Here is a 1,149,794-nt window from a genome sequence, read left to right as displayed (position 1 = left end):
TCATCTCAAGTAACAGAATACTTAACTAATTGGGGCTTAAATAATAAAGATATTTAGTTATTTCACATTAAAATTTCAGAGAAGAGTGGTATGAGAGTTGATTTAGCAGCTCAACTATGTTATTAAGGACCCAAATTTCTTCCACCTTTTGCTCTGTCTTCTACAATATATTCTATCCCCGGCTCATTGTCTCAGTCACAACATGGCTGCCACCACTCCTTGCATCAATCTCTGTAAAATTGTATTCAAAGGCAAAAAGAACAAGATGGCCAAGGTGGCCAAAACTAATTCTCCTGTCATGCTTCTCTTTTTTTCATAATCTCTCCACCCACTGCCAAATTTCCTACCATGGGTCACATGGCCACTCCTAGACCAATCACTGACAAAAGGAACAGGATTCACCCTGCTACATTCATTACTGCCCTTACAAAACTGAAGTTTGTTTAACCAGGAAGAAGTGAAGATTGAAGTTGAGTAGGCAACCAACAGTGTCTGCCACACTGTTCTTATAGAGCCCGACATAATGCCCGGTATGGAGTAACTGCTCAATAAATATTTGTTGAATGAATAAGTAAGTCCTCTTACATGAGGGCATATAAGAAACTAATGAATAAGACATACCTCTGACCCCAGGAATATCTGATCCTATTGGTGGGGTGGTGACAAGTTATATAGAAATAAAATTGGCAAAAAGCTCTCTTATTTCCCTCACCCTGTCTCCAAGTCCTTAATGAGGAGACCCCTGAGATGTTTCACAGCCTCAAGTCAGCTAAATAATATTTGCGCATATCTTTAAAAGAAAAAGAAAGAGAGAAAGAAAGAAAAGAAGGAAGAAAAGAAAGAAAGAAGGGAGGGAGGGAGGGAGGGAGGGAGGGAGGGAGGGAGGAAGGGAGGGAGGGAGGGAGGAAGGAAGGAAGGAAGGAAGGAAGGAAGGAAGGAAGGAAGGAAGGAAGGAAGGGAGGGAAGGGAGGGAGGAAGGGAGGGAATGGCTAGTGTGTAAGCAGTGTTCCAGTCCTCTGGACAATCCTGTATGCCAGATAGCAGGGGTCATGAGCTGATTATTTGTGGACTTCTGTTGTTTGGCCATTATGATATATTTTTTAAAAAATTGAGCCAAGATTTAACTATCAGAGGAGTTTACATAAAAATCTGGATTTCTGGCTTCTCTTAAAAAATTGGAAGAACTAATTAACACTGGGACCGCATTCCTGTGTAACATGGAAAGTATGACTGCTACAGAGTGGTGACTGCCCTTGAGCCATAGCTGCCCCCTATAGGCAGGATGTGAGCTCCAGTTCCCTGCAGTATCTACCTCTTCCTTATGTTTCTCATTCAGGGCATTTTCTCATTTATGTTACTTGCTGTCTTGGTATACATTTAAGTCTGTGCTCCTTGCGTACAAAAACCAAAGAAGTCCAGAGATTGTCTTGCCTCTCTCTGGTTCCTCAAACTCTGCACAGTGTCTAATTTAGAGTTTTTATTTTCTAAATGAAGACTATAAATTAGCCCTAGCCAGTTTGGCTCAGTGGATAGAGTGTTGGCCTGCGGACTGAAGGGTCCTGGATTTGATTCCAGTCAAGGGCATGTACCTCAGTTGCAGGCTCGATCCCGGCCCCGATGGGGTGTGTGTGAGAGGCAACCAATCCATGTGTCTCTCTCACATCAATGTTTATGTCTCTCCCCCTGCCTTCCATTCTCTCTAAAAGTCATTGGAAAAATATCCTTGGGTTGGATTAACAACAAGATTATAAGTTATTTATTAGCAACCAGCATTCATTTTTTAGAATTTTCTGTCATCATAATCGGAGAGACTACCTAGAAATACAGCCAATAGGGGGAAAGTGAAGCCCAGAGATTGAGACAATGTCACTAGAGCTTTTGGACTTACTTGAAGGCAATCCCCTCTGGATTTTCCAGGCATGTGAGCTAGTAAAAACCCCTTTTACCTAAGCCATATTGGGCTACGATTTTGTCTTTTATGTCCCAAAGAGCACAACTAATACAATTTTCTCTCTACTAACCAGAAGTATACCATCTCCTTGTAATGTACTTATAAGAAATAAGGCAAACACACACACACACACACACACACACACACACACACACACACACACACCCCAACTTACAGGAAACAGGGAAAAGAAAGTAATAAAGTAACTCAGAAGGTTCTATAGAGAAGGGGTCCTGCAATAAGAGTTCAAGTACAACCATTTCATTTTACAGATGAGAAAACTAAAAAGCTCACCAAGGGGAACAGCATCCCAGTGGTCTACCAGGGAGTGAGCAGCCAACTACCAGCACCAGGTCACAAGCCATCTTCTGCTCAGGCCCCTCGGACTTCCCGCTGAGAAGTGTTGAGACTTTTCTCTGAGGCTGAGAGAGGTCAACTTGGCACCATTCATCCATGTAAATACAAGTGAATCCCCCTCTAATTTGTGCTGGCAAGGGATGTGTCCATTTGAAATCAGTATTTTTCTTGGACTCCATAACTCCAGCCATCACTTATTTATAATCCCACTGAGTGTCCTACTCAGGTTTCTTGGCACTGAGCAACACTAATTAATCCCCACTTCCTTCTCCTCCATGGACCCCTGGGGGGAAATAATTGCTTTATGGGGGTGGTTATGGGGGTACCCAAAGGCTCAAGGGAAATCACTGACATCTCTGAGTGAGGTCATTCAGGACAACTGCTCTTTGCTGTGGCCTTGCCCAAAGTCCCAGCAGCCCCAGGGATTTTTCCATCGGTTTGGACTCCAGTCTTTTTGCCCATCTCTCTTTTGTCACACCCAACAACAACAATAATAATAATAATAATAATAATAATAATTGTGGGGGAAATGGTGTTAATGATTGAATCTACCTCCTGGGTTGCAGGAGGGATGAATGAGATAATGCATATGAAGTGCTTAGCACCATGCCTAACATCAGTAAGTACACATTAATACAACAGTAGTAGCAATATTAACAAACAGTAATTGCAGCTCACATTGATTGAGCAGTAAGTATATATCAGGCACTGTACTAAATGCTTTGCATGTTTCTGATGTCACTTAAAATTCTTACTAGTGTTCTTATCCTTGGGCTGAATATTTTAATATAAGGAAGACCTATTAGCTGTTGGATGATACTTGAGTGGTCAGATGTCTGATTCTAATGCCTGTCCTATGCTAGCCTGATTGTCTTTATCAAATGCTGGGTTTCCTGGCCCAAGTTTCTGGTAAATAGGTGAGCCTGGTTTTCTGGCCAACCTGAATATTTATCCATTCTTTTCATCTTTTGCTCATCACCTACCTTTAAACCCAATCATCCATTCATCCATCCATATACTCAAGCCACCAAACTACCCAACTACACACCCACCCATTTATTTACCTACTCACCCATTGATCCATGTACTCACCCACTCACTTCTCTTTCTTTATTAACATATTCTAACCACTATCCATTTTTCTACCCATTCATTCACCCACCTACTATTTCTCCATCAATCTATCCATCCACACATCATTTGTCTTTCCACCCATCCATCTACCCACCCATTTAGCCCCCACCCACCCACCCACCCATCCCTCCATATACCCAATCACCTACCCACTTACAGACTCATCCATCCACCCACACAAATGCATCTGTCTACCTACTCATTCATCCCTCTACCCATCATTCATTCATCCCAAATATTCGTGCATATATCCACCACTCACTCACCTACTCACCTATCTATCCACCCATCTACCTACCCTTCCACCCACCCTTGTATCTATCCACTTACTTGACCATCTCCACCCATCGATCACCTAACATTTTACAATTTTTACTACAGGTAATATTCTGTGCTAAGCCCAGAAATGGTCTCTTAGGCTCTCGTCCTGGGAGGAAATGGGGTGCCAACAGAGGGTCCCCACAGAGGGAAATAGATAAACCTGCATGTAGTTTGTTGAGCCCTTTTGTGGCCTGGACTTTGCTAAATCTATTAACTTCCAGGGTTAGTGGCCAAACAATGATGAAATGCAGGTGAGCATGGAATGAGGCACAGGCTTCCAGCAGAACAATTAGAGATAAACTAATATGTCTTCCTCACAGAGGAGCCTGGGAACTCCAAGATGCGATGGAAAATGAGTGAGTCAGCAAAAGAAAGAAATCAAAGCCACAGAGATCAAGAGCTAATTAACTGATTCTCCTAGGATGATATTTCATTAAAATCCAGCTCTTCAGTCTTTGGGGACCAATGTCTCTCCTTCCTCCTCTCTATCGCCCTTGTCCATCTCTTCCTGATATCATCTGTTTCCTCTCTGACCTCCCTCCCCCAGATTCTTCTAATCCAACCTCACCCAGGCTACCAGGATGAACCTTTAAAGGTACAAGTCTAATGGGTGCCCGGCTAGCTCAGTCGGTAGAGCATGAGACTCTTAAAGGTACAAGTCTGACTCCTGCTACACTGCAAGAGAGAACATGTGGGGCGGCCACATGGAGAGTGAGAGGCCCTGAAATGACACAGAAAGAGAGAGCGACTCAGCCATCTCAATGTCCCAGCTGAGCACAGCCTGTTAGTCACCCCTGCCAAGACGCCATCTTTGAGGTCAGCCTCCCTGACATCTGACTGCAGCTACCTGAGCGCTAACCCAAGTGAGACCAGAAGAACCATCCAGCTAAGTCTGTGCCAACCCACAAAACCATGAGAAATTATAAAATGATTTCATTTTAAGCCCCTACATTTTGGGGTTGTTTGTTACACAGCTACAGATAACTGATACAGCTTCTTTGCTCATGCTGTTTCCACTGCTTAGAATCCTTCCCTGACCCAACCATAATTTTTCCCACACAGGAAATTTCTATTCACCTTTTAAAACCCAGATCTAGTGTCACTTTTTCTGCCTCTCCATGGTCTGGGTCAGATTCTCTTTCCTCTGGGAAACTCTATTATGAGGCTAACTTAGGATATTCATTTTCCATCTCATCCATTAGTTGTGAATGGCAGTTTTAATCACTTAAAGCTCACAAAATCTTATGAGGGAGATGTTATTATTATCCATTATCCCTATCTTACAGGTGGAAAGGCTGGGGCACAAAGAGATGCTCCAAATCACCTTGGTATTAAGTGACTCAGCAATGATTCAAAACCAGGCAGAGCCCAGGCAAACCACCATGGTATATGGCCTCTAATTAGAGTCTAAACAGTAATGGCACTTATTATCCCATTTAACACAGAATCCAGATACAAGTGATTCCAGATCTATCACAGGAGCAGCTCAGAGATCTCGGGATTCTTGGTTATTTCTCTGAGATTTTCTTATCCTCAACGATCACAAGATAGCTGCCATGGCCTCCCTCTTACATGATAACTCCAACATAGGGAGGAAGGATGAGCTTCTCCCACATTTCTGAAGCTCCCCACAGTCTTCCTGGGCCATCTCATTGGTACTGAGTTACATGACCACCATTAGCCCAATCACTGGCAAAAGGTGCCTGGTACCTATAATTGGATTGGCCTCAGGTTTTGATTTGGAGGTTGGCCCTATTTTCGCTGAGCTCATGGCTGCCTCTATCTGAAGAGTTATTTTAGCAAGGAGATTGAGAGTTTGGCTCTTGGCCAGGAAATCAGCATTTTCCCCACAGTGGTCAGCATTAAGAACACCTGAAATAAAAGCACACAGAGACCCTGTTTATTGCAAGAATCCACTTTCCCAGGTTTGCAACATGGGTACATCAGCCTTGTCTCTCCCAGGCTACACTGAAGTCCTAGGGGAGGTTCCCAGGGTGACAGGATTGCACACTGTCAGCTCTCCCCATTCATCACCCTCCTTCCCCGCAGACACACCCCTCAGGATCATGTATCAGGTGGCCATGATTCCCAAACACCAGTGCATTAAAGGTGTTTGTTCACTGGTCCACCATGGAATGAGAAAAATAAGGACGATGGAACAAGATTCTTATAAAGCTAAATTGATTCCATATAAAGGAAAGCTGTTGTTGACTTTCCTACTTAAACTCTCTGATGGCTTCCAGAGGCACTTAGAGTAAAGACCAGGCTGCCGCCATGGCTGCGGAGCGTGCTCCAGGCACCGCTCTTGTCATATCTCACTCGGCCCGGCCTCCCTGGCAGCCTCACTGTTTCTCAAATACACCAAGCCCTTTGCCTCTTCAGGGCCTCTGCATTTGCCATTTGTTTTCCCTGGAAAGTTCTTGTCCTGTTTCTTTACAAGGTTGGCTACTTTTCATTCAAACCTCAGCTCATCTGCCACCTCCTTGGAGAGAGATCTGCCCTGACCATCTCCAAAGCCATGGCCATCTCCATCGCCGTGTCACCACCACATTCCACTGTGCTGTTTGCTTGTCTTCAGAGCCCTCTCAGTGCCTGACATTGTGTTTTTGTTGACTTGCTTCTCAGATAAGTTGTCTCTTCTGCCTGAAAGTAAAATCTACGAGGGCAGAGACCTTCCTGGACTGTCGCAGTCTCCTTTTGGCCTGTCTCCCTACCTCCTGCCTGTCCCCCTACAGCCTATTATTCTCACATACACAGTGAGAGGGATCCTGCTGGATTCAAGTCAGATCATGTCTCTCCTCTACCCAGAACCCTCCACGGCTCCTAGCCACACTGGCCTCTTTCCAACTGCCTGAGATCTTCCTAGCTCAGGGCCTTTGCATTTGTTGTTCCATCTTTCTGGAACATTCTTCCCTCACATACCCCTGTGGTTTGCTCCTCTCACTTCCTTCTAGTCTCTGTTCAAAGATCACCTTAGAGAGGCCTTCCCTGCTCACCCTGCTTAGAGTTGCAATTTCCCACCTCATTTCCCTCTTTATTCTTCTCTATGGTACTTATCATCACGACATACTTATACTTATTACCTAGACCCGTGGTCAGCAAACTGCGGCTCGCGAGCCACATGCGGCTCTTTGGCCCCTTGAGTGTGGCTCTTCCACAAAATACCACGGCCTGGACGAGTTTATTTTGAAGAAGTGGCTTTAGAAGAAGTTTAAGTTTAAAAAATTTGGCTCTCAAAAGAAATTTCAATCGTTGTACTGTTGATATTTGGCTCTGTTGACTAATGAGTTTGCCGACCACTGACCTAGACTATTGTTGTCTCCCCCAGGAGAATATCACTCCATGAGGATGAATTTTGGGGGGCTGTTTTAGTCACTGCTGGGTCCCCATTGCCTAGAACAGTTCCTAGCACACGTGAGGTGCTTAAATATTTACTTTAAATATACACATAACAATTTTATAAAATTCACCCATTCAAAATGTACAAGTTAATGGTTTTTAATAAATTCACAGAATTCTAGAACCCTCACCACAGTCTTAGAACACTTCATCACCCCCAAAAGAAATCCCATACCCATTAGTAGTCTCCTCATCTCCCCTTGCCTGGTACAATGCCCCTCTGGAAAGACTACATTTCCCAGTCTCCTGTGTAGCAAGAAGTGTCATGTGACTAAGTTCTGACCAATGGGATGCAAGCAGATTTTCTCTTCTTTGTTCCTTGCTCATTCTTGCCGTCTGGAATGTAAATAGAAGGGCTGGAGCTCAAGCAGCAATACTGGACCCTAAGGTGGAAACCACTGGTTAACCGGTACTGGGGGGACCAGAAGGAAGGGGTCTGGTGAGTGTGGAGGTGCCACACCACCTCTGGTCTCCTGTATCTGCACGACAGAGAAAGAAATGTCTGCTGTATTGACGGTAATGTTTTAATGTGGAAATGTTGCTGTTAGTTGACAAGCCTGTCACTCACAGCCAAATCCACTCTCAATAAATGTGTCTCCATGGCCCCCCTCACGATGAGGAAACTGATGTGAGGGACATTAACCTCGGGACATTATTTTTTACTCAAATATTTGGAAGAAAAACAATGTTCTCTTTTTTTTTCTCAAATCTAATTCATTTCACCTTTTTTTAAATGCTAGGATTTTTTTAAAAATATATTTTATTGATTTTTTACAGAGAGGAAGGGAGAGGGTAGAGTTAGAAACATCAATGAGAGAAACATCAATTCAGCTGCCTCCTGCACACTCCCCACTGTGGATGTGCCCGCAACCAAGGTACATGCCCTTGACTGGAATTGAACCTGGGACCCTTCAGTCCTCAGGCTGATGCTCTATCCACTGAGCCAAACCGGTTAGGGCTGCTAGGATTTTAAAAAAATATGTATTTTTATTGATTTCAGAGAGAAAGGGAGAGGGAGAGAGAGATAGAAACATCAATGATGAGAGAGCCATTGATCGGCTGCTTCTTGCACGCCCCCTGCTTGGGATTGAGCCCACAGTCCAGGCATGTGCCCTTGACCGGAATCGAACCCAGGACCCTTCAGTCGGCAGGCCGACGCTCTGTCCATTGAGCCAAAACAGCTATGCGTCGCCCCCCCGCCCCCGACCTTTTTTAAATTTAAATAAATGCCTACATACACTGACGGGTAAAGAACATCCCGTGAATTTTTGAGAGCTTTGGGGTTGTGAGCCTCCACCCCAAAGTCCTCTGCGGCTACTCTGTCCTTCTGTGCCACCATGAGGATCAGTGATGGAAAGATCCTGAGCTGGGTCTCAGGAGGCAGAGCGGCCTGCACGTGAATCCCACATCTACTATTCATTAGCCACGTGATCTTGGGCAAGCCACTTCATCTCTCTGACCTTCGACGTCTTCCCCTGTACAAATGGAGATAATAATACACACCTGGGAGGGTAGCTGGAGGTATGACTTGATTCTAAGGTGCTCTGTGCTCCCTTCCTAGAAGCTAACTCTGCCATTCTGGACACAGCCGCCCCTCAATCTGAATGACACTCAGAGGCAGTTTCACAAACAAGGATGGTTTAATATATTTCAGCATGTTTCCACTCAACCGTATTATATGAAAATAGAACTCTTTATTTAAACAGCAAGGCTACTCACGAAACACTGTTTATTTAAAAATACACATCAACATCAATGGGTCTGGCAAGACACTTCAGCTCTCATCTGAAGAATGGGCAGGTGGGTGTCACCAGCTCGGTGTGCTTGGCCACTGATGGCAGAAGACCCTGGGAGGCACTCAGGCCAGGTGCAATGCACAGGTGACCCTCGTGGCGAGCCGCTTACGCCTTTCTCTGTCCTTTCTCCCAGTGATTGTCAGGGAGAAAGTCTCGGGGAGGCACTGGCCTGACTTTAATGCGACTCGAATACTTGCTTGTCTCACTTTGTAACAGAGAAGTGACAGATCTCAGGCCCTGAGCCTCAGCGACACCAGCATGGAGACCCCCTTCCGTCGAATTTATTTTTCACAGTCACTTTCTATTTTTGACAACGAGTGATATATGTTGTCCATTACTGGTAGCAATAATAAAAAAAAAAAGCTACCTTTTCAAACAACTATAAGGTTTTAAAAAATGAGTTTGTTTCAAGGAAAATATCTGGTAAACAACGATACAAAATATAGCAAAAAAAAAAAAATGATGATGTTAAGAAACACTTCATTAGGTCAACCTAAGACTGTTTCTAACATATGTCCTGCAATTTTGTGATTCTAAAGCAAGGTATGAAGAAATACTATGACAACTGAGTACCTTCCTAGATAATCTGTAGCAAGGGGTTAACCCACTCATCTCTCGCTCTTCTTTATATTTTTTAAAAGAAAAAGAAAAAGAAAGATTAAAACAAGGGAAGGCTTAAATCATTGTCTCCTAAGCTGTACTTCAGTATCTCTGGTACCAGCTGGAGCTGCCTGGTGGGAGATTTGCCTCTTCCTAATGATTGTGGCTTCAAGGAGGTGCACCACCTTTAAAGGAAATCGGCCTTTTTTTTAAAACAGAGGTGAGAATCTATCTCAGTGACAAAGCGTCCCTGATTTGGAAGAGGGGAGTCATAAGGGCTTTCCCCCACCAGGGTAGCAGCCTCACAGAGAGATCTTCCTGCTGCTATTTCTGCTGGCCTTCTTCCTTCCCTTCCAAGCTAGGATGAGGCAGCTGAGGGTTGCCGTGGAAACCGGCTCCATCCTCCCACTGGAGGCTGCCAGGCCTGATTTCCTGCCGAGTTAAGAAGCAGGCGGCAGCAGGGGTCACCCAGGCATGAAGATGGGTTTCCCTGGGGATATCCTGCCTCCTGCCAATCACAGTATCTGTCTGGGAATCCTGGGGGCGCCTGGAGGCTGAGGGCCAGGGAAGCCCCCAAGCCCCAGTGCTGCTCCAACAGACTAGCTCCCGACACATCCGGAGATCTCAGGTCCTCTCTTCTCCTTCAGCTAAAGCCAAAGTCACTTAGCTCTGTGTGTGTGTATGTGTGTCTGCATCTCAGGAGATGCATCCAGCCATGCATGCCGCTGGCTCTGATGCCAAACAGAACTGTCCCTCCATCATCCCCTTGAGCCCAAGGAATGCGTTTGCTATTGGGACAATAAGGCTGTTTGCTGAATTCTACTAGCTTAGGAGCTGTGTGACCCTGGCAGTCACCTCACCTCTCTGAACCTGTTTCCTCACCTATAAAAAGGTGTAACCATCCCCTCTTTGCAGGGATGATGTGAAAAATAGAAATACTATGTCCATATTGCCTGTCACAGACATTTAGAGAGTCCTCAATAAACAGAATCTAATATTAACAATGCTTACCATCATAATAAAGGTTTCTAGGCAATTTTTTCTCTTTGAGCTCCTCTTCCCCCCCCCCACCCCCAAACTGATGCAAAGGCAAGTTTTCATCATTGGTCTGTTTGTTCGAAGGGTGGTGAACACAGGAAGATGGACCATTGGCCTAAGAACCAGTTACAGGTTCCTACCACCTCCTAAAAGATCACCTCTAAGAGTTAGAACAGGGTTCTCAAGCTCGAATGCCTTCATGGGCCAGGAGGTACTAGGAATGGAGAAGCAGAGAGAAAAAATTCCACCAAGTAGAAACCCTGGTGAGCCAGAGCACACGTCCTAGGAAAGGGAGGTGGCTGCTTCTCAACCCTGGCCAGTGCCTGCCCTTGGGAATAATGGCCCGGTGTGCCCGGTTTTTTCAAGAGAAGCTGGGCATTTTGAATCAACTCTCCCAAAGATGATATGGAAACAATTTATATATACTGTATAGAAAACAGGTCTGCAGACTGCATCATGCCCACAGCTGGAGCTTCTGAGCTAGACTGAAGGAAACTAAAGCCTCCTGTTTTTGCCTTGCTTGGTCCAAGGAGCCTGGCTGCTTCCTTCCATCAGGACCGTCCTGTGGGGCCTGTGTCTCTCTTATTCCCGACTCGAGTCTCAGCATTTACAAGGCTTGTCCCATCTGGAGCCCATAACTCTAGAACAGCGAGCTCCACTGCTCCAACTCCAGCGTCTAGAGGGTGCTCACGATCTGAATCGTGGATGCATCAGCTTCGGAAACCCTCCTGCGCTTTCTCAAGAATCGGTGTGAATGGAGAGATGAGGGGACCAGAAACAGGTCTAAGGACTCCTTTGGCTTCAGCTAGTTTAAAACAATTTGGGGACCAGCTTATTTCAAGGGACACACTGCTAGATCCCAAATGGCATTTTTAAGGCCAGCATCTGCTTTGAGTGGTTAAGACCTCAACCACACCATTGTCAAGGGCTTGGACAGTGGCCCCTCTGGGAGTTGGGGCACAGCAGTCATGACTCCTATTCTGCCCTGTTTGCCCTAACTTTGTGGGTGTCATAAGATGAGAGGAGCAAGGTGAACCGGGCACATGCAGAAAGAGTCTCATTTTGGACTAAACCTTCCTCTCTCAGCTTCCTTTCTTCCCCCTTCCCCCAACCAGCCTTCCAGGAAAAAAGCAGTAAAGTGCTAAAGCTGATACTGTTGGGTGTTCGAAGCTGTGCACCCAGGCCAGATGTGGACATAGAAAGTTGGGCGATCCGGGTGCGGGCTGGGTGGGGGCAAGCGTGTGGAGCCCGGTCTGTTCACGGCTGGATGCGGTAACGGATGGGCACGTCGTGTTCTGGCTGCATCAGCCCGAAGCCGTACCTGCTGAGGTCAAACTCAGGGATCTCCACGTTGGGGTTGACCAGCTCCAGGTCAAAGTGCGCCAGCACAAGGAACACGAATCTGCAGAGAGATGGCGTGGAAGGTGTGAAGAAGAGGGAGCATGGGGGGGCTTGTTCAAAATATGGCAGGAGAGATTCATAAAGATATATGGATGGCGTAGGTAAACACCTGTACTTGCCACCTCCCACAACCACATCAAAACCACAACTAAAATACAGAACAACCATCATTCAGAACCACCTGAAATCCGGCTGAATGGAAGTCCTACAACTAGAGAAGTAAAGAAGAAAGCACATTGAAACTGGTAGGAGGGATGGAGGCTCGGAACAGGCTGGTCTGACACCCATGTGTGGTGATTTTTTTTTTTTTTGTGGTGATTTTTTTAATCAGGAGGGATATCTCTAAGGCCTCCCGTAAGAAGCAAGGGGTCCCAGCCCCACATCAGACTCTCAGCCCAGGGTTCCAGAGCTGGGAAGAGAAGTCCCCATAACTTCAGGCTATAAAACCAGCAGGGATTGTGGCTGAGTGACACAGAGGCTGTTGGAGTCCCAGGTGTTCCCCTTAAACTTACGAGGATTTCGCTTCCTCTGAGCTCCAGTTTCAGACAGCGGCTTTGTGGGAATCCAGAGACATACAGGTGAGGGTTGGAGGGGGCACTGGACTGTGGCATTGGGGTAGAAACTCAGGGGCAGCTTTCTCCCAGACAGGGGTGCTCACAAGGGTCATTGTTCCTGTGCTGGGACCTCCCCCAACGCAGAGCTGACTAGCAGCCATATTTGAGTTTCCATCAGCATGGCCCACACTGTTTGCTCTGCCTGGTGATTCTCTGAGACCCCATCCAATTTTCACCCCCACCAAGCTGTTTGTAGCAGCTTTTCCATATGAATGGCCTGTCCTGGTTCAGGCTTCAGACTTTGCTAAAATCTCTCAAAAAACTAGCATCTGGCATCAGTGTGCCCCAAACCTACCAATTAAAGGCCCAAGACCTGGCACTAGCACCAGCCTGCCTTCCTTCACAGCTGGGCCTCATCTGGGCACTTCCTAGCCCAATACAAGTAGCAGCCATCTGCAGATCTCTCTATAGCTCCTGCCAGATGGCCGCAAACAGTGGCTGACTTTGCTCCTCCTGGAAGGCCCCAGAGCCAGTGCACCTGGTGATAGCTTCAGAGCATACCAGATTACAACTCTACCAATTCACAAGTGACACACTCATGGGGAAGACTCAGTGAGCACCAAAGCCACACTGAAGCAAGTCCTGCTCCATAGGGATGTCTCCTGCATAGCAGCTCTTCCATTGTAGACACAGCTGGTCCTCAGAGCCAACTGGCCTAGAGGTCAATTCTTCCCAGTGACGCCAACAGCAACCAAGGCTCAACTACAAGACTGTGCATACAGCCCACACCGAGGCAAACCTAGAGTGCCCAGCTCAGGTGACTGAACCATTGGGCCTTTAGGACACCCTGCCAATTCCAGGAGACATAACAGCTCTACCTAATACACAGAAACAAACACAGAGAAGCAGCCAAAATGCAGAGACAAAGAAACATGTTACAAATGGGGAAAAAATGATGGAAGCAAGCAAACTACTAGATACAGAGTTCAAAACAATGGTTATAAGGTTACGTAAGGGTCTAAATGAGAACTTCAAGGGACTTAATGAGAGTTTCAAGAAAATTAATGAGAGTGCAAAGGGACTTAGTGAGACTTTCAAGGATCTTAGTGAGAATGTCAAAGACATGAAAAAGGACCAGTCAGAAATTAAGCATACACTAACTGAAGTAAAGAATAATTTATAGGGATCCAGCAGTAGAACAGAGGATTCCAAGAATCAAATCAACGATTTGGAATATGAGGAAGCAAAAAACACCCAATTAGGAGAGAGAGAGAGAGAGAGAGAGAGAGAGAGAGAGAGAGAGAGAGAGAGAGAAGAATAAAAAATATGAATATAGTGTAAGGAGCCTCTGGGGCAACTTCAAATGTACCAACATTTGCATTATGGGGGTATCAGAAGGAAATGAGAGAGAGCAAAATATTGAAAACCTATTTGAAGAAATAATGACAGACAACTTCCCCTACCTGGTAAAAGAAATAGACTACAAGTCCAGGAAGTGCAGAGAATCACAAAAAAGAGGAACCCAAAGAGGCCCACACCAAGACACATCAATAATTAAAATGCTAAGGGTTAAAGATAAGAGAAAATCTTAAAAGCAGCAGGAGAAAAAAGCAGTTAGTTACCTACAAGAGAGCACCCACATGACTGTCAGCTGATTTCTCAACAGAAACTTCGCAGGCCAGAAGGGAGTGGCAAGAAATACTCAAAGTGATGAATAGCAAGGACATACAACCAAGATTTCTCTACCCAGCAAAGCTATCATTTAGAATTGAAGGTCAGATAAAGAGCTTCACTGACAAGAAAAAGCTAAAGGAGTCCATCACCACCAAACCAGTATTACATGAAATGTTGAAGGGTATTCTTTAAGTAGAGGAAGAAGAAGAAAAAAGAAAGATAAAAAATATGATAAATAAAATGGCAATAAATACATATCTATCAACAATTGAATCTAAAAATCAAAATAAGCGAACAAGAAATATAATGAACAAAATAAACTAATGAATAAAACATAGAGTTAGAGGCAGGGAAACATGGAACAGACTGATGAATCTCAGAGGGAAGGGGGGGATAAAGGGGTGGGAAGAGATTAACCAAAGATCTTATATGCATATATGCATTACCTATGGACACAGACAATAGGGTGGTGAAGGTCTGGGGGAGGGTGGGAACCAGGTGGAGGAGGGCAATGGGGGGCAGGGGCAGGAGACATTTGTAATACTCTCAACAATAAAGATTAAAAAAAAAAAAGATATATCTACCCCTATGTTCATTGTTCACGGTGACCAAGACGTGGAAACAACCAACAACGGAAGTGTCTCTCAATAGATAATTGGATAAAGAAGATATGGTACATACGTATGTGCAATGGAATACTACTCAGCCATCAGAAAAGATAAAATACTGCTATTTGCAACAACACGGATGGATCTTGCAAATATTATGTTAAGTGAAATAAGTCCTATAGAAAGTCAAGAACCATATGATTTCACCCCTATGTGAGATATAAAACTGAAAGCAACGAATGAAGAAACATGACAAACAAAAACTCACAGACACAGACAACAGTAGGGCGGTTGCCAGAGGGAAGGAGTTTGGGGGAGGTAGGAAAGGGTAAAGGGGGCCAAATACATGGTGACAGAAGAAGACTGGACTTTGAGTGAACACACAATGCCATATACAGGTGATGTATTATAGAACTGTACACCTGAAACCTGTATCATTCTATTAACCAATGTCACCCCAATACATTTTAATGAAATTAAAAATAACAAACAAACAAAAAAGGAATGAGGGAGGAGAGCAACGGCCTCCTCCGGAGTCTGCCCCCAACTCTGACTTTGGGAAAAGTGAGGGAAGGAGAGCGAGAGAGCAGGAGCTCCTATGTGTGCCGCCCTGTGGGTAGGCGGGCCCGTGCACTAGCATGGCTGACAGGTGTGAGCAGAAGTGACCTGTGTGTCAACTTCACGCCAAAGCACTTCAGAGCAGGTGCTGCACTCCAGCTTCCCCTGGGCCTGGAGGTGTGTGGGCCTCGCATTGAGATGGAAGGAGCCTGAGTCTCTGCATGGAAGGGAGGAGACCCACAAACCCACGGCTGACTTTGTGTGAGTGGGGACTAAGCTTTGTTGTCACAGCCGCTGACACTGGTCGGGTGCGGGGGGGGGGGGGGGGGGTCGTTTGGTTCAGCAGCATAGACCAGCTTCCCCTGATCAGTATGAACAGCGACTCCTCTGACTCCCCCCCAGCCACACTCACCCTCCCTCCCAAACACCTGGAAGTCCTCACCTTCTGCTCTGGTCAAGGCTGCTGCTAAACCACAGGCTGCCTTGGTGAGATCGGACACAGGCACCCCTCCCTTGAGACGCTTTACTGTGTCTGTGGGAAAACTGTCAAAAGGAACCAACTTTGCAAGAACAAGTACTCTTTACTGCCATCTTCTGGAAAACTGTCCTGGTAAGCATACAAACCACATTTATGATGTAATCAGTGTGCCCATAAATGTGGTGGCAGCCCTGCCTTATGTCAACTGCTTCCTGCCCTCCTGCCTTATCTTACTCAGCACCACCCGTGTCAGTAAGGGTCAGCACTGGGTCTTCAGCTCCTCCTTCTCCCCACCGTCCCCCACTGAGACCCAGGTGCCCAATGTGGACTGAGCACACGGCAAGGATTCTCTAATCTACCAAATGAACGGTAAGAGGGAAGACAAGGATAGAGCGAAGTCAATGCTCTGGATGAAAGAGCTGGATACAGAACTTGTCTCTCCTCTTAAGGGTGTGGGACCCTTGTCAAGTTTCTCGGTTTCCCCATCTGGTCCAAGAAGGTCAAAAAAGTGGGATGTCCGGTCGGTATGGCTCAGTGGTTGAGCGTCAACCTATGAACCAGGAAGTCACAGTTTGATTCCCAACCAGGACACATGCCCCGGTTGCGGGCTCAATCCCTCTGTGCAGGAGGCAGCTGATCAATGATCCTCTCTCATCATTGATGTTTTTCTCTCTCTCTCTCTCCCTTTCTCTTCCTCTCTGAAATAATAAAAAGATATATATTTTTAAAGTGGGATGTATCCCTTCCAGCTCTGAAGCTGTAGGATGCTGGAGGGTGAGTTTATATCAGGTGGGGGTTCTGTATCCACACCTGGACTTGGATCCTGGTACCTCTACTCACCAGGTGTCTGACCTGGCAAATGATTTGACCTCAGTGTTAGACTGACACCTACCTAGCAGGGTTGTCATAACGATTAAGTGAGATAAAAATAACAACAACTTAGCTAATTTATTGAAGCACTACGTGCCAGACACTGTGCTAAACATGTAGTGTCCTAATATGATCTCTATCTGTCCAGAAGCTTTAGGAGATAGGAGCTACAGCAGGTCTTGCTATAACACTTGTTTTGAACACCTGACTTTGTTCCAATGTGATTGATATATTAGGGCACGAGTGAAGCTTAATGCAAATTTCACATTAGCTTATGTGCAATTTTATCTGTGAGAAACACAAGGAGAATGCAAAAACCTGCACCCAGCTGAGCTGAGCTGAGCAGGAATTCACAAAACGCACACACATACCTAAACTCTATCCTCCCTTGACCCAGCTCACGGTGCGTGCATGTGCGTATGTGCATGTGTGTGTGTGTTATGTGCTCCACCATCCATATCAAATGTCCAATTTCAGATACCCCTCCTTCTGCGCTTCACAGTAGCTCACAGCTGCCATCCCACCCATAGTCCACTTCCACAGTGAACTTCAGGTCGTTTTAAGAGTAAAGTGCGGTATTTTCTGTAGCACTTGGGTATTTGTTAGCCATTTAACATGTGTAAACCTGTACTACCATTTTCCCCTAGGTTCTTATCTTTTCTCATTGTGTCATGGGTGAGGTTTTTCGCCCCACTGTTCCCACAATCCCCGTGGTTTTTAATGCGTGATTTCTCACGGCGCAGTGACTTTTGGGAACACTCATGAAACGTTAAGAGTAGAACCTAAGAGTAGAACCGGCTGTTTTATGATCTCCATTTTACTGCTGGATAAAACTGAGGCCGAGAGGTTAATGTTAAGGGCCCATTCACTTAGCATAATACCTGCCCGGTAATAGTAGTGCGACTAGTAATTACAATAGTAACTAACATTTATTAGGTGCTCACAATGAGCCAGGCAGTGGGTTAAGTGTTTAGAAAGATCTCATTCCTTTGTCCTGACACCTCTGGGATGTAGTATGACCAGTGTAGGAAATATGCCTCTGATTTATCTTCATAGAAAAGAAACAGCATGGGGCCAGGCAGCTGCTGAATTTCCCCAGAGCAAACAGGATGTGGGGGTGGGGAAAGAGGGTGAAAGCTGTACACGTGGCTGATAGCACAGGTCCTAGGAATACTCCCCTAGACAAATGCAGGTGGAGGCAACTAGAGAAGGCCCCAGCCCATTTTTTTAAATAACCCAATGGGAGACAGCAAGACCTAGGTGACCTATTAGGAAATAGGTGATGAAATAATCCTCAGCCAATGAGGAACCGGAGGAGGGTCTAAATAAATAGGCTGTGTTCCCTGCCCCACGTGTGATCCTGTAAAATGGACGCCCAATCTGGAGAGTGTTATTAAAAGTCTCACTTTCGCCATGCTTCTGTTTCCCAGTCCGTCATTTGAAATTTGGACAGGTGAGCCATTCCTCACACCAGTACCCCAATTTTATAGTTGAGAAAAATAGGAGCACAGAAGGTCACCTAGCTTACACCGACACAGGGGCTGGACAGAAGGACTGGGTGGATATCCTAACCCCTGGTCCAATCTGTTTGTGATCTGGGGGCCAAGGCTTTGGGGTCAAGGGAAGAGAATGAAGAGGCATTAAAATAACCAAAGGGCCCGATGACCCTTGGCCAGTTCCGCCGAGGGGTTCTGAGCAGCACAGCAGCTGCAGACAGACAGCCAGGTCAGCTGCACAGGATGTCCAGTGTTTGGTCTTCTGGGTGTTTGGTATCTGGGCACTAGGCTCAGAGGGAAGAACCTGTTGGCAGATCTGATTATTTCAAAAGAAATTAGAAAGCTGGCTTTTTACGTGCGCTCTTCTGATTCTTAAAAGTTAGCACATATTCTAAAAACACAAATAAATAAGATTTGTGGGCCAGACATGGCTCATGGATATCCGTTTGAAGCCTCTTCCTTAAACTCTTCTCCTGGCTTAGCTTCTCGGTCTGGTGAGAGGAGGGTGTGTGCCAACCAGATAGAGCAGGAGCTTCCCCTCCCCCAGCCCCCTGTCCCCAAACTCACTGTTTGATGCTGCTGATGGCGTAGCCCCTCCCCAGGCACTGATTGTGCCCAGCACCCCAGGGCATGCTGTAATTCTTCAGTCGCTTCCCATCCTTGTAAAAGTCTTTCTTCTCTGATCCATCAGCGTTCAGGAATCGGTTATACTTAAATACCTGAGATAGGAAGAAGGTCCATTTCTGATCCTACCCCCATACATGCATGCATGAAAAAAAGCTATGAGGATGTTCATCGCGGGCTTGTTTATAAGAGGAAATAACTGGAAACAACATAATGGGCAATTAATAGAGGACTGGTTAAAAAATATGCCAGTTGTTTATTTATTTATTTATTTTTATTGATTTCAGAGAGAAAGAGAGAGGGAGAGAGAGATAGAAACATCAATGATGAGAGAGAATCATTGATTGGCTACCTCCTGCACGCCCCACACTGGGGATCTAACCCGCAACCCAGGCATGTGCCTTGACCAGGAATCTAACGGTGACAAGGTCACACAGCAAAAGGCAGAGCTAGGATGCCGCTCAGATTTGGCTGGTCCCGAAGCCACTTTCTCCCCACGGTCTCTGGTATGGCATTTACCTCTGGGTCTGTGTAGATCTCTGGATCCTTCTGGGGACTCAGGAATGGAAAGAGGAGGAGGCGGTCACCACGTCGCAGGGAGAATTCCCGCCCATCTGCCATGGGTATGGCCATGTCCACCACGACCTCTCGGGTGATGAAGGGCGCGGCCGTGAGCCTGAGGCTCTCACTCAGCACACTGTCTGCACAGGGCAGGTCCAAGGAAGGGTCAGCAGCTGTCCTCTTACCCACTCAAATGCCGCCCCAACCCTCGTTTTATGGAGGAAGGTGAGGAGGTTCAGAAAGGGAGCATGACTTGCCCACAGTGAGGCCGAAAGGCAAGTTCATGAGGTGTTACTGCTATGGTCCCTCAGAGATCTTAGACTTGAGGATTTTGATCTAATCTCAAGAGAGGCAATGAGGGAAGGTGGGAGCCAGAGAGATATCAGAGAAGGCTAGGGAGAGAGCAGGACCATCAATATTGGTTGTTTTTGCCTGCCCAGCATATAGTCAGTCCCTTTCTGGAAACAGTACCCTGGTTTTCCTCTGGGGACCATCCATCTCCCACTCTCAGGGGTTGGACTGTTGATTCCACTCCCAACTCCTGGGATTGGGCTGTGTTTGGCCAATCAGAGCATTCCAACCCTATGAACCCTATGATTGGTTCAAGATGGGCATATGACCCAAAGAGAGCCAATGAGACACATCCCTGGGACTTTGGGTAGAAATGCTGCAGAGAGGCACATGCTCATGGGGCGAGAACACGTCAGCCTGGAGCTTCTGGTGGCCCTCTTGCCAGCCTGAGACTGGAGCCAACCCAGCAGAAAACAAGGCTGAGAGATGGAGAAAGACTGAATCCTGATGGCATTGTTAGAGCACCTGGATCCACCTGTACCTGAAGCTAATACTTCTGGACGTTTTAGTTTCTTGCCCCAAATAAAGTCCTTTGTGTGCTTCAGCCAGTTTATGTTAGGTTTTCTGCCATTTGCAACCTAAAACCTCCTACTGAGCCTATGAGAAGCTGAGAATGAGGCATGGAGATGCCACGTCTGAGAAGACAGGAGGCTCAGGGGGACCTTAGGTCAGAGGACACTGATGGACCCTGGAGGATGGGAGCTCATGTGGGGGAGGGCCTAAGGGGCCATGATGACCCAGCCTGGGGCTGTCTGAAGGGTCTGGCCATCTCACCGAGCACAGGCATGTTGTCTAAAACCTTCTGTGGGAGGGTGGTCATCTGTGAGACAGGCTGCTCTGCTCGAGAGAGGACATGCTCGAGTTCTCCACGGACGGCAGCCAGGGCCTCGGGATTCTTGAGGAGGAAGAGCAGAAGCCAGAAGGCAGCTGGACCCATGTTCCCCTGCAATGAGAAGAGCCCCTGTTGTACCATCGAGACAGCAAACCCGGGTGTAAGCTGACTGGTCTATGCCATGGACACAGCCCTGGTCCAGGGGCAGGGGGCAGGAGGCCTGAGTTCCCACCCCGGCCAAACATCTAGGCATGACCTATGTCTATCTTCAGCCTCAGGACATGGCCAAGAACTGGACTGTGGTTTGGCATAGCCAATGGCTACTTCAAGGCTATTTCTGGCATCCCTGACCTTGAGCAAAATCATTGATATGAGGTCACATAGGTAATTTTCATAGCTAATTAGCAAAAAAAAAAGCATCAATAATAGTAACAAAATGTGTCAATTAAGATTACTGTTAACATCTGAGGCTGGCTGCATCCTTGGCCCCGATTCTTATTCCTCCCCACATCCATGCTCCTTACCATGTGACTGTTCACTTCCTCCCATTAAAGAGGCAGAGTGTATTTCCCCACTCCTTGAATTTGGGCTCAGTCATGTGACTTGCCCTGGCCAATAGAATGAGGCCGAATCAACAGAACAGCAGTTATAAGTCTAGGCTTAAGAGACCTTTTGTGTTTCTTTGCCTGCCTAGCCCACTGGTCCCAAGAGGAGGATGGGAGACACACGGAATAGAGCTGAGCCCAGTCAAGACCAGCTGATGCCCAGCAGGTCCACAGACATGGGAGTTAAGTAAGGGTGCAGCGAACTGATACAATATCTGAATATTTGCTTTCAAATATGTGAGTATTGTGTACATATAAAGCAAAGTAGCAATGATCAATGATGATTATGAAAGCTATTAATGGATTGAAAAAATATTTAAAACGTCTCAATAGCTAAATAATTAGGAAAATGGATGGAATTTCTTGCTCTAAGACTTTAACTTTGGCTGAACATTTTAATACTCAGGTGTGCAGCATGTGGCTACAATGTGCATGGGGTACCCTTAAATGAAGCATGGGTGAATACCAACTAACCTCAACTGGGGGGAAGATTTTTGTGTACCATCCTATCCAATCGTCAGTAACAATGGAATATTAAACAGTCACTAAATGTCATGTTTGCCCAGTAATTCTATTACAGACACAGTTGCACATGAACAAAAAGCTATTTGCACAGGGATATTTACCACGGTGCTAATGTAACAGCAAGATTGGAAGCAACCTCAATGTCTATCAATAGGAGATCAATGAGATCAATGGTGATCATCCCAACAGGAAGTTGTTGCAAAGAAGCTGGCTCTGTGGGTACCGATAGGACTATAGCCAAGGCACACAGAAGCAAGCAAACAGAGAGCCACCACGGGTGTGTGTGTTTAAAGGGGACATAGGTGAAGAAGCACAGACCAGCTCGGGAAGGAGACTCAGATAACTGGCAACCAAGGTTGCTTCTGGGACAGCAGCTGGGAGGAGGGGAGAGGAAGGAGGGAGGAAACTGGCTTTTCACTGTGTATGTCTTTTTCAGCTCCTTGGATCTTAAAAATAATGTACTAGTGAATGATTTTTACAGGGATCTGCAAGGATGCGGAGAAATGTTCACGATACAATGTTAGGTCAAATTAAAAGTGGGACTAAAAAACTACATGATCTTAACCACAGAAAAAAGACACAAAGAAAAGGCAGTAAACAAAGGCACCAAAGCATCAATGACGGTGAAACGGATTTTCTGTCTTTTTCTTTAGCTACCGTGATGACTTCAGTGCCAAGGAGGTACCATGTTCCCTTATTCAATTCCCCCATTAAGTACACACCATCATCACACCTTTTACTGAACAGGAAAACGAAGCACTCCCTAGTCCCTGCCCACTGCCCAGCACGTAGTAGAGGCTCCGTGGTATTTGTCGACTGAACATCTGTGTCCCTTTGGGCTGGGGCCTGCAAGTCAGCTTGGAAGGAAGGTGGGCTGGCAGAGCCCTGAAGTGGGACCAGGCAGAGTTTGGTTCAAATCCCAGCTCCCCTGCTCCCTGTCACTCCAGACAAGTCACTCTCTCCTCTGGGCCTCAGAACTTCCCTTCTGCTCAAAGAACAGCATGCCCACTCCTGCGGCAGCCACAAGGGCCCACTGAGACTGGATGCCAGCGGCCACAGAACAGGTGCTCAGAGAGGTTTCTCCCTCCCGCGGGCCCCTCCTCCAGGACCTGGGACTCTCTCTGAGGTTCCCCAGCCCCTCAGGTCCAGTGGAGACGAGCAAGGTCAGGTGCTGTTCATCACTTAAATAGCTAGGGGAAAGCAGGCAATAAATAATTCAGCTTCGGGTTAACTCAGTGCCAAGGCCACTTCCGTTTGCCAGGATGGTCAGATGGGGGCCACGGCTCATTAATTACAAAGCAGGAGTGGAACACCAGGCTGCTCAGTTACCTCTGCGTTCAGGAAAAAGCTGTGGCAAGACCACCCTCCACTCACCTGCACAGATGTGTGTGAGTGCGCGAGAGTGTGTGCGCACACGTCTGTGAGATCGCACAACCAAAGAGATTCTGAATTCGCTGCCCTTTCTCTGGTGAGGACTTGCCCCATTTACCCAGAGGACACTTGTAGCCAAGCATCATTCCCTCCCCCTGAAGCCAACGTCCAAGGCCCAGAGCTGAGGGGAGCCTGGGCCCTGCTGGGCCTGCTGGGATTCTCCTCCTCTGCCCACCCCAACTCACACCCACTTAGAGCTGGCCTCTTCCCCTGCCGGGACTTGGATCTCAGGCCACCGGCTTCTCCTATAGGTCCCTGAGTGCGGGCATTTCCCATTGACCCCTCCATTAGCCTGATTCCAGGCTTTGGGGTTCTGGATTCATGGAGCTTTTGCGAGATGATGTCTGTACAGTTCTCAACAGGCTGGCTGGCACATGGCATGTGGTAAAGTGTTTGATAGCTTCTGAAATGATCACTCGTGCCTCCATTCTGACCTGACAATAGCAATAGCAGCTACCATTTCTCAACCGCTCGGAATACTTTCCAACCTGGCCTCTGGGTGGCGCTCCCTCCTGGTCCCGTCCCCCTGGCCACTCCTCCTCTGTCCCCTTTGCTGGCTCCCCCTCATCTTGTCCACCCCAAACTGGAGAGGCCCAGAGCTTGGTCCCCCTCCCCATCCAACGACACCCTCAGTGATCCCCAGGCCAGTGGTTTCAACACCATGTCTACGCTGACAACTCCCAAATGAATGTCTCCAGCCCAGACCGTAACCCTGAACTCCAGACTCTTTAATTTAGGTACCACCCCTCCGCCCCCGCAACAATTCTCCATTTCAAACTCTGCACACTCAAAGCCAAACCCCTGATTTTCTCCCCCTAAACTTGTTCCTTCTACCACCTACCTCACCTGTTAATGGCAACTTCATTCTTCCCACCACTCAGGCCCAAACCTGGAGCCATCCTTGATTATACCCACTCCCAGTATCCCAGCCAACAGCACATCACTCTCCCCCTGCACTCTGGTCTAACATCATCCTCTCCTGCCTGGATATTGCAGTGTGGCCTCCTCTATGGTCTCCCTCTGCCTCTACTTCCTCCCACTACAGTTTTCTCAGCAATGCAACCAGAATGACCCCTTGAAAGCAGAAGACAGGCCATGTTGCTCCTCAACTCAGAGCCTGCAAGGTGTTCCCAGCTCAGAGTAAAAGCCAAAGTCCTCCCCATGGCCTCCAGGGCACTGAGTCATCTGGCACATCACCTTCATCCCCACCTCAGGGCCTTTGCACGTGCTGTCCCCATTCTATATATCTACATGACTCGCTTCCTCACTTCCTTCGAGTTTCCGCTCAGGTGTTACCTTCTTGGTGAGGTCTTTCTTGACCATCCTATGCAGAGTAGGCCCTCCTCACGCCCCTCTGCTAATCCCTTCCCCAGTTTTATTGGTTCTCCACAGAACTCATTCCCTCTAGTACATTTTATATACTTGTTTATTAACAGTCTGTCTTCTCCCACCAGAATGTCAGCTCTGTAAGGCAGGGATCTTGGTTCTGCTCACTGCTCTACCCCCAGCTTCTATAAGGGTGCCTGGCACACAGTGGGCCCTCACTGAATATTTGTGGAATACGTTTATTGAGTTCTAGTTACCGGCCAAGCACAGTTACAGGTCTCACATGTATCACTCCCTCATCTCCATCTTAAGGATGAGTAAACTCAGGCACCAAGGGTTAAGCAGCTCACCTGCCAGGAAGTGGCAGGTTAGTCACAGAGCCTGTGCCTGAAACCACTGGGCTACACAGTGCCTTGTCCCTGCTCTCCAGACGTGTGTTCTCGAAGGGTCTTCCCACCTGCCTGAATTTTGGATGCTGCAATAACTCAACCTCAGAGGATATCCTGTCCCCAACTCCTGCCCAGTTTTCTCGGCCCTGACGAAAGCTGTTCCCCCAACTGCCTGTCACTCAAGGCCAGCGTCCAGTTCTGCTGACAGAGGTCATTTCCACAAGGGATTCTGGGAATAGTTTGTAGCTCCAATCTCTGCCCATAAATATGTTATTAGGCACTAATGGGGCCCCCACCTCTTGCCAGCCTCTGCCTCCAAGGACGGTTAATGGCTCTGAGACAAAACTAAAAATAAGTTGAGAGTCGATGGGATAGGAATTACCCAGAAATGTCAGCCTGTGCAACTGTCATCGCTGAGGTGGGGCCAAGGAAAGGAGGGGGGCTCTGGGGTTGGGGGAGGGCGGGAGCCAGGCTTTCTCTCACCCCAATACCTGTTCCATCGCTAAATGCATTGGTGCTGTGTTCCTTTGGTTTCCAGAATCTTTCCACAGCCTCATCACTTCCACGGCCCGCACCGGGTCCTGCCACCAGGGTCTCCTCATTGTGTCCCTGCTGCTGCCCCTGCTCCTCAGGTCCTGTCCTCCTTCTCTCAGAACCTCCCAGGGCTCCTAACTCACCCAGAGAAAAACCCAGTTCTTTACTTACCAGGTTCCACAGGACCTTTGTGATCTTGTCCCCCAGTCCACTCCCCCTCCTCACTCTGCTTCATGAATGATCATGTTCATGATACTGTTTCACAGTTAAGAGCGTCAGGGAGCTGGGCGTGTGTGCACAAGCCCCCACTCATATTGGTGCGCACTCACAAAGGCATACCTATAAGCCTGCACAAACTCATACACACACAGCCACACACGCACACCTGCGTGCTCCCACTCGCACGCCATGCCCACCTGTGTGGCCCAGAGCTGCAGCACCAGAGCCCGCGCCTGCATCTCCTCTGACACACCCGTCTCCTGCAGGTGCAGCAGGTAACTCTCCAGCCAGGTGCTCCGGTGGGCCCGGGTGGCCAGCCTGGCTGGGGACAACAGCCTCCACAGGCGACCTTTGACTTTGCTCACGTGGTCCTTGTCCCCTGCAGGGATAGAGCACAGGGGGTGGGCGTTACAGATCCACCCCCAGCCCGGGGCCACCCAGCCCTGACCTCCCAGGAGGCCAAGGGTCTTCTGGGTGGCACTCCATGGGGGTGGGGAGTTCCTGTAGGAAAGTGGCTACAGGGAAGCCCTTTAAATGTTGACGTACTGTTTATCTCACCCGCAGCGAACAGGAGCAAGGGGCCTTGTCTGTTTGATTCACCTCTGTGTCCCCAGCACCTGGCCCACGGTGACTCAATAAATATGTGTTAAGTGAACGGCGGTTCTTGACACAGCAGGGGAACGGACACGAAACACCAAGCAGCACTCCCCAGACTCAGCACCGCTTCATTCGGAGACATGGGAAACAAGCTAACTGCCACCAAGAGGGGACAGATTGGTCTGAGGTCCCAAATTCAACTACCTCCAGGGAAGGCAGGTGGAGTAAAGGAGGGAGGAGGGCCAGGAAGGCGCTGCGGGGAACAGGGGATCAGGGGCAGCTTCTGTTCAGCTCCACCACCGGAGCGCGTCCCTCCCACCCCCATCCCCCACCCCCAAACCCGGCCAATCTGTCCCTAGCAGGGAGCCTAGATTTCAGAAGAAGCTGAAAATCCAGGTGTTCATGTGCAATCTTCTCATGTTTTTTACGGTCAGCATATAAGCAAGAAGTTTTTAATCACTGTGCCGGTCACACAAGCATGTCGAAAAGTCAGCTTTGGCCCACAAATCACTCGTTTGCAATTACTATCAAATAAACAATGGTGTGTTATGCTCTGGTAAAGCAAGGCGATGGGCCCACAAGGGCAGACTGTTGAGGGAACAAAGCCAGGTGCTTATTATTTAAATATTCTGTTAATGCTACAAGATGCTATATTTACACAAGTATAAGATTCTGTTTTTCCAAAATCACCCCTTGGAAGAGTAGAAGTTGCTTTGGATTGCTCCGAAATTCCAAACTTCTAGGAACTCTCTCATTGATTTTTCTGAACCACAAAGCAGTGTTAGAAGACCCATCCAGTGAGTGGCTCTGAGCAGGCTGCCTACACAGGTGTTTAGAAGAGTGTTCAGCCCTAACCGGTTTGGCTCAGTGGATGGAGTGTCGGTCTGTGGACTCAAGGGTCCCAGGTTCGATTCCGGTCAAGGGCATGTACCTTGGTTGTGGGCACATACCCAGCAGGGAGTGTGCAGGAGGCAGCTGGTCGATTTCTCTCTCATTGATATTTCTAACTCTCTATCCCTCTTCCTTCCTCTCTGTAAAAAATCAATAATATATATATATATTTTTAAAAGGGTGTTCAATGCAGGCTAACTTTATTTTTTAAAGTATATTATTTACATTTTCAAATAACATGCAGTGAGCCCAGTTGTTCATCTGGAATACAATATTTTCCTGTGTTTCCCAACTGTTTGGGCACTGGAGAATCACTTGGGAGCTTTTAAATCTCATGCCCAGGTCCCAACCATAGACCAGTCTTGTCAGACTCGCTGGGGGTGGGCCCGGGCCTGCGGAGATTTGAAATAGGTGAGTGCAGGGGGCAGGAAGCTTGCAGCCACCTCAATGGATGCTGGTTCTGGATGCCTGTAGGAGTCATCTGAGAAAATAGTTCCAAACAGCAGGCAGAGATTTAGCACAGATTTAGAAATGGGTGGCATCCTTTGAGGTTGGACAGCACAATTGCAGACCTTGAATATCACCGTAAACACTGCTTTTAAGGATGATTTACAAAGCCACACAGTGTGAAAATACAACAGAATAGGAGAAAATATTTGCAAATCATCTATCTGATAGAGGTCTAGTACCCAGAATATATAAAATAAACTCCTACAAACTCAACAACAACAAAAAACCAAACAATACCAATTCCAAAAATGGACCAAGAACTTGAATAGACATTTCTCCAAGGAGAAGCAGGTTCAAATCCCAGACCTCCCACGCTGTGTGGAATTGGTTGAGGCCCTGTCTACCTCTGGACCTCGATCTTTCCATCTGTAAAAAGAGGGTCCTAGGCTTGAGTGCCTCTCAAGTTTTCCCTCAGAAGTGCCTCTGCCCCCTAGAGACTTGGGGGGCACAGAGGGGGCCTCCCTTAGGGAGACAGGCCTTTAAAGTCTGCATTTTACCTTTAACATGAATTAGGTTTTTGTATTAGATTCTCTGATTCTTTAATATAAAAATGCCTCACCCCCAAAAAAAATTTCGAATCAAATAGCAACCCCCCCCCAATAATCCAGTAAAATGAATGTTCTAGAAAGGAACATTTTGCTTAGCTTAGGGCTCTGTTTAACTGCCCCCTGCCCCCACTGCCCTACTGTAAGAGAAATACCAGACTCAATGGAGTAAAGTCCCCAAGAGGGTCAATTTTATTTTAAAATATGTGTATATTTTTTAAAGCAGAGGAGTAATGCATGCATGTGGTAAAAAATAATAATAATAATAAGAAGAAAAAACAGAAATTCTAAAAGTTCAAATGTGTATCTATAAAAGTAAGTTTATCTCCATCCCATCTCAGCCTGCCCAGAAACAAAAATCTATACATGGCCTCACATTTTTAGAAAACATGAATGTCAACTAAACTTATTGTGGTAATCGTTTCACAAAACATGTAGGTCAAGTCATGCAATACACCCTAAACTCACACAGTACTGTATGTCAATTGTATCTCCATAAAGCCGAAGAAAGGTAAAAAGCACAATATACCCACTGTCCTGCTCTTTGTCATAATAGTGGATTTAATCCTCTAGCAGTACATGCAGTACATCCCTTTCTGTTCTATGGTCCCATGGTTTTCCTTTATGTGAATGAATAATTTATTTCATCAGCCCCTACTGGTGGACATTTAGGACATTTAGGTTGTTTCTAGCATTTGCCATTACAAGCAACATGGCAATGAATATCTTGGTGTGTCTGTGGGATAATTCCTAGCAGTGGAAGTTCAGGATTAAAAGAATGTGCATTTTATATTTTGATAGGGACAGGTTTGCCCCCCCCCCCCCCGCCCCTCCCTCCCAGCCTCCAGCCTGGAGCTGAGAAACCTTTCCCAATGTTGCCACCTGCTGCCTATACTGGAAAATGCAGCCTTCCTATAACCAGTCCCCCCACCCACCTCCCCAACCCTCGGCTGTTCCCAGAATGACGGAGGGGTCCCCCTCTACATCTACCCAGACTCCATGGAGCGTCAGCATGGCGGAAAGGGCAGTGGAGAAACCACTCTTCCCTGGAGAAGCAATGGGCACTGGGATGTGTCAGATACTTGATGCACAGCATTCTGCAGACTGACGAAGTTTCCATTTTGCTGGCTCTGCCACCTATCAGCTGTGTGGGGACCTCTCTGAGCCTCAATTTCCTTACCTGCAAATGGGTATAATGGTACCAAACTTCCAACATTGATGGCAGGAGTCAATAAGATAAGGATTTGCCTCTAAAGAGACGTTTAGAGACATGAACAGGCAACTCAGAGAGGAAAAGCAATTGGCTGGTGAAACACAAAAACATGTTTCATCTCAGTCAACAGGAAAATGCCTAGAAAGCCAGACGCCCTTTCTTACCCATCAGATTGGCAAGGGTTTAAAGGATGACAGTGCATGCTGAGAAAGTTGTGGGAAAATCTAAATTAAAACAAACTGCCCATCAGATTGGCAAACAAGTGGAAAGACGGATAACATCTGGTGGGCTCCTTCCCTTTGGGTAAGCGTAGAAATTGCTCCATCTTTTGGAAATGATGTGATATTCACTAATAAACATTTTAATGGATATGCCCTTTGACCTGGCAATCCCACTTCCAGGAAACTATCATCGAGAAATAAAATCACCAGATGGCAGAAGAGATACCAGTTACAATGAAATACTATAACACACACACACACACACACACACACACACACACACACACACACACAAACACACACACGGAAACAATTATAACAACCCGTTGGGGGCATGGCTGTCTAAATAGTGATATGTAAGGGCTGGAAATGTGTCTGTATTTTTTAATGTTAATTTTCTATCTTTATACTTTGCTGGATTCTTCTTCTTCTTTTTTTTTTTCTTTCTTTTTTAAAAAAATATATTTTATTAACTTTTTACAGAGAGGAAGAGAGAGGGATAGAGAGTTAGAAACATCGATCAGCTGCCTCTTGCACACCCCCCACTGGGGATGTGCCCGCAACCAAGGTACATGCCCTTGACCAGAATCGAACCTGGGACCTTTCAGTCCGCAGGCCGACGCTCTATCCACTGAGCCAAACCGATTTTGGCTCTTCTTCTTCTTTTGTTGTTGTTTTTGCTTGTTGGTTGGTTTGTTTTGCTTCAGTTAGTTTTACCATGGATTTCCTGAGGTTTTCCAGATATAGTGTCTGCTCATTTGCAAATAGGGATAGTTTTAATTCTTATATTGGTAACTGACTTCTCTTATCTAATTTCATTGGCTAAAACCTAGAAGATGCTTGTATTAACAAGGGAAATGTATCTGTATTGTTAGGTTAAAAAGACGAGTTGCAAATAATGGGCATAAGCTCTTTTTGTAAATACACACACACACACACACACAAACACTCTAGATATGAATATCTGTCTCTATTTGCAAAACAGAACATTCCTACACAATACTGTGAAGGGATATAAATCATCATGTTAAAATTGATTCCCAGGAAGTTGGGCTTGGAAGAGTGAATATTACTACTTACTGTCTATATCTATGCATTGTTAACCAGAGAATGTTTCTTAATTTAAACAATCTAATGTGTTAAAGTTTGGTTTCTAACAATATATAAATAAAGGAAATGAAGTGATGCGCTGTTCTGAGCGCTGAATGAGACATGCTTGTTTTACCTGGTACCTAGTATACAGAGCTAAAAAATAAGTGTGTTTTTTTTTCTGATTACCTCAGCCAGTCCTGATAGCCACCTTCTGGGAAGGTCTTACTCTTCTCCCCACCTTACAAGTGAGATCCTCCACCTCGAGCTTGGATGCCCCCTCTGGGTCCCTCAGTCTGCCCCACCGCCCACCAGGGTCCCCACGGTGCTTACCCACTGACAGGGAGCCGCGCGCCAGTTTGGGGAGCAGCAGGTCGAGCTGGCGGAAGGTGTGGAAGACGTCGGCTGAGTGGGCACGGTCCTGGGCCTGGCTCTGCTGGGTACGTGGCAGGGCCTCGACTCCGTACAGAGTCAGGTAGCCGGCTCTGGGGGCAGCAAACAGCAGATCAGGGGTCCTCCTTGGTCACTCCCGGCCAAACCCTCCCACAGCAGCCTCCAAGCTTTTCTTCATTCATACACCCAATGAGCACCTACTTTTCCTACTATATACCCGACTGTGCTAGGCCAGGGAGTCACTGTGAACAGACAAAACCCTCAAGTCCTCATAGAGCGGACACTCTAGTACAGGGGACAGACAATGGGCAAGAGAAATGAGTGAACAAGTAATATGTCAGCTGGCACTCAGAGGTGTATGGGGCTCACCATTAAGCTGAAACCTGAAGGTTGGGGATCAGCCAGCCAGGAAAGTGCAGAGGGAGGGGGTCCGAGGCAGAGGGAACAGTGGGTGCCAACGACCCGAGGCAGGAAGGAGATGGGAGTGTTGAGGAGCAGCAAGGAGGCTGGTGATGCCACAGCAGAGTGAGTGAGGGGGGCCGTGAGGCACGATGGAGCCACAGACCAGGAGAGGGAGGCAGGGCAGGCTCCCTGGGGAGGCAGGGTCTGAGCTGAGATCTGCAGGATGGGCAGGGGGAAGAAGAGGGGTAAGGGGTTCAGGCAGAGCACACAGCCTGGGCACAGGCCTGGAGCTGAGGGAGCAACTCCGCCTGGTCAGAGCCGCCAGGTGTCATGGTCCCGGCGCTAGAGCTGGAGTGTGAGGGGTCAGGGGTGGGAGCTGACTGGTCACCCAGGGCGGGGGTGGGGGCTGCAACCAGGAGAAGGAGGCTGGGCTTGACCTGAGGAGTCCGACAGGAGAAGGACAGGGATGTAGGTGTGGAGAAAGGATGAGCCACGGGAGCACGTGTGCACCCTCGTACATGTATACATGTACACACACACATACACACATACACCACACATATACCTCACACAAACACACACACCTATACCACAGACATACATACAAATACACACACACACACACACACACACACACACACACACACACACACACGGGAATGGAATGCTCAGAGGAAACATTTTCACCACCAGCCACTCTGAATGCTCCAGGAGCCCAGCTCCAGCCCCAGGCCACCGGCCTCAGTCCTGGGAGGAAAGCCACAGGTTTTCACTTTTTCCTCGTGGTGGGAGGGGCAGGCCGCGGCCTCTGCAGAGAGACACCACTGAAGCCCCAGTGCTCCCCCTTGAGCTCCTCCTAGTCCCTGGGTCTCCCAGGAGAGCGATTTTCCTGAGAAGGAGAGGGTGGATGCTTTTCTTCATTCATACATGAATGAGGGAGGCTGGGGGCTGAGAGAGAGGCCTGTCTAGCCCAGACTCTGTCCCTTATCTGCACAGTGCAGGCACATAGTAGGCCCCCAATAAATGTTCACTGGATGGACGAATGGATGGATGGTTGGATGGGAGGAAGGGTGGGTGATGGATAGATGAACAGACAGGAGGGTGGGTGGGTGAATGGATGGATAGTTAGAATTTAATGCTGACAACCCTGATCTTGGGAGACTATTACAGGGTCATCGGCTACTGTCCCCCTTTGCCCTGCATCCCTCCACCTCCCCTCATCCGGGCTCGGCCTCCATGTGGCAGAGATGGAGGGCTCACGGCCTGCCCACCCCACTGACTAAGAGAAGACAAACCTTCCTCAGAACGAGCTCCTCCCAGAGTCCAACCCGCTGGCCTGCTCGTGCCTCCGCATCAGCACAGAAGGAATTCTCTCCCTTCTCCCCCAAACCAGTGAGGGCCCAGACCCGTGCCCTGTTTCCTAGGGCAGGAGCTGTAAAGGGCAGCTTGCACACTGGATTCAGTCCCAAACAGGTCTTGTTTGGTCAACAGAGTTCTTCTAAAAACAAACTGAATGTATATTTAAACATTTGGGGAAATTCACACAAAATCTGGATTTCCCCCTCATCTCCATTTGAAAAAGGGCAGAATCTGCCCCCCGAGCCCCAGTCCGGCCTGGCAGCCTCAGGAAGGAGTTGAGTCATGGCCTCCCCTTTTAGACAGCAATGAGCTGGCAGGGTCAGGCGGTTCTCACCAGGCCTGTGGTCCCCGTGACACTGCAGTTAAACACCTGTCGCCATTTGTCATCCCACGTGCACGGGGGTTTTTCTTAAAGCAGAGAGCCTTTTCCCTGTACATATATTCAGACCAAAATAGGCAATAAAAAAACAGACACACCAAGAAGGCCAAAAGGTTTCACACTGTGGAAGTGAGGGCCCTTCCTAAGGTACCTCCACATCAAAATAACACATTACCTGGCTGAAGACAGGTAATAATTAAATGTGTGAAAATATACATAACCTATAGGTGGCGCTAGGAGCTATAGAGAAAAAGCTGGAATGGGGCTAGGTAACAACAGAGGGTCATAGTAAATGGGATGTCAGACACAGCTTCTCTGAAGGAGGTGACACTTAAGATGAGACTTGAATGAGGTGAGGTGGGAGCCATGCAGATACGTAGGGAACAACATCATCGGGCAAGGGAACAGAAACTTCAAAGGCCTCGAGGTTACGGTTCGCCTGGCCTGTTCAAGGGGCAGCAAAGAGGCCGGTGAGATGACAGGGAAGAGAGCGATGGGGACACCAGTAGGGGATGAGAGCAGAAGGGTTGGGGGATGCTCATGCAGGATCCTATAGGCAGGGTAAGAGCTTAGCTGTGACTCTGAGTGAGGCAGGGCCCTGCAGAGGAAGATGTTAGGGGTGGCATCTCATGGTTTGGGGCCATGTGAACCTCCATATCAGTGTCCGTCATCCAACTCATCCATCCCTTTCTATTTCAGGGGCTCCAGGTGGCGATGAAAAGGCCCTAGGCTGCCAGGCAAGGAGGTAGGCGCTCCAGCCCAGGCCTTGGGTCCTACAGATAAAGGGGTCCACTTACATCTGTGCCTGCTGTTACCATGGGCCTACACAGAACCAGCTGCCATCATCCCCCCGCCCCCCCCCCCTTCAAGGCCACTGCTTCCTCTCTGATTTCTTTGCCCACACAAGGACACAGGGGGCAGAAGCCAGGAGACCTGGGCATTGCCTTGCTGTGAACTTGCTGGGTGGTTTTAGCTGCTCTTTTCTGGACCTGTTTGCTCCAGAATGACAGGGCGGACCAAGCCAGCATCACACAGACCAATCACAGCCTGGATGGTGTCTGCACCGCTCCAGGGAAAATGTGGATCCCTTACACACCAAAGGTCACACTTGAGAGTGTAGGAGAGGGGGGCTGCCTGGGCTCACCTGAGCAGGAAGCTGTAGGATAAATCGAGGAGACCCATCTCATGCCAGCCACTGCCCGCTTCTGTGGTGTCGCCCAGCAGGACAGTGCGCAGGTTGGTATACATGGCATCCGTGAGCGCCTGCAGGTCTCTGTGGAGGAGAGTCCTGAGGCAGAGAACAAAGAAATGAGAGCGCAGCTTCCTAAAGGGAATATCCACACAGGGGTACCTCCTCCCCCAACCTCAGGGTCCCAGGGCTCCAGGTCCTTGTAGGCAATGGGGGCTTTTGAAGATTGGCTTAAACAAGATGATATTATTACCATCGTCATTAACAATGCCGAACAATACTATGTGTTGTGCTAAGCAATGATCTCATTTCTTTTTTTGATAACTCTAGGGATAATAGTTACTATTATGACACCCATTTTACAGGCAGAGAAACTCAGGGACATAGAGGGAAGTGACTTGCCCAAGGTCACCTGACCAGCAAGTGATACAGCTGGGATTGAAACCTTGACGTGCCCAACTCCAGAATCTGAACTCCTAACCACGACAGTCCCTCTTCGGGGCACACAAACTTGGATAAGGACCTCTTTAGACTGAGTAAACCCCTAGGCTCTTGGATATCTCAAGAGTGGAAAATTCCAGAGGGGTTCCAGGAACTTTCAGGTAATAAAAGCTTTTGAATGTTCAAGTTGGAACATTGTTGGAATAACAGTAGCCATGACCCATGTGAGATAATGTGTGTAAAGGGATTAAGAGGGAACACCTGGCACATTTCACGTGCTAATAAATGGGGGCCTGTGATTGAACTTGACCTTGTTTCCCCAACCCCATTCCAGGCCCTAGCCCTCGACAGAGAAAGTAGCCTTCAACAGATGTGGCAGCCACACCCAGAAGACATCATGCCAACTTGTGAGAAATTCCCAGAAACACTTGGGGGCAGACACTGGAGGAAACGGGGGTCCTTCCTGGGTAGAAGGGCAGGATGCAGTGAACTGTGGACTCTTGCGGCTAATGAACTCTCATGGTCCCCCTGGAATGGTGGGACCTGGGACTCGCAGGCTCAGAAACACTCCTAGCAGCTGTCACACAAAGCCAAGGTCAGACAGGGCCTGGCTTCTCATCAGTGTTCACTTGTACTGCTGGCCTCTCCTCAGCTTTAGCAGTCTTGCAAAACCCAGCCTTCTAGACACTTTACCAGGGAGTTACTTTTCCTGGAGACACATCACTAAAGACTGCCATCAGACTGCGTGACTCTTTAGGGACGGAGGCAGAGTTTAGTTTCCTCAATATGTTGGGTGGAGGAGAATGGGCTATGGAACCTGGAGGCTGGGGTTCAAATCTCAGCTCTGCCACTTACTAGCAGTAGACTTTGGGCAAGTCACTTCACTTCTCTGAGCCTCAGATTCCTTACCTGTAAAATGAGAATCAAAGTACCTACCTCTTGAGGCTATTGCACACATATGGAAGTGTGCCTACCAAACACCTGGCATGTGGTAGGTGTCCTCAGATGGTGGTTAACATCATTCTGCACCCTCTGCATCTAGGATGGTGAGCAGTGCTTAGCTGGTCCTCATATGTTTGCAGAATGAATACTGAGTAAACGTGCTCACATGTCCCCTCATTGATGTAAGAGTTCCTGATGTTTCAGAACCTGCCCCATGTCCTAGCTGTGTGACCTAGGGCAAGTCACTTCTCTGAGCCCCAGTGTCCTCATCTGTAAAATGGGGCTGTAAGTTGCTCACCCTCTAGCATGGTTGTGAAGACTAATGAGATCATGCATGATGCCTGGCACAGAATGCGGACTCAGAAATATTAGCCACCCCACCCATCTCTCTCCATTTTACAGATGTAAAAACAGAGGCTCAGAGTGGGGGAGTGACTTGTCCAAAGTCACAAGGCTAGGAAAGGGTAGAGCTGGGATTTGAATCTAGATCTGACTGACCCAAACCCTGGTCTCCTTCTACTCAAATCAGAGCTGAATCCTAAGAAGTAGGAGTTGTTTTTTTCCTTTTGTTTCTGTTTATTTTCTCAAAACAAAATGTCTTTACTGGACACCTGTTGTGGAGACAAGAAGGTAGAAACAGATCACCCACCCCGGCCCACCCGCAGGTACTGTCTCTGACCACTCACGGCTTCATCTTGGCCTTTTCATCACTGGGGTTGTAGTGCGGAAGCTGCACATCAAAAATCCTCTCCATGAGGAAGACGGCGTAGGCGTGGAAATCCAGCCTGGTGCGAGGTTCCCACACCACCGCATCGTAGGAGTGTGGGTCCAGGAGGACAGTGACGTACCTGCCCCCCACCAGCACCTGGGAAGTTGGCAGGTTACAGTGAGTACCTCTACGAACAACAGCAGAGCTCAGTGATGAAGGGCCTACCCTGTGCCGAGCACTGGCCCCATCAGGTACTTATCGGACAATGGTCTTTCATCTACACTCACGACCACCCTGTGAGGTAGAGACCATCATTCACCAATTTATAGCTGAAAGTGAGGCTTAGGGAAGGCACGTTCTGTGCCCAAGATCACACAGCTGAGAAGTGGCAGAGCTATAATTGGAATTATGTATTTTTTTGAACCAAAGGTTATTCTCTTAACCACCTCACTCTTAAGAATGTGCTATGGTTATCTTGGTTACTGTCCTGTTTCCAGCAGACAGGAGGGAGTCTGCCCACAGAAGACAGCAGATGGGTGTGTGTGCATCATAGACAGATGGATGGATAAATGGATGGATGGATGGATGGATGGATGGATGGATGGATGGATGGATGGATGAATAGACAGAAGGATATGGATGGGTAAATGCTAGTGGATAGATTATAAATGGGTGGATGGATAGATAGATGGACAAATGAATGATGGAAGGAAATAAGGAAGGGAGGGAGGGAAAAGAGGAGTGAGGGAGAGGGAGAGGAAGGAAGGGCATTTGGATGCTGTTGGGTAGATGCTAGCGGATGTGCAAGCAAGACCCACTTCTTTGGGAGGCTGAGCTCTGTATGTGACACGCTGCCCCAGAAAGAAAGGCAACAGCACTGGAGAGCTCTAATTCTGCAGAAACAAAGGTGAGGGCGTTTCCCCTCAAATGTCTATGCAGAAGTCACACAATTCTAACTGCCTTGGCCCTATTTTCAAAATATGGTCTGTGAGTCACATTAATCAAACTCCCTTATAAGATACAGGCCAGTATCTAAGAAAATAATGCTATTGGATGGATTGTTAGATGGAGGAATAAATGGTAAGACAGATCACTGAATGTTGGGTGGAAAGATGGAGAGGTGGCTAGAAGTTGGTTGGAAACTAAATGTATGGATGAATGTTGGGTACATGTGTGGCAGGATGCTAAGTGGCTATTGGGTAAACGGAATGAAGGATGAATGTTGGATGAATAGAAGAAGTTGGAAGGACACATGGAAGGTGGATGGATGGGTGATGGTTGTTTGGAGGTTGAATGGATGAATAGATGGAGATATAAATCGATGTATATGGAATGGATAAATAACAGAATGTTGGGTGAATAGTGGTAGATAGATGGAAACACAGGTAGATAAGTGGAAGAATGGAAGTTAGTGGAAATTGAATGTACAAATGAAAGTTGGATGGATGTTAGAGAGGTATGCTAGTATAGAAAAATGGATGGATGGGTGGATAGATGGAGGTTTAATGGAAATGGAATATATGAATGAGGGTTGGGTGGCTACTAGTATGGAGGGTGCTACTTAGGTATTGGGTAGATAAGCAGAAGGAGAGATGTCATATGGATGGGTGGATGCTGGAGAGATGAAGTTGAATGAATGGGTAGAAGTCGGTTAGATGGATGTACAAGCATGGCTAGACATTGAATGACTGCATAGCTCAATGTTGGGAAGATACTAGAGGGATAACGAAGGGAAGGATGTTAGATAACCATTGGGTGTACAGTTGGAGAGACATATGGATAGGAAGTTGGTGGGACCACTGGATGGATGCTGAATGAGTGAGTTAGGATATGGAGGGGTGTTGGAGGAATCAGTAAACATCAGGCATGACAGGACCAGCTGCTCATCCCCTTCCCTCCCAAGAGATACTTACAGTAAAGATATCCCCATGCTTCTCCTTCATCCTGGTGAGGAAGCTGGCAGCATCTTTTCCAAACTCCAAGGCGTAGCCCAACCAGGGGATACTGCCCAGGTCCAGGGGAGGTTCGCCAGGTCGCCTGCAGAAACCATAGTGCTTATCGCCATTTGATGAAGCAGGGAAGAGGGCAACGTGTGTAGGGCATGGGGTTTGATGTTAAATGGAGAGGGTAAGGCAGGCTTCCCTGAGGAGACATTTGACCAAAGACCGGAAGGTGGTGAGAGAAGGAGCCACATGCATATCTGGAAGAGAAGCCTCCAGCTAGAAAGAACAAGTACAGAGGCCCTGAAGTTAACTCACGCCTGGGGGGTTCAAATAACAGTACACAGGCCAGTGTGGCTGGATTGGAGGGAGCAAGGAAAAGCCGCAGAGGTTGAGGCCAGACCGTGCAGGGCCTTGAAGGCAGCTGTGAGGACGTTAGCTTTGTCTCAGTAAGGTGGGCGCCATGGGGGTTTGAAGAAGAGTAGGGACATGATTTGGTTTATGGACCGTTTGGTTGCTGAGTAGAGAATGGACTGAAGGGGGATGAGAGCAGAAGCTGGGGGACCAGGTGATGGAGGCGGTCATCTCTCTAAGAGTGGGAGAGCTTTCCAGAACCCAGTACTATAAGGATACAGAAGTCTCTGTTTGAGCCAGCATGGACCAGGGTTTTGGTTATCGCACACTCCCTGTCATGTCCACAGAGAAAGGATGAGACTGGAGAGCACAGCTGGGTGGGAGAAGCCAGTAGAAGGAAGGGTCTCATCGCTGACCCCTGACTGCCTCTTGCCAGCTCAGAATGAGTTACCTCATGTGGCCAGAGGCCAGGCCCATGGCCTGTGGGGATGTCCCAGGGGTACATGCTAGCTCAGCCTGGGGGAGGGAAGTTGGGTTTGTGATAGTCAGATCAGAATCATCTCTCAGAGCAGAGCAACCCCTCTGAGAATTTAATAACAGTTTTAGCTTACTGTGATAGACAGAATTCTAAGATGACCAATCCCTTGTATAAACTCCTCCCATTGAGTGGGGGATAGACGGTACAGTTGACTTTAAGGAAGAACAGTTCTCCTTAGTGGCCTGGCCAATTCTGGCGGACACGGGGCTTCTAAGACACAGGGATCTTCCTGACAAAAGAGACTCGAAGCATGGGAGACTGTTGCTGGCTTTGAAGATGGGAGGGGCCACCTGGCAAGGAATGAAGGTGGCCTCTAGGAGCTATGAGTGGACCTTGTCTGACAGCAAACAAGGAAATGGGGGCTTCAGTCCCACAACCACAAGGACCTGAATTCAGCCAGATTCTTCCCTGGACACTCCCGACAGGAAGGCAGCCTCACCTGTACCTTGATTTCAGCCTTGTGACTGAGCAGAGAACCCAGCTACACCATGCTTGACTTCTGACCTGCCAGACCGGGAGCTGATAACTGGTGCTGCTTTAATAATTTGTAACGCAGTAAAAGATAAAAACGAATCCTTTCAAACTTACATTGTACTCGTACTGGGCACTACCCTTGGCTAAGCACTTAGTGGGTATTAAGTGGTATGTGATCACTCCTCCTGTCCTCCCCCACCACCCTCTGAGAGAGGGACTGTTAGTTAAGGAGAGGTATGTCATGATCACAAAATGAGCCTCACAATATTGTAGAGCCCGTGCTCAGAGTGGACCTCTTGGAGGTCTCTAAATCCAGGCTAGGAGCCATGGTGTCGTCTTTGAATGATCAGAACCACAGGGCTGAAGACTTACTGTCTGCTGAATGAGTAAGTGAATCACCCCAACTCTTCTTTTCACTGTGGATTCATTCCTTCCTTCACCAAATATTAACTATGAAGCAGGCACCATGTGGGGTGCCGGAGACACAGCAGTGAACAGGGCAGACAAGGTCCCTGACCTCATTGGGCGTACATACTAATAAGGAGAGATAGAAAAGAAAAGAAAAGAAAAGAAAAGAAAAGAAAAGAAAAGAAAAGAAAAGAAAAGAAAAGAACACACCCACAAACGTTTCAGAGAGTGAGGAGTGTGGTAAGAAAATAAAGAAGATACCACTCAACAATGAAAAAAAAAAAATAACCCAATTTAAAAATGCACAAGGGATTTGAACAGACTGTTTGCCAAAGAAGAGACACAGATGGCCAGTGAATGCATGAGAAGAAGCTCAGTATCATTAGTCACTGGGGAAACGTAAATCAAAACCACAATGCGGTACTTCACACCCACTGATAAGCCTCATTAAAAAAAAAAAAAGGAGGGGGGACCGTGCTGGAGAAACTGAGGTGTGCATATGTTTCTGGTGGGAATGTAAAATGGTGCAGCTGCTTTGGAAACTAGACTGGCAGTTCCTTGAAAGGTTAAACAGAGTTACTATGTGACCCCGCAATATACCCCCAAAGAATGTAAAACATATGTTCACACACAAACTTACACACTATTGTTCATAGTAGCATTATTCAGAACAGCCAAAAAGTGGAGCCAACCCAAATGTCCATTGACTGATGAATGGATAAACAAAATGTGGTGTATTCGTGCCTGGGAACATATTCGGCCATAAAAAGGAATGAAGCACTAAATCATGCTATAATGTGGCAGAACCTCCAGACTGCTGTGCTAAGTGAAAGAAGCCAGACACGAAAGGCCACATATGGTATGACTCTATTTCTATGGGATGTCCAGAAAAGGTAAATCAATAGAAATAGAGAGTGGCTGCCAGGGGCTGAGGGGAGGGGAGAACGAGGAGTGACTTCTAATGGGTGCAGTGTTTCTTTTTGGAGAGATGAAAATACTCGGGAATTAGGTCGTGGTGATAGTTGCACAACCCTGTGAATATCCTAAAAACCACTGAATTGTATATCTTAAAAGGGTGAATTTTATAGTATGTGTACTATATCTCATTAAAGAAAAAAAGAAGGGTGATCTGAGTGAGGGGGCTAGTTTAGAGAAGGTGGTCAGGGAGGGCCTCTCCAAGGAGGTACCATGTGAGCCAAGACCCAAGGATGAGAAGAAAGTACAATGGAAGAGAGGAGACAAAAGCAGAGGAAACAGCAAGTGCAAAGGCCCTGGGGTAGGAACATACTTGGTGAGGTTGTCATGACAGCAGGAGTAGAGAATGTAGGGGTGAGAGGTAGGAGATGATGTTGGCGATGACCTGCGGACCATGAGGCCCCGAAAGCCCAGGAGAGAGAAGAACTAGTACGCCAAATGAGATGGGGATCCTCTGGAGGGTTTGAAGTGGGAGCTGAGAAGTGATGTGATTATGCTTTTAAAAGGTTGCAACAGAGAGGCAGCAGGGAGATGTGTTAGGAGACTACTGTGATCATCCTGGAGAGCAATGGTGGTGGGAGCGTAGGCCACGGTCCCCAGTGAGCCAGCCCCAGCATCCGACTCCCCCACTTCCCGAAGTCCAGGGGAGCACCAACTTCTCTGCATCCCCCTTCCCCTCCCTCTCCACCTTCCTCCACCATGGCCTCCTGCCCCCTCGGTCTGGCCGTCCTCCAATGTAACCCAAAGTATGGGGCAGGTGGTGAAGGGAGAGAATGGTCAGATTTGAGAGCTGGAGTTGGGAAATATGGGAGCAGATCGGAGATGAGGTTTGAGGGCCCTGGGAGGTGCCTCCCCCAGTCACCTCCTCCTCTCTCCCTGGCCCCGCTCTGCCTCTGAGCCCATCACTGAGGAGGCTTACAAAGTCGCAGGTTCGAATTTCTAAGGGGGCACCAGGGAGACACCAGGACCTTCCCTTCCCCCTAGTCATTTTGTGAGCCGCTGGGTCAAGGCCACTTCCCCAAAAGGCTCCATTTAAAGGTAAGAGTCACACTGGCAGAGCCCAGGGTTGGAGTGGCTTGTTAGTTCAGTGCACACCAGCCCAGAGAGATAGGCATGGGAATAGCAGGGGTTTTTTTTGCAGAAAAAGCAGGAGAGCATGGTGGTTATGAGCCCAACTTTAGCACCACACTTTCTGGCTTCAAGTCGCAGCCACACACTTGCTGGCTGTGTGACTTTGCTTCTCCATGCCTGTTTCCTCATCTGAAAAATGGAGTGACAACACTACTCACCACATCAGGCTGTGATGCAGATGAAGGGAGTTATAGGAAGAACAGTGAGTGCCTGGTACCTCGTGACCTGGGAGCAGGTGGGTGGGTCTGAGAAGCAGGACCAATTAGACTCCCAGGTGCCATTTATTGAGTAACAACAATATGTCAGGTGCTATGCATTTTCCAAAGGTTTCCTTGCTTGGCAATAATGGCTATTACTTACTGAGCCCTGGCTGTGTCACCCTCTGAGGAAGGAATTATTACTATCAAGCCCATTTCACAGCAAGTGAAACTGAGGCAGAGGGGCTGAGTCACTGGAGGATCTGAGTTTCTAATCCAGGCAGGTCTGGCTGTCGAGATGCTACCCTGGCCTCAAGTCACCCCAAGTGGGCATTTGCAACCCCACTTTGCAGATGAGGAAACTGAGTCACAGAGAGGTTTCAGAAACCTGCCCAAATGCAGGGCCTGAGATTTTCTCTCTAAGACCTCTTTGGGGATGCGGGTGGGGCTGGGGCTTCCTTTATCAACCTTTATCCCCTTTATCTGGACAGCAGCTCCCCAGCAAGCCAGGTGTTATTTCTGGCAGCTTTCATCTTTCCCCAGAAAAGCCCCAAGGAGGTGCAGACAAAGGCAGGAAGCTGGGAGCCCAGGCATCTGACCCCTGTGGCCAAGGACTCGTCCAGCCCACAGCCCTCAATCTAACTCACATTCCAGCGTGACTCAGCCTGGCCAGCAGGGGTGAAGGAAGCTCTATTTTGGGTCTGCAGTCTCTAGCCTCTCAGACACTCTCACTTTTTTTCAGGCACTGCCAGCCAGGCCCGGGAGGGGGTGGGGGAGCGGGGAGCAGGCAGGATGCAGGGCTTGACCCTGTCACCCCAGCTCCTGCCCACATAGCTGATTGTGGCCCACTGCAGACACCAAGCCACCTTTTCTGATTCTCCCCTGTAGTTGTAATTCCCACCGTGTGGGGTCCTCCAAAAACTGCCCATTCCTCACTTACAGACCCGACTGCCAACCCCGTCAATCCCGCCATCTGCCCTTTCTCTCTCCTTCGCCTCTTTGCAAATCAGGGGAGAGTGTCAAGGATGCATCTCATCCAACTTTGTGTCTCTTAAGGTGGCACTAGTTGTTGACAACAGTGCCTGGCCCTGAGTAGGTGCTTAATAAATGTGTCAGATGAATGAATCGTGCACAATTGGTGCTCAATGAGCAGTTGCTAAGAGGGTTAAGGGAGCTAGCGAAGGTTAAGCACCTTACAGATAATCTATGCTCTCACTTGCCCAGAGCAGAGGCTGTGCCATTTTGCTCTGCAATGTTGGTGGATTGCCTGACCTCTCTGTCCAGTAGTTTCAACTCAGTTCAGGGCCTCAGGCTCTGGGAGGATTTGATGGAAGAACAGAAGGGGGCTGGTTGCTGCCCAGCTGGGTTGAAACAACCTGAGCTACTGTTTAAACTGCTTCACCCATTCTTTCTCCAAGGCTCACATGTAGGCATTCTACCACTAACCAAGGGCCTCCCTAACGTTGTTTCACTCCACCCTCTCATTGCCTCCCACTGTATAGAAAAAGCATGTGGCCATCTTGCTCTAGTTTTGTTTTCCTGTCTTGTAATAGACACAGATTCAGAGAATTGTTTCTCAACATAAGAAAAAACAGGAGAGCAAGTATAGTGACAAATAAAACAGCTACATGCTGGAGAGGCAATAGGGAGTGGTGGGGACTGTGGCCACCGGTAATAGAGAGGCCTCTACTACTAGTCCCAGGCAAGTGTTGTTAGATCTTCCAATCCTATCTAATAAAAGAGTAATATGCAAATTGACCATCACTCCAACACACAAGATGGCTGCCCCCATGTGGTCAAAGATGGCTGCCACAAGATGGCCGGCAGGGGAGGGCAGTTGTGGGCGATCAGGTCAGCAGGGAAGGGCAGTTGGGGGCGAACAGGCCTGCAGGGGAGGACAGTTGGGAGGGACCAGGCCTGCAGGGGAGGGCAGTTGGGGTCGATCAGGCTGGCAGGGGAGGGAAGTTAGGGGTGACCTGGCTGGCAGGGAGGGCAGTTGGGGGTGACCAGGCCTGCAGGGGAGGGCAGCTGGGGGCGACCAGGCCTGCAGGGGAGAGCAGTTGGGAGGAACCAGGCCTGCAGGGGAGGGCAGTTGGGGGCAACCAGGCTGGCAGGGGAGGGCAGTTAGGGGTGACCAGGCTGGCAGGGGAGGGCAGTTAGGGGCAATCGGGATGGCAGGGGAGCAGTTAGGCATCGATCAGGCTGGCAGGGGAGTGGTTAGGGGATGATCAGGCTGGCAGGAAGAAGCAGTTAGAGGCAATCAGGCAGGCAGGCAAGCGAGCAGTTGGGAGCCAGCAGTCTTGGATTGTGAGAGGTATCCCAGATTGGAGAGGGTGCAGGCTGGGCTGAGGGACACCACCCCCTCTCCACGAATTTTGTGCACCGGGCCTCTAGTATTTAATAAGCTGGAAATCTGGCGTTTTTTGTGTGGAATCCCCCAATTCTCTCCCCTTGTGCTATGGTGCACACCAGACCTACCTGGCACTGAATCCAGCCATGGACCACCATTTGGTGACCTCTGGTTAGTACATATTGGAAGGAGACAGATTTATTTGTTCCTAGAAACTCCATATTCTGCAAGGGCCCAGATCAGCCCTTGAACCACCAGGAACCCTCACCTGATGCCATTTGTGGCCTCTGGCCCCCCCAGAAAAGGGGCTTCCCACCCAGGAGACCTCTCCCAAGGCTTCTGGTGACAGTCACACAAGCCCAAAGAGGAAGAGATGCACTCAGCCTGGGGAAGTGGCTCGGGCATGAGCGACCAGCTATATGAGCCGGCTCAGAACACAGATGGAAAAACGAGGGCCGGGAAAGCAAGGATTCTGATACTCACATGGCAGGACATAGCCTCAATGGGCACAACAATCAGATTCCTGACGCCCAGCTCACCACCTCTCCCAGGAGAAAGCACTCACGGTTATCAAGCTGGGCTTACAGATTCTTGCCATAATGGCAGAAATTTGAATTTGGACTTGGAACTAGATGACAGTAAGAATTATTTTTTAGCCCAGCCGGCATGGCTCAGTGGTTGTATCAACCTATGAACCAGCAGGTCATGGTTTGATTCCTGGTCAGGGCACATACCCGGGTTGTGGGCTTGATCCCCAGTGTGGGATGTGCAGGAGGCAGCTGATCAATGATTCTCGCATCATTGATATTTTTATCTCTCCCTCTCCCTTCCTCTCTGAAATCAATTTAAAAAATTATATTTAAAAAAAAATATTTTTTAGCCCAGGCCAGTATGGCTCAGTTGTTTGGGCATCATCTTGTGAATGGAAAGGTTGCTGGTTTAATTCCTGGATAAGGCATATGCCTGGATTTTGGGCTTGATCCTTGGTAGGGGGCATGCAGGAGGCAGCCAATCGATGTTTTGCTCTCACATCCATGTTTCTCTCTCTTCCTCTCTCTCTAAAAATCAATAAAAAAACATATTTTTAAAAATAATTATTTTTTTATATACTCAAGATAACAGACTTGTGATTGTCACTTTTTTTGACATGCATACCATTTAGTGGTAAGATATTATGACATCTATAATTTTTTAAAAATCTTGACAACTGTCAGATCAAGGTGGTGACTGCACAAGACTGGGAGCCTAAGATCTTCCAATTAAGAGTGAGGGACAGATCACAGGCATCAGGAATAAAAGCCCGAGCAGACCGCCGCTCAGTGTGCGTGCGCTCCCTGGCCATGTGCGTGCGCTCCCTCCTGCAGGAGGAAAGGTATGTGCCTTGCTGTTGGTTCCTGAGTGTGCTTTGTATTCTCCCAGGACCCCTGATTTTGGGGACTCGCCTTATTTCTAACGATTTCATGTAACCCCGTATCTTTCCCTTTGATTCTGATGTATAAAATAAGGTACAAAACTGCCATTTTCCGGAGCATTTTCTCAATCCGTTGAGATTTTGCTTCCCGGCAATTGTTGTTAGTTTGGCTTGAATAAACTCATAAAATTCTTACCGGTTTGAACGTTTGATTAAGTCAACAGATGTTAGCATGGTCCTTGTGATGACAAACTCTGTCTTTTGAATACACTGAATTTTCCTCCCATCAAAAAATATACATATACACTGAGTGGCCAGATTATTATGATCTCTGAATGCATAATAATCTGGCCACTCAGTGTACTTCTCTTGAGTACCTCATTTATTTGATATCAAAGATACTATAAATCGTGCACCTGACCAGTTTCCCCCTTTGCACTGGCTGATAGAAAGCTCAGGGCAAATAGGTGGTTGATCTCCAGCAAAAGTCTAGAATACTTTTGGTACCCATTTGAGATACAAATACACTGAGTGGCCAGATTATTATGCGTTCAGAGATCATCATAATCTGGCCACTCGGTGTATATCAAGGTGATGGGTACCGGGGGGTTCTTATACTATGCTTTCTATTTTTCTGTATAGTTGAAATTTTTCATAAGTAATTTTTTAAAACTTTATAAAGAAAAAAACCGCAGGTAAAGACAGTTGCTGACTGACTGAAGTAGTGCTTTTTTTCTCTTCTTTTACTGGGAAAAGCATACACGTTGGAACCGGCTAAATGCGGAATACAATTTCTGTATGACCTTACACAGGTCGCTTGCCCTTTCTAAGCCTGGGCTGTGAGATGGGGTTATGGCATTACTGAGAGGGTTAGCTCGGAGGAGGAACGAGCCCAGGGAACGGCAGGGCCTTGCCTGTTTTGACCCAAGTGTTAGGTCACCATCTACCAGCACCAGCGTATCTGCCTCTTTTCCCAGCACTTGGTTACTTGTGCTTTCTTCAGCATCTTCTGGTCGCAGCTGCGTCTCTCACTATCGTAACAGCGTGTGGTTCTAAGACTTTGGAGCATTCAGATCACAAATATAATGTATCCAAAGAGTGAGCATTCATTTTTCCTGGGAATTAAACTTTGATGCAGTCCAGGCAGACCTTGGGCAAGTTGCTTGGCCTCTCTGAGCCCCAGTTTCCTCCTCTGTAAAATGGGGATCACAAGAGTGTCCCTCACCAATTCGGGAGGAGGAAGTGAGTTTGGAGGCTTAAATTGGGGTCCCCATGGGTCCATGCAACTGTCTTCCAGCTGTCAGTAACCCCGATACCCATACTTTCCCCCAATACCCACTATTGAACCTCCTAAGCCACCCATAGCTATAAAAGTGAACAACTTACCTGCAAAGATAAATTAGCTCTCTGGATTTAGCAAGAATCAACTAAAATAATGTTTAACTGGCATTCCCGCTAACCCACAATTGCACTCTCAGCAACTATTATCATCATCATTTCTACTTTAAAGATTGGGAAACTGAGGCAGAGTGGTTATTCAACATGTTCTTATTCCTAGAAGCTGGAAATGTCCATATGCTGAGCACCCAGGGCACTGAGCACCCTGCCTCCCAGACTCCATGTATTTAAATATATTTTTATTGATTTCAGAGAGGAAAGAAGAGGGAGAGAGAGAAACATCAATGATGAGAGAGAATCATTGATCGGCTGCCTCCTGCACAGCCCCCACCGGGGATAGAACCCACAACCTGGGCATGTGCCCTGACCGGGAATCGAACCCGTGACCTCCTGTTTCCTAAGTCAATGCTCAACCACTGAGCCATGCCGGCCAGGCAACTCCATGTATTTATATGGCTGCCCCCATCGCCCTAGAGAAAAGAACAGACCAGGAGGCTCCACAGGAAAACCACAGCACATTGTCTGAAATAGCAAAAGCACTGGAAACAACCTAAAACTCCATCAATAGGGACAGGAATAAAAAGGCAAAAAGAAGCCTGCCACTATTCCTACTCTGGAAGGCCGATACAGAAAACCAAGAGAACGCATTAGATCTCCACGTAGCAGCAGGGAGGGGTGTCACAGCTAAAATCTGGAGCGGGAAAAGCCAACATCAAGTCTGAAAACACCTCTACGTGGAGTCTCTGAAAAGCCTGACAACTCGGGGAAAATAATTCATTTCATCACAGGGAAATTTATTTGTTGTCTTTTTCTTTCCAGGCAAATGACTGAAAACACGGTTTTCAATTTCACCTGAAAAGGTGGCTGGTTGTTGAAGAAAAATATTGTGAACTTATTGTTTGGAAATTCAACTAACATACTGTTTAAAAATAAAAAGTTTCCGGAAAAATTTCTGAAACTTTCAGACACTTTGGTTTAAACACACACACACACACACACACACACACACACACGCACTTACACTGCCTGTATTGTTCCCAGGTTCACGTCTATGTGTGTGAGAGTAATTGTAAAAACAGTGGAGGAAGGAGACTGAAGAGATATGACACCCTGGATTAGCTCTTGGAATAGAAAGAAGACATTCATGGAAAAACTGATGAAATTCAAATAAAGCCTGCAGTTCCGTTAGTCCTAACAGACCAGGGTTGGTTTTTAGTTTTGACAAATATACATTATAATGAAAACTCTTTAGCCGGAGTGGAAACTGGGTGAGGGGCATTTTGAGAACACTTCGCGCTCCCTTTGCAACTTTTCTGTAACACTAGTCTAACATGAAAAGTGTACTCTAAAAAAATCTGGAAGGTTGCCCCAATCGGATCCGCAGGAGAGGTCCAGAATTGTCGGAAGGGTGGTGAGAAGGGCTTATCCCTAGCGGAATATTTGTTTTAAGGCAAAGGCATTCCGCTAGTCCTTGTGTAATTCAAATTAACCTTGAAAATGTTTTAGAGAAAGAAAGAGACCTACTGCCATCTCCCTGATCTGAAGTGTAACTGTCTGAGTTTTACTTTTTCTCTTATTAAACTGCAGATTCTCCATGCGACGGGACAGCCTCTCGGGCTAGGAAGCTGAGACATTGCTCCTTGGTTCTACCTGCCCAGGCCATGGGACCTCAGGGGCGGGGAGACCTGTTTCTCCGGGGCAGAGGGAAGTACGGAGCCTAAGAGCCCCTCCTGCGAATCCAGTGGAAGGTGGTTTCGGGGCTGGTCAGAGGGCATTCCCCAGGGCCGCTGCCTCCCGCAGCCCCAGTTCTCCCATCTGTGACGGAGATGGGAAGGCTGGCCCACAGGGCTGCAGAGAGCAGGGCTGGGGTGGACCCCTAGTAGGTGCTGGACCCAGGCGGCAGCTGAAGAGCAGGATAGGGCTTCTTGCAGAGGGGGCACGCCAGCCCGTCTGCGCACCCTCCCTCACCCGGAGACCTCGGTCCCCATCTGGAACCCCCCCCCCCCCCCCCGCGGGTCCCGGCCGGGTCCCCGCACCTTCCCGCGCCGCCCTCCCCGCTTCTTGGCAGGGGCGGATAGGCCCGGCCCCTCCCGGGATAAGCGCGGGAGCCCGTGTGCGGGGCGCCCGGACTCCCACCTCCGGGAGGCTCGCCCGGGGGGTGTGGGTGGCAGTGGGCACTGAAGCGGGGGCTCCGCGACCCCCAGCTGCAGCCAGGCCGGAGCGGGGACGCCCCTTTGTCTGGCCGGGGGGCCGGGCGGGCCGGCGAGGGGTACTCACCGCGTGCGCCGGCGGGTGAGCAGCAGCAGCAGCAGCAGCGCGGCCAGGAGGCCGAGCAGGACGGCCCAGGACATGGCGCGGCCGGCCACCCAGCCTGCGGAGCCGCGCGCGGGAGACTGCGGGCCGCTCGGGGCGCCGGCCCCCCCAGGTGCCTCTCTCCGGCCCGCGCCCTCCGACCAGCTGCGGGCCCGGCCTCTAGGCGTCGCGGGGGGAGCTCCTGGAGACCCCTCCCGTCAGCTCGGGCCGAGACGGGGCCCACCCTGGGCCGGAGAGTGGGGGCAGTGGGAATGTGGGATGGAGGGAAGGGGAGCTGCGGGCTGGAGAGGAAGGAGGGGGCGTGGTGGGGCGGGAGGGGTGATGGAAAAGAGAGGCTGTGCAGGGAGGGAGAAACTCTGTGAGGGAGGAAGGGGGAGGACGTGCGGAGATGGGGGAGTGGATGGGCGGGGGGCTGGGGGCGGGGAAGGAGGGGCCTTCCATCACATTCCACCCCAACCGCCCCGCCCCGCCCCCTCCCACCCAGGGGCAGTCGGAGACCTTGATTTCTGCGTGTGGGCGGGGCTGGCTGGATTCTACCCGCCGGGTGTTACCTGCAGAACTCCAGGGGGTGGGGGTGGGGGTGGGGGTGGGGGTGGGGGTCTCAGAGTTCCTGGAAGCCTCCCCTGCTGTCAGGGACAGACCCGCGAGGGGAAAGCACCCAGACTGGACGGGGGCAGCGCAGGGGCTCAGGGTGTGGTGGTCCTTGTCAGGGTTACCTGGTGGTTAAGGGGCCAGCCTCCAGGTGCAGGCGGCTCAGCAGGAGCCCACCCCTGGGTGCTGGTAAAAAACTGGGTTCCCGGGGGGAGGGAGGGGGAAGGGAGGCCTGGCTCCACTCCAGGCTTGCTGCAGGCCCACCACTCCCTCCACCCGCAGCCCCCGTTTCCACCCTCAATCCTTGCCCAGGTAACTACCCTCTGAGGCCAGTTACTTATCTGGGGCCAGACAGGTCCGAGTTGGACTTACCTCAGAGGCTGTGTGAGGAAGGGAGAACTGGTCAGTAGCAGGGAGTTGCAAACACGGAATGCTTGGCACAAGTTCCATGCGACTGGGTGGAGTGTGGAGTAGGACCAGAGGCCTGAGTTACCGCTCACGGGCCGGATGAATTTAGGCAGGTTGCATTTCTTCTTCCCAGCAGCCCTCTGAGGAGCTGCTCATCCTCCCCAGCCTTCTGGCTTCAGCGCCCATCTCTCCACATTCCATTCGCCCCTCGGTGGTCAGACGGACCCTGCTAGAGCCTAAGACAGATCCTGTCGCTGAATCCCACTCAGAACCCTCCCTGGCTCCACCTCTCCGAGTGAAGTATGGTAGCAATCATCTCAGATAGAAACTGCTGTTTGGGTTCTGTACTTCTTTGCTTGCTAAAACAATAGAAAGTTATTTTGATTTTCTGAACTTATGTATGCTATCCCAATACGCCATTGATGATGGTTTGAATACCCCATTGATTGTGATCTCACTGGTCATGGGTTCTTCTGGGAACCAGGACAGCTCAATTAACCTAAATTGTCTCAGTAGCTACAGATAACTGAGTTTCCGTTGACTCAGTGGTCCCGGAATCTGGACAGCACAATTATTCTAAATTGCCCCGGTGGTCCCAGATCATGTGTTTCTGTTGATTCAGCGATTCGTAGATACTTTAGATAACTAACTTGCTCAATCTCGCCTCTGTAAAAATGCTTTTCGCGAAACAGGTTCCTCATTCCAGACCCAAAGATGTAATCGATACTTTTGGGATATTCAGATGTGGCAAGCTGTTGGGGGCTGTGAGGTCTGGAGCGCTTTTGCTCTCTCGTATGCTGCCGGCTTTTAATAAATGACTCCATAACTCGACTTCTTGAGGCGTCCTTTGTAAAATGGGGGTACACTACAACAAGAGCACAGCCTTACAAGGCCCCACAAGGACCAGTATGATCTGCATCCTCCCACCTTTACCTCCCTGACATCATGCGTCCCCCCTCACCCCGCTCTCACCCTCACCCACTCTGCTCCAGCCACACTCATCTCTCATCCTTCCCCAAGCCGAACTCATGCCCACCACAGGGCCTTTGCACTTGCTCTTCTTGCTGCCTGAATGCTCTTCTGTTGGAGACTTGCACAGCTGGCTCTTTCCATTACATCCCTCATTCCTCTGCCTCTGCTGGACTGTCACCTCCTCAGAGAAGCCCTCCATGACCATCTGCTCCAAAGAAGTCCCACCATCACTCTCTATTGCCTTAACCTGTGTGGGTTTTTTTCTTTCCCAGTGCTTAACATTTCCTGCTATCACAATAAGGATTCATTTATTTGCCTGTTTAATGTTGGCTGTCAAGGCCGCTGGATGACTCTCATGTGGCCTCAGTGGATTCAGGACATCAAAAGGGAAAAGGAGTTTCCGGAGCCTCTTGTTTATTTATCTAGCTTGTCTGCTGGTGAAGCCAGCAATCCTAAAAAGGCCACAGAACAGGCCTGGAGGTTTTCTTCAAATTTGGGCCCCAGGGGCGACCTTCTGGCAGTGGGGTTCACAGCCCAGCTCAGCAGTCTGCTCTCCCTCCCTGGGCCTCAGTGCCTCAGCGGTGGAATGGAGTTGGGATGAAGAGTAAATGACCTAATTCAGGAGGAACAGTTAGCTGTCAGAGTGCCTGGCACACGGTGAGCATTAGTGACAGGTAACTACTGTCAGTGCTTATGCCAGTTCAGACTCTCACTTTAGGTGTGAACCAGGTCTGGTCTCAGCTTTCTCACCTGAAAAAAATGGGATGTTTCAGGACTGTGGTGAGGACTGAATTGAATGGTGAGAGAATGAAGTCACCCAGTCTGGGACCTGGCACACTGTAGGTGCTCAATAAATGTTGGCTCTTCTATCCCACACCCCTGGCTTATGTGTAGACCAGGGTCCCAAATAGCAAGCCCTTCCCCCCCTCCCCTTAACCCAGAGGCAAAACTCCCCCAGGGAAGGAGACCAGCTGCTCAAACACCAATGAGAGAACATTTCGGGAGCCCCTGGCTTGTCCTTGCTAACAGAACCGGATTTTGCTCAGGAATCAGGCAGGTGTTTAGAAAAGTGGTCCCATCCCCCTCCCAGGAAATGAACCACCATTGGTCTGAGCGAGCCAGGGAAATCCCTCTTTGTTAGGGATTGATCCAGGGGTGGCCACGAGGGTGGCGGCGGTGGTGGTGGTGGGGGGGCGCCTTTTCCTTCCTTATTTGCCTCCTTTTTTTTTTTTTGGGTGCTGTTGTGTGAAGATGTGATGGTGGGGGGATTAGGAGGGAAAGCAAGGAGAATTTCCAACTAGAGCTGTAGAATAACCCTCCCTGGAACCACCTACCTCTAGACTTGTTTAATGAGATAACCAAGTAAAGACACCATGAGTCAGATTTTCTCTTACTAGTACATGCAGCCAAAAGCATTCTTAACTAAGATGACCTTCCAGTTGTGGCTGTGGCTGTGACTACGTGAGGTAATAAATAATGCATCTGAAATACCTCTCACAGTACCAGTCCGTGGTGATCATTCAAAATGTTGCTTCATTTTATTATTTTTGATTTTTTTTAATAGCTCAGGCTTTCTACATTGATCAGGCTAATGGGGCACCCAGCTCTCTTGGCTCCGGCATCTTGCAGGAACAGGCAGGCTCTGGAAAGTAGCAGAGACTCCAATCTGCCCTGACCCATGACTGGCCCATGAGGATTGACAGGGCCCTGCCTGGGGCAGGACTGGTACATCCTCAGGAATGAAGACGAGCGACAACAACGATCCCAAGCCCGTGGTGAAAAGGCTGGAACACCCAAGGCCGGAGAGCTAAATTCAAACCCCAGCATCGCCACTCGTTTGCCACATGACCCTAAGCAAGTTGCTTTACCTTATCTGTGCAATGGGCACACCGTAGCCTTCCTCAGGGAAGTGAGGGAAGTGAAGCCCACAGGTCAGGAAAGTCCCTCTTCTGTCCAGCTGTGCGAGGGGCTGCCCCCTGAGGATGGTTATCCGGACCTTCCCCTGTGGGAGTCTCGGTGTGTCCAGATGTTCACTGTCCAGGAGAGACAAGACATCTGGCCAACTCGCCGATCCTGCTGAACCTCCACTTCCTTATCTGGCTGGGTCAGGAGGGTGATGCCAAGACCCAACTCCTTCAGAACATGGGGGGCTTTGGCGGGGAAAGGGCAGTCCTTCCCACCACCCGCGCTCCTCTCTTCCAAGAACCAGGCCTGGTTCGTATCTGCATCCGAAAGGCCACAAACAAATGATGTCAGGAATGGAAAATATTATGTGTGCTGCCTCCTTCAAAGCTTAAAACTAGCTCAGGGAGGGGCAGTTTCAATATTTATTTTTTTTAATTGCAGCTCTAACTTAGTTGGTAACTTAGGCCATTTGAAACCCTTTTGCAGATTAACCCATCCAATCTGCACAAGACCCCATAAAATGAGTATGATTATTATTCCCAATTTTCAGATGGTAAAACCAAGGCCCAGAGAGGCTCAGTAACTTTGCCAAAGTGACAGAGTACTTCTTCCGATGGGCTAGAGCATGGACATTCAGTGCCCACTCAGGACAGGCCAATTCCCCCCGCGCCCCCCCCCACCCTGAGGTGTGAACACACCTGGGCTTTCCCACTCCACACCTTACTCACGCTGTTTACCTGCCTGGAAGCCACACACTCCTTCTTCCTTCTGGTTTATCCAAATCTGTGATGGAAAAGCATGTTAGCCCAGGTCCTCAGCCACGATGAGATGAAATATCTGAGAAGTTCATTGGGGGACATGCCAGGGAGGGAAATGAGGAGGGAGCCAGGGAGGCTGGGAGGAAGAAGGGTCTTAGACTTCAGTGCAGTTCTGAGAAAGTCCAGCAAGGCCCACGGCAGTCCTGGAGGCTCCAGAGGAGCCCTGTCTCCCGGGGATGGACCTGCTCCCTCTGTGGTTAACTGGGAAGTTCTCCATTCTGAGGACTACATAAAATAGCCAACCAAAGTATCTGTTCCATTTTTGGTGCTTGATGGGTAAAATCTATTGTTATATTCTACTTCTGTGACCCTTCTCCAGTACTTCCTGGGTGGGGGCAATGGGATACAGACCAGAGTGATACAGCTTCCCCTTCCCAATCCCCCTGCCCAGCCTGGCTGAGCTGCGATCTACAGACCAGTCAGAGCCAGCTCCCTGGACATGCAGCCTGGGCACCAGCCCGGGGCCCCATGCTCACAAGGGCCCCACACTTGGTGTAACGCTCTGCTCTCGTCGTCTTGAACTTCTTAATGATTTTTGAACAAGGGGCTTCACGTTTTCATTTTGCATTGAGCCCCACAAATCATAGAACTGACCCTCGCCCGTGTTACCTTCACTTTCTCCGTGAGGAAGAGCGAGTAGCCCAAGGGCACAGGGCAAGGAAGGGGTGGAGCCAGGACCCAAATTCTGATTCCAAGGCTCAAGTTCATGAGATCGACATGCCCGTGCCAGGACAGTTCCTCTACGTGGGTAGCACGTTACAGTTTTCCAAGTCCTGCCTTACACTCTAGTGCCTATCATGTGGCTCTCACGCCTACTCTAGAAGGGGTAGTTGTGACCCTGGCATCAAGCAGAGTTCTCAGATGCCAAGCAGCAGAAACCAACCCTGGCTAATTTAAGCAAAAAAGGCAAGTAAGGGGGTGTTGGCAGGAGAAGTTGACCAGCTGGGACTTGGAAAGGACAATAAATAGCAGGTCACCTCCGGGGAATGAGAAGTCAGAACCGAGGGTAGGGGGGGGCAAGAACCAAAGGGCAGGGTCTTCATGGCACAAACTGCTCCCCAGCTTAGCCCTAGTCCCCTAAGTTTCTTGTTCTCCCAGCAGAGAATCTGGTTGGCTGAGTTTAGATCATGTGTCCACCCACTGACCTTCATGGACAGCCAAACAAGCTGAGAAAGCAGATCCCCGAAAGAGGACCAGAAAGTGGGGTGGGGAGGTAGGAAGTTGGGCAGGGATGGCGGCAAGCCCACTTTACAGATGAGAAAAGGAAAGCCCAGAGAAGGACAGGGGTCGGCAAGGACACAGAGCCCAGGGATGGTGGAGTCTGGGCTTCAACCAGAGGCCCCAGCCGCCTTTCCCCTCTGGGGCTCCGGGCTGGTGGGGGAACAAGAGGGCACTGTGCTCCCAGCAGGAATGAATGGCTGGCTCCTGGGGATGTGCTGGGACCCAGAAGAGGCCTCCCCAGAGCCCAGAAAGGGCCTCAGACTGAGTCTTATTTAGGGGTGAGGCCTTCTCCTCTCCCTCCCCCTGCAGTGAACAGGCCCCCCTTCAAATCCAGCCCGCCCCTGAGCTCCAGCCCTACGCTTTTTAAGTGTGTGTGTGCCGGGGGTGGGGGAAGATTTTTCCAATATGTCAAACACTTGCATGGACCAAAGAAAACATGTCCTGGTGGGAGGCAGCCTGAGGATGGCTAGTTCCTTCATACACACCAAAAATCAAGGCCCTATTTACATAGATACCAGTAGGGTTGCTAATGCCCTCACTTGGACTGTGGCTATGCAACGAAAAATAAGCCTTTTATCTTTTACCTTCTCCAGAGAGGTCATCTAGTACAATGATTAGGAGTGAGGATTTTCGGGAGCCAGAATGCCTGGGTTCAAATCCCGGCTCTGTCACTTACTCACAGTGTGACCTCAGGCAAGTCACTTAACCTCTCTGGGCCCCTTGTGGGGGAGGGGACACATGTAACCAGTGTCTGGCAAATAATAAATATCATCAAAGGCTCAACTCCTGTCCTCTGCGCCTGGTCTGATCTTTTCATGGGCTTCATGTAGCAAGAAATACAAAATCGTAAGCCAGGCTAGTCATTTAAGCCGTTTGTTCAGGGAAGAGCAGCTTCACCCAGGTCTGGCAGGGACAAGCGTTTCCCTCCCTCCCCTGCTTCTCTCCTAGACCGCATTTGCCGGCACCCCATCTTGGTCGCAGGGAAACTGAGCTCCAAGGAGAAAGACTGAGGTTCCAAATGCCATGTGAGCGCTCCCTCTGCATTAAGCACGTGCAGGCGCATGAGCTCCTGGAAACCTTACAACCACGGGGCAGGGGGAGGCGTGACTCCCCTAACCAGTGACAGGGAGCTCGCAAGCAATGCCGGTGGCATGAGACTCCAGGACGTCCCGCCCTGAAGCCTGCCATTTCTCTGTTCCTGTCAACCGTGTGTTCCCATTCCCAGTAATGGGACAAGATTCAGAACCTCCTCCGCTCCAGGTGACCCTTGTCACTGGATCCTGAAAGGAAAGACTCTCTTTCTCTATCTCTATCTCTTTCTCTATCTCTATCTCTATCTCTATCTCTATCTCTATCTCTATCTCTATCTCTATCTCTATCTCTATCTCTATCTCTATCTCTATCTCTATCTCTCTATCTCTCCCCTTAGGGACAAAGTGTTCAGTATGAGAGCCATTCAACTACAAGTAATAGTTAAGATGTTTATTGTTGCTGGTGGTAGGAACTCAACTAAAATTGGCTCTTAAAAAAAAAAAAGTTATTGGCTCTAGCAGGGCAAGTCCAGGGGTAGAATCCTGGCTTCAAGGAACTGGGAGAAATGCAGCTTCGGGTACAGCAGGACCCAGGAACTCCAAGGATGTTGTCGGGATTCGTTCCACTCCACCTCTCACCTCTGCTTTCCTCTGTGCTGGCGTCCTCCTCAGGCAGCCTCTCCCTGTGCGGTGTAAGATGGCTCTCAGCCGCCCTGACATCCTGCCAGCTTGGCAGCCCCAGGAAACGGAGAGTCTCTTTGTCAGTCGTCTTAGTGAAAGTCTGAGGTTGACTCAGGCTGGCCTTAGTCAAGTCAGATGCAATTCCCTTTACTCATCCTGGAGCCACATGGGATGCTCACTGGGTTAGACCTGGGTCTCCTGTCCACTGACAGAGGTGGAGGTGGGGGTGGAGATAGTTTCACTGCCTCGATCCTCTAATTAATGAACTCCCCGGACCCAAGCCCTTTGCAGTGAGTTTATTTCGCAGGCTCTGAATCTGGACTGGCCTTGAGACTCCCTCCTGCCGATGGAATGCAGTTGGACCCTGCAGATCCATCAGCAGAACAAGCCAGGGCTGGTCTGCCAGGGGATGAGTAGCCACATGAAAGACAGGTGCTTCCTGAAACAAGAGGTGGGGTTCCATTACCAGACGGGCAGGATGAATCTTGGGGCTCCATTGCTCTGTGATGAGCATCCCCATGTTACAGCAGGGAAACTGGTAAGTGAGAGAGAGAGATGAATCTGGACCTTGGTCTCTTCGATCAAGTCTCCCAGAACAACTAACAGTGTTAAGTGGTAAACCCTGACTCAGTGGAGCATGGACACAGATGTTAGCATGCGCCCGAGATGAGACAATCATCACAGCTGAATGATTTTAATTGAGTTTCCTGGCAGCTAAGATAAGAAGGGAAATGCACTGAGTTGCATTAGCCTGTTCACCTGAAATTTAAAGAAAAAGAGAAGGCGGAGGGGAGAAAGAAAAAGAGGCTATATATCAGCTTGTATAGAGACGAATGTTTTTCCTGGCAGATGGAAGTGAGGGCTCCCTCCACAAGGAAGCGAACAAAAAAGTGGCGCCGCGCATTTCACCCTCCATGAAACCTGAAGGCAGCCTGTGAACGCAAGCGTTTCTGGGAGGAACTCAGATAATGAGGTTCCTTTCCCTTTGCCTTACCCTCACTCTTTCCCTCCCTTCCTTCCATTCTTGTGAACAACATTGAAGTTTATTTCTGTCTCTCCTGTAACGATTTAAAGGTCACCGATCCAGGGCTGTGGGATGCCTCAGCCATTCCCAATTTGCAACTTCAGTTTCTGGGTACAAAGCAGCCACTCTAGCCCCTGCCTTCACACCTGCCTCCCAGCCAACAGAAAAATGGGGAAAAGCAAGGGTTTGCTTTTGAGTAATCACACTGACCATCTTGTGGGACTAGGACTGACACAAGCCAAAGGAACGGAAGTAAGGCACACCTGTAAAGCTGGAAATCAATGGCTGCCCAGGTCCAAATCCTGTCTTGACCATTTATTTACCTGTGTTAGTTTCCTGTGGCTGCCACAAATTACCACAAACGTGGTGGCTTACAGCAACACACACCTAGTCTCACAAGCTCTGGAGGCCAGAAGGTCAGCATCAGTTTCGCTGGACCAAAAGCGAGATGTTGCGGGGGGGGGGGGGGGGGGGGGCCACGCTCCCTCTGGGAGCTCTAAGGGAGCATCGTCCCTCGCCTCTGCCCCCTCCTGGAGGCTGCCAGCATTCCTTTGTTTGTTGCCACATCACTGCAATCCCTGGCTCTGTCTTCACATCACTTCCTCCTCTTCTGTGTGTGTCTGTCTTCCTCTTGGAAGAATAAATATTTTTGAAAGGAACGGTGGGCTGCAAGGCTGCAGTAGGCACAGGGACAGGTCTTGGCCCGTCCTCCGCACCCCCGCCCGGCCCCTCCCACCACAGTGCCCCACCTTGGTCTGGCGCCCCTGCTCACCTGCTCCACCACCCGCCTGCGGCCAATGCCTGACATGTTCCACACACGCCCCTGGTGGTCAGTGCACGTCATAGTGATCAGTTGTTCTGCCATTCCGTCTATTTGCATATTAGCCTTTTATTATATAGAATTATTTTTTTCATCTTTATTTAAAGTTGAAAGTATTACACACGTCCTCTTTGTTTCCCCACTCACCCCTTCTAGCGCCCTCTCCTCCCGCTCCCCCCCCCATACTATTGTCTGTGTCCATGTGTTATGCATATGTGCATACAAGTTCTTTGGTTAATCTCTTCCCACCCACCCACCCTCACCTCCATGTGGTGGCGTTAGGCCCCACGGGATAACTTCCTCATCTCAAAATCCTTGATGTGATCACATCTGCAAAGACTTTGCCACATACGGTGGCATTTGCTGGTTCCAGGGACCAGGACGTGATGTCTCAGAGGCCCACCATCTAGCCCACTGCGCCAGCTGTGCCACCTTGGGCAAGTGTCCCAGCCTTCCTGTGCCTCGGTCTCCTCACTGTGAAACGACAGCAGCCATCTTATCGGGCTCCTAGGAGGAGTAAATCAATCAAGCACTTAAAATGGTGACAAGCACATGAAAAGAGCCCCGTGTTAGCTTTTAATCTGATCGAGACTCTCCGGCCGTGACAACATCCCCACCAGGACAGCTCCCTGCTCTGTCCTGCTCAGCACTGTCTCCGGCCCCTGCCACGGGGACCACACAGAGTGGGTGTCCGGCCCCTGCCACGGGGACCACACAAAGTGGGTGTCCGGCCCCTGCCACGGGGACCACACAAAGTGGGTGTCCAGGACACAGTTAATGTCGCCGGCCACTCCCTGGCTGGGTGGCTTTAGGGACGCTGTCTCTCCTCTCTGGGCCCGGTCCCTCCTGCCCCATGAAAAGCTTCCAGCCGGGAAAGTACATTTCTCCGTCTGGGAGGGCGTGTCCCCGCCGGGTAGAGGGTTCAGGGATCAGGGGCCGGCCGCAGCTGCTTTCTCTCTGAGTCACTAGATTCCTCCATTTAAGGCCAAGTGTCTAAATATTATGCGCAGCTGGCTGGAGATAAGGTGGGGAAACACTGATTTGGCCAAAGCAAGTGCAGCCAAGGCACTGGGCCGGACCTCCCTGGAACTTTTCAGCAGCATGACTTAGCGCCTAGCACCTGCCAGGAGGCGGGGGGCGGGGTGGGGTGGGGGGCTGAGGCCTGGCTGCGGGGGTGAGAGCCTGCTCCAGGCATCTCTGGTCCCAGAGCCAGCATCGAGTCAAATCCTCCAGTGGAGAAACTGAGGCCCCCAAAGAGCGAGACCTTCAGGCTAAATACAAGCTATCCTCCCCCAAAATGTATACACACGATGTCTGTAGATTCTATTACATTTTGAAAATGAAACATATTTTAGTAAACACTGCCTTTATAATTACTCAGCGTGTGCATATATTTTTTGGGACACCCTATATTTATGCTGTGAACTCGCTTTTTCTTCTCGTGTGGGCAAATGGAAGCGTAGAGATGGGTTAATGAGATTTGGAGAGAGAGAACCCAGGGACCAGAGGTCAGAGGTCAGGAGAAAGTAGTTAGAGCCTGGGAGGTCTGTCACCACAGCCTGGCATCCGAAGCCGTCCCATCGGGACCCAGTGGCAGCACAGTCATCTCCCTCGGGGAGGCATGGAATTCAGCAGCGGTTTTGCTTTCTCAAGAGAGGTGGAATCAAACGCCACGTTTCTTTTGCCCTTTGAAGCATGGGAGTTGGAGGTAAGAGGACAATCAAGTAAAAAAAATCTTGCCCAGAGAAGAAACCACTTTTCTAGACTCAAAAATACTTTGTTTACACAGATGGTTGCTGTCAGAGGCCGGACTCGGAGCTGCTAAGGACGGCGGCGTGAGGATGGAGGGGCCTCTGGGTGAGCTGAGCAAAGTCAAGGTCCTGACGGTGTAAGCCACAGTGACCTCGGCTCTCCATCAAAAGTGACAGGCCCCACGGAGCGGTTCTTCTCCCGGGCAACGGAGAGGGTGAGGGCCCTCGTCCTGTCCAACAGCGTTACTGCTGACTGTCCTTTAAGTGTCTGAAGCATCACCTCTGACCTCTGACCTCTGGGCTTGGATGACGCCTCGAGCTTGCACATCTTGGTGGGAGAATTAATTGCCTAGCGCCTTACACATGTTTGGGGAGGAAATAGCGCTCATTAAAGAACGACGTGCCTGTCAGGCATCCCTGGCTGGCAGATGACATCACCAGGCTGTGTGTGCTCAGGCGCACGCGTGCGCTTGCATTTTCTCTTCCTTCTTTGTTCTTCCACAACGTGCGGAGTGTTGGCCGGTATTTGAGAGGTATGAAAACGGAGAGAAGCAGCAGTTCAGTCCACTCTTCTCTCTTGTAGGATAAAAACGTGTTTCTGGGTGTTTCCAAACCAAGACTGGTTCTTCTCCATCTATTCTGTGCGCCGGAAACACCTGGGGGTCTTGTTCACTCAGTGGGCCTGGGGTGGGGCTGAGCTCCTGCTTTCCCAGCATGCCTCTAGGCAACGCTGAGCTGCTGGTCTGGGACCACATTCGGAGTGACCAGGCCTTAGCGCATGGCTTGGTGCTTGAGGTCCCTGCCATTGGCGAGGCTTATCAGGGTTGGCCAAGCCTGCCCCGCACGCCCCTGCCTTTAGACCTTTGCTCCTGCTGTCCCTGCCACCACACACACACACACACACACACACACACACACACACACACACACACCGTCTCTGCTAAGCCTCTCCCTGAGCTCCGTGCCTCCTCAGAGAGAGGGCACCTCCTCCAGCGGGGTTTTGTCCACTTACAGATTCAGGGACTGTCGGAGCTAAAAGGATCTTTGAGAGAATCTTATTCGACTCTCTTTCTGAAGAGCTAAAATCCTAGCTCAACCTGGCTGAAGCAAAAAAAAATAAATAAAAACAAAAAATAGCCTTAGCCAGTTTGGCTCAGGGGATAGAGCGTCAGACCAAAGGGTCCCGGGTTCGATTCCGGTCAAGGGCATGTACCTTGATTGCAGGCTCCTCCCAGGCCCGGGCCTTGGTCGGGGATCATGCAGGAGGCAACCAATCGATGTGTTTCTCTCACATCGATGTTTCTCTCTGTCTTTCCCTCTCTCTCCCACTCTCTCTAAAAATCAATGGGAAAATACCCTCGAGTGAGGATTAACAAAAAACAAAACCCACAAAAAATAAATGATTGGCTCATGTAAATGAACATCCAAACGTATTTATTGAAGCAATGTTTGCAATAATAAAAATCCAGAGACAATCTACATGTCAACCAGGAGGGACTGGCTGGGCAAACTGTGGTTGGTTCATGTTCTGGAATGTACTCTGCTGATAAAAAAGGATGGGAGGACTGCTATGCTGACGTGAGGAAGCTCCGGGATGTATTACTAAGAGAGAAAAGCAAGCACAGAATGATATATACAACACGATACCATTTGTTTCCAAACGCGCCACAAGAATCTTTGCATTTGCTACAAGTCTGTCTAGATGCGTGTGGCCGCATAGCCTGAGGCAGGCTTTCTCACCCCGGGCACGGAGAATGTGGAGCAGGAGAGTCTGTCGTGGGGCCGCTGTGTGCTTCGCAGAATGTTTCTCAGCGTCCCTGCCTTCCACCTATTAGATGCCAACAGCACCAATTCCTCAGGGGTGGCAACCAAAATGCCACCAAACATCGCCAAATGTGGCCAGGGAGCAAAATCACCCCCGTTCTAGAGCCACTGGAATAAGATCTGGAAGCGCCCATTTCACAGACAAGATCAGTTACCTCCGGGAGGATGAGAAGGCCTGAGGTAGAGATGGAGGTTTGTCATTCATTACTAACTCATTCATTCACCTGTTTCATACATATTTATTAAGCTCCTACTATGTGCCAGGCACTGTGCTAGACACTAGGGATGCATGGGGGCGGGGGGGGGGGGGGGTTGGCGATAAAAATCTCTGCCCATGTGGATCTGACATTCTCGTGGGGGCAAAAGACAAGAAACAAGGCATGCATCAGTACACCAGACGGTGCTGAGTGCTAAGGACAAAAGCAAGGCAGGGAAGGGCCCGGGAGGCTGGGGCCGAAGCAGTGTTGGAATTTCTTAGAAGGAGAGTCTATCCATGTGCTATTTTGAAATACTTCAGGGGCTGGGTGGGCTGAGCTGCCCCAGCCTGGCTCCCTGTAGTTGGGACAACCCTCACGAGGCTGCACGCTGGGGCCCGGGCAGCAGCTGGCCCTGGGCCTCCCTGCTTTTCCTAAATCCCCGCCGTTTCCAACAATAAACTCCTTGTCAGACACCCTCAGCCACACATCCGACAGCTGGCCGGCCGGCCGGCCACGGGCACAGTGCTCAGTGCTCATGCGCTCTCCTCTGCCTTTATGGACCTCTCTAGTTCGCTGTCAAAGGATACTCATAACTTCCAACACATCACTGTAACAATAATAATAACGGCGGCCGAGGCCCTGGATGTCTGGCCCCTGCCACCCCTCTGGCTTCATCTATTCCCAAGGTCCCCTCACTTACCAGCCCCCGCACTAACTTCTGTCTGCTCCGTGAACATTCGATCTTGGCCCTGCCTTAGCCACTCAATCCACATCCCAAGTTCTTTCTCTGTTCTATAGAAAAAAGTGTCATCGGATCTAAAATGGACTCTTTCATTTCTGACCTCTGACTTGGGTTATTCCTGCCTCTGCTCCCCCTGCCCTTGGGTATGGGACTGAGAAGAGTGCCAAGACCAACTGTGAGGTGGCAAGGACTTGGGTCTGGAGGTGCCCGGCCCTGTTTGAACCTGGTTCTTTCCCTACCAGCTGTTCAATGAGCCTCAGCCTTCCCACCCTAAACGAAGCGACATCGTACCTGCCTTCGAGGCTTCCGGGCAGCGTGGGGTCACAATGTGCCAACGTGCCCAGTCATTCAACCAAACAGCACAGGTGGGGTTGCCGTGAAGGTGTGATTAACACCTACGGTCTTGACGATGCGCAGGAGATGGTCCTGGGTCACCTCGGTGGGCCTGATCCCATCAGTTGAAAGGCTGTCAGAGCAGAACTGAGGTTTCCCTATGGAAGGAGACATTTGAGTGTCCAACCTTTTCTCTCTCTCTCTCTCTCTCTCTCTCTCTCTCTCTCTCTCTCTCTCTCTCCTGGTTCTATTTCTCTGGTGGCACCTTGATGGTTCAGGAAGGATAAATAAGATAATACTTAGAAACTCTGGCATTATTATTCTTTCCTCACCTAAAAGCGCAGCTCTCGTCCTGAGGCCGCTGAGGGCAGCAGACATGGCTGAGCAGGCACCGACCTGGGAACCAGAGGACCTGGCTCAGGCTCAGGCCTCCCCATCCCTTCCTAGCGGTGGTCTCCCCGGGGCCTCAGCGTCCTCCATCTGTAGGATGACAATAGTCTACTGGTTCCCTGTGATTTGATGGCATCCTGACCATATAACACCGGGGACACCGGGGATTTTGATAAAGCCTCGCGGGCTTCCTTCTGCCTGTCTGTCTGCTCACGTGTCATAGGCACAACTGCCTTGTGCTAGGCATTGTGGGAGGTCATAAGCCACAGAGGAGCCAGGGCAGCATGTGGCTTGTCTTGGAACACAGACACATCAAATGTCTCTGAACTAAGACACTCCCTCTCCCTGGAGAGCCTTGGACTTGGGGGAGCCAGGAGGGAGTGGAGGTAGAGTTGGCCTGGATGACTCTGAGCTCAGAACCATGATGAGCCAGTAATTTTCCTCCAAGATTAGTGTTCTCGGGATTAAGTCCTATTCATCCATTCATCCATCCATCCACACACCCATCCATCCATCCATCCATTCATCTGTCCATCCATCCATCCATCCGTCCGTCCGTCCGTCCGTCCGTCCATCCATCCATCCATCCGTCCGTCCGTCCGTCCGTCTGTCCGTCCGTCCGTTCATCCATCCATCCATCCATCCATCCATCCATCCATCCATCCATCCATCCATCTATCCATCCATCCATCCCATCCATCCATCCATCCATCCATCCATCCATCCATCCATCCATCTATCCATCCATCCATCCCATCCATCTATCCATCCATCCATCTGTCCATCCATCCGTCAAACATTTATTGAGGACCTAGTACGTGCCTGCACTGTGTGAATAAGGGACAGAGTCGGGACTAGCCCCCAGCCTCCCTCATTCCTGCATCCACCCTCTCCTTCTCAGGAAAATCGCTCTCCTGGGAGACCCAGGGACGAGGAGGAGCTCAAGGGGGAGCACTGGGGCTTCAGTCGTGTCTCTCTGCAGAGGCCGCGGCCTGCCCCTCCCACCAACGAGGAAAAAGTGAAAACCTGTGGCTTTCCTCCCAGGACTGAGGCCGGTGGCCTGGGGCTGGGGCTGGGCTCCTGGAGCATTCAGAGTGGCTGGTGGTGAAAACGTTTCCTCTGAGCATTCCATTCCCGTGTGTGTGTGTGTGTGTGTGTGTGTGTGTGTGTGTGTGTGTGTGTTGGGGGGGGAATGAGGTGGGGATCAGAAAGTATGTGTGTCATGAGGTAGGGAAGGGGGCTAGTCCTGACTCTGGATGGAGACTGACAGAGACACACAGAGAAAGAGAGACAGAGACAGAGAGACAAAGAAAGACAAAAGACAGAAATAGAAATAGAGATGGAGAAAGTAGGGACAGAGAAAGGGAGAGACTGAGAGATAGAGACATGAGCACCCATGGGTTGTGAGGCCATGCACTGGGCCGTGTCCCTCCTGGTCTCAGACCTCCCAGGACCTCCACTGCCCTCAAGACAAGCCCAGCCACCCCTCACCCCCGACCTGTGACCCGGCCCTGCTACCCTCTCTGATCCCTCCCGCGCCCCTCTCCCTCACAGCTCCACCAGCATTCTGACCAGGCTGCAGTCTCTCCCTGGCCTCCAGGTCTGTGTCCAGGCTGTGCCCTCTGCCTGGAACCCCTTCCCCCTCCTCTTTCCCCTGCTCACCCTGCAGGTCTCAGCTCAGACCCTGCCTCCCCCAGGAAGCCCACCCTGAATCCCTCTCCAGGGGCAGGTTGAACGAAGGTAAGCAATCAGAGCTGGAAGGGCCATTAGAGTCCAGGGTTGTCAACTCAAATACCCCTACGTCCCAAGACAAGAGTCAGAAATGACCGAGTGGGCTGGGTGGGGACTGTGGTCGTCACTACTCAGCCCTAGTCACCAGCGGCCCGACCTTTTGATTTCTTAAGAGAAGCCGGCAATCTAGGGTTTTACGAGAAGTTTCCCAACTTTTAAGTGTTGGCAACTAATTTCAAACATATAAGCACGCCTGTGGGCAGGATGTGGCTGCAAGGCTATCGGTTTGAGACCCATGACTAATCCAACCTCTTGTGCCACAGATGTGGACACTGAGGCCCAGAAAGGGTGAGCCACCGGCCCCAGGTCCGAGCGCATAGAAAGTGGCGGGGAAAGGGCGGCCTTTGTCCCAGCCGAAGCCCGGCTGCCCACCATCAGGGCACAGGCTGGCCTGCTCGGCCCCCATCCCAAGGGAGGCCATGCCTGAGAGTTCTGGGGTGAGAGACAGGTCACGGTACCACTGTCCCCCCTCCCCCCGGCCTGGACCAGGCCGCATCAAGCACTGACCAAGAGAATGATTCCCAACAACGGGCTGGCCTGGGGAGCAGGAGCTGGGAGGCTGGAGGCGAGGGGTGCACTCCCCTTTCACTTCGGTGACCTGGACGCGGCTTCCGCAGGACTTGGCAGAGCCGGGGAAGGGATGGATCTTGGTTCAGTTCCCATCTGGAGAGGCATGCTCTTCCTCTGAGGCTGGGCCTCTGGCCCAGAGCCCCCCTCAAAGATCTTGTTAGGTGGCTCCTACGAGCCAGGCCCATCTCAGCGGAGCTCATTCGACTCCCCACAACCTCCCTGACCTCCCCCCTCTCCATCCCCCCAGCGCACTCTGCCCCAGTCACCGTGGCTGCCCTGCTGTGCCTTGAACATACAGGCACCCTCCACCTCAGGGCCTTTGCACTTGCTGCTCCCTCTCCCTGTACACTTTCCCATTATCTAGAAGGCTCCTGTGCTCGCCTCCTTCCGGCCTCTGTTAAATGGGGCCTCCCAGGGAGGCCCTCCCTGACTGTTCACCCTGCTTAAAATTGCAAAGCATCCCCATGTCCCCTATACTCCATCGGGCTTTATTTCCCCCGCCACACTTACCACCATCTAACATACGTTACACTTGTTTATCTGTGTATTAGTTTCCTGTTGCCAGCTTTGAACAACACAAATATATTACCTTATAGTTCAAGCTGGGTCTCATTAGGCTAAAATCAAGAGGCAGGACTGAGTTCCTTCTGAAGATTCAAAGAGAGAATCTGTTTTCTTGCCTTTCCCAGCTTCTACAAGCTGCCTGCATCCCTTGGCTTGCGGCTCCCTCCTCCATCATCAAAGCCAGCAGCGCTGGTCAGTCTCTCTTGTGCTGCATCCCTGGCTCTGACTCTCTTACCTCCCTCCTGTACTTTGTGATTACATTGGTCTACCTCACAATCCAAGTTCATCTCCCAGCTCAAGGTCAGCTGCTTCGCATCCTTAATTCCTCCATGCCATGGAACCAATCACAGGTTCCAGGAATTAGGACATGGACGTGGGGACAGACACACAGACACACACACACACACACACACACACACACACACACACAAACAGTTTCAGGAGGGCACTGTCCATCTGGTTTACCACTTTAGATCCAATGCCTGGTGCTTAGCGGGTGCTCAATTAATATTGGTGACTAGATGGGTGGATGGAGTAGAACGTGGCAGCTGAAGGGAAGGGATGGGTGGATGGAGTAGAATGAGGCATGAGAAGTGACCCAGACACCCTAGGGCTCCTCCCTATCTCCCTGATGAGGAGACCTTGGCTCGGAGGGACCCACCATGCCTGGGACTGGGGAGCGATGACTTAGGCCCTGGCCTCCCGATGTGGGCCAGAGCGCTTCCCGCACCGGCATCCTACGCCCGAAGATCAGAGAGAGGGTGGACATGGGTGTTTCCACTCCCTCATCACTTAGCTCAGCGCATTCCTGGAAGGAACCAAGATTCTTATTTTTCTAACAGACCCTGCCTCTGTGTGGGAGGAGTAGAAAGAAGGCCCGAGGTCTGGGCGCCTCAAACAGGGGCTAGTCCCCGCCCTGACCCCTCCTGGTACACCTGCCACAAATCTTAAGAAATCCCCTCCTCTCGCCCTGCCAGGCCACACGCACACACGGCTGCCCAGCCCCGCCTCCCATCTGGGGGCTGCAGTGGGAGGGGGCGTGCAGCAGTCACCAACATCAGTCACATAGCAGCTGCTCACCCCCTTCCTGCCCCGCCTGTCTTCCCATCTTCAAAGGAGGCAGGCTCAGGCCCAGGTTTCCTCACGACTGAAAAACATTCCGCCCCAAAGGATATGAGCGAGTGGTGTGCTGGACAGGAAGCAGGAATAATGTCTTTTCAGCCTGGCAAGCGATGCTCGGCCACGTAGCGCAGCCTGCAGAGACCTTGGGAACGGATTGCTGAGTGAAAGAAGCAGAAACAGAGGGAGAACTTACCTGTAAGTTAAAAACACTCACACATAAAGTAACACTGCTAGTCTTACAAAGACACATATACACCCCGGGACACGAGTCATGGGCCTGGGCATCAAGGATGAAGGAAAATATAAAATAAAATAAAATAAAATAAAATAAAATAAAATAAAATAAAATAAAATAAAATAAAATAAAATAAAAATAAAATAAAATAAAATATTAAAATAATATAATAAAACAAAACAATGGAGGTCCTTGACATAAGCCAATGAGAGCGTGTTTAGCTCAACAAACAAAAGGTGTCTTTTTTACCCTCCAATTTAAAAGAGAAGTTTAAACTATATCAAGATACCTGCTTTAATTTATTAAAGTGACCAAAAAAACCAAAACAAAACCCAAAGTTCGTAACACAAGCCGTTAGCCAAGTTGTGGGGATACAGGCACTCTCACACATTGTTGGTGGGAGAATAACTTGGTACAACTTCATAGTGCAATTTGATCATACAATTGAAAAGCAACATGCACAAATCTCCAAAAAATCTGATTCCCACAGATACACACACACACACAGATATTAAAGTGAAAGACAACTACTCCAGTACTGTTTGCTAATAGCAAAAGTTGTAAATAACCTGAAGATCCAACAAAAAAGAATGACTAAGTAAAATATGATCAAACTACGTGAGTGGAATACTATGCAGCTGTGAAAAAGGACGATGCAGCCATGTACGTGATGGGTTAAGATCAACAAGGTATGGCAAGTGCAAAAAGGCAAGATGCAGGGCATGGGTGTATTTTGCTTCTGTTTGTGTAAGTCAAGAGTGTCTGTGGCTTTTTCTTTTTTCCGCCCGCTCCCCCCCCCCCCCCAGCACCGCTCCGGCTGCACCACGCTCACACCGAGCTCCGTGCACCTGCTAAGGCAGCACCGCTGTCTTCTTCCAGCCGCCATCATGATCATCTACCGGGACCTCATCAGCCATGATGAGATGCTCTCTGACATCTACAGGGTCGGGGAGATCGCAGATGGGCTGTGCCTGGAGGTAGAGGGGAAGATGCTCAGTAGGACAGAGGGTCACATTGATGACTCGCTTATTGGTGGAAATGCCTCCGCTGAAGGCCCTGAGGGCGAAGTTACCGAAAGCACAGTCATCACTGGTGGTGACATTGTCATGAACCATCACTTGCAGGAAACCAGCTTCACAAAAGAAGCCTACAAGAACTACATCAGAGATTACATGAAATCAATCCAAGGGAAGCTTGAAGAACAGAGACCAGAAAGAGTAGAGCCTTTTATGACTGGGGCTGCAGAACAAATCAAGCACATCCTTGCCAGTTTCAAAAACTACCAGTTCTTTATTGGTGAGAACATGAATCCAGATGGCATGGTGGCTCCGCTGGACTGCCGTGAGGATGGGGTGACCCCATATATGATTTTCTTTAAGGATAGTTTAGAAATGGAACAATGTTAACAAATTGGGCATTTTGGCTCTATCACCTGTCATCGTACTGGCTGCTGCTTTTCATCCAATACCAGGACCAGGACAAATGGGGCTGATGGTATCTTGAGCTCTTCGTTTATTTTGACCCTGATTCATTGGGAGCGGAAGCATTGTTTTTAAGAAAAAAACATGTCATGTAGGTTGTCTAAAAATAAAATGCACTTAAACCAAAAAACAAAAAAGAGTGTCTGTGGTCATGTGTATTTGCAGATGTACAGTTTTTTTTCTGGAAGAGCTCACGGGAAATGGAGATCAGGCTGTCTTGGGAGCATGAATGTGGAAGTGTGGGGGTCAAGGGTGGGGAAAAGACTTCATTTTCACTGCACACCTTTTTGTGCCATTTGAATTTTTTTTTATCATTTACCTGTCTTACCCATGTGTTTACAAATATATAATTTTTAATGTAATTTTAAAAAATAGAAAAGCGCCCAGCTGGTGTGGCTTAGTGGTTGAGTGTTGATCTAAGAACCAGGAGGTCATGGTTAGATTCCCGGTCAGTGGACATGCCCAGGTTTCAGGCTTGATCCCCGGTAGGGGGTGTGCAGGAGCAGCTGATCAATGATTCGCATCATTAATGTCTCTATCTCTCTCCCTTTCCCTTCCTGTCTGAAATCAATAAAAATATTTAAAAAATAGAAAAGCAATGTTCATTAATCACAACATTTAAACAATAAAATGGAACTACTACTATTAACAGCTTCATAAATGATTGTGTAAATAATCTTACCTTTTGACATGTGTTTGTATTGTTTGAACTTGTATGATGGGCTGCATGACTTGAAATTAACAAAAAACCTCTTTGTTTTTAAGTCAGAGACGAGCAAAGAGGCCGGTGTAATTATAAAGGTGAGCGAAGACAGTGACCTGGGCCGGCCGAGGAGACAGGGAAGTGGCCAGTTTCAGGAGACGAGGATCGGAGACAGGTGCTCGGACAGGAGGGAGGAGGTGGCACAAGCGTCCATCGCCAAGTCCACACTGGGCCCAGGTGTCTGTCCTGGCCAGGCCCAGGCTAGTGCGGGGGCCTGGACAGGGGAGACTGGGGTCAGGGTGAGAAACTCAGTGATAGGGGCACCAGGAGTGGGTACCAGGGTCCTGGATATTAGGGGTTGGGACTCGAGGTCAGAGCAAGATTAACCGATAATGGACTCCGTTTCAAGAGTTGAACTCCAGATATACATGGAGGTCTGGAGTCTGGATTCAGTGCTGATAAAGAGGATGATGTAATGATGATGATGATGATGATGATGATGATGATGATGATGATACCAACAATAAAAATAGCAGTAACAGTGGCCAGCACTTTGTAGCACTTGCAAAAAGCCAAGTGCTTTACACAAGTTAACTCATTCAATCCCCTAGATCCGTGGTCGGCAAACTGCAGCTCTCGAGCCACATGCGGCTCTTTGGCCCCTTGAGTGTGGCTCTTCCACAAAATACCACGGCCTGGGCGAGTCTATTTTGAAGAAGTGGTGTTAGAAGAAGTTTAAGTTTAAAAATTCGGTTCTCAAAAGAAATTTCAATCGTTGTACTGTTGATATTTGGCTCTGTTGACTAATGAGTTTGCCGACCACTGCCCTAGATTAGTGTTCTCATCCCCACTTCACAGATAAGAAAACTAAGGCACAGAGAGGTGAAGTCACTTGCCCAAGATCACACAGCTTATGTGAGATGGAGAAAGGCAGGATTCACCACTGAGCAAAAAGGAGGTCCCTTCACCCCCAAATCCCAAATCCAGCCTTCCTCAGTCCCTCTACCTCTCCTGCCACCACCGCACGGACAACTGCAGCACCAGGGAGAGAGCCTCTCACCTCCCGCATCTACGCCCGCGGTAGAAGGTGGCGATTTGCCAACCTGGTGAGTGAGAGGAGCCCTTCCTCCCAGGCCTGGGAGGTCGTGAACGCTGGGGAGGCAGTAATGGTTGGATAAGAGAATGCCGTTCTGGGGAACCACTGAGATATTTAGGGGTCAAGGAGCATCGCGTCTGCCAGATATTCTCAAATGGCTCAGGGGCGAGGGAGGATTTCTCCAGAAGAGAGAGAGAAAGGACGAATGGTGACACAATCCTAGCAAATGGCAACAATTGGCAAACCCGGGTAATGGCTTCTTTAGAGTTCATGATACTATTCGAACCCACAACCTAAGCATGTGCCCCGACCGGGAATCGAACCCTCAACCTTTTGGTGCACGGGGCAATGCTCCAACCAGCTAAGCCACCCAGCCAGGGCCAAGAGAAATGCATTTAAAGAACACACAGCCGGAAACCGCCCTGCATAAACACATTCCTTAAGGGTTTGTGACGAGGCAACTGACTGTCCTCGTGGCCACCACCAGGTGAAGAAGTGGAGCTCGGCCGCCTCCCCCACCCAAGATCACACAGCGTATGTGAGAGGGAGAAAGGCAGGACACACCAGGCAGGAGCCCGCCCCCCTCACAGCCCCCCTCCTCCAGACACCCCCCCCCCGCCCCATTCCCCGATGGTCGCATCTTCGCTCATGTGTCTTCATAGTTCTATCACCTCTGTGTGTGTCCCCAGACACTGTACTTTGTCTTGCCCATTAAAAAAACAACACAAGCCCTAACCGGTTTAGCTCGGTGGATAGAGCGTTGGCCTGCGGACTGAAGGGTCCCAGGTTCGATTCTGGTCAAGGGCATGTACCTTGGTTGCGGGCACATCCCCAGTAGGAGGTGTGCAGGAGGCAGGTGATCGATGTTTCTCTCTCATCGATGTTTCTAGCTCTCTGTCCCTCTCCCTTCCTCTCTGTAAAAAAAATCAATAAAATATATTAAAAACAAACAAACAAACAAACAAAAAACAACACAAAAACCTCGATGTTTATTAAGTCCTGTATTTTGGTTTTCCCTCCCACCCCTCCCTTTTCCTTGGAGCTTATCTGTTGCACAAGCTGGGCCGCCTGACCGGACAATGGGCACCCTGGGGCTGGCTCTGCGGTGAGACCTGGGCATTTCCTGCAAAATGGCAGCTGGATGCAAAGCCTCGATCAGGGATAGTGACGAGGAATGGGGACGTGAGAGGAGTGCCTGGCACGGGAGGGCAGCCCCCAAGAGTAGCCCACACCGCTGGCAGGTGCCCACGTGGCCTGACCACGGCTCAGCCGGGCGCGACATCCAGTCTCAACAGCCCGTCCTGGCCTCTCTCCCGGACGCAGGCCGGCCCGCCCCACCTCGGGGCAGTTCCAGGGCCACGGCCTGGGAGCTGGCGGCAGGATGGCCCATAATTTGAGCTGTTCCTCGCCCCTAAAATTATTTCCCATCTGGAAATGGTTTCCAAACCCTGCCCAGGAAAGAGTTGGCGGTGCAGGGAACATTTTTCTATTAAAAACAAACGAAAAAAAAATAAAATAAAAAGTAAGACCAACCACTGAACACTGAGTCTCTGCAGCCCAGGCTCCGGAGGCCAGGCTGAGCGCCAGCTGTATACCCTGCCCTGAGGGCCCTGCCAGGGAGGAGCAGAGGGCGGGAAGTGAGTCAGGCTCTGCTCCTGGCACCACCTGTCCCACCTGGGCACGGATGGGGCTGGACGCAGGGCCTGGGTGGGGCTGGATGAGCCAGGGAGGATTTGGCCTGGGGTCGAGGGGCTTGCCCAGCCACAGAGGGCTGTTCTAAGTCACAGGACATCGGATCACAGAGGCATTTTCCCTACAGGGATTTCTTGCAGGGGCTCTGAGCACCCCTGCTGCTAGCATCCCCTCCTCACCGGGCTAACTCTCTCTCACGTTCCTTGGACAAAGTTCCAGCAGCCTCCGTTTCCACACGGGGCGAGCAACCGCATCCGGCAAAAATGCAGTGGTGTTGTTCAGCTCTCACTGTATTTATTTTCATCCTGATCTTCTATTCACGATAAATGGTACAGGTCTTCCATTCCTGCTAATGTGCAGTAGCGTTGCCTTTGTGCAGAACAGGTTTAGTTCAAATAAGAAGGAGGGTGGGAAGTCCATTTAAAATCTGGACCAAGGAAGGCAGAACACGGGTACCACGGAACAGAGCCGACTGCAGCTGGGAGACTCGGGTGCTACAGCTCCCAGGGCAGACTCCAGGGCCTGAGGGCCTGGGCTGGGATCCTGGTTTTGATCTTCGGCTCTCTGAGTGTTGGTTCTTTATCTGTAAAAGAAGGCAAATGATAGCACTTCCCTCATCATGTAGTTACTTCTGAGGCTTTGATAAGACACACAGTGCCCAGCTCATGAAGACTCAGGAAATGCATTCATTCAGCCAGAACTCACGGAACGCATCTCCTCAGTTCATGGCATTTCCTCAAAAAGCAGCAAAGCATGGAGGTTCCAGGTTCAAATCCCAGCCTGCCACTTACTGGCTGTCTGGGCAAGTTGTCCCACCTCCAAGGAGGACACTGATCGCTGTGAGCTTCCCCTGGAAGGTGGAAGGCCATCTCCGGGGACCCCGTGGCACCCTGTGTCCTGTTGTCTGACCCCAGTAGTCAGCCCCTGCCTCTAAGTCTCAAACTGAGCCCACATCTCTCTGCTTCTCCTCTTTCCCCGCTCTTATTGACACCATTTTAGCCAGACTCAGCCTTGGGCCACCCCAGGGCCTTTGCACACACTGTCCCTTCAGTCCGAAATGCCTCCCTGCTTCCACCAGGGCAGCTGCTGTTCCTCCCTGGGAAAGCAGGTGGGCCTCCTCACATCCCCCTGAGGCTCGGGCAAGCGTCCCCTCTTTGGGCTCCCCCAGCCTCCCAGTTCTCGGCTGTTGTCCGACACTCTGATATGAAACACCCATGAATATTTTAAACAGACCTTTATGCTCTACTGCACTCCACCCTCTTGGGCACAAATGTCTGCCTCCCTTTCTTTGGCACCCCGCCCCCCGCCCCCGCCCCAAAGGAAACCATGCAAATGTGTAATACATTCACGGCAGAGAATCCAAAGGCATGAGGTCTGCCTCCACACACCCGACATGCAATGTACCCTCAGTTACCGTCTCTGAATAATGAGGCAATAACAGTACCTGCCTTATTCTGGTTGTTGTGAAGGTTAAATGAGCTAACATGTGGGCAGTCCTTAGCACAGAGCCCAGGACAGCATGGTGTTTGAGGCGGGGCAGGAGAAAGGCATCTCCTGGTAAGATGGGACCTCTCAGACCAGGGTCTGGGCTAGGGTGAAGGATGTGGGGTGCCCAGGCTGCAAAATTTAAGGTGGTGTTCACCCTCAGGACGGTGCAGAGCCAGGTTTCCTGAGAGAGTCGTCCTAAGTCTCTGCTGCCGCCTGCTGGTCATTCTATAGAATGACAGCCCATCCTCTGCTCTCACCTGCTCCTGACCCTCTTGCCCCCAGAGCTGGCTGGAAGGAAGTCACCTGACTAGCTTGGAGGGGCAGGTCCTGCCTCTACCAGTGGAAACCTGGGTTTCATCACCAGTAAACTGGGATAGGAGAACCTGATTCAGCGCGCAAAGAACAGGAAGCACTCCGCAACCATCAATGTCCTTCCTGCAATGCCAGCATTTAATAAGCACCTACTAAGTGCAAAAGACTAAAGATGACTGAGACACGAGCCCTCCCCTCCAGGGGCTTAAGAAGTGGAGTGGGGTGGGCAGGAGGAAGAAGGAGGAAGTAAGGCACTGACCCTATTGAGCACCTGTTGTGCATCACATACTATTCTAAACACGTGTATTAACACATTTAATACTCTCAGAACCCAAGGAGGTGGTACTATTTTTAATTCCTGTTAGGAAGCTGAGGCCAAGAGAGGTTAACTAACCTGTCCCAATGTGGAGCAGCCTTGGTGGTGGAGGTGAGACTAGAATCCACAAAATTCTAGTGCGAGGCCGGGGTGTTGTATGGATCATCCATCCATTTGTTCAACAAATTGAACACCTACTGTGTGCTAGGCACAGTGTTGGATGCTGGGAAGAGAGCAGTGACCAAACAGACACAGCCCCTGCCCGCAGGGAGCTGTTACATGGAGGAGATGGATAATAAGCTAGATAAATGAGTAAAATACGTCATGTGGTGTCTTGCTGTATATAAAAAATAGAGTGCAGAAAGAGGAGAAGGAGGGCTAGAGTGTGTTTCAGTCCTTGTGGGCCATTTAAGTACTTTTGCTTTCACTGAGCCATGGGGTGGGGTGGGGTTCTGAGCAGCGGGTGAACATAGGGCATCTGGGAGGGGTGGAACCGGCTGAGAGTTGCGGGGTGCGAGGTATCAGTTCAGTTTCAGGTGCGTCTTGGCGCCTTTGAGGGCTGCTGAAGTGTCTCATGCAGCCACCAGGTGGCGCCAGCGCACAGCAGGATGACCCGAGGCGATTCGCAGAGAACTGGGCCTCCAGGCCAGGATCTCAACTAGCAGCGTTGGGCAGGATCCTTCTCTGGGGTCGGGGCTGTCCTGGGCATTGCAGGTCGTTTGGCAGCATCTCTGGCCTCCCTTCACTCTGAGTCAGCATCACAGCCCATCCCTGCATGACAACCAAAACTGTCTTCAGACATTGCCAAGTAACCCACTGGAGAGAAAAATCGCCCAGGAGCAGTCACAGCCCTGCCCTGGTGCCTGCTTAACCGCGTTCATTTACTGAGCACCCACTGTGTGCCCGTTTGCTCCCCTCCAGGCTCACAGCCCAGAGGACCGAGGACCAGCAGGGATCACACCCCGACAGAGCAGGCCCCCAGAGAGCCCTTCCAGACAGTTGAATGGCATAAGTCAGGTTCATGCACTACACGGGAGTTCTAGGTGCAATCCAGGTTTCCCCACGTATTAGCTGTGTGACCTTGGGCAAGTCTCCATGGCTCTCCTGAGCCTCCATTTCCCCACATGCAGAATGAGAGAGGAGTCTGTTTTGGTGGCAAACCCCAGTGGGGTCTGGGATCCAGCTATCCTTCAGGAGCTCCCAGGCCCGGACAAAGGACATCCACAATGTGAATAATGCACACGCTGGTGCATACGCAAACCCTGACACCTGACCCAAGCTAGAAAGCAGGAGGTCTGAGTCAAACACAGGCTGTCTGAACCAGCTTCCCTGCCTATAGTGTCTCCATACTGTCACCTGACATACTAACATTGTGTTCATGCCTCTGGTTCATCTTCAGGCTCCCCACTCAAGCTCCCTGTGAGCAGAGATCCTTGTCGAAGTTGCTCACTGCTCTATTTCTAGCACCAGGATCGTGCCTGGGACTCAGGAGGGACTCCATTTGGTTGGGTGAATAAATTCCCTTCTTCCATTTTTGCCCCCGTATAGACTATAGTCCGTTCTCCACAAAGGCAGTCTGAAGGATCCCGTGGAACTCGCGTCATTCGGAGGAAAAGCCAAAGGTGTCCCCATGACCTATAGAAAGCTCTACCCGATCTACCCCTCCACTGCACCCCACCCTCCGCCCCTGCCAATCTCACCTCCTTGACCTCATCGGCCCCAATCTTCACTCAATTACTCTGTGCCGGACACACGGGTCTCCTTGCATATTCCTGCCTCAGGACCTTTGCACTCGCTGTTCCCTCTGCCGAGAACTCTCTTCCCCATAGATAATGGCATCGCTCCTCCTTTCATCCAAGTCTCTGCTCAATACCACAGCCTCACAGAGGCCTCCCTTCACTCCAATTACATTTACAGCGCACGCCACTAGCAGAAAGGATCTTGTTGAGATGTTAACCTCTTTATTGTTGGTCTCCCACACACAACAGGAGAGCTCTGCCCTCTGGGAGCTCAGATTATTGTGAGCCAGACCAGGAAGGGCCTCTCTGAAGGGGGGACATTGAGTTGTGACTGGAAGGATGAGAAGGGACTGGTTGTGGGGGAAACTGAGGAAAGGCCTTCCTGGCAGAGGGAGTAGCACGTGCAAAGGCCCGGGGGCTGCTCCCCTCCAGGGCCTGCCTTAGAGCAGACCTGTTCACTGGGGTGGTGGGTCCCCAGGCCACGCACAGCTGCTGGCTGAGAGCCCAGGAGCCACCAGGAGCCCACCTAGGGTGGACAGGGGCTGGGCTAGACCCGGCCACAGGAAGGCCCCTGGACAGCCGGGTGGGAAGGGCCCGGAGCACCCCGAGCGGGCGGCTCCCTCTTGTCAGCCCCCAGGAAGCTCTGGCTGGGAATGACTGGCCACCGGGAGCTTCCGGGAGCGGCGAGTTTCCCGGGGTGAGGGAGAGGAGCGCAGGCAGCCTGGTCGCTTGGATGCGCGGGGCAGCTGTGCAGGGGCTTTGAGGTCCCACGGCCCCGTTTTCAATCCCCCCCACTCCTCCACAGCTGAGTGACCTTGGCCACGTCACCCCACTCTTCGCGCTTCAGTTCTCTCATCTCTAAAGGGCAGTGGGAAACAGGACTGAGCTTACAGGCTAGTGTGAGGCCACGTGGGAGAGCAGTGGGGACCCGGTGTCATCCAGCAGGTGCTCGACAACCGGCAGTCAGCAGTGGTGTGGGCCATGGCCCAGCTGTGGTGGCCCCCTATGGGGCGGGGGACTGTGGTCGGCTGCGGTGGCCCCCTATGGGGCGGGGGACCGTGGTCAGCTGTGGTGGCCCCCTATGGGGAAGGGGACTGTGGTCGGCTGCGGTGGCCCCCTATGGGGAAGGGGACTGTGGTCGGCTGCGGTGGCCCCCTATGGGGAAGGGGACTGTGGTCGGCTGCGGTGGCCCCCTATGGGGAAGGGGACTGTGGTCGGCTACGGTGGCCCCCTATGGGGAAGGGGACTGTGGTCGGCTGTGGTGGCCCCCTATGGGGAAGGGGACTGTGGTTGGCTGTGGTGGCCCCCTATGGGGCGGGGACTGTGGTCGGCTGCGGTGGCCCCCTATGGGGCGGGGGACTGTGGTCGGCTGTGGTGGCCCCCTATGGGGCGGGGACTGTGGTCGGCTGCGGTGGCCCCCTATGGGGCGGGGGACTGTGGTCGGCTGCGGTGGTCCCCCTATGGGGCGGGGGACTGTGGTCGGCTGCGGGGGGGCCCCTATGGGGCGGGGGACTGTGGTCGGCTGCGGGGGGGCCCCCCTATGGGGAAGGGGACTGTGGTCGGCTGCGGTGGCCCCCTATGGGGCGGGGAACTGTGGTCGGCTGCGGAGGCACCCAGCATGAAGGCCAGCAGAGGAGCGTGGCGTGGGTTTCTGGTTCAGACAGCCTGTGTTTGACTCAGACCCCCTGCTTTCCAGCTTGGGGCAGGTCTGATCTCCTTGCGGCATGCCTCAGTGTCCCCATCAGGGATAACGAGAAGCCTCACTCAGGGAGGAGAGGAGAGCACCCAGCACGGGGCTCGGGCCCCGTGGTTATAGAACGGGCAGGCTTTGGGGGGCAGCCGCAGGGGGGCAGGCAGGAAGTGTGAGGGCATGCTCCCCATAGGCTGATAGCACGAGGGCTTGTGGGAAGGCCCAGCTAATAGCTAAGACCAGTTCAGGGACATGAAGCATGCATCGGGCTCAGTCTGCTGGGTTTGAGTCCCCTGTGCTAGCTGTGTATCCTTGGGCAAGTTACTACACCTCTCTGTGCCTTGGTGCCTTTGGGTGAAGCAGGGATAAGAGCATCCCCACTAGCCATGGGGTAGGTGTAGGGTCCTGACAGAGGAAATTCACACGAAGATTGATTGACAGGCGTAGGGCCCATCTGATGACAGAACTGAGAAAGCCCGCGGGAGCTGGGAGGACCACTGGAATATGACAGGGCCTGGAAGGGCCAGGGGGCAGATGGGCGACCTTGTGTGTTCATGCAAACACATGTACATGCTCGGCCATGGGTCAGGGTGGGAGAGAGCAGGGCCCCGGAGTGGAAAACAGTGCAGCGGTGGCAGCAGGGCCATTGGTGCCCTGAGAGCTCCTGCTAGGAAGGCCGGCTGCACCCAGATAAGGGCGGGCGGACAGGCTTAGATAAGGAGTGTGGACTTCGGCTGGGGCGGGAGGGAGCCACGGGAGGTTTAGGAGTGAGGGCCAAGTCGTCCTTTCCATGAGAGCAGGCAGAGCTCCAATATTCCACCTCACAGCTTCATCCCCAGCGCCCAGCCCAGCGCCGGCCACCTCGGAGGGGCTCAGGGAAATGGCTCTGGATGAATACACGAAATAATGGAGGAGTGAGAAACCAGCCACTAAGAGGTGGCCCTCCTCTCACCATTCACCCACGGAGCCCTAAGTACGTTGAGTGTCTTAGAAACCATTGCAGAAAAACTTGTAGTCGCTACTATTTGTAGTGCACCTACTATGTGCTAGGTATTGGGAAGAGCCAAGCACGAAACAGATGTAGCCCGTGTTTGTGGACCTCGCATTTCAGCGGTAGATGAGGGACAGGTAAACGATAGTATGATTCTTTCAGAGAGTGTGCAGTGCTAGGGGTGAGAGGAGGGGAGCTGAAGGAACGGCGGGAATGCCAGGCAGGGGCCCAGCACGGGCACATGCCCTGAGGTGGGAATGAGCTCAGTGAGACGGAGGAGCACGAGGACCCCCGAGTGGCCGGAGAAGAGGAAATCAGAGAGAGCCCTGCGGGCTTGGTGGGTGCGAAGGGAGGACTTGCTTACAAGTGCAGGAGGCACCGCTGCAGGGCTCTGAGCAGGGGAGTGACTTGATGTTGTTTGCATTTTAAATCCTCCTAATCGAAGGGCTTAACCATTACTATCGTCCCCATTTTACAGCTGGGGAAACTGAGGCTCCAGAGGGCTACAGACTTACCTTAGTTCACACAGCCACTAAGAAGCAGAGCCAGGATTCAACCCCAGTCTGCGTGTCTCTGGGACCCGCAAGGCTGGAATCGAATTGGAAGATGCCTGCTGGGCCCAGCGCAGGTCCCCTGAGTCACAAGATTGGGCCCAGAGCTAACCTCGGCATCCTGGAGCTGCCCTGGGAAGTGTTCCTGGCATCCTCGCCCTTCCTACTCCCCAGGCAGTTCTGGCCACTGCCCGGTGGGCTGATGCCCCACAGGGGACTCATGACAAGCTGTCTCCAATCTGCCTTCCTGCTGCTGTGCAGCCTCGGGCCAGCCCCCGCCATCTCTGGACCCACAATGCACCTGTTATCTGGCCCAGCCCCCCAGGTCTTCAGTGCCCCCCCCCCCCCCTCCTTTGTACTGTGTGGACTCCCGGGCAAATGCTGATACTGGGCCCAGGCGGGAAGGCAGAAGGCGAGATAGATAAACAGGCGGTGGGAGATCCTGTGGGCCCACAAGCCCAGCCTCCGGTGGGTGGGGCGGAGGCTGTGGCTGCCTCATCAGAACCCGGGGGCCCAGGTCCCACCCAGATAATGTGACCCACGAAGAGGGAAACTCCAGCAGCAGAACTTGGCTTCTGTAAGAGGAAGAAAGCAAAGGGGGAGGAAGGACGGGGTGGAAGGAGGGAGGGAGGGAGGATTCCACAGCTGGCATCTCATTTAACCCTCATAGCAGCCAATGGTGATGATTTTGCCGATGAGAAAACGAAGGCCTAGAAAGGAAAAGTGCTTGCTAAGTCCCCACGCATGGACGCGGCAGAGCCAGGAGCAAATCCAGGCCCATCTCATTCCAAGAGCCCCTTTGACCCCGCCTGGCAGCCCCTCAGATCCTAAACTTTTGTTTTCCCCTCAAAATAGTCCAGCAATCTGGACTGAGCCTCCAGGGGCCAGCCTGGAGTGAACCCTGGAGCAAGGTGGGCAGGGGAGCCTGGGGACAGCCCAGAGCCATCACAAGCAGGTGTCGGACATCAAAACTGCCTCCCCGGGGGAGCCTGCTCTGCCCAGGGACCTACCAACCCGGGAGGAACCCGCTGCAACACGCGTCACCGGGGGCCTGGGGACCCGTCTGGGGATGTAAAGCGGAGGCCCAGAGCATCCCTGTGACGTGCCCAGCATCCGGGGAGAGAGCAGACACGGTGATATCCAGGGACGGGGGCCCGGCTCATTTCCTCCTTCCCGCCTACTCGGATATTTTTCCAGCCATCGCCTCTTTGTACATCCTCATTTCTCCTCTCAGGACCTCCGGTGTTAAAAAACATAAAATGTCCTCCCTTGACCCCATCACCGGCCCACAGGCGCCCCATCCCTGCATTCTGTCTGACATCAAGCTTCTGATGGGCACGTCCACCCTCCCTGACTCACTCCCTTCTCGCCCCACCCCCTCTGCAGTGTCCTCCGACCAGGTGTCCACCCTGTGTGCTGCCTCGTGGCTCTGATGTCACCATCCTTGCTGCCAAGTCCAGTCACGTGGCATCCCGTGCTCGGGGTCACCCCTTAGCAACGTTCCCGCTGAGCTGGTCTTTGGACCCTCCCAGCCACGCCCTTGGCAACCACTCCTGAGGCTGTAAATAAATGTGTGCGATGAACCTCACATTCCCATCAGCATCCCCACCTCTCTCCCGGGCTCTGGACCTGAGAATCTAATTGCCTACTTGAAACATCCTAAAGAGACATCTCGATTTCCCCAAATATTTATTCCTCCCCCCATCCCACCCCAACCTCCAGTCTTTGCTCTTCCTAACACCACCCAGTAGCTCAAGCTCTAAAATTAGGCGTTACTCTCGAAGCATCTGGTTACATATGCATCCACATAGGCGTGCATTCATCCACCAACAAATACTTACTGAGCCACCTACTATGTGCCAGGCGCTGTTCTGCACACCTGGCTTCCGTCTACAGCCGTGAACAGGCAGCCATAGGTCTCTACCTTCAGAAGATAAACAAACCATTCATACTGGAACATGGGGAAGCGGGTCAGTTAGCGGTCTGCCTCCCCCGGGAGCCATCTGAGAGCAGGGTCTTGGTCCTCTTCATCTCAGTATCTTGGCATTCAGCTCCTGGTCCACAATATCAGAGAGCTTTGAGGAGCATGAGCGAGTGGGTGAGTGAAAGTGGCCAGCAAGTGAGAAGACTCAGGCAGGAAGCTCCTGAGACCTAGAGAGCTGCACTTCCACATTTAGCGCTCGCTCGCTGAGTAGTGGTTTCACTGTCTCAGGTTGCTCCTGGTTTCAAAAGGGTGTGAAGGCGGGACTCCACGAGCCTGGAAACTGAAACCTGCCAGGAGCCTGCGGGCAGTGTCTCTCTCCAGGGGGGTTTGACTAACGACCTGAATCTCCAGTTGGAAGGGCTGTGGGAGTCACATTAGTAAAAAGACACCCTGACTCCCTTTCGACCAAAGCCACAAGGCCCCACGGCGCGGCAAGTGGAGGTTCTGGGGACTTTCGGTCTCCCCGATGTGCTTCCGGCCTGTGCACACGCCTCTCAGGCCCTTCCAGACGCCGGGCTCTGGGTTTGCCCGCGGGATGTAAACAGAGCTGTCCTGCAGCAGGGGCTGCGTGACCTGGGCGGGGCCCCCTGAGTCATCACCGCTCAAGAATGGACTTGTCACCACCGAGTGGCGGATGCTATTTGGTCAACATCTTTGCGGGGTTCACTGGGGAACAGACTCAGAGACAGAGCCCCGCCCGCAGGTGGCTCCCGGGAGTCCCGCGAGGGGCACGGGGAGCTATTTTTGAATGGATCCATAAACATTTCCTAATTCTGTGGTTGTGTCTCCTCACTTATTCCCAATTGTGCTCTTTTCACTCTTTTCCTGAGTGAGACTTGCCAGGATTTATCTACTTTACATTGCTTCCCTCCGAAAGAATCCTTTAAAATTTTTATCACTTTTACTAAGTTGTTTTTTACTTCATTAGTTGCAGAATTAACCTTTAATTTCTTACTCTTATTTAAAATATATATATATATATTCTATTTTTTAAATTAAATACTTAATTCATTTGTTTTTCTTTTTTTTTTAATATTAGAAGTTTGTAGGCGCTGGAGTTCCTCTGTGGGCGTTTGCTGCATCTGCTTTGGATGAACAGTGTTTACTTTTTAGTCCAGGTAGTTTGCCGTTTCAGTGTTGACTTTTCTCTGATGCAAGGGTTATTTAGAAGAGTGGCTCTGATTTTTTAAGAAGTTAAGAATTTGCCTGGCTGGTGTGGCTCAGTGGTTGGGCATCGACCTATAAACCAAGAGGTCACAGTTCGATTCCTGGTCAGGGCACATGACCAGGTTGTAGGCTCGATCTCCAACGTGGGATGTGCAGGAGCCAGTTAATCAATGATTTTCTCTCATTATTGATATTTCTCTCTCTCTCTCTCTCTCTCTCTCTCTCTCTCTCTCTCTCTCCTCTTTCTCTCTTCCTCTCTGAAATCAATAAAAATATTTTTTAAAACTTAACAATTTGAGGCTCTTCTGAGAATTTGTTCTTAACTAATTGGATTATGAAATGAGAGTGGGGCTTGGAAAAATCTCCACTGTGAATTTTGACCTTGCCACTTAGCAGCTCTGACTAGACTGGGTGACTTTGCCTCTCTGAGCCTGTTCCCTCATCTGGAAAGTGGGCACCACAACCAGTTTCCATGTAAGAGGGACCGGTGGCCATTGGGTCAAAAGCGAGGCCAGGCCCTTGTCCTGAAGCCACCATTGCTTAGCACCTCGCCGTCTTTACTTCTGCTGTATGTTTACCAGGGTGACGTCGGGGGCATTGGAACTAGGGGGCAGGGATCCAAGGCTCCTTCCACAGCCCCTGAGCCACCCTGGAAGCTGCCACTGCCCATCGTGGTAACACCCAGGCCTGACACGAAATCCCTGGTGTGTGACAGACACAGGTGCTCCACAGCGGATGTGGGCTGAGTAATGTTCACATTTATCATCACATGGGAATTAGCAGCGAGGACAAACTGTTAAGAGTAACTCATGCCACTTGTGAAATGAATTCTGCTTGTGGCTGGCAGACAGCTTCCCTGGGAGGCTGTGAGCCTCTCAGCTCCGGGAGGCAGCACAGCCCTGCCTCCACTCACCACCTGCAGACCTCGCCTCACTGCCCCCCCCTCCCCCGCCTGCGCCCCTCAGCTCCATTCATGCCCAGGACAGCGGTGGGCAGCTTGGTGAAGCAGCCCAACGGGAACGAGGTCCCCGCGGTGTGGTGTGGGGAGGCTGGGGTGAGGAATAGGGGAAGTGGGAATAAGTCTGCTCTTAGTTCTAGAAAGAAGAGCTCTACCACCAGGACTCGGCAGCCTGGGGAGCCGTCAGAGGGAATGAGAATAAACCAGGTGGTCATGTTCCCGTAAGGACAGACGGAGAAGCAAAGAAGCCTGAGAAAGCTTCTCTCCCTCCCTCCCTTCCTTGTCTTCCCTCCTTCCTTCAGCTAATATTTTAACCCCGCCTGTTGCCGGCCACTGCTCCGGGTGGTGAGGCGAGCGGAGCTTCTTGCCCTCCAAGTTCACAATGCAGAGGGGGAAATGCAGATCCTAAACCAGCGCACAAATAAATTCCCACGTGGATGGACCTAATGATGTGATGTGAAGAAGAATTACACCGGGCTGGGTGCTGAGGGCTCCCAGCAGAGGGAGGAGCCAGGGAAAGTCCCCCAGAGTTCGTGTGCCCAGGTCAGCTTTAACTGCACTCGAATTATTTACTAGTACTGACAGCCTTACCTGAAACACAAAATTTCACCTTTTGTACTTTAGCCTGAATTAGTTAGGCAACAAGGCTGGAAACTTTTTTTTCTGTAAAGGTAGTAAATATTTTAGAGTTTGGGGGTCACAGCTACTCCATTCGGCCACTGTAACTTGAAGCAGCCGTCGACCCTATGTAAGCAGAAGGGCGTGGCCGTGTTCCAGTAAAGTTTTATTGACAAATCCAGGCAGCTGACTGGCCAGAGTTTGCCAACCCCCATACTCCTCCCGAGTTAGGCTAAAAATTAATAGAAATATGAATGGGGAAGGAGGGTCACAGAACAAGGAAGGAGTCCAGGAAACACAAAACCAACAATATGTACCGGCCAGGTGAGCACCAGGCAGCGATAGCAATAGCCTGGGAGGAAGCAAACCGCCCAACAGGAATGGACGAACAAGCCGGGCTCTGTCAACACAAAGGAAAAGGAAGTGGCAGTGAGAGCGACAGATTATATAGAAACATGGAAAAGCCAGTCTGTTGAGCGGAGAGAGGACACGCCACAGGAAGGACGTGCTGGTGACAATATTACACTGACATTCTCTGATCCTGGGACACAGCGGGAGAGAGAGCGCGCTGGAGATTTAGGGTGATGGGGCGGGGACACAGCATTTCTGTGTTTGTCATTCTGCCTGAACAGATGACCAAAAACACAATAGAGGTAACAGGTTTTGGTTATTTATTTATTTATTTATTTATTTACTTATTTTTAAAGACTTTTTATCAATTTTTAGAGAGAGAGGGAGGGAGAGAAATATCAATGTGAAAGCAAAACATTGTTGACTGGCTGCCTCCTGCACACCTCCCACCAGGAATCAAGCTCGAAACCCAGGTATATTTCCTGACTCGGAATCAAACTGGCAATCTTTTGGTGCACTGGACGATGCCCAACCAACTAAGCCACACTGGCCAGGGCTGTTTTTTTTATAATTTACAAATTAAGTCAACAAATCCTATATAATAAAGTGGTAATATGCAAATTAACCCTCACACCCTCAAAGGTGGCTGCCTACAACCAGGCTGGCAGGGGGGTTAGTGAGGGATGACCAAATGACTGAACAGCAGGCTGCGTGGGGCAACCAGGCTGGTGGGGGGGGTAGTTGGGGGCAACCATGCTAGCAGGGGGGACAGTTGGGGGGGGGGACCAGGCCAGCAGGGAGGGGCAGTTAGGGGCAAACAGGCTGGCAGGGGGGGCTGTGAGGGGGCGATTAGGCCAGCGGGGGGGGGGGGAGTTGGGGGCGACCAGGCCGGCGCGGGGGGGGGGGCAGTTAGGGGTGATCAGGCAGGCAGGCAGGTGAGCAATTAGGAGCCAGCGGTCCAGGATTGTGAGAGGGATGTCCAACTGCCAGTTTAGAACATCCCCCGAGGGGTCTCGGATTGGAGAGGGTGCATGTTGGGCTGAGGGGACCTCCCCACCCCACCCCCCCCGCCATGCATGAATTTCATGCACCGGGCCTCTAGTATTTAATAAGGGCCCATTACATTAGGGACTACCAAGATTAAAAGTGGTAACAATGGCAGTTCCTATTAGTTGTTGAGAAATAGCATTTCATTATATTACTTTAAAAATTTTTAATAATGGTAAAATACGCATAACATAAAATTTACCATCTTAACCATTTTTATGTGTACAGTTCAGTATTAAGGATATTCATATTATTATGCAACCAATCTCCAGAACTTTTTCACCTTGCAAAAATGAAACTGTATATGCATTAATCAACTCCCACTTCCCCCTCCTTAGCCTCTGGCAGCCGTCATTCTACTTTAGGTTTCTATGTTTGACTTCTCTAAAAACCTCATATAAATAAAATCATATGGTATTGGTCTTTTTGTGACTGGCTTATTTCATTTAGCATAATATCTTTACGGTTCATCTGTATGTCAGAATGGCCTTCCTTTTTAAAGCTAAATCATGTTCCACTTTTTTTTGTCCATTAATCCATCAGTGGAGACTGGGATTGCTTCCACTTTTTGGCTGTTGTGAATAATGCAGGTGTACAAATACCTTTTTGAGACTCGGCCTCCAATTCTTTTGGATATATATCCAGAAGTGAATTGATGGATCACGTGGTATTTCTATTTTTAGCTTTTTAAAGATGTACTGTTCTCCATAGCATTTGCACCATTGGACATTCCCCCCAACAGCACACAAGGGTCCCATTTTCTCCACATCCTCATCAACACTTCTGGAGGCAGAACTGTTTAGAACGGAAATCTTGACTGTACCGTGTCACTCCCCAACATCGTCAGGACCATGAAGTGGGTTTGGGTTGGTTGGTTGTCTTTCTTCCCCACTCGAATGGAGCACACAGGCCCTGTTTTGCTCACTGTTCAATCCCCAGCACCTAGTCCAGGACGAGTGTTCGGAATGACCTGAAGTACAGTGGAGGTGGTCAAATATTTGCTGAATGAATGAAAGAATAAACCCCTCTGTTTGGCAGATAAAGAACCAAATGAGATAAGGTAATGTTTATAGAAACAGCCAAACACACCCAACCCTGAATTCTGACTCAGGTGCCGTGGTGAAGTCACCGCTCTCAGATCCTGTATTCTCCTTTGGAAAAGGGAGGTGACAATACTTGCCACACGGTAAGAAAGCGATGTCTCGACATGCAGGAGTTCCCTAGCACCATGCTGGACATACTATAGGCGGTCAGTCCATGCAGGCTTCCCTATAAAGCACCATATACACTGAGTGGCCAGATTATGATGATCTCTGAACGTATAATAATCTGGCCACTCAGTGTATATCCTATATAATAAAAGGCTAATATACAAATTGTCCCCTTGACCAGGAGTTCGACCAGCAGGCAGGCCGGCCAACTGCCCATGTCCCCTCCCCCTGGCCAGGCTGGCTGGACCCCCACCCATGCATGAATTCATGCACCGGGCCTCTAATATATATATATATATACCATATTTTCCAGCGTATAGACGACTTTTTAACCCAGGAAAATCTTCTCAAAAGTCGGGGAGTCGTCTTATACGCCGGGTGTCATCTTATAGGGCGGGTATATCCCAAACTCTATATTTTAACTGGAAAAGTTGGGGGTCGTCTTATATGCCCAATCGTCTTATACGCCAGAAAATATGGTATACACACACACACACACACACACACACACACACACTGAGTGGCCAGATTATTATGCGTTCAGAGATCATAATAATCTGGCCACTCAGTGTATAAATACAAAGTATTCTTACTATTAAAGTCTAATGCTTCAGACCAACCCACCCACTGGAGAAGTAAATTGAGCCAAGATTTGTAGTCGGTGCAAGATCACTGACATTTCTGTTAAAAGAACTATCTTAATGGAACTAAATACAAAATAAGATCACAATACAGAAAGAAGCCATAAGATTTTGGCTGCCTATTATTATAGGGATTTTTATTTTTCACACCATTTTTTAAATTGGAAATCCATTGAATAATAAAAATGTAGTTGTGGGGATATGAATTAGTCCTGGTTGGAGTAGATGGTCCAAGGTTTCTCTCAGAAAAAAAAAAAAAATTCTAGAGATAAGACTTAATATTGTAATGATACTGAGCGTTCCCAAGTTAACAATTCAATGTCATGCCAATCTTGACCCTACATAGATTTTTTTACTAGAAATCGACAAAATAAATCTAAATTTCATTGGATTAATACATAAAAATAGCCAAGAAAATTTTGATAATAAACAATGATGAGGTTAGATGGGTATGTTCAATCTGACAATTCAAAAAGCTGGCTATTCATATATGATGTATGGACTCTTCTGTATGCACACTCCACTTCTAGAAAAACTTGTTTAAACATTGGAGGAGGAGGTGGAGGAGGAGAGACACTTGTCTTATAAAAACATACTATGGAAATATAGTAGTGTAAATATAAACCATATAAGGCAGAAGGAGACAAAGAGCTCAGCAGAATGGAAGAATCTTGCTACAGAATTTAACCCTTTGCACTCGCTTGCTTTTTTCTCTATTCCTTTATTCTACTGGGGATTTAATTTTTTAAATACCCCAGATTTTACAAAGTGTGGCAGTAGAATAAAAAAACTGGAGTTTCTTTTCATACAAACTTATTTATTTGGATTTTTTTATATTTCAAATTATTGATACATTCTAAGAGTAATTTTAATCTCTATAATTTTTCATGGTGTGATATTTTTTGAAACATTCACCCACATGAAGACCTGGTTTACATTCACATGTTTCGCAAATATAAATCGTCTCTCTTCTTCCTCCTTTGATTTTTCTGTTAGAACAAACAACACAATCTTTATGTTTTTTGTTAGGGTGAGATTATATGGAGCTTTCCATCTAAACGTTGCTCTAAGTTAGTGGATAATAATCTACCCCTGGAAGTTAGTGTACCATCTCTGAATTCTCCAACAAGATCATGTACTAGTTTCCTAATAAATTTCACATGCGTTATCGGTTTTTCATTTTTTCTTTTTTGGCATCAGTTGAGACGGCATTTACATTTTACTTGTCCTTTCATGCTAATGAAAACAAGAAAAGATACTGGAAAAATAGACAAAAATCCCCCTTACCCCACGGTGAAACTACGTGTCGAGTGTGGCTCGACATACGAGCTGCTACCGATGCTAACCGTGTCGAGTCACACTCGACATCCGAGTGCAAAAGGTTAATGTATGAGACACAGTGTTTCATATAAGTGAGGCAATTATAATAATAAAAACTGTTGGGACAATTAACAGTTCATTCAATAAAAAACACATTTGGACCCTCGCCTACCTCACATAAATCAATTCCAGGGGATTAATGATATAAAGAGCACGGTCAATCATAGATGGGACAAGGATTGTTAATTCATACTGCCTGTCTATAAAATTTCCCAGGACTGAAAGACCAAAGAGGCTGACAATCCCATCACTATGTCAAGAGCTTATTAAGGGAACTTATGTTTGTTTTTTAAAAAGCATATTACCTGTCTTTGTTTTCCTATCCATACATGGGTATAGGTGCAGACACAGCCAGACTGCTGGCATTAAAGGGAATGAGATTTAGAACTTTTCCCTGTAAACAGGTACTCATGTATCACTACTGTATATATAAAAGCCTAAGTGACCGGTCGCTATGACATGCACTGACCAACAGGGGGCAGATGCTCAACACTGGAGCTGCCCCTGGTGGTCAGTGTGCTCCCACAGCCAACCTCCTGCAGTGGGCCAACCTCCCACGGTCCTTCCCCCCTTCCCACCCTTCACCGGCCAGCCCCAATCGGCCCCAATTGGGACTGGGTGAGAGGGCCCCAATCGGCCCCCATCGCCAGCCAGGCCGAGGGACTCCACCAGTGCATGAATTCGTGCACTGGGACTCTAGTTTATAATAAAAGTACTTGTGAACTGTGTCTGAACAAAAGCTCTTAAGAGCACATATGCAAAAATGAAGTTGGGTCAGAGGCAGCTTGGGGGTTCAGAGCATTAACCTTGGGGTAAAAAGACTTGGTGTCCACATGCCAGGTGGCTCCATGGGTGTTTTGTGACCTCAGGTAAGCAGTGGCTTTGGTGGCTTCTGTGCCTCAGCCCTAGAGCAGCGGGACCAGGGCATTTTGCTCTCCCGGGGTCATTTGGCCATCTCTGGTGGCACTATTGGTTGTCACAACTGGGGAGGCAGGGGTGCTGCGAAACATGCTCCAGTGCACAGGACAGCAGCCTTCCCCTCCGGAAAGAGAATCATCTGCCTCAGGTATCCAGAGTTGAGGTTGAGAAACGGGGTTCTAGAAAAAGGGGCAATGTCTACCTTGCAGGGAGAGGACTAATTGTGTACAAGGTGCTTAATTAGCACAGAACAAGCCCTCAATAAATGGGAACGACTATTTTTATGACTGGACTCCCACAAAATTAAGAAAAAAAAAATACAGCGGGAGGAATTGGTAGTGCCTGGAGCCCACTCAGCCGCACTCTGCCTTGGGAGATGAGAGGTCCGTGCCCTTTCTAACAGCAACCCTGGTCTCTGGCGCGTCTGTGCCGCCAACTACAAGTGGCGTGCGAAGGGCTCCTCACTCCTCCGGGATTTCCGTTTTCCAGTCTCCTGCCCTGTCCTGGCTCAGGAGCACCCTCTGGATGGTGCCTGGGCTCCTGTATAGTCACCATCTTTCTCTGGTGGGCATATCCCTCTGCTTCAAGAACACACTCAGTTCCTCTTGTTGGAAAATCAAAACCACTCGACTTCTCTTTTTCTCTCTTCTCGTGAAATTCAGGAGGTGCCTACACGGAGGACTGCTGCTTCCTTTCCTGCCATCTCCGCCCAACTCCAGCGTGCCCCTCCTGCGTCCCCAAGTTCAGCCAAACCACTCTTGCCACGTGACCAACCATTAGCTTTCACTCAACTTACTCCACTGCTTTGCTGCATCCTCGCTGTGGGCCGCTCCTCTGAGCATCTCTTCCCGTGACTCTCCTGTCCCAGCCGCTCCTTTTCCTCCTGCCTCTCGTGCTGTCTGCTCCGTTCACTCGCCCTCTTCTCAAATGTTACGAAACGGAGATGTCAGAGATTGGGCCACGGCCATCTTCTCTTCGCTCTCCAATGCTTCCAGCTCTACTCAGTTGCTGAGCAACCTCCTCTCCTCCTAGATCACAAGTCCATCCCTGGTCCCGACCACTCCTTTGAGTCCCCAAACCAGAACATGTATGACTGCCTATGCGTCATCTCTGTTTGGATGTCTCAAACCCCCTGAACTCAATACACTCTCAATGGATCGAAGGACCCTCCCTGGGAACCTGGTCCAATTCCAGTGCCCCCGTCTCAGGGAATGGCCTTGTCATCCACCAAGTGGGGAAGCCAGCAGCTCGATGAAATCCTCCATCCCAACAGCAATCCATGCCCAGTTGTCTTACCCCAGCATCCCTCCTCTCCACGGCTGTCTTACCCCAGCTCCCTCCTCTCCACGGCTGTCTTACCCCAGCTCCCTCCTCTCCACGGCTGTCTTACCCCAGCATCCCTCCTCTCCACGGCTGTCTTACCCCAGCATCCCCCCTCTCCACGGCTGTCTTACCCCAGCATCCCTCCTCTCCACGGCTGTCTTACCCCAGCTCCCTCCTCTCCACGGCTGTCTTACCCCAGCTCCCTCCTCTCCACGGCTGTCTTACCCCAGCATCCCTCCTCTCCACGGCTGCCTTACCCCAGCATCCCCCCTCTCCACGGCTGTCTTACCCCAGCATCCCTCCTCTCCAGGGCTGTCTTACCCCAGCATCCCTCCTCTCCACGGCTGCCTTACCCCAGCATCCCTCCTCTCCAGGGCTGTCTTACCCCAGCATCCCTCCTCTCCACGGCTGCCTTACCCCAGCATCCCCCCTCTCCACGGCTGTCTTACCCCAGCATCCCTCCTCTCCACGGCTGTCTTACCCCAGCATCCCTCCTCTCCACGGCTGTCTTACCCCAGCATCCGTCCTCTCCATGGTTGTCTTACCCCAGCATCTGTCCTCTCCACGGCTGCCTTACCCCAGCATCCCCCTCTCCACGGCTGTCTTACCCCAGCATCCCTCCTCTCCACGGCTGTCTTACCCCAGCATCCGTCCTCTCCATGGTTGTCTTACCCCAGCATCTGTCCTCTCCACGGCTGCCTTACCCCAGCATCCCCCTCTCCACGGCTGTCTTACCCCAGCATCCCTCCTCTCCACGGCTGCCTTACCCCAGCATCCCCCCTCTCCACGGCTGTCTTACCCCAGCATCCCTCCTCTCCACGGCTGTCTTACCCCAGCATCCGTCCTCTCCATGGTTGTCTTACCCCAGCATCTGTCCTCTCCACGGCTGCCTTACCCCAGCATCCCCCCTCTCCACGGCTGTCTTACCCCAGCATCCCTCCTCTCCACGGCTGTCTTACCCCAGCATCCGTCCTCTCCACGGCTGCCTTACCCCAGCATCCCCCCTCTCCACGGCTGTCTTACCCCAGCATCCCTCCTCTCCAGGGCTGTCTTACCACAGCATCCCTCTTCTCCACGGCTGCCTTACCCCAGCATCCCCCCCTCTCCACGGCTGTCTTACCCCAGCATCCCTCCTCTCCAGGGCTGTCTTACCCCAGCATCCCTCCTCTCCACGGCTGCCTTACCCCAGCATCCCCCCTCTCCACGGCTGTCTTACCCCAGCATCCCTCCTCTCCACGGCTGTCTTACCCCAGCATCCGTCCTCTCCATGGTTGTCTTACCCCAGCATCCCTCCTCTCCACGGCTGCCTTACCCCAGCATCCCCCCTCTCCACGGCTGCCTTACCCCAGCATCCCCCCTCTCCACGGCTGTCTTACCCCAGCATCCCCCCTCTCCACGGCTGTCTTACCCCAGCATCCGTCCTCTCCACGGCTGCCTTACCCCAGCATCCCCCCTCTCCACGGCTGTCTTACCCCAGCATCCCTCCTCTCCACGGCTGCCTTACCCCAGCATCCCCCCTCTCCACGGCTGTCTTACCCCATCATCCCCCCTCTCCACGGCTGTCTTACCCCAGCATCCCTCCTCTCCACGGCTGTCTTACCCCAGCATCCCTCCTCTCCACGGCTGTCTACCCCAGCATCCCTCCTCTCCATGGCTGCCTTACCCCAGCATCCCTCCTCTCCACGGCTGTCTACCCCAGCATCCGTCCTCTCCACGGCTGCCTTACCCCAGCATCCCCCCTCTCCACGGCTGTCTTACCCCAGCATCCCTCCTCTCCACGGCTGTCTTACCCCAGCATCCGTCCTCTCCACGGCTGCCTGACCCCAGCATCCCCCCTCTCCACGGCTGTCTTACCCCAGCATCCCTCCTCTCCAGGGCTGTCTTACCCCAGCATCCCTCTTCTCCACGGCTGCCTTACCCCAGCATCCCCCCCTCTCCACGGCTGTCTTACCCCAGCATCCCTCCTCTCCACGGCTGCCTTACCCCAGCATCCCCCCTCTCCACGGCTGTCTTACCCCAGCATCCCTCCTCTCCACGGCTGTCTTACCCCAGCATCCGTCCTCTCCATGGTTGTCTTACCCCAGCATCCCTCCTCTCCACGGCTGCCTTACCCCAGCATCCCCCCTCTCCACGGCTGCCTTACCCCAGCATCCCCCCTCTCCACGGCTGTCTTACCCCATCATCCCCCCTCTCCACGGCTGCCTTACCCCAGCATCCCCCCTCTCCACGGCTGCCTTACCCCAGCATCCCCCCTCTCCACGGCTGTCTTACCCCAGCATCCCTCCTCTCCACGGCTGTCTTACCCCAGCATCCCTCTTCTCCACGGCTGCCTTACCCCAGCATCCCCCCTCTCCACGGCTGTCTTACCCCAGCATCCCCCCTCTCCACGGCTGTCTTACCCCAGCATCCCTCCTCTCCACGGCTGCCTTACCCCAGCATCCCTCCTCTCCAGGGCTGTCTTACCCCAGCATCCCTCCTCTCCACGGCTGTCTTACCCCAGCATCCGTCCTCTCCATGGTTGTCTTACTCCAGCATCCCTCCTCTCCATGGTTGTCTTACCCCAGCATCCCTCCTCTCCACGGCTGCCTTACCCCAGCATCCCCCCTCTCCACGGCTGCCTTACCCCAGCATCCCTCCTCTCCACGGCTGTCTTACCCCATCATCCCCCCTCTCCACGGCTGTCTTACCCCAGCATCCCTCCTCTCCACGGCTGTCTTACCCCAGCATCCCTCCTCTCCACGGCTGTCTACCCCAGCATCCCTCCTCTCCACGGCTGCCTTACCCCAGCATCCCCCCTCTCCACGGCTGTCTTACTCCAGCATCCCTCCTCTCCAGGGCTGTCTTACCCCAGCATCCGTCCTCTCCACGGCTGCCTTACCCCAGCATCCCCCCTCTCCACGGCTGTCTTACCCCATCATCCCCCCTCTCCACGGCTGTCTTACCCCAGCATCCCTCCTCTCCACGGCTGTCTTACCCCAGCATCCCTCCTCTCCACGGCTGTCTTACCCCAGCATCCGTCCTCTCCACGGCTGTCTTACCCCAGCATCCCTCCTCTTCACGGCTGTCTTACCCCAGCATCCGTCCTCTCCACGGCTGCCTTACCCCAGCATCCCCCCTCTCCACGGCTGTCTTACTCCAGCATCCCTCCTCTCCAGGGCTGTCTTACCCCAGCATCCGTCCTCTCCACGGCTGCCTTACCCCAGCATCCCCCCTCTCCACGGCTGTCTTACCCCAGCATCCCTCCTCTCCATGGTTGTTTTACCCCAGCATCCCTCCTCTCCTTCATATGGGCCCATGGACTGGACTCACCTGATTGGCCCCCTGCTTCCCCTTTGCTTCTCTACAATTCCCCACTCCCCCTGCAGCCGGTGATCTATTAAAAATTACTGTCTATTCACATGACACTGAGCCCTACCTGCTGGAAACTCCTGCACCCACTGCTCTAAGGGTAAAATCTAAACTCCTGACCTTGGCCCACAAGGCCCTGCAGTAGTCTGGCCCAACCCAACCCCTCAGCCTAACAGTGCCCAGTGTGGTCCTCTGATCTCTCTATCCTTCCTGGCTTCCTGTTCCTGCGGATGCCTTGCTCGCCTCTCCTGAGCTCACCCACCGTACCGCAGGGACACCTGCCCCACCATGCACCCGTGGCCCACAGTATCTCCTTCACAGCACTCATCAAGGTTGGAACTTTAACCTCGGTGGGCGGGCGGGGGAACAGTAAGCAATGACACTGACCCTGTCTTATTGCTCGTCATTGTGTCCCCAGCTCCTGGCACAGAACGTTACACTCACTAAACATTAGCGAGTGGTCAACATTCATATTAGAATCTGAGCAGAATCAGACAGACGGCAAACTCTGGAGTGATCCAGTGGACCTTCTGGATCTAAACTGCCGACCCTCCCCCTCCCCTTGCTCAGGGGTCTTATTCGACCTGGGCATCACCTGGGCCAATTCTTACAGAAAACCCAGGTATGGCAGGAGGTCTGGATAGTACATGGGGTTCGGTGCTTTTGCTACACTGGCTGAGTGTTTCACTCAACTCGTCTGGTTGGGAGGGTCAGGTGGGCAGTGCTTCCCTGAGGAACCCCCAGTGGTGAGCGGAGCAAAGGAGACCCCAGGGCTTGAAGGAGCACATGGAGGAGCTGAACTCGCATAAGAAAGGAAAGGCCCGAGAAGCCACGGGGTCCTAGGCAGAGAGAGACGACCACCAAGGTTTGGTTCTTGGATATGTATTTTTTACTGAAAAAATCATTCATAAATTAACATACAAAAATGTACAAACACATGAGTAAATAATGTAATGACAAAGGACTATCTTTGTGAAAAGTGTTTTTTAAAACATCTTTAGATTTCAGTGCAAAAATGTACCCCTGGCACCTCTTAAAACATAAGAGCAAGCTCAAAAAAAACGTAGTGATGGAAATAAGCTAGCTACGTTCCATGTCATCGTCAATGGTGAGTGGATACAATCAATACATGTGGCTGTTGTTCAGCTATTAATGTCTGCGATAGAGGAGCTCTAACTAGAGTCCCTGTAATGTCAAAATGAATATTTTTGCAAATAACCCCTCTCCCCTCCTCCACCCCCCACCCCCCAAAAAAAAACCAAGAGTGTGAAAGGAAAACCTTTCCCTGTACTCAATAATCAAAGACAAGAATGATTGTAAGGGGTCACCCATCAGTAGCCTTAAACAATTTCAGCTGCCAAAATATGCACAAGGTCACATTTGGTTCTTATTGTTCCTTTTCTTTTTTGACATGAGAATTTCACACCATTAACAGCACTCAGGCCTGGCTGTATGTTTTTAACATTTGAGTTTCCCACACAACACTCAACGTGGTGGATAAATGACTAACAGCACACAATAAGAGTTCACACTAATAATACAAACTTACACATGATTGCAAGGTAATTTAAGTGACCCCACTTCATGAGACCTTTCCTTTTTGTCCTCAATCCAGCATTTTCTTTTTTAAGTCAGGTGTCAGCCTTTTGCCAACATTTGGTTCCTGGCTGTACCTACATTAATGAAAAAAGCTTCAAAGAAGACCACTTTAGAACACTGCCAACTACCAAGCAGTCTGTCCTGGCCAATTCTGCCGAATGGCATCCTAGTTTTGTCACACCGAAAGCAGCGTGGCCTTCAGCGACGGAGGAGGGAAGGGGGATGAGAAGGGTGAGGAGCCACGGCCAGCACAGAGGTCTCAGGTGGGGGGTGGGGGGTGTGAGAGGGGAAAGTAGTCTTTATTGCTATATGCACCATACATCAAAGGAAAACCAAATGAACTTCTGTGTGTAATGTTCCCTCGTGAAGGTCTTTTAAAGCATGAAATTCTCAAATTCTTTTAAAACATATGATACAACTTACCAGCATTTTCAAGGGCAGCAGCCTGCACTCTCATACGAGCCGATAAGAACAACTGATTTTCTAAATACCACTCTATTCTTCAAAAGAACAAAAACATGAACAAAAGCAAGGCCTGGCCAATCACTCCCACAGCTTGTGGGGATCATACGTCCATGGAACCAACACATGCAATGGAGAAAACCCCAACCCACACGTGTATACAAATATACCCCTACACACACATCCATGTAAACCATGAAATTAAGGAAGTTGAAGGCAAACAAGGCAATTAAAAAAAATATGAAGTACTCTTCAGAAAGTACTCCCAATCACGATATATAAATATGTTTTATGGAAAGGGAGGGGGGAAACTGGCATTTTTTCAAAATTCTGCAGAACTCAACGGGGACTAAGAATTGAGGGATTTGGCTCAGGGCAAAAACAGGGAGGCACAAATTCAAATGCAATTTAGAATGTGACTTCCAAAAGCACACGGGGTGTGAAGAGACCACGTGGCTCCTGCACCCTAGCTTTGCTAGTCTAATTTAAAGCTCTGATTTGGTCTAACCTGGATCCCAGCTGACTCACGACACACAAGAGCCACTTGCTCCTGGCTGAGTGCTTCATCATCCAACTGCTTGTTAGTTCTATGTACCCGTTAATAATGTTGACAAGGAATCTTTCCAGAAATCAGAAAAGGAAATATTCAGAGGGATCACTAGTTGGTCACTAGTAGGTAATTTAGGCACAGATTTCAGAATTTGTGGCTGTGTTCCACAAGAGGGAAAAAAAAATTTAAGAGAGAGCCGGGGGGGCGGGGGAGAGACACCACTCCTCCTCTCTCTTGATGATGGTGAGTGGACAAAACAAAGTGCAGGGACCCATGGGTGGGCGTGTGCCCCGTGAGCGCCCCCCCCCCCCCCAAGGGCTTGCTTTGAGCAGAGGGAGTGCCTGCAGTAAAACAGGAACCTCCTGTTTAGCAAAAGATTGGGAAGAGCATGTCCGTGCCCAACAGGGGAGGGAATCCAGAGCAAAAGTCAAGAGCAAGACCTTGGGAGAAGGGGCTGGGCGGGGGCAGCAGTAGGTGCCAGTGACAAAGACTGGACTGTTTTGTTCTTTTGTGACGTGCCCTAAATCCACTCCCTGCCAAGGTGACAGCAATTTGGGAAATATATTCTTCCACAGCATTTTAACTGAGTTCCTGCATTTGCCAACCAAATAAGTGATCTTATAAGATAAATCCTCAGTTTGAATCAAAGCCAGCTATAAAATTAAATTTAAAAAAGGCATTTTACATGGCTTATTTACAATTATACTTCTTCAAGAAGTGATTGTTACATGTCTATTTATCTTCCCCAATCCCTCCCCTCTACCCTCAATCCCCACCCAAAGCAGGTAATTTAAAAAAAATGAAACGAAGAGAACACCAGAGACGATGGTGTGCGGAGTTTCATTTGCTCTTCCTAAAACACAGCTGCCCTGTGGTGCGTTTGTTTGCCTCTTTGCTCTGAAGGCCAAGAAGCTCCAAAGGCCATTCGTAGGGCAGGCTCTGGGGCAGGTCCACGGCGGATCACAGTTCCGGTTCTGGAGATTGTGGCTAAGATGGGACGCCGGGGAGGAGACGGGGAGAAGAGCAGCAGGACAGACGTCTGTCTTGTGGAAATAGAAAGCAGTCCTGATGAAAGGAGTTCCCGAGCGGACGCCCTCGATCCCAGCGGGTCCAAACAGCAAAGGCGTTTTGTGCGTGTACTCTGTTCACAGTTTCCCTTGAACCCTGTGATCCTTCATTAGACACCGTTTTTCTAATTCCCATCCCGTGTGGAGCCCCAAGACATCTCCACACATCAGGCTGCTTTCTTGGTGGTGGTGGGTAAAGCAACACACATTCCCTCCTCATTCAGTACTCGGTCACCTGAGCCAGCTCAGGTGTCAAGTTGACGGTAATGTTTTTATACAAGGCGTCATATGTGATGTTTGCAAAGTAGTTCAAGTTGTTGAGGCCGTCCAGCCCTTGCCGCTCTTTGGACCTCCTCAGCAGAGCATACCTGTTGATGCAGAGAACAGAGGTGGCTCTGAGAGGCGTCCGACCCCCTCAGGACAGACGATGGAGCAGGGCAGCCCACAGGGGAGGACACATGGCGGGACCGGCCATTCAGCTACTCCATGCCAGATGCTGTTATTATTAGAAACACCTCCTGTTTCATGCCAGGTGCTTTATTACAGATTTCATTTAAGGCACCCACCCCTTAAACAAAGGAGGAGACCAAGGCTCCTGATGTTAAATGACGTGCCCAAGGTCACAGAATGGGGAAGCGGGGGGTGAGATACTAATATATCAGATGGGCAAGTTCAGAGTCTGTATTCAGGGACCTGTAATTCCCATGAAGACAGAGTTCATGCAATCAGAATTGGCTCTCCAGAGCCCATCCTCCCCCATGAACAAAGACAGAGAGCTGCCCTTGAAAATGCAGAGATGTCACTCCGTCCACACGCCCCACGAGTCCAACCTAGGATTTACGTGTTGAAAGCAGAGAGGTGTTCAAGCGACTGCAACCACACACAGAAGCTCAGGGCCACCCCTCCAGACCGGAGTTTGCAGGGAGGTGCCAACTCTGCTCGGTCGCGTCAGTGCACGTCCAAGACCTTTACCCGAGTGACTTTGCCCCAACTCTCTGCAGCTACAGAGGAGACTGTAAAGCTTACGATGTAGGAGTGACTCCCTTAAAGGATCTTACAATCAATAGCCTGACTTCACCCTCAAACCTGGCCTCACAGTTAAAGTATATTTGGGGCCTATAAACAGCTGTCAGCACAGGACCTGGGAGAGAGGCTGGGGAGTCGGATGAGGGGCTGCTGTGTGCCCTGGGACACCTGGAAATGCAAAGCCGAGGAGAGTCATAGGAGGAATGAGTAAAAGGCACCAACCTTCCAAGAAATTGGACTTCTCCTCGATGGTGATGAGGAATGGACTTGTACTTCCCTGTGTCACCTTCCGGCCGGCTCACAGAATAGCCTGCATTCTGTACTCTGCCCAAGACAAAGAGAATGGGCATGTAGATAAGTGATCAAGTCCTAGAGGTGACCTAGGCCGAGGCTGAGAAACCCAAGTTGAACAACAGAACTTTCTTTGCATCTAAATATTCAAATTACCTATACTCTCTGGATAAGTTCATGGTTTTATAAAAGAAATCTACAAAAAAGTTCTGAAAAAATAAAATAAATTCAAAATGAAGTTCAAAATTCTTGAGGGTAAGGTTGACACGGGTCCTGGGTGGTAGGAACAGTGATGCCCCTGGCAGACGGGTGCACACCCACTCCCTCTTGCCAGCTCGCTGGGGTCCTATCAGACACCCCTTTCTCACGGGTGGAAAGAACCTTTCCCTTCCACAAGCTCCCACAAAGCAGAGTCAGAGCTGCCACGGGTTTTCTCTGCTTAGGTCTAAATTACGTCTCCGCTCACCTCCCCCATCGCTACGGAGATGAACACATTTACATGACAAACTCTCGATGTAAAACTTCACAGTTTATGGAAAGTCACTACGAGGGAGGCAGAATTTAGAGAAAGTGTTCAGGATATTATCCTGACATGATAAAGATAAGATTTCCCAAGCTGGGTTTACTGGAAACTTAATAGGGCTCTAAGAAATCATTAATAGACTTTGTCTTGTATGGAAAGTTTACGGTCATTTTCATATTATTTCAATATCCTCCTTACTCCAAATGATACTCTCATTTGATAAGTATACATGGAATGCCTACTGTGTGCCTGGAATTGTGCAGGGTGCTGGGGAACGAACCAACCACAGTTCCTGCACAGAAACTGCCCCCCTCCCCTGAGCTGGGGGTGGGGGGAGAGAAAGAAAAAAAGAGAGGAGAATTGTGACAGATGTTCTGGGAGAGGTCAACTGGATTCAAGGACCAGCCAAACCAGTTAATGTATGGAAAAGCTCTTCATCCTCCCTAGGTTCCTAAGAAACTCAAATGAAAAGGATGAGATGCCATTTTTACCGTAGATTGAGCAAGAATTGTCTGGAGCTGCTTTGTCCAGTGTAGCAGCCATGAGCCACTTGTGGCTACTTAAAGGCTAAAATGTGGCCAAAATGTAAAAGGTCGTTTATCTCCACTGTTGGCAGTGGTGTAAGAAAATGGGCACCACCGACTAGAATCTTTTTCAAAGAAAACTTGGCAATAATTATCAAAATTTAAAGTGCATTTACTTCTTAACTCTGTAATTCCACAACTAGGGATTTAATGAAAAGAAATAGTTGCACAAAGGATGTTCAAAATCGTAAACAACAGGAGAGCATTAAAATAAATTACTGTGGCCTGGCCAGTGTGGCTCAGTGATTAAGCATCGACCTATGAACCAGGAGGTCCTGGACGGTTCGATTCCGTGTCAGGTCACATGTCTAGGTTGCAGGTTCGATCCCGTGCGGGGTGTGCAGGAGGCAGCGGATCAATGATTTTCTCTCATCAGTGATGTTTCTATCTCTCTCCCCCTTTCTTCCTCTCTGAAATCAATAAAAACATATTTAAAAAATAAAATAAATTACTGTGTACTGGTACTGCATAAAGGAATACTATGCAATTATTAAAATAATGAAGTGGTACTCACTATATGAACGTGGTGGGAGGGGAGAAGGAATGTGTCAGAGTTGCTTATATATGAATAGGAAGAAGCAGAAAGAAACTGTGTTAAAATGGCTACTTCCTGGGAATGAAATAGGATGGCAAAGGGAAGTAAGACTTATATGCTTTGGTTTATGTGCTTTTGTATCACATGAATTCTTACCAACAGATATTACATTGTAATTAACAGCCAACACATACTTTCTTTTTTAAAGCCAACCTAAAAGTAAACAGAGGTGGCAATTCTTATGCTTATTCATGCCTTATTAAATTTCTACACCAGTCACAGAACTGTTCACACAAACTTGTATAACACAAGCCTTGACTGACAGCACAGATAAATCTGAGCACATCACTAACATTCAGCCTCTGGCTTGGGGAGGTTTCAGTGAAATGTGCTGTGAGTGGAAAACGCACACCAGATTTTGAAGATTTAGTAAGAAACAAGGAATGTAAAGTATTTCATTAACATTTTATATTGATTACATGTTGAAATATTATTATTTGGAGACACTGTGATAAATAAATTGCTAGCATATTTTATTACCATACTAAAATGAATCTGACCTCCTTTTCTTTCTTCACCATTGGAAATGTGGCTGCTGGAACATTTTTAAATTACATACATGGCTCGCACTCTATTCGTACGGACAGCACTGGCCTGGGGAGTCTAAGGGAGCGTTGCTGGAAGACACGGGAAGAAAGGCCGTACCTGTTCCACAGGTCGTCGTCTTCTCCACCCCAACCCCAGAAAGCATTAGGGAAGCCATTGATTTTCCGAAATTGTTCCACTGTTAAGCCACTCACTCCGCCGAAGAACTCAGTATAAGGAAGCCTAAAAGGAGATGCAGAGCATCATCAATCATCTGTGCACGAAAGGCGATTTCTTCCCCCTAGAACAGGCCATCTCGCTGGAAAACTGTCTACAGTAAAACAAGGCACTCTGTGCTGCTGCCCTGAACCACCCGAAATTGTTTCCTCTCGCTGAGATGCATCAACCTGAGTAGCTCATTGAACATTTTTTATACCAGCTTTTCTGAGACATAACTTCCAAGCCATATAACTCACCCATTTCAAGAGCATAATTCAAAGATGTTTAGTATATTCACAGAGTTGTGCAACCATGCCCACAGTCAATTTTAATACATTTCATTACCCCCAACAGAAGCCTTGTATCCATTAGCAGGTACTCTTCATTTCCCCCCATTCCCTCATGCAACCACTATTCTCCTTTCTGTTTCTATAGATTTGCCCGTTCTGGACATTTCATATAAGTGAAATCATGTAATATGTTGTCTTCTGTAACTAGTTTCTTTCACTTAGCATGTTTTCATCCATGTTGTTGCATCTAGCAGTACTTTATTCCTTTATACTGACAAACGGTATTCCACTGTGTGGATCTACTACGTTTCATTTATCCATTCATCAGTTGATGGGCATTTGGGTTGAAGCTAATTGGATTTGCCATCTTTGCATCTCTCATCATCCTTTCAGATTTAACTTCTTTTTGTTTTTTCCATTAATTTTTTTATTTTATTGTTTAAGGTATTACAAATAGTAGTACATATGTCTCCTTTTTTTCCCCCCATTGACCTCCCCTTGGCCTCCCCTACCCCCTGGCACTTGCCCTCACCTCCCCCCCACAGTGTCCTGTGTCCATTGGTTATGCTTATATGCATGCATACAAGTCCTTCGGTTGATCTCTTAGCCCCCCAACCCTCCTCTGCATTCCCGCCGTAGTTTGACAGTCTGTTCGATGCTTCTTTGCCTCTGTATCTATTTTTGTTCAACAGTTTATAATGTTCTTTATAGTCCACAAATGAGTGAGATCATGTGGTACAGATTTAACTTCTTTAATTAAGAGGAAATGATACTCACAGATACATATACTTATCCAATTTAGTTGCAAAATGCCTTGGCATCTGTCCACATCCATAGTAGTTACGATCACTTTCAGGTATGTGATCCACATCATGAAAAATAAGACAGTCCCAGTCCAGGTCCTTCATTGCTTCTTGAAAGCCGACATTGAAAAGCATGGCTCGATTGAAGGGCTGGGTGCCAACCTAACAGGAGCAGAGCTTTATTAGTAAAAGGACTCTTGAAGCAAAGTCGCTGCTGCCTCCACCCTGCCTAAAGGAGAGCTTACTGAAACCCACTGGGAAAGGTCGCTGGGCCGGAAGTGAGACAGGCCCAGCACCCGCACCACTGACTCACGAGCCACCTGACCGCCAGCCTCCGTTTCCTCAGAAATAAAAGGGGTGGGAATGATAAACCCGAGCTGCTCTCTGCAAGGCTGTGGTGGACAGCGCTTCCCCGGCCCATACAGGAAGGAAGAACACTCTGCCCTTTTACTTACAGCTCCTTATCATAAGGGGAATTTCCTGGAGCCTGAAGACACCACCCAAAGCAACTCTAGCAAAACCGCCATACAAGGGGCCTTTGTTCAAGGGTAAACAAAGCTCCACCCTGGACGCAAATCTGTGGTCCTGACTGAGCAACGTTTCACAGAGGAGCAAAGAATTGCTCTCTGTTCCCCTTCCCAGCTCAGGGTGACTCAGTCACAAGATTTCCGTTTTACCAGCTCTTCACACCGAAGATGGATTGATTAGCTTGAAGCACTCTAACTGCTGCCTCAGAAGAGAAAGGAGAGGAGAGAGAGGACCGACCACTCACTTGCTCAATGACATAAAATGCAAACCGCAGGCGCTGGCGCTGAAGCATGGGAATCAGGTGTCTGAGCAGGACTGGGAGGTGCTCGTGGCGGTTCCGGAAGGGGATAAGGATTGCCACCTAGAGTGGGTCACAAGGAAAGAAAGAGGCCGCCCTGTTAGTCCCCTCAACTTCAGCAGAATCAGTGACCAGCTCTTGGGGAGTCAGGCTGGAGGCTGCCTTGTCCTCAACTTCCTTTAAAGGAAGAACTACTTTGGCAAGTCAAACCTTTGAAGTGGACCTTGTTCTTACATGTGCCATACTGTACACGTGGTGGGCCTGCTGAATGGAGTCATTCTAGACCACAGCCCAGAGGAAGACACACATCCTACATGGTGACCCAGTATGCGGATATAGCCATAGATATATAAACATTACAACTAAAGTACGCGTCACAAAAGAATACTTCCCCTTACAGCGTGCAAGGCACTTTAACATAGATAATTTATTTAATGATAGTCATTGCACTGACTTTACATTCTAGCAACAGGCTGGAAACACGGATCTGTTCCAGACCCTCCTGGGTCACTGCTGCTCCCAGCCGTCTCCCAGGGCTGGCACAGAACAAGTCCTTCAAAATTCTCCGGGTCCGGTGAGCGACCTCCAGTTTTTACTCTTATAGTAACAATGGCGAACGGGGCAGGAAGCACTGAATTTGTGAAGATGGCCTCTCTAAATGTGTCCTAAGAGACCTACCAACCCTCCCCGCTGCTTAGCCAATAGTCCTTTAAGGAGACAAAAGAGTCCTGCTCAGTCACCAGAACAATGTAAATTTCTGGCTATACAAGAGTCTTTGGGGAAACCCATCCCTCCAGAGCATTTCCATCACATGCAAATACTTCTCACTGGGCAGCAGGAAGCAAATTACAAAATGCCTGGTGGGTGAACCACATGGTGATGGGAAACAATGGCAGGTCTGAGCACTTCAGGTCTGACTCCACACCCTACCTTCCATCGGGGCACGCAATCGGAAGGTGCCCAGTGACCTCCGAGCTTGATGGCAGGGTCTTTGGAGAAGAGTTCATGAATGGTATCCATTCCAATTTCACTCATGTTTATGTCTATTGGGCCCTCTGAACAGAGAGAGAGAGAAAAAACATTAAGGCCAGAAAACGGTAGATTCTTTCCCCTATGTCCAGGGTTTTACTCTGGGGAGAAGGTCAATGCTTTTTCAGCTTATTGTGTTTATAATAGGAGTGGGAGTCCCTTCCTTCGCTTTCCAACTTATTGCATTTCAGGTCGTCGCCATTACTGCAGCCAAACCAGGACCTAGAGTTCTGCTTCGGCCCAGGGTGTGGCGAGAAGTTAAACCCAAGTAAGACAGCAACTGAACTTCTCAAAGTGGAAGGAGAAAAGCAGCTGAGTTTGGAGCCATCTCTGCGTGCTCCCGAGGCAAGTGCAGACGCACTGTCCAAATTCATTTCCCTGGTCATGCTCAAACTCAGAACACCCATCTCTAACGTAAGTAAGAAGCGGAATTGTCTAAGATACAGAAAACGTGTAATGCTTTGTTGTCATTGCTTTAGAGTAAGCCTGGGATTTCAAGAAAAAAGGAAAGAAAAAAAGAGCCAATAATTTTTTAAACGAGCACTTTGTTAAGAAAATAACTTCTCTCATATCAAACAAGCTATAATCAGTGTAAGATTCATAATAAAAGACGTCCTAACAGGCCCCAAGTTACAACGAGGGTGCGTGTGCAAAGGGCAGAGGGAACAATGTAGAAATGGCACTCAGAACACGGGCACCCTTGCAGGGGGTTGAGGAAGAGTCGGGTTCACAGTCCCCGTTTCCACTGCCAGGGGGATGTTTATGTTTTCTACGCAGGGAGACGCATACAGAGAACAGGAGCAGCCTCCCTCTTATTTTAATCAAATAAAAAGACGGCAGTTTCAAAAGTGGAGGAAGATAAGCGAGAGCTCTACTCACTCATGGAAGGGAGCCTTTCGGGACAGGTATGGTTTGCAAAGTAGGTGAAGTCTTCAGGAAGAAAAGTTGTGGTTTGTAGGAAGGTCTCACTGTGGTTCAAGTCAAGAGGATAATCTAGAAAGGTAAGAAAAAAAAAAAAAGGCAACTCAGACTGGTACGTACATGTGATCAATTCTGCAATTCTCAGATGTCTACCAAAGAATTTCTTCTTCTTAGACATCATTTTTTGTGAAGCAGGATTCTGGACTAGCTCTTCACTGTAGCTATAAATTTGAACCCATCAATAAAAATGTTAACCAGATGACACCATTTTAACCACTGTTTCTATTCTGATTGATATTACAGCTTTATATGCACTCAGGTTACTGTCAAATTACTCCACAACGTAATTATAAAAACAGCACACACACCCTGTACCTTATTCTCTAAAGCAGGAGTGAGGAACCTTTTTTTCTGCCAAGGGCCATTTGGGTATTTATAACATCATCCACAGGCCAGACAAAATTATCAACTTAAAAGTTAGCCTGCTATATTTGGTTAAACATTTAATAAACTCACCCCTCATGCCTTGGCAGGGCCAGATCAAATGATTTCGGGCCAGACGTTCCCCACCCCTGCTCTAAAGGAACTACTCTCACTTCTGTTAGCCAACCACTTTACTAGTTACCTCCTTTCGCTTACACAGTTCATTGTGATGCTTCCGTTTTAGGTCTGACCTGCTGACTTCCCACTGTGGGGGACAGGATTTCCCTCCCTTTCTTCCCCTGCCCCACCACACACATGCCCTTTCCATCCTCCAGTCTCCTAACTATCATGTATGATAACTGTGGTTATGGATACTATTCATAGCTGAGAAATGCGGAGAGTTATGATTACTTTTCCTTCCTTTCCTGAATATTTTTTTCCCCCGAGTGACTATCTTGTTTTTATGCTTGCCAAGATTTTTTGTTTGTTTGTTTTTGTGAGGGTTTTTTTGTTAAGGATATTTTTTCCATCGATTTTTAGACAGAGTAAAAGGGAGGGGGAGAGAGAGAGAAACATTGATGTGAGAGAGACACATCGACTGGTTGCTGCCTGCACGGCCGGACCAGGACCAGGGATAGAGCCTGCAACCATGTATGTGACCTTGATTGGAATCAAACCCAGGACCCTTCAGTCTGAGGGGCAACGTTCTAACCACTGAGCCAAATCAGCTAGGGCTGTTTGCCAAGTTTTATCATAGACTAATGACTGGCTCAACACCATGCCCTAGTGCCTTTATCACTGCATTCACAGGCATCATGTATTCTGTCCATTTCATGGCCCAAAGAAGGTCCAGTGCCTCTGACCCACTCCAATTTGGACTGCCTTTCCTCTGTGCCTCACGTGCAGATGCTATCCTGGGATCTCCCTCCCTCAGTGTCCTGGAGAGTCCTTTCATAGCTTTACAGAATTGCTCCTCATTTTCTCCAAGTTCAATTTCTCCCTTTTTCTCGCTTAATGGAGCACATCCTCAAAGCAGCTCTTACGAAGGGAAAATGGGAAGTGATTTTGAAACCTGTACATCTGATTGTTTTTATTCTTCCTCCCTTGACTCATCGGTTGGTTGAGCTTATAGAATTCTGGGCTGGAAATAATTTTCCTTTAGAATTGTGAAGGTGCTGTCCCATTGCTTTCTAGATTCCACTGTGTCTGCTAAGTCCAAAGCCATTCCAAACCCGGATCTTTGTCAAGGTGACCAGTAATGTCTTTCTGGAAGTGTAAAGAACTTTCTCTTTGTTCAGAAAATGTCATAGTGGTGTGCCTTGCTAGGGGGTCTATTCTTAGCCATTGTGTTGACCATACCTAGCCATTTTGCTACTCTACCAATTTTCTCAATTTTACCCAGCCATACTTTTAATGATCATTTCTGCTATTATACTTTTTTATTTCAAAGAGTCCTTTTTATTTTCTGAATGTTCATTTCATATAATATATTCTTGTTTCAAGTTTGGTATCCTTTTTTCTCTTACCCTTGAGAATATACATTATTGTTGTTTTAATATTCTTCTCCCAGAATAGTCTGTTTCTTCTAATTTTCTGTTTCTTGTCTGTTTTGATCCCTAGCACAACAATCCTTGGTCATCTGCTGATATTTGAGTGGGGCACTAATCAGCTAACTGAAAGGGTGTGAACCAAGGTTCTTCACGATAAGGTATTCTAGCCAGAAGTTTGGTTTAGAAACTTCCAGCATCAATATCGTTCCTCTTGGTCCCGTCACATTCCCCATAGAAGTCTATTCTAATCTCCTGCCAGAATTGCAGTCTTGGCTATAAGCATCCTGGAACTGAGGAAACCAAGTCTCCAATTCTTTGCCAAGATGGGGAAAGAGATCTGGGCATCTGATTGCTTTTCAAACAGATTTCAACCAACCTTTATCTAAATTGCCACCTTTATTTCTTTCAAATATATTTTTGTTGATTTCATAGAGGAAGGGAGAGGGAGAGATAGAAACATCAATGATAAGAATCACTGATTAGCTGCTTCCTGCACACCCCCACTGGGGCTTGAGCCCACAACCTGGGCAGGTCCCCTGACCGGGAATCAAACCATGACCTTCTGGTTCACAGGTCAACACTCAACCACTGAGCCACACTGGCCAGGTGCCACCTTTATTTTTATCTCCAAAAGTACTTGATATTGCTCATTCCTGAGCTTCTAGAAGATTTTGGGGTATAAACTGGGGTGGTTGATGACTTTCCTTGCTGCCACATTAGCAGTCAGTATTTTTTTTTTTGGGGGGGGGGTCTATTAAATCCTTTTATCTGTTTTCCAACTTCCAAAAATTTTTGTTGTGGTCTGCTTTCTTGTTCTCTTCATTCTTAAGGGTTTATAACATTATGTATGCATACACACATGCAGCACACACACACACACACACTTTTTTACTGTCATTTAGTGGGGTTTTAAGTGTGTGAAGCAGACGCCTTTTTCCTAGGGGATTCTAAGAAGGAAGCCACTCCAACCTCTTACTTTTTTACAGATAAGGAAACTGAGGCACCACATAGACAACTCGTACAAGGAGACTTGGCTATTACATGACAAAAATCTGACTCAACTCTGGATCAGAGATCTTTCCATTAGACTGTACTATTTTTTCAGAGTATTAAAATCACTCTCACCAATCTTTTTGGACTCATATGATTCTATGAACATTAAAACTTCCTATTCAAATTCACTTTGCAACCTGAAATTCCAGAATCTTCAATTCAAATATTTTTTATTTTATTACTTTTAAAATATATTTTTACTGATTTCAGAGAGGAAGGGAGAGGGAGAGAGAGAGAGAAAAATACCAGTGATGAGAGAGAACTGCACAACCCAGGCATATGCCCTGACAGGGAATCAAACTGTGACCTCCTTCCTGGTTCATAGGTTGATGTTCAACCACTGAGCCACACCAGCTGGGCTCAGATATTTTTTAAAAAGCACTATGAGATCGTTTCCAAGAATTAAACTTCTAATATAGTGAATCCTTTAATATAGGCACATGACTGCCTACTCTACAAGTACTCAGAGGACAAAACTCAATGAGAGGCAACTGGGAGAGAATTTTAACAGTCACTTAACAGGGGAAGAAAGAAACAGACACTTTCTGTCCTTTCAAGTTGTAGCTTCCCTGAAAAACACTAAGCCTGGCCCTAACCGGTTTGGCTCAGTGGATAGTACATCGGCCCTCGGACTGAAGGGTCCCGGGTTCGATTCCAGTCAAGGGCATGTACCTTGTTTGCAGGCTCGATCCCCAGTGGGGGTTGTGCAGGAGGCAGCTGATCAATGTTTCTCTCTCATCGATGTTTCTAACTCTCTATCCCTCTCCCTTCCCCTCTGTAAAAATAAATAAAATATATTTAAACAAAACAAAACAAAACAAAACACTAAGCCTGCATATATATAAAGACATAAACCAAGTCAGCATTAACCCCAAAGGTAAAATTACATTTACACAGAAATTAGCCCAAAGTCCTTAGTTTACACATGCAAACCTGTCCTAAATTGTTGAGCCTTTTCTGAAAGTATTAACATTTCAAAAGCTTTGTCAAGAACCTCCTATACCAGTGGTCAGCAAACTCATTAGTCAACAGAGCCAAATATCAACAGTACAACGATTGAAATTTCTTTTGAGAGCCAAATTTTTTAAACTTAAACTTCTTCTAACGCCACTTCTTCAAAATAGACTCACCCAGGCCGTGTGGAAGAGCCACACTCAAGGGGCCAAAGAGCCGCATGTGGCTCGCGAGCCGCAGTTTGCCGACCACGGTCCTATACTAATAGATGGTTCTGATTTTGCTTAATTATACACATACTTCTCTTTAAAACAGCATCACAGTAATTATACTGTATTTTCCTAGAAGGCAAAGAAATTCTCAGAGGTATTATAATAAGCATTTTCATAAGCAAATCAACAAAAAACAGAAGTGAATAATAATTCTGGGCAATGATAGAACTACACCTTGGAGCTACAACCTAAACAGGAATTAAGTAAAAACAATAACAACAATAAACATGTAGGAGAGGAGACAAGACACTTTCTAACCTTGATCCTACTTTTGGGGGTTTAAAGACACAGATCAGTTCCTTTCTACTTCATTCAAACACTGATATAATAAGCCTGCTAGCAATTAGCATGGAACAAAACCCCACATATTTTTTCTTCTGGTTACTAAATTAATAGTGTCATTAAAAAAAAACAAACCCTCAAATACACAACTCCTACATGGAAGTCCTCCATAACTTGGCCCTACATCTTGGGGGAACCCCCCCCGCAAACCCCTAATTTCCTCTTTTCTAATTTTAAGTTCTATAGATAAACATCTTATAGAAGTGGAAGAGGCAGAGGACATGAACTGCTCATGGCCTGGTGAAACTGCATGGTTACTGTGGGGCCCTGGCTCTCCTGTCCGGCCTGGAAATGGGTGGGTTATGCTGCAGGTGCTTCTCAGGGGAACCAACCAGCAACGGCTCTTCTAACGCAGGTTTTTACTGAGTGAGGGAACTACTGAAAGAACAAGAACAAGCTTGCTGAATGTCCATGGCCACGGTTTTACCTTTTCATTTAAATCTATTTCATTTCATTCTTCCACCAAGGGAGTGGAAGGGCAAAGAAGGCAGCTGTTTTTACATTTATAAAATGGGAAAACAACACACATCCTTCCTACCTACAGATCCAAATGGCCTGTTTATTCAATTTTATTCTATACCAGTGGTCCGGCAGCTTTGTTTGCACGTTAGAATCATCTAGAAGCGTTAAACCCCCTAATGCCCAGGCTATGCCCAGGCTAATTAAATAAGAACCTCTGGGGGCATGGTGCAGGCATCAGGATTTTTCCAAGCCCCCACCCCACCCCGGGGGATTCCAAAGTACAGTCATGACTGACATGGTTACCCCAATATGAGGTGTGGCAAAATGTGCTTTCTGCCTTATATTACCAAATTTAGTTGAGCAGGGTCTGGAAAGTGCTCACCAAAAGATTCCAGAAAGAACCACCACTTTCCCCTCCCTTTGAGAAAAAAGCAAACACTTGCCTCTCTGCTTAAAAATATGGACATGTATATATATGCTAGAAAGATGTCATGGGGACAATATCTGTGGGACATAAAGAATTAGCATTCTTCAAGAGTTAGCAGGCTTAAGGCTGACTACCTGCAGAGAGCAGACATACAGAAGACTATGGACTGAGCATCTAAAAACCAGAGAGAAAGAGGTATGAATATCTACCTCACTGAATATATCACAGAGTACACTGGCGATGACTTCACTCATTTTATTTGCCTATGGTGACAGATCTGGGTTTTTTTGTTTGTGTGTGTGTGTTTTTAAATATATTTTTTATTGATTTCAGAGAAGAAGGGAGAGGGAGAAAAACATCAATGATGAGAGAGAATCATTGATCGGCTGCCTCCTGTACGCCCCCTACTGGGGATCGACCACACAACCTGGGCATATGCCTTGACTGGTTATCGAACCCAGAACCCTTCAGTCCACAGGCTGATGCTCTATCCACTGAGCCAAACAAGCCAGGGCAACAGACCGGTTTTGAGTGATGTGATTAATAGAACATTTTTCTGAGTGTGTGACTAGGAGGGGATTAGGGCCATAAGTGTTTGTGAGAGGTTTGTGTGCATGTGTGTGCACAGAAGTAAGAAATCTCCCTCTGGTTAAAAGTTTCTAGATAGGCCCGGCTGGCATGGCTCAGTGGTTGAGCATCGATCTATGAACCAGAAGGTCACAGTTCAATTCCTGTCAGGGCACATGCCCAGATTGCGGGCTTGATCCCCAGTGTGGGACTTGCAGGAGGCAGCCGATCAATGATTCTCTCTCATCATTGATGTTTCTACCTCCCTCTCCCTTTCCCTTCCTCTCTGAAATAAATATATATACGTGTGTGTGTGTGTGTATTTTAAATGTTACTAGGTAGGATAGCACCTGGAAATTCATATTTAAGTATGAGAAATGCTAGGCCATCCAACTCCTCACCTCATCTATAAAACTAAATAGCTAGACTGGATGAACCCAGAGAATTCTCTTCTGATGTCAATATTATCTTACTTGTCTCTCCTACTACGCCTAGTCTCCCCTTCCTATGGCTTTCAGTGATAACAAGAAGCTTCTCCAGGTCATTAATTCAGGCTCATTCCAGGCTCATAGTCCTACCCCCAAAAGAACATTCTTATTAGACAATCACTTTAGCTTTTAAGGATAAAGAAAGCTAGCACTACTTAAATGTCACACGATGCTTTTTAGCTACACTTGGCTAATGAAGGCCTTTTAATGTTTGTGTGTGTGGCATGGCACTACTTACAGGGTAGGGCAGGAGCTGGCAGACAATCATAGTCCAGGCTACTGTCCGCAAGCCCATAGCACTCCTAGTGGGAGTGTCTGGGTCAGAGGTGACAGTCATCTGGCTATCTCAGCAGCTTTAGATCCAGAATGCCCTCTGACTGTGCTAGGCAGAGAACTGCTTTGAAATGAATAAAATTGATAGCTTTTCACTGGATACACATTAAATGAAATTATATTTTTTCTTTAATACTAACTCACTAAGGATGTGCCAATAACATAGAAGCCAATCAAGATGGTAATCTCAAAATTAGGCGACAACACTTACCTCTGTTTTCTTATTAAATCTATTCCCTTGCACATTCAAAAAAATCATTTACTGAGAGTCTCCTATGGTCTAGGCCAGTGGTCAGCAAACTGCGGCTCACGAGCCACATGCGGCTCGTGAGCCGCGGTTTGCTGCTCTGTTGACTAATGAGTTTGCCGACCACTGGGATAGGGGCTTAATCACAAGGAACAACAACAGCCTGTAATTATTGGAATCGAGAGTCTAGGTCAGTGGTCGGCAAACTCATTAGTCAACAGAGCGGCAAACCGTGGCTCGCGAGCTGCAGTTTGCCGACCACTGGTCTAGGCAGTGTACAAGGAACTGGGATACAAAGATGACAGAGGCTGTGAGGGCACAGCTGGGACTCAGAGACCAGCCAATCCCAACTCCACTGCTGCCTCGAGTCTTCTCACTCCTATATGCTTTGACCCCTTCACCCCTAAATGGGGACAGGCAGTTACCTTACTGAGTCCTTGTGAGGATTCCATGGGGGTAATGCAAGTAAAGTGCATAGCATAATAACATAGCCCCCAACAGCAAAGACTTCCAATTTATAAGGGAAATAGCACAAATTAAACACAAAATGGATGATGAACCATTTCAACCACAAGGATGATGAAAATAATTATTTTGGTGTATGATAATTTGAGAAATACATGCAAAACCAAATGAGTTCCTGGATATGCCTTCCAAGAGTGCAAGTCACTTCTGCACTCAGTTTTCAAGGACAATAACGCTCAGGGAATGTGTGAGAACCTGTGTTCAAGACCAGCAGCGGTGTAGGGAGAGTCCTGCTATGCGCCCCTCTACCTTCTCAAAGAGAACAGACCACCTCACTAAATGCCCAGAAAGAAGTCCTAGCATCACCTAACTGTGGAGTGGCAGGATCACTTTGACTGGATAAATGTCACAACGGCACAAATGTTCCTTTATCCAGAGTGAAACAGGGCAAAGAACTCTGGAAGGACCGTCAAAGAACTCCCTAATTTTACCACACAACCTAAAGCAAGTTTGGGGCGGGGTTCAGGGAATGTCACATGACCAAGGCACTTCAACACCCCCAAGACGATTTGTACTACCTGTGAAAAGTGGCAATAACATAAAATCCTGTCCATCGGACTGAGCCATGTTCTAATCAAATCACACAAAGTGTGTGGCATCATTAGCAAAACCTAATGCCACACAGGATGAATTAGGGCTGTGGTCGGCAAATTGTGGCTCGCGAGCCACATGCGGCTCTTTGGCCCCTTGAATGTGGCTCTCCCACAAAATACCACGGCCTGGGCAAGTCTATTTTGAAGAAGTGGCGTTAGAAGAAGTTTAAGTTTTAAAAATTTGGCTCTCAAAAGAAATTTCAATCGTTGTACTGTTGATATTTGGCTCTGTTGACTAATGAGTTTGCCGACCACTGAATTAGGGCACAAAAACGTGCTCAGCCTTCTTCCGTGACTTTGGGAACTGCAGGGATTCCTCTCCCAGGTATGGTTCAGAACTCAGGCAATTTGTCCTGAGACCACAGTTGGGCTAAAAACTCTGAAAAGTCATCACTTGCTCTCTACAAACAAAAAGGAATTACCAACGCTTATCTGGTTTGCAAACTATAGTCCTTTGTTGCTGCCAAGTTGGCCAGCAGGACAGACTGATAAATTAGAATGTGGTCAATTTTAAAGATTTAACTTCCCTTCGAGAGGCTACGCTTTCTCTTGAGATCCCAAGCACACAGGGTAATTCTCATTAGCAATGTCTGCAAAGACAATCTCATTTCTGCATTGAGCTGCAGAAGAAGGGAGGACTGATTTGAAGGAAAGAAAAAAAAAAACTTAAATATACATATTTTATAATACTAGGCTTGAGTGAAATCAGTAAGAAGCCATAGGAAAGCACATTAGTCCTTAGAGAAGTAAGGCAAATCATGAGTGCTTAGCAGAATAAAATCTCAGAATCTATTTTTAAAATGAAAATCATTCCTGGCTCAACTGGACAAGCCTCACGGCAGTCCCATTTAACCATCTGGAAATACTTCTTTGTTCAATTTTTGAAAGCGTTAAAAAAGAGACATAAAAAAGAGCTTTCTCTCAAAGGTAAAGAACTGCCTATGTATATTATCTTTTACAAAAATAGTCAGGAACAGGTTCTTACAATATTATTTTAGGCAAGCTATCTAACCTGTGTTCTTTTCTCCTCTTTATATAATCAGTGCTTATCTATATACTAGTCTATACTAATAAAAGAGTAATATGCTAATTAGACCAGGAGACCTTACGGACGTCCTTCAGGACAAAGCTGGGAGCTTGGCCGTCCTGCAAACCACCCCCAAATGGCCCTCAGCCCCTTGCCCAGGCTGGCCACGCCCCCCACAGGGACCCTCGCCCCGATGGGGGCATGGCCAGCCTGCAAATGGCCCTCAACCCCTCGGCCAGGATGGCCATGCCCCCCAGCGGGGACCCCCACCCTGAAGGGGGTGTGGCCAGCCTGAAAATGGCCCTCAGCCCCTCACCCAGGCTGGCCATGCCCCCCCAGCGAAGACCCCCACCCTGAAGGGGGTGTGGCCAGCCTGAAAACAGCCCTCAGCCCCTCACCCAGGCTGACCATGCCCCCTAGCAGGGACCCCCACCCCCATGGGGGTGTGGCTGGCCTGCAAATCACTGCAGGCCCCTCACCCAGGCCAGCCCTGCTCCCCAAGGAACCCCCCCCCCCCCCCCGATCCAGGACCCCCTTCAGGGCAGACCAGCCGGCCCCCACCCGTGCACCAGGCCTCTATCTATACTAATAAAAGGGAAATATGCTAATTAGATTGGGAGACCTTCCTGGACATCCTTCTGGACAAAGCCATGGTGTCTGGGCTGAGACAGAGGCAGTTAGGGGCAATCAGGCCAGGAGGGGAGGGCAGTTGGGGGTGATCAGGCTGGCGGGGGGGGGGGGGGGGGAGCGTGGGCAGTTGGGGGCGAGCAGGCTGGCAGGAGGGCAGTTGTGGGTGAGCAGGCCAGCAGACAGAGTGGTTAGGGGCAATCAGGCAGGCAGGCAGGCGAGCAGTTAGGAGTCAGCGGTCCCGGATTGCGAGAGGGATGTCCTGTCCTGACTGCCGGTTTAGGCCCGATAAACCGGCAGTCAGACATCTCCTGAGGGGTCCCAGATTGGAGATGGTGCAGGCAGGGCTGAGGGACCGCGCCCCCCCCCCCCCCCCCCCCGCACGAATGTCGCGCATTAGGCCATAGATATAGATATAGATATAGATATAGATATAGATATAGATATAGATATAGATCTATCTATCTATCTATCTATCTATCTATCTATCTATCTATCTATCTATCTAAAAGCCCAGCGACCGAATGGTGGAACGACCAGAACAGCTGGTCAAACAGTCGCTATGACGTACACTGACCACCAGGGGGCAGACGCTCAACGCAGGAACTGTCCCCTGGTGGTCAGTGCGCTCCCACAGTGGGAACACCGCTTGGCTGACCAGGATGAGTGGCTGCTCCCACAGTGGGAGCAACCACTAGCAGGCCCAGGATGAAGCCAAGTCTCTGCACCTATCAAATACCCCAGACAATCCAGACTCTGGTCTGACCCCACCAGCTGATGCAGGCCCTCTAAGGTGTGTTCTAGGAAGAGTGCGGGGAGCTGGCATAGGCAGATGGTAAGAGGGGACGTGACTCTGGACCCTCCTGGGGAGGCTGTCCTGATGGCTGAGGATCCTGGAGCACGGCTGCCCTGAACATCCACAATGGTGTCACCAACCTGGCATCACACATCAAGACATTCACCAAGTGACTTTGGGGTGCAAAGCTCTCCGCCAGGTTCCTCCAGGACACAGAACACGCTTTTACCCAAGACATTACCCCAAAATATCAAATCAGATATTTCCTCATTCAGCAGCCACTCAGAGGGCAGGTCCACAGCTGCTCGGCTGACCGGGATGAGCAGAGCTCCCACAGTGGGCCGATACCCGCAGGCCACGCCCCCCACCAGTGCATGAATTCATGCACCGGGCCTCTAATAAGGTAATAAGAGCCACAGGTATAAGTTTCAAAGATTGGAGCAGAAATGTTCACTCTTGTGTCGACTACAGCAATGTTTAAGTGAATAGTATGAAAAGCTTTCTTTAAGGCTGAATGAATCTGACCATCAGGCGAGGCCACGGAGTTAGAATTAAACCACAGGATGAAAACCACACCTGACTGGGAAAGGTAAACCAGGTGACCTAGTAAACCTCTTTCAGAAGCTGCTTTTTTAATTTGTGGAAACTGTCCCGGATGACAAGATTATTATGAAATCAAGTTATTAATAAGCATTCATGGACAATGTGTTCTACTGGGTAGAACAAATTCGAGTAGAGTCCAATAGGAAGAACAGAGTTGGAGTGACTTTTCCTGTGTGGGAACCAGGCTAGATTAGCTTTGAAAATAATATGGAACATTGTCATCACCCTGTGTGACTCAAAAAACAAAACTAACAAATCCCACATGTGAAACCATAAAATAAGTATCAGGAAGTCCAACCCATTTCTGTTTTTACTCATTGCCAGTACAGATACATTTTTTGAAATTACTTCCAGAAACAGCTTTTGGTGCTCCTGTTTTGCTGGTGTCCTAATCTGTGCTTAATCTGCCTACTTGGGGCAACTACACTGAAAAAAAAGGTGTCTTGAAAGATACTCTTTACCTCCCTGTCCCTGGTAAGTTATTAGGAACAGAAAATGGAGTCATTTAGTTGAGCTTAACATACTATTAGCAAAACAAACAAGGATTCATTTTGCAAGAGCTCTTTTTAGTAATAAGGTAAGACTCGGCCAAACCTTCCCTCTTTTACAATGCACTTTGTCTCATCAAAGACAATTATTCTCACCAATTTTCCCTCTCCTAGGAGGAGACATTCTAAGCAGACCACGTCTTTACTAAAAATATACCTGAGTCATTTACGCTGCTGTTCCTCTTGGCATAAGCGCTCCGAACCACCTGCTCATAAACCTGAGCACCTATTGTCCTCATGTTGTCCCGGATCAGAATGCCTTGAGCTTGCATCATGAAGAGGTAGGTGTTCACTGCAGAAAAGAGAAGGGAGAGGAAAAAGGGGGTGAATTCGAAAGCAACCATTAAAACAAAACAAAACAAAAAAACATATATAACATTGGTTTCTTTACTTTTTAAAAAACTCTTTCAACTCTAAAACCCTACAAATGCCATAACTCTGTTTTCCACACTGGGTTCAATGTTTTCAGGACACTAACATTCCTTGGGTAGCTAGTAGGACTTAGGGGGAATTTCTGTCAATATTCAGCAGTTGCAGAAAAACCATACATTTACAAAATTATACTCCACCAGGTCTTCAAATATTCAATCTGTATTCTAGCAAGGGGACGATCAGAAAGACCTTTATGAATCAATTAAAACCTTTTAAAAAAGATCTCTGATCTCACATGTATGCATAACCACAGAAACAGACAATAGTGTGGTGATGGCCAGAGGGACAGTATAATGTTTCTCAACCTTGTGTAAAGTGTAAATAAAAGCATCTTTAAAAAGTAAGTTCTCTGATCTCTTTAATTCACTTTCTCAACACTTGACGGCTATACGAAGAGAATGGAAACCACTGACTGCTGTGCTTAACGAAACACTCAGATCTAGGTCTGGTCTTGGCAACCTTATGAAAATGGTGGACTAAGACTCCAGCTACTTTTCTTTGGGGTATTTGGAGAGAAAAAGAAAATAATGGAAGAATGTAATCAGTATTCACTACCCACCCACCTCAGCCCTGAAGTCCTAAGTAAAGGGAAAAAAGAAGGGGCTAAGTTCAAGTGTCAGTTGAAACATATTTGCTTTGCAATATGTATAAATATAAAATCATGATACTGTACAACCAATGCTAATATAATGTTATATATCAATTATATATTAACTAGAGGCCCGGTGCACGAAATTCGTGCATGGGGTGGGGAGGGGTTCCCCTCAGCCCGGCCTGCACCCTCTCCAATCTGGGACATCCCTCTCGCAATCCGGGACCACTGGCTCCGAACCGCTGGCCTGCCTGCCTGCCTGCCTGATCACTCCTAACCCCTCTGCCTGCTTGCCTGATTGCCCCTAATTGCCTCTGCCTGCCGGCCTGATCACCCCTACCTTGCCCCCCTACCAGCCTGATTGCCCCTACCTTGCCCCCCTGCCAGCCTGATCAGACCCTAACTTGCTCCCCTGCCGGCCTGATCACCCCTAACTGCCTCTGCCTCTCTGCCTCGGCCCCCGGCCTAAGCCGCAGTCTGGCCTCCCTCTGCAGGAGGTGACCTGGTGGATCAGGGGAAGGCGCTGCCCCCATTACCCCGCTGCTCCTGCTGCCGCTGACAGCCTGAGCCTGGGCGCTTTGCAGCCACGCCTTGGCCCTTCGCAGCCACCCACAGCTGCCTGAGCCTGGGATCTTCACAGCCAAGCCTCAGCCCTTCACAGCCACCCGCGGCTGCCTGAGCCTGGGATCTTCACAGCTGCCCACGGCTGCCTGCACCTCGGCCCTTTGCAGCCTCATGCCCCCCACCGCCCACCCTCCGGCTGCCAGCCTTGCTGCGATCGGAGCCTTTGGGCCGTTGGGGAGGGCCCACAAGGTTCTCCATGCATCTCATGGTGACTGGTTGTTTGGTTGTTTTGGTCGTCGCCTTTAGTCGTCTCCCACTGTCCCCCGCCCCCCCACGCCAGCCTGGTCACCCCACGCAGCCTGCCTGTTCAGTTGTCCGTCCGGTCGTGATGACCCCTGGTTCTTTATATATATGGATAAAAATCAGAACAGAACAAAAATATAACAAATGATTATTCTGATTAACTTCCCAATCGCTGTCATTTTGGAAAAGTGAATTCCACTGGGTTTTCTTTATGTCTCTCTATGATATGAAACTCAGACATCACAAATACGAGTGAATATAATTCTGGTATTCCACTTGCCATCTCAAATACCATGCCATCTGTTTTCAAGAAATCAAGAGGTCTAAAAACATACTTCTTAACTAGTCAATCTAGTTTACTCGCTTTCCCCACACCACTGTGAAAGGGGGATGTCTCACAGGGTAGCACATTTATAAACCTAAACTCTGGTGTATTAGGATCCTCTGAACACTTGGTTGAACTCCAACCAAGCCCCAGGCAGGTACTCAATGGAGAGCTAGAGCCACTCCTCCAGATTCAATATACATGGCCTGCAGCTGCCCTGGCTCTTCAACTAGACATCATTATCATCACAGTGTCCTGTACCTAATGGCAGTAAATAACGAAATGGGTGAAGTGTAGAGGTCAATTTACTTTATTCCAAGCTATTGTGTTTGGTGCTTATGCTGGCGATGGGGGTGGACATGGGGACCCACCAACTGCATAACTCTCAATATTGAAAACCTCAGGTGGCCCACATTAAACAGGAGCATAAAATATTTCAAAAGATTTCAAATCATCTCTAAGGTATATGCTGAGCCATAAAATAATAAAGAAAATAAGTCAATGTTCAGAATGCTTTCAGAAATGAAGTAGCACTTTCAAAATAGGTCTTGTGTTGACTGCAAGGCAAGCACCTGCTTAATTTCTGGCTTTGTCTGAGACTAGATCAGATAGTGTTTATTCTCTGTAGCTAGAAAATGTTACAAAAAAAGATAGCTTCAAATCCTTTGAAAAAATGTAATTCTGTGAAGCCTCTGAAAACAAAGAGTTATATTTCATTTCCTATTTACAGCAGATAGCACAGTGCCTGGTCACAGTGGTAGGCAGTCCATAAATATATGTTAAACATAAGACTTAAACTTCAATATCAAATTTCTAAAGTGGTTCTGTGGTATTTTTTATCCTTTGGGCTACAGAATATGAACATCGCATACAGTATATTATATATAACTGCCCTGAAATCCTCCTTCCATTCCCAACCTACTATGAAACCAGTTTTCTTCAATAGCATAAAAACATGTATTCATTGAACATTATGTGTAAAACTGTTAGGCACTGCCAAAAATACACTACCTCCTTCCCCACAAATTTCACTCTCTTCTCTGCAAAGGACACTTAGTTAAGCCCCTCTTAAATTCTCTCCCTTTCTTAGTTCTAGTGCCCCAAAAGCTAAGGCAGTTCTCAAACTTGGCCCTGCCTCCCTCCTGAGCAGCTTTTAAAAGCCTGCTCCCTAGGCCCCACCCCAGAGACTCTGATGCAGTGTGTCAGAGAGGGGTGGCGAAGACTTGCACTCATAACAAGTTCACAAGTGATAGATGTGGTTGATCAGAGAACCACATTTCTGGAACCACAGTTCTAGGGAACTTCAGCTACTTAATAAATAATAGCAAGTAACATTTACTGAGCAATTAGTTACATAATGCTTTATCTCATTTAATCCTCATAATTATCTTAATAGGAAAGTAAACAATCCAATTTACAGTCAACTTCTAGGCTTCAGTTTCTCCACGTAGGTCAACAGCGAAATGGACTTGAACCAGGACTAGAACTTATGCTCTAACCACTAAGCTTAAGACCTTGCTCATCCATGTTCTAGCCACAATCTCCTCAAAGATTTCAAATACCCTGATGCTTTAAATAATTACTCTTAAGGAGATAGCTCTCAAATCTTTATCTCTTACACAAAGCTGCCAGATGGATCTTTCTTAATTACAGATTTATCCACACTGCTACAGCTCAAAGAATTCTGTCTCTTGCCTTCATCCCTGGGCTTCTGCTGACCTGCAGTGCTTCCTTTCTTTCTGCCAGGCAAACCTTATTAATCCTTCAAACCCGTTCACATACTTCTGTCTCCTCCTTCTCAAATCTCTATGGTTCTGTTACAGATTAGCAAAATGAGCCTTTGTTTTGTTTTCTTAGTTTGCAAACAACTGTCTCATGTGTCAGTATTGTCATCCAACCAATAAACTTAAACCACATCTTATTAATGCTTTTCCTAATTATCCACAGGAATGAGCACAATGCTGAAAAAATAAAACGCTGAGGGAATAAATTTTGCAAAACAAAAGAAAAAAATCACAAATTTATAGATTTGGGACTGGATGGGATTTTAAAGAGCACTTTTCAAAAACACCTAATGCTTTCACACCACCCCAAAACCATGCCTTCCAAGAACAGAGTCAGCGTGTAAAATACAGCCATCTTCAAGGAAAATTTTACTTTGGGTTGGGTCCAAAATATCTCCCAGTCCCTTTTACCTACTGGTTCTCATTCTGCCCCTTGACAAAACAGTCAAATCCCTTTCCTGCATTTCAGATATTTTCAGTCTCCCTCACACCCAACCAATCACCCTCACCTCTACCCTAACTGTCCTGTCCCCTCTCCCCGCCCCTGCCATGTGCCCCTCCCATGGTATCATCACACTTCCCTCCCCATCCTGGCTGCTCTCCTATGGATACTGGCCCTATAGTCTACTCTTGACAAAGGGCAGTGCCCATGCTGGCAGAGTGGTCCAGGTGCAGTCTGATGGGTCCAGAAACAAGCAAAATTACCAGCACCCCTGTTCCATCTGTTACCAAAGCTCTGTCAACTCGAGCTCCCTCATGGAGACCCACAATTCACAATAGCTCAAGACCAAAGAAATTCTCCAACATAGATGTTCAATGATCTAACTAACCCACCATTTCCCAAACCAGCGTCACCCTCCACCCCCATGGAATAATTAGTAACACCAAGTGATTCTCTACAGAACTCACAATGGGAAATTCTGTTTTGGATATTTCTGTTCATAGCATTTAAAACTTCCATTACATGGTAGTTAATCAGTAGATAATTAATACTGTTGTTGGAAAATAGTCACACCATATTATTGATTCATATTAAGCTTGCTGGAAGCAAATCCTCAATCTTTTTAGATATGCTGCTGCTAAGTTACCTTCTCCTGTTCTGTGCCCATGCAGTTGGTTATATAGACCCAACTGTAAGAGCTTACAAGTGTCCCTATTAAAAGTCTTATTGCTAAATTTAGCCCATGGCTCTGGCCTAAACTAGGAAATGTATATGTACACACACTACATTCAATCTAAATTATCTCATTTAAAATTCACATATTTGTGAAGCAGATAACATCTTGATTTTTTATTTAGGTAAGAAAGTCAAGTCCTCCAGAAGTCATTTACCCAAGGTCACAAGGTTAGTGAAGTCAAAAACAGAGAGAAGTGAGGTTCCGCAACATTTCGATGAGCTTTACTCTGAAAAAAAAACAGTACTTTCCAATAACATGGTTCTGATCAACAGTGGCTGAATCACAGCTTAAAAAACATTTTTCTGAGCTGACACACAGCGGTTAAATCCTCCATTTTTTCAGTATCTACTTGACTGAGTGCTTTCCACACACAGTCCTAGGCCACTGGGGGACAAGGATGAGTAAGACAACACAGGATGAGGTAGACACAATTAAGTAATTATAATACAGTATGACATGTGCTAAAATAACATTTACTACAAATTCAGGCATACTAATAACTTTTTTACACTTTCATGAGAAATTGTAATAGTTATCCAGCCCCATTTGGAGGGATCTCTGATGACCACAATTTGGTTGAGAAAAATAAGCCCCATTCAGGTTTACCTAATCGGAAATGCCAGCCAGATGCCAATGTAAGAGCCGTGGGCCATGGCTTTAACTGAAGTTTCCGGGAGCAAAGCACTGGTCTCCTAACAGGAAGACATACTCTGCCCCTCTCCATTGGAATTCCAGTCAACTTCCATAGCCTATGAATCAGGTAACACGACTGTCACTTGAACACACACATTAATAAACCACTGACTCATAAAAATTCCTCACAAGATAATGAAATCTGTCGTTTCAGATTAGGAGCAAAATGAACCCAAGAGGGAAAGACAGAATTACAAGACTCTATATACTTAAGAGTCTATAATTTTTTATCCTAAACGTGTGTATCCTTAATGTTTGTTACATCTGGCTTGGTAAGCTGAAAGAGAAGTAGAAAAAGAAGGCCATTTCTTTCCTGATCACTCTTTAAAATCTGTGTCTTACTCTCAGTGCCTAAACACCCCAACACACACACACACACACACACACACACACACACACATACACACACACACACACACACACACTCTACTTTCTCTGCTCTATGTTTCTATTTAACATACTACATATTTTTTTTATTTGTGTTGTCTACTGTTATCTCCTTCAATAGACTGTGAGCTCCATGAGGGCAAGATGCTATGCCCTCCCTGGGCTAGAACAGTGTGTCTGGGTCACAGAAGATGCATAATAAACATTTAAATAAATTAGGACCTAGGTTGGGACAATAAACAAATGAATCTTCTGAACTCAGCTGTGCCTAAGGAGGCCTGGATAATGGCATTTAAGCCTTTCTATTATATTACCTCCCTACTCCTTTATGAGAAGAACCCAAAATGTTGTGAGTTAACCAGCTTCCCTGCACTAACCTGTTCCTAAGAAAAGTTCAGCAATTCCTTTTTACCAATTGAGCAGAGCTCACCACCACCCCCCGGCCCTCCCCGCAAAAAGTTCTCTGGTACTCTCACTCCTTATGAAATTGTTTGGTTTTGCAATGTTCCTTAATATAAGGCACAAATTTATTCAAAACCTTGTGCAACATTATTTGTAATACTAGAGGCCCGGTGCACGAAATTCGTGCACGGAGGGGGGGGTTTCCCTCAGCCCAGCCTGTACCCTCGCCAATATGGGACCCCTAGAGGGATGTCCGACTGCCCGTTTAGGCCCGATCCCGGTGGAATCGGGCCTAAACGGGCAGTCGGACATCTCTCTCACAATCCAGGACTGCTGGCTCCCAACTGCTTGCCTGCCTGCCTTCCTGATTGCCCCTAACCGCTTCTGCCTGCCAGCCTGATCATCCCCTAACCACTCTGCTGCCAGCCTGTTTGCCCCCAACTTCCCTCCTCTGCCGGCCTGGTCACCCCTAACTGCCCTCTCCTGCAGGGTTGATCACCTCCAACTTCCCTCCCTTGCAGGCCTGGTCCTTCTCAACTGCCCTGCCTTGCAGGCCAGGTGCCTCCCAACTGCCCTCTCCTGCTGGCCATCTTGTGGTGGCCATCTTGTGTCCACATGGGGGCAGGATCTTTGACCACATGGGGGCAGTTATATTGTGTGTTGGAGGGATGGTCAATCTGCATATTACTCTTTTATTAGATAGGATAGAGGCCTGGTACAGGGGTGGGGGCCAGCTGGTTTGCCCTGAAGGGTGTCCCGGATCAGGTGGGGGTTCCCTTGGGGCGTGGGGCGGCCTGAGCGAGGGGCCTGTGGTGGTTTGCAGGCCGGCCATGCCCCCTGGCAACCCAAGCGGAGGCCCTGGTATCTGGAATTTATTTTCCTTCTACAACTGAAACTTTGTAGCCTGGAGCGGAGCCAAGCCTGGGGCTCCCTCCGCAGCGGCATCCGCAGCGGCAGCCATTTCTGTTGGGGTCATAATTGAAACTTTGTTGCCTTAAGCGGGTGGGCCCGGCCAGGGTGTGCGGAAAGCTTTGCTTCCCCTGTTGCCGGCGGCAACCCTGGCCTGCTCTCTCAAGCTCCATTCTGCCCCATTTGTTTGAATTTGTTTACCTTCTATAATTGAAACTTTGTAGCTTGAGTGGAGGCTTAGGCCTGGCAAGGGCAGGCGGAAAGCTTGGCTTCCTCTGTTACCTAGGAAACCTTGCTCTCTGTGGCTGTAGCCATCTTGGTTTGGGTTAATTTGCATGCTCGCTCTGATTGGATGGTGGGTGTGTCGGATGTATGGTCAATTTGCATATTTGTCTATTATTAGGTAGGATGAGGAACCATTCAAAATAGCCCAATCTGAAAAGAGCTCAGAAGTCCATCAATAGAACAGATTAAAAATTTGTAGCCTATTTAATTTCAGCAGGATTAGAATAAGCAAACTATGACTATATGCAACCTCACAGATGAATCCCTCATATATTATGTAAAATGACACCAAAGAGCACATATGGTATAATTCCATGTACAGAAAGCCCAAACACAAGCACAACAAAACTATAGTGTTAAACGTCAGGAGTATAGGTATGGGGGTAGGGGGACTGAAGGGGGTTTCTGGTTATCTTTTATTTCTTGACTTGGGTACTGGTTACATAGGTATAGCTCATTCTGTAAAAATTCATCAAGGTATTCACTTATTTGAGCACATCTTTATATATGTTATAGGTTAATAAGGGAGCACAGGAGAACAGCTACAAAATCATGCTGTGAGGCAGGGTCAGGAAAATATTCAAGAGGTGACTCTAGGATAAGGCCTTGAAAGAACAGCTCTGAAATAGGAAAGTGAGAGACACAAATGAAGACAAAGGGGCATAGAGGGAGAACATACATTTGAGGAACTAAAAGCAGTTCGGTATAGCTGGAATGAAGGGTATGTACGGCAAAAACTTGAGAGGAGGCTAGAAAAACAGAGGGGAGCAAGATCACAAAGGGCTTTATGTGCTATGCTTAGGGGCTTGACATTAAAGAAATGGTCCCGGATCAGATTTCAGGTGTGCCAACAAGGCGGTATCAATCAAAACGAGTAAATTCACCCCAACTCAAACTTATGGCTCCAGATAAAAGACTGAGTTTTTTAGTATCCATACAAATTGCTTAAAGGGAGGAGGAAATCTTTGGATGAATTGAATAGGTTCTGTATGTAGAATCCCATTTGGTTACTGATGGGTGTCCAAATCTTATCAAAGGTTGTATTTTGTAGAGGGCCCCCTGGGAAGGCACATGGGCATTTCTTTAATTATTGTCAGCTGAACTCGGGGCAACAGGCAGAGCCGCGCCCTGGGAACATGCTTCCCCAAAAAGGCTGGACGTGTTATCAGTACTGACTTTTTACCTTTGCCCAGGTGTCGGGAGCGGGAGTGGGCTTAGATATGTAAATCCAGTCAAAGCACCAGGAATGCTTGGGCCTACTCAAGAATGCAAATAAGCTCCTTTGATCCTAAGTTTTGGTGATACTTCCTGGTATTTGGGGATATATAAATAAATGCGCTGCGTGGGCTCAGGGTCCCTGCCTCTCCATCAGAAGAAGGCAGCGTCCCACCCAGCTCCCAGCTTTATAAATCTATCTCTGCGTCTTCTTCCTTCCTTCCTTCCTTCCTTCCTTCCTTCCTTCCTTCCTTCCTTCCTTCCTTCCTTCCTTCTCTCTCTCTCTCTCTCTCTCTCTCTCTCTCTCTCTCTCTCTCTCTCTCTCTCTTTCATTTCTCAATCCCTGGCTGCCTCTACTTAGAACCTCCAGAACCGGTTCGTTCATCTCTCTTTCCGTGCTGGACACGGAAAAGGGAGATCCCCGCCATATCTGGCCCCCGCCGTATCTGGCCCCCGCAGTATTTTTATTTTCTACATGAATCAGCAGGAGGAATACACTATTTGCCAAATCTTGGAGCAAGAAGAGGAGTGATGATGTCAAGATATAAAGCCGGGTACCACTAATAGTAGCCAAGGCCAGGGACAGCTGGCGCAGGAAGAAGGCATTTGGCAGTCAGAAAGGTGCTGCTTAGTGTTAGGGTGGGCCTGTCAGACTAGGTATTCTTTCCCTGGATTTACTAACATCATGCATCTTTGTTCTGAAAACCCCTTACAGACCACCCGATGGTCTGTAACAGAGTCAAGTACAGTCCATGAAAACACTAGAACAAATCTATGGACCAGGGGTTATACCCCAATTCATAGGTCCCTGCTTTCAAAATAAAGGACAGGGGAAAGAGAGAAAAGGGAACAGAAGCAGAAAAAATATATATATAGAAGAAGAAAAAAAGGAAGTTTCTCACTGTTTCCCTCCTCCCACATATGATATACATTAAAGATACAATAAAAATTAAGACAAAACAACAGAAACGTGTCCGGGAACTGTTGAAGCTTGATTTTGCCACGCTAGAAAATCTGCAAAACCTGCACTACCTTTTCTGACCAATATTTTCTGAGAAAAACCAGAACCTGAAAAATAATTGATCTCTCGCCCCAACATCAGAGATGATCAGTGTTCACTGCTCTGCACAACAGATGTTGTGTGAAGAATAAATCCACTTGTTCTACTTACAGAGACGGATTCCTGTACAAAGTATACACTCACTGAGTCCCTATGAACCAGTGCTGCTCTAAATACCTGTATGCATTATCTCATTTCATCCTCAAAGAAACTGAGAGGTAGGTTATTGCCCTCATTTTGTAAACAAGGGGACTGAGGTTTAAATAAGTAAGGACTGTGTGGAGCCAAGATTTCACAAGAAGCCTTTGTCTCCAGAGTCATCACTCCCACACTTTGCTTACTGGTCCCTTTTACCTGCCTCTTTACTGTTGATATTTTATATATGATTGTCCCAATATTTCACATCAGTAGTGGGTTCCAATGCTCACAATAAAATAGGTTGCCCAAAAGTTTCAATAAGTTCTCTAAGAATTTTTTGTAAGTTTGAAGCTCTAATGTGAACCCTAGAATTTTTACATTTGAGATTTACTTAAAATAATACCCAACGATACTCATACTCTACACTGAGAGATAGGTCTAAGTTTGTGGGTGATACATCTGAGAAAGAAAAAAAAAACCCTTTTTTTTTTTTAAGATGCAAGGCAATTTTTTACAATAAAATTTCACCCTTTGACACATCTATTTTAATGTTCTGGAGCAATTGTGTGACAATTTTCACACAAAAATTATTTAAAGAAAACTGTGTGTTGGGATGAGAGGAGGAATTAAGAGTAAGAAATCCCAACAATTACTTTTTGGGGAACATTTCATTTGATGAATCACTTGCTTTCCTCCTCCTTCCCATTTGAGGCAGAAAAACCACCAAGTTGATCACAGGTTATGTTTTCCACCCTCTCTCTAGATTTTATCCCCAGCTATTAAAACAAAACAAAACCCCAAGTGGTAAAAATTAACAGCTATGAAATACCCTGTAAACATTTCCGCTGACCTATGAGCCTATGTTCTGTTAAATTATTAAACTGTACATGAGATTAGAAATGAAAATGCTGCCTAAACAGATACTAACTAGCTGTGTAGTCCATAGCAGTGATTTTCAGCAGGTGTGCCACAGAATTTTTAAAGCATGCATACCTGGCTATTTAGTCAGGAGCACTGACCTCTTTCCCCTTAGATTGTCAAACAAAAAAATAACAAGAACCAACACAATAGCCGTCCGGTGTGAACGAATAAAAATTATACCTATCTTTTAGGTCAGATCAGCAAAATATATAACATATTTTCTGGTGTGCTGCAGAATTTTAGTAATTACTCTATGTGTGCCATAAGATAAAAAAAGTTGAAAATCGCTGGTCTATGGTAATCACTTAACTGATTCAGCTTTGTTTCTCCCCCAATTCTTAACAGCATGATCAATTACCAACATCCAGAAGTAGAGAGGGGCTCAGCAAATAAGGATGCCCAAATCTTGCACTGTATAACCTAAACGTAACCCTGGGTCAGAGGAAACTATAAATTACCTTTGTGGGCCTGTATCTACTTTGGCCTGCCCGGGGGAAAAGTTTCAGACTGAGTACAGATGTCCCCGATGGGAATGTGCTAGAAGAGACACAGACCAGCAGAGCAACACTGCTCTCTGGAGCTGCCTCTAAACAAAGGCTCTGCCCACCTCCTGGGCCTAACCTCTCCCCCTTTCCATCCCACTGCCAGGCAGAACCGTGCCTGCTGCCCCTGCTGACACCTCTCCTCTGCATGACTGTGCTCTGGTGACAACTGCTCATACCGAGCTTTAATGGCTCTTTTCATAGCTTTTCCTGACAGCATCCCACCGCCACGACTAGAAGGGTCTTGGCTCCTTCCCAACTGATACGCAAACTTCTATCCATAACTCCTAGAAATCGGAGCATGTCTCTTCCAGCAGGCTGTAACTCCTTAAGAGTACAGACGGTCTTCTCCTTTTCTTCATCTATAATGTCTGATAAATAGTAGACACTCAGCTAATTGATTAAATTAACAGATTACAGCTTAGTGCGCAGTATGCTGTGGCCACTCGGTGAAGGTACCGTGTTTTCTCGAGTTAGAAGTACAATGATTTTTCTGCAACCACAGAATAAAGATTCTATAAGCCAGAAAAGGGCAGAGTGAAACTGATGCTCGACCAGCTCTGCTGGTGTAAGTGTAAATCGGTATGACCCTCTGGGAAAACTATTTGCACATTCGACAAAGAGACATACCCTCTAATCTAGCAATTTCACATAAATTATCCCAAATATGAGGACATTCTGTGCACAGCTTATTATTAAATTATTTCTAAAAGAACTTGGAAAACAACTCAAAAGCAACAATAAAATAACAGGTAAGTTAACTGATATATACACTTGATAGAATCTTATATAGCTTTATTTTTATTTTTTAAAATATATTTTTATTGATTTCAGAGAGGGAGAGAGATATAGAAACATCAATGATGAGAGAGAATCATTGATTGGCTGCCTCCTGCACGCCCCCTACTGGGGATTGAGCCTGCAAGCCAGGCAAGTGCCCTTGGCCAGAATCGAACCCGGGACTCTTCAGTCTGCCAGCCAACACTCTATCCACTGAGCCAAACCAGCTAGGGAAGAATCTTATATAGCTTTAAAAGGAACAGCTATGAAACCTTATAAATAGAACAAATGTAGAACACCTAGCATAGACTATCATATTCTTACTCTCTTATAAAAATCTTCCTTCTAAGGAAGAAAGGTGGAGGGGAAACTCCTGGACTAAGGAGGCCAATAACATTGGTGTGAGTTCTGTCCCTGGCTGGCTTTATGGTTCTCTCTGGACCTCGGCCACCACATCTAGAAGATGGTTTTGTTGAACTGGATAAGGCTTTCTCAGTCTTTTTTCAACTAAGCCCCGACCCCCATCACTGATACACTGAAAAGCTATGAAAAGAGCCATGAAAGGTTAGTTAGAGCTTTAATGTCACCAGAGCACATCCATACAGAGGTGTTTTGCAAATAAAAACCTTAGTTTGTATTTACACTGAATGTTTTCAAAATATAAATTATATAATATTGACTATGCTTTTACAAATTACACAAACCCCTGTAAATTCTGATTCTTCTCCCTTCCCTTTGGACCTTGAGACTCACTAGACTGCAAAGTCTCTCTCAACTTAAAATCCCACAATTCGAAAGTACAGCATAAGGGAACAGAGTCAATAATATAGTGTAATTATGTACAGTGCCTGATGTTACTAGACTTATGTGGTCAACCATTTTGTAAGTTTTATAAGTGTGGAATCACTATGTTGTACATCTGAAACTAATATAATAATAGTGTATGTCAACTATAATTAAAAAATAAATTAAAATACTAAAATAAAATCCCACAATTATAATTTCATTTTTTCCTCCTCCCTTCATTTTGGAAAATCTGGTTTACATACACCTCAGATTTACATCCGTCTATCTTCCCTCTTCTCCCTTTCCATAGGGCAGTGGTCGGCAAACTCATTAGTCAACAGAGCCAAATATCAACAGTACGATTGAAATTTCTTTTGAGAGCCAAATTTTTTAAACTTAAACTATATAGGTAGGTACATTGTCATTAACTTAATTAGGGTACTCCTAAGCTGGCCTTTGCTAAAAACGTCCTCAATCTGATTGAGGTACACTCAAGGGGCCAAAGAGCTGCATGTGGCTCTCGAGCCGCGGTTTGCCGACCACTGCCATAGGGGATTAGAGTGTGACTGTCCTACACGGTTGGCTTTCCTTTCCAGAACAATGATGCTCTAGCTCTCGTTGTGATAAAGCTGAGGAGTAGTGCCTGAATTAGATGGAAAAGCACATTTCCGTAGCCACCTCCTCCTTCATACATACTGGTCAGGAGATTGTACTGGAGTTACCTAGAGTGGACATGGGTCTAACTCTTCATATTTCCTTTCTTCATTTCTTAACATGCTGAAAAATTTGCATTTTAGAGATGATTTAAAAGAATACAATTCTATAGCAAAGAACTGAATTCTGAAATGCTCTCCACCTGTAACTAAGTTTCTTCTATCCCTTTGCAAATATGTAACGCAAGATTTTAAAATGAAGCTAGAAATTACTTATCTAAATTGATTCAAAAGAGTGGTCATAATGAATGTTTGTAAGAATTGGGAAAATAGGTACCTCATACCTTGTAGGAAGGAACATAAATTGGCATATCACATAGAGAGCAACCTGGCAACAGATATCGAGGTGAAATGCTCATACTAACCCAACAGTTCCCACTTTCAGGTATTCACTCTAAAGAAGCAACTGGACAAACAAGATGTTCAGGATGTCTATCTCAGCATTAATAAAAAGTTGTGGGGGTTCAGAATGACGCACCTGCAGATGTGCCTCAGTGTTGTGCAGATTACTTTGAGCAAAAGGCAATTTTAGCTTCAGGCCCAAGAGAAACTTCTGCCCCTCCCTTTAATTACCTAGAAAAACTTGAATTAGGGGTCTTGCCCATAAGAAGAGACTATCAGAGATAACTTCTTTTGACCTATCTATAGGGCAGGACGAGCTTCGATTTACTAAATGTCTGTTCTTTTTGCAAAGACCCTCTGAAGCCCCCAATTACCACATCCCTACCTCAGGATGTCAAATACCTCAATCTCCCTTCCTATCGCTGAACCTCTCCGGCTGTGGGGTCTCTGACTCAGGGATGCAGGGCTCCCTTACATATGTATATAGTGAATTTGGTTATTTTCTATTGCTAATCTGCCTCATGTCTATTTGATCATTAGATCAGCTTGAAGGTAGAGGAAAGTTTGGTTCCTTCCCCAACAAAGCAAAACCCCAAACCTACCTAAATGTGCAACAAAAGGGACTCGGGGGGAAAATTATGTCAAAGTCATCCCATGGAAAACTAAGCAATCATTATTTCATTTAAAAAAAAATTATATTGCATGCCCTGGCCAGTGTGGCTCACTGGTGAAGAAGTCAGCCAGCACACTGAGGGGTCTCGGGTTCGGTTCCCAGTCAAGGGAACGTACCTGGGTTGCAGGTTCAATCCCCAGCCTGGTTGGAGCAAGTGTAGGAGGCTACCAATCAATGTCTCTCTCAGAGATCTCTCTCTCTCTCCCCCCCTCACCCCCGCTCCCTCTCTTTCACTCTTTGAAAATCAATGGAATCAATGGAGAAAATCACCTCAGTGAGGTTTAGCAACAACAAAATCATATATATGTACCAGGTAACCCTGGCTGGTGTTGGCTCAGTTGGTTGGTCATCGTCCTGGGCACCAAAGGGTTGACAGTTTAATTCCAGGTCAGGGCACCTGCCCAGGTGTCGGCCTTAATCCCCAGTAGGGGGCGTTCCAAAGGCAGCCAATCAATGTTTCTCTCAGGTGTTTCTCTTTCTCCCTTCTACTCTCTCTAAAAATCAATTAAAATATTTTTAAATCATATTGCATAACAATGTATATAGCATATCATATTTGTGTTAAAGAAAAAGGCACAAGAAAACATATGCACGAAACAATTTTAGAAATTGTACATTTAAAATGTTCAGTGTCGTTTCTGCTTAGAATTATGGGTTATCTGCACTTTCTTTTCTTTGTTACTATGTAGCATTTCCATGACTGTCAGAAAAACTTGTATGATAAAGAGATTCTCTGTTCCAACAGTGAAAATTCTTGCAGTAACCAAATCTGTTTGAATTGACCTCAAATTGCAAGTTTCCAGAGTTACTGAGAATGGCTTTTTTTACACAGCGCATGAACATTTTAATGAATGCTGCCTTAGGACATCCTCTTCTTCTTTCTTTTCATTTTTTAAAACAATAATCACACATTTTTTAATTGGAGGGTACAAAAACAAACACACACACAACCAAACTTTTGTCTTATGAGAGTTCCCCTTTTTACTGCTCCAGACTGTTAAAGAGAAAACCACAGGTGGCACCAGTGCTAAAAGCCCGTGATACAAAACCTAGATTTAATGGCTGATCTAACTGCAGTTTAAACCTCTCCCAGAAATATCATCTTAATCAAACAGTCTGAATTTTCTGATCAACACCAATGAGGAACCTGTCCACCCCCATAGAAAGAGGCAATCTGCCTGATAAAAACCTTTCCGGTTCTCAACCACCCCCGCAAGATGTCTTTTATTTTCTTCTGTTTATAGCTCCCTTGCCCCACCCTTCTTCCCATAGAAACCTTCCATTTTGTACAGCCCCTCAGAGCAGCCTTTTAGTTGCTGGATGAAATGCTGCCTGATTCATGAATTGCTTAATAAAGTCAAATAGATCAAATTTACTCCACTGAGTTTTGCTTTTTTAACAACAAACAAATGATTTCCCCAATCCCAAACTATTATTCCACCTTCACCTATCCCAATGATTTATAATTATCCTAAAACCTCTGGTGCTTCTCGTTACAACTTCACAAGCTGACAATCCTAAAGTGTTCTACTGGCAGTTCTTTGGTCTCCTCCTGATCCTCTTTTGGAAAGGAGATTATTCTCTGTGTCATGGGGATAATATATTATAATCATATTACTGTTAGCCTGCACGATCGTAACAGACTAAAAGGGTTATCTACTCTTTGGGAATTTAAGTGTTTCCAGAAGGCATCATTCTAGCCAATATTAACACCCAAATTGTCAGACACATGAAATCAGAGCCATGATTTCCATAGAAAGGGAAAAATTATCAGAGAAAGCACGAGAAAATGTCTTGACTATAAGGCAAAAACACGTAGGAAAACATACCCTGGAGGTATGAAATCTTTCCTCCAGACCAGAGGGCTTGACTTTTTCAAACATCAAATGATAGTCCTAGAAAGGAGTCCTCTGAGCCAAGCAGAACGCTGTCATCTATCATATCTATTATATTGTCTCTCACTGGATCCAGAATGATCAGACATTAACTTTTTTTCTTTAGCTCACCTGATAAAGCAATGCAAGACCCACCAAGTCCACAGAAACAAAAGGCCCAACCTACTCTACAAGGGAATGTTGAAAAGCACAATGCATGGTCAAAACTTGTAAGATGACTCTAGAACATTAAAAACGAATTCTTTCCAGAGATGACTTGATTGCAAAGGGGAAAATGCACATTTACAATGGAGAGATCAGACAAGCACCATTTGCCCAAGGGATCAAACTGGGCCTCACTAACATTGGAACAAGCCAACATGACCTTCAAAGTATTCTCGCCAAAAACTTTTAACCTAAATCTAACCAAGATTTTAAGCTATCATCCTGTTTACAAAAATACAGGGGATTAAGGAACACATCAGAGTGATACCTGGTAATTACAGAATGTAAACAGTCTATAAAACACTGGCATGGACTCAAAAAAGTTACTATAATAGGGGGATGGGGTTGAGAAGGTGGCTAAGACTGAGACCAAAGAGATATAATCAAATATGTGATTTGGGGGGAGGGCAACTATAAATAACATTTTGAACACCACTGGGGAAATTTGACTATGGACTGGATATTAGAAGATATTGGAAAAGTACTCTTAATTTTCTTAGTGGTTATTTCTAATAATATTGTGATTATATAAGAGAATACTAGCCTCGTTTTAAAAAAAAAGATGCATGCTGATGTATTTAGAGGTTAAGTATATTGATATCACTTTACAACTTAATTTCACATGGCTTAGGGGGGTAAAAAGAAAGCCAGAGTTAAAATAAGTAAAGCAAAATGGAAATAATTGTTGACTCTAGGTGAATGATTATGTATTCATTGTGTTCTTTTTTTAAAAAAATATATTTTATTGATTTTTTACAGAGAGGAAGAGAGAGGGATAGAGAGTTAGAAACATCGATCAGCTGCCTCTTGCACACCCCCTACTGGGGATGTGCCCGCAACCAAGGTACATGCCCTTGACCGGAATCGAACCTGGGACCCTTGAGTCCGCAGGCCGACGCTCTATCCACTGAGCCAAACCGGTTTCGGCCATTGTGTTCTTTTAACTGCTCTGTATGTTTAACTTTTTTTTTTCAAAATAAAAGGTTGGAGAAGTTTTATTTTGGATGTATGTAAATTGCCAACTAAAATAAAGTACACTAATATCATAATCATACTAAGAATCCTGTAAATGTGTCCAAAATTATAATACAGGGATTGAAATTTCTTTTGAGAGCCGAAAACCGACTTCTGCACATGGGCCACGAAGTTTCAATCGCACTGTACGTGCGCGCCTGCACGTGGTATTTTGTGGAAGAGCCACACTCAAGGGGCCAAAGAGCCACAGTTTGCCGACCACTACCTTAGAAGAATCCATAAAACCTTGGCCCCTCTCTCAAATCTTGCCACTCCCCAATCCCAACCACAACAGGCATCAGCAATTCTCTGAAACCAGCCAAGATATCAGACAATGTGCTCATATTGTCCAACAATTAAAGACACAAAACTCAAGATGAAGATAAGAAAAAAATCCCAGGAAAAATCAACTATCATAACAAAAGCACGAGCTCAGGATGAAAAGGTGGAGAAGGGGAAAAATTCTAGTGAAGTCCAAACCCATCTTTACATCCCTTGCCTTTACCATGTAGAATTCCTAAAGTTGGCTTGTTTGTGGACCTGTTCAATTACATTCAGAGTGTGGATAAAGAAGGGACCACACGCTCAGGGGAGGGCAAGCTCAGGGCAGGCCTGCACGGCAGACCTTACCAACTCAGAGACCTAACGTAACCACACAGGATGGTCTGAACTTAACACCTTACCTAAAAGTGAGTCACTACCGGTAGTCATATCCTAGGCCTGTAGCTTCCTTGACAAAGGTCAGTCTTTACCTTAACTGAGCCTGTCTACTGCATCTATGATAACATACCTTTGGAATGTTATCAGGGCACAATCTCCCACCAGGAGACCACAGAACCACTCATTGTTATCCATTCTCCCACTTACAGCTCTATGTGCTGTAAATATTGTTAACTAACCTATACCTCTACCGATATAAAAGTAGGCGTCTGTTTTACTTTTTATACAGTCTCAGATTTCCCCACTTTGCTTTCTCCCATTTCCCTACTCTATCACCAATGGATTTCATGTAACCCCCTTACGTCTCCTCCTTTAATTCTGATGTGTAAAATAAGTGGTAAAACCACCATTTTCTGGGGCATTTTCTCAATCCATTGAGATTTTGCTTCCAGGAATTGTCATCAGTTTGATTGAAATAAACTCATAAAAATTCTCTACAGGTTTGGGCATCTCATGTTGACAGATTTACCAAAAGAAAAATCACTAATTCCTGAGATTGGCCTTACTCTCAGACTAAAATCAATTCCTAGGCTTGTACACCCCACAATAAAAAAACCAAAAACAAAAAAAAAAAACCCAAAAACTGCAAAGGTTAAGTGCTGAATACAACTCAGTGTGCCCAATGACCTTAAGATACTGACCCTCTGCAGGCAACCATGTAGCACTGAAATGCTGCAAAAATTAAATTATGTTGCTTTGTAATAGATTTAGCACTTTGTTTTTAAATATTAACAAGACTGCCAGAGGGAGTAAGTTTATCAAGGGATAAGAATCCTAGCAGTACTCACTCAGAGGCCAATTAACATTTCCCACCACACCTAACAACTAGAGTCTCTAGGGTTCAAGGTTAAGACCCTGTGGGTTTGTCAGCAGAGGCCTCAGCCCAATAACCTATTACAATCAATGCATTAGGGGTTCAGTGTATAACCACCTGAGCAAATTTAGTATGCCTGTATTTTGTTTTGCTTCTTCTGCAGTCTGAATCCCAAACCTAATGTGGCTATTTGATTTTTCGTCTGTCTTCTCACCTTGGTTTTCCCTTCTCACAGTTATTTTTAAAATCAGCAAATGCCCACCATTCGTAAACTGTCAGTGGCCATCTGTGCTTTTCACAATTAGAACACTGTTAAAAAGGAGCAAAATTTTCAGCTCTAGACTTTACTTCAACAATCGTGCAAATCTTTAAAGAGGTGAGAGTATGACTTCATCTATCAAGCAGGATCACTGTACTATGAGACCACCCTAAACCAAACCTAATTCTTAAACTCACACAACTATACGCCCTGAGTCTTCAGGTTAGAGTTTTATTACTGCCTCTTCCCTAACTCCCCCAACATAGCTTGGCAGTTTCTGAGTCTTTGCTCACAAAATGACTCAGCCCACTGATAAGGTAACTGACAAATTTTTAAGGGATTAAAATATCATCAGGTAAAAAGTGAATTAAAAAATATATTGTTCTAGCTCTGGCCGGTGTGGTTTAGTTGGTTGAGCATCGTCCTGTGTACCAAAAGGTTGCCAGTTTGATTCCCAGTCAGGGTACAAGCCCAAGTTGCCAGTTTGGTCCCAGGGGCGGGGGTTGGGTGCATTTGGGAGGCAACCTATCAATGTTTCTCTCTCACATTGATGTTTCTCGCTCTCTCCCTCTCCCTTCCTCTCTCTCTAAAATCAATAAAAACATTTTAAAAAAATATTGTTCTAAAAAAGCTGTGAACTATATAAGAATAAAAGAAAAATTCACCTAAAGAAAAATAAAGATCAGGTAGCAACAATTATAACTTTCCACCTAAACAACTCCTCTAAATGAAGCTACAGAAAGATTTTTCTTAAAGTGTCTTTGCTAACTTGTGGTTAGAGCACAACACACTCAAGAAAATGATGCTTGCAGCAGAACAATAATATTGAGTAATTTTATGAGATTATGCCCGCATTTGTGCTAAGTAATTTATGCTGGGAATATTAATAAAAGCCAAAATGAAACTAAGCTATTGACTGAAGATTGTACTAACTTTGTCCCCAAAAAAGTAAAGATGAGCCCTGGCTGGTTTGGCCCAGTGGAGAGAGTGTCAGCCTGTGGACTGAGAGGTCCCGGGTTCATTTCCGGTCAAGGGCAGGTACCTTGGTTGTGGGCACATCCCAGTAGGAGGTGTGCCGGAGGTAGCAGATCGATGTTTCTCCCTTTCTATCCCTCTCCCTTCCTCTCTGTAAAAAAATCAATAAAATAAATATTTTTTTAAAAAGTGAGGATGAATGAGTAAAGACCTTCTAGACCCAGCACAAAAGTTGCCCTCTTCCTTCTAAAAAGTTCATTGCTACTATGGGCAACACTTTCTGCACTTGGCAGTTGTGTGGTGTCTGTGAAATCAATGAAGGCTTCATGGTCGCAGGGCTAGTTGCAAGCACACACAAAACTGAATGGAGGAGAGGCACAACCAGATAGAAAACGGTGAAATGGCCTGTCCTGGCCCATGATGGTGAAAGGAGAGGGGAAAACTACACAGTGACAGTTTTCACTCTTGAAAAGAACAGGTGAAACAGCATTCATACACTATGTTCGACTAGTACCTGCTGCTTTCTCCTGAGTAATGAATGAAGAGGAGTCATCCTGAGAAGCAGAGAATTACTTCTACCTACTTGGCATAATCTTTCAAAAATTATGGGTTTGGGGCATTCCAATACCACCCTATGAGGTATGCATGCCTATCTTTTAAAAGGTATTATAGCTTTGCTGACTTCTTTGTTCCCTGAAGTATTTTTACAGCCTTTTCAGAAAAAAACTTCGAGAAATAGTCAGAGAGCACTGCAACTTTCTGATGTCATCTGGAGAGCCTGGACTAGAAAGAGAACCACAAGACTTCAAAAATAGGATAACCACAACTATACTACTTATTGAGTAAAAATGAGCCACATGCAACTATATTACAACCTCATCCTGAGTATGCGATATCTTCAAGTAATCTCCCTCCCAAAAGTCTGGCCCTAAGAAAACACTCCAGATATTAAGTCTGGTAAAATGTTCCTAAATTCACCCCTTGATTTTAATTTTCCACCCCTTGATCCCTCTCAGCACCATACCCTTACTACAGTTTCTCCAAAACAATATCTCCAGAACAGCACTATCTTGAATCTACTGACAACTTCAACATTGGCTAAAGTATACTATTATTTCCATTTTTTAATCTCCTTTCACACCATTTAGGCTAAACACAATGATCTCTGATCCCAAATACTGAGTGCAAATACTGATGGTGATCTTGTTAAAGTAAGGAAGGCTTGATTCTATAGAATCTATTTCTGATTTCTGAAGTGGAACTGTCTACATGGAGAAAGAGTAGAAATTGCTTTTTATTATGCATCTGAATGGATGAAACAAAAATTAAATATAACCAGAATGTAATACAAAATAAGTCACACCCTCCAAAATTACATACGAATTTATCTAATGTGGTAGGTAAAATATCTTTTAAGTTGTATGTCGGCATGTGATCTCAAAGACATTTTCTACCTTAGGACACAGAGTAAACAAATTTTATTTCTTCAGAGCACAAGAGAATGGCAAGGTAGAGAATAAGATGACATTGGAAGTGAGTCTATATCTCACCCCTCCTGATATGCCAATCCGACACAGCCTAGGGCTCCTGGGCTAAATTAAAAGTTGAAGGTCAGCTTTATTAATTTCCCAGAGACAGCACAAGGGAATCAAGATAGAAAAGCAGAACCAATCCTGAAAATCAAACAGGACTGAATGCCTGTCATAGCATTGTTTATAGTCCAGGACAGGTGGATAATAATTTGGCTAGATAAGAGTTTAGGCCCTTTCCCGTTTATTCACCGGCTGTTCAAAGAATGCAGATGCCTTCTTATTGCAGCCACAAGCTAAGCACCAGCCTTGAGTCCTTAGGTGGATACACCACTGGTGTGGGCACTGCCTCAGAAGGGCAAGACTTATAATCAGCTGGTCATGAGGTCTTGAAAAGAAGCCTACCAAGGCATGCTTGATAAGATACACTATCACTGAGCCCTGGAAGCCGTCCAGTAACTCAGTCTTTGTGAGAACGAAGTGAGATAGGATATGTAACAAGAACATACTGTTCTCAAACTTCCTCCTTGCTCAAGCCTTTTTCAAAAAATAAATAAATAAATAAGAGTGAAGGGTTTCATTTAATTTAGATGAAATAAGTATTATTTCAATTATATAGCAAACAAGCATAGAGTCAATCAATGCCTTGATCTGGCTTAAAACTTCCCACTAAGTTTGCTCCCAAGACCTTGGAGATCCTTGGCCTCCATATGTATTTCAGTACAAACATTGTTGTTGCTGTTACTGCTGACGAGCAAAGTGAAAAGTTCTCAGGGTTCCTAGAGCCCAAAGCAAAGTCCACTCCAACTTCTCTGATATGTTAATTTAATTCTTTGCCTACTAGATAATTACATAAAAAAAGAAAATCTAGGGCCAAGACCCAAAGCTAACCACAATTCAAAAGGAGAGAACAATGGATACTTTGATCTTCCTTTTCAACTTTCATTACAGCTGATGGTTTCTGCACTGGTTGGATGACTCAATGAATTATGGGAAATGACCTGAAAGGTCTACTGGTAAGGCCTAAACTGGGGCTGTCTTAAGAAATAACCTCTTGCCTCTAATTTTCTTCTCAAAATTGTTTTAACTAACAATTTTTTTTTTTTTTGCAATTGCCAGTCCTGAAGTTAAGCTAAAATTTTTCATTCTAGCCTTCATCTTCTCTGCCACCACTGTCAAGAGCATTACTGAGACTTGACTATGAGACCAAATGTTGGTTAAACAAACAAAGCCTTGTTCACATGTCAACGGAGCTTTCAGTGGCCTTAATTTCTGAACTCCACAGAAGAGCCAGGTTTTCCCTCAATGCATTTACTGCCATAAATACTGCTGTTATCAAGCAAAGAGTGAAGAGATTATTTAGGAGATGTTGCAAATAACTCTACAACTGCCTAAAGCAAGAGGCAAACATTATAGGATTTAACCCCAAGCTCAGCAGTTTGTCAAATGAGCAAGCTGAAAATTATGCCTCCAAAATACCTCTCAGCCCATTTCCAGAAGGAATCTATTCTGATCTGATTGCTACTTTTAAGCTGTCACTTTTTCAGTTTTTCTATTTCAAATGAGACAAGCTTATCTTTGATTAAAAATGCCACATAATATCAGAAAATCCATCATATCACATTAGCCAGAGAGTAAATCATCCAGTTACATATTATCATTGTCATTATTTTACCAGAGCACTTCATAGGTTAAAGAGACACTTCTTTAGAACACAAGGCTAAAGTTATTGAGACCTCTCTGTAGCAAAGAATTCCTCTTACAAGTAAGACTCAATACAAGAGTTTATATTAACCATTCAAATAAGTTTTAAAAGACAATAAAAGCACTGACACATGCTACAACATGAACACTGAAAACATTGTACTAAGTGAAATAAGCCAAACCCAAAAGCCACAAATATTGAACAATTCCACTTACATGAGGTACCTAGAAGAATCAAATTTATAGAGACAGAAAGTAGAAATGTGATTACCCAGAGCCAGGGGAAGGGGAACTGAGAAATTGTTTAATGGGTGTGAAGTTTCCACCTGGGATGATAAGTTAGGGAAATGGACAGTGGTAATGGTTGCACAATATTGTGAATGTACTTAATGCCAATAGATTGTACACTTAAAATGGTTACAATGATAAATTTTATATGCATTTTACACAATAAAAAAGCTGTATATAAAAACCAGAGTTGTAACTTAATAAGATTAAAGGTGGTAAATAATAAACCTAACCCAAGGGACATGAAGGTTCTGAACTTAAAATATATTTAAGAGTTAAAAGAATCAACACTCACAAAGTATCAAAACAGTCCAGACAAAGCTAGTCAGTCTCATTCTTCTCTTATCCAGTCTTGTGACTTTAAATGCCATGTGTATGCTGAAGACTCCCAGATTTATAAGTCCAGCATTAATGTCTACCCTGAACACCTGGTCTGTATACCAACTGCATCCTCAACATCCAATAGACCTCCCTCACTTAACTTTCCAAACACTGTCCTTCTAGCCCACAAACTTGCTCCACCTGTTGTCTTTCTGTCCTGGTTAATGGTAACTCTACCCTTTCACCTTCAGCCCTTGACAGTCTTCTCAACCAGGCAGCCAGCGGCATCTTTTTAAAATAGAAATCAAAAGATCTCACTCCTCTCTATTCAAAAACCTCATCTCACTCAGCGTAAAAGTCAAACTCTGGAAAATGGCCTACAAGTTTCCGAATCAGGAGTCAGCAAACTTTAGAGGCCAAATCCTACCTACTGCCTATTTTTATAAACAAAGTATTGGAACACTGCCACACCTATTCGTTTATGTACAGTATTGTCTATGACTGCTTCAGTGCTACAAGCTAAAAGGCGGAGTTGAGTACTGCAAAGCCAAAAACATTTACTCCTGCCATTTAAGCCTACCCACCTCTGTTCTAAATGACTTGTACCTCATCCTCACCTCTCTGTTTACTCTGCCTCACTGGCTCTGCTCCAGCCACAAGAGCCTCCTGGCAGTTCCAAGATACCCCAGGCAAGCTCCTACTCAAGGTCACTTCTCATGCTCAGGCAAGCTCCCACCTCAAGGTCACTGCCCATGCTGCTTTCTCTGCTAGGCTGCAACCCCCACCCCCACCACCAACTGCAAGGCTTGCTTGTGCAACTACTGGAAGTCTTTATTTAGTTGTCACTTCAGGGAGACCTTCCCCAACCACACTCTAGTTAAAACTGCAACCCCTGCACACCAAAAATCCGCTTATCCATACTTTCCCCTTCTCTGCTTATCTTTCTCCATAGCACTGTCAAATATGATAAATAATTTTCTTGTCTGACTTGACCTCTTCACACTAGAATAATTATTATTTCCATGAGGGCAGATCTTTGTGCATTTTAGTTGTGTATCCAGAGCCTAGAACAGTGCCTAGAATATAGTAACAACCCAATAAATATTTGTTAAATATAGCTCAAAGAGTATGCATGGCATAGTTAGTGAGCCTAGGCAAAATGTCAAGATTTCTATTCTAATTGTAGAAGGTTAAAAAAAAAAAAAGTTAAATGATTAACAAAAAAGGTTGGGGAAATTAGGATCTGTACCTTAAAAGAATCTGAAAACACAATCTTGGCTTACAACACATTCCAGATACAAAGTTAAAGATAAGTTTCTCGATTTAAAAACACCAGCCTAGAATTTCAATTAAGTAATAAATGCCACATGTGTTCACAATGTGAAACCTATTTCAAGCTATAGCTCTCCAATTTATATCCTACTTAACTTTATTTTTAATCTTCAGAAGTCTATATCTTAATTTATACATATTCTATTATTCTATTCCAATATCTACCTTCTTAGCTGAAATGACCAACACTAGAAAAATCTCCTGTTTAATAAAGTAGGTTAAATAAAAGGTATGGCCCTGGCCAGTGTTTCTCAGTAGTTAGAGCACCACCCTGCACACTGAAGGGTCGCGGGTTCGATTCCGAGTCAAGGGCACGTACCTGGGTTGCAGGTTCAATCCCCGGGTCAGGACTGTGCGGGAGGCAACCAATCTCTCTCTCTCTCTCTTTCTCCTCTTCCCCACCCCACCCATCTCCCCTCTCTCCCTCCCTTCCACCTTCTACTTTCTCTAAAAACCAAAACAAAACAAAAAAAGCAATGGAAAAAATCCTCAGATAAGGATTAACAACAAATAACATAAGAAAAGAAAAGAAAAGAAAAGAAAAGAAAAGAAAAGAAAAGAAAAGAAAAAAAAGAAAAGAAAAGAAAAGAAAAGAAAGCCCCCCCCCCAAGAAAGAAAGAAAGAAAGAAAGAAAGAAAGAAAGAAAGAAAGAAAGAAAGAAAGAAAGAAAGAAAGAAAGAAAGAAAGAAAGCCAAGCCAAGCCAGTTTGGCTCAGTGGATAGTCAGTCCAAGGACTGAAGGGTCTTGGGTTTGATTCCTGTCAAGGGCACATACCTTGGTTGCAGGCTCAATCCCCGGCCCTGGTCGGAGCATGTGTGGGAGGCAACCAATCGATGTGTCTCTCTCACATCAATGTTTCTCTCTCTGTCTCTCCCTTTCCCTTCCACTCTCCAAAAATCAATGGAAAAGTATCCTTGGGTGAAGATTAACAAAAAAAAAATTTTTAAAGAATAAAAATAAAAGAATACGCAAAAACTAAACCAACCCTGTGCTAACAAAACTGGCAACTCTAATTTTTATAAAAAATATTTAAAAGAAAAAAATAATGTATCATGCAAACAAAGTCAAAGATGGAAGGATAGTAACTTCTTTGCCCCACAATCAAGAACATTAAGGAAATTTGAAAAGCCAATGTGTAAGAACACCAGGTTTTGAATTTATCAAATAAAGTAATAAGCCAGCCTTCTGATATTGAACACTAATATACCTGAAATGAACTCAGAAACTAAAAACACAGTTTATGTTTAGAAAAAAGCCTAGGCTATTTCACAGTGGTTATTTGGAGGAACAGGTAAGATTATGCAGGACCTTTGACTTTTTAAGATTACATCTATAATAATAAAAGCACAATATGCTAATTAGACCAGACAGCCGAACAACCTTCCGGACATCCTTCCGGATGAAGCCGGGGCTGCAAGAGCCAAGACAAGCCGCTGCGGCTCGGGGGGGGGGGGGGGGGGGGGGGGGGGGGGGGGGGGGGCAAGGCAAGCCATCGCGGCTGCGAGGGCCGAGCCCCTTGCATGAATTTCATGCTTCGAGCCTCTAGTATTACTATAATGTTTGAATTTCATAACTATATTCCTTTGTAAGAGAAAAATAAAGATCGAGAAATTATATACTAGAGTGAAATAAGCTGTATACCACAAATAAAAGTTCTCAACTGAAAATCATTAATGAAGCACTTAGGTTAGAAATAAATTGTTTCAACCTCACAGTTACTGATCAGATGAGAAGTTAACAAACTATCTGCACACAAATGTGTTTTATTTGGCCCATCAGGTGTCTTCTAGTTTTCCTTTCATCTTTAAACTGTGAATTGCCAGATAAATAGCTTGGTAATTATAAGTATCAACTTTGGAGAATCACCTAGTGATAAATCCTAGAGGCCGAATGACCTTGGGCAAATTACCTAACTAGTCTGTGCCTCAGTTTCTTCATCCATAAAATGGGGATAACAATATCCCTACCTCATTTAGAAATAAGTGAGTTAATATTTGTAAACACTAAGAAGAAAGCCTGGAAAATAATAAGCACTACATTTACTTAAATGTTTGCTATTATTATTCACACAAAAATCCAAATTTCTAGATTCTCTTGAAATATTGAAAGATCTGGTAAAAATGGACATACAAGTCCCACCTTGATGCAATGATGAGGTGCTGAGTAGCCTGGTGGTTGTCTCCTTTTAACAGAATACCATTTTTTTGTAATATATTTTTATTGATTTCAGAGAGGAAGGGAGAGGAAGAGAGTGATAGAAACATCAATGATGAGAGAGAATCACTGATTGGCTGCCTCCTGCACGCCCCGCACTGGGGATTGAGCCCGAAACCTGGGCATGTGCCCTTGACCAGAATCGAACCTGGGACCCTTCAGTCTGCAGGCTGATGCTCTATCCACTGAGCCAAACCAGCAACACCTTCTCCATGTTACCATCTCCAACAGAAGCTTCAGCAGGTGCAGTGGGTATCCACCCAACTCATACCCAATAGCTTCAAATTTTTCTTTTCTGCCCCAGGACCCATCACAACACAACATGCCCTAACCAACCAGGAAATGAAAAACTGTGGCCCAGACAGACCTGCATTTGAAAGCAGCATGGACAGCAGCTGCTGCGCTCTCAAAGGTCAGACTCTGAGCGGCCATCCAGAATGCTGTGGGCTGGCAAAGGAAGGAAGGAAAATGCTGGCTCCAAGCCTGGATCCCAGTGCTCACCCAACAATCAATCAATCTCTTGTCCCACTCCTTCATATCTGTCTGACTCCTAGCAGCTGCCTATAGTAAAGGTAATGTGAAAATTCAGTTTAAATTTTACAAAATAGAAAAGCAGAGACTCACAATAGACAACAGCTAGAATTGGGGGGGGGGGGGGGGGGAGAACAGGGGAACAGCTACTGTCCCAGAGATGCAATGCAATTCACACTAACGTTCACTAACATTCAGAACTTTTTTTCTTTTTTTCAGACCCCACCTTTAAGAGCTCTCAAACACCTCATGTCACAGACATTTCTGGATAGTTTTAAAAGCTTTATTCCTTACAAGTAAGAAAAAAGCATCCTCTGAATTGGAGTTTTACAGTAATCAAGGTGAAATGTTTGCTACGAGATAGAAGTGCAAGAAAAATGGCAGCATGAGCATTGCAGAGGGATCTCTCCTCTTTGCTTGTGCTGAGCTGCTGCTATAACAATCTTCTCTGACTCAGCACCTAAAAGGCATGATGGGAAGCGAGCACCAAAAAAAGGCCGTGCATTATTAATAAAAGACTTGGCATCAAAGCAGAATGATTTGGAAAACAGGAAAATATCCACAGAATAAAAGAAAGAGTAGCAAACAGCTTAAATGATTTTTGACAGTGTCAATACCATTCAGAAATGTCCCTTCTGAGTCATTGTTATTCTAAGTGGTATTTTTCTCTTTTAGCCTTTAGTTTTAGGCTTAATTCTGATCTCTTTATGTCCTTTCTACCTTAAATTTCAAATGGTTATTTACATTCTGAGTATACTTCTCTTGTGTTAATTTGCTCCTGTCAGCTTAAAGACTGTACAACAATACTGTTCCACAGAAGCCCAAGGAGATACCGCACATGATCTGGAACAGTTCATATCACCTAGAATTAAGAGTCCGTCTTCTCAATCCTAGAACATGTGAACATGTGGCCTAAGTTCCCAAATCACTGCAGGCAAGCTAATGGTGCAAAACTCCATTTACTCTTATAACCATTTTAGGACCCCCAAATCTGCCATCAAGTGATCAGGAAAGAAAGACGATGACTTCAGTAACTCAGAACTCAATCCTATAACTCCGGTCAGATATATCAAATGAGACCAGCAGTTCTCAACCAGGGGTCATTTTGCTCCCTAGCAGACTATCTGGAGACATTTTTGGTTATCACAAGCTGGGGGAGAGGGAGCCACTGGATCTAGTAGGTAAAAGGCTAGAGATGCTACCAAACACTACAATGTACAGGACAGCCCTCAACAACAAAGAATGATCCAGCCCAAAATGTCATTAGTGCTGGGACTGAGAAACTCGTGTTTAAACCATTTAACTTCTTTATGCTAATACCACTGATATTGTTAGACAAAAAACATAGTTGTATTAATAAAGCTTGTACTGGCTGGTTCTTTTTTTATATTTTTTTAAATTTATTTCAGAGAGGAAGGGAGAGGGAGAGAGAGATAGAAACATCAATGATGAGAGAGAATCATTGATCGGCTGCCTCCTGCATGCCCTCCACTGGGGATTGAGCCAGCAACCCAGGCATGTGCCTTGACGGGGAATCGGACCATGACCTCCTGGTTCATAGGTCGACGCTCAACCACTGAGCCACACTGATCAGGCCTGGTTGGTTCACTTTTAGATTATTAAACAGATATTTCTTCTTAATTCCCTTTAAATTGGACATGTCTTCCTTAATATATGGAGCACAGATTAACATCTTTTCTATGACATAAGGAATAAAACACATGAGCAAGATTTATGTAAAGCAGCTTCTGCTTCTGACTATGACTAAATACCTTGCTGTAGACATGGGATCTCTTACAGAATAACCAGAAAAGCCAGGTAAAATGTAAGAGAGGGAGAGAGGGGGAAAGAGAGGGAAAGAGAAGGAGAGAGAGGGAGAGAGAAAGAGAGAGAGGAAGAGAGAGGGAGGGAGAGGAAGGGAGAGGGAGGGAAAGGGAGGGAGAGAGACTGAAGATTTTGGAGAGTTTTTGAGCATACAAGGAGTTAAGGGAACAAAATCCTGGAGAAGGATGAACCCCCTTAGGAGTGTGCCAACATACTGCATTTGGTTTGTCCCTCAAAACATTTGCCAATTCTGGGTACCAAGAACAAGTCTGAGGAAGCAGCCAAACACTTTGGGCACAGGACTGGAACCACTACTAAGAGGCAGAGAAACCAACAGAACTTTTGTCAGTATCTCCGGTCTGAAGAAACAAAAATAGAGACTTAAGGGACCAGGATCCCTATGAAAAGATTTGAGGGAGTTTCCCCCTTTAGAGATTTGTAAATCCTAAAGCTGCACAGGTAATGAGGCTAAGGACCAGACAGAAAGCCTCTGAAGAATGCAGCAGAGTTTCATCCATCCCAAGTGCTGAGGAGACAGACAATGATTAAAGTTCAAGACACACCATGGGAGAAGGGTCTCGATGAACAACTAAGGTTCTCAGCTGGAACTCCTGGAGGGCTACTTCCTAAGACTACAGGGAAACCAGAAGTAATGGGTCCTCACCAAAACCACACACTAGCTTTGGTCAACTCAATCCCTGATAGGATAAATGAAACCAGTTCTCATTCTATTTGCCTAGTAAATGGAGTGAGCCTTCTTTAGAGGAGGCTAAAATAATCTACGGCTGCTACAATTTTTTGTACACAACTTCCAGTTTTCAATCAATACCAGGTATACTGGTTAATAATGAGGATTTTTTTCAATAGATGGAGTTACACATATGTTGATATATATGCGATTTGATATGTATGTTATTTTGTTGTATTGACAGCAAGCTTCAAAACTTCATGTCAAATTTTCTGAAGGTGTTAATATCATAGATATTTTTACGCTTAAAAATGTCGAATTTCGTGCCAAAAAAAGAGCATTTGTGGGAAGTTTTAATTCATTACTTTATTTTGAAGAAAAGTGCTGCTGAAAGTTATCATATACTTCGGGAAGCTTATGGTGAACATGCTCCATCTCAAGATACTTGTGAACGCTGGTTTAAACACTTTAAAAGTGATGATTTCGATGTGAAAGAATAAGAACGTCCAGATCAACCGAAAAAGTTTGAAGACCAACAATTACAAGAATTATTGGATGAAGATGTGTGTCAAACTCAAAAACAACTGGCAGAAAGATTAAACGTTGCTCAGCAAACAATTTCCGATCATTTACAAGCAATGGGAAGATTTTTAAAGGAAGGATAATGGGTGCCACATCAACTGAACGAAAGACAAATGGAAAACCGAAAAGTCATCAGTAAAATGTTGCTTCAACGGCACGAAAGAAAGTCTTTTTTGCATGAATTGTAACTGGCGATGAAAAATGGATTTATTTTGAGAATCCCAAATGCACAAAATCATGGGTTGATCCAGGTCAACTATCAACATCGACTGCAAGGCCAAATCGCTTCGGAAAGAAGACAATGCTCTGCGTTTGGTGGGATCAGGAAGGTGTGGTGTATTATGAGCTTCTAAAACCAGGTGAAACTGTTAATACTGATCGCTACCAACAACAAATAATCAATTTGAATCACACTTTGATCGTAAAACAACCAGAATGGGCCAGAAGACACGGCAAAGTAATTTTGCCATGATGACACACCATCACACACTTCAAAACCAGCTAAAGACACGTTTAAAGATCTTGCCTGGGAAGTATTAACCCACCCGCCGTATTCACCAGACCTTGCTCCTTCACATCACCACTTGTTCCTATCGATGGCACACGCAGTTTCTGAGCAGCACTTGAAAACGTATGAAGAAGTGGAAAATTGGGTCTCTGAATGGTTTGCCTCAAAACAAGAAAGGTTCTATTGGGACGGTACCCACAAATTACCTGAAAGATGGGGGAAATGTGTAGCTAGCGATGGACATTACTTTGAATAAAGCACCTTTGATGATTCTCTTGAAATTATCGTGTTTTCTTTTATTATAAAATCCGCATTATTAACCGGTACACCTGGTATTATCAGGCATGCCAAGAAATGGGACCAAATGACTGAATATCAAAAGAACCAGACAACAGAAAAAGATCCACAGGTGATATAGATATTGGAGCCATTACTCATGAGCTTTAAAAATAACTACATTCAGGAAAAAAATAAAGAAAAAGATGGGGGCGGGGATATGGAGAACTTCACTATAAAACTGGAATCTAGAAAAAGTATCAAATAAAAATTCTAGAACTGAGAAATACAATAATTGCAATTAATTTAATAGATGAATTTAATACTGGATTAGACACAGCAAAAAAGGAGAATTGGTGAACTAGAAGACAGGACAATAGAAAATATCTAGACTAAAATATGGAGAGTAAGGGAGATGAACAGAAAAGTATAGATTTGTACTGAGTGCCAGCCTTAGAAAGTGTCGTGGCAAAATAGTGTTTATGTATCCATAGATCTTCTATGTAGAAATGAACACAGGTGCTACCGATTTGACAATAATATAAGGTTTATGCCACTTGGTCATTTCCAGGACAGTACAATAATCACAAAAATAATCTTTAGACTCAATGAGAAAGAAACGGAGAGATCCTTAACATAGTAAAGATGAAGAATCCAACAATTCTTAGCTCTTTCTCGAGCAATCTCAAGGTTAAAATGATCAAGGCGGTGTCAGATTCAAATGGCTCCATTTCTGCCCAATAATTGTAACTAGAACCTTAAAGGTACTAATGTATAACATCCTTTTAACTAACATTTTATTCTAAAAATTTTCAAATGTACAGCAAAGTTGAAAGGATTTTAGTGAACACCCATATGCTCTTAATTTTCTTATCACATTCATCAATTCATCTTATTTTTTCATGCATTTCCAAGTAAATTGCAAAGATCTAAGTACACATCCTACCTAATAAAATAGTAATATGCAAATTGACCGCACCTTTGCTACGCCCAAGCCACGCCCACCATCCAAAGCCACGCCCACCAGCCAATCGGGGCGAGTATGCAAAATACCCAACAAAGATGGCGGTTAATTTGCATACGCTGAGGGAGGGAGGAGTGAAGACTGAAGACAACTTAGAAGGAAGAGGGAGGAAAAGCGGAAAGCAAGGTGGCTACCAGAGGGAAAGCCCGGGCAGGGCGGGGCAGGTGGCAGTGGCGCGGGTGCAGGCGCGGCGGCCGCAATAGCGGCGGCAGCGGCAGCTTGCAGGATTTTTCCTGCAAATGGGCTACTAGTCATTAATAAAAGACCAATATTTGGATACATTTTTAACTTTTTGGTGTAAAATTTCCTAAAATGAGTAAGTATACTAGTACATTTGCTGAGTTTTAAAGAATGCACACATGTGTGTAGCCCAAATCCCTATCAAGATGGGAAACACTCCCATCACCCCTGAAAGTTTCCTCAAGCCCCTTCCCAGTCAACTCCCATGCTCATTTCCCCCTCCAAAAACAAGTGCTATTTTTAACCCACTATTTTTCAAAGCTGTATTTTGAACAATCTTTAAGTCTCTGGTGTGAAGGAGTCAATCTTAGAAAAATAATGAAGAATCCTCATGGTTGGAGTTCAATTTTATCTATACTATATATTCCTTGAATATTTGGCTTTCCTTTCTGCATATGACCAAACTGAATCTTTCTTGGCAAAAATGGATTGCTCTCTCAGCTGTGAACTGTAGTTACCTGTCTTTATCTGGCAACCAGTTAATTTAACATAAATTACCAGATTGTGCCTGTACACTGGTCCTAGAGTATTACTCAGCAGAAAATAGTTTTATGTGATCAAAACGGTGCTTGTTGAACCAGGCAAAACATCCTTAAGGATCAAGTAATTTATTATTTTCATTTCTGAGAGTACCTATTGATGGGAAAATGAGCCATTCTGATAAAAACTAAGGTGTAGCACAATCAGACTGCTTTAGACGTTACTACTACATAAAATACACACAAAAGGATGTTCTTCTATGGCATATGGTCAAGTCCACATTCTCTTATAGGACTGAAAACCTGATAGTCATTCTGCCTCTAGAACACCGGTCGCCAACTTTTTGGACCTCACGGACCACCAGTGGTCCGTGGACCACTGGTTGGTGACGGCTGCTCTAGAATACACTTTTAACATGTTAAGTTGGCATATAATTTGAGCTCAATTATGTTTCTGAGAAATTTCATATACCGAGAAAGAAATAGCACCCAAATGTTAATAGTGAATTAATTGTTTTGGGGTTATGAGATTTTAAGCTGTCTTTGTTTTCTTTATGCTTTGCTGTATTTTCCAAACTTCATACATTGAATATATTTACAATCCAAAATAAATAAAAACTACCATGGGAAAAAACAAAAACAAAACACTAGCCATACCATCCTGCAATGATCCCCATCATACTCTGATTAAGGAGCTACAAAGCCCTTTGTACCTATTTTAATCTTGCTGCTCACCCCAAAGATACATATAACCTGGTTTTTCCAGCAACAAAACACCTTGACATTCCACTTACAACACGTTTGTAAGGATAACAGACAATAAGTAATTCAACTGTTTTAACCCAAGCCCCCTATAATCATGCTTTCTTATTATCTTCAGTGTATTCCTATCTGCCAAGTTTTTTTTAACTTAATCACTGTAATCTGCATTACAAAACCAAGTATGTTGAGTGTGCTTTTTCTATTTACACACAAACCTCTCTCTGCCTCACCCCCAATCAAAAAAGAATCCTGATGTCATCGTCGTTGTTGTGATCATCATCATCACTATCATTACCCAATGTCATCATCATTACCCAATGCCAACTTTATGAAAATCCTTGGTTTAATAACTCACTGGGAATCATTTCTAGTCTTGATATTGCTTGGAAGACTGAGTAAATCCTTTACCACCTCTAAGTTTCCATTTCCTCATCTGTAAAACACAGAAGTTGTTCCAATAATCTTGATTATCCTCTCCCACTCTTTTATGTTGTAATTCTTCAGATCCTGTTATATTCTATATATGGATTTAGTCCCGAAAACACACCTATGATTACAGTCTCCCAACAGGCAGAATATCAATCACAGGTGCAACTATCACTTATTTGATATGCTCACCATTGCCAGGGACCTTGCTAAACACTTCACTATGAAGTAGGAATCATTACCATCCAATGAAAAACCTGATACAGGAACAGAATGGCTCAGAAACTTGCCCAAAGTCACAAATTAGAGAGCTGGGACATAAGCTCAGAAGATGTAGCTCCAGAGCTCATTGAGGTTTATTTCTTTTTTCTTTTCTTTTTTTGTTTTGTTTTTCCATTGATTTTTAGAGAGAGTGGAAGGAAGGGAGCGAGGAAGGAAGAGAAACATCGAAGTGAGGGACACATCAATTGGTTGCCTCCTCTGCATGCACCCTGACCACAGCCAGAATCAACTTGCAACCTAGATATGTGCCCTTGACCGGGAATTGCACCTGAGACCCTTTGGTGCACAGGCTGACACTCTAACCACTGAGCTACTTCATCCAGGGCCAGAGATCATTGAGGTTTAAATCTCCCAGGTACAGGCAAATTCCCTTTGTCCTAAACAGAACACAACACAGATGATTGATAGATATAAAAGGCTAAGTGACCGACTGTACATCCGTCCAACCGTCCGACCAACCGACTGGTACATATGACACCCACTGGCAATTTAAAAATAAACATTGACTCGTGCATGCACGATAAATGTAATTCTCTCGCTGATGCCAATCACATGTGTTTTAATTTTATAATACTATATTATATATACTATTTTGACATGTAATTTTTTGCAGTAACGTAATTACCACACGAATCTTTTTTCTAATTAATTTCCTTTCAATGTGCACGAATCCATGCACTGGGCCACTAGTTGATAGATAGAAAGTCTATACCTCTTATATCTAGGAGACTGAGAACTGAATATAGATATACGTACTATCTCACAGTTATACATCATTAAGAAACAAGCTTACTTTCAAAAGCCTGGCTGACAGTGTGTTTATGCTCAGATATGACTAGCTCAGCTCCATGGTTAGAGCAGTGACTCCAGGACAGGCCTGCAGCTTTGCCTAGAGAACAACTCTGTGCATAAGGAGTAGCCTGGGGGAAGTTCCCCAGTTCCATACAGCTCCCTCCCAAATGGCTAACACCAGACACAAGGGAGAGCTGATGTGAAGGGGGACAAAATCTTTGCACCTAGAAAATATGTCAAAACCACATGATGGACACCTGCTTTCAACCTAACAAGGAGCCACATCACTCCATTCACACACAAAAATAACAGACCTGAGGTAGGCTGATAAAGTAAGCTCAGCAGAAGTCTAAGCTGCTCTTTCTTAAAAAGCATCAAAGAGCTTAAGTATACTTTAAGACCTTAATTTTCACATTTCCAAAGAGAAGTTTTGATCTTCATAATTCAAAGTGCCCTTTCTGTATAAAGGCAGAAATTGTCCCCAAATCAGAAAAAAAAAAAAAGACTTATCTAGGCTTCACACCTACTACCACTCCTTACAGCCTAGTCCAGTAATATAGTCATTTAAAGGTCATTGTTTCTAGGCAGCTAATAGCATCTATTTTTCTTCCTCTAACTATAACTTTCAAGAGTTTCCATTTTTTCTTCTTAAATGAAAAGGATAAAAAACAGTGAGTGAAAAACTCTATCTAATCAAATGTATCCTGATCCTATAGAGGCAGCATAGACTTATTCAAGAGTTTAGATTCTAGGGGAGGATGGGAGTAGGCTGGAAGAGGTTAATGGGGAAAAAGAAGGACCTATGTAATACTTTCAACAATAAAGATTAAAAGAAAAAAAAAGTTTAGGCTCTAGAAAAAAAGAACAAAAAAGCAAGCGCTTGTATTCAAATTACACCCCTCACAAGTTGTGTGACCTTGAATAAATTATTTAGCTCTACAAGCCTGGTCTCCTCATCTGTAAACACTACATTTTAGGGCTAGGGGTTAATGAATAATAGGATGATAGATGCAAAACACCTATAGAACGGGCTCAACACATGGAAGCAGCACCTGCTGCCACTGCCATGTTGGGAGACAGGAAGATGGACTGAGGATGTGGAAAAGGGAGAAACAGAAATGGAAACTATTGACCAGTATTAGTCACTTCTGGGAAATAGGCTTTCTCACACACCACAGTCCCTAATAGGAAAGACTGAAGAGGAGGAAAAAGACTCACCGTAACGATGTGAGCTAAATGTTTCACTTTGTCACCCTCTGGTTAGCTAAAAATGTGCAGTTTATAGGAAGAAATGAAGATTATCCTATGCATCGAGAGACAGAGAAGCAGTCTAAAAGAAATTTCAGAAAGTTATGGTGACTGTATTTTCAGAATGCAAAACTAGGTGACATGGTTAGGAAAAATAATCCCCCCCTAAAAAAAGGGAATTTACTAATCAAAAAGATTTCTAAAACCCCTTCACCTTCACCTTTTCTTCCCAAAACAATGTGTCTGTGCCAGGGACAGCCAGGGAAGACCCAATGGGCCACAGTGGGATGTCTACGCACAGCAGGATGAGGAAGGCTGCAATGCATGACATGTCACAGCCAAGAAGAGTGAGGAGAGCATCCAGCAGGGAAGAGGAGGGTGTCAGGGTGGGGTACCAGAGTACAAGCCGGGCTCAGAGGAGTGTCCCACAGGGAAGGAGGAGCAGCCTTGTACAGGGTGTCAGAGCCCATGTGGAGTAAGGAGGCACCCATGCTGGTAGATGGCCTGGTGCAGAGTGTGGGAGCTCAAGAGGGGTGAGGAGAAAGGATAGCCCAGCAAAGAGAACTGAAATATGTTTGGGGTGAGAAGAATGTCCAAAAAGGGACTGGGAATAGAGTAGCATGGTTACATACAAGGGATTGATCAAATATATTAAGGAAAATGGGAGTTAGGATTCTCACTGTCAAAGAGAGGAGTTACAAATATGGAAAGGAAGAAAGCTAGAATGAACCCCGAGGTGTAGGATTTAAATAGTAGGTATTGGTGTGAACTCACAATTTCCATATATATGTGTGTAGAACTAAATAAAGATGCCAATATGTGCATGTGTATGCATACATATATTCCATAGCTCTATACCCTGAGATAGCATAGAAGCCACAACACTCCAATAGCAATGAGTGCACCTGGCACCCGGATCTTGACTTCTAAATACCCATTCTCCACTACAAAGAATCAGTTCTGTGGAGAAATAGGTGATTCTAGGTCTGGGATAAGGAAAGCACAAAATGTGCCTAGAACATCTTGTTATGTCATGAAGTAAGGAAATGTTAAAAAGAATGATGGATATGTGTAAAAAGGACAGATGTCAGGGCAAAGGGGTTCCTATTGGCCTAATCAGGTCAACTGAGCATGAACATAAATAATGATAACAACATTAAAGTCACAAGCCCATGGTGATAAAAATAAGTAAACTTTAAAAATTAAAAAGCATGGGTACATACTGATAGATATACTTTACAGTGGGAAAACCGGGCAAAAAAATACCAGACTGGGGAAAAATAAGCACTAAGTACAAATAGGTTTCTGAAAAAGCCTTTATTTCTACTTTGTAGAATTCAATCAAAAGAGGAGATAGAGCAAATATTATATTCATATTAAAGTAGCCACATTGTTAGACCATTTAAAGAAATTTGGAAATTCTATTTAATTTTATTAATAATATTTAGGGATGAGATTTAATCAACTTGTCACCAAAGGGGCTAGAATTTCCCACCAAGTTTTCCATTATGTTGGTAAAAACAACAAGTACATTTTCTTTATAGCTTTCCTTTCAAGAATTTCTTGCCAAAAATAACCTTATATCAAGGCACTATGTGGAGTTCTAGTGGGCAAGCAGAATTAACCAGGAAAAGATGTAATACCAAAGAAACTGTAAAAGGTTATACTAGCACAAACACTAGATTACTACTATCCTTCTAAAATCAGTTCTCTCAGCTTAGCAATTCCTAGGGTGCAAATTTTTCAAATATCTGTATGTATAAAGATGAGACAGAAAACACTTGTGATTAAAAGATTATGAATAAATTATTTAATTTCCTTTTCTATTCTTAAAGTTGATTTATAGTTTTAAAATATTGTTCAACAGAACAGGGTGGCAACATTTGTTAGATCCCAATTAAACATGATTCTGAGATATTTCTGATGACACAAGCTTACATAAATAATCTGTGTTTGTTCAAGTATCACAATGAGCTGGTTTGGCTCAGTGGATAGAGCGTCCGCCTGCGGATGGACTGAAGGGTCTGGGGTTTGATTCCAGTGTAGGGCACGTACCTCGGTTGAAGGCTCCTGGCCCAGACCCTGGTCGGGGCACATGCAGGAGGCAACCAATTGATATGTCTCTCTCACATCGATGTTTCTCTCTCTCTGTCTCTCCCCCTTCCACTCTCCCTAAAAATCAATGGAAAAATATCCTTGGGTGAGGATTAAAAAAAAATAGTATCACAATGACAAGAGTCAGTTTTTCACACATACAATATACAACCTAAAACAATAATTTCAATCCATGCAGACTGTTTTGCTATTTTAATAACAGAACTATTAAATTAATAGGACTAACAATACTCAAACTGGTAGTAGTGTTTAATATGTGGCTACTGGGGAATGTTACTAAACATACACCACAAAAGCTATGCCAAAACAAGTCCTAAAAGAGGTATTTTTGCCATTCTTTCTGTTGCAAGCTTTGCACTTGGCTTTGGTCAAAGCTGGCGTAAATAGCTACAGAAATTAGCAATATATTATCAGGAAAATAAGCCCAAGGGAACCAGAAGAACACAGGTGGTACACACGCCAGCAGTAATCCTCTGCTCCCAGGACACCTGAGAGCCTTCAGCATCCTCAGCTATAGCACCTGCTCCTCCAGCTCAGCACAGGTACCACCACAGCATGGGAGGGCTTATCCTTTGCAAACATGCTGACCCTTGCTTGTTCTTCCAGATCTACATTTCCAGGGTTCACACGAAGGACAGAGTAATGGAAAAAATATGTTGTAATTAACTGTTTCAACCCTGCTCTACCATGTACCAATTCATCAGAATTGCTAACACTAGCAGGAAGTATCTTTCCTTCCCCTTTTCTCTCTGTTCCAACTAAGCACTGTGATAAGGAAATGTAAAGGGGAAGGAGGCATTTATCTGTTGAATTACGTATCTAGTACAAAGACGTGCAAATATCTGACAAATATCCTCTTCTTTAAACCTCACAGTAGCCCTGGCCAAGTAACTCAGTTGGTTAGAGCATCATCCAGATATGCCAAGGTTGTGGGTACAATCCCTAGTCAGAGCACATACAAGAATCAACCAATGAGTGTGGGTAAGGGTGGAACAGGCCAGTCTCTCTCTCTCTCTCTCTCTCTCTCTCTCTCTCTCTCTCTCTCTCTCTCTCCCTCTCTCAAATCAATAAATAAAAATTTTAAAAAATAAAATAAACACCACAGTAATCATGTGTTCATAGACTGTCTTCCCTTTTTACATATTAAGAAATACTCATTCCAGTAACTGGATCAATAAGACATCTGAACAAAAATGAATTCCAATCATCCAAAAGCTTTAAAACCCAGATAAATCTGCCAAAGCTTGTACTTTTGTTTTGCTTTGTTGTTGTTTTGGAGGGGATCCTTTGGGCCCTATCACCTTTATATTTTTCATAAATATAAAGGTCCCATCAAAAAGTTACCTCTGGCCCTAACTGGTTTGGCTCTGTGGATAGAGCATCGGCATGTAGACTGAAGGGTCCCAGGTTCGATTCCTGTCAAGGGAATGTACAGTGGGGGGTGTGCAGGAGGCAGCTGATCGATGTTTCTCTCTTATCAATGTTTCTAACTCTCTATCCCTCTCCCTTCCTCTCTGTGAAAAATCAATAAAATATGTTTTAAAAAAAAGTTACCTCTGTTCATGGAGGTCCATTACACTATTCACTCTACTTTTGTAAGTTTAAATTTTCTATAACAAAAAAATAATAATTAAGGAAAAACATTATCTTAAACATAAAGCCAACCAAAAAAATACCTCTTATCCCTAGTGACAAATGAAATTCAAATCTTTTAATTCACACAAATCTTAAGATTTCTGGATATTTAAAGCCAGAATGAAAAAGCCAGGCATGCCAAGCCAACAATGAAACAGAAAATCAAACCAACACCAAAGTCAAAACATTTCACATTCCTCCCACTCTCACATTCAGACACATTCAGACTCTAGACACAGACACACAACACACACACAACACACACACACACACACACACACACGCGTGCACATACACACACACACACTGCACACTTCACAATGAAAGATTCCACCTGTCCCTTTCAGATAAAGCCACATATGGGTGCCGGCCTGACACTAGCCAAGCTCAAGCTTTTATTGAAAAACTAGAGGCCCCATGCATGAATTCGGGATGGGGCTGGGCCTGTTGGGAGGAGGTTGGCCAGATGACCCGCCTGGATCAGGGCCCAATCAGGGCCCCTGATCAGGGCCAGGACGGCTGGGGAAGGGGCCACAGGCAATTGGCCAGTGGGCCCTGCCCCCGATTGGTGTTGGGGGCCGAATGGGGGCGGGGCCAGCCATGAGGAGGGGCTGTGGGCGGTCTGCCAATCGGGGCCAGCCATCTGGGGGCGGGGCCATGGGTCGTTGGATGGCCAGCCTGGCCCGATTGGGGTGGGGGGCGCCAATCTAGGGTGAGGCCAGCCAGGGGAAGGGGCTGTGGGCTGATCAGGATGGTGGGAGCCCATCAGGGGCGTGGCCAGCCAGGGGCGAGGGGCTGCAGGAGGTTGGCTGGGCAGCCCTGCCCCCTATTGGGGTAGGGGGATAATCAGGGGGGAGGGGCTGAGGGCCTATCGTGGTGGGGTGGGCTGATGGGGGCGTGGCTGGCAGGGCAGGAGGGGTGGGGGAGGAGGGGAGGGGGCGTTTGGTCGACAGGCCCGGCTCTTGATCCGGGTGGGAGAGTCCGATCAGGGGCAGGCCGGCAGGGGGGAAGGGCCTTGAGGTTGGCCGCGGGCCCCACCCCCTTTCCAGCGGGTCTGGTGGGCGTCATAGCAACTGGTTGTTAGATCATTATGGCCATTACCGTAGCTGCCTTTTTATATATATAGATAATCTTAGCAATAGAGGCAAGGTTATTTCCACCTTCCATCCTATAATATGGAGCACTAAATATAGCTATTTATGAATAACAGACTTACTTTCTATACTATCCATATGTACTTCCAATTTCAGAAAGTGTTTCTTCCTCATCTATCCTTGAAAGAAGTATACTATAAAACAATTTCTCATTTCCTAGTCAAAAACTACCACTCAAATTAAAGATAAGACAAGCATATTCAAGACATAAAGGTATAGCTATTATCATAAATTTAAAAATATCAAAGCCATTAAGCTAAACACTTTTGTAATTAAAAATCAGAAACCAGATTCCTAGCAATGTATAAGATTTCTTATATCTGCCCCTTCCCAAATGAGGACTGATTGTTTTCCTACATTTACCCATTTATTTAACCTAAATTTCAAGCTTAGATACAAGACAAATCATTAATACATTTATTTGTGATTTTTCAATTTAAAGGATTATCATACCCATCCTACCTAATAAGACAAATATGCAAATTGACCATACCTCCGACACACCCACAAGCCACACCCACCATCCAATCAGAGCGAGTATGCAAAATAACCCAAACCAAGATGGCTACAGCCACAGAGAGCAAAGTTTCCTAGGTAACAGAGGAAGCCAAGCTTTCCGCCTGCCCTTGCCAGGCCTAAGCCTCCACTCAAGCTACAAAATTTCAATTATAGAAGGTAAACAAATTCAAACAGAAATGGCGGCAGAATGGAGCTTGAGAGAGCAGGCCAGGGTTGCTCCCGGTAACAGGGGAAGCAAAGCTTTCCGAACACCCTCGCCGGGCCCACCTGCTTAAGGCTACAAAGTTTCAATTATAACCCCAACAGAAATGGCTGCCGGCCGCGAAGGGAGCCCCAAGCTTGACTCCGCTCCAGGCTACAAAGTTTCAATTGTAGAAGATAAATAAACCCCAGATACCAGGGCCTCCGCTTGGGTTGCCAGGGGGCATGGCTGGCCTGCAAACCACCACAGGCCCCTCGCTCAGGCCGCCCCATGCCCCAAGGGAACCCCACCCTGATCAGGGACACCCTTCAGGGCAAACCATCTGGCCCCCACCCCTGTACCAGGCCTCTATCCTATCTAATAAAAGAGTAATATGCAGATTGATCATCACTGCAACACACAATATAGCTGCCCCCATGTGGTCAAAGATCCTGCCCCCATGTGGACACAAGATGGCCACCACAAGATGGCCAGCAGGAGAGGGCAGTTGGGAGGCACCTGGCCTGCAAGGCAGGGCAGTTGAGAAGGACCAGGCCTGCAAGGGAGGGCAGTTGAGAGGGATCAGGCCTGCAAGGGAGGGCAGTTGGAGGTGGTCAACCCTGCAGGAGAGGGCAGTTAGGAGTGACCAGGCCGGCAGAGGAGGGAAGTTGGGGGCAAACAGGCTGGCAGCAGAGTGGTTAGGGGGTGATCAGGCTGGCAGGCAGAAGCGGTTAGGGGCAATCAGGAAGGCAGGCAGGCAAGCAGTTGGGAGCCAGCAGTCCTGGATTGTGAGAGGGATGTCCGACTGCCCGTTTATCGGGCCTAAACGGGCAGTCGGACATCCCTCGAGGGGTCCCAGATTGGAGAGGGTACAGGCTGGGCTGAGGGACAACCCCCCTCTGTGCACGAATTTCGTGCACCGGGCCTCTAGTACTATATAAGATATAAAGCGCTTAAAAGCCTTAAAGTCCATGTTGAATCCTAAATGGATAAAACTTAAAACTCCTTCTTGTCATCTGCCCACAAACCAGGCCCCCCCTATAACCAAACATCTGATTGCATTGGGATTAATTGATCTGAAACTATTCTATGCATCATACTTTCAATTATAATTAACATTTTTACAAATCCATCAGGTTTTTATTTAATCCTTTTCGTTTCTCATCTAGAAGTCTTAATAGTACATCAACCTTTAACTTAGTCAAATGAGCAGGGGACTGGCTAGTTGTACCTTTTAGGACCTCAGATTTCCTGCCTCAACTTTACTTCACTGACTTAACAAAATATTTATTGAGCATCTACTGTGTGCCAAAACAGTGTTCTAGGCCCTAGAGCTACAACAATGAACAAGAGACAAGACATGGCATGCCCTAACCGGTTTGGCTCAGTGGTTAGAGGGATCTCAGGTTCAATTCCTGGTGTACCTCAGTTACAGGTTCGATCACCATTCCCTCCCTCCTCCCTCCTCCCACCCCCATCCGACCCCCCATTGGGGTGCATGTGAATGCAACCAATCAATGTGTCTCTCTCATATCTCTCTCTCTCTCTCTCTCTCTCTCTCTCTCTCTCTCTCTCTCTCTCTCTCCTTTCCCACACTTCCCTCCCTTCCACTCTCTCTAAAAATCAATGGGAAAAAATATCCTTGGATAAGGATTAAAAGAAGAGAGAGAGACATGGCCCACGGATTTTACAATGAATTAGAGGTCTGAGGATGGGCAGCAGTTAGGAGTCAGCCAGTGAAAAAGAAAAGGACAGAGGCTAGTCTGTGCTGGAAACCAGGTGAAGGCCCACAAGGCTGGAGGGAAGGGAGAGGAATAGCACAATGAAGCTGGAGAGGGAGGCAGAGACCAGATCACTCAAGAAAGGCCTTATAAGGTAAAATAAAGAGTTTGAATTTTATCTTTTTTTAAAATATATTTTTATTGATTTCAGAGAGGAAGGGAGAGGGAGAAAGAGATAGATCAATGATGAGAAAGGATCATTGATCAGTTGCCTCCTGCACATCCCCACTGGGGATCGAGCTGGCAACCTGGGCATGTGCCCTTGATGGGAATCAAAGCCGGGACCCTTCAGTTTGCAGGCCAACACTCTATCCAATGAGCCAACCCAGCCAGGGCTGAATTTTATCTTAAGAGCAATGAGAGCCACTGAAGAGTAGGAGACAAAACTCATCAAGACAGACAAATACTGTACTTTCTGGCGTATAAGACAACTGGGCGTATAAGATTTTCCTGGGTTAAAAAGTCGTTTTATACGCCAGAAAATACGGTATATTGGACTATATTGATGGGATTAGATATAATGGATTAGATATATTGGACTACCGTATTTTCCGGCGTATAAGACGACTTTTTAACCAAGGAAAATCTTATACGCCCAGTCGTCTTATACGCCGGAAAATACGGTACTTCCTGAGTACCTACTAAGTACCAGTCTTCTAAGTCTGACACTCTTCAAGATGTAAGGGAAGAGACCTCAGCATGTAAATAAATACATCCCTCCTCCATTGGTCCCAAGACCATCTGTTATTAAGAAACTCAGGTCATTGTTCATCACCATCATTATGACTCTGTTCAGGAGATAAACAGCAGAAACATTCCCTATAAACATGAACACCACCACTACCACTAATCCCTGCCAAGAACAGGCACAACCAATGGGCCCAATGGGGTAAGACATTAAACTAAATGTCCTTTCAAAAATTTAAAATTTTTTTGCTGTCTTAAATGTCTACAATTAAAATATATTTGCTATTATTCCTGGCAATTAAGGGATGTTAACACCAACTGAACACCAGCTGAACTGACCCCCAATTGAACATATCCATCCAGGAGCATAAAATCAGTCAAAACTCTAAGAAAATAGCCAAATCAGGCAAATGCAAAGCCAAGTTGTAATTGTTTTTCTTTTATCACAGGCCCCCAAATATAAAAATTTTCTAAGTACCTACCTGTCTTTAATCACTACCATTATCACTCAACATTTAGATAAATACTTTTGAAGTTCCACTGATACCAGGAAAAAAAAGTCAAATTGTCAAATTTTATCACTCGAGTTGCAGGAGTCCAGCAGGTTTTACATGTTATATTTTTCTATTTCCTCATTCTTTAGCATTCTCTTCATTTTCTGATAATGTTTTGAAGGAAACAGGGCGGGGAGGGGGCGGAATCCTGTGCTGACATCACACACCTCCTAGTCATCCAGGGACCATCCTGGCAGCCCATTTCTCATCACTACCTATCATCTTGTGCCTGTGCTATGGACTAAGGAGGCGTGGGGAAACAGGAGGCTCTGGTGAATAAAGAATTATCAGCTGGTGTTCAAAGAACCAGAAAGAAAAATATACTTAATACCAAAGGACCAGAATAGACATTTCTCCAAACAAGACATACAAATGGCCAATAAACACATGGAAAGATGCTCAAGAGTATTGGTCATTAAGGAAATGCAAAGCAAAATCACAATGAGCTATCACTTTACACCTACTAGGATGCCTATACCTCTACTCAAAAAAAGAAAATAACAGTGTCAGCCAGAATGTAGACAAACTGGAACTCTCATACATTGCTGTTGGGAATGTAAATTGGTGCCACCACTGTGGAGAAGCCTAGCAGGTCTGAAAAAAATTAAATAGAATTACTGAATTACTATGTGACCCAGCAATTCCACTCCAAGGTATATACCCAAAAGAAGTGAAAACAGGGACTCAAACACATACTTGTACACCAAAATTCATAGCAGCATTATTCACACTAGACAAAAAGTAAAAACAATTCAAGTCTTCATCAACAGATGAGTACATACAATGGAATATTATTCAGCCGTAAAGAATGCAGTTCTGATATATGCTAATGCTACCACATAAATGAACCTTTAAATCATCATGCTAAGTGGAATAAGCCAGACACAAAAGGACAAATAGTATACGATTCACTTATATGAAGTATCCAGAAAAGGCAAATTCATAGAGACAGAAACTAGATTGGTGGTGGTTGGGGGGGGGGGGGGGGGTGTTATTGCTTAATGGTACCAGAGTTTCTGTTTAGGGTGATGAGAATAGTGGTGATGGTTGTATTACATTGTGAATGTAATTAGTGCCACTGAATTGCACACTTAAATTATCAAAATACATGGCAAACTTTATGTTATATAGATTTTGTCACACGTACACACACACAAAAAACAGCAAGGAAAATAAAAGTGCAAAGTAGTTTGGGGCAAAATGAATACCAAGTCACTTCAAAATCAGAATTAATACAGGAAGCATTCCTTCCCCCATTGTAAATGCAATCTAACAATGAAGAGGCTAACTTGCCCAGGCAAACAGTCTATTCACTCATATCACTGAATAATTTAAGTGCATATAATATAGTAGGCACTATCCTAGGCACAAAGAAATTACAATCCAGAAAACTTCCCTATCATTACTCTATAAATTATGAGGATATGGATAAAATAAGCTTTTATTAAATAATTAAAAGAGTAAAAAAAATTTAAAGAGTAAATGCTTTTATTTAAAATACACAGATTCAAAATAAGTACATCAAGAATCCTAAAGCCAGTCTACTATCATCTTTGCTCCATCTGGTTTAACTTCCTTAAATTGGCAATTTTGTCATTTTTCTGTACTGGAACAAAAGATTTTTTTAAACTACACAAACATGACCACAACACATTTAGAAAAACACTATTTTCTGACCTTCATCAGCCAACAGTCTACTGATCAGAAAATATAAACATCACAATCATGAATACAATTTAGTCTTGGCACCTAAAAGCAGAACTTCTCAAAATGGGTCAATTTGCAGTTCTATGAGGAAAAAAAAGTCCCGTTTTTCCAGCTTTCCAAGTTTAGGGGTGTTCAACATGAGAATTAAGCAAAAGATTACATGTCTATTAATCATACTTTGAGGACCACCTGGAGGGTGAAGAAACGTTCCCTTTTTGCTGGCATTTAAATGTTTTACAGCTCTTTAATAATAATAAACAGTTGTGCTCACTAGTATACCCTAGATTAAGTTTTGAAACACAACACTGAGCTTTCCGACAATGTACACTTTCCTGTACCTGATGCTACACATTTTTCATCTTCGTAATTAGGCCACTAATTGCCTCAAGAGCACTGTTTATAATTGATGACAGTAACTAAGGTACCTTAGAAACAATGACCAGGTTTCCTTCTGATTGCTGCAAAGTACCTGCATATTTCTGTAACCTGGGAAGGAGGAGGAACAATACCTAGAGTCTAATAATTGCTTACTCAAACTAACAAAAGAAGGGAGGCAAAGGGGGAATTCGAGAAGAGATAGCACTTTAAATTATTCAGTGTGATTCCCATGCTTGGGAAAACACTGAATTCATGGGATCAGCAGGAGGTATGAATGTTCTCCAGTATAAAGCCACAATATAAAAAGAATTACTGGGTCAAAATGTAAAATTCATTTTCATGTAACATCCGGTTACCTACTAGTAGAGGACTGAGGATGGGGCAGGAGCTGAGTCCAGGGCTCTATTTCATTCTTAAAAGAAAAAGAGTGATGCTAGAAAAAAGGACTGATTTAGCAGATTGAAACTTAAAAGGACTACCCAGAAGATAAAAGGGGAGGGGGGGAATCTTAACATCCAAAACAAATTTCCATAAAATTCTTTTAATTTTTTCCTTTGACCAAGAAAACACAATTTTCTTTTCCCCTGCCTTTCTTTGTCACAACAATTTCAAAGATAGACTTCAGTACAGAAATTCATATGTCCTAAAACAAAAGCATTGCAGTATGAACTTTGCCATTCACCCCAAAAAGTGAAACTGTGAAGTCTGATGATTACAAGCACTGCACCATTCCATCAGTACCACAGAATCTACAGCTCAGTATTTCATTAGAGGTGGGAGACTAAGTGAATGAGAAATCTGAATTTATTTTTTAATGGGGTGTCTTTTAATAGTGACAGAAGTCACTATTCCTTTTTATACTTCAAGGTTCAACTCACACTTGCTCAGAATAATGTTAATATCAGATCTAGAAGGGGCCCTAGAATCTGTCCAATTACCTAAGTTCAGAGATGAGAAAATAAGTAAAAGTTTATATCTAGTTACTGGTAAAGTCAGACTGGAGCCCAATCCTCCTAACTCTCGGTGTAATACTAGTATTACATCTAGTAGGACATCTCCTATGGTTATAAATAATAATTAAAAATATGGAGCTTTGTGTCAAGTTCTATGTTAAGCCATTTTACATGCGTATTACATTTAATTCTTACAACACTCAGAAAAAGAGTAATACTCTATTTGGAAGATAAAATTGAAAATGATTTGCCCACTCAGGGCTGATTCAAACCCAGGTCTGGCTGATTTCTAAATTAAAGTTCAGTCTTATTCTACCATGGCCTACAGGGTCCTGACCCCTCCTACCATTCTAACCTCATATCCTACTACTCACAAAATCCAGTCACCATCACTCAAGCCTTTACATGTGCTGAGTGCCCCCCAAACCCACCCCAACCACCACCCCCAGACCTGTGAGTGACTGGTTCTACCCTTTCAAGTCAAATATCACCTCTTCAACCAGTTTTTCCCTAACCACTCAATCTGAAACAGTCCCTCAGTCACTCCCACCACTATCTGAAATTATCTTGTATACTGGCTGTCTCCCATTAGAATAAAAGTATCACAAGGACAAGAATTTCCAGAAATGTTCCACCATATTCATTTCTAGACTGCCCAATACACAAAAGAGTACCTGATAAAAGGAGACACTCAAAAAATTGTTGAATAAAGGAATGAATACCTGTGCCATTAGGGTATCATACAATAAGTAGTTCATTACATACTATCTTCTATTTTTTTGCAGTTGTTTCTTGTGAGTAATCTTGTCTAGTAATCTTATAATTTTCTGCTTTTGGCAAGTCAATGACTCGACATGGGTTTATATGATCATCTATTTTTAAAAAGCAGTCAAAAGTCTAGAATTCAAATAACTCCCATAGTTGGCAATGTGATAGGTAGATACTCAAATACTGTATTAAATACTGCATTATTGACCCACAGATCTTCAATTCCTTTAATATTCTCACAACCTTCTACAAAAATAAAAAACCCTACCAGTGTGTAAAGAAACACATTCTTTTCTTTGGCTAGTAATAGAAACTAAAGAGTAACTCCCTTTCACTAACAGCACACACAAGCCTCCCTCTTCTCGTGATAGCGCCAATAATTTCTTTTAAGCCAACACCCCATCTGTTTGCTTCAGATTATCTTTTATCATGACCAACGTTAACCTCCAGTTTTCTGTTTCTTTGACAGGCCTCAGCAGCATCACATTCCTCACTTACTGCTTGCTAAAGTTTTGCTTGCTTTTTATGGTTCCATGTGCTCAACACACCTTCCATGATCTAAAAAACTGTAAAATTGGGGCAAGTAGGTCAGTAGCGTTTTGGCTTCTATGGCTTTGGAATTCCTACTCCCTTGAGAGCTCTAAAGAGTCATGGCAACACAAAGAGACCTTCCTTCCTGGTGATTTATTTTACGCTGCTCCCTCTGGCCTGTCAAGCACAGGGTAGGAAACTGGATTGGAGCAGAATTGTCTACTGGCTTGAATAATGATGGCCTGGAAAAGTAACTGATACTGTCTGAACGGCTGCCTCCAAAGATTGTCCAAGTCTAGCAGATTTTCACTGTTACAGACATTTCAACTCCAAATCCATGACCTTGTTTCCAACATAGCAAAAGAGAACATAAAACATGACCAAAGTCCTGGTCAAAAGGGTACTGTTCAGATTTATAACTTCGGCCTTCTAAGAAGAATGACATGACGCAATACTCAAAGAAAATATGTGAGTGTGCATATGCAGGCACATATGGAAGGAGGGGGTGTCTTTAACAGGGTGAGGCTTCTTAATTTTCTAAAATAAAATAACCCACATTTCACCACATTTATTTCATTCCAGAAAAGCTCAGGAACTAAGTGCATTGAGGCATTTAGAGCGCATTTTCATGTGAGAAGCAATGACAAAAGGCTATTTTCATACAATAGTAAACTGAGGGGAATCTGAAATTTCCTGTGGTTATTAGAAAAAGTTACATTTGATTATATAAAACATGTATCTTATCTAAAATCTTAGGTCAAATATTTGTACAGAGTGTGAATGAATTCTCAACTTTCTATATGTAAACAACTTTCTATACAATTTCTTCACACTGGACAAACATAAAAACAACTCATTAAAACTTTGACTAAGATGTAGTTCTAGTTTTTCAAGCAGCTTTGTTTTTTGTGCCAAGTATAAGATCAGAGAACCAAGCGACTTGCTCAAGGTCATCTGGTCAAGTCAGGTGGGATCAGAATTACTGGTTCCTGCTTTCCAAAAGCCAGCCATAAATCAAACTTTTCTTGGAACTAAGCAGGCCAAAAGGGAAAAACTATTCTCCATTTCCTTTCTTCAATAATCAAAGGACAAAAGAAAAATTAGTTTAAATGATAGAGCTGCAATTAATAAAATTTCATCAATGCATAAAGGCAACTCTCTCAAAATTGGCAACATTTAACAATTTGCAAAGGTCAGTTAACTTCTATATAACCTTCCCATATGATGGCATCATAGACTTATTAAAGTTTTTTTAAATCAGCACTTCATATATGCATCTATAAATAGTTCACGTATCTTTTTTTTTTAAATATATTTTATTGATATTTTACAGAGAGGAAGGGAGAGGGATAGAGAGCTAGAAACGTCGATAAGAGAGAAACATCGACCAGCCGCCTCCTACACATCCCCCACCGGGGACGTGCCCGCAACCAATGCACATGCCCTTGACCGGAACCGAACCCGGGACCCCTCAGTCCGCAGACCGACGCTCTATCCACTGAGCCAAACCGGTTTCGGCTCACGTATCTTCTAAAAGACCTGGTCAGACTGGAATATGGAAGTACTCTGAGCTCTTAGGTCTTTTCGAAGGTAAAGGATCATAAATAAGTTCAAAGTTTTCTTCAGAACCCTGAAAGGAACAGGGAGATTTCAACAGTGCAGGTAAAATTAGTGATTAAATAAACAAGAATCACTCAGGCTATGGGGCTGAGAGGACTAGAAAAAAAGGAGGCATTTTTATCACCCTATCACCTTCCTCTTCCTTTTTCAAATCCACCATTTCCATCACACTTTCTGCCCCATCCTTTTCATTGCTACTTTTAAACTGCTGATAAAAAAAAAAAGAACATTACTTTTGAATTAACAACAAAAACATAATGTCCAATGAAGCCATGTTTTAAAAAATACTATTTGGATTGGGATGGGGATATTAAAGTAGCTAAGAGTACTTTGTATTTGTTACAAATACACTATCGTAATATTTAGTAATTTTCCTCACGTCCAATCTCCTCAGTCAAATAGTACCATCACCCCATTTCAGATGACCTCAGGTCCAGGAAAATTTCCCTTTGCTCTGAAACTATGAGTCACTGATATTAAAAGCTGACATTATATCTCAAAAGTACTAAGTTAATGGCTAGGGTGAAATCGTGGCTGGGTCATATGATAGGAACAACTTTAAAACTTTTATAACCAACAATGATTTTTCTCATCTCAAATTCAAGTCTACCTATTTCTGAATACAGTTATAAAACACACTTGGAGTGATGGTTTCTCTTTAGCCCTTGAGCAAAATGTGGCCACAGGGTATATAAAGCAAATCAAAAGCGAGGACTGGAAAAAAATTAAACCTGGAAGGAAATACAAGTCTGACACTTTCCATTCTGCCAGAAAACAATTGTCATTACTTGGAAGTATATTAGGTTGAGCCATACCAAACTGCCATTATATACAACTGTATTTTCCCTGCAAAAACAGAAATTTCATATGGTTTGACCTAATGTTATTTTCTAAGCTCATTTTAATAATTATCTCAGATAAGGTCTTCATATCCCAAAGCACATAAAACCTTCTAGTTTTCTAGACTGCCTGAACCTTTGGAAAAGTTTTGCCACGCCACTGTCCAAACCTGGTCATTTGAAAAATTAAGCTCATTAACAAGAAAGCCAAGTAAAAACCACCAAACTGGCTGAATGTAACCATGCTTTCATGAAACCTAAAACCACGCCACATCCTCTTCCACTAACAGAATTTAAATCCTAAGCAGATCTGCCTTTTAGAAGACTTACATTTAAGGAGATACACTGAAAAATTTAAGTGCTTGACAGCCTTTTCCGTTATTAGTAATAAAGGAATCTAAGCATGGTAAAAGCCCATCACTTTTCACTGGGGTTCCACTGACCCAAAAATCTACCACTAAGGAATTTTAATTAAGTTTATAAGTTCCATTTCTGTTGGAGAATTTGGCCTCTAACTCTTCTAATCAAAAGGGGGACTGCTATCCCAGTGGGATACATTTTTCCATTTAGATATGGCTGATTTATGCACCCACCGCAGAAATAACCTGTCACTTTCACAAAAGGGGTTATGGCTCCAAGACTGCCTCTAGGTCCAAATCCATCATTTCACACCCATTTTTATCAGAGTCTAATATCCAATATGCTAATGAGCTATTCTCAATTAATTCTATTAATTACTCAACCTGTTCCTGTTCTGCCAAAACTCCTATCTACTGGATGCTTTTCCTAAGACACCTCATAAACTGCTAGGGCAATCTGATGTTGCCTTTTCTATCTTCCTAGACCTAGTTATAGTACAAACTATCAAGTGAAATATGCTTTTAAAAAAATCAGGAGAATCTCCTGCTCCATCTAGAAACTTCTCTATTTAGCTAGTTCAGTGTTGATAAGTCAACAGGCACTAGTCACTACTACAATCTTACAGGGCATTTCTCTATAATTAATTAAACCATCAACCTTTTCCTAACATCCAAATAATCCACTTTGTCTACCAGAATTTACTCTCCTTGCCCCACCCTCAACATCTCCTGATCATTTTTCACCCTAAACTGAAGTTTTTCTCTAGCGCCCCAAGGTGATGCCAAGCCAGGCAAACACATTCCTGAAACCTTCCATTTACTCCCTTCTTTCTAAAGTGTTTGTGGTTTTTTTTTAAGGAAAACTATGCATCAGGTACAGTGATAAATGTTTTAAAAGGAAATTTATCTACTTCCATCCTTAAAACCCTATGCGTTTAGGATCAGTATCCCATTTTACAGAGGAGAAAAACTGAGGTTTAATAACTAACCCAAGGTCATACAGGCCAGGGACTCAAATCCAAGTCTGACCTCAATGTCCTCTGACCTTGACCCTCTTGCTATAGTTCTTTCTAATCTCTGGTCACGTCCTGGATGTCTGCTCTGTGGTCTTATAAAGTCTTGGGCAGGGTTCAGCTTCTTCAGTGGCTTATCTTTCCTTTAAAGGACATGCCTTTGAGAAGAATGAGTAACCATCCCATCTATTCTCCATTCTCCTCCGTCCCACCTGACACCACTTCCCCAAGGCCCTTATCATATCTCATTCTCTAGGGCCAATTTAAATGTCCCCTCTGACCCCAGAGCAGGCACCAGAGAATCCTTCTACCATCAAGGCTCGGAGTGGGCAGAAGTGAAAGAAAAAGGAAAAGCGCCCACAGCATCTGAAGTCTTCACTCAGGAGGAAACGGTGGCAGAGGACCAAGAAGGGTGTGAGGTTTTGAGACGTGGTGGTGGGTAGTGAGGGGTGTTAAGGCGGAAGGCTGGGGGGCGGGGGGGGGGTAGGTAGTGACAAGTGTGCCCTTGGGGGTGGACGGGGCGGGGCGGGGCGGGGTGGGGCAAAGATAGGGAGCCGGCCAGGACGCTCACGCGGTTCGTGGATTGAATGGGGAGTGGACGTCCATACGGGAAGGGGGGTGCCACCGGGCGAGAAAAGCGATCCGGTCACTTAGAAGAGAATGTGTGTGTTGGGAGGAGGGCTGGGGGTGGGTGTACGGGGGAAAGTGGAGGGAAGGAAGGGTAGGGTGATGAGCAGGAAACGGTTTAGTCACGGGGAGGCAGGAGGGGGAGGATGGACTTGCTACCAGGAAGGTGGGGCGCCTCCAGACCCGGGCACGGGGTCTCGCGGCTCGGCGCACGGAATGCCAGGAACGGGGGCTGGAGGGGACCCCGGGGCAGGGGGCGCGGGAGTTCCCGAGCCGAGAAGCGGGAAGTGAGGGTTCTAGGGAGGGGAGGGCGGGAACGGGGGCGTCCCGGCACGAAGGAGGGCTGCGTGAAAGCGCGTCGCGCTCGCGCGGGGATGGGGTTAGGAGGGCAGCAGGCGGCGGGGGTGGGGAGGGAGTTTCGGGGCGCAGAGGGCGGGAACGTCCAGGAGTCTCCCGAGGGCCAGGCCGGGGTCCCCGTAAGCTTTCTGTTTCCCAGGCTCGGGGTCGCCTCCGGGCCGGGGATCCAGCGCGGACCGGGGTCCTCTCAGGACGAGGCGGGGGTTCCCGGGGTCCCCTCGAGGCCACAGCGGCGCCCCCCGACCCCCGTCTTACCTATGCCCGGCGCCACATAGACGAAGTAGAGCAGCGAGGACGAGAGCGAGAAGAAGAAGAGCGCGGCGAGCAGCGAGCGGCGCGGCAGCCGCAGCAGCCCCCGGCGGACGCGCATGCTGCAGCCGGCGGCCGCCTGAGGGCCGGGCCGGGCCTGCTCCCGCCGCTTCCCGTCCGCCGCCGCCTCGGCCTCCGCCGCCGCCGCCTGGGCCTCGGCCACCACCTCCCGGGTCTCGCCGGCCGCCGCTCGCCGCCGCCTCGCCGCTCCCAGCCGCCGGCCGCCGCGGGCCGGGACACATGAAGCGAGCAGGGGCCGGAGCGGCCCGGAGGGAGCGCAGCGGCGGGGGCGGAGCGGGCGGCGGGGGCGGGGCGGGGCGGGCGGCGCGGACGGGAGGGGCGGGGCCAGCGCCGCCGGGCCCCGGAGCCAGAGACCCGCGCGCGCGCTCACGCCCGGCCGGTCCGCTGCCCGGCGGCACGCGGGGGAACGTCGCCAAATGGCGACAGCCCCTCTCCGGGCGCGGCCACCGCCCAGGCTTTCGGGGAGCGTCGCTCAAGTGCGCGTTGGCTCCGCGCTTGGGCGCCCCCAACTCGGGAGCCCGAGGGGCCATCTGCAATGCCTGAAGCGGCTGGTCGCCAAGCGCCGCGCAAGATCTGGGATTGTAGATGGGGAGCTCGCTAGACACGTTCATTCATTCACCCATTCACTCATTCATTCAATTCTCCATTTATGGAATGCCAGACACCGTTCTTGATGCTGGGGAGGCTACAAAGAACAAAACAGACAAAATCTGTGTCTTCTTGGAACTTACATTCAAATGGCAGGAGAAAAAGAAACAGATCAATTCATAATATCTGGTACTGGTAAGTGATAGGAACACAAGAAAACAGGAGACAGGCCCGTGGGGTCAAGGACGGCCAAACTGAGCAGGTGATATGAACTGAGACATAAAAGAGTGAATAGCAGGTGCAAAGGCCTGAGCTTAAAAAGCCTGATCTGTCCCCAGGTTGACTCTAGTAAGATAGGGAGCGCGCAGGGATGAAGCTGGAATTCTAAGCAGGGTCCACATCCCACAAAATCATAAGGAGTGTGATGATAACAGTGATCAATGTGAAGACATGCTGAGAGATATTTGGTTTTACTTATCTCATTACATCCCCCCAACATCCCTAAGGTATGTACTCTTATTATTCCTACTAGAGGCCTGTTGCATGAATTCATGCACTGGTGGGGTCCCTCAGCCTGGCCTGCGGGGATCAGGCCAAAACCGGCTCTCCGACATCCCCTGAGGGGTCCCAGATTGCAAGAGGGCAGTTCTTGGGTGACGCACCCTGGAATCAGACTCCCTCCTCTCTGGTTCCTGGTGCTTCACCCAAAACCGCAGCTGCCAAGTCACCGCAGCTCAGCAGCTCCTGCGTTCAGCGTCTGCCCCCTGGTGGTCAGTGCGCGTCATAGCTACCGATCAGAGTGTCTGCCCCCTGGCGGTCATTGCGTGTTATAACTACCGGTCGGATGATAGAATGGTCGGATGGTCGCTTAGGCTTTTATATATATATATGGTTAAAGAAGAAGAAGGAGAAAGAGGAGATGAAGAAGAAGGGGGGGAAGGGGACTCCTAGAGGGAGGAGCAATTCACCTAACCCAGTGGTTCTCAACCTTTCTAATGCCGCAACCCTTTAATACAGTTCCTCATGTTGTGGTGACCACAACCATAAAATTATTCTCGTTGCTACTTCATAACTGTAATTTTGCTACTGTTAATGAATCGTAATGTAAATATCTGTGTTTTCCGATGGTCTTAGTCTCTACAGCAGCGGTTCTCAACCTGTGGGTCGTGACCCACAGGTTGAGAACCACTAGCAGGGTCACCTAAGACCATCGGAAAACACAGATATTTACATTACGATTCATAACAGTAGCAAAATTACAGTTATGAAGTAGCAACGAAAATAATTTTATGGTTATTAACCTTAAGGGCTCAAATCAAAATTGATCTGTCTCCCAAGGCAGATCCTTGATCACTAGGTTGTAACTGCCTCAGCATTCCATCTGGCCCCTAATTCTCATTCTGCAGGCAAATTGGCATCCTACTCGATAGGATAGTGTGAGACCATATTCAAAACATCACTTTTCAATCAGCCCAGGCCAGAAGATCTCAAAGGTAGAGAAACTCATGGCCAGGGCCAGTAGAACCAGCCCCAGCTTCAAGAAACTGACAGCTGAATTGAGGAGGCAAGTGTTCCCTGTGTAGACACATCTGAACCTGGGGGACTGTCTTGGAATGCCAGAAGCAGTCAGGAGTAGAGAGGATTTTGCAGGTATTCTGTGAGAACCAACGATAGCCTGCATTCTATTCCTGAAGTTGATTTATACTTTTCACAGTGTTTGATCCTTTAAGTGAGGGCTGTAGAACCAGACTACCCAGGTTCTCTGACTCCCAGCTCTTCCATTCTTACCTGAATGACCTTAGGCAGGTAACTTAACCTCTCTGTGCCTCTCAGTAAAATGGGGGATGTTATTAGTAACATCTACATCAGGTTGTTGTGAGGATTTGAGTAATATATGCAAAGCCTGGCACATGTAGTAAATGCACATAGCTCTCGCCAGCTCCAACAACCCTGGGGAATGAGATGGGAGAGAAGAGACTTAAACAACGAAACAATGAAAAAGAAAAGCAGATGTGGGTTGACTCAGACAGATGTGGGTTCAAATGTGGGTTCAAATCTTGGCGTGATCTCAAATGGCTGTATGACCTTGAGTAAATCACTAACCCCTCTGAGCTTCTATTTGTTATCTGTGAAATGGTGTGGAATAAGCGAGAGAGCAGAGACAAGGCCCTAGACCCGAAATAAGCTGACCTGAACCACTTTTTGTTTGGCCCACACATCGGCCTCTCCCCTACCATCTCTTCAATAAACATTTTCAAACATACAGAAAACTTTAAATAATAGTACAAGGAACACTCTCCATCTGGATTCAACAATCGTTAACATTTTCCTAGTTTTATCTATCTATATGTACAATTTTTTAATGAGTTATTTAAAAGTAAGTTGCTGCCTTACTGTTTATATGTACAATTTTTTTTTCTGAGTTATTTAAAAGTAAGTTGCTGCCTTACTGGTATTTCATGTCTCAATACTTCAAAAACCCTAAGAAAAATTGCATTCTCCTAAATAAACATAATAATATCATCACACCTAAGAAAATGAACAATCATGTCATAATATCCTATAAAATATGGTTCATCCCAAATTTCCCCATTTTTAAAAAGAATGTTTTTTATGGCTGTTTATTTTTCAACAGTATCAAATCAAAGTTTACACATTGCATTTGGAATTATTTCTACTATTTGTTTATCTACAACAGTCCCTCTGTCTTTATTTTCATAATTTTCCCCCAACACTTTATTTAAAACATTTTAAACCTATAGGGAAGTTGCAAGTATGGTACAATGAACACCCATCTAACCACCATGCAATGTTGCTTTGTTTAATTGAGCTAGTAATAGGTCAATTGGACTTCCATGTGGGGGAAAAAAAAGACTCTTCACTGCTACCTCCCACAAAAGCAATTCAAGGTGCATTGTAACTCTAAATATGAACTATCAAATCCAAAAGCTCTTAGACAAAAACATAGAATATCTTCATGCCCTGGGAGTAGGCAAAGACTTGTCAGAGGACACAAACACAAACCAAACGGGAAAGATTTGATAGCTTGGGCTATATTCAAATTAAGAATTTCTCTTCATCAAAAGACACCATTAAGGGGGGGAAATGGGCGGCAAAGTAGGAGAAGAAATAGAAATATAGAGAGAGGTGAAAAAGAACTCATAGCCAAAATATTATAAAGAGCAACAATCCAATAAGGAAAAAGAGGGGGAAAAGCAAGCAAGAGACAAATACACATCTCATCCAAGAGGCTATCCAAGTGGCCAATAGCATATGAAAATATGCTTACATCTTTTGAAAAATGCAAATAAAAACCACACCTCAATACCATCCATTGTCAGCTGGTTTTGAGAAAAAGGTGGGGCACTTGGGACTGAGCCTTGAGGAAGTCCAACTTTGAATGGCAGGGTAGAGAGTGTGACTCTGCCAGGAAGACACAGGGGAAGGGGGCAAAGCCAGGAAGCTGTTGCTCTGGGAGCGGAGGGAAGAGATGCTTCTGGTAAATAAGCCAAAGGTGGCTTGCCACGGGCCTTGGATGCATGTCCTGGAAGCCCTCACTCCATCACTTGCACATCTGTGAAGTGATACTCACTGGGCTGACTTCTACAACATGCTGGGAGGTGGAAAGCTCTCAGGGACTCGTGTACCTCTGCCCATGCTGGGACAGGGAAAAAGATCTGGTCCCTTTGGTTGATATAAAATGGGCTCCAATTAGGAAGGAATCCTCCAATGAGGATCTAGCCAACTCAAAACAACCAATGTCCTCTGCAGTTGGATTCCCTCACCATCGACCTCTACCTTAGCCTAGGTGGGCAAGGAATTCATCTGTTCCTCTAAGGAAAGAGATGGGCAGGCCTTCCCACGTCTGGACTATATACTGCTGACCAATCTCTACTCATGTCCCATCTGAAATAACAAGGCATTGAAAAAGGTAGTTGTTATTTTCTTAATGGAAGAAGGGCAAAAAGATGTTGGAGGTGAGTGTCTTCCTTCCACATTCCATTTCCAACTCACTCAAGCCTGCATTTATGCGTTTGTCCATTTATTCATTTACTATTCAGTTCATTAGTCAAACAAGCTCACTGCACTTTTATCTCTGCCCAAACGTTATTTCTTCTAAGAGACCTTTCCTCTAAAATATCTTCCTTCTTCCCATCCAAGAACACTCTATTTCCTTACCCAGGTTTGTTTGTTTTTTTCAGAGCATTTTTCATCCTGACATTTATATTACATATGTATGTTTCTTTGTTCGTTTTCTGTCTCCCGTATCAGAACATAAGTTCATGAGGTCAGGGATTTTGTTTCCCTCTCTGCTGCATCTTTGCATCTAGCGCTGTGCCTGGCACCCAACGGGTGCTCAATAATTGTTGAAGGAATGCCAAAACAATATTAGGTGTGCACCGAGCATAGGCAGGGCATAGCGAATGCAGGGGTGGTTCTCGCAGCCAGTGACAGGACGAACAGGAAAGTGAGTAACTGGTACAGTGCCATGAGGGCAGGACTCATGTGGCAGGCAGTCAGGGAAGGTGTCCAGTGAGATTCTAGATGGTCTTTGAAACAGGCTTGCTCAAGAGCACTGAGAGGAGGCCGGCCTGGCTGGAGCAGCAGGTCCCTCCAAGGAAAAGGAAAAGGGGAGGGGTGAGGCAGGGGTGGGAGGGCCTGACCCTGTGGGTCAGCCAAGGCCCCAAAGTCAGAAAGATCTGGTGACTAACCAGGCCTGCCTCTGTGATCTTGGCTGGTTATTTCACCCCTTTGAGCCTCCATTTCTACATCTATAAAATAGGGATCACACAGTTCCTTTCTCCCGGGATTGCTGTGAGGATTTGAGATAGTATCTATAAAGTGTCCGCCATGTAACAGGTGCTCAATCAATGGGAGCTTTCGCTATTCTTACCCGTGTTCCTGTGGACCACAGGGAGCACGTGAAGGTTTTAGAGGAGGGGAGTAGTCTAAAGCAAGTGAGGTCCCTTGGAGAAATGCCAGGAGAGCACATGTTGGGCCTTGTGTGTCCTGCCCACCCTTTCAAACTCTACTGGAGACGTTTCCAGGCACCGGTCTTGAGGAAGCCATTGCACAATGCATAAATACTAATCACCAGTAGTGTGATAACATCACCGAGCAATGACTACCTCAGTTCAAACTCCCAGAGGCAGTCAGCAGATAAAGATCATTGACATGAGCATAACTGCTCTCCAGGTCCCAGGAGCCTTACTTAGCATTGAGTGCTTCCATGCCAGAAATGCCAATTGACTGTGCATTGACTATGAGGTTCATCCTTCTAACCTCCAGGCAGGCAGTGGTTAAGCACCGCCTTTTCGAGGAAACTGATGCTCAGAGCGGAAGTGACAGGCATCACTATCTGCCAGCAGCTTTAAGAACCAATGTGTCAAAAAAAAAAACCACACACACACACAAAACAGTGTGTCCTTTGCCACTCTTTTCTCTTGACCATGATAATCATCAATTTCCTGAAGAGCAGCTGCCTCAACTGCTGGGTTCCAGAGTGAGAGGAAACTCGCCCAACTCCATCTGGCCAGTGATGAACATGTACTATGTTCTGTTTTAAGCCTCTAAGATATAGGGGCTGTTTGTCAATACTGAATAACCTGGCTTATCCTGACTGATTACAAATATACTCTTCTGCAACTTGCTTTCTCTTGACATTATTTTTATAACATTTATCTACAATAAAACATGTACCTTAAGTTTATTCATTTTCCTTCCTGGATAGTATTTCAGCATATAATTAGGCCACACTTTTTAAATTCCTTTTCTCCTGATGATGTCTAATTAGGTTATATCAAATATTTCACTATTACTGATACATAGATCCTTAGCCACAATTCAAAATCTAAAAAATCTGAAACCTAAAAGTTTTTTCACAATTTATTTGGCACTAAGGCCTGACCTGACCTGAACTTTTTGTTGTTGTTAATCCTCACATGAGGATATTTTTTCTAGGGCTTTTCAGAGAGAGTAGAAGGTAGGCGGGGGGGGGGGGGGGGGGGGGAGAGAAAGAGAGAGAGAAAAAAAACACCCATGTGTCTCTCTCACATCAATTGGTTGCCTCCTGCACACACCCTGACCAGGGGCAGGGATCAAACCCAAAACCCAGAAACGTGCTCTTGACCAGGAAACAAACGTAAGACCCTTCTGTGCTCAGGCTGACACTCTGACCATTGAGCAACACCGGCCAGGGCCTGATCTGAACTCTTTAGTGTCAAACCTAACGGGTTTGGATACAGGGATGGTGGCCCAGTACAAACTATCTGCAGTAGTTCACTGCAATGAACACCTGTGGCAGAATCTTTTCCTAAGTTGGCCTCAACAATATTTCCCAACTCCATGCTCTTCTAGAACTTTCTTTAATGCCCCTACCTTTCAATCTGGGTGGGATTGCGAATCACTCATAGTCAATAAAAAGAAGTGGAAATGGCACTACACACGTTCTGAAGTAATGCGGCTTCTGACTTGTTGATTGGCCTTTGGCCGCCATGCTGTGAGGAAGCCCAGGTGCTCTGGTCAGTGGCCCCAGCAGAGATCCCAACTGCCAAGTCATCCTCAACCTTCAAGTCTCCACAGCAAAAGGTCCAGAGCAGCTGTCTCCACTGCGCCCTCTCCAAATCCATGAGCATAACAAAATGGTTATGGTTTATACCACTTAGTTCGGAGCGAATGTTACACAGCCATAATAACTGGAACAGCGCCCTTCTGTGTGCATCCTTGGCATCGGGGCAAGAGTTTCTCCAGAGCATGTGATTCTCTCACATCAACTGGTTGCCTCCTGCACACACCATGACCGGGGGCAGGGATCAAACCTGAAACCCAGATATGTGCTCTTGACCAGGAGCCAACTTGGGAAAAGATTCTGCCACAGGTGTTCACTGCAGTGAACTATTGCAGATAGTTTGTACTGGGCCACCATCCCTTATCCAAACCCCTTAGGGCCAGATGTGTTTTGAAATTTAGAAAATCTCAGAATTTTGAAGGTAATATGGTACACACATTGAATATTTACAAAACACTCCTTGAGAAGGATGGAACACTCTGAAAGCAAAAAAATCTGAATATTTCCTCCAGCTTATGTATATTCACAATAAGTGCGGCAAAGACTACAGATAGCTTTCTGTCTACCAAGGTCCAGTTTTGACATTAAAGAGGTTCAGGTCAGGCCCTGGCCAGTGTTGCTCAATGGTCAGAGTGTCAGCCCAAGCACAGAAGGGTCTTGGGTTGGATTCCTGGTCCATACTGCCAACATTCCATGATTCTATTCCAGAGGGGGCTCAGTCAGCATTCCATGAGTCTATACAGCCAACATTCCATGATTCTATACCACAGGAGGCTAAGTTAACATTTCATGAATCCATACAGCCAATATCCCATTATTCTATACACTAGAGGCCCAGTGCACAAAATTCGTGCATGGGGCGGAGGGTCCCCTCAGCCCAACCCGCACCTTCTCCAATCCAGGACCCCTCAGGGGATGTCCAACAGCCGGTTTAGGCCCTATCCTGGGGATTGGGCCTAAACCGGCAGTCGGACATCCCTCTCACAATCCTGGACCACTAGCTCCTAATCGCTCACCTGCCTGCCTGCCTGGTCACCCCTAACTGCCCCCCCTTTGCCGGCCTGATAGCTCCTCACTGCCTCTGCATGCTGGCCTGATCGCCCCTAACTGCCCCCCGCTGCCAGCCAGGTCACCCCCAACTGCCCCCTCCCTGCCGACCTGGTCACTCCTAACTGCTCCCCTCTGCCGGCCTGGTTACCCCTAACTGACCCCCACCCGCCAGCCTGATCACCCCCAACAGCCCCCCTGCACCGGCCTAGTCACCCCTCACTGCCCCCCCTGCCGGCCTAATCACCCCCAACTACCCCTTCTGCCGGCCTGGTTGCTCCCAATTGCAACCCCCCACCGGCATGGTCATCCCTAACTGCCCCCCTGCCGGCCTGGTCACCCCCAACTGGCCCCCCGCTGGCCTGGTTGCCCCTCACAGCACCCCTGCCGGCCTGGTCGCCCCATGCAACCTGCTTGTTCAGTTGTTTGGTCGTCCCTCACTAACCCCCCTGTCGGCCTGGTCGTAGGCAGCCATCTTGTGAGGGTCAATTTGCATATTACCTCTTTATTATATAGGATAGGGGACTCAGTCAATTACACAGAAGAAGGGGGTTCAGCTAACATTCCTTGAATCTAAAATTCTTCCAGATGAGGAAGCTTTGTAGATATTCCATATTGATAAGCAAAGAGGCTCTGCAAACATTTAATTGTTTTATATACAGGCATTCTGCAAATGGTGCAAGATTCTGGCCACAAGAAGGGACTCTGGCCCTGGCCGGCTTGGCTCAGTGGATAGAGTGTCGGCCGCGGACTGGGGGGTCCCGGGTTCGATTCCGGCCAAGGGCACGTGCCTTGGTTGTGGGCTCAGTCCCCGGTGGGGGGGGGGGGGGTGCAGGAGGCAGCCGATCGATGATTCTCTCTCATCATTGGTGTTTCTATCTCTCTCTCCTTCTCCCTTCCTCTCTGAAATCAATAAAGAAATATATTTAAAAAAAAAAAAAGAAGGGACTCTGAAAACACTCCATGATTCTGTATACATGATAGTGTTCCTCACAAACAGTTCATAATTCTTTATACAGAAAAGTTGTTCATACACCCTAAAATTCCATACACAGGGAATATCCTGTAGACATTTTATTGTTTTACACCTAGAAGACTTGACAAATACTATATAATTCTATAGATAGAAAAGGGCTGTGTAGATCTTCCTTGGTTTTCCAATGTGCTGTGCAAACAGTTGGTGATCCCAGGGAGGGCTCTGCAAACAATTAATGGTCCTCCTCAGAGGAAGGTGTTCATTACCTTGATTCTACCTAGAACAGGGGTGCTTTGTAAATATTCCATGGTACTAAACATGGGAAACTGTCAGTTTATGAGTCTACAGTTAGAAAGGTGTTCTATAAATATTCCTTGATTTTACACAGAGGAGGGGACAGTACAAACAGGCCGTGACTATACACACAATATGGTATTCTGCAAATATCTTGTGATTTTATATGTAGAGGATTCAGAATATACTCCAGATTTCACACAGATGAAGGGGTCCAGCAAATACTCCTTGATTCTGCTGAGAGAACAAAAATTCTCTGTAAATATCTCTCGATGTCACATATTAGATGAAGATTTTAAAGCAGGTCTTGATTTATTGCACAGGAAGGTGCTTGGCAAGTGCGTGAAGAGTCTATGAGTTGTAGGGGGCTTGGCAAATCCGGTCTTATGAAGGAAAGCTGGGGACTGGGCGACAGTTTTAGCAATGGACACCATAGACCAGAACCCAGAGTCTCCAAATATTTCAAATGCACATAAAGATAGTTGACACCTTAAAAAAATTACTCCGAAATATAAAATGGAAGCTGCAAAAATTGAAATTAATTAATGTTTAATAAAAATCTCTACAAATATATGCCCAGCTAGCTCTGTGGTTGAGCGTTGACCTATGAACCAGAAGGTCACGTTTCGATTCCTGGTCAGGGCACATGCCTGGGTTGTGGGCTCAATGCCCCGTAGGGGGCATGCAGGAGATGGCCTATCAATGATTCTCTCTCATCATTGATGTTTCTATCCCTCTCCCTTCCTCTCTGAAATCAATAAAAATACATGTATTTTAAAAGTTACAATGCTAGAGGCCCAGGAAGATTTTTTAAATGGCCCTGGAAACTGGAAAGTTCCCATGGGTAGGTCAGAGAACTCTCATATCCAAGCCCATGTTGCTCCCATCCAGTCCAGCTCCTGAACAGAAAGCTGACGTTCCAAAGCTGGGCTCAGTTCATTCACCGTTGGGGTGAGAAAATATTCCAACTCCCAAGAGACGGACAGGGCTCCAAATATCACCCACTGATTGGAAGGAAGGCTGCCCATGTCGGCAACTGGGAAAGCCAATTAGCCAAGGACATTATGTTGTGGCAGGTGTCTGGAGGAATCAGATATTATCATGATCTCAAAAAAGAAAAACAGCTGTTTCTGCTTCTCCCTCCTCTCACCCTGTATGCATCCCCTGAGTCCCAGGGGAGGGCTTTGAGCCAGCAGCATTACTTTAAGCAGAGTAATGGGGGCCAGAGAGGAGCTGTAGCCACAGCTAAGCCCCAGGGCCACAGGCAGGAACGAGGAGTGTTGATCAAAGGAGGTGGGAGAAAATCTGAGTCTAGGGTCTTAACATCCCCAAACCCAGACATAATGAATCAACCCACGTGACAGCAAATGTAATATTGCCTTGAGCTACAGGGCACAGAATGGCAGAGGTTATAGCTATGTTTCTCAATTTTCTTAACCCATACCCCATTTCAATGAACATAAAAGCATTTCTGTCTACTTTGGCACTACTTTAGATTTCAAAAAATTTTTCTTCAAAAACTCTTAAATGATTAAAGGAACATATAAAAGAATATCTTTATGACCTTGGAGAGAAAAGGGTTTCCTAAACCAGGCACAAAAAGCATAAACTATAAAGGCAGTTATTAATATATTGAACTATATCAAAATTGAGTATTCCTATATGACAAAAGACCCCACAAAATGAAAAGACAAGTGACAAGCCGAGAATATATTCACAACCAATATACAAGGAATTAAACCCAGGATTTATAAAGAACTCTCACAGACCAATAAGGAAAAAAAATGACAATCACCCCAATGAAAAGGGACTAAAGGGTTTAAAAGAGCATTTCTGTGAGAAGAGAAAACCCAGAGGGTCCATAAACACGTGGAAAAAAGCCCAGTCTCCTGATTAATCAGAAAAATGCAAATTAAGACCAGAATCAGATGCTGTTTTACGTTCAGAGATGGTCAGAAATCCTACTTCTGAATGTGTGCTCCACAGAAATTCTGGCAAGTGAGCAGAAGGAGATATTCATTAGGGTGATCATTGCAGCACTGCGTGTAACAGGGAAAAGTTACAAGCATCCTCAATTCCATTGTGAGAGAAACAGGCTAATAAAATGGGGTTTTATCAGTCACATGATGTCATAGGATGCAGTAGTTAACAGCAAGCAACAGAATGAGACACAACGTAGGCTAACACTTGGCTGTATTGTGAAACATACAAACAATGAAATTATAAGAAAATATGAAAGAAGACTTTTTATGATTCAAAGTCCAGAAACCATAAAAGATTGATATATTTGACTACCTTAACAAAAAATGATGGCAAAAAGAGAGTGTGTGAGAGGAGATGGGGAGAAAAACTACCATGTGCAAAGTCAAAACACAAAATGACAAACCAGGAAAAAATTCTTGTAATTCATGCCACAAAGAGCTAGCTACTCTTCCTCATGCAAGAAGAGCTCTTAGAGACAGATGAGAAAAATGGACAGCAACCCAATAGAAAAATGAACAAAGGATGCAAACAAACAGTTCATAGAAAAGGGAAATCAACTGCTAAGCATATGTAAAGTTGAGTTGTGCAGCCTCTCTAATTCTAAGAAATGAAAATTACAGGAACCAACATGTTCCGTCTATCCATCACATTGGCAAAGTCCTAGAAGCTTGATAACATGCTGGGTGATAAGAGTTTGAGGCAAATTCCTGGAGGGGTATAAATTGCCCCAACCTTTCTAGTGGCAGTTTGGCAAAATCTATCAAAATGATAAATACATATACCTTTTCTGAAAATTTGTCCTCAGAATAACCCTGTATATGTGTGAGATGACATTTGTATGCAATTATTTTTTGCATGGGACATAATAGCAAAAAAACAAACAAAAGAAAAAAAAAACCTATAGAATGTACAACCAAGAATGAATGTACAACCCTAAGGCAAACTATAGACTTTGGGTGATAATGATGTGTCAACATAGGTTCATCCTCGGTAAAAAATGTACCATGAGGAATGGTACATGTTGATAATGAGGGAGACTGTGGATGTGTAGGGCAAGGAATATGGGGGAAATCTCTGTACCTCCCTCTGAATTTTGTTGTAAACCTAAAATTGCTCTAAACACACACACACCTCAAGAGGGACAACTAAGTAATTTTTTAAAAAATTATTGAGTCTGGCCGGTGTGGCTCAGTGATTGAGTGCCGACCCATGCACCAGGAGGTCGCCAGTTTGATTTCTGGTCAGAGCACAAACCTGGGTTGCTGACTTGATCCCTGGTGGGGGGCGTGTCATGGCAGCCTATCGATGTTGATGTTTCTCTCTCATCGATGTCTCTCTCTCTCTCTCCTGCTCACTTCCTCTCTCTCTAAAAGAAATAAAAACATCTTTTTAAATTATTGGATGAATTAGTGATGGAGTTGAGACTGAGGGTCACCTATAACTAAAACAAATCGCAATTCATGACCAGCAAAGTGCACCCAGGAAAGACAGAGTGGGCTGGGAAAAAGCATATCCAAACGTGTCCTTCCTTTGCTCAACACTCTTCCATGGATCCCTATTGCCCTCAAGAAAAAATCCCAATATCCTTACATGTGTGCCAGGCCCTGCATGAAGTGGTCTCTGCCCACCTCTCTCACGCCTCCTCACCATTTTCCACTCAGTTCCTTTTCTCAGGAGTATGCACCTCACTGCGATCCTTTATGCCCCTTGAATGAGACATTTCCCACTCACTCAGACCTCACCTCCACCAGGAAGCTCCAGCTGTCCGGGTTACAGCTCACATAAGCACCCCGGGGAGGTGCTGAGCTGTCAAGGTGGAGCAGCTGGGTGAACAACGGGCTGTAGGGAAGTGAGAGGGAGTAGGAGGAAGGAGAGCAGAGGTAAGTGGGTGGTGGCCATCACAGAAGGCTTTGTTGATTCTAGTGAGGCTATTACAAAGAATGAGCTTGGAGCCAGGAGCAGGTTTTTGGTCTGACTGAGGATTCTTTTCGTTTCTGGGGAGTAGCTGATTAGGGCAGAAGCAAGAAGACCCAACATCCTCAATCACAATTAATCCTCACTTGGCCTGTGCACCCCGAACTCATGCATGGACTGCTTTAAACAAGCACGAGCCTTTATGTCATCTGTTTATATTCTAATTGACTGTAAACAGCAGGCACTGAAGCATGGTGGAAAGACCGGGGACTCTGGAGGCTGGCTTCTGGGTTGGAGCCCAGCCTCTTTACCTAGTAATCTGGTTATTTACTTTTGTTGGAATCTCGGGGGTTTATTCATCTGTAAAATGGACTTGGTAAATTGTACCCACCTCCATAGAGTTGTCATGAGCATTAAATGAATTATTCCACAGAAAGAATGCCCACTCAATACTAGCTATTATTACAAAGTGTCCATCTGCACTACTGTTAACAGGAATTTCTCAGGAATTCTGTGTTGGTTTCGCCTGGGTGCACAGAGAGCCCTCAGGCAAAGTTTGCTGGAAATTCCAGTCTTTGCTGACTAGGGGAGAGGGGTTCTCCCCACCACCTCTCCTCCCCCCATGCCCTTCTGCAGAACCTTTACCTGTTAACACCCCCAAAGGCCTCCAATGATCCCTGGGCTTCCTGGACAGGTGTAGAGACTTGTGGAAGCATCCAACCACAGGACAGAGGGGCCTCAGAGCCCACGTCTAATGCACGTTGGGATAAATAAATGGGGGACCAGAAAGGTTAAGGCACAGGGCACACGAGTTAGGGACAGAGCGGGGGCAAGAATCCAGGTTTTCTCTCTCCAGGGTTGAAGTACTTCTATTTCCTTCTATAAATGTTTAATTACACAAGAAAGGCAGGCTCCTCATTAAAAACAAAACAAAATGCAGGTAGGTGAAAAAAATGTCTTTAATGATCACCCTTGTGCCATCTGCCAACATTCTTTACCCATATCCCCGGCTCTATTTTTCACCAAAACACTTGTTTCCACTTGACACACCACCCACGGGACGCAGAACGCTAACAGGGCAGGGATTTGTGCCATTTTTTATTCATAATTGTGGTCCCAGTGTGAAGATAGTGCCTGAAACAGAATAAGTGCTTTTTACCATTTGGCATTTTTATCCATTTGTACCAGCACCACCCAGTAAAAAGTTCCACAGTGATGAAGAGACTCTATATCTGCACTGTCCAACACACTAGCCACTAGCCATGCGTGGCAATAGGACACGTGAAGTATGGCTGATGCCACCAAGGAGCTGGATTTCAAATTTTATTTCATTTTAATTAATTTACATTTAAATGTGACAGCTGAATCCGACGGTGCTGTATACATTACTCAGAGACTGTTTTGCATTTTTACGTTTTACATAAATTTTCATGCTTTGGGTATGCTTCTGCTTCTTGCTTATTTTTCACGGAACACTGTATTTTGGAAGTCTTTTTATATCAGGCCAGATAGACCTGCTTCATCCTTTATAACTGCTGCCTGGAATTCCATGATGTAGATCTGCCATAATTTGCTTAGCTATTCTCTATTGAGAGACATTTAGGTGGTTTTCAACCTGTCACTATTGAAAATAGTGCTATAATGAATATTACTATTCACATCTTCTTGGACACATAATATGACCTTTTCTCTCTGGTGACTATCAATAATAAAGTTATTATTAGAATCATAATCACTTATATTTATTGAGCCTTTATTATGTGCCAGACATTGTACTATGCCATTTACAATGATTCCATTCTTATTACAGTCTAATAAGGGAAGTTTTATTATTATCTCCATAGTACGAATGCAGAAACTGAGGCACACAGAGACTCAGTAATTTGCCCCAAATCACACAGCTAGTAAGGGGCAGAGTCAGGATTTGAACTCAGGCAGTTGCCTCCAGAGTTGCTTGTTTAACTTCAGTTTTCCTAGCTCCTGCCGAACTACGCTGCAGAGGGTCAGGAGGTTGTGCCCGTGTATATACACAGACATGGGTCTTTCATCCACAGGGCTGACACCCTGGGAGCCTAAGTCTAGTGTAAGACACCCATCCCTGGGAACTTTGGAACTGGGCCAAGCTGCCATTTGGGTCTATGCGGGCAGCAATAAACGCCTGCTGACATGCCCTCTATCTTGCCCCTTTCCTTTGTAGGTCACATGTCTTCCTCCCTGGCCGGTGATGAGTTCAGAGTGGTATAGAGATGACAGCAAGATAGATAGTGAGAGAGAGCAGCAGGCGGACTTATGCAACCCGGTGGAAAGTGATACAGAGGGACCGGCTGATTGGAAACAAACAGAAAAGGAGTCAGGCAGAGCTTCCTGGAATCCAGGTCTACGAGCTGCCAAAAATGGGCCTCCTCTCTTAGGAACAATTGAATGTCACTGGGGTAACTGAACACTGCTGGCGAGAGAGGCCTCCTGCCCACAGCCTCACAGAGTGGCCTGTGTGAGCTAGGCTGGGCTCCAGAGGAAAGAACGGGCCTGGCAAGGTGCCCTGCGAGGCCATCTGAGGAGACATTAGCGCTCTCACGCTGGACCGGCCTCTGCTGTAACAGGGCTGATGGGCCATAAGCTAGGGGATTCCCAGGAACAGAGATAGGGTCATGCCTCGAACTCAGAAGCCAGGATACATGGATTCCAAGACAAGCTTTTCGTGCTGTGTGACCCTGGGTGTGGCATAACCTCCCAGTCTTCTCATTAGTACAAAGGGATAAAAATGTTATAAAAATTAAATAAGACAGGGGTCCACAAACCTTGCTAATATCCTAGCCTTTGTGGGCCATAGGGTCTCTGTCACAATTCAACTCTGCTGTTATAGGCCAAAGCAACCAGATTCAGTAAGAAAACAAGTTGAACCCTGGTTGGTTTCGCTCAGTAGTAGAGCACTGAAGGGTTGCAGGTTCGATCCCTGGCCCCAGTCGGGCGCCTGTAGGAGGCAACCAATCGATGTGTCTCTTTCACATTGATGTTTCTCTCTCTCTCTCTCTCTCTCTCTCTCTCTCTCTCTCTCTCTCCTCTCCCTCCCTCCCTTCCACTCTCTCTAAAAATCAATGGAAAAAATATCCTCAGGTGAGGATTAACAAAAAATAAATAAATAAATAAATAAATAATCGATGTGGCCATGTGCCAATACAACTATTTTTTGTACACCGAAATCTGAATTTCATATAATTTTTGCGTGTCACAAAGTATCATTCTTCGATTTTAAAAAAACCATTTATTTACAAATGTAAAAAACAGTCTTAGGCTGAGAGCCATCCAAATAAGGTGGTGTTCACCCAAGGGACCTGGCTTTGGTATGCAAACAAGCCTTTAATTTATATTCAACTGTAGAAATGTCACTGGAAAAATAAAATATGAATCTCCCAAGGTAAAAACAAAAACAAAATAGAAACAGTGGGCTTAGCACAATACCTTGCTCATATATGAGCTCTAAACCATTAGCAATTATCATATTAAAGAAAACTCACAGAATTTGGAAAAAGGTTAGGATAATTGAGTGACCCCGTAAGATTTCAGCAGCTAAAATAATAAAAACTAACATTTATTAAGTCCTTGCTATGTGCCAGACCCTGTCCTAAGCACTTTATTTGTATGTGTGTGTTAACTGGTCACAATAACCCTATTCTTAAGCGCATTTTACAGATGAGGAAAGAAAAGGCAGAGAGAGGTTAAGTAAACAGCAGGAAGAGGGCCCTCACTCAGAGAATCTAATTCCAGGGCCCACATTTACTACCACTCATGTGATTTTTAAAAAATATATTTTTATTGCCCTAGCCAGTTTGGCTCAGTGGATAGAGCTTCGGCCTACGGACTGAAGGGTCCCTGGCTCCATTCCATTCAAGGGCACCTGCCGGGGGTTCGGGCTCGATCCCAGTAGGGGGCATGCAGGAGGCAGCCGATAATGATGCTCTCTCATCATTGATGTTTCTATCTCTCTCCCTACCTCTCTATATGTTGGGTTTTTTTAAAGCCACTTTTAAGGGACTCTGAGTCTTTTTTAAAAAAATATTTTTATTTTATTTTTTTTACAGAGAGAGGAAGGGAGAAGGGTAGAGAGTTAGAAACATCGATGAGAAACATCAATCAGCTGCCTCCCGCACACCCCCTACAGGGGATGTGCCCGCAACCAAGGTACATGCCCTTGACCGGAATCGAACCTGGGACCTTTCAGTCCGCAGGCCGACGCTCTATGCACTGAGCCAAACCAGTCAGGGCTCTACCTGTTATTTAATATATTTTTTAAATTAATTTCAGAGAGGAAGGGAGAGGGAGAGAGCGATAGAAACATCAATGATGAGACAGCATCATTGATCGGCTGCCTCCTGCACGCCCCCTACTAGGGATGGAGCCTGAAACTCGGGCATGTGCCCTTGACAGGAATTGAACTGGGACCCTTCAGTCCGTAGGCCGATGCTCTATCCACTGACCCGAACCGGGTAGGGCTCATGTGATATTTTTAAGCACTTTATGTTTTAACTCATTTAATATTCCTAAGTATGTTTTGTGGTGGGGACTAATATTAAGCCCATTTTACAGAAGAAGAAAGTAGAGTTCATAGTGGTCAAGTAAATTAACTAAGAGCATACAGCTAGTAAACAGCAGAGTCAGAATTTGAACTCAAGACAGTCTGGTTTTAGAACCTATGACTTTTGCCATTAACCTGTAACATATATAACTTTTCCTAGCACAATTTATCATATCATACTTTATCTAATCCCCATTCAAAGACATTTAGGTTGTCTCCAGTTTTTCACTTGCCATGTTGTGAAGCACAACTTCAGCTTCTTAAGATAAACACCTAGAGCTAGAATTTGCAGGTCGAAGAACGTAAACTTGGGGACGTTAGATGCATATCATTTAGACAGGTGGTTGTGCCTGGGCACGCTCTAGTTGCTGAGCAGTCGAGGTGGTGGTTAAAGGCCAGTTTGAAGTCATACAGATCAGCGTGCAAATCCCAGCTCACTGATTTACTAGGTGGATAATATTGGGCAAGTCACTTTACCAGTGACTTGGGCCTCAGTTTCCTCATCTGTACAGCCTTACCTTCATTGATCCTCTTTTCACTTCTTGCTGATTATATTAACTTCCTCACAGGACAGCTGTGATTATTCGTATTGTAATCACTTGATGAATGGGAGGTCCCACTTCTCTTTTTCTCAGGCAAGTTCTCAAAAGAGCAAGTCAGGAAAAGGAAGTAAGGCCAAAAACTTGGAACCTACAGAGTCATTGGAAATTGAGCGGAAGTGTGGTCATCAGAACAGAGGCTCAATCCTTAATTCTAGTCCAAGATCTTTAGATCATAAGTGACAGAACCCATTCAAACTTGCTCAAGTGAAAAGGAGGCTCTCACTGTGAGGAGTATTAATAAGAGCGTAAGTGACAGAAACCCAACTAAAATGGGTTTAAGCAAAAAAAGTTGATAGGCTAATTTAATTGAAAAGACTAGCTTCAAGTCTCAGCTTCAAGCATAGCTGGACCCACGGGCTAAAATACTGCCCCAGATACATTCTCTCTCTCTCAGCAGTGAGCCTCTCCTCCTGGGGACAAGATGGCACCAGTGGCTCCGGCCCTCTCGGCAACTACAGGGCAAAGAGAATCTCTTCTCACTGCTGTCAACAAAACATCGCAGAATGAAGTCCCATTGGTTCTAACAGGGTCATGTGTCCATTTCTGAGCCAATGACTTATCACGCTCAGAAGATACCGTACAATGCTGAGGTTGGGCTGGCAGAGAGCCAGGTGGAGATGGAATCAGCTTTGCTGAGCACCATGGACAGAAGGTAGGAGAGAGGGAAAATCAAGGTGCTGTTTCTGGAAGACCTGAAAAACATTCCAGGTAGAGGGACCAGCATGCGTTAAGACCTTCTAGAGGGAGGGAATGTGTAAATAGGAGCGATGCAGGTAGACTAATGATGAGCCAGGTAGATAGAGAACCCCATGCTTTCCATCTGCTGACTCACTGAACCTTCATGACAATCCTGTGAGATAGCTACTGCTTTTAATATTGCTTTGCAGATGAGGAAACTGAGGCACAGAGAAGGTAAGTAACTCGTCCAAGAGCACATAGCTCCATCAGTGGTGATAGAACTGGGCTTCTCCAACAGGAATCCCAAGCAGCTCTAATCCTTAAGTAAAGGAAGGCAGGAGAAATCCATCCATTTGGGGACAGGTGGATAGTCTGGGGACCTTCCGGGACCAATTTCACTGCAGCTGTAGCCTAGTCTTTGCGGGTTTTATATTAGAGGGAAGGAGAGTGCACACAGCCCTTTCTAGCCACAGACAGGAATCCCTTCAGGCAGATATTGATGTTCAACCACAGAAGAGGCCACAGTGAGGCACTCCGAGGAGCCAGCCCAGCCCAGGGAGAGGCCGGCGAGAAGACCAGCGCTTTTCCTGGAAGAACTAATTTCCCTTTCTAGCTCCATTAGGAGAGAGTCTGTTAGAATAGGAGTTGGACTCTGAGGCCAGGCCAACCTCCTTTCAAATGGCAGCTCTGTCACCCGCTCTCTGTATGATCTCAGGCAACTTACATCTGAGTCTCCATTTCCTTGTTTAAGTAAAATAAAATTATCCAGAAAAAGTAAGTCTTTCCGTTTCCCCCTACCCCCATCCCACAGCTGCTAGTCTCCCCATCCCCTGAATGCATGCATCACAAATAGATAAATAGGTATGTAGATAGATAGATACCTATATATAAATATACATACATCTATATATAAATATACATACCTATATATAAATATACATACATCTATCTATAGGTAGATAGATAGATACCTATATATAAATATACATACAAATAGATAAATAGGTAGGTAGATAGATAGATACCTATATATAAATATACATATATACACATATCTATCTATCTATATCTATATCTATATCTATATCTATATCTATATCTATATCTATATATGCCTATATTGTATCTGTTGAGGTACTTTTGGCTATAGGTACAACAACTTACAAATGTATGAATTACTCATCAAGAAGTCTGGAGGTAATAAATGCCTGTTACTTATTGATGTCTAATAGAAATCTCAATTTTAACATGGTTAGAATTGAACTTGGGATTCCTGCCCCCAGAAACTTTTCTTCCTTACTGAACTCTTGGTTGCTCAAGCCTAAAAGCTCATTAGAATCACTCTCGATTTCTCTCTTAAACTCATGTTTCACATCCATTCCATGGCCCAGTCTGGTCCTGCTTTCCTTAAATCTGGAGGTAGCTCTATGTGACAAGAATGAAACAAGAGTTCAGGACTCCTCAATTGTCCTGACTTTTGAATATGCCCACAGAGAAACATGATTACTTGACTAGAACAGCAATATTAAGGTATTTTAATTGCAACCACCAAAAACATCAACTCCCCACATTCCCTGCCCTGGCAGCAGGTGGCATTGGGAAGCCAGGGCAAAAGCTAAAGAGAAGCTAAATTGGGGGGTCCATTCATTTTGGGCTTAGTGTCTGTCACCATGGCACTCACAATCTCTTCTCTGCCCAGTGAAGGTGCTGCCTGCTGTCTTGGCATGGGAGTGGCTTCCTGGATATTTCTCCTTGCCTACACTACTGACTGACCCAATATTGAGACACAAAGGTGAAGGCTCAGAGGTCATGGAGACCAGAATAGAGAGAGGGGAAGAATCTGGACCCTTGATGATACTGCTCCCTTAAATGAACAAATGTTGAAACACTACATGCAAATATCTTCTATGTAAGTCATATATGTGTAGATTGGATATTGTTTACTTGCCGCCAAAAGCATCGCAACAGATACAACAGTATATGCTGATGTATGTCTAAAGTTCACCTGGAAGGAGAGATGCAAAACTAGCAGCAATGAGAGGAAGACTTACATTTTCTGGATATTTCTATTTTGTCTGAATTCTGCTTATCTTGGATCAGCTTTCACCATTTCAAAAATTAGAAGGCAAAATTTCCAAAGTTAGCAGAACAATTGAGTTTTACATTTCTTTTAAGTGCATGAAATAAATTGAATCTGGCAAGCCTGGCCCTTGCTGAAAGTCTCAGAGAGGCTGTTGGGACAGAGAAAAAAGAAAGGTTGTTGATACGTTTGGTTACTAAAGAGTTGGAAGGTGATCTGGGACAGCATTGTAGAGCTCGAGGGACAGTCGGGATTTTTCCAACCTGTTTTCCCGCCACTGAACAGCCCCGCCTGACGTTTCCCATCAGCCAGCCCCGCCTGACGTTTCAAAGGACTTCCAGGAACCTGGCAGCAGCTGCACCCTCTCGAAGTTTCTCTGAATGTCGACTTCAGATGTGTCAGCCTGCCTGCTTTTCTTCAGAATGCTGTTGGCGAGCTAAGGGACCTCAAAGATGGTTTTGCCATTTGTTTTACAAGTCTGGAGGTAGGATTTTTTTCAAAGTCACATGAAGTCAATTGGTGACAGGGTGGGAGTCGCCAGGGGTTTCCCTGTCTGCCAGTGTGTGCTTAGTTTGGCCCCGTTATGCTCCTGGTCTGCCCAGGGGTCCTTATCTCCTCCAAGGGGCCTCCCTGGTCCTCGGTGTTAGCACAGGAAGATCCCCTCTGGAAAACGACCTTGACATCCACAGTCTGTAAGTCTGGAGAGTGCTGCATTTTCTAACCCCCTCCCGGAGATTTACAGAGCATGTTAGCAGGTTAGAGGCTCTGGAAAGTCTTGCAATAAAGGAAACTATTTTAAGAACAAATTTCCCCCACAACAGCAGCTCTGGAATCTGTCTGCCTTGGGCTCACAACCTCTCTCTCCCACCCCTTAGCTAGGTGGCCCTGCACTAAGAGTAAAATGACTCTGAGCTTCAGTTTCCTCTTCAATAAAATAAGGATTTTAATAGCACCCACCTGAGAGTTGCCACGAGTCCACAGTCTCTTATCAGGAATCAGTGTTTCCAAATTTAGAAATGTTTAGATTTTAGAAAAGTAATGTGGGATATATGCCATATATGTTATAGCACCTCATAATCAAACACATTGGTATGAAACAGGAATATTCACACTAAGTGGGTTCAACAAGACAATGAAGAGCCTCCGAAAAGGTGAAGGTTTGCTCCCAAATAAGATTTGGTGCCAGACTTTGGGGAAATTGTTGGTTTTCATAGCTTTTACAAATAAATTTCAGAATTGCAGATAAAGAAATGGAAACATGTAATGAAAATAACAGTTACTCTTGCCCTAGCAGGTGTTGCTCAGTGGTTAGAGCATCAGTCCGCACGGAAGGATTACTGGTTCGATTCCTCGTCAAGGGCAACATACCTGGGTTGCAGGTTTGATCCCTGGTCCCGTCAGGTGGCTTCAGGAGGCAACCAATCAATGTGTTTTTCACATCAATGTTTTTTTCTTTCTTTCTCTGTCTCTCCCTCCCTCCCCTCTCCCTTCTTCCATTCTCTAAAAAGCAATGAAAAAAATATCCTCTGGTGAGGATTAACAACAACAACAAAAGTTACTCTCTATTAAGCATTTATTTGAACCAGGCAATGTTCCAAGTACCTCACATGGATTAACTCTTTGAATCCACAGAACAACCCCATGTGGTTCATTTATTGTGTCTCCCCATTAGGCATATGAGCAAACCGGGACATAGAGGAACTAAGTAACTTCCTCAAGCAGTAGTGTTGGGATTAAATGAGGTAATGAATATGAGCTGTCTATAACAGTGCCTGGCATGCAATCACCATTCCATAAACGTTAGCTATCATGATCTTATTAATATCATCTTTTGTTTCTTTCTTTTTTTTATCCTCATTCAAAGATAATTTTCCATTGATTTTTAGAGAGAGTGGAAGAGAGAGGGAAAGACAGAGAGGAATATCGATGCAAGAGAAACACATCGATTGATTGCCTCCTGCATGAGCCCCAACCAGGGCTCGGGCTGGGGAGGAGCCTGCAGCTGAGACACGTGCCCTTGACCGGAATCAAACCTGGGACCTTTTGGTCCACAGGCTGACGCTCTATCTGCTGAGCCAAACCAGCTGGAGCTAATATTATCTTTTCAATGGTGGAAAATTATTCTAATTTTACTATAATGAAAATATTCTGTGTGTGTGTGTGTGTGTGTGTGTGTGTGTGTGTGTGTGTGTGTCGGGGGGTGTTTTTTTTAAAAATGAAACTGAAATTCTGAATTGAGCCTTGTCTCTCAATTGGTTTTCTGACTCCTTCTGTGAAACCCGATGCTGGTCAGGGCAAAAATGGATATGTCACCTCAAGGTTGACCCCCTTGGGCACGGATGGCCAGTTACTGGGCAGCCCTGGAGGGGCACAGCTTCCAGGAAGAACTTGCTATTCTCCTGTGCAGAGTGCTGTTAGCTGATAGCCTCCAGCTACAGCATCTTTGAGATCTATCTCAACTTTCAAGCCAAGACCAAGGTCTTCCTGAGTAGCCTCCAGCCAATGACTGAGTACAGTGGGGGTTAGGGGCAGTCCATGTTGTGGTAGCTCCGCATTGACTTGATCAAGACTTTGTCAGAGCTGCACTCCCGCCCGAGGCTTCCTTGAGCAATTTGGCTTCCTCCCATATTTTTCACAAAACATAACACTCCAAAGAGCCTTGATTTAGGGCTCAGCTTAAGGGGTAGAAACCCCTTGACCTTTGAGGGTGGGTTTTTCTCCAGTCCCAGCAGATAAATAATGATCTCTCTTACATAAGAGCAGTAATCCATTCCCCTTCAGCAATGATTGGTCCAGAATGGGCACATGATCCAATGAAAGGTCAAGAGAAGTCAGGGGTTTCACTTTATTTTTTTTAATAAATCTTTGTTTTTCAGATTATTACAATTGTTCCTCTTTTTTCCCCCCAAAGCTCCCCTCCACCCGGTTCCCACCCCACCCTCTGCCCTTACCACTCCCCCGCCACTGTCCTCATCCATAGGTTGAGGGGGTGCAGGAAGGGACTTTTGTCCAATCTCTTCCCGCACCCCCACACCCCTTTCCCCCTGAGAATTATCAGTCCACTCCCTTTCTATGCCCCTGGTTCTATTATATTCACCAGTTTATTCTGTTCATCAGATTTTTTATTCACTTGATTTTTAGATTCACTTGTTGATAGATATGTATTTGTTGTTCATAATTTTTATCTTTACCTTTTTCTTCTTCTTCCTCTTCTTAAAGAATACCTTTCAGCATTTCATATAATACTGGTTTGGTGGTGATGAACTCCTTTAGCTTTTTCTTATCTGTGAAGCTCTTTATCTGACCTTCAATTCTGAATGATAGCCTTGCTGGGTAGAGTAATCTTGGTTGTAGGTTCTTGCTATTCATCACTTTGAATATTTCTTGCCACTCCCTTCTGGCCTGCATAGTTTCTATTGAGAAATCAGCTGACAATCGTATGGGTACTCCCTTGTAGGTAACTAACTATTTTTCTCTTGCTGCTTTTAATATTCTCTCTTTGTCTTTTGCTCTTGGCATTTTAATTATGATGTATCTTGGTGTGGTCCTCTTTGGATTCCTTTTGTTTGGGGTTCTGTGCACTTCCTGGACTTGTAAGTCTATTTCTTTCACCAGGTGGGGGAAGTTTTCTGTCATTATTTCTTCAAATAGGTTTTCAGTATCTTGCTCTCTCTCTTCTTCTGGCACCCCCATAATTCGGATGTTGGTACGCTTAAAGTTGTCCCAGAGGCTCCTTACACTATCTTCATATTTTTGGATTCTTTTTTCTTTTCCAGTTGGGTTTTTTTGCTTCTTTGTATTTCAAATCTTTGACTTGATTCTTGCATTCCTCTAGTCTTCTGTTGGATCTCTGTATAATATTTTTTATTTCAGTCAGTGTATGCTTAATTTCTAGTTGGTCCTTTTTCATATCCTCGAGGGTCTCACTAAATCTATCGGCCTTTTCTAGGAAATTCTTGAAAAACTTTATAACGTGGTTTTGAACTCTATATCCATTCATTTGCTTTCCTTCATTTCTTTCGTTTGTGACCTGTTTCTTTGTTTCTGCATTTTGGCTGCTTCCCTGAGTTGAAAGAGTGGCTTTGTGTGCTAGGTGTCCTATAGGGCCCAGTGGCTCAGCCTCCCCAGTTACCTGAGGTGGACACTCTTGGTGCACCCCTTTGTGGGCTGTGTGCACAGTCTTGTTGTAGTTAAGCCTTGATTGTTGTTGGTATCACTGGGAGGAATTGGCCTCCAGGTCAATTGGCTGTGAGGATCAGCTGTGTCTACACTGGGAGAACTTCTGTGCTGGAGACACCCTTATGAGACCAGACTTGCTTCAGTGGGGCTTTGGTTCTCACTGCGTCTGCCCCCTGAGTGTGTCCCTTATGGATCTGAGGAGTTGTAATCTGGATGGTCCCACTCTGACCCCTGGGTACACTGGCTCTTGGATCTCCAAGGAGGTGCTAATTTAGCCTCTGCTTGAGGCCACCCAGCAGGGGGTATGGAGAGATCTTCAGATTCCTCTTCTTTGTTTGGGTTTGGAGGTGCCCAGATGAGGCCCAGCTGTGAAGCAATGCAAGCTGCTGTGGGGCCTTGGGCCTTCTTTTGGATGTTCTGGGTATCACTGACTCAGCGGCAGTTTGTTAGGTAAGTTTAGAATTCAAAGGACCCATCCAGTCATATGCAAAAGCCTCTGCACTCAGCTTGGATGGGGCGGAGTCTCAGGGTGGAACAAACCGCAATGGCTTCCCATCAGCCCTGCCCTAAGCGGCCCCTGGGTCTCAGTGTCCCATGGTAATCTCTGCAAGCACCTCTGAGAGAAAGCCACCCTCAAGCTTCGCCAGCTGCCAGACAGTCCAGTTTCTCCCCGAATGAGTCTGAGTCCCTAGAGTCTGAGTCCCTAGAGTCTCGCCCGGAACTGGAGTTCAGAGCAGTCGGGAGCTTTTTTCTCCCTCCCGATTGAGAAAACCAGCCGTGTACTCAGTTGCCAGCCTCTCCTCACGCGCCTCTGTACCTCTGCCTTCCGCAGCTCCTGTGAGTCTCAGTGTGCTTTTCTCTTTCCTTCTAGTTGTAGAATTTCCACTCAGCCAGCCTTCCTGTGGTTCTGGATGATGTCCATTTTGTCTTTTAGTTGTAGTTTTGAAATTGTTGTGCAAGGCAGCAGTTCAGGTGTTTACCTATGCCGTCATCTTGGTTTCTCCTCCCACAGGTTCACTTTATTAATAAGATACATAGAGCTTCATGTGATGAAAGCCCTTTGCTCTTGCCCCTTCCTTCTTTCTTTGATCAATACCCCGTGATCATATGATATGTGGCACTGCAGCAGCTGTCACAAGTGTTGAGTCTGAGGCCAAAAGCTGACTGCTGGAAATGACAGAGCAGAAAGATGAGAAGAGCCCGGGTCCTTGAGAACTATGAACCACTGCAACAACTTTGAAGCTGCCAACCTCCAGTCTTTTTGTTGTTCCAGTGGAAGTATTTGAACTCTTCCTAGAAGGGAGACATTTAGAAAATCCACCCACCTCCAAATTGTCAACACTTAAATATGACACTTACCTCTCCTTTGCTTCACATCCTTCTAAGATTCCCCATTGCCCTTAGGGCAGGGTCCAAACTCCTTGTTATAAAGTCCTGCAATCTGGCCCTTGCTGGCCTCTTGCATCAACCCTGGCCATCCTTACTTAGACCCCAACCAGACTGAACTTCTAGTTCTCACATATCTTATCTCACCTCTAGATTTTTACAGTGCTGTTTCCTCTCCTCTCTTCTTCCCTCATTTCATCTGGCTCTCTCTTCATTTTTCAGATCTCAGTTCAAATGTCTCCTCCAGGAAGCCTTCCTTGATTTCTAGACATTGTACCTTTTGCTTGTTTCTATTAAAACACTTGTCAAACTAGATTGTAATTGTCTGTTTTTTCATGACTTGTGAATTTGTCTTTGCTCTCAACTATTCCACTTCCAGCTCTTTTTTTTTAACCAGTGGCCCTGCTGACCAAAAGCTGCTTTGGGCTCCTGACCAGATGCTTGTCTGTACACTTACAGAAGCAATTGCTCCTATAGAACTCTCCATGAACCAACTCCCCTTTGTAGTTTAATTTCTGTAGCTGGGCACCGTTTGTTTCTCAGTTTGACTGCTGATTCTTCTCTGATCTTCCCAGTTCTCTTATGAGACTTCACTTCTCCCCTCCTCCCATAATTGTGGGAAGTCCACTTCCTATAATAAAATCCCGTACCCTGTGGGATAGTCATTCACAGTGACACTGCTGCCCTAACCAGTACACAGTCCAGGAGCAGACACCATCTCCTGGCTTTGGGGGTGGAGACTGAGCCAGGATTTTTGCTGGAACAAAGGAAAACAGAAGCAATCTTTCTACTGGTATTGCTGATACTGCTGAAGATTATCTTGCCACAATATATAACGGGCCTGCCTGAGAAGAAAGCCAACAGGGAGGAAAGCAGAAGAAAGGGAGAGGCACAGAGTCCATGTAACATCACTTGAGCATCTGCATCCAGCTTGTCCTGAAGCTAAACCTATTTCTGGGCTTTTCTTTGTTGTAGCTCAAGTGAGTATGAGTTGGATTTTTGGATCTTCCTATTGAAAGTGTCCTGGTTGCTATGGGTGAACAGTAAATACCTGTTGAATGAATGGATCCCAAATTGGCAGTGGTACTTTACTTCTGTTATTACTTTCTTTTATTCATTTTTTCCTTTTAGAAAAAAAAAGAAAAGAATTTAGAGGGTTACTGTCATATGAAAAGTTTAATCATTTAATCCAACCTTTTTTGTTACAGATAGGGAAACTGAGGCTCAAAGAGGAGGTATAATTTACTCAGGGTTGTATGGCTAGGTTCTACTAGAATCAAAATCAGTGGCCAGGTTGAGAATGCCTACACTGAACCTGCTCGTGAGAAAATAGCAGACAAATCCAAACTGAGAAACAGTGGTTTTAAAAAAAAAAAAAAGACAAGAGGTGGTGGGGGAGGAGGGAGTACTATTCAAACATGTCACTGTCATAAAAGACAAAGAAAGGCTGTAAAATATTACAGATTATAGGAGACTAAAGAGACATGACAACTAAATGCAGTGTCTGACCCTAAACTGGATCCTGTACCTGAGGGGGGAAAAAAAACAAAAAACTTTAGGACATTATTGGGTCATTTTAAAAAATTGGAATATTGTGGTAGAAATGGTAGATTAAATAATTTTATCAGTGTTAAAGGTACTGAGGTTGGCAACTCTACTGGGGGCATGTAAGGTAATATTCCTATTCTTAGCAAATACATACTGAACTATTTAATAGTAAGGAGACATGATATATGTAACTTATGCACAAGCGGTTCAGAATTAAACACATACAGAATGATAACATCAAATAAAATATTAACTATAGATACATCTGGTGAAGGGTATATAGGTGTGATTTTTGTCCTCGTTTTATTTGTCCAACTTTTCTGTAAGTTTGATATCAACAAATAAAACATTTAAAAAACAAAGGTAAAGATGTTTGAGACCAGACTCCTAGGCCAGCCCCCCTTACCCTGTGGGTTGTAAGTGATTGCACAGGGCTTCAGGCAACTTTCTGACTTACAAGGGAGTTTACAAAACTCAATCCATGGTCGTAAGGTCCTGATGAATTATTAATGTTTATCATGTGCAAGGGCTTCATAATAGAACAGTCAGAGAGCAAAGTAGGAGAGGTCTGACAAGCTTCAGAGTCAGAATAATTTCTGAGAAGCGGCGGCCTTTTTTGTTCTGCCCTCTCTGCCTTCAACTTTTACAGTCTGGAGTGGATCCATTAGGGTGCTTTGGGCTGCAGGTAACTGGGTACTCATTTAAGAGGGCCTGAAGTGACTAGGACACTTCTTATCTCAGGTAACAAAAAAAATCAATAGGTAGGCTTTTTCAGATATTTTACCATCTTAATATTAGTTTCTCAAGGATTCCTTGGTCTTTCCCTCATGGTCTCAAAATGACTGCTGTAGCTCCAAATGTCACATCCTAAAACAACAGAAGCAATCTTTCCAAAGGGTGGAAGAATGTGTGTGCAACAGAAAAGGGCTTGGCAGAGAAACCTTCTCTTTCTTTGAGCAGGGAGAAGAATGCTTCCCAGAAGCCCTCAGCAGACTACCCCAGCTACCTAATGGGCCAGGACTGGGTCCCATGTTACCTCAACAAGAAGACAAAGGGAGACAAGCTCGCCATCGCTGACTGATACCAATCAGAATTCATTCCTTGGGCCTGGCATATTGTTCCTTACCACCCAAAATTAGGTTCCATTGGCAAGGAAAAGGGGAATTAAGCAAACAACAGAGTCTGCTTTATGGCTCTGGTGGTCTCTTGAGTGAGGACCTTGGTTCTCCTTTTGTGATCTGGACCAAAGACCCAAAAAAGGGTGCCAAGAAGCCCAGAGCCCCTGAGGTTTGTGGCCTAGACCAGGTACTCTACACTGGACATCAGTCGTCCTTGCCTGTCCAGCATTCCTTCCCCATGTTTACTCACAGCACCCAGTATGTACTAGGGGAACTTCACCTCACTGACTTTCAGTCCCTGAAGTTCAGGTGAGGCTGTTCCTGCTCCAACAGGTATGTGACCAGGCCTGGATCATCAGAGCATTGCCTTCCTTGAGTGACAGTTGATTGATTCAGAGATGGACAATGATTTAAGTCAGTTCAATCAGAGTAAATGCTAGAACTTCAGCAGAGTTTCCAGGAAATGACTCTCTCTTTCCCCACAGACTTGTACAGTAGCACCCTCTTATCTGCGGTTTGCTTTCCACAGTTTTAGTTACCTGCGGTCAACTCTGGCTCAAAAATATTAAATGGAAATTTCCAGAAAGAAACACTTTCTAAGTGTTAAATTGTGTACCATTCTGAGAGTCAGATAAAATATTGTGCCATCCATAAACTGCTTCCTTTAAGTGAAAAGGTATGCATGTAGAGGGGGGGAAAAACATAGTGTATATAGGGTTCGGTATAATCCACGGTTTCAGGCATCCACTGAGAGTCTTGGGACATATTCCCCGTGGATAAGAGAGAACTACTGTATCTGGTCGGATGCAGGTATGGAGCTACTCGTTGCCATCTTGTCAAGTGGAGACTGAAAATGGAGCCGACTCACTAAAGAGCAAAGCCAGGAGATGGCAAGACAGTGTCTGGCAACCTCATTTGGGTTCATGGATCCAGCCAGGCCTAAAGCCAGTCAGAACTCTTCAGTTATTTAAGTTACGGCCGGGGTGTTCAGTTACTAGAGCCAATAAATTACCCTTTTTGCGTAAACCAGTTTCAAATGAGTTTTCTGTCATTTACAAATAAAAGAATCCCAAGTTTCTCAACTTTTGGAGAAGCGTGTTTGAAAGGCAAATTCCCGGGTCTGGTCCCCAAAGATTGTGATTGAGTCACCTGGGCTCCTCCAGGAACGTGTCCCTCCAGGTTCCCCAGTACAATGTCTTGCTTACCCCAACAAGACCCTGCGATCTTGGGGGGGGAAAAATGCCAGTTAATTGCGCCTGGAGGTAAAAGAAACTCAGACCTTTCCATCACCAAGTTTCAGCTAGCTGCTTGGCAAGGACCCAGCGAAATACCTTTCATTCTTTCTTAATGACTGAATTGAGGAAATGAAAGCAGTTCATTTCTCAATCGAGTACCGGCAAGGTAACGTTAAACTTTGCTAACTCTCCTTGCTCCACAAGGTTTCTAAAGCAACTTGTGATACTCACGCAAGAACTCTTTTCTAGCCAAACCCAGAGACTGTAAATCCTGTGGCTTTGAAGGGTCAGGTAGGGAGGCAATCAATAGGAAGTAGTCCTGCCTGTGGGGAACAGGAGAGCTCAGGACGTCTCAGCCTAAAAAAGGACATTTAAAATTATGTATATACTGCCTGGAACCAGGGATGCACTTAAAGCCATCAGGATCTGATTACTCTTTTTCATCTCCACACTGCTATCCTCTGAGGTGGCTTCACTCTCAGAGAATGTGGACCCCCAAGCCAACATCCTAAAGTTTAGGGACCATAGCAGAAAAATGTTCTCTTTCTCAATTGTTCCAACAGAAATCCAAGAAGAAGTTGTCATTGGCCTGCTTGGAGTCACTTGGCAATCTCTGAACCAATCACAGTGGTTAAAGAGTTATGGTGGTGTGGTTGGTCAGATCTGAGTCACATGCCCATCCCTGGAGTTGGGGGTGGGGTCAGTACCACTTTTAACTACATAGAAAGAGACCAGAGAGTGGGAAGGATAGTTTCCTCTCTTAGCTTGGGCTGGCCCAGAAGAAGACCCCAAAACAAGGACTTGAGATACAAGTAGATTATTTGGGTGATGATCCCAGGCAGCACCATTAGGGACTTGAGGGAATGAGACCGGAAAGGGAAGGTAGTGAACAGAGGGTGTGTAATTGAGTAAGTGACCACTGCAGGCTATTGGAGCTAACTCCCATCAGGGAACTCTGGGAGCCAGGGTAGAACAGGCACCTCAGAGTTATCCCAGCTTAGGATTGGGGTACTGAGGTTTTTATCTACCAATTCCTGTCAGTTGTCTTGCTCTCAGAAGTGTTAATTGCCCATAACTTCCAGCATGCAAGAACAAATGCACTCTGGTGACCTAAGAAAGTCCTCGAAGAGATAAAAATTGGGCCAGTGTGCATCGAAGAAGATTATGACAATGGCCAGGACACTGCTAGCATCTTCTATATTCTCCGAAAGAAAACTGGGGTCCTGCAATAAGAAGAAGGCACTGGTGTTAGGCAGACCAAACAAAGAGTTGTTCATCTAGGGAGCCAACTGGGTGGCCAACTCAATCTGAGCCCATCGACCAAGCGTTGGCAGAGTAACATACAGAAACTTGAGTTGCAATCTTGTGTGGGCATATCTAGCTTTGTAACTTTGGGGTAGTCCTTTGTCCTCTTCAAACTTTGGCTTCCTCATCTATAAGATGGGGGTCATAACTCTTATCTGTCATAAGTGTTGTGAGGATTAAATGAACAAAGGATGTTAAGCATCTGGTACACAGCAGTGGCTCAATAAATGGTAGCTGATTGTGGCAGACACTGCCAGTTACCCATCCCTCTAATCCATTTTCTTCTTCATGAGTAATAGAAACCCCAAGTTTACCTGGGCACATGGGCACCCAGAATAAAGACTACATTTCCCAGCCTCCCTTGATACTACGTGTGACCATGTGACTATCGTCTGACCAATGGGGTTGTCAGGGTTAGCCAGTTGGCTTCTCCCAGTGGGTCACACACAGAGATTCTGGCCACTCTCCCTACACCCTTACACAGAACAGTATACCTCTCTCTGACTCTCCAACCTTCTCCACACCACCTCACTTAACTCTTTTATGTCTTGGGCAACTTTGTAGAAAAGTATCCTTGCCTTCCACCTTCCTTAGAACACATAACACATTAATACCTTTAACCTGAGTTTTTCAATCTTGCCACTAGTGACTTTTGGGGCCAGATAAATTCTCTACAGTGGGGTCCATCCGGTGCACTGTAGGATATTTAGCAGCAACTCTGGCCTCTACTCACTAAAGGACAGTAGCACCCTCCTTTCACTCCCAGCCCCCAGTTATAACAGCCAAAAATGTCTAGACCAGTGGTTCCCAACCTTTTTTGTGCCATGCCTCACCTAAGCATCTCTAAAATCCTGATGGCCTCCGTGACATATAATTCTTATTATTCAAAAAGTGAACTCCTATTCATGTGGAGGAAGCCTAAAAGGCCATTAACTTGATCGAAACAAGCTTCCAAAGAACATGGCATCCATGAAAGAGAAAAATAAAAGAACGAAAGGACAGCTGAAGTACCGAGGAAGAAATCACTAAGAAAATTGTTTTAAAAATAATAATAATATGAAGTGATATAAAAAGTAGCAAATAAAGTTTCAAAACATATAATAGAGAACTGAAATGCATTAATATGTCACAATTTATATTTATATACTGTATATGAGGCTCCTAGAACCATAAGAAATGCAAAAAATTCACTGTTAATAACTCATTCTCTAATTGCCTCCCTTAAAAGTCAAATTGCCCCCCTGTGGGGGAGGGCATGCCCGATGCTGGGAACACTGGTCCAGACATTGCCATATGTCCTCTGAGGGACAAAATCACCCACAGTTGGGAACCATTATTAATTCATGCTACAATCTACTGAGGTTGGTAATATCATCATTCATAGATGAGGAAATCAGAGCTGTGGAGGTAAAATAACTTGCCCGGATGGTAAAGGGCAAAATCAGGGATTAGAATTAATCTCCCAAACTGGTCATTCCCAATTTGTTTAGCTGAGAAAATCCACTGGGGCCCTTGTGAACAGAGGCCCCAGCCTCACTCCTGACCCAAACATTGGGATGTAAGAATCATTCCCATTTTAAAGAATAAACTGAGGCACAAAGAGATTAAATGACTTGCCCAACCTACATAGGAGGGGAGAAGAGTGTTATCACATGCCTAAACCCATTACTGGCAGGTGAGTGTTTTGGAGTTATCTCGAGTGTGTGTGTGTGTGTGTGTGTGTGTGTGTGTGTGTGTGTACTTGTGTGAGTGTGTGTGTATGTGTATACTCACTTTGACACAGAAACATTGGGGTTTGGGAGAGGCCCACCTTTCCCTTAAACATATGGCCTTCCAATGCACCCCTTCCCCACAACTAAGGTTCTGTAAATAAGAAAAAAGGGGCAGAACAGTTAGTAGGTAAGCAAACACCAGGGTCTGCTTCAGACTTCTTTCATTTTATAGGTGAGAGAGGTCCCACAGCAAGTTAATTGGCAGGATCGGACCTTAAGCCCACTGTCTGAGCCAACAGACTCTCCACACTGTTACAACTGGGTACTGCGTGTCTGCTGAAGGCTGTGTCCTGGGAATCAGCTATCAGCCACTGGCCACACAGCCACACAGGAGCCCCCCATTCCCCACCTGTTTGGGGAATCTACATGGAACCCACCTGTTTGAGGAACAGGAGGTGACACTCTGGTCACTAGGGGACTCGTTGTCAAAGCAAAACCCTGTGAGTCATTCTCTGTGGTTCCAGGGAAAAAGGATTCCCAGAGAGGGGCCGATCCCAGAAAGAATAAAACCTTGGCCCAAGACCTAGGCTTTCTGGGAAACCAGCTGGCCCCTGGGGAGGGATGGGGGGAAGAGGATTACCTTAAATTGAGATCTCTTTGGATAAAACTGTTTTCTTATCCAATCATTCATCAACTATACTTAAGATTTTTATTTCTTCAATCAACAAATCTTTATTGGAAGGGGCAAGTTAGCTCACGTCTGACTATACTTTTTTAACTGTATGCATTCACTATTACAAAGCACATCTGCTGCTTTTGTTAAGCTTCATTTTAAACTAATTTTTAATAATGACTGATACATAGGCACATTCTTCTTGTAACCACCATGATGCAAGGTGACTTACACCGTGATGCATAGGTGCTATCTTTCCAGACTGTATTTGCGTGTTTCCATATGGACGTATTGAAAAGCTATACAATTGTTTTGTGTGTATTTGTATATATGCTTTCATGAATCAGTTTGTAATTTTTTAAAATATATTTTTATTTATCTCAGAGTGGAAGGGAGAGGGAGAGATAGAAACATCAATGACAAGAGAGAACCACTGATCAGCCACCTCCTGCAAGCCCCCCACCAAGGACTGAGCCTGCAACCCAGGCACACCCCCCCAACCAGAATGGGACCCGGGACCCCTCAGTCCACAGGCTGAAGCTTCATCCACTGAGCCAGATCAGCTAGGGCTCGTTCGTAATTTTTTAAAAAGCAATTAAAATTGAATTTATTGAGGTGCTATTATGTGCCAAGCATGTCTAGGTGCTAGAGATACAGCAGTAAACAAGGTACAACTACTCCTTGACTTTAATGGGATATATGACCAAACAAAAGATCATTATGATACAATCCAATAAGTGTAAAAAAAATAGAGGAAAAGGGGCTGTGTGAGATTCCAAGAAAGGATACCCACCCCAGCCCATGGTCAAGGAGTATTAGTTAGGTTTATTTAGGTTGTAAGTGATAGAATGCCCACCAAATAAATAAAGAGGGGTAGGGGGATTAATGGTTTATGAGAAATCATGTAAAACTGCCTTCGGGCATGACTGAATCCAGAGGCTCAAATGATGTCAAGAAATACTTGTCTCTTCTCTTCTCTTCTCTTCTCTTCTCTTCTCTTCTCTTCTCTTCTCTTCTCTTCTCTTCTCTTCTCTTCTCATCTACCTATCGATCTATCTTTCAGCTCTGCTCTCCTCTGTTTTGGATCTCCTTTCAGACAGGCTTTTTGCACATAGTGGCAAAGATGGCCAGCAGCCACTCGAGGTTTGCTTTGTTTTTGTAACTGGCAACCCCAGTGGTAAGGGAGATCCTCTTTCCCAACAATTCCAACCAAAGTCCCGGGAATGAGTCTCATTGGCCCCTCTGGAATAACACGCCCATCAAAAAACAATCACTGCGGCCAGGAGAATGGAATATGCTGATTGGCCAAGCTCACCTATGAAGCCAGGAGCCCATCCCTGAACCCCATGGATAAGAATGGGGGTGGGAGTGGTTCCCCAAAGGAAAACTGAGACGCTGTTTTCTGATCCAGAGGAAATAAGAGTTGCACACGCCAGGTAAAAGATCCCCACTGGAGAAAGCTCCCTGGAGAAGCTGACCTCTAAATGGAAATCTCAAGGATGAACTGGACTATGCCAGGTGACAGGGAGAGCGTGAGTAAAAGGGTGCTCCCAGCAGAGAGAACAGCATGTACAAAGGTCTGGAGAGCATTGCTTGTTCCAGAAAATGCAAGTGATTTACTCTGACTAACGAATGGGTCCTGTAGAAGGAGGGAGAGGAAGTATTGAGGTCAGAGAGCAAGTCAGGATGCCTTTAGGGAATTGTGATTTTATCCAACTCCTCTCCCTACCTCCCCACCCCCATCCACTCCCTTGGGATCATGACTCAGTCATGGGGTTTTCACACCCTCATGCTTAAAGCTTGGCACAGTTTCCCCATTTCAGCGAATGTGTCATTCATCAGCAGATTAGGTCACACCACTGATCCACACTGTGGGTCAGCTGATCATCATAAAATTTGACCACTATTCTCCCTTAATTTCACAAGGCAAAGGAATTCCAACTTGAAAACCAAGGAAGCATTAATACATGTGACACAGTCGGTGCATAGCACACAAATGTTCACGCAAGTTTTGTTCATTTGAAAAGAGGAGAATTACATTATAACTAGGTCTACAGCCATCTTTGATTGAGTTTGTCCTCTCTCCGGGGGGGCGAGGGGGAGGGCGCGGGAGGAGTTCCCTTTCACCCTCAGAACTCTGTGAGGGAAATGCTTTTGCTATCCCCATTTCACAGATGAGAACTGAGGCCAAGACCTCAGCTATGGCCCACATCTCACATGCATGATTTCTTTTAAATCCTCACAACAGTGCATCCCCATTTCAGATATGGGAAACTAAGGCCCAGAGAGTTGAAACAACTTGCCAGAGTCACACAGCAAAAGTAAGGCTTGGGAGAGGCTCAGACATGGCTGGTGGGATTGGAAAAAAAAAAGGTACAGCCACTTTGGAATACAGTCTGGCAGTTCCTACAAAGGTTAAACAGCATTACCATATGATCCAGCAATTCCACTCCCAGGCATATAGAAAACGTATATCCACACAAAAACATGTACACTAGGTTTATAGCAACATTATCAATTATAGCCAAACATAGAAACAACCCAAATGTTCAACAAGTGATGGATGGATAAATAAAATGTGGTCTATCCATACATTGGAATATTATTCAGCAATAAAAAAGAATGAAGTAGTGATACATGCTACAACATGGATGAACCCTGAAAGCATACTAAGTGAAAGAAAGACCCAAAGAAGCACATATGATATAAACATACTAGAGGCCCGGTGCATGAAATTCATGCACTTGGGGGTGGTGTCCCTCAGCCCAGCCTGCACCCTCTCCAATCTGGGACCCCTCCGGGGATATCCGACTGCCCAGGGATCAGGCCTAAACTGGCAGTCAGACATCCCTCTCACAATCTGGGACTGCTGGCTCCCAACCGCTCACCTGCCTGCCAGCCTGATCACCCCTAACCACTCCCCTGCCAGCCTGATCGACACCTAACTGCTCCCCTACCAGCCTGATTGCCCCCAACTGCTCTCCCCTGCTGGCCTGGTCGCCCCCAACTGCCCTCCACTGCCGGCCTGGTCACCCCTAACTGCCCTTCCCTGCAGGCCTGGTCACCCCTAATTGCCTTCCCCTGCAGGCCTGGTCCCCCCCAACTGCCCTTCCCTGCCCACCTGGTCGCCCCCAACTGCCCTCCCCTGCCGGCCATCTGTGGTGGCCATCTTAGACCACATAGGGACAGCCATCTTGTGCGAGGGCGTGAGGGTCAACTTGCATATTACCTCTTTATTATATAGGATTTATAGGAAATGTCCAGACTAGGGTCCAAACTAGACAAATCTATAGAGACAGACAGCAGATTAGTGATTGGCAAGGGCTGCAAGGAAAGAGATCGGGGGGGGGGGGGGTTAAGTGGCTAATAATGGGTACAAGGCTTCTTTTTTAAAAAAATATATATATTTTATTGATTTTTTACAGAGAGGAAGGGAGAGGGATAGAGAGTTAGAAACATCGATGAGAGAGAAACATCGATCAGCTGCCTCCTGCACACCCCCTACTGGGGATGTGCCCGCAACCAAGGTACATGCCCTTGACCGGAATCGAACCTGGGACCCTTCAGTCCACAGGCCGACGCTCTATCCACTGAGCCAAACCTGTTAGGGCAGTACAAGGCTTCTTTTAAGGGTGATAAAAATGTTCTACAATTGATGGTGGAGATGGTTGCACGACTGTGAACATATATGAAAAGCCACTGAACTGAATATTTTAAATGGGTGAATTATATGGTATATGAATTTTATGTCTCAATAAAGCTGCTAAAGAAAGTAAAAAGAAAAGAAAGAGAAAAACAAAGGGGGAAAAAAGAAAAGTAAGGAGATGGGCTATGACCGTGACCTAAACTATAACCAATGTTTGAACATCTATTGCTAGTATGTGCCTAACTAGTCTGAGCCAAAAAAGGGCAGGTGGTTGCGGGGAGAGAGAGAATATATTAGTTCATGTAGTGGAAAAGTCTATGGGTGTTTCAGGAATGGCTGGATCCAGGAGCTCGGTCGTGCTCGGTCTCTTAGCTCAAATTTACCTCTATTGCCTTCCTTCTCAAGTAAATGACAAAGAGGGACTTGGCAGTTCTTACCATCCCAGTCATGCTAAGGAGTACTTTCTTCTGCATGATTTTTTAAAAATATATTTTTTTATTGATTTCAGAGAGGAAGGGAGAGGGAGAGAGAGAGAGAGAAGCATCAATGATGAAAGAGAATCATTGATTGGCTGTCTCCTGCGTGCCCCCTACTGGGGATCGAGCCCACCACCTGGGCATGTGCCCTTGAACGGAATCGAACCCGGGACCCTTTAGTCTGCACGCCGACGCTCTATCCACTGAGCCAAACTGGCTAGAGCGCTTCTGCATGATTTAAGTAAAGGATTGAGGGAGGTTTCTCACTCATCTGGCCGAGGTCACTATTGAATTAATCACTATGGCCAGCACAATTTGTGGCTCTGGTGGGCCAAGACTGGGTAACATGATTCACCTGGGAGTGTGGTCAGCTCTACCCAAATCATATGATCTGTTGGGGGGCAAATGCATCCCCAAAGGAAAACTGGATTCTGGGTAGATGTGAGCCACAGAGGCCCATAGTATTGGGGGATCGTGGACCCACTGCCCAGGTTTGACTCCTGCTTCCTCCACTGCCAGTTCTGTGACCTTGGCAAAGTACTGAATCTTTCCATGCCTCAGTGCCTTCATCTGTAAAATGGAGAGAGTGATAGTATGTCCCTTACAGGGTTGCTCTGTCTAGGACTTAAATGAGATGCCTTCAGTAAAGGACTTAGGAGGGTGTCCAGCACATATTTATTACCTAGTATTACCACACACGTGCTATAGCGCCATTGGCAGTTACCCAGGCCACTTTTAGGACAGCAGGAAAGCAGGCAATGAAAATATCAATGGTAGGTCAAAAAGGAGTTTTGGGGGCAACTGTTAGGAAAGGGGAAGAGAAGCCCTGGGACTTCTTGAGTGACTGGATTCAGGCTGTCCACAGTGCCTCTACTTCCCCAGCACAGCATCCGCACTGTGTTGTGACTGCTCAGCCCCATCAGACTTGGAGCTCCCTCTTGACTCTTAGTGGTTATGGACTCCGAAGTTCATGCAATTTTAGAAGAAGAATACATAACTCCAAATATGAAATAGGGAGAAAGTGGGTATTCACTGACAATGCAAATAGTAACTCATCTCAAATTTTTGGACACTTGGAGCATCGGGACCATTTCTTTTGAGATTTCTTTGGGCAATTTACGCAGTGATGCTTCCTGTTTGTATCTTGGCTGCCCCTCAGTCACCCCGGAACACTCTAGAACTCCTAACACCTCCCAGTACTGGTAAATCTGCCTTTGGGTCCAATAAAGATTTTCAATAAATGTCTGTTGGATGACTAATTGGTCAAATAGCTACACCCCAGATTAATGTTCACAATGGACAACCCACACCTACATAGTTAAGAGCATACTGCTTTTTTCTCCTTTAAATAATGAAGACGGTTTTGAGAAATCTCCTCTACTTAAAGGCAAAGATCCTGCCCAACTGATTCTGGGGCCTCTGAAATGAGACTGACCTGGGTTAGTTTTTGGTTCTGGGCTCTGCCCTTCTCTGAGCCTCGGTTTCCTCCTCCATGCAATGGGAATACTTGAGCGAAATAAATGAGAATCATTTCAAACACGTAAGTGGGTTCACACAATGCCTAGAATGTGTGTCTAAAACACGAAATTCTGTTATTTTTCACTTTTACTTACCCCAGAAGCAGCCACAATTAAAGGTTGTGAAATAGTTTAAAATTTATAGAAATGTTGCAAGAATAATTCAGAGAATTCCAGTATGCCCTTTACCCAGACACACCAATTTTTAATATTTTACCATGTATTATCATCCTCTCTTTATGTGAATATATATTCATTATTATTATTATTTATTTTTCTGAACAGCAGAATTAGGGAATTGTGATTGCACACACCATGCCCCATTTGTTCCTTAATATTTCAGCATATATTTCCTAAGAACAGAATATTATTTTATGTAACTACACCACAGTTGCCAAATACAGGAAATTTGCCTTGATACAACGCTTTAATCTACCATCCACATTCTAATTTTGTCAATTGCTGCAACAATATCCTTTAGAGCACTTTTCCCTTCTAGTACAGGATCCAGTTCAAGGTCATGTTTTGCATCTAGTTACTATGTCTCTTTAGTTTTCTTTCATCTGGAATGGTTCCTCACTTTTCTTTGTTTTTATGACATTAACATTGCAGGGATCTATTCCCTGCAACTTCTCCAACAACTCAATTCCCTACCCTCCTCTGGCTGGAATGTTCTTTCCTCACATCCTCACGTGGCCCACTCCCTCTTCTTCTTCAAGTCTTTACTTAAAAGTCACCTTCTCAGGGAGGCGTTCCCTGAACACGCTGCTAAAATGTGCAAACTCCTAACATGTCTTACACTCCATATCCCCATCTCTGCTTAATTTTTTTCCATGGCATTCATCACCATCTAATACTAGTATGCTGTATATTTACTTGTGTATTTATTGTCCATCTCTCTTCACTAAGAAGTCAGCTCTAGGAGACCTGCCTGTTTTCTGCACAGAGGCATCTCCAGTACCATGCCTGGTAGGTGCTCAATTATTGAATGAATGAATGAATGAATGAAGTATCTTTGAACCAACCATGACTCTCACCTAGAGCTACATACATAGTGAGTGTCCAAGAGTGTTTGACTTAATGAAATAAAGATGAACAACACCACCCCCACTTGTGTTGATCAAGAATATGAGTCTACTGTTCACGGTGAGTTATTGGCATTTCCTGTCCAGGAACTGGTTACGTGGTCAGTCAGGCTGATTGCGCCAGACTGGGCCCAGATGTGGTCATCAGGCCATATCACAGGGGGCAGGGAGCTCTGTGGACACAAGACTGAAACCGGATGTGGTGATCAGGCTGCATCACAGGGGAAAGGGGAGGGGAATTTTGTGGGTGCCAATTGGAGCATTTGGAGCGGAAGCTGATGCCTGTACCTTGAGAGGAAACAGAAACTGTGGTGGCTGGCAAGGGAAGAGGCCCATTTGTACCCCTCAGCCCTTCAGCCACTGCTGGCTGCCAATAGACCACAGATACTTTTTGGAGGAAACTTTCTATTGAAGTGTAACATACATACAGAGAAGTACACCGCTCAGTAAGTGACAGCTCAATAAATTTTCACAAAGGCTGCACACCAGGGTAACCAGCCCCCAGACCAAAGAACAGAATGATACCAGTCACCTAGCAGCCCCCTTCCAGTCTCTACCACCACCCTCCATGGTCACCGTTACCCTGACTCCCAGCACCAAAGGTTATTTTCCTGTTTGTGAACTTCGTGTACTCACACGGCACTAATTCTTTCATGTATGACTTCTCTGCACAACATTGTTTGCGGCAACAGCCTTTTGACCCTGCCTCTTCCTCCACAAGCTCAAAGTGGGAACAGGAACCTAACAATAACTCACTTTGCTTGGCTGGTTTCCATGTGCCAGCCATTCCTTAGAGCCTCAAAACCACCTTGTGGGCTGGGCCTGTTATTGCTCCCATTTCACAGATGCGGGGACTGAGGTGCAGAGAGGTTAAACAATTTGCCCCACTAGGAAGCAGAAGATTGTATATTTGACCCCAAATCTGTCTGATCTCTGAGCTCATTTTCTTATCCACCATACACATTTCTTAATAATACAATAACCATTTATTGGTTATCCATTTGGGCTGGACATTACGCTTGAGCTTTATGTTCATTGTCTTATTTGATTTTCCCAGTCCTTGTATGAGCAATATACCTTTATCCATGCTTGACAGATGACTCAGAGAGGTTAAGTAATTTATCCAAGGTCATACAACCTAGGAGGCATGAAAATAAAGATTTAAACTGTACTACATTGACTCCAAAGTCCAATGTAGGGTGGAATCAGCATTTAAGTGCATCTTTCAAATATACCTACAGGGCTTTTCAAAAGAAGAGGTGACAACAATAGCAGGTATCTTTTGTAGAGCTACTTTGAGTCAAAAGCTTTGGCCAAAGATTACAAATGATTCCCCCCAATATCTGTTCCTGCCTCCTCTCTCCTAGTAAGAGAACACCTGAGTTTTATTTTATTTTTTAAATATATTTTATTAATTTTTACAGAGAAGAAGGGAGAGGGATAGAGTTAGTAACATCGATGAGAGAGAAACATCAATCAGCTGCCTCCTGTACACCCCCTACTGGGGATGTGCCCGCAACCAAGGTACATGCCCTTGACCGGAATCGAACCTGGGACCCTTGAGTCCGCAGGCCGACGCTCTATCCACTGAGCCAAACCGGGCGAGAACACCTGAGCTTTAGCTGGACAGACGGCTTCCCACAGCTTTACCACATTTCCCAGTCTTCTTTGCAACCAGCTGGAGTCACGTGACCATTATAGCTCTTCCCCCACATATCCATAGGCCTGCCCTTCACAAGGAATGAGCTCTGCTCTTCCTTTCACTGTTCCCTTCCTGTTGGCTGAAATAACAGACATGGAATTGGGGAGCCATCCTGGACCATGTGGACAGGGATGTCTCTGTAGCGATGGAGAAGCCAGGATGGCATGGCTCCACAGGGTGGGGTCCCGGGCTCCTTCCATATAATTACTCCTCCTACTCTAGAGAATGCTGAGGAAGGAGGGTTCACCTTCCCCTGTGAAGAGTCCTTAACCAATGACTGACAGGAGTTGGTAGATAAATACCCCTACTCCTTTGCTTCGGGTGGACAATTCTGAGGTATGTTTTACTTTGTGTCCTGGAGCTCCAGGGTGGGGTTGAGCTTCAGTTGCCCAGAGTGATAACCTACTCAGTAACTCACCTTATATCGGCTTCTTTCCCTTCCCTGTCTCACTTCCAGATCCTCCCACCAGTACTTCCCGGCAAGCATTCTTTGAAAATATTTGCTTCATAATTATATTTTCCTTAACCTACTTTCAGCTGGTAAACAGGGCAAGTGGTGACCTACTGGTATGCACAACAAAAAGGGTCCCAATGAGAGAAACCCCGTTGGCTGGCCCTGGAACAGCTCAGGGATCCACCCGGCCTGCCCAATTTTCATCAATTTTCCCCTGAACCCATTCATTCCAAGGCTCCAGCCAGCTCCCCTGCCCACGGCAGGAGTTAGTCCTGTTCCTTCCTCGGGGTGTGTTTCATCTGTAAGGCCTCCAATTCTGTCCTGCCAGTGATAAGATATTCCACGTCATCTTTCTGTCCCTGACCTTTATAAGAACAGTACTTATCCAGGGCCTCTGACGTTACTCCTTGGGGATAAAAGCAGTGGGAACAGGAAGATAGAGAAATGAAAGGGAAAAAAAAGAGAGAGAGAGAGAGAGATGGAGGCACAGAGAGGTGAAGTAACTAGCCTCTTGTCACTCGGGAGTGGCAGAGCGCAGTAGGAACTCAGAAAGCCTGCTTCCAGAGCCTGAGCTATGAACCACTCCTCCACGCTTTAATATTTTCTGATTTTCAAACTGTTGTCAGTCCATGGTTGTGAAACACCTCTAAGTGTTCAAACTTGAATTGCCTGCTTTGGAGGGGCCTTGAGGATGTTTGCGTCCATTTGTTGGCCAGTCATGTGTCCTCTTTGGAAAAATGCCTCTTTACAGCCTTGGCTACCCCTGAGTTTCTGATCTTCAAAGCAAACAATCTGGAGGCCAGAACTCGGGTCAGCGCCTGGCACGGAGTGAGTGCTTGGTGAAAATATACCAGACTAAACGGGCAGTGTCTCTCACCTTGTCTTCCTTCCAGAAGCCTGATGCTGATTAATAAACCTGCTTGTATTACTGGCCCATCACCTGTGGGCCGGGCACATGAGTAGCTCCCTGGCTTTGATCCCATTTCCCCCTCTGTGATTGGACTCAAGTCCGTCTCCCGGACCTCATCTCCTTCAACTCCCCACTCTCTTGTTTCTCATGAACCCCACTGGCCATTCTCCTGTCCCTTTACTCTGCCAACTTCACTTCCACCTCAGGGTCTTTGCATGTGCTGTTCCCTCTGCCTGGAACTCTCTTCCCACGACAGCTCCATCTCAGCTCAAACGCCGCTTCCTCAGAGAGGCTTCCCTGACTACCTTATTTAGAGGAAACGGCAGCACAAAAACATTGAGCATAATTGCTAACAATTACACAGCTGTAGTACTGGTGAGATTGCTGAATTATGTTACCTTATTACATGCCTATATTTCCAACCTTTTTCTACAATGGTGATGAATTCCCTCCATGAATTTTTTTCCTTACTCGAATTTAAAATTAATTAAGAGTAAATCCTTAGAGAGGACAAATCAGTGTCTGGGGCTCTATTTGCCAATCTTCCTGGCTCAACACTTCAGCAGGATTGAAACAGGATCCTGGCCTTTTGTAACCTCCAGGAATTCCTTTCTCCCCACCCCCTTGTCTGCCCTTGGCAATGTTTGAATCATAAATCTGTAAGCAATCCTCAGATCCCAAAGCCTCTCTGCTAAATAGCTTCCCCTCCCCTATGGATGTCTGTGGTCTACAAACCGGGGATAGGAAAAGCACTTGCTTCGCAGGGTAGTTATAAGGATCTAACTTCATGGTGCTTAAAAAGCATCTAGCAGAAGGAAGGTTACTACTGTGTGGGAACTGTACTGCGTGATGAGTTTGGAATCAGACAAACCCTGGATCAAAGCTTTGCTCACTATGTGACCTTAGGCAACTCGCTTGATCTCTCTGAGCCTCAGTTTCCCCACCTGTGCATGAAGATTTTAAAAAATCCATACCGAGTTCATCAAATGCCTTTCGCTAGAAAGAAGAAGCTAATAAAACCCAAACTGGCTTAACTGGACTAGGCAATCCTGCCTCCCCTCTGGACAGTGGTAGATCTACCAGCCTTACGACATCAAGGCCCCAGGTTCTTTCCATCTCTGTTCTGCTGTCCACAGTGTTGGTTTCATCCTGAGGCTGGTTCTCCTCGTGATCATAGGATGACTGCCAAGAGCTATCAGGGCTACAGGCATCCTCTTTCATGTCCAGTAGGCAAATAAAATCACTTCCAGACTCCCTCCTGGAAGAATGAGGAAGAACTTTCCTGGCAACTATTTATGGTACTCACTTCTCATTGGCTAGATTTGGGTCACCTGCCCATTCCTGAACCAATCTCTGGCAAGAGGATACAATTCCTATGATTGGTTTAGACCAGTGGTCGGCAAACTGTAGCTCGCGAGTCACAAGCGGCTTGCGAGCCGTGGTTTGCCCCTCTGTTGACTAATGAGTTTGCCAACCACTGGCTTGGGTCCCAGGCCTGTGGCTGGGCTGGAATGGATATCAAGGAGTCAACTACACTGTCCACTGCACCTGCCTCAAGGGTTGCAGGGGGAATGAAATGAGATCATGCTTACAAAGCTTAGCACACAGTAAGTGCTCAACAAATAGTAGTTCTTATTATAATTTTCAACATTATCATCATCATCATCATCATTTGGGAGTTTTGGCATCAGACAGACTTCCATTAACAGTTTTTCCACTTAGCTGTCTGGCCTTACAAAAGCTGCTGACCTTCACTTCTACTCTGTAAAATGGAAATAAGTGTTCCTATCCCGTGTCATTATTGTGTGACAAATCATTAATGTTAAATCTGTGCTGATCATGCTCTTTTCTTTAGCCTTCCTGTAGGATTGATGGCCTCTCCCCCTCCTCAGTAGATGTGGTTCAAGTGAGGGAGGCTCCCTTCTGGCACCAGGAGCAGGTGCCTTATCTTCACCTGAAGTTCCCCATCCCTCAGGCCAATGTGATTGGTTCAGGGAAAGCATGTGATCCAAACTGGCCCAAGGACTGGCAGCTCTAGCACTGTGCTGGTCTTCCCAGGGAAAGGGGTGCTCTCTTCTCTCTCGGATTGCTGAGCTGGAAGGTCAGAAGCTGGGAGCTGCTAGAGACCATCTTGGTGACCACATGGAAAGAGCCTGCCTGAGAGTGAAGCCAACAGAAGGGAGAAGTGGGAGATGAAGAGGGGCAGAGGCCTGTTGACACTGTTGAGCTCCTGGATCCAGCCATACCTGAATGAGTTGTACCACTGCACTTTTCCTCACGTGACCCAATTTTCCTTTAGACTACTTTGAGTTTCTGTTACTTGCAACGAGGAGTCCAGAGTCCCACCTAGTCTGACAGAGAAGGAGGTAGTCCTCTGAGGGTAGGACCATGCCTACCCAAATCTGCTTGGTATCCTAAAATTTTGCCCAGGCCAATGCATGAACTAGAACTCCAGAAGTATTGAGTTAAAAGCGAAGTCTGGTGAGGATACCTTTTCTCTAGTTTATAATAAACAGACATACACACACAGAGAAAACTGGAATCACACTCTACACCTTCCAACGCCACCTCCTCGAGAGGCCTTCTATAACCACCCAACTACGTAGCTCTGCCTCCATCCCATCTCTTGCACCATAGCATTTTTCATTATCTAAATTAACTCATTTTGTTTTCTTGTGCACTGTCTCTATGTAAGCTCTACGAGGGCAGGAGTTTTTCTCTGCTTATCATTGCCGTGTCCCCAAGGCCTTGAACAGAATGGTTAAAGTACTCAATACCTATTTTTTTTAAATAAATATTGTTATGTATGTAGTTTGTTTTAACTGAGTGTTGTGATCAAAAACATCTTTCCAGGGTGATAGATATGAATCTGCCTCTACCTTTGAGATGAATGCATGGATTTCTACTGGCTGGATGGGTTGTTTGTTTCCCAAACCTTGCTGAATGACTGTGTGTGAAATAAACAGCCAGATGAACCAGGGTATGGGTGGGTCAGTACCTCCTTTCAGGCAACAGAGTAGAGCAGGGGGAAGGAGAACCCACCCGGCCTTTGACAGGCTCGCCCTGATTCACAGGGAGAGGACTTGAGCAAACACAGATGACTTCATGCTCTAGCAAGAATTTCCCAGGCAAAAACAGTCCTCACACAACAAAGGTGAGGACAGGAAACAATTCATTGAGGATGGAGTTGCTTATTAAGCTCCTACCCACAAATGGAATTAACTTAATTTTTCTTTCTAATTACAAAAGCAGTATCAGCTTACTATTATAAAAAAAATTTCAGACGATACAGAAAATCATGAAGAGCGAAAAGTAGTCATAGTTTTAGAGCATTTTATAAACTATCTCATAGCTTTTTTTCATTGCATAGACATATATTTAAACCCTCAAGCATATTTGTGCTATTTTTTAATTAAACAGTAATAGCTAAGGTTTATTAAGTACTTGGTGCTCTCCAGTTATTAATTTTGTCCTAACAATAGTTCTATGTGATAAGTTATATTATTAACCCCATTTTACAGATGGGGAAACTGAGACACAGAGAGGTTAAGTGATTTAGCCCAGGTCACACCACTATAGGTAGCTAAGCTGGGATTCAGACACAGGTAGTCTGGCTTCAAAGCCCATGACCTTAACCACATCCCATTGCCAAGGCAGAGCATAGGCCCTTTCCTAAGACCATATCCAGAGATAAGCTATCATTTGTAGGGCCTGTGTTTATTCTACTACTAATGAATAATTGGGAATGTTGTAATTTTCCCCTATTTGGAAACAGAAGTGAATTTCCCTTTTGGTCTTTAAATGAGGTTTTCTTACCAAGAAAACTGGTTAGAGGCCACCCCAGCCAGTATTTCTAACCCAGGAGAATCATTAAAGGGGCTCAGCACCACTTGGAACCAGTCAATCCATTATGCACACATACATTGTCTGGGGGAGTTACTTTTAATTTGAGAAACATCCATAAAGTATTTATGTGCCTGTCATGCTTCTAAGACTTCGTGAATATTAGTTCACTCAATACAAAAATAATATTCTGAAATACTTACTGGGGAATGAGGCACGGGGAGGATAACTTGCTCAAGGTGACAGAGGTAGTAAGTGGCAGTGCTGGCATTCAAACCCTGGCTAATTTGGCTGCAGTGCCTGATTTCTTAACTCTTATTCCATCTGCCCCTTGGCCCAATTAAGCCAGACAGCGCTCCAGACCTCAAAGCAAGCCTGCTTTCAGCTGAGAACTGAAAGCAGCAAACTGAATATATTCTCCTTCTTCTCCTTCTCCTTCCTCTTCTTCTTCCCTTCTTCTTCTTCTTCTTCTCCTTCTTCTTCTTCTTCTTCTTCTTCTTCTTCTTCTTCTTCTTCTTCTTCTTCTTCTTCTTCTTCTTCTTCTTCTTCTCCTTCTCCTTCTCCTTCCTCCTCCTCCTCCTCTTCCTCCTCCTTCTCTTCTAAACTACTTCCAGCTCAGAGTTCGTAGGTCCTAAGTCCATGCAGGCTCTGCTGTGGTCTATGCTCAGGGTCTCCCAGGCTGAAGATGCAGCCTGTCTGCGTCCTCCTCTGGAGGCAGAGGGAAGAGTCCACTTCCAGGCTCATTCAGGCTGTTGGCAAAATTCAGTTGCTTACAGTTGTAGAACTGAGACCCCAATCTCCTTGCTTGGTGGTGGTAGAGGCTATTCTCTCTGTCACTAGAGGCCTCCCGTATTCCTTGACCCGTGGCCCCTTCCACTTTTTATTTAAGGCAATTATTTGAATTGTCCCACAAATTTGTCTCGAATAAGAACCAAAGGAACTGGGAAGCCCCTTAGAAACAGGTGCTCATCAGGACTTTTCTCTTGTTTCTGTTTGTTTGGGGGCCCTGTGCTGGTGTGAGGTGTCCCTTTGTAGAAAGAGCTGGATCATGTCTTCTGGGCCAGGAAAGGGGAGACTCCCCCAACCAGACCACTAACCCTTAGCCCATCACCACCTTAGGGGTGTACAGGGGAGCCTTGGAGATCACTAAGGAGAAAATGGAGGTTAGAGTTTCTTTGGAGGGGAGGGTTTTTGTGTTACTGCGTACATAGTACATAATAAGTGCTTAATCCATATTTCATGACTTATGGTGGATACTATTATAGGTATTTAGAGCCCCTGAGAGTATAAAAGGGATGACAGATAATAAGGAGGTAAATTTTAAAAAGAAACAGAATATTCTGCTACGTAAAAGAAGCCAGACACAAAATGCCACGTATATGATTCCATTTATATGAAATGTTCAGAATAGGCAAATCCATTGAGACAGAAAGTAGATTAGTGATTGACAGGAGATGGGTGAGGAGAAATTGACTGACTGCTAACAGGAACAGAGTCTTGTTGGGGTGGTGGAAATGTTTGGAACTCAGATATTGGTGATGGTTAGACAACATAATAAAAGCCATTGAATTGGACACTTTTAAATGGTAAAGTTTGTGTTACATGAATTACTTCTCCATAATAATTTATTTTATTTTATTTTATTTTTGTTAGAACAACTCAGCAAAATGAAATTCCCATTTATTGTGGACAACATTGTTTCACATACATCAAACAGGCCAAAAAAATAAATAAATAAATAAACAGCAATTTCATAGACAAAAAAAGGGGAAAAAGAAACCTTTTTATCTTTGGCCTTTTTAACCATCTCATACAAACCAACTACTTCTAGTACAGCTAAGTACACACACAAAAAGTTACTGGAATGCTCGGAATAAGATTGGTTTTTTTGTTGTTGTTTTTGCTTTTTTTTTTTTTAATATATATCTTTATTGATTTCAGAGAGGAAGGGAGATGGATAGAGAGATAGAAACATCAATGATGAGAGAGGATCATTGATCGGCTGCCTCCTGCACGTCCCCTATTGGGGATTGAGCCCACAACCCAGGCACATGCCCTTGGCCGGAATCGAACCTGTGACCCTTCAGTCCGCAGGCTGACGCTCTATCCGCTGAGCCAAACCGGCTTGGGGTGTTTTTGCTTTTTTTTTCTCCTTTGAGATTATAATGAACATGGTCACACCATAAGTAAAGTCAGAAGTAGGACAGAGAATGCTCCAAAGCCTGGTTTGGTCATCCCAAGATCTTGAAAAATGGCTGACCCCTAACAATATGTACAAAAACATAAAATGTAAATAAAAAATACAAACAAATTTTCCTTTCTAAAGTACTTTTAAGGAAAAAAAGCAGCTGAACCGGTTTGGCTCAGTGGATAGAGCGTCGGTCTGCGGACTGGAAGGTCCCAGGTTTGATTCCGGTCAGGGGCATGTACATTGGTTGCGGGCACATCTCCTGGTGGGGGATGTGCAGGAGGCAGCTGGTCGATGTCTCTCTCTCACCGATGGTTCTGGCTCTCTATCCCTCTCCCTTCCTCTCTGTGAAAAATCAATAAAATATATTTTAAAAAAAAAAGAAAAAAGAAAAGAAAAGAAAGCAGGGCCTTGGAAGTTTTGGTTCTTTCTTTTCTCCCCTGTGGCAAATTCAGGTTGTGGTTTTGGTTGGGTGGTGAAGAGCGCGTGTCATCTGCAGGTGGCGCTGCCCGGGGTGGGGGCGGGGGTGGGCAGGCGGGCGGAGTCTCTGCTCGAAGGTGACCACGTTTAGATTCTGAGACGGAAGTGGAGGGTGAATAGGCCACGGAGGCCTTTAACTTTTCCTTTTTTTGCTGTCTAGTCATCCTCATCCTCATCAGTCTTCTGCTTCTTGGTGTCAACATTGTCATCCTTGGTGGTGATCTCGGAGCTGGTGTCCACGGCCCTGTCTGACATGGTGGGGCACGCCGGTGATCCTATGCAGTGGGGTTTTTTTTTTAATATATTTTATTGATTTTAGAGAGGAAAGTAGAGGGAGAGAGAGAGATAGAAACATCAATGATGAGAGAGAATCATTGATTGGCTGCCTCCTGCACACCCCCTACTGAGGATCAAGCCCACAACCCGGGCATGTGCCCTTGGCCGGAATCGAACCTGGGACCCCTCAGACCGCAGGCTGACGCTCTATCCATTGAGCTAGAGCGCAGTGGATTTTTTTTAAAAAAGCGAGAGTTGGAGAACTCTGGGGAAGAAGCTGCCGGAGTCCATGGCGGCGGAGGTGGTTGCAGCGAGCGGAGAGGGAGCCACAGGAACAATGTAAAGATGGCTTTTCAGAGCAGCCAGTCCCCATAATAATTTTTAAAACATTTTAAAAAAGAGAAAGAAATGGGATAATTTCACTTGATGGTATGTGTAGCAAGGACAAGAAATGAAAGTGTTGGAAGATCAGGCCCCACTGAGGAAGTGACTTTTGTAATGAGGCAGCTATGTAAATATCTAGAAGGCAGATAAAAGATCAGTACGTGCAAAGGTCCTGAGGTGAGGCCTTTTTTGGAGAGCTTCCACATTGGGGAACCAGAATGCTTCTATGTGTCCACCATGCTGCACCCCAAGCTCCATGAGGACAGAGCTCCTTTGTTTGGGACTTCGCCCTTAGGTATCTCTTCATTGGGCTGTTGATTCGAAAGAGTGATAATGCTAGTAATTCAGATATACCAGAGAGAAGCCATAAAGTACTTCCTTTAAATGAAAAGAGACTTTGAAATTACAGCTGTGGCTTACTTTGTATTTTTTCCCAAAAAACATTACCACTTTATTCCCCATTTTACTGTTTCCAGAGCAGACGCACTTATTCTTGGATGCAAATACATCACCTTCAGCACATGCAATAGTTACGCTTCCTGACGACGAGCTGCCACACTCCTCGCCCTCAGTGCTCACTTTGTATTTTTATAGGACAGCCCTGCTAGGGCCTCTGAAGGCTTGTGTCCAGGAAGAACTTATTTGTGAAAAACTAAAGACATGCCCAAATACCGATGTCAGTGTGCTTTAGCCGGTTCCTCGTGCAGCCTGGTGCATGGTGCTTCCCTGGACACCTGACATGCGATGTGATGTCTATTTACTGTCCAAGGGACAGTGCTGGGAGGTCAAGGGCGCAATGCACATACATGCCTATGACTTTTAAGCACCCACAGATCCAGGTAAGGATCTGTTCAGTGAAATCATTGACTAAAATGTGAAAACAACAACAACAAAAGCACAAAGGTCCTGAGGTAAAGACAAGCTTGGCATGTTCAAGGAGCAGATAAGGGAGCAGAGCCTGGAGTCCAGTGAGTTGGGGTGCAGTGAAAAAGGTGCATGAGAAGGTCAGAGACCTGCAGGGCAGAAAGCAGACCAAAGAGGGCCTTCAGGGTACTCAGAGAAGTTTGGTTTTTGTTCCCAATAAGATGAGGGTGTCCTAGCCGGCTTGGCTCAGTGGATAGAGCGTCAACCTGCGGACTGAAGGGTAGCAGGTTCGATTCCAGTCAAGGGCATACGCCTGGATTGCAGGTTCAATCCCCAGAAGGGGGCATGCAGGAGGCAGCCGATCAATGATTCTCTGTCATCATTGATGTTTCTATCTCTCTCTCCCTCTCCCTTCCTCTCTGAAATCAATAAAAATATAAATAAATAAAAAGATGGGGAGCCATGGGATGCTTCTGAGCAAGAGAATAACATGATGAATGCTTAAAAACAAGGAAGGATAGAAGAAGCAGACAATGTAAATAAAGCCCTTTGATACTCTGCCTGCCATGAGGAACAGTCCTAACTGCCAGTCATCTGTCATAAACTAGAAATATGCCAGCTTATCATACAGGGCGTCAAGGCCATGGCTATTTGTTACTTTCATCTTTGACACGGCCTCACCTTCCTATTCCATGAGTCACCAAGCTCTGTCAGTTCTTCCGCCCCGACCCACACCCCTTCACCTTTGTATCGTTCCCACTGTCCCATCTTGAGGCCTGGTGACAGACGGAAGCACTAGCTTCCAGGCTGCCCCTAGGCTTATCTTTTTCCTTTCTCCCCTTAAAAATACCGTATTTTTTCTCATTTCTTGCTGCATATCACTTACAGGGAAAAATTTAAATAACACTAAAAAGAAAAAGAATACCCATGACCCACAATTCAGAGACAACCATTATCAAAACAACATTTTCACATCTGTTATTCATGTCCTTTTTTATTTTCTTTAGGTTGTATTTGTTATGCATACACAGAAATTGAAGAGTCCAATTTCCTAAAACCAGAAATCTCTACTTCATTCCTTCCTCCCATTCCCCCTTCCCAAAGAAAACCACCTTTGCCTTCTTTTAACGGATTTTTGTCATTTAATTCCATGTCTCTAAATAACATGCTTCTTTTTTTTTTTTTTTTTTTTTTTTAATCCTCACCTGAGGATATTTTTCCATTGATTTTTATTTTTATTTTTTTTTTCAATTTTTTTATTAAGGTATTATATGTGTACATATCTTACCATTGCCCTCCCCACACCCCACTCCCATATATGCCCCCACCCCCCAGAGTTTTGCATCCATTGGTTATGCTTATATGCATGCATACAAGTCCTTTGATTGATCTCTTATCTCCCCCACCTCTCCCTAACCTTCCCCTTGTAATTTGACAGTCTGTTTGATGCTTTACTGTCTCTGTATCTATCTTTTTGTTCAAGTTTATAATGTTCTTTATTATCCATAAATGAGTGAGATCATGTGGTATTTTTCTTTCATTGACTGACTTATTTCACTTAACATAATGTTCTCCAATTCCTCCCAGGTTGCTGCAAATGATGTAAATAACATGCTTCTATTTCTGTCTCTAAATTTTTCAGTTTTCAGTATAATCTTCTTTCCAGCTATAGGATATGAGGGTTCTGCTCTCTTTCCTTCCCTATATTTGACCCCAGCACATATACACACCCTCCCCCATTCCTCTCAAGATAGTTATATTTTAGTGAATCAATATTTAATATTTACATAATTGTGACTATGTAAATGCCATTCTCCATGGTAAACTATGGTGTCCTTTGCTTTCCTGCACAGCTTTATAGTTTTCCTTAAGTTAATAATTGTCTTGCTCCCTCCCCCCACCCCAAGGAGACCTAATTTTCTCAGTACATGTTTTCAGTTCCACTTCAAACTTTTGCCAGTGGTCCAAGTAACCTCTCAGCACCTTCCAATGCATCAGAAATGGTATTCATTCACCTTTTTTAAGGGATCTCCCTGGAGCCTTCAGACCCGCTAGAATCTTGACTGGTTACCTCCTCTGGTCCACAGCTGTCAAAGATCCCCCTGGGATCTTCCTTCACCATCATCTGGGATTTCCATTTGCTTCCATCTTGTGTTGGGTTTCTGTTTCCTATATGTGCTGTCAAGTGGGTCACCACTGGAACTCTGGGAAACTGTTTGGAACATGCACCTCAGAGTTGTCCCACCCAAGTGGAGGTACTTATCCTTCAACTCCTGTCCGTCGTTGGTTGAGGGCTGTTCTGGGAGCATCAACTCCCTAGCACAGCTGGCTTGTCCTGTGCTGAGAGGAAGCACTTAGGCAGCAGTAGGACCCTCCAAGGGGTTATGAGCAGTCACCAGCAGAGTTTGCCATGGGAGTGGAGAGCCCAAAAGAAATTCAGATTCCCAGGTCCCGTGCTGGAGATGCAGTAGATCTGTGATAGTGTGGTAGGCAGTTAGACAGACTGGAGCAGAGCACGGAGGATGGGCCAGGTACCAGGTCACCAGGGCCGAAAACCCCAGGTGTCTAATAATGAACAATCAAATGTAGGGTGGGACCTCGCCCCCAAGGTGACCTTTCCTCCCCTAGCATATTGGCTGGTCATGCAGTTTGGACCCCCAGACCTTTCCTCCCTAGAGATAACATCTAGGCCTGTTGTGTTTCAGCTCCAGGTCTAGGAAAACAGCAAAACCAGAGGAGCGACCCCACGGCTGCATTGAATAATGACCCCTGTCCTCGTGCAGGCCAATCCATCAGTGGAGATCACAATCCTGAAAGGACACTCCTGGAAAACTGCTGAATAGTCTATTGAGATTTTCCCCTGGGACCTCCCCTAAAATCTCCACCCTTAAAACCCTTAGGATGGAAGACCCAGTGGTTCTCCGTTCCTGGAGTCCCCGCTGGCCTTCCCCTTTTCCCTCCCCCTCCTCTTCCCCCTTCCTGCCCCAGGCACTTGACCATTAGCTTCCTCCTCCCAAGCTCCAAGGGCCCTTACTTTACCACTATAACTTGTTTCCTAAGCCCATTTCTTCTAGGAATTACTTCTTCTACCTCTGTGATTTACCCAATAAATGTTCTCCTTCAGTTTGGGTCTTGGCTCTGAATTCTTTCCTAGCCAGAACCCAAGTACCGAGGTTGCTGAACCAGGTTTGGAATGACCCCACCGGTCAGACACCTGGTACCATTCCAGCCGCCTACAACAATAGGATTGGAGTCTGTATTTTTTCACAAACTCTCTCAGGTGTATCTTTGCACCTGACTCCACTGAATTTTACAAGTCCAGATTTTTCATTTCTGCCCAGTAATTTGAGTGCCTGTTACCTGCCAAATGGCCAGTACCATATTAAAACATTAAAGTCCACAGGCATTTAAAAAATTATGCCAAACTCTCCCCAATATGTAAATCCATGTGAAACAGTACTAAATGGTAAAAATAAATGAAGGGAAGGCCAACACAGAACTTATTTTTCCCATGGTATGGTAGGCAGAGAAATGGCCCCTCAAAGATGTCCACGTGGCCCTGGCCAGTGTTGCTAAACAGAGCACCAGCCCATGCACCAAAGGGTCTTGGGTTCAATTCCTAATTCCCAGTCAAGGGCATGTACCTAGGTTGTAGGTTCACTTCTCATCCCTGGTCAGGGCTCATACTGGAGGCAACTAGTTGATGCGTCTCACATCAATGTTTCTCTCTTTTTCTCCCCTTTCCTTCCCCCCTCACTCCCTCCATCCACTCTCTCTGAATAGAAATAGAGAAAATATACTCTGGTGAGGATTTTTAAAAATAAAGTGATCACATGCTAATCCCTAAACCCTGGTACATGACAAGGGGAAATTAAGGTTGCTAATCAGTTGACCTTGAGATGGGGAGATCCTTCAAAAACACGAGATGGGCTCAATGTAATCACAAGGCTCCTTATAAAGGAAAAAGAAGGCAGGAAAGTCAGAGTCAGAGAAGATGTGATGACCAAAGCAGAGGTTGCAGTAATGCCATTGCTGGCTTTGAAGAGAGGAGATAGGGCCAACGAGCCATGAAATGTGGGCGCCTCTAGAAGTTGGAAAAGGCAAGAAAACAGATTCTTCCCTAGAGCTTCCAGGATAAACACGTGCAGCCCTACTGACACGTTGATTTTAACTCCATGACTCTTCTAACCTCTAAAACTGGAAGGTAATGATTTGCATTGTTTTAGGCCAGTTCCTTGCAATAAATCTCTTAATATATTTCTCCTACTGGCTCTGCTTCTCTGATTGAACCCTGACCAGTACACATGATAACTACTTTGATTCCCTTTCAAAACATATTTGAAATATCAAATTTATTTTGTTGGTGCCCCTGTTTTGCTGACAGCTTCAGCATTTTCTTTTATAAAAATTAAATAAATTACTGAGCATCATGTGCTTGGAGTAATGTCTGGTACAGAGTAAGTGTTCAAGAAATGTTCAAAGAAAGTAAAGAACAGAATAAAGACAGGAGTATGATAAGCCCTCTGCTTTCAGGGACTTATATCCTAGCGGGGAAAATGGATGATAAACTTAGGGAATAAGGAAAGGCGAGAACAAGAGGGATGGGGGCGTCTGATAATGATAAGTACATCAGAAACACCTATTTTAATATGTTTTTACTGATTTTTAGAGAGAGGGGAAGGGAGAGGGATAGAGAGATAGAAACATCAATGAGAAACAGCATTATTGATCAGCTGCCTCTGCACGCCCCCTCCTGGGGATCAGGTCTGCAACCTGGCCATGGGCCCTGAACAGGAATCGCACCAGCGAGCTCTTGGTTCAGTGCTCAACCACTGAACCACACTGACCAGGCAGAAACACTTCTTTTAAGACTAGACTAAGGGTCAGCTGCCCAAGGTGGGCCAATCCAGCCGGCCATCTGCTTCCATATGGACCCTAGCTAAGAATGGTTTCCATATTTTTAAATAGTTGGGAAAAAAATCAAAAGAGTATTTCATGCTTGGCTGGTGTGGCTTTGTGGTTGAGTGTCAACCTATGAACCAGGAAGTCATGGTTGATTCCCGGTCTGGGCACATGCCCGAGTTACCAGCTTGATCCTCAGTGGGCGGCATGCAGGAGGCAGCTGTTCAATGATTCTCTATCATCATTGATGTTTCTATCTCTCTCCCTCTCCCTTCCTCTCTGAAATAAGTAAAAATATATTTTTTAAAAAGAATATTTCATAACATGTCAAAATGATAAATTCAAATTTTAATACCCATAAAGTTTTATTGGAACACAGTCATGCCTATTTAAATCATCTATGATGTCATTCCCACTGTAACAGCAGAGTGGATTTGTTGTAATGGAGATCACACTAAAATACTTCCTGTCTGGCTTTTTATAGAAAAATTCTGCCAATCCCTGCTTTAGACTGAATGGTCAGGGAGGGTCTCCTGAGGAGGTGACATTTAAGCTGAGATCTGAATGACAAGATTGGAGGTGGAGGGCAGAGAGAACAGAGAACAAAGGTAGAGCTTTCTCTCTAACCCTGTAACAGCCTTCTAAAGGCTTCTGGCACAGTAATGGGGCCTTGAGGTTCTGCAGGTGCTGAGGGGGTCCCAGGGTCACAGAGCCCACAGGTACCGAGTTGGGGTAGAGAGGCAGAACTGCCTGGCACCAAAGCCTGCCATGTCCTCTGCCACCCCCTTTTTAGCCTGACAGGGCACAGGAGCCCAGGAACTGCATGTCAAATGGCTTTATTTGCCTTCCTGGGGACTTTAGATTCCTTCTCAGGAATAGGTGACAAGAGTCTGGGATTTGCCCATAGGCCTGAGAGCAGGTGTTCTTCCGCCTCCTGGTTGGCAGCAGGTACATGATTGCCACAAAGCCCGGAACTAGACCTGATAGCAGGATCTGTGGCAAGGGCAGTGGGTAGCATAGCAGATAAAAAGGGGCATCCATCAATGAATTCAGGGCCCTGCTTTCATCCTGACTGACCCACAGCCTTCAGTCTGATGCAAGGGGCCTACCCCCGCCCATGGGGGCGGGTGGCTCAACTTCAGCTGGGTTTTTCTGGGGCTGGAAGGAAAGTGACAACCTCAAGCTCTCAGTCAGTAAGTGTGGCTCAGAGAGAACCTGGCTCTCAATCCCTAAGGGCCAGTTCATTTTCTCCAGCTCTGTCTGTGATAAGGGAGGAGAAGAGCCCCATGTTAGAACCAGAGAAATTAAGGTAGTGGAGAGCAACAAGGAGTACCAGTTATAAGCACAGACTCTGCCAGAATCACAGCCTCAGCATTTGCCAGCTCGCTGTGTGACTTCGGGCAAATGGTTGACTTCTTTAGTTTGTGGATTATGATAGTATCTGCCTCAAAGAAGTATAAGGAATTAAGGAAACAATAGCTCAGCACCACACCCACAGGAAGGACTCAATAAACTTTGGCTGATCCTAAGCACATTCTCTGTTAGCTTTAATAACAGTCCTAAAAGGTCTTAGAGAGGCAGCAGGCTCTGGGTTTGGCCCCCTGCCCAGGGCCAAAAGTTTTGTCATCCTTGACTTCTTTCTTTTACATGCCACAGTTCATCAGCAAATCTTGCCTTCAGTATGCACCCGGAGTCCAATCATTCCTACTCTCTCCATGGTATCACCTCAATCCAAACTACGACCAGCTCTTGCCCAGATTATTGCAAAGGCCTCCCAGCAGATCTGAGGGCTTTCATCCTTACCCCCCATACACTCCCCACCCTACCCAACTCTCTATAGTCAAAGGGGTCCTAATAAAAGTCAAATTGTAGCACTCCTCTTTTTAAACCCTTCTGTTTCCTAACACATGTAGAGTTAACTAATGTCTATATTTATTCAGTGATCATTTATTATTGAGTACCTACTATGTGCCAGGTACTGTTCTAGGCACTGGAGATAAAGCAGAGAACAAAACAGATAAAAACCTGAATTCTGGAAGTTTACATGCTCATAGAGGAAGGACAATCCTATATAATAAAGATGTAATATACAAATTGACCCTCATGCCCTCGCATAAGATGGCCACCCCATGTAGTCAAAGATGGCTGCCACAAGATGGCCAGCAGGGGAGGGCAGTTAGGGGTGAGCAGGCCTGCAGGGGAGGGCAGTTAGGGGCGACCAGGCCAGCAGGGGAGGGCAGTTGGGGGGGGGGGGGGAACCAGGCCTGTAGGGGAGGGCAGTTGGGGGCAATCGGGCTGGCAGGGGAGCAGTTAAGTGTCAATCAGTCTGGCAGGGGAGTGGTTAGGGGGTGATCAGGCTGGCAGGCAGAAGCGGTTAGGGGCAATCAGGCAGGCAGACAGGCGAGTGGTTGGGAGTCAGCAGTCCCAGATAGTGAGAGGGATGTCCAACTGCCAGTTTAGGCCCGATCCCACAGGGTCATCCCTCGAGGGTCCCAGATTGGAGAGGGTGCAGGCTGGGCTCAGGGACACCCCCCGCCCCCCCCCCCCCCAGTGCACGAATTTCATGCACCGGGCCTCTAGTAAACAAATAAAACAATATGTTTGGTGTTCTGGAGAAAAATAACTCAGGGAAGGGGCGGGGCCTTGGATTTTAAACAGGATGGTCAGGAAAGAGAGAATGGACAAAGTACAGATTAAACAAAAAGCCCAAAATTGGAAAAGGTGGGAACCAAGGGGCAAAGGAGTACAGCCATGCGCCCCTTAACGACAGCGATGCGTTCTAAGAAATGCATCTTTAGGCAATTTCATCATTGTACACACATCACAGAGTACACTTACACAAACCTAGATGCTATAGCCTACTGCACACCTAGCCGACCACCCTCACATGTGCGGTCTGTTGTTGGCCAAAATGTCATTATGCAGCCCATGACTGCATTCTAGACAAAAAGATCAGCCAGTGCAGAGGTGGCGGTGTTCCCTGTATATTTCAGGCACACTGGGAAAGCCACTGTGACCATAGTGGAAAGTGTGCCTAAGGGGGAGAGGGGATCCACCTCAGGGGGGGGAAAGGGGCAAGGCTGAGTGAGTCCTGTAAGTATGCCAAGTTTTTTTTTCTCTGATCAAAATTGGAAGCCAGCGGAGGTTTTGAGCAGAGGAGTGACCAGAGTTTTAAAAGGTCACTGGGACCACTGTGTGGAAGACCCTGGGAACAAAGGCAGGGTCAGGGAGAAGGTTTAGGCAGCTTTGCAGATGCTGTGATAAGATGGCTTGGACCAGGAAGGAGGTAGCAGCAGAGGTGGTGTCAAATCCAAAAGCCTTACAAGCCCTAGCTGGTTTGTCTCCGTGGAAAGAGCATCAGTCTGTGGACTGGGGGGTCTGGGTTTGATTCCAATCAAGGGCACATGCCTGGGTTGCAAGCTCGATCCCCTGGGGCGTGTAGGAGGAAGCCAATCAATGATTCTCTCTCATCATTGTTTTTCTCTCTCCCTTCCTCTCTGAAATCAATAAAAATATACTTTAAAAAAAAAAAAAAAGCCTTACAATATAGTGTAGCCCTCCTGATAGGGTCCCTCTTATTCCTCCAAGCTCACCTTGTTCCTTCCTGTATCCCCAACCTCACAGACCACTGCTAGGCACATATAGGCGTCAATGATCAAATTAACCAATGATTCATCCTTAGATCATCATCACCTATTTTAATGATAGGCATATAGTCAGAACTCAAATGTTTACAGATAGAATGCTGCACAGTTCTGCAAAGCCAGGTGGCTAGTCCTCTTTGCAGCGGAGTTAAACTGAGGCTCAGACTGGGGAAGTGTGCCCCTGGGGTCCCTCCGCCCAGCCGAGGCTAGAAGCTTCCTTCCCAACACTCAGCTAGGGTAACTGACAGTGACCTCACAGGAGCTTCCCTCAAAACGTCCCCGCCCAGTGGTGGGGAAAAGCCAAAACCACGCCGGGCCAGAAGGTCACGAAGTCCTGGAAGCCCCGGGGACTGTCCTCTCATAGGCCACCTCCCACCCCCGGGCTATAGAGACAGAGGGACAGAGGGGCCGCCCTGGCGCTGCCGAGGCCCCGCCCCCGGCTCTTCGCCGGCCCGCGCCTTCAGCGGAAGCCGGAAGCAAGGGCGGGCCCTGCTAGCCCCGCGGCTCCGAACTCGGTGGTCTTGGAGGCTCCGCAGGATGGGGCAGAAGATGGCGGAAGAGGAGTGAGTGGGCTTTTCCGGGGCGGCGGAGGCGACGGGGCTGGGCCCCAGCGGGTGACAGCTAGCGCCTCAGGCCGCCCCCCGTCCCCAGAAGGAGGAGCTCCTTGTGCTGGTTGGCCAGGACTGATCTTGCCGGCCCCTGCGAGGAGGGCGGGAGGGACGGGCCTGGGCCCAACGCGGCCTCCTGGAGGTCGGAACCTCAGGCTGGGGATCGGCCGCCCAGTGCAGGCCTCGAAAGCCGTCTAGCGGCACCCGCAACCCAAACTTCCCTTTCCCAGTTTTCCGGTCTTCTGATGATTACGGAGCGCTCCGCCTGCTCCAGGAAGTCCCCCTTTCACCCCCTAGTTAGCCAGTCGCCTCCTCCACCGTAGAGATCATTTTCTGCATCTGTCTCCATTGAGTTTCATTCATTCATTCATTAACTGTCGGCCATCAGGCCCTGGGCACATAGTAGTGAAGGAGGCAAACCAGGAGCCTCCCTCTGGGAACTTCCTTTCTTGTAGCGAAAGACCGTAAATAGACAAGACGATTTCAGTGTTCTGAAGGAAGTGGAATAGTGTTAGGGTGGGGGAGTCTACTCAGGAAGGAGTGCCAGTGCCAGGAGGAGGGATAGGAGAGGGTACAGCGAGTGCAAGAGACCAGAGGCGAGACAGGCTTTAGAGCCTTTGAGGGACAGAAAGGCAGGCTGGGTGCCTGGAGAGTAGAGAGCAGGGGGGCTGGCCATACAAGATGAAATGGGGACGGCCGGGGTTCCTGTCCTCCAGGTATTTCTGGGGAGGGACCACTCTTAGTCCATCTCCATGCCTGCTGGGCACAGTGTATTGCATGTTATAGATGCCTTATCTATGTGTGTGGAATGAGTATGTAAAAATTCACAGGGAACCCCGTGAATTTGAAATTTGGCTCCCTCACCTGTCAACTTTTCCCATATGTCTCGTGGCTGATGGTCATTTCATTTAGTCACCTTATTTGTTAAGCATCCGCTCTGTCCCAGACACTAAACTGTGCCTCAGCAGCACAAAGCAAAAGAGGTGGCGTGAACCAGTGATTTCATGTTTGTCTCAAAGCTTAGTTCTGCCACTGACCAGCTGAGGCATTGTCCAAATTATGCAGCCTCTCTGAGTCTCTGTTGTTCATGGGTATAAAAGGGAAAGTAAGAGTATCCACCTCCGACATGCTATGCCTATTAAACGAGAGTTTGTATGTTACCTAGCCCCTGGAATGAAGCAAGCCTCAATACACATTAGCTGTTATAATCACAATTGCAATGACTATAGTATCAATAGTGCGCTAGTGGACAATCCCCACACGTGAGGAGAGAGCTGTGGGGGACATAAGCGGTGGCGTGGAGCGGGGTATTACAGAGGGGGTTACACTGAGCCTTTTGAAATCTGAGAAGGATCTTATAAAGTAGGGTAGGGCATTCCAACCAGATCACCAATTGCGCAAATTCAGGTGGCTTCTTCAACTTGTGGATATAATCCAAGGAAAAGAATGTAACGAGAAATAAAGGCACCAAGTAAATAATGTGGGACCTTGGAAGTGATGAGATTCCAGTTTGCCTCTGATTAAATCCCCCCTTATGGCCAAAGAGCAGGTGGCATGTGGTGTCTACGCAGGCCCCGAACGCCCCTTGTTCCTGTCCTCTAAATGGCTGCGTTCAGAAGCACCTGAGGGCACTGGTACCATCCTGTGGCAGCAGGCAGGACATTTTGTAATCAGTTTCTCTCTTAAGGCCTGCCTGTTGGTTGCAAGACTTATGACTCCTATAAAGCTCTGTGCCAAGTTTTCTCTGGCTTTGTGTGTGGATACTTTGGAGCCCTTTTTCCTTGATCTAATTCTGCTTTTTGTGTCCTCCAACAGGTTCCCCAACACAACTCATGAAGCTTTCAATGTCACCCTTCACACTAGCCTGGTTGTCACTACAAAACTGGTGCTCCCGACCCCTGCCAAGCCCATCCTCCCTGTGCAGACAGGGGAGCAGGCTCAGCAGGAGGAACAGTCAAGTGGCATGACTATTTTCTTCAGCCTCCTTGTCCTAGGTGAATGCAGTCGCCATCATCTACCATCTTGCGTGTCTGTGTGTGTTGTGTGGTTAACCCCCTTTAAACCACTGCTTACTTTGGCAAATCCTCCATTTGGTTTTCACTTCAGACTGAGGGACTATGATAGTGCATAACATTATAGCAGAGTACTTCTTTTTCTTTATAAAAACATAGAGCTTAACAATTCGGAAGAGCCCTTTTTGAAATATCTGAGATGTCCTTTGGAAGAGGGAATTAAAGATTTTTGACCTAGAAAGAACCTTGAACATCTAGTTTAGTGGATTTCAAACTCTGCTCATGGAAGTCTGTGTGTGTATGGTAGCAGGAAGTAGAGGCAGTCAAATGGGAGGGCGTCTGACTTTGACCAGAGCAGCATTTTGTCTCACCTCTATTAAGCTTCTGTGTAAAATTTTATGTAAAGGTTTTGCTGCTGAGGAAAAGATCAGGTGCCCTTGCCCTCGCACACTGCTATCCTTAACCTCTGTCATTTCGTTAACCATAGTCATGGTTTTCACCGTATCTGTATAGCACTTATGCTGTTATTTACTTATGTAATATTTTTCTTTCAACTTTTTCACTGTGTCAAACTTAAAATCTCATTTTGTTCAACCTCCTCCTCTAACGGGTGAGGAAATTTAGGCCCAGAGAGGTTAAGCAGTCGACATACCTAAGATCTGGGAACTAGAAGCTAGTAGCCAGATTACCAAACATCAGTCAAGAAGTTTAGATAAAAGGCATTAACTTCAGTGCCTTCCAGACACTATAGAGAGTAGACAACTGTGTTAAACAAACCTAAAAATATCCAATTGAAACTGCACAACCACTTTGGATTAGCTGACTACAGAAGAAATAGCTTAGAACTTGACCCAAGTCCAAACTCTCATTTGAAAAGTGAAGCTGGCATGTTTACATTTTCCACTCTTCTTTAATGATAGTTAGTCATATTTCCAATTAGATCTTTTTAGAAAAGTGAAAGGCGCGACGGGATTTAAAGGTGCAGAGTATTTCTCTGATGTCCATTAGTGTTTTTCGAGGGAAAGTGTCACTTCTTTCACACTTTAGTCAGATTCTTTTAAAGTCAATTTTAATAATACAGTAATTTTTTCTTGTTGTTAGTCCTCACCCGAGGATATTTTTTCCATTGATTTTTTTTTTTTTTTTTTTTTAGAGAGAATGGAAGGAAGGGGGAGAGATCGAGAGAAACATCGATGTGAGAGAGACATCAATTGGCTGCCTCCGTGGGGCCGGGGATCGAGCCTACAACCAAGGTATGTCCTCTTGACTGGAATTGAACCTGAGACCCTTCAGTCCGTTTTTTAAAAAAAAATATGTTTTTGTTGCCTGGCTGATGTTCTCAGTGGTTAGAGCATCAGCTGCCCATGGGGGGGGTGTCTTGGGTTTGATTCCCGGTCAAGGGCGTGTACCTCAGTTGCAGGTTCGCCCCTCTCCCCAGTCAAGGCGCATGTGGAAGGCAACCAGTCAATGTGTCTCTCTCACATCGGTTTCTCTCTCTCTCTCTCTCTCTCTCTCTCTTTCTCTCTCTCTCTCTCCCCCCCCCCCTTCTCCTCCCTCCCTCCATCCCTCCCTGCTACTCACTCTGAAAAGCAATGGAAAAAACATCCTCAAGTGAGGATTTAAACTTATATATATATACTAGAGGCCTGGTGCGTGAAATTTGTGCATGGGTAGGGTCCCTAGGCCTGGCCAGTGATCAGGGCTGATCTGTGGGGAGATGGGGCGGGGAGCGCTGGCGCCCACCTTGGCTGGCCTGGGGCCTGTGGGCTGGGGGCAACTCCTGCATTGAGTATCTGCCCCCTGGTGGTCAGTGAGCATCATAGCGACTGGTCGTTCCACTGTTCAGTCGATTTGCATATTAGGTTTTTATTATATAGGAGATATATATGTGTATATATATGTTTTATTGATTTTAAAGAGAGAGAAGCATTGATGATAGAGAAACATCAAGAATTGAACCAGCAACCTTTTGGTGCAATAATACAGTAATTTTATTTAAAGTCCTAGGGTTCATCCTTGTCTCTCATCAATTAAAAACAAAACAAAACACAGAAAGAACTATTATATCTGGCTTCTTTCACTTAGCGTCATGTCTTCAAGGTTCACCCAAGTTGTAGCTTGTGTTAGAATTGTATTCCTTTGTATGGCTGAATAATATTTCATTGTAAGGGCATCACATTATGTTTACCCATTCATCAATTGATGGGCATTTGTGTTGTTTCCACCTGTCGATTATTGTAAATAGTTCTGCATTGAACATTTGTGTACACATTTTGTTTTGTTTTGTTTTGTTAAATATATTTTTATTGACTTCAGAGAAGAAGGGAGGGGGAAAGAGAGAGAGAAACATCAATGATGAGAGAGACTCATTGATTGGCTGCCTCCTGAACACTGGGGATTGAGCTCGCAACCCCAGGCATGTGCCCTTGACCGAAATCAAACCCAGGACCCTTCAGTCTATAGGCCAATGCTCTATCCACTGAGCCAAACCAGCTAGGGCTGTGTACACATTTTTGTGTGTGCATATATTTTTCTTTCTCTTGGATAAACAGTATAAACCTAGGAGTGGAATTGCTGGGTGAATGGTTACTCTGTGTAACTTTCTCAGGAACTGCCAAACTTTTCCACAGAGGCTGCACCATTTTACATTCCCACCAACAATGCTCAAGTGTACAATGTCTCATATAGATTTACTATCCTAGGTAATCTTTTATCCTGTAAATGTAATTAAGTTCTGTTTCTAGGGGATTACTTCAACAATCAAGGATTCTTGTTTTGTTTTCTTTTTCTTTTAATATAGTAGCTGAATACAAAGAAGAAAAGCAGTTCTTTTCTTGATCAAGAAATCTTTAGTTCTTTAAATACTGAAGTATTATTAATCTACTTACATTGTTGTCAGCTTGATATATTAGAGAATATAAAAGGATTGCCTGGAAAAAAAAAAAAGCTTTTGTTTTGTAATCACTTTTTTTCACAGGAGGGTGAAAAGCATAAGTAAGATTTTCAAAGTAATTTTCAGGATGTGTAGCATTTAAGATTATTTTGTGCCAAAGACCACAAAACAGGTTTTTTAATGTGCTTTTTCATCCAGGCAAAATTCTGCCCAGTGTTAATGCATGTTTGGGGCCAGAAAGGACTGAACTATATTTAAAGTGCTGTATATTTATCTTGGATTATCTTCTCTTCAAACAGTTCATAAACCTAGACTCTAGAGTCCCACTAATGTCACGCAGGTTCCATTTTCACCTAATCAGATTCTTGGCAGTTTATGAGTTGGAATCTCTACTTTTTATGTGCAGGTCAACATTTCTTTAGCAGAAAGGAATGCTTTTTAAGTAATTTTGAAGACATTTTTCCTCTGCTTTTGTATATTATCAAGATAACACAATTATTGTATATTCCTGATTAAATATGTCTGATAAAGTACAAAAAAAAATACTGTTAATAGATAACTTGCTAACTCACTACATGAACTCTGGTGAGTTGAGGGAAATCATCAGTCCATAGTTCATTCTTCAGGAACTACTAACCTGGAACACATTTGCCACTTTGTTTACTATGTTAGTCATTCAAATGAATTTGTAACATTTGTGTCCCAAAAGGGTGGGAAAGGATTATTACATTGTTTTCCTCTTTGTTGAGAAGGGATGCCAAAACTCTTGACTTTTAGAAGCTTGGAATCTGTTGACTTATATATACTTAACCCTTGCTGAACTTTGACTCTGCAGAAACAATGGTGAGTCACTGTTCTTAACTTGCACTAGAGTTAGCAATTAGCATCATTTGACACATCCATTTTATGAGCCATTAAATTTATTAGCGTTATTAAAATTGGCACGTCTGTGTTTTAATATAGCTTACATAATTATTGCTTCAAGCATGAAAAGTTGGAAGCACTTTAACTTGTGGTATGCATACTCTTCATGCCACATAGAAGTTTTTGTTCCTATTGCTCTTTTAGCCCCCCAAGCGAACTTGGAAACATGTATTGTGTATATACTTTTGTGTATTCAGAAGCACATATACACATACAGGCATATATAGTTTGGAGTTTGTTTATTTTAATATAAATGGGGTCCTATAGCTTGCTTTTTCATCTCACAGGATGTCTTGGAGATCTTTCCAAGTTAGTGTTTTTTTATATACCTCATCCTCTTTTTTCTTTTTAAAGAATATATATGTGCTAAAAATAAACATAACATAAAATTTACCACTTTAAAGTGTACAATTCAGTGGCATTTACTACATCACCACCATTTAGTTCATTTTTATCACCCCAAAAGGAAACCCGATACCCATTAAAAGCATTCACTCCCCATTTACCCTTCCCCCCAGTCTCTGGTAAACATAAAATTCTGCTTTCAGTCTCTAAGAATTTACATACTCAAAATATTTTATACAAATAGAATCATATAATATATGATCTTTTATGTTTGTCTTCTTTCACTTAGCGTCATGTCTTCAAGGTCCACCCATGTTATAGCAAGTGTTAGACTTGTATTCCTTTGTATGGCTGAATAGTAGTCCATTGTAAGGATACATTATGTTTATCCATTCCTCAGTTGATGGGCATTTGTGTTGTTTCCTCCTGTTGACTATTGTAAATAGTTCTGCTATGAACATTTGTGTACATGTTTTTGTATGGACATAAGTTTTTGTTTCTCTTGGATATATACAGTACTTAGGAGTGGAATCACTAGGTTAAATGGTTATTCTCTATGTAACTTTCTCAGGAATTGCCAGACTTTTCCACAGAGGCTAGCTGGCTGCACCGTTTTACATTCCTACTAGCAAGACCCAAGGGTTCCAATTTCCTTACATCCTAACACTTATTTTCCAGTTTGTTTTGTTTTTTTAATTATAGCCATCCGAGTGGGTATGAAGTTGTATCTCACTGTGGCTTTGATTCGCATTTTGCTGATGACTAATGATGTTAAGCATCTTTTCATGTGTTTATTGGTCATTTATATATCTTTGGAGAAATGTCTATTCGGGTCCTTTGTTCATTTTTAAATAGTGTTGTTTTCATTTTGTTGTAAGAGCTCTTTATATATTATGGATACTAGACCCTTATCAGATATCTGATTTATAAATATTTTCTCCCATCCTGTGGGTTGTTTTTTCAGACCTCATTCTCTTTAATGGCTGATGACCTTCCTTGAGCCCTATATTTAGCTCTTTCTGTTAATAGTTTCCCCCTTTGCTCTGAAAGATGCAGATGATTTGATTTATGGGAATACATGTTTTAAATTATTTTTTTCATCCAGCTTGGTGCAAAAAAGGATCATAAACTGATTCAGCTCCCTAATTTATTATCTATCTACTTATGTGCTCACATGCCTGTCTTTTTAGACAACAGGCATGCTTTGGTCACATGTTATGATTATGCACTGGAACTTTTTTCTTGCTCTTAGTATTTAATGTAGGATTTTTCTAAATAGGTTAAATATTTATAATAACACCACAGATTGATAGTGTAGAGTATCGGTTGCCAACCTTTCGGACCTCATGGACCACCAGTGGTCCGCGGACCACCAGTTGGCTACTGCTGGTTTAGAGCACAGAATGAAAAGAGGACAAAATTTCTATATTTACAACTATTTCCTTTCTCTGGCCACCTGGTGCTTTTTGGTGGAACTAAAGATATCTAATTTGTCAATGTGGCTCTGAGGGTGGCCATGCAGATTGTTTAAAGACTTCTTTTTACAAAAAAAAAAAAAATTAGTATTACTAAGATGATACTTTGATTGAGGAGGTAGTATACCATCTAGATGCCTAACAAAAAGAGACATGCACATTAACACTTGGACCATGAAATTACATTTAGGAATTATTTATGTAAAGGTATACTTTGGGGGGGGGGCGGAATCCAGAAATACTTATTCCTTTTAAATAGTTTTATATTCTTTTCTTCCATGACAACACCTCCGTGAGGAAAGTCAGACATTATTTTTATTTTGGTAACTGAGGCATGAAGGCAGCCAGGAGGAAGGTGGGGGTGCCCAAAGTTAAGGGCATAAGTTTGGAATCTGGCTCCACCCTGCAGCACCTCCCAGTGAAGTGACCTCTGAGCCCCAGTTTTCTCATCTAGAGTCAAAGGAGAGAATGGTAATAATAGTTAAGAGGGGTGTTGGGGGTAAATGAGACAGCGTTTGGAAGTGCTCAGAACAGTGCCTGGCAAATGGGAAGCCCTCAACCAGTGGGAGCCCCAGTACCCAGCTGGAGAGCAAGTACCCCATCTTTAGGTTTCTGGCATTCTTATCACCAAACCAAAGCATTTACTTCATTCTGTTTATAAAACACCCTCACTTTCCTCTGTGTTAGCGAACCAATCACCAGGTGGTAAAATACTTCATGTCAGCATATTATAGTCACATAAAAGTGATTGATCTCATTGACTTGGTCTTCACTATTTGGAGTTTCCAATTGATGACTACTTCAATAAAGTCGAGGACCATTTCTTAGAATCTGGGAAGTTTGAATAATTTTAATTGCTTAGAAAAATATTAGAGGTCGGATGCTCTTAGATGTAAGGAAGTATAGAGAAAATGTTACAAACACTGAATTTCCAGTTAAAGAAATAAGAGGTTGCAAATGCCACTGAGGTTTCCAGTCTCACTGACAGTTGTCCATTTCCCTGGCAGTCCTCCAGAAGTAATTATTGCCTTGAACTTGGTATTCATCATTTCAAAATGTGCTGTTTTAACAATGTTTTATTTTTCCTACAGCTATCTGCATCATATTGGTGCATTTACTGATTCGATACAGATTACATTTCTTGCCAGAGAGTGTTGCTGTTGTTTCTTTAGGTAAGTGCTTATTGGTGAGTCTAATAAAAACAGTAGCAATAACTATGATTTTTTTAGTGCCTCCTACTGCCAGGAACCACAAAAGATGTGGTACATTCCTGATCTCATTTAATCCTCACTGCAACCTGCCATGAGGGTGTTATGATCCCGTTTTACAGGTGAAGACATTGTGGCTCAGAGAGGGGTGATGACCTCATGAAGGTCACATAGTACAGCTCGAAGGCCTTTTCTACTTCTGGACACATTGGGGCACATTGACCTCTGCTACTAGGCTATACTGACATTCTACTGAACTAAGACAAGTAATTGGCACTTTAATTCATAGTGGCACTGAATTTTACAGCCAATGGGGGCTCTCACTTTACAGTTTAGGAAAGAGAAATGGCTCACTTTAATGTCAGAGTCAGATCTAAAGTCTTCAGAGAGCATTCCATTCTACTTCGAATTTCTCTCTTTTGTTTCCTGTGGCATTTAACTCTTAAGATAATTAGCCTCTATTGAAAGGGAATAACAGGTGTGAGCTCACATGCACGTTCATCGAAGTGGTTAGTGGAGGAGGAAGCAGAGACCTTATTTTCAGTGAGTATTAAGATCAAGAGGAAAATGTTGGAATCTGGCTCCACCCTGCAGCACCTCCCAGTGAAGTGACCTCTGAGCCCCAGTTTTCTCATCTAGAGTCAAAGGAGAGATGCTTAAGACATAGTAAATAAGGTTTTACTAAGTTCAGCTAAAACACTTACCAGATTATAATAATGTAGTGACTTACAGGCCTACTGGTGACATTTAGTTTTTTTTGTATCACTGCTGATGCTTTAAGTTAATTTTCTTTGCCTTGTACATTTTGTTTAGTATATTTAGTAATTCTTTCATAATCTAGTTGTGGTTTAGGTTAACTTTGGAAATGAACTCTCAAACTCTGTTCATTCTCCTTCCCCCTGTCACCACCTGTGCTCCTACAACTCTGGTTCAGCCCCCTATATTTCCCCTGGACTTCACAGTACTACTATGTGCCAGGTTCTGGCCTAGGAGTGTTCACATTGCCATCTCGTCTAAGCCTCATGACCCCCAGGAGTGCCATATTTTAAGGAAGAGGCACCACTGTATAGCATTGACCTGAAGTAGAGTTGAAAACCAGTTTTGCTCAAAAGAGTTCCTGTTCTCTATTTATCGGGCTCTTCAGCTGTACCCCATGGCAAATTTTCACAGCCTTAGCTAACAAGATAGCCCTAGAGCTCTAAGAATGGGAGGATCATTCATTAACATTCCTTTTCCTATGGTAGGCATGTTGAAAATAACCTACATAGCTAATACCTATTATTCTGGGGCATTTCAGTAAAGACTTTAAAAAGCCATTCCAAGGAATTTAGAGTTTTGCTGTCAGTTTTCATAGTTTTTTAAAAATAATAAATATAGTTGGTGCATATTTAGGTGTGTGCACATGAAAATTAAAATGATGGCATTATCATTTGGTTTGGAATGTCAAATTTTTCACTATCTCTTGCATGTGCTTGTATTAGGACTTACAGCATACATTATTGGTTGCCTACCCAAGAGCCATTTTTTCCCTTCTTCCTTGAAAAGAGAACCCTTATTTTGATTAAGTGTCTTGCCACAATGTACTTACAGAAGATGGGCCCCTCCAAGTCAAGATTGGTCTTTGCCGTCATAATAATTTTACTCTCCTTTGCCAAAGAGGGATAGAGGTAGCAAGGCAGTGTAAAATCCAGTTCTGGCCAGTGAGACCAAGGGAATGGGTGCTCAGTGGTGGCTCTAGGAAAAATCTTTTCCTCTCTGATAAAAAGAAGAATTTTCTCTTTCTTTGATGCTATTGTATGAGGATGTGATGCTCGGAGCACTGGCAGCCATCTTGCTGCCACTGACAAAAGACAAAAGTCAGAATGCTAAGGATTGCCTGAGGGACAGATGAGAAGCCTAGATTCTTTTTATTTTTTAATATATTTTTATTGCCGAAACCGGTTTGGCTCAGTGGATGGAGCGTCAGCCTGCGGACTCAAGGGTCCCAGGTTCGATTCTGGTCAAGGGCATGTACCTTGGTTGCGGGCACATCCCCAGTGGGGGGTGTGCAGGAGGCAGCTGAGTGATGTTTCTCTCTCATCAATGTTTCTAGCTCTCTATCCCTCTACCTTCATCTCTGTAAAAAAATAGGGCATTGACTGCATTTTTGTTTGTTGAATTGATAGCTACCTATCTCAGAGCTGCCTTTTATATGAGACTAGAGGCCCAGTGAACGAAATTTGTGCTCTGGGGACTGGGGGTTCCTCAGTCTGACCTACGCCCTCTCGCAGTCTGGAACTGCTCGAGGGATGTATACCTGGGATCAGGCCTAAGCCGGCAGTCAGACATCCCTCTCGCAGTCCCGGACCCCTCACTCCTTACTGCCTGCCTGCAGCGGAGGCAGGAGAGCCTCCTGCCACCACCGCTGCGCTTGCCAGCTGTGAGCCCAGCTTCTGGCTGAGCAGCACTCCCCCTGTGGGAGCACACTGACCACCAGGGGGTAGATGCTTAATGTAGGAGCTGCCCCCTAGTGGTCAGTGCACAACGTAGTGACCAGTAGTTCCTCCGGTCGGTTCGCTGTTCAGTTAATTTGCATATTAGGGTTTTATTATATAGTATGATAAACATCTATTGTTTAAATCACTTTTACTTGCAGCTAAAAACATCTTAATTAGTATGAGATAGGACTCTTTCCATTCAAAGGACAAAATCAATTCAGACAGACTCAAAGGAAATAAATTGGTGGGGGTTGAGTTACACACCCATTGGTTCATAGAACAACAACAACAAAAACACACACACGTGGTGCTAGCTTCATATTTAGCTGGGTCAAGTTTCCTGGACTCAGTTTTTCTCCATTTTTCAACAGTGCTTCCCTTTGTTTTGGCTTCCCTCTTGGGCAGGTCCTTCCATGTGGTAAGTCTTCATAGCTTCAGGCTTACTGTCTTTACAGTAGCAAACAGAGCCTGTCCAGTGTGGCTCAATGGTTGAGCGTTGACCCATGAACTAGGAGGTCATGGTTCGATTCCCCATCAGGGCACATGCCTGGGTTATGGACTCAATATTTAGTGTGGGGCGTGCAGGAGGCAGCCAATCAGTGATTCTCTGTCATCATTGATGTTTCTCTCCCTCTCCCTTCTTCTCTCTAAAATCAATTAAACAAACAAATAAACAATCAGATTTCTAGTAGCAAGCAGAGTGGGCAAGGTGACCTCCTCTTCTCCCTGGTTCCACCAGAAGTTGTAGATGACTTCTGACCACATGGCCACCCCAGAACTGGGATGGGGGGCAGGCAGGGGAGGAATGGTGTTGGGGGTCAGCCAATGCTCTCCATCCACAAGATTCATATGTTTACTGATATTGCAGAAATAACTGTAGACTGTACAGGCAGGTCTTGGGAGGGATAATGGAAAATAATTAATTAATTTAAATAATTATTTGCTAACTCAGGTGATTGGAACACTAAGAGAACTACCAGGGAGAGTGCTGGGGTCAGAAAGTAGTTTTTATTCTATTAAGGGACATTTGGTTTGAATTTAGAAAAGCTGACAAAACTATCAAAATAGTTCTGCATTTCATAAAGATGTGTAAATTGAAGGAGAACTTTTGTAGTACTGGAGCAAAATGTAACAAAATATTGAGATTTTCACCATGTCAAGAATTTCCAACTTTTGTGCCAAAAAAACCCAAGATGAAGCTGCCAGAGAAAATGGGGTCTTCATTCTTTCAGGATAAACTTCACAGCCTTCCTCTTCTAGCCAGAAGTACAGAAGACCAAGTCACTTAGAGACATTATTGGCCTTTTGTGTGATGACTAAGCCTTCAAAGTTCCTAAGAAAGTGTTGTTATAGAAAAGGACCTAACTATACTGTAAAGACACATTTCTCCCTTATATTTTATTGTATTTTTAAATGAATCTTGAGACTTTTTTTATTTTTTATAAAAAATATCAACATGATATTCTAAAGATACTTCCTTGGCCCTTGTTCAAAGCTTTCAGATACTTTATATACTTCATGAAATTCTGTAATTTGGGCCTCTTTTTAAAAAATAAATTTTTGGCACGGTTAAACAGTTATACAAAAATCCTTTTCATTGACAATTTCACCTGTTTTTATCACGCTTCCAAACCATTTATAGACATATATATCAATTATATTACTTTATTTGGTTTAAGTTTATATCATTTTTGCGTGTTCTTTCCTTTTTACTATTCTTTCCATATATTACTTAAGCTCATATATTTATTTTCCTTGGCCATATAGGGCTGATTCACTGTTTACAGATTTAGGGATGAAATTTCTAAGGAAAGAAAAAGAATAATTGTATTGTCCAATGTCCTCTGTCATATGTAGCAAAAACAGGTGTAGACTTTTTTCACAATCATACTTTATTTTAGAGCATGGAAAGGCCAGAATGGGTTTAAATAAGGCCTGGAAATTTGACTTTCCAATGCCAAGGTTTAGCCTGAATACCGCTGATAGGTAGAAAACCTGGTTTTAACTTATAACTGGATTTGATTGGATCATTGAGTGAACAGAATACACAAAAGTGCTCCCTGTCATAACCTTCCTAAATATATTTGTGTTTTTAATTATAGTAATTCCTTCTTATTTTTTAAAAATATATTCTTATTGATTTTAGAGAGAGAATGGGAGGGAAAGATAGAAACATCAATGGGAGCATCATTGATTGGCTGCCTCCTGCACGCCCCACAATGGGGATCAACCCAGGCATGTGCTCCGACTGGGAATCGAACCCTTATCTCCTGGTTCATAGGTTGATACTCAACCACTGAGCCACACCGACTGGACAATTCCTTCTTGTTTTGACTAAAGGATTTTTTTTTTTTTAAAGAGTAGTGCTCTTTTTGCCGATGAGGGTTTTGAGTGGAAGATGAGGAAAAATCATTCAGTTCCTGAATTATTGACTAAGAGTAATTCTGGAAAAAAAGCAAATACAGTAATTATATTCCAATTGTACTTAGGTTATTAAAAATGTTTTTAAAGGAAACTTAAAGGGAGGCTCCTAACTGTAATAGCTTTCATTACTTTTTAGACTCATAGTCTAATGTTGATGCAACTTAAGATGTTCCACAGTTAACTCTCCCTGAGTCTTAGGTGTTTGATTTATTAGAGAAGAAACAGATATTCATGTGTTGGTATTAGAGTAGCTATCTTAAAGGCCAAAACTGGTTGTCAGATTGACGAAATGATTGCATTAGACAGAGGATTCTCCAGGCTGTCACATTCTAAGGAAGAGTGCTAACACAGACTTTTCGCCTCCATGTTTCTGGAAACACAGATCGGAGGTGATAATTTATTCTTGGAAGTTCGTGTTGCTGTTTTGCTGCCATTAGCTAAATGTGTGCTCGTGTGTAATAGCTTCCTGCTTTGGCCTGGAGCCTTGCTTTGACTTCCTTACTTTTATGGTCATCTTCTCTTGTCTCAGCATTTTATCATCTTTAAGCTGTATTTTATATTTAAATCTTCCAGATATGCCAGAATAGTGAGGTAGTCTAAATTTTTTTTATTATTTCCAAGAGGATAGGAGAGGGGGAGATAGAAACATCAATGATAAGAGAGAATCATTGATTGACTACCTCCTGCACACCCCACACAGGGGATCGACCCCGCAACCTGGGCATGTGCCCTGACCAGGAGTCAAACCATGACCTCCTGGTTCATAGGTCGACGCGCAACTACTGAGCCATGCCAGCCAGGTGAGGTAGTATAAATTTTAAAAGTAAAAAGTTGTTAAAGAATTGCATTCTGAAACTGGCTATATTGGTGCTGATTTCTATAAATTTCCTCTTTCACCATATCAATGTTCTTTTCATATTAGTAAGCAATACCATTCCTTTGAAGAAGTAAGCTACTTTAAAAACAAAACGTTTAAACAGCCTTTCCCCCAGAAGATAGATAGACAGACAACCCTGAGGTACTGATTCCCATCCTACTGGCAGGTCTTCTGTCTTTTAGAGTATCTTTGGAGTAGTATCTACTTTAGTATAAGTAGTAGAATCAAGGACTGGATTTTCAAAATTATCTGCACTGTGTGTCTGGGTGTTTATTTTTAACACAGTGCAAATAAATATGTGTGTGCATATACTAGTATATTCTTTAAGGGAACTAGGATCATGTTCAACGTACTGCTTTATAACCTGTTATTACAATTAATGCATTTTAAGCATTTTTCCTGTAATGTTAATTATCAAGAACACTGGTATTTTACTGTGGTCATGGTAGACCAGTATCATGAGGTGGTAGAATGTACCCAGGAGCCAGTAGTGAGTCCAGTGTCACTTGCTGGCCCTGAACTGTCAGACAAACTTCTTAAACTCTTTGAGCCTTCCTACCTGCAACATTCTCTTGAGGATTAGAAATAAGTTGAAATGACAAACCCTGGGAGAAGAGTGTCAACAAATCATTATTAATTGTTTTCGATGTTTTGATTTAATTCAGTAGTGTCCATAATGAAGTGTGTGCATGAAGATCCATTAGGGGAAAAAGAAAATAGTAGGATTTATGTTTCTATTTTATTTTAATATCACTTTTTTACAATTTCTATTTTTTTGTGTATATTTTAAAATATAGTAATATAGTAGCGATGTTTTATAATAATACACATTTGTAACTTGAAAGTGCATGCTCAAATTCCTTTTACTGATAGGAATATACAAAATTATGTCTAGGGTATTATTTCTACCTGGTGGCCAGTTGTGTGGTAAAAATTAATTTCTCCTAACATTGGACCTGAATTTCAAAAGGTAAAGGAATAGTTTTCCAGTTTAATGCTGTGCCATAGTTTAGTCCTAGGACTTCTCAAAAGGATTACTCAATCAATCTACCTAATAAAAGAGTAACTTGCTAATTGACCGTACCTTCGTGATGCCCACCAGCCAATCAGGAGTGAGTATGCAAATTAACCCAACAAAGATGGTGGGTTAATTTGCATACACAGGCGCCAGGGGCGGGGCAGGATGCAGGCGTTCCGCACCACCCCAGCTGCTCTGGGCCTCTGGGCAGCATGGGAAGGTGGAAAGGCGGCTCTGCGCCAGAGCAAAGGCAGTGCCGGCAGCCAGGGGAAGGAAGGCCCATTCTGCACGAACCTTTGTGCATCAGGTTTCTAGTAATAATAATAGTACTAGTAGTAATAATAATATCATATTTTACAAAGATTTCCAGTGCCTGATAAATCCTATATAATAAAAGCCTAGCGACCAAAACAGTGAAACAACCAGAACGACCAGAGACCAGAACAACTGCCACCCCTCGCTTGGTCCGGCCTCGCCCCCCCAGTGGGGACCCCAACCCTGATTGGAGGTGTGGCCAGCCTGCAAACCCCCGCAGCCCCTCGCCCCAGCTGGTCCCGCCCCCCAGCAATGACCCCCCACCCCAATCAGGGGCCCCCATCAGGGCAGGCAGGCCAGCCCCCACCCATGCACCAGGCCTCTATCCTATATAATAAAAGCCTATGTGGTCATGACACCCTCAGGCCGTGATGCCCTCACGCTGTAAACCCATCACCAGGAGGCTGCGTGTGTAGCAGGCGTGCACAGGTGGGTGGGGCTGTGTGAGCAGCTCCGCACAGCGTGGAGGCGTGTCCCGAGGCTCCGTGCATCGAGGCCTGGGGTCCCACGGACGCTGGCAGGGGATTGACATTGCGAGACCCCCCCCACCCCGAGTGCACAAATTTTGTGCACCGGGCCTCTAGTCTATTATAATAAAAGGGTAATATGCAAATTGACCCTAATGACAGAACAACCAGAACAACCGCTCGACCAGTCATTATGAGGTGCACTGACCACCTCTAGGTCCCTTTCCCTGGCCGGCAGGCTCCGATCGCCCAGTGGCGAATGGGGAACCGGTGGTGGATGGTGGGGGACACGAATGGCACCAGGCCAAGGCCCCCACCCCACCAGTCGCCCCACACACACAGGCAACCCGTGGCAGGGGTGGGGATGGGGCCGGTGAGCGGGTGGAACAGCTGACCTCTCGGTTCCTCCCCCTGGCCAGCAGGCTCCGATCACCCAATGGCGAACAGGGAACTGAGGGTGGGTAGTGGTGAGGGCAGAGCTGGTGGGCAGCTGGAGAAGATGGCCCTAATCGCAGGCCAGGCCTAGGGACTGTACCCATGCACGAATTTCGTGCGCAGGGCCTCTAGTAAGAATATAAAAACAAGCTTAGGCAATAGAATAATTTTTGATTTTTAAATGTTACTGTTTCATATGTAATTACAAGTGTTCGTCATGGTATTAAAGTTTGGTGTACATTTACAAAGGAAAACGAAAGTTGAGGTTTTAGTAGAGCAGAAAAACACTAGCTTTAAAAGTGAAATCTGAAACCATGAAAAGAGGTTCAGCTTTCCTGGTATTCAGGAATGATTACTAAAGGCAGGTTGACTGCAAATGCAAACTGAAACCTTAAAGTACAGTGTCTTGCCTCCATATTGGCAGAAATGTTTAAAGTCTGATGATTTTCCAGGGTTGGTGAGGATGTGGGGATTTCTCTGGTGAAAAGCCGTACTGCCACTTTGGAGGACAATTTGGCAACATTTTCAGATATAAAAAAGCTCATGCCATTCATTGTCTCTGGATCCGCCTTAGGGCAACACTGTTACACAAGAGGCATGCACAAGTATGTTCATTGCAGCACCACTGTTAATAGCAAACAGTTGGAGACAGTCATCATTGGGGGACTAGTTTTTAAAATGTGACTTTAAAAAAATTAAAATATAATTCACATACCATAAACTTCACAGTTTCCAAGTGTACAATTCACAGGGTTGTTGCAACCACCACCACCACAAAGTCCAGAACAGTTTTGTCATTTCAAAAAGAAACCCTTTATCCATTTGCAGTCACTCCCCATTTCCCTCTTTCCCCTATAACAATTTTATTGAGATATAATTCATATACCATACAAGTTACCCATTTTAACTGTACAATTCAGTGTTTTTTAGTATAGGCACAGGATTGTGCAACCATTCTAAAAATTGACTTTAGAACATTTTCATCATCCCAAAAAGAAACCTCATGCCCTTTAGCTATTGTCCCCAAAGCCCTACTCCTCAATCCTAGGCAATCATTTCTGACTCTAGATTTTCCTATTCTGGATATTTCATTTAAATGCATCATAAAATACACCTTTTATGTCTGGCTTCTTGCACTTAGCATGTTTTCAAGATTCATCTACATTGCACCATGAATTACTGCTTCATTCCTTTTTATTGCCAGATATTACATTGTGTGGATATACCACATTTTTTTTAGCCATTAATCACTTGATAGACACTTGGGTTGTATCCACCTTTGGGCTATTTTGAATAATGCTGTCAATGAACATCCATATACAAGTTTCTGTAGGAAAGTATGCTTTCAGTTGTCTTGGTGGAATTCCTGAATCCTGTGGTAACTCAGTTTAACTTTTCGAGGAACTGCCAAACTGGTTTCCCACAGCAATTGCACCATTTTACATTCCCACCATCAATGTATGAGGGTTCTGGTTTCTCTGTGTTTCTGAAAATTATAACCATCCTAGTGGGTATGAAGAGGTATCTCATTGTGGTTTTGATTTGCATCTCCCTGATGACTAATGTTGTTAAGCATCTTTTCATGTACTTGTTGGCCATTTGTAAATCTCCTTTGCAGAAATATCTATTCAACCTGTGGCATTTTTATGCTAAGCTGTAGAACTGTTAAAAGGAATGAGGCAGATTTGCATGTAATAATCCCTGATCTATTTTTACATATAGATTAAGACTTAACACTGAGCAAAATAGCAAATAGTAGAAAGATACATTACAGCACCATAAATTTTATATAAATACAAATAGGTGTGCCTTGTGTATACACACACACACTCACACACACACACTCACACACACACACTCACACACACACACACCAGGACTATATGTTTAAATATAAATATGTAAGGGGATAGAGAAGGGTCTGATAGAATATTCATCAAACCTGTCAAGATGGTTGGTTACCTTGGGGCATGAAGAGAGAGAGTTAAGATGAGAGTGGGAGTGGGATTTCATCAAAAGGGACTTTTGGTTTTTTTTATAACATTTTAAGAGTATTAATGAACTAGTTACTTGATAAAAATTTGTATAAAACTCCTTAAAATGTATACACAATTTGAAGAGATAAGGAAAAAGAAGCAACTGGGGAACTCTAGCTGGAGAGGGCTCCTGTTCTGCAAATATGGTCATCGATGCCCTTTATTGCTCAGATTTCTTTTGTCTTGGTCTCTCTTTGAAAGTAACTTTATTACTCTTTTAATAATATATAACAATTCAAATAGTATAGAGGTTTATAAAGTTAAGATTGCTCATCTCTCTTCACCTCAAGTCCCTCCTTCTCCATGACATTTTGTGTTAGTACAGCTTCTTTTCTCAATAAACTTCTATGTCCTCGTATTGTCTCCTCACCCCTCCCAGGAAGGTCTGTTTCTTCAGTTTTCTGTATTTGATGGGGAAGCTCCTTCCTCTGTACGGGAAAGGGGAGTCTGTCAGTAAGTGTCTGTGACCGTGGTCTCCAGACTTGCTTTGTGTCACCCCTACCAGAGATTGTGATTCAGTGGGTCTGGAGTTCTGCTCTGGTGTCTCCATTTTATAAAAAGCTCCCATGGTGATTCTGATGAGCCAACAGGGTTGAGAATCATTTACCTCGTGAATAACACAGCAGTCATAAATTGTACCCGTGATGTTTGTTTGAGAATTATTTTATGAGAGAGTAATGAAACTGTCAGCTTTATGGAAACATGTCTGAACTTAAATGGTCTGTTTTGTTCCAGGAATTTCAGATAATTTTTACTTATTTCAGCATTTGGTTTTATCTCTGACTAAATACTCTACATTGGGCTGCCATCTGAGTCTGAGAAAGTGATCTTGGGTTCAGTTTTGAAATTGTAGGACTAAGGGGCAAACTTAGCTTGTAAGATTTCTCCCATTTCACATTGAAAATGGGTGGACGTAGAAAAATGAAAGGTGTTAAATCTTCTGTGTCAGGCAGACTGTTCTTGGGTCCTATTTTGTAAAGCTGTTTCTCCCCCGAGATTTCTGTAGACTTCATGATAGTATGTTTGCCTGAGATGCAAGTGAGAAACTCATGTAACTCATAAAACTTCACACTAATTTCCATTCTTGTGTTTTCAGACATGGAACTTGCAGAAATTCGTAAAAGCCATTTAGAGACATAATAATACTCACTTTCTCTAGAATAATAAACCTGACTAATCTTTCTCATACCTTAAATTTATATTAAACTTACATTTTCTCTTCTAGGTATTCTCATGGGAGCAGTTATAAAAATTATAGAGTTTAAAAAACTGGCAAATTGGAAGGTAGGTTCATTTTTAACATAATTATGTTTTTTTTGGTTGTTCTTAATTTTAGCAACACTGATAGTTATGGTGGCTTTCTTATCAATGGAGTTTATATTACCACATTAATTTATTTAACATTCTATTAGATTAGGGTTGATACCTTTGCAACTTAGCTTTTTTAAAGCATGTATCTGTTTCAAGTTAACATGAAGCACTCAATGTTATGTTATTTATGCACATTTTTATAATCTTAAGGGAAGGCTCTAATTAGCATTATTTTATTTATTTATTTAACCTTAGAGAGAGAAACACCGATCAGTTGCCTCCCTCACATGCCCCAACCAGGGATCGAACTCAAAACCTGAGTATGTGCTCTGACTGGGAATCGAACCTGCCACCTTTTGGTGTACACTCCAACCAACTGAACCACACTAGACAGGGCTCTAACTAGTGGTAATATTAAACAATGTTGATAGCTCCCAATTTATTCTATTCTCACAGCTGAGAATAATAAAACATATTTGTCCAGCACTTAGAGCTTACAGAATGCTTTACAAACTATAGTTCATGCTGTCCCCATGATATCCATGGGAGGTAGATTGAGTATTATCATCACCCCATTTTTACAGTTGAGGAAAGTAATGCCCAGAGAAGTCGGGATATGTCCAGTGTCACAGAACTAGGAAGTGGCTGAGTTGAGTCATGTGTCCACACCCTCTGGCCCTGTATATTCTATATTTTCTCCATGGCACCATGCTGGCCTCAGTTTGTGGATGTCCATGCCTTTGTGTTTGCACAGTGGTCATTAGAGAGTGAGCATCATCTTGTGGCATAAGGACTAATTGAAACTTGAATTTAAACTTAAACTTGAGCATTCATATTGAGTAGAGAAATTAACAAGTGTGTTACAACATTGAATTTGTGAATGGAAATAAGGTCCATTTCAAAATATTAAAGAATTGGATGGTTAAAATTTATCACATTTGAGCTTCCTCTTGGGTTAATCTACCTGCTAAGCAATAGAGCAGTGGTCGCCAACCTTTCGGACCTCACGGACCACCAGTAGACCACTGGTTGGAGACCGCTGCTGTAGTGTATAAACTTTCTAAAACAAGCCATGTGACCATTGTGTGAAGCACAATTTGAAATTGTTATACATAATATTCAGGAAATATTATATGTTTAAATGAATTCTCAAGTGTATATTCAGCTTCTAATAGTATAGAACCCTCCTCAGCTGAGCTGAGGCTGGGCAGGCCCCACTGGAGCACATTGTGAATAGTAACTCTGCCTCCTGCAACTTGTTAAATTTAACCATCCTTGCTGGGGCTCGTCCTAGGCCGTGGGGTACAGACTGGAACCCTTTCTCTTCTCCTAGGCTTGTCAGAGCCTGAACTGTACCTAACACATTTTGTTTCATTTGATTTAAAAGCAGTTGATCAAAATTTAAATTGATTTAAAAACAATTTAAAGTTGTTCTATATTTAAATATTATTAATTCATATAAAATTCTGGAATTTTCACATAAAAATCTGAACTCCTAGCTTCTCTCGAAAAAGCAGTTCTCTTAACAGCAGCCTGCATTCTGCTCAGCAGAGATACAAGGCACTGAGGGGCAGCTGCTCCCCTGGTAACACCATGTGGCCCCTGGAAACCTTTGAGTTGTGACCCCTGCTCTGAGTAGTGAGAGGAGAGGAGGTCAGGTTCTCTCGCACTTTTAGTTTTATATGCTTCAGTGTTAGTGAATTTATTTTTACAGATGTGTCAAGTTAAAATAATAGTAATACCCTTTATAGTACAGACAAGTGAGCCCAAGTTGGGTGATGAATTAAGTGCCTGCAGAGCCATCCAGGCAACCAATGCTTGACCTCAGAAAAAGGCAAGTTTTCTAGCGGGGGTGCTAGAGGCAGGCTTCCTGGAAGACCAGTGTTTGTGTAACGCCGAAGCAGGAAGTAGGACCCCTGTTTGGAACCTGGGTGCTGCAGGGAGCAATCGGAGATAAGAAAAGCAAGGAGCTTGGTGTTTTTTTCTCCAAGAAGTTCTATTTTCAGGCTGACTCCCTGGGCCTGCATTCTACCTGTATTGTCGTATGTTCAATATATTTCTCTAAATCAATTGCTTTTTTATTTATATACATTTTTGTAGCAGTTTTTTTAAAGGCTTTATTGTGGTAAAATATACAGAACATAAAATTTACCATTTTAGCAATTTTTAATTGTACAATTCAGTAGCATTAAATACAGCCACAATGTTGTATAATCATCACCACTATTTTCAGAACTTTTTCATCATTCTAGTGAAAACTCAATCCATTAAACAATTCCCCATTCCCTCCTCCCTATTTTTTTATATCAATATATATATGTGTGTGTGTATATATATAATTTTTTAAAATTGATTTCACAGGGGAAGGGAGGGAGAGAGAGATAGAAATATCAATGATGAGAAAGAATCATTGCCTCCTGCATGCCCCCTACTGGGGATTGAGCCCACAACCTGGCATGTGCCCTGACCCGAAATTGAATTGTGACCTCCTGGTTCATAGATTGATGCTCAACCACTAAACCACACCGGCTGGGCCCTCCCTACTTTCTATTCTTTTTTTTTTTTTTTTTTTTTTTTAGTAGCCCTATTCTACTTTCTGTCCTTATGAACTTACTTATTCTAGTTGCCAAACGTAAGTGAAATCATACAATATTTAGCCCTTTGTATCTGACTAATTTTACTTAGCATGTTGTTTTTAAGGTTCATCCATGTTGTAGCATATATCAGAATTGCCTTTCTTTTTATGGCTGAATGATGTTTCATGTAGGTTTATACCATAGTTTATCTATTCATCCGTTGATGGACCCTTGGTTTGTTTCCACCTTTTGGCTGTTGTACATAATGCTGCAATGAACTTTATTTTAAACGAAACATCATAGTACTGTTTTAAGTGGAAAACCAATATCATTTTTATAAATAAACATGATTTTTTTTTAAAAAAAGGAATACTGAAGTCTCTAAGGTCAAGCCTGTCAAAGAGAGAGGTCAGCACTCTGGAGAGAGGCTGTACTCACTGTTGCACCAGACTGAGGTGGCTTTGACATAACTGGGATTGAAAAAGAATCCAAAAGGACTGACTTTCTCAGTCTGCAGGGTCAGCGGTATTTGACACACACTTCTCAAGTGCCACCCAAAATCATCTCAGACTATTTTGGAGGAGATGTTGCCAAAAGGAACCAGGGACCTTTCTGAAACACTATTCACCGTAAAGTGGTGGATGCATTTCCTGTGGCTGCTGTAACAAATTGCCACAAACTGGATGACTTAAAACAACTGAGATTATTCTCTTGTCGTTCTGGAGGCTAGAAATCTGAAATGAAGGTGTTGGCAGAGGCTTTAGGGAGCAAATCCAGGCTCCCAGGGAGAATCCTTCATTGTCTCTTCCAGCTTCTGGTGGCCCAGGCATTCCTTGGCTGTGTCTCTGCCTTAGTCGATCTTAACACGGCCTTCTCTGTGTCTGAGTGTCCTTTTCTATCCCTAATGAGAACACTGTCATTGCGTTTGGAACTCATCCTAATCCAGGATGACCTCATTAGGATCCTTCCCTTAATTCCATCTGCAAAGACCTGATTTCCAAATGAAGTCAGATTCTGAGGTTCCAGGTGAACATGAATTGGGGCTGGAGGACACTCCGAAATCCATTGTAGGTGGGTTCTCCTTTTCCCCAGGGAAGGTTTCGTTTCTGAAATCCAAAAGAATCTGTACGGTGGCTCCACTGCACAGATCCCGAGAATCGGTTGCCCCACAAACCCAGAGATCAGCCCGTTTCTTTCCACGTCGTCCCAGCCTGAGTCATGAGCTGCTTGTACAGGGAGTTATTTTAGACTTAATCAGAAGTCATCATTTGCTTCTATTTTGAGCCTTTCTTAAATGCTATTTTAGTCTTTATGGTAACAGCTGTACATTTGTAAGAATACATTTAATTATTCTTTTGAATAGAGAATTTTGACAAGAAACCAGACTGTCAAGATTGTAGCATAGAAATTTTCATATGCAAAATGGCCTAATTTTGCAGTATTTTATGACTGTGTAGTCATTTTGGGCTTGAAGACCAATATGTGTTTTCCCCCAATCCACCAACAATTAGAGAAATACGTTAATATAGAAAATCCAACTATTATTTCATTCCACCAAAGATGGCAATATCTAGAAATACCTTTCGTAATTGCACTTAATATTTGAATCTGGAAGCATGGTGAGGGAGGGACTGGCTTGATAGCCGTGTCCCAAGTTGTGAGGGCATCAGGAGGGGACTCTTATCTCAGTCAGATTTAGGAAAATGGCAGAGTTGTCTGTGACAGACCGAAAAGGCGGAGCTGTCATAGACACGTGGAGGGTTTCTCTTCCTCTCAGTGGATTGTTTTAGGGCTTACCATTGCCTTTTTCTGGAGGGTTCCAGTTTGTGGACTTGTTTTTGAAAGTGTTCTGCTTGAATTGAAACGTTTTCTACATTAAAATTAATTTTCTTTCCTTAGTAAAGGATAAAAAGCATATGACGGTGTGTTTGGAAGAGATTCATTCTGCTTTTTCTTTTGCTGGTCACCTTTTAAACTCACTTATCCTACTTTTTAAAAATATATTTTTTGTATTGATTTCAGAGAGAAAGGGGGAGTGAGAGAGAGATAGAAACATCAACGATGAGAGGGAATCGTTGATCAGCTGCTTCCTGCACAACCCCTACTGGGGATCGAGCCCACACCTCAGGCATGTGCCTTGACTGGAATCGAACCCTGGACCCTTCAGTCCGCAGGCTAACGCTCTATCCACTGAGCCGAACAGGCTAGGGCTGTCCTACATTATTAAATACACTTTTTTTTTTGTGGTGAGGGTGTTATTTTTTGTTTTCTTGTCTGTCCTCCTGCTTGGTTGTTTTTATCAGGTAGTTATTTAAGCATGGTATGTTTTCACTGGGCCAGGCCTGAGAGAAGAATTACTTTGGCTCTTCATTGATGGATTTAGTTCTTAATTACACAAAGTCCATGCCTCTAAAAATACCCATTTTATGTTTACAGGAAGAAGAAATGTTTCGTCCAAATATGTTTTTCCTTCTATTGCTTCCACCTATTATATTTGAGTCAGGATATTCACTACACAAGGTAAGACTCAGGCACATATTAGTGTTTTTGGTCTGGATGGCTTCCTGTGTTGGTAAGGCAAGTTCCTTAGAAGCTTGGGTGTTGATTTAGCAGTGGTATCTCCATTACACATCCTGGGTATGCAGGGTAGAAGCTGGACTGGACTGCCTGACTTGTGGACAGGAGCAGACATGGTCAATGGGCTGCTTTCATGGTTTCAGGCAGTGTGGCTTATTAAACTAGTGTATTCCATAGAAGGGAGATTTGCCTAGGAAGATGGCCAAAGTGATATTAAGTGGTACACGGATGACACAATGACTCTTCTTGTTGGACACAGGCTAGTACATGTTAAAAGGATGGAGTGTGTCCTGGGTGAACAGGGACATGTACCCTGGGCCTTTTGATTCTCTTAGCTCATCATGTGAGGCCTTTCACCCTCCTTAGGCCCCTTCATCCTTCAGTATCTCCCCTCTCAGTACCCTACCCTGGGCCTCAACTCCCAGCTCGTATTCCCCATCTCCCCCTGCTCCCCAGTCCAGCTACTCTTCACAGGCTGGAGCCCCATCATTCTGCCTCATCTTACTCCTTCAGGCACATTCCCCACTCCCACAGTTGTTCTGCTCGTCCTTGGCTTCTGGGCTCCACCCTTAAGAGTGGCCTCGCTGGCCACAGTTCCCTGCTTTGCCTTGTAATTTCTGGTCTGTCCTCCAACTTCCAGTGGGACTCTTTCTGCCTGGGCGGGAGTTTCTCACTTTTAAGCTAGTTTTGTGTGTGTGCATGTTTCTTTTTTCTTTGCCTATAAGTTTTCTTTAAATGTAAACATATTTAAGTTTTAAAATACATGGTTCAACTTAAAATGTTAGTAATAAAAAGGTTATTTTGTGAGTATGGTAAAAAATTATGAAGGTTGAAAGGACTAAGATTTGGCTAACCATTGGAAAGAGAAAAGAGCCTGCGCTTTGGAGCCAGAGACCTAGATCTAGATCTAATCATGTGCTGCCCCCTATGGATGGCTTTTGGGTACAGCAGAAATTCAAAACAAAAAACAAAACCAAAACCCTACCTCTCAGGTTGCTTTGAAATTTACACTAGCCCTAGCTGGTTTGGCTCAGTGGATAGAGCATCAGTCTGAAGGGTCCCGGGTTTGATTTTAGTCAAGGGCACATACCCAGGTTGCAGTCTCAATCCCCAGTAGGGGGTGTACAGGAGGCAGCCGGTTAATGATGCTCTCTCATCATTGATGTTTCTATCTCTCTCTCCCTCTCCTGTCCTCTCTGAAATCAGTAAAAATATTTTTTTAAAAAAAGAAATTTACACTAGATGAAAGAATATGTGCAAAGCACCACCCATTACATTAAATAAATGGTAGTGCTTCTTATTATTAATAAAACTTATTATTACTAAATTAATATTACTAGTAGTAGTATAAACAATAACATAATAAAGAGTTAAATTTGTCAAGAAACTTTTGGTTAAAACATACAAATTAATCTCTAATTTTTCACCTGAGTACCAAAGCAAAAATATTCTAAGATGTTCAGTTCAGAATTTTTTAATTGTTATTTTATTATTATTATTTAATCCTTACCAGAGGATTTTTTTTATATTAATTTTCAGAGCGAGTGGAAGGGAGGGAGGTGGGGAGGAGAGAGAGAGAGAAACATCAATGTCAGAGACCCATTGATTGGTTACCTCCTGCACGCACCCCAACCAGAATTGGAGATCTAACTGCAACTGAGATATGGGTCCTTGATCAGGAATCGAACCCAAGACCCTTTGATTGATGGGCTGATGCTCTAACCACCGGGAAAAACCAGCCAGGACTATTTTATTGTACATCTATCCACCTAAAATGTGAAAAGGAAGTTTAATGTAAAAAAAAAAATTCCCAAGTCTTATAAACTATTACTGACATCAGGTAATTGTTAAAAAGAAAATAAGCAAAGAGAAATTGAAGGTCAATATTTTTATTCTTAATTTCTTTCATTTCATAAATCTTAAAAGAACTATCAGCAGATTATGAAAATGTTTCAAAACAAATTTGAGGGAATAGATTTGATTTTTGACTTAAAAACATAACACTGATTACTATGTTAGAGCTTGAAAAGTTTTATTTTCTAATTTTTTGAGGGAAGGAAAATAAACTTGTTAAAAATTTGAGGAAAATAATAGTTATTTAAAAAATCATTTCTTGACTTGGGATAGTGAACACATAATACAGTATACAGATGATGTATTAGAGAATTGTATACCTGAAACCTATATAATTTTATTAACCAATGTCACCACCCCCCCCAATAAATTCAATTGAGAAAAAAATAACAATTTCTTTAAAGATGGCTTTCCAGCAGAGAATGTGATAATTTATGTGAAAGGGACTAATGTGATTTGGAAATGTGAATTCAGAAACTGTCTACTTCTGACCTTCCACCAAAGAAGATAGGAAGTTAACTCTGAATGTTTTAATTTAATATTGCTATATTTGCTAATGTAAATTTGGACTTGGAATTAAAAATTCAGTAAGACTATTCTAAGTTGATATGCATTATGTAGGCAGGTATTAGCTCTTTAAATTATTAATATCATACAAAGGATAGAACAATAAGTATGTCAGAAACAGATAAATTCACTTTGTATAACAAAGGGAAGTTCTTCTAGTGTGGTAACTTGTATTTGGGCAAATTTTCAATATCCAGATTAATATTAACCAACTACATATATTTATCAGAATTAGCTCGCTATTAACAGACCAAGATTTAATTTAATCTATCCTATATAATAAAAGCCTAATATGCAAATCAACCGAACAGTGGAACGACCGGTCGCTATGACAAGCACTGACCACCAGGGGGCAGGCGCTCAATGCAGGAGCTGCCCCCAGCCCACAGGCTCCAGGCCAGCCAAGGCAGGTGCCAGTGGGCCCCCTCCCCCCATTGCCCTGCTGGTCACCCCACAGATCAGCCCTGATCGCCAGCCAGGCCTAGGGACCCTACCCGTGCACGAATTTCATGCACTGGGCCTCTAGTTTTAAAATAAGGTAAAGCAGCTTTTTGCAAAGAAAAACTCATAGATGAAAGCCTTTTGTTTAGAAAAAAACAAATCATTGTGTTTGACTTGAGTTATTTGAAAGTTCCTGTGTGCTAAGGATTGATATGCCAAGCAAAGTAATTGAATGCCAGATTATGGGCAGCTGAATCAAAATTGCAATGAATAAAGCAAAGAAACTTCCTGAAGGAGACAGGATTAGTGAGTTGTCAGGGTTAAGCTGAGCACACCCTTTTGAAGTGAGCTTTAAAATGTCAGTCCCTGTTGTCTATGGCTTGACAGCTCCTGAGCGAAAAGATGGGATCCCTTGTCCACGCTCACAGTCAAGGGGTCATCAGTGTTCCCTGGTGTTGCTCCTGAGTGGGTCCACAGGATTCTAATAAACAGCTAATTTTCTTAATTTTATGGAAATGTAAAAGATGCTACTATGCTCTTGGACTCAAATATTTTCTCTTAAATGCCATAGAGTATAGATGGGAATATATTTTATTTGTCATATTTACATTTGATGTTGATAGAGTGAAATAGAATTGTTTAAAAGACCTAGAAAGCAAAAAGGAGTTTCTGATAGTATAATCTACTGTCTTAACATTCTTTATAGTAATGCACCTTTTCTTAATTAAACAAAAAATTATTAAACAAAAGCAGATGTGGTCATTGCCCCTATTGAGTCTGCAGCCTAGTGGGAAAGACAGACATCTGAGAAGGCTTCCCTCAGGAAGAGAGGCCTGAGAACTTAGGGTGATTAGAGTTCACCAAGCAAAGAGGAAGGAAGAGTGGTTCAAACCCAGGAAGCACAGTACGTTTGAAGAACAAAAAACCACTAGTGTGACTGGCATCCAGAAAATAAAGGGGAGAGAGTTAGAGGCCTTCACAGGGGGTCAAACCATCTAGGCTTGGGTTGGGTTTTAGCTGCGATTCGAGTAGAAGTGAGGGTCAGAGTGAAGGTAGCACAATCAGATTGGTCTTTTGCAACAATCATTCTGGAAGTCCTTGGAAGGCAAGGAGCCAGGAATGATTGAGAGTTGCTAGAAGCTATTACAGTGGTCCTGGGGAGAGATGATGGCGGCTTGGGCAAGGGCGCTGGAGATGACGATGGAGAGAAGCAGGGAGATGGGATGTCATGGGGAAGATAAAAGCCACAGGCTCTGTATTAGATGTAGGCATGAGAGAAGACTCCCAGGTTCCCAGCTTGCCAAATAGGGTGGGCGATGGTGCCCTTCACAGAGAATCAAGCATGTCAGGAGGGCCAGGTGTGGGGGCCATGCCTTCATTGACTGGACCAGTTTTTCTAACCATTTCTCTCATTTCTGCTCTTTCAAACAGGGTAACTTCTTTCAAAATATTGGTTCCATCACCTTGTTTTCTGTTTTTGGTACAGCAATTTCTGCTTTTGTAGTAGGTGGAGGAATTTATTTTCTGGGTCAGGTAAGAAAAACATCTGAAAAAATTTTTAAATCTTACATTCTTAGAGCTAGTGCAGGGAGGTGGGGTAGAGACACCTCATGGGGCCTGGGGTTCACATTCAAGATAAATGCTCCACTGGAGGGAAATCCAGACTTATATGAGGCACAGTAAAGTCATGCTAAACTTGTGTTTCAACTCAGTGTCCTCGAAGAGCTTTGATGTTTGAAGTTGAGTGAATTTTTCCCATAATCCTCAAAAGTATTTGTTCTTACTAGCAAACCAATATTGTCTTACGTTGGAATGCCTAAAAATAAAGCAGACTAGATACCACCAAGATCTTCAGATTATAACAATATCATTGTGTTGTTAGGTATATTTGTGTTTCAAAAATTACAGATGATTCTGAATATGTTCACTCAATTCTAACTCATCCATCTGTAGAGTTATACACTCTGGATTTTCCACTATTGCTAAACCAGTTCCCAGTATCATCAATTGGGTGTTTGGGGTTCAAATTATTTTAATTCATTCAAATCAGACCCACCTAGAAAGGTAGTATCTGTGGTTTTGCATTATGCACATTTGTGCAGGTCAGTTCTTTTCCTTTATGGTCAGTAGCAGGAAGTTTACCTGCCCCGGTTCTGTAAAGTTTGAGGTTCAGACAGCTGGGCGACAGGCAGATTTCTCCTATTTGTATCAGATGTCCTTGCTTCCTTTGATGGCTGTAGGCTAAAGCCCATTCCATCTGATTTCACCTTCACTGCTACCTCAGTGGCACCAGAATAAATGTCTGTCCTGCAACCTTCTTCATTGCCCAGCTTCTAGTATCAAATGGTAATAAACTTCAGAGAAGAAAACTGTACTGAATTTGGCTTGAAAAATGTAGCATTCTTTGCCATACTTCTGTTGTATGATAATCGGATGCATGTCTAAACTAAAAAAAACTTGGGACTTTTTAAAAATGTTCAAGTGGTTTGAGGACTGAAGATGAATGTCCTTATCCATTTGTGATAAAGCACTAATGGACATTTTAATCTTCTTGGCTGTTCTCCAGGGGATTTTTTGTGTCTGTGTGTTTGTGTGTTTTATTTTACAGGCTGATGTAATCTCTAAACTCAACATGACAGACAGGTAAATCTTTCATACTCTAACACTATGTGACTACTTTTGAAAAGTGTTCTCCACATTACTTCCTGGGTGTGGTACCTCTCTGTTCTTTTTCTCTCTTTGTTTTGCTGATGATTTCTCTGTAGAATCTATTCTGAATTAATTCAGGTCCCTGGAATTAATCAAAATGAATCGAGGAAATTTTGAAGATCCCTAGTCAGAACATTGCTGATTGAAACGATTAATTTAGTTTGAGCTCTGGAAGGAATAACTCGTGAATTAACTGCCCCCCAAACACACACACACCACATGCTGCACCATTGTTTTATTGTTAAGAATGCTCTTCAACTGGGTTTATATCTTTTCAATGGCCACAATGGAAGTTGTCTTTTCTTTGATTTATTAGGGATGAAGTTGGGAGTGAGGTGTGAATCTTTTTGCTCTGAATTTTCATTAAATTGGGTGGGGGTCCATTGGGGGAGCAGACGGGGCCAAGGGCTCTATTGCGCATGTCCTCCTCATTCTGAAATTACTCCAGTGAGCTCTCAGAGCTGCTGCCTCGGAGCCCAGTCCAAGAACTTCCATTATTAGCTTAGCAAAAGGCCACCTAGGCAGCTGTCTCTCAGATGGTGCCAGATCTAGTGCTGAAAAAGTGCATAAACAGAGTTCAGCTTGGTTTCCCCACTCTGAAAGTCCAGTGAGGATGCAGCCCTGCTCTGTGTTTCTGCATCCACAGCACTTGGTCTGTCCTGTGGCACAGATGGGGAGCTAGGACGCGGGAGCACTCAGCCCGAGTCCCTCCCATCCGGTCAGCCAGAGCTTTCAGCCTTTAGCAGCACCTTGGGGACTAGAATCTTGGAGCCCTTTTCATGGGCAATGTGCCTCTGATAACATTAAGTCCAATCTCTTTTCTCCCAGGGACATAAATTTCAGAGCTTTGGTTGTAGGATAGTTTTGATATATAAACAAGTAGCAAAAGTCACATTCCTATTCCATAAAGAACTGGAAATAAAACAGAACTGGTGCCCTGCATTTTGTAGATATGTTGCCAGTGAAAAGAAATGCCCCAAGCCCAGTCCAAGTAAAGGAAGAGGTCCCAGTGTTCAGTCCTTCAACCTGTTTGGGGGCAACTGGTTAGAGACAGAAAATTATTGATAAATTCTTATAAAATTGAATTGGGCGGATGATTGGGATATTCAGGGGAGAGGAGTAAGAGAATTGTTCCTTAGACAAGCAGAGTAACAGCCAGGTAGAGTTTCTTCCTCTGGGTGCAGATACTTCGTTTCCTGTGGAAAGTGACTGTCTCACAGCTGGGGAGTGTTCTGGAAAAGTTAGCCGCAGTCGCAGACCCACATGGCTGCAGGGCCTGGCAGAGCATGCCACAGGGGAAGCTGACCAGGTGGCGACAGGGAACCAGAGAGCACGCCCTGTCTGAAAGGAACGGCCACTTCTCGGCTCCACCTAGTAATCACCATTATGGGCCCAGAATTATTAGATATTAAAAAATTGTTTTCGCCGCACTGGCGTGGCTCTCGTTGGGCGTCAACCTATGAACCAGGAGGGCACGGTTCAATTCCCAGTTAGGGCATATGCCGGGGTTGCAGGTTCAATCCCCAGTGTTGGGCATGCAGGAGGCAGCCAATCAATGATTCTCTCTCATCATTGATCTTTCTACTTCTCTCTCCCTCTCCCTTCCTCTCTGAAATCAATAAAAATATATTTTTAATGTGTTTTTTTTCCAAAAGAGGCCAGGTTTTTAGATATTAATAGGGAATTTTCTGCTTTTCAAAGGTTGACAATTTATTCATTTCTTTAAAACACCATGCAAGTCAAACATAGGATCCACAGACCTCTGCACTAGAGAAAACATTAAACCTAAAACTTTGTTACACTCTATTTTAGTGCTATTTCTGCTGGAGAGATATTTCACTCTTCAATGCACCCTGAATTATTTCACCATCCTAGACTATTTCCTTTTTGGTTTTTTGATGTTGCTATCCTTTGAGATGATGGAATCAAGAAAACACACTTTTAAGTTGAACTTCTAGCTTCTGATCTTTTTAAAAAACTGGGTCATGAAGGTGTGAAATGGAGCAACTGATGGCAAGGTCACATGACCCCTTAGATTCAGGCCTCTTGATGACTCAGGCAGTTCATAGTTCAGACTTTTCATAGTCACTGTCGGAAATGCCCTGCCCCAATTTAGATTCCCAACCAAAGCTAAATGTGTTATATAATTTATTCAAAGCATTTCCCCCAACCCTTTATTATGAACATACAGCAAAGGTGGACATTGTACAGTGGACACCCACATGACCATCACAATGTCAGGAATCTCTTCTCTGCTGTCTCAGCTCAGCTAGTCCCTGATTGACTTTATCCTTGGGCACATTCACTCCATGTGGCCATACTGATGGCTCTGGACTCACGTCACCCTTCAACCATCCCTGCCAAAGGGCCAACCTAATTCCCCATGACATGGTAAAATGCCTGGTGATGGCCCTTGTTCACCAAGCCTGGGTCCCCTACCCACTCCTAGATGCCCAACGCAACTATATGAAGGGAGAGTAGGGGAGTTGGCTTCCCAAAGGAAAATTGGGCTGCTGTTACCAAAACCAGGGTGCATGGGTGTTCAGAAGGGAGAACCATGCCTGTCTGCTCTGCTGTACGACACTAAAGAGTGGAGGCAGGGGCCAGCTGAGCCGAGCAAAGTCAGCACACAGCACACAACCCACCTGAGGCTCCCAAAACTCTCCCCACCTCCACACTCTCCCCCCCCCCCCCCCGCCACTTCAGAATACACTTTTTAGACATTCTTCTTCCTTCAAGGCCCCTGCGGTGTCAGCATGGGTGGTGAGAGTGGGGATAAAAGAAGAGAGATGAGAAGGTCTGAGCCTGGGTTGCAGCACAAGGGCTTCAAGGCCAGCTGCCAACCAGACAGGGCAGTTGTTTGGTGGCACTACCTGTCCTTCCCTCCCATCCACTCTCCACAAACCTCTCTGGGCCGTGCTCAGTCCCACTCCTGGGAATATGCCCATGACTAAACACAGTACCCTCACCCTGGCACTCACTGAAGGCGAGAGGCAGGTAAGGTCACAGCTCTAAGACATGTGGCAGCTTCTGTGAGGACAGAAAGTCTGGGAACTGGCTCTGAGCTGAACCCATCTTTTGGGTCTGGCCCTCAGCTTGGGATCCAGAGGCTCTCCTTGAGATGAGCAGGCTCTCCTGATAGAATTCACCTGAGTCAAACTCACAGGGAGCACCCAGGAAATCAGAACTGTAACTGGGAAGGCAGCTGAGCATCTCCCCCCGCCAGCACCCCTCTCCCTGAGCCCGAGTCCAGTGACCAGTCAGGGTTGCTGCTGATGGTGGAGTGGACAGAGCTGTGTGGCTACCTCTTCCCTCACAAACTGCAGGCTGGTGAGCGGGGGGAAGGAGAGGTGGGCAGTCTCTGGCTTACATCCCCCATGCAGGGCTGTCACGTTGGGGCTGCGTGTTTTGCCTGTGTTATAGAAGGAGCAGGCTGACCATTCTGCTGGAGTAGAAAGAAGGCAGTGCCGGGCAGAGCAGTGTGAGGGAATAGGAGGCTTCAGGAACACTGAGGTAGAAAACAGACAAACTGCTGAGAGAACGAATCATCCAGACTCCTCAGGTGGCCCACAAGGCCCCATGGGGTGATCTCCCTGGCCACCCTCTACCATCTCCTGCCACTCACCCTCACCCTCACCCTCACTGTACAGCTGCCACACTTGCCTTTTTGTTTCTCAGGCAACCAAGCTGAGTCCCACTTCAGAGGTAGCTTGCTGTTGCCACTGCCCCCAGATCTTGGCCTGGCCATCTACTTCTTGGTCAGGTCCTTGTTCAGATAAGTCATTTCTTCCAGAGGCCTTTCCTGACCACCCAGTCTTACTGTCCCCCCACCCCTGGCCCCTGCCAGGGTACTCTTCTCTCATTACCCCGATTTCCTGTGTAAAGCATGCCATTTCTGAATTGGTCTGTCTCTAGATATTGCTATATCTAGTGGTGTGGTTAGGGGCAGCGACTCTGAGCCAGATGCCCTGTGTTTGAATCCTTGTTCGCTGTCCCACCTTGGACAGGTTCCTTAACATCATTGTCCCTCAGTTTTCTCCTATGTAATTGGGGCAGTAATAGAGCCATCTCATATGGTGAATTACTGAGTTACTATATGTAAAGTGCTTAAGTGCCTGGGACATGGTAAGTGCCACAGAAAGGTTTGCTGCTATTATTACCTTCAGTGCCTGAAACACATTTGGCCATTCATACATATTTGTTGGAGGAAATGAGACCTTCATTGGTACTGTCGACGAGAGCCGCTGGCCTGGTGGGAGGCAGCACTGGGGCTGGTGCCTGCCAGCCAAGCCGCCCATCCTCTGGAGCACCTAGAGTTGCTGCTGGCTCTTGGCATTTTTTTAGATGTTACAAATATGAGTGGAGGCTGGGGTCGGTCACAGATGGTGGCAAGGGGCAAGCAGAGGTCAGATCCAGGAGCCCATGAGTCATTTGGGGGAGGCCCCTGAGCTATCATGGTTCCAACTGCTCGGACCAAAAAGTCTTGGAATTTCAATGCATTTAAGCAAAAGTCTTCCATCCATCACTGGTCAAAGTGTTAATACTTATAGTGGGAAACCAGGCCATTCCTAACAACTCTTAGAGTGGGCACTTCACTGCTCCACCCACAATGTCAGTTCACAGATAGCACAGGGAAAAATAGTGCATCTTCTGTCATTACTTCAGCTATAAGGTGTGTATTTGTTATATCAAATATACTCCCCGGCTTTAATGCTTTAACATGTGGACCAAGTGATGAGTGTTTCAGAGTTTGCCCTTTCTGTTCCCTTCTTTACAGTTTTGCATTTGGCTCCCTAATTTCTGCTGTCGATCCAGTGGCTACTATTGCCATTTTCAATGCACTCCACATAGACCCAGTGCTCAACATGCTGGTTTTTGGAGAGAGTATTCTCAACGATGCAGTCTCCATCGTCTTGACCAAGTAAGTGTGCTCTCTTCAAGGGACAGAACTAAAGGTCCCAGTAACAAAGGGACAGATATTTCCATGCAGCTGTGTGTGCAGTTGCTTGTCCTCTGGGTGATCAGTTCACCTGCTTCTCCTCTTTCTGTCCTGACAAGCCCTGATGTGCCCCAGGGATGCTGTCAAGGTTTAGAGTGATCCCCCTTTTATGACCTACCTCTTAGCAGTAGTTTTGAGTGCAGCTTCTTATCTGCACCACTGGGGATGCTTATTAAATGTAGCATTCCCAGGCCCCACCCTCAGAGCTTCTAAGTTGGTGACTGGTCTGGGGTGAGTCCTAAGAACTTAGGTTTAACGATGATGGAGCAGCCGGTTGAGGGATGAGAGTTGGGACTGCATTGTTGCAGACAACATAGACAGACCTTACTCTTCCGCTTCGGAGTTGTTGCAGGTCACCTTCCTTTTCACAGACATCACAGAAGGTAGTGATACTAATAGGCCCTTCGGAAGATGCTGTTGAGTGAAAGCCACTTTGGAAACTGCAGATCTTTTTCAAATGTTCATTGGTATTATTGCCCTTGTATCTGAGACATTAAAGGGGAGTCATCAAATGTCATTGGGGAAAGGAAATGAATTCAAGATCATTTCAAATGTGTTTCTTTGATGTAGGGCTATTTCCTTGACCTCTGCATTTTGTGGCATTCATTAGCATGCGTGAGCTAGAGACCCAAACAATTTTGCCAAAAAACAGAAAAGGCACCAACTGTCAAAGCAGCTGAAGAAAAGAGCCCTGTGCAGTGTGTCAGAGACGAGCCATGAGAATTTTAGGAGCCAGCCAGTGTTCTGTTAGAGAATAGAATTTCCACGACCTGAATTCTGTCTTATTTCCTTTGTCACAAGGTTCCTTACTAAGCCTAACACTCTGTGGTAGTTAGCATTTTCTTAAAAGCTTTATTATAGACTACATTAGAAATTCTGACGTTGGACTAAAGGATGTTTTATAATGGAAAGAGTCCCAATTTTGGAGTCAGGCTGACCTGGGCTCAAGTCCTAGAGGTGCCACTGATAGCTGTGTGGTCCTGGGTGGGCTCTTTCACCTCTCTGAGCCACAGGCTTCTCCGTACTCAAATGAGAGTGATAAAGCCTCCACCTAGGATTGGATTTGAGGATTGAATAGTTAAGTATGGTGCTATGAGAAAAGCATTTGACGTCAATTAATGTGAGACCCTTTCCTCTTCTACTCCTACCCCTATTATTGTTTCATTGTTTGCCCTGTTTTTAGCCTACTTTGTAGGAAGAACTTACCAAAGGTTGCCTATATTTTATTTTTTTAATATATTTTTATTTACTTCAGAGAGGAAGGGAGAGGGAGAGAGAGAGAGTTAGAAATACCAATGATGAGAGAGAGTCACTGATCGATTGCCTCCTGCACACCCCACACTGGGGATCGAGCCCACAACCTGGGCATGTGCCCTGACCAGGAATCAAATGTGACCTCCTGGTTTGTAGGTCGACACTTAATCACTGAGCCACGCCGGCCAGGCTACATGTATTTTATTTTGATGAACTTATATCTTATATACTGTACTGCAGCTTTTCCATTGAACAGAGTTGATAAAATAATCTTCTACAACATCATTTTACTGGTCACAGAATATTCCTTTCTATGGATTTACTATGACCTATTTGACCAATTCCCTGTTATTGCCTTTTTTACATTTCTCTTGGTAAAAATTTCTATAGCTTCATTAGGAAATTCTCATACATCATGCTATAAGACCTTTAAGAAATCTGATGGTAATATATTTTTCTTATTTAAGATCTACCCTGAAAGCTTCTTAGCTTTGGGTTTTCACTTTTATCTCATACTAGTAACCCAGTGCGCAAAATCGAGTGGCCCTGCCCACCTGCATGTGCCCAGCCCACCCGCCCACCACCCCGCCTTGACACTCTAACCCAGTCATGGGCAATCTTTTGAGCTTGGTGTGTCAAACTTCGCCAAAAAACTGAGCATAACTCGGGTAGTGTGTCACTTTGAGGAAAAAACATTATTTCGCAAATGTTTCATCCTCAGGAGCAGCAAATGTTTCATCCTCAGCATGCGGCCGCCTCAGCGGCCGCGTGTCATCAGAAATGACTACGCGTGTCAGTGCTGACAAGCGTGTCATAGGTTTGCCATCACTGCTCTAACCTCTCCACCCAGAGCTCAAGTGTGCCTGGCCCTGCCCCCAACCCCTCCAGCCTTCTCCGGCAGCTTCAAGCCCCGCCCTTGGTCCCAAGAGTCATCTCTGGCTGGTCCCGCCTCCTCCAGGCGCCTCCCCACTTCCACCCCGTCTCCAGAGCAACACGGTGGCTCCGCCCCATCATGGCGCCAGAGGAGAGCGTGGAAGCCTCCTGCCTGCTGCGGAGTTTTGAGCGCCGCTCTCCTTTCCCTGGCAGGTGGGCAGCAGGCGAGCTGAGTGCGAGCGGTGGGTGGCGAAGGACTGGAGAGGAGGGCGCTAGGGGCTCTCACCCCCGCCCTCCCCACCAAGGGATGGTCCTGTCTCCTCCAGGTACCTCCTCGCTTCCACCCCATCTCCGGAGCAACACGGCAGCTCCGCCCCACCGCGCACACAGCCTCTTGCTGAGTGGTTGTTACGGCATGAGGGCGTCACAACCATTAGCATATTAGCTCTTTATTATATAGGATTCTGGCTGCACATATTGAATATTTGTGATAAAGAATTTTTCCCAAATTGGAAATGACATCATGAGTTATTTTTATACGTTAGGAGCTAAACTCAATGGCTTTGTTTCTATTTTTTTTTAAAGAATCTGTCAAAAGTAGGACCTTTTCTGAGCTTTTCCATGTTTCTTTGCCACAAAAAGGCCAAAGAATAGGAGATAACTTTCTTTTTAAAATGAGAAATGCTGGAGTCATTCATTATAAGTAGCCAAAGGTTCTTCCTGGAAAAAGTGCTTTTGAAGGTCAAGATCACCTATGATGACAGTTCCCCAAACTGCATCTGTGGAACACATGCATATATAGTTTCCAGCCTCCACCTCCACCACTACTGGGACACAGGCTCGGATAGGAGTCACTGACTAAGCCATGTCCAGCCTCGCTGATTCTCCACACATGCTACAGGCTGGTCATCCACCCTCAGCATTTGGTGATGGTCCTCTGTGTTCCAAACACTGTCCAGAGACCAGTGGGACTTGACAAATTCAACCCAAGGTGAGAGAAAGATGCTCACAAGGAAGTGAACACAATGGTGCAAGGGGGAAATAGTCACTCTGAAGGATTTGAGTGAGGTTTCTCAGGTGAGCTGTCTTGTGAGCCATTTTCAATTAGAAGAGGGAGATTGGGGAGAAAGGAGCATGGTGGGTGTGCCCTTTTTTGCATTACAGGAGGGAGCTATTGTCAGCATTCCTTGGTTTATAAGGTAGAATCGGGTCTTGTTTTTAAGGGTATATTTAATAAATGATCATTTTCAAAGTGATCTGGCACGTTTATCTTTGCAACTGAATATAGGAATGAATTACCCCTTTTTTTAAATATATTTTCATTGATTTCAGAGAGAGGAAGAAAGAGGGAGAGAGACAGAAACATCAATGATGAGAGAGAATCATCGATAGGCTGCCTCCTGCATGCCCCCTACTGGGGATCGAACCAGGAATCAAACCAGGACCTCCTGGTTCATGGGTGGACGCTCAACCACTGAGCACACTGGCCCAGCATACCCCCTTCTTTAATGTTTTCACTTTCATAAGTGCCAGAAAGTTAAGAAGTATCTTCTGTTTCTTCATTAACTTTAATTAAATTAGTTTTAGCTTTGATTTGTTACTATGACAATTTATTCTTAAAATAATTGCTGTAGAGGAAACCTTTTGTTCTCTCCAGCTACAGCTTAAGCTCATGAAATGGAACCCGAAGCAGCATTGTCTTATATTCTTAAGGTGAGAGAAACATGACCTGAAAAAATAAAATGTAGACAATTACCAGGCCAGAAAGAGTCCAATGCTACTTTCATTTATCTTGAGTTCAGGAACCATTGGCCTAAGCCTTCTCTCCATAAAAAGAAAGCAGTGACACTAGCTGGTATACCATCTGAGGGAGTCATCTGGGGTGGGGCTAGATACTTACTGTATGCATGTGGCCCACAGATCATTTGGGAACTGGGTGATCTTACCCTTCAAGAGCACTTTCCCAGTAAGAACCCTTGTTGGATCCCAGCATTCCCCAAGGTGGGATGTTAACCTGCAATCTACTACTAGGAAAGAAAGGGAATTGGCGGCAGCGGGGGAGGGGGGGTGTAATTGTACATTTAGTGAGTTTGGAAAACATTTGTGTGAAAAAAAGTTAGATTAAAAAAAATATTTTTTGCAGGACTTCTCAGAACCTTTATTATGTTACATTGTACAGTGAATTGCCATGAAAGGCTTCCTGAGGTTATTTGATCAAGCTATCAGATTATCAGAGATTATCTTGCTTTAAAATTATACCAATTCATGAAATGTTGAATAATGAAACTGAATATTACTATTGACAATTCTTCGCTTTGAGTACTGATTCAGCAAAAATTTATTGAGTGTCTTTTGTGTGCCAGGCTCTGCCTTAGGCCCTGGACATATGACAGTTAAACAGGATTGGTCCTCATGGAACAATTAGTTTTCACATGCTGTGGAGAAGGCAAGCCACAGGAGAGCCTGTAAATGGCTGGCCTGTGCGAAGGGTCCCTGAGAAAGTAACACTGACCCTGGGTTCTGAGAAACAAACCGGGAAGTTAGGGAGGCCAAGGAGATGAAAGGTGACTATAAGGAAGTGCCAGTCACAGTGGGGCCTACCCTGAAGGAGGAGAAAATGGGATCAAGAGGTATGGCAGGGAGAGGAATCAGGTGGAAACAACATAGGGATTGGGCCAGCGAATAGAAAATAATGGTGGCCAGGAAACCAAGTTAAGGAATGCAAAAATGTCACCACCCCTCCACTCTCTACTCTAAAACACAGAGGTAGCTGATTGTATCTCCCTTCTAACTGCCTGCTTAAACTACTGACCCCCATGCACAGTTGATCAAGGTTTGACTGCTATATGACCTTCCCAGGGTGGTGGTAACAGGCAGTCCACCATCTTGCCCCAATAGCGCAGGTGTGGATGTAGTTACCAAGCAACACAGCAGGAAAAGGAAGTCACCCACCCCACCCTGAAATGGAAAATTCTGCAAGCCTGACTTTTTAAAAAAGCCTGCCTTAGGGCGCAAGCCTGCTTTGTCCCCAGCTTATAAAAGCAGCCAAGCAGAGCCAGCCCCAGAGCCAGTTTAGAGGACCATCCTTTCCTCTGTGCTGCCTCCCTTGTGCTCGAGCATAAGCTTAATAAAATCTGTCTGGAAATTTCTCCGGGGGGCAGGGGGCGGCGGGCGGGGGGTTCTTGTTGATTTCTATCCTGGGTAACTCAAGAACCCCAACTCTGTTAACAAGGTTATGCTAAGAAGACTAGGCTTCCTCCTACAAAGCAGCAGGGAACTGTTGATGGGTTGTGAATGACCAATAACCTGATCAGATGTGAATTTTATGGGGATCATTCAGGCCATTGAATGGAGAATGGGTTGGTCCAGGGGTCCTCAAACTTTTTAAACAGGGGGCCAGTTCACTGTCCCTCAGACTGTTGGAGGGCCGGACTATAGTTTTAAAAAAACTATGAACAAATTCCTATGCACACTGCACATATCTTATTTTGAAGTAAAAAAACAAAATGGCAAAAACACCCACATGTGGCCCGCGGGCCGTAGTTTGAGGACGCCTGGGTTGGTCCCTAGGGAGACGAGGTATAGAGAGAGCAATGGGACAGCAGATAGGGCAGAAAGGGAGAGAAGTGGATGGATTTAAGAGACAATCTGAAGGTAGGACCAGACGGCAAGCGTAGGATATTTAATGAGAATAACTCAATTTTAGTGGCATAACCGTTTTCCCTTTGAGGGTAAAACCAACAATTGAATTTAATGGCTTCTGACAGTTTTAATTTGTTCTTTTACAATGAAAGAAAAGTTCTTTCAATTCTTCCTCCTAAATCCATCCTCTCTGTACCCAACACTTGCACTCAATGATGGTTCTTCTTTAGGTGGCTCCATTCTAATCTGACTTCATGCCACAGCCTTAATTTCCAGTTTTACCACAGGATCCCCCCATAATAGAAATACTCCCCAGCGCCTTCAGGATGAAATACCAAATCCTTCGCCTGGTTCATCAAAAGCCTTTCACAGGTCCTGTGCTGCCTGCTGCTCTGGCCTTACCTCTTGCCACTGTCCGCCCCACCGCACAAACACCCCCATTCTTTTTCTGTATTTTATCCATACTAACCTCTGTCATTGAATGCTCCCAGAATGGGCTTGTATTCTCAGGCTCTCTGCCTCTGCACATGTTGTTCCCTCAGCCTGGGGTGCTTTCCCTCATTGTTCTGCATCCCAAATCTAAACCCAGCCCATATGTTATGCAGCACCTCCTTGAGGTTAGATGCCCACTTTGTGTTTCTACAGCCCTTTGCCCTTACCCCAGATTGTCATTAGTTCCCATCTCATTAAACTGGGGGCACTCCTTAAGGGCAGTCATCTCTGAACCCCCAGAAATTGGCCTAGTACCTGGAACAAAGCAGGTAAACAAATAAATGTGTGACTCACTAAATGATGGACCGAATGAATGACAGAATAATCAAGGAATAAATTTTGAGTTCTAAGTTAATTTCTAATAACTTTGTCTATAACATTTTAACTTCTTTCTGTTTTTCTTCTATTTCCTAGCACAGCTGAAGGTTTAACAAGAAAAAATATGTCAGATGTCAGTGGGTGGCAAACATTTTTACAAGCCCTTGGCTACTTCCTCAAAATGTTCTTTGGCTCAGCAGCGCTCGGCACTCTCACTGGCTTAATCTCTGCATTAATATCCTTTTACTATGATGAACATGTGTGGCTGAGAAGATTATTCCTAATTATATCCATGGTTAGCCATTTTCTCCTATTCCTTAAGGGAACCAATTTTAGTCTAAGGTTGTGTTTGATGGAGGATTTTTATGCTTAGTTGTGGTTTGAGGAGCACTTTCATTTAAACTCAAGGACTTTTAAATTTAATATGTGAAATTTAGGGTGTCACTTTTTAAAGCTTAAAAAACATGTACACTGTTGGATATCGGATCTGATTTGGGAGACTTCTTAGTTCCTAGAGAATGATAACCACATTCATATAATTTTCATTTTCTGCTGTCTCTCTTTTCACATTCCAAAAATTGGAAATTAATTTCCTTTGAAAATGTCAAATTGAGAAAATCTGGAAGTGTTTTCTGAAAGGACCAGAAAAGAGACTTTCAAAGTGAGCTCATCTAAGTTATTTGCACTGATTTTCTTGCTTAACTACCCATAAGCTTTTCCAGCCAGAGAAGAGGCTTGTGAAGCCCAGTGACACCTTTATTGCTGTAGAAAATTTGTCATGTTCTAACAGGAATAGGCTCCAGACCACTTCTGTGCTAGCCTAAGCCTGCGTCTCAGGGAGGTGCCACCTGGCCCTCCTCCACGAGCAGTGTGTCTCACAGATGGCCGGAAAAGCCTTCTTTGCCTGTGACAGGCATGTTTGTTTGCCATCCTGTTGAATTTTCCCTTCGACTCCTGTGTCCAGAAGTCTAAAGGCTCTAGTGAGTTGGTTGACAGCTTCTCATATTGTACCAACAAACAGAATAGGAAATAAACTTTATCCAGCTCAGTACTTTCCTCCATATTTATCTTTTTCTTAAAAAGAGTCGGGGGAGCATCTACTGTAATGAAGCCAGGTGAATGGTGCTGTGAGTTCCAGCAAGGGCATATGAACAATATTTGGAATATGTAAAAGGCTCTCCTTTGACAGATGAGTTTGAAAATCTCCAGGAATAGGAAAAAGGGCCCTTTGATGGGGTATTGAACCCCAAAGTTCTGGAAAACCCTATTAGTTCATCTCATCTGATGCAGGAAGAGGAGGTGAAAGAATAACAAGGCCCAGAAGGGACCTGGCAGTGTGGGCTATCCTCAGTCCGTCTGCAGCCCCAGCTTTGCCCCCCACAGGCCTGGCACATTCCCAGTCTTCCAGGTCAGCATTTTTTAAAAGATATTTTAAATTGGTTTTTAGAAAGAGAGGAAAGGAGAGGGAGATAGAAACATCAATGTGAGAGTGAGACATTGATCAGCTGCTTCCTATACACCTCCTACTGGGATCAAGCCCGCAACCCAGGTTTGTGCTCTGACTGAGAATCAAACTGGTGACCTTTCAGTGCATAGGATGATGCCCAACCAACAGAGCCACACTGGCCAGGGCCCAAGTCAGTATTTTTAACTGAGTTAACTTAGGTTGGTTTTAATCCCACCCCCTCTTACCATTTGTCTCAGGAATTTACATTTCTTACTTTATCAGATTCCCTTTCTTAAAACAACTGTCTCCCTGCAAAGAAAAAAAATCCATGATGACAGGTTTTCAATTGTTGCCTTAGAATGTTGCAAAATCTTGTATCTATTGTTCAATTTATATTTGGAAGGCAGCAGTTTTGTGACTTCACTAGATCTCCCACCAACTGTCCCTCAATTCTCTTTCCTTGACAACTCATTTACGTGCTAAAGCATATTGACTTGAGGAAAACGCCTTCCTTGGAGTTCGGCATGATGATCATTTTTGCGTATCTTCCTTATGGGCTTGCGGAAGGAATCTCACTCTCGGGTAAGTGAACGAGAGCATTGAAATGCTAGGTGATGGCGTGTTGTCCTGCCTGGTGAGAGAGGTTATGTCAGTTGGGTCACTTTCAATCACAAGAGACAGTCACAACTCAGAAGAACTTGCAACAAAGGGAATCTACTGGTCCCGTAGGGACACATCTGGATTTAGACCTGGCTGGATCCAGGGCCTCAGTGTTGTCACAGTCACATTTCTCTTTACCGACCATCCCGTAGCAAAGATCAAAATATCACCTCCAATTCTGCCTCTTTCCCAGAGCAAGGGCTCTGAAGGGCTTCCCTCCAAGGATGGGGTCCGACTGCCAAGAACAGTCATTCCCCAGCCCATCCCTAGGTCCTGGCACCCATTGAACTGCGTTCTGTCACTATAGTTTTCTTTTTCCAGAATGTCGTAAAAGTGAAGTCATATAGTATGCAGGCTTTTGTGTCTTATTTTTTCAGTTATTATAACGTTCTTAAGCAACATGTTTTTGCACGTATGCCATTCATTATTTCTCTACATTCTTGAACTCATGGAACTTATTTATTTATTTATTTATTTAAACCTAAAAATTTTTTTTAATTTAATAAATCTTTATTGTTCAGATTATTACAATTGTTCCTCTTTTTTCCCCCCGTAGCTCCCCTCTACCCGGTTCCCACCCCACCCTCTGCCCTTAGCCCCCCGCACTGTCCTCATCCATAGGTGTACGATTTTTGTCCAGTCTCTTCCCACACCCCCTACACCCCTTTCCCCCCAAGAATTGTCAGTCCACTCCCTTTCTATGCCCCTGATTTTATTATATTCACCAGTTTATTCTGTTCATCAGATTTTTTATTCGCTTGATTTTTAGATTCACTTGTTGATAGATATGTATTTGTTGTTCATAATTTTTATCTTTACCGTTTTCTTCTTCTTCCTCTTCTTACAGAATACCTTTCAGCATTTCATATAATACTGGTTTGGTGGTGATGAACTCCTTTAGCTTTTTCTTATCTGTGAAGCTCTTTGTCTGACCTTCAATTTGAATGATAGCTTTGCTGGGTAGAGTAATCTTGGTTGTAGGTTCTTGCTATTCATCACTTTGAATATTTCTTGCCACTCCCGTCTGGCTTGCATAGTTTCTGTTGAGAAATCAGCTGACAGTTGTATGGGTGCTCCCTTGTAGGTAACTAACTGTTTTTCTCTTGCTGCTTTTAATATTCTCTCTTTGTCTTTTGCTCTTGGCATTTTAATTATGATGTGTCTTGGTGTGGTCCTCTTTGGATTCCTTTTGTTTGGGGTTCTGTGCGCTTCCTGCACTTGTAAGTCTATTTCTTTCACCAGATGGGGCAAGTTTTCTGTCATTATTTCTTCAAATAGGTTTTCAGTATCTTGCTCTCTCTTTTCTTCTGGCACCCCATAATTCGGATGTTGGTACGCTTGAAGTTGTCCCAGAGGCTCCTTACACTATCTTCATATTTTTGGATTCTTTTTTCTTTTTGCTTTTCCGGTTGGGTGTTTTTTGCTTCTTTGTATTTCAAATCTTTTACTTGATTCTTGCAATCCTCTCGTCTGCTGTTAGATCTCTATATAATATTTTTTATTTCATTCAGTGCATGCATAATTTCTAGTTGGTCCTTTTCATATCCTTGAGGGTCTCGCTAAATTTATCGGCCTTTTCTAGAAAATTCTTGAAAAACCTTATAACCGTGATTTTGAACTCTATATCCAGTTGTTTGTTTTCCTCCATTTCTTTCATTTGTGACCTGTTTCTTTGTCTCCGCATTTTGGCTGCTTCCCTGAGTTGATAGAGTGGCTTTGTGTGCTAGGTGTCCTATAGGGCCCAGTGGCTCAGCCTCCCCAGTTGCCTGTGGTGGACACTCTTGGTGCATCCCTTTGTGGGCTGTGTGCACAGTCTTGTTGTAGTTAAGCCTTGATTGTTGTTGGTATCACTGGGAGGAATTGACCTCCAGGCCAATTGGCTATGAGGATCAGCTGTGTCTACACTGGGAGAACTTCTGTGCTGGAGACACCCTTATGAGACCAGACTTGCACAAGCCTCTGTGCTCAGCTTGGATGGGGTGGAGTCTCAGGGCGGAGCAGACAGCATTGGTTTCCCTGTCAGCCCTGCCCTAAGAGGCTCCTGGGTCTTAGTGTCCTGTGGTAATCGCTGCAAGCACCTCTGAGAGAAAGCCGCCCTCAAGTTTCGCCTGCTGCCAGACAGTCCAGTTTCTCCCCAAATGAGTCTAGGTCCCCAGAGTCTCGCCTGGAACTGGAGTTCAGCGCAGTCGGGAGCTTTTGTCTCCCTCCCTAGTGAGAAAGCCAGCCACGCACTCAGTTGCCCGCCATCTCCGCGCGTGTGCGTCTCAGTACCTCTGCCTTCTGCAGCTCCTGTGAGTCTCTGTGTGCTTTTCTTTTTCCTTCTAGTTGTAGAATTTCCATTCAGCCAGCTTTCCTGTGGTTCTGGATGTCCGTTTTGTCTTTTAGTTGTAGTTTTGAAATTGTTGTGCGAGGCAGCAGTTTAGATGTTTATCTATGCCGCCATCTTGGTTTCTCCTCATGGAACATATTTATAACAGCTATTTTAATGTGCTTGTTTGTTAATTCTATCATTTCTGTTAATTCTAGGTTGATTTCTGTTGACAAATTTTCCTCTGTTTATAAGTTATATATTGCTGCTCTTTGCTTTCCTATTAATTTTTTATTGGACACCAGTCATTGTAAAGTTGATTATGTTGTTAATTATAAGATTTTCATGTAGTCTTCATAGAGTTTTGGATTTTCATCTGCCATATATCTAAGTTTCCTGCAATCAGCAGAATCCTTTTGAGGTTTACTTTTAAATTGTCAGGGCAGGTCCAGAGTAGTTTACTTTTAAATTGTCAGGGCAGGTCCAGATTAGTTCCAGTGCACTAGGAACTAATGCACTTCTGAGGACTCTAGATCATTTCCCATGTGTTATGAGGTCACTCCACTCCGGCCTGTGGGAACACACACTATTCCCAGCCTTGTGTGTGCTTGGGGAACTGCTCAACCTATTCCTTTTTAGTGATTCTCTCCCAGCCTCTTGGAATCTCACCGCTTGTATGTACAGATCAGTTCAGTCCAAGATTCAAGGGGACTCCAATATAGCTCTCAGGAGCTCTCTCCTACTGTGTGGCTTCTCCTCTCTGGTATTCTAGCTGCTTTGGCCTCCCCCAATTCTCCTCTGTCTTCTCTTCTCAGCAAGACTGAGACTGCTGAGCTCAGTTTGGGGTTCCCCTTCCTGAGCCTCAGCCTGGAAACTAATGCCGGCAGTAGGCTGGGCCGGGCCTGGAGTAGGAAGGGCCACCGTGTTGGTTTCCCTTCTATCAGGAATCACAGTCCTACCCTGCCCTGTATTCAATGTCAGAAGACCGTTTTATTTCATATCTTTCATCAAGTTTTCTAGTTGTTTATGGCAGGACAGCAATTTGCGTAGCAATTATTTCTTCCTGGGCAATGTGGAAGTCCCCGGTGGTTTTTAATGACTCCGTTGAACAGAATTCTTCCCACAATCACTTTCTGGAATCACAGTGGGTACTCTGTGAGCAGATCTTGCCAAGGAGGAAGCAAGAAGGACTCTGTTAATTTTTTCTGGAGAACTTGTAAACATCAGGGGTTTGGTGTTTTTTTGTGTGTTTTTTTTTTTATCCCAAGCCAGTTCTCCTGGATAATTTCATCCTGGCATCTGCCATCAAGTGTTCTCTCTTACCTTTCCTGAATTTGGCACTTAATAAACATTACCAATGAAACATTTGGCTCTAGCCTAGCTATTTAACCTCTGTTTTTCTAAATGTTTCCCACCCATTGAGATGAACACTGAGTACCTGATGGCAGATATATTTCATACATCCATTTGGAATTTGTGATTAAAACAAGGGAGTATTTTTCTTTTCTTCAGAGAGGCAGTGTTTTCTGTTTGTAGGCTCTCGTTTCCTTAGGGATTTTTGTTGTTCACACGAGTGGGGCCAAAGACAGCACATGCCAGCCAAGAACACATGGTCTGCCTCTGGGCCTTTGGGATCTCCATCCCACAGGGTTTCAGAGAAAGGGAGGACGGCCTGGTGTGTTGTGAGGACCCTCCACGTCCCACTGTAAGAGCATAAATGGGAAAGGTGATATTTTTGCTCTCTCCTCCGTCCCTTTTGTACTCTGCTTTCCCTGACCATCATAAAGGACTGATAGTGAGTGGTTCCCATGACCACCAAGCAGGACATTCTCTTCCTACAAATCATTTACTCAAATCATGTGTTTAGAACACACTGGTTAAGGATACCGGACTAACCTGGGTTTGAATCCAAGCTCTACCTCTCATCATTAGCTATGTAACCTCAGTCAGCAGACTTAACTTCTCTGAGCATTCACTTCCTCATGTAATAAAAGTGCCACCCTCAAGCTTGAGGTGAGAATTAAAGGGAACGATGCAAGTGAGAGTCCTGACAGAGGCATCAGTGTGTGTTATTACTAGGAAGTATCCTGGTTTCAACAGTAAATTAAATAGTCTCCCTAATTATTACTCGGAAGCATTAGCTATTCTCAGAGTCTTTGTTCTAATTCTATCTATACCTAACTATTTCTATTTTTCACTCAAGCCAGTTTTGAGGGCTGCTTTGCCCTCTGGCTCTAAAAAGCCAAAGATGAATAGCCCCCATCCCTGGCCCTGAGCCAACTCTGGGCTTGGGGAGGGGGATTGGGGCAGAGCCACATTTTGTTGAGGTGAGTCACGAGGATGGAACTTTCAGGGTTGAAGGGTGAGTTTGCAAAATTGATAAGGACTTAACACTTCCTGTTAATTGCTGGGAACATGTTGGCCAAAGATGGAATGTACTGTACAGCACTCACGTGCACAGGCGTATATCCAAGGAATTCCTTTGCAGCACTGCCTGTGAGAGGAAAACTGGAAGTAGCTAAATGTTAATCAGTAATGGGAACAATTAAGTGAGTCTGGGTCCGCTGTCACTACGGCATACTATGCAGACACTTAAAAAATGAATTTGATCTATTTGTACTGCCACTCCAAGATATATTGTTTAATTTTAAGAAAGTTAAAAACTACTCATTCATCCATTCAGTGAATATTAAATACGCACCCTGTGCTGAGAACTGCCCTTGTATCGGGGCTATAGCAGTAAACAAGACAAGATTAAAGTCCTACCTGCAAAAGAAAGACAATAGTCAAATGAGCAAACACATAGCATAATCTCAGGCAGTGAGAAATGATATGAAGAAATCAGAATAATGTGATAGACAGTGGCGGGGGGCAGGGGGAGGGCAGAAGCATCATGGCATAGGGTCAGAAGGTCGCAAAGGGGGGACCCTAGGGCTAAGACCTGTGTGTAAGAGGGAGCCAGCCCTGGGAGGGTCTGGGGAAGGGTGTTCGGCACTGGGAACAGTAGGTGCTAAGGGTCCCAGGTAGGTGTGAAGGAGCGAGGCATGCTCCAGAAGAGCAGGAAGACTACGCAGCTGGGATGGAGAGGCCAGGAGCCCATCCCGCAGGTTCTATAGGCCTGGGACTCTGCTAATCATGCAAAGGCAAATGTTGGAGGCTTTTGAAGAAAATCCACTGTGCTAGCAATACATGACATATATCTAACAGGATCCTGTTTATTACTTTTTAAAGATAAATTTCCTAATGGCTTAGTGAGAGAACTGGCAATCTGCATATCAAACGGTTAATAGTAGTTAACCTCTGGAAAGGCGCTATGAGTGGAGACTCTTGTTTTACTCTATACCTCTGAGTCTGGATGTCTTATAGTGAAATATGTTTATTATTGGGTAATTAACAAAGAAAACTGATTATGGTTTGATTCAGCCTTCAAGAAGTACGTTGTAGCCCGGCCTGCGTGGCTCAGTTGTTGAGCCTCGACCTATGAACCAAGAGGTCATGGTTCAATTTCTTGTCAGAGCACATGCCAGGTTGGTGGGCTTGATCCCTAGTGTGGGGCCTACAGGAGGCAGCCAATCAATGATTCTCTCTCATCATTGATGTTTCTATCTCTCTCTCCCTCTCCCTTCCTCTCTGAAATCAATAAAAATATATTTAAATGAGCTGGTGAAACAAGGTCCTTTGAAAGCCCAGAAGCCAGCAACTTTCTGCGTTGGCCTGCAGTGCTAAAGCCCGTTTCATAAAAACAGAACTGTGTCATACCCTGTTCTCCTTTGATCTCCAGAGTTCCAAACCCAGGTTCTGGGCTCTCTTCTGCCATCTCCCTTTGCTTTGCCTTCTGATAGCTCTATTGCAAGGTCAGGCAGGGTCAGCTCTCCAGGTGATCATCGGCAGGCACATACTGAGAGAACCACCAGGTTTGCTGTCTTCTGCTTGTTTTGTTTTAAATATTTTTATTGATTTCAGAGAGGAAGGGAGAAGGGGAGAGAGGGAGAAATATCAATGATGAGAGAGAATCATTGATCGGCTGCCTCCTGCACACCCCACACTGGGGATCAAGCCCACAACCCGGGCATGTGCCCTGTCCGAGAATCAAACCATGACCTCCTGGTTCATAGGTCGATGCTCAACCACTGAGCCACTCCAACGAGGCTGTTGTCCTCTGTGTGTGTTTTTTTATCTCCGCATCAATCATTCAGAATGACTCTTGAGCTGCAGTCTTCACAGTGGTCTGCAGTAACAAGTACAGAAGTCTCTGGTCCACTCCTTCCCTTCTCCCAAATCTTGTCCGGTGCAGCTTGTAGTCAGCATTGCTGGAAAGTCCCCATCTAGCCTTGTTTGTACAGGAAGATGAAAGAGCAAAGAATTTGCTATTTGCTAAGAGGAAAGGAGCAGGCCAGGTCGAGGGACCCCACCGGTGCACAATCCAGGCTGGGGAGGGACAGGGCTGGGGAGGGACTGGCCCATCTCACTCAGTCCCGATGGGCCAGACCCCAGCAGCAAGCTAACCTACTGGTTGGAGCTTTTGCCCCCTGGTGGTCAGTGCACGTCATAGCGACTGGTCAACTGTTCAACCATCTGCCCCCTGGTGGTCAGTGCATGTCATAGCGAGCAGTTGAGAGGCCTTAACATATCATTAGCATATTACGCCTTGATTGGTTGAACGGACAACTGAACACTTAGCATATTAGGCTTTTATTATATAGGATGTTCACCAGTAATCCCTGTTTCTACAAAGTGGCAGAAGGAGTTAATATTTTGCTTATAAAGTCTGACTTGCAGTTCATATATTTTGGCTTATTTAATGACTGTATTTACATGAACTAGAGACCCTAGACCTGGACACTCTGAGAGGAAACCCTCGTAAAGTGCTGCAGGAGTGATTACGGGCAGTGGCCAAATGGTGAGACTCAAACCCTTAGTCAACAACAAAAGTTGTAGACTCTCATGGAGTGTCGTAAAGAAAAGACATTATGTGTTATATCTCTCTTTCTATATAAGAAGAGTATTTCATGGTGATTACAGGGAAAGTATAAAAAAGTAAATCAAAATCTACCCCGATTCTTTTTTGTTGTTGTTTGTTAATCCTCCTCCAAGGATATTTTTCCATTGATTTTTAGAGAGAGTAGAAGCGAGGGAGAGAGACAGCGAGAGAGAAACAGCAGTGTGAGAGAGACACATCGATTGGTTGCCTTCCACACATGCCCCGACCAGGGCCAGGATTGAGCCTGCAACCAAGGTACATGCCCTTGACCAGAATGGAACCCAAGACCCTTTAGTCCTCAGGCTGATGCTCTGTCCACTGAGCCAAACCGACTAGGGCTACCCAGATTCTTATGCTCTCTAAGTGACTCATCTGTCCTCCTTCTATCTGTGGATGACAGTGACAGCACACACCTGTCCTGTGATGGGCACTTTGCATGGCTATTCTTCATTACCCTCCTAATAGGGTAATGAAGATTAGAAACAGAAACAGTTAATAAGCATCGACAAAGGATTCATTAAATTAGCCATGACATATCAATACAGGGTTGGGCAAAGTAGATTTACAGTTGTTCATATGGAAAATAACACAATTCATGAGCGGGTACTCTGAGTTCCACTATACAGATGAGAAAAATGAGGCTTGGATGGGGGTGTGGGAATTTGGCCCAAGCTATCAGAGAGAAGGGCCCCTTAGCATTTCTCTGCAGTCTCTGGTAGGCCTCAGGTATTATTTCCTTATCCTTTTTTTTTTTTTTATATGTTTTTATTGGTTTTAGAGAGGAAGGGAAAGGGAGAGAGAAAAAGAAACATCAATGATGAGAGAGAATCACCGATCAGCTGCCTCCTGCATGCCCCACACTGGGGATCAAGCCCACAACCTGGGCATGTGCCCTGACCAGGAATTGAACCGTGACTTCCTGGTTCATAGGTCGATGCTCAACCACTGAGCCTCACTGGCCAGGCTCCTTTTTCTTAAAACAACTAACATGATAGGCTCCAGGGACTTGTGGGAAGTGTGACATATTTGTGGATCACATGGTAGGTGCTTTTCTGCTCTGCTCATGTCTGGGCACTGTGCCCCATTGTCCCTCTCCAGGCATCATGGCCATCCTGTTCTCAGGCATCGTGATGTCCCACTATACGCACCATAACCTGTCCCCGGTCACCCAGATCCTCATGCAGCAGACCCTCCGGACCGTGGCCTTCTTGTGCGGTGAGTTCTTCTCGGTGGTCTGGCGTGGGCCTTCCCTGAGCTGATGGTTCTTCTTACCCTGTTTGAGGAGTCCAGTTGTTCCCTGGCAGAAGAGGCAGCAGGATCCTCAGAGCCAGACTTGAACTCCCTTATCTTTTGTTACTCTGGCTTTCAAATTCCATAAAGTAAACCTAATACTTAATAAATGGAATATTTGCTGCCTACAATTTTAAAACCAAAAATAATGAAAGCTACTAATTATGAACATTTGAGCCTCATGCATATTAATGTATTAAAGTCACATTTCCAAAAATGTTTTCCTCGGAACAGATATTGATGAGGGTTAAGTGAATAAAGAGTGGGAAATCCTGAGATAAAGTTTAACAAGTTTCTGAACTGCAGGACTTTTTAGCAGTGTGCATTGTGAACTTCTGCGAGAGGAATGTAGTAACAGCATTTCCCAAACTTGTCCATAGGAGCATCTTGAAAGACCTAACTCGGGGAGGTATCATTGTTGGGCTGGGGTACACCAGGATGACTGGTTCCCCCATGCACCCCCTCCCTAGTTTATGCCTGGCCATGAAGGAACCACTCTCACACTGTCCCTTTGCCCTGGTGCCCAAGTGGCTGTGCCCTAACTGTCACCATCAGCATCTCCCCTGACATTTCAGTGGGGCTTGTCTTATTTGAAGTGTGAGTTCCACACTGTCACATGCTAGATAGGAGTCAGGGACAGGCTGTGCAGATTTCAGTCCATGGATAAGGAGGCTCAGGTGTCAAATGACTTGTCCACAGTCGCATGGTTCAGAAGTGACTCTGAAGCCAGGTTTGTCTCTTCTGGCCCAGCAGGTATTTTTTCCATAGCACCCCTCTCAGAAAGTCATGGCTAAAGACTTTGACCCTGACTCACCATTAGAGGAGTGTAAAGCAAAACATCCATCAAATTCTGTTTTGTACCCATCAGATTAGTAAATGTTAAATTTGATAATACCCACTTCTGGCACAGGTGTATGTAGGACAGGCCATTGATGTGCATGTATATTGATGCCATTTCTTTGGAGAGTCATTTGCAGCATGTCTGAATTTAAAAGGCATGAGCTCTTGGACCCACAATTCTACCAGGGATTTTGCCTGTGCACAGGGATGCTTGTTGTAGTTTGTAATATAAGAAATATAAACAGTCAATAAGCATTGACAATGGATTCATTAACCCTTTGCACTCGCTTGCTTTTTTCTCGATTCCTTTATTCTACTCGGGATTTAATTTTTTAAATACTCCAGATTTTACAAAGCGCGGCAGTAGAATAAAAAACTGGAGTTTCTTTTCATACAAACTTATTTATTTGGATTTTTTTATATTTCAAATTATTGATACATTCAAAGAGGATAAAAAGAGCATAAAAAGAGCTGCTACCGATACTAACCGTGTCGAGTCACACTCGACATCCGAGTGCAAAAGGTTAAATTAGCCTCCTGACATACCGATACAGGATTGGACAAAAGTAGGTTTACAGTTGTTCATATGGAAAATAATACAATCCTATATAATAAAAGCCTAATATGCAAATCGACTGAATGGCGGAATGACCAGTGGAACGACTGGTTGCTATGATGTGCACTGACCACAAGAGGGCAGACGCTCAACGCAGGAGCTGTCCCAGCCCGCAAGGCCCCAGGCCAGCCAAGGTGGGTGCCAGTAGGGTTCCCCTGATCGCCCCACTGGTCACCCCACAGATCGGCCCTGATTACTGGCCAGGCCTAGGGACCCTAACCATGCACAAATTTCGTGCACTGGGCCTCTACTAATTCTATCTAATAAAAGAGTAATATGCAAATTGACCGTCATTCCAAGACACAGATGGTCGACCCCATGTGGTCAAAGATGGTTACCCCCATGTGGACACAAGATGGCCGCCACAAGATGGCTGGCAGGGGAGGGCAGTTGGGGGGACCAGGCCTGCAGGGGAGGGCAGTTGTGGGGGGACCAGGCCTGCAGGGGAGGGCAGTTAGAGGCAATCGGGCTGGCCGGGGAGCAGTTAGGCGTCGATCAGGCTGGCAGTGGAGTGGTTAGGGGGTGATCAGGCTGGCAGGCAGAAGCAGTTAGGGGCAAAAAGGCAGAGGCAGGCGAGCAGTTGGGAGCCAGCCCTCCTGGATTGTGAGAGGGATGTCCAACTGCCCATTTAGGCCCGATCCCACCAGGCGGTCGGACATCCCTCAAGGGGTCCCAGATTGGAGAGGGTGCAGGCTGGGCTGAGGGACACTCCCTGCCCCCTCCCCCATGCACGAATTTCATGCACCAGGCCTCTAGTTAATAAATATAATACAAGAATAAATTCTGTGTTTCATGTTACTCACAACTGTAAATGTACTTTTGCCCAATCCTGTACAGTAGAATTTATGCTGCCAGAGAAAAGCATAATGTAGACATCAAAGCGACCTAAATGAGCATTTGGAAAGATCACAAAAAATATTAATGGCTCAAGAAAAATTCAAGGAGGAGAGGGGTGAATCTACTGTCCAGCTTGTGACTTATTTTAAAAGGATACACATTTGAAGGAAAAAAATGTGGGCAAAGTGTTTTAAAACAGCCTTGCTATAATATAATACTCAACTATTTTACAATACAGTCTTTTCTCCCTGGTTATGAGGCTTTTCTGGGCCATCACAATAAAAGCAGGGAGCCTAGCCCTAGCTGGTTTGGCTCAGTGGATAGAGCATTGGCCTGTGGACTGAAGGGTTCCGGGTTTGATTCCAGTCAAGGGCACATGCCCGGGTTGCAGGCTCTATCCCCAGTGGGGGGCATGCAGGAGGCAGCCAATCAATGATTCTATCTCATCATTGATGTTTCTCTCTCTCCCTTCCTCTCTGAAATCAATAAATATATATATATTAAAAAAAATAAAGCAGGGAGCCTAGTGGTGGAAATGTACAAGGTCCTTTTCTTTGGGACACATAGCAACGGCTTGTTCAATGAGCACAAATGTCCGACTCTTGTGGGGTGGATCCCAGCGCTGGAAATGTACTTCTCCCTGCAAACGCTGCAGGGTGTGAGCTGTCTTCTAAACCTGGGCTGGCATTAATGTGTGAGGTCAGTCGTTTGGCTTTGTCCGCTCTGGCAAGGAAGATAACAAAGGGCCCTTTCACACTAGTCAGGTGGTGTCTGCAGCCGCTGGCTCTGAATTGTGTCACTTCACCGGCTAATCACAGTGTTCAGCAAATGGACTGAGTACTTATTTACACGAGTATTTGACAGTTGCCTCATTAAATTAGGAGATTCAGAATAGCAAGCACATGTTGCTTGTGTGATAGAGAAAAATGAGATAATCACAGTACTAGTTTCACCAGATATTGGTTGCAGATGTTTCAGAAAATATGCAAAGTGTTTCTGACTTACTTGTGAATGTTTGCTTGCTTAACAATTTAGTACTGTATTGGAAAAAATAGCCTGGGCTAAATAATCCATTCTTTGGTTTGTTTCAGAAACATGTGTGTTTGCATTTCTTGGCCTGTCCATTTTTAGTTTCCCTCACAAGTTTGAAATTTCCTTTGTCGTCTGGTGCATAGTAAGTATTTTCCTTGTTTTTTATTTAATTACTTATTCATAGCTCAATGACCACATGTTCTGGATTCATTTATGTAACTGTTAACTGTTCAAAGTCAACAGCTACATAGACCCTCTTATGTTTAAGTTTTTTTGTTGTTGTTACAAAATCACAAACATACAATAAAGGGGTGGAATTAAGTGAATGCATATCCCCGGAAAAGGATTTTTGCTTCTTTTTAAATTTTAAATGGCCTTAAATGATATAGTCTTCTTTTAAAAGCACATTGTATGTGTTTTTATGTTCGGTGGTAAAAGCAGATTTCAAAATTGAATATGTAATTGAGCATAACCATGTAAAAACATTATGCATAGAAAAAGAAAATTTCACCAAATGTTCCCAGTGCTTGTAGATCTGAGGATGATTTTTTTTCTTTTCTATGCTTTCTGGATAATTTATAATGTGTATATTTCTTACTGTAGTTCTCTTCAGATGTCCATTCATAAGCTTGACCTTTTGCATTGTGTAAAGATTACTAGGCCCTTAGTTCCCCTGAAGATTCATCCAGGGTACTCATCCCAGGTGATTCTTACTATCAAGAAGGTTTGGGAAATTGTTATAGTTGGACTGGGGGGTGGCAGTAGGAGACACATTAAAATACATCTCTAAAAAAGGAAAGTAGAAGATTAATCATTTGTAGAAGAATCAAGTCCTTGTGGGAAAAATAAAAGTTTAGCATTTAAAAGAACGGTCCAGCTCTGGCCAGTATCATCCCATACACCAAGAAGTCATTGGTTTGATTCCTGGTCAGGGCACATGCCCCTATTGGAGGCTCGATCCCCAGTAGGGAAAATGCAGGAAGCAGCCGATTGATGTTTCTCTCTCATCTCCCTCTCCCTTTCTTTCTCTTTCTAAAATCAGTAAAAACATTTAGAAAATAAAAGAAAGGTCCAACTCTCTCAGGCATCTGATCAAAGTGACATGAGTGGCTTCTAACAGTCTGGGCATTTAGCCTGGTGTCCCCAGGTTGCTTGTCTGTGTTCCTCTTTGTGTCTCTTCCCTCAGAGTGAGCTCATCTCCCAGAGGCCCTCCAGCTGATTCAGACTCCAATCCCTAATTTGATCTTTGTGTCCCTTTAGATCCTATGTTATTTTAAGGCACTTAAGAAGTATACGTTATTATTGTTGAATTATTATAATTCATCTTCAGTTAACTATTATTACCAGCTCCACTTAATAAAGCATAGCTATTGAGAGTCAAAGTTTTTATTTTGCACAGTCATCTACCATGTGCAAACCAGGGAGGTCTACCTGTTTGGCCTGTGGGGACACTGAGACACAGAGAAGATAAGGAGCCCTCAGAAAAGAGATGTTTCTCCTTGAGACCTGGGTGCTTTCACCTCCGTCGGCAAGAGCGTGTGGCTTTTGTCACTGTTATCTGTTCTCCAAACTCCAGTTTCAGGACAAGAGGACAGAAGCAAGTCTTTTCAGAAAGTATAATAGTCTTTAGTGTGGTCTCTGGGTAAACGGGGCCACCTTTGGTGAAACCTGAAATGCAAGTGTCAGATTGGGAGGTTGGATTCCAGTGGGTGACACAGGGAGGTGACTGTGTCAGCCATGGGTTGGGAGGAAAAGGAGAATGAGAAGATGCCTGGGGTGGTGACTTGGTTTTCTCTGAGCACATAGGCTGGCCCTGCCCCTCCTGGGGGCAGCCTGTGCTTTTCGAATGGATTACTTTACACTGGCTCAGTGGTCAAGGGCATGGGTTTTGGGGACAGAACCAGATTTGAGACTTGGCTCCACCACTTCCTGCCGGGGTCAGCTTGGGCCAGTTACTTAACCTCTCTTTGTCTCTGTTCCCTTGTCTCCAAAATGGAGACAGAAATACCTACTTTATAAGACCATTGCAGGGATCTAAATTTAACAAGATAATGCATATAAAATGCTTAGCACATTGTCTGACATATAAATGTTAGATGATTGGGAGCCATTATTAACTTGACCATCCAAGGCATGCACACTCCAAAGCACACTCAATCCGTGCTGGTTAAAAGGATAAACTTAGAGCCTACAGAATGTGCGTGTGTACATTATCCTTTTCAAGATTAAAAAATGGAGGTAAGTTAATAAGTAGCTCTAAGTATCCACTTAGATAAGATTTAAACTTTACATAAAGCTGTATTTTGTTAAGACCAACATGCCTTTGGAAATGGTTAGGAACCCAAAGCCATGGCAAGTAGCTGGGTTGTGTGATCTTTTACACAGTGAATCGACCTGTGTGTTCCTTTTGCTCAGGGAATAACGTTTATGTGTATAGGTTGGCCCTTCTCAGTCTTTCCTCCCTTCTCTGAGGAGTAGGGCCCCCATGGGAGAGGCAGGAACACCTGTTCGTGCCTCCAGAGCTAGCCCACTGGGAGTGATTAGCACAGCCCTGTCCCATGGTGGAGCACCTTTGGAGGAGTTAGATTGCCCTTAAATTAAATAATTTCTGGGTACTTCTGCATGGCCTCTTGGTATTCGGTCCTGTTCTGCTGTCATTACTAAAGCCATCGCTGATGTCCTCTCTTTCTGACTACTGAGATGTGACGTAAAAAGCATTTCCCAGACACAGAAACCAGGCAACCCCAGCCGGGTTTCTGACTAGCACTGTGTTATTCACGCCTTTTATAACTGAGGGGAATGCCCTATTTATAGTGGGTGTGCTACAAGGCCTGTGTCAGCCTCAACAAGCTTCAGCTTAAAGAACCAGAGGTTTCCATCTAAGACTTGGTTTGTTGCTATTAACAGGTGCTTGTACTGTTTGGCAGAGCAGTGAATATTTTCCCTCTTTCCTACCTTCTGAATTTCTTCCGTGATCATAAAATCACACCGAAGATGATGTTCATCATGTGGTTTAGTGGTAAGTCTAATCTTGAATGAACAGTGGAGGGAAGATACCTCTTACAAAGGCACACACCATGCAGAGGGTACATGGGCTAGAGCCCTTTGAAAACAAATGTGTTTCACAAGCCAAAAATAATATAGGTTCCCAGGCTATCAGTGCTGCCAGGAGCTACTTGGGAGGCACCGGACAAATTGCATGTGCTGTTGCCTGTCAAGCTGTGTGGCCCTGGGAGGACACTGTTCTCTCAGTCTCGGTTCCTCATCTGTAGAATAATAGGACCTGCTTTACAGGGTTTCCTGGGAACAGCAAATGAGATCATGCAGGCAGAGCACTTAGCACAGGCCTGGCTCACACACAGGGAGGGTTTGGTCTACACGACCTGGTGTATTTATAAAATGTGAGTGTTGGGCTTGATACACACACACACACACACACACACACACACACACACACACACACACACGGTGCTTCATAGCCTGGACAGGACACCTCATTTGATCTGCTCAAGCCCCCTGTGAAGTGGGCCCCCTTCTCTGTGGCCTGCTTTCTCACACCCCAGAGCCTCACAGGATGAGTTGTTGCTCTCCAGGGCAGCTGTTAGGATGTGTGACTGCCCATGACCCTGGGCTGTCCCAGGTCCTCTGAGAACGGGGTCAGGATGCCGCTGCCTCTCCTCCTCCTTCCATCTGTCCTCTTACTCCCTTCACTGTCCCCCTAGGCTTGCGGGGTGCCATCCCCTATGCCCTGAGCCTGCACCTGGACCTGGAGCCCATGGAGAAGCGGCAGCTCATTGGCACCACCACCATCATCATCGTGCTCTTCACCATCCTGTTGCTGGGCGGCAGCACCATGCCCCTCATCCGCCTCATGGACATCGAGGACGCCAAGGCGCGTCGCCGGAGCAAGAAGGATGTCAACCTCAGCAAGACAGAGAAGATGGTTAGTGCTTGGTGGGCCCAGAGCAGGGCAGAGGGTTGGTCCCCACTGACTGCCAGGAAATGGGAAAATGAGAACAATTTGAGAATGCTCAGCACCTACACACACACACCCCATGTACATGCAGTTGCCCAACCTGACAAGGGGGTGAACTAAAGTTCTGAAGTGTGGCTCTTGGTGGTAGTTTATCTGCCAGCCTCGTGGCCTGGTACAGCCATGGAGGTCAGGGGGGTGGACCTGTATCAGACTCTCCCAGCAACACTCCTCCCCTGCCAGCAACCACCCACCCCATCAGGGCCCAGGACTGGAAGGTTTCAAAATCCTATCATTCCCCAATGTCTACTGAATGCCTCCTGTTGGGGCCTGAGTGGAGGAAGGTGCTTACAGTGGCTTTGAGGGTATGAGAGAGGTGTCTTCCACTGAGGCCAGACAAGGGCCTGATTGGGGCCGAGGTGCCCAGGGCCCAGCTGCAGTGAACCTGAGGCCCCCATACCACTGCCCACCTCTGTTCCTCCAAGCCACCCTCCTGCCTGGCAGCTGCTCCTGCCTGTGGGCCGCCCCTCCCAAGTCAGCTGTGGTCATGCCTTCCCTGCCCTGTGTCCTGCTCAGGCCCCATGTGCTGAGCCAGACTCTGACAGGAGCAAAGGCCGCCCTAGTCTCTCCTCCCACCTCTGTGCACCCACCATTCCCCCAAACGAATTTCCAGAAATGCATCTTTTTCTAGTTGCCTTATTCGAGGCCATCAGTCACTTGAATTAGTCTTGGATGGCACAGCAATCCTCAACCAGGAGACAGGGAAAGGGGATGTGCCCACTTCTCCCTCTGAAAGTCCAGGTCTGGGCAGATCTTGGCCTCTAGTCTCTGTGCTGCAGGAAAGGAACTTTCAGATGACCTCACACTGGGCTGCTCAACCTTCCTCCTCTCAGTGGTCTTTCTCCCCCACCCCGACTCACCAACTTTGTTGTTGTTTTTTAATCCTCACCCGAGGATATGTTTATTGATTTTAGGGAGGAAGGAAGAGAGGGGGGTGGGAGGGAGAGAGGGAGAGAGGGAGAGAGGGAAAGGGAGAGAGAGAGAGAGAGAGAGAGAGAGAGAGAGAGAGAGAGAGAGAGAGAGAGAGAGAGAGAGAGAGAGAGTCATCAATGTGAGAGAAACATCAATCGGTTGCCTCCCATACTTAACCTAACCTGGGATCAAACCCGCAACCTTTTTTGGTATATGGGACGATGCTCCAACCAACTGAGCCATCCAGCCAGGGCCAAACTTTGCTTTTAATAAAAGTTTTAGTGTAGGTTCTGAGACCTTTCAGTGGGGTCAGAATTGGTGAAGGGCTCCAGGGTCCAACAGGTCTGGGTGGGGCTAGAAAGAATTTGCATTTCTAACAGGTTGCCAGGTGCTGATCCTACAGCCACACTTGGTGAATCTACCACCCTGGGCTCTAGTAGAAGCAGGATGTTTGCTCAGAGGAAGCACATGCTGTTCAAGGAATGTCCTGTGGCACTGGCACTGTGCATGAGGCTCCTTAACTGTCTCAGGTCACCCAGACCAGCAGGAAGCAGAGGCTCTCATTATGCCCATGTTGCAGATGAGAGCACTGAGGCACACAGAGGCCAAATCACACAGCCAAGGTCACACAGACTCCAGAGTCTGCACTCTTCACTGCCAGTCTCCACCAATGGTCCCCAAGGTGGGGCTCCTGGACCAGCAGCAGCACTGGGGACTTGTTAGGAATACAGATTCTTGGGCCCCATCCCAGACTTCCTAAATCAGCTCTGCAAGTGGGCCCAGCATTTTGTGGATTCTCAAGCCCTTCAAACCTGCACCAGATGCCAGGGCTCCCCAGTGGAGGCCCAGTTAGCTGACTGTGGCTGGAAAGTAGCTCCTCTAGCAAAGTAGCAAACACTGTTCACAACCCGTGTGGTCGGCTCTGCAGAGGCCTGGAGCAGGGCTGAGTAGATCAGTGAACCTGAGACCTACTTGCCTTCCAGACCTGCTCTGTGCCATGTGTAGTCATTCTCTTCATTCCTCTCTGGTTCCCTCTGGGATTGTGTCTGTATGTCTCCTGTCTTCCCACTACCCTCCCCTACCCTCCCTGGCATTGATCTGCACATTAAAATCCAGAAGCTCACAAACCAAGCCCAGCCCCAGCCCAGAACTTCGGATGTATTCACAATTCTGATTTATTCCTGGGTATCCATCATGTTTTTACAAACCTCCCTACCTCCCTACAGGCTCCCAGGAAGCCCTTTGCTACCCACAGACACACTGCATTGATTAGAAAGTGCAGTTAGGGTTGGGGACACTGGTGGACAGGGGTGAAGGGGTGCTAGGCAGGCTGGGTGGTGTGGGGCTTCCAGGAAGATGTCAGCCCATCCACCGACCCTCAGCTGCCTTCCTTCCCCCTCAGGGCAACACAGTGGAGTCGGAGCACTTGTCGGAGCTCACCGAGGAGGAGTACGAAGCCCACTACATCCGGCGGCAGGACCTCAAAGGCTTCCTGTGGTTGGATGTCAAGTACCTGAACCCCTTCTTCACACGGCGGCTGACCCAGGAGGTGGGACACAGGCCAGGGCCACATGGCCAGGGGTCCCTTGCCTTCCTCCCTCAGAGGCCAAGAGTGGGGGACAGGGCAGGCCCACATGCTGTGTTGGGGAGAGGCAGCCAGGCTGCCTCCTCCCACTTGGCTCTCCTTCCCAGGATCCCATCTGCTGTTTTTCCTTTGCTACCGGATTTAGTGCTCGTTTAATAATAGACTTGCTAACACAGTTTGCTTTTCCTGGATGATAAGACTCGGGACTTTGATCAGCTACTGAATCTGAGCTGAGGAATTTCAGATGTGCCAGGGCCGCAGGCAATGTCCCAAGGCTCAAGCTCTTGTTCCATCCTTTCAGCACTGCCAGTCTCTGGGTGACAGGCAGTCTAATGGGGACCAGCTTGAACCTACTTTGCTGAACCAGTCATCCAGCCCCATGCAGGCCTTTGGGGTGTGGTTCTCCTGGCTGTAGCCCCCCTTTGTCTCTGAGCCCCATTTCCCTCCTCTGACAGTCACGATGCTATACGTAAGCTCTTAATACCAGCCAGGTGCCACACCAAATGGTGTTCACGATTGCTTCGGTTCATTCTCCCAACAACCCATGCAGCAGATGCAGCTGTTATCTCACTTGACAGCTGGGGAAGCTGAGGCCCAGAGAGGTAAGGTAGCCCCCTGAGGTCATGCAACCAGTGCAAGGCAAAGCTGGGAGTAGAGCCCGAGTGTGTCTGATTCCAGAGCCACTGTTCTTTAACATCATGCCATCCTGCCTCCTGCTCCTCCTGTTTCTGAGTGACACCTCCTGTTACCTCCACCCCCACAAAGAAGAACCCCAGCTCAGTTACTTAACACTTTGAAATTGCTTATGGCTCTGTACCCTGCCTCCTATCCCCTCCTCCCTTACACACACACACACACACACACACACACACACACACACACACACGAGGTACAAAGCAGCTCCTCTCCTTTCCTTGACCCTGACCCACTGGGTTGCTTGTATTCTGCCTCAGGACCTCCACCACGGGCGCATCCAGATGAAAACCCTCACCAACAAGTGGTACGAGGAGGTGCGCCAGGGCCCCTCTGGCTCTGAGGACGAGGAGCAGGAGCTGCTGTGACCGAGCAGGGCCTCCCCACGTCTCCGGGATGGACACCCAGCAAGGGCCCCTGAGGTGCGTGCATTTGGCAGCCTCTTCAGGAAGATGAAAGCAGGGTGAAGCCAAGGTGCTGCCTTCTTTACCCGGACCATCCAGGCCAGCTGGCTTCTGAAACATGTCATCTCCCACTCCTCACCCAGCCAGACCTCTGCTCACAGCGTCACTCCCAGCCTGCAGATTAGATGGAAACCTGTGCAGGTAAATGTTTCCTTTTGCTTCTGCAGCCAAGGCAAACAGTCATCTGTCCAGCCCAGGTGCCTGGGAGGAGAAATCCTGTTGTGGAAGCTGCTGTGACTGGGTGTCCTCGGGGGAACGCTGGTTAGCCATTCCCAGCTAACGCCATCATCATGACCCTAGGGACGGGCAGGGTGAGGAGCCAGCTGCCAGTTTCCTTATCATCATCAAGGTGCCTTGGGCCTCAGCATCAGCAGTTCTGACCTACGTGGCAGGCCCAGAAACCTTGAAAACCTCACACTCCCCTTTGTGATGTTGCTTGCACACCCTGAGAAAGAAAAACTGACCTTTTTCTTCTTTACCTCTGACTGGCACCTCGAAGGCTGTCTCCCTGGGTGACAGGCAGCCACTGCCTTCTCTGGAAATACTGTGAATGTTTACACTGGTAACCAGCACGTAGGCCCAGGCCTTTCTTTGGAGCCCCTTTGGAAGCCGCATCCCTGGTTTTGGGGTGAGTGAGCCTATTTTCTGGTGTCAGAGCGCCCTCTATAGGACAAATCTAGCGGTACAGTGCTTAATCAGGCCAGCAACTTCTGAATTTAAATTCATGCACTTGAACAAAGTGGTGAGAGCCTAGCAGTCACCTCCCTCACCTTGATTCCCTACTCAGTGTCCTTGTGTGTCCAGAGGCCCCTTTTCTTGGGCTCCATGGGGTCTGCCCACCGTTTACTTGCTGCCACCTTCACAGCTAATCAGCATTTCCTCTTCCCAAGTCTCTACTGTTTGGGGTCCCACTTGTCCTCCATGCCAGGGTCCCAGTTCGCCCAAGCATGGAGACGGGCCAGCGCCTGCCACCCCCTCCCCAGTGGCCTGCATTCACATGCATCCGATCCCCACCTAAAATCCCTAGCAGCCACTGGGACCCCAGGACCTGTTCCTCCCATTCTGTCACAGAGTGCTTATACTCTCTCTCATACACACCCACCCTGACTTCATGGGCCTGGCCCCGGGCCTCTGAGGGCAAGGAGCTGCCAATCATGTCCAGATGATGTGGAGTTAGTGACTCTCACATCCTCGCCTCACCTGCCCTAATTTAACAAGCCTCGTACCTGCTTGCCATTGCCCATCTATGGGCTGTTTTGGCATTCCCACGTGTGGCTCAGGGTCCCAGCTGGAGCTAGGACTTAGCACCCTCTGGTTGATTTAATGCATCATGTGCATGTGCTTGGTTCTCTGTGGGGACCCAGTGGGCCAGCATGGGCCCTGGCTGGCAGCAAATATGTGTCCATCTCTTCTGCCTCAGGCAGCATGACTCTGGATGTCAGGAAGGACTGACCTTGGGACCCTTCAGGACTCATGTCCAGCCCACAAGGCCAGGCCCCTTGCCTAATGCCTTCCCTTTCCCCAGAAGTGTAAGTTGTAAGGCCAGTCAGGCAGGAAGCACGCGGTGTCTTTTTATGCATGAAAAGTAAATTTGTACTTTATAGAGCTAAAATACGATCATCTTTGTTTTTGTAATTTCCCCCTTTAACCCAATAATTTGAGCCAAACAGGATTCTTTTACTCCACCTGATACTCCCACTGGAAGAGTAATATGTGCATAATTTTCTTATTTCCTTTTAGTGGAAAAGAAAGAGAAGAGGTCAAAGAGGGAGAGACCTTAGTCCACATGAGGTGGGGGGATAGGCAGGGATCATACTGTTCTCTCATTTCCCAACTCACAAGTAATTTACTTCCTGCCCTAAAACTCAGGGTCTGATCTCAGAGGTGGAAGTTGCATTGCAAACTCAATATCTTGCCAGGAACATAACATTTTTTTATAGAGTAAGCAATGAAAACAGGTTCTTTTCGATTCAGACTGCTTCTTGCCACCGGGTCCTGCCTGGCTCCCACTTTTAGCTGAGACCTGAAAATGACACTGTGGTAGAGAAGTATGTGGGGGACTTGGTGGAAGGTCCCCAAGGCTGGGCTATGGGGTATAGGGCACCTTTCCTGGCAGGTCCAGCGCTGGTCTGGATCTCCTGTGGGCCTCCTCTGTTCCTCAGCAGTCTGGCTGGCTGGCTGGTCATCTTTGGAACAGGCAGACGCCCATAGAGAGGCATTTTCTGGTGGGTTTTTCTAATGTATTTGCCTGAGAATAAAAAATTGCTTTTGTCTACTACCTTTAGCGTATCTAATAATTATATTATTTGGTGTAATAAATGCCTAGATTTTAAAAATCCAGCATAACATTGACTTCTTGCATATTTATTTTCTTTTAGGTCTAGGCCATGGACAGGAGAGCTATATATAGCATGTAGAGAAGGTAAACTTTAGAGTGAGGTAAAGGCTGTGAAGTCAGTGAGTGCCTTTGGGAAAGCTGGCCGTTTAGCCAGAAAATTCAGAAGACATGCCTGCCCTGTGGAGCTGGGGAAAGGAACTGGCTTTTCCTAGGTCTCCAGAGATCAAGCTTGGGCTGGCAGAAGGTGGCTCAGTTCCATAGTCTGATGCTCAGACACTCGGCATAGAGGCAAAACTGAGACCTCCCACCCCCAAGCCAGCCACCTCTTTTCACAGTGGGAATGTTGACCAAGCCCTGGTTGTTGTGAGGCCAAGGGGCAAGGCCTGACCCAGAATGTTGGCAGCCCCACTCCCCCAAGTCAGCCCAGACAGGCCGTGATTTGCCTGCAGATTCCTTTGTGTGAGTGGAATGCAGAAAGATTGGTGAGTGGGAATCCTTCTCTCCTTAAAACCCACATCAGATATGCCCATCAGCAAGACTTGGCCTATAAGGTCTCAGTTCCACATTCCCACAAGTTCCCACACATTTGGCAAAGTCCTCAGTGGGATAGCCACGGACAGGATCCCACTTCTGCTTTGGTGGGAGAGTCAGGGTGGGCAGGGTGGTGGCCAGCTTCTCAGCCAAGTCATGGCCATCAAGTTGCAGGCCTGGCTTGGGGTGGATCTGTTCTTAGAACTGATCCCTGATTCAAGTGTGAGAAGGAATCTCTCAGCAGCAATGCTCTGCCATTGACTAGAACTTTAAATGAAAAAAATAAAAAAAGAGATCCTTCCCCCATTCCCTTTAGAATGCAGGCACCTGTTTCTCCTGCTGGTTGTTAAGTGGAAAATCAAATCTGAAATGTTCCTGATATAGCAGCCAGAATCATTAAGAAGTTGTTCAACCAGGAGCCCAGTTCCCGAGGCCCCAGGCCATATGTTTTCAATGAAAACACCACCGTCAGAGTAAAGGCCTAAAGGGGAAAAGTAGCCACTCCCCCTTCCATTTAGGCTCCTGCCATTTCTCACACAAATGGAGTTAAGATTTTTTTAAAAAAATATATTTTATTGATTTTTTACAGAGAGGAAGAGAGAGGGATAGAGAGTTAGAAACATCGATCAGCTGCCTCCTGCACACCCCCTACTGGGGATGTGCCCGCAACCAAGGTACATGCCCTTGACCAGAATCGAACCCGGGACCCTTGAGTCCGCAGGCTGACGCTCTATCCACTGAGCCAAACCGGTTTCGGCTAAGATTTTTTTTTTAATCCTCACCCAAATATATGTTTTTCTTTAATCCTAGAGAAAGTGGAAGCGAGAGGGAGAGGGAGAGAATTAAACCTGAGACCTTTGGTGCACGGGACAACATTCCAACCAATGGAGCCGCACTGGCTAGGGCTGGAGTTGGATATTCAGGGACTTCACTGGCCATGTGTCAAAAGAAGAAAGACTTTCTAATTTCCTCTGATCCAGTTATCTCACTGGCCCATCCTGTTTTTCATCCTTTCCCACCCCAGCCAGCATTATCCCAGACGGAAAAAAACAACTTAGCCTTTCTTAACGGGAGTTGGTGTTCTCCCAGGTCACTCTGCAGGACCTGCCTGAAGTCAGGGTGAGAGCGAGCTGAGTGCTTGAGGGCGGTTGTGGGGATGATGGGGATATGCAGGTCACCTGTGGGCCTTCAGCCACATGGAAGAGCCTGTTAGCATATTCCTGGTGCTCACTTCCCACAGTCCCAGCCCTGCTCTAAGGAACGGGGCACAGCCAGGGAAGTCTCCTTACTTGCTGGACAGCTGTGAGGTTTCTGGTTTATCAAAGGCTTTAACGTTTTCTCCAAATACAGCTCCTGCAAAGCTTGATTTGTCCTCAAGGTGAATCAGAAGCATGTGGGGTTTTTGTTTTTATTTTGAAAGAAAGACTGATCTGTTGTTCCACCCATTCATGTATTCATTTGTTGACTCCTGTACGTGCCCTGACTAGGGATCAAATCCACAACCTGGGACGATGCTCCAACCAACTGAGCCACCCAGCCAGGGCAGAATCTTGTAATTTTTTTAAAGCAATTTTCTTTGTCAAAATGAAGGATTTATTTATTTTAAGGACAACTTGGAAGGTCAGGCTTATTCTTTTGCCGTCCCCCATGTAAGCTGTGAGGGGCATTTGTTAGGTCCTGGTTCCTGAGAAATGATTTGCTGCTCTTCTTAATGGGCTTCAGATTGTGGAGAGGAAGATGGGTCAGTGATGGGGGACCTGGGGACTTTAGCATCAGCCTGGTCCTGGGGACAGAAGGGACCAGCAGCCCTCTGCACACAGGCAGTTTTCAGATGATGCCCTGATGCAAATGGGGAAGAAAATAGGGCTTTGCTTACCAAAAAAAAAAAAAAAAAAGAGGGCCACAAAAATGTGGTTGGTTTACATTGTGGCAAAGTGAACTCTTACTTGCTGGTGGGAGGGCCAGCTGGTTCAATCTTTTTGGAGGACGATGTGGGGACACCTATCAAAAGCCTGGAAGTATCCCATGCTTTGACGCAGCAGTTTCAAATGGTTTGAAAAATTTTTTCAAAAAAAGGATAATATTTCATGACATGAAATTTATATGAAATTCAAATTTCAATGTCCATAAATAAAGTTTTGAATTTTTTAAAACTTGTTTTCTCTAATTATTTAAGTACCTACTTTTTTTTCCCTCTTAGTTCACAAAGCTGAAAATATTCACTATCTGGTCATTTACAAAAGTTTACCTACCCCTGGCCTACCCTAGAGAAATTCTTTTTCTCTTTATTTTTTGTTGTTGCTAATTCTCACCCTAGGATATTTTTCCTTTGATTCTTAGAGAGAGTGGAAGGGAGGGGGAGACAAAGCGACAGAAGCATAGATGTGAGAGAGACACATTGATTGGTTGCCTCCAATATGCGCCCTGACCGGGGCAGAGATCAAGCCTGCAACCAAGGTACATGCCCTTGACTGGAATCGAACCCAGGACACTTAAGTCTGTAGGACAACACTCTATCCACTGAGCCAAACCAGCCAGCACTTTTTTTTTCATTATTGACTACAGGCCTGGTGCATGGATTCGTGCACCGGTGGGGTCCCTCGGCCTGGTCTGCACCCTCTCGCAATCTGGGACCCCTCGGGGAATGTCAGATAGCCAGTTTTGGCCCCATCCCCGCAGGCCCGATCCAGACAGGAGGGAGCCCAATCCTGTGTGTTGAGCGTCTGTCCCTGGTGGTCAGTGCACGTCATAGCAACTGGTTGACCGGTCGTTCAGTCACCAAGGCTTTTATATATAGAGATTTTAGAGAAAGAGGAAGGGAGAGGGAGACAGAGGAAGGGAGATGTGAGAGAGAAGCATCGATTGGTTGACTCCCATATGCAACCCGATCAGGGAATGAACCCACAACCTGGGTATGTGCCCTGACTGGAGATTGAACCTGCAGCCTTTTCATGTACAGGATGATGCTCCAATCAGCTGAGCCACACTGGCCAGGCCTCTTACCTATTCATGCATTAGGAGACACCTACAAGAATATCTGTAATAGCAAGATGTTGTACACAAGCTAAATGATTGTCACTAGGAGAATGGATAAACTGTGACACAGTAATGTAGTGGGATACTATACAGCAGTTAAGAATGGATGGACAAATGTACAAAACCAGAATGAATATATTAACAGATAAATCTCAGACTCAATCTGCAGCTCAAAGCAAGCTGCGGAAGAATGCAGGATAGGAAGTACATACAAAACCATGCAGAACAACACTGTGGAACAGTGGTGCTCAGGGATGCGGACAACTTAGCAGAAGTGTGAAGAAAGGCTGGAAAGGTCAACATCAGGACCCTGGGCCCTCTAGGGTGCAGGGGGGGAGGGGCAGGCGGGGAGTGAGGAACTGCATTTAAAACACATTTCACCCACCCTGGCTTCACCTGTGTCCCTGATTTTTCATTTCCTAATAGAGCAGTGAGCAACCAATTCAGCATATGTGCAAACTTGCAAATGCTCCTCATGCTGTCTGACTTCAGTACTTTGCCCCAGCTCTGGGAATAACAGACACTCCAAGGGCCATCCCAGGCCCATGATGCCCTCACATCAATCAGGATTAGCTTTAATCCTTGGTGACAAAATCAAAATTAGTAGTGGCTTCCCTGGAGTCTTTGAGAACCAGGATTCTTAGCGTGGGGAGAAAAAGACATATGAGGTTAAGTGAAAACTCTGTGGTCCTGAATTCTAATTTAAAGTATAAATATGGTCTTGTATGTTGTTGTTTTTAAATTGTCAACCTATTCCTACCTCTGCCCATTGAAACCACCTAGAAACAGTGACCAACCCAGTGGCATTCAGCCCCCTGAGTGCTCAGAATATGGTCTCCAAATGTCATTGCACAGTGAAAGGACTCGGGGCTCTTTGGAGAAACATCTGATTCCAGGACTTGGGCAGGACATGTACAAGATGAACCTGAAGCACCCTCTCATACCAGATAGGAAGCAATCAGAGATTTCAGGGTCATCTCAGGATGCCGGAGCCAGCTTGAGGAGGTTCCTACTGGCTAAAGATGGGAATTTGAGCCCTAGCCAGTTTGGCTCAGTGGACTAAAGAGTCACGCGTTTGTTTCCATTCAAGGGCACATACCAATCAATGTGTCTCACATTGAAGTTCCTCTCTGTCTCTCCCCCTCCCTTCCATTCTTTCTAAAAATTAATGGAAAAATATCCCCAGGTAAGAATTAACAAAAAAAAGGGGGGGGGGGATGGAAATTTGAGTATCAATAACAATAATAATGTACTGAAACACAAAATATCCTGAAATCAATGAGTTCATAATAATTAAAAATTAGTCACTCCTGGTGGATTCAAAGGCATCAACTCATTATTCTAAGTAGAACTAAAAAGAAAGAATTAAGCATTTGTCCTGCCTTTTCTATACCACTGGTAGTCAAACAGTAAATGAGGGAAGATTCCTTAACTTAAAAAATAAATTTTAAAAAATAGTACAGAAAGGTCCCATGACCCCTGCACTCAGTTTCCCCCAGTACAATATCACAATCAGGAACTTGCCATTGGTACAATCCATAGACCTTGTTCAAACTACACCAGTTTTACATGTACTCCTGTGTGTATATGTGTTTAGTTCTATGCAATTTTATCACATGTGTAGATTCACATCAACACAGGGAAGTTTCTTTTTATAGTATTCTAGTTGCCAAAGAAGGAACACCAGAAATGGAATATCCCCATTTTGCAACGTCCAATAAAATCATGGGTCTAAGCTGTTAATATCCCAAAGGGAGAGAATAGGGCAACATGTGCCTCCTGATGAAATAAACAGCATCTATGAAGTATTCTTACCAAACGGTTCAAACCCAAATCTGAGCATGCTCAAAGTCAACTACCATGTGATATACCACATTAACAGAATAAAGAACAAAGTGATACAGAAAAACATCTGACAAAATTTAATACACTTTCATGATAAAAATACTCAACAAACTAGAAATAGAAATTACCTCAACATAATAAAGGCTATATGTGAAAATGTATGTGCCACAGCTAACATCATACTCAATGATGAAAGACTGAAAGCTTTTTTTAAAAAAATATATTTTATTGATTTTTTACAGAGAGGAAGGGAGAGGGATAGAGAGTTAGAAACATCGATGAGAGAGAAACATCGATCAGCTGCCTCCTGCACACCCCCTACTGGGGTTGTGCCCGCAACCAAGGTACATGCCCTTGACCGGAATCGAACCTGGGACCTTCCAGTCCGCAGGCCGACGCTCTATCTACTGAGCCAAACCGGTTTCAGCAAAGACTGAAAGCATTTAAGATCAGGAACAAGGTGAGATGCCACAGAGCAATTAGGCAAGAAAGAGAAATAAAAGTCATCCAAATTGGAAAGTAAAATTATATCTATTCTCAAATGACATTATTTTATATGTAAAAAATCCTAAAGATTCTAAAAAAAAATTAATTAATTCAGCCAAGTTGCAGGATTAAAAATCAACACACAAATATCAGTTGCTTTCTACACATGAACAATTGGGTAATCTGAAAAAAAATTACAAAAACAATTCTCTGCTGCGCAGGCAGCCTCACCCAGATATCCCAGTTCCTGCCCCACTATGAGAGTCCTCCAGTTTCCTATCCCTCCACCTGCCTCAGCCTCAATTAGGGGCTTTCTAAAGTCAGCTAGCTGAAGGCCACAGAGAGTCCTAAACTGGAGATTCTCCAGAAACGGGGGCTTCTCAGAAACCAGGCTAGCCCCTGTGATTAAATTTTCGTTTCTCTTCCATTCTTGGCACAGGTCCAGGCTCACCTGGCCCCACCCATTCATGACTTCTCAGTTAAACTAGAGATGCCAATTTCCACTTGCTTTTTCTTAATAAAAAAAAGGGGGGGGGTTATTTCTTTTAGAGAGAGAGGGAGGGGGAAATATAGAAACACTGATGAGAATCATGGATTGGGTGCCTTCTACACGCCCCCTACTGGGGATCAAGCCCACAACCCAGGCATGTGCCCTGACAGGGATCAAACCAGCAACCTCTTAGTTTATGGGTTGATGCTCAACCATTGACCCACACTGGCCGGGCCATTTACTTTTTTACTTACATCAGTTGGGACTGCCCAATGAGCCTGGCTAAAAGCAGAGCCATGTGGCTGGGGAAGCACTTGAGATTTAGCTATGGCTACCAGTTTGGGTCCTGGTGCTGGGCTTGGCCAGAGCAGGCCCTGTCCCTACTTCCTAGCTCACCATAACCAGGAGGGGTTCCAATCTGTGTTACCGTGGGAACTGGAAGCCTTCAAGAAAGCCAATGAAAGCTTGGAAGATTTGCTCTTACTGAATGACTGGAGCTGCATCTCTCGTCTCTTCCCCAGAACCAAAGTCCTGAGGGCAGCTGCAGATGTGGGAGCACCCTCTGGCCCTGGGAGCTAAACTTACTGTGGAAGGTCCTTGGGCTGACTTGTCCCTGGGGGGTGTCCTGGATCAACCTCTTCACAGGTTATGCCACAGCCACTCTTGAGCTCCAGGTTTGTTTCTCGGCTCAGCCTACAGCAGGACCCAACCCCTGGGACGACCTCTGCTACTGACTTTGTCGCCAGAAGGTCCCGAAGAAGGAGTCCCAAGACTGCCTTGAGGCCTCTGTCACCTTCAACCTCTTCTGCCTCCTCACATGGCACCTGAAATGTGTTGCCAGTGAAGACCTTCCCACCTGACTCTGGGGGGTGAGGGCATATATGGGAGTGGGGTGGGGGGGGCAATGGCAAGATATGTACACATATAATACCTTAATAAAAAATTGGAAAGAAAAAAAAAAAGACCTTCCCACCTGAGAACCTGGACCCACCCCCAGCCCGTCCAGGGCCCAGACCTTATTTATGCAGTAAGTCCCACCCAGGCCTTAAGTTGTTTCCTCTCACCCCTTATTTATGAAGCATCAGCCCTGACTCATAAGAAATGTTTATTTTTCTACTGTTGTAATCAGTAAGGGATTGGAAAGAAAGAAGAGCCAACTACCAATTTTCAGGAAATTGAGAGAACATAGGAACAGCAGGGGCTACAATAAGCAAAATGTAGACTCTGGCAAACTCTAAAGGACATTCTGGTTTCTTCAACAAATACATTTCAAGGCAAAGAGAAAGACGGGGCCCCTATACACTATAGGGACATTTTATAGAATAAATGTGATTTAAAGAGCGATCCACCAGTCCTAGCTGGTTTGGCTCAGTGGATAGAGCTGCAGACTGAAGGGTCCCGGGTTTGGTTCTGGTCAAGGGCACATGCCCGGCTTGTGGGCTCAATCCCCAGTGGGGGGCATGCAGGAGGCAGCCAATCAATGATTCTCATCATTGATGTTTCTACCTCTCTCCCTCTCCCTTCCAATCTGAAATCAACAACAAAAAAATTTAAATAAAAAGCTATCCACCAATTGCAATGTAGAGACCTTATTTGGACCTGATACAAACTTTTTTTTTTTTAACTAGAGGCCCGGTGCACAAAATTCGTGCCCTCGGAGGAGGGTCCCTCAGCTTGGCCTGTGCCCTCTTGCAGTCTGGGAGCCCTTGGGGATATCCGCCTGCCGGCTTAGGCCCGATCCCCACAGGGAGCGGGCCTAAGCCAGCAGGCGGACATCCTCTCGCAGTCCGGGATCCCTCGCTCCTTACCACCCACCTGCTTGTTGCTCACCACTCAGCTCACTGCTCCTTAGCACTGCCTTGGAGGCGGGAGAGGCTCCCTCCACTGCCACTGCGCTCGCCAGCCGTGAGCCTGGCTTCTAGCTGAGCAGCGCTCCCGCTGTGGGAGCACACTGACCACCAGGGGCAGCTCCTGCATTGAGCGTCTGCCCTCTGGTGGTCAATGTGCATCATAGTGACTGGTCGTTCTTGTCATTCCGCCGTAATGGTCGCTTAGGTTTTTATTATATAGATATATTTTTATTAATTTTAGAGAGGAAGGGAGAGGGAGAGACAGATAGGAAACATCAGTGAAGAGAATCATTGATGAGCTGCCTCCTGGATGTCCCATACTGGGGACCAAGCCCGCAACCTGGTCAAATGCCCTGACAACTAGGAATCGAATGGTAACCTCCTGGTTCATAGTGGATGCTCAACCACTAAGCCATGCCGGCCAAGCCAAACTGTTTTTAAAGTATCTATACTAATAAAAGGGTAATATGCAAATTGGTCAGGATGCCCTCACAGTAATGACTGAAAAGCAAGCTGCATGGGGCAACCAGGCCAGCAGGGGGGTTAGTGAGGGATGACCAAATGACTGAACAGCAGGCTGCGTGGGGCAACCAGGCCAGCAGGGGGAGCAGTGAGGGGCAACCAGGCTGGCGGGGGGGGGGGGGGGCAGTGAGGGGCGACCAGGCCGGCGGGGGGGGGGGGGGGGGTGGAGAGGTAAGGGGTGACCAGGCCAGCAGGGGATGACCAGGCCGGCAGGGGGGGGCAACCAGGCTGGCAGGGGGGGGCAGTTAGGGGCGACCAGGCTGACGGGGGGGGGGGGGGCAGTGAGGGGCAACCAGACTGGCGGGAAGGCAGGGCGATCAGGCCGGCAGGCAGAGGCAGTTGGGGTGATCAGACTGGCAGGGGGGGCAATTAGGGGCGATCAGGCGGGCAGGCAGGTGAGCAGTTAGGAGCCAGCAGTCCTGGATTGTGAGAGGGATCCCAGATTGGAAAGAGTGCAGGCTGGGCTGAGGGGACCCCCTGCCCCATGCACGAATTTCATGCACCAGGCCTCTAGTGGATTTATAAGACAACTAGACATGGACTGGATATTCATCACTATAAAGGAATTGCTATAAAATTTTAGATATAATGGTACTGCATTTTAAAAGTCCTTATCTTTTAGATACACATACTGGAATAGTCACAAGTGAAATAGATGTCTGGAATTTGCTTCAAAGGAATTCAGGGGTGGGGATGTGGATGGACAGGTAGAGAGGAAACCAGGTTGGCCACAACTTGGAAACTGTTGAACCGCTAAAGCTGAGTTCAATGCACATGGAGGTTCATTATACTTCTTTGGTAAATTAAAAGGTTTTTTAAAAGAGCAAGTGTAAAAATTTGGTTTAAGAAAGATAATAGCATCCGGGACCCAACCCTTCCAGCTACTGTCCCACCCTCTTCTTCATTTGGCTTCCACCTGAGTTTCATGTGGCTAATCCATTCCAGCCAGCATGGCCTCTCCAGCCAGGGAGGAGGAGCAGGGTAGGAAGGACATCTTAGAAGCCACACAAAGCACTTTTGTATCCCAGGGACCAGACAGTTATATGGCCATGCCTGGCTGCAGGGGAGCCTGGAAAAGGCCGTTTTTATTCTGGATGGCCATTTCTGAAAATCAGGGCTTCCATTATCAAGGGAGAAGGGGTGAATGGAGATCAGGGTTCAATTTGTTGCAGATCTCATCCCTCTGACACTGGTACAGGCATGTGGGTGCCACAGATGGGTGCTCGGAGCTGGCAGCAGAGCTAATGTACATCTGGTGGGCCTGATGATGTTTAAATATGCTTGTCATTTACATATACAAATTAAGCAATCTGCTGGAAGCCTCTACTCCACTTTGGATGCAGAAGCAAGTGTCTGGCTTCCTTTGCTCTCCCAGGCTGGGTGTTCACCTCTAGGAAGCTGCTGCTCCTGGCAGCCAGGATGGTGGACGCCAGTTCCTATGCTATAGCTAAAACCACACCCAGCACCTGGGCCTTGATATGGCCCAAGGCCTGGATATTGGTTCAGCCGGTGCCTGAAATGGAGAAACCCGTTCAGTCTCTTCCCCTGCAACTGAGCCACCGTGTGGGGCCAACCCAGCAGTGGATTCAGCATCGTGGGCACAGGTCACCCCAAATAGCCGCTGCTCATATACCATCCTTAAGATTTTTGCCATATATTTTGCTTTTGAGTCAACCGTCATTTTTTTAAAAAACACAAATTTATTTTTAAAGGAATCTCCTATCATTGCTGTAGATGGAAAACCAGTACGCCTATACTAAAAAGGTAACTGAAAACCTAGCTACGATTCTGCCAAAGGCTATGAGCCTGATGCCTGTTTTCTCTTTGTTAAAGACAAGCTAGCATTAAACTGACTTCCTCCTTGAGGCATTTAAATGGATCGAAAGGATTAAAAATTGAATTAATTTTTTTCATTAAAAAAATTAATGAAAGTATTAATTCAAGTATTATTTAATGCCTGTCAGTCACCAACAGTAATTGCTCCTGGGCAACATGGCTGAACTCTGTACACCTGTTTCCCCATCTGTAATCTTATAGGAGTGTTGAGACTATTATATACGATCTAGCATGTAAAGTCTCAGCATATAGAGTGCCTAGCTCACAGTATAAGCACTCAAATGCTGGCTCTTATTATTTGTCAGTTTCATGGAGAAGAAAATGTTATTAAAGAACTAAATATAGCTTGAGGGGGGGAAATGGAGCACTCAAACTTCAAAGCAGCAGGGAAGGGCAACATAAAACCACAAAGACTTTATTTAATAATGGAAGACACTTTATTTTTTTTTAAATCATCTCTCAACATTTCAACTCTTGGTAGAAATCAAATGCAAAACATCTGCATTTTTAAATTAGCATATAATTAACTTTCTCACTCACAGCAACTTCATACAGTAAGACACACACCAAGGAGGAGCATGGTCAGAGCAGTTCCTGTTCCAGTCCACGAACACGGTATTTCCGTGATGATACAAATACTGGACTTTCTCTCTGAGAACAAGTTAGCCATTCCTGCTTTTGTCCACTGCATAAGTTACGTGGCATCATGGCTGGTTAAGAGTTACTGTAGTGCTGGAGTGATCTGGAAATGGAAAACTAGAAAACTAGAGCTCTCAGGAGTGGGACAGGCATTAACACTTCTGAAATGTGGAAAGGAAGAACATCAAAGATGAATGCTCCAGAAAGGGGCGGTCTTAGTAATAAAGTTAGTTGAAATTCAGCTTTACATACACATTGAATATCTACATCTGATCTACTAGATATATAAAAAAGCCATAGAAGATTTGAAAAACCTTAAAATCACTCAACTGAGTTGGAAGAACACCAGCAAATTCACAGTGGCCTCAGGATTCAGCCAGATTTAAATTTGTTCAAGAGCTGAATACCTCCTTCCACCAGAAAACCCACTGAATGTAAATTCCTATAACATTCTGTACATCACAAACATTTATGGCTAGAATATATTATTATTTCACAAGGAACCAGTTTTATTTTCAAACTCTTGCCCCACTCCTGCTCTGCACCCCAAAAGGAAAATCCAGGGGTGAGTCATTCACATGAGGAGTTTAAAGGGCCTTCGGGTTTGGAAGTGCTTAGGCTCAGCTGAGAATCTCCAGACACACCTATTGATGGGTGCACGCCAACTCCTGCCCACTTTTAGTGCAAAAAGATCGCAAATGTTGCAGAGTCCTGGAAACAGGTGAAGAGAAGAGGACTGAGATGGAGGGGTGATGGAAATCCCAAATGAGTTTCCTTCTGAAGCAAGACTGAAGTTTGGAGTGCAAGGTTCACACTCGGCAAGTGGCAAAGACCAGGCTGTAGATCCGCAGGTGAGGTTCCTGACTCGTCACTAGGTTATCACAGTCTGCAGGTGCACCGACCTCCTGGCCCGCACTAACCCCCGAAGTGCACACTGGAGGTAGGTGTATAGAGATTTATTGTAGGGAAGACAGTGGTTCTCCACCGACTCAGGGATACTGTCTCTGTGCCTCCTCTGCCCCCACACTCTCTGCTCTACCTTCACTGCAGTGAGTGGAGGACACATCACAGAAGGGCATGAGATACTCCCTTGGAAGACTAAAGAACCCGGGCATTTTTATAAATAGCTACATAATGTTTTAACCACTTTGAAACGCACAGCAAGTTGAATATTTATTTAAAAATAAACTTCAAAAATTACCTATTTACAGTACAGTAAGAGGGGCATGTGCAAACAACAGAAAGGGGGAGTCCTGCTGTTGAAGGTCCACACTTCAATGTGTTGGAGCAAAGTTCACAAACGCCATGGGCTGAACTGAGCTGTGGTGGCCACAGGATGACATTCAGCTAATACTGTATTTGGGGAGGGGGTGGCAAAGGGGATGAGCCATTGGAAGAGGCCCAGTGTGGCAGGAGGGCTCATTTCACAAGCCAACAGGCCTCTAGCTCACCAATCCAGGAAGTGACCTGGAGGACCCTTCCCAGTCCAAGTTGGCTTTGTGGTGGGAACGGTAGATGTGGCAAGAATCCCAGAGATAGAAATCCTCTTTTTTTTTAAAAAAAAAAAAAGGGTGGGGGGAGGAATGGAGAGATTAGCAAAAATGAATCTGAATGGAAGTGCCACCCTCTCCCTTGTCAGGCGACAAAGCAGCCATCAGCTGAAATATGTTAGTTACTAAGTGAACTCCCACATGGTGCAGCTGACCCAGATCCCCGGCACCTACATGGTCAAGTGCAGTTCTCTGCTTCCCAGATCAATGCATTAACACTTCTTCCCCATGAAACCAGAAAGATCAGTGATGTAGCCCTTGTAGCAGGGAGGTGCAAGGCCCAGTTTATCTATACACGAGATGGGAGAACTGGGTGGACTTGTAGTTCAGCTGGTTGTTGGGCATGAACTTGTGCAGCTCACTCTTTTTGCAGCAGGGGTCATAATGGTAGGCGTTGAGGCAGGCATCACAGGAAACTTTCGAACATTGGGTGCAGGTGTTGGTGGCACCTGGCCGATTACAGAAGCCACAGCGGGAGGTGGCTGTGGTGGAGGACTTGGATTTTGAGTGGAGGTGCACCAGCTGATTCTGGCCCGCATACTTCTCCCTCAGAGATGACCCATGGGCCAGGCTGTCATGGGTGGAGGACTTGCTGGGGAAGGTGCTGGGCTTGGAGGCTGGGGGACAGGGGAGCAGGCTGCCACAGCGCTGGCAGAGGGAGGAGCTACAGGACAGGCCGCAGTTTTGGCACTTGGATAGGGTGGACTCTTTGGTGGGGGGGGAGTGCTTGTGGTAGAGAGGGTGGGCATCGTTTCTGACCAGCCACACATCTGGTCGCAGGGCATCCTGCCTCCGGTATGCAGCCCTAGGTTCTGAGTCGGTGTAGAGATCCACGTCATCCTGAGCAGAGAAGTACGTGCCACGCAGCAGGCCAAGGCCATTGCTGGGGGAGGAGGATGGAAGGTCATCAGGGCTGCCATGGGGGGAGCTGGACATGGTCAGGAGCGAGGGGGACGGGCGGATGATCTCATCCTTGAGGTCATCCCCTACCTCTGCCGCCACAGGCTCCTTCCGCAGGCTCAGTGAGGTCTTCAGGGGTGGCTTCCGGCTCTGACTCTCCCAGTAGCTGTCGTAGGCATCCACTGACCTCGAGAGTTTGGTCACGCGCGGCTTGTAGTAGTCCTTGGCCCCCCGCTCGCTGGCCGACTTCTGGAGTGCCACTCGAGCCATTGAAGCAGGTAGGTGCTCCCGGGCCTCAGCCCGCCGCCGCAGAGCGTTGGAGCAGCCCCGCACATCCTCTGCACTGCTCTTGCGCTCGTTTACCACGTCCAGCTCGGAGTAGCCTTTGTCCTTGACTTGGGAGTGGATTTCCAGCATCTGCTCACACTCCACCTTGGCCAGAAAGAGTTCAAAGGAGACCATCTTCACCTGCAGGGTCTCCACCAATTCTGTGAGCTTGTACACAGTCCCCAACTCAGGCACGTAGCCCATGTAATTCAGGATGGTTCGGATGTCATCTTCCAGTAACGTGGACTTGACATAATAAACGAAGGGGCCCGTGTAGGTCTAGAAGGAAGGGGGACAAAGAGGCAGGACTTTCTCTCTGACACACAAGGGAGACTGCCTCAAAGCGCAGCACATCCAAGTCTGAACGGGAAGCAGGAAACCACAGGAAGGGAAGGGAGTGATCCCAATAGCTTCTCACTACAGGAGGCAGAGGCTAATGCTTACCAACAACTCAGCGCCCTGGTGTGAGGGAAATGGCGCACCACTCCTATGTTAAGCATAGGGGGCAAAGCCTTCAATTAGCTTTCTACTCAGGGCACCACAGCACTACTCCCTGAGAGGAGCAGGGCAAACTCAGTGAGGAACGAGGATCAGAAGCAGGGCCAGATGAGCAATGAGAATAGTCCTTGCTGGCATTTATAAAAGGTCTGAAGAATATAGGTGGGGCAAAAGTAGGTTTTAAATTGTTCATGTGGAAAATAATAATAAATAATAATACCAGAATAAACTCTTGTGTTTCACATCCTCACAAACCTACTCTTGCCCTACCCTCTATGTCAGACTTAAGACCCTGACTTAGTGAAACCCTTCTGAGCCATCACACCTTCAGAATGATTCAGAATTCTCTCCCAGATTCATCCTCCTCACTCCTCTGTTACTACTGGACCTCTACAGCAGCCTCCTAAATGGTCTCCCTGCCCCACTCTTGCCCATACAGTCTACTGCCCATACACCAGCCAGAGGATTCTCTTCAAATGTAAACTGATCCTGGCACCGCCTTGCTTTTCAATCCACTTAGGATAAATCCAGGCCCTCTGCCCTGGGCCTCAAGGTTCCACACAACCTGGGTGCTGCCTGCCTTTCTAACCTCCCAGCAGCAGATGTGAGCTGCCAGGGGTGGGGACCCAGTTAAGAGATGACGTTAAACAGACAGGCAAGGTGAGAAGTCATGGGGGTAATTCTGGTTGTTATCTCAAAGGCGGTGGGAAACAGGGGAGTCTGCAAGCAGAGGAGGGATGTGATCAAACTGGCACAAGCCCTCGCAAGACGGACTGGAAGGGACAAGAAAGCAGAAGGGAGACCAGTGTGGAGGGCCCTACCTTAGACCTTACCTTAATGCTTCTGAATTCCTTCTTCCATGGGTAGAGAAAGAGGTTGACACCCACTGTTTCCAGCACACTGAAGGCGCAGTGCAAAGCCCGCAGGCTGGAGGAGCTCAGCGCGCGCAAGGAGCTCTCCACCACCTCATAGAATTGGATCAGCCGGAACCGATAAAAGGGATCCACCTTGTGCAGGCTGAGCAAGGTCGAGGCTGCCACCCGCAGGTACTCATCATTGCCAGGCCGCTGCTTGCTGGGGGTGGCGTCCACTTTGCCCTCATGGAACTGCACATACTTCCGAAATAAGTCATCCTTATATTTTGTATCCATTGAACTGGGCTTCCCCATCAGATCCAGGGATGAGGAGCTACCTTATCTCCTCCATGGCCTCTGGGTTAGAGGCAGGGACATGGCTAGAAGCACTAACATGTTGCCCACCTGGACCAGCGGAGTGTTCTGGAAGGGGAAGAACGAGAAGCAGGTCATCCCTTGCAATGGTCCACATATCAGCTGTGGCTGCTGTGGCAAAACAAAACATAGAACTGGCCCAAGGTACAGTGGGCACCACCAGCCCTGGGCCCCATTTTGCTCCTTCGTTCAGCACATTTACTGAACATGCACTACATGCTCACAGGTGAGCTCACAAATGAAAAATATTAGGGGCACATAACCTGGTTGTGTGGGGAGGAGTCGTGTTAAAAAATCCTCCTGAGGCAGTGACAGACCCAACAGATGAGGAGTGTGCCAGGCAAAGAGGTGGACGAAGGGTGTCACAGCAGAGGTGTCGGAAGGGAGAAAGGCCCTGAGCTAACACTATCAGTGCTTACTGCGTGCCAGGTACCTACCCGTACTAACACATTCTGTCTTCTCAAACAACCCTCGGAGAGAGATACTACTGTTATCCCCATCTTAAGATGTAAAAACCGAGACTTAGAGACACTAAGAAACTTGTTGAAAGTTACAAAACTATTCAGAAACAGATCTGAGATGAGAGACCTGGCAATCTGGTTCCAAAGTCCATGCCTGTAACCACCACACCCTGCTTTCCTGAGGCAGGAAGGAAAGAGCTTGGCTATGAACAGAAGGACGCCTACAGTGCGGCTGCAGCAGTAGCAGTGAGAGGAGGGGAGATGAAGCTGCAGGCAAATGCAGCATCCCATTCCCCAAGGCCTCAAAAAGCACGTTAAGAATTTTGTATTTATTCCAAGAGCCCTCTGAAGCACCTGCCTGAAGAGTTCAAAGCAAGGGGAAGTAGGACATGATCCTGTTTGCAATTTTAAAAAGAGACCACACTGGCTGCTGGCTGCTGGCCGCTTAGAGTGCTTCTATCTGCCTGTGATGGCCTGCATTCCCCTTTACCTTACGAGCAGTTACAGTTCCGATGGGAGAGGAGAGAATGTTCTGAGCTGGGACACACACAATTTATACGCTCTTGCTGTCTGGTTGGCCACCCGTTAGTAGCACATTTACAGATCCAGCAATATTCTTGATGCCACAATGCTGGGAGCAAATTGGATTTATTGAGAAATATTGCCAAGGCCAGGGGTGGGCAATATGGCACGGGGAGACAAACAGATTCCAAAGCAAGGCTTCCTGGGAGTGAATCCTGGGTCTGCTTTTCTAGGTTACTTTGGCAAATTACTCAACCTCTCTGGGCTTCAGTTTTCTCATCTGAAAAAAATAGTATCCAGAGTCCAGAGTTGGTGGGAGGATTGTATGCAATCAGTATGCTGGCTAAAAAGAAGACCTTGATAGACAAGCAGCCATTCCTGTGTCTGAAGGTGCTATACCCCCCAAGATGCCAAGCTTTCTCAGGAAGTTAAGATCAGAGTGGGACAAATCTGACAGGGTAGATGTGTATTTTCACACTCACCTGCCCTGCCTGTCCTGACCACAGCTCCATGGGTGCAGGGAGCAGGGCATGTGCTTTAGAAATACCTGCTATCTGAGTGAAGGAGGCTCCTAGCAGTGGAAATGGCATTCGACCCCGACCAAGGTCAAAAGCTCTACATGGTCAGACCCCTGCTCACCTCTCATAGCAGTCTCTCCCTTCCCTCAAGTTCCACCCACATGACCTGTCTGCTCCTCAAATACAGCAAGCTCCTTTCTACCTCAGGACCTTGGCACATGTTCCTTTTGCATCTTCTTCCTCTGACTCTTCCCATAGCCGGCTCTCTCATTCAGGCTTCAGCTCAAATAGCAGCCGTCCCTGACAACCCCAGCTCAGTAACTCCCACCTTCCTAGTCCTTCTTTACCCACTCATCCTGGGATAATCACCATCTGAAATTATCAACCTTATTTATTCATTTACTAACTTCCTCTCTTTGTCTCCCCCCATTACCCAGTAAACTCCACAAAGGCAATACATCTGTTTTGTTCACCATGTTGCCTAACACAGAGCCTGGCACTTAGTAAATGTTTGATAAAACAGGTTAAATGAACAATGCAAAGGATGTAAGCAATCATGATGCCTTCAGTTTCTTTAGCTCTCCCAAGAATCCTGGCGATCAACTGGAGAGAGAAGGAGCAGAGCTCCGTGACAGGATGTGCTCTAAGTAGCTCAGGGTTAGAAAAAGGTGGACCCAAGAATCCAAGCCTGACCTTCTGACTTGGAGCCTGTGGTGCTCCCACCACCCCATGATTCCTGAGTTCATCAAGAATTTACAAAGCACCTACCTCGTGCCAGGCCCTGGGCTGGAGGCAGTGTGGGCGGATACCAGGTGGTAGGAACAGCAGTTGAGAAGACATAGTCCTGCCCTCAATTCTAGTTGAAAGACTTTACTGTCTAGTATCAAACTATGTATGTTCTCTTGGAAAACAAAATTGTATTGCAACCTGAGAGAAGACATCACTGTCCTTGCTAACAGAAACCCACATGCATTTGTCACTTTTTATTTATCTAAGGAAAGCTTCCATCCTGCCTCTGGTCCCAAGGACTGCTTGTTGGTACCTGAGAACAATTTAAACAGAGGGACATCTAGCCTCCTAAACACTGCTGTGAGTTTTCATCCAAGAAAGTCAGCCTTGAGCCCTTAGAAGATGATTTCTTATTTTTATTTATTTTTTAAAATATTTTGATTGATTTCAGAGAGGAAGGGAGAGGGGAGAGAGATAGAAACATCAATGATGAGAGAGAATCATTGATCAGCTGCCTCCTGCACGCCCCCCACTGGGGATCTAGCCCGCAACCCAGGCATATGCCCTTGACCAGAATTGAACCCGGGACCCTTCAGTCCGCAGGCCGACGCTCTATCCACTGAGCCAAACCAGCTAGGGCTCTTATTTTTATTTTTTTTACAAAGTCAGCCACCCTCAAGCTCTGCATCTGCTGCTCTGTAATCACACCACATCCACACCCTTGTTTGTTGCTAGCAAACAATAAACAAGGGGAAGGGATCCAAATAGCCTAGTTGGTGTTCAAAATCCTAAAGTCAAGGATGAAAACCCATCTAAGAAGAATCTTGAACCAACCTAGGTAGTGAGAAAAAAGGTGAAAGACAATGACTGCTAAATGATAATTAAGGAAAGGAGAGAAGAAAACAAACAATTTTTGAGGTCCTATGTGCTAAGCATTGGGCTTTCTGCTTCAACTGCATCATCACGTCTAAACCAAGTAATAATGCTATGAGGAAACCAAGTCATTAAACAATCTGCCCAACAGAGCTTCAAATCAAAGCTGCATTTTATTTGAATTTGAGTTGGCCAATCCTGACGCCTGTGCTTTTTCCCATTTATCTCATTTATTGTTAAAATTAATACCATTCACCAAGCGATTAGTATATAAGGGCCCTGAAGCTCAATGTAATTCAATGAAATCCACAGGACAGCCCCAAGGTTAAAGAGGAAACTGAGGCTCAGAGAAGCCAAGTCACTTGTCCTAAGTCACAAGGCTAGCTAAGAAGTGGATCTGAGATCTGAACCTTCGTCTGATGCCAAAATCCTGGCTCAAGCTCTCAGCTGCACTGCTTTTAAGCAAAGCTGTCAGCTGGGTCTGCTGGACAGCTCTACTTGAAAGGGCTCAGCTAAGCTAGAAGGCCCTATGGCAGGGAGAGCAGAGTTGAGTTCCAAAATTCCTGTAGTAGCAAAATTCACATCTTCCCACACAGAATGGGGCTGGAAGCTCTATGATGTAAGCTCAAGGGCCAAGGGAAGAGGCTGGCCAGAGACTGGCCAGTGATGAAGCAGCTGACATCATCCGTCCTGATTACATTTTCTGAGAATACAGGCTGCATTATAGCTGGTCATGGCAGGTGTCTTTTCCGAGCATAGAACCAGCAATTTATTTCCAACACTCTGCAAGAACCGAAAACACGCTCACTGCAAAAACAGTGTGGTTACAGACCAGACAGCACAGTGACAGAAGCTGTTAATTTCTCCAGGCAACCCAAGGACTGGAAAGCCAAGACGTGCCAGTCTGGCGGAAAAAAAAAAAAAAAATAGGCAATGAACATCCCTAACAAAGTCAGGCAGGTGCTCAGAGCCAAAAGGCTTGGTCAGCACTCCACTGATTTGCTTTTCAAAAGGGGCACAACCTGGGCCTCTTGTGAAAAGCAAATCAGTGAAGAGATAGATATTGCAGTCAGGGAGGCGGCGGCTTTTTAATTATTATTTTTTAAACATCACAAAGGAAAAGTTAAGCTGTTTAAAGCCCCACTGAAAGGAACCGAAGTGATTCTGGGAAGCAAAGCAATAGCTTGGCTTTACCTCAGCTGGCCCATTCAAGCAGAAACATTCCCCAAGCTGCATAGGAAGGCGCCCCCTCCCTGCACAGCAGGAGCTATTTTGGTCCCAGCACTGCCCCAGTCCACAGGTTTACAGGTCTCTGGTCTAGCTTCCGCGGGCTCAGACTTCCCTCAGCCTCCGAGCAGCAGCGAGGCCAAGAGCAGTTCGACCCTTTCACCTCCTCACCCCACTCCTTTGCACTCAGTTTCCAAGCCCGAGGCTCTGGGGACATATCCTACACAGCTTCCACTGGCTGTTAAAGACCAGAGGGTCCCCACACCCCAACCAGATTCCAGGGAAAATCAGAGACAGGGGCCTTCCCAACCTCTGAAAATAACCCCGGCGGTGCTGAAATCGGACTTCGCTGGCGGCAGCTGCCTCTCCGAGGGGCTCTGGAGGAAGCAGTGTCCCCTCCCTGCAGGGGACAGAAGCTGGCGGCGGCTATTCCCAGCCTGGTAACCTTGGAAGGCCACACCAGTGGTATATTAAAAAAAAAAAAAATCCTAGACCCAAACTCGGGGCCTCCCCACGGGCCTGTGAATGAATTGACAGCAGCTATCATTTATGCGACGCCTGCTGTATGCCCGAGAAGGTGCTTCACAAGCATTAGCTCATTTCATCCCTAGTACAGTCCTAACAGGCAAGCTCACTCCCAGTTAACTAATTAATTGGGCAACTGGGGCTCAGAAGATTCAGTGACTTGTCCAAGGTCACACAGTTTGTACAAACCCAAGTCAGCCGCCAAAAACGGGGCTGAGGACCACTGCGCCGTCACTGCCTCGCGGTGGAACTGGGATGTCCTCCTCCTTGGTTAGATGCCAACGAGGGGGTGTTCCTCCTGACTGCCCTGAGCCACCCATGTCTGGTCCTAGGTGTCTGCCGAGCAGTCCTTGGGGGAGCCGGGATCCTGAAGACAAGCTGGGCCCCGGGGTGCCGAAAAGGCGGGCCCGCCCGGCATTCCCGCCGTGCGTGAGGGGACCCCGCTCCCTGGACGCCGAGACGAACGCTCCCTCCGCCTGGGAAAACCCCAGAGGCTGTTTCCGTCGCGGTCCCCGCACTTACCCCGCCACTGCCCCGAAGACGCCCGGCCGAGGGAAGCGAGAAAGAGCCACGGGCGCCGCCGGACCGGGCCGGGTGGGCTCTAGCCGCTCCAGGCGGCTGCAGGGGCTCGAGACCAGTACCCGGGGCAAGCGGCGACCCGGAAACAATCGGCCAGGAAATGACGTTCCTCGGAGGCGGGTCCGAAGGGAGAGGCCGGGCCGCGGCTGCGCGCTGGGCCGGGAAAGGCCGATGCCCACGGGCAACGGAGGAAGGAGCGGAAGCCTGAAGAGCGAGCACAGAAACGGCGGAATTTCACTTGAGCGACTGAAAGGCACTACCCCGGCTGGGGCCAGGACCCGGAAATAAACGGATCGGGAAGTGACGCGCGCCGTCCGCCCCTGGATGGCAGCTAGCCGAGTTGTCATGGGAACCGGTGCGGAGCGGGGCGGTGGAGTCCGAGCTGCTAGCGCGGACTGAGCGACCCTCGGCCTCCGCCTCCCGGACTTGCCCACCTTGGAGATGACCCCGGCGCTGTGCTCTCGCCCTCGCCTCCCTCTTACAGGCGGAGATGCCCAGGCTTAAAGAAGCAAGAGAAGCCGGGATCGCGCGAGACTGAATCCAGCTTACAAAGGACTGTTGATGTTACAGGCTGCTGCCCTTGAGAGTGGGGTCCCAGCTTTGCCTTTGCCACTTACTAGCTGCCTGACCTTGGGACAGTTACTTAACCTCCCCGCGCCTCAGTTTTTTCACCTGTAAAATGGAATTGTAATAGTAGCGTCTCCTGGAATTCATGTGAGAATTGAGTTCATATATGGAAACCGCTTATTACAATAGTTGGCATAAAGATCTAAATATATTTTATTTTTAAACCTGGTTAAGTTAAAAGAAATTACCTCTCTCTGCCCTCAGTTTCCTTAAATGGAAGTCAGCAATTGGGGAAAACCAAGATATTGCTTCATTGCTTTTTGACTTTTCACCAGGCACCTGTGGTAGCGGCTTGGCCTACCTTGGCATCGATATTGGTGGCTTGTTACTTCATGGGTTTGTCTTTGCTCCCACCCACCACCTTGCGCATAAGCTCCCCGAGGACTCGGTTTTTGTGGCTCACCACTCACTGAATCTCTAGTGCTTGCAAAGTGCCTAGTACATACTCAAGACTGTTGAACATATTTGCAACTGAACCATTCATTCTATCTAACTTATCCCAGACATTTATTGAAGACTGGAGCCCACTCCATGCCAAGTTCTCTTCCTCCAACATGCTCTTGGCTCCCGCACTTCTCATGCTCTTCTACTCTCCTGACCTCTGTGCCTCTATATGCTGTTCCCACCGTGTAAATGTCCTTCCCCTCCCCTCATCCCTTCCTAGTTTTTCTGGCTTCCAGCCCCAGCTCAGTCCTCACAGCCTTTTGGAAGCTTTCCATGATTTTTCCAGGCAAAGACCAGCCTTCCTCTGGTTCCCCACAACACTGTCATCATTTTTTAAAAATATTTTTTATTGATATCAGAGAGGAAGGAGAGGGAGTGAGAGATAGAAACATCAATGATGAGAGAGAATCATTGATCAGCTGCCTCCCGCATACCCCCAACTGGGAATGGAGCCTAAAATGCTGGCATGTGACCTTACTGGGAATCAAACTGTGACTTCCTGGTTCATAGGTCCACTCTCATAGGGTGTGGTGTTTTTTAATCACTCGGGCTGGGAGGTCTTGCATCATTTTATCTCAGCTCTTAACCACAGTGGATTACATTTTTAAACCTGACTCCCCCACAAGATCTGTTTTCCCTGAGCTCTGAACAAGCCTGATCATGAGGTACCCAATAGTTATTCCTTAATTGTAGGATTCGGATTCTCTCTCTCTCTCAGCCTTGGTGTCCCCAGCTAAAGCCAGTGGGCTTGTCTCAGGAGTCAATGAAATAATACATGGGGAAGCATTTGGAGAACCAACAACCTGCTTGCTTTTCAAACAACAGGGATTACTATATCTGTTGCTGTCTGAGCATCACTCAAGGACTTTATGTACAGTACTTCAGCCTTTATCAGCTAATGTTTAAGCTCCTCTCTTAATCACCTGCAAGGTGATAGTGTTTGCAGGAATTCCAGCCTCATCCAAATTCTCTGACTTTGCAACAACTCTAAACTGTCCTTTGGAAGCTGTTGCAAGACTGCATGAGCCTGCTAATAAGTCCCTTCCAGCTCTGTGGTTCTGTGACAGTCAAAAGGGGAACAGATTTTTAAGAAGGTTTTACCAGTAGGAAACCTTGGTCATTGAGACTTGGTGACATTTCACATCAGAAAAGACCCAAAGTCACTGAAGAGAGCCATGTTTCTCATATTTTAGATGGGGTTGAAGACCCGACATTTCTTCGCTTGGTGATGTGGAATCACAGAAGTATCTTTTACAGATTTTATTACATAATGATTAGCAGATTATATAACAGTCATATGACAATGATTAAGCACCTCTGCTTCATAAGAGCCAAAAACAGGAATAATCTACCTACTTCTATTTTATAGGGGTGTAGTGTTTTTTAATCACAAAAGTAACACATGAATTCCAGTAATACAGGCATGTATAGGACAAAAAAGGAAAGCAATCCAATAACCAAGCAATTGGTTTCCTGGAACCTACCAGAAAAACAAGTGTAAATACACAAGAGACCTGTCACTTCATTGTCTGTAATGCAAAAACATTCTAGCCCGACCAGTGTGGCTCAGTGGTAGAGTATCGACCTATGAACCAGGAGGTCAGAGTTCGATTCCCTATCAGAGCATGTGCCCAGGTTGGGAGCTCAATCCCCAGTAGGGGGTGTGCAGGAGGCAGCCGATCAATGATTCTCTGTCATCATTGATGTTTCTCTCTCTCCCCCCACCCCCTTCCTCTCTGAAATCAATAAAAATATATTTTTAAACATTCCAAAAATAAAAATAAGAAAACATTCTAAATGTCCATCAGTAGGGGAATGGTGTATCCGTACTAATGATTACTATGGATCACTTTTAAAGGATTACATAACTCTGCAAGACATGCAATGGAATGAAAAAGACATACCCTGGAATGGAAAACAAAACATCAACCAATACTAGGTATTTTTTAAGAATGCGTACATATTGGGACAATAATACAAATGTAGATCATTTGTTTTTTAAGTCATTCCACAAATTCATATTAAGTGATTTTAATTTCTTTCTCCCGCAGTAGTCAGTTATCTCCATGAGGACATAGCTACACCTGTTTTGCTCACAATTTTATTATTACTATCTGCCCCATATGCAATAAGAGGTTCAACAGTATTTATTTCTGATGGAATTTTTCATTGATGTTAGATTTAAAGAGCATATAACTGAGCAAAACAGACACAGCCCTTGCCCTCAAGGGGAGCCAAGAATAGGAACAGTCTTCTTATCAGAAAGACAATATTAATAAACTAGGAGTAGGATGAACTAAAAACCTATAATTCAAAATCAAAGGTGGTAAATGTTATGAGAGGGGTATAGAGCTTATAGAATGGAGAGGGGACACTGGACAGGGCAAACTGGGGACAGCCACAAGGAGGAGGTAGCATTTGAGCTGGGCTTTGAGTGAGTTGGACTTGTGAAGCTCTCCAGCCTTCCTCCCAGCTGGAGGGAAGAAAGCAATCGAAACAAAGTACTGGAAATTGAAACTCAACTGTCTCCAAGCATATAAGGTGGGCATTACTAGATACTAGAGAAGGATAATCTGATACTATATATAGAGTATCAGACATTACTATTAACATAGTCTAACATAATATCTGGCTTACAGGGAGTCTCCAATAAATATTTTAGTGAAAAAATATGTATTACTGAACCCCTACCGTGCTCCAGCTGATTGTTGCCAGTTTCCCTACTAATTGTGATCAGATATTTAGGTTTCTGAAGAGGAGCAGTACAGATTTTTAAGTGAAACTTCTCGATTACAAACCCCCTGTGTAAATACACTTCCTAGTTCTACCTGCTGAGAGAGCCCACAAGAAACAACACCCCTATAGCAACAATCACCCAGATCTTGCTTTCTAAATACTATTCTCCACTAAAAGGAACGAAGGCTCCTTGGAGAAATGACATTCTCAGGGCTCAGGCAGGAAATTGCAATGTGTACCTGGAACATCTTATTGACACAGAAAGTAAGGATATGCTAAAAGAGTAATGGGACATGTTAAAAGGACACAAAAGCCAGGTTGGAGGAGTTCCTTTTGGTCAAATCTGGGACAATTGGAGCATCAAAATAAATAATGACAGTAACAGACTGTAAGGCTTTAGTGGGAGGGGAAAAGAAACCATGATCCCATACTGATACCAAACATAAAATACTGTGTTTGCCCCAGGGCTATGTGGCCCTGGGTGCCAGGTCTGACCCCTGCACTCTAGTAAGGATGGATAAGGAACAAGTCGTTCATCTGGTTAGAAAAAATGAGTGCACAGGGCGAACTGGGAAATTGGAGTGATGGGATATCAGCCTAGTCTCTGAGGATCTCAAATGTCAGGTAGAGTTGCTTTGTCTCTGTGGGCACCTGGGAGCCACTGAAGGTCTATGAGCAAGAAAGATGGTGATCACAGCCCTTGCTCTCTAGACCAGGTGTTTGGTGCTGGGAGGCAACAGAGTATGGTGAATAAGAAATCAGCACTTAAGGTCCCCAGCAACATGGCACAGAAATGACCCTACAACCAGTAGACCTGGGTTCAAGTATAGCATTTAGTAGCCCTATTGAGATAGGCTCGTAAGCCAGGACAAGTGGAATAGGGAAATGGAGACAGATAGTTAAACAAGCAGTTTGCAGCCATCTAGTAAATGCTATCTTCCCTAAACCAAGGACACTGGTTTAGTCCAGCCAGTGTAGTTCAGTGGTTGAGCATCGACCTATGAACCAGGAGGTCATGGTTCGTTTCCCGGTCAGGGCACATGCCCAGGGTGTAGGCTCAATCCCCAGTAGAAGGCATGCAGGAGGCAGCCAATCAATGATTCTCTTTAATCACTGATGTTTCTATCTTTCTCTTCCTTCCCCTTCCTCTCTCTGAAATCAATTTTTAAAAATATATTTAAAAATTACCATATGACCTAGCAATTCTACTCCTAGGTATCTACCCAAAATAATTAAAATTGGGGGCTTTGAACAGAACATTGTGCACCAACATTCATAGCAGCATTATTCACAATAGCCAAAAGGTGGAAACAATGTAAGTATCCATAAACAGATGAATGGATACACAAAATGTGGTATACCCATACACTGGAAGACTATTCATCCATTAAAAGTAATGAAGTTCTGATATATGTTACCACATGGATGAACATTGAAAAACATTATGCTATGTGAAAGAAGACAGTCATGAAAGTACAAATATTGTATCATTCTACTTACATGAAATGTCTATAATTGGAAAATTTAAAGAGACACAAAGTAAATTGAAAGTTACCAGGGACTAGGGAGAGGGGAGAATAAAGAAATTACTTAATGGGTATAGAGTTTCTGTTTGAGGTGATGAAAAAATTTTGGAAACAGATAGTGATGATGATTGCCTGATATTGTCAATGTAATCAACACTACTGACTTATACACTTTTAAATGGTCAAAATGGCAAATCATATATATCCATATACATATATCTATATGAATATGTATATATACACAATAAAAAACTTTTTGATCTTTGTACTATAGTTTTGTATGAGAATGTCTCTCCTTTTAGGAAATACACACTGAAATATTTATAAGTAAAGGTGCATCATGTCTACAAATGTTTTATGAAAAAGAGCATATCTATATATATAAAAGGCTAAGTGACCATCCAACTGGGAGCCATGACATGCAATGGCCACCAGGGGGAAGATGCTCAACACTGGAGCTGCTTATCTGCGGTGACTTGGCAGCAGCAGTTCTCGGGTGACGCACCCCAGAACCAAAGAGGAGGGAGCCCGATTCCTGTGTGTGTCACCTGAGAACCACCCTCTCGCAATCTGGGACCCCTCAGGGCATGTTGGAGAGCTGGTTTCAGCCCAATCCCCGCAGGCCAGGCCGAGGGACCCCACCTGCTAGAGGGACCCCGCTCACTCTGCAGATGCCCTTGGAGTCACGGCACTGGCCTGTCTCGCCCAATCCTGCCCTGCAGGCCACCTTCTAATTAATTTCCTTTCAATGTGCATAAATCCGTACACACATACATACCAGAGGCCCGGTGCATGAAATTTCTGCACTCGGGGTGGTCCTTCAGCCTGGCCTGTGCCCTCTTGCAATCTGGGAGCCCTTGGGGGATGTCTGACTGACGGCTTAGGCCCACTCCTGTGGGGAGCGGGCCTAAGCCGTACGTCGGACATCCTTAGCACTGCCGCGGAGGCGGGAGAGGCTCCCGCCACCACCATTGCGCTTGCCAGCCTGAGCCCGGCTCAGGGCTTCTGGCTGAGCAGGGCTTCCCCTGTGAGAGTGCACTGACCACCAGGGGGTAGCTCCTGCATTGAGCGTCTGCCCCCCAGTGGTCAGTGCATGTCATAGCGAGTGGTTAAGCGGCCTTAGCATATCATTATCATATTACACTTTGATTGGTTGAACGGCCAACTGGACAACCAGACACTTAGTATACTAGGCTTTTCTTATATAGGAGAGAGAGAGAGAGAGAGAGAGAGAGAGAGAGAGAGAGAGAGAGAAAATTGGGGAATCTGGTTGAAGGGGTTTCTGGGAGTTCTTTAAAACATTTTTTCAACTTTTCTGTAAGTCTAAAATTATTTCAAAATAAAAACTTACAAAAATAATGGCCTGGGGAGAAACCAAGATGGCGGCATAAGGTAAACACCTAACTGTTGCCTATCACAACAATTTTGAAACTACAACTGGAAAACAGAGCACACACCGTCCAGAACCACTGGAAAGCTGGCAGAGTGGAAAACCTACAACTAGATAAAAAAAGAGAGGGGGACGCTGAGCCTCAGGAGCTGTGGAGGTGCGGAGATCCGTGAGCGCGGAAAGGGCGGGCAGCTGAATACACGGCAGGCTTGCTCGCAGCATGCGGAGAGGGAGGGCAGCAGACGCTGCGTGACTAGCTTTCTCGTTTGGGAGAAAAACAAAACCTCCCGACTGCACTGAAATCCAGCTGCGGTCGGGGAGAAACTGGTCTGTTTGGCAGCGGGCGAGGCTCGAAAGCTGCCTTCTCTCAGAGGCGCGCAGCCATTGATTAGGGCACAGAGAAACTGGCCCTCTTAGGGTGGAGCAGATGGGAAACCAAAGCTTGTCTGCGCCACCCTGAGACTCCGCCCCATCCAAGCTGAGCACAGAAGCTCTCCCAGCGGAGACACTGCTGATCCTCACAGTCAACTGGCTTGGAGATCAATTCCCGCCAGTGATACCAACAATCCCAACCACTCTGAACTCCAGTTTCTGGGGACACGCGGGGACCCAGATGCCTACGGGACTCTCGGCCATCGGTCGGAGAGTGAGAGTGACTTTTCTGTTGGTGTGGATGACACCAGATTTCAACCACTCTCATAAGGGACACATTCAAGAGGCAGAGTCAGTGAGCACCAAAGCCCTACTGTGTCTCCAGCACAGCAATTCTTCCATTATAGACACAGCAGATCCTCACAACCAATTGGACCGGAGGTCAATTCCTCCCAGTGTACCAACAGCAATCAGGGCTTTTAACTACACTAAGACTTTCCACTCAGCCCACAAAGGGGAGTACCAAGAGTGACCACCTAGGGTGATTGGGGAAGCCCCTATAGGTCACCGACCACACAAAGCCACTCCATCAATACACGGAGGCAGCCAAAATGTGGAGACATCGAAGTATGTCACAAGTAGGAGAGATAGATGAAAGCAAACTAATGGACGACACAGTGTTCAGAACCATATTTATAAGGTTACTCAAGAATCTTCTAAAAACCGCTAAGAAACTTGAAGAGACCTTCAAGGACCTAAATGAGAATACCAAAAAAATGGAAAAGGACCAGTCAGAAATTAAGTATACACTGTCTGAAATAAAGAATATACAGAATAGACCACCGCACCCGAAGAGTAAAACCAAAGATCTGGAATATGAGGAAGAAAAAAACACCCAACCAGAGAGGCTGAAAGAAAGAAGAATCCAAAAGTGTGAGGATAGCATAAGGAGCCTCCGGGATGGCTTTAAGTGTACCAATATCCGAATTTTTGGGGTGCCAGAAGAGAGAGAGCAAGATACTGAAAACCTATTTGAAGAAATAATGACAGAAAACTTCCCCCACCTGGTGAAAGAAATAGACTTACAAGTTCAGGAAGAGCACAGAACCCCAAACAAGAGGAATCCAAAGAGGACCACACCAAGACACATCATAATTAAAATGCCAAGAGCAAAAGACAAAAAGAGAATCTTAAAAGCAGCAAGAGAAAAACAGTTAGTTACCTACAAGGGAGCACCCATACGACTGTCAGCTGATTTCTCAACAGAAACTATGCTGGCCAGATGGGAATGGCAAGAAATATTCAAAGTGATGAATAGCAAGAACCTACAACCAAGACTACTCTACCCAGCAAAGTTATCATTCAGAATTGAAGGGGAGATAAAGAGCTTCACAGAGCCGAAACCGGTTTGGCTCAGTGGATAGAGCGTCGGTCTGCGGACTGAAGGGTCCCAGGTTCGATTCCGGTCAAAGGCATGTACATTGGTTGCGAGCACATCCCCAGTAGGGGGTGTGCAGGAGGCAGCTGGTCGATGTTTCTCTCTCATCGATGTTTCTAGCTCTCTATCCTTCTCCCTTCCTCTCTGTAAAAAATCAATAAAATATATATAAAAAAAATAAAATAAATAAAAAAAAAGAGCTTCACAGATAAGAAAAAGCTAAAGGAGTTCATCACCACCAAACCAGTATTATATGAAATGCTGAAAGGTATTCTTTAAAAAGAGAAAAAAAAGAAAAAAGTAAAGATAAAAATTATGAACAACAAATACATATCTATCAATAAGTGATTCTAAAAATCAAGTGAATAAAAAATCTGAGGAACAGAATAAGCTGGTGAACATAATAGAATCAGAGGCATAGAATGGGAGTGAATTGATAATTCTCAGGGGGAAAGGGGTGTCTGTGTGGGGGGTATGGGAAGAGACTGGACAAAAATCATACACCTATGGATAAGGACAATGGGGGGGAGGGAACCGGGTGATGGGGAGATATGGGGGGGGGGGGGGAAAGGAGAAACAATTGTAATAATCTGAACAATAAAGATTTATTTTAAAAAATTTAAAAAAAATAAAAGAGTACCATTCCTAAAAATAAATAAATAAATAAATAATGGCCTAAATACAAAATAATATTTTATCTCCTACAACTAAAGAATAAAAAAGACAATCCAATAAAAAATTAGCATAAGACTTGAACAGACATTTTCCAAACGAAGACACACAAATGGCCAGTAAGCAAACAAACAAGTGCTCAATATCATCCATCATTATAAAAATTAAAACCATGTGGGGTGTGCAGGAGGCAGCTGATCAATTATTCTCCCTCATCATTGATGTTTCTATCTCTCTCTCCCTCTCCCTTCCTCTCTGAAATCAATAAAAATATATTTTTAAAAAATTAAAACTGCAAGATTCTACTAGAATGGCTAAAAGCAAAATGTAGACAACCAAATGTTGGTGAGGATGTGGAGCAATTCATACATCATTAGAGGTTTGGGGAAATGGTTTGGTTTGGCAGTTTCTAATAAATTTAAATGACCCAGCAATTCCACTTATATATGAATACTTCATTTTTCAATGTCTTACTAATTGTGATGTCTTCATTCTATCGTTAGCCAATGTCTCAAGTCACAATATATGCAGTTGCTGCTGATGGTGGTGGATTTAAATCTCTATTTCAATCAGTCTTGATAATATTCATTGTTCAGTTCTAGTTCTTATCACATCTTACTGGATCATAATTTTTGCATATATTATTGATATAATATAAACCGAAAATGCTGTGTGACCTGCTGGAGTAATTGATAAACTGCTATTTTTATGTGGTCATCCCCTACATCTTTCCCGTTTGTCCAAATCATTCACAGCCATATCCCAAACATCCATTAGGATGCCTGGCACATAGAAGGTCTTGGTTGAATGAAAATTTGCATGAGTGTTACTCATGTTAAAACTCTTTGCAATCCAAGACTATGTCCCCCTTTTTAAAAAAATATTTTTTTAAAGATTTCAGAGAGAGGAAGGGAGAGGGAGAGAGAAATAGAAACAGCAATGATAAGAGAGAATCATCAATCTGCTGCCTCCTGCAGGACCCCTACTGGGGATCAAGCTGAAAACCACGCATGTTCCTCCCTGGAATGGAACCATGACCTTCTGGTTCATGGGTTACGCTCAACCACTGAGCCACACTGGTGGGCCCCTTATTGATTTTTACTTTCAGGCTAAGTACAGTAAGCATAATGGGCAGGGACAGTAAACCCTTAAGGAACTGGAGAGAAAAAGGAGGCGGTGTTCACCTAGTTCAGTGGTCGGCAAACTCATTAGTCAACAGAGCCAAATATCAACAGTACAACGATTGAAATTTCTTTTGAGAGCCGAAAACACTTTTGCGCATGGGCCACGAAGTTTCAATCACACTGTACGTGCAAGCCCGCACGTGGTATTTTGTGGAAGAGCCACACTCAAGGGACCAAAGAGCCGCATGTGGCTCGCGAGCCGCCGTTTGCCGACCACTGACCTAGTTGGGCCAGGTGAGTCCGTGAAATACTTGTTTGCCTCCTAGTGGTGTAGGTGGAAAGTCCTCTGGGCTCATACCAGTTTGGCAATCTTGAATCTCTTACTAGTTTGAAATTAATGATGAAATTATCTGCCCATAGATTAATAAATGTAATAATACATAATGGTGTGAATTCTGCCTACTTTAGATAAGTATAACAATAAGTTTTACATGTGACTTGAGGCTAAGAGGTAGGGATTGCGGGCTGGGTCATGTCTAATCATCTATTCTTCCACAGGGCCTAATGCAATATTCTTTAATTTTTACTTAAAAAGTAACGCAGAAATACAAGAGGGGAAAGTTTAGACAATACAAGGGGGAAGAGAATGACAAGTAAGTCTTCCTCCAGGTTCAGAACCTAGACCCCAGGGCCCTAGTTTTCCTTTCTGATGATAGACACCGGTACCAGATTCTCAGAACTCTGTTCAGTAGGGTGATCAACTTATGTGCCCAGGACTTCCAAGCTTTAGCACTGGGAAAGCCCTCAACCCTAGGCAAACCAGGAGGATTGGTCACCTTACCTTTCAGAGACATCTATTCACCATACACAAATATATACTTGTTACATTACTCAGCACCTTGGTGTTATTTTAATTAAATATATATTTTGAAGATCATTTCATATCAGCTGTATATTCATTTAACACATATATATGGAGTTACTTACCATGCCCTAGGCACTGTTTTTAAAAGCTAAAGATACAGCTGGGCCTGTGTGCTTAGTGGTTAAGCGTAGACCCATGAACCAGGTGATCACAGTTTGATTCCTCGTCAGGGCACATGCCCGGGTTTCGAGCTCAACCCCCAGTAGGGAGGTGACCGCTGATCAATGAGTCTCTCTCATCATTGGTGTTTCTCTCTCCTTCTCCCTTCCTCTCTGAAATCAATAAAAATAAATATATATATATTTTAAAGCTAAAGGTACAGTAAACAAATGGACAAAAATTCCTGTCCTCATGGAGTTGACATACCAGAACCGTAATTATATCTATATCTATATCTATATCTATATCTATATCTATATCTATATCTATATCTATATCTATATCTATATCTATATCTATATCTATTGTATTTATTTAATAATTTTCTACCATGACCAGTGCTGTCCTGGACATCTGTGTGTCTGTATCCTTCCCACGTGTGTGAGTAGCTCTACAGCAGCACTGTCCACAGAACTTCCTGTGATAATGGAAATGGTCTGTGTCTGCTGTGTCCTGATACACAGCCTCTATGGGGTTATTGAGCACTAGAAATATGGCTAGTGAGACAGAGGAATTGAAAATTTTTTAATTTATTGATTTATTTTTAGAGAGAGAAAGAGGTTTGTTGCTCCACTTATGCATTCATTGGTTGCTTCTTGTATGTGCCCTGACTGGGGATCAAGTCAGAAATTTTGGCATATTGGGAATGGCACAAATTTGCATTCAATTAACCTGGTTTAACTAACATGATTTATTGATCCCATGTAGACTCCTTCCTGTGAGGCCTTTGTTTCCTTTCAGGTAGAGGCTTAATTGATCATTAACTTTCCAGGTTAAGAAAACCACGTAGGCCGAAACCGGTTTGGCTCAGTGGCTAGAGCGTCAGCCTGCGGACTGGAGGGTCCCGGGTTCGGTTCCGGGAAGGGGCATGTACCTTGGTTGCGGGCACATCCCCAGTGGGAGGTGTGCAGGAGGTGGCTGATCGATGTTTCTCTCTCATCGATGTTTCTAGTTCCCTCTCCCATCCTCTCTGTAAAAAAATCAATAAAATATATTTTTTTTTTAAAAGAGAAGAAAAGAAAACCATGTAGAATTGTTAGCACAGCCTTCCTTTTAAAAAAGCTGTCTCTTGTTAAATAGATACATGCAAGAGTCAATTGGGTGCAGTAGAAAGTGAAGAAAGTTGGGATTCAAAACATCTGGGATGGAGGTCTGCTCCTTTCTTGTGCGGGTAAGGTTTAGTCTATCCAAGCTTCAGCTTCCCCACCTGTACAGATCAGAAGCTGAACCTTATCACCAGGAGGCAGGTGAACATAATATTAAATAATGTTGACTTAGGGAGGGAGACATGCTTCACATTATTTCTGCTTTCACTAGCAAGTCTCAGTGTGGTGATATCCTGTCTTCAACACCTACTTAGTAATGGCTAATCTCTCTTTTCAGCATCAACAGTATTCAGCATGAACGAATGATCTAGTTTTGGGGTGCTCTCCCTCACCAGAGCATGTCCGAGTCTTTCTTCCCTCTCAGGTATGCATCTCCTGACCTCTAAGAGTCCCCAGGAGACTTGCAACCAAGGAAGCAATTGGCCATGGCAGCTCCACCGGGCTAATTCCCTGAACCTGTCTCCAAGACCCCCTGTTCTCTGACTTTTCGATGAGTCAATAGCAGCCCCACCTAGGCTCTCTCCTGTTGCTTCTTCTATCCTAAGCCCTTGCGTGTTTCACTGTCCCCAATACATACATATATATATATATATATATATATATATATATATATATATATATATATATATATATATATATATATAACTTGTTTTATTTTATTGATTTCGAAGAGGAAGGGAGAGGGAGAGATAGAAACATCAATGATGACAGAGAATCATTGATTGGCTGCCTCCTGCACATCCCTACTGGAGATTGAACCCGAAACCCAGGCATGTGCCCTGACCAGGAATGGAACCGTGATGTGGTTCATAGGTTGACACAACCACTGAGCCACCTGGGCTGTCCCTAATTTTAATAAACATACTCTCAAAATCACCTAGGGGGAAATGATATTTTTTAAATTTCCATTGTAGTTTTACCGTTCCCTTGTAGAAATAAGTGATACTTGTTTTTTTTATTTGTAGCTCAGGAGTGATATCAGATCTCCCTTTAAATTTCGTTTGCTTAAATTTATATATTCTTTTTGTTCTAATTTTTTCTTTTTTTTGTTTCCTTAAGTTTAAAGAAATCAACTCGGCTTGAGGAGAAATATCAAGTAATAGTGCATAAGGAAATACGAAGTAACAGTAATGATTTCTATTTAGGAAACAGGTGGAAGCCCAAAACCGGTTCGAATTTTGCCAATCTCAAAAATCCGTTTTCCAGATCTCCCTTAACTTTGCCTTTCTCTCTCCCTCCAATCAGAGGGGCCAGGAGGCGTGGCGCACCCCTAGCCCCGCCCTCAGGCAGGGGCTTATCCCAGAAGCCGCGCACCCAGAGCCCCGCGCGTACACCAGCCCCGCCCTCGCCCCGCCCCTCGCGCGCAGGCGGGCCGCCTCGGCCCCGCCCCGTCGGGCTCCTCCTTCTCGGCCACCGTTAGGCTGCGCTTGGCGGCAGCAAGATGGCGGCGCAGCAGCAGGGCGGTGAGGCTGGTGCGCAGCTGGCGGGGCCCGCGGCGGAGGCCGACCCGCTGGCCCGCTTTACGTGTCCCGTGTGCTTAGAGGTGTACGAGAAGCCGGTGCGGGTGCTCTGCGGACACGTGTAAGCGGCGAGCCCGGGCCTGGTCGGGGGGCGCCTGACTGGGCGGAGGGGAATGGAGCCGAGGGGCGAGGCCTCCGCAGGGAGGGTCTCGGGCTGAGGGGGCGGGGGGGGGGGGTGTCTCGGCCCAAAGTGGTCTCTCCGCGGGGCCTTCCGAAGACCCGTGGAAGTTGTCTGCTTCCTTCCAAGAATCCCGCTCTCCTGAGGAGCTCCCGCTGTGTTCCAAGCGGCCTGTCGGCTCCTCCCGCGCGGGCTAGTGTAGCTAAACCCCGCTGGGGGTCTGCCCTCGAGAGCCGCCGTTTCCCCGGAGGAGTGCGTACGTCGCCCCTCGAGTGTAGCACACCTGGCGCCCTCGTCCAGCTCTCCCGGTAATTCTGATGTGCACGGAAGTTGGAGGAACCCTGAGCTAGGCTGCAGGGACCAAAGGGAAGTCGTGCTGTAAATCTGACCGGTCTGCCCCCGCTGGGAAAGGGGTTGAGAGTCGGCAGGTCGGGACCGTTAGCATTCCTGTTTACTTGGGCTCAGGTGTGTTTCGCGTTGTTGGGCATTAAGCCTCCGTGGCCTGCATTTTGCTCGGAGGCGTTGGGACGACTTAAAGGAGGTGTGTGTGATTAGTCAGGACCGGTCCGGCACTGCGGTAGGTGTTTTGAGTTTGGCCGGATTTGAATCTCAGCCTTGCTGCATCCAACACACAAACACCTAAACGGAAAGAATTGGCCGTCTACTTCTTGCCTCTGAGGGATGGCGTTTTCTCCGTGGCCTCCCTCCGTGTGTATCATGGCCGTCACCTTGGCATTGGTCTTAGGGCCCCTTTCCTGGTCAGTGGGCACTTGCTGGGCATCACGGGCATTATTTCTGCAGCAGTCCTGAGAGCTCCCCAGTCACACTGCCTGCTTTTTGCTTCTTCAGGTACACAAAGCTCTTTCTAGCTTTGGGCTGTTCTGTTTGCAGTTCATTTTGCCTGTAACTCTTCCTGTCCCATCTGCACCTCCCTCACCACTACCCCAAATCCTTTTCATACTTCAAGTCCCAATTTGTCACCTCCCTTGTCACCATCCCCGTTTAAATTACTCCCAGTTTCTTGCACGGAGCAAAATTTAGGGGCATGAGGGCAATGACCATTTTTATTTTGCTCTGTTTATATCCCCAGTGCCCAGCACAGTGAGCATCCCTCTTCCAGTCTTATGTTCAACTTGGGGCATAGTAAGAAATAAGGTGATTCTGCCCTCAGAGTTCACAATCAGGCGAATAAATAAGTACCAGCAAATGTTCAGACTATTGTGAAAATTCGTTGCGCAATGGAAGGGTATTATAGGAATCAAACTGAGGGGGAGTGGGGGTGTGGGTGGGGGTAATGGATGAATAAAGAAGCTTGACTTAGCAGAATTTACCAACTGAAGAGCAACAAACCTTGAGGTTTCCTTGAGCCAGATTAACCTTTCCTGGGTCAGAGGTCAGGGGACAGTACTGGGATTCAAACCTTGACTCTTTGCTATACTCACCATACTACGTCTACATGTTCATCAGTTCAAAGTTGATTGAAAATGGATGCACCTCTCTGAGTCTCTCTTAGGGCCAGCCAAGTGCTTTTTTGCTCTGCCTAATTGTTTTTTGATAGCTTTTGTGCTTGGAAACCAGCATCACTGTAGCTCTGGCTGGGCTTAGCATTAGATTTTTATAAAACTTTTATTTCAACCTCTAAATGATTATCCTGCTCCAGTCTAGTACCATACAGGTGGCTGGGTGCCCAGGAGAAAGGACTTTGTACATGGCACTGTAACAGAAAGGGTGGAGCATCTAAAAGGCTGAACTAGAAGAAGGCCATATGTAGGAAGTGGAAACTGAAAGCAGCCTATTTTCTTAGCAGGCATTTATCATGGCCCCAAAGGTCGTCCTTTCTGCTTTTCGGACACCCCTCTGCATTTGGTGTCATCTTTGTATGGAACTCTGCATCCAGGTCTGTGTGCCTCCTTATAAATTTAGGCCTCAGTTCAAATGTTACCTTCTTAATGAAGCTTTCTGTAATCCACCCCAGCTGATCTCATTGCTTTGTTTTATTTCCTTCATGTATTTAATCAGTATCTAATATTTGTGTTTTTCTCCACTCTGGAACACAATTATGAGGATCAGGACTTAGTTTCGTTCAACATTGTACCTTCAGTGGTGAATCACTAGAACCCCTCACCTTCTCCCAGCCTGGTCTAGAATTTTGCCTAGCAGAATAACATCTAGCTTAGTGACAAAGAGGAAGAAAATTCTTAGAAACAGTAAAAAATTGTCAGATATGCAGATTACCTTCGATTGTACATTCTGCCTTAAACCTATCAGGTTGGGTATGTAGCTGGGGTGTTTTCATGCCTTATTACCCATTCTTTCTGTGTACTTGATCTCAGCATCGCCACCTGTCTAGGTTTCAAGATAGAAACTTGGGCTCAGTGGTTGAGTGTCAGTCTCTGACCAGGAGGTTACTGTTTGATTCCTGGTGGGGGCACTTGCCCGGGTTGTGGGCTCGATCTCCAGTAGGGGGCGTGCAGGAGGCAGCTGATCTATGATTCTCTTTCATCATTGATGTTTCTATCTCTCTTTCCCTCTCCCCGAAATCAATAAAAACATATATTTTTTTAAAAGATAGAAACTTGGCCTTTTTTCTCCTCCAAATTCAGTAAGTTACCAGTCCTACTGATTACACCTCTGAATCATTTCCTGAATTCATTCTCTGTTGCCTCAGTCAGGCCCTCACATTAGCCATCTTTTTGGTTTCTACTTCAAGTCTTCTCTCGTCTTTCCTCACCATAAAAAATAAAATTTAAGCCTGGCCGACGTGGCTCAGTGGTTGAGTGTCGACTTATGAATCAGGAGGTCACAGTTTGATTCCCGGTTAGGGCACATGCCTTGGTTGCAGGCTGGATCCCCAGTGTGGGATGTGCAGGAGGCAGCTGATCAATGATTCTCTCTCATCATTGACGTTTCTATCTCTTAAAAAGAAAATGTTTAAAAGAAAAAAATTTTAAACGAACAATTCTATTTTCTGTGGTAGTCCCAGAGTTATTTTTCTAAAATGTGAATTTATCTTGTTGATACTTTGCTTTAGACATCTGCTTACGAGGCAAAGTGTTAGGCTTTTATTTCCTTAGATGCATCATGAGTTTTTAAGTCTAAGAATCTGGGATATCCTCGTGCTCTGCCAGCTAAACTTTTTCTTTTAAGGCTCTTTTTGTAGATGCTGCCTCTGAAGTCTTCCCAGCCCTGTCCTTAGGTCACAACTAGTTGCTCTTATATTTGTGTTCCCATAGTACTTTGCATTCACCTCTAATGATAGCAGCTCCTGTTTGTGGTGCATTTCAAATGTGCTAGATACTGTACTAAGGTCTCCCGACATTCCTAGAGGTGGTACTACTATCTCCATTTCACAGAGGAAAAACGGAGATTCAGGAAACCCCTCAGTGTACTGTGACACCTTTTGCCCTGTGTCACAGTAGTTTGCATTTGTTTCTGTTGCTTGACCTGTGTGTTCTTTGCAGGACCCATCCCCCACCCTCATTTTTCTGGCATAGGGAGACACAGGTTTTCTTGTTTGGTTTTTGTTACTCCTCACCTAAGGGTATTTTTTTCCATTGCTTTTCAGAAAGAGTGAAGCGGGGGAGACAGAGAGAAACATCGATGTGAGAGAAACACATCAACTGGTTGCCTCCTGCACAAGCCCCAGACCGGGCAGGGGCGAACCTGCAACACAGGTACATGCCCTTGATCAGGAATCGAACCTAAGACCCCTTGGTGTGCAGGCCGACGCTCTAACCACGGAGCACACTGGCCATGGCAGGGAGACTTGGTATTTGAATCAGGAGTAGGGAGCAAGTTGTCTTTAACCCATTATTCATTGATGTCTTTTAAAAGTTTATCCATTTTGTTGTCTTGTCTTCACAATGCATGACTCAGGTTCTCTGTATGTCTTGTTCTAGCTTTTGCTCTGCATGCCTGCAGGAATGTCTGAAGCCGAAGAAGCCTGTCTGTGGGGTATGTCGCAGCCCTCTGGCACCTGGCGAACGAGCCGTGGAGCTTGAGCGGCAGATTGAGAGCACAGAGACTTCTTGCCATGGCTGCCGTAAAAATGTATGTGGAAGGAAAACGGAAGAGTTGGTCTTTCTGTGATGAGATGGGGTAAAACGTAGAGCTGTTGCCATGTAGTTTCTAAAGGTAGAGCATGATGGATAACTAATAGCACGTGTGCATGCTGGTTATCTGTGGCAATGGCTGTGCTGTTTCATTTCAGTAACCTTATTGGGTTTTTTTGTTTGTTTTTTTTAGAATGGGCTTAGTATATTACATATTTTAGCTTTGAAAATCATAGAAATCAGTTATCCCAGTTTTCCCCTATGACTCATTTTTCCAAAGCATTATGCACAATATTAATTAAAATATAATGACAGAAGGATATTTCTTAATATCTTTTAATATAAAATAAAGTCAGTGACTCAAAAATGTTATCTGCTTTAGTTTGAGAGGAAATTTAAAAATCTATATCAGCCCTGGTCAGTGTGGCTCGGTTGGAGAGTCGTCCCCTTCTCACATCGATGTTTCACTCGCTCTCTGTCCCTCCCTCTCTCTAAAAATTAAAAATGTATATAATTACAGATATAAAATTTAATCAACTTTTAGCACCTGACAGGGAAAAATCATGATACAAAAGTCAGTATGAAATGTTTGATTATAATAGCAAGATCTAACATCTAAATACACCCATGCTCTTTTGTATAACCACATTAGAGTCAAATATATTTATTTTAATATCTGTTGTAATAAGACAGTAGTCTTATTTTCTTGTTTTCCAAGAGATATACACAGGCTTATTGGTTTTTAAATCATTATGATTTTGTTAATTCTAGACAGTACAACAATCTATATAAAAGGCTAATATGCTAAGTGTCCAACTGTCTGACCGGTTGCTATGACATGCACTGATCACCAGGGGGCAGACGCTCAATGCAGGAGCTGCCATGATGCTCACTGGCCATTTACAGAGAAGCGGCACCACGGACCTGGCACCCACAAAGCAACACTCGGCTTCCCCCAAGTGGGACACAGGCCCCGCCACCACCCCAGAGCTACTGCCCACCAAATTGCATCGCTGCCGAGACCCCATGGTGCAAAATGCGGCCCACAGCCCAGCCCAGCCCTGAAAGGGTCGCTGTGGGGGCGCTGGATAATGACGTCACTTAGCAACAACTGGCTTCCTCTGCCTAGCAACAACTAGCCTCCTTACAGTTTCTTTAGTCTAGGAACACAACTTGCTTTATAGCCAGGTGCAAACATTTCACACTTTAACCAAATGTCTGTGAAGCGTTTTACCATGCCTCATCTCATTTGATCCTCATAGAAGTCCTTGAGTAGGTAGATAGGACACTCGGTAGAATCCTATTTTCTTTCCATTAGCTGGAAAACGGAGATTTAGAAAGCTTAGAAACTTGACCCGACTGAAAAGAAGTAGGAAATGGTGGACCTTTAAAATGACTTCAGGTTTTCTCACTGCACAGAATATAGTCAAACACTGCTGCAGTTAAATATTTTACCCTTTGTTCTCCCTTTGTGATCTACAATAATAATCTGCTTCGTGTTGATATTTACTGCTGTGTTGCTGAAAGAAAAGTTGGGGTGCTTTACTGGGCTGGAAATAGTTTAGCTAAATCAGAAAGCAGGTCTAATTAAGCAAGTTTATTCTATATAAAAGGCTAAGTTGACTCGCACGTGCGTGATATTTATAAAACTCTCACTAGTGCCAATCGCATGCGTGTATTTTGATCTGTCATTGTTGAATCGGAATTTGGTTGACACTTTTATAGAGAAAGGGTGAATAGTGATATTAAAATATTCTAGTTAATTTAATTTCCTTTCAATGTGCACGAATCTGTGCACTGGGCCACTAGTACAAAATAATGTAGGCTTGTTCCCACTCCAGAGCTTACCTCTTTAAAGTGGTTCAGTTTAGAAGACTGAAAAATATTTTCTACCCTTTGAAAAACACAGGTGTAGGATTTTTACAAAATAGGATCATACTATAATATATTTCGACAACTTTTTTCACATTTGAAACAATTTTTTCACCAAAGGACTGTTGGACATTCTTGCACGCTAATGTCATTACTCTAACACCTTAGTTAAATAGCCTTGGAATGCATATGCCTTACAATTGTCCTTTCAGAGTGACTTAGCATGAGGGGTACACAGTGGGTACAGTTCTGAATGAGGCTATTTCCCATTTCTTTCAATTGGGAGCTCTGGTTGCTAGCTTGAAGTCAAGTACTTTAGTGGGAGATAAGACAGAAGCATCATGGTAAACCAGAGCTCAAATATTGAAGCTGTTTTTTTCTTGTAGTTTCCTTTAATTTAAAAAATCAAGAAATGGAAATCATGCAAGCATAATGGGATTTGGGGGGATTTTTCTGTATGCTTTTTATTTTCCCCATTTTAAAGATTAGTGATAGCATTGTGGTATACATCTAAAAATGTTTTTCCCCCCGTGTCTCCCCTCTTTCTTCATTCCTTACACATTTTCTTTCTTTTTAGAACACCTGTCATGAAGCACTCTTTAGGTTTTCTTTTCTTTTCTATAAAACCACTAGGTTTTATAGAAGAAATAGATTCAGATTTAGGGTTTTTTGTAAAGATCACTTACCATAATCTGTCGATTTGTACTTTAACTAGGATTACTAGCCTTTATCCCTTTTACTTACATGGTCAGGTGTTGTTGTGTTTTTTTTTGCTGCACAAAATGGAATGTAGTTCTTGGCTTGCTGAAGGAGATGAATTTAAATATTAGTATAGAAAACTTTAAAAACTTCACTTGGTTTGGAGTGTGTCTGTAAGCAGAGAGCGTATGGTGAATAAAGCAGACTTCTAGGAGAGTTAGTGTATAGTGGCAGCAAATGTCCTGATTTGGTCAAGTAAAACACCAATCTTGGTCTTAACAGAAACCCTGCAACAAACAGTCAGGGGTTCAGCCCCATCAGCACAGCCAGGAGACTGGTGAGATGTTTGCCAGGGTGGAATAGGTTATAGTTTTCATCTTGCCCTTGCTTTGGGATAATGTTGGGCCTGGTACAAGGTTCTGACTAACTTGTGGCAACTCTGATTCTTCCTGTCCCAGTTCTTCCTATCTAAGATCCGGGCCCACGTGGCTACCTGTTCCAAATACCAGAATTACATCATGGAAGGTGTGAAAGCCACCACCAAGGATGTGTCCCTTCAGCCAAGGTAAATGACTCAAATCACTCCCTTAGGTTGAGGTCATCTTTTTTGTGTGTTTAATTGTCACACTGGACACTTTGCATGTTTGGGACTGAGTTGTATGAATTATAGAAAGTGAAAGTATAATAGTTATGCTGGCTAAAGCTGATGCAAGTTTTTGTATGGGGGGTGGTGTGGAGAAGCACTCTCAAATATTAGCTGTGCTGATGTTACTTTCAGAACATTTGACCTGACTCTGAAGTAATTATCACAATCCCTGTCATAAAACGTTCAGTGAACTTTGCTCCTTTTTGCAAGGTAAAGTGGCTGAAGTTGCATGGAAATGTACTCACAGAAGTGTTTTTCTTTTTCCCTGCCTTTCATCTTCCAGGAATGTCCCAAACCGTTATACCTTTCCTTGCCCTTACTGTCCCGAAAAGAACTTTGATCAAGAAGGACTTGTGGAACACTGCAAGTTATTCCATAGCACGGACACCAAATCTGTGGTAAGAGTAACTTTTTTTTTTTAATACTTTTTATGGAAAAAAGTCAGACTTAACAGAAAAAATTACAGGAATAGTATGGTAAACTCTTATGTGTCCTTTACCTAGAATCTTGGATTAATAACATTTTACCATATTTGCTTAACCATGCTTTCTATATACAAATTTTTTGCTTACTATTTGAGAATAAGTTATAGATATCATGTCCCTAAATACTTCAGCATATATCTCCTAAGAACATTTGCTTTTAAAAAAATCACTCTTTTGTGTGTTTAATTGTCACACTCAGGAAATGTAGCATTGAGACAATCTAATATCTATTGAGGGATTCATGTTTACATTTTAGCAATTGTAATGTTCTTCATATCAGTCTTCCATGTCCCCAAATCCCAGATCAGTGTGTTAGGTTTAGTTGTCATGTCTCTTTATTCCTCAGCCATTCTTTGTCTTTCATGACCTTGACATTTTTAAAGAGGACAGGCAAGTTTTGTAGAATGACTTTCAGTTTGAGCTTGTCTGCTTCTTCATGATTAGATGCAGGGATGCTCCATAAGTGATGTGTCCTCCAGATTCCACATCAGGGAGCAAGTGATGTCTCTTGGTCCATTGTTGGTATCTTTAACTTGGATCCCTTGGTATCCACCACGTTTCTCCTCTGTCAAGCTGCCATTTTCCTTTTGAGAGTAGCTTTTTCATAGTTGTGGAGAAAAAGAATTTAAGCTAAAATTATTAGAAAAATGCTTATTAGTCCTTTGACATTTAATTTAAATAACACAGATTGACGTTTCTTGTTTTGAAAAAAATGTTTGAATTTTGTCCATCTTCAGCAGTGCTGCCCTTCCCTCTTTTTTTTTTAAATTACTTTATTGATTAAGGTATCACATATTTGTCATCAACCCCCCCTCCCATTCCCATCCCAAACCCCCACACACGCATGCCCCCATCCCCCTGTTGTCCGTGATCACTGGTTAGGCTCATATGCAAGCACACAAGCCCTTTGGTTGATCTATCTCCCTTGTCCCCACCCTCCCCTACCTTCCCTCTGAGGTCTGACAGTCTGATCAATGCTGTTCTTGTTCTTCATTCTATGTTGTTCATCTTTTCCCCTAGATGAGTGAGCTCATGTGATACTAGGAATACACTTATAGGAACCGAAAATGAGACAAGCAATAATGGTTATGCTGAGAGGCAAATGAATCAGTCTATAGTGAGTTTCTTTCTGGGCCAACAGTTCTTTTGAGTCCCGATTTCTATGTCCAACAGTTGTTTATGTGTACATAACAGCAATGATATTTCAGTTCTGGATGGTGGACAAATGGTGGTAATGCAGGTCCGACCCTCTCTGGTTTGGTCCTGGGCAATCTGCAGTGACGCACATCTGCTGACTGCTAGTATTGCCCTTCCCTCTTATTGTGGTTGACAGACTAGTTCGTTCTTTCTACAGACTAGGTCTTTTTTTTTTCTTTTTAAAAAAATATATTTTATTGATTTTTTACAGAGAGGAAGGGAGAGGGATAGAGAGTTAGAAACATCGATGAGAGAGAAACATCAATTAGCTGCCTCCTGCACACTCCCTACTGGAGATGTGCCCGAAACCAAAGTACATGCCCTTGACTGGAATCGAACCCGGGACCCTTCACTCTGCAGGCTGACGCTCTATCCACTGAGCCAAACCGGTCAGGGCCTGACTAGGTCTTAATACAACTTCCTCTATAGTTTGTTTTAGTTTTCCCATTTATCTCAGACTGCTTCTGCTGAAATATATACCTAGTTTTATGGGCAGTCTTCAGCTCCATTGCTGTAAAAAGTGAGGCACGAATTACAATTTTGCTAATAAGATTAGGCCTTGAGGCATTCTTTATTTCTCTGTTGGAAATCTTAAGATCCAGTTTGCCTTTTCAGGAATATCTTAAATCTTCTCTTGACTTTATTGAACTCCTTGTCAAGTACAAATTCTGGTCAGTGCAGCCACTTTTTTACACTAGACTCCCTGGGTTCTTAACGTTGTGCTGCAACAGATTCTACCAGTGAACCCCCTCTCCATCTGCTTATCCCAGCTCCCCAAACTAGGGGACTGAGCTGGCTTGGCCCATCATGCACCCCATTTTCAGGACACTGTTACTGCTAGGCAGGCACAGTCTCTAGTGGCTATTCTCTGCATTAAGTTCCTGTCATGAGCTGCCCTGGTCTTAACTAAGTTCAGAGTATCAGGTGTGCATTCTTTCTTCTATCTCAGGAGGTCTGTGATCTACCTCTGAAGTCACAGACTGGCAGCCTGTGGGTTACAACTGGCCCATACACATTTTAATTCCCAAAAATGCTTCCTGTCCTCACCTATTTGGCTCAGTGGACAGAGCATCAGCCCTTGGATTGAAGGGTCCCAGGTTCGATTCCAGTCAAGGGCATGTGCTTTGGTTGCAGGCTTGATCCCTGGCCCTGTGGGGGAGGCAGCCAATCGATGTGTCTCTCTCACATCGCTGTTTCTCTCTATATCTCCCTCTTCCTTCCACTTCCTAAAAATCAGTGGAACAATATCCTTGGATGAGGATTAATAAAATAATAAAAATAAAAATGCTGCCCTAGCTGGTTTGGCTCAGTGGATAGAGTGTTGGCCTATGGACTGAAGGGTCCCAGGTTCGATTCCGGTCAAGGCACATGCCCAGGTTGCAGGCTATCCCCAGTAGGGGGGGTGCAGGCGGCAGCCAAAGAATGAGTCTTATCATTGATTTTTCTATCTATCCCTCTCCCTTCCTCTATGAAATAAATAAAATTACATTTAAAAAGAATAAATTGATTCTTTAAAGAAAAAAACACAAAAAAGCCTCTTATTTTAAAAAAATGAAAAGAAATAATAAAAATAAAAATGCTTCCTTTTTTGTCTGGCTGGTGTAGCTCAGTGGTTAAGCACCGACCTAGGAACCAAGAGGTCACGATTTGATTCCCAGTCAGGGCACATGCCTGGGTTGCTGGCTCGATCCCCAGTAAGGGGTGTCCAGGAGGCAGCCAATCAATTATTCTCTCTCATTATTGATGTTTCTGTTCCTCTCTTCCTCTCCCTTCTTCTCTGAAATCAATAAAAACATATTTTTTTGAAAATGCTTCCTTTTTGCTGAAATAAGTATGCCAAACTTAAATATAGGTGTTGGGGTAAGTGCTGGTTCATCAAACTATCATCCTCTTTTCTGTAGGTGTGAAGTTTTTCATAGTAAATTTTAAAAGGCTGACATAAAATTTTAACATATCTTTGCCTATGTTTATGTCCGTCTGTAAAATAAAATCTTAGCTGTGGATTGATTTGGTTGGAGGTTAAGTGTATTCATAATTTTGATCAGTATTGCTGAACTACTCTGGTTTCTGGTACTACAACCTAATTTCTCTCTTTTCTCCCCTCCTTTGGCTTCCTGAAATTCATGTGATCATTTTGTCTCTGTTGAAGCCTCTTTCTTCAGCCCTTGGCCCCCTGTCCCATCTCTCTCCCTCTACAGAACTCCTAACTGTCAGTATTCCAGCACTTTCCTTTGGGAACTCCTCCTCTTCTGGCCCTCGTCCCGACTCATGCCCCAGCTCCAGCCGCCTGCCTCGCTCTGCCACTCAAGGAGTCTTCCTCCATTTCAGATTCATCTCTTGCCTACCCCCTTTGTCGCCATATCTTCCTGGTAAATGATGGGATTCCATCCCTAAGCCGGATGCGTATGCCTGCTTCTGCCCCTCCCCAGCTTCCCTCTGCCCATCTCCATGAATTTTTCATTCTAGCCGCACTGATTGTCTGGCTGTTTGCCTGTAATGCTGCCTCTTGGCCTTTTCTCCTTGCTACCACTGCCCCTCTTCCGGAACACACTTTCATGTGTTCTTTGGCTTTCCCCATGCCTCCCAGTCTTCAAACCCAAATCAACTGCTTGTATGAGGGCTTTTCAGCCTGAGCCCCCTCATCTGACCATTTACTCTGAAAAACAGAACCTAAGGCTGTGTTTTAACTTCCTTGGGACATTGCTCATCTGTCATTTCTTTGGTTTTCTTTGTGTCTTGAATCATGTTGTGTGTGGGATGGAAGGTCATAGTCTAGACCCCCACTGGGCTGATGCATTGTTCTAACCACAGTAGGGGATAAGAAAAGGGTAGTACGTGGCTTAAGCCTTTACCCACCCCCGAGTGTTACTTGACTTGATGTCAGTGTGCACACAAGGGAGTGACCTGGCCCGGGACTGGTGTGTCAGGAAAGCTGTCCTGGGAGAGCGGGGTTCAGACACGAGCCACAGAGAGTGGACATCAGCTGAGACATCAGGTGCCTAAGACCATGCTTCTTTGTTGAAAGGTTTGTCCAATATGTGCTTCAATGCCCTGGGGAGACCCCAACTACCGCAGCACCAACTTCATTGAGCACATCCAGCGGCGGCACCAGTTTTCTTACGACACCTTTGTGGTAAGTGGAGCCCGGTTCTGATCCCTTCCTCTCTCTTTTTACCTGGAGAACCTTGGACCCTACTGTTGAGCTGTGTCACTGATGCTGCAAGTACAGGTTCCCTGGAATGTAGCTGTGCAGTCTGTGAGCCAGATGAGTGGCCACAGCCTTTCTTGAGTGTCCAGCTCAGCCGGTGTGGCTGGTGGTTGAGCGTCAGTCTATGAACCAGAAAGTCATGGTTCGATTCCCAGTCAGGGCACATGCCCAGGTTGCAGGCTCGATCCCTCATGGGGCACGTGCAGGAGGCAGCCGATCGGTGATTCTCATCATTGATGTTTCTATCTCCTTCTCCCTTCCTCTCTTAAATCAATAGAAATAAAACTATGAACTGGCCAGCTATCTTAGACTGAGACATGGTGACAAATTGTTCCTATCGTTGTTGTTTTTTTGCCACCATCCTCCCCATCCCTTTGGTGTGTGTAGTTTCTACCTGTTATAGAACCTGGTTTGAGATTTTTTGGGGGGTTTATTTTTGTTCTTTGTTGTTTTTTTTATTTCAGACGGGGAGAGAGAGAAAGAACATCAGTGATGAAAGAGAATCATTGATTAGCTGCCTCCTGCATGCCCCACACTGGGGATTGAGCCCACAACCTGGGCATGTGCTCCCAACCAGAATCGAACCCAGGACTCTTCAATCCACAGGCTGATACTCGATCCACTGAGCCAAACCAGCTAGGGATTTTTTTGTTTGTTTGTTTGTTTGTTAAATATATATATTTTTTATTGAGAGGAATGGAGAGGAAGAAAGAGATAGAACATCAATGATGAGAGGGAATCATTGATTGGCTGCCTCTTGCACTGCTCACACTGGGGATCGAACCCGAAACCTGGGCATGTGCCCTGACTGAGAATCGAACTGTGACCTCCTTGTTCATAGCTCGACACTCAGCCTCAGCGACCCCATTTCCACTCAGCAGCATGACTGAGGCACCGGAGGCTGCTGTAGAAAGCAGGCAGACCGCCCACCTTTCTCTGAATGCAGAGCAGGACACTTCCTGAGCAGAAGCCACCAGCTCCGGGCAGAGTTTAAACAGTGCAGCGGAGGGCAAATGGCTGGGCAGCTACTGGCCCTGGAGCGACCCCAGGCTCTGCTAAAGCTCTGTCAGACCCACGCTGGACACCGGATTACGCTTCCTGGTCAGAGGAGGATAGTCTCCACAGCGGAGGCCAAGTTCCCGTAAAGAGCCTTAACAAGCAATCAGCAGGGACCTGAGGCTGAACAACCCCCCCCCCCATGGGGCTTGACAGGGGACCTCAGGCCACACACCCCCACCCAGCTGGCTGGGCTGGTTTGGGATTCTTAGCTTAGATGCCCATGGGTCCAGGCAAGTAGTGGAAATGGTCCCTGTCGGATTTTCAGGCTAGACTGCGTGTGGCTTGTTATGCTGCAGTCAGCTCCAGCTGATCCTTGTCATGTGTAAGTACAGGCACAGTATTGCCCATTTCCTTCGCCCGTACCAACTCTAGGAAACTGGAAATGCAGAATTTCATATATCGTCTTACATATTTATTTTTAACGTTCTTCAGGTCAAACAAAGCATATCCACTGGCCAGATGTGGTCATTAGATTTGTGTCCTTTTCCTAGAGCTGATTGATTTTGAAGGCACACTGTTGTCTTGGCAGTATTGTGATAGATAAATTTGGCCAACTGCTTGAAATAAACCTTTTATTTATACGTGTAAGTGTCAAGTCAGAATTTTGTAGTAGTCAGTCTTTTTTTAAAAAAATATATTTTTATTGATTTCAGAGAGGAAGGGAGAGATAGAACATCCTATATAATAAAGAGGGAATATGCAAATTGACCATCACTCCACCACAAAGATGGCAGTGCCCACAGTGGAGGCGGGGGTTGGGGGGTTTCTGTAACACAAGATGGCTATGCCCAAAGCGGAGGCCAAGTTCCCGTAAAGAGACTTAACAAGCAATCAGCAGGGACCTGAGGCTGAAACCCCCCACCCCCATGGGGCTTGACAGGGGACCTCAGGCCACACCCCCCACCCAGCAGGGCTTGACGGAGGACCTCAGGCCATGCCCCCTTCCCAGCAGGGCTTGATGGGATCTCAAGGTGCGCCCCGCGCCCCGGTGCCGGACCAGGGGACCTCAGGCCGTGTCCCTCACCCTGGCGCCAGGCCGGGGGACCTCAGGCCATGCCCCCCATCCGGCTGGCTTGATGGGGGACCTCAAGGTGCGCCCCCTGCCCCAGCCCAGACTGGGGAACCTCAGGCTGTGCCCCCCGCCCCGGCGCCAGGCCAGTGGACCTGAGGCTGCGCCCTCTACCCGGCGGGGCTTCACAAGGGTGGGACCGGCCGGGTCTGGATCTAGCCCAATGGGGCGCGGCCGGCCAGGTCTGGGTCTCGTGCGATTTTGAGGTGCACGTGGGTGGGCAGGGACTTGACTCTGGGTCCTGTGGTGCGCCCTAGATTCTGACAGGAGGAAGATTTTCATATACATTTTACTAATTTTCTTTTCATCTCTGACACTTCTATTATACAGAAAGGGCAGATAGCAATATTAAAATATTTCCTCTAATTAATCCCCTTTTAATGTGCACGAGTTTCGTGCACCAGGCCACTAGTCAATGATAAGAGAGAATCATTGATCGGCTGCCTCCTGCATGCCCCCTACTGGGGTTTGAGCCTGCAACCCAGGCATGTGCCTTGATCAGGAATTGAACTGACCTCCGGGTTCATAGGTCAGTGCTCAACCACTGAACCGCACCAACCAGGCTGTAATTTCAAGACCTGAGAAGGAAAGCATGACTCTTGACTGAGTTGTTGTAAAGAGTATTCATTGTCTGATACATATCTGAAACTCAGACTTGAAAATAACTGTCCTTTTTGTTAATGCCATAAAGATGAATATAATGCCCAAGTAGAAAACTTTGCCTCATTGAGTTAGAAAGGCTAGTTTTACCCTGGCCAGTTCAGTGGTTAGAGCATCGGTCTGTGCACCCAAGGATCACAGGTTTGATTCCAGGTCAAGGGCATGTACCTGGGATGCAAGTTTGATCCCTGGTCCCGATCTGGGCATGTGCAGGAGGCGACCAATTAAAGTGAAGTGTCTCTCTCACATGAAGTTTCTCTCTCTCCCTCCCTCCCTGCCTTCTACTCTCTCTCAAAAAATCAATGGGAAAAAATATCGTCAGATGAGCATTAACAAAAAATGAAAGAAAGGCTAGTTTTACTACAGTACACTCCACATTAGAGTACTTGGTCTGTGTTAGGTCATCTGGGTGCTCTCTGGTCCTCGGTCTCCCCATTTGAGGGAGCCATCATTGTTTTCATCATCAGGATGAAGCAGCAGAGCCACAGAGATCAAGCAATCTGTCTAGACTTCCATGGCTAGCATTGCCAACCAGGAGCTGGGATCCGGTCCCTGCAGCCTTCTCCAGGGCCCTGTGCTCAGCTCTCCTGCTTCTCCTACTGCAAGTGAGTCCTTGCAGCTGCAAACAAGTGCTGAGGTTGTGTCTGTGTTTTGCCCCTAGGATTACGATGTTGATGAAGAGGACATGATGAATCAGGTGTTGCAACGCTCCATCATCGATCAGTGAGCAAGGCTTCTACTGTCCGTCTTGAGTTCCAGAGCTTCCATTACATGTTATGTGTGAAATCTTAAACATACAACAGACCTGGCAGTGGTGTTAGGACAGGGTCACTTCTAACAGGGAAGCAGGTTCCCAGGTCAGAGCCCTCCTTTCCTTTGGGCTCTTCCCCTACAGTTAACCCGGTTTGTCACATCTTGTCCTTGATTGCTCCTCGGCTACTTCCTGGGGTTTCTGCTGCTTCTTTCCGAAGAAAACCCAGCCTCTCCACCTGTCCTTGTTTCACTCTTGTTCCTCTCACCCCGCATTCCTCTCTCAGGTCCTCCAAGCCAGCCAGGACCTTTTGTGGGTCATGAATAGCACAAATGAGATAAGTGTCTCCTCGTCCTGAGGTGTGTGAGCTCTGGCAGTAGTGCATCTGATCACTGGTGGGACTCCTGTGCTGAGCAAGTTCCTGTTCGTTGGTCCTTGCAACAGCTGCCAGAGCTGGAGTTACCTCCCAGGAAACCTTTCAAAAGTCCTGCTGGGGTGAATGTTCTGGGTTTAGCATGGTCTGATGCTGGAAGTTTTGATTAGTGATATTTTGCTGCCACTCCTGCACACCCTTAGAATGTACTGGTTCAGTCTTAAATGCCTGCATGGTGCCTTTTTAGGATAAGGTGGAACCACATGTCTTTAGTGGAAATAAGTGTTTATAGGTTAGAAACAGGTTAAACTCCATTTCTCCATAAGTAGGGAGGAGGGTCGGCTGAGAGAGACAGGAGGACCATAGCTCTTGGCTTATGATTTTCAAACTAATAAGGTATTTTCAAATGACTGGTCATGTTTACTTTTCTATTTGGGACCCTGCTTACATTCTTGTCCTTGAGGTACAAGAAGGAGTCCTCAAGTGAATAAGGAAGAAGAGGTTTGGAGCCTGAGTGGATACTAGTTCCTTTATCTTTGGTTAAAACTTAGATTAACCTGAGCATTGCTTTCCTATCAGCGGGAGGTGATAGGAAATCTAATACCACAGCCTACCGTCCCTTCTGACAAGACACTGTTCAAAGGCACAACATCTCCTGTGAGACAGTTCATGGAAACTGTCTCCGGGAAACTTGCTTTGGTAGCAGCTCAAGAAGCTTGAAGTTCAGCATGTTTCAGGACATTAATAAACACAAGGCTAAGAGCTGGCAGTCAAATCCACGGGGCAGAACCTCTGATCGACCAAAGGGCATCATGATCTAGGTTTGCATTTTCATGTCAGACCTCTCTAGTCTGATACGAAAGTTTCTTCTGGTCAGTGACTGAGGTTGCAAGTCACAGGGCTTTGGGCCTGTGCCCTGCTGCTAGGGGCCTCTCCTTACCTGCCAGTAAGAACTTCGGATGCCTAGTAACCAGCAAAGACGGCCCTTTGGGGCAAAGTAGTCTTTTCTATTGTGCTGTTGCTTGGGAGGCCCATATGTTAAGCTCAGCTTCTTCACTGTAGTTTTTGGAAAGAGATCACTCAGACCTCCCTCAGTTGAGATCATCTCGGTCTAAGTTTGAAGGGAAATTTGAGTAAAACCTTCATTTGAGGGAACTGAAGAGAATGTGTCCATCTCACTGGTGGTATTAAGAAACTGCTTTCCTTGTATTAAGTGCACTTCATGTATTTCTAATAAGATGATTTTCCAGAAAGTGAAATTTGTTACGTTCTGGCTTTTAAAGGCAAAATATAAATAAATTTCATAATTTATCCAACCGGTCAGCTGCAGTGCCTGTTTTCATTGCTTCCACCTGCTGAAGTCTGGGCCTGGGAGTCTCTAGAAGGTTGTTGCTGTTCCTAAGAGGAAGTTCCTGTCTGTCACAAGGGAGTCCCCTGGCTCTGATCTCAGCTCTGACACTTCACCAGCTGAGCCTCGCTGAGCCGGTCCTCACAGTTGGGAGGTCCGGTGAGGTGAGGAGTGAATGCTCCATGAACCAAGGCTTTACACACGTGCTTCAGCTCCGTTCAGGTGACTGAGCAGCAGCCCCAAGACATGGTAGTAAAGGTTTCACAAGTTAGGGTCTGAGGTCCTGAGTGTTTTAAGTTCTGCACTCTTCTACTGGCTGTGGGACATCTGGCAAATACTTTCCCTTTCTGAATGTCTGAATGTTTCCCTACGATAAAAAATTTTTTGGACAAGTTTGAGCTTTTACTATTGCAGATGAAATACTCAAATTTTACATTATTACATATATATTTAAAACACATAAAAATGGCTGGGTTAGCTATCACTAAACCCAGCAGAACTTTAGTCCTCTAGTTCCATCTACTACATATTCAGTGCTCCTGACCTCTCCCTCTTTTTTTTTTTTTTAATATACTTTTATTGATAGGAAAGGAGATGGGGAGAAAGAGAGAGAGACATCAGTGATGAGCGAGAACCATTGATGGGCTGCCCCCTGCATGTCCCACACTGGAGATCAAACCTGCAACATGGACATGTGCCCTGACGGGGAATCAAACCTTGAGCTCCTGGCTCATAGGTTGATGCTCAACCATTGAGCCACACTACTGGGTTCTCCCTCCTTTTAAAAGCAGTTTCTTCTGCAACACCATCCTGGTCTCTTTCTATGTCTCTACCATATTCATTTTCATGTCATGACAGCTGCCTCCTAGTTCCCTCCCTTAGCTGTTGGAATTTTCCAAGACTCTGCCCTGGACCCCTACTTACCCTACACCCTCTCCCTGGGCGGGCAGACTTACCCACTCACCACTTGGCTTTCATTACCATCTGAGTGCCCATTGGCTGAGAGCCACAGTTCTAGACCAGACACCTCTCTGGAGCTCCAGACCCATAGAGCCTGCTTCCTCATAGACTTGTTCACCCGTATGACTTAAAGGCATCAGTCAAGTACTGCCTGACTCTTCCTGAACTCATCATCTGCCCTCTTACTGTTCACACCTCCTGCTAGGTGCTACCACCATTCCTCCAGTTGCCCAAGAATTAACCTGAACATCATCTTAAACTCCTTTGTCCACCTCAACACCCCATGTCAACAAATTGTATTGATTTTAGCTCCCATATAACACATTTGTGTGTGAGGTTTTTTTGTTGATCCTCATCCAAGGATATTTTTCTATTTTTAGAGGGAGTGGAAGGGAAAGGGAGAGAGAGAGAGAAACATTGCTATGAGAGAGACACTTTGGTTGTCTACTGCACGTGCCCTGACCAGGGCCAGGGATCAAGCCTGCACCCGAGGTACATACGCTTGATGGAAATCGAACCCAGGACCCTTCAGTCAGCAAGCTGACACTCCATCCACTGATCCAAACCAGCTAGGGCCATTTTTTTCACCATCTCACTAGCACCAGCATCTCAAAATCCATCATCTGAATAATTCAGATCTCATATGAATTATTGCCACAACTCTCCTTTGGTTTCTCTCCAGTGCTGTCTAGCTGACATCTAACCCATTCTCCACCAAGCAGCCAGAGGGTCATATCCTTTAAAACCCTTCAGAGGCTCCAGTTGTCCTTGGGTAAAGTCCCAGCACCTCACCATGGCCCTCCAGGCCTCTTGTCCTCTGTCCCCTGTCTCCCTGTCCAACCTCAACTCCTGACACTTGCTTCCACACTCAACCATCCAGACCTTTCTGTGCCTCAAGTGGGTCATGTCCCCCTCCTTCCCTCTGGAATATTTGGTGTTTCCCCAACCCACATCTTCGCCTCCCAAATGCAGTTTGAATGTCTAGGTCAGAATTTCATGTATGATGGTCCTGTACAAGATTCTACTTCTAGTTCTAATTAGGGCATTTATCAAACTCATGTATAAATACTCCTGCTTGACTATAAGCTCTCTGAGGATAGGATTCCTGTTTACCTCTATAACCTCATCGCTCAATATTCTGGTTGCCAGAAATACGGGACTCCCAGTTGCATGTAAATTTCAAACAAATAACTTTTAGTATGAATATGTACCAAATATTGCACGAGAGTATAATTTGCCCAAGTCATAAAGTGAATGCCAGGAATATGCATGCTAAATTGTTTGAAATTCACATTTAACTGGGCATGCTGTGTTTTTATTGGTTAAGTCTGGAAACCCTACTCAGTGTACATTAGCAGAACGAATGTTCTGAACATCTGTAAGTGTCAAGCAACTCACACCTGATACAATGCTTGTGCAGCCCAGCCTGCGTGGCTCAGTGTTTGAACGTCGACCTATAAACCAGGAGGTCCCGGTTCAATTCCCAGTCAGGGCACATGCCTGGGTTGTGGGCTTGACTTGGGGTGTGCAGGAGGCAGCCAATCAATGATTCTCACCATTGATGTTTCTATCTCTCTCTCCCTCTACCTTCCTTTCTGAAGTCAATAAAAAATATTTAAAAAAAATACTTGTGCAATTGGTTTTTTAAAGTATTTTAATGGTTTTTTGTTGTTGTTTTTTAGAGGGAGGAAGGAAGGAAGAGAGAGAGAGAGAGAGAGAGAGAGAGAGAGAGAGAAATTGGTTGCTTCTTGCACACATCCCAATGGGGGAATGAACCCGAAACCTGGGCATGTCTCTTGACCAGGAACTGAATCTGCCACCTTTTGGTGTATGGGACGACCCTCCAACCAACCAATCCACACCAAAAAGGGCTGCAATTGCTTGTTTTGATGGCTGCCTCCCACACTAAGTTAACCTTGAGGGCAAGGACTATGTCTGTTTGTGCACCACTGTCCTCCATACTTGGCCCCAAATAGACTCAATAAATGTTCCTACAATTGAAATGGATCTAAAACTGGACCTTTTTACAGTGGTACTTCTTCCCATGGCCACTCTTCCAGCCCACAATTAGGGGCCAGTGCAGTGGTAAAGAGAGCCTGAAGGAGGCAGTGTCTCCCAAGGATGGGCAGGCCCCAGTGCCCATCCCTGCAGGGAGGCGTGTCAAACCTGAAGCCCAGGAGTCTGGACTTGCTCACAGAGGAGGCAAGACTCAGGTGGGCCAACAAGGTGGCCGCCACTAGGTGGAGACTTTACCTGCCCAGGCCCTCCACATGATCCCTGGATGCTCTCTTGCCTTTGTTCCTCTCATTATGCCCTGGCCTTCCTGTGTCTGCTGAATGTCCTTTATGGGGGCCAGTTGTGCATTATGAGTACAGGGTTAAGGACAGTGATGCTAATCTCTCTCATCCCTAGTTCCTCAGGGGTGTCATTAGACTGATGTTCTCGGGCACACAGCACAGTCCCCTGTTCCCAGCATCCACACTGCTAGCTAGCTGTGTGACCTTGGACAAGTTATTCGAATCTCTTTGTGCCTCCGTTTCCTCATCCATAAAATGGGATTCATAAACGTTTGTCTTCCTCATAGAGTTGTGGGAATCTAGTGAAATAATCCATGTAAACATCAGAACAGGGCCCAGCACAAAGTAAGCGCTTAAAAAAAAGTGAGCTACGGACAGCAGTACTGTTTTCTCACCGGTTTCTGAGACAACCTAGTGACCTCTTCACCCAAGCAGCTAGCAGCTAGCTGTTTGGTGACTAAACACCGCTATTAGATGAAATGTTCCCCAAACTCAGCCTGAAGACATGAGTTACCCGGGAGGCACTTGTTACAAAATACATTCTCAAACCCTCCCTCGGAGAGTCTGGTTAGTAGGTGTGGGTGGGGTCTGGGAATCCGTATCTTTTAAAAGAGCCTCAGGTGAAATGCATCCTTAGGCTAGTTCAGGAAATAATGTAAGGTGTGTTGCAACCAAGGTATTGTAGCTGGGGTGGGGCAGCAACTTGGCTGATGTTTAGAATCCGGTGGACAAGCTCAGCCTTACAGGTTACAAGACTTTAGTGATGCCTTTTCTGATTATAAAAACCACCTAGAACATTTACTTGATCTCCCACAAATTATTTACAAAGGGAAAATTAGTAACCTTGTAGTGGGGAAACCTCGCGGGCATCTTCTTCACCAAGTGGCCAGGCGGTATCATTGATGATGGGGTGCACTGAGGCTGCAGCACCACGTCTGAGGTTCCAACAGAAAAACGTCTAACGCGAGTCCAATTGTAAGGAAACATCAGGCCAGTCGGCCAGACCAAGGGGCATTCCACACAACAGCTGGAGTCTTGAAAAAACGTCAAGGTCAGATTAAAGGAGACTAGAGAGGTATGAGAACTCACTGCAATTCTGCAGGGTCCCCAGATTGAATCCTTGATGGGTAGGGTTGTCGTAAAGGAAGTTATTGCACCAATTGCTGACATTTTAATGTGGATTGTGGAATAAGCAGTATTTCACCAATGTTAGATATCCTGATTTTGACAACTATACCACAGTTACATAAGAGAATGTCCTTGCTCTTAAGAGAGAAAGATGCATGGCCGTGGCCAGTGTTCCTCAGTGATCAGAGCATTGGCCACAGCACCGAAGGGTTGTAGGTTCAATTCCTGGTCAAGGGCACATACCTGGGTTGCAGGTTCAATCTCCCGCCCTAGTCGGGGCAGGTTCAGAAGGCAGCCAAATGATGTGTGTCTCTCTCTCCCTCTCTCCCTATCCCACCCTCCCTTCCACTCTCTCAAAATCAATGGGAAAAATATCCTCAGGTGAGGATTAACAAAAAAATTTAAAGACAGTTCTGTTAAAAAGAGGGAGAGAGGGAGAGGAATATGCATGGAAGAGTTTAAAAGGAAAGGACATGATGTCTCCAATTTACTCTCAAATGATTCAGAAAAAAATAGTGTATGTCTGTGTATAAATATAAAGATATAGATAGGGATATGATAAAGCAGATGTGCACAAAGTTAAACATAATGCGCTTTTGGGAGGTAAAGAATTATGGATTTATTAGGTCATCTGGAAAACCAGATGGGCTGAGCCCCCAATGGCGCCAGCCTAGAACGCTCCCCCACCCCACAGACAGCCATTTCCATCAATAGTGGAATACTCACATGTCCTGGGTCACCATGTTTTTGGTTGAAACTTAAAACGGGCGATTGCTTTACTTCCTGCCTATAACCACATGTCAGTGTGGTGTTATTTTTAATGGCTGCCTGATGCTTCGGGGGAGGATGGACCATGCTTTATTTATTAACGGGTATTTGGTGTGTTTCCAGTTTGACTGTTATAGACAGTGCTAGGGTGAGCATCCTTACACATACATCTTTGCCCACTTACCTGAGTATTTGATATGCAGAGCTGATGGGTCAAATGGAGCGGTTGAGAGAGACAAATACGGAGAAAGACAGAGAGACACAGGCAGAGTCAGGAGCGACAGAGAGACACACCCCAGGAGAGACAGTGAGAGAGAGAAAGACAGAGATGGCGAAAGACCAGCAGAAAGAGAGCAAGGTAAAGGGAGACACTGGGAGAGGCAAGGGTTCTGCTCTCAGGAGTGTCTGAGGCAATTTGTCTGAGCCTTGACCACAAAAATCCAGGCAAAGAAGTGACTAAGTGACTCTTCGGCACACACCCTACAGATACAATTGTAGATGAGGTCAGAGTCCTTTGTGCAAGGATTTTCATGGAACAATCGTTCCTGAAAAGCAAAAGATGAGAAGCAAGCTAATTACCTGCTGGTTAAGATTGTGCTAGAGTGCTGATAGGAGCAGTCTCCAAGTTGGACTGCCAGATTTAGCAAATTAAAACATTAAAACATAGGATATATATATATATATATATATATATATATATATATATATGTGTGTGTGTGTGTGTGTGTGTGTGTGTGGTGTGTGTGTGTATGTGTGTATATATGTATATATGTATATATGTATATATGTATATATGTATATATGTATATATATAGGCCCAGTTTAACTTGAATTTCAGAGAAAGAATCAGTTGGTCCCATGCAGTTTTATTATAAAAAGCTTATCATTGTTTATCTGGAATTCTAACTTAATTGGGCATCTGTATTTTATCTGGCAACCCTATGTCTAAGATCAGTGAGAGCAGCAAGGTAAAGTCAGAATAGAGGGTGTGTGTGGAGGTTCTAGCTCCTGACCTGGGTGGGGGCTGTAGTTGAAGGGAAGGGACTTATCCAGGGTCACATAACCACGGGTGGTCGGGCGAGGCTGGACCCCAGCTTTGTGCTCTGTGATCATTTGTGTATATGTCTTCAAAGTGCTCATGTATTAAATAAAAATATTAAAAAGACCACAAATTTTGACACTCATTTGAGCATTTCTTTCTTTCTTTCTTTTAAAAAAATATATTTTATTGATTTTTTTACAGAGAGGAAGGGAGAGGTATAGAGAGTTAGAAACATCGATCAGCTGCCTCCTGCACACTTCCTACTGGGTATGTGCCCACAACCAAGGTACATGCCCTTGACCAGAATCGAACCTGGGACCCTTGAGTCTGCAGGCTGATGCTCTGTCCACTGAGCCAAACTGGTTAGGGCCATTTGAGCATTTCTGATTTTAAAACATACTGGCAGTCTCAGTCTCAGAAACTCCAAAGGGCTTGGGGCTCTCAGTGCTGTCGCCCCTGCCTTGCCGAAGGACTTCACATCCGGGAGCACTCATCTACCCCTGGGCTTCTTAATCATGGAGGTTACTGGTCACCGCTGCCCGGAATGTCCTCCCACTCTCCCCTCCTCTCACCTGTCCATCCTGTGACCTCAGCCTGGGGTCAATCTGGAAGTCACTCCTCTGACTCACCTTGGGCCCCTCACCTGTGAGCTCCACGGGAGTGGGGACCTGTCTGGTGTAGCACAATGGCCCTGTCCACTAGGCCAGGTACACTCCACCACTTGCTCACTGTGATGAGTATGTTGGTACCTCACCTCTCTGGGCCTTGCTTTCCTCACCTGTGCAATGGGCTAATAATCTTGCCTGCTGGGCAGGGCTGGCTGTGGGGATCAAAGGGGCCAATGTGACCTAGAGGGGAAGGGGAGACTTGGACATTAGCATCATGAGGTGCTGAAGTTGGAACTGGGATAAGCTCTAGGAAACTGGGGAAGGGCGTGTGGGGCAGAGGGAACAGCAAGGACAAAGGCAGAGCTGTGGGAAAGAAGCTTTGGGAACAGGGAGCAGAAAGAAGCCCTCGAGGCTGGAGCCGACGAGCAAGGGTGGGAGTGGGGGAGATGAGCCCCAGTTATGTGGCGTCTTGAGTTGGGTTGGGGTTTTATTCTGTGTCCAAAACTGAGGGCTAACTTTGACCTGAGAAAATGGTTTGCTGACACTTTCCCCTCCTTGCCTTTGTCTCCCACACAGAAGTCTAGAGGTGTGACTGGTGGGTGCAGGGAGCAGAGGCCCGGGGCTTTTCCTGGAGACGGCTTCAGACTTCTGCCAGGAAGATGGAGATAACAGGGTGCTATCAGCCTAGGCCTCGGGCGAGGCAGCCCCGGCCCAATTAGTTTGCAACACAGTCTGAAGATACTGTGCTGTGAGCTCCTGGTGGCAGATGCTCGGAGATTAGCTGGGGAAGATGCTCTCTGCACCTCAGGGAGATCCCAACACCCTGTCTCAGCCCTGGGGTGCCAGGGTGGGCCTCCTGGGGTGATGCCAAGCTAGCAGGTGGGGAGAGACTGGTTTCAGACCCCCCTCGGCCCTCACACATCCACCTGCCACCCTCTAGGCGAGGACAATTTCCTTCTAACCCGGTGCCCACCTTGTTCTGGTTGCGGGGCGGTCTCAGAACTCCTTCAGGTCTGGGCGAACCAGGACGGTCGGTCATCCTACTTACTACCCCATTGGCCGGATGAGGAAACCGAGTCTCAGAGGCAGTCAATACCTGTGTGGGTTTTGTGGTTGGGCTTTTTATTAAAAATGGCGATACTTGTATCTGAAGGAAAACATTCCCACCCTTCCAAAAAGGTTTGGAGAAAAAGAAAGTTCCTTCCATCCCCTGCCTCCTCCCTTCCTCGGAAGGACCAGATTCTTCTGTTTTCACAGCCAGTCTGGGCTTCTACGGTGGGTATTAACTTATTTATTCGATTCTGCACAAAGGGCAGCCTATTAGATATTCTGCTCACTTGACTTTTTTTTTCACTTAAAAGTCCATTCATTCATTCATTCAGCTAATATTTATTGAGACCCTACTATAAACCAGGCCCTGCGTTGGGTGCTCAAGTCACAGCAGTAAGCAAGAGGGACAGTCTCTCCCCAGGTGGGGCTCTCTAGAGCAAAGAGTGGATATTTAGGTTTTTGGGGGGCCTCAACAGTGAGGATGGTATGTAGGTACTTAGATAACAAGAGAAAACAAATGTCCACAACTTTTTGACTGGCAAAATTGAAAATACAATAGTATTTAAATATAATTTTTCTTTTTTTGTAATACAGATCTTTGAATGAGTATGGAATTCTCTTTTGAAGAGTAATAGCTCCCTGTCATTGGGTCTCCAAGTTCATGTCCTAATCTCAAATCAATTGCAAATGTTCATCTGTAAAAGCCACTCTTGGCTCAAGAGCCATACAAAACCCTCAGGTAGTTTGCTAAACTCTGGTCTAAAGGGCAATCAGCAACATAAGGAAAGCATACACTGTCCAATGGTGGCGCTGCTGGGCAGAAAGATTAAAGGAGGAAGAGGGATAGGGGTGAGCTATGGGACATCCGGGACAAGAACACTCGGGAAAGGAAACACCCCCTGCAAAGCCGCTGGGGCTGGAGCGTTGGGTGGGGTCCACCGTGGCTGGAGCCTCCAGCTGGGTGAGCTCAGAGAGGCCACAGGGGCCAGGCCCTGCAGGCATCCTGTGGCCACAGTGAGGCTGGCTTTTCCAATGAGAGATGGTAACCATGGAGGGTTGATGTGGACATAGACAGGCTTCGACATTTTTTTTTGGTTGTTAATCCTCACCTGAGGACCACTGATTTTTAGAGAGTGTGGAAGCGGGGCGGGGAGAGGGGGAGAGAAATATTGATGTGAGAGAGACCCGTACACGCCCCGACTGGGGCCGGGGATGGAACCTGCAACCCAGATGCAGGCCCTGGACCAGGAATTGAACTCGAGACCCTTTGGTGCAGGGCTAGTGCTCTAACCATTGAGCCACCAGCCAGGACTGAGTTTTGACATTTTAACAGCTGCAAAACATTCCCCTGATTGGACTGTTTCGTATTTAACAAGTTCTCTATGATGGACAACTTTGCTACACTATTAAAGTTAATGAGGCGAATACTTGCACATTTTTAAAAATGCAGGACACAGGAAAAGGCCTGTAGTAAATCTCCCTCCCACTCCTGCCCTGTGGCCACCGATCCCCTCCTCAGAGACAACCAGTTTGGTTTCTGTCTCTAAGAAATACCTACATACTTCGCTCTCTTTCAATGCAAACGGTATTACATGGTACATGCTGTTCTGCACTTTGCTCTTTACCACTTAATGCCTTTTTAAAAAATACATTTTTATTGATTTCAGAGAGGAAGGGAGAGGGAGAGAGATAGAAACATCAGTGATGAGAGAGAATCATTGATTGGCCTGCACACATTGATGTGCCCTTGTCTGGAATGGAACCCGGGACCCGTCAGCCCGCAGGCCGATGCTCTACCCACTGAGCCAAACCCGCTAGGGCACCACTTAATGTCTTGACATGATTCCACACCTATTCCATATAGAGCGTTCTCCTTTGTGACAGTGGGTAATATGACTGACTGCATGGTCACTTATTAACTGGTCCCCATGTGGGCTCGAGGGCAAGAACCTGGCACAGAGCAGGTGCTCAGCAAACGGGAGTGAAAGGGCTTCTACATCTTTCCTTGGAGCCCCCAACTCTGGACCACACCCAACAGACTTGGCCCCGGAAACGTCCCCTGAAAGCCACTGGGAGCCTGGGATGGTGACTTGGATTGCTTCCCAGGGGCCTGTTGGGTCAGGCCCAAGGCTGAATCACTGTTTGTTTTCAGGCAAGTGCGAGACACTCAAAAGGTTTTTGTTTTTTAAATCAAGGATAAAGGTGGAGGTTGACTCATTCATTGAACTCTCCTTAGACAATGTATTCTTCCTAGTGAAGATTAACACTGACGCTGATTGATTGGCTCACTGATTAATGATCTAATCTAATCAGCAGGGCCAGTTAGCCTAAGAGCTCTTAATTCATCAACTCGGTAACCAAAGGACACAAAGGGGTGGTTCGGAAGGCAGAGAAACAGAAAAGGCTTTGGATATGTAAAAAAACCAAAAAACCGCTCCACCCCACTCATGTGAAATGCAAATTGTAACCATGAGATCTCACTTTCCCTCATCAGATAAGCAGAGAGAAAACAGATAATACTGCCCCTGCCCGGCTTCTGGTAGGGGCCCTCACCTCCCTGCTGGTGAAAGTGTAATTTGGTTTAAACTTTCGGGGAAGACATTTGGACAAATCTATCAACGTTTTATGTAACATACCTTTGATCAGGAGTAAAAGATGTGTGTATAAGATATTTCGCTGAAACGGCCACCTTGTTTGTAGTGGCAAACAATTTTAATCTAATCTAAGTGCCCACCACCAGTCCCCTTGTTAGATAAATTGTGTGATTATGGTATAACCCATACAATGCAAGTCTGCAGTCCTGCAGGAGATAGCTGTATGTAATGATATGGAACAATCTTCAAGACCTTGGATCCTGGTACTTGGGAGGAAAAAGCAAGGTGTAGGTTAGTGTGTGGGGTCCCACTTGTGTTACATAAAGAAGGGATGGATGTGCATCCTAAAATACATATACTATCTATCTCCCTGTCTCCATAAAGACCATCTCTGAAAGGCCATACAAGACACTGGTAAATATAGTTGCCTTTGGGGAGGAACATGGAGATCTGGGGATGGAGGGAGACTTTCTTTTCTGGTTGGTTGGTAGTAAATCACATTTTTCAGTTATTTTTACTTTTTAAAAAAATCCTCACCTGATGACATGTTTTGATGAGAGAGAGAGAGAGAGAGAGAGAGAGAGAGAGAGAGAGAGAGAGATCGATGGGTTGCTGTAAGCACCCTGACCGGATGGAGCCAGCAGCATTTGGTGTACTAGCCCATGTTCCAACTGAGCCTCCCAGTTACTGTTTGTACTTTTGGGGGATGGACACCTGCGGAAGATGCAGGGCTGTAGTCAAATATATCTTCCTCTCAGAGGCCTTTCCTGGTCACATTAGGTATTCGCAAACTGTGCTCGGCCCCGCGCGACAGCCCAGAGACGGTCGCAGGGAGGGCCTCGGCCAGCAGAGGGCGCCGGAGGACAGCGCCCGGGGCCAGGGGCGGGGAGGGAGATGGGGGCTGGCGGGTCCCCCGCAGCCCCGGGGCAGAGGCCGCCCATTTCCGGGAGGATCTGACACCACGGCGTGGTCTCTCCTTTCCCTGAGGTCCCGGGGCCTCGCCCACAGCCCCCTTCCACCTGGTACCTCTACGGGCCCACCCGAGGGAGGGAGGAGGCGAAGACTGGCCCGGAGGAGGGACGGCGGCGGGGCAATTGAATCCGAAGGGAGGGGACAGCCCAGATCCGAGAAGACACCTCCCCCAGGCGCAGGTGCCCGAGGGAACTGGAGAGGCGGAGGCCCGGGAGCTGCCTTCACCCATCCCGGCAACTCCAGGAGATACCAGCCCCCCACCCTTTACCGCTGAGGACACTGAGGCTCCGGGGGGCTAGGTACCTCGCCGAGGGTGACCCAGGAAGAGGTAGAGCCGGTACTCAGCCATCCATCAAGGACCAGACTGAGCCCCTACTAAGTGCTTTGGAGAACACTGAAGAGGGCAATGGGATAAAAAAGCGGTGTTGGGGGCGGGGGGTGGGGGGGTCCTACTCTGGCTAGGATTGGTGATCAAGGCAGGCTCCCTTAAGGAGGTGACTTAAATAGTTTTTTGTTAAATATATCTTGTATACCAAGTGTTTACATTGCCTATGTTCGGTTTAAAGACTAATAATGATCTTTCTGCACTTAAACAGAACATAGCGGGGCCAGGTGGCTCAGTGGTTGAGCCTTGACCTATGAGCCAGAAGGTCACGGTTGGATTCCCGGTGGGGGCATAGGATCCCCTGTGTGGGGGCATGCAGGAGGCAGCCGATCAATGATTCTCTCTCATCATTGATGTTCCTATCTCTCCCTGTTCCTTCCTCTCTGAAATCAATAAAAATATATTTTTATAAAAGAAACAGAACATGACCAAAAACTCCGGAAGCCTCCTCCCCAGCTGTCCACTCTCCTCACTTTTCTTTATAGTTTTACCACCGCCATACACATCCCTATACACTATAGGGTTTTGTTTGCCTGCTTTTGTGTGTTTGCTTTTCGTTAGTCCTCACCAGAGGATATTTTTTCCACTGATTTTTTAGCAAGATTGGAAGGGAGAGAGGTAGGGAGGGAGAGAAACCTCGATGTGAGAGAGACACATCAATTGATTGCCTCCCACACCAGACCAGGGTTAGGGATTGAACCTGCAACCCAGGTACCTGCCGTTGACTAAGAATCCAACCGACAACCTCTCAGAGAGTGGGGCAAAGCTCTAACCATTAAGTTATACTGGCCAGGGCTAGTTTGCCTGCTTTTGAACCTTATGTAAATCCAACTAACTGTATGTATTTGTCTATGACTTGATTTTTTCTTTTAGCTTTATTGAGGTATAGCTGACAAATAAAATTGTAATATTTAAAGTGTTCAATGTGATGGGTTTTTCCTTCCATTCCTCCATTGTGTTTCTTCGTTTATCCTTGCCCGAGGATATTTTTTCCATTGATTTTTTTAGAGAGAGGGAAAGGGAGAGGGAAGAGACAAAAAGAGAGAAACATCAATGTGAAAGAAACACATCCATCCATCGTTTGCTTCCTACACGAGTTCCTACCGGGATTAAGCCTGCAACTGAGGTATGTGCCCTTGACTGGAATCCAACCAGAGACCCTTCAGTCTGTGGGCCGACGCTCTAACCACTTAGCAAAACAGGCTGGGGCCATTCGTGCTTTTTTTTTTTTTAACTTATTTTTCAATTATAGTTGACATATAATATTATTTTAGTTTCAGGTCTAAAACATAGTGATTAGACATCTATATGCCTTGCAAAGTTATCACCTCAATAACTCTAGTACCCACCTGTTATTGTACATAGCTATTACAATATTATTGACTATATTCCCTATGATGTAAATCCCCATGACTTTTTATAACTGGCAATTTATACTTCTTAATTCCTTTCACTGTTTTTGCCCATCCCTTCTTCCCCCTCCATCTGCAACCATCAGTTTGTTCTTCCAATATACTAGTATGAGTTTCTGTTTTGTTCTTTTATTTTGCTTTTTAGATTCCACATATAAGTGAAATCATATGGTACTTGTCTTTCTTTGTCTGGTTTACTTCACTTAGCATAGTACCCTCTAGGTCCATCCATGTTGTCACAAATAGCAAGATTTCATTTTTTTAAAGGCCAAGTACATATTTTAAAGGCCATTGTACATATGCACCCATCTTTATCCATTTATCTACCAATGGACACCTATCCATATGTTGGCTCTTGTAAGTAATGCTTTGATGAACAGAGAGAGGTGCATATATCTTTTCAAATTAGTGTTTTCGATTTTTTCAGGTAAATACCTAGAAGTGGAATTGCTGAGTCACATGATAGCTTTTTAAAAATATTTTGAGGAACCTCCCTACTGTTTTCTATAGTGGCTGTACCAATTTACAACTCCACCACTGAGCCACCCTGGCCAGGGCCCCTGGGGAGTTCTTTAAAATGCTAATACTGCCCCCAGCCAGTTTTTCTCAGTGGTTAGAGCATTGGCCCTCAGACGAAATGGTCTCTGGTTGGATTCCTCTAGGGCACATACCTCAGTTGCAGGCTGGATCCTCGGCCCAGGTCAGGGATCTAAAAATCAATGGAAAAATATCCTCGAGTAAGGATTTTAAAATAAATAAATAAATATTCGAATACCAGAAGCCCCCTCCCTATCATACTGATTAAATAATATGACTGTGGGGGTGGGGTGCAGGCCTGGGCAGTCTGGGCTTAGAACCCTGGGATGTAGTTGACTTGGGAGAATTGCTGGGAGGAATAAAGTCACCTGTCACTAGCTAATGCCGAAGTTTTCCAAAGTGGCTGCACCCAGATTCTCCCCCAGCATGGGACAAGGTCCTACTGTCCTCACATCCTCATCAGCACTTGATATGGACCAAATTTTAACTTTTTGTCCTGCTGATGGGTGTGAAATCGCATCTCAGTGTGGTTTTAATTTGCATTCCTTTCATTACTAATGAGGCTGAGCAGTTGGTGAAATTAATGCTGAAACAGAGACTGCAAAGGAGCCAGCCAGGTGAGGATCTGGGGGAAGAGAGACTTAGGGGGCAGGGAGGATGACGAGCAGGTGCCAAGGCCCTGTGCTGGGCTAGGGCTGAGATGTGAGGAACAGAAAGGAAGTGGGCGGGGGATCACTGTGCATGGGGAGGGCGAGAGTGGCTCCAGACAAGGTCAGCAGAGGTGAGATCAGGGCGGAGGGCTGTGGTGAGGACTTTGGCTTTTACTCTGGGTGAGCCAGGAACATGGGAGGGGGAGCAGAGGGCAGACATGGCCTTACTCCCTCTGGCTGCATGTGGAGGAAGAATCATGACTGAAACTGTGCATAGGCATAGGAGAGAGTGTGTTCTTCATAATGACTATGGCCTACCCTAGCCTGGACTCACCCACTAGAACAGGGTAAGAATGACTGTTTTGCTCACAGGTGTTATCCCTAGTACCTATGGCCCTGCCTTCATTCTAGGTGGTGAGTGGAGGGACTTACGGTCCTTGATTCACAGGTGGAACCAAGTTAGGCCCCAACCCCTACCCCAGGCCTGGCATAGCCTCTTCTGGAGTCAGTGGGCTCACAGAAGAGCTGTGGGTGGGGGTACTGCTGCCCCGCCCCTGGGCCCACCCCACATCGGATCAGTCCGTTCCTCCTGTGGAGCCCAGGGTTAGGTCCTTCAGACACACAGGACTGATGACCTCCAGACAGATGAGGAGACCTGCCCGGGCACCACATTTCCCTGCTACTTTCTCCCACCTGCCCAGAGTGATCTTGCTCAATGAAACCTAAACAGGACCTTCCGCAGCTGAAAATCCTCCCTTGGCTCCCCAGTGGCCTTGGGGCAAAGTTCAAACTCCTCTAGACCCTGGAGGCCCAGCAGATCTGACCCCTCCGGCCTACCCACCCCACCCCCACCCCCGGAGCTGCTCTCAATGGCTCTGTGGTAGTTACTGATTCTTACCTCGGGCCTTTACCCTCAGTATTTCTGCATTTCTTCTGGGAAACTGCCCTGGATCCCCTATCAGGTAACCTGCCCCTTCTTGACTGTCACAGCGCCCTGTGGTCAACCCCCCACCCCCATCAAAGCACACTTTCCTTTGCATTGTAAGAGTCTGTTTACTCCGTCTGTCTCCCCCACGGGACGGTGAGCCAGCTAGTCTTCGTTAGAGAGCGCGAGTGTTTTGTTCAGGGCTGAATCCCCAGCTCCTGGACCAGTGCGGGGCCCATAGTGGGCGCTCAGTAAACACTTACTAAGCGAAGGAACGAATGCATTTTGCTAAATGATGCCAGGTAGCTTTGCAAAAAAAGCTCCGTGAGGATGTCCGTTTCCTCGCCTCCTCCCCTGAAATGTGTATTGTTCCTCGTCTATCCCATGCTCTTAGCCAAGTGCCAGCCGGCCGAGGAAATTTCCGCCCTCTCCCAAAGCTGCAGGCCGAGGCGGTTACGGAACATCAGGTGCCCAGGTCCTCCGTGCCGGACGCCAGGGGGCGCCAGAGGCGGTCGACCGTGTAGCGCTGAGCTGGCCAGTGCGCGGGGTCCGGAAAGGGGTCCCGCCACGCCTGGGGGAATCCCTGCGCCCTGCGCCCCGCCCCCCAGCAGCTCGCCGACGAGCGGTCAGTGCCGCTCCGACCGCACGACGTTGGAACAGCCCCCGCCCGGCTTCTAGCGCCACGCGGCGCGAGCCCCACCAGCCCCTCGCGCACCTGCTTGGGGCGTGGCCACCGGCAAAGGCGCTCCTCGATTGGCGCAGAGGTGACAAAGGGGGCAGGGACTATTTTGGCCCCGCCCCGTCGGTTGGAGTACTTAAAGGAGTTGGTGGTTCAGCTCCGCTCACAGCGCAGCGGCTCGGCCTCGCGGGAGAGGGTCCGTACGACGCCAGCACAGCTCGGCCACCCCGGCTAGCTTCGGCCACCATGCCGCGCTCTTTCCTCGTCAGGAAGTCTGCCTGCCCCCGCCGGAGGCCCAACTACAGCGAGCTGCACGACTCTTCTCCAGGTGAGTGAACGGAGACCCCGTTGGGGCGGGCTTGGGGGGTGTTTTAGGGGAGCGGACGTGGGGGAAAGGACGAGGAGCCGTATGCGAGTCAAAGGAGTCAGCGCGAGGAAATGCGGAGAGGGGTGAGGAGCCCGCGGCAGGTGGATCCGGGCGGTTGGGGGAGGGCCTTCAGAGGGCGACGGTCTTGGTTTGAGGGCAGGTCTCAGCTGCCGAGAAGCAGAGGAAGCCCGCGAGTGAAAAACGAGAGCGGGGGTCCTTCTTAGGGAGAGACCCTGGCCAGGGGCTGGGAAGAGTCCGGAATCCAGAGGATTGGGGGATAAAGGAGGTGGGGGTGGGGGGGAGAAAAGATGGGTATGAGGAGAGGGAGTGGGACATGGGTGGTGCCTCAGCTGGGGTGCTGGGGGTGCTGGGGGTGCTGGGGTCTTGCCTTAGGCTGGGGACTTGGGGAATTCCAGAGGGAATTACCGCCATGAGTTGGGGTTGGGAAAGGGGGGGGTCCTTTTAGGTTGTGGAGGCTGAGGTGGGAGAACCAGGACTTGGGTGAGGGGTGGCCTTTTTGAGGCAGGAACCTAAAGTATTAAGTGTCAGCCCCATTCTACCCCTGGCCCCTATCCGGCTAATGTTTGTTGACTGACTGACTGATCTAATGCCCGACCCTGCCTTTTTCTCCGTCTCTTCTCAGAGTTCACCTTCCAGCAGCCCTACGACCAGGCCCACCTGCTGGCGGCCATCCCACCCCCTGAGGTCCTCAACCCCACGGCCTCACTGCCCACGCTCATCTGGGACTCCCTCCTGGCACCACAAGCCCAGCCTATGGGCTGGCCCTCCCTTCTACCCCGGGAGATGCCCAAGGTTGTGGAGCTGACCTCCCTGTCAGACGAGGACAGTGGGAAAGGCTCCCAGCCTCCCAGCCCACCCTCGCCAGCTCCTTCCTCCTTCTCTTCCACCTCAGCCTCTTCCCTGGAGGCCGAAGGTTATGCTGCCTTCCCAGGCCTGGGCCCATTGCCCAAGCAGCTGTCTGGGCTCTCAGGGGCCAAGGACCCCCAGTCTCGCAAGGCCTTCAACTGCAAATACTGCAACAAGGAATATGTCAGCCTGGGTGCCCTCAAGATGCACATCCGAAGCCACACGCTGCCCTGCGTCTGTGGCACCTGCGGGAAGGCCTTCTCCAGGCCCTGGCTGCTGCAGGGCCATGTCCGGACCCACACCGGTGAGTGCCCCTGCGGGCTGGCTGCCCTCCTCACTGACCCCTCAGCCTTCTTTACCTGCTCCGGTGAGGCTGGGCTTACTGTCCATTTCAGATGGTAGACACGGCGTCCTGTGACTTCTGGCTCAAGACTTCAGGGGCCTGGCTCTCTGAAATGGTTGGCAGAGCGCTAAGTTTCAGAGAGCTAAGCAGATGGGTTAAGGGGCTAACTTGACAAGTGCCTCCGCAATCTCAGTTTCTCCGCCAAATGGGTTAGAGCTGGATGTGGGGAAGGTGCAACCAACACCTTGCTGTGGGAACCAGGTGTGAAGGGGCCCTCTCCGCGCCACCCTCTCCCAGCCCACCCCCACCTCAGCCAGACAGGATGTTGTTAGAGGCCCCCCACCTGGCTCTGAATGCCACTTGGAGAACTTGCTCAAACCTTGGGCTGCTGATGTTTCACTCGGAGCCTCAGTTTTCTCATCTGTTAATTGAGCATAAGATACCTGGGATGGGGGAAGGGGGGCAGGTTTCTGTGTGGGTTAAATGAAAGAATACAGAAAGCACCTGAAATGTGTTTGGTACATGATCAACATGCACAAAAATGGGTAGTTGGTATCTGTTCTGCTTCCATGCTGTATGGCCTTAAGCAGGTGATTTAACCTCTCTGAACCTCAAGAGTATGATTGAATAATCATATAGGGTGGGTTACGAGGGTGTTTTATAAGGTGGCTATCAAGATTCAGTGTCTCTTGAATCACTTTATAATAAGTTATCAGGGTGGCTCTCCCCACCCACACCTTGGAGTAGATAAACTCAATCCTATTATGCAGACCCCAGAATACCTTTGCTGGCAGAAAACACGATTATGTCTTGGTATTTAAAAAACATAATACTTAATGTGTAGAAAATGGTGAAATGGAGCCTTTTCTGTCCTTTAACTTTCTAGAAATGGGCAAAAAGTAGCCACTTTTCAGAACTTGAATGATGGTGGCTACCAAGTTTGGGGCTGCTCTTTGGGGAGTGACTGTTGAGGGAGAAGGTTCAAGGGTCATAGTATCAGCTTTGGGGTCAAACTGTCTGGTTGGAGACTCAGTTCTGGCATTTCCTGGCCCAGGCAGGGGCTGACCTCTGAGCCATGAGGGTCAGTGGGGTAGCTTGTGAGGAATACATTTTGCAGGCATTATTGGTGTCATTAGCACTCCCAGAAAGTGACCCTGGCATTCTCCCAGCTTGCAGACTATGGCTACCCATTTCTCTTACTCTGTGCACAAATGGTCCTGATTTTAACATGTCCAAGTCCAACTCCCTGGCCTCTGCCCTGGGTGCCTGCCAGCTGATGGGGCTCTATTTGAGGTGAGTTGGAGCCACCGTGGCCCTCCTCTCCTCTCATGAGACATTATTTAGTGTAAAGGCATGGCTCAGACACAGAAAGCTTGTTGAAATTCACCATGGCCATTCTCATTGACACCCATTGTGTGCCTTAATGGTGGCTCTGGTGGGTGGGGCTGGCGGGGTAGAGCAGGTGCACAGGGCATCGGTGCCCAGCACCTGTTCTGGGCCGCAGCTGCTGGCCCACAGCGTGTCAGGCCCCTTTAATCCGGGGAGTATCGCATGTACAGTGTCCCCCTTGGCGGCCTTTGTCCCTGCCGGCCTGGTGCTGATTTCACACTCGCCAGGAGCACCATAAAGGCGTCTGGGGGTGGGGGATCAGTGAGGGGTGGAGGTCTGTGCCTCCTGCTTGCACACAAACCTCCACCACATCATATCCTCCAAGGCCTCCTTCCCCTTTGTTCAGGCTTATGGCTAGTCTACTTAGCGTTAAAGTGGTGTTCATTGAGCACTTGCTGTGTGGAAGTCAGTGCTCAGGGCTTCCTTCACTGGTGTTAACACATAATTCCATCAATAACCTTAGGAGGGAGAGGCCATAATCCCCACCTTACAGATGAGGAAACTGAGGCACAGAGAAGGAAGTTACTTTCTCAAGACACAGCTTATAAGACTGGAGACGGCTCCTTCACCTCCCCCAGGTGGTTAGAGGGAAGTGGCTTTCTGTGCCCTGGGGAGTGCAGAACTCCATCTCATTTGCCAGATTTGCTTAACCTTTGTTCACAAACGAGTGTGTGAATGAGGAGGAACTTCACTGAGACCTTGTAGAATGCAATCATCAAACTCTTCAGGCCTGGTATACAGAGGGTGCTCAATAATGGCAGAGCAGATTACATCCCTTTCCCAATTCTCTGGCTAGTTAGCCCCCTTTCTGCTTCAGGAGACAGCCTTTGAATGGATAGGTTCCACAGCCAGCCTCAGGCATCTGACTTCTGGACCCCTTCTTCCCAGTGCCCAGTGCACTGCCCCAGCACACAGTAGGCTGATGTAATTCATTCATTCCCTGCTGTTCTTGAATTCCAGCACTGCGATTTAACTAGCGGGCCATGGCCTAGGGGCTTATCAGTGGGAGGGAGGAGAATGGCATTTTATTTATTTTTGTTTCTTTTTTTTTCTTGAGAATTGAATTTTTTTGGAAAAGAATATTCAGTGTTATAAAATAGTGCCCAGCACATAGTGGGAGCTTCATAAGTATTTGTTTAATGAGTTACTATTCTGGCTTTTTATTTGGGAAATGCTGTACCCCTAAGGAAAAAAACAAAACATAACACTGTCGTAACATCCTCTTGGTTTCGGCAGGAATTATGACAAAGGTGATCTGATGGTGATTGATAAGTCAGGGTCTTCTGAGGTCTTCACAAAATTTATTCATTGTACAGGTGCTTACTGAACACTTACTGTGTACCTAGAGTACAAGACTTCCAAAAACAAGCTCATCCAGGCGGGTGGCTTGAGGCTTACAGGTGGGGAGGGGTTTTAAACAAATCCTAAGGTAAAGGGTTCTGTAGCCTCTTGGGCGGGGCAGACAAGGAGACTTGAAATTACTCTGAGTGATGAGCTTCAGTTTGGCCCGAGCAGTGGCCACATCTGCTGGGGTGGGCTGGGGGCTAAGGGAGCCTTTAAGGCTGACTCTGCTTGCTCTATCCTCAGATGAAGCAAATTCAGGAGACAACAAGGAACACCCACCACAGCCTCCTTAACGGAGAGGCAGTCTGTGGAGTGGTCAAAATCAAGGACTCGGTCCTCGGCCTGGTTCCTGCTGGCTGACCCTGCCTATGCTGCTTAGCTTCTCTGTGCCTCAGTTTCACCCCCTCTAAACGGAGGCAAGGACGGATGAAGTGAGAAGTGTTTTCACACTGTCCCTGGCACAGTCAGTGTCCAGTGAACGCAGTTGCCGTCATTGTCCGTTGAGCGCTCCTGCCAGCACTGTGTGGATGACCACATTATTCTACATTCGCTGGCACCAGCCAACCCCCTGTGAGTGGGGGGTGAACGGCACATTTCACATGTGAGCCAACGGAGGCCCAGAGGAGCCAGAGGACTCGCTTCAGGTCACAGGGTGGGAAGCGGCAGAGCTCCCAATCAAAACCAGGCCTTTGGACACGGGACGGCCTGGTTTTTCTGGGTCATGGGACTCCTTCAGTGTAGGGGTGAGCAGGGCTCTAAAGGCTGGGGTGGGTGGGTAGGGATTTTGATAAATGTCAGCTGTTGTCCAAGAGACCGAGCAGTCCCCCTGACTGCCTCCTGCTTTCTCTCCCCAGGGGAGAAGCCCTTCTCCTGCTCCCACTGCAGCCGTGCTTTTGCCGACCGCTCCAACCTGCGGGCCCACCTGCAGACCCACTCAGACGTCAAGAAGTACCAGTGCAAGACGTGCTCCCGCACCTTCTCCCGCATGTCCCTGCTCCACAAACACCAGGAGTCAGGCTGCTCAGGGGGCCCCCGCTGACCCCCACGGCTTCTGCCTCTCCAGACCCTCCCCCTGCAGCGGGCCTCCCCCAACTCTGGAAGGAAGGATCCCTGCATCCTTCTCACCACCGTGGAATTCCCTTCTGAGCTCCCCTTCCGGCTGCTTTAGCTTCAGGGGGCGCCGAGGACCATCTTCCAGTGTGTCTGCTCGGGGCCTCGGTTGGCTCTGTGGACGGCTGATGGGAGGGTGGCCCCTTCTGGCAGCCACTGCTCCCCAGCGAGCGTTCTGGAGTTGGCCTTGATGTGTGGGCTTGTGTATCCAAAACTGTTTGGATACAGCTGCTTTGAGCTACAGGACAAAAGCCAGCAGACTGATAGAGGCTCCCACCCCACTCAGGGGACCCCACTCCTCCCCACCCCAGAAACCCTCAGGCCACCTCTCCAGGAGGTGTGAGCAACCGCAGTGATCCACCCCCGGGGCGGTCTCTGACACAAGGACATGTCTAGACCCCAGGATGCCCCAGGCCCGGGCAGCTATTTCAGCCTCCTGTTTGTCATGGTGGCACCTGTTTCACGGGCAATTTAACAGCGTCTCAAAAGGGAATGTGAGTAATTGCCTTCACTTGTCGGGGGCCCAAATAGGGTGCTTCGGCCCAACCAATGTGTCTCCCAGAACTATTTTCAGGGACCCAACAGGTGGGCCCAGGGGGAAGATGTTTACATTTTTTTAAAGGTACACTGGTATTTATATTGCAAGCAACATTTTGTACTAAGGAAACATTTTGTATAGTTATATGTACAGTTTATTGATATTCAATAAAGCGGTTAATTTATATGTAAGAAAATCTTGGTTTTTCTAGAGGAGTGGGTATTTCAAAGGGCCTTTAGGAAGGCGGTGAGGGGAGGGATTGGTGGAGCTCAGATAGTACCGACACAGCCTTAAATCTTGTCCTCTTAAACATCATGTGACTGGACTGCTGGGTTTGACAGGGACCTTGTTTGTGCAAATGGGCTTTCCTGTGAGCCTGTGTCCTGTGTGATGTGGAGGTGGGGAAGCACCTGTGGCTGGGCGGGGGGTGGGGGGTGGTTGGGGGGGAGGGGGTTTGTCACAATGCGGGGCGGGTAGGCTCCTGCACTCTACATGTGGCGCTTACTCTCTGTTGACCATTTTGAAGCTGACCAGGCCCACAGGCTGCGAAGCTGGCTCCCTGGGTCTTATCAACTCGACAGGCTGGGGGCTGTGCCCGGCGCTGCAGGGCTTCGGGAGAGGGCTGGGCTGCTGCTCCCGGCTGACGAGTGGAATGCCACGAGCAAGAAGGGGACAGAGGATGTCCTTCCTGTTTCCAAGGGCTCTGGGCCCCGCTGGCCTCCCTGTTGGACCCACACCTCTGTCTGGCCGCTGGGTACCAAATGGCCTTTGATGCAAGGAAATTGTCTGGCTGGAGCCAGGAGGGTGAGAAGCCAGGCCAAAGGGTAGGGGTCATTCAGCTTCCTGCTCCAGGACAGGACGGGAAGACAGTCAGCTTGCCTCCTGGGCTGGGATAATTCACTCCTGGCTGGCAGGCTGTGGTGGTGACCTCACCTCGGGGCCCTCCTGGGGCCAGGAGAAAATGAGTGTCCTTTCTGAGCACAAAAGGTGCTGAAGGTGCCAGTTTCCTGCGGGGAGCTGAGCAGGCGTGCAGGCGGCCCAGAGCTCGGAGCCCCGGAGTCAGGCTGGGGGTGGGGGGAGCTTCATGTTCCAAAGGAGAGATGATTCTTTCTTCTAAACAGGAAATGGTGACCCGCAGGCCGGGAGCAGCCCTTAATGACTTGCAGCTTTCCTCCCAAAAGAAAAAAAAAAAAGTTCTCTAACAATCGCCAAATTGTAGCCGGCCTCCCTGAAGGGAAGTTAGAGAGTTGGGGGGGCGGGGAGTTAGAGTTGGGGGCCCTGCAGGGCTGGGCATCAATTTGCTGAAGGCCTACTGTGTCCCAGGTCCCCAGGCTGCCACTTACATCCACCCCACAGTAGGTGCTGACATTGAAGGAGAATGAATAAATGACTTCACTCCAAGGGGTGGGCCTGGTGGAAACCCCCGGCTGGCATTTAAGGTTGGGTCTGTCCTGGGGGCCAGGTATGCCTGGCTCATGCCCCTGACTCTCAGGGTGCCTGGAGCAAGGTTCTCCTGGACCCTCAGTTTCTGCTTCTATAACATGAGGTGATGATGGTGCCTCCCTCTGGTTTAATGAGCTGTGTGTGCGCCAGGTCCTGTCCTGGGCCCTGGGGGTACAGCCGTGGACAGATGGACAGTCCCTGCACTCACGGAACTTACATTCTAGCTGGGAGACAGAAAACAAACAAGTGATGAAATAAACAAGCCGCTTTCCTACAGTGACGGTGCCAAGATGGAATTGCAGTGAGCACGTGCTGGAGAGCCATGGGTGGGGCTCCCTCAGATAAGGCAGGCCCAGAGCTGGAGAGGGAGCTGGAGCAGGGCTGACATTCCAGTGGAAACCTGAAGGAGGAGAAAGTTCCAGTTAGGGGAGGGTGCAGCAAGGGCAAAGGCTGAGGCTGGGAAGAGCCCCCCCCTCCCCCAGAAGAAAGACCAGGGGCCTAGGGGCTGGGGAGGCAGGTGGGACTGGTGGGCCTGCCAGATCCTGCAGAGCCTGTGGGGTTGGGGTCACAGTGCAGCCCAGAGGGCAGCCACTGGGGCTTTTAAAAAATATATATATTTTTTATTGATTTCAGAGAGGAAGGGAGAGGGAGAGAGAGAGATAGAAACATCAATGAGAGAGAATCACTGATCGGCTGCTTCCTGCATGCCCCACACTGGTGATTGAGCCTGCAACCCAGACAGGTGCCCTGACCGGTAATCGAACCGTGACCTCCTGGTTTATAAGTCGATGCTCAATCACTGAGCCACGCTGGGCAGGCAGCATGTATTCCTTAAGGACAAGGACATTCATATAACCATAGTTCAATAATCAAAATCAGAAAATTTAGCATTGGTGCGATGCTATGTCTAATCCGTAATCATGGATTGTGGTGATTAAGTTTTTCCAACTGCCCCAGTGATGCCTCCGTAGTCCTTTGGAGGGTGGTGTGGGGAGAGACTCAGCATTACAGGTTGCATTTACTTGTCCTGTCTCTTTACTCTTTTATTCGGAGACAACGCTTTTCTTGGTCTTTCTTTTTTTTTAAAAAATATATTTTTATTGATTTCAGAGAGGAAAGGAGAGGGAGGGAGAGATAGAAACATCAATGATGAGAAAGAATCATGGATCAGCTGCCTCCTGCACACCTCCTGCTGGGGATCTAGCCTGCAACTGGGCATGTGCCCTTGACCGGAATCGAACCCAGGACTCCTCAGTCTGCAGGCCGACGCTCTATCCACTGAGCCAAACCAGCCAGGGCTTTTCTCGGTCTTTTGTGACTTGGACATTTTTGGAGATTTCAGGCCAGCTGTTTGTAGGATGTCCCCCAAATTGGACTTTCCCAGCGCTTCCTCGAGATTACTGTAAATTTGGGTTGTGCCCCTGGGGCAGGATCCCAGAGGTGGTGTGTCTTAGTGCAAGGTGTCAGGAGGCACAGGAGGTCAGGTTGAACATTACTGCTGATGTCAACGTGGACCACTTGGTTAAGGTGGTGAATGCCAGGTTTCGCCTGGGTAAAGTTCCTCTTTTCCCCCTTTTGTGCTTAATCCGTATCTTGTGGGGAGACATTCCGAGACCATGTGAATATCCCCATTATTCCTCAAACCTCCACCCACGAGTTTTAGCCCTCACTGGTGATTTTCGCCTAAGTCAATTATTACTATGGTGGCTGCCAAATGGTGATTTTCTGTTTGTACTGGTTGGCTTTCTACTCCTCTGAGCTTCCCCTCTGTCCTAGCAGCACCTCAGAGCTGTGGGGGTGGGAGAAGTGGGACGGGGAGCAGCAGGGTCGGGATGGGGGGGTGGGGCGGGCATGAGATCCTCCCCTGGGCTTTTCTTTAAAGTGAGTCCAGAAAATAAATTGGCTGTAAAGCTGCTCGCCATGCAAGTGTCCAGGCAGGCAGGTCTGGGGCCAGGGCCACCTCTGGGCACATCTGGGCCCCATTAGTGACTGGGCAGCTACTCATGGATGTCTCTTGAGCTGGGATGGGTGGAACCCTGGTGGGCAGGGACTGATCCTCCTTGCTCCTTTTTGCTTTCAAAACGTCAATTTCACACACGTTATGCGAATTAATGTTTTCATTTAAAAACATGAAAAGATTAGATGTGAGGCACAAGTGCCCTGTGATCAACACACCCACCTCGGTGCCTTTACTGCCCCCAGCGTGATGCTGTGATTATCTTTTTGGATTAGAGAAAATAAACATATATATGTAGATGCTCACGTGGCTCTAATCTCACTCCTAGGAAGAGCCAAAGCCCTCACCTTGGCCCGTGGGAGCCTCACCTCTACCTCTTCCCCTCTCCCACCCCCTCACTCCCTCCAGCCCGGGGCCTTCTGTCACCTCAGGGCCTTTGCACTTACAGTTCTTCTGCGGGAAGGCTGGGCCCCCAGAGCCGTTTGGCTGGCTCCCCTCCCGTGCATTCCAGTGCCCGCCCTGTTTTTCTCCACAGCACTTGTCACCGCCAACAAACCATCTATTTCGCCGTTCACAGTTTCTCTGCTGACTGGCTCTCCCACCAGCATGTCAGCTTCATGCGGGTGGAATTTTGTCTGCGTTACTCACTGCCGGGTCCCTGGTGCCTCATGTCCTGAACACAGGAGGCGTGCACTCAGTAAAACTTTGCCGAATGGATGACGAACGCATGTGTGAACCCAGGAAATACAGCGTGATCACCACTCTTAGGGAGCGCCTTCTCTGTGTCAGACGCAGTACTGAGCGCCACACAGAGATGAACTCATTACACCTTCACAACTGACTCCAGAAAGAGGAAACCGAGACACAGAGATGTTAAGTAACTTGCCCAGGGTCACACAGCAAGTAAGTGGCAGCACTGGGATTTGAATCCTGAGTTCTTTTATGACTGTTGTCATTTTGTTTTTTGTGGTGTTTTTTTTTCCTACCTTTGCAACGGGTGTAATTAAAACTTTTAAAATTGAAGTCCACAAAGTCTGTGTCTTTAACTACTACGCTTGCTTGCCTATAACCTCTCCCCAAGAGGGGCCTGTGTTGTCCTTTAACCAGTCTTCTGGAAACCCCACACATCCTTCCCCAGCCAGGTAGGCAGCCAAAGGTGTGTGTGGACATGGGGTGGGGGTGGACCCAGGAGGAACTGGGTGGGGTGGGGATATCCTGTGTGGTCCCTGCAGCCCAGGAGAGGTTCCAGACCAGGAGCTCCATGAGGGCAGGACCACCCACCTGGCAAGACTGCCCTCCCACCCGGGCCTGGACCCGCTCTGGGTGACCACAGTGGGGTCATGTATTAGTTTCCTAGGGTTGCCATAAAAATTTCCCACAAATTGGGTGGCTTAACACAACAGGAGCTAATTCACAGTTCTGGAGACTGGGCGTCTGGAATAAAGTGTTAGCGGGCTGTGCTCCCTCCAGAGCCGCTCGGGCAGCATCCCGGTGTGCCCCTGCCAGCTGCTTCCGGCGGCTCCTGGCAACCCGGCGTTCCTTGGTGCACAGCGGCAGCGTTTTGCTGTCCGCCTCCATCTTCACGGGGCCTTCTGCGTCCGATTCCTCCCTGTTCTTTCTTCTTCTTATAAGGACACCAGTGACTGGATCTGGGCCCACCCTAACCCAGTCTGACCTCATCTTCACTCGATTACATCTACAGAGACCCTATTTCCAAATAAGGTCACAGTCACATGTTTTGGAAGTCGGGACTTAAACATATCTTTTTGGGGGACAAATTCAACCCACCACAGGTGGCTACCGCCAAGGGCGCCCCAGGTCTTCCTCAGAGCCCCTGAATGCATCCTGGAGCTTTTTATCATTCACCTGCCGAACCCTGAGGAGAGGGGGGAAGCCAGTCTAGAGGGTGGCCGGAGGAGGAGGAGGAGGAGGAGTTGAATTTTGCCCCTGTGATTCCTGGAAGAAAGAGGGCCAAAGGCAAAAGCTCCTCTGACCCCTGACCTCAGAAGGCACTGTGTGAACCGGCCTGGAGTTGGAGGAGAGCCAGCCAAGTGGGAGAGGTCAGCTGGACTTAGGGTCAGGGCCATGCAGCCCTGAGGGGAAGTTCTGGATTCATCCTGAGCGCATGGGGAACCACGGGAGGGTTTGAGCGGGGGTGAGGGAGGGGGACATGAGTGGATGAGTTCTTGGGGAAGATCCTTGGGGTGGCTGTGTGGGGGCCAGGCCAGCAGCAGGCAGGTCCCAGTCCTCCCGGTGGCTCGCCCATTGGAAGAGTGAGGGAGGGGATCAGGGCAATGTCTTGTCTGGATTTTCCAGCAACTGAAGGAAATAAAGACCAGTGAGGCAAAGAGCCACCAATCGGTCAAATAATAATAATAATAATAATAACAATAACAACAACAACAACGACGACGACAGCAAACATTTCGTGAGAGTTCGCTTCCTGGTTTGCACAGATTTAATCTTCGCAACAACCCTGGGCGATGTGAGTGTAAGAGCCGGGTTCTGGAACCAGACTGCGCGGGCTTCAGTCTCCTCCACTGCCTACCTGTGGGTGACCCACAGCCAGCTGGCTCAGCCTCCCTGCGTCCACTGCCTCCTCTGAAGGGTCTCCTCCGGCCCAGGGCTGTTGTGCAGATTAAATGAGTGAATCCTTACGAAGTGCTTGGCCTCGGGCCTGGCAGAGTAGATCCTCAGTAAACACTGGCCATGATTATGCCCATTTTACAAACAGGGGACTCCAGGCTCCAGAGGGTAGAGAACTTGGCCAGAATCACACCGAGAATAATCCTGATGTTTCTGGTTCTTTGTGTCTGCTCACCCTCACGCCCTCATGAAAGTCTGGGGCCTGAGCTGGCCTGCTGACCCCCAGGGTCTGGGATCCTGTGTCCCCTGGAGCCTGGAGTGGTGCCGGGTGACAGGGGAGCTGGAAGCTCTCCATGAAGTCCTGGGTCCACCTCCCCCGCCCCCCCCCCCCCCCCCCCCGCCCCGGGTATGAGCTGGAAGGGCCTCAGGTGAGGGCAGCCGGTGCTCCAAACCCATTCTGTTTAGCTGGCGCGATGGCCTGAAGTAAACACTTTTATGGGGGCTGAAAAGGCAGAAACAAGGAGAAGTGAACCCCATGTGTTACTCTGCGGGGTGCACAAAGAAACCTAGTTTTACCCCCAGGAAAATGCCCGAGCCTGGCCAGGGGCGTTCCTGAGGAACGTGACCCTTTCTCTGTGGATCTCAGTGCCACCCACACCTCACTCCGTGACCCTGGACGAGTCCCTGCCTTCTCCGGGCCTCACTTTACACGTCAGTAAACCTTGTTCAACCTTTGATCCAATAATAAAATAAAAAGCACATAAACACATCCCCCCAGCCCTTCTCAGAGAGCAGAATGCTATAAACAACCTACATGCCCAGCACGAGGGGACTGGATGTGTTCGCTGGGGTCCTTGCCTGTTCTGAGAACTCTGTGGCTGTTATAAAGGGCAGCACGGCCCTCAAAATATGTATGGTGTGTGCACACGGACGGAGGAAGAAAGGTGCCTGGCGTATGACAAGCACTCCAAATATTTCTTGAATGATCAAATGAAAGAACAAACGAGTGGTGGGTACTCAATGCATATCTGTTGACAGGAAGAAATTAAAAAAGAAGGCCTTTCGGACTGAATCATCCCAGGTTTGATTCCAATCAAGGGCGCATGCCCAGGTTGTGGGCTCGATCCCCAGTAGGGGGTGTGCAGGAGACAGCCAATCAGAGATTCCCTCTCATCATTGATGTTTCTCTCTCTCTCTTTCCCTTTCCCTTCCTCTCTGAAATCAATAAAAATATATTTTTTAAAAAAGGAAGGACCTGTAACACATGTACCCTGATCACTCGAGGATGTTTTTCCATTGATTTTTAGAGTAGAGCGGGGTGGCGGAGGGTGGGGGGGGCGGGGGGGGGAGAGAGAGAGAGAGAGAGAGAGAGAGAGAGAGAGAGAGAAACATTGATGTGTCTCTGGTTGCCTCCTGCATGCACCCTGACCAGGGCCAGGGATCAAGCCTGCAACCGAGGTACGTGCCCTTGACCAGAATGGAACCTGGGACCGTTCAGTCTGAAGGCCGACGCTCTAACCACTGCACAACCGGCTAGGGTGAGGGCATTGCCTTCTTATAGCATTTTTATCTTTTCTGCTTCCGTTGCTCCCCGACAGTGAGCATGTTTCGGTTTGCAATCAATCAGACGACATTTTCGTGGATAAACTGGATGTTCACGTGTTTACTTCAAAAGGTGCCGACACCTGCTGACAGGTGAAGGGAGCAGCGAGCAGAGCAGCCTGAAAAAATGTATGGTCTCATTTGCTTAAAATGTTCCTTCATTGGTATCCATCTTTGCCCTCACAGAGAGGCGAACGTGTGCCCCGGGGTCAACGGTGGTTCTGGGTGAATGGCGGGGTGGCTGGGGTTCGAATTCTCTTCTTCGTATATCTCTGAATTTTCTACGATGGGCATGTGGGGTTTTTGTTGTTATTTTTCTAAACAGAAACACACATGCTGAAGAACCATGTTCAAGACCTGGCGATGTCACAGGCTGAAGGGGGTCCCACGTGGTGATGATCACGGCCGCCTGTCGCTTTCTTGCGGGCCGCGGGATGATGTCTGGATGTCATTCGGTGTCCACCCTGGGCACTGCCCGTGGGTTAGCTTCGTTCTCAGCCTCTGTGCCTGCGGGTGGCCCGTTCTCCAGCCCCAGCGGGGCCATTATTCACCGAGAGTGTAAATATTTACCACGCAGGCTGTTTACTGGCCGTGAGAAGGCCGCTCTGATGAGTGAGTGAGGCAGAGACTAAACTCAGAAAGCACGGGGGACTTTCCTGAGGACACACAGCTGTGAGGTCATTGGCTCCTCCAGGTGTTTTTTGGCGGCTTCATTGAGACCGAATTCACATACTGGACAATTCATCCACGTACAGCGTACAGTTCAGCAGTTTTTCGGATGTGCCCAAGGTTGTGTAACCATCCCCACACTCTAATTCCAGAGCATTTCATCACCGGAAACAGAAACCCGTATCCCTCAGCAGCCAGCCACGCCCCGTTTCCTCTTCCCCTCACCCCCGCGGAGCCCGTCATCTGCTTTCTGTCTCTGCGGACCTTTCATACAAATATGGAATCACAGAAGTGGGTCGTACAAATCACCATGTGTCCTTTCGTGCCTGGCTTCTTTCACTCAGCATGGTTTTGAGGTTTATCTATGTTGTAGCATGTGTCAGAACTTGCTTCTTCCATTCCACGAATGCTCCACTGGTACTGTACCACGTTCTGTTTATCCATCCATCAGTTGATGGACATTTGTTTCTACGTTGGGGTTCTTAGGAAGATGCTGTGGTGGACATTCCTGTACAGGCTTTGTGGGGACCACAGCAATGAATGAAAGAATTCAAGTTGCACTACATCCTTGCCAGAACTTTGTTATTTTTGGGTTTTATTTTGTATTTCAGCCAGTTTAGTAGGTAAGTGTGTGAGTATGTAACAGTTTTCTCAAGATGTAACCAGCATACGATAAACTGCCGTATATAAAGTATAATTTAGATGAGTTTTCCTCTTGGGAAATAAGAGAGTGGATTTTTGGGATCTTTGCTTAGGCACCAGGATTTGAACCAGGGTCTGCCTTGTCCCAGGCCAGGTTGATTTCTGCTGGTGGGACCCACTGTCTTGGGAAGGAGAGGCTGGGGTGCCCCTGATGGGCCTCAGTTGTGACCCTCCCATCTGGGTCTCTCTGGGCAAAGGGCAGGTCTGTGGCTACAGCTGTGCGCCCCGGTGACGACAGCTCAGTCCTGTCTGCATCTAGCACATGTGCACCGACCCCCAACTGCATGTGGGGCCGTGTTCCAGGCACCAGTGATGCAACAGCAAACAGGCAGGCCAGTCCCTGTTCTCGAGAGCTGACAGTCCAGTGAGGGGGACATTCGAGGAACCCCTCCCAGAGATGCGGAAGGAGAGGAGTTCGCCAGACAAAGAGAAAGTCAGTGGGAGGAGGAAGTTGAAGGCAGAGGGAGGAGTAAGTGCAAAGGCCCTTTGGTGGGACTGCGCTTGGTGTATTCAAGAAGAGACAAGGAAGTCAGTGTGGCTGGAGGGGAGCAAGGTGGGCCAGAGGTGGGAGAGGGGGTGGGAGAGGTGGGCAGGGGCCCACCAGTCAGGTGTTTGCATTTTATTCTAAGTCAGTGGTCGGCAAACTCATTAGTCAACAGAGCCAAATATCAACAGTACAACGATTGAAATTTCTTTTGAGAGCCAAATTTTTTAAACTTAAACTTCTTCTAATGCCACTTCTTCAAAATAGACTCGCCCAGGCCGTGGTATTTTGTGGAAGAGCCACACTCAAGGGGCCAAAGAGCCGCATGTGGCTTGCGAGCCGCAGTTTGCCGACCACGGTTCTAAGCTATAGGGAGCCACCAGGGGATTTTAGGCGGAGAAGTGACTTCCCTCTGGCTGCATGTGGGAAACAGACCAAGGGAACTGAAAGGAAGTGGGAGACAAGAGAGGAGCCACCTGCAGGCCTGGCTTCCGCTGGAGAGCGGGGAGGAAGGTGGGTGGGAGTGTCTGTGCACGGGCTGGAGGTGGAGGAGAGTGACTGAATGGGAGGAAGGCTCCCAGCGCTCCTGGATGTGGGCTTGAGCCATGGAAAGGGGCCTGAGGGTGGTGGTGCCAATTGACAAAACCGAGTCTCGGGAGAAAAGACAGTGAGGGAAATGAAACATATCTATACTAATAAAAGGGTAATATGCTAATTAGACTGGGAGACCTTCAGGACGTTCTTTTGGACAAAGCCATGGTGGCGGGGCGAGGTAGAGGCAATTAGAGGCCAAGAGGGGAGGGCAGTTGTGGGTGATCAGGCCATGATGGGACGGCAGTTGTGGGTGATCAGGCTGGTGGGGGGTGGGGCTGTTGGGGGTAAGCAGACGAGCAGGGGGGCCAGTTGGGGGCTAGCAGGCTGTCAGTGGGGGTCAGTTGGAGGTGATCAGGACAGTGGGGGGGGCAGTTTGGAGTGAGCAGGCCAGTGGGGAGGGAAGGTGGGGACAAGCAGGCCAGCAGAGGGGGGCAGTTAGGGGTGATCTGGCTGGTGGGGGGGCATTTGGGGGTAAGCAGGCCAGCAGCGGGGGGCAGTTGGGGGCGAGCAGAGTGGTTAGGGGCAATCAGGCAGGCAGGCAGGCAGGTGAGTGGCTGGAGCCAGCAGTCCCGGATTGTGAGAGGGATGTCTGACTGCCAGTTTAGGCCTGATCCCTGTAAACCGGCAGTAGGACATCCTTCGAGGGGTTCCAGACTGGAGAGGGTGCAGGCCGGGCTGAGGAACACACACACACACACACACCCTCCCCCGTGCATGAATTTCGTGCACCGGGCCACTAGTATCTTTATAATTCTCCTCTCTCTGGATCCTCCCCGGCCATCTCTACCAGCACCCTAAGCCACCCCCACCTCTGTGTTCGGCCGGGCCTGGGGCCTGAGTCCTGAAGCCTCACGCCAGCGAGCAATGGGCAGACTCAGGACTCTGTCTCCCCCACTCCTCCACTCCTCCCTGGCCCCACACCTTCCCCGACCAGAGCCTCCTCCACCAGACTATGGTGAGCACCAGGCAGACACCTGGCACATAATAGGCACTCAGTAAATACTTGCTGAATGAAAGGGAGTGGTAGATGCCCCTTGTTCAGGGGTGGAGGCGATGGTACTAGAGAGCCCGGGAGGAGCGTGGAGAAAGCGAAGCTGCGTTCTCTCACTCACCGCTCCCGCTCCACCTTGGCCTGTGGACGCAGAGGCTTCCCAGGATCTTGGCTGAGGTGGAGCAACCAGTTCTGGAGCCAGGAATGAAGGTTATCACAACAGCCCTCGGGAGGTGCGTACGCTCTTACTATCACATGCCCATTGTACAGAGGAGGAGGCCAGAGTCACATAAGGAAGAGGCATTTGCCCAAGGTCCCCCGGGTGATAATGGCCTAGCAGGATTTGAACCTAGACCTGTCTGACTGCATTGTCCTTATCTAATCTTTTGTCCTCAAAGGGCTTTTTATTTTTTAAGAAATCTTTATTGTTGAAAATATTACACATGTCCCCTTTCTCCCCACTCCCCACTTTGACTTCTTCTAGCCCAACCCCCTCAAAGGGCTTTTTAGAAAAATAAAAATGTAGGGACTCAAGGAGCAGGGAAGGATTTCTGTAGGTGGAGGCCCTTCCAGAATACTTCAAGAGCAAATACAGCCCTAGCTCAGTTGGTTCGAGCAGCACCCCGATACCCCAAAGTTGTGGGTTTGATCCCTGGTCAGGGCACATACAAGAAGCAACCAATAAATGCATAAATAAGTGAAACAACAAATCAATTTCTTTCTCTCTCTCTATCAAAAAACAAAGAGTAAATGCAGATGTTAGCATCTGTGTCTCGTGGCCTCTGTGGAGGAGACCTGCAGGTTAGGCTCAGGGCGGGAGGAAGACTGACGTCACATTTTTCTTTCTGAACTCTGTTTTGTTTTTTTCTAGCTTTTAACAAAGGTCTGACAATTGTACAGAGATGAGCGCATCAGAAGTGTCCAGGTCCAGGCCTTTTTCCAAAGTGAACCTACCTGTGGAACCGGCAGGCAGATCAAGAAACAAGAAACAACATTCCAGTCCGCAGAAGCCAGCTTCTTTTGCTCAGCACGATAATCTGTGGGATGCATCCACATTGCTGAATGTGTCAATACTGTGTTCATGTTTATTTATCTTTTAAATATATTTTTATTGATTTCAGAGAGGAAGGGAGAGGGGCAGAGAGAGGGAAACATCAATGATGGGAGAGAATCATTGATCGGCTGCCTCCTGCACGCCCCACACAGGGAATCAAGCCTGCAACTGGGCATGTGCCCTGACCGGGAATCCAACTGTGACCTGGTTCATAGGTTGGTGCTCAACCACTGAGCCACGCCGGCCGGGGTATCCTGTGTTCATTTTTAGTGCTGATCTCTATTCTACCATGTGCATGGCTATTCCACAGTTGCTATTCACTCAGCAGCTGATGGACACTTGAGCTGTTTCTAGTTTTTTTGCGACTATGAATAAAGCCACCAGAAGCATTCACATGGAGATTTTTGTGTGAACATATGTTTGATTTCTTTTTTTAAAAAAAATGCTTTTATTGATTTCAGAGAGAGAGGAAGGGAGAAGGAGAGAAACATCAATCGGCTGCCTCCTGGGGAAGATGCCTCCTGCACACCCCCTACCGGGGATTGAGCTGAAACCCGGGCACGTGCCTGACTTGGAATTGAGCTAGTGACCTCCTGATGCATGGGATGATGCTCAACCATTTCTTTTGGTAAATACCTAAGATGGGATTGTTGGGTTGGATAGGAAGTACGTGTTTCATTTGATAACAAACTGCCCAGTTGTTTTCCAGAGCTCTGTGCCAGTTTGCATTCCCTCCAGAAATGTCTGAGAGTGTTCTAGTTGCTCCACAGCTTGGTCAGCACCTGGTATCTTCAGTTTTTAGTTTTTATTTTAGCCATCCTAAGAGGTGAGTAGTGTGTATACACGCATGCACACACATGTGTGTTTAACAGCTTTCTCAAAGATGAAATTGACATACAATAAACTACCATATATACATATCAACATTTGATGAGTTTTGACACATGAACACACCTGTGAAACTAGCACAATTATGACAGTGAAAATATCCATCTTCCCCCAAAGTTTCTTATGTCTTTTCTTGTAATTCCCTCTCCCTCCTCACGCCCCCCTACCCCCTGAATACTGATGATCTGCTTTCTGTCACTATTGACCAATTTGCATTTTCTAGAAATCATATCAATGGAATCATATGGTCTGTTCTCTTTTTTGGCCTGACTTCTTTCCCTCAGCGTAATTATTTTGGGATTCTCCGGTGTTGCAGTGTGTATCAACAGTTTGTGCCTTTTTAATGCTGAGTGGTATTCCTTTGTGTGGATGAACCGCCATGTGGATATTCCATTCACCTTTGATGGACATTTAGATTGTTTCCAGTTTGGGCAATTACGAATAAAACTGCTATAAACACTCATGGACATATGAATTTGTTTGTGCGTGGGCATATGTTTACATTTCTCTTGGAGTGCAGTTGCTGGATTGTTTAATAAGAAACTGTCAAACTGTTTTCCAGAGTGGCTACAACGTTTTGCCTTCTGACCAGCAGTGCGCAAGAGTTCCAGGTCCCCCACATTTTCGCCGACACTTGGTATGGCCAGTCTGTTAGATTTTAGACTTTCTATCAGGCATCTAGTGGTATCTCATTGCAATTTTCATTTCATTTCCCTAACAATTAGTGATGTTGAACATCCTTCCATGCACTTAGTCACAGTCAATATATTTTAACTAGTAAAGATATACAATATAAAAATATTTTCTCCATTTCTTTTTTAAAAATTTTTTTGTTAATACTCTCCCGAGGATATTTTTCCATTGCCTTTTTAGAGAGAGTGGGAGAGAGAGGGAAAGACAGAGAGAAACATCAATGTGAGAGAAATACATCAATGGGTTGCCTCCTGCACACGCCTCGGCCAGGGCCTGGGCCGGGGAGGAGCCTGCAACCAAGGTATGTGCCCTTGACAGGAATCAAATCCGGGACCCTTTGGTCCTCAGACCGACGTTCTATCCACTGAGTCAAATCGGCTAGGGCTCCATTTCTTAATGGACTTATTGAATTTGAGAGTTCTTTATATATTATGGATACAAGTTCTTGACCAGCTGTCTTTCGCAGGTAGTATCTCCTAATCTGTGGGGATTTCTTTTCTGATCATTTCCTTTACCCATTTTTCCGCTGGGCTAATCAATGCTCTTATCGATGTTTAAGGGGGCTTTGTGTTTCTCCCCATCTTCAGTTTCTGGTTACAGACCCTGCCTGTTCCAGCTCAGGAGGTTGCAGCGGGGGTTGGGGGGGTGGGGGGGGGGGCGGGGGGAGAGAGGGGCACTGTCTAATCAAGGAGAATTCTACTTTTGCCTTCTGCTGGCCCTCCTGCAGCTTCAGTTTCCTCATTCATCTAATGGGGATAACCAAGTAGCTCCTCCTAGGCCGAAAGGAGTTTTAACAAGTAATATGCTGGAAACACTGGCTGGCAGCTTTATCACTATCATTTTCATCACTATACTTGCCTAGGTGTGTTTAGAGGGCAAGTGCTAGGGTTCAAATCTCAGGTCTGCACTTGGGTAAGGGTTCTTCCGTCTGTGTCTCAATCTCTCCATCCGTAAAATGGTTAATATGAGGGTTGAATACACGAATGCATGTAAAGTGCTCACTCAACACAGCAAGGCTGAAAAAAAGTTAGATGTTATTTTTATTGCGTGCATCTTCACATAGAGGTGAGCCAGCAGGAGGAATCCCATCACTCCTGGGTGCAGGCTGGGCATTGATCTGACCTTCTCCCTCCATTCTGTTCCTCCCCTGCTGCTCTGGCCAGTCCTGGGCTAAAAGATGGGGAATTAGACCTGGCCTTGCCTGTGCCACATCAATGTATCATGTTATGAGTACAAGAGACCCTGGTTCAAATCCCAGCTTGGCTATAGACCTGCTGAAGGACCTTGGACAGGCTTCTTAACCTCTCTGAGCCTCAATTCCCGCAATTGGAAAGGGGAATTATACAGACTCCAGGACTGGCAGAGCGATTAAAAGGAACGGAAAAAGTAACGCATGAGAGCCACCTATAGTAAATGATTAAGAAAGGCTAGCTAAGCCCAGCCAGTGCCCACCTATGAACCAGGAGGTCGAGGTTTGATTCCCAGTCAGGGCCCATGCGGGCGGGGTCCCCAGTGGGGGATGTGCAGGAGGCAGTCAATCAAAGATTCTCTCTCATCTTTGGTGTTTCTAACTGTCTCTCACCTCTTCCTTCCTCTCTGGAATCAATAAAAATCTATTTTAAAGAAAGAAAAAAAAGAAATGCCAGCCAAGAATGCTCCTGCCTCAGGGCCTTTGCACATGCTGTTTCTTCTGCCCGGAACAGTCTTCCTTTGGAGGCCCAGGGCTCCGACCATCAGAGAGACCTTTCCTCACCATCCTATGGACTATTTCTTGCCCTCCCACCCCTATCACAGAGCTCTCCCCCACCACTGTCACTCCCCAAACCTCCTGCTTTATTTCCCCCCACACTTTATTCTGTGTTTCTGACACTTCATTTTAGGTGTTTATTTGCCCACGTCTGGCTCCCCCACTGCACTGGCAGCCACGGGAGGGTAGCGAGTGCTGTGCTTTGTTCACTGCCCTGTCCCACTCTCTAGGACAGCACCTGGCACATAGTAGGTACTCCATAGAGAAGCCTGAGCTGTGCTCAGTCTCATTACTAATGACCCCCACCCCTCCTGGGCGACCTGGACAATTTCCTTCAACTTCCTGAGCTTGGTTTTCCCTCCTGCAACACGGGGCTCGGAGAAGCCGTTCCCACACTGGGCTGGCCGGGGAGTCTCAGGGGACCGCGTTCTGAAGCTCTCGGCACTTTTAGAAAGGCTCAATAAATGCCGGCTGGTGTTTTTGTTTTGTTTTGTTTTGTTTAAATGTATGTTTATGAATGTGGAATTCTCTAGGCTGCGTCCTGGGAAGAGGGGGCCCCGTCTGCAAGGAGCAGGCCAGGCCTCGGCGGGTGCAGCCCCCCCCCCCGCCCCCCTCGCAGGCCGGGCGCCCCTCCAGGCCGCCGGCCCCTCCCCCGCAGGCCCCCAGCGAGACGAATGCAGCACACGGCGGCCTTTATGGGGCCCGCAGACAGCGCGTCGCCAGGCTAACCCTGCGTGGAAAATTCGGAGGTGGAAGGCAAGGCGCCTTAATGAGGGGGCCGCCAGCGGCGGCGGCGGCCAGAGGCGGAGGGGGCTGCGCGCCGGGCGGAAACGTGAGCCGGGCTCTGGGCCGCCGCCCCCGCGCATTCCCCCTCCGCTCCCTTCCCCTCCCCCCTCCGACCGCCGGCAGGTGGAGGGAGCGGGAGGCACCGTGCAGCCCGGCCCTGCTCCTCACGGCCCGGGTGGTTACTCCCGTCCCAGCAGCCTCGCTTCTCGGTGCGCGCCTCGACGGTTCCCTCCGTAAAATGGGCTCAACCTTCCTCCGGTGGGCGGGAGGGCTAAATGAGTTGACAGGCGCCCTGGAGCTCTGGACGAAGCCAGGCATTGATGGATTTCATCAGCCACAAGTGGAGGCTGAGATACACAGGAGAGGCGGCACATTCGGGTTTGCGGGCTGTTCCCACCATCTGTGGTGAGACCTGAACCAGGCTTGAAATCAGGGGGTCCTGGAAGTGGAGGCCATCAGGTCAAGGTGATGGGCCCAGGACCTGGAGTGGGACAGAGCTGAGAGCCCAGCCCCAGGATGGCCACGTGGGCCTGGAGTCAGCCTAGGTGTCTCTCCGAACCTCAGTTTTTCTCATCTGTCAAGTGGGCATGGGCCAGGCACTGTGGCACAGCTGGGGGAAGAGCAGAGAGCCGGACTCCAGCCGGTAGGCTCTGAGGCTTCCATTCCCGTGGGGCCGACAGAGGGATTCCCTTGAAAAAGGGAAACAAATAGACTCACAGATATTTATGTAATGAGCACCCTGGGCCCTTGGGCTGGGAAGAGCAGAGGGAGGAGGAAATGGGAGGATGGATGGAAGAAGGGAGGGCAGGTGACCCCGCATGAGGGAGTTCGCTTTTAGAGTCAGACTCTAGGGAGACAGAAAGCAAAGCTCAAGGCAGTCAGACCTCGGACTTGCTTTTCCTTCCACGTGTAACACTGTTCCTCACCCATGTCCCCCAGCACTTCCCCTCACTTCCTCCTGCCTCTCTTCAGACCACGTCTAAACACCCCCACTGCTGGCCGCTCTCTTTGTATCCGCGGCCCTGATTCATTTCTTTCTCTTTCTTTAAAGTATGTTTAGTTGTTTTTTTGTTTATTTGTTTGTTTGTTTTTTAAATATATATTTTTATTGATTTCAGAGAGGAAGGGAGAGGGAGAGAGAGAGAAACATCAATGATGAGAGAGGATCATTGATTGGCTGCCCCCTGTACGCCCCCTACTGGGGATCCAGTCCGAAACCTGGGCATGTGCCCTTGACCAGAATCAAACTCAGGACCTTTCAGGCCGCAGGCAGGTGCTCTATCCAGAGTCAAACCAGTTAGGGCAGATTTATTTCTCTTTATTATACCTTTTTGTTCACTTGTTTCTCTCCTCTGTCTTCCACCTGTCTGTGAGCTCAGTGGGGATGGGGACTATGTTCACAGCTGTAGCCTTTGCTCCCTGCCTGGCACACAGTAGGTACTCAATAAATGACTAAGGAATGAATGAATGAACGAATGAACGAATGAACGAACGAACGAACAGAGCTAGCCAGGCAGTAAAGGACAAAGAAAACGTCCCCCTATTTTTTCCTGGTGATTCCATTTCTGGCTTGTAGGGAGAGGTTTCTTACGCTAAAGACGGGCAGACACGTGTCAGGTGACTAGAGGGACAGGGACAGAGAGAAGCTCATTGTTATCTGGCTGCAGCAGCCCCAGCAGGGCAGGCCGGCCTGGGAGCTGGGAGCCTGCCCTGCGTGTCACCGGCACATGTGAGAAAACTCTCACGTTGTAATCACAGCCCGGCTCCCTCCTGGCTGGGGCTGCAGGCTGGATCCTCCCTGGGCTGGCCCGGAGGTTCCCAGGGTCCCCAGCCTGGGTGGTGCATATGGCGGGGCCTCCTAGACCCTGGGATCCTCTCCCTGGGGGTGGGACATGAGTCCTGGGTTTTCACAGACAGGAAAGTATAAAGCTCAAAGGTGAGCCAGACTGCCTGGGTTCCATTCCCAACAGCCACTTAGGGCTGTGTGATCCCTGGTCAAGCTACTCAACCTCACTGTGGTCCTCACCATAGAAAGGCACAAAAATGGTAAAAGTGTGAAATGATGTAGTACCTCTAGGTAGTTCAGGGGCTCATCTGCTTTTGTGCCATAGGCCCCTTTTATGTTCATAAATTATTATTATTTTTTTAATTTTAGAGAAAGAGAAGGAGGTAGAGAGAGAGAAAGGGAGAGATGGACTTGTTGTTCCACTTAGGCATTCATTGATTGATTCTTGTACGTGCCCTGACCGGGGATCGAACCTGCAACCTTGGCGTATCGGGACTACATTCTAACCAACTGAGCTACCTGGCCAGGGCCTTAGGTCTATGCATTTAGTTTTAAATTTATAAATGAAAGGGTATAAGGTAAAAAGAAAACCAATTGTATTGAACTACATTTATTAACATTCAATAGTCAGATGTGTGATATGGTGACAGCTGTACCTCTCTGTTAATGCATTTACTGGTAATGACAAGATCTGCCCGTGGGCCTAACCACCAGGGTCACTGTGAAGTCCAGAAGAGGATGAACACGTCTGTGGACACTGCAGAGGGACAAGGAAATGCCTGTGATTTCTGAGTGACAAAGCCGCAGCCCAGCTCCTCCGCTGTGGTTTGCTTCCCACATCTGCCTGTAAGGGAAGGAAATGCCAAATTTCAGTTGGGGGTTAGTGAAATCAAGATGTACCTTTCTTTCCCAGTCCAAGTTCATGGGTCCGTGAATTCGGGTGGGGGGAGGAAGGAAGGAGGGGGGCGGTGAGTGACAAGGTCTCTCTAGGGATGGTCCAGGCACAGAGGAGCCCAGGTGAGTCAGGTGTTCTAGAGAGAGCTCTGGATGCAGAGTTCCCTGGCTCTGGGTTCGAATGTGACGGGCTCTGGATGACCTCCGTCAGGGGCTGCCTGTCTCCAGGCTTTCTGGGCCTCCAGCTCTCGGCCACTGGGAGGGAATGAGGATGGGGCAGGACAGCAGTTGTCAGATGATGGTCACAGGGTCAGGGCCCTGGAGAGCAGCTCAGGTTTAGGGGAAGCAGGAAATGCAGGGGTGGGAACAGGGCTCTGTGCTGGCGGCCTCTCCGGGGCCTGGGCCGGGGTGTCCGTCACTGCTCTGTGTTTGTCATCTGGATAAGCATGTGTGTATCTGGGTGTCTGGGCAGGGTGTGTGTGTGTATTTGTGGAGGCACATGTTGTTGGGTGGGTATGGGGATGTGTGTCAGTGGGTGGGCCAGTCCAGTGTTACTGTGTGTGTCCGTATTTGTGAGTGGGTATATTGGGAGGGTCCATTCTGGGAGTGGATTGGCGTGTGTATGTGTGAGTCTGTGTGTGTGTCAGTGTTTGGTTGGGGGGCTCTGATGTATGTTTGTGTGGGAGCTGGAGATCTCTGGGGTGTGTCTGTGTTCGTTCGAGTGGGGGGGTCTCTGGTGTGAGAATGTGGGTGCTTTTGGGGGCGGATGGGAGGGTGGATATTGTGTGTGCGTGAATGGGTATGCACACACATCAGGGTTGGTGGGGGTGTCCAGTGTGTGTCTGTGTGAGCGTGTGTGGCCCTGTCACCGCGAGCTCCAGGCCCAGCCACATAAACTTCACACCCCTGCGGGCGGGCTCAGGCAGCCCCGCGTCAGGCAATGGGAAGCAGATGGGGCCGGGATGGAGGCCATATGGGGCTGGGGGCGGGGGCGCATTCCTCCCTCAGAGCCGCCAGGAAGCCCCCTGCCTGCTGGCCTCCCATCAGGGTGGGAGCTGAAACTGACACAGTAACAAATGTCCCTCAGCCAGCATGGAGCCAGGAGAGGCGGCAGGCAGCCCCTGCCCCACGGGGGAGTGTGTGTGTGTGTGTGTGTGTGTGTGTGTGTGTGTGTGTGTGTGCGTGCTGGGGGAGCGGTCCAGGAAATACTGGCTGGGCTGAGAAGCCATAGCTGACCCCAGGTCTATGCATCCTTGGGTACCACACCCCCCATTTCATGCCTCAGTTTCCCCAGCAGGGTCACAACGAGGTGGCCATTTGGGGTGGGATAGTGAGAAGTTTGGGCCTACCCTATTTCTCAACTTAGGGTAGGACCCCAACTCCACAAAGCGGGGCGGATACCAACAGCAGCAGTGACAGAGACAGCAATGGCAGCTAGGCTCGGTGTGTGCAGGCACTGAGAGTGCTTACGAAGTGGTCTCTGGAGTCAGGCTGGCCTGGAGTCTACTCTCCTGCTCTGCCCCCTCCTGGCTGTGCGACGCTGGGGAAGTCCTTCTCTCTGTGCCTCAGTTTCTCCTCTGTAAAATGGAGGTAATGATAACAGCACCTCTGCCCTGCAGGTGGTCACGAAGGCTGAGGTAACCTGGGTTAAGTGCTCACCACACAGCCAGTCCCAGACTGCAGGCCGGCCTAGGCCCCCGGGCTGTGCAGCTCAGATGTTTAGTGAGCCTTAGTTGCCCACATTAGCTCATGGGAACTTCTCGACAACCCCAGGAGGCAGCTCCTGGGCTTAGAGCCATTCTGCAAGTGAGACCCAGAGAACCGAGGCACTCAGCCCACCGGGAGCCAACAGGATGTCAGGGGCAGAGCTGGAGTTCAAACCCAGGCCTCCTGTCCCTAGAGCCCACTCTCCTGACCACCTTTCAGGGGGCCAGCTTGCCCTGGCCCCATTGGTGAGAGCCAGCTCTTCCTCCGGGACCCAAGTGGACTCAGGAGGGTCAGGTTCCCATCTCTCTGCTGTGTGACCCTGGGAAGTGCCTGCCCGGACCTCTGGGAGCCTCAGGAGGTGTGGGGAGGGGTAGTGGAGACAGGGTTTGAAAGGAGGAAATGGAGCAACTATTATTCTCAAGGCAAGTATCCTATAAATTGCCCCTATTACTTTTCTTCTGCGGGAAGTTAACATCAGAGAAGGGCAGGGGTGGAGCACAGGGCTCAGGCGCTGAGGCCGGCTCTGGGTGGCCTTGGCAGGGTTGTTGGTTCACCCCTCCAAACTTCCCAAAGGGATATTTTCCAAAGGGGACTGTCAGGAACTTTAATCAAATCATGTAAGTAAAACAGCACATGCTAGGTGCCCAACATGTGTTAAGTCCACCTTCTCCCAAAATGTTGTCCCTTGTGGGCCCCTATAGGAGATACTAGGTTGGTTCCTACTCAGCACCCACTCCCCTCCTCTGATCCTCAATCCTGGGAGCTGGGGGTGGAGGCCAATTTCACCCCTAGGGGTGGAACATGTGACCCAGGACTGACCAATCAGAGCACTGCATTCTCTCAGCCAATCAGAGGCAGGCCTGGGACTTTTAGCTGGACCTGGGAGGAATGAGGCACTTTCTATTGAGGCTGCTGGTTGGGTGGAAGCCCAGAGTGTGGGGTTCATCTTACCTTAATGGGAATGGGGAGCTTGAATGAGAGTGGAGCCAGCAAAAATAGAGGGAAAGCCAGTCATGTTGATAAAATTTACCTACATGCAGTCAGGCTTGGTACCATTATGGTTCCCTACTTTGTGGGTGAGAAACTGAGGTCAAATCCATAGTCACACAGCTCAGAAGGGGCAGAGTAGGGATTTGAACCCAGGCCGACTGGCGCCAGTGGCTGGGCCCTGAACCTCTGGACTCCACAGAGCCCTTTGGTGTAAATCCCTCCCCCTAGCCTGGAATCCTCTCACCCAGCCTGGTTTTTGAACTCAGCTATTTCTGAGCCTCCCGAGGGAGAATGTTTCCTGCCTCTGGCAGAAAAATCAGGGGAAAAATGAGAGCCCTGTGGTTTGGCCCCAAACTCAGTTTGGGCAAGCTTGAGACAGATGAGACCTTTCTTTCTTTCTTTCTTTCTTTCTTTCTTTCTTTCTTTCTTTCTTTCTTTCTTTCTTTCTTTCTTTCTTTCTTTCTTTCTTTCTTTCTTTCGTTCTCTCTCTCTCTCTCTCTCTCTCTCTCTCTCTCTCTCTCTCTCTCTCCTTCTCCTCTCCCTCCCTCTTCTCTCCCTTACTTGTTTCCTTCCTTCCTTCTTTCCTCCTTCCCACCCCGTTCCTCTTGTCTGAAATAAAACAACACCTCACACGTGGCTTGTGCTGTCGCCTCTGCCTGGATAATCTCCACCTCAGCCCTGCTCCAGGCCTAGCTGGCTGCATCATGTCCCAGTGCAGCCACCACCAGGGACACATTAGATGCCGGCCCCAGGCCCTGCATGGACAGAGGCGTGCTTGCACATCTGGGGCGGGGCTGGTGGAGAGGAGCACCCAGCAGAGATCTGCGAGCAGGTGGTCCGTGGGACAATGCATGAAGGTGTCTTTGTAGGGCCTTGAAGACCAAGGATAAAAGTTGTGCCTGGGAGGGAGGAGGGGGCTGGGAGCTGGACCCAGCGTGGGGCCCTGAAGGAGGGCCCTCTCAGTCCTTTGAACATTTAGATTTAAGTTCCAACTCAGCTAGCTTTCCATGGTGGACAGGTGCCATAACGTTCCTGAGACTCAGTTTACTCCTTGAGAAATGGAGATTATAAAACACACACACAGCTCAATATGTGCTGAGCTGGTAGAACATACCAGGCTCTGGGGCTTAGCACTTGACATGGAGAAATGTACTGAGTCCTCACAACCCCACGAAGTGGGTACTGTTATTATTACTTTTTCAGAAGATAAAACCAAGACTCAGAGAGGTCAAGTTACTTGCCCAAGGTCACACAGCCGGTGGGTGGCAGAGCTGGGACTTGAACCAGGCATCTGGCTCCAGACTCTCTGCTCTGACCAGAATAGAGTTTTGGCTTTCTTTCTTTTACTCACTGCTGTGTCCCCAGTGCCTGCCCATGGTAGGTCTCAATAAATATTTGTTGAATGAATAAATGGATTGATCGCCCGCCCGCTGAAGGTGCTCTGTAATTGCTCATTCTCCCTAAACGTGGGAGACATTAAAGCAAGTGCTAGTCCCATGGCAGACAGTCTTGGTCTTCTCTCCCCGCTCTGTCTCGCAGGAATAGTAACAGTCCTACTGAGATAACACAGGACAGCACCTAGCACCACATGGGCATCCGCTGGTTTGGTCAACTTCCTAGTCTCTTCTTCACTCTGGTTTCCTGGTGTGATCGTGTCTCCCTGTCAGGCTAGACGGGGGTAAGCCTGGTGCCAAGCACACAGTAGGTGCTCAGAGGAGCAGGCTAGCCACATGAATGCTTGCTTTGTGTTAGGCTTTTTAAACACGCCTCATTTGATCCACTTTTCCTTGCAGCCAGCACAAAGGAGGGGCCCGGGCACTAGCCCTGAACAGACACTCCATAGATGTTTGCTGAACGACTGAATGAAATGCAGAGCTGGCTGCATTGGTGGGGTGTGTCCGGCGCAAGCCCCACCCACCACCCACTGTCTGCCAGCCCCGAGCCAAGCCTGGCTTTCCACATCTGCTGGCACTGCCAGGAGGTGAATGGGCCTGGGGGAGGCAGTTCCCGGCCGCGGAGCTGGGGACTGTGGGAAGGCGGCCAGGGGGAGGAATTTCCTTCATGAAGTTAAACCCGGGCTGAGTAATTCCTCGTCGGGTCCTCGTCCAGCAGCGGCTGGGAGAGCAAGCGTGGGGCCGTGGGACTCACCAGTTATAGCTGAGCCTGGAGCTTTGCCAGCTGCAGTTCTTGGGCCCCACGCTCGGTCCCAGGAGGAGGAGCTGCGTCCGGGAGGTGCCACTATGAGCTTGGCAGAGCCACATCACCTCGCTGCGTCTCAGTTCCCTTTTTGGCACCATGGGAGGGCAGCTGTCCCAGCCTGGAGGGGCCGTTCTGAGACGCGGAGGGGTCATGCGTGCCAAGCCGGGGCAGGTTTTATTATCGCGTGGAGGACAGAAGCCGCCTGGGGGTGCGGTTGACCGGGCTCCTCCGATGCAACGGGCCCAGAGGGCCTTGGGTGAGTCACTTCCTTCTGCAAGCCCTGGCTTTCCCCAATGGCCTGCGCCTGAGACCCGAGCAAGAATGTTCTTAGAGGCAAGAACTTTTGAACCATAACTGAGAAAACAATGACAACCACAATAACACCTTTACAAAGTATTTATAAATAATACCTTTACAAACCACTCATTCATTTGTTCCTTCAGCTAATAGATTTTAGCTCCGTGCATTTATTCAGCAAACATCAATGGACACATTTCATGCCAGGATAAGGTTGCCAGATTTAGCAAGAACAAAAACAAGGTCAGCAACAACAAAACCTCAGGACACCCAGCTATATTGATCTTCAGAAAAACAACACATAATTGTTAGTGTGATGATGTCCTGTGTAACATCCGTTAGTGTAAGCATGTCTCGTGCAACCCCACGGAGGCCTCTCTGGTCACACAGCCCGTGAGGTGAGAATTATCACCCGTGTTTGCCCGGGGGGAATCGGGGGCTCAGAGAAGTGGGCCCACCTGCCCGGGCCTCGAGTGCCAGGCGGGGACAGTGACACGGGCACTCTCACGCCCTGCTCACTTCCTGGATGGCGATTTCAGGAGCACAGGGCTAACTTGGCAGCTGTCTAGCACTTTCCTCCCAACCCCAGCTCTCACCTGTGGGGGAGTCCGTCTGGGTCACCCAGGGCTGAGGCTGGCACAACCAGGACATTGGCTGGGGAGGTGGGTGGGCAGAGGGGGCATCAAGAGAGAGGGAGACAGATGGGGCTGTGGGCACCAGAGTCCCTTGGCCACGTGGCTTCCCACCTGCCCCACAGCCCTCACCAACAAGCAGGGACTCCCTGACACCCCGAGGCCTGGGCTCAGAAGGGCTCCCGGAGTCACCCGTTTCCCACCTGCATGGCCTTGGGGGAGTCTTAGCCCTTCTCTGGGCTGGGATCCCTCCTCTCTACAAAGAGACACTCATTCACTTATTTCTGCTTCACTTCCAGAGAGATTTCTTGAGCACCTCCTATGTGCTCGGCACCGTTTGCGGCATGGAGCACAGCGGGGTACACCAGGAAACAAGTCAGACAAAAGATCTTGGAACTGATGGTCTAACAGGGGAGACAGGTAATAGACACACATAAAGGAGATCATTTCAAGTAGAAAAAGTACTAGGATGGAAATAAAGCAGGGGGAGGTGGTGGAGAGTGACTGTGAGAGCCCCTCCAGACGGGGCAGTCCAGGAGGGCCTCCTTGAGGAGGCGACATTTGAGAAGAGACCCAAATGGTGATAAGTAGCTCATCTGGGGCAGATATGAGGAAAGTGTTCCTGGCAAAGTGAACAGCAAGTGCAAAGGCCTGGGGACAGAGCAGCCGGTGACTCTGAGCGAAGGTGTTGCTGGAACGCAGTGAGGGGGGGAGAGGCTGTGGGGAGGGTGGATTATGCAAGGTTGTGCCGATCGCAGTTCGAGATCTCTTGGCTCCTCTCTCCGTTTATTCGGATTCTGCTCTCTGACTCACCTCCGCTGAGAAGCCTTCCCTGATGACCCGGGTACATGAGCCGGTTTTACTTTTCCTCATAGCACTCATCCTTCCATGGCATTATAATCCGTCTTGTTGGGTTATGGGATGTATTATGTTTCTTTCCCTAGCCAGGCAGGGTTACCCAAAGTTACCCAGTGACTGCCTTGTGGCATGGAAAATGGGGTCACAAGGACCCACGCCTGGGTGCCATTGATGGATGGCAGGGGAAAAGAGGTCCTGCGTTTTGTGGATTGCCGTTTTGACTCCACTCAAGCCTCCCAAGCTAACTCTGGAATCCAAGCCCCGAGTACAATGAAATGCTCCGGAAATAATGATAATAATTACATGGCTAACTGTTGCTGGACCCTCGCTGTACACCAGACACTGTGCTAAGCACTTTTTCTTATTGTGGTAAATTACACATAGAATTAACCATTTTAAACCATTTTCAAGTGTGCAATTCAGTGGCATTTAGTACATTCAGTTATTGTGCAATCATCACCACTATCTAGTTCCAGAACATTCCATCACTCCAAAAGGAAACTCTGTACTCATTAAACAGTCCCTCCCCATCCCCCCTTCCCTCCAGCCTCTGGAAACCACTAACCTACTTTGTGTGTGTATGAATCTGCCTTCTCTGGGTATTTCATATTCATGGAATCACACACTCTGTGGCCTTTTGTGTCTGGCTTCTTTCACATGTTGCTCCGTGGCTTAGCATGTGTCAGGGCTTCATTGCTTTTTATTGCAGAATAATAGTCTATTGTGTGGATGTATCACATTTTGCTCGTTCATTCATCAGCTGATGGACATTTGTTTCCACATTTTGTCTATTATGAATAGTGCTACTATGAACATTTGTGTACTAGTTTTTGTTCGAACATCTGTTTTCAATTCTTTTGAGTGTATACCTCAGAGTGGAATTGCCGGGTCATATGGTAACTCTATGTTTAATTTCTTGAAGAACTGCCAGCTAAGCACTTTTAAAGTGTGCGTGATCTTGGGGAACTCTCACAGCAAGCTAATGAGGGAGGCTCTGCATTGCCCCCATTCTGCAGATGAGGAAACTGAGGCTCAGAAAGTAGAATTCACCAGTCAAGGTCACACTGGTAAGAAGTGGGTCCGTTGGATTCCACACCACCTTGGACCCCAGCTGGGACAGGAGAGAGGGGAGAGCGAGGCCTCGCTGTCTTCAGTCCATCCTTAGCCTCTCGAGTTTCCATCTACAGAGGAAGCGGAGGAAAGAGGTAAAAGCCAGTGTCTCTCCATTAGGCCTGGTGGATTCTAATCTCCCCTGCTCCTTCCTGGCTGTGTGCCTTCGGGCAAGCTCGTTCCCCTCTCTGGGCCTCACCACATGGCGCTAAAGAATCCCATGCTCTGAGTTGGGGTGACGCTGGGGCAGAAGGGAGTGAAGGACTCCCAGAATCCCCTCTACAGAGGGGCTTGGGGGGCACCAGGGCCCAGGGCCGGAAGGAATGAGCAGACCAGGGGTGGAGGTGACGTCCCATGTCCATACTGACCTGAATGTCCCGGAATTCCAGAAATGCTTGGGTGCCACCTCATCAAAGGAGAAAGGAGCCTGTGCTCATCGGTTCCCCAGAACCGCACTGCACTTTTAGCCAGAAATAACAATAACGGTGGCTTGTTAAGTGGGTTCCAGAGAATGAAATCTAACCTGGCCACGCAACTCTAACGGTGGGGGGGGCGGGGGGGGCGGACAGGGCGGCTGGGGAGTTTCACAGACGCGCTTGCAGCACAGAGAACCACAGGAAGACTTACCTGCTGTGCGCACCGACTCATTCAACAGGAAAAGCAACCCTGGACGGCGGTACGGACGGGCAACGGAGACCCACGATGACACTTGTCCAGGGTTGACCAGCTAAGAAGTGGCCGAGCTGGGGTTTGAACCCAGGCAGTCGGCATCTGGACGGAGCCCACACTCTGAACCCCCACGAGTCTTCCTCAGGGAAGGGCAGGAAAAATGTCCTTTTGTGTCCTGCAAAATGAAGTGACTGTGTCCGGCTGGTGGGCGGAAAGTTGCTGATGGAGGAAATGGGGGGGAGGGAGGATAAAGGCACCCCAGGAAGCACCCTGTGTCCCGTTTGCTGGGTATTTCCCTTCCTGGACTCTTGGCCAGTTGTTTCTGTGTGTGTGTGTGGCTTAGAGAGAGAAGAGAATCCCCAGCTCCGGAGCTGGGGGAGTTGGGCTCCCAGGCCGGGGCAGCAGCCCAGGGGCCCTCCTACCAGGGGGTGCCTGGGGAAGCATGTGCTCTGTCCACGCTGGCGGAGGCTCGGCTCCACCACGCCTGCTGCCGGGACTTGCCACCGAGCACCACCACTGTGTCCCCAGGGGCCCAGTCCTGCTGTGTGACCTGGGCAAGTGCAGCAGACTCTCCGAACCTCAGTTTCCTCCCCTGGAAAGTGGGAATACCCATCGCACACAGTTGGGAAGTTCGTGTAGTTGGTGCTGCTGCCCTGAGTCCTCCTGCTGCTGCCGCCAATAAGAACCCACGTGGAGTGTCGGCCCTGCTGAGGGGAGGACACCCCTGGCCCGAGCCCCTTGGACATCAGGTGGGAGGGCCCTTGGCGTCCGCCAAGACTGGCTCCTGCCTGGCCGCCCGGACGTGGGGGAGGGAGGCCCCTAGCCAGCCAGACTCCTGAGTCACAGTTTCCCGTCGCTGCCAGCACCAGGCGGGAAAGGGGGATGTGGGTGGCGGTGGGGTAGGGAGGGGAGTCTGAGGGGGCGTGGGCGGAGAGCTGAGATTCCAGCTGTGGCTGCTGTTGGGCAAGACAGACAGAAAACCATCTGTCAGACAGATGGGGGTCCAGGGGTATCAGAGTAGGATCTTTGTACCTCTGGGTTGCAGGCAGCAGACTCAATCCCCAAATTTCCTAACCCCGTGCTTCCTGCTTCCACATCCACATGGACGACACTCAGCGTCATGACCTTCTTTCTGTTTCCTGAGTCTGTGGATCAGGTTCCAGCCTCAGGGCCTTTGCACTTACTATTTCTTCTGCCTCAAACATTTCAAGGGACTGGCTCTTTCCAACCTCAGGCTTCAGCTTAAATGTCACCTGGTCAGAGAGGCTCCCCCTGACCACCTGAGTTTTAAAGTGTGCTCTTCCCATCCCTGCCAGTGCCTCTAGCTCATCCATTCTTCCCTTTATCTGCCAGAAATATACTGAGCACCTGCTATGGGCCAGGTCTTGCTCTGGGCATGTGGGACAAAACAGTGACCAGAGCAGACAATCTCCCTGCCCCCATAGAACTGTCATTCTTTCTAGCAAGGGAGATAGACAAGCACCACTGAGTATGCGGTACAGTGTGCGGTAAGAAGGGTCCAGAGGGAAGAATCAAGCACAGCTGGGAGAGTCGGAATGTCAGAGGGAGTGGCCTCCGTGTTGGGTGGGGCTGAAGGAGGGTGTCTCTCAGGAAGTAATGCCAGGCAGAGTTGAAGGAATCAAGGGAGGGAGCCATGTGAGTTATCTGGGAAGAGTTTCAGGCAGAAGGAACAGCAAATGCAAAGGTCCTGAGGCAGGAATACGGCTGTCCTAATCAAGGAGCAGCAAGGAGGCCAGTGTGGCTGGAACAGAGTAGGTGAGGTGGGATGAGCTCAGCGAGGGAATGGGGTGCCACGGGGAGGAGTTAGCTTTTGCCCTGAGTGGGGTGGGAGCCCCTGTGGAATCCTGAGCAGAGGGGTGAGACGTGGTCCGATTCCAAGGAGGTGAATTGACCTGTCTCAGCGATGGAGGGGGGTGAGGGCTGAGGAGAAGGAGGCACAGAATAATGATTAGATTGGAATCAGGACCTCCCACACCTCCAGGCAGATAGGCAGGAGGGTCCCTCCTACCTCACCACGGCCTGGACATGAGGCCTGAACCTCAGATCAGGATCCCACCCCACAAATACATTAAGGCTTCCAAGGTCAGGCCTGAATCTGTGCTGGGCAGGGATGGCTTCTCACTGGTCAGCCATCCCCCAGGGAGGGTACCCTGAGTCTTTTCTCCTTCTCCTTCATAACCAGCAGGCTAGCTAGGGCCTGGGTCAGTCTGGGAGGTGGCTGGTGGGAGGGGCTGGGGCCTTTTAGAGCCATGCTGGGGGCTGAGAGGAGTGAAGCGGAAACCACTATGAGGCGGGGAAGCAGCCTGTGGCCAGCCCAACACACCGCCTCCCCCCATGTAGACTTACTTACTGTCTCATCTCTTTGGCCAAGGTCTCATCCCTCCCCCACCCCCAAATATGATCAAACTCATGGGATTCTGTCCAGAGCCATGGCCAGTGAGTCAGCAGGAATCACCACAGACTGGAGCCAGTACCCCGGTGCCCAGACCAGAAACCACCCCTGACCTGTCCGGCTGGACAGGAACAGGGACTGAGTGGGTGGAAAAGCCCTCAGACCAGGAGAGCTGGGTGGAGGCGGCGTGGGAAGACCCCAGTCCAAACACAGCTCTGGGCCCCCAGTGGTGCCTGCTGGGTTCTTGGTCATACTTTTAGGAGGGGTTCTTGCTGTCCTGTCAGTTCTGTTGAGGCCTTGAGGGTCGGTCTGGCTTTGCTGGGTTGTGCTGGTTGTCATGGGGTATCATGTCCATTCCAGTGCATTGTTTCTGCTCTGTTGTACGTTCTGGCCTGTTCTAGGGCCTTCCATTCCTTTCTTTCCTATCGTGTTTATTTATTTATTTATTAATGCGGCAGATATTTATTGAGCATCTACTATGTGCCAGGCAGTGTTCTGGGTGTTGGAGTTACAACTTTGAATAAAGCAAGCTCCCTGCCCCCGGAGTTCAGCAGGAGACTCGCAACAAATGAAAACACAGCACCAGGCGAGAGCTGTGAGAACAGCCGCAGCAAAAAGACACACTACAGCTGGGGTGGGGTGGGCACTTTCAGCGCAGAGATGGACAGAGGTCAAGAATGGCCTCCCTGGGAAGGTGACATTTGAGCTGAGACCTGAAGGAGCTAAGGGAGTGAGCCACACGCCTATTTGCAGACCAGGAAGAGCATTCCAGGCAGAGGGAACAGCAAGTGCAAAGGCCCTGAGGCCACAATGTGCCTGGTGTGTTTAAGGAACAACAGCCCAGAGGCCAGTGTGGCTGCCAGCGGAGGATGGGGTGGCACACAAGTCCTCGGCGCATTTTGAGCAATAGAAGGATTTCCAATAATGTTTTTGCCTTCCCCACCAGATTTAGCAGCAAATTCCATCACCCGAGATGTGTCTGTGGCATTCTGGTCCAAGACAGAATGCTGGGGCCTGATCTTGCTAAATGCTCTTCACGCTGCCGTCTTGCTGAGCTGGACCAGCGGTAACAGGTCCTGGCACTGGTCCATTCCTTCCTTCGTTCTTTCATTCGCGCATTCATTCATTCCACCAACATGTACTGAGCTGGAACAGTGAGGGGCCAAACAGACAAGGTCCCTGTCCCTGACCGAGGGGAGTGCAGAAGGTCCAAAGGGGAAGCCTGGAGGAGGATCCCAGAAAGCCCGGGCAAAAGAGCTGGAAACCCAGAGGGAGACGACTCCCCCTCCCACACAGCAGGAAGAACCGAGGCCCTTCCCTTTCCTCAAGCCACTGTTATTGTTCCCATTGCACAGATGGGGAAATAGAGGTGCACGGAAGTGAAGGGCAGGACGGGCAAAGCCAGGCTTTGTTCCTGGGCGGCTGTTTCTGGTCCTGCTCTCTGGACCTATCCCACTACGACTGGTCATGGAGAGAGGAGCTTATTGTCCAGTTCATACTGTTGTGAGGTGTTGAATTCTTTTAAGTGATAAGTCGTTGCCCCAGGCCAAGTTCTTCCCTCTCTGTGCCTTGGTGTCCTCATCCCTGGGTGAGGACTGAAGGTGTTAGCAGGTACCAAGCACTTGGCTTTATATCCAATAGTGGAAGCCACTCTTCCTCCTGTCTGGTGCCAGCCCTAGGCTCATTTCACCAAAGAGAAAACTGGGCCCAGAGAGGGTGAGGCCCTTGCCCAAGACCACACAGCCAGGAAATGACAGGTCCAAGATCAGTCCCCAAAAGTACTCTGTGCCCACGAAGACAGACACATACGTCCGCAAAATGTGTGCGGGACCCACAAACCCGCCTGGGAGGAGCGCGGCGCCATGCGCACACTGCCCTGTGTGGAGGACGGCCCTGGGTCAGCAGAGCCCGGGAAGGTCAGCTCTCATGCAAAGCCCAGTGCCTCCAGGGCTGCTCTTGGGAGTCCAAATTCTTCCCCCCCTCATCCCTGCCTGAAATTCCACCCTTTGTTTTTCTTTTCCTTGCTTTAGGCAAATGTCAGACAACTCCAGGGCCTGCAGGTGCTAGGCAGGAACAAGGTGTAGGGCAAGAGGGCTGGGTGGGGACTGTGGTGGGCGGATTCACTGTCATGCAGGAAAGTGGGCTCACGGCCATGAGAAAACTGGAAGCCTGGATTTTGTTGGAAATCTGTGGGAAGTTGTTTCAAACCCTGTGGAGGCTAAAATGACTCCTCTGTCCCTCTGTGGGTCCGGCTCGGTGTGAGCGCCTCCCGTGTGGTCTCTGCCTGTCGGCTGAGGCCAGGGGCGGGGAGCTGCGGTGTGCCCTAGAGAAGCCCAGCCTCTGTGTTCGGTCCCCCCCCCCCCCACCCCCCCCCCCCCCCCCGGCACGGCCTGGCGGAGCACAGGCAGGGCAGAGAGCTGGGACAGTCTGGGAGAGCCAGCCCCGGACAGCAGGGGAGGCGCTGGCCTGCCTGCAGAAGTCATTTCTCACTCCCACCTCCACCCCACCCGTCTCCTGGCGTCTGCCGGGACCGTAATGGATAAAACACCCTGCCAGAGCCTAAGCCCTTCCTTGCATCCTGAGGTGGGAGCCGGCTCCAGAGGAGTGGCGCTGGGCACCGGGGGTGGAGGGCAGTGTCCGAGTCGGCCTGTGGAGTCCTGGAGGGAGGCAGGTCTTGGCAGGCCCAGGCAGTGTGGAGGTCTTCCTGGAGGAGGGGTGGGGCTGGAAGCAGCTCTGTGGCCGCCGGCCTGGGAGTCAGAACCATCGGGCTCTAAGACATTCCCACAAGGGCCGTGATCTTGGCATCTCGGCCACTCTGCGCCCCAGGTCCGCCCTCAGACCCTGGCACACAGTTGGCACTGAACACGGTTCTGTCAAGTGGGGGTGCCCCCTGTGCCTCTCAAACGGGCGCTCTCACGCCCCGGGGCGCTGCTTTCACGGGGCCAGCTCCCTCCAAGGCCTCTCTCCTCTTCCCATGGCAGCTCCTTCTTCTGTCTCAGCTCCAACGTCCCCTCCTCAGAGCCCAGCAGCCTGACTCACTCTGAAGTCCCCTCTCTCACCATCCTTATCGCAGCTGAGTAATCCCGCTGGCTTCTTCCTTTGCTTGTTTATTCTCTGTCTTCCCACTGGGAGGTCAGCCCTCCTTGGGCCGGCGTCTAGCTCATTCTGCTCTGTGCCCAGACCCAGCACAGTGCCTGGCAAATCCCTATCTGCTGATGGACTGTTTTAAATGAATTGGGACCCACTTAAATGCCCGATGCACAGTAGGTTTTCAGCAGAGGTTACTGGGACATTGATGGCCCCAGGAGAGACGAGCTAGAGGAACAGGAAAAACATGCAAACGTGGGTCCCACTTCTGCTCGCTGTGTGACCTTGGGCAAGTGCCCTGCCCTTTCTGTCTCGGGGCCTCCATGGGGATGGGATAAGGAAGGACCACAGACTGCCTCCAGGGTTGTTGGGAAGACTGACAAATTCTGTGAGAAATGGGAACCAGCCCGCCCCCAGCAGGTGCCCACATGCCCCCTGCCCCTGGGCCCCGAGGCTCCCCAGCAGCTGGTGGGGGTGAGTGGGGAGGCTGGCGCCAATGGGGTCTGTGCAGGGGATGGAAAACTGCTCCCTTCCCGGGCCAGAGCCGGGTGCACCTGCCCCAGGTCACAGAGCACAGGCGGAGCCAAGGGCGTGGGGAGCGGGCGTCCTGGGGTCTCAGAACAAACCATCCATTGTGCCTTGTGGGTGTTGGGGGACTCGCAGGGCCTGAATGAGGGTGAGGAGGCAGGGGCAGGTGTGGGAGCAGGTGTCCACTGTCATCCCTCGGCTTTGCCCCAGGGTGGGGGGAGTCCCCCATACATGCTCCAGAACTGGCCTGGCTGGTCGGACACCTGTTCCCCACTGCTTCTTGTCAGGAGCCCTCACAGGCATCAGCCAGGCCTGGGGAGAGGGGGCTGGAAGGGTGGGCGGGGCATGTGGGGTATAAGAGGAGATGAGAAGGCGGGGGTGGGGGTGGGGTGGGGTGGACGACACCGAGCAAGTCACATCACTTCTCTGAGCCTCAGTTTCCTCATCCATAAAATGGAGCTGAAACTCCCATCAGTATGCAGCATCTGTGTCTGTGAATTTTCCAGGGACATTCGAGGGTCGACTCATGAGGACTCTGAGAAACGTTCTGTGGCCTCAGGCTGCTCACAACTCATTCCCTCAAAAGACTTTATTACTCCCTCACTCAAGAAACCTTTATTGGGCACCTATTGTGTGCCAAAACCACGCTAGGCACTGGGGACACAGCAGTGGTGAGACCGATGAGGTCCCTGTCCTGGGAAGAAACCAGAAAATTCACAGCAGAAAGAATGAGCAAGAAAATTCCAGTGACACGGGCAATGAAGAATTAAATGGAAGCTGTGCTGGAGGGTGACCGGGAGGTCAGGGCCTCTCCGAGGAGGTGACATGGAGGAGCAGCGTGGCAGGAGCTGGGGCCGGGGCAAAGGCCCTGAGGTGGGGCCAGCCGGTCGCAGACAACAGTAAGGAGGCCCCTCCAGGAGGGGCTCTGGCCTGAGGGGACCCTCTCACCCAGTTCCCAGGGGTGGAGGCCAAGGGGCAGGGCAGGGGCCAGGCTGGAGGAAATGGGGCCAAGACCCCGGCGGGCAGACTCCCCTGGGACTGCTCATATCCCGAGTGCCAGTGACGAGACGCAGTCCTGGTAGCAGGGGGTGGGGGCCGGGCCTCCATAAACAGCCTGGCTCGTAAAGCTGATCAAAGCAGCAGGCCTGTCCCAGCGCGGGCCACTTCCTGCAGGGCCCGCAGCCCCGGCCTGGGGAAGGGGCCTCTCGGCCGCCTGGGCTGGCTCCGGGGTCTCTGTGAGCAGGGCCAGTAGGTGCCGGAGCCTGTTCAGACCGGTTTCCCCATTTGTCTCAAAGCAGAGGCTGACTGGGCCTCCGGGCGCCTGCTTCAGGCTGTCATGGACAGAGCTCAGCCCCTGGAGCCGCTGGTCTGGGGTGCGAAGCCCAGCGCTGCTGCTGTGACTCAGGCAGGGACGCCCCGACTCTGTCCTCAGCTCTCAGAGGAGCTAATGGTAGAAATAAATGGGTTTTTATTTCTATGCCTCACCATTAGAGCTCATTACTTATCCAATACGGACGGTAACCAGCTCCCGGCACCCGGGCGAGAAGCTGTGTCCAGGCAGGAGGGCGGGCAGTCTGTGGGTGAAGGCGGGGGCTGCGGGGAGGGTCCGGACCCGCACCTGCTCCTTCGGGTAGGTCTGGGCATGGAGAGGCCCCACAGGCGAGGATTCCCAGGTCGAGTGGAGGCTTGTCCGGGCCACAGCCCAAGGCCCTGGTAAAGCAGCGCTGAGGCTCCGGGTCCTCAGCAGCCAAACGGGGATAAACATCTACCTGGGGACGGTGTGAGGGTGAATCCAGACCCAGGATCCCACGGCGGCGCCCCCCTCCCCTGCCACCGTCCTGGGCCCCGTCCTCTCCCACCTGGACCACAGCCGTGCACTCCCCAGGGCTGCCTGCCTCCCCTCTGCCCCCTCCAGTCCACACTTGGCCAGAGAACTTAAGTCAGAACCCTCCAGGGTTCCCCCCTCACCCCACCCTGCCCACAGGCCCCACATGGCCTCGTCCACCTCCATCCTCCCCATCACGCTCAGATCCGGCCTCACCACATAGAACTAGCACAGACTTCGCTCTCGCGGCCGCCTCTCCCTCTCCATCCCCGCCCAGCACACGGTGTAAAACACCACGCATCCGGTCAGTCTCCCTGACAGAGTCGGCTCCATGAGGGCAGGGCTGCTGGGTCCTTCCTGTTTTGTTCCCAGTTGTACCCCCAGTTCCTAAGTGGCAGGCACTCACTAAGTATTTGTGGAATGCATGAATGGATCGCACCCAGCTCCGCAGGCAGGCGCTATTGTTGCTTCGGGTTTTACGAAGGAGGAAAGTGAAGTTGAGCATGGTGGGAAGCTGGTGAGTTGCCCAAGATCTCAGACAGCCGGGGAGTGGAGAAGTGAGGGTAGCAATCATCGTCATCATCATCACAGTGCAATAGCCAGGACATACTGAGCTCCTACTATACGCCGGCAATGGTGCTGGGTGCTGGACCAGAAGTGGAAGAAAAAGCAAGGCACACAGTAAGTGCTTTGTGTGGGATAACAGAGTCCTCAGTGGGGCTCGGTCACGCCTGTTTTACGGAGGAGGAAACCGAGGCTCCGAGGGATTAAGGAACAGCCCCCGGTGACTGGCTGTGCTGGGGCACTGGTTGACTTCCGGTACCTGTCACTCTTACTTCACATCTCACAGCACAGAGCCCCGGCTTCTGAGGAGCGCAGCAGCCCGGTGCCTGTTAGAGGGTGGGTGCAGGAGCTGGCGCCCACTTCCCAGGTACTTCTGTCCCAGGAACAGGCCTGGCACCGGGAGGTGGGCAGGCCCGAATGCAGAGCCCATTGCATCTCTGGTGCCTCAAAGCCAGAGGACCCTCCCTGGCGTTTAGTTTCCATTAGGGTCTGAGGCCCATGTTGTCCCCCAGCGTGGAACTGGTGGGTGGCCTCCTGCTCATCCACACGTGGGAGCCCGCCGTCTCTAGAGAGAGCTTGAAGATGCAGTGGCTACTCTGCTGGGTGGGTGAACGGATCCTCGCCCAGCTCCGGACCTAGGGCAAGTTACTGTGCCTCTCTGAGCTGCCGGGCACAAACCGGCTCCATGGGGTCACAGCTGGCTGAGAGGCTTCTGGGATCTGGAGCCGGGGTCCTGGGAGGAGCGAGAACTATGCACAGAGGCCTGGCCCCTGGGAGCACCTGCTTCCTGCCTGGAAGGAACCGGAGGAGAGAACAGGGCCACCTTCGCCCCGGCCCCAGGCCTGTTTCTCCTTCCCACCTTGCCCCCCATTGGCACTCTGCAAGCTCCCAAGAGATGGGGTGCGGTCCTGTCCACCTGTCCACCCAGCCTTGTTCTGGCCGGCCTGCCTCACTAGGGAGGAGAGATGGATAACCACGAGGCCACATTCTCCGGCCCCACTTCATTCCCCGAATCCACTTCCTCTCACTCCTCCGGCTGCCCCTGCCCCTGCCTCCTTCGGTCACTCAGTCCCTGCAGTTCCGCCTGGGTCACACCTCTGCCTCCTTTACAGACTGGGAAACAGGTGCCCAGAGTGGTCCTGCGTCCAAAAGCCAGGACAGCTTTCCCAGAGGGCCGCAGGGCTCTTTCCGAAGGCCAGCCTTCCCCATCACGCCCTGGCTGGGGTCATGACGGCTCAGTTGATGGAGCACATGCCCTGTGTACTGTTCCCCATTTTACAGAAGGGAGAGCTGGGCTTCAGAGGGGGCAGACACCTGCCTGAAGTCACACAGCCAGGAAGTGGCAGAGCTCGGTCTGACCCAGGGCCTGGGACTACAGAGGGGCAGTCCGAGGCGCCAAGAGGGCAAGGGTCTTGCCCAAGGTCACTAGGCCTCTTAGGGCCCAGATCCCCGTGGAGGCTGGGCTAGTGCTGGAATCACTGGAATCCAGGGGGAGCCTTCCCACACCCTGGGGTGGGGGCTGGGGGGACTGCCTGGCATTTCCTGTTTGTTCGGGCAGGACCCAGGACGGGACCTGAGCAGGGAGATGTGGGGACTTCCCATGGCCCCCTCCTGCTCTCAGGAGATACCCTGGACCAAGGGGCCGGGCCATGCAGTGAGTGGCAGGAGCCTGGGAGTCAAGAGTCCTGGGTTCCAGGCCTGCTCGTGTGTCCTTGGTCCCGTGCCCCCGTCCCACCCTAAAGTCTCCATATCCTTGGACGTCTCCATTCTTACCACCTAATGAACAGACTCAACCAAAGTTCCAGTCCTCAGGAGTGCCCTTGGCCATGACCTTGAGCAATTACTTCCCCTCTGAGCCTCTGTCTTCTCCTTTGTCAAATGGAGTCATTTCGAGGGTAAATGAGAAATGCCAGCTTAGCACTTTGGGACCTTCACTGTCCTAAGGGAGGGAGGGAGGAAAGGGGGGAGGAAGAGGGGGAGGGAGGGAGTCATCAAGTTCTGACACTGATCTGACATGCAGTTCCCAGATGTAGACAGGAGTGAGGCCTAGAGGTCAGAACACGGCCAGCTGAGGTCTCTCCACTGCCATTTCCTAGGAGACAGCTACCCAGGGCCAATTAGTGTCCGGAACCCTGACTTCAAACCCCAGCCTGGCTACCCACCAGCTGTTGGCCTGGCTTAGGTCACCCATATCTCTGAGGCTCAGTTTTCTCTTCTGCAAAATGGGGAGAAAAGCAACCGGATGTCAGGACTTAATGAGGCAATTAACGTGTAAACCGCCGATGGTGGAATCCGGCACCCAGTAGGCCTTCAAGTCATGGTAGGCCTTCTTCCCCGAGGAGACACTGCTCGTCATTTTGGCTCCATTTGGGGGGAGGGGGGCGGGTTGGGAAAGGTCAAGAGTCCAGCGGGGTTTGCTGGGAGAGTGAGGCGCAGGCGTTGACTCACAGGACCTGGATCTCCTGCATCTTGACCTTCCTTGGGCCCTGGGGCCTGGCACGCTGGCCCCAGCCTCTGACCTGGGTATGCTCCTGGGTACCTGGTATTTCCCACTTCACCCCAACGCACTGGCACCCTAAAGCTGTTCTCCACACATGCCAGCCTTCTTCTGTCTCCCCATTCCCCAAGTTCATGCCAGCCCCCAGATCACCTTTTTATTCACTTATTTTATTTTTAAATACTCACCCGAGGATATTTTTTTCCATTGATTTTTAGAGAGAGGGAAAGACAGCGAGAAATATTGACGTGAGAGAAACACATCGATTGGTTGCCTCCTGCACAAGCCCTGACCAGGGCCCAGGCCAGGGAGGAGCCTGCAACCAAGGTATGTGCCCTTGACTGGAATCAAACCTGGGGCCCTTGGGTCTGCAGGCCGACACTCTATCCACTGAGCCACAGCGGCTGGGGCACCAGACCGCCTTTTTTGATTCTATCATTAGAATCTAAAGCAGAATTTAGAATACTCTAGACATTTAATAAATATGTGTCCCATGAATAAATGAGTGAAATTTGATCTAATATGAGTCTTTGTCTTTTAATAGACCCATTTAATTCATTTACATTTATTGTTTACATGAATCTGATTATGTGCCATCCTGTATTCTGTTCCTATTGACTGAGTGAGTGAATGAGTGAGTGAATGAATGAATGAAGCAGAGTAAATCCCAGGTTGCTACAATGGGGCTTCTCCAAGCTGCCCTGGGCCTTTCAGGATAGAAAGAACACGAGACTGACCCCTGACCCCTCACTCTTGCAACCTTTTTATTCCACAGAACTTGGTCCCCCAGATCAGGACTTATCTGCAGTCTCTCCCAGGTCCTTCATCTCCCCCCGCCCCCCAGGGAGTGCCAGATTTAAGATTCTGGGTCTGGAGCCAGACCTGTGTCCCATCGCGCCCGCCTTCCCCCAGTACCCCCCATTAGCTGGTGGTGTGGTCTCGACTTAGACTTACCTCCCTTAGTCTTCATTTCCTTACTTGTAAAGTGGGGGTCGTAGTATTAGCTTTCCACACTGATGATTGTTGAAGGATTAAGTGAAATAATTTGGGTCAAAGGACTTAGCACAGTGCTTGGCGTGTAGTAAGTGCTCAGTAAGCATTTGATTTTTATTATTGTTGGTGTACCTCAGTTTCCTTCCATTGTAAATGAGGCTGCTTGTCATTTCCTTCTAGGCACCTCAGGATCCTGCCTCAAAGTCTGGAGCTGGGGGGCTGTTCAGGCTACGCTCTCATCTCCTCCCCTCCCCCAGCCCCAGGGAGGGTCATCTTGAGGACTCAGGAGTCCAGAGAGTCTGACCCACCATCAGAAAGTGCGGAGAGGACATAGCACCGAAGTGGGAGGAGGGTTCTGTTCCCTTTTCACGGCCACACCAGTGTTCTCCCCACTGCGCAGATGAGGAAACTGAGGCCCGCTGGCTCCTTTAATCCATGAACACCTGACGTGCGTAGTTGTGCTGGGCCCTCTCCCACCGGCCGACAGCCTGGCGGGGAAGACTGGGAAAACAAGCCACCCTGCAGGATATAAACCAAGTGCCTGGCCCTGAATGCTCCCAGAGAGCCTCCCACATCCCCGCCTGGCAGGGGCGCAGCTTCCTTCTCACAAAGGAGAAACTGAGGCCAGAGATGGGGCGTCCGGTGCAGAGGCAGCAGCTCCCGAGGGATGAAGACGCCTTCCTGCCTTTGCCCTGGCCGGTGCCTCTGCCCGGAATATTCCTCCCGGCCGCTCGGATCCAGCTCGGTGTCCGGGCACTGCACGGGCGTCACTTCCTCCCTCGGGGGTGCTTCCGGCTGGAGGGCGAGGTCAGGCCCTGATACCCCGGCTCTGTGACCGGCGTTTCCTCTTTCCTGACACGTGTCTCCTCACTCCCGCTGCTCTCCACGCTTCCCCCGAGGCACAGGCTTTGCTGGCATGTGGAGGTGCTCCGTGGATGTGTGGAGGGGTCTCTCCAGGGTCACCTCCTGGGGGAGACGCCCCACCTCCCTGGAGGTCAGCCTGCACTGCAGGTGGCAAGGCCCAGGAACCGCTCCGCCCGTTCTGCTGCGTTCTGTTTGTGGGACGACTGCTTTGTTGACCAGCGTCCTCTCTAGAATGTCTGGGCAGAGATCCTGTTTCATTCACCATTGTGTCCCCAGTGCTGAGTACAGTGCCTGGCACATAGTAGGTGCTTAGTAACCATCTCTGGAAAGAAGGAAGGAAAGAAGAAAGGGGCGGAGGGGTTGCAATTCACGTATCCAGTTTTTCATTTGTTCCCTCGGCAAATACTGCGTGCCTGCCACCCAGATGGTAGTTCTGGGAGAGCGGGAACGAACTCAGGCTGACTCTTGCCTTCAAGGTGCTGACTGATTGAGTCACTGCGAACAATTGTGACGTCACATGTTGCAAAGTCTGTGAGGAAAGGTATAGCTGGAGGGGCTGGAGAGAGGGCACCTGGGCACCTGGCTGGGCTGCCAGCAGAGGGGTCAGCGGGCAGAGGCAGGGGCAGGCCCCAGGCCCCTCCCCTCCCCCCTCCCCTCCAGCTGGCAGATGCAGGTGCTGTCGTCACTGTGGGCAGCCGGGTTGCCAAACTCCACCACAGCTACGTCACTGCGAGCCAGGCGGGCGGGGAGGCTAAGGGAGAGCCCGGGGGGGCCTGAGCCGTCAGACAGAGCTGGGTCAAAGGCTTGCCCCACGTCCACTGTTAGTCACTCCACATAACGTGGCTACATGGCTATTTTGGACTTGCAAGAAGAGTTGAGAAATGGTGGCTGAGTGTTCATGTTCCCACCTCCTAGAGAGAAATAAAACGTGGTGCAGAGATCCCGGTGTGTCCCCGGTGTGACCTTATGTATAATTTCATGTTACCTTCCTGGGTCTACCTCTGTGTGTCCCTGGGCAACTCCCTTGCCCTCTCTGGGCCTCGGCTTCCTCATCTATAAGATGGAGGTGATAGAAGCCCCCACTCCCAGAAGACTAGTGGGAATTAAACGAGCTCATCTGTGGAAAGTGCTTAGATGAGGGCCTGTCGCGTAGTGAGGTCATTGTTACCACTCAGCACCCAGAACAGGGGGCAGACAGACGTCACCTGTGTCAAGAAGACAAACTTTTGAACGAACTGTCCCGGTGGCGCCAGGATGCACAGCAGCGGCCGGCTGGGAGTGGTTGTCCCTGAGCTGCTGAGGCGCCAATTCTAGTTCATTCCACTCCACTTCCTGTTAGGTTTGCTTCCCCCATCAGCTCTGAGAAAACCAGGGTCCCGCCTGGCTTGTTCTCTGCCGTCGCCCCAGCCCCCAGCCCAGGGCCTGGAGACTCGCAGGATGGGTGTGTGGAGTAAAGGAAGGGGCCTCAGTTTTCTCATCTGCATAATGGGTCTCGCAGTCCATAGGCATGAGATAGGCCTGATGCACACTAGGTGCTTGATACACTCTTCTTTGTTTCCTCCTCTCTCCCCTGTATCCCCTTCTCCTTTTTCCTCCGCGTACCCCCGGGCCAGGCCTGGACCCCACTGCCCTCAGGACAGCCATTATGCTGACAGATCCGGGCTCCCCACTCACTCATTCGTTCATATATTCACGCACTCATTCTTGCATGTTTCTTGAACACCCAGTGTGCCCCAGATTCCGCTGTCCGCGCTAGGGATCCTGAAATGCATAAACCAGGCAAACATCTCTATCTTCCTGGAGCTGACATCCTATCAAGGGAGACAGACATCTGACAACAGTGTGATCCACGCTGAGATCCACTGGGGCCACACAGCACTGGGGAGCCAGGGAGGCACCTGCCTGACCCAGCCTGGGGCTTTGGGGCAGGCTGTGAGCTCAGACAGGAAGGATGAGAAGTTAGATAGACGAAGGCTGGAGAGGGTGATCCTGATGGAGGGGCCGGCCTGGGGGGTGACATGGGCATGGCAATTTGGGGACCTGCCTGTAGCTTGGCCTGGTTCTTAGGGTGATGGGGTGAGTTGGGAGAGGCCTGCCCTCATTTAGATTTTACAAGGTTTGCTCCAGTTGCAAGGTGAGGCCCCAGCTGAAGGGAGAGGCTGGAGGTGGAAAGACCTGAGGGGAGGCTGGAGCCCTGTCCACCCATCAGAGGAGACCGGCAGGAGGCACAGCCCCAGGAGCCCAGACGTGCTGGGCCTGGGTTACCCTGGAAACGGGCCCAGCATGTGGCTGCTGAGGAGCTTCCTCCCTCCTCCCAGGGGCCTGGCTCAGGCGTCAGCAGCACCTCTGCCTCCGAGGCCAGTCAGGCTGTGGCCCTGGGCCCTCCGACTGCTTGTCCTGAGCCTGGCCAGGCCCTTCTGGGAATGAACACCCCTTCTCCCCCAGTGCTGTGTGGCATGAGGCCGATCAAGGTGCTCACGACAGGGTTGGCACCAGCACGAGATGGAAACAACCCAATGGTGCCTCTCTGAGGTCTCGTTGAAAACCCCGGGATCCATCCAGACAGCAGAATGTTCTGGAGCCTGGGAGAGGCCGGAGGTGCAGAGCTTTGGAGCACAGACCTGGGAGCCTGACAGCCGAGGCCTGAATCCCGGCTCTGCCAGGCACTGCTGTGTGGCACTGGGCAAGTGCCTTGCCACTCCCTGCCTTAGTTTCCCCATCTACAAAATGGGGATGATGAGAATAATAGAACCCCCTCATAGAATCACTTCACCCCATGGTTAAGAAATTAAGCCAGGCTAAGCATTCGGAACGTGCCCACCACGTAGTAAGACCTAGAGAAACCTTTGCTGCTGCCATTACTGTTACCAACACTCTGATTATTAGAAGCAGCCATGGTAGAAATATGGATTAATCCAAGGGACAAAAAAGGAAGGGTCAGCACAGAATGTAAGGTGGCCGCCACCCGTGGACACAATGGCAAGAAGAGTGACTCGATGCCGCTCACACCATCTCGGGAGATCCCAGATCGCATGCTTTCCCCTGGTGGGGGACATGGGGGTTCGCTCTGCACCCTTACAGCCTTGAGCTGCCTGAGTTGTATATTGGGGGCATGTTTCCCCCAATGCACTTGTATGTATATTCAAAACCAAACCCGCCAGAAAGCAATTCTGCAAGAGGTTTCCTTCGGGAAGGCCCAGATCTCCGCCCACCACCCCCGCATCCTGGCCTGTGTGTGGCCCAGTCTCGCCGCCACTGCTAGTTTTCAGAGCTCTAGGCCTTGGAGCGGGTCCGAGCTGGAGTGCCCTGCAAGAAAGGGGGCTCCTTGGAGACCCCCAGAGCGGCCTCGGCTCCGGGTGGTGCGGGGTGGGGGCTGGGGGGTGTCCCGACCAACTGATGAGAACTCCAAATGCTCCCCAGCCTGGGCCGCTAATCGCTTCCAGATTGGCCGGGTCAGGGCCAGGGCCGCCGCCGCCTGGCTCCATAAACAGCCCGTCGCTCCAGATGGCGGCTGGCTCCAGCCTGGCGAGCAGGTTCACGGGGGACTGGGGGGGGGGGGTGGCAGCAGGTGGAGGACCCCCATCCCGCCTCGCTGGGGCAGGGAGGCCCCTGCTGCCGCTCATCCATGCTGGCCAGAGTCAGGAACACCAAGCCAGAGGGGTTGTAGAGGTTGAACCCATTGCTTGGAGGAGAAAAACTGAGGCCCAGAAGGGGCAAGGGACAGTTCAAGGTTAATGACCACGAGAGATGTGAGCAGGGGGCTCCTGAGGGTTGACACTGGGCTTGTGTTGTCTCTGAATCCAGCACACAATAAAGACGAGGGAGGGAAGGGAAGGAATGAGGAAGGGTTGCCTCCTGGGTTCAAATTCTGCCTCTGGCTTTTACTCCCTGAGGGGAATACATGATTTTCATTCCCCAGGCCTCAGTTTCTTTCTTTCTTTTTTTTAAAATTTTATTTATTGACGAGTGAGAGAGAGAGAGAGAGAGAGAGAGAGAGAGAGAGAGAGGAAGGGAGAAAGACAGACAGACAGACTGAGAGAGACACTGACTTGTTGTTCCATGCATTTCTGCATTCATTGGCTGATTCTTGTATGTGCCCTGACAGGAGATTAAACCCACAGCCGTGGCGTTTTGGGACAACACTCCAGGCCACTGAGTCACGGGCCAGGGCCGAGGGCCTCAGCGTCTTGGCCTGTGAAATGGGGAAGGCTGGGGCACAGGCTTGTCCGCTCCCTGGAGGAGTCAGCGATGCGGCTCCCGGGACCTGCTCGGGTGGCCGGCTGCCTGGCTGCAGGTGCTCAGCTCTCCCTCCTCCCGCTACTCCTCCACCTTGGAGCACACGCCCCCTCCAGGAAGCTGCCCTGACCGCGGCTCGGCACCGTGCCCTTCCCATGGCCTCTCTCCCGGAGCCTCCCCCACGCGGTGGCACAACTGGTACCCGTGCTACTGCCCATCCGGCAGATGAGGAAATGGAGGGTCAGGAGACACTTGTGTGTTGTCCCCACCCACTTGTCCCTGCAAATGACGGGAAACAGAGGTCAGGGAAGCAGCAGGACGCACTGAGGGCCCCGCCCCCAGGAAAGGCAGAGCCGGCTGTGTCCTCCTGGTCACACGGCACCTGGTCTGAAGACAGACGTGGCTGTTTCTCTGTCCCACCCACCAACCTGAGAGCCCACATGAGGGCCCAGGTCTGCTGCCTCCAGGCTGGTCCTGGGCCATGACCCCCAGGGCAAGGAGTATGGAGCCCTGGCCTGACCCCGGCTCCCATCCAGGCTGTCCCTGGATGTCCCTGAGTGGCTGGGCAGTAGCCTTGGCCCAGGGGAGCAGGCTGCAGGACAAGGGGGGCCGTCTGCTCTCAGGGGTTCCCCTGCCGATCATCTCTTCCCACCTACCTGAGCAAGGACACAGATCCTCAATGGCTGAGCCCCGTTTTTTACCATCTTAACTTTCCTGCCCAGCACAGGACACCTCAGGACAGCTTTGTTGAATGAGTGAGTGAGTAATCGTAATATCGAGCACTTACGGACCAGGGACTCTTCTGAACAATTAACTTATGGTAACTTCCTTCATATTTACATAACCTGCCGGGGGAGGGGCTATTCTAATTGCCATTTTACAGATGGGGAAACCGAGGCTCAGAGAGATTGAGTGCTCAAGGTCACACAGCTGGAGCTGGAATTTGAACCCAGGTCTTCTAGCTCCAGAGCACACACTCTTAACCACATGTACCCACTCCCAGGGCAGCAGTGAGCCTGAAATGAGTTCGGCGCCTGGCACACAGTAGGTGCTTTTCCAAAGCACCCTTTCCTTAGCCCAGCTCCTGGATTCAGAGGTAAGCCCAGCCTTGAGGTCAGCGCCTGTTCTGCCCTGTGCCAGGAGGAATGTTCGTGGTGGCCTCGGCTGGGGTCCGAGAAGAAAGGCAGCCTTGTGGGCGAAAGGTGAGCCGCTGGGTGGGCGCGGGCGTGTTTACCCAGGGCTGGGCGTGTGGCTCAGGGTGGCGCCGCTGTCAGCCGCGACGGCTGCCCCGGGCCTGTGCTGGCCTCCAGATGTGAGCTGGCTCCAGCCGGCCGGGCCCCCCCACCCTGTGCACAGAGGGGCTTTATCAAAAGCGGCTGTGAGGAGGCCCGGGAGGCCGCCTGGCTCCAGCTCGCTGGCTCCAAGCCCCAGGCTTGCAGAAGCCAGGGAGCTGCACTCGGGCTTTTGTGCCCAGGTCTGCATCGACTCCACAGCCCAGCTCCTCTGGGTCCCCTGCGTCCTCTGGGGGTCCTGCAAGGGGCACAGCCCGCTTTCCCAGGAAGCCGAAGCCCCAGGAGCAATGCGAAGGGGTGGCAATGCAAGAAAACATCTTTTTAATTTATTTTTCACATCCCTGAGGAGGAAAGGTAATCCACACAGAAAAAAAGTGCAAAACTCAATAAAATTCCAGGGATGCTAAGTGAGTAGCAAAGTGAAAACGCTCGTGGGAAGGGCAATTGCAAATTCAGGGTGGCAGGAGGGGAGTTAACTGTGGGGCGTCCCAGAGCCCGGCCCGGCTCGCTCTATAATATTTTCTCTCTTGGTGGTGGGGATGTTATTCTTTATATTTTCTTTGTTGGCCTGACTATTTTGTACCAATAAAGAATAATAACTAGAGAAAAAAAATTAATTAAAAAAACACACGAAGACTTCCTCTTGCTCCGGACGCTCAGCCCTGGCCCCGTGTCTCTGACACTTTCCAGGGACTGTCTGAGGAGCCACAAACAAATCCACCGATTCTCTTTCCTATTTTGTTCTTGTTTCACAAATGGTCTCCAAATAGAAACTGTTCAGCACCTGGCTGCTTTCACTTTACAATGTGGCCTCGTTCTTTTTCATGGCTGCGTAGTATTCCCCGGCGTGAAGCCACCACGCCTTATTCTCCAGGCCGGCGTGGTGGACGTTCAGGTTTCTGCCCGTGTTCACTCCCACAGACCATGAAGAGGTGAACCCCCTTTGCACGTGTCTTTGGGAACTCAGGCAACTGTTTTCTAGATGACCGACTCTTAGAAACAGAACCGCAGGGCGGACACACGTGCTCTTCTGAGAGCCATGGCTGACTTGCTCTCCCTGAAGTTTGTGTCCTTGTATGGTCCCATCAGCAATGCAGCCACGCACAGGGAAACTGAGGCACAGACAGTCAGCTGCTCTTACGGGTGAGCGGGAACAGCTTCACATGATTCTCTCCTATAAAAACAAGCCCCTACGCCCCCAACCCTTTCTTTCTGATTGCAAAAGAGAAACATGTTCAGAAACTTTAGAAAATACAGAAATCTCAGGGTTAGAGAACAAAGCCTCCCTGATCCTGGCTGGACGGTCACAGTCCCCTCCTCACTGGCTCATAGGGCGATTTTGGCCCCACCAGGGGGACAGGGGACAACGTCTGGGGACATTTCAGGTTGTCACAGGGGCGGAGGGGTGTGCTGCTGGCATCGGGTGGGCAGTGGCCAGGGGAGCTGCTAAATACCCACAGGGCCCAGGACGGCCCAGGACCGAGAAGGATCCGCCCCAACATCGTCAGTGCGGAGGCTGAGAAACGTGCTTTAGACCCACATCACGTCACAGCCGCCCTGTGCTCAGACCGTCCACAGCTCACACCTCATCCAGGGAACAGCCCAGTCCTCCCAGGACCATGAGGCCCTCAGAAGGTGGCCTCCCCTCCCCCACTCAGCTCCAGCCACATCGTGCCTCCCTCTTCGTCCGCCTTAGCCCTTTCCTCTGCTTTTCCCGAACTCTTTCCCAGACATCTAACACTCCCTCCTTCCCCTCCTGACTCTGTCAAGTGTCACCTCCTCCCAGAGGCCTCCGTGACCCCCTTACTTAATATCGGCCACTCCCCGAGCGCTTCTGTCTTCTTTCTCCCTGCCATCGGGGCCAGACGTCTTACTGATTTGTCTGTGAGTAGCCCGCCTGGAACATAAACTCCTTGAGGGAGGAACAGGGCTGGTCTCATTCACTGCTGCACAGGTTACACAGCTTCTAGCACACAGTAGGTGTTCAATAAATGCTAACAGCTTGACTAGTGGATCCCTCATCCCCACCCCAAGATCCTGATGTTAGTCAGCAGCTGGGGACAGAAGACCCAGTGGCCGTCCTCACCAAGGACAGTAGCAAAGGTGGAGGGTCCCCATGGACAACTCCCCAACCACTGCCAGCATTTATGGAGCACTGACTGTATGCCCCACTCTGGACTGGGCAGCACAGAGACTGTACCTCCGTGAATTCCTGGGGGCCAGGGGATTATCTCCCTGCCCCAGGGCCTATCAATAGCTACAATGTATTCAAACATTTATGGAGCACCTACTGTGTACCAGTGACTCTTCTGAGTAGTGTACATCTGCCAAGAGAAAGAATTTCCAGGCAGGGGATTTAGGGAGAGGAAAAAGTCAGTGCACTTTTCTATTGATGCTTTAAATATATATATATATATATATATATATATATATATATATATATATATATATATATATATATTTCAGAGAGGAAGGGAGAGAGAAAGAAAGATAGAAACATTAATGATGAGAGAGAATGATTGGTTGGCTGTCTCCTGCATGCCACACACTGGGGATCAAGCCTGCAACCCGGGCCTGTGCCCTGATGGGGAATCAAACTGTGACCTCCTGGCTCATAGGTCAACGCTCAACCACTGGGCCATGCTGGCCGGGCTATTGATGCTTTTAATTAATTTTTTTTTCCTACAGAAAGCATTATTTGTGTAAATAAATAGACATGAGGCCGCTCTCCCTCCCGTGCCATTCCCTTCCTCCTCGCCCCCACCCCACCCCCATGTCCCCTAAAAATAAATAAATAAATAAATAGGTAGATAGACACGAAGAATTCCCAAGTATGAAAAGACACAGCCCTACCGCCCACCCATGCTGGGAGGAGCTCAGGAGGCCTGGGAGCCAGAGGGCCCTTTGTCTAGGGAGGCTTCCAGGAGGAGGTGAGCTCTGAGCGGGGCCCGGGGCTCAGGGGCAGGACTCGCGGTGGGAGGATGAGCCCTGCGAAGGCCCTCACACAGGCCTGGGGGCCGCAGGCACTGACGGTCAGGCCCCGCCCAGCCCGAGGCCAACCCTCTTGCCGCGTGTGTCCCACGTTTCTCGGTGGCGCTTACTGCAGTGTCGTGTCTGTAGTGGCCCGTTCTGTCTCCCCCGAGCCCACCCTGAACTGGAGCTCTACGAGGGCAGAGCCCACCCTGTCCTGTTCACCACTCTGTCCCCGGGGCCTGGAGCATAGCAGGCGCTCATAATGTCCCCCCTGGAAGCTCAGAATGTGACCTTGACTGGAAATAGGGACTTCGCAGATGTCATTGGTGAAGGATCTTGAGAGGAGATCATGCTGGCTCGGGGTGACTGGCGTCCTTGTAAGGAGAGGACACAGACACACACAGGAGAGGCCGCGTGAAGACGGAGGCCGAGACTGGGATGCGCCTACGAGCCAAGGAGCACCGAGGATCCCCGGGAGGAGGAGCTGGAGCCCTCAGGGCGGGCCGGCCCTGCTGACTCCTTGATTTCGGAATTCTCCGGAACCGTGGGAGAATACACGTGTCTTGTCTTAAGCCGCCAAGTTGATGGCAATCTGTGACAGCAGCCCCAGGAGGGTCCTACGGATTTCACTCCTGCGGCTGAGCTGGGCGCCGGCGGCCGCCCGGGGTCATCGTGGGTGGGGAGACAGCGCTCATCCCTTAGGCCTGAGGTGGTCCGGCCAGGGGCGGGGTGGGTGTGAGGAGCTGCTGAGGTCCTCCGGCCGAGGTGACAAGAAATAGGTCCTGGCAATGTCACCCCCCTCCCACCCCCCCCAGAAGCCACGTCCACAGCCAGCTTGGACACTCGGGCTCAGGGTTCGGGGGGCCTGGCCCCACGGATGCCGATGCCTCTCAGATACTCTGCGGCCAGTGCTTGTCCCTCAATCCTGGGTGCTCCTCAGAATGTCCACCCAAGGGACTCTCATCGCCTCCAGTCGGGCCCAGAGCCCAGGCTGCTGGGAGGGCAGCTTTCCACCTGCCTGCGCTTAGTCCCGCGCGCCGCAGCCTCTGCAGGCGGGGAGGTGGCGGGCTGCGGGGGAAAGAGCCTGAACCCGGCTCTGAGCCTCAGGTTCTCCATCTGTAATGGGAGGAAAGTCCCCAGCCTGGAGGAGGCTGCTGTGGAGGGGACGAGACGAAGCGGGTCCCCGGCTGGTGGAGCCCCTGGCCCATAGGTTCCACTAAGACAGAGGGCCCGGGGCCTGATCTCCACAGACAGCCCTGGGTCCTAACGAGGCCCTCAGACTTCGCCAGCCTCAGGTCCTTTCAAAACCCTGACCCCTGTCCTGTGGCCCCACCAAGCCACTCCACCGCCAAGGAGCTCAGGATCTTCAGAGGGACCGAGGCTTAGATTTCATGCCCATAAATGTCTAAAATCAAAGCAGGGCTCGAAACATGAAGGGTTTTGAAGTTGCTCAGGGCAGGAGTGGCCGTGAAATTCCCCGCGGTCTTGGCCCCTCTCTGGGACCCGTCACAAACAGGGTGCCTGGGCCCGGCCAAGCGGGGGGGTAGTGGCCAGGTATGGGGGCACCTGCCATTTTACCAATGATCTGAATCCCCCAAAAGATTTAATCATCTCAAGTGTTAGAGAAGGCAACTGGGAAAATTCACCTGGAAACCCCCTTTACTTGATGTTAGAGGCAGTGAGCAAAGAGGAAGGGACTCAGTGGGGACTTGGGCCCTGGAGCGAGGGTTCCAATCCCTGCTCTGCCACTTACTCACAGTGTGACATCAGGCAAGTTGCCTAACCTCTCTGTGCCTCAATTTCCTCCTTTGCCAAGGGAGAAATAATAAGCTTCTCTCGAAGGGTTGTAGGGAAGGTGACCAATGACTTTACGTGGCCTGGTGGCCCAGCCCCTGGGCATGGCTGGAGCTCGGCTGCGGACACTGTCCCTTATTTTTCCTAAGGACATTCACTAAATCCTTGTTGAATGAATGAGTCTGGAGGTGTGGATGCTGCTGTGTCCCGGGCTAGCCGGGGAGGCTCCGGGGCACGGTGACCTGGGCCACCTGGTAACTGTCGAGTGCTGTACTCACTCGACACCATGGCTGAGTCAGCGTGCTCCCCGGGGGAGCTCGTGGGAAACAGGCAGCTGAGGGTCCTGGGTGTTTACAGTCAGATTCCAGAGCTGGGCGCTGGCCAGGAGCCAGGGCAAGGGGGCTTCGGGCTCGGGCTTCAAGCCTCTGACCACAGTGTCAAGTTTGTGGAGCAAAGGGTCAGGCAGGCAGGGAGGCCGGAAGTGGCTGGCCCAGTCTTCTGGCCTGAATTATCTGGGAAGAAAAATAATCACATTCCACGGCTTGGGCACTGAAGCCACTGCAAGGGGGGTGGAGGTGGGGGAGGGGCAGGCTGGCCTGGGCAGGTGGTGGCCCCACCTGAGGTTCAGCACCCCACCAGGTGCTACCAAGTTGTGAGTGGTGGGGCATGGCAGCCAGGGCACATCTCCTTGAGGGGTGGGGGTGGGGGGGGACCACTGCTCCAGGCTGGGGGGCGGCTCAGGGCCCTGGAGCTGGTGCGGCTGCCAATATGCCAGGCAGTGTCCACTCCCATCCCCAGACCCTCTTGGGGGCAATGGAGTCAATACAGGGGCAACTGATGGTCCAAGCCAGAGACAGAGCCTAAAAGGACCGATGGCCCTCCTAGGATGGTCCTGAGGCGTGTCCTCTCTCTGTGACTGGATGTGCCACCTTCAGGAAAGATCCCGTTCCCTCCAGGCTCGATTCCAGTGCAGGACAAGGGTGGGGAGGGGGCTTCAGTAGCCCCCAGATCGCTGCCTTCCTCCGAGGAAAAGCCTGATGTTTCTGAGACCCACTGCCCAACCTGGCCCAGGGAAATCAGCTCCGCTCAGCTCCGCTCAGCTCCCCTCACCCCACACCCCTGCACAGCCACTTGGACTCTGACCCAGTTTCTAGGCCATAGACAAGGGGCTCAGGCCAGATTGGAGGGGTGTCTGGGGCTGAGCGAGGCTCTTCCAGCCCAGAGGTGGCCCTGGAACGTCATTCCCAACTGGCTGTGGCTGAGGCCAGAACATGTGTGGGAGAGCCTGGGATCAAGTGGATGAAACCAGGGCAGCAACATCTGGACTCTGTCAAATCCTGGATCCATTCATTCATTCATTCATTCATCAGCTATTGCCCTCCCCATCTTGGCCTGGCATAGCACATCCATGTTCACTTATCCACCTGTTCAAAGAGTGTCTACTGTGCACGATGCACTGTGGGCTTTTCATGTGACATGTGGCATGTACCTCAGAGCCCCTGCTCTTGCTGTTCCCTTTACCAGGTGTACTGGTTAATAATGCGGATTTTGTAATCAAAGAAAACACGATAATTTCAAGAGAAACATCAACAGTGCTTTATTCAAAGTAATGTCCATCGCTAGCTACACATTTCCCCCATCTTTCAGGTAATTTGTGGGTACCGTCCCAATAGAACTTTTCTTGTTTTGAAGCAAACCATTCAGAGACCCAATTTTCCACTTCTTCGTACGTTTTGAAATGCTGCTCAGAAAGTGCGTGTGCCATCGATCGGAACAAGTGGTGATGTGAAGGAGCAAGGTCTGGTGAATACGGCGGGTGGGTTAATACTTCCCAGGCAAGATCTTTTAACGTGTCTTTAACTGGTTTTGAAGTGTGTGATGGTGTGTCATCATGGCAAAATTACTTTGCCATGTCTTCTGGCCCATTCTGGTCGTTTCACGATTAAAGCATGGTTCAAATTGATTATTTGTTGTTGGCAGTGATCAGTATTAACGGTTTCACTTGGTTTTAGAAGCTCATAATACACCACACCTTCCAGATCCCTTCAAACGCAGAGCATTGTCTTCTTTCCGAAGCGATTTGGCCTTGCAGTCGACGTTGATGGTTGACCTGGATCAACCCATGATTTTGTTCGTTTGGGATTCTCAAAATAAATCCACTTTTCATCGCCAGTCACAATTAGATGCAAAAAAGACTTTATTTTGTGCCATTGAAGTAACATTTTACTGATGACTTTTTGGTTTTTCATTTGTCTTTTGTTCAGTTGATGTGGCACCCATTTTCCTTCCTTTAAAATCTTTCCCATTGCTTGTAAATGCTTGGAAATGTTGCTGAGCAACATTTAATCTTTCTGCAAGTTGTTTTTGAGTTTGACATGCATCTTCATCCAATAATGCTTGTAATTGTTGGTCTTCAAACTTTTTTCAGTTGACCTGGATGTTCTTGTCTTTCACATCAAAATCATCACTTTTAAAGATTTAAACTAGCGTTCACAAGTATCTTGAGATGGAGCATGTTCACCATAAGCTTCCCGAAGTATATGATAACTTTCAGCAGCACTTTTCTTCAAAATAAAGTAATGAATTAAAACTTCCCGCAAATGCTCTTTTTTGGCACGAAATTTGACATTTTTAAGCGTAAAAATATCTATGATGTTAACACCTTCAGAAAATTTGACATATGAAGTTTTGAAGCTTGCTGTCAATACAACAAAATAGCACACATATCAAATCGCATATACATCAACATATGTGTAACTCCATCTACTGAAAAAATCTGCATTATTAACTGTTACACCTGGTACCTGGAACTGTCTATTGGAACTCCCTACCCAGAGCTGCCCTCCCATCCTATTCCTTTGGGAATGTGCCTAATGCTCCAAAAATCACTTTGTCTATTGTCCATGCAAAGATCAGCGACACAGTCCTGGCAGGTGTGGCTCTGAAAGATTGCTGGTTTGATTCCTGGTCAGGGCATATGCCTGGGCTGACAGTTCAACCCCCAGAGCGGGGAGGCGGGGGGGAAGGGGAGAGAGAAGAGTGTGTGGGAGACAGCTTATCGATGTTTTACTCTCACATTGATGTTTCTCTCTCTCCCTTCCCTTTCCTCTCTCTAAAAATCAATGAAAAATCTTTTAAAAATATTTTTATTGATTTCAGAGAGGAAGGAAGAGGGAGAGATGGAAACATCAATGATGAGAGAGAATCATTGATCTGCTGCCTCCTGCACGCCCCCTACTGGGGATCGAGCTTGCAACCCAGGCATGTGCCCTTGACTGGAATTGAACCCAGGACCCTTCAGTCCACAGGCCGATGCTCCATTACTGAACCAAACCAGCTAGGGCAATAAAAAATCTTAAGAAATAAATAATAAAAAGAACAGCTCTACAAAGGTAGGGCTTTTTGTTTTGTTTTGTTCCCAGCACAGAGGTCAGCGCACAGCGCTCCATAAATACTTGTTGAATGAATGAGTGAATGAATGAATGAATGAATGACGAACCAACAGGTGAAAACTCCATTGGCAAAGCTCAGGGATGGGGTTTGGCTCCTAACCCAGCTGGAGGTGACCTGTACACTGAGGCCTGAAGACGGGTGACTGGGTAGGCAAGTGAATAAAGGGGGGAGATGGTTTTGTCTCAAAATGCTTTACTCCAAGGGAGCATTAAAAGTAGCTCAAGGGTGTCAACTGGTGATTAAAAAAAATTTTTTTTAAGCCTTTACTCCATTGCCACTGTAAAAATTGCGATTTTTACTAAATTCTGATGTCAGACTTCTCTCGAAAAATTGAAGCGTTAGGCCATCCCAAGCCAGCATTCCAGAGACAAATATGGTGAGTTCAGCAGTTCACATGGCCCTCCTGAGGACCCTGAGGCTTTGCGTTTTCCTCCCTGCAGCCAGAGGCAGCGAGGGAGTCTGGGCATGATCCCCTCCCGCAGGCACACCTGGGCTGGGAGACCTCAGTCACGCCCTTTCTGGACCTCAGCTCGACCTCAGTAAAAAATGGGCGGGTAGCACGGGTGCACTCGGTAGGGGTAGAGCTCCTCTGGACAGGGGGTGGGGAGGGGTGCGCACCCCCGTCCCTGCGTCTTCTGCAGGGTTTCCCTGAGCCAAATGCACACAGAAAGATGCGAGAGAGCCCAGCTCGGAGATAGTGTTTCCCAGCCTAGAGGCCACATCTATCGCCTCCTCCACGCCCAGCCCTGGGGCCGGGTTGGGAGCAGACTTGGCCGGAGCTGAGCAGGGCGGATTCGCAGCGCGCGGGCGCCCTCTGCTGGCTCGGGCCTGAACCGGAGCCCTGGGGAGCTTATTTTTCTCTTCCTGGAATGGGGTAGTAACAGTGGCTAGTGTTTACTGAAGGTCTGTTTGTATCGGGGACTGTGAGAATCCCACCACGCGTAAAAACTCACGTTATCCTTACAACAACCCTGGAGAGTGGATACCGAAAGGCACAGAGAGGTTAAGGACCTGCCCAACAAGCTGGGGTTGGCCTACCGACTCCAGGTCCTACGCTGGGATCCAGTGAGGCAGAGAGATTACCCAAGGCCTCACCTCTACTCACTCACTCATGTGTCTCTTCCATCCACCCGCCCATTCAGGCTTCACCTGGAACTGTCAAACTTCTTAGCCGGTCCTTCTGTTTGTCCCCCGCACCAGCCAACCAACTGCCCTACTGTCTACCCATCACTTAATGAGTACAAGGCTGAGGCAGCAGGAGGCCTCACAGGCCACCAGACCCCTCCCTTATCACTCACTACCCAGGCCCGGCAGGTCCGAGCTGAGAGGAAAAGAACATGTTGAGAAGGCACCCAGACTCACACATAAGAAATGCATATGAGCCCTAGCCGGTTTGGCTCAGTGGGCAGAGCGCAGGCCTGCGGACTGAAGCCGGGTTTGATTCCGGTCAAGAGCACGTATCTCGGTTGCAGGCTCCTCCCTGGCCCTGGGCCCTGTTCAGGGCTTGTGCAGGAGGCAACCAATCGATCAATCAATGTGTTTCTTTCACATCAATATTTCTGTCTTTCCCTCTCTCTCTCACTCTCTCTAAAAATATCAATGGAAAAATATCCTCAGGTGAGGATTAAACAAAGGAAAACAAAACCCCAACAACAGCAACAAAAATAAATGCATATGAAAACTAGAAAATAGCATGTTCAGCTTTAAGATGGGCAGGCAGAGAAGTATGATCCTAGAGAGAGGGGGAAGGAACCTGTCCTCCCGTGTTGGTGGAGGGACAGTTACCACTTTGTAGGCAACTTGAAAATGACCAAAAAAAGAGAGAAGAAAACGACAAAATTAAAAATGCCCCTGTCCTTGGATAAATTCACTTCTAGGACTTTATTCCATGGATGCAAACGCATCCCCCCAGGCTGGTGAGCAAAACCACCTCGGTGTGTCAGTCAGGGCCTGGTCACCAGGGTGATGGTGCATCCAGTTACCAGCATCCCGGGGGGTCCTGTGAGGGAGAAAAGTGTCCTGTGAGGGAAGAGCAAAGTGGAGGCCACATCCCCAATGATGTTTATGTTTTTAAAAGTGGGTGGGAGGAGAGGAGAGTTGGGGAGAGCCCCCCACCCACAGGTGCTTGGAAAGGATGGGGTCATAAGCAAGAGGGAACTTCCATCCTATTCCCGTTCTACTGTCTGACGTTCTCTCTAGGTTCATGGATTCTCTGTTTAGTGAGAATGAAAACGGCTCTGCAGCTCAGAAATGCCCATTGGAGTGTAAGGGGCAGATTCATTTGAACAGGGGCTGTGATGTGGTCTGTTCACCATCAGTGTGGCCGCCACCTCTGCTCTTATCCCCACTGACAAATACACCTGCTTCTCCCAAACTCTAACATGGACACCCACATCTTAATCCAGAATTGGGATGTTTCTTAAAATCACGTCTTGCCTGGCTGGTGTGGCTCGGTGGTTGAGCATTGACCTATGAATCAGGGGGTCAAGGTTCAATTCCCAGTTAGGGCACATGTCAAGGTTGCAGGCTCAATCCCCATTGTGGGGTGTTCAGGAGGCAACCGATCAATGATTGTCTCACATCATTGATGTTTCGATCTCCCTCTCCCTCTCTCTCTGAAATCAATTTAAAAAAATCGCATGTCTAGCCCTACCTGGTTTGGCTCAGTGGATAGAGCGTCAGCCTATGGACTGAAGGGTCCCGGGTTCGATTCCAGTCAAGGGCACATGCCCGGGTTGTGGGCTCGACCTCAACCCCCAGTGTGGGGCGTGCAGGAGGCAGCCAATCAATGATTCTCTCTCATCATTGATGTTTCTCTCCCTCTCCCTTCCTCTCTGAAATAAATTAAAATATATATTTTTAAAAATCGCATGTCTTACACTTACAACTGGCAGCATTTTTTCCTGGTGGCACATAAAGGTGCTTCTCACAGAGGACAGGGCTGCAGACTCAGTGAAATGTGGGTGTCTCCCGTGGCACCTCCATCTGTGCCATAGGTGATGCTGCTGTGCTCCGGACCCACAGCACGTCCCTGCGCAGAGCGTCCAGGACCACAGGCCTCCAAGAGGTCGAAGGCTGCCATGATGGTCTCAACTGTGGCCTGCAAGCAGTGACAGCACTTCGCTCTGCACAGGGAATGAAGAGTTGTGTGGCTTGCTCTTTATTGTTGACACAAACATTGGGAGATTCTACATAAAAATTCACATTCACGGCTTCTTTTGGCAAGATCTGGCTTTCGTTGAGCTCATGTCCCCTGGCACTGAGTAGCGCCTTCACGCCACCTGTCATCAGTCACACACCAGAACCTCAAAGATGTGGCCCACGTTCCCGGTGACAGGACCAGCAGCAGCAATGACGTTGACTCTAGCACCAAGATCCTCCTTCCAAGGTCACTGCAGCCCATGTGCAGCAGCTCTAAGAACAGCAGGTGACCTCCAGTAACGCTCACACAGCCGTCGCTCGGCTCCGAACTATGCAAGCTGCCCGTCCTCAGAATTCCTTGTGCTGAATGAGGAAGAGGAAACCCTAATGCTATGTCCTGAGTCCTTCCACTGGGCTCTGTGGTGAGGGAATAACATGGAGCAGGCACACCAAAGGGAACATGACCGAGGGTCCACTTACTCCCGAAGGGGGAGCGGGGGCAAAAGGGCAAGGGGCCAAGCAGAGACCTGCAGCAGCTGGAGGATCCCACAAGGCAGGGTCTACGCCAGGGGTGGGGAACGCTTGGCCCTCAGGCTATATAAGGCCTGTGAAATCATTTGATCTGGCCCTGCCAAGGCATGAGGGGTGTTAATTAAATGTTTGACCAAATATAGCAGGCTAATTTTTAGGTTGATAACTTCTATGGCCTGCGAATGATGTTATAAATATCCAAGGGCCCTTGGCAGGAAAAAGGCTCCCCACCCCTGCTCAACACCGTCCACAACTGGGGAAGCTGTGCATCTCCCCACCCAAACGGCCAGGCGCTTTCTGGGCAGAGACACAGCTCAAGGGACCTTGCCCTCACCCCGAGATTGCGGTCAGAGGTCATGGGAGACCCCTCACTGGTGTCAGGAACAGAAGACCTGGCGTAAGCTGGGAACTGGTCTGATCCAGGGAGGCCACCTGCTCCTTCTCTGTCCTAAGTTTAGGCCTAAACTCCAGCCATAAACGTGACCACTGTGGACCCACCAGGAACAATAACGAGCAAGTCACACGACTGTGGGGCACAACCACCACAGCTTGAGGATTCCAGCCGTTGTCACAGGAAGTTCTGGTTGTGCTCCTGAAGCTGAGCCGTTCCCTGAAGCCTAAGAAGGCAGAGGGATACACCAGGATTTCAGACGGGACTTGTTTCCTCGCTGGAGGCCACTCAGCACAGAGCTGCCCTCTTTAGATTTAGCCTGACCTTGCTTTGAAATACTTTTAGAACCTGTCCTTCCTCCCTTTGGAGTTGACTGAGGGTACAGAACCCACAATGTCCCTGGCCCAGTCCTCTTCAGGGAAGTGAGACAGCAATTTACTCGCGAGCTGATAGAGGGCCAATGGGCAGAACTTGGGCAGTGCTTTCTGGAGGGTGGCCTCTTAGGAAACAATCTGGCTCTTTCCAGACAGCCAGGTTCTGACATCTGAGCTGACCCCAACAGCCACAGGGGAATGGCCTGGCTCCTACCACAGGACACCAAGGGCGTGCCTGTTGGCGGTTGGTACCACAGCAGGAAGTTCAAATCCTGGGTAAAAACAGCCACAGATGTTCCCACCCCTCACACAGTGAATGGTTAACAAATTGTCAATCATCAGATCAAAAATCTCTTTTCATAGGCTAGAAACACGTGTGAAAAATCCTTCCTCAAATCCTCCCCCCACCCTCTCCTCCAAAAGACTAAATGCAGTCAATACATAGCTTCTGGTGGAGAATAGCTCAAGTCCCACAAAGCTACTTAAATCAAAGGATGCCACCCTCTTTGTCCTGGCTGGTGTGGCTACATGGTTGGAGCATCGGGCTACATATGGAAGGGTCTTGGGTTCGATTCCCGGTCAAAGGCATGTACCTGGTTTTCGGGTTCACTCCCACCCGCAGTTGGGGTGCATGTGGGAGGCAACAAATCAATGTTTCTCTCTTCCCCTCCTTCCTTCCCTCCCACTCTCTCTGAAAAGCAATGGAAAAAAATATCCTTGGGTGAGAATTAACAACAAAAACAAACAAACAATAAGAATGCCACCCTGTTTGTTTACTACAATCTTTTAGGACAAGGGTTGGCAAATTATGGTCCACAGGACAAACCTGGCCCACTGCCTGTATGACCCCCTGGAATGAAGAATGTTTTACAGATGAACATTTGCAACTGATGTGATAATAGGGAATACAAACTTTATATTCCAACTAAGCAAAATGTTCTCCTCTAAAAAAAGAATTCCCACTACAAAAAAATTATACTCAATTATTATAATTTCATCAATAAAAAAAATTTGTGGAAATTTGTTTTCTCTCATGACATAAATACATTTTCTATCTTGCCTCGTGGCCCATGAAGCCTAAATATTGACTAACTTAGGCCCTTTGTAGAAAAAGTTTGCCAACCCCAGCACTAGGAAGTCTACCGGAATCCCACAGCATCTAACACATTACTAGTAAATGCCGATCCTGTTATATGCCAAGAGGAAGAAGAGCAGAGCTTCTTAAATATTAACGCACACTTTTTTTTTATTATATTAAAATCAGGCAATGGTCTGACAATAAAAAGGCTGCTTATGGAATACTGTTATGTTAAACTTTACTTACAGGATGTTAAATCCTTACAACTAAGGTTTTCCCCAGAAAAAGATTAATGAAAACATCAATTGCTTTTCAGACTTGATAGTTGCTGCTTCGAAAGGTGGTTTTACACAAATACTAAATTACCAAAAAAAAAAAAAAATCCTTTATAACACAATGAATCACTTTTATTTCGGTATGCATCCACATCTCAGCAATTAGTGGTCCTGAACAGAAAAGTGGAAAAACGCAGCCATTTGCCAGGAAGTCAAGCCCGCCAATTTTGGGGTTCTGCCGTGCACATCGAGTTCTTTCTTAATCCATGCTGAGGCCCATGAGAAGCTGCAGCACCAAAACCAAAGTATGCACCGAATTCAAGGTTCTTTTTGTTCCAGTTGTCAGATTCCAAACTAGACCCAAATGGATTGCAAAGATGACCAAATGAGATCTCTGTTTAAAACTTCAATTTGTAAAAGCAAAAGCAATGATAGGAACAACAACAAAATTCATTCAGAGGGATCATATGTGCTTACAAGTGTCTTCTGTGGCCTTCCTGAGCTTAAAAAACAAACGTATCAGCTGATGACGACAGCAGAGTGGCAGGGCTGCGGACCCAATTTCATTTCCTGGGCTGCTGGAGAATAAATGAATGTGGTTCCAAAACTAAAGGAGGGAGGTCAGAGACTCTTTCCAACCTTACCTGATGGCTTCTGGCCAAAGCAAGGGAGTGTCATGGAAAGTGTTGGGTGGTGATGGTGCAAGAAAGGGACCTGAAGAGGAGGAAGGAGGAAGCAGCACCCCTCGATATAAAGGTGGTGGGGGAAGTTATGGGGAAAGCCCTGAATTCCTCACCAAAGGCCAATTTCGGAGGGGAGCAGAGGGGGTTACAATCTATGCTTCGGCCAAGGGTGGTAGTAGAGTGGGGAAAGGATGGTGGCTTGGAAGGGGGAGGGGCATCATTTAAGACTTAAAAAAAAAGAAACCAGGGGTGCAAAGGAAGCACCCACACACACCCAGCAGTAGTCCCACAGGCTGTGACCTGAAACCTTCACATCTACTCTAACAAGCCACCCCAAGCTGGAGGGCTGTTGCAGGGAGGAGGAGGGGGGGAGGGAGAAGGCAGAGCCCCCAGGCCATGTAATCAGCAGCAAGGTGATTGTGTGATGTGTCTTTTCACAGTTGAGTTAGATGTGCCCCACCAGTTATGATGGGAATCAATTTAAATATACTTTCTTGATCCCAGAAGTTCAACTATGTGGACAGTGGTTACACTTGACAGGATGATTTGTTATAGCACAACTTATATATTTCAAATGGACAAAAAATTAGTATCATTTACAGTATCTTAAGATAAACTGCCTTTGAACGGGAGCTTCCTTTCCAGTACTTTGAGGTCTACAAGACGTATCTAGAAAATTTACTACTGTGGAAAATGAAGACTGCTTAAATCGAATGGGGGAGGGGCGGGCCTGTGGTTTTCTTTGTGATTAGTTGCTGTAACACTGTCCTTCGGGTGGCTGAGGGAGTTTCATATTTTCTTTAGACATCATTAGGCGTCGAAGCTCCTGCAGGACAACTTTGATACTATATGAATTCTGCCATTTCGCTAGCACTGATATGGCTCTTGGGTCCACCTATAAAAAAGCAAATAAAAACAAATTACTGCTGGGCTCTCAAACAAAAGAACTGTTGTACACCGGAGTTAACCTACAGTATAAATTTGAGTAAAATGCATTTTTTTAAATTGAACACGCTGATCATACAATATCTGACATGCAGAATACCTGCAAGATCCCTCCCACCAGTCTGTTCTTCCCTTTTTATGTCCCAAACCCTCACTGTTTGGGAGACGTAAATTATGGATAAGTAAAGCCACCTTTAGAGAAATGGCCTGATGCTTGGCGAGACTCAACCCAACCAGCTCTGAAACAATGACCTGCTTCTGGGCGGGCTGCGCTGCTCAGGGCTTGTCCTTTCTCGACTCTACACCCAGGTGGTGGATGACAAAGATGTGCAGGGCAGTTGGAAGAGCAAAGACAACGGGTGGCCTGGACCCAAGCTCTAGTGACAAGGGCCTGCCTCAGAGTCATAATCTCTCAAGTTAACGCAGCATTCCCTAAAAGAAATTTCCCAAAGCATGGGTCAAGTTCTGGTTCTGGACTTTAGGTGGAACTTGGATACAACATTAAACACTGAACACACACTACAAGGCTCACATCTTTTCAAACCACCCCCCCTCAAATCTTTGGAATACCTCAAAATTTAGGCTTAGCTCACGTGAAGTTAACTTATGCCACACCCTCCAACACCTGCTGATCTCCCCTTTGAACAAGAGAGCTCCAAGGCTCCAAGCCCTTGGCAAAGAACATAAGGAGGAAAAATTTATTCACTTTGCTTTGGTTTTGTAGTATTTCTTGTTGCCATTACTGCCTTATGGCAAGTGTGACTGGTTTTCGTTTATGGCAGTAAAAATAAGTTAAAGAAAGCAAGGACATTAAAAAAAAATTATATACCAGTGGTCCACAAATTAGGTCACAAGGTAAAAGTGTGACCCTGGGCAAGATCTTTCACCTCTGTGCCTGTGTCCTCATTCTACCTCACAGGGGTATAGCACGAGGACCGATGAGCTCATATATCAAAGTGACGAGCACAGTGCCGGCCCGATGCGTGACCCCACCTCAAATGTTCATACTACAGTATGTGTCATCGTCATATAACCAAGGAACACGTGGGGTCAGGCCTAAAAGCACAAGGCATTTCTCAATCCTGGGGAACACGTAGGGGCAGGAAAAACAACTTACCACTCCATTAGAACTATTAACTCCGTTCATATTAATTTTTGTTACAAATCTTACAAAGGGGGGTGCTTCTGGGTATTTGGGTCCACACTCTATTTTAAGGCTGTATATTCGGTTTTCATAAATTGTCTGGAAAAGAAGGGTAGAGATATCAGCAATTACAGAGAATTCAACGAAAAGGCAGACCTTCTGAAAGCCCAACACCCCCGACTGCAGAACGGGTGCATCTGCTTCCAATACGCAGTCTGCCTGTTATTTGGTAAGTCAGTGGTAACTAGTCCCTATACTAGTGCCTGGGTATTCTGGCCTTGGGGAAAAGTTAGCATCATTAAATCTTTTTTTTAAAATCCTCACCCAAGGACATGCTTAGAGAATGGGAGGGACGGAGAGAGGGAGGGAGGAACATTGATCAGTTGCCTTCTGTACATGCCCTGAGGGGGGGTTGAACTTGCAATCCAGGTATGTGCCCGAGCAGGAATTGAACTGGCAGCCTTCTGATGCATAGGACAAGACTCAACTAACTGAGCCACTCCAGCCAGGCAATGAAGTTTTAAGTTAGTATTATTAAGTCCAATCAGGTGGACCTGTTTTTATGTTAATTTTTCTACTTTGCAGAGCTGCCCTACACTCTGGGGATGGTGTGTTAAGAGGTATTCTCTATTCTGGGAAGCCACACTGTATGTCTATTCACTCCAGGATCACAGCCAATGCATTAAGTGTCAATATGTCCAAAGCACAGAACAGGCATCTCCTCTTTACAGAACTTCAAAATTAAGCAGAAGGTAGGGGTGGGGGTGCAGATGGGTACAGATATGAGAGCTGCTTTCCCACTTCATCATCACTCTGGGGCTGTGCACTGCACAAGGGATCTCAGCGGGCAGGTACCGACCCTCCCTTGCTATTTTTACAACGGCCCAAGAGATTACCAGTCTTTAGTGTGTGTGTGTGGGTGGGGGGGGGGGGGAGGGAGTGGGGAGGGGCGCCAAGGTCACCAGGCCTGCGTAAAAAATACTCCTTCTTCAAACACCAGCCGTGCTTTTGTTGGGAAACACTGGAAAAGTCCAATGCCCCACGTCAATGAACTTTTCCCTGCAATGTCTACCCAATAAGCAGTAAAATGTGCGGCCACTGCCAGGCTGTTCCTTCTGCCTACAGTTCCCTGCCCTCACCTGAGCTACCTACCTTTAAGACCCTGTTCAAACACTACCTAGTCAAACACCCCCCAGTTCAAACATTATACAGGACAGAAGGCTAATCCACAGCTGTCTGTCCTATATTAAATCGCATTGTTATCACTTGTGTCTGAAGACCACACTGTGGTGACGTCTCCCCATCAGGTGGCACCTCCTATGGTTCCCTTCTTAGGCACCTGTGCCCTTTCCTCATTGCATGCTGCACAAATAACTGTTCCTGTGCAAACAGCGACATCTAGCGGTCCTTGGAAAAATAAAATTAGAAGATGTGATTTAAACCCCTGAAAACATTGTGTCTAAATCAAGCATGTCAAACTTGCAGCCCACAACAAATATTTTTGCGGCCCAGCCAATATAATGGTATGTAAGAAACGTTTTAATAAAAAATTAGTAACTTAATTTTTACAATATCCTGTTATACATAATTATTAATAACGAACTACAACATTCGCTGATTACTATAATCATGTTGCATTCATTTCCCTTATGTGCAGGCGCACCATTTCTCTCCACTAATACTAGCAGCGAATATTTTAGCAGTCAATTGCCACATCATTAGTCTTGGACTGACTTGTTTGGTGTGCGCAATTCGGAGAACAAGAAAAATAGGTTTATTTGAGTTACGCATATTAATTTGTGTAGTTATTCAGTGCCTGGTAAGTTAACGTTCAAGAAAAAATATTAATTTTTATTACAATGTTCTATTATTTTATGTTAACGATTACTCATTTATTTCAGCCCTTTGTATTCAGCGTGTCTCCATTGAAATAAACCTATGTTTCTATGACAATTGAAGCTTTTATTTTTTTGCGGCCCACATAAACTTTTTAAAAAAATATTATTTCAGAGAGGAAGGAAGAGGGAGAGAGAGATGGAAACATCAATGATGAGAATCATTGATCAGCTGCCTCCTGCACGCCCCCTACTGGGGACAGAGCCCTCAACCCAGGCATGTGCCCTTGATCAGAATCCAACCCAGGACCCTTCAGTCTCCAGGCCTACGCTCTATCCACTGAGCCAAACCAACCAGGGCAGCTCACATAAACTTAAACCTGTTTATTTGGCCCGTGTTAACCTTTGAGTTTGACATGCTTGTCTAAATATTGGCCTGTCCCTAATAAAATAAAAAAAACTGGAACATATTTTAAGATTCAGAAGGTATTGATAATATACCCGCAGAAACCCTTCACATCCACTTATCAGAGACTATATACTATAACAAAACCAAAACTCAAATCTGGATTTCCACCCACCCTCAACCTGCTCCAACATCTGGCAGTTAGTTAAAGCAAAAACCTAGCAGCCATCCATGATTCCCTTTTCCGGTACCCCCTACCTTCTAATCATCAAAAAGTCTCACATCCACCCACTTTCCTCCACCCCTGTACCTCATCTGAATCTTCCAGGTTTGATTTTTCTTCAGCTCCCTACAATCTGTTCTCCATACAGCAACCTCACTGACCTTTTAAATCCAGAAACTGTCCTTTCAGGCTTAGCCTTTCTACTGGCTTCCTAGTTACCTGAGAAGGAAACCAAAGTTTCTGAATCGGACCCTATGCACCCTTGCCTTCCTCTCCTTTTATTTTCTGCCCCCCTATCCAGGCCTGCTGGCCTCCTTACTCATCAAACACTCCAAGTTCTATCTTGGGGCCCTTATGCCAGCCCATCCTCTGCATCCTGCAGCTCCCAGGCTCAAGTGAACTTTTCTCTCACAAGTCCCACTGACCCCCCATCTGAAGACTCACACCCAGTCTGGTATCAGACCTCCCTCATCAAACACAGAACAAGGAGGGCAGGATCCCAACAGAATTAGTATTCAAATGTTCATTGAATGAATGAATGTTGCCCTTCATATTAATGTAAAATGAGCAGCTTGTTGCCATTAAGGAGTTTCCTCAGAGGAAAAAAAACCCCACTCAGTAAACATAACAAGTAGAAAGCAAACAGGAACATGATTTCCACACAGATTTATGGAAAACATAAAAGGTCTACCTTGGCACAGTCTCTATCAGCAACTACACACTAAGTATCTGTTGACTGCATGGGTCCCAAATCTATCCCTATGTGTGTCCTGCATTCATGCTCAATGGTTTTGTCTGTCATAAAACTCAAAGACAGAATTCCTTACATAAAATGTCCTTGGGGGTATGGGCACAAGGTAATTGCCAAAGTCACAAAGTCCTTTAAAATATCTGATACCACATTTTGGAGGCTCTGATGCACTAATATCTTAATCTACTGGTACGTTTGTGGCTTATCAGTATTGATAAAATTTCACTGATATCTATTAACAATAATATAAAAATGGTTAAAAAGGTGGGCAGTTTAATAGGATTCTGACTATTACACAGATTAAATATTAATATTACTTTTGACACTATGAAGTCTAATTTTAAAACATCCATGCTATGACTGATTTCTTAAAAAGAAAAAAAGAAACACTGAGTTCTGACCACTGATGTTCAACTGGAAATTTCACTGGAACACAGTATAAAAGGCTCAACTCAGGTAAACACAGAGACCCCGAAGGGTCATTAAAAAGCCCAAAGTACGATTTTTTATAAAAACAGGGTTCTGTAATTTGGATATGAGTTAGAAAATTAATTGTGCCCTATCCAGGGGACCCCCCAGATTCTGAACTTGAGCTAGACCAAGAGGAATCCATGAGGTGCTATCTGGTCAGACTTAGGTGGATTCTATATCATTGGTTCTCCCGCTACCTAGAACCTCTTATTTTATTGCCCCCTCTTTTTAGATCAACTCTCCTTTGATTTGGATATATTGAGGTTTGTTGAGAAGGATTTTGTAGAGTAGATTAACAAAGTTCCAAGAGTGAAATTACAGTGTGTTATGTGTGTGTGGGGAAAATTCATCTTATTTTTTCTCTACATGGGGTACAACACTGTGAAATTCAGTCTTCAACTGATGGCCCTGCAGTTCTCCTAAAACACAGATCTTTGTTTCTTTCTTTAACAAAGTTTAAGCTAGTGTTAATAAATTAAAAAGAGAAACTACTTGTCTGTCCACTTTAGCTTTGTTTTAAGCCCATTTCATATTGTTGTCTGTGTTGTAATTCATACTTTTGATACCATTTCTGATATGTAAAATTGGTTGCCTTGTAAACATCTTAAAGACTTCAATCATAAATAAACTACTGTGGCTGTTAGCAAACAAACAAACCAACCCAACAGGGTTCTGGTTTTCTTCTTTTGTTTGTGAGTGTGTCAGGGACCTCCTGAAAAGGTTCCATGGGAAAAGGAAATGTGCCTGATGGAGAATTGTTAGGGTATCTGTCCCTGAATGGTACACAGTTCTTAAAATTCGTTATTTGATCACGAAACAACACTTCCCACATTGATGAAGTGGCTTGAGCTTCATGGGACAATTTGGCAGTGCCTATCAAAATGTGAACCAGGCATGCTCAGACCAGCAAGAGCATTTCTAGGAATTTCCTACAGGCAGACTCAGACTTGTGCATAAAAATGTGAAGCACTGTCTGCAACAGCAAAAATAACTGTAAATAATCTAAATGTCTACATGCAAGGGACTGACTAAATATGGCATATTCACATAATCGGATACTTTGTAGCCTCTTCAAAGGCTGAGGCAGAGCACGCACGCACACAGCCGAGGCAGAGCTGGTGGTATAGCCAGCAAGTTGCAGAATACGTACAATCTATAAAAACAAACAGGTGCCTCCCTCCAACTCTGGGTATATTTATGTGCACACAGGCTATTTCTCCATTAGGCACAACAGGTCCAGAGCCTAGAGATTACAAGCTTTTCCTAGACCAGTGATGGGCAACCTTTTGAGCTTGGTGTGTCAAACTTCGCTAAAAAACTGAGCATAACTCGGGTAGTGTGTCACTTTGAGGAAAAAACATTATTTCGCAAATGTTTCATCCTCAGGAGCAGCAAATGTTTCATCCTCGGCATGCGGCCGCCTCAGCGGCCGCGTGTCATCAGAAATGGCTACACGTGTCAGTGCTGACACGCGTGTCATAGGTTCGCCATCACTGTCCTAGACCCAAATATATATATATGATCCAGCCTAACCATGAGGAAAAAAACATCAGGCAAATTCCAACAGAGAGAAATTCTATAAAATACTTGACCAGTACCCCTCAACATTAACAAGGGCAAGAAAAACCTGAAATTGTCACAGTCTCAAGGAGCACAGGATATGACGACAAAATATAATGTAGTATCTTGGGTAGAATTCTGAAACGGAAAATAGACATAAGGTAAAGACTAAGAATACCTGAATAAATTATGGACTTTAGTTAATAATAATGTATCAATATTTGTTCATTGGTTCTTACAAATGTACCACACTAGAACACTAATATACTAACAATAAGGAAAACAGGAGGGAGGTGTATGGGAACTTTCTGTACTATTTTTGCAACTTTTCTGTAAGACAATTATAAATTAAAATTTATTTGAAAAATGCATGATATGGGTAAAGGGAAACAGTATTGACTTAAAAATATGCAAAGAAAATTATAAAATCTAAATTAACATATAATAAAATGGTGATACTAGGTCATCTAAACATTACCCGCTACTCAATTCAAAACTTATATATAGTTAAATGTGGCAGTAAGGGGTACCAGGAGAAAAGACATGGCACTAGGTATTTTAACAGAGAATTTAATATAGGGAGTCGGTTACATCAGTGTCATTGGACTAAAAAAACTTTAAAAAGGGAACATGAGCTAACACAGGGGCAATAACTGCAGGGAGCAGGTGGTAACCCTTAAGGTTGGGGGACAAAGGGAACAGGCTGCAGCTGATCAGACCTGGAGGCTGAGGAGTGGTTTCTGGAGCTGAAGGAAGAACTCTGAGGAGGGGGCGCTGTGCGGCCGGTGCTCGGGAGTGTCTCCCAAAGCTGAGGCTGGAACCCACAGGTGATGCCTGAATGAAGGGCTATTACCAGAGTGGCAGAGACAGAACAGTCCCTTCTCCCTGCCAGTCAGGCCCTCTCCTATGTCCTGAACAGAGAAAGCTAACAGGAAGCCAGCTGACAAAGGAAAGACGTAGTTTGTAGTATCCAAAGCAGGGCAGAGAAAGGTGGGCTTGGAGCTTACTAACCAGCACCTGCGCACGCCTTCTAGACAGTGACAAGACACCATTTTCCTTTGCACACAAACAAACTCGCTCTGTCCACCAGTCAGAGTATCCTTCTGAGTGAGCCACAGGACCCATCTAGAGGCCATAGTAATTATTCATTTCTCTATTCAATCCCACTGCTACAGGAATATTCTACAACCTAAAGACTAAACTGTCAAGCTTACCACACAATACTAATAAAATACAAAGGAAAAGAGACACTTGCCCTTCCCACTTACTTTGTTTTTGTCAGTGTCACCCCAGCATGAGCCCCTCCTCTTGGCAGCAAGAGCTGCTTCTGGCCTCTAGCGCTCTCCTAACCAGTCCCTCTGGCCTTCTCCAGTGCTAGGTTCTGATGGCCCTAGCCTCCTCCCCTGCCCTCCCAGCCCCAGAGAGTGGCTGTTTTCTATAGTGTTATCTTTGTGTTCCTACAGTGTACCCTTTTTGCTTTTTCAGTCCAACATCTATTTGATCAATTTCCTATATTAAATTATCGTTGTTGATATAACTAGTATGGTTTCTCTTTTCCTGGCTGACACAAAGAGTTAAGGGGAACAAAGTGAACTTCTTACTCCATACTCTGTTTTGTTTTTTAAAAATTTGAGAATATATTCATCCATCAGATGTAACTTGAAGCTATTAAAAAAGAGACAGGTCAATATGCACTGATGTGGAATGACATCCATCATTTGTTGAGTGAAAAAAAAGGTGTTGAAAAACGTTACACAGAGCAAGGTCTCACTTGTATTAAAAAGGGTATGTACTTGGGTACTCTCTCTCCAGGGAGCACAACCATGCCATTCCCTTCCCCTTTCCCTTCCTCCACAGGCATGTATCCCTAACCTCTAAGGGACCTCATGAGACTTGCAACCAGAGCAATGGGCAGCGGCAGCTTGTCCCAGGCTAACCCCCTAACCCTGTCTCTAAGGTCCCCTATCATTTGGCTTTCCAGTGAGCCAAAGCAAACCCAGCCTCGGCTCTCCTGTTCCTTCTTCCATGCCCTTCCTTTTTTTACTCTCCTATATATAGTTTTGCTACAGTCAATAAATTCTTGCTTGCTTTTCTACATTTTGTCTCGATTGAAATCTTTCCCTCAAGACAAAAAAAAAAAAAAAAAAAAAAAGATATGTATTTGTGTACCCACAAAAACAACCAGTTGTTGTCACAACTGGGGGAGGGAGGTACTACTGGCATATGGTGCGTAGAGACCACGCTAAACATCCCCCAGTGTACAGGACAGCTCCCCAACAACAAAGAATGATGCAGCCCAGTACATCCTGCTGAGGCGGAGAAACCCTGCTCTGTAACCTGGCTACTGTCAGCACCTCTGTGGTCAGAACTGCACTTCTAATGCTGTGAACAGTGGACATTTGCCTGAATGTTACAAGGGGCACTTGGATGGATTTAGGTTTGGAGAACTTGCTTTCCTTAAAAAAAAAAAAAAAACGGCATTCAAATAGCTAACATACACATATAAATAAAGCATACTCAAAGAGTACAAAAAGATATATGGTAAAAAGTAAGTCTCCTTTCCACCCTGGCGCCAGCCAGCCAGATCCCTTTGGAAGAGGGCAAATCACGGTCACCCATGTCTTTTATGTACTCCCAAAAGTATTTGAAGCACAGAAGAGACAAGTACTAATGTATGACCTTTTCCTCTCCCACCATGGCCCCCATCCCATGTGGCAGCATATTCTGTATACTGCTTTGCACCTCCCTTCTTTTCTTTTACTTTTATTAGTATTTATTTTATGCTGAATTTACTCTGGGACCATAAGTGTTTGTTTCTTTAGCTTTTTCTTCTGTGCAACCCCCTCTTCTGGTTTACGAACAATGTGCTCTTTTTCAGTAAGGATCATCTCAATGTGGCAGGGAGAGCTCATGTATGGGTTAGCCCGCCCATGAGCTCTGTAAATTCTACGCTGCATCTTGGGAGCCTTTTTCACCTGGATGTGCTCAATGACTAGAGAATCTACATCTAAACCCTTAAGTTCAGCACTGCTGTCTGCATTTTTAAGCTTGTGCAGCAAAAATTCAGCACTCTTTTGGGCCACCAACCCTGCGTTGAGCCCCACTGTTCTGCCTGGGCACACCTACCAACTCCACCATTTTAATGACGGAATGGCACACATTGCTGCTGTAAAGTGACGTCCTTCAGATACTTGGTGGCTTTCCAAATATGCATACCCTTGATGGTCTGGGCAGTCTCATGAGTGTTTTTAAAGTGAACACGAAGATTTGAGCCTCTTGATTTGCAAGATTTTGTGGTTTTTTCTGGGTCAAGTGAATAGAAAACAATTTTCATAGGTCACCTCTGGCCACTTTGGGGAAGAGGAATAGTGGTGCACCTCACTTTTTTCACTTAAATATCATAGGGATTGTCCCATTTGCAGCACATAAATTTGTTTCATTCATTTGAACAGTTGAACAGTACATAATATAGTCAATTGAAAGACCCTGAGGCAGTTTCCAATATTTTGCTACTGTTGAAAATGCTGCATGAAATAACTTTGTATACGTAGGCTTTTTGGCAATACATTCAAGATAAACTGAGTTAATTCCCAGCAGAATTGCTGGATCATATGGCATACATTTAAAAAAAAATGTTTTTAATTCTCACCTGAGGATATTTTTTTCCATTGATTTTTAGAGAGAGTGGAAGTGAGGGGAAGACACAGAGAGAGAAACATCAATGTGAGAGAGACACATCGATTGGTTGCCTCCCACACGCGCCCTGACCATGGTCAGGAATCGAGCCTGCAACTGAGGAACATGCCCTTGACCGCAGTCAAACCCGCAACCCTTCAGTCCATGGGCCAACACTCTAACCATGAGCCAAACTGACTAGGGCTATATCTTTTAAATTTTAATGGCTTTTCTTTTTAATAATACAATAATAAAAATCTAATAGGGAAATGAATTACTCAAGTGCTCTATTAGATGCTTTAATAACTGCATATACCTTGTATTCTAATCTTAAAACATACTGGTCATAGGAACCACCTAGAAGCAAATAGTTCCTTTTAAGACTAGCTTTTAACCTTGCAAAGTCAGGGCAATCAAAATTATAGGAATAAAAAGACAGACAATAACAAGTACTGGTGAGGATGCAGAGAAATTGAAACTCTGCTGCGTTGCTGGTGGAAATGTAAAATGGTGCAGCCACTTTGAAAAACAGTTTGGGCAGTTCTTTAACATGTCAAACACAGAATTACCATATGATCCAACAATTCCATCCTAGGTATAAAGAGAATCAAAAACATTAGTCCACACAAAAACCTGTGCACAAATGTTCACAGCAGCATTTTTCATGATTGGAAAAATACAAATATCCACCAACTAATTAATGGATAAACAAATATGGTATATCTATATAATGGAATATTATTCAGTCATAAAAATGTACATGCTATTACATGGATGATCCTTGAAAACATTATAGTAAGTAAAAGTCAGTCATAAAAGACCGTATGTTATATAATTCCATTTATATGAAATGTCTACAACAGATAAATTCATAGAGATAGAAAGTAAATTAGTGATTGTCAAGGGTGAGGAGTGGGGGACAGAATGGGAGTGACTGCCAATAGGGATGAGGTTTATTTCTGGGATAATTAAAATGTTTTGAAATTAGTGATAGTTGACAGTTCTACTAGTAAGTATAATAAAAAAACCACTGAACTATTTTTTTTATATTTTAAAGGTGTATTCTATGGTAAGTGAATTCTATGATATGTAAATTATATCTCAATAAAACTGTTATTTTTAAAAAAGGATGTATGGAAAGCAGCTTGCATACTGAAATTATTTCATGAAAAGTTAGCCCCTTTTGAAAGAGATAAACTAAAACTCAAGGTGATCTAAAGTGCTTTAGGTATAACAGAATATTTTCCACAGAACTTGGTTCATTTTATTTGTTCATTTGTTTAAATGTGTAATTTAGTGGTATTCAGTGTATTCACAATGTTGTGTATTTGGGTTCACTATTAGGTTGTTACAACCTGAAAACCGATCTGTTGATTAAAAAACCTACTGAACAACTAGCCCATTCTTAGTCATTTCCAGGTGTTCTGGAGAGTAAGGAGTAAGGCACAATAGTTCTCATCCTCAAGAAATCTAAACCACTCTTAGAAAGAGATGAAATGTAGTGAAGGGAGCCATCACCATACAATGGACTTTCAGAGGCAGCAAGAAAAATGATCTCCATGAAGAAATGAGTTTTCTAGATCAGGTTTTCCCCAGTATTTAACAGGTCCAGAAAATCCTAGTTTTCATAGATTTTAAAAAAGATCAAGAAATGAGTAAAGCCCTGGCCGGCTTGGCACAGTGGATAGAACGTCAGCCTGAGGACTGAAGGGTCCCGGGTTCGATTCTGGCCAAGGGCACATGCCTGGATTGCGAGATCGATCCCCAGTGGGGGGTGTGCAGGAGGCAGCCGATCAATGATTCTCTCTCATCATTGATGTTTCTCTCTCTCTCTCCTTCTCCCTTCCTCTCTGAAATCAATAAAGAAATATATTTTTTAAAAAAAGAAATGAGTAAAAACATTTTTTAAAAAAACCTCCAAAACAAAACTATAGTGTTACAAAAATTACTCAAGCAGTAACATTAAGTGGCAAAGTTAGTCACTTGACGTGAATGTGTGACAGCCTAAGATCAACATTAAATTGTCCTAACACTTTATGAGCAGGACACTTTCTTTTCAGTTGGGGCCACATCCCATGTGACTTTCTATCTCCTACAGAGGTGGTGCAGAGCCTTACATGCAGAGAAAAGAATGAACATAATCATCCTTAAGCACAAGCAGACACAGGAAAGGCCCAGCTGCATTCAGGCAGAATCTCCTACTGCTTGTCTGAAAAATGTATCACATTATGGTAATCTATTTCTTCACTCCTACATCACATTACTACTTAAACTGGATAATACTATAATGGGAACAGAGGAAAACTCAAATTATAAACAGGAGGGACACAATGTAGCAGAGTGGTTAAGAGCACAGGCTCTGGAGATAGACCTGTTTTGGAAATTATCAGCCACGTGACTTTGGGCAAATAACATTTGTGAGTCTGTTTCTTCATCTGTAAAACAGAATGCAAGTACACAATAGTAGCACCTAACAACAGGTTCTAATGAGAATTAAATGACATTTCTGGGGGGCTTACTATGTGTCATTAAAAAAAAGGTCAGCTGATTTTATGAAGACTGGGAACTCTCAAATCACAAAGCTCGAAAAGAGAGGTCATTTTCCACTGTGTCTTCTTTGCAAAGGCCTCTGGGCCTAACAGTGCCTGGAACAGATCAGAGCGGACCAGGCAGGCAATAACCCTTCATTGAATGGCCCCCAAAATTAGGACACAGATGCATATTAGACTGGGAAACAATGAATAAAAAACCACAACTGTAAAGGCTTTCCAAGGTTCATCTGGACACTGTCTTCAGGAATGTTGGCTACATCTGGAGCCTTGTTATCTGATAAACCCAAGAGTTTGTTCTAAACTACATCTGAGGGTACAATTACCTCAAACCTCACTGTCTACATTGTCATGTAAATTCACACTATGAGTCTAAACAGGTTTTTGCTTACCATTTAGAGGGATTAAACAGCATCAGAGGAGGTTCAAATATATAAACTGAAACTGGTCAAAAAAGAATAGCCACATTTCAGAAAATATACCATTGGTGAGCTTTTTCCGTGATAAGGCTAATATTTTTTAAAAGGAGGCACAGTGAATTTAAGACATTGACATTTATAGCCGTAGCTCGACGCTTACTCTTGGAGGCCCAATTATCATCCCTGTCCATCTTGTAAGTGTCATGTCTTCGTCATCTTCTAGACCCCAGCTAACTGTGCCATCTCCTACTCCTTTCTGGCCTTCTTCGAGTTCTTCCAACAGTCGAAAATTGCGAGGGACTTTTACTCCTAAAATAAATGGAAAGAAATTCAAGATACTAGCAACTCCAGGGGAACTTGTAAACCTAGAGTTAGTTGCTCATTATCACTACCTGGGAATGAAGATGCTAACATGCAAATAATGCTGAAAGTTGTTGCACCTCAAATTTGCTGCTTTCCAATCTATTTGTAATTGACCAGCACAAGCAGAAGGAAGGGACTTACGGTTTTGTTACAGGTGAAGTAACAACTGAACCAAGAAAGACATACTCAAAACTAGAAAGACACCCCACCCCATTTCCATGGCTTTGACGAACTTCATAAAGGGCTTACATGTGGAAATGTTGATTCATTTGGGTCCATTAGTTAGATGAAAACCATCAATATCAATTGCTAACAAAAGTGCCTTGAAGACAAGAAGCCATTTCTTGTTTTGATCTTATTACACATTTCTGTGCTCATTTGTTAGAATGACTCTCAAACTACCTTAGGAGGAAGAGTTGTCCTGACTGCATCAAATAACAACTATGTCCTCTTGATCAGTAAGAGTCAAACAAAGGCACCAAGGATAACATTTTCAATTATTTAAGCCATAGTTTCTCTCTTAAAAGAGAAAGCTAAAAGAGTAAACAAGTCAGTTCTCTGATTTACTTGTTTCTAAAAACCCAAAGCCTGACAAGGAAGTACACAAACACACCTCACAGGTTCCAGCCACTACTCCCGAGTTCAGACTGAGGCTTGAGCCGTTGTTTCTGGGTGTCTTCCAGAACACAGCGTAGGTACTGGGGCCAGAGAGGGAATGAGGCGGTGGGAGGGCACAGAGCAACTCTCCTAGGGTTGCTCTCTCAACCAGTCCTGACTATCTCTCCTTCCTCCCACCTCTTTCCCTGGAATTTGGACTATTCCTCTGGATAAAACTCAGGATCCAGGCAAAGCGTTCTTTGCCTTAAATGCTGAGCCCCCCAACTGGCTAGACTCTCAGAGAGATAAGTAACTCAACATAGGACTGTGAACAAAAACCCACTGAAGGGATGGTGGAAGATGTTCCCGGAATATCTCAGTATTTCCCAAAGTGTGGGATGCATGCTACTATTAATTCAATTTGAATAAATATCTGAGCATTGACTATATATCAGACACTTTTCTAGGCACTGGGGAATAAGTAGTGAACAAAACAAAAATGCCTGCCCTCATGGTGCTTACACTCTAGAGGGACACATATAATTGATAAAATAAACATGCAGATTATGTAGTATGAGAGATGGTGGTGTTCTGGAGCACAAAGTAATGACAGGAGGAGTTACAATTTTAAATAGGGTGATCAAGGAAAGTCTCACTGCAATCAGGAGTCATGACTACAGACCTGAAAATGAGGGAGCCTGACTTATGGAGGGGGAGAGGGAGGGAGTCTTCCAGGCAGAGGAAAAGGCAAGTGCAAAAGCCCTGAAGGAGGACCTTGCCCACAGCGTCAAAGAAGAGCAACCATGCCAAGTTAGCTGCAGCAGAAAATTAGGGACTTCAACTATTACTGAGTGACAAAAAAGCCACTGGAGTTCTAAACAGAAGAGCAACAGAATCTGACTTGTTTTAACAGGATCCCTCTGACTACTGTGTGAACAACACAGTGAAGGGAGCTAGGGCAGAAACAGCTAGGAGGCTATTCCAAGAATCCTGCAAAAGAGAATACCGGCTTGGACCAGGTAATGGCAGTGAAGGTGGTGAGAAGTAGCACAATTCTAGATATTTAGAAATCTGAACTGAGAAGATTTGTTGTCAGATTGCATGAGAGAAAGAGGAGTAAACTATGGCTCCCAGGCTTTTGGTTTGAGCAACACATAGATGATTTTAGGTGCACATGAATGAACTTGCTTTTACAGTCATGTATTTATTTTTAAGAATAAGTTATTTAGGGCACATAATATTATACTAACTTCTCATTTATGCTGATGGTAAAATTTTCCTTTTAAAATAAATGTAAGTGCCCTTGCTGGTTTGGCTCAGTGGATAGTGTCTGCCTGCGGACTAAAGGGTCCCAGGTTCCATTCCGGTCAAGGATACATGCCCAGGTTGCAGGCTCAATCCCCAGTAGGGGGCGTGCATCAGGCAGCCGAGCAATGATTCTCTCTCACCACTGATGTTTCCATCTCTCTCCCCATCTCTGAAATCAATAAAAATATATTTAAAAAATAAAATAAATGTAAGCAAAAACCTGAAAGCATACTTGAATGGCTTGTCTGGGAAACACTGCCATTTTTCATCCATAGAACAGCCATTAAGTCTCCTGCAGCAAACACAAAACTGAAGGATGTCTGTGACATTATAAGCAAAGAGTCTGAGAATACATCTTTTGTTCAAAAAGAGTTAAATATAAATCTTTAATAATCCTAACTAATTTGGATTAGGGGAAAAATAATCAATGTGCATTACTAATTGGTTAATTTATAAACCTAAACTAATACAAATGAATGGTCAACAAAGAGCAAAGAATCATACTGATAGGAAGACTGATAAATATCTGACTACCTAATCATAGATGGTGTAATGGGCTGAATTGTGTCCTCTTAAATTCATGTTGAAGCCCTAACTCCCAGCACCTCAGAATGTGACCATATTTCGAAACAGTGCTTTTAAAGAACGGATTAAGTTAAAGTGAGACTATTAGGATGGGTGCTAATCCAATTTAACTGATGACCTTAGAAGAAACTTAGACACACACAGAGACAATAAGGATGCACCTTTGCATGAAGTAAAGACCATGTGATAAGGACACAGTGAGAAGGCAGCCACCTGCAAGCCAATGGGAGAGGCTTCAGAAGTAACCAAACCTGCTGACACGGATTTTTTTTACTTCTAGGCTCCAGACCTTGAGCAAATAAATTCTGTTGTTTAAGCCACCCAGTCTGGTATTTTGTTATGCAGCCCTAGTAAACTAATACGGATGCTAAGTGACATCTTAGGCTTAAATTGGAAAGGAAACAGACCAAGATAGCAACAGTGATTATCTCTGGGTACAAAGATTATGGGTAATTTTTCCCCCTTTTCTTATTTCCTGACTTCTTTTACCTCTCTTATTATTTGCATAGCAAAACAAAACAATAACAATATACTCAGGGCCCACATCAACCACACTGTAGGCAAGGGTCCTACTTCTGGGCCTTTGTACTTGCTATTCCCTCTGCCTGAAACACCCTTCCCCCAGATAGCCACCAGTCACGCTCCCTCACCTTCTTCAGGGCTTCAGTTGTATGACACCTGATTGCAATATGGATCGCAGAATCTCTGAAAGTGGGAATCTCACTTAATGGTATTCCCTAAGTGACCAATAACTGTGTCTGTATTTTTTAACCTTTTGCACTCGGATGTCGAGTGTGACTCGACACGGTTAGCATTAGAATAAAGGAATCAAGAAAAAAGCAAGCGAGTGCAAAGGGTTAATATTACCAAACTTGTTCAAGTCAAATGAACAATGGCAAAGTCCTTCATTGAATGAAGTTGCTTCTTTTGGCAAGATAAACGTGCTGCTTTCTTGTGTCGGATAAAATTTAAGTCAGGCTGGATTATCTACTTCTGGTATGACTATTCCTCTTGTAAACTTTGGCAAAGAACATCCTGTGGCTAGAAATGTTATCTCTTCATCTAACAACCAGATATCACAAGCTCATTGTTATTAGTTTCAAAACAGGTGATGAATTCAAGGTATATTTTTCTGATGTTTGAGTCCTACTTGTGATGTAGGAGAAAATATATTAGTAATGAATCCTATACTTCCAACATACATTCCCATGGGGTTAGACATTCAAATACTTTTAAAAAGTGTGCAAAGCCCATATACTCAATTGAACAACAACAACAGAAAGAGTCAGTTAAACAAACTTATTTTAAGTTAGCCTTTGGAACAGTAACTGAGCACCACAGAGGGCAAAGTCAGCTTTTTATTACAGCAGCACTGACATTATAGGATGGTTTGATTTGAGTTAATTATAAAGAAGTCACCAGAAATCTACACTAATAAAAGAGAAAGATGCAAATTGACCGTACCTCCGTGACGCCTACTAGCCAATCAGGAGTGAGCATGCAAATCAACCCAACAAAATGGCAGGTTAATTTACATACGCAGGCACGGAGTGAAGACTGAAGGCTCTGCATGAGCGAAGACTGAAGACTGAAGGCTCCGCTGAGGCCGGAGCCAAGCCTGAAGGCTAAAGGCTTGGCTCCGCTGAAGGCTGATAGCTTGGCTCTGCTGCGGCCCGGGTCTCGGGTGCCGGAGGAAAACCGGTGCTGGCAGCCATAGGAAGGAAGGCCTATTGCACAAATCTTCATGCAATGGGCCTCTAGTCCTATCTAATAAAGAGGGACTATGCTAATTGACCCTCACGCCATCGCAAAGCTGGCGGCACCCAAAGCCAATAAGGAGGGAATATGCTAATTGACTGCCCCACCCTCAAAGATGGCAGCCCCCACAGCCAATATGGAGGGAATATGTTAATTGACTGCCATGCCCTCAAAGATGGCGGTACCCAGTCCCCTCAGCACAACCGCCCAGGGCCGGCCTGAGGCACAGGCAAGCCTCAGATGGCGGCTTCCCAGCCGCCCAAGGCTCAGGTAACCAGAGCCGGCCGAGGCTTGCACTGTCGGCAGTGGCAGCAGCAGAGGTGTGATGGGGCGTCGCCTTTCCCTGATCGCCGGGTCGCCTCCCACGCCTGAGGGCTCCTGGACTGTGAGAGGGGGCAGGGCAGGCCAGGCTGAGGGACCCCCCCCCCCTCCAGTGCATGAATTTTCATGCACTGGGCCTCTAGTAGTTTAATAAATGAAAAACTTAGCATTGGCTAATATCTATTAGGCATTCTTAAAATAGTCCAAGCAGGAGTTGGAATATATATATAAATATATATATTTTTATATAAATATTTATATATCAGAATAATTGTACTTTATACTGATTAATGATAATAAGCATTTATTCCATTTGAATAGTAATTCTCAAACTTTTTGGTCTCAAGACCCCTTTATACTTTTAAAAATTACTGAGGACTTCAAAGAGCCTTTGTTGATGTGGGTTATAGCTATTGATATATATTAAATTAGAAATTAAAAGAGATTTTAAAAAATATTTAATTCATTTAAAATTAATCACAATAAACTATTGCATGTTAAGATAACACATCTTATGAAATAATTATATTTTCCAAAGAACAAAGTAAGTGAGAAGAGTGGTATGACTTTGCAAATTTATTTAACGTTTGGCTCAAACAGGTTTAAGAACTGAGGTGAGCTGGAGAATACACATTCTGTCCAAAGGGGACAGTCACTCCTTTGCTCTGGCCAAATGTCTGTGGGTCATATTCTGTTTAAGGTCCAACACTTTGCAACATCCCTGGGGTCACCTAACTGTCCTCAAAAATCCCTCTGACACTCAACATCCTAGGGTTAGCTCAGCAGATATTTTAAACTCTTTTGTCAGAACGATACGTAAAAATTGATAAACATTGTGCTAGTTAGGCATCAGGCAGTTAAGTACTCTAACTTTATTAACCTTTATTTAGCTAAATCTTAAACTGGATAGCATTTAAAGGAGACTTTTTTTTAAATCCTCACCTAAGGATATTTTTCTATTGATTTTTTAGAGAGAGTGGAAGAGAGAGGGAAAGACAGAGAAATATCTATGTAAGAGAAACACATTGATTGGTTGCCTCCTGCACGAACCCAGGCCAGGGTCCGGGCCGGGGAAGAACCTGCAACTGAGGTATGTGCCCTTGACTGGAATCTAACCTGGGACCCTTTGGTCTGCAGGCCAACTCTCTATCCACTGAGCCAAACCGGCTAGGGCTAAAGGAGACTTACTTTTTAATTCATTTTTTTCTAAGCCATAAATTTTTATTTTCATTCAAAATTCATTAGAAGCAAAGTTTGGGGAATAAACACCAGGCAGAAATCAGGAATTTAAAAATATTTTAAAATTATCAGGCAATTCATTTAGTCTTTTCTGATATTTAAATAGAAGTGGCTAATTAGCACCAGGTTAGCTGGTATACTGAACTCTACTTGGTAAGGGACTACTTGGGAGCTCACCATGTTTAATGTACGTAAGGCTGAGCTCACTTCACACTTACAAATAAAAAAAACCACATATTTCAGGACTGCCATTTAAAAAAAAGTTTGCTAGGCTTTTTAACCTAGGCTTTTTTCCCTTTACATAAATTTGTCAGTAACATATGCACACACACACCTTTTTCAATGCAATAATTACCTAACACCATGCTAGACCTTATAGGGGCTATGAAAGAAAAAACAAAAACAAAAAACAGGCCTCCTAATCAGAGTATAAAGTTTCACTATGGAAGCAAGATATAAACATACCAAGTTCAACAAAATAAAACAGTATTAAAATATATGAGAAATACAATCTATCACAGGGCAATGTTTCTTAACTTTTGAGGGGGTGGGCGCTCATAGAACCCTTTGAATTTGATGAAAGCTAAGGAGGTGGGTTCATGTTACTAGGAGGGAGGGACTGGACTTTATCCTGAGGATAATTAGTGGGGAGCTGCAAAAGGCTCTGAGTAGGACAGGAGATAAGGCAAATCTCCAGGGTAATGTTCAGGATGGGCTGGAAGGCTTAGAGGCCAGGTTAGGGAAGTGCTACTGCTAACAGTCTCTAAAGCCAGAGGCATTTGCTTAGAGCAGGGGTGAGGAACCTTTGTTCTGACAAGGGTTACTTAGTTATTTATAACATCATTCGAGGGCCATACAAAATTATTACCTTAAAAATTACGTTGCTATTTAAAAAGCTCCTAGATTTATTGAATTTCAAGTCCTTTCTGCAGTTGCCTTGGCAGAGCCAGACCAAATTATATGGCCCATGAGCAAATACTGTGACAGGATATGTTATCAAACTTCTTACAGGCCTAGATAGGTAGAAAACAGAAGGAATATTAAGAGATTTAAGGCAGGGCATATTAATTTGCATGACTGTCCTGGTAGTTGCCATTTTTACAATGTGACATAAAAACAACTGGTCTTCACACCTTAGGCTTCAGATAAAATATTTATTGGAGGGGGGGATGAATGAGTAAAGGATAAAAAGGTATGCACACTCCATGTTATGAAAGATGGAGTCTTTTATACAAAAATTATACAAAGTCAACCCAGGCTTCCCCGTATGTATATACTCATATAAATGACATTTAGATACTTTTTTATGATCCCAAATAAGATATTTGATCTACCACTCCATTTCAAAAAGACTGGTCAGGGTAATGGCTATGTTATCTTTTACAAATAGGAATCAGAATATAGTATACTTTAGGTAAATTTCTTTAATCTCTTAGCAGAGAATTAAGAGCACAGGCTTAGACTCAAGTTCCCACTCCAGAACTTTCTAGCTGTGTGACTCCAAGTTACCTTGAGCCTCAGCAAAACAGGGATCTCAATATTCCCTGGCTCTATAGGTGACAGAATGAATGAATGAAGTAAAACCTATAAAGCATCTTCTGTAATACCTGAATCACCTTTATCAGCACTGAATTATCCATCATAAGATTAAAGAAACCCTCACTTGACCCCACATCCCTTTTTAGCTGCCATCTCATTTCTTTGTTCCTTCTTAGCAAAAAAACAAAACAAAACAAAACACCTCAAAAGGGCTGTCTATGCCGAAACCGGTTTGGCTCAGTGGATAGAGCGTCGGTCTGCGGACTGAAAGGTCCCAGGTTCGATTCCGGTCAAGGGCATGTACCTTGGCTGCGGGCACATCCCCGGTAGGGGGTGTGCAGGAGGCAGCTGGTCGATGTTTCTAGCTCTCTATCCCTCTCCCTTCCTCTCTGTAAAGAAATCAATAAGATATATTACAAAATAAAATAAATAAATAAATAAATAAATAAATAAATAAATAAAAGTGCATTTATGCACTTCAATGTATTTAAAAAAAAAAAAAAAAGGGCTGTCTAAACTCCTTGTCTACAATTCTTCACCTTACTTGCACCTACTCCAATCAATCAGCCTTTTCTATCCAGTCACTCACCAAAACTGCTTGTCAGGGGCACCAAGCAGCACCCTCTAGCCAAATCCTAGTAAATTCTCAGTCCCCGCTCCAAGTTCCTGGAGCTCTCAGTAGCACCTAATTACTCCCTTCTTTAGGTCTTTCTTACCTTAGCCACAGGTTCTCTTCTTGCCTCACAGAGGGCCCGGCTTCACCTCCCTGACCTCCAAACACTGGCTGCTGGGCCTCAGGGCACAGCCCACCGACCTCTGCTCCTCTGTCTACTCTACTACCCAAGTGATTTTACCTAGAAGACCAAGGAAGCTGATGACTCTTCAATTTGTATTTTCAACTAACTGCCAGCTAGACATCTCCATTTACTAGTAGATGCCTAACAGGCCTAACTCAAAACACCTCCAAACAGAACTCCCTTACACTCCTCAATCTACTCTAAAAACTACCCACTCCTCAATTTCAAAAATATAGCCCATTTACCAGATTGCTCTGGCCAAAAATCTTGGAATCATTAATAAGAAATCTTTCCTTTACATCCCATACCCAACCTATTTCCAAATAGATCCCAAATATGATCATTTTCACAATCTCCACTGGGATCACTGTAGTCCTCAGCTTCCTACCTGGTTTCTTAGTCGAACTGGTCTCTACTTATAGCCTATTCTCCACAGTGAGCCTTTAAAAAAGCAGGACATCACTCCCCTTAGATCCATCAGCCCCCTCCCCACTCAAAGCCCTCCCTACTGGCTTCTCCTTGCAACCAACATATATCCAAACTCCTTACCTCACCTACAGAGATGCACCTGCTTCTCCAACATCATTTCCCACCACCCTTCCTCTTGTTCTCACTCTCCTTCAGCCATACCATCAATCCTTAAGTTTCTGAATAAGCAAACTGACTTTGTTCCTTTGCACTTGCTGTTCCCTCACCCTAGAATTCTCTGTCCCAGAGCTGTAAATAGTTGGCTGGCTCCCTTAATCCTCGCTGAGGTCTAACTTCCCATTACCTTATCTTGCTTTATTTCTCTTCACAGTAATCATAACCACTTGACATTAGTTTATTGTCTGTCCCATCTGAACATAAACTCCATGAGGGTAAAACTTCATCTGTTCTGTATACTGCTGACTTTCCAACTTGAAGAGTGCTTTGCTGAATATGCACTCAAATGCTGGGTGTTAGCTTGCTGTATTATTTCAGAATGAATGATGCTCAATGTCACAAAATTCTAATTCTTTATTTCTAAAAATACAGTAGGGAAACATTCAGAGTACTATTAAAAGGAAGTCTAACATTATAAATATCACCAGAGGGGCTTAGTATGGAATTTAAATAGCCCAAGAAAAGTTATCCATTAAGTTTTGAATTTAATGATCTCAAAAAGAAACACAAATCTTAAGTTAGAAGCCAGGCAGTCTGCAGAGGTCCTCTCAGAGCCCTCCCTCCCCCATATACCTTTACCTAATGTCTATGCTGTACTCTTTCTTTTAAGTTTTATTTTCTTTCTTTTTTATTGTCTGACTCACTCTCTGAGCTTCTTAAGTTAGAGCTGTGACTCATTCAATCCTGCCTCCCCAGAATCTGGTATGCTGCCTGGCATATAATGGTACTCAATAAATGTTTTCCTGATTAAACAGTATCTCTTCCGTTCCTACTGTAAACTCTAATATGGTCTATTGTGGACAAAATGTTGGACTCTGATACTGTTTTCTATTTTGAGATAACTATTACTCGATAACTAGTTTTCTTGTAATTTTTTTAGTTTTCAGTTTTATTTTTTTACTGAAGTGTGCTTGAGACTTTTAGGGAAACAAACTGTAAAACAAACGATTCTTCACTATAAAATAAACTTTGTTTAATAGGATACATATGCTAGTATGCTACTGATATCCCAAACCATTTAGAAACTGCATGTAAGAGCATTTTACTCCAAATGGCCCAACCACATCCTAGGTCTAGAATTTTAGAGGTACTCCAGGGACATAAATCAAATATTAGTGGAGTTCAGAGATCCTGTAGACCTTGTGAGTACTAGTATATCAGTCACAAGTGAAGACTTCATCTCATCCCAAATGTAGATAGAGTATAAGCTCAAAATTGTAATATATTAATTTTAACAAAAGATTTGTGACTATATTAAAAAATTAAATCCACATATGCAAAAAAAAAAAAAAAACACCCAGAAGCTTATCACATCAGAAACCTCAAGAATACCCTAACCTATTTTTCTTCCTTCAGCTCTTTAATCCATTGAATCAACCTAAATTTTAAGATTCCTAACATTAATGTGTGAACCTGACTCCTAAAAGGCAGCTGGAGAAATAGCTTCAAGTGACAATACAGAGGATGTAAACATGGACTATTGTCAATCTTAACTATTAAAAAGTTAACCATGAAAATGTTAAGATAACAAATGTGCTATAATATAGTAATCCAAGATTTTTTAAAAAAGCAAACATTTGTTCCTGTTACTTCAGAATTCTTCTTTCAAGAAGGATTTTTTTCTGGATCTGTGTCAGTATCAAAAGTCAGCCAGTTATTCTCTTGGCTAAATATAAACTGAAAAGTCAGCAGCTGCAGGATATTACAAAGAAAATATGACAACTAGGTTGAAAAAGCATGAATATTTGATAGGGTCTTACACCATGTCATAGTAAAACATTTAATGCAGCAATTTGAAACTCACAACATATTAAAATATTTCTGGTACAATGAACAACATAAACTGATGAACAAAAATAGATCCAGAGACGTAGAAGCATCAAACAGACCATCCAACCTCAGAGGAAAGGCAGGGGATGGATAGGGAGGTAAGAGAACAACCAAAGGACTTGTATGCATACATATAAGCATAACCCATGGACACAGACAGTAGGGGGGGGGAGGGTGAGGGCATGTGCTGGGGGATGGGAAGGGCCAGGGAGAGGTCAATGAGGGAAAAAGGAGACATATGTAATATTTTAAACAATAAAGAATTAAAAAATATATAAGTACCAAGTGAAAAAAAATATTTCTGGTACAAAAAGGATTTTGAAACATCTTTTAGGAAAAGTATGATCACAAAGCAGGAGCTATTACAGCATACCAATATCAGGAAAATCTTGGCCTGGCCTGGGTCTTGATTTAAAATGGCAGAGCCTCAGAGGTTTCTCCTGAAAAGAAAGCTGCTAATTAAAACTGGTTTGGTTGCCCAGTCAGAAGACAGTGCATTGAGCTAGGAGTCTGGTTGGAAAATAAGGAGGCCTGGAAGGTGTACATAGATTCAATGTTCCTGAAGTTAGATATAAAGTTAGGGAAGTTAACTTTTACTTCTGAGTAACTGGCAAGTGCAGTCTAGCTACTTAGTTAGTGCTTGCCCGGAAGCATATTTTTTCTCTCCTTTTCTATAGCACCACCTGGGAACTTGCTAGAAATGCAAAATTTCAGGCCACACACCAGACCACTATACTACACCACAGAACTATTAAATGTGAAACTCGGAGGGTGGGGCTCAGCAAGCTGATCAACTCTCTCCAGCTGATTCTGATGCACACTAGTTTGAGAACCACTGACCTAAGAGGAAGAAATAGTGGCAATCATTCTTTACAATCAAGACAATGTGACAACAATCGGCTGATGACAAAACCCGGTGGTTTTTTTGCTGCTAGGGAGACCAAGGCCAAAGATTAGATTTTCTCTAATAGGGTGGAGACAAAGAATTAGACGTGGGAAGTGTCAGGACAGTAAGGGAAGGAGAGGACAGAGTTAATTCTATGCTCAAGTTGCTTTATAAATACCAACTAATCAAGACAAGAGCTGTCCTTTTTGAAAGGCTGAACAGCCACATCTGCTTCTGCCCTATCAGACATATTGTTTCTTCAAATATGTCAAGTTTATATATCAAGGTAAGACCTGGATTAATTTACTGTAACTTCAATATTTATGAAGGATCTACTATATGTCAGGGACAATGCTGAATGCCAGGGACTAGCAGAGAACAAGGCAGAATCTCACCTTAGTAGAAAGGCACAGAAAATATTCAAGAAAAACAAATGAAACTTCAGATAAAGTTAAGCACTTTGAAAGAGAACAGAACAGAGATGTGGTAATGACCAAGACTATTGAATGAGGTGGTCAGAGACGGCCTTTCTGAAAAACTAAGACCTGAAGAATAAGAAGCAGTTAGTCATGTGAAGATATGCTGGCAGAACATTCATTCCCAAAAGGAGAAGAGCAAAAGCAGAGGTGTGTAACATCACGTGAGGTCAGGGAGCAGGCAAGACCAAGACCACAGAAGGGTCTGTGGGCCTTGGAGAAAAAATTGATTTTATTCTAAGTGCAGTGGGAAAAGCTTTCTGCAGGGGCGCGGCAGTTTCTGTTTTATGGATCATCCTGCCTTCTCCATGAGGAATGTACTGGAGAAGGGCAAGGATGGAAACAGGAGGCTTCTGCAGTCTTCTAGGCAACTTCTATGAAAGATGGTTCTGGTTGGACAAGAATGACAATAATGGAGATGGAGAAGAGGAGGATTTGGCATCTGTTGTCTGGTCACACCTACTGGGCTTGTGATGGAGAGAATGATGAGGAAAGAATCCTGTGTGACAGTCATTACTACCTATCCATGAAAAACTAATCAGCCAAGGCAGAAATGTCAACAAGCATGCCAATGGCTGAAGGAACCTGAGATGCCTAGCTGAAGAACAGGCAACGGGGACTAGAGGAATGATAATACAGCCAAGAGCATGTGTCTTGGTTCTGTACCCTGGCTCTGCAAGTCACTGGTTCTGAGCTCAGTTTCCTCACCTTCACAACAGTTACCTGCCTCAAAGGCTTGCTCTGAGAAATGAGATAATGTATTTAATACGGCACATAGTAAGCCTTAGAAGTGCAGCTTAAAGAGAAGTCTGAAGGGCTTGCATATAAATGAAGACTAGAACCTACTTTGTACATGATATGAGGGAGTCCCAAGCCCAACGAGTATAAATTATTGAGTATAAGGTATAATCAAAAGCTTCTTTAGAAATAAACTTCACATTACTCAGAATGGGATTAAAAAATGGTTCCTGCTGCCGGTGGCAGATGCTTCTCATGAAAGCTGTAACCCTGTTCACCAAGCTTAACCATTCCAAAACCTAGGAAGAGAATATGCCCAACCCCAAGCCTTTCTGCTTCCTTCCTAAGGTACTGAAGCAGGGAGCGGAGGGAACTGAAGTCAAAACTCCTAGGCTCTAGTCTGAGTATCACACTGCTCCCTCAGCCAGCCACCAATCTCCCTCAGTTAATACTGTGGGGCCAAAACCTCCCTTGGTTAGCTTACTGGGTTGTGGAGAGTTGGATGAGATGACACAGCAGGTAAATCAAAGTGCTTGGAAAACTCTAAAGCACTATACAAAATATAGAAGTGTTAAAATATTTACTTCACCAATGTGCTGTACTTCACTGGGGTTTTTCAAAATTAAACAGAGGATTCCTGACCTCACATTTTGTATTCCACTTTTATCAAATTACTGTAGAGCAACATTCAGGTGAAAGAAAGAAAATGTGGCGGTGGAGGGAAAGAGTGGTTTTCAAGTTACTGTGAAGGGGAAAATAATGATCATCAAAATTAACCTTGGCAATCCCTAAGGAGAGCAATAGGTTGTACTGGCCCAGCAAAGCGTTCCCCCCTCCACAGCTGCAACAGATTGCTGTTTCTTCAGCTGAGCAATATATGAAGCAGCGTTCTTGAATGCAAGGCTCATGTTGTACAAAAGGAACTTAGCTACAACAGGCACAACAAAATGCTCACACAATGAGACACTCGGGAACAAGACCAACTAAGAGCCTACAGGTTTTCATCTCCACCTCTCTCTGGGGAACACCCTTGAATGGAATGGAAGATTACTTAACCTCCACGGCCCATATGGTTAAATTTTCATAAGCTGAGTGGGTGTATGAGGCCATGTCAATGTATGCAAATTTAAAATCATGCCCAGCCAGGGCTTACCCTTCTGGCATCCAGTTTCTGGTTATCTGTCAGGGAAGCCTGTGGGGTACTGGGTGAGAAAAAGGACCTGGCAGCCAAGAGCTACTGTATAAGGTCCTGCAATCCTGGACAAGGCACCTGTCACAACAAAGGCATTTGGAGGGATTCTAGTGGGCTTTTCCCAATCCCACTCTCTAGCATCTATGCAGAAATCACACCCTGCAAAACCAAGGGAGGTGGGAAGGTGTAGCCAAGTGTGAAAGCAGTGACCATAAAAAACTAAGTTCAGCCCTCACAGGAACTCAAAGGTTTCACAGCTGTTTCCTGGCAACCAGGAGCAGATTAATGGAGGGGCCTGTTCTAAACCTGACTAAGGAAGGCCTCAGAGCCCCTGACCACACCTCAAAGGCTTCTCAGGATCAGAAAGCAAAGAGGGTACACTCATTTTAGTTAACCCAATTAAAATCTTTCTGCTTCCACTCTTAGCACTCTGCACTCCTCTCATTGCCTAGGGGCACAGATCAGATCTTGCCATCCCTCTTTTTCAGACTCTTTACTCATTCATTCATTCAACAAATATTTACTGAATGCCTACTTCATACCAGGCACTTTTTCAATGGTTTCTCTTTACAATGAATAAAATCCAAAGCTACATTTCTCCAACTCACCATCCTTAATAGCTTCCCTTGTACACTAAGGCATTTATTTATTTATTTGTTTATTTCAACATGCCAAGCTTGGTCCTGCCTCAGTGCCTTTGCACTCACTGTCTCCTCCTCCTGCCTGTGACACATGCTGTAGGGTTGGCTCCTGCCATCATCTGTCTCAGTTCAAATGCCTTCTCTCAGAGAAGTCTTCCCTGATCACCTCTCCAGACACCCTTTATCACATCATACAACCTCCTTCCTGGTATTTACTGCTATCTGAAATTGTCTTTATTATTTACTCCTTAATGGCCTTCTCCCTGACTAGACTAGAAGCTCCTCAAGGACACGGGCTATGCCTATCTTGTTCACTATTCATAATGAGACATAGCAGGCTTGTTGTATAAACAGATAAAGGAGTTTGGGGAAACTCACTTTAAGGCACCTCTATCCATGTTATCTAACCCAGCAGTCGCCAACCTTTTGGACCTCACGGACCACCGGTTGGCGACGGCTTATCTAAACCATGCCAAGTGCTCCTGTAATTCCTCTAGACAGCGGCTGACATTGCTTTATCTGACCACCATTGCATTTACAAACCACTCTTCACTGGCAGGGCATCAAGAAGTTAGAATTAAGTAGCTGTTAAAAATTGCAGGTAGTCCAAGTGGCTGACAATAGGGCTGAGATGCAATACCACCATAATGCTGGCTGCTACAGGTACCCCGCTTTGACCCAGTTCATAGCAACCTGGCAGGGGTGTTACTCTGGTGAGAAGTTTTCCACAGGAGTCTGGCCTGACTCAGCCTCTCTCTTCTGCCAGTGTCTGTGGCAGTATCTTGGTAAATGAATTGACTCAGCACTGTTCCGACTGAAACCAAAACCTACGAAGATTGTACGGTCTCCTCTATCCTCTAGGAAGACCCTGCTACTTAAGTATAAAGGTAACTTGTGGTAGGTCACTTTAGTCAGATTCCCTACATCCATTTCCTTCTTTTCCACCCAACAATCAGACAAAGATGACACCGTGGGTTACCAGAGGAACAACATCCTGGAAAGATGAACTTCCCTCACCTTGTGCATTTTGTTAAAAAAATTATTTTTTATTGATTTCAGAGAGGAAGGGAGAGGGAGAGAGAGAGACAGAAACATCAATGATGAGAATCATTGATTGGCTGCCTCCTGCACACCCCCCATTGGGGATCGAGCCTGCAACCCAGACATGTGCCCCCGACCAGAATCAAACCTGGGACCCTCCAGTCCGAAGGCCAACGCTCTATCCACTGAGCCAAACCAGCTAGGGTACCCTGTGCATTTTAGGTCATCAACCCTCTTCTAACAGTGCTGCTGCCGTGTGGCCTGAAATAGCCAGAGGATTTCAGTACCCAGGCTAGTAGACCTGTTTACTTCCTCCATCAGAGCTCACCCTTACCTGGGAGGACCTCCTTGGCCGACTTCACTGGCCGGCACTTCAGGGTACACTTCACTGTCTCCCCCAAATCCCGCACTTCCAAGAATCCGATTCTCTTGTCTTATCAGCCCCTCTGGTGCTTCACCAGCCAATCCTCACCCCTCCTCCTCAGGAAGGCCAGTCTGAGTCAATCCCCTAATGTCCAGCTGCGGGATGTTAGGTCTGCAACAGACCTTTAGGATTTTCATTCTCAGGCCCACATTAGTGTGTAGAGCAGGGAATCCAGTCTCAGAATAAGGGCTGCTTCTCTTAACCTACAAGGGACTGGAGGAACGCCCCTCCCCTCAGGTGGAGCCCCCTCACTCCCTGTGGCCCAGCTTCCTTCCCTGAGCAGTCACCCAATAATCCGCATCTCATTGGCCCCTCTCCCTCCCCATGACCATCCGGCATACGGGGAACTTCTGACCTGAACCCACACGTCCGCTACCAGTGTCCACAGGAGTGGAAAGGGGTGCCAGGCTCCACGAAACAGACACTTCTAGGGGTTGCTTCCCTCACCCAATTAAAGGAGGAGATGCTTTCTCTCCCAAAGAAACAACTCTGAAACCTGGCCGTTTCCCACCCTTACCCACTCTGCATAGGCCTCCCCCAGTCGACCCCTCCACCCCCACCCAACCAGACGCCTTTGGGGCTCCCAATTCACCTATTTTCCACCCAATATAGCAAGTTTCCAGCTAGTGCCCCATTGGAGTGCCCTGTGTATGTCCTGCCCAGCTCTAGCCTGCCTCCTAACATCGAAGATCCGTGTCCTCAAGCAGGGGCTGGCAATGACGGCGTCCTTTCCCCATCGGCCGCACCAACCAGCACCCTCAGGAACCTGAGAGCTCTCCCCCCGCACTCATCGCCCTCAATCCCCGCAGCAGCAGCCAGCCCAAGGCTCCCCGTTTCTAATTAGAGATTTCCTCAGCTAACCCCATCCCAGGAACTAACCCTGGAGCCGCCCCCGTGGCCAATGGGAGATCCTTTCAATTACCCCTCCGGTTCCCGTTTCCTCCGCCCATCCATCCAGACCTTCCCATCCAGACCCAGCCAAACGGGCATCCCAAGGCTCCTCTTCCCCCCGGACCCACGGCACTCAATAAAGGACTCCCATCCGCCTTGGGGAGCCTCTCCTCCTCCAGTGAACCCCTCGATCTCCCCCAAAGAGCCGCCGGCCCCGACTCCTCAGGAGTGCCTCAGGGCTCCCCATTCGTCCGCTCCGGCCGCGCAGCAGCGCCACAGGGCCCGGCCCTTCCTCTCGGCGGGGCCCTCACGCCGCCCCGGGGAGCTTCTGGGCCTCACCGCGCCGCCCACAGGCCCCTCGGGCCCCCGCCCGTGCTTCCGGCCGCCGCCTGCTCCTCCTCCCCGCTCAGGCGGGCCGGGTCGCCGCCGCGGAGCCCGGCGGACCGATTCAGCGCAGAGGCCCCGGTCACACTGCAATGGCCTTGGCGAGCCCCTGAACCCCGGCCCGAGCCCGCGGTCCCGCAGCCGGCCGGGCCCGGCGCCCCTGCTCACCCGAGCCCGTGGTGGCTGCCATCTTGCGTCGCTGTCGCTCGAAGGCCGGCCCCTTCTTCACCCCCCGCCCGTTCCCGGGCGCTTCTGCGCAGGCGTGAGCGAACGCGCAGCCGCCGCCGCTGACGCCGGCTCTGCGGACCACGCGACCGACGCGGGGAAGTTCCCCCGCCGCTGTAGAGGGAGGATAGTCTATGCGTGCGCGATGGCCCCGCCACCTGCGAGTCCCTCCGGGCTCCGGTGCGAAGCAGGTACTGAGGTGCTCGGTGAGAAAGGCAGGGTGATCAGTTTGGGAAGGCGCGATTGTAAAAGAAAAAGAAGAAACGAAAGCTGTAAAAAAGCTCCTTTTCGCTCCGGGCACTTGGCTATGTGGTTGCATCCTCACAACATCTCTACCAGGTGGGCATTTAATGTGAAAAATGAAGCTGAGAGGGGTGAAGCGATTTATCTACACTCAGCTGTTTAGTAAATGAGTCAGAGTTTGAACCCAGGCCAGGTCGTCTTGCGTCCAAAGTGGATGCTCCCGCGCCAGAGGAGGCTTGTAGGGTGTGCAGCTAAATGATTTAAGGCCATTTAAGGTGGCAGGGAAAGCATTCATTCATTCATTCATTCGTTCGTTCGTTCATCCAAACAAATAATTAAATAAGCATCTACCACTGTGCTTGGTGCTGGGGTTGGATATACATGCCTGAAGAAGCAAGTCCCTGCTCTTACGGGGTTACATTCTAGACGGAAACAAAGTAAACAGGAAAGAACATAATTAGGATAGGATAGAGAGTAAACCAGGGAAGGGTGGTCAGACTCCTAAAGTGGTCACATTTCAAGGGAACTGGAATGATGAGAAGTAGGTCTGAAGGAGGAGGAGGCAGAGAAAACGGTTTGTTTGCAGGCCCTGGTGGTATAGCTCCACCATTGCTGTAAATGTTCTGAGAAGCCTTCTGTGGTAGTGAAAACAGGATGTGAGAAGTGAAGGGACTGCTTCAAGGTCATACGGCTAAACACTGGCAGAGGAAGCACGGAGGAACAAGAAAGCCGTAAGTCCTTGCTCAGCACATCCAATTCATCACCTTGTTCTGACAGCAGTGCTTCCTGAGCATTTCTCAACCCCACCCACTTTTCCTGCTTAGGGTAGGTTGCCCTTGTCTTCCACTTGGGTGACCTCAGCAGTTGTTATTCCTGCCACTGTCGTCCATTCTCTATATCGCACCAGAGTTTGCTCAGAAACCCTTCTGCTAAAACTTTCAGTGATTCACCACTCCCTTGGGATAAAAATACAGACTCTACAAATTGAGCGACCACAGAATAATCATCCAACAAGGACAATCGTCAGAATGAAAGGGGGCCTAGTATAATCTTGTCAGGACAACAAGAATAAACCAGGATTCTCCAAGGCAAACCAGGAGGGATGGCTACCCTATCCACAACCCCACACATAGGACCAGTATGGGGCCAATGAGGTGTCTAAGGTAAGGTGACCAGATTTTAACATTGGTAAAGCGGGACACCATTGACCGGGGGGGGGGGGGGGGGGGGGGGTTCTTTTTTAAAAAATATATATTTTATTGATTTTTTACAGAGAGGAAGAGAGAGGGATAGAGAGTTAGAAACATCGATAAGAGAGAAACATCGATCAGCTGCCTCTTGCACACCCCCTACTGGGGATGTGCCCACAACCAAGGTACATGCCCTTGACCGGAATCGAACCTGGGACCCTTGAGTCCGCAGGCCGATGCTCTATCCACTGAGCCAAACCGGTTTCGGCCCGGGGGGGGGGGGGGGGGGGGGCGGGCGGTCTTGATTAAAAATTTGGTCTATATTGTAATCGCTTTTGTTTTTTTTAATAAAAGGAAATTCACTTCTTAGATCATCGTTGAATTTGCATCCTCTTTTCTTACTCATGTTAAAAATCTAAAAAAAAATAATTTAAAATTATATTGTAAATTATTATATACATATTGCTTAAAAACACAGTAAGTAGGTACATAATTACATGAACATATTTTATTGTTAGTTTATAAATTAATTTGATTGTTATAAAGTAACTATATTTTAAAAATTATTTTAATCCTATATTTCTTTCTAAATAATAACAATACTAACTTGTATTATTTTTCCTCTGAATTTGCCGTAACGTAAGTTGTAAGTGTCACTTTCAAGGCCGGCGCTAGACTTTTTGCCGCCACTATAAAATACAAATAATACGAGTACTGTCTGCTAAATTCAAGAAAATTTATGTATTTATGAAATAAATAAATAAATTACTTACCTAAATTATCTGAATAGCTGATTTGTAATGACATCACTTGTTTAACTAGCTTACTAGACGCAGTACGATGTGTATCGTCTGAGAGACAGTTACAAAATGTTTTCGTCGTTGCCAATCCCCAAAAATGCCATTGTTCATTAAGTCCAAACAATGGTGGTCGAATTCTAACAACTGATCAACAATGCGAACTTTGATAAGCAGTTCTCGATAATCAGTTCTCAACAACTATTTGTTATTATTAAAGTTTAACATTATAAAATTAACAAAAATAATATAAAACTCATATCCTGGCTAAATAGCCACATGGCCGCCAAATACCGTATATTCTCTTCCCGTTCTCCCGCCGTTCCCTAGCTTGTCGTGCATTCTTTCCAAAAATTGGGACTTTTTTAAAATGCCGCGGGACGCTGGACAAATTGTTAAAAATCGGGACTGTCCCGCCAAAAGCGGGACGTCTGGTCACCTTAGTCTAAGGCCCCAAATTTAAGGAGGCTTTCACTCTGAGGTCCTAGCTCTGTACTTGCATGACCCTGTGAGTGAGTGCCTTCCTAACATTGGTACCCTGGGAACCTCACTTTTGGCCCCCTACATGGCACTGCCTGCGCCTCTGAGACTTGCTGTATCTCTCCTGTTACACTGGCCCTTTTCAAGGCCTCTGGAACACATGTCCTCTCCCTCCTCAGGGCCTTGGACTATGCTGTTCCCACTCTTCAGGTCTCACAGCCAGCATTGCCCTGTGGATTTGATTCTCAGAGTGCCATGTGTATGTCCTTCCCAGCACTGGCCACACACAATTATCTAGACACTGGAGGCCCAGTGCACAAAATTTGTGCACTGGTAGGGTCCCTATCAGCTGCCGGCCACCGGCCAGGGCCTTCCTTCATTCCACGCCGCTCCCTGGTGGTCAGTGCACATCATAACGAGCGATCGGACTCCTGGTCGGTCAAACTCCCGAGGGGACACTTTGCATATTAGATTTATACACACACACACACACACACACACACACACACTGAGTGGCCAGATTATTATGATCTCTGAACGCATAATAATCTGGCCACTCAGTGTGTGTGTGTGTGTGTATACATATATATATATATATATACACACATATATATACACATATACACATATACACACATATATATACACATATACACATACATATATATGTATATATGTATGTGTATGTGTATATGTGTGTGTGTATATATATGTGTGTATATACATATATATATTAAAGGCCCGGTGCATGAATTCGTGCATGGGTGGGGGCCGGCCATCCTGGCTAGGGGGAGGGGACATGGGCGGTTGGCTGGCCTGCCTGCTGGTTGAACTCCTGTCTAGGGGACAACTTGCATATTAGCCTTTTATTATATAGGACTATAGGCCCGGTGCATGAAATTCGTGCACGGGGGGGGGGGGTGTCCCTCAGCCCAGCCTGCACCCTCTTCAATCTGGGACCCCTCAAGGGATGTCCGACTGCCCGTTTAGGCCCGATCCCAGTAGGATTGGGCCTAAACGGGCAGTTGGACATCCCTCTCACAATCCAGGATTGCTGGCTCCCAACTGCTCGCCTGCCTGCCTTCCTGATTGCCCCTAACCGCTTCTGCCTGCCAGCCTGATCACCCCATAACCACTCCCCTGCCAGCCTGATTGATGCCTAACTGCTCCCCTGCCAGCCCGATTGCCCCTAACTGCCCTCCCTTGCTGGCCTGGTCGCCCCCAACTGCCCTCCCCTGCAGGCCTGGTCCCCCCAACTGCCCTTCCCTGCAGGGCTGGTTGCCCCCAACTGCCCTCCCTTGCAGGCCTGGTCCCTCCCAACTGTCCTCCCCTGCTGGCCATCTTGTGGCAGCCATCTTTGACCACATGGGGGCAGCCATCTTGTGTATTGGAGTGACAGTCAATTTGCATATTACTCTTTTATTAGATAGGATAGAGTCCTGGTGCACGAGTGGGGGCTGGCTGGTTTGCCCAGAAGGATGTCCCGGATCAGGGTGGGGGTTCCCTTGGGCATGGGGTGGCCTGGGTGAGGGGTCTGTGGTGGTTTGCAGGCCGGCCACGCCCCCTGGCGACCCAAGCATAGGCCAGGGCCGGCTGGAAGCAGGTATCTGGGATTTATTTATTTTCTATAATTAAAACTTTGTAGCCTTGAGCAGAGGCCAGGGTGAGCAGGAAGCTTGGCTTCCTCCATCACCGGGGGCAACCCAAGCCTACTGCTTGCTCCAGCTCCGTGGCCACCGCCATCTTTGTTGGGATTTATTTATCTTCTATAATTGAAACTTTGTAGCCTTGAGCGGAGGCTAGGGCTGGCCAGGGCAGGCGGGAAGCTTGGCTTCCTCCATCGCCGGGGGCAATCCAAGCCTCCTGCTTGCTCCAGCTCCGTGGCTGCTGCCATCTTGGTTGGGTTAATTTGCGTACTCCTGATTGGCTGGTGGGCGTGGCTTGTGGGTGTAGGGGAGGTATGGTCAATTTGTATGTTTCTCTTTTATTAGATAGGATATACATTGAGTGGCCAGATTATTATGTGTTCAGAGATCATAATAATCTGGCCACTCAGTGGATAATTCCATGTATCACATGATTCAGGTTTACCTTGAGGAGAGGAGAAAATATTTGCCCTGGACTTTGGGTCACTATAAAGCAGTGATGGCAAACCTATGACACGCGTGTCAGCACTGACACGCGTAGCCATTTCTGATGACACGCGGCCGCATGCCGAGGATGAAACATTTGCGACTAGAGTCTTGGAGTTAGTTTTTTCCTCAAAGTGACACACTACCCGAGTTATGCTCAGTTTTTTGGCGAAGTTTTGACACACCAAGCTCAAAAGGTTGCCCATCACTGCTATAAAGCATCAGGTAGCAAGGGGGAAGCATATGGGCTCCTAAGGTGGACTCAACTCTTCATTGTCATTTTCTGGGTTGGAGTCCTCCTTCACTACTTTCTTTGCTGTATGACTTCAGGCAAGAGACTTGAACCTCTCCTGGTGTTAGTTTCCCCTTCTGAAAAGGATTAACTTAACCTCATAGGGTAGCTATGGAGATAAAATGCTTTGATAAAACCCTTTGGCACAAGGGGAGGAGAAGATACTAGAAGAACTGACATTTACCAATATATATCCAGCTTTTAATCCTCACAACTGAATGCTGCAACTCCTAGGAATACAGTATCCCCATTTCAGAGATGAGGACACTGAATCTTCAAGCTATCAGATGGAGAAGCGAGGATCAAAACACCTCTTATCCACGATGCTCACAAATGTTTACTTGCATAGGTCTCTTGGTTTTTATAGGGAATTTCTGGCAAGCAAAATTGACACTAAAGCATATTCCTATGCAAAGCACCTTGCCAGGGGAAATAGGTTAAGGAGGACGGCCCTGGGGCATACTTATTATTGTAGTCCAACGGTGACGCAGAGCCTGCTGGGAGTTGTAGTCTCCCTTGCTTACACTCTCTCAGAGAGGCTTTGCCCCCTCACCAGAGGTCACAGCCAGTCCCCAGTGCACAATTCTTCTGGGGTGCCTAAGCCAGGTCTTAGCTCTGAGGCAGTAGCTTCAGCTGATGAGAATAAGATAATCCAAAGTATCAGATTGTTGGAAAGATTAAAATAGTTGATAGGACGAAACCGGTTTGGCTCAGTGGATAGAGCGTCGGCCTGCGGACTCAAGGGTCCCAGGTTCGATTCCGGTCAAGGGCATGTGCCTTGGTTGCGGGCGCATCCCCAGTGGGGGGTGTGCAAGAGGCAGCTGATCGATGTTTCTAACTCTCTATCCCTCTCTCTTCCTCTCTGTAAAAAATCAATAAAATATATTTAAAAAAATAGTTGATAGAACTAAATAATTTAGAAAAGGGCTTGGTGCAGAGTGAATGTTATATGAGTACTAGAGGCCTGGCGCACGAAATTCGTGCATGAGTACAGTCTCTAGGCCTGGCCGGCGATCAGGGCCATCTTCCTTGGCTGCTGACAGCTGGCCCTGCCCCCCGCCACCACCCACCCCAGGTTCCCCGTTCGCCATCGGGTGATCAGAGCCTCCCGGCTGGGGGGAGGGACCAAGAGGTTGGCCGTTCCACCCACTCACTGGCCCCGCCCCTTGCCACGGGTCACTCTCTGTGTGTGGGGTGACCAGTAGGGTGGGGGCCTTGGCCTGGTGCCACCTGCGTCTGTCGCCACTCACCCTGGTTCCCCATTCCCCATTGGGCGATCAGAGTCTGCCGGCCAGGGTAAGGGACCGAGAGGTTGGCCGGCAGCTCCTGCATTGAGTGTCTGTCCCCTGGTGGTCAGTGCGCATCATAGCTACCGGTTGTTCCGCTGTTTGGTCGATTTGCATATTACCCTTTTATTATGTAGGACTAATGGCCCGGTGCACGAAATTCGTGCACATTAAAAGGGAATAATTAGAGGAAATATTTTAATATTGCTATTTGCCCTTTCTCTATAATAGAAGTATCAGAGATGAAAGAAAATTAGTAAAATGTATATGAAAATAATATATAAATTTATTGCCCGCGGGGACACAGCGTCAAGTCCCGCCGGTGCTGTGAGACTCAGAGTCAAGTCCTGAGTGTGGGTATTGGCTGCCTCCTCCCTCCTGTCAGAGTCTGGGCCGGCGCCCAGGGGAATGCACTGCCAGACCCAGTCAAGTCCCCGCCCACCTGCATGCACCTTGCCACGCATGCAGCCCCGCCCACCCACGCGCGCCTTGAAATCGTTCGAGACCCAGACCCGCCGGTGCCCGCAGGGACGCAGCATCAAGCCCCCGCTGGCGCCGTGCGGGACTCCCTCGAGTCGAGTCCCGGAGTCCCACCCCGTGAGGCCGATGCCGCGGGGGACTCCCCCGAGTCCCCGCACACCAGCATGTGCCTCACTGTGCACACAGCCCTGCCCACCCATGCGCGCCTGCTGCACATGCAGCCTCCTGGTGATCGTTTGTTACAGCGTGAGGGCGTCATGACCACAGGCTTTTTATAATATAGGATTAGCTGCCATTTTTATTTAACATGTTAAGCTTCTAGTCAGTCACCAGTGACTGACACTATACTTTCCATCCGGAAGTCAAAACAGGCTGGGCGCTTAATGTGTTAAACCTCAGTGATCCTTGAAAAGTAGCTATTCTCATCTCCATTTTTCAGATGAGGAAAATGAGGCTCGGAGGAGTTAGATGGCTTTCCCAGAGTCACACAACAAGGAAGGAGTAAAGTCAGATTTGGAATCCAGTTCTCTTAATCCTGGGGCACCTGCCTCTGTAGTGGGAGAGCTGGATGGTACCTGGGAGGCTTTAAGCAAAACGTGCAGCTTGGTTGAGTTGGGTAGCAGCAAGACTGGAGGCGGGGAGTCTGCAGAGGTGTGTTGGACAGCACTGACTGTCAGTCGTCCAGTCACCATGTCCTGCCTGCTCTCAGAAGCTGGGTTTTGTTTAGGAGGCCAGAAGGTCCAGTGTCTAGGTGTGAATCAAAGCCAGTATTGGGCACTGCTGTTTCCTTTTGCCATTGATTGATCCAGTGGTGTGCCTGTGACCTAGTTTTTCTGTTCAATGAGTTGGGGAGAGGGCATGTTTGGAAAGTTTTACTCACCTGATACAGCCTTTTTTACCCCCCTTTCCTCCTTCCTGTAATATGAGGTTGTGATGTTTGGGGCTGTGATAATTATGATGAAACCATGAGGCCCGACCCTGAGGCCAAAAAGCTGACATATCGAAGATGCCAGCACAGAAGGACGACAAGAGCTGGAACTTGGATGCTGTAGTTGAGCTGCTGAACAAACTCTGGGGCTGCCTACCTACAGGCTTCTTAGGACAGGAGATCAGTGTTTTTATTGATTACGTTGCTCTTAAAGGTAAGTTTTTGTTGTGTGTGGCCAAAGTATGCCTAATAGATACAGGAAGCTGGCACAGTGCTCCAGTCAAGAGATATATAGACATGGACCGTCCCACAGCATCCCTTCCAAAACACTGTTCTCAACAAGGTGGGAAAATGTTTGGGCAGGTTTGGAATCTCTGGGATGTGAAAGGCATGAATAGTTTTAAAAAGTATACTCAAAATGTAAAAAATGCAATATACTTGACAAAACCTACAGTATTATTTTTTAGTTCTCAAACTCTAATGTGCACACAGATCACTAGGAATCTTCTTAAAATGCAGATTCTGGTGCCATGGGGGTGGCGGTAGGGGTGTTGAGATTCTGTAGTTCTAACCAGCTCCCAGGGGATGCAGTGCTGACGCATGGAGCACACTTTGAGTAGCAAAGTTTTAGATAACATTATATGATTTTGTTTATATTTCCAATTTAAATACTTTTACATTGATTTTAGAGAGTGAGGAAAGAAGAAGGAGAGAGAGAGAGAAACATTGATCCTGCACACCCCCTACCAGGATTTAGACCCGCAACCTGGGCATATACCCTGACTGGGAATCTAACCGGCAACCCTTTGGTGCAAGGAATGATATTCAATCACCTGAGCCACACCAGCCAGGGCTATATTTCCAATTTATAGTTAAGAAAAAAATCTCAACCTCATGCAATAGCTTTTATAATACAAACTACAGAAAGTAAAGCTGACGAATTGTTGACAGGAATTGTCATGGGCATCCAGAAAGCAGAGAGTAGACTACCTGGGGAGGTGTCTGTGGTTGATGGGGTGTGTGACACATTTGCTAGTGTCATTTTTAAAAAATATATATTTTATTTATTTTTTACAGAGAGGAAGGGAGAGGGATAGAGAGTCAGAAACATCGATGAGAGAAAAACATCGATCAGCTGCCTCCTGCACACACCCCACTGGGGATGTGCCCGCAACCAAGGTACATGCCTTTGACCGGAATCGAACCTGGGACCCTTCAGTCCTCAGTCCAACACTCTATCCACTGAGCCAAACCGGATCAGGGCTTTGCTAGTGTCATTTTATGGCACATACATAGAGTTAGGTCCTCTTGGGGTGTGTCTGAAGTATAGCATTAACATATTTTATTTACTGTTTGATGTAGTTGTTAAAATATACAACCAGAGCCCTAACCGGTTTGGCTCAGTGGATAGAGCATCGGCCTGCAGACTGAAAGGTCCCAGGTTCGATTCCGGTCAAGGGCATGTACCTTGGTTGCGGGCACATCCCCAGTAGGGGGTGTGCAGGAGGCAGCTGATTGATGTTGCTAACTCTCTATCCCTCTCCCTTCCTCTCTGTAAAAAATCAATAAAATATATAAAAAAGTAAAATAAAATATACAACAGAGAGGGACTGGAGTGGATGGGAAGGGGGTCATGGTACAGTTCATTCGCTCCTCTATTGCTGGGCATCTGGGCTGTTTCCATTGGATTCCTCCTATACAATTTATTTCTGTAATGTCAAAATTTTTGTATCATTATCATCTGTTACTTTTGTGGTCAGGGAAAAATAAATAAAAACCAGGGGTCTTGAGTGGGGGGAAAACAAAAAGGATAAAGTTCCTGAATTTATAAAGCACCCTTGCAACTCATTAAGAAAAAAAGATAGCCCCAAAGAAAGATGATAATCATACAAACATTATTGGAGCATTTACTGTGTTCCAGGAACATAGTGTTTTGGTTGTATTAATTCATTTAATCTTCACAACTATCCTATGAGATAGGTACCATTATTATCCCATCTTACAGAGCAGGAAACTGAGACACGGAAAGGTTAAGTAACTTGCCCAAAGTTACAAGCTTTGAACCCCAAGCTCTTAACCACCACTACCCTGCCTCCCAAGAAAAATAGGAAAAGGACAAGCACAGAGTAAGGAAATGAGATAAGATATCCAGTCTCATTCAACATACTGTATTTCAATGATTCTAAAATGCAAATATTTACATTCAAACATCTGTGAAATCAGGATGCATCTTACCATCAATGAGATCTTAGATTCAATGAAATACAGTAAGAGAAATGCAAATTAAAACCACCTATCAGATTGGCAAAGAACAAAACACTCGATAACACACTGTGTTGGCAAGGGTGTGGGAAAACTGGCACTCTTCAAAGTTGTGAGAGTTTAAATGGGCATGGCCACAGTGGAAGGCAATGTGGCATGAGCTATCAAAATGTAACACACGAACACCCTTGGCCCAACCATTTCTGAGGATTGACCGCTCAGGTCTACTGACCCTTATGAGCAAACACTTCAGTTCTCCCATGCACATAATAATAATTTGTATTACCGCCCTGACCAGTTTGGCTCAGTGGATAGAGTGTCGGCCTGCGGACTGAAGGGTCCCAGGTTCGATTCCGGTCAAGGGCATGTACCTTGGTTGCGGGCACATCCCCAGTAGGGAGTGTGCAGGAGGCAGCTGATCGATGTTTCTCTCTCATCGATGTTTCTAACTCTCTATCCCCCTTCCTTCCTCTCTGTAAAAAATCAATAAAATATATTAAAAAAAAAAAATAATAATTTGTATTACCAAGACTGAAAACGACCCAACACTCAAGAGAGGTGAGTTAGAAAATGCAGGTCCATTCTGAAGTTGGAATGCTACACAGAATAACGAAGTGTTGGTATAACACTGTCTCCAAAATATATTGAATGGCCCTAGCCAGTTTTGCTCAGCCTTCGGACCAAAAGGTTCCCGGGTTCGATTCCAGTCAAGGGCACATACTTGATTGCAGGCTCTTACCCAGCCTGGGCCCTGATCAGGGCTCATGCAGGAGGCAACCAATTGATGTGTTTCTCTCACATCGAAGTTTCTCTCTGTCTTTCCCTCTCTCTTCCACTCTCTCTAAAAAAAAAGAAAGAAAGAAAGAAAAAAACCCAATGGGAAAAATATCCTCGGGTGAGGATTAAAAAAATTAATATATAAATAAATATATATGTATACATACACACATATATTGAGTGAAAAAAGGTAAGGTGCAGAACTGTGTATATTATAATCTACCTATTTTAAGGGGGCGTCAGACATGCCTCCCTGCCTACATAAAGGACTTGCAAGGGTCTTGTTGAAATGATGGCCTCTGGGGAGGGGAACTGAGGGCTTGGGGGAATGAAAGTAGGAAGCAATTTACTCTTCACTCTAGATCAGGAGTTGGTTAAGTCTTTCTGTAAAGAGCTAAATTGTAAATATTTTAGGCTCTGCAGGCCATTTGGTCTCTCAACTGCCTCTGAATTGAACAAGCAGCCATAGACAATATGCAAGTGAATGGGTGTGGCTGTGTGTCAACACAAAGTTACGATCAATACTAAAATTTGAATTTCATGTGTTAGGAAATATTTTCCCCACAACTTGATTTTATTGCCTTTTCCCCCCAACTTTAAAAAATGCTCATAGGGCCAAAACTGGTTTGGCTCAGTGGATAGAGCGTCGGCCTGTGGACTGAAAGGTCCCAGGTTCGATTCCGGTCAAGGGCATGTACCTTGGTTGCGGGCACATCCCCGGTAGGGGGTGTGCAGGAGGCAGCTGGTCGATGTTTCTCTCTCATCGATGTTTCTAGCTTTCTATCCCTCTCCCTTCCTCTCTATAAAAAAATCAATAAAACATATTTTAAAAAAAATGCTCATAGGCCCTAGCCGGTTTGGCTTAGTGGATAGAGCGTCAGCCTGTGAACTGAAGGGTCCCGGGTTTGATTCTGGTCAAGGGCACATGCCCAGGTTGTAGGCTCAATCCCCAGTAGGGGTCGTGCAGGAGGCAGCCAATCAATGATTCTCTCTCATCATTGATGTTTCTATCTCTCCCTCTCTGAAATCAATAAAAATGTATTTTAAAAAATAAGAGAAAAAAAAATGCTCATGGGTTAGAACAATTCCCCGATATGCCAAGATTGTGGGTTCAATCCCCGATTAGGACACATACAAGAATCATCCAATGAATGCATAAATAAATGGAACAACAAATCAATGTTTCTCCCCTCGCCTTTCATCTCCCTCTTCCTCGGTCTCTCTAAAAATCAACAAAAGAAATTTATTTAAATGCTCACGGGGTCATAGAAAAACAGGTGGAGCCAATTTGGCCTACTGGCTGCAATCAGCTGACCTCTGCTCTAGACCCTTTTATATTGCTTGATTCTAATTCTTTACTTTTTGTATGCATTACTATTACAAAATAATGCTTAAGAGGGGAACTTGAAATTTTATGTTTATCAAAAGGAGATGGGTTAAAGTTGGGTGCAGGTACCCTGCTCAGACCCCTCTAAGAAGTGAGCACAGAGAAGGATGCACGACGTTCAGTTGAGCTGGAAATCCCTGTTTTCCTGCACTACCACCTGCCCCACTCCACCACCAGATAGCAGCACAAATCCACCGAACACCCGGCCATCCCCACACCAGCTGGGAAGTCGGGGCCAGAAGTCAACTCACATATCTGTTTTATTTTGCTCAAGGTATGTTTAAAAAATGGAACCAACATTTAAAAAAATCTGGGTTTGCAGCTCCTCTTTATTTAACTTTAAAAATATTTTTACTTGAATTCATTGGGGGTAACATTGGTTAATAAAATTATATAGGTCTCAGCTATACAATTCTACAGTACATCATCTGTATATCGTATTGTGTATTTATTTACCACCCCAAGCCCAGTTCCTTCTGAGTAGCAGCTGCCCTTTGGGGCCTGATGTCTCCAGGCTATCCAGGTCCTCAGTGTCAGCTGCTGTTTCTCATCCTGCCCTGTTGCTGTTTTCTCATTGGGGACACATGTGTCACTGGACACCTACTCCCTCCCCTCCCTCTCTCCACTTGGGCCGAAGGCAGGTGTTAGAGCACAGTGGCTCTGGGTCAGATCAGGGCTGATTCGAGCCCTACCATCTACCAGTTTTGGGTATGTTACATGACCGCGTTGCCTCAGTTTCCCCGTTTGCAAATGGGGCTGGGTGTATTCCCCTTTCAGAGCTGCAGGGACTGCCTGATGGGACCCAATGCAGAGAGCTCTCCACAGTCTGGCACATGATAAGTACTCAGTAGGTGCTACCATTTCCCCCTGCCCTGCTCTTAGGCACTTGTTTGCAACACCAGGAATCGAACGGTGACCTCCTGCTTCATTGGTCGACGCTCTACCACTGAGCCATGCCTGCCGGGCCTCCCTCTGGTTTTGAACACATTTTTGAATTCAAGAGCATGGAACCGGTCTGAGCGTGAGGCCTGGCTCTGCCTTACTAGCTGTGGGCAAGTCACTTCACCTCTCTGGACTCAGGCTGGTTTTTTGCTGGCTCAGGAGAACTAACACAGGTTGGTAGGGCCTGGAAAATCTCTCCAGCAGGCCTGGGAGTGGGAAACCAACACCTGCAGTCCCAAGACTGCTTTTCTGGTCCCTCCAAAGGGTTTGGCTGTCGGCCCATTCCACTGTGGATTTCTTTGATAGCACCTTTTCTTTGGGGAGCCATCCCTCTCCTCACATCCTGTGGCTTGGAAAGTGTTGATCCTGACTCTGCAATTCCAGGGGAACATGTTTCAGCCCTGGCCAATCAGAACACCTCTCCACCAGTCCATGCCCTCCCCCCGCCCCCAAGGTGATTGGTTCAGAAATAGACACATGACCCAATCCAGGCCAATGAGAACCTGCCCTGGGGCTTTTGCTGCAACTACTGGGAAAGGAGACTTCCCGCTGAGATTGCTGAGCTGGTCCAATGTCAACTCAGAGAAAAACAAGAACTAGTCAGAGACCAAGTTCTGAGGAGTCATGTGAGCCCGAGTCCTGCCAAACTGTAAGTCAAAACCACTTGTGAACTTTTCAGTTATATGAACTTTTAAAATTATTTTTGCTTACGTTTTCTGTAACTTATGCGTTGATGAATTTTAAAACCCTTTCCTTTTATGGTCCCTTCAGACAGTCACAAATCAAAAATCGAGTGAGAGACAAACTTCAAGGAAATTAAAGTTATGGGTCACAATTTTTAAAAAGTGCTTTATCTGTGACTGCTCTAAGAGTCTTTTGTCATTTCTCTGTCCTCAACAGGCTTTTTCTTCTAATATTGTAGAAATTCTCTAGCCCAGACTAGATATTGATTGTAATGGGTGTTGTGTTCACTACTGAACCCCAGTGCCTAGCACATAGGAAATGCCTTATAATGATTCGTTCAATGAATGAACAAGATACTCATTTGTCTGAAATGTCCAGTGTCTCCCCACTTGTCTCAGCCTAAGAGGTTCTGTGTAATGTCTTTTCTAACCTCATCTTCCATCTTCCCCTTGCTCACTTCAGTCCAATCACACTGTCTCTTAAAAACTCCAAGTTGTTCCTGCCTCAGGACCTTTGCACTTGCTGTCCAGTCAAGAGGCCTCTTTCCCCAATTCTTTCCTCAGCTGGCTCCATATCCTCCTCTAGATCTCAGCTCAAATGTCACCTCCTCAGACAGGCCCTCCCAGACCACACTGCCAAACAGCCCCACTCTGCTTTCTCTATGCGGTTTGATATTCTTTACAAATCAACATCTGAATGCCCATGTGCATTTATTTATGTTTATTGTCCCTCTGCCCAGGAGGTCACCTCCACTAAGGGAAGTCCTTTTCTGTTTATGTTCACTGCTGTGCCCCAGGGTCCAGGTCAGAGCCTGGCACACACTAGATGCCAATAAACATTTGCTGAAGGAATTCACTAATGGGGATCAGCCTTAATACTCTATCATCATGATCTCCTGCAAGAGGAACATTCCTTACCAAATCATGGGTCCCCTCCAAGTGTTTGAAGTGGCTATCAACATTAATTCACTGTCTCAGGTGACAAAGCCCCCACCCTGAGCCCGGAGTTGGGGGGGAGGAGTTGGGGGGAGTGGAGGGGAGGAGAGCTAGGAATAGGCTAGGGGTGGGGCCTTACTCCGACTTCGTGGACTTCTTGCGCCCCTCCCCCAGTCCACCAGGAAACCGGAGGCAGCCCAGGTTAAGTAGACTCTTGCTGCTTTGTTATAAATATATTATGTACATCCAAAACATGACATTAAAATATCACTCCGTGTTACAGAAAAGATATTAAGGCTTTCTATTTACATTAAACAAGCAAGCACCTTTTAAAAAAAAAAAAAGCCCCCTCTTCCTTCTCTGACATACCCCTGGCCAGAGGGGATCCTGTGTCCCCTTCCAAATGACCAAGACCCCGTGCAGGGGCTGTGCCCTGCGAAGTCATCCTTCTTTCGTGTGGAAACACCAGCTCTGGCTGGAATCACGTGGGCCGATGGAGGAGGGGAAGGGAGGACGGTCCAGACTTGGGCAAGGGATTCTGGCTGCTTGTGGCCACTGCCCTCAGACCCTTGCTGTACTTTGCTATCCTCAAACAGACAGGCTGGGCGGGGGCTGTCCACCACGGCCTTTAGGGTCAGTGTGCAGGGCGATGGCAGCTCAACGCTCCAGGGACACTTAGGTGTGCCTCGGGGCTCCTAGACCACTGGGAGGAGACAAGGAGGGACAGATAAGAGGATTAGTGGCCCGAACGACAGCCACACGGAAGTGCTGCCCAGGGGGATTGTGGGAGGTCAGAGTGTGGAGCGTGAGTGAACTTCCCCTCTACCCAAGGGGCTCCTTTGTCTGCAGTCAGAGCAGCTCAGGTAGTTAAGGAGGGGGCCAAGGAAAGGAAACGGGGGAAAAAAAAAAAAAAGGAAATGAAAAATCAGTGGCTCAAGTATTCTGTGTCACAAAGGGTGGGCTGGGGGTGCCCAGGCCCAGCTCAGGAGGCGTCCTCTCCCCATGGAGGGGCCAGCACGAGGAAGGCTGAAATTTGGCAGATGGCTTCGGTGTGGGGAGGCCAAGGGAGGTTGGCAATGAGATGGCAGGCTGGAGGAGTTATTTGATCTTCTGGGCCCATTTCATGTCATCTGCCCGAGGCTTCTCGCCTGTCAGGCCCTGGATAAGGTCCTCTAGGCGTCTCCAGAAGCCCAGCTTCTCCAGAGGGTAGTTGAGCCAACCTGCAGGGGAACAGGGCACCAAGGGGTTGAATGGGGGAGGAGCAGTGGAGGGAATATAGAGAGAGCTGGTCCTACCTGAGGCAGGAGCAATAGGGAGTGGGATGGCAGAAGGGAGGGGACAAGGACTGATCAAGGAATCTAGGAACAGGGGCCTCCCACCAATGGGCTCAGGGGTGCTCAGACATGCCCTCATACCCTCATTCATTCACTTTCTTAGTGAGCACTTACTATATGCTACGCACAGTGGCCGCATTCCTTATCACTTGGCTCAAATGCCACCTCTCCCAGGAAGCTTTCCCTGACCACCACTTAAACCACACTCCAGGCCTGTGGTGCCCCTCTTTTATTTCTTTACAGCCTTTCTGATAATGTAACTAATCTCATTCATTCAGCACTTCCATGTTTTTTTTTTTTTGGTTGGGTTTTCTCCCCAACCCTCAACTAGAATGTTAGCTCTGAACAGCAGAACCTCATGTTTTCTTCATCTTCACACCCAGTGCCAAGAATGGTATCTACCACATAATAGGTGCTCAATTCAGATTTCTCACAATTTTATTTCATATCTGCATTACAATCTCCCAACTAAACAAGGGAGACACTATTATCAGTCCCTTTTCCCACATGAGAAAATGGAGACTTCGAGGGGAGTTTTCCAATCAGTAGCAGGCCAAACCAAGATTGATCCCAGGTCTGGCTAAGCGGTTAACTGAACTCCTAAAACAGCCTAAATTCTGTCCCCTCCACCTTCTCTCAAAGAGTATGAGGTGCAAAAAAATATTTTTTTTTGTGGCTCTCAGTTCTGCCTCCAGAAAAACAAAACAGTCCCTCTCCCAAGACCCAGTAGCTTATCGAGTATCTACTAAGTGCCAAGCACTTTGCATCTGCCATCTTGCCATTCACACCCAGCCTTGAAAAGGTGGTACGTGAAGGAAGTGCCTGCAGACCTACTTTGTGGATGAAAAACACAATATCCAGGGAGGCTTGAGTCGTCTAAAGGCACACATGGAGGAGATGAGAGGTGAACCTAACCTGGTCTGACTTGATAGCACCTTATGTACTTAACCTTGGAAGAAATCCAACTAGCCCTAGGAAACATGCTCACCTGACCCACCTCACCTCTCTGGTGGCACTGGCCCATTACTAATGGCATATATGCCTCCTTACTGTTCCTCAGACACTCTAGGCATCTTCCTGCCTCAGGACATTTGCACATGCTATTCCCTTTGCTTGAATTGATCCTTCCTTATTTATCTGCAAGTATTTGCACTCCTACCATATTCCAGCTTTCTGACCTCCTTATATGAACAGCCACTCCCATCCACCCCCACACCCCATGACTCTCTGCCCTTCACCCTGCTATGTTTTCCTCTGTAACATTTCTCAGACCTGAACTTTGTCATCTCTCCTGTCACTCTACCCCTCAAGCCCTCCACTCCAGCCACAATAGCCTCCTTGCAGCTCCTCAAACAAAAGTGCATGCTCCTGCCTCAGGGCCTTTGCACCCACTGTTCCTTTCAGATCTGGATGACTTTCTCCCTCAGTTTCAAGGCCACTTTCTCAGTGAGGGCTTCCCTGACCACCCCACTTAAAGGGCGAATTTCCCCATTTCCTTCCACCTCTGCTTTATTGTCCTCCATAGCAGTTAGCACTGTCAGATGTAGGGCTTGTTTATTGTCTGGAATGTCCCCTATTAGAATGTAATTGCCTTAAAGACAGGATTTTTGCCAGTTTTGTTCAGTGCTGTGTCCTAAGCCCAGAGCAGTGCCTGGCATAGAGTAGGTGCTTAATAAATATTTGTTCCATGAGGTGGGGTTGGGGAAGTTCTGTCTTGTTTATGGCTGTGTCCTTAGCACCTAGAAGAGTGCCTGGCATATAGTAGGTGCTCAATAAATGTGTTCTGAGAGAACATTCCCACAGGGCAAGGACTGCATGACCTTCCACTGTGACCTGTGCCCTCCTGACCCTGAGGATGGAGTTGTAGCTGGAGGGGGGAGGGGGTGTCCTGTTCTATGCCGCCTTAGAGCCGCACCTGTGGTGATGCAGAAGTAGGTCTCGTGGGGTGAGACGTGGTGGATTCGATGGTGTTTACGCGGCAGGATGACATGCCAGTCCTGCAGGAGGATGACCCAGCGTGGTAGCCCAAAGTACGTGTGCGACCACTTGTGAATCTGGTTGGTGAAGGTGCCAAAGATGATCAGGCAGAAGACGAAGCATTCCCAGGGGTACAGCTGCTCCAGGGCTTCTGCAGGGTGGGGAGAGGGTGGTTACCCATAAGGCCACATAACTGTCACATGGGGTTGGGGGCTCACTCCGGGCAGCTCCCATCACAGGGTAGCACCCAGACTGCAAGCCAGACTCGCCTTCTGCTCAGTGGGCAGATAACGAATAAGCATAAACAACAATAACGTGAGCTCTGGAGTTGCAGCGCTGGGTTCAGATCGCTGCTATGACATTTCTTGCCTGTATGAACCTGGGCCAGTGACCCTGCCTCTTGAGTCTTAACTTCCTCATCAATAAAATGGGAATAAGTTGCCCAGCCGGCGTGGCTCAGTGGTTGAGTGTTGACCCATGAACCAGGAGGTCATGGTTAGATTCCCGGTCAGGGCACATGCCCGGGTTTCGGTCTCAATCCCCCAGTAGGGGGTGTGCAGGAGGCAGCCAATCAATGATTCTCTCTCGTCATTGATGTTTCTATCTCTCTCTCCCTCTCCCTAATCAATAAAAATATATTTTAAAAAAATGGAAATAAGTCTTTGTCCAGGTTCCCTAGAAGCACAGCCTGAGAAGGATTTGGGGGCATTGCGATTTATTGGGGGGTGGGGGGCTGAGGGGAATCCTCTCTTCTGGAAAAACATGAGGGAATGAGGGAAGTATGGGGAAGGGGAAGAGCTAAGCAAAGATGGGGTGGGGGAGTCTTGCTTCAGCCTATGCGGAGGGGAACTCTGGAGTGTTAATGGCTCCGTAGGGTCGGTCCCATTCAGAAATGAGGGGGCTGGTCTTTTGTAGGTGTCTCCTGTCACTGGCTTTAGGCTTATCCCCAGGGGAGAGGCGGGACCTGCCCAGCAGTTCTCAGAAGGGGCGGCCCCCTCACAGCAGCAGTGAGGGACGGTTCCGCCCCCTGGGAAGAGGGTGTGGGAGGGGCACCGCAGTACCTACTACCACAGACACTCATCACATCTACCCACAGGGAGGCTGCTCTGAGGGTCAGTGAGGTGTCAAATGGTTAAAACAGGACCTGGAAAAGGAAGGACTCCTTTCCCCACCTGACAGATAAGGCTCAGAGAGATGAAGTGACTTATTTTGGGACAATTTTCTCCCTAAAATAGGTAGGGCAGAGATCTGAATGCAGGACTATCTGAGTTCACAGCGGACACTCTTTCCACTAAGCCAGGGCAGCGAAACCAGCTCTTAGGCAGGTAATACAAATAAGCAAGGGGGTGGGGGGGTGTAGGACAGCAGGGAGTAGCGGGGACTGTGGCAAACTGGAGAGAGTGCACTCCTGTCCAACGGTGGCAGCGGCACTTAGCTCCCGCCCAGTGAGAAGCCAAGTGGGAACTAGGGCCCAGGGTGGCCAGATCGGATTGTTTAAGAGAAGCTGGAAACACAGGCCTTTATGTACAATATCCCAATTGTACATGAAGGTAACTAATTTTTTATAACACTGCGAGGGCCCAAACACACACACAAGCCACAGGAGGCTCAGGGGCACAGGAGTGTTTGTCTCCGCGGCCCCCCCGAGGCCCCCCACCAGCTGGCACGCTCACCAGGGCTCTGGGTGTGGAACTGGTAGGCCATGTTCAGCAACGGCAGCAGGGTCACCAGGCAGTTGTCCCCATTGGTCTCGATGAAGTCATGACGTGTGATGGCTGTTGGGTCGATGTGATGCTCCCGGAACGGCCGGATGAAAGCCTGGGGTGGGACAGGGAGGCGGGAGTGGGGATGGATCCAGCCAGTCTGTCTAGGCCAGTGGTTCTCAACCTTTCCAATGCCGCGCGACCCTTGAATACAGTTCCTCATGTTGTGGTGACCCCCAACCATAACATTATTTTCGTTGCTACTTCGTAACTGTAATGTTGCTACTGTTAATGAATCGTAATGTAAATATCTGCTGTGGTCTTAGGCTCTACAGCAGCGGTTCTCAACCTGTGGGTCGCCTAAGACCATCGGAAAACACAGATACTTACATTACGATTCATTAACAGTAGCAAAATTACAGTGACGAAGTAGCAACGAAAATCATTTTATGGTTGGGGGTCACCACAACATGAGGAACTGTATTCAAGGGTCTCGGCATTGGAAAGGTTGAGAACCACTGATCTATGCTGGCCAGCCCCTCCCACAGTCTCCAGCACACACATAACTCGAGCTCACCTCCTTGGCTTTGGGATGCCAGAACATCCCACCATGCCACTGATGCCACAGACCCCACCCAGTCTTCACGGTCTAGTTCTCGCGGAAGACAGGTTGAAAAGACCCGGCAGGGACCTCGGGCCGGTACTGCTCCCCCTTTGGGCCTGCCTCCCCACCTGGGCTAGGAGGGGTGTTGGAGACAGGCTCCGCCCTCTTTCCCACCCTAAGACAGGGAAACAGAGGCTCAGACAGGAAAGGGAACTCACCCAACGTCAGAGAGCCCGACCTCCTTCCAGAGGAGACGGGCTGAGGCTGGGCCAACATACGCACCTTCCCCACAATGGGCAGCTCCACAGAACCCCACGTGTCGGCTCCCCAGTGCACCAGGCCCGACAAGAAGTCAGCAATGAGAGCCCCTGCAACTGAGGACAAGAACAGAGTGAGCATGGCGAGGGGGACAGGGGACACGCAGGGACATCGCGCCGTCTGCCCGCTCCAAACCAGGGCGTCGAGCATTCACTCACTGGCTTGCTCGCTCCTTCACTCGTTTGTTAGGGGAAAGGCTGTCCTTCTCTACTTGGGAGCTCTCTTCCCTGTGAATGGAGCCTCAGTCTGGTTCTGGCCCTTGACTTGTGCTGCCTCAGGGGCGATGTGGGGACTGGAGAGGATAAACTGGGCATGCTCAGATCAGCCTAACCTTTCCCTAGGAGGAGCTGACCCTCAGTTGCCCCACCCAGGGAAGCCCGCTCTGTTACAGTGTTGCTGGTGACTAGATGGAAATGTCTTTCTGGGGTTTGGTGTCAAGAAGTACTTTACTGGCTTATTTTGCTTAGCACAATAATCTCCAGGGGGATATCTGTAATATTCTCAACAATGGAACAAAAAGAGAAGTACATTAGGTGCCGATAGACAACACAGTCCCCAATCCTACCTAGCTTTTACCAACAATAAACACGGTAATTTGGCATCCAGCAGCCTTTTCTTTATCTTTGTTCTCAACTGGTTCAGAACTGGAGTGGGGTCCCCTAAGAGACCCCAATACCACTCACTCACTTGAGGGTTTAGTATGATACAGAGGTTAAGAGCTGTTAGATCTGTACTCAAATTCCAGCTGTCGCTCACTAGCTGTGTGATACTGGGCATGTTACTTAACCTCTCTGTGCCCCAGTTTCTTGAAGATAGATGGGAATGATGATGATTTAAAAAAAAAAAAAAGAGGAACTGCCACGTATAGCACTTTCTTAGTGTCAGACATAAGTGCTTTACATGCTTGGTTTCAAAAAATTCTCATAATCTGTTAGAAGTTGGTACCATTTTTATTTTTAGTTTATAGAAATGGGAACTGAGGTTTGGAGAACAGAAGTTACTAGAAAGAGGTAGCATAGACAGCAGTGGCAGAGCTGGGTTCTTAACCAGCCTTGAGGATCAACTCTAACACAGCAGGATGAACCATCACCATTGTACACCTGGGGAAACTGAGGCAGAGAGGCGACCACCTGTCCAGGTAACACCCCACTGCCACTCCCATCACACTCCCCTCGCACCGCATCTCAGCCCTCTTGGTGTGTCCCTTTCCCTTGCACACCCTTACATGTCTTGGTCTTCACATTTGCTTTCCCCGCTGCCTGGAACGTTCTTTCCCAAGATGTAACACAGTTCACTCTTCACTTCCTTCTGTCTTCACTCAAGTCCTCCAGGGACACCTGATCTAAAATTGTACCTGCTCTTGCCCGGCCAACATGGTTGAAGGTTGACCCATGAACCAGGAAGTCACGATTCGATTCCTGGATTCCTGGTCAGGGCACATGCCTGGGTTGTGGGCTCGATCCCCAGTGTGGGGTGTGCTGGAGGCAGTCGATCAATGATTCTCTCTCATCATTGATGTTTCTATCTCTCTCTCTCTCTCCCTTCCTCTCTGAAATCAATAAACATGTTAAAAAAATAACAAAATAATAAAATAAAATTGTATCCCCTCTCACCTTCCAGCATTTCCTATCTCCTGTCTCCTTTTGTCCAAGCGCCTGTCACCTTGGACTTCTTTTTTCTGATTACTGTGTCCCTCACAAGGATGCCAGCCCACAAGGTCAGGGATTTTATTCTTTTGTTTATGGCTGCATCCTGGTTCCTGGCACTTATCAGGGGTTCTGTACATACTCACTGAATTAATCAATGCAAATGTGAAGTACAGTACTTGGCACACAGTAACCCCTCCATACCGATTATTATTGATGCTGTTGTTATTCGGTCATTTAGTCTGTAAGCAACGTTCTGTGAGACCCTGTACTGTGCACCAAGCTCCGGAACCAGAGATGCACCAGATATTGAGCTCACTGTCTCTGGGGCAGAGACACAGGCAGGAAAAGCTATAAAACATGGCAGGGAACGAATGCAGTTCTCAGTGATTGTAAGTGTAGTCCACTGGGTCATGTGACTTCAGGCACATCCTTTCCCGCCCCCTCCCCACACTGTTTCTCTGGTGAACTTGTTCAAGGCCCAGCAAGGCCGTTTAAGGGTTCTTTGAGTTCTGCTAGAGCCCTCGGCCTCTTGGTGACAAGAGACCAGGTCACTGGGCCACTGTGGAGGCTGCAGAAAAGTCCCCGGAATGGGGGTCATGAATGAGGGGGCAAGAGTAGGCATGCAAGTCACTGTGGGCATGCAAATATCTGGACCCAAGTTAAAGGGTAGCCGTGAATGAAGACTTTCCAGAGGCCTAGAGCCTCCATCCCATGGATATCAAACAGACAGTGGGGGAAGGGAGACACAGCTCTATGTAGGCACCTGCAAGTTCCTGGTGACAAGGCCAGGCGGGCAGGTAGGGACAAGCACTACCTCCTGGCATGCAGAAGCTGAAAGATAAGCCACAGGGTGACACAGGTGGCTGGGTTGGGGAGGGTCAGGGCTCAGCAGGGCTCTCGGGGCCTGTATACCCAGGGCCCCACCCAGGGCTGGGCAGTCCGGCTCCTCAATGACAATGCCGGGAGGGTGGACCCGGGCGAGAGTCAGGGAGGCCAGGGAGACAGGAGACAAGGGCTTTGCACTTGCTGTTTCCTTGGCCGGCACCCCACCCCTCCCTAAAGATCCCGGAGTGGCTGGCTCCTCCTCAGCCTTCCAGTTCAGGGCAAACATCACCCAACCCCGCGGTGAAAGCCAGCCTCTCGGCAGGTGCTCTTGGTCACGTCTCTGTGCTTTATTTCCATCTCGGCACTTGTCACCACCTGAGACGGTGTCATTTATCATCCCTCTTCTTGGATAAGGAAAGGGGCTCTGAGAAGTTGTCCCCCTCCCTGGAATGGTAGCCCCGGGATGGGAAGAGGCGGGTCTACCTGCCTCTAAAACCAGCACCCTTTTCATGCCCGTAAGCTGCACCTCAGTAAGTCCAGGGGCATTAATAGAGCTCCTATTGCATACCACAGGATGCTCTGTACACACTACCTTGTGTCCACCAGGAGCGACAATAGGGTATGTGGACAAGAGCTAAGGTGAATCTAGATCAAGAATCAGGGGCCTCATCTCTTGCTACTATATTGCTGTGTCACCCTGGGCAAGTCCCTTGCCCCCTCTGGGCCTCAGCGTCTTTACTTGCATAGTGAAGTGACTCATGAGGGTCTATCCTGACAACTTTGACTAACGATGTCTTTACCTATCTATCTATCTATCTATCTATCTATCATCTATCTACCTACCTATCTATTTTTAAAAAATATATTTTTATTGATTTCAGAGAGGAAGGGAGAAGGAGAGAGAGATAGAAGCATTAATGATGAGAGAGAATTGTTGATCGGCTGCCTCCTGCACACCCTGCACTGGGCATTGAGCCCGCAACCCAGGCATATGCCCTGACTGGGAATTGAACCAGGACCTCCTGGTTCATAGGTCGACGTTCAACCACGAAGCTAAGCCAGCCGAGCTATTTATTTATTTATTATTTAGCTTCATCTGGGGATATTTTTTCCATTGCCTTTCAGAGACAGTGGGCCCGGCCCGTGTGGCTCAGTGGTTGAGCGCTCCCGACTTGGGGGCAGGGAGCAAACTGCAACCCAGCTATGTGCCCTTCACCTGGAATTGAACGTGCAACCTTTCAGTGAGGGACCAATGCTCTAACCACTGAGAACACCGGCCAGGGTTACTGATGCCTCTAAATGCTGCCTCCCAGTGAGTGTGACCTTGTGCCCCCTAATTTTCCTCCGGCCCCTGTTCCACGCAACCACTGATCTACTTCTTATCACAGATGGGTTTTGAATATTCTAGAACTTCACATAAATGGATTCACATAAATAGTATGTGCTTTTTTGAGTCTAGCTTCTTTCATTAGCGTAATGCTTCTAGAATCACCCATGTAGTTGATGCATCAGCAATTCGTCCTTTTTATTGCCGAGTCATATTCCATTGTTTGGAATGTGTTTATCACAGTGTGTTTATACATTTCACTATTGGATGTCTGGGTTGTTTTCAGGTATGATTTATTTATTTGTTTTTATTTATTTTTAAAAAATAAATTTTATTGATTTTTTTACAGAGAGGAAGGGAGAGGCATAGTTAGAAACATCGATAGGAGAGAAATATTGATCAGCTGCCTCCTGCATACTCCCTACTGGGTTTATGCCCGCAACCAAGGTACATGCCCTTGACTGGAATTGAACCTGGGACCCTTGAGTCCGCAGGCTGACGCTCTAGCCACTGAGCCAAACCAGCCAGGGCTTCAGGTATGATTTAAATGTCATATCTGAACGTCCGTGAAAATGTCCATATATAAACCTGTGTGTAGACATAAGCCCCATTTCTTTTGGGTGAAGATTTCAGCTGTTTATTTTTACTTGACATTTGTTGGGTACTTTAGATACCAGGCCCTATGCCAGCACCTTAAATGTTTTAACTCTTTTAATCCCTACACTGTACCAAGGCCAGTCCTAAGCTAGTTACACATCTTATCTCTGTAATCATCCTAAGCATTTAATCCTCCCAGAGCACAGAAATAACAATAAAAACAATACAGATGTCCCTGACTTAGGATGGTTCAATTTGGGACTTTTCAACTTTACAATGGTGCAAAAGGGATACACATAATAAATAATGATATTTAACAATTCATTATAAAATAAGCTTTGTGTGATGATTTTGCCCAATTGTAGGTTAATGTTAAGTGTTCCAAACACATTTAAGGTGGGCTAGGCTAAACTATGGTGTTCAGTAGGTTAGGTGTATTAAATACATTTTTGAGCCCTAGCCAGTTTGGCTCAGTGGATAGAGCGTCGGCCTGCGGACTCAAGGGTCCCGGGTTCGATTCTGGTCAAGGGCATGTACCTTGGTTGCGGGCACATTCCCAGTAGGGGGTGTGCAGGAGGCAGCTGATCGATGTTTCTCTCTCATGATGCTTCCCTCTCATCAGTGTTTCTAACTCTCTATCCCTCCCCCTTCCTCTCTGTAAAAAATCAATAAAATATATTTAAAAAATAAATAAATACATTTTTGACTTATGATATTTTACTGGGATGTAAACCCATCCTAAATTGAGAAGCATCTGCATTAGAAAAACGATGTTTGTTTGTGATAATAGTTAACACTGGAGCACTTTCGTGTGCCTGGTGCTATGTAGGTGTTAAAAAGTGCATTATTGGGGACCATAGCTCCACACACCGTAAATATGGGCTGTGCACAGTGACTTCCTTCCGAAGAGAATGCAGTATGGAAGGGGAGGAGAGTAACTTTGCAGTGGAGAAAGTTGGCAAACACTACCTGGGCCAGGGGCATGGTCAACATCACAATGCTAAGTCATGTTGATGATATACATCTTGCTATGATGTGATAAAAATGACAATTTAGCCCAGCTGGCGTGGCTCAGTGGTTGAGCGTTGACCTATAAACCAGGAGATCAGGGTTCGATTCCCGGTCAGGGCATATGCCTGGGTTGCGGGCTCAGCCCCCTGTGTGGGGCGTGCAGGAGGCAGCAGATAAATGATTCTCTCATCATTGATGTTTCTCTCTCTCTCTCTCTCTCTCTCTCCATTCCTCTCTGAAATCAATAAAAAAGTATTTTTTAAAAATGACAATTTACCTCTGAGCTCTTCCTCTCAAAACATCTTACCCACTCTAAGAAAAACACTAGACAAATTCCAGTGGAGGGGCATCCAATGAAATTCCGGTCCTCAAAACTGTGAAGGTCACTGAAAACTAGGAAAATCTGAGAAACTGTCACCATTAAGAGGAACCTGAAGGGACATGACAACCACATGTGATGTGGAATCCTAAATAGGATCCTGGAACAGAAGGAGGACATTAGGTACAAAAGCCACCTGAACAAACTATCGTCTTTAGTTCCTAATAATGTACCCATATTGGAACAGTAATTATAACCAATGTATGGTACTTATAATAGACAAATATGCAAATTGACCGCACCTTCGCTACGCCAAGCCACGCCCACAACCAATCAGGACAAGTATGCAAATTACCCCAACAAAGATGGCAGCTAATTTGCATATCAAGACAGCGTAGAAAGAAGCCAAGAGATGCTGAAGGGAGCAAAGCTGTGAAGAAGCAAGCAAGCCGGGGGTGGGGGGGAGGAGAAGGGTGGAGTGGAGGCGGGGCCAGGGGAGAAGGAAGGAGAGCGGGCGGGCTGGCGGAGAAGGCGGGCCGGGGGACAAGGGCAGAGCGGAGGCGGGGCCGGGGGAGAAGGAAGGAGAACGGGGCGGGCTGGCGGAGAAGGCGGGCCGGGGGACAAGGGCGGAGCGGAGGCGGGGCGGGGTAGAGTGCAGCAGGAAACCCTATTGCAGGATTTTTCCTGCAACGGGAACGCTAGTGTAAGATATAAGATGCTAATCACAGGAGAAATTGGGAACAGGGGTTTATGGGAACTCTCTTTACTATCTGCTCATTTTCTGTAAATCTCAAACTGTCCTAGCCCAGCCGGTGTGGCTCAGTGGTTGAGTGGCGATGCATGAACCAAGAGGTCAACAGTTTGATTCCTGGTCAGGGCACATGTCTGGGTTGCGGCTCGATCCCCAGTAGGAAGATTGCAGGATATTTCTTTCCTTTCTCTATCTCTAAAAATCAATAAAAACATACTTAAAAAAATAGATGTAAAACTGTTCTAAAAGTAAAGTCTATTAAAAAAAAGTGTATTATCTCACTTCATGTGTACTGTGATGGGCCCTATCATATCTTGACTTTCAGAGGAGAAAATGAGATGGGGGTATGGACTGCCCAGGCCACACAGGGCAGTCAGGGCTCCTAGCAAGTGGCCAGAGACCATAGTGAGTAGCCAGAGACCATTGCAAGGTGGTAAGGACGACACTGAACCTTCCTGTTCAAGTCTGGGAAATGGGAATTTTAATAGTACTCACTTCACCGAACTAAAATCTAGTTAGTAAGATGGGCTAATGCAAGTCAAGTGCTTAGCATGGTCCCTGGGACACAGTAAGAGCTCCCCAAAGGTAGCTACGGTTAGTGGTTTAAACATTCTCTCCTCTCAGAGCCTTGGTCTTGTCATCTGTCACATGACCAGCACCGGCCTTTGCGGGCTGCGGAGCCAGGAGGGATGCATGCTAGGACTGAGGTCAGGAATCATTTTAGGGGAGAAATTCTCCCCTCTGGGAGGACATGGCTGTGATGCCCAGGCCTCTGCGGATGCTGTTTTTAGATTCCAGGCCTGCTGCCTGAGGCTGCGTTAATGGGGGCAGGGTTGGCAGAGGCGGCACACAGAAGCTTCTTTGTCCCAGCCAGTGGCGGTGGCTGGCAGCCGGCTCACCCTGGGGATGGCTTCGGTTCGGTTACCTCCCTGTCTGCAGGACACTGGGGTGGGGGTAGGAATAGGGGATGACTCACTCCAGGCTATCTTGACTCACTGGGTGACCTTGAGACGAACCCTGGGCCCCTTGGTCGGGGCCCACTTCCCCACAAGTCACCCAGCAGGGCCTTCTTCGCCTCTGCCCAACTCGGGGCCTGGTATGGAGACAGAGTGACGAGACAGAGTGGACACTGCTGAGGGCTGGTCCATATGGTCCTGAGCCAAACCCCAGCTTTGAGCTCAGAATCACATGGAGATACTCCACCTGACCTAGCAGGCCAGCCATGACCTGAGGCCATGTGACCTGTGTCCTCACTGCTGACCTTGCACTCACTGTGCCCCCTACCTGGAACACCCTCTCCTGTTTGTCTGGCAGAAACTCCTATTCTCTCTTCCAGAGACCGACTCACAAGTCCACGTACTCTTCCTCTACTTTCCCCAACGCAGCACAGCTCAGGGCTCCCAGGGCTGTCCATTTGTTCACTCATTCATTCACAACCATAGTCCTGGTCAGGTCCCTAATGCCTGACCACTGTCCCCTCACTGTCCCCCAAGTCTTCTGGAAACATATTCTCCTCTTGCCGTGCCTCCCACCTCTTGGCTGTCTCTTTCTCCTCTCCCCAACCTGGAAGTACCAGTGCCCGCGGGCTCTGCTCCCACTCAGCTCCTGGGGGCGCTTCAAACACCATCTCTACCCTCTAGACCTCCCAGATTAAAAAAAAAATAAAAAAATAATATATTTTTATTGATTTCAGACAGGAAGGGAGAGAGAGAGATAGAAATATCAATGAAAAGAGAGTATCATTGATCAGCTGTTTCCTGCACGCCCCACACCAGGGATTGAACCCGCAACCCGGTCATGTGCCTTGACCGGGAATCGAACCGTGACTTTCAGGTTTAGAGATTGACGCTCAACCACTGAGCCACGCTGGCTAGGCCAGGCCTCCCAGATTGTGATCTCTCGCTGCCTTCCCTGATTCTACACTGGGATTTCCAATTCCCTTCTAGACAGACAACCTCCCTTTGGCTCTCAGGCAGGCATTTCAAGCATCTACCCTCAAGCCAGCTCCTTCAGCCTCATCCACTTAGGCCAAAAGCCTGGAGTAGCCGCTGACCCCACCCCTCTCACCTCCACAGCCAATCTGGCAGCGTATGAGTGACTCACCTTTCACGGCTCACCCCTAATCTGACAACTTCTCACCACCTCCTCTGCCCTACCCAGGTCTGGGCCACCATCTTTGCCTCCTCTCTGGCCCTTGCTCCCTGCCCTCTCCGTTTTCCCTGCAGGATCAGCTCCCTGTGGGAAACTCACAAATGACTGCTCACAGCTTTTAGAATAAAACCCCTGGCCTCCTCTTTATTCCCCGAAGCACTGGACGTACAACAGCCTCAGGGCCTTTGCACTTGCAGTTCCCTTTGCTTAGAATACCCATCACAGAGCTCTGCCAGGCCCGTGCCTCACCTTCCAGGTCTCTACACAGATGTCGCTGACCTCTCTCTTCCCCGCCTACTCCCTTATCTGGATTGTGTTAGCAGCATTGCACCATCTGTTTGCACTTTTTAACTGGGCACCTTTTCATGCTTCTGCTTTTTCTCGTCTCAAAGGCCTTGCAGGGGCACCGGAACCTCTGGGGAGATAATGTTGGATGGGGGGGCAGGCTCCGTAGGAGGCACAGTGCCCTTAAAGTCCTGCGCAGTTAACATACAAATCAGCGCAGCTACTTAAACTGATTAGGGACTGTGTCAACACTGCTATCGGGATTGTCTGTTCTTATCAGCCCAGAGGCAAAGGTATGAGATTGGGAAGCCGCAATCAGATGCACTGACTGGACAGTCAGAGATCTCCTGGGCCCCGGGCTGGCAGCTGCCTGCTCCTAACCCTGGAAGGGACTGACGACCTGCCTTGGATGCCCACTGTCCTGGCCCAGATAACACACACGTCGGCTTTGAGGCTGCTGATCCGTTGCCCAAGCGGGGCCCAGTGTCTAGAACACCCTCTCCTCTCAGTGCTAACTGGTGGCTGCACAGTCCCTGGTTCAGGAGCCACGCCGTTCTGAATACGTGATCCCAGACTCTGCTGCTGCCTGGGTGAGGACCAACGGGGAAGTCACCTGGCTACTCAGAGGATGGTGATCAGAACCTTCTCACTAGGCTGCCACCGAGAGTTAAAAGTGCCCAGCCTGGGGCCTGGCATCGTAGGCACTCAGGAAATATCCACTGTTAAACTGACCATTGAGGCAGAAGGCCCCAGCCCTGGTGAGTGGGCCTTCCACCCCTCTGTTCAGTCACTGGCCCTCTCAGCAGTTATACACACCTGCCTTTTGCCCTCACACCAGCTCTAGGAGGCAAGGACTGTGGGCAGTTTCACTTAAAAGATGTGGAAAATGAGGCTCAGAGATGCAATGACACCTGCCCAAGGCCACACAGCCAAGAGGTGGTGAAGCCGGGACTTGAACCCAGGTCTGCAGGGGCCTGCTTGTAACCACCTCAGATGGGGCTTTAGGGCTCACACTGTCTGCATTACTGCCTTTGAATGAGAGGCTGGAGGTGCAGGTCCCTCTCACTCCTGGGCAGAGGGGGCACGTCTGGCACATCTGGCTCCTATGGGTGGGGCCCAGGCTCCCCAGCACTGGATAGATGGGTTAGTCTCCCCTCCAGCTGGCCTGGCCCCCTAGCACATGCTCACTCCTACCCTAGACCCAGATGGCTTATTTAGCCTGAGCACTACTGGCTCAGGTGGCCAGAATGCTTTTAATGAGATTGTGGGAGCTGAATGATACAAGTGGAAACAGTGACTTAAGAACTATGTTGTGCTTCCGGCTTGAGGTGTGTGTGACTCCGGGCCAGTCCCTTCTCGGAGCCTCAGTTTCCTCACCTGAAAAATGATGATAACTGTAGCATCAACCTCTGAGGCTGTGGATGGGTGCAGACTGACTGGGAGAAAACACTCAGTAGGTACTAAGTTGCAGCTTGCCCATTCATTAATTCATTCATTCAACAAATATTTATCAAGCACTAGGTGTGTGGCCTTGTGCTTAGGGCTAGGGACATAGTGGCGAACAGACAAAAAATCTCTACTCCCAAGAAGTGGACATTTGAGTAGGGGAAAACACATAATAAACAAATAAAGAAATATCTACACTAATAAAAGAGGAAGATGCAAATTGACCATACCTCCGTGACGCCCACAAACCAATCAGGAATGAGTATGCAAACCAACCCAACAAAATAGCGGGGTAATTTGCATACACAGGCACAGAGTGAAGACTGAAGGCTCCGCTGAAGGCTGAAGGCTTGGCTCCGCTGTGGCCCGGGTCCAAGGTGCCGGAGGAAAACCGGTGCCGGCAGGCAGGGGAAGGAAGGCCTATTACATGAATCTTCGTGCAACAGGCCTCTAGTATTGTATAAAAGAGTAGGGTGAGGGGCTAGTGTATGACAGCACTGCTATTTTTGAGGAGTAATTGGGGGCTCCCTGAAGAGGTGACCTCTGTCTGAGCAGAGAATTGGATGAGGTATGAACTATGAACTATGAATTGGATGAGGTATGAACTATCTATAGGAAGTGTTCCAGGCACAGGGGAAAGCATATGCAAAGGCCCTGAGGTAGGAGTGTGTCCAGTACATGGCAGAGGTACAGTGAAGAGGCCAGTGTGGTGGGAGCAAGGTGAGCCAGAGAAGAGTGGAGGGAAATGAGGTCTGAGGAGGAGCTGGGGCCAGGCCATGCTGAAAAGTTGGTGCTTCATTCCTTTTTTTTTTTGTATAGCAAAGGTGGAGATTTATTGAAGAACAAGTACAGACTCCCATGTGGGGAAGGGGAAAGAATCTCAAAGCACAGACTCCCACATGGGGAGGGGGAGTGAGTCCCACAGAATAGACTCCCACGTGGGGAAGGGGTAAGAGTCCTGCGTTTCATTCTTAGTACACAGGGGAGAGCAGGGGAGTGGCATGACATGACTGAGGTTCTAACTGGGGCCCTCTAGCTGTGTGTGGGGAATGGAGGCAAAGGTGGAAGTGGGGAGACCAGGGCGGAGGCTCCTACAATCCAGGCAGGAGAGGATGGTGTCTGGACCAGGGTGGGGACAGTGCAGGTAAAGAGTAATGGTTGGATTCTGAATGCATTTTGAAAGTGGAGCCAAGAATATTTGCTGATGCTTTGGATGTGGAATGTGAAAGAGAAGCTAAGGATGACGCCCAGGATTTTGGCTCAAGTGACAGGTGCCACTGATTGAGATGAGAGGCGGAGTTCCCACAGCACATACTGACTTTGTGTGCACACACATGAGCACGCAATACACACATGTACAAGTTGCCATCAGAGGGGCACAGACACGAGGTATGTGGAAACGGAGGCAGGCAACAGAGCCATGGGCACTTACCGACACCCAGCATTATGCAGGGCGTGTGCTCCCAGCGGGCCAGCAGCAGGAGGTGGACCAGGTTGTGGGCAATGAGGCTGAAACACAGGACCACACAGCACCACTCCTGGAAGCGCTTGCCTGTGGGGAGAAAGGGGACAGGTGAGCATGGAGGGCGGCTTCTAACTCTCAAGAGAAGCCAGAAATCAGGATGTGGGTGGGAAATCTTCTCTTTAAATGTGACCCTAGCCCATTTGGCTCAGTGAGTACAGCTTCGGCCCCAGAGACTGAAGTGTCGTGGGTTTGATTCCGGTCAAGGGCATGCACTTTGGTTGCAGGTTCGATCCCCTGCTTCCGTAGTGGTGTGTGCAGGAGGCAACCAATCAATGTGTCTCTCTCATATTGATGTTTCTCTCTCTGTGTCTCTCCCCTTCCCTTCCACTCTCTCTAAAAAATCAATGGAAAAGAATCCATGGGTGAGAATTAAAAAAAAAATGTTGCCACATATTTTTAATAGGCACACGAGCTTGGACAAGCGGATTTAGTTACTGCAGCTTTGTTTGAGGTGTCAAACCATTGGAAATAACCTAAGTGTCCATGGCCTGGGGGACCAGCCAAGTTAATCTGGTCCACAGCATCTCTGCAGCCAGGAAAAAGCCAGGGTGTGCACACATTAGAATATCCAGGACATACTGGGAAGCACAAACAACAGTCATTTATGTCAAAAACAAAAACTATAGTTAAGACTAGCTTTTCACTTACTCCTTTTTGAATTTAAAATTTGTGCATGTACTATCAAAAGTCTTTCCTTGTCATTTTAAATCAGAAATTTAAAAAGTAACAGGAAATAAAAATAGCCTGTGGGTGACACAGAATTTGTGACAGGGCTTCCGAGAATACTGTTTTCCCAGGCAGCGGGTCTCAAGGGCATGGAAGACTCCTAATGAAAATAATTTCCTTATCATTAGTGTTTAACATCTACTAAGTAGTTACTATGTGCCAGGTACCAGCTGAGGTGATGCTACTTTGCAGATGAGAAATCTGAGGGTCAGAGTGGTCCCAAGGAAGTAACTCAAAACTACCCAGCTAGGCAGCTGCAGACCAGGATCCTGTGGCCAGAGGATCTGGCTCCTGAGACTTTGCTCTTACGTGTCCTGTTGCTCCCGCCATGACCCTGACCACATTCTGGGCTAGAATCACCTTAAACAATAGACCAGGCCGTGAGTGATTAGCCATCACAGGGGCCAAGGCACAAAGTTTTCTCCTGTATCTGTCCTCTCCTCTCTTTAGTGCTTTGAATGTGCTGTTTCCTTCACCCCTCTACACCAGGCTGACTTTGGCACGGCCCTTAAAAACCTCAACCTGGAACCTCTGTCCCTAGGAAGCCATCCGTGATTCCTCCTCTGACCCGAGGGCTCCCCCAACATAGGGTGCAGCATGTGGGACTGTCACTGTGTGTCCAAATGTGAACTCAGGAGGCCTGTCTGCTTTGTTCACCAGGACCCTGGCACACAGTTGGTGCTCAATAAATGCTTGTGGAATAAAATCCCACAATGATAATCCTAAAGGAAAAACTGTCAGCCTTTGTCTTTGGGCTCCCCTCCCCAAAGCAGCTTGGGAAGGAAACATCCTTTGTTCCTGGTAGGTTCAGAGAGAGAGAAAGGGCCTTGTCCAGGTCATACAACAGCAAGCTGCTCCCTGAGTCACATGAGAGTAGCTGCCCTTGCCATGCCCTGTGAAGAGACCAAGATTCAGAGTGGGTAGGACCGTGCCCCTTCTCATACAGATGAGGACACTGAGGTCCAGAAATAGCAACAGGGGTCATGCAGCAGCAGAAGAGAGCCTAGGACCGTGGTCGGCAAACTGCGGCTCGCGAGCCACGTGCGGCTCTTCGGCCCGTTGAGTGTGGCTCTTCCACAAAATACCACGGCCTGGGCGAGTATATTTTGAAGAAGTGGCGTTAGAAGAAGTTTAAGTTTAAAAAACTTGGCTCTCAAAAGAAATTTCAATCGTTGTACTGTTGATATTTGGCTCTGTTGACTAATGAGTTTGCCGACCACTGCACTAGAACCCCTTGCTTCCTGCTTTTTGGTTTTCTTTGGGTCATGTGACCCTGCCACCGCAGCAGCCCCAGCTAAGGCCACCATGATCTGGCCCAGCAGGGCCTTCCCCATCTGGTTCCTCTTTGTGGCCACGGCCTGGGGCTCAGAAGCAGGAAGCCTGGGGGGGGGGGGGGCAGTCAGCTGGGGGCAAGGGACAGGTGATTCCTCAATGCCAACTTGTCTGCTCCCTGCCCAGCCAGGCAACAGTATTGGCCAGGCCCCTGTAGTCATCTGAGTTTTTGAGCCTGAGATAAAATGACAATAACAATAACAATGGATGACACCCACTGAGGCCTATCACAGCTGGGGTGCCAGCTTTAGCCCACATCAGAGATGCCACAGACCACTCCCTCTAGCATATTTTGCTCTCAGTTAAAAAAAAAAATTAGCTACACATACACAAAAATCACATGAAATTCCTATTTCCTGCTTCCCTTGAGAACATAGGACTCTGGCCACCCTGGGGCCTGAGCAGCAGTGGTTGCCCCATCAGAAGGGGGCAAGAGCTCCTAGTTCACCCTGGTCCCTCCCCTAGTGGTGGCCTCATATGGGGTGGCTTTCCTTGGTGGCAGTCCTGGCCAGGCCCCTGCAGTCATCTGAGTTTTTGAGCCTGAGGCGTAGTCTCTCATTCAAGTCTCAGTCCCTCCAGGGAGGAACTGTTGATCCCATTCCTCAGATGAGGAAACTAAACTGAGGCTCAGGGGTAAAAATGGGCTTGGATCCTGGACTCATAAATGGGACATGATAGCCTGAATGTTTGGGCCTGTCCAGCTCTCTCCCCCTGCCATGGAGAATGTCTCGGAATCTGAATATTTTCCTGTCTAAACTCTCCTTGGCCTCTGGAATCTGGATCCTTCTGTAGATCAAGGCCTCAACCTTGATCCATAAAAAACACATCTACAATAATAAATGGCCTTCATTAAGTATGTCCTACATGACAGGTACAATGCCAGCAGTAACCTCAGCCAGCCCTCACCATACTCCGTAGACCTTTGCCCCATCCTTCAGAGGGAGAAATGGAGAGATGAAGTGACTTACTCAGTCACCTGAGAGTCACCTAAGTCACAGCCTGGACAGTCAGTCTGGCAGGGCCTGCATGGTCAAGTGGTCTACATGCTGTCGCTTTACAGACTGGCTGACTGGAGCCCGAGGAGGGGAAGGGCTTTGCTCCAGACACAAGAGCTCGGGCTGCCTCTGGCAGAGCGCTGGGCCTTGTTTTCTTGAGCCACCGCTGGCCTGGCCAGGGCCCATGATCTGGGCTGAGTTACAGCAGTGCCTGCTGGTTGGCCTGGGGAGGGGGCTGGATGTGTGTGGTGGCTGTGGAGGGCTGGGCTGTGCAGGGGAGGTCAGGAGCCAGGCCTCGGCCATCTCTGCTTTCCTGGGGGCAGGCTACAGCCAGAGCCCTGGCATCAGGCCCAAATCTTCTAATTCAGTCAGACAAGCTCTGAACAACTTGCACTTCTGATGGCCTTTGGCCACTAGGAGACCCTGGACCTCAGGAAAGTGTGGACTGGAGGGAGGGAGAAGGTAGGGAAGAGAAAAAGAGAGAACGAGAGAGAGAGAGAGAGAGAGAGAGAGAGAGAGAGAGAGAGAGAGAGAAAGAAAATGATGTGAGAGAGAACAGGAATCAAGAGACAGAGATGAGAAACAGATAGAAAAAAGAGAAAAACAGACACAGGGACAGATTATCGGGACACAGAGAATAAAAGAGAAACAGCATGGTGAGAGGGAAGGAGAGACAAAGAAATGTGAAAAGAACAAGACTGAGGGAGGCAGAGAGAGAGCTTGGCCCAGAGTGTGGCAAGGACCAGGCCTGGCCAGGGAAGGGGCCCCAGGCCTCTGTCCCCTGGCTTTGGTCAGGCCCATGTCGGGGATTGAACCCAGGCTCAGCTCTGGGACTACAGGCCAGGACCTCCGCTCAGTGCTCCCGACACCCTCTACCTTTCCTGTAACGCCGTACTAAGAGCCCCTGTGTCTCCCAGGGCAGGGGGCATCAGTAGTTAGCCAGTGGGGAGGTAAACAGCTGACTCTAGAGAGCCCTCAGCATCCACCCCTGGGGCACCTGAGAAGGGCCGTACACAGAGGCAGGCATCAGCCGGCACCTGCCTCACCTACTGGCTTGCCCATGAGGCCAGGGGAAGCCCGCCAAGCCCGCCAGGCCTTTCACAAATCCTGGCACCTGGCACAGGACAGCTGCTGCTGCGAAGCTGAAATCCAGAGTGGAGCAGGCTATGGGACGCTCTGGCTCCCGGCCTGCAGGCCTAGGCCCCAACTCCTTGGCTGGACACTCGGGGGCCACGGGATTGGGCTGAGCTGCCTCACCCCTTACCGTTTCCTCCACCCCACACCACGCTAATCAGATGACTCACAGCTCTCTGCCCATACAGTGCCCACTCTCTCTGCTCTGCTGACCTGCACTGGCTCCACTCCTGCACGCCCACCTGGGGCTGGCTCACTTCCACAGTAGAGACTAAGAACACGGAACCTAGAACGTCCTCTACAGTGTTCTGGTTCTGGCCCTGATGCTAACTGGCAGTGTGACCACGGGCAGGGTGCTATTCTTTGCTAAGCCTCAGGAAATGTTGTCAAGGTGGATGGAATCCCTGGCCTAGCCAACTTCCCCTCTGGTACGGGCAGGGGCAAGCCCAATCCAGGCAAGACAAGTGTAGGAAGAACATGCTCTTCTCGATGAGGAGGCCACGGGGGTCTCAGTTTCCTCTCCTGTAAACAGAGTTCATGCCAAGGTGCTCCTCAGACAACTGTAGTGAGGATGATACACGAGCATGTGAGGAAAATACCCAGGACATGACAGGGCTCAATAAATAGTCTTTGCCTTGTTATTGTTGCCAACTGTTACAGTGCCAACCCACTTCTGGCCCCCGGAACTTCAAGAATCTAGTTCTGGAACCCAGAAACGTCTCCTACTCTCCCTTTGCTCCAACCCACAAGCCTCCTCGCTGTTCCAAAGACATTCCAGGCACACTCCCACCTCAGGGCCTTTGCACTTGCTGTGTCCCTAGTCTGGACTAATCCTTCCTCAAATATCTTCATGCCCTTCAGGTCTCTGTTCAAATGTCACCTGTGAGGCCTTAACTGCCCCTCTCTAAAATGTCACTGCTCCCAACATTTCACTCCCCCCTTTTCTGCTTATGTATTTGTTCTATAGGATTTGTCACCACTGGGTAAGTGACGTATTTCCCTCCTATACTGGGCTTACTAAAATGCCAGCCCCATTTTTCCTGTCTTGTTCACTGCTTTGTCCCCAAGGTTCTAGAACAGGGACTGGGACAAAGCTGCTTAGTGTGTAGTGAGCCTGGTGGCTCATTGTATAGGTTAGGCCCAGAGAGATCAAGCCACACAAGGAAGGGACAGAAGGGAGCCTACAAATTTGGAGAAACCAGTCTGGCCAGTTTCCCTCCTTCCACTCCTCATACCCCAGCCCCCAAACTCCATGTCAGGAGGAGTTAGGCCTTGGCTGCAGGTCTGTGGTACCAGGAGGTTGTCTGCAGCCTCAGATCCCTGCATGGCTATTCTTCAGAGAGTGAGAGGCCCTTGGCGACAGCAGAACCAGACAAAGATGCAATCATGGCGGAATGGGGAGACGGTGGTCCCTAGGGGAGGCTCAGGATGCCCAGGTATGATGTGGTTGAAAGCGGGTAGGGTTTGCTCGAGTGGGCAGGGATGGACCAAAGGAGAAGGCCTTTGAGTCCTTACCCTCGATTCCCAGGGGATGAATCTGAGGACCAGAGAAGTGAGGCAGCTTACTTCGATTCCCAGGACAAGTCAGACTATGGGGTTAACAACAGGGAGCGCCTACTCTATGCCAGGCACTGTGCCAAGGTGGATGATCTTATTCCCTCTTCCTAGTGACACTAAGGAACAAATAAACTTTACCTTGTACCCATTTTAGAGGTGAGGACACGGAGGCTTAAGAGAGGGAAAGTGGCTTGGCCCTAGGAAGTGCAGGAGTTAGTCCACAGGCCGGGTATTTTGGGAAAAGGCTGAAGAAACCATGACAGCAGGGGCCAGGTGCCAACATCAGATCAGAAAAAATCCCACGCAGGGCATGGAATTGCAAGTCCAGAAATGCCTCTGCTGGTCCTCAATGAGAAAGCAAATGGCCCACTGTCCTGTAGCCCCAGTTATGACAGAGATAGTACGCAACCCAGGCCAGTCAAGCCGAAGGTGTGAGTAGACCCTTGCCCACCCCAGGCCAGGGCTGTGCATGGGGGGCAGGTGTTAAAATGCCAGCAGGTTTGACAAACAAAGCTTGGAGTGATGATTATGTTCAGCAGAGGAGCCAGCTCCCAGTCACCTGACTCTGGAGTTCTCAAAGGCATTTCCTTAACCCCTGGGGACACTTGGCCTTCCTGGGGCTAGGCAATGAGATTCCTGGGGCTCAGGAGGAAGGCAGGGAAGGGAGTGGGGACTGATGCTGCTGGAGCAAAACTGATTGGCACAGGGGTAAGAAGACAGGGGCCTTGGCCTGAGGGCAGAATTTGAGCAAGGGTCTCTAAATTGTTGTCTAGGGATTATGGGGGCTCCACACACAAGTCCTCAGGGAGGGGGCTAATAATATATCCATCCACATGGGGGAGGGGCAAGGGATGGAGTTGTGGCTTGTGTATGGGAGGAGCTTAAACTGGAGGCTTTGCAAAGCCCTTCCCACCAGGAATTCTGGAATACCCGGTGAGGGGCTGATTGTCCTTACTGCAGGGAGTGGTTGGGGGGCAGTGATGGAGGAGGGGAGGGAATGGTGGTCTGTAGTTTCAGCCTCTGAATCTATAACCAGGATGGGGCTTTGGGGTAAGGGCGTTCGGGGCGTTCGGGGCATTCGGTAGCTAGGGGCCCTTGCATTGAGGTTCCTAGAGCAGGGGGGGCTGATGTGCTCAGATTTGGGGGCTGAAGTCACCGTTTCCAGCCCAGGACCCCGGCTGAGGCGCAGAAGGGGACATAGGGTGTGAATGCCGGATCTGGGAAACCTGGGATGGGGTGTAACTTTTAGGGGCTCGGGGCAGAGTTTGTAGCTGAGGAGCAACCTCCGGCTTGTAATGGGTTATGGGGTGTGGTGTCCCTAAGTCCAGCGGCGGTCTTTGCAGCCGCGGGCGCCGCGGGGCTAGGACTGGGATCTGGGGGTGCGATGGGAGCTCTGTTTGTAGTCCCGGGAGCTGATCTTGCAGTTCCTTGATATGGGGAATCTGAGCATCCAGAAAGCCTCAGGGCTGGGTTCTGGCTTGGACTTGGAAGTGGTGCTGGGATGGGGTACCCAAACTTGCAACATAAGCCGAGGCTGGAGTTCTGCATCAGGGCCTGAGGCTGGGGTTCCGATCTGGGGACCCGGGATCGCTGTGCGCAGCCCGATCTGGGGACTGCAGGCCCGGAGGGGAGCCCGAAGGTCCTACCTGGTGAGTAGAGCGCGGCCAGCTCGCGGGCCCCGGCGTGCTGCGCGCCCCAGCGCCGGCAATACGCTGCTTCGTCCTCGTCGAGCTCCGGCTGCTGGCCCGGCCCGTCCTCGGCGCCCTCCATGGTCACTGGGCCGGCCCGCCTGATGCGCTCTGATAGCAGAGGCGGCGGCGGCAGCAGGGCCGCGGAACCGCGGCGAGATCACGCCGCCAATGACCGCCCAACGCCGGGGGTGGTGGCGGCGCCGACCGGGGCCTCGCCCGGCCGCGCGTCACAGCCAATCATAGCCCGCGCCGGGGACGCGCCGGCGAATCAGCGGCCTCCGAGCCACAACCAACCGGGGCGCGCCGGAGGTCGGACCGCAGCTGGGCGCAGCTGGGCGCGGAAGCGAGGGGCGGTGGCGCGTCCCTGCCCGCCTCGCTCCGCCCCGGCCTGTGCCTGGGAGCCCGCCTCACGGAAACGCGGGCCTTGGCGCCTCCCAAGTCAGACTCGGCTCACGGTCCGGTCCGGTGTAACGTGCCGAGGTCGTGCGCCGCCGCCCCTGGAAACGGGCATTTCTTCAGCGCGCACCGTCAAGCGCCTACTGTGTGTGCAAGAAACGCGAGGGCGCCGGGCCCGGGCCAGGGGGCCAGGGGGCCAGGGGGCCAGCGCTTGGGGGACACTTGGAACGGAGCTCCCTAGCTGGAGCCTGTGTACGCTGGGCCAGCTTATGGAGCCCGCCCGCGAGTAGAGGTTCGAGGACCGTGCGTACACCTGCTGTGGCCGCCCATGCCGTGCGCCTCGGAGGAGAAACGCCTGACCCCCAGGAGCTCCTGTCCTCCTGAGGGAGAGGACCCTAAACTGATGAGAATGACACTAGGATGCACTGGGAGATTTGGTGAGCGCTTAATCTCTGTTAGGCGCCGGGCCAGGAGCTAGAGGGCAGGTTTCACTTATTTTTAATAACCAATGGTGTTGTTCTCCTCAGAGGCTCCTCTGACCACCCTGCTCAGAGTTGCCCCTCCTCCAGTCACTGTGACATCACCCTGTTTTGTCTCACAGTGCCTGTCCTGGGCAATGAGCTTTGCAGTTCACGTCTCCCCCCAGCAGACAACAAGCTCCCGAGGGCGAGGCAGGGCAAGGACTTGCTTTGTTCACAGCTGAACACCACATCTTAATCCGAGTAGGGCACACGATCGGCTCAGTAGATGCTTGCTCAATGAACTAAGGCACAGTCACATGCTTTTACTCCCTCAGCAGGTAAATGACATGGGCAGGGTTTCACCTGGGTCCAGCCGACTGCAAAGTACACAATTATTCACATGAGTTCCACACAGTGTCACCAAACGGAAGCCGCCTCAGAGGCCATGGAAAGACCCAAGAGGGGAGCAAGAAAGGGAGGTAAGACCCAGCTTTTGGAAGCTCCATTCTGCTCTGGTTCCTGAAGGTTTAAACCCTGGATTCCTCAGCTGCTAGTCACCCCAGTCACCTTAGGTCTGTTTCCTCAGGGTTCCTGCTGTGGGCAGGCCCATGCTCCCTCCCTGCTTTCTTCACCTCCTTCAAGGAAACAGAGGTTCATTTTGATGGCGGGGACAGATTGCAGCCCAGCTCGTGGTGAATTCTGGAGAAACTGGGAGGGCTTGCTGTCCTTTATTGACATTTGGATTTTCAACCCAGGGGCTTAAGGGCAGCTTGCCTTGGTGGGGGCTGGATCTCAGATTTCAGAGAAACACCCTCCAAAGTTTAAAAAAAAAATTTTTTTATTGATTTTTTTTACAGAGAGGAAGGGAGAGGGTAGAGAGTTAGAAACATCGATGAGAGAGAAACATCGATCAGCTGCCTCCTGCACCCCCCCTAATGGGGATGTGCCCGCAACCAAGCTACATGCCCTTGACTGGAATCGAACCTGGGACCCTTGAATCCACAGGCCGACGCTCTATCCACTGAGCCAAACCGGTCAGGGCCCAAAGTTTTCTGTATGTGTCCCAGACTTCCAAACTATCTGAGGTGGCTGGCTACTGCTGGTGCCTGGTGTCTGGAGCCCTCCTAGTGGCCAGCACCATGGATGACAGACCAACAGACAGCCTGAGATCATCCATTCATCCATCCATCCATCCATCCATCCATCCATCCATTCATTCACTCCACACATGTTTATTAAGCATCAGCCTGGCCCAGACACTGTTCTAGGGAAATAGTAGGAGACATGACAGAGTCTCCTGGGAGGTAGGGATGTGGGGTTCAGGGAAGGCCTGCTCAGGAAAGTGACATTTGAATCAAGACCTAAAGGAGGTGAGGGAGCAAATCTTGTGCAAATATCTTGAGATAAATGGTTCAAAGCAAAGGGAACAGCAAGGACAAAGTTCCTGCGGCAGGAACATGCTTGTGATTTCCAGAACAGCAAGGAGGCCTGTGAGACAGGAGTTAGGTAAGAGGCAGGGAGGTGGAGGAGGTGAGGTCAGAGAGGAAGGGAGAGGGGCAAGATGGGGTAGGGCCTTGAGAGGGACTAGAGAGTCCTTGGTTTTTACTTATAAAATGAGCTGGGAAGTTTCTTCCCTCTAGGGTTTTGAATACAGGAATTACATGACCTGATTTATATTTGAAAAAATAGTTTTTGTTTTTAATATGTAGAACATTCACATGCTTTGAAAACCAAAATTATATATATATACTAGAGGCCTGGTGCACGGAATTCGTGTACGGAGGGGGGGTGTCCCTCAGTCCAGCCTGCACCCTCTCCAATCTGGGACCCCTCGAGGGATGTCTGACTGCCCGTTTAGGCCCGATCCCACCGGACATCCCTCTCACAATCCAGGACTGCTGGCTCCCAACTGCTTGCCTGCGTGCCTTCCTGATTGCCCCTAACTGCTTCTGCCTGCCAGCCTGATCACCCCCTAACCACTCTCCTGTCAGCCTGATTGATGCCTAACTGCTCCCCTGCCAGCCTGTTTGCCCCTAACTGCCGTCCCCTGCAGGCCTGGTCACCCCTAACTTCCCTCCCCTGCAGGCCTGGTCCCCCCCCGAACTGCTCTCCACTGCAGGCCTGGGTCCCCCCCAACTGCCCTCCCTTGCAGGCCTGGTCCCTCCCAACTGCCCTCCCCTGCTGGCCATCTTGTGGTGGCCATCTTGTGTCCACATGGGGCCAGCCATCTTATGTGTTGGTCAATCTGCATATTACTATTTTATTAGATAGGATAGAGGCCTGGTACATGGGTGGGGGCCAGCTGGTTTGCCCTGAAGGGTGTCCTGGATCAGGGTGGGGGTTCCCTTGGGGTGTGGGGCAGCCTGGGCGAGGGGCCTGTGGTGGTTTGCAGGCCGGCCACGCTCCCCGGTGACCCAAGCAGAGGCCCTGGTATCTGGGATTTATTTATCTTCTACAATTGAAACTTTGTAGCCTGGAGTGGAGCCAAGCCTCCTGCTTGCTCCGTGGTGGCAGCCATTTCTATTGGGATTTATGTATCTTCTGTAATTGAAACTTTGTAGCCTGGAGCAGAGGCCAAGGCAGGCCAGGGCTTCAGAAGCTTGGCTTCCTCCATCGCCAGGAGCAACCCTAGCCTCTTGCTCTTTCCAGCTCCGTGGCTGCCACCATTTCTGTTTGGATTTATTTATCTTCTATCATTGAAACTTTGTAGCCTTGAGTGGAGGCCTAAGCCGGCAAGGGCAGGCGGAAAGGTTGGCTTCCTCCATTGCCGGGGAAACCCAAGCATCCCTCCTGCTCTCTGTGGCCGCAGCCATCTTGGTTGGGTTTATTTGCATATTCGCTCCTGATTGGCTTGTGGGCGTGGATGTATGGTCAATTTGCATATTACTCTTTTATTAGATAGGATGTATATATATTATTTCATATAATAGAATAGAATCATTATTATTTTTTGTCCAGCTTCTTTCAGTTAACATGTTTTCAAGGTTCATCCATGTTGTAGTACTTCATTTCTTTTATGGCTGAATAACATTTCATTGTATGGATAGACCACATTTTGCTTCTGCATTCAGTTGATAGACATTTGAGTTGTTCCCACTTTTTGGCTGTTATAAAGACTGCTGTTGTGAGCATTCATGTACACATTTTTGGGTGGACATCCATTTTCATTTCTCTTGGGTATATACATACCTAGGAGTGGAATTGCTGGATCCTATGGTAACTATGTTTAGTTTTTTGAAGAGCTGCCAAACTATTTTCCATGGCAGCTGCGCCATTTTACATCCCTACCAGCAATACATGAGGGTTCCAATTGCTCCACATCCTCACCAACATTTGTTATTTTTCATGTCTTTGGTTATACCACCCTAACGAATGTGAACTGATGATCTCATGGTGGTTTTCATTTACATTTTCCTAATAATTAATGATGGTGAGCATCTTTTCATGTGCTAATTGGCCATTTGTATATATTTTTTGAGAAATCTTTTGACCATTTAAAAATTGAGTTATTTGTCTTTGTTGTTAAATTGTAAGGGTTCTTTATATATTCTGGACCCTAGACCCTTATCAGATATATGATGTACAAATATTTTCTCTCATTCTATTGGTGGTCTTTTCATTTTCTTGATAATGTCCTTTGGTAACTCAAAAAGCTTTCACTTTAGATGAAGTCCAATTTATCTATTTTTTACTTTGTGCTTTAGGTCTCATATTTCCTCATTCTTTTTTTTACAACTTCATTGTATGCTACTGTGTGGCTGGACCATAATTCATTTAATTCGTTGCCTATTAATGGACAGATACTTGGATTGTTTCCTGTCTTTATGTTATAAACCTTTTACATAATGTCATTTGGCAAGTGAAGGTAGATCAATGGGACATACTCTTGAAATGGGATTGCTGTGACAAATGTTAAATGCCTTTGTTATTTTGGTAGATAGAGACAAATCTATCAATAGGTAGGTAAGTAGATATCGCCATTGGAATCATATGCAAATTTATACTCCCACCAGCTGTTCAGGAGTGCCTGTTCCCCACAGCCTTGCCTGCAGAATGTGGCTACTAAAGTGAGATTAAAAATTCAGTCCTTCAGTCCTGGCTGGTGTTGCTAAGTGGTTAGAGCATCAGTCTTGGGTTCAATTCCAGGTCAAGGGCACTAACTAGGTTGCAGGTTTGATCTCTGCCCCTACTGGGGGCACATGCAGGAGGCAACCAGTCTGTTTCTCTCTTTCACATGGATGTTCCTCCCCCCTGCCCCCTCCTTTCCACTCTCTGAAAACCAATGGAAAAAACCCAATTAAAAATAAATAAATAAATAAATAAAAATTCAGTCCTTCAGTAGGTTTCAAGTGCTCAGTCGTGACACGTGGCTGGTGGGCAATGAGTCGGACAGTGCAGCGGGGAACATTTCCGCCACCGCAGAACGTTCTATTGGACAGTCTGGTCAAGCATCGTACAGTGACCCTGACTTTACATTTTAATAGGATTCCTCTGGCTGTGTGTGTGGAACGGACTCGGGGACCGTGCTGGGGCCGGATCCAGGGAGGAGGTGACGGCAGCAGTCCAGGTAGGAGGGGATGGCGGATCAGACCATGGTGACTATGGAGGTGGAGAAGTGGTTGACTCTGGATGTGTTTTGAAGGTGGAACAGCCAGGATCTGCTGGTCGATGAGATGGGGGAGGAAGGGAAAGTGAGGTGATGGGCAGTTGGAAGGAGCCCAGGCTTTGGAGCGTGGAGTTTCGCAGCTGTGTTTCTGAGCCTCATAGGCTTACTGCAAGGTTCACAGTGCCTGGCAGGCAGGGGCCCCTGCAGAGGTGATTGTTACCTCCCCCTGCTGTTACACTTGACTCGGAAGGTGGTGGGATGAGATCCACACCTCACCTGGCCTTCAAGGCCCTGCTGAGTGGGTGCTGCCGACTCTCCCGTTTCCTCTCCTGACATCTACTCTCAGGAGAGTGCAGGGGCTCCACTCTACCTGCTTCCTGGTTCATGCTGTCCCCCCAGTCATGTGGCTAGCTCCTGCTCCTCCTTCAGGGTTCTGTCCTCTCGCTCCTCCTAGCTCTGAGGCTCAGGCTGCAAAGCTGCCTGAGATGGACACCCACAAGGTGTCATAGTATTGGGGGATGGGGCCTTCCATGTCACGGTGATTGGATCGCCCCATTCATTTACTCGCCATATCCTTACTGAGACCTGCTGTGGGCCAGAAGCTGTGTACAATGCTGGCAGTGCAGCAGTGAGTAAGACAGATGCAATAGGACATACAGTAACTAGGTAAAAAGGTAATCTGATGTCGGGTGAGGGACAAGTGATGTGGAACAATGAAGCAGGGTGCAGAGATGGGTAGAGAATGATAGGGGGCGCTTCATTAGATGGGGAAGACGGAGGGAGTGATTGGCACAGGGGAGAAGGGCAGACATGCATGGTCAACAATAAGGACCATTTATTGAGCACTTTCTGCATGTAGGTCATGTTACAACCTCAGTGAGTCTTCCCATCCCTCCCCAAAACAGTTGCTTAAAACAATACCGACTTATTACTTCTCACAACTCTGTGTACTGGCTGGTGGTTTCTCTTCTGGTTTTACCTGGGCTCATTCATGCAGCTTCATTCAGCGCCCACCTATGTTTGAAGGTCCAAGATGGCCTTATCCATACGCCCAGCAGCGGTGAGGGTTGTTGGCTGGGGCATCTCAATTCTGTTTGCAGCCTCTCATCTTCCAGAGGACTGGCTTCTTTTTTAAATTTTTTATTTATTTTTATTGATTTCAGAGAGGAAGGGGGAGAGAGAGAGATAGAAACATCAATGACGAGAGAAAATCATTGATCAGCTGCCTCCTGCACGCTCCCCACTGGGGATCAAGCCCACAACCCGGGCATGTGCCCTTGACTGGAATCGAACCCGGGACCCTTTAGTCCACAGGCCAACGCTCTACCCACTGAGCAAACCTGACTAGGGCAGGACTGGCTTCTTAACATGGAGTTCTCAGGGCAGAATCCTGGGCTCAAAAGTCTCATAAAGTCACTCCCTCACATTTTATTGATCAAAGCAAGTCAAACACCAGCTTGGAGCTCATTTGTTCCTTATTGGCTCTCTTGCATCATATGCCCATTCCTGGACCAATCACTAGCAAGGGGATAAGATTACCCTTAGACCCAGCAGGGTTTCTCAAGGATCTAGGGTTGAGGTCACTTCTTGAGGCATCCAGGTGTGTGGTGGTGTGGGTGGACACTTGAGAACAAAACTGCAGGCAAGGGAGAGGTCATTGCTAACCACTGTTAAAATTGGGCGAAACTTCTTTCTAGGTATTTTACAGATGCAAATAAATGCCAAAGGTCTTCCTGCCTGCCACGCGTGTACTGAGAACGCTTTGCTGGGAGACTTTTGGGACCATGGCCTGAATGGGGCCTGGTTTCCTGGGCACAATCATGACATGACTTTTCTTTTTAATGGGAGCAAGTGGAAATAACAGATTAAAACCATGTTTCAAAAACTAGACTAAAACATAGATAATATTTAAAAGTCTCTTAAAATAATTTCAAATTTGCAGGGAAGTTGCAAGAATAGTACAGAAAACTTCCGTATCTCCTTCACTCAGATCCCCTAATTGTCAGCATTTGGCTACACTTGAGTTGTTATTCTTTGTGTAATTTTTATGAGTCATTTAAGAGTTACATTATAGATACAATGTCCTTTTTCCCCCTAAACTTCAATGTGCACCTCCTAAGAGTCAGGACATTCTCTTACGTGACCACCGTATAGTTTTCAAATCTGGACATTTGATGTTGATACAAAGTTATAATATAATTGCTATTGTCCATATTTAAATCCCACTAGTTGTTTCAATAATGTCATGAAATCCTTATTCTTAAACTAGCGACTACCAAGGTCATTGTACCATCTTCCAAAGACATAGATGTGCACCTTCCCAAAGAGAAGAAAATCAATTATATTCACAAACCTGCTGAAAGAATCTGTGCCTAGAAATCCTACTCACAGGCTCTGTGAGCGTCAGCGTTTCTCAACTGGAAATGATTTGGGCTCCCAGGGGACATGTGGCAGTGTCTGGAGACTTGTGGTTGTCACACTGGGGGTAGAGATGGGCTACTGGCATCTTGTGGGTACAGGCCAAGAGTGCTGCTACACATCCTACCCAGCACACGACAGCCTCCACCACAGAGAACTCTCTGGCCCAGAATGTCAGTATCTGCTGAGGTTCAGAACCTCTGATCTATAAATCAACTGGGGAGAGACACCTCCCTCTGTTACAACTGGAATGTCCTGTGGATTTAAAATTCTCCCCTGCAATTCTATTTCTCCCCAACTACCCTGGAAAACCCTGGTCTGATAGGCATAGGGAGGCCCAGCCAAGTCTGTTTTATGATAATTTCACACTGGAACTGACCCTCATGCCCCATCAGGAGGAGACTGATTAATAAAACAGTGCAGGCATGCTGAACTCGTGGCTCTTCCCTGGGCTCTTTGCTCTTCTGTACAATGGGGCTGGGGAGGTGGGATTGGAAGGATGCCAGGTATCTTGGGCCCAGCTGCTCCTCGATGACTTATGGTCATAACTGCTTCTGACTCATGCATGACTGACATGTTGAGGACACGGGCTGATATGACGCCAGGCTTTTATAGGCAGGAGGCTGCCCTAGAATGTCTCCCCACTGGAATCCAGGGCAGGGCCTCTGCTGAGTCACCTCTGGCTCAGGGTCTGGCTTCTTTGAAAAGCAGCTGCCATTTCTTCAGTGCCAGCCGTGCAGTAGGCTCAGTGCTGAGTCTACTAGTACATTGTCACGCTCACAACTCCCACGTGGGAAGAGCACCCGTACTCACCTGTCTTCCTTTTATAAACGAGGAAATGGAGGCTCAGAGAGGCCATGACCCACAGCTGGGGAAGACAGAGTCAGGATTCAGCCCTCACATGGGTCAGGTCTGCTGCACCTTCTCCCACACATGGTGCGTGCTCAGAAACGTATGAGTGGCAGAGACTGGACAATATATTCATTGGTAACAGAACCCCGAGTTTTAGCAGAGAACATGTTAGCTATGTTAGTTAATGACTACTGTTCCAGCCTTCCTTGCAGCAGTATAGGACATATGACAAATTCCAGCCAATAGAATGAGAAAGGAAGAGGCAGAAAAGATTCTGGTTTGTGCCCTTAAGGAGGCTGAATTCTATTTCCTTTCCTCAACTTCCCAACAGCAGGAATGTAGATGTGATGGCAGTGCTAGAGCAGCCACGTTGGGCCATGAGATGGAAACTGCTGGTTGAAGATGGAAGAGTTATAAGATAGAAAGAGTCTGGGTCCCTGACACCGTAAAGCCACCATCCAAACTCTGGCTGCTTCCATTCAGATGATGGGAGAGAGGAAAATGAACTATTTATGAAATGACTGAATGGATGATTGAATGTCAGAGAGAGCAGTCAGATCCAGGCCCACACACATATAAAAATGCACAAAGACCGAACTCGAGCTGAGGGTGGGAGCATCGTCCACGCACAGTAGAAAAATTCATGGCCCGGGGGTAGCCAGTTCTAAACCTGGCCCTTCAGCTAGCTTGCTGTGTTTCCCTGGATGACTTATGTGCTCTCTCTCGGCCCCACACGCCTCGGCTGTAAACCAGGCTTAGTGAGTTCATGGGATCTATGCAGTGTCAAGATGTTCACTGCTCTTTCCAATTTCACTTCCAGGAACCCATTCCCAGAGAAGTTGTCACCTCATAGCTTATGAACGCAGGTGCAAGGATATAGCTTAGTTTGTGGAGCAAAAACTTGGAAACATCCTTAGAAGTGATTTTAATAAACTACGGCGCATTCATGTTTTAGAGCACTAAACTGCTGTGGACACGGGAATTCTCTGGTGACACTTGCTGGCACAAAATGACACTGCAGCCCAGCAGCCGGGCAAAGGGAACTTCCGGGACAAGGGAGGTTCCGGCAGCAGTGAGGATGGTTTGGGAAGCCACAGAGCAGGAAAGACTTGGAAGGAAGGCCACGGCCAGGAGGCTGGCCTGGGTGTGGAGGCTGAGAGCATGGGCCTGGGCCTGAATCCCAGCTTCCCTGCTTCCTGGCTGGGCGAGTTCAGGCAGAGTTGGGCCTTTCTCTGAGCCTCAGTTTCTTTTTCTATAAAACAAGGACCCGAGGGCCCATCGTACAGAGTTCAGTGAGGATTCAATGAGTGAGTGGATTTATTTGATTATTTATTGAACCGACCTTGGGTACCTGTGATGATGGTGATTGGGAATCTCATCTAGGACCTAAGGATATACCAGGACCTAGAGCCTGACCTCATGGAGCTTATAGTCTGGGTGTGGGGGGTGGGGAGGTGGGGTGGTGGTGGGGGGAAGGGGACCAGTAAAGAAGTAAGCATGCATATAAGGTATTGATGATACTCTAAAGCAAGCATGTCAAACTCAAAGGCTAACACGGGCCAGAAAAACAAGGTTTCAGTTTAAGTGGGCCGCAAAAAAACAAAAGCTTCAATTTTCATAGAAACATAGGTTTATTTTGATAGAGACATGCTGAATACAAAGGGCTGAAATAAATGAGTAATCATTAACATAAAATAATAGAACATTGTAATAAAAATTAATATTTTTCTTGAACATTAACTTACCAGACACTGAATATCTGCACAGATTAATAAGAGTAACACAAATAAACCTATTTTTCTTGTTCTCTGAATGCAAAATATTTCCTGTTGCGCACACCAAACAAGTCAGCCCAAGACTAATGAGGTGGCAATCGGCTGCTAAAATATTCGCTGCTAGTATTAGTGGAGAGAAATGGTGCGCCTTTGTGTCAGGCACGTTAGGGAAATGAATGCAACACGATTATAGTAATCAGACACTAGCGAACGTTGTAGTTCGTTATTAATAATTATGTATAACAGGATATTGTAAAAATTAAGTTACAAAATTTTTATTAAAACATTTCTTACGTACTGTTATATTGGCTGGGCCGCAAAAATATTCGTTGTGGGCCCCATGGGGCTTGTGGGCCTCAAGTTTGCTCTAAGGAAAATAAAGCGGGAGCTGGATCTGTGTGGGTAGAGGCATTGTTACAAATAGACAGTGTTACAGATGCTCGGGAGGGCACTTCTGAGGTCTGAGCAGGTGCCTGAAGGAGCTGTGGCTTGTGTTTGTAGTTGCACATGGAACGCCAGTGGGAGAATCTGGCTCATCGGAAGTGCACAGCCAATGGTGGAGCATCGTCTTAGCCCACAAAGGAAGGGGCTTAGAGGGGGGATTGGCATCCCAGGGTCTGATGCAGTTGCAGAGTAAGAGAAGATTCCTTGGGGCTTGGTGGGTGGAGAAGCAGCTGCCGAACCTGAGCAGACCCAGCTCCGGGAGGTCTTGCGAAAATCTCTGTCATTTGGGAAACAGGGTGATAATGCCCACCTTGTGAGGGGGATGTTATGGGCCGAATATGTCCCCCCCCCCCAATTTTTATGTTGAAGTCCTGACTCCCAGTATCTCTGTATCTGGAAAAAAGTTCTTTAAAGAGGTGACTAAGTTAGCCCTGGCTGGTTTGGCCCAGTGGACAGAGCGTCGGCCTGCAGACCTAAGGGTCCCGGGTTTGATTCTGGTCAAGGGCACGTACCTCAGTTGGATTGCAGGCTCTTCCCCAGCCCGGGCCCTGGTCAGGGTGGTGCGTGCAGGAGGCAACCAATCAATGTGTTTCTCTCACATTGATATTTCTCTGTCTTTCCCTCTCTCTCCCACTCTCTCTAAAAATATCCTTGGGTGGGGAATAATAATAAAATAAAAAAAAAAGGAAAGAGGCGATTAAGTTAGAATGAGGTCATTAGCATAAGCTAATATGATGGTATCCTTATAAGAGGAGGAGATTATATACAGACGGGAGACGCTGTGAAGACAGGGAGAAGACAGCCATCCGCAAGCCAGGGAGAGAGGCCTCAGAAGAAACCCTGCTCTCAGACTCCCAGCCTCTACAACGGTGAGGAACCATATTTCTGTGGTTTAAGCCCCCTAGCCTGATGGCAGCCCTAGCAAACTAATACAGGGTGGTGTGTGCATACAGGGTGATGAATACACACAGGCACGCAGGAGGCCCTTGCTAGAGCCTGGTTTCCTCGGCCCGGCCACATGGAGCTTCTTACCTGAGCCTGGGGCCTGACTGGTCAAACCTCAAGCGTCTCTGTAGACACCGCGTCAGTCGGGAGGTCACTGAGGTGACTCTGCAGCGTGGCCCACACTGTGCCTTGGGACCGACCGTGCCTTGGGGACCCAGCTCACTTAATTTCTGCCCTCCCTCTGGCTCATTTCTCAGCCCATCCACAAACCTCACGTGGTACCACAGTGGCCATTCTGTAAGTTGGGGCATGGGTGGTGCATCAGCAAGGGTCCGGGCTGGAGAATGGAGGCCGCTCTAGGAATTTCAAACAGAAGGAACGGAACACAGGGAATCGTGTATACAGACGCTAGAAGAGCGGAGATGCCGAAGGGCAGGAAGAGGCGCCCCGGCATGAGCTCCAGCTCCAGGCCACAGGCACAGGAGGAGGATGTTGTATGAAGAGCTCCTGGAAGCTAGACCCCTCGTGAGTGCTGCCTGGAGGAACCTGGGGCCAGGAAGGGAGGGCCTGTTGGGCAGGGACTGGTTCTTTGCTCTCAGATCCACTTCCTGCCCCTGCTTTGCTCTGACTGACAGAGGGGCTGACCTCTGCAGGCTGCATTGCCCATGCTCCAGGTCAGCTGACTTCCCAGTGGCCAATGGGAGGTCCTCGTGGGAGATTGGAGGCCAGAAGGAGGGGAGAAGCCAGAGTATTTCTCCCTTTCTCCTTCCACCTTGGGCTGCATCCCCGCCAATAACTGAGTGTCCTCCATGGCTCCAGCTCTCGCAGGACAGTCCACTGTGCTTCTAGCTTTGCTGGGGGACCACAGGCCCCAGGCTACTGCAACATTACCTCCTCCCGCAGTCCCTCCAGCTCCGAGATGACAATGGCTTTCCATTACTGCAAGTTTCTGAGCTTCTTGGCAGTCTCTTGCTTGGCTTCTGGGTGCCTCCATCATTTCTGTGACCACTTCACTGTTGGAAAATCTCCCTGTTTAAATGTTCAGTGGCTTCCAGGTTAAATGGTGATTGATACAAGGGGAGGACATGAGAGAAAAGGGGCAAGTGGCCAGCCCAGCAGGCCTTTCTACCTCTCCCCTTTCTTATAGATAAAAACCCAGCAGCCTGCAGATGGGGAGAGGCAGCTGGGTGCTGGGGGATTAAGAGGTGGCCCTAGCTGAAACCGGTTTGGCTCAGTGGATAGAGTGTCGGCCTGCGGACTGAGGGGTCCCGGGTTCGATTCCGGTCAAGGGCATGTGCCTTGGTTGCGGGCACATCCCCAGTGGGGGGTGTGCAGGAGGCAGCTGATTGATGTTTCTCTCTCATTGATGTTTCTGGCTCTCTGTCCCTCTCCCTTCCTCTCTGTGGAAAATCAATAAAATATATTTAAAAAAGAAAAAGAAAAAGAAAAAAAGAGGTAGCCCTAACTCAGTGGTTCTCAACCTTTCCAATGCCGCGACCCTTTAATACAGTTCCTCATGTTGTGGTGACCCCCAACCATAAAATTATTTTCGTTGCTACTTCGTAACTGTAATTTTGCTACTGTTATGAATCGTAATGTAAATATCTGTGTTTTCCGATGGTCTTAGGCTCTACAGCAGCGGTTCTCAACCTGTGGGTCGCGAACCACTAGCAGGGTCGCCTAAGACCATCGGAAAACACAGATATTTACATTACGATTCATAACAGTAGCAAAATTACAGTTACGAAGTAGCAACGAAAATAATTTTATGGTTGGGGGTCACCACAACATGAGGAACTGTATTAAAGGGTCGCGGCATTGGAAAGGTTGAGAACCATTGCCCTAGAGTCAGACAGGCCTCACTCTGTTCTCTCTCTGCCACTTGTCAGCTCTGTAAACTTCGTCAAGTTACTTCCCCTCCGCGGCCTCGATTTCCTTACCTGTCAGGTGGGGATCAGGATCATGCCCATCGATTCAGTGCTGTTCTGAGGATTTGATGAGATGTGGCACGGGAAAAACTTAGCCACAACCTTAAAAAAGAATAGGAAGAAGGAGACCCCTCTATCGGCAGCAAAAAGGCACGTGCCATTATAATAAAAAGTGGGGTGCTGGTGCAGGGAGGCAGAGCAGGGGTGCAGGAACCGCCCATGCACACGTGAGAAGTAAAAACACAATAGAGGCTGCCCCACAACCCACCTGGGGAAGGAGAGATTGTTCAGAAGATGGTGCCGGGAAACCAGCCCCAAATAAAACTGACCTCACACTGCAAACAACGGTGGGCTCTAGATGGATGAAGCCTTAACGTGGAGTGCAAACTTTTAAATCAGTAGGAGCTCTAGACACACAATGGAATACTGTTCATCCACGAAAAAGAAAAAAATTCGGACACATGCTACACCATGGGTGGACCTTAAAAACTGTGCTGAATGAAATAAGCCAGTCACAGGATGACAAATAGTGTATGGTTGACTTATATGAGGTGCCTAGAGTAGTCAAATTCATAGAGACAGAAAGTAGATTAGAGGTTTCCAGGGTGGGGGGAGGCAGAGACGGGGGTTTAATGGGCACAGCAGAGTTTCTGTTTGGAATGATGAAAAGTTCTGGAGATGGATGGTAATGATGGTTGCACAACACTTGATGCCACTAAATGTTTTTACCTGGAAAAAAATGGCTAAAATGGTAAATTTTATGTTACCTATATTTTAGCATAATAACAAAGCACCAATATATAAAAAGTAAGGGCATTTAAAAATTATGTTAATTACATCAAAATGAAGGAATTCTGGCCAAAGGATCCCATGGACAGACATCAGGGTGTGAAGACATTGCAGTGTCTAAAATTGCAGTGCTTAGAATACAAAAGAATCTTGCAAATAAACAACAGAAAAGACAGCAGCCCCAATGGAAAAAGAACAGTGGATGGGAAGAGCACTTTACAGAAGGGAAAACTACACGCTCATGAAGAAGGCTCAGTCATTAGTAACAGGAAAAGCAAATGGAAAAAAACAGACAGGAGAGAGTGCTTTACATGAAGGAAATTGGTAAAAATTAAGAAGTTGGACAGCTCCCAGAGTTTCGTTTCAAAATCGCCATTCTCCACTAAAATGAACCTGGGCTGACCAGTTTGGCTCAGTGGGTAGAGCGTCAGCCTGCGGACTGAAGGGTCCCAGGTTCGATTCCGGTCAAGGGCATGTACCTTGGTTGCAGGCATATCCCCAGTAGGGGGTGTGCAGGAGGCAGCTGATCGATGTTTCTCTCTCATTGATGTTTCTAGCCCTCTGTCCCTCTCCCTTCCTCTCTGTAAAAAAATCAATAAAATATATTAAAAAAAAATTAAAATGAACCTGGGCAGGGCTAAGAAAAGTAGCAATTGATCCTGGAACATCTTGTTGTGCCCCCAAATAAAGAGATGTTCAACGAATAATGGAGCGATGGTAAAGGGACACAGGAACACAGGGATCAGCTGAAAGGCCAAATCTGGGTCAATGGAGCATCAAACTAAATAATGGTAATGATGGATTTAGAACCCAGGGAATAAAATAAAATGCATACTGACATAAATGAATAAACAGATAAGTGGCTGTGTGATTGTAAGATATGCCCACAAATTTTTTGACAGTCTTCTCAAGAGGTGGACCCTAATCCACTTCCTCTTGAGTGGGGCTGGACTCGGTGATTCGATTCTATTGACTATATTATGGCAGAAGGGATGCTGTGCCGGGAAAGTAGGTCGTAAGAGGCACGTGCTTCCTTCTCGATCCCTCTGATCCCTGTGTCTGGGGGACGACAGCTGCTATGTCATGCGGACATTCAAGCAGCCCTGAGAAGAGGCCCCTGTGGCCAGCACTGAGCTGTCCGATACAATAGCCCCTAGCCACATGCTGCACGGCTGTTAGGCACTGACCGTGGGCTAGTCCACAGTGAATGTCAAAGACGGCATGAAAAAAGATGCCAAATATCTCGTTAATTATATCTTACACGGAGGACATGGTGAAATGAGGTTTTAGGTATATTGGGTTAAGTAAAATATATTACTAGAATGAATTTCACCTGTGGCCTTTAAAACAACCTTTAAATATATTTTTATTGATGTCAGAGAGGAAGGAAGAGGGAGATAGAAACATCACTGATGAGAGAGAATCATTGATTGGCTGCCTCTTCCACACCCCACACTGGGATCAAGCCTGCAACCCGGGCATGTGCCCTGACCGGGAATCGAACTGTGACGTCTTGGCTCATAGGTCAACGCTCACCCACTGAGCCACACCAGCCAGGCTCACCTGTGGCCTTTTAAACTGTGGCTACCAGAAAATTTAAAATGAAACATGAACACATGGCTCACATTCTATTCCTACTGGATGGTGATGCTCCAGCCCAGGTGAGCTTTCAGGTAACCAGCCCCAGCCGACCCCTTGACTGCGCCTTCTCAGAGACTTGGAGCCGGAACCTCCCAGCCAGACCACTCCTGAATTCCTGACCCACAAAACACAGTGAGAAAATGATGATTATTTTAAGCTGCTAAGTTTGGAGGTCATTTATTACACAGCAATAGATTGACTGAGGCAAGCATGTAAGTGGATGTTAAAATCAGTGGGTGAGCCCGGCCGGTGTGGCTCAGTGGCTGAGCGTTGACCCAACAGGTCGCTGGTTCTAGTCCCGGCCAGGACACATCCCCGTTTGTGGATTCGATCTTCAGTGTGGGGCGTGTTGGAGGCAGCCGATCGATTATGTTTCACTTTCATCAATGTTTCTGCCCCTCCCTCCCTTCTTCTATGTCTAAAAAATCAATAAAAACATATTTAAAAAACCAGTGGGTGAAGTTGGAGGAATAACACTATGTTTAAATAGTTTAAAAATATCTCCCCACAAGGGAGTGCAGGAGGCAGCTGATCAATGATTCTTTCTCATCACTGAAGTTTCTATCTCTCCCTCCCTCTCCCTTCCTCTCTGAAGTCAATCAGTAGATTGACAGTGGTGAAACCTGGCAGGCATCACCTTAACCGTGAGGTCAGCATTAGCATCCGCAGACAGGGACAAACAGCTCTCAGGTGCCTCCCGATGGGAATCATGGAGGAGGACACAACACAAGGAGTGGAGGAAACGTCAGACAGACCCCCTGGAGGGACGTTCTACGAAGTAACTGGCCTAAACTCTTCAAAAGCTTCAGGGTCGTGAATGAGAAAGAAAGACTGAGGCACTGCTCCCACCTGAAGGAGACCAGGGCCACTTCGTGCAGACGTGGTTGCAGACACCAGGACCCCTCACCCCTAACCACTTCAGCATTAGCTAGAGGTCAGTATTTGCTCCTCTGATTGTAAAGGCACACATCTTCGGTGTACTTTAGATTATTTTCGACAAATGCATCTACCTATGTTATACAAACTCTCTCCAAGATATTGAACACGAAGGGGGTTGAATTGTGTTCCTCAGAAAGATATATTCAAGCCCTAGCCCTTGGTACTTGTGAATAGAACCTTATTTGGAAATAGGGTCTTGCAGATATAACTGAGTTAAGATGAGGTCACGCTGGATTAGGGGGGGCCCTACATCCAGCGACTTTATAAGAGAAAGGAGAAGATCTGAACGCAGACACACGCAGGGGGAAGAGGGCCATGTGAAGACAGAGGCAGAGATTGGAATGACGTACCTCCAAGCCACGGACTGCTGGCAGCCACCAGCATCTGGAAGAGGCAAGGAAGGATTCTTCCTGAGAGCCTTCAGAGGGAGCATGGCCCTGGTTTCAGACTCCTGGCCTGCAGAACTGTTGGAGAATAAATGTATGTTGTTTTAAGCCACCTAGTGTGTGACTTTGTTATGGAAGCCCTGGGAAAGTAACACAGAACATTTAGCACAACTCCGAAAAGTACCTTGGGCCCCTGCCAGTCAGTCCTGCCCACCCCCAGCTATATCTCCCATCGTAGATTACTTTCACTCACTCTGGAGCTGAATGTCAGTGGAATCAGGCAGCACATATTCTTTTTTTTTTTAAATTATAATTTTTTTTATTTTAAAAACTATTTTCTTATGGACTATGCTTTTTTTTAAAATTAATATTTATTTTTTTATTTATTTTTATTTTTATTTTTTATTTTTTTAAATTTCTTTATTGATTAAGGTGTCACATATTTGTCCTCATCCCCCCATTCCCATCCCACACCCCTCCCCATGGATGCCCCAACCCCCTGTTGAACTTAACCATTGGTTAGGCTCATATGCATGCACACAAGACCTTTGGTTGATCTCTCCCCCCTCCCCCCACCCTCCCCTATCCTCCCTCTGAGGCCCGATAGTCCGATCGATGCCTCCTTGTTTCTGGTTCTGTTCTTGTTCATCAGTCTATGTTGTTCATCATTTCCCCTAGATGAGCGAAATCATGTGTCACTAGAGATATACTTATATGAACTGAATGTGAGATGAGCAATAATAGTTATGCTGACAGGCAAATGAATCAGTCTGTAGTGAGTTTCTTTCTGGACCAACAGTTCTTTTGAGACCCAATATCAATGTCCACCAGTTCCCTATGAGTACATGTCGGCACTGACCCCTCAGCTCTGGATGGTGGACAAATGGTGGTAATGCAGGTCCGACTCCCTCTGGTTTGGTCTCGGCCGGACCCAGGGGCACGGCTTCACCCGGATCCAGGGGCCCATGGCCTCACCCGGACCCGGGACCTAGCCTCACCCGGATCCAGGGGCCCACGGCCTCGCCCAGACCCAGGATTCAGCTTCACCCGGACCCAGGGGCGCATGGCCTCTCCCGGGCCCGGGATCCAGCCTTACCCGGACCCAGGGGCACTTGGCCTCACCCGGACCCAGGGTCGCGTGGCCTCACCCGGATCCAGGGGCCCACGGCCTCACCCGGACCCGGGGCCCAGGCTCACCCGGATCCAGGGGCCCACGGCCTCACCCGGACCCGGGGCCCAGGCTCACCCGGATCCAGGGGCCCACGGCCTCACCCGGACCCGGGACCCAGGCTCACCCGGAACCAGGGGCCCACGGCCTCACCCGGACCCGGGACCAGGCTCACCCGGATCCAGGGGCCCACGGCCTCACCCGGACCCGGGACCAGGCTCACCCGGATCCAGGGGCCCACGGCCTCACCCGGACAGGCAGCACATATTCTATTGTCTGGTATCTTGCACGTGGCACAAGATTTGGAGTCATCCAGTGGCTGGCATGCCTATAACCAAAGTCAATTTGCCGGAGGAGGAAGCAGATTTTGTAAGGAGAGGAGTGGACAAGGAAGGTGGGAAATTTCTCATAAAAGTTGGGCTTGGAGCCTCCTGCCCTGGGGTCTCTGGCCCAGACCTACCCGTCTTTCTCAGCTCAGGCAGCAACTGGGGAGGTTGGAGGCTGGGCCTCATCGCCACCTGGTGGCCTTTCTTGACAATGCAACCACAAGTGCCAGCACTGGGCCAGCTGGGTTGGAGATTGTGGGATCAGGCAAGAGTTTATCTTTTTGGGTTGGGTCCCCAAATCACCGAGCATCTACTCAGCACCTGCATGATTCCTGTGCATGTGTGCGTGTGTGTACAGAGATGACTTAGATTGAGCTGACCTCCAGGGGCTCCCAGGAGAGCGAGATTACACAAAACTAACCCTAGTAGGGGCGGAATAAGATCCTAGAGGCCCGAATTGTAGAGAGTGCAGAGGAAGCAGGGAGAAATTTGACTTAGACATTCAGGGAAAGTTTCTCGGGTATTTCTCAGCTGGAGGTGGAAGGGAAGGGTGTTGGAGGCAGAGGGAACAGCACAAGCAAAGGTGTGGAGGCAGGACCATGCAATGCATGGCCTTCTAAACTCAAACAAATACTAAGGTAATACCTACCCCTGGCGAACATTTTAAAGTGAGAAGAGGAAGTAGGTCTTGCTCCCACCTCCCACCTCCCACCTCAGGCCCCCAGCCCTTCTCCTGTGGTAGACTTACTGTAGGGGCGCCCCGTGAACCAGCCGCCTGGTATGCGCCCCTGGTATCCTCTCCTGCCCTTCTTCCGGGCTGACCGATGGCTGTGATGGAAATGGTGGTAGGCCAGTGTGGGGCTTAAGCTTAAAGAAGGCCGAGTAGCTTTGCAAGCTTCCACCTCTGTGCTCTGGGATAAGCTAACCGCTGTGTAAAAAGTGTGGCTACTGTGCTGGGGAGACCACGCGGAAAGGCCACATGGAGTCACAGCGTGGACCGTGTGCAGGGACCATGTAGAAAGCCACGTGAAGGTACCTCGTGAAGAGGCCACCGGAGCAGGAGTCTCTTGGAGAGACCACATGGGGAGGGAGAGACTGGGTAATGGAGAACCGAGGAACCGAGAAACTGAGGACTAAGCTGGGGCCATCCACGCGGAGCTGCCACACGTGGGAACGCAGTGACCGTGGGCGTTCCCGCCAGCAGCCAGCAGGGACAAACTGTCCCCTGGTGCCTTGTCCCAATTCCTGACCCACAGGGTGGTGGTGGTTTTAAACCACTGAGTTTTGGGGTATGTTATTACACAACAACATTCAGAGCGTCCTGGGCCCTAGCCTGCCACTGTTGCCAGTTTCTGACGGCCCTCCCAGCGGGAGACTACATCCTCAAACAAACACGAGTGAATTCCCGAATCTCCCCTCGTTTATGTGGGGGTTGGCACACCACACATCCTGGCCTGCACTTGGCCCTTTTTTCACTTGACAGTAGATCTTAGAGAGGGCTCTAGATGTGTGCTGTTCAGGACAACAGTCACTACCCACAGGCTATTTAAATGTGATTAAAATGGAACAAAATAAAAAAGCCAGTTCCCCAGTCACACCAGCCACATCTCAGGCGCTCGGTGGCCACAAGTGGCTGGCAGCTCCTGTATGGCACAGGACAGCTGTAGAATGTTCCACCGTCCCCGACACTTGTATGGGATAGCGCCGGCCTGGGTCCGCTCCCGCGGAGATGTCTGTCGTTTGAGCAGCTGCACAGTATTTTCTGGTAACAACAGCTTCTGCTATTACAGCGTCCATTTGTCTTTGGGCAGGTGTGAGTATCTGTGTAGTATAAATGCCCAGCATTCCTGGGTCCAGTAATATTTCCCATTTTAAAAAAAATATATTTTTATTGATTTCAGAGGGGGGGGGAGAGAGAGAGAGAGAGAGAGAGAGAGAGAGAGAGAGAGAGAGAGAAACATCAACATGGATTGGCTACCTCCTGCACTAGGGATCGAGCTTTCAACCCGGGCACATACCCCAACTGGGAATCGAACCGGCGACCTCCTGCTTCATGGATTGAAGCTCAACCACTGAGCCACACCAGCCGGGCCGTATTTTCCATTTTAATAGCCATGGCCAGATTACCTAAAGCTGGAGGTTGTACCGCTCTGCACCACCACTGACAGTGTGTAAGAGAACCTGTTTCCACCCACCTTCATCAACACTGTGTTGTTCACGTTAAACCAATGGAGCTGCCGGTGAAGGTTTTAAAGGGAAGTGACTCGACCAGGACCGTTCTGCTCGCCTCCTTCCGCGTCACAGTGCCACCGGGGATCTTTCCGTGTTGACATATGAAGATCTACCTTGTTTTTTTGAATGTGTGGTAAAATTCACATAACATACAATTTCCCATCTTCACCACTTTTAAGGGGACAGTTCGGTGGCCTGAGGCACACCCACGTGGTTGTGCCGCCATCACCGCCATCCATCTCCAGAACTTTTCCATCTTCGCAACCTGAAACTCTATACCATCACACACTGGCTCCCATTCCTGCCCCAGCCCCTGGCAACCACCATGCTACTCTCTGTCGCTATGGATCTGACTGCTCTGGCACCGTATGTACGTGGGATCAGGCAGCATTTGTGCTCCTTTTGTGACTGGCTGACTTCACTCAGCGTAATGACTTCAAGGTCTGCCTATGCTATAGCATGCTCATTCCTTTTTTAAAAAGACTGAATAACATCTCATTTATGTACAGACCACATTTATTTTATTTACTAGAGGCCCGGTGCACGAAATTCGTGCACGGGGGGTGGGTGTCCCTCAGCTCAGCCTGCACCCTCTCCAATCTGGGACCCTTAGAGGGATGTCCGACTGCTGGCTCTCAACTGCTCGCCTGCCTGCCTTCCTGATTGCCCCTAACCGCTTCTTCCTGCCAGCCTGATCACCCCCTAACCACTCCCCTGCTAGCCTGATTGATGCCTAACTGCTCCCCTGCCAGCCTGTTTGCCCCTAACTGCCCTCCCCTGCAGGCCTGGTCACCCCTAACTGCCCTCCCCTGCAGGCCTGGTCCCCCCCAACTGCTCTCCCTTGCAGGCCTGGTCCCTCCCAACTGCCCTCCCCTGCTGGACATCTTGTGGTGGCCATCTTGTGTCCACATGGGGGCAGGATCTTTGACCACATGGGGGCAGCCATCTTGTGTGTTGGAGTGATGGTCAATCTGCATATTACTCTTTTATTAGATAGGATAGAGGCCTGGTGCATGGGTGGGGGCCAGCTGGTTTGCCCTGAAGGGTGTCCTGGATCAGGGTGGGGGTTCCCTTGGGGCGTGGGGCAGCCTGGGTGAGGGGCCTGTGGTGTTTTGCAGGCTGGCCATGCCCCCTTGGCAACCCAAGCGGAGGCCCTGGTATCTGGGATTTATTTATCTTCTACAATTGAAACTTTGTAGCCCGGAGCGGAGCCAAGCCTTCTGCTTGCTCCATGGTGGCAGCCATTTCTGTTGGAATTTATTTATCTTCTATAATTGAAACTTTGTAGCCTTAAGTGGAGGCTTGGGCTGGCCAGGGTGTGTGGAAAGCTTGGCTTCCTCCATCGCCGGGGAAACCCAAGCTTCCCTCCTGCTCTCTCCATGGCCACAGCCATCTTGGTTGGGTTAATTTGCATACTTGCTCCTGATTGGCTGATGGGCGTGGCTTGTGGGTGTAGCAGAGTGATGGTTAATTTGCATATTACTCTTTTATTAGATAGGATTGTTTACACTATTACAAATGTCCCCCATATCCCCCTCCCCCTTTACCCACCTCTACTCAGCACTCCCCCTCCCCCCACTCTGGCCATCAACACACTGTCGTCTGTGTCCATGGGCTATGCATGGATGTTCTTTTTTGTTGTTGGAGAGAGAGAGAGAAACATTGAGATGCGTCAATTGGCTGCCTCCTGCACGCAGTGTGGATCGACCCTTCAGTGTGAAGGCTGACACCCTAACCACTGAACAACACTGGCTAGGGCACATATATATTCTTTAATCTCTAGACCACATTTTGTTTATCCATTCACACATCAATGGATACTTGGGTCGCTTTCCCCTTTTGGCTATTGTGAATGCTGCTGCTATGAACATGGGCATGCAAATATCTGTTTGAGATCCTGCTTTCAGTTCTTTTTTTTTTTTTTTTAATATATTTTATTGATTTCCACAGAGAGGAAGGGAGAGGGATAGAGAGCCAGAAACAGTGATGAGAGAGAAACATTGGTCAGCCGCCTCTTGCACACCCCCCACCGGGGACGCGCCCGCAACCAAGGCACACGCCCTTGACCGGAATCGAACCCGGGACCCCCCAGTCCGCAGGCTGACGCTCCATCCACTGAGCCAAACCGGTCAGGGCTGCTTTCAGTTCTTTTGTGTCTATGCCCAGAAGTGGGATTGTTGGCTCATATGGTAATTCGACGTTCCCCTTTTTGAAGAACCACCACACTGTTTCCCATAGTGATGCACCATTTACATTCCCACCAACAGCGATAAGACTTTCAATTTCTCCGTAGCTTCACCAATACTTCTTTTCTGTTTTTCGTGATAGCAGTCAACCTCATGGGTGTGAGGTGGTCTCGTATTATGGTTTTGATTTGCATTTCCTTAAGGATAAGTGATGTTGAACATCTTTTCATGTGCTTTTTGGCCATTCATGCATCTTCTTTGGAGAAATGTCTATTTTAAGTCATTTGCCATTTTAAGTTGGGTTTTCCATTGCCAACTGGTAGGAGTTATTTATATATTCTGGATATTAACCTCTGATCAGATAGATGACTTACAAATATTTTCTCCCATTCTTGCAGGCTATCTTTCTTTCCCCTCTGTTGATGTTGTCCTTTGCTGTACAGAGTTGTAAATTTTGATGTAGTCCAATTTATCTACTTTTTTCTTTTGGTTGTCAGTGCTTTCGATGTCAGATACCCTGTCCCTTTAAATGGCTATGGAGTGGTCCATTGTGTGGCTGTTTTGTAATCGGACCTACCAGCAAATCCTGAATGCTCTATTTTTAAAATAGATTCAGTATTTGATCACTTCTCCCCACCTCCATGGCTACCACCTGGTGGAGTCCACCATCCTGTCATGTGCCTGCACAACTCAGTTACCTCCTCACCGGCTCCCTGATTCTGCCCTGACCTCCATCCCCCATATGCAGCCAGAGGGATACTGTTAAAACCTGTAAGAGCCTGCCCCTCCTCTGCTAAGAACTCCTCGTGGCTCCTGTTAACCCAGAGTAAGAGCCAATGTCTTTACGATGGCCCCCATTATTTCTATGAGATAATTTCCTGCTACTCTTCCTGTAATCCACCCACAGCAACTACATGGGTGAGGCATGCTCCTACCCCAGGGCCTTTGCACTTGCTGGTGTACTTTCCCCACAGCTACCTGCATAGCCCACTCTCTCACCACATTCATGTTTTTGCTCAAATGTGACTTCAATGAGGCCTCTCCTGAACTAAAGTTAAAATAAACCCCCCTTCCCCCCTGCAGTCCCCATTTCCCTCCTCTGCTGTATTTTTCTCCATGGTGTTTACCAGAATGTAACACAATGTATACTTTTCTCATTTATCTTATTTATTGTTTGTCTTCCCCAAGGGAAGTGTCAACTCCATGAGAACAGGAATCGCTTCTGTCTTGTTCATGAATATATATCTCTAGGGCATGAGCCACAGTAGGTGCCAAAAAGTATTTGTTGAATCACTAAATGAAATCACCTTTTGACTGTTTGTTGGACATTTTTATTTCTTTCAATGGCTGCTCATGTACTGTGAGCATCTCTCGTATTCACAGTGCTAACCTCTGTATCCCAAAGCAAAGTCCCCAGTAGATCCTTGTTCAAAAGGATTCGTTTAAATCACTCCTGCATTACCAGAGCCTGCCACCTGGTGGCAGCATATGCTCAGGTAAGTTTTGCTAGCCAGCCACAAGCGTTTCCCAGGAAATTCAGTTTCCCAAATTCCAAAACCCAGGACACTGGGCCTAGCAGCCTTCAGGGATTTACTCTCAGTCCCATTAGGCAGAAAGGGAAAGTGAGGCCTCAAACCAGAGGCATGATGGGGAAAATCTCAGACACTAGAATCGGGAGTCTGGTTTTTAAGTCCCCCTTTTCTACCAGTTCCACTGTGCTCTTAGGGGAAGCCTAACACTCCCAGGCCTGTTTTCCATCTGCCTGCTTTGTGAAATTTGTGTGACTTGCCTTTTGTGGGGCTAGGGGCAGGTCTGATTCACTCCCATGTGCCAGTTGGCTCAGAACTCCCAAGAGAGAGGGGATATTATTCCTTTACTAGAGGCCCGGTGCATGAAATTCATGCACTGGGGGGATGTCCCTCAGCCTGGCCTGTGCCCTCTCGCAGTCTGGGAGCCCTCGGGGGATGTCTGACTGACGGCTTTAGTCGGACATCCTTAGTGCTGCCGTGAGCCAGGCTTCTGGCTGAGCGGCGCTCCCCCTGTGGGAGCACACAGACCACCAGGGGGCAGCTCCTGCATTGAGTGTCTGCCCCTAGTGGTCAGTGCGTATCATAGCAACCAGTTGTTCCGCTGTTTGGTCAATTTGCATATTAGCCTTTTATTATATAGAAGGATAGATCAGGGACTGAGGTCTAGAGGGGACACCAGAGTGCCGCAACCAGGAGGCTACAGAGCAAAAACGAAGGTCTGACCCCTGCATCCCTCCACTGCAAATCCATTAGAGACCATCTCCATGGACCATCTCTGATGGGCCCGCTTTCTGCCTTATATTTCTACCCGCTGGCTGATTTCTAAGCCCCTCTGCAAACACCTTTATCGCTCTGTGTCAAAGCAGTAACGATGGGACGTCCTTTGGGCAAGTCACTTCAGTTTCCTCCTTCTGAAAACAGGGCTAAGGAAAAGCTGCAGAGATGAGGAGAAGGAATTCTGAGAGCAGTTTTTGGGCAGAGGAGAGAGTATCTGGGTAGCAAAGTGCCTGCTCCCTTCACAGCCCCCACCTGGCTCCTGCCCACCACTCGTAGCCACGTGGGCCCAGCCCACAGCTATTGATTTTAAAAGAGAAGCTGGCGGCGGGGGGATAGGTGGGGGGGGGGGGGCGGGGAGAGGAGCTGGAAATTTGAATTTTGATGTGAAGTTTCCTGATTTTTAAATGTTGGCAATAAACTCAAAGAAAGAAACAACAAAACAAAGCAAAACACCGGGGGGCCAAACTGAACAGGTCTGCGGGTTGGGTCTGGCCGCTGGCTGCCAGTTTGAGACCCTTCCCCGTCCAGGTTGCTGCAAACACCTACGCAGGAGAGATCATTGTGGGTGGTGTCGGCTGGATCCGGTTTCCGTGCTCTCGCTGCCTACAGGGCCGGTGGGGTGTGCCCAGGGCCTCTGGGCCAGAGTAGTTCAGCTCCCGTCAGCCCCTCCTCAGGAAAGGCTGAGTCCTAATGGTGAGGCAGCAGGCAGGGCCTGTTGAGCAACGAGCCTTGTGACAAGGGCTTACGTCACCTGAGGAGGCACACAGCCTCCCTGCGGGGCACCTGGGGCGGCACTGAGGTGCACCTGGCACGGATTTTACTTTCAGGCCAGAATGGGGAATCCAGGGCAGGGCAGGGCGGAAAGCAAAAGGCTCGGTCTTTGGTGAGCACAGGTCCATCCTAGAGGCCAGAAGGGCAAGACCTGATGGGGCCAGCCCCTAGGGTCTGGGTTGCCTCTTGACCAACTGTGTGGCCCCATGTCAGCCTTCTCTGGGCCTCAGTTTTTCTACTCAGAAAATGGGGTTCACATCGCCAGACATGTTGTTATTTATTATAGCCCAAAGGGGGAAGGTCAGGCTGGAAAGACTTTAATTCTTCCCTTCTCCTTAATGTGGCCTTGAGCAGATAGCTTAGCTCTGCTGGGCCTCAGTTTCTTCATGTGTAGAGTGGATGTAATAATAGGACCTGATCCCTATAAGTGATCAGGAGGATTAAATGAGTTAATACATGCAAAGGGCTTAAAATGTGGTTCAGAGAGGGTAGAAGATTGACTTGAGGATACACAGGAAATCCTCCAGTTAGCTTTAGATGACCCCCCAACCCCCAGGTCGCATCAAATCTCCCCAGAACCCCGAGAGTTAGGAGGGGAGTGCTGTGTCTCAGAGAGGGGAGCCATCTTACCTAAGGTCACACAGCCCAGCTAAGGAGGGACCTCACCTTCACCCGTTGAGCAACTTGTGTGTGCCAGAAGGCACTGGGGGAACAACAAGTGAACAAAACAAAAATTCCTATCCTGGCGGGGCAGACATGAGGAGGAGGCAGCAAGGGCAGAAAACAAGATGAGTAGGTGCAAAATAATTTTGATAGTAATGAGAAAGGTAAAGGAAATAAGGCAGGAGGATGTGAAAGGAGTGACTGAGAACCTGGAACTTTCAAAGGAGAGGTCAGGGAGGGCTTCCTGGAGGTGGTAACCTTTGAATTGAGCCTTGGGCAGAGCTGGGAAAAAAGTGTCCTTGGTCCAGAGGGTGATAGGAAATGTCACTGATACATTTTGGGCTTGGAGTCCCAGTATTCAGGGGACAGCCCTCACAGAGTGGGCAGTCTGGGTGGAGACTGAGGTAGACAAGACAACCAGGATAGTGGTAGCAGGAGATAAGGGCTAGGAAGGAAGTTCACCAGCAGGTGGAGCAGGGAGGGCCTCTTGGAGGCGGTGGGCGACAAGCTCAGTCCTGAGTGTTCTCCAGGCATCTCAGAAGGCCTGGCTGCGTGGCCCTGGGGCCTTGGATCCTGCCTTCGCAGTGGGAAGGCCCCCAAAGCCAGCCGGCTGGGTCCGTGTTCCATCCCGTCCCTCCCTGCCCTCCACCCCCCAAGGGTGCTTGGAGATGTCATTTCTCCAGCTCTCCGGGGCAGAGGTCACCCCAGCTCAGCAGATAACGCTGAAAGTTGAGCAATGCCTGCTTGCCCGCCAGGGCCGGGGCTGGGGTCAGTGGGCCGGGGGTCAGCCCCAGGCAGGCTGGGAGCTCTTGCCTGGGCCTGAGTATCAGAGGGGTGGGCCCAAGGAGCTGCTCAAATGGCCCAGGAATGGGGCTGGAGAGGGCAAGGGGCTGCTCGAGCCCACTCAGCAGGGAGGGCCTCATACACATTTAAATCCGGGACGGGCCGTGCGTTTTGCCCAGCTGTGAACCGGGGCAGTAGAAGTGAACCAGGACTTGGTAAATACGGGGGAAGTCCCTTCTCTCTCCTGCCTGGTCCCCAGGGGGCCTGGCTTGACCCCCTCCCCACCAGCCTCAGAAACAGGTTTTGTGGCCTTGGGTGGGCAAATAGGTCTTCGTGTCCCTCAGATAAGGGCTTTCCTTTTGAGACTAATGGGGGACAGGAGGCCGTGTGACCTTGGGTGTGCGAGGCCCCTCTGGACCTCTTTGTGCTCCCTGGGAGAGGCCCTTCTTTCTGATATGCACCCCCAAATGGACATAAACTACGCCTCTTGGGCATCTGTGGTGGAGACAGCCATACAACTAATAACGGTAAGGACACCTTCATGGAGCCTCAGAGAAGTGAAGTGATTTGCCCAAGGTCACGCAGTGTGGCAGAACCAAGTACTCTGTCCCTTTCCACCTTCCCGGGGGCCCAGGTCAGGTTGGGGTGGGGCTGGAGAAGACCCAGGTGTGGCAGGTGAGGCTACGGGAGGGGAGCGGCCTACCCCCTCCCTTCCCCCCCCCCCGCAGAGGTCCAGTGGAGCGCCCCCCTCCCCCCACTCGTATTGGAGGTGGCTTTGAGAGGGGAGTCACCACAGGAGTGGAATCTCTTCCTTCCAAGAACTGGGGATGGGGGCAAGTTTAGGGGCAGAGCCGCGTCCGAGGAAGAGGAGAGGAGATGCTCACCTCTCCAGGAGACAGAGCTCGGGGTTGAGGTCTCCAGGCTCCGGCCTGGGGAGTACCTTCTCGGCGGGGCGTCGGGTCTGGGCGCCGCTGACCCTGAAGCCGTCGCCTTCTCCAGCAGGGGGCGGGCCGCCGCCGTGTTTCGGGTGGGGTAAGTCGATAGCGTGGCCCACTCCCCGGATTCCCTCCCCCTTTCGGTACATCCTCCAAGCCCAGAGGGGGCGGTCCGGGGGCGGGGTCGCGCCTCCCCTTCTTGCTCCCAATCCCAGGTCAGCCGGGTGGGAGTGGGCTGGGGGCGTTAGGCCGCCCTCCGGGGCTAGGGGACCCCCCCCGAGCGTGCGCTCCTGGTTTTCCGTCAGGCCGCCGACCTCTCGGGGGTCTCAGGCGGCCGTGGTGTGGCTGTGTCCCGGCGGCCGCGGGAGGGGCCGGGGCGGCCGCCAGTGACGCACCGTTGCCATGCGCCGCCTTATAAATAACCGGGCTCAGGAGAAACTTTAGCGAGTCAGAGCCGCGCACGGGACCGGGAAGGGGACCTACCACAGGGTCCAGCAGCCAGCCCCCGCGCTAGTAGCAGCCACCCCAGCAGCAGCGGCAGCGGCAGCGGCAGCAGAAGCGAAGCAGCAGCACAGCGGCAACAGTTTGCAGCGAGGAGGCCGCGCCACCTGCGGGCCGGCCGGAGCGGGCAGCCCCAAGCCCCCTCCCCGGGCACCCGCGTTCATGCAACGCCTGGTGGCCTGGGACCCAGCATGTCTCCCCCTGCCGCCGCCACCTGCCTTTAAATCCATGGAAGTGGCCAACTTCTACTACGAGGCGGACTGCTTGGCTGCTGCGTACGGTGGCAAGGCGGCCCCCGCGGCGCCCCCCGCGGCCAGACCCGGGCCGCGCCCCCCCCGCCGGCGAGCTGGGTAGCATCGGAGACCACGAGCGCGCCATCGACTTCAGCCCGTACCTGGAGCCGCTGGGCGCGCCGCAGGCCCCGGCGCCGGCCCCGGCCACGGACACCTTCGAGGCGGCTCCTCCCGCGCCCGCCCCCGCGCCCGCCTCCTCCGGGCAGCACCACGACTTCCTCTCCGACCTCTTCTCCGACGACTACGGGGGCAAGAACTGCAAGAAGGCGGCCGAGTACGGCTACGTGAGCCTGGGGCGCCTGGGGGCCGCCAAAGGCGCGCTGCATCCCGGCTGCTTCGCGCCCCTGCACCCGCCGCCCCCGCCGCCGCCGCCGCAGCCCTCCGAGCTCAAGGCGGAGCCGGGCTTCGAGCCCGCGGACTGCAAGCGGAAGGAGGAGGCCGGAGCGCCGGGCGGCGGCGGCGCAGGCATGGCGGCTGGCTTCCCGTACGCGCTGCGCGCCTACCTCGGCTACCAGGCGGTGCCGAGCGGCAGCAGCGGGAGCCTGTCCACGTCCTCGTCGTCCAGCCCGCCCGGCACGCCAAGCCCCGCCGACGCCAAGGCGCCCCCGGCTGCCTGCTACGGGGGGGCGGCGCCGGCGCCCTCGCAGGTCAAGAGCAAGGCCAAGAAGACCGTGGACAAGCACAGCGACGAATACAAGATCCGGCGTGAGCGCAACAACATCGCGGTGCGCAAGAGCCGCGACAAGGCCAAGATGCGCAACCTGGAGACGCAGCACAAGGTCCTGGAGCTCACGGCCGAGAACGAGCGGCTTCAGAAGAAGGTGGAGCAGCTGTCCCGAGAGCTCAGCACCCTTCGGAACTTGTTCAAGCAGCTGCCCGAGCCCTTGCTCGCCTCCTCCGGTCACTGCTAGCGCGGCCCCCGCGCGCGCCCCCCTGTCGGCCGGCCTCCGCGCTGCCGGGCGCGCGGCGGCCGCGAGACTCCGGGAAGCGCCCGCGCTCCCGCTCCCGCCCCCGCCCGTGGTGGCGCCGGCAAAACTTTGGCACTGGGGCACTTGGCAGCGCGGGGAGCTCGTTGGTAATTTTAATATTTTATTATATATATATCTATATTTTTGTCCAAACCAACCGCACATGCAGATGGGCGCCCGCCCGTGATATTTAAAGAAGAAATGTCTATGTGTACAGATGAATGATAAACTCTGGCTCTCCCTCTGCCCCGTGTCCAGGCGCCGGCGGGCGGGCCGGTATCGAAGTTGATGCAATCGGCTTAAACATGGCTGAACGCGTGTGTACACGGGACTGACGCAACCCACGTGTAACTGTCAGCCGGGCCCTGAGTAATCGCTTAAAGATGTTCCACCGGGTTGTTGCTGTTGATGTTGTTTTTGTGTTTTTTTTTGGTCTTTTTTTTGTATTATAAAAAATAATCTATTTCTATGAGAAAAGAGGCGTCTGTATATTTGGGAATCTTTTCCGTTTCAAGCATTAAGAACACTTTTAATAAACTTTTTTTTTTTTTGAGAATAGTTAAAAAGCCTTTTGGGGGCAGTAGTTGGCTTTTGCTTTTTTCCTTCATTTTGGATTTCTATGATTTTATTTTTGCTTTACTGGTGTGTGTGTGGGGGGGTGGTGCGTGGGGGCTGCTAATATTTTTGGCTTTTTTTGCGGTTGGGTGGGGGTGTTGCAGCTGGTTTTTCTTCTCTGCTACGCCCCCCATGGTCTCTGCTTGGAGATGCGGGTACCAGAACTGGGGGGCGGAGCGGGGGAGGGAAGAGCAGAAGAGTGCTGGGTCAGGCTTTCAGGGTGACTCAGGGCCCCTGGGTGCTGGGGAGGAATGACTGGGAACCCCATTTGGGGAGGGGGTCCAGGGCCTCTGGCAGGTCCTGAATTCTAGGTTTGGGTTTGGAGGGACCTGGAGGTCTGTGACCCCTGCACAGTGTTTAGGGCCTGTGATTGCGGGAGGAGGGGCCACAGGTCTTGGTCCTGCTGAGCCCAAGTTGGGGCCGATTCTTTTGGTAAGTGTAGTGGGTTGGCTGTTTAAAAAATACTTTGTGTGTGTATATATTTTAAGAGAGGAGCCTGGATGTGTGGGCGAGCTTGTGTTGTGTGTCCCTGGCCGGTTTGGGTGTCCCTGTCTGGCAGGAGGGGAGAAGCCCGGCCAGATGGAGGGAGGTGGGGGGAAGGGTTCCTGCACTTCCACTCCCTCTCCTGGGAATGGGAGGCTTACCCCTGCACTCTGCCCAGATGTGGACACTGAGGACAGCCTCACCTGCCTGCTCAAGGTGGCTGAGCCTGGGTTTGAACTTGGGGCCCCTGTTCCTGATCCCCGGGGACAGAAACAGCCCCTGGCAAGGCTTCCTCATCCCTGCCCTCTGATAGCCTCCCGCCTCTTTTCACTGCACCCACACCCCCATTCCAGCTCTGGACAGCATTCCTGAGAGTTGAGGATGTAGACAGAGGGGTTAGTGGATACACGTACGGCGTCCTGCGGTGCCTGGCACGCAGGAGGTGTTATATAAGCCTTTGCTCTTGTTATTATTTTTCACTGGGAGGCTCTTGGCATTTGGCACCCCAGTCTGCAGTGCAGTGAGTGTGCCGAGCACTTGCCAAGGGCCAGGCGTCCGGCAAACCCTGGACTTGCCCCATTTCATTTAAACTTCACAACCTTTGGAGAGTTGGGTACTAGTAGGGGGCCTGCTTTTAGAGTAGTTTTTGGCTGTCGAATCCCTGTGGGCAAGAAAGTGGTTTGGGGTCATCCTGCCCTAGGAACTCAGCAGTGGGGGAGGGGTAAAATGGGGGGGTTCGTATATTATTTTGCCAAGGGCCTGGGGCAGCCTGGGGGTTTTGGGAGCAGCTGTTGATACTGTGTTTTGAGAACAGCAGAAGGCTTTTTCCCTCCCTTTCCCTTTGGGAGCCTGGGACGTGGGGGACAGACACACTCAGCCCCCACTATTATGGAGCTGAGGATCAAGACAATCTCTACCTCCCTAATGCTAGTGTCCCCTGTTTGTGGCACGATGCCTGTGCCGAGTGCTGGGCAGAGGTAACCTCACTCCGGGCCTGGGCCTCCAGTGTGGCTCTGAACAGGCCTCCCCGCTGCCCTGGGTGGCCAGGTGACTGGCCAGGACCCTGGAGCCTCCAGTCCAGTCCAGTACCAACAACAGCACATCTACTCAACTACCTCTAGGATTTACCTGCTGGAGTGCCAAGGCCGGGGCTATGGACCTAGGGGTGGCGGTGGCTCAGTCTTTGGGGGGAAAGGGGTGTCACAATTCAGGAATGAATCTCTCCAGTCCCTGCTCTCCCCTTTGTCACTGAGAGGTGGCTGGCAGCTGCTGCTCACCCATTTTGCAGAGGACACAAGGGAGGCAAGAAGGGAGCAGCGTGGTCAAACAGTGACACCCAGGCTCCCCTTTCACCCATGGCCAGCCTGGAGCGCAGCTCCTTACACACTCAGGTCCTGCTTCAATCTACATAACATCCCATGGAAGGTATTACACCCATCTTACAAAAGGAAACCGAGGCCCGCAGAAGTGGTATTAGTGCTCAAGGTGGAACCAGTTATAAGATCCCCGGTCTCTGGGGAAAGCTCGGGCTGGGAATCTGGCTTGTCATTTCAGCCCTCTGCCCTAAATCCTGGGCCCTACCTGGAGGGCGCCTTGCCTGGCCCCGTAGGCAGGCACCCCAAGCACCATAGTTAAGTGACTTGCACATGGTTTCACAGTTTGGAAGCAACAGGGGATTTGAACCTGAGCCCATCTGCCCCTGAAGAGGGCTGGGACAAATAGTTAACAGGTTGAGGCTCTGATGTGGGAGCATGGTGGACAGAGCTGTGCCCAAAGGACTTCAGGAAATGTCACAGATTGGGGGATACCTGCCCTGTGGATCCCTAGGCTAGGAGGGCTAAAGGCTTGCAGGGAGGAGGGACCAGATCATTCAAAAGCCAGGTAACAAGAAAGAGTAGAGGCCTGACCAGTGTGGCTCAGTTGGTTGAAGTGTTGTCCCGTACACCTTCTCTCTCTCTCCTCTCTCTTCTCTCCTCTTCTCTCTTCTCTCTTCTCTTCTCTTCTCTTCTCTTCTCTTCTCTTCTCTTCTCTTCTCTTCTCTTCTCTTCTCTTCTCTTCTCTTCTCTTCTCTTCTCTTCTCTTCTCTTCTCTCTCCCCCCCCCCCCAAAAAAGAAAAAAAGATTAGGATGGGTGAAGCAAAAGGATGCCTAGTCTCTGTCTCCCTCTATAAATTGTCGCCTCCATCTCAGTCACCACATGTCCCCAGAACCCAGCATAGGTCCTGCGCATAGTAGGTGCTCAAAATGCTCAGGAGGCTAGGGACAAGTTCGGACTAATAGTGGAAGCAAGTTCAGGGCTTACAGTGTGCAAAGCACCACTCTAAGGCGGGATCCTTGCATCTGTCCAAGAAGGCTGGTCATAGTAACCACAGACCCATTTAGTGGGGTTGACCACTGAGGCTAGCTGGGAACCCCAACCAGTGTTTGCTCAGGACAGGAGAGTTGACAAAACACATTCACACCTCATCATCTTATGCAATTGCCCCATGGCCTAGTGATCTTCACCAAGGAGGAAAGTGGGTGTCAGAAAGGAAAGCTGGAGACACTGCTGGCTGCCAGGCCCTGTGCTCAGGGTGTGCTGTCGGTTTAATCAGGCTCTTGGAGGTCTCAGCTTTGCTGTTGGCATTTTCCTGCCAAGCAGACAGGCCCAGAGAGGGGAAGTGAGCTGTCCAAGGCCGCACAGCTAAGAATGGTGGAAGTGGAGCAGGAAAGAGAAGGTGGACTTTAGATTCCATGGAAACACCTAACAAAGTACAGAGCAAAGCTCAGAGTAACCCCTCTCCTGAAGTCCTCTCTAGACCTCCCTGGGACTGTTTTATCCTCGTCTCTAAGACATTTATTTGTCCAGCTATTTTTTTCATTTGTTCAGCAAGCATTTTGAGCACCCACTGTGCGCAGAACCCATGCTGGGTTCTGGGGACATGTGGTGACTAAGATGGAGGCGACAATTTATAGGGGGAGACAGAGACTAGGTGTCCAGTAACAGGAACAAGATAATGACAGGTGGAGACAAGGGCTTGGAAGGAAAGTGGGGCAGGGAGGGGTGGGGAGGTCCGGGGAGGCCTGTCCTAGGAGACAGCACTGGCAGGTGCCTGATTGAGGTGAGGTGTGAAGGGGGAAGAGCCTTGTTGATTGAGCACTCTCACTCCTCACCAGGTGTCATTGTGCGTGTTCTATGAGCCTTTATCCTCACATTAACATCCGTGCTGTTCATCATCCCCCTTCCCTAGTTGGGGAAACCGAGGCATAGAGCAGCAAAGTCACTGGCCCAACAGCTGGTGAATGAGGGACTGATGTGAGATTTGAATTCACACATTATATTTGAACCTGAGAGGCCTTTGTCTCCGGCTTCCCCGCCATAACCCTAAACCTCTCATTTGCTCTGTTTTTCTGCCCCCCCGCCCCCCGCCATTTTATCCTTTCTTACCTTGGCTGACCTCCTGCGTGACTCGTGGTAGAGTCCCAGGGGCCCCAGCTGGCCATCTGCCCCTCACTGCGGGTTTTCAACCTTGCATTGACTGGCCATGAACCGGGCAGAGAGGGAGGCCAGGGTGGGCTGGGAATGGGGGTGGGGGTGCTGAGGCTCCAGACGGTTGGAGTTTGAGCCCCTCCCGGGTGTCCTCCGAAGCCCAGAGGTAGCAACCCCATTTCAAAGAGTGGGGACCGAGGCTTTGAGAAGGACGGTCCCTAGCCCACCAAGGGGGGACGTTGGAATTTGAATCCAGCTCTGTCTTAGCCTCAGGCTGAGCTGCTTTCCCGGTCTGCGGGTCACTGCATTGTGGGGGAACAGATGGGCAAACGGCGAGCTTAGTACCATTTCAGGGGTAAGATGGTGTGGGGGGGGGGGGGGCGGGGGGGCGGGCTCTGAGCTTTGCTCTGTACTTACTGGGTGACCTTGGGCAAGATGCTTGGCTGATGTGGGCCTGGGCTCCCGCGCCTGTGAGTGAGAGCAGTGCCGGCTGCCACGCCCACAAGCAGCCTGTGTCACGGCAGCACCCACCCTGACCCCGGGTGGTCCTCGTGCCCCTGGAGCTGACATTCTGGCCGAAGACGCACACGCAGTGCGTTGCAGGTTGCTTTTAGATTGTGATACAGGCCTTGGGGGGTGTGGCAGCGGGTGACTGGGAAGGGTATTTGGAGAGCATTCTGGGCAGAAGGAGCCGCAGGTGCAGAGGCTCTGAGACAGGACGGAGCTCAGGGAGGACCGAGCAGAGGCAGCCAGGGTGGAGGGAGGAGCGGAGGACAGAGGGTGCAGGGGCCTTCGTGCGGGGGCTGCAGAGGCCAGGGTGAGGCGGAGAGAGGTTGTTTTGAGGATGAATGACTAGGTGTTCATGCCAAGGCCTGGCACCCAGAGAGCCCTTGACAAGTTTGTTGATGGGACAAAACAGGCCGCCTGGTCTCTGGAGGAGGCAGAGTGCAGTGGGTGAAGGGCACAGGGAGGCCCCCTGCCTGGGCCCAGGGGACCTTGTGGGTGAGGAGCCTCTGACCCAGGGCCTGGAGCCACGAGGAGCTGTTCACCAGGCAGGAATGAGGGGAAGGGCATGCCAGGAGGCGGGTACCCGAGGAGCAAAGGCTGGGAGCCAAGAGAGGGAGAGTTCTTTGGGAAGCGTGACTGCAGGGGAGAGGGCACCGAGGAGGGAGAGAGGAGGCTGGAGAGGGAGGCAGGGCCAGGCCTCTCTGAGGCCTCTGGGGTGGGAGTGGTAGGCAGTGTGGGGTGGGGGCAGGTAGGAGGCAGATTTTATTTGATTTCCTAAGTAATGCACGATTGTGGTGGGAGGTTTGGAGAATGCAGAGTATCGAAAAAGAAGGACATAAAAAGCACCTATAATTCCACTCTCCAGAAATGAACCCTGCTAACACTTGCTGTGTGGCCTTGGGCAAGTCACTTCACCTCTCTGTGCCTCAATTTCCTTATTTATACAATGGAATAGTGACTGCCTCGTAGGATTGCTGTGAGGATTAAATGAGTTAGTCATTGTAACATGTTTCCCGAGCAGGGCCAGCACACCATATTTGTCATCATCATTATTAATAACATCATTACTACTTTGGTGGGTCGAGATCCCAGATGCTACAATCTGGCTAGTTCTGATTTGGGACAGGTGACTGTATCTTGCCGTGCCTCAGTTTCCCCATCTGTAACAAGAAGAGAATAAAATTTCTCCCAGAGTTTTGTAAAGCTTTGACAGGTTAATTCACACAGGATGGTTAGAGAGAGAACACTGTGTATGTGGCAGTTGTATTTCCTTCTAGAATTTTCATGCCATGTGTATTTTTATTTCATTATAGCTAATGTTCCTATTTGATACTCATCTGCTTCTTCCTTAGCAATGGTACCCCTGTATTACTGGGGTAAGTACCCTCGTAAAGACTACATTTTCCAGCTTCTCTTGCAGCTAGAGATGACCAATGAGGTATAAATAGAAGCTATAGGTGAGGTGTCCAGGAAAGTTCTTTAAAGGGGCCTGACTCAGCTATGAGAGACATTCCCTTTTCCCTCTCTCCTCTGCAATCCCCTTTTCCTCCGTGGCTTTTTTCTCCGTCCTCCCTGGAACTCAGATGTAATGGCCAGAGCTTCAGGGCCATCTTGAATCATGAGGCAGACACTGAAGCACAGGAGTCACGTCGTGAAGGTGGTGAAACCAGAAGATAAAAGGCTCTTGGCTTCTTCTTCTTCTTTTTTTTTTAAATCCTCACCGGAGGATATTTTTCTGTTGATTTTTAGGGAGAGTGGAAGGGAGAGGGAAAGACAGAGAGAAACATCAATGTGAGAGAAACACATCGATTGGTTGCCTCCTGCCCGAGCCCTGACCAGGGCCCGGGGAAGAGCCTGCAATCAAGTACGTGCCTTTGACCGGAATCGAACCCAGGACCCTTTGGTCCGCAGGCCGATGCTCTATCCACTGAGCCAAACCGGCTAGGGTGGCTCGTCGGTTCTTCTTCTTCTTTTTTTTTTTAATATGTATTTTATTGATTTTTTACAGAGAGGAGGGGAGAGGGATAGAGAGTCAGAAACATCAATGATAGAGAAACATCGATCAGCTGCCTCCTGCACACCTCCTACTAGGGATGTGCCCGCAACCAAGGTACATGCCCTTGACCGGAATCGAACCCGGGACCCTTCAGTCCGCAGGCCGACGCTCTATCCACTGAGCCAAACCAGCCAGGGCGGCTCGTCGGTTCTTAATGGTGGTGGAGCAGCCAGCCACACAGGTCCTTGCCTGCCTTGCTCTGGCCTTGTTTACCTGATACAAAAATAAATCTCTGCTTATTGAGGTCTCTGTCATTTTGTCTTCGTATTACTGGCAGCTGAATCTATTTCTGATACATTTGCCAAAACAGAATCGACTTGTATGAGCTGTTTTGGTTCCTGCATTTCCTAGTGGTGCCCCAGTGCTTCCTTGTCTGCGGATGTTCTACTGACACTATTACACATAAACACAAAACAAAGGGCTTGCACTTTGGTTAGGAAGAATAATTTGCATCAGATGTGGTGGAAGCGTTTCTTTTAATTCATTTTAATCGCAGAAGTAATGTACAAGGACATCTGCCCCGAAACTGTTCTGCGTGTCTTCAGGTACCTGTCTCCCCTGAGACTCTGCAATCTCAGTGTGCATCAGGGCAGGCATGAGTCAGGCCCTTGGGGTGGACAGAATCTCTTCTGATAACTTTTTTAAAAAAATAATTTTTTATTGATTTCAGAGAGGAAGGGAGAGGGAGAGAGAGATAGAAACATCAACAATGAGAGAGAATCATTGATCAGCTGCCTCCTGCATGCCCCACACTGGGGATCGAGCCTACATGCCTGGGAATCGGAACTGTGACCCCCGGGTTCATAGGTCGACACTCAACCCCTAAGCCATGCCAGCCGGGCACTTCTGATAACTCTTGTGAGCTCAAATCCTGCTCCCCATCCTCCATATGAGATCCGCCAAGGAGGCCCTCAGCTTGGAGACGGAGAGGGCCGGCCCCTGCCGCAGCTCACCGAGTGTGATGGCAGCTACACTGGGACCAGATACCGCACCACCCCGAATAACCCCTCTGCCCCATGCTGCTGCTGCCACCAGCTGCTCCACGGAGCCCTTTGCCAGCCTGCCTGGGGCCAGCCCAGCTGGGATGTCTGCGAGGTGAGTCGGTAGGCCAGGGAGCTGGGCAGGAGAGCTTTTACTTTTATAGCTGTCACCAGATCCCTGCCTCTCAGGCCCCAGCCCTGGAGCCCTAGAGGGGCCGGAGGTGGCTAGGGAGGAGGAGGGCTCTTCAGAGAAACTGGTGGGTGGGGGTCAGCAAGCTGTGGAGGGGAGAGGACTGGGACAGGCTTGGTCCACCTGGGGTATGGGTGCCACACTCAAGCCAGGCCTTTGTCCTCTCGTGCTAACTGGGGCCTGTCATCAAGTTTGCCTTGCTGACCCTCTTGGGTGTTGGTGAGGGACCCGCAGATCAGGGGATCCTGTCACTCCTTTGGCCTTGAAACTTAGGTGCAGAGCATTTAGCTAATTCTACTTGCCAGCAGCCCTTGCATTGCCTTTTGCTTTATTTTCCTCCTTTGTTCCAGCTCCCTGCATCTATCCCACCACTCCTCACAGCACCCACCCCAAAGTGGGCATCATCCCTTGTTTTATGTCTTTTCTTCTTAGTGAAATGTACACACACAGGGAAGCGCACACAACACAGGCACACAGCTCGTGAATGTTCCCTGCCTGGAACCCCTCACGTAACCTGAATCCAGGCACGGAGGCAGACCACGCCAGCTCCCCCGAAGCCCCTCCCGCCCCTCCCAGTCACCACCCCCACCTAAGGGCGATCGTTAGTCTGATTTCCAACAGCAAACATGTATTTGGCCTATTTCTGTAACTGTAAGTGGAATGACACTATGTATTCTTTTATATCTGACTTCTTTTATTCAATATTGTTACTGTAACATCTACTCAAGTTGTTGCGTGTACCTCTCAGGGTTTGTTGCTTTTTTGTTACCGAATAGAATTTCATTGCCTGGACGGACACAGTCCAGGGGTGGACAAAAGTAGCTCTACAGCTGTGAGCATGCGAAACAGAGTTTACCCTTAAATTATTCTTTATTAATTATTGTTTTATTTTCCATATGAACAGCAGTAAACCTACTTTTGCCCACCTGTATATTTCCTTGCTGAGGGACATGAGGGTTGTTTCCAGCTTTTAGCTCTTCAGAATTGGGCTGTGATGAACATTCTAGAATGCATGTCTTTTGGTGAACATATGTACATATTTCAGTTGGGCATATTTTGGGAGCGCCTTGCTGACTCATAGGAAATGCTATGAGTATGTGTTTTAATTCCTGTTCATGGTACTCAACACTAGATGTTATTCAGTTTCTTACTTTTTTTCTGTTTAAAATAAACTCTCTATCTTAGTCAGTTTGGTCTGCTCAAACAGAATGCCGTAGTCTTGGTGGCTTATAGAAACAACAGAAATTTACCCCTCACCGTTCTGGACTCTGAGACGTCCAAAGTCAGCTTGCTGGCAGATTATAGCCCTGCTTCCTGATTCACAGACACACTGTCCCCACATGGCAAAGGGGCACACGAGTGATTTGGGTCCTGTTTGTTTATTTATTTATTTATTGTTTTTAGAGAGAGAGGAACGGAGAAGGATATATAGAAACATTGATGGGAGAGAAACATAATTGATTGGCTTCCTCCTGGTATGCCCCGCAACCTAAGGGCATGTGCCCTGACCAGGAATCAAACCGGGGGCCTCTTGGTCCTGGGTCGATGCTCAACCGCTGAACCACATTGGCCAGGCTGGGGTCCCTTATATAAGGGCACTAATTCCATTCACAAGGCCTCCACCCTCATGACCTAATCACTTTCCAAAGACCCCCACCTCCCAAAACCATCACATTGGGCTATTTTAATACATAGATTTTGGTGGACACAAACATTGAATCTATAGCATATTTTATTTAGAAATAGATCTCACATTTTTAGAAAAGTTACAAAAAAAGTCCAAATAACTTCTTTTTTTTTCTTGAATAATTTGAGAATAAACTGCTGACCTGTCTTATTACTTCCTAAAACGTTGAGATACAGAGACATTTTCTATCTAACCACAACATAACCATCAAAAGCTGGAAATGAACATTCTAATAAGTGCCAATTACCTTAATAATGTCCAGTGAAAGGATCTCGTTCAGAATCACATTGCATTTAGTTGCCACGTCTTTTTTAGTCTCCTTTGATGTAGAACAACTCCTGGGTCTCTCCTTGGTGTTCATGACCTTGACACTTTTGAGGATGACAGGCAGCTATTTGTAGTATGTCCCTCACCTTGGGCTTGTCTGTTGTTTCCTCGTGGTTAGATTCAGGTTACGCATCTTTGGCAGGTAAATCACAGAAGTGAGGCTGTGTTCTTCTCTTTGTCCCATTATTGATGGCTTTATTGAGATATAATTGACATATAACATCACACACATTAAAGTGTACACCATAATGATTTGATATATGTATATATTATTAAACTAGTGGCCCAGTGCACAAAATTCATATGTATTAAAAGGGAATTAATTAGAGGAAATATTTTATTATTGCTATTTGCCCTTTCTCTATAATAGAAGTGTCAGAGATGAAAGAAAATTAGTAAAATGTATATGAAAATCTTCCTCCTGTCAGAGTATGGGGCGCGCCACGGGAACTCGCCCACCCACATGCGCCTCGAAATCGTGCAAGACCCAGACCCAGCTGGCTCCACCCCCATCAAGCCTCGCTGGGTGGGGGGCGTGGCCTGAGGTCCCCTGTAAAGCCCCACCAGGCTGGGGGGCGCAGCCTCAGGTCCCTGCTGATTGCTCGTTAAGGCTTGTTATGGGAACTTGGCCTCCGCTGGGGGTGCAGCCATCTTGACCATTACCACGTGACGGTCAATTTGCATAGTCCCTCTTTATTAGATAGGATGATTACCACAACAAGTTTAGTTAACATCCATGACCTCACAATATTACAATTGTTTTTCTTGTGATGAGAATGATGGTGCTCATTTGATACTTGATTGAAGAGATATCTACCAGACTCCACATCTGTAAAGCTACTCCCCCCCCCCCCCCCGCACCCCCGCCTTTGTAGTAATAGGTATTTAAGGGGTGGTACTTCAGAACTATACAAATCTCCGTTCCTCATCAAACTTCCAGTGGTTCATTTATTCTTATCAGTATGGACTCATGGTTTTCTATTTTATTCAACAGGCTTTAGTACATTGTTATTAAGTGTTAATATGCTCACATTTTCCAATGTGTGATCACTGGGAGCCCCTTGGAGCTGGCTCTGTGCCCTTTTAGCATGTCACCATCATTTTTTGAGCACTTCTTTAACTTTCTGGCATAGGTGCTGTGCGCTCGTCTAGTGCTTTCTCTGCCCCAGCCCTGGAATCAGCCATTTCTGTAAGGAGCCTTGGCTCCTTCGAGTGGAGAATGGTGTTTAGAAGCCAAGGTTTCAGCACAAAGTGTGCTCATTGCTGCTGGGTTGTCACTGCTCCCAGACCCTCTCAGTGAGCAGAACTAAGGACTGCGTGTATGCACATACATAGATACACATTTATATCTGTATTCTTTCTGTAACCACATCTCATGACTATCATCTATCTATCTATCTATCTATCTATCATCTAAACTTTTACTAAAAGTTTATTTTGATATCTCCAATTCCAATCCAGCTCCACACAATTTATTCCAATGACCTCTTTCTATATTTGGAACTCTCTCATCTGACAGTGAGAAAATTGGCTTCTATTATTCTTAATATATTTACTTATTTGACCAATCGCTTACATGTAACCAATTTCCAGTCTCTGCACGTTGCCCAGCTTCCTCCCTCCCCAACTGGAGGCCTCCTCTCCCTGCTTTGGACCCCACATTGTGCCACCTTCCTTGTGGATGATCTCAGTTCAACTCCCCTCTGGCGTCTATGCAAGTCTTCACATTTTAAAAATTAATGTGAATACATAATATATGCGTATTGTTCAAAATTCAAAAAGTGTGAAAGGGTTTATCGTGAAAACTTACTCTGCCTTCCACTCCTGCCTGCACATTCCCAGTTACCTTCCCCACAGGTCACCCAGCAGTGTCTGTCTCTCTCTCTCCCCCCCTCCCCCCCTCTCTCTGACACACACACGCACGTGATATTTATACACATCACACATGTAGCACTTTCCACACTGGTCTATACTTTGCTTTTTCCATCCAATAACGTTTTTTGGATGTTGCTCACATCAGTAGTATAGAGCCGCCTGATTCTTTTTAGTGATCCATTGTATTATGGACCATAACTATTTAACCAGTCCTCTTTTGACAGACATTTAGGTTGTTTCCAACATGTTTTTTAGCTCTCACAGCGCTGCAGTGGACAACCACGTCGGATCAGTCACTGCGCAAGGGCAGCATCCCTTCCTGGAAGGCTGTGCTTTCGAGATGTCTCGCATTGCTCTGCGTCCCTCGAATTCCTTGTTTTTACTGTGTCTGTATCTGCCGCATTTTAACAAACGATTCCTCTGTGATGGACACTGATGCTGCCTCCAAGTGCCCCTAGCCGCAGACACTGTTATGATGAACGTGATGGACTGTGCCTCTGTCACAGGCTAGGTTGTCTGGACACTGAGATGGAGTTTGGGGCGAGTGTGGTTGGTTGAGGCATGAACTGAGGTTCCCTCTCCATGGTCCCCCTGCCAGGCAGTTCTTCCTGGCTGTCATTTGTTCCTTCACGATCTCCCTGTCAAGCTCCTGAGTCAGATATTCCAGCTTTGTCACTTCGATGTTTGACCTGGAATAAATGCCCTCCCTGTTCTGAGCCTCAGTTTCCTCATCTGTATAATGGGTCTCATCACATCCCTGATTATTATGCAGTGTGGGGCTTGGTGGAAAGTAAGCCCTTGATAAACAAAAGATCCCATTATATTAGACCTTCATGACTTAAGTCTTTACCTCAAGCTCAGGTTTGGGGACACAGTGCCCCTAAGGCAGTGAGCGAGAGGGGCTGACTTGGGGAGGACCAGCGAGCCAGGGAACTTGGGCCGGGGTTGTTATGCCACAAGTAGAGTTGTAACCAGACTTCAGAGTCAGTAATGTTTTTATAATTAAGTCTTTATTGTTGAAATTGTTACATATGTCCCCGTTTCCCCCCCATTGACCCCTTATGCATAATGGGATGGCAATAATAGTTCCTATCTCATAGGGCGTGGTGAGATTAAATGAGATGATATATGCATAGTGCTTAGAACAGTGCGTGACACATAGTAAATGCTCAGTAAATATCAATTACTATCACAATTCATTTTTTCAACATGTCATTTAATAAGAATCTGCTCCATGTCAGGGTTAGCTTCTCTCTGCCTGCAAGCAGAACCTCAGATACTATAAAGTCAGAGCCCAGAAAAGATGATAGGACCGCGGGGTGTAACTGCCCCACCTAGTATTCTGGCTGCCAAAGGTGGTTAAAATCTCCATCCCCTCCATTTCCAGGCCAGGGCCCTGACACCCCTGTACCCCAGCCCCCCAGCTCTTCAGAGGTAGTAACATCCTCAAATCCTCTCCAGCAGTGCTGATTTGAACTCTTGTGGATTCAGAAAAAGACAGGCTCAGGCAGCAAAACCGCATTTGCGCAATGGGGACTCCCCTTCCTAAGCCTGAACACTGTCGAAGGGTCTGAACCACCTTTTCTTTGCAGCCAGTTGGGCCCTGGGAGGAAATGGGCAGTGTGAGTTGGCCAGGGACTCCCCTGCTGCCTGCTGTGTGGGCCAGGGCTTCTCAACCTCGGCACTACTGGCATTGGGACAGGATCATCCCTTGCTGTGGGAGGTTGTCTTGTGCATTGCATGACTTCCACCCGCTAGATGCCAGGAGTGCCCCCACCCCAGTTATGACAACCAAAAACGTCTCCAGACACTGTAAGTCTCCCCATCAGGTGAAAACAGCCACCTGACTGAGCCACCCGACTGAGCCCCGCAGGCCGAATGGCTGGCTGTGTGATGCTGGGAGACCCCCCTCTGTGCTCTCAGGGGCTCAGGCTCCCGTCACTCGGGATCAGGAGGAGCCAGCATCAAGGCTCTCCAGCTGACCTGACTGGAATCCTCACTCCGGTGTGTTCCTTCCATCCTGGTTGCAGGTCTAAGAGGCGGGGCAAGGACTGGGCCAGGACACAGGTGTGGGTGGGCACGGCCCTCGCCTCCTCTCCCACTTGGTGCCAGGCCCTCCCTCTGACCGCAGAAGAGACAATAACGACAAAGGCAGGCTTTGGGCGGTGTCTCCTGTGATCCCCATAACAGCTCTGGGAGGCGGGAGGTTTTATGATCCCCATTTTCCAGCGATGGGACACGTCATAATGGTGTGCCACCTGACAGGACACACAGGACGAACACAGTATCACTTCTGTTCTATCCCTGCAAAGATGCATGACCTGAATGTAACCAGGAGGAAACATCAGACAAATCCCAAGTGAGGGGCACGTGACAGAATAGCTGGCCTGCCATTCTCCGAAGTGTCAAGGACAAGAATGTCACGGAGAGACCGAGGAGCTGTTGAAAGAACCTACATACGATAGGAGGAAGCTAGGTGTGACCCCGGGCCAGGAAAAAGCAGTAAGACCTTTATAGGGACAAGCATGGAATGGTGAACATGGCGTGTGGATTCGATGAATGCTTATGGATGACAAGTGTACTGAATTTGAGAAAACTGTGGTGTGTGTGTGTGTGTGTGTGTGTGTGCGCGCGCGTGCGTGTGTGTGACAGGGATCAGGAGATCCATAATGCAGGGTTCAGGGGTCAAAGGACACTATGTCTACAACCGACTCTCAATTGGGTACAAGAGAGAATATAAATAGAGGGAAAGTGATGAAGGAAGTAGGAGAAAATACAACAATCTGGGCAAAGGCCATCTGAAGTCCCTTGTAAGTCTTGTAATTTTTCTGTAAGTTCTAGAGTTATACCAAAATACATTTAAAAAGAAATCAAAGCATCTGACCTTCAAAATACCGAAGCTAAATGAAGATATATGTCCACAAAAAGACCTGTAAGCATATTTGCAGCAGTTTTATTTATAACAGCCAAATTGGAAACCTCCCAGATGTCTTTCAGCAAGTGAGAAGATCAACAAATTGTAATACGTCTATAAACGGAGTACCAGTCAGCAATAACATGGAGCAAGCTATTGATTCATGCACACCATGGACGCCCCGGAACAGCAGTGTGCGGAGGGAGAGAAGCCAGACTCACAAGACCAGTGTGATGCCTGATACGGACTTCGGGAACAGATCAGACGAGTCTAGAAGTCGCCATAGTGGTTTCTTTGGTGGGTAGAGGTGTTATTGCCCGGGAAGGGGCATTGGGGAGCCTTCTGGCGGCTGCAAAAGTTTGTGTCTTGACCTGGGAGGTGGTCACATGAATTCATCCGTATGTAAGCATTCATTGGGACGAAAATTCATGGCAGTAAGTTCCCTTTTTGCACCTCACTGTCCATAAGTTAAAGTCAAAATCAAAGTAAAAGAAAATGAACTGAAGATACACATCACACCTAAGGGAAGGAGGTGGGCCGGGGGGAGGGGGGGGGGAGTGGGATTGAAGAGAAAAAGTAAATAGGACCAGAGGAGCGTTGCACGGACAGTGATGGCCACATGACGTGGATCGAGGAGTTGGATAATCAGCCCTCGCACCTGAGGTTCAGAAGGAGAAACCCAAAGCGCACGGAGCTCAGAGAGAGGGGTTGCCTTGCCCAAGGTCACACAGCCGGTGCGTGGCAGCGGCAGGATGTGAATGTGGGTCTGGGTGGTGACCCCGAGTGTGCTCCTTACCCAGTACTCTGGCTCGGACTCACTGTGCTGACAGCCCTGTTAGGCTCCCCAGGGCCTGGCGAGGGATGGCGAAACCACTGCCTGGCAAAGACCATCTCGGCTCAGGGTTGGCGGCTCCAACTAGGAGGGGAGGCAGTGGGACAGAGGGCGGCCCAGCCGGCAGCTCACACGCACCGAGCTCACTGCCCGGCCGCTCCCCGGCCGAGGTGGCCCGGCCAACCTTGCTCGCCTCCTGCTGGCCTTTGCCTTCCTTCCTGGGCCAGCACGTGGGCTCTAGAGACCCACAGGTTTGGGTGCAGATGCCAGCCGTGCCCCTAACTGGCTACGTGACCTGTGGCTCCCCTTTCTGTGCCTCAGTTTCCACTTCCAGGACCTGCCCATGAGAACACCTACCCAATAGCATCGATGAGCAGAGTGGAAGAGTTAAGTATATGCAAAACTCTGCACCATGCCTGCACAGACCAAGTACTCGATCACGGTAGCTGCTGCTGCTGTTGTTCTCTCTACTGGTGGGAATCGGGAGCTCCACTTGTCCGTGGGCCGCGCAAACACCCGCACGTTAAGACAGCTGCCGCGGAACAGAAAGTTTCAGAGCAAGGAGCTTTCGGACTCTCGGAAGGTTACTCAGAAAACTTCTTAATTTCCACTCTGGGTTTTGAAAAGGTTCTTGGGAGGCTAAGGCAAGACTGGGCGGCCTTCCTGGGCAGTTGCATGGTGCCTTTGCTCAGAGGGCCGGCGCTTGGTTTAATGCTCTGCCTGTTCGTGTTGAAACTCTTAATCGTTTCAGAAGGAGGGCTGGTCCTGGGCAGGGCTGCGGCATCTGGCGAGGTGGCCAGGCACTCCCCGCTGAGTTGTGGAACAGTCTTTGAGCGTAGGTGTCCCCATCCCTAACCTTGCTGGCCTCGGTTTCCTCACCTGGGAAGTGGGAAGAAGTGTTCTTTGTGCGAGACCACAGGGCGACGAGAGAGGAACCTCGGTTTTCTGGCGCCCGGCTCCCGCCAGCGGCCGAGCTAAGAGGACACTTGGGAAGAGAAGGACTTGTGGGCCCATGGAGCCCATCGTAGGTGCTCAATAAATACAGCGTGCTCTGTGGTTCCCTGGTTGGCCCGTCTTTTTGACTTTTTTTTTTTTGCAGTTAAATTTTGATTTAAAATAATGTCAGTCAGACATGAATCCTCTCTTCAGACACGAAAACATTTCCGATCAGGCTGAAGCCGGTCTGGGACCGCTCGCCCAGGGCGGCCCCCTTCCTCACCTGTCCAGGGCGGTTTTATGATCCTGGGGTTGGAGCTTCCAGGCCTTTGCGTATGCATTACTTTCATCTGTGCGCCCGTGTGTTTTTTCCTTCCTTTATTTTCTTTCTGTTACACTTTTTAAAATGTAAACTTTTTATGGAAGTCTAACCTGGGTCCAGAAGAGTGGACACATTTCCACCAATCCCACCCACCCAGTGCCCACTCATGAGCATGCCTTTTCGTGGCCTCCTTCCCCCCCCCCCCCCCCATTTCCAGGCCCATCAGAGGACCTGATACCCAGGTTTCACCAGGTGCCAGGCTGTGCCCGGGAATACCGCTGAAGGACAGCCCAAGCCCAGTCTTCATGCAGCTTACACTCATGGTGGGCGGTACAGTTGGTCAGATGTCAAGTGCTGTGGAGAAGAAGAAAGAAGAGGAAGGAGAGGAGTGCTGGTGTGTGTGTGTGTGTGTGTGTGTGTGTGTGTGTGTGTGTGTGTGTGTGTGTGGTGCGATGTTGCATTTAGCTACAGAGGTCAGGAAAGGCTTCAACGAGAGAAGGTGATGTTTAAGCAAAGACCGAAAGAGGGAAGGTGGAGAACCATGGGGATGTCTGGGGACAGAGGAAACAGTAAGTGCAAAGGCCCTGAGGTGGGATGGTGCTTTCTATGTTCGAGGAGCAGCAGGAGGCATGTGGGGACTGTGTGAGTCGGGCGGGGGGGGGGGGTTAGGAGGGAGAGGAGGATGGCGGTGCGTGTGTGGTAGTGGGTAGGTGAGGCTGTCAACAGACAAGGGATTTGATTTGACTTCACCCTCCCGGGGTTATGGGGTGGGGTGGCCTTCAGGCAGAGGAGAGAGCAAAAGGAAAGAGCTGGTGGAAAGCGCTGAGCTCAGGGCACTCAATAAACAGCATGGTGTTACTGCAGAGGGATGTGGAGGCTTTGGGTGGAGCGATTTGCTAAGTTTTAATGGGGTTCCTGGTGGGCTGGTGATGCCCGAGGGGACCCATCTACCCCAGCCTCCCCCCATGGAGGGTTTGGTACCCCCTTGAGCCGGGGGCGGGGAGGGAAGACCCTCGTGCAGTGAGGCAGGATCAGCGGGTGAGTGGGAGGAGGCAGCAGGCCAGGGCTGGCAGGGAGCTGGGAACTGGGGTGGGGCCAGGGAGACAGTGTTCCGACCAGGAGGGCAGGCCAGGGCTGGTCCTCCTGGGGAGAGAGGCAGGAGTGGGACGGTCCAAGTAGAGCTTCCCAGCTTCCCACCTGTCCTTTCCCCCCGACTTTCCCTCATCCTCCAACTTGCTCTTCCTCCTTCCACTGTTTGCCCATGCTGTTCCCTTCTCAGCGAATGCCTTTCCCTTCCGTTTTTACCAGGCTCATGCCTACTCATTGCTTGATTCTCAGAGGAGAGGGTCCTCACCAAGGAGGCCTTCCCTGGCCCCTGCTTCTCCCTCCATTCCTGTGAATGGTACTCACAGCCAGGAACCCAGTTTGGGGGGCTGCTCGTGTGTATCTGTCTGTCTGTGGTTAGTTTCTCCCATAGGAACTGAGCTCCTGAGGTGGGAACAGGTCTGCTGTGTTCCCAGCACTCAGAATGGCATCTGGCACATAGTAGGTGCTCTGAATCCTGGAGGGAGGATGGAGGATGGGTGGTTGGATGAATGATGTGTCTATAGACAGAGGGATGGATGGGCAGATGGATGGATGGCCTTGAATGGCTAAGGTTCAGCTGGGCGATGGTGTGAGCAGTGAACAGGTGGAGGAGGGATGGGTGGGTGGGCAGATTATTGGGTGAGGTGAATGGATGAGTGATGGCTAGCTGACAGGAGACTGGACCAGGGTGGAGTGGAATACAATAAAGACTCCTGGCCCAAGAGTTAGGAATCCTGGGTTCAAGTTCAGCCTTGTTACATATTAACACCAAGGCCTGTGGAGTCTTGGGCTTATTCATTTGCCTCTTTTTGCCTCGGTTTCCCCAACTATTGCTTTTTCAGCTTCACTATTGCTTTTCACTGTAGAACCCTTTTCACCTGCCCCCCTCAATTTTTCCAGAGCCTCACCATATGAATGGAACAAAAAGGAGCTGCTGAGGTGGGGGGCAGGGTATCCCCCAGGAGCCCTGTGAGCTGGGGACACAACTTGAAAACCCAGCTGGACAGTCCATGATTTTGCCCCACCCCCACCCATGAGTCCCTCCTCTCTGGGGTGTTCGCTAAAAATGCAAATTTGAGGGTTCCTTCACCTAAGCTTCTCCTTCAGGTGCTTTGAAACACAGGCCCAGAGACCTGCAGTTTTAACAAGCTCCACCCTAGGGCTCTGAGCTCATCTTTGGGGACTCACTGCCCCCTTCCAGGGCAGCTGGATCCTGCAGGTCAGCTGCCACGTGTGCATGCGAGCTGGTGTGCTTGGGGGCTGGGGTTGATGTGACATAGCGCGCGCGTGCGTGCACACACACACACACACACACACACGTGACTAGAAACAACTCGCATGTCCTGTGGTGGGGCTGATTAAGTACCTTGAGGCTGGTCCACGAAGGGGAGGGCCCAGCAGGTATTAGAAATAAGGAAGAAGGCTCTGATAAGGCAAGATCTTCAAGATACGGCTAAGTGGAAAGAGCAGGTGCAGGACAATGCCCGTTCTTTCACCGCGTGTGTTAAAATGTTCCTACAAGAGGAGACATTCGGACCTGCACAGCAATTCTGGAAGGACCGCAGGGAGCGGGGACCACGGTGGCCTCTAGGGAAGGAACCCGGGAGCAGGAGGGAGGCCCTTGGTTATGTCTGCAGCGCTCCCTGAGTCTTGGGTTTGAATTTTGATTCTAATGAGCTATGTGACCCTGAGCCCTCTCTGAGCCTCAGTTTCCCCCTGTGTACTAGTAAATGGGGCCATGACGTTTCCAGCTTGGGCCTGGGCGGTGTGGAGGGCAGGCTGATTCTGCTCTGGCTTGTTTCTCAGGATCCTCCTGGTCAGGCCTCACCTTCCAGCAGCCCCGCTTGGCCCAGGGACGGTGGTCCCCGGGCAGGGGGCGGCCCAGTTCAGGGTGGGCCTGAGCTGGAAAAACCGGCAGGGTTGGAGCAGCTTGTGCAGGTGCCATCTTCACCCCGCTACCTGGAGGCTGTTCAGGATGCTCACAGCTGCTCTGGGCCCCGGAGGGACTGGGACCAGAAGAGCATTGCCCCTTCTTCCCTGCCCCCCACTTCAGGCTGGAGACCTGGGGAAGGGGAGACTGGCTGGCATTGAGCCAAGGAGTTGGTGGGGCAAGGAGACAGGGAGGGCGGGGGAGAGAGAGAGAGAGAGAGAGAGAGAGAGAGAGAGAGAGAGAGAGAGAGAGAGAGAGAGAAAAGAAAGACACACAAACACACACAAGTAGCCAGACTCAGGCCTAGAGAGGCAAAGAACCAGAGTGAGGAGGAAGGAGACGGAGCTCCCAGGGCGGGTGGGGGCTGGGCTTGCTCGGCCAGGTGCCTGGGGCTGGCCAAGGTACATGAGTGCTGGGGGAGGAGGCTGTGGGATGGGGCGCTGGAGGCATCCCCAGCAGGGCGTGTGCCACACCTCTGGGCTGCAGCTGCAGTTCTGAGTAGTCCTTGGAACCCACTCAGGGCCCCTTAGTTCTTGTCCCTCCAGCCCTCCCTTGGGACCTTGTACCCAGAGGCTTCCTCCCAGGGGCCCCCTCCGAGCAGAGCTGGGATGCCTGAGGTGAAACCAGGCTAATTAGTACTCAGAACAGAGACAATCGCTGCCTGGAATGTTCCCTAGGAGGTCCAGGTGGGGGTGGGCAGCCAGGGGCCCATGGGACCTGGGACTGACCCAGCCGGCCTCTCAGCCTCTGGCTACTAGAGTACTGAATATCGAAAGGGGGGAGACCCAGGAGCCCTGGATCCTTGGGTCTTAGAACCTACAGTTAATCAGGCCCCTATAGACCTTCCTGGAGAGCAGACTCACTAGACTCCCGGCCGATCATGCCTAACCCAACCCCCCGCCTAAAGCCTTCCATGGCTTGACATGGTCTGTTAGGTAAAATCGGAGCTCCTCACCTTGGTCTAGGGGTGCCTGCTGATCTGCTCTTGCTCCTGTCTTATCACTCTGGCCCTCCCTTTCTACCCTCTTACCCTCAAACATTCCACATTTGGCCCACCTCAGGACCTTTGCACATGCTGCATCCCCTCCTAGTACGCTCTTCCTCCATCTCCTCCCAGAACTCTCCACTATGCAACCCTTAGGCCTCAGCTCAAAACCACCTCCTTGGGGAGGCCTTCCTGGAACATACCCATGCAGGCCCCTGCAACTCCCCTTCCCAGCAGTTGGCATGCTCCATTCTCTTAATGGGATTCCATATTTGATGCCTGCCTCCTTCATCCAAGTGTCAGCTCCCCGAGTTCAGGCACCGATGTCTCCTTGGCCACCCTTGTGTCCCATAGGCCCCGACACACAGCAGGTGCTCCATGAGCAGCCAGTGACCATCAAGAGGCAGCCGGGATATTTTTTTTTTCCTGTGTGGATTCCTCCTAGGAAGGGATCCTACTGACCCCCTGGGTCTCCCTCTACCATGCCTCCCCCTCCCCCAGTCCCAGCCCCAGAAGATCTGGCTCCTGAGTCTTCAGACTCCTGGCTGTGATGTTGTAATGAATCACTGGCCAGAATCTGGTCTCAATTATCTCCTGGCTGGGCATGGCCTGCTGGTCCTCACCGGGCTAGGACCACAGGCCTCCTTATCAGAGGCACCAGGTGTCAGGCCTCTTGCCTCCGGCCACAGATAACAGCTAACAGCCCTCCCCCCCACCTCGCAGGCACCTGCACCAGGGACATGCTGGGTGGCCTCAGGGAGTCCCTACCACTCTGTGGGTTGCTGGATCACAGAGGGTGAGGCCCCCACCCCATAGGAGAGAGCGAGAAGCTGGGTGGAAATGGGGTCCATGGCTGGGAGACCTTAAATGTCATAATAACAACAGCTTCTCAAGGCGGGAGAAATTGGCTGCCCATGATGGGATTCCCACGTGTCTCCGACTGGCGGTTGGGGGCGTCCAGGGTGACTGACCTGCCCCAAGGTACCTTGAATGCCTGAGGTTTAGAGGTATTTGGGGGCCCGCTGAGGGGGGGGGCAGGAAGTGCTGGCAAGTGAGGGTATGAGCCTCTTCTAGGCATTGATCCCACCATGCCTCAGTTTCCTCATTGTGAAGCAGGGATAGTGAGTTTCTCCTTAACAGGGATGTGCTTAAATGAGATACTCTTTGTGAGGTGCTTGGTACGGTGTCTGATCATGGGACGTGATCAATAACTACCATTATTACTGCTTCCTAAGGTCTTGCCCACCCTGTCCTCACCTCTTCATGCTCCCCACTCCCACCACCATTCAGCTGGACTGATTCACCTGAATGATTACAACAGCCTCCACGTGGCCTCCTGCTCCCAGTTTCAGTTTATTCTCCACAGGCTGCTGGATGGACCCTTAAAAAACGTAAACTGAATCACCATCCTCCTTAGGTCAGCAGTCTCCCATGACTTCCACCGCCCTCGGAATAAAGATGAACTTCCTGATCATGACCTGCATGTGCCAGGTGAAGGCTGGCCCCTCTCTCATAATCTCTTGCCACTCATTCATTCACTCTGCTAGAGCCATCTTGGTCTCCTTTCAGTGCATCTGGCTCCTGACTGCCCCAGGGCCTTTGCACATGCTGCTTCCTCTGCTGGAATGCTTTCCTCTCTCCTCTTCACCTACTTAGTGCCCAGATCTCAGATCAGGGGAGCCTCCTGGCGTGGGTCTGTGGTGACCCACCCAGATTCCCTTACACTGGGTCCTAGCTGGACCTCCTTTCTGGAGATCTGACTCCTCCAACAGGAGCTGCCTCATCTGAGAGGTCAATTCAATCCCAAACATCAGAGGCAGACGCAGCCAATAACTGCTTAAACCGGGGAACACAGCTCAGCCCTCTCAGTTCAAGGTGGGATCCACTCTGCAGGGCAGTTCATGTTCCAGAGCCTCCCATGGGACCAGGCCGAGGCTGGACGTCAGCGGAGACCACATCCTCGCAGAGCTCTCTGCCAGGCCCTTTCCTGCTTCAGTCTCTTCTCTCTCCCGAAAGCATTCCTCAGTGAATCACATGCATTCCAGTCTCCTTTCGGGCTTTGTTTCTGGGCAACCTGACTTCAGATAAATCACAGGGAAACCTTCCTGGATCCCCCTTTCTGGTCTTATCTCTACGGCCCTCTCCTCCCAGCCCTCATTCTGGCATATTTCACACTCACCCAGATGATTATTCGCTTGAGGTCTGTCCCCTGCCCTAGAACGTAAGCCAAGAACCATGTTGACGCAGTTCCCTGCTGCATCCCCAGTGCCCATCACAGGGCTTGGCACTCAGAAGGCGCTCAATAAATGTCGAACGTCTGAACGAATAATGTCCTGGTCAGTTAGAGGGTGGTGGTGGTGGTGGGGACGGGGTGGGGGGGTGAGGGGCTGGGCATCATTATGACTCCAGGTTCTTCCCATCTCCTCCCAGCCCAGCGCCTCATAGTTCCACGATGGTGCCAAACTCCTGCCGTCTCCTCCTCACATAGCCATGGCCAAGGCAGGAAAAGGCCTTCACGTGTTCTCTGAAGAATGAAGAAGCTGTTCCCAGAAGTCCCTTGGCAGACTTCCCCATCTCACTGGCCACAGATGCATTCCAGGTCTACGTAGCCTCAGCCAATCACTGCAAGGGAAGGGAAAGGGCCATGTTTGACTTGGGCCAATCAGCATTTGCCCCGGGTCTGCCCTTGCCCAATAAGAGGGAATCCAGATGGGGCCAGTCTGGCCATGAGCTGTGGACCCCCGAACGGGGGCATTTTGAGCATCCCTGAGGCTGTGGATCCCCCACCTGCCCTTCATCCCTGGAGAGCCCTCGGGTGGTGGCTGTGAGAGGGGAGGTGGGGCTGGGTGAGGGTTTCAAGTAAATTAGGTGGCCAGACACCTTCACCTCAGCAAATATTTATAGAGCCAGGAATGGAGAAGAGGTGGGCGGGCCCAGCGGGTGAGAGTGCAGGGAAGAGGCAGCCTGGGCCAGAGACACCGGGGGAGAGGTAGAGAGACACGATGGAGAGACACCGAAGGAGAGACAGGCATTGAGGGAGAGACAGACACATGACAGAGACAAAGAGACACACTTCCAGAGTTGGTCTGAGAGACAGAGGGAAAGAGAGAGGCAGGGAGAGAGACAGAGGGAAAGAGAGAGGCAGGGAGAGAGACAGAGGGAAAGAGAGAGGCAGGGAGAGAGACAGAGGGAAAGAGAGAGGCAGGGAGAGAGACAGAGGGAAAGAGAGAGGCAGGGAGAGAGACAGAGGGAGCGACTTTGCCAGGAAGGCTTTGGCATCGGTGCCTTGAGCAGTCAGAGGCCGTGTGGTGGTGGGAGCAATGATGTTGTGGGTGTCATTGTCCAGCCTGAGCCTGGCCGTCCTCCTCAGCCAGGTGAGGAAAGGGCCCTCCTTCTCAGGACCGTCCCGAGGCTCCTAACTCCCTGGGATTATCCTTGGCCCAGGATCTTCTTTGGCCTGTAAATGGCCAGAGGGGTGATGGGAATCGACACCCCAGAGGACGGGGAGTCTTGCCCAGGGCCACAGCAGGAAGGCAGGAGGGATGTGGACTCTGGGGGTGCGATTCTAAATCCTGTGTCCTGTCTGTGCCCCACAGGGCTGGGTGGGGCAGGGAGGAGGGAGGGGGGTATCTTAGTCTGGCCAGTAACAACAGTTCTGGGAATAATAATAAAATGGCCACTGTGTTCCCAGTGCTCCCCAAGTGCCTGACAGCAACCGATGGGAGGAGCTGCTTCATTCCAGTTCGCTTGTAATTCCCACCGACGGTGAGGAGGCCTCCCCGGGGAGCCACAGTGATGTCCTCCCCACGGAGCTGGGGTGTGCAGTCAGACAGGCCTGGTCCCTGCTCCCCACCTGCAGGCTGGGTGACCTGGGCAGTCACTGCCTCTTGCTGAGCCTCAGGTTCCCATTTGTACGATAGGAACATAACAGTTTCAAGGCTGACATGAGGATTAAGTGAGATGATGTACAGAAAGTGCTCAGCACAGGACCAGGTACACAGTAAGTGCTCCACAGACATTAAATAGTGTGTTGGGTAACAATTTTAAAGTAATTAAAAAAAAAATCCCTTTAGTCGCTCTCCTTTCTTCTGAGGAGGAGCTGAAGTCCAGAGAGGGGAAGTGACTTGCCCAAGGTCACCAGCCAAGTGAAGGAGCTGAGATTTGAACCCAGGGAGCTCTGAGGCCAGTGCCCACTCCCGGACCTCTGTGCCACCATGCCAGCTCAGCCCTGGATGGCCTGTTTGGGACTCAACCCTATGGGTCAAGAAGATGACTGTGGCCTGGCCTGATATGCCTCTGGCTTGGCATCAGCCACGCTCACTCGTTGGGGAGGTTGCAAAATCCCACTCCCTTCACCAGTCGATAAAGGGTGCCCATTGCAAAACCCAGCGGAGAAATTATTAAGTGTTGTGTCATCCTGTGGCCAGGCCCTGGGTGCCCTTTCCTGCCCGGAGGCCTGGGTGGGGCCAACTCCTCGCTCTCTCCCTCCATTGCCCTGACCTGAGAGAAGCTGGGGTGGGGGTCAGCCGGGGCTTTCGGGGAGAGGGCAGAAGACAGACCTGGCACTGGGTCCACCCACTCTCAGGAAATGGCAGCTTCATCCTTCCAGGCGCTCAGGCCCAAACCTGGGGGTCACTGGATTCTCTTTCCCCTCATCCAATAATTGGTCAGGAAGCCCTATCAGCTCTACCTTCAAAATACATCCGGAGCCCAACTGGGTCTCCCCCTCTGCTCCCACACCTGGATTCAAAGCACCGCCCGCCGGTCTCACTGCTCCCACCTTCACTCCTCACAGTCCGTTCTCCACACGTAGCCAAAGGGAGCCTGTTAGATCCAGGTGGATCTTAGGTCAGATCCTGTCCCTCTGCTTCAAACCCTCCGTGGCTCCATCTCAGAGCACAAGCCAAAGTCTTTTCGAGGGCCACAGGTCCCTGCCTCATCGGGCCCCATTGCCTTTCTGGCCTCATCTCTCCAGTCCTCTCTCCCTTGCTCACTGAACGCCAGCCACACGGCCTTCCTCCAACACACCAGGCATGATCTAACCCCAGGGCCTTTGCACTTGCGGTTCCCTCTGCCCAGAATGCTCCTCCCCCAGCTCTTTCATACAGTTGGATCCCTTACTTTATTCAGATCTCATCTCAAGGTCGCTGCCTCAGGGAAACCTTCCCTGGTTACCCTGCTAAAGTGCCACTACCACTGTCATCCCCAGCACGTTAATCTTTCTTCCTGACTTGCCATCATATTATGCATTTATTTATTGGTTTGTTCAATGTCTGTCTCCTTTCTTAGAACGCCCCCTTCCTCAGGACAGGCACTGTGACTTTTTGGTTCACGATGCCTGGGCCTGGCACTCAGTAGGTGTTCCACAACGATTTGCTGAATCAGTGAATGGGTGGGCAGCGGGGGTGACATGGCCTAAATCATGCCTCAGCCAACCTCATAAGCCCCCGTTTCTCCGGCCGATGGCTCGAGGATGGTGCCCACATCACACTTTGTCCTCCTCAGACTGCAGTTGGCGGGGGGCTTCGCTGGCTACCCTGTTGAGGGGCCCCCTGGCTACCCAATTCCCTTCCAGACCCTCTACCCAGCTCCCTGGCAGCACTCACTGTGAGCCTGACTTGTTTTGTTTATTCCCATATTTATAATCAGTCAGGTTCCTCTCCTTCACCCCCCCCCCCCCCCCCCCCCCGTTCTGAGCTCTCTGAGGACAGGGCCTTGTCTGCCTCGGTTCTAGGCTGTCCCCCAGTGCCCAGCACGGGGCCCGTGACTGGCTGATCAGGTTTGCGTCACATGCCCCATTGGCAGGGCCAATCGTGGCCATGAGGGAGGTAAGAGGAGATGCTGTGCCTGGACCTGCAAAGTCAGGGAGAGAAGGGGCCCACTTGGGCCTTAATTATAACATGTCCCATAATGACACGGTGTTATAATAGGCACACAAAGTGTATTAATCTGATATTATATCTGGGCTTTTTACAACAGATACAATCCACAGGCTGCAGTTTGCTAACTCATTGTCGACCTATCTCCACGCTCCGCCTAGATCATTATCAGCTTCCTTAATTAAGTGGAAGGCAAAGCTCTGCGGGCGATGCCCACAGCCCCAGCACCGACGAGTCCGGCCCGGCCCTCCCATAAGCTGGGATAATAGCTACTCCCACACGGGGTGAGGCTTGTGCTGCCTTCTCCATCCCAACCCCTTGTCCCAGGCTTGGGCGGGACAGGCCTGTTGAAGGCCCAGTGAGCCACAAACGCTCACCACCAAGGACTCAAACTGGGGCCCGTGGGCCAGGTCAGTCTTCAGGTGCGTTGTGTTTGGCCCGTGTGGTGTTTTTGCGTCAAGTCAAAAGGAGTTGCCAACACTAAAAATTACAAGCCTCCAGATTTCTGGCTTCTCTTGAGAAATGGGAAGATCCAGGAACTATGGGCTCGAAAGTGCTGTGTGCTGGAGCTGAGGAGTGGCTGTCCCCACAGACAGGGCATGGCCTCAGTTGCCCCCCTCCCCCATCCCTTTCACTTTTATGTCCCTGCCTGGCTCCTGTAGGCAGTTGAGTTGGCTACCCCTGCTCTAGGGTTAGAGTTCAGTGACCCATTTGGAAGATGGGAGCAGGCAAGTGACTTAAACTGATATTGCACGGTGAGCCTGGGACTCAGGTCACAATCATTAACAAGTCTTTTCGGAGCCCCCACTGAATGCCACGCCCTGGGACACACAGAGAACATGGTGGATATAGTCCTGCTTTCTGGGGGGGACACTCCTCTGTCCCACAGCCATGCTGTCACCTGGATTGCTGGGCAGTGGTGTCTATTGGGGACAGGTCCGTTCTTATCCCCCCCGAGTAGCTGGATGTAGGTCTCCCATAACTGCTGGGCCCCATCCCAGGACAGGGTCTGGAAGTGGCAATCCTGGAAGATAGCTCCTGGCAAGAGTTCCCACAAGGCTGCCCTGACTCCGTGACCCGGGCTCTCAGAGAGCAGGAGGGATGAGCAGGGTGGGCTGACAGGGGTGGTGAAGGGCAGTCAGGAGGGTGGAGTGGGGGTGGGGGATGGGGAAGTGAGCCCCGAAGACACAACAGTATCAACTGGATGAAGCCTGAGGCCCTTTCCATCCTAGTTGAATCCATTAGGCTTCTCTCACTGTCCTTCTAAAGGCAAGAGTGGAGGGACAAGTGGCCGAACTACTCACATTCCCGGAAGAAGGCGTTTGCTCAGCCAGCTTTGGAGAAATTACTACCCGCCACCCATGTCACAGCGCTTCCCCTGGTCAGGAGGAGGAACTGCAGCTTGGGACCTCTATCCCCAGTCCCTCAGCATGGGACCCAGCTTGGGTCACACTGACCCCAAAGCCATCAGGCTACTGCAGACCCATCCCAGGAGCCACATCTACAGAGCATTAAGCAGCCCGCACGTTCTGTGTTAGCTCCTCACTGGGGGGGGGGGGGGGGGGGGGGAGCGGTGGGGAGAGGGGGGTGAATAATAGCCCCAGCCATCATGTGCGTTTGCTAAAAATAAACTTGACATACTTTTGCATTGGGAAACAATGTGGATTCCAAACATTCTCAAAGGGCAGAGAAGGGAAAAAAGGAAGAATGGAAATCAAGTTTTTGAGCTTAGTAATTAATTAGTCTGTAAACAAATGATTCACACTTTTTCCTGGCTATTTTTCTTTCCCGTTTGCGTGGATTTTCGAAGGAGCTAGGGAAGGAGGCCAAGTGAGCCACTTGATAGGCAAGACAGGGCCCAGATGTGTTTCCCTGGTAGAGGATGGAGACTCTCTTGAGGAGAAGCTGGCCAGTTGGAGAGGGAGAGGAAGAGCTTCAGGTGGAGGGAACAGCGTGTGCGGTGACTCTGAGAACTGAAGAGCTCGGCCTGTTCAAGGAACAGTGAGGAGGCCTGTGTGGCAGGAATAGAGGGGACGAGGGGGTGAGATCAGAGAGGTGGGCAGGGGCTGGATCACACGGAGCCCTATGGTGACGTTACGGCATCTACAACTGAACCTGAAGACAGTGGGAGTCGGGAAGGGTTTTGAGCCAAGAAGGAACATTATCTGATTTATACTGTGATGTCATTTAAGAAATGGATGATAAGAAAATAAATTCTAAATGTTCTCTGTTGTTCGGATGCTTCCTGTGTTTGGAGTCCCCCAATAAATGATGATCTAGTAGTTATATTCATTAAGGGGTTATATGCTTACTGTGTGTCTCCTCTCCACAGAACATCAGCCCCGTGATATCAGAGATTTTGTTGGTCTTATTTACTTCTGTGTCCCCAGAGCTGAGACCAATGCTTGGCACCCAGCAGGAGCCCACACATGTATGCCAATGGCAGCCCTCTCTGCAAGGTCAGCGGCCTCGTTCCATTTTACAGAGGAGGGGAGGGCAGGGAGGTCTCCATGGCCAGCCTAGGATGGTGTGGGGAGGAGGTCGGTTTTATTTAGTTCAAAATAAGAAGCTTTATGGCTGGAAAATCTATTTTTTTTTGTGTGGAAAATCTATTTTTTAAGGGACTAAGCCCCCCCCCCCCAGCAATGGGGGGCATTCATATAGGGTGCACACTACCAGCCCTACAATGCCCCTCTCTGATGTGAGACACACTTTGTGCGGGCTCATAGAGGGCACTGATGATGTTGCCATGTTGTTATATCCATCGTGCAGATAGAGAAACCCAGGCTCAGAGGAGCTGTGACATGCCCAAGGCCACCTGGTTATAAGTGGGAGAGCTCAGGTGGGAATCCAGATCTGACTGTAAAGGCTGTGCTTTTAAAAAAATATACATATATATGTTTTCATTGATTTTACAGAGGAAGAGAGAAAGAGAGAGAGAGAGAGAGAGAGAGAGAGAGAGAGAGAGAGAGAAATATCAATGATGAGAGAGAATTATCCATCCTCTGCCTCCTGCACGTCCCCCACTGGGGATGGAGCCTGTAACCCGGGCATATCCCCTGATCAGGAATCTAACCATGACCTCCTGGTTCATAGGTCGACACTCAACCACTGAGGCATGCTGGCTGGGCTAAAGGCTCTGCTTTTAACTCCTTTTTTTTGAGCCATAGACATTGGTTTGAATCCCAGGTCCACCACCTAGATCCATGTGACCCGGGCAAGTCACTTTACTTTTCTGATCTTCATGTCCTGCTACATTAAGTGGGGATGTGATACCTCCTTTGCAGGGCTGCTCGGTGGAGTCCGGGAGGTTTGAGTGGGTAATAGCTGGCACACAGGTGTTCAAACTATGTGCACCTCTCCCCTCTCTGCGGAGGCCTTCAGCCTTTGGTCCTCCTCCTGGGCTGTTGACCACCCCCCCCCCCCCCAGGCCACTGGCTCCATGGAGTCCACTCTCTAGGCCCCCACCCACCCACTGGGTGTTGATTCACATGCCATGAGCTTCTTGCCCTCTGTCTCTGTTTTCTTCCTCCTTTTCTTGGAAAACCCACTGTCTTCTCTGATTGCCAAAGCTCCTCTCAGGGAGCAGGCGGGCAGTGGGGAGGACCCTGTCATCCCACGGACTGTCTCCCCTGCTTCCCCATCCCTCCCACCCTCACCACGCCTGACTGAGGTCACCGGGCTCGAGGCCTGGACCCAGGACACAGGTCACAGTTGGGGTTTAATGAATCACATGGGTCAGGTGGGGCTCCGGCTGGTCCAGGGTCCCCTGACGGGGGAGCCAGGCTGGCGGGGAGAAGAGGGGAGGGGTGGATTTCAAAGGGAAAATTCTAGGAAAGAAGGTTTTCACAGCCCACGGCAAACAAATACCTTGGAAAGCCCAACTGAGTGCTAAGGGGGTGTGCACTGGAGGGACAGGGTGGCCGAGGCAGGAGTGGTCTTGGAGACAGCTTGGTGAAGTAGGTGTGTTGTGAGCCAGGTATGCGGAGGGGCGGTGAAGGGCATGGCACTGGGGCTGGCTCACCCGGCCTTGAATCTCAGCTCCGCCCCTTTCCCATTGTGTGAATGTGATCAAGTTCGCGTCTCCCTCTGAGCCTCAGTTTCTTCTTCTTCTTCATAATAATAATAATAATAATAATAATAATAATAATAGCACCCCCCCTCCCAGGTGTGGTGAGGACTAAGGGAGATGATGCAGATAAAGCGTCTAAGCAGGGCCCAGCATACAGCTAATGCTCAGCACAGGGCAGCTATTGTTTTTATTCTTTCTGTCAGCACAGGGGAACGCACTAGAATTGCAGCTTCAGGCAGGCCTGGGTGCAAACCTAGGCTTTCCACATCTCTGTGCCCTCAAGCGAGTCCTCTCACCTCTCTCAGCCTCCTCGGGCTACTCACCCGGAGAGGGAGGCAGTGTGACTTCATGGGGCTCATTGTGAGGACAAGGCATGTGAATCCATGTACGTGCTGAGCATGGTGCCTGGGACATAGTAGGCACCCAATGCGGGGGGGGGGGGGCTGGTATCTCCCGCCTGCGGCCTAGTGGTTAAGAGCAGGGATGGAGTGTCAGGCAGCCCTGGGTTTGAGTCCTGGCTCTGCCTCTCTGGCTTGCTGTGGGGATTAGACCATAGGTGTAAGGTGCCTAGTCTGGGGCCTGGCACTTAGTAGGTGCATGGTCAGTGGGGAAAATATTGGGATGTTTGTGTCTCTGATGACCAGTGTGAGGCCACCCTGACATCTGGGCGGGAGATGACTCCCACTTTCCCTGTGAGGAAACGGAGGCTCAGAGAGGTAAAGTCACTAGTTGGAGGTGGGACCCTTGCTCTGCTTGGCCCTAGAGCCTGTCTTTCTGTGAGGGTTGGGGGGTCACTGGGTGTGTGCACTGCTGAGGGTATGTCTGACTGTGCTCCTTAGGCCACCACGGGTGCTGATGGAATAGCCTCTTCATGGTTAAAGAAAGCAGTGACTCTTGACATGAGCCTCAGGAATCCAGCCTCGTGTTCCCACACCCCCTCCCAGGCTGGGGACCAGGGCATGGCTTTGGAGTCTTGGGACAGGGGGAAAGCCCCTACCAGGGGGCCTTTCTTCTTCTGCCCAACCAGCCCCATGGCACTTTGCCTATTTCTTTTTGTTGTTATTGTTATTATTGGGCACTTTATGAACTATTTTCATTCTCACAACGATCTCATGAGGGAGGTATCACAACCCTATTTTATAGATGAGGAAACTGAGGCTCAGAGAGGCCAAGATGTTTGCCCGAGGCACACAGCTCCTGGTATTGACACTCCAGAGCCTCAGGAGCAGCCGGGCGTCTTATTGCTCCGTGAGCTTATGGCATTTAAATCATCATTGCCATTGGAGATGGGAGGGTCCTCCCCCTTTCAAAGGCAGAATCAGCTATCTTTATAATTTCACAAGAAAGGAAACGGAGGTGCAAGATTGCACAGCCAGAAAGTGGCAGGTGTGTGTGTGTGTGTGTGTGTGTGTGTGTGTGTGTGTGTGTGTGTATTTGAACCTCAAGTAGGAGAGTATTTACAAAGAGGCAGAGTGGTCATCATGAGGATTGTCAGCCATTTGAATTTTAATTTAACCTGCCTGTGTGCACTGAGCAGGCCCTGCACAATGGGCCGGGAAGAGGATCGCTCCCTTGCACCCCTGCTCAGAATTCTCCCCTGGTTGCCAGCTGTCCCAAGGAAGCAATCCAGGCTTATCCTGCACCAGGACCTGCCCGATCCACTCCCCACTCCACCGGCCTCTCTGATCTCACCTCCCACAACTCTCTTCTCCTCTCTTCGCCAGCCTCCTCCAACACACCAGTTTCTCACCCCAGGGCCTTTGTACGTGCAGTTCCTCTGCTTGGAACACTCTTTCCATGACGGCTCCATCTCATTCTTTGGCTCGAATTTCACCTCCTCAGAGAAGCCTCCCTGAGCACTTGAGCTCAAGTCTCCCCCGCCCCCCATTGTTCCCTATCATGTCACCTTTAAAAATATATATTCCTGCTCCCTTGAATGGAATTTTCCTATTTGTTTGACAACCACCTCCTCTAGTGGACTGAGCTCTCCTGGGCAGGAACCATGTCTGTTTTGTTGCCTGCTGCACTGGCAGCATATAGTAGGTGTTCAATAAACATGTATGGGATGAATGGAGGAAGGAATGGATGGAAATAGTTTATGAATATAGGTGCCAAGAGGAGGAATAGAAGGCTGAGGGCCCAGGCTGGGGTATGAAACCTGTTTTCCCTGGGTCCCCGTGTCCTGGTGGGAGGGTGGGCGTGGGGGCAGGGGGCAGGGCTGGGTGAGGCCTTCTTGTTCCTTACTGTTTTCATCCTCTTGGTAATTATGGGCTCAGACACTCCTCGATGCCTTCCCAGAATAATAGCCGGGCCTATTATCAGCAGCATCTCTGGGACCTTTTCACAAACAGTCATTAATCAAGTCTCACCACCACCCTGCCCTCCCTCCTGGTGGAAACCAAGGCACAGAGAGGTGAGGCCACTTTCACAGCATCACACAGCTGATTCAGGGAGGATGGGCTCTTTTGACCTTGACCCTCTGGTGTGGGATGGGGGCTCATTCCCTATTCCTCTTGGGGAGGAGCCTCTGAGCCTGCCATGGCTGGGGGCCCTACCCCCAGTTCCTGGCCCCCAGCCTTCCTTGAAGCCCTGGGGGCTTTCCAAGGTGGCCTCTTAATCACTGCTGGTTAATTAAGGAGGTTAAGCTACTCTGGGGGCCCAGGCGGGCCTGCCCAGGGAGAAGGTGGCAGGGCCATCTCCAGCGAGGCCCCAGCTTCGCAGGCCCGGCCAGACACGGTGCCATCTCTGCCCTCGTTGGGGCCTGGGGGTCTCTGGGGTGGATGCCATAGAGCCCCATTGTTGGTGTGTGCCCCCTCCCCTTCTCCGGGTGGTGTGTGGGAGGCGCTGGCATCACTTAATGAGGCCTCCACAGCTGCCAAGGAGAACTGGAGGAGTTGAAACAGGTTCTGGGTGAGGTGAGTTTCGTGGGCTGGGCAGAATCCATGGCCCTTTGCCATGTGCGCGCTCCCTGGGGCGGTGGGGGGCCGGCGTGGGACCCCCGCCTCCTCCCTCTGCCCCTGTGAAGTGGGAGCAGATGAAGCTCGGGAGAGGACAGCGGGGATGACAAAGGATGGTGGTCAGGTGTGGAGGCTCACATCCCCGCTCCCCATGCCCCCACCGCAAGCCTGTGGGAACCGCACCAAATGGAATCACAGCAACAGGGTCTGGGGTTCCCGAGACATTGGTAATCTGAGCTCTGGCACAGACGTGGGCCTCGGTCTTCTGAGCTGAGAAATGGGGGTGGTTGAATGTGCTGATCTCGGGCTCAAAGCTTTCGTTTGGGAATGAGCTGCCTCAGACGGAGCTACCTGACTTGCTGTGTGACTTTGGCAAGTTACTTCCCTCTGCGGGGGGCCCCCGCAGCTCTGGTGCACCTGGTGGTGGCGGGTGGACCGAGGGATGGTGAGTGGTCCTTCCTGCGGACCCCCTGTTTCTGCTGAGGCTGAGAATGCCTCACGATGGGCACCCAGGCACACTTTCTCAGGGAACACAAGGACGTTACTTGGTATGTTTCTCCTGGCCCTGGGGAAACTAAGGCCTTGGACCGAGGCCCAGGAGGCCGGAGAGGAAGCTCCCGGATGCTCTCCGAGGCTGGGCTGTGGGTCCCAGGACCTAGAGGGCCATCTGCCCTGCGTTGCTGAGCCCCTGGGGCCCATGTGGGACAGGCTGGGGCAAGGCTAGCTGAAGGCAGGACCCACCGTGTTCTCAGACCCTGTGGATGGGGGGGTCTGCTGATTCTGTCTCCCCCGACATGTTTTTGAAGTCACCTTTTTGAAAGTATAATTTATGTGCAGTAACGTCACCCTTTTTTGGTGTACAGTTCTGTGCATTTTGATAAACTCATATACAGTTGCCTAACCACCACCACCACCGCGATCAAGACAGAATATTGCCATCACTCTAGAAAGTTCCCCTTGCTCCTTTGTAGTCAGTCTCTTTCCCCACCACCAGCTGCTCACAAACACCAAGACCCCCCAACTTAAAAAAAAAAAAAGTTTATTGGAGCCATTCTGATGACCTATGCTGGGGAGCAAGATCTCAAATGCTCCTCCCCCAATTTAAAAAAACCCCACTTTCAAACTTATAGAAAACCTCACAATGAACTACTCTAGTCCCTTTACCCAGATTCCCCAACTGTCAACCCTCGGCCCCGGGTGTCTTCTCTGTCTCTCTCTCCCTTCCTCTCTTTCCCGCATGACTTTGACTGAACCTTCTGTAAGTTGCAGGCATCCTGACCCTTCACCCTAAATACCCCAGCAAACATCTTCGAAGAACAAGGGTGTTTTCCGACACAACCTCGATGCGTTACCACACCACAGAAACTCAGCCCTGATCCCGTATGCCACCTACTACACAGCCCATATCCAAATGGCCGAGGTTGCTCCAAAGTGTCCTTGAGAGCTGGCTGGCTGGTTGGTTGGTTGGTTGGTTTGTTTTTTACTCCTGCTCCAACTCTAATAAAGGATCAGGCCCTGTGTTTGGCAAGTCTCTTTGCTGTCCTTTTATCTGGAACATTCTCCCTGCCCTTGCTTGGTATATAATGCACTCTTTTAAAACTGCTATTGTGCTTCTCCCTGCCTGGAGCTCCAGGGCAAGTCCCAGGCGCAATGAGTGCCAGCTGAGCGGGCTGCCCACCTGGGGACATGGGGTGTCCTGAGGCTCTTTTCTTAAAAGCTTTGTTTAAAAGGAGAGGGAGAAAGAGACAGACAGACAGACAATCAGGCTTGGGTTCATTGTCTAACTGTCCGACTTCCAACAACGCTAACAAATTCAAAGCAAAAAGTAAAAATCACCCAATTTGACTAGAGTGGGCTCTGTAGCCCCAGGGCTGTGGTTCAGATCCCAGCTCTGCCTCTCACCCAGGGCAGGGCACGTCACCTCTTGGGCCTCAATGTTCCCATCTGCGAAATGAGGATAATACCAGTCTGTCCGCCTCCACATTGTTGTGGGGATTAAATGAATTAGCGCAGATAGAGCCTAAATAGCAGCACCTCCGGTTGTTAATAGTTGCATGACAATCTTCCCAGACATTTCTCTGTATACCTATGTGCATGCGTCTACAGAGGGTGGGCAAGGTAGGGTTACAGGTGTTCGTATGGAAAAGAACCATAATACAACAATTAACAAATAATATGAGAATAAACTCTGTTTCATAACTGTAAACCTACGTTTGCCCATCCCTGTATTTTATAAACTGGGTCACCTCCTTTCTCCCTCAATAATTTATCATCGCTCTAGCTGGTTTGGTTCAGTGGATTGAGCGTCGGCCTGTGGACTGAAGGTCCCAGGTTCGACTATGGTCAAGGGCATGTACCTAGGTTGCAGGTTCAATCCCCAGCCCTGGTCGGGAGCGTGCAAGAGGTAACCAATCTATGTCTCTCTCACGTTGATGTTTCTCTCTCTCTCTGTCTCTTCCCCCTTCCTTACACACTCGGAAAAAAATATCTCTGGGTGAGGATTAACAAAAAAAAAAAAAAAAAAAAAGTATCATCAGCATTTCCCCCACATCCAAAAATGTAGCACTCCTCTATCATTTAAACAATTTTAACTTTTATTAATTTTGTCAACAGCATACATGTTATACGGTGTACACACTATGTATCATAGTACACACACCGATTCTGTGCCTGGTTCTTTTCACTGAGCAGGAGCTCTTGGAGATGGCCCCCATCGGTGCATAGGCAGCGCCCTCCTTTTTTTTTTTTAAGGTTGTGCGGTAGTTCCTTGTGGAAGTGGACCCTGATTTAATGAACCCGTTCCTTACGGATGGACACTGAAGCGTTTGTAGGCTTTCATCACTATAACTTGCAACAGGCAGCCTTGTGCAAACATCTTTGTGCCCATGTGCAAATCCAGAGGATACATGTCTAGAAGTGGAATTGTCAGATCAGAAGTCATGGATATTCGGAGTTTTTTGCTGCCATCATTTTTAGTGGCCGTACAGACCCCAGTGTATTTAACAGCCCCCTATTCGTGGACATTTAGGTGCTTCCAACTGGTCTTTCCTATAAACAATGCCACAATGAACATCTTTGTGTCGCTGTCTTTGTGTGCAGGAGCAGTCAGCGTGTGGGGAATTCCCAGGAATCTGAGGACAGATCAACAGGAAGTGTTGAGTGGAGGAAACTGAACCAAAGGGGTCCGCATGGCTTCAGGGCCTGTGGTTATGGATGGTGGCTGGAGTGGTTGCTGATAGGACCCTCAGAGTAACAGACTCCTCTAAACCTTTGCTGCTAGAGAGCGATCGGGGACCCAGAGCATTGGCCTACGTGGGAGGCGGTTAGAAATGCACAGTCTTGGCCCTACCCCAGCCCTGTGGAATCAGGACCTGCATGTGGCTGGCTCAGCCAGTTTGGAGAGGAGCTGCCCTAAGACAAACCCAGATAACCCGAGATCTGTTACTGGAGGAAATAGTTCAGCCTTGGGAGGCCACACACCGGCTCTGTGACTGGGGGTGAGCTAGGTGACCTCTCTGTGCCTCAGTTTCCTCATCTTTATCAGAGGAATGAGAGTAGCACTAATCTCACAGGGTGTTGTGAGAGTCGAACACGACCACTCATATAGAAGTGTTTACCGTGTGCTTGCACATAGTAAGTGCTCAATAAATATTGTTATTGTTATTGGGGTGCATGTTATGTAAGGAGATGTGAAAGTCAGAGCTCTCTGTCCATCTTCTGGTCTCTTTCTAGGTCTCTGGCATTACCATTTACTCTGTTTCTCTCTGTCCCCATCTGCTCTCCATGTCCAACGGTTTCTCTCTGTTCCCTCTCAGTGTCTCTCATTCTGTTTTGGTCTCTTTCTTGCTGTCTCTCCATGTCTCTCTCTGTTTAATTTCTATCCTATGGGGCCATAGGAGCTTCATAAGCATCTGTGAAAATGCTAGAAATCTAGAAAGATGCAAACAAAAAATGAATAATGTCAAGGGCTAAATCATACCATTATACAAACTCAGAAATATTAACAGCAAAGCATTTATGTTTTTAGGGAAATGTGGGGCCCTTTCAACCTGCTTGCTGGGTTGTGGTGGAGCCCATTTTCACCTCTCGTTCTGTCTCTTTGGACCGAGGGCAGCCTTGGGCCTGGGTAGAGCTGAATGACGAAGAGCAAAGATTCTGGCCCCGGATGATCACTAAATCCTTTCTTTGCATATTTTCACGGTGTGATCCTGGGTAGGCACCACCAGCGAGTGGTTAGTGTTCTTCCAGCTCGTTTATTGAGCACCTACTATGCCAGACCCGACCCTGGGATGCAGCAGTGAGCAAGATAGACAAAAGCCCTGCCCCATGGTGATTATATTCTAGGGGTGTGTGCATGTGGCAGATAATATAGAAGCAAATGAATAAATATGCAGAACAATTTTAGATAATGCTAAGTTATCTGATGAATAAAATGTGGTTATGTGACCGAGAAAGATAGGGGTGGGGCTATTTTACATTGGAATTAGGGGTCTGGGAAGGCTGCGCTGACCTGAATTCAGGGACCAGAATGATGAAAAGGAAGTTCTTGGAGAAGAGCTTTCCAGAAGAGGGAAGAGCAAGTCCAAAGGCCCTGAGGCAAGAAGAAACTTGGGGGGTCTTTCCTGTGTAGAAGCTTTCAGAGAGCAAGGTGGCCTTTGCTGAGTGTTTTGAACAAGGCACTTCCCTCTCTGAATTTAGTTCCCCCTGATGTAAACTGAGAACAATAAAGACCTAACCCTTAGCGATGAGGGAAGATGAAATCCGTGGTGAGCCAGAACTTCTGTCTTGGAGTGGCTCAGGGAATGGTTGGGGTTTGGTAGGATTTATCTTGAAACTGTGGACACAGCAAGACCACTCTGTACTTTGACTGTTTCAGGTGGCTTTTGGGGGTAACCATAGAGATTATTTGGGATGAAAGCGATGCCCCATGGCTTAATTCCCAGATTCTAGGAGTTAATAGCCTAAAGCACTCGGCATAATGCCTGGCACAGAGCAAGGAGACAGGAATGGGGAGGGCATTCCAGGTGGGAGGAAAGGTGTGGAGATGGGAATGCTTCAGGCGTGTTAGGGGAAGAGTGAGGAGACCAGCTTGGCTGGTGGGGAGAGGTGAGGAGGCTGGAAAGACAGGTTGAGGCCCAGGATGAGATTTTGAATGGCATGCGAAAGGAGGGTGGGCCTTAGCTCGTAGGCCGTGGGGAGCCCTCGCGCGTGCGGGAGCCAGAGAAGCCGTGGGAATGGTTTTTGGTTCTGGCGTGGTTTTCAATGAAATATTTTAGACATTCAAAGATGTTCAAAGGATAATAAAAGAACCTTCCATGCAGCCATCACTCAGCTTAAGAGGAAAACACCCCAAGATAGGTGACACACCCAAATGCCGCTCCCTAGTTGTATCTCTCTGAAAAGTTACTGCGACCCTCGATTTGGTGTCCGAGTTTCCATGCATGTGTTGGTCCTTTTGTTATGTGTTTGATGGAGGTATAAAGTACACACAGTACAATGCACGAATCTTAATTGTACAATTTGAAAGCCCCTGGGATCAACATCCAGATCAAGCCAGAGGCCATGCCTAGCCTTGGGTTGTACTGTTGTTCTTGAACTTCATATAAATGGACTCATCTCACGTGTGCTCTTTTGTGTCTGACATTTTCACTCAACATTATGACCATGGGTCATTCCTTTTCACAGCTGTGTAGTACTCCACTGTTTAAATGGACCGCAGTGTGTCTAACCACCCTACTGTCTGTGGAGATGTACATTATTTCCAGTTTCCAGGATTTTCAATAGTGCCGCTATAACATTCTCATACATATCTTTTGGTGGACATAAGAACACATTTCTTTTAGTATATATTCAAGGAATTGCTATCTGATAGGATATGCACATATTTAGTTTTTGTAGCTATTGCCAGTTTCCCAAAGTAGTAGTTCTACCACATCTTTATATCTTTATACTTTAACACACACACACACACACACACACACACGCACACACACACACACACGCACACTCACACATCCCTGAAGGATAGGGAGGGATTAGGGATTTGGGTCACTGCTTTGGTTGTGGGTATGATTGTACAGATGGCGCCTCTTGTACCTTTACTTCTACAACTTGCATTTTTCCACTCAAAGTTCTGTTCGGAGATGCTTTAGCAGCTTGGGTGTATCTATTTATTCTCGATGTAGGATTTGTGGTGTGAATAGACCATAGTGCTCTCCTCCAAGCTCCTGTGCACAGATGTTTAGCTTATTCCTGACTGGATTTTCTTTCTGGATTTTCATGATCGTCTGTTATTTGTTGGGCAAGACCAGCAAGGATGAGGTCGCGGGGGGCGGGGGGGGTGGGCAGTTGCATCCGGCCAGGTGGGAGATGAAGATGAGGGGCTGCTGGTTCACCCTGCCTTGCAAGGTGGTTGTGAGGGTTGAGTGAACAAGACAGTCAGTGGACTCGGCAGGGTTTAAGTTCATTTATGAGCTGGTTGTCTTTAAGGCAAGTTGCCTCAGTTTCCTCATTTGTAAAAGTGGGGATAATATTAATACCTACTGGTATCTCCCAGTGATTTTGCGACAATGAAATGAGAGTCTGTACATAAAGCACTTATTCAACACTCAATGACCAATAGCTAGTTGTTATTATTACTGTTGTTGACCTCTCTGTCTTTCTCACCAGCAGGTGGGTGCTGGTGGGCAGGGCCTGCTCTTGTCCTGGGGATCATTGAAAATCTTTGGAGCCTAACTACCCGCAACTGCTCCATCCCGGGTGGGTGACCATAGGCAAGCCCAACCCCCCCTCAGAGCCTCAGTGTTTTCTTATAAAACGGGGTTCATGGCCATGCCTACCCGACCAGCTGGTTTCCTGCTGGGCACATGATCTTGAAAGAGGAAAGCTTTAGAGTGGGTTAGGGGGGGCCCTGTGAGGGGTGACATTTTCCTAGCAATGTTATGGCTGATGCAGTGTGGGGGCCTCCCAGAGATGGGGAGGGAGTGGTGCTTCCGGCTGAGCCCCTTTGCAAAGGGGACGTGGGGGCAATGAGAAGGGAGAGAGAGGGGGATCCTGAGGGCAGGTTCCCGGGATGTCCACGCCCCTTGCTGCAGGGCGGGAGCCCTGAGGCCACGGTGAGAGGGAGGCCGGTGTCCCCGGTTCCCTACCTGCTGCTGACGCCCCTGTGGCGGTGGGTGCCTGCACCGCCTCCTCCGTTTCTCGGCTTCCTGCTCCGATGGGCTCCGGAGGCCTTGGTCCCTTGTCTGCTGGACTTCCTGGCCCATGCAGACCCCCTGGCCCGGCCCCCTAGCCCTCGTGGAGGCTGAGGCCAGGGCTCAGGGCCAGGGCTGCGCACCTTGACAACCCGCCCACAGCGGGCACAAAGGCCCATTGTTTGGGCCCACGTTGGCGGGGAAGCGGGCGGGGAGCAGCCGCCTTTCACCCAACCCGCTTGTGGTCGGCGGGGACTGAGGAGCGATTCACAGAGGCCCCCGCCCCCTGACCGGGCACCCAGCCAGGCTGCCTCCTGGGCAGGCACCCTCACCAAGCTGGGCCAGCTCCTACCGTAAACTGGGCCAGCTCCTCTCATGAGCTGGGCCTCAGTTTCCCTGTCTGAGAAAAGGGAAGCAGAACAGCTCTGGTCTGGAGGGCAGAGCTGGGCATTTGGCCCAGCTGCCCAGAGACGCATGGTGCTGTGGCCTCCCCCGGCACAGAGAAGCCACCCCCACTACGTGGGGCCCGACAGGCCTGGGTTTCAATTCTGGCCTGTCAGGTGAGTCTGTTCACCTCTGTGAGCCTTAGTTTCCCCATCGGTTCAAGGAGACGTGGGATCCACGATTCTCCCGGTAAAACGAGACAAGTGATGCCACAAGGTAGGTAGCATTCATTTGGTCATTCATTCATTCATTCATTCATGTCAACTATGAGCAGCACTGGTTATAGACTTTTAGAGGCCCTTGTTCAAATGAAGAACTTCAAGATGGCACCACCATTAAAGCAAGCGTGGGAACTTTGGAGCTCGGCCCGTGTGACGGCCTGGGGCGCACTCCTGTGAAGCCCACCCTGACGGTGTGCCGGGCACTATTCCGGGCACAGGCCACAGCTAGGGAAGTAGAAACCTGTCCCTTGTGAAGTTGACTCTCTGTGGGGGGCCTGCTCAGAGCTTTGCTGGTGGACCTTTCTGAAGCCAGGTGCCCCTGGAGGCCTGCTCCTCCTGGGCCCGCTGGCCAGGCCATAGGTGGTGAGCAGGGGCGCCCATGCTTCTGTGTGAGGCTCCAGTATCTGGGACCCCACAGCCGGGCCCCCCCCAGCAGTAATGGCTACCTTTACTGAGTGCAGCCTCTGCTTGGGCTGATGAGGACAGCCCGACGAGAAGGCAGGGCCATACGTACAGATGAAGAAACTGAGGCTCAAGCCAGTGAATGGCAGGGGCAGGATTTACACCATGGCTGCCTGGCGCCAGAGCCTTAATCTCCGCGTCCTGTCCTCTGCCAAGGGGCAGTGGCAAGCCAGGTGATATGTGCCTGGGACAGAGGCCCTGCTGGGGGTTCGAGGCTGGGAAGGGCACGGCGTGCTGGTGGCCCGCCAGCTGCCACCTGGGTTGGCCCCGCTGTGTGGCCCTGAGTCACAGCCTTGTGTCCTGGGAAGCTGTCTGCGCCCCGGGCACCCGTGGGACCTGAGTCACGGCGGAGCACACCCTGCCACCCTGCCTACCTCCTACCTGGGCCTGGGAATAGGCAGGCCCTCAGAGCTGGTCCTTAGATAGAAGCGCACATTTCTGCCTACTTTGGGGGCGAGAGAGAGGTACCTGTTTATAGCGTAGAAGCACTTTTGTGCCTCCTCTTATTGAGCCCAAACCCACACTTCCAAGCTACCCCAGGATGGATTAGCCGGCTGGTGAGTTACTGAGCTCCCTGTCACTGGGAGCATTCAAGGCAGGATAGCTTGTCAGGGGTGCTGAGAAGTGTTCCTGCATCAGGGGGCTCCTGATGCTGAAGTCTCTGACTTCCAAAGCCCTAAACTTCATTCATGTGCTTGTTTTTGAACAGCTATTGTGAGCAAATGGTACAAAATCCAAAAGAGGAAATGGAATAATAACGAAGTCTCTGCCCTCCTCGACCCCAGTCTCTGACTTTCCTGCCCCAGAAACAGCCACCATTAACTGATTTTCCCCCTCCACCCTGGCTAATTTATGTGCATACAAACAAATACTGCATATATAAAGTGTCCTTTCCTCCCTGCTTCCTTCCCACACAAATGGGAGTCAATACATTTCATACTCCATTCTGCCCCTCATTTTATTTTTGTTTACTTGATAACTTATCTTCGAGACTGTTCCAGATCAGCACCCACACTCTGAGCGGCTTCATGATTCTTACCTTGTCACATGGTATTCCTTTCATTTTTGAAAATAGTCTATAATACATTTGATTAAAGGGCTTTTAAATTCTGCATTTTATTTTTTGGGATCTGTACTGTCCTCATCCGGTGGCAGTCTGAGGAAAATTTTAAAGTTTGACTGGAATGATAAGCTTTTCCCCTGTCTGTGGGGACTTTTGGTTGGAATTATAAAAGAAATAGAAGAGAGAGAAAGAGTACCTTCCACCCATATCTCCTCACGCCAGGCACTGGTGACCTAATGGTGAATCCCGCAGGCACCAGCTCATCCACCCATAGTGTGGCCAGGCTCTGGAAGGAGGCGCCCATGGGCAGTGCCAGGAAACCCGGAGGAGAGGACCTCCAAGTGTGTGTGTGAAAGGGGTCATGGATGGCTCCTCAGAGGAGGAACTATTTCAGTGGGCCTTCAGGGATGCATAGGAGTTCATATGAAAAGTAAGGGCGTGGGCTTACCACACGGAGGGAACAGCACGAAGAATGTAACTACGTGGTAGATGCAGAAACAACGGCCAACTTGCATTTCCTGAGCACCTCCATGTGCCGGGTACTGTGCTCAGTGTTTTGACAAGTCACTGCTGCATTTCAATTTCCCACAATCCTAGGTTTTGCCAGGTGAGCTGGGTGCTGTTGGTGCTCCCTAACTGTCATGGACGTGCCACAAACAGTAATCAGGGAGCGAGGGGGTGATTGGGGAACACATACCCTGGCCATCCCCACGGGCGGGTGTTGGATGTGGCTGGAGAGGGGGCTGGACCTGGAGGTGCCGGTGCCTCCCGGCCTCAGGGCTCTGTCTCGGGAGCAGCTCTGGTTGGCACTTTGGCCCAGTCCCTCTGGAAAGAGTGTGAGCGGATCCTAAGCCCAGAGACCTGCCCCCCGTGTGTCCCAGTGGGCACTGGGCCCAGGGCTTTTAAACCCACTGGCCCTGCAGTGCGGGTTATTATCACCCCATTTTTGCACATGAGAAAAAAGAGGTTCAGAGAGGTGAAGCGACTTGTCGAAAGTCACACAGCAAGTAAAGGTCATAAAGTCAGACCCTGAGTTTGACTTTTAACCACCCTGCACTCCTGCCCCTGTTCAAAAGCCTCCCCTACCCCTTGGCAGGAATCTCTCTCTCTCACCTGACCTTCAGGAAAGGGTCAAGGAGCCCATTGCCTGGGGAGCTTGAGTGTGTGTGTGTGTGTGTGTGTGTGTGTGTGTGTGTGTGCCTGTAGATAGCCTGTGCTGCTCCCCCACCCCTCACCCCCAGCATTAAGGCACAGGGCCCATGTTCTCTCCTCGCTTCTCCCCGAAGTGAGAGAAAAATAGTCGGTTCAAATGTCAGGCCTGCTCTGCTGCCTGTGGGGAGACTGGTTGAGCAGGTCTGGGGGAGGGACGGAGGGAGGAAATTATTAATAATTGAACAGCAGCCAGCCCTGTGCAGGCCTTGAAACGTGTCTGTGTGTGTCTTCAGAGGTGGGGGCTGTGGGTGCTAATCCTAGGGACCCTGCCCTGGAGTGAGGAGCAGCCTGGGGACCAGCTGGAGCTTCCCAGGGGCCTGTGTGGGTGGGGGAGGTAAAGGGGGCAGAGTCAGTCTCCCCAAGTTAAGACACATCTTGGCCTCCCTGCCTCCCATAACCCAGGTAAGGAGGGATCTGCCAACGGCAGAGGAGGAAGGAGAAAGCTGCCGACATGCCTTCACTACGAGCAGATTTAACTCTCACAGCAACCAGACGGGGTTGGCATTGTTATCTCCAGTTGACAGTTGGGGAAACTGAGGCAGAGAGGGATTAGGTCAGGATTGAACTCAGGATGTCTCATTACAGCTAGAGTGCCTTTGTTGGCATCTCCACACTCTGCTGGGGGTCGAGGGATCCCCGTTCCCTAGAAAAGGCCACAATCCACTCCCCCAACATCAGCACAATCCCTGATGCCACACCCCAGAGGAGGGGAGTTGGTCTGAAGCTTCTCTGAACCTCAGTCTCCTCATCTGTAGAATGGGAATCAGAGTTTCTTCCTCCAGGGTCTGGGGCGGCCAAGAAGAGGAGAGGTAAGGAGGTAAAGGGTAGGTTTACCACCTGCCCATCATCTGTCTCTTCCCTTCCAGAACCAGTCACTAAGGACTGTCCCTCCACCATCATCCTTTCTTTCCTCCTATCTCCAGCACCCCTTACAAGGTGTGCCCGTCAGCCACGACCACAGACGGCTCTCCACTGGGTCTTCCTTGGACTTTGGGGTGCCTCGCTGTTTCCCCAGCTGGGCTTTGGAAAATTTCCCTCTAAAACTGATCTTTTTAAAAAACAAAACAAAACAAAAAAACACCTGATCTTGCGAGTGATCAGTTTACCCCTGAGCCAGAACATGGCTTGAATAGTGGAACTCAGGGCAGAACTGGGGTCAGGGATAATGGGAATTCTGAGAGCCAGAAAGGAACCTCTGGGCTCGGGGTAGCTGCCACCTGTGGCAGAGGCGCTCCCGGATCGCGTGCCACCAAGCCTAGGACCGGCCTCGTCTGTGGGGGACCTGCAGGGTATCCTCTCCTTGGCCTGCTCTGATGGGCTGATAAGACCCAGCCTCCGAGGAGGCGGTGGCCATAATTATAGGCCTTGGTGGTGGCAGGCAGGCCAGTCATGAGGTGGGGGTGACTCAGAGGATTACTCCATGAGCAGGGCGGGCGTAGGGGCCGCCCATCTGCCCCTCACCCGGCTGGCCTGGGTGCAGCAAGGCCCCTGTGTCACTTGGCATCCTTGGGGGTTGGCGTTGCATTGGGAGCTGGGACAGGCAGGGTTTTCCCCTTGGTCAGCCCCGGGCATCAGCTTCTGGGAAGTGGGAATCAGGACTAGAGGCACCAGCCTTGTAGTGTACTGAACCACAGCGGCAAGATATCGGGAATCCCAAATTGGAGAGAGAAAGGGGGGCGGGGGGAGAGAGAGAGAGAGATCCTTAGTCAAGTGCCAACTCCAAGAACCAGCAGATGACAATTCCTAGAACCAAATATTTAACATTTCCAGGTCGAAGAATTCATGGGTTAGTAGATTTGTAGAATTACAGACTTCTAAGATCAGGAACTCAGTTACAATTGGTTCCAGAGAATTCATGCATTCACGGAGCAAGAGATTTTTAAAACAATCACAGCAGCAGAAGAGTTTGAAAAACTCTTACTTTTTTTGCCGTAAGAAAAAATAAGACAAGAAAATAAAAGTATAAATATTCATCTTTCTCGTTCTATCCATCGAGAGGGAAAACACACCAAAGAAAAAATCAAGAACTGGTGAGATGAGGTGTTCATTGTTCTGTGTTTTGACTTTCTATGGGTTTGAAATGTGTCACCATAAAAAGTCGGGAAAAACTAAAATAGAAAATAAAATATAAGCATAAGCTGCCGTATACTATATTATACAACCTGGTGATCTACAGAATTACGACATTCCGACCTACGACTTCTGAATTCTCTTAGTGTGGTTATCATGTTTTTCATTTACACGCTGTGCACAGCATGTACCGTGGGCCAGGATCTGTTCTAAGGGACCTACAGACATTAACTAGTTAATTCTTACAACAACCCTATGAGGTGGGTGCTATTCTGAAGCTCATTTCACAGATGGGGAAACTGAGGCACGGGGAGGGGGAGTCAGTTGTTCAAATCGTGTTCCATGTGCGCTGTGCTATGCTCTGGGACAGAGCAGTGAACAGGACAGACATTGTCCCCGCCTTGGGGGAACTTGGCAGGGGAGACAAATAATAAACAGACGAGTAAGATTGTCATAAGTGCAAGGAGGAAAATAAGCTGCTTTGCTGGAGGGCAGGGGTGGGGCTCGCTCAGAGGAGGTGCTGTTGGAGCTGAGACCTAAGGGGTAGAAGGAGGCTCCCCGGGCAGAAGGCCTGCTCTTCGGCCAGGCTGTGCCTTCTGCCTGGAGCACCATTCCTCCACCTCTCTGTGCTGAACTCCTACTCAGGTTCTAGGCCTGGCTGGGCAGGCCACTCCTCAGGGAGTGAGGGGTGGACTGGGGGGCTTCTCAGACCCAAGAAGGAACTTGTCCCGCCTCCACGGTCTTTTCTTTCCTCCCTATTCCCAGAGCAGATCTTGGATATGGGGAGCCTTCATTCGAATCATTAGCACCACCCACCTGCCAGAGATGGAGATCCAGAGAGGGTAAGGGACTTGCCCGAGGACACACAGCTAGCAAGTGCTCAGGGAGGGATCTGCACTAAGGACTCACAAGCTGCCTTTTGGCTATTGTTTACCTGCCTACCTCCATGCCCACCCTTGGGTTCTCTCAAGGGCAGGCGCCAGGAGCCAAGGTTAGTTCTATGTCCAGCATCACCCAGCTCTGGTCTTCTCATTGGAGACTTGTGGGATGATTTGACCTTTGCCCGGCTCAGAGCATGAAACTGAGCAAGGGAGTAGGCCAGGGCCCCAGGGGTTAGCTGTACCCCCAGGGGAAGGCTGGTGGGGACCTGAGCCCCCGGGCTCCCAGAGGCATCCTGCATGCCCCAGCGAACATTAGGAGCCCACTTGGGACAGGTGGCCTGCATCACCTACCCCTGACTGGTCCAGACTCTTTACTCCCCAGGCCGGTTCCTGGCACCGCCTGGCACAAGCCCAGACTGCCCATACCTGGCTGCCTTCCTGGCTCCAGGGGCTCCACCAGGCGGTTGGGACAGGGAGGTGCCTAGGAGGTTCTGACTTAGACAAGGGGTGTGCGTGTGCATGTGCGTGTGTGTGCGTGTGTGTATGTGTGTGTGTGTGTGGGGGGGGGGGCAAGGCTCAGGTCCCCTCTGCATGTCCTTCTCACAGGGGAACCTGGTGGGTTGGAAGGAGTCCAAACACTAGAGTCCCCCTGGGTTCAAGGCCAGCTCTATCCTTTGAGGCTCTGAAGCCTGGGCATCTTGATCTTTTCACCTGCAAAATGGAGATCATGGAACTCCCTGCCCAGGCATGAGACAGAAGCACAGAGGCAGGCACATAGCATCTGCTTAATAAAGGCCAGATGTTCTAGCTGCAGACTAGACCACCTCAGAGCGCTTCTATGGTCCTAGTTTCATTCCCCCATTCATTTCTCCAGGGTTTACTGAGACGCTACTATGTGTTCAGCCCAGGGCAGAATGTTGCGGTCACATCACAGAACAAAGCAGACATAATCCCTGCTTTCAGACAGACAGACAGACAGACAGACAGACAGACAGACCGTGAACAAGGGAGCAAATAGCATCATTTCAGACCATGGTAAAGGCTCAGGAGGAGATAAGCAGGGAGGTGTGATGGAGAGAAAGTGACCAGGCACTTCCTACTAGGGTGTCTGGCGAGGGCCTTCCTGAGAAGCAGCTGTGACTAAACGAGGGGCAGTAAAGTGAAGGGAACAGCAAAGGCAAAGGCCCCGAGGTAGGAACAGCCTACGTGGGCTCCAGGAACACCAGGGCAGCCACTGTGGCTGGAACAGAGTGGGTGAGCGGGAGAGGGTCAGAGACAGGGGGAGGGGTGAACCCTGCCGGCCTCGAAGCCGGGGTGAGGCATTCGAATTTCATTCCAGTGGTGATTATTATAAACAAAGACCAAAGTTTATGAGTGACTACGGTATACAGCGAAGTGCAGACTCATGGTGATTCACTTCCCGCCCCCACGTGCGCACTCGGGACCAGACACCTTAGAAAGAAATACGAAGGTAAGGGGTGCTGGGAATCTGATGGAGGAAAGTGCGGCGTGTTAGACGGGAACGTGAGCTGGTTAACTGGGAATGTAGCCACAGTCTCTGGACTTCAGTGCTGTTGGGAGAGTGAGGTGGGCTGGGGAGGGGGTGTCATCCCACCAGCCCTGATTTCAACAGCCCATGTCACTGGGGGAAGGGACGGGAGGTCAGCTGGTGCAACCCCCTGACTCCCAGATGAGGAACCTGAGGTCAAGACGAGGGGAAGTGAGTGGCCAAAGGTGGCACACTGAGTCACAGGCGGGTTTGGGACTTGAACCCAAGCCCGCAGACTTCCAGCCCAGACTTTCTGAGAAATGGGTGTCCTGTCATGTGCTTCCCCTTTGTTCTTTCCTTCCAGACAGTCAGCTGTCCTCGGGGCCGGGAGGAGACCTAGGGCAGGGGTCAAGGGTTTGGGCCCCCCCCCCCTTCCTCTGTGCAGAGGTGCCCCTTGGAGGCACGACGGCCATTGTGAACCAAGTAATTCCCTATGGAGGGGTCGTCCTGGGGGAGCTTACAGGACTGGGTGGACCCCGGCCTGGAGACAGGGGCACAGGGGTGCCTCTCGAGGTCAGAGGATTGGAGAAAAGGGAAGGAAGAAAGACGGTGAAGCCAGAGTTAGTAACGACTCCTGAGGGTTCGAGCCCATGGTGGCGTCTTCTGGATGCTGAGGAATTAACCAAAGAGCTACTCCCAGGGCCGAAGAAGAGGCCCTTTGGCTCAAGACAGAATTTTCACACAGAGGGGTTTCCCAAGGGCCACTGCCGTCAGCCTGGCGATGATGGCGCTGTGATCTAGAAACCGAGGCCTGGCGCTCACAGGTTGGATGGCAGAACCATACGGGTTCTGATGGCAAAGGCGCGGCAGCCAGGTTCGGAAAAAGGCATCCCGCGCACTGTGAGAGTGTGGGAGGGAAAGCATGCTGGGAAAATAATCTAGTTTTTTAAAAATAAACTTTTTATTTCTATTTTAGAACAGTTACAGATTTACAGGAAAATGGGAAAGACAGTGCCCTACACCCAGTTTCTCCTGCGCTTAGCGCCTCCACATTCGTACGGTACTTCTGTTACCGTAAGTGTGCCGCCGCTGCTGGTACGTGGTTAGGAACTGGTCCACGGCTCATTCCCATGGCCTTCGCTTGTCCCCGACGTCCTCCTCCTGTCCCAGGCTCCCATCCGGGACCCCACACCACCCCGGTTGTCATGTCCCTTTGGGCTCCTCTTGGCTGTGACATTCCCTCAGACTTCCCTTGCTTTCAGGACTGACAGTTTGGAGGACGGCCCAGGTGTCGTAGGCTGCTCCTCTATTGGGAGAATCTGTCTGATGGTTTCCTCCTGGTGACACCGGGGTGATGGTTTTGGGGAGGAACCTCTCAGAAGTAAAATGTCATTCTTATCCTATCACATCAAGGGGGTGTGCGATCAACACGACCGAGCGCTGTGCTGTTGGCCTTGATCACCTGGCTCAGGTAGTGTTTGTCAGCTTTCTCCACGGTCAAGTCACTCTCCTTCCCCTTCCGCCTGTCCCTTCCGGAAGGAAGTCAATCTGTGTGGCCCCAACCTCAGCAGCAGGGAGTTATACTCCCTGCATAAACGATTTGGAATTCTTCTGTACAGGAAATATGCCTCTTCTCCCCTATTTATCCATTCAGCCTTTTACATAGATCAGTATGAACGCAGGGGTATCTATTTACTTATGCGTTGGGTTATAACTCAATGCTACTTAATTTTATTGCTCAAATTGCTCCAACTTTGACCATTGGGAGTTTTTTTCAGTTGACTCCCTTGCTCCTTGATGTACCAACACCAATGTAGGTCCTTTCCTCCCCTTCCCTCCCCTCCCCTCTCCTTCCCTCCCCCTCTCCCCTCCCCTCCCCTCTCCCTTTCTCTTTCCTTTTTTTCCTTACTTTCATTCCCTCTCCCTCTTCCTCCTTCACTACTCCTCTTCCTCCACCTCCTCCTTTTTCTATCATTCCTTACTCCTGGTACTAGCATTCCTTACACCTGGTACTACAAGATGCTTCAGGCTCATCTTGTCTATTTCCTGCTCCAATCTTAGAATCAGACATTTATCCATGGAGCCCTGGTTCCTTTGATTGGAGAATAGTATTAGAAACCAAGATCTGGGGTGGCATTTCTTTTAGGCCTTCTCAGATGACAGAAAAAAGAAATATGTGTGTGTATATATATGTGTGTGTGTATGCCAATGCACGTATAGGCACATATCTACTAGTATAAATATATCAATATGTAATAATCTATATCTATAGTTAGCTAAACATGAGTTTATACTGATGTCTCCAGAATCCATTATATTTTACTAGAGGCCCAGTGCACGAAATTTGTGCACTCGGGGGGAGGGGGTTCCCCAGCCTGGCCTGTGCCCTCTCACAGTGCAGGAGCCCCGCGATTGATCTCCCCAAAGAGGTAGGCCTGGCCCACCCATCCGGGGCTCCTCGATGGATTGCTCCAAAGAGGTAGGCCGGAGCTGGGGGGCCCCAAGCCGGGGGATCCCCGGCCTCGTTGGATGGAGGCAGAGCTGCCGGGACTCACCTCCGAGGCTCCATGCGCATGCAGCCCCGCCCACCTATGTCCACCCACTGCGTATGCAGCCTCCTGGTGATGGATTGTCATGGTGTGAAGGCATCATGGCGTAAGGGCGTGACGACCACATGGGCTTTTATTAGTATAGACTAGAGGCCCAGTGCACAAAATTCGTGCATGGGGGGGAGGGGTGTCCCTCAGCCCGGCCTGCACCCTCTCCAATCTGGGACCCCTCGGGGGATGTCCGACTACCAGATGTCCCACAGGGATCGGGCCTAAACCAGCAGTCAGACATCCCTCTCATAATCTGGGACCACTGGCTCCTAACCACTCACCTGCCTGCCTGCCTGATTGCCCCTAACCACCTCTGCCTGCCGGCCTGATTGCCCCTAACTGCTCCCTTGCTGGCCTGACCACTGCCTAACTGCTCCCCTGCCGGCCTGATTGCCCCCAACTGCCCACCCCTGCTGGCCTGTTTACCCCAACTGTTCTCCCCTGCCGGCCTGATCACCTCCTAACTGCTGCTCCCCCGCGCCGGCCTGATCTCACCCCTAACTGCCTCTGCCTCGGCCCCCGCCACCGTGGCTTTGTCCGGAAGAAAGTCGGACATCTGAAAGATGTCCAGTCGACCCGGTCTAATTAGCATATTACCCTTTTATTAGTATAGATAACGTGATTTAAGGCAGTGGTGTGTCACTATATTGATAGCCATAATTATCACTACTGCTTACTGTTTATTATGTGCTAAGTACTTTCTAAGTGTTTAGGTACATTATCTCCTTTAGGCTTCATGACACCCCAGACCCTGGTTACTCCCCATCAACCCCATTTTACAGGAGAGAAAATGGAGGCACAGAGAAGTTAAGTATCTTGGCCAAAGTCTCCCAGCTAGTAAGTGATGAGATAGGTTTCAAGTCCAGGTTCCATTATGTCAAATAGTAAAATGGATCTACATCTTACGTTAAATAGAATTTATATACAACTAAAAACAAAACACTCCCTCGGAGTTGACTGGCTGATATAGTACATTTCAAAGACATTTAACTTACATGACATGATTTCCTTGAAAGCCCAATACATTTGTGTTTTGGATCTATTAACGTAAAAAACATTCAAACCTGTAAAGAATTTTTGTGAGTTTATTTGAGCCAAACTGTCTACAATTGCCGGGAAGCAGAACCTCAAGGGATGGAGATAATGCTCCGGAGAATGGCGGGTTACATCTGTATTTATACATTGCCATCAAAGGAAGGGACGTAGGTGGGTTACATGAAATCCATTGGTGATAGACTAGAGAGGCGGGAGAAAGCAAAGCGGGGAAACCCCTGGGATTGGGTAAAAGGTAAAATGATAGACTCATACTTAGGTGGGTGCAGGAACAATGAACATGATAACAATGAAGGAATTTGTGGTATCTGTCCTGGTGCCCAGGTACATTAGGTTGTGCCTCAAGGGGTCTGGAAAAAGGGAAGTTACAAGTTACCCAGACATTTCAAGGGTATGTTATTATAGATGCAAAAAGACAGATAGGCTCAGTTAAGGTAAAGGTTAACCTTGTCAGTGAAGATACCGGCCTAGCACGTAACTATCCACCATAACTGCTTTTAGTTAATGTTTAATTTCAGACCATCCTTTGTGATTACGTTAGGTCTCTGAGTTTGCAAGACCGCCATGCAGGCCTCCCCTGAGCTTGTCAGGTCAGCATGTGGCCCCTTTCGCCCACAGATCGCAGACATTTTCTGCTGAGGCTGTGCTATCTCCGATGACCAGTGGATGACAGAGCGCAGGCATACACTGGGTCCCGTTCTCCCCGCCACCGTGCTGGGCCATTCTCCCACCTCTCTCCAGTTGGCCCCATGGGGAATTTGCGGGGATGCAGCCTTCCGGGAAACATGTCGCAGGCAGCTCAGATCCCAGAGGGCCAAAGCGGGATGGAAAGGAAGCGTGGGTGGAGGGAGGGGACAGGAGCATTGGTGCTCTGACCCCCACGTGTTCCCGGTGTCAGTCTGGTCTGACCTGCTGGGCTTCTTCGTGGGGAGCCTGGAACAGGAGCCTGCCCTGACCCCCAGCCTGCCCTGAGGCCAGCCCAAGGCCCCTCATGCTTTTCCTCACACCAGGCCTCCCACCCGCAGGTTGGCCACACCTTCCTCAGGCCCAAGCCCAGCCTGATTTCTACCTCCTCCAGGAAGTCTTCTCTGCCTGCCCCATCCTCAATGATGTACACATTTCCTGAGACCCTAAGCCCAGACCCAGCGTCTCTGACTAGAGGCCCTCAGGTGGTACTTTCTTTAAGCTGAACAGTGTTTTTAAACGTGTTGATTTGGTAGCGAGCATCGAAGCAAAGGATTTCATGTAAAAAATGTGGATATGCAGTCTCTCTCACAAACGTGGAAAGCCTGACCGCCCTGGCTTACATTCTGCCAGCTGGTTCAGCCTCTGCCCAGCACACAGTAGGTGTTTGGAACAGTTGACAGCATGATGGGCCAGGCACGCTCAGGTTGGAGCCTTGGCTCGGGAGGCAGACAGGCCTGATTTTCACTGCCAGCTCCGCCCCCTCCTCGCTGTGGGACCTGGGAAAATTATTTTTCCTCACTTAGCTTTGGTTTCCCGCATCTAGAAAATGGGCTTAAAATAAAAGCTACTTCATGGAGTTGTTGTGAGGATGAAATGAACTAATACATGAGATTAGGACAGGACAGGCACTCAGGGAACCTGGATAAATATTTCCTTCTCTTTCTTGTTATCCTTCTTTGTTTTCTTTGCTTTGCCGCCTCTCATTTCCTAATGACCCCACTATCCATCTATTCATTCCACAAATGCCTACTGTGTGCCAGACACACATAAGGCCCAGTTGCTGGCCTTAGAGAACTGCTCTTCCTGGTCTGGCTGAGAAGAGAGACATTTCATTCACTTATTTATTCACAGGCACAACAAGTGCTTATTGAACACCGACTGTGTGCCAGGACTTGTTCAGAACACAGTTGTTCTGACCCCCACGAGTTCCTGTGAACTAAACAGACAAGTCCCTGCCATCATGGAGCTGACGTTTTAATGGTAGCAGACAAACAACATAGTGTCAGGCGCACTAACTTCTGTGAAGAAGAATTGCAGGCATGATAGAGGGGCTGCTGCTTCGGGGGGGGGGGGGGGGAAGTCTCTCTGTGAGCAGGAAGGGAATAAACCATGTGGCTGGCTCCCTGGAGTAAGAACATTCCACACAGAGGGAACAGCAAGTGCAAAGGCCCTGAGGCACGGGCCTGGCGTGTTTGAGGGGCAGTGAAAAGGCCAGCATGACTGGAGGAGAGTGAGTTATATATTTCCGTAATGTTAGAATTCCTCTCCTCCCTCTCTCCTTCCTCCTCTTCCCCTCCTCCTTTCTCATTATTATTATTATTGTTTTTTTTTTTTTACAATGAGTCTCTTAATTTTTAATCTAAATACACAATGAGAGTCTATAAAAATAGAAATAATATCTGGGAAGCTCTTGGCATGTGGTTGGCAGGCAGGAGCAGTAACTGCTGTTACTATTTCTTTCTCTCATTTCTGGTAGGAATGAATCACCTATTTCCAACGTCTCCTAAAGAGGCCTGGACCTCTGTGCCCTTGTCCACTGGGCAGGGCCTCCTTCTTCTCCCTTCCAGCTGATGGAGAGCTAATTTACATATGACACTGTAAATCCAAGGTGAACAACGTGCTGCTTCGATACACTTACTCGCAATACAGTGAAATGATTACCGCCACAGTGTTAGCTAACACCCCAGTGGAGTGCCTTTCTGCTATCCCATCATTCTGAGGGTTTCTGGAAGGTGAGGTGGGTGCATTTGTATCTGTGGCAAAGGGAGGGACCCCTTCCTTCCTCCTCCCCTCCTCGGCCCTCCTCTGCTCTCTCCTGCCCTCCCCTCCCCTCCCCTTTTCTTTTCCATCTGCAAACTCTTTAGCAGAAGGAAGCACCCAAACGGGGGCAGTCTTGACTCTGGGCCACTGACAATGTGTGAGTTCTCTGGAGTTTGTGACACAGAGAGCCCGGGGGCAGCTACCATGTCAGGAAGGGGGTGGTTCATGGAGTGCTTGGGAACGAGCCTCAAAGTAGGCCCTGGTCCCAGCTGGTCCTCTTGTCTCCAGAGCGGAGCTCCCAGGCTCCGGTGCATTTCCCGTTTCCCTCTGCCCCAGACGCTGCCTCCTGCTCCACCCCCTCGTCTCCTGCTCTGACCACGGCGGGCACCTCCTCAGTCAGTCCTCCACCTGCAGCCAGAGAAGCCCCGTGGAGCTGTCAGACCACTGGCTCCCCTGCTTAGAGCCTCCCAGGGTCCCAGCCTGCTCAGAGGCCCAGGAGGTCCTAACGGCCTGGCCTGAGGGGACCCCAACCCTGCTCTGAGCTCCTCCCACGCCCGGACTCCTCTTGGGCTCTGTGACCACTGCACCCTCCCCTATACCCAGCCGGTTCTCCCCCTCCTCTCACGGGGTCAGCCCAGCTCCCAGCAGCCAGGAACGGGGTCTCCTGTGACACCTGCTCGTGGCTCCGGCTCCACCCTCCGAGCCCGTCGTCGCTGTGTGGAGACACAGGTGCGTCTGCGCACTTGAAAACACGGCGTCCTCTCAGGAGATCAGCCCCAGGAAGGCGGGCTGGCGCTGCGGGCCGCGTCCTGGGGCCTGGAAGAGTGTTGACAGGCAGTATGCAGTAGGTGCTCAAGGTGTGCTTGGCAAATGAGCGAGCCTTAGTGATTTAAATACAAACCTTACATCTTTGCAAGGTTTTTAAAATTCCAGCAAATGGAGAGTTCAAGACTTGGAGGCACTGAGATTCAGCTGGCTCTGGAGCCGGCCTGCCCACCCAGGCCAGTCTCTCTCTCTCTCTCCTTCTCTCTCTCTGCCCCTTCTGTCTCCTTGTCTCTGTCTTGTTCTCTTTCCTCCCATCATCTCTCCCCTCTCTTTGTCTCTCCTTCTATGTGTTTTTGTCTCTCTCTATATATATCCATCTCTCTTTTATTTGCCTCTTTTTCCTCTTCCCTCTCCTCCCCTCCTCGCTTCTCTCTCTTTCTCTGTCCTCCTCTGTTGATCTCTGTCCTGTCCTCTCTCTCTCCCTTCTATTCCTCTCCTCTCTGACATCCCCTCCCTCAGCCTTCATGGGCGGTGGGCCAGCTCCTGCTGTCGAACACTTTTCTGCCTCTCCAGCCGCCATCTGCCCCACAAGGGGCTCCCTCCAAGTGTGACAGTCAGTCCTGCGAGGAGCAAGGGGGGACCAGGGCGGCTGGCACTGGGCACGGAGGCTCTCAGTAACATTCTCCTGGTGTGATAACCTCTCTGCTCTCCAGGCCCCGCTTTCCATGTCTCTCCAATGAGAATAACAATTTCTGGGACTTCCTTTATTTCTGTTCCAAACGTGCTTAGGATTTTACTGGCTCGTGTGAAGCTCAGAGAAGCGTATGGGTGGGGGAACTTCACCAACGCAACCTCTCCAGGGCAACAGAAGCAATCCTTGCCAGGGGCTGGCCACGTGTGGGGCCAGGCTGGGTGTGTCCTCTGGCTGAGGTCACTGTCACCCTGGGCTCGGCGCGCAGGGCTCTTTCGGCCCAGCCAGGCCTCCTTTTAGAAACTTGAACTCATAGGCTGCCTCCAGCCTCAGGGCCCCAGCACACGCTGTTCCCACTGTTTAGGATGCTTTTCCTTCTCTGCGTTGGCCTCGTTAAACTTCTAATTCTTATTCTGAGTCCGACTCCAACTCTTTCTCCAGGAAGCCCTCCCTGATGATACCCCCACAAGTCACTTACCACAGTGTAATTACTGTATTTGCTCTCAGCACCCCCACAGGGCTCCCCACCCCATCATCATCTGAGCTCAGGTCTCCCCCAGAGGGAAGTTGGGAGGCCCAGGCCCATGAGTCAGAAAAGTTCTTCTTCCCTTCTTGGCACTTTCTCTGGGGAGTTTGGGAGCTGGCTGCCTCCAAGGGGGACTGGATTCAAGGCCAGCCCTCCAGCACCAGACAGCGTCTCTCCGTCTCCATGACAACCCCTCCCTGCCTGAGCCACCACGGACATACTCTGTTCCCTCTCCCCAACCTGGAGAAGCCTCCCTGCCTCCAGGTTTTGTGCTTGCTGTTCCCTCTGTTCTGAACACTGTTCCCCCAAATGGATGAAAGCTGCAGCTCTCCCTCCCTCACCTCCTTCAGGTCTTTGCCCAAACGTCAGCTTCCCAGCCAGGCATTTCCTGACTGCTCCCCACCGCCCCTCCACCCCTCCCTCCTTTATTTCTGCTTATAGACACCTTGACACCTGGGAACAGGCCACATAGGTTACTGATTCATCCTGTTTCTGGTCTGTCTCCCCACCTAGATGCCAGCTCCCCCAGGGCAGTGCCTTGGTTAGTATTGTTCCCTGCTGCATCCCCAGCAAGCACCCGGTATCCCCAGGGCCGTGCGGCTTTGACAGGCCTGGCTTGAAGTTCTGGTTCAGCCACTTCCTGGCTTTCTTCTCTCTGGACCTCGGTTTTCTCATCTAAACAATGGGAGAAAAATAGGATTGAAATAAGGGTGAAATAAAATACTGGGATCCATTCTGGTCTGTCCACACCATGGACTATCAGTCAGCTGTTAAAAAGAATAGTCCACAGTTTTCCCAGGTGCCGTGTGTGGTTAATCTTTTTTGTTTTATTTATAAACATTCTTAATTACTCAGGTATATTTTTTCTCTAGAATTTATCTTTAATTGAAAATATTCAAAGTAAAAGTCAGTGTCTTAGTATTCTGCCTTTGTTTTAAAAAGGGAGGAGACATATTCATTCATATTTTTTATAGTTCTAAAAATCGAGATGAAATTCCCAAGTAAAAGTAGCCATTTTGGCCCAGCCACATGGTTCTGTTGGTTGGAGTATCGTCCTGTGCACCAAAAGGTTGCCGGTTCAATTCCTGGTCAGGGCACATACCTAGGTTGCGGGTTCTATCTCTGGTTGGGGCACGTACAGGAGGCAACTGATCGATGTTTCTGTCTCACATCCATGTTTCTTTCTCACCTCACTTCCTCTCTCTCTAAAAATCAATAAAAAAAACATATCCTCAGGTGAGGGTAAAAAAAAAGTAGCCATTTTAATTAATCACAATTAATTAACCGTTTTAAACTCTATGATTCAATGACATTTATTACAGTCACTATGTTGTGCAGCCATCCCCTCTGAGTAGTTCCAAACCATGTTCATCACCCCCAGAGGAGACCCTGTACCCATTAAACAAGTCTCCCCTCATCCCTGCCTCCCCGTAGCCCCGGGCAACCACTAATCTGCTTTCTGTCTCTATGGGTTTATCTATTTTGGACATTTCCTATAAATGGAATCGTATAACACATGACCTTTTGTGTTACGCTTCTTTCAATTAGCACCATACTTTTGAAGTTCATTCAGGTTGTAGCATGTGTCAGCAGCTCATTCCTTTTTTTATGGCCAAATAATGTCCTATTGTGTGAATAGACCACATTATGTTTATCCATTCATCTGTTGATGGAAATGGAGGTTGTTTTCACCTTTTGACGATTGTGAATAATGCTGCTGTGCACAAGTTCTTGTTTTGTGTGTTTGTTCTTGAATGAGAGAAGCAAGATGCTGGAAAGGGTGTACAGTGTGATTCTGGTTTGTAAAAGAAATGACAGATAAAGAACCCCGTGTCCAGGCAGAGTCTGTGTAGGATTTTCATGCTTACAGAAAACCAGGTAAGAGCCCATCTCAACGGTCCACATGGGGACTGAGAAGACTCACAGGAAAGGAAAGGTGCAAAAGGAAGGCCAGGCGCCAAGTCCAAACAGCGCACACAAAGTGACTTCATTCAGGCACGTGTGACGAGTTACCGATGGGGTCACTGTGCATGTAGACGTAAGACAACAGCCCCAAACAAAACCAAACCCCAGACTATTCTCTGCACGAAGGGCTGGCCGGGGCCTGGTCAGATGGAGAAACTGAGGTTGGAAGAGAAGAGGGACTGCCCATGAGTGAGTATGCTCCAGAGTGGCCCCCCCAGTTGTGAGGTCCCTTTGGGCCCCTCTGCAATGATCCCCCCATGTGGTTCTCATTTCCTGTGGGGAGGTGTGAGCCAGGGGGAGAGGTGGAAGGGGCCAAGAAGAGGCAGAAGTGGGCAAGTGTGGCCGACGGCTGGGGGATGGACCCTGTGGCTGCACTGACCTCAAGGCCCTCACCCAGAGTTCCCTTGGGCTGAGCCTCCGGCCGCGGAGCTTGCTTGCTCTCTGCTGTCTCTTTCTTCCTTTAGGAAATGTTTCAACCACCCAGAACATCATAAGGGAGAGTCTAATGAGCCTCAGGTCCCCATCACCCGGCTTTGTCACTTCCTAACATTTTGCCATGTTTATTTCAAATCTATAGCAACCAGGGTCTGGCAGGAAACAGACTCCTCCGAAACGGGGTGCCGCAGGGACCTGGAGGAGAGCTTAGTAAAGGGACTCTTGTGAAGGTGTGGGCAGGCTCAGGGAACCAGCTCGGAAAGGTGCAGAGCGGGCTGGTACCGTGGGAGCTGATGTGTGTAAAGATGGGGTGCACAGAGAGGCCCCTGGCAGGAGCCGAGACCTGCGAAAAGGCCGAGACTACTGCTCCAGCCTGGGGGACACAGCAGGGAGGGAGCGGTCCCACCCTCCTCCCGCCCTCCCATCTCTGACTGCACTCCATTCTGGGAGCCTCCCTGCGCTGAAGTCAGGGCTGGTGGCCTCCATACAGGTCAGCTTCCCAGGCACAGAGTAGGGCAGGGAAGGTAGAGACTTGGAGGGAGCAAAAGAGGGCACACCACTCATTCACACCTGCCTGGAGTGGCAGGAGCGTCTGTGGTGTTACCAAGGTGTTTCAGATCTGGCCCCTGGCACATGGGCAGCATGTCAGCGTTTGCGCGCACGCAGGAGCCTGAGCCTGCAGGTAAGCTTTGCCATTTTCAGGCTCTGGTTTTCAGCACCTGTTTATCGAGCACTTATTACCTGCTGAATGTTTCACACAGCTGATGGCTGGAGTCCTTTCCCCACCTAGTTTTACAGTTCAGGAAAGCAAGGCCCATGAAGGAGCAGGGCTTCGTGTAAAACTGGAGCCAGGGCTGGACTGGAGCCGCTGTGGAAGAACTGAGCCCTTAGCCTTGATGACCTGTGCCCCATGGTTCAGGTTTCCTCCATCTCCACTCTGAGGAGCTTCCAGGAGGAGCCTCCTGCTGATGGGAAAGTAACTTCCCCCAAAGCCCCCTGAAGCCTGGCTCCCGTTGAGGGCCCCCTTCGTGGGAAAGGGTCCTGATTCAGCCTGACTTGGGCTCTGTCAATTCCACCTGTATCAACTTGGGCGATGATTTGACTCCCCAGGCCTCAGTCTCTCCATCTGGAAAATGGGCACAGCGCGAGCCCCTCCGTGCAGTGAAGTTGTAAGGGTTTGATGAGTATAGGACCCAGTGCACAGGAGGCAGTCCTGCTCTGTTTCTGATTTCCCGAGTCGCCTCCTGGGGGCCGGATCCCCAGTTAGAGGAAGGATGAGGCCAGCCCTAGGGGCCCTGGGGGGCCTGGTCCCAGGACAATGCAGGGCATTGAGTTCATGCCAGCCCTAATTTGAGGTTGGAAAAATAGGAGAATAATCTGGGCAGGACTCAGACAAAGACCTGGGGGCTGGGTTGGTGGAGGGGCGTCAAGTTACCCCCCACTGGCTGCAGCTACACTGGTGGCTCCCCCAGCAGCTCACTTCATGGGGGTGTTTTTCTTTCCCCAAAGATTATAATTAAACAAGCGACCAGGGCCCCTTGCTGGGCCTTGGCAGGCGGGTTTCATTACAGGAAGAACTGCAGGTACAGGGTTCACAGGTCGGATGGGCGTGTCACTGTGATAGTAATAATAATAGGAGCTATAGTAACAGCCAGCCTGTGGGAGGGTGTCCAGCCGGCCAGGCTTTAGCGAGCAAGTCTGCTTGTGTTCCCCCCTCCCCGCAGCCCTGAGAGGCAGGTGTGTGTCATCCCGGGTTCATAGATGGGCAAACGGAGGCTCAGAGACACTTTGGAACCCCAGAGGCTGTTCCCTTCATTCCCTCAGCAGCGGGAGGGGTACAGGGTCTGGATTCACACAGGCCTGCTCACTTCCTCCCTGCACTTTTCTCCCCTGTAAAATGGGGATAACCCCAGTGCTGACCTCACTGAGTTGTCATGGGATCCAGTAAGTGGGCGCACTGTGAGGACTCAGAAAATGCCTGAGCCCTCCTTCCTTTTTACCAGAATGAATAAAGGCCAGGCTCTGCCATTAAGGGGTTTGCACTGTTAATGCCCCATCCTCCACCCCCCACCTCTTCCTGGATGTGATGAGAAGTTGGTGCGTGTGTGGTGGGGGCAGGATCAGAGACTATAACAACACATCTACTCCCACCTAGAAGGAAAGTGCTGCTATTGTGCCCATTTTGCAGATGAGGAAACTGAGGCTCTGAGAGGCAAAATGGCCTACCCATGCCTGGACAGAGACCATGGCTGAGCAGGAGATGCCCAAGGCAGGGTCTTGGCCTCTCAGGCTAGCACCCTGAGCCACATGTAGGAGACCTCCCCCCAGCTGTCCCCTCCCTGTCAGTGTCCCTGGACAGTCCTCTGGCCTCTGTTTACCCAGGCCAGACACCCCAGACGCTGCCTCTTCCGCTTGCCCGGGAGTCTCTGGCGCCTTCACAATAGGATTCTCTGTCTCTGCAGCTGGTTTTCATTCAAGCCCTTTGTGCTGAAAATAAAAAAATGAAAAGAAAACTTGGCTCCACCCCTCCCCTTTGCTTCCTGGGGAGAGAGGAGGATCCCAGCCTCTTTTTTCCCCCTCTCCTGGGGCCCAGAGATGTTCACAGCCTGCCTGAGGTCACACAGGAGGGTTGGAGCCAGGACCCTGGCCTTGGCCTCCTCATCCAGGGCTCTGCTCCCATCTCCACCCCTGCCCCCTGACTTCAGGGCCAGCTGCCCCCTCCCCACCCCTGCATTTGCTCTTCCTGGCTCTGGCCTTTAGGCTTGGGGGCAGCAGAGGAAGTGGAACTAACGTTCCCCAAAGCTTACTGCATGCTGGGCACTCGGCCATCCCCAGACTCCCAGGGTCTTCCCTGCAGCTCTGTGAGGTTCTGTCACCCCATTTGACAAACGAGAAGACTGAGATGCAGAGAGACGTGCCTAAGGTCACACAGCTGGGAAGCGGCGGGGGTCAGATTCGAACTCATACTCCCACTGCTGGGTTGTTGGCCACGACCGGCACCTCCTTTAGGGGCCAGTAGGGAGCCCTGAGCCCTGGAGGTGGGCCTTGGAGGGAAGTGAGCCTGGGCAGGGCCAGGACCCTGGAATGGAACCAGATAGGAACAATGGGTCCTTAGAGACAGCTGGTGGCCCTGGGTGCAGCATGAGCTGGAGCCAGGGGCTGCAGTGCGAGGTGGCGGGTGGGCCTGGGAAATTCAGTGCTCCCTCCTCCTCCCCCAGTTCCTGGGTCAGGGTCTGGGGACACTCCTGGCACCTCAGCTCCAAACCTGACAGACCAGGGCTCCAGCGGGAGGCAGGGCCAGCCCCAGGCAACGATAATGGCTAGTAACTATTCTTCATGTTCATCAAGCACGAACCAGCCAGGCGCTGCACCAGGGCCTTCCTGGGTGCTCACAACTGGCCTCTGAGGTGGGACTGTGATTCATGCCCTTTTTACAGATGTGCAAAGTGAGGCCCAGGGAGGTCCGCGGCACTTGCCTAGGGCCACGTAGGGACAAAGAACGTTGGAAAGTATGGCCCGGAGAGAGTGAGCTTCCAGTCCCAGGAGGCATGCTAGCAGAGGGAGCACTGAATTTCCCAGGCCCACCCGCCACCTCGCACTGCAGCCCCTGGCTCCAGCTCATGCTGCACCCAGGGCCACCACCTGTCTCTAAGGACCCATTGTTCCTGTCTGGTTCCATTCCAGGGTCCTGGCCCTGCCCAGGCTCACTTCCCTCCAAGGCCCACCTCCAGGGCTCAGGGTTCCCTACTGGCCCCTAAAGAAGGTGCCGGTCGTGGCCAACAACCCAGCAGTGGGAGTATGAGTTCGAATCTGACCCCCGCCGCTTCCCAGCTGTGTGACCTTAGGCACGTCTCTCTGCCTCTCAGTCTTCTCGTTTGTCAAATGGGGTGACAGAACCTCGCAGAGCTGCAGGGAAGACCCTGGGAGTCTGGGGAACTCAGTGGGGTCAGAGCAGGGGCATGATGGGGAGTCAGTGCTCACCGAGGGTGATTCATTGGACATGGGGCCAGGGAAGCCAGGAATCGGGAAGCAGATAAGGCCTCCTGGGCTGTTGTGGGGAGGAAAGAAGTGAACGGATGCCCAGAATTGGAAGTGTGCCTGGTATAGAGCCAGTGCCCAATGAGGGAGAGCACCCTTCATGGAGCACCTGCTGTTTGCAGAAACAGTAACTCACACTTCGGGGGCCTGCCGGGCGCCCAGGCCCTGGGCCTGGATGGTTTTGAGTGTCCACGGCCTCTCAGCCACTCTGCTGAGCGCTCAGGGGTCCTTGACGCGCATGATGCCTGCCGTGCTTGTTTCTACTGGCAGATGAAGTCGAGGCTGGGAGCATGGACCAGTCATTCCCACTGTGCGGGCTTGGGCAGCTGCTGACTTCCCTGAGCTGTGGTCCTCATCTGCAGAGTGAAGTGTGCCCCTCCACGGCCCCTTAGATGTCTGGTGGGGAAAGTGATACTCCTTCTCCCAGGAACTTGCTGCCCCCGTGAAATTCTCTGAGACCCCCCTTCAGCCTTCTCATCCCTCCCCTCTCTACTCTCTCCCCTGTCTCGGGTTTATTCCTGTTTCCTTCTTGCCCCAGGGAGGCCGTCTTCCATGCCTGCACAGTGAGGACATTTAATTAAATCTTAGGACAAGGAGTCCAGATGTAGGGCTGTGCCAAGATTGGTGAGCGGGGCTCACATTTCTTTTCCTCATGGGCCCAGTGGCTGCTCTGGCACCAGACATCGTGTTGCACACGACCACATCCTAACCAGGAAGGGAAAGGGGTGGGCAGAGAAGGGCCCTTTCTCATCCCGATCTCACTCTCCTATCAGGCAGGAACATATTTCCCACGTGCTCCAGTAGACTTCCCCCGGGTCCCATGTGACAAGGGAAGAGCTGCGTGTCCGCCTTGAAACCAGAACGGAATTCTCAGGGCTGACTTAGACCCGCCAGGGCTCAGCCTCTCCCGCTGCTCCAAAGAAAAAAGGCTCCGAAGGTGGTGGGGACACGGCTGGCCGCCGCTGGTTCCAGTCTCTGCGCCCTGCCTCCAGGATGCACGGATGGGCCTGGGTTGGCTGGGCCTCCTGTGGCATGTGCTCTTGCCTGTGTTCAGGGGCCTTGAGTACCCTTTCCCCAACCTGCAGATGCAAGTTCTCTGGTTCTCCTTCTTCCCCCCTGACCCCCCTCCTCAGGCCTCACAAATGGCCCTTGGGGTGGGGGGAGCCTTCCCCTGCCTTCCTCTGACCTCACCCTCAGTGCGGTCAGCTGCAGGGGTCCCTAGCAAAGGCATGAGGGCTGCCCAGTTCCTGTCAATGTTTCTTGGTGCCTCTTCCTCCTCCCAGGCCTCCGTCTTGCTCAATTGCCCAAATCAGAGACATGGGTGTCACTTAATGCCACTACTCACCCCCCACCCCCATGTCCACCCCTGCTCAGAAAATGGCACTGCCCCCCACCCAGTGGATCAGGCCTCAGACCTCAGAGTTGTTCTCGACTCTGCTCTCTCTAACCCCACATCCACCAGCAAATCCTCTGCTCTAGCTCTACCCTCTGACTGTATCCTGAATCCCACCTGCCCCTCCACCTCTGCCATGACCTGGTCCCTCCTCCTCACCCCCTCCGCCCCCCTCCTCGCTGCTTGGCTGGAGGGATCCTGTTAGAACCTCAGTCGGTGCCTTGCTCAAAGCCCCCTGTGGCTCCCACCTCCCTAGAAAAGCCAGCCCCCCCTCCCCACAGGCTCTGCAGGACTGGCCCCTGCATACCCTTCTCCACTCTCCCTCCCTCCCCTCCTTTCTTCCCTCCTCCCTCCCTCCCTCCCTCCTCCCTCCTCCTTGACTCTGGCCACCTTGACTTTCACTCCTCCTTAAACAAAACACAAAGCTTCCCACCCCCACCCCACCCCTACCTTTGCTCTGTTGTCCATCTGCCTGGAACACTGTTCTGGATCTTTCCGTGACTTGCTCCTCCTCAGAGAGGCCCCAGACCACTCCCTGCAGTATCCCCCCACCACTCTCCATCCGACCTGATCTGTTTTTCTGTCCCCCTCTCTCTTTATTCATTTGTTCAGTGTCTTGTCCCGCCCTGACCCCACCTTGAGGTGAGCTCCAGCAAGCAGGACTGTGTCGTATTCAGCACACAGTAGGCTCACAAAACACACTGTGTTTGGCACAGTCGTGGCAGCTCCTCCCTCTGATGCAGCTTGTGGGGACATAACCCCAACTGAGGGCTGAGGGGCCCCTCCCGTTCCGGGGACGCCGCCTGGACCTCAGAGTGGAGGTCGGAGGAGGGTCCCAGGCAGGCGTAGAGAAGCAAAGGACACGGGATCCCAGACCTTCCTCGCCGGCTTCTGGGAGGTGACACTGGGCAGGGGTGGAAGCGAGGAATTCTCAGTTCACTCTCGGTGCACGCTCGGGGAACATCTTGTCCCAGGGTTTTTATTGTTTTTCTCTTTTCTGAGCTGTGGTACCTATTGTTCAATAGAAGACCCAGTGCGGTGGCCCACATCACCCAAGGCAAGCTCGAAGCTGGCCTGTAAGGTGGAAATCAACCACGGTCAAGTTCCCCTTTGGGGTTTCCACAGGAAGGACCAGCCCTCCCCACCGAGGAGGATGTTCAGGCTTCGTAAGTTCAGCCCGCCAATCCCCCCAGCATCAGGTCCGACCCGGGGGGAGGCCCGGCTTGTGTTGGGGGGCACGGTGTGGGGACAGGGCTGCATTTGAGTGGACACGGACTAAGGGGGACTGGCGAGCCCACATCTCCCCCTCCTGGTGTATCCGCCAGGCGACGGGCTCCTCTCTGTCTGAGGCTGTCTCTTTATTTTGTGCTGAGCGTGTGCCCTTGAATTCCTGTCATAGTGCCTAAGCTATGACAACCCTGGATGCAGCATAGATAGTGGGGAGGGCTGTTCTGGGTGATGTTGGGAATGGGGACCTCTTCACCTCTTGTCCAGGGTGACCCCAAGGTCCATCCTTAGAATACCGGGCTCAGGGGAACCCTGACCGGGAATCAGATGGTGACCTCCTGGTTCATAGGTCGATGCTCAACCACTGAGCCATGCCGGCTGGGTGAGGGCCATCCCTTTGGTTTCCATTCAGGAAAGTAAGGCTCTGAGAGGGGAGGGAGGTGGTGCTTGGGGGACCAGGAGTGGGGTGGCTGACGAGCCATCCTGAGGAGGGCGTCTGGGAGAGGGTGTCTGGAGGGTGGGACTTGCCTGCTGCTCCATTTGTCCTGCATGTATCATTCATTCAGCCAACAAATATTAATGAAGCACCTACTCTGTGCCAGCCTCTGGGGAGACAATGATCCCTGCCCACAAGGAGCTTAGTGTAGGGGACAGACGCTGATCTACTCACTCTCAGAAATGTCCATTTGTGGCCGAGAAGTCCAAGGTGGTTCCCATAATGGGGCAGGAGGGTCGACATGGTGGGGAGGTTAGGAAGGCTTCCTGGACGAAGCTGAGTTGAGAACTGAAGGGTGAGCAGAGGCCACGTAGATGAGAAAGGGAGGAACAGATGTTCCAGTAAGTGGGCACAGCCTGTGCAAAGGCCGCGTGGTGGGAGCTGTGAGCTGAGGAGTGAGCGGGGAGCAAGGAGAGCCGAGGGCTGGGCTGGAAGGCTCCCCGGGGGAGCAGCCTGGTCTAACGCTGAGGCCAGTGGGGGAGCTGGGAGGGTCTGAGTAGGGAGAGGGGGCCACAACACACCTCTGTCCCCCTTGCCTTCCCACCTGACTGCCTGTCATGCCCTGGCTTGGCATCTTTCACGAAGGTGCCAGGGGTGAGCCCAGTTGTCAGGTTGAGGAAAGTGCGTCTCTGGACCTTCCCATGCTCCGTCCACTTCCTCCTGCCCAGAGAAAAGAGGAACGAAGAACCGACGCCCCACGGTCAGCTGGGAAGAGTCTGGGCTGGGAATGGGGAGGGTGGGGCCCTTGGGGGCCTGCACCGGGATGGGCAGGGGCCCTGCTTCCGTTTAACCACAGCCCTGTGACATGCCCCAAAAGGGAAGCAGGGGCCGCCTGTCCTCAAACCCTGTGCTCTAGGGAGGGGCTAGGGATGCCCGGGGGAGGGCAGGAACCTGGGGGGGGGGGGGGGAGGCTCACTCATGATGCAAGACTGGGTTCTCAGAGAACTTAGGGGTCAGCTGCGTGACCTTGATCAAGTCCCATCACCTTGGCTTTCTCCTCTGTAAATAGAGGACCAAACCGCCGGCAGAATCTTTTCAGGATTAGCACACAGTGGAGCCTCACGGAATGGCTGGCTGATGACTGTTGGTTGAATGAGCTAAAGCTGGTCTCCCTGTTAGAAGTAGCCAAGCAGGTCAAGAACCCCGGTATTTGACATTCAACAAATATTTATTGAGCATCTACTGTGTTCCAGGAGTTTTTCTCTGTGTTATGGAGGCAGCAATGAGCAAATCAGACACAAATGCCTGCAGATGCCCTGGCACTGTGCTTGGTCTGTGGCAGACATCACTAATCAGTCATCTTTCCCCCTGAAATCAGAATTCTCCCCAGCACTGTTCACCAGCTGGGGCTGGTACACGGGGGAGACTGACCTGTCATGCCCAGGGCAGGACAGTGAATGGGGACTCAAAAGATCCCAGTGAGAACTCCCTAGGTGATTTAAGCTATTTCCTCTCAGTCTCTTTCAACAAACATCTGTTGAGCACCTACTGTGTGCCAAGTGCTGGGAACATAGCAGTGACCAGGGTGGACACAGTGCTTGTCCTCATAGAGCTGGTGTTCAGGTGAGGGAGATGGACGAGCAAGTAAACAAAGAAGTAGATACTAGTACTTCCAGATACAGGGACGTGCTGCAAAGACAGAGCCAGAGGGGTGCGTGGAGGGTGACGGGAGGAGGTATCGTGGGTGGCCCGGAGGACGGGGAGGAGGTGAGGGGGAGCTCTAGCATTTATTAAGAGCTAACTTATGAGATGCAGCCACCAAGGGAAAGTACAAGGGAACAGTGTCATAGGTGGAGGGAACAGCATGGGCGAAGGCCTGGAGGTGGGAACCAGGTTGACTTTTTGAGGAACAGAAAGAAGCTGGTGATCTTGGGGAGCCCTGAGTGATGGGGCAAGAAGTAGGAGGTGATGTTGGAGAGGCCACGGCAAATGTCCAGGGCTGGAGGCCGGGGTTGGAGTCTGGCTTTTATCCTAAATGTGATGGGCAGTCACTGGGAGGTTAAAGCAGGGGAGTGACATTTTTGATCCTTCCAGCTGCCATGTGGGAAGAGTGTGTTGGGGACAAGGGTGAGGCAGGAAACCAGGTTGGAAACAACTGTAGATGTCCCAGGGAGCGACGCTGGTGGCCTGGGCCGGGGTGATGGCAGTGAGTACAGGCATAGGCGGCCTGGGCCGGGGTGATGGCAGTGAGTACAGGCATAGGTGACCAGGGCAGGGTGATGGCAGTGAGTACAGGCATAGGTGACCAGGGCAGGGTGATGGCAGTGAGTACAGGCACAGGCGGCCAGGGCCGGGTGATGGCAGTGAGTACAGGCATAGGCGGCCTGGGCCGGGGTGATGGCAGTGAGTACAGGAACAGGCGGCCAGGGCCGGGTGATGGCAGTGAGTACAGGCATAGACGGCCAGGGCCGGGTGATGGCAGTGAGTACAGGCATAGACGGCCAGGGCAGGGTGATGGCAGTGAGTACAGGCACAGATGGCCAGGGCAGGGTGATGGCAGTGAGTACAGGAACAGGCGTCCAGGGCCGGGTGATGGCAGTGAGTACAGGCATAGACGGCCAGGGCCGGGTGATGGCAGTGAGTACAGGCATAGACGGCCAGGGCAGGGTGATGGCAGTGAGTACAGGAACAGGCGGCCAGGGCAGGGTGATGGCAGTGAGTACAGGAACAGGCGGCCAGGGCCGGGTGATGGCAGTGAGTACAGGCATAGACGGCCAGGGCCGGGTGATGGCAGTGAGTACAGGCATAGACGGCCAGGGCAGGGTGATGGCAGTGAGTACAGGCACAGGCGGCCAGGGCCGGGTGATGGCAGTGAGTACAGGCATAGACGGCCAGGGCAGGGTGATGGCAGTGAGTACAGGAACAGGCGGCCAGGGCAGGGTGATGGCAGTGAGTACAGGAACAGGCGGCCAGGGCAGGGTGATGGCAGTGAGTACAGGAACAGGCGGCCAGGGCAGGGTGATGGCAGTGAGTACAGGCACAGGCGGCCAGGGCAGGGTGATGGCAGTGAGTACAGGAACAGGCGGCCAGGGCCGGGTGATGGCAGTGAGTACAGGCACAGACGGCCAGGGCCGGGTGATGGCAGTGAGTACAGGAACAGGCGGCCAGGGCCGGGTGATGGCAGTGAGTACAGGCATAGACGGCCAGGGCCGGGTGATGGCAGTGAGTACAGGCATAGACGGCCAGGGCCGGGTGATGGCAGTGAGTACAGGAACAGGCGGCCAGGGCCGGGTGATGGCAGTGAGTACAGGAACAGGCGGCCAGGGCCGGGTGATGGCAGTGAGTACAGGCATAGACGGCCAGGGCAGGGTGATGGCAGTGAGTACAGGAACAGGCGGCCAGGGCCGGGTGATGGCAGTGAGTACAGGAACAGGCGGCCAGGGCCGGGTGATGGCAGTGAGTACAGGCATAGACGGCCAGGGCCGGGTGATGGCAGTGAGTACAGGCATAGACGGCCAGGGCCGGGTGATGGCAGTGAGTACAGGAACAGGCGGCCAGGGCAGGGTGATGGCAGTGAGTACAGGAACAGGCGGCCAGGGCAGGGTGATGGCAGTGAGTACAGGAACAGGCGGCCAGGGCCGGGTGATGGCAGTGAGTACAGGCATAGACGGCCAGGGCCGGGTGATGGCAGTGAGTACAGGCATAGACGGCCAGGGCCGGGTGATGGCAGTGAGTACAGGAACAGGCGGCCAGGGCCGGGTGATGGCAGTGAGTACAGGAACAGGCGGCCAGGGCCGGGTGATGGCAGTGAGTACAGGCATAGACGGCCAGGGCAGGGTGATGGCAGTGAGTACAGGAACAGGCGGCCAGGGCCGGGTGATGGCAGTGAGTACAGGAACAGGCGGCCAGGGCCGGGTGATGGCAGTGAGTACAGGCATAGACGGCCAGGGCCGGGTGATGGCAGTGAGTACAGGCATAGACGGCCAGGGCCGGGTGATGGCAGTGAGTACAGGAACAGGCGGCCAGGGCAGGGTGATGGCAGTGAGTACAGGAACAGGCGGCCAGGGCAGGGTGATGGCAGTGAGTACAGGCACAGGCGGCCAGGGCAGGGTGATGGCAGTGAGTACAGGAACAGGCGGCCAGGGCCGGGGTGATGGCAGTGAGTACAGGCATAGGCGGCCAGGGCCGGGTGATGGCAGTGAGTACAGGCATAGGCGGCCTGGGCCGGGGTGATGGCAGTGAGTACAGGAACAGGCGGCCAGGGCCGGGTGATGGCAGTGAGTACAGGCATAGACGGCCAGGGCCGGGTGATGGCAGTGAGTACAGGCATAGACGGCCAGGGCCGGGTGATGGCAGTGAGTACAGGAACAGGCGGCCAGGGCCGGGTGATGGCAGTGAGTACAGGCATAGACGGCCAGGGCCGGGTGATGGCAGTGAGTACAGGCATAGACGGCCAGGGCCGGGTGATGGCAGTGAGTACAGGAACAGGCGGCCAGGGCCGGGTGATGGCAGTGAGTACAGGAACAGGCGGCCAGGGCAGGGTGATGGCAGTGAGTACAGGAACAGGCGGCCAGGGCCGGGTGATGGCAGTGAGTACAGGAACAGGCGGCCAGGGCCGGGTGATGGCAGTGAGTACAGGAACAGGCGGCCAGGGCAGGGTGATGGCAGTGAGTACAGGAACAGGCGGCCAGGGCAGGGTGATGGCAGTGAGTACAGGAACAGGCGGCCAGGGCAGGGTGATGGCAGTGAGTACAGGAACAGGCGGCCAGGGCAGGGTGATGGCAGTGAGTACAGGAACAGGCGGCCAGGGCAGGGTGATGGCAGTGAGTACAGGCATAGGCGGCCAGGGCCGGGTGATGGCAGTGAGTACAGGCATAGGCGACCAGGGCCGGGTGATGGCAGTGAGTACAGGCATAGACGGCCAGGGCCGGGTGATGGCAGTGAGTACAGGCATAGACGGCCAGGGCCGGGTGATGGCAGTGAGTACAGGCACAGGCGGCCAGGGCAGGGTGATGGCAGTGAGTACAGGCACAGGCGGCCAGGGCAGGGTGATGGCAGTGAGTACAGGCATAGACGGCCAGGGCCGGGTGATGGCAGTGAGTACAGGCACAGGCGGCCAGGGCAGGGTGATGGCAGTGAGTACAGGCATAGACGGCCAGGGCCGGGTGATGGCAGTGAGTACAGGCACAGGCGGCCAGGGCCGGGTGATGGCAGTGAGTACAGGCATAGGCGGCCAGGGCAGGGTGATGGCAGTGAGTACAGGCATAGGCAGCCAGGGCCGGGTGATGGCAGTGAGTACAGGCATAGGCGGCCAGGGCAGGGTGATGGCAGTGAGTACAGGCATAGGCGGCCAGGGCAGGGTGATGGCAGTGAGTACAGGAACAGGCGGCCAGGGCAGGGTGATGGCAGTGAGTACAGGAACAGGCGGCCAGGGCAGGGTGATGGCAGTGAGTACAGGCATGGGCGGCCAGGGCAGGGTGATGGCAGTGAGTACAGGCATAGGCGGCCAGGGCCGGGTGATGGCAGTGAGTACAGGCATAGGCGGCCAGGGCTGGGTGATGGCAGGGAGTACAGGCATAGGTGACCAGGGCAGGGTGATGGCAGTGAGTACAGGCATAGGTGACCAGGGCAGGGTGATGGCAGTGAGTACAGGCATAGGCGGCCAGGGCAGGGTGATGGCAGTGAGTACAGGAACAGGCGGCCAGAGCAGTGAGTACAAGAACAGGTGGCCAGGCCGGGTGATGGCAGTGAGTACAGGAACAGGCGACCAGGGCAGGGTGATGGCAGTGAGTACAGGCATAGGCGGCCAGGGCAGGGTGATGGCAGTGAGTACAGGAACAGGCGGCCAGGGCAGGGTGATGGCAGTGAGTACAGGAACAGGCGGCCAGGGCAGGGTGATGGCAGTGAGTACAGGCATAGGGGGCCAGGGCAGGGTGATGGCAGTGAGTACAGGCATAGGCGGCCAGAGCAGTGAGTACAAGAACAGGTGGCCAGGGCCGGGTGATGGCAGTGAGTACAGGCATAGGCGGCCAGGGCAGGGTGATGGCAGTGAGTACAGGCATAGGGGGCCAGGGCAGGGTGATGGCAGTGAGTACAGGAACAGGCGGCCAGAGCAGTGAGTACAGGAACAGGCGGCCAGGGCAGTGAGTACAGGCATAGGCAGCCAGGGCAGGGCTGCTGGGAGGCCCAGGGCTCTGCATTCGGTTTCGGTTTTCCTTTTACACAATCCACCAGGGGCTCTGGGCCACTGGACTTTCCCTGGCACTGCTGGTGCAGCCCACAGCATGCTGCTGATCTGGCCTTCTTTCTGCTGGCCCCCTCCCTGCCCTGCCCTGGGTGCCAACCCCTCCTCTCCAAGGACAAGGCCAGCCCCAGTTACTCTGTTACAGTCTCCCCCCCCCAACCCCCGCCAGGCTTGGCCTGTGGTCCCCAATATGCTGCGGCTCCAGTGCCTGCATCCTCCAGCCCTTTGGGCTGTTCACTCTGCAGCCCCCTGGGCAGAAGCTAACTCACTCTCCTCAGATCAGGTTTGCCTCCGAGGGAGGACCCTGAGAGTCCACGCTGGAGGGGCAGGTGCGCCCCCTGGGTCCGTGATTATAGAGAAGTACCCGAAGGTAGCCTCCTTCTCGGGAAAGTCCTCTGATCCAGCTAGTGCAGGGGTGGAGCAGGCAGACGGGCTTTCCTTACTGACGCTCGGATTGGCAATGGCTGGAGAGCTGTGTTGAGTTGGGTTCTGAGGCTGCATCTGGGCTCCCAGGAAGGAGATCATAATTGATTAGTAATGTCTTCTGTGGGCCCAGGATCGGGGATAAGGGTCAGGTGGCCGCATCTTTATGTCCCCATCATGCCTCCCTCTCCCATCGTGCCCCTAAATCTTCAAGTATGCACCTTCCTTCAGGTGCATCAAGCATACCAGATGCTGGTGGAAAACAGCTTGTGGCCTTGGTTTCCTCATCTAGGAAATGGGGATGATGATGCCAGTAACCCCAAAGGGCTGGGAGGCTTGGAGGAGAGGCTCCCCTGCTCCCCAGCAGCAACTGAAAACAGAGGCCCCGAGAACTGGGCGTAGCTGGGAGAGAGCAGAAATAGGATTTGAACTCAGGGCCCCTGCATCGGAAAGGGCAGGCAGAACAACTGGGCTGAGGAGGGGAAGGTGCTGCCCAGATCTCCCTGTGCCCCTAAACCCCACTTCTCCTTTCTGCCCCGTTACTCAGTACACAGGAAGCCTGGCTGGGGCCTCCCTTGCCCATTCTGTCTGCAGCCGGGTGGACACGGGGTCTTGGCGTCACCCGCCGCCACCCCGGGCCTCCCCCTTCCTGTCTTGTGCAAGACGTCCCCTGCGTGAACAGGGCAGGCTGCTCTGGCGGATGGGTGGATGCGTGGATGGGTGGATGGGGGCCTCTCAGGCGGGGTCACTGCCCGCAGTTACCTCTAGCAGGCCTGGCCTCGGCCCCGCCCCTTCCTCCTCCTCCTGTTTCCCCGAAGTTCATGCAACCTTGAGCAAGAAGCGGGGGGGACCCAGGATGGGGAGGCCCCTTGTCCCAAAAGAGCAGGCCTGCGCTCTGACTATTATGGAGAGGTTCCTAAACAACAACGACAGCTATAATAATAACGGCTTCTGTTTATTGGGTGGCTTCTATGTGGCAAGCACTATCTCATTTAAACACATTTAGATAAGCACCTACTTTGTGCCATGTGCTATTCTACACCCTTGTATTTAGTGTTCCACATTGTGGGGTACAGCAGTTAAAATTAAAAAAAATTTTTTTTTTAAATCTTTAAAAAAAAATCCTCACCTGATGATATGTTCATTGACTCTAGAGAGAAAGGGCAGGGGAGAGAGAGAGAAAAAGAGAGACAGAAAAACATAGATGTGAGAGAGAAACATTGATCAGTTGCCTCCCCTATGTGCCCCAAATGGGAATCGAACCCTCAACTGAGGCATGTGGCCTGACTGGGAATTAAACCCACAACCTTTGTGGTATACAGGACAATGCTCAACCAACTGAGCCATTCGGCCAGGGCTAATTTTTTTTTTTAAATATACATTTTATTGATTTTTTACAGAGAGGAAGGGAGAGGGATAGAGAGTCAGAAACATGGATGAGAGAGAAACATCGATCAGCTGCCTCCTGCACACCCCCTACTGGAGATGTGCCCGCAACCAAGGTACATGCCCTTGACCGGAATCGAACCCGGGACCTCTCAGTCCTCAGGCCGACGCTCTATCCACTGAGCCAAACTGGTTTCGGCCAGCCAGGGCTAATTTTTAATTTTTTAAACAATCCCTTTCTTCAGATGACGACACAGGCCCAGCGTCACACAGCTCAGCCGCATCCCTCCGAACGTCACTGTGTGCCCGGGACCAGCACTGTTCTGGAAATGGGAGGCCCAGAAGGAAGGGCATTGGGCATTTTCTGGCTGGGAAGCCCACGGCTTGTGCATGGCCCCTCGGGGCCTCAGTTTCCCCATCTGTACCAGCTCTGGTTACTTAGGCTTATGGTTTTTGGCTCAGTGGGTCTGGGGCAGGGCCCGGCGACAGCGCAGGGAAGAGAGAGGAACAGAAGTCATCTCCAGGGCGGCTGTGGTACCAGGCGCTGTCAGTGCCCACCTGGGAGCCACACTTGTGGCCACTGCCCAAGGGCTTCCTTCGGCAAAGGAGGGTGGGGCAGAGGTCAGAGACCCTTGCCAACAGAAATGGAACTGGTGTGTAAACACCCTGGCTTCCTTGCCCCTGGGGTGGGGCTGTGCTGAGGCGTTCTGCTCCTTCTCCCAGAGGTCCGGGAGGCTGAGCTCCTGACTCACTTCCTTACTCCCGAGCTTCCCCCCAAATCCTTGTCTTGGGTTTGCTTCACCCACCTAAGCCAAACCGCTGTGCTACCCAGAGGTTAAGAGCTTTGGAATCGGAGACACCTGAGTCTGAATCCTGGCATTGTCGCTGACCTTGCCTGTGACCTTGGGAACCTGCCTGCTTGCTCAGAACCTCAGTTCCTCTCTCTGTGAAATGGGAACTTAGAACCAGAGAACCAAGCGATAGACAGGGGAGTTGAGGTGACAGGAACGGCCGAGTTCGCAGCTGTGGGGCCCACAGTGATACCGGGTGCCATGTCTGAATGCTTCTGAGGTGGGGTGAACAGGAGTGGGTAGTGGGGTAGGCAGGGGAAGAGGCCAAGAGGAACACTTTGAACCAAGGTGTGGAGAACAAAGCTGTAATCCTCCTCAGCCCTGTTTGGCCAGTGGGGCAGGTAGATAGGTGGGAAGAACATGCAACCTTGTCCCCCTTCACCCCCCACCCCCCGGACTCCAGGGCTCCCAGGGGGATGCTCAGGGCAGAGCAAAGAACAGTGAGTTCGTCCACTGTGGGGTGAGCTGGGAAGGTCAAGAGTATCTGCAGGGCTCTCACCAGGCAAACAGCTCTTATCCGGGGGTCGCAGATTCTGGGGCCACCTGAGAGCCCTTCACTGATGCTGTGCTGGAGGCAGGGTTGTGGGGGACTAGGTGCCCCTCTTTACCCTGGGTCGGCCTCTTGTCCAGAAGAACCCTTGGCCTCCACTGCAAACCGGGGTCTTCCCTGCTGCAGTGATGGCAACCCCAGCCACCCGCTGCCCAGGCTCCCAGCCTGAGCTTCCATCTCCCGCCCACATGGCCTGCCTGTCTGTTCCGTTTCTTGTCTGTCTCCTTCCGCTGGGATGTCACCATCACCCAGGTAGGGAGTTTTGTCTGTTTTGTTCACTGCTGTACACCTGGCCCCAGCGCAGTGCCTGTACTGAGCAGGTGCCCAGTGCACACTTGTGAGTGAGTGAATGAGTGAGTGAATGAGTGAATGAATGAATGAATAAAAATACTTTGTTGGCAGTTGAGGTGGCTGAGACCCAGAGAAGGCCCCACAGGACCCACAGTCCAGTGCTTTTTCCCCTGGTTCACCCTGGTCTCTGGAGCCGTTGGTGGCCAGTGCAGCCATAAAGAAGGTGTGCCAAGTTTGGGGTCTTGGGTGTGAATTTCAGCTCGGGCAGGTCTTGGCTGTGGGACTGTAGGCAAGTCAGTTTCCTCATCCACAAGACGGGTCACATGGAGGTCCCAGTGCCACAGGGTGAGGTGCCAATGGGACGGGATGGTATGTGGTGAGGGCTGGGCACACAATAGGTGCTGAGTAAATGGGAGTGGGGTTGGCTGTGGGGGCGGCTCTGGCTTGCGGTCCCCTCCCCCTCTGCTTCAGGGCCTGTAATTATCAGTTACCCTGGTCAGTGGGCCCGAGAAATTCCATGTGTGGGCAGGGCTGTGGCCAGGGTGCTCGCCCAGCCTCCACAAGGTCCCATGGACACTGTCCGGTGGGCCTCATGGCTGACATTCCAGGCACATTTCCCAGCCCTGGGGCTGCCACAGGCCCGCATAGGGTGGGGGTGGGGAGTCAGAGCCTTCAGGCTGGACAAACCAGTCAGCCTCCCAGGCTGGGCTGCCTGGCCACCAACTTCCTGCTCGGCTCCCTGAGGCCCAAAGGCCTCCAAGTCCTTCCTTCTGCCTCCATTGCCATCATCACGGCTCGTCCACACGGAAGCCTCAGTCCAGACCCTGCAGAAATTCCCTCTGCACACTCAGCCGGAGGGGTCCTTTACAACCATGGATCAGCCCACATCACTCCCTCGCTGAGTCGGATCCCCAGTGTTCTGAGAATCACTGGAAGCTCCCTGGGTCAGACCCACCGAGCTCCCGGCCTTCCTTAGCCCTACTTCCTTAGCAGGACTCCCACCTTGATCAGAGTAAAAGCCTCCAGTTCTTCCCTTGGCTCACAGGGCCCTGCATCATCTGACCTCCTCTCCCACCCCTCCTCCTCACTCACTCGTCCAGCCGGGCTGGCCTCTTCTGTGCTTGTGCTGCCTCAGGGCATTTGCACTGGCTGTTCCTTCTGTCTGGCACGCTCTTCCCTCAGGTGCCCACAGGGCCCCCTCCCTCCCTTCCTTAGGAGCCACCTGCATGTGAAGACCTCTGATCCCCTCAGCCACGCCCCGCTCAGTATTCCGGGTTCCCTGCCCTGTGTTCCCCTGCTCACCACCTTCTGACACCCTGCAGATTTTACTTATCCACAGAGGCAGGGATCTTTGTCTGTTTTGTTCTCTGTTGTATCCCCTGTGCCCAGCACAGTGCCTGGAGCATAATAGGTGCTCAACAAACATGTGTTGACCAAAAGAAGGAGCAACTCTATGAGTTGTTGGCAGATAAGGACCCTGAGGTCCCTCGGGGTAGGTGACCAGCCCAAGGCCACACAGCTAGTCTGAGACGGCCAAGAAGGAGTCTGGGATCATTAGATCCTGGTGCTGGCATTTTAGAAATTGCTTCTGGAGAATGACGGGGGGGACCAAGGCCCTGTTGATTCTGCCGCACCGCCGGCCCCAGGGCCGGGCAGTACTTCGGCTGGTCCAGGAGTTCGGCCTGCCTGCCCGGGCATTCCAGGCTCCAACCCAGTTCTCGAGCTTTCTATTTTGAGCCTCCTAGTCCCGAGGACTGTGTGTTCCCAGCAGGCGGCGTGGGCCAGAGTCTGAGCCTGGGTGTGGCCGTCACCTTATCTGGGGCCTTTTGGGGGTAGGAGCCAGAGCTGGGGCCCCGCAATGAACTCAAGGACCCAGATCCCCTGTCCTTAACCTGTTGGCTGCTGAGGTCTCAGGCACAAATCTGACTGTCCACATTCAAGCCCCTGCACGGGTATCTTGCAGGGTAGTCTCCACTCATTCAGTCTTGGATTATACCGTTCTGCTTGTTCCCAGGACTTTGGGATCCATTCGAATTGGGGCTCTGTTCCTTTACAGCTGTGTGACCTTGGGCAAGTTACTTCACCTCTCTGAATGTATTTCCTTATCTGGGAAAGGGGGGCAAGAAGAGTACCTATCGCCTGGATTGCTGCAATTTGGTGTGATAAACCTGACCAAAGTGCCCTGCCCTCAGTGCCCCGATTTATTCTCCTCATTGCTTTTCTCACCACTGGTGGCCCTTGTATGAATTTGCCTGTGGGTTGCTTGTCTAGCTCCCTTGTACCCAGCACAGCATCTGGCACACAGTAGGTGCTCAATAAATGTTTGTTGAAAGAATGAATACATGAATAAGGACCCCTCTAGGAAACAGTCCCTGAGCTCGGAAAGTGTGTTCTCACCCCTTTCCCCAGCACAGAAAGGTTCTTGGGTGCCTGCTGGTACCACAACTCCCTGTTCCATCTCATCCAGCAGCCAACAAAGGCTGTCTGAGATAGCATCACCTTTGTTTCACAGATGGGGAGAATGAGGCTCAGAGAGGGAGAGTCATCTGTCTAATGTCACACAGCAGTCAGCACCTGAGCCAGGGTTCCAAGCCAGGACTGCATGGCAGATGGATCATTCTTTCCTTAGAGGTAGTCGGTGGTGACGGAGAGCATGGTGGGGCCTGTGAGGAGCTCCCAGGGAGGGAGAAAAGATGGGAGATGAGTCACTCTTCTTGAGTTCCATCTCTCCTTGTGTCTCTCTGTTTCTCTCTCTCTTAGTCTTCCTGGATCCCTCTGTCCCCATCTTTTTCCTGTCTCTCGGTCTCAGTGTCTCTCTCCCTCCCTTGTACCATATATTTGCCCCACTGTGCAAGACAGGGGTAGGCAGCAGACCCCTGGCTTGAGGGCTGGAGCTGAGGCCAAGAGAGGGGAGGATTGACATCTGGGACTGAGTTCAGTCTGGAGCCAGGCCCTATGGCCAGGCCCAGGGTGGGCTCCAGGGTCCTGGTCTCAGTCTCCACACTTTGGGGCAACCTTGGGACCCTGAGCAGTTCAGAGAGCCCCAGGCCTGGCTTTAGAAGACCTGGGCTCTAATCTCAGCCTTGTCATATCCCAGCCAATGGCCTTGAGCACTTAGCCCAGTTCCTGTAAAATGGGATCATCCACAGCCCTATCTCATCCTACCTAATAAAATGGTAATATGTAAATTACCATCACTCCGCTACGCCCACGATTGGGCCAGCGGGAGGCGCAGGGGGCGGGACTCAGGGTGCCCGGGGTAGCCGATTGGGCCAGCGTCTGCGCCATGGCTGTGCTGCGGAACAGAAGGGGCCTCTGGGGCAGCGAGCCCACTTCCCACCTTGGACCATCAAAAGTGGGGGAGCTGGGTGCCTGTCCGCTCCGGCACTAGGCCTTTTGGAAGCCTCCGCTGCGCCGGAGGCTTCTGAAAGGCCTGGTGCACCAGCAGACAGGCACCCAGCTCCCCTTCGATCAAAAGCGAAAGCGTGTAGGGGACCCTACACGTGCATGATTCAATCATGCCTGGGCCTCTAGTAGATTTTATAAGGAGGAATGATATGAGGGCCATGCCTGGCTCCCTCAAGCTCCATGTAACAAGGACAGCATTAGAGAAATAGCTAATTAGAATGATTTCTTTTTAGCAGGTGGAAGAAGTGAGACTCAGAATCACTTTACTAATTCATTATTATTGAGCACCTACTATGTTCCAGGTGCTTTGTTTGGCATTAATTAACCCAGGGGCTGGCAAACTATGGCCCTGTGGCTAAATCTGGCCCATAGTCTATTTTTGTAAATAAAGTTTTATTGGCACACACCATTTTCCACTCATTTAGATCTCATCTCTAACTGCCTTCACCCTACAACTGCATTGTGGAGTAGTTGTGAGAGAGACCACAAGACTCCCAAAAGAGAAAATATTTGCTATCTGGCTCTTCATAGAAAAAGTTTGCCAATGCCTGGATTAACCCATCACAACTGGGAGGAAGGGCAGATCAACACCTCGAGGTCACAGACTAGAAACTAAAGTCTTTGCCCAATGTCCCTCACAAGGCTGGGTCTTGATAAACACTATGTGGGTCTTATTCCTCCTTCCCTGCCCCTTACAGATCTTCCCAACTCTTGATCCCATTCTTCATAGGTGCCGAGTGGGCAAGTCAAAGCCCATAGTGGAAAGAACCCTGTCTGAGACTCAGGTAGATCTGAGTTTGAATCTTGCCTCGGCCCCTCCCTTGCTGGCGACCTTGCGTGAGAGGTCTGGCACATAGTAGGTGCTTAATCAACATCACGGCCCGCCCCTCAGCTTTCTTTCGTGGAGGACATTGTACGAAGTGCAGCGACCAGCCGGCTGGGTGTCGTGGCTGTGCGGAATGGTGGAGTGTGCGGCGTTCGTAGGAGAGCACTTCGTGTGTCAGAGAGGCTGTCTAGAGCTCCATGCGAGTGGTGGTGGGATCTCACTGTCCCCCAAGTCTTAGCCCCTCTCTCCTGGCTCGAGGCCTCGGCCCGGTCCTTGACTGCAGTCCCCTCCCCCCTCCCCCCAACCCCCATTCCTCCCAAGCTCCTTCCCAGCCTTCCTGGTGGCCTGGGGAGGCTCCAGGTTTGCCCCCAGGCCTCTTCCAGAGGTCACAGAATCACTAAGAGGCAATCCTTCCCACCGTCTGGAGGAGGCACAGTTGCTGACTCAGGAAGCCCTGGCCTCTCCCAGCCCCAGTGCCCAGTATTCTGATCTGGGGCTGCTGAGAAGGGAGGCGACCATTCCCTGAAGGACTCCCCTGCTGCCCCTCGGTGAGAGCAGCCTTCCTGAACCACCCAGTCACTCGCTCTCTTCCCGGGCTTGGGTGACACCTTGGGTCTCAGCTCTGTAAGTGGAGCTCTGGTGGTACCTACCCCTTCAGGCAGCCGTGAGGATGAAATGACCAATGAGAGGAAGCGCTGGGCATGGCCCTGAGCACGGTGGGCACTCGGTCCATGGATGCATTCTAGGGTCCCCTGGACACTCCTGAGGCCTCCCTAGGACCAGCCCGGTGCTGGATGAGGGGAAGAAGGCAGACGAGGTGCCAAAGACATGGTTCTTGTCCTTGTCTAAACACTGGCGACTTCCAAATGCATCTCTCCAACCTGGACACCTCCCCGGACGCCAGACTCGAGTCTGCACCCACCCCTCCCATTGCCACTGGGTGACAGCGAGGGACCACAAACTCAGCATGGCCACAACCTAACACCTGGTCTTCCCCCAAACCATGGCTGCCTCCTCTATCCTCCAGGTGCTCCCCTAAACCCCGAGTCCTCCCAATCCCTTGTTCTCACTTGCCCCCACACCTGAGTGCTCACCACATTTTGCGGACTCCACCTTTGAAATGTAACCAGAATCTGCCTGCATCTCCCCTATTCCACTGTCCCTGCCCTGGTCCATGCCACCAGCATCACCTATCTGGGGACCTCACCCCTTACAGTGTGTTCTCCACACACAGCCAGAGGCATCTGCTTAGAACTTAAGTCAGATCCTGTTTCTCCGCAGGACTCCCACCTTGATCAGAGTAAAAGCCAAAGCCCTCCCTCTCAGCAGCCCACAAGGCCCTGAGTGACCCCCTTCCACCAGCAAACCCTCCACCTCTCTGATGACCTCATCTCCTCCCACTTTCGCCCTCAATTACTCATTTCCATCCCCATGACCTCACTGCTGTTTTTCTAATAAGCCATGGATCTTCCTACCTCAGGACCTTTGCACATACTGTTCCCTCTGCCCAGAACCCTTATACACCATGTATTCACATGACTCTGCTACCTCACCCCTTTCAGGTCTCAGTTCAGATGTCACCCCTCAAAGCAGCTTTTTCTGAGCCCCCTTCCTTGCTTTATTTTTTCGTTATGGGTTGGGGGGGGGGGGAGATGGCACAGGAGAAAGGTACTCCTAAGAAAGGGACAGCATGTGCAAAGGCCTGGAAATGTGGACCGTGGGAGGTGTGTAGGGTGGTGGACGGGCAGGATTGGAGACAACAGCAGAGCAGAGTGAGAAGCCCAGATGCTGAGCTCCAGGCGGGAGGAGGAAGAGCTCTGGGCCAGCGGTCAGCAGGCAGAGACCCCCCCTGACCCTGTCACTCCCTGACTGTGTGACCTCGGGGAGCCATGCCTGTCTCTGGACCCAAGAATCCTCGACTGCTGTTGGAGACCACCTAAGAGGACTCATTATTCGACAGATGGAGAAACGGGGGCTGCAAAACTTCTTCTATGATCTGGTTAAAGGTCGAACAGGGATAGGGATAAACTGGGGACTGTTTGCAGTCACTCACACTTGGCTTGAACGAGCTCCCTGGATTCTTGGTTACCCAGTGACCCCTAGACCCCGGAGGGTCTGGGAGGCAGAGCGAGGGCTGGGCTGAGGCTCCCTGCAGGGCCCCACGTGGCACAATCACAGCATGGATGGCTGTGACCACGGCAGGTGACCCATGCTCTCTGGGAGTCACCCTGGGACGCGAGCCTTGTTGCACACACTCCCCACTTCCCGCACAGCCTGACTTGTGCCCTGCTCCCTGTGCTGCCGTTTCCTGGCTGTGTGACTCTGGGCAAGTCACTTCCCCTCTCCAAGCCTCAGTTTTCCCTCTGTAAGGAGAGATAAGAGCAGTACCCAACCCGCTGGTTTTGGGGAGGGTTTACCCTGCTCCTGCCACATTCCCCCTCTTGCTCTTCCTCAAACATGCCAGGCATGCTCCTACCTCAGGGCCTTTGCACTTGCTGTTCCCTCTGCCTGGAATACCTTCCCCAAATATGGCTTGCTGTCACTCCTCCTTCAGGTCTCTGCTCAAATGTCACAGCTCAACGAGGCCTTTGACCCTTGAAACTCCCTTTTGCATTGAATTTGTGTCTGTAGCTCTTACCACTTCTTGATGCATCCTGGTTACTGCTGATTTGTCTGTCTACTCCCTGCAGGATAGCAGCTCCATTTTTGTCTCTCTTGGTCATTGTTGTGTTCCCAACCCCCAACACGGCGCTGACAGAAGAAAGTGCTCAATAAAGACTTGTGGAATGAATGAATGAATGAATGAGTGAGTGAATAGTGCTAAGCACCATGCCCCGCCCATAGTAAGCACTCATACCCACTGCAGTGAAGGGTGTTGCTTTGGCCGCCGCTTCCCCAGCCTCTTCGCTGCTGGCCCTCTCCGATTCTTCCCTCACCGGCCTGGCTGCTGCTTTCTCTGCCGGGCCCAGATCCCAGGCCCGGCTCCCTGCTGCCCACCCAGTTGTGTCCTTGGGTCCTGGGTCCTGGGTCCTGGGTCCTGGGTCCTGGGTCCTGGGTCCTGGGTCTTGGGTCCTGGGTCCTGGGTCCTGGGTCCTGGGTCCTGGGTCCTGGTTCAAGGCGACCTCTGGGGAATCGCAGGCCTGTGGGATGGGCGCCCTCATACTCTACCTCTGGCTCCTCTTACATCCCTGGGGCAGAGCTTCTGGGAAACCAACGCTTGGAAGCTCCCTGGGTCAGACCCACCGAGCTCCCGGCCTTCCTTAGCCCTGCCCGGTGTGCCCCTTGTCGCACAGAAGGGGCAGTGAGACCAGAGAGGGGAGCTGTCGGTGTCTGGCCTGTGGGCCTCCTGAAACATCCGGGAAGCTTCCAGGGCGCGGGCTTCGTTGTCGCTCCTGGACTAGGGCTGGCTCAGGCGCTTGGTTTCTGGATGGTGGGACTGAGCCTCATGCAGGCATAGGGACCAGGTTTGAATCACACCCTCCATGTCCGGGCAGTGTGACCTGAGGCTTGTCACCGGTCCTACTGAGTCTCGGCTTCCTTGTCTGTGGAAGGGCACGCCAATGCTTACAGGGTGTTGGGAGGAGAAGACCAGCCATTCCCGGGCATCTGGGGTCTCCAGCCCCGCCCCGGGGCCCGGGGTCTCCCAGCCGGCCCTGGGCCCTGGCTGCTCTGGGCCTGGCACCGTTGCCTCATTGTTGGGGTAATTGACAGTCCCCGGAGACGGTTGCTGTGGCTTTATTTCCCCTCCCCCGCCTTCTCCCGCCTCACTCTGGCCTGCCTTCTCCAGAACCAGCTTGTTTTTGTTTTCTGTTTTTACGGCTCCATAAATGAGTCACGGGCCTGATTTGATTTAATTTCGTTGTAATTGTTATCTTTTCAAGCTTGTTTTTTTCCACTCGGTTACTCACGAGACCACAAAACCTAAACAGGACAGGGCCTTCCCCAGCCCGCTGCCTGACACTGGGGCCGGCCTCCTGGAGGACTGAGGGGGGCTCGGGGGCTTCTGGGAGGAGGTGCTTAGTGTGCTGAGCAGGACTGGGAGTCCTGAGTTCCAGGCTGCAGCCGTGTTCTGCAAGCTGGGTTCCCCGGGGAGAGTTGTTTAAGCTCCCTGGGCCTCAGACCCCAGGCAGTGTCCTCCTTGGCAAGCTTTAGAACAGGGAGTCAAAAACTCAGACATCTTGGGGCCAGGAGGCGACATGATGAGTGAGGTGGGCTGGGTGTGACCGTGGTGAACTGGAGCGAACAGGCCCCTCTCGGGGGACGCCGCCTCTTAGCCGGCACACGGCCCAGATCTCTCAATTTATCAAAAGAAGCCAGAAAACCGAGGTCCTAAGTGAGAAGTCCTAATTTTTAAAAGTTATCCAACGAATCAAACTAAAAACAACAAACAAAATTCGGCTCTGTGGACACCTCTGGTTTAGAAGTGTTCTAGAAGAGCCAGCCACAGTGCAGATTGAATACTTTTGTAGAAACGATTCCCTTCATGATTATGTCGGGCTGGTCACATGCCATGAAAAGGATGTTGCATTGTGCAGTCATGCAGTGTTGTGTAAATGTATTTGAAGATATCAAATGTATTTAAATATGTCACTTCACTTTGCTCATCCTAAGCATTTGTGTAATTATATGACAAATGTGTTGGGTCAAAGAGAAAATCAATTTATTTTCACTTTCTCTTCCCCCACGTCTCAAGACAGGTCCCCAGTCAAGTTTCCCTAAGGTTAGTCTTTTTCTGAGTGACCCTTTGGCAGCTCTCTGGCCCGGAATGGAAGCTCTGAGGGTGACTAAGACCGCGGCATCCTGGGACTGTAGAATTATTCCCTCCAGGACAAAGGAACCACCGGCTCTCAGTCGACTAGGCCTCTGCAATTCTGAAATTCTAATGCAGGAGGCCTGCTGGACCAGGTCACATGCTCACTCATGAAGTCTTTATTGAGCAGCTACTATGTGCCAGGCACTGGGGAGACAGCAGTGAACAACACGGACAAACTCTTGCCTTCATGGCACTTCTGTTTTAGCAGGGGAGACAGTCAGAAAACAAACGAATGGAAGATGGAGTATGTCTGGTAGTGAAACCAGTGGCAAAAGGGAGCGAGGAGTGTGAGGGCTGCAGTGTAATCCAGGCTGTCACAGAGGGCCAGGAGGCAAGAGAAAAGTGAGGGGGCTGGTCCTGGGGGTGTTCCAGATGGTGGGAGCAGCAGATGCAAGCACTCTGAGGTGGGGAGAATCTTGCGTTGTTGGGGGAAGATAAGGAGAGCAATCTGGCTGAGTAAGCAGGGGGAGGCTGGGAACAGACAGGCCAGAGAGGCCAGCAGGGCCCCGATCGCCCAGGGCCCTGTGGGCAGCAGCAGGAGGAGTTTGCATTTTATTGGAAGTCATGTGGGAGCCCATGAGTTCTGAGCAGAGGAGAGATGGGGTCTGACTGAGGCTCAAACATGGAATTTCTCAACCTTGGCCCTATCGGCACTTGGGCCGGATGATCCTCTGTCGCGGGAGCCTTCCTGTGCATCGGGGGAGATGAGCTGCATCGCTGGCCTGTCCCCACGATGCCAGCAGCAAGCTGTCATGTCGTGAGCAAGACTTTGGGAAGACTCTATGTAGCAAGACACTGACATCTCTTCTCCCAGCTGGCGAGACCCCGAGCCCTGCCGGCGGCCCCATGAGCAAGCTTGGAGCTTTGAGATGGCTGCTGCCCCAGTTTGACACCTTCATTCTGAACTTGGGAGAAGGCTTGAGCCAGAACTACCCAGCTAGACCATGCCCCCATGCCTCACCCACAGCAACCATGAGATAATAAACATGTGTTGTTTTTAGCTGTTGCGTTTTGGGGTCATTTGCTGTGTATCAATATACAACCGCGCGCGCGCGCACACACACACACACACACACACACACACACACACACACACACAGTAGTTGTGTCAACTAAACATATTTCCAGACTGTGCCAAATGTACACTGGGGTGCAAATCACCCCCTGTTGGGAACTAAGGGTCTAACAGGACCCCTCTGGCTGTGTATGGGGAGAAAGCTGTGGGGTTCCCGTCAGGAGGGTAGTGGAGTGGAGATGAGAGCAGTGGGTGGATTCTGGATTTATTTGGAAGGTGAACTCAGCAGGATTTGCTGGACTGATCTGGAGAGAGGGAGAGAAGTTGAAGATGACTCCCTGGCTTTGGCCCGAGCAGGGGTGGGGAGTGAACCCGCAACTGAGGTACATGCCCTTGACTGGGAATCAAACCCCGGACCTCTCGGTCCCTGGGCCGACACTCTAACCACCGGGTCACACTGGCCAGGGCCTGGTTTGATTTTTTAAATGCTGGGGCAAATCTATAAATATACTGGCCAGTATTGGTTCGAGGGCCATGAGTTTGACACCTCTGTTCCACGCCAGCCCTCTCATTCTGCTGATGAGAAGGGTCCCCGAGAGTCGGAAGTTTAGCTGCCCTAGCGAGGGCCCATTTTCCTGGGTCCGGGCGGGGCAGGGCACCGTGAGGGAGGTGGAGCTTGGACTGAGCTCTGAAGAAGGGTCAGATTCCCTCAAGAAAGAGGAGAGGGCCATTCCAGGAGGTGGGGGAGTGTGGGCAAGGGTGTGGAGTGGGAATATGGAGGGAGATAAGAAGAGATGGAACCAGGGAGAAGAGAAGGACACGTGATGATGGGGGCGGGGGAGGGGTGCTGGGAAAGAAACGAAGAGGCTGGATTGAAAGCAGGGCTGGAAAAAAGTCACAAAAGGACTTTAATAATATTAATAACTTCACTTCCGAAGTTGTTTGGCAATATGCAGCTCATTTTATTTTACCACCGACTTTGGGTTCTTGGCAATCCGCATGTACACCAGGGAGTGTTTGCCCAACAAGGAACAATCTCGTTTGCAGACTGTTTTCGAATGACATGGAAGTTTTCACAAATACTAAATTAGAAAGTTAATACTGAATCATAAAGTTGGGTGGATTAATGAAAGATTTATTAATTTCAATTTAGCAGGTTTCGTTAAGTATTTTAGAGGCAATGCACTCCCCCACCCCCTAAATCTCTCTTACAAATTTTCCACCTGACAGCAGCCAGAATTTGAGGTGACATGCAAAAATAGCCGATGTGTAATGACAGAAAAGGGTAAGTGAGGCTTAGAGAGAGTCCAGGAGAATTCACTTTCAGGGGAGGATCAGGGCAGGCTCCCTGGAGGAGGTAGTTTTGACTCTGAGTGGCAAAGGATGGGTGAAATATAGACCAGGCAGATGGGTTAGGGTAAGTGAGGGTATGCCAGTGGAGGGCCCAGTGGGTGAGGAAGTGTGAAGGTGGGAATAATGGGGTCTCAGAGTTTGGACCAAGGGGACTGGGCCTGGGGTTGGTGATAATGGAGGGCACTGGGGGAGCCAAAGAGCAAAGCTGAGGGCTCTCATGTGAAGTATGAAGAATGGTCAGCTGACCGCCTCTTTTCAAATTGCTTGTGGGTGTGGAAGGGCAGCAAAGAACGTGGATGCCTCGTCCTCCTGTCCACTGCTTAGGGCCCTTCCGCTCATCCCAGTGGAATCATCTTAGAAGAAATTTAAGGACAAGACCCCTGTGTTGAAGGCCTGCACAGAGGGCTCCTGGGACGTCAGCTCATTTACTCCTCTTGTCAACTACAGAAGGGAGGTGTTACAATGATGCCTATTTTACAGAGGACACAAAGGCCCAGAGAGGCAAAGCAACATGTCTAAGTGCACACAGCCAGGAAGCGGCAGAGCGGGATTGGAACCCAGACCTGCCTGAGCCTAAAGTCCATGCTTGACCCACTGCTCTGTAGTGACACTCATGTGCTCCCTCTAGATCTGGCTTCCTGTGACCTGAGTGCCATAACCATCCCCATTTATCAGAGGGATAAACGGAGGCTCTGAGAGGTTGAGTTACTTGTGTGAGGTTTTACAGCTGGAAGGGGCGAAGCCAAGGTTTGAATCCCCGGGTCCATTTGACTCTGGAGCCACTCTCCTTCCACCAAATGGTACAGCTGCTTGCCTTCTCAGGCCCCTATTTTCTCATCTGATAAATGGCGGTGAGGACAATGCCCACCTGATGGGGTCCATGTGAGGATCAGAGGTGGTGCATATCAATTGCCCTGCTCAGTGCCTGGCACTTAGTAGGTGCTTTAGAAATGGTGGCTGTGATTATTTGTGGGAAAGTGGCTGCATATTAAATGAGTGAATTAACGTAAGGCACTTAGAACAGTGCCTAAGTAGCACTTATTTTGCCTAAGGGCACATAGTAGGTACTCAAAAAATGCTAGAAGGTGCTATTATTATTGTTGTTGTTGTTATTATTATTATTATTATTATTATAGGACCAACCACAGGACAGCCTACTATCCTTCTATACTTGCATCCTTCCCAAATTGCCTTCCAGTTGTTTCTCCCTTAATCCAATAAATCGACCTTAGAATGTAGATTAGAATTTGGGGTGACGTTGATGCAGCCTCCTGCCCATCAGAGATGCTGAGAGCACCGATGATGAGCCCAGAATTCTGGGTTTGACCCCTGACCCATTGTGGGGCCTCTGACAAGTGCCTTGTCCTTTCTGTGCCTCAGTTTCCCCCTTTGTCTGCAGAGCCTGGGTCTGGCTGCCCTGGGAGGTACCAGCCCCTCACAGGGATGGGGCAGTTCCTGTGTCCCCCGTGGCCACCAGTTTCCACCTCCTGCCTCCCGAGCTGCAGGCCCGCCCGGCTCAGCTGTGACGACCAACCAGCCAATCTGTTTACTGAACTGGCTCACCCCTTCCGGGAACTCAGCCCAAGCTTCCCAGAACTCGGGTATTAATGACCCGAAGCCACATGACAGAGCATGACACAGCACTTTTGGGCGTAAGGCAGGGCCCAGAGGGGCGCGTGGGGGGCCGTGACCCAGCCCCCCAGCCTGGCTGGCTGGTGAGTCACCCCTGCCTCCTGCAGCTTCCTGATCCTGACCACTCTGCTGCCCTCCCCCATCCCTGGACCTCCTCACCCTGCCAGGCCACTCTAGGACCCCTGGACCTTTGCCCCAGTGACCTAGAAGAGGCCCTTTGGGGTTATAGATGGGGAAAGTGAGGCCCAGAGGACTGGCGTACATAACAGTGAGCACTAATTAGGCACTTACTGCATGTGAGGCGTAGGGGCAAATATCTTAGCCTCACAACAACCCTAGGAAGTAGCATATGCCAGATGGAGAAACTGAGGCTCAGAGAGGGGGAACAAGGGTATGCAGCAGTGTGGGACAGCACCGAATCCAAGCCTCTCTATTTGACCTCAGATGATCTCCTGACAAAGGAGGGGCCGTGTGGTTTGCTGCAGAGCTGGGAAAACTGAGGCACAGCAGGGCTGAATACCCTGCCTAAAGTCCCAGTACTAGTTTGCTTCCAGGACCTGTGCTCTGAACCAGAGCCTGGCACGTATCTAGTGCTCACATAATATCTGTGCACCGACCAAACATGCAGGCTTTGGTGTCGGGCAGAGCTGGGTTCAAATCCCGACTGTGCCTTTTTCTGACTGCTTGGCCTGGGGCACATGGCTGCATCCCACTGTGCCTCATTGTCTCACTAATAAAGGATGAACCTGACCTTACAGAGCAGCTGTGAGGCTGTGTGTGTGCTGTTAGGCAGACAGCGCGCCATGAACGTGGACTTTCGTAGTCTGCTCTGCACCTTCTCCCAGCCCAGGTCTCTGAAGCCTGGTTGGGGTCAGCCTCTGGGCCCCATGCCTGCCTCCTTCACCCTTTGCTGCCCAAGGGCAAAGTGAGGGCGGTGGTTTTTATGGGGCTGGGAACCAGACAGGCTCTGGGGCTCAGAAGGGGCCCCAGCCGGCGGCGGGAGTGGGGCCTCCTGGTTCCCAGCCCCTGAACTTCAGGCTGGGAGCCGGGCGTGGGCAGGAGTGAGGCATGACTTTGCTGATCTTCCCTTCATTCCACAGCCATGGCTTGAGCACCTACTGTATACCAGACTCCAGGGGACATAGCAGGGAACAAGGTCTCTGCCTGCTTTCCTGTGGAGGAGACAGGAGATCAGTGAGCAAACACACGAATAGATAAAATAACTTCAGCCAGGGAGAAACACCATGACAGGAATAGACAGGGTTGATTTGGGAGCTTCATGAGTCAGAGCGGGCTTCTCAGAGGAGGTGACATGGAGAGACATCGAAGGAGGAGAAGGAACAGACTCTGGGGAAAGGGATTTTTAGCACCTGGGGGAACAGCAAGCTTTCACTTGGGGTGGGTTTATGCTTGGAATGTTCCAGAAAATGCAAAGAGGCCAGGTGGCTGGAGGGGAGTGTAAGAGGGGGAAGTGGCAGGGGATGATGTTGGAGAGGTCAGTAGCGGTCAGATCATATAGGGATTGGTGGGCCGAGTGCCGCTGGTAGGTTTTGATTAGGAAGGGGACTGACATGACCCAATTTGACGAACAGCGAGCTTTCACTTACTAAGACATTCACATTTTCTACCCATTGACAGATGAGCTAACAATGGTCCAGGCCAAGTTCACCCGGAAGGTCAGTGGCAGGGTGGGGATAAAACCACGGTGGTTGGACAGCCAGTTCAGGACAACTGCTCCTACACAAAGGGAAGGAAGAACATGGGCTGAGTTGTTGACGGCTCATGGGTCAGCAGCTTAGTTTCCTGGCAGAGGAGGTGCCCTCTAAGCTGAGGTTGGATCAGAGATGCTGGAAGAGTGTTCCTGGTAGAGGGAACAGCATGTAGGGAGGCCCTGAGGTAAGTGAGAGCAGGGCACATTTGGGAAATTTACCATTGCTCAGGAGTTAGGAGAAGGGAGAGGTGACTGGGTGATGTTATCAGGATCCCAATTCCAGGAGGCCTTAGAGCCAAGGGGAGGCGCTAGAATTTCATTCTGAATACCTACTGTGTGCCAAGTCTGGGATGGATCCCGAGGACACCAAGAGAGATACATGTTCACCCTAGCCCAGAGCAAGTCTCTTCACCTCTCTGTACCTTGGTCCTTATCTGTAAATACCATCTGGAAAGATATTGTGACAACTCAGTGGTATAATCCTTTCATTCAATCATTTATTCATTCACTATATTTTGAGCACCTACTATGTGCTAGGCACTAGTCTGGGGATCAGGGATACAGCGGTGACAAAGGACTCTGCTCTGACTGACCAGTGTGACTCAGTGGTTGAGCACTGACCTATGAACCAGGAGGTCACAGTTCGATTCCCAGTCAGGGCACATGCCCAGTTGCAGGCTCAATCCCCAGTGGGGGGCATGCAGGAGGCAGCTGATCAATTATTCTCTCTCATCAATGTTTCTATCTCTCTCTCCCTTTCCTTTCTTCTCTGAAATCAATAAAAATATATTTAAAAAATAGCTCTGCTCTGACAGAAGAGGTAATATGGAGTATCGAGCAATTACTGGAGCCAGATGGTCAGGGTTAGCTCTTTGCTCACCACTCAAGGACTGCGTGATTTTTGGCAAGTTGCTTTATCTCTCTGAGCCTTATCTATAAAATGAAATAATGATAGTACCCACCGCATAGGGTTGTTGTAAGGACATATGAGCTAATACATGTAATGTGTCTAGCACAGGGTCTGGTACACAGTAGGTGCTCAATAAATGTTCTCCATGCTGTGTTTGAATGGGGGAGATAGATAATAGCAATCAGATGTCCGGTGAGTGGATGAGATGGTGTCTGAGTGGGAAGTGACAATACCAGCTTTTAGCACCAAGTGGGCACACAGTAGGTACTCAAGCGTTTCTCCTTTGTCACTTGAGCCCGGCTTGGACTATGCTAGGGACCTGAGGTTTGGGAGTCTGTGTGGATGGGAGGCCAGCTTTGCTGATTCAGAAAACCCATTTCTGAGCTTTGGGGTGGGGAGACCAGAGACGTCCCCACCACCCACCAGCTCCCATGCTCTCTGCACCCCGTCCCCAGCATGGTTCACAGCCTGGGTGGCTGGGGCGAGCCATGGCCTGCCCTGTGGGTCCCCAGTAATGACACTCATTACACAGGTGTCTGGCAGGCAGGGGGAGGTGAGGGCCCCAGGGGCCGCGTTCAGTTGGCACCCTGCCAGCTCACCTTGGGCCCTTCCTCATCCTTTATGAGTCTGGTGCCCAGGGCAGGCAGGCGGGTGGGGGGAGAGGCGCTGGCACTGGGCCAGCTGGCATCTGGTGAAAGGAGGGAAAGTTGAGAAGTTTGGGTGCCAACGGCTAATGTGGAGGACTGGGTGCTATGGTGGTGGTGTTTGTGTGTGTGTGTGTGTGTGTGTGTGTGTGTGTGTGTGTGTGTGTGTGTGTATGTGTGTGCGCACACACATACACATGTACAGGTGTATACAGGGGTGCAGTGAATATGTATACAGGTGTTCCTCCAGCCTGTCTATGTGGAGGTGAGAGGGTTTATGTAGATGAAGTATTGATGGGCCCGAGTGGGCTTATAATTTTTGACATCCTTTTTAGCTTGTTCATTTAATCTACACTAATAGGTGGGGGCCAGGCTGTGCCCAGCCTAGGCCTGGTAACATCAGACCCAGAGCTGAGCCAGTCGTAGGCTCTGCCATCTAAATCTCCAAATCCAAGGAGAGACTGATGCCCAACCAGAGCGCTGAGACATCCCAGTGAAGCCTTTGGTAGAGGAAAATAAAGTAGGACGAGAGAGTGGGAAGAGATCAACCAATGTACTTGTTTGCATATAGGCATAACCTGTGGACACAAACAGTGGGGTGGTGAGGGCCTGGAGCGGGGCATGGGAGCCGGCTAGGAAAGGTTAATAGAAGAAAAAGGAGGATCTATGTAATATTTCCAACCAATAAAGATTAAAAAAATAAAGTAGGGCCAGAGAAAGCCATAAGATGGGGTCAGGGAGAGCCTTTCTGAGAAGATGACTTTGGAGCTGAGGCCTGAAGGATGAGCCACTATGGCAAGATCTGGAGCAAGAGAGTTCTGGTCAGGAGGAACAGCAAGGGCAAAGGCCCGGAGGCAGCAGCAGGGAGGCCCTGGGTAGAAGAGTGAATGAGGAGGGGGGTGGGAGGCAGGTCATATACGGGCATGGCCGGGCAGCATAGGCAGGGTGAGGAGTGTGGCCCTTATTCCGAGTACAGTGAGAAACTTGGCACACGTAGGCACACAGATGCACGCCCCCCCAAGGGTGAATAGATTTGAAGAGAGGTGGGGCAAGGGGCCAGGCCCGCTGGGGGTGAGAACCATTGGCTTTCAGAGCTACAGACAGGAACGTGGGCTGCTCAATTTGTGTTTGAACCTATTCTCTTGGGTTCAAACCCCCTGCAACCTGGAGCCTGTTATTAAGCTGGCTGCACCCCGGGGCGCCTGCCTTTATCCCTAGACAGGGCCTGGCCCGCCTGCCCTGAGGTCGACCCTGGCCCCCCAGATGAGAGTGGATGGGTGGGACTGGTAAGCCCCTGTGCCAGCCCCAGCCTCAGCCCCCACCAGGCGCCTTGGCAGGGCCAGATCTGCTTCTGAGAGCTGGAAGGACACTGGAGCAATGAGCTTCTCATTTAGGGACGGCAAACGGAGGCCCAGAGAAGGAAAGGGTCTGTCCCGGGGCCTCGTGGCAGGGAGCGGGTGGCAGCACCCAGGAAGTCTGTCACAACTCAGACCGCTTTCCACTTCCTCCCCTGGCCACTGAGCTCCTCTTACGGTGACTCCAGCCAGGGGAGTAGTTGGTGTCTGGGCAGGGCCAGAGGGAAGAGCTGGGGCCAGCTTGGGAGGCCTCTTTTAATTGGGCCCTACAGCAAGAACTGCCCAGGTTTTGAGATAGCGCATTACCCATCACTGGAGCCACGCAGACAGTCCTAGACAACAGCCCTTCATCTGCTTACAGGTTCAGAGGGGTTTAGATGAGTGAGGGATTATTTCCCTTTAAGCTCTGTGATTCCACAGGACCATGACGTCATCCATCCCTGTTCAAGCCTCAGTTTCCCCACTGTAAATTAAAAAAAAAATTAACAAAAGGACAGTCTTGAAGTTGAAACTTCCCCGCTTTTGGCTCTTCCTCGGCTCCCCGTCCTTAGGAGAGAGCTCTCATCCTTACCGTGGCCCAGACATCCTTGCGGCCCTGGCCCCTGAGGCTTCTCCCTCCCTCTCTGATGAAGTCACTCAGACTTCCTAACCGTTGTTCAGCTCACCACCACCTCTTGCCTCAGGGCTTTTGTTGTTACTGTGACCACTGGATGCCAAGCGCTTTCCACCATTTAAATCTCCTCCAGCTCTATGAGGTAAGTACTATGATGGGATCCATTTTACAGACGAGGAAACTGAATCTCAGAGAGGTCGATTCCCTTACCCAAAGCCACACAGCGCATAAGCAGAGGAGTCAGGGTTTGAGCTCAGCCACCTGGAACTTAACCCCACTCACGTTTCTTCTTGCCGGATGCAGCTCATTTTCATCTTTAAACCTTGGCTCAATCGTCTCCTTTTCCAGGAAGCCTTCCCTGACTACCCTCCCGATCCTTTCCCTGTGCCCTGCCTGAGTTTCCCCTTTGCTGCACTGTTTTGCAATTATCTTTATTTTTTAAAAACAGCTTTACTGAGGAATAGCAGACATACAGTCATCGGCACATGTTTTAGTGTGCACTTGGATGGTCTTGACATATGTCTGCACTCACGAAGCCACCAGCACAACCAAGATGGTAAACACATCCATCATCTCCAAAGGTTTCCTTATGTCCGTTTGTCATTCACCCGTCCTGCCTCCTACCTCCACACTCCCACCGTCAGGTAACCGCCATCGGCTTTCTGTTCGTAGAGTAGTTTGTGTCCTCTAGAATTTTCTATGAGTGGAATCATAGAGCATATTCTTCTTTTCTGGGCTTCTTTTCCTCAGTGGTTTTGAGACTCATCCATGTTATTGTGACCATTATCTTTTTAGGTTATCTGCGCCCCTCCCCACCAGACTGTGAGGTCTAAGGGGCCAGGACTTTGTCTTATTTATTTGTGTCCCCAGCACCCAGCACAGGGCTGGGCACACAGGAAGTGCCTAATAAATGCTGACTGACTGACTGACTGACTGACTGGGAGGAGGAGGAGGAGGACGAGTCCATGTGGGGGAAGATCAGGCCACAGTTGCATGGCCGAGAGGCGCCCAAAGACCGATTTAAAAAACACACAAAAAACAGCCCCTGGAATGATCTGGAGGCCTCGTGGCCCCATCAGATAAGCACATCCGTTCATCCCTGTGGCTGTCTCCATGGAACACAGATCTGCATTGCACAAGGGTTGGGCTCGGGCCGAGGAGGCACTTAGTGGCCCCTTTATCTGGCGTGGGCATCTGGCTCCATGTTCCAGAACTGCACAGCCCACACCTCCCAGCAGGCTGCACAGCCTGGGCACCGGCCGTGGCTGAGGGTGGCCAGGTGGGCGGTGGGAAGGGGAAGTAGCTGCCCAGCCCTCCCCAAACCAGTTGGACTCCTTTGCAGAAGTTTCTGGAGGCGCAGAGCTGAGTAAGGGAGAGCGGGAGGCCCCGAAAAGGAGGATGAGAAGGGAGGAATCATTTAATTATCAAATGTTAGAGGGAATTTCCAGTTCATGTTCCATCGGGCTGGGCAGGGATGCCGTGGGGATTACTCAGGCGGTTCCAGGTACCAGCCTCAGCAGAGGAGCCCAGGTCTCCCTTGCCCGCTGAAAACTCAACTAGCCGGGGTGAGAAAGTGACAGAGCTACATCCAGAGACAGCACCTACAACAAAAGCGGAGTGTAAGCATGTGCTTCCTGCCTCAGTCCTGCTGAGATGACCTTACTGTCTGCCCATTTCCCAGACTGAAAAACTGAGGCTGGGAGCTGAGGTCGCATGGCGGGGTCCCTGGGAAATAGGGAAAGCTTAAGAGCCAGGAGTTGTTTGGGAGTGACTCCTCAACAATAAGCACTTCTTTCGGTAAAATCTTACTGAACACCCACTGTGTGCCAGGCATTGTGCTCAGCTCTGAAGTAATAAAAACAAGAGTCCTAGGCTATAATGTGTGTCCCGTCTTATCTCCCGATGGGAACATTTTCGAGGGCAGAGACTGTTTTGTGGAACTTTGTTTTCTTATTTGTGGAAGCAAGGAGTTTGGACCAGACTAGCATTTTTCAAATGAGGTTCTGAAGGATGCAAGTTCTCTGGAATGCTAATAGGAGGAATGTGGGGAAAGTGTTCTAATGGTCCTATTACTGTGGTGAACAGTGTTAACACTTGTTGCAGGACTTCTCGGTATCTTTAATCTCTTAACAAGAACAGTGAGCTTCCAGGTGAAATGGATGTTCTGTGAGTTACTGCTGAGATATTTAAGTGAAATTGTTCATTGTTCTCTTGTCTTTCCTGCCCACTGTTTTCCTGTCTTTTTAAATCCTGATTTGGAGGCTACCTCCTCCAAAGAGCCTTCTCTCTAGACCAGATGGACCTGAGTCCCCTCCTGTGAAGGCACCTGCCTGGAGCTCCTTTGACCTCTCTTAGTATTTTCTACCCTGAGTTCTAACGATCTCTTCCTGTCACTAGATTGTCAGCTTCTCAAGGGAGGGACCAGTTGTGATTCATCTCTTGGTTTTGGTACAGGGAACAGAATGAGTGGATGGAGAATTTAATGGGTGGAAGGATGGGAGATGGTTTGATGGATGGGTGGGTGGTCAAATGGATGATTTAATGGCTGGGTACATGGGTGGATGGATGAAGGAATTGTTTATGGATGGATGGAATGGATGAAGCCATAGATAAATGAAAGGATAGATGAATCAATGACTGAAATGATGAAAAATCAAATGAATGAATGGATGGATGGATGAGTAAAAAGATTAGTGGATAGGTGGATAATGGATGGATGGTTGAATAAATAAATGGATGATGGATGATAAATTCTGAGATGGATGGTGTGGCTGATTTCATGGTTGAATACTGTAAATTGTCAAGGGGTGAATGAATAGGTAAACATAATTAAATAAGTAAATAAATAAATAAATAATGAATTAATAGATAGCTAATGAATAAACATAGAAAGGGATACATGGATAGGTGGATTGGTGATTCCATCAATGAATGAATGGACAGATTTATGGATCATTGGTGATGGATCAATAGATGGGAAAGTGGATGGATGAATGGACCAGTGAATGGATGATGAGTGGATGGATGGAGAGTGAATAGATGGATGGGTGGATGGGAGGATGGATGCATGCATGGATGAATTGATGGACAGGTGGGTGGATGAGTGAGTGAATGGATGGATTGATGGAAGAATGGATGCACGGGTGGATGGGAGAGTGGATGGATGCACGAGTGAATGCAGGCAATGTCATAAGGTCTGGACTGAGGTCAGGATGGCAGGAAGATCCCTGCATCCCTTTCAGAAGCAGCAGTTTATCAATCTTTTGGATTTTGAAAGCAATGTACCATATCTCCAGAAAATTGCACATAGACACCACTTTTAAGAGGGTGGTGGTCATTGAGCCTTATGGCCACCTACATACCCTAGATGAGGAGTCCCAGTGCAGCACAGTTAGTTTTTTTCTATTCGTCAAGCCCTGATCTTAGAGAGGAACTGAGGCCCAGAGGGCTGAAGGCAGCTGAGATGGGGACATTTGTATTCATTTGTTCATTGCACAGCATTCCTTCCATTTTTCTGGGAGCCTGTGAGAAGATCCTTATGAGAAGACAAAGCTGCCTCTCATAGTGGCAAATATTTGTAGCTTGAAATAAAATAGATTTCATTTTTTAATTTCATCTCTAATACTCGCTGGGTAACCTTGGAAAATTACCTTTCTGAGCCTCCTCTTCATGCATAAAATAGGGACAGCAATAATTCATACCCTATTGGGTTATAAATATGTAAACAAGTGTGTAAAGCACACTGCCCAGTGCTTAGCACATAGTAAGTGCTCAATAAATGCTGATGAGCCAAGGGTATCTAAGGCACTATCTTGTTTCTCAAAGGAACAGGTAGGAAAGACAGACAAGTAAATAGGATACAGCCAACACAGGCTGATTGGGGCTGTGGTGGGGAATCCTGGGACATCATGTTTAGTGTCCACTGGCACTCAGCATCCATTTGCATTTTCTAGCTGAAGTCTGCAGAGGCCGGAAAGCTACAAGTCACATTTCCCAGCCTCCTTTGCAGCTAGGGCTCTGGATGCTCCTTCGGTCCCGCCAATCAGATGCCCTCCTGTGAGATTCAGAAAGTGGACGCCAACTTGCTTTTGCCTTGGCCTTCTTTCTGCTGATGAACATGGTCATGGCCTGTATTTTCTGATCGCTGGATCACTGCCGCCATGGTGTGTTCTCAATGCAGACAATTCCCCACCATCCTGACTGGCTGAGGTGGCGGCTTCCCCGACCGGCCAGTCCTGCCATATTTTTTCTGGAGCCCTCTCCGTCCTGATAGCGATTTTGTGCCTAATTCCCTGTGTTCCATCCTCTGTGTGTAGAATAGCTGGAGGGGCCTCCTGACTCACACACAGAGGGTAGGGGCACACCAACCAGACTTAGGGGGTCAGGAGAGGCTTATGAAGCTCATGACACTGAAGTCGAGTCCTGAAGGACATCCGTGCAGAAGTCAGACCCAAGATGGGCGTAGGGCGGGAAGAACACCGCAGGCAGAAGGAACGCCTGTGCGAGGCCGAGGGGTGAGAGAGAACACGGCATACTGGAGAAGTGAGAGCAGTCCAGGCTGGCTAGAATGTCTAGAGGAGAGGTCACTGGGCGGCGCAGGGTTGTGAAGCTGGCCAAGGCTTTTCGACCTCCTTCTGAAGGTGATGGGGAGCTCCGTCTGAGAGCTGCAGGGAATAGTAAAGGGCACCCAGCTGCTGCGGGGAGCTATGTTTGGGGATGTGGGGCTGCTAATGCAGAGCAACTGGGGAGAAGGCAGGTACAGTCCCCTGGGAAGAGGTGAAAGGCAGATGGATTTGAAGGAGATTGCAGACGCAACTCCCTGGCCTTGGTGACCAATTGGATTGAAGGTGTGGAGGGGGGCCGCCGAATGGATGATGCTCAGGCTTTTGGCTTTGGCCGCTGGGTGGATGGTGGGCCTTCCATGAGAAGGGAAATGGAGGCAGAGGAGCAGTTTGGGAGGAGGCTGCTGGATTCACTTCCGGTGCTTTGACTTGAAGGATGCCTGGGGGCCATCCAGGAGGAGGCATCTGGGAAGCATGCGAACTGTGGTCAGAGAAATGCGATGCCAGGACTGAGACAAACCGATCGGATGTGGACGGGGGCCCATGACTCTGGGGAAAATGCGATTCCCCGGGAGCGGGTGCAATGTGAGACAAACCCTGCCTGTTCATTTCTGAGCGCACAGCACTGGCCTAGGGTCTGGCTGCTTGTTAAAAAAACCAGGAGACAGCGGAGGCCCAGCCTTGGGTGATGGGCTGGGTTCCAGCAGGAACGGATGGTCAAGCGTGTAGGCCCAGCGCCTCACTGTGCCCGTTGCAGGGCCCTGAGCCAGCCGTTCTCCTTCCCTGAGCCTCAGTTTCCTCATCTGGAAACTGGTCATAAAGGGATGTGGTAAGATTCAAAGTGACGCTTGTGGAATCATGCAGCTTGGAGCACGTGGGATGCGGCAGGACAGGGCTGCTGAGGACAGGGCTTTGGGGGTGACCCGGGACACAGAAAGAGTCACCTCCTTCCTGAGGTTACAGGGACATGGCAGACACATCCACAGCTGTGTCCCATGTGGGAAGGAGACCTCAGGCCCCGCCCAGCCCCCCCCCCCCCCCCAGGCCCCTTCCATCCCACAGCCAGCTGGAGCAGCGGGGGGCTGGAGGAGGCCCATGCCGTGGGGTGGAGGAGAGGACCAGATGACAGGAACCTTCTCTACAGTCCCTTGGAGCTGCTGGCGCTGGGTTCTGGCCACCATCCCGCCCCTCAGATCCTGACTCAGGATCGGGCTGTGATCTGTTCCTCGTCTGGCTGCTCCATCCGGCCAGGCAGAGGTTGCAAACGGCAGGCCCAGCGCCCAGAACCCGGCCCTCAGGTGGGTTCACACGGAATTTTTTAATGAATGGAGCCAACGTTTAAAAATGTGTAGCTTTTACATAAACAACGGTGTTTCTGGCTCCCCTTAGAAAATCAGGGGATCTGAACACCTGATTGCACAGGCTCCTCCTTTCTAAGAGGCCAGACTCAGCTTTCTACAAGGCACATACGCCAGTCCCCACCACTCCCTCTTGTCTCTCTCTGAAATGGAGGCCAAGGAATGGCAACTATTTATCATCTTACCCTGGCCCACTTCACTCATTTAAAATTCCTGCCTGGCCCCTGGTGACACTGAGTTTTCAACCCCCCCGAGCCAGTCTCTTTTTCCTTCATAGCCTTGGCCCCAGTTCCAACCCCAAGCCCCCTAATCTCTGCCTACTGTGAACTCTTTAGGGTCACTGTTTACCTCTCTCCTTACCCGACAAGGCCCAACACGCCCTGGGGGAGGGCGGGGGGTGAGGGATGGGCCGAGACTTGGCTGGGGCCAGTTGGGCCTGTGGGAGGCAGACCCACATCTGCTCTGAGATGTGTCAGCTGGGCACTCTTCATAGCTCATCCCTGAGGCATGTGGGACCAGGCCGTGTGCTCTCAGCTCAGCCAGGGCGGGGGGTGGGGCCAGGCCCAGAGATATGGTGTATGTCAAGGCTGCACGCAGCAGGCTTGATATTTCAGCTGCAAACACATTGGCTGAAAAGAGGAAGGAGGAGGGGAGAGAAACAGACTGCTTTAGCAAAAAATGCCCAAAACGCAGAGGTGGAAAGACCTGAATTCATACCCCTACTTGCTGTGTGACCTGGGACAACTTACTTTACCTCTCTGAGCCTCCAGTTTAAGTGGAGCCAAGGAGAGGTTCCAGCAGTGGTAATGCGGCTGGTGTGGGGCCTAAACCCCAGCGGGACAGTCTGGAATAGAGAAAAAAATCTCAGACTTTGGAGCCAGACCAACCTGCCTCTTGGGAACTGGGTGACCCTGAGCAGGTCACTTTTCTATCTGGACCCTGGAGCGAACGTCATAAGCTCTGTTCCAGCTAAGCCCTCACCAGATTATTCTGAGGCAAAGAAGAATTTATTCATTCAATAAATATTTATTGAGCACTTCCTGCATGTCGGGTGCTGGGGACGCAGTGGTACACGAGACAGTCAAAGGTCTCTGCCCCCATGGAGTTCACACTTTTGTGGGGTGAGAGATAATAAACAAGATAAATAAGTTGTAGATTATATTTGAAAGGATCAGTGCTACAGAGAGAAATTAAGACGGGGATTTAAACAGGAGGGTCAGTGGCAGCCTCACTATGTAGGTGACATCTGAGCAACAATCTGTAGGAGATGAGGGAGGGAGCCATCCATGGGAAGGGTCTTCCAGGCAGAGGGGACAGTCAGTGCCAAGGCCCAGTACAGCAAGGAGGAGGCCCCTGTGGCTGGAGCAAAGTGAGCGAGGGAGCGAGTGGGAGGAGGTGAGGGCAGGGAGGAGATGGGGGCAGAACGTGAGGGCCTTAAGGACTTGGGCTTTTTCTCTGCATGAGGTGGGAGCCATGGAGGGTTCTATGCAGAGGAGGGTCATGGCCTAACTTGAGTTTTCATAAGATCCCTCTGGCTACAAGTGGAGAATGGACTGTAGATGTCAGGATGTAAGCAGGGAAAACAGAGTGGAGGTGATTATAATAGCACTTGTGTTACCTAAGCACCTACTGTGTGTCCAGTCCTGGCTCTGTGCCTGGGTCGAAACATAGGCCAGGGGGCCTGGGTTCAAATCCTAACTCTGTCACTTAGTAGGTGTGCTATCTGAGCAAGTTATTTAACCCCTCTGGGCCTTACTTTCCTCATCTGTGAAATGGGGAGAATAATAGCATTTATCTCCTAGGCCCTAGGGTGGTTAGTGAAGCCAGTGAGATGATGTGAATATATACTCAGCATATGGAATACGCACTTTATGAATGCCAGCTATTATTACTGCTAATTACCAGCTGTGTGGCTCAGGTGTCCCCTCCCCGTGCCTCAGTTTCCTCCTCTGTGCGATGGGGTAATAACCTTGCCACCCTCATGTAGTTTCTGTGAGGAGTAAGTGAGACTAATATCTGAAAATGGTGCCTGGAGCAGGATAGGTGCTCAGTGACTTTTTTTAAAGATCTCAAATGTAGAACTTATTTAATAAGTATCACTGATCTATGAATAGTCCCTGCAAAATTCTTTGGTCATCCCTTAGGTCAAACAAACGTACATTTGACTTAAACAAACTTAAATGAGATGAGGAAGAAAATTCCCAGCCTTGGGACGTTCGCTGTAACCCGACAGGGCAACCAGAGGGCCACGTGCTCCTTAGGGAAAACCGAGGGAGACCAAAGTGATGGTGTCAGCCTTCCAGGTGACCGTGACCGTGCGGCTGTGGGCCTTGGGCGAGTCCTTCCCTTCTCAGATCCTCAGTCTGTTCTCTGCGGTGGTTACGATAGCTTCCTACTTTCCCCGTCTAGCTCATAGGATTATGGCTCGGCTCAAACCCATCACAGCTATCATTTCAGTGCCTCTGTGTGCAAAATAACGTGTGTTATCTCCCTCTTCCTGCTTACCCTTCCCTCCCAGGAGAGAAGGTCGGGTGCTGCTGGTTCCTCAGGAGAGGACAGTGAGACTGAGGAGGTGGTTAGGATGCAGGCCCCAGGGAGGGAAGGAAGTGGGGGACTGGGGCAGGCTGGACTGACGCAGCTGTGATGTCAGAGACAGGCCACAGGCGGTGGCCAGCCCAGAACTCATGGTGTGCTCTCTGCTGGCCTGGCCCTGAGCCTCTGTCTGGGGGGGGGGGGGGGGGGGGGCACTGCCCCCCTTAACCCCTTCCCAGCCTCCGTTTCCCAGACAGCCATCCCCCGGGCCTGGCCTTGCCCACAAGATTCCCAGATTTCACAACTGGGGCTGGCACTGAATCATGTACAGTAAGTCCGGGGAGAAACTCCTGGCTGCCCGGAGTCCCTGGACAGGACGGCCGCCAAGCCTGCCCTCCCTCCCGACGGGCTGAGTGGCTGCCAGGGAGCCAGGGATCATCCCTCCGGGCTGCTGACCAGCTGGGGTTGTCCGGCAGGGCACACAACCTCTCTGGGCTGCGCCAGGAATCCCAGGGGTTGGGGTTGTCTCTAGGGGACCTTGAAGCTCTGGAGGGAGGGGGTAGGTGTGGTCACTGGGACCCGGAGTAAGTCCTTCCCCTTCTCCAAGCTACAGTTTCCTTATCTGGAAAATGAAGATAATCACAGGACTGACCTCATGGGGTCACGGTGAGGATTAAGCGAGATGACCCGTGCACAGTGCTTAGCACAGCCAGTGCCGATGAATATTATTGTTCCTGTTGTGACGACACTCTCTAGGACCCTGGAGAAATTTTCAGTCCTTTGGGTGACATTTCCTCTGGAACAGCCACCCCTCCCCTCATGATGCAAATTATTCATATCTTTTAAAAACTTCTTTATATCAACAAACACTTATTGAGCACCACTGTGTCCTGGGCACCCGGTCAGGTCCTGATGATACAATTGTGAACAGAACCGAATAATGAAACCAAACCGGTGTTCTCACAGAGCTGCCGTTCTGGCTGAGGGATCGGAAGCTTGAGCTCAGTTCTGTGGGTGATCAGGGCTCGGAAGGACATAAAGCCGAGGGTGTGATGGAAAGAGGCTGGGAGGCCCCTTCACGAGGAGACGAGACGTGAATAGAGACCCAAGGACAGAGGGGAGCCAGGGTGCAGAGGTGTGGGGAACAGTGCTTCAGGCAGAGGGAACTGCATGTGCAAAGACTAGGCGATGGGATCTGGGTATGTTTGAGGATCTGGTGGTCAGTGCAGCTGGAGCCGAGGGAGTGAGGGGGACAGGGAGGGATACCAGGTGAGTTTGGCAAGGTGGGGGGGGGGGGGGGCCACAGGACCCCAGCCCTGGACCAGCTCTCTAAACCCCAGGCTCTTCCAGAAAGTGGTGCTGCCTGGTGACGGAACTAGGCCTGTCCTCTTCCCACTGGGGGCCCGAGGCCTGGGAGCTGCCCACTCACGGGAAAGGCCGCATTGCCCGGATCTCGGGGCGGGCCAGCCCCTGTGCTGAGGCTGCAGGTGGGACTCCAAGTCCCACCCCGAGGTGGGGCTGAGGATCAGAAGGCTTCGGGCCACTGGTCAGGCCCAAGTATGGACCTTCCTGCCTCTTACTAGCTCAGGGCTTTAGCATCTGTATCTCAGAGCCTCAGTGTCCCCACCTGTGAGGTGGGTATGATGCTACCTCCTGGAGGGTTTAAAAGGAGGAAGAGGGGCTATGGCTTCCATCTCTATCTCTGTTCTCCCTGCCCCAGCCCAGGGCTGACCCCCGGGTGAAGCAAATCATCTGGGGTCACTGGGACCAGGCTGTATGTTCACAGCTAGACCAAGAGCTAGGATGCACGCGCACGTGTGTGTGTGTGTGTGTGTGTGTGTGTGTGTGTGTGTGAGAGAGAGAGAGAGAGAGAGAGAGAGAGAGAGAGAGAGAGAGAGAGAGAGAAATCAAGACCCAGGAGCCACAAGAGAGGACAAAGGGAAGGGGTCGGTTTCCAGCGGTAGGGAGACAGCTGGAGCCTGATTTGGGGCGCTAGAGGTCTGTGTAGGCGTGAGAAATCACCACGGTCCCTGTGGGGCAGGCCAGCTTCTGAGCCCCACTGCACAGATGAAGAAACCGAGGCCTGAGAGGGAGGACCGTTGCCCAGGTCTCCCTGCCAGGGGAGTGGAAGAGGTGGGAATTGAACCCCAGCCTGCGGCTTGGACTGCTCACAGCCCTAGTCCCGTCTGGTGCTGGGGGTCTTGGGGCCACGATGATGGTTAAAGCCAGATGTTTATGGTATGTTGGGCCCCTACACATCTGGAAATGAGCTGGCCTGGGGTTGACTAGAACCAGGTGTGACCCCTCTCCGCCCTCCCCCAGGCTGGGAGTAAATTACCTGCCCAGGTTAATAGCGCCCACTTCCCACCACCTTTCATCAAGGCTCCCGGAATTGCCAGGCAGTAATTAACCCTCACAGCACCCTCTGAAGTTGGCATTGGAGGCAGACATGTTATTAAACCCATTCTTTTACAGGTGGGTAAACTGAGGCCGAGCCCATTGTGGTCTGGGAGCCTGTTGTACCCTCATGACTCAGCAGCTAAATCAGTCTCACTTTCTTCCCACAGGAAGCAGAGGGCTTGTCCCCAGGTACCCTGACCCTGTGGGCCGAGCTGGAGGGGAAAGGCCTGTACAATCCTAGTCCCTGCCCTCTTCCCCCAGGAGCGTGGGCTCGAGGCCCGATGGGAGGGGCTGGGGTCTGGCTCTGCTCTGTGACCCTGGACAAGCCACTGCTCTTTTGTGGGCCTCAGTTTCCTCCTTGGTAAAACAGGGGTGATCGTACCCACCTCGTAGATTTGTCCTGAGCAAGAAGCCCAGAGCTCACCTCTGACCCATCTCTTCTCTCTTCTTTGGCTCTGGCCACCAGGGCAAGGATTTTTGTTTGTTTTATTCGCCATGTATTTATTCCCAGAGCTCAGCTCAGTATCAGGCACACAGTAGGTGCTTAAGAAATGACTGCTTTCTCCGTCGTCCCTTGCTGGCTCCAAGGTCAGCTAACCCTGGCCCTGTGACCCTAGGAACTGCTTTCCCCCACTGGGCTCTGTTCTCTTGAAGGACGCAGGTAGCGTTGAAATTCCCAGGACCTCAGCCTCTTATCTCCCAGGTGATGGGGGTTGAGAGCAAGAAGGGGGTGAAAGGAGACCAGACACTCTCTTTTCTGTTGTTCCAACCCCCCCCCCCCCATTGCCTCTGGTTTATGGACTCAACCCGAGCAGATTCCCCCAACCAGCCACCCCCTCCCTTGGCACGTCTGCCAGTGCCCTTGGGGAAAGAATTTGGAAAGGGGAGGAAGAGAAAGAAAAGAAAGCAGGGTGCAAGGGGACGGTTCCCACACCTGTGTAAATAATTTGTCATCTTGAAACTTGTCAAATATGCTCACCTTTAGCGCCTGGTTCTGGGGCTTGTTTTCCTTGGCAAGGCCCCCACGGGAGTGGGATTTCGACCAAAGGGAGCCCAATTGTCATCTGCTAAGCATGTTCCCAGGCTCGGGGCCGGGAGGGCCCTGGGTGACGCTCCCCTCCATCTCCAGAAGCACCGGAACTCCCCTGGGATTGAGGGGGCAGCCACCAGTTCTGGAAGCTGTCCCAGACTTCTGGAATGTTGGAATTCAAAAGCCCTCTGTCCATTTTCCAGAGCAGGACCGTGAGGCCCCCATACGGGAAGGGTTGGCCTGAGGTCACACACAGGCTGGGATGCGCTCGAGTTTGCCAAGGTGGAAGCTTACGAACAGACCGGTATCCATCTTCCGTTTTTAGGTAATAGCACCCCAATTTCCTACTGGAGAGCCTCCTCCTCCCCCATCTCAGTCCATGAGGTTTGGGGGAGGTGCCCCAAGACCCGATCTCCAGGGTTGGGCACAGGACCAGGTCTGGCTCTAGGGATGGGCATGTGCCTAAGCCTGCCCCGTGGAAGTCGGTCCTGGGCCCTTGGTGGCTGGGAATTAGTTGTGAAGGAGATGCAGTATTTACATTGGACTGACAGTGAGCAAGCAAAAGCCTGGCCCGTCGTGGCCATCACAGGGAACCGCTGCCAGAGAGAAAGCCACACGGAGTTGGATCGGGTTTGAACCCTCGGGTCCAGGCATAGCTGAGATTAGGCACCCTGTGGGCCTTTTAGTGTCACGAGCCACTATATTGCCCATTTGGGGCTGAAAACGGTTTGGGCTGGTTTTCGGTCACTTGCATGCAAAAGGTTCTGACTGACCCAGGGCTTGGAGTGGGGGTGGGGTGGGGGGGGTGTTAGAGATTCCAGGCAGAGGAAATAGTATGTGTGGTGACCCCAAAGCAGCAATGCCAAGAGACATTCAAGTAACAGGGAAAAGAAGGACACCCGCCCCCCAGGTGAACTTAGGAGTTGGTCAGGTGGTCAAGGTGGGAGAAGGGGAAGACCCCTCCAGCAGAGGGAACAACCGATGCAAACGCTTTGAGGGGTGACCAGTTAGTGGAGGCTACCATGTGCCAGGCTTGTGTTGGGTGCCAAGGGACAGAAATGAGAAAGGCACAACGGAAGCCAACTCCTCCTTAACGCTCCAGCTAAATGCCGCTCCTCTGCTTTGGAGCGGAGCCTCCATACCTCCATGCCCTTACCCCTGCTGTGCCCTGCTGGCATGGTGTCGCAGACACGCAAGTGATCTCCTGATTGCTGATGGGCCCCATTGGGGCCACTCACCATCATTTTATAGGGCGCACTGAGCCTCCAATCGCATTAGGTCACATAGAGTTCTTCCCTTGGCAAATCTTTGGCAGTCCTGCCTTTACCCAAGGACAGTCTCCGTTTGCTGCTAACCTGTCTCTAAAACGGAATACTTGCCCATCTCCCTTTGTGGAAAAGAGCAGGTCTCGGGCTCCATACCTTTGGCACACAGTTGTATTCAGTTAGACTTTCAACCCGAACTGGTTTGGCTCAGTGGATAGAGTGTTGGCCTGCGGACTGAGGGTTCAATTCCAGTCAAGGGTATGTACCTTAGTTGTGGGCACATCCCCAGCTGGGGAGTGTGCGGGAGATGTTTCTCATCGATGTTTCTAACTCTCTATCATTCTCCCTTCCTTTCTGTAAAAAATCAAGAAATTATTAAAAAAATAATAAAAATAGACTTTCAACAACTGTGTCTTAGGCTCTGGCACACACACACACAGGAAGTGCTCAGCTTGATGAATTTTCACAGCCATGATCAGCACCCAAACGAACAGACAGCATGTCCCACCAAGGAGCCCCTCTCCGTCCCCTCCGGTGACCTCACCTCCTAGGGGCACCACTCTCCTGACTTCTATTGCCAGATCAGTTTCACTGGTTCTTGAACTTCCTATCTGGTCTGTTTTCTGTTCCTATAAATCTGCCTTTCCTAGAATGTCACCTAAGTGGAATCCTACAGTGTGCTGCCCGTTGAGTCCCCGTGTTATCAGTACACTGTCTTTTGTCATTGCTGAATAGTATTCCATTGTATGGATGTACCACAGCTTGTCTACCCTCTCACGACTTGAGGGCTATTTGGGCTGCCTCCAGTTTTTAATGATTATAAGCAAAGCCATGACAAATATTTGCAAATAGGCTTTTGTGTGAACATACATTTTTATTTATCTCGGGGAACTTTCGAGGAGTAGAGTTGCTGGGTCATACGGTAAATACGTACGTATTTGACTTCACTGCTTTGGGAACTGCTGAACTGTTTCCAAAGTGCCCGGACCACTTTGCATTCCCCCCAGCGACGGACGAGTTCCCGTGGCTTCCCATCTTTGCCAGCACTTGGTTTTGTCAGATTGTCAGGTGTGTTTTTTTAATTTTTTTAATTTTTATTTTAGCCATTCTAATAGGTCAGTGATGGGCAACCTTTTGAGCTTGGTGTGCCAAACTTTGCCAAAAAACTGAGCATAACTCGGGTAGTGTGTCACTTTGAGGAAAAAACATTATTTCGCAAATGTTTCATCCTCAGGAGCAGCAAATGTTTCATCCTTGGCATGCGGCCGCCTCAGCGGCCGTGTGTCATCAGAAATGGCTACGCGTGTCAGTGCTGACACGCGTGTCATAGGTTCGCCATCACTGTAATAGGTGTATACTGGTATGTTATTATGGTGTTCATTTGTATTTCCGTAACAAATAATGATGTTGAGCATCTGTTTATGTGTTTATTTGCCATCTGTATATTTTTCTTTGGTGTAGTTCCTGTTCAAACGTTTTGTCCATTTAAAAATATGGAATTGCTTTCTTCTTCATGGGTTTGGATAGCCCGTTATATAGTCTGGACACAAGTCAGTCCTTTGCCAGCTGTGTGATGTGCAAATATTTTCTCCCTGTCTGTGGCTTGCCTCTTTTGTTCTCTTAACAGATAGACTTTAATAACGCTGCTAGGTTTTTATTGGGATGATTTTTCTGCTGATCTTTGATTTGTGGCAAGTGTTCTTTGCTCTTTGTATTCAAATCTAGAGATAACATCAAATGTTTCCTCTTAAAGTAAGTTTATTTAAATAAAAAGATAAGTTGACTTGAAGAAAAATGTTAAGTGACAGTATGATTAGAAAGCAGATTGCACAAAAGTCATGAAGGCAGTGACTTGAATAACCAGTGTGGGTAGCTTCGATTGGATAAATATTTAATGAACAAATATTGACTGAACACCCACTATGTGCCAGGCTCTGTCTCAGGCGCTGGGACACAGTGATGAACAAGAGGAACAGCTTCTGCCCTTTTGGTTGTTGGTGGTTTCTCCCTAGCGAGCTCCTCTTCGTCCTTCGAAAGCCAGCTTGGATGACCAGCCTTTCCTGGCGCACTCACCAGGCCGCACGTCTTGTTTCCCCGGGGGTCTTTCTGGGAAATGTTTGGCGCCTCTGATCAGGTTGCAGGGACCCTGGTGCATAGGTTCTCAATAAGTAGCACCTCACAAAACGCCGTGGGACACGGGACAAATTGTTAAAAATCGGGACTGTCCCGCCAAAAGCGGGACGATCTGGTCACCTTACACAAAGGGGATGCTAGTATGAGATGCCAAAGCAGAGTTTGCCAATTCCATTGGTTGAAAGAGCCAGGTCCGTCCTGAGGAAGTGGCCCACACTACAGTCTGGGCCGGCCCCATGCACACCAGGGTCATCCTCCTCGGCCTTCCCTCCCACGAACAAACACACCAAGAGAAAAAGCCTCCCCGACCCAGTGCCTCCAGCTGCCCGCTTTGCTCCCCATCCAGTGTCCCTGGGTGCCTTCCTTGAGCGAGTCACGGACCCCACAGATACTCACAGGCATCTCTTTGTTCTGACGTGGTCCTGGTGTCTGCCTCACTGACCTCCCCCCCGCCTGCTCCCCCTCTGCACACCAGCCCGCCTTTCTTCCTCCCACACACCAAGCTCATTCCTACCCCTGGGCCTTTGCACTTGCTGTTTCCTCTTTCCAGAACGCTCTTTCTCTAGCTCTTTGCATGACCGGCTCCTTCTCAGCTTTCAGTGTTGAGTTTAAATGACCCCTCCTCAGAGGCACTCCAGCCATACTATCCAAAGCCCCTTCTACTTTTATCCCATCGTTCTGTTTATTTGCGTTGTAGTGCCCGTGACTTTCATTTCAGAGTTTATTTGTGTGCTCACTTGTTTCCTGTCTGTACAAAGATCAGTAGCATGAGGGATGTCAGTACCATGAGGGATTTTGGTGTGGTTTTCTCTGTTCCCCAGTGTCTGGCACAGTGCCCAGCACATAGTACGTACTCAATAAACATTTGTTGAATGATGAGTGAATGAATGAGTGCATGAACTCTCCCTTCTCCAGAGGTACTCACAGCAGAGCTGAGTCCATCAGCCCATGTGTCAGACTAATGGCCCTCTGAGCTCCTTCATGGTGGGACCAAATGTCTTCCTGATGGCTCCCAGCCCACCCCTGTGTCCAGCCCAATGCTGAGTGCTGCCCCCTGGGTCCACCAGGCTTGTGTCCTGCCAGCTGCCCAGCCTGGGGGGTGCCCCACCCGCCTTGGAGCTGGCCTGTCAGAAGTGTTTCTCAGGACCATGGGCTAGTATGGACAGGGCTAGAGGAACTGTGTGGGGTCCGGGGACCTGCGTAGAATCCCATCACCCCCCTCCATGGCGAGTCCTGGCAGCTCCCTTTCTTCCTCCTGGTTGTGCCACAGGCAGGAACAGCCCCATTGGGACTTGTGTGTCTTTACCACCCTCCTCCCACCCTTCTTCCTAAGAAACGGAGCAGACCCCAATGCCAAGCCATCAGCAACAGTGGGGTCTGGCTTTGTTTCACTTTTTTTGTATAATTTGCTGAATAAATTCTTCAATTTATAGGAAGAGCCTTAGGTTGGGTTCCTCTAGAAGCAGATCCCTAAGAGATCGGAAAAATTGAAAGCAAGTTGTTTAATTGGGAGGTGACCCCAGAAAACACTGGTAGGGAAGCAGGGAAGTGAGACTAGGAAGGAAGGGACGCCAATGCAGAGAGTTTTCAGGCAATAAGCACCTGGGCACCTGGGGCTCAATCTGCTCCGGACCTCTGGTGTCGACCAAGCACCTCTGGGTTTTCCACGTTGTGGGTGGGGATGGGGTGGCGAGGGCGCTGAGGGCTGTATTCACCTGCTCCTGCCGTCCTGGTTGAGGGCGCTCCCTGGAGTGTTAATTCCCAGCTCCCGCAGGTGGGCAGAGCCCACAGGGAAAGGGCAGGTGCTGGCAGCTGGAATTTGGTCTGTGGGAGGGGAGATGGGCGGGGCACCACCAGCAAAGACCTCACCCTTAATCCTGGCTTCTCATTTACGGCAGGGATTAAATGTTTCCTTTAAAACTGAGTCTAAATAAAAATTTAAAAAGTGAGTTGACTTAAAAGAAAACTACTTAAATAGTGTACAGGGGGGAATGTAGCCAACTGCTATTTTTAAGGGCATTTCAAGCTTTTGACAAGCAGACACATTGGGGTGTGTTGGGGGTTGTGGAAAGAACCCCCTCCTTCCAGCATGCCTGCCTTCCCCCCCCCCTTACCCCCCGTCCCCCCGCCCCCCCCCCCCCCCCAACAAGGCCCTGGGTTCCTCTGAGTCTTGGAAACGGGCCATGGAGCTGGAAGTCCTTTGTGACTCTCAGTCTGTCAGGACATCTCTAGGCCTGTCTGTTAAAGGCACGTTCCAAAGTCACAGTAGAGAGTCAATAACAGCCACGGCAATTCTGAAAAAGGAGGCCCAACGCCCATCGAACAGAAAGCAGATTGGAGGATTCGCTGGTGCAGACGTTGGCATAGACAACAGAGGTACAGGAAATCGAACAGTATTGGCGTAGACATGGGCAAATACATCAGAATAGAATGGAGAGTACAGAAATTCACCAGGTGTCCGCTGTGCTGTCGAATGGATGCAAAAGCGTTTGGAAACGGGGAGACATCAATTAGCGTGGAATTCTCTGAATTATGTCTGGGCTGGGGCAGTGGCTTCCCCCCATCTTTGGCCCTTCCCTCTGATCCCACCTACAAAGGCACTGGGGAGACTCACCCCCACGGGCCACACGCACCTCACATCTGCCCTGGAAAGCTCAGAAGCCTCGAACACTGGATGAGTTATAACAGATGGCACCGAGGAGGGCGTTCCTCCCTCTGAGTTCTCTGCGATTCTTTGGTTAGCCCACGGAGAGCCGCCTGTGGGTGCTGGCAGGCCTTCAGCCTCTCTGCAGAGCTTGCTCCTCTCCCGCTCTGGGGCCGAGCAGGCCTCGGGCCGCAGCCCTCAGCAGGCCACAGAGTCCAGCTAGAATTCCATCCTACTGTTTTGTGAGCATTGTTTTTAACGTTACTTTCCATCTGTAGAAATGAACACTTATTTTTTCTTTCTGATAGTAATACAAATTTTCTTTTAAAAATCATTTTACTGACATATGCTACAACCAAAACGAACCTCCAAAACATGATGCTAAGTGAAAGAATTCAGGCACAGAAGGGCACCTATTGTATGATTTCATTTCTATGAAATATCCAGAATAAAAAAATTGAAAAATCTATAGAAACAGAAAGCAGACTGGTGGTTGCCGAGGGCAGAGAAAGGAAGGGTGGAGGGGATGGAGGAACAGGAAGCAACTGCTTAATGGGGGTCTTCTCTTGGGGTGGTGAAAATGTTTTCCAACCAGTTAGAGGAGGTGATTGCTCAACATTGTGAATATACCAAATGCCATTGAACTGTTCGCCTTAAAGTGGTTAATTTGATGTTATGTGAATTTCACCTCAGTAAATTATTTTTTAAAAGCCAACCAAGCATGTAACTACTACGGAAAACAGTATGGAGGTTCCTTAAAAAAAAAATTAAAAATAGAACTACCATATGATGCAGCAATCCCACTGCTGGGTACCTGTTCTAAACATAAACTTGAAAAGATATGCACCCCTGTGTCAATTGCAGCATTGCTTACAATGGCTAAGATCTGGAAGCAACCTAGGTGTCCATCGATGGACAAATGGATGAAGGAGGTGGGGCACATGTGTGCAATGGAATATTATTCAGCCACAAATAGTGAAACCTTGTATTTGTGGCAACATGGATGGACCCAGAAGGCATTTTGCTGAGTGAAAGAAGTCAGACAGAGAAGGACAGATGCGGTATGATTTCACTTACATGTGGAATCTAAACACCAAGACAAATGAACAAACAAAACAAAACAGAAACAGATTCCTAGATACAGAGGACAAACTGATGTTGCCAGAGGGGAGGAAGGTTGGGGGATGGGCGAGAAAGGTAAAGGGAGGTAAGAGGCACAAATGTACAACATAGGGAATATTGTCACCAGTATCATAATAACTTCACCAGTATCATAAGACTCATTGTGGTGATCACGTCATAAGGCATGCACATGTGGAATCACTGTGTTATACACCTGAAACTAAAACAATATTGTCTATCAACTATAAAAACAAGACAAAACAAAAACCAACCAAGCAAACAAAAACATCAATTTACTTAGTATAAAGTATGAATGGAGTTAAGGACGACTTTTAAGTGAGGTTTGGGAGGCACTGGCTAAGAGGGTCAGTCTCACCTCCAGGCCTTGGCTCGGGCCTTGTCCAGGCCTAGAATGCCCCCTCTGTGCACTTGGCGCGGGAACCTAGGCCAAGCCTCACCTCTGCAGGAAACCCTCTTGGATTACATAGGACCATCAGGCGACCGGAGTGGTCAGGTGGGCCCAGGCCTGCAGCCCTTCAGACTTGGGTGTGAAACCCCGCCTGCTGCTTACTGGGCTCTTCATTTGGGGCATGCTGCTTAGCCTCCCCAGGAGGGCCTCAGTTTCCTCGTCTGTAAAATGGGGGTTTGTGATAGTTCTTATCTCACAAGTTGAGTTACTTCATAGAAAGTCTGTGGATAGGGCCTGTGCGGAGTAGGTGCCCTCAGTTCACACTTGGCGTTGAGCACCAATCACACCAAAACTGCATTCATTTGCCTCCTGTTTCCTGGACTGCAAGCAAAGGCTCAGCCTTCACGATCTCTGTATCCACAGTTCCCGCACAGGGCTCACACATAGTAGGTCTTCAAGAAGGGCTTGTTGACTGACACCCTTTTCTCTCCACCTCTGCTGCTCCTACCCTGGCCAGCACAATGTGACCCCCCTGTCCTCTACCAGCACTGCCCCGCCCTCCCCTCCCTCATTTCCCCCTCTTGGTTCTGGCCATGACAGTCTCCTACTGTTGCCTAAAACTCCAGGCCTCCACCTCGGGGCCTTAGCACCTGCCCAGGACACTTTCCCCAGCTATCACCCACTGCTGGCTTCCTCGCCCCCTTCAGGCCTTGGTTCAAATAGCTTCTGTTCAAGGAGCTTTCCCTGCCTCCCCAGGTCTCATTGGACCCCAAAGCTCTCCTCCCCTAGGAAAGGCCCTTGGCTGGGGTCCTGGGCCCTGCCCCACGTCTCAGGTAGAGGAGCGGCAACCAGGCCTCGCTCTGGACTTGGGGCCTGGGGTCAGCTGTGGAGGCAGGCAGCACCCAGGCTATACCTGGTGCAGAGGCCTCGCCTGCCTGCCTGCCTGCCGTGGGAGGCCGCCCTGCCCTGCTCACACGGCTTCCATGCAGGTGGGAAAGCCCCACATCCTCCTCCACTTACCTGACTGGGGCTGACTCAGACCCTCACCCCTGGCCAGAGGGAGCCGCAGCCGCCCCGCCCGCCGCTTGATGGGAAACAGCTCTTCAAGGGCCTGGCTGAGCCAAACACTGACTCACCTCACCCCGCCCAGCCTCTGCCACTGGAAGTCACACCTCCCCCTGGCCAGACGCTCCAGCCCTTTGCTCCCAGGAGAGCGTTCCCGCTCTGCGCCTTTGCCCAGGCGGTGCCCTCCACCTGGAGCCCTTCTGTTCCTTCAAGCCCAGCCTGAGGCATCTCCTTCCGGGAAACGTAGGTGTCCTCTGGCCAGAAGCTAAAGGGGTAGTGGGAGAGGTAGTAATAACAACAATAATAATAATTACTATTATTATGATGATGCAATAATCGCCATGCTTACCGTGTGCCAGGCACTGTACTAAACCTTTTATTGTATTAACTCATTCAACCCTCACAGTAATCTTATGAGGTCGGGATGTTTATTTCTCCAAGGCACAGAGTGGTTAGTAACGCACGCAAGGTTACCAGCTGGCAAGTGGGAGGGGGGATTGGAATCAGGCAGTCTGCGTGTCAGGCTCCATTCTCACCCCCAGATCTGGAGAGCTGAGTGGAGCCCTGAGGCTGGGATCCAGGGAGCTGGCAGGGAGGGGATCCAAGTCTTGGGTTTTGTGTCAAAGTGGCCTCCCACAGCGGGAACCAGCCCCTCTCTTCAGGGGACGGCCTCCCTGTGGGAGGGCCTTGCCACCAGCAGAGGCTGGTCCCCGGCCCCTCTATTGAGGTGAGTCCCCAGAACACAGGATGTGGGCAATCCATCAACAGCTGCTGCACGGGGAATTTACACTTGGGAGCAGAGAACATGGCCCGGCACTTAACCCATTAACCTCCCCAGCAACCCTGAGAAGTGAGGACAGTTACTAACATTTGCTTTACAGAGGAGACTGAGGCCCAGAGAGGAACAGGATTTGCTCAGGGTCACAAAGCTAGGATGTGGCAGCGGCTGAATTCAAACCCAAGGTAATTCTGGCACCACAAGGCTGGAGTCACGTCTACTGGGTGGTAACAGCGAATCTCAATGAACAGGGCAGGGCCCAGATGTCAGAAAGGGCTTAGAACTTCAGCTCACATCGCCCTCTCCCTCCAGCATTTCACTAACTTCCACTCACCCATCCATTCTTCTGTCTACCCACTCACTTACCAGCCATCCTCCCATCCATCCAAATGTTTATCCATCCTTCCTTCCATTATCCTATCTAGCTCTTCTCTTCACTCATCCATCCATCCATCCATCCATCCATCCATCCATCCATCCACACTTCCATCTACCTAACCTTCTATTCCTCTGCCTATTTATTTATTCCTCCCACCTTCTATATTTCCATCCTTCCATTCATTCATCTATCCATCCATTTAAACATCATCTTTACATCCATCCATCCATAAATTCTTCTATCAATTGATCACTTATCCATCCATCCATGCACACACCTACCTATTCCATGTATCCATGCATCCATGTACCCCTCTACATATCCATTCCTCCATACATCCCACAACTGTGTATTTAACTGGTGGCTGCTGTGCCCAAGCCTTTAGATCACTGTGCCTTGAGCCAGGAGAAACACGCCTAATTAGGTTTGTGTTTATTTGTTGTTCCAGGAAGCCTAATTGTGGGGTTTGTAAACAGCCCTTTGAAGGCAGGGGAGTTACTTAAGGGGACAGTTAAGTAAACAACCGCTGGGTGGAAACAGTCAGTGCTGGTACACAGCGGGTCCAGAGTCATGACCTGCCTTTCACAGCAGGAGGAGGGCTGAATTCCAGACAGTGAGGAGGCTTCGGGGTCAGAAAGGAAGTCAGAATAATAGGAACAGTGGCAATAACAGCTAACATGTGTTAAATGCCTACCCTGTGCCAGATGCTATGCTAAGCACAGCCCTTACAGCAGTTCCAGGTGATAGAAAGACTTGTGATGCCATTTATGGATGGAAAGACTGAGGCTCGGTGAGGGGAAGTCATGAGCTCGTGGCCACAAGGCTAGGAAGTAATATAGTCATGGCATCAATCTAGACCTCTGTGTGCAGCAAGGATGATAATAATAACGAAAATAATTATACAGCTCTCACTGTGTGCCAGGCAGACACTGGTTTTGTTTTTTAAATCCTCATCTGAGGATATATTTTTATTGATTGGAGAGAGAGAGAGAGAGAGAGAGAGAGAGAGAGAGAGAGAAAGAGAGAGAGAGAGAGAGATCAATTGGTTGTCTCCGGTATGTTGCCCCCAACCCGGGATCAAACCTGCAACCTAGGTATGTACCCTGACTGGGAATTGAACGTGCAATCTTTTGATATATGGGATGATGCTCCAACTGATGGAGCCACCAGGCCAGGGTGCAGGCACTGTTCTAAGAGCCTTCTTTACTCACTCAGTATTCGTACAACCCTATGAGGTCAGTACTTTCATTTTACAGATGAGAAAGTGGAGGCTGAGAGGCATAAAGTAACTTGCTAAGAGGACTGAGCTAGGCAGAATATTTTTAAAAATTAAATGTCTGGCCCTAGTTCGTTTGGCACAGTGGATAGAGCATCGGCCTGCAGACTAAAGGGTCCCAGGTTCAATTCCAGTCAAGGGCACATGCCCGGGTTGCAGGCTCAATCCCCAGCAAGGGGTGTGCAGGAGGCAGCCAATCAATGATTCTCTCTCATCATTGATGTTTCTATCTCTCGCTCCCTCTCCCTTCCTCTCTGAAATCAATAAAAATATATTTAAAAAAATTAAATGTCTGAACCCAAAGTTCCACTCTTAATTATCTTATGAACCTTATATGCATTTAGCTTAGAAAGATTCAACCATACATGGTTGGCCACATAATATTTTAAATATTTTTTTCATCTCTCTATTTTATGTGTCTTAAAAATATATAAAAAAATTAACTTCATTATATCTTTGTTACTTAGTTCAAGGGTCAGTATGCCTTTTCTTTAAAAGACCAGATAATAAAGAGTTTAGGCTTTGTGGGCCACATGGTCTCTTTTGCAACTACTCAATTCTTTCCTTCTAACCATAGAAAACATGAAACCAATAGGTGTGGCTGTGTGCTAATAAACCTTTATTTACAAAAACAAGTGGAGGGCCAGATTTGGCCCCAAAACTGTAGTTTGCCAACCCCCGACTTTATGCATTACACTTGTATTTGTATTCACCAAACCATGTTCTCTTGCCCTTTCATGAGTGACATAAAGGATTTTCAAGGGTAATTTCAACCATCTCTGAGTTTCACCTCCAGGCCATTTGCTTACCACATGCCTTTATACCATCCATCCCATTTGCCCACTATTGGCAGCTTCTGAAAGAATTTGCAAATTCCTATAATTAATCTAATTTCTTTATTCACAAGGTCAATAAATGAATGACACCCTGCTCAGCCTGGCTGTCTCCCCACCAGGGACACGGAGAGTGCTCAGCGCCCTGGGAAGGACTCTTCTCCACACCAAGTTCTGTAAACTTCTTACTTGAAGAAAAGTGCAAAGTGAAAGTTAAAAAAAAGTCCTCTGGTTGGGGCTTGAATACTATTTTCTATTGGTGACAAGAACAAGGAAATGAAAGGATGACTGGTAGGGATATTACAAAATGTACTCAGGGCTAGTGGGAACAAAATGGGGTAAGGTCAAAGATCCCCTTTCCTCTTACTCCCCACCCCCTTCCCCTCAAAGTCTACTTCCCAGTCTCAGAAAAGGGGTGAGCTTGGGGAACAGCATGTGGCCACTCTGAAGTTAAAAGAACAGTGAAAACCTGGGTAAAATATTTGCAACATAAATGTAGACAAATGATTTATTTCCATAATATATAAAAATTTCTGCCGAAACCGGTTTGGCTCAGTGGATAGAGCGTCGGTCTGCGGACTGAAAGGTCCCGGGTTCGATTCCAGTCAAGGGCATGTACGTTGGTTGCGGGCACATCCCTGGTAGGGAGTGTACAGGAGGCAGCTGGTCGATGTTTCTCTCTCATCAATGTTTCTAGCTCTCTATCCCTCTCCCTTCCTCTCTGTGAAAAATCAATAAAATATATATATTTTAAAAATCCCTGTAGAACAATAATAATAATAAAAAACACACAACCTATTAGAATAACGGGGTAGTAGATGGGAACAGGCAGTTTACAGAAAATGAAATATGTATGGCAAATAAACAGGCAAGATGTCCACCCTTGCTGGTAATCAGACAAATGCAAACTTAAGAAATGATTAGATACCATTTTCCACTGCTCAGGTTGACAGAAATAAAAGATTGATAATAGAAAGTGTTCAGGAGACTGGGGAAATGGCCACACTCATATATGGCTGGTGGGAGTGTAAATTGGAATAGCCTTTTAGAAAGACAATTTTACAGTATCCAGTAAAACCGTAAATTCACATTTTCTAGAACTCAGCAATTCCATTGTTTGGAGTCTTCCTTAGAGAAACGTCAGGCACAAGGCGTATGTGCAAAGGTGGTCATTGGAAACAACCTAAATATCCATCGATTGAGGAAGGGTTAAGCTTTTTTTGCAGTGGTCTGAGGTCTGCCCACCTCCACCATAGATATCGAACCTGCTAGATGCTCACTCTTTCCAGCCTCCCTTGCAGCTAGTGGTTGGTCACATGATCCAGGCTCCACGAAGCAGACACACCTTGGAAGCAGGCCCAGTCCAATGGCCGGTAGAGATGTCTTACCTAACCCAGGCCTGTGGAATGATTTGGGGCACTCTCCCTGCTGATCTTGAAACTTGGTTCTCCAATTTTCCCAAGCTCCCTAAGTCCCCTATTTCAATTTGAACTTTTCACTCAAGTACAGCGTACACACAGAAAAATGCACAGCTCATACATGATAACCTGACAAATCTTCGTAAGTGAGCGCACCGTGTAACCAGCCCCACACAAAGAAACAGCATTCCAGTCCCCCAGAAGCTCCCCAGAAAAGTGTCGTCAGCTTTTCCAAAGTGCCTGCATCATTCTGCATTCCTATCGGCCACGTACGAGAGTTTCTTCTGGACCACCTTCCCATCAGCTCTGGGTATTTTCCATCCTTTTCATTTTAGCCATCCTAGTGGGTGCATAGTGGTATCCCCTTGTGGTTTTAATTTGCACTGATGATCAATAATGTTAAGCACCTTTGCATGTTGGCCATTTGGTATGTCTTTTTGTGAAATGCCTCTCAAATCTTTGCCCTTTTTGTCTATTGGGTTTATTGTCCTTCCCCCGACTGCCCAAAGTACATTTAATAGACTGCTTGTGTGTTTACATTATTATATCAGCCAAGGTTCTCCAGGGAAACAAGATCAATATGTTATATTTATTTATATTTATATGTATTTTAGGAATTGTGGAGGCTGGCAAGTCTGAAATCGGTGGGGCAGCCAGCAGGCTGCAAACGCAGGCAGGATTTCTATGTTATAATCTTGAGGCAGAATTCCTTCTCCAGGAAACTTGTTTTTGCTCTCAAGGCCTTCCACTGATTAGATGAAGCCCATCCACACAATTTCCTGTATTTAAAGTAAACTGAGAATAGATGTTAATCACATCTACAGAATACCTTCAAGGCAACATTTAGACTAGTGTTTGACCAAGCACCTGGGCACCATAGCCTAGCTAAGTTGACAGGTAAAATGTAACCATCGCAATTACTCAGTTGTTTATGTCACTTCAACTCTAAGCCCTGTCTGATCCACCATTTATATCAACACACACACATGCACACTCATGCACACACACACACACACAATATCAACAACAGCATTATGCATTTCTATGTGGATAAGTGCACAGAAATGAGTCTGGAAGGATACAAGCCAAATCTGTTACGTGGTCACCTTGGGGAGTGTCCAGGATGGAGGTCAAAGGGAACTTGAACCATAAGCTTAACAGCAAAGAAAAATTTAAAGAGTACAATAATGTGTTAATTGTCTAATTAAAATTAATTTTTAAGTGGAAAAACTACTAAAAGAAAAAGAAAGGAATCATCAATACCTCATTATGCATTCATCAAATATTTACTGAGCATCTGCTATGTGCCGGCGCCTGAGATACAATAAGATGGGCAGTCTTTCTCCTTGTGGGGCTGACATCATCGTGCAGGAATCAGGCAATAAAAAAGTAAACAAAGAAATGAGCAGATCATGTCAGAAAGTTTTAAGAAGTGTTCTGAAGATAAGTGAACCAGGTGTCAAGACAAAGAATGAATGGGGACCTGGGGTTATAGTGGATTGGGTGGTCAGAGATGGCCTTTTTGAGATGACATTTGAGCTGAGTTCTGAAGAGAAGAAGGAGCTGACTTTGGAAAGAGCATACCAGGGGGCCAACTCAACAAGTGCAAAGGCCCTGAGGTAGGAATGGGTCTGATGAGATGGGACGAGAATCTGAGCAATGCTTCTGACTTGGAAACTGAGGCCCATGAGGGGAGAGGACAGCCCAAGGCCAGAGCACTGGTTGTGGTGTAGCCAGGTGGGAATCTCTGCTGCCCGTCCCCAGAGGAGCTTTGTGCTGCCGCTGAGCTGCCTGACCAGGTGGAGGCCTCTGAGCTGCTCCAGGGCTTTGTCCATGTTCCTTTCCGGCAATCCCCTCATAATTAGGACCCAGCACTGGACACCCAGCCCCCAAGGCTGTGGCAGCCTTGCCCTGCCAGCCAAGGCCAGCAGTATTGCAGGGGGGGGGGGGGGGGGCGGGTATCTGAGGCTTCGCAAGCTTCACCTCTGAGTTGGAGGGTCAGAATAATCTACAATCACTGTCTTACCTAATCCTATCTAATAAAGAGGGAATATGCTAATTGACCATCATGCCCTCATAAAGATGGTGGCGCCCACAGCCAATAAGGAGGGAATATGCTAATTGACTGTCATGCCCTCAAAGATGGCGGCGCCCAGTCCCCTCAGCCCCCCAGCTGCCCAGGGCCAGCCCGAGGGGCAGGCAAGCCTTGGATGTCGGCTGCCCAGCCTCCCAGGGACGCCTGAGGCTCAGGTAACCAGGGCTGGCCGAGGCTTGTGCAGCCAGCAGTGGCAGCAGCAGGGGTGTGGTGGAGGCATCGCCTTCCCCTGATTGGCCCAGCCCCTGTGGGCTCCTGGACTGTGAGAGGGGGCAGGCTGGGCTGAGGGACCCCCCTCCAGTGCATGAATTTTCATGCACCAGGCCTCTAGTTATAACAGCGGCTAGGGAAGGTGCCAGCAATAGATGCTTTCCCTGCATCATCCCATCCACTCCTGGTAAGAGGGGGTATTATTATTCCCATTTTATGGCTGAGAACACAGAGGCTCAAAGAGATCAAATGCCTTGACTCCAGAGCCTGTATTTTTCATCCTTGCAGTCTAGACCCTGCTCTTCTAGATCCCAAGGCAAGAAAGAGCAAGGCCACCTTTTTAAACTGACAGAGCCCCAGATGGGAAAGGACAGCTTCATCTAGGTCTTCATTACATAGATGGGAACGCTGAGGTCTGGAGAGGGAAGGAACCATCTCCTAACGACACAGAACCAGAACTGGACCTGGGGCTCCCTGCTCCCAGGGCTCTTCCAACTTTGCCCTCTGATTCCCTTTCACCCCCCTTCTCTCCCTTCATGATGACTTGACTGGTCTCTAGGCTATTGCTCCAACATGTCAATCTCAGTCCTGCCTCAGGGCCTTTGCATGTGCTCTTCCCCCACCAGATCTGGCCCATGGCTTCTTTCTTGCCTTCCTTGCCCACTGCAGTCTCTCTTCCTATCTTGATTTATTTTTCTGCCTAGCACTTCTCAGTCATTATGTTACTATTTATAGAGATGTTTATTGCCCATCTCCCTGCCTACACTACCAGCTCCTTGAAGACAGGGACTTTTTTCACAGCTATTTCCCATGTCCAACTTTGGGCCTGGCCCCCCATAATGCTCAATATGTGCTTATGGAATGGATAGATAGATGGATGGATGGATGGGTGGGTGATGGATGAATGAATGAATAGATGGGTGGATGGAGAACATTTCTCCCAGCATCACTTCCCACCTCTGGGCTCTGGATCTCCCACTCGGCCGGCCGGCCGTTCTGACTTGCCCCCTTTGGCTCCCAGCCTGAGCAGACAGCTCTGGGGGCTTCCACAGGACCAGGCAGGAGTCGCTGCTTCTCACCCCCCTCTGAGGCTGGGCAAACAAAAGCCTTTGTTCTCCCTTCTTTGCTTGGCCACACTACAGCCCAAGGCGGGAAGCTGCTGGCAAGTCAGCAAGGCAACTTTACTGCAACTTAACTTGGAGGCTTAACCCGTCACGTTGGGCCTGGGGACTCCTGTGGTCCCCAGTGGGTGATGTGGGGCACGATGGCCAAGGCAGAGACGCCCACCTGGGTACACGCCAGGGTCTTCTCAAGAGACCGTTGTTGTTTTTTGGAGACCAGAGTTTCAAACAGCCCTAGGTGGTAGGGACTGTTATAATCCCCATCTCATAGCTGGGGAAATTGAGGCACAGAATGGCAATGGCTAAAGGACTCCCAGTGGCATAGCAGGCTTGCCACCGGGGTTTAGTGAGTCTCCTCCCTCCTCCAAAGTTGCTATTTCAGATGCCTTTTGACCCACTCCGTTCAGCAACTGCAAGGAATTGACCCACTCAGTTCCACAAGGGATTATTGTTGTTGATGTTATTTTTTGCCATAAATCCCTCCTGGCCTTTTTTTTTTCTTTTTCTTTAACCTCAGCACACAGACAAATCCCACATCCTAAAGGCTGAGCGGCTCTGGAGGTGAGCGCTTCTTTCCATGGGCTACAGTTACGCGAGCCATGTTTATTAGGCTTGTTTTCAATTGCTCTCCCACCCCCCTATGAAAGGCGGGAAGTCTTAAAATTACTTCTCTCCAAACACAGCGCTCCGAGGCGCCACCCTGCCCCGGAAGCTCTCTGAGCCGCCTCAGAAGGGATTGTTAATTATGATTTGTCTTTATAGTCGTCCATTTGGAGTCTCGGGTGACACACGCTCAGACTTGCCCATCCTTTAAGAGGAGGAATCAAAGGTTCATGGAACTAGGTTATACTTAACCAGTGGAAGGACTCGGGTTCAGCCTGGATTTAATGTGTGACCTTGGGCAAATCCCTCCCTTCCCTGGGTTCCGTGTTTCTAGCTGTGGAAGGAGGAGTGTGGGTGAATAGCTGACACGGGGTTTCGACGGTGTATTTCCCAGACTGCGACTATGCCAGGGGTATATGAAATGGTTTCAGTTGTACCTGGATGGGTAGTTTATACGTTGTATCGTTTATTTTTACTTTTAAAATGTAATAGTGTTATCACACTTCATTTGTAAATGCAGACATTTTTGGTCGTTGGGATGCATGGGGAGGAGAAGCTCTGCTTTGCAAAGTCACTCAGGCTTCCTGGCTGATGGGGGCTCTGCCATCTTCAACTGGCAGCTTCCAAGGTCACCCTGGCATCAAATCCAGCCAAAGAGAGGGGGGATGGTGGAGAGGCCCCCATGCACCCAGAGTGACATACAGGCATGCATATCCCCCCACATTCCAGAACTCGTCACGTGTTTCCACCCAGATGCAAAGGCAGTTGGGTAATTGCCTGACGGGGTCGTTGCTTACCTACAACTCTGCCCTTCGGAGGAGAAGCATGGCTCCCTGGTGGGCCCTTGGCCATCTGTGCCTTTTTCTTTTTAAGTGAATAAGTTGAGGAACAGAGCTTTGCCACCCCACTTTCCAATGAATGAATGTGATGTACACTTTTCTACAAAGCAGGAGGAATCGTTCAATTCAATATTAAGATTTACTACACAGTAATCAAGACAGGGTAGTATTGGCCAAGTGACAGACATAAATCAATGGGATTGAATAGAGGACCCAGAAATAGGCCCACACAAAACACGTCCAGCTGGTTTCTGACCAGGTGAAGGCAGTTCAAGGGAAAAAGGATAACCTTTTCAATAAATCGTGCTGCAGCAATTGGACATTTATACAAAAAGAAAAACAGAATTACCTCACATCATATATAGGCAAAAAATTATTAGACTTGAACACCAAAAGCATGAATCATATAAGGCAAAGTTGATAAATGGTGCCTCATCAAAATTAAAACCTTCTGCTTTGTGAAAGGCCCTTCAACAAGACGAGAAGACAAGCTACGGACTGGGAGGAAGTATTCACAAACAACATAACTGACAAAGGGCTAGTGTCTAGAACATAGGAAGAACTCTCAACACCCAGCAATTAAAAAAAAAAAATCCACTTAGAAAATGAGCAAAAAGCCAGACCAGACATTTCACTGAAGAGGATGCACTGATGCAAATAAGCACATGAAAAGAGGTCCAGTGTCGTTGACCATTAGGGAAATGCAAATTAAAACCACAGCGAGATGTTACTGCACACCTATCAGAATGACTGAAACCAAAAGAATAACGAGAACCCGAAATGCTGGCGAGGACTGGAGAAGCTGGATCACTCATACATTCCGGGTGGGAATGTAAAATGGTACAATGTCCTGGAAAACAGGCGATTTCTTAAAAACTACCATATGACCCAGAAATTACGCTCCTGGACGTAGAAATGGAAACTAATCTTCACACAAAATCCTGTACACAAGGGTGCAGAGCAGTTTGATTTATAACAGACAAAACCTGGAGGCACCTCAGATGCCCTTTAATAGCGAATAGAAAGCTATGGCACATCCATACAATGGAATGCTACTCAGCAATAAAAAGGAACCAAATATTGACACATGTAACAGTTTGGATGGATCTTTAGGGAATTATGCTGCGTAAAAAACTCAATCCCACCAAATTCCATTTATATAACATTCTTAAACTCACACAATTATAGAAATGGAGAACCGGTTAGTGGTTGCCAAGGGTCAGGGACAGAGTGAGGGGCAGGAAAGAGGTTTGGCTCTGAAAAGGCAGCAGGAGGGACCTGGTGGAGATGGAAATGCCTTGGCTGTATCAGTGTCAGCATCCCGGTTGTGACATCGTACTCAAGTTTTGCAAGATGTTATCATTGGGGGAAACTGGGGGGAAGATACATGGGATCGCTCTGTTTACTTCTTCCAATGTTTATGAATCTATAATAATGTCAAAATAAAAAATAAATAAATAAAGAGCACAAATACAGCCTTAGCCGGTTTGGCTCAGTGGGTAGAGAGTCGGCCTGCGGACTGAAGGGTTCGATTCTGGTCAAGAGTCTTTCCCTCTCTCTTCCACTCTCTCTAAAAATCAATGGAAAAAAATATCCTCCGGGGTGAGAATTAAAAAAAAAAAAAGAAGAAGAACACAAATACAATTTTTTCTACCCAGATGCATCTGAATATAATTGTATCTTTGGTAACATGGAGGAACAGTCTGAATCTCAAGCATCCACATAGTGCGGTGGTTAAGTATGTGGCTTGACAATGGGGCAGCCTGGGTTCAAATCTCAGTTTACCAGACCTCTCACCCCCCTGAGCCTCCGTTTCCACAATGAGAGGACTCAATGTGGAGACTCGGTGAGATGATCCACGAAGCACGCAGAGCCCAGTGCTCACTCATGTGCTTGTTGCTTTTCAGGGCCGTGCCAGGTGGACGGAGGGACCTGGCACGGTGTCCTCTGATCGCTCTAGGCTGGGATTGTGAGGGCCATCTTGTGGGTTTATTTTGAGTCCTTTCTCACAGAGACGTGTGTCCTGAATGGGCTGCATCCAGGTGGCCTGGTTGGTCCTCATCTGCCCTCGGGACTCTGGGACGTACTTTCAGGGACATTTCTCAGTGAAGGAAGAACACAGCTATTGCCTGTGGGCTGGGCTGTTCAGGCGGATCAATAGCCCAGGGGCCAGCCTCTCTAAGGCAATAAAGAGAAGGAATGGCCCTAACCGGTTTGGCTCAGTGGATAGAGCGTCGGCCTGTGGACTCAAGGGTCCCAGGTTCGATTCCAGTCAAGGGCATGTACCTTGGTTGCGGGCACATCCCCAGTAGGGGGTGTGCAGGAGGCAGGTGATTGATGTTTCTCTCTCATCAATGTTTCTAACTCTCTCTCCCTCTTCCTTCCTCTCTGTAAAAAATCAATAAAATATATTTTTTAAAAAAGAAAGAAGGAATGGAACTCATGGATACTGCATACCTACTGTGTGCCTGATGACTTACATGTCTCAACCCACTGAATTCTCACACCAATCTTGCACAGTAGTTATCATTATTGTCCCTACAGGAGACAACTGAGGCTCAGAGAGGTGAACAGACTTGTCCAAGGTTATGCAAGGAGTAGATGGTGGAGCTGAGATCTGAGCCCTGGTCTGTCTGATTTAAATCCAGTGTCATTTTCACTATTAATAACTTCACCATTTATTAAGCATCTACGATGGCCAATTACTATGCTTGGCACTTTTACATTGGGGGTGTCACTATGCCCCCTCTCGTTTTAGAGAAGAGGAAACAGGGATTAAAATAAATGAGTTGTCAAGACACTAGTTCTTGAGAAAAAGAGTCAACCGACAGCTCTCTCTTCTGCCCTGAGCCCCACCCTCAGCTCCAGCTCGGCCCAGCCAAGACCACTCCAGGGTGGAGACCCAATGCTGAGTCAGCGGATGGCTGTTCCTTGAGATACGATGCCTGGGCAGGCTGTGGGCATTTGAATCTCAGCATCAGAGGGTCAGGGTCTGCTGGGACAGCCAGACCTACCCCCTCGGGGCTTGGTAGGATCCTTGGGAGTCACAGGAAGATCCCCCTCCTGCCCTGGGCCTGACGACAGTGTGGCCGTTAGATGAGGCTCGAGGTGGCAGTGGCGGTGACAACTTCCTTTTGAGTAATCACATTTACTGAAAAGCAATTCTGCTTTTAGCATCAGGAGTTCACCACCCGCACAAGCAGGCGCCTAAGAATACCTTCATTCAACCACAGTTCAGAGATTGACATGATTCCCTTCTGCATTACCTCCAGGAGAGTTTCACATTTGGTGTCAAGGGAAACCAAATACCACAATTATTGTAGGAGGCCGGAGGGGTGCGGAGAGGGGGTGATGTAAGGGGAGTCAGGTGGCATCAACCACGGCCCTCAAAGCCTCCACAGGCAGCCTCCCAGCAGCGGCCCAGCCCCTCACCCTTCAGTTACTGGAAAGACGTCGACAAGCTCAGAGTGAAACCAAACGGCTGACAATTTCTCTTCCTTTTACAAGAAAAAGAAAGTGATTGTCCTTGAAGCAAGCATGGGACTTGCCCTGGCCAACAGACAGAGCCCCAGCTGCCCCAGAGGCTCCAAGCCCTGGCCTGTCACCCTCTGTTAGTGTTAGGGTCCTTTGAATGGCCCCTTTTATCTGTCACTGAAAATCCAGTCTGCACAGGGGAGGGGAGGGTCTTCCATGTTAGGAGCTCACCCAGCCCCAGGCAACTACAGGATGGCTGAGGGCGAGTGAGGAAAAGATGTGGCATGTCAGGCAGAGACAGGAGGCTGCAGAGAGCAGCTCTGAGAGGTCCCTTCTCTCCCCACCCGATCCGTCCTCCTGACTCATGCCAGAACCAGAGGCAATCGAGGAATTAAAATTCTGACCTTGGCGTCACATGGATATGGGTTCCAGTTCCACCTCTGTCATTCAATGGCTGTGTGACCTTAGGCAGGTGACTTTACCTCTATGATCCTCAGTTTCCTCATCTCTAAAGTGGGGATAATAATAGGAATCCAGGTCATGACCCTCCTCTGCTTGAAATCTTCACATGGCTCCCCCCTCACTTGGCAGAAAAACCAAAGTCCTCCCTGTGGCCCCACCTTGTCTGCCCTCCTCTGCCCCTTACAACCTCATCTCTTATTCTCTCTACCCTGCCTCAGGGCCTTTGCACTTGTTGTTTCCTCTGCCTGCAACGTATTTCCCACAGATACCCCTCCTTTACCCTCTTCGGGTCTCTGTTTAAATGTTCCTAGGAGTCGTGCTCTGTCCTCCTCTTTTAAATTGCTCATATTACTCTTTGTCTCTTTACCCTGCGTTAATTCCCGCCCCCCCCCCCCCATACACACACTACTTGACATTATTATTTTGGGAGTTTATTTACTCCCCATCCTCTAGATTCTAAGCTCCAAAATGTTCGAGTTCAGTTCTGTTATTCTCCATTACGTCTTCAGAGCCTGGCACATAGTAGGTGCTCACCAAATGTTTGTTGAGTGAACAAGCGCAGGGCTATAAGGTGAGGATGAAGAGTGTAGACTGTTCAGTACCAGCACAGAGCACTTACACTCTAAATGTCACTATCTTTTCTCCCTTCCCAGCACCAACCATGTGCTGAGTGCGTGTTGACTTTCTGCAACAGAAGGGGGCCTTTTGCAGATGCAGAACCAGGGCTGGGGAGCCAGGTGACCTGCCTCAGCTCACACAGCTCGCCAGGCTCTGAAGCCTGGTCGGTGGGCCTCGGCCTCCTGGGTGGTGGTGGGTGGCTGATATGACCTGGGCCTGGCTGGTTTCGGGTCTAGCTGAGGGAATGGCTGGTGGGGCCCTTCAGACCCTCGAGAGGGTTATGAACAGTGGAGGCAGCTGGCTCTGGTTTCGGGGGTCTCCAGCTAACAGGATGGGGCCTTGAGACTGGGGTTCATGCCCCTCTTCTGCAGCCCCACAGTTCCCATCAAGGGAGCCCAGGGGCCCAGAGAGGGGCTTTTTCAACTTCTGTTTCTGGAAAGTTCTGTCCCAGGAAGGGCAGAGGCCTGGGGAGCTGCTGGATGCGGCCAGAGCCTCAGAGACTAGGAGACCCCGGGTGTCCTCTCTCTCTGGCAGCCAACCAGTTCCTTAGAAGAGGGACTTTCCAGAGAAGTCTGCCTCCTGGCTCCTCCGAGCTGCCCTAGAGGCCGTGGGGCCCAGCCCTGCCTTGGTTTCCCTGTTTTTTACTTCTTAGAGAGGCCAAGGAGTCTGGGGTAAACAGCCTTGGCATGAAGGCTGCTCTCCCCTGGGCCTGACGTGGGCATTTGGAACCACAAACTGGCCTTTCAGTCTGGGGAGGCGACCCTCCACCCGCACCTCCACCCCTGACTCTGGGTTGAGCTGGGCCTATGGTTGGCCGAAGGTAGGCTGGGCCTAGCGCTGGGGGCTTCGCCTCGGCCCATCAGAACCCAGAACCGCCTCGGTTACACGCAGACCCCGCCCACACTGCTATAGGGAGGGGGAGCCAGTGAGCCACCAGGGAGAACTGCTTCGAACACTTTATCAGACTCAAGGGGGACTGTACTCACTAAACCTCTTAAAGCAAACCTTGCCGACCAGCCACCCGTAGGCCAAATCCAGGCCAGGGGTCTGTTTGATTTGGCTCTTGAAGTATTTTTTAAAAATGTGAATCAGTTGCCAACATTCGAAATACCAGGAGATTTCACATAAAATTTATTTCTCCGGCTTCTCTTGAAAAAATGGGAAGATCTGGCTATCCTGGCCCACGTTCCCGCAGGCATAGGAGCTGGAGTGGGTCATGGCTGCCTCTTTCACAGTGACACAGAGCAGGGACTCCCGTCTTTACCCAGTTCCTGCTCAGCCCACTTTCCTCCTTTATGTTGCCTGCTAAGGTCCTGAAGTATGAGTAGGAGTTCACCAGACAAAGAGACAGGAAGAGCATTCCAGGAAAGGGGAACAGCCTGTGTCCATGGGATTCATCTGTTCAAGATTCACTTGACAAATATGCATTGAATGCTTACTGTATACACTGGGGCAAACAGCAGGAAACCACGCAGATAAAAATCTCTGCCCTCCTTGAGTTCATTATCTCAGCCAGCTGTTCTCAGCCAAAGACTATTTTGTCCCCCAGGGACATTTGGCAATGTTTGGAGGCATTTGTGGTGTTACAGCTGGGGGTGGGGGAGGGGATGCTAGTGGCATCTCGTGGGTAGAGGCTGCTGCTAACTAATGCCCAGGGCACAGGACAGCCCTTCACCACAGAGCCCGGTCTGGCCCCAAGTGTCAGTGATGCCGAGGCCGAGAAACTCTGGTTCAGGAGGAGACATTAAGCCAGACAAGCCACTCAGTGCATCCGCTGAGGTCAGATGGGGCTGCGAGTGCTCTGATGAAACTAATCAGTGTGGCAGTGGGGTTGTCAGGGGGGTACAGGTGCCCGGGGGAGATTCTATTTGAGCAGAGACCCTGAAAAGATGGGGGTGCCTCTGGCAGGGTGGCAGCACTGTCCCTCTCTCCACCCTGCTCTGTCTCGCCACGCCCTTGCTAGTGGAGCAGGGATCAGTGGCCTGTTCCCACTTTACAGACAAAGGGCCTTGGCCAGGCAGCCCACTAAGAGGCCGACCTGGCCACCTGACCACTCTGAGCTGGTGTTCTTGGGGTGCCTGGAAGTGATGATAATCACCAGATAGCCTTCTCTCCTTCAGTCCGTCAACAAACATCAATCAGGGGCCCACAGTGTCATAGTGGGACAGAGCCACTTCAGGGTGAGATGCTCAGCACCTGTTACGGCACATAGTAGGTATGCAGAAAACATTGGTCAGATGGATGCAAAGAAGGGCTGAATGAATAAACAAGCCCCAGTCCGTGTAAGATAGTGATCATGGCCAGCAGGGACTGAGTGCCTACTGTGTGCCAGACGCACCCTGAGCTGTGTGTAAGGGTTTCACAGAATGGAGACCCCTGGGAGGAAGGGACAGTGGTCATCCCCAGTTGCAAGGTGAGAAGACTGCGGTGCAGCGAGGAGACATCAATTGCCCGAGGCCTTGTGACAAGGAAGTGGCAGGATTGGCCGTGGAGCCTAGGCCTCTCTAGGATCTCGGGGCTGCACCCACGGCCTTGGCATTTTGTATGCTCTGACTCAGTTTACCAACCCTGTGAGAAGCTGATAGCATGATCCCATGTTACAGATGAGGTAACTGAGGCTCAGAGGGGCAAAGTGATTTGCCCGAGGTCACACAGCATGTGTTGGGATCTATGTTCCACACTTCTGACTACCAAGCCCTGCCCCTTGTCATCCCTGGCTGTGCCTTGAGAAGAGTTCATCAGCCCCAAGGGGTTAGGGAGGGAGGGTGGGCGGGTGTTAAGCCCTCAGGGTCTGCAGGACCAGGCAAGAGGCTCTGGAGGTAGGGTCCTGGGGTGAGTGGGTGGGAGCAGGTGGGCCTGGGGAGCCGCCAGACTTCCGCCCCCACACACAGGCACAGCCGCCAGGAGAGCCTGTTGAGAGGCTGCCCTGTGGCATGCACCAGGCTGACAATGGCTCCTTGTGTCTGCGCAGGTGGTAGGGAGGGGAGGCATTGTTCTCCGGGACACCTTCCCGCCATGGCTGGCTGCAGGCAGTCCCTGTCCCAGGACACTTGGCACAGGGCTGTTCCGGGCCCCTGAAGGTGTGTGTGTGTGTGTGTGTGTGTGTGTGTGTGTGTGATGCTGGAGTGTGTGTGTGGGCATGTGTGTGTATGGAAGGAGATGCGTGTCCAACACTGTCTCTGAGTGTGCCCACGCATGTCTTGCACACTGCAGTGGTGTGTCTGAGCAGGCTTGTGGCTTTTGGCATCTATTGTGTCTGTCTGTGTATCTCCCCGGTGTATCCGCATGTGTCTCCAACTCTGTGTATGATGGGTTGTGTGCTCCAGTGTGTTGAGTGAGTCTGCCCTCGTCTGCACATGTTTCCATCTCCATCTGGGTCTGTCCTGGAGCTTCTTGATACCTAGGCCAGCAGGGCAGGCTGGGTTCCATTGTTGCCCATTTGTGAGGAAAGGGGTTTTAGGCAGAGGGGACGAGAAGCGCAAAAGCCGGAGGCAGGGCCGAGCCGGGAGGTGCAGGAGCAGCCAGGAGGCCAGGGCAGCTGCAGCAGAGTGAGCGAGGGCAGAGGACGTGGAGGGTCGCCTGAGGGCCAGGGTGTGGAGTTGGAACTTTATTCTGAGTGAGATGGCGCCTTTGGAGGGCTTGCGTCGGGGAGTGACAGGGTCTGGCTGTGTTCTGTGGAGCTCTCTCTGGCTGCACATGGAGAGTGGATTGCAGGACAATCATGACAGCTGTTGGGGGGTTACCAGGCCATTTAGAGAAGCAGTCCCACAGCCATGACCTCAGGTGCCCCCACTCCAGGCAGGAATTGCAGCTCCCCATTTTGCAGAGGCGGAAACTGAGGCCTGGGGAGGAGGCATGCCTTCCAAGGCTGGAAGTTGGGAGCTGGTTCAATGCCAAAGCCAGCCAGCTGTCATCCTCCTCACCTTGGCTGCCGGGCCCTTTCTGTCCTGAGGCTGTGGGGTGAGGGGCTGTGCTAAAGACAGAGGTCCTGCTGTCCTCCTCCTCGCAGGAGTCAGGACTCCGGAGCCAGAGGGCGTAGGTTCAAATCCTGTCTCTGCCACTTAACAGCCATGTGACCTTGGGCAAGTCACATAGCCTCGCTGTGCCCCAGTCTCCTCACCTGCAAAATAGGGATAATGACGATACGCCTAAGTTATATTGTGCCACTGATACTCCCTCCCATAATACGATTCTCTCTCTCTTTATCTTTCCTGAAACACGCAGCCCTTCCAACACCCTGCATGGCCTCTTCACTTGCTGCAGCACTGGAGTGTCCTTCCATGAAAGCAGGACCTTTGGGGTGCTTTGCTCACTACTGATGTCCAGAATAGTGTCCGGCACATTGTCAGTGCTCAGCCAATTGTTGTTGAATGAATGCCACCCGGTAATACAGGTAAGATGCTGGAACACGGCCTGACACGGGGTAAATGGGACGTGAATATAGCTACACTGTGACCTGCAGCACGCGCTTGGAGCTGGGCAACTGGAAGCACCGAGCCAGGTCAGCCCTGTGGCCTTTCTGCACGTTGCACTCCGCGTCCGGATTGGCTTTGCCCTCACTGGGCCTGCGTCTCCCGTCTTCATTCTTCCTGGTTGGAAGACGGGCTGCTCTGGCAGGTGCTGTGCGCTGGTGGTTTGTGCCCCACGATGGATCAGGGACGTGGTGTCCTCCCGCCATGGCTTCTCCAGAGGCTTTAATGGGCCCCACTGGGGGGACACTCCCCAGAATGAACTAAAACCACCTCCACTGCCAGGATCCCTGTCCCCCTGTAGGCAGCAGCAAACAGGACCCTCTAGCGGGTGCAAGTCTACCTGGCGGTCCAGTGTGTGTGTCAGCAGGCAGCTCTGGGACCCTTCAGTCTTCCTATGAAGAGTGAAAGGAGAGGCTTGGGTCGCAGAGGCTAATGGCAGTGTAGTGACCTCGCCAAGGCCCTTGTGCCAGTCCCCTGCCACCTGGTCATCAGCTCTGCGCTCCCCTCGGCAGCTGGTGTCCCTGACTTTCCGAGGAGGGCCAGGAGCTGAGAGGGGATGGGGCCCAGGCAAAAAACAAGCCTCCTCTGTCCTCTCGCTTCCTTCCTCCCTAGCTCCTGACTCCCTGCCCTGGCTGGGGACATGCAGCAGGCAGGCGCCAGGCTGCTCAGCAGATGTGGGGGCTGGGGCTGGGGTGTCCATGGTCCTTCCCCGGGAACCAGCTAGGGCCTGGGGGGTGGGGGAGGGGGGAAGACTTTGTTCAGCATAACTGGGTAACCCTGGTATCTACCCACAGGATCCCCACTCTCTCCTCGCCCTGCTGCCAGGGTTTAGGCCGCTGTCTCCCAGTCCTCCATTCAGCCCACATGTATTGAGCTCCTACTATGTGCCTCGGCCCCCGGGGACCTTGAGTAGGGAATGGCTTGACCTGTTAGCAGAGGGTGAGGAGGCCAGTGTGGAGCTGAGTGAGCTGACTGACAGAGGTGAGGACAAAGGGGTCAAAGGGCATCCAGGCCAGGGAGGGAATTTTGGATTTCCTTCTAAATGTGATGAAGACCCACAGGAGGGCCCTGACAGGACAGTGCGGGAGCTGCTTTTTAATTCACAGTGTCTTTTTGGAGGAGCCCTCTGGCTGCTTTGGAGAGAACACCCTGGATGGGGAGTTCGGGGGGCGGGGGTGGGGAGGAGTGAGCTGGCCCAGAGTGGTGGGCACGGAGGTGGGGGAAGTCGCAGGTAGGGTGTATTTTGAAAGTTGAAGCCACCGTGTTATCTGCGGGGTGTGCTGTGGAGGTCACAGGAAAGCAGAGGAGTCCAGGACAGTTCTGGGGTTTCTGGTCCAGTAATCGAGAGGCTGGTGGTACCATCTTCCATCCTGGGGGTGTGGGGGAAGGAGCAGATCTGGCTCAGAGTGTGCTGAGTTGAGGTGTTTTAGAGGCAGGTGAACCAGGAAAGCTGCCACCTGCCACCTCCCACTGCCTTGTCCTCGTTCAGACACCCAGTACCTGCCCCAGGACGATTGCAGCAGCTGCCCAATAATCCTCCTGGCTGCTCCCTGTTCCAGCCCTTCTTCCACACTCGTCGACTGAAAACACAACTCTGGATCCCATCTCTGCTTTGCTCTGGAACCATCAATGGCTCCCTGCTGCCCCCTGATAAAGTCTAAACACCGTGGCTGGGTAAGGCCAACCCTGCACCATCTACCTGACCTCTGCAGCCTTGTTCCCCATGAGGCCACCCAAGCAGATGACCCCCTGGTTCCTCAAGCACACCCTGCCCCTTCCCACCTCCTCGCTTCGGAGCCATTCCTGCCAGCAGAGTGCCCTTCCTCACCCCACCTCAGGGATGAGTGCAAAGGCCTCGCCGCTCACGTCGGTAGCCTTTTGTTTGTTTCTTTCTCCCAGGACATGCCACACGGCGCTTTGAATTACACTTATTTATATCTTCCCCTCCTCCCCAGGGGCAGAAAGGTGCCAGATTCATTTCCGGGCTTGACGCCAGGCCCAGAGCAGGTCCTTGTTGGATTCTGTGGATGAACTGTGGAAGGTGCTGTGTTTGCAGAGCTCTGGGCCCACCCAGTGCCCGTTTCCCCGTCTTCTGGAGAATATACTCTGACTTTCCCTGGGGTGTCACCACCCCTTGGTCCATGGTGACCAGGTGAGCTGACCCCCTGCCCGGGGGTGGATGCCTGGCCCAGACCAGCTGACTAGAGCTTCCCAGGCCCCTGGCGGCATGGGTTGGGGATGGGCACACGATCCACCCAAAGCCAACAGAAGTCAGTTCTGTAGAATAAAAGACATTGCGCCTTGAGATGGCTAAGCTGGTGGGATGTCCGCCTGGAGCAGCCATGGCTACTGTGTCCCCCTAAGAGCAAAGACTGCCTGTAAATACAGCCAACACGGGGCGAAGCAGAGCTGAGAGAGGGAGACAGCCCAAGTCCTAAAAACATCCTTGTTGCTCCTGGATCCAGCCATGTCTGAAGCAGACATAGCCCTGAAATTCTTAGTTCCATAAGCCAGGACGTATTTTTCTCTCATCCTCCCTTTCTAAACCCTCTTGGAGTTGGGTTTCCATTGCTTGCAGCTTCTAGAATTCCTACAGTTTATGAGCTTTCTCCTGAATACACATACCTCTTGCCGTCCCTCCATGGCCCCGTGTGACTTCTGCAGGAGGCACTACTTGGAGTATCTACCCATGAGCTGATGCGTGTGTTTCTTTTCTTACTCTTTTCTAACTTGAGCAATGATCACTGGTTCTAGCTGCCTCAAGCAACTTTTGGAACAAGGCAGGAGGCAAATAGAATAACCGAAAGAAGTAAAATGGGCTCCAACTCCCGAGGGCTGAGGCTGGGCCTCCTGCCCCACGGCGCTTCACATGGGCCTTGGCACGCAGAGGATGCTTCTCAGCCATCCTCTTCGGAACAGCTAAGGCAAGGCTTTTCGACCTGGACACGAAGGTCATTCTGGACCAGAGAACTTCCCTGTCAAGTACCCTAATCAGGAGTACTCCCTCCAAACTTGAGACAGGTTCTCACCCTCCGTACCAGCTCATCCTCTGTTGCTGGACCGTCCTGTGCTTTGCAGGATGGTTAGCAGCATCCCTCTTCTTTATCCACTAGATGCAAGTCGGACTCCCCGCCCTGGATTGCGACAGCCGCAGATATCATCAGACATTATCAAAGGATCCCTGCAGGACAGAGCGCCCTGGCTGAGATCCCCTGCTGTAGGTACGTGCTTTGCACAGGGCCTAGCACATAGCAAGTGCTCAATAAATACCAGCAGAGATAATGTGGTGATAACAGGGCTGAGGGCAAGCGTTTAGGAAATGTGAGTGTCTCAGCGGAGGTCTGGCTGACTTAAGCAGAAAGGGAATTTATGGGAGGAACAGGGTGAGCTTACAGAATTTACTAGTATAAGGAGAACCAGGTCAAAGGCATAGAAATGGAGGCAGTTCGGAGGGTCCAGAGGCAGATGTGCCGACAGCAGTAATGAGGTAATGAACTCTTCCTTGTTTTGGCCATTCCTCCTACTTCCTATTTTTAACAGACCCCAGTGTACTCAGGCACTCCCCTACACCCCCTTCCCCTGCCACAGTGAAGGGGCTACAGCCAAGCTCTGAGGGGTGGGTCCCAATTGTTTATAGCCAATCACAGTGGTCCCTTCCCCTCTGTCAGTGATTGGTTTAGCCCGCCCATGGAATTCAATTCTGGCCAATGCTACCTGCTGGGAAATCTGGGGACTGTTCCTTTGCTCTTCAAAAGAGACAGGGGCTTATTGCTCTTAGTGTAATACAGGATTTCCTTTCTTTTTAAGGTTCGCTAATATTGCATTGTATGTCAATACCACGTTTTCTTTCTTCATTCCTCTGTCATGGACATTTAGGTTGTTTCCACATCTCGTCTATTGTAAGTGACAGCTGCAATGAAAGCCGGGAGTACAGATATCTCTTTGAGATTCTGATTTCAGTTCTTTTGCATAAAGAGCCAGAAGTGGGATTGCTTGATCATTATGCTCAGTGAAATAAGCCAGCCAGAGAAGGACAAATGAAGTATCTCAAATAGTGAAACTCAAAGAAATAGAATGGTGGCTCTCAGTGGGAAATGGGGAGTTACTATTCGACTGGTATTACGTTTTAATTATGCAAGATGAATGAAGTCCTCAAGATCTGCTGAGTCGTGTCTATAGTTAACAATATTGTATTGTACACTTAAAAATTGCCAAAAGGGTAGGTCTCAAGTTCAATGCTCTCACTACAATATAAAAGAACATTTATAAAACATTATGTAGAGTTCTCAGTGATACCAACAGTTTAAAAAAATGATGCAGGAAAGTTCTTAGGTGAAGGGGGGAAAAAACAGGCTCTTCTCTTTCTAATGTTGGTGGGGAGAGGTCGTGACGTTCGGAGCAGTGGCAGCCATCCTGAGCCAAGGAGGAGAGCCAGTTGGAGAGCAAAGCCCAAGTCCCGGCACCTGGGTCCTTGTGGATGTCACTAAGCTGTTGAATGAACCAATCCCTGATTCTGTATCACTTCAATGGTGTAAGAGATAACGTGTCCTTATATTTAAAGCCTCTATAGGTTGGGTTTTTATTCCTTACAACCGAGAGCACTGGACCGATGTGCCAAAGCCCGTGGATGAGCTGTTGTTTCCCATTGCCCTGGACATTTCCTCCTTGCCTTCTGAGCAACGGAGAGGGACTCACTCCCACTGCCAGGGTCCTCATCTGGCTGCCAGACATATTCTGCGGCCTGAGGATGTGCTCAGGGCTCAGGCAGGACTCCCAGGAGACCACCTGCCAGCTCCCCTGTCAAGTTCAGACTTTGCCTCTCTGGGACTTGGTTTCCCCATCTGTGAACTGGGGGTGTGAACGGGGTCACCTATTTCACAGATTGTTTTGAGGATTAAAAAAGTTATTTCCTATAAAACAACACGCAGAATGCCAGGCACACGGTAAGTGCTCAACCAACGTGAGCGATTACTATTATTGCCATTGTTATTATAACTGGGGGAGGGGTGAAGGGACTCTCACTATAATATAAAAGGTCATAAGCCCATCTGTGACGGGCTGACCCAATGTGGGTGGCAGGTGCAGAGTGAGACTGGCAGCCTCAAGAGGTGAGACTGGGGTGGAAACAAGGGACTCAGCCGAAGCAGGCAAAGGAGCTGCGGAGAGAAGCCTGCGAACCTGAGACTAGGCGGAGGTGTGGGGAGGCGCCAGGGTCCCCATCTTGCGAGAAAAGTGTCTTTCTCCTTGAAAGTGAAAGTGAAAGAAGACGGGTCCTGGGAAGGCAGGAGGCTGAGGGACACCCTGTATTAAGCCAGAAATAGCCCAGGCAGCGTTCACTCCTCCTCCAAAGACCCCGTGTCATAGGCTCCAGGCCCCCTGCTGGGGTGCGGAAGATACCTGGGGATCCCTCCAGCACCTCCAGCATCAGACCTGAGTCTCCAGCCTCGCCCAGCCAGACGCCCCAGCGCCTGCACACTGTGCCCCGAGCACCTTCCTGGCACCCAGGACCCGCCCCTGCTCTCCCAGGGAATCAGGCTTCACCGTCACCGGATGGATTGAGCAACTCAAGCAAGCGTGCATTTTCCAGCTCCTGCTAACCACCATTCATTCACTTCCCTTCACGCTCGGCGGCCAGTTGTTTCCTTGTCGCTTCTCAGGGGACACTGTGACCCTTTCTGTGAACCCTCCGCGGTGCAGCCGGAACCTGAGTCACCCCGAGGCAGCATCTCCGGTCACCTCGGTGCTGGAAGCCCCGGCCCGGTTCACAGGTGGACACAGAAATGATGATGATAGTGACAGCTGCCGCCCTAACAGTCTCCTGTACTAACTTCAAGGCAGGCGCCATGCTGTGACCATTTCTTAGATGAGGAAAATGAGGCTCAAAGAGGTGGAGTAACTTGCTAATAAGGGGAAGAGCCACCGTCTGAACCCAAGCAGGCTGGCATAGAAATTCAGTCCTGTTTAGTTAAACACTTAACAAGCACCTTTGTAGAAAAACAAAATGGTTAGGAAGAGAAAAATTGGGAATTCTGTTTCAGATGTATTATCAGTTCATTCATTCATCAAACAGATATTTCTATAGTATAGACTGTGCGTCAGCAGGCGCTTTTCACAGGGGACATGGAAGTGAACAAACAGGCTAGGTCCTCGCCCGCTGGAAGCCATTCCAGTGAAAACAGTCAGTCGATTGAGGACTTGATCAGTGACATTGAGATGCCCGCATCTATACAGAGCAGAACTGTGCGAGAGTCTCCGGCAGAAACACCGTGGCCTTTCCAGGCTTTTTTACTCAAACACAGCTTTTTCAAGGAAAAGACCTTAACCCAGGGCATTCCCCTGCCAAGTTAGGGTGTTAGGATGTGAGGAGAAAGACCAAAGGACCGTGAGGGGCTCGTGATATCCCAGGAGACACCGGGCTATGGGGCCAGGCCTCTGGTGGCAGGTCTCAGCCTGGCCCTTGGCAGCATGCGACCTAGCACAGTCCCTCTTCTCTGGAAGCCTCCGTTTCCTCATTCAGAAACAGGGACAGTGCATCCTCGTTCTGGGCCATTGTGAGGATATAGTGTGTCCATGTGGAATACTGAGTTAAAACGCATTTGCAGCCCTAGCTGGTTTGGCTCAGTGGATAGAGCGTTGGCCTGCGGACTGAAGGGTCCTAGGTTTTGATTCCGGTCAAGGGCACATGCCCAGGTTGCGGGCTTGATCCCCAGTAGGGGGCGTGCAGGAGGCAGCTGATCAATGATTCTCTCATCATTGATGTTTCTATCTCCCCATCTCCCTTCCTCTTTGAAATAAATAAAAATATATTTTAAACAAACAAACAAAAAACCCCACAAACGCATTTGCAGTTCACCTCCTGGTCTGCTTGAGCATTCCAGAGAGGTCAAAGGCTGAAGGTTCATTGCCTTCGCAAACATCAGCTGGGCTCAAAGAGCATCACAGACCTAAGTGGTGGAGGAGCCCAGGCAAGGAGGCAGCTGCATAGGACTGCAGCGACCTGCCGGGGTGGCCGTGACTCAGCTTCCATGGCGAATGCACCGCAGTCAGGCCACGGAGCCGCTGTCCTCAAGAGGAGCCAGAAACCCGGATCTTTACATCAACATTCCCAACTGTCCAAAGTTTCTGACTAATTAAGAAGAAGCATTGGCCTAGCACCCCACGCCTCCTAGGATGGCTACAGTAAAAAAGATGGACAATAGCAAGTGCTGGCGAGGCCGTGGAGCGATTAGAACCCTGCACTGCTGGTGGGATTGTACAGTGGTGCAGCCACTTTGGAAAACAGTGTGGCGGTTCCCCAAAAGGTTAAACATAGTTACCAAACCCAGCAATTCCACTCCTAGGTGGATACCAAGGAAAACAGAAACATGTCCCTACAGAACTGCCACGTGGATGTTCGTGGCAGCATTCTTCATGACAGCCAAAAAGTGGAAACAACCCAGCTGTCCGTCAACCGATGCGTGGCTAAACAAAGCGTGGTCTATCGGCGCAATGGACTGCTCTTTGACAATAAAAAGGAGCCAAGGACTCATACACGCTGCATCGTGGACGAACCCTGACAAAAGCCAGACAAGGAAGGCCAGAGAATGTAGGATTCCACCGCCATTAATGTCCAGAATAGGCGAAGCGACAGCTACAGGGGCTAGATCAGGAGTTGCCAGGGGTGAAGGGACGCGGGAGGTGCCTTCTAAGGGGTGCAGTGTATTTGGGGAGGTGAGATGGACCGTGGTGATGGTGGCACACTCTGAATGCACCCTCTCAGTGGGTGAATTGTGTGGTATGTGGGTAATATCTCAATAAGCTGTAACACCAGAAACACGCTGTCCTAACAGCTCCTCGCTGGTCAGGGTCAGCCGCAGGCCACGCTTTTCCGTGCCCTGGTTAGGGAGGTCACCCTCCCCGACCCGGACGTTCAGCTACCTGGAACACCCCGTCCCCGCAGAGCGGAGGGACGGCCCCGCCGGCAGAATTTCCCCCTGGGGCTCAGCAGTGAACCTCCCTGGCAAAGTGGGGGTTGCTCTGACACTTCCCGTTTTGCTCCTTTTAAAAATAAACAACTGAATGCAAGCCGAGGACCGTTCTGTTTGCGCGCTTCTGGCCCCAAACGAGAAGGAACTAGAGCAGGAGCCTGTGGTTCAGGTCCGCTTCGGAGTCCCGCAGCACAAGCCCGGCAACTTCCGCGGGGTCCGTCTGGGAAGGTTCTGGAAGCTGGTGCATGAGCGTGCAGGGTAGGGCCGCTTTCCTCCCCCTCCCTTCTCGCTGCCTCACCTCTGCAGAGTGCGGATGAGACAGACACTGAGCACGAGGACCACGGCAGTGGTCCAGGAGGAGGGCTCGGGCTGGGAGCCTTTGACATGGCGCTCTCTGATCCCAGGACCTGAAGGGCTACAAGCACAGTCAGGCAGCTCCAAGGAGTCAGGAGAGACACCGAGAGCCCCAGGAGGAAGTCTGAGCTTTTGCTGGGGGTGAGGTCAGGGAGGGGCTGTGGAGAGAAGACAGTGGCGGGGAGAGACCAGGTGAGGCCTGAGGAGATGCGACGAGGAGGAGGCTGACCTGACTCCTGGCTGGGTTTGTGACTGGCTAACAGTCCTTCACGCATGGACCATGGCCGAGCACCTACTGTGCGCCAGGCACTGTGCTAGGCGGTGGGGGCGACACGGTCTCTGCACATGGACCAGTAAGCAATGCACCCAGCACAGAGGCCACCGGGAGGATCTTGAGGACAGCACGGCAGCATGAGAAGCGAGAAGGAACCAGGGCAGTGTTTTCGACAAGGTGGTCAGGGAAGGCCTCGCTGGGGAGGTGACGTTTCAGCTGACACTTGGGTGAAGTCATAGCTGAGGTAGCGGAACTTCAGAATAAAGACCCGGAGGCTGGAGATTGCCTGGCATGATAGAGGCCACTGTGGCTGGGCAGAAGGAGGGGAAGGAGAGTTGGGGAGACTATGAGGGGCCAGACCAGGCAGGGCCATTTGGCTGCTATGAGGACGTGGGCTGGACTCTGAGTGAGGTGAGAGCCATGGAGGGTTTGGAGTGAAGGAGACCCTGATCGGTTCTAACAGGATCCTCTGGCCCAAGGGGGAGAGAGGACTGTGGGTAGAGGCAGGGAAGCCAGGGAGGAGGGGACCGCAATAGGCGGTGGAGAGGTTAGTGGCTGGCCCAGGGCAGCAATACCAGCGGTGGAAAAAAGTGGTCACTGTTTTCTCTCGTTGCACAACCTACCTTCTGCTTAGAGAGACAGGATGGGTGAAATCAAGGAGATTCTATACAGATAGGAGACACACACACTCTACATACATGTAGATTCTACACTTTTTACTGGCGGCCCGGTGCACGAAATTTGTGCACGGGTAGGGTCCCTAGGCCTGGCTGGCGATCAGGACCGATCGGGGCCTTTCTTTCCCTGGCTGCCAGCTGCTGGCCAGAGCCTTCCTTCATTCCACACCGCCCCCTGGTGGTCAGTGAACGTCATAGTGAGCGGTCAAACTCCAGGTTGGTTGAACTCTTGAGGGGACAATTTGCATATTAGCCTTTTATTATATAGGATATAGTACACATGCACTCCACATACAAACAAATCCTACATATATATTATAAACACATATACATATATTCTACACAGATAGAATCTATACATACACACATATATTCTACCTTTACATAATTCCACATATACTATACACAGAATCTATACATATATTACACACATTCTACACATGTATAGATTCTGTACCTGTATAATACCTACATACATGTGTTCTCCATACATACAGATTCAACACATGTATTATAAGCCAAGTTGACCTTGAGGACTAATGCTCGGGTTCAGGGGCCTGTGTCCTGGAAGGGGCACGGCTCCTTGGGGTGTGGGGACTCTCTGCTCAGGCCCTCTGTGACTCAGGCCTTGCTTCTGCAGGCCTCATGTTCTTCATCGTCAAAATGGGGGTGACAATGCCTGCCTCATGGGGTTGTCGGGAGGACCGGATGAGATCACCATCTATGCAAAGCAGCTGGCCTGGCATGGGAACCGGGACTATTTATTAACAGTCATCACACTAATAATGAGGCCTGTTTGGGGGCCGAGCAAGCCCCACGGAGCATCTTCCTGGAACAAGGGTGTGCACACACACCCACGCACCCACTCTCCTGCTGTGGGCGCGTGGGAAAGGGGGCCGACCCGTGGCCTCTGCATGGGCAGGATAGATCCAGAACTCAGTGGAAACCTGTGAGTCAGTGACAGGCATAAAACAGTTAATGGGTGTGCCACCGTGGATGGCTACAGTAATGATGGAGAGATAGAAGCTTAGATAATGTCCAGAGGCAGGTGGATTAGTCAGGGCTCTCTCAGTTCCAAGGGACAGAAACCCAACTCAAACCGGTTTAAGCAAAAGAGAATTTATTGGGTCATGTAAAAAAAAAAAAAAGGAAGAAAGACAATTCCAGTGGAGTCTTGCTTCAGGCATAGCTGGATCCAGGTGCTTGAATGACATCAGTTTTCCATGTCTCTGGAAGATTGAGTTAATTGATCCATGTGAACCACTAAATAGCACAGAACACACCCAATGCTCCAAAATATTACCTATTACTTTACTACTGCTATTTACTATCAGCCTAGCAACCCAGAAAAAGTGAGTTCTTTTTCTCAGCTGTTCCTATGAGTCCCAGGACTGGTTCTCATTGGCTTAGGTTAGGTTGTGTGGCCATCTCTGAACCAAACCCTGTGGGCCATGGCCAGGTTCTGTGACCAGCAGATTCTATGACCACAGGGTTCTGTGACAAGGTTCATGTGACCATCCTTGAGGCTAGGGGTGAAGTCAGCTCTACTCGAACCCCATGGACTGAGAATGGTGGAGAGGGGCTCCTCAGCAGGGACTGGGGGCTGGCCAGGCACAGCCATCCCCAGGGAGGCCGGGATGGAGTAATTTCCAATCCCGCCTCCCCCAAGGAGGACCCTACACTCTAGCAGTGGATTTCCCCCCGTATTACCTTCTTTGCATGAAGGCAGCCTTTAGAGTTGGACATGGGCTCAATACCCAGTTCCATTGCTTAATTGCTTCACCTCTCTGTGTCTCTGTTTCCCCATCTGTGAAATGGGACAATGATTGCACCTCCTTAATTCTCATGGAAAACTTTATCTGACCTTGATTGGGTCCCCCTAGCCTCAATACTTTGTGTATGAACTTATTTGGCCCTGGCAATAATAACCATGGGAATGAAGTATAACCATCCCATTTTTACAGATGAGGAAACTGAGGCATGGAGAGGTGCAGTCACTCGTCTAAGGTCACCCAGCCTCGACGTGGCGGAGCTGAGATTTGAACCTAGGTAGCCTAGCCTTAGAGCCCCAGAACTGTGGATTATGATATAAGGCTCAGCGGTATCAGGTAGTCAGTGCTTTATAGGTGGAGGCTGTCCCTGGCAAGGTGTGTCCCCTTCCACCTGCCTCAGTCTTTCTCATCTGTAAAGTGGCCTCACAGCTGTGGAACAAAGAGAGATAAAAGGGGACAAAGTGACACAGGGGCCTTTGTTTATTTAACAAATACTCACTGAGCACCTACTGTGTGCTGGGCACTGAGCTAGGCGCTGTGAACACAGCAGTGAATGTGACATACTCCCTTGTCTTCTGGGAGCTGACACGTTCCAGGACTGGGACGGGCAACACGTGAGTCAACACGGAGATGAACAAGATAATTTCGCTGGTGAGTGCTACGGGAAGATAGAACCAGATCATCGGGCTGTGGCTGGGTGGATGAGAGGCCTCTGGAAGAGGGGGCACCTCAGCAGCGTCCTGAAGGAGGTGAAGGGCCTCTCTGGGAAGATCTAGGCTCAGGAAGCCCCTTCCAGGCGGGGAGATCCTCAAGTGCAAAGGCCCTGAGGTGGGAACCAGCAAGATGGAACTGGGTCAAACCCTACCCTTGCTGCTGGCTGGGCAACCGAGGCACAGAGAGAGGCGGGGAAATGCACAAGGCCATGCAGCTGGCAGAGATGGAACCGAGGATGTGTGCAGAAGGCACACAAGGGCTGGGACCCCTGCAGGCTTCCTGCCCCCGCACTCCAGCCAGAATCTTCAGGCTGCTACAGGGCAGCCTCCCCTTTCCAGGCCATCCCAGCTGTTGCGGGGGCTGCTGCTGTCCCGGTTCCCTTGTTTAATTACGAACAACGTTTTTTTGCCCTCACTCAATTATGCAACAGACATCCGTGGATCTGCCACCATCTGGCCCCACTTCCTGGTGTGGGACCCAGTGACTGTCCCGGAGGGCTGAGAGGGGAACCTGGCCTGGGAGGGTGCCCATCTTGGCATGGCCTTGGCACTGTGGCGGCACCTGGCCGAGCCTCTGCGTCCTCCTCTGCAGAGGGAGGACAATGAAGAGTTGATGTGAGGATCTGAGACGAGAGTGGCACGTGCCGGGCACCGAGAGGCCCTCATCTCCCCAAGGGGCTGGATGCTGTCCCCAGAAGGCAGGCTTGTCACTTCCCGTGTCTCAAGAGTAGAGCAGAGGGAGGCAATTCCACCTCCCGGCAACCTGGGCAAGTCTTAGAGATTCCCATTTGGCAGAGGGGAGGCACTGAGGCTCCAAGAGGCTCAGGAACTCGCCAGGGTCCCATAGCATCTGAATGAGGGAGCCAGTTCAGTGCTCACTCCAAAGCCCTCCCCTTTCCATGCCAGCGCCTGGCAAACACAGCTCTTCGCAGGCTGTCGTTGTGACGGCAGCATCCCCGGGGTTGGTCCCCCGGGAGCTTGGCACTGGGCTGTTTGTGGGCTGCGGCGGCTCGCATGTCAAGAGTGATTTGAAGCCTAGACCAGCCCTTACAGCTGGGGATGGGAGCTAAACTAATGTTTTCCTGTGTCTGGATGATGATGATGATGATGATGATGATGATGATGATGATGATGATAATGTAGTCGTAATAACGTTAAGTGACAACTATTGAACACCCTAGCTATGTCACAGGGACTGTCCACACATGATCTTACTTTAGAATTCACATGAGCTTCTGTTATGCCCACTGACAGGTGAGGAGCCCGAGGTCCTGAGGATGAAGGACCTGCCCCCGGCCACACAGCTGGGCTGTGGCAGGGTCAGGATTCGAACCCAGGCCCATCAGACAGTAGAAACGTGTGCTTCCGAGAGCTGTCTCTGGGACGTGGGCCGTTTTCAGTGACACCGTCTTCTGACCTGGAGGAGCAAGTGGCTGGGTGCTCTTTTAGAAGCAGTGTACCCTGGGAGGGAGCATTGGGGGAATCCCGACAGCAAGTGTCCTGGGCCAGCGGTGTTGGGGTTACACACACCCACGGGGAGGGGAGGAGGCACGGACAGCAGAGCCCTCAACCCGCAGGAGCCATAACGTGAAAAGAAACACCCTCGGGACCTGTGTCCAGGCCGGTTAGCAAGCTAGGAGCTTCCGGGCAGCTCTCCGTTCCTCTCCTCTCACCATCAAACCTCGCCCCACTCTTCCTGAATAACTGTCCTCAGCTCCCTGGGTCCCTGCTTCTGTTCCCGCCCCGATAATCCACTCAGAGGGTCCTGTGAGACCCTAAGGCAGACCCTGTCCCTGCCCTGGTGAAACACCCTCCACGTGGACCCCTTCACTCTTAGAATGACCTCCACGTATGGTCACCGTCTCCAAGGCCCCACACGGCGTCTCTCGGCAATCTCCGCACTTCAGCCACGATGGCCTCCCCGTTTCCAGAACCCACTCCCCTAGTTCCCACCTCAGGGCCTTTGCACTTGCGGTGCCCTTTGCCTAGATTTCTTAGCCCCCAGATCACACAGCCGCCTCATCCTTGGCTCAAAGGTCACCACCTCAGGGAGGCCTTCCTGACTCCCCGGAGCCAACATACAACCTGTCTTTCCCACATTCCACCCCGGCACCCTGAGAGTGCAGTCCACACTGTGGCCAAAGGTGGCTTTTTGGACCCTGACCGGAGCAAGGTCCTCCCTGCCTCAACCCTCTCTCTGACTGCAAACCCTGCCCCCAACCCCAATGCCAAGCCCTGGATGAGGCCACTGCTGCCCGAACCTCTTCCCAGCCTCTCATACTGAGCTCTCCTGCTAGTCCAGGGTCACTCAGCCTCAGACTGAACATTCCCTGTCGCGGCGGCTGTCCCGTGCGCTGTAGGGCATTCTCAGTACCCCTGGCTTCCTCTACTACACCTCTCCCGGGTAGAGACAAGCAAAAACATCTCTGGCATTGCTGAATTCCCCCCAGGAGGGCAGAGAACTCCTGGGAGGGAACCAGTGGGCTCGCTCACGCTGTTCTTTTTCGGGAACACCCCCTACCAGCCCTCCACCCTCATCCTGTTCACTCCTATCTGTACTTCAGGTCCTTTCGACGCCACCTCTGAGGAGCCTTCCCAGCCTCGGGCGGGGGCCGAGCTGTCCAGGTGCTCTCATAATCTGCCATCGCGACCTGGTGATACCATCTTGTAATTGTCAGGCCAGCCCTCCCCACCCCCAGCCCGCGCCCCGGCCCAGGGACAGGCCGCTCCACCAGCCCAGGCGCAGTTCTGCTCTGTTCATGGAGTAGAGGCTCAGTCCCCATTTCACACGCCTCACCCCATCTCTGCCTCTCGGTCCTGTTCATCCTCACAGTTGGTTAGTCAACCAACAAACATGCCCCAAGTCCAGGTAATGTGCAGGTGCCGGAGATACTTGAAAAGAGTCAGGCATGGCTCTGGGCAGAGCATGGGGCAGTAAGACATTGCAAGGTCGTCTCATCCGGCTGGAACCACGGTCGGAGGGGGCAGGTGATGGTGGTGGCCAGTGGTGATAAGACAGGAGGGCTGGGCAGGGTCTGTGGCCACGGTGAGGAGTTTTGTGTTTTTCTTGAGTGAGCTGAGAGCCATGGAAGGTTGTAGGCAGAGGAAGGACAGGATGTGACTTGGTTCTATCAGGATCTCTCTGGCTGCGTGTGGAGAAGAGCCCGTTGGTGGGCAGGGGTGGGAACAGGTAGAGTAGAGAGCAGGCTACTGCCACCGTTTGGGTGGGGGACGATGGGGCTGGCCTGGGGCCCGGCCGTGGAGGTGGGGAGATGTGGTCTGATCTGAGAGAGACTTAGGGCATAAAACCGATAGTTACGGTGGTTTGGATATGGGGAGGGGGAGGGGCATCAAGGACAGTGACCAAGCAGCCTAGGTCAAGACCCCTTTGGAACCTGGCTTCCTATACCTCGTAGGGCCCTCTATGGGGGGCAGGGGCCCAGCTCTGTCCCCTGGGCCTCCGCCGCCCCGCCCGGCTCTCTCAGGTGTGGCATGGCTCCCCCACAATTCCCTGTGTGACGCTAGGCCAATTGCTTGGCTTCTTCTGGGCCAGTTTCTGGAGCCTCTGTGCGTCCTCCTCTCCAGGAAGAGCATGAGGGTGCGGGAAGCACCGGCTCAGGCAGAGAGCCTGGAAGAACCTGTCTTGCCGGCCCCACCCGCCCCTCCTGGGTACTCAGCAGGCAGAGGGGGCACCTGGGGCAGGGCCTGGGCAAGAGGGCCTGGCTCAGCTCCTGCACGCCCTTCACTACAACCAGCCCTCTGCCCATTTGAGGACCCTTGAGTCCAAACCTCCAACGCCAGGGGCTGTAAGCCGGGCCCAGCCTCAGACTCGGAGCCCACCACTCTGGCAGAAGCTGCCCAGGCCTTGGGGACCAGCAACCTCACTAGCAGCCTAGCTTGGTGATCAAGGTCAAGGGGGCTGGAGTCAGGGTCTGAGTGCAAATCCCAGCCTGTCCCTTCCTCCGTGCTACCTCGGGCAACTGACTCAACCGCTCTCATGCCCAAGAAAGAGGCCTGGCCGGGGGTCACATTCCACACAAGTGAGACTTTCACGTGCAGTGGGTATGAGTCCCAGGTCGCAAATGGAGCTGTGTGGTTTTTTGTTTTCTGTTGTTGTTTTTCCTCCCACATTGAACTTAATTTCCATTTTGTGCCGTCATTCTGCCAGGCTGGTGGGAAACTTCATCTGGTGGTTGATTCTCATTTCTCCGCTGACTTTTCCCTGCATCTCCGGGGTTCCCAGTTTTTGTGAGGCCAAGGGATTAGGGACAAGAGTGAGAGCCGGGACCAGGGTCCGGGGCAGGCTGGTTTCCATCTGTGATGCCCCATATGGTGCCATGGCTGTCCCCTTCCTGTAGCCTGTGTCCGGGGTCCTGTGGCTGTTGCCCAGCCACTCCCAGGGGCTGGCTGCAGGCTGCCTTTCCAGGATCCCGGCTACTGCCTTTAGCTTCCTGCAGCTCGAGCCTCTTTGGGCTCAGGCCTGGGGACACCCCTGTCACCCCCAAGCCGGAACCCTGCCTCTGCTTCTGGATGGGGGAGCCTTCATAAATAGGAATTCTTCCTGCTTGCCTCTGCCTTTGAAAATCTAAAGCCAGGAAGCCTCCTGGGATTGCTGGACCTGGTGTCCCACCCTTTCCCAGAGGCACTGGGCACAGACTGGCCCAGGCCACCTTACATGGGGGAGGGGCACGGGTGAAAGGGGTGGGGCACGGGTGAAAGGAGTGGGGCAGGGGAGAAGCGGAGGAAACACCACTTAATGCAGCATCCCCCGACATTTGGTCTCAGGATTCCTTTACATTAAAATAAAATAAAATAAAAAAATGGTTGACGATCCCAAGAGAAATTAATACTAAGAAATTTATAAAACACTTATTTCAGTAACTTAGAAATCAGAATAAATTCAGTACATGTTAATAGAATTAACATATTTTTGAAATAAATGGCTAAATTTCAAATCAAGAAAATGAGGTGAGAAAAGTGGCAGAGGCGCTGTTTTTTATGTTTTTGCAGCTTCCTCAGTGGCTGGCCTTGCAGATGGATGCTCATGTCTCCTTCTGCCTTCAGTCCCTGGTGATATTCTGTTTTGGTTGAAGTGTCTGCACAAAACTCGGCTTCTCGACGGCGCACAGTTTTGGGTAACCTTCAGTGCTAAGCCAGAACTCGCCAGTGGGAGTTTCTTAAAGTTCAATTGCAATTTGGAATCTAAATACCTATCGACAAACTTTTCAAACTCTACACTCACGTGAGAATGAGAGTAAAAAAAGGCAAATTATCTTGTGAACGCCCTTGAAAGGGCCTAGGGGACCTCCGGGGACCCTTGGACCACACTTTGAGTACTGCTGAGTTCTTAAAGAAGAAAAATGCCATCGGACAGAAAGCTGCTGGCTGACTCCCAAGAGAGCATGCCAGGGTAGGAGGAAGAACATGCTTTCAATTCCCATTTTACTGCTTCCTGGCTGTGTGTCCTTGAACAGGTCACTTTGCTTCTCTAGGCCTCAGTTTACTCATCTGTAAAATGGTGATAATAAGACCTGACAGCAGGGTAAGAATACATGCTTATTTCCAGGACCCATGAAAAGCATAGTGTAAATGCAAAGGACTTGTTCATATCAGTCCTTCATCTTCACACATGCCTTCCTGCCACAGGGCCTTTGCACAAACTGTTCCCTCTGCCTAAAATCCCTTTCTTCCTGCCTTTGCCAAGGGAACTTCTTCTCAGCTTTCAGCGCTCAGTCTAGTGCTACCTTCTCTAGGAACTCTTCCCTGGCCTACCAGAAGACCCCAAAGCATGGTTGGAGTTTATAGTTTTTAGAATCATGAGGTGATTATCTGTCTCCCCCACCAGGCCTGGAGCGCAGGTTGATCTTTGCCCTCTGCTGTAGTAGTGCTTGTGTGGAATGAAGGTTGTTGAAGAATATCAGTCACAAAGTGTCATCTGTACTTATACCTTAGTCTTTCTGTCCTTGGAATGGAAAAGCTGGGCTCTGACAAGTGTTCTCTCCCCAACCCTCCACCTTCTCTGCTAACAGCTGGGTTGCATCAAGGCACAGGGGAGGCAAGCGTTCATGCTCCACGCTGCGGGGCTCTCTCTTGGGGGCCCAACCCCTGCCTGGATCCCCTTTGTGCAGGGCCCCCTGAAGTCCTCTGGGGTCACACCACCCTCTCTCAACAGCTCTACTCTTTCTTTTGGTGGTTCCCCTCCCTGAGCCCATAAGGATCTCTCGTGTCCAGGCTGCTCCATCTGTCCACACATCCTGCTCCCTCTCCTCACTCTCTTTGAGGATTTCCTCTTCCCATCCCCATGTCTGGACCGTGTCTCTGTGTCCCCGTGATCACAGCAGAGGTCCATGGCCTGTTTGTTGTCCTCTCTCCATTCCCATGCCCCTCTCCCCAGCCAGGCTGCATGCTTGTCCGGGAAGGGATTATGCTATCTTTGCCCCTCCGGGATCAGTAAGAAGTGCCCAATACATATTTGCTGAAATGACATGAAAGCAGAAATTTGGGAGGGGTTTCTGTCATCAAAGGGAGTTGTATCAGTTAGTTTGGGGCTGCAAGTCATAGAAACTCAGCTCAAGCGGGCTGAACCACAAAGGAGATTTATTGGCTCCCGTAAACGAACAACGTAGCAGAATGTGAGCTTCAGGCTTGGTTCGATCAGGGCCCCAGCTTTTCCCTGGTGTCTCCCCCAGCGCTGGGATTCTGTGTGTTGATTTCCCCCTCTGGCTGGCTTTCTTCGTGGTGTTAAAATGGGGACAGCAATTCCAGCCTCGCTCTGTGCAGAGGCAGAGGTCTGAGTGGCCTCTGAGGAGTACTTGAAATGCCTCTTTTCCAGAAGCCCTAACATTTGGAGTCGCCTCTAGACTCAACGGGCCGAACTGGTTACCGAACTGTTCGTCCTTGAGCCAGAAGCCATGGCCGGAGGGCGAGATTTAGAAAACAGGCTTAGGTTTGGGGCCAGGAGGACAGCCAGTCACTCCCCTCAAAGGAGGGCTGCCTGAGGGAAAGGTGACTGTCCCCCACCACGGAGCAGTCACCCAGGGAAGGGAGAGGGGCAAGAGAGTCAAAGCATCCTCCCCTTTGGAAGTTTAAGTATATTAAAACCCGGAGGGAAACGTAAGTTGTTCTCTGAGCGAAGAGTAAGCCAGGGAAAACGCGGCCAGACGCGGAGATTCTTCACGAGGACCTTGTACCGAAGGCAAGAAGAGAACAGATTTTCCTGCTCGCTGGTTGAATTCCATTCAGAGCCCACGGCCAATTCACGAAGCCACTAATGACTTTCCTGAATATTTTTTAATGTGTTTGTTTTTCTGATTATGATAACAATACATGCTTGTTGTTAAAATATTTAAGTAATGCAGAAAAATGTTTAAAACAGTGGTTCTCCACGGAGGGTGGTTTCGTCCCCAGGAGACGTGGCGAAGTCTGGAGAGGTCTTGAGTTGTTATGCCTGGCAGAGGGGCAGGGATGCTGCTGGCATCTGGTGGGTAGAGGCCAGGCATGCTGCTAACCATCTTACAGTGAATTTGACAGTCCCCTGAGAGAGAGAAAATTACCTGGCACAAAGTGTCAGTAGGGCCCAGGGTGAGGAACTCTGACTTACAGGAAAGTAAAAATTACTGAAAATTCCGCCACCCAGAAATAAACACTGCTGACACGGGGGTACACATCCTTTAGTATAAGATACACGCATGTGCACACCCAACTTAGTGCAAACTGGATCAGACTCATGAAAATACTTTTCTCTACAGTGTGCCGTGCCATCTCTCTATATTGCCATTTTCAATTAGTATTCTAAATACGATTTGGTGAAAGTTTTAATATTTATTTAATACAATCTATTTTTAATCTAGTATTTTATTATGTAAGCTTGCCATTGTTTATTTAATGAAGCCTCTGTAGCTCAGCCTTTGGGTTTCCCCCTCCCAGAGTTTTACTATTATAAACAATGCTTCAGTGAACACGGTTGTCCATAGAGACCGCTTGGCCTGGTGCATCCTTAGGAGAAACGCCCCAAGGTTAAATTTCGGAGTTGCTTTAAAATTTCTGGCCATTGAACATCATGGCACACACTGCCATTCTATGCCAATCTGATAGTTGGGAAATGATATGTCATTGTAGCTTTTATTTGCATTTCCTTGATTACTGGATCTTGTAATCGTGCTTACAAGGTGGATCTTGTCTTCATATGTTTGCCTGCCTTTTGTACTTCTTCATTTCTGAATAGCCAATTTATAATAAGGTGTGTACCTTTTCCTATTGTTTTGCAAGAACTCTTTGTATATTAAGGGCATTAACCCTTTCTAAGAGTTCCATCCTTGAAGTTAGAAGCCACTCTTCCTTTCTTTTCATCTTTTTCTTTCTTTCTTTTTTAAGTTCCCTTGTGCTTTCGAAGGATGTGCCTAATGTTCTGGCAAGCGTTTCATGAATTACATTAGGAAATAACTTTTGTAACAAACCCATTTAACAACCATTCTTTGTTCCCGCCTCCTGATAATGCTCAGAGCCACAGCGGCAGCCTTTGCCCAACTCCATGTCATTAACCCTTGATCTCTTCCTGCTGAATAGCAGATTGCTTTCCGGAGCCGGGAACACAGTTTCATTTTCACCTTCCCGCTGATGGAACCGCCGTTGACTCTGGGCCAGTCGGCTGTTTACATAAGAAATGATTTGATTATGTTGTATAACCAATGGCAGCCTTTCTCAGAAAGAAGAAGCCAGAAACATATAATCAAAGCCATTAACTGTGTGCAAAGAAACGCAGCCCACTCTAAATCTCCCACCAACCGTAATCACGGTTTTCCAGGGGAAAATAAGAAGAGGGCTAGGGTTTCCTACTAAAAACGTGTTAAGGGAAAGACTTTTAAAAGAGATTGTGGCTTTAGCTCTGATGCACTCACCAATCAGACCAACCTTGATTCAAATACCAGCCCGGTAACTTACTATCTTTGTGACTTTGGGAAAGTCACTTACCGGACCTGAGCCTCTGTTTCTTCATTTGCAAAAAGTGGCTATAATAATAATAATATCAATCTCAGAGGTTTCGTGAGAGCATTAAAGGAGACAATGCAAGTGAAGGCTTTTCTCAGAATGTGCTCACCCACAAGGAATAGAACCACTGACTAAAGGTGGCAAAAAGGGGGTGGGGGAGGGTGCACATTTCATTGTCTTTTTTCTTTATGTCAAGAGGAAAGATAGCTCTGATGTGCTAAACAAACCTTTGGAGATAAATTTGCAGCATGACTAATTCAGCCATCACTGTCACCTTCAGACAAGTAAAAAGAAAAAGAGAAAAGAGGGAAGGGGAATTCGTAATGTCATCTAATAAGGCTGTTGAATTCGAAGGCATGAAGATGTAAACAAAAACGCACATTCTTTCCATTTTCCTGCTCTGCCTTTCTTGGCAATTTATGGATGCCTGTTCTCATGATTTCAAGGTGGCTGCTGCAGCTCCAGCCATCACACAAGATGGTATCAAGTAAAGGCAGGAGAGGTATCTCCTCCCATGTATCTCCTTTTAGGAAGGAGAATGTTGTCCCCAGCAGCCCCCTTGAAGACTTCCCATTGGCCAAAATTATATCACATTCCTAATTCCAAACTAACCACCGGGAAGGGAGATAGAATTACAATGGGCTTAGACGCATTACAACTCACTCTGAGGATAGAGCGAGAAATGGCCACTGTCCCGAACACCTGGGGTAGATGCACACCCGACAAAACTGGACCCTGCTAGCAAAGATGTGAGTGAGCAACTGCTGCATCTACCATAGGCATCGTCCCTGGCATGCATTAGGTCCCCCAAAGGCCAGGATTTGGTGCGCTCTGGTCTGGGAGCCCATGCATGGTAGGACAACTACGATTGGCCAGAGGGTCCCTCTGCACGCCAGACCTCTTATATCAAACCACCAGCTCACCATCTCCGTTTGGATGGCTCAGGGGAGCTGAAATCCTCTGTCGTTGCCCACCTTGCTCAAGCCTGCTGGACCCCAAGGTTTCCTGCTTCCCTTCGCCATCTATGCCTGTGTTTCTCCCTGTCTACCACCCTCTTCCACCTGAACCTCCTTGTTCTCCCTGACGTTCCCTGGGCTCCTATGCCTGTGCTGTTCCCTGCGCCTGGAGCTCTTCCCACTCTGTTCCCCCCTCACCTTTCTCAGGGAAGCCTCTCTCATTCCCTCCAGGTCAACCCCCACTTTACAGCCCCTCACAGCCTGCATACCTTCCTTTATCACAGCCTTGCATCGCCCTTATCACTCTCTCTATTTATTTGTGTGATTATTTGACCAAGCCTCACCCCATCAGGCTGCAAACTCGGTAAGGATAGGAACTAAGTCTGTTTTGTTCACTGATAATCCTCAGTGCCTGGCACAGAGCAGAGCCTCAACTTTTTATAAAATAAATTTAAAAAAAGTTCATTCTCCATCCTGTAGCCAGAAAGGTCTTTCTAAGAAGCAGCTCTAATCACCCTACCCTCCTGCTTCAAGCCTCCCAGGACTCCCCTTTACCCTCAGGGCAAACTCCAGAGGGTTTAACGTGGCTTTTCTGGGTCTTTGGCTGCTGCCACCATCCAGCCCATCTTCTCCTGTACCCCATTACTCTCTACACTGCAGCCATCCTTAGCTTCCTGAGGTGCCGCAAAAGCCCCATGTTCTCACTTGCCTCTTGATTTCCATGTGACTCAATATGTTATGCCTCTGCTTGGAAACTGTCTAGAAAAATTCCCCTTCTCAGGGTCAAGCCTCCATTTACAAGTTGCCTCCTCTGGGGAGCCCTCCACACTTACCCCCACCAGGCCAGGTTAACACCTCTGGGCTCTGCTAACATGTGTTTACTCCTCTACATAAGTCAGGCCACCATCTGAGCTGTTATAACAGAGACCCACAGTGGTTCAATGGGACAGAATGTTATTTCCAGCATGGAAGGCTCAAGGTTGATTGGTTTCGTTCTGCAGGGTTATTCTAGAAATCCCAGTTCCTTCTCTTTAGTTGCTCTATCATCCTCACTTCACAGCTTCCAGTGAAGTCCAACATGGCTACTCAAGCCCCTCCATCACATTGCCTTTCCAGTCCGCAGGAAGAGAGAAAAGGTCATTCTTTTTAAGGGCATGAGTGGTTTCATATCACTTCCACTTATCCCATTGGCTAGAACTTAGTCACATGATCACACCTAACTGCAAAGGAAGCTGGGAAATGGATCACTAGCTGGGCAGCACGTGTCCTGCTAACACTTCAACATTCTCACATTGTGAGGAAAAAGGTTGTGGAGGCTGGTGGACACTGGTAGTCCCTGCCGCACTCACCCTCGGCATTGAGCACAGTGTTATCTGGTTACTTCCCATCAGCCCAGCCAGACGGTGAGCTCCCCATGGACGGTTGGTAGTCATTGTCGCATCCCCAGCATCTAGCAGCCTGCCTGGCTCATGGTGAGTGAGAATGAATGGCAGAGGCCAGAGTGTAAGCTGGAGAAACTGAGGCAGGTCCCAGTTCTGTTCCCCACACGTTTTCTGAGTTCCTATTCCACATAAAATCCTGGGGTTCACAGCCTGGTCCAGGTGATGGGGACGGTGAGGCAGGCCTGGCCCAGCCCAGCAGAATTCCAAGAGACACTGGGGGTGGGGCTGCAAGATCTTGCCTGGTGGGAGAGCTGAGCAGTCCCAAGGCTGGTTCCGAAATAGGGCAGAGTCCACAGCCAGAAGGAAGGCCCACTGGTGGGGCAGGTCTGGAATCCTGGTCCCACCTGGTTCTGGGCCCACTGCACTTCCTGCCCCGCCCCAATTTTATCTGGCTTTGGGCCCAGAGCTAGGCCTCCTGGGCCCTTAGCTACTCTCCTGAGCCGGGTAGGGTGAGGCTGGTCTCCCCTGTGGGCAGCCAGGAGCTCGCTGTGGGAAGGCCTGATAGGAGCACTGCAGACTTGAGTCCCAGATCCAAGGGTGTGTTAAGCAGGGAGAGAAAATGCTCTTCTCATGCTCTATCCTGAGGGCTGTGACCTGGGATCCAGGAGAAGCAGGCTTAGCTGAAAGAACCCTCGGTTCAAGTCCCAGCTTCACAGTTTCCAGTTCTGTGTCTTCACTTCAGCTTCCCTGTCTGTGAAATGGGTGCCCACAGCCCAGGTTGGCTTCTCAGGGTTGGTATGAGACTCAAATAGGAAAATGAATGTGAAGAGGCTTTGAGGTCTTGGGTCCTATAGAGAATAGTTGGTTATTAGTGTCATTGATAGGGGACTGCCAGGCAGAGGCCAGGAGAGCTGGGCAGACCACAGTCCAATGTGTCTTCTCCAGGGTTAGGTGGGGAGTGAGGCCTCAGAGCTTGGTGAATGAAGGGCTGTCTCTCTCCAGCTAAGAACTGTCCAATTGCCTGGCTGGTGTGGCTCAGTGGTTGGACATTGACCCAATGAACCAGGAGGTCATGGTTTGATTCTGGGTCAGGGCACATGCCTGGGTTGCAGGCTTGATCTCTAGTAGGGGGCATGCAGAAGGCAGCTGACCAATGATTCTCTTTCATCATTGATGTTTCTATCTCCCCCTCTCTTTTCCTCTCTCTGAAATCAATTAAAACATATTTTAAAAAATACATACCTGGCCGAAACCGGTTTGGCTCAGTGGATAGAGCGTCGGTCTGCAGACGGAAGGGTCCCAGGTTCGATTCCGGTCAAGGGCATGTACCTTGGTTGCGGGCACATCCCCAGTAGGAGGTGTGCAAGAGGCAGCTGGTCGATGTTTCTCTCTCATCGATGTTTCTAGCTCTCTATCCCTCTTCCTTCCTCTCTGTAAAAAATCAATAAAATATATTAAAAAAAAAATACATACCTGTCCAATGGGTTCGCATTGCATGTTAGAATGGAACTATCCCGGTGGCCACGGCCCTGCATGATCTGCTCCCACCTCTCTATCCTCCCTGACCCTGAGTCTCTGCCCCCATTGCTCTGTCCCAGCCATCCGCACTTCCTGCTGTTCTGCAAAGGTGTTCGCTACCTTTGTGCTTTCTGTTCCCTTTGCCTAGATCTCCCTTCCCTGCTGCTTCCCCTAGATGTCACCTTCTTACTCTCCCCAAAGAGCCACCCCAGGTGTCTACCACACTGCACCCTCTGATTGACTTCTCAGCACTGATCAGCATCATTATAACAATGTTGTTTTTGTTCACTCATTTGTTTACTCATTTACTCTCTGTGTCCTCCAACTGAGCACTGGGCCCTGTCTGTCTTGTTCTTCATGGTATCCAGAGCCGAGCACAGGGCCTGGCACATGGTAGGTGCTCAGTAAGTATTTATTGACTAAGTGCATATGTGCATATAAGGAAGGATGGGGAGCTAGCATTACTGAACACCTACTACATGCCAGCCACGTTCACGATTCCCTTCCAGTCTCACAACCTCACTGCCTGGTCAGAATTATCCCCATGTCACAGAGTAATGAAGTGACTCTACCAAGGTCACCCCAATAGGAAGGGGCAGGTCTTGGATTTGAAGCCAAGCCTACATACTGGGGAAGTATTTGCAACCTAAATACAAAGATCTTGAAGGTAGTAGTAGGTTTGGGGTGCACACATCTCTCAAAGTTCAACAGCTGTCTACTTTAAATTAGAGGCTCAGAACTGGGGATGATTTCTCCCCAGGACACATTCACCAATGCCCTGAGTCACTTGTGGTGGTTGTGACTGGGAGGGGAGGTGCTACAGCACCTGGGCTGGGGGCCTGGATGCTGCTAAACACCCTGAGATGCACAGGACGGCCCCCAGACGAAGAATTATCCACCCCAAATACCAAGACTGAGGAACCTTGCTGTAGGTACGTGCAGTTTATTGTGCATAAATTAGACCTCAATAAAATTGATTTTTTTAAAAAGGATTTATATCTTGAATAGAAAAAGACTCATGCCAATCAGAAAGGATAAAGCAATTCAATAGAAAATAATGGCTGGATCATTTAAAAAGGTAAATTAGCCCTAGCTGATTTGGCTCAGTGGATAGAGCATCAGCCTGCAGACTAAAGGGTCCCAGGTTCGATTCTGGTCAAGGGCATGTGCCTGGATTGCGGGCTCGATCCCCAGTGGGGGACATGCAGGAGGCAGCCAATCAATGATTCTCTCTCATCATTGATGTTTCTATCTTTCTCTCCCTTCCTCTCTGAAATCAATAAAAATATATTTCAAAAATAAAATTTTAAAGAAGGTAAATTAACATCAGAAAATACCCATAGCCAATACATAAATGATAAAGAGCTTCTCTCCCATCCTAATCAGGGTAATGCAAACTATAACAAAAACAATGATTTTTTTCTCCCATCACAATTCCACCCTCCCACCCCCCATCAAAATTTAAGTGGCACTAATACCCTGGCTGGTGAGTGTGGAGGGAGCAGGTCCTCCCATACACAGTGGGAGGAAGTGTAAACTGGCCAAGCCCTCGTGTTGATTTGGGAACACTTGCCAACAATTCAAACAGACGTGCACGTGGACCCGCAGTTCCAGTTCTGTCGCAGTGCACATGGGCATGGCGGCTGTGTGAGACGTCCCCTGAGGCATTTACAGTCCGTTTCCATTCAGGTAACAAAAAACAAATCTGAGGCAGAGCCGTTAGTATTTGCCCATCACCCATCGCCTTTTTTTCTCACTAACAGGACTCTGATTTTGAATGGGACGCCAATGGGCCCAAATAAAATAGTTGCCTCCCCAGCCCCACGTGCGGGCACATAGTTACAATGGGGTGGCCATGTGACCCGATTCTGGTCAATAAGAAGTAAATAGAAAGATACCTGTGGAGCTCTGGGAAAGCCACATGTCCTTTTTTTATTATTATTAAATCTTTATTGTTCAGATTATTACAGTTGTTCCTCTTCCCCCCTCCCTCATAGCTCCCCTCCACCTGGTTCCCATCTCCCCCTGCCCTTACTCGCCCCCCCCCCCCCGCACTGTCCTCATCCATAGGTGTATGATTTTTGTCCAGTCTCTTCCCGCACCCTCCACACCCCTTTCCCCCTGAGGATTGTCAGTCCACTCCCTTTCTATGCCCCTAATTCTATTATATCCACCAAATTATTCTGTTCATCAGATTTTTTATTCACTTTATTTTTAGATTCACTTGTTGATAGATATGTATTTGTTGTTCATAATTTTTATCTTTACCTTTTTCTTCTTCCTCCTCTTCTTAAAGAATACATTTCAGCATTTCATATAATACTGGTTTGGCGGTGATGAACTCCTTTAGCTTTTTCTTATCTGTGAAGCTCTTTATCTGCCCTTCAATTCTGAATGATAGCTTTGCTGGGTAGAGTAATTTTGGTTGTAGGTTCTTGCTGTTCATCACTTTGAATATTCTTGCACTCCCTTCTGGCCTGCATAGTTTCTGTTGAGAAATCAGCTGACAATTGTATGGATGCTCCCTTGTAGGTAACTAACTGTTTTTCTCTTGCTGCTTTTAATATTCTCTCTTTGTCTTTTGCTCTTGGCATTTTAATTATGATGTGTCTTGGTGTGGTCCTCTTTGGATTCCTTTTGTTTGGGGTTCTCTGCGCTTCCTGGACTTGTAAATCTATTTCTTTCACCAGGTGGGGGAAGTTTTCTGTCATTATTTCTTCAAATAGGTTTTCAGTATCTTTCTCTCTCTTCTTCTGGCACCCCCATAATTCAGATGTTGGTACATTTGAAGTTGTCCCAGAGGCTCCTTACACTATTTTCATATTTTTGGATTCTTTTTTCTTTTTGCTTTTCCAGTTGGGTGTTTTTTACTTCTTTGTATTTCAAATCTTTGACTTGATTCTTGAGATCCTCTAGTCTGCTGTTGGATCTCTGTATATTATTTTTTATTTCAGTCAGTGTATGCTTAATTTCTAGTTGGTCCTTTTTCATATCCTTGAGGGTCTCACTAAATTTATCGGCCTTTTCGAGAAAATTCTTGAAAAACCTTATAACCGTGGTTTTGAACTCTGTATCCAGTAGTTTGCTTTCTTCCATTTCCTCCATTTGTGACCTGTTTCTTTGTCTCCACATTTTGGTTGCTTCCCTGAGTTGATAGAGTGGCTTTGTGTGCTAGGTGTCCTATAGGGCCCAGTGGCTCAGCCTCCCCAGTTACCTGAGGTGGACACTCTTGGTGCACCCCTTTGTGGGCTGTGTGCACAGTCTTGTTGTAGTTAAGCCTTGATTGTTGTTGGTATCACTGGGAGGAATTGACCTCCAGGCCAATTGGCTGTGAGGATCAGCTGTGTCTACAATGGGAGAACTTCTGTGCTGGAGACACCCTTATGAGGCAAGACTTGCTTCAGTGGGGCTTTGGTGCTCACTGAGTCTGCCCCCTGAGTGTGTCCCTTATGGATCTGAGGAGTTGTAATCTGGATGGTCCTACTCTGACCCCTGGGTACACTGGCTCTTGGATCTCCAAGGAGGTGCTAATTTAGCCTCTGCCTGAGGCCACCCAGCAGGAGCTACTGAGAGATCTAAAAATTTCTCTTCTTTGGGTTTTGGAGGTGCCCAGATGAGGCCCAGCTGTGAAGCAATGCAAGCTGCTGTGGGGCCTTGGGCCTTCTTTTGGATGTTCTGGGTCTCTCTACTCAGCTGCAGTTTGTTAGGTAAGTTTAGATTTCAAAGGACCAGGCCATTCACATGCAAAAGCCTCTGCACACAGCTTGGATGGGGCGGAGTCTCAGGGCGGAGCAAACAGCAATGGCTTCCCGTCAGCCCTTCCCTAAGAGGCCCCCGGGTCTCAGTGTCCCTTGGTAATCCCTGCAAGCACCTCTGAGAGAAAGCCGCCCTCGAGTTCTACCCACTGCCAGACAGTCCAGTTTCTCCCCGTATGAGTCTGGGTCCCCAGAGTCTCGCCCGGAACTGGAGTTCAGAGCAGTCGGGAGCTTGTGTCTCCCTGCGGATTGAAAAGGACAGCCAAGTACTCAGTTGTCAGCCCTCTCCGCGTGTGCCTCCGTACCTCTGCACTTTACTTCCGCAGCTCCTCTGAGTCTCAGTGTCCTTTTCTCTTTCCTTCTAGTTGTAGAATTTCCACTCAGCCAGCCTTCCTGTGGTTGTGGATGATGTCCGTTTTGTCTTTTAATTGTAGTTTTAAAGTGGTTGTGCGAGGCAGCAAGTTCAGGTGTTTACCTATGCCGCCATCTTGGTTTCTCCCTAAGCCACATGTCCTTGATCTAAGAGGGTCATGAGGTCCGTGGCTGGCCTGTTCCCTGCCCTCCTGTCTGGGCTGAGCGTACAATGCCAGGCAGTGAGGCCCTCTGTAGCCGTGAGTTTGAACATCACACACCGAAGTGGGGGACCAGGAAGCTGGACTCCTTTCTATACAAGAAAAATGGAGCCTCCAGCTGGCAAAGCCACCCAAGTCAGTTACTTGTTACTTGCAGCCAAACGCAACCATAGAGATGCAATGAACTAACCGTAGGCAGTGTGTTGCTTGAGCCTTCTGCAACAGAACTGTATTCAAGTATTATTTGTGTAGTTGAAATTTTTAAAAATTAAAATAGAAATCCAATATAGCTCATCTGGTCAGAGGGCATGGCCCCTTAAGGTTCCTTTTCCAGAAGTGTTTGCAGATGGGCGCACGTTCTCCTGACCCACGTAAAAACATGCGGGGAAGATGGAGGGGCTCGCTGCTCCATTCTCCTGATAACAGGACTCAGGATGCGCCTCTGGCCCCAGCAGGGAGACTCAGGGGCCAATCTGGCCGCCCAAACTGGGTTGCCCCACTTCATGACTGGACCCTGTGGCTCTCCAGCCCAAACATGCAACCCCCTAGGCACTGGCCTGGCCACCTTTCTGCTGGTTTGTCTTCTTGTTCCCAGAAGCAGGGCCTTCCCTTTATCTCGGGCCAAAGTCCTCAGGGGAAGGGGATGGAATGTCACCTGGTTGATGAATCACCTCCTACTGGCTGGAGGCCACAGCAGGCCTGCCTTCTCCCTTTTGTCCCCCTCCCCAGCCTTCCCTTTCATGGGGGTAAGGATGGATATGTCACCCTAAAAATCATTGACAGTGACAGCCACCATCTCTGGGGTGCTGACCTGGAACCAGGCCCTGGGAGGTTAAGGACACAGCTTGGGACTCAGGCCCCTGGGTTCAAATCCTGGCTCCAGCATGTCCTAAGCTGGCGGCCTGGGGAAGTCAGCTAACCCCTTGCAGATCCCCACTCATGCACTCAGCAAACATTTATTTATTAAGCAAGCACTCTGAGCAGGACACGAAGATGCTGAAGACGCTGCCATGGACACCCCAGAAAACAGTCCTGCCCTGTGGGCACAGTGGTGATGCTGCCATGGAGAGAAGGGGGGCAAAGAGTGCTCATGAAGCGGCTTATTCATTTAAACAGGCTGGTCACGGAAGCCCCTGGGTGCATTCCTATCTGAGCCAAGACCTGAAGCCGGAGAGAGAGGAGCCCCGTTGTTATCTCTGGGCAGAGAGTTCCAGGCAGAGGGAACAGCAAGTGCAAAGGCTCTGGGGCTGTCGGGTGGCTGGTGTGTTCCAGGATCGGGGAGCATGCCAGTGTGGATGGAGGGGTGAGGTCAGGGGGTGAAGATGGGCGGCCATGCGGGGCCTGTGGACCCCTGCCAGGACCTTGTCTTTGACTCTGGGTAACCTGGAGCCCCCGGAGGGTGTGAAGCAGAGGAGAAACACGACCTGGCTTCCTTCGCGTAGGGAGAAATGACATGGTTTGAAAGACACGGCGATAATCCAAGCATTTGGTGACTCACCCCAGGGTGGGGCTTTGGGGGTGGGGGGGTGGGGGAGTGAAGTGATAGGATCCGCATGCCTTCTGCCGTCCATGGATGAGAAAGAGAGGAGTCAGTGAGGACGGGAAGGCTTTTGGCCTGCGGCCCTGGGAAGACTGAGGTGGCGTGTTCCGCAGTGAAGCTGCAGGAGGGGCAGGGTCACACAGGGAGGATAAGAAGTTCCGTTTCTTACCTGGAGCTCTGAGTTGCCCATTAGGCATGTCGAGCCGCAGCTGGATATTCAACCCTGCGTTCAGGTGAGACTCCTGGCAGGCGATGTACGTTCGAAATTTTGAGCGCGGGGATGGTATTTAAGGACTCAGTTTCTTCAATTGTAAAGTGGAATTAAACAGCATCTGCTTTGCAAGGTTGCTGTGAGTCTGTGTATTGTATTGTATGTTCACTGTTTCCCACTTGTTTTAAAAAGTAAAATGTTTGTTGTTTTGTTGACATAAATGTCTGATTACGTTTCTGACTGCTCTGTGGCCACCAAAGGCCCACCGGCTCCCTTTCCCCACCTCCGGTCCTGCCGAAGCCTCTGGCACGGGAGGGGGATGACCAGGCTTTGCAGAAAGAGCCCTGGGACCCAGGTACAAAGGGCTCTGCCTCTTCCTTGCTGTCTGTCTCAGGCGGGTCATTTCCTCACCTGTTAAACGGGGCTAATACTGGCACCCTGCTCATGAGATTGTTGCCAGGATTCAGAGAGGTGAGAGGTGCAGAGGTCAAAACTATCAGAGACTCACCAAAACAAGCCACAAACCAACAAGCTGGAGAGGGGGTGATTGAGGGTAAGGGTCTGGAGCCAGATCACCCGGGTCAAATCCTGTTCCTTGAGCCAGTCCCCTAACCTTTCTGTGTGTCTTTATTTGTACACCTAGGATGGGATGGCATCCACCCATAGAGTTGGTTTGAAGATTAATGAAGAGTCATGATGAGTTAGAGCAGTCCTTGGCACACAGTAGGTGCTCAGTAAATATGAGTCACTGTTATGGTCATTTCTGGGTATGGAAACCAGTCCACGTCACAGTGCCCCTGTGGGTTTGGGGACAGGCAGCCCAGCCATAGTGGGCCTGGGTCACAGAGCCTCCGGCAAGTCCTGGGCTCCGTTGGCCACACAGCTGGGACAGCTTGCTTCCTTCCTCTGTCCTGGGTGCCAGGCAGGCCCAGAGACCGCCTGATGTCATCAGGGCTGGCCTGCCCTCTGATGGGGAGGAAGTGGGCGGGTGCCCTGGGCACTGATGAGCCAGGCAGACGTGCCCCGAGGCGGCACAGTCAGGGCTGATGTGAGCATCATGCACCCGCAGCTCACGGAGCAGGCCCTCCCCCGTTTGCCCACGTCAGGCGGCTCTGAGGCTGCCCTGGGTCAGAGTCGAGATTCAGGGTGGACTGGGGTCAGAGCAAACACGCTGTCCCCACTCCTCAAAACACAGCCGAGGGCGGCTCCCTGGGGCTCGGCCTGCAGGAAGGGCAGGTGATGTGTCCCAGGAGGTGTGGCTGGGGTGTAGGGGGTGTCCACTGTGTGCGTGTGTATGGGGGGGCTGCATGCCTAAGGATGAGTGAGTGAAAGTAGGGCTTTAAGGAGGCCAGTGAGTGTGCGCACGTGTACATGTTTGTGTATGGGTGTGAGTAAGTAGGCATCTGTGTGTGTCGGTGCCCGGGCGGGGGGCAGCGTCATGACTGAGTGTATAAACCAGTTTGAGCATGGGTGTGTCTGGGCGTGTAAGTGACAAAATGAGTGTGTAAGTTTAATTGCGTGAGTGTGTGAGTGTGTCCCTGGGTCTGAATCTCGAGGGCAGGTCTGACTGAGTGTATGTGTGAGCATGCGAGTGTGCGAGTGTGTGTGCATGCACACTGTTGGGAAAGGTCCCATAAGGAACCCCTTTTGCATACAGAGCTTTGCTCCCTCGCAGGGAATGTTCGTGGGTGGGTTCAGTCAGTGCATTTAGAATCTTTTTTAAAATATATTATTTTATTGACTTTTTACAGAGAGGAAGTGAGAGGGAGAGAGAAACATCCATCAGCTGCCTCCTGCACACCACCTACTGGGGATGTGCCCGCAACCAAGGTACATGCCCTTGGCCGGAATCGAACCTGGGACCCTTGAGTCCACAGGCCGACGCTCTATCCATTGAGCCAAACCGGTTAGGGCTGCATTTAGAATCTGAAGTGTCCAGGAGCTCCCAGGGAGGAGGAGATATGCTCTTCAGACTGACCACTGACCAATCAGAACAGGGACCAGCTGCCAATACTTGGGCCAATAAACAGGCTTTTGTTACCCCAACTTCCAATGATCCCACCAGCGTCTAAGAAGGTCTTGACCCGTGGACATTCTGAGGCAGCCCTCAAACCAGTCCAGCAAATAGCCAGCCTTTTTTATCAGCTGATGGTAATAGCAAACATTTATTCATGCCTTCGTTCGTCCATTCACCAATTTTCCCTGAGCGCCTGCAATGTTCCAGGCACAGTTCCCGGCACTGGAGAGGCAGTGGAGGACAAAAACCCCTTTGCTGGCGGTGTTAACACGCTGGTGGGACTGAGCAGAAGGTAAAATATGTGAGCAGCGGATGGAGAGGGTTACTTGGTGTAAGGGCTGTAGATAAAAATAGACCAGGAGAGGTAGGGCGAGAGCCCCAGATGGGTTTGCCGTTTTTAAAAGGTTGGTCAGCTAAGACTTCCCTGGGAAGGTGACAGCTGAGTGAAGACCTGCAGGAGTGAGGGGTGCACCATGTGGCGATCGAGGGGAAGAGCATTCTCGGCAGCGGGCACAGCAACTGTCAAGGCCTTGGGGCCAGGGCATGCCTGGCTTGTTCAAGGAAGGGAAAAGGTGCCAATGTGGATTTAATGGTGTGTGTGTGTGTGTGTGTGTGTGTGTGTGTGTGTGTGTGTGTGTGAACTGATTATAAGGCAAAGGGTGCTGATGGAAAGATCAAATAATAGAGAATGTATAAAGGAGAAACTGAAAATCCATAGTAACGGGAAGGGGGAGGGGAGGTGGACTGAGGACCAGGCGTGTCTGTTGTACAATTCACCCGGCAATCAAAGCGGTTTTCCATTTTGACAAGGCAGCATCAAAATAGTGCAGCTGCGACCACATCACCCCACCGCAGCAAAAGCCAGCTTTACGGCTCCTAGCTCATCCTGAGCCCAGCTGGGTACTTAGTAGGTGTTTGATGAGGGGCTGGTCTCTGCCTTCCACATCCTCCCAGTTCCCTAAGGCCTGAGGGGGAGAGGAAGATGGGTGCAAACCCCTTCCATATAGAGATTTAGCCCCCATCCTCGCAGGCTGCCTGCCTGGCCTCCAGTGGCCCCAGAATGACAGCGTCGCCTCTTCCTCCTCCTGCTTTTATGAGCTGAGAAGGAGGCTTGTCCCACGTTGCACAATTGCCCCTTAATTGCTATTTCCTCTCAGTTATGAATTGTGTCATGGATACGGCTACTCACGTTATTAAGCTTCCACAGAGGCCTTATCGTCTGGACTCCAGCCAGCAACCCAGCCTGACCTACTTTCCCACCGGATTTCAAAACCGCCTCTCTCATCCTCTTGTTGGACTTTTCCTAAGGAGAGTCCGCTGTGCCCAAAAACTCGCCGCTAAAAATAAAAACTAGAATGAGGGGGGCGGGCACAGCTGGCCCAGGAAGGCCCGCGGGCTGAGAGCAGCCCTGTGGCTGTGGCCAAGCTCCTCCCCCTCCCAGAAGTTTCCTCAGGAGTCTGTCCTTGGGACGCAGGGTTCCCATCAGGACAAGCTGTGACACAAGCCACCCTCAAGGGTTCCCCGCTGATTGCATCTAAACCTTTCAATTCTCAGTCAGGAATAGGAGGGCTGACTTCAGAGACAGGCAAACCTGGGTTCAAATCCTGGCTTTGCCACTAACTAGCTGATTCATTCATTCATTCATCCATCCATCCATTCATCCATTCATCCATCTATCCATCCATCCATCCCAGGGTATTTACTGTCCCCTGAATGTGGCACTATGCTGGGTGCTGGGGAAATACCTGAGGACAAGGCAGATAAAGTCCCTATTCTCATAGAACTTATAACCCAGTGGGCAGAGATGGGCACAAAGCAAACAATTTTTTAAATAAGAATAATGAAAATAAATTAAAGTGATGGGCTGTATAGTGACAGAGACACCAGGAGCTAAGATGATCAGGGAGGTCTCTCTGAGGGGGGGGGGGGTCGATTAAGCGAGATCCAAATGATAAGAACCAATTCTGGGAAAGAGCAGGATAAGGGTGAGGCAAGCGAGTGACCTGGGCACAAACTGTGAGGGGGTTCTTGGTCTCAGCCTTGTTCAAGTTGGACTGGCCCTTGAGAGTGCGTGTCTTCTTACAGTTTTCATCCTGGGCATCTCATTTGCCTCAACCTGGTCCTGGACCTGCTGGGAAGGAAAAGAATCCAAGTGCAGGAGCAGGGCAAGTGCAAAGGCCCTGAGGTTGGGAGGGAGCCTGATGCGATGGGGCAGAGAGCGCCAGGAGGAGTGGGGAGGGGAGATGACGTGGGAGAGGTGGTGAGTCCAAATCACAGAGGGCCTTGAAGGCCGGGCCATGGTGAGAGACAGAGATACACAACTGACCCTTGAAGAACATGGGTTTGAATGGAGTAGGTCCACCGATGGATGGACTTTTTCAATAAATATGTACAGTACTGTCCATGTATTTTCCTTTCCTTAGCATTTCCTTTATGCCATTTCTTTTCTCTAGCTTACTTTATTGTAAGAATACAGTATATGATACACATGACATACAAAATATGTGTTAATCGGCTTTATGTTATCCGTAGGTGTTTAGTCATTAAATTTGCAGGGAGTCAAAAGTTATAATTGGATTTTTTACTGCGCAGAGGGTAGGCACCCCTAACTCCTGCATTGTTCAGCTATGTTTTGTTTGTTTGTTTGTTAATCCTCACCCAAGGATATTTTCCATTGATATTTTTAGAGAGAATGGAAGAGAGGGAGGGAGGGAGGGAGGGAAGGAGGGAGGGAGGAAGGGAGGGAGGGAGGGAGAGAGACAGAGAGAGAGGAAGAGAGGGAGAAAGACAGAGAGAGACATTGATTGGTTGCCTCTTGAATGCACCCCAACCAGGGCCAGTGATCAAACCTGCAACCCAGGTATGTGCCCTTGACCAGTAATCGAACCCGAGACCTTTGGTGTACAGGCTGATGCTCCAACCACCGAGCCCCATCAGCCTGGGCAAGGGTCAACTGTGCTTTGAAGGTTGAGTCCATGGTACTTGAGGGTGAACTGATATTTGCAGGGGAGGTGGGAGGAACCAGGACTGACTCCTGGGCTGGATGGACGTGAGGAGGCTGGCAAATGCTTCATCACCCCGAGTCATCTTCCCCTCATCTAACACGGCCGCCCCAGTCACTCTGCCATACTTCACTCAGAGCCTGGCCCGTAGGAAACGCTCTCCTGACAGTCCAGCCAGGCTCCGTGACTTACCTGGAGTCATCTGGCAAGTTAACGCACAGCCTGGACTGGAACCCAGACCCTGCACTCCAGGACGTGTCCCAGCAGGCTGGCCTGGGCCTTGGCACATGACTCTGCAGAAATGCAACCTCCCAGCCAGACAGGCCTCGGCAACAGAGGCCGATTTTTTTTTTCCTTTCTGAATTGTGCTTATGCGTGGGGCTGTTTATCTAAGTTGGCTGAAGTTTGAGGCCTGGGCCTGTAAACATATCCTTTTAATTATTACACAAGTGGGACATGCTCATGGAATAAAAATTTGAAAATGCAAATAGGCAAAAAAAATAAAATAGGCCAAAAAGCAGAGAGAGAAGGGGTAGGGGGTGGGGGAAAAAACCAACCATCTGAAAGAACACATGTGCACCAAGATACATACATAAGGGCCTTCATTGCAGGGTTTTTCTAGCAAAAGACTGGAAGCAACTTGAGTATCCAAGAATAGGGACCTTTTTCACCAAATAAGTAGTATTCCGATGTCACACAGCCCCTGAAGCGAGCGAAGCAGATTTCTGAGTACTGGACATGGAAAAACCTCTAGGATATAATGTTAACTGAGAAAAACAAGATGCGAAACGGTGATTATGGAATGCCACGGTGTGTGTGTGTGTGTGTGTGTGTGTGTGTGTGTGTGTGTGTGTGTGTACACATTTGCTGGGAGACACACAGACCATCTCTTGGGGAGACACAAGGCCCTGGTGGCAGTGGGGCTGCTGGGTAGTGGGGTCAAGGGTGGGAATAGCAAGTCGGAGATGGACGGGAAGTAACTTCCCTGTCCTTGTTCTTTTGCGCTGTTGGAAAGCTTTTGTTTTGGTTTTGTTTTGGTTCTGTCTTCGGAGAAACATTTTAATAATGTTGGAAAGATCAGAGACTCCCCTCTTGGTTTCCGAGCTCTTTCCAAAAGCCTCGGGGTAATCTAAGCTGGTGTTCCCTAAAAGCCTGCCCTCAAGCCCAGGGTTGCAAGGAGGTGCCTGCAGGCCATGGGGCTCGGGGAGGAAACTGCAGGCCTCCTGACCCTCCACTCCGGGCAGTTTCTCTTTTATCTTTTTTAATAGGCTGGACAGCAAGTAAAGGTTCAGCTGAAAGGGGTTTTGCCTACTTTGAAGCAAAATGTTTGGAAAGCTTTGATCTTGAATCATCTCATTCTACTGATGAGAAGACAGGGACCCAGAAAGGAGGGAAAAAAAGATGGTCCCAGACTCAGGCAGACCTGACTGGCTGAGTGCCTTACATGGTAAATTTGCCTCCTTAAACCTTAGCTTTCTCCTTCAAACACAAACAAAAAAACAAACAAACAAACAAGTTAGTCAGGACCCTTCAGACATATTTAAAGTGGAAGTAGAGCCTGAGTTCTTAGTCCTTTTGGTCTTGCCAAAAACATGCTCAGGAAATCAGACTGCTTCTCTTTCATCCTCTGATTTTCCAAGAAGAGCAAGAATGACCCTCTGTCCCCCATTTCACTCAAGTCCAGGATCAGGTTTATCAGAAGTCAACTCACTGCAAAACTCAGTTCATCAGAAGTCAACTCCCTACAAAACACAGGTATTCATTAGGCTGCTTTCAAGGGCGAGCACAGGAAAAGCCAACGCAAAATGGCTTACTCATTAAGGAAATGCATCCTCTTCTATGTTCAAAATGCAGAGACTGTGTGGCGGGTCCATCAGGCATGCATTCAGCTGCAAGTAACACAAAACCTGACCATTGGTGGGTTCATGTTGTCTCCTACTACTAGAAATCCAGGCCTCAGGAGCCAATAGGATGATGACTCAGTGATGCCACCAGGGGCTCAGGTTCTTTCCCACTTTTTGCTCAGCCATCAAGAACATGTGGCTTTTGTCCTCATGGTTGGTTATGGTTGCAAGATGGCCACTCTACCGCCAGTTCCTATCCATATTATGAGCAGGAAAAAGGATACGGGGTGAGCAGTGTGCCCGCCATGTTTGTCTGTTTTCAAACAGCTTTCCTGAGATTTCTGGTTGGCAAATTTGGTTTAATTTTCATTGATTATACCTGGATTGCATAGCCACTCCTAGCGGTCAGGGAGTCTAGGAGAGAGTGCTTTTAGCTGGCCCATTGCCATTCCAAATAAAATCAGGGTTCTGTAAACAAGCAAACAAGGGACAGTGGGCATTGAGGAGGCACCGAGCAGTGTCTTCCACAAGTAGTTCAAGTGTTGTTAATACAGTGTGACTCAGGGACATTATCAAGGACATGTGCTTTTCTCCTTCTCTACTCTACCATCACCAATGTGTGGGCTTCTGTCCTGAGACCTGTCTTACCTCCTCAGGCTAGGGAGGGAGCCCCTTCTTCGAGCACATAGACTGATGCCCCTCAAATAAAAGAGGATGCTCTCAGCCAGGAAGAACAGTTGATAATGTCTGTGGTTGGGCCATCGACAGTGTCTGCCACACCCCTATTAACCAGTACTTTTTTTTATTCCATTCTCTTCTCTCCTGAGCTCACTTGTAATCTCATCTCCATTCACACTACATGCATCAGTCATCTGTGGTGGCAATAATGCTGTGTAACAAAACACCCCAAACCTTTTACTCTTTTGCTTATTGTCATTGGACCTAGGTTCCTGAGGACTTTTGTGTTCCTCTGGTATCTGGGGGACATGTCAGGTAGTGACAAAGAGCAATGGAGAAAAATAAAGCAGGGTAAGGGGAGAGTTATTTTGGGAAAGAGACACTATTTTGGTGGGGTCAGGGATGGCTTCTCTGATATTTCGACATTGCAGTGAAGGACATAAGGGAGCAGCAAGTGCAAAGCCCTTGAGGCAAAGGGGTCTTGGTGGAGGCCAGTGCACTGGGTGGGAGAGATGAAGGAGGTGCGGGTGCAGGAGGAGAGGGAAGGACCTGGGAAGGCAGAGACCTGATAGGCCACAGTAAGGACTTGGCTTTGACCCTGAAGAAAGTGGGAGCCACGGGAGGGTTTGGGCAGAGGAGGGAGGTGACATTACCTAGGTCAGTGATGGGCAACCTTTTGAGCTTGGTGTGTCAAACTTCGCCAAAAAACTGAGCATAACTCGGGTAGTGTGTCACTTTGAAAAAAACACACACATTATTTCGCAAATGTTTCATCCTCAGGAGCAGCAAATGTTTCATCCTCGGCATGCGGCCGCCTCAGTGGCCGCATGTCATCAGAAATGGCTACGCGTGTCAGTGCTGACACGCGTGGCATAGGTTCGCCATCACTGACCTAGGTTTTCACGGGATCCCTCTGGCAGTGTGTGGATAACAAACAGTCTGCATGGGGCCAGGGCAGAAGCAGGAAGTGGGCTTTCACAGGCTTCATGACACTTAGGTCAGAGAGGGCACTCAGGTGCTCGAGTGACATTCTCAAGAAGTCCCAGCCGAAACCGGTTTGGCTCAGTGGATAGAGTGTCGGCCTGTGGACTCAAGGGTCCCAGGTTCTATTCCGGTCAAGGGCATGTACCTTGGTTGCAGGCACATCCCCAGTAGGGGGTGTGCAAGAGGCAGCTGATCGATGTTTCTCTCTCATCGATGTTTCTAACTCTCTATCCCTCTCTCTTCCTCTCTGTAAAAAATCAATAAAATATATTAAAAAACAAAAAAGAAGTCCCAGGAAAACCAAACAGGATTTTGAGGTGACCTCAGAATCTAGCAGAAGATGGGCAGTGCCAGCGTGCTCTGCTCCCAGGCAGCCCAGCAGCCCAGCGTTTCTGCAGCATCCTCAGGACATGCGGTGTGCGCTGTGCTGGGGCCGACTTCCCCTGTGCCCATGCCTGCTGTTCAGGACAGCACTGTGGAAGGCGTGAGGGCCCCGTACACGCAGTGTGGCCTGGGTGCCGGTGACTGAGCTCCCACCGGAGACGCTGTCGACTTTGAACCCAAGAACAAACCCTGACGCTCCTAATTCTGCAAAAACAAGCCCTGTGTCCTCGCACGCCATGTCCGCCAGCACCAAGCTCCCTTATCTCACTGCACAATCCTTCAAAGAATAACACAGCATATTTGTGTCTGTGGTTTGGGTTCCCAAAACCTGTGACATCAGATAAGTGTGAGGTTCACAAAAATGAACAGCATCACAGAGAGGGGAAAACAACAACCCCAAAGAAGCCCCTGGTTTCAGCCTCGGCTTCCTCTCCCAGGAGGAAGGAGTGCTTATGTTCTCGCAAGTGATGAATGTGCTTGAGGCACTGAGATGTGCTTGAGGTTTCACGGTGCAGAGCCTGGGCCTGGGGAATAACGTGCTGCCCTCTCCGAGCTGGCTCACTCTCAGCCTTAAAAGCTCCCCGCAAAACGGAAACGCTAACCACCGCCTCTCAGGGCTGCCATTGAAAAGTGATTTGATAAACATGCTAATAATGGCTAATCTCTGGATCAATCATGTCCCATAGGCCATCTACTTGGGATAATCTTTCCCCTCTGGAGCAGCTACGAGGATCATCTCCGGTTTACAGATGGAGAAACTGAGGCTTCGAGTAGGAAAAGAAGGTGGTTACAAAACACTACATGGCCACTTTTGTTTTTTAGAAAATACAAGCATGTAAAATAGAAATTAAATAAGCAAGCAAACGTAAATATCCTATTTAATAAAGAGGGATATGCGAATTGACCGTCACGCTGTAACAAGATGGCTGCGCCCACAGCAGAGTCGGGGATCCCGTAACACAAGATGGCTGCACCCACAGCGGAGGCTGAGTTCCCGTAACAAGCCTTAAGGAGCAATCAGCAGGAACCTGAGGTTTCGTGGTGCTGGGCCAGGGCAGGGGACCTGAGGCTGTGCCCCCCGTCTGCTGGGGATTGACAGGGGACCTCAGCCTGTGCCCCCTGCCTGGCGGAGCTTGACAGGGGACCTCAGGGCGCACCCCCCTGCCCTGGTGCCGGGCCAGGCGACCTGAGGCCGTGCCCCCGACCTGGCAGGGTTTGATGGTGGTGGGGCTGGCTGGGGCTGGGTCTCATGCGATTTCGAGGCGCACATGGCTGAGCAGGGACTTGACTCTGGTTCTCGTGGTGCACCCCAGACTCTGACAGGAGGAAGATTTTCATATACATTTTACTAATTTTCTTTCATCTCTGACACTTCTATTATAGAGAAAGGGCAAATAGCAATATTAAAATATTTCCTCTAATTAATTCCCTTTTAATGTGCACAAATTTCATGCACCGGGCCACTAGTAAAAATGTAAGTGGGCAATAGACTTTGGTAGGATATACACCAAAATGTCACAGTGCTATTGCTGGGTGTCGCATTTGCCACTGAGACAGGGATCCCACGGCTGTCAGTTTCCCATCATTCGGGTCTTAGCAAAATGTCACCTCTGCTACAGGGGTCCTCCAGCCCCTCTTTATCCCATCACCTATTCACTTCATTGGCCGATCATCACCAGAACGTACCTTGGTTTCTCATCTGTTCCTGGGCTTCTCGCCCATGTTCTCCACTAGAGCCGGAGACCCGCGAAGCAGGCACCCCGTCCTGTATGCCCTGTCCACAACTCCTTGAGCAGCTCCTGGCACTAGTAGGCCTCAATAGATATAACTTGACAACTGACTGTGTTTTCTTATTATTTATTTTAAATTTGCTTTTTAAAAAACAAACAAAACATATGGGTTATTTTCAATTGTTGCTTTAAAGCGCGGGTCAGGAATGAGCCGGCTGGAGCCTCTGTAGGAAGACGGTGCCTCCGAGCAGGTACCCTGCCTGCCACAGAGGGGGCCAAGCAGCCGACATCCCGGAGTTTCTCCACCCACCCTGTCCTGACTTCTCTGGCTCAGGAGATCTCCCCACCTCGGACAGAGTTCGTTATCTATGACTGTCAGCGTGTTCCATCTCCACCTCAGCGTGAGGCCACCCTGAGTCTCAGGGGACACGAGGGAGCCCCGAGGCCAAACACAGCCCGTAAGAGGTGTTACTTGGCTGCAGTTCCAATAGTTTGGAATTTCATCATCATTTAAAAATCAATAGACTTTGGAAGAAAGAGAAAATATCTTCCCCTAAGGGCATGAACATAAGATGAGAGGAAATAAATGGGAAAACTTTACATCCTTAAAAGAACCATTCTTCCAACATACATAAACTTAATGTAATTTCAGGTAGTGACCTGTGGGATTTTTTTAATTGGATAAGATAGTCTTGGAGTTGACAAAGAAAAGTATGAAATAGAAGAACAGTAGGGAGGATTATGATAAAAGTGGCATTTCTACTCACTGGGAAAATGGAATGTTTAATCTTTGAGACCAGCCTAGCACACTGTCCATTTATTTTATTTATCACCATAATAAAAATAGACTCCTATCTTCCACCATGTAAAAAAAAAAAAAATCCAGAGATTTCACGGAAAACATCTGTATTTTTAGCTTGCCTGAAAACCTTGGCAACACTGGGCCCTCATTTCCTAAGGCAGCCATGGGCTGGTGGTGGTTCGAAACTCAGGGGCATTCCAATTCGCCACAGTCCCCACCACTCCCTACTGCCTCCCACCCGACTGCCTTCAGTCATTCCTGTGTCTTGCCTGGGCACTGAAGTCATTGGAGTTTGGAGCCCCTGAAATCAGGGAACATTTGAAGTTGGAGTTCTGCTCTCAGTCGCCTTTGCACTCTTTTATTTTTCTTGGTGGAGGTACAATTCTGGAGGAGGGGTGTAGCTTGAGGAATGGTTAAGAGCATGGCCTTGGGAGTCAAAGAACCTTGAAGGATCTCTGAAGCGTGAGCTCCCTTCTCAGTGCCTCGGTTTCTTCCTCTGTCAGTGGAGAGAATAAGAGCCGTCATTCATCACTTGCAGGAATCTGTGCCACCGTTCCCACGACACGCGTGGCCCAGGGCTCGGTGCAGTCACACCAGGGAGATGATGGCAATCGTGTGGGGCAACAAAAACCCTCCCTCTCAACTTTAGGGTCTTTGGTTGTCAGGCTCCTGAGGAAGAGAAGGAAAAGAGGAAGAAAAGGAGAGAGGATGTGGGCAGAGCAGAGGCTTTGTTTTTATTCCTTTTGCCAAAAAGGAGGGAAAAAGTCAACAAACAGCCCTGGCCTCCTTTGATTTCACTGCCTGCCTCTGAAGCTGATAAGAACCAGCCAAATTCGAGTTGGGCAACTCCACCCTTTCCCTGGGCGTGTGGAGTCTCAGACCCCAAAGCCTGAACTCTGCCCGAAATGTCCACCTTAGTCCCCTTCTGGCCTTTTCCTCAGAGACTTGATGGGGAGAAAGACAGGAAGATGTCCCCACCTGGAACCCCACACAAGGACTGAGCAAAGGGGCTTGGACGGGACCTCTGGCACATTAATAACTCAGCCCCTATCTCAGGAAGGAGCCCCAGACTGGGAACTATGGGAAGTGTAAGTCTCGGGCATTTGCCCTGGCCAGGAACTGGCGGAAGGAGGTGAAGTTTCTCGCGAAGAACAGAAATACCTCCCCGCCCAGCCGCTGACGGAGAGGAACCCGTGGCACAGGGTTCACAGTATGGCTTTGAAGCCATCGGTTCACGGTGGTGTGACTTTGGGCAAGTGACTTCACCGGCTTTACCTTCAGCTTCTGAATCTGCCCTGGCAATCCCCCTCGAGGGATTGTTAAGGGTTAAATGAGCTGGTGCCCACCAAGGGCCTGGCACATAGTAGGTCTGATCTTTGGACGCTGTCATTGTCAATGGCTTGGGGAGTCTCAGGACAGCCTCAGGCAGAGACCAAAAAATGCCCAGACCTCAAGTCCAGGGAGATGAGAAAGGACAGCTGTTTGAAATCTCTAAATGAGCCAAGGGCCATGCAGGCCACAAGGCCAGAAACCGGGGCCTATTGGATGTTGCGAAGAGGTAAATTCTGGACAAAGATTAGCACAAACAGAGGACTTTCCTCCATGTTACTCCCAAGGAAGCCTGGCCAGTGGCTGTGGGAGCTTCCCTGGGGACTGCCCAACGGCTAGAGGCTAAGGTGGGGGGAGGGGAGGCTGAGAGAATAGCCCTGGGTCCAGGTTCTTTTCCAGGTCTGCCCTTCCCCGCTGCCCAGCAGCACTGAGGGCCAGAGTGTGGCCTGAGCCTTGGTGATCATAGCGACCCCTCCACCCATCACTGGTCCCAGGTGCGATTCTGGATGTGAGGCTCTGAGGGTCCTGGCTCCTGGTACACAGCGGTACCCATGGATGTGTTTGCTCCATAAACAATTTCCGTCACAGCCCACTCTGTGCTGGGCTCTGGGTTCCAGAGAAAATGCAGATCTCTCCCCTGCCCCCAAGATCCTGAGGACAGACTAGTGTACAGCTGTCACAGCCCAGAAAAGTCAGCAGGGCTGGAGGTGTGGGGAGGTAGGGGAGGCGCCCTGTGGGGAGGCAGGGGAAGCTCCCTGAGGAGGGGTGTGCGAGGAGGGGCCCGAGGAAGTGATGTTGGCAAAATAACGAGACTGGGCAGATGCTCCGAGAGAGGGACAGCTCGGGAAGGCCCCGGGCAACAGGAGCCTGTGCACTTGGAGAGCTGGATGTGGTCACCTGTGTGGGGTGCTGGGCAGGGGCTTGACCACTCACTGTCCCTGTGACCTTGGGCAGCCCACACCACCTTTCTGGACTTGGTGTGATCATCTGTAAAGTGGAAATCATGATGGTGCCCGTCTCCTAGGGTTGTCTTGGGAATGCAGTGCATGAGTGCATGCAAAGGCCGGTGCTGGGCATGGGCAAGGGCTTATGAGGTGAATCCTCATTGTTGCTATGATTATTACAAACACGCAGCTTTGAGTCACCCAACTTCTCCCCTTCCAATCAGCTCCTTAGATGTAGAAGCCCTGGAGTCCCCACGTCCCTGTTCATGGGGACAACCCAGTTGGTCGCAGGTGAAGAGCTGCTGCCTGCCAGGATATGGTGCTAAGAGGCAGGTGCCTCCAGCATCTCCCGTCCCCACGTTTCCCAGCTTGGGCAGCCTCAGCTCCCTTGCAGGTTGCTCCTGAGCTTTGTGTATAGCATTCGGTTTTCTTTCCCTTGACTCACCCTAACTTTCTCCCCCACTTGTGAGTCACATCTAATGCTCAGGTTTCTCTTTTTCAAATGCCCGTGAAGACAATGAGAAAGTTTAAGTGTTTTCGAGCTCTTGCTATGTGCCTGGCATTTCCATCCATCCATCCATCCATCCATCCATCCATCCACTCAACAAATAGTTGTTGGGCACCTCTGTGTGCCTTGGAGTTCATCAGTAAACACAGACAAAGGTCCCTGCCCTGGTGGGGCTCACACTGCAGGGGCAAGGGAGGGAGAGGAGCAGATGCATAAATCCACAAAGTCTACCAACTGTTCTTTGTATACATAAACTCACTGAATCAACAACCCTATGAAATACTTACCCCCATTTTCCAGGCGAGAAAAACAAGGCTCAGCGGGGAAGTGACTTATCCAAAGTCACACAGCTAGGAAATGGCCAAGCATTTCATCATTTGAACCACATCTGTCAGACTCCAGCACCCAAGCTCTTAACCTCCCTGGGTTGGGGCTGGGGGGAGCGGTGGGAGGGGGACTGTCTACTAAGATAAAAGGCCTTGGCCCAGTTCCACCTACAGTCATCTGCACCAGCAGCATATTCAGGAAGCTTCACTGTCCCAGGTCGGGGCATTGGTGCCTGGGGACCAAGCTCATTCCCATGAGTCCTCAGGCAGGAGGAGCTCTGCCCACCCTCCCAGCAGACGGCACTGGGGAAGGCCAAGTACATGGTTACTCTCTGGCCAGAGCCAGTGGGAACAGGACGTCCTGGTCCTGTTGCCCTGGACGGGCCCAATGAGCTATTTTGGGGCACGTTTATTGATGGGACATGAGTGCCTGCTGGACTCCTGATTCAAGAGGACGGCCCAAGGCTGGCCTAGGATGGCTCTGCTTCTCCAGACCCTTTGCTGCCCTGAGGCAGCCACCATCTGTGTCCTGTCAACACCCAGGCCAGGGGTGTACCCTGATTTGACCGGCTCTGGGAAAGGCAGGGGCCCCCACGGGTGTGGACAGATGCTGGGGGTCATGTGGACTGCTGTTTCCCAAAATCCTGGAGCTGATTTAATTCACAGGAGGCAGAATCCAGAATGAATACTAGAACAGGTTTTGAGGTCAGACCCAGCTGTGCTCCCTACTAGCCATTTTACCTTGGGCAAGCCGGGCCAACTCTTCGAGGCTCTTCCCTGTCTGTGAAATGGAGTTGGTAATGCTAACCCTCACTCACAGGGAAGGCATGAAGCTTAAATGAGATCGTGCATGCAGCATAAAGTCTGGCACACAGTACGGGCTCAATAAGTAATAACTTTGTAACTAATGATTGACAGCTGACATTTATTGGGAGTATAGCATGAACCAGACACTGGGATAAATTATTGATCTGTTCTATCTCCTTTTGTCCCAACAATTCCAGAAGGCAGTGAGTGACACTGGTATAGGTGCCCATAGTATCCCTTTGTACAGATAAGGAAATTGAGGCTCAGAAAGATACAGGATTTGCCCAAGATCATATTGCACGTATCTGGCAGAACAACATGCCTTTGAACTCAGACTGTAAGAGGGAACTGGGCTGGCCCAAGTCCCGGGGCCAGACCCCATGTCCTCCACGCCTCTCCCTAGAGGATGGTTACTCATTTACCACAAACACCCAAATCCCCACCATGCTGTGCTCGACTTGCTCATCCCTTAGTCCTGGGAAGTGACCTCCTGGCCCTTCCATGTGATGGATATCCAGAAACCAAAGGTTCCAGAATATTCCCTTGACCACCCTCCCTTCCAACTACCATTGCAGTGCAGGTGGCCACCATCTTCATCTACCTGCACTGGGCCAGTTGTCCCTCCCTAGGCTCTTGGCTTCCGGCTTTGCTCCACTCCATTCATCACGGTCAGAGAAAACAATTTTAAAAGGTAGAAAGCCACGTCATATTCCTGCTCAAAACCCTCTAGGACTCCCCATTCATAGTAGAATAAAACTCCTCCTCCTCAAATGTGGCCTATAAGACCTTGTATGATCTGACCTTTGCCCACCACTCTGCCCTTGTCACACTTGCCTCCTCCCTGTTCCTGGACTAGCAAGTGTGTTCCTGTCCCTAGGCAGAAACTTGCTGTTCCCTTCGCCCGAACCTTCTGCTGTCGGATATCTTTCTGGCTCACTCTCTCACCTCGTTCAGGTCTCTGCTCAACTATCATCCACTCAGAGAAGACATCCGTGGCCTGCCTGTCTAAAATGCTCCCCTCCGTCACCACCTATCCCTTGACTTACTTTATTTTACTTCATTGCAGTCATTTCTATCTATTACATCTCATCAGTACATTTGTTTTATCCTAAAGTTTGCCACTAAATGTTTAACCACTGGCTCTCAGCAAGGGGGGAGTTCTGATGTTTACCTTTGCCAATTTCCATGGTGTAAACACTCCCACCAAGGCTGATTTCAAGCCGCCAACGTGACTCATTGAAGGTGAAATTGGGAAGAGATGGGCAGTGGCACACAGGTCTGTCCTATTTTCACCTTGTAATATGGTCTGTGATACAATCCTATATAATAAAGAGGTAATATGCAAATTGACCATCACTCCAACACACAAGATGGCCGCCCCCATGTGGTCAAAGATGGCCACCCCCATGTGGACACAAGATGGCCACCACAAGATGGCCTGCAGAGGAGGGCAGTTGGGAGTGATCAAGCCTGCAGGGAAGGGCAGTTAGGGGTGACCGGGCTGGCAAGGGAGGGCAGTTAGGGGTGACCAGGCCGGCAGGGGCGGGCAGTTAGGGGCAATTGGGCTGGCAGGGGAGCATTTAGGCGTCGATCAGGCTGGCAGGCAGAAGTGGTTAGGGGCAATCAGGCAGGCAGGCAGGTGAGCGGTTGGGAGCCAGCAGTCCTGGATTGTGAGAGTGATGTCCGACTGCCTGTTTAGGCCCGATCCCACCAGGATCGGTCCTAAAAGGGCAGTCGGACATCCCTCAAGGGGTCCTGGATTGAAGAGGGTGCAGGTTGGGCTGAGGAACACCCCCCCCTCGGTGCATGAATTTCGTGCACCAGGCCTCTAGCATGATATAATAGATGTTAATAACCTCTAGAACAGATAATAGTAAAATAGAAAGTGATGAGTTTTGAGTAGTTGTTACCTTAATTTTTATTATAATTATTTACTTGTAAGTTCATATAATTTAATTTCTAAATGATGGCCGTGTAGAACAGCCAGTTTGCAGAATCCGTGAGCCAGTGTGAGCCAGCTCCAGCACACCACTGGATATAGGCAACATGGAGACAGGAGTATTGTCCATCTCGTTCCTCGCTGTTTCCCTAGACTAGGAGGAGGAGCCCACAGTAGGTGCTCAGCCGGTATTTGTTGAACATGTTGTAATGCATCTGTTTGCCTCAGAAAGCACAAACTGTTCGCCTCCATCACCTTGGTTCTGTGGGCTGAGTCCAGCCCACAAATGGGTTTCATTTGGCTCTCAGAATGTTTTTAACATTTAAAAAAAAAATGTGTTGCCAAAATTTAAAAGTCAAGAGATTTTTGCATGAAATTCCACATAAACCTAGATTTGCAGCCTCTCTTGAAAAGTCAGAGGCTCTGGGCACACTGGGACTGATTCTCTCATGATGACAGAGGTCAGGCTGAGGGACAGTCACCCTCTTCAGGCAGGGCATGAACTTGCCCAGTTCACCACAGTCCCCACCCCTCCCTGCTGCCTCACACCGGACCCTCTTCATGCATTTACCACTGGGCCCTGCCCTGCAGAGATTTGAGTTGTCATTGCCATCTTAGCCTCCATTCTAACTCTTGCCATGGTGTCCCCACCAGATTGAGGCCATCTTGAGGACAGGCTCTGTGAATTAAGCCCCCCTGGGGCTCCATGCCTTCTATAGGGTCCAGCACACAGTAGGCCCACAGGCTCTGGAATTGGCTTAAATGGTTGTTGTTGAACTGCCCAGCTACCCTAACTGCCGCGTGCACTCAATCCAAGCCCTGACCGACCGGAATGTAACAAAGAGGTTGGCCAAGGCCAGGGTTTAAAAATACCCCAGGGCTGGTCAGCTGCGAGCACTCGGAGGTGTTGAAACGAGTGGGCAAAGTCTGGCTAGAGGCCAGACCCCCGACTTTGTGTGAATGTGGGCCACCAACAAGTTCCTGGTGGGGGTGAGGAGTCTGGGCTGAGCCCCACCCCCACTGGCCTGCTTGGGAAAGGTCAGCACTAAGTTTATAAACAGCATCGGGTGACATGACACAATTGCGCATAAAGGGTTACCGGGCAGAGCATGAACGCAGGGCGGCCTCCCCTGGTGTTTTCACGCCGCGGTCAGCTGGGGTTTTGATTGGGGATGTTGCTCACCTGGTGGTCTTCCTACGGCCTTCAGAGCCGCTGTCCAGCCCGCTGGAGCCACAGTTAAAAATAAGGCTCACAGCAGAGTCCCCTGGGGGACAGCCAGCACGGAGCGGGGCGGGGAGGGGGCCTGGCCACGGGAGGAACAAGCTCTGATTGAGTGCCTACGGGGTGCCAGGCGCTTCAAAGGCATTAGCTCACTGAGCCTTGGGAGGGAGGGATCGTCATCCCATTTACATGGGGGGAAACTGAGGCCGGGGAGTGATGCCACTCACCTGTATAAAGTTTCCTGGTGAATGTGTGGCAGTGCTGGCATTTGAATTAAGAATGTTAAGAAGCCGGAGCTCAGTGTTGCACTCTGCTGGGCCCTGAGTCCCTGGAATTGTGCCGGGCCTTAGCCAGCTCTCAGAGGCAACTCCCCCTGAACGCATCCAAAACCGGCCCCTCTCTCTGGCTTCCCAACGGAAGTCCTCGTGAAGCTGACATGTTGGAGTTGGGGCGGAGAGGTAGGTAAACATTAATAGGTAAATTAAATATAGTGAGTTTCAGGTGGCAGTAAGTACTAAGGAGAAAAATAAACCAGGCCCAGCCGCTGTGGCTCAGTGGTTGAACATCGACCCAGGTTAGATTCCCGGTCAGGGCACATGTTGACCCAGAGGTCACTGGTTCGATTCCCAGTCAGGGAACATGTTGACCCAAAGGTCACTGGTTCAATTCCTGGTCAGGGCACATGCTCAGGTTATGGGCTCGATCGGGGCGTGCAAGAGGCAGCTAATCGATGATGTTTCTCTATTGATGTTTCTCTCTGTCCCTCTCCCTTCCTCTCGCTCTAGAAATCAATAAAAACATATTTTTAAGAAATAAAAAAATAAACCAGGAGGGAGATGGAGAGCCTTGGCGAGGCACAGATCTAAATGCGGGAACCGGGGGAGGCCTTGTCGAGCAAATATTTGAGGACAGACTTGAAAGACATGAGGGATTGAGCAATGCGGATAACGGGAGGAAAAGCATTCCTGGCAGAGGAACAGCAAGTGCAAAGGCCCCGAGGCTGGGTTCTGCCTGGCATGTGTGATGATGACAAGGAGGCCAGCGCGGCTGGGCAGCATGAGCGAGGCCACCGGGGAGGAAGTGAGGGTAGAGACCAGGGGCAGATCGTGCAGCATCTTGTGCATCACTGGAAGGACCTGGGCTTTTCTCCGGGGTGGATGGGAGCCGTGGGAGATCCTGAGCAGAGGAGAGCATGGGCAGCTAGGTGCTGAAAGAACATCTGGCTGTGTGTGGAAAATGGACTGTCAGGGGCAACGAGCGAAGGGGACAACCACAGATGAGGTGACTGCAATGGTCCAGGCAAAGGATGATGATGACTGGGCCCAGGGGGTGGCTGGGAAGGTGGGGAGAAGACCATGATCCTACATTCTGGATTTGTTTTGAAGGTGGGGCTGGACCACATGTGATAAAAATAAAAAATCATGATGACTCCGGTTCCAGGCTGAGCTTCCACCTCTCGGAGATGCCCAAGCACGATGCCGGCTTCCACGGAGGACGGACGTGGGACCTGCGCAAAGACCTTCCCCAATACGATGGGCCTGGCTTCCTGAAATCCCTCCCGGTCCAGACCGGGGTTTCTCCGCAGGTCTCCCATTTCATCCTTGGTCCTGAGTCCCTTGCTAATTGTACAGAAGCCACCAGGTCCTCTCTCCCCGATCCCTGAAAAGCAGGAGACATTCTGTAGCCCTCACCACGTGCCTGGCAAGATTCTAGCCTTTGCATTTGTGAACTCATTTGATCATCACAACGATTTGAAACACGGGAACAGTTATTACATCTGTTTCATGGATGGAAAAACTAAGGCCCAGAGAGGTTAAGTCACTTGTCTGGGATCCTAAGTGGCAAAGACAGGATTTGGCCTCAGTCATGCTGTTAACCACTGTACTGTCTCATGAGAAGCTCACCATTGACCATGAGGAGCCCAACTGGGCTTAAGGGATTGGGGTAGAGGGAGAGGGCTCACATAGTAGGGGCAGTTGTCATTTTCTGAGCACCTGCCCCGTGGCTAGGGCTGGACCATGCTCTTTCCATTCTGCACATCAACCGAAGGGGTGGATATTATGATGACTGCACCCATTCTACACACGAGGAAACTGAGGCTCAGAGAGAAGGGCCCATGCCCAAAGCCACACAGCCACGCCTGAGCGCCCAGGGCTCTGGGGCTCCCGACCTTGTTCTGTCCCTTCCTCCACGCTGCCTGTGCTTGTCACCTGCTTCTGGCCTTGGTAGCGAGGGGAGTGCTCAGGGGTTTGACGGCCAAGATGAGTTTTCCCACTGGCTGACAGAGGATACGGAAACAGGCTGGGGCTGGAGAGAGGTCATTTAGGAACAGCACAGCTCTTTGGACTTGTGAGTTCTGTCCAGTGCCAACCGTTCTGAGGCCAGCTCCAGGGCCGGCGCTGGGGACACTGAGGCAGGAGCGTGCCGCTGAGTGTGCGAGAGAGAAGAAGGCTCTATCTAGTTGCCTCTGACAGCATAGGAAGTGGTGGCGCTGTCATCAGAGTTCGGATCAAGAGCAGCTCAGAGGATAAGGTGCTCGTGAACCTTTTACCTTGGTCAGCCGCTTCACCGCCCCGGACCTCAGTTTCCACCTCTGTGAAATGGGCTGATCATGCCTGTCATAACCAAAGCTGGGTGCCAAGTGGGTTCCCTTCTTTTTCAACTGTTCGCTACTGTCTTTCAGGACAGGACCCAGCACATCATAGGTGTTCTGGGGACCCAGAGCCTGCTGGACGCATGAAATACACTTAATGAACATCTCTGGGACTTATTTTCTTCACCTGTGAAGTCAATGCTTTCCATCGACATGTACACAGAACCTCTCAACCACGTGGTGAGGTGAGTACCAAGACCGTCGTCACTAAACTGTAAGAAGTTGATGCTCAGAGAGGTTGTGAGACTTAATCAAGGCCACAGAGGTAGGAAGCGATGAAGCAGGGATTTCCTGCCTTCCTCTGCCTCCTTCGCATTAGTTCTTCAATCACAAGGCTGACATGATAATAGCTTGAATTGTGCTGAGTACTTATTCTGTGCCACGCATCAGTCCAGGCACGTGACCTGTATGCGCTAATATTAATCTGGATCTCCAATGTATGAGACAGGTGCAATTTTCTTCCCATTTTATGCATGAAGAAAGAGGTTAAGTGAGTTATACAGGGTCACAGAGCTAGGCATTTACAAAACCAGGATTCAGACTCAGGCTGCCCGGCTCCAGAGTCCATGGTCTTAGACCACAATGCTCTACTTGAGAGATTTAGCAATGAGTACCAGCACAGTGCCTGGCTCACAGACGGTGCTTAATAAATTGTTAAACCTTTGAAAAGCATGGAGAGATAAGCAGGGCTTTCCTACTCTAAATCACACTGAGGGCTCGCTTGAGAATTCACTGTTCTTTATTTCCGTCCCTTCCTGTGGGCCCCGTGGGCTGGAGGAGAAGCCGCCCCTGGGCCGTTTCACCCCGTTCCCCCTCCCTGTGGAAAAAGTCTGTGCAGCACCCCCGGGTCATGGGGCTGCTGGCTGGAGGGCTGGCGAGAGCAGAGTTTGGCCAGGTTATCAGGTTTCGTGGTCAGCCACCTTCGCCCCTGACCAGAGCTGTCTTTCCAAAACAGGACATTTAGTCACCGCCTGTCCCTGTGCTCAGCTGTCCTTGTGCCCCTGACCTCGCTTCCTGCCCACCCGCCTGGGATTTTTCCGAGTATCCTTGTCTCCTACTGACATCTCGCGAAGAGGACTGGAGCCGAGAAAGAGAGTCAAAGAGGAACTGAGAGGCTGGGAGAGACAGTGAGAGAACCTGAGACTCAGACATCTGACAAAGACACAGAGAGAGACCGCAGCAGGAGGCAGCCAGACAGAGAGGGAGAGACCGCGGAGCCCTCCAGACGCCCTCTGCCCTCCGAGGCTCCTCCAAGGACAGTGTCCACACCCTTGGGTCTCCTTCCAACGGGTCTTGACCTTCTCTCGCGGCTGCAGCACCTCCTCCCCCCACTCCTTCCTCAGCCCAGCAGATAACCGGAGATACCCCACCTGTCCTCCCCTGCACAATTTCCCACCTAACTCCTGCTCGCCCGCTTCCTCCAGGAAGCCTTCCCTGCTTCCACAGCCCCGGTTGTTGATTATTTATAGGTTTGTCTTCTCCACTGGGATGCCAGCTCCTTGAGGGCGGGGGTTGGGTCTGTATTGCTCATCCCTGAACCCAGCACAGTACCTGACATGGTGCTCAATAAATATTGGCTGGATGAAGTATTAAACCAGCTGTTTATATAGCACCTTAAAGAAACCTTCCCTGATCGTGCTAATAGCTGTCTGTTTCCTTGTGTGAGTCATTGATTTAGGGTCTGTGTCCCCTCTGCTCCGAGGAAGGCAGAGTCTATGTCTGTTATGTTTACCGTTGCTTCCCAGGTGCCTGGAATGGTGCCTGGAACAGAGTAGGCGCTCAGATATTGGTTGAGTGAATGAATAAGCTATCTGGAGGTTTGGAATCTTATGTTTTAATCCCTTTGAACCCAGCTCAAGTGCTCCCCATTCGAATAAAACCAGAATCCTTCCCAAGGCCCAGAGGCCCTGCCTGATGGGGCCCTGCCCCCATCTCCAGGCCAGCCTCTGCCTTTATCTCTGTCCCCTCCCACTCGTACCAATGTCCTCATTCCCCGGGGCACTGGGCCTGGTAGACGCTCTCAGCCCCCCTCTGCGCCCCACCATAAGTGTGCCAGCAGAGTTGTTGTTTTCTGTGAACAAGGCTGCCTGGAACAGGGGAGCACATTTGTACAAACAACCTCAATGTCACCAGTGGACCTTGGTCACTGTGGGACAGTCTCCAAGGTTCACCCGGCCAGCTGCCCAGGGCCTTGCCCTGAGACAGGGTTTGAGTTCTATCCTCAGAAGGGCTGGCTGGGGGGTGGGGGATGTCGTGGGGGCCCCTGAGTCTGACCTTCATGTTGGGAAAGGGAAGGGATGCACACAGGTTGTGAGGTCCACCTTCAGGCTCGGACCAGGCCCCACCTCCCCCAGAAAGCTCCCTTGGCCACCTTCCTTGCTTCCGTGGACCCCTGCCCTCTCCCTCATGCAGCTCATGTCACATCCTACTGAAACTCCCCCTGGACTTGCTCCTCCCCGGGACGGTGCTCCCGGTGGTTAAGGCCAAGTCCTCTACAAATTGGTGTCCCCAGAGCCCAGGCTGTGGGAGACATCCGCAGATGTGCTGAATGAAGGAGATGATGACGGAACACACACTTCCTGCGTTGGTTCATATTTACTTCTGTCTTTCATTAGAACGGGGGCCTGAGAACCTCCATCACCTTCATCTTTGTTCCCCTGGGCCTAACACGGTTGAAACATGGGCGGCAGCAGGGAATATGTGTGGGAGAAATGAATGAATGAGTCCTTGCCCTCCATCTTATTTGCCTCTCCCACTGTGCTGGGAGCTCTGTGGTGTCAAGGACCACGTCTTACTTGTTTCAAGTGCCTCTGAGTCCAGCATAGGGTTTCCAAAAAGGAAATACTTGGCAGGTGTTTATTAGATGACTAAATGGATGGATGGGTGAAAGGGTAGATGGATTGATGATGAATGTGGATGGTTGGATGATTGGATGGGTGGATGGGTGGATGGATGGATGGATGGATAACTAGCTGGGCACATCAGAATCAATTTAAGAGCATACACACACACACACACACACACACACGTGTGTGTAGGCCCTGCTTCAAAAATAAAAATAAAGCCAACATTTGATGAGTGCGTACTGTAAACCAGGCCCCCTGCTCAGCCTGCAATGCAGGGCATTCACTAAATCCTCCTGGCCACCCACTGCCTGGGATAGTAACTAATGCTGCTCTTTTTTTCAGAGGACAAACCTGAGGCTCAGAGAAATAAGGTCACGGGCCCCAGGTCACACAACCAGGAGGTGGAGGAGCCAAGATCTGTTTGAGTCAAGATCTCTTTGATTCCAGAACCAAGGCTGACTTACTGGGCCAGTGGAGCACCTGGGAATCTGGCATTGTAAGTGCTCCCCCTGAGATTCTGACGTGCAGCCTAGGCCAGAGCAGTGAGGGGAGAACATCTGGTTTGGGGCGTTCAGGCTCCAGTACTGCCTCGCAGTCTGTTTCCCCAATGATCTAAGTAGAGTGCCTGCCGGGCAGTGAGCACTGGGGACGTCCTGCGAGTGTGCTGTCAGCAGCAGCATTGCCACTGGACTGAGGACGATGGCCATCCTGCTCCTTCTCACAGCTCCCGTGGGTACAGGCATGTCCCAGCCTCCTAGTTAAGAACCTGAGACAAGCTGGAGAAGACCTCTCGGGGCATTCAAGAGCCACAGCATCTGAGTGCAGCGTAGGGGTGCTGATGCGACTCTGGAAATACATCTTGCATGAGTACACGTGTCCACAGACGTGTGGCCTGGTGACCACCACCGTGCAAAAGGCAGGAAGCAAGCCTGATCGTGGTAACAACCCATGTGTGTTTAGAGCAGGTTTTCTCAACTCAGACACATTGAAATTTGAGGCCAGATAATTCTTTGCTTTGTGTGTGTTTGGGAGGTGGGGGTGTCTGGCCTGCACTGTAGAGTGTTTAGCAGCATCCCTGGCCTCATCCACTAGATGCCAGTAGCCCCGCCCCCCCCCCGCCCCGCCCTTCGTTGACAAACAAAAATGCCTCTAGACATTGCCAAATGTCCCCTGGGGGGCAAAACCACTCCCGCTGACGACTTCCGGTTTTGTGCTTGATCTGTGCATGCGCCTTACCCTCACCACCTCCTCCCAGCCTCCTCACACCTGGAGATGGATGCTGTTCGTCCTTCCGCTGTGCAGATGCAGGAACAGGGAGGTTCGTGGTCTCGCCAAGGTCACATTGCTGGCCTTTCAGCAAAGCCGAGCCTTGAACCTGTAATAACCCAGATCTCTGTTTTTCTAGTCGCTTTGTGGGCTCCTTGGACTTCATTCACAATCACGCCTGAGACTAGAGATAGTTTCATTTTGTCTCTCGCCATCTGGCTGCCTTGGCACAACTGAGGACAGAACTTACATGGCACGAATTATAGCTCCAGTCGATTCTGTAATCTGCACAGAGACTTTCTTTTGGGAAGTTAAGTTTGCTCAATTATCGACAATTTGGAAAATATAGAAGAAAGAGAAAAAATGAAATTTGTTATTGGGCTGCCCACTAAGGCCAGCTCTCTAGCAGTTTTGTCCTCTGATTAGCTTTCTCTGCTTTGAAATTTTGTTACACAGTTGCAATTACACTTCATGTACAATTTCAAATCCCACTTTGCCCAAACTATACAAGATCATATTTTCATGTTATTACAAAATCTGCTTCGATATTATTTTTAACTAGAGGCCCAGTGCATGAAATTCATGCATGGGGGGGTGTCCCTCAGCCCAGCCTGCACCCTCTCCAATCTGGGACCCCTTGGGGGATGTCCAGCTGCCAGAGATCAGGCCTAAACCGGCAGTAGGACATCCCTCTCACAATCCGGGACTGCTGGCTCCTAACCACTCTGCCTGCTAGCCTGATTGATGCCTAACTGCTCTCCTGCTGGCATGATCATCCCCAACTGCCCTCCCCTGCCAGCCCAATTGCCTCCAACTGCCTTTCCCTGTGGGGCTGAGGGGACTGGGGGACTCCGGCTGGATGAGGTAGGGCTAAGGGGACTGGGGGACTGAGGCTGGATGAGGTGGGGCTGAGGGGACTGGGGACTGCCATCTTGTGGCTGTGGGCACCACCATCTTGTGAGGGTGTGACAGTCAATTAGCATATTCCCTCTTTATTGGCTGTGGGTGCCGCCATCTTGTGAGGGTGTGATGGTCTATTAGCATATTCCCTCTTTATTAGATAGGATGGTTGCCTATTGTGGTAGAGACCCCTGATTCTTCCCAATTCATCTTTCCCTCTTCTTTAGTAACAGGAATCCCATGCCCATTTGGTTAAGCATGTGTCCACCCTGAAAAAAAAAAAGCACTACATTTCCCACACCCTCTTGCAGTTAGGTGTGTTCATGTGACTAAATTCTGGCCAATGGAATATAAGTAACTTCTAAGTAGTATCCTTAGGGAGATGATACCTGCTCTTCTTCCCATCCTCCTTGCTGGCTGGAATGCAGATGTAATGGCCAGAATCTAAGTGGCTATTTTGGGCTATGGTGGAGCAACAAGAGAAAAGGAACCTGAATCCCTGATGAGTTTATGAAGTCATCCACTCCACATTTCTTTTACATAAGAGAAAAACAAACTTCTATTTTATTTAAGCCCCTGTTACTAGTATTTTGGTGTCACAGTCACTCCAAGATGAACCTAATCCTGAGCATTGCACTGATATTTTGCCAGAGGAGTCATCACCAACATTCTTTAGGGATTATCACTTGACTAACATAACCATTCCTTGGTCATTGGGCATTTAGGTAGCTTCTGGCTCCTCACTATAAATATTTCTGTTGGGAATATCTTTGTGCATTTTCATTATTTCTGATTATTTCCTCGGTACAGAATTCCAGAAAAGGGATTTGGCGGTCAAAGAACATGAGCATTCTTAATACCTGTTAGTGCTTGTGACCTAACTGCGTTCCAAAGTGACATGCATGCACCCCTTCCCCAAAGCAGGGGAAGTGGGGCTCCATTGTGGAGCCAGGGTAACAATTCCAACATTCAGAACCTTTGCCTCCAGTCACCAAAGTGGAATCATGGATAGTCATTTTCTAATAGTTCTTGAATAAAAGAGAATGATAAGAAATAATTGGCCATGAAGCTGAAGAACCTAGGATGATCTACTGTCAGTCAGGGGGTCTGAGTTGCAAGCAGTAGAATCCACCACTTGGCTAGTTTCCAAGGTTATGGGGTGGTTCTAACATGAGACCCAGGATTTATGGACGAGCTGCCCCAGGGAGCCTGCTCTTTCCCAGAAGGCCCCTCCCACTGCACCGTCCAGGGCCGGGCCCACGCTCCTCCCAGCTCTTGTCCTGTGCTGCTTGTCTAATGGCACATCTCTGGCAGGCATGTCTGACCGAAGAAGCCCAAGTCCCACGCCTGCACCAACCTGCAAGGGAGGCTGGGAAAGCGAGTTTTCTGGCATCTTCCTTTGGAAGGTATAGCTACTAAGGTAGGAACTTCCCTGAAGGAGGTATGCAAGGTATGGAGCAGCCAGAAAGTAGGGCAAAGCTTAGCACCCAAGTAAAGACGCTGGGCTTGTGGGAGAAACCCAAAAAGGTTTCTGGCCTCACTTTTTTTATTTCTCCTCCACTTATGGTGAAAGAATAGCAGGGAGAAGTAAAGATGACAAGGATATCGTTCTCATTGTGTCTCCCTTGCACTTTACCCGGCTAGGCAAATGCTGAGTTAGAGCTGGGAATCCATGCCCCTCAGGCCCTAAGCCCTGTTCTCGCCGGCAAGCCAGCAGCCAGCAAATCATTGGATGCCATTATCTGATGTAGATGTGTCTCCTGGACCACTGACCACATCCTTCAGATGGGCCCTGCCACACAGTAGGTGCTCAGTGTGTTGGCCGGGCCAATAGGTAAATCTTGAAGGAATAAATGAAGGAAGGAACCTTAGAACCCTGGGACTAACATTGATTGATTCAACTGATAGTTCCTGAGCATCTGCAATACCCCAGGCTCTGTGTTAGGTGCTGAGGATACTGTGGAGAGAAAACAAACCAAGTTCCTGCCCTCATAGTGTGGGAGATGGACAACAAATACGAAAACCCCAAAATAGTAATATAACACAACATAATATATATGACACCAGGTGCTGATAAATGTCTTATGAAGAAATGTAAAACTGGATAAGTGACTTAGAGATGCTAATGCAGAAAAGTGGTTGAGCAAGTCCTCTCTGAGAAGGTGACATCTGAGCAGAGGCCTAAAGTATGTATGAGAGAAGTATATTCCAGGCACAGGAGGCAACCAGTGCAAAGGCCCTGAGGTAGGAATGAGCTTGGTGTGTGCTATTTGTGACAAGGCAGCCAGGGAGGCAAGGGTTACACCAAGTTGCCCAACTTCAGCAAATCTACAGAACCCTTAACAGGCGGAAACGGGAGTGGGGGTGGGGGTGGGATGAGTTCTTCACTCTCAAGCTTCTCTGGAAAAACATGATGTCAGGGGCAGGCAGTAAATCTTGACTTGTCCCAGAAAACAATGGGCCCACGGAACCAGTGAAGTGTCGGGGCTGAAAGTAAATGGCCGAAGGGCTAGGGTCCGGGCAGATCATGTGGAATTTGTTAACAGATCTGGTTTGAAAAAGAATTTCCCAGTTAGGGGCAGAAGCTTCTGGCCAGCATCAAAAAGACGTTTATTGTGGTGCCTCCGTGCAGACATGAAAAATGAGGATTTGCTGCCCAGCTAGAAATGTGGAGAGATGCTGCCGATACGTTGAGTGAGAAAAAAAAAATAGGTCACGGGACAGTGTGATATATTGTGCAATCCCTTTTGGAAATTCACTCATTCGTTCATTCCTTACAGGCCTACTGTGTGCTGACACTGCTGGGAGCAGGGACACTAGCAGGACTGCCCCAGCCTCCTGGAACTTCCCGCACAGCGGGGAAGGCAGATAATGATCAGAGATCAGTGCACAAGCATCATCACAGACTTTGATCAGCACTGAGAAGAAAAGATACCTGTGCTTGAAGAATGTGCACCTACACGAGCGATGGGAGAAGGCTGCGAGGATATACTCCAACACGTTAAAGGGGTAGTAACATTTCAGGTGATTCTGCCTGTCTCCTTTCCTTTTGCTTGTCTGTCGGTTCTAATTTTTTTTTTTTTTTTAGAATGTCATGCTTTATAATTGAGTGAATTAAAAACACAAACAAACCCACAATGAATAGAGGGGTTGGAAATCATGTGTCCAAAGATGATTTAACGCCAGGAAAGAAAGGAAGGACATGCAAGAAACTGCTCACTGTGTTGGCTTCTGGGCAGGGGAGCCAGAGGCTGGGGCGGGAAAGAGCTTCGCTTCTCACTGGACACCCTTCGAGCCTTTCCCACGTGTGTGTGTTCAAAAAGCAATAAAAGTAAAATAAGCAAAGGTATTTTTTAAATGAAACTTCAAGTTGGGCTTTATTTCTATGAAAAATGAAAAAGCAGGCAACGGTGGGATCGCAATATAAAAACATTAACTGAGCCGAATTTCCACGAAAATCTTAGGATGCTTCTCTCTGGGTGACCTTGTTTTCTTCTTTGTATTTTTCTGTATCTCCTGTATTTAAAGTTAGAAGAATAGCCCTAGCTGGTTTGGCTCAGTGGATAGAGTGTTGGCCTGCAAACCAAAGGGTCCCGGGTTCAATTCCGGTCAAGGGCACGCAACTTGGATGCAGGCTCCTCCCCGGCCCGGGGCCCTGGTCAGGGCTCTTGCAGGAGGCAACCAATTGATGTGTTTCTCTCACATCGATGTATTTCTCTGTCTTTCCCTCGCTCTCTAAAAAATCAATGGAAAAATATCCTTGGGTGAGGATCAACAACAACAAAAATAAATAGATAGATAGATAGATAGATGATAGAAAGAAAGAATAAAAAGACAAGAAAAAGGCTACTGTGCTTTACAGATGTTGTTTTGCTTAATTCTCTTAGATAGATATGATTATTATCCCCTTTTGACAGATGAGGAAACTGAGGCTCAGCAGGTGAAGCCACGGGCCCGAGGTCACACAGTTGCATTTGACCCAGGCTTGTCTAACCCCACAGTCTGTCTTTAAACCAGGATGCTCAGGTGCCCTTCAAAATGGCTTTCAAGAAAATTGCATTGCTTTGAAAATGGGGGGGGGGGGGGGGGCGGGGAAGAAAAGCAAACAGACCAAACAAGAAATATTACATTTTTTTAACCACTTCTTCAAGCCCTCATGGGGCCTGAGACCAACTGGGCTTGGGGAGGGTTTCTTGGCAGGGACACTGTTTGCATTTTGGGAGAGGCACTCGTTTATTGTTCTTGCCCCCTCCCCATGGCACGGTCTTGCCCTCCCCACACCAGCTGTGGCCCCCAGTCAGGTCTCTGAGCCTTCCCCGTGAGGACTGCTGCATGGGCCCTGGAGGACACTGAGCTCCGCTGTGGGCTGGCCACCCCTGCTAGAGTCCCTCCCTGTGGACCTGAGAGTCAGGTGCCTTGATGGCCTCGTTTTATGGAGAGATGAGGCTCAGAGAGGCTGGGTGACTTGCCCACGGTCACACAGTCAGAACTTGGCTCCAGGTCTTGCCCCCTCTCTGTACTGTCTCCCCTCTGGGACCAAGCAGGAGCTCTCTTGTGGGATCAGGGTGGTGGGAGGGAGAGGTGAGTGACCTGCAGCCCTAGGCTCACAGGCCAGGCAGCCCCCGAGTGCCCACCACTCTCCAGCCAGCTGAGGTCAGGCCTGGGGGATTGAAGCCTGAGCTGTGAGCTGCGAGGCTGGGCAGGCGGCCACCACAATGGGGACCGGGAAGGCGTGCCCTCCCTCCGCCTGCCCGGCAGCTGCCCGTGGCCGCCTGCCAGGCCCTGCCTGACGTCAGGGTCTGACCAGGGACATAATGTGCTGGCGTCAGGACAAGGGCTGGCTGCAGGGAGACAGGGCCGCGAGGCGGGGCGGTCAGAGGGAGACAGGCAAGGGGGGGAGAAGAGGAGAGAAAAACAGAGAGAGAGAGAGAGAAAGAGAGAGGGAGGCAAAAAAGAGAAATACAGAAACAGACAAGGAAACAGAAAACTAGGAAGAGGGGATGAAACAGTGAAAAAGAGAAATTGAGGCAGAAATTGAGAGACACAGAGGTAGAGAAAACAAATAAAAAGTTGTTCAGAGAAAACCAGGAAGAGAGAAAAAGCCAGAGAGGAGAGAGAGAGAGAGAGAGAGAGAGAGAGAGAGAGAGAGAGAGAGAGAGAGAGAGAGAAGGAACAACAAAGGGAGAGGCGGACAGACCATGGGTGGGGCCGGGGATTAGGTGCAAGCTTGGAGACCCCAGGCCTGGGCCAGGATGTGGCTCTGCCCTCATGGCTGGGGACTCACGCTCAGGTCCTCCGATTCCTTACCTGGGCAATGGCAGCCTCACTAACGTGGGGAGAGGACCTCCTTCATGATGGGGTTGGTGGGACTCGGTCTGTATGCTGAGCTTTCCCAGAGCCTTCACATAGTAAGTGCTCAATAAACTGGAAGTGAGCATAAGAGGGTGTTGGGTAGGGAAGGAAAGAAACGCTGTAAGTGGGCACTGACTCTGCAAAACAGCCCTCATTCCGCTCTCTTTCATGCAGCCGCCGGTGCCCCCTCCCACCGCTGCAGGACTCAGCATGAGGTCACCGGCTCAGACCTTGGCCTGGCCTTGCCTGTCTCAGGGCCCAACCCCCAGTTTATGGGCTTAAGAAGGCCATGATCCCAGGGCCATCGCGTCACCAAAGCCAAACAAGGCCAGGCCCTGGTCACTGCTGGCCTTCCAACCTCATCATCCCTTATCCAGCTTAATTATTAAATGACCCTGCAGGGCTGAGGGGCTGAGCCAGCTGCCCTCCAGGTGTGGACAGTTGTGCCAGCGTGTCCCCCATTAATGCGGGGACACACATTCTGGAGACGCCAGGTAGCACTTGCAAAGCATCCTTTCTTTTGCTCCCACTTTTTTCCAGGAGTCTGCATCATCCTCAACTTCCAAGTTCCCGTTTATTGAGCACTTACTGTGTACAGGGCATGGTCTCAATCCTCCTGACACCCCCAAGCGAATGAGCGCTATTATTATTCCATTTTACAGATGAAGAAACTGAGGCTCAGAGAGCTGCAGTCACTTGCCCAAGGCCACCTGCTAACAAGTGGCAGAGCCAGGATCCTAACCTGGCCACCCTCTTAACCAGATAGCAGCTCCCACTTTCTGAGCAGCTTCCCAGTGCCAAGTTTGAGCCAGAAGCTTTGCTGAGAGAAAGAGAGAGAGAGAGAGAGAGAGAGAGAGAGAGAGAGAGAGAGGGAACCACTCCCCCAAGTGGCCCACTCCTTGCCCCTGTTCTTCACCATAAGACCCCACTGTGACTTCTGACGGTTTCAGTTCTTAGGAGACCCTAACTCTATTCCAGGCCCTTCGAAGTCCTTGTTTGCTTGGTATCAATGATGCCTCAATGCCTTTTTACATACGAAGACAGTGTTTTAATCACTGACCGAGAAAATAGATCAGTCAAAAAAGTCACTAGGAAGATCAGAATGCCTTTAAAGAATTTGTATTTTGTTCCAGCAGCATTGAGGGACATTTGAAATTGGCCGTACATGGATGCATTAAGTACCTACTATGTGCCAGGTCCCGTCCTTCGTGCAGGAGATACATCAAAGACCTGCTGGGACTTTAGGAATGACAGCCTTGTGGGGAAAGTGGACAATACACAAGAAAACAAACAGATGATCAAGATAATTTCAGAGTGTGCTAAATGTGACCGCAGGGAGAGGGAAGGGCCATTACAGAGAGGGTGGTGTCCAAGAGGGCCTTTCTGAGGAGGTGAGACCTGAGGGAACCAGCCCTGGGAAGAGGCAGGGTGAAAGATTCAAAGCAGAGGGAACAGTGTGTGCAAAGGCCCTGAGGCAGGAGCTTCCATGCAGTGTTGAGGTACAAGAAGGTCTGTGGCTGGAGTCAAGTGAGGGAGGAGGAGAGGAGATGGAGAAGTAATAACTCACCAATGGGCACAGCTGTGTGGCCACTGCAAGGGTGTTGCATGTACTCTGAGGAAAGTGGGAGTCATGGGTGGATTTTGAGCACAAGAGGCACAGGATCTGACTTAGATTCAAACAGGGTCTCTTTGGATATTATGGTCAATTGAATAATGCCCCCCAAAGATGTCCACATCTTACTTCCCAAAACCTATCCATGTTACTTTATATGGCAGAAGGAACTCTGCAGCTGTGACTTTAGTTAAGGATCTTGAGATGGGAAAATTATCTTGGGTTATCTGAGTGGGCTCAATGTAATCACATGAGTCCTTCTAAGATGCTGGCAGAGGGAGGGTTGATTACAAAAAAGAGGAAGGCAGAGACCAGGAAGAGACTGACAGAAACAGACCAGAGGGACAGAGGAAGGGGCCACAAGCCAAGGAATGCAGGTGAGCCCTGGAAGCTGAAAAGGGCAACACGTTGACTTTAACCAAGTGAGACTGACTTCTGAGAATCAGACTTCTGACTTCCAGAACTATCCTATCTAATAAAAGGCTAATATGCAAATGGACTGAACCGCAGAACAAACGGTCACTATGATGCCCACTGACCACCAGGGGGCAGATGCTTAATGCAGGAACTGCCCCCTGGTGGTCAGTGCACTCCCACAGGGAGAGCTCCACTCAGCCAGAAGCCAGGCAGTGCAGCAGTGGTGGTGGGAGCCTCTCCCGCCTCTGCGGCAGCGCTAAGGATGTCCCACTGCTAGGGAGCGGGCCTAAGCCATCAGTTGGACATCCCCCGAAGGCTCCCAGACTGTGAGAGGGCGCAGGCTGGGCTGAGGGACACCGCCCTCCTTCCACCACTGAGTGCACGAATTTCATGCATCGGGCCTCTAGTAAGAAAATAAATGTATGCCCGGCCCATGTGGGTCAGTGGTTGAGCGTCGACCTATGAACTAGGAGGTTCCGGTTTATTCCTGGTCAGGGCACATTCCCAGGTTGCAGGCTCGATCCCCAAAAGGGGATGTGTAGGAGGCTGATGGTTGATTCTCTCTCATCATTGATGTTTCAATCTCTCTCTCCCTCTCCCTTCTTCCCTGAAAGCAATAAAAATATATTTTTAAAAAAATAAAATAAATTTGTTATTTTAAGCCACTAAGTTTGTCATAATTTGTTACAGCAGCCAGAGGGAACTAATGCAGATGCTGTGGGAAAGACAGACGGTAGGAGAGTGAGGCAGGAACAGGGGACTACTGTAATAGTCCAGGCAGGAATTGGGGGTGGATGGAGAGAAGTGATGGGTTCAAGAAAGCTTTTGGAGCCAAAACAGGCAGCCTTGCTGCTGGGCTGACATTGGGGGGAGGGGGAGGAGATAGCCGGCGTGTCTGGCTCACTCAGGCATCCCTAGGCTGATGCCCAGGACATAGAGCTGGCCACCACGTGTTGCTGCTCTGAGAAAGAATTCAGCTGGAGGAGGCCCAGAAATAGTTACAGGGTAATGGGAGAGCAACCAGGCTTAGCTGCCCCAGAACCTCACTTCTCACACCATCCAAGTCTCTCTCCTGATGTCACCTCCTCAGGTAGGCCTCCCTGACCACCCTGTCTCAGAGAGCTCCTCCCACTTCCCGTCCCTCCTCGGCTTTAGTTTGCTTTGTAGGTCTCATCCTTATCCTATATGCTACATGTGTGTCTGTTTCTTTGCTGTCTGGCTCCCCCACCCCATCAGCCCGGTGAGAAGAAGGACTTGGTTCAATTTCTTCACTTCCGAATCTCCAGCATCTAGGAGCATTCAGTCTGGCATGACAGGGGCTCAGCACGTGTGCGTGGAATGAATGAATGAATGCCCATTTTCCAACGAGGACACTAAGAAAAGTGACAGCAAGGGAACTGACTCACTTAGGGTCACGCAATTGCTGAGTGTGGGGCCAGGATTTGAACCCAAACTGATTCCAAAGTTTGCACTAAGTAGCCCATTTCCTCTTAACACCAATGATGCTGCCTGTGGGGTGTAGCACTCTGTCCTTTCTAAGATGTCAGACGTTCTAAACTCAGCACCCTGTCACCTGCAGAGCACCTGACCTGCCTGGGGGTCTTACTAGACAGGGAGATGGAGGCTGAGGTCTTCCCTGAGGTGCACAGCCTGCCAGTGGCAGAGCTGGGATTCAGCCCCCTCTGGTTCCACAGTTGGGATCTTCTCTCACATGTACAGCATGCTCTGGGCCCTGAGATATAAGAAGGACTTCTTGGCTTTAAAGGCAGAATAGCTATAGGTCACACAGCCTATTGTCCTGCCTGAACTGGAGGAGTCAGCAAACACCTTAAGCCAGGAGCTTCGGAGAAATTAAGGTTGGGGGTTAGGATGGGTGCTACAGGGTCAAACTCCAGCTCTGTCTCTCTTCTACTGTGTGACCTCAGGCAAGTGGCCTCCACTCTCTTGCCCAGGGTTCTTTTGGGCACTCCAACAAAAATCCTGGACAGAATAGATAAAGGCCTATAGAGCACATTTTATTTATTTACTAGAGGCCTGGTGCACAAATTCATGCACGGGTGAGGTTCCTCGGCCTGGCCAGCGATCTGTGCTCAGTCCCGATCGGGGCTGATGGGAGGGACTTCGGAAGATTGGCCTGTTGGGGGGGTGGCGGGGGGGGGGGGGGAAGGACCGAGGGAGGTTGGCCAGTTGTGGGAGGTTGGCTGTGGGAGCACACTGACCACCAGAGGGCAGCTCCTGCGTTGAGGGTCTGCTCCCTGGTGGTCAGTGTGTTTTCAGTTGACCAGTCATAATGGTCGCTTAGGCTTTTATATACACTGAGTGGTCAGATTATTATGACCACCCCATCAGTACTTCGTTGGGCCACCTTTTGCCTTCAATACTGCGGCGATTCTTCTTGGCATTGACTCCATGAGATGTTGAAAGGTGATGTGAGGAATCTGACACCATGCCTGATGAATAGCACTGTCCAATTCTGTGAGATTTGATGGTTGTGGAACCAGCTGCCTGATGGCTCTTTTAACTTCGTCCCACAAATGCTCAATTGGATTGAGATCTGGTGATTGTGGGGGCCACCTAAGCAAGGTAAAGTCTCCCTCATGTTCTTGAAACCACTCCTGCACAATACGAGCACCATGGCATGGCGCATTGTCTTGTTGGAAGAAGCCATCTCCTTTGGGATACGCCATCAACATGATAGGATGAACTTGATCAGCAACGATACTTAGGTATGTTGTGCTATTCAGACGTTGTTCCACACAAATTAAAGGGCCCAAATCATGCCAGGAAAACATGCCCCAAACCATAACATTGCCCCCACCAGCTTGAAGGGTTGTACTCCTGCATGTGGGGTGAATGCTTTCATGCTGTTTCCGCAAAATTCTCACTCTGCCATCTGCATGATGCAACTGGAAACGTGATTCATCGGACCACATGACTTTTTTCCAATGCTTGACTGTCCAATCCTCGTGTTCTTGTGCGAATTGGAGACGTTTTATCTTGGTAACTGCAGACAGCAAAGGTGTTCGAACAGGCCTTTGGCTTCCATATCCCATACGATGCAGTGTACAGCTAATTTGCCTACAAACGTCAGGTGGTCATAATAATCTGGCCACTCAGTGTATATAGATTTATGTATGTATGTATGTATTTATTTCCTCACCTGAGAACATTTTTTTCATTGATTTTTAGAGAGAGGGAAAGACAGGGAGAAATACTGATGTGAGGGAAGACAGGCATTGATTGGTTGCCTCTTGCACATGCCCTGACCAGGGCCCAGGCAATCAAGGAATGTGCCCTTGACCAGAATCGAACCCAGAACTCTTTGGTCCATAGTCCGATACTCTATCCACTGAGTCAAACTGGCTAGGGCTCTAGCACATTTTAAAATAAAAGACTCAGTGTGTATTCTAGTTGATATTTTATGTTAGCTTGTACTGCTTAGGGCATATAAATGTAGTCATAATAAAATATAATGAACTTAATTTTTAAAAATCAGCAATAAACAAAAGAGGAGTTTATTTTCTCTTGTGTGAATGAAGTCCAGATGTAGGCAGTTCCGGGCTGGTTTGGAGATTCCAGAAAGCTCCCAGTGTCCCAGCTCCTTCCCGTTCACGCCTTGCCATTCCTAGGCTGCAGCTCTCTTCCTCATGATCCAAGACGGAGGTCACAGTGCAAACTCCACATCTGCCTACCAGGTAGCAGGAAAAAAAACAAAAGAGGATGAGTCTTAAAGGGCAGGCAACAGCTGAATCTTCAGAAACTGCCACATACACACTCCCAATTATAACTCATTGGCCAGAACTTGGTTACATGTCCACATGTAGCTGCAAGGGAAGCTGGTAAAAGCTGTCTTTATTCTGCACAGCCATGAACTCAGCTGAAAGTCAATCCAACATTTGTAAATAAAATAGATAAATTCAGATAACAACGTATGCTGCGAAGGAATAATACAGGGTAACCTGAGGGAGAATGGCTGGGACAAAAATAATGGGAAGGCCTGGGGGGAAGCATTCTAGGCAAGGAGAACAGAAAGTGCACCCCATGAGTCAGGAACAAGCAGAAACAGAAAGGAGACCACTGTGGCTAGAGCTGGAATGCACAGCCCAGGGGAGGCGAGGTCAGAGAAGTCAGCCCGGCTAGATCCTGGGGGACACTGTGAGGCCCAGAGTGGAGTTTGGATTTTTTCCTAAGTATAATGGGGAGATACTAGAGGACTGAACTGAGGAATGGCTTGACCTGCTCTGATATCCCTTTGAGAGGACACTGAGCTCCCTGGGTTTGCAAAATTTAGCTGGAGCCCTTCAGAGAGCTTCATTCATTTGTTCATTCATTCAATGAATGGGATCTAGTGACAGAAAAGACCCTCAGGAGAAGGGCAGGAAGACTGAGCAAACACACACACATCAACACAGCTCACAGGTGGTTGGAGCTCTTTGAGAAGACAAGGGCCACAAAAGGGCCTGAGTTCATCTGGGGGACAGACCTTCCCATGGGAAGTGATATTTAAGCTGAAATTTGAACCATGAGGAAGCATTACCTTGGTGAGGCCAGGAGAAGAGGGAGAGAACATTCAGGTAGAGGGAACAGCTTGTGCAAAGGCCTGGAGGCAGGCAGAGAATTGCATGTTTGAGAAACTCTCCAGACTCTGGCCTGGTAAGAGGGAGGACGGTGAGGGGGAAGTGAGCAGAGGTCAGATCTCAGAAAACCGGAAGGAGGGACTCAGGGTTTCCACGCTGTGGGCAGGATGACTTAGTAAAAGCCTTGACCCCAAATCCCTGGGTTGGGCCTGTGGCCGGATCCAAGACAAGCAGGGACCTAGCTCTACCGGGAGGGTGTTTACAAGCTCGCTGATGACATGGCTGCTGCCTTCCTGTGGCTTGCTAGTCACTGGGCTCTGTGTGTAGGTATGTTCCTCTCTTGCTCCTAGCCACGAGCGCCCTCTGACTCAGCCTTCTGCCCCAGTGACCCTCTCCCATCACCACTAAGGCCACCATCCCTACCCCACCCTCCTTTCAAAGGCCGAACAGAATTGCATGACCTGGGTGCTCAGAAGAGCATCTAAATCTCCCATCAGACCTGCCCATTTCACAGAGGGAGAAACTGAGGTCCCATGAGGAAGAGACCCTTCCCTGAAGTTTCACTCCAAGATTGGAATAGAGTCAAGGTCTGGTGCCAATTCTCCTAATCCTGCCCTAAAATTTCCCTCTGTTTAATTTAAAAACCAAGACCAAAGAGAAGAGGCAGAGAGGGAAAGAAGGAAGAGCTTGAGAAAGTCTAATTCAAATTGAACTTCTAAGTGTGAGCCGTTCCCAGGTGAGGGAAAGGAATTAGCATGCGCTCTCTATGTGTCAGGCACCTTATCTGTGTGAGCTTGTTCAGTGGAATCCTCACAACTGTGCAGTGAGATGGATACAATCACATCGGCTAAATGGTTTGGAAAACAGAGAAGCAATCGAACCCACCGATAGTAACACAGCAGTTACCTGGACAAGAAGAGATTTGAACCTGGGACTGGCTGCAATTGCTATCCCCAAGCACTCTGCAGTTGCCAAGGATGCCTCCAGCCCAGCCTGCCCTCTGTTTCCCTTCTTGTAGCTATTGCAGCCTCCTCTTTCAAAGGTAAACAATTGAGGGTTTTTCCTGGCTGCCCACAAGCCTGCAGATATGTTTTCTTTGGCGTTCATGGCATTTTAATAAAATTTGAGCCAATGTTCACAAATCAAAAGATTTTATATAAAAACCCAGATTTCTACCTCCCTTAAAACACTGGAAGATTTGACTGTGCGGAGTCCATATTCTGCCTGAACAGCAATCAAGGGGACGCTCCAGGTCCCCACATTCCCCATCTCTCCCTACTGCCTCCCACTCCTAAACAAAACAGGGTTCTGCTTTTAAGAATGAGAAGGTCTGTCTTGCAGGTAGACAACAAATGTCTTCATCGTGTAAACTGCAGCTTCTTCCAGAAATCCGTGACACGGCAGTAAAGGGATTAAAACAAGGGTCCATAATAGGCAATGAGAAGGTGGAGGAGTGATGCGGCCCAGGTTTCAGAAGCTGGAAGACAGAGTTTCTCCCGGGCTCCTCCTCGGAGGTCCTAGTCCTGGCTCTGCCTGGAGTCCGCTGTGTGGCCTTGGGAAAGTGCCTTCCCCTCTCTGGGCCTGTTTCCTTGCAGTTCAGGGGAATCTTGGCATGGATGGAAGTAGGGGCCATAGGTCCTCTGCTCTGCTTGAGAAATGATCCAGCAAACCTTTGGGTGACTTTGGATGACCTAAAGGTAATGGGTTTCAGGGGTCAAAGGAGACGCATGAGTCCTAGAGGTGCAGGAAAACTTCCAGCATCTCCCACTAAAGGAGACTCGATAAATTGCAATGGATGATACTAAAAGGATGTATGGCAAGAGGGACCACTTTACACTCCTATGGGGTGCCTAGCACTTTATATACATTTTCTTACTTTATTTCCTTATTTTCTGTGTGTCCTCAGAGGAGTACTTAACCACCCTGTACCTTAGCTTCCCCATCTATAAAATAGGATGTGGTCGAGACTGTGAGTTGTCAATTAGTATCCTGCCCTATTCCATAGTAAAGGACCCATAACTGAGTATGGGGCTATATGGATAAAGACTACATTTCCCAGCTTTCCTTGTAGTTAGATATGGCCATGTGACCACGTGTGGACCAATAGGATGTGATCAAGCAATATGGACAACTTCCAGGTTGTACTTTAAGGGAAGGGCTAAGCCTTTCCCCCTTTCCTTTTCCCACTGGCTGGAATGTGGATGTGAGGTCGAGGCATCTTGCACCACGAGACCAGGCAACACCCTAAGGAGGGGAGAACAGCAGTAGCAGCTGGGGCGTGACAATATGGAGCTGCCATATCAGCCCCAACCTGATAAGTTTGCTGTGAAGACTCAATGCATCGACACATGTAAATCACTGAACACAGGGCTTGGAACAAAGTAAGCTCTTATGTAAGTACTTTTGGGTCCAATGCCGTGGTTCCCGGTCAGGGGTGATTTTGCAGCCTACGGGACATTAAGTAATGTCTGGAGACATTTTTTATTGTCATGGCTGGGAAAGGGGACCTGCTCCTGGCACATAGAGGGTAGAGGTCAGGGATGCTGTTAAACACCCTACAATGCCCAGGACAGCCTCACAGCACAGAAAATTAAATAACCAGCCCCAAATATCAACAGTGCCACGGTTAAGGAACCTGCTCTAAAGGAGTGATGCCCAGCAGGGGTGGGAGGCCTCATGGGCTCCAGCTAATGGGCAGGATTCTTTGATTTCCTCAGCTGAAAGGCATCCCTCTGCCCCACTGCGTCTTATAGGCCTCCACGCACCCTCTCTGGATGCACAGGCCCGTTCATGGGGCGAGGGATTTGCACCAGGGGAAACTATAACCTCATCACGTTTCTGCAGCGAAGTCCCTACCGTCTCCCACGTCTCCTGAGGTGGCCAGGGGCATGTTCAAACAGCTCTGCGTTCCTCCCCACCCACCCTGTGGCCAGCCAGACCAGTTTCCGGGTGGTGGGCGGAGGGCATGGTGCCATCCGAATGTGGTCCAGTATTCCCAGGCGGGGGAAGGAGAGCAGGGCTTTGCTCCTGGAATGCAGGGCCCACACCACCAGAGCTGGTGCCCGAATAAGAGATGGCTGAACGCTGATAAAGGCTTGTAGACTGTTGAGGAAACTGCTTCCTAGAGAAAAATCCAAATTTCTGTTCCCCAAATTCCTAGGATGTGGTGTACCCTAGCCTCCTGGGATGGCAGGGCAGGCTTCCAGAACTTTCCACCCTGGCCACACAAAAACCAGCAAACTGGAGCAAAAGCCACCCCCCTGAGCAATTCCGGGGATTCGCTGAAAATTCAAGAGGAAGTGGTGCCCACGCTAACGTGTTCAGAGGCATTTCTCTCTACCGGTAAGCAGTCATTCATTTACTTAAATATAGACTGCGCCCTTCTGTTTGCCAGCCCGATGGCTTCCAGTTGGCAGTGCCTGCATCTCTTTGCTGAGGGCTCTCTCTGGCCATCAAAGCCCATTGAGCCCATGCAAGGCAAGCCGGAGGTGCCCACGAGTTCATCCCCTGGCAGCAGCCCTAGCCCAGTGGCTGGTGGGAGGTGGTGGATGAAAACCCGGTTCCTTGCCTCTTGGGGGCATGTTCAACACGAGCCCCAGAACTTCCCAGTGGGATGCGCCCAGTAATCTGCTCATGATGTACCCTGGATGGCTGCCTTCCCTTCCCTGTCTCAGGTCCTCACTCACTTACTTCCTGGGACCAACTCCCAAACAAATGACTTCAATCCTTGTTTGGCTTTTGGGGGCACCCAACCTGAGGCCTACACGTTCTGTAAGCCACACACACACATATTTGGGGACCAGAAGGGACATGGTTGCCCCCCTGGGAACTCACAATCAGGTGGAAAGCCAGACACCACTCTAATTCATAGTCATGCAAAAACAGGATTACAAGTGCTGATGAAGACTGGGACCGTGAAGAAACACAAGAGCTTGTTAAAACCCTCCGATGGCTGTCCTCTGCTCCCAGATCCAAATGCGGAGTGCTCGTGTGGCCTGAAGGCCCTGCGCGACCTGCCACCACCTTACCTGTCTTGAGCTCATCTTCCCACTGTGCTCCAGACACAATGGCCTCCTGGCTGTTTCTAAATTGTGCTGGGCATGTTCCTGCCTCAGGGCCTTTGCACGTTCCGGTCCCTCTCTTTGGTGTGCTTTCCCAGACCTTCCCACAGCCAGCTCCTTCTTGACTTAAATCTGGATTCAAACATCACCTACTCAGGGAGGCCCCCCACTGCCTCCCACCAGTCAGTCTCTTGCCACTTAAATCTGGTTGTTTACTTCATATCAATCTAAATTTATTTTGCCTGTTTACTTGTTTATTGAATGATCCTCAGATGTGAGCTCCGTGAGGGCAAGGGTGTGTCCCAGGGCCTGAAACAAAGGCTAGAGCCGAGTTGGATAAGTGGTTGAATGTTTAAGTGACGGAAAGAAACAATAAATGAATGAATGATGTAAGGATGTGTGACAGGGCACCAAATCTTGTCTGGAAAATCAGGGAAGGCTTCCCTGAGGCGGTGACATTGGAGCTGAGATGTGAATGGGAATGGGGTATTAACTGGGCCAAAAGGGCTGGAAGGGCTATGCAGGTAGAGGAAACAGCATATGCAAATGCTCAGAGGTAGATCCCAGAGGTCACACCAGAACTCTGCAGGGAAACAAACCAATTATAAAAGATTTTTAATTTCATTTCATTTTTATTGAGGTATAATTGACATATAACATTATATTAGTTTCAAGTGTACAACACAATGATTTGTACATAGTGTGACATGGTCAGCACAAGTCTTATTAACATCCTTCATCATACATAGTTAAAAACATTTTTTCCTTGTCTGAGAACTTTTAAGATCTACTCTTTAGCAACTTTCCAATATGTAATGCAGTGTTATTAACTATCAACACTACACTGTAGGTTACATCCCCATAAATTACATATTTTATAACTGAAAATTTGTACTTTTTGATCTCCTTCACCCATTTTGCCCATCCCCAACCCTCACCTCTGGGGACCACCAATCTGTTCTCTGTATCTGTGAGCTCCATTTTTTTGTTTTTGTTTTTTTTTTTTTAGATTCCACATGTAAGTGAGATTATATGGTATTTGTCTTTCTCTGACTTATTTCACTCAGCATGATACCCTCAAGGTCCATCCATATTGTGCAAATAGCAAGATTTCATTTTTAAATTTTAATTTAATTTAAAAATATTTTTATTGATTTCAGAGAGGAAGGGAGAGGGGGAGAGACAGAAACATCAATACCGAGAGAATCATTGATTGGCTGCCTCCTGCACAACCCCCACTGGAAATCGAACCCGCGACCTGGGCACCCGGGCATGTGCCCTGACTGGGAATTGAACCATGACCTCGTGGTTCATAGGCCGACCCTCAACCACTGAACTATACCGGCTGGGCAAGATTTATTTCTTTAAAGGTTGAATAATACTCCAGTGTGTGTGTGTGTGTGTGTGTGTGTGTGTGTGTGTGTGTGTCTCATTTTCTTGATCCATTCATCCCTAGGTGGGCACTTAGGTTGTTTCCATGTCATGGCTATTGTAAACAATGCTGCAGTGAACATACGGGTGAATAATCCATCTTTTCAAATTAGTTTTGGATTTCTTCAGATAAATACCCAGAAGTGGAATTGCTGGGTCATCTGATAGCTCTACTTTTACTATTTTGAGAAACCTCCGTACTGTTTTTCATAGTGGCTGCACCAATTTACAGTACAGGGAGGGGTCCCTTTTCTCCACACCCTCACCAGTGTTTGTTGTTTGTTGACTTTTTGGTAATAGCCATTCTAACAGGTGTGAAGTGAGATCTCATTGTGGTTTTGATTTGCATTTCTCTGTAGATTAGGGATGTTGAGCATCTTTTCATGTGCATGTTGGTCATCTGTGTGTCTTTTTTGGAAAAATATTCAGATCCTCTGCCCATTTCTTTATTGCACGTTTGATTTTTTTTGCTATTGAGTTGTATGAGTTCTTTTTTAAATTAAATCTTTATTGTTGAAAGTATTACTTATATCCCCTTTTTGCCCCCATTAACCCCTTCTAGCCCACTCCCATCCTCCACTCCAGGCCTCCACCACCCTATTGTCTGTGTCCATGGGTTATGCATATATGCATACAAGTTCTTTGGTTGATCTTTTCCCACCCACCCATCCACCCTCCTCCACCTTCCCTCTGAGATTCCGAAGTCTATTCTATGCTTCTCTGTCTCTGGATCAATTTTGTTCATCAGTTTATTTTGTTCACTAGATTCCACATATGAGTGAGGTCATGTAATACTTATCTTTCTCTGTCTGACTTATTTTGCTTAGCATAATACTCTCCAGGTCCCTCCATGCTGTCTTAAAGAGTAAGAGATCCTTCTTTTTTACTGCTGTATTCCATGGTGTAATGTACCATGGCTTTTTTATCCACTCATCTACTGATGGGCACTTGGGCTATTTCCAGATCTTAGCTATTGTACATTGTGCTGCTATGAACACAGGGGTGCATACATTCTTTCTGATTGGTGCTTCAGGTTTCTTAGGATATAGTCCTAGCAGTGGAATCACTGGGTCAAATGGCAGTTCCATATTTAATTTTTGAGGAAACTCCATACTGTTTTCCATAGTGGCTGCACAAGTCTGCATTCCCACCAGCAGTGTACTAGGGTTCCCTTTTCTCCACATCCTCGCCAGCACTTGTCATTTGTTGATTTGTTGATGGTAGCCATTCTGGCTGGTGTGAAGTGATACTTCATTGTCGTTTTAATTTGCAATCCCTGATGATCAGTGACTTTAGCAATTTTTTTCATATGTCTCTGTGGAGAGCAGCTACAGTGTTTGGACAGGTTCAAGCCTCGGACTAATGAGAGGGCACAGTCCTCTCATGGCCATGTGCAAGTCCAGCTTGGCGGGCAGAGCCCTCCCAGCACAATTATAGCCAACAGCTGTAGTTGTAAGCTTGAACCGATGGTCCAAACACGTGGCCCCACGTGTCTGAGTGATGTGGGCTTGATAGAGTTCAGGTGCATGTAATTGAGTAGGATCGAAACCCACGAGAATGTTGTAAACATCTTGTGCACGCCCTTACTTTGCCTCGTGGAAACTGGCTATAAAATAAAGACACGGCTCGTAGTCCATGGCGCTGTCGCTAACTCTCCATCAGAGGGGCTCTCCATCAGAGAGGACAGTGTCCCACCCAGACCCAGCTTTCTTCTTTTGTCTGTCTTTTCTCAATCCTTCACCGCCCCCTCTCAGGGTCACTGAACCTGGCTAAGCTGGTGTGGCACATAAGGCGCCCAACATGGGGCTGAGTATGCCATGGCCGTGCCGGCTTGCCACAGTCTCTTGGCCATCTGTATGTCCCCAAGTAGAAGTGTCTATTTAGGTTCTTAGCACATTTTTAATTGGATTGTTTGTCTTAATTTTGTTAAGTTGTATGAGTTCCTTATATATTTTGGATATTAATCCATTATCAGATGTATCATTGCCAAATATGTTCTCCCATACATTGGGCTCCCTTTTCATTTTGCTGATGAGTTCTTTTGCTGTGCAGAAGCTTTTTATTTTGATGTAGTCCCATTTGTTTATTTTCTCATTTATCCTAGGAGATGTATCCTTAAATATATTGCTACCAGAGATATCTGAGATTTTGCTGCCTATGGTTTCTTCTAGGATTTTTAGGGTTTCACTACTTATATTTAAGACTTTTATCTTGTGTATGGTGTAAGTTGGCGGTATAGTCTTCCACTTGTTTATATCTTTATCTCTTTTTTTCAACATCCTGTAGTTTTCTTTTGCATGTTTCTGTCCAATTTTCCCAGCATCATTTATTGAAGAGACTGTCTTAATTCCATTGTATGCTCTTGCCTCCTTTGTCAAATATTAATTGAGTATAATAGTTTGGGTCAATTTCTGGGATCTCTGTTCTGTTTCATGAATTTATCTGCCTGTTCTTGTGCCAGTACCATGCTGTTTTGATGATGGTGTCTTTGAGGTATAACTTGATATCTGGTATTGTGATTCCTCCAACTTTGTTCTTCTTTCTCAAGATTGTTGCAGTTATTCAGGATCTTTTTGGTTCCATATGAATTTTTGGAGTATGTGTTCTAGATCTGTGAAATATGCTGTTGGTATTTTAATAGGGATTACATTGAATCTGTAGATTGCTTTGAGTAGTATGGACATTTTAATTATGTTAATTCTACTAATCCATGAACATGGTATATTATTCCACTTGTTTATATCTTTACCTCTTTTTTCAACATCCCGTAGTTTTCTGTTGGTTTGTCATATATGGCTTTTATTATGTTGAGATATGGTCCCTCTATTCCCACTTTGCTGAGAGTTTTTAATAAAAAATGGATGTTGGGTTTTTTTGAATGATTTTTCTTCATCTATTGATATGATCATGTGATTTTTGTCTTTCAATTTGTTTATGTGATGTGTCACATTTATTGATTTGTGAATATTGTACCAGCCTTGCATCCCTGGCATAAATCCCACTTGGTCATGGTGTATGATCTTTTCAGTATATTGCTGGATCCAATTTGCTAATATTTTGTTGAGGATTTTAGCATCTATGTTCATCAGGGATATTGGCCTGTAATTCTCATTCTTTGTAGTGACTTTATCTGGTTTTGCAATTAAGATAATGCTGGCCTCTTAGAGCTTGGAAGTGTTCCTTCCTATTGAATTTTTTTGACTAGCTTGAGGAAGATAGGTGTTAGTTCTTCTTTGAATGTTTGGTAAAACTCTCGTGTGAAGCCATCCAGACCAGAGCTTTTGTTTGGTGGGAGTTTTTTTAATTACTGCTTCTATTTCATCAGTTGTCATTGGCCTTTTCAGGTTTTCTGCTTCTTCCTGATTCAGTTTTGGGAGATTATATTTTTCTAGGAATTTGTCCATTTTATCCACATTATCCAGTTTGTTGACATATAGTTGTCCATAGTATTTTCTTACAATCCTTTGTATTTCTATGGTGTCCATTGTTACTTCTCCGCTTTCATTTCTGATTTTATTTATTTGGGTCCTCTCTCTTTGTTTCTTGATGATTCATTAATCTTGTTTATTTTTCCAAAGAACTGGCTCTTGGTTTCATTGATTTGTTTGTTTGTTTGTTTGTTTGTTTGTTTGTTTTGTGTTTTGTTTTGTTTTTAGTCTCTATGTCGTTTATTTCTGCTCTAATCTTTATTATTTCATTCCTTGTACTTTGGGCTTTTCTTCTTGTTGTTGTTTTTTCTAATTCTTTCAGTTGTAAGGTTAAATAGTTTGTTATTAATTTTTCTTGTTTTTTGAGGTAGGCCCATAGTGCTATGAAATTTCCTCTCAGGACTGCTTTTGCTATGTCCCAGAGATTTGGGGTTGTTATGTGTTCATTTTCATTTGTTTCCAGGAAGTTTTTTATTTATTTCTTGATCTTGTTGGTAACCTATTTATTGTTTAATAACATGCTATTTAGCCTCCATGTGTTTGAATGTTTTTGAGTGTTTTTACTGTAGTTGATTTCTACTTTCATTCCATTATGATCTGAGAAGATGCTTGATATGATTTCAACCTTCTTGAACTTGTAGACACTTGTTTTGTGTCCTCATATGTGGTCTATCTCTGTGAATGACCCATGTACACTTGAGAATGTATATTCTGCATCTTTGGGGTGAAATGTTCTATAAAAGTAAATTAAATTCATCTGATTCAGTGTGTCCTTTAGAGTCACTGTTTCCTTGTTAATTTTTTGTCTGGAAGATCTATCCAGTGAAGTCAGTGGTGTGTTAAAGTCCCCTAACATGACTGTATTGTTGCCAACCTCTGTTAAAATCCTCTAGAAGTTTTTTATATATTTAGGTGTTCCTATAGTGGGTGCATATATATTTACCAGGATTATATCCTCTTGTTGGATCAATGCCTTTAGTATTATGTAGTGACCTTTGTTGTCTCTTGTGATGGCCTTCATTTTGAAATCTATTTTGTCAGATATGAGTATTGCTACCCCAGCTTTTTTTGTTTGTTTGTTTCCATTTGCATGGAAAATATTTTTTCATCCTTTCACTCTCACCTGTGTGAGTATTTTGTTCTGAGGTGGGTCTCTTGTAGACAGCATATAATTGGTTCATGTTTTTGTATCCATTCAGCTGCCCCATGTCTTTTGATTGAGGCATTTAATCCATTTATATTTAAGGTTATTGTTGATAGGTACTTATTTATTGCCATTTTAATTCTTTATGCCTATGTTTCTCTCTCCCTCTATTTCTTCTTCTCATTACAGCAGTCCCTTTAGCATTTCTTGCAGTGCTTGTTTTGTGGTGATGAACTTATTTAGCCTTTTTTGTCTGGGAAGCTCTTTATTTCAGCATCTATTTTGAATGATAGCCTTGCTGGATATAGTAATCTTGGTTTCAGATCCTTGCTTTTCATTACCTAGAATACTTCATGCCATTCCCTTCTGGCCTGTAGAGTTTCTGATGAGAAATCAGCTGACAGTCTTATAGGAACTCCTTTGTAGGTAACAAATTGCTTTTCTCTTGCTGTCTTTAAGATTCTCTCTTTGTCTTTACTTTTTGGCATTTTAATTATGATGTGTCTGGACATGGGCCTGTTAAGGTTTTTCTTGCTTGGGACTCTGTGCCTCCTGGACTTGTCTGACTTTTTCCTTCACCGGGTTAGGGAAGTTTTTTGCCATTATTACTTTAAACATGTTCTCTATCCCTTGTTCACTTTCTTCTTCCTCTGGCACTCATATTATGTGAATATTGTTACATTTCATGTTGTCCCACAGCTCCCTTAAGCTGTCCTCATATTTTTTAATTGTTTTTTCTTTTTGGTTCTCGGATTAGGTGATTTTTTTCTACACTGTCTTCTAATTCACTGATTTGATCCTCAGCTTCCCCTAATCTGCTGTGTATTCCTTCCAAGGTGTTCTTTATTAGTGCTAGGTTATTCTTTATGATCTTTTTTCATAGTTACTATATCTTTTCTCATGCTGTTGAGCATCTTTGTCATCATTATTCTGAACTCTATATCAGATAAATTTCTTATCTCCATTTCATTTATCTCTCCTTCTGGAGAATTCTCTTGTTATTTCATTTGGGGGTTGTATTCTTTGTCTCCCCAGTTTGGCTGCCTGTTTGGGTTTGTAGTTATATCTGCTACAACTCCCAATCTCTAGTGCAGGACAATGCCAGACGCTGTTTCTGTCTGGCCCTGAGTACCCTGTTTGGGGCTATCAGCAATCCACTGCTTGTGGCTCCCTCTGCTGGGACTGGGTGCCTTTGGAAAGGACCAAGATGTGCACCAGGGTCTGCTTTTCCTAGCCCCGGGCCCAGAATGAGATCAGGCAAAGACTCAAAGCCTCCAGAGATCCATCTCTGCCTGCAGTCCAATTGACAATCAGTTTTTATTAGCCTCAGGCTATTGACCACAGGGTGGGGCGAAAGGTCTTCCAACAGGGTGGGGCAACTGCCTTTCCCCCAGGCGAAAACCACCTGGATAGCAAAGTTCTATAGTGTGAGGGAATGACTCAGCACAGGAAACCAGGGTAGCTGCCCTGCAAGCTCCAACCCCAGAGCCCCCAACCCTGTACTCTCCTCACACAGTTCCAGTCCACTCTGCCCTCCCTCTGGCTGGAACCCAAGGTGAGTGGCTGCACATGAAATTTTGTGTGTTGGCCCTCTAAGGGGGTGCCTGCATTTCCAGCATCTGGCTGGCAGACAGCAAACCTGCTGCTTTTCATGGCCAGATGTTATGTGGGCACCTTTATCAATTCTGGTTCTCTGGGCTGGGGAACCAAGCTTGAAGTTTAGACCCCCAGAGTTCTCATTTGGAACCCCCCACAGCTAAGATATCCCTCCAGACTTTAGCTGCTGTCTGTGGGAGCCTGACCATCCCTTTTGTGTCTCCGCACTTTCTACCAGTCTCTATGTGGTCTCCACTTTCCATATCCTTGGTTATTAGGGTGTTCTCTAGTTAGTCTTCTGTTGATTTTTCAGGGTGGCTTTTCTGTATTTTAGTTGTATTTCCAGTTTAGTCCTTAGGAGAGTGTCAGTGTAGCTTCCACTTACTCTGCCGCCATTTTTAATATTTATATATTTTGGATATTAGCTCTTTATCAGATACATGATTTACAGATATGTTCTCCCATTCAGTAAGCTACTTTTTCAATTTGTTTATGGTTTGCTTTGCTTTGCAGAAGCTTTTTAGTTTGATATAATCCCACTTGTTTATTTTTATTTCTGTTGCCTTTGCTTTTGGTGTCAAATTCAAAAAAATTATCACTAAGACCAAAGTCAAGGCAATTACCACCTATGTTTCTATCTAGGCATTCTATGGTTTCAGGTTTTATATGCAAGTCTTTAATCCATTTTGAGTTTATTTTTGTGTATGGTGTACCGAGGCTTTTCTTAATACTTTCCCACCTACTATGTGTCAGGCTCCTAAGTACAAGGGGAGCAAAGTAGGCATGTTGCTGTCCCCTTGGTGGTTCCAATCTGGTGGGGAGGACAGATAACAACCAAAGAGCTGAAGCGATGTCTGTTCCCTAAGACTGAGCTGCCCTGCAGAGCCCCCTGTTACTCACATGGTAGACACTCATTTTCTAAAATCCCCCAGCAAGGTGCTCTGTAGAAACACGTGAAGCACACACACATGCACCAGCATGCGCATTCATGGCTTGTGAAGAATTCCCTGAATTGTCCATCAAAGGGAAGCGAAAAGAACGTTCAGTATAGTTCCTTTTTATTTTTTAATAGTTAGTCATCCTCCACCAATGTGATCACCATGAGCACAGGGCTGCAAATTCCTGAATTCAAGAAAGAATGAAACTGGGCTACACCATTTATATTACAACAGATATGCCCATATAAATTTTCCCTCCTCCCCCCCCCCCCCCCCCGCCACTCCCCGTCTTCAGTTTGGCAAGAGCCAAGGCCAGCCCCAGTCCCCTAATGAGTTCTATATCGAGTGCTGGGAAGGTGCCAGGTTTTATCTCTGGCCTCCCAGTTCAGGGCTCTCCCAGCGTCAGAAAAAGACTCCAGCTGGACGCTCCAGCTTCCCCTCCCCTGTGCCGCCACAGCTGTACTGATCCCACTCCATGGCCCATCTCATCCAAGTGTCTGACGCCAGCAACTCCAGAAGAGCCGTTTCCTCCTGCCCCGCCAGGGCCCCCTGTCGAGTCTGCCCGCTGGGGTCATGGCGGTCAGAGGTGCTGTCCCTTCCCCTCAGCAGTACCCAGAGGACTCAGACCGTCGAGCATATCTCCCAGAAAGAAGTCACTTGCCTCCAGGCATACACTCATATCCTTCAACAGAGGGTTTGACAAGGGGATGGTTCCATGTGGTGGAGACGCCACAGAAGGGTGAGACAACCAGAGCAGGAAGCTGCTACAATCCCTGGGGTTGGCGGGCCAGGAGACAAGGTGGTGTCACTGACGCCCAGAAACCAGCTGGGTGAGGGCTAGAACCAAGGAGAGCGTGCAGGCACCTAGGAGCATGTCTGGTGCCCAAGGCACAGAGAGGGGCTTCTCTCTTTCTCTCCCCTCCACTCGCCCCCTCCAATGCGGCCTCCCACAGGCCAGACCCCCAGGGAAGCCAGAGGGCAGGGAAGTGAGAAAAGACAGCTCTGCGGGGAGATACAGAGCGGAGCAGGGGAAGGGCAGGGGCTGGGGCTGAGAGCCAGCACGCTGTCACGGTCATAGACACGCCCGCAGGTCTCTGTGACCCTCCTGCCGCCACACCCTGGGGATCAGAAACTATAAAGCCTTTAGGAGCCTAGCAGGAGTGAAGGGTGTAAAGAAACCACCTGGTGCTGAACAGCAGCTGACCCCTGTCTCTAGGTCAAGCAGACAGCAGGGAGAGGTGGAGACCGGGGCACACTGGGGAGTGTGTGTCCCATCCAAAGGGGCAGCTGCTGCTCAGCTCCCTCTGATTCCTGCCAATGAGGAATGCAGGCCCAGGTCTGTCAGATTGTTCCCAAGAAGACAGAAGTTTATATGCAACCGCCCAATTTCTAAAGTGTGGCAATCCATTTAATTTCTCCGTGTGTGTGACCAACTGTAGAGAACAAACAAAATATACATCCATAGTTGGGACTATCAGTTTGTGACATCTGTGTCACAGAGCCCTGGGCACGATGGTGCCCAACCATGGCCTACTGGTCCAGTTTATGCAATGACTCGATGTTTGTTCACCAACTGAGTGACTGGCAGTCGTCATTGAAAATCTCCAAAACATGACCATCAACCCGATAATCTGTTTCTATTCCAATGCAATTTTATTTTTTCCTATCATGCTGGCCCTCTGGCGCCTTTACATTTCCATAACTACACGCATGAGCAAGTTGTTGAATTCATTAACCGCCTACTATGTGCTAGGCTCTGGGATATATTCTTATGTAAAGTTGAATTAGCCAGATCTCTGCCTCCAAGTTGCTCAGAGTCTGGTGAAGGACCATTCCCATGAAGATGATTAGATGCAGGGGCTGTGTCTGTTACAGTCACTATCTGTCCTTTGTGTCCAGAATAGGGGCTGGCATGTAGTGGGTGCTCAATACATTCTGGCCGACTGAATAAATACAAGGTAATAGGAGTTATGTTGCCCAGGTGGTATGGCTCAGTGGTTGAGCATTGACCTATGAACCAGGAGGTCACAGTTCGATTTCCAGTCAGGGCACATGCCCAGGTTGTGGGCTTGATCCCCAGTAAGGGACATACAGGAGGCAGCTGATCAATGATTCTCTCTCATCATTGATGTTTCTATCTCTCTCCCCCTCTCCCTTCCTCTCTGAAATTAATGAAAATATGTATTTTTTAAAGAGTTATGTTAGCATAGGCAAAAAAAAGTCATAGATATTACAAATGACCACAGTACATACGTAGGTATACAGTTTATCGGTGCATTCAAATTTCATTGGGGGAGGAGACTTGGAAGGTTGGAAATAAAGATGTTAAAAGGCTCCTGGGGTAAGGATTTGTTGAGAAGCATAGTTTTAGAGGGAAAAGCATGGGGCTGTGGGAACACATAGTAGGGACCTTTAACTCACTTGGTAGATCACAGAATAGTTCCTGGAGGAGGAGGCATTTCAATTCATTCTTAAAGGAAATAGAAAAGTCAGTTAGATCAGAAGTCAGCAAATCTTCTCTGTAAAGGGCCACGTAGTAAATATTTAGGCTCCACAGGTCTCTGTCACAACTACCCAAGTCTGCTGTTGGAGTCCAAAAGCCGCCCTAGATAATTCTTAGACAAATAGATGCGGCTGTGTTCCAATAAAACTTTATATATAAAAACAGGTCATCCCGACTGGTGTTGCTCAGTGGTTGAGCATCAACTCATGGACCAAGAGATTGCTGGTTTGATTCTCGGTAAGGACACATACCTGGGTTGTGGGCTTGATCCCCGTTGGGAGGCATGCAGGAAGCAGCCGATCGATGTGTCTCCCTCATCGATACTTCTATCTCCCTTCCTCTTTCTAAAATCAATAAAAACATATTTTAAAAAAACTAAACAGGTGATGGGCCAGATGTGGCTGCCAGGCCGTGGTTTACCAAATCCCGATCTAAATGATGGGAAAGGAAAGGCCACAAAAGAAACAGCTTGAGCAAAGGTGTGGAGATGTGGGGAGCATGGAGATTAGGAAAGAGCCAACACTGTGGTTTTCCTTCTCCCTGGGGCGCAGAAAGAGACACCTGTGTTTACTCAGGGACTGGTGCTGTCACACAGCCTAAGCACAGGGTCCTGAATTCATTCAATTGTCGAGTGTTTATTGAGTGCCTGTTCCGTGCTAGACATTGTACGAGGCACTGGAGACGCCACAAGGAACAAGGGCACTTCTGTGTGCGCAGGTCCTAACGCCCAGCCAGGCACAGAGTTTTTGTTAAGTACGTGTGTTGACTATATGGATGGTAGATGGTTGGATGGATAGATGGTTGGATGGATAGATGAGTCGGGGAGACAAACACTAAATACTCAGACAAATGAACAAACATAAACAATGAAATGCCACTTCCTCACTAGCAATGTGACCTTGAAGAAGTAACCTAACCTCTCTGTGCCCCAGGAGGTCAATATAAGCAAAGTGCAGAAACAGCACCTAGTGGCTGTTCTAGAAATGTAGCTGCTGCTGTTCTTTTAAGTCTATATACTATTAAATAAATACCCAATTTTTGAAAACCTGATAAGCGCTACCCAGGAACAGAGCAGGTGCATGAGACAGAGGAGGGAACCACTTTGGATCAGGTAGTCTGGGAGAGCCTGCGAGAAGGTAGCGGTCAAGGCTGTCTGGCCACATCCTGTGAGTATACCCTGGAATTGGTAATGAGTGCAGCCCCGATGCCTGCATGCCCTGCAGCCTCACAGGGTCAGGTAATTACAAATACCTGCCTCTCAGGAGTGCAAGAAGGTGTCTTCTCTAATTAGAGTGTGCGTGTAAAGTGCTTTGAAACCTGAGGATAAAAGGGGAAGGAGGGGTGAGGTTCTGGTCACAGGGCCAGGGTGCACCACCACCTAACCATGAACCCTGAGAACTAGACTCATGCTCTTGCAGGCCTGCCTGGATCTGACCCTCTAAGTGGAGTGGAAGCAGGGCTGGGGGAGGGAGCAGTAAGAAGGTGCTGGAGCCAGACTCCAGCTAATGCGCTCAAAGCAGCAGGCCCAGCATGTGACAACTGGGCGCTAACTCAGTATTGGATGCTTCCAATCTTGTCACATTACTGGAGGCCCGATGCATGAAGATTCGTGCAAGAATGGGCCTTCCTTCCCCTGGCTGCCGGCACCGCCTTTGCTCTGGCCTGGAGCCGCCTTTCCGCCTTCCCACACTGCCCAGAGGCCATCCTGTCCCCGCTCCTGGCCGCTCAGCGCCTGCATATGCAATTAACCCGCCATCTTTGTTGGGTTAATTTGCATACTCGCTCCTGATTGGCTGGTGGGCATCGCGAAGGTATGGTCAATTTTCATCTTTCTCTTTTATTAGTGTAGATTACTTTTATTGTTGTTGTTGTTGTTGTTGCCGACCACTCACTAGCTGAGTCACCCTGAGTGCATTACTGACCCTCTCTGAGCCTCAGTTTTCTCTTCTTTAAAATGGGGTGATTACATTAGTGCTAGATGCAGGTGAAGCACATGGCACAGAGATAATAACACTTCTCCTGGTGGCCATTACCTTGTGCCAGGCACTGCTTCACACTCATTTAACCCTCATAGATATTATCTTCACCTTCCCGACAAGGACCTCAGGGCCACCAGGGACAGCCATGCACCGTCCGGTTCAGGGGGCACCATCACACAGCCCAGCATCCTGAAGCTCTGGTGCACAGAGAGGTCACGTTGCTTGCTCAAGGTCACACCATGGCAGAACTGGGATTAGACCCCCGGCAGCCTGGCTCTAGAGCCTGGCTCCTAGCCCAGAGTCAGTGTTAGCCCTTGTCAAGATGGTTGTTGTAATGAGGGTTTCTGGGATGCAGAGAAGTTGGTCCCCTTGCCCAGCCAGACTGACATCTAATCTCAACCCACCAGTCTCTCTTCTCTCTACCCCAAAACCCTATATATTTCCAGGGGTCATTGAGATTTTTATCATCTTTGACTTTTTCATGAAAAATACATCTATGTTTTGGTTTGTTGGGCATACTGCTGTTGGAGGGAGCTTGTGAAAGTTCCAGGACATCAAACCTCAGAGATTGGCACTGGGTGTGTCCCCACCTCCATAATCACATGCTCAAGCCCTTCACTAGACAGATGGATCAGAGAGGCAAGGTGACTAGCCCAGGGTCACACAGCTAGGAAGTGACAGAGCTGGGATAGGTCTTCCGGACCAACCTCACTCTTCTTATTCCCCACATCTGACGTCTCACACTGGTGGCCCGCAAGCCAAATGCAGCCTGCAGCCTATTTTATTTTCCCTGCATGGTGTTTTCATAAAATTAAAATTTATCATCAGCATTTTAAAAAATGGATAATATTCAAAATATTTAACCAGACTGGCCTGGGCACCTACCTTTCAGAGTGGACGCTATCAATCCAGCTGAAGCCATGGATATTATTAGGAAAAGCAATGAAAATTGGAAAGGCCTAGAAAAGGCGAAACTATGATCAGTAGTGTCCATGGGTTCGAGGGGAGGGGAGGAGGACTAGGCAGAACACAAAGGATTTTTAGGGCATTGGAAATCCTTAATGATACTGGATGATACTGGAATGGTGGGTTATGTCATTATTTATTTGTCCAATCCCCTAGACTGTAGAGCACCAAGAGCAAACCCTAATGTCAGCTGTAGACATAACAGATGTGCCACTCTGGTGGGGGAAGTTGATATGGGGGAGCCTGTGCGTGGAGAGGCAGCGGGTGTGTGTGACTTCTCTGTGCTTTCCACTCAATTTTGCTGTGAGCCTAAAATTCTCTAAAAAGTCTATGTGAGCCCTAGCTGGTTTGGCTCAGTGGATAGAGCATTGGCCTACGGACTGAAAGGTCCCGGGTTTGATTCCCGGTCAGGGCACATGCCTGGGTTGCAGGCTCGATCCCCAGAAGGGGGCGTGCAGGAGGCAGCCGATCAATGATTCTTTCTTATCATTGATGTTTCTATCTCTCCCTCTCTCCCTCTCATTTCCTCTCTAAAATCGATAAAAATAAAAATACTTTAAAACATTAAAAAAAAAAAGTCTATTTGAAAATACCCGAAGGTTTGTCTGCACTGCTCTCACATTTGCACGGGGCCGCAGTGGGCTGCAGCCGAGTCCCAGTGCCCCCTCTGACTGAGCGTGTGTGCCCGTCTGCCTGGCTCCTGAGCCCACCTCACTCCAGGCAGCCCCAGTACAGACCTTGTGTGTGACTGAGGCGCAAAGAGGATCTTCAGAAGTTCCTGATGAGAAGGAGAACTGGGTGAACGTGTGGCCTGCTGGGGCTGCCGAGGCGGAGGAGAGAACGTGACAGCGCCTTCCTCAGCCCCTGCTCATCCTCTCTCTGGGTGGGGGCCTCCTGTGCATTTCCCACGGGGCAGAGTGAGCCAGGCTTGATTCACCCTTCATCTGCCCGGGCCTTCGGTGGGCGGGACCATGTGGGACATGACCTGTGAGGCAGCCTCGCTCTGCGCTCAGGCAGGCGGAATCCAGGCTTTGAAGTTGAAAAGATGCCAATCTGTGAGCTTAGAATAAAAATGGGCAGGACATGGGATATCAGATGCTGTCTTCCTGCCCCTAACAAAGTATCCCTCAGATCATGTCCTTTCTCATAAATCAGATGAACTTTTTCTTTCGTGGTTTACTTGTACAATCACTCATTCATTTAACAAACACGTATCGAGCCCCAAGCATGTGGACAGAAATAGCGGGAATGTTAAGGGGTGTTGTTTGTACCTGGCCACTGTCCATCCCCCCACTTTCTGGTAACAGCACCATGTCCTTCCTTTGGGGTGTCACTTCTCCCCCACTACGTCTCCTTGTACTCTAGAGGGAGTGGGCATCTATCTCCCCAGTAAGAGTGGTAGAGGGATCAGGCTGGCCTGTGAGCATATTCCTTTCCCAGGCCCCAGGGCTTACTAGTAGTTCTGGGATGGGCATGTGACCCACGTCCGGCCCACCAGAGTCAACCCCACTTGTGCTGGGGCTCCATAGCAAAATCAGCTTCTATCCACTCGGCTTGCCGACCTGGCAGAATGGAAGCCCAGGAAAAGCTGGGGTATCTTTGCCACCACACAGGGTGACCCTAACTGACAGCTGACAGTTGAGGAGCACATCTGGATCCAGCCATTCCTGAAGCTCAACCCATCTCAACACTTTTCATTTAGATAAACCACACACACACACACACACACACACACACACACACTCATGATCCAGCCATTCCTGAAGCTCAACCCATCTCAACACTTTTCATTTAGATAAACCACACACACACACACACACACACACACACACACTCATGATCCAGCCATTCCTGAAGCTCAACCTGTCTCAACATTTTTCATTTATGCCCAACGGGTGTGGCTCAGGGGTTGAACGTCAACCCATGAACCAGGAGGTTGCCAGTTTGATTCCCGGTCAGAGCTGATGTTTTCTATCTCTCTATCTCTCTCCTTCCCTCTCTATCTAAAAATCAATAAAAAACATATTAAAAAACACACACAAACTTTTCACTTACATAAACCACACACACACATACACATACACTTTTTTTTCTTAAGCCGCTTTGAGTTGAGTTGGTTTGTCACTTTCAACCAAAAGACTGGGACCGTACAGGTGGGGAAATAGCTATTTCTAGGCGGGAAATTAGCAGCTACAGCGAAAGCAGACCATGAGAAATCCGTGGAAAGCGCTCCGGGAGGTGTGAGGAGACAAACTGGCTCCCGGGAAAAGGCAGCCTTTGGTTTTCTTTCCACAAAAGTTCATTATTCACTCCGAGTTTTGATATTCTAATAACCAGGGCCATTTCCTGAATCATTACCGGTGTCGGGCCCTGTGCTGGGCCGTTTCATCCTCACAACAGCCCCAAGAACGAAATACCATTGTCCTTACTTCACATCAACCAGAACTGAGGCTCAGAGAAGTGAAGTGACTTGCTCAAGGCCACACAGCAATTAGAGGAAGCACTGGCTCCAAAACCCAAACTTTTCATCCCCTATTGCACTGCCTCATTTCCTCATTGCCAACATTCTAAAGCTCGGCCCGAAGATGTGCTACCAAGAGATGGTAAACAGATAGTTAAAGAGAAAAATAAAAGAGTGGACATGGACCTGTGCCCCCCAGAGCCCCTTCCAGGAAGGCCTTGCTGCTCAGCCATGGAGGGAATGGATAGCAGGCAGCTTCCAGCAACTTCAGGGGCTGCCTCAGCCTCAGAGCCACCTCCTCCCAGGCCATGCCCTTCTGAGCATTTGGGAGCAGAAGGGTGTCCAGTGGGAACAGAGCGAGGAGGAGAGAGAGGATGGTAGGAAATGAGGCAGTGAGGGGCAGGGAGGCGGTCACCCAGGGCTAGAAACCATGCAGAACCCAGTGCAAGATGAAAACGCAAGGCCCCTTGCCCTGAAATGACTGAGAATTTCAAGATGACAATAGCAAAGCATTAAGCCAAGTGCAGGGAGCTTTCACCTTTTACAGTGGTGCCCACATTGTCACTTACCCAGCATCCCTTGCAGCTGAGGCAGGCATGTGATCGGTCATATGATCAGCTCTGCCCAATGAGATGTGAGAAAAGCTTTTACTTCGGGATAAAGGGGACAGATGTGGCTGGTGCTGCTCTTCTTCCTTTTCCTACCTGAAGAAGACCTGAAGCATCCACTCTGAAGCCACAAGGGAGAGGCCAAGAGGAGTGCAAAGATGCCGGCAAGAGCCCTGATTCTCTTGAGCCACTAAGTCAAGACCAACAACTGCCTCCCAGCGAACTTCGTATTCTGTGGGGAAAATAAACCCGGGCTTGTCTGAGCCACGGTCAGTTGGCTTTCCAGTTACTTGCAGCCAAACACATGTCTATCTGTCACTGTCACAGGACCAAGGGTTGCCCTGGATCCCCACTATCCATTTGGAGATACCGAGGTCTGAAAGGGAGAGGAACTTCGCCGAGTCCCATGTGGAGTCACAAGCTTGGTGACTCATCATCCAGTGCTCCTTCTGGCCTATTTCCTTCCATGCAGGCTGCTGTAGACTTGACCAACAGCTGCTTCGTCAATTAAACAGAAGGAAGTGATGACCTGGGTCTTGAGTCCTTCTACTCTCTTACGTCAATAGCCCCCAGGCCCTGTCTCCATGCCGTGGTACCCAGGACGGCTTCCCACATCCTTTGAAAAGACGAGTTGACCAAATGCAGAGTCCATGCTCCTGGAAAGGTGTGAGTCATGATCCGGGGAGCAGAAGGTTCACAGCCGGAGCCTGCCCGTGGCTCTGGGGTCCAGCCCCGGGCTCGCACTCAGCTCGTTCACTGAGGCTGACTCATCTGCAGCTTTCCGTCGGCTCCGACACCCGGGCCGTTTTCTGCTCTGTTTGTGCCCAGCTGGTGGCCTCTCATTAGGCGCTGTCAACTTCCTGGCCCTGTCCACGTTGCCTTTCCCCGTATTTTTAGAGGATTATCTAAATATTACAGAACTAATAATTAATAATAATAGCAGTAATAGTAAGGACAACATTACTATATTCTAAGTGCTTTAAATGAACTTAATTTTTTTTTCCTTTTGCTCAAAAATGACTGTCTAAGTAGTGTTACTCGTTGTACTCTATGGACCAGAAAGTGAAGGCGTCGGAAAGTGAAGTCGCTTTCTCTTGCCCAGGATAACAGAGCTGGGCTACTCGGAGAAGCTGGAATATGACCATGCGTGTGTTTGACCCTGAGGCCCAGCTCTCAAGGACAAACCCACTGGATCCATCAGGATCGTTTCAGAGGCCCCGCTGCAGCAGTTCAGACCATCATAACATTTATTGTTTACTTAAAAGACATCTGGAGATTAGAGACCCTGGGTGTATTTGGCATCTCGGGGTTTCACAAAGGACCACGGCTCTTTGCACCCTCCCTTTCCACCGTCATCAGCAAGTCATCAACTTGTCCTTGTGCAGGCCACCTAATGTCACAAGATGACTGCCAGGACTCACTCATCACCTCTTCACACTGCAGTGTCCAAAGCAGGAAGGGAAGGGAAGGGGCAAATAAGTCTCTTTTCATGTGCCTCTTTCTTATCAGAGAGGAAATTCTTTCCCAGAATTCCCCAGCAGAGTTTCCCTTTGGCCAGAACTGGGTCACCTGACCACCCCTAGACCAATCACAAGTGCAGGAGACTATATGGCCAAGGTCAGCTTAAACCAAATGTGGTTTATTTCCCAGGGCTGGGCACATGGCCAGCTGAAAAAGGTCCGGGTTCTGTCAACAGGAAGGAAGAGGGAAATGGCAATTGGCAAGGCAACGCCCCCGTGTTTGACACCCAGCATTTAAAAATATTTAGCACAGACACTCCTGTTGGTTTGCAAGATTATCATAGGTGGTACATGGATGAAGTTGTGTGTGTGTGTGTGTGTGTGTGTTTAATTTTAGCATTTGTTAAACATGTGCACTGAAAAAAAATACATGTATCACTAACTCATCAGAACCATGGATATCATTTCTCAGGATGAAATAATTATATATTAAAGAAAAATATTAAGTAAATAATAGTTCGTTTACTTCAAGATTTGGCAATTGTAAGGGTAGGAAACACTGCTCTGTGTTATCCTGCTTGGCATTTTTTCCAACTTCTCAAAGGCATTCTGCCTTCAGCCTCCTCTTGAGGAAAATAAACACCCACAAAGATTTTTGCATCATCTGCAAATATGATTCAAATGCAGCCTCCAGCTCAAATTTAATCCAGGCTTCCTCAGCCGGGAAGGGCAGGCATCTTGACTCCAGTCCTTTCCTGGTATTTCACCTCTGTCTTCGTGGTTTACAGTTTGATGGGGCCTGCCCTCCTGTTGTAAGCTGGCCCCAATCCTATTTCTAAAAGAACAGATATAAATATTGAATGGAGTGGCCATTTGAGATCCTTTTTAAACTCCCTAAGACATGAACTCTTTTCACTTAAACAAGAATCTGGGGTCCATCATAAGAACTGGCTAGATCAATTACAGCCCAAGGATACAACCAAATAGGCTAGAGCCTTAGTTAAAAGGAATTAGGTAGATTAATACGTGCTGATATCAAAAGATCTCCGGGGTCTGTGGTGGTGTGAAAAAAGCAGAGCAACGGGCACAGTATAAACCAGGGGTGGGCAAACTTTTTCTATAAAGGGCATGCAGTCCTGATCCAAATACTCAGGTGTGCCATCGGAGCGCAAAGCAGCCAGAGACAGCACTTACACACATGGACAGGGCTGGGTGCCAATAAAACTTTATTGATGGACACGGAGATTTTTTAAAATATGTTTTTATTGATTTCAAAGAGAAAAGGAGAGGGAGAGATAGAAACATCTATGAGAGAAAAACATCATCGATTGGCTGCCTCCTGCACGCCCCCTACTGGGGATTGAGCTCTCAACCCAGGCATGTGCCCTGATCAGGAATCGAACTGTGACCTCCTGGTTCATGGGTTGGTGCTCAACCACTGAGCCACACTGGCCATGCGACACTGAGATTTTAATATCATCATTTTCATGTGTCAAAAAGTATTATCCTTCTTTTGATTTTTTTCAACCATTTAAAAATGTAATAAAATGTAAAATTTCTCAGCTTTCAGGCTGTACAAAATAGCCATGGGGATGGATTTGGCCTAAGAACTGTAGTTTGCTGATCCCTCTTATAAGCCATTGGTGCCAAAAGAAAGATAAAGAAACATAGGAAATAGAGATGTTACGTTGAGTGTGTGTGTGTGTGTGTGTGTGTGTGTGAGTGTGAGAGTGTGTGTGTGAGAGTGTGTGAGTGTGTGTGTGAGTGTGTGTGTGTGAGTGTGAGTGTGTGTGTGTGAGAGTGTGTGAGTGTGTGTGAATGTGTGTGTGAGTGTGTGTGAGTGTGTGTGTGTGTGTGAGCGTGTGTGTGAGTGTGTGTGAGTGTGTGTGTGTGTGTGTGTGTGAGTGTGAGAGTGTGTGTGTGAGAGTGTGTGAGTGTGTGTGTGAGTGTGTGTGTGTGAGTGTGAGTGTGTGTGTGTGAGAGTGTGTGAGTGTGTGTGAATGTGTGTGTGAGTGTGTGTGAGTGTGTGTGTGAGTGTGTGTGAGCGTGTGTGTGAGTGTGTGTGAGTGTGTGTGTGTGTGTGAGTGTGTGTGTGTGTGTGTGTGTGAGTGTGTGTGTGTGTGAGTGTGTGTGTGTGTGTGTGTGTGTGTGAGTGTGTGGGTGTGTGAGTGATACTGAAGAGAGTGAAAAAGAGATTTGTTTATGTGTATAAAAGGGCACGTGCTCCTGCAGAGGGGAACTGGGAAAGATCCGATGAAGGCAGAAAGGAGACCTTCGCTGCAACCCTTTTACCCTGTTTGAATTTTTCTCCATGTGCGTGTGGTACTTTTACAAGGCAGAACACAGTTGCCAAAGCAAAAAAGATTCCTATGTCCCAGTCCATGAAAATGGAATGATTTCAATAAATGCAACAGGCAACCATGGTACAACTCCAGGGGCACTGTTCACAGGGTCAGTTACAGGGTGGGGCAGGGCTTACCCTCTTGGCGACAAGACGCACACTGAGAATTTATATGAAGTGAAATTGATAAGTAAATATTGAGGGAGTCTGGTTGGGGTGGAAGTTGTGGGAGGAGCAATCAAATCTCGCTATTTTCATTTTATGCTGTTCCTTATCTGGGTCACAGTAAACCAATGTTCTGCCAATATTTACTTTTGATCTTTGCTCCAGAGTGGAGGAAAGATGCCCAGGCTCAGCATAAATATGAGGGTGGAACTGAGAGTTATGAGAAGAGAAAGGAACGCGCCCTGAAATAAAATCACTTCAAGAACCTAAATATGAAAATGCCACTTGTTTCACAGAAACACTTAAAGACCCAGTCTGCATGTTCAACACCCTCTCTTGGAACTCCACTCAGCTTTCCCAGAAGTTTGGGGTTCATGAGACCCATTTGGAAGCATTTTGACTTAGGTTAGAGATCACAGAGGGCAGCCTCCCACCCTAGGTAAGCAGCAGATATGGACTTTTGACCAGCAGTGGTAGCGAGATCAAGACATTTTGCACAAATGTAGAAGTTTTTGGCTTCCCCTAAAATACCTGGAACTCGGCCACATTGGGCCCACATTCCCGCGTGAAAACTTGAGGCTGTAGTGGGGTGGTAGCTGCACCTTTCTGATGGGACAAGGGCTACCAGTTAGCCACAGTCCCCACCACTCCCTATCACCCTCCCTCAGGATTGCTTCACTCACTTCTTTTTTCATTTATAACGTCACTCGATCAATATTAATTGAGCACCTACTATGTGCCAGACACTGGTTATAGCTGTAAGCAACAAAAATTCCTCACTTCATGGAGCTTATGGGCTAAAATGGGGGTGGGGGGGTGGGAAGAGAATCTAAGTAGCACAGGTGAGTTCAGCTAGCAGATCCTGTCTTTGTCCCCAAACACAAGACATCCCCTCCAGTGGGTTTGATTTACTAAGAGCTCATAGTGCACTATGTTTGAAAGAAAATTTCATGTATTTTCTGGGATCATTTTGAGTCTACATGAAAGGAGACCCCTTGTTTTCCCCGGAAACAAAAATGGGATTGCTTTACATGTGTTGTTTTGTACCTTTTCCTTTTCACATAATGACATACTTAGAACTGCTTCCTGTGTCAGCTACTTGCTCCCGGCCCTCTTCGCAGGAGGAAAGCTTTGCGTGGCTCACACGATCTCTTGGTCTGGCCTGTAACACCGTGAACGTCTGCTGAAATACCATGAATCTTTGTAATGTTGAGTGAAAGAAGCCAGACAGGAAAGAACACATATCGTGAGTGACTCCATTTATATGAAGTTCAAAAGCAGTAAAATTAATCTATGGGGATTGAATTTAGGACCTTGGTTAACTTTGGGATTTGCAGGGAGGGGATGTGAAAGGAGCTTCTGGAATGTTGTTTGTTCATCTGGGTGCTGATTACACGAGTCTGTCCACTTGCTGACATTTCACTGTATGATGTGTGCACTTTTCTATGTAATTAAAAAAAAACCACACTGTTCTCAGGACATGGGCTGTGCTGTACTGAAACACACGCTTCACGGTTTTGCCACATATAGACAGACACATATGTGACTGCTTAGTGGACTAGATATCAAGTTGGAAAACCCGAGTCTGAACCCTGGCTCTGCCACTGTTCAATGTGTGACCCTGGACAAATTACTTAACCTCTCTGAGCCTCCATTGCTTCAGCTGGACTCCTTACCAAGCCCACAAGACCCAAAGGATCAACCTCTGCCAACCTCTCCAGCTGGGTCTCCCAACCCTTTCTGCTCTCTCTCTCTGAGCTCCAGCCACACTGGCCACCATTCTGTTCCTCCCACAAGCAAAGCTTAGTGCAACCTCAGGGCCTTTGCACTCACTGATCCTGCTCCTGGAACTACCCACTCCCTGTTTTTCTTGTGACTGGTTCTTTCCCCCCATTCCTGTCTCAGTTCAAGCATCACCCAGCCAGAGAGCCCCTCACTGCCATTCTCCACACCAGCCATAATCAATTAATTGCATTCCCTGGCCTCATCTTATTCGCAGCTCCTCTCTCTGAAATTGTCATGTTTGTGTTACTGTGGTTGTTTACTTGTTATTTGTTCAGCATTCCCGCTAGACCCATTGACTCCACAAGATCAGAGATGTTCTTTTATTTTTTTAAGAAACAATTTTTTAAAAAATATTTTCTTGATTTCACAGAGGAAAGGAGAGGGAGAGAGAGATAGAAACATCAATGATGAGAGAGAATCATTGATTGGCTGCCTCCTACACACTCCCTACTGGGGATTGAGCTCTCAACCCGGGGATGTGCCCTGTTCAGAAATCAAACCGTGACCTCCTGGTTCATAGGTCGACGTTCAGCCACTGGGCCACACTGGCCGGGTGAGATCAGGGATCTTGATTGCCTTGTTTGTCACCACATCTTCATCACCTAACCTAAAACAATAAATTTTTGTTGGATTAATCAATCTACACAGTGATCTGATTCTACTTTAAAGACCCTTTAAGAGGTTCAGTGAGCCCTAGCCAGTTTGGCTCAATGGATAGAGCGTCGGCTTGCAGACTGAAGGGTCCTGAGTTCTATTCTGGTTAAAGGGCACACGCCCGAGTTGTGGGCTCGATCCCAGTGTGGGGCGAGCAGGAGGCAGCTGATCAATGATTCTCTCTCATCATTGATGTTCCTCTCTCTCTGCATCTCCCTTCCTCTATCTGAAATCAATTATATATATACTAGAGGCCCGGTGCATGAAATTCATGCACGGGGGTCCCTCAGCCCAACCTGCACCCTCTACAATCCAGGAGCTCTCAGAGGATATCCTACTGATGGCTTAGGCCCACTCCCCATGGTTCTCTGCTCTCTTCAGGGCCTGGAGGTTTCCCTGCAGCCATGGAGATGAAGCCCCCATGCCCTGCTGTCACTCTCTGCCTGCTGCTGCCATGTGCCATGTGAAGGAAGCCCCAATGCCCTGCAGTGTGCTCTGTCTGCCGGGCCTAGCGGCTTCCCAGACACGGACACACTAAGGAAGCCCCATGCCCTGTTGTCCAAGCTCTGTCTGCCAGGCCTGGGGGTGTTCCCACCGCCACTGCCCACTAAGGAAGCCCCCAAGCCCTGCTGTCTGGGCTCTGTCTGCCATGTCAGGGGACTTCCCTGCCACTGCCCCACTAAGGAAGCCGCCAGGCCCAGCTTTGCAGGGCCTGGCGGCTTCCCAGCTGCCGAGATCAGGAAGCCACCATGCCCTGCTCTGCTGGCACTGGAGTCTTCCCGATTGCCGCGGCGACCAACGGGAAGACGCCAGGCCCCGCTCCTCCGCCGGCTCCGTGTGCGCGGGGCCTGGCGGCTTCCCGCTGCCGCAGCACTAAGGAAGCAACCATGCCCTGCTCTCAGTGCTCTGTTTGCTGGTGGGACAGGCCAGACACTCCAGCAGCGGGGTTGAGGGGACTGGGCGCCGCCATCTTGTGGGTATGGTGGCCGCCATTTTGTCGTGGAGTGATGCCTAATTTGCATATTACTCTATTATTAGATAGGATATATATTTTTTAAAAAGAGGTTCAATGAGATGATGTTTTGAAAGTGCATTTTACGTGGCCAGGTTTCTAAAACAGGAGGGAGCTTTGAAAGCCTTATTTGTTGAATGTGGTTAAGTCCACTGAGTGCGATCTAAACAGGCTTAGGATTTCCCCTGCGCTACACCTTCCATGATCTGCTCTGTGCTGAACGTCACTATGCCTTCAACAGCCATTCCTCCTCTTTTGTCGAACTGTCCATTTGTCTGGAGCACAATCACTAATATTCTTATTTATTTCTATGATATTTCTATATTGATTTATTTATTTCTATAACATTATGTTAACATGGCACTAAATAATTCAAAAGGTACAGGAGTGTGTAATGAGACGTCTGTGTCCCTCTGATCCTGGCCCGGAGGCAGCTAGCAGTTCCGAAAACCCGGTAAATGCTTCCAGAAGTGTTCTGTACATAAGCAGGCATGTGGCAGACTCGATCCTCACCTTTCCTGTTTACACATAGGGATCTGGTTATACACCTGCTTCTGGTCTCCACTGTGCAATCTGTTTCCACATCACAGCCCAGGAGGGGGTCTTGGTCTTTTTAGAGACCGTGTGGTCCTTCATTAGCTATTTGTCCCCTCCCCTCCATGGGCACGCGGGTGGCTCCAGACAGTGCTAGGGTGACTGCTGGTGCATGCACACCTCTGGGCCCAGGAAAGTCACCCTTTGAGCCTGTTAAAGGAACCCACGCGCTCACCCTTCCCCATTCTCATCTCCACCCCCTCCAAACAGCCTTCCTGGTGTTTGTGTTTTGGCCTTTTAAAGACTTTTTCAAAATTGACTTTGGCTTCTTGGCCTGAACTCTGAAGTGTTTGAGCTGATAAGATAGCGGGCTTGGCTGAGGGGGACAGGAGTAAATAGTTACCTTGGAGGCCCTCAGCCTGGGCAGAGGAGGGGGCCAGGCCCCCCAAGGCCCTCCCCGCCTCCAGCAGTGGGCGACGTGGGCGGGAGGAGGGTGAGTCCGCGCTGGGTCAGGCAGGCTGGGGAAGGGGAGGAGGAGGTGGGAAGGTAGATGCACGCAGGCCTGTTCCTCAGCAATTCCTTGCGACCTTCACAAATGGTGTGGAGAGGGCCCAGCAAGCGTTGGCTTATTTACCGGAGCCTCTTCTAGAGTAAACAAGACACTGAGGGCAAGTTGGAGCAAAGTCCTGGCCAGCCTCAAGGCCCAGGCACATCCCAAGAGGCCTTGCACCCGGACGAGCTGGGGGCCGCAGGGGGCCCTGTCTCCATGGCTGTGGCAGACAACATGGCCCTGGTCTCCACAGTGTGGGCTCATGCTGGCCACCGTCATCTCACCCGGGATGTTTGCCTGCCCCGCACGGATCTAGGTCCCGGGCCACGGAGGTGAACCCATCAGTTCAGATTCCTACCTTCCAGAACTTTCTTCAGTCTGGAATGGCAGAGAAATGACAAACAGGCTAGAAGTGCCCAGAGAGCTGGGGGACCGACGGGCTGTGGGGCCAGAGCGGGGGCGCTGCCTGGCCTAGGGTGGGAGGCCTCCCCAGTCATGCCACATCCCAGCTTAACACCTCTTGGGGCTCCCTGGGGCCTCCTGGGATTCCTGGGGCCCACAGCCTCGGCATGACCTGGCCCTCCCCACCTCTCCAATCGGGGTCAGCATCAGCAGTGGGTCAACACTCCATGCCCACTCTGCCTCGGGTCCTCATGTCCCCGCCCCACCTCCCACCTCAGCTGAGAAGTCACCTCCTCCTCCAGGAAGCCTTTCCTGATGCCCTGGGAGGGGTCTGCAGCCTCCTCAGGACTGCAGCATGTGCCTGTACAGTCCCTGTCCAGCTCTGAGCACTCAGGATTGAAGTCACCTGTTTGTGGGTAACCAAGTAATCCAGCATACTCAGGGTCCAGGCCCTGTGACTGACCCCCCCTCCCCCAATTCAAATGCTGGCTCCCCCTCTTAGCTGTACAACCTTGGGGCACAGTTTTCTCATCTGGAAAATGGACATTCTGGTGACACATATCTCATAGGGTGGATGTGAGGAAGAAGAGGTTTAATGCAAGTGATTAGAATAGCATCTGGCCCAGAGGTTACAGTCAGTAAAAGTTGGCTGTATTGTTACAATCCTGCCCCGTCTCTCTCACAGATTGTAGTAGTTCCTCACTTAACATTTGCTGGATAAATAATCGCAGCCCTTCAGATATGTTTGTGAAGATGAGCAAGAGGGGGAATGCTTATGTTATCATGGGAACATTTTAAAAACACAACACTAGTTGAGTAGCATGATTTACAACTTCACACACACACACACACACACACACACACACACACACCCCAATACCCTGGCTTAGGAGAAAGAAAAAAGCCAGAATGTTCAGTGTGGTTGCCTTAGAAGGCTGGGACAAAGAATAATTTTTCTTCTTTCTTGTTTGACGTGTTTTCTCCTCATCTCCTTTAATAAGCATTGTTTCTATTTAAATGGGAAAAAATAACAACAAGTCTAGAAAAGGGAGCCCGCAAGCCCTTTCTGTTCCATACAGTTTTCCCACAAACGGGGGCGGGGCCGGGCGGGGCGGGGCGGGTGCTCAGAGAAAAGGCTGCCCTTTAGAAGTGAAGCAAGACCGGGAAACCAGAGCAGTGCTGGCAGCAGGGGTGTCAGCCGACCCGGGGGAAGTTGTGCGAACAATGACACAGCAGCCCTCTCCCAGCACGGGGCATGGTGGGACATCCTGGGTGCCGCCACCCCTGAAAGCCTCCCCGGACTCCCACCCTGGGCTCGCAACCTGTCGAATGCCACAGCCCGTGTTTCCCGGCAGCCTCACACGTATCCCACCACAGTGTCTGCACAGGGCCTGCTCTGGGCCCCACTGCACATGCGTTACCTAACCCCACCTGGTCCCGACGGCCTACCTGCAATCAGGACCCATGTTACTATCGTTAGCCCCCTTTCCAAGAGGGGGAAATGGGCTCAAAGGGTTTAATCATTTGCCCAGGGCTGCCAGTTGTAAGTGGCAGAGTCTGAATCTAACATTATTTGGTCCCATCCTTGTCTATGACTGACGTCACCCTCCTCATTTTTATTAAACTAGATGGTGAGTGTCTAGAGGAAAGGGATCGGGTCACAGTCTTCACCATGTCCCCATAGCCTGGCCTAACATCATAATGGTTGAGTAAAGTAACTAACAAATGGGTTATTGATGGATGAGTTGATGGGTGGGTGGATACACTCATGAGTAGATAGGTAGATGGATAGATGGATGGGTGGGTGGATGGGTGAAATGAATAGTATAGGTGGGTAGGTGGGTGGGTGGATGGATGGATGGATGGATGGATGGATGGATGGATGGATGGGTGATAGATAGATGGATTTATGGATGGGTTAAATGCATGAATGAAAGGGTGGATAGATGATGGATGGATGGATGGATGGATGGATGGATGGATGGATGGATGGATGGATAGATGGATGGGTGGATGGATGAGTAGCTGCATGGATGGAAGGAAGGGCAGATGGGTGCATGGCTGGGTAGATGGGTGGGTGTGTGGAAGGAATACAGGCCTGAATATATAAATAATTAATTTACTACATGACCATGAACGGCAGAGGCCCTGAGGATGAAGTGTTTTCCTGGGCGTTGAGTGTGCCCTTCAGAAAGGTTGCAAACTAGCAGCTCTCAGGCCATATCGGGCTTCAGACTTGTTTTGTTTAGTTGTCACAGGGTTTTTAATTTTTTTTAACTAATTTTCATTATTTAAAAATTATGAAATTTCACATTAGAAATTCTCTTGCAAAATTGAGCCAGCACACATAACGGAAAACAATGTGCCAGGACTGACAGGGCCAAGCCCTCTGGGACCCCACAGTCCCCACCGCTCCCCAATGATTTCCTGATGTTGAGGTCGGGTGCCCGCTGCTATTTGTCATGGCATTCTCAGCTCGGTCTTTCTCATCGTACGATTAAAGGAAAATGCAAAATCTCTCGTGCCCAGCTCTCCATCAAAAGTGGGAAAATAAAAACAGGTAGAGAGAAAACCGTGAAAGAAGGTATTTCTTTGTGTACGGAAGAGAATATCCCTGTGGATCTGATGGAGGAATAATGCATAGTTTCTTGAGTGACAGTAGAGTTCAGTGTTTAAGGGCACAGATGCTGGAGCCGGACAATCCAAGTTCAAGTTCCAGCTCTGCTACATATAAGCTGTGTGGCTTTGGGCTAGTCACTGAACCTCTCTGGGCCTTAGAGGTGGTGTCAGTCCCACTTTCCAGGGTGTTAATTAATAACCTTATGTAGGACCTGCTTTGGTCACTTACGTGACCTGCCTGGGCCCTGTCGGTCCATAGCAGGGATTCCCAACCAGGGCCATTTGACAATGTCTAGACGTTTAGGGCTGTTACAACTTGAGGGAAGGTGCCACCAGCATTTAATGGGTGGAAGCCAGGGTTGCGGTTAAATATTCCCCAGTGCTCAGCATAGACCCCAACGCAAAGGATTATGTGGCCCCAAGTGTCAATAGTGCTGAGACTGGGAAATCCAGGTCTGCGGGAATCCCGCCCCCAAGGGGTGGGTCAGGGCGTGACATCTAGGAGGCCCTGAAGCTGCCACAGGTGTTTCTCTTGAGGGAGATCAAGGCTGAGGAGGCTGCCCTGGGTGCTGCCCTGGGCCACCCGGTCCCCAGAATCATCAGGCCCCAAGGACCGTCCCATTTCAGGGTGCCTGAACCAAGCCTGTTCCCAGCCCCGCACACTAGGCAAGGGATGTGTCCCTGGCGCCTCCTGGTGGCTTAACTCCTAAACTACATGACACACTCCTTAGCCTGCTGGTTCGGGACTTGCCCCAGATTTGTTCTTCATCCAGACAAAGCAGGGAATTTGGGGATTTAATGTAATGGAAGGTGGCAACAAAGGCTTGGGAGACAAATTGACATAACTTTGAACCCAAGATCGCCGCAGACCAGCAAATGAGGCCTCAGTATCCTCATCTGTATAATGGGAATGATGTTTTACTTAGTTCACAGTATTGTTGAGATAATTGGATTGAGTAACACATATACTAGTAAATAGATGGCAAATAAAAATATTGGATGCTTCACATAAATCCAGAGCCATTTGCTTTTGAGGAACTTCCAAAGTACCCAGAGTGATTTTAAAATAAGTACCAAATGAAGGATTTTGTTGCAAAGGCATATTTAGTGACATGAAAAGGAATCTATGATATATCATCAAATGACCATAAGCCTCAAAAGCATTGTGCACAGTGGGATCCCATTTTTGTTTCATATATCTGTATTTTTAAATATGTTTATTCGTAATATAGATGAGAAAGAAAGACCCAATTTTCTTAGTATATAATGAGCTCTTATAAATGAATAAAAAAGACAACTATCCAATAGAAAAATGGGCAAAGGACATGAATGCTTTGCTACCAGAGAAGATATACAAAGGGACTTTGGAGGATGATTCACGTAGGTTGTTGTTCTGAATGTCAATTGGAAGGTCTTGCCTTAGAGAGCATTTAGACAAGTAGTGTCAAATTTTAAATATGTGTCTGCCCTATTCCTGGGCAATTTGGCTGCTAAGAACTTATCCTGTAGAAGTAGATCCACATAGGTGGAGAGATGTCCATGAAGGATACTAATTGCAGTATTGTTTGTCACAGCAAAAGACTGGGATCACCTACATGACTACCCACAGGGGTCTGGTTAAATAAATTATTCTATTCAGACAATGGGGCGGGGGGGGGGGGATGCTTTCCTAGTGCTGGTCTGGAAAGGTCTTCAACGGACATTGTTAAGTCGAATAAAAAAAACAAACAAACCCAAAACCAATGCAGAACAGGGTGTGTGGTCTGCTTCTATCGAGAGAAACAATGACGGGAACGTGTACATGTTCGCTTATCTGCACGCTGGATGTCTCTGTTGGTCCCCGGGGAGCAATAAGCTGGGATGGCTTCCGGAGAGGGAGCTAGGAGCTTTGGAGAAGGGGAACAGGGGAGTAAGGATTAGAGAGAGAATACCCTATAAATATTTTGGTGTTCTTTCAATTATTTTTCACGTGACCATGTTTTCTTATTATTTTTTTTTAATGTCAGTGCACTGATAGATCAGAGGGAGAAATGCCTGGAAGGATGTGCTCCGAAGTATCAGCAATGCTTATCGCTGGGTGGCCCATGTGACTTGGGGGTGACTTTAATTTTCTTCTTTTTACTTAGATGGATGTTCTACTGTTAACATTTTTGATTGATTGATTGATTGATTGGCTTTAGAGAGAGAGAGAGAGAGAGAGAGAGAGAGAGAAACATCGATCTGTTGTTCCACTCATTCATGCATCCATCAGTTAACTCCTGCATGTGCCCCGACCGCAGATGGAACCCACAATCTCAGCGTATCAGGACGACATTCCAACCAACCGAGCTACCCGGCCAGGGCATGGATCTTCTCATTTTAAAAAATAATTGTCAAGGAATATTTGGTAGTTTAAAAAATTCTTAAACAGTAGACCCTCAGTGTTTTCGTGGTTGTCAGAGGAAAACTAACTTCTACATCAAAACAACAGCAGCAGCAACAAAAGGCACTCTCCAAGCAGTCAGGTGATCTTTATGGCCACGCATGTTGCAGGCCTAGGGTTGGGTGGCTGGAAATACACTATGAGAAAGTGAGGATGAACACAGTCGTCCCACTGTGCATTTGCTGTGCATCAAACTCCAAGCTTCTGGCTCAGATCTGGGTTTGAATTAGGTTCAAACGGGCCACTTATTCTCTGGGCCTGTCATTCCAACTCTCTTGGCCTCAGTCTCCTCATCTCTAATATGGAAAAACCAAAGAAACCCTAGGAGGCTTGTGCGCGATGATGCCCATCTGCACTTAGCTCAGGGTGTACATGGAGTGGGACCCCGTACTCATCCCACGCAGGGTGGGCAAACAGGGAACAGGCAGGAATTCTGCACACCCAGGCGCGGAAGACAGGATTGGGGGTGAGGGGGGTGAGGAGGGGGAGGTGGGCTTTGCTTTCCTGGGGATCAATTTGCAAATGCCTCTGCCCAGAGTACCCCTACCAGTCCAACGCCTGTAGACAAGTCTTCCGACAGTTTGGAGAGGGTGACACCAAGTGGCCAACCCTGAAACTACACCTTACAGGCTCAGGTTTAGCGCAAGCTTGGAAGCTTCTCCTTATGCCCTCCAGCTGTGGTCTTGAGCAAGGCGCTGCATCTCTGGATCAGTTTTCTCAGCTGTAAAATTGAAATAAGGCTGCCTACCTGGCAGGCGGAGGTGAGGATTAAATGAGGTAACCCACGGAAATCGTCTCCAGAGCCGCTAGCTTGCACAACTTCAGGGGGCGCCCTTCATGAAATTGTGTAACCCAGCAAGCGCCTGGAAACTGTGGCTCTCAAGATCATCACTCTCTCAAACTTCTAGTTCCCTTTCCCTTCCCCCAGGGTGATTCTAAAGCAGAGTCTCCCCAAGTATAGACCAAGTGGTGCTCCATGGGAAGGGCCCACTACATAACCAACAAATAGCATCCCCTTTTCCTTCAATCGCTCTGATTGCTTCTAAGCCCCGGGCTCAGTTTGATACCAATATGTCTTTAATGCCTTCTAACACTCACCTGTCTCCCTCTTGAACAAAAAGAGAGCGAGCCTCAGACTTAGAGCCTGCAGAAGGCAAGGTTATTTGGCCACAATTTAATCAAGTTAAAAGTTCTTATAATACTTCTGTTTTGTAGTCACCTTCTGTTGAGGGCAAGTGGTGGTTTTCCATTTACAATAGATTTGGTTGATTGTATTATTGCCAATGTTTATCATTCCTTCCTACCGGCATTTCCCTGGTGACTCTTTACTGATGTCAGGCTTGGTGGTGTGGCTTCCTTGGACCAATAGAATGTGAGCCAAGATTCTAAGCAGAAGCTTTGAGAGCCAGCGTGTGGTTCTGCCATTTGCCCTTTTCTTTCTACTGGGAGAACGGCCTGCCCCAGGGATGGGCTATTTCTTCAACCTGAATCCCAGAGTTAAGAGGACACATGGGCCAGAAATAAACCTTCATTATTAACAACCCATTGAGATTCTGGGATTGTTTGTTATTGCAGTGAAACCCAGCCTGAGTTGACTGATACAGTAGAGATAAAATGTTTCCTTTAAAAATAAATACACTTAAGTAAAATAAATATGTTTGTTTAAAGAAAAATATTAAGTAGATAATGGTGCAGAAAGTAGGACATGCATAATGAAGGCAGTGATTGGAGGACTGAAGTTGGGGAAACACTGGTGCAGGGTTTTATTTTGTTTGCTTAATTTTTATTTATTGATTTGAGAGAGAGAGAGAGCGGAAGGGAGAAAGAGGAGAAAGAAACATCAGTTTTGTTGTTTCACTTATTTATGCACTCATTGGTTGACTCTTGTGTGTGCCCTGACAGGAGATTGAACCCACAACCTTGGCATATTGGGATGATGCTCTAACCAAATGAGCTACCCAGCCAGGGCCTGGTGCAGGGTTTTAAATGCGAAAATTGTTACTCTGGGTTGCAGGGGGCTCACCTCAGAGCCCCCGAATATCACTTAATTTACATTCCAAACTCTCCAGTCTGCCTCCCACCATGTAGCCAGAGTGAGTTTTCTAAAGTGCAAATCTGATCAGGTTGCTCCCTTGCTCTAACCTCTTTGATGGTTCCCTAGTGCCCTCAGGATAACCCACATCCTTCACCATGACCTAACAGGCCTGTCCCCTCATCTCCATCTTCTCTCCCTCTCCCTCTCCCTGCTCTGGCCACACTGATTTCTTTGCTATTCTTCAAACAAGGCAAGCATGCTTTTGCCTCAGGGCCTTTGCATTCACTATTATTATCTGTCAGTCTCCCCCGCCCCCCCCCCCCCAAGTTTCTGCTTAAATATGTTTTCCTCAAAGAGTTCTTCCCACACCATGCTGTATAAAACGGCAATCCCCCATTCTCCTGCCACCCCCTTATCCTGGATTTTTCCGTCCATATTACCTATTATCTCCTGACTGTATTACATACTTGTTTATTGTCTGTATTCTCCATTAGAAAGTTAGCTTCTTGAAGAAAAGGATTTTGTCTGGTTTGTTGTTGTTGTTGTTTTTGCTAATGTAGCCTTAGTGCCTAGAACACTGCCTAGAACATAGTAGGTGCCGTGTAAGTATTTGCTGAATGAAAGAATGAATAAATGGTGGCAAAGGCAGACACCAGTAGCTCTAGGCCTAAGTTGTGTTAGCATCATGTCCAGCTGATAAAAAAACAAACAAACAAAAAAAAACACCTCCTTCTCAATGGTTCAGACTTGAGTCTCATTGGCTACCTCAGATCACATGTCTCTCCCTGAACCAATCACTGTGGCCAGGAGAACGGAATACACTGATCGGCCAGGCTTAAGTCGGGCTTAACATGGCCATAGTTAAACCTAAAGTAAGCTAAGCCCCACCTAAGCCATATGAACTGGGAGTGAGGTAGGAGTATTCTGTAAGAAAACTATAATGCTATTATCAGGGAAAGAGAAAATGGATGCTAAGTAGGTAAAAACAAGTCATCCATCTCAAAAAGGTAAGTTATTCACCTAGCTGAGTGCCTAAAACTTATTGTGGGAGGAGCCTTATTTAGGATCAATGAGTGAGGAGCCTTATTTAGGATCAATAAGACCAGAGATAGAGCTAAAGCACAGAGCAGGTAATTCAGGCAGTCCCTACACACTCATATATCCATGACATTAAAACATTGTTGAAAGAGGTTAGAAATTTGGAGCCAAAAGAAATATCTGTTTTCCTTGTGCAACTTCTTACATAATCAGGAAAAATTAATCTCTCTTCTGACACAGAGGACGACACCCTTAAGAAGAAATTTTAAAATAACCATTGTTGGCTGTAATCTATTACTGTTGATTAGTTTGAGGACCCACATGTGCTTATTGCATGATAGAACCATAAGGCATACCACAAAACCTATGGCCAGCCAAGAGAGGCATCCTGAAATTGGCAGTCACGGTCAGCTGAAATTCTGAAACCATATGGCATAGTGCTGTTACTGGGAATGAGTAATCTATTTTGTTCTAGAACTGAAATTATAAACTTTTTAATAATGCCTCCAGTGGTAGAGTTGGAGAGTTGTCAGTCGATGTCAGTTTTCCCCTTGTACGATGATAGCACTGGCTGCTCAGAATAAAGACTACATTTCCCAGCCTCTTCTGCAGCATGGGGTCACCATGTGACTGGCGTATGGCCAATGGGATGTGAGCAGAACAAGGAAAAGTAAACATGGTAGCTAGCCTTTAGACTGTGGGATGGGGACAACATGCTGCCCATGATAGAGGAAGAAGGTGGGGCTCAAGTCCCTGACAACTTCATGGTGTAGAGCCACCACTCCAATCAGGCTTCTGTGTGAAAGAGAAACTAATCATGTATTTCAGTCTCTTATGTTGAAACTAGAGGCCCAATGCACAGACTCATGCACCAGTGGGGTCCCTCAGTCTGGCCTGCGGGGATTGGGCCGAAACCGGCTCTGCGACATCCCCCGAGGGGTCCCGGATTGCGAGAGGGTGCAGGCCAGGCCAAGGGACCCCACCAGGGCACAATTGGGGCAGGGGAGGGACTGCGGGAGGGCTCCAGGGAGTGTCTGGCCCGTCTCACCCAGTCCTGATCGGCCGGACCCCAGCAGCAAGCTAACCTACTGGTTGGAGCGTCTGCCCTCTGGTGGTCAGTGCGCATCATAGCTACTGGTTGAACAGTGGCTTAGGCTTTTATATATATAGATTATATTCTAAATAATACACCTCTAAAGAAGTTAGTCTGGCTTAGAAGATGTCATAAAATATATACATGGGATAAATCTATTTTTTTAACAGAAGGAAGTACACAATTTTGATCCACTTGTATCAGTTTATTCCTCTTCAACAAATAGCTGAGACTATCTAAGGAAGGCACCTGGCCAGGGAGCGCCTGTATCTTGGCTGCTTTAATAAAACCACCCTTTGGAACCTCTCATTGAAGTCCTCCAGCCTACTAACGTCGGCTGTTAGTAGCACATGGGGAGTCTTCTTAAAATACAGATTCCTGGGCCTTGGCCAATTCATTGGAAGAAGTGGGATATGTGGAATTTGTCATTTTAAAAATACTTGCTGTCTTAACAGCTGACCTTGAACAAGTTATTTAAGTTGCCGGTTCTGCCATTCCCTCATCCATAAAATGGGAACAGTAATAGCACCGGCCACAGTCAGGCTGTTGTGAAGGTGGCACCAGGCATAGTGCCTGGAACTGAGTGAGATCAATATGTAGTAGTGATCCTTACGCCTGTTGGTGGCAGCCTAAATTACTGTAAACATTATGGAAGGCAATTTCACTACCTACCAAGATCTATTCTTATGCACTTAAATGTGAACTCTTAGACCCATCAAAATGATGACTGAAAACAGGCTGTGATGGCTCTCACTCGTCCAGCTCCAGGCCCGAAAATGCTCCTTGCAGCTTACACTTTTTCAACAAGCGTTTATTTATTGGGCATCTACATGTGAGTCGGGTAAAACAGGCTCTGCTGCAGGAGCAAACCCCCAAGTAGCAGCAACGTAATACAGCAAAGGTGGATGTCTTGCTTTCACATTTTGATGCAGACAGAGTACGTCTCTCCACCTTGTTACTAAGCCATCTGGAGCTCGTGGACTTGGAGCTGGACATGGCAGGCAAAGAGACAGCTAGAAGATCACGTGGGGTTTTCTTAAGGGCTAGGCTGGAAGTGGCTTATATCCCTTTTGCACAGCTCATTGGGCAGAAATGAGCCACGTAGTTCCAGCCTAAGTGCAAGGGAGGCTGGGAAAGGCAGAAGAACGTGGTCTCTGTGCTCTCTGCTATGTTCAAGGGACTGTTCTAGGAGTTGGGGTCCCAGAGGTGAGCAAGACCAGCAAGATCCCTGCCTGCACTGAGCCTCCCTTGTAATTAACATCTATTCTACACAGACCCCACATGTCTGTCATTTTACACTTGAGCAAAAACATCTGAAGGATACACTCTCAGAAGTTAGGGCGATCACATCAAAGGCTGTATGCATTTGTCGCTGTGGCTGACATGGTCAAATTGCCCTCCGTAGGATTGTACATTTTCACTCCCACCAGTTGGTACGAGAGAGCTTCCTCCTCGGAGCCTTGCCAACACGAGGTGTATCAGACTTTTGGATTTTTGCCAATCTGATAGGTGAGAAATGATCTCTGTGTACTTTTAATTTGCATTTTTCTTATTATAAAGGAGGTTGAACATCCTTTTGTATGTTTATGAGCTATTTGTATTTCCTTTTCTTTGAACTGTGTGCTCATATCCCTTGTCTATTTTTCTACTGACGTTATTAAATGAAAAAGCAAAGGGGCAGAACAGAATGCATAATTTAATCATTTTTGTAAATTAAAAGCAAAACAATATTTTGGCATATATGGATAAATAGTCCTACATACGCATAAAAGTTTTCTAGAAGCAACCACAGGAAACTATTAGTAGAGAGTTAGACTTGGTGCCTTTATTTATTTGTTTGTTTTGTCTATGAGCTAAAAAAAATAAGTTATTATTTTAATCCCCTGAATCTGGGGATGGTTTGATATATCTGAGTGCTATATTTTTTATCCTTTCTGAATGACTTCACTTTTTAACTATGCACAAGTATTACTTGTATTATTTTTTAAATGTCAATCTGGGCTTCTTTTATTTGTGTTTATATTTTTGTATTTTAAAAACTGTAATATATGTCATTTTAATTTTTAAAAAAATAAGAAGCACACTGTATCTGCAAAAAATCACTGTCAGGAATCAAAGCCAGGCCCAGAATTCAGGTCAAGCCTCACACTTCAAGAAATATTAGTTGGATGAAAAGAAATAGAAGCTTCTCTGTAACCGAATCACCAAAAACCCCAGATGCAAAATTACAATACTGTTTTGTCTTCAAGATGAACAAAAGAGAGATCAAAGTTAGTTACTCTTCCAGAATTTTTTTTTTTAAGGTGAGGAAGCTGGCCCCTCATCTGAAAAGTATTCTCTAGTGACAGTGCCTGTCCGTAATGGTATCTCATTGGTCGAATTTAGGTCATGTGCCTATCTCAGTCAATCAGTGTTGCCTACGGGTGGGCCGCTCCGCTCATTGACCACTCCCCATTCCTCAAGCCAGAGGTGGAGTCTCCACCACCCAAACCACAGGGCCCTAGAGCAATGGAAGTGTGGTTTTGCCCCAAGGAAAAGTGGAGTGCTAATATCTGGAAGGAACAACAGATGCTGGAAAGCGAAACAGCCTCACCATCCACCGCAAACACCTACTATGCGCAGGGCACTGCAAGCTGACGGGATATGATGGTGAACAAGACAGACGTTTTCCCAGCCCTTAAGGAGTTCACATCTTAGTGGGAGAGATTTAAAAAAAAAAAAAGAGTAAACTAACAAATTGTGATCAATTCTATGAAAGTCAGACTAAATACTGAGAAAGTATTCTGAGTAAGGTGGTCAGAAAGGAGGTGACATTTAAACTGAGACACAAAGGAGGAGAAGGAGCAATTAGATAGCCATAGGGGGGAAATCAAGTTGGATTCCTACTTCCCACCCTAACCAGGACAAAGTCCAAATAGATCATAGATTTAAACAAACGTAGTAAAATAAAGTTGGTGTAAACCTTTCCTAAGTCCAGGCTGTAAAAGACCCTTCTAATAAAGAAACAGAACCCAAATGTCTTAAAATGAAAGACTGATAAATTTGACAACATAAAAATGTTAAAAAGCAATTTTTATGGCTAAAAACAATCTTACTAAATTAAAATGCCAAAAGACAAATTGGCCTAATTTGGGCTAATCTCAAAGGACTGGTTTACCTAATATGCAAAGTGGTCTGACAAATCAATAAGAAAAAGATCAACTCAGTGTGAAAATGGGGGGGGGGGGGGTAATTATTCACAGAGAAGGAAAAACAAATGGCTTTTAAACATAAAAAGATGCTCGATTTCACACATGATAAGAGAAATGAGATATCACCCTCCCCCATCAGGTTAACAAAAATCCCAACTTGACAACCCACTGTGTTGGTAAGGGTATCAGAAAATGAGCACTCTCATACATGTGAGGACTATAAACGAATGCACCTCCACAAAAAGACTGGTAATATTTATTACATTTAATGAAAAATTAATATTAAGTGCTTTTAGGAATTTATCCTACGGACTTATTTATACATCTGCTAAATGACATACATATATACACTGAGTGGCCAGATTATTATGATCTCTGAACGCATAATAATCTGGCCACTCAGTGTATATCCTATATAATAAAAGGCTAATATATAAATTGTCCCCTCGACCAGGAGTTCAACCAGCAGGCAGGCCGGCCAACTGCCCATGTCCCCTCCCCCTGGCCAGGCTGGCCAGACCCCACTCCATGCACGAATTCATGCACTGGGCCTCTAATATATATATATATGTGTGTGTGTGTATATATACACATACACACACACACACACACACACACACACACACACACATATATATATATACACACACATACACACACACACACACACACACATACACACTGAGTGGCCAGATTATTATGTGTTCAGAGATCATAATAATCTGGCCACTCAGTGTATATAGTTATCCATTATGACATTATTTTTAAATATATTTTTATTGATTTCAGAGAGGAAGGGTAAGAGAGAGATAGAAACATCAATGATGAGAGAGAATCATTGATTGGCTGCCTCCTGCACGCCCCCTACTGGGAATTGGGCCCACAACCCAGACATATGCCCTTGACCAGAATTGAACCTGGGACCCTTCAGTCCGCAGGCTGATGCTCTATCCACTGAGCCAAACCAGGTAGGGCATGACATTATTTTTAATAAAAAGAAACAATGCCTATTGATAAAGGACTGGATAAGTGACAGTCTACCCATACAGTGAAATACTGAAAAGGGACAGCTGTGTGTGAACTGGTAAGTAAAGCCCATGCCAGAACCTTCTAAGCAGGACATAACAATGTGCAGCCCTGGCGGGTGTGGCTCAGTTGGTTGGAGCATCATCCCCTACACTGAAAGGTCGTGGGTTCGATTCCCAGTCAGGGCACATACCCAGGTTTCAGTTTGATCCTGTTTGATCCCGGGAGGCAACTGATAGATCTCTCTCTCTCTCTCTCTCTCTCTCTCTCTCTCTCTCTCTCTCTTTCTCTCTTCCTCTCTAAAATCAATTTTATTTTTAAAAAAAAAGACAATGTACAGAGTCATGTGTATAGCATACACTCATTTGTAACATTGTAAGGTGGTGGAGAGGAAAAGAATACATATTCATATTTGCTTACATATGCAAAAAAGAATATCTTAAAAGGATATACAAGGGACTAATAACCAGATGCTAGAAGGAGCAGCATATGCAAAAGGCCCCAGGGTTTAAAAAAAAAAAAAAGTGGTAAATTCCAAAGACTAGGAGTGTGGCTGGGAAAGACAGCATGTGACAGGTGGTGGCCAAATGCTGCAGAGCCTTGTCGGCCACCATATTTAGAAGTCTGGTCTTGAGCCCAAGTGCAGTGGGAAAACATTCAAAAGAAGAACATGATTTGATTCACATTTTTAAAAATATGTATTTTTATTGATGTCAGAGAGGAAGGAAGAAGGAGAAAAAGATAGAAACATCAGTGATGAGAGAGAATCATCGAATGGCTGCCTCCTGCATGCCCCAGGAGTTGCTGGGATGGAGCCAGCAATCCCTGATTGGGAATCGAACCTTGACGTCCTGGTTCATAGGTCAACCACTGAGCTACGCTGGCCGGGCTCGATTCACATTTTAAGAGCATCTTGCTGCCTCTTGGAGACACTATTGGAGGAAAGCCAGATGGAAACAGGGTGACTATTAGGAGTCTGGTCAGCTATCTAAGGGCTGGACCTGGGGGTAGCTGTGGAGATGGTGAGGAGCAGACGGGTTTAAAGGAGAGTTCAAAGGTGGAATGCATGGGTTGGATGTAACTGGGAAGCAAAGGGAAGACAGGAGGCTGACTTCTGGCTTGTGTAGCATGTGAGTGGTGACAGTGTTGACTGAGCTGTAAAGACGAGGAAAGGGGCCCAGGCATGGCTCTCATGCAGGTGTGCTCCAGGGTGGGGCACCTTAACTTTGAGAGGTCGGTAAGACAACTAAGCGGCAGCATCAGCAGGCAGTTGGGTGCTTGAGCCTGCAAGGGGGGAAGCCAGTAAGAACTGAGTAACAAAGACAGATCCTGCATGGATCCCAAATCAGGGCCCCGTGCCTACCCCACAGAAGTGCAGACTCGTGGTCACCAATGTTCATAGCAGCTTTATTCATAACTAGAGGCCCGATGCATGAAATTCATGCAAGAATAGGCCTTCCTTCCCCCGGCTGCCAGCACTGGCTTCCCTCTGGCACCTGGGACCCGGGCTTCCCTCCGACCGCCAGCAAGTAACCGGGACCCGGGCTTCCCTTGCAGCTCTGGCTTGTCTAGAAGGTCATCTGGAAGGACGTCTGGTCTAATTATCATATTGTGCTTTTATTATTATAGGTAGACCCAAACTGGGACTTGCCAAAGTGTTCTTCAACAGCAAAATGAAAAAATGTTGATTTATAGATAGATACTAGATAGATGGCATATGCTAAAATAATGAAAAGGAATGAGCTAATATACACACAACATGAATGAATCTCACAAACATCATATTGAGCAAAAGAAGTCAGAAACCCAGGAATGAATACTGTGTTAGTCCATTATATCGGGTTCTATAATTGGTAAAACTAACTTATGGTGATAAAAATTCACAATAGGCGTTACCTCAGGTCGGGGAGAAGGGGAAATAGACTGGGAAGGAAACAGGGAAATTGGGGGGAAGGGGTGGAAATGCTCAACATGAAAGACAGCCACCTGCACCAACAAACAGTGAAAGGGGTCCGAGAACAAACCAGGACCGCAGGGAGCAGATGACTAGGCGTCTGAGTGGGGGACTGGAGACCAGGATTTGCATCCCAGCTTTGTCATTCCTGGCAGGGCTGCCTATGGTTGTGCAAGTTGTGGACCGTCTAACTCTAGGGGGCGCCCTTTGTATTGAGGTCTGCATACAGGATGCCCCTAGCGTTCTAGCATCACTGAACATGGGACTCTGATCCACTGTCTTTCCCTGGAAAGTAATAATGACAGAACTTCACACTGGGGGCTCCTGGAAGGCAGACAGCTATCTTGGAAGTTTTCAGAGCCCCCACGTCTAGCCTAAGTCTATTAAGTTGGCTCTCAGTAAATGATCGTTGATTGAATACCTGAACTATTAAGTGAATGAGTACGTGAGGGAGAGTGAATATGTGTCCAGTGATTGACAGTGTGTATAGCATTTCCAGCCCTCACAATGTCCCAGTAAAGAGGGCAGCATCATGTAGTGGCTGTGAGTCCAGGCTCTGAAAGCAGACTGCCTACTTCAAATCCCTTTGAGCCTCTGGTCCTCATCTATAAAGTAGAAGGGATAATGATGATGTCTGCCTCAAAGGGTTGTTGTGAGCATTAACTGAGATGCATAAAAAGCACTTAACATGGGCCTGGCCAAGCCTTGTCAGTTAGAATTGGGTTTGGCTATATAAAACAGAAAACCCAAATAAGTGACTCAAGTAAGAAAGACATTCTCTACGCCCCCCCCCCCCCCCATCCCATATGCTTAAGACATCAAAAGGTGTGGCATCTAGGGTTGGAATGATTAATACACAGTCATCAGGGTCCTAGGCTTCTATCTTTTTGTTCCATCATCCTCCAAGATTACCTCACAGACCAGCATGTCCACATACCAGGTCAGAGGAGGAGGAGTGAAGAGGGGCAGAAGGTGTGTGCCTGCCAGTTTTAAGCCCCGCCCAACACCTTCTGCTTGCTTCTTATTGTCCACCCCTAGCTGCCTGGGAGGCACACTGCTGCCCAGACCCCTCAGGGTCTGGGAATAAGGAGTGCAGATTGGGAGGGCAGCCGGCCATCTCTGCCACACGAGGGCCCCAAATATATTAGCCGTTCTCCCCATTTTATAGAGGAGAAAAGAAGCGCAGAGAAATTAGGTAATTTGCCCAAAGTTTTATTCAATTCATTCAATAAATGTTAACTGTATGCTTACTATGTGCTGGCCCCTTGGGATACAAATGCTGAAGCATCATCATTATTATTCGTTTATTAGTATCTTGCTCACTTCGCAGAAGTAAAAATGGTCACTTCTCAACTTTGGAATATTTTGCAAATGAAATTATCTTCAAAGGGTGCCGGCCTCCACTATATATTTAAAAAGCAGAAAAACAGGAAACAAAAATTCTCCACTTTCTGTTGAATCCAGGCCAGAAACCGAACTTGGGAATGATAAAGTCAGACCCGCTCAGGAAGAACTGGATTTTAAAAGCTGGCATCTTAAGGTTTTTATCAAGCACTTAGCTGCCATCCTCTCGATTCAATAACAGGAAAGAAAGACCAAGGTGTTTTGTTTTTGTTTTTTTTTAAAGCCAACCTTTTTTTTTTTTTTTTTAACATCAAGAGATTGGGTTTCTTCTGAACAGGCCAGAAGAACCTAAGCTGGTTCACATTTTACGACCCCGAGAGAAATCCAGTTTCCTGGAGGAACAAAAGGCAAGGCAGGATCTGTTGAAAAGCAAACTCCAGTGGAAGCAGAGCCACAGGCGGCCTTGAAGCTGGACCTCAGAAATAGCCTCCGTCCCCTGGATATTTTGGGAGTGTCCTCAGCAGAGCATGGCAGCAGCCAAGGCCCTGTTTATACATCTTCTCCAAGGGCGCACCTAAAGAATGCATCACCCGGCCGCCCCTGGACCCTCCCGGGCCCAGAGCTGTGTCAGCAGCAGTATAAATGGGACGGAGATAAAGGGAGGTATTTAAACACCCAGAAATCATCTTCTAATTTAGGAACCGAGCTGCCAAATGTCTTCCTCCCATAATAACTTGAGTTGGGAATTTGGATTTTGAACCTCTTCTCCTGCCGGGCCACCAACACGTCTTCATGTATTAATAGAAGGCGAGGGCAAGGCTTCAGGGGATGTTGGTCAGAGGTTGTCTGGAATCAGAAGATTAAGACCATCAGAGCCCTTTCATGCCTTTGTTTACTCTGTGCTTCCACTGGGGCTTAAACGGCCTCATCATTGCTGCTCCTGTTACAATGGTTATTAAGCACTTTAATAACTTGCATAAGAAGTGCAATCCTTTAATTATGGTCCTCCCTGCGTCATTGTCAGAGGCCAGTTGGAATTGTTCTCCCTGTTTTGCACAAAAGAAAACGAAGGCCTGGGTAAGTGAACAAGTTCAGGGTCAAAAATTACTCAGCGCGAGGGAGATGACAGGATGTGGGTGGGAATGGGGAAGGCACTGCGTCAGCCCAGTTTTAAATCCTTGCAGGTCTAAATTCAAGATGTATGCTTTCTCGTGGAAGCAGTGGGTGAGGAGTGCGTGTGTCTGTGGTGTCTGTGTGTGTTTCTGTGTGTGTCGATGTGCTGGAATGTCTGTGTGTGTGGTGTTTTGTGAGTTGGTCTGTGTATGTTGTGTGTCTGTGTGTATTTCTGCATTTGTGTGTTTGTCCATGTGCTTCCATGTGTATATATCTGTCTGTGTGTCTGTCTCTGTGTAAAAGAAGGGACAGAGGTGAGAGAGGGAAGATGATCTGAGACAAGAAGAATCAGTTAATAAGGCTTCAGATGGCTGAGCTGGAAGCCCCCTGCTCGCAGAGGGGAGGGGTGAAGGAAGGTAAAATGAGTAAAGGGGGCCAATTGTATGGTGACAGATGGAAGCTAGACTTTTAATGGTGAGCATGATGTAGTGCATATGGCTGTCAAATTATAATGTTGCACACCTGAAACTTACATAATGTTATAAACCAATGTTACCTTTTTTAATGTAATAAATCTTTATTGTTCAGATTATTACAATTGTTCCTCTTTTTTCCCCCCATAGCTCCGCTCCACCAGGTTCCTATCCCATCCTCTGCTCTTACCCACCCCCCACTGTCCTCATCCATAGGTGTACACTTTTTGTCCAGTCTCTTCCAACACCCCCCACTCCCCTTTTTCCCCAAGAATTGTCAGTCCATTCCCTTTCTATGCCCCTGATTCTATTATATTCACCAGTTAATACTGTTCATCAGATTTTTTATTCCCTTGGTTTTTAGATTCACTTGTTGATAGATACGTATTTGTTGTTAATAATTTTATCTTTATCTTTTTCTTCTTCTTCCTCTTCTTACAGAATACCTTTCAGCATTTCATATAATTCTGGTTTGATGGTGATGAACTCCTTTAGCTTTTTCTTATCTGTGAAGCTCTTTATCTGCCCTTCAATTCTGAATGATAGCTTTGCTGGGTAGAGTAATCTTGGTTGTAGGTTCTTGCTGTTCATCACTTTGAATATTTCTTGCCACTCCCTTCTAGCCTGCATAGTTCTGTTGAGAAATCAGCTGACAGTCGTATGGGTGCTCCCTTGTAGGTAACTGTTTTTCTCTTGCTGCTTTTAATATTCTCTCTTTGTCTTTTGCTCTTGGCATTTTAATTATGATGTGTCTTGGTGTGGTCCTCTTTGGATTCCTTTTGTTTGGGGTTCTGTGCGCTTCCTGGACTTGTAAGTCTATTTCTTTCACCAGGTGGCATAAGTTTTCGGTCACTATTTCTTCAAATAGGTTTTCAGTATCTTGCTCTCTCTCTTCTCTGGGACCCCCATAATTCTGATGTTGGTACACTTGAAGTTGTCCCAGAGGCTTCCTACACTATCTTCAACTTTTTGGATTCTTTTTTCTTTTTGCTTTTCCGGTTGAGTGTTTTTTGCTTCTTTGTATTCCAAATCTTTGACTTGGTTCTTGCAATCCTCTAGTCTGCTTTTAGGTCTCTGTATAATATTTTTTATTTCAGTCAGTGTATGCTTAATTTCTAGTTGATCCTTTTTCATATCCTCGAGTTTTTAGGATATCTGTCAACTTAATTTCTAGTTGATCCTTTTTCATATCCTTTTCATATCTCGTTAAATTTATCAGCCTTTTCTAGGAAATTCTTGAAAAACCTTATAACCGTGGTTTTGAACTCTATATCCAGCCGTTTGCTTTCCTCCATTTCCTTCATTTGTGATCTGCCTTTTTGTCTCCGCATTTTGGCTGCTTCCCTGAGTTGGAGTGGCTTTGTGTGCTAGGTTTCCTATAGGGCTCAGTGGCTCAGCCTCCCCAGTTACCTGAGGTGGACACTCTTGGTGTGCCCCTTTGTGGGCTGTGTGTGCAGTCTTGTTGTAGTTAAGCCTAGATTGTTGTTAGTATCACTGGGGGGAGTTGACCTCCAGGCTGTGTCTACGCTGGGAGAGCTTCTGTGCTCAGCTTGGATGGGGCGGAGTCTCAGGGTGGAGCAGACAGCCTTGGTTTTCCGTCTGCTCCGCCCTAAGAGGCCCCTGTGTCTCAGTGTCCCGCGGCAATGGCTGCACGCACCTCTGAGAGAAGGCTGCCCTCGAGTTTCACCCGCTGCCAGACGGTCCACTTTCTCCCCGAATGAGTCTGGGTACCCAAAATCTCACCTGGAACTGGATTTCAGTGCAGTCTGGAGGTTTTGTTTCCCTCCTGAACGAGAAAGCTAGCCGCGCACTTGCTGCCCGCCCTCTCAGAGCGCCGCTAGTAAGCCAGCTGTGTATTCAGCCGCCCGCCCTTTCCTCACACGTGGGTCTCCACACCTCTGTCCTCCACAGCTCCTCTGGGTCTCAGTATCCTTTTATCTTTCCTTCTAGTTGTAGAATTTCCACTCAGCCAGCTTTCCAGTGGTTCTGGACAATGTCCGCTCTGTCTTCCAGTTGAAGTTTTGAAATTGTTGTGCAAGGCAGCAGTATAGGTGTTTACCTATGCCGCCATCTTGGTTTCTCCCCAATGTTACCTTAATAAAAAACAAACTAACATAAAAGTTAATCATCATTAAAAAAATCATCTGGTCTATATCAAGATTGCAGTATTAACTTTGATAAGTGTGGTAATAGCCATAGTGACGTCATTTTTTTAAAATAATTATCAAGTATCTAGCAGTGAAATGACAAGAGGCCTGTAATTTTCTTTAAAATATCCCAGCAAAGAAAAAGCAAATTGAGGGGAGAGAATAAAATTGAGATTTCTGCCCTGGCCAGTTGGCTCAGTTGGTTGGGAGCATCATCCCATACACCAGAAGGTTGCAGGTCCAATTCCCTGTCAGGGCACATACCTAGGTTGCAGGTTCGATCCCCAGTTGGGGTTTATATGGGAGGCAGCCAATCGATGTTTCTCTCTCTTCTTTCCTCTCTCTCTAAAATCAATCAAAACGTATCCTCAGGTGAGGATTAAAAAAAAAATCAGAATGCCAAAATGTGGGTAATTGTTGAAGATGGATACTCAGGTGTAAATGACACTATTCTATTGTTTTATGTTTGAAATTGTTCATAATAATTTCTTTTAAAATTATATATACCAGTTGCTGCAAAATATCATCCCATAGGTCAAATATCACTCATAAAAATCTTGATTTCCAGATTTCCTTGAAAAATCCAAAGTTCTAGTCACTCTGGTTCCACACTCCCTCCTGGTAGCAGAGCTGTAAGCACGCCCTTCATTGGGGCCTTTGTTCTGTTTGCCACTGTCCCCGCCACTTCTGTTGCTCTAATACTGACACTTTCTCATCCTTCTTGGGTCACTGTTTCTCTTTTAATAGGAATGAGAGGAAAGTGAATGAGTTCTCTTGGAACAAAGACTGTTATTTGCCACCCAAATCTCCAATCTCCACGTCTTCCTCAGTAATAGAAGCTCCTACACTATTGGGGGTGGAAATACATCCATACATCACATTTCCCAGCTTCTCTTGTATCTAGGGGTACCCCATTGTTTCTCAACCAGGGGCAACTTGTCTCCCAGAGGACGTTAGGCAATGCCTGGAGATATTTTTGGTTCTCACAACTGGGGAGGGGCTGCTACTGACATCCAGTGGATAGGGACAGGGATGTTGCTAAACATCCAATGGTGCACAGGACGAGAACTGATTCAGTCCACAATGTCCTCAGTGCTGAGTTGAGTGGCCAATGCCATGGGAGTTTATAGTGGGCCTTCTGAGAAAGTGCTTTGGTGCCTTGCCATTGGCCTTCATTTCCCCTGCATTGCAAATGTGATGGCTGGAGCTCAAGTAGCCATTTGTGACCTTCAGGAGGGAAGTTCTGTGCCTAAGATGTAAGAAAAGGGAATCCCTAACAACATCATGGAGCTACCATACCTGCTCCTTAGAAAGTTGACCGCCAGACTGCTTGTACGGGAAAGCAATCTCGAATTTGTTTAAGCCACTGGAGCCCAGTCTCTGTGACTGTCAGCCAAGTGCAATTGCTAAGTGGTTTATCTCTGTGCCTGGTTCTCTATGCTGGCGGGGAAAGGAAAGATAGGCTAAAAGGCCCAGATGTTTACAGGAAAGACAGAGAAAGCATTCTTCTTTGTGGTGATGACCCAGCCTTCTTCCCTCCTTTATGTCACTTCTTGGCCCCTGCAGGTATCTCCTGGCCTGGCCCAACTCCTTCACCAAAAAGATGAGGAACTGAGGCCCTCAACAGGTTAATGATGGCGCAGGGGCTAATCTGCAATCTGGTCCTTCTCTCTTCCCATTTCCAAGAAGCTAAGGCCCGTGTGGTGGTGAAGAAAGTGGTTTCTGGAGCCAGACTGCCTTGGTTCAAACACCACTGACTAGCTCTGTGACTTCAGGCAGCTCACTTAACCTCTCTGTCCCTCAGTTTCTCATCAATAAAATAGGGATGATGATCAAGCACCTACTGCCTAGGGCTGTTAGGAGGATTCACAGGGTCCCAGCAGAAGGAGAGTTTTATGAATGGATTATTTATAAAGGTGTGGGCAGGGCATAGGGACCCCACAAATGTTGCAACATCCCAGGGCTAGTAACAGAGGGGCTGTTATCACCACTCAAAAGTAAGGGGTGCAGCCCAACCCCTAGATAGTAATGGAGAAGGCATCATCGAGGCCTGAAGGGGCAACGAGGAAAGTAGCTGCCAGATCTGGAGAGGAGCCCTGTGGAGAGGCTTCCTGAGGGAGCTGTGGCCTGCAGTCGAGGGACACAGCAGCCCATGGTGACCCCACAGGAGAGCTGGGGAATAACTCTACTCTCTTCCTCCCATCTCCTGCCACAACCTCTCACTGGTCAAACCCAATTAGAAGGCAGAGGGCAAGCAAGCCCTTTGACGCTGTCTATAGTGCATACGTCACGGAGCAGAGTGGAGGAGGCTGGAGACCAGGGCGTGCATCCTCAGCTCTATTCTTGAGTTTCTGGGTTGTGCCATTGGAAGGAAAAAAAGTGCCATCTTCCTCCCCTTTTCCTGTTTCCACTCACAAGAAGGAATCGGTAATGATGGCAGGAGCTAAAGCAGCCCCGTTAGACCACAAAGTGGAAGTCACATGTTGAGGGTGTCAAGCAACAAGACAACCAGAGTCTGAATCCCAGACAATGTGGGACACGATGGCCAACCAAACACTAACTTATAGGCTGTGCCATGGGAGAGGATTACATTTTTATTCTGTCCATGCCAGTTATTTTGGCTTTTATTACAGCAACTGAACTGATAGCCTGACCAATACAAGATTTAAATCAGGTATCTGCTCAGATTTTGGAACTATTTTAGGCTAAGCTTTTTAAAATAAGCAAAGTGACTGGAAAGTTACAGACTGCTCAAAAATTCTGTTAAGGAATCTGCTTTCCCGGGAGCAGTGTTTGGTGTAAAAAAAAAAAAAAAAAAAAAAATTTAATCTAAAATTCCTCTGGAATTGAGATGTTCACTAAGCCATGTTCACGTGTCAGCAGCCCAACCACTCTAAGTTCACAAGGGCTTGCAAGACTGAGCTGCTTCCTAGTAGCTACCAAACAAATCCTGAAATGATTTCTGATTGGACCAATTTGTCACTACCCACCCCTGAACCAATCATTGTGATTACTGTACTTCAGCTACTCTGATTGGCTGGTGCTAAGTCACAGGCTCTTTGTCAGTAGGTGTCACTGGAGCCTCCTGGACAGAGAGAACTGCGGGAAGGGGTGGCTCCCAGTGGAAATCCAGGGTGCTTGGCACAGAAGAGAATGCAATAGTTGCAGGAGAGCCCCAAGTCAGCAAACATCCTTCACGCTCACCAGTATGAAAAGAAAATTAGAAACAGCATAAAGTACCATGGTCCCCAGGGTAGTTGCTGTGGGATTTCCCATCAGCCACTCTGCATCATTTCTTTTTGGCAAATGGAAGTATTGAGCCAGACTAACGCTTCCTAGCCAAAATTCAACATGTGTGACTATCCCCAGGATGTAACTAAATAAATAGGAGCACGAGATGCCTCAGGCTGGAGACCCAAGGGACATTTCCAAAGCTACCAACAGAGCATGCTCTGTGTTTCGGTAACTTTCTGTGAAATACAACAAAGGAGTTCATGTGAAATAAAGGCGGCGATTATGTACCAAAGGGTGGGGTGTGAGGCTTTTTAATGCCACGGGAAAGATGAGGTCCTTCCACCCAGTGAATAGGAGTCATCTGCTTCTGCTCCAAATGGCATTATTACAGGCGTGCTGTTTAATCAAAGAACAGCATGTTCCACCCTGTACTTTGGGGGAGATTTAAAGCAAGACTTTGCAATGAGATCGAAGTGATATCTTAGTTGGAAACCCCCGATTGCAAAGCTTGTGTCTTCGTTTGGTTTTCCCCCAGAGGCAGACCCTGAGACAAAGATTCAAGGACAAATCATTTATTTGGAAGCGGAAAGAGGGAAGAGGGAAGTGAGCCAGGGAAGGGAAGACAACCAAATTAAGCAAGTTATCAAGACCTGTACTGTGGGCAACTGGAGCTTAATCCTGGTGTAGGTCACACGTCTCAGTTGTCCTACCTGAGGGACGGGGGTGGGGTATCTACGCACCACTCCATCCATGCATCTTGGACTGTTGCTGGGGGATGGACAGGAGCATTACTTCTCCTACTGTGCTTGATTCCAACAGCCAGGGAAAAACATCAAACTCACAAAACGATGCAGATGCTAGCAGCTAAAAGTTGGGCTGATGGTAAACACATCAGGGCTACAGACAGCAAACTGCTACTCCCTAGGTGTAGATTGTTTATTTGGGAGGCAATCCCAGGAAGAACCATGAAGGAGAGGGAAAGAGAGAGAGGAAAGGGAGGACCACCAATCGAAGGTGTGTCCATGAGCTGGTTACCTGTACGGGCAACTGAGGCTCAATCCCAGTGGAGGCCTCTGGGAGATGGTGTGAAGCACATTTCAGAATTGTCTTGTGAATGGGCGAGGAAGCTGGAACATTTGTCCGCATTGCCTATCTCACAATGGCTGAAGATTGTGCCACCAACTCCCAGGCCTTTCCCTGTGGCCTGCTGCCTCCCAAGCACACCGGCCTTCCGCAGAGAGGCAGATGCTGGAGGGTGGTAGCCATTGGCATGTGCAGAACTGTCTAGCAAGCTGCAGGCTGTCCTCTGGGGTGAGCTGAGGGGCAACAGTTGGCACTGGCACTCAGGAGAAGGAGGAAAAATGGAAGAAGCTACAAAACCTACATTTACTAAGTTCATAGCATTTGACATCCATTAGTACATCTAATCTTGTTGTAATTCCATTTGACAAATGAGAGAACTGGGGTTGGGAGAAGGATTGTGACTTGCTCTTGGTTAGGTGGCCGTTAAGTGGCAGTGCTGGGATTCCAGACCAGAATTAGTCTACAAGGACAGTGTTTTTCCCCTCCCTCATAAATTTATTTTTCTCCCAAATGATGTTTAGAGAGTTATCAAGACAGAAGCCAAAAGAAGCCTTCTGGTGTCTTCAGATTTAAAAAATACTTTACAAAAGATACTTTTGATCTGCACTCTCATTCAGTCAACACGTTTATTAAGCGTCTTCTATATGCAGCACAAAGAGAATGAGACGGACAAAATCCTTGTCCCATAAGTTTATATCACAGCAGGGGAAAGAGACACTAAATAGTGAGGGCAGCATGGATCTTAGAGTGGGCAAAGGGGATGGGCAATGAAGGGTGTCACCTGATCACAGCTGTGATGTAGGGTTCTCAAACCTCAGCCCTATTGACATTTAGGGGTGGACTTTTTGTGGTGAGGGACTGTCTTGTGCGTTGTAGGATGTTTAGTCTTGCAGAACTGGACATTAGAAAGGGTGAATCTTACTGTAGGTAGATTTTGTCTTAATAAAAAAATAAAAAAATTATTTCAGAAGACTCTACAGTAAGAATGGCACATTTGGGAGGGGACAGGTATCGCCAAGCTTGGTGAGAACTCTGAAGCAAATCTTTTTTTATTTTTTATTTTATTGAGTTTTTACAGAGAGGAAGAGAGAGGGATAGAGAGTTAGAAACATCGATGAGAGAGAAACATCGATCAGCTGCCTCCTACACACCCTCTACTGGGGATGTGCCCACAACCAAGGTACATGCCCTTGACCGGAATCGAACCTGGGACCCTTGAGTCCACAGGCCGACGCTCTATCCACTGAGCCAAACCGGTTTCGGCCTCTGAAGCAAATCTTGACTTCAGTGGGGGACCTGTGAAAGTCCAGAACCATTTGGACCGCCCTTACCTGTAAGCAACTGGGAGAACTTTATGGAAATGCAGGTGTGCGGTGTTGGAAATGCGGAATGACTGTTTCCCAGCACATAGAAGGATTATTCCAAGCAGGCCAATGCAACAGCATCTGGGGGTACACCTGGATTTCACACCTGGCTGTGAACTTGGCGATGGGAAGACCTGCATTGCTGAAAAATTCAGCTGAGCAGAAAGCATCCTGTTTGCTCAAACTCCTGGCCATCTTCAGGTTACAGACATGTTTAGTCATGACTCCATTTCAGGAGCTTTGTAGATCTTCTCAAAAAGTGTCATTAAAACCTAGTCTCAGCCTGGCCGGCATGGCTCAGAGGTTGAGCATCTACCTATGAATCAGGATGTCATGGCTCAATTCCCAGTCAGGGCACATGCCCGGGTTGCGGGCTCAATCCCCAGTGTGGGGCGTGCAGGAGGCAGCCAATCAATGATTCTCTCTTATCATTGATGTTTCTCTCTCTCTCTCTTCCTCTCCCTTCTTCTCTGAAATCAATAAAAAATATATATTTAAAAAATAAAATAGTAATGCTGAAGTCTTTAAAAAAAAATTAGTCTCAGAAGCAGGAGATTGACATAACAGGAAGATTTAGGCAGATTTTTAGAATCACATCTGGCCCATCCAAACCCCAAGTGAATTGGGATTTTTTTTTTTTAATGAGACACTTTGGTGCCAATAACAATAAAGTCTAATGAGTCAATGACCTTTGCAATTTCAAAACTGCGGTTTTATTTTATGGCTGATGGGGTCTTCCACAGAAATCACAATATTAACACTGGAACAAACAATTTTAAACAGATGGCAACATGACAGAGGCATAGAGCAACGTCTGTATGTTTACATGAGTCCAAATAAATCCCATACTAGTGGTATTTGTAAGTATAGCCATAAATGGCAGGGCTAGCATATGACCCTGGCTCTGCCATTTGGTAGCCATGTAGCCTGAGAAGTCCCTTCATTCTCTGAGCACCAGCTTCATCATTTCTACAGTAGAAATGATAATAGGACCTGCCTCATAGAGTTGTTGTGACAATTAAAGAGATGCTGTGTGTAAAATGCTCACAAAGGTGATGTATTAGTATCCTATGGCTGCTATAAGAAATTATCACAAATAGTTGCTTAAAGCAACACCAAGTTGTTATCTTATAGTTCTGGAGGTCAGAAGTCCAAAAATGGGTCTGCCCGGCCAGCATGGCTCAGTGGTTGAGTGTCGACCTTTGAACCAGGAGGTCACGGTTCCATTCCTGGTCAGGGCACATGCCCAGGTTGCAGGATCCATCCCCTGTGTGGGGCGTGCAGGAGGCAGCTGATCAATGATTCTCTCTCATCATTGAGGTCTCTCTCTCTCTCTCTCTCTCTCTCTCTCTCTCTCTCTCTACCTTCCTCTCTGAAACCAATATAAAAACAAAACAAAACAAAAATGGGTCTGATGGAGCGATGGAACTAAAACCCAGGTGTTGGCATAGCCACATTCCTTCTAGAGCAGGCGTAGGGAACACTTTTTCTGCCACGGGCCATTTATTACATCATTCACGGGCCATACAAAATTATCAACTTCAAAATTATGCTGCTATGAAAAAAGCTCCTAGATTTATTGAATTTTGAGTCCCACCTGTGGTTGCCTGGGCATGGTCAGACCAAATGATATGGGCCCACACATCATCAGAGCTGAAGAGAACACTAGCCAGTGTATGCAACCAAGACCCCCCAGGGCATCCTGTTTCCAATCCTTTCCAAGCTTGCTGCTGGAGCTCTCTCCGTTTCTATAAAGTGCCTTGCATCTCACTGGATGTTCCCCACCCCTGTTCTAAAGAATTTGCTTCCTTGCCTTTTCCAGCTTCTATAGGCCGGCCGAATCCCTTGGCTCATGGCACATCCTCCAGCTTCAAAGTCAACCGTATGGCATCTTCTGATCTCTGTCTCTGGTTCTGCTTCCTAACTCACATCACTGTCTCTGACTTTGACCCTCCTGCCTTTTATAAGGACCCTTGTGGTTTTACATTGGGCTGACCCACATAATCCAGGATAATCTCCCCATCTCAAGATCCTTAACCTAATCCCACTCACAAAGTTCCTTTTGCCACATAAAGTAACACATTTACAGATTAGAGGTAGTAGGACAAAGGCATCTTTGGGGGAACCATTATTCTGTCTACTATAAGGGTCTATTAATAGCATTATTAGTATAGGTCGCTGGTTACAAAAACTCTATGGTGATGTAGAATAATGATGATGGTAAAGAAAAAAGAAATGCTTTCAAACTGCTGTATGAAAAGCTCCATAGGAAATGCTAACAGTGGTTGTGATCAGGGTTAATCCAGGTAATTAAGCGGTGTTTCTTTTCTCCATTCTCATAACACTTTTGTTGTTGTTAATCCTCACCTGAGGATATTTTCTCCATTGATTTTTAGAAAGAGTGGGAGGGAGGGAGGAAGGGAAGGGGAGAGAGAGAGAGAGAGAGAGAGAGAGAGAGAGAGAGAGGAACATTAATGTGAGAGAGACACAGGATTGGTTGCCTTCCACTCTCGCCCTGACCAGGGCCAAGGATTGAACCTGCAACCCAGGTACATGCCCTTGATGGGGAATTGTACCTGGTGCGCAGGCCGACACTCTAACCACTGAGCCATGCTGGTCAGGTCATTCATAACACTTAGAATAAAAATATTTTAATTAAGATATTAGTAATATAAAAATAGAATCATCTTCATTATCTATGTATATTATATTTATACTAGAAGCCTGGTGCATGAAATTTGTGCACTGGGGGGGGGGTTGTCCCTCAGCCCAGCCTGCACCCTCTCCAATCTGGGATCCGTCTCACAATCCTGGACTGCTGGCTCCCAACCACTCGCCTGCCTGCCAGCCTGATCACCCCCTAACCACTCCCCTGCCAGCCTGATTGATGCCTAACTGCTCCCCCTGCTGGCCCAATTGCCCCAACTGCCCTCCCCTGCTGGCCCGGTACCCCCAACTGCCCTCCCCTGCTGGCCTGGTTGCCCTCAACTGCCCTCCCCTGCCGACCTGGTTGCCCCCAACTGCCCTCCCCTGCTGGCCCAGGTTGCCCCCAACTGCCCTCCCCTGCCAGCCTGGTTGCCCCTAACTGCCCTCCCCTGCAGGCCCAGGTCGCCCCCAACTCCCCTCCCCTGCCGGCCTGATTGCCCACAACTACCCTCCCCTGCCGGCCATCTTTGTGGTGGCCATCTTTGACCACATGGGGGCAGCCATCTTGTGCGAGGGTGTGAGGGTCAATTTGCATATTACCTCTTTATTATATAGGATATTGTGCTGGCTATCAATTGATGTATAACAAACCACTCCAAAATTTAGTGGCTTACAAAAAAAGGGAGGGGGGGGTGTCACACACATACACTGAGGGAAAGTATTGATGACAGGCATCTTTTAAGTCAAACTTATGTATATCTTCCTCTTCCTCTACCCACCCCTCTCCATAGCATCCCAGGCAGTTCCATGCTTTCCCCTCTCCCATCGCATTCTTTGAAGGGGGTATCACTGAGGAGTGCCTCACAGTTTTGTGGGTTTTTAGTCAAGACATGAAATGTGTCCCCTCTAGTAGATCAAGAGTTTAAGCTTCTTAGAGAAGTTGAGGTGGGCTTTTTTGTTTTGATTTGCTAGTTTAACCTCCTTTCCCACTTCCTGTGCCAATCCTCCTGTGGGGGAACTACCCGTCAACCACAGTGCCTTGCACTCTATTAGCCTGAGTGGGCAAGTGACCCAAGCCAAACCAAATAAACGCTTTCTGAAATTTGAATCTTGGACAGAGTGACTGGAAAAAAAATTCTGCAAAAAAGTTTTCAGTGGACACTGTAGGCTACTGTCCACCAGCTATTACACCCAGGTGCAGGGAAGGCCTGATCAGTCTAAGGCAGGGTTTCCTAACCTCTGTGCCACTGACATTGTGGAACAGATCCACTTCTGTAGTGTGTGAAGGTGGGAAGAGCTGTCCTGGGCACTTAGAATATTTAGCTGCATCCCTGACTTCAACCCATGAGATGCCACTAACACCCCCCTAGCTGTGATATCCAAGAGTGTCTCCCGACCTTGCCCAATGTCCTCTGGGGGCCCAATTCCGTCCCTGTGCCTCTTGCTGATGATTGGTTCAGGGGTGAACAGCCCAAGCCAGGTTAGCCAATGAGACACCAGAATAGATTTAGGCGGGGTGGGGGCAGGGGGCTTCCTTACTCTTAAGAGAGAGACAGAGGAAGTCACTTTCTCTTTCTCTTCCCCACTGGATATTAACAATTTTATAGCCTGTCAGCCACTTTTCAGCCACAGGGGGAACCAGCTTTCATATGAAGCCAACAGTGGATGACAGAGGGAAGAAAGAGAGAGAACCTGGATTCTCAATTGCATTCCTGAACCTCTGAGTCAGCCAACCTTGGAGCTGCCCTCCCTACCAACTCCCTTACTGCTTAAGCCAGTTTGGTTTTCTGATGCTTGTAGCAAAGCATGCTAAGCGACACATCATCAGAGCTGAAGAGAACACTAGCCAGTGTATGCAACCAAGACCCCCCAGGGCATCCTGCTTCCAGTCCTTTCCAGGCTTGCTGCTGGAGCTCTCTCCGTTTCTATAAAGTGCCTTGCATCTCACCGAGTTCCTCTTCTGTTCCTGTTGGCCAGAACCGAGCTTGTGACTTGCAGTGGGAGAATTCTGTTACCGCAGTTGACTAACTTCAGCCCCCAAACCCAACATTCCCAACCACCATACCACACGGGGCTAGCTCAAAACCTGTTTGTTGACTACGATTGACTCACCTGGTATTTCACAAAGTGCTGCTTATGAAACCTGCAGGAGAGATGGAAGGTTGATGGGAAAATCAACACAGAAAACATTCTGGTAAGTTCTAAAGGAAGCACTGCACAGGGGGGGGGGGTCACGCCAGGGCAGCCCAGGGGGGTCACCCAGTGTCTCCTGAGGACTGCTAGATCCAGCAGAAGTAGATAAAAGGGCAAAGAGAAGAGCAGGATCCCATGGTCTGGCTCTATCACCAACTCGCTCTGTGACCCGAAGGGAGTTGCTTCTCCCTGGAGCCTCAGTTGCCTCATCTGTCAAATGAGCATTATCATATTAACTTCTCCGGGTTGATGTACAGTTTAACTGAGATGACACATCTAACCGGTTTAGTGATCTGTCTCAACTCGTTGAGGTGCAGCTCAGCGAGTTTTTATTTTTTTCTCATAACTACTACCAAATATTCTCTGTTGAAACCTCCTCTTTCCCTCTGGGTCACAACAGAAATAATAGAGTAGTGGCAGTCTTAGGAGTGGAGGCAGAAGCAGAGGGCACGAGCCAGGCACTGCTCCAAAGCACCTCGCATACACTAACTCGCCGAATCCTCATCATGACCTAAGGAGGCAGGAACCAATATTATCCCCATTTTATGGAACCGGAGAAACAAGAAATTAAGTACTGTGCCCAAAGTTAAGGGGTGGGCTTCCTCAACCGACCTCTCTCCAATTTCAAAGCTTGTCAGCCTCCTGGTTACCAAAGCTGTCTCATTCACCGCTCTGACAACTCAAAACTCCTCACGTGAAAATGTCCCTTTCAACAGGTGAACCTCATGGTCACAGTGTTGACTGAAAGAAGGCAGACACGAACGAGTGAGTGCACACTGCGTGGTTCCACTGTTGTGAAGTTCAAAAACAGGCAGAACTCACCCAGGGTGTTAGAGGTCAGGACGGTGGTCCTTGAGGAGGGGAAGCGAAGGGGCACAGGGTGGCTTTCTGGGTGGCTGCTGGAGTTCTGTATCTCGATCTAGGTGCTGGTTAGTTGTGTTCAGTTTGGGAAATTCTTTAATCTGTATATTTATGTATATTTTTCTGTATCTTGTTATATTTCAAAAAAAGGTACTTGCAAAAAACTTCAACCTCAGATTGGGTTCAAAGTTCTTCGATACACCTCCCCTCGTTCAGTTCAAGCTGGACTCATGGCTTTAGGGGGTTGGGGCTGGGGGTGGCAGTAGGAGTGGGCGTGGGTACCATTCTGCTGAATGGGCTTCACAGAGAGCCCTAAAGAGAGGTGGCCGGCCCCAACTTCTGGATAACCTCTGAACTTGGACTGAGCGACTCAGAGGGCCCATAACATCACTTTATTGGACATATACGCAAAGTGTAACGGGGGGCCCCTAGTTGGAAGCACATATTTGTGATACCTTGAAGACTAGTGGTTGAGATGCCCAGCCCTTTTAAAGACGCCAGAAGTTTGTAGATAGTTGGTCAAGGAAGACACTTCTGTTTGAAGCTTTTTAGTTAGACACAAGGAAAAGCCAAAGTCGGCTGCCTTAGGCTGAGTCGTCCAGAAGCCAACTCTGAGACAGGGATTTGAATGCAAGTGCGTTTCATCTTTGAGAGGAGATCTTGGAAGCACCAGTTAAGGAGTGGGCAAAGGAAGAGGAACCCATGAGCAGATTGCCACCGTGGGAAAGTAGGGTTCACTCCCACTGGGGACCCTGGGCACAGTGAAGACCACACCTCACCTCTGAGTTGCCCTAGTTGAGGAGCAAGGAGCTTGGGTTTTTTTGTTTGTTTGTTTTTAATCCTCACCTAAGGACATGCTTAGAGAGAGGAAGGGAGAGAGAGAGAGATGGATGTGAGAGGGAAACATCGATAAGTTGCCTCCTAGGTATGTGCCCTGACTGGGACTCGAACTGGCAACCCTTCAGTGCACAGGACGACGCTCAACCAACCAAGCCATACGGAGCTCAGGTTTTTATCTATCAGCTTCCATTTGTCTTTGGTTGAGGGCTGCTTCTGAAGGCATGAAGCCCCCAGGATTCCCAACTAGGCCCTAAGGCGAGCTGAGCCTGCTCCTGTGGCCAGAGAAAGCTTTCATCCAGAGAGCTGCGGGTGTGAACATCCAGGGTTGAGGGGACCTGGGCACGCCATCAGCATGAGGAGTGAACACCTATCCCCAGACTTTAGTTGTGTGGGGAAAAGAAACTCTGACCTGCTTAAGCTACTGTTAGTCAGACTGGGTGTTACTTGTAGCCAAAAGCATTCCTAAATGATACATGGAGAGCAAGAAGAAGCTGACATGTAGACCGAAGCAACAGTTTAGAGCAAGAAGAGACGAGTGATAATCAGAGTTGGAGGAACATGTATTGGATTTCACAGGCAGTATCAGGGAGGAGGGGGACCTGGCTTCCAGCTGCTACATAAGGTGGGAATTAGACCACGGAGACTGGTTGTTAAAGAGATGACCCCCGCTGAAGGGTGAAAGGCTTAGAAACATTTCAGTTTGATGACAAAGAGACAAAGACCTGGAGACAGACGGACAGAGTGAAAGGTAGGAGAGGAACTGAGGTAAAGGCAGTGATGGAGAGACAGAGGAAGAGACAGTGGGAACTCAAGTAGTGTGAAAATACACATACCAACATGTTACCAGGGACCATCGTCAGTGGTGAGATGAGAAAGTACGTTTTCTCTCTTTCGTGTGCAATTTTCAAGATTTCTTCATTAAACATGTATGACTTTTGTGATTAGGAAAAGAATTAAGGAAAACGAAAATGTCCCACCTCTGAGGGGAGAACTTACGATTCTGAATAGGAGAATACCAACTCCTCACTTTAGTTCTTACATGTTTCTTGAAATGATTTAAATACAAACACAGTTCCCTTCCTTCTCCCCCTCCTTCCTTCTTCCTTTTTTAGAGAAGACCTGGGTCAGGCAGAACTGGCTCCGTGCTAAACCAGAGCTGAGGCTGAAAGTGGGTGGATTGAAGGTCACTTAAGGAGAGGGGGACTAGAAGCTACTTGGAACTGAGCATCGGATTAACTTTTTCCTGGTTCTCTCTCTGCAAGAACTGTCTTGTCCTAGAGTCACGGAGGAGGGAAGTGGGAGGGAAATAGGCTCTGTTTACAGAGGTAGTAAAATTGGGTGTAGATGATTCATTCTTTCATAGATTCATTTAACAAGCATTCAGGGCGCAGCTCTTGTCGCCCAGGTCCTGAGCTGCCCTGGGGATATACCACAGTCCATGCCCATGAGGGGATCCTAGTTGGCTGAGCGAGACACACACGCGGACTGATAACACTAACGCGAGAGAGGATCGATCCAGGCCAAAATAGAGGTTTGCACAAACGTTGAAGTTCTGCTTTCACCCACCCAGATACAGATCTCACTCATGAAATGAAGAAGTAGAGAGTGATAAGGGAGATTCTTATTTAGAAGGACTGGTGAAAAACTGATGTAGGTGGTTTCCAAAAGATCTTGACGGGTGCTCTGGAAAGGAACGTAGCTAAACTTGAGACCCCTAGGACTGGCAGATGGCAGAGAGGGGACAGTGTATCAGTTAGCATGCTTTTGCTTCGAGTAATAAAAAAGCCCATCCAATGTGGCTTCAACAGTAAAAGCGTATATGATCTTTACAAAGCCCATAGCTAGGTGGTTGCAGGGACAGTTCAAGAATTCAACACTGTTGTCAAGGACCCTCCCTCCTTAGCCTACTGAAGAAGAGGCGTATTCCCTCCCATGTGACTCTTACAAGAGGGAGAACCCTTTCCCAGAAGCTGCTGGGCAGACTTTGCTTCATATCCTGTTGGCCAGGATTGAGTCATATGTCCATACTTTAAATGCAGAGGTGACCTGGTAAAATAGCATCTCCCTTTTCAGCCTCTGTTACAATGGGTGGACTCTGGCAGCCAAAAAGAGGAAATGGAGTGATGGTTGGATATGCAACCAACAGTATTTGCCTCAGAAGGGAATTAATCTTAGTTGGCCACTGTTTATAACCCCAGTTGTCCCCAAAATTTCCAGCTTCCCCTTTAATATCTAAATCACAATAGGACCCGATGACTTTAAGAAGACCAAACTTTTATCAGGTTCTTTCTACAGGATATTACTCAGAATCTACGGGGGATGCTCACATGTCACAGGGACCATCCTTGCGGTTGTTTAGCAATCACAGTGAGCCATCTCTCCTTGGACTTCTGCCCTGTCTACCATCTCTTAACTGCCTGCACCAGGATGCTGCCCATCTCCAACACCATCTTGACCTGGAAGTGGTACCCGGTCCTCTTCCTTAACAGCCCTCCCAAAAACATGGCTAGGTTAATCAGAATATAGGTTCAGCTACTGTAACTGAGACTACCACTAACAGTGGCTTAGACAACGCAGAAGTTCATTTCGAACAGTCAGAATGGTCCCTGGAAGCAACCAGGAAGACGGGACTCCGCATATCAGCTGAATACCAGCCCTTTTTATGTCTCTCTCATGTATCATTCTATGTGTGATTGGTCTGGGAATGATGACCACAGGATCACGGTGCCAGGCTCCTTCTATCTTGTTCTCTTCCATTCCTCACACATTATCTGCACAGTTCATGGTAAAGCATACTCTGTCCACATTCCAGGCAGCAGGATGGAATAAAGGTGAAAGAAAGAACCAGCCCTGCCCCCATCCTCCCCACAGGGCCCCTGGGCCTTGAGGGCTGATTTAGAAGTGAACCACATCACTTCCACCCACATGCTATTGGTCAGCGTATAGTCTGCCACATGGTATATCTAGCTTCAAAGGACACTAGGAAATAGTCTTTAGCTGGGCGGCCATGTTCCCGTCTACAATACTATTTTTGTGAAAGAAGGGGAGAATTGATATTGGAGACTATTAGTATCTGACCCAACAACTAAGATGAGCCCATAGGAGGGAACAAAATCTTACTGAAGCCTTGAGGATGACAGAAAAGGAAAACCCAAAATGAAACTGTAGGCAAATAGCTCCCAGAGCCCTTGTACCTTCATCGTACTTTCCCTCGCGCCCGTCTTCACCCTCCTTTCTCTCTAGCCTTCCACCATGTGGTGGGGGTCACCCTGCCTCCCATGGATGGAGGCTTCCTGAGGCTGCTTTGTCGCTAGGATTTAAAACCAGCCTCCCCCATTCCTCGCCTAACCCAGATGTGGGCGATGGACCAAACCAGGGCCTTCAGAGGAAAAATCCCTCCCTCGTGTGGTTCCCATGGCCCAGATGAGGCCAGCATGAGAGTTGTAAGCACCTTCCCCCAAATCTGGGTCCCTCTGCTTTTAGTCACACAAAGTGTGGGTCCTGTCCAAGGGGAGAAACCTCCAGGCCAGCCCCTTCCTCTCTGCACAGTTGGGTCTCAAATGGAAGATCATGTCCATCTTCAAATGCAACAAGACTGGGGCAAAGCCTTGATCCAAAGACATACATTTCTCCCAAGGACTCCAGGAACACTCCTGTCTAAATGTGAACTTTGACGTTAATTCCTTTTCTCTAAAAGTCCAGCTACAGTCTTGCCACAGATCCACACAACTTACAGACATTATCCAGACGCTGCTGTGCAGTGGTGGACAAGTTACATAACCACTCTGTTTCCTCATCTGGGAAATGAGGTTAATGGCAGACTCTCTCATGGGGTTGTTGGAGAGCTCTAGAGAGATGGTAGAGGTAAAATGCTAGGTTAGCCTAGGACTGACCTATAGTTGATGCCCAATATGTGTAGCTATTATAATTACTACTAGAGGCCTGATGCACAAAATTCATGCACAGGTAGGGTCTCTATGTCTGGCAGGTGATCAGGGCCGATTGGGGCCTTCCAGCTGCTGGCCAGGGCCTTCTTTCATTCCTCGCCGCCCCCTGGTGGTCAGCGCACATCATAGCGAGCGATAGAACTCCTGGTTTCTGGGTCAAACTCCCGAGGGGGCATTTTGCATATTAGCCTTTTATATATATAGACTAGGGGCCCAGTGCACAAATTCGTGCACCTTGAAAGGAACTGTGGGCTGCGGTGGGCACAGGGGCGAGTCTTGGCCCATTCTCTGCACCCCTGCCTGGCCCCTCCAGCCACAGCCCCCGGCCCCTGTCTGCTGGCAGCCCTGCTCCCACCACCACTGCTCCCACACACTAATGGCACCGGCCCCACTCACAACCGCTGATGGTGCAGAGCGATTGGGGCCATCACCAGCAGCGGGTGCGAGTGGGACTGGCACCGTCAGTGTGTGCAAGCGGCGGCTGCTGCCCCAATCGCCCCTCAGGAGCAGGGGGAGGTGGAGAAGCCCTGAGGGGCAATCAGGGCCGGCAGCTGCCGCTTGGACCTGCTGACAGCACTGAGCGATTGGGGCCGGTGCCAGGCGCCGGCAGCGGGTGTGAGCGGGGCTGGCGTCGGCAGCAGGTGAGAGTGCCGGGTGGGACCGCGGTGCATGGGAGCAAAGAATTTTCAGTAACCACCAGAGGCTCGTCCTGATGACAGCAACTGGAGCCCTGCCTTGGTCTGGTGCCCCCGCTCACCTGCTCCACCATCCTGCCACGGCTGACGCCTGCCATGTTTCACGTGAGCCCCCTGGTGGTCAGCACATGTCATAGCAACCAGTTGTTCGGTTGTTTGGTTGTTCTGCTGTTCGGTCAATTTGCATATTAGGGATATATATATATATATATATATATATATATATATATATATATAATAAACAACTCAGTATGGGGAATCTGTATCTGGATAATGTCACTGTTTTAGGATTTCCCGCAAGAGCAGTGGTTCCTCCAAGAATAAAGGGGGAAGACTATTCCCACCTTCAAAGACAGAAACTGCTCCTGACCCACTTTAAGAAATTGAAAATCGAGAATCTCACCTCCAGGACTGGCTACAGAATTTGCGGGGCCTGGTGCAAAATGATTGTGCAGGGCCCCTTGTTAAAAAATGATGAAGAATTTCAAGCCAGCAACAGCAGAGCATTAAACCAAGAGTGGGCCCTTCTGAGCACAGGGCCCTGTACAGTTAAAGCCCACTGGCCCTGCTCACCTCTGCCAGCAGGACAAAATTAGAGATGTAAACAGCAGGTTGCAACATATGCTATGGAGATAGATGGCAGCCTGCTTTTTCCATCAGCCTACACAATTGTAGTAACAACAGCTACATTTATTGAGTCCTTGCTGTGAACTAGAGACCAGGCTGAGACACCATCTCCTTCAACCATCACATCCTTGCTTTAAGTAACAGATGGAAAACCCAGGATCAGAGAGGGTAAAGAATTTGTCCAAGGGCACACAGCCCAAGTCAGCCAGACTCCAGAACCTGAGCCCAGAACCGCTGTATATGTGACCAAAGTGTCCTCCTATCCTGACCCTCTCAACTGGACGGGGCGGAGTTTTAGTGACCTCTGGAAACCGCCCAGACTCCTCCTTTGCTGAAAGCATGGGGCAAGGTCTAACTTCCCTCTCAGACCTTCCCCCAGGCCTTGACCTTTCTTTCTCAGAACCCATGTGATACCCTAGTTCCCTCTGAGCGCCTTCTCCTCCCCCCACTGGGACAGTCGCCCTTACAGGACCAGTAGCTCAGGATTAGATTTATGTACCTATTCTTGTTTTATTTTTAATGGCTTGAAGTAAAGTCTAAACTACTTTGTGGGGGTGGAGAAGTGGGGGAGTCTTTATAAGGATAGGGAAGAGAGCCCAGGAAGATGTGAACAAGGAGCTTCTGAGCTGTTAAACTTTCTGTGAGTTCTGAAACAGTGCAGAACTCACATACATTCATAGAATCTCAGAACTGGAAGTAGTATCTAGAACTGCAGTGGGTTCAAATTCTGGGTTTACCATTTCTTAGCTGTGTGACCATGGGCAAGTTGCTTAACCTTTCTGTGCCTTGGTTCAAATGGGGGACAATAATAGTACAGGCTTCACCATGTTGTTGCAGTGTTATTATTACCATTATTAGCTCTTTGTGGTTATTGTTTATTGAGAACTCATGGTAACAATGAGAGCCTTGCAGAGCCTGTACAGCATAGGTGAGAGCTCAGAGGCTGGGAGCAGACTGCTTGCATTTAAATCCTACTTCACTACTTAAAGCTGTGTGATCTTGGTTAAGAAATTGACTTCTCTGAGCCTCAGTTTCTTCATTTGCCAATATTTCTCTTGGCTTAGAGATGGCATGTGAGACTCGATTGAACCAATGAGATTCAAGGCCAGGACTTGTGCTGGCACCACCAGGGAAAAGAAGTATTCTTCACATTGAAGTTGCTGAGCTGGCAGGATGTGGGCCTGGATCTGCTGGGCCCACCTTGGTTACCTCAGAGGAGAGCCTGCCTGCGAGTAAGGCTAACACAGGGGGGGAAACAGATAAAAGAGCTGTTGAGAGACAGTCATGATGACATTGCTTGTGCCCCTGGATGTAGCCGTGCCTGAAGCAAGCCATTTTTGGACTTCCCAGTTTCATGAGCCAGCAAATTCCCCGTTTTGTGAAAGCCACATTCAGCTGGGTTTTTTCTCACTGGAAAGCATCCAGGCTGAGACCAGGAGGTTAAGCAACTTGCCCATGGCCTGAAAGCTAGTAAGTAGCCAACCCAGGATATAGAAGCTTCTAACCTGCTGTGCCCATTGCTCCAACATCGGGGCCATTCTGCATTTGGGTGTTTGTTGACTTCATGTCTTTACCCTCTCTGAGCAGCCCTTTTCTCATCTGAAAAATGGGATAACGCCTGACTTGCAGGGCTGTTGGGAAATAGAAAATGCTGGACAACACTGTTACCTAGTGCTGCTGTCTGTGGCTGCAGGCGGAAGCTCTGTGCATCGTTTCCAGTGCTTTGGCCTTTGGCTTGGCCCCGGTTAGTTATTCCACCTCAGGGGTGTCTTTGGCTGACCCCAAATCAACCAACTAGTCAAGGTGCCCACACTATGTTAGCATGTGTGACTCTCAGAGGGAAGGGCCATTCCCTTCCTGGTTGCATGTCCTCAGTGGTGAACAGAGGGAGCTGGGTGACCCTGAGGACCCTTCAGCTCTGGGTCTCTTAGGTGGAAAGAAGCCCTGTCTTCTCAGTTTCTGGAACTTTCCAAGGACTTGTGGGCTCTTCTTGTAATGACCTGTAGCTTAAGTCAGCATTGAACCAAATTGACGTAGTTTCTTTTCTTCATGAAATCTACATTTAGTGGTGGAGACAGACGATGAACACCTAAAACAAATATTTACCATAGTGCTGTGGTAACCCTGGGGAGAAAATATGACACCAAATGCCTGGTAAGTGCTAAGAGGGAAAAGGGATAGAGTGACTGGGCACTGTTTACCAGGAGGCATCAGAAGGGGCCTCTCTGAGGAAGTGACATTTCATCAGAGACCAATTTGGTCTCACTCTGGATCCCAAGCTCTTAACACTGAGCCATCTTCCAGGAAAAAGACCGGGACCAGGCAGCGTGCTGACACTGCTAAGTTAGGAGTCGATGATCCTTGGGAAACACTCGTCCTTCTCCACGGAAACTCTTTAGGACATTTTTAAAAGTTTAATGGGTCATTGATTTCCTCCATTAGCTAAATCCACGAGGAAAGGCCAGAGAAACTGCGTGAGATCATGCCTGCCAGGAAAAGATTTCAGCTATCATGACACATGGCCGTTTGTTTATTTTCTAACCAGTCATCACTAAAAGACTCCCAATCACCACCATCACTTCTCCGGGGATTCAAGAGCTTGGCTGGTTGTAGGCCAGACCTTGGCAGGGAATCGGCGAGCTTTACAAATGAAAGGAAGGCTCAGAAAGGCATAGCAGACTCTGGTACCACGGGTCACTCCTCCCTGCCAAATATCACACAAGAAGTTGGGGGAGATACAGAGAAGAAAACCATGTGAAGATGGAGACACAGATTGGAGTGATGCTGCCACAAGACAAGGGACCCTGAGCCACCAGGAGCGAGAAGAGGCAAGGAATGTCTCTCCCCGAGAGCCTTCGGAAGGCTTGTGGCCCTGTCAGCCCCATTGATTTCGGACTTCTGGCCTGCAGAACTGTTTGAAAATAAATCCCTGTTGTTTTAAACCACCAAACTTATGGTAATTTGTTATGACACTCCTAGGAAATTACCACGACCACAAAACAGCCCAGACTTGGACCCTGCTTTAGCCTGCTGCAGCCCCCCTCTCCTCCATCAAGAACTTGTGCGTAGCTTTGGCCCCACTCAAAGGCTGCTGCAGTCCTTGGGTGACACTCCCTGCACGCTTGAGGGCCACTTGGGCTCCAGATGGGCATTTGATTTATTTACTTATTTAGCTCAGCCCGCAATGATAGGAATGAACCAGCCTGTTCTCTCTTCCCCCAAGGAGTTCTGTGAGTACCAGACAAACTAGCACTCAAATCAACGAGGACAGGAAGAGTATACCAGACCCTGGAGTCACTTAAATGGGCCAAGACTTAAATTAGGCAGCTTCCAAGTGTGGGATTCCCAAACTTTCCACCAGAATGGACATCTTTTGTTAATTTCCTCCATGGAACACTCAGTTTCTAAAGACATTGCCTATTAAATCAATTGCATTTATTCAAAAATAATTCATTTACCTCCCCGCCTCCACTTGCTATTATATGGAGGTAGGTATATAGTAACGAGGGCTAATTTTTAGTGATCCACTCACTATACTAATAGCACTAATATATACTTAGTCCATCTTCACACCACCCCTATGAGGTAGGTACTTTTATTATCCTAATTTTACAAAGGAAGGAACAGAGGCAGAGGAAGGTTAGGTATTTTGCTGAAGGTTGCACAGTTAGTATTTAGTAGAGCTGGAATTTGGACTCAGGCAGCCTGGCTCCAAAGCATTCCCCTGGAGACTGGGTTAGAATCTTGGCTTGCATACCAATGTGCAATGCAAGTGATTTTGTTTCTCTGCACCTCGGTTTCCTCATCCATAAAGTGGTAATAATAGCAGTGCCTATACTGTAGGATTGTTGTGGAGATTGAGAATGTGTACTTGGAATCCCAGGCAAGTGCCTGCTGTAAGCACTCAAGGAATTATTTCAACCAGTGATACCAGCAGCTGCTCTGGCCAGGCTTGAGATGCAAACAGGGAACAGAGATGATTCGGTCCTCTAGGTTCTCTGACCCCATGCAGTTCACGATTCCAGAGCTGGATGGCTTAAGCAGAACCTTCAGGAAGGCAATCTGACCAGCCCTTTTCATATGTGCTTCCAGGACCACAGGTGTACAATTAGCTGGGGTTGCTGGTAAAAAGTACAAATTGTTGGTATCTGAGTTCTTTGGAGTTGGACCCAGAAATCTGTATTATCCGACACTCTAATGCACCCCGGAATTAGTGCTTCTCTGAGTCCAGTCAGGGCAAGATTTCCTTGATACTTTGGGAAACTGAAAATCATGCCAGGACCTCAATCCATTCCTGCAGCGCCCTAAATTGGAGACCTCAAATGGAAATCTTGCATTTCAGTACAAGGACAGTACAGAGAATAAGGAGTGTCTTCCTCAGCAGCCTGGTAAATAAAAAAGCTCTAAGTTTCATGAAAAAACGTGCAGACATCTGGCCAGAGGCAGGAGGCAGGAAATGGAACATGTTTCCTAGGCCCATATTCCAGCTTGGAGCACTGAGGCCAGGGCCCTGGAGTTGCAGGAAAGGTACATGACTATTTCAAGGCCACCCTGTGATTAAACGGGCCTCCTAGAGGTTTTGACCTCACTATCCCAGGAGGCCTTGGCAAACCCAAGTGCCTTGCGTCGAGCTCCCGGGGTCGCCTAGGCAACGGGCGGGCGCCCCGCCCAAGCTCGGAGTTCCGGAGCGGAGGAGGGAGCGAGCACGGCGAGAGGTCTCGCGGGGCTGAGGCTGCTTCCCCCAGCCCACCCCCCTGACTCCACCCCGCGGAAGTGCTGGCTGACCTGTCCGACCACTGATTGGCCTTCGTTCTGGGGGCGGAGTCCACAGCAGCGCGGTGCGTACTTCCGGCTGCCGGGTTGACATGAAGAAGCAGCGGCTAGGGCGGCGGTAGCGGTGGGAGCCGAGGCTTGCAGCGGGACTCCCGGCGGAGCGCGCGACGCGGCCTAGAGCGGCAGACGGCGCGGTAGGCCGAGGAGGAGGCGCAGCAGCCGCCCTGGCCCGTCATGGAAATGGAAAAGGAGTTCGAGCAGATCGACAAGGCCGGGAGTTGGGCGGCCATTTACCAGGTGCGGGAGCAACCCGGAGCGCGGCAGGCCCTTCGCTTAGGCCGCGTGAACCTTCCCCTCAGAACCCCGAGTCCCGTGCTTCCTCTGGGTCTCGACCTGTGCGTCGGCCCTGCTGCTTGAGGAGTCAGTCCGACGGCGGCAGAGGCCGGCCCCCTCTCTCTTTGTCCCTCGGGTGGGCCTCCGTCCCTCCCGGACCTCGCAATTCCCTTTGATCCCCCACTTACCTCGCATCCTCCAGCCCGCTGACCTCTCCAGCCCGGGGGCCGCGGGTCTCTGCTCTCCGCGCGCATCCCTCGCACCCCGACCCCGCCCCCCTTCCTATCCACTCTTTGTCCCCAGGGGTTGGTAGAACGCCCCCACCACTTCCTTTTCTAGACGGGACCACCTCAGACTCTCTTCCTTTGTCTCCCTGGGAGAAAGGCTTCCTCCCCCTCCCTCCTTCACATTTCCTTTCCCCTAGTCTCCGTGTGCTTCGGGAGTCCCGAGGATGACAGTCCCCTTCCCCCTTCCTGTTCATTCATTTAATGGATACGAATCGGCGTGCCTGTTCGTGCTAGGCACCGCTGAGGCGTTGGAGGTAGTGTTCACTGGATAAGACAAGACCTTATCCCTCGTGGAGCTTAGAGTCAAGTAGGACAGTCAAACACAGAAGCAAATAATTTCAGATAGTGACAGGTGCCGTGGAGAACACCAAACGTAAGGGAAGGTGGGCTGGCTGCCTTAGAGAAGGGGGTCAGGGCAGGTCTAGCAGACATTTGCTCTGTGAGCTGAAAGAGGAGCAGCTGCAAGCCAGGCAGGTATCGGGCTCAAGATCCTTCCAGCCAGGAGGCCTGAGGTACCCACTTCACTGGGGCCAAAATACTGTTACCCTTTCAGACAGGGACCATTGGTACGGAAATCGCATCTTTCCCCGATGAGCATCTTATCCTTTGGTCGTGGCTGAGATGATTGGGTCTTCCAAGTCCTCGTCTCCTTGTGGGCTATGGTGGTGCATACAAGTTAGGAAGGCAGGGTTTCTGACATCTCTCTAAAACATCAGGTTAAAAACACGAAGCGGTCTGCCTTCAGCAGCAGCTAACTCTCTCAAGAAAATATGTGCTCCTGATTAAATGTCATTGCGGGGGTTGTGAGGATTAACCAAAACCACACTCCATATTTTAAATAAACGATGTACAGAATAGAGAGATGTTGTTACTTCTGTAAAGGGAGAAGGCAATTTATTCTGTCTCCAGCTTATAGGCTCAAAAGGCAAATTGTGAGATCTATCAGCTGGTAGTATTAAAATCTATTTTGAGCTCCACTTAAAAAGGAAAGAAAGCTTTAAGCAATTCTTGGGTATGCTTGACTAACAAAAATGCCTTTTTTTGGCATGCTTGGTTTCATGTAGATTTGCATCAAGCTTATTTGACAGGATTACTTGTACTTAGACTATAAAGTATATTAGTTATTGATAAATATATACAGTTTGTATCCATTGTCTAGTCTCTCTGAAGTAATTGAGTGAATTTCACTAGCGACGTTGAGAATGTGTAGACATGCTGTCTGCGTCAGATTTAATGCAGTGGAATCTAAAGTGGTTCTTAATGACAAAATTGTTCCTCTGAAGTGTTGGCTATTATGATATGCCCCGTCACAAGTGGAGGTGGCCTCCACGAAGCATTGGGGAAAATCTGTTACACCGAAACAACACATTAATATTCTAAAAACTCATATTCTAAGAGAAATTGATTTCTTACTGTTTTAGGCCAGAGCTTGGAGCATGTTCGTCTTTAACTTCCCTCCTTGTTCTTAAGTTTCTTTCTCTACCGTATTTGAACTCCAAGACTTGGTCAAGATTTGCAGTGTGTCGAGATTCCCTTAATGGATTGCCACGTTCCTAGAGGTGGTTTCTTTTGACATTAGAGAGTTGTCCATTATGGGCTTTCTCACCTGTACTGTACAGGTATTTTTGGTTTCTAACACTGAAATCAGAAGCTCTTCTCCTTTTTGAGTTGAAAAGTGGCTCTTTATTGGGCAATGTGGCATTTTTAAAAACAGAGTTCAGATGACCTTGAGTTGAAAGTGGCACATTTCCAAAAGTGTGTCAATTTACCGAAACCATTATTTCTCAGGAATTCAAAGAAATGTGTTTCAGGTTGGAAGAAAATGGAAGTTAAACAAAATTAACAATTTATAGCATGTCACGATGAGGACAGCCTTGTACAAAGTCATTTTAAGCTTGCTTAGTCTATTGTGATTAGAAAAATATAATTTCTGCTTAAAATTTTGTAAACAAGGCAGTGCAGTTATTTCTTATGACACTAACTTCTTTTCTAACTAGAACAAAAAGATGCAGAAACTTGGCAACAATTGGGCAATGAACAAAGGGTAAAGTAGACTTGAATGCTGAGAAATGTGGTAGCTTAGAAAACAAAAGTGTCAGGCGAAGATTCTATGTAAGCTTAATCTGATAAAGTGAGCATAACTGTGTTTTTAATTGTTAGCCTAATAAATAGTATAGGTACTAATGAGCATTTAGGTTTATTAAAAAGATAGCTTTGATAGCACGTGTAGATGGTTTAAAAATTGTTCTCTATCATTTAAACGATTGTGTGTCTGGTTTGAAAAGTGGAAGTAATACTAGTGAGCTTAGAATTTTAGTTGGTCTGGCTGTCTAAGAGGAGACAGAACACAGATAGGGAAAAGGGGTTGGTTTTTGGAGCTAGAATAAAGAGAAAACAGAACTCGAATTAATGAAAATAGCTGATAAGCTGCCCTCCATCTGTAGTTCAAGGTTGGGGTCAGGTGTTTTGCTCTTTCTCTCATCTCTAAATTCTCTGATTCTCTGACACTGTTCATTACCTTTAAATGTGAATGATTTGATTGTTTCACATAAAGGAGGTTGCAACTGTAGCTTATGACTTGAAGACAAGATTTATTCCATGTTAGAGGCAGGCTTTGTAAAATGGGCCACTCTTCCAAATGACTTGTTTTTATAGCTGCTTTCATTATGAAATATGATCTAATGCATATCTAGGTTAAAACCATGTTATAACAATAGTTCACTAAAATTCTTCACTGCTATATACAGTGTATGTTTTTATAATCCAAGAAGATGAATATTAAAATTTCCTAATGTTTATTTAAATACCATTCTCTTCAGAGAAAGACTCTGTTTTGTGAAGAGGAGACAGATCTATATACTATGACTCACTTCACTTAAAAAAAAAAGACAAACGGAAATGACATGGAGAGATTGGGAAGTTCTAGTCATCTTGAGTGACCCATTAGATCTAAATGTGCTTGTTTAGCCCTGGTTTTAGTGAACTAAATTTAGGTGTCTGTTCTCCACTTTGGAAATGGTGTAAAGACCTTTGTAATTGTCGGGGCTTATATTAAATTAACTAGGAGCACAAGGAGAAATAGTGGAGGGAACTTTCTGCTATCATTATTTGTTTAACATCACTGGCATATTTATAGGAATACTTTGGTACTTTTGGAAGTACATAAACAGGTCAGCTGGGGGATGATGGTAATGCAGATGATCTCCAGTTGCCAATTATCTGCATTTTAGCATGAATAGCTCCCCAAAACCTCTAAAACTACCTGGTATTGAATAATGTGTTGAATGTACTAGTATACTGAATTTTATGATAGAAATGAATATGAAATTTCCTGTAGGGAGTTTTTTCAGAGTATAATCTGTTAGAATAATGACTGTGTCTTTTTCTTTCTTTCCCTTTTTTCCTTTTTTTTTTTTTTTTTTTTGGTATTGTCTGTTTTCTGATCTCTGAGGGTGCAGAAATTTTGTCCTATGATGGGCTTTAATTGCAGGTACTTTTTCTTAAGCCTACCTGAACCCATATGTATTTTGCGCACACTGGCATTCCTCCCTGCAGTGTTTGTGTTCATTCGTTCATGGTAACCAACTAATACCGACAGATAGGCTGGGCATGCTTCGTGTTCCGGAAAATGGGAAGTCTAGCTGGGTCATTGTTTCCAGGACAGTGTAGTTTGGTATCAGGCACTCGGTGTGTTTTCAGTATCCAGTGAGTGCTGGGGATTTGGACTAGTTTTTTATTCCCCCTACCACATTTTGTTGATTGGTCACCGTAGCATTCTTTCTACCACTACAGTGGTCTAGGTTCTTAAATCTATAATCATAAAAGCATAATATGCAAATTGACCGAACAGCAGAACGACCATCAGGACGCCCTTCTGGATGACCTTCTGGACAAAGCCAGGGCTGCGAGGGCCTATTCTTGCACGAATTTTGTGCATCGGGCCTCTAGTTTTGCTTATAATACTATGGTCGTTTGTAGTTTAACACTAGAAACAAGTGAGATCAGTTACATATTATTATGGTCCCTCAAAGTCTCTCCACATCTCCTCCTACCCCACCATGTATATTCTTTACATTATCACTGGTAATTGTGTTAAAAACAGACCTGAGTCAGGTCACTCCTCTGTTTAACTACTTCTAGTGTTTTCATAATACCTGTAAGGTCCAAACTCCTTAGCATGGCAGCCAGGTTCCGGCCATCCCCTCCCATGTACCTCTATTCTAGCCACACTAGAACGTATAGTGTTTCTGAAACATCCTTCTCTTTCACTCTATATTTTGGCTCAACACTTTGTGTTGCCTGCCTTTCCCACTCAAATGTGTGCCTCCTCACACTTAGATAGATCTTTGTTGTCTCACCTGTGTGTTTCCATACAACTTCATACTTATCTCTTCTGAAGCCTTGCTCTCATGGGAGCTGTTTCTTTAGATCCAGATCTATCTCCTCCAGAGTCCAAACTTCCTGAGGCCCGCTAGTCCATCTTTTCACTCATCTTGGTGTCCTCTGCACCTGGACAAACTAAGTGCCTAACAAATGCTGAATTGAATTTGCTTGTCAGCACTTTGCCAGGCCCTGACAATATAAAGACAAGCAATACCTGGTTCCCAACTCCCATTCTAGGGAGGAGAATGGTAGTAGAGGTCACTCTTGGAGAAAATCATCACATTGTGAGCCATGGCCTGATGAGGCAATTTAGTATTGCCCACTTGGTGACTTGGAAGAAAGGCTTGAATTTATACCAAGTAGAAGTTGATACCACCAGTTTGTCTCACAGGAACTTTAAATTAACAACCAATTTATACTTGGTCTGAGGCAAACTTAATAGGAAGTTTCCAGGTGATACATCTGTCTCTCTAAGAATTGTTGAATTACTCTATCCTCATCACTCTTGACTTGTTTTCACATGCCTTCTAGAAGGGCTTTGCATGTAGTCCGTTTGTAAATGGTTTTTGATTGTGGGATATAAAATATGGTTCTCTGTAAAGTAACAACCCTACAAAGTCTGCTTTTTTTCCAAAGTATAAATGGTAAAGGTTAATATTTTTGGCCTTTGATCAAACTACCTTCAGGCCAAGAGAGTAATTTAATCTTTTGCTTTTTCTCTAGTCTTAGCTCTAAAACTAACAGTGCTGAGTGGGTCCTTTCCTTTCTTTAGGCTTCAGTCCCTTCCTTTTTAAAAGTTATCATGGACTAGCTGATCACCAAGTTCACTTCAAGTAATGAAAGTCTTTAATGTGCTCACAAAGAAAATTTAGTGTTCCTGAAGTAATCCTTGTAAAACATTGTAGTGGGCACTCAGTTTTGTAAGGTGGGTGGGTGTCAGTGGGTACAGTTAGGCTCAAAAATTGATAGGAATTTTGTAAGTCTAGCTAAGGACTCAAAAGAATTGACTATTTTCCCCCCAAGAGGTGTTAAATTAGACATTCTTAATAAGTAGGGTTCATTTGATTTAGTAATGTGGGAAAATGAGTAGCCCTGACACATGAGTTATTTTTTCTCTTAAGTAGCAATTGGGTGGTTTTTCCTGTAAAAGATAGAGGAACTGATTCTTGAGAATTTACGAAAGATTCAACCCAAGCAAGGTACATGAAGAGTAGCTGCCCTTTATGTTGTAATTTTTTAAATAAACCAACATCTGGTCTAACTTCATTTGAATAGTGTGATAGTTCACATAATCTGCCATGTTTGAAAAGAAAGTACCTAAGTCTCCAGCATTTTAGAAATAATGCTTTACTTTGTGTAGAAGTGGGCTTCCAGCTCCTGCCCTCTCCCTTTTCAAGGCATCTTGACATAATCACGAGTCTCTGACATTTTGTTAATTTTGAATGTCTGAAAACTAGAAACAAGACCATTTCACGTGGAAGATTTTCCCTCCAAAAATAAAGAGCCAAAGAAAAGTTAAATGCTCCCTCCCCTACCCCCAAATCAGTTGATCTTTGGGATGTGGTACAAGTCATACTGCAGACAAAGTAATAACTACTGATAAATGATTTTTAGCCCTTTTTTTTTTTTTAAGTGACATGCTTCAGTTAGCAGTTCTGAATGCTTGTTTCTACCAAGGCAATGAAGTTTTACAGTACATAATGGTGCTTAGAATTGGTGCTTCCAGAAGTTCTTTAGTATGGACTCAAAAAGTAAACATGGCTTATTAGCAAAGTGACGCTTGAGGCCTGCATTTTCTTTGGAGAATATGTGTATTCCCTGCTACTATTAATCTAGTACTGTGCCAGGAAATTCTAAATCCTTACTGAGGCTTAACCACTGTTGATGGAAACCTTTGGGCCCATGTGTTCTGTGTCCTGGCTGGGATTCTTTTTTACTGCAGAAGTTTCTTCCCAAAGACTGAGTGAGGCGGGTTTTCTTTACAGATGAACAAGGAAAAGCCTCCTCTGTGTTTGTGGCTTTTGTGGGTGAGCGACACCACTTGCAAGATGAGTATAGCCAAACTAGGTTTCCAAAAGTGTATTTTAAAAATTTATTAGTTAGTGATTAGAGAAGGAAAACTTTTCCTTGTCTCTGTTATGAAACATCCCTCCCCTTTTATTCTTCCTGGATTTTATTGATGCTTCTCTTCCTTTTGAAAAATACAATTTAAAAATTGCCATGCTGCGTTCCAGCAAACAGCTTAGCTAATTTTTATTCTGATGAGTACTGAAGAACTCAGAGGATTGTATACTATTGTGAATTGCTTACAGGAAAGTGGACATCAAGTAATTATTCCAGAGAGTTGGAGTTCTCTTAAGAATCTGGGCTTACTTAAAAATGTCTGCAAATGAAATCAATTCTGAATATAACTTAATTCAAGAGAACAAACAGGCAAGCTACATTTAGCATAGATGGTGAATTAGCTTTACATTCCCTGATGGTTAAACGTTGATCACTGTTAGATTTATCCCTTTCAGATTTCGTGCTGCCTCACTATTCAAATAGTCAGGGTTTAGTTTGCTTCTGTGGCAAACTAAATCTGTGGCAAACTAATCTTCAGTGGCAGCTGGTAGCTTCTGTACTCATCTTTACTTCAGCAAGGATGAAGGCAAAGGATGCCTTCACAAATATTTGTGTGGCTCCCTTTGGCACAGAAAGAAGGGGCCTCTGAGAAGATATCCAATGGTCTTTTTGTGGGGGAGGATATTTTATTCTGTGTTTTTTGTTGAAAATGATTTGCTTCATTGTTTTTATCCTGATTTGGGGTGTATTTTAAAAGCATCTTAGGTAAGAACATTATTGTTCTCCACCACCTGGACACCACCTCTCTGTTGACAGGGTCTTTAGGATTGTCCTTGGAGGTGGGCTGAAACAGAATGGTGCAAGATCAGGAAGTTGCATTAAGCCACCACCACATTTCTGGAGCAACCCCAGTACACTAGGTCTGTGGTCGGCAAACTGCGGCTCGCGAGCCACATGCGGCTCTTTGGCCCCTTGAGGTGGCTCTTCCACAAAATACCATGGCCTGGGCGAGTCTATTTTGAAGAAGTGGCGTTAGAAGAAGTTTAAGTTTAAAAAATTTGGCTCTCAAAAGAAATTTCAATCGTTGTACTGTTGATATTTGGCTCTGTTGACTAATGAGTTTGCTGACCACTGCACTAGGTGATTTAGCCACACACAAGGATCAGCTGGTCCACATCGCTTGACTATTCCTCGGGAACACACATCCTGGGATGTGGGTTCCCAAGGAATAGGTGCTTTACATACTTATCGTGGTACCATTTCTAAGTATATTTAAATAGTCCTCATGTCCTACTACAGTTTTCTTGATATACCCTAGGAATATTAGTGTCATTAGCAGTGTTTTATTTCATCTGTTCTTGCCACAAATACCTACCCAGGTCTTCTACTTTCCCTTATTTTTCTACCTGCTAATAAGAATGCTTTTGAGAGTTTGAGTAACAATATTGAAGAATCTACAGTGGCAGCTGGTAGCTTCTGTACTCATCTTTACTTCAGCAATTGTTTCCATCCTTTGGGAGCTTGAATTCCCCCCCCCACCCCCCCAAATTTATGAAAACATAGTTGTCATGCAGAGAGAATCACTGTAAAAGTAGTTGACATTGAATAAACTCATTACCTTTTTTTTTTTCATGAATGCATATTTGTCAACTAAACTTCCTTTTGCAACTTGTTCCACTACTTGATGACAACAAAGCTTTTGTGTTTCCCAACAGACTTGGTTCGTTGGAAGATGTTGCTTTTGAAAATAGAAAATAAATGACTGTAGGAGAAGAAGGCAAGCTTTGGTTTGAAGTAGGAGTCTGGTATGTCCCTATGCTGAGTGTGAAACACAGCTGGAGATGGGTGTGGTCCATCATCTAAAATTTCCTATCTTCAGTTTGAGGAGGTGGTTACCATTCTAACCACTGAAGAACTGCACGGTACATGCTATTTTATTCACAGGCAAAACTTTGCATTCATGGTTTCCCTTGCACTTGCCTTCAAATTAATAAAATGTCATTTTTTTTTTGGTAGTGTTTACATGCCAGGTCCATTTTAGAAGGAAGAAAGGATACAGTTGAAGTTAAAGGATTAAATTGGCACCACACCTTTAGTTTTGTAAATGCCTTTAGTGTTTGATTTTTTAGGTTGATCGTAAGGAAGTGATAAGTATGTTAGGTTATTTGTGGTTTGAGCTAATTTTAGTCTCCTATTCTCAGCTTGCTTTATATCCTTTGATATTAAAACATGCTTTCTAGAAAGACAAATTTTGAATGTAGGACACAATCTATATTCTCTACTTAGACTACATTTCAAAAAATACTTCTCAGTTCTTTGGAAGTTGGACAGTTTGAAAATCATTGATGCCTTTGCTTAGTTGCTCTACTTTCCCAGCAAATAAAGTAGATTCTTTCATAGAATTTTGGAACTCTTGTTCCAAGCCAGTGGCTAGAAGGGCATAGTTGATATTAGAGGATTTAAAAAAGATTCCGACCAACATGAGATGTATCGAAGCAAGGCTTTGATTGTGTAGGAAACCTCCCCTACCCTATCCTTTTAGGTGGTAGAGCCTTTTGCTCCTAAGGGCTGAGGTTTGTGTCTGTCTGCAGTACTGATTATTGGTTTCACACAGAACAGTTTTGTTTCAAAGCTGTAGTCCAAAGCTCCCCCCTGCTACCCTTAACCAACCACCTCAAACATACATGCCTCCAGGGACTTGTGAGGTAATGGAAAAAGAAGACGGGCTTCTGAGTCTGTCTTTGACTGTTGTGGGACCTGGAAGGAGTTCCATGCAGGATCTGTAAAATGTGGTGATTGGACCAGACAGCCTTATAGCATGATTTAGATCTAACATTCTGCATCTACGTGGTCACACGAGGAGTCAGGAAAGTGGGCAATCTTTTTGGAAAAAATTGGGCTTTCATGTCTGACAAACTGGATTTGGATGTTCTGTGATCCTTATTATCTAAAAGTGGGACAGAACTTTAAAATTTCATATTAACTCAAATTAAAACTTTAAAATATCCATTATTATGTTCTTAAGAAATAATGAAACACTGTGAAGGCATAAATCAGATTATTTTATAAAATTACCAAATGCCACACTGATGAATGCAGTTCCCTTTGAAATTTTTCTCATGTCTAAAGGGGATTATTGGGTTTTGTAATTGGTTAAAAAAACACACAAAACCACTCATGCAAAGAAGAAATGCACAGTCTGATCTATGTTCTATCCTCATTCATAATAAAACTTAATAATAGCTAACATTTATTGAATTCTGTTATGTGCCCTAGGCACTGTGCAAAGTGCTTTGCATGCAGTACCATTTATTATACACCATAAATTGGTCTTTAATAGCAGGAAATGTTTTAGGAGGACAATTAGGTGTCAGAGCTTGGATATTCTTCTTCGCTTGAGGTCTTCCGTGTCCTGAAGTCAGCTTTACATGCTCACCCTGATACACAACTGCACAGAGAGAAGAGGAATTGTGCGAAGACTCCCTGATTTTTAATACAAAGGAAGGGATAGTTTGTAGATTTTGACTTTTGCCCAGGTTTCTGATCTCTTACCTAGATAACACAAGTTGGCCACCCACAGTCATATTTGGCTTGGTTCACATAGTGTTTTAACAAAAAGAGGAATTTACGTTTTGGTCATTGTTTATACATCAGGAGAAATAGCACAAAAATCTGGACTTCTGGCTCCTCTTGAAAAACCTGAAAGCCACATTGTCTGGTCCCCTGTTGGCAGTCGTCTGCTGAATTGGGGGCATTGCTCCTGCTGGACAGACTCGTGTGTTTAGTTCACAGTCCATGTGAGTCACATTGTCCTCACTTATGTGTGCTACCCAGCCCTTGGACACACTTAAGTTTGCATCCTCTACTCCATGCTGAGTTTTTTCTTGGAGTTTGATATTAATGTTAGATTTAAGATAATTTAAGCCCTAGCTAGTTTGGCTCAGTGAATAGAGCGTTGGCCTGCTGACTGAAGGGTCCCGAGTTCGATTCCAGTCAAGGGCACATGCCTGGGTTTCGGGCTCAATCCCCAGTTGGGGGCTTGGAGGAGGCAGCCAATCAATGATTCTCATCATTGATGTTTCTGAATCTCTCTCCCTCTCCTTTCCTCTCTGAAATAAAAATATGTTTTTTAAAAAGATAATTTTAAAAACAATGTTTAGCCTTGTAAGTAGTTGATTTACTATCTTTAAATGGAATCAAAGCAAAGGAAGACTAGAGTTAAAGGTTTGGTGGTTAGTATGAAAATGCTTGAGAGAGTGTCCTTGATATTAAATTTCAGGATAAAATCATGGCCTAGATACTTCTTTCCTTCCTACCCTTCCCCTTTCTCTTTCATCCTTAGATCCCTTCTGCTATTTTGAGGAAGTTGGAAGCTGCGACCATTTTTTTCCACCATGGGCAGCTGAGTGGGACTGTATTTTTATGCCATGTTCAGTTATTTCCATGAACAATTTTTTTAAAAATATATTTTATTGATTTTTTACAGAGAGGAAGGGAGAGGGATAGAGAGCTAGAAACATCGATGAGAGAGAAACATCAATCAGCTGCCTCCTGCACACTCCCTACTGGGGATGTGCCTGCAACCAAGGTACATGCCCTTGACCGGAATCGAACCTGGGACCCTTCAGTCCGCAGGCCGACGCTCTATCCACTGAGCCAAACCGGTTAGGGCTGAACAATTTTTTTTTAGCCCTCACCTGAGGATATTTTTTCCATTGATTTTTTTTTTTTTAGAGAGAGAGAGAGAGAAACATTGATGTGACAGAGATACATTGATTGGTTGCCTCCCGCACATGCCCTGACTGGGGCTAGGGATTGAGCCTGCAGCTGAGGTACGTTCCCTTAACTGGGAATCCAACTCATGACCATTAGGTCCATGGGCCAACGCTCCAGCCACTGAGCCCAACTGGCCAAGCTGAACTATTTTTGATGACCAGCTTGGAAATTAAATTGAGTGGTCTCTATGGAAATTGGTAAAAAGGAATGAGATATGCTTGCACTGAGAAATCTAATTATTAGTGTTTTTAATGACTTACTCTATGATTAGGAATGATACTGTTTATTATCTGTCTCAGCTCATGATTAGATAATTTTTCTACCTTACCTTTTCTGTCAAGGGGTGAAATAAATGATAGCTATGATAATAATAAAATATATAGGTTACAAAGAACGTGTGTTGTTAAAAGTCTTTATTGCTATTTAGCAATAGAAATGCATATTATGTTGTAGGACATGCTTTTTCTTTGATCCTTGAACATCTATTATTTCATAGGGGTATGTTGTATATGACAAATTAGAACAAGCAATAAATAGTTAAGGAAGATTATTGACCATTATAAAACAATCAAGGTGTTTGTTCCAAGTTTTGTACCTTCCTTCCAAAAGCTGAATCTCAAAAGGATAAAACCAACTTGGTGTTTTAGCATTCCTGAATCATGTGGCATGATGGTATAGCCACTTTATATTTTTTTGTATATATGAAATTAAAATCAGTAACTGAAGACCAACTACTCCATGAAATGAAGCTTTTCATCTATCCTTCATTTTCTCTTCTATCCTAGAATTATAAGCTCCTTGCAGGCAGAGTTCATTCAGTTACTCAACAGATATATGAGCAGCCCTAGGTGCCAGACTCTGTGCTAGATAGTGAGGATAAGTGGTGAACAAGATTTGGTCCTTGTCCTTAAGAATCTTAATACTTAACTAGAGGCCCAGTGCATGAATTCGTGCATGGGTGAGGTCTGGCCGGCCTGCCCCGATGGGGGCCCATCAAGAGAGCCGGCGGTGGGAGGGGCCGCAGGTGGATGGCCAGCTGGCCCCACCCCTAATCCGGGTGTTGGGAACCGATCAGGGGTGGGGCCGGCCAGGAGGAGGGGTGATTGGGGTCTGGATCTGAATGGTTGGCTGCTACAGTGCATATCATAGCCAACAGTCATTCTGGTCATTCCGCTTTTCTGGTCTCTGGGCTTATATACATATATATAGATAGTCCAGTCAGCAAACGGGCTGAATATAGAGACAATCCCAGTTCAGAGTGTTAAGAGCTCTCATAGCCCTAGGTTCCAGGTATTGTGGGGACACTCAGGAAGAAGTAGCCTATTGGGATTGGGAGTAGGAAAAACAGATGGAGGACCGATTAGGTAAGGATAGTCTAAAAGTAGCATCTAAGTGAAGATTTCAAGGGCAAGTAGGTGGAAGCTCCATATGTTCTCCATATCCCTAATCTGGGGCTTGCTTTTTGTCCTTCTCTGTTCATATCAAATGTTTTGTTACTTAAGTTTGAAAACATAGAAACATATTTAATTTTCTTCCTCTTAGGTCTTAACCTTTTGCACTCGGATGTCAAGTGTGACTCGACACGGTTAGCATCGGTAGCAGCTCGAGAAAAAAGCAAGCGAGTGCAAAGGGTTAATCCTCCTCCTCCCATTCCTTCACCCTCCCCCCCAAATTCATATGCTTTCTCTCTCTCTCCCCGCCCCCTCCGCATATATATATATATATATATATATATATATATATATATATATATATATACTAGAGGCCCTGTACACAAAATTTTGTGCACTGGCGGCGGCGGCGGGGGGGGGGGGGGGGGGGGGGTCCCTCAGCCTGGCCTGCATCCTCTCACAGTCTGGGACCCCTCGCTCCTTACCGCCTGTCTTCAGCAGAGGCGGGAGAGGCTCCAGCCACCGCCGCTGCGCTCACTAGCCCTGAGACCGGCTTCTGGCTGAGCAGTGTTCCCCTTGTGGGAGCGCACTGACCACCAGGGCCGCTCCTGCGTTGAGCGTCTGCCACCTGGTGGTCAGTGCGCATCATAGCGACCTGTCATTCCACCGTTCGGTCTATGTGCATATTAGGGTTTTATTATATAGGATGGGTGGGCAAAAGTAGTGTTACAGTTGTGAGTACACGAAACATGGAGTTTATTCTTGTATTATTATTTATTAATTATTGTATTATTTTCTAGATGAACAACTGTAACCCTACTTTTCCCACCCCCGTCCCACCCCGTATATATGTATATTGTTTTCCCTCTCTCTATTCTTTTCTATTTCCTCTGCCATTACTTCTCACCTTGATTGTGATAATGACCTCTGAACCCTTCTAATAGAGTGACATAGGGAAGGTTACATTGTGGCATTGACCTCACACCACCAAGTAGTGAAGTAATCTGTGTAGGTGTCTTCTCCAGGATGATGTTTGTATTCTGGTAAGTTGTATACCCCTAAAGCACCAACAAAGGTGTGTTGTATTTAGTAGGTAGGTTGTGCAGTATTCATTACAATGAACTGGTAACTTCTGTGTAAGGAGTTTTATTTTTCTTACCCAAGTATATTTGCAGATATTTAGTCTGTTCAAAAAAGCAGAAGTATAATATATTTAATATGCAAAGTACCTTATTTTGTGGTGGTTGTTAATCCTCACCTGAGGATATTTTTTCCATTGCTTTTCAGAGAGAGTGGAAGGGAGGAAAGAAGGGGGGAGAGAGAGAGAGAAAGCATTGATGTGAGAGAGACACATTGATTGGTTGCCTCCCGCACACACCCCGACTTGGGACAGGGAGCAAATCCTAAACCCAGGAATCGAACCCGCAACTGTTCCGTGCAACTCTTCAGTGCATAGTCTGACCCTCCTACCATTGAGCAACACTGGCCAGGGCAGCAAAGTCTCTTTAAAAAGAATCTTGAAGTATAAGACTGACTCACTAAGAATAAATTGAAAATATGTAGCTAGCCCCCTGATTTGCAGCTGACACTATGAGAATAAAGATCTCATTTTTTCATTGTGAATTTTAAAGGATATTTTTAATGATACTGGCTGGCTTATCCCATTATGTGGTCTGTTTATTAGCAGTTCTTCATACACAGATGGCTTTGTTTGAGTGATTCTTTCAAGTACCTTGTAAAATAAGTTTACTGACAGCCTACTTTTAATGCCTAAGTGATAGTCTTTAAGTTTTAGGCATTTTAATATTTTGGATGTGATTACAAATTCTGAGACTTTATGATTGATTTAAATACAAAATTATCATCCTGAGAATTCTAATGATTTACTGATTATTGCTTGTTTTCCATTCATGTACTTACTAAACTTTTTGCTTGTCATGTAGAAGCAGTCAGGATTAGTTATCTGAAAACCATTAAAGTTTTGAAAACATCTCTTTTTTCCTTCTGCTAATTCTGGCTATGAAGGTTATGTGTGGAAGTGGTCCTGAGCTTGACAATTAAAAAAATAATTGTCACTTATTTCTAGTCATTAAAGACTTGAAAAGGGGAGAGTTTTCCTTACAATGGATGACAAAATAGAATAAAAGAAGCTTTGACTATTTTTCTTTTAATGGTGGGGTGATGACTAAGTGTGGGTTTTTTTCTTGCTAGTTTTATTTTGGAGTCATTTACGTGTCACTAAGTAGATGCGATAGAACATACATAGTAGAAGTAGACAGATTCACTAAAACATAGCCTTTAAATGGCCAAAATATTGCAGGAGAAAGCAATTGTTTTTAAGACACGGTGAGTAAGAAAGAGTTATAAAAAGACATCCTTTATAGAATAGAAGTCCATACTCTGGATAGGACCTCCAGTTCATTGATTACACTTTTGTCTTCAAATTTGCTGAAGAAAGTAAAACACTTGGGGTTGGAGGGGAGATAAGGATGTGAGTGTGTGTATCCATCATAGAGAGGATTCATCAAGATTTTCTAGTCAGTAAATTGCCATATTGGGGAATTGTTTAATTACTGGCCTATATTAAGTGGGCCCATTTCAAGGCTGCTGTCACCCCTGGGCCATGTCATGTTCATTCAGGCAGCCGACCCTGTACCCTCACCTTACCCCCTGGAAACTTCACATTCCTTTTCCTCTGCCATCTCCGTCCCATAGGCATGCCCTGGCCTTGGGATCTTTTCTACCTTTGACAGGTCATTGAGCTCAGCCCTTCCGCTCTTCAATCACGGCCTGGTGTGCTTCCACATGCCCTCACGCAGTTACTCCTTTTCCTCTAAGTTTTCTTTTGCAACTAGATTTCCAGCTGCTCCTCTCACCTTATGCAGCTAAGACCAGTCAGTCACTTGAAATCTGCTTCTCCAACACTCCTAGTCCTTTTTAAAAAATATATATTTTTTATTGATTTTTTTACAGAGAGGAAGGGAGAAGGATAGAGCGTTAGAAACATCGATGAGAGAGAAACATAGATCAGCTGCCTCCCTTACGCCCCCTACTGGGGATGTGCCCGAAACCAAGGAATCATGGTTTGACCGGAATCATGCCCTTGACCGGAATCGAACCTGGGACCCTTCAGTCTGCAGGCTGACGCTCTATCCACTGAGCCAAACCAGTTAGGGCACTCCTAGTCCTTTTTCCCATCTTCTAGCCATCAGCATACTTGACCAACTCTAGCTCTGGACCAGGCCAGCCACCTGCCTTTCTCTCCTTGGGGCCAGGCCTTTTAAGTGCTGTTGGAGAAAATCTACCACTTTGTAGACTGAGCCACTAGAAATCCAGTCTCTAACTTCATATCTTTCTCCCTCAGTTCTGGCCATCATATCATCCATCCTTTCTGCCTCATTTCTCTCACAAGGAAAAAGGAGCCATTGTTCCTGTCTAAGGCAAACCTTATATCTGTGCTCTTAACACCTTCCCAGCTTACCTGCTCAAGGCATCAAGTCACAGTTTAGAGACTCTTTTATGTATCCTTAGCCCTCCCGGTCTGTTGCCAATTTACTTGGACCATTTAAGTATTCTCAGGCTTCCTCCACCTGCAACTCTCCCTGAAGCCACTGCTGTATCCTTTCCTTCTCTAGTTGAAATGTTTGAAATAAATAGGTCACTGTGTTCATTGGTCACCTCCCTGTCATTCCTCACCTAAGGAAGTTAGTTAGGCTCCACCCTATCAAGTCGCTAAAATAATCTCTTGACTGATCTCTATTAGCTTCCTTGTTGCTTATCCACTGGATATTTTCCATCCTTATCATAGCATCATTTAACATGGTTGACCTCTGCTTCTTAAATGTTCTTTAATCCCAGTTTCCATAACTCTCTTTTTTTTCCCTTTTCTTCCTTTTATATATTCTCTTTCGCTAGCTAGTCCTAAATCTCAACTTTACTGGGGGATCTCCTCAAGGGTCTCCCCATACTACTATTTTCCTCTGACTGTTCTTCCTCAGCTGTCTTATTTATTCACCCAGAAAGTAGTAGTAGCCCTTGAATTCAGAGCGTGTACATACACATTCCTGCACTCTGGTACAGCTTTCAAAAGTGCTTTTAGCCTGGCTGGTGTGGCTCAGTGGTTGAGCATTGACCCATGAACCAGGAGGTCACCATTCCATTACCAGCCAGCGCACATGCCCGGGTTGTGGGCTCAATCCCCAGTAGGGGGCATGCAGGAGCAGCCGATAGATGTTTCTTTCTCATCAGTGTTTCTATCTCTCCCTTCCCTTCCTCTCTCTCTAAAATCAATAAAAACATTTTTTTTTTTAAAGAGGCCCTTTTAGTTCCTGAAATGGCAGTGCTCTCTGTCTCTTGCAGAGCCTTTGCATATGCCTATCCTCTGCCTGGAACAGTTTATCTTGCTAATTTTCGTTCTTCTCCTAGTCCAGTGATGGGCAACCTTTTGAGCTTGGTGTGTCAAACTTCGCCAAAAAACTGAGCATAACTCGGGTAGTGTGTCACTTTGAGGAAGAAAACATTATTTCGCAAATGTTTCATCCTCAGGAGCAGCAAATGTTTCATCCTCGGCATGCGGCCGCCTCAGCGGCCGCGTGTCATCAGAAATGGCTACGCGTGTCAGTGCTGACACGCGTGTCATAGGTTCGCCATCACTGTAGTCACATCTTAGGCAACCTTTTTGAGAATAATTTCTCTGATTTCCCCTTTTCCCAGGTTCAAGGTAGCTGCCTAGAATCTTCTTGATCCTCCAGTGGCTCTTGTACTTCCCCCTTTCCTAGCACTTTGTGTGATTATACTGTAATTAAACCTATTGTTCTCTAATAACCTGTTTACTTACCTGTTGCCAAGTAACCATCAAGTTTTAGAAGGGGCAAGACTGCTTTCATTTCAGTCATTTGTATCTCTTAGTACCCAGTAGAAGTGCCTAGCATGTAGAAAGGACCTAATATTTCTTATATGAAGAGAGGAGCTTTACTATACAGGGGTCCTCAAACTTTTTAAACAGGGGGCCAGTTCACTGTCCCTCAGACCGTTGGAGGGCCGGACTATAGTTTAAAAACCACTATGAACAAATTCCTATGCACACTGCACATACCTTATTTTGAAGTAAAAAAACAAAACGGCAAAAACACCCGCATGTGGCCCGTGGGCCGTAGTTTGAGGACGCCTGATTTAGAAGGTTCATGAATTGGAAACTGATGATCGGGTTTATGTATTGTGTGAACCATGTGATACTGACTCACCATCAATTTAGCACACACTTTGTTTTCTCATTTGTCCTTTGTATTAATTTTTTCCATGTGGTTTACCTTCCCAGTGAGATTAGAAGCCCCTTCTGAGCAAGAACTGTGTGTGATTCTTGGTATCTCCCTCAGGGAGCCTTGTATGTAGTCGGACTTTATTTCAGGAGCCTAATCCCAGATATATATGATGGAACTAAGTCTCATCTATAATCCATCCTTGTCTTCCCCAGCTGGTCCTGTCTCTGTGCCATGCACAGACCATGCCACTCTGGAGAGGCAATTTCCCTGTGGTTTCTTAGCTCTTGTGTTCCAGTGTACTGGCCAAGTATGAGAGAGTCGATGGTATGAGAGTCTTTTTTGTTCAAACTTCATAGGTTTGGTAGTTAGAACTGACCAATGCTAACAGGAAATAGAGGCATTTATTTAAAGCCAGAGAGTTGTCAACTTGCAGGAAGCAAAAGCTCTTGTTAGCATATGATTTTGTGGTTGGTTTGGTGGTACTCCCTGAAAGTGAAGAACCAGACAAGAATAGGAAGAGTATGTTTGGGCTCTAAAGTTAGTCCTTTTTCCTAATTTGTCTTTAGAGTTTCATTTGTTTGTAATTTCCTGAGATTTTAAAAAATGTTGCCAAAAAGCTCACAGGAAAAAAAAAAAATCTAGCCAGGTGAAACATTTGCATCTGAAACGAAATTTTTGTTTTTAACCTTTTTCCTTAACATATTATCCTTGATATAGCCCTGAAGATTATTCAGTTATTTGTGGATTTCAACTTTTTCCTCATCTTCTGGATCTTATGAAATGAGTGCTTTTTGAATGGAGAAGAGGAGGAGAAGAAAAAAATAAATGTAAAAACCTTATTCTTGCCTTGGCAAGCTTGGCCTTATATCTTGGAGTGGAATGACATGTCTAGTCTGGTGAAGAAGTGATATTTAGGGTTGGTTTGGCTTCTTATTCTATTTGATTTTTCTTTTTAGGTTTGTCTTTTAAACTGGAGTTTTTATGTGAATGTAACTGAATTTAGAATAAAAGTACTTAGCTTCACAATTTGCAGAGCACTTTTCTGTTACTTTTAAGACAAATCATTGTGGTAAATGACTTGGGGCAAAGATTGTTTTTCAATAGAACTGAGACCCAGAATGATGAAGTGGTCCCAGGGCAGACCTGCTACTGGAAGGGAATCCTTTTCTTCCTGGTCCAGTGTACTTCCCTCCAGATGTGCTGCTTTCCTGACGTCCTGGGATCGCCTTTCATCAGGGTAACTGAGTTTAAGTGGAATAGACATTTTATGTCAGAGCGATGGTTCTGAATCCTCAGTGTTACTGAGATCATCTATATATATAAAAAGCCAGTGACCCTAATGGCCATAACGACTGGTTGCTATGACGCCCACTGTGCCAGCCAACTGGCAGATCAGCGGGTGGGGCTGGCCGGCCAACCTCTCAGCCCCTCCCCCCTCCCCCCTGCTGGCCTGCCCCTGATGGGACTCTCCCACCCCAATCAAGAGCTGGCTGCTGGCCAAACGCCCCCTTCCTCCCCCCCCCCCACCAGCCGCGCCCCTTATCAGCCCTCCCCACCACGATAGGCCTACAGCCCCCCTCTCCCTCCAGCCACCTGCCCCTGATTGCACCCCCACACCAATAGGGTTCGGGGCTGGGTGGCCAACCACCTGTAGCCCCTCCCCTTGGCCGCCCCACCCCTGATCGCACTCCCCACCCCAATAGGGTGTGGGGCTGACCAGCCAATCTCCTGCAGCCCCTCCTCCTGGCTGGCCACGCCCCCAATAGGCCACCACCACCCTGATCGACCTGCAGCCCCTCCCCCCACCCAATCAGGCAGGGCCAGCCGGCCAACCACCCATGGCCCCTCCCCCAGGCCACTGGCCCCCAATCGGCACCTCCCAACCCATTCGGGGGGGGGGGGTGGCAGCTGGCCCACAGCCCCTCTCCATGGCCAGCCCCACCCCAAATCGGCCCCCCAGCCCCAATCTGGGGCAGGGCCCGCCAGCCAATTGCCCGAGGCCCCTTCCCCCAGCCAGCCCGGCCCTGATCGGGCCCTGATCAAGGGTGGGCCGGCTGGCCAACCTCCCACCATCTCCTCCTCCAGACAGGCCCAGCCCCGATCTGCCCCAGTTGGGTCCAGGCTAGCCGGACCCCACCCGTGCACGAATTCGTGCACTGGGCCTCTAGTTTAAACAAAAATGCCTTTTAACAAGATTGAAAGCCAGAGGTAGAGCAGTTGAAAACAAAGTAGAAATAAAGCTTGAAAGACAGGGTTGTCGGCCAGAGTCTTAGAAAAGACATTGAAGACTGTGGGAAGCCATAAACATTTGTATTCCAGTGTGTTGGGTTCAGACATTCGTGTTGTAGTCTGTTACTGAGCTCTCACCCACAATCATACTCTAGTCTTGTTTTTCCCCTTCCTTGCTTTCTCTCCTTACCACGCTCTCCCCCCATGACTACCACAACCACCACTAGCAATTACCCACATGCTGGATCTTGGGGCTACATCCCTATAAGGACACGAGGCATGTGGTGTTGGCTATAGACATGGTAACCAAACTCTGTGGGTTCCCTCCCTGTGTGCCTCATGACATTTGACATACTGTAAGCTAGCAGTAAACTGCTTCTTCTGCTGTCTAATCTATCTGTAGTTCCTTTCTATCTGTATTTAATGGTATATCTATCCTCTTCCAATGCCAGTGAAGAGGATGGATGATAGAATCATATGCTTAAGCAGGTTGAGAGGGATGTTAATAACAGCTGAAAAAGTAACTACAATATCCTGTAAAATTGAAATGGTCAGTTTGTGGCAAAATTTTTGTGTTTGTGAGTTTTGTTTATTTAATATCCCCATATAGTACTTTTAAATCCATGGGCTTTGGGTAAAAGCCATGGTTAGTCTTATGTGTCATGGAGTGCCTGGCTTGTGACGCTCTAAGATTATTATTATTTAAGAGTGTCTCTTTAAATCTTGTTTGGGTCAGTTCACAGGAACAGTGTTGAGATGAACTTTTCTGACTGGCATGGAGTCAAAATGGTAACCAAGCATGAGAGTTCAGACCGTCCCTAGTACACAAATGTGTCTCCTTCAGAAGTTTGAAAGTTGGTTTATCTGAGACGCTGAACATATTTTTCTAGTTAAGTTCCAAGCTCACCTATGGACATACTTACTATGCAGTATACCTGTAGTATTCCTATTAAGGTAATAAGAAATTTCCCCATAGAATTACTATATATGATAATGATTACTACATAAAATATTTAACGTTACATATAGTGGTGATTTTATGAATTCTGGGTTCCATGTGGGGGGTTTTGACTCCCATGGATTGTGGAGGGAGGATGGATTCCAGGATGCTGGGGGTAGATCAGAGCCGTGAGGAATACGATTAGGCTGGAGTTTCTGGGGCTGGAGAGTATTGACAGTTAACTCCCAGGGACACTTCTTGGGCCTGGCTCTTTCTTCATTACCGTCTTTTGTTTTTTCCTTGGTTACCTTTTTTTTTTTCTTTTTGCCAGCGTTTTTGCCTCTTGTCTACAACTGAAGATCCTATCAGTCTCCTGTTTTTAAACTAAATATATAATCTTTTAGAGGTTTTCTAAATTAAGTGTTGTGACAGAGTTAGTTACCACATGTTAATTTTGCAGTGAGAAAATACAGAATTCCAGGTGACTAATTTTTATAAACTGTGTATATATTTCAGTTGTATTCTCCTTTATTGTATATCACATTGCAGAAAATAACAGCTTTTATGATTAACATCGCCTTCCTTGGTGATATTTCTTATTTAAGGTTAGTTTCCAGATGAGACCTTTTCATGACAGTACATGAAACCATACAGTGTGCTTCCTTCCTATTTAAACCCTCTAAAACTGTTCACTGCAGTATTTCTTCTGCCAGGAGACTGGATAAACCTATGGGTTGGTTATCTCTGTGGTTTCTTATGGCTCAATTCATGCTTCACATGGTAAAAAAGCTTGGCAGTGTAAGTTAGTCATAATACACTCTGAATGGCCCTGCAGGGCTTGGCTGTGGCAGCTCTGTGAAAAAAATTATTTGTCTCTGGGACTTTTCTCTCCCATAAATATCCCATCCCTCTCCTTGAACCCCCAGGTCCTCAACCAAACACTGCCGAGATGCTGGGGCATTTGGGCTGTTAGCTGATGAAGGTAGCAGGTCTAGAGTATTTCCTTGCTTGTGCTTTTAAACCAGCTTGTGGAGAGCTGTAGAGCTGGAGGCTCCCTGCTTGTTCATATACAGTTTTTGTCCCTGATTTGACAGCTGCTCTTTCACTTCTCAGCAGAAAGGAGCACCCACGTACACCCATGCACACCCACGCCCACCCAGAAAGGAAGGTTTGATATACCACTTCTGAAAGGTTCACTCTGGCATCATTGTAACCAAGAAGATGAGTCAGGTGGGGCTGGAGGTAAAACTTGGCTGTGTCCCAGAACTATAGATTGTTCCACAAGTGCATTCTGGCATAGTATGATGGAAGTTTCTGGCATTTTTTTCCTTAATAATTATGGGCACAGCTGAGACCGGTTTGGCTCAGTGGATAGAGCGTCGACCTGCGGACTGAAAGGTCCCGGGTTCGATTCCGGTCAAGGGCATGTACCTTGGTTGCGGGCACATCCCCAGTGGGGGTTGTGCAGGAGGCAGCTGATCGATGTTTCTGGCTCTCTGTCCCTCTCTCTTTCTCTCTGTGAAAAATCAATAAAATATATTTAAAAAAAATAATTATGGGCACAGAAGGTCAGGGTGTTGCCTTGCCATAGAAGCTGTCATGTGAAACAACACTTTCTGTTTTTGTTTTATTTTTTAAATTATTTCTTGTTAGAATTTTTATTTGTATAATTTAAACAAGATTTCAAAAGAGAGTTTGTAAATGGCAATTCTGAACAGTTTTCAGACTCTTAATATTTCTTTTTTTACTTTATTTTTACTGTTGTACTTTCTGCTTTTAGCAAATTTTACTCAAATGACACTTTAGATTGTCTCTCTAATTTACTGGCAGCTCTTCTGAAAAATATTTTTGCCAGGAAATCACTCAAACACTTAAGTCATTTTTAACCTCTGCAAATATGCTACATTTAAAAAGAACCGTCAGAAATGGGTTACTCATAAAATTTTATATGTTTTCTAATACATGCTTTTTAAATAAAAATAAGTTTTTACAGACTTTCTCATGCTTTTATTTAGAGGATGTGTTTTGTAATGTAGAGCACTGCTTCATCTTGTCCTGTGAGCTTGATTTTTTAAAACACTAAGCATTTATTTTTGTATTTAGAAATAGATTGAATAATTATAAAATCAGTGGACACTTATGTTTACAAAGTTATATATGTCTATTCTTAGTTGCACTAACTCATAACCTAAAGTAATCTTCAACTCTTTAATTTACTCTTACATATGAGTGATTGCCGAGTCCTCCAACTTTACACTTGAAACAAAAATCTGAACCTCCTTCTTTTCTTACCCTCTTCCCTTTGTTCTTTTTGATTTTTGAAAAAATCAATATATTTTTATTGATTTCAGAGAGGGAGAGGGGGAGAGAGAGAGAAACATCAATGATGAGAGAGAATCATTGATTGGCTGCCTTCTTCACGCCTCCTATTGGGGATTGAGCATGCAACCTGGGTATGTGCCCCTGACCGGAATTGAACCCGGGACCCTTCAATCCGCAGGCTGACATTCTATTCACTGAACCTAAACGGCCAGGGCCCTTGTGTTCTTCAGGCCCCCCCTCATCTCTGGCCCTTTATAGTCACCTTCAGCCTCTTTATTTCCATCCTGTCTTTAGCTGGTGAAGAAGTGAAGTCACTGTCCTACTTCAGAATTTCAATGGCTTTGCATTGCTAAGAGTATAGCTTCTAGATTCCTCGGCGTCACCTAACACAAGTGCTTAAAAACAGGTCTGGATAAAGTTGTTCCCTCAACTCTCCAGGCCCAGCTGCCCCAGCCAGCCTGCCCTAAATTCCCACACCTTCATCACATACTCCAGTCTAGGTCCATATTGATGCTGTATCCTGCTGAGCCACCACCATTCACCGTCCTTTCAGCTCATAGTCCCTGCCTCAGTGAACCACGTGCCTCTTCACACTGAGCCAACATATCTATTAAATTTCTTGGTTTTGAACTATGGAAATATTAATGTGCTTTCTCTATTGACTCTGTGAACACATTAACTTTTCCCAAACTCACCTGAAGAATCCATCTGCCCAAGGGCTAGAAAATTAGGATTTGGTTACAGAAAGCCACTAGAAAGAACATATTCATCTTCTGACATGCTGTTCTTTTTTAAACACTTAATAGCAGTTTATATAAATTAATATTTTATTCTAATAATTATATATTACTTTCTTCTCAGCTAGAATGTGAACCCTCTAGGAATTTGCAATCTTGTCTTTCACATCTTTGTATCCTCACCACCTAAGGTACCATCGTGCTTTGCATTGCCTTGTGGAATCAGATCATGCACAGATTTAACCTTTCTTAGCTAAACTATATGTACTGCTCTTCTTCCCAAAGAGAAAAAAAAAAAGAAATCCCTTGAAATACTACATTGTCCTCTCAAACCACACCTTGATATCCTCTATAGGGAAAGGGAGGCTAAAGTTAAAAGAGAAACAAAAGAGATTAAGATCTAGGCTTTAAAAAACTAAGGCGTTTGTCCTGGCATTTAAGGTATTCTTTCCAAGGTTAATTTAATTATATGCAATTTTGCCTCATTAACTACAGAATTGCTGTGTAACATGGGGTACCTCTGTAAACCCTTCAGAAATGTTTGTGGAATTAAATAAACCACAGAAGGACTCAGCACTTGAGAATAATCTACCTAACAATTATTCTTGACCAGTAGAGTCCTAATTTTCTCTGTAATCCATTATGATGGTCATCTATAAATTATGTTGGCACTTAATTCATTAAAACATGATTAGGTGACTGCACTTGCCTTAGCAGCGTGCTAGGCACTGACAAATTCAGGGATGATCAAGAGCACATACCTGTGGTCCCTTTTATAGACATAGGAGGAAGACAACATGAAGCAGTCACACAGATGATTCATTTTCATTGGGAGGAAGTGCTATAAAAGAAGAATAAAAGGTGCAATGACAGTGTTGAAGAAGGACCTTTGAGCTGGTTTGAAGTGGTCCCTAGATGCTTAAGCAAGGCCTAAAGCTTGGGGTGGGTGAGATTTGTGGTTAGAAGTGGCTTAGCAATTTTCAAGAATACTGAGAAGGCTCGTATGGCTAGGGCATTGGTCTCCAGAGTACATCACCTTCTCAGGTTATGACTGCCAGAAATTAGTTATTTATTGGTAGAAAATAGTATTTTACTCTGGTTTATTCAGTACTTAAAAATTAAGAATTTATCTTACATTAGAATCCCATGATTTGTTAAACAGCCCTATAGTCACTTTATTCATATTTTTTGAGATTTTATAAAGTATTTTTAAACGTTTCAAGTCTTGATTATATCTTCTCCCCTTGTTAAGAATTCTTATTTTTAAATCATATATGCATTTTATTATGAAGTGATACATTTACTGTGGAAAAGAAAATTTTTCTTTATCCTATCACTACACAATGTAAGTACTATAAACATTTTGTCTATGTTCTGCCAATCATATTTTTAACCTAAATTTTCACTTAGGTAATTGTAAATTCATGTGCAGTTGTGAGAAATAATGCAGAGAGATCCCTTGTACAGTTTGCCCCCCCCCCCCCAAGCAAAACTGTATGTAGTACTATATCACAACCAGGATATTGACATTGATACAATTTGTCCATGTTATGTAGATTTCCCCAGTTTTACTGCTACTCATTTGTGTGTGCACATTTGTTTTCCATAGACTGTAGTATTGGTAATGTTATTTTTTAATGTGATTTAGTTTTAATTTTTCCCCCTCAAAAAGCATGCCTCCCGTAATCATGTATCCCTCTCATGCTCTTGTGTGTTGTCTCTAAGCCTGTTTAAGAAAGCAGCTACTTGTAAAAGAAATAAATAGATGGAAAACAGAAATGTGAGTCTGAATGTATTTTACTAGCCTGGTGATTATTATAGATAGTTTAGCCAGTTTATAGTTTCTGAGTTGCTGATGAAAGATACACTGGATGTTTTCTAATCGAGAGAGAACCATTTAGTGCCATTCAAAATGGACTGAAGTGTCAACTGTGTCTGAAAAAGGCCTGATAGTGATATAAATGTCAAGTTGCCTGTAATTCAAGCAGAGCAGAATAGAAGAATAAACATGCAGGGAAAGTACCAGTAGCAAAGGAGGCTTTGAGATCTTTGCTTTTAATCTTGAGTGAATATTCTTCTCAGATGGTAATAGATTATCTGATTTTCCACTGATCCCCTCCCCCTGTGTGGGACAAATAACCAAAAAGATATTTAACACCCTGGTTGAAACACATGTGATCAGTTGATTTTCAGTGGTCATATGATTTTCATATGTGGTCTGGTTCTCAGTATTGCTTGAATTTTCTAAATAAGAATATTTATAATATTTATAAGCTGAAAATACTTCCAATCATCAATTTTGGGGTATAAAAAGGAAAGAAACACTTGATAAATGAAAAGTAAAATGGGAGTTGTTTTAGAGTAACTGAGTTCAGACAGCATGAAGAGAGCAGGAGTGAAGCCAAAATGATTAATGCTGGTCGTCAAGTTGCATGGGGTAGCTAAATGCACATCGACCAGATAGTCAGCTGGAAAAAAATTAAAAGCAGGATATAACTACCAAGGGACTCTATCCAAGAAAATTGAAAGGACCTGAGAAGAAAAACTAGTTAGGTGTGATTGTCAGGCTAGATTTTGGGTATTGAGAAAAGGGAGTTCTTTCTGTCCAGAATAGGTTCTCTCAGTGGAGGTTGGTCTAGCCCTAATGAGCAATAACTGTTGAGTTCTAGCTGGACTTATACCGTGGCTCTTAGTAACTAAAACTTAGTAACATAAGAATAGAAGGAAGCTACTTAAATAGGGGAACTTGTTTAACAAACCTAACTGTTAAAATGCTGAAGTTATTTTTAGTAGATTTTTATTTGTTTATTTAAATATTTGTATTGATTTTTAGAGGGGGAGAGAGAAACATTGATGTGAGAACAAAACATAGGTCAGCTGCCTCCTGCAGGCCCCTCACCAGGGAGACCAAGGATCAAGCCTGCAACTCAGGCATGTGGCCTGACCAGGAATTGAATTAGCAACACTTCAGTGCACAGGACAATGCCCAACCAACTAGCCAGGGTTAGTTGAGTTTATTTTTAACTTATTCCAGCTTTTATTTTTTTGGAGGTTCTAGGTAAAATAAAAAGTTAAGAAAATTAAATTATTGCTAAAATACTGGGATTGACAGATTTATTCTATTTGCCAATGTGACTAATACACATATAACCCAGTTAAAAATACATGAGTAAATGAAGGTAGGTTAGATGGCTGATTACAAGATGATATCCTATCTAATAAAAGAGAAACATGCAAATTAACCATACCTCCGCTATGCCCACCAGCCAATCAGGAGTGAGTATGCAAATTAACCCAACAAAATGGCGGTGGCCATGGAGCTGGAGCAAGCAGGAGGCTTGGGTTGCCCCCGGCAATGGAGGAAGCCAAGCTTCCCACCCACCCTGGCTGGCCCTGGCCTCCACTGAAGGCTACAAAGTTTCAGTTATAGAAGATAAATAAATCCCAGATACCAGGGCCTCTGCTTGGGTCGCCAGGGAACGTGGCCGGCCTGCAAACCACCACAGGCCCTTCGCCCAGGCCGCCCCACGCCCCAAGGGAACCCCCACCCTGATCTGGGACACCCTTCAGGGCAAACCAGCTGGCCCACACCCATGCATCAGGCCTCTATCCTATCTAATAAAAAAGTAATATGCAAATCGACCATCACTCCAACACACAAGATTGCTGCCCCTTGTGGTCAAAGGTGGCTGCCCCCATGTGGACACAAGATGGCCAGCAGGAGAGGGCAGTTGGGAGGGACCAGGCCTGCAAGGGAGGGCAGATGGCGGCAATCAAGCCTGCAGGGGAGGGCATTTAGGGGTGACCAGGCCGGCAGAGGAGGGAAGTTGGGGCGACCGGGCCTGCAGGGAAGGGCAGTTGGGGGGGGACCCAGGTCTGCAGGGGAGAGCAGTTGCAGGGGACCAGGCCTGCAAGGGAGGTCATTTGGGGTGGGGGGACCAGGCCTGCAGGGGAGGGCAGTTAGGGTTGACCAGGCCTGCAGGGGAGGGCAGTTAGGGGTGACCAGGCCTGAAGGGGAGGGCAGTTAGGGGTGACCAGGCCTGTAGGGGAGGGCAGTTAGGGGTGACCAGGCCTGCAGGGGAGGGCAGTTAGGGGCAATCAGGCTGGCATGGGAGTGGTTAGGGGGTGATCAGGCTGGCAGGCAGATGAGGTTAGGGGCAATCAGGCAGGCAGGCAAGCAGTTGGGAGCCAGCAGTCCTGGATTGTGAGAGGGATGTCCGACTGCCCATTTAGGCCCGATCCTAAGGGGTCCCAGATTGGAGAGGGTGCAGGCTGGGCTGAGGGACACACACCCCGGTGCACGTATTTCGTGCACTAGACCTCTAGTTATAGAATAATATGTATACTATGTAAAAACAAGCAGTAAGAATTCAGTATTTATGTTTGCAATTGTTTGGAGAAAACTTTGGAAGAGTAGAAGCTACTATATTGTTAACATTGGTTACCTTTTTTATTATTATTATATCTTTGTATTATACACTAGAGGCCCAGTGCACGAAATTCGTGCATGGGTAGGGGGGTCCCTAGGCCTGACCGGTGATCAGGGCCAATTGGGGCCTTCTCGCTGCTGGCCGGGGCCTTCCTTCATCCCGTGCTGCTCCCTGGTGGTCAGCGCACATCATAGCAAGCAATCGAACTCCCGGTCTCCTGGTTGAACACCCGAGGAGGCACTTTGCATATTAGCCTTTTATATATATAGATACTAGAATTGTTCATTTTATCATTAAGTCTTTCGGTATTTGGGAATGTTTGCATTTTAGCCAGTTAACTACCACGATATTTTGAATTTAATTTAAAAAGGTCCACCGCTTGCATCTATAGACACACAAATGGATATAATGGTTACTTCTTTACTAACATAGTGTTTATTATATACCCTTAGTTCCCTCAGTTTAGGGGTATTACTGTGATTCCCTTCTGTGAGCAGTATTGAAGTTAGCTACTAAAATCATGCACCAAATAACAGCATTTTGGTCAACGACGAACTGCATATATACGATGGTATATGCCACCTAGGTTTGTGTAAGTACACTTGATGTTCGCACAGCGATGAAATCACCTAACAATGCATTTCTCAGAATGTATCCCTGCCGTTAAGTGGTGCATGACTGTAATCATCTATTCTCTTTCCCTTCCCTTTCCTCCAGCATCTGATTTGAAGTATTCACAGATGATATCTGAGGATTCTGTTTATATCTGTGAAACCAATCAGCAAGATTATCTACTCTGCCTCCCATACTCCCTTTTTGATATTGTACTCTACATTTTATAGAACACCATCTCCCTTACAGCCATCCTTTTGTCTTAGACCTACTAATAAATATTAATGCTCACTCTGAGTTCTTTCTATATTTCTCTAGTCATTGTTTGCCTGACACTCATTCTCTACTATATTCTTCAGAAAGCGTTTATGGAAACATCGTTCCATAAGTTAATGTTCATAAGTTTATCTGCAGCTTTTATATTTGAAGGCCATTTTGTCTATATATAAAAACCTTTGGGTCCTATTTTCTTTCCTAAAGTAATTTAAATTTGTCATTTCATCATCTTCTGGTATAAAGACAATCTAATTGTCTTTCCCTTATAAGTGACTTGATCTTTTTGCTTAGATTCCCAACAGATTTTATTTTAACCTTTTATTTCAAAGTCTAATCATTTATTGTATTTCTTCTGTTACATTGTTTTGGTTTCCTTCTTCAAGGACTCAGCTTATTATGAGTATGTTTGATCTTCTTTGCTTATCATTTTTCTTTCACCTTTTCTCAAAAATTTTAAAATCTTTTTATTTAAAAAATAAATGAAAATTTATTAAATATAATCTCAAAATATTAAATATAATTTTGACTTACAGAAAAATTGTAGCAATAATACAAGGAACCTATTTCTATTTGATTATTTCTTTTGGGATTTTTAAAAACACTTTTCTATTCTGTTTCTTTTAAGGCATTAAATACGTTTATTTGTTCTTATATTCCTCCTTGTTTTGTCTTCATTTCTGAAAATATTTTTTTCTTTCTTTTCTGATTTCTTTCACCTCTTTTTTAATCTTTATTTTTTTCCAGTTGCCTTGTTTTTTGATTTCTCATTCTCATTTATGTTGTTCTTCCACAGCTTCTACCATTTTTTTTTTAAAGAAACCTCATCTTTAATATAAGGCTTACCAGTTTAGATTTGCTTATTTTTTTAAATATGTTTTTATTGATTTCATAGAGGAAAGGCGAGGGAAAGAAACATCAGTGATGGGAGAGAATTATCAATTGGCTGCCTCCTGCATGCCCCCTACTGGGTATTGAGCCCACAACCCGGGCATGTATCGTGACCTCCTGGTTCATGGTTCAACTCTCAACCACTGAGCCACACTGGCCAGGAACTTCTACCATTTTCTTAATTTCTTTTAGCTTGTTGGATTAGTGTTAATCTATTATGGGCACCTTTCTAGCTTTCTTTTCTGTAAGGATATTGTTTTGTCCCTTCTCATTAATATGATACTGCTGTATAAAACTCAGTTGTCTCTTATCTGCTCATTTTTAAGTGTATAGTGTTTCCCTATAGTTTCAGGAAGGAAGGGGTGGATCCGATAGATATTCTAGCTCAGGGCCCTCAGGCTCTCTCTTCAGTGATCTTTGTGGTTTTTAAAAAGATCTTGTACTTTCTAAGATCTGCCTTCCCTGTTCCTCCCATCCTACCTTTTATCTTAATCTCCTCTTTCCTCAGAGCTGTCTCCTAGAAGGGCATTTCAGTTTCTTAGTTTTGAGAATCCATTGGGTCTAGACTTTCCTAGCATCTTGCCAGGAAGGGAAACCAGGCACTCCCTGACTGGGATTTGGAGCCTGCAGAATCTACTCCCAGTTTGGCTGCTAACACAGATTGGCCTATCAAACTTTCCAGAGCCATCAGAGTCACCTGTGTTGGTTCTACTTCCTCCCACACAAATGCGGATGCCACATGGGTCTGAATAAGTGGCCTATCTCTACTTATTGGTACTTTCAGAATCAAAGTGTGCCTCAACCCTACGTTTGTCTTAATTGTCAGAGGAATTCATTTTACTGTACTTGTTGCTATGTTTATTTTTATGGAGAAATTCAGGGCAAATTAAAAACTATGCTACTGCTGCCTAGTAATCTCTCAGAAACATATCATTCCCCCCACTTTAAAAAAATGGAGTCTTAAGACTCCTTAATGAAAACTTTCAAAAATAGAAGTAGAGAGATTAATATAATGAACCCCTATGTATCCATCACCCAGTTTCAATAATTGTTAAACTCATGACCCATTTTCTTTCATTTGTATCCCCTTTCCCTCTTTAACTCCTCCTAGCTCTGATTTATTTTGAACTAAATCCTAGAATCAGAACAAATACTTAAAAAAAAAAAAAGAAAAACATTTTTGAACGCTTGGATCAAAGGAGCCAGAACCACTTCTATATGTCAAGGAGAGGACCTGATACCATCCTGGGTCTGGGCTGAGGTGCCCATCAGCTTGGAAGTACATTCAGAGTATAGCCTGTAGGAAGCTGATCATCATGGCAATTTCTGTGGCACAAGAAGCTGGTAAGATAGCACTTGCCATTCCTGCCTGAATAATTTGCAGTGGAGAGCCCCAGTGTGTCTTGATTTGAGAGTGCTTTGTACTACACTGAATCTCTCCTCAGCCTGTCGTGGGGGCTCCATGTACATACCTAGATATCTCAGCCATTGGTGTGCTCCTTCCCAAGTTTATAAGGAGGAATGTAGCCTTCTTCAGGAATATACCACATTAGAAAATGGGGCTGCCTGCAGGAGTAGGGAGGAAGCGTCGCTTTCTTCCAAATAATGTTTCTATCACACCCAGCCATTTCCTGGGTATCATAGCTAGAAATTACTCATTTCTGGAAAATCATCCATGAGCTTTCTATTGAGGAGATCAAAGAGAGAGCAGACAGAGTTCTTAGAGTTAGTTGGGTCATTGGTATTTTCTTATGCAGTCAGTCATTTTTTCCACTGTTATCCTCGTGCAATATCTGTTTTCTAATTCCAAATCCATAGCTCTCATTTCAGCTCTTGCTGATCCTGTTTAGCACACTCATTTAGTAACCCCTTATTGAGGGCCCTCTGTCTGCAGGAATTGTGCTGCACTGGTGAACAAGCTAGGCCTGATGAGTGTCTGCTCCTTTGAGCTGGGGAGGCTCACATATCATCTCTTCTGGAAAAGCCTGTCCAGCCCTGTTAAGTAGAGACTGGAACTTGTGAAAGTGTTATGTGTATCCTGCGAACCCTTAGGAGTCTCGGCACACAGACATGAGTTGCAGGCCACTATAGCAAGGTGTGGGCCCCACCTCTCCTTCCTGATCTTTGGTATAATGGTGGCTTGGAGAGTAACAAAAGCAACAGGCTTCTGGGGTTGCTGCAATGGAGAATGGCCATCCCTTCTTCACCCCAGCCTTCATTGCTGATCTCCCCTTTCAAGCAACAGTGCTGGAACAGACTGGGCAGAACAGCTTGGACATAGCTATGTATTTCCTCCCATTAATGCCAACCAAAGTCTGCAAGGAGAGGCAACTGGTCAGCAATGCCAGGAAGATCTCTTTCCTCTGCACCAGATGTAGATCTCCACAGTTTCCCCTGATTTGATTGTTCTCATTTTTGCTAGCTAACTTTGATGCCTTCGCTTCTTGTAGGATAGCTTTCCCCTCTGATCGTACTTCCTACTCAACAGTTTTGTTGTGGCTACAGGTGGTATTCCCGCAGATATAGGGAACTCATTGAGGACAGAGACCATGAGAACCTGCCCCACCAACACTGTCATAACTTGAAATACAACAACAAAATTTGGCAGCAAGTACAATGATATATTGTGGTCGTGATCCTAAAGGTGATCCTCAAAACATGACTTTGGCATCTTCTGTAAGAATTTGCTTTAAAAAATATACTTGGGTGGTAAAGCCAATTACCTTTAAAACAACTTTACAGTTTTGGCTTTTTAACTGTTCTGTCCTCTAATGAACAGTGAAATGTTATACTGTTTATTGTGAGTAATCTTGCAATAGGAAAGAGGAAAAAAACATTCTAATAGTGATTTTTTTTTTTTTTAGTTTATGTAGTGCCATTACATGAAAGTGTCATTAGATTCAGTGTTTCTAGAATTATTTATATTAATTATTGGTCCATTTAGTTCTAGAGATTTATGTTGCTCTAGCCCAGCTTAGATATCATCATTTTGTGAACCTTTGAAGGGAGAGTGTTCAGCTAATTGTAATATCTTTAAAGGATATTGACCCTGTAATAGCTTCAGTTATTATGTAATAATAGTGACCCATGTCTGTATCCTGCAAATATATACTAGTATATGGATTTTGGTTCCTATATAGTTTAAGATGTGGCACTGAGATATTGAGCAAACTCTATTGAGGAAGGATTTAGCATCTGTCAGCCTTCAAAAGCTTCTAAAAATTGATTATATGTTATTAGCAAAGGTTTACTGCCTCCTTCTACTCTATAGAAAATAAATGTGTTTTTATGCATTCAACTGTAAGAAGGCAGATGAAAGAAAAGATCATGCAGCTATTGCCCAAGGCTATGACGAGAGGAAGAAGGGATAGAGCCTTTATAAAAGATACCATCTCACTAAATATGTTGAGGAGGTGGGAAGATATAATTTAATTTGTTAAGATACTGCTGCTTTATGCTGGATCTAATTTGAAGTAGTTCCTCTAAAAGTTGCTTTTTAATTAAATATACTTAAGAAATTTGTTCCCATTGAAGTTAGAAAGTTAGAAATCAGGTAACTGACATGGAGAAAACTGCTGTTTGTTTGTTTTAACAGACCTGCTTATGAACATGGTGAACAGAAGTAATTTAATGTTTTTGATTTTTCTTGTATTTGACTACAAGTCAACAACACACACAATAATACATAATAGGTAAGTGTGTGTGTGTGTGGGGGGGTGGTCTTGTACCATCCATCTGCCCTTTTTTTCCTTACAAAAGAACAAAGTAACAGCAGTATTCATTTTAACTACAGAAATACTACAGTAGTATAAAATTCTCTATATTTTAATCTCTTGTGTTCCTCTTAATCTTTTAATTTGCTAAATAGTTGCAAAGAATGAATCTAGCCTGCATCATCTTCTGAAAAAACAAAAAACAATTCTACCTATCTCTGAAAAAATAGTAATTTATTTATTCTGAAATTTAAATTATCAGATGCAGCTGCGTTTTGTTTCTGTTTGAATTTAGGGAGAGGGAGGAGGAGTTCTCCATAATATACAATCTGAGCTACCGTGATATGCAATCACAGAGATTACACTAAGTATATGGGAACTGTTAAGCTGATGGAACCATGGGAAACACTTATTCTTAGCATAGTGTGAGATTTAAAAGCAATATTATGAGCATAGTTGAAAATTGTAGGAAAAAATAAACCCAGATGGATTAAGATTACATGTTTTTTAAAAGTGAGGAAGAATACTAAGGAGAAAGACTTGCTGTTAGAAGCAATAAAGGAAATTGCAGAGAAAATGATCAGTAGGTATGAATACATAATTATTTAAAACTACTTTTAAACTTTATTACACAGGTAATGCATATTTGCTATAGAAATATTGGGGAAAAATGAAAATTAAAAACCAATCATAATCCTGCCAACTAGCAGTAGCAGCTCTATCATTACCATATTGGCAGTTTTGTGATCCTCCTACCACACTTAAATTTAATTTCTCATACATAAAAATTTTGTAATGTACAAACAGGTAAATTGGAAAAGTGTTTTCCAGAATAGACAAAGAATTTATGGCTTTAAAATGTGCAAGTAGCTTATATTAGTAAGAAAAACACTTACATTCTCAAAGACTAGTAGGCATAGGACAGAAAGAGACAAACCACACTACCACTACTTGTGCATCGTCCAGCAGACATTGAGCGCCTGCCTGCTAACCAAGTTAGGCATCCTTATTAAAGTTGTGCGTACTGTGCACATAAACAGCTGTTAAAGGGACAGACATGTCATATTGTCATCTATATGTTTTATTCCAACATTTTGAGGAATAATTAAGATACAAATTAAAATGTGCAGAAAATATTTTTCTTCTCGAACTTTCAAGAATAATGTAGGCGGATGTATTTTTTAACTTGGGATGGGCAAATGTTTATTAAACAGGATACTAAAAAATAGCTAACAATAAAGGAAAAGATTAATACATTGAAATTAAAAACTTCTCTTCATTTAAAGACACTATTAATATGCAGAAGTAGTCTTAAATTCCTCCCACCCCTGTCTGCATTCCCCTCTGAGTGTTGACTCTTAATCAAGAGGTAGAGAATCACTTTTGAATTTGTCCTTGGCTAGCAGAGTATTGGTGATCATGACACAAACAGAGGCATAAAAAAGTATTTGCATGTTGGGCCTTGCCCTCTCTTGCTGTTTTTGAGAATTGTACAATCACTACCATGTGAACAAGCCCAGGCTAGTTTATTGGATGGTGAGTACCATGTCGCCTGATTACTGCCATTGCCCTTGTGACAGCCAGCCAAGCATCAGATATGTGAGACCATGGGGCTACCACCTGACCACAAATGCATATTAGAGCCCAGCTAACATCACACAGAACAGAGACAAGGCATCCCAGCCCAAAAAGCCAACCTCTAGAATCATGAACAAATTGCTAGTTATAAGCCATTATGTTTTGGGGTGGTTTGATACACAGCAAAAGCCAAATGATACAGAAAAAGGTATTTGCAGGGTATATAACCACCAGAGGACAATTTTTAGAATAAATAAGGAACACTGCATATCATTTAGAAAAAGAGAGACAACCTAATAGAGAAAAAAAAAGTGGACAAAGCCTAAGTATAATATGATTTCAACTATATGACATTTCTGGAAAAGGCAAAATGAGATTAACAAGATCGGTGGTTGTCAGGGTTTTGCGGGGGAGAGAAGTATAGATGAATAGATGGAGCACAGGAGGATTTGGGACAGTGAAAATATTCTGTATAATACTGTAGTGGTGAATATATGTCATTATACATGTGTCAAAACACAAAATTTACAGTACCAAGAATGAACCTTACTCCAATACACTTTACGTGGCCTGTAGCAGTGGCATCTTTTTCTAGTGTTGCCACTTGTTCAGATGTCTTGTGAGCAGTTGTGACATGTGCCACTTAACGATTTTCAATGCTGATGTTATGAATAAGTTACTTTAAAAGAACTAAATTAGAGTGTCAGTAAAGTCATTCCCATAATGTTACTTGTTTTATTCAGATGAGCTCTCAAGTAGGAATTTCAAGTAACACTGAGAATTATATGACTTCTTGGTGGGGAAAAAACAACAACAGATAGAAAACCACAGGCTATGGACTCATGTGAGTTTTGGTCTCTTGTAACCTCATGATAAGACTAGCATGACTTGGCTTGATAAATAGTAAGCATTCACTAAACTGATGATTTTAGTTTTTGTCCATGTCTTCTCTCACCAAAGAGATATTTTCCTGAACCCTACAGTTTTTAAGACCTTTGCTGTTTATTTAGCAACATTCTAAATTAGCTTTATGTCAGTAGAGTTTCATCTCACTCATGGACTGGGATCTAAAAAAATGAGAAATCTGCATAGATCAGGTTATCCCTAATTTATCCATAATGGATGTTAGTTTTATGTGTGCAACCTGTTACCTTTGTTCTTAGGAACATTTCAGTGCTAGAACCCTTAATTTAACCCACAGGAAGAAGCAAAAAGAAAGATGCAGGCACAGATACAGATTGGGGCTTTTGAACCACTCATTCTGCCTTTCCTCGAGTGATCAGATCCTGGTGGTGGGGAGGGAGTGTAGGTAGAGTATCCACTTGTTTAGGGGCTTTACTTCGTCTATTATACCTCTCTAACCTTGGTGACTAGTCATGAATGTGTTTGTGAGAGTTACATGTGGCAGTGCCTAGCTCAGAACCTAACCTAATCTGTTTATCTGGCTCTCTTCCCCTCTAAAACGCAAGGCACATGGCAGCAGGACTTTTGCCTCTCGTTCATATTCATATTCTTTTTTTTTTAATATATTTTATTGATTTTTTTACAGAGAGGAAGAGAGAGGGATAGAGAGCTAGAAACATCGATGAGAGAGAATCATCGATCAGCTGCCTCTTGCACACCCCCTACTGGGGATATGCCCGCAACCAAGGTACATGCCCTTGACCGGAATCGAGCCTGGGACCTTTCAGTCCGCAGGCTGACGCTCTATCCACTGAGCCAAACCGGTTTTGGCCATATTCATATTCTTAGTGCCTGCCACATAATCCATGCTCAGTATATACAAGGTGTGGCAAAAGTAGGTTTACAGTTGTTCATATGGAAAATAATACAATCCTATATAATAAAAGCCTAATATGCAAATTGTCCCCTCAGGCTGTCATTCAACCGGGAATTCAACCGCTCACTATGATGTGCGCTGACCACCAGGGAGCGGTGTGGAACATGGTGGGCGTCAGTGACGCACTGTGACCTCTCTCTGGCTACGTGGGGACGGGGATGATGGGGAGGGAAAATGCGGGGTGTCCACTGAGCTCGCTCTCACTCCCCCTGCTACCCTCCCCCGGGATGCCAGGGCTCACGTGCTCCCGCGCTCAAGTGCCAGGCACCCACGAGGAGCCCGCCCCACACCCACGTGGCGTCTTCCTGGTGAGCCAGGCCCCAGCCGCCAGGACCGCAGGGGCCGTTTGGGCTCCCTATGGGTTTGCACAGAGCCAGTCTGCAAGGCCGGCCAGGAGAGAGAATGCTGCCTGCCTGGCTTCCGTGTGGTGCCGCTGGGCAGCCCAGGGGCCCATGCTGCGCCCCGGCCCGCAGCGTCTGGCTGCGCTCACCGCATCTCCGCGTGGGGGCTTGGGTGCCATGACTCAGGCAAAGAGGGGCACGCAGGGGCCCAGGTGCTGCCCAGGGCCCAGAGGTCAGCTGGCACCTGCCCTTCCATGCCAGACGTTCACGCTTGGATCACCGGCCAGGCCTAGGGACTGCACCCGTGCACTAATTTTGTGCACCGGGCCTCTAGTAATTAATAAATAGTATATAAGAATAAACTGTTTTCCATACTCACAACTGTAAACCCACTTTTGTCCACCCTGACTTTGGATGACTTGAAGAAACTCATACATCGGATCTAAACCTTGCTTCCTTAATCCACATACACAGAGTTCTTTGGAAAGCCATGTGGAAGAGCTTGGTCACCTTCTTCTCTTTTCCCAAGTTGTTATTTTATTTTTGTGGTTTCACTAAAGAGCTACCACTCCATGCATTGGTTGTGTTTTCCTTCTTCATCCCTAATCCCCCAGATGCTGTTCTCGAAAAGTACATTGTACTAGAAAGTATTTAGATTATTGGTTGATAATAATGCAAAAGTCCTTTCTTTGGGTATGGTAATAGGATCATGTTCTGCTCTTAGAATATTAAAGCAATTCTTAACCAAATCTGGTTTTATTTTGACATTCTATTTTCCTCCTATTCACACTCTAAATTATGCACAAAAGAATATACAGTTTCATAATTATGGTTCTCGGTCATTTCAGAGTAGGAGTATCATGTGGGTTCATAAGGTCCCTCCCTGTGACCACTGAGCTTAGAAAATTAACCATGGAGGGAGGAAGCTAGTGGTTGGCAATCTGATTCCGTGTAAAGGAAGGTGTAAACCTTCCACTTCCAGATGCCAGCTACTTGCATCCTTAGTCAGCTGCACCACTATCCTCTGGCAAAGAGCTCCAACCCCAAGGCCTGAAATACTTAAACTGTCCTTATGGAAAGCAGAAGGTAAGCAAAACAGAAGTGAAAGTAGATTGAATTTTTTAGACAGTTCTCTTACAGGAATAGTTTTGTGGTTCTCGGCATTTAAAAAGATACTGGTTCCAGTATGTTTTATTGACATCAATTACTGTAAGTCTGATTCATTTTCTGCCTATTGATTTCTGCCCACAGTGAAATTCATGATATTAAACAGAAAACATAAGTGATTAAAAAAACACATACTATTAAGGACTGTAAAAATAAGGTTTAAAGTCAGTGACACTTTAAAAAGCAATTTTTGTACTTTTTTGTTAACATTTTTGGTAGCATAACCATAAGAGTTGTTAAAAATTAAGTAAATGACAATGTTAAAGCCCTATTAAGCTGCCAAAAGATAATTGTAATTTATTTTGAGGATTCTTTATCCTTACTATTGTGTAGCTTTACTCTTACCCTAATGTGTCTGGGCTCTGGCTTATTTTTTAGGTTTATCCTGGGGCCTCTCTATCCTCTGTTCCTTAGTGTTTCCTAGTTCTTCATGTTGCATTCCTCTGTACTAGCTTTCAGTTTACTCATCCTTTGACTGTGCTCAATGTAGAGTTTACCCTCACTATTGAGGTTGTTTTTTGTTTTGTTTTTTCATTTCAGTGATTATTAACTTCATTTCCAGAATTCATTTCTTCTTTCCTATCTACTTTTTCTGGTTTCATTTTTCCCTGTCTTTATTCATAACTAGAGACCCGGTGCATGAAATTCATGCACTTGGGGGGGTAGGGGGGACGGGGCCTGTCCCTCAGCCTGGCCTGCATGCTCTTGCAGTCCAGGAGCCCTTGGGTGATATCCGACTGCCGTGGAGGTGGGAGAGGCTCTGTGGGAGCGCACTGACCACCAGGGGCAGCTCCTGCATTGAGCTTATGCCCTTTGGTGGTCAGTGTGCATCATAGCAACCAGTCATTCTGCCATTCAGTTGATTTGCATATTAGCCTTTTATTATAATAGGATACTAGTGACCCAGTGCACAAATTCATGCACATTGAAAGGAAATGAATTAGAAGAAATATTTTAATAACGCTATTCACCCTTTCTCTATAATAGAAGTGTCAACCAAATTCATGATCGATAATGACAGATTGAAACACAGGCGTGCCATTGGCGCCAGCGAGAGCTTTATATGTATCGTGCATGTGTGAGTCAACTTAGCCTTTTATATATATAGAATAAACTTGCTTAATTAGACCTGCTTTCTGACTTAGCTAACCTTTGTCCAGCCCAGTGAAGCACCCCAACTTCTCTTTCAGGTAATTGTCAGCAACACAGCAATAAATATCAACATGAAGCACATTATTATTATAAATCACACAGGGAGAACGAAGGGTAAAATATTTAACTGTAGCAGTGTGTGACTATATTCTGCACAGTGAGAAAACCTGAAGTCATTTTCAAGTTCCACCATTTCTACTTTTCAGTAAGGTTAAGTTTCTAAACTTTCTAAATCTCCGTTTTCCAGCTAATGAAAAGAAAATAGGATTCTATCGAGTCTCCTATCTACCTACTCCAGGACTTCTGTGAGGATCAAATGAGATGAGGCACATGAAAACGCTTCACAAACATTTGGTTAAACTATAAAATGTTTGCACCTGGCTATAAAGCAAGTCAGGTTCCTGGGCTGAAGAAACTCCAAGGAGGCTAGTCGCTAGGGAAAGGAAGCCGGGTGTTGCTACGTGATGTCATTACCTGGCTCCCACAGCGACTGTTTCCGGGCTGGGTTGGGCTGGGCTGGGCTGTGGGCCACATTTTGCGCCATGGGGTCTTGGCAGCGTTGGCTGCGATTTGGTGGGGTGTTGCTCCGGGTGGTGACAGGGCCTGTGTCCCATTTGGGGGAAGCCAAGTGTTGGTTTGTTGGCGCCAGGTCCGTGGTGCCGTTTATTTTTAAACTAGAGGTCCGGTGCATTGTGGGGGCGTGGTCCCTCAGCCCAGCCTGTGCCTTCTCACAGTCCAGGAGCCCCACGATCGATCGCCCCAAAGAGGGAGGCCCTGCCTACCCGCCACAGCTCGCCGGTCAGTGGCCTGGGCCTCCCTCTTTGGGGCAATTGTGGAACCCCCCAATTAATCAATCGCCCTGCTGGCTGGTGGCCTGGGCCTCCCTCTGCAGGGCAATCATGGGGCAATGGCTGGACCCCAACCAATCGCATTGCACTCACCTTGGCTAGCCTGGTGCCAGTGGGTGTCATAGCATGGTCGTCTGGATGGTCATTCGGCTGTTTAGCTGTTGGGTCGATGTGCATATTACGCTTTTATTATTATAGACTAGAGGCCCGTTGCACTAAGATTCATGCAATAGGCCTTCCTTCCCCTGGCTGCTGGCACCGGTTTTCCTCTGGCACCTGGGACCCAGGCCTTTGCTCCGGTCACAGCAGAGAAGCCAAGCCTCTTCAATCTTCAGTCTTCAGTCTTCGCTCGGGCTAGAGCCTTCAGTCTTCGCTCCGCGCCTGTGCATGCAAATTAACCTGCCATCTTTGTTGTGTTAATTTGCATACTCACACCTCATTGGCTGGTGGGTGTTGTGGAGGTACAGTCAATTTGCATGCTTCTCTTTTATTAGTGTAGATGGCCAGTGCACATCATGGCAGCTCGTGCATTGAACATTTGCCCCCAGCTGGTCAGTGCGCATCATAGCCACCGGTCGGATGGACGAACACTTAACCTTTTATATAGAGAGATTTTTTTACACATGACTCCTTCATTTATCCCTGATTTAAAATATACTTATGTATTGTATAGCCTGACAGGCTATACAATAAGTTTCACATAGAGTGGATTTATTTTTCTAGGTGATGTGTTGGATATCTTTTTCAGAACGAAATATCTTCTGTTTTTTTGGTCCTGTGCTTGCAGATCATTTTGATTGGGAAGCCTTTTGTTTCCTTTTTATTTATTCATGTTCTATTTTTGAGCTTAACTGTACCTTTGTGCTTTGCTTTGTATTTAATTGACCGTTGCTTTGTGTTCAGAGCAGAGGCTGTACATCAAAGTGTGAAATCGGTCCCACTGTCTTCACCAGATGTTCCCTTTGCCAACTTCATGAAGGGTATTTCCTACCTCCCATTCCTGCCCTCATCCTCTCATTTGTGGGGAATTTTGTAAAGCAATTGGATTATGCTTTTTCCATGTTGTTTTTCAAATGTGCATAATTGTTCTGTTAGTGATTTGTAACTCCATTATCTTTTAACCTCGCCCCAGACTAGTGTACAAGATGACCCAACACTTCAAGCTCTGGCAGGGGTGATTATTGTATATCCTGCTTCCTTTTAAATGCTGACTACTTTGGTTCCTTCTTTCCCTCCTCTCTCTGTCTCTTTTAGCTACCACATAAAATTCTTAGGAGCTTGGTTTACTTTTCAGCATTTAGTACATAATTATTTTAAAATTTAGCCAAATCAAGGTTGATATTGGTTAGCTAAATTTTAAATTTTTTTCTTTATTATCTAAACATTGTAGTTTATCTTAAAATTTAACTATTGAGTATATGATTTCTTGCATATTGCAATATAATAAAAATATTTTCCTAAGGATTTTATAGTACATTATATTGTTCCATTAACTTCCATATATAAAGAATACAGCATTTCTTTTAACGTTGAAAGACATTTAGCCTCTGACTGATTATTTATGTATTTCTCATTTGTCATACAAAAATTTTATGTTCTCATTTATAATGAGATTTATGATTAACAAAATTTGTTTAGCAAGTTATTTTGAAGATTTGTTTTCTAAAATTTTAGGCTAGTGCCCCCCCCCCCCCCATTTCTATATATATCTCCCTATTTAGTGGTGACTACTGCTAGAGTTCCAGGAAACATACACCCTGTGTGTGCACTTACTGCATTTTAAATTATTGCCTTTATTGTATTTCTGCACTTTCCTTCAATCTGAGAGCCAGTAGCTTCCATAAAATACTGGGTAACAACTCACACAATCAAATTAGGCAACCATTTATAAAATGGGGGTGGGGGGAGCATAGAAGATGTTAGTTAAGGGACTTTGTAGTTCACCACAGGCCTAATGAATAAAAGATTTCACTGGAGTTTTTTCTTCCTTGAGACTTAAAACATATCACTGTCAGAACTATTACAAAATAACTCTTTCTTTGAATCCATGTTGTAGTATTTTGGTGCTGTCTTATCAGGAGGATATGTGGCCCAATTGCAAAGCAAAATAATATTTGTTATTATTATTGTTCCAATAACTTCCATTTTGTAACAAGTAATCGTAACAAGAAAATAGGATTGCACCAGACATTTGCTTAAATATATTCCCTTTCAGGAACATTTCTTTTTCATAAAATGAAGCATATTGGTATACAACAAGGACTTGGAGTTTTGGGAGCCTTTAGTACCATTCACTGCCCAGTGGTCATGGCTCAGTAGTTGAGCATCGACCTATGAACTAGGAGGTCACAGTTCAGTTCTGGTCAGGGCATATGCCCGGGTTTCGGGCCCTAGCCCCAGTGTGGGGCATGCTGGAGGCAGCCAATCAATGATTCTCTCTCATCGATGATGTTTCTGTCTCTCCCTCTCCCTTCCTCTCTGAAATCAATAAAAACATTGTTTTTAAAAACCATTAATTCAGTCAGCAAAATTATGTTGATTGCCTATTCTAGCCGTGGGCATGAGGTAGGAGGGAGTTGAGAGGTGAGAATCTCGATCCCTCTTATCAGATTCCAACTACTAAGTGATGAGTTATGCTCTCTCTACTTCATTACTTGTCATAGTTGTAAACTGAATAATGCCTTTTACCACCAAATCAATAAGAGGCAATCACCCAGTTGTGAGACTGAAGAGAAACGGGTGTTAAAACCAAAATTGCTATGTTTAACTTCATGAAGTGCTTACTATAAACAAGAAAATATTTCTGCAAGGCTGTACTGGCTTTTATGCCTCGGTGTTTCCAAGAAAAATAGAAATTTCAAATCAGAAAATGACAGCTTTTCATCTGTTTTGACCCATGAACCAGGAGGTCATGATTCAATTCCCAGTCAGGACACATGCTCGGGTTGCGGGCTTGATCCCCAGTGTGGGGCATGCAACAGGCAGCCAATAGATGTGTCTCTCTTATCCATGTTTCTGTCTCCCTCTCCCTTCCTCTCTTTAAAAATACACACGCACACACACACAAAAGAAAAACAACAAACTATTGTGTGAATACCTCTTTATTTTCCCTTTATTAAATGACATAGCCAGGTTTTTACTTTCTCTCTCTCTCTCTCTTTCTCTCCCCCCCCCCCCCCCCCCCGCCTCTTACCAAAAAAGTGCATATTAATGATCCTTTGGCTGCTATGGATATTTTGACCCTGATTTACTCAGAGTATTCAGTGGTTTGTCCATATTAAGTATTTCTTCCATCTTCATCCATTCACACTAGTTGAACTGACCTGATTGTTTCACCTCACAAGGCACAATTTGTACCTGTTGCTAAATGCTTCAGACTTTGATTTTCATTCCTTCAAGTTATTTTTTCTGTGCTCTGTAGCATTTTTCTGAAAGCTTAATCATCCATAAAAGATGTGATGTGTGTGTTACTACTAGATTCATTTGTTTAATTATAAACCTACCTAGGTTTATAATCTGTCATTGTGCTTTTAAATTATTGGCTTATCCTCTACTATGAGTCAAAAATTCCTCCCTGCCATTTTGCAATTTTTAAATAAGTAGAATAGCAGGATGTGGGCATTCTTTTTTCTTCCTTTTTTTTAAATCCAAGTTAAAAATGCACTTGGCTTAAGAAGTTAAATAGTATCATAATAGGTTTGTGATAAAATCCAGTTATTGGCTTGCCCACCCCAGCCATTACCCTAATCTTTTCTCCCCACAATTACCACTTTCAACTCTTGAGCTTCTGATTCTAGCTTGTGTATATTGTATATATCCAAATTTCTAAGGAACATGTTTATCTTTTGATTCATTAATTTAGGCCTTTACTAAACTAAATTTCATTTTCTTAAACACCTCCTGCTTTTGCTCTCCTTTGTTTCCCCTCGCCATCTTCCCAATATGATATATTTTTTGGTAAAAAACAATATTATTTACACTATTTGCCTCTACTAGTCACAGATAGTGTAGTACTGTGCCATTTCCTTTATTTAAAAATTTCCTGTAGTTAATAATTGCCTGTTATTTTCATTTGCATAGTTTTCTTTCTACCTATTGCTAATTCTTCTCATACCTTCTAGTAGCCTTTCAAAACAATTTTCTCAAGGTCACTTAGTGCTGTCCAATAGAAATACAATACAACCCTCATATATAATTTTACCTTTTTAAGTAGCCAGAGTGAAAAAGTTGAAAAGAAGCAGATGAAATTAATAATATAGTTGACTTAACCCAATATGTTCAACACGTTATTTCAACAAATAATATTTAAAATATTTAAGACATTTTACTTTTTTTTTAGTACTAAGTCATCAGCATCCAATGTGTATTTTACACTTTATGGAACCTCTTTTTCAGACTGGTCACATTTCAAGTGTTCTCAGTAGCCATGTGTGACTTGTGGCTGCTGTATTGGACAGAATAATTTCAGGTGATTGCTTGGTTTCAATTTTTTTTCTTGCAGACATCCCTACTGCAGACCTCCACTCTCTTTCTCTTTGGGTTGGTTGGACTGTAGGCATGTCACACAGAGCTATCATCTGAGGCTTCCTTTGCTTTTCTTCTCAATTAGATTTCCTCTCCCTAGATTTCAGGTCTTTTCCTCACTTCTGTCTGGTCCTTTTGGTCATAGTTGGTACATGGACAAAGGCATATTGTTGACACATCTATCTCTTGAGTCCTTCTGCTTATTTCTGGCCTGTGTACAACCAGGTCTGTCCATGGTTGTCATCCTTGGAGCTCCTTCTTTCACAGTTTTTGGGGAATTTGCCTTTGCTTTTGTGTCAGATTTTTTTTTTCTTGTATATCTTGTTTCTTTCTTTTTGGTTTACTCTCCCCTCAGGTAGAAGACATGCTCCATTGGATTGCTGAGAAAGGGGAGCATGGTTAGTAAAGTTTTTGAGACTTTGCATATCTGGAACTGTTGTTATTGTCCCTCTCACTTGATGATTGTTGGGCTGGATATAGAATTCTAGGTTGGAATTCATTTTTCTTCGGAATTGTGAAGGCATTGCTCCATTGCTGTATAGCTTTCAGTGTTCTTCTGGCAAAGTCAGAAGCCATGCTGATCACCTTATTCTTTGAAAATCATCTATTTTTTTCTTCCTGGAAACTTATAGAATATTCTCTTTGTCAGCAGGATTCTGGAATTGCAAATTCATGTGCCTTAGTATGGGTCTGTTTGTAGCATTATGATGAGCATTTAATGAGTCTGGAAGATTTTCTTGAACAAAATTTTGATGTTTTCTTTCCTTGTATATTTTTAAAGCTTTCTTTTCTCTATGGTTTATTAAAACAGGGTTTTTATTCCTGGTGTGTTTTTTTTCCTTGTAAATCTTCTTTCTACTAGAGGCTTTGCTTTTACATCTTGTAACCAGTGGTTGTCTGCACGTGATGATGAGTAGGAGGTTACAAGGCAGATCAAGAACTCTGAGCAGGTAGAAGAGGCTTGTTAGTGCTGAACTGGCCACGAGCCTTGTCAGTTGCACACCCTGGTATCTTTTGGTCTTTCCTCTTGTCTGCTTGGATCATCTAGAGAGCACTCTGCCTCTTGATTTAAGTTTTTCAGAAAATCTCCCGATGTCTGCAGATCTGGAGATTTTCTGAGGCAGCAGGAGGGGGGATAGTGGTGGTGGTGGAGATCCTGCTCCACTCCTGACAGATTTCATCCTGCAGTGAATCCCATCCCCCTTTCCAGAGAGGCAGCACTGGCTGGGCCTTTGGAGGATTCTGTGGTGTAAATCATGGTGGTTCTCTGCTTTCCCCACTGCGGGCTTGCATATCCTGCCAGCTACTGATTGCCAGCTTCCAGAATTTTGTTGCTGTTGTCTTCTCTCCTTTTCTTCCCTTGTGGATTTGTCTTTTTTTTTTTTTAATTGGAGTAAAATATACATAAAAAATAGATCACTGTAACCATTTTTAGGTATACAGTTTAGTGGCATTAAGTGCATTCACATTGTGTGGGTTTGTCTTTTAATAATAAAATACAAATTAAAAAGCAAAGATTTTTAATGTGATTATGGTGGTGTCTTAGGGGGGCAAAATTAGATGTGTGTAATCAGTCTAGCAGAAGGCATAATGCAGGTTTTCTGTTAATCCAGGTACTTTCTGACAGTTGAGTATAATGGCATTTATTTACCATCTCCTAGGAAAGCAGTTGGATAACTTATTGGCATAAAAGTGCATTTTATTTGCTCTAACAAATGTAACTTTATAAAAGGTTACATACAGGTGGACTCCCAGGCTTTATGTTCAGGGCTGTCCAAGGTCTGGCCTACCCACCTGTATGCTCCAGGTGTCTGTCATTCTTCCCCACCAGCCTACTGACTGTCCCTTCAGCCCTAGTACCTTTGCTGTGCTGGGTGTTCCTGAGTGGAAACACACACACGCGCGCGTACTCACACGCACCTTCCTTCTCCCTGCCCTCTCTGCATGTGTCCAGCTCCTAGCCCCACACTGCTCCAACCCCAGCCACAGGGTTGTTCCTCTTCTGTTTTTCTCTCATGACCTTGTACATGCCTCTGAATTATCACCTCGAGTTTCCCACACTGCCTGCCTGACTCCCTTTGATGTCTGTTTCTGCACTGGGTCTTCCTCAGTGCTTGGCACATAGCCCATGCTCAGTTAAATGTCTGCATGAATTCCTGATGCCAGAATTTCAAAAGAGAACTCTTTCTCCTTTTTTCATAGGATATCCGCCACGAAGCCAGCGACTTCCCATGTAGAGTGGCCAAGCTTCCCAAAAACAAAAACCGAAACAGGTACAGAGATGTCAGTCCCTGTAAGTATTCACATCACCATTACCGCTCCTACTGCTTCCTTTGCGTCGGGCTCTTCCTCAACTGCAGGGCCTCTCAGTCAAGACTCCGTTAGCCTGGGGGGTTGGTAATAAATCAGAAGCCATAGAGGTTTATGACTTGATTGTTTCCTATAACAAAGGCATTAGAGACTTATAGTAATGGTTCATTTTTCCACCATCGTAGAAGGGATAAGGTTTCATTTTTCTGGAAAATTCAGCTAAATTCAGAGCACTATTTTAGCTTTGACTGTTTTTCTGATGAATCATTTTCCTACCAGCTGAAGCAGAGTAGAAAAGGAGAAATATATCCTTTTCTGGATGACTCAACAACAATATTATCATTAGACCCCAAGCATTATATTGAACTGTGATGATGCCCTATGCAGGCATTCGGGGGTGGGAGCTGCTCACTCCATCTACTAAAGGCGCAAGTCGGCTCTGCTTGTCGAGTCCCACCCGCCTCTGCCACCATATTTTATTTCCAGCTGTTTTCTGCTGTTAGCTCTCAGTGTGCCTGCTGGCCTCTGGCAGCCTCTTCTGCCTTCTGAGTACTTGGCTCTCAGTCTACAGATATATTGAAAGTAAATAAGTCGATGTGTAGAATTTGTATAAAGCAAGCCACACTGGAACTTTGCCATCTCCTCTAGGCCACAGAAGCCTTTTTGCCTCACCTTCATGGTTTTTAGACATTGTCAGTCGGTGAGTTGTAACTGCCGACATCTCCTATGGCAGTATTCTCTGCCAGGGTAGAAGATTCTGTGGGTCATCCCTTAAGCAGGTACTTCCTGCATGCCTCTTAAAGCACACAGCCTCTGCTAGCAGTGCTCCCTGCCCTGAATTGAACAGTGCCCAGGCTCCTGGGAGGGGAGTTAAAATGGACCTATGTTGGTACGGAGCTGTCTGTCTCTGACTGCTGCCACAGTTCCCTGCCTGGGTTTCTGTCTCAGCCTGCCACTTCCAGCTGTGTGGCTTTGGACACAGTGTTCTCTTCTCTGACCCTCAGTAAAACAGTAGTCATACTGAAGATGAAGTAAAGTACATCAGCCACTTGGCCTAGTGTCTCACTCAGAAATGTTGGCAGTGGTTGAGATTGTCATTAACTGAATGAAGGCAAATGCCAACAGCATCTGAAGTGTAATTCTAGGTCATCAGGTGACACATGATTGTACCCCAACACCTGACACTCTTGAGTTAGCATGTCTAGGCTGTGACACATCAGAGAGTATAAATTCTTTTAAAACTTCCCTGAGTGATTCTGCTGTGAGGTTCTGGCCAACTGCCTGGACCTTGAAGGAACAGTTACTGTTTGCATCTTTCAACATTGCCAGGAGATACCCTTTGTTTCTAGCTTTGCTGTACTTTCTCTGAGTTAGTCATAATGTGTTCAATATTTCTTTTCTCCATCTTTGATCTTATGAACCAGTTTTACAGAGAAAGAAAGAAAGCCTTTAAAATATTCTTCTAGGGAGACATCCCAAAACTTTTTTATCACCAATCTCACTTATCATACTGTTATTTTCTCCCCTACATCCAATCTCCAGTAGAAAAACTAATTTGCTTTTAAGGTTATGAAGGAAATGGGAGAATGATTCAAGGTAGAAGGGGATCTTGTTATCTTCCATTCCAGTGAAAAACTGAATACTCAGAGGAGTTGTTTGCCCAAGGTCCCCCAGCGCTGTTTGAACCTGCTCACATAACTCACCAGTGCCAGTCACATAATTTTTCTTCATGACCCACTTACATATTATTCATCAAACTATTTCAGTTTGTGTTAACCTTCCACAATGAGAAACAGTGTTCCAAACAATTGCTAATTTTCAAAAACATCTCTTTGGAATCTTTTAGAACAAAAAGCCCAAACCATTTATCCTCACTAACTTCTTTCCCATTGGGCTGGGGAGAAGATGCTATTTATGGGTGATCACCTAAGTTCATTATCCCTTATGTTATATCAAAAATAAAAATACTCACCTGTTCTTGGTAGCTGCACTAGCGGAATAGGAAAGTGGCCCTTGGGGAATCATTGTTTCTTTGACAAAGTCATGGTAAAAGGGGGGGAAATGCTGTACTTTTTCACTAATCTGGACAGAACTTCCAAATGAGAGTTTATTTTTAAAAGATATTCTGAAAGTTACATTTAATATACTTCCAGTTTTTTTAACTCAAAATTACTTTTTCTAGTAAAACTCTTCTTTAAATGTCTTTGATGATGACAGATTCTGACTTTGAATGATTTAGAATTAAGTATATTATACTTGAACTTGAGTTAAAACCTGTGTAAAGGAATTCAAGATGTGACTTTTCACACTGTTGTGTACTTAGGTCATTTAATCTTAAAACCTTTAGATGTAGGTTAAGTTGGGGTATGCTCATAAATCCTATCCTATAAAAGTATATATAGCCCTAGCTGGTTTGGCTAAGTGGATAGAGCGTCAGCCTGCAGACTGAATGGTCCCAGGTTCGATTCTGGTCAAGGGTACATATCTGAGTTTTAGGCTCGGGCCCCAGCCCTGTTCGGGGTGCATGCAGGAGGCAACTAATCGATGTGTCTCGCTCACATAGATGTTTCTCTCTCTGTCTCTCCCCTTTCTTTGTACTCTCTCTAAAAAATCAATGGAAAAATATCCTCAGGTGAGGATTAACAACAACAACAAAAGTATATACTAGGTGGGGCAAAAATAGGTTTATAGTTGTGAGTACACAAAACAATTTATTCTCATGTTATTATTTATTAATTGTTGTACTATTTTCCATACAAACCACTGTAAACCTGCTTTTACCCCATCCTGTATTAGGCATCAGAACAGATTTCTTGGCATCTCCTCTCCCCAATCTACCAAGTTGTGAGGACAGTAATAAGTGTCATAGGAAGATATGACCTAAGCATAGATTTCCCAAATGGGACGTAATCAATGTTTTAGTGTAGTTTGTCCCTGTTGCTATTTAGTATTAGGTTTCAGACACTTTCTGAAAGTTATCCCCATATTAAATGTTTCCATTTAGAAGGCATTGCCTCAGCCAGTGTGAATGCCCTTAATGTTACCAACTCAACTTCTTTGCTTTCCCCATGGGTGCAATGCCTGTGTAGACACTTTGGTCGTCCAGGATTAACCTCTGAGTTCTGATTTGCCTTTCAGTTGACCATAGTCGGATTAAACTACATCAAGAAGATAACGACTATATCAATGCTAGTTTGATAAAAATGGAAGAAGCGCAGAGAAGTTACATTCTTACCCAGGTAAACCCAGGACTGTCTGAATTTTTTTAATGGTTTTTGCCTTACTTGATGTCAATTGAAGCGTTTTAGAGTGCTGTTACTACACCTTAAACAAAATCAGCCACATTCTTTAGAAGCTCAGGTTTTAAACCGCCCATAAAAGCAACAAGCTAGAAAAAAATCCTTCTTCAGAGATTCAGTTTGGTTGTAACACTAATCTTTCTGAGAAGTATGACATTGCTGGGCTTATGAGAAACAGCATTTAAATGCAGAATTGCCTGTGGTCTGTTCACAGAGGCAGCAGAGCCGTGGCTAGAGAAGGGCCTGTACCTGTATTGATTCCATAAGTGCCTCAGAGCATTGAATGCTTCTCATGGAAATCTTAGAGGAGTAGTAGTTACTAGGAACTTTTGTCCAGATATCCATTCGGAATTCTGTGGCATGGTCCTTCTTTTTTGGTTCAGAAAAAAACCATTAGAGTATGTGAACAAGGATGCAAAATCACTTAAAATTCCCATTGGCTTTGGCATCTTTATGGAAAGGATCATAAAAGTGGTTTAATAATTGATATTCTCGTGAAACATTTACTGGTATAAGGCCCAAAACAATGGGTTTCTGGGAATGGGGATAAAGGAAATTCTTTTTGATTAATTTTCTCAAGTCTTATTCTGTTATCTGTAAGTTAGTCTAAACTATCTAAGTTTCTCTCTTTTTGTTTTCTTATTCCATATCAGTTTATCAGTCTTGTATATGGCTTTGAGTTGTAGGGTGATTTTGAACATCAGAATTCTGCCTAATATTTGTAAATTAAAATTATGGAGAAGCCAGAAAGCACTCTGAACAAAGGGCTGCTTTGGGGGCAGGGAGCTAGATGAGGGCATATAAGTCGCGGCCCTTCTTCTCTGCCCCTTTTTTCCTGTCCCAGTTCCCCATGTCCATGGCCATAATCAGCCCAGATGCCTCCCAGTTTTAATGTATGGAACGTCAGCCATGCAGTGTTCAATTCTGGGGGCTATTGAGTAAGTCCTTGGTATATGAATAGGGGACAGGCCTTTACTGGGATGGCTGGGGTGGGGTGATAAGGAGGAAGATCCTTTGTGGTTTCAAGCTGGTGGGAAGAGGTTAAGGCAAAAGTGGCTTCTTGGGAACTTCTCTTTTCAGAAGAAGTCAAGTCTTACTTTCTGATTTCTGCCATTCAACTTTGTGTGGGGTTAGGAAGCCCAAAGCAAAGATTCATAAGGTGAATAGTCAAATGGAACAAAAAAATCACCATGGAAACTTTTGCACCCTGTCTTTCCCACCCCTTTGCCCCGACAATTACTTGGCACATCTGAAGTTCTGTTTGAAGGGTGGCACCACAGATGTATCTAGCTGCTGACTTGGTCTCCCTTTGCCCTGGGATTTACAAAAGGGATTAAAGCAGCCCGACCCCAAAAGTTGCACCTCTAGATAGTGCAACCACAAAACCAAGAAAACCCTGCCTGTTTTTTTAATTTTCATTATTGTTCATTATGCAAATAATACAAGTCTTTAAAAATCAGAGGTATAGAAGTGTAGAGAATAATGTCAACAGTGCCCACCTTCACCTCCCCCATGAAGTGTTGGCTAAGTTTGGTATGTATCCTTTCAGATCTTCTGGGGTTTTTAATTGATTTTAGAGAGGAAGGGAGAGGGGGGGAGAGAGAGAGAGAAATATTTCTATTTCTCAATGATGACAATCATCAATCAGTTGCCTCATGCAGGCCCCCTACTGTGGATCGAACCCACAACCTAGGCATGTGCCCTGACCAGGAATTGAGCCATGACTTCCTTGTTCATGGGTCGATACTCAACCACTGAGCAACACCAGCCAGGCTCCTTTCAGATCCTATGTGATATTTAATCCCTCAGACCTATTCGAAGCTGGAGTGATGTTGGAGGGTAGGGAAGGCAACAACTGGTAAGCAGAGTGAGCCAGAGGGCTGCATCTGTGGAAGGCCCAGTGAGGGATCCTCATGCTCAGGTCAGAGATTGAAAGGCCTGGGTGGCCAGCCAGGAGGCCGTGTGATTCCAGGAGCCACTTTTCTGTTAGTTGGGGGAAAGGGTTACACATGTAATCCCCGTTGTCTGAGCCCTACGGCATGTACATGGAGTGCAGACTTTTGGGTCAGACAGCAAGTCTGAGATGAGTTCAGAAAAGAAAAGGAGAGCACTAACGGTTTGCCTGGGAAAAGAAAGTGTGGTGAGACTCCAAGGGAAAACACGTAAAGAATAAGGAGAAATTGGATGAAAATGGGTAAGAATGGAAACCATTCCAGTGCTGGAGGAGATGACTTATTCTGACATGGAGGTCATAGGTGATGTCCCTTCCAGGTCTTACTGAAAACAGACAAACTTGAAGCACTTGTACCCTTGTACTCACTAAACATCTATACCCTTTGTAGGTGGGCTAGAGTGAGACAGGCCAGCTGCTTGGCAGTCACTCCATCATGACCCTTAGGCCGCCTGACTGACCATTTGTGTTGTCCACATCTCTTATGTTCCATGGTCCAAGGATGAAGGCTGTCTATGATTAGGTTTACCATTATTAACAGTAATAATAATAGCTAACATCTCATTGGTTGTTTACTATGTTCTAGGTACTGTGGGAAGGCATTGATATATGTGAACATAGTTAATTTTCAAACCCCTATGAGTAGATGCTGTGGTTAGTCAACTGAGATAAGTAGAGAGAGTGAGACTTGAGAAGTGAAGTGACTTGTCTAAGGTCACACAGATAAGTGATTGGAACTGGAACCAATTGCCGTTGATCACTTCCCCATACCCACTAGTTGTGCTTAATATTCTTCTGCACCTGGTAGTTTTGCCTAATAGGTGGATCTTAGTGGAGCCCCTTGACTGACCAGCCTAAACCAGAAAGCAGAATCAGTGTTTTTTCTCCCCTGTTGATCAGCCCCGAGATGTGGAAATGACCTTTCACCATGTGTTAGAAAATAGAATGGTGGTTACTGACCACTAGGCAGGGAGAGTTGGGTCTCTGTCCCAGCCTCTGCCACGACTCTGCCTCAGGGCACTGTTATCTGCTAGTTGCCAATGGTGAGCTTGCACTGGAGTATATTTCTGTGTAAATGCCATGCACTTTGTGGGTTGTGTTTTTGCAGGGCCCTTTGCCTAATACATGTGGTCACTTTTGGGAGATGGTGTGGGAGCAGAAAAGCAGGGGCGTGGTCATGCTCAACAGAGTGATGGAGAAGGGATCGGTAAGTGTGCATTTACCTATTCTTATATCACTGTCTGCCTGTGTCAGTCCACAATGTTAACAGTTTCTCTACGTTTGCTTCTTTGAATTGCTTTTAGATTTCTTTTACATAGTGTCTTTTATTTTAAAAAATTAAAGAGGCACTATGTAAATACATGTTTATTATAAACAAGTCAGATAAATAAGTGAATTAAAAAGAGAGACAAAGGTAAAATGCCCTGTCCCCTTCCCACCCGCCATCAGTGAGCTTCTCTCTAGAGTTGTTTTGTTTTTTTGTTGTTGTTGTTAATTCTCACCTGAGGATATTTTTCCATTGATTTTTAGACAGAGTGGAAGGGAGGAGGAGAGATGGAGAGAGAAACATCGATGTGAGAGAGACACATCAATTGCTTGCCTCCCACACCATCCCCGACCAGAGCTGGGGATCAACCCTGCAACCGAGATAAGTGCCCTTGACCAGACTGGAACCTGGGACCCTTCATTCCGAGGGCTGACACTCTATCTACTGAGCCACACCAGTTAGGCTCTCTCTCCAGAGTCTGATGTGTGTGCTCTGCTTCACCCTCACCTGGGCTTCCTGAGCTGCTGCTGTTCATTATGGAGCTGTGGAAGCATAGTTTTGTTTTGAAAGGCCAGTGTCTACTGTGTCTTCACATTAGCTTTTCTGGCTGTGGGAACGGCTGGACTCTATTTGCCTTTGTAAAATCCCAGCCGCTTGGCTCCTGGCCACACTTTCAATGTGGACACTCTCAGCTTATGCATTTACTTCAGGATTTGTGTTACCCTTTCTTCCAAGTTCTTTGCACTTCTCAAAACATTCCTCAGTCTAGTATTTGGACTAAAGGTATGTGTTTGTTCAGGCCCTCACCCCCCGTGCACCTGTCCCTTTAGCCATCCCCACCGCCCTGCTTTCTAACCTCTCCCCTGTCTGTTCTGACCCTGCATCCAGAATGGCCTTTCTAAACCCATTCTCACCACACTTCTTCCCTCTGAAAACCCTTCTGGGGCTCCTCCTGCCTCCCAGTACTATGGAAGGTGGCTGCAGAGTCTAGCGTGGTATTGAGTGTGGTTGGGCCCCAGTTAACTTGGACCCCACTCTCCCACCTCCGACTCCAGCCAGAACAAACCTTTTTTTTTTTCTTGTTAAGTTTCTTGACAGCTTACCATGTTCTCTAGGCTAAGGATCTGAATCACAGTGCCCACCCTCAACCCACTCCCAGACGTCCTCAGATTGCTTCCCCTCTGGTCAGTCGTGGCTTGTGATGCCTTCCCTTCCTACACAGCTTATTCTGCAGGATTGCCTGTTAAAGCCTGTCTCCATGTAAGACTCCATGCATGCCCAGCATAAGTGTGGTATTCAACATAGCAAACAGGAGCCACCTCCCCACTACCCAGGTCCTTCCCTTCTCCCCTGCCACCCGGCTCAGCTGGGGCTCTCCAGCCTCAGAGGTGAGGCCCCAGAAAAAGGTGAGCTGAGGATTCTTCTATGAACCGGTGCTCAGGAGCAGAGAACTGGGTGTGCTGGGCCTGCCAGGTGCCAGTACTGTGCTCTCCCAGGCTTGGCTGGGCACAGCTCTCCCAGCTGTCCCAACCACCTTGGGACATAGTTGTGGCTTGCCAGAAGAACATGAAGGCTCCAAAGAAGCCACTTCTCTAAAGAAAGCACAGTCATGGCCCTAGAGAGTAAAAAGAAGTAACACATCAAAGGAAACTTCAGCAATGAAAAGGGGAGGCATTCACCACAAAGCCTCTCTGCTCCTCCCTCAGGAGAAATGGTCTCAGTTACAGCAGATAATCCTCTTACTACAGCACGTGTTTAAAATCATGTATTTTACTTCTGTCCCCTATTCTGAAAGGAAGCTATTTATTTGCTCAATAATAATGAAGTGCTTACCTTTGTGTTGACGTTGATGAAATAATGCTTTTGTCATTTTTTCAGTGAAAGTGGTTTTTAATTTTTCCTGCTTCATTGGCATGATTAGTAAAAATTTGAAGTTGCAAATGTGAAGGAAGCTCCTACCTGTCACCACTCGTGTCAGCAATTTTGAATAAAGAAACAAAACATTAGGTTCCCACAGCATACACTCTCCTCAAGGGAAAGTGAAACATGGTGGCCTTTGCGGGTGTTCAACACAGATCACCATTCGGGGATTTTCAGGCTGGGCACTGCTTGCATAGGGCTTCGGCATCCCTGGTCTCCACCCTCGAGGCGCCAGCAGCAACCCCGCCCCCAGTTGTGGCAACCAAAAATGTCTCCTGACATTGTTCGTTATCCCTTGGGAGGCAGACTTGTCCCTGGTTGACTGTTCTAGATGATGTGAAGGGTGAGAGTTTTTTGTTTTGTTTTGTTTTTAATGAATCTTTATTGTTCAGATTATTACAATTTTTCCTCTTTTTTTCCCCCCTTAGCTCCCCTCCACCCAGTTCCCACCTCACCCTCTGCCCTTACTGCCCCCACCACTGCCCCCCCCACTGTCCTCATCCATAGGTGTACGATTTTTGTCCAGTCTCTTCCCGCTCCCCCACTCCCCTTTTCCCCCAAGAATTGTCAGTCCACTTCCTTTCTATGCCCCTGATTCTATTATATTCACCAGTTAATACTGTTGATCAGATTTTTTATTCCCTTTGTTTTTAGATTCATTTGTTGATAGATACGTATTTGTTGTTCATAATTTTTATCTTTATCTTTTTTTTCTTCTTCCTCTTCCTAAAGAATACCTTTCAGCATTTCATATAATTCTGGTTTGATGGTGATGAACTCCTTTAGCTTTTTCTTATCTGTGAAGCTCTTTATCTGACCTTCAATTCTGAATGATAGCTTTGCTGGGTAGAGTAATCTTGGTTGTAATTTCTTGCTATTCATCACTTTGAATATTTCTTGCCATTCCTGTCTGGCCTGCATAGTTTCTGTTGAGAAATCAGCTGACAATCGTATGGGTGCTCCCTTGTAGGTAACTAACTGTTTTTCTCTTGCTGCTTTTAATATTCTCTCTTTGTCTTTCGCTCTTGGCATTTTAATTATGATGTGCCTTGGTGTGGTCCTCTTTGGATTCCTTTTGTTTGGGGTTCTCTGCGCTTCCTGGACTTGTAAGTCTATTTCTTTCACCAGGTGGGGGAAGTTTTTGGTCACTATTTCTTCAAATAGGTTTTCAGTATCTTGCTCTCTCTCTTCTTCTGGCACCCCCATAATTCTGATGTTGGTACGCTTGAAGTTGTCTTCAACTTTTTGGATTCTTTTTGCTTTTTGCTTTTCCAGAGGAGTGTGTTTTGCTTCTTTGTATTGCAAATCTTTGACTTGATTCTTGTGATTCTCTAGTCTGCTGTTGGATCTCTGTATATTATTTTTTATTTCAGTCAGTGTATGCTTAACTTCTAGTTGATACTTTTTCATATCCTTGAGGGTCTCGTTAAATTTATCGGCCTTTTCTAGGAGATTCTTGAAAAACCTTATAACCGTGGTTTTGAACTCTATATCCAGTCGTTTGCTTTCCTCCATTTCCTTCATTTGTGACCTGCCTCTTTGTCTCTGCATTTTAGCTGCTTCCCTGAGTTGATGGAGTGGCTTTGTGTGCTAGGTGTCCTATAAGGCCCAGTGGCTCAGCCTCCCCAGTTACCTGAGGTGGACACTCTTGGTGCGCCCCTTTGTGGACTGTGTGTGCAGTCTTGTTGTAGTTAAGCCTAGATTGTTATTAGTATCACTGGGGGGAGTTGACCTTCAGGCCAATTGGCTGTGAGGATCAGCTGTGTCTCCGCTGGGAGAGCTTCTGTGCTCAGCTTGGATGGGATGGAGTCTCAGGGTGGAGCAGACAGCCTTGGTTTCCCGTCAGCCCGCCCTAAGAGGCCTCTGTGTCTCAGTGTCCCGCGGCAATGGCTGCACGCACCTCTGAGAGAAGGCTGCCCTCGAGTTTCGCCCGCTGCTAGACAGTCCAGTTTCTCCCTGAATGAGTCTGGGTCCCCAGAGTCTCACCCGGAACTGGATTTCAGTGCAGTTGGGAGGTTTTGTTTCCCTCCCAAACGAGAAAGCCAGTTGCGTGCTTGCTGCCCGCTCTCTCTGTGCGCCGCGCCTCTGCACCTCTGCCTTCTGGAGCTCCCCTGAGTCTCAGTGTGCTTTTTCCTGACAGTCCAGTTTCACCCTGTATGAGTCTGGGTTCCCCGAATCTCGCCCGGAACTGGAGTTCAGCGCAGAGGGGAGCCTTTATCTCCCTCCCGTTTGAGTAAGCCAGCCGCATATTCAGCCGCCCGCCCTTTCCGCGCGCGCGGGTCTCCGCACCTCTGTCCTCCGCAGCTCCTCTGAGTCTCAGTGTCCTTTTCTCTTTCCTTCTAGTTGTAGAATTTCCACTCAGCCAGCTTTCCGGTGGTTCTGGACGATGTCTGCCCTGTCTTCCAGTTGCAGTTTTGAAATTGTTGTGTGAGGCAGCAGTATAGGTGTTTACCTATGCCGCCATCTTGGTTTTTCCCTCAAGGGTGGGAGTTTTAAATCAAGACTTATTTATTTAAAAATCACCAAATATGATAGCATTTACTTTAATTTATTTGTTGTTAAAAGTTCGGTAAAACCTCTTTGTTGTTTGCACACGGTTTGCTTTAACTAACATTGTCACAGTACAACAAGGAGCAGTGTCCCAGCACTGTAGTTACATGTTCGTCACCAGGCCTTGCTCCTGATTGTCTCCCGCCCATGGCTGACCATAAATGAACCATAGATCCACTGTAACAACCTTACCCTTAGATTGCTATGTCGGCCATTACGACAACATGGCTGGTTGGTTTTGTTATAGTTTATTGTGATAACATGACAGTAATCCCTACTTTCCTTTATGCTAACTGTTTTCACTCAGGGTTATTTGGGCATGAAAAGCAGCATATGATTTGACATTTTCATTTGGCATCATCGGTATCATCCCATAAGTACTGACTGGCAAAAAGTATAAGAAGATGCAACATCTTATTTGCTCAGCTAATCTAATTATAAACTATCCTCACAGCCATGGTAAAGGCCAGTTTGCAGAGCGTTTCCATTTTATGTATGTTTGTTTTCTGGTTTCCTTCCTTCACCAAATAGTGTAGGATGTTCTCTTCTTATTTTTGGCAAGCCTGCCTGTTACCCTTTTGGGACCCTGTGCTTCCTGGAAAACAGTGTGCTGAAAATGATTGTGTGTATTAGACTGTGGTCATGCAAATGGCCACATTGATTTGATTTCAGTATTAACTGTAGGGATGTCAATGTAGAATGTGATATGTATGTAGGATTGGGATTGTTGTTTAGGCAGGGGAAATAAACAAGGTGAGTTTAACTTGTTATTCCAGAAGTATGGCTTATGTCTCTCCTGAAATCTCTACTAAAGGTGCTGTTTGATTTCAGGTGCTTTTGGGGCTCATCCATCTCTCTCATGCTCTGCTTAGTTCTCTGTGTTCATCATTCTTTGGAAAAGCCAAATGCACTGTCACAGGGTCACCCAGATGACTTTCATAGATTTTTCTTCAGGTTGCCTAGCTGTTTGTTTTAGGAGGTCCCAAGGGCACTCTCTCTCTTTTTCTCTCTTTCACACATACACACACTCACTCACATCTGCCTTCATGGAGTAACAGCAACTAGGACAATACTGCCACATTACTGTTTGTTGCTGATCCAAGGGATACCTCAGTTGGAATCCTGGTGAAAGACTGCTTTCTAATTAAATCTTCTTTTCAGGTCATATATTTCTATTCAATAGGATAACATGAAGTAGTGAGCTTGTGCTTATTTTTTGTTTTATTTTGTGTATCTAAAACAAAATTTATACAGGAAATGACAGAGCAGAGTGTGGCATGTTACTGTAGATGCCTAAGAGTTCTCAAAAGTAAACATCAGTTGATTGACACAGGATTGCCAGAATTCCTCAGTTGTAGAGTTCCAGAGCCTTCTTTACCCAGATTACAGAGATTTATTAGGCTTTAATGGGTGCTTGCTGTATGGAGGAGGGATTTAAAAACTCATCTTCCCTGCCCGTGAGACATGAAAACATTGGCCTCTTGGTGACTGGCCATTCTGTGTCTCTGCTCCTTTATCCCATTCTCTCTGCACTTGCCGTGTTGGGTGCTCATGCCAGCAAACATGGTTTTGAACTTGCCTAGACAATCACTTTGTTCCTGGGGTCTTAAGGGATTACATAGGTCTAATTATTTGACATGTGGGAATAAATGCATCCTTTAAAGGTCTTCTAAAGTCTTGCTTTCAGCTGCCCCACCTACTTTGGCCAAGCATGGGTCTTGCCATTCGTTAATGTTTCTGTGTCCTGAGGCAGAATTGCCTCGATGCTGACAGATTGGCCCCATTCCAGAGGTTAGTTTATCTTTGGCAGCTCATCATCAATGTGGGGGGAGGGTGACAGGGGTGAAGCTGGCCAAGAATTTCAAACAGGCCTGTGTCCAGGCTCTTAGAAAGCCCTATTAGCCTTCTGTTTGGGGACCGTGGAGTTAGATGTTGTGTTGGCATCGCATGCTGGTGTTCTTGATTTGTTTCTGTCTTTACTTTGTTTTTGGGTAGTGTGCAGATTTAGCAGAGCAGGATCGATGGGCGTTTGTGGTTCTGTGTTCATCATCCTCAAGAGCCTCCTGGCTCCTCATTGCCAAGGTGATACCACAGGTTCCCAGGCCTGCTGCCAGAGTCACTGTGGTCTGGGCCTCCTTTGGCCCCGTCTTCCGCTGCTCCTCTGAGATGGGCTTTTTTGTAGTCTGTGCCTAGGAAGTCCTAGACATCCTTCCAAAATACCTCTGTCAGAGCCTGCTTCTTCCACTGAGCCTTCTCTGATCTCTTTCCCATAACTTCAGCCAGCCTGAAACATTTACCTCTTCTTAATTCCCAGGGCACATCCATAGCATTCTCTCCTCAGCACTTCCCTCTGGCCATCTTGTCACTGCTGGGCATGAACAGTCTGTCCTGATAGACAGTTGGCCCTGGAGGGACTCCCTCCACTTACTGTGGCATTTCAGACACAGCCATCCTTTGCCTTGGAGGAGGTGTTGAGTGGGTGACTGCATGTTGAATTACAAGTGTCTTGAATTTGTACCATTTCCCAAAGAGCTATTTGCACACACTGATACTTTAGTCCAGTGATGGGCAACCTTTTGAGCTTGGTGTGTCAAACTTCGCCAAAAAACTGAGCATAACTCGGGTAGTGTGTCACTTTGAGGAAAAAAACATTATTTCGCAAATGTTTCATTCTCAGGAGCAGCAAATGTTTCATCCTCGGCATGCGGCCACCTTAGCGGCCACGTGTCATCAGAAATGGCTACGCGTGTCAGTGCTGACACATGTGTCATAGGTTCGCCATCACTGCTTTAGTCTATGGAAACCATAACGTCTTTGAGGTTCCATCTGTCTAGATGCATTATCAGTCCTGGCTCATAGACAGCTGAGCCCTCATCCACCAGCTGTTTTTGACCAGAACAGTCATCAGCAAGCAGAAATGATAGGCACTGGCGCAGAAATTTAGCCCAAGCAAAATATGCCATAAAATTTTAGTCAAATTCTTAAACTCTAAATGAAACCAAGTCTTTGGAATTTTACTTGCTTTAAAGAAAAGGTTATTCAAGACCATCAAGTAGTTTCTGAAATTATTAAGCTAGAACATCAATAATGTTTTTCTGAACTGAAGCAAAGCAGAATGAAAGTGCAGGATGAGGTAGTGGGTGATCCCATGCCTTGGAGGAGCCCCTCTCCAAGCCTTTGCTAAATAGTTTTCACGTAATAACAGCCTTCAACCTTTCAAAGTATTTCACATGGTCTCTTCTAGCCATATTTTCAATTAGCCTGTTATTTTCCCCAGGGTAAGGTGTCTACACTATGCCAGCAGCACTGATCAGATTCCTGGCAATCTTTGAAATGGTTACATAAAGTACTTTGTGAGAGACTGGACGTTTTGTGTAATATGGCTTCCCCTCGTAGGTGATAGGAAAAGGATCTGATCCGTGAAACACCTCACTGTCTGATTACCAGGGAGCCGCTGGCTTTGGAAGTCTATCCTGCCTGTACAACTAGCCCTGGCTTGATCTTTACAAGCCCCTCCCCATCTCTCCTAAGGGAAGGCAGGTTATGCTGATGGTGACTTCCAAGGTCAGAAAGCCTCAGGCCTTTGGGTTTTCTTCAAGTTCATGGAAGGTACTTTGAACCTTCTGTCATAGGAAAACAGTCATTTGCTCACAGTAATTCATTGTTATTTTCTCCCCTAGTTAAAATGTGCACAGTACTGGCCACAAAAAGAAGAAAAAGAAATGATCTTTGAAGACACAAATTTGAAATTAACATTGATCTCTGAAGATATTAAGTCATATTACACAGTACGACAACTAGAATTGGAAAACCTGACAGTAAGTATGGCATGTTCTTAGGTACCGTATTTTCCAGCGTATAAGACGACTGGGCGTATAAGACGACCCCCAACTTTTCCAGTTAAAATATAGAGTTTGGGATATACCCGCCCTATAAGATGACACCCGGCGTATAAGACGACCCCCGACTTTTGAGAAGATTTTCCTGGGTTAAAAAGTCGTCTTATACGCCGGAAAATACGGTATTTCACACGGTTACTGGTTGAGATTTTTCTTTGGGTGATAATTACCCAATTCCAGTTTTCCTGGTTTTGTAAACCCTGAGCAAGATGTGGTTTTGGCACTATGGTGAGCAGACCTTCCCTGCTTATTTATCAGATCATCAGAGATGTCTTGAGTGGCAAGGGAGGGGTCTTATATACCTCTTTTCCCATGAAGCTCACTCTCTCTCTAAACTTGAACATTAGGTAACACCAGTTCTTAGGAGAGGGGAGTTTCTTATCTAAAACTTATCTGTTCCTGCCTTTGCAGAGGATTGAAAGGGAAGCCTGCAGGTTAAATACCAGCAGAGCATGCTGCCTTCTTTCATTGTCTGCGGCCTTTCTTCTGAAGAGAGGGGAAAGGGTCCTTCTAGGGCTCAGCCCAGTTTCATAAGTTTCATAGCCAGTGTAAGTTTTCTAGGTAAGGTCTTAGGTTTATTTGTTATGGGAAGAATTGATAATACCAAAGGCTGGCTATTAGTAAAAGGTGGTACTGGAACATGGCAAGACACTGTGCTAAGAAACAGCAACACAGAAGGCCCTGCCCCTGAGGATTCTGAATCGCTCACCTGGAGCCATCTCTCTGAGGAGCCCATAGCTCAAGGCAGTTCCTGGGGACATGCCCAATCGAGGTGGTCAGCCACTACCTTCTGGAACTAGAATGCCTGGGATTGATCCTGGCCCACCATATCAAACTGGCAGTCTCTGGGCAAGGGGCATATGGCTCACCGTGTCTCAGTTTTCTGACGGTTGGAGGAGGTAATATATGTGAAGTGTTAGAGCAGCACCAGGCCTAGAGCATGTGCTCAGGAAGGGTTAGCAGTGCTGTGGGGTTGAAGTCACATGAGATCATTCTAGGAGCAGCACAGATGACCAGTTAAAGACAAAGTCAGGGGTGGGAATCATATGGATTGGGGCTTTCGGGCGGTGTTAAAGAGTAAGGAGCTGTGTCTGAGTTACATTTGCTGCTTAGGTGCTCTCCAGTCATCATGACTCCAGCTGCTGAATTTAGTAGTTGAAGTAAGGTGGAGAACATAGCGCAGGTCACTGTGAAGTAGAGAACAGGTTAAAATCGCATGGCTTTTGAGGAATGCAGCAGTGTGGTTTATCTGAGTGCTCTCTCTCTTCTCCCTCTGTGATAGCTCAAGCTGTGAGCCCTGCCCTAGCCATGCACGGAGGCTCAAGGGAGTGATTTATGGAGGGGTTTGATGGAGGATTTTCAGGAGTAATGTTGGCAGCAGGCTGGAATGTGCCTGAAGGATTATGTAGTAGACTTTTTAAAATGCTTTTGAGCATTTGCAAACCCAATATATTAAGAGTGACTTCTGGTAAACTCTTGAGAATATTTCTCCTGCTTGTTGAGGGAAACGGAATTTGGACGGAGCAGAAGAGGTTTGTGCTATGTTGGTGGTGGAGCAGATACAGCCGCTCAGAGGCTTCAGTGTTAGTTAGGAGGATCTCTTTGCTCTAACAGGCTTTGTTTTTAAAAAGTCTCTTCTCAGACATGTGTATCTGTTCAAGCACAGCTCTAGAATGAATTCCTTGAGAACAAGCTGGGCAGGTGTGAGGGAGGGTATAAACAAGAAATAACCCACATCATCTTTAGGATTAAAAGAGATAACTCACTTTTAGCATACTTTTAAATATATATTAAGTGCTTTTCTTTCCCTAAAAAATATAAGAGGCATTTCTTTTTTAAGCCAGTAAAATATTAGGAGATCATTTGCTAGGGAGGAAAGAATGGAATTGCTTAGTATCCTATATAATAAAGAGCTAATATGGTAAGTAGACCAGATGGTGGAACATTCTGAACGACATTCCGGAATGACCAGTGCGCGGGGCCACGAGGGCCAAGCCCCTTGCACAAATTTCGTGCACCAGGCCTCTAGTGATTCTATAAATTACCCTAATGTCATAGGTAGATTTCTCCCTGTTCTATAGAAAGATAGCAGTGTATGCAATAGCTGGTGCAGGGTTGAATGTGGGTAGTCTTTTCTGATTTTAGGTCATTGGTGTTTATTATAGGTCCTTTCATTTGTTTTCATCACACTAGAGTCAGAGAAAGTTGTTATAACTAAGTTGTAAGCTCTGGAAGGGCAAGGGTTGTATCTTTACCTCATGGTGGCTGGCACATGATAGGCATGTTGTGAACATTTGCCAAATGAAGGAAGACAGTGTTAGTAAATGGGTCTCTGGCCTGAGCCCTTCTCCATCAGCCGCTGTCCAGGTGACCTAGGCACTGCCATGGTTCTTGGCACGGCTTTGTAGGAGACCCTTAAGGTTGGCATGGTTCCTTCAAACCTTCCTATGCCCACTTTTGCAAGGATTAAAGGCCTTACTTACCCAGTGCCTGGTTCCCATTTACTGTGTGCCTTTAGCTTAGAAAGCTCTTGAGTGCTCTCTTCCCAATGAGAACTGCATTTTGATCATTGCTACTGGAGACCAGGTGTCCATTCTGGGTCTGGACTCTGAGGCTCAGAGGAAGGAGCAGAGCTAGAAGCAGCACCAGAAGTCATTCTTCTTTCTGCTCCAAGGGGAGCAGACTGGGCCAGGGGAGAAACACTTGGGGACACGGGCCGGGTCCTTTCAAACCTGCCCTAGCTGGTTTGGTTCAGTGGATGGAGTATCGGCCTGCGGACTAAAGGGTCTCTCCCAGGTTTGATTCCGGTCAAGGGCACATGCCTGGGTTGCAGGCTCAACCCCCAATAGGGGGCTTGCAGGAGGCAGCCAATAAATGATTGTCTCTCATCATTGATGTTTCTGTCTCTCTATTCCTTTCCCTTCCTTTCTGAAATCAATAAATATATATATAATTTTTTTTTTAAAGTTACTGAAACTGTCTCTGAACATGGGCTTGAGTCAAGCAAACTTAGATTGAAACTCCTTAATGGAGGGTTGGCCTCTGAGCCTCAGTCTCCTAATCTGGAAAATGGGAATAATGGGAATACATGCCTTGAAGGGCTAGTGTGAGCACTCAGTGAACCACTGTGCTCAGCACTAAAATTAAGTAAATGCTCAGGATCATCTCTTCAGCTGGGCATTGAGCCATATGTGGCAACCTCCAGTCTTTGGAAGTGAAGTTGGTTGCCTTTTTTTTTTTTCTAAAATGACAATCCTCTGAGATGTCCAGATAGTCTGATAAAGTTACCCAGAGCTGATGCCACATACACGCAGTTTATGTTTTCACTCTTTCATGTGAAACCTTGTGCTGCTTTATGGCATGGTTTTCGTGGGTGGCAGTGCAGCATCACTGTGGGGCAGAGAGAAATCAGTTGTAATCATGAAGGCAGCAGAGGTGAGAGGGATAGTGGAGAAAAGAGCTGGGCGAGGCTGCTCCATCCTAAAGGAAGTGAAGTCAGAGCAGGGGCAGCCTGTGGTCTAGTGTCAAGCCCAGGGCCCGGCACCTCGGTGCTTGGTATGTGTGATCTGGGAGGCTCATTGTCCCTGGGAGAAGATCTGAGAGTTAAAGCTGTTCTTGGAGTGAATGGAGGCACTTTGTGCTTACTTGGAACCTGCGATTTCTGTACAGATAATTCTCTTAGAATCTGCATGAGTATTTTTCTCTTTCAGTCTAAAGAAACTCGAGAGATCCTACATTTCCACTATACCACGTGGCCTGACTTCGGAGTCCCTGAATCGCCAGCCTCATTCCTGAACTTTCTTTTCAAAGTCCGAGAGTCGGGGTCACTCAGCCGTGAGCACGGCCCAGTCGTGGTGCACTGCAGTGCCGGCATCGGCAGGTCGGGGACCTTCTGTCTTGCTGACACCTGTCTCTTGCTGGTAAGGAGGCCCTTGAAGAATCCAGGAAAAGAAGGGACCATTTGTAAACCTCTCCTCTGGCCTGGCCACAGCTTCCCTGCAGTAAACAATCCCTTTGATCTTCCCTTTGTAACAGCTTCCCTTCTGTAAAAATAGCTTTACCCTAAATAGCTTTGTTCAGAGGGATAGTCTTAATTTTACAGTGAAATCCAGGAAGATCCAAAGAATCCCCTGTCTCTCATTCTTTCCCACCTGCTTACATGGGCCCAGTTTTGCTGCACTGGCTCACATTTTCTAGAATCCTGCCTTCCCTGCTGTGATTTTTTTCTGAGTGGGCACTGGAGAGTTGGGCTGGCTGAGTTGTGTCTCCTGTCTGGCTTTTAGATGGATAAAAGGAAAGACCCTTCTTCTGTTGATATCAAGAAAGTTCTGTTAGAAATGAGGAAGTTTCGGATGGGGCTGATCCAGACCGCAGACCAGCTCCGTTTCTCCTACCTAGCTGTGATCGAAGGTGCCAAATTCATCATGGGAGACTCTTCAGTGCAGGTCAGCATTGCTTTTGCTTTCATTGATTTTCAATTTTTGTCTCTGAAGAAGGGAGCTGTCCGTTGTAAAAATTCAAACACTGTCATCTTCAAGTGTATGTCTAGAGACCCGATAGCCTCTCACCAAGCCATCACCTCTGCTCACTGAAAGGGACAGATTTCCTGACAGAGCAGACAGGCACAAACATTGACGGGGCTCCATTTGCTGCTTTTTCCAGGAGCAATGGAAGGAGCTCTCCCACGAGGACCTGGAGCCCCCACCTGAGCATGTCCCACCCCCTCCCCGACCACCCAAACGAATCCTGGAGCCACACAATGGGAAATGCAAGGAGTTCTTCCCAAACCACCAGTGGGTAAAGGATGAGTCCGAGGAGGATAAAGAAGATGGCCCCATCAAGGAAGAAACCAGAACCCCCTTAAGTGTCCCCTGTAACATAGAAAGGTAATGTGAGATGGTCCTGGCTTATTGGGGGTGAGGAGAAATGACCTTCTGTTCCAGAAACCCTGTGGATGCAGCCTCCTGTTGGCACACAGTGCTTCTATGTCCTTGGGGAATGGAGCCCCTGGACTGTCCTGCTCCTCCCCTGGCTGGAGGAGCCCAGGCACAGAGCCACAGGTTGGCCCTGGGAAGTAACCAACTTCAGTGGGGTTCTAGCACCACCTTGTGGTGCTGGTTGGAATCAGGAGTCCAGCATGCTGGGCATCCTGTCCAGTGATGACAGTCCCCTCCCCCAGGCTTCCAGCCAGTCCAGAAATGGGATGTCCACACTTGACCATGTACCTTCAGCCCCCAAAATGGTCTTTTTGGGAACTTAAACTTTTCATGTAGCCCTGACTGGTTTGGCTCAGTGGATAGAGTGTTGGCCTGCGGACTGAAGGGTCTCAGATTCAATTTTGGTCAAGGGCATGTACCATGGTTGCGGGCACATCCCCAGTAGGGGGTGTGCAGGAGGTAGCTGATCGATGTTTCTCTCTCATTGATGTTTCTAACTCTCTATTTCTCTCCCTTCCTCTCTGTAAAAAATCAATAAAATATTTAAAAAAAAATCTTGACCCAAGTGGATTGCCATTTTGCTTCCTTATAGTTCTTTATTATTTTCTTAATCCTCACCCATTTATTTTTTTCCATTTATTTTTCTTTTAGAGGGAATGAAAGGTAGGGGGGAGAAAGAGAGAAACATCAATGTGAGAGACACATCAATTGGTTGATTCCCATTGTCGCCCCAACTGGGGCCAGGGATTGAACCTACAACCATGGTACGTGGCCTTGACTGGGAATTGAACCTGCGACCCTTTGGCCGACATGCTAACTATTGAGCCAAACCGGCCAGGGCTCCTTCCCTTATAGTTGAACAAAGATTATCCAGCCCTATGGATGCATGTGAAATACTGAGATAACTAGAATATAGCTGCTGGTCTATGTTTTAGACCCTGTTGTTGGGAAGGGGACAGTAAATTGTAATGGGAGCCTGTGGTCAGTGATGTGATGGGGTGCACGCGGAGAAGAGACACGCAGCCTTCCCTGAGTGTCAAGAAGGCTGCCTACAAGAGGTGGACTGTGGAAACTAAGAAAATGCATGGGAGTTAGCTCCGCCCTGAAACTAGGGAGGCAGTGTCCTTGGTCCCTGCTGTTTGGGAGGGAATTTAAGATGAGTGCACATTTTTACCCAGAATTTGTATCTAGAAAATTAGCCTACAGTAGTTCTCAAACAAATGTGCAAAGAGTGTATAGGAAAAGGTGTTTGTTGCGACATCATTTGTAATGGTGAGAAATTAGAGATGAGTCAATTGTATACCCAGGGATTAGGTAAATCCTCTTTCTCCCTTTGTTGGGATGCTCTGCAGCTCATAAAGAATGGAGCTGGCTGTTCTCCTGTGGCTGGACATTGGTGTGGCAGTATCCGAGAAAGCGAGTGACCATGTGTACCCCACAGGGTCCTCTGGTTAAATTGATCATCAGTGTCTCACCCAGGCACCAATTCTGACTCATGAACCTGAGTCTGCAGGTCCTTCATGCAACTGGTCCTTATCACAGAAACACCAGACTTGGTTCTGGAGAGGAACTTGTCCAGTGGGCTCCCAGAGCAGGTGCCTTGTGATGTGCAACAGGTCATTGGCTGTCCCTCAGGGACGCTGTGCCCGGTTTCCCAGGGCCTCTGTTGACATTCTCAGGGTGGGCCAGGGTGCTCCATCTGGGGGCTCACAGAGGGCCAAGGATGAGAGAAACAGGCTGCAAATGACTTACGTCGCATTTGTGTTCTGTTTTCTTTATTTGTGGAGAGAGCAATGCCTTTCACATTCTGTGTATGAAGATGCTGTGTAGGGAAATAGGGGATTTGGGAAGCTAAAAGCCAGAGAGTTCCAGAAAAAAAATGGAGTTGTACCAAGAACCGAAGTGCTGCTGGGTACCTGTGGGAGCCCACATGCCCATAGACCTCAGTGCTGCGCCAGGGCCTCTTAGGGAGGGCGCTGCAACCAAGTGCTCCTGCAGCCTCCTCCTGTCTCCTGGGAAGGTGGTGCCTCACACACGGATGCGTGTGTGAGGCCCAACTTCCTGTGGCCAGGGCCTCCTTGATGGAGGCAAGGGTGGGAAGGAAAAGGCCTGGAGCAGGAGGGGAGTGGAGAAGAAGGGCCTGGCTTCTCATGGGCCCATGAGCCTCTCCTGAGACAGCCCTGGAGCAAGAACACTGCATCATGAAGGCAGCTAGATGACTGACTGCACACAGGACGCCTGGGAAAGGGTCCCCCTGGCAGGATTGGATTAGTGCTTGGGATTCGGGCCTGGGAGAGGTGGGCAGAGGGTCAGTGGGAATGTGTGGTGTCTTCATGTCAGCAGCGACAAAGGCCTCGTGGATCAGCATCTATCAGGGTGTCCTGGGAGGGTGTGGAAGCATGTGGAACCATTGCCTTTCCTGATCTGAATGGGAACATTCTACAGCAGACTCCAGGGCAAAGTTAGCACTTGTCTTTACACCAGTGGCTGTACTTATCAGACCTTTACCCACCCTCCATCACTAAGGAGTCCACAGGACTCCTGAGCCCTGCCCTGGCTCTGAGGACCACCTGAACCCCTGGGAGGAGGCAGTGACAAGTGGGCCCTAGACCCATGTCAGCACTAGAATTCCCTTCCCCTTCCCCCATAATAGTGTCTTTGCCATTGTCTTCCCGAGTGAATAACCCATCTCTGCCCCTCTCATTCCTCAGCACGAGTCAAGACACTGAAGTCAGAAGGCGGGTCGTGGGGGCAGGTCCTACCCAGGAGCCATCGCCACCCAAGGAGGAGCAGGACCAGGCGCTGACTCACTGGAAGCCCTTTCTGGTCAACATGTGCATGGCCACGGTCCTCACGGCTGGCGCGTACCTCTGCTACAGGGTATGTTTTCACTGACGGACGTGCTGGTGAGACCGTGTGTACAGAAAGCACTGGCCGACAGCCTGGCGTTAGCATTCAGTGCTGTGGAAGGATCTGAGCCAGTCTCAGAAGAAACAGATCAAAGGTTTTAAAGTCTGGAACTGTGAAGGGCTAACGAGAGAATTGAGGATTGATGCACTGGGGTTTTAAGGAGCCCTGTGGTCCCAAGAATACAAGCGTCTAATCTCAGGGCCTTAACCTATTCAGGAGTAAGTAGAGAAAATGCCAAATACATCTCTTTCTCTCTTTCTTTCTCTCTTTTCTTTTTTTTTTTTTTTCATTTGTTTTTGGGGAAAAAATAGAATTACAACACATTGTTGTTTTTAACCTTTATAAAGAAGCAGCTTTTTGTTATTTCTGGGGGGGAAAAAGACTAGGCACTTATGAAACTTTCTTATACCCTTAGCTGGTGTAACCTGATACACAATTTCTATTTGATTTCCCAGGGAAAGACTCCCACACTGAGGAATGTAGAGTCCTCTGCAGACGAGGGTTTAAGGGTATAGGACGCTGACTTGCTCAGTCACTTCCTCTGCTGTGCGCACTGAGCTTGGCCAGGTCCTGCCAGCTTTCCCACTTAAGAAGAAAAACAACAAAAGGCCATCTGTAGGAATTACTAGTAAACCTGGCTCGTGCTTTTGCTCAGGGTGTCCCCACTGTTTTTCCCTCATTCATGTCTCCATTGATCCCTTCTTGTAGCAGCCATCTTGCTCATGTCCTGCCCTCAGCACCCATCCAAAACAGGGTTCCTTGAGGACCCTGCCTCAGGGTCAGAGGTCACCACAGGGTGGGTGGCCACCGGCTTTTTACCCTGCCATTGAGATCCAGAAGGAGCAGTTCCCACTTGATTTGGACTGTAAATGCCATTTTAGTAGACATCCACACCTGAGAAGTGAGTTGCTGTTAAAGTAAGGGGAAGGGAGGATTAGCTTCAAAACTCTGGTCATGGAAGTAACCTCACAAGACTTATATCATTTTAAAATTTTACCTCTTTTCAGGTGACGATCTTTGAGTGCATCAGATGGTTTAGTAACACACAGTTTTTCCTTAGGGGTGATTTTTGGAAGGGGTGGGGGCTGTTGTAAAAATAAATAAATAAAAGCCTCTTTTATTGGAGTGGCCAGGGTTTGGGGGTGGCCAGGTAGTACCAAGTCTGCAGCTCTGCCGGGCAGGTCCGGGCTCAACTGAAAATGTTTGGTTTCATTCCAGTTCCTGTTCAACAACAACACATAATCTGACCCACCTCCACCCCACTGCCCGCTCCACTCACAGAGCCCGCACCTGACTAGCAGGCAACGTGGTAGGTAAGGGCCGACGCACAGCGTGGCCAGTGTGACGGGGCAGATGTTTGCCCTGCACTGAAACTACCCTCCCCAGCTGTTGGTAGTTTGAAACTACCCCTTTCATTTTACTCACCCCCCCCCCCCCCCGCCCCTTCTTTATGTACCAAATTCACAACCTGTCTTTTTGAGGAGAGCAGAAGAGAGTCCCATGCTGCTGGCACAGAGGAAGGTGGCCTGTGCAGGGCGGCACACGGAATTTCCTGGGAGACTCTGCGGAGAGCCTCTCCACTCCATATTTATTTTTTTATTTTTTTCCCCAGAGGTGTCCATAGTGCACTAGCATTTTCTTAAACCAATAATGTATTAAAATGTTTTGATGTCAGCCTAGCATGAAAGGCTTTCTCAAAAAGTACAATAAAAAACCCTCAGGTAGTGCTGGGAACGTATGACTTTGCCATGAGCCCACTGCGTCAGACCAGTGCTAGGAAGGAGGACAGCTGTGAGCGGTGGGTATTTCATGACACTGTGGGTAATGTGAGAGGAGGTTTGGCATTTGTTTATAGAGCAGTGGGGTAATATATAACGAACACTTGGATATTTAACATACATGACGGGAGATGACTTTGTCCGGTTATTCCCCTCCCCAGTTTTATCTACTAGAACTTTATTCTCGATCACCACTTTCCCCGTGGGTATTAGAATGCATGTTCAGTCTTCTTGTGTCCTGATCAAATACCACGTGCTTGAAATACTTAGATCTCTGCTTATAAAGTGCCCTCGTGTATAAGTCCAATTTCCCCTTGCATGATCAGACCATTACATGGCTGTGGTTCCTCAGACTGTTGCTGAACTATTCGCTGTTCAGCACTGGAGGGATGTTTCCAGTAACAGATATTGGCCTAATTCCTGGCATGAAACTCTGGTGACTTCCTGGTGAGGTCCGGCTGGGGCCCACTGTAACAAACATTCCAAGGAGACGGGAAGCCATAGTCACACCTCACGCTCTGGACATTTAGGCAAGCAGGGTCCCCTGCACACACACCTTTGGGATCAGCCTCCACTGTCCCAAGTACACACTCTTCTTGAGAAGACTGTGATTTGGAACCAAGGCAACTGTTGGAAACCACACTTGAAAGCAACCTGGATGATGACGGTCCCTTGGAGTCAGCCGGCTGCTTTCTCAGTCGGAGGGCCTTGCTGAAAGAGGCCTGTCTGCCCCTGCCCTTGAACCCTGGGGACTGATGGTGCTCACGACTCTTCTTGTGAGGGGAACTTAAGACCTCCACATTAAGTGGCTTTTTTAACAAGAAAAAAAGGCAGCTGTAGCTCATGAGCTGCTCTTTTGCCAGCATTTTCACATTTTGCCTTTCACGTGTTAGAAGCCCGTGCAGAGAAATTCTGTGGTGGGAACATTTGAGGCATCGCCCCGCAGAGCCTTGTGAGGTGTGGATGAGGCTGAGGTGCCAGGCTGCAAGCATTTTGAGTTGGGCTTGTTTGTTTTTGAAGTCCTGTATATGTATGTAGTAGTTTGGGTGTGTATATATAGTAGCATTTCAAAATGGATATACTGGTTTAACCTCCTATCTTTGGAAAACAGGTGGCTCTCCATCTTGTTACACGTATGTTAGAGAAGTAGCGAGCTGCTCTGCTATATGCCTTAAACCAATATTTACTCAGCAGGTCATTATTTTTTACAATGGCCATGGAATACACCATTTTTACAAAAATAAAAACAAACAAAAAAAGCGAGGTGTTTTGGTATAATACCTTTTCAGGTGTGTGTATACGTGGATGCATGACGGGGTGGGGCGGGGGGCGCGTCTCAGGGTTTTCTGTGATTTCACAGAACTGTCAAACTGTACAGTTTTCCAACTTGCCATATAAAAATGATGGGTTTGCATTTTAGTTGCAACAATAAAATTTTTTTTTCTAAAGAATATGGATTCGGGGTGCTTCCCATTTCTTTGCTTAACTGGGCCTAAACCAGAATGGACAACCCTACTTTCCACCCCTGCTGATGTGAGGCAGATGTTGTCAAGCGGGGTTACAAGTTTCCACGTGTTAGGAATCACAAGGGCCTCCACAAGATGCACTGGGGCATTCTCCCTGAATGGGAGTTCATTTAACACATCCTGCCTCAACCTCCTTTCTTCAGCAGAACCCACCTTTGGCACATGGGGCCCTTGGATAACTTAACAAACGTGCACAAGTTGTTGGAAAAGCTGTTCAGACCTCAAGAACATGCCTCTTAACCAACTGCCTGTGAGACCCAGTGGTTGTTACCGCATCTCAGTACGGTCATGTTCGATGTAGAATTGACGTGGGAATAGTAAGATGTGCAAAATCATGTAGTCTTCCTTTTTTGTACAAAATAAATGTAAATCTCCCCTAAAATGATTTTTTGGCTTTTTGTTTTGAGATAATTTCAGACTTGCAAAATGTTGCAAAGAGGTACAAAGAATTTTCTTATATCCTTCAAGGCTTTCTGACTGTTTCAAGGCTGGCTGCTGAGTGAACTGTTTATGCTTTGGCCTCCTGGCAGGATCCTGGAAGTGGGAAACAAGCATAGTCATGGTCACGTAACCACACAGTACCCACTGTGGCGGCCAGGATGGTGGTGCCACACCCACGGTCACTTCCATCTGTTTCACATACCAAAAAATGGCATCTAAGCTTTTATGAAGAGGTGGAATGCCAGTGTGGAAAAAAAATAACTAAGTTTGTGACTTTGGAACAGAAATCAGATGGGGCCAAAGGCCATACCTCATGATGTCTGGGTAGGAGAGAGCGTCTGGGGAGCCTGACGAGAATCCAAGGGCACACTGCCTTCCTACGCCTACTTCTGTGGGAGAACCCGCTCCACGGTGTCACACTGGAGCAAGTGCACTCAGGGACAGGAGGGGCGACTTCCCCAGCGGGATGCTTGAAAACAACCACTATTTACTTTTTTCAGGTAAAATGAAACACCAATAAAAATTGTTCTTTTTAATTGAAATTTCAGAAAGTTCAACATATAAACAAATCAAATAAATACTAAGTTAAATCGAAAAACACAAAATATATATAGGAAATTAAATGAGAATGTTTAAGTTACAAAGTTCTCTGATGCCATTGTTGATAGCCACATGCACACCCCAGGTTATCTCAACATCATTAACACAATAGCTCAGGACACATTCGAGTCTTAGACTTAACAGGAAACTAACTTTGTGTCTTTAAAACAACATGCTGTTCTGTGAAATCTTTCTTCACACCAACTATGGCATCTGAAGCAATTTATTTACTAGGCCCTAAGTTGACTTGCTTCAGAAGTGGGATTTCACTTTGTTTAGTGAAGTCACAGTGAATGCTTTTACTGACGTGATACTCGAGGCTTCTGCCTTCCTTTGTGCCCTTGAACATGGTGGGAAGAAGGTCCGTGGGCAGCAGACTGCCACCGGGCATTTGGGCCACAGCTCAGGTTAAGAGCTGAATCAGAACCCCTGGCTCTGTGCAGTGGAAATGACTCGACCCGCCGCACTCTTTCCTTACCAAGCTCATAGGCCTGCCGGCCTCCTCAGTCCCAGTATTTGTTGAGCCAGAGGTGCTGAGCCAGCTGACTTGCAAGGAGACAAGGTCACCTTGGAGCCTTTTATTCCAGGCCTCAACTCCATAGCATGGCTGGCTTTGCATCCTGGGGAACAGATTCTCAAAGCCAAAAGCTGATAGGTTGGTTGAAGTGGCTGGGCCCATGTGCTCCTATACAAAAGTCCCACTTGTGCCCTGGGGCTTTATAACTGATCTGAGACTCAGGGAGCAACTCTGGCCAGATCACACTTCAGGGGCGCACACAGCGTGCCCCCATCCACAGCTCAGCCCCTGTGTCAGGACTGGGCAGCAGCAAAAACAAAGATGCCAGCTTTGAGCTCATCGGCTGAGATTTTTTTTAAAATATTGTGATTTCAACATCTGCCTCCTGGAAAAAGGCTTCTTCTCTTTGTTCTAAGCAAAGTTTGTCCATTTTCTCAAAAGCGAAGCGTCCTTTTTCACCTGCAACATTAAGATGATTTGTCACTAGATTGTTCCCTGCCTTGGATGGCCTTAGCAATTACTGACACCTGGGTCTCAGGGGCCGGGGGCATTGGGGTGCCAACTCGTGCCTTGCCCTTATGTCCAAGACAGAGCCTATTGAATCATGTCCCTTGCATCTGCTTTTATTCCCAAGAAACATAAACTGACGTTTAAGGAGGAAATAAAGCATTTCTTGCCACCTTAACCATGAAGGAAACCTGCCTTGGCCAAATGCAGTTAAACGGTTGCTAACAGTGGCCATCTCATGTGCTAATTTGCATCTTTTGAGAGCCGGCCGTGGCTGCTCCAGCACAACCTTGCTAAGGGCCCACTGCACATAATAACTGATGCTGTACTTTACCGAAGGACAGCGTGGCTTCCCGGGCTGCTGCCCTCACGGCCTCCAGGTCAGACTGGCACAGGCCAGCAATCTGATCAATGCTTTCGATGCCCTGCTTAGGAAAAAGAGCATCCATTAGGAGACTTTTTATTATTATTACTGGTTTCAGAGAAGAAGGAAGAGGGGGAGAGAGAGAGAAACATCAGTGATGAGAATCATTGATCGGCTGCCTCCTGCATGCCCCCTACTAGGGATTGAGCCCACAACCTAGGCATGTGCCCAGATTGGGAATCAAACCGTGACTTCCTGGTTCATAGGTCGATGCTCAACCACTGAGCCATGCTGGCGGGGCCATTAGGAGACATTTTAGGCAGCAGGTAGAATCTACTTGTAGAAGCCTGCAGGACCAGCCCTCGCATGGTCTGGGGCCCGATTCCTTTTCTGAAGGCTCTGGGCTGCTCTTGTGGCCTTCAGTTCATCCGAAGCACCATTGCAAGGGTCTCATTTTTCAGTCCTGACACCTGCCAGCAAATAGGCCACTAGCATTGATGTATGGACAGCTGGCAGGCCCATCTTGAAAATGTGAAGACCTGATGCCCTCTGGACCTTTCTACCTCCCTGGTCTCCCAACCATTCCCTCCAGGTCAGACTAGGAGAGGGGCAATCAGGGCCTCCAATTCAGGACCCCTGACCCCAGGCTGCTCTCCAGGGCCAAGGAACAGAGTGCACTTCAGCACCCTTGACTGGGTACCCTGACTGGCTATTTGATTATAACCAAACCATTCCAGAGTGAGTGGGGTGTTTAATCTGTGCGGGACTATTTTTCACCTAGTAAATTGCCATTTAAATGAGAATTCTAGATGCAATGAGGTCGAAGCTTTGTGCACAAAAATGCTTATAATGACATTGATAGTAAATGGATAATGAACCTAAATTTTCTACAATAAGAGTAGGGGAGTAGGTTAAATTAAGGTGTAACTTCGATAGGTCCTTTATAAAAAATTCCAAGGCATTACCAGTCTAACAAAAAGTAATTTTGTTCACTGTTTTTAAACTATAATACCAATTTTCAGTGCCCACACATACCCACAAGCAAAAAGGAAATACACCAAAATGTCAGTAGTTTCCTCTGTTAGGATGATGGATAATTTACATATGTGTTGTACACTCTTTTTCCTCTGCAATGAGCTATTAGAAATTTTTAATCGAGGATATTAAAGCATATGATGCAAGAGTTCAGAAGTGAATTCCTGGAGCCACCTGCGCTTCATCAGAGGCAAAGCAAATAAATGCTCACGGCTGGTGGGGCTGCGGCTGCTCCTCTGAGACCAGCTCTGCAGCTCCTTTTTTGCCAGCAGTGATTTTTTTTTTATTATTATCTTTTTGGTCCTGGTGGGAAAGTTTTGAACTAACTTGAACACAAGCAGGCTTCTCCATCACCGTGAGGACAGGTTGGACTCACCCTGAGATGTTTCAGTGCCATGCATGCAGCTTGCTGGAGTTTTGCATCATTCTCGGTCAGGGCGTTGGTGTAGAAAAGCAAAGCCTGGGAAATAAGGCTGCTGTGAATGAAGGGGGGAGGGTGCCCAAAGCAAAGCCCACGGTGCCCACGGCTGATCCTCCAATTGCTGATAGTAAGTCAAGCCCTTACTTTTTCTAAACAAAAATCAGGCCATGATCCATTCATTAATCTTTGGGCCAGGTGCAAAGTCCCGAGATGCATACTACAGTACCGAGCTTCTCTCTAAAAACACTGGTCTGGTGGTAACCGAATGAAGAAAGCTCTTTTTGTCTAATGTCTACAAAATGCATTCTGGAACTGCTATCTAGAGGAAATGCTAACTCAGGATCGGATGTTTAGCCAGACAAGAGAACTGAACACACAGACGGAAAAGCATCGCCCCTTCATCACCTCTTCCAGTCACAGCTCTGCCCCTGCCCCCTTGGTCACATGACCATGGCCAAGTCACTTCCTCTGGAAAATAAAGTTGGCACTTGCTTCACAAAATTGTTGTAAGCACTTGGGGATGTGCCTGGCCCTCAGCGAGCCCGAGACTATAGTAAGGCCCCAATATTGCCCTCCTCGGGGGCTGATATCTTAAATGTAGAATAGTCACAGGTCCAGGAACCTAAAAGGCATAGGGGGTCCAATTTCTTGGTTTTCAAAAAATGGACTGAACACCACCAACCAGCGACACATTAATTGCAAGTAAATGAGGATGACCACTGGAATTCCAAGAAACATGCAAGTGACATCTCAAAGACCAAATCGATAATGTTGTTTAGAAACACTGAGGTGAGGGAGGTGTGTGGCCTGTGGTCCCTCCCAGGGCTGGTGCTGCCGATGGCGATGGCGTGAGGAGAGCTGTGTTCACGTTTGGAGCATCCCTAAATCCAAATAACGTGCGGCCAATGCAGCCCCCGTCACACACACCTTGGTCTTTTCCGAGAGAGAAAGCCTCCCTCCACCTCACCACACCTACGGCCACCTCCCCTCATACATACCTTTTCCCGAAAGCTCTTGTTCTTGGCTGCGCTGGCCAGAGACGCGCTGGCCGCCCTGCACACCTTTGGAGGCCCGTCCAGCTGGAGCAGTGCCCAGGCCCGTAAGGTCTGGGGCAGGGGCTGGAGCTGGCCCAGCCGCTTCCCCTGCAGCTTCCTGATCGCCTTGGCCTGCCCCGTGCACTGCAGCTCCTCCACGAGGGTTACTGGGAGAGACGGGAGAAGTGAGCCCGGGGTCCCCTGTGATGGCGGCTGGGCTGTCCAGCTGCAGGTTAGTTTGGCCATGGCATTAGCCATGGAGAAGCAAATCCCAGATCAAGCCCATGTGGTCACCAAGGCCCATCTGGCCTGGCTTCAGCGGGGCCTCCTGGAATCTCTAGGAAGGCTTTCTAGCAAGGGACCAAGTCCGCCCTGGAAACTGATACAGCCCCAGCCCAGACTTCAGGGTCGCAGGCCATGGAGCCTCCCATCATACCCAGCTGTGACTTCTGCTCCGTGCTGAGACAAGTCTTCTTCCCCTAGGGCTAATCTCATCACAGGGGCTGAATGGAGTCTCATTAAATTGGGGTTCTTAAAAGAACAGCTGGAGCGGAAAGATGCAGAGGTGCTTCCAAGCTGGCTTCTGGGAGCTGGGACAGAGGCCCTGGGGTGGAGTCCCTTTGCTGTTGCATGTGGCCACGCTCCCAGCCCCTACCTTCCTTGGTGAGCTGGGCAAAGTGCTTCTCCAGGTCCGAGACACTCTGCCTCTGCAGGTAACTGTGAAACTGGAACCAGGTGACAGTCTGTTCCTCGGGGAGGCCGGCTCCGGGGAGCAGCCCGCTGCAGCTGACCACCTGCTCCAGGAGCCGGCGGCACGCTGGCAAGGAGACACAGGACGGGGCTGAGACACAGAGACCTCGCCCCCAGGAGCTTCTTAGCTGGCGGGGCCAGGTCAGCTTACAGGCTTTCTGAGGGCATGTGGGTGGGGGTCCCTCCCTGCACCGCCTGTGCCCGGGGAAGGAGGGTGCTCCAGGTGGGGTCGCAGGCCCGGGCTTGGGCGGTCTCGGGGGCACAGTCACATGACTGGGGCCAGGACTGGGACTATGCAGGCAACTGAGCAGCCCAGGTGGTGGTCGGAGCTGCTGACAGCCAGCTTCTGGAGCATGAGTGTCACCTCCAGCTGTGAGCAGGAAATGCTCTGCCTTCTGAACCCACCCTGCGGGGCAGAGAAAGGCTTGCCTACCTTCCATGAAGGTTCTTTCTTAGCCCTTCAAGGTTCTGGTGGAAGCCATGAAATCTGCCCCAGGAGAAGGCCCAGCCCACTAATGTCTGCAGGGTCCCAGGCCCCTCCCTCTCCCCAGCAGGAGGAGGTGTTTGCAGTCCTGTCAAGCTTGATGCCATGAAGACACTCGGCCTGCTGTGACATCACTGAAGCCGGACGCAGATGGGGGGGGGGGGGGGGGTTGGGGGGCGGGGAGGAAGGGAGTTACCTATTTCCAGTTGTCCCGGGTACTTCCCCCTGACTCTGTGCAGGAACGCTTTCTTGAGCTGGTTCAGTAGCGTGGTGGCGGGGCAGGCCAGGACCCCGCCGGGCTCCGTGCACCCTCTCCACAGCCGCAGGCAGCCCTTCCTCCGTGCGGCCTGCGGGAGGACTGAGAGCCCAGGCTCAGACCCGCTGCGCGGAGGAGCGAGCACAGGCCCCAAAGGTTTCCCTCCACTGGGACTTGAGGTCGGAAGCTGAGGGGTGACATGCAGTGTCCTTTTCCCACACTCCACCGTGCCAGAGAGAGGACAGGCAGCTGCAGCTCTAAGCACCTCACCCGGGGCACCACCCACAGTCCTCACAGCAGCCCGGGGCGACTGCTGTCACCAGCCTGTCCTTGTGGACAAGAGGAGACCCCGGGGCAGAGGCCGATCTGGGGTCACAGCTGCTGTGTATGTGAGCGCATGCTGTGTGCCTAGAGTGTGTCCTGAGGATTCCTTCACTGACCCATTGCCCAGATGGGGAAGCTGAGGCTCCGAGGCCCAGAGTCACACCAGCAGGTGCCTCTTCCTCCCAGGCTGTGTGGCCCCCACAGTGTCTGAGCCCAGTCCAGTCGGACCCCCGGGCTCCCGTTAACTTGGGGCATCAGGAAGGGAGACGAGGCTCGCCTGCACCAAAGCCGGTCCCTTTGTGCCATTCACACGAGCAGCCAGTGGTGGGCAGTGACTTACTCTCTTCAACAGACGTCGCCTCTCTGACCTTCTCAAAATCCAGCATAGACAGAGTCTCCAGGACCTGCTTTTGCTGTGCAACTTCTTCCAGAAGGCTCTCCTGGACCATCCTCGGCAGATTAGGAGAGGCCAGTTTCTGGGAAGCAGCCCGTGTGCTCCGGGTTAGCACAGACACGCCCTCTGATGTCAGCCGTCATGACTGTGGCCCTCACCTGCCCCGGGCCCACCCTTCCTATCCCTGTGGAGGCTCCGTGGCTGTCACCTGGGAGTCCCCCTTCACCAAGGTGGCTGAGACACCGGGTCCAGGCTGGAGCGGCCACGGGCTGCCTTTGCCACCAGAAGGGACCAGCCTGCCTGGAAGTAAAGCCACCCACCCAGGAAAGCAGAGCTGAGAGAGGGAGAGGCCCAGTCAGGATGGCATTGGAAACCCTGGATCCAGCCGGGCCTGAAGCCCACCTCTGGGCTTGTCAGTTCTATGAGCCAATACATTTTCTCTTTAGGTTGAGCCCGTTTGGATTGCAGTTCTGGCTTCTACGACTGAAGGCGTCACCGCCACTGCCTTTGATTCAGGGCTGGGCTGCAGAAGAACCACACGGCTCCACCCAGGCCTGGCCGGAAGCTTCCCCAGGGGACCCTCCTCAATCTCAACGGCTTTCAAGGTGCGGGCCTCTGGCCCCTGCACCGTGCTCCCTGCCACCTTGAAGGTCGGCCCTTTGCAGAGAACTCCCAACCCCACCGGGCCCCCTGGCCAGTCCCTCCCTTCCCACCTCACCCCCTTGCGCCAGGCCCCTTAGCACCTGCAGCAGAGCCTTGCAGACTTGGAGGTGGACCGTGAGCAGCGTGTCCAGCTCGGGGGCACCAGCCGTGAGCTCCCTGGATGACTCTTTCAGTGACGGTGGTGGGGGCCGGGTCCTGTCCTTTCTGAGTTGAGTGGAGAGCTGGGTGACCATCTGGTTAGGGTAGAGGGAACCCTCCCTCCCTGGGGAGCTCTGACCAGGGAGACCAGGGTGCTGTGGTAGCTGAGGGTGGATGGCTATGCAGAGGGGTCAGGAGCAGTGACTGCTGCGTGTCAGGTCAAGGTTAGAGGCTCTACTGCGTCCTCCATCATTATTTTTTAAGATTCAAAAGAAGTCCATGGCTCGGAACAGAAAGCTCAGGGCTAGGCTGAGCTCTTCTCCTTCACTCCGGTCACTGGGGACCTGCTCTGTATCAGGCAGTGGGCATGGGGGGGTAGAAGGGGGAGCACAATAAATAATCAGAATAAATACCAATCGGGCAGTGGGAGACATAGCGGGAGGCTGATAGGAAGGAAGGAGCTAAGGCTGGTCACCTGGTCAGTGCTGGCGGGAGCACTCACCGGGGACCCTGGGGACCCCCAAAAAGGGACAGCTCGTGGGGGGCAAAGTCGGCGTTGAGGAAGGCGAAGCTCTCCAGGATGCATTCCATCAGGCTCTCGGCCGAGCTGTGCTCCCGGCGGCCTCCGCGGGGCTGTGGACGGAGCAAGACCTCAGGGCAGCCTTCCCCACTCACCCCATCTAGCACCCCCACCTTAACAGCGTCCCCCAAGTGGGCGATGGGCACGGGGGCACAGCACTCCCCGAGCACCCTCCCGAGTGGCATGTGACAAGGTATGGTGCAAAAGCTCAAGGGAGACAGATCTTAAAAGTCTCAACTGGGCACAGACGCCCACGGGAACAGGGCAAGAGACAGGAGGGAGGGAGGGAGTGCGGGACCATGCGAAGTAGGAGAGGGGGTGCCCTCCCCGGAGAGGCAAGCTGCTGCTCCAGCTGTCACCCGCCACTTCGGACCGTGGGGCCCGTGTCGCCAGATCGTTCCGTTTTCTAAGGAAAGCTGGAAACCTAGATTGTGTGGAAGCTGCCCCATTTTTAAATATTGACAACTGATTTCAAATTAGTGTTAAAATGTGGTGTGAGTCAGGCCAAACGCCTCTTCAGGAGGCACAAAGGTGTCTGCGGATTGCAGGGAGATGGGGAGGAGAGGAGGCTGGAGGCCGCGCTGATGGGGGGGTCGTGTCGGGTGCACGTCGGAGCGCTGCCCCTGCTCCGTCCTCAGAGCCTCCCGGTGGCAGGTCTGAGCATGCGTGCGATTCTCGGTCTCCGCGGTGGTCTCTAAAGTCTCCGCGACCCTGGCTTATGATCTGGAACCACTGCTCCTCGGGGAAATGCTGAAGCTTCGAGCCTCTGGTCACATTTTCATCAGCGGCCAGTATGTAACCTTGTTTATGTGTGTTTCTGTTTAAAGACACCTTACTTATTGTTTATGCCTAAATGAATTCAAGCCAAATACATGAAACTCACGCCTAATGCACGTGTGTTCTCCGGGAGGCACATCACTGCCCTCTGCGCTGAGGACACTAGCCAGCACTTCAGCCCAGCCCCGGGGGCCTTTAAAGCAGTACAGGCACCAAAAAAGCACAAAAATAGAAAAAACGTAGCACTAAATAGACTACAAAGAGGACACACCTACAGTGAGGGAGCTGACATCAGTGACTCAACGTTTCTGTCACTCGGAGCCTGACAGAACCATGAGTATTGATTTGGGCTATAAATACGTTTTTGCAAGTAAATGAATTCACAAAAAGAGAATCCATGAATAATGAGTACATATGTAAACACACACACATGTATACACACACACATGTATACACACATACATGCGTGTATAATTCCTCTTTAAAAAGTCAACCTAAAAACCATAGTCTGTAGTCATTTTTATTCTTCTAACTTGGTTTGCCAAAAAAAAAGAAGAGTTCCTCAAGATGTTTAAAATTATTGCCTGATTGCAGTATGATTTTAAGATTTTTATGTGAAGTATCATTTTTCAAATTTCAGGTGACAAGCTGCATGCTTCCTGCGAGATTGTTCTACCAAAAAATGCTGTTAAGAAATTGAAAAACAAAACAAAACATTCTTTTTCTTCTTTTTTTTCTTGAAATCTTCAGGCAGGCCCATAGCAGTGGTAAATAGTGAACATTCTTTTTTTTTTAAGTTACTAGATAGAAAATCCACCTTTCTTTTCCCCTGCACTGATTTGTAATGTTGGGGGTGGGGAAGGAATAAAACAACAGGTTTTTGTAGGGAGCCGTTACGCTGTTTCAGCGCCAGTGTGTGTTTTCATAAATTAATTGATGTATAAGTAGGTGCTGATGTGATACAATTTATTTTACATACATTTAAATTTATATAAGCCCCCAAAATCGTATAATCTGCCCAGGCCAGCACCTCTGAGAGCCACACAAGGACAGCCCCTGGCGTGGGCCCTGTAAAGAGGTTTCGGGGGGCGGGGGGGGGGGCGTTGCTGGGGACCTTCCACGGTGCCAGCTCTGGCCATGAGAATGCCCCAAGTTTGGGATTTCAGTGTCGAGCTGCCGCCTCACCTGCTCGGGTCAGAAGATGTGAGATGGGGCAGGGCTCTGGCTGGATGTGGAGCAAGTTATTCACTCTGAGCCCCAACTTCCTCCCAATCCTCCTTCCAGCCCAATGAGGGCTCTTGTAATCCCCACTTGACAGACGAGCAAACTGAGGCCCAGAGAGGAGACGTGCCTACCCTGGCGATGCAGAGGTGAGAGCGGCTGCCGGCGCAGGCGGCTGCCCCAGAGCCCGGGCCCGGTGTTACACCCTCGGCAGAGCTGGGCTGCTGCCTCCAAAGAGCGGACATACCTTCAGCCGGTCCCTGAAGCCGAGGACCTGGTACTCCAGCTCCTGGAGCCGGGGCTGGGCGGGGTCTGCGCACCTCAGTAAATCCAGGACCTCCTGCAGGGGCCTCTCCAGGGTCACCCCAGGCCCATCCACTCTGTCCCCGGTTTCTCCTTCATCGTGGTCGTTCTGGCTGCCCGGCATCGTATGGTTGTAGAGTGGGGAGCCCCGTGGCAGGTTGGGGCTCTCGACTCCCAAATTCCTCCAGCCAGGCCGCTCCACAAATGCGCCTCCTGACAGGTGGACCGTCTCTGGCAGGAGGCCCAGGGATGGGGAGTCCTCCTGAGCCTCCTCTTCAGTGGAGGTGTTGGGGCCGATGGCCAAGGGCAGGAACCCCACGTCCGAGGTGGATGCTGACGTGCTGGTCTCGGTGTCTCGGGGGTCCTCAGAGCTGAAGGAGTCCATCTCAGGCAGCTCCTGACTCCGGCTGCACAGGCCAGGGCCCCGCAGGTCGCTGTCGGACAGGTAGCTGAGGATGGAGGTGGCCCTTGGACTGCCCAGCAGCAAGGCCTGCTGCGCTGGCTGCTGCAGGACAGACTGGAGAGGGGGACACAGGACCAGCCTCACTGGCCACCCCAGGCCCCACAGCAAGGCCCCGAGGGGCTCCCCCGCCAGACACTCGCTCTGCATACCCACGTTCTCCGGATGACTGAGGCCCACCAAGCTGACTCGGAGGTGCTGGTGGCACCCAGCATCCTCTCTGCTCTCACCCCTCATCCTCTCTAACTCACACCTTCCAAGCCACAGAGGCCTCCTTGCTGTTTCTCACACTCTCCAGGTTCATTCACACAGTCCCACCTCAGGGCCTTTGCACTGACTGTGCTTCCTGCCGAAGAATGTTCTGCTTTATTTCCCGGTCTTTCTGCCCCTCGGGCAGGCAGTGCTCCCTGAGGGCACAGTCCTCACCTGCCTGCAGAAGAGCCTGGCATAGAGTTTTGAGGGAAATGCATGGCGGAAGGAAGGACCTGACATACAATACACGTAAGTGCTCATTGCACAGAAACAGCAGCAGCTCGTCATTAAATTAAGCACTTGGTGTTTCCCGCCCTGTTCTGAGGGCCTCGGAGTCCTGCCTTATTCCTCCCTCACACCTCCAGTCTCCAAAAGCATCACCAGGTTAAAAAGGCTGCTATGGATTAAAAGATGGAGAAAAAGACGCGTCTGCTCCCAGATGGCATAGAGCAGTGGTCGGCAAACTCATTAGTCAACAGAGCCAGATATCAACAGTACAACGATTGAAATTTCTTTTGAGAGCCAAATTTTTTAAACTTAAACTTCTTCTAACGCCACTTCTTCAACATAGACTTGCCCAGGCCATGGTATTTTGTGGAAGAGCCACACTCAAGGGGCCAAAGAGCCGCATGTGGCTCGCGAGCCGCAGTTTGCCGACCACGGATATAGAGTGTCTCTAGAAGGGTGTGAAGTTGACAATGACCCTAAGGTCCCTGGAGGTCAGAGGAAAGAGATGTTTTACTGTGTAGTATGTCAAGGTATTACTGACTGGAAATACATTCAGTTTAAAACAAATAAATTGGAAGCCATGCCATGGTCAGGGTGACAGAACCATCCAGAAAACCTTATTCAAGGTATCCAGGAGAACCAACCAAGTCGAGCAGCGCCCCCCCCCCCCCACTCCCCGAATAAAGGGGCCAGCATCAAGGAAGAAAAAGTACAGAAAAACACCCAGATAATCCAAAGCAAGGGAGGCTGAACCCAAAGCTTGCTACATCGAGAGGTGCCAGGCTGCCCAGCCCAGTCCCACATGCTGCCCCGGGAAGTCACCCCACCACCAGTCCCAGCAAGACCTCCGCGGCCCTGCGCCGGCGAGGCCCACTCACCAGGTAGTACCTCTCCCGGAAGCTGGGGGTGCTTGGGGGTGTCCAGTTGTACAAGGAGCTCTTCCTGCTGCCCACAGAGAACTTGATTGTGGGGCTGGGTGACACCAGGAAGCTCTCAGTATCAAACGGGCTGGAGGGGAGAGAGCGCCAGGGTCTCACTGATGCCTGGAGGACACTCAAGCCCGTCCAGGGCCAGGGGACCGAAGGGAGATGGAGGCCTTGTCCGGGGACTCCAGGTCCACATTCTCAACCTTCTTAACCGTCTCCCAGACACCCACCACCCTGCGGGCCCTTAGCCAGATGGCAAGGGGCAGTGATTGGCCACCACTCATGTGAATGGATCCCTCATCTGTACAGGGCACCATCCCAGAAGGACCTCTGGGCCAGTCCCAGTCACAGTAAGGCTGGGGCCTCTGGAGCAGGGAGGTCTGGGTACAGCCTCCTGGCCCGAAGCGACCTGCTCCCTCTCCTTTGCACAAAGGCCTGGCTAGAGGTGTCTGGAGCCCAGCCCAACCACCAGGGTCCGTGACTCAGGCCCTGTGGGCACCTCGTGGGAGATGAGGGCAGAAATGCCCACAAGTGGATGCTACAGTGTGGTCAGGCCACCAGGGGGAGCCAGCGAGACCGACCGGGCAGGCTCTGGGTGTGCATCCCTCCAGGTAGGAGTTTGGGGCTGGCCCTGGGGAGGGGCAGCAGGGCAGGGAGCCAGGCTGGCCCCTACTCACTTCCACAGCACCTCCAGCTGCAGCTTGATGGTGCCCAGCTCTGTGATGTCCACCACGATGACCTGCGGCCGGGTCGTGAAGAAGTCGGTGATGTCACACGTCACTGTGCCCACCGCCAGGGAGCTCAGGCCACGCAGCTCTGTCACCTGGGGGTGAGGAGTGGTGGGTGGTGTCTGAGCTGAGCCTCCGCAGGCCCTGGCCCGGCCCCTGCCCCTGCCCTAGGCCCCACCCACCTTGATCTCCAAGTTCTCGTGCAGGGTGGGGATGAAGGCCTTCTCCTCCTCGTCCCAGGTCTGGCTGTCGTCAGACTCGATTCGGCCCTTCAGCTTCCAGCGCTGGCGGCCCAGGCGCATGAGCACCTGAGGGCGAGGGCCATGAAGGGGTGGGTCAGCTGCCCCAGGTGGATGCCCCCACTTGCCACCTGCATGGGGGCCCTCCCTGCCAGGTGGGGCCCTGGGACCCCAAGGCCTGGCAGGAACCCGGGAGCATGGCCATACCTCATACTGGTCTCCTGGACAGAGGCGTGCGTAGCCCACCAAGCCTGGAACACAGAGATGGGCTGAGCTCTGTCCTCCTCTGCCCCTGCCCCGTGGGTCACAGGCCCTCCCCTGCCTGAGTCTGGGAATCAGACTCAGAGATGAGCCATCATGATGGACAGAGATGAGCCATCATGATGGACAGGCCTGGACCCTCACATCCAACTCAGAGAGGGGCGGGACCTGCCTGAGGTCACATGTCACAGGAGTGCAAGCCCAGGGCTGGGCGAGGACCCCTGAATTCTGACCCACACCCCACCCTTGGCAGAAGTCCCAGGGCCCTCAAGAAGCCTGACACCCACTCAAAGCGGCTGCTGCCCACCGCCTCAGCCCCGTTACCTTTCATCCTGACGTGGAACTCGCCCAAGTGGACTTCCAGGGCCCCCTCTATGAGCCACATGTCCTGCAAAGCCCCACAGGATGGCTCAGCACCTGCCCGAGGCTGGGCCGGGTGGGGTGAGAGGAGTGGGCTGGAGGGGGCAGAGGGCAGGGAGGAGGGGCACACACAAACCCTGCCAGTCAGAGGCTGGTGGGCAGAGCTTCCTCAGGGCCCAGGGCACCCCCTAATGCCGGGCCTGGCCCCCACTGCCCTCTGGCGCCCCGGCTGGCGGCCCACCTCGGTGCACTCCTGCAGGCTCCGGCCCAGCTCCTGCAGGCTCTCTCGGGAGGCGCGGCTGGGCGGGCACCGGGAGAAGGCCTGTTGCATGTTGGAGGCGCCGTCTCGCAGGCGGCACTGGATGCAGTAGCCCTCGTAGAGCTCGTCCACCTGCGGGGGCACAGGGCGGTGGGTGCTGCCCACGCTGAGGTCACTCTCACCCTCTGGGAGAGGCTGCGCCTGAGCGAATGCCCCCACCCAGCCCCGATGGTGGCCACACGCTGCACTTGCCCCCGGCTCCCACAGCTCCCACAGGGGCAGGAACCCCGTCTGTCTGCTCCACTTCTATCCCAGCATCCGCAGTGGCTGGCGGGCAGTCGGTGCACAATGGAAAGGAGCGACCTGGACAGGTAATGCAGCCCCTCCCTCTCCCCGCCCAAGTTCTCAACAGGAAACAGGCAGGTGATATTCTGCCTACCCACTGGGCTACTGCGGGGAGGGGCACGGGAGGGGGCAGGTAAAGCAAGATCATGGAAGAATTCAGGGACTTCAGACCCTACGGGACTTGCTGTGAGACCTTAGGCAATCCTTGTCCCTCTCTGAGCGTCCACTCTCCCATCTCTATAGTGGGCGCTCGGTCTCAACCTTCCCAGCCTCTCAGATTGAGCACGAGGTCTTCCTGGGCCCAGCGCCTGCAGTTCCTGCTCCCCTTGACTGCTCCAGCCTCAGCACCCAGAGCACCCGCCCCGCCCGGAGGGCCTCCTGGCTCCTGCTATCTGGTGGAGGCCCAGCCAGAACAGACCACCCAACCCCGCCCTGAGACACCCGGGCGCCAGCTGACCTTGCTGATGTGAAATTCCATCTTCCGAATGTGCCTCTCCACAGAGCGCGTTTGCTTCTCCCAGAAAAAGAGCAGAGGCTTTAAAAGTAGCCTGGACCCCCCGCCAGGCTCGCCACCCTCCTTCAGGCCCGACACGGAGACCTGGGCTCAAAGCTAGGCCAGCCCCTCACCACCCTCGAGGAAGGCTCATCGCCGGGCCTCAGTTTCCCCATTTGTAAAATGGGGAGGACCCCTAGGTACTTCTCCTAGAGGATGACCATAGGACGGAATCGGGGGAGCAAAGACACTATGCTCACCCAGCCAGGCCTAGCCATGGCCGCCTGTTCACCACATGCTGATGGAGGCAGGCTCACTCACCTTGTCAAGGTCGTAATAGAAAGCCTGTGGGGGAGCAAAGGGGGAGGGGAAAGGTGTCAGGGCTCTGGATGCTCCCCCAAGATCCAGGAGGCTACATCCCAGGGGCGCCTGAGCTCCGAGGACAGAAAGCCAGCAGCCACGCCACCCTCGGAGGCCCGTGGTCCGGGCGGAGGAAGAAGAGGGATGAGACTCGTGTGCTTTGGATGAGGCAGTTCTAAGCCTGGCTGTCCCCAGCTCTGTGTCCCGGGCAGTTACTCAGCCTCTCAGAGCCTCTATTTCCTCACATTAAGTGGGATAGCCATCGCACCTACCCCTAGGCTTGCTGAGAAGAGTAAAAGACACAGCAAGCACTCAACAAAGTGGGGACCATGGCGATTTGACCGTTTAAGGGGTAACTTCAGCCATGATCAGAAGGATTGGGAGTGGGAGAGGCAGCCGGCGCCACCAGTTCAGGCCTTAGGAAATGGCAAACCCAGACTGGTCCATCCACGCCAGGGGCCGGGGTGTCACCAATGAAAGGACTATGTCATCGGGGTGGGCAAACCTCTGCATCCATGTGGGAGGCGTGCAGTGGGTGCTGGGAAGGGCGGGGAACCGGGTGGGATCTTGCTAATGCCTCCTTCCTCCATCTGCGTGGCCTGCCCGCCCCCCAGGGGCAAGACCTGACTGAGCTGCCCATCTTTCCCTCCCCGAAGTGGCTGGCACACTACCGGCCCCCAAGGTCTGCTGAGCTGGAGCTGGGATGCAGAGGGGCCACTTGATAGAAAGATTCGCCTCCCCCTCCTGTTTCCCAGCCCCTGCTCTGTGCTTCGGCTGTGCAGGAGGGAGGAGCCCACAGGCAGCAAGGCCTCTCGGAACCCCATTAGGATAGAAGGGTGGGGTGGAGAAGTGGGGGTGGGGATTTCCCAAGACCGGAAAGGAAGAGCCTCCCGCTGGGAGGATGGCGGTCCTGAGGGGTTGAGCCTGACAGTGTGAGCAGATAAAATATCGAACACCAGCCCTGGTTGGTGTCCTCAGTGCTTACAGCATTAGCCTTCGAACCCAAGGGTTGGGTTCAATTCCGGATTTCAGTCAAGGGCATATACCTAGGCACAGGTTTCTCATCTCAGTTTTTTGTGTGTTTTTTTTTGGGGGGGGAGGGGGTATGGGAGGCAACCAATTGATGTGGCTCTCTCACATCGATGTTTCTCTCTCTCTCTCTCTCTCTCTCCCTCTCTCTCTCTTTATCCTTCCTCTCCCTCCTTCCCTTCTACTCTCTCTAAAATCAATGGAAAAAATATCCTCCAATGAGAAATAAAAAAAATATCAAATACCCAGTGACATTTATAGTTCCAATAAAGAATGAATAATTTTTTTAAGTATAAGTATGTCCCAAAGATGCACAGGACATACTTATACTGAAAAGTTATTTGATGATTATCTAAAAATCCTATTTAACTAGGACACAATTTTTTTTTTCTTGATTGTGTGTGTGTGTGTGTGTGTGTGTGTGTGTGTGTGTGTTTCTAAATCTGACTCTGCTAAGGGGGAAAATGGTAGCAAGAGCCCAGAGCAGATGAGTCTTTCCTAGACAGGCCCCCGGGCAGCCTCTAAGCCACAGCCCTCAAGGTGGCCGAAACCACAGAGGCCTGGACAGGAGGTCAGCACTGGGGCCTGTGACTGACCCTCGAGTCGATGCCTGACCCAATTTCTTGGCATCACATAAGCCACCCGATTGCAGGGCGCCCAGATGGCCCAGGTCTATAAGATAGGGCCTCTAAGACGCATGCCTCTGCACACCCACCTGCCTTCGTTACTGCTAGAACCAAAGAGAGAATGGAGGTGGGTCCTCTGATGCCTGAACTCTGCCCATGTTGGGCGGGGAGGGGGGCTTCCCACCAGCCCCTAGGGTTAAATTCATCCCCCTGGAGAGCAAGTCCATTCCTTGGGACTCTGAATTCCCGAGATTAGCACCCACGGTGCAGGCAAGGGGGTGAGGGAGGGCCCATCTTTGAACCCCAATCAAGGCTGCCCCAGCGGGAAGGCGGGAGAGGGGTCTCACCAGCCTGGAATTCCTGTGGGTGTCCTTGTGGCGTCCTGACAGGTAATCCAGCTCGGCCTGCTGGACGCACAGGTGCTCCCTGCAAGGAGGACAAGGAAAAGGAGTTGGAAAAGGAACAAGAAGAGAAAAAGAAACAGGCCGATGACCGGTGTTCCGCAGTGCAGGCAGCCACAGCTGCCATGTGGAGACAGCTGTGGTTCTCTCAGCAGCCTCAGAGGGCAGAGGGCAGAGGGCAGAGCCACCCCACCCCCGCGAAAGCCGGGCCCCACCCGCCGGGCCTCCAGATCCCACACACAGTGGACCACGTGCCCAGCACTGTGAAATATGGGGAGCATCTCTGTTAATTCCCCAAACAACCCCACAAGCAGGTTCTGCTCTGATTAACCCCATCTTAGAGATGGGCAAACTGACCCTCAAAGATTGCAGGTAACCCAGCGCAGGGTCACACAGCAGGGAAAAGGCAGAACCCAGGTCGAAAATGAGGCATCTCTCCGGAGGACAGTATCTTCCCCCCAGTCCCAGGGGAGGTCGGGGAGAGCACGCCTCCCTCGTTGACAAGGGTGGTCGCCCTGCTGTCTGCCTGCCCAGGGCCAAGCCCCGGAGAGGAGCCTGGGAGCCCGCCTGGAAAGCACAGAGAAACCCAGGGCTGGGAGGGGACGTCTCATGAGGTGTTTTCCGGTCAAAGGGACTGGACAGGAAGCCTGATGTGTGGCCTTGGGAGCTGGGGTGGGGCTCCCTCATAGAGTCTCCCGTTTCACCGCTATCTACAGGCGCTGCTCACTCAGAGGTTGGGCTCCTCAGGAAACGGGATGCTCCTGACCCCAGACAAGTCTCCAACAGGCGGTCCTGGGAGGCGAGCACCTTGCGGACAGGCGTCGCCCCTCCAGCACAGCCCCAGCTCCCGCTGCCCCAGCTCCGGTGCGTCCTGGGAGGAGGGCAAGGGAGGCCTCCTGGGTGGCGTTGGCCCTGGAGGACCACTCCCTGCTTCCTGGCCCTGGGATCCTGGAAAAGTTGCTCCTCGTCTTAATGAATAACCAGGAGCCCCCTCTGTGGCCTCTTACAGACAAGACCTGACCCTGTCCCCAGGGAGAGGCAGAGAGGAGCAAGCAGGCCGAAGGCCAAAGAGCCCGCTGTGGAAAGGCCACGCACAGCCTGCCCTTACTTGAGGCCTCTCCTCAGCGCCTCGAAGATCTTCCGCACTTGCTGCGTCTTGGAGTCCGGGCAAACAGACCCCCTCCGCAGCGTGCCGTACATCTTGGAGGATTTGGCAGGTATGCGGGACCTCACCGAGTTCCTTTGGATGGACTTTCTGTGAGAAGAAATTGGGGCGGGGGGCAGGGGGTCAGAGCAGGAGTCTGGACAAAGTCTTTCCCAGGGGCAGGCACTTTGGGAACAGCGGCCAGAGCCGAGCCCGCTCCTTCCACCAAGCTGCATGGTCGCAGGAAAGTTGCTAAGACGCGCTGGGCCTAAGTTTCCTCATCTGTAAAATGGAGTTTGGGATTTTAGGATTAAAAGAATACTACTACCAGTAACAACCTGATAGGAGAAATTCACTGACAGTGAGAAATGCTGGTACAATCAAGCAGCCCAAACGCCAGGGCTCCCTGTTCAGCATGCTTCGTCAACGCAGGCAAAGCAACGCTGAAGGCCAACTCCCAGTGCCGTGGTGCACCCATGGGCTTTGCTGCCCAGCATCCATCCAGCTCGATTTTCCTTTGGGTGACCGCCCCCCCCCCCAGCCCCGCTCTTTATACAGTCGTTTGGAAGGAGGTGGCCTGACAAATCAACACACATATGCGTATACACACATGCACATGAACACGCATACATGGGCATTCGCAGACAAGCCCATGCCCTACGCCTGGGTTAGCCATTATATTCCACTCCCCTGGCCCAGGGAGAGGCATGGGAACCAAGTCTGGCCAATAACTCTGTGGCAGAGCTGGGACCCAAACCCAAATGCGGGCAGAGCCTCAGCCTGGGCTCTGACCCACACAGCTGGGAGGGGACACAGGGTTCTCAGGGTCCTCAGAATCCCCGGAGGGCTGGGGCTCAGGCTGCTGACAGGCCTCCCTCCCCTCCCCCCCAACCCCACCCCACCAGAGTTTCGGGTTTAACAGTCTGGGCCTGAGGATTTACATTTTAATTTGTTTCTGATGCTGCCGGTCGGTCCACGGACCACACTTTGAGGAGCACCGTCTTAGGGGAGTCACTGTTTCTGCTTCACTCGGGAGACACCCTTTGCTAGAAACCCGGCTCCATGTCCCCCCTGGGAGCCTTCACCGTCTGCTGCATTTTTAAGGTCTAAAATCAGGGGCTCGGGACTAATTCATTCGTTCAAACACTCACAGAGCAGGGCTTTCCCCCGGAGAGGTGCCAGCGTCCCACCCTCGAGGGCTCACGGTCCGTGGGAGAGAGGGTGTTGAGGTCTGGAGAGCCAGGCGGGGGTGGGGTGGGGGCAAGAGGAGCACAGCTCATGCTCCTTCACCAGGCCTAAGAGAAGGGCCACCGGGCCACGCTGTGCCCGGTCTCCCGGAGACAGCAGGCGGCCGGGCTGTATTTCCAGCCCAGCCAGATGCTGCACATTCCACGCACAGACGCAGACACCTGCTGCTGACTCACAGAGAGCAGCTGTCCTGGCCACCCTGCTGACAGAGACCAAGCCCCACGACCCATGGTTTCCCTCTGGCTGCATTTACAAACCAACACGCCAGAAATACAGACCGCAGGCCCTGCCCGGCACGCTGAGAACGGGCCTCGGAGGATGCTACAGCAAGGAAGGGTCTGGAATCCCACCTTGGACGCTCAGGGGCCTTGCCGAGCTGGTAGGACTCATGCCCCTGGTCAGCTGCCCATATTCGAATCCCAGCCCCAGAGGTCACAGGTGTTTAACTGGAGCCGCAGTTTCCCCATCTGTCAAAGGGGGGCAATAAGAGTACTTCCCCACAGAGTTATGAGATACGCATTCATTCAACAAATATTTAAATAAGCACCTATTGTGCACCAGGCACCGTTTTAGGGGGTGGGGGTACAACAGTGACCAACACAGACAAACCCCTCCCCCTGTGAGCTGCTGAGCCAGCTGGGGGACACGGTGGGAAGTGGTAACAAGGGCAGGCTCCAGAGACAGGCACCAGGGCCTCTATCCAGCTCCCCCACTTTCACGCTGTGTGACCTTGGGTAGGTTACTGAACCTCTCTGTGCCTTAGTTTTCTCATCTATAAAATGGGAACCAGAGGAAGGGTTACCATGAGAGTTGCGTGAGTTAATAAGTGTAAAGGGCTTCAAGCAGTGCCTGGCAAGAAATGCTATGTATGTGTCCAAGTTAAGTAAGATCATTTTTAAAATCCTGTATCAGAGGATGCTTAGTGCCAAGGGACAAAATAAAGGCCGGCTAATGAGTTTAAGTGGGACGAGCAGGGACGGCTCCTCCGATCAGGTGATGTTTCAGTGAGGTTCGTGCACAGAGCACTGGGCACAAAGCCTGTCACATTAGTGCTCATCCCTGTACCTGCTGCTGCCGATATCCACCTGTGGCACGTGACACTTCCCAACGGCCAAGAAGGGGCTGTACGCCCTCCTCCCTACCCCCCGAGGCACATCACCCACCTCTTGGAACAGACCCTCCACAAAGTTGCCATCTCCAGGCCGCAGAGACGGGCAGGGCTGCAGCCTCCAGAGAGGTGGGTTCCAGACAGGCGAGGGTCCCCGCAGGTGGCAGGCGGGCAGGGTGGGCCAGCAGCTTTGAGGTGGGAGCCACGCTCACCTGCCAGCTCCCAGGGGCCCACCGTCCCTGGCAGGCGTGCGCCCTCCGCCAGGCCCCCCTTCCATCCACCTGGCAGACCTGCTCACCCCGGCTGCTGTGGCTGTGCCTGGAAGCGCCCGCTCCCGGGGACGCTCTGAGCCCAGCGCTCCGAGGGCCGGCCCAGCCGGGAAGGCGACGCGTGTGCAGCCTCCGGATGGCGAAATTGGGCTGCATGTCTGGCCGGTGTCACAACTGCTGGGGGCAGGGAGCGCCCTCTGGGGCGGATGTTTCGCCAGCTCTGGGCGGACTCAGTAAATATTAAACAGCCCCTGGCCAGCCAGACAAGATTCCAGACGGGCACATGCAACCCACTGGCCCAGCCCTCACGTGAGGCCGAGGGCAGTCCTGCCTGCTGCCGTGAGGAAATACTTCGTCGGAGGCCCTGGTGCGTGGCTGCTGCAGATGCAGGCTCTGCAGGCAGGCAGGGCCCGAGCCGCACCTCCGTGTGACAGCAGGGAAGCTACCTGTCCTCCCATGTGCAGCGGTGCCAGGAGGGCGGGGTGATGACTCACATGCACTTGGCACTCGCAAAGGTCAAACTGCTCTGCGTGCTTCCCGTGTTCTGGCCCATTTCTCCCGGCACACTCTCTGAGGTCCCCAAAGTCTGTGGCTCCACACGCACAGGACAGTGTGAGCGCCTCCGCCGTGTCCTCTCTCCAGCTCCTCGCCTTGAAAATCACAGGCGGCTGCTGAGCTATCCCGCCCACTCGTCCCAGCCCTCCCAGCGGAGGAATTCCCAAGTTGGTGAGGACATTGCAGGGGCTCCTGGCTCAGGAGGGTACCTGCCTGACAGCCTAGAGGAGGGGAGCCCTGGCTGAGGAGGGGGAAGGGGTAAGAGCAGCCCTGCCTGTCAGTCAGGGCAGAATGGGACAGTGTCAGGGCCTGGCCTCCTCTTGTCCCCCCACCTTATTATCTATGGCTTAGTTATGGCAACCATTCACACCTTAGTGTAAACTTCCCCCACCAGATTACTTCTTCAAGTGAACTCTTTGATTGTGGGATTAAAAGCCCGGTCCAGAGTCAAAGGGGTTTCAGGTGCCAGAGCAGGGGTGGGGGTGGGGGACATCTACCCACCCCACCGAAGTGGCGCCCTGCTCGCCTGCCCTGCGTCTAAGGTTATTTAACCGGACCTGTGCCAGCGCTCAGTGCCGTGGCGATGTGGCTGTGCTTCAGCCTGGTTGGATTACCTGGGAAATAAGGCCAGAGGTGAGGCCTGAAACCTGGTACAGGCTGTCCTGCCCCGGAGCCAAGGGTCCAGGCCCCTGGGAGTTGGACAGAGATAGGAAGTTAAAAATAGCCTCACTTCTTCCCTATCATCGTGGGCAGCTTCTTCCTCACCCAGGCACGGGGGGACCACAGAGGCTGAGGCCAGATGGTGGCCACCCAGGGACCACAGAGCCCACCGAGGCCAGGCATCCTCCAGAATTTGCCAAGGGGGGGCCCCCAGGAGGAGGAGCCCCCCAAGATAGTTGCAGCCAGCAGGGCCCTCTTTCTTGGACTAGGATGCAGACTTGGCAGGACCTGCCTCTTACCCTTGCTGCTGACCGCTGAGCCCTAGTGTCCGGGGTTGGATCCCCTCTGTTCTCTCCCTCCCAGAGGGCTGACCCCAGGAACCCGGGAGGGGTCAGCAAGAGGCTGGCATTGGCCTGGGGGGACAGTTCCCGTGGATGCCGGAAGTCCCGGGGCCCCCACAGGCCTGACGGGAGGGGAGTGGCAGGCAGGACTGGCTACAGAATTTGTGAGGCCCAGGGCAAAGGAAAACGCAGAATTTCTAGATGGTGACAGCAGCGGGTTAAACCTATTCGAGGGGCCCTGAGCCGGTCTGCAGGCCCCTCCACATGGCAGTGCCTCTGGGTGATCACAGAAAGGCGACCTCCGGTGGACCAGCTCCGCGCCAGGGCACACAGCGTGGGGAGGTCGCACGGGCTGGAGGCCCCCGTGGCGGGGGACCTGCACAACTGTCCTTAGCAGCCCTGACTACAGACTCCATGGTCTGGGGGACCCAGATGAAACCAGGAAGAGGCAGCTCAGCTAGGACTCATTCAGTCAAGAAACAGCATCATTCTCTGGTCAGTTTACACTTAGCCTTTTAGCAGCATTTATGGAGCGCCTATTGTATGCCTTCCTCACAGTGGCATCCACGCTTGCTCCTCTCAGAGACTGGGGTCAGGGGCACTGGGCGTTCATCCCTCTGGAACTTTGGCCAAATCTCTTCCCATTTTGGGCCTCGGCTTCAGCCGTTCAGTGGAGCCCTTCACACTGTGAATGTCCTCACGGTGGCCCAGGAGGCCCTGCGGGGTCCTCCTCCCTCTGTCGCCCACACGCCTGCCTTCTGTCACTTAACACGCATTCCCACCTCAGGGCCTTTGCACTTGCTCTTTCCTCCACCTGACAGGCTTCCCCACCCCTGCACCCCGTCCGCCCGCACGTGACCAGCTCTTTCTCTTCTCTGGCCTTCACTCAGACAGGGTGGGCCCTTCTCTGATGCTTAACTCCTCGCAGCCCTCGCACAGCTGGGTCTCTCTCAGTGATGGTTGGCTTGTTGTTTGCTGCCCCGGAGGAAGGCGGGGCCTGGGTCTCTTCCCAGAGCCTGGGGCAGGGGCTGGCCAGAGTGGGTGCTCCATACATGTTTGTGGAATGAATTAGGGACTCCTAAGGGTGTTTCCAGCTGGGACACGCCAGGATTTCAACCCTGAGATGAACTCCTTCCAGGCACACCTTGGAGCTGGGCAGCCCGGGGACAAGGTGAGTGAGCTGGGGGGCCTGGCTGTGGGACCAGTGGGACGCGGGACAAATTGTTAAAAATCGGGACTGTCCCGCCAAAAGCGGGACGATCTGGTCACCTTACTCTAAGGTGCACCTGTTACACCCGAAGGAAAGAGCTATGGGAGGGTGAGGGCCTGGCCTGGGGCTCAGGGCGTCCCCCAGGACACGGCATTGAAGCCAAGGCCCGAAGAAGATAAGCAGGAGCTGGCCAGGTGACGGCTGGGAGGAGTGCCAGGTGCGGGCACAGCCTGTGCAGAGGCCGGAGGGGAGAGAGGTGATGTGGCCGCACGCAGAGCCCGGGGCCTGGCGGGCGTGGGCTGACGGCAGTGGCCCCCAGAAGCAGGAACGCACCTTCCTCCTGGGGAGACGCAGGGCAGAGCCACCAAGATCCCACTCCAGAGGGTCAGCGCTGCCCAGGCCGTCTCCACAGAGGCCGCTCCTCTGCCTTTAAAAACTCCCACAGCTCCTGCTGTGTGCCCGCGTGTGCCCGCGTGTGCCTGCGTGTGCTGGCTGCTTGCCATGGGCCACCCCATTGTGCGTCATGACAGCCGTGAGGAAGGGACACTTGTGATCCCCGTTTCACACACGAGGAAACCGAGACTCAGAGAGGTGCACTCACCTGCCCAGGTCACAGCCGGGTGAGTGGCCCCATTTTCCATTTTTTCAAACAGGAAGAACATTCCATCTTAACCCCACCCCCAGGAGCCTCAGTTCCAAGCCCGAATCAATCTGGCTGCGTGACCTTGGTGGGCAGCTCCACCTCTCTGAGCCTCAGTTTCCTGCTCTGCCAAGTGGGCCTGATAGGTTTCTCCCAACACCGAGTCACACACACACACACACACACACACACACACACACACACATATACACACATACACACACATACACACACATATACACACACACATACACACACACACACACACACACACACACACACACACACACACACCCCACTCCGTCCTGGGCTGCAGGCCTGGCAGAGCGAGCCTCGGGCACTGGCAGCGGGGAGAGGATGCCCCTGCCCAGCCCCGGACCAGCCCACGCCGGCAGAACTTACGCGATCCTGCGGCTCTGTGCGCTGCTGAAGCCCGCGAAGGAGGCGCTCCGGCCCACGACCCCCACGGCCGCTGCGTCCCCGGAGGACAGGAACCGCACCCTCACCGACATGGCTGTCACCTGCAGGGAGAGGGCGGGAGCGTCAGCCTCGCACCACCACCCGGTGAGGCTGACCAGGGCCGGCCACCCTCCACCACGGCCTCCAAGGTCCCTCCGGCAGAGGTGCTGCCCCAGCTCACAGAGGAGAAAACCGAGGCTCGGGAGGTTAGGGAACCTGCTGGGGAGCAAGGGCGGGAGCGAGACTCAAACCCAGGCCTCCGTACGCTGCTCCCGTTCTTGGTGCCTGAGCAATGCCGGGTCCTCGTGCAGGGGACACAGCGGCTCCGGGACCCAGCTCTCCTCCCCTCCCCTCTGCTCCTCCTCTCTGCCAGTAACCCTCACCCCTCCACGAATCCTCTCTGAGCACTGCTGCATGCCAGACACCGTGCCCAGACACGCACTAAGCAGACAGGCAGAGTTCCTGCCCTCCAGGGCTCCCAGTCCCGCAAGGAGGCCAACGAGCCACCAGACAGAGACAGTAGGAGTCGATAGTGAAGGGGTGGGGGTTCCCAGGGGGCTTTGGCCCAGCCTTGGAGGAGGTGACCTCTGAGAAGGAAAGGCTGAGGAGGAGAGAAGGGGAGGGGAGGAGAGGAGAGGAGAGGGGAGGCAGCGGGAACAGCATGGTAAAGGCCTGGAGGTGAGATGACATGGTGCAATCCGGAAGTGACAGAAGTTCAGGGGGGTGGGGCATGGCTCCCGGTGAGGTCAGAGAGGCCAGCAGAGTGCAGCTCACAGAGGACTCAGCCTCACATGGGAGGGTTTTGGGGGGTTTTTTGTTGTTGTTTTTAAAATATATTTTTATTTACTTCTGAGAGGGAGGGAGAGAGAAAGGGACATCAGTGATGAGAGAGAATCATTGATCGGCTGCCTCCTGCATGCCCCCCACTGGGGACCAAGCCTGCAACCCGGGCATGTGCCCTGGACTGGAATCGAACCTGGGACCCCTCAGTCTGCAGGCCGATGCTCTATCCACTGTGCCAAACTGGCGAGGGCCATGGGAGGGGTGTGAGTAGGGGGTGACAAAGCCCAATTCACATAAGCCAGGCTGCTGGCAACAAAGGCTTCAGGAAGCCCCCAATCCACTGCCCTGTCTGTGACCCAGGCTGCAACGAGGCCAGCCTCGAACCCTGGCTGTCTTCTCTTTTTTCCAAACCGTCTCTAGATTGGAAACATGCCACACATCCCTTGGGACCGTCGCCTGCTATCTCCCAGCAGGACGATCGGAAAGCACTCCTCCATATCTAACCTAAATCTCTGCTGCTGCGGTTTCATACCTTACTCCCCAGCCCCACGATTCCGGGACCCCACTGCCCAGGCCAGACCTATACAGGATCCCACCCCAACAACAAGTCCTGCTGGTGAGGCCCCTGCATTCCACATCCCCTCCACTCCCAACCGAGTCCGGTCTCCACACCTTCGCTCAGGCTGCGGCCTCTGCCTGGAGTTATGTTCTCTTTCCAGCCACACCTGTCCCGCGTCCAGGGCTGCTTTTTGTTTGTCAGCCCCCAGCAGGGGCTTCAGAGCCCTCACTCTAAACCCCAGCAGATCTGTGCAGCCCCCCAAGCCTTCCCTCCTCCTATGCACCCCACCCCACGGCCCCACAGGGGAACATTGGGAACAGAGAAGCGAGACCTGGGCTCAAACCCCGGCTGTAACTGTGCCACTCGCGGGCTCTGGGCCTCGGTGGTCACATCTGTAGAATGGAAATTCCGAAAGGGACCAATGAGCTAAGAGCACACAAGGCAAGAGGCACTCAGAAGGAGCTGGCTGTCTCTGTGTCACTGATCTGACCAAGACCCCTGCCCGGCAGGTGAGCTGCTGAGTCAGAGAAGCCGGGGAGAGCCTTCCTCCCTCTGGGGGCGGGCGGCTTGTGCTGAGCACCCACTGTGTGGCATGCCCAGTGCCAGGGACTGTCTGTCACCTGCTCCAAACCCATGAGCGACAGCACTGTGTACAGATGGGGAGGTTGAGGCCGTCTGGTGATGGAGGCATCATTTATTGGATGCTCGTTATTAAGCAGCCTGGCTAAGTGCCTTATGCAAATTATCTTATTAAGTCCACACAAGCCCCTTAGGCCTAGGAGCCACTGCAAACCTAATTTGACAGATGAGGAAACTGAGGCTCCGAGAGGACCGGGGTGGCCCAGGGCCCCCCTCGAAAGCGGCAGAGGCAGGTTTAGAACCAGAGTGTACAGATGCCAACACCAGCACTTGGCGCTGCGTGTGTCAGGTGCCCCGCACTCGAGGACCTGCCCCAGCCCGCAGGGAGGTCCCCACAGCCCCCACCTGCCCGGTGTGGCTGCCGGAGGACCGGCTCACAGAGTCCGTTGTTACATTTCCGGGAATTCTGGTAGCTTGAAAGCAGGCACGGTAGGAACACTTACACCACAGACATCAGCGAGTGCCACAAATTAGGGCTTTTCCCTGTGGTTGTTAGGCAATCAGGACCCCCATCCCACCACTCAGCACCTGCTCTGGGTGAGCTGCGCCCCATCCCCCACCCCCTGGGCAAGGGAATGAGGAGGGGCAGGCAGAGAGATGGCAAGGTGGGGGGACGTGGGCTGGGGCAGATTCACAGCACATCCTCATGGGACCAGGGGACAGGGCTGAGCGGCGGAGGCTGCTTCCCCGCCGCCTGCTGTGCGGCCCGGAGAGCAGGCCGTGGGGGAATAAAGATGGGGATAAGAGGTGAGAATTTCCCCTCGGTGCTGCACTCCGAGGGTAGGCAAACGTTTTCTGCAAACGACCAGAGAGTAAGCATTTTCGGCTTCGCAGGCTTTGTCACAAGGACTCAGCTCTACCGTTTTAGAGCAGAAGCAGCCACAGACGATATGTACATGATATGCAAAAGCTGTGTTCTAATAATACCTACTTACAAAAGCAGCAGCTTCTGATGGCCGACCCTGGGTAGCCAGCGGTCTGCCTGCTATCTGTTCTAAGGGCTTAAAATCTCATTTAATTCTCTCCACACTCTAGGAAGCAAGTGCTATTATCGTCCCCATTTTGCAGATAAAGAACCCGAGGCTCAGAAAGGAGGGGAAATGACTCATCCAAGGTCACACGGGTAAGAAACCCCAAAGCTGGGACTTGAACCTGGGCAAGGCCTCCACAGCCTGGCCGCTTGGTGCTGGGCTGCACTGGCTTCGGCTTCCAGGCTGCGGGGAGGCGAGGGCCCCAGAATGGAAGTAGGTTCCTGAAGGGGACTGAGGGGTGGCCTCATGCCCTGCAGGCTCCGGGGCGGGGGCGGGGGCGGTGTAGAAGCCCAGGTCTTTGAGGGCCCCTTGGACCCCAGTCAGCTCCCCTGCCATCTCGCCAGCTGGATGGAGGTCTGGAGATGGGGTGGCCTGGCTGAGACCCCTGGAGTCTCAGGCACCCTGACCAGCCCCAGTGAAGGCTGGTCACCTTTGACCAAGGGTTACATTCCTGTTTAATCATCGGCAGGGGCACTGACCACCCAGAACAGGGGCAAGACAGGGGCACTGACCACCCAGAACAAAGGCTGGGCACCGGGAGACTCCCTCCACCTGCAGGCCCCCCTCCCCCGGCTGTGGCTGGCATTAACCCTTCAGCTGCTGGTGGCCCTGGGCAGCCGGCACTCCTCAGGGCATGGGAGACAAGCCAGAGGCCTCACTGGCCCCCGGGCAGGGAGAGAGGCAACAGGAGTCATGCAGGTCCCAAACCTTCGGTGGCGGACAGGACTGCCTCTTCCCGTGTCCCTCGCTGCTTCTCGAGCCCGGCAACCTGGGCAGCCCTCGCTGGCGATGCCACGGGGACGCAGCCGGTGGGCGCAGGGAAGACGGGCAGCTGGAGGGCCCCTCTCAGCCAGCTGCTCCCCGACACTGGGGACCGTCCTGGGGCTCTTCCCCAAGGTGTGGCCGAGGAGCCGAGCCCACTCCACTAAATCTGTCCCCTCACTGCTGGCCAAAGCCACCGCCCGCCCGCCACAGGGAACCTGCAATTTCACCTCATTTGGAGGTGAGGCTTCTAAATTTAACGCTGGGCTCCCAGGGCTGGGCGGCGCTTATGCCTGAGCCCCTCACTTAGGGCTCTTTCATATCCGCTCAAATGCCAGCCAGGGCTTAGTTTGCTTACAGGAGTTTCCAAAATAGCCCCTCTGGTTTAGCACGAAAGGAAATGGCAAAATAGCCTGAGGAATGTGAGTGTAGACACGAGGCCTGGGCGTCCCGAGAGGGCGGCTCTGGGAACTAGACTGTCTTCGCCAGGGCCGCCCAGTTACAGCCCCTGTGACCTTGGGCCCTGCCTGGGAGGGGTTCCTGTCCAGCGCCAACTCAGACCTGCAGGTGCCTTAAGGACCCGTCCCACGAGCGACCACACGAGGGCACAGGTGGGCCATCGTCCTGGACCTCACAGCACCCCTGGGCCCATTTCACAGGTGAGAACACTGGGCACAGCCACAAAGGGCCAAGTGCAAGGGAAAGGTGGAATAGCCCGTGGCTCAGCCGCAGGGGACATTTGTGTGGCCATCAGGAATATGACTGTGCAGAGTAATGAGGTGAGAATGTTCAAAGTAAGATGTTGAGTGGAAAAGAGCGAGATGTCAACTCTATGCAACACAGTCTGTGTTCATTTTGAAACAATGCCTTCCCAGTGTTCTGCAATGGACATGTGTCCCCCGAATTAGAAAAAAGTGCTGATTTGAAGAAAACAGAGAGCCGTCCTTGCTCGCACAGTAATTAGGCCGAGACCTGATTGCGTGTCCTTTTGTCTAGAGACCACTGCTCTTCATGATGAGCCCGGGTCAGAGCATCTCCTCTTCCAACAACATTGCTTAAGGCTCATAAATATCGTCCTCACTCCCACCTAACTCTGCTGGCGTTTTTTGTTTGGTTGGTTTTTATTTATTAATTAATTTGTTTTTATTGATTTCAGAGAGAGGAAGGGAGAGGGAGAGAGAGATAGATACATCAATGATGAGAGATCTCCACTGGGGATGGAGCCTGCAACCCGGGCGTGTGCCCTGATCAGGAATTGAACCACGACCTCCAGGTTCCTAGGTCGACTGAGCCACACTGGCCAGTCTCTACAGGGGGTTTTCCGAGACAGAGATGGCTCATGATTTCTGTGAAATACCCAGAGGGCCTTTTAATTTAAACGGCCTCATTGCTGCCCTGATCGCCACTGACTCACCTGGAAGAGACAGCTCCTCTGGGAGAGGAGCGTCCTGAGCGGCCATGGGGTGGGGTGTGTGCAGGGGTAGGACAGGGAGGATGGGGAAGACGGAGCCTGGATGGGAAAGAACACAGGTGGGGGCCAAAGCTGAATCTCCTCCCAAAAGCCACCCCCTCCCTGGTCTGCTGTAGGACCAGGGATAACCATGGGGCTGGCAGGGGGGACGGAGCTGAAGTGAGGGTGACCGAGGAGGGCAGTGCCGAGAGACCCCTCGGGAGGACAGGGTGGGCCACCCACTGGTCACTGGTCCAGGCCAGATGCCTCTGTTGGATGTCAAACGCGGAGACCCGCAACAGCGCTGACGACAGTCCACACTGAGAGCGCACACGCCCTGAGCCAGCAGCCGTGCGGCAGGGTCTCCGGCCTCCGCTCCACCAGCACCGGGGCCAGATCCCTCTTCGCCGCTGGGTTGTCTGTGTAGTTACCAGTGTCCCGACCGAATGGCAGGAGCCCTCCCCTCTCCAGCCCTGACAACCAAGAATGTCTGCAGGGGCTGCTGCGTGTCCCCTGGGGGCAGAGTCGCCTCCAGTGGGAACCACTGCTGAAGGCAGCTCTCAAGTCTGCGCGGAGGTCAGTGGGTTATCATGATGCGTGTCACGGAGTCCTTTCATGGCTGAAAGGAGCAAGACTGAAGACACCTTATTCGGTTGACTTCAGATATTGTCCGGGCTTCTTCCCCTCACAGGAATAGGGTGTGGGAAGCGGAGGGGCCGGCAGCCTGGCATCTCAGCAGGGCCCTGGGCCTGCAGCTCCCCCGGGGCCTCTGCCACCCCGCCCTGCACACACACACACACACACATATGCACACATGAACACACATGCACAGGACATGGACAAGCGCCTGGGGGCCTGAGACTGGGCACTTGAACTGGGAGAGGAGGCTGGACTCCTCCGTGGGGTCTGTCTGCTGTGACAGGAGTTCTGGGGAGACCTGCCTTCCGTGTAACCCCCACCTGCAGCCCTCAGCAGGGACCCAGGACTTCCTACCCTTCTGCACCCAGACAACCCGACCGTGGATGAGCGCGCGCTGGGTGGGCAGCTCAACACAGGCAGGGTTAGGACTCAAACCCAGGCAGGCTGCCCCGAGCCACCTCGGCCAGCCACTCTGCACTGGACAAACCACCCAAATTCTCCAGAACATCGGGGAACAGAGCCTCCCCCACAGCAGGACACCAGAGCCTCTCTACACATCAGCCAGAAGGGCGGGAGCATCCACGCCCTGCTGCTGTCTTTGGAAGAGCCGTCACTTCCTCCCCCGGCCCAGGGGCCCCGCGCAAAGGGCCCATGAAAATGCTTGGATTGCTTTTAAACTCGAACACAAAACAGGAACCTTTAGGTCTAAGAGAATGTTTATTACATAATATTGGATATATCCTTATTTGTGTATTAATTAGAGGCCTGGTACACAACATTCGTGCACAGGGAGGGTGGGGGAGGACCCTCAGCCCAGCCTGTGCCCTCTCGCAGTCCGGGACCCCTCCGGGGATGTCCGCCTTGCAGTCCGGGACCCCTCCGGGATGTCCGCCTTGCAGTCCGGGACCCCTCGCTCCTTACAGCCCGCCTGCTCGCTGCTCCTTAGTGCTCCGCTTGCTGCTCCTTAGCGCTGCCCTGGAGGGGGAGGCGGGAGAGGCTCCCACCACCTCCGCTGCCATGAGCCTGGCTTCTGGCTGAGCAGCGCTCCCCCTGTGGGAGCGCACTGACCACAGGGGGCAGCTCCTGCATGAAGCATCTGCCCCCTAGTGGTCAGTGCGCATCATAGCGACCGATCGTTCTGGTTGTTCTGCCGTAACAGTTGCTTAGGCCAGTGGTGGGCAAACTGCGGCTCGCGAGTCACATGCGGCTCTTTGGCCCCTTGAGTGTGGCTCTTCCACAAAATACCACGTGCGGGCGCGCACATACAGTGCGATTGAAACTTCGTGGCCCATGCGCAGAAGTCGGGTTTCGGCCTGGGCGAGTCTATTTTGAAGAAGTGGCGTTAGAACACTTAAGGGGCCAAAGAGCCACATGTGGCTCGCGAGCCGCCATTTGCCGACCACTGGCTTAGGCTTTTATTATATAGATAACATGTATATCATTATATAGGTACATCTTTATACCAATTCAGCCATAACGGACATTATTTAATCTTTTTCATGAAGCGTCCCAGGAGGCCAAGGTGCTCAGGGGCCATGGATGTCACCCCGGTGCTGCGGTGGCCCTCTCCCAGCCCCCCTCCAATCCGTCTGCTCTTCCCCTCCCGCCCACAGGTGCCTCCTCCTGCTCCTTCCCACCCAAGTCTTCTTATGCAGATCAGAGACTTTCTCCCCCTCCTCCGTTTATCTCCCACTCTCCCTGCTCCCATCTCCACCTGGCCTAGCAGAGACGAGCTGCTGAGGGTCAGGCCGGACCCTCACCAGCTACTTTATCCCATCCAGGCCCTTAGGACTGAGGAGTTAAGTCCAGGCAGCCAGGCTGTGGGCCCAACCTCTCAACCACAGGCCTATGGTCTCAACTGACAGGTCAGTAAAATGGGCCAGTCCCTTAGACAGGAATCACGTTTGTAACATTATGATAGGATAGCTGGTGAGGGTGACTGAGGAGGGCAGTATCGAGAGACCCCTTGGGAGGACAGGGTGAGGCCAGGTCTGGAGGGGGGCGCTCCCCAGATCAGGGAGGGCTCCCCTCCTTAAGGAGTCCTGTTTAAGCTCTCCCATCTGCCTGCCCTCCTAGTCCCCTTCCCACCTTCCCTCTGACCCCTACTCAAAGGGGGTGGGCCTCGCTGCATTTCCCTGGTTCCTGAGAGCCACCTGTCACTATCTAGACTCTCTTCTGGGATTTGCCAGTCTACCTAGTCCTTTGTCCGCTTATCTAGATTAGAAGGAGCTGTCCCTAAGTCCAGGATGGTGATCCTCTCTCGGTTTCCTCCCAGCCCCTCACTCACCTTTTAACTCATTCTTAATGAGGCACTCTCGAACGTGTGTGTGTGTGTGTGTGTGTGTGTGTGTGTGTGTGTGTGTGAGAGAGAGAGAGAGAGAGAGAGAGAGAGAGAGAGAGAGAGAGAGAGAGAGAGGCTCCCAATATGTAGTGCCTGGGTCTGTCTTGGAGTGTGGAGCCTGCTCCCGCTGCCTCTGTGATGACATTTCTCATCTGCTGACACTGAAGCCTTGCCCCTGGCCTGGCTGTAAAGCCCTTCAGAGCATCTCTCTCCTCCCTGGAGCTCAGTCAAGAGACTTCACTGTCGGCCCTGCTTCTCAGAAACACCCTGATCTGTCCCCCCACTCCCCCCTCCCCCGGAAACCAGAGCAGCTTTAAAAGATGTCCATCAGCTTCCTCACACCCCAGCCCAGGCTCAGGGCTTCTGCACGCCTAGATTTACAGCCTCAGCCCCGCACCACACCCAGACCGCCCTGAAGGAGATGCCGCCTCCAGGGAGGCCCCCAGGGACAGCCGAGAGCTCCTACCCACTGCCCAGGAGGGCAGGCGCACCCCATTGTGCCCCCTTCCCACCCCTCAAAAATGGGTCACCACCGGGTCTTTTCCTAGTAAGAGCAGGTGTGGGGCGGAGCTGGGAGGGAGTCTTCCCCGTCACCCTCTTTCCACCCACCCCCACCCAGCCTGAGAGGCAGGAAGAGGTGTCAGCACCCCACCCCACCCCTTTGGTAGCTGAAGTTCTGTGGCTGAGAGAGGGGAAGCGGTGTTTCCACCCTCACAAGGCCAGGTAGAGGCGGGGGCAGCAGGGAAATCTGGGCATTCAGACTAATTTTGAGCCCTTTCATGGTGACAGGTGAGGGTGGGGTGAACAGGGACCACACTGGAGGAGCCTGTAGTCGGTGAGGGGCTAGGGCCGTAACTGGGAATCCCAGTGGGTATTAGGAGTTGCTCTCCATCCCGACCACACCCCACAGGTTGGCGCCTAGCCTACACCCTGAGTCTCATGAGGATCCATAGCCCACTGAGTCAAACTCCTGGAATGCCCGAGGCTCCCCAATAGCAGGCCCCGGAGGCCTGCACGGACACGTGATCCGGTGGAGAGGGCTGTTTGCAATAGAGGCTGCTAGCACGGGAAATGGTCAAGGGTTCAACAAGAGACGAGCCATCTGGTCGTCCCGAGGTAAACAATTTACAAGAGACAAGTCAAGCCAGCCTGCTGTTCTGGTTTTTCTTTCGACAGGGGGATGTGCAGTTTCTCTTTCCTCGGGGTGCAGGGTGGAGAGGGAGAAAGGGTGGGGGGGTGGAAAGGGAGAGAGAGGGAGAGAGGGAGGGAGAGAGGGGAGAGGGAGAGAAAGAGAGGGAGAGGGAGAAAGAGGGAGAGAGAGGGAGAGAGAGAGGGAGAGAGAGGAGAGGGAGAGAAAGAGAGGGAGAGGGAGAAAGAGGGAGAGAGAGGGTGAGTCCCAGGCACCCTGGCCCCAGCTCAAGCGCCTCCCTGGGGCAGGGAGGCAGGAAAAGTCAGATTTTTTCACACTTCTTTATGCCAGATGGTTAACCCACATTGTAAGGAGAGTAGATTTTCTCCCAAAGGAACAAACTTATTTTCTAGAATCCAAAACCTTGAATTTCTAGAATCTTCAGCCTTAAATCCATTTCCTATGGGAAGAAGACCCCCTGCTGGTCTCCCCAGGTATTGCAGCCCTGCTCTACCAGCCTCTGTAAATGCCCACAAAAGCCATAGAGGGGCTCCAGGCTCATCCTGGGGAGGGAAGCCGATGGATTCCCATGCACGCGGGATATCTACGCGGCTTAACAGCCTGAAATAAACAGCTTGTGCTGGAATTGTCATCCTGGAGTTTCCAAAAGTGTTGCAAAACATCCAAGCTGACTCGGAGTTTGTGTACTACAAGCTGTTTATCAATTAATCCCCTGTTTGCCAAACATTCTTTCTTGGGTCTATAGGGAGATGGTTTTGGTGGGAACGCATCTCCAGTTTTGGAATGAAAATTGCCAATTTTGTAATGAAAGCCTCAAATTTTGCAATGAAAACTTTGTAATGAAAGAGGGCTCTGTTTATAGAGGCTCATATTACAGAAAACGTGTCTGGAACAGGTACTTCCCACAGGGACAAGGACAAGGATTGTACTAAGTTCTGAGCTCATTTAATAATAATAATAATAATAATAATAATAATAATAAAAATGACACCTGGGGACTAGGATCTGGGGACTCTGCAGTAACCTGTGAGATACACATCCATAGAGTCACAGAGAGGTGATGAGTGTAAGTCTGGGCGGGGGGGGAGGGGAGGATGAAGTTAAAAAATCCAAGTTCAAGTCTAGCCTTTACCTCTTTCTAAGTATTTGACTGGAGAAGTCCTCTGAGCCTCAGTTTCCTTATTATAAAATGGAAGCCATTGAAATTACTTTATTTTACAGTTTTGAGGACATGCATTCTTCTTCTCACTAAAAGGAAAAACCAAACTATAATTATCAGCTTTTTCTACTGCTTTGTGCTGCGAAGGTTAGGAATGTGAGGTCGTATATTAATTTTCTGTGGCTGCTGTAACTAAGACCATACAGTGGACAGCTTAAAACAACAGAACTGTATAGTCTCACAGTCCTGGAGACCAGAAGGCCATGTTCCCTCTAAAGGCTCGAGGAAAGAGTTGCTTCTCGCCTCTCCCAGCTTCTGGTGGTGGCCATCACTCTTGGCTCCTGGCTGCATCACCCCAACCTCGGCCTCTGTGGTTACATGGCATCGCCCTGCGTGCCTCTGTCTTCACGGGCGTTTCCCTCTTGTTATAAGGACACCAGTCATAGTGGATTAAGGCTCACCCTAAAGACCTCATCTTACCCTGGTTATATCGGCAAAAACCCTATTTGCAAATAAGGTCACATTCACAGGCACAAGGGGTAGGACTTCAACAGACGTTTTGGGAGATACCATTCAACCCATAACAGACAGAAAACACTTAGTTTAGCCCAGCAGGTTAATGAGATTTGGGATGTGCCAAAGTGGGCCTCGAGCATTGGTGGGTGGGGGAAAGAGATGCTAGACTGTCCCGAATAAGAAAACCCAGAAGTGTGTGTGTGATGACGGACAGCTGGAGAAGGGGAAGGCTTTGGGGGAGGTGAGGGGACAGCACAGGAAATTCTCCGGGCAAAGGATAGGGATTCTAGAATTTATTTCCAAGTGCGCTCCCCCTGGGTTCCCAGGACCCCAAAATCTGTGGACTTTCTTCCTGATGGCACCCCATTTTCCTTTGGAGGATTTAGTTCTTGCCCACTGCTGTCGGTTTGATGGGACTGGCCCAGAGCCCCATGGGCCCCTCCCCAAAGAGAGGCACAGCCCCATGCCAGGCTAAGCAGACACAGCTCCCTGGAAAAGGCAGGCCACGGAGCGTGCTGGCTTCTCATCCCGTCTGCTGTGACTCCCTCTCGGGCTCCTGAGCCCCTGGTCCAGGCCCATGTGCAGGCCTGGTTCTCTGGACCCATCGGTGGGCCAGATTTTTTTACACCAGCTCACAACCGGTATCTCCCAAGTCAGCTGTTCCGGAAACCCTGTGTCAGCAGTGCTTTGGGAAGAACAAACGAACCGGAGCAGTGGACAGATGGGATGAAAGGGAAAAGATAAAAAATTAACATATCGGCACAAAGGTGACAGGAAGAAATGTTAAGGGCCACCCCCCCCCCCCCCCCCCCGAGCATCCTGGGGGATTGTGCAGAGCGCAGGGAGGAGGCGGGCCTGGGTTTCTCGCCGAGGTCTCTGCCTGGTTTAAATATTAAGGGGAGGGGTATCCCACAGGAAGTCCAGAAGATGGGGGTGCCTTGGGGCTGACCTTTGGGCATCCATGTCAAGTTCCAAGTAGAATGCCTGGCACACAGAGACACAGGACGGGGGACCGCTACCTGACATACTGCCCTCCGGAGAGTGTGCCCCCCTTTGGGCTGGACCTCACGCCCGGGCAGATGCCTCCCCGGCTGGGGCTGGGCCCCCGCCAAGCTGAGCTCCTGCACGGAGCTGCTTGGACTCAGGCTTTATTGGTTTTCCTGCTTAACGAGGTGAGGTTCGCCCAGCCCAGTGGCGATCCCCGTAACAGCCTCCAGTTTCATGACCCAATGTGCTGAGTTTACAGGGAAGCGCTCCCTGAGGGCTGGGCTGGCTGGGAACAGATGCTTTCCCCTTCCTAAGGCAGTAATGAGGTTCCAGTGGGAGGTAGGGGTGCTGTGGGCGCCAAGAGCCCCAAGCTGGGGGTCAGAAGACCTGGACTCCAGCCCCCGCTCCGCTGGCTAACTAGGCATTCGCCTCTCCCTCTGGGGAAAGTGGGGATAAAACGTGCATCTCACAGCATCACTGTTGGGCTACAAAGACATGTGGAATCACCCTGAACGCCACCATGCTCTGGCTAGTGAGAGAAAGGACCCGCCTACCTGTAGCTGTCATTCTCACCACCATTAGAACCTAAGACTTCCTGTGGCAGGCAGAGCATTGCACCCCCAGTGACTCTGACCTTGAATAATCCCCTCCTGTTGGAGTGTGGGTGGAAGCTGTGAATATAATGAGATATGACTCTGATTAGGCTCCTCCAGGCAAAAGAGGTTTAAAGCCTGAGAGGGATCCGGTGTGAGGGAGGTTCTTTATTTCTGGCTTTGAAGACGGGAGGCCACGTGGTAAGGGAAGCTGGACGCCTCCAGAAGCTGAAAGGGGCCCTGGCTGACAGCTAGCAAGGACCTACAGCCACGTGGAACGGAGTGACGCCAACAAGAATGATCTCGGACGTGGATGTGACCCTCCAGACAAGAACTCATCCCGACCAGTATCTTGAATTTCAGCTCTGTGACACCCTGAGCAGAGACCCCAGCCTCGTCACGCCGGGAGAGCTGGGAGCTCCTCAGTAGGGACTGTGTGCAGTTGCTAGGTTAGAGGCCGTTTGTTACATGGCGACAGAAAACCATACCCACTCTGTAAAGGAAGCCTTACCATGGAAGGCTCCTACCGGAAAGCTCCTGCCCTCCCAGTGTATCCTAGTGGTTAGAGACAAGGTTCAAACCTGACTATGCTGCTCACCACCTATGTGATGTTGGCCACACTGTCTCCCTCACCTCTCGGAGTCTCAGTTTCCTCATCTGTAAAATGGGCATGGAAAATAGAGCACATCGCCGAAACCGGTTTGGCTCAGTGGATAGAGCGTCGGCCTGCGGACTGGAAGGTCCCAGGTTCGATTCCGGTCAAGGGCATATACCTTGGTTGCGGGCACATCCCCAGTAGGGGGTGTGCAGGAGGCAGCTGGTCGATGTTTCTCTCTCATCGACATTTCTAGCTCTCTATCCCTCTCCCTTCCTCCCTGTAAAAATCAATAAAATATATTTTTAAAAAAAGAAAAAGAAAATAGAGCACATCATAAGGGCATGTAGTAAAAGCTCAAGAAACATGAGCATTATATATGTTAATGATTAGAATCCGCTGACAACTAACAGCGGTCACCTGTGGTCTTCAGAGCCCTGCCCCACACACCAAGAACATGGGAATGAGCTCTGACCTGGGAGTTATAGGCCACTTGGGGAATCAGGACCCCAAAAAGCCCCAACTTTGAAGGAAATAGGTGGCATGTGCATAACATTCTTAGTGGGCACAGCAGGGCAAAGACCAGGCCTCAGAGCTCACAGCTCCCTCTTGGAGTCTGGCTCAGGCCTGGGTGTAGACCCTTGTTCAAGATCCCTCTGCACTGACTTACTAGTACAAGAGGAGGAAAATTATTTTTTTAGGATTCTGCTACTAAGCCTCTGTCTCAAGGCTGAGCTCAAGGCCTTGCCCTTGTGAGCATGAGGAGAAATTGGAAGGCTTGGACACTGCTGGTGGAAATGTAAAATGGTGCAGCTGCTTTGGGAGGTAGTTTGGCAGTGCCTCAAATGTAAGCATAAAGTTACAATCCAACCCAGCAATTCCGCTCCTTGGTACACACCCAAGAGAAATGAATATACATAAAACCTGTACACAAATGTTCTTGGCTGTATTATTCATAACTACCAAGAAGTAAAAAGTACCCAAATGTCATGAGCTGATGAATGGATAAACAAAATGTGGTATATCCATACAATGGGATATCTTATCCGGCCATATAAAGGAATGAAGTATGGATATACACTGAGTGGCCAGATTATTATGATCTCTGAACGCATAATAATCTGGCCACTCAGTATATATATATTAGAGGTCCAGTGCACGAATTCATGCATGCGTGGGTCCGGTCAGCCTGGCCAGGGGGAGGGGACATGGGCAGTTGGCCGGCCTGCCTGCTGGTCAAACTCCTGGTCGAGGGGACAATTTGCATATTAGCCTTTTATTATATAGGATATACACTGAGTGGCCAGATTATTATGCGTTCAGAAATCATAATAATCTGGCTACTCAGTGTATGTTACAACATGGGTGAATCTTGAAAACAGGATGCTGAGTGAAAGAAGTCAAATGTAAAATTATTCCATTTATATGAAAGTCCAGAACAGGCAAATCCTTAAAGACAGGAAGTAGATTAGTGGTCGCCAGGGGCTGGGAACAGAGAGAATGGGAGTGGCTACCAATGGTACAGTGTTTCTTTTGGGTGAGATGAAAATGTTCTGGAATTATATGGTGGTGGTGGCTGCTCAACTTTGTGAATATGCTAAAAGCCACTGAATCGAACACTTTAAAAAGCGAATTTTATGGTATGTGAGTTACATCTCAATGTTTAAAATCATTTTTTTTAAAAAAGTTCTGTTACTAGCTGCAGGACCTGGCACAGGTGACTTGGCCTGAGCCCCCAACTCCTCACCCTTAGAACAGGACCCGAACCACAGTGCTACCCCCTGGGTCTGCTGAGGTCACATAAGCAAATGCAAGAAAGCCATGCTCGATAGGCGGAGCTTTAGGATCCGTGCTGGGATTAGTCACTGAAGAGGAGAAGGTCGGGGTGGCCTCTCAGGGTCTGCCTCCTCCCGCAGCTCTGCTCCCTCTGCCTGGAATGCCCTGCATGACCTCCCCTGGCAGGTCAGAACCCACCCTTGCCTTCAAGCGCCCCCAATAGCTCCTCCTCGGGCAGCTCTCCTGTTCCCAGCAGAGCCCGAGGGCAGGCTGTCCCCTCCAGAGGCGCTGACCGCAGCCTGAGTCACCATGAGGCCCTCATGTCCGGAGCCAGGTCCTCTCTGAGCACCGTGATGAGAAGGGTCGTGACTTACGCTGGTGTGCCCCAGATTTCATTCATTTATCACCCCCACAGTTTTCCCCGTAATTCGTGTACCAGCTGTATCCAAGTTACTCAATCCTTTCCTTTATATTAACCTCACTTTTCAAAAAAAATAAGTGTATTTTAAAAGGACACTTAAGCCTGATGGTAAATGAAGAGCCAGGGTCATTTACCATCAATAATAACTTAAACAGGGTTACAAAGCGGTCCCACTGGTCACAAGACCCCATTCCGTGCAGGTGGGCCCCGTTGCCGGGAAGCCTCTGCCACCCCAGGGGGGCGATCAGTGGGTCTCAGTGAGGCATTAAAGGCATTAACCACAAACAGACCTTCTCATTGACATAATCGGGGCTGAGAGATCACTGAAAGGGACTTACTCGCCCTGTGAGTCACTGTGATTTAATGCCTGCACCTCCTAAATCATCTCTCCTCGTCTCCTGCAGGTGGTGACTAAATACCACCTCCTCAGGAGGTGTTTTCTGGCCCCTCGTCTCTGAGGGTCCACCCCTGCCCCCCATTTCCCAACCCCCTTCCAGCTTAATTATTTTTTATTGAGTATTGATTGCCGGTTGATACCCTATCTGCTACATTTTCCTACCGTCTGTCACCCCAGCTAGAATGCAAGCCCTAAGCGGCGGTTTACGGCCAAGGGCCCAGCACTCCCCGAAAGCGCCTGGCACCTAGGAAGCACTCCGTAAATACCTCCTGGATGGACGGATGGATGGATCAATGGATGAGCGAATCTCAGCTCCCCAGGACTTGGCGCTATCTTACACTAGCTTCGCACCAAATCTTACACTTAGGAGGTGGCCCCGGTAAACAGTTGCTGAGTGAGAGAGTGAATGAAGGAATAATCCATCCATGAATTTTTGCCTGGACAGTGAAGCTCCCAATTTTTGAGACAACCCAGACCTCATGTCTGTATGTTTTCAAAGTCCCCAATTCTAAATTCTTCCTGCAGACTGTCTCCAGGACTGAAAGAACAGAGCCTTTGACAAAAAAAAAAGAGGTTGCATCCCCAGGCCTCCGGTTTAGATTAAATAGTGATGGCTTACCGGAAAAAGAGAGTTGGGACCCCAAGAAGTTGTGGGGAGCTGGAGGAGTGGGGAGAGCATTCCCCAGGGTTGGTCCCCAACTTGCCCTCCTGCCCAGCGCCCTTGGCACACTGCCAGAGTGGGAGAAGCCGGCCAGACACACAGGCACGCTGCACTTACTAAGTGATCCTAAGTACATCAAGATGGGCACATGGACGCCAGCCACTCGGAGTGGATCTGGAACGAATTGGGGGGTTGTTAAGATCGCCGACTTGAGCCTCTTCTCACAGGAAAAATATTTATTTCACCGAGCTCTGCTTTCTGGAAAGTTGCGCCTGTAACAATCTGCATCGATCTAGCAGAGTTTTGGCTACTGCTGGTTTTTGTCTCCTCTCCTGTCTCGGGCGGCGTGGGCTGAGTGTGCGTGCGTGTACGTGTGTGTGCGTGTGTGTGCGTGTGTGTCCATGATTATTAAGCAATCAGCCATAAGACACAGCCAGGACACTCTGCTCTACTTTAACCAGAAGAAAAAAAAGGACACAAACTGAGTTCATGACATGGGACAGAGACAAGACCTGGGTGTTTTAGCTGCAAAGATGCCTGCTTGCACGAGGCAATTACTTCTTTCCTTCCCTTTTTATCGAATATGCTCCTTTCTCCCCTAGTTTGTGGGGAAAAATACAGACAACTATAAGGAAGAAAGTAAAACTCACTTCCAAGGAGCCACGATTAGCCTTCCATGCACAGTTCATGTCATTTCTTTTCTACTCGTTGGAGCCTAAGGGTTTGAATTCTGGCCTTGCCCCTTGCTGGCTCTGTGAGCCTGACAGTCCTGTTGCCACCTGGAACCTCTGTTTCCTCATCTGTGAAATGGAGTAAAAATAATACCATCCTCCGTGGGGTGTTGGGCGGAGTAAACAAGAGAAAGTACATACAGAGCTTAGCAGTTTCCAGCACATAATAATGCTCACTAAATGGTAGCTATGTTTATAGGACACATATATATAATTTTCATACGTTCTTTTTCCCTTTTCACTATCCTAATAAGCATTTTTAATAACTGCAAAATATTCTATTGCAGGGCTACACCAAACATTATTTTTTAAATATATTTTTATTGATTTCAGAGAAGAAGGAAGAGGGAGAGAGAGAATCATTGATTGGCTGCCTCCTGCACGCCCTCTCCTGAGGATGGAGCCTGCAACCCAGGCATGTGCCCTTGACTGGAATCGAACCCAGGACCCTTCAGTCCACCGGCTGATGCTCTATCCCCTGAGCCAAACCAGCTAGGGCCCAGACATTATTTTTTAACTGTTCCCTGTGGGTGGAAATAGAGGCTGCTTCCACGGTATTACAAAAATCGCTGGGACAAACTTCTCCAGACTCAAATCTTGGTCTGCATTCGAGGTTCTGTCTCTAGGATGAATAGGATGAATTCTCAGAAGTGGAATTATTTAGTCAGATGGTATGCACACTTCCAAGAACCGCAGTATATCCTATTTAGCACTGGGAGCTGCTTTCCAGAGAGATGGACGTGTCTGAGAGATTCCATCTCACCACAGCCCAGCTGCACTGAGGGTAATTGCCTTTTAGTTGTTGCTAATTTGACAGGCAAAACGTCATCTCAATTCTTTAATTTCCATTTTTAAAAATTTTACTCACTCTTTTTCTCATACTGATTTTATTAGCGACAATATGTTGAATGTGCACTATAGGCCACGCATGGGCTTAGGGTCTTTGTACACTATCTGCATCACACTCTGGGTAAGAAGTGGGAGCAGGGTCTGAAGCAGACATGTGCGCCCCTGTGTTCATAGCCGCGTTGCTCAGCATGGCCAAAAGGTGGGAACAACCCAAGTGTCCATCGACCAGTGAGTGGAGAAACAAAACGCAGTATATGCTTCCCACGGAATATCACTCAGCCTCTAAAAGGAAACGAATTCTCACTGGTGCTAGAGCACGGATGAGCCTTGAAGAGGTGCTGAGTGAAGTGAACCAGTCACAAAAGGACAAGTATTGTCCGATTCCTCTGATAGGAGGTTCCTACAATAGTCACATTCATAGGGACAGACGTGAGAATGGCGGTTACTGCGGGCTCGGGGGAGGGGAAATGGGTGCCGCGTGTCAGGTGGGGTGAAGGAAAAGTTCTGAAGATGAACGGTGGTGGTGGTTGTACAACAGTGTGACTGTACATAACGCCACAGAACCGCAAAATGGTTAAAATGGTCAATTTAATGTTACGTATATTTTACCACAACAAAAAGAAATCTTAATCAATCTTCATGTACTTAATCAAAGTACACGTTGTGATTACCCGCCTCCCTTCTTTAAAAGATGATGAAACTGCCCTGGCCTGAGGGGCTCAGTTGGTTGAGCGTTGTCCCACGCACCGAGAGATTGCGGGTTAGATTCCCATTCAGGGCACATACCCGGGTTGTAGGCTTGATCCCCAGTAGCGGGGGCATGCAGGAGACAGCCAATCACTGTTTCTCTCTCTTCTTCTCCTCCCTTCCTCTCTCTCTAAAAATAAAATAAAGATATTTTAACAATAACAATATTTTTTAAAATAAATAAAAGATTATGAAACTACTGCCTAGAGAGGTTGAACACATTCCCAGAGTCACACAGCCTATACATAGTGACAGGCTAGGATGCTAGGACGTACCCTTGAAGGCCACATTATCCTACAAGAATTTTGTGGATGCAGGAGTCAGAGGTAAAATTCAACCCAACTAAAGGTAGCATGTGGAGTTAGCAAGACACAGTGCCAGACTCCAGAGCTGCTGGCCCTGGAAGTTCAGAGTTCAGTTCTAAATATATTCTCCAACCTCCTTGTGGGTTCTAAATATGGCCAAACTAGTCCTTCCAGCCTAATCAATGACGTGGGTGCACTGTTTTGAAGATCAAACCCTTTTCCTGCTATGAAAGTAATAAAATGATGCAGAGTTTGTTTGGAGAGCAGTCTGTTAGCAGCCATCTGGAATGAGCCTGGGCTCGCTGATGGTGGACACATGTGGCTGTTAACTGATTTCGCGGGATTAAAAAACCGTTTCCTAAACCCAAGTCTGAATTTCTCCTCCTGAATGAACCTGAAACAGACCCTCCGGAAATAGCAAGGCAAAAACTTCTAACCTGAACCAATAATAAGATTTTCCTAAAACTACTAAATAAGACAAAATGGGACTCTTTAGAGCAGGCGTCCTCAAACTACAGCCCGCGGGCCACATGCGGGTGTTTTTGCCGTTTTGTTTTTTTACTTCATAAGATATGTGCAGTGTGCATAGGAATTTGTTCATAGTTTTTTTTAAACTATAGTCCGGCCCTCCAACGGTCTGAGGGACAGTTAACTAGCCCCCTGTTTAAAAAGTTTGAGGACCCCTGCTTTAGATAGTCTCCAGGCCGGAGAGAAACAGCAGGGTCTTTGGGGACTCCCAGGCCGAGTCCCCACTTCTCTGTGAAGGTGCTGGTGGGGAGGGGAGTGCTGACTGGTCCATTACCCCTTCTCAGACATGCTGCCTCCACTGATACCCTCATGGTCTGGCCACCAATGACTGAACAAGCCCTGAACGCTGGACCCAGGAGAGACCACCACTCGCTGCCCAGAAACATACACCTTCTGGTGCTTGGCCCAAAAGGATGAGCCTAGGCATCATATTGCCTCCCTCAGGGCCGCAAATAAGAGATACAGGACGTTGCAATTGGTGCCGATACTAGAGCTGAAGGTCATGGATATATGGAGTGGGAATGGCCATTCTGGGGGCACACAGATGTACGTGGAAGCGGCGCAGGCGCCGTGGCACCCTGGATCACAGAGATAGTGTTGTGTGGCTGGATCAAACTTCACCTGAAACCCACCCCACCATTGGACTTTTCAAATTCATTGTATTAGATTTCCTGGGGTTTGGTGTTTGTGTTTTTTAAATATATTTGTATTGATTTCAGAGAGGAAGGGAGAAGGAGAGAGATAGAAACATCAATGATGAGAGAGAATCCTTGATTGGCTGCCTCCTGCATGCCCCACACCAAGGATCGAGTTTAAAACCTGGGCATGTGCCCTAACCGGGACTCGAACTGTGATCTCCTGGTTCATAGATCGACACTCCACCACTGAGACACGCCGGCGGGGCTTGATGTATTTTTTTAATAACCAAAAGGAACATCTCTATAACCTTCCAATGCATCCGTTTTTACCTGAAATTGTTAGAGTAGGTTGATGATCCACAGAACCCAAACAGAGCACACCCAGCGGGCAGAAGCCTTTGGGAGAGTGTAGGACACAAGGCAGTGTCCCTGCAGGTCCCAGCGACAAGCTTCCTTTTCCTGTCTGAGGCCCTCGGAGGAGGGACGAAGAGGTTAGGACTTTGCTGCAGGAACACGCTGTCCTCACGCCGACCCTTTCAGCCTCAGAACTGCTGGTATCGGACTCTCTGGAGGTTGGACAAAGGGTGAAGCCAGGAACTCCTGAGGCTGCAGGGCAGGGCAGGGGCCTGGGAGAGAGGGGCAGGCTGCGAGGGAGCGGAAATATGTCTTTTGTTTCCCTTGGGCCCTTGCAGCACAGCTGTTGTCCACAGTGAGTTTAGCTGACAATGGGGACGAACAGCATTCACTCGACAGGCAGCGACCCAGTACTGGGGGGGGGGGGGGGGGGGGGGGGGGTGCGGAGGGAGTGGTTAACCGAGTGTCATCGAGGTGAGTGGTGGCTCTGGGATTTGAACCTACGTCTGATGGGCTCCATGTGTGGCACCTTTTCCAATATCTGCCCTCGGACTTCCCTTCCAGCTGGTTCTGCAATCAGCAGCCCCTCCAGACGTCCCTCAGTGGCTGCGAGGAGCTCACTGCTGATGAGGAAAAGGGTTAGCCACAAACCTGCCTGTCCCTCCAGCCGCCGCCAGACCCACCGGAGGCGTGGGTGTGTCCGCCTACCTGGGAACATCTGCTTTTGTCGTCAGACAGATCCCCCAAAGAAGGGGAAAGCCAAAAAGAATGAAAAGTAAACTTCCAAAGGAAATAAATAGGCCATGAGGATTGGCCACATCTGTGAAGCTGAGCGCTTCAGAGCCAGGCACTGGGCCTGCGTGTGAGCCCAGGTGCTGGGCATCCCGGAGCTGCCATAATGGCCGCAGGGCTGCGCCTGGGGGAGCTGCTGGAGGCCTGGAGGCCCAGCCCCCTGAGGCGGTTCATCCTCCAGGGCCCACCCAGGACCCTCCTCTCGGCTGCCCAGCACCGCTTCCCCCATTGGCTCTTTGCCTTTTCCCAGGGGCCCCAGGGGAGACAGCTGAACCGGAACCCAGATACGGATTTGAGTCCTCGTCCCATGTTCACTGGCTGTGTGACTTGGGGTAAGTCCATGCTCCTCTCTGAGCCTCAGTTTTCTCACCTGTACAATGGGGGGCTTATGCTAGACCAGACGTTTTCAAACTGCTGATGGCGCCTGTCTGTGGGCTGTGAGCTCAACTGACTGAATCCCGACAGGCATGTACTGAGGTAGTTCCGCCTCCACGGCGAGGGGTACGCCCTGTCCTTTCTGGGGACGGCCACGTGCTTCTCTGATCCCACCCGGCACCTCGCTTGGAGCTGCTGCTGGGCGAGCGTGCTCACTGGCTACGTGGCTCGGGCTCTCTGTTCTGTTTCTCTGTGCGAGGTCTGCCAGCCAGGAGTGTGGCTCGGTCAGAAGCCAGGTCCGTCCTGACTCCAGGGCAGCTGCCTTCCCAAGCCTCTGCTTCAGCATCCGCCATATGGAGTCACTCCACGACCTCTGAGGACCGTCCTGTGAATTTGACCTCAACAGGCTCCTTGAGGTCAGGACAGTCCTCGGTACCTTCCCACCGCCGAACCAGCAGCCAGGTCTTGGGCACCGACTTTGTGACTGATTGATTGGATGGGGCTGAGCTGGGAGAGTAATGGATATCAAAGGGCTTACCCTCTACTTTCTGGCTTCCTTCGGCTGGCTGCCACCTCCAGGACAGCCCTGACCCCTGTCCCCAGCATCACCTCCATTGGAGAGTAGGTGTTTGGCAGAGCATGTGACTGGCTTTTATGATATCTAAGGTGGGGCAACAAAAGCCCATTGAGGTCTCTGTGGACGGACCAATGGTCTGAGGGTGGGTTCCGAGCGCCGTCCTGCCTGTGCGCCTGCCGCGCCGCGCTCAGCCCGGGGCAACACTGAGCCAGAGCCGGGTCAGCGGCCGAGCTTCCTGGCTAACCTTGACCTCGGGGTCTTTCTGATCCAGGGGCAGCAGCCTTCTGGAGTGAGTCTCCCCTGAAGGACGGACCTCCTCTCGATGTTCTAGTCAGGCAGAATCCCACAGGAACGTCGGGAGGATTCGGTCTGAGTTCTCTGTGACACTAGGCAAATCACGCCGGCTCTCAGAGCTTCGTTTCTGTATGTCCCTGGGCTTAGAATGGAACTTACACACTGGTTTGGGCTTGTGTCTGACACCCCTGGTGGGTACGGGCTGCTTTGATGAAGTGTCGAGATGGATTCCGAGGCTGTTTTGCTCCCTGGGAGAGGGTGCTGTGATTGATTGTCAATGTCTGCCAGGAATTGAAGGATGGGCAAGAAGAGTCTGTTTGGTGTCACGCACTTGCCACCCCAACCCAGAAGCGCTACGGGGCTCCTCAAGTTGTGAAATGGCTCCGATTCTTACCGTTTCACTGGGTCACACAAAACGTAAGCTCTCTCTGTGGATCTGACCTTCTTTCTAACAGCACCCAGGTTTCTCCTGGGCAGGGACCCAGCCCCACTGTTCAGCGCACACCGTGGAGGCCCGTTCAGACCCCACATCGCACAGCCTCAGTGGCTGGCTCGGCCGGGAAATCTCCTCGGGGCCAGGTCACTGGAAATCAGCCCTAAGAGCCCCCACCCCCACTGGATCCAGCCAGACCTGAAGCTAAACCTAATCCTACACTTTCACATTCTGTGAGCCAATACATTGGCTTTTTTGCTTAAGCCAGTATTAATCAGCATTTCATCACTTGTAACTCAAAGAGTCCTAATGTGCAAATTCTTTCTTCTCCCCAGGCAGGCCCAGAATGGGCACCAAAGAGGGTTTGGCTAACATGACAGTGAGAACATCTGGGGCTTTGTTTTTCTTTTCTTTCTTTCGTTTTTTTAAATCCGGGCTGGACAAGAAGCCTAGAATGAGGAAAAAAGAGACCAATTTCTTCAAATGTAGAAGCCTGGGAGACCCGTCGTCCTGAGGGGTCTGTCTGATAAGATGGCCCCTGCTTTGGATGAGTAGAGTCAAAAAGAGGGCAAATTGTCTGGAACATCCTTCTATTCCCCCCAAAACAAAGTTTTCATGAATGCTTTTTCCTTCGCTTCCTGGGGCACTGAATCTAGCGTGGTTAAAGTTTGTTTAAAAACACTGACATAAATCATAAACACCCTTGAGAGGGACCATTAACCATCAACCAGCAAAGTTAATATCCCTGCACCCCCGTCTCCTCCAGCTAAATGGCCTGGAACCTCCACCCCATCCCCAGAGGAAACGTCCCTGCCTTGTCCTGGAACATTTCAAAATTGGGTTTCTGCGTAAGTCCTTGACGTATCCTCATCCAAGCTCAGCGTGCTGGCCTGGCTCCTTCACGCTGAGGGGACCATGATGTGGAACTAACAGCTCTGGACATTTCTGGAGTCTGGCTCCGGAAGTTTTTTCTGGAGCAAATTCTTCTCTGCACCTCCCCCACCCCACCACCCCTCTCGCTCTCCTTCACCCCCCTCCCGGCAACCATCCGGGAACCTGAAAGGCACAGCAGCAGTGGGAGAAAAGTGAAGGCTTTAGAGTCAGATAGACCTGGGGACGAATCCTAGCCTGACGCATACTTGCTGTGTCACCATGGACAAGTTGCTTAACCTGTCTGAGCCTCAGTTTTCCTTTCTGTAAAATGGGGATAATGCCACCCACTGAAGGGCTGTTTCTGAGAATTCGATGTTACGGTGCTTGCACTGCGCCTGATTTATTTGCAAATGGTAGTTGTACTAGTAATATTTATGTCATTCTCATTTTGATCCACTTAGACCAGGGCGGGAAGGAAGGAGGATGGAGAAGAGAGAGAGAAGGGTATTTGGGACATCCTCAGAGCTTCTGCATCATCTAGTTCGAGACTCGCCCTTTTCAGCCCACCGGGTCAGCCCCTGAAAAGCTGTCTGCTTTATCCTTTCAGAAGACTGATTGATCTCTTTCTTCCCCCCGTGGGGAAACCGAGGCTGGGCCTCGGCCCAGATCCCAGAGTCCGTTGGCAGGAGCTCTGACCACCGGGTCTGCGGGACTTTGTCACGGGCGCCTGAACAGGCCGCGACAATTGTTGCACACCCTCACTGCTCTTCTTCGTCTGTCAGCACAGTTAGCACAACCGTCCCCCATTCAGTGTGCGATCGCTTCAGGAACAGGTCATAGTGAGGAAGACCTCACTGCACTTTCCTCTTCGCCTTGCCTTAGCAGCCCTCCCTTCTTGGCCCTCAGGCGTCCCCCTCCTGGAAGACTGGGTTATGCACGGAGGGCTGCAGAGCGCACCACGCAGCACGCGGTTCCTCGTAACCGAACAGACGGTGGACCTAAAAGCCACCCCTGTGGGAAAACTGGTGCCAGGGAGGCACGCAGTGACCAGGGCATCATTTTTGTAGCTTTTCTGAGAAAACAGTTTTTAAAAGTCCATTAGTGCCTTGGCCAAGTAGCTCAGTTGGTTAGAGTGTCATCCCATTATGCCAAGGTTGCTGGTTCAATCCCTGGTCAGGGCACATACAGGAATCAACCAGCGAATGCATAAATAAGTGAACAAACAAATTGATGTTTCTCTCTCTCTCTCTACTCTCTAAAAATTCAATTAAAAAACATTTTAAGTCCATTAGCTCCCAATTAACATGGCAAAGGCATAGACTTTTCCCGCATGTTGAGAAAGTAGACAGGTCTTCCTTCAATACCTCGGGCAGGAGCCCATGCATAGAAGGCAGGACATCTCTCTGTCCTTGGCCTCAGCCACAAAGGACGGGAGCATGGAGGAGGGTGGTGGTGAAGAGTATGGACTTGGGGTTACCTGGGTTCAAATCCCAGCTCTACCACTTATTAGCTGTGTTACCATGAGCAAGTTATTTTGCTTCCCTGTGCCTCAGTCTTCCCATCTGTAAAGTGGGACTAAGCGGATTTCCTCAAAGAGTTGCTGTGAGTATTAAATGAGTTGATGTGTGAGGTTCTTGGAATGGGCTTTGGTGGATAACAGGCATTCTACGTGTCTGCTGTTTCTGTGTATCTGTGTTTTTTATACAAGTAGAGTCGGCTCCAAAGGCCGGGGTTGCACTGCCCCTCCAGGGGCTCGAGGGGGAAGCTGCACTGAGACCACCAGCCACTGGCGGTGACAGTCAGGGTCGGGGGCCAGATGCAGTGGAGACGAGGGTTCAGAGCCAAGGTGGAGACAAGGGGGCCAGGCAGGGCTCCGGGCCCCAGCTCCTCCAGCTGCAGCCACATATGCCAGGAAGGCAAGCAGGGACGGGGGCATCAGACACGGCTGCAGACCCCGCCTCGTTCCCCCGCTGGGGAGTCTCATGGTCAGCACACCTCTGGCCACACAGACCCGATGGTGCCCCCTAGAGAGAGGCTGAGGAGGCGGCGGAGGAAATCTGAGCTGAGCAGTACCTAAAGGCCTGAAGTGCTGGGTCAGATTAAATTGACCAGATTACACTAAATCTGGTGTTTTTCCTTGTTGCCCTGGGACTGGGGTTTGTGAGAAAGCTCAGATCAATTACAGGAAATAAAGAGAAGACGTTTCTCTCCACACACGCACGTGATAACGTGAGTGAACAGCCCCGTCCGTTCAGCAGGCCAAGGAGCCGCTAGGTGCTGGGGTCCTGTGTGAGGCAGCAGCTCTGCACCCGTGGGCCAGTCACCTAGCCCTGATGTGTGTGCCCTCATCTAAAAAGGGGCATCATAACCACACCTTTCCACCTTATGGGTTCATTGCAAAGACCAAGAAGACGAGTAAATGAATGGATGGACAGATGGAAGGGACCACTGGTTGGATTACAGAGTCAGGCAAGAAACCCGAAGGGGCAGGATGGAGCTCTCACTGAGCAGCTGCCACAAGGCCACGCCCGTACCTTGGGGAGGGCCCCTCACCAAGGGGAACCCCTACCTCCATCCTCACTTCACCAGCCTTCCTTCCTGGGGCTCGCGGACCAGGGCTCGGAGCCGCCGGGATGCTCAGCATCCTGTGCCACCCCCACACGGAGATCTGCCGTCCCTTCTTCATGGATTATGTTCCCCATGGGGCTGCTGTTGCCCAAAAACTGGCCGGGCCTGGCGCCACGGAGACAAACAAGCCGATAGCCACAGCATCTGATAGCCCAGAACCTGACCCTCGTGGGAGAGCCGCAGCCAGCTGGCATGAGGCCCACGGCCTGGCCGCAGCTCCTGGGCAGTCAGTCCTGGCAGTGACAGGACAGAGGGGAGGGGTCAGACTTCAGCCTTCACGTGGTCACCGATGCCCGCCTGAGTCAGGAGAATAAGCGCAGGCCTGGATACACATCACAGGACCCGGGAGCCTTAACAAATACGCTGCCCACACTCCCTGCCCGGGTCTGTGTGACCCCCAAACCTGAGCCTGACCCCTCACGTTGAACCAGGCTTGACTGCCCTTAGAGGCGCACATCTGCCCCCCATCTCATCTGGGGCTGGAGCCACTGGAGCAGAAGGGCCACAGGGGCCACGTGGCCGTCGTCTGTCCCTCCCTCCCTCCTAAGTCGGGATGTGAATCAGACCCTGGATGTCCACAGGTACGGAGACTGGTTGGCAGCAGGTTGGAGCTTGGGGGTAACCTCAGCCCCGCTCCTGGCTCCTCCCCACTCTAGCTGACCCCACAGCCTCTTGGATGCTGGGCACAGGGGCCCCCCAGCTGCCCTGAGAGGCAGGTACTAGGAGCAGGCTCCTGCTCGGTGTGCATCAGGCAAGTTAGGAGCCAGGCCCCTGGGCCAAGCCAGGAGGCCTCAGTGCTGTTTCTCTCATCTTAACTGAGCCCCCCCATCACCATGACAACAATGGTCAGCATTAATGAAACCCTCTGTGCCACTAGCCTAGGGATCCCCACAAACCCCAGCCCGCAGGTAGGTTATGTGATAACCCCTATTGGGCACAGGGGCGGGCTAAGGCCCCGCTGGTCAGTGGAGGAGGCAGGGCTTGAACCCAGGCAGCCTGGCTTGGAGGCAGTGCCCCAGCCATGTGGCTGGCTCCTCCACGCTGGCCAGCCACCCCCGGCCAAGCTCTGCAGCCTGGCTTTGCCCTTCGGGAACCCCCATCCCCCCAGAGGCCTCCAACCCACTCGTTGGCCGGAGCAGCTCCAGGCTCGCCCTGCTGACACAGCAGCTAGTTCTTGGCCCCAACGCCGCAGTTGTTGGAAATTACAATCCTTCCTTCCGGACTCCGAGCTCACGGCTCCAAGAGGCTCCTAATGCGCACGTCCCCCATTATCCAGAGCAAGTTCTTTCCATGGCCACGGCCCAGGCGTGTTAAAATGTAAACTGCCAAGCACCAGGCGGCAGCACGCTCGTTTGTCTCTGTCAGGCCCCGCCAGGCCCCTCTCCCTCACTGTCAGCCTGCGAGGGGCTTGGCCAGGCCTGGCCCGAGGACTCGGGGTCCGAGGACCCCACAAAGTGCACCACGACGTGAGCATCTAATAGCCTTGTCTCCATGTTGGATAAATCACACCTTCATGGGCCATTTTCCAGTTTGTAGCCCCAAGTCAAGACTCCTAAAACGTTACCAGCTGTCAGGGAGGAGATGTGTGCCTCTGGCACGCGGCTTCCTACCCGTGGGAGAGCCGGGCACGGGTGATCTGAGGCAGAACGCAGCTTCGTGTTTGCCACTCGACCGGCGTGGCTCAGTGGTTGAGCATCGACCTATGAACCAGGAGGTCACAGTTCAATTCCTGATCAGGGCACATGCCTGGGTTGTGGGCTCAACCCCCAGTGTGGGGCATGTAGGAGGCAGCCGATCAATGATTGTCTCTCATCATTGATGTTTCTCTCTCTTCCTCTCCCTGCCTCTCTGAAATAAAAATGTTGGTTTTTTTTTTTTTAAGAAAAAGACAAGATTCCTCCCCTCACCTTGTTACAGCCTCTTTGGGGGACATGCGTCTGGAGAGGTCTGGGCCAGAAGCATGTCTCACATGGCTGGGACTCTGGGACAGAAAGTATGGAACTCCATGCTTGTGGAATGGGGCTGGAGGGCCTTGAACCCTTACCAGCTTTGGAGTCAGAAAGACAAGGGTCCGAACCCTAGATTTGCTATTTACCAGCTGTGTGACCTTGGGCAAGTCATTTCACCTCTCTGGGCCTCAACTAAGTAATCATAGATAGCACCCCCTTCCCAGATTGTGGAGGGGGCTCAATGGGAGAAAAAGAGAAAGGAGCTTAGAGTGTGCTTAGGGATCCTGTGGTAAGGGTAGTGTTAATAACAGCTAATCTTTATTAGGGGGTTTCATGAATTGAGCACTATCCCCCCAAATAAGCATGTCTCCTTGGAGTCTTAGAGCATGACCTTTGGAAATAGAGTCTCTGCAGATGTAACTGGTTAAGGTGAGGTGGCCCCCAATCCAATCCTGTGTCCTGGGGGAGGAGGAGAGGACAGGGGGAAGGCCTGTGAAGGAGCAAGCAGCTGCTCACTCACCTGCTCTCTCCTTCAGAAAAAGCCCAGCAGCAGACCAGGTGAGGCCCGGCCACATCAGTGGTGCAGGGAGCCCTCTGGCCCGATCGGTGCCCTCAAACAATTCCAAGGTCATCCCTGCATTTACCCTATCTGGGTTTCACGCAATTGCTGCCACTACGCAGTAGAATGGGGAGAAAGTAGCAAAACACAGGCAAAACCATCCTTACGATGCAACCCAACAGCAAAGATCCCCCTCCCGGGTCACGAGTGTTTTTCCACCCGGAAACCAGAACAGTTCATCTGAGTTTCTTCACCCTTTGTCCCAAGATGCAAAAATGTCAGAAATGTCAGAAATGTCCCCCCTCTGGCCTGAGGGACACGATCTCGCCCTCGTGGTCCATTTCCTGCACCGGCTGAGAGTCGGGGTGAAGACCACTGGCCGGAGAGGCAGGACAATGGGTTGGCTCCTGCTGGGCCATGTGGATACTGTGGGGCGCACGGGGGTGGGGGTGGGGTGTCCCTCTCTGGGCGCCAGTTTTCTTAGCTGTAAACTGGGGGTGATAATGCCTGGTCGTCATCGCACAGATTAAACTGGAGCCGGTCATACAGGGCTGTTTTCCTCTGTCTTCCCTAAGGGGTCAGCAACGTGAGAACCAGGCCTCCATCAGTGCCTCCCAGACACTACATTACAACGCGGGGACGTGGGCTGTGGGCAAATCCATTTGTGTCCACGGAGCACCAACTGCACGCTCCACGCCATGCCAGTTTCTGGGAGGTTATTTTTTATATACATATATTTTTTTATTGATTTCAGAGAGGAAGGGAAAGAGAAATAGAAATATCAACAATGAGAGAGAATTATTGGTCAGCTGCCTCCTGCACACCCACTACTGGGGATCAAGCCTGCAACTGGGCATGTGTCCTGACCGGGAATTGAACTGTGACCTCCTGGTTCATAGGTCGACGCTCAACCACTGAGCCACGCCGGCTGGGCTCTGGGAGGTTATTTATAACTGTTAACACTGATGCTTAGCAATACCAGCAGGAGCCACCATGTACTGAGCATTCGCTAGGTGCTTTGCCTCAGTTAATTCTCACAATAAACCTGCAAGATACGTGTCATTAGAACCCCCATTTTCCAGGGAAAACTCAGTTCAGCGGGAGTAACTTGCTCGAGGCCCCACAGTTCAGTTGGACTCCCTTTCAACTCTGCCTCCAAAGCAGACCCTGCTGCCCGCAAGTACCCACGGCCCAGTGGGCGGCTGCGGTGAGACCAGACCCCCCATAGATATGACATTCCTCACACAAGCTTGTATTCCTAATGTCCGACACCGGGTCAAACAACCCATACGCCTTACGTCGCTGAGACCTCATAAAACCTTCCTGAGAAGCCATTGTCATTATTATCCTGTTCGTACAGATGAATCGAGGCCCAGGCGGTGACAAGGATGGTGGCACGAATAAGCCAGGAGCAAAAGCTGGCCTTCCTGACTCCACATCTAAGGTTTTGCCCCCACCCTTTTCAAAATGGGGCTGCATAGCATGGGTGCTAAATCCATGCAGACAGCCAAGGGTGTTGGGGGAGAGATCCTAGGGGGCTTCCTGGAGGAAGGGGCTCACAAAGGATGGGCAGAACCTGCCAGGCACAGAGTTCCTCTCTGCTGACACCTGAGGGCATTTGCCAGGAACCTGGGAGCTGGGAGGGCCCAGCCCCATCCTTCTGAAACGTAGCCCCTGGCACCTCATTCCCCCAAGGGACGCAGGAGGAATCTGTCCTGCCTCCCACCCCGCCCGCCCCCGCCGCACAGGCCCGTCTGCATGCCAGGCAGGGCTGGCCCTGCGCCCTGTGCACCTCTCTCCGCTTCGTTCCTCGGGCCTCAGGAAGGAAGGTCCAGAGCCAAGGTTATCGTGCGGCTCGCATACCTTAGGGGAGGGCTGGGTACACAAAGCACAGGTTGTTCAATGCAGCATTTATTTGCGATCACAAAAGACTGGACCCAATCTCACGTCCATCAGCAGGAGACTGGATGAAGACACTCAGGCACAGCCACATGCCACTCAAGGGTCAGGCGAGGAAGAGGGGGAGGGACGTGAGAACACCAAGAGCTGACATCTGGGAAGAACTTTACATGCACACGGGCAGGGCCTCATCCACGTGCATTAATCCTTACATCAACCTCAGGGGCGGGACCGTGATCATCACTTTAAAAATGAGGAAGCTGAGGCGTGGAGAGGTCGCGTCCCTGGCGCCAGGACTGATGGCTGTAAGTAAACGGGGCAGCGGGGATTTGGTTCAGGCAGTGGGTGTCAGAGCCACGCTCAGGACCACTCTGCCACATGGCCTCACCCCTCCGCCGGGAGCACCCCAGCATCTGCGAAAGAAGAGAAACACGCGGACCACCTTCGCGCTCCCGTCCTGCGCCGGCCTGACAAACGGATTGTGATAACTCAAGACGCTGCGGTAGCCAATTTCTCTCTCCACTCCGTTATGGCCAGCGGGCCCATTGGTTAATTTTATAGCCTTTCCTGGAGCCAGGACAAGGACAACGAAACGATCCGCAGGACCCCTTTCATCACCAGCAGCCGGGTTTCTCGGTGGGGGTGGAGGAAGGAAAGAAAAATCAGTTTTTCCCCACGTTGAGCTCATCAACAGAACTCAAGGCCGGGCGGCCAACATGTTGGTGTTGAGAAAAGCTGTTCTCAAGCAGAACTAATTGGCAACAGAAATGGAATTTTTCCCCCAAAAAGGATAAACATGCTTTATCCCTGGGAATTACCCTGCGGAATAGGTATTCCAGACACGTTGTGTGCAGGGACCCGCGTGCGGCCGGCAGCCTCAGCCAGACGAGGCCAAGGGGGCCCGTGCTGCTCACCATTCAACCAGGCCGGCCTGTTCTGCACTGACGATGCCCGCGTAGGTCAGCGGCCCGAACCAGTGCAGCCCAACGTGGACATGGCTCTCCTCTTGCCCGGCATCACTTCCCTCCTCCAGGAATAGCAGCTGGCTTTGGGGGCCCCCCAGACACTGGTTTGGTGGGGTTGACCCTCCCCCCACCCCCCGCCCAGCTCTGGGGACTGCCTGGCAGGCTTCCGCCGAAGAAGAGCGTACTCCAAGGCTATTTCAGGACTGGGCACACACCCTGAGAAACAATAGGCATGAGGGGAGGGGAAAGCACACTGAACGAGGCTTGTGGGAAGGGGGCGCTGCCATTTTAGAGGTGCAGGAGGCGGTCGCACAACATTCAGGACAGCAGCTCCTGCCGAGGGGAGGAGGACATGAATGCACATAAATACTGTCAGCTTCCCAGTTCTCAGTGGGCGGAGGGTGGACGGGTGTTTTTCATTTTACAACTGGATATGGTGAGACTTGGAGGGAAGGGTAAAGGGGGCCATTCGGGCGCCCCTCTCAGTGTCTCGTGATGAGACGATGATTAGTTCAATTATGGACCTGAGGTCCATGTTTTAAAGTCTTGAGGAAAGCTCTCAGTCCTGGATTTGGGGATCAGGGATCTACAGGGACCCCTCTCCCTGGATAAGTGAGCAAAAGACATGAGGCTGTTCCCTCCGCGGTTAACCAGGAACAAGCCTCTTGGGTCCCTGGTGGGTGGACGCGTCCAATGGCGTGTTTGGAGGGATCGCGTGCCCCCTTCCACCTGCAGGGTCTCCCCGCCCTCCGTGGGGTGAGGGTGAGAGGCGATGCTGGGCCTGGGCCTCAGAGGAGGGCTTCCCGCAGCACGGGGTGGGGGGGCCTGACACCACAGAATCCAAGTCCCCTCACCTGCCTGGCTCCTGGGTTTATCGGGACTCAGGTGAGGAAGAGGGTGCTCTTTCCAGAGCCCTCCAGCCCTCCTCAGACAGACACTGACTCCCACTGCGGTGCAACTGAGGGCCCCTCGATGGGTGAGTGGGGTATACGAGAATGAAATACAGGCACGCGGCTGGAGGCTCCCTGGGACTCTAATTCTGGATTCTCCCAAAAAGTCTGGCTGCCTTGTCACCCTTAGCAACATAGCAAAGCAAATATGTCCACAAGTATGTACTGAGTGCCAGGTATGGGCTATAGCAGTGGTCGGCAAACTGCGGCTCGTGAGCCACATGCGGCTCTTTGGCCCCTTGAGTGTGGCTCTTCCACAAAATACCACGTGCGGGCGCGCACGTACAGTGCGACTGAAACTTCGTGGCCCATGCGCAGAAGTCGGGTTTCGGCTCTCAAAAGAAATTTCAATCGATGTACTGTTGATATTTGGCTCTGTTGACTAATGAGTTTGCCGACCACTGGGCTATAGCATTGAATAAAACAGTCCCCAATCCAAAAAAAAATCCCTGCCCTCAGGAACCTTACATTTTAGGGGACACTGAAGAAAAGAAAAACATATAGTATATTGGATGATGGATGATAAGTGGTGCAGAGTGAGCCAGTGGAGATCTGGACAGTGAGTGCCCCAGGCAGAGGGGAAAGCAAGGGCCAAGGTCCCGAGGCAGGACCGTGCCTGGCACAATTGAAAACAGCAAGTGCAGTGAGGGGGAGAGTGAGGGAGATGGGCTCCGGATCCTGCAGGACCTTGTTGCCATGGCGAGGACTTTGCCTTTTACTCTGGGCGAGGTGGGAGCCAGGACGATGGTGTCCTGAGCAGAGGAAGGACAGGATCTGATTTCCTTCTAACAGGACCTGACTGGCTGCAAGTGGAGAGCCGACTGTCAGAGCGGCAGGGCGAGAAGCAGAGGCCCCGGTGAGGAGGCAGCTGTCATGGTCCAGAGAAAGACGGTGGCCACGCGGGCCAGCCGGATGCAGTGGCGGTGACAGGAGGTGGTCAGCGTCCAGTTACAGGTGGCAGGTAGAGCCGGTCAAATTCTTTTTACTGAAGCGTGGATGCAGCCAGGCTCTACTCATGTGTTTTGCGATCGAGAAAGTTGGAGACCTGGCTAGCAAGTAGAGACGTGGTTATCAAAAGGGCGTTCTTCTTACAGCCCCCCGGGGCTCGTGTCGTGCCGGCACGGAGAGGAATGGTTTAGGTCTTTGTGGGCTAAGAGGGAAAACACCCAGGACACATGGGCAAGTGAAAAAAGGAAGAGGCAGAGTGGAGGGGAAATGTTCTCGCTTTTGAAAACCATGAATAGGAGTGAATGAACGGTCTGGGACAGTGGTCGGCAAACTCCTTAGTCAACAGAGCCAAATACCAACAGTACAACGATTGAAATTTATTTTTAGAGCCGAAAACCGACTTCTGCGCATGGGCCACGAAGTTTCAATCGCACTGTACGTGCGTGCCCGCACGTGGTATTTTGTGGAAGAGCCACACTTAAGGGGCCAAAGAGCCGCATGTGGCTCGCGAGCCGCGGTTTGCCGACCACGGGTCTGGGAGAACAGGCACACCTGGCCCTTAATTACCTGGAGTGAAGATTTAAACTCGGGATTGCCCTTCCTGCCACACAAAATAAAATGATAATAAACCCCATTTTTAGTTATTTTTGAAGTTGCTATGGCCCGGCCGGCGTGGCTCAGCATCGACCTACGGTTCAATTCCCGATCAGGGCACATGCCTGGGTTGCAGGCTTGATCCCCACTAAGGAGTATGCAGGAGGCAGCCAATCAGTGCTTACCTCTCATCATTGATGTTTTCACCCCTCTCTCCCTCGCCATCTCCCTTCCTCTCTGAAATCAATACAAATCTATTTTAAAAATAAAATGAAATAAAATTGCTGTGGCTGCCCTCTGCCATCACAACATACTTCTCTTAGTCAGTGTCCCTACCTGGGCCTCCTCCTTGGCCTGGACAGCAGGGAGGCGGAACTTGGAAAGGAGAAATATTTTCCTCTCGTGCTTGCTGACTTGGGAGAGCTGGAAAGAGCCCACCTGGCTCCTAAAGTTTCTAAAAATAGAAAGTTGTCTTAACTTTCCTATAGTTTTGGCTTAGCCCTTCCTTCTACTCATGCCAAGATGCCGTTTGTGTTAGAGAATCGGTCGCTCTGCGTGAAAATACAGGCTGGCAGGGCAAGACCTGCAGTGGGATGGAATGAGCGGGCAGCTGCCACTGAGGGGCCGCCAGAGATGCTACCAGTGGGGACGACTCCTCCTACCCCACCAGCCCCTGCACCCATCCCAGCCCCTGCATCCATTCCAGCCCCTGCATCCATTCCAGCCCCTGCATCCATCCCAGCCCCTGCATCCATTCCAGCCCCTGCATCCATTCCAGCCCCTGCATCCATCCCAGCCCCTGCACCCATCCCAGCCCCTGCATCCATTCCAGCCCCTGCATCCATTCCAGCCCCTGCATCCATCCCAGCCCCTGCATCCATTCCAGCCCCTGCATCCATCCCAGCCCCTGCACCCATCCCAGCCCCTGCATCCATCCCAGCCCCTGCATCCATCCCAGCCCCTGCATCCATCCCAGCCCCTGCATCCATCCCAGCCCCTTCATCCACTCCAGCCCCTGCATCCATTCCAGCCCCTGCTTCCATCCCAGCCCCTGCTTCCATCCCAGAGATCAGGGCAGGGAGAGCAGTTTGGCTGTTCAGCTCAGAAGAGGAAGTTGAGGGAAGGGTTCCAAGGCCCAGTGCCTGGAGTTTGAATCCTTCTGGGTGAGGGCTGCGGACACTCCGCCCCAGGGCTTCTGAGATGCTGTGGGCCAGTGGTGGGTGGGTAAAGGGTTAACCACAGCTCCCCTGGAGAAAGTTTATGTGTGTGTGTGCACATGCACATGTGTGTACATACAAATACTATATATGCACATACACACGCACACACACATACATACATACATATACTTAGGATTATTATACATTATATTGACATAAAGGATGTGTAGCACACAATTTACAAATAAAAACAAAATTTACAATACCCCTTTTTGTAAATTTCATATCATCCATTGTTTCACACAGAACATTTTCATTGATTTTTTCCCCCCTCTATTCTTGCATCTGTAGTCGACCTATGGATATGATGGATGAGCGACCATAGTTCCTCAGGAATGTTGACTGATATTTAATTTTACCTTAAGGAGTAAGACCACCGTGATACCACAAAGAGCAGTCGAGCTTACCCCCTTTTTCAATGAAATGAGCAACTTGCCCGATGTTTGGTGCTATTCCCAGTGTAACAGCTAGAGAGGCAACAGGCTTTTATGTTTAATCTGCATGGTTAACTTTTTCTCCCTCACCTTCTCAAATCTAGACAATGAACAAAACAACAAATCAAACCCTGCATCATCCTCATTTGCCAATTCCCAAAATGTAAACACTCCCAATACGATCAGTATCAGGCTACCAACCTGACATCGCTAACATCGAAGTTGGGAAGAGACGTACCACCGCACACCGAGATAGTGTTCCCACCAGACAGCTACCCTAGATGGAAATAGCCTCAGGAGCACAGGTAACATCATAGGTGCCAAGGTCCTTGCTTGCCCGGGACCGAGGGGGCTTCTGGGACTAGCCAATCACCCTGGAGCTGGGACCACTTGGGTCTGGGCTTGAGCCTAAGGCCGAGCCAGTTCCTGAAAGGACAGGAGGTCTGAGTCAGTGCAGAGCTGCTGTGGGATGGAATTTTCCAGGGAAGAGAAAACAGGAGGCCACATCTGGGTGCCAGGACCTCCAACTCTGTCCAGATGCCTGCCACCCGAGGGATTTCCCACCTGCCATGGCCCTGCTGCATATTTCTTATCTCTTGGCTGCTGCCGGCCACAGCTGCAGGGCCACATATGCAAATCGCCTGTGATAATATTAATGTGGGATGGGGGGGGGGGGGTACGGTGCATGTGGATAGCACTGTTTGTGTTTCACAATTCCGTTTCTACAGAGGAGCAGAGGGGGCCCGGAGTGATTTGAAACACATTTTTGAAAAGGCAAAATAAAACTGGAACAAAACCTAGTAGAGACATATGCCACTCTTTCCACACCCAGCTCTCCCCACCCCGGCCTCAGATTAACCCTCTTCTCTCACTACAACAGAGCAGCAAACACGGCAAATGACCCCGGGCCGGCGGCCGGGCGCGCGCGCTTCATTCACACCAGGAGCCCTGCCCATCCCACCCCGGGACAGGGCGCCCCTTCCGGCCGGGGCTGACATACATCCAAGGAGCTAAAGGCTGCTCAGCCGATTGCTTCTTCCTCTGTCCACGTCTCTGCCTCCCTCCTCCCGACAATGCTCCCTCCTCCTCCACCCCGGCTTCCTGGGGTGATCATCACAGACTCGGCACACAGAATACTGGCGGTGGAAACGTTAGTGAAAGTCAAGTCGGAAAACCCGAGGTCTGGTTCTCATCTCGGCCAGGGACCCGCTGTGTGTCCTCGGGCAAGTTATTCCCCCTCTCTGAGCCTCTGCTTGCTCAGCGTACCATGAAGAGAATAATAATAATACCTCCTCTCTGGGGGATTGTGGGGATTCCCCAAGCTAAAGTTTCAAAATGCCTAGCACAGTGCCTGGTACACAAGCAGACACACAAGAAATAGCAGTCATAGCAAGACCCCCTTAAAGATCGCCTCGCTCAGCCGCTCCATTGTAGAGATGGACAAACGGAGGCCCAGAGAGGGAGAGGAACTTGCCCAGCGCCGCCCAGCGAGACACTGCAATGCCATCTCAGCTCCACGCGGGCTCCCTTCCCGGCTTTGGGAGCTCCAGGTCCGAGGGTGAGGACCTGCTGCCCTCCTCACACCTCCCCTCCCTCCAGGGTCCGGTCCCCATGCCAGCCGCACCTGGAGCAGCCACTTCGCACTCACCATCAGCAGGTCTGGACCTTTAGCGCCCTGTCACCATCCTCCTGGGAGCAGCCTGGTTGATCGCTGTAGCCAGCGGGTTCCCATTCACGGCAGGACTCCAGCCAGGACTCGCCGCCGCCGCCCAGGAGCCCACTGTCCCCGTGGTCTTTGCGACTGTGCGCTGCTGGCTCCGATAGCGCAGCCGGCTCTTATCTGGCCTGTGTCAGGGTGCAGGCAGCTGTGGAGCCGGGGTTCCAGGAAGCCTGCCTGGGGCGCCCCCAGCGGCCCGTGCCCCCGGATGCCGCCTGCCGCTCTGGACGCAGCCGATTTGCCCGTCAGTGTCACTCGGAGCGCTGCCTGGGAGAATTCCATGTGGCCCCCAGCAGGCGGGGCCCCCAGCCCTTCACGTCCCACCCCCCCACCCCCATCTTGGCAAGGGGACTGGGAAAAGGCAGAAAGTTTCAAGTCCACACAGCGCTTGTGGTCTTGTCCTGAACTCTCCGCGATTAATCCTGGAGCATCTGATTTCTGCTTCGCCTCGGAGGGGGGTGTGGGGACGCCTAGAAGTTTCTGTTTACTCCATTCTGCGGGGCTGCGGGCTAATCACAAACAGACAGGGACGCAGCCTCTCCCCTCCCCCCCCTCCCCACCTCCTTCCTCTCCTTACCTTGCCACCTTCTCCTCACGCTTTCTCCTTTCCCTCCTTTCTTCCCTCTTTGCCATCAGTCCCCTCCTCAGACTGGGATCTGATCCTCCACACACCCCTTCCTCCGGTCCTGGGTTTCCCCCAAACCCCATCGTCCCCTCTGCACCTCCCCCACCTCCTAGGATGCGAATTGGCTTGGCTTTTTCCCTTTACATCTTTATAGTTAGTAGTCAGCTTCTTTTATTACCTTTTCCCTTTTTTTACAACCTAATTATTTCAGGGTTTGCGCCGTTCCCCCCCCCCCCCCCCCCGCCCCGTCCCGCACACACACCCTCCCTTATTACATTTGTGCGTGTAAGACTCCTACAAACGGGGTGTCTCTGAGTCAAGGGGTGGGGTCCCAGGCTCCTTTGGTCACCTCATGCATCTTGCTTTTGGATTCTGCTCAGGGATGCAACCAGGAACAAAGTCCCCATTGACGGAGGCCGGCCCTGCAGGGCCTCCCAGCCTCTAACACCTAGAGACGAATTTCTCTCTGCCTCGCCTTGGCTCCTTTCCACCCTGCAGCCGCGGCAGACGAGAAACCAGGGCTAAACAGCCCCACAGAACAGAAACTGACACCTCCCGCCCCACTCCCCCACACACGCATACCCTGAAGGGTAACGGGGCAAGAGCTTTGAAAACCGAAAGTGAGCGGAGGGTGCACCCAAAGGTCACTTGCGCTTGTGCATCGGGAGGCGCACACAGAGAGGTTTGCTAGAAAACAATGGTTCATCAGAGGAAACGATTGGAAATAGAGATCCATCAAATAAGGGCTGTTAAATAGAGCGCGGAAGGGTCGTACTGTGGCTTAAGAAGACTGAGGGGTGTCTGTTTGTAACAACAGAGATGCATCTCCAAGATGTATTATTGAGGGACAAGGGGGTCAGAATGGAACATTTTATAGTCCTGATTGTGTGGCCCTCCCCCCTACACACACACACACACACACACACACATAAAATGAAATACTATGGAAACACGTATGAAGCCAGGAAAATAGTCTGGAAGAATACAAACCAAACTGAGTCATTACCTCGGGGAGAGGGGGCGGCAAAAGGCTTCAGGGCGATGCTCCGACCTGTAATCGCTTCATTTCAAAGAATGAAAATGGATTTGCCTGTTACTCACGTCCCAACCAGCTTCCTTCGCTGGGGACACTGCACCTCACACAAGGAGAAAACCTCATCCCCCCCATTTGCCTCCTTGGACCAACTCAAAGGATTCTGCACCCTGTCAGCGGAGAAATAAACAGCCGGCCTAAGGCGTGAACCCAGACATTCTGCGAACGCTCCAGTCGGTCACCTCGGGTTAGATGTTGGGACCCCTTGAGCCAACAGTGACTTATCAGAGTGAAATTCCTTAAGAGCAGGGAGCTGTCCAGTTCTCCCGCAGCGGGCCAGGCCTCCTGGCAAGGGCAGCAGATCCGCACTTGAAAGGAAAGGACTGGAGAGGGATGACTTCCTCTCAGGAAACCGTGTCACCTACTCTAACGTATAAAACATGAAAACCTTTTTGAGGCACTTTAAAGGAATACATTTGAACAAGTTCAGACAAAGGGCTACTGAGAAAGCACGGTATCGACTGAGCCACGTTCCTCCCCTTTGCTGGCTGCACGGAGGACCACGACTCACAGACAGGAGGGGCCAGCGGACCTTGTATCCTACCCAGGGTGCATTCTCATGCGCTATGGATGGAATTCTCCGGCACATTCTCTTGTGTTCTTCACTTGTCAAGAGGCGGCTTTATCCAGGGGAGTTGCTGTGGAGAAGACAAATGACATTCCCCATAGCCCTGAGCTAGTAAGGGCAGCCCCCGCCCCGCCCCCATCCTCCAGGGCAGAAGAAAGCCCCAGGTTTGGAACTCAGTCGTCGTGGACTTGGGGTTTCCAGCCGTCTGGAGGCCTCACATAGCCAGACTGTGCAGTTTCCCAGGCTCACACCGGGTGGTACCCGACAGGACTTAGTGACACACAGGCTGGGCACCAGATACAGTGGGAAAGTCATGTTAAACCTGGGACAATGCTCTTCCAATTCCATCTGGCCTCTGCCTGGAACATCTCCACCATTTACTAACCTGCCTTTTTTAACCAAGAGAAAGCTGGCCTCAGGCTTTCTTCACTCAGCAGCCAACAGCCTCCAGCTAGAATTGTGGTTTCCCATGGACACTTTCCAATCTTTACATTTTTGAAGTTTAAAAGTGACTTTACCAGATAAGGAAAAACTAACAAAACATGGAGTTTAGTTCATGATAATCCTATATAATGAAAGTCTAATATGCTAAGTGTCCGTCCCTTCGTCCATTCAACCAATCAAAGAGTAATGTGCTAACGATATGCTAAGGCCGCTCAACCGCTCGCTCTAATGTGCACTGACCACCAGGGGGCAGACAGTTGACCGGTCAACCATTTGCTATGATGTGCACTGTCCACCAGGGAGCAGAAGCTCCAACCAATTGGTTAGCTTACTGCTGGGGTCCAGTAGATCGGGACTGAGCGAGATGGGCCAGACATGCCCTGGAGCCCTCCCGCAATCCCTCCCCGGTTGGCCAACCTCCCACATCCCTCCCCGGCCCCAATTGTGCACCGGTGGGATCCCTCGGCCTGTCCTGTGCCCTCCCGCAATCTGGGACCCCTCGGGGGATATTGGAGAGCCAGTTTGGGCCTGATCCCACAGGCCAGGCCGAGGGACCCCACTGGTGCAGGAATTCGTGCACCTGGCCTCTAGTGTATCAATATTGGTGCATTCATTGTAACAAATGCTCCATAACATGTAAGATGTCAACAGTAAGGGAGACAGTGAGAAACTGGAGACACGTTACATAAGAATTCTCTGTACACTCTTTGTAACTTTTCTTTAAATCTAAAATGACTCTAAAAGTGAAAGTTTATTTAAACATTTCAACGGACCTAGAAAACAAATAATTCCATGTTGTTGTTGTTGTTGTTCTGTTTTTTTAATCCTTACCTGAGGATATTTTTCCATTGATATTTAGAGAGAGTGTGAGAGAGAGGGAAAGACAAAGAGAAATATCTATGTAAGAAAAACACGTCGATTGGTTGCCTCCTGCAGGCGCCCCAACCAGGGCCTGGGTCAAGGAGGAGCCCGCAACCGAGATACATACCCTTGACCAGAATCTAACCCAGAATCCTTCAGTCTGCAGGCCGACGCTCTATCCACTGAGCCAAACTGGCTAGGGCCCATTTTGTTGTTGTTTAATGTATATATGGAGAGAAATAGAGAGAGAAAGCAAATGTGGCAACAATATTAACCATTGGTGAATCTAGGTGAGAGATATTTGGCTGTTCGTGGCGCTATTATCTCAACTTCCCAGCAGGTTAGAAATTTGTCCAAACAAAAAGCTAGCAGACAAAGGAAATCAATTTAAAGAGAAATATTAAGTACGTAAGAGCCCAGGTGGCAAATGAATTTGGCCAGGTGGCGGCTGAGCCGCTGGCACTTCAGGCGAAGAGGTGCCTGGCAACGAGGCGGATCTGTGACGACTCCAGGTGAGCTCTCTGGGCCCTGAGCGGCCACACTCACCACGGCGGCCCCTCCGGCCACACTTCCAAACGACTTCCCATCTCTGCCCATGTTCCCTCGTGAGGTGAGCAGGGCAGGTGTCATCGTCCCACACGGCCAGGCTGGGTGTTTGGCGACAGAGACGAGTAGAGAGGAAGTGTTCCGTGTGGACAGGCGTGCCGGGCCATCTGCACCGCAGCCCAGGTGGTGAGTGCTGTCGTCAGAGCAGAGGGGAGGGCCTCCACCGTGGAGAATGGAGGGGAAGCCCCAGGGAAGTGTGTCACCAGGGAAGGATGAGGAAACAGAAAGGTTACGTGATCTTTCTAGAACACCTCTACGCTCAGGCCCTCGGGGGAAGGCCAGTCCCACAGCCTTTGCCGCCCGCCCTGTGGGGCCAGAGCCTCGCTGTCTCGTCCCACGCAGTCCCCTCCCTGTCTCCTGCTTGGGAAGGGGGTGAGGGAGGTGTGGGGTGCTTTTAACGGGAGGAACAGTCTCCCAAACCCACCCCACTTGGCACAATCCATCATCCTCCTGCGGACGGCGGCAGCAGAATTCTCCGCTGCTACCCACCCTGTCAGCCCTCAGCACTGACAGGGGCGTCAGTGTGCTGGATTCTTCCTGGAGATAAACATCTCCATCCATCCTTCCAGGCTTCTTTCCCCTGCACTCTCACTGGCCCACAGCCTCTGCCGGCACCTCCGCTCACGCATCAGATAGACGTGCGCTCTGGTGAGCTGGGGCGGTGTCTGGGATGACAGGCTCCCGCTCTGGCCTCGGCCGGGGCCATAAACCTCAATTCAGCAGAGAACAAACCTGCCCTGCAACCTTATCAGTTGGAGGGACCATTAGAGGCCTCGTCCTGACCTGAAAGAAAATCCAGACACCGTCCACCCTCCCTCGGGGCCCTCCGGAGTCAAATATTTTCAGAACCAGCCCCAGTTAAGTAAATAGTTTCCTGCACGTGAATGCTCAGGGGGTTTCTCGGAGGACCTGACATTCTCCACTTGGTGACAGTCGTTTCCTTACAAACATAACACGGAGAGCAAGCTTTGCATTCCCGGGATGACTTCCCCCGCTGAGGAATTCTGCGATCCTCCTTCAGCTCTGGGCCGTTGCTCTATTTTGTGCTTTGATGACAACACCCCCACCCCCACCCCCGAAATGCATCCTGTATAATTTGATAAGAGCCCTTTGCGCCCCCACTCCACGCCGGTCTTTCTTCGCCACAAATTTCTAGGAAACTCTTCAAAATATGCGCCGCCTAAATTGGACCCTGATGCTGGGAGCGCTAATGGGCGTCCCCTTCAAAGCGATTCTCTACCACTGGACCGCGTACGTGGGGCCGGAGACAATGGGCTGAAGCGTACAATGTATTTGGCTTGGCCGGTTTCATGCTGGTTGGAATCTGCTTTGGGGGGAAAACAAACCCTGCATATGTTTAGATTTATAATTTATACCAAAAGCACAAATACCTCGCAACAGGGCCAGAGTGAGACGCCGTTTTGAGCAGGAGCCACTGCGCATGGAGGCTGCCCTCTGCACTGGACGCACTAAGAGGGATCACAAGCTGCTGTTGAGTAAAGCCCCCTTCTTCTCCGCCCCCTCCCCAGGGCAACGGCTGTGGCAGATGCTCCCCACGGCCCGACCCTTGTGCAAAGGGCCTGCTACGGCTCCTTCCTCGCTGCCCGGGTGGTGCCTGTCCTGTGCCCCGTCCTGAGAGGTTCCCACTGACTGCCTCCCTCCCTCCTCCCACACCGCCCCAGGCATCACGGTCCCCGAGCCAGAGAGGAGGAGACGGCAGTAGAGGAAGGGGAAGTCACTTCCCCGAAATCCACGGCGAGCAGTGGACGGGCCCAGATCCCAACTCAAGGAGTCTTGTTCTAGAATCGACGTGCTCCATCCTTAGGCGCTTTCCGAGTAAGATCTAGCCGGGCTGCTTTACTAACTGGACTTTTCATGGTAGCGGAGTTGAAAGAGAAGCAAGACAATAGCAAGAAAGTAAAATGAAATCATGACTTAACCAAAGCAAAAAGGAGGTCCCGCTCCCCAGATTAAACCAAAGAAAAACGGGGAAAGAACATATTCAACCTACATCTCCTCAGCCTTCTCCACCTCCATCCCCAGGCCCAGACCAGAGATGTCCAGTTCGGAGAGGAGACTCAGGGCCCCCGGGGACTCTCCATCGATAAGCACAACCCAGAGCTGCCCTTTGGGTTCCAGGACAAGGACCTCGAGGGTGCACTCCGGAGAGACTGCTGTGAGGGACGTCATAATAAGGGCCCCCATGAATATGCCTTCCCAGATCCATGGTTCCCTGCAATGGGCTGACCCTGCTCCTCCCGTGAGGGGTGGAGCCTGGATGTCCACCCATTCGGGTCTGTGACTTGCTCTGACCCACAGAATGAGCTGGAAGTGATGGTTCGCCAGCTTTGGGACCTTCTCCATGCACTTCCTATCTTTACTTTCACTTTCTTGCAACCTCAAGACCAGCAGGGGTGAAGGAGCCTGGGCCAGAAGGTGGAGGCTCATGTGGAAGGAACCTCCGCCCCTGGGCCGACAGCCAGGCCACTGCCGGGCGTGTGCGTGGAGCACCTGGACCCTTCAGCCGGGGTCCAATCGCCAGGTGCCGGCAGTCACGCGAGGGAGCCCACGTGAGACCAGCAGAGCATGCACACAAATGTCCTCAGCAGCAGTATTCCTAATCCAAAAAGGAGAAACAACCCAAATGTCCATCAGCTGGTAAGTGCACAAGCAAAGTGTGGTACAGCCACACACTGGGATACTATTCAGCATACAAAGGGGTAAAATGCTGATACATGTGTTGACCTTAAGAAGTAAGAGTCAAACCAGGCTGGTGTGGCTCAGTGGTTGAGCATCGACCTATGAACCAGAAGATCAGGGTTCAATTCCTGGTCAGGGCACATGCCCGGGTTGCAGCTCGATCCCCAGTAGGTGGGGTGCAGGAGTAGCCTATCGATGATTCTCTCTCATCATTGATGTTTCTCCCTCTCCCTTCATCTCTAAAATCAATTAATATATATATATATATATATATATATATATATATATATATATATATATTTTTTTTTTTTTTTTTTTTTTTTTTAAAGAGTCATTTATATTACCAGCAAAATGGGTTTATTTAGAAACAGCAGAGGAATTGCAATCTGGGACAGGCAGACTACAGAGAATCACACTCAGGCCTGAAGAACAGAAGACGGGAGCTGGTTTGTGCCAGGGAAAAGGGGGGAGCTGGGAGGGCTGTTTCTGGAGAGTTCAGGGTGGTAACGGCTTCTCATTGGCTGAGTGTGTCAGTTATTCACTAGCTGGGCTGTAACCAGGAGCTCAACCTGAAGGCAACCAGCTAAAGAGGTTCAGGTGGCCACTGAGGCGTTTGCTGGACAAGGAGAAGTCCTCCTTCCTCCTGCTGTGTATGTCCTCCTCTGGGGGTCTGGGTGGCAGTACGGAGAGCTCCCCCTTCAGGACTTTCCCAACCCCATTTCAAATGAGGCTTTCTTTATTTTTAACGCGTGCTACGATGTGGCTGAATCTTGAAAACATTATACTAAGTGGAAGGAGCCAGACACAAAGGCCTACTGTAGATTGCATTTAGGTGAAATGTCCAGAATAGGCAAATCCACAGAGACAGAAAGCAGACTCATAGTTGCCAGGGGCTGGGGCCAGAGGGGTGGGGGGAGGGGTAAATGGACGGTGACTGTTAATGGGTACGGAGCTGCTTTGGGGGGTGATGAAAATATTCTGGAATGAAACAGTGGTGACAGCTGTACATCTCCCTTAACATATTTAAAACCACTGAACTGTACACTTTAAAGGGTGGGTTTTATGGCATTTAAATTATATCTCAAACAAAACAAAATGAAAAGATGAAGCCGAACCGATAGCCAACCACACAAGGCATTGTGGCCCCTGCTTGGGAGCTTTTATCTTCAACCTCAGTCTAATGGGAGCCACTAGAAGGTTTGAGGCATACAATGGCAATATAGGTTTGCATTTTAGAATGTCCTCTGTGATAAGTGGGCTGGATACAGGGGGCATAAACGGTGATGGAAAAAATAAAAAAGAGTGGACTGGAGATGGGCAAAATGGATAGTTTTGAAGGGTGATGAAGAGCGGGGTGTCCGGAAGAATGCCTGGCTTGGAGCTTGAGCAACTTGATGGAAAGGGTGCCGTTTGTCGGAAGGCTAGAAGGCAGCACATGGCGAGCGGTTTGCTGCAACAGCCATTACAGAGATACAATCGTGCGTGATGAGACAAGATCTGGAAGAAATGACTTCTGACTGGCAGCACCTGGGAAGACTTCTTGGAAGAGGCGGCATTTGAGCAGAACTTGGAGGGTTGGCTTAGGGCAGTGGTCGGCAAACTGCGGCTCTTTGGCCCCTTGAGTGTGGCTCTTCCACAAAATACCACGTGCGGGCATGCACGTACAGTGTGATTGAAACTTCGTGGCCCATGTGCAGAAGTCGGTTTTCGGCTCTCAAAAGAAATTTCAGTCGTTGTACTGTTGATATTTGGCTCTGTTGACTAATGAGTTTGCCGACCACTGGCTTAGGGCATACAAAGATCCAAGGGGCATGCTAGGCAGAAGGAATCACACTAGCACAAATATGGGGGCTAGGAGTGTCCAGGGATAATGGGGTTCTGTTAAGCCAGGTCAGAAGGGAAACAAAAATGATGGTGATGCATTTATCAGGGTTCTCCAGAGAAACAGAACCGATGGGATACAGAGAGAGTAACCTACGAGGAGACATTATAGGAATAGGTTCACGCAGTTACGGAGGCCCAGAAATCCCACGATGTGCCACCTATAACCTGGAGAACCAGGAACGAGCCGGTGGAATTCAGTCCAAATCCAAGGCCCGAGAAGCAGGGGTGCTGTGGCCAAGGCCCGAAGATGAATGTCCCAGCTCCAAGGGAACAAATTTGCTCTTCCTTCACCTTATTGCTAGATGCAGGCCCTCCACAGATTGGATGATGACCAGCAGCATTGATGAGGGTGCCCTTCTTCACTCACACTCCTGAGTCATCACTAACCTCTTCCAAGACACCCTCACAGCCACACCCACAGGAATGTTTTACCGGCTCTCCGGGCATCCTTTACCCATCATACCGACACAGATAGCTATCACAAGTCTACCCCTTGTCAACTTGGCACCCATGTGCATCTCCTTGAACCATACTAAATCTCCTAATAGAGACAGTGCCTCGGTCATAATTCTGCCTAACGTGATACAACTATCCTGGGAACAACTGGAAACACCCTAAACTGGCCAGGAGGGGGTGTCCTCTCATTTCTCACACCTTCCCTGTGAGGCTCTAGCCAGTGATGGGCAACCTTTTGAGCTTGGTGTGTCAAACTTCGCCAAAATACTGAGCATAACTCGGGTAGTGTGTCACTTTGAGGAAAAAACATTATTTCGCAAATGTTTCATCCTCGGCATGCGGCCGCCTCAGCGGCCGCGTGTCATCAGAAATGGCTACGCGTGTCAGTGCTGACACGCGTGTCATAGGTTCGCCATCACTGCCCTAGGCCCTTTTCACAGGAGGCTGAGGTTCCAATGGGGCTAAGTGACTTACACCTGATGCCCCACAGCTACGAAGAGGCTGGCTGGTTTTTAATCTTAGGTCTATTTGGAAAAAAAAATATATATATATATATGTACAGGGTGGGTTCGGGCCAACGTATAGCATGTGGACTTTATTTTATAGTCAATAAAGTCATTCTTTCTCTCCTTGGGCTGTAAAACCCAGTCTTCCCCGCAGGTCTGTTTTGGATTACACATTCCGATCCCTCAAATCTTTCGATTGCAAGTTTCCTTAAGGGAGAAATTGTGCTCATTGTTTGGAAAATGTAGTCCGCCGTCGCACAGAAAATGATGGAGGGCTCCTGACACCTCCATGCAGGGGTGTAGGGTGTGTGTTCTTTAAGCGCCAGAGAACCGTAACCGGGGAACGCTGTATCAGAGGGCGGTGACAGCCGCCTCGTTTTACACAGCGACTGTTCTTCCTGCCGCTTACACTCCCGGGCTTTGCTCTGAGCCGTACCTACCCAAAACAAATACATATTTGTTCAATTCTTGTTTAATTCTGGTTGGATTCCAGTTGTTGAGATAGAATCATTTCTTTTATGTAATGCATTTTTTTAAAAAATGTACTTGAATATTTTTACCTTATGGTTTCAACAGCCATGGGGAAAGTCTTGAAATATTTTTAAAGGGAGAAGGGTGAGGCAGCGGGGAGGTCACAGGGATGAAGGATACAATGGTTAGAACTTGGGGACCAGCGCAAACCTAGTTGGAGACGATGGGGACATCTGAAAGGGAGGAGAGTGAGGGGAACAGGTGCCCAGCACATGCCACCAGCTTGCTTCTCACCTGAGACGTCATGCAATCCGGGACACCCAGCGGGCCTGGCTGAGGGACAGAGCGACCTGGGACTGCTGGTCGCTGCAGCCCTAAGAAGAGCAGAATTGCCTCCCAAAGTTATTCTCCCGTCTTATCTAGCCTTTTCCAGAAAGTGCATCATTTCCCAACTTGCCTCAGGACAAACACAGCCACAGGTGCTCTTTAACAAGGCAGGTTTGAGGACCTAACCCAAAACCAGTGAAATGGAATGTCCGGGAGAGATTGCTAACTGAGTGATTACAGGCAAGCTACTCAGCTCCTCGGCGCCTCCGCTTCACCTTACAATCGTGATGGGAACAAGCACCCAGCCCGGGGTTAGGTGAGGGTTGAATCGGGGAATCCCAGCGATGAGCTCAGCAGCGTGCTGGCACCTGTCCCTCCTCGATGGCCGTCACCTGCTTATCTCCTATTTTCCGTTTCACGCGAGGCACACATCTACAGCATCGCCTTCTCCAGCCTCAGCCTCAAGAGGTGGCCCCGAGGAGCGTCTCCTCAGAGTCAGTGTGCGTCTTGTTCCACCTGAATATTTGCCACCTCTTTTGTGTTTTGGCAACACCGCCTGTGCCTTGGCTCGCCTTTCGCCGGGTCAGGTGGAGGTGTGCTGCCTTGGGCTTCGTCTAAGGTGGCCACTGCCTCTTAGAACTACATAGGTTTCCATCGCTCGGCCTCATTCACTTACGAGCACTGACCCTGGGACAGAACTATTCTAGGTCCTGGAAATAAACAAAGTCCATGCCTTTGCGGAGCTCACCTTCTCGTGGGGGAGGCAAATAATAAAGAAAGCGAGTAGATATGTCCAGAACCTGACCCTTTCTCGCCGGAAGCAGAGAGCAGGAAGAAGTGAGGGAGAGGCAGGGGAACCTCAAAGGCCCTGAGTGAGGGGAGGGTGGTAGGAGATAAGGTTAGGGGGACGGGGGTGGGGGGGAGATTTGGGCTATCAAAGGCTATTGTAAGGAGTTTGGATTAACTCTGTGTGAGATAAGAAGTTTTCAAAGGACTTTAACCAGAGGAGGGGCAGGCTATCACTTAGGTTTTTCCACGTTTTACCTTCTGGCTTGGTGTGGAGAATAGACTGTAGAGGGAGGGGCAGGGGTAGAAGCAGAGAAACCAGAGAGGTGGCTACTGCAAGAGTCCAGGCAAGAGATGATGGAGACTCGGTCCAGAGTTCAAAATATGAAGGTGGTGAGAAGCAGCTGGATTCTGGATATTTTTGGAGGTCAAGCCAATAGTCTTGGATGTGGGGTAGTAGTCATCTGGAAGACACATCTGCAAGGATGGAGTTGCCATCCGCTGAGGAGGAAACGGCTTCTTGATGAGCGGTGGGTGGAGAGGGCAAGAGTTCCGTTTGAGCTGCCTGATAAGTAAGGGGCCGAGGAGGCAAGTAAATACACACATAAGGAGTTCAGGGGAGAGATGGGGCAGGAGATATCTAGGTGAAGCCATGTCATTGGATGAGACCACCTGGGGAAGGAGTCATAGACGAGAAGAGGTCCAACGACCCAGGCCTGGGTGCTCAGGGTGTAGAAATTGGGGCCAGCAAAGCATCCGCTCTACAGATGCGGGATCCAAGCCCTGCTTAATGTGGTCACCACTCGCTACCCCTCCTTGGACCTGCTGACGGTGGACGATAGTGGAAAGAGACCTGGATTTAGATTCCCAAGACCTGGCCCCTGACACTCACTATGGGATCTTGAGCACAGCATTCTACTGCTCCCAACCTCCTCCCAAAAGTGGGAATGCTACCGTGCTTCCCCAGCCAAGAGGTGATCGTAAGGACCCAGTGAGATTATGCTGGGAGGGAACACCACAAACTCGCAAGTCTTGGTCAACACTTAGTTCTTCCTCAAGGGGCCCAGTCCAGAAACTCAGCCTGGCTAGGGGGACTCAGTGATTGAGGGTCGACCTATGAACCAGGAGGTCATGGTTTGGTTCCTGGTCAGGACACATGCCCGGGTTGCCGGCTCAATCCCCAGTGTGGGGCGTGCAGGAGGCAGCCGATCGATGGTTCTTTCTCATCATGGAGGTTTCTATCTCTCTCTCCCTCTCCCTTCCTCTCTGAAATCAATAAAGATATATTTAAAAACAAAAACAAAACAAAAAGAGTTCATTCTGAGTCCGATCATATTGTCAACTTTTACTCATTCAACAAACATTTCCTGAGAGTCTCAAATGTGCCAGGAGCTGGTTCCCCAGCAGTAAGGACAGACACAGTCCCTGGCTTGCTACAGCTTATTTTCTAGTAAAAGGACCGTCATCCTAACAGGCACCTTTAATAGAATTCTACTTCTCTCAGAATCCTTGCATTTTGTGTGTGTTTTTTGTTTTTGTTTTTATAGTTGGAATCATACAGTACATAACTTTTTTTTTTTGCTTTTAACTTAATATTTTTTTATTTAATAAATCTTTATTGTTCAGATTATTACAGTTGTTCCTCTTTTTCCCCCCATAGCTCCCCTCCACCTGGTTCCCATCCCACCCTCTTCCCTTACCTCCCCCCCGAACTGTCCTCATCCATAGGTGTACGATTTTTGTCCAGTCTCTTCCCACACCCCCATACCCCTTTCCCCCTGAGAGTTGTCAGTCCACTCCCTTTCTATGCCCCTGATTCTATTATATTCACCAGTTTATTCTGTACATCAGATTTTTTATTCACTTGATTTTTAGATTCACTTGTTGATAGATATGTATTTGTTGTTCATAATTTTTATCTTTACCTTTTTCTTCTTCTTCCTCTTCTTAGAGAATACCTTTCAGCATTTCATATAATACTGGTTTGGTGTTGATGAACTCCTTTAGCTTTTTCTTATCTGTGAAGCTCTTTAGCTGACCTTCAATTCTGAATGTCAGCTTGGCTGGGTAGAGTACCCTTGGTTGTAGGTTCTTGCTATTCATCACTTTGAATATTTCTTGACACTCCCGTCTGGCCTGCATAGTTTCTGTTGAGAAATCAGCTGACAATCGTATGGGTGCTCCCTTGTAGGTAATTAACTGTTTTTCTCTTGCTGCTTTTAATATTCTCTCTTTGTCTTTTGCTCTTGGCATTTTAATTATGATGTGTCTTGGTGTGGTCCTCTTTGGATTCCTTTTAATTGGGGTTCTGTGAGCTTCCTAGACTTGTAAGTCTATTTCTTTCACCAGGTGGGGGAAGTTTTCAGTCATTATTTCTTCAAATAGGTTTTCAGTATCTTGCTCTCTCTCTTCTTCTGGCACCCCCATAATTCTGATGTTGGTACACTTGAAGTTGTCCCAGAGGCTTCTTACACTGTCTTCAAATTTTTGGATTCTTTCTTCTGTTAGCTTTTCCAGTTGAGTGATTTTTGCGTCTTTGTATGCTGTTGGATGTCTGTATAATGTTTTTTATTTCAGTCAGTGTATGTTTAATTTCTAGTTGGTCCTTTTCCATATCCTCGAGGGTCTCTCTCATATCCTCGAGGATCTCGCTAAATTTATCGGCCTTTTCTAGGAAATTCTTGAAAAACCTTATAACTGTGGTTTTGAACTCTATATCCAGTCGTTTGCTTTCCTCCATTTCTTTGGTTTTTGATCTGTTTCTTTGTCTCCGCATTTTTGCTGCTTCCCTGAGTTGGTAGGGTAGCTTTGTGTGCTAGTTGTCCTATATGGGCCAGTGGCTCGGCCTCCCCAGTTACCTGAGGTGGACACTCTTGGTGCACCCCTTTGTGGACTGTGTGTACAGCCTTGTTGTAGTTAAGTCTTGATTGTTGTTGGTATCAGTGGGAGGAGTTGACCTCCAGGCCAATTAGCTGTGAGGATCAGCTGTGTCTACGCCGGGAGACAGCCTTATTCAACTAGACTTGCAAAATTGTAAAAGCCTCTGTGCTCAGCTTGGATGGGGTGGAGTTTCAGGGTGGAGCCTACAGCCTTGGCTTCCCGTCAGCCCCGCCCTATGAGGTTCCTGTGTCTCAGTGTCCCTCTGTACTCCCTGCAAGCACCTCTGAGAGAAAGGCGCCCTGGAGTTTCGCCCGCTGCCAAACAGTCTAGTCTCTCCCCCAATGAATCTGGATTCCCAGATTCTCGCCCGGAACTGGGGTTCAGTGCAGTCGGAACTGGGGTTCAGCACAGTCTGGAGCTTTTGTCTCCTTCCCGCTAGGGCAATCCAGCGGCACAGTCAACAGTCCGTCCTCTGCGCGCATTCACGTGCACGCCTCCGGAGCTCTGCCTTTCGCCGCTCCCCTGAGTTTCTGCCTTACAGCCCAGATTCCCCCAGTATGAGCCTGGGTCCCCAGGGTCTCGCCCGGAACTGGGGTTCAATACAGTCGGAGCTGGGGTTCAGCGCAGTCTGGAGCTTTTATCTCCTTCCCGCTAGAGAACGCCAGCCAGGCACTCAGCCGCCCCGTCCTCTCCGGCTCCGTCCTCTCCGCATGCACGCGCCCTTGTCTCCGTACCTCGGGCTTTTACAGCTCCTCTGATTTTCCTTGTGGTTTTCTCTTTCCTTCTAGTTGTAGGATTTCCAGTCAGCCAGCTTTCCTGTGGTTCTGGATGATGTCCGTTTTGTCTTTTAGTTGTATTTTTGAAATTGTTCTGCGAGGCTGCAGTTTAGGTGTTTAACTATGCCACCATCTTGGTTTCTCCGCATTTTGTGTTTTTAAGGTGGGGTTTTCCCCCAATTTTGTCTATTCCTAAGAGGTGAGAAGAGAGATTATCAGGTTTTTATTTGTAAGTGCTGCTCCCCTGAGTACAGATATGTATAGAATCATTGCTATGTTGTTGTTGTTTTGTTTGTTGCTTTTTAAAATATAGGTTTACAGTTGTATGCCAAACAGTTTATTCTTATATTATTATTTATTAATTATTGTATTATTTTCCACATGAACAACTATAAACCTATGTTTTTATTCTTTTAATGTATTTTTATTGATTTCAGAGAGGGGGAGAGAGAGATAGAAACATCAATGATGAGAGAGAATCATTGATCGGCTGCCTCCTATACACCCCACACTGGAGATTGAGCCCACAACCCAGGCATGTGCTCTGACCAGAATCGAACCGTGACCTCCTGGTTCATAGGTCAATGCTCAACCACTGAGCCACACTGGCTGAGCCATTGCTATGTTTTTCTTTTTAATGTTGATTTTGCAATAATACAGGTGCCCCATTAACTAGATTACATCGGCAGTTCTGCTATGGTAGGAATAAAGCAAATGTAGGTCTGAGAGAGAACCAGTGTGATACTGTACAGCCGCATGTGCTTGGGTGAGTGTCACTGAAATTGGTGAGTGGCTGAGCTGCGCACACACTCACTGGGCAAGTGGAAGCTCCTACACTGCCAGCTGTTTTAAGAAAAATTTAAAAATAATTACTTTATTCATCTTTTTAAAGTTGAAATGGAAGCCACTGCATTTTTGACATTTCCAAGGACTCTCTTAATTAACAAACCCCGGGGGGATATGAGGCCCACCCCTGGGAAACACAGTTAAAACACCCAGGGCTTTAACTCAGGCATCTCCACTGCCTGGCTGCATGACCTTAAGCAAGTCACTACATCCCTCTTTTATTTTTTTAAATTGATTTGAGAGAGAAAGAGAGAGAGAGAGAGAGAGAGAGAGAGAGAGAGAGAGAGAAACATTGATTTGTTGTTCCACTTATTTATGCATTTACTGGTTGATTCTTGTATGTGCCCTGACTGGGGATCAAACCTGCAACCTTGGTGTACTGAGACGATGCTCTAACCAACTGAGCTCCCTGGTCAGGGCACAAGTCACTACATTCTTCTGACTCTTGGTTTCCTCGTCCATAAAGGAGGGATCATAATACTTCCTATCTCCTGAGAATGAAATGACATCATACCTATAAAGGCCTTTGCTTTACACAGTCCGCCCTCCGTAAACGGCAGCCATGATTATGGGGACTGACGGCACAGGGTTGGAGGCAGGCCCTGGAGAGCCCTGGGTGTCAGGTGAAGGTGGGGAGGGTGGTCCCCCAGTCAGCCAGGCTCCAGAGAGGCGGTCAGATTGCTCTGGCTGCAGCCTCAGATGGGGCGGCTCAGACCCGCCTGCCTGTGGTGTTTACTAGTAGTTTCAGCAGGAGATCACGAAGGCCCACCCCGGGGTGCTGCTGCGTGTTAGATGTTCGGATTCAGGCAGCTACAGGGAGGGAGACCAAAATAACGTGGCGGCCCTGGATGGCCAGAGACAGTGAGGCCGAGGACAGAGATGGGTTCCGTTGAAGACAGAGAAGCACAGACAGACATTTAGGAGAGGAAGGGCTCAGAGAGGGATCAGAGTGCAGGGAGTGCCTGTGGAATTTGGGGATGTGGCCACTTCTTGTCCTTAAATAACCTCTTCAGAGCAATGCAGCAGTGATAAGTAAAACGGACTCTCACCTCAATTAGATCTGAACTCTGAGGCTAAATTAGCACCACGGGTGCTTCTCCCTGATGCTCCTCTCGCTCTCCGTGGCGGAAAATCCCACGTCCAGCTCAGACTGCCCTCTGTTGGACACCTCCACCGCAAGTCCCGATCCTTTTCAGCTCCCCAGGAGAAGGGTAAGAGAGGACACTATTCCCCGAGAGCTTCCCAAGCCTTTGCCATATGGTTTACCTTATTTCCACGATCACTCTGTGCGAAGGTTACTGTTTCCAAGGTGGGGAAACTGAGTCGGGGCAGAGGTAAGCTTGGAGGCCAAGTTCTGTGCTTCACTCACTCTTCTCAGCTGTCCCTGTCGATGACAAGGATGGTTAGGTCAAACGAGGATCAGATGTTCCTCCAACGGGGCTGCCAGGGCACCCCAAATCACAGTCCCTTTCTTAAAGGATGTAAGGCACAATCATAAGGACCATGGTTAAATCTGTGACACAAATATAATTATTCAAAGCCTTCACTCCTGGTTCTGCATAGGGCACCCCACCAATGGCACCGGGCTGTTAGAGGTCGCTGGAAACACTGGAACTTCACAGACAGAGTCAGGAGTCTGTTCTTGGCTCTGTCTTGAACTCACGTGTGACCTCGATCAGGTTCTTCCCCCTTTTGGCTTCTTGATCGGCAAAAGGAGGAGTGAGTTCAACAGCACACGTTTCCAACTTTAAAATCGGATGTGATTTGTACTATCTTTCAAGAGGACTGTTTTGGCAACACCTACAACACCCACTGGCTTCTTGGAACCAATCCTAGAGAAACACACATATACGCATGTGGGACGTACGCACATGATGTTTACTGCAACACTGTGAGTAATAATGACTTAGGTGTCCGCCATCACAAGACTGCCTAAATAAACGATGGTGTACCTAGACCTCGGAAAGCAATGCCACCTGGGGAAAAAAAACACAAGGAAGGTATCTAAGTAGCAGAGTGGAAGTATCACCATGATATGTGTTGAGTGAAGTAAGCAAGATTTGTTTTTTAAAAATTCTGTGTGGTATGAGCCCATTGCTATATTCATGTGCATATAATAAAAGACCTAGAAGGAAGGGTAAAGGGGAGGTTTCTTTTTCCCCTACAAAATGCTTTACTTTTAGAATAAGAATGATTTTTAAATATTCTAATCTGTAGAGTGCTTTGTAAGTCTAAATGGGTCGCATCTGAGCAGTCGGAGTGCTTGAACTACCAAAAGGGAGTGATGATGAGACTTGCACAATATTCCTCGAATCCGGGTGTGTCCAGTGCTTTGTGTGTTAGCTACACCCAACAACCCGGTGGAGTGGGGAAACTGAGGCCCCACAGATGATTGAGCGCTTTGGATTCCTACACAACGATTTATGTTCCTGTCTTTTTGGGATCTCAACCGATGAGGACATTTATCACATTGTATTGTAACTATGTGTACAAACCCCATGCTGGTCCAAATGTGGTCTGCACAAAATGTGGAATCCAGCACTAAAAAAATGGGCCTTGCATTTTGTATGTCTTTGGGTTTTTTTAATTCCTTTTTTTTTCCTGATAATTCATCTTTATTATATTTTACAAAAGTATCCATCTGCAACAATTAAAAATTGTAAACTGGTCCTTCAGCACTGTCTCCGAGAAGCACTGGGCGGAGGGAGTGGTTGAAAGTGGGGCAGGCCCTCCAGGTTTGGTGTAGGAATCAGTATGTCACCGAGGAATGGCTACATAAATGACCCAGGAAGGAATTTGCCCAGAATCCAGGTTTCTCAAGCAGGGCCATGCAAAGGGGAGAGAGCTCAGGACTTGAAGTTCATGGCCAGACTCCAGAGGAGCATCCCTAAACGCTCACTCTCCTGATTTACAGATGAAGCTGGGAGACCTTTCCCCCGCCCCACCCCACGTCACAGAACTGACCCGCAGAGGAAAAGTACCAGCAAGGGCCGCACGCAGAGGCAAAGCAGCATTCACTGCTCATCGTTGCAAAAATCAGACGGGGTTTGTGGACTAAGATAAACATTCTCCTTACCATCCTGAGCGAGCGGCTGTAAACACAGGCTCCAGGCACAGCTCCTATTTTAAGGACCGCTGTTTACTGGGAGGGTTTTGGACACATTTACTTCGGGGTGATGGGACTGAGGAGGGGGCTGGGTTCAGCCCTAGGGCACAAGTTCAAGTCTGCCTGAAAGCCCTTCGAGTGTGTGGAAAACAACTTCAGCCTGAAGTCTTTGCCTCTGCACACAGGCAAAAACTCCCCCATCCAGAAGGCTGCCGGGCGACCTTGCTCCATTTTGAAATTTCCCTTTCCAGAACAGATCTTAGTAGTTAAGGGGACCTGAGACTAGAAAAATGGCATCTTTTAAAAAAATTATTACTGTTTGTGTTTTTTTAAGTTTCCCTGGAAAGTTGTGCAGTAAAAAGCAGAGTCAGAATGGGCCTGGGTCCTAATCCCTCCCTCTGTGGGTGACTCTTGAAGCCAAACCCTGGATCCATCCCTCTGTGCCTTGGTCTCCACATCTGCAAATGGAATAATCATCACAGTCCCCGAGTTACCGTGAGGATTAAGTATCAGGTTGTATGTGGGACACCTAGCTGAGGCCTGACATGGCGGGAGCCTTCAACAAACACTAGCTCAGATCTCTGTCCAGTCGCAGACCAAAGGCATCCTGACCAGGAACAGGTACCATTGACTCAGCACGTGCGGTGGGCCAGAAACAGCGTTCGTGAACGACTTCTCATCTGCTGGGTTCCTTAACACGGCCCTCTAAGGCAGACACCAGTACCCCCTTTTGGAGAGGAGACTCAGGAGAGGAGGCTGCCCCCAGGTTAGCCAGCTCAGAGACAGGCAGGCAGGACTGAGCCAGGCCCCCACTGTGCGCCCCATCCCTGGGCTCAAATGCTCTTGGCTTCCTTCATCTCGCCTTCTTTCTGTTTCCCAAGAGCATACGATTGTGGGCATTGACTTTGGATGGCTTTGTTGTTGTTCTCAAGCCTCTTTCATCATTGGTATAATTTTACATAAACTTGGCATTCCTTTAAGTTTTTTTAAAAATATGTTCGGTTCTTAAATGTCTCCCGAGGGAGAAAGGGGTTTCTGTAAATGATTTCGTTTTCTTCTTCTTAATGTTGAACTTAATAAGGCTCAGTTACCGGATCTCCGTTAACGAGTTGGGTTGTTTGTTGGTTTGTTTTCGTTTTGGAAACTCCTCTCTGTAGTGAACAACACTCTCTCTCCTCCTGAAAAAAATCCCGTGAGGAATTTTGATCAGATGCTGGGGCTGTGGGGCAGGTTCTCTGGAGGGTGTCGTGTTTCTAGAAGGCTCCTAGAAGGCAGCAAGTCTTGCAACCTGACTCTTGACTGACTTTTTACCTGTAGGATTGTCTCAGGGCAGGGGAAAGGGCACAACCATGCTTTCTGCTTCCAAACAAAACGATGCATTTCATAAAGGAAGACATGTTTTTAAGCCAAGAATTGAAGTTCACTTGACCCTAGAAAAGGCAATGTGGAAGGGTGAGGGACCTGGAAATCGATGACGTGGGTTTGAGTCCCAGCTCTGCCACTTACCTGTGTGACCCTGAGCAAGTTACTTAACTTCTCTGTGCCTCCGTGTCCTCATCTATAACATGAGGGTGATAACTGTCCATACGTTTTCGTGAAGATGAAATAGTGTTTGCTAGGACTTTTCTGGGGTTTTCTGGAACTCTCGGGGCTAAAACTGGGAAAGTCCCAAGCAAACTGGGTGAGTTGATCAACTTAAAATGAAATGAGAGCAGACGGTATACCCTTTAGGAACAGCCCCGGCACATTTTAGTGCTCCATAATATTGATGTCATTAGTTGTAGCTGCCTCCAGCAACCATCTTATTCCTTGTGATTTGTTGCCTTGGTCTCTTGTTTCCTCACTATTCACTCTGCAGGGGCCTTCAATGTGCCTTTTATTCTGACAGTTCACCCCCAAAGTGCCCAATGTTTCTGTCATTCACGGGACAAGCACTGGGAGAACTGATCATATGCCAAGCAAGCAGCTTTCAAACCAGGGGCGCGGGGCCTTTTTTCTGCCAAGGGCCATTTGGATATTTATAACATCATGCGCAGGCCGTGCAAAATTATCAACTCAAAAACTAGCTTGATATATTTGGTCAAACATTTAATTAACTTACCTCCCATGCCTTGGCAGGGCCAGACCAAATGATTTCGCAGGCCTTATATGGCCCGCGGGCCGGATGTCCCTCACCCCTGTATGAATCCTATAGTCTTTTTCCTCATCTTTCAGGCAACATGTAACTTAAAAGTTAACATGGGGAAAATTCGACGCGATTATAAAATGGGAGACTTGAGTGATGCCCCTGCAAGCACAGGAATGCCAGTGAGGTGGCCACCCCCGGAGCTGGGAGTGAGGCTTCCATCAGATTCTCCCTCTGCCTTTAGCTTCCAGAGCAGTGAGAGGACACGTTTCTGTTGTTTTAAGCCTCCCATTTGCAGTACTTTGTTACGACAGCCCTAGAAAATGACTAACGGTCCCCTTACACAGCCCACGTCCAGGCCTTCCCCCTCATGAGTCCTGACACCAGCAAGGGCCCCACGGTCTTCTGCCTGTGAGTTTCCTGTCCTCAATCTACCGTGGACACCCAGTTCTGACTCCCAAGTTGGAAACCTGCAATGATGTGCCTACATCACCATTTTCCCAGACTTACCTGAGGGTAAGAATCCCTGGATGATAGTTAAGATTACAGGTTCCCTGAGCCCCATTCCAGAAATGGGACCACAGAAGGGGGGCCCTCAATCTACATTTTTAATATGCACCCAAGATGATTCTTAGCCTCAGGCGTGCTTGGGACACCCTGGCTTACAAGATAAAATCCAGAAGAGACCAAAGCCCTTGGTTGAATGATCTCCATAAAATGGCACCAAGCCCCCTACTTAAATGTCATCTCCCGAGGATTCCCAGGGTCTGGAATCCATCCCAGTGCACTCGCTGCCTCACTCTCCTTCAAAAGTCCTTCACTCAAGGGTGAGTGAGAACTTGGAGAACTACTTTGTTCTCACCATTTTCCTCCCTAGAATATCTCTTCGTTTCCTCCTTCTTCTGGGTCTAGACTCAAAGGCCACAGGCCTTAACGTTTTTTCTAATTACTCAGAGACTAGAGGCCCGGTTCACGAAATTCACGCACGGGAGGGGGGTCCCTCAGCCCAGCCTGCACCCTCTCCAATCTGGGACCCCTCGGGGAATGTCCTACCCTGCAGGATGGGGCCTAAACCGGCAGTTGGACATCTCTCTTGCAATCGGGGACTGCTGGCTCCTAATCACTAGCCTGCCTGCCTGCCTGATCGCCCCTAACCGCCTCTGCCTACCGGCCTGATGCCCCTAACTGCTCCCTTGCTGGCCTGATTGCACCCTAACGCTCCTCTGCCGATCTGATCGCACCCTAACTGCTCCCCTGCGGCCTGATCACCCCTAACTGCCTCTGCCTACCGGCCTGATGCCTTTAACTGCTCCCCTGCCGGCCTGGTCACCCCCTAACTGCCCTCCCCTGCCGGCCTGATCACCCCTAACTGCTCTTTCCTGCCAGCCTGATTGCCCCTAACTACCTCTGCCTCAGCCCCCACCACTGTGGCTTTGTCCGGAAGGATGACCAGAAGACATCTGGTCTAATTAGCATATTACCCTTTTATTAGTATAGATGGCTTCTCAATGAACTTCTCCTCAATGACTTGGCCCTGCCCACCTCACCTCAGGCTCACCTGGAGCCATTCTTCTCCTTCATCCAGAAGCTCCAGGCACGTCCTTCCTTTGAATTCTTCAAACACACCAAGTTTTGCCCTTACTGGACTCTTAGTACATGCTCTTCTCCCTTGTCCCCAACCTTACCACCTTGTAACACTTAAGTATCACCTCCTCAGAGCTTTCCCATCCTAAATAGAACACCACTCTCTCTCTCTCTCCCTCTCTCTCTCGTTCTCTCTCTCTCTCTCTCTCTCTCTCTCCACTTATTCTCAGTCACGACACTGTTCAATCAGTTGTCATCATTTAAAAACCAGAAAGTTTCACTTAAAAGTGTCAGCGTCTCCTCTAAAGAGTCAGACCTGCACTGTGAAGCCCACCTTCCCGCAGGCCACACCAGCTGGCAGAGAGCCTGGCTGGGGCTGGAGCTCTCTCCTCCGCAGGCCCCTCCCTGCCTCTTCACTCCTTTAGTTACCTGCCCCACCACAAAGCAGTCTTGTTTGTGACACTCCCCTGCCCCGCCTCCCAGCTGGTCTTATCCCCAGAGCAGCCCCAGGATCTAGCCTGTGCCTGGCACATAGCTGGACCTCCATAAAGATGTGCTGAATGAATGAATAAATGAATGGAGGGATGTCCTGCCTCCTCCCTAAGTCTCACGGGCCACACCACTTATTCTGCCATTTAATCATGCCCTTCCCTGCAAAACTCATTAATTTGCTGTCCCCAGTGCCTACCTCCTGGCTAGATCTTATGAAAACACAAATCTGATCCTTTTATTGCCCAGTTTTAAAGATTTTTCTTCCAGCACCAACTGGAGAAAGCATAACCTCCTCCCCAAGGCCTTTGAGGTCATTGTCATCTGGTTCCCACCTACTTCTCCAGCCCCCATCTCCAGAGAGGACCCCCACCCCGCACACACCCACACCCACACCCCACTCAATGGCTCGGGAAACACTCCGTGTTCTTTCTCCCCCCACACACCTCTGCTGGGAAGCTCCCTCTCCCTGGAATGCCTCCTCCCCTTCTCACCGCCCCCCCTCCCCCAATGCCTCTAGCTAACTCCTACTCATTCTTCTGCCCTCGCTCTAACCAAAGTCACTTCACCCCTGAAACACTCCAGAACTCCCCGGGCTGACTTAGTCATTCTCTCTGCTCCCACCCACCTCTCCCATACCCCGGCCTTGTACTGAGTAATGTCTCAAAACAGCAGCTGGTGTCTCCTGAGCACTTGCTGTGTGCCAGGCACTGAGTGAGCTTTATCACCTTTAGTCCTCACACCCCAGCAGAGCCCTGCCTAGAAGCCCCCCCCCCCCAACCTGAGAATGAGGAGGGGGGAGGGGGCAACTGGAAAAGCAAGAGGATCATTTTCTCACCTCCAGCTTTCCTGAGAGGCCATCCCTGCCACCTCATTTCAATTTCTCTCTCCATCCACACCTTGCCCCCTCTTCCCCCTCACAGCCAGGCCTCCCCATCCCCCTTTCCTGCTTAAGTTTTCTCCAGGGCTTTTAACAGGAACACACTATATATTTTAATGAAATAATTGGTGTATTCTCTCTCCCCTGGGATGTCCGCTCCAGGAGGCAGGGATTCTGTTCTGTCTTCTATACTACAGGATCCATCTAGCATAGTGCCTGGCTCATCACAGACACTCCCTGAACAGCTGTTAATTCAAAGAAGGTAGATGCTATTACTTACCTTCCGTTTATTCCTGTGGAAAGTGGTCTTTAGAGAGAGTTCCACAGCTGGCTGGTGGAAGAGCCAGATGTGATCTCTGGGTGGTCAACGCCAACAACCCCACCACATCCTTAACTGCTGTGCCCACCACTTCCAGAAGATGTCTCTCTGTGCATCTGACTTCTCAGCTACTGTTCCTTGGAGGCAAAAACTCTGTCGTATTCATAGTTGTCTGATCCTGGTAGGAAGTCAAGGAATGTTTACTGAGCCGATCTCTATGTAAACTGAAGTGCCAGACAGTAGGAATCATATCTTCATTCTCTTTTCTTATTATCCTTCATTTCCATGTCAAGCACAGTATTACATACATGGCTGGGCTTTATTAAATACTCATTAATGAATTCTATTAGGGCAGTAGGTAATAAAAATAATTAGCAATAATGAGAATGAAAGGTAACATTTATGGAATTCTGACTCTGTATTGAGTCCTATTCTAAGTGCTTTATACGTGAATTAAGACAGGTAAATCTCATAGAAGCCTCATTTTATAAATGTGAAAAACCAAGGGTCACAGAAGTTAAAAACTTGCCCAAGGTCACCCAACCAGGAAATGGCAGAGGCAGGATTTGAATACAGGCATCTGGCGAGTCCTGTTATCAATGACTCTAGGCTGACTCTCAGCGTATCTAAGAGATGTCCATTAAAAGGCTGCTCTGTGTGAAAACAAAAAGAATAGTTTAGTACACATTTCTGTTTTATTTCAAGTAATAAACACTAATATTCGCATCACACTTGATGCTCTGCAAAGCTGTTATCTGATTCCAGCAACAATGCAATGGGCACTGCCATCTCCTCTTAAAGAGGAGGACTCTGAGGCTCCGAGCGATTAAGAGAACAGGGTCAAGGTCACCCAACTAGCAAGGAGCAGAGCTAGGGGCTCAAATTAGCATCCATCACCTAAATTTTTTTTTTTTAAGATCTGAGTGCCTCCGAATGCAAAGCTCTTTCGGCTGCTGCTTAAACGTGACTAAGATAATCCTCGGGAAAGCTTTGCACAGTGCCTGGCACCTGGAAGGACCCTCTTAAGTGTTAGTTTTCATCATCTTCACCAACACTTCCTAGAAACTGGACTATTTTAGCTGATGACTGCAGCCTGTCTGTTGACCCTGAAGAAAAGATTACCCTTTTCCTTCCAGTTTATCCCTGGTAATGTTGAAATAATGATCAATCTTCATTATCCCCGGGTCCTGCAGAATGTTGAGAGCTGGAAGGGACTATGGAGATGATCTCATTCTGGCGCCTGCCTTTGCAGATGGAGAAATTGAGTCCCAGAGAGGGAAAAGGTCAGCTCCTCAAAGGCTGGGCTCATGCACAGTACCTGGCACATACTGCCTCCCACGAAGACGGTGATGTTGCCTAGAAGGGCATCTAGCCTGTTATAGGCCACAGGGGAGAATCCATCATTTCTGGAGCTGTGAGTTCCAACCCCCACACCCTCCGTGTGCATCCACGCATGCGCGGGCACACACACACACACACACACACACACACACACACACACAGAATTAAAGTATTATAAGCTATTAACCAGAAAACAGATCATGTGACTTAATTCCACCTCTGCTAAAGAGCTTAAAATGCTTTGGTGAGTAGTCTGAGATTCATAAATATACACTTCAACTCTTTCTCAAAGAATTATTAACCAGCTCCATCAACTGGAACTTGAGCAATCAAGGAGAAAAAGAGCTGGCAAGAGAAACTTCTTGAAAAATACCTCACCACCATTATGTATGACTCCTTGCCACCTCTTATTTTTTTTTTTTTCTAAGAGTTGGAGGAAGAAGGAAAGAAAAAAGTATCATTATGCATGACACGAATCAGTAAAACTAATTGTGGAAAATTACAAACTCTTTTCACCAAATGAACACAACCGTGTGTTAAGTTGTAGAACTTAAAGACAGAAAGTCTTCATAGGATAAAGCAGAAATGTAACAGCCCTCGCTAGCTCCTTTCAGGGGTGGAGATGGGTTGGAGAGATCAGAAGCTATGTGGGTGTGATAATCAGCGGTAGCCAGTTCCCAACCAATGATTTTTGTGAACCTATTAATTTATAGAGTCCGTGTCATACACTCGCTTCACTTTATCTTCCTATCTCCCTGAGTATTAATTCTCCCAAGCAAGGGACTAGCTTTTCATTCCACATGTAGGTCTTGGTCAGCTTGAGCTCCAGGATTTGGGGGTGGGGAGGGATGATGGAAAGAAATGAGATTAGGATTCAGCCTTCAAACCAAAGAAACAGATATAAGCCCTTCTGTGTGCTTTTCTCGGGGCTTCATGTTTCTGGAGAAAGGCTGAAATTCAGGCCCCGTGAACAAACGTGTGGTCCTAACAGCTCTCAGGATGACAGGGTTCCCCTCCTCCACAGCGCCTTTATCAAAGTCTAACTATTTTCCACATTCCTCCCTCACACAGCCCAGGCGTGCTTGTGAGGCAGGCCTCCGCGCAAATTCTGCTCAGGAGATCCAGGGAGCTCTGGCCTGGCTCTCCCTTCTAGAAAGGAAAGTCCAAGTAAAGAGGGATGCCACACCCTGGGGGAGGGGAGAGAGGATGTGACGACATCTCCAGGAATGCAGGGCCCACGCAGGTGTGTTGGCACCCACAAACTTCCTTTTTAAAAGGGCCAGATAAATCAGTACCGATAACAGCAATAAAGCTCAACCACCCAACAATCACTCACACAAAGCTGGGGCTCTTGCTCCCAGGGTGTGGCCCTGGCAACTGGGGAGAGGAGGGTGACAGCTGAGATGGAGATCCCTAAAGGTTGTGACATGTTTTGTAGTCAGCGGTTCTCAAAGTGGGGTCCCTGGGACCTTGCTAGGGGATTCTCAAAGCCCAAACTATTTTCTCAGTATTGTGATGTCACTGGCTCTTGTCACCTTCCTTGTGTATACAATGGAGTTTTCTAGAAGGGACATGTCATGTGATGATATCATCACCCTGATGACTACTGGAATGTGTGCTTGTGTATTCTTGTGTCTTAAACATTTCTCACTTTTCATTCTAATACCATGAATATTGAAAGACATAACACATATAAATAAAATGCTTGGTGGCCTCTGTAATTTTTTTAAAATATATTTTTACTGATTTCAGAGAGGGAGAGAGAGATAGAAACATCAATGATGAGAGAAAATCATTGATTGGCTGCCTCCTGCACACCCCCTATTGGGGATCGAGCCTGAAACCAGGGCATGTGCCCTTGACTGGAATCGAACCCAGGATCCTTCAGTCTGCAAGCCAACGCTCTATCCACTGGGCCCAACTGGCTAGGGGACCTCTGTAATTTTTAAGAGTAGTAAGGGGTCTTGAGACCAAACCATCCTACGCCTCATCACAGGAGCATGCTTCATTTCCAGCTCAGCTTGAGTCACAGAGTAGGTACTTATTAGTATGAACAGGGGTGGAGAAGGCAGCCTTATTGGGATGGTATCCTTTCCACCTGTACTGCCACCCAAAATGGCTAGAAAAACCTTATATCCCCCACAAGCATTTGGTGACCTGAACCCCTCAGGGGAAAAGATGGGGTTTTCACCTTTGAAGCCAGGTGGGGCAAGTTAGCATGGAGAAAACACACTCCCTCAGCACCAGCACCCAGCAAAGACCTATCTGAGCACTTGCCAGGAGTCAGGTCCCATGCTACACGCTCAACAATGAACAAAGCCGATGTGGTCTCTGCCTTCCCACAGCTTTCATCCAGGGCAGAAGTGAATTACACACACACACACACACACACACACACACACACACACACAGGAAAACTGCACCTTGTGAGTCACATGCTGACATGGAGGTGTGCAAGGTGTTAGGAGGGATGTGAGATGAGGGAGTAAGGCCCTGAGGACTCAGGTGGAATGAAACATCCTAACCAGCTACTCTTGGCCATTCCAGGTTAGACACCCGCCTGCGGGCCCAGGCCCAGCTCAGGAGAGGGCTCAACAGCTCTTTGTTGAGCAGTAATCCCACAGTGAGCCCTTCTGCAGGTGGGTGCAAGGATCTGGGGGTCTCCTCCTCACCTCCTCATCGCGGCCAAAGCTAAACAGGGTCTCTGTGAGGCGAAACGGACTCTAGAGCATTTGGAGAGGAGTCAATCTTTTGTTATTGGTAGAAACAGCAAATGGCCAAGAAATGGCTGGAGGACGGGAGAGGAAGACCTCAAGACATTAAAATAAAGAAAGAAAAAGGAGGAAAAGAAAAAAGCTTTGGAGGGCCTGTCTAGGAGAAATCCCGAGGGAGGCCAGACCTGCGAGGGCCATCCCGGGCCTCAGCCCACGTTCCCTCCCTCCAGGCACCCATTCTACCCCCTAGGACCTGACGGATCGCAGAAAGTCTCTACGAACAAAACCAAACCAGAAAAACCCCGAGGTTCTTTCTCCCCCCGTAACTGTGGTAGAAGCGGGAAAACTTGAATTTTGCAACCAGAGTTGCAGCCTGACACCTAAAGAACGCAAATGGGTGGTGGAGGGACGTTGTTTCAGGCTGCAGCATCCCAAAGTGCTGGCTAGCAGGAGGGGCAGGTGAAACCCACCCGCCCCTGGACCACGCACCCGGCGGCACGTTATATCCCCCAGCCGGGTGCGAGCTTCAACCCCGGCCCGGGCAACCCGGCCCGCGCCCGCGCCCGCGCGTGCGCAAAAGGCCCACCCACCCCAGCTCGTCTCCAGGTGCGCTCGCGCTTCCGGCTGGCCTTCCCGGGGCGGAAACCACAGGGCGGGTGCATGCGCTTTCCAACTCTCCCTCTGGGTCAGAGAGGCCCAGGGCTTCAGGTGACCCGCCCCGCCCTCGCAGCGCGAGGCCAATCGCGCTGCGGTGGGCGGGATTTTCTAGAAGGTGTCCCGCCCATGCGCCCTGCAAGACGTGTACCGATTGGTTGGCGCCGCGGGCGCAGGTGCGCGCTTCCTATTGGGTGTGGGCGGAGCGCGAGCCTCCGAGGCCTTGAAGGAGGCTGCAGGTGAGCGCGCGCGCCGCGCCTCCCGCCCAGCTCGCGTGCGCGCGCGCGGGCTCGCGGGGGAGGCGGCCGAGCGCGAGGCTGCGGAGCCCGTCGCCTCTGCTCCGCCCCTCTACCCCCTCCGCCCCCTCCGCCGCGGGTGCCGCCAAGGCCCTGAGGGAGGGAGTCGCGTCCCCGCTGGCCGCGCGGCCAGTCCCACCCTCGGTCTCGCCGCGTGAGGAACCGCCCAGCGGAGCTCTGCGCGGGGACTCGAGCCGCGGCCGCCCCTCTGCAGGTGCCTGTGAGGAGGCTCCCGGCCGCAGCCACGTCCAGAGCCCTCCGGCCACGCACTCTCTCCCCGCGCTCCTGGGGGGCGGCCCGGCTGCCGGAGGCCGCCGCGGGGCCCGGCCTCAGCATGAACCGCAGCCACCGGCACGGGGCGGGCAGCGGCTGCCTGGGCACCATGGAGGTGAAGAGCAAGGTGCGCGGGGCCCTGGCGGGGCGGAGCGGCCGTCCTGATGGCAGCGGGGGCCTGGGGGAGGCCAGGGACCGGTCAGGGACGGCCTGAGGAGCCGCCCGGCGTCTGGGTCGGCGAGAGGCGCGGTGGTGGATTTGGAGGCAGGAGACGGTGGATAATAAACTTGCTGAGAAGGAGAGGGCGGGCGGGGGGGGGGGGGGGGGTTGTGTCTGCTCCTGGCCCAGGTGGGTCGATGACCAGTGGAGCACTTTGTCTGGTTCCTTCCGTCTCATTCCTGTTCATGGACGGGAGTAAGGGCCAAGATACACCCAAGCCATTTGAGCGCAGAGCGGTTTCCAAACGTTTGGGGGAATTCTGCCTCCTGGCCTGTGAGTGAAAGGTGTTGGGAGCACCCGCGGTCACAACACGTTACCCCCTTCTGTGGTTCAGGGGTGCATGGGGTGGTGAAGAGGGCGCCCAACGAACTACATAACCCTTTGAAAGTTGGCTTTGCTTCCTGCTCGGGGAGTTCCTGGCACCGACTTCGGTATGCACTGAGTCTATAGCATCGACACGATCACCTTTCCTTTGAGCAGCACTCCACAGTTCGAGTCTGGGTGCTGTTTTCATTCCATCGTGCCGCCTTCTCACATCAAGTGTTTTTCATTCTTGACCAACGGTATGCCAATCTGCTGATAATCACTTCGGTATCTACTGAATTCCTACATTTCCAGGCTCCCTGAGCAGGGCAGTCTGTAGGGATTAGTTAGGGAATGCTTTCCAAAGGAGGTTTTAAGCTGGAATTTGAAGGTGATCGGCAGCCACGGGAACGTTCTCATGAGTTGGAGAGCCAGAAGGAGCTTAAAATAATCTAGTGCCATTCTCCGAGAAGACAGGGGCTTCGAAAGGTTACGACTTCGCCAAGCTCTGCTTTTATGACAAAAACCTTAGAGCCTTTTTACAGAGTAACCTTAGAGCTTTATAGAAAAAAAAAAGAGAGGGCACTGGCTGGGCCCAGACACATGTGAAATAGAACCGGGAAGACCAAAACACGTAAAAGGGTAGGAAAAAGTAAAAGCGCATCAACTTCAGAAATAATGAAGCATCGGTGAGTGAAGACTACTTCGAATGCAGGCGAAGGAGGGGAAGGAAAGCTTCCCGGAGCCTGTGGGTAAATGCTTTTTATTATCTAGAGTTGGTAGACGAAGTTCTGTAAGTTGTAACTGAGATAGTCACATCAAGAATATCTGAATTCATTTTTAACATCATTTTACAGTGTTCTCTGAAAGTTAACTCAGGTATCAGGATAGGCCAGTGGTCGGCAAACTGCTAGTTTCAGAAGCCTGGCTGCTTCCTAAGAATCGAAATGTAATTAGAGCAACGTAAGGAGCGTGTCTTCCCTGTGACCCCCAAGGAGCTGCCGTCGCAAATGGAAGTGACACATGCTTGGACTAAGGGTTGAGATGATTTAAAACACAGAAAACTTTTCCTCCAGCAGTATGTATAGCAGTGGTAGTGGCTGATAGCAGCCCAGTGGTTGAGTCTTCTAATGGCATTTCTGTTATAAATCTAGTATGGTTTTGTGGGTGTTGAGGTTAAAAAAAGAAAAACACAATATTGCATGATCTTAAAATTCAGTTTATGGTCCTAATTTTGGTAGCAAGTCTTTAATTTTTTTGGTCACAGGGAGAAAATGAGTAGGAATTCTAGGTACACTGATAAATACAACCAAACAGTAATTGATCTCCCGAGACTAGGAAACCTTGAGCTCTTGGGGACTGGAATTTCAGGCTTTCTGTCAACTGATTTGTGAATCTTTCCCATACTTATGTCTAACCTATACTAGTGTTATATATGGGACCTGCCATACTGCCCTTTTAGTGAACTGTGTCTCAGATAGAACCAAGGCATTCTGAGAACCTGCAGGGAATGAAGTGTCATCCCACTGTCATACTAGCTGTTGATAAATAGGCACGGTATAAGCTCTGTTACTAACGTGACACCTTGTGTTTCAAACATATATGGTTGATACATTTATCTTGAATGGATCAAATAAAACACCTGTCACCTTTACCATTTAAAAGTATTTGGACAGATGTTTTCTTTTTCACTGCTTTAGTGGTAGTATGGCTTTTTACAAAAATGATCCCTGAGAAGTTAGGTTGTGACCACAGCTAGGTGATGTGTAAACCCACATTTCAGGATCTCTTTGTTCTTCATAGAAAACAGTGTCAACTTTATCATCTTTGCTCATGGAAGGGAAAAATGGTACAAGTAAAGTAATGAATATTGCAAATATAACTATAGTTAAATTGTGATACCAGCTACCATGTGACTTTTCTTTGGTAACTGATTTATCTTCCTGTTTCGCCAGAGTTGGGAAAGTTCTTAATCAATAATCAAGGTGGTGTCCTTTAATAACCTTGGAGCAGTCTTTGAGCTGTACATTTCCTAATTATTATTCATGGACAAACAGAATATTAAAATTAAGTTTGCATTTCTAGAATGTACCAACAGATGGTAGGAGAAGGGTGTTGATTCACATTCTGGGTAATCAAAACAAATTAGACCAAGCTAAAAAAGTTGTAAATGGTTTATATAATGAATAGTTGTTGATTGGTCTTAATTTTATCTCTACCTTCATGTTTTGTTTTTATGTAGTAAAAAAGTTCTCTTAATCCTATTGTTCTGATGCAAGAAGCATAACAATTTCTCTTTTTTTCCTGCTAACATTTGCCAAAGGGCACATCTACTGTGAGCCATACAGTTTTCTATTGTTTTTTTCATAACATTTAAGCGAGAGAAGAAAATGTTGAGCAAAGAATTTTCATCCAGTAGCTTTAGCAAAAGCACTGAAGCCCTAAAATATTCAGTGATTAGATAGATGTTACTCCCATTTCTGGATCATGGGAAGTGATAAACACTGGGGTGAATCAAAGCCCTAGGAACTTTACGTTGTGATACCAGAATAAAGAAATGAAGGAGAAACTATGACTTTTGATAACATCATAAGACTAACTCTGATATGAAGGGTGTTCCCGAGTTTTTATTTACTTTGAAATGAGAAGGTGTGACTAAACTTTTTGAGAGCCCTGAATATGAGTCACCTTGTATTACTTGACAAGTGTTAGTGTTTATGGTTCAGGAATGTATTTTGGAAATTTTTAATTATTTATTAGAGGTAATAGGTGGTTTTGGTGAGTTTTAATGTAAAACTAGTGAGCAGCGTGGGTAAGCAAGGCAGATGAACTTCATCGAGTAAGAGCTGTGACTCCAGATACCCATAAGGTCCTTGGAAAAATGAATTGACACATTTGTAACCTCAAATTATTCTGATAGGAACTTTGTCTGCAGGGTGCTTAAGGCTGTCTTAGTGGTGCATTAGTATTTCTTACTCATAATAGCTATTTAGAGGAAAAATGAGTTCAGTGGTCAAGCACATTTGGCAAACATTTGTTTTTTTGGGTTTTTTATAATATTCAGATGCTTATATATTGAATGTAAACCATTTAAATGATATTTTTTAAAATATATTTTTATTGATTTCAGAGAAGCAGGGAGAGGGAGAGAGAGATAGAAACATCAATGATGAGAATCATTGATTGGCTGCCTCCTACACCCCCCCACACACACACGCGCGCGCGCGCGCGCGCGCGCACACACACACACACACACACACACACACACTGGGGATTGAGCCCTCGACCTGGGCACGTGCCCTTGACCCGAATCGAACCTGGGACCCTTCAGATTGCAGGCCGACGCTCTATCCACTGAACCAAATCCGCTAGGGCTAAAGGGTATTTTTTCCGGGGGGGGGTGAGGGGGGAGATAATCAGTGGTGGAAACCTTTTAGCCTTATCTAACTGATAGTTCATAGGGAGTCATATGATGGTGGTTGGGTGTTGCTTTGTTCCAAAAATTTGAAATTCAGTGCAGAAAAGGGATGCGCAGATACCTCCTTGCACCATGATTCAGTTTTGTGATATGATGGCTTCTCTGGTAGAGCTTTTAGTTGAAGATATCCTGTTTTCCTTATTTCCCATAGTTTGTAGTTCTGGAATATAGTTGCTACATTCAAGCCTTTTCAGTCTGTTTCCAGAGCTTGCCTCTAGGGTATGATACCTTCCTTTTAGAGCAGTCTTGATGTCGCTTCTTCTTTAATTCCCTAGTTGTAGGACTTCATTCAGCTAGATTTCAGGGGGTTCTGAATGATGGTTGTTCTGTAGTTTAGTTGTAATTTTATTGCTATTGTTGTTAATCCTCCCCAGGGGATATTTTTCCATTGATTTTTAGAGAGTAGACGGGAGGGGGAGAGACAGAGAGAGAGAGAGAGAAACATCTATGTGAGAGACACATCGATTGGTTGCCTCCCACACAAACCCTGACTGACCAGGGTGGGGATCGAGCCTGCAAACTAGGCAAACGCCCTTGATTGGAAATCGAACCCTGGACCCTTCAGTCCTAAGTTCTATCCACTGAGCGAAACTGGCTAGGGCTAATTGTAATTTTGATTCGGTCGTGGGAGAAGGTGCTTACCCTGTTTACTTATGCCACCATCTTGACCAAAGTCATTTGCAAACATTTGCTTTAAAAATTTTTTAATCAACTGCAGGACTTAACTGAACTTTTACTATCTGGTCTCCACAGTAACCCCTAAGAGTGTGACTATAGTTATGTAGCATTTTCCACGTGTGTGGCTGGGTACACCTTTTTGAGGAAGGCTGATTAACCTTTTTATATATATATATATATATATATATATATATTTTTTTTTTTTTATTTATTTCAGAGAGGAAAGGAGAGGGAGAGAGATATAGAAACATCAATGATGAGAGAGAATCACCGATCAGCTGCCTCCTGCATGCCCCACACTAGGGATGGAGCTCCCAACCCTGGCATGTGCCCTGACTGGGAATTGAACATGATCTCTGGGTTTATAGGTTGATGCTCAACCACTGAACCACACCAGCCAGGCTGATTAACCTTTCCTAGGTTTCCACTTTTGGGGAGAAATGCCATGCTAGTCCCATAGCACTAGTAAGTGCTATAGATCCTGTTGTTCATGGACTAGATGAACTCAGTCCTTAGTGTTGAATAAGGGCCGCTTGACTAATTCAGCATTTGGAGAACAGAGGTGTGATTCTAGCATAGGGAAGCAGACCTGAGAATCAGAATTGTGAAGATAAATATTGGACCTGGTAGAGGTGTCATTTACTCCCTGGTGGTATGATCCCTTAATACCTCTCTGATGTAACTAGTCTCTTTATCCACTAATTGGTAAGCTCATGTAGGCCTGAGCCTTTCAATCTCTAGGGTCTAGCCCTATGCCAAGCATGTAAACACTTCTTGTGCTCCTGGGTAGTTGTAGGACATATATTTGACGTATTAATAAAGCTTTTTAATAATAATAATAAGGAAGATGCTTATCTCTAGACTGATTTCTTAAATACTGTGCCTCCATTTGTATCATATTTTAAATGCCAAGAAGCTCAAAGTACTTTTTGTACCTGTTTCTGTTCATTCTTGCCACTTTTGTGAAATAGCAATTCCTTTTATGGGGGAAGAAACTTAGATGCTTTTTGTTAATGGTCAAAATAAAGACTTGGGCACCTCTTACCCCCAGGCCTGAGTGAGGAGAGTGCTGCTTTCAGGATCTGGGCTGCAGACAGGGTGTGAGAGGACAGTCCCCAATTCGGCCTAGGTGCCCGGGCATTGAGGTAAACCTGCATCTCTTAAAGTGATTGCCCTTCAGAGATACAGCATCAAGAAGGCACATCCCTGTGCCTTTCTTATGTTATTTTATCTCCAGATGATGAGGTTTCTGACAATAGACTGTGTCACTGGAACTATCTTCTTTATTAAGAGAAATAATAAGCCTGATAATTTTCTGTGGCATGCATTTTAAAATTGAGTCCTGTTAACTTTTTTAAATTAATACATTTTTTGTCTTTATAGTTTGGAGCTGAATTTCGTCGTTTTTCACTGGAAAGATCAAAACCGGGAAAATTTGAGGAGTTTTACGGATTACTGCAACATGTTCATAAGATCCCAAATGTTGATGTTTTAGTAGGCTACGCAGACATCCATGGAGACTTACTACCTATAAATAACGATGATAATTATCACAAAGCTGTTTCAACGGCCAATCCACTGCTTAGGATTTTTATACAAAAAAAAGGTAAGTACCACTGTTTACAAAAATTGTTTTACAAATAGAAATGGTTTTATTTTTCTCATTGATAGGATACACAGACTTTGCCACAAACTTACTGAATAGACATTTTCTGTGAATCTTACCATATTAAGCAACAAGTGAGTTTAAAACATTTTCAGTATTACTGGTTTAATGATTATCTTTACACTTCAATAGTGTACTTTAGAAAATTTGTGGGGGGTTTTTGTTTTTGTATTTTTTTAATCCTCACCCAATAATATGCTTATTGATTTTAGAGAGAGAGAAACATCAATGTGAGAGAGAACATCGATTGGTTGCCTTCTGTAGCCCCAATCAGGGATTGAACCCACAGCCTTTTGATATACAGGATGATGCTCCAACCAACTAAGCCACCTGGCCAGGGCAGAAAGTTTGTGGTTTTAATTACTTTAATTATAACCCTCTTAGATTTTTAAAAATAGAAATTCGGAATTTCTTGAATCTTCACTATAATGAATGAAATTTTGTTCATTCTGGAAGATGTGGTAGAAAGAGTATGACTTTGGAGTCAGAGAAACATTCTAGTTTTTTGGTGACAACCAACTTTCAAGTGCTGTACTTAATAGATACCTAACGGAAAGCTATTTATCCTTCCTGGGTCTCAATGTCTTTTTCTATAGAATGGGCATATTATCTCATAGGATTACTAGGAGGATTGAAAGAGCTAAATACAGTGCCCCCGGCATGTAGTAGGCAGGCATCCAGAGACTGTTTTCTTTCCTTTCTCTTTTAGGATATTGTTCACAGAAAGCAAATTAGTAGTTACTCATCTGGAAAATTAGATAGCAACTCATTATTTTGGAGGAATATAAATGTTGATATTTGTCTTATAAAAGAACATTTGAAGTAGCCACTTTATATTGCAAATGTTTTTAAATGTCTTTGAGTCCTAAGTTTTTATTTTTTTAACTTTGTGTCTTCCTTCATGTGTGTCTCTCTGTCTGCAGATGGGCAGGGTGTATGCCATTTATTCCTTTGTCTTTGGTAAATGAAGAGCTTTAGAAAGCTAGCAGGGAAGCAGCAGGCACTGTATTGGTGGGATAATTAAAGCCTTGCTGTGTTTGTAAACCAACCCAGAAACAGAATGGTAGGGATTACCCTTGAAGATGAAACTTTCTTTCCAATCAGTTGATAAGCATGGGACCACTCCCAGGGCTTTGAAATTCCACTGATTATGTATGTTAGCTTTTCTGGGTTTGGAGGAACTAAAGTCCACCAACAGAATAACCTGCCAAGCGTAACTTATATCTTTATCACTTGACTGTTTACAAAATATTAACAAACACAATTTTCCCTACCCGCCCCCCCCCCCCACCAGATGGATTTTGTAGATAACAGGGGTGTGGTACAATTAGAGTATTACTTTAGGAGATTAATTTGGCTGTTGGGATGAATTGGAGGAGCAGCAGAATATGGAAGAGGAATGGACTTAAGAGAAAATTGGTTTGGTTTTAGGGCAGAAAAGCTTATCTGGCTGGTGAGTTTAAACCGTGTTAGGAAATTAGAAATGGTAAATAAAGACCTTAGAAAACTATGTATAGAATGTTAGAGAAGAACTGCAGTAGAGGAGAGAAGGACAAAACATTTGAGTGGAATTTGTCATTTTGAGTAGAATAATTTAAATAATTGTTGTTAGATAGTAGGCCTTTCTTGTTAGCAGTTGCAATTTTCACTAAAAATTTAGTTGCTCTCTGGAATGTGTATTCAAATGTAAAAATGACTATTTTTAAACCGCTGCCGCCTGACAAATTATTCCCTTCATTAGAAAGATTATATGAGTTGGATTATACCACCACGTGTTTTTGCTACTGGATTTGTAACACTTATGTGATCATGGGATTAATTAGTCCTGACATCTTTTAAGGATGGTTATCTTCTGCTATTTCCTTTTTAAATGTTTCTATGTGAACAAAACTTTTCTATGTCATAGAGATAAACATCCAATACAATTAATAGTCTCAGAGTTTGGCTTAGAAATAGGTAGTCCATTCAACAGACAAGTCTTTAAAAAATATATAAATTTAAGCCCTGGCTTGTTTTGCTCAGTGGTTTAGTACATCGGCCCAAGGACCGATGGGTCATGGGTTCGATTCCTAATCAAGGGCACGTACTTTGATTGCAGGTTTGATCCCCTGTCAGGCACGTGTGGGAGGCAACCAATTGATGTGTCAATCTCATGTTGATTTTTCTTTCTTTCTTTCTCTCTCTCTCCCCCCTCCTCCCTCTCTTCCACTCTCTCTAAAAATCAATGGAAAAAATATCCTCAGGTGAGGATTATATATATATATATATATATATATATATATATATATATACACACATATATATATAATACAAACATGACTTAAGCAAAAAATGAATAGGAAGTTGGTTGATTCATTCCTGCTTAAAACCCTGAACTGGCTTTTCATTGCATCCAAAAGAAACTCCTTCCTTGTTTGGCCTTTGCCAGTTCATCTTCCTCAGTTCTTCCTCCCTCATCACAGCCACACCGGCTTCCAGTCCCTCAGACTTTGTTGCTGTCTCTGCTTTTGCACTTGCTTTTTCTTCTAAGAAAGATTTCCCTCTAGCTCTTCCCATAGCTGCCTCTTCATCCTTCAGATCTTAGCACAGATCATGTTCTCAGAAGGGTTTCTTCTGACCACCCCTAAAGGGCCACACCCTCCCATCGTTAGCAGATGAACTACCCTCTGAAGATCTGGAATTCAGAGTGTCTTTGAAGTGAAAGCTCAGGGTTGAATGCGTAAGCTACTTAATAGCCTGAACTTGAAGATAGGAATGAAAAGTTTTATATTTTGTAATAATTTGTTAGAAGAAAAACCCCATACTCCATTTCTAGGGCAGTTATCATGGAAGCAAAAACAAAACAAAAAACCTGATATCTTTAAAGTTTATTTTCACAGAGAGGATTTCCAGATCTTTTGCCAGCCCCCATCCCCACTGGAGTTTAGAGTATCATCATTTGTTTGGGGGAGGGGAAGAGAAGGTACAGAGTAGTTTTCCTCCTCTTGTTGTTTAGATTATTATTGTACGACAAACAATATTAGAAAATATCCTAAGGTTGTACCTTTAAAAAATACTCAGGTTATTCCTGTAGGTTTGGAATACAGCCAGGGAAATGTGTATTAAAAAAATAAAAAACTTCCCAGCCAGTCATGGTGATCAGCCAAGTCTGGGGTCTGTTGAAATGCAGAGACTCCTTGCCAGATCTGATCAGAATGTGCACACCACAGTTCTTGCTGTATGTATCACCACCTGTTTTTGTGTGACATTAGACAAATATGTCTGCATCTTGGATTTATTCAGAGGAGTTTGTTGGACTCTCTAGAAGGGCCTTGCTTTAAGCATCCCCTCACTTAGGACATGGCCTTGTGGCCCCGACACCTGTACAGTGGACATTATTTTGCAAATGGACTTTAAGATTATATTTTAATGAATCAGGGTTTAATTTAGAAATGTCTAAGGTATATACATTGTAATAGTAAGTTGTAAAAAAAAAACCACACAGTTTAACAAAAGGTATGGCCCCAGAAATTAAACATTAAATAAAATAGAGAAAAGAAGAGAGGAAATTGTGGAATAACATCTCAGAATATGACACCAGTTCTCATGATGGAAACCTGGGAGCCACCTTCGACACATACCTGTTTTCCTTAGTCACCAAGCCTGTTAAAACTGTGTTCTAGTTATTTTTCAGGTGTTTTGCCCTATCTCCATTGCCTCTGCTTCAGGCCAGGTGCCATTCTAAACCACTGCACAGCCTCCTATCTCCTCCCAGGTCCATTCTCCAGCTCGAAGCCAGAGCTTTAGAGAAAAACCGAAACCCTTGGTTTTCTTCCTGTTGCCCTCAGGCCGAAGCCCATAATCCTTAACACTTCCCTGAAGTCCCCATTGGTCTGCCTGGCCCCTGGCTGCTTCTGACTTGGCTCTGGACTCCTCCTTCTCCTCCCCGCCCCCTCTCCCCCAGCCACCCTTTAACCTCACTACAGTCAATGGGCCACATAATGAGGTTTCTGTCAACAAATTCGACCACATATATGGTGCTCCATTAGAATACAGGAGCTGAAAAATTCCTATCGCTTAGTGACGATGTTGTGGCTGTAGTAAGGTGGGAGTGCATCACATTCCTCATGCAGTTGTGTTAATGCTGGTAAACAGACCTACTGCACTGCCAGTCCTATAAAAGTTCAGCCCATGCAATTATGTACAGCACTTAATACCTGATTATGATCATAAAAGACTGTTGCAGGTTTACATATGTACTATACTTCTCATTGTTATTTTAGAGTTTACTCTTTGTACTTATTCACAAAAAAGTTTGCTGAAAACAGTAGGCCCTGTTAACACCGGCAGCATCCCTATCTCATGTCTCTCTCTCTTTTTTTTTTAATATATTTTTATTTAGTTCAGAGAGGAAGAGAGATATAGAAACATCAATGATGAGAGAGAATCATTGATCAGCTGCCTTTTGCATGCCCCCTACTGGGGATCGAGCCTGCAACCTGGGCATGTGCCCTTGACCAAAATCGAACCCAGGACCCTTCAGTCTGCAGGCCGATGCTCTGTCCACTGAACCAAACCAGCTAGGGCTCATGTCTCTTGATTGCATCATTTTCTCTTGTGCTTGATTTAATCTCGTGTAGTTTTATGCAGTAACCTGCTGTACAGGGTTGTATCTCTGGAGCACTAGGCTAGAACATGTAGCTAGCCTAGGTGTGCAGTAGGCTATACCATCTAGGTTTGTGTAAGTCACTCATGATGTTCGCTCAACGATGATATTGCCTAACGATGCATTTCTCAGAACATATCCCTGTTAAGCGGTGCGTGACTGTACATTGGACTCCTTCCCCTACCTCCATCCTGCTCCTCTCTTTATTTGTTGTATTCTATGCCTGGAATGTCCTTCCCTGATTAACTAGTCTCAGCGTGATCCTTACTTTCCTGACGAAGCCTTTCCTTTCCTGTGCACCATGCTAGGTTCTCATTTACATACTTGCACAGCACAGTGTACATCACAGCTCTTGGCACCTTTGTAATAATTCAATTATTTGAAATTAATTGCCATCTCCTCCTTTAGACTATAAGCACCATGAAAGCAAGCACCTTATCTGTTTTGTTCACTTGATCTATGGCCCAGAAAACAATGCTGAACCACATACGAGATACTTCTTAATATTTGGTGATTGATTTTTCTTATTAGGAAGTGAAGGGATCTACAGAATTTGAATATTTCTTTAAGTGATGTTTAATCTTTGTAAAGTTGCCAGATCTGTTTCATTTAACCATTTTGGATTAGAACAAGGGTTGGCAAACTAAGGCTTGCTGGCTGTTTTGTAAATAAAGTTTTCCTTGGAACACAGCCAAGCTCATTCCTTTATGGTCTGCCTATGGCTGCTTTTGCAACAGGAACCGTGTGACCTCCAGGACCTGAAATATTTACTGTATGGCTCTTTACAGAAGAAGGTTTACAGCCCCTAGATTACAATTTCAAAAATCATTTCATTCTTACCTGTCTTCCTGCTGAACTTCAAACAAGTCATAATCTTGAACTTTCTTAATGGCTCTAACATGAACTGTTCCTATTTTGTTACTATAAAAGGATGCTGATGCTTCACCCCCCGCCCCCCCCCCAAGATTTGCTTTTTATCCACTGTAGGCTTTTATTTCTTGTATCTGTGTCTGCCACTCACTAGTGGACCCTTACCTCTCACTCTGTAACTTTTGACTCTCTGTGAGCTAAGGAATGAGATAACCAGGCTTTTCAGAATTAATGTTTACAGACTAAGGGCCTGCAGGGCTCCTCGGTAAGTAACGCACAGGAGCTTTTTGTGTGGAAAGAAGTGAGACATCCTTGGCAGTTCAGTGGCCTTGCAGGTGGCTCGTTGTCGTTCCTGTTAGCTGAGATGGTCTGCTGAGGGGCAGGCTTGGGGTAAGGGAGGTGCTGCTCTATAAGCCGGTATCATGTACTGTTGCGTAAGCCTGGCTTTATACAAGTGGAAGGTTGCTATAAACCACATTTCCAAACTTCCCATCACAGTCTGAGTTCAGTGCTTTGATATACATACTCAGGTAGAAAGTGAACTCCTACTCCCTGTGGACATTCACCTTTACACTTTAAACTAACACCCTGCACCCTGGCTTTCTGCCAAAATATTTTTTCCCAGTGGCTGGAAACTGATTAGCTAGATGGGAGAACAAAGGTGCCTTTGTACAGGGGCATATTGCTTCTGAGAATTTAGCAGAGAGCATTCAAACAGGGTCAGGATGCAATGCCAAATTATGCAGATTTGAGGGTTTGGGGGTCAGGTTTCCCATGAATAGGTATGTAGGCAACTTAATTTTGTTCGCAGTTTGTGTGGACTGGAATTTTTCTTATATTAGGTGGGTTTTCTTAATTGATTGTTTTAAAATGAAAATATGTAATTTTGAAAAGAACACATTTAGAAGATGATTGTTAGATTTTTTGGCCAAATTTTGCCAAAAAGATTTTTGTGTCAATGAATTTATTTCCACAGCCAAATTATAAATTTCTGTCTCTGTTAGAACCCAGTCTAAATATTTTATCTATAAATGAGGACAAAATTATCCTGGGTGGAGAGGGGGGGAAAATGCCAAAATAATTAAGTACCCCTAGTCTTGTACATTTCTCTGAAACTAGCTTTTGAAGATGTTCAAGTAGCATGGGGAAAAAAATGCCGAAGTTCTCTATACTCTGACACACAGTTGATACTTAACATTCATTGTATGAATGTGTCAGGTATTGGCCTAGAAAGAACTCCTGGGTCTAGTCTTTTCTCTCTAACTTATTATGTCCCCATCATTTCCTAGTATATAAAGTAATGATGATAATAGTTAAGAGTGTGTGTGTAGGGGGGGTAGGGGGGCGGGTGGCAGAAGGTCACAGGAGAGAATACAAATTGAAGCCTTGGACAAACGGTGATGTTACTATTCTCTGTAGCAGTAGCCGACACTAGGATTTTGAACTAGTTTTTTTTTGGGGGGGCCTTTTGCCTTTATTTTAGTTGAAATGGGATTTCAACTCGTGTGCTCGTGTGCCTGCTATTAATTTCATTTCCTTTTCTACCTCTCATTCTCTGATGAGATGCTTTGTTTATGGCTGGTCTTCCTTGATCTATGTGATCTAAGAATACCTGGTTTTAGGTGCCCTGTTGTCCCTTAATGTACATCAGAGATTATAAATTGTTGGCTTGAAGAATGAATACAACCCCCGGGTGTTATTTAACTCAAATAGGTTTTTGTTGTTGTTTAACTGGGTGTCAGCATTTAAAAATGGGAAGATTTTTACCTAAAAACCATGACTCTGGCAAATTCCTACAGGACATGAAGAAAAACTGTGGAATGAAGAGCAGCTGTGCCATTAAACAGGGCAAAATGCATTTTAAGTAATTGGTTTAAGAATGTGTTTGCACCTGGCCGGTGTGGCTCAGTGGTTGAGTGTTGACCTCTGAACCAGGAGATCATGGTTCTATTCCCAGTCAGGGCACATGCCCAGGTTCTGGGCTTGATCCCCTGTGTGGGGTGGAGGCAGCCGATCAATGATTCATCATTGATGTTTCTATCTATCTCCCTCTCCCTTCCTCTCTGAAATCAATAAAAATATATTTAAAAAAAAGAATGTGTTTGCAAAACTTTCCAGAATTTCATTTGGCCATGATTCATGTTGTTTCATAGTTATTGAGCGTTGTTATATTTAACATGCACATTGGGTAATTTTATGTGTACTTGAGAGGGCCACCTAGTGTTTTTTTTCTGATATAGCGTATCTTCTGCACTACATTTTGATCCCATTAGAATAAGCTAATGTTTAACTAGTGTGTTTATGTACCAAATACATTTTAATTATCCTTTCTGTACAGATTCAACTGCAGATAAATGGGTGTTTTCACAGCATTTCTATAATTATTTTATTTTATTTTTAAACAGAAGAAGCAGACTACAGTGCCTTTGGTACAGACACACTAACAAAGAAGAAGAATGTTTTAACCAATGTATTGCGTCCTGACAACCACAGGAAAAAGCCTCATATAGTCATTAGTATGCCCCAAGACTTCAGACCTGTGTCTTCCATTATAGACGTGGATATTCTCCCAGAAACGCATCGTAGGGTCCGTCTGTACAAATACGGCACTGAGAAACCCTTAGGATTCTACATCCGGGATGGCTCCAGTGTTAGGGTCACGCCACATGGCTTAGAGAAGGTCCCAGGGATCTTTATATCCAGACTTGTCCCGGGAGGTCTGGCTCAAAGCACAGGACTGTTAGCCGTTAATGATGAAGTTTTAGAAGTTAATGGCATAGAAGTTTCAGGGAAGAGTCTGGATCAAGTAACGGATATGATGATTGCAAATAGCCGCAACCTCATCATAACAGTGAGACCAGCAAACCAGAGGAACAATGTCGTTAGGAACAGTCGGACCTCCGGGAGCTCCGGCCAGTCTACTGATAACAGCCTTCTCGGCTGTCCACAGCAGATGGAACCCAGCTTTGAGCCAGAGGATGAAGACAGTGATGAAGATGACATTGTTATTGAAGATAATGGAGTGCCACAGCAGATTCCCAAAGCTGTTCCTAACACGGAGAGCTTAGAATCATTAACACAAATGGAACTCAATTTGGAGTCTGGACAGAATGGTTTTATTCCTTCTAATGAAGTGAGCTTAACACAGGCAGCAAGTGGCACAAACACTGAATTTGAAACGCGTGTTCCAAATCAAAAACTCTTAGAAGAAGATGGAACAATCATAACACTATGAAACCACTATCTGACTGTTTTCTGAGTGAAGATGCCATGGGAACCTATACATTCCGCTAGTTTAAAGCATATATACCTCTGAACCAGTGACCTGGAATGGGCATGAGAAAAAATAATATTGCAAGCTCAAAATGTTATTAAAATAGTAGTTTGATAATTGCTAATATAAACTTTGGTGGGTCAGAGGTAAATTTAAATCTAAAACAAAGGGGCCTTTGCTAATGCGATTATGTGCTTTTGCTGTTTTGTCTACAGATAACTGGATGTTAGAGCACATTCTAGAACTGTGTGAGAGGACTAGATAATTTCCGTTTGAAGTGGTTGCATATTTAACCTGCTGTGCAGAGCCCAGTTAATTTTTCCTTTGTATTTTTAAAAATTCTAATGTGAAGAAGTCTCATTCTAACTTTTGGTACCTTGGGGACCTCAGCTCCTATGTTCTCTGTATTTTATTTTGATATTTTAATGTTCCTCTGTTGTGAATTGTAACAGGCAATGTTTCCAAGTGCTTTTTTTCCTAATTTCTAAGAAATCAAACTGATTGTCTATTTTTAGGAGTTGCTTCCTATGTTATAAGGCATCAAAACTATGTTCCTGAATTAAGAAACTCTACCAGTTGTTCAGGTGCCTGCCTGTCCTTCCTATAGTTTTCATTCTCACAAACGCATTCCATGTGGGTGTAACTTACCCTGGAAATGGCAGTGCCGCTGACTCTGGGCATTGGGAGACTCTCCCTTAACCTCAACCTCTTCACCTCTTCTCACCCTCATTCCTAATCTCATTGGAAATTATCCTTTTCTTGTGTGTGTTGTTGGTGTGCTTTTATACTCTTTTAATGTATTCGAGAAGTGCAAATCATTTTGGATTTTAAAAAATGCACCCAAATTCAGAGATTTTTTTACACACAGGACAAACTTGTGCACTTTTTATATGAACAACTTGGGTTTTCCTTCATGGGATTTCTAGGAACACTGCCTACACTTTATGAAAATTATATAGTATTCACCTTTGACAGGTAGACTTTATCACTATTGATTTTATGAAGCTATTTATTACTTTCTAATGCATCCACTTAGAACAAGTTAAGTGTAAGGCTGCTAACTTCCATTCCTTGCCTGATTTCACTATACAATGTGCACAAACACTACAGAATGCTTGTATATAGAAACAAAGAATAGTATGAAATACATAAGTTCCCTGTGGCTTATGGATATTACTGTCAGAGTTATTTATTGATTAATTTTATGGTAGGGCTAGTATGGATACCTATAACAATTGTGTGCTATTAAAACAATGAAGAATCAGATGACTCCGTTTTGAAGGATATTTTCTCTATATGGTCAAAATATATGAAGAAGTAAAGTCTTGATTAAATGAAGATCACTTGACTCAGAATACTTAAATGTATTTTGTTCACATTACCACTAAACATATTGTCACTAAACTATTAATTGCACAAATATTATGTAATACAATGTACTTTTTGTTGAATTCACCGAAGTTCTTCCACTTACATACCACTGTTTTATAATAGCATTCCAGCTTTAACATTCTGTGAGTTATACATTTGACTCTTGAATGACAAAACAATGATAATATGTATAAGGTTAAATTTCATTTATAAGCGGTGCAGGGGTTCAACATTTTAAGTAAAAATACTTTCACACACTACCTCTCTCTCTCTTTTTTTTTTTAACAAAGTTTTTAACATCAGAACTTTTCTTGTGGGGGGGAATACTTCAGGGCTTGACTTTTTGTACAAATTTTAACGACTTGTATGTCTTCATGAAAATGGAAGTCAAAGCTTCTAATGCTTCTTATTTTAATTATCCTGCTAAAGATACATGTCAGTGGTGTCTTCAGCTAGATCTCACTTAAATTATTGGTAAAATAATTGATTATTAGACGTATTGTAAAACCAATAGATCTTGGTTATACAATAAAATGTGGATTCATTGGTTGTCTGAATCAGTTATTTCAAGTGTATCATCGTTAACAAAAGTATCAGTGGATGCAGCATAAAATTTCCTAGTACTAAGTGTCAAGCCTAACTGTGAATTTTGTTCTGTATCTTTAAGTAAATTTATGCTAATGTTCTCATGTGCTATCAACAAAATGTATGTACTTTTGTGAACTATGAATTTTCTAATTAAATTTTACATATGACAACATGATTTGTACATGGATGACACTGTTTAAACTATCAAATGTCAGTATTTTACTACAATTTTATTATAAAATGTACATTATCATTAACTGAACTTTGATTTTAAAATCAAATTGGCTTTAGTTGTATATTATTTTTTACAAATAAAGATAGACTTGTATAAAGGCTACTTTCTTGTTTGCAAATATATGAAAAGTGCCCAACAGTTATTTACCTATCACCCATTATATAAGCTATAGCAAAGTCCTGGCTTCCTTAACTTAATTTTTAAAAGATAAACATGAGCCCAGCCAATGTGGCTCAGTGGTTGAGCATCCACCTATGAACCAGGAGGTCACGGTTCAATTCCCGGTCAGGGCACATGCCGGGTTACGGGCTCTATCCCCTGTGTGGGGCGTGCAGGAGGCAGCCGATCAATGATTCTCTCATCACTGATGTTTCTCTCCCTCTCCCTTCCTCTCTGAAATCAATAAAAATCTTTAAAAACAAAAATACAAAGATAGCCCTAGCCAGTTTGGCTCTGTGGATAGAGCATCGGCCTGCAGACCAAAGGGTCCCGGGTTCCATTCTGGTCAAGGGCACGTACCTCAGTTGCAGGCTCTTCCTCGGCGCAGGCCCTCTCATCAGGGCACGTGCAGGGGCAACCAATCGATGTGGTACTCTCACATCGATATTTCTCTCTTACACTCTCTCTCAAAATCAGTGGAAAAATATCCTCGGGTGAAGATTAAAAGATAACATGAAATTGTATGTACATCCACTACAACTATACACTGAGTGGCCAGATTATTATGATCTCTGAACGCATAATAATCTGGCCACTCAGTGTGTGTATGTATATGTATGTATATATGTCTGTGTGTATATATACACACACACACATACATATATATATTAGAGGCCCGGTGCATGAATTCGTGCATGGGTGGGGTCCAGCCAGCCTGGCCAGGGGGAGGGGACATGGGCGGTTGACCGGCCTGCCTGCTGGTCGAGGGGACAATTTGCATATTAGCCTTTTATTATATGGGATATACACTGAGTGGCCACATTATTATGCATTCAGAGATCATCATAATCTGGCCACTCAGTGTATATGCATGTATTGACTGGAAGGTTGCATTGAAAATGTACTTAATTCTGATAAATGTGGGAAATTGTGCATGATAATCCATCAGAGTTATCATTTAGGCTTTAAGATTATTTGAAACAAGACAAAAGTGGTTTGTAATGTGACAGTTTATCTTCTGAGACTCAAACTCACTTAGTTATACTTTCTATTGCCACCCTATATGGATTGAATTCAGTTTATCCTGAAACATGTACAGTAAAAGGCCCGAAATAAAACAGACCATTTCTAATCCCAAATTAGTCACCCTGTCGTTGGCTTAGTTGGTCTCTGCACGGTCTCTTCAGCTAACCAGTGTGGAGAATAATTTTGATTCCTTGCCCCGATGAAAAACAGCTTGAAAATCCTCTTAGTAAAAATTCAACATCCTGACTTTAGACCTCTCCATCGTGGATTGGTACCCATTGTGCTGCATCCAATACCTGGTATTCATCTCAGTTTCAGGGTCCGTGAAACAATGGTGTACTAAAACATCCCTTCCACCCTAAAATGTGATCCCAATGCTGTTTGACCTTAAATCCCTGCTGCTTTCAAGTTTGCACTCCGATAAAGGAATAAAATTTGATTTTGCAGTCGTAGAAATTTGCAAGGAAAAGCTAGCCCCCTCTGTCGGGTTGTGTACCTTTAGGTGTTCTAATTCATGGTTAGCAACTGGTTCTTGTTTGCTTAAGATGTTCCCATCTTCAGATTGATGGAAGGTTGAATTGTGGGTAATGAACTTTAAGTGTGTGTATGTCAGTGTATCTCTTGAACAGGTTGGGAGGGAGGGCGCTTATTTATAAGACATTGATCGTTTGAACTTTATTTGGGACAGCGTGTCACTTGGTGATGGTGGCTGGCTGTTACCTGCAGGGTTGAGCCTCCAGCTGTGATAAGTTCACTGATATGCTCCTTCAGTGCTGTAATTGGGTGGATGTCTGACTGGTTATTGGAAGGTAAATAGAAAGGAAATTAATGTTAGATTTCATAATTTAGAAGTCCTTAGTATGTAGTAGTCTACCAAGTTCTTCCCTACAAACAGGATTTAGATAATATTTTTAAAGCTACTATGTTTATCCTAGTTGCTTTGCAATGTTTGATGTGTATTTTATAAATTAATACTAAAAGTCAGTGGAGTTTGTGTTCTTTACAAGCTGTATTTAGGTGTTTTCTCATTTTAAATGGCTCTCTTTTGGAAATGGTATTTATTCCCAAACCAGTGTTTTCCATGTAATAGAAAATCACTATTTTCTAGTTCATTATAATTATCTACTTCATTATAATCCCAAGGGATGGATAACAAAACTATTTAATACTATTAGTAAAGAAAATTTTTTAAAAAATTTAATCATATAAATAATACATAAATTCATTTTTTTAAAAAAAGGTTCAAGTCCTTTTGGGTCACCAAACATACTTATGTGTACTGTGCTTTGTTATAAAAAGGAATTAAATTGGCTTAAAATAAGAGCAACTATAATTAATCATCTAAGTGGGAACACTTTTGCGAGAGAGTGGGTTTGCTGTTATGCCACAACGGGCACAAAGGAGCTGTCTCAGGTAAGTTGCCAGGTGAGTCATCCTATTAAAGATACTGTAGTAGAATGGCTTTCAAACAATTTTTGAAACTGTAACCCACAGTCAGAAACGCATTGAATATTATGTTCTAATACACAGGTATGTGTGTGTATGCATACGTATGTGTGTATATATATGTGTGTGTGTATGCATACATGTATGCATGTAATTGCAAGTTTCGCAAAGTCAATATTACATGAAAAATGCTCTGATTTTCTATTCCATTTTTACATGTTTATTATAAAAACGAACTATGTCCAAACAATTTTAGGATGCATTCTTTGAAAAATACGTTTAAAGAATTTTGTTTTCCACTTGAGTGATTTGCCATGGAAAAATATTAGTATATATTTTTCCTAATGGGGGAGATACACTATTGCTTGCTTGCTTTCTTATTTTGAAATAATTAAACCTAGAAAAGAGATGCATGGAAAGTATAGTTACCCTTCACCCAGATTATACCCACATTTGCTTTATCTCTCTGTGTTTTTTCCTGAAACATTTGAGAATTTTTGCAGAGATCATAGCCCCTTAACTCCTAAAGGCAAGCATATATTTCCTGAGGACAAGGACATTCTCTCTCCCTCTCTCTCTTTATTTTTTGTTTGTTGTTAATCCTCACCTGGGGATATTTTCTCCATTGATTTTAGAGAGAGTGGAAGGGAGGGGAAAAGACAGAGAGAGAGAGAAACATGGACATGAGAGAAACACATTGATTGGTTGCCTCCCGCACGCGCCCTGACCAGCGCCCAGGATCGAGCCCACAACCAAGGTAAGTGTCCTTGACCACACACTGTCAAATGGCTAATTCCCTGCTGTGAATCCGGTCCCTCAATGGTGGCTGTGAGGGCTGCACAAGGTAATGTGTACAAAGCCCTTAGGACAGGGCCTGAGGACTGATGAGCGCTCAGTGAACGTGAGCTGTTCTGTCCCCTTCTCCAGACGACCGAGGGCCCAGGCAGTTTCTTAACTCCAGTGACTCCGGGATGTTGTCCCCAGACCACAGCACCTGGGTGCCTGTTAGAAATGCAGATGCTCAGGCCCCACCTCGGCTCCACTGGACAGAGTCTCTGCTGAAGGCGTCCAGCAGGTGCATTTTAACAGGATTTCCCCAGGTGCTTCCCATGCCCGTGAACGTTAGTGAAGTTCTCAAATTCAGCTCGCTTTTCCGTGTCTCTCACTCTCTCTTTAAAAAATGTTACTTATGTAATGGTGGTGTTGTTTTCTAATTAATTTGAGAGAGAAAGAGAAACATTGATTTGTTGTTCCATTTATTTATAGAGTCATTGGTTGACTCTTGTCTGTGCCCTGACTGGAGATCGAACCTTGGTGTATCAGGACAACTGAGCTACCCAGCCGGGGCTCTCTCCTTCACTCTTACAGAACTGCTTTAATGAGCATGCTTATACTTTCTTCTAGAATTCGTAAAGATGTCAGAAACGCCTTCGCACAATTACCTGGCATATATTGTTCTGTCAGGTCACTTGGCCAAAGTCATCGGGAGTCTCCAGCCCCTTGTGCAGAGGGCCACACTGCCTGAGTCAGTAGAATCTGACTTATCGGAATTGCACTTGGGATGAAATACTGCGCCCCCAGCCCCACCCCCCGCCTGCCAAATCATTGTAGGTGTGCAGAAAACAAGCCCCTGAACACTCCAGGCCTCACTTTTGTGCTGGCTTATCTGTCCCCAACCCTCTGCCCCCCAAAAAAGGAGGAGAAAGGCTAGAATTGGACTAACAGAACAACCCACAGATGGTATCAGTGTAGCATTCCTGTTCCATTCGGTCTCCTAGCAATGCATCAGGGGACAAGGAAGTCGCATTCAAGGCATTGTTGGTGACAGACCTGGAGCAGGTTACGCTCAGGTGAAACCGGCGCTGTGCCGATAGGACGTTAGCGCTCTGTTCCCAGGCTTTCTGCCCTGCCCGCCCGCGTGCTGGCCTCACATCTACAGGAAGTCCGAAGTTGCCTATCAGGTTCTCTCTAACGTTCCCAGAGGCCCTCAGCTGCTGTCTCAGGCATGTGCCCCAGGTGACTCAGGCAAAACGCTGTATGCTCAGTGACTCAGAAACTAAATCATTAACTTGGTAAATTCCTGAGGAGCATGGGTGAAGGAAGCTTGAAGGAGAGGGCGTTAGAATGTGAGCCTCCAATAAGGTTAGTGGCCACAAACGCATGAAACAGCGATCCCGAGCCGTGTGGCTTCTCAGGTGGACCAGAGACTGACCCTCGAATCCCCTGAATCAGAAAGAATCTCCCATCACTCACTCTCACGGCAATGATCCACACACGGTAACTTACAACGAATATAGATTTCATTTCTTTGAATCTCTATCTGGTAAAGCAGAAAAATATGGGAAGGATTCTTGGCTTAAACACACACATATACACAACTTTTAACTAGTTGATTTTAAATTGGGAATATGCATCTACACACACACACACACACACACACACACACACAAATCTGGTCTGCCTGCATGTGAAATTAAACTGGTGCACACATACACAAAATGCCAGACAATGCCTGAAAATAATTGCAGGCAAATCTCAGCCCAAAAATGGCCATGGTAATAATTTTTCAGTCGCCCCGTGGGAGGCAACAGTAACCCCTTTGCAACAAAACCTTTGCAATTCAGTTGTGACCCATGAGGGCTTCTCTAGTGAGCTGCCCTTCCCCCACCCCCTGGGCGCCTTGGCTGGCATTCACAGGGCCTGTGCCCAGTGGGCCTGGCATGCGCCTCCAACAGCCAAGCACACGGGGCCAGGGGAGCGCGAGGGAATGAACGGTAAAGGGAGGAGAGCCAGGAGAGGAGGCAGGGTGGCTGGGAAGGTGGCCAAATGGCTCAAGGCTGAATGGGCGACCTCAGCTCCTGACAGCTCCTCACATATCCTCGCCTCCGTTCCCACTCGCTGCATGGATACCAGGGGAGCACAAAAGCCCTTTGCCCCGGCGTCCCCGAGAACTCGCCAACGTTCGTTCTTAAAACCACGAGTCACGTAGAGCAAGACGCTCAGGGTTTTGAGGGATGACACATTGGGTGCAGAAGGTGAGATCGCCGTGCCATCCGTTAATCGGGGTGTGAAGCTGACGTTCCTTGCCAAGTTGACCCCTGATTTTCATCATGGTTAGTTCTTCCACTTCAGAAGGGTTTGTGTTTGAATGTTTGTGGCTGTCCTGGGGGAAGGAACGATGACAAGGCTGATCCTGCTTATGATGGGGGTATGTTCTTTCTTTCCTCTTTTAGCTGCGGGGAGACAAATAATGGTTAAGGGTGGATGAAATATTTAACAGTGGCCATACATAATTTATTCCGGAGCCAATGCCCATTTCCAGCCCACTGGTTTGCTCGCAATTAGAGCTTCTCAGAACGTCGAACCCCCCTGTCTCCTTGGCAAACTGACATTGTGCTTGTTTCTACTCTTTCCTCCCTAAGGCTCGTTGGCTCTACATTTTCCTGCCCAAGTCCTCCTTCCTGGATGCTGCTTTCATCAACAGGCAACAAAAGTAAAAAGTTGGAAGCAACTTTTTCATATGCAGATTCATTTCTGGGCCCAGGGTTTACTCTGAGCTTCAGAGACATACTTTGGAAAGGAGAAAAATATCTGTGTATAGAAATGTTGTTGAGGAAAAGTAGACTGCTTATGTGTCCGGTGAAGTAATATATGATTTCAGAAGACATTTTAGGGGGAAAAAGTATATACAAGAAAAAAGCCACCTCCAGCCCTAACTGGTTTGGCTCAGTGGATAGAGTGTCAGCCTGCGGACTGACGGGTCCCAGGTTCGATTCCGGTCAAGGGCATGTACCTTGGTTGCGGGCACATCCCCAGGGGGAGGTGTGCAGGAGGCAGCTGATCGATGTTTCTCACTCATCGATGTTTCTAACTCTCAATCCCTCTCCCTTCCTCTCTGTAAGAAATCAATAAAATATATATTTTTTAAAAGCCACCTCCAAAAACCACTGTTCAGAGATAAACACTCATGTTTTTTTGGTCCCTGTGCATATCAAGATATATTGCCTAATGCGTATTTGGACAAAAGCAGGATCACCGCCTCCATGTAAATTATTCTGAAGTCTGCGTTCTTCAGAGGAGAACATATTGTGAATGTCTTTGCTCTGTGTTTCTCACGGCTTCATCGCATCACTGTACAGACGAACCAGCGTTTTCTGTCACCCATCCCCTACCGTAGGCTGCTTCCATTTTTTTTTTTCATGACTATAAACAGTGCTGTGGTGAACAGCTTTTAAACACATCCTTCTGTACTTTGCAACCAACCTGAGCGTCCATCAGCGGAGGAATGCATAAGCCAACTGTGGCACACCCATAAAATGGAATATCATTGGGTTGCCAAAAGGAATGAAACACTGGTATGTGCCACAACATGGTTGAACCTTGAAGACGGAGTGAAAGAACTCAGACACAAATGTTAGTTAGGGAAGAGAAAAATCTATAAGAACAGAAAGTATTAGTGGCTGGGAGTGGAGGGAGATGGGAGTGATGGCTAAGGAGCGGGGGGGGGGGGGGGAGGGGGGTTGGTCGCTTTTTTGGGCGATAAAAATGTTCTGAAGTTGATTGTGGTGCTGGTTGTACAAATCTGTGAACATACTTGGATGGTTGCACCATTCTCTAAATATAGTGTACCACTGAATTGTGCACTTTACATAGGTGACTTATATGGCGTATGAGTCATATCTTAACAGTCTGTACAGGTTGACCTTTTGCCCAAAGCAGAAAATCATCTATTCTATACCATCTGCGTGTGCCAGTTCTGTCTGGGAGGTGGCAGTCCGACTCTGCTTGAATTGTCCCATCCGTGGGGACTCACTGCTTGGAGAGCTGTCTGGTCAGGAGTTTGGGTATGGTTACCGGGTCCTTGGCTCAGGGTCTCTTTTTCCCCCATCAACTCAGCAGAAATTCATTGGTGGGGTAACACCTGACATGAGGTTTATCTTACATAATCCAGGCTTTCTCCAAGCAAAACAGCTCCAGCTCCTTCACATTGTCATCAGATGACGTGACTTTATTGTCCACTTGTCTCACAGACATTTATCGAATACCTACTTGGTGACAAATACCTGGCCTGGCAGTTTAATCGATTATATTACTTATCTGGCCATCTAATCTACCTTCCCTTGAAAACATTCAACTTTGACAATATTCCACTTATAATGTAATACGTATTTTTTGAGCACTCACTTTCTGCCAGACAATGTTTAAGGCGCTTTACATAGATTATCTCATTGAATCTTATCAGCAACCATAATGAAGTTGTATTATGCCACTTTACTGATGCGGAAATTCAGGCCAGAGAAGTTAAGTAATTTCATCAAGGTCACACAGCCGAGGTGCATCCTAGGTGAGGAGCCAGATCTCAAGCTCAGACACTTTGCCTCTGGAGTCCCTGTAGTTGGCCACTATGCCTTGCTCCCTCCCAGTGCTACCCTCTGTGCCCAGCAGGGGGCACCAGGGCCCAGAGCACATTTCACTTTTACTTCTTTGTACAGAGTTTTGTATTTTTTAGTTAAAGCATCTTCACTCTCATTTACTTTTTAGCAGGTGTGTTATTTCATTGCCTTAAGTTGGACTCAAAGCCGATTTAAAAATTCTCTGTCATGTGAATTGCTGAAGACAGGATTTCTCACATGCTCACAAAGAAAATCCTTTTTTTTTTCTTTTTTTCCCTTTTGCCAGGTTTCATTGTGTTTGCTTTTGGCCACTGTTAAAACCAGAGGCCCCTCTCAGCTTTTTGTTTGCTGCTGCTATGACTGCAGGTTTCACTGAGGGCAGTATCTCCTTTATGGAGTGCCTACTGTATACATAACACCGAGGGCAGTATCTCCTTTATGGAGTGCCTACTGTATACATAACACCGAACCATGTAGTCCAAGGACAGGAAAGGGCCTTCGAGGCCTAGTGAAACAGAGGTACAGTTTCCTGAAGCAAGAAAGCAAATCTATTCCCATGTCCCGAATAGTCTGAAGCATACTGTTTTCACTAGGGCACTTACCTACTTTCTAACATCTCCTGACATAATTCGATCCATCTCAATTCGATATAACAGAACGAGCCTGTGCATTCTTTTTCTCTCCCACCAATTCAGCAGAGATTCATTGGCAGGGCAAAACCTGAGCTGAATGGCATGAGGTTTGTGTAAGGCCTGTATTCAGTTCATGTAGGGTGAATGGACACACAATTTGCTAAGAAACACTAAGTTTGCTGGCAGGATGCTGCCCGCCCTAGAGGTGTTAACACTGTAAAACCCAGAGTTCTCACTCAGACACAAGTCTGTCCCCAGTGGTTTTGCATGAGGGGTGGTGGGCAGTAGTGCTCAGGGCACTGCGAGCTCTTGTGAGCATGTACAGGAAGCACTAAGCTCAGACCTCGGAACCTAAGTCCTGTCCCTCAGACCTCCTTGTTTGGGGCAGTATTTTCCATCCCGCATCTGTTTATTTTTGTTTGTTTTATTGTTGTTGCTTTTTGTTTTTGTTAATCCGCACCCAAAGTGATTTCTATTGATTTTTAGAAAGAGTGGGAGGGAGGAGGAGAGACAGAGAGAAAGAAATATCGATGTGAGAGAGACACATTGGCTGTCTCCTGCACGTGCCCTGATCGGGGTTGGGGATTGAGCCTGCAACAGAGAAATGTGCCCTTGGCCGGAATAGAACCTGGGACCTTTCAGTTCATCGGCCGATGCTCTATCCATTGAGCCAAACTGGCTAGGGCTGTTTATTTTTTTAACATGTTTATTTTATTTATTTTAGAGATAGAGGAAGCGAGAGGGGTAGAGAGATAGAAACATCACTGATTGGCTGCTTGCTGGGAATCAAGCCCGAAACCCCGGCCATGTGCCCTGACTGGGCATCAAACCATCATCTCTTGGTTCATGGGTCGATGCTCAACCACTGAGCTACACTGACCGGGCCATCCAGCATCTGTTTAGAGGGGCCCACATTTCAGTATCTGGGCTGGGGGGGGGGGGGGGGGGGGCAAGCACTCTTCTCTTCTCTTCCTTCTCAAGACCAAAGCTAAACGTTGACATGGATGGAACCCTTTGAACCTTGACCCTTGGCCTCCTGCTTCCAAAGCGGCAGGCCCTCTCTGTAGCTGTTGTGGAAGAGGGCGGAGTCGAGAAAAACTGATCAGATTACTCGGGAGAATGACAAGCTTTCCTTTACAGGGAAAGAACAGCAAGGGGCGCTGTTGCTGCTTCCTGTACTTAGCGATTGTTTCAGAATCGTGATAGAAACGTGCGTTAAAACCTGGCTTTCCACGATGCTTCTAGGAAGGTGGGCTGTGTTCTGAGTTTCGCTGGTGGGGAACAGAGAGGCGAAGCAGGGGAGTGGCTTCACATTTTAGAGACACGTGTGCTGAGGATTTGGCGCAAAGGCAGCCTCCTGGACTCCGATATCCATCCCCCAACACATGCACCAGACTTTTCCTTTGTCCTCCAGGGACTTGCTGTCTGGTCATGAAATGACAACTTAGCAGAAGGGGGTGGGGGGGTGGTATCGGAAGGCAAGCTTAAAGGGCATATCTGTTTGGGGGTCAGAAAAAGGCTGTTGGAAAGAGACCCGGAAGGCCAGTGGAGGGCAGGGAGGGCGGTCAGCTCCGGGCAGCAGGGGCATCCAGACGGGAAAAGATGGATGTAGATGTGGAGCCGGGCAGACCTGGGCATGTTCAGGGGATCACAGAGTCAGAGCCTCAGATATCTTCAGGGACCAACAGGCCAGTGGCAGACTGGGCCAGGGGGGGGGGAGACTGGGGCAAACTGGGCAGCTCCCGACCTGGCCACGTGTTACCAGGCCAGAGCAGGCCCGCTGCTTCCTGACCCCTCCTTCCTTTTCGAGAGAAGCCACACGTCTGAATGTCCATGTGAACCATGGACTGAGAGCTTATGAACAACAGGCGTTTATTGTTGACAGTTCTGGAGGCTGGGAAGTCCAAGACCCTGGCACTGGCAGGCTTCCTGGTCGCAGACAGACAACTTGTCACTGTCCTCACACAGCAGAAGGGGAGGGGAGCGATCTTGGGGCCTCTTCTATAAGGGCCTTAATCTCATTTAGAAGGCTCCACCCTCATGGCCTGATCGCCTCCCAAGGCCCCACCTCCTAATCCCACCACTCTGGGGAGGGGTGCAGTTCCACATATTAATCTGGGGGCGTGCACACCGTCAGTCCACAGCAGCAGGCTGCGTGGCAGGGCCAGGACTTGGGAGAGACCAGCCGAAGCCCAGGGCACGTAAGGCAAGGAGACCCTCAGTCCTGGGTGCCAGCCCTGAGAGGGAGGCCCCGCACCGTTTGTGCTCTAAGTGCCTCCTCCCTGGGCTCCCATGTGCAAGTTAGGGTTCAAAGAGCAAAGCAGTGAGAGACATGTTGGCAAGATAGGCTAGGTCTTTGAACTTCACTGGGTGGGCACGGGGAGCCACTGAAGAGTGATGAAGATGACCGTCCTGTGCTGTGGGAGGCAGTGAAGATGTGGGCTGGGAAGGGCTTTCCTAATAGGCCAGGCTGGAGCTAGGGAGGCGGCCTCAGGAACCCAAAGGGGTTTGGTTATCTTGTAGGGAGGTTCTAGGATCAGATTGTCCAAGTTCAAATCCCGACTTCTCCATTTACTAGGTATGATCCTGGGCAAGCAATTAACCTCTCCGTGTCTCAGTTTCTTTATCCATAAAATGGGCATCATAGTAGGGCCTGCCTACCTCACAAAGTGGTGGAATTTCAATGAGGTCATCTACGTGAAACGTTGAGAACAGTGCCTGGCACATAGTAGGCCCTCAGAACACGTGAGCAATGCGAACTGATTGGAGGCCAAGGGACCACAGATCCCCAGCTCCGACGAGTTAAGCAAGCCTGGGAACAGTGCAGGTTAGAAGCACCTGTGGGATCTTTTAAACCTCCCCAAACCAAAGCCCCACCCCAGACCAATTAAATCAGTCCCTAGGGTGGGGTCTGGGTATTGTTTTCTGGAAGTTTCCCAGGAGTTCAATGCAGCTGAGCTAGGGAATCATTGCTAATCTAGAACCTGGTGTGCCTGAGGCCCGAGGCAGAGAACTGACCTTGAAAAGACACAGACAGGCAACCATTTTGCAGCAGGAGGTGAAGCCAGACGGAGTGGGGGTGGAAGGCTGAGTGAGCTCGGGGCCCAGCTGGGGGCTTCTAGGGTTCCTGGGGGCCTTGAGGGCCTGGCTGTCACCGGCACCCCAACCCCAGGCTGGGATGAAGGCCGTCCGTACCCTGGGAGGACTACCGAGGAGGAGGCCTGAGCAGCAGCTCTGAGCTGGGCTTGGGCGCCAGGGGGAGCTCGTGGGGACAGCCAGGGCTCCATCCCCGCAGCTGGTTCAAACTGGTTTGGGCAGGGTGCGGCCCAGGCCGGCTGCATTCCGGGCCTCCGGCTTGCAGCCTGCCTCACCGTCTCCCCAAGATCTGGGGGCCCTGGGCAGGGCGCTGGGGCATGGGCCCAGCACACTGAGAGACCGGGAGATTTTTATAAATTCAGTTCTCTTTGTTTAAAATCATTGTTTTGGCCTCCCATGGGATTCCCTAGCCAATGCCAGCAGTAAGAGGGGGCTCCCTAAGTAAGGGTTACTCGCAGACTTCGGTGTGCATGGGACTCAACTGCAGAGCATTTAAAATGCAGGTGCCCAGCTCCCCCGAAGATGCTGAGGCAGAAAGTTGGGACAGGGCTCCGGGCATCTGTATTCTTAGCGAATTGTTTCCAAGGCACACTCACACATTTGGGGGGGGGGGGGGATGACTAGAAACAAAATGACTGTTGGCTAGCCAGCTGGGCCCAGGAATCACTGGGGTGCTTGGGAAGAGGGCAGATCACTTCCCCAGACACCCCCTCTCCAGGGACAGGGCAATCCGTACTTTCAGCTAACACCCCAGGCTTTTTGTTTTGTTTTTAATTGGTCATTTTGGGCATTCAAAAAGTTTAAACATTATAACCAATAACAGCAGGAGAAATAAAATGTTATAACTGAACCCCCTTCTCATATCCCTCCCCAATTTACCCCCACCCCAAAGTACCCACTTTCCTAACTGTGGCACAGCTTTATACTCTCACTCCACATGTCTGGATCCATAAACAATATATAGTGTGCTTTCACATGTTTTTAAAACTTTATGTTAATGGCAGAATGCCCTACCGAGCCTTCTGTAACTCTCTCTCTCTCTCTCTCTCTCTCTCTCTCTCTCTCTCTCTCTCTCTCCCTCCCTCTCTCAGCGTTATGCTTTTGAGATTCATCCATCAGGGGCAGTTTGCTGAGCTCAGTCCTATTTGGCTGATCTGAGGCCACTTGTGGGGTTTTCCATAGGAGAGCCCCAGCCAGCCCGCGGGGTGAGGGTCTGCCCTCCATCCCTGGGCGGGGGGGTGTGTAATGTGGGGAAGGGCTGAGCAGGACGGCCAGGACAGTAATGAACGGCTAAGCGCAGGTTCAGTGAGTTCCTAGCAAATCCTTCTCCTAAGCACCTGAGGCCCAAATCTTTGCCAAGAATTTTCCAGAAAATGACTCTGGCCTCTGAAGGCCTGAATGTTTGGGTGGGGAAGTGGAGAAATTAGCAGTGGGCAGCTGTGCAAGTGGGAATTGTGCGGTGACAAATCACCCAGAAGGCAGACCAAGCCTGTGCTGCCGCCCCCTCCCAACCTAGGGTCATCAGATAAAATATAAATTCAGATTTAATGGGAGGGGGCGAGGGGTGTCCGGTATATTTGTTTGCAACCCTAAGCCCAGCCAAAATTTTTAAAAACGAATTTAATATTTTAAAAGGAAAGTCATAGGAAAAATTAGAACTCCAGACTTCCCCGTATCTCTTTACCTCGCTTAGCACTTTCTTCATTAGCATTGCTGTGGGGGCTGCGCCCCACCCTCTCCAGCCTCTCTAAAGGGTCTAGACAAGCCTCCTATGAATGTTTTTTTTTTTGGGGGGGGGGACCTCAAATTTAGTGCGCTTAAGAATGATCTGGGGAGCTTATTTTAAGCTGCTTCAGGGAGGAAGAGGACCGCCACACCCGCATTCCCTAACTTCCAGGACTCCCCGCCTGGCGCCAAGCAGAAGCAGGAGGAGGACGGGCCGTGGGGGCTGGGCTGGGGGCGGGCCTTCGGTCTGTAAATGAAAGGCTCTTTTAGGACAGCCGTTTCCTATCCTGACTGCACGCGGGATCACCCTTGGAGGTTTAAAAACAGCCGGTGCCCAAGCCCCACCCGCCACGGATTCAGGCTGAATCTGCCTAAGGTGAGGCCTGGCTTCCCGGCTTCTGAGAGCTCCCAGGGCGTCCCAAAGCGCTGCGGGGACTGGGACCCATGCTCCCCCGGATCCCAATGAAAAGGGGCCCTTTACACCTCGGATGTATGTTGGAATCACCTGGCGAACTCCAAAAGTACTGATGTCCAGGTGTCAACCGAGACTGTGTGTGGCCCGAACTCTGGAAGTGTCCCGAGCCCCAGAAGACTGCAATCTGCCGGGGCGTCTGAGAATCTCTTGTTTACCGGCCGGGCGAGGCCGGGCGCAGTGAGCAACGCGCGCCACTGGGTGGCGCTGCCCACTCGGCCCGGCGCTTCGGGAGGCGTGGGCCGCTGCGCGCACCTGACCTGCCTCCGCCAGGCTGGCCGCGGGGCATGCAGCTGGCGGGGGGCGGGGCTCCGAGGCCGGGTCGCGGAGACGGGTTCCCGGGCTGCCTACGCCAGCTGGACCCCGCCGTCCGCCTGATGCTGCTTGCGGACGCCGACCGGCCGGAGCCCATGCGCAGCGGGGCTCGCGAGCTTGCGCTCTTCCTGACCCCCGAGCCCGGGGCCGAGGTAGGGGACGGGGGATGGAGGTGCGGGAGGCAGGTCTTGATGTGGTGGGTCTGGGGCCCGCGCGCCCTGGGGGAGAAGTGTACGGGGGCGGGGCGCCCAGCGCGCGGGTACCCCGACCCGAACTCTCGGCTTCTCCGCAGCATCCTCTCCCACGCGGCGCAGCGGCTCCGGGCCAGGAGGAGGGGCGCGAGGGCTCCCTTTTTTTTGCGAAGCGGTGACTTCCTGGCGCTACCGAGAAATGCGCGGCAGGTCGCGCCCGCTTTCTCTTCCAGCGGACCCCGCCCCGTCCCCCTCGCCCCCCGCTACGCCGACCCCCCACCCCTGGGACCCCCTGGGCTCCCTTCCCCTCGGCCTCCCAGCTCGGGCCGGGACATCGGACCCAGGCCGCTGGGAGCTGCTGCCCCTCCTGGGGCGGACGACCCCTGCCAGGCCCTGGGCGGCTCTGCTCGGAGCCGTTCGCCAGGTGCGGGGAGGAGGCGGGCAGGCTGCCTCTGTGCGCGGGGACGCTCCGGCCTCGGTCCTGTCTGTTGCTAGGAGGGAACATACTTCGTCTCTGCCTGTGCTTTCTATTTTAAACGCACAGAATAAACAGTAGGTCTAAAACTAGACCCTTCTTCATCGGAAGCCAATCTGTTGACGGTGCCGTGAAAAAGTTACTTACCCAAGTTCACCAGGAGTTATTTAGGTGGGCCTAGACATTCTACTCATTCTCTTTTCAAATCTCCAAAGCAGTACGGAAGCATATAAAATAAAGGGTGAGCACCCGCCCGCTTTTCCCTCCCACCCGGACCCTAGGTCCCTGAGACCACCACCAGTGAGAGTTTGGTGTGCACCGTTGCACACATTAAAAATGCATTTACAAATGTGGGTCTGCATATACATAGTGATATATATTTCTTTTTCTAAATCTCCACTGGATACTGTTCTGCAACTTGCTTTTCTCTACTTGAAACAGCTGGACAGTGGGGCGTGACCGCTGGTGCTGTAAGGTACAGGGCTGCTTTTCAGGGTGATGAAAAGGTTCTGCAGTGAGTGGTGATGGTTGCACAACTCGAAGCATTTCCCGAAAACCACCGAGTGGTACACTTTTAAAAGGCTGAATTTTATGGAATGCGAATGATATCTCAAAAATTTTTTTTTGTTAATCCTCACCCAACGATATACTTTTTCCATTGATTTTTAGAGAGAGTGGAAGGGAGGGGGAGAAATAGAGAGAGAGAGACATTGATGTGAGAGAGACACGGCCGTTGGTTGCCCCCAGCCCACTCCCTGACCGGCATTGTCAACCAAGGTACTTGGATCCGTCAGTCCGTGGGCCAGTGCTCTAACCAGACAAAACCGGCTAGGGCTGTTACCTCAATTTTCAAAAACAGCATGTCCAATAGAAATCTAATCTGAGCCACAAATGTGCGCCATCCATGTAATTTTAAATGTTCTGGACCCACAGGATAAAGGAAAAGGAAACAGGTGTGATTAGTTTCAGTTATTTAAAATAATGGTGTAGCCAGTATATCATTTCAACATGTCATCAATGCAAAAAAAATTGAATGAGATTTTTGCATTTTGAAATCAGGTTTTGTTTGTTTGTTTGTTTTGTGTTTTTTTTTTAAAATATACTTTATTGATTTTTTACAGAGAGGAAGGGAGAGGGATAGAGAGTCAGAAACATCGATGAGAGAGAAACATCGATCAGCCACCTCCTGCACACCCCCCAACTGGGGATGTGCCCTCAACCAAGGTACATGCCCTTGACCGGAATCGAACCTGGGACCCTTCAGTCCGCAGGCCGACGCTCTATCCACTGAGCCAGACCGGTTTCGGCTGAAATCAGGTTTTTAATACTGAACTTACAATATATCTCAGTTGTGACCGGCCCACATTTTAAGTGTCCCATAGTCACCTGAGGCGGGTAGGGGCGAGTGATGTAGGTCTGCATCAGTCTTTGCCTTCCTAGTATTCCACGTCCCAGTGACAATTATCCCTATTTCCTGGGCACATACTGTGTGCAGCTGTGTGCCAGCCTCCGTTCGTGGATTGTGGCATTGCCTCCTGGCAGCGACCCAGTGGCTAGGAGGCGGTTATGCCGATGTTATAGCTGAGAAGACTGAGGCCCTTGCCGAATAAGGGGCGTCGGTCCTATGGAGGTGCTGTAACTTATGACCCATGCCCCCAGGGGTGGGCATGGAGGTTGTGTGCAGATTTTTACTGGTTTGAGCAACCTGAGTGTCTTTTTTGTGCTTGCTCTCAGCAGTGAGATGTCCCTGTGCCCGGTGGCTAAACCTCAGCTTCATTTAGTCTCTATTAGGGGCAGCTTTCAAGAGGAGCTGCGTGTACTAACTTCGTTTTCTCACTCAGGGCTGTCTTTAACTGAGACACGGGTTGGCGCGCACTCGTTCGTAAGGGCCTTAATGAAGAGCCCAACTCCCTGTAGCTCTGTGCGGCAATGAACCCACTTAGAGCGCTTGCTGACGTTTATTTACCAAAAGAGGCAGAAACTATCTGAGTTGAGTCCTCTGCAGCTTCTACTTAACAGCTAATTCATTAGCAGGTCCCCGAGCCGCAGCTGTTTGCAGGTGGGCAAGTGAGTGGGAGAAGGGAGGTCTGGTTTGGGAACAGGCCTGGGCAGCAGGCCCCTCCCCCTCTGGCCTTCTCCTGAGTCCACTTTTGGCTTTTAAAGGGAGCCGTGGGAGTGTCAGCCCAGCCCAGTCTAGTCCTAGGAGTGTCCTGTGGTTCCTGGTGAAGTGAACCTGCTTCATTGAACACCTTGACCCCCTACCCTACTATATGCCAAACACGGAGGGAACCACAGCGGTGAAACACACAAGGGCCCTGCCCTCTTAGGACAGGCAGCACGGAACACACACAACCTGTAAATTGTGATGAGTGCTACGGAGAATGTAACGTGGGTGATGTGATAGCGGGCATCTATCTGTGTGCCTGGGAGGCAAGAGGCTTTTCTCTGAGAAAGCCAAGACCTAGTGGTAACCAGAGGAATGTGCTGGGGGAAGAACAGAGACCCAGGATCTAGGTGGGTCACTAGCAGAGGGACCCTGGCCTGGTCTGGGTGAGATCAGGGAGGGCTTCCATGAGGCAGTGTCATTGTAGGCTGAGCCCTGAAGCATGAATAGGAGTTGACTGAGAGGGAGAAGGAAAATATTGCAGGCAGAGGGACCAGAAAGTGCAAAGGCCGTGGGTGGGGTGCAGCAGGTGTTCGGGGCGGAAGAGCGGCAGCAGAAGGGGGCAGTGGGAGATGTGGCTCCTGGCCCACCCGCTGCAGGGGCAGCTGAGGGCCACGTGCTGAGACTGGCTGGCAGGTGAGTGTTTTACTATTTCCAGTGCCCTTGGGGGTTTCTGTCCAACCAGCTTTTGTGTCTTCTACTGTCTCTCTTTTTCTGGTTTGAACTTCCTCTTTTGGGGGAAGTTTCAGGGGGGTTTTCAGAAGCTGCATCAAGGTGGCAGGGAGAGGGGGAGATGTTTGCCTCTTGGGTACCCTGTGACTTACAACAGCGGGGAGCTCAGGGCCCTCCCACATGGCTGAGCACTGATGCCCACGGTGAATTTCTGGTTTCAGAATTCCATTGGGCTCCTACGGCCCACAGATGGGGTTGATGGCCTAGAATGGAAGGAAATGAAGCCAGCCCTTTCTCACACGCAGGATCTTGGCCGAATGAGCAGAGGATGATGGCAGGGAAACCACCTGGGTCCTTGAAAAACACGTGGATTAGATCAGGGATTGATGTGGTTGGTTCAAACCAGAGAGAGCTATTTAAATGGAGAATTGTTACCGTAAAAAAATCCGAGTTTCTCCCTGACCGGTTTGGCTCAGTGGATAGAGCATTGGCCTGCGGACTGAAAGGTCCCAGGTTCGATTCTGGTCAAGGGCATGTACCTGGGTTGTGGGCACATCCCCAGTGGGAGGTGTGCAGGAGGCAGCTGATTGATGTTTCTCTCTCATCAATGTTTCTAACTATCCTCTCCCTTTCCTCTCTGTAAAAAATCAATAAAATATCTTTTTTAAAAATCCGAGTTTCTTGTTTATTTAAAATTATGAAGAGTCTGGTAATCCTAGGTGCATGTTTCCCAGTCGCAGCCCCGTTTGCCACAGTCCCCACTTGTCCCTATCGTCTCCCCTGTGCTGAAGCTGGTATCAGTTGCCATTTGCCCTGGTGCTTGAACTTTTATTTTTCTGTAGTCATGATAAGAGGAGAGGGAACTGTTTCTCCAAACCACGTGTCTGGACTAAAGTAGGTAAACATAAAGATGCCCTTGAGTTTTAAGGACAACGTAGACGAGGCTGTTTCTTTGTGGCAGCAAAGAATATTTTATTGAGTCCAGCCTGCAAACACCGTGTGCCCGTGGGACGCCCCTCCCCCAGGCGTCCCATCCTTGTGCCTTGCGGGTCCCTTTGGGCATTCAGTCCTCACATGCTCAGATTGGGAGCCTGTGGGTCGCGCCGGGCACAGTCTGCTCTGTCTCCAGCTGTCGTTCTGTGTGCGTTTGTTCCTCGGATCTTTATGGCAGACGTGCTGTGTGCTGGGCACTGCGCTGGGCACCGGGGAGAGGCCAGGGAGACAGGTGCAGTGCCTGCCCTCAGGGACTGGCCTGGCAGTCAGAGGAGCAGACTAATAATGATCAGAGTAACTGAACGCTAGGAGACAGCTGAGGGCCGGGATGGAGACGCAGGGAGGACTGGCAGGTGCCACAGGGCCCAGTCCGGAGAGATGAGGAGCTGCCCGAGTGGGAGGACCTCGGTGATCCAGGGGGAGCGCGGGCAGGGCCACACCAGGCCTGGGGCCGTGGGGTGGAGAGTGGATCCGATTCCGGGGTCATGGATAGAAGCCCTGAGCAGGGCGAGCCGTGAGCAGCTTTATGGACTGCAGTCTGGGGTGCTGGAGGAGCAGAGTGGCAGCGGGGGGGCCACTGATGTGCCCGTTGGGTGGACATGGACTCGGCTGACCACACCCCCGAATAGGAACCTTCAGGAGTGTGAGGAGCCAGGCCACCCGGGTGCGTGGAGAGGGTCAGGCTCTGTCGGGGACGTTCCCGTCTCTCCCCTGCTGTGGAAGGAGCCATAGGGTGGCCGCGCTCTGAAGGAGCCATAGGGTGGCCGTGCCGGGAGGGAGAGTCAGCCCGGAGCCTGGGCCAGAGGTCCCCGTCTGGCTGACCCTCAGCGCCCACCGGCCGAAAAGCTTTAGAGCAGACCAGTTCCCACTCATAGAAACGACCCCCGTGCCCATCAGCGCGCTGGTCGCGTGGTGATGCTCCTGCACGGCGGCCAGCTGCCTGCGGCCGAGTCCGCTGTGAACGCCCCAGGGAGAAAGGGAAGAGCGGGAGTTTCACATAAAAACCCAAAGGACTGGCCGCTCCCAAAATGTGGCAGCAGCAGGTGCAGGGCTTCAGTTCAGTGTCCTGGGCCTGGCCTGGGCGGAGTGGACCACGTAGTTTCTAGGCGGGCGCATGTGTGTGTGTGTGTGTGTGTGTGTGTGTGTTTACAGTGTTACTGTGTGATATAATTCTATGCACAGTTCACCTGTGGAAGTGTACAATTGAATGGCTTTTTATATGTTCACAGAGTTGCACAACCATCAGCCACAATCACTTCTAGAACATTTCATTACCCCCAAGAGAAACCCTCTTCCCTAGCTCTCACTCCCCCCAGCCCCTCTAATCAACTTCCTCTCTATATAAATTCATCTTTTCTGGATATTTCATGTATGTTTGTGTTTTAAAGACACTGATAGGCCAGAGGTTTGAAGACCCCATTCAGCCTGTGAACAGGTTTGTTTGGCCGTCATAGTGATTTAAAAATGTTGAGGTTAGTTTTGAACATTTTTGAAATGTCTGGACCATCATTTGTCTTGAACAAAACAGGTTTGGCACATTCCTACCTGGAACAATCCACTGGAGCCAAGTAGTAGCCACCCTCTTTAGGTGGGGCACGGGTCTCCTGTTTGCCACAGTCCCCACCCCTCCCTGCTGTCTCCCTGCCCGGAGTGTCGGCTGCCTCTTGTGCTGCTGTGTTTCGCAGAGAGTCGAAGGGCTCCGTCAGAAGGAGGAAACGGAAAACAAGCAGCGTGCTGAAAGCCCTTCCGGAGCACGGCCCACTCCCCTGTGCTCATCTCCTGCCTGGTTTCAGGGTCTCCCTGAGTGTGGACACCCTGCTAGGGTCCAGGTTACAGTCCTTTCTTTTAAGGATATAGCATCTCACTGAGAGTAACCCAGAAAAATTACCTGACCCTCCTCAGCTTTCATCTCAAGACAGAGAGAGTCTGAGGATTGTTTTCCTCCAGTTTCCAAATGGGGAAACCGAGGCACAGAGCTGGTCGGAGATGTGGGCGGGACCACACAGCAGCCCAGGCTGCTGCTCTCAGGTGGGGCTCCTCCAGGAGAGGGTGTCCTCTTCCTCCTGTCCTTGCTCAGGGCTGTCCTCCCTCCCTCCTTCCTGTCTTCCCTGCAGCGAACATTCATTGAGCGCGGTATTAGCGATCCATGATCCATGATCCATTGTCAGGTGACACACGACCCCAAACGTCAGTAGCTGGAAGCAACAACCATTGCATGGTGCAGGGTTTTGCAGGCTGATGGGGCTCATTCCAGTGGTTCTGCTCCCATGGTGTCGGCTGAGCCTACTTGTGAGCCTGCTGGCTGGAGGCCTGGCCACATCGGAAGGTCAGCTGGGCCTCACTTATACGTCGGGCATCTCAGCCCCCCTCCACGTGGCCTCTCCAGCAGAGTTGTCTGGCCCTCTTCACATGGCCCTTGTCTTCAGAGAGTGACTCGGGTGCTGCAGCGTCTCTTGAGGCCTAGACTCAGAAGTCACAGAGCATTGCTTCTAGCACATTCTATCGGTCAAAGCAAGTCATAGGCCCGGCCAGATTCAGGGGTGGGGAGGAAGGGATCCCACCTCTTCATGGGTAGAGTCATAGTGCACAAAGGTATGTGGGTGGAGGGAGGTGGAGGGCCAGCTTTAGAAACACAAGCACCTACTATGTGCCAGGAGTTGTTCTAGGCCCTGGGAATACAAAGGGGAATAAAACAGACTAACACCCCACCCTCCAGGAGCTTTTATTCCGATGGAGGAAAAGGAAAGGAAACAAGTAAAATGTATAGTACGGTGGTAAGAGTAAAGAGAAATGAACTGGGGCAGGACAGGGAATGGTAGGCGAGTTGCGAGGTCAGGGGAGGCCTCATCGAAGAGCAAAGGAAGCATGGGATGAGCTTCACCAGTGAAGGGAACATCAGGTGCAAAGGCCCTGGGGTGAGGACATGGCTGGTGTGGTTGGTGGGGAGTGAGCAGCCGGTGATGAGGTTGGAGAGGAGGGGGAGGGTCCAGATGGGATAGGGAAAGGGAGTTTTATTTGACATTACTGAGTGAGGTGGAAAAGAGGAGAGGATTTTTTTTAATTAAGATATAATTCATACAACATAAATCTGACCATTTAAAAGTATGTAATTCAGTGTTCTTTGGTATATTCACTCTGTTGTACAAACATCACCCAATTCCAGAACATTTCCATCACCCCCGAAAGAAACCCCATGACCATTCCCTATTTCCCCTTCCTCGCATCCCTCGGGGGAGACAACCACCAGTGTACTTCCTGTCTCTGTGGATTTGCCCCTTCTGGATATTCACATCAAAGGAATCGTGTACCAATGGCTTTCGTGTCTGGCTTCTTTCACTCAGCATATTTTCCAGGTCCGTCCATGTCCTGGCGTATAGCAGGACCCCGTTCCTTGGTGTGGCTGAATAATATTCCCCTGTGTGGATGGAGCACATTTTCTTTGTCCATTCATCAGTTGATGGACGTGAGTTATTTCCACTTTTTGGCTGTTAAGAACAGTGTCCAGGTTTTTGTAACAGCTTGTGTTTGGAGGTGTTTGGATATCCTTTGGGATGTGTTGCTGGGTCATCGGATAACTCTGTGTTTAACCTTTTGAAGAACTGCCGGACCGGGTTCCAGCGCTGCTGCACGAGTCCACGGTCCCGCCCGCAGGGTCCGCGGAGGGTTCCAGGTGCTCCCTCCACATCCTCGCCAACACTTACTGTTTTCCATTTTGGGGGGTTGTAGCCACCCTAGCAGCTGCGAAATGGCATGGTGGGAGATTCTGAGCTGAGGAGACTTTGGGCTTAACAGGGTCTTTCAGGGGAGTAGATGGAAGGGGAGCAGGAGAGGAAGCAGGGGACCAGTGAGCAGACTACTGCACCAGTCCCAGCAAGAGAGGACAGTGCCTTGTGCCAGGGTGGCGGCGAGGGAGACGGGGAGAAGCGGTCGGATTTGGGGTACACTTTTAAGGAAGAACCGAGAGGATTTGTGTGCAGATTGGATGGGATGAGGGGAGAGAAAGAAAGATGAGTCAAGGATGCTCCCAGTTATCTGAGCAACTGGACAATGGTGTTTCCATTTGTTGAGTTAGAGAAGACCATAGGTGGAGGGTCTTGTGTTGTTGTTGTTGTTGTTTTTTTAATTTTATTGATTTTTTACAGAGGGGAAGGAAGAGGGATAGAGAGTTAGAAACATCGATGAGAGAGAAACATTGATCAGCTGCCTCCTGCACACCTCCTACTGGGGATGTGCCCACAACCAAGGTACATGCCCTTGACCGGAATCGAACCTGGGACCTTTCAGTCCACAGGCTGACGCTCTATCCACTGAGCCACACCGGCTAGGGCTCTTGTGTTTCTTTATGCCAGTCACTTGGTAGGCCGGGGCCAGCCCCTTTTCGTGTGTGTGTGTGTGTGTGTGTGTGTGTGGTTTTTTTGTTGCCAGCCCAGCTGGGAAGTTTCGACTGGCACTTTGGGAGGAGGGGTGTGGAAGAAGAAAGCAAATGCTGTGCTTCACATATGTTAAAGCAAGTGTCCACTGGCCGGGCCCTGAATGTTACTTAAAGTGAGCCATTTGTGTCCTTGCCCTCGGAGCGGGACAATGTGTGCCCGGGGAGTTACAAAGGACCGCGAGGGCATTCATCCTGATTATGGGCTGCTTCAAAGGGTGCGTGGGCTGCAGCCGGCAGGCCTCTGCTTTCTGAGGCCACTTAGGGGATTATCTGGAGAGAAAATGGCCCCGTGAGTGATTTGTGGGCCTGCGGGGTGCTAATTCTGAGCTCCTTCCTGTGGGGTGGGAATGTCTTGGGGCTTGTTCCTCCCTTAGCCCACCAGACCGTCAGCAAACGCGTTCTGGGCTGTCTCCTGCCTGGGGGCACTGCCCTGAGTACCAGGAGGCGGGCGGGGAGACGATAGCTGACAGCGATGAAGGGGACACATTTCCCTCTCCCCCAGGAGCGTCGTGGTGGCTAGGCGTCAGCTCTGGAGTCAGTGCTTACGAGCTGTGTGACCATGAGCAAGTGACTTAAGCTTTCTGGTCCGTTGTTTCTCAGTCCAGAAAAGGGGGAAATTCCAGCACCTGCTGTATGGAGTTCTCCTGAGGCTCAACTGAGATGATCCACTTACGGTGAGAAGCCCTTGCTTTTGCGATCCAGTGAGAGAGAGACAGAAAGCAACCACTTACACACCTCCTGTGCGTGGGCTCTCTGTTAAATGGAGCCACGTTTATTGTCAGCTTAGCCTCCTACCAGCCCTGCCCGGCCGAGGCTCCTGTCACAGGGCAGCCAACCAAAATGCAGAAGTTAAACCCTTGGGTCAAGGTCGCACGGCTGGCAAAAGAGAAGATGGGATTTGAACCCAGGACCGAGTAACTTCTTTCTGGTTGAGATGCGCTTCCTAGGAGCAGGGCTTCAGGCGCATCTCGGGAAGGAGGCAGCGGTCCAGCTGGGGCGGGTCTGCGTTGTCTGCACCCACTCTCCCCGGGGGTCTCCAGCCCTCCGTGCCCGCTCCCGTCTCACTCTTCTCTGCATCAGAAGGAACAGCCAACACTCTCCCACCTTCTTTCTCCCTTGGCGCCTTCAAGACATTGTACCATGATTTCACTTGGGGGGGGGGGCACTTCCTGTGTGTTTCCCACCCTCCCTCCGCTGAGGTCGCCCTCCCCTGTCAAGCCTCCCCCGTGCAGGCACAGAAATAGTCCCAGCTGTGAGATGAAGGTTCCAGAGTTTAAAATTGCCACGGGTACTATTTATACTCCAGCCGGAAAGATGGCTTTTTGCAGCCGTTTACTTTGTGGCGGTGGCGACGGCTGGCGCTGCAAGCAGCCGGCTCTGGCACCATCTAAGCATTTCCCGGGGCCAGTGGGTGGTGAGGGGCCTTCGGGTGCGGGGGGGCGGTCCCAGGCTGCCCAGAAATGCCTGGTGTCGCCTCCCTGAGCAGCGTGATTGGCCTGGTGAGCCAGAGAAAGAGGTTCAGGGTCTAGAAGTTTCTTCCTAGATGCCTGGAATTTAAAAAAAAAAAAAACACACGAAACCCTCCCCTATTTTATAAGCCTTGAGAGTTGTACATACCTGAGGGGGAAAGGGTCAGACTAATTTCTACACATGTGATGAAAGCAGGGCTTATAAACTGGCCGACCCATTCACATGTGTGTTTAGCTTGGCCCGTGGAGCGTTAGAAAAAAATGTATCTTTTTCTGAATTTGTGCCACTGGTTGAAAATTGGGACATTTCTCCTGAAGTGAGGGTTTCTGGCCTCTCTTGGAAAATGAAAGGGGTCTGGCACCTCCGAGATCCGCACGCGGCCCAGTGGCGTGTCCCTCGGTCACGTCACTGCCTGGCCCCGGTAACCGGAGCTGGGACCCTTCACATTCCATAAAGCCTCCTTGTCCGTCTCCCTTGTCACGCTCCCCAATCCCTACTCTCCTGGGCTAATGATAGGGTTTCCAAGAAACAATAGGGCGCCCAGTTCAAGCTGAACTGCAGACAACGGATAATATTGCAGTGAGAGTGCGTCCCAGGCTGTCCACAGTTGGCGGTGTCACTGCAGGCCTGTGTCTGTTGGCCGCACGCGTCTTGTGTAGTTACAGATTCGGCTTCTATTCTGCATCTCCCACGGCTCACGCTTCCTCTCCGGTGTTTCTCAGGAGGCAGGTCTCAGGGTTTATTAGAGCGGCTTTGAGGCTGTGGGCTCAAACCTACATGAGAGTCCTGGCCCTGCCACTGGCTAGCTGTGTGTCCTCGAGCAGGTCACCTCCCCTCTCTGAGCCTCAGTTTCCTTGTCTGAACAACGGGGATCTTAAGGGTACCTGTGTTACTTCCTGTTGATATTTATTTCATGTCTTTTGAAAGCTGCATAGACTGGATGGCCCACGGTGGCTTTGCCCAGCCCTCAGGCATCAAGATTGCGCCCAGATTATCCCTGTTTCAAATGAGGCTAGGAGAGGTTTTGCAAAGGAAAAGTCGGTCTAGAGGGAATTGGGCGGATGACCCTAACATTTAGCTTGCTCTTTTTAAAAATGAAGGGCACTTGTCTCCCTGGAAACCGTTCGCTAACCTCCAGGACGCTGTCTTTCAGGCGAAGGAGGTGGAGGAGACCATCGAGGGGATGCTCCTGCGGCTGGAGGAGTTCTGCAGCCTGGCTGACATGGTGAGTGCCGCCGGGCGGCCGGGGCAGTGGTTTCCACAGGCCACACGCCAGGCCCTGCCTGAGTTTTCTGGGGAAGCCATTTGGGTGGAGATTTAGCAACCAGCAGGAGGGGGGCCTCGGCCAGCGGTGAGCGGAAAACCGCACGCGCGCTCTCCCCCTCCACACCCAGGCGTCCTGGGCCGGCCATCTTGCTGCGTCCTCCCGGGTGGTTTTATTCCTCAGAGGAGCGGGCGCGGGCCACCAGGTGGCACTCTCGGCGCCGATGCGAGCCGTGCGGGATGCTGAGACTATATTTAACTCCCCTCGCTCCGCGGCTCCCCAGGCAGATGTGGAGTCACCAGGAAGCGCCTCAGGCCTGCGAGGCCTGGCAGGGCCGGGGCGCAGCCAGGGTGGTCCTGGGCATCGCCTCCTTCCCAAACCCTCTTGCTCTCCACATTTGCCTCCTACCCTGGTTTTTGGGGTCAAATCCCCTTAGTTGGGTGGGGAAGAACCTGGAAGATGGTGCCTGAGGCCCAGAGGACAAGATCTCCACTCCCTGTTCTCTGTAAATCTCCTCTAGATCCTGGTGTCCCCAGGCTTGCTGCCAGCCAGGTGTGAGGCCCCAAGGAGCAATGATAGAACATTCTGGAAATGCCCAAGCTTATTAAAGGCAAACCGGCAACCCGAGATGGAGGCTTCTGCCTGGGAGCCGGGAGGGTAGAGCTCCATGCTGCGACCTGACCCTGCCTCTCCCTGGAGCCGGAGCCCGGCCGGCCCTGTGGTGTAGACTGTGCCTGGGAAGCCAGGTCTGCAGTGGTCTGAGAGCCCACGGGGTCGCAGTAAAGCAGCCCCAGATGTTTACTGCACATCTGCTTTGTGCCAGGCACCCCATGAAATGTGTCTCCTGTGTAACCTCATCTCCCCTAGAAGCAACCCAACGTGATGGGCTCCGTGTCAGCCCCATTCATTCTACAGACCTGCCTTGTGCCCGCCTGGGCATGGCAGTGGACGGACAGAAACGGTCCCACGAGGGCCTGTATGTGTGTGTCTTTCTCGAGAGCCGATATTTTAGTTCAGGTGGTGGCTCAGGTGGGAGCTGGGTAATCAGACAGACTTCATGGCCTCTCAGTTTTTTCTTCTTCACCAAATATGGACGCCTTCTCTGGCTGGGCCCGGGTGGGTCCGAGGGTGCAGGGTCCACCGCTGTCTCCAAGCCCAGACTGCTGGGAGGGCGACGTGTGCTCCAGTCGCTGTCATTCACTGTGGAAACGCTGTCATCGCCGTGTGCTCAGGTGCACAGGGAGGCTGCAGAGGTTTTGAAAAGAGAAAGAGGGTCCAGAAGGAACGGGCACATAATCCTAAGACTTGGTTTGTTTTTTTAAAACAAACCAAAAAAAAGGAGCAAAAGCATTAGATTCTGCCTGGGAAATCGGGAAGGCGTCATAGAAGAGATAGTGATTAATTGGGAGTTGAGGACACAACAGGAAGAATTCAACTGCTAAGGAGAGCGGGGTCCAGTCAGGGCATGCCGGGCGCAGCGTGGACAGTGAGGGCCCACAGGTGAGGGGCGGATTTGAAGACGGCATGGACGGGACCCAGGGACATTGTTGTTGACAAGTCCTAGCCCATCGTCCTGTGAAAGGAGACCCCCTGTGGGTCCGGGACAGCTGGGGGTGGGAGTCAGCGTGGACAGGCCACACCTGCCTTGAAAACCACCAGGGCTTATGGGGGAAGTCGTGTTTAGGTGGCCAGGAGGCCCGAGACTGCAGGCTGCATCGAGAAGGCCCTCTCTGAACTCCGAGATGGAGAAGCCTTCCTGCAAAGATTTAATACTGAGGCCGCACTCAGGTGCCCCACAGCCCAGTCCTGCCTGCAGATATGTTGAATTTTTTTTTTGAGGTGGGGGGGGGGCGGGGGCGGGGAAGGAATTTGCTGCTGTCATTTATAGGATGTCATGCCCCAAATCTGGATTCCTGGCTTCTTAGAAAAACGAAGATCCGGCCCCCGCTGGGTGCTGGTTCCCACCTAGCCCACATCAGCTGGAGCTGCATAGTGGCCGCCCCTGTGGCCTGGCCACTGTCCCCTGGCCCCCTGGGAGCTCCCCTGCTCCAGGGCCGCCTGCCGGACCGCCATCCTCTGCTCGTGTGTTTAAGGCAGGGAGTGTTCTGTGTACTCTGGGCCCTCCTGAAAGCGGCAAATAAAGCCCGTCCAAGAGGGCCCCTGATCCGAGAAATGGAAGAGAGTGCCCTTCTGTGGACATGAAAACTGTCTCAGCGTGTTTACGGCAGTGAGCCTGTCCGCACGGATAGAACGTGCCTAGGACGCACTCCTGTGGCCCCGGTAGGCGTTTTGAGTTTGCAGCCCTTCACTGATGCTCTGTGCTGATGCTGTTTAGATCAGGGGGTCCTCTGGGCCCCAACAGCTGAGGCTTAGCTTAGCTGGTGTGTCTGCATCCAGGTGTTGTGAGCTCCACAGCACAGGGAGAGGTGTCCAGCTGTCAGCCCTGGCTCATTCCTCTCTTGATCTGAGCTAGGGATGCGTGGGGTCCTCTGCGGGGCAGGTGATGTCACACCATGGACCACGGTCCGGGTCCCTGCCGTGGCTTTTGGAAACACTGATCCAGTTAGAGGTCTGAGAGCAGCCAGGCTCCCTGGTACACAGTCCAGAGGGAAGCGGCTTCATTTCTGATAAAATCAGGCTGTTGGAAAGAGTCCGGCTTCCTGTCTGGTGCATTGACTCCTCTGCCGGCCTGGCCCTGATCGCTCTCGGTGACTGGAATTCATTACCCTGCGCCTGTGGCCTGTTTGACCTTAGGAATAGTGCCACTTCAAGCTCTGAGTCTCCCCGCTGTGGGGCCTGGGGCACAGCACGTCACCTCTCTGTGCCTTTATTTTCTCCTCTGTAAAATGGAGATAGTGGTTCCGATGATCTGCTGCTGCATCCAGCGACCCCAGGACGTGGGGCTGTAAAACAACGGCCCATGGGTGATGTGGGCCAAGGCAGGGCACAGAGGGCGGCTTGGCTGAGTCCCAGGGCACCTGTTGCCTGGGGCTGTCCACGGTGGCTCTTCTCTCACTTGTGATGTCTGGGATGGGGGGTGGGGGGAAGCTGGGGCTGGCAGGCATGCCGGTCCTTAGTGCAGCCCCCCACGTGTTGAGCTTGTGCTGCCTCGTGGCATGGCGGTGTGGCCCCCAGAGCAAGCACGCCAGCAGACTGGAAGCGGAAGGAGCCAGGCTCCGGAGGCTTGCATATGGAAATTGACACAGGGTCACTTCCATCTTTTTTTTTTTTTTGTCAAATCAGTCACGTAGGTGACCCAGATCCACGGGGTGAGGTCTTAGACCCCACCTCTTCCTGGAAGGACGTAAAGAACTTGTGGGCCTGTTTAGCCACTAACAGTGTATCCATTTCCAGAGTTACCATGAGGAATAGGTGAGGCAGGGATGTGACCCAGTGAAAGGACAGACGATGGCAGGTGTGGGAAGGATGGACATGCCAAAGGGCACAGCCCCTTTGGAAAATAGTTTGGCGATTTCTTATAAAGTCAAGCCTGTACTTACCCCACATTCCAGCCATTGTGGCCCTAGATAATCGCCCAGGAGAAATGAAAACAAATGTCCACAAAGGCTTGAACGCAGGGTACATAGCAGCTTCGTTCATGACGCCCAGAAGCCGCCGGCAGTAGGCGTGGGGGGGAGAGGATCTCATGCAGAGCCAAGGGCGGGAATGAGCGCTGCCCACCACAGCCTGGGGCTCTCACAAACGTGATGCTGAGCGAAAGGAGCCGGACACGCGAGTACGCTCTGTGTGGCTCCCCTAATGTGAAGTCCAAAAATCGGCACAATAACGACTGGTGATGGGAGTCAGAGAGTGGCCAGCTTTGGGAGGGTGTGAGGCCTGGGAAGAGGCTGACGGAGCCGCACGGGGTGGTAGCGTGCTCTGTAGATGGGCGCGGGTGGTGGTTACACAGATGTAAGCACGTGTACGAGGTGACCGAGCTGTCCGCTTGAGGCCCGGGCTCTTTATGTCATGTCCACCCAATTAAAAATAATTGCTGAGCACGGGGCCTGCTGTGTACCAAGTGACCCACACACGGTAGCCACCGAGGTCATCGTCACCAGCATCAAAGCACCAGCAGGTTGTGACGCTGATGAGATGATATAGACGCTGGACTGCAGAGCCTTCCGCCTCGGTGCCCTCTGGGGTTGGGGCAGCTGGCCAGGGCCCTCCGAAACCCCCATGGCCGCGGGCCCACCTTCTGGCAGGGAGCAGACTCTTCCTTCGCTCACACAATGGAGAAAATGTCCTGTTGGCCTCAGCCCAGCAGTTGCATTTGGCATTGGTGCCTGTTCTTGGGTCAAGTGCATTTGCTCTCCTTCCTGGGGCCCTGAATCATCCTGGACAGCGGTCTTCGCTCCGTGATCACCTCCACCTCCACCGCCCAGACATCTGGGCTCCGGAGCTCAGCCCTGGGGAGGAGGGGGAACAGGCTGGGAAGGGGAGGGCCTGCCAGGCCCCCACCCAGTGAAGCTGCCTGGGGGTCGTCCTGGCAGGGGTTCAAAAGCATTGGTTCCTCGCTGACCTCTCTGCTCTTCTCAGGAACAGACAAAACATGCACACCCAGGTGCCTGGGACGCGATGGTGTGTCGTGGGCTGGCTGTGAGAAAAGAAATGTGTCGCTTCCCTTTGACTCCCCTATAACAAGGGAAGTGCACAGGGACTAGGTGAGGAATAGGTGAGGACACCGTGCTGGGGACACACTAGGGAGTGGTGGGGACTGTGGTTAACCAGAGCAGGCAGCTGTCACCCAGCTCTAGATGGGTGTTGCCATGTGGAACCGGGCCTCAGTGTGGCCTGGTCTTCAGCAGCCAGAAACCGGGGTTTCTAAGGGAAAGAGTCTTAATTTTAGATCTTGGCACCTGGCTTGCTTGTGCTTTTCTTGGCTTCTTCTTGCGTGTGTGTTTGTTTAAGGCACGATGCTGGTTCTCTGTGGAGACACGGAACGTGAGTGCGGATCTCTGGTTTGGGGGGATGGCCTCAGACCAACCTGGGCTGGAGGCCCCCATCTCCCACTTTGTAGCTCTGTGATCCTGGGCCAGCTCACTCCGTTTTCCTGACTTTTTCTCAGTTTCATCGCCGGCAAAATAAGGTTGAAGATGAAATAGTTCCCCTTTACAGGGCCCGTTTCCAGAAAATTACCCTCTGCTGTCCCCAGCGTACAGCCTGCCTCTGGGCAGGTGCACATGGCGCCCTCACACCCACCGCTCTGGCTGGTGGAGTAGCAGCCTCAGAGAGGGGCCCTGGCTCGGCCCACAGACCCCTTTCCTCCGGTTCCTTCGGATTCAGAGGAAGGCGGGATGCTCCGCGAATCCCCTCTCTGCAGCGTTCGCTCCTCTCCTGTAGGTTGCTAAGACCAAGTCCTCCCGATTCTCACCCCCCATATGTTTCCTTACCAATTAATAGAAAGAAAAGATTGCATTTGATCCACTGTGTTCTGTCCTCGCCACGAGTGACCTGCTCTGGATTGCGTCATGGCGACTGCTTCTGCGGGCAGCCTTGTTGAGAGGTGGGCTTCCCTCTAGAACCGTGGCCTTGGGGAAGAAGGGGGACATTGAGGACTTTTCCCTATCGCGTAGCAAGTGCAGGTGCCGGGCAGCACATGGACAGTGGTGAGGTGTTAGGGAGGGGTGGCGACTGTGGAAGCCGGAGAGCTGCCCCGTCTGGAGGGAGCAGCTTCGGTGCCTGGGGAGACGCAGGCCCGTGTTGCTGAAGCTGCTGACTCTTTTTTTTTTTAAATTTCTTTATTGATTACGGTGTTACATATGTGTCCTTATTCCCCCATTACCCCCCCATCCCCCCCGATGCCCTCACCCCCCTGTTGTCTGTGTCCATTGGTTAGGCTTATAGGCATGCATACAAGTCTTTTGGTTGATCTCTCCCCCTTACCCTCACCCTCCCCTACCTTCCCTCTCAGGTTTAATGGTCTGATCGATGTTTCTCTGTCTCTGGATCTATTTTTGTTCATCAGTTTATGTTGTTCATTATATTCCATAAATGAGTGAGATCATGTGATATATATCTTTCTCTGACTGGCTTATTTCACTTAGCATAATGCTCTCCAGTTCCATCCATGCTGTTGCAAATGGTAAGAACTCCTTCTTTTTTATAGCAGCTTAGAATTCCGTTGTGTAGATGTACCATAGTTTTCTAATCCACTCATCTGCTGATGAGTGCTTAGGCTGTTTCCAAATCTTAGCTATTGTAAATTGTGCTGCTATGAACATAGGGGTGCATATGTCCTTTCTAATTGGTGTTTCTAGTTTCTTGGGATATATTGAAGCTGCTGACTCTTAAGAGAAGCTGTACATCCAGGCTTCACCGCTGCAGTATGTTGTTTGTTTTTTTTTTTTTATAAATCTTTATTGTTCAGATTATTACAGGTGTTCCCCCCCCCCATGGCTCCCCTCCACCTGATTCCCCACCCCACCCCCTTACCCCCCGCCACTGTCTTCATCCATAGGTGTAAGATTTTTGTCCAATCTCTTCCTGCACCCCTCAGACCCCCTTCCCCCTGAGAATTGTCTGTCGCCTCCCTTTCTATGTCCCTGATTCTATTATATTCACCAGTCCATTCTGTTCTTCAGATTTTTTTATTCACTTGATTTTTAGATTCACTTGTTGGTAGGTATGTATTTGATGTCTTTTTGTTGTTCATAATTTTTACCTTTACCTTTTTTTTCTTCTTCCTCTTCTTAAAGAATACCCTTCAGCATTTCATGTAATACTGGTTTGGTGGTGATGAACTCCTTTAGCTTTTTATTGTCTGTGAAGCTCTTTGTCTGACCTTCAATTCTGAATGATAGCTTTGCTGGGTAGAGTAATCTTGGTTGTAGGTTCTTGCTGTTCATCACTTTGAATATTTCTTGCCACTCCCGTCTGGCCTGCATAGTTCTGTTGAGAAATCAGCTGATAGTTATATGGGTACTCCCTTGTAGGTAACTAACTGTTTTTCTCTTGCTGCTTTCAAGATTCTCTCTTTGTCTTTTGCCCGTGGCATTTTAATTATGATGTGTCTTGGTGTGGTCCTCTTTGGATTCCTCTTGTTTGGGGTTCTGTGCACTTCCTGGACTTGTAAGTCTATTTCTTTCACCAGGTGGGGGAAGTTTTCAGTCATTATTTCTTCAAATAGGTTTTCAGTATCTTGCTCTCTCTCTTCTTCTGGCACCCCCAAAATTCGGATGTTGGTATGCTTAAAGCCATCCCAGAGGCTCCTGATGCTATCCTCACACTTTTGGATTCTTCTTACTTTCCACCTCTCTGGTTGGGTGTTTTTTGCTTCCTCATGTTCCAGATCTTTGGTTTGACTCTTGGGGTACGGTGATCTACAGTTGAGTTTCTGTATATTCTTTATTTCAGACAGTGTATGCATAACTTCTGACTGGTCCTTTTCCATTTTTTTTTGGTATTCTCATTAAGGTCCTTGAAGGTCTCTTCAAGTTTCTCAGCAGTTTTTAGAAGATTCTTGAGTAACCTTATAAATGTGGTTCTGAACACGGTATCGTCCATTAGTTTACTTTCCTCCATCTCTTCTATTCATGACCTCCTTCGGTGTCTCCACATTTTGGCTGCCTCCCTGTGTTGATGGAGTGGCTTTGTGTGGCCAGTGACCTATAGGGGCCGGTAGCTCAGCTTCCCCAGTCTCCCTAGGTGGTCGCTCTTGGTACCCCCCTTTGTGGGCTGAGTGCAAAGTCTTGGTGTTGTTAAGCCTTGATTGCTGTTGGTACACTGGGAGGATGTGACCTCCAGTCCAATTGGCTGTAAGGATCAGCTGTGTCTACGCCGGGAGACAGCCTTATTCAACTAGACTTGCAAAATTGTAAAAGCCTCTGTGCTCAGCTTGGATGGGGCGGAGTTTCATGGTGGAGCCCACAGCCTTGGCTTCTCGTCAGCCCCGCCCTATGAGGTTCCTGGGTCTCAGTGTCCCTCAGTGTACCTCTGTACTCCCTGCAAGCACCTCTGAGATAAAGGCGCCCTGGAGTTTCGCCCGCTGCCAAACAGTCTAGTCTCTCCCCCAATGAATCTGGATTTCCAGATTCTCGCCCAGAACTGGGTTTCAGTGCAGTCGGAACTGGAGCTCAGTGCAGTCCAGAGCTTTTGTCTCCTTCCCGTTAGGGCAATCCAGTGGCACAGTCAACAGTCCGTCCTCTGAGCGCTTTCACGTGCGCGCCTCCGGAGCTCTGCCTTTCACCGCTCCCCTGAGTTTCCACCTTACAGCCCAGATTCCCCCAGTATGAGCCTGGGTCCCCAGGGTTTCGCCTGGAACTGGGGTTCAGTGCAGTCGGAGCTGGGGTTCAGCGCAATCTGGAGCTTTTATCTCCTTCCCGCTGGAGAACGCCGGCCAGGTACTCAGCCGCCCCGTCCTCTCTGGCTCCGTCCTCCCCGCACGCGCGTGCGCCCGTGTCTCCGCCCGTGTCTCCGTACCTCAGGCTTTTACGGCTCCTCTGATTTTCCTTGTGGTTTTCTCTTTCCTTCTAGTTGTGGGCGTTTCAGTCAGCCAGCTTTCCTGTGGTTCTGGATGGTGTCCGTTTTGACTTTTAGTTGTATTTTTGAAATGGTTGTGCGAGGCTGCAGGTTAGATGTTTACCTGTGCCGCCATCTTGGTTTCTCTGCAGTATGTTTTAAAGTCGTACTTATGTGCTTTGCTGTGGAATAGTTTTGGATTTCCGGGAAAGGTGCCGAGGTCGTACAGAGAGTTCCCATATCCCCTCACCCAGGGCCTGCTCTGTTAACATCCTACATCGCCACGCACCTCCACTGAAACCGTAAAGCCCACACCGGGCCGATGCTGTCACTCCACACTTCATTTCTGCTTCCTGTTTCCCACTCGGGCCTCGCTCCTGTTCCAGGCCCGTCGAGGAGACCACGCTGCCTTCGGCGGCCCGTCCCCTTAGCCTCCACGGTCTCCGAGTTCCTTTCCTGCTTTCTGTGACTTTGCAGTTCGAGGAGCACTTACCAGGTATTTTGTACACCAACCATGTCAAACTCAGAGGCTAACACAGGCCAAATAAACAAGATTTAAGTGTATGTGGGCCGCAAAAAAAACCCCAAAAGCTTTGATTTTCATAGAGACATAGGTTTATTTCGATGGAGACATGCTGAATACCAAGGGCTGAAATAAATGAGTAATCGTTAACAAAAATAATAGAACATTTTAATAAAAATTAATATTTTTTCTTGAGCATTAATTTACCAGACACTGAATATCTGCACAAATTAATAAGCATAATGCAAATAAACCTATTTTTCTTGTTCTCCGAAAGTGAAATATTTCCTGTTGCGCACACCAGACAAGTCAGTCCAAGACGAATGACATGGCCATCGGCTGCTAAAATATTCGCTGCTGGTATTAGTGGAGAGAAATGGTGCACCTGTGCGTAAGGTGTGTAAGGGAAATGAATGCAACACGATTATAGTCATCAGACATTAGTGAACATTGTAGTTTGTTATTAATAATTATGTATAAGAGGATATTGTAAAAATTAAGTTACAAAATTTTTAGTAAAACGTTTCTTACATACAGTTATATTGGCTGAGCCGCAGAAATATTTGTTGTGGGCCGCATGTGGCCTGCGGACTGTGAGTTTGACATGCTTGCTGTAGATGGTCCCTCGGTTTGGGTTTGTCTGATGTTTCTCTTGTGGTCATACCAGGTTACGGGTTTCTGGCGAGAACGCCGCCGAGGTGAGGCGCTTCTCATCACATCATCTCCGGGCAAGTGGCTCCCACAGGCCGACACTGGGGTTTGTCTTGGTCAGGTTTCTCCACCGCAACATTCCCACGTTCCCTCCCATCATTTGCTCCTGTCAGACTCGTGTGCATCGATCTGACACGTTGGGTTCTAGTCCAGTTTACGCTGTTGACTGTGTTGTGCAGGTTGGCTCCGTGTACCTTTGACACGTTGCCATCCCTCAGTTCTAAACACGTCCCTCCTTCCTGGCCCCACGGGATGCGCCAGGCTCTTACACTTTCCTGCCCCAGCCCTGGGATCGGCCGTTTCTCCTGGAGCCCCATTTGAATTTCAACGTTGGAAATTAAGTCAGATTTGAAAACGAAAACACTTTGTGAGCTGAGTCAGGTGCCACATTTAGACATGGAAGATCTCGTTGAATGCCCAGAACGTTCTTTCAAGAGAAGCACCCATAAGCTCCCCGGTTTACAGGTGAGGAGACTGAGGCCCGCAGCTGCACCAGACCCACCCTCTCAGGACGCTCTTCAGCCTCATGGGGTCAGAGCTGGGGGGGACTTACCCCGGACAGTGGGCTTGGCGCCAGCTGCCCAGGGGCATGGCAGGGCTGTGCCCAGAGGAGGGGCCGGTTCAGGAGTGTGGTTTGGACATGCCGGGCCATGGGATGGCTTCCGGGAACCTGGGCCTCCTGAGGTGGTGGGAACAGACTCTCAGGAGAACCACAGAGGTCTCATGTACTTAGGCAGAAAGAGGAGGAAACACAGGTACAGTTTTTAAAAACAGGCTTAAAATTAAAATTTTGTCCAGAGTTACTTATCTATTGCTGCCTAACAATGATCCCAACTTAGTGACCGCGGCAATGCTTTCCCACTTGATAGCATGTGCGGGTCAGGGGTCTGGGTGCAGCCCAGCCGGGCCCTGCGGCTCAGTCTCAGGCTGCAGTCCCGGCCTGGGCCAGGGCCACGGTCATCTCCGGGCTCAAGTGGGGCAGGACTGCGTCCAGGCAAAGCCGGCGGCTCTGGGCAGGGCTCAGCTCCTCACTGGCGGTTGGCCGAGGCCCTCAGTTCCCAGCCACGTGGGCCTCTCCAGCATGGCAACTTGCTTCCTCAGAGCCAGCAGCCGAGAGGGCAAGTGAGAGAGAAGAGGGGGGAGAGATCACGTGTGAACAAGCCAGCAACAGAGACCGCCAGCGAGGAGGAGGGACAGTCTTCTGTACAGGAGGCTCCGAGTGACATCTCTCGTTTTGGCCACTCCTCTTCATGAGAAGTGCGACTCTAGGCCCAGCCCAGGACAAGGGGAGGGGATCCCCCAGGGCATGAATAGCAGGAGGCGGGGTCACCGAAGACTTGTAGACAGCTGCCTGCACCGCCATGCAAACCTGCTGATCATTCTGTCCTCACAGCATTCCTGGGAAGCAAGGGCCAGCGTCGCTGCTTCCCTGTCCGGTTCAGCAAAGGAGGGCTGAGAGGGCGGTGGCTTGCCCAGGGTCACACAGCTCCAGGTGGGGAGACCTAGATTCAAACTCCACTCGGAGTCCCACGTCCGGCTCCTGTGTGCCCGCTGGTGTTTCTCTGACTGCCCCTGGGCCCCCACTCCAGCTTAGCCTCGGAGCCTGGCCGAAAACAGATTGTCAGCCAACCCCAGACAAACCAGTCCAGACTCGAGGGGCCGGGAACCAGCACTGGCTGGCTTCCCGCAGGGGATTGGGACGCTCCCTGGCACCTGAGGGTGGGGTGGTACTGCCCTCTGCACGGCAAGGACATGGCACCATGGAAATGGACTTCCCTCTCACGCCAAGGGCTGGGCTTGGTGCGCTCGGCTCTGAAGGAAAACGGAGGCTGACGTGTCCAGTTTCAGGGATGCAGGGGAGGGGGTGGCTTCATAAAATTTAGTCACTTTTGGGGTCCTTCCAAGCCGAAGAAATTGAGCATTAATGAGATGCATGGGAAATGCCCAACACAGTGTCTGCATGTGGGACGCTCCCTGATAAGTTGTGTTTTTCGTTAACATGGTTGATGCTAATGATTAACTCATTAGTATTATTAATTCCAGGGCAATGAAAGCGTGCCTCACCTCAAATTCAGCTGAGAGATTTGGATTCTTTCCCTTTGCTCCTTTAGTGCTTTAGAAAAGGAAGACCTGGCCAGGTAACCCGATGGTTAGAGCTCAATGTTGTAGGTTCAATCTCTGATCAGGGCACACACAAGAAGCAACCAATGAATGAATAAATAAGTGGAACAATAAACTGATGTTTCTCTCTCTCTCAAATCAATCACTCAATAAATTGATTAAATTAAAAAGAAAACAAAGATACTTTGTTTGGGATTGGTGGTGTTGGTTGTTTGGGGGGGATGACAATTAATTTTCAGTTCAGTACATAACACCTGGGCGGGCCTGGGTCCCGAGAAGCAGTGGTGTGGTCCCTGACTGGGACTCTGGGTTGATCCTGGGCCTGCCCCAGGCCAGGATGCCACTCAGTGTCTCGGCCATCAGTGAGGTCTCTGCTGTCCCTGGCCGACCCCAGAGGCAGGCGGGAGGCCATGGTGATGGGACAGAGGGCCTCATGAGCTGTTTTGATCCTTGCAGATCAGGAGCGACACTTCGCAGATCTTGGAGGAAAACATCCCTCTCCTTAAGGCCAAGGTGACGGAAATGCGTGGCATCTACGCCAGAGTGGACCAGCTGGAGGTGTGTCCAGAAAAAGGAGCTTTCTCTGTGAGATCCGTGGACTTGTTCTGGCTCTTTTGTCTTGTCTTCCAAGATACTGATCTGACCTTGAGACTATCAGGCATCAGACCTAGTGCAGGGGGTTGGGGCCTCCACTCACGGGACATTTAAAAAATGTGACAAATATGAATTTATATAAAGTATCCTATTTTAAAAATTGGTTACTTTATATAAAATCTGAATGTTAAGCTGCTTTTGGAAATTCAGAAGCTTTGATAACCCTGGGCCCACATTTCTTTAAATACTTACATCTATTTATTGTTCAAGGTATCTTGTCTAATAAAAGAGTAATATGCAAATTGACCATCACTCCAACACACAAGATGGCTGCCCCCATGTGGACACAAGATGGCCGCCACAAGATGGCCAGCAGGGGAGGGCAGTTGGGAGAGACCAGGTCTGCAAGGGAGGGCAGTTGTGGGCGGTCAGGCCAGCAGGGGAGGGCAGTTGCAGGGGACCAGGCCGGCAGATGAGGGAAGTTGGGAGTGACCGGGCCTGCAGGAAAGGGCAGTTGGGGGGGACTAGGCCTGTAGGGGAGGGCAGTTAGGCATGACCAGGCCTGCAGGAGAGGACAGTTAGGGGCAAACAGGCTGGCAGGGGAGCAGTTAGGCATCAATCATGCTGTCAGGGGAGTGGTTAGGGGGTGATCAGGCTGGCAGGCAGAAGCAGTTAGGGGCAATCAGGAAGGTAGGCAGGCGAGCAGTTGGGAGCCAGCAATCCTGGATTGTGAGAGGGATGTCCCAGATTGGAGAGGGTGCAGACTGGGCTGAGGGACACACACCCCCGTGCATGAATTTCGTGCACCGGGCCTCTAGTAAATATATAAAATGCACCCATCTAAGTATACAAATTCAGTTAATTTCTACTGAAACTCACATGTGACCCAAATTTTAGAAATGGGACATTTCCGAGCCCTGGGCTGAATTGTAGAGCTGAGGCATGTGCTCGCTAATTCACCACAGTCCCCACCATGCCCTGTTGCCTCACTGCTGCCTTCTCTCCCCCATCTGTTACTGTGTGGGCTGAGCTGCACAGCATCTCATTTCCCTCCTTGCTGCGCTGCAGAGTTGGTGCCCTCCTGTCCCACCTCCCAGAGGAGGAGCCTAAGCTCCGAGACGTAAGCCACTTCCCAGGGTCACACAGCTAATTCCATGAAGCTGGACTCGACTTCTGTCCACTGGGGCTAAGCTCGTAATCGAACTGCCGCCGCAGCGTGGGATCTCGGCTCCTGGCACAGAGGAGGACGGGCGGCTGGGAGGGGCTTGCAGTGTAACAGTGTCACCTGGACAGAGGGGCGTGGCCCTCGGAGCTGCAGAGGAAGGGCGCCTGGCAGGCAGCTCTGCCTTAGCAGAGAATTAACATTCTCGTCAGCAGAGAATGAGGCAGGAATATAATTAAAACGTTGCCCTTGAAGTAGCTGATGCATTTGAATTTTATTCCACACGTTGGGGAAGAGGAAAAAGAAACATGAAGATTTGCAGCCCTGGTTCTTGCCTTGCGTGGGTCGGCCCAGCTCTCCAGCCCGATGCTTTCCTTAGCATTCGGTTCACTAACATCTATTGCGGGCCTACTATGTGCCACTCGTAGTGAGAAAGATAGGTACAGTCCACAGCCATATTCTAGCAGGAGAGTCTTGACGACAAAGCATTACCTTAGCCGTTTCCTATTGCCACTGTCACAAATTACCTCACATTAGTGGCTTAAAGCATGGATTTATTATCTTATCGCTCCTGAGGGCAGAAGTCCAAAATGTGTTCACAGGCTGAAGTTGAGGTGTCCGCGGGTTCCTTCGGGAGGCTCTGGGGGGGAACCACCCCTTTGCCTTTTCCGACTTCGAGAAGCCGCCTGCATTTCTCAGCTCATGACTCCTTCCTCCGTGTTCAGAGCCCACAGCCTAGCATCTCCCAGTCTCTCTCCTACTCGGACCCTCCGCGCCCCTCTCCTGAGGACCCTGTGATGACACGGGGCCTCCTGGATAAGCCTGAGCCATTGCCGCCTTTCAAGATCCTTAGTCACATCTGCAAAGGTCCTTTCGCCGAGTAAGGAAACAGATGCCCTGCTTCCAGGGATGAGAACGTGGACATCTTTGGGGCGATTATTCTCCCTGCCGCCATCAGCCCGGGTGACTTAGAGTGAGGCAAGTGCTGGGAGGGCAGGTGATGAGGGGAGGAACCCATCGGCCCCTGGAGGGTGAGTGGAGGGAGCAGTGTGGGGGAGGGGTGGGCAGGGGCACAGCCGAGACAGAAGCTCTGAGGCAGGAAGGAGATGGCACCAGAGCCTTGCAATCCAAGGTCAGGATTTGGCCTTTATCCTGAGGAACAGGAAGCCACTGAAAAGACAGGATGGCCAAGTGGTTAGGAGCGCAAGCTCTAGACAGCACAGCCTCGGTGCTATCAGTACTCTGGGCATGCAATCCTGTGCGGCGGGGCCATCCTGTGGGCATCATAGGGCTCAACAGCATCCTCGGCCTCCACCTCCAAGATGCCCCTGCCCCCCCACTTCATTGTGACAACCAAATGTCTCTAGATGTTGGGAATGGCTCCTGGTGGGAACCTCTGCCCGAGAGTCCTGCTGCCCGAGCCCAGTCCGAGGCTGCCTCTTCCCAGTGTGGACCCAGCGAGTTCTGAGCCTCCATTTCCCTGTGAAATGGGCAACAGTAGTGAGGTTCTTGAACGCAAAGCGTATCGACCTTCACTCGACAGAGATTTGTAGAACGCTGACGGTGGGCCACGCTGAGGTGGGTGCTGGGAACGTGGCTGGGGCGAGGCTCCCGGTCCCCTGCTAGTGGCTGTGGGTGCTGGGTGAGGAAGTGGCTGGGGGGTGCCTGCCAGACCCAGAGCAGACAGCTGCCCAGGGCTGTGACCTCCACGCTGAGGCCTGGACGGTGGGGGAGTGAGCCCGGGAAGGGAGCACCCGAGGCTGGAAGGAGGAAGGCCTCCCGGGCAGTTGTGGTAGGTGTAAGAGCTCACGATCGAGGGTGAGGCTGGGGCGGTGGGCCCGCTGGCCAGGGAGGGCCCAGACATGGCTTTCGGACCCTGTGTTGAGGATGCCAGGACTCGTCAGAGGGATTATAGTTACTATACTTTGTTTTCTCTCTGACAAAGCCCAAAATAATTTTTTAAAGTGTTCCATGCAGGGGTTCTTAGTATATTTACAAGGTTGTACAATTATCACCACTGTCTAATTCCAGAACATTCTATTGTCCCTAAAGGAAACTCCCTATCTGTTAGCAGTCATTCCCCAGCCCCAGCCTCTGGCAGCGGCTCATCTATGGATTGGCCCGTTCTGAATCTATGGATTGGCCCGTTCTGAATCTGTGGATTGGCCCGTTCTGAATCTGTGGATTGGCCCGTTCTGAATCTATGGATTGGCCCGTTCTGAATCTATAGATTGGCCCGTTCTGAATCTGTGGATTGGCCCGTTCTGAATCTATGGATTGGCCCGTTCTGAATCTATGGATTGGCCTGTTCTGAATCTATGGATTGGCCTGTTCTGAATCTATGGATTGGCCCGTTCTGAATCTATGGATTGGCCCGTTCTGAATCTGTGGATTGGCCCGTTCTGAATCTATGGATTGGCCCGTTCTGAATCTATGGATTGGCCTGTTCTGACGTTTCATAGTAATGGAATCATGCAACCAACATGTGGCCTAGAGTGTCTGGCTCCTTTCACATAGCATGTTTTCAAGGTTCATTCATGTTGTGGTATGTGTCAGAACTTCATCTGAATAATATTCCATCATACGGATATACCACAGTTTGCTTATCTTTCATCAGTTGATGGGTACTTGGTTTGTTTCCGCCTTTAGGCATTTATGAATAACTAGAGGCCCGGTGCACACACTCTCCTTGCGGGGAGCGAGCCTAAGCCGCAGTCGGACATCCTTAGTGCTGCCACGGAGGTGGGAGAGGCTCCCGCCACCACCGCCACGCTTGCCAGCCGTCAGCCCGGCTTGTGGCTGAGTGGCACGCCCCTCCCCCTCTCCCCCCTCCCCCACCGTGAGAGCGCACTGACCACCAGGGGGAAGCTCCTGGATTGAGCGTCTACCCCCTGGTGGTCAGTGTGCATCATAGTGATCGGTCATTCTGCTGTTCGGTCGATTTGCATATTACCCTTTTATTATATAGGATGCTGTCTAAATTTTATGTGGATATGCTTTCATTTCTGCTGGGTAAATACCTAGGAGTAGAATTGCTGGACCATACAGTAACTCATTTTAGGAACTGCCAAACTATTTTCCAACGTGACCACAGCATTTTGCACTCCCACCGGCATTTGTTATAAGTTTAGATAGAGGTTGAAAACTCAGAGGCCAATGGGATTCAGGACCGTGCTGAGCCGGCCAACCTCAAGGCCCCCTCTGCTGTTATTTCCAACTGAAAAGCAACTGTCCCCTTCCGTGGATATGATTCTCCAGGCTTGCCACAGTCCCCACTCTGCCCTAGAGCCTCCCCACCATTGAGGCTGATGGCATTTGCCTTGTGTCACCCCCCACCTTCCTGGGCTGTTGCTTTCCTTAGAGGAGAGAGATATTTCTCTGTAAGTGGGTCTCTGTCAAAAGAAGGAAAAACTAAGCTAGTCAGAAAGGGTCATGGATTCTGAGGCCAATGGGAGAATATGTATTTCCCATGATGTGGTGTGTGACATCAGAACAACACAGCTTAGGCCCCTGTGAGAACCTGACATTGTACCGGGTAGATGGATTCCACAGCCTGACTCAGCTCTGCCCTTTGGGTAACACTCTTCCATCTTTCGTCCCCTGCAAGTTGGGGCTGTGCTGTTTGTCCCTCGCAGAGTCGTCGTTGGGCCAACCCCCGGCACATTCAGGGGCTCCGTGAGGACAGCTGTCAGGTGGTCACTGCCCGCAGGCTGGGAGAGGGGAAGGATGCTCGCCACTCAGCCAGCTGGCCACAGCCACGGCCACGAGCCCCGGGGCTTCCAGGGAGCCAAGACCACCCTGCTCTCGGATCCGTGCGGCCCACGGGGTGGACGGAGCTTGAAGTGGGCCCTTTCTCAGTTTTAATAATAAAACTAACATTTACTGAGCACTTGCTATGAGCCAGGGGCTCAGTGCTTTACGAGTAAGAACTTGCTTTAACCTCACAGCAGCCCCAGGAGGAAGGTCCTGTTGTTAGTCCCATTTTATAGAGGAAGCGGCTGAGGCACAGAGAGGTGAAGGGGTTTGCCCGAGGTCACACAGCCAGGAAGTGGTGGAGCTGGAATTGCAAAAGTCCGTGCTCCTGACTGCTCCTCCTTGCTGAATGTTGGCACTTTCTGGGCAGGACCTGCTCTGAAGCTGGGGCCTTTGCCCGAAGTGTTCAAATGCATTAGAACTCAATATGTTTTAAAACAATGAGGCTTTCTCTCCCCTTCCTTCCTCCCTCCCTTCCTTCCTTCCTTCCTTCCTTCCTTCCTTCCTTCCTTCCTTCCTTCCTTCCTTCCTTCTTCCTCCTTCCTTCCTTCCTTCCTTCCTTCCTTCCTTCCTTCCTTCCTTCCTTCCTTCCTTCTTCCTCCTTCCTTCCTTCCTTCCTTCCTTCCTTCCTTCCTTCCTTCCTTCCTTCCTTCCTTCCTCCTTCCTTCCTCCCTCCCTCCCTTCCTTCCTTCCTTCCATCCTTCCTTCCGTCCATCCTTCCTTCCGTCCTTCCTCCTTCCTTTCTTCCTCCTTCCTTCCTTCCTTCCTTCCTCCTTCCTTCCTTCCTTCCTTTCTTCCTCCTTCCTTCCTTCCTTCCTTCCTTCCTTCCTTCCTTCCTTCCTTCCTTCCTTCCTTCCTCCTTCCTTCCTTCCTTCCTTCCTTCCTTCCTTCCTTCCTTCCTTCCTTCCTTCCTTCCTCCTCCCTCCCTCCCTCCCTCCCTCCCTCCCTGCCTCCCTCCTCCCTTCCTTCCCTCCCTCCTTCTCTTTTTCCTCCCCTCCCTCCTGATAATAAAAGTAATACATTTTAATTGTGTAGAGAAATACATAGAAGTCTCCCATACTCCATAACCCAGCCCCCAGGGTGGCTACGATTGGCTGCCACCCTCTCTCTGTCCCCCGCCCTGTCTGCGTGGATGCATGGGTGTCTGCCCTAGTTGGCTGCAGGCTGGGGTGGCCCCAGTATGGCCTCTCCCTGGCCCTGCTGGGCTGGGCTGCCCTCGCTGGCAGGCATTTGGGAGGCGGGTCAGACCTCGTGAGCGCGCATTCCTCAGCGTGGCCTCACTCCCCACCAGACTGGTATTAGCGCAGGGAGCGTGAAATTGGAATCGGCTGGAAGGACTACAGGACTTTCTTCTATTTCACAACCAGATGTGTCGGCCCAGGGAGGCCTCCAAGCTTGAGGGCCAGAGCCCTGGTCCTGCCCGTGGCCCCTTGTCCCCACCACACACACACACACACACACACACACACACACACACACACACTCACACACCCTTGATGTGGCTTTTTCGGCCTTTCAGCTCTGCCCTGCCAGAACCCCAGGGAGCAGCACATCTTGGGCTCACCCAGTGTCTTGCTGAGGGTGCATGGGTTCGTGCACTCACGCAGGCGCGCACTCATTCACGCGTGCATCATTCATGCCCTCGCCGTCCAGCTGAGCCCCTCTAGCTGACCAGGTTCTGGTCTTGGCCTGTGGACGGCACTGACCCAGCACGGGCTCTTTCAGACAAGAAAAAGGTTCAGAGGGCGAGGGGGGCTCCGGAGACGGGCGCTCCACAGTGACTCGGGGGCTGTGTTAGAGCAGGTGGTCAGGGAAGGTTGATCCAGGGCCAGAAAGATGAGCAGCTTTCCTCCCACCAAGAACGGAGAGAGGGCACGTTGGCATGCAGAGAGGCCCTGTGGAGAGGGAGGCCTGCCTGGAGAGAGCTGTGTGACTTCGGGCAGGTGGCCCAACCTCTCTGAGCCTTGGTTTCCCTTCTCTGTAAAACAGGCTAAAAAGCGGGTCCCGAGGGGAGAATGTGGGAGGACACGGCGGGGGCCTGGGCAAGCCTGGTTGGGGTGGGAGCGGCTGCTGCTATTGTCAGGGCCCCGGGAGGTGACCTCCCAGCTACGGCCTCACCTCTCCAGGGGCCCGCTGTGGCAGTGACTGGGGGTCGGCCTCCGCTGGCCGGGGGATGCGGCCAGGACTGCCCCAGCCGGGGGCAGGTGTGGCATCCCGCTCTCTCCTCCCCGCCAGGCCTTCGTCAAGATGGTGGGACACCACGTCTCCTTCCTGGAAGACCACGTGCTCCGGGCCGAGCGGAGCCACGGAGCCTTCTCACAGGCCCTGCGGAGGTGGGGGTGGCTGGGCTCCAGAGGGCTCCCCTCCTTCAGGAACGTGAGTATCTCCCCACCCCCTCCTCCTCCCAGACCCTGGACTGGGAGGGGGCTCAGGAAACGGGAGGTCAGAGGGCATGTCTCACTTCTGCAGACAGGAAACGGTGTCTGGCTGGCCCGGGAAGGGCTGGCCCAGGTGGCTGGGTCTCTCGGTCCCTCCCGCAGGTCCCTCTTCTTGCTCTGAGTTTTGAGCTTCATGCGACCGCTTGCTTATTCGCTCACCATTTATTGAGCGCCTGCTGTTTGCTGAGCATGGTGGTCCATCTGGGATTACATCGCGAGCAGAAACAGACCCTGCCCCCCCCGTCCCGTCCTAACAGCCTGAGGACGTGCTCATAGACCCCAAATCCAGGTGGGGCCCTCCTTCCAAGGCTGAGCTGGCCCAGCAGACCCGCGGGGCTGGGGCCAGGGAGGTGTCCAGCCCGAGTGTGGCCTCTGCGACTTGTGAAGGCCTCTCCTTCCGAATCTCTGCTTCTTGGGATCCTCCCAATGGCCCGTAAGGACCATGTGTCCCTTTTACTGATGGGACAACGGACGTCAAACTCTCCCTGCCATTGAGACCTTGGCTGTTTAAGATCCCTCTGTCTTTTCAGCTTGTCACGTGCTGACTCTCCAGCCCAGGGGACATCGGGCAAGTCCGGGGACATTTGGGTTGTCAGCTGGAGATGAGGGTTCTATTGGCATCTAATGGCTAGAAACCAGGGATGCTATTAAACACCCTACAAAGCCCCCACAACAGGGAGGTGTCTAGCTCTAAATGTCAGTAATGCTAGTGTGGGAAACCCTGCCCTGGCCTGGATTTGCTCATAATAATGGCTTATGTTAGGTCTGTTCTAAGTGCTTTTTTTAAAAAAAATTTTTTTTTGTTTAATTTCAGAGAGGAAAGGAGAGGGGGAGAGAGATAGAAACATCAATGATGAGAGAGAATTATTGATCTGCTGCCCTCTGCATGCCCCCCACTGGGAACTAAGGCTACAACCCAGGCATGTGCCCTGACCGGGAATCAATCCCTTGACCTCCTGGTTCATGGGTCGACGCTCAGCCACTGAGCCACACCAGCTGGGCTGTTCTAAGTGCTTTACCTGCTGTTTTATATGGCATCTAATTCTCACACCCGTCTTTGGAAGAAGATACTTTTAGCATCACCCCCATTTTATAGACGGGGAGACTGAGGCTCAGGGAAGTGAAGGGAATTGCCCGAGGCCCACAGCCTGGTGTGACAAGGCTGGATTGAAGCCCTGGCTGACATGTCTCTGGGCCTTGCCCTTCTTAGGAATGGTGTCTACCCAGCCAGCCGCCCTGTCCTGCCCCTGGTGGGGTCCTCACTATTCTTTGAGGTCTGCCTGTGGGTCCCCCCTCTGTGCCTCCATTCCCCTGTGCCTCCTGCTTGCCCCCACGCCTCCAGGTTGTGTTATCATTGTGTGCATTGGGTATTAACATTACCCCCATTTCATAGATGAGGGAACGGAAGTTTGGAAAGTTTCGGGGGTTGTCTTGTAGCCCATGGACCGAATTTGGCCCCTCATTTCATTTGGCCCGGCAGTGTTACCTAAGCAGCATATCTCAGGATGCCTGACTAGGCATTCTCTCGCTAGTCCCTGCCCGGATCCCACTGCCCCATCTTTCCTTACACCTGCCCGAAGCATGTGCTGCTCACCCAAGAAAGCAGAGATGTCGGTCACACAGTGCCTGCCTCCAGATGAATGACTTGTCCAAGGCCAGTACCAGCTAGACAGATCTCATGGTCTAGAAACTCCTATTAATCTTGCAAAGCCCAAGCTAATGCCACCTCTTCCAGGAAGCCCTTGGGGATTTCCCCATCTCCAGACAAATGCAATCGTTTTGCCTTCCAATGACAATGAAATCAGAAGCTGCTGCTTCGTCCTCCTCTTCGCGGAGTTATGGTAACTCTTCCTGGGTGACCAGCAGCACCCTAGTCACACCGTGCTCTGCCCAGCGATGGCTGCAGAAGCACCTCGGGCGAGGAAGATCAGAGGACTTGGCCGCCATGGCCTGCTGGGCCCTGGCCCCTCTGCACTTCGCAGTCTTTTCTGTAATCCGCACAATTGTCCCCCTGTGGTTGGCACTGGTGTCCCCATTTAGAGGCAGAGACCAAGGCCCAAAGAGGGAGAGACATGTGTTTGAGGTCAGTGCTGGGGTTGGAACTCAGGCCTGTGAGGCCCCGAAACTGGGGGTTCCCCGCCCACTCCTGCAGCAGGATCCCACCGGGGTGTGGCTGGGCGTGCCGGGACCTGCACCTTCTCATCTCTGCCAGACTCGGGCCCCCAGGCCTACCTGCGGTGACTTGTTCCAGGAAGCCGGTGGCAGCCCAGGTGTGGTGAGTCATTCTGCACCCCCACCGTGTTGGTCTTGGCCCCAGGAGGGCTTTGTCTAAAGCAGGCAGTGCAGGCGAGCAACACACACACACACACACACACACACACACACACACACACACACACACGCCCGAGGGTGTCTAGGGCTGCACCTGCCTCCAGGGTGTGAGCTGAGGGCCTTACCCTGTGAGGTAGCTCTGGGCATTGTCTCTGTTTCATAGATGGGGAACTGAGGTGCTAACGGGTTGAATTGCTAGCTCACCCAGAGTAGTGGAGCTGGGATTCGAACCTGTGAGGCCCGGACCCAGGCCGGTGCTCTGCACTGCTTGGCTCTGCCAGGCTTTCTGCTCCGACCACCAGAACTGCTGTCTGCGGTTGGGGTCCTGGAAGAATGCCCGGATGATTCTCCATTTCTTCCATCTGGGTTTCCCCTAAGCCAGGATTTCACGCTGTCCCAGTCCTCTCCCCTCAGTGCCTGTGCGGGCGGACACTGTCCTTCCTTGACCAGAGAGGGCGCACCAGCCCCTCCCCCTGCAGGAGAGAGCGCTGCTCCTTACAGCCCACTCCACCTCCTGCCCCACCCCACCCTCCGAGGGTCCCGTGGAGTGGAGGCTGGGGTGGGACAGGGCTCTTGGGACTAGCCTGGGGCCATGGGATGCTGGCGAGGGGTCCTGTCACTGTGGGGTGAGCCACCCATCGCTGTCCCCACAGCCTTCCCAGAGTCGGGGGAGGAGTGGGGACCCCCTCGTGGGGCCCAGGAAGGAGGGGCCTTTTGGGGGAGATGGGGAGAAAATTGGTCCTTGCTTTTTCTGTCTAGCCCAGTGGTCAGCAAACTCATTAGTCAACAGAGCCAAATATCAACAGTACAACGATTGAAATTTCTTTTGAGAGCCAAATTTTTTAAACTTAAACTTCTTCTAACGCCACTTCTTCAAAATAGACTCACCCAGGTCTTGGTATTTTGTGGAAGAGCCACACTCAAGGGGCCAAAGAGCCGCATGTGGCTCACGAGCCTCAGTTTGCCGACCATGGGTCTAGCCCCACCTCCTCTTCTCCCTCCTTCCTCCCTCTCTCTCCTCCCTCCCTCTGCAGTGGGTGCGGGCAGCAGTCCCCCCACATGCTGCCCCAGCACCAGGGACCCGTGGGACTGGGTGCTGGCTGTAGCCTGGGCTGGCCCCAGGATGCCGTGGAGGAGAGCCCTGGGAATGTGGGTACACCACCCCCTACTGAGCTCCCCCCTAGCCCAGGCCTTGAACCTCTAGTTGAGCTGCCTGAGAGGTGTGCCGTCAGTCCACAGACCCAGGGCCTGCCTGGTGCCCTGGGCTCGGCGTCCAGGTCAGAAATGTGCGTTTCCATGCACAATGCATGTGTTTCCATGCTACAGTGTATGTTTTCATGCTACACTGTTTGTGTTTCCATCTACACTGTATGTGTTTCCCTGCTGCACTGTATGTATTTCCATGATGTGCTTTCATGGTACAAAGGTCCATATTTTCATGCTGCGCTACGGAAAGGAAAAGTTTTTATTAGGCTTTTGCATTGGTCCTTATATTGTTCCAAGATTTTAACTAGGAATCGTACCTTCCTTCACGGTGGCATGTTCTAGCTGTGTGGCCGTGGGCAGGTGGCGGGGCCGCTGTAAGCCTCAGGTAGCTTAACTGCCAGTTAGCTGACGTGGGCATGATCGTACGCTCGCTGGAAGACGGGTTTGGATTTGATGCAGTGACGGGGCCTCCACAAGAGCCCCAGCAATAAGGAAGAGAGAGACTCCGGGAGTCTCCGAAGGAGGGTTCTGAGCATTGGCGGGTCTGGAAGGCCAGCTCTGCTCGTGCAGGACAGACTGCCGTGAGCAGGGGTCCTGGTCGTGGTGACAGAGTCAGCCCTGCAGGCCAGGCACCGTTCTCAACTCAACACCCACAGGGCAGGGGCTGTTCCTCTCCCCGTTTCACAGGTGAGCAAACTAAGACCAGAGAGGTTACCCCAGGTCACACAGCTGGGCATGAGCATATGCACCCACGTTCTCAACTGCGCCCCAGACTGCCTGGGAGAGCTCCGTCCTTGAAGCTGTGTCTAGTGGGTGAATACAGACGGTGACCAAATGCTAAGCAAGTTCAGTAGCCAGTCATTTCTAAAGGGGCCCTGGTTTGCTCTGAGGGGGGTCAGGGAGGGCCTTGGTGGAAGGGCCATGCCAGCTGAGCCCTGGATGACGAGTAAGGGTCGGTCTGAGGTCCGAAGAAAGGGGCTCCCAGCAGAGGGAACCACAGCGCAGAGGCTGTGAGGTGGGGCCAGCAGGCGCTTCAGGAGAGGCAGGAAGCCGGCGTGGGTTGGCCGAGTGAGCAGGGGAGAGTGCAGGGAGACGAGGTCAGGGCCTCGGGCTACACACAGGAATTTAAGACAATTCGAAGGGCCATGGGGAGCCATGGGAGAGTTCATAGGAGGGGGTGGCTTGGTCATATTGGCTTCTCGTGAAAATTTCCCGGCCTGGTTCTCTGCCCTGAGCGAAGGCTGACATCCAGGGTGGGGATGTCTTGTGGGGTCTTGAGCAGGGGCGCCGGGGCCCCGGGTTTCAGGGCTCAGTCGTCAGGAGTGGGCTTCCTCCTGGAAACAGCCTGTGCCCTGAGCCCACTGCCATCCTCACATCACAGGGCCTCTTCCTGTCCCATCGGAAGAGAGAAAAGAGGCTCCAGGTGAGGGGCCCAGGTCTCCTGGCCGAGTGTCTGGGTCCCTGAGACCCTGGCTGTCCATCCGTCTGGAGGCCGTTTGCGGAAGTGGCCGTGTGAGATGGAGCTATAGTCATGTGGGCCACGGGCCTCAGAAGGGCTGGGGAGGTCATGTCAGGTGTCGCTGTGTGCTGGGCCCAGGCCCGGGCTGGCCCGCTGGCCGCCATGGGGGTACTGCTAACCGCGTGCTTGGGCCTCCCCTGGGCGCATGTGCCCGGGACACAGAATAGCCTCCATAATTTGTTGTAAACCACTGTTTGTTTTCTGCCGAGCCAAAACATCCTGTTCTCGGGGTGTCATTTTGATTAATTTTCCAATGGATAAGAGGGTGGTGTTTTCCATGGAGGCTGTCTGGCTAAATAGCAAAACCACTTGGGTCCTGACACCCACCCAGAGCCGGTCTGACCGGGCGCTGTGGCCTGGCCTGGACTCGGGCCTGCCTGGCCCACCTGTTCCCCCCACAAATACCAGCAGGGCAACCTGATAACGCAAAGGAGTTGTCTGCCAGGTGTGACCGTCAGGAGTGGTGGGGACTGGGGTGACTTGCAGAGCCCAGGCCTCACCCAGAGGGGTGGACCTGCCTTGCAGAAATGGGGGCATAGCCAGATTCCCCTCTTTTGGGGGAAAAGCTGTGCGCCTGTTTTCTTCCCCCTAAGTGTTAAACACTGTAGGTCAAATCTGTTGCACCTGCGTGTCACACCCAGCACACTCCCCAGCTCTGGATTTTAGGATGATGGTCTGTACCCCGCAGGCCCCACCCCTTCCGAGGCATTTGGGACCAGGGAGAGTGGAGAGCTAGGCCCTTCACTTCTTTGTGTTAGCCCCAGCAGGAGCCTGCGGCTTTCAGCAGCAGCAGGACTCGCAGCCCACAGTTTTATTAAGCATCTACTAGTGCCCCAACCATTGTAGTCTTATATTGAGCATGTCGCTGAAGGGCTTTCTGTGCCCTGTCTTAGCTTCCCATAACAACTCCAGAGATGTTCTTCTTCCTGTTGGTGAGGAAGAGACCTGAGGCTCAGAGAGGGCTGTTCGCTTGCCCAGGGTCACACAGCATACGTGGCAGGTCCAGGCTTTGATCCAGCTTTGACTTTGTTCTATAGGTCGCTCCTCTCCCTCCTGAGATCTTCCCAAAGGCAGGAACTACAGCCCCAGTGGCCAAGGTTGCAAACTGGAGATCTTTGGGCCAAATCTACCCCATTAACATATTTTGTTTGGCTAGCTTGGTGTATTCATACATTTCATTTGAATTCAATGCCAGCATTTAAAACAAGTTTTACACAAGAATTTGTACTTCTGACTTCTCTTGAGAAAGCAGAGGTCGGGGCCCCTGAGCAGCATACCTGCCAGGCCACCATCTGGCCCATCACCCATTCTCAGTTCCTGCCTGTGGGCATTTGCGCTGCCTACCCAGGTTGAGCACATAGTAGGTGTGCATTAAATATGAATCAATGAATGCTCTTATGGCTTCCAAGGCCCTTGATGGCCTCCCCGGATTTCCCCAGAGGCTGTTTCCCGTCTGTGGAGAGCTGGGATGGCGTGCCCACGCCTCCTCACGCCCTGCAGCTTGGGGCTGCTGATGGAGGTAATGGAGGCTGTGAGTGAGCTGTCCTGCCCAGGCCGGCCTGCAGGAGTCGTCAGTGCCAGGTTTGGTGTCTCCTCCCCTCCCCCTTCATGCTCCCCCAGCTCCCTCCCCTCCCCGCCCAGCAGAGAGGAAGCGAGGGAGGGAGGGAGGGAGGGAGGGAGGGAGGGAGGCTCAGCCCTGCTGGGCACCTCCCCCTCCTCTGCCCAGTTCCCCTGGAGGGTGACTCCCGGAAGGAGGCAGGCTTGGCTGGGGCTTTATCTGGTGGTGGAGGCCAGCGAGGCACCAACACAAAGGCAGATGAGGTTCCATGGCGCCTTCTCCAGGCCTGAACCGCCTCTGCTGCTCCTTCTGCCCCATCATCCCTTTCGGTAAAAATGCAGCATGAGCAGATGGCAGATATTACCGCGAGAGCCGAGTGGCTCTGGTCCCCAGCCCCCCCTCCCCCGCCGCCCCCCCCCCAGCAGCCCCCACCAAACTGGCTCCCAGTGAGTTGCTCAGCACTCACACGTGAACAGGTCTGCTGGACTGGTAGGAACGTGCTGGGAAGGAACATTGCATTCATTCTTGTTGAGGCTCTGAGGGTGTGGGGGGAGGACGTTCCCTTGGACAGGAGGGGTTCTTATCTGGACGCCCGCATGGCGCACGCCAGCTTCTCCCTGATTGCTGGGACCCTCGCATTGCACCCTTCCCAAACACCATCACCACTGGGGCACCACCTGTCAGCCGCGTCCTCAGGTCCTCCGACCGGGCTCTGCACATGCTGGTCCCTCCTGCTCTCCGCCTGGGAGTGTTTCTTCATTGTTCAAGGCCCAGCGGAATGTGGCCAGCTCTGGGCAGCCACCTGGGTCCCCCAGGCAACATTCCTCTGGGCCTCCCAGTGCCCGGTTCCTCACCCTGCGAGCTGCTGAACTTTCACCTGTTGCCTCCCCCAGACCCAGGGTTTCTCAGGAGCAGGTACAGAACTATCTTATCTTTGACTTTGAAGTTGCGATGGTGCTAGTGGCCTGAGTTTTCTGGGCTCTTCTTTGGGCTCGCACAAGCTAGCACGTCACCTGCCCTAGTTTGGTTCATGTCCATGCCACCTGTTACCTAGGCACCGTCTGTTATCATCCCCACTTTACAGATGAGGAAACTGAGGCTCACAGAAATTAGAACATTTTAGCTTAACCAGCCAGGCACTGGCATGTGTGATTCCAGAGCCTCGGAATTCCAGTTCTCACCAGGATCTGGTAGGGCCCTGAGAGAGGCAGAGGGGCTGGGTGGGGACTGTGGCCAACAGAGTAGGCAGGTGTCTTCAACTCCGGCCCGGAGTAAAGGCTCAGCGTGGCCTGAGCTTGCCCTTATGTACAAAGAGGATGAGGATGTAGACTTTTATGTGAAATCAGTTGATTTTGAAGGTAAATCTGAGAGGCTCGTAGGAATCCAGGGGGCCTGTTGGCTCCAGGCCTCCATCTCTGCCTTGGCAAAGAGCTGTGGGGAAGCCGTGCCGAGCATGGTCCCGAGCCTGGGCGTGGGAGAGGAGGGAGGGGCTGATGTTGCAGCAGTGGAGGCCGGCCTTGAGAGCTGGTGCTGAGCAGGCAGGATTGGACTCGCTGTGACCCTGGCCACTCCCGTCCTGGCCATGGGCACCCACTGCCCTTCTCTGAACCCTGGTGTCCTTGATGGACATAGTGCATCCAGAGGGGGTCGCACAGTGACGTGCCCGGTGTAGCGAGACTTGGCACGTGGGAGCTGTGACCTGGGCACCAGAGGGTGCAGAAGCGATGACACTGGGTCCCTGCTTGTTACTCACAGAGGGTAACTCACAGGCAGGCGCAATCAGCAGGTAATGATGAGAAGGGCTGACTGACGTCTGCTCGTGCACAGCAGGAGAGAAGAGAGGTCGGGAAGTCGCTGACATGGGCGAGGGGAGGATGGGAGGGCACAGCATGGCCCGACGGTGGCACCCCTTCACACAGCGCTCCTGAGCGAGGGTGGGCCGGGCAGAGGATGGCAGCTCGATGGGCCGTCACAGGTTCTGGGGGGACGTGATGAGCGGAGGTGTGTCCTTTAGGAGTGCAGGTGCCTGTGTGATGCCTGCGCTGGGGGGGGGGGGAGGGTGTCTGGAGAAAGTGTGACCTCGTTATGCCATGGAGCCTGGAAGCTCTTGAACTTGCTTCCGTCCGTGGTCAGTGTTGTGCTGGGAAAGTGAACCACGTCTCATTAGGCAGTAAATCCGTCCAGGTGCCTGTCCCATTGCCAGCCCTAAGTCAAGGCCAAAGCTCCCGTTACTCGGAGAGTCCCAAACTACCCTGGAACCCAGTAGGAGAGGGGGGCTGCTGGCTCCTAAATGGAGGGAGGGGCTCGAGCAGCGAGGGGCAGTTCGGGGCTGGCCATGGCTGAGCATGGCTGGACAATGCGGGGAGGTGTCCGGTGTGACCGGGTTGGGATCTCAGCCTGTGGCTCTGGGTCTGCCTTGTCCTTTCCCAGGTCTGGCAGCTCTTTACTGGCCTGGACCTGGCTCCAGAGGCCTTGGGCAATGGCCCGAGTGTTTGTGTGTGTGTGTGTGGGCGGGGGGTGGGGGGTGGCCAGGAGGGGCTCAGATGGCCATAGTCATTGCTGGGAGAGAAAGGGGAGACCACAGCTGCTGTGGGGCTGGCTGCCCAGTGCACCCAGCAGTCTGTCACTATCAGCAGGCATTTATTGAGCACCTACTGTGAGCCAAGCACCCTGACTGATAGATGAGCCACGCCTCTTGGTGCTAGAGACGTCCTGGCACCTACACGTTTTGAGGCTCCTGGTGATTAGAAATGGAAGCAGTGCGAGCATTGTGATTTAGTTTAAATGTTCATGCTTTGAAACGGAATGCACTTAATACTGAAGACGCAATGTTATGAAACTGTACACTCGGGCTGTCTGCAAGCTAATGATGGCATTTAAAAAGAATACGAATCCAGGGGGCCATAATGATAATGGAATTAGCCAGCATCCACTGAGCAGTTATATTGGCATGACATCCTGGCCCCCTTTCCAAATGAGGAAACCGAGGCCCAGAGAGGTTCAGGGGGCCAAGGTCACACAGCTGGAAAGGGGGCCACCTGAGGGGCTGGGAATGGGACACCAGCTCTACGGGCCTTCGGAGGGGATGTCCCAGGTTCCCATATGAGGGCCTCCTCGAGCCCCGTGGCCACACCTCCCCTCATCCCCAAAGCGGCATGAGCCACCTGTCGGGGGGTTGTGGACAGGCAGACGTGGGAAGCCCCAAGGCTTGGCCCCTGGACCCCCAGGAGGCCCCAGAAAGTGTGCTCAGCCTCTTAAGAACCTGTGGGGAGGGGGTGGGGGAGGGGGTGGGGCGGGCAGCACGGCCTGGCCTGCAGGGCACTGCTGTCCTGGGCTTCTTTCTCTCTGTACCTGGGCTTTTGCTTCTGGAAACCTTGGATCTGGTGCCTGGAGACAGCCCGCCCATCCCCCTCTGTGCACACCGCTCTCCCTGCCCCCACGTTCTCCTCTACGTTCTCCTCGGCTGCCACATGTGTGACCCCAGCCCCTCACCTCTCTCTTCCTTCCCAGCCCCGGGGCTGGGCTTAACTCCTGGGATGCCAAATACACATCCACCTCCCCTCTTTTCTTTCACTCACGCACTTACTCATTCATTCAACAGGTACCCACTCATCCATAGGAGCCCGTGCTGTTTCATGTCGCAGCCCAGGACAGACAATGTTCCTGCCCTCTGGCAGCCCTGATCAGCGTATGTAATGTGCCCAGGGGAGAGGGAAAACTGAAGAAGGGCAGGGAGGGGTGTGTCCGGGGCAGGGGGACAGGGGAGCTGGACCCTGTAGCTCATGGTGCCTGGCGCCCTGGAGGGAGGCAAGTGTGAGGTGTTCTGGGGCAGCTGAGGGCGCTGGGAGGCCTGCGTGGGCGGCAGGTTGGAGCCGGATGGGAAGGTGCGGGGAGTGAATGTAGCAGAAACGGGGCCAGTGTAAGGGCTTGGCCCTGGAGAGTGTGGAGAGGGAGCTGCCCTGCGCCTGGCCCACGGGAAGGAAGATGAGGGGTGTGTGTGGAGGCTGGGAGGTTAGAGCTGCTGGCATGGTCCAGGGAGAGATGCTGGTGGCCTGGATTAGGGTGGCCAGGGTGGAGGTGGGGAACCATGGTCTATTCTGTGTGTGTATGTGTTCACTTGAAATTCTTTATTGAAATAACTAGTAGCCCTGCGCATGAATCCGTGCGCCAGTAGCTTGCTGCTGTCCACCTGTAGCTCCCTCCGCCCCCCCCCTCCTGCCTCCCCTCATAGCTTGCTGCCCTGCCCCCTCCTGTAGCTCTCCGCCGCCCGCCTGTAGCTCACTGCCCCACCCTCCTTTTGATCCGTGATCCGGTTGTTACGAGGTAGGTGGTTACGCTTCACAGTGTAACGACCGTTTGCATATTACATCTTTATTATATAGGATTGTAGATTCACATGCAGTTATAAGAAATAATACAGCCCTGGCCGGGTGGCTCAGTTGGTTGAGCATTGTTCCGTACACCCAAAGATTGCAGGTTCGATCCCCAGGTGAGGGGTGCGGGAGGCAACCAATCACGGTATCGCCCACATTGATGTTTCTGTCTCCCTCTCTCTCTCCCTTCCTCTCTCTGAAAATAAATTTTAAAAAAGAAAGAAAGAAAGAATACAAAGAGACCCCTTGTGCACTTTGTCCAGTTGCCCGCAGTGGTAACATTTTGCAAAACTATAGCACAACATTACGGCCAGGAGACTGACATGGATATAATCCCTCGTTCTTACTCAGATCTCCCCACTTTTACTTGTGCTCATTTGTGTTTTAAGTTCTATATGATTGTGTCGGTTCTATACAATTTTATTTTATATAGGTTGTGTCTCCACTTTCACCCAGCCCCTGGCAACCGCTCATCTGCCCCCCATCTCTAAAACTGGGCTATTCCAAAGATGTCCTATAAATGGAATCCTACAGCATGTAACCTTTTGCGATGGTTTTTCCCACGCAGCATAATCCCCTGGAGATTCGCTCCAGTTGCCGTGTGAATGGAGAGGATCCATCTGGGTGCATGTGCAGGTGGAGCCCCGTTGGAGATCCCAGGGTGGGGTTCAGGGCGGGGGGCCTGCGGCTGAATGAGCCGGCCCAGGGAGCAGAGGGTGGGTTGATGCCCTGGCCTGTATTGATTAAGCGTCTCCAGGACACCAGGTGCTGTTCGAGGCATGAGGATACGGCCGTGTACGAGACGGATGAGGTCCCTGCCGGTAACACTGGGGGGGACCATGGGGCCGAAGACCTGGAGACGGTGCTCAGCATCTTCCTCCTCCTCTTTCCTCTCTTGGCAGCCAGAGGGCTGGGCCCTGTGAGGCCAGCGGCGGGCGAGGCCCTGGGTGCTTAGACCAGAGGTTTCCAGGAGTCCTGAATGAGTGAGTGAGCGCAGAGGGAAGGCAAGATGGAGCCCATTCAGGAAAGACTGATCTGGCTTCTCAGAGGGCCTTTGTCCTTTAAGAATATTCTTTTTTTTTTCTTAGAGAGGGAGAGGGAGAGAGGGGGGTGGGCATCATTTGATGTTCCATTTCTGCATTCATTGGTTGATTCCTGTATGTGCCCTGACCAGGGCTCAAACCCACAACCTTGGGACAACATATTGGGACGACTCTCCAACTGACCGAGTGCCCGGCCAGTGCCAGAACGTTCTTTCTTTGACAAAGGGGTGTGGTTGGCAGATGGTGGAGGGCAGATGGTGGTGGGTGTTTTTCGTGTTCTTCCCAGGCACAGTGACTTGGCTTAGGTTTGGAGGCCCTGACCCCATGGACTGACTCCCCAGCTTCCATCCCAGTCCCCTTGTCCCCAGCCTGCAGCCCATCCCATCCCCTCCTTCCTGTCACCCCACCTGGCCACCTCACTTTTCTGTCAGGGCCACTCAGCCCTCCCCTCTCCTTTCCTCGCTTATTCCCACACTTTCCCCTCTTTAGCTCTCCATGTCCACTTCCCCTCTCTCTTCCCCACCCCCCTCCTGTTTCCCTCTGTCTCCTCTCTAAGTCCCCCTTATCTGGTTCTCCCCTGCTTTCTCTTTCTTTTCTCTCCCAGTTTTGTTTTCTGTCTCTCTCTGTCTCCCCTCCGTTGTCTGCCCCCCCCCCCATCTTTGATTCTCTCCACAGCTTCATCTCTGTCCCCTGCTCACTCTCTCTCTCCCTTTTCCTTCCTCTCCCTCTCAAGTCTTACTTCCCAGACCTTGAAATCCTCCTTTTCACACTCAGGGGCCGTCTGACCCACTGTCCTAACCGACAGGACAGCACGCGAGGCTCTTGCGCGAGGGCCTCTGGGACAGTCCTGGGCCCTGGTGAAGGACGAGGCCATGGAGGGAACCAGTGTGGCCACAGGGGCTGAGGAGGCTCCCCGGCAGCGTGCGGGTCACGTGGTGCAGGACGGGCCCAGCAGGAGCCCTGAGGGCCCCTGTGTGGGGAAGGGTAGGCGCCTGGACGCCTGGACCAGGTGGCAGCCTGGGCCCTGCCTCGGAGCGGGAGCCTCCAGCTGCTGGGAGGCGGGGGAAGAGGCCCCCAGCTGGGCAGGGACCGGGCGGCCCGTGCGTGGCCTTATCTCCTGTGGGTTCTGGTGGGTGCCTCTGTTTTTGCCCCGTGGCTTGTTTATTTAATGAAGAACAGCCGCCCACATTAGGGACCCGACAGAAGGGCCGATGGCGTCTGTGTGTGCACCCTGCTTCCCGGAGCTCATGGGTGCTGTTTCCAGCCGTCTTCTGTGGCGCCAACCACCTTCGAGGCCGCTGACCAAACCCGAGGAGCCCCCCAGAGCAGCGCCGGGTGGGAGATGGACAGCGCCCCTGACGGTGCCGCTGCGGGGCCTCGGCCGCTGCGGGGCGGGCTCGTGCTCTCATCGGGACGGGGGACCCTGCGGGCAGGGGGCCTGGCCCAGCACCCCCTGGGGAGGAGAACCTTAGTGACAGGAGCCGCGGCCTGAGCAGCCACTGGTTTGCTGCCTTCCCTTCCCTGCTCTGTGCCCAGAGGGGGAGTGTCTGCTGCAGCCAAATCCATCCGCTGATGCCCCCCAGCCCACCCCGCCCCTGCTGCCGCCCTTTGCCCCACACTGTTTCCTCAGCCAGGAGACGGTCCACGGGGCTGGCCACGCGTGACCTGTCAGGCACAGCATGGAGCATACCCACGCTGGGCCACACAGGGCTGTCCCCACGACCGGCTGCAGACTTGCGGGGCCACGTGAAAAAGGAAGCCGTGAGGCCCCTTTCGGAGCTTAGGAAGAATTGCCAGGCGGTGACAGCGAGTATTAGACCAAGCACGGGCCACGGGCCTGTGCAGGTCGCACGCCCGGGGGCCAGCCCTGTCCATCACGTGCAGACGTCACGCTCCGAGTGAGTTCCTAAGCCTTGGTCTCTGCATCTGTAAAACGGGAGTGGCAGTCACCCTCTGCGTAGGACTGTCGTCAGAGTACCTGAGACCAGCCAGGCTCAGCTGCCGCTGCTGGCATTGATGACATCAGTATTATTACTGCGTCGCTCGCCATCTGTGTTGTTCGTGTTTCCTCCGTGCTTTGCACGTGCTGCGTGGGTCCGCTCCATTTATTTTGAAATGACCTTTTTGTCTTGGGTGATTTTAAATGTGCAGAGAGCTTGTAAAGAAGATTCAGAGTCCCCGTATGCCCCTTACGCAGCGTCCCCCATGGCCATATCACACACAGTGCAGGCATCGAAGCCAGACCCAGCACCGGCCCGAGCAGCTACTAAACCCCAGGCCTGGATTCACCAGTTTTCTCTCTCCCCGTGTTCCGTCCCAGGCTCCCATCCCCGGCAAAGCGCTGCTGTTAGCAAGTGCTTTCTTTGTCACGTGGTCTCGTGTCTCCAGGGATGGGTCACAGCCCCGGCCAGGCAGGGGCAGCAGCCTTGAGCCCCCAGTGACGCCGGAGCAGGCCCTGAGGTGTCCTCGCGTGGAGACGGGACGGTCGCCGCTGGCCTTGGGCCCAGGCCCTTCCTGTCCGCCTCGGGGGCGACAGACCAGTCGTCCGTTTCTCATGGCCCGAGTGTCTCCCGTGAGCCCGGCTCGGCTGCCGCCGGGCTGTGGCCCTGCAGACCGACGTGGTCTGTCCCCGGGGGCTGAGCCTGCGGGGAGATGGTGGTCGCCAAGGAAGAAGGTTGCAGAGTGGGCTCCGCGGTGAAGGGGGGTTGACATATGGGTGGAGGCCCCTTAGGAGGGTCTGAGGAAGGACAGACCCAGCACGAGACCCGGCAGGAATGCCCTGAGGGGAGACGGCAGGTGCAAAGGTCCCAGCGAGGCCCAGGCCCAGGCCCCAGGCTGGAGGGCTGTGAGTGACGGGAGGTGACAGGCCGAGTTCAGAGGTCAGGCCGGATCATGTGCATCTGGGGTCAAAACCCCCCACGCTAAGGGGCCAGGCGGGTGGCAGAGATGACTCACACGGCCGGGGGACTGCGCGGGCGAGCGCACACGTCCCCTGTGTAGGGACAGCCGCTGCTCAGCGCCAGCTCCGTGTCCGCCAGGTGCCAGGGCTTCCGGTTTTCAGAGGAGCTTGAAATCCATTTTTCATAGGGAAATGGCATTTCATTTAAAAACGTGAGAACAGAACCAACCAAACTAGTAAAGAAAGTAAACAGAACTAGTAAAGAAAGTAAACAGAACTAGTAAAGGAAGTCAGGCCAGTGGCGGCCTCATGGGACACGCCTGCCGTCTGGCTCTGCCTGCGGGTGTGCCGTGGGGACAGGGCCTGATGACCGGGTCCAGGAGTCGGTGTGAGTCTCACCGCAGGGAGCCGCGTGGCGCAGGGTCAGCTCTGGTGTTTGGGACGGTCCCTCCGGCTGCCGTGTGGGGAACGCGTTGAGGACAAGCGCAGAGGCTGGGAGGGCGCGGATGGCCGCCAGGGGCGAAGGGGAGAGGGTTTGGGGAAGAATTCGCAGACGGGATTGGGGATGGGTTGGCTGCTGCCGTGGGGAGTCGAGGGTGACCCCCAGGTGTCCGGTTTGGACAGCGGGGTGCATGGAGGTTTAGGTAGCGGGTGGGCTGGCAGTGAGTCACTTGACTCCTGAAAGCCTCGAGTTTCCTCGTTTGTAAAAGGGCTTGACCTGTGCGGTTGGGTCTCTGGAATATAGCAGGTCCTCAATTAAAAATATTCATCTAAGTATATGTATAGCTTGTCTGTAATTGGACAACTGCACGCAGTGGCCATGTGATGAGCAAACCCAGGCGTGTGGTGTTCAAATAGGATGACTCCCGTGCTGACCAGCACCGTCGCTGGAGGAGGGAGTCGGATCCCCTGGGGGGGGCTCGGGGGTGGGGGGAGCAGCGCCGCAGGGAGGAGGGGCCGAGGCTGGAGGCTCAGGTCAGGAGCTGGGTCCCAGGCAGACCCAGTTCCAGAGGGGCTGGGGCGTGACCTGCCTCACCTTGCCCTCCTCCCCTCCCTGAGGGTGTGTCCGTTCGGAGGCAAGAGCCAGCCTCTTGGCAGAACTTCTGAGGGCTCCTCCTCTGTGGTTTCCACGTTAACGCTTTCCCTCCAGCTAAAGGCAGGACCCACGGGGATCCAGGAACCTGCTCCCAGGGTCAGCATCGCCTGTAACAAGATTGCGCCGGTTGTCCCTGCGGCTAGGGGCTGCCCACTCCGGGAACCCCCAGCCCTGCTTCCCGGTCCCCAGGGCCTCCGCCTCCCACGGCCACCAGCTGCCGGGGTCCCCGGCTGGCAGCGCTGGGCAGGAGCCAGGCCGGGCGGGCGGCCTCCGCGGGAAGGGTGCATCTGTGTGACTGTGCAGGCTCCGTCCGTGAGGCCAGCCAGCCAGTCCTTCGGGCAGGATGGGACACGCAGGGGCCGCTTACAGGAACGGGAGGGCTGTGCTCAGCTGTCAGAGCATTCTGGAATACTGCCCCCTCGCCCCCCCACCTGCCCCAGCAGGCACAGGCAGGACAGCCGAAAGCCCAGAGGCAGGACAGGAGGGAGGCAGGCATCGAGGGGAAGGTCCTGCCACGGGCTCAGAAGAGCCCATCTGAGGCCCAGCTCTGACTTTTACCAGCTGTGCGGCCCTGGGCACAGCCTACCCGGTCCTCGCTGAGCCTGCTTTCTCCTCCATTAAACGGCACCATCGCAGAACCGCAGGCTCTGGCGAGCCCAGGGGAGACCGTCTGTGGGTGAAAGGCAGCAGCCACTGGTCGTGGTGATGACCCTGGGACAGGACAGCCTGGGGCCCGGGCACGGGACCGGAGCAGAGCCTGCCCGATCCAGCTCCGCCGCAGCCCATGGAGGCCTGTCCGAGCCACGTGATGGGAGCCCGGAGCCACTGCCAGCTCGGACGCCTGCAGCTCGTGTGGGCGAGGGCGTCAGGCCGGGCGGGGACGGTGGCAAACTGGACAGCACATGCCCCGTCCAGAGGGGCCAGCTCCCTGTTCCCCGCAGGAATGCGGCCCAGTGTGGCCGGATAGCTCTGTTGTTCAAGAGAAGTAGGAACTCGATACTGAATTGAAACATCCCAGTTCTTCCCTGTTGGCAGCTAACTCATTTTTAAATTTGCATGAGCCAAACCCTGTCTGTGGGCCAGATGCTAACCATAGGCCACCATTTGTGACCTCTGAGGATGCTGGGAGGGGGACCCCTCAGGGTCCCGGACGAGAGCTCAGCCCCGGGGTCACCTCGTCCTGGCTGGCTGGGTGCTGGGGCAGTGCAGATCCTGGGGTCGGGGGGGGGCCTGGGTCAGATTCAGCTCTGCCAGTTCCCAGCTGGGCAGTCTTGGGCAAGTGCCTCTCGGAGCTTCAGTTTCCTCTTCTATGACAGGGATTATGGCCCCTGCGTCTCGGTGGCTGTGAGGATGAAGGGGCCTGGCCTGCTTGTCCTTACTCCTCCTTGTCCTGGGGTTGAACGGAGAGAGGTCAGACGCCAGAGCTGCTGCTTACGTTTGCCTCCCCCCCAAACGAATGTTTTCATTAGAATTAGAGTCAATGGATACGAGGTGCAGAGAGTCCCCGTCCACCCCTTGCCAGCGTCTCCGTCGACACCCACATCTTACTTGCTGTGCCCTGTAAACCTGACACGCTGCTGTTAATTAAGTCCACGGCTCCTTCAGACGTCACTCGTGGTTCTAACACCCTTTCCCGTTTCAGGATCGCATCCAGGATCCCCGCGGTGTTACATTGGGTCCCCGTGTCCCCCAGCCCCTCTGGTCTGGGACAGCTTCTCGGACTGGCCTGGGTTTGATGACCTTGCCAGTTTGGGGGAATAACGGTGCGGTGTTTTGTACACTGTCCCTCCGTGAGGGCTGATCTGGCGTTTTTCTCATGGTTAGACTGGGCAGTAGGTTTTGAGGAGGAAGATCACAGAGGTGAGGTGTCCTTCTCATCACATCATATCCGGGGGACACGCTGTCGCCAGGACATGGCACAGATGAAGGCCTGACACCTGGCCGGGGGGGGGGGGGGGGGGGGCTGGCCAGGTCTCTTCCCTGGGCAGTTACCGCCCCCCCCCCCCCAATGCCGTTCCATAGTCCACATGGGAGCAAGTCACCCAGGGCAGCCCCCACCCAGCGGGCGGGGAAGCTGCAGCTCCTGAAGGGGTGACACATCGGTTACTGGGAACCATTTTGTATCTTTGGGAATTATTCTGAGATTTGCATCTTCTCCTCCTGTCTGTTTGCTCTGACACTTAGCCGTTTTGACTTCCGTTGGCGATCATTACATTTCGTTATCTGAGCCATGCGAGCCTCGGTCCTGGCTCCGCCCCTTTACTCTCTGTGTGACTGTGGGCAGCCCTCTCTCAGCTGGAGTGACGCCGAGAATAGTAGCAGCCGTGTCCGTCGGTCTGTGTTCATCTGGTGACGGAACTGGACTAAAGTAGTTGAGCCAAATAGGCTTTGTGTTTTCCCCTCACGTGACAGGAAGTCATGAGGCGGCCAATTGAGCTCCTGGACCTTCTCAAGGACGTGGTCAGGGACTTAGGCTTCTCCTGGCTGCTGCTCTGCCACTCTTAACACGTGGCCTTTGTCCTCCTGGTCCCAAAGTGGCTGCCAGACCTCCAGCACCACTGCTGTGTTCCAGGCAGGACTCCGTGAAATTGATGGCATTATCCCATGTCACAGAGAGGAAAGAAATCCCTGTCTTAAGGGAGTGAGTGCTGGGAGGGCCGAGACCATATATGTAACCTGGGGCACAGTAGGTGTAGCTATTGTTCGCTCAATGGGAGAGGCCTCTCCAGGTCCCTAGGGGCTGGGGTGCCTGGTTACCTGGGGATGATGGTGGGCCCCTGGGTACTGGCGCCCCTGCACATGGTCAGCCTGGGGCCTCAGACCCCCTGGGCTGCCTGTGGAACATCAGAGCTGGCCCGGGGGTGGGACAGCAGTGTGGCCTGCTTATTTGAGGATGGAGGATGCCGGTTGTGCCAGGACAGGCTGGGGCTGCAGGGATGGCCAGTGATACCCAGGCCTGGGGCCAGGCAGCAAGGCGGCCTGGCCCTGAATCCTGCAGCTCGTGTCTGCTGACCCGGTACTCAGTGCCCACTGCATGGGAGATACAGGGGAGGGTTTGTTCTTGTTCTATCTAGGAAGATAGATTTAAATTCAGGGGCAAACTATGGCCTGAGGACAAATCTGGCCTACCACTGTCTTTGTCAATAAAGTTTTATTAACACACAGCCATGCCATTCATTTACATATTGTCCCTGGCTGCTTTTGTACCACATGGCAGAGTCGAGTAGTTGTGACAGAGACTTTGCAGCTTGCAGCGCTTGAAATGTTTGCTGTCTGGCCCTTTGCAGGGCTAGCTTGCTGACCATGGCCGGTACAGAAAGCAGCCAGGATCAGGGCTGTGCAGGCGGGCTTCCTGAGAGGCATGGTGGGCCGGGGCTCATGAGGGGATGCGGGGTTTCTGGAAACACAGGATGCAACAGCCATGTGGGGGGCTTTGTCAGGAAAGGAGCTGCTTGGGGTGCAGATTGCCAGGGTGTGGCTCTGAGCATCTGCTGAAGCAGCGGGCCAGGCGATGGTGAAGTGGCCTGGGGGCTTGTGGCCCATAGGACAGCACTCCTCAGCTCGCCCCCTGGCGCCACAAGGGGCTGTGGGCCAGAGCAACTAGTTCATGCCGTTTTCCAAGAGAAGCCGGCAGCCTGGTTTCATGGAGAACGTTTAAAAAAACATGAGTGCACGTGCCTCAGGTGTGCAGGGTAGAAGTGAGGAAGGTGGGGTGTGTGGGTAGACCCTGGGAGCATGCCAGCTCAGTGCCCCAGAGGTCCCTCCTGCAGAGGATGGCAGGCGGGCTCTGTGCTGGGGGTGGGCACTCAGGGTTACTGGGAGGTAGGGGGTGTGGCTGAGCCCTGGGCCTGCTGGCTGGTCTCCTGTCTCCCATCCTATCGGAGCCGGTGGGTCACTCCTGCCTGCAGGCTTGGCATGAGCCTCAGTGGGGCACCATTCCTTGCTCATCTGGCCACCCCCAGAGGGGAGGGACTCTTATAGCAGCTGTAGGTGTAGGGGTGGGAGGTGGAGATCTCCGAAGTCCCCTGAGAGATTCCCAAGGGTTTGGGTGTGCTGCTCTGTCCTCATGGAGTTGAGGCCGTGCCAGGAGGGGTGATAGGTGGGGGCTGGGCTTGGAGCTGCATCGGCCTGAGCGGACCCCAGCTGGAGGCTCCTGTGACCTGAGATGGGGATGACTCTTTGATCGCAGGTTGCCATGAGAATGAAGAGAAAATGGGAGTGACAGGGCTGGGTTTGCACAGCATCTGGGGTGCCTGTGCTGGGGCCTGGCCTCGGGGGTGGGCCTGTTCCCCCGACAGCATCTGGGGTACTGAGCTATTTTCAGCCTCACAGATGGGCCCTCACCTGCTGAGTCAAGAACTGGTTTCCAGGCACTCGCTGGCACCACTCTGGGTGTAGTATTTGTTTTAAGCAGGACTCTTGGTTGCAAGTGACAGCAACCAGGCCAGCTTGGCTTCAGCAAGAAGTCCTGGCTCAGGAACAGGGAGCCCAGGGTAACGCTAGCCTCTAGCAAAATGGGATTCAGGTGCTCAGATGATATTGTCAGGTCTCTGTCTTGCTCTGTGTCCAACTCAGCTTCCTTGGCAGGCACCCCAGTGGTGGCAGAAGTGGCCCTCAGGCCCTAGCCAGTGTGGCTCAGTGGATAGAGGGTTGGCCTGTGGACTGAAGGGTCCTGAGTTCAATTTCAGTCAAGGGCACGTACTTAGGTTGCAGGCTTGATCCCCAGCTCTGGTCGGGGTGCATGCAGGAGGAAACTAATCGATGTGTCTCTCTCTGTCTCTCCTTCTCCCTTCTATTCTCTCTAAAAATCAATGGAAAAATATCCTCGAGTGAGGATTAACAACAACAAAAAAGAAGTGACCCTCAGGCTTGGGACCCATCCTCACAGGAACCTGGGTGGAGGTGGGGACATCCCGTCCCAATAGCAAAAGTCCCACAGCTGCTTCTCATTGGCCCAGCTTGGGTCACATGATCACCCCTGGACCCATCCCTGCTGGGGGAGGTCAGGCCTCCTCTCACCCTTCCTTTAGCTGTAGGGTGGGCTGGGGGCTGGCACAAGCGGAAGCAGGACAATCAAGATGCCCCTCCATACCGGAATGGGGAGTGGAGGCTGGACAGGCACACGCCCTCGCCACGCCCACCCACCGGCCAGAGCAGAGTTTGGAGCTGAAGAGGCCGCCTTCCGAGCCCCTGTTCTGGCGGACGCCAGTCCCGCTCTCCAGCCCGCTGGGTCCCTTTCCCACATTTCTCCACGTGCCCACCATGTTGCCAGGGGCTTGCTCCAGGGCCGGATGGAGCCGCCCGCTCCACAGCCTGGCTTCCGGTCGGCAGGCCGGGGGCTCTCTAGTCGAGGGAGCACCAGCCCACGCCGTGGCTTGTTCTCGGGAGCCCTGTGGGTTCCTCGCGAGAACGTGCCTTTCTGAGCGCACGCTGCAGCTCCCTAATAACCTGGGCCGTCTGGCCGGGCCCACCTCCCTGCACCCCCTTTTCCTTGCTTTCTGAAGCAGGGATGATGTTCTCCTCCCTCACGAGGCAGGACCATTTCTTACATCAGATCTCGCTGGATCTAAAGACACCATCACATCTAAAGCTGCTAGAGTCTCTTCTGACCCTTCGTGGTTCCTTCATAATGAGATGGATTTTCCTCCTTTTTTGGAAGTCTGTCCCCTTGAGAGAGGAGGCAAAAGCCCCGTCGGTGTGGTAGAACCATTTCAAAAACAACGGGGGATCGGGATAAGGCCCAGCAGCCCCAGGAGGGGCCACACAGCGGGGCCGGGACCGTGGCTGTGACCTGGCCTGGTCACTGGCCTGTGGGGACTCCCACGGGCCCCTCCTCTTGCCTGGGCCCTAAGCCTGTCTTTCAGGATCACAGGATGGACTTTGGAGTGTTTTCAGGATGGCACTGGGCAGAGACCAGTTCTCGGGAGGAACGGGGTGACGATACCCCAAAGCTGTGGGCTCTCCTCTTGCCTCATCGCATTCCCTGGTGTGGGTTCTGTTGTGTCCGGCCGCGGTGCTGTTGAAGGGCTTGTGTCCCATCTGTGGGGGTGGGATGCAGCCCAGGGGGGTGCTGGGAGAAGGGGACAGGTGGCCAAGTAGCCTCCAAGTGGGCTGAGCCAGGGCGGGCTGGCCGGCACCGAGTGCATGGAATGTTCTTTGCGTCTGTGGCCAGGCAAAGTGCCGGTCTTGGTTTTCAGATGTGGGGTGACGACTCGGAGGTTTGTGCTCCGAGACACCTGGGCACTCCTGCCTTATTGGAAATTCTTTGGTGCAATTGAGAGGGCTCGGTGTGGGGAGGGCTCGGGGCCCTGGGCTCAGACACTAGAATCCGCCTCCTGCCACCCTGCCCCCTGCCCATCCCCCACCGGGAGCAGCCTCTCCGCAGCCTGCAGACCCTCAGCTGTCACTCATGGGGATCGGCCCTGAGAGCTCTGAAGGTGCCCGAGTGCCCAGGCCACTGCACCGGCCAGCACGTCAGCCTCAGGGCGGGTCCGAGCGTGGTCCTTCCTAACCCTCCCAGGAGACCCCCCCCCCCCCCCCGTGCGTCAGTTTGAGGGGATCCTCGGAAAAGCTGGTCTTTCCTCAGATGCAGGTGTAGCCTGGAGCGGCCGGCCACTCAGGGAGCTTGGGGAGGGCGCCTGATGGGAAAGCCCCTCCCCCGCCTCCCTGCCGCAGATCCCACCCAGAAATAAGCCCGCGCTTCTTAAAACGGTTCGATTAAAAACACAAAAACTAGCCCGTGCATATGGCACACACTCAGGCAGCACAGCCGGGTCCCCAGTCAGCCCGTCCCCAGTGCCTGGGCGCAGCTGCCGGCTCTGCCTGTGCTTGGCTGGCTGAGGCCCACACGGCGCTCCCTGGGCACAGGGACCTGCACAGCGGCCGGCTCCCCAGGGGGCTGGCGTCTGGGCAGAGCTGCCGGAGCCTCGGGGGGTCTCCCGTCACATGCACGCCTCTCCCTACGGGACCGTTCCTCCACAAACAAGTGGAATCGCATGGCTGACGGGCACCCCACTTTCTGTCATTCCAGAACCTGCCTGGGCCGGCGTCCCCGATGTTTGAGCTGCCCGCGTTGTACAGGACCGAGGACTACTTTCCTGCGGACGCCGGGCCCCCCAGCTGCCGCCCCCGCCTGTGAGCGGGCGGCCCTGCCATCCGGGACGCTGGGCAGTGACCCTCTGCGTGTGGGCGGCTCCGGCTTCTTCTTCTGTTTTTGTTGTCATTGATTTGTTTGCTGAATTCCCCCCCTGGCTTCACGCGAGACCGACCGAGGGGTCTGGAGACGAGGGGTCTGGAGACGCAGCTGGCACCTGCGGGGCGATGCCTCCGGGAGGAGCTGCCGAAGGCATTTCCCGCCAGTGGCTGGCGGTCCGGGGTGACGAGCCGCCGTGCCCGAGGGACAGCGGGGACTTGCTCCCGGAAGGTTTTGCGGGAACATGGGGGACTCACGGGTGCCACAGGGCCGTGTGGTTGATGCCCCTCGCTGTTGGCTGGTTGGTCTGCGAACCCCAGTGCCCCCTGGCATGTGAATCGTGTCAATAAAGGTGTCAAGAGGTCATGTGTGGTCTGGGGGGGGGAACGGGGTCGGAGGGTGGCCGTTCCTCTCTACTCCGTGTGAACGTCTCCTGTAAGGCCGCCCCTGCCTCCTGCGCGAGCCCGCCCCAGTCTCCCCAGGCGGCCCTGGCACCTGCGGGGGCACCTCCGGCTGCAAAGGTGTATTTGCCCCATTTCTTCTCATGCAGCGGAGTTTCCTGCTATTACCCTGTGAGTCCGGATTCCGCACTTTAGTCATGTTCCTCGTTTTTCTAGAATTCCTCCGAGAGCCAAGGGGATACACCCACACACAGACCTGCACTAGAATTTCCAGGAAATTTAACTTAATGACTCAGGTGAGCTAGCAGGAAAGGAAAAAGTTGAGACTTGCCAGTTTTAGGGTAATTTTTGGAATTAAACGATAAAGGTGGACCCCTTGTTTCAAGAAGAGCTGATGTTTTTCTGTGGAGGCAATTTTTGTAAACTTCTATAATTTTTAAATTAAAAATGCTTCTAAATTATTTTAAACTATGGAAGTCCAGCGGACATAGAGAAAGGTGCACCTGAGCGTCTGGTTCACTGAGTTTTCACATCTGTTCCCCTCCCCCAGGTGGAGAAACAAGCAAGCTTGGTCAGTGTCCCGGTCCCCCCCCCCCCCCCCCCCCGCTGCCCGGCCCCCTGCGCCAGCCCCGCCCTGATACCTCGCGGTACAGACGGGGCTGCAGCCTCTGTCCTCTGTGGGCTGCAGGGTGACGAGGATGCACACAGTGTGTCCTCTTTGTGTCTGGCTCCCGGCTGACACTGCCTGTGGGAGGCGTCCCTGTACGGCTGCGATCGTTCATTCTCGCGGCTGCGTCGGATCGACCGGACTGTTTTTAATGAAGGAAGCTTAGACCCTCACTGTGCCCCAGCCTGCTCGGAGCGAGCATAGATTCGATGGGAAGTTCGTTTTTCAGACACCCCTTCCCAGAAGGCTGAGTGTATGTTGATCACTGGAGAGGCCGAGGCTTCTTTCTCCTTCCAGGGCCTGAACCAGGTGCCAGGGAGGGTGACAGGCAATGCCAGTGACCACGCCATCGCACCTTCGGTGGCCTGAAATAGAGACCCACAGGACCGAGGCTAAGAGCTTACGGGCTCTGAGGTCAGCCGGCCTGGGGGGCACCATCATCTCCTTATGCCTCAGCTGTGTGACCCCGGGCTAGTTGCTCACCCTCTCTGAGCCCAGCCTCCTCCTCAGTAAAATGCTGAGGCTAGTGGGTTGTCGTGAGGATGAGACAGGATGACCTGCACGAGCACTTGGCTCAGGGCCTGGCGGCGGCGCTCGGTGGTGGGTGCTGTGGCTACGGAGGCTGCCGGGAGGAGGCCTGTGCACCACATTTCCCAGTCGACCAGTGGCATTTCAGAGCCTCCACAGCAGTGGCTTTGGAACTGCCCTTACATTTCAGGGTAAGAACAAGTCAGGAGTGACAGCTACCAAGAGTCCAGTTCGCTCTCCAGGTTTCGCTGTCCCAAGTCAGTGAGAACATCGATGGGAAAATGGTGGCAAATGAGCTAGAACTGACCACTCCAGGTTCCTGGGAGTTGCAGTGCCGAACAATAAACTCATAGGGCCATTTGGAGACACCCGGGGGAGGGAAGGTCCGGCACGGTCTGCCAGGTACTCCCGTCCTCGGTCCTGGGAGCGCCTGGGATTCTGGGGGCCGTGTCCTTGTGCCAAGTGGCCTGACAGGTGTCTCCTTTAAAGCAAGTGCCCGGGTAAACGAAGCCTCGGGACTGACTCAGCAGGTGCCCCTTGAAGGGTCACTGTGCCGCCTTAGAGAGGCGATCTTCCCCTTCCTCGGTGGCTGTTGTTGGACAGGGAGGCTAGTACAGCGGCCACTGCACGTTTCCGTGAGAGCAAGGCTGTTCTGCCGCTGCCTGCCCCTTCTCCGGCGGCTGTGAACTCCACGTCCGGCAAACCAAGAGGCTTCAAGACGGTGGCCCTGGGTTGACAGAACGTGTGGTTGGCCCTAAACTGTTTATTGTTTTCAGGTTGAGACAACGGAGTAACTGTCTGGAAAGAAGTGAGTCCGTACTTCACTCTGCACAGCAGGAGCAGCTCGGGAATCCCAGATGGATTACAGAGGAGTCAAATAGGTGAAAATTAATTTGTAAGGAGGCAGAAACATTGCAGAACCATACAAAACCCAGAAGCCATAAAAGCTAGATAACATTGACCATATATATGATTTCTCCTCTGCATGGCAAAAACAAACGGGGGGGGGGGGGGGGGGAAGAAACTCCAAAACAGAACAACAAAATCCTAAGCATATTTAAATGACAAAATGACAAACAGGGAAAATATATTTGCAGCTCATATGACAGAAGGATAAACCCCCCTAATATGTAAACAGCACCGATATATAAATAAGAGGAGAAATAATTTAAAATGGGCAAAGGATATGAACAGGAATTTCACAGAAAATGCAAAAGACATTTAAACATTTGAAAAGCTGGTCAACCACAACCTATACCAATCAATATGAAAGGAGATCGATATTACTGAGTCCTATCAGGCTGGCAAAAATGAAGTGTTTTTGAAAACACTGTTGGTGAAATCCTGAAGAAACGTTCTTTCTCATACATCGTTAGGAGGAGCCATTCTCATAGAGGCCGGGGCTGTACCTGCCAACATTAGAAATGTGCATCCTGTGAGCCTAGTAATCCCACCCTTAGGGATCCAGCCTCCCAATACATACATGAGAGAAACAACACATGCAACATGTTATTCACTGTGCACTGAAAGCAGAAGTCAGAAGGAACCCCAGTGTCCATCACTCTGGGACTGGTTTAGTTATAGCCCATCCATGACACATGGATAGATGGAATCTCTTGAAGTTATAAGAATGGATTAGGAATTCTTTATGAATCGGTATAGAAATACCACCGAGATCAGAAAGCCAAAGTGCATACACATGTGCGTGATATGCCACCATATTTGCACAAAAGAAAGGCATCGAAATTCTCTGGGAGGATAAACAGAACTTTGAGAACAGTGCATATGTGTTAGGTGAGAAAGCTTTTTTCTTTTACTTTTGTATACTTAAAAAAATAATTTTTGGCCCGGCTTCGGTGGCTCATTGAGCGTTGACCTATGAACCAGGAGGTCATGGTTCAATTCCCAGTCAGGGCACATGTCTGGGTTGTGAGTTCCATCCCCGGTGGGGGGCGTGCAGGAGGCAGCCTATCAATGATGTGTGTGTGTCTCTCTCTCTTTCTGAAATCAATAAAAATATATTAAAAATATTTTGGTGTTCACCTATTCAAAATATTCAATTAAAATCAGTTGCCAGCATTAAAAAATTCGGACAGTCCAGATAAAGACCTGGATTTACAGTTTCTCTTAAAAAAATGGAATTACTTGGCAATATTGGCCCACGTTCTTTCAAGGCAACAATGAGCTACAGCTGGGTCGCTTTGGCGGGGCCGTGCTCTCCAGGTTTCGTGGATCAAACAGTTACTAATTGATTTTACCTGCCGGGCCGCTGTGGGCATTGGCATTTGCAGGCATGTCTGTGCCCCGATTTCAGATTCCATGGGGACGGAGTGGGGGTCTCATTATAGAAGTGTGTGCTTTCCTCGCTCTCCTTTGGGGGGTGACTGATACCAAGTCAGACAAAGATATAAGAAAACTACAGATTAGTATTCCTCGCGAATATAAATACAAAACTCCTCGACAAAGTATTAGCAGACTGAATCCAGCAACTTATGAAAAGGATTATTCATCATGACCAAGTGGAATCTCCTAGAAATGCAAGGTTGGCTTAACATCTGAAAATCAATGTCACACACTGTATTACTAAAGATAAAAAACTAGGCAATCACCTCAGTAGATGCAGAGAGAGCATTTGATAGCCTCCATTGGTGATAAAAAGCTCTTGAGGTGAAAAGGGGAGCTCTCAGAGAGGAGGGCTGGATGCTTTGTTGACACCCAACCCCAGGCAGCTGGAGGCATCCTCCCCATCTTAAAGCAAAATTCCTCTTTGTCTTATGGTCAAGAGCACCACCATCTTGGGGTTTGCAGATTCAAAGCGAGCCTGACTCTGAGCAGCTGTCCGTGAGTCCTGTGGGTTGGCTGTGGATTCAAAAGCCTGAAGCCTTACCGGTCGTCATCAGCTGGATGCACTTCAGGCTTGCAAGCCGCTGGGGAGGGGCGGTGGGTGGAGGGCTTGTCGCTGCCCTCTTTACTGGGACCTGTGGCGGGTCTGCTTTGCTGGCTGGGGGTTTGAGGAAGGGGTTGAGGAGCAGACTGCCCCGGACAAATGTATTTGGTTGGGATAAAGTGTGGTTCTCCGCCTGAACGCTGGAAGCCGGGCCCCGCACCCGGAAGGGCTTTCTCCCTGGGTCTTGCGAGGAGCTGCTCCATTACAAATGTAACGGTGCTTCAGCAGCACCACTCTTCTGGGGGAGCCAGGCCGAGGCGTCCGCGAGGGAGACCTGGAGGGGCACCCCAAGAACAAGGTATGTGCTGTTCTTCTGTTGGCACATCCAGGGTGGCTTCCCGGGACTCCAGCCGGGGAGCAACGGCTCTCCGGTTAGGCCGCTGGTCTTGCTGCCCGTGAAGCGGGGAGACATGAGGGCATTAGCTTGCACACGTACAATTGTCTGCTACACCCAGGTTGCATCTCTGAGTGTAGAGATGGGACTTTTAGGCTGTCCGACTGGTGTTGAGTAGAGGGGAATAGAAAATATGGTCGGACACCGGAAACCACTGGGAGCAAGTCTGTTAATCAGGGGAAGGCTCACGCTGTAGCCCAGGCCCCCTTGTGTGTCTTTAATACAGTGGTTCTCACCCTGGCTGGGTAGCTTGGTTGGTTAGAGCATCGCCCCTATACACCAAGATTGCAGGTAGGACTCAGTCAGGGTCCCCAACCAATGAATGCATAAATAATTGGAACAACAAATCGATATTTCTCTCCCTCTTTCTCTCTCCCCCCCCCTTCCTCTCTCTCTAAAATCAATGTAAAAACCCACAAAAACAACTCCACCATGGTTCTCAGTCTTGGCTGCACATTGGAATCAGCTGGGCCACCCAGCAGCCCAGTTACATCAGCGTCCCTGGGGGAGGAGCCGCAGCATGGCTAGGTTCTGTGACTTCAGCATGCACCAGGGCTGGGATCAGTGCTTTTAAAGAACAGCAGTCAAGAGATTTTTAAAAGGGAATTTGCTACCTCTTATCAGTCGTAACAACTGCACTTTCCTTGTGTGTGTGTGTGTGTGTGTGTTTTAATATCTTTTTATTGATTGCAGAGAAGGGAGAGGGAGAAATACCAGTGATGAGAGATAATCATTGATTGGCTGCCTCCTGCACACCTCCCACTGGGGATCAAGCCCGCAACCCAGGCATGTGCCCTTGACAGGAAATCGAACCTGGGACCCTTCAGTCCACAGCCCCACGCTCTATCCACTGAGCCAAACCAGCTAGGGTCCTTCTGTTTTCCAAACTTGATGGAAAAGGTTTTATTTTGGAAAAATGTAGTGGTCTCACCCTGGCTGGTGTGGCCCAGTGGGTTGGGTGTTATTCTGTGCACTCAGGGGTTGCTGGTTTGATTCCTGGTCAGGGCACATGCCAGTTTCAGGTTTGATCCCCGGTGGGGGCGTGCAAGAGGCAGCCGATCGATGTTGCACTCTCACATCGATGTTTGTCTCTTCTCCTTTCCTCCCTTTCTGAAAATCAATAAACTATTCTAAAGAAAAACAAATTGTAGTGGCCTCAATATCCATCTCACACCTTCCTGTGTTTGGTGTGGAACTGGGTTGAATTGGTTCCACCTCAGGTTCAGAGATGGGTGCTGACTGATCTGTCACTCAAAGTAATCCTAGCTCAGCAACTCACCAAGGTCGCTCTGGCCTAAGCCATGGGCCACAGAAACTTGTTCTGGAGTGGTCAATGGACTGAGTCCTGTTCAATAGGAGGAGGGGAAACCCTCTCAGGGAAGGTGAATGGAGGGGCCGATGAACACTGGGGTGCCTGCCTAGGATGAAGGTGACCGTGTGGGTGTCAGAATGAAAAAAAAAAAAAAAAAAAAAAGACGGGAGCCCTTGCTGATATCGCTGAGCAGCCTTCCCCGCTCAGGCACAGTGGGTTACCTGCGTGTCCCCTTGCTTCAGCCGTCTTAGTTGGAATTCCTGTTATCTGCCAGGGAGACTCTTATTCCATAAAAAAGGAGTCTAAAGCCATCGCAAACTTCCCTGGGAAGCACTCTGAGCCAGAGCCATCCCTTGACTTCTAGTTCAGGGCCACCGGCACACAGTAGGGAACAAGCCACACTGAGACAGACAGGAGGCTCATCCAATTCTGTCTTGCCTGGCTGGGCCAGGGAGAAAGTCTCATTTTGATGCCTGTGTGACCTGAACCCCTCTGATTTTCCTTTTTTACCAACAGCAAGTTTCATGCTCACAGACCTCAGCAAGCAGTTATAGGTGGCAGAAATTTAGTGTTTTTTCTTTCTTGTATTTTTATGAAGGCTTTCCTTAAATGGCAAATTATGTTGGTTCTTTTTTTGCAGAGGTAGCTATCTTTTAAAAAGGGGAGTTGAAATATACCAAGTACACAGAGCAGTTTCTTAGGCAGATGTGGCAAAAAGGAGGATGGCAGCGTGAGCCTAGTTCGGAAAACGCTGTCAGGGAAAGCATGTGTTGGTTTAGAGACGGGCTCATGTGTCTGCATTCACAGCACAGACAGCCTTTCTTATGAGGCTCGTTTTTAGTCAAGACCAGCGCTGCACGGTGTGGTTGGGAATTCCAGTGACCATGGGCTCAGCCTGGGTCCAATTTACTTCTCTGAACCTCCATGTTCTGAAACTGGGTGCTAATACTCCCTTTACAGGGCTTTTATTTGGGGCTGGAGCAGGACTGTCTTGAGGACTCAAATTACCTTAGAGTCTAGTGTTCCACAGCTAGTCCCAGGAATACTTCATTCAGTATGTTCATTCGCAAGGACTTGCTGAGTACTTGTGTACTGAGGATGTGCGCTGAGCTCCAGGCGTTTGGGAACAAGGCCGTACTCCTCTGGCCTGGATGCCCCCTCCTTGGAGGGCAGGGCTGAGTTTGAGCCCCTTGGCTCCCTCCTCCCAGAGAAGCCCATATAGCTGTGCTGGCAGATGCAGCTACCAGCAAGCTACGCCACAGTCTCCAATGCAGGGTCCGTCCGATTCCTACACTCCCAGATGGCTGCCTGCCTTACACGGCTGTAGATGGCAGCCAACAGACTTCCCATCAAGTACATTGGAAAAGCCTATCAGTTTCAAAAAGGTGAACAATTTGATTAGTAGGATATCCATTTTGCTCCATTTAGTACTAAGACATTCATAAAGGTACAGGAAGATTTATCGCAAAAACCAGTCGAGGTTAAAATGGCTGTACATCTAAGACCTACTGGTGTACCGGGAGTGGGGGGAGGGTTGGTGTGTACCAGAGATGTACATTGTATTCTGAAACACACATACCTGCAACCTCATTTAAATAGAGCCGAGGATTCTGCCTCTCTCCTGGCAATGATAGTGGAACTCCCTTCCTGTCTAGTTGGAGCACTTTGAAATCATGGCTTTCAGGATAGGCAATTTCCCCTTTATATGCTTATTTTTGAACACAGCCCCCACCAGATTCAAGTTAGTGAATGTTAAAGTGAAGTAGATGGGAAGTAGCAGGATGCAGAGAATTACCAGATGGAGACCCTCATTTGGTACAAGTTTGAGTCTACTTTCAAGCTAACCTTCCAATAGTCGCTGGCAGAAAAAGCCTCGCTTTTATTTTCCTAGTTTGATGGCCAGTTTATCTCAGCTGAAAACCCATTTTTCTAGAACACCTTACGGCGGCCAACTAATAATTGATAGTTGCAACACCGTTTCAGAATGGTGGGCGCTGCCTCTCCTTTTATTTCCCATCTTTGGGGGTTCGAGATGTTTTCTCATGATTTTGGTGAAACATGCCTGCAGCTGGAGCCAACCCCATGAGCAAACAGGGTGGTTAGCAATGAGGGTCACCATGGGTAGAAAAGACCATTGCTGAGGGGCACCTGCTGCTCTGTGAAACCCAGGATGTCAAGAGTAGGCTTCACTCCAGCTAAGTGGTTCTCACGCTTTAGTGGCAGACAGTCACCTGGAGATGATTTGGGGGCCCCACCTGGAAGGTTTGGGGCTGGTAGCCTACCGTGGAGAAGCACCCCTCTATGTGGCAGTCCTCACTGGCCAAAGCCCCTTCAGTGGCTTCTAGTGAAGTGTTTCCAATAGGGCACCCACCCACCTGCCAGATGGCTCTCAGAACTGGCACCCGTTTGTTCTCTTAAAAAGTGTGCATTTTTACCAACGGCCAGGCATTTGGACCAGGGCAATAAAAGGCACAGATACTTCACAGCTTGGATCTCGAGGGGACAGCGCTGTGTGAGACCCTGGAACTGCTCAGGGAGCCAAAGACGGGACGACAATGCTTCCAAGTGCTGAAAAGAACCGCCGTGCTAGTCAGCTGGACTCCAGAAGCTTGAAGGGCAAATGTTCTCTGGAATCGTATTCTTCCTTGTTATAAAGAAAATTTAAAGAATAGTTCAACTTCAGTTGTATTCTCTAACTAAGTAGCAGTTGGCCACAGCTTTTATTTCCAGATTATCCAAAAGCAAACAGTAAGCAACAACGTTCTTTTAAAATGGCTTTTATTGAGACACTTCCAGGGCTCCTGCAACAGTGTTAGTTGGTCCCCTTCTTAGTTGGCTAAGCTTTTCTGAATGTCAACAAAGTCCACTTCCACCACCTCCGCAAGAAAGCACTCGTCTGTCTGCTCAAACACCAACCAGGAACCCCCACCCTGGCTATCTTGTACAAGTCTCTCATTAGTCCTCCATGGAGGATTAGTAAGCCCAGGCCAAATTCTTCCCACCTGTTAATTAGGCAGAGTAATTTCAAAACAAAGTGAGATGGCTTAAGTTCAGCTGGTATTACTATCCTCAAGTAACACACCTTCTTAATGCCATTTATCCCCACCTCCATGTTATTTGGGGATATCCCGTCCTAAATATTAGCTGGCCTCCACATAACTTATAACCTGACTGTGTAACAGAATTGTATCAGCCCCATGCCACCCCTCATATTAAAGACTCTAGTTTTATGCCTTCTCCTGTATGGAGTAGCATGACTAACATTTTAGGGGGAGGTTGGCCAAATTTCTACTCTCAGGTAACAAAAGCATTAACAAGATGAATCTTTCGGAAAGTCTTAGAAATTATAGAAACCAGCCTCTTAAGAAGTGAGAGGTGGCTGCCCAGCCTCTGCCCTCTGCATGGATCAGAGGATCCCATCAGCATTATAATCGCTGAAAATGCTGGCTAATTCTGCTCCTTGTAACTTCCCTTCTTTAGTATTAGTTGATCTTGGGAATCTTTGCATAGTCAATATACCAGCTCCTTCCATCTTGAAAGCCCTCCAAATGGGTTATCTCCAAGCCTTTTTCTTATTAACAAGGTGGTTGAGTTATAACAAAAGAGAGTAGTTACCTGTTTAGTACAATTGTTCCCATCATAAAGTGAAACCTAACATTTACTTCATTTAGAAGAAAGAACACCAGGGCATTAAGATTCTGCTTGCAAATTAATGCCAATTTATGTTTACATCCTTTTATCATCGAGACATTTACATATATAAGCAGGGTATGCTCCTTAACAAAAGGGGAACTGGAAGAAAAAAAAAGAATGTTTATTTTAGCAGTTAAAAAGGAAAAAGAAAAAAAAAAAAGAATTTAACAGGTGCCTTGAAAGCCTTCTTCATGCCAGTGGCAGATCTTGGTCTTCCACCAGTCTCCTCAGTGGCCTTGGCTCCATCTCGGATGAGACAGAGCCATGGCATCAACTGGTACAGACATAATGGACACACAGGACTGTAATGTGTAATAAAGCAAATATTTACATTAAGCACAATACAGCAATTTATTTAGATGCTTAAAATGAATACAAAGGGAAATAAAGATCACAAAATTATACATACTACAACAGTGTGTCATATATTAAATGGTATAAATGAATACACCAGGTGGTGTTTAACTAAAGATAAAACTAAATATCCAAAATGCAGCACTCATTGGTTTGCTGCTTCAACACAACACACTTTCATACAGATCTTAAAAGGTGTCAAAATTAGTAGCTGCAAAGTCAATTCTTGCGTGTGGTTTTAGCTTAAAAGATTTCAGAAAACAGATCTGAAATACCAGTTTTTGTTTGTCAGCTGTAATGTCAAGGATATTCAGAACAAGAAAAATTCTATAATACAAGAGAGTCCAGATATATATCTTACGTGGCTGGCCTCTGTTGCAAGATTGTACAAGGTTATGTGCAAAAACTAAGTCTGTTCAAAAGTTTATACTAGCGTAGTTTCAAGCTTTTGCTAGGTAAACTAGATACAGCGTTTGTTACACAGCAAGGGCAACACTAAAAAAGAAACATCTATGATGGGTACACAATAACAATATCATAAGCATTACCTGAATAGGTCTAAAAGACTGTACAAATATACATTTTAACTATTCAGAATGAATACATGAAAAAAAAATCAATTTTCCCCAGTCTACTATACACATTGGATTGGTAGCTTGTATGTTGGCCCTATGCTACCATGTGAATCAGGGTAACACTTCTTAAGGACATTCAACCAAACATTTTACAGAGGGAAAGAAATGTTGAGAAGGCAGATAAAATAAACCTCTGCTTTTCCTTGTGTGCATTCGTGAGCCACCAGCTTATTGGTTTTTCACATTTAGTTACTGTGTCTGTCACAGCAAGTTCTAAAGCAAATCAGCCAGTCATGTATCAGAGAAATAACCACCGGGATTGCAGTGGCCACATGTCCTTACAGCCTGATGACCCAGCAACTCAGAAGGCAGTACCAGTTAGAATATAGTTTTGCAGTCATACTCAACAGAGTTCCAGGCTGCAGCATGTCACGGATGCCAGAGAACCTGTCACTTATGCCTGTTGGCTGCTCAGTTTAACTCCAGTTAAGCTGCCATGCATTGGCTCGGCTACTCCATCAGTCATGTTCTCAAACTGCTCCCCATCCTCACTGTCAATTGTGCTATTCTGCCACTCAATCTGTGGACCGGACAAGCGCTCATCATTTTCAGATGCATTCTTCCACTGTGACTGGTCCTTGGACCAAAACCCTTCAACTTTTCCATAGGAACTATTCTTCCATTTCAACTGCTCTCTGTCACCTTGCATGGTAGCCTTTTTTTTGGCAGCTGGCTTACTGCTCCTTGCATCCTCACTCTGGGAAGACTCATCGGACCAGGTTCCTGGTTTCATTTCACAAGTGTTGTCCTCAAAGTCTGACACGTGCTGGGAACCAGGGCCACTCTCAGATGGAGAAGCGCCAGCTTTCCACTCTACAACATCATCTTGGTCAACCTCACTATCAGAGGCATCATGCATTAGTTTGGTTGGTTCCTCAGTCAAACGAATAGTTTCATATTTTGAACCATCCACACCTTTTTGGTCTAGCTTTTCCTCAGATTCTAAAGCATCCTCAGAAATTACCTTCTGTATATGTTCCTCTGGATTATCATTAGGGATTTTACGCTCAACTTCAAAAACAGGGTCAAAAGGGCTACCACTTCCATTGGATTCTTCTTCCAAATTTTCAAAACTGTCTGAGGAATTGTCATCTTCCTTCCCAAGGTGGAGCTTTTTGTCAGCAGTTTTACTAGCATTAACTCTGGAATCTTTCTCATCATGATTTTCAAATAACCACTCAGCATCAAAATCCATCTCATGCTTAACTTTGTTTAATTCTTTCATGTTGAAGCCCAGTAACACACCAGGCTTGTACTTCTCACAGTCTCGGACACACTTCTTCCTCTTGTTACTGAAGTGGGAAGCAATGTCACTCTTCCACAACCATAAACTGGCTGCCAGCTTCTCAATTTCTCTCCTGGTGGGATAGGGCTGTTTGTTGAAATACTTCGTGAGGAAGCTTTTCCTGTCTTCATAGGAATCATCTTCATGACCCTTGGGGTCTAAAGCTAAAACAACAGGTTCCTCGGGCTTCTCCTCAAAGAAGCTGGGTGAATCACTATCATCATCTAACTTTCGCTTTTTCGTCAAGGGAAATTCTATTTGCTCGTAAGTGCGCTTCACAGGTGCCAGTCCTGGTGACTGATTAAGCCGAGAGGGTGCATTTGTCTTATCCTGGCCATTCTGGGTCTTCCCAACACCCCTGCAGTGAACTAGATGCAGAGTGATAGTTGAGGCAGTCATGTTGCTGGTATACACACCAAGGCAATGGATGCATTTGTAGGTAAGCTTTTTCTCCACTGGATGAACCGTCTGAATAACTTGGTGCCTCTCTCGTAAGTGATGTGCAAGTGCATCAGATATGGGTCCTTTTAGGATTGAAAAGCAAAGAGGGCAAAGGGTTTTCCCGATATCTTTTTTATAGGGTACTGCAGCTTGAGGTGAACTTCTAACAGGAGTATCTGCCTTCTCCGGAACTTTTGGCTGAGGCTTTGGAGGGATTGGAGGGTTACTTTGGGCATGATAAGCAACAGATTCAGCTGGGGCATCCCTCAGGTTGTATGTGGTTACAAGGAGATGAATGTTAGTGTGACTACCCTGCTGCAATGTCAAATCAAAACTCAAGGTAGAATCTGTTTTAGGTCCCAACTCTTCATCAATGTGAACCATCCTCATGTGTGCTGCCATCTTTTCCACATCATTGAAAGTTGAACGGCAGAATGGACAAGACAGACCATGAATTAACATATGGTTGAGCAGAGTATCTGTCGGCAAATAGCGATTACAGTAGAGGCATTTGCTAGTAAAATTGTGTATTTTCATAATGTAGTTGGCTACCGCTGGGACTTTCTCAGCCTTATGTTCCTTTTCGAAGTGCACACTATAGACATTTTCGGGAAAAAGCTCATTACAGATTGTACATATTTTCCACTTCTGGGTTGAGGAAGTATTGGCCAGGGGTGGGCCTGTAGCAGCTGCAGTCGGTTTGGAACTGGACTGACCTAATACTCTGGATGCCTGGGACTGGGAGAGGGAAGGAGACTTTAACTGGCCTGATGAGGCAGAAGAGGCATTAGCAGATTGCAGGGAGAATCGTGCTGGTGCCTGGGACCTTTGCTCTGCCCCAAGCCCAAAAGATCTTCCATTTCCACTTGGAAGTAACTGCTTCACAGACTGAGACTGCTGAGGGATGGAAACTGGTGCGTTGCCACCTAGACCCAGTCTCATTGACTGACCAACGCCATAGCCCTGGCCTACAGATTTGACTCCATAATTGTTCTGCTGTAGGTGGACATTGGACATCATGTTGACTCCTGTAGAATTTAAGTTAGGCTTTGGTATTGAGAGTCGATTCACCATCTGCTGTGAAGGCAAAGACCGGACGTTTCCAGAAGCAAGGGAACCAATTCTTGATTGGAGTCCCATGCCCTTCTTCTCTTGAGGTTTGGGAGCAATTAGCATCAGAGGCTTGGATCGGGGAACTACCACATTTGTGTGCCCAATCATGGCAGTGACCTGATAGCCTATGCGTTCGTGGTCTTCGATGACATGTTGTACCAAAGCTTCATAGGACTTTGGTATGAAAAGGCATCGCTTGCAGTGAATACTACCCTCTTCCCAGGCATTTGGGCTTAAGGGGACAGCACCGTTGAGTGATTTTTCGCCTGACTTTGCTATGTAAGGTGCTGCCACATGCTGAAAATGTTCCCTGTAAATGTGCTTCCTAACTACTTCATAAAGAGGATCACGGTAAGTGCACTTCTTACAGTAATAAACAGCTTGCTCCACACTGTCAGCCTGCTTAGGTTTAAGGCCATCATTTTTGCTTTTATCTTTGAAAGTGCTGAGGCTGCTACTTGGTGTGCTGGCGTTTGGAGCATGAAATATTTTAATGTGTGTTTCCAAAGTCTTTTTGTCTGCATTGAAGGTACAGTAGGGGCAATTAAGGAGAATCCTATTTTCAAAGTCTTCACTATGGACATTCCGAAAATGACTTTTGTAGGCAGAGAAGAATTTTGAAGAAAATGGACAAGCGCTGCAGCAAAAAGGTTTTGTCCGATAGTCCTAAAGAAAAGACAAGACTGGAATCAGAATGCCACTTCAGATAGGCAATAACAGGTTCTAGGTTCTTGTTCTTAAAAGACATTATTTTTAGAGCTGAAACTCTACCAGGTGTACCGGTTAATAATGCGGATTTTATAATCAAAGAAAACACGATAATTTCATGAGAAATATCAAAAGTGCTTTATTCAAAGTAATGTCCATCACTAGCTACACATTTCCCCCATCTTTCAGGTAACTTGTGGATACCGTCCCTATAGAACTTTTCTTGTTTTGAGGCAAACCATTCAGATACCCAATTTTCCACTTCTTTGTATGTTTTGAAGTGCTGCTCAGAAAGTGCGTGTGCCATTGATCGAAACAAGTGGTAATCTGAAGGAGCAAGGTCTGGTGAATATGGCGGGTGGGTTAATACTTCCCAGGCAAGATCTTTTAACATGTCTTTAACTGGTTTTGAAGTGTGTAAGGGTGCATCATCATGAAGCAAAATTACTTTGCCGTATCTTCTGGCCCATTCTGGTCGTTTTACGATCAAAGCATGGTTCAAATTGATTATCTGTTGTCGGTAACGATCAGTATTAACAGTTTCACCTGGTTTTAGAAGCTCATAATACACCACACCTTTCTGATCCCACCAAATGCAGAGCATTGTCTTCTTTCCAAAGCGATTTGGCCTTGCAGTTGATGTTGATGGTTGACCTGGATCAACCCATGATTTTGTGCATTTGGGATTCTCAAAATAAATCCACTTTTCATCGCCAGTCACAATTCGATGCAAAAAAGACTTTCTTTCGTGCCGTTGAAGCAACATTTTACTGATGACTTTTCGGTTTTCCATTTGTCTTTCGTTCAGTTGATGAGGCACCCATTTTCCTTCCTTTAAAATCTTTCCCATTGCTTGTAAATGATCGGAAATTGTTTGCTGAGCAACGTTTAATCTTTCTGCAAGTTGTTTTTGAGTTTGACAAGAATCTTCATCCAATAATGCTTGTAATTGTTGGTCTTCAAACTTTCTCGGTTCACCTGGACATTTTTTGTCTTTCACATTGAAATCATCACTTTTAAAGCGTTTAAACCAGCGTTCACAAGAATCTTGAGATGGAGCATGTTCACCATAAGCTTCCCGAAGTATACGGTAACTTTCAGCAGCACTTTTCTTCAAAATAAAGTAATGAATTAAAACTTCCCGCAAATGCTCTTTGGCACAAAATTGACATTTTTAAGCGTAAAATTATCTATGGTGTTAACACCTTCAGAAAATTTGACATATGAAGTTTGAAGCTTGTTGTCAATACAACAAAATAGCCTACATATCAAATCGCATATATATCAACATACGTTGTAACTCCATCTATTGAAAAAATCCGCATTATTAACCGGTACACCTGGTAAAGTATTGATTTTTTTCTTTTGCAAAATAAATTTATGAAACAAAGTCAAATGAGAAAGCTCTTCTAAACTAAATACTTTTGAGTTTCACAGTGTAAATTAAAAAACAAAAAAACCCTCAATTTTAAGTTCTTCCTCAATGCTGGGTAAGACCAGAGTCACATTTGCTGATTGAATGGCTTGAAGATAAATGGTCTATAGTTAGAAATGACAAGAATAAACTGTGTAATTACTTTCACTCTGTGAATTAGTAAGGCTTCAGATTTACTATCCTTCCCATCATGGAAAAATTTTCATTAAAAAAAAAAAGGCACATCTTCAAAAATCTCAAACAGTTTTTCCTCTTATTGAAGTCCAGTGTAGTATTCAGATTTCACTGCTGATCAAAATACTGATCTGAAAGTAGGCTTTCTTCTACAAGCCATGCTCTTCCTTCTTAAGAGCAGCCTCAAAAGAAGTAATGAATTGACAGCTTCTTTGATTCAAATTAAGTAAAATAAAAAATGTCCTACAAACTGGGGAGCCAATTATGTTACAAAAAGCCAGAAGCACTGGTATCAAAGAGCAACTTTCAGAATTATGCTCATTGACACTTGGGTAGTAATTTGGTCCTTTGATGAGGACAGGTGAAACACAAGGTTGGTTAGAAGCCTACTTTGTTTAAGATACTGGTTTGAATCAAAATAAAATACTCCACTTTCCCTTAAGTCTCAACCCTTCTTTAGTGTTGGAATATGAAGCTTTGGGATTCATAAAACTGAGTAATATGTCCCACTTGGAAGCTTTTGTATTCTAAGACTGTTGGTTAATACCTTTTCCTGGGGAATTAATAGTAAGAAAAAAACCAGATAACTATATCAAATTTCTGAGGAAGAGTTTAAAAGTACTAATTCCTTGCCAAGTATGCTCCAATACATGAACAGATCAATAATCCAGAATTATAATTCCTGCTGAAACAGGTAATTGTAAAGTTACAACTGACAATCAATTCTCCCTGTGGAAAGGAAATACTATCTACTAACTCTCTCTCTGTCATATTTTCACCTAGTGATACTTGTATCGCTGGTGCCTCACACTAGATGTAATATTGTTTTTAACTCCTATTTGTAAAAACTTACGTTACACCTCTCTGTCACTGCTATCTTACAGAACCACCAAACCCTCCCCCATGTGCTGGCTTAGCCACGCCCCCCCCATTGAGGTGGGGTGAGATCAACAAAAAGGAATAAGAAAACTTAAAAGGAAGAAAGAGTATGGTCTTCTCCTCTCTAGAAAAAACAAGAATTGCGACAGAAAATGATGGATAACAGAGATGAACAGAATGTTGGAGGGAAAAATTTAAAAATAGTAGTAGTACCTTTGGGGGAGGGGAGAATGCTGGTATACAATGGGCTTCAGAACTTTAAGAAACAAAACTTCTAAATTTCACACTTGAAGTTTTAGTCCAATGACAAAAAAGACACAATGTTTTTTCTAGTTTTCCTTACTAAAGAAAATATGAAATACAGTTATGCATCGCATTACCAACAGATATATGTTCTGAGAAATATATCATTAGAAGACTTAGTCGTATATCTAGATGGTATAGCCTACTATATACCTGGGCTATATGGTGTACAGCCTGTTACTCCTAGGCTACAAATCTGTATAACATGTTACTATAGTGAATACTACAGGCAATTGTAACACAGTGGTTAAACATTATTTATCTAAACATAGAATAGATACAATAAAAATATAGCATAAAAAATAAAAAATGGTAAACCTGTATAGAGAGAACACTTACCAAGAATGGAGCCTGCAAGATTGAAGGTGCTCTGGGTGAGTCAGTGAGTGAGTGAACATGAAGGCCTAGGACATTACTGTACATGACTATAGACTTTGTAAACACTGCACATGCAGATTACACTAAATTCATTACAAATATCTTTCAATAAATTAATCTTAGCTTACTGTAACTTTTTTACTTTATAAACGTAAAAATTTTAACTTTTTGACTCTTTTTTTATAACAGCTCAAAGCATAAACACATTGTATAGCTGTATAAAAATTATTTTTTCTTTATATCCTTATTCTATAAGTTTTTTTCTATTTAATTTTTAAAAATACTTTATAAACTTTTTTTTGTTTGTTAAACACACAAACACATTAGTCTCGCCCTATCCAGTGTCATCTACATCACTGTCTTTCACCTCCACATCTCGTCCCATTGGAAGGTCTTCAGGGGCAGTAACACGCCATCTCTGAGGATAACACTGCTCTCTTCTGGAACACCTCCTGAAGGACCTGCCTGAGGCTCTTTTTAAAGTGACTTCACTCTTTTCAGAAATACAGTGGAACCTCGTTTCTTGAACTTAATTTGTTCCAGAAGGCTGCTTGAAAACTAAATCTTTTATCCCATTAGGAATAATGTAAATTGAATTAATATGTTCCAAACCCCTAAATGATTCCATTTTAACCTTTCTTATAGACAGTACATGTCTAATGTACTGTTACATTTATAAACAAACACTCTTTTTCTTAAAATAATTGAGCCATTCCCTACTAGCCTTAAACAAATTTTTCATATATCACTGCTTTGGAAATGCTATCACTAGCTAACTGCTTTTCCTTTATATAATCAACAACAGTTTTTCTACATATTCAATTGCCTGTGATTATTGGTGAGCACTTTCACACCCTTAGGAAGATTAGCACTCTCAATATTCCTAAATTGTGCTAATCCTCGATTTCTCCAGCAACAAAAGCATTCTCTCCTTCGCTCCTTTTTATCTTGCTGAGGTATCAGCATGAAAGGGTCATCAAAAACTTAAGTTTTGGTCGACAACCGAGACATTTTTTACTGTGAATAACTTGGCTGAGAATCCAACTGTTCAAGATGGGAGATGTTTGAGAACTGAGATTTGACTGTATGTCCATGGTGGTTTGTTTGGTTTCTTTTTTCATTATATATTTGCTTGTAAGCAAATAATGCACCTCTCTATTTAATGAGAACCTTTCTGTGTTTGGGTCCATTTTTCAAACTTTTTAAGGAGCTTGCTGAATGAAGTCAGCAAAAACTTCTGCTAAAGCCTTCACTGTGAAGTTTCTTGGAGATTCTTTTTCTTCTCCTGCAGTTTTCTTTTCTCTTGCCTTTTCTTCAGCTATCTGTTCCTGTTCCACTCCTGAGTCCTCATTAGTCAATTCCTCAGGAATCACCTCTAGGAGCTACTCAACGTCATCCTTATCCATACACAGGTTAAAGTGGTTTGCCACTGTTCAGCCATAGCCTGATTGATTTTTGCAGCATCCTCATCCTTGACAAATCTTTTGAAGTCATGGATGGACTTCTTGCGTGTCTTCTTCCAGATGCCTTTCATATATTTCTAGGTGACATCACCCTAAGCAGGGTTCTTATGCAGTCATAGATATTGTAATAATTCTAGAATTTCATCAGTATATTCTCAGTGTTTTTCTGTTGCAGCAATAGCCTGGGCAAAGGTCCTGGCTTTAAAAGCTGCTATAACTCCTTGGTCCACTGGTTGAATCAAAGAGGTGTTGTTTGGAGGGAGAAACACATTGATGTTGGGGTGAAGATCACCAATAAAAGGAAGATGTCCGGCAGCATAATCAACAGTAAACAAAGTTCCTTGAAAGGTATGTTATTCTTCAAATAGTATTTCTCCATTTTGCTGCTGTAGCCACTCAGGAGGGCATCTTGGAAGAGAAGATGGGTCATCCATGACATCCTATTGCTCCTGTGTTATACTATCAATGTATGCTTATTGATATGGTTGAAGACCCTGAGGTTCTGTGTGCCAGATCACAAAGGGTTCCAATTTGTAGCCTGCAACATTGCCCCCAAGCAAGATTGCTATCCTGTCCCAAAGCCTTGAAACTTGGCATTGACTTGGCCTCCTTATGGACTGAAGACCTCTCAGTCAACTGTTTCCAGAGTAGGGAGATTTCATCCATATAGAATTATTTACTCTGGCAAGTAATTTTCCTCTAGAATCAGGTTTTATAGTTTCCAAAAGTTCTTCTGCTGCCTTCACATCAGCAATAGCAGACTCACCACTCACTTTTTCACATTATGTAATGAATTATGATTCATTCTTGAATCCTTTAAACCCAGGCGTCCTCAAACTATGGCCCGCGGGCCACATGTGGGTGTTTTTGCCGTTTTGCTTTTTTATTTCAAAATAAGATATGTGCAGTGTGCACAGGAATTTGTTCATAGTTTTTTTTTTAAACTATAGTCCGGCCCTCCAACGGTCTGAGGGACAGTGAACTGGCCCCCTGTTTAAAAAGTTTGAGGACCCCTGCTTTAAACCACTCACAGCTAGCAGTATACTCAACGTCACAAACATTTTGCTTCGGCCATGATCGTCATGATGCTGAGAACTATAAGCTTCTGTGTCTGGTCTTCAATCCAGGTCATTAGAGGTTTCTCCGTATCTGATATAGGCCCTTCTTGAATTTCTGTTAGTCTTGTTGCCTTCAATGAAGCAGATCCTATAAAAGCTTCTGTCACTTTGTTCTTATTCAAGATTGTAGCTATGGTGGATGGGACATGTCTGACTGCCTAGCAATAACCATCACTGGTTTTCCACCTTCATAGTCCTTAATCACTCTTAATTTCATTTCCAGGTTAATCACTCGACATGGCCTCTCACTGTCAACATCAGCAATGGATTTTGTATGTTTAGGGGTCATGATGAATCAAACAAACAAGACTAAATCAAGCACAAGAGAAATGATGCAGTCAAGAGCTGTGGTAAACAGATGTATGAATCTGCTTCTGGTGTAGCATACACAGCATACTGTTTTACAGCAAACTCTTGTTTTGTGAGTAGAAAGAATATTCTTTCAAATAACAAATAAAATGTGTAACACTAAATATATAAACCAATAACATAGTTTATCCTTATTAAATATTTTGTACATACAGTTTTTTAAATCCTTGCCCAAGGATATGTTTTTATTGATTGGGGGGGAGGGGTAGGGGGGAGAGAGAGAGAGAAAGAGGCCAAAAAAAAAAAAAAAAAAGAGCGCGCGAAACATGGATTGGCTGTCTCCTACACGCACGCTGACCAGGGCTTGAACCCGCAACATAGTTATGTGCCCTAACCAGGAATCAAATCTGCAACCTTTTGGTGTATGGAATGATGGTCCCACCGAGCCACTCGATCAGGGCTATGCTATACTTTTATGATTGGCAGTCGTTTGTTTACACCAGCATCACCAATAACACATGAGTAATGCATTACATTACTATCTTTCAACAGCTTCAACATTACTAGGCAATAGGGTTTTCAGCTCTATTATAATCTTATGGGACCATTGTTGTATATTCAGTCCATTATTGATAAAACCATTATTACATGGTGCAAGACTATAATCAATTTTGACATTCTCCACTATGAAAGGCCTAGGGCTGAAAAGGGAGTATACCTGTCCCACTTACCTGGTTTTTTGTAAGTGAAGGGTCCCAAAGTCCTACATCCTCCCATGTAGTGTTTTTCAAATAAAAGTCATTAGGTTCAAACTGTTTAAAATCCTAGAAAACAGTGAAAGAAGTTTACAAAAACATACTTGTATCAACTCTAGCCCAACCTCACTTATATATCCTTTCTCTTAAATAGGGTTGGAGTGATGTACCAGAAAATCAACCCCACCGAGAGCTAAACTAGGAGCCAGAAGACTCTTAGGAAACACAAAAAGGCACATGGAAGTTGCATTGAACATTTTATATCAACCAAATGTTCCCCTAATGATCAACCAGTTTCCAAGGAAAACACTGAAAGTTTTAATTAAAAAATTTAGCCACAGATTAAATGCCAAAGTACCCTTCATTAGAGTACTGAAACTCATCAATTGTAGTATTAGAATGGAGTGTAATGTTCACTTATAGCACTACAGATGTGATATTCTGGTTCTATACAATAAATAGATATGTTAGGGGTGGGGTAGGGGGAATTAGATTGGGAAGAAAACTGAAGATTTCTGAACCCAAAAAGGAAGAAAGCTATCCAAAGAAAATAAACAGTGTTATGTTGAATTTATGCTCATATAAAAATTTAATGGCCTGCATCTTCCCAGGCTAGGAAGATAGTCTTAGGGTATAATTCCCCTTGTTCCTAAAAGGTTCATAGTTCAGTGTGGGAAAACCAAATACATGTAAATTGCAGGATATGTAATGGGTGTAATCATGGGGGGAAAAAAAACATGCAGGATAGAAAAGGTGCATTATTTGCATTATTTATTCTATGAAGATTATCTCACTGAGTGTGATGTGAATGGATATTTCATCAGGCAGATCTACCTGAACTTGAGGGGTTGGAGAGATCATCCATGATGGGAATAACTTAACTAGAGAAGTTTCAGTCTACATAATCAACCCCTAGACTATTATTAGTGGGAATCAGGAAAAGAAAACCTGTTGAATAAAGGAAATTGCTTTTTACTTTCAATTCCATCCAAATATTTACTGAATACCTATTTTGTGCCCAGCACTGTACTAGGTGCCTGGGATATACAGATGGACAAGGTAGTTCTGATCCCTGACCAGTTGGGACTTAAAGACTAGTGGGAAACACAGCTTTAAACATTGTCAATCAGAGGCTTTGTTGACCAACTAAACATAAGACCTGGAGCAATGAGATCTGGAAAAGGAGAAACCAACACACTGGCTATTCCACGGGGCTGTTATAAATAAAGCTCATAGAATAAAAGGCTAGAAAAACAGTTTGTAAAGTCCAAACTGTTATACAAGGGGAAGATTATGGTCTATGATGGGTCAAAGGGCCAACAAATGCTCAAATCCTATGAAAGAGACGACGAGCACCCAAACCACCATGACTCAACAATCAGAAGGTCAACCAGAACATTCAGGTATGTTAGAATGGGAACAGGCTCTGGAGTCCCAAAGACAGATCCTGCCACATGCATAGCTGTGAGGTGGACCTATTTCCTTACAGTTTCTTCCTCTGTAAATTGGAGATAAGAATTTCTATATCCCTCCAGTTGTTGTTTTAAGGACTTGAAATTTAGAGATAATTTTAAAATTGCCTAGTAAATTGCCTGAGATGTGTATGTCCTCAATGGTAATTGCTTTTGCTTCAGGATGCAAAGATGAAAAAGCCCATTTTAGGGAGAAGGGAACAAGTTAGGCTAATTGAGAAAGCTATGGTGAAGCTAACGGTGAGGTTCAAAATCAGAATCACACCTAAGAGTTCACCATCCTGGCCGCTGACACAAAGTAATGGATCCGAAGCTGAGTCATGTTAAAATTAAAAAATGGCATGCTACTTACTTCTATGTGTTCTTTACAGTATTCCAACCCAATGTCACTAAGTATTTTTTTCACAGTTTTCCGGGCTTTTCTTAAACTGCCAAGATTGTTGACAGGAAGTTGGAACATAGTTTCTATTGGAAAAAAAAATTTAAGTCAAGTCAAAACATGTACAACTTGTAATATTTACTAATTCCACTGATGGTAGGATCAAAAACCCTGGCCCAGTCTGACAAAATAAGATGAGTAGATATTCTAGTATGTTCTGAATACTTAAAAGAGGCAGGCATAAATAAGTGGTCTCTGATCTTTTCTATTTTTAACAAGACATTTTATGTTATAGATTGACTATGAGTCTAACCTGGCACAATTCTAGTTAAACTTTTGGTGATGGACTTCTAAAGTTGAGAATTAGGTTAATAATACTGATTATTTAAAAATCAAGTGTGAGTGCTTTTCTCCTTGTGATGCCAAACCTCCGAAAATAGAAAATGCTCACCATTTCAGCATTATTACCGTATAATTTTGAATGCCAGGGAAAAGCAGCTTTTGCTATCTGGGAATTGTCTTGAACATTAATTGCCATGGCATTCTTTTTAAAAAATGACTTGTACTCCTTAAAAATAAATATATGTTTTTATTGATTTTAGAGATAGAAGGGGGGAGAGGGAGAGAGAAACATCGATCAGTTGGTTGCCTCCAGCATGCGTCCTGACCAGGGATTGAGCCTGCAACCTGGGGCATATGCCCTGATTGGGAATCGAACCAGCGACCTTTTGCTGCACAGGTTGATGCTTAACCAACTGAGCAACACCGGCCAGGGCTTGTTATGGTATTTTTAAAGAAACATTCTTAAAAGTTTCTGTATACCACAAAAGATACTAATGATTGTGTAACTTGCCCCTCAGCCAGCGCCATTCCTGGACAAAGGCACTCACTTATGGTCATGGAATGAATGCTGAGATGGGGAAAGCTGGGCACAGCATCAGAGCAAATAATAGTAACTGTTATATGACTTTAGGGGAATCTTGAAAAATGAAAAGCCTGTATGTGTGGTGAGGGAAATGAAAAGTTATTTAAATGATAAGACCTATCAAAGAAGAAAATTTTTATTCACTTTCCCCAGGTCCTTAAAAGCAATGGTTAAGAACATAAAGTTAGTAAAACTTGGGTGGATGAGAATGTGTAAGGCTTCCAATGAGACCATAAATGTTTATTTTAAAAAACGATAACAATTTATCATCAACTTAATAATCTAAATCAATTTTACAGTATATAAAGTTGCTTTAAAAACCAAAAACAAAGGCATAAAACAAAAGCATCAAAGAATTAAAACGTAATACATGCAAACCTGCTTTTCTAATTAATAAAGGCTATTACTCTATAATACCACTACCATTTGTAAACCACAATCATGAAGTCAACTAATTCAAATGTAATACCATGTTACCTCATTTATTATTCTAATGCGAAAATCAATTAACTATGAAAAATGGAAAAAAGAGTGAACCCTACCAAAACAAACAGTAACTCCTAGAAATTCTGAATCTGAATATATTACCAGAACTTAGAAGTCTCAATATCCTATATAACCCTATATAATAAAAGCCTACTATACTAAGTGTCTGGTCGTCCAGTTGGCCATTCAACCAATCAAAGTGTAATATGCTAATGATATGCTAAGGCCATTTAACTGCTTGCTATGACATGCACTGACCACCAGGGGGCAGATGCTCCGACCAGTAGGTTAGCTTGCTGATGGGATCCGGCCGATCGGGACTGAGTAAGATGGGCTGGACATACACTGGAGCCTCCTGCGGTCCCTCCCCCGCTGGCCAACCTCCCACGTCGCTCCCCAGCCCCAAAGGCCCCAATCGTGCATCGGTGGGGTCACAGCTGGCGAGCACAGCGGCAGTGGTGGGAGCCTCTCGCGCCTCCGCAGTAGCACTAAGGATGTCCGACTGCCAGCTTAGGCCCGCTTCCCGTGGGGAGCGGGCCTAAGCCGGCAGTCGGACATCCCCTGAGGACTCTTGGACTGTGAGAGGGTGCAGGCCAGGCTGAGAGACTCTCCAGAAGTGCACGGATTTCGTGCACCAGGCCTCTAGTATTCTATATGAAGAACCAAAGTTGAGCCAAAAGAGAACTGTATTTCACTGAGAAAAACAGCCTTCTCATCTTCAAGATGGACTCCTACCACTTATAAAGTATGACTATGGTATTCTCTGCCATCCAATAACCTGTATAATATTTAGCTAAGAGGTGACTTGAAAGTCACTTCTGATACAATTTAATGTGCATTCAAGGCCAGATCTATTACCTTATAGAAATGTAAATGCTAGAGAGATGTCTTGTTTCTCTAGTCATTTATAAACTCTCTGTGGGTCAAAAACCAGAAGAACTTTTGGAAGTTAATCTTGCTTCACTTCAGAGCAGAGATGTGCCCAGAAGGCAGCCATTACTGGTTTCCTCTGCATCCTGGATTAGTAGCTCAACATCTCAGCAAAACAAATACACAAAGATTTGGAAATGTTGCCACCACTGAAGCCACCCGTCCATATAGAAAACATCCAGGGGAGTCAAACTACAGCTCAGAATAAAGGAAAACTCCTTCTTCTATGGTAAATACCAGGCATTCTAAGTGCCCACCCACAGCTAACAGTTGTTTGAAGACATCCAAATGAAGCACCTAGGTAGGTACCTGCATGGTAGGTACCCAATTTATACACTTATAGTTCTGAAAAAGTGAGTATGCTCATAAGGGATCTTCATTATAAGAAGCATAATTTATAAAAAGTTATATTTCTGCCATACAGTAAACCTCAAGTTTACTCATTTAGGCTGAATTAAATAGGCTTATAAACAAAATAATTCTGCTTATTGGAAAGTGCTATATAAAAATGGTTCATTGTTCTATGATTAGCAACTAGGAGAAACCCAGGTTAAAGTTTATATACTGAAAGATGTAGAATATTCTGAGCTAAGATTATAACTGTCTTCATGACATTTCTAATCTTGGGAATTCCGTTATCTGCCCCTTTCCCCAGATGGAGGTGTCCTCCACGTATGTGCTTACAGTGGCCATTTTTTCCAATACTTTGTTCATCTGGAGCTGGAATAACACATTCATGTGTTAGAATCCTCAAAAGCATTTACAAAGATTCTGCTGTTAGGGGGCCACTGTGTATACTTCTTGGGCTTTCCTGTGCCTATAACAAAACAAGCCAAAGATTCCTTGAAAGAAAGCCTCCACCAAGCTCCATCAGTTAATGTCAATTATTATGGGTGATAGGTAGGACTCTTATTTTTTTCCAGCCTCCTGATTGCTGTAAAGAGAAAAACTTCAAATCAATGGCTGGCTCCAGGATTCATTAATGTTATCTATTTGATTACTGTTTAACCTTTTGCACTCGGATGTCGAGTGTGACTCGACACGGTTAGCATCGGTAGCAGCTCGTTTGTCGAGCCACACTCGACACGTAGTTTCACCGCGGGGGGGGGGGGGAGGATTTTTGTCTATTTTTCCAGTATCTTTTCTTGTTTTCATTAGCATGAAAGGACAAGTAAAATGTAAATGTCGTCTCAACTGATGCCAAAAAAGAAAAAATGAAAAACCGATAACGCATGTGAAATTTATTAGGAAACTAGTACATCTTCTTGTTGGAGAATTCAGAGATGGTACACTAACTTCCAGGGGTAGATTATTATCCACTAACTTAGAGCAACGTTTAGATGGAAAGCTCCATAATCACACCTCACCCTAACAAAAAACACAAAGATTGTGTTGTTTGTTCTAACAGAAAAATCAAAGGAGGAAAAAGAGAGACGATTTATATTTGCGCAACATGTGAATGTAAACCAGGTCTTCATGTGGGTGAATGTTTCAAAAAATATCACACCATGAAAAATTATAGAGATTAAAATTACTCTTTGAATGTATCAATAATTTGAAATATAAAAAAATCCAAATAAATAAGTTTGTATGAAAAGAAACTCCAGTTTTTTTATTCTACTGCTGTGCTTTGTAAAATCTGGGGTATTTAAAAAATTAAATCCCGAGTAGAATAAAGGAATCGAGAAAAAAGCAAGCGAGTGCAAAGGGTTAAATACTTTTACAATTACCCTGGCCTCCTCTCCACCCCTCAAAAACCCTTTGAATCAGAAATCTGGAGAAGGTGCCCAAACCTTAAGTGATTGAAGGGTAGGAACAGAATAATTAGGAAATTCAGTGCCTGAATAGAAAGAGAGCTAAAAACAAAATATTTAATTATTAATCTTAGGGAGGAAGATGTCTTACAGTAATGTTGAAAAAAATATTGTGTAGAGATGGGCTTACTTTCCCTCCTTTCTCTTGAGCTACCCTTGACTGTCAGGATGGCCATTTCCACAAGGTCAGCACCATTTTCCTAATACCAAGGAGAGATCCCTTCAGCCAAACCATAAACATCTTAGATCATGGCATAAAAAAGGGAAAATATCCAATTTAATAGAATGGTACCATTGTTCATCTGTTCACAATAATTTTCAGAGCACCTTCACTTTGCCAGTCAATAAACTAGGAATAGAGATTAACAGCACACAATTCTTATCCTTCAACAGCCCATCAACTCTAGGGGACAGATCTAGAGCACACAGTAGGCACAAGGTCATTGGCGTAAAGAAGCTACTTTGTTTTTGTGTGCCCAACTTCCTCTTGGAACCACCCCTGCTGTTGATGTGCCCCTTCGTCCTTTAGAGCAGAGTATATATGACGAGTCAGGCCGACCAATTAGAGTAGTTTATCTCAGTAGACACTAACAGTACAGAGTTGGGCATGTGCCTCAAAAGGGGCTTACTGTAATGCTGAAAAGCAGTCAGGACCTGCCACTACACGGAGAAAGTAGAGGGTGAGATAGATTCCTGCTGACATTGCTTAAGGTCCTCAATCCACCTGCACCTGAAAGCCGGTCCCACTATCCTCCAATTTTTCAGAAATAAGAGCAACCACATTATCATTTTTGCTTAAGCTTTGGTTTATGTCACTTGTAACCATAAGTCTTGGTAGTCCTGCAGTGGGACATAGAAGAGGAGAGATGGGGAATTTTGTGCAAAATAATTATACTTGTAACTGGGTCTATCGGCGGAATAGGAGTTTACCAGAAAGATGTAGTTATTCTGAAAGATCCTTTGGACCTGGTTTCATTAATAAAAACCACAATATGGAAAGAGTAAAACATTCTCTAAATTCTAAGAATTGGGAAAACTTGATGTGTTAATAACAGAGCTGAAGATAAGTAGCGTTTGGGTAAGCATGTAACACCTGATGAGCTAGACTTAAATAATTTTTTCCAGAACCATTTATATTTATTGTTGAATGAATGATTCAGTCACATTCCTTTTTTCTGATCAATCTTTGCAAAAATTATACCCTCATCTACTGATTGGGGCCAAAACACTGAAGTTTTACTAATTCTCGGCCAAACTCCTACTCACATGCTTTCGTCAGATGACTGAAATAAAAATCTGAGATCCATAGGCCTCGGCTACAGATGAATTACAACCATATAAATTATATATAAGACTGATCAAATGCATGTACCTCATTCTCCTCCAAGCAAAAATACTTCTTTACTCCAACTACTAAGAGGGTAAATAAAGGCAGAAGAGAGACTGTCTCGTGAGGAAATATATATAGGCTGATTCTGTACAGGAGAAGGATGATGATACAGGATCAGTGACTGTGGACTTGACTGAAGGAAAGAGGTCATTAACTGGGGAACATAATTATAATCACTTATGAAAATATAGCACAGCCAAAAGGCTTGGATCTAGTCAGGTGTACTCAGGATCTTCTGAGTCAGAGAGATGAAGGGAAACCCAACAAATGATAGTGCTAGTTTAGCAGGCTCAAGGCAAGGTTTGTAGGATCTGACACACCAAGAGTCAATGGGGCTTGTCTATATGATAGTCCCTCTGCAAAGCTGCCAGATCAAAGATGGTATAATTTAGTCCCTATTTTTAGGGGTAGAAAAACAAACAAACCAAAACAAGGCATTAATAACTGTGCCATTAGAAAGTGAGACAAAACCAACCCCCCCCCCCCGCCATAAAACCCAACCTTAAACCTTTGACCAGGCAGATAAATAAAGCCAGGAGAAAAAAAAAAACCTTCAAATTAAAACTCTCCAGGTTATTTTAAGCTATTACAAGTGTGGATCTAGCATGGCATTTTCCAGTACATAATTCTGCATATTTTATATTCATTCTTATATGATGTTCCCGTTACTAGTAAGAATACATGTTAATTTAACATACCAGAATATACAGAAGCAAATATGATCATGTGTCCTAGTTCCTATCACTTGCTGGTATAACTCTGCTACTTTCTAATATAGGGATGGGCAAAAGTACATTTACAGTTGTAATACAAATAAATATAATAATTAATAAATAATAATACAACCCTTTGCCCTATTCTGTATTCAGGAACTGCAATCTGAACATATACCAGTCACAACTAATGCATATTAGCAAAAGCAACACAATTTTCATAAGGAAAGCATTTCTAATATTGCATTGAGAGCCAGACAAGGATGGTTACATGGAAGAATGTTTATCCTTCTTCAGGGTAACACCTAAACATAAGCTGCTTAGTCTAAACCAGTGGTTTTTAACCCCACCCCACCCTCCAAACCCTTGTTTCTAAAATCTTAGATGAATATTTAAATAAATAAGTAAATAAAATGGAGGGGCTTGGGTTGAAACGAAGAAAGAAGAAAAAGTTTTCTGTCCCCAAATATCTCCTTGAAACAGTTACTTGTCTAAACTAAGCTCATAATGCAAACTTATGCCAATGTGGCTGTCTACTGAAACATAAAATCTGGACCTAGTGGGCAATCAACCAAAGCAGGAAATTTGGGGGCTATAACAGAATTCCAATAGTTTAGTGAAAATACCCCCTAAATATAATTAGTCTGATCAAAATATGGTTATAGGAAGCCCACAGTAAGCCTAAGGATTATAACATAGCTTTTACTTTGATGTTGTCTTTAAAGCTGTAAAAATAAATACAACCCAAATTAACCTTTAAGAAATTCAGACCCTTGATACTTAACTCAAAATGAAGTACAGTTAGTTGACCTTTGCACAACATGGAACTAAGGGGCACTGACTCCCTGTGCTGTTGAAAATCTGAGTATAACTGAACTCTCCCAAATCTTGACCAGAAGACTTAATAATAAACATAAACAGTTGAGCCCTAACCGGTTTGGCTCGGTGGATAGGACATTGGCCTGTGGACTGAAGGGTCCCAGGTTCGATTCCGGTCAAAGGCATATACCTTCGTTGTGGGCACATCCCCAGTAGGAGGTGTGCAGGAGGCAGCTGATCAATGTTTCTCTCTCATCAATGTTTCTAACTCTCTATCCCTCTCCCTTCCTCTCTGGAAAAAAAAAATCAATAAAATATACACTGAGTGGCCAGATTATTATGACCTCTGAACGCATAATAATCTGGCCCCTCAGTGTAGATCCTATATAATAAAAGGCTAATATGCAAATTGTCCCCTCAACCAGGAGTTCGACCAGCAGGCAGGCTGGACATCCGCCCATGTCCCCTCCCCCTGGCCAGGCTGGCCAGACCCCACCCATGCACGAATTCATGCACTGGGCCTTATATATATATATATATATATATATATATCACACACACACACACACACACACACACACACACACACACACACTGAGTGGCCAGATTATTATGCATTCAGAGATCATAATAATTTAGCCACTCGGTGTATTAAAAAAAACAGTTGATTAACACGTTTATGTTAATATGTATTAACACACTTGTATATTAATATTATATATTGTATTCTTATAACACAGATAAAGAAAATAAAGAAAATTATAGTAGAAAATATTTACGTTACTGTACATATTTATCGAAAAAAAATCTGCATATACTAGTAAGTGTGGGCCCATGCAGTCAACTGTATTCCAATTAATGCTGATGAAAGTATATAACAACCTTATAACCCACACTGGGGTTTAAGAGTTAGAAATCTGAAGTTTCTTTAAATAGGCATTTTAAGAAAATTCTCAGAGAATCAAAGCACCACTTACTTCACTGCTACCCAGGATGGTACTTATCTCCCCATCTCCCCCCCCCCCCCCCCCCGCCCACCACCTGATTTTGTAATGTCTCTGTGGAAACATTTAGGACCTGGTTAAGATAAAAACAGTTTAGGCAAAAAGTAAGATCATTCCCATATTCATACACTCTCTTTTCCTCCTACTCCCCCGCCCCACCCAGCAACATATTTAATACCCGTCAACATCACTCATTAAGTAAAATTGTGGTCATCAATAAACACTTTTTTATAAGCAACATGCGCTTATCTTTCCTGACTATTCTGGGATCTGAAGTGAACACAGACACCTTATTTGCTTTTAAGGGTGTCACTAAGTCTGTATTTAAATTAAATCAGTTATGAAAAGGTCTATATATTTGTATTTTTAAAAATGAACCTTGCCCAGCCGGCGTGGCTCAGTGATTGAGCACTGACCCATGAACCAGGAGGTCACAGTTCAATCTCTGGTCAGGGCACATGCCCGAGTTGTGGACTCGATCCCCAGAGTGTGTGTGTGTGTGTGTGTGTGTGGGGGGGGGGGGGGTCATGCAGGAGGCAGCCCATCGATGATTCTCTATCACTGATGTCCCTATTTCTTTCTCTTCCTCTCCGAAATCAATAAAAAATATATATATTAAAAAACAAACAAACTTTGTAAAGCCATGCTGGAACCACCCTCCAATACGTGAGCACCCCAAGATCCCAGACCTACATTCAATCTGGAAGCAATCATCCTATTCAATCTTTTTATAAAACACTAGAGGGCCGGTGCATGAAAATTAATGCACTGGAGGGGGAGTCCCTCAGGGGCGGGAGGCGACCCAGCGATCAGGGGAAGGCAATGCCCCATCACACCTCTGCACTGCCACTGCTGGCCCTGGTTACCTGAGCCTCGGGCGGCCCTGGGCGGCCGGGCAGCTGACATCGGAGGCTTGCCTGTGCCTCAGGCCAGCCCTGGGCGGCTGGGGGGCCGAGGGCAGGTCTGGCCACACCATGCACCTGCCACCCCTCCCGCGGCAGGGCTGAAAGGACTGGGGGACTCTGGCGGGGCTGAGGGGACTGGGCACCGCCATCTTGTGGCTATGGGTGCCACCATCTTTGTGATGGTGTGATGGTCAATTTGCATATTCCATCTTTATTAGATAGGATAGTTCTGAACAGAAGTAGCTGATCTTTCAATTTCCTTCCTATAAACTTGGGTAAAAGACCTTCCAGATGCCAGAAGCTCTTCACAGAAAGGCAGCTCTGTCTTCTCTCTTTCTCAAGTCCCAAATACCACAGAACAAGTAACTGTCTGACTATCCCAGGGGCAGAATGCTCTTCTGGATTAGCAGTTAAAACTGTACAGCATGACAGAGGTAAGAAAAGAAAGTGTAGTCTCTTCTCTCAATGTGTAGTAGTGTTGAGCCTAAAAAGGGGGGGTACTTGGAAAACCCTGGAAAATTAGAAACTATTTTGCAAATGAAGAAACACTTGTACCAAAGCTAAATCTAAAAAATGAACATCACTTACATTGCTCAGGATCATCATACTGGAACACTGTTAACAAAGGCAAGAAGCAGGAAGGAAATGTAACCAATTTCTGTTTTCTTTTATGCTTAATTGCTAACTGCATTGACTTTTACTAGCCTGTTTGATAATGAAAATAAAATCAACACACCACCCAAATAATTGAGTAAAATATCAAATACAAATTGCCTCTAATTCAGGATAAAAAACACACCTTTGATTTTCTTCAATTTTTAACCAAATCAATGATTAAATTCCATATAATTAAGTTTTTATAACTATTTCTTTGGTCGGTTAGACTATATTTATGAAGGCAGAGTGAATATATTTACCTAAATAGAGCATTCTGTATGAAAATAATTGGCCATAGGAATACTTTTACCCACTTTTTATAAACAAATGTGTGAATTCCTTACACAAACAACCGGGCTCTCAGAGACTATTTCTATGTCTGATCACCTCAAAGGAGGGAAGCACAAACCCTACCAGGCCGCTCGATTCACACTGGACAGCTCTGTTCACAAGCTTACTCTTTACAAGGTTTTGTAAACTGCCTACAACTCTCAGGTCAACTACAGAAGTCTAATCACTTAGTCACATAACAGCCTAAAGTTTTTAAGACATCTCCTCCCTCCTTCCCAAGTTTTTCCCTTCTCCAAGTTAACCATGCTCAGTTCTTTTCACCATTCCTTTTGCTATTGCATAAGTAAACCAATGGATAGGCTCCAGCTTGTCAATCTCTTTGATGACCCGAATTAACTGATATTCCATATGTGATATAATCAGAATGTCAAGTGGGATAATACTTCTCTCATTCTGGATATTATTTTTAAATTAATGCTCCTGAAAGGTGTATTTGTGTTAGTGGCAGGCACTTCACACATATGATCACCCAAATAATTTTTTTTTTTTTTGTGCATATGTGCTGTCTTATCAGCATTAGCTGGTTCAACTAGTGGAAAAAATATATTCTATGCTGAACCCATGTCTGGTTAGAAAGGAAGTAACATCAGCTTTCTTTAAGTTATCTCCTCAATTGAAGGAGCATGAACATTCTGATTGCAAAATGAAAAAGAACCAATGTCCAGTACAAGCCTTAGGAAAGATAAGAGATTGCGATTCATAGTTCAAGTCACAATACCAACTGCAATGTTACGGAAAAGCAGCACTTTGAATCACTGAAAGAACCTACGGGATGTCTAATCTAAACTCTTCACACTTTACATATTAGCAACTGAGGTGAAGCAACTGGTCCAAAGATGATCAGTTTGTCAGTGTCAGAACTGGATCTCACACTTATATCCAGATCTAGGATGCAGCACTCCTTACTCCCACGGATGAAGCTCTGATCTCTGACATTAATTAAAAGTGAACAGCAGCATGTTACATATGTATATCCAAAAAGGGCTAGAACTTCAATCCCCAGGATGAAGTGATGTTAAAATGTTAGCCAAACTAGCTCAAGTGGTGATCAAGAGATCAAGAATGTACACTCATCTCTGGTTAGATAGTCTAATCACTCCCAGAAAAGAATTGCAACAAGAACTCAGCTCTGAGACCATTTGCCCTACAGTGCTCTTTACCATCACCGTGGATGCCAACATCACTGGATAGTCACATCTGAAAGATATCTTTCTACTCAAATTGTAATGGTAAGTATCATGTAAAAGGAAAGCCATAACCTTGGTATCCTTAAATAAAATAGCTTTTTAAAAAAACAAAAGTATGCTATGTTTCTCATTTATCATCTTATTATCAATACTCAAAGCATGTTCTTCCCAAACTTGCTTGGGAAAGCAGAGGCGTTGGTGATTTTTTTTCCTTTTCCTGGAGGGCAGGGCTAGACAGGAGGCTAGTCAGCTTGTAACTGCCTCTTCAGCAACTTTCCCCTCAAAAGTTCCATTCATTTTTGTTAAAAAAGCAATTGGGAAATAAAACATACATCCACAAAACAGTAACAACAAACTTGTACACTAACGTTATCATCAGTATTCATAATACCCAAGGAGAAACAACCCAAATCTTCAACTGATAAGTGAATAAATAAAATACTGTATATCTACACAATGGAATATGATTCACAAACAAAAAGGAATGATGTATTGATACATGCTCCAACATGGATGAACCCTGAAAACATTGTTAAGTCAGTCACAAAAGTCCACTTATTGTATCATTCCATTTACATGAAATGTCTAGGAAAGGCAAATCTTCAGAGATAGAAGGGAGATTAAAGTTGCCTAGGGCTTGGGGATTTAGAGGCAAAAATAGAATGTGACTACTAACTAGGTACTTTGTAGGACAGTAAAAATATTCTGTAAGTGATTCTGGTGACAGTTGCAAACTCTGTGAATATACTAAAAACATTTAATTGTACACTTTCAATCGGTGAATTGTATCTAAGGAAGCTGGTTCCCACCCCCATCAATTAGACCTAGTATATGATTACAAAATATGGATAAGGCAAAGAATAAACAAAAGAAGCTTTACACAAAGACAATAATAGTTAACACTGGGATCATATTTACCCTTCCAGATTTTTATGCACACATAAATTTGTTTTCCTTTAAAAAAAAAAAACTATTTCAGTGTTTATACAGGCAGCAAGAAAACCAATGTTGCTTGAAAATTCTGTATATTTCTATTTTAAGAACTGTGTTTTCCAATAAGGTAGATATTTACCAAAATAGCTATTAAGCTTAAAATGTGCTTAGTTTGAACTGAACTGATTATTTTGATTACTTATATTGTGGTAAAATACACATAAACACCATTAAGATGGTAAATTTTATATGTGTATAGTTCAAAAGTATTGAATAGTTAGAATACTGTGCTATCATCACTACCATCCATTGCTAGAACTCTTTTCATATTAAACAATAACTCTCCATTTCTCCCTCCCTCTGTGCATCTGCCAACTACCATTCTACTTTGTCCGATTTTGACTACTCTAAGTACTTCATATAAATAGAATAATAAACTATGTCTTTTTGTGACTGGCTTATTTTACTTGGCATAATGTCCCCAAGGTTTATCCATATTACAACATATGTGAGAATTTCCTTCCTTTTTAAGCCTGAATAATATTCCAGCTATGTATACACATTTTGCTTATTCCTTCACTGTTAATGGATACCTGGGTTGCTTCTACCTTTTAGCTATTGTGAATAAAACCACCATGAACATGGCTGTACAAGGATCTTTTCCAGATCTTGTTGTCATATCACATAATTCTATGCTTCCATAGCAGCTCTACCTTTACCAGTACATCCCACCAACAGTATACAATTCCAATTTATCCACATCCTCATCAACACCTTTGCTGTTGACCTCTTTTCACATGCTTATTGGCCAGTTGTGCATATCTTCTTTGCAGAATTGTCTGTTCAAGTCCTTTCCCCATTTAAAACATATTCAGGATTTCCAAGGTTTAGTATAAAATATGCCAAGTATCTCATAAATATCTTTACAAAAATATTGATTTTAAAATATCAATACTCTGGATATACTGAGTTAAAATATTTTAATTTCTTGGTTTTTTTTTTAAATGTGGCTACTGGAAACATAGATGAACCCCAAAGACATGCTAAATAAAAGAAGCTAGTCACAAAAGGACAAACACGGTATGATTCCACTCCTATGAGACATTAAGAGTAGTGAAATTTACAGAGACAGAAAGTAGAAGGGTAGTTGCCAAAAGCTGGGGGAGGGGTGAATGGGTATTATTGTTTAATTGGTATAGTTTCAGTTTTGCAAGCGAAAAAGTTCTGGAGATTGATGATGGTTGTGGCTGCACAACAATGTGAGTGTACTTAATGTCACAGAACTGTACACTTAAAAGCAGTTAAAATATTGTTATACATATTTTATAATTACAATTTTTGGTGGTCTCTCCAGGGAGCACATCCATGCCTTCCTTCCCTCTCAGGCGTGCATCTCCTAAACTCTAAGGGCACCCAAGAGATTTGCAACCAGGGGAGCAATGGGCAGGGGCCGTTTGTCCTGGGCTAACCCCCTGAACCTGTCTCCAAGGCCATCTCTGATTCTTCAGTGAGTCAACAGCAGCCTGACCTTGGCTCACTTCTGTCACTGTGACTTATTTCTCAGTGAATCAAGACAGCCCTGCATAGGCTCATTTCTTTCCTATAACATTTCTAGAGTCAAAGCAGCCCCACCTCCTAGGCTGTCTTTTGTTGCTTCTTCTATCCTAAGCCCGTCCTTGTTTCACTGTCCCCAGCTTTAATAAACATACTCTCAGAATCATTGAGACTCGTATTGTGAAATCTTTCCTGATGAAGTCAAGAATCCACACTACCTGTGGCCCAGGCCCAACGCAGACCTGTTCCATCCTGGTTCCAGTCCAGTAACATCCCCAGTCCCTTTTCCTTCTCCCCACCCTCGTCACTTTTTAATAATCCCCTTTGTCCCAGGATCTACTTCTGATGAATCAACCAAGTTATAGTTCGATACAAACCATTGCAGCTGCTTTTTACTGTGCATGTGCTGTATGATCACTATTGTCAAATGCCCTACAAATTAAGCTTCACTTAATTTGCACAACAGCCCCATCATTATTATTACTGGAAAGGGGATGTGGCTCTGAGCACGTCTGCCTAGGGCCAGCTGGTAGTATGTGGGTTCTTGACGTTGTGCAGAAAAAATTTCACAACACGAGCCCAGGTAAATTTTAGAGGACATTTATTAAAGCTGAGGACAGTGAAACAAGAAAGGGCCTAGGATAACAGGAGAACTAGGTGGGGGAAATGAGCCCACTAAGGAGTCAGAGAAAAAGGGGCCTTGGGAACAGGTTCAGGGGTTTGCCTGGTATGAACTGCTGCTGCCCACTGCTGCCCTGGTTGCAAACCTCATGGGGTCCCTTAGAGCTTAGGAGATGCTTACCCTTGGGAAGGGGTGGGGGGCGTGGGCATGCTCCTGGAAGACCTTGGGTGGGCCCTTTGTTTTGAGGGGTTTTATTTATTTTTTAAAAATATATTAGTATTGATTTCAGAGGCGAAGGGAGAGAAAGACAGAAACATTAATGAGAATCACTGATCAGCTGCCTCCTGCATGCCCCCTACTGGGCATGTGCCCTAGACCAGAATTGAACCTGGGACCCTTCAGTCCGCAGGCCATTTTGAGGGGTTTAAAGGCTGGGCATTTAGGGAAGAATCTGCTTTATGCTAAAGTACCAAAATAAGATTTATTCTCTTAACTTCATCTGTCCTTGGGTGTGGTTGGCAAATGGCACTAATTGGACTTTTGCTGTCTTCCTAAGTGATTTAAGCTATTTACCTTCTGGTTGGGGAGGAACGTCCTAGGTTTAGGGAAGATAGGATTTACCAGATGGCTGCAAACTACTGTTTAAGTGTCTCAGTTTCCCTATTCTTCTTATTCTGGCTTACTTGCCTGTCTCATTATCACCATTTTGGGAGAAGAGAGAAACAGGCTATGGGGAGGTACAGGCAAGCAAGGTCATGCAGGGGACAAAGGACAAAATTGGGGTTTGAACTCAGGTTGTCCTATGACAATGTCTCTGGCTTTAACCACTACATTTTCCTATCTCTTTATTCATCTGTGTACCCCTGACACAAAATACAGTTTCTGGGCCTTCATGTATCCTTAATATGTTTTGTTAGTTATAGTTTTCTGGAGAAACAAAACCAACAGAATGTAACAATGGAGATTCATCATAGGAATTGGCTCTTGAGACTATGGAGCCATGATCTGACATCTGCAAGCTGGACACCCAGGAAAGCCGGTGTAATACAGTCTTGATCTGAACCAGGGGAGCAATGGTGTAGGTCCCAGTCCGAGAGGAAAGGCCAAGAGTGCCAAAGTCTAGGGGTAGGTCAAGATAGGAGAGTAAATTCCCCTTCCCCCACCATCCTGTTCTATGCAACCCTCAAAGACTGGAAGACACCCACCCACATTGGTGAGGATGGATCTCCTTTATTCAGCCTACCAATTCAAATGCTAATCTCTTCTAGAAACACCCTCACAAACACAAGCAGGAGATACATAAATAAACGCAAATTTCCAGACCATGTTGGACAATGTTGAATGAGTGACTCTATGGTCATATATGAATGTCCTCGAACTGTTAAGTACTTAAAAAAAAATCTTAGCAGAGAGTTCACTTTTCTGGCAAATCTGCTCCAATCCAAGAGGCCAGGGAACAGTAGTATGTAGTAAGTCCTCATTTAAAGTCATCCTTGGTAGATTCTTGGAACTGCAGTGACAAGATGTAGAACAGAACCAATTTGACCACAGAGCTAACTGACATAAACAGGAGTTAAGTTATTCCAACATCGACTTCTCATCTGAAACCATGTTGATTGTTGAACAAAACAATATTATTCAAGAACCTGCTATATCTCACTGTGTCAATATCGAAGGCTCCAATTAACTCTGCCTTAACTTCAATCCAGTGGGGATTCTTTAACAAGAAGTTCAACTTTCTTTTAGTTTTGCAAAACTGAAATGATTCTAGAGTATGTAGTGGTACAAAAAAAGATAACAGCCATTCCAGACCTACTCAATCTGAAAGGTCTGCAAGATCACCAGAGTCTTAGGTATAAGGTAATGATATTGAAGCATTAACAAAAGGACAGAGAAAGAAGGTTCAAGGGTAAAACCTACAGCCTACATCAAAATTTGCTTTCATGGACAAAAATTTAGCTATCAGCCACATGTAAAATATCATAACTTCAAACTTCTGTAACAAGAAGGTGACAAGCACAATAAAGCTTTCCTCTGCCAAAAAAGAAAGATGATATGATACAGTGACTAAGAATACAGCCCTAAGGCTGGACAGATCTGTGTTTAAATACTTGCTCTGCCTCTTACTATTTTTGTGACCCTAAAAATGTTACTTAACTTCCGGAGGTCTGTTGTGTGTGTGTGTTTTTTTATGGTATAACCAAATGTCAGAGGATTAAATGAGATGATGCCAGTTAATACTTAAAAGCAATTGTCATTATTACCTTAAACCAGATCAGATACCGGGAAAATCACTTTGAAAAGAATGAGTTCACACCAGAGTATAATCTTTTAACAAGCACGAACTATTATTATTCCTGAGAATCAGCTGTGTTTGTCATTCATCTGTTCTTGTACACATTATAATGTGCATTCAAACTTACACATATACATATAGTATTTTAATACATGTGTGTGAACCATTCATGTCAGAGAAAGCATATCCTTAACTTTACAAAGCTGTGGCACTTAAAATTCTTATGCAATAGAACATCTGCAAATACCCAAAATAAACCTACATTACTTACAATTATATAGAGACATAAAAGTGTGATATAGATTTTGCATATTTATTTTAAAAATGTGAGTCACTCCTCTTTTAAGAAGACTTTCAGACTAAGAGACTAGTGAAAATGCTATTATGTTGCTGCTTATCCTGTTACTTTGAGATTTCAGACAAGAATCCTAACTATGACCACCAGAATTCCTAGAACAGCAATGGAACCAATAGTTTTCAGGGTCACTTCTGTCTAAGTTACTGCCGAGAGACTCTAAGATATGAATTTGGATGGAGGGGAAGATGACGCCTGAGGGATGTGATGAAAGCTGAGCAACTGCAACCAGAGGTGTGACCTCCCTCCCCTCACCTGCAACCCTTAATTTTATAAACAAGAGTTCACAGAACATTTATTTGAAAGGGAGAAAGATGCCTTACTGTTTAATAAGAAAAGATTGAGAATATCTCTAACATCCCAATCTAGCTTTAGGGAATATGAGATGGAGAGCATTTCCCAATTTACTACTTTTAAAATAGGCATTCCAGCAAAGGAGGGACACATTGCAGGACATGATTCCAACACTTTGCTATCTACGTAAGAACTCCATAGAGCTGCTTGCTGTCAATACAGGTGGAAAACCTGACTTACAAGAAATGTGAAAAAAGGAAGCCAATTCACACCAGGCCTAAGAGGACATCCAGATATGCCCTCTGGAATCATTCCAGAAGTATGCGGCTAGCCTTTGCATCTAAATGGCGTAAGACAAAAGTAGCTTATTTTCAACCCCTTAAAAATTTTTCCATGATTTATCAAAGCGGTGGAAATAACTTTCCCATAGTAATGGGGAATGTACTTTTCTTACCATTCTTGAAAAATAAAATAATACATTTAAATTATCAAGTTTTTCTAACTCATCTCCTAAAGTCAAGATTTAACCAAAGCATTCACTGTAGTAAAAACATTATTCTTATAGCAGGTTTTGACATTTAATGGTCAATCCCCATATTTTCTGCAGAAACGTTTTGTTTTTATTTTTCTTGATTTTAAGTCTAATGATCTTGAATCAGGATTCTGAGCACACCTTACATTAAGGACACTCCAAGTCTCTATTCACCTTTCACAAGAATAAGAATTGTAATTGTTGACTTAAATTGGTACTTCCAATTTAAAAGTTTAATACATTTTGCCATATTTCCACTAGACAGAAGTTTTTTCAGATACACCAGGTTTCAAAAGATGCCACTCGTGCAGGTTTCTCAATTGTTGCCAGCTTTCGCCAGAAAAGGAAAGCTTTACAGATTTTCAAGGGGAGCACATGTTTCCGCGAGCTCTTAAATGCAGTATAAAGAGTTCAGAAAAAGACAGAAATGGCAGAAGGGCAAAAACCAGCAATTATCTGTCTAAGCAAAAATAACTGCTCACAGGAGAGAAGGAACAAAAGACTGCCCTAAACCAAAATATTGGGAAAACAGGACCAAACCCAAACTTTCTTTTTAGATCCTCATACAGGTAAACTTCAAACCAGACAAATGCTACTTCAACTAACCACTACCATCACAATTTTCATCTACACTGTCCTGGTGGGGGTGTAACTGTGGAGCCCATTTGGGATCCTTGGGCAGTAGCTGACATACAAGCACAGAACATCACTATGAAGTTATGAAGCATTCATCTGAGCCTTCATTAACCAAACAGCTCACAGGAGCATTATAAAAGCCAGTGTTCCAAGCACAGGCCTGGGAACCAGCTCAGACGTATTCTGGGGGCTCATTTCATGACTGCACGTGGTATTGCCTTAATTTCCCTGAAACAAGGACAGTCCTGAAAGAATTGAGAATGGTTTATAAAGTACTTGAAAAATAAAACAGGCAAGCCATCAATATTATTTTACTAGTGGCCCAGTGCAGATTTGTGCACATTGAAAGGCAATTAATTAGAACATTTTAATATCTTAATAAATATTTAATAAATAAGTACTTGTCGATGACTGTTCTTCAGACATTTTCTGTCGACGACGCCGGCTTCTTTCAGCTTCAGCAATACGCTGTGCCAATCGTTGTTCTTCAGACATATTCTGTCGACGACGTCGCTGTCTTTCAGCATCAGAGATACGTCGTGCCAATCGTTGTTCTTCAGACATATTCTGTCGACGCCGCCGGCTTCTTTCGGCTTCAGAGGTACGTTGTGGCAATAGTTGGTCTTCAGACATATTCTGTCCACGATGCCGCTTTCTTTGGGCTTCAGAATGTCAACAAAAACAACCAAATTTACGATCGACAATGACAGATCGAAACACACGTGTGCAATTGGCGCCAGCGAGAGCTTTATATGTATCGCACATGTGTGAGTCAACTTAGCCTTTTATATATATAAACTTGCTTAATTAGACCTGCTTTCTGATTTAGCTAAATTTTTTCGAGCCCAGTGAAGCACCCCAACTTCTCTTTCAGGTAATTGTCAGCAACACAGCAGTAAATATCAACATGAAGCAGATTATGATTGTAGATCACGCAGGGAAAACAAAGGGTAAAATATTTAACTGTAGCAGTGTTTGACTATATTCTGCGCAGTGAGAAAAACAAGTCATTTTCAAGGTCCACCATTTCTTACTTCTTTTCAGTAGGGTCAAGTTTCTAAACTTTCTAAATCCCCATTTTCCGGCTAATGAAAACATGATTCTACCAAATCTCCTATCTACCTACTCCAAGACTTCTGTGAGGATCAAGTGAGACGAGGAACAGGAAATCGCTTCACAAACATTTGGTTAAACTGTAAAATGTTTGCACCTGGCTATAAAGCAAGTCGGTTCCTGGGCTGAAGAAACTCCAAGAAGGCTAGTCGCTAGGGAGAGGAAGCTGGGCGTTGCTATATGATGTCATTATCCAGTGCCCACAGCGACCGTTCTGGGCTGGGCTGGGCTGGGCTGGGCTGTAGGCCACATTTTGCGCCATGGGGTCTTGACAGTGTTGGCTGTGATTTGGTGGGGTGTCGCTCCGGGGTGGTGGCGGGGCCTGTGTCCCACTTGGGGGAAGCCAAGTGTTGGTTTGTCAGCTCCAGGTCCATGCTGCTGTTTATTTTTAAATGGCCAGTGGGCGTCCTGGCAGCTCCTGCATTGAGCATCTGCCCCCTGGTGATCAGTGCGCATCATAGCTACCAGTTGGAGGGAAAGATGGACACTTAGCCTTTATATATATATATATATATATATAGATATATATAGATATAGATAATACCACAAAGGCCAGCAAGGGAGTCTTTACACTCATCCTTATTAAAGGAATCAACTAAGTCATATGAGAAATGTAACATAAACACAAACAACCCAAAGTTGAACAACTCAATTACAGATCTACCTATCCCTACTGAAGAGGGAATTAGGATGTGAAGAAATTTATTTTCAATTCTATGGGCTAGTCAAACAGTGATGAGCCTCTTATAGATGATGTGCATGTTTTTGAGTTAAACCTTAAATTGTAGTATCTGTTCAGGAAAGTCTTCTCTTAGAAAAGTATTAACCAAAATCTTTTATGCTCTCCTTTATTTCTGAAACACTGATGAAATTCTTAAGATTTTAGAATTCTTTAGCTGCTCTCTTGGAACCATGCTAGGGATCAATAAAAACAAGGAAGCTTGTGAGTGCATCTTAAAGAACTAAGGTATAGGACAGGAATACATAAATGGAAATGAGGGAACCCAGAACAGAAATAGTGCTAAGAATTTTGCATTTTACACTGATTAGGAAAAAAATGTATACTCAGTCAAAACTGGCACTTTAAACAGTTTGATCACATTTTACCTGTAACTTTACACACACACACACAGCCCCACATAACCAGGTTCACATATATTATCCTATATAATAAAAGGCTAATATGCAAATTGACCGAATGGCGGAACAACGAGTCGCTATGATACGCACTGACCACCAGGGGGCAGACGCTCAATGCAGGAGCTGCCACCTGGTGGTAGGGGAGCGCTGCTCAGCCAGAGGACAAGCTCACGTCTGGCGAGCGCAGTGGCGGGAGCCTCTCCTTGCCTCCACGGCAGTCGGACATCCCCCAAGGGCTCCCAGACAGCGAGAAGGTGCATGCCTGGCTGAGGGAGACCCCACCCCGAGTATACAAATTTCGTGCACCGGGCCTCTAGAGAGTGTGTGTGTGTATAATATACATCCCAATTTGAGAAGCCTGGTAACATGTGAAGGGAGTCTTCTCCTCCCAATGAAGCAGAATATGGATTCTCATTTAAGCTGATCCCTAACCTGACAGAAATCAAAGGGAGGTCTTGACCAAAACACAGGTATAAGAAGCACTAAGAGAGTGAAGAAACATAATCATATCCTTCCTATCATTTTTCAACAAGGTAAAAAAATAAAAGGCAAATAAAAAACCATGAAGTCATGATGGAACCATGGCCATTAAAGTGGGCAAAACATAGATGGCTTCTCTTATAAAGTGTCTCAAAAATCAAGGTGGTAAGTGCCAATGTATAAACAAGAAACAGCCTTTACAACCAAAATATTAATTCAGTTAGTGTGGAACTTTGGTTCATAACAGTTTCAAATGCCAAGTTTCCAAACTAACAATATAATATGTATAACTGATAGTGGTGCACATCAGTAAAATATGGCATTTGCTCCAGATTTAATACCATGAGCTCTTACAAATGAAAGAAGGGAAACTGTGAAAGTTTATGTGATGCTAATAACACATCAAACTATAATTAAATTATTTATAAAGGGAACGGCATTTTTCTTAATCTTCATGCCATTTTAGACAGGTAAATGAAAGTTAAACTTTCATGGAAATTATTTTACCTTCTGGAAGACCTAACAGGGTTAAGACATTCATTTAAGGTGAAACTCCTGTCACCTTAAGTCGAGGTTGAACAAGTAGCTTATTATGCAACAGTATTGGGCAACTTGATGTAAATATAAAAAAATTTCTGATCTTATAAAATAAAAAATGTTTTTGTACTTTCACATCGTTTTTAAAAAGTTTATTTCACTAAGACTTAAACAGGTTATTTAAAAACCTCCACAATGTTTAATTCTGATATCTTTTTCTCTGCCCTTCATTTCCAAGTCTAAAACAGCAGGCTGTCTTTTGTGTGTGTACACACACACGTATTAATGGAATTACTCTGCCAAGGTCTATTACAATTTATACAATTCTGGTATTTATATATTTCTCAAAAGAAAAAAATACACTTAAATTCTTAAGATTTTATTTTATCTTTTCTCTATTAGTTCCCACTTTTTATAACAGCTCTATCTTCCTTATTAAATTGTAATTTTCAATTAAATGTGTAGTCAGAATGTGTACATCTTAAATATATCAAACAACAGATTGCTGAATATTTAAAATTTCAAAATATACGATTTTTAATAGATATTCTTCAAAATTTGTTAGTAGTTACAAGGAAAGCAAAACCACAGTATATCTTAATCAAGCTTTTAGTAATCAAATATAAATGATAAATAAATGTATGTACATTATAATGAAAATCAAAGGCCACTTTACTTGATAAAACCCTATTTATTGGTTGGTGACTTGGGAGCAAGCAAGTACACATTCATGGAAAGGCCTATTCTAATGAGAGAATCTTTAAAGTTTTTAGAAGCTTAGCAACTCTTGAGATTGGGTCATCAAAATAAGAGTAACTGAGAATTTACTTGACAATCTGTTCAATATGGTGATGTTTATTTTAATATAAATAGTTTTGGAATTTCTCCTGCACTTTGGCTTAAGAAGAAAAAGAGAAATTTAAGCAAAACAAATGAACAGTGGTATGTTTAAAACCAATGACTTCCAGATAGGTAAGGCGAGGAGGGAATAGTCTTTAGATTCACAGCCCAATCACCTATATTTTCTATAGACTGTAAGAACCCAAATCAAAAATTTAGTTTGTATAATGTACAGCAACCTCTGGTAAGGTAGTCTTAGAAAATTTTCAACAAGGGCCAAGATAAAGAAGGAATTTCTACTTAATGTTCAATTAAATAGGATAGGATACCCATTCCCACCCTCAAATTAATTGAAGCTTTTTACTATACTTTAATGAACCCTCACAATTTACCTAAATTCTAGCCTTCAAGCCCAACTGTTTTGACCTTTTTTTTTGAGTGTCAAAGCAGGGAAATCTTTGAAGCCACAGAATCCTTTTCTAAGAGCTCACAGCAACTGTAGGGGAAAAAACGGCTATTACCAATAATGTCATCACTGTATCTTAAATATAGAATCTTTAAAAATTTCATCTCAAACATACCCTCAAATAAGAAATTGTCTTCAAATTACTCATTTAAAACTATGTGTAACAATATATCAAAAACCAAATACAGATCAAAATATTTGTTTAACAAATACTAAACAGTATTTAAAACTTACAAACAATACCCATTTAGTTTAAATATCTGATTCTTGTAATTACTAAATAATTTAAAAGCAAGATAGTTAAGTTCATAATGGAATACCTGAATGTAACTGCCTCCTTTTTTTTCACTCACCAAAATGTTACTTGGTAGCAAATGTCCAGTGAAAAGTCTCCCTTAAGCACCAAAGTGGTCAACTATGTATCAAATAATACAACAATTTATTTCCCCATAAATTTATTTTGGTGTATCTATATAAAATACCTGAAGTACCCCTGAGTATCAACAACCAGCCAATCTTTGGTAGCAAGTACATGTTCATGGAAAAGCCTGTTCTGATCAGAGAACCTTTAAGGTTTTTAGAAGCTTAACAACTCTTGAGATTGGATCACCAAAAGAGCATAACTGAGAACTTAACATACTTTATGTTAAGAGTGCAGACTACAAAACATTAAAATTTTTCTCTTAAACAAGTCATAAGTCATTGAACCCACAAATGCAACCATCTCTAACCGGTTCCTTGAGGAATGTGGCTAGGCTAAAATTTTGGAAGTGTTGGCTTTGGTGGTGACCAAGGAGGAAGAAGTCTCTGGCTTCCCTGTTGCTGCAGTTCCCACTCTCCAAAATGAATATACCCACCGGTGTGAATTGATAATGTGGTCCAAAGAGCAAAGCAGAAACGGAGTCCAGATCCTCAAAATGGTAGTGCAGGGCACAACCACTAGACTACCTACCTATCTAGTTCAGTACAAAAGTATAACCCTGTGCATCATGGTGCAATAGCTGGGGCCCAGGTTTCGCATTGTGCATCTCACACCTATGGAAATAACAAGAATAAAATCTATAGCAATCAACACACCCTAAGAAGGTGAGTGTTCACCAAAGACCAGTGTCAACACTTTTGCAAAGGTGGTTGGCTACTAAGATAATGAATGGCAATTACAATCCCAAAGTTGAAAGAAAACAAAATTTTACAATCAACTGTTGAGTTTGATAACGGAGAACTCAATGTGGGCTAGATGTTTACCAACAAGGCTTTGCAAATCATGACACCCATCTACATGCTTATGAAAATTACTACCCCACTAACATCTACCATATCTAAAGAATGATTAACTCTCAAAGAGTTGGAAAGATTTGGGCCATCAAGAAGGGAGATATCAGCAATACCCCAAAGCTTAAACTCTTAGGTTTTAAGCTTTTCCCTTTACCATCTGACCTTGGAAAGATATGGTGACAATGATTCCAAGTTTAAGGTGGAAGAATTCCAGACAAGGGGAAATCTGTGTACCAAGGATGTGCCAAGGTGATTCATCAAGAACTAAAGTAGATTGTTTGAGGGTCAACAGTTTTGAAAAGTAAAAGAACTTCTAAAATGCAGGGTGGATTTTTTAAAAGATATAAAAAAAATCACTGCTCTTGACTCAATCCTTCGCCATGTTGCTGTCAGCTCACCAACTAAGAGTGCAGTGTGTCTTGCTAGGCCCATTTTCCCATGGTCTGTAGAAGGCGCTGTGAAGCACATCCTGTTCTAGCTCTGGGGCCCTTCCCCCCCTCTGCAGCCTTACCCAGTGCAGAGAATGCGCCCCCTACTGACTCCAAACACTCATAGCCTTTAGCCGACTTGGCTGCGGTGCATTTTGGGTGGGGGCTGGTATTTTCATGGCCATAAACCAGAAGCAACAATGCAGATTTCTAAAGAAACTGTATCAAGCTCCCCATGAGTTTTTTTTTTCTTTTTTCATTTTGAAGGTTCAAGGCACTGGCACGAGAAGCATCAGGAATAGGAGTTGGGTGTGTGGGGATGGACAGCATTAAAATGGCAAACACTGGGAACAGTTTGGTTCTTTTTCCCTCCTAAGCCTTTGTCTGAGAAATGGGGTTACGGCAAGAACTGTCCAGAGGAATTGGTGAATGCAGAACATCAAGAAGACTTAGTGTGGGTGTGTGTGGCTAAAAGGATATTCGATCTTAGTGCCCGATCTTGGGCAGAAGAGGAAGAGAAGCAATCGCGCCTTTTCCAGCAGACAGGCATCCAGTTTGGGGGGAGGGGAAGTCAGTCAGTCAGGCAGCTCAGAGGAAAGAGGTGAATAAAAGGGTGCTCAAAGAACTATTCCCCATTCATTGCATTAAAAAAAAAATCTTTTCGCAGCTTTCTGGATTTCCATTTTCTACCATCATGTAAGTTGGGGCTCAGAATGCTCCTAAGAGGTCGTGCTGACCAGGCGCTGCGACTGAGTGAAGAGGGTGGTGGAGGGAGGACTCCGTGATCGGGATAGGAGGGGAGCTGGCATATTGGGGAGGAAGGACTGCACAGCAGAGGCAGACTTTCACTCGTGCGGTGCATGCTTCCCGCCCCCCAAACTGCCCCCCGCCTTCCCCTAGCGATGGGTGGATAGACCTGGCAGAAGGCTCGTCCCAGGCTTTAGGGGTGTGCGTGGGGGCCGGCGGGGGGCAGGGGGGAGGAAAGGCTGAGTTCCAGGGATGGGAGAAGCTCGGTTCTCGCTGAGGGCGGGGTGGAGGGAGATGCCATGAGCGGCTGAAGCTCCGGCGGCCAGGCTGGCTCGCTGGGCTCCGCGGGCTCCCGAGGCGGGGAGCGGGGAGCGGGGTTCGGGCTGCAGGAGGAGGCGCCTGGCCCCCGGAGCAGAGCCGGGGAGCGGTTCGAGCGGGGCGGGCGGCCCGTCAGCCCCAGAGTATGCAAAGGAGCGTGTGTGGTTGGAGGGCTGGCAATTTAAACAACAATGTGCCTTGGGGCCGGCTCGGCGGGAGGAGCGCGGACCGAGGGCCAGGCCGCAGGGCGGCGCGCGGCTTACCTTGACTCGGCCTCGAGGCGCGCGCGGGGCCGGCGTGCTCGGGGGCCGGGCGGTAGCAGCGGCGGGCGGGTGGCGGCGGCACGGCGGTGGCGCGCCCGGGCTCGGTGGCCTCGGCGGGCTCCGGCTCGCGCCGCGGCCGCGGCTGCTGCCGGGGGGCGCGGCGGGCGCAGCAGAGCGGCGGGCGGCGGCGGCGGCGCGAGCGGCTTCCTCCAGTCCCCGCGCGGGCGGCGGCGGCGTCGAGCGGTGCAGACAAAGGAGGGGCGGAGGGAGGAGACGGAGGGTGTGGGAGAGGCCGCTTCACTGGCTCGGGCAGGCGGACGGCGGCGGCCGCGCTCCTCTCGCTCCTCAGCTGCGGGGACCGAGAGAGGGAGCTGTGCCTGAGGAGACGCCAAAATCCCCCTTAGCGCTGCCCGCGGGAGGGGGAGGGGGGACAAGATGGCGGCGGCCGGGGGGGCGGGAGTTCAGCTCATGGATCTCGGCGGGCGGCGGAGGGGAGACCGGGCCGGCGGCGGCTGCGGCTGCAACGGGCGGGGGAGGGGGCAGATCCCGCGTCTCCCCTCAGCAGACAATACAGGCGCCTCAGAGCGAGTCCCGAACCAGCCCTAGCCAAAATGGCGGCTGAGAAAGAGCGGAAGTGACGTAAGTGCTCATTAGCATAAGAGGACTCATTGTCCAGCTAAGTGTGTATTGGGGGGAACGCAGTACCCTTTCCCCACGTGTCCCCAGGGACAACTCTCTTACTCCCAATTATGCTGTCACCTAACTTTTTCTGAAAGAGGGTGGCGCCAGCACCCCACCACCCCGCCTAAGGGAAATTATATAATCCCCACTGAGGAAGAAATCTCGCGAGAACCAAGAGGATTTGCCATTGACCCACTAGGAGGCGCCGCAGATAAAGGCCGCAGTGCGCTTCCAGAGCCCGTGTGCAAGGCAGGCGCCTTCCACTGGCCGCAGTGCCGGCGGCGGAGCACAAGCAGAGGGCCGCAGCACCCCTTGCACTCAGTCAGGTGGCCGAGCTGGGGATCCCTGCGCGGGCCCAGCTGGGCCTGGACTACATCTGGCGGGAGGGGGCGTGTGGGCAGCCCTGAGGCACCACGTGCCGAGAGGCCCAAGCGCTCACTGGCTGAGCAGCAGCGGGAAGGGCAGGGACACCTGGCTGGTGGTGTCTGATGCCTCCGGCTTAAATGAGGTGTGAGTGCCTCGTGCTTCACACACTGACTTGAGATGAGACGCAACCCCATGGGTGATGCCTGAACCCTTCCTGGTGGGGTGGGCTATTCAGTGGGCAGGGGCTGTGTTTTACAGAAGGCAGGCTGTTGCCCTTCGACTTGACATTCTTCCAAGGCAGTGATGATGGACTCTTCTCTTTGGCCTGAAGAAAACAAATGGAATCCCTAGTGTTTTGAGGCCATTAGACTGGTGAAGCCTAGGGATGAGAAATGATGTTGCCAATGGACCTCAAGATCCTTAAAAACTACACTTTGACTGTATAGTTCTAGGGACAGTTCCTTTTAGTGCTCCCACAATCTGATAGCTTAAGACAGCACATGGACAATTTGTCTTTGTAAATTTAGGTCAACCCCAACCAACACATTATCTCCTCAACATTTTTGAACCCACCTTTAATAGCAGGATGCATCTGAGAGTTATATCATTGGCTAAACATACTGAAAAATACTAAATGCCAATAGTGAAGGATTAACCAAGCCTGTTTTCTAAAGATGTGCTCTGTAAATACACTTAACTAAATTTCAAGGTAAGTTTTAAGCCATACCCCAATACCCCAAAAGAATCTTACCTTAATTGAAAATAGTACAAATTATTGTTACATGTAGTCAATGTAACCTTCGAGTTAGCAGATTTAACAAAATGTGTCATCCAACACAGTATTTCATTCATTTCGGAAATTGTGATAAAATACATCCTTAAAACCCAAATCAGTATTTCAAAGGAAAACAATAGCTGGAAAAAGTTGTAAAAGAAAAAGGGGGATAGGGGCGCAAAGCATTTGGTTTAGAGAGACAAAGATGACTCAATTACATGTTGCAGAAGACAGGCAAAACTAATATGAAATAAGCAAGTTTTTTTATCTTAAGTTTAGCTTTCCTTAGATATACTTGTATTTCAGTGATAATACAAAGGGAGAACATCTGGATTTCATCCTTGGCCTCATTCACAAAGTAAAAAGGGATGCTGGATTCACATGTAAATGATTTTAGTGTTTAAGTCACCACATTTAGTACAAAAATGTATCTAAATAGTCTCGATTCTTTTCTAATAACTTCCAAATGGTGAAAGTCTTCACTGCTCAAATACTTTCTTTAGTGTAAACTTCAATAAGTCATGGTGTTGTAATGATTGTGGGAGTAAGAACTGAAAAGATTAAAAAGGCAAAAGGTATCTACTCTAGTGGAGGTCTGAGAAGGCATTACTTCTAGTGGGTTCTCTGAGGTACTTAGTTCATCTCTGCTCCATATACTTGATAATGAAAACAACTTCGGGTTTGGATGAATGAGAACAGATTCTAAATACTTTTTAAAAAGGATATATTTCTTTATGTTAGCTAAAAGCAATTTTACATAAAACAGTGATGATTTTTCTAGTAATTAATAATGAGAGAAGTTACTTCCTGAGGAAGGTGGATCCCTGGTGCGCCCTGCACAGCTCTGTGTAAAAGGGAAATGCAACAGTAGAGGCTCTTACTGCAATGTGTCCTATGGATTCAACTATGGGAATAGGCAATGCTCAAAATGGCACCAATGGTTTAATACTCTGGTATTCATTTCTGGTAGGATCTGTTAGAAATGGAAGTGAAAAAAAATCAGACTTTAAATTTCTTGACTTTGGCAGCCAAATTAAGCCGGGGAAATGTAATTAAGAATACTGTTCACTAATTTTTTATTAAATAACTTAGAGATGCCTCCTCCTTTTATTGGCAAAGGAAAGTCAACTTGATCTTAAGCTTATATGCCCATAGTATGCCTCACCCAAAAATTTAAAATATACTTCATGATCCAAAAGCTATGTTACAGTTAGAGACTGATCTTTTTTGAAATACCTACTTTAGAGAAGGTAAACAGAATATATGCGCTGGCTTTACTAAACAATTTAACCTGCATTTAAACTATCAGAACATTTTTCTGAACAGAGAGAAAAGCTATAAGAAAGGAACTTTTGTTTTTTTATAGTAAAGATGTATGCTTTCTTGAGGGTCCTGAAATAATATGAAAAGAATTATTTTGTGAAAGAAAATCATTATATAGTATGTTAAGAGCAACTAAATTTATGCTTTAATAGCATCAATATTTTTCTTTACTGATAGAAGTTATTGCTCAGAAGAGCAAACACAGCTATGTTATCAACTGTTGTCAAGTTGTTTCCAATTCAAATATATATTTTAAATAGACTTGCTTTGACAGTTGAATTGCTTCACCAATTCAACAGCTGCAAAGAACCAAACTCTAAAACTGTGCTCTAAATGTATTGTCTTATCTGATTTAAGAAATTTCAGATACATTTTAAAAGAAAGGGCAAAAGTGTGTATTTCTTTTTCAATTCACACAGAAACAGTGATATATATTTCATGAATAAGCATTCCTCTTCTGACATCTATTAGGTACAAAGAGCTAAGAATATAGTTTTTATAGAAAATATTTCAAGATCTTCCCCTGTAAGAAATTCTGCATTCACATACTCTAATGAAAGCAGCAATATTTTATGCAAAAAATCCATATGCATTTATTTGTAGGTCTTAATACAGCAAAATGTTAAAGAAAATTGAGAACACTGCTCATTTTTCTAATTTAATTTGATATATAAAGTGGAACTTCTTCAGAAAAAAAGATTTGCATGAAATTTACCTTACCTATGATTTATGCTCTAAGAGTACATTTTATAAAAATCAGCAACCAGGCTTCCTCTGTTTAAATTGAAATGAACGTGATAAATAAATAACTTTCTTTTATGTAGTTGCAAAGAGAGTCAATAATCCTTTCAAGAAAGAGACTATTTCATTTCCTCCCAACTTGGATTCACCGTAAACACGATCCACAAATGTTATTGGAACCTAGTTAAAAAAATATACGTTAAGTCAGTCTTCAAAAATATTAGAAAGGCAGCGTAGCAGGCATATAAAAATTACTAATACAACCAAAACAAGGTAAGTCCTATGAAAGCAATTCCTTTAAATTGAAGCAATTCCTTCAATTCTTACAGCAACTGTGTGCACCTCCTCGAATTTTTAAAAATTAAACAGGCACTCTATTATCTAAAAATGGGCTATTATCAACCAAATCGACACCTGTTTGAAAGCATTGATCCTGCATATTAAGTTGGTTTACTCAAGTTTGACTGAATTTCAAGGAAAAATTATACTGCAAAAGTAAAATAGCCTTTCACTTAATTTTTTCACTAGTCTGTCAAATTTAGCTGTCATTATATTTTAGTATTAAGTTAAAAATTTTGTAATTTCCACAAGAGATGTGACATTCTAGTTAGCTACTTCTTGCTCTGAGTAAGAGTCTTAGTGTTAAACAAGGAGAGTATTCCCTAATAGTTCACGAGCTAGCTGTAAATATTACAGACCCTTACTCCCTCCCCCGCGCTATTCCTGTGCTTTTCGTTTACTCATAGCAAATGGGCAATGGAACTCAGCATTCACTTTAAAGTTGGGTGGGTGTGGACTATGGCAAGAGGAAAGCAGCGAATAGACTCATCCCAGAATACTGAGTGGTCAGAAGAAAGGGCAAGGATGGAGAAGATACCAGTAACTTTTAATTATTTAAAAGGGAATGCTGCCTTTCTGTTAATCTTGGTAGGTCAAATGTATTGCTGTGAAAGGGATGTGAATTTTCACCCGTTAGTGCATGGGCATTCTTAACAGCTGGAGCCTTTCACATTTATTTGGTAGTTATGAAAATTAAACTTTTTACAATAAAAAGTCTAAACATTATTTATAAGGACTGCAACATATTATTTACCATTAATTGCATACCTCGCCAATAGTATAATTCAACTGTCTTGCTCGAACAATCATTTCCATCTGGAAAACGTAGCCTTTAGAAACACATTTTTCTATTAATTTCTGTAGAACTTCTTTTCGATATAACCTGTATGAAATTTTAAAAAATATATAAACACCTAGGTAAATACACTTGTCTACATGCATCCTGACCCTTCAAAGTTCACTAGTGTTCTAGCCCAGTGGTCGGCAAACCGCGGCTCGTGAGCCACATGCGGCTCTTTGGCCCCTTGAGTGTTCTAATGCCACTTCTTCAAAATAGACTTGCCCAGGCCGAAACCGACTTCTGCACATGGGCCACAAAGTTTCAATCGCACTGTATGTGCGCGCCCGCACGTGGTATTTTGTGGAAGAGCCACATTCAAGGGGCCAAAGAGCCGCATGTGGCTCGTGATCCGCGGTTTGCCGACCACTGTTCTAGCTGGTTTGGCCTGCGGACCGAAGGGTCCTGGGTTTGATTCCGGTCAAAGGCATGTACCTTGGTTGCAGGTTCCTCCCCAGCCTGGGCCCTGGTTGAAGCTTGTGCAGAAGGCACCAATTAATGTGCTTCTCTCACATTGATATTTCTCTCTGTCTTTCCCTCTCTTTCACTTTCTCTAAAAATCAATGGAAAAATAGCCTTGGGTGTGGATTAAATTTAAAAAAAAAGTTCACTAGTATTTTTTTAAAAAAATATATTTTATTGATTTTTTACAGAGAGGAAAGAAGAGGGACAGAGAGCTAGAAACATCGATGAGAGAGAAACATCGACCAGCTGCCTCCTGCACATCCCCTACCGGGGATGTGCCCACAACCAATGTACATGCCCTTGACTGGAATCGATCCTGGGACCCTCCAGTTCGCAGACCAACACTCTATTCACTGAGCCAAACTGGTTTCGGCTCACTAGTATTTTTAAGACCTAAAAATTTTACTAGTCATCATCCTATAAATTAAAGAGGTAATATGCAAATTGACCATCACTCCAACACACAAGATGGCCGCCCCCATGTGGACACAAGATGGCCACCACAAGAATGACCAGCAGGGGAGGGCAGTTGGGGGGATCAGACCTGCAAGAGAAAGCAGTTGGGGGGGACCAGGCCTGCAGGGGAGGGCAGTTAGGGGCAACCAGTCTGGCAGGGGAGGGCAGTTGGGAGCAACCAGGCCTGCAGGGGAGGGCAGTTGGGGGTGACCAGGCCAGCAGGGGAGGACATTTAGGGGCAACCAAGCCAGTAGGGGAGGGCATTTAGGGGCAACCAGGCCTGCAGGAGAGGGCAGTTGGGGGGACCAAGCCTGCAGGGGAGGGACAAGGCTTGCAGGGGAGGGCAGTTGGGGGTGACCAGGTTGGCAAAGGAGGGCAGTTAGGGGTGACTGGGCCATCAGGGGAGGGTAGTTAGGGGTGACCAGGCCAACAGGAGAGGGCAGTTAGGGGCAATTGGGCTGGCAGGGGAGTGGTTAGGGGGCATAAGGCTGGCAGGCAGAAGCGACTAGGGGCAATCAGGCAGGCAGGCAGCTGAGCAGTTGGCAGCCAGCAGTCCTGGATTGTGAGATCTATGTCTGACTGCCCGTTGGGAGCCAGCAGTCCTGGATTGTGAGAGGGCAGTCGGACATCCCTCGAGGGGTCCCAGATTGGAGAGGGTGCAGGCTGGGCTGAGGAACACACACCTCCCCGTGCACAAATTTTGTGCACTGGGCCTCTGGTATATAATAAAAGCACAGTATGCAAATTGTCCCCTCCACCGGAGTTCTTCCTGGAGTTCGCCCAGGGAGTGGGCCGGCCTGGGGAAGGGAGGGAGGCCCCCTGCTGGCAGCCAGCAGCCGCTAGGGATCCTACCAGTGCATGAATAAGTTGATAAACATTTGTCCTGAAACAGAAGGGTCATGAAATACCTTGTAAATAATTTAGAAAATGAATTCTTAGTATCTTTTAGAGAATTATTTTCCTACCATACTATCAGAAATTATAAAAATATAGTAAAAGTAAATTATTCAAAGCAGAGCCTATTGTTTTTAACTTTTAAAATTTTCTTAAAATTAATTTTTGAAGTGGAAAGAGTAGAAATTGTTTCAAAAGTTGGAAAAATAGAGTTGATAGATGATGAAGCAACAATATAAACTAGATGACAAGAAAGACTCTAGTAATTAACAGGGGTTTCCTCATAAATGTTTATGATGAGCTTCTATTTCTGGAGACCTAAATAAATTTCCTGGGATACACTAGCCCCTCCAAGATTAGGTTAGTTAAGCTAGGTTAAAACAGGAACTGGGAGGCAATCCTGGTTGGACACAGCTATCACCAGTCAGATACTTTTAATGGGGGAATGAATATGCAGTCTAATTGTAGTGGACTGGAGGCCAGTCACAGAGCTCATCAGATTTACAAAGCAAGACAGGAGCAGGGAAGTCCTGTGCTTGAACCCAATCAGGAGCTCCCTGTTTTCAGTCTCTTAGGTAAACAAACCAACCAACAAACATAAAACCGCCAGTCTCAATAAGAAGGCAGCAATTTCTCTCTTTTTTGGGAGCAAGTTAGGAGAGGCAGTTTAGCATAACTTTGTTCGCTTCCCAGTTAAAGGCCACCTGGATTTACAATGCCCAAGGGCTTTACCTGGAACCCACATTCACTTTTTTCTCAGGCTTCCTCTAGGGAACCCTACCTCTTTTGGCTTTTCAAGCTTTTAAGTGGATATTAAATGACAGAGAGAGGAACCTGAGAACGACTAGTGTGTGCACTGTTTTACTGACATAGGTTCCATAAGAGTTCAAAAGGATAAGCTTGGAATAAATCTAAAGTGAGGAGAAATGGATCGTAGAATAGTTATGCAATAAGTATTTACTAAGCAACCTACTGTGTTTAAGGCTCCTTTTTATGTTTTAGGATTTTAGCAGTAGAAACTAAATAAATTTATCACATAAAGTTAATTAAATAGGGGAGGGAGATTGGGATTATGGGAAAGACTATGATCATGATGGGATATTTCAGCATCACATTTTAAACTGGGTTTTGGCTAGGAATTCTGTCCCTTTAAGTCATTTTACTCCTCATAAAGAGTTATTCTGTAAGACATTTATTTCTCTTTATTGCCGCCCTTTCTCCCCCACCACAGTAGCTTTAAAACTATGGTTAATGATGTAATACTGCATAAATGAAGCCATGAGCCAATAAATAGGATAATTAGGATCCAAGTGGTCTTTGCTATTAAATGGCTTTACATCAGATTGCAGTCTTTTTGGGTTCCCTTTTATTTGGTAAAAGACACATGCCTCCTCAATACTAGGAACTTCATCTAATGAGAAGTTGAACTTTAATAAAGCATGTATTTAATAAATCACTACTCTTATGAAGGGACAATGAGCTTTAATGATTTAAAAGTAGTGAAATGGACAGGCTCACTTTTGTGTGTGTGTGGCTATTCTGATACTTGCACAGAATACACCCAATCACTGCTCTCTCTAAAAGACACCCAGAGCTCACCCCTCCTCCATTCCCCAGATGGTCTGGTGGCAATGAGGTGCTATCACCCAATACTCTCTCTGCTGTTTTTCTTCATAGCTGGGTTCCCATGTGATGCTGTAAGTCTCATGTCATTAGAATGTATAAACATGAGGACAGTGCTTGGCATGCAATAAATGTTTGCTGAATCTAAACCTATTTTCTGTAGCTGTAAGTCTCATGTCATTAGAATGTATAAACATGAGGACAGTGCTTGGCATGCAATTGTTTGCTGAATCTAAAATGAATCACCTTTTAGTTGTGAAAGCACCTGCAGAGCTTTCAATAGGGGAACTAGGGCAAAAAACAGTCCCTTCCTATCTCCACAACCCATGGAGCCACCCTGGATCTTCGATCAAAGTCATCATGCCTATGGCCTGTAAAGTCCACATTGGCCATTCTGTCTGCACAGAGATTTTGCAAGTGCCACTACTCTTTGCATTGTTGCTACATGGTAATCAGTGATCTTAATCAGATAACACATTATTCCTTTGCCTTGAAATGTGGAACAAAAGGGATACATCTGTCTTTTACACACCAAATTCTGCTTTCTAACCAATTTACATTTTAATTCTAGAGAGGCTTCATTTTCAATATTTGGTCTCTAATTTGTGATGTCTCCTCTCTTCATTGTTTGGGGGGAAGTGGCAGATGGGGAGAGAGCAGTTGTCCGTGGCTCATAAACACTCTTATTTTACCAAATAAAGACATTAAAAAAATTTTCCCTTCACTTTTGACCTTCTTAGTGTCTCTGAACTGCTATTCAAGACTTACAGTTACACTACAGGTACTAATTACCTATAATGGCCAGCTCCTAATTTGTGTGTGTGAATTCTAATGAACAATAAAAAATCAACATTATTTAATGGAAAAAGTAAATACCAAGTAATATAAAGTATTAACAAATGCATGGGGTTTGGGCTTCAATGAAAATGAACAGGCATTTTATAGTTTTGATGATAACAAATATCTGGCAGGCTTTAATCATCTGGCATGGTCATATAAAATAGTTCATCTACTGTAGCAGGTCTAATATTAAACACATACACCACCCTCTCCCAAGAATAAACAAAAATAAAAAAATCCAGGGACCCAGCAGGAGGCTTTGTACCAATTAAATAAGAAATTTTATTAGAAAAATAATGGAGAACAAGGTAACTGAAAAGACTCTACATAAATAAGGTTTTAAACTTTTCTGTGGACAATGCTATAAATATTTATATAAATTGCAGAAAATTCCTGGAAGAGGTGCTATTCTCTGGAGCACATTACCAGTGACAGCAATGTTTAGAATGAGTAGTGAGTGTCACTTTGGGCGCTCCGGAGGGCACTCGTATGGACAGAATATTAATATTAATATGGACAAGCACACTAACCTGAGCCCTGCCTTTGATGCTCTTTAAAAAGCACAATATTTTACAAGACGTGCAGCTTCATTAGCAGCTTCTAAGGAACTACAGTCTGCCTTTTTAGAGTCCCAGGACAAAAACAGGGAAGAAACACAAAGAATTTCTTTAAAATAAGCCATTGTGCCCAGCAGTTGAGTGTCTACCCAGGCACCAAGAGGTCACCAGTTCGATTCCCAATCAGGGCACATGCCCAGGTTGTGGGCTAAATCCCCAATAGGGGGTATACAGGAGGCAGTGGATCAATGATGTTTCTCTCTCATCGATGTGTCTATCTCTCTATTCCTCTCCCTTCCTCTCTCTCTAAAAAAAAATCAATAAAAACACATTTAAAAATAAAACAAGCCATTATAAAGCAAGAAATTTAGGCAGTTATAAGCAGTAGAAATAAAAAATTACAGGTTCTCACTGTACCTGAAACTTCCTGTTAAATCAGATGCTCCTGGTCTCAGCAAAATCTGAGTTATAAAATTGGCCCCACGGCTGTCAAATAAAACAATCAGATTTTCTTTATAAAATAGTTTCTAAACAAGAGAAACACATCCAAGAGTACTAAAAATATTATCCTAATTTCATAAATAAATGCAACACTATTTCACAAAAATATTAATTCTATAGAACAAATAAATTTTTAGTCAGTGCAAGGAGATCTGATGTTTCTCAATTTTCAGAAAATAGGAACATTTGGAGGGAACCTATAAAGCAATCACTCTTTTAAACTTTACGTATGAATGATAGCAGATTTTTAACTTGTGTATTTGTCAGCAGCCATTTAGAATTTCAAACATCTGTCAGCTAGCAAAAGAGGGATCTGGAGTTTCCTTTTCAGATTCTAATAAGCACAAAGGGAGAGTGGCTTCAACTAGGTAATAGGTCTGCATAAAAATGGCGCTTTAAAAAAAAAAAAATGAAGGTGTGTAAGTAGAAGAGGGCTTTGGTTTTTGGCAATCTCCGGAAATTGTCCAAGGTTCAATCCGAGACTGTCTTAGTCTGCTTGGGCTGCTATAACCAAACACCAGTGTAGGTGGCTAAACAGATATTTCTCACGTTACTGGAGGCTAGGAAGTCCAAGGAAGTGAAACCTCTTCCTGGCTTACAGTGTGCTCACACAGGGAAGTGGGGGAGGTCCAAGCTTTCCTCTTTTCTTCAGAGAGCACTAATCCTACCATGAATGCCCCACACTGAGGACCCTATTTACACCTAATTACCCCCCAGAGGCCCCACCTCCAAATATCAACACTTACAGGGTAAGGTACTCTAACATGAATTTTAGCAGACACACTGAGTCCATAACAATGACTTTAGGGCACTGCTTCAAACACCTTTAAGTATCAATCAATTACAAGCTATTACTGACTAACAGCTATTAACATTTCAAAAAGATGTGTGAAGCCCTCTTGAAAACAGTGACTTTTGTACTGCAGCTATTTTATTGTGCTCATATTTAAAAAAAAATTTTCTAGGGCAACCTGGAGATAAGTTTCCACAGCCAAGGTAACCACCAAGGGCCTCTCATGGAAAGATAATTTTTATATAAATAACACGGGCCCAGCCGGTGTAGCTCAGTGGTTGAGGTCACAGTTCAATTCCAGGTCACGGTACAAGCCAGGCTGAGGGCTGGATCCCCAAGTGGGGATGGGGGGGAGGGAAAGCATGCAGGAGGCAGCCATTGATGATTCTCTCTAATCACTGATGTCTCTCACTCTCCCTTCCACTCTATAAAATCAATAAAAACATATTTTAAAAAATATAACACAGGGATATAGCTGGGATAATTGCTAACAAAAACATCCCTCCCCCCTTAAATTTGTTTTAAAAGCAACAACAACAACAAAAATTCCAGGGCATAGTCCTCCCCTCCCCCAATATGTATGTAATCAAAGAAATGTAAGTATATATATCTACATATTGTGTGTGTGTGTGTGTATCTGCATGTATTTAAGGTAATGTATTTTTAAATAGGGGTCTCTTAAAGTGCAGCAAGAGTCAGACAGACTTGGATTCAAATTCTGGTTCTGAACCATATAAATGAGACCTTGCACAAATGATAACAATCTTTCTCAGGAGTTTATACTTTAAGTCAGCTCAGACATGAACAACTAATGACATTTACAACTAAATGATTCAACTAAAAGCTGTAAACTGTCTCTGATTTAGACTCCCTAATTTTAAGAACAGTTTTAATGACCGAAATCAGAGAGGCCTGAGAGATCGCTGTTGGTTCCAACCTTGTCTGCAGTATAGTCACCTGGGAAGCCTGTGGAAAATACTGATGCTTTGGCCCCACCTATGAGAGCTATTCAAACGGTCTGCATTGTGTGTGTGCACGAGAAAGGGAGGATGAATAGGGAGCAGTTGTGTGTAATTTTCTCCCTACATGATTCCAATGTTTAGCAGGATTGAAAACGACTTTTATCCAACCCCTTCATTTTTCTGAAGATTGAGGCACTTACATGTTTTAAATGACTTGCCCAAGATTCACATTTAAGAGGCAAACTTGAGATTAACAGAATCTTCAACAGGAATGAAGTAGATGATAAAAAAAATACTAATGGCCAAAAATTCTTTGCGGGTCTTCCATTCTATTTCTGCACCCCTTGGTTGTGGGCTTAACTTGACCAAGAATTAGTCCCAGAACCTAGGACTCAAGAAGCCTTATGGCTGCAGCCTTGGTACTGTTGGACGCTGCCCTTAGAACACCAAAGAAGCTGGTATAGTTTTCCAGAAAGTGAGGGGCCACATGCAGACAACAACCACCATCAACTACTGGATGGATGAATGAGGCTACTTGGATCTTCCTAGCATAGCTGCCTCTCCAGCTGAAGGAAGCTGCATGAATGAGCCCGGGTGAAGCCAGCAGAGGACCCACCACCAGCCAATCCACAGAACCAGAAGAAATAATGTCGTCGTTTTACATCACTAAGCTTTGGGATGGTCTGTTATACAGCAGTAGAAAACTGAAACAGTAGGTTTCATTTCCATTTTATGATGAGGAAAGTAAAGCTTAGGAAAACATGCAAGGTGACAGATAATTAAGTGACACAGTCAGGATTTTAACCCAGGTCTGACTTCAAAGACTCACTACTTTATGCTCCTTAAAAAAGGTTGAAATAATTAAGTGTCTTATTTACTTAAAAGGATAAAAAATACATATGGAAAACTACCTTAATAGTCCCAAAATATAGATGAATAGTTCACTTAAAATCAAAGCTGAAGATCCAGAGAATAAATTTGTGCTGAATCATACCATTGTTACCAAAGGTTCAAAGGTTTATGTTGATTTTCCTTAGTGAAAAATACCCCAAATAAAATAATCATAGGAAAAATTGTAGGTAAGAAGCTATCTGGAAATATTTATTGGAAGTTAATACTCTGATCCCACAAATACCAAGGCAGTATGGTAATTTAACCTAAATACCTGTTATAAAGATATTTATAGTAGTTACACTAAAAAAACAGTAATCATAGCACATGTATATACCTGATTAATTTTCTTTTCAAATCCCAGCCATAAACACCTCCATTTCCTTTGTAGCGAGTTCCAGAGACAATGTCAAAATTACCTTCCTTTTGCTTCCTGTAGAACAAATAAATTAGCTGTCAATTAGAGAAAGCTACTGGGCTTTCAATAGTTATTTTCAAGAGTTACACAAACAGAACTGTTAAGACTTGCATCTAGGAAAAACAATGCCAAGGCAATAGATGAATTATTACTACTACTGAAAGGTCTTTCAAAGTAAGCTTTTCAAACTTGATCCTTTTCTTCCTTCATTGATATTTAAAACAGTACATTTGCTGACTGCACAATGTGAAATCATCCTAAAATGTAATAATAAAATTAAATTTACACAATCCCCCTGAATTTCTGTTCTTGTACCTGAAGTAAACAATGCTAAAACAGCCTGGCAACCTTCTAGATCTTTCTCTTTGTTTACAGAAAGACAACTCAAAGACAGGACTCCCTATAGTGTTTTATGTCACTTTTACAAATTTGGAATCCCAAAAAAGTACGTTTTGCAACTTGCTTTTTGTCACCTAATAATACAGATCATGGAATCATGGATATCCCTACAAAGTCGACAGAGGATTTCCCCATTCTTTTTTGTTGTTGTTGTTAATCCTCACCCAGGGATATTTTTTCCATTGTTTTTTAGAGACTGGAAGGGAGGAAAGGATGGGGAGAGAAAAAGAGAAACATGTGAGAGAGACACATCAATTGGTTGCCTCCTGCACACGCCCAACTAGGGCCAAGGATTCATGCTTAATGTTAGCTGGTATGCCTATCTTGATGAACTAGAAATGATTCCACATTTCACCATTTTGTAAAACATTTGTATTAGGACTGGGTTTTCTTTATCATGTTTAAGTGGTTTCCTTCCATTTGTACTTTATAAAGTTTTTATTAGAAATGGCTGGTGAATTTGATCAAACTTTATCATCTACAGACTTAATCACACTATTTTTTTTGTTAATGTTATAAATTATGTTGACGAATTCCTGAAGATGTACCACTCTAGCATTCCTGAATAAACCTTATTTGTTCATTGGGTTTCACCCTTATGATATAGGGCTTAATTCCATTTAACAGGAAGTCACCTACTGGCTTTTTCTGTAGTCTGGAATAATCTAGATAAAAAAGGAATTATTTGTTGATCAGTTCTTAAGGGCTCCTAAAACACATCATTTAGTCACATACTATATACTCATGAGTCTCAAATTTATATGTTGGTTTTATTTTTGATAGCTAACAAAATAGCATGTTCATTTTTCAATTAATAAAGAATGAAAAACAAAAATAAGTCCAAAATCAATGTAAGATAAATGATTTGAATCGTGTATTTTTTTCAAATATTAGAATTACCTACCTAATGAATTCAGGAATAAATTTTGGCTGAAATTTAGAAAGAATAAACAGTAAGTCAGTAAAACAGGCTAAGGCAATCATAAATCACTAATAAAGAAATATGCCACTTACATGGTGTGAGAGATCAGCATCCATTATAATTATGTAGTTTCCTGTGGCATGTTTCATTCCATGTATATATGCAGTTCCTAAAAATGAAAATATTTATCTCCATTAAAGAAAATCACTGGAAATGCTTAAGTATACAACATCTGAACAGAGAAGCAATTGTTAAGCACTGAAAAGCATACATTAGTCCTCTAAAGATGATCCTGATCTAGTATAAATATTATTTACTCTCAATAAGAAACATCTCTCAATTCCATTCTTTGTCGTGAACTTTACATTAGTCCAATGTACCATCTTCTGATGACCCCTCCTTACCAAGCTTCCCTGCTTCTGCTCTTCTCGTCCCATTTCCATAAAAAGCTTCCCTTGTCAGTGTCTTCTACACTGTAGGAAGTCTGGTACAGTAGAGCCCTGCTCTGGTATTTGGGGCCAAAGGCACAGCTAGCAAATACTTAGCATCTTCAGGCCTAAAAATTCCTCAGGTACTTGGCAGGTAAGATAACTGATTGGGAGCAGGATTTGGGGATTCCTGCATTCTCTGGACCCAAACCACCACTGTCTTACTAGCAAAGCTGATCTCTTCTAATTTCTTGTTAAGAAGTGACTATCACAGCTTTTTGGATATACCACTGACTGGTCAGTAATTCTTGGTTGCTTTCATGGCAGTATCCAGATTATTTCAATCCTAAACAACTTTCTGGATTCAGATATTCAGAACATTTAATGAAGCCAGTTAACTAACAGTTTTCAGAATAACAGACATTCAATTTTGCAGATCTGTGTTTCTCCAGTTTTTCAGTAAAATTATACCAATTATTTACATAAGCAATGATGACTAACAACAGAAATGAAGGCATTTAGATCTTCATCCCAGAATGAGCTCATCTGAGATTTTAACTATGTTTAAAGGCTAAGAAAGATTTCCTTTTTAAAAATAAGTACCTTTTTAAAACTTAAGACTTAAAGAAATGTTCAAAGGTTTATAGCTAAGGCAGTGTGCTGGTCCAATATGTTTGCCCTCAGATCCCTTCTCTGGCCTTTCTCTATATTGCAATTCATTTCCCAGGTTGGCTTGTCAACTGGCTTCCAAACAGCTTTGAGAGGCAGAGGAGAGAAGGGAAAGGTCAAGTGGCCTCCCTCTCTTCCTCTGCCTCCTTGCACTGACTGCATATCCTCAATGACTCCAAATCCAGTCGGGTATCACCGACTTCATCATTCTAGCTTCCTCTGGGCAGCCTGGGTTGCTGCTCCATCTTGGGGTGGTAGGAATCTCCAGCTATTATCCCTGAGTAGCTTCACTATCCATTTGGCTTCTCAGCAATTCCTTCACCTGTGTAACCAGGTTCTCTGTATTAAATTCACTATATTGAAAGACTTGTGGTGGTTCTGTTTTCCCAAGTGGACCTTGACTGATACAGGCAACTCAACCATTTAAATGTCATTAAGATCATTAAAAATCATTATAGGGAGTTACTGTATTTTGGCCCTGTTCCAAACAAAATACACACGGAACAATCTGCCAAGTCAAAAAGCAGGTGACAGGTGAGAGGTTCCACTTACCTAGTCCCAACTTTTTCTCCCGTGGTCTTAGAAGCTGTAAGAATAAGAAAGAACACTTTGACACAAAAAATAAAAAACCTGACTACTAAAAACTCTTTTTATTCATATAAGTTCTACTCATTTTAACAGAAACATAGCTATATTTTATAGATCTTAGAGCAGAGTACACTTAACATTTTTTCGCAAAAAAAAAAAGCATTTAGCAAAAAATCAAATAATGTAACAGCTTTTAACGAAAAGCAACATTTTTTTTCCTCTCGCCCCATCCTCACAATAAAAGCCAAATTGTATACTTTTTGTTTTTCTGATGCTTAGAAATGATGTGAACAATGTTTTATATCTGTCTCTTGATTTATCATTTTAAACAATATTTATTAATTCCTTCCAAGGAAAACTGCAAGTCTAACCCACTTATTCTATACCTTTTTGGAATATTTGGTAGCCAGATTTGTTTTTTTCAATTCCCTTTGTGATTTTAAATGCTGCTATCATTCTTCCTCCAACTTATCTTGACTTTATGCTTGGATGACCTCATCTCATTCTCTACTGGCCCAATGACAAGGAGGTTTCTTACAGCCTGTCAATTACTTAGTCTTTCTACATTTTGTGCTTCATATATAAACCCTGACTTAATTGCTTTTCATCTTATCTGAAAACTTTTGAAAAGGTAGGATGCCAAGTTTTGGATTCTGTTTTAAGTTTCTTAGATACAGGGCTCAGGTAGACACACACCTGAGCAAATCTTGTCCCTTGCTGCATCTGCCAGTGTATTGGCAGGTTGCCTCAGAGTGTGAATCTCTAAACAAAGTACTTCCAGTTCCAGTCACCCAGGATAGGTTAATTTTTTTTTTTTTTTTTTTTTACTACATGCATGCTGCTCTAGGTCTTGGCGAGGAACAAAGGTAGATAAAAAACATTCCTGCCTGATGAGCTCTTATACAGAGAACAAGACAGTCAGTCATCCTATCTAATAAAAGAGTAATATACAAATTGACCATCACTCCAACACACAAGATGGCTGCCCCTATGTGGTCAAAGATGGCTGCCCCCATGTGGACACAAGATGGCTGCCACAAGATGGCCAGCAGAGGATGGCAGTTGGGAGGGACCAGGCCTGCAAGGGAGGGCAGTTGGGAGGGACCAAGTCTGCAAGGGAGGGCAGTTGGGGGCAATCAAGCCTGCAGGGAGGGCAGTTAGGGGTGACCAGGCCAACAGAAGAGGGAAGTTGGGGGCGACCGGGCCTGCAGGGAAGGGCAGGTAGGAGGGACCCAAGCCTGCAGGGGAGAGCAGTTGGGGGTGACTAGGCCTGCAGGGGAGGGAAGTTAGGAGTGACCAGGCCTGCAGGGGAGGGCAGTTAGGGGCAAATAGGCTGGCAGGGGAGCAGTTAGGCATCAATCAGGCTGGCAGGGGAGTGGTTAGGGGGTGATCAGGCTGGCAGGCAGAAGCGGTTAGAGGCAATGAGGAAGGCAGGCAGGCGAACAGTTGGGAGCCAGCAGTCCTGGATTGTGAGAGGAATGTCCGACTGCCCGTTTAGGTCCGATCCCAATAGGGCAGTTGGGAGGGACCAAGATCGGGCCTAAATGGGCAGTTGGACATCCCTCGAGGGGTCCCAAATTGGAGAGGGTGCAGGCTGGGCTGAGGGACACACCCACCCTGTGCACGAATTTCATGCACCGGGCCTCTAGTCTATAATAATTACAATTCACTGAACAAAATCAAACAAGGTATGTCAGGTTTTATTTGATTTTTGTGACAGTTACTGAAAAATACTGAGACCATCTGATCTCGGCCCTGAAAAAGCCAATCTTTTAAAGTCCACCTGAATAACCCCGTATTTCAGCTGGAAAAACTCTTTGTTTCAGATAAAAAATGATTTTGTCATTTTTAAGTTTCAGATTGTTCAAAAGTTTATACAAACTATAAAACATGTTGCATATGATAGAATACTATGGAACAGTTAACAGAATGAGATCATTTGGTGACAAAAGATCTTCAAGATATAATCAAAAAGTAACAATGATACAGAAAGGTTGCATTCATATTTAAAAACAAAAAACACCAGCACAATACCTAGTTCTAAGATGTGGACACATACACATATGTGCACAAAAAGGCAACACACACCAAAACTATTGACTAAGTTTGACCCTGGGGAAGAGACTAGGATGCAGATCAGGAAATGCTCCTCAAAGGCAACTTCAGTTTTATAGGTAATATTTACATTTTACACCAGGAATGTACTTGATATTTCTTACATAAGGAAAAGTACAAATTGCTTCATTTAGTGTGCTTAACTTTTAGACCCTTAATTCTAGTCCCCCTTTTTGACCAGCTAATTAGCTGTGTAATCTGGGCAGTAAAGGGCACAATAGAGCTCACCTGTTGGGGGTCATGACAGCAAGCAGTGAATTCACAGGTTGGTAGGCACAGACTCTCTGAAGTATACTTACAACACAACTGCTCATGAACTACTTCATGTGATATTATAATTTGCTTGACAAAAAACATTTTGTAAAAGTTTTATCATAGCAAATCTTGATGACACTTCAGACAAACTATCGATTTGTACTAGAATCAACAGTATTTGAGTGAACCTATGTTCCCATACTATTGAAATCAATGGGTTGAAGAGAAAAAAATACAAATACATCTTTAGCTAAGAAAGGTTAACTTTACTCTCCTCCTACTTTGCAATTCTTTACTCATCATTGAGGCTCATTGTTTCCCATTATTGGCCATGTGTAGTTCTTGTTTCATGAATTATCTGTTTTTGTACATTTGAGTGGGGTACTGATATTTTGTTAGAGAAAATTTGGTATTTGGGGATGAACAAAATATTTTATTATAATAAATTAGTCAAATCTCTTAGTCCTATAGTTATGTTTCATGTTTTAAAAGTAATGAACATATCATATCTTATTGTACAGATGTAGATGTGAACAAAAACCATCTCCATCTTTTTCTTCTTTCTTGCTGTGGCCTTTGACCCAACCTCACTGTCCTTAAGCAGCATATCAAAGCCTTCTAGTCAATGATGATCTGTGTTCCTTAAAATGTAACCATAAATACTGTTATTAGTAATGGCCAGGAAGACAAGCGAGATGACTATCAAACTGGTGACAGTATCAACCACCACTATGGCCCCTGGTGCTACTGCATTCTTTGTCCCTTTGTCTTTTCAAGCATTATTACTTGAGTTACAGTAGCAGAGAATAATTTGCACAAAACTGCTGGGCTGATCTACCACAGATTTTTTATCTGATTTCAGGTTAGGGGAGGAAACAAACCTCACATATCAAACATGACTGAAGCATTTAAACATAGAAAGGTTGAAGCCCTCCACAATGTCAGATCTCCCTGCCCTGTAACAGTTGAGGACACGTGTCTCCAACTTTTCTATCATCCCATCTCTGCCATGTATTAGTTAGCTGTGGAATCTGGGGAAGTGAATTAACCCTCTTGTCTGTTTCTTCAACTACAGAGTTAAAAAAAACAAAACTTCCTCGGCTTTCTCCTGAAGCATTCATTTCAACCAGTCCAAAAGGCTAGCTTGGACAAAGCATCTGGGCTGAACAACTTTATATGAGAAAAATAACCATTTTATCCATATTTCCCCTCAACTAAACATTCATACATCACTTAAAAGCAAGTAAGGCCACCCCTGGCAAGGCCTGACACTGAAAAAAATGTTCTAGTTTAAATAATTTAAAGGTCATAAAATAATGAACAGGGAATTTCCCTGGTACAACATGGAAATTGTGATAGTAGAGGCTAATTTTCTTATGTACTTGAATTTTATTTTGTTGATGGGAAAAATGGAATGTTTTGAGGAACAATGTTGTTTTAGAATCTGTGAATGTCAATTTAATAGGCAATCCCTAAAATCAGTCAATCAGTTAGACCTCAAGGCTGAGCTTCTATGACATATGTATTCAAAATATTGCCAGGTTGATGTTCCCAGATTAAAGAGCAGCACATAACTCAAAGTGTTCTATATATAATGTGTGCATCAGTGGCCATGGCCCAGAACTTCTAAAAGAGAAACTGGGGAACTCTTGGCCAAACCTATGAGCCTACCATCATCACTGGAAGTCACTGCTAGAGGCTGAAGATCTATCAACTTGTTATCTCTTTCTGTACTCCTATACAACAGGAGATATTCAGAGAAGACTGGAGAGTGACAGATCTGTGAGTTGTTCCTCTGTGAGACAGACAGAATCTCTATTATAGGAAAGATTACCATGTATATAAGAGTAACACATTTCCCTTAAACTCTTCCCACCAACAAAGATCTCCTCCAACTAAATAGAAATTATTTCATTATTTAGATTAGTCAAGAATATTTGGATCCTTGCCAAAACCGGTTTGGCTCAGTGGATAGAGCGTCGGCCTGCAGACTGAAAGGTCCCAGGTTCGATTCCGGTCAAGGGCATGTACCTTGGTTGCGGGCACATCCCCAGTAGGAGGTGTGCAGGAGGCAGCTGATTGATGTCTCTCTCATCGATGTTTCTAACTCTCTATCCCTCTCCCTTCCTCTCTGTAAAAAAAATCAATAAAATATATTTAAAAAAAAAAAGAATATTTGGATCCAGTGACTATTTTTATGATGCTGATGGCCATTTCTTGAGATGCAAATAATCAATAAAGGCTCTCCAAGAGACTTCTTCATGTTTATGCCAATGGTTCTTTGTTGGGAAGAGGGGACAATATTGCCCATAAGGGGACATCTGACAATATCCTGAGACATTTTTGGTTACCACATTGGGAAGGAGGGTAGCTACTGGTATCTAGTGGCTACAGACCAGGAATGATGCTGAACATCCCACAACATACAGGACAGCCTGTCACAGCAAACAATTATTGGTCCCAGATGTCAATAATGCCAAGATTGAGAAACTCTTACAATACCCAATGCCTACAATGTATTTTCTAAATCCAAACCAGTGACTAAAAATAAAATTTATGAAGTCATTATAAAATGAACTCTCTGCCTATGTTACTCCCACAGAAGAACAGGCTTCAAGGTACAGTAGAAAAATCTAAAGTTTAAGACTCAGAAAGTCAACCTACTCCCATAAGACTGTTCTACAAATAAAAATAAAAATGCCAAGTACTCTGAAAAGCCATTCCTGTTTCACATGAAAATAGTCACCTTTCTCAGCTATAAGCTTTTAGCTGCAGGCAGTATTTTCTTCTGAAAGGATGAGAACACCTAGAGCAGTGGTTCTCAACCTTTGTAATGCCGCGACCCTTTAATACACCCTGCTAGCGGTTCTCAACCTATGGGTTGAGAACCACTGCTGTAGAGCCTAAGACCATCGGAAAACACAGATATTTACGTTACGATTCATTGACAGTAGCAAAATTACAATTATGAAGTAGCAACGAAAATAATTTTATGGTTGGGGGTCACCACAACATGAGGAACTGTATTAAAGGGTCGCGGCATTACAAAGGTTGAGAACCAATGACCTTGAGAAAGGGAGCAAGAAAGATCAAGTCCCACATTACCAATTGCAACCTTGTTCTATAATATTCCTTGTCAATTCAGTATCATGCTTTAATTTTGTCCTTCAAGAAAACTTATCTACAGAGTCAGTCATAAAAACAGAGTTCATCTAAAGACTCACGATTTTGCTGTAAAACTACTGATCAACATATCAAAAAGATGTAAAACCTCAAACACAATGAAAATGCATCTAAATGCCAAAAAGTGTTTATCTTTTCAGTTTCTAGACAGATTGAATTTAAACACTGTTCATCTCTCATCTTTCCCCTACAAAAACACAACTGATAAGATAGAAAAATATTCACACAACTTACAATTTTTCCTGATCCATAGATCTTCTCCAACTGTTCAGCAACCTCCCTTGTTCCATCTGGGCTCCCATCATCTATGATTATAATTTCATAGTCGATTCCACTAAAATAAGAAAATTAAATTTGTATTGTTTAAATACAGTATTATAACAAAAATAATAATTTTAAAATTACTAATTCTTAACCAGTAGTGGAAACTTATTGCCATAGTAATCACTAAGGAAAACTTCAATTATCAAATGAAATGTCAAATATTCAGTACTTCACCTCCAAACTCAACATGTTGCTGAAAAATGTTAAAATTCTCTCACAAAAAACATTAAAAAAGCCAGTGAGCCCGGCAAGTGTGGGTCAACGGCTGAGTGTTGACCCATGCACCAAGATGTCATGGGTTTGATTTCTGGTAGGGGCACATGCCCAGGTTTCAGGCTCGATCCCCAATGGGGAACGAGTGGGAGGCAGCCTACTGATATTTCTTTCATTTGATGTTTCTAATCTTTCTTAAAAAAAAAACACCATATTTTTTTTAAAAACCAGTGATTTATATGTATATAATATATATGATAGTATATCATATGAAGTTTTATTTACTTTGGCAATAGAATTGTGAAACCTTAATATCAAATAGTTTATTAACTATTTCAAAAGTATATTTAATAGATAGCTCAAATTGATTGCATAGCTCTGGGTGATTATTATTTAAAATTTAATCCCAAACGATTTTAAGAACATAATCAGGAATAAATCCAACTTAAATTTCACCCTTTAAAAAAACCTACTTCAGAATGTCGACATAATCTTTTACACCTCTATTTCAATAGTTGTACACATTATCCTACACTAGCAAATAAAAGGAAATAGCACAGAATAACAAAATATTTCAATATCCGCCCTGGCCAACGTGTTCAGTGGTTAGAGCGGTGGCCCACACCGGAAAGGGTCTCATGTTTGATCACTACCCCAGTTGGGGTGTGTGCAGGAGGCAACCAGTCAATGTGTCTCTCCCATACTGATGTCTCTCTCTCTCCCACCTCCCTCCTTCCTTTCCACTCTCTCTGAAAAGCAATGAAAAAAAATATCCTCAGGTGAGGATTAACAAAAAGATTTTTTTTTCCAAAATTAACATCTTTCTGCTGCTCTCCACTGTGTTTATGGGATAGTTTCTATTCTAAAAACAAGCCAGCATAATACTTGGATGTACATGAAATCACAATCATGCCTGTCACTACCCCCTTTAAAAAACATTCTTTTTGTTAACTTTATTGGGAACTTAAGGGGAAAGAAAATGAGGCAATGCCAAACTTTCACATACAACATTCTGTTTCTTCTGGGTCCTACTTCAGATAATATGCAAGGAAGTCAACCAAAAAACACATTCCACTGTTTAAAGCTTAAGAAATTCAGCCCCAGCAAACTTCCAGAAAGAAAACTCAGCCTTATCAATTCTCCAGGAGTAAAAAGTATCACTTCAGCTTCCAATGTGCTAAAACTTGGGCATGTGCTTACAAGCACAAACAAGTAAAATGTTGATTCTAGCTGATGGGCTGAAAGATACACACTTCAAAGCAAAGTCACTTCCCTTCTAGCCCACTTCAAAGCACCCATACCACCTGAGGGTGAGGTAGCTGAAAGGAATCAAGCTGAGCAGATATTAGTTAATGTGACTGAATCTGACAAGTTGTTTCCTTCATTAAACTTCATTTTTTAAAAATGTTTTTATTGATTTGGCTGCCCTTTGCACACTCCTACCAGGGGTGAGTTTCACCCACGTTGATGTTTCAATGAAACCCAGGCATGTGCCCAGACTGGGAATCGAACCGAGGACCTTCTGGTGCATGGGATGATGCTCAACCAACTGAACCACTGGCCAGGGCTAAATTTCATTTTGATTTAAAAAAATCCATTCCGAGACTATTAAAATATAAACTGCACTACATAAAATATTTAAAAATAAAGCAAAATTATTGTATAATCAGAAGTCAAACAGGAACAAGATAATTCTCTAAATTGAAAAGAGCTTGTAGAAATCAAAATAAAAATGTAATTTAAAAAGAGGAAAAAGATGAATAAAAAATTTGAAGAACTATGTATGTGAAGATAGTTATTTCATTCAAAGAAAAATAATTAAAATAGCAATGTTTATGGTTATTTAACTGCTATGCTGTATACCTGAAACTAATACAAAATACTAAATGTAAACTGTAATTAAAAATAAGTTAAAAAAATAATAAAATAGTGCAGCTGAAAAAAAACACACACACCCAGCAATGTTTTTCACCAAATAGCATTTCCAACGAAGTAATAATACTCAGGTTGACTGGCTGTGGGAGAACAGGCACTCTCTGAAGAATGCTGGAGAGTCCTAAGCCAGTACAATCTCTTTTGACAGTAATTTGTCAATAACTATCCATTTTAAGCACATCTCTATTGACCCAGCAATATCACCGCAAAGACTTTATCCTGATGTACCAGCAAAAGTATGAGTGTTTGTTGCAACATTCATCTAATAAAGGAGCACTCACTATGTCACTTTTAAAAATGCTGGAAAATGTGGCATGAACAAAGTCCCCGTTCTCATTTGTAAATGTAAAGGAAATGTTATACACACACACACACACACACACACACATACATATATATATATATATATATATATGTGTATATATATATATATATATATATATATATATTAATCTGTTCGTTGACATAACCCGGTTCAATAAAATATAACACAGCCACATGGAATGTTATTTAATTTTCAAAACAATTTGCTAAGTTTGTATGTGCTGATATGGAAAGATCTTCAAAGATTTCTGCAACATGGTCCCAAATGTGTAACATAAATGACGTTACTCTGTCCTGATACCAGGATTTTCCAAAGTTTAAGAAAATTTGTATAAACGCTTTCGAGCCCCAGGTTCTACCGGCCACAGCAAACATCCACAGGGACCAGCGAAGCTGCCCTCCTGCTCTCTCCAGAAAGGCTGTGCGGCCCCGCGGCAGCTCCCTGACCCAGACACAAACCTCACGCTTACATAAGCACCGGGCCCGGGGGCGAGCGAGAGTGCCCGCTGAGACTCCCGGCTCCCGCCGCGCAGCCTGGCCACCCAGGCTCCAGGTCCGAGAGCGAGGAGTGAAGTCAGGCCGCCAGCCTCGCGCCCGCTGAGAGAGGCCAGCCCTGGGGGGCGGGACGGGACCGGGGAGCGGACAGTAAACAGTAGAGATAAAGGAGTGCCTCACAAGGGCAGGAAGGAGAACCCGAGACAGGGACAGAACCCCAGAGGTATCCGCCTCTGCATCCCTCGCAGGGTGGCCTCCCCCCGGAGACTTCCCTCACCCGCCGGAGAGAGCAGGGCCGCCTCGCGCGGCCAACTGCCGGCCACCAGCCAGGGAAGCCAGCTCATCTCCTTCGGGAGAGGGCCGCGCACGCTACCTCTCGGAGAAGCTTTTCACCAGCAGCCACACGATGAGCGGCAGGTTCTCGCGCTCGTTGTAGGTGGGCAACAGCACCGAATACTTGTCCTGTCCCGGGACGCGCCCCTGCGGCTCCCGACGGGACCTCGGAGGGGTACGATTCGCTGTCTTGGAGGCCATGGCGGAACTCCGCGAGACGCCGGAAGCGGAATGACGTAAGCACGGCGCGGGCGCGGCCGAGTCGGACCGCGCCAAATGCGGGAAGAGGGGGAGGGCCTGTGTGGTTGAGTGCTAATTCTCCTAAAGAGTCAGAGCTGATGAATCTTTAAAACTGAATCTGAATGTTGTTTTAGGAAATATCTATCTATCTATCACCTTTCCCAAAGTTCCGTAAAGTTTTTTAGTTTATCCCAGTCTCTAGGAGACGCTCAGTCGGAAACGGAAATACCTTCAAGATAACTTCCGGAAGCAGCTGCCATGGCTTCCAGAGAGGAGGTTCTTGCTCTGCAGGCTGAAGTGGCCCGGCGTGAGGAGGAACTGAGTTCCCTGAAGCGGAGACTGGCGGCGGCTCTTTTGGCGGAGGACGAGCCAGCGCCGCAGGTTCCGGTGTCGCCCCTGCCGCCGAAGGCCGCCCTGTCCCGAGATGAGATTCTGCGCTACAGCCGGCAGCTCGTGCTGCCTGAGCTCGGGGTGCACGGACAGCTGCGGCTGGCGACCGCGTCCGTGCTAGTCGTGGGCTGCGGTGGGCTCGGCTGCCCACTGGCGCAGTACCTGGCAGCGGCCGGCGTAGGCCGCCTTGGTCTCGTGGACTACGACGTAGTAGAAATGAGCAACCTGGCCCGCCAAGTGCTGCATGGCGAGGCACTGGCCGGCCAGGCCAAGGTCTTTTCCGCTGCCGCCTCGCTGCGCCGGCTCAATTCAGCGGTGGAGTGCGTGCCTTATGCCCAGGCTCTTACTCCAGCCACGGCTCTAGACCTAGTCCGCCGTTATGACGTGGTAGCTGACTGCTCCGACAACGCGCCCACTCGCTACCTTGTTAGCGACGCCTGTGTGCTGGCCGGCAGGCCTCTCGTATCCGCCAGCGCCCTGCGCTTTGAGGGCCAAATCACAGTCTACCACTACGGCGGCGGGCCTTGCTATCGCTGCCTCTTCCCCCAACCACCTCCAGCGGAGACGGTGACCAACTGCGCGGATGGCGGGGTGCTCGGTGTTGTAACTGGGATCCTGGGCTGCCTGCAGGCGCTGGAAGTGTTGAAGATCGCCGCAGGTATGGGCCCCTCTTACAGTGGCAGCCTGTTGCTCTTTGACGCTCTCGGAGGACGTTTCCGCTGTATTCAGCTGCGGAGCCGCAGGCCGGATTGTGCAGCTTGTGGAGAACGGCCCACGGTGACTGACCTGCAGGACTATGAAGCCTTCTGTGGCTCCTCAGCCACGGATAAATGCCGCTCCCTTCAGTTGCTGAGCCCAGAAGAGCGAGTTTCTGTCACTGACTATAAGCGACTTCTGGATTCTGGGTCACCCCACCTATTGCTGGACGTCAGGCCTCAAGTGGAAGTGGACATCTGTCGTTTGCCTCATGCTCTACACATCCCTTTGAAACATTTGGAACGGAGGGATGGGAAGAGCCTGAAACTCTTAGGAGAAGCAATCCAGAAAGGGAAGCAAGGCACACAGGAAGGAGCAGCCCTCCCCATCTATGTGATTTGCAAACTGGGCAATGACTCCCAGAAAGCCGTGAAGATCCTGCAGTCCTTGACAGCAATCCCAGAGTTAGACCCTCTAACAGTTCAGGATGTTGTGGGGGGGCTCATGGCCTGGGCTGCCAAAATCGATGAAACATTTCCGCAGTACTGAGGTGGCTGATATACATAGTCTGACCTGAGAAAAATGTGAATTGCCATGTTAACCTTAAAGGTACATTTACTTCCATTTTTCTCAGTAATGTACAAAGACTGGATTCTGCATCTGTGAATACATAGATTTCTTTTTGTAAGGGGCTTTTTAATGGTAATTTATTGGATATCGTTGTTGAGGGTCTATAAAACTGTTTCTGAGAACTGTCTTGTGTTTTCAGTACTTGGAGGGTGTCTTGAACATGTGAGATATATTGTAAGTGACAGGATTTTGTGTTTTAATTTGCAGATCATTTGCCTGTCTTGCTTTTTCCCCACCTCCCCCAATCAAATGTCTCTAAATGGTCTATTTTAGGCCTGGAATTAAGTTTTTGTAAACTTAGTCTTAACAAATTGATTGCAGATGATATACTTAAGATCAGTTTATTGTTTACTAAAGGCATTCTTTGGGTCTTATTTCTACTTCAAATGATAGAATATATCCTACAGAACTAAGGGTTAAGGTGAAAATTGTCTTAATTATCTGGAAAGTGATCATTAAATATTTTGAATTCATATAAAAGTGAAGTATTTGCAGGTTAGCAAGAAAAAGGAAACCACCTTCGTAGTATGTCAGTTTCTCTTACAAGTTGCTAATTTTTAAAGTTAGCTTCAGGGTCCACCCTATGCTGTACACATAACATTTTCTAAACTGTATACTATTGTTTGGCTTGCTTTGGATTCTTCAATTCCAAGTTCCAAACTTCTGCCCTTTCCCATCCAGTCTGCTATTTTTATTGTTGGCTTCCCTGTATGGTCAGGACCCCAAATATAATACTGAATTAAGGTGGAATAGTGAACATTCTTATCTCAGGCTCAGATGAAAAACTGATGATTTGATCAGTATTGCTTATTATTTATTGCTTTACTATAAATAACCTATATAAATTAATGACATTTTTTTCTGTTTATAGTTTGCTAAGAGTTTTGCCTGAATTTATCAGATGCATTTATTAAGATTATGTGTTTCTTAACTTTTTTCTCCTGTTCATATAGTGAATTACATTGATATTTTTATTGTAGAAAAAAATTATAAAGATACACCCTCCCAGCAGTTTCCAACAGTATTGTCAACCACCTGCACATGCTTGCAACAGATCCCAGAATCCTCCCACTCCTGCATGACTAAAACTTTTGCACCCACCAAAGAACTCCCTCCTTTCCCCTTTAACTTGCTTTTTCTATCTTGATTTAGTTTGTTTTATTCCAGCATTTTATAGTAGTGCAAAATGTAGGTGTTTCTGTTTTTTTAAACAACATTTCCATGAAATGGCAGGTACTATGCCCAATTTCCAATATCTACAACAAAACTAAAAGTGAACATTTGGTATGTGAGTATATATTAGTGGCAAATTGAAGAGGAAATGCCTTGTCAAAGGGGGCCCCTACTCTCCAACTGTCTCTGGCATATAAACCTATCTGTAATCAGAATTCATAGTCATGAATATGAAATCTTTGTATCTCTGCCTGCAAATGTTTTAAAAAATGAAAAAGCATTGCGGGCAAACAAAACCCTCTGAGTGTCAGATTTACTTACCAGTTTGCAACCTCTGATAGGGACTCTTGTCCTATATAATAAAAGCCTAGGTGGCATCACGCTGTTGTGCGACGCCTTCGTGCGACGCCGTCACAAGATGGCCGTGCACACAGCAGAGGTGGGGCCCAGTGGCCGCTCGGTGTGGTGAGGCCTGAAGGTCCCGCGGCTCTGTGTGGCGCGGAGGAGGCGGGTCACGGCAGGGGAGGGCAGTTGGGGGCTATCAGGCTGGCGGGGGGGCAGTTGGGGGCAATCAAGCCGGCAAGGGAGCAGTTAGGTGTTGATCAGGCCGGCAGGGGAGCGGTTAGGGTCAATCAGGCAGGCGAGCAGTTAGGAGCCAGCAGTCCCAGATTGTGAGAGGGATGTCCGACTGCCAGTTTAACTGTCAGACATCCCCGGAGGGGTCCCAGATTGGAAAGGGTGCAGGCTGGGTTGAGGGACACCCCCTCCATGCACGAATTTTGTGCACTGGGCCTCTAGTTTTATTATAAAAGGATGCATTTAACAGTCAAATTCAAAATGAGAATATTCATCACTTTTTAACTGAAACATTGAAGCTCATTTTTTGAATATGGGTGCTTAAAATATATGTTATAAAGATGGAGCAGGTTTCTTATAACTGCTTCTCCCAAGGAGTTGTGGAAATAAATGACTGAGATGTGGAGAGGAGAACAAAAATCTCTGAGCCTGTGTCTTACCTTCTTATTCCCAGGACCAAAGCTGATTCTGATACATATCAGGAAACAATCAAGTGAACAAGAGATAGAAACTAATGGCTTAAAGTTAGGCAGTTTTGGTAGTTCCTGCAAACCTGATTGTCATTGGAGACAGACCCAAGGCTGTATGTTCTTCCAGGAGCCATGCCCAAAACCATGCACAGAACTGGCCTGAGAACGCTGTCTGTGCTCTGCTGTCCCATGTAGCGCTAAAGGAAACTTCCAGCAGAGCATCACTGATCTCACTTGACCTGGCCCCACTGCTCTCCCACAAAGCCCAACACTATCCAGCCCCGGGGGCAGGAAGCAGAGTGGCTCTATACTGCACTAGAGGTCCAGTGCATAAAATTCGTGCACTTGCGGGGGGGGATCCCTCAGCCTGGCCTGTGCCATCTCTCAGTCTAGGACCCCTCGGAGGATGTCTGCCTGCCAGCTTAGGCCTGCTCCCCGCAGGGGTAGGGCCTATGCTGGCAGTTGGATATCCCTCTCACAGTCCAGGAGCCCTCACTCCTTATCGCCAGCTGTGAGCCTGGCTTCTGGCTGAGTGGCACTCCCCCTGTGGGAGCACACTGACCAACAGGGGGCAGCTCCTGCATTGAATGTCTGCCCCCTGGTGGTCAGTGTGCATCATAGCGACCAGTCGTTCTGGTCGTTCTGCCGTAATGGTCGCTTAGGCTTTTATTTTATAGATTGCTCTTTTCTGAGTCTTATGAGGGTGTGTCTGGTAGGTACCGCCCAATCACATGCCTACATACTAGCAGCAAGAGTTC

The 1,149,794-nt window shown here is 48.2% G+C and overlaps 17 protein-coding genes, 2 long non-coding RNA genes and 1 pseudogene across 35 annotated transcripts; 10 read left to right on the top strand and 10 right to left on the bottom strand.

Annotated features, from left to right (window-relative positions):
- Positions 1-8,811: 8,811 nt before the first annotated feature.
- On the bottom strand, positions 8,812-51,021 carry PTGIS (prostaglandin I2 synthase). 2 transcript variants are annotated; one of them, XM_079784025.1, is made up of 10 exons: positions 50,965-51,021; positions 38,426-38,549; positions 36,490-36,668; positions 34,376-34,519; positions 31,032-31,183; positions 25,830-26,011; positions 20,546-20,714; positions 19,379-19,560; positions 18,803-18,954; positions 8,812-11,998 (listed from the first exon to the last, which is right to left on the bottom strand). In XM_079784025.1, the coding sequence occupies exons 2-10, from the start codon at positions 38,453-38,455 to the stop codon at positions 11,854-11,856; spliced, it is 1,335 nt and encodes a 444-aa protein (XP_079640151.1). In that variant the 5' UTR covers positions 38,456-38,549; positions 50,965-51,021; the 3' UTR covers positions 8,812-11,853. The 2 variants fall into 2 exon arrangements, with proteins under 2 accessions (XP_079640151.1, XP_079640150.1); XM_079784024.1 differs by lacking the exon at positions 50,965-51,021 and adding an exon at positions 49,966-50,299.
- An 18,753-nt stretch (positions 51,022-69,774) lies between these two features.
- Positions 69,775-70,397, top strand: LOC307107780 (translationally-controlled tumor protein-like; the record flags this gene model as incomplete). Its single annotated transcript, XM_079785289.1, has 1 exon — positions 69,775-70,397. The coding sequence occupies exon 1, from the start codon at positions 69,879-69,881 to the stop codon at positions 70,395-70,397; it is 519 nt and encodes a 172-aa protein (XP_079641415.1). The 5' UTR covers positions 69,775-69,878.
- A 25,782-nt stretch (positions 70,398-96,179) lies between these two features.
- Positions 96,180-175,439, bottom strand: B4GALT5 (beta-1,4-galactosyltransferase 5). Its single transcript, XM_079784740.1, has 9 exons — positions 175,132-175,439; positions 119,301-119,435; positions 107,265-107,378; positions 106,287-106,411; positions 105,303-105,419; positions 104,505-104,692; positions 103,339-103,461; positions 100,923-101,024; positions 96,180-100,042 (listed from the first exon to the last, which is right to left on the bottom strand). Exons 1-9 carry the CDS (start codon positions 175,244-175,246, stop codon positions 99,895-99,897), a joined length of 1,167 nt encoding a protein of 388 aa, XP_079640866.1. The 5' UTR covers positions 175,247-175,439; the 3' UTR covers positions 96,180-99,894.
- Positions 175,440-236,447: 61,008 nt separating this feature from the next.
- SLC9A8 (solute carrier family 9 member A8) lies at positions 236,448-306,598 on the top strand. 3 transcript variants are annotated; one of them, XM_079783896.1, is made up of 16 exons: positions 236,448-236,599; positions 238,460-238,638; positions 245,385-245,465; positions 256,776-256,834; positions 261,874-261,957; positions 266,308-266,409; positions 267,485-267,519; positions 272,363-272,506; positions 279,260-279,422; positions 281,096-281,192; positions 289,658-289,774; positions 293,234-293,316; positions 296,082-296,193; positions 296,897-297,117; positions 299,522-299,668; positions 300,658-306,595. In XM_079783896.1, the coding sequence occupies exons 1-16, from the start codon at positions 236,574-236,576 to the stop codon at positions 300,763-300,765; spliced, it is 1,758 nt and encodes a 585-aa protein (XP_079640022.1). In that variant the 5' UTR covers positions 236,448-236,573; the 3' UTR covers positions 300,766-306,595. The 3 variants fall into 3 exon arrangements, with proteins under 3 accessions (XP_079640022.1, XP_079640020.1, XP_079640021.1); XM_079783894.1 differs by lacking the exons at positions 267,485-267,519; positions 279,260-279,422 and having other exon boundaries at positions 236,473-236,599; positions 300,658-306,594; XM_079783895.1 differs by lacking the exons at positions 267,485-267,519; positions 279,260-279,422; positions 299,522-299,668 and having other exon boundaries at positions 236,473-236,599; positions 300,658-306,598.
- A 7,418-nt stretch (positions 306,599-314,016) lies between these two features.
- SPATA2 (spermatogenesis associated 2) lies at positions 314,017-324,796 on the bottom strand. Its single transcript, XM_079784119.1, has 3 exons — positions 324,316-324,796; positions 318,543-318,986; positions 314,017-317,490 (listed from the first exon to the last, which is right to left on the bottom strand). The coding sequence occupies exons 2-3, from the start codon at positions 318,876-318,878 to the stop codon at positions 316,270-316,272; spliced, it is 1,557 nt and encodes a 518-aa protein (XP_079640245.1). The 5' UTR covers positions 318,879-318,986; positions 324,316-324,796; the 3' UTR covers positions 314,017-316,269.
- A 13,514-nt stretch (positions 324,797-338,310) lies between these two features.
- Positions 338,311-355,918, top strand: RNF114 (ring finger protein 114). Its single transcript, XM_079784317.1, has 6 exons — positions 338,311-338,472; positions 342,429-342,579; positions 345,611-345,717; positions 346,082-346,196; positions 350,506-350,613; positions 354,138-355,918. The coding sequence occupies exons 1-6, from the start codon at positions 338,333-338,335 to the stop codon at positions 354,201-354,203; spliced, it is 687 nt and encodes a 228-aa protein (XP_079640443.1). The 5' UTR covers positions 338,311-338,332; the 3' UTR covers positions 354,204-355,918.
- Positions 355,919-372,134: 16,216 nt separating this feature from the next.
- SNAI1 (snail family transcriptional repressor 1) lies at positions 372,135-378,103 on the top strand. 2 transcript variants are annotated; one of them, XR_013814235.1, is made up of 4 exons: positions 372,135-372,283; positions 372,966-373,493; positions 376,509-377,008; positions 377,120-377,258. XR_013814235.1 is itself a non-coding variant. In XM_079784941.1 (3 exons), the coding sequence occupies exons 1-3, from the start codon at positions 372,202-372,204 to the stop codon at positions 377,302-377,304; spliced, it is 795 nt and encodes a 264-aa protein (XP_079641067.1). In that variant the 5' UTR covers positions 372,135-372,201; the 3' UTR covers positions 377,305-378,103. The 2 variants fall into 2 exon arrangements, 1 of the variants encoding a protein (XP_079641067.1); XM_079784941.1 differs by lacking the exon at positions 376,509-377,008 and having other exon boundaries at positions 377,120-378,103.
- A 59,332-nt stretch (positions 378,104-437,435) lies between these two features.
- On the bottom strand, positions 437,436-470,109 carry UBE2V1 (ubiquitin conjugating enzyme E2 V1). Its single transcript, XM_079783741.1, has 4 exons — positions 470,045-470,109; positions 452,382-452,530; positions 440,306-440,431; positions 437,436-439,138 (listed from the first exon to the last, which is right to left on the bottom strand). The coding sequence occupies exons 1-4, from the start codon at positions 470,064-470,066 to the stop codon at positions 438,992-438,994; spliced, it is 444 nt and encodes a 147-aa protein (XP_079639867.1). The 5' UTR covers positions 470,067-470,109; the 3' UTR covers positions 437,436-438,991.
- LOC307106930 (large ribosomal subunit protein uL22-like) lies at positions 440,438-830,056 on the bottom strand (annotated as a pseudogene). The gene is made up of 2 exons (XR_013815271.1): positions 828,319-830,056; positions 440,438-449,227 (listed from the first exon to the last, which is right to left on the bottom strand). The product of XR_013815271.1 is annotated as a large ribosomal subunit protein uL22-like (transcript).
- On the bottom strand, positions 482,614-510,358 carry PEDS1 (plasmanylethanolamine desaturase 1). Its single transcript, XM_079783739.1, has 6 exons — positions 510,129-510,358; positions 502,646-502,765; positions 490,817-490,908; positions 489,901-490,045; positions 488,166-488,378; positions 482,614-486,136 (listed from the first exon to the last, which is right to left on the bottom strand). Exons 1-6 carry the CDS (start codon positions 510,250-510,252, stop codon positions 486,015-486,017), a joined length of 816 nt encoding a protein of 271 aa, XP_079639865.1. The 5' UTR covers positions 510,253-510,358; the 3' UTR covers positions 482,614-486,014.
- CEBPB (CCAAT enhancer binding protein beta) lies at positions 538,960-541,443 on the top strand. Its single transcript, XM_079783300.1, is given in 2 exon segments — positions 538,960-539,936; positions 539,938-541,443. Coding segments are annotated over 2 exon segments (1,041 nt in total). The 5' UTR covers positions 538,960-539,786; the 3' UTR covers positions 540,829-541,443.
- Positions 816,642-891,714, top strand: PTPN1 (protein tyrosine phosphatase non-receptor type 1). Of its 2 annotated transcripts, XM_079783737.1 has the most exons (9): positions 816,642-816,851; positions 864,849-864,939; positions 868,095-868,195; positions 871,315-871,413; positions 879,624-879,761; positions 883,553-883,762; positions 884,126-884,287; positions 884,505-884,728; positions 887,491-891,712. In XM_079783737.1, the coding sequence occupies exons 1-9, from the start codon at positions 816,789-816,791 to the stop codon at positions 887,672-887,674; spliced, it is 1,272 nt and encodes a 423-aa protein (XP_079639863.1). In that variant the 5' UTR covers positions 816,642-816,788; the 3' UTR covers positions 887,675-891,712. The 2 variants fall into 2 exon arrangements, with proteins under 2 accessions (XP_079639863.1, XP_079639864.1); XM_079783738.1 differs by lacking the exon at positions 868,095-868,195 and having other exon boundaries at positions 816,691-816,851; positions 887,491-891,714.
- A 70-nt stretch (positions 891,715-891,784) lies between these two features.
- RIPOR3 (RIPOR family member 3) lies at positions 891,785-954,494 on the bottom strand. Of its 5 annotated transcripts, none has more exons than XM_079783732.1 (22): positions 954,153-954,494; positions 916,347-916,465; positions 909,878-910,024; positions 908,716-908,794; positions 906,675-906,698; positions 906,318-906,374; positions 905,498-905,647; positions 905,221-905,284; positions 904,843-904,886; positions 904,579-904,704; positions 904,346-904,491; positions 903,621-903,750; positions 901,747-902,319; positions 899,424-899,554; positions 898,864-898,987; positions 898,067-898,202; positions 897,343-897,504; positions 896,568-896,729; positions 895,877-896,079; positions 894,834-894,917; positions 893,393-893,483; positions 891,785-893,010 (listed from the first exon to the last, which is right to left on the bottom strand). In XM_079783732.1, exons 1-22 carry the CDS (start codon positions 954,153-954,155, stop codon positions 892,907-892,909), a joined length of 2,859 nt encoding a protein of 952 aa, XP_079639858.1. In that variant the 5' UTR covers positions 954,156-954,494; the 3' UTR covers positions 891,785-892,906. The 5 variants fall into 5 exon arrangements, with proteins under 5 accessions (XP_079639858.1, XP_079639859.1, XP_079639860.1 ...); XM_079783733.1 differs by having other exon boundaries at positions 906,318-906,371; XM_079783734.1 differs by lacking the exons at positions 916,347-916,465; positions 954,153-954,494 and adding an exon at positions 912,325-912,544.
- A 16,827-nt stretch (positions 954,495-971,321) lies between these two features.
- LOC307107690 lies at positions 971,322-979,969 on the bottom strand. The gene is made up of 3 exons (XR_013814248.1): positions 979,083-979,969; positions 978,515-978,731; positions 971,322-971,434 (listed from the first exon to the last, which is right to left on the bottom strand). It is a non-coding gene; the product is annotated as an uncharacterized lncRNA (long non-coding RNA).
- Positions 979,970-983,571: 3,602 nt separating this feature from the next.
- Positions 983,572-1,001,424, top strand: PARD6B (par-6 family cell polarity regulator beta). The gene is made up of 3 exons (XM_079784873.1): positions 983,572-983,958; positions 989,893-990,115; positions 998,096-1,001,424. Exons 1-3 carry the CDS (start codon positions 983,893-983,895, stop codon positions 998,923-998,925), a joined length of 1,119 nt encoding a protein of 372 aa, XP_079640999.1. The 5' UTR covers positions 983,572-983,892; the 3' UTR covers positions 998,926-1,001,424.
- A 13,477-nt stretch (positions 1,001,425-1,014,901) lies between these two features.
- BCAS4 (breast carcinoma amplified sequence 4) lies at positions 1,014,902-1,072,648 on the top strand. 4 transcript variants are annotated; one of them, XR_013814189.1, is made up of 6 exons: positions 1,014,902-1,015,574; positions 1,026,973-1,027,044; positions 1,039,355-1,039,483; positions 1,046,643-1,046,783; positions 1,057,061-1,057,147; positions 1,069,901-1,072,648. XR_013814189.1 is itself a non-coding variant. In XM_079784117.1 (5 exons), the coding sequence occupies exons 1-5, from the start codon at positions 1,015,395-1,015,397 to the stop codon at positions 1,070,006-1,070,008; spliced, it is 603 nt and encodes a 200-aa protein (XP_079640243.1). In that variant the 5' UTR covers positions 1,014,902-1,015,394; the 3' UTR covers positions 1,070,009-1,072,648. The 4 variants fall into 4 exon arrangements, 3 of the variants coding, with proteins under 3 accessions (XP_079640243.1, XP_079640242.1, XP_079640244.1); XM_079784117.1 differs by lacking the exon at positions 1,057,061-1,057,147 and having other exon boundaries at positions 1,039,355-1,039,456; XM_079784116.1 differs by lacking the exon at positions 1,057,061-1,057,147.
- LOC307107065 lies at positions 1,062,339-1,066,716 on the top strand. The gene is made up of 3 exons (XR_013814180.1): positions 1,062,339-1,065,068; positions 1,065,099-1,066,584; positions 1,066,628-1,066,716. It is a non-coding gene; the product is annotated as an uncharacterized lncRNA (long non-coding RNA).
- Positions 1,072,649-1,080,341: 7,693 nt separating the features above from the next.
- On the bottom strand, positions 1,080,342-1,119,350 carry ADNP (activity dependent neuroprotector homeobox). 4 transcript variants are annotated; one of them, XM_079783889.1, is made up of 6 exons: positions 1,119,216-1,119,234; positions 1,113,992-1,117,219; positions 1,112,010-1,113,139; positions 1,093,179-1,093,291; positions 1,091,331-1,091,423; positions 1,080,342-1,084,498 (listed from the first exon to the last, which is right to left on the bottom strand). In XM_079783889.1, exons 3-6 carry the CDS (start codon positions 1,112,239-1,112,241, stop codon positions 1,081,388-1,081,390), a joined length of 3,549 nt encoding a protein of 1,182 aa, XP_079640015.1. In that variant the 5' UTR covers positions 1,112,242-1,113,139; positions 1,113,992-1,117,219; positions 1,119,216-1,119,234; the 3' UTR covers positions 1,080,342-1,081,387. The 4 variants fall into 4 exon arrangements, with proteins under 4 accessions (XP_079640015.1, XP_079640014.1, XP_079640016.1 ...); XM_079783888.1 differs by having other exon boundaries at positions 1,113,992-1,119,332; XM_079783890.1 differs by lacking the exon at positions 1,113,992-1,117,219 and having other exon boundaries at positions 1,112,010-1,112,270; positions 1,119,216-1,119,297.
- A 19-nt stretch (positions 1,119,351-1,119,369) lies between these two features.
- Positions 1,119,370-1,145,069, bottom strand: DPM1 (dolichyl-phosphate mannosyltransferase subunit 1, catalytic). Its single transcript, XM_079783893.1, has 9 exons — positions 1,144,902-1,145,069; positions 1,141,472-1,141,571; positions 1,135,649-1,135,682; positions 1,134,092-1,134,168; positions 1,133,982-1,134,007; positions 1,132,598-1,132,693; positions 1,129,531-1,129,599; positions 1,124,209-1,124,323; positions 1,119,370-1,123,281 (listed from the first exon to the last, which is right to left on the bottom strand). Exons 1-9 carry the CDS (start codon positions 1,145,060-1,145,062, stop codon positions 1,123,177-1,123,179), a joined length of 783 nt encoding a protein of 260 aa, XP_079640019.1. The 5' UTR covers positions 1,145,063-1,145,069; the 3' UTR covers positions 1,119,370-1,123,176.
- A 289-nt stretch (positions 1,145,070-1,145,358) lies between these two features.
- On the top strand, positions 1,145,359-1,148,485 carry MOCS3 (molybdenum cofactor synthesis 3). Its single transcript, XM_079784855.1, has one exon. The coding sequence runs from the start codon at positions 1,145,360-1,145,362 to the stop codon at positions 1,146,734-1,146,736; it is 1,377 nt and encodes a 458-aa protein (XP_079640981.1). The 5' UTR covers position 1,145,359; the 3' UTR covers positions 1,146,737-1,148,485.
- The last annotated feature ends 1,309 nt before the right edge of the window (positions 1,148,486-1,149,794 follow it).

The sequence above is a fragment of the Cnephaeus nilssonii genome, assembly GCF_951640355.1.
Source record: "Cnephaeus nilssonii genome assembly, chromosome: 11".
NCBI lineage: Eukaryota > Metazoa > Chordata > Mammalia > Chiroptera > Vespertilionidae > Cnephaeus > Cnephaeus nilssonii.
This window is presented reverse-complemented; position numbering and strand designations above follow the sequence as displayed.

Bases quoted from the DNA above. Each gene is read 5' to 3' on its own strand.
- PTGIS (XM_079784024.1), bottom strand. From the start codon at position 50,039: ATGTCCTGGGCCGTCCTGCTCGGCCTCCTGGCCGCGCTGCTGCTGCTG. The intron at 34,520-36,489 runs GTGAGTGGTCAG...TCTCTGCCTCAG, and splicing joins GAAAAGGCCAAGATGAAGCC to GACTCTCCTCCACAGAGACC. The intron at 11,999-18,802 runs GTGAGTTTGGGG...ATCTCTCTGCAG, and splicing joins GCCATCAGCAGCATCAAACA to ATTCGTGTTCCTTGTGCTGG.
- BCAS4 (XM_079784116.1), top strand. From the start codon at position 1,015,395: ATGCAGCTGGCGGGGGGCGGGGCTCCGAGGCCGGGTCGCGGAGACGGG. The intron at 1,015,575-1,026,972 runs GTAGGGGACGGG...GCTGTCTTTCAG, and splicing joins CCCCCGAGCCCGGGGCCGAG to GCGAAGGAGGTGGAGGAGAC. The intron at 1,027,045-1,039,354 runs GTGAGTGCCGCC...TGATCCTTGCAG, and splicing joins TCTGCAGCCTGGCTGACATG to ATCAGGAGCGACACTTCGCA.
- MOCS3 (XM_079784855.1), top strand. From the start codon at position 1,145,360: ATGGCTTCCAGAGAGGAGGTTCTTGCTCTGCAGGCTGAAGTGGCCCGG.
- PARD6B (XM_079784873.1), top strand. From the start codon at position 983,893: ATGAACCGCAGCCACCGGCACGGGGCGGGCAGCGGCTGCCTGGGCACC. The intron at 983,959-989,892 runs GTGCGCGGGGCC...TTGTCTTTATAG, and splicing joins CCATGGAGGTGAAGAGCAAG to TTTGGAGCTGAATTTCGTCG. The intron at 990,116-998,095 runs GTAAGTACCACT...ATTTTTAAACAG, and splicing joins GATTTTTATACAAAAAAAAG to AAGAAGCAGACTACAGTGCC.
- ADNP (XM_079783888.1), bottom strand. From the start codon at position 1,112,241: ATGTCTGAAGACCAACTATTGCCACAACGTACCTCTGAAGCCGAAAGA. The intron at 1,093,292-1,112,009 runs GTACTTATTTAT...TTTTTCCAATAG, and splicing joins TGAAGAACAGTCATCGACAA to AAACTATGTTCCAACTTCCT. The intron at 1,084,499-1,091,330 runs GTAAGTGGGACA...TCTTTTCTTTAG, and splicing joins CTTCACTTACAAAAAACCAG to GACTATCGGACAAAACCTTT.
- SNAI1 (XM_079784941.1), top strand. From the start codon at position 372,202: ATGCCGCGCTCTTTCCTCGTCAGGAAGTCTGCCTGCCCCCGCCGGAGG. The intron at 372,284-372,965 runs GTGAGTGAACGG...GTCTCTTCTCAG, and splicing joins GCTGCACGACTCTTCTCCAG to AGTTCACCTTCCAGCAGCCC. The intron at 373,494-377,119 runs GTGAGTGCCCCT...TTCTCTCCCCAG, and splicing joins CCATGTCCGGACCCACACCG to GGGAGAAGCCCTTCTCCTGC.
- SLC9A8 (XM_079783896.1), top strand. From the start codon at position 236,574: ATGGGGCAGAAGATGGCGGAAGAGGA. The intron at 266,410-267,484 runs GTAAGAAAAACA...TTTATTTTACAG, and splicing joins GAATTTATTTTCTGGGTCAG to GCTGATGTAATCTCTAAACT. The intron at 293,317-296,081 runs GTAAGTATTTTC...TGCTATTAACAG, and splicing joins CCTTTGTCGTCTGGTGCATA to GTGCTTGTACTGTTTGGCAG.
- SPATA2 (XM_079784119.1), bottom strand. From the start codon at position 318,878: ATGGGGAAGCCCAGTTCAATGGATACAAAATATAAGGATGACTTATTT. The intron at 317,491-318,542 runs GTAAGGTCTAAG...CCTTCCTTCTAG, and splicing joins AGGAATTCAGAAGCATTAAG to ACCTACACGGGCCCCTTCGT.
- PEDS1 (XM_079783739.1), bottom strand. From the start codon at position 510,252: ATGGAGGGCGCCGAGGACGGGCCGGGCCAGCAGCCGGAGCTCGACGAG. The intron at 490,046-490,816 runs GTGCGTATGTTG...GTCCCACCCCAG, and splicing joins AGCTGCCCATTGTGGGGAAG to GCTTTCATCCGGCCGTTCCG. The intron at 486,137-488,165 runs GTGCGGCTCTAA...GTTCCCCTGCAG, and splicing joins CTACTTCTGCATCACCACAG to GTTGGCTCAACTACCCTCTG.
- UBE2V1 (XM_079783741.1), bottom strand. From the start codon at position 470,066: ATGGCAGCCACCACGGGCTCGG. The intron at 440,432-452,381 runs GTAAGCGTCGAG...CTTCTTTTCCAG, and splicing joins TGATAATTGGGCCTCCAAGA to ACAATTTATGAAAACCGAAT. The intron at 439,139-440,305 runs GTAAGTTGTTTT...GCTTTTTTATAG, and splicing joins TTAATAGTTCTAATGGAGTG to GTGGACCCAAGAGCCATATC.
- DPM1 (XM_079783893.1), bottom strand. From the start codon at position 1,145,062: ATGGCCTCCAAGACAGCGAATCGTACCCCTCCGAGGTCCCGTCGGGAG. The intron at 1,134,169-1,135,648 runs GTAAGTGGAACC...TTTCATTTTTAG, and splicing joins GGAGAAAAAGTTGGGACTAG to GAACTGCATATATACATGGA. The intron at 1,123,282-1,124,208 runs GTATGCAATTAA...TTTTTTAACTAG, and splicing joins TGAATTATACTATTGGCGAG to GTTCCAATAACATTTGTGGA.
- B4GALT5 (XM_079784740.1), bottom strand. From the start codon at position 175,246: ATGCGCGTCCGCCGGGGGCTGCTGCGGCTGCCGCGCCGCTCGCTGCTC. The intron at 106,412-107,264 runs GTGAGTAGAGCT...CTCTCTGTTCAG, and splicing joins CGAAAGGCTCCCTTCCATGA to AGGGCCCAATAGACATAAAC. The intron at 101,025-103,338 runs GTACGGCCTTTC...TGTCTTGGGCAG, and splicing joins GACGACGACCTGTGGAACAG to AGTACAGAATGCAGGCTATT.
- PTPN1 (XM_079783737.1), top strand. From the start codon at position 816,789: ATGGAAATGGAAAAGGAGTTCGAGCAGATCGACAAGGCCGGGAGTTGG. The intron at 816,852-864,848 runs GTGCGGGAGCAA...CTTTTTTCATAG, and splicing joins GTTGGGCGGCCATTTACCAG to GATATCCGCCACGAAGCCAG. The intron at 868,196-871,314 runs GTAAACCCAGGA...GTGTTTTTGCAG, and splicing joins GAAGTTACATTCTTACCCAG to GGCCCTTTGCCTAATACATG.
- RIPOR3 (XM_079783732.1), bottom strand. The intron at 906,375-906,674 runs GTGAGTGAGCCT...TTTTTCTGGGAG, and splicing joins TCTATTACGACCTTGACAAG to AAGCAAACGCGCTCTGTGGA. The intron at 898,988-899,423 runs GTGAGTGCTCCC...CACTCAACTCAG, and splicing joins GGGGGTCCCCAGGGTCCCCG to AAAGGACAGGACCCGGCCCC.
- RNF114 (XM_079784317.1), top strand. From the start codon at position 338,333: ATGGCGGCGCAGCAGCAGGGCGGTGAGGCTGGTGCGCAGCTGGCGGGG. The intron at 342,580-345,610 runs GTATGTGGAAGG...TTCCTGTCCCAG, and splicing joins GCCATGGCTGCCGTAAAAAT to TTCTTCCTATCTAAGATCCG. The intron at 345,718-346,081 runs GTAAATGACTCA...TTCATCTTCCAG, and splicing joins GATGTGTCCCTTCAGCCAAG to GAATGTCCCAAACCGTTATA.